Source organism: Canis aureus, chromosome 11 (assembly GCF_053574225.1).
Source record: "Canis aureus isolate CA01 chromosome 11, VMU_Caureus_v.1.0, whole genome shotgun sequence".
In the NCBI taxonomy this organism is placed as follows: domain Eukaryota; kingdom Metazoa; phylum Chordata; class Mammalia; order Carnivora; family Canidae; genus Canis; species Canis aureus.
The window spans coordinates 15652841-16806273 of record NC_135621.1 but is presented as its reverse complement, the minus strand read 5'-3'; the positions used below and the strand labels follow the sequence as shown (position 1 = coordinate 16806273).

General features: G+C 39.8%; 2 protein-coding genes and 5 long non-coding RNA genes across 7 annotated transcripts; 4 read left to right on the top strand and 3 right to left on the bottom strand.

Annotated features, from left to right (window-relative positions):
* Positions 1–464240: 464240 nt before the first annotated feature.
* On the top strand, positions 464241–469162 carry LOC144323432 (uncharacterized). Its single transcript, XR_013388867.1, has 3 exons — positions 464241–464377; positions 466507–467011; positions 467556–469162. It is a non-coding gene; the product is annotated as an uncharacterized LOC144323432 (long non-coding RNA).
* A 1108-nt stretch (positions 469163–470270) lies between these two features.
* On the bottom strand, positions 470271–842055 carry TRHDE (thyrotropin releasing hormone degrading enzyme). The gene is made up of 19 exons (XM_077913853.1): positions 841122–842055; positions 828036–828309; positions 734923–735049; positions 644552–644706; positions 640610–640723; positions 619240–619377; positions 578677–578742; positions 562150–562215; positions 561339–561526; positions 555500–555588; positions 548295–548425; positions 548133–548188; positions 506402–506549; positions 504075–504172; positions 503512–503619; positions 482236–482403; positions 481578–481718; positions 479037–479118; positions 470271–473152 (listed from the first exon to the last, which is right to left on the bottom strand). Exons 1-19 carry the CDS (start codon positions 842018–842020, stop codon positions 473009–473011), a joined length of 3192 nt encoding a protein of 1063 aa, XP_077769979.1. The 5' UTR covers positions 842021–842055; the 3' UTR covers positions 470271–473008.
* LOC144322960 (uncharacterized) lies at positions 590461–607866 on the top strand. The gene is made up of 4 exons (XR_013388536.1): positions 590461–590544; positions 594603–594727; positions 604499–604700; positions 607470–607866. It is a non-coding gene; the product is annotated as an uncharacterized LOC144322960 (long non-coding RNA).
* On the top strand, positions 841130–962735 carry LOC144323433 (uncharacterized). Its single transcript, XR_013388868.1, has 4 exons — positions 841130–841486; positions 898576–898644; positions 901280–901330; positions 957406–962735. It is a non-coding gene; the product is annotated as an uncharacterized LOC144323433 (long non-coding RNA).
* On the bottom strand, positions 846161–863714 carry LOC144323430 (uncharacterized). Its single transcript, XR_013388866.1, has 4 exons — positions 863490–863714; positions 847176–847287; positions 846614–846699; positions 846161–846317 (listed from the first exon to the last, which is right to left on the bottom strand). It is a non-coding gene; the product is annotated as an uncharacterized LOC144323430 (long non-coding RNA).
* On the top strand, positions 933934–934336 carry LOC144322959 (uncharacterized). Its single transcript, XR_013388535.1, has 2 exons — positions 933934–934099; positions 934304–934336. It is a non-coding gene; the product is annotated as an uncharacterized LOC144322959 (long non-coding RNA).
* Positions 962736–1061656: 98921 nt separating the features above from the next.
* TPH2 (tryptophan hydroxylase 2) lies at positions 1061657–1147476 on the bottom strand. Its single transcript, XM_077913851.1, has 11 exons — positions 1146941–1147476; positions 1142974–1143126; positions 1139981–1140164; positions 1139782–1139882; positions 1135288–1135355; positions 1114173–1114369; positions 1109034–1109169; positions 1092075–1092201; positions 1071578–1071673; positions 1062713–1062846; positions 1061657–1062537 (listed from the first exon to the last, which is right to left on the bottom strand). The coding sequence occupies exons 1-11, from the start codon at positions 1147253–1147255 to the stop codon at positions 1062363–1062365; spliced, it is 1686 nt and encodes a 561-aa protein (XP_077769977.1). The 5' UTR covers positions 1147256–1147476; the 3' UTR covers positions 1061657–1062362.
* Positions 1147477–1153433: the final 5957 nt, after the last annotated feature.

The window sequence follows — 1153433 nt, the reverse complement described above, 5'->3', positions numbered from 1 at the left end:
ATACTTCTTCAGAGTTGCATTGTCCCCATTTTCTTTGCAATTCCCATAAAGAGAGATTATTATCCTAATTAGAGCTGTTAGATCTTAGAGAGAAAAAATGTGTGAGCAAGCTCTTTCTTTTTCTTCTTCACCCCAAAATAAGTCTCCTAAGTTATGAAGATAAAGTTGATAAAACTGTTCATAGAAAAGATAATTTTCTTTCCTTTAGAAACAAATAGGGTCTCTAAAATGAAACTCAAAATTGATAAACCTATATAATAACACTTTATGTTTGAAAACTCACTTTGGCTAAAGCTCTTAGGAAATTATCTCCTATTGAGCCAGTCCTTAAGAATGGGATGTATTTCCTACTGTTCATTATATTTGAATATATGGCCCACAGTGAGAAGCAAACAAAATCACGAGTATTTAAACTTTAAGAGTGAACATAACATACTGACCTTAATTTTAAATTCTCAACTTCTTCCTCTGTGACCAATGCAATTTACTCCAAACACCACATAAACTATATCAACTCATAAATATGAGACCTGGCTGTGGTTTTCTCAATATCACCTCCAAAATAGTGCCAAAAAGAGATCACAATTGTTTTAGATACCAGGAGTTAATTTGTTTTACTTTTAAACTAACCTAAATGTTTGTTGTTTGTATATATGACTGGTTGTTTTAAAATATCCTAAGAATGGGTTTCTTTTTAATTAAATTCAGAAAACATATGCTTCTATATTACCATACCTTAAAAATCACATTTTCTCCTCTGTTTCACCTTCAGTTTAAGCAAAAGTCCTGTCTTCCTTTACCTCTCAAAATATCCAGGGCAGTTCAGAAAAACTTTGAGATTTATTTTACAAACTCGCAAACTTTACTCTAGTAGGGTAATAAATATAAACATAAGAAAAATGGCCTCAAACAAAAAATAAAATATACTGCCTAGTGAAATAAATGAAAATAAAGATTAAAACAGGCACACACACACACACACACACAAAACAAAACCAATAAACAGCAGAAAGTAATGCAAAAAAAGTCCATGTTTTTATCTGCTCATCAAGCATCTTTCTCTTCACTATAGTTTTTTAAAAATATATATTTTTTTGTTTATTCATTATCCAAGTTATTCCTTTATTCAACTGTGAGATCTTAGAGCCTAATAGGTGCCACACTTTATATTACCTATGGAAGGAAGGCAAAGAGAAACTCACGTTATATTTCTGAAGGGACTAATCATTTAGTAGATAATATTTATCCAATTTTGATCATTATGAAATCTTACAGATTAGATTTGCATATGGTGAACACTCAGGTTTTCTGACTAAATAATTTTCCATCTTCCAAATGTGACAGTCATTGTTCACTTGCCTGATTGATAAATAGCACATTTTTTCACACTTGAAAAAAAAAAGAAGATTCAAGTTCCAAACATATAAATATCTGTTTTATAATTTAAAATACATCGTTTGGAAGAGAAAGTGAATGGCTATTGACTTTGGATTCCACATGGTTATGACTGTATTTGCTATTCATTCACCCGTTTTTATTAAATTCATTTTCTTTCAGACTCTCGTCCAGGTCATAGATGTTTATGTATATAGTTGGGAAATAGTGGTATGTATATAGTGGTATGTGCCTTCATGATGGTGCAAACTTAAGGGGGCTCTATGTCAACCACAGGAACAAATACAATGAGATTATAAGAATTTGATGTGAAATTATAATGAAGATATATATGAAGTACAATAGGAACTTAGGAGGTCTGCCCAAGTGGCCCTCAGGAAGGCAGAGCAGGCTTCAGAGGGTGACTAACACTGGAGATGACTTTTAAAAGAGAACAAACGAGTGCCTCAGGTGGGTAGCGCCCTGCATTCCAGAAGGAAGGAAGGACATTGAAGAAGGCCTTCCTCAGCACTTCCCAGGGATTGTGTGATTATGGCTTTGGAAAATAGCTAGAACAGTTTCTGTTTCTTAAAACTGAAACATAATCTAAGATCCAAGATCCAGCCCAGGCCATCCATAGATATAGATACGGGATAACCAGAGAATAACATGGCATTAATGATAATTGGAAGCCAAGGCCCGGTAGGAAGAAGAAGCCAAAGTAGGTCTTTGAATATTATATAAAATCATGAGAGGGACACCTGGGTGGCTCAGCAGTTGGGCCCCTGCCTTTGGTTTAGGTCTGATCCCAGGATGTGGGATCAAGTCCCACATCAGACTCCCTGTGAGGAGCCTGCTTCTCCCTCTGCCTATATCTCTGCCTTTCTCTCTTAGTCTGTGTCTATCATGAATAAATAAATAAATCTTTAAAAAAAAATCATGAGATAACATGTACCCTGTGAATGAAGGCTTAGAATTTGTATTTGATGACAATGTCATTGGCATATTTTAAGCAATTTAGCAACATACAGAAAGATGCATTTAAGAAGTAAGACTTTGGAAGTGGCATTGTGGGTTTTCTAAAGAGAAGCAAACCTAGAAATGTGGTATGATTGCATCTATATCAATCTATATCTATATATATCTATCTATTATCTATCATCTATCTATCTATCTATCTATCTATCTATCTATCTATCTATCTATCTATCTATCATCTATTCAAATGACCCACAAGAGAGGTGAGGAGGGTATGAATGATGGCGCCTATGATTAGATCGTAGATGTGATAAAGTGAGTATGAGTGATGAGACAGAGATGTGTCTCTAAAGAACAATTTGTTTTTGCTTTCTGGCCTGGGTCAGAGTGAAGAAGTGTGCACATTTTCTAGGATCGAAGAAGACAGTGTTGATTTTCCAGGAAGGACAGAGGAAGTAGTGGGTTGCAAGTGTGCAACCAGAGAAGGTGATGCTAAGTTCTGGCTTGGTAATGATTCGCCATTCCTTCACATTTCCCCTTTTATCCATGATTCATATCTTTTTGGATTATTCTAAAAACCCCCAAATTCACAACAGGGACGTAAATGTCTACGTTTCAGATCTTCAGGTACGGAGTCACTTTCCTAACCATTTGCTTTACCTGCTTACCTGCATGGAATATGCCGTTCCTGTTTCTGGTACAAAGTTGAAAATAGGGGCAGCCCCGGTGGCTCAATGGTTTAGCGCCACCTTTGGCCCAGGGCATGATCCTGGAGACCCGGGATCGAGTCCCACGTCGGGCTCCCTGCATGGAGCCGCTTCTCCCTCTGCCTGTGTCTCTGTCTCTCTCTCCCTCTCTCTCTCTCAGTGTCTCATGAATAAATAAAATCTTTAAAAAAAAGTTTTTCAAAGTTGAAAATACTTTTTTCACGGGGGACTCTGGAAGTGATGTCAGGCCTTGGCGATATTGCCACATTATGGCCTACCGCCCAAGTGGAAGTGAGAGTTTTGAGGGCTGTTGAACGGTAAATGTTCCCCACGTATCACATTACAAAGCATAGACCTGAGTTAAAGAATTTGATGTCAACTTGCTGTGAAAATGCAGTGTTCAGTTGCCAAAAAAAAAAAAAAAAAAAGTCAAATTCCACACCCATTGTAAGATATTGTAGTATCTACAGTGAACTACATAAACGAATCAGTGACAGATGTTGATGAGATATTTTTTTTAATTTTTAAAATTTTTTTTATTTATTTATGATAGTCACACATAGAGAGAGAGAGAAAGGGGCAGAGACACAGGCAGAGGGAGAAGCAGGCTCCATGCACTGGGAGCCCGACATGGGATTCGATCCCGGGTCTCCAGGATCGCGCCCTGGGCCAAAGGCAGGTGCCAAACCTCTGCACCACCCAGGGATCCCTGATGAGATATTTTTTAAGGATATATTTAACACGGCTTATGAGATAACACATTCATCTCTCTCTTTTATTTATCAAGGTGTGGTTAGCATACCATCTATATTGGTCTCAGGTGCACAAGGTAGTGGTTTGACTTTTGCTGTGTACATTGTAAAATGGTCACCACCGCAAGTCTAGTGACCATCTGTCACAAAGTTAAAGCAATAGGGGCAGCCAGGGTGGCTCAGGGGTTTAGTGCCGTCTCTGGCCCAGGGTGTGATCCTGGGGTCCCAGGATTGAGTCCCACGTCAGACTCCCAGCATGGAGCCTGCTTCTCTCTCTGCCTGTGTCTCTGCCTTTCTCTCTCTCTGTGTGTCTTTCATAAATAAATAAATAAATAAATAAATAAATAAATAAATAAATAAATAAATAAAATATTAAAAAAAGCAGTAGTGTTGACTCTATTCCTAATACTGTACATATCCCCAAGACTTACTTATTTTATAACTAGAAGTCTATACTTCCTCATCCTCTCACCCATTTTGCCCACTACCCTACTCCCCTCTGGCAACCACCAATTGTTCTCTATATCCACGAGTCCAAGTTGTCTTTTGTTTTGTTTGTTTGCTTGTCCGTTTTTCAGATTTCACGTATAAGTGAAATCATGTGATATTTGTCTTTTTCTGTCTGATTTATTTCACTTAACACCGTATCCCCAAGGTCCATCCATATCGCTGCAAGTAGCAAGATTCCACTCTTCCTTATGTCTGAGTAGCATTCTGTGGTATGTATACACCCCATCTTTATCCATTCATCCGTCAGTGGACACAGGTTATTTTCATATTTTGACCATTGTACGTAATGCTGCAATAAACATTAACATGCATATGTCTCTTCAAAGTAGCATTTTCATTTTCTTAAGACAGACAGTCAGTAGTGGAATTGCTGGATCATGCGGTAGTTGTATCTTCAATGTTTTTGAAAATCCTCCACACTTCTCCATGGTGGCTTCACTGATTGCCATCTCCACCAACAGTGCACAAGGGATCCCTTTTCGCCACATCCTTGCCAACACGTGTTATTTCATGTCTTTTTGATAATAGCCATCTGACAAGTGCGAGGTGATATCTTATTATATAGTTTTGATTTGCATTTTCCCGATGATTTGTGATGTTGACTATCTTTTCATATATCTGCTGGCCATCTGTATGTCTTCTTTGGAAAAATGTCCACACTATCTGTCCTTTTTTTTAAGATTTTATTTACTTATTCATGACAGACACAGAGAGAGTGGCAGAGACACAGGCAGAGGGAGAAGCAGGCTCCCTGCAGGGAGCCCGATGTGGGACTCGATCCCAGGATCCCGGGGTCACGCCCTGAGCCAAAGGCAAACACTCATCTACTGAGCCTCCCAGGTGCCCCATCGGTCCATTTCTTAACGAGATTTTTTTTCTTTATAATTGAGTTGTGTGAGTGCTTAAATATTTTGGATATTAACCTCTTAAATATGATTTGTTGATATCTTCTCCTAGTCATTAGGTTGCATCTTCATTTTATTGACCGTTTCATTCACCATACAGAAACTTTAAGTTTTATATAATCCTATTTGTTTATTTTTTGTTTTGTTTCCTTTGACTTTAGACTCAGATCCAAATATATATATATACATATATATACATATATATATGTATATATATATAGTCAAAATAATGTCAAGGAGCTAACTACCTATTTTTTACCTAGGAGTTTTATGGTTTCAGGTCTTTTTTTTTTTTTTTTTCAGGTCTTATGTTTAAATCATTCGGCCATCCTGAGTTGATTCTGCATATGGTATAATAAGATAGTGGTTCAATTTCATTCTTTTGCATGTAGTTGTCCAACCTCCTGACACCACTTATTGAAGGGAATGTTCTTCCCCCATTGTATAGTTTTGCCTTCTTTGTCATAAATTAGTTGACCAGATAAGCACTTTTTTTTTTCCTGGAGTATCTATTCTTTTGATATATGATCTATGGGTCTATTTGTATGCAAATAGCATGCTGTTTTGATCACTGTAGCATTGTAGTAGAGTTTGACTTCAGAGAACATGATACCATCAGCTTTGTTCATATTTCTCAAGATTGCTTTGGATAGTCAGCCTTTTGTGGTTCCACACACATTTTAGAATTATTTGTTCAGGTGCTGTGAAAAATGTCATTGGGATTTTGACAGGAATTGCATTGAAACTAAAGATTGCTTTGAACTATAGACATTTTATCAATATTAACTCTTCCAAACCATGAACAAGGCATATTTTTCCATTTATTTTTGTCTTCTCCAATTTTTTTTCATCGATGTCTCATAGCTGTTAATGAACAGATCTTCCACCTCCTTGGTTAAACTTATTCCTGGATATTTTATTGTTTTTGATATGATTATATATATATTTTTAAAGATTTTATTTTATTTATTCATAGAGACAGAGAGAGAGAGAGTGAGGCAGAGACACAGGCAGAGGGAGAAGCAGGCACCACACAGAGAGCCTGACGTGGGACTCGATCCCGGGTCTCCAGGATCACGCCCTGGGCTGCAGGCGGCGCTAAACCGCTGCGCCACCAGGGCTGCCCCTTGATATGATTATAAATGGAATTATGTTTTTGATGTGTCTGTCTCTAGTTTGTTATTAGTGTGTAGAAACCCAACAGGTTTCTGTATATTAATTTTGTGTCCTGCAACTTTACTGAATTCTTTTTTTTTTTTTTTAAGTTCTAACAATTTTTTGGGTGGAGTCTTTAGGGTTTTCTATATATAGTATTATATTGTCTGCAGATAGTGACAGTTTTATCTCCTTCTTTTCAGTTTGAATGCCTTTATTTCTTTTTTCTTTCCTAATTGTTGTAGCTAGGACTTCCAATACTATGTTGAATAAAAGTGGGGATAGTGAGCAATTTTGTCTTATTCCTGAGCACAGAGGAATAATTTTCACCTTTTCACCTGATACTAACTGTGGGCTAATATATGGCCCTTATTATGTTCAGATGCATTGCCTCTCTACCCACTTTGTTGTGTTTTGATCATGAATACATGTTATATATTGTGAAATGCTTTTTCTGCATCTGTTGAGATGATTATATGATTTTTATCTTTCATTTTCTTAGTGTGGTATGTAATGTTGATTGATTTGTGGATATTGAATCATCTGTACATCCCTATAATAAATCTCACTTGATTATTATGTATGATCTTTTTGATGTATTGTTGAATTCAGTTTGCTAGTACTTTGTTGAGGATTTTTGCATCTATGTCAGTGATATTGACCTGTAATTTTCTCTTTTTGTGGTGTCTGACTTTGGTATCAGAATAATGTTGGCCACTTGGAATGTGTCCAGAAGGTTTCTCTCCTAATTGTCTAATTTGTCAGTGTATAATTATTCATGGTAGTCTCTTACTATCTTTTGTGTTTTTATAGTATTGTAACTTCACTTTCATTTCTGATTTTATTTGAGCCCTGTGTCTTGTTTCCTTGGTGAGTCTAGCTAAAGGTTTGTCGCTTTTGTTTTTTCTTTTCAAAGAATCAGCTCTAAGTTTCATTGATTCTTTCTGTTGTCTTTTAAGTTTCTATTTCATTTATTTCTGCTCTGATCTTTATTACCTCCCTTCTACTAACTTTGGCTTCATTTGTTCTTTTTCTAATTCCTTCAGCATAAAGTTAAATTGAGATCTCTCATGTTTCTTGATGTTAGTGTGTGTTGCTTTGAAGTTCCCTCTTCCATAGATTTTGGTATGTCATATTTCTGTTTTAATTTGTTTCAAGTTATATGTATGTGTGTATGTGTGTGTGTATATGTAAAATTTCTCCTTTGATGTTCTCTATGGCCCAGTAGTCATTTAATAACATGTTGTTTAATCTTCAAGTATTACTAGTTTCTTTTTCCAGTTTTCTTCTTATAATTGATTTCTAATTTCATACCATTATGCTTGGAAAAGATGCCTTATTTGATTTTAATAGACTAGAGTTTATTGAGACTTGTTTCGTAGCCTAACATGATCTATCTTAGAGAGCATTTAATGTACACTTTCAGATGAAATGCTTTATATATATATAGTATAATATATAATAATTTATATTAATTATTATATAATGTATAATAATTTGTAAAATATATACAATTTATATATATAAATAAAACAGATCTTTATAACTATCAACTTCATAACAAATCATATAACAGATATGTTATATATGTGTATATATATATATATAGTTATGTTGAATATATGTTATATACTAAGTCCACTTGGTCTAATGTGTCATAGCTGATGTTTTCTTACTGATTTTCTGTCTGGATGATTTTTCCATTGATGTAAGTGGGATGTTAAAATTCCCTACTCTTACTGCAATCAATTTCTACCTTTACATCTGCTAATATTTGCTTTATATATTTTGGTGCTCCTATTTTGGGTGCATATAAATTTATAAATGCTATATCTTCTTACCGGATTGAGCCCTTTATCTTGATGTAGTGATCCATTTTTGTCTTTTATTGCAGGCTTTGTTTTAAAGTCTATTTGATCTGATATGAATATGGTTACAGCAGTTTTCATTTCCATTTGCGTGATATAGCTTTTTCATCCCTTCATATTCAGTTTGTATGTATCCTTTTGAAGTGAGTCTCTTCTAGGCTACATATAGATGTGTCTTGTTTGTTGTTTTAATCCTTTCAGCCACTGTATGTCTTTTAACTGGATAACTTAGTCTATTTACATTGAAGTAAGTATTGATAGTATATACTTGCCATTTTGTTAATTGCTTTCAGGGCATTTTGTAGTTCCTCTCTTCCTTACTTCTTCTCTTGCTGTCTTCCCTTGTTGTCTGATGACTTTCTTTGGTATAATGTTTCGATTCCTTCCTCCTTTTCTTTTGTATCTTTAAGTTTTTTCTTTGTGCTTGCTGTGAAATTCATATACATTCTATAGCAGTATATTTTAAATTGACAGCAACTTAAATTTGTACAAAACTCTATATACTTCTCCCTTGACATTTTGTGTATTACTTTTTACATCTTTTTTTATTTTGTGTAACTTATTTTATGTAATTATTATATTTTAGTTTAAATTTTACTTTTGTCTTTTAACCTTAGTAACTTTATAAGTGATTAAGCTACTACCTTTACTACATATTTACCTTTTCCATTGTGTTTTACTTTAATATATTTTCTTCTAATGAAATACTGCTATTATTTTCAGCTTAAAGAGTCTCTTTAATATTCTTGTAAGGCCAGTTTAGTGGTGATGTACTTCTTTAGCTTTTGCTTGTCTAGAAAACTTAAAAAACTTTTTTTTTAAGATTTTATTTATTTATTCATGAGATACACAGAAAGAGAGAGAGAAAGATACACAGAGACACAGGCAGAGGGAAAAGCAGGCTCCATGCCGGGAGCCCAATGAGGAACTGGATCCCAGGACCCCAGGACCACGCCCTGGGCTGAAGGCTGCACTAATCCACTGAGCCACCTGGGCTGCCCTAGAAAACTCTTTTATCTCTCCTTCAATGAATACTAATCTTGCTGGATAGAGTATTATTTGTTGGATTTTGTTTGTTTTTGGTTTCTTTAAGCACTTTCAATGTGTCATGCCACTCCCTTCTGGCTTGCAGTTTGTGCTGAGAAATCTGCTGATTGTATTATGAGGTTTCCCTCTACATAACAATTTGCTTTTCTCTCCTGGCTTTTACAATTCTCTCTTTAGCTTTAACTTTTGACATTTTAATTTTTATGAGTCTTGGTGTAACTCTTCTGGTTCATTTTACTTAGAATCCTATGACCTGGATCTGGATATCTGCTTCCTCCCCGAGTTAGAGAACTTTTCAAGCCATTATTTCTTTAAATATGTTTTCTGTCCCCTTTCTCTCTTCTTTTTCTGAACTCCCTATAATGTGATATTCTGTCTGATGTTGTATCAGAGGTTCCTTAAGTTATTCTCTTTTTTTAAATTCCCTTTTCTCTTTGCTACTTTGCCTGAGTAAATCCAATTGGTTTATCTTCCAGTTCTCTGATCCATTCTTTACTTTTTCTAGTCGGCTATTGAATCCCTCTAGTGCATTTATTCATTTATTTATTAGTTCACTTATTGTAGGCTTTAGCTGACTTCTCTTTAATATTCTCTTATGTTTTCTTTCATTGCTGAGGTTCTCACTAGGTTCTCCTGAGTGTGGTGAGTACCTTCATGACAATTACTTTGAATTATTTATAAGGTAGATTACTTATTTCTGCATCATTAAGTTCTTTTCCTGAGGTTTTGTTTTGTTTTGTTTTTTCATTTGGAATATATTTTTCTATTTTCTCATTTTGTTTGATTTGTATTTATTTCTATGTATTAGTCGTAACAGCCACCTCTTCTTTTTTATTTTATTTTATTTATTCAGTCATGAGACACACAGAAAGAGGTAGAGACATAGGCAGAGGAAGAAGCCCGATGCAGGAATTGATCTTAGGATTTTGAGATCATGCTCTTGGCTGAAGCCAGATGCTCAACCACTGGGTCACCCAGATGTCCCCACAGCCACCTCTTCTTGTCTTTAAGGAGTGACCTTGTGAAGGTGGTGAGCCTACTCATTCAACATTGCCCTGGCTCTTGGTTGTCTGTTGAACCTTTGTGATTGTCTACAACCCCTGACTTATTCTTGAAATGCCCCCTTCCTGAGGGTGTGCCAAGACACATCTCAATGTCATCCTTTTATCCTTTGTTGTGGAGAGTAGGTCATCTGGTTTTCAGGTTTTGTTTGTTTCCAAAGGGAAATGGTCCATACATCGCTATAGCTTTGCTATGTTTGTGAGAAAATGTGAGTTTAGGATCTTCTTATGCCACTATCTTGGGCTTCCCACATGTTCATCTCTTTTTATCAACTGTCTTGATCTCTTTGGTTTTATATTATGTACAGATTTATTTAAGGACAACTACAGGATATTTCAAGATAGAAGAATGTAATAGGAGAGAAAAAAAAAAAACAATAGGATCTTCCTTTACAAATATAACCAAGTAGCTGCAAGTCACATATCCATCCTAGATGTGAATTGTAATAAGGAGGTTCAACCTTCACTTTAGGGCAGAGGGAATATTATATTAGGAGAAATGATATAGAGTCTAAACTTTGCTCTAAATTGTCTTTTATTTCTGTTTTTATTTCTTTATCAATCTCTGCCTTTCTATACATTCATGACCTCACTTTAAAGAGCTTTATTTTATAAATAAATAAATAAATAAATAAATAAATAAATAGCTTCACTTTAAAAAGTGTTTATGAAATCTTAGTCTGCACTGTGCCTTCTCATGCAGAATTCAACTAATGTAGAATTCAACATCAACACAAAATTTCCAGATGCTCAGAAAGAGTTTTTAGCAAAGAGATTATCAGAGAAACAAAGTCATTATAAAAGGGAAGATAAAGCTCAAAGTTCAACCAAACATATGAAAATTATTATGGGTAGAAGGCATCACAGAAATAGGATGTTTTATAGCAAAATAAAGTTTATAGGACCAGAAAGGAAAGAATCAGCTTCAAATACAGAACCAAGTTTGGGCTTTAAAGAATATGTGATTTGGGATAAAATGTTTTATATTATTTCTTCAGTCTCCTCCTTGTTATGTTGAAAATTGTCTATGTTGAGAATATATTATTTTGCTAAATCAGACTATTAAAGTATCATTTTACCACCACTCCCTAAAAATTTGGTAATCTGAAATGTCATCATTAAAAGATGGATAAGATAAAATCGTGAGTACCATAACCTAATGGGATCTAAGTTAATGTATATGTGTTTAGTTGGAATATTTTAAAGTAATCTACATTTATTGTAGTAGGAATCTTTCTTGGTTTACCTCATGAATATATTAATATGGACAATATCAAAGATGTATATTAATAGGTACATATACTAAAGCTTTCATTATCAGAAAAAGTTTAGCATTAATGTCAGAATACTTATAATTATTCCCATGGAGGAATGAACAGTAAAGTGAAGGAATAACCTTATATTTATCAAGTTGTAAATATGTCTTATGTCATTAAAAAAGTAGACTTAAGAAATGTGAATTTTTCTCTAATACACATACTTTTTTTTTTGAAAAACAGAACTTTTTATTCACTGCAAAAAAATGTAACCACAAACTAGACATTATTGAAGAGAACTTGCTAATTTTCAAGTTATGGATAATGGTATACAAACTATTTATACAAAATAGTAGTAGATGGAAACTAGATGGAAAGTAAAGCTGCATGAAGTGGCCATTAATGGACTTTTTTAAAAATGAAAGAAACTTTTCCTGGAAAGAATCTACATGTAAAGTATATTAATAAAAGTATATTAATCAGATATGTACAACTTGATTATTACAAGTGAACACAACAGTGTGACTACAACCAGAGTTAGGAACAAAACATTATCAGTAGCTCCCTAACATTTCCCTTCTAATACCTATTCTTTTGTACTACTTGAGGTACTTTCCTGGTGTCTAACACCATATATTAGGTTAAATATTTTTGCCTTTGAAAAAATTGAACCCTGCTACTTCTTTCTTTCTTCTTACTTTCCTTCTCTCTCCTTCTTACTTTCCTTCTTTCTCCTTCTTTCTTTCTTGCTTTCTTTCTTTCTTTCTTTCTTTCTTTCTTTCTTTCTTTCTTACTTTTGTGCTATCTTTTTATCTGTGGAATGAATCTATATAGAAGTAATCTGTTGATTTTTATTGAAGCATGTTAATCCTTTGAATGACTACATAAAGATTTCTTTTATGTTGATGAGCATATAGAATGCTATGGACTAATCATCTTTAGGAGGTAATTACAGTTAAATGAAGTGTTTAATCTGCTAAGACTGTCATGTATAAGAAAAGGAAGAGGAGAGCCTGGCTGGCTTAGGCAGTAGAGCATCAAACTTTTAATCTCAGGGTCATGAGTTTGAACCCCATGTTGGGTGTAGAGCTTACTTTAAAAAAAAAAATGGTGAACAAAAAAGTTAAAAAAAGAGAGAGAGAGAGAAAAAGATCTCTCTCTTGTCTCTGTCTCTCTTGCTTTGTCAAGTGAGGACACAAAAGAACCATCTGCAAGTCAGGAAGAGAACTCTCACCAGAAACCAAACCCTGTCCAAATCTTGACTTGGACAGCCCAGACTCTGGACTCTGAGAAAATAAATTTCTGTTTTTGAAGCTACCCAGTGTATGTTATTTTGTTAAGATAGTTTGAGGAAACTAAGACAGACATACAGGGTGTTTTTAATTTGAGGTTATTTAAAACAATGGTACCATAGGCATTCTTCTCCATTTGTTGTGCTTTGGAAGCACATATGCATACATTTCTGTGGCATATATATCAGAGGGTATGCAGATGCTCACATTTAATAAATAACAGTGCTCCAAAAGGTTATAATTTTAAACTCTCTCTATTGATAATATGAGTGTTAACAGTTTTAACTGAGCTACATTTAAATCAGAACTTGTTATTGGAAATGTCCTTAATTTAACAATTTTGGTTTGTCTGTAATAGTGTCTAGAGTGACTTGTAGAATGGAATATTTTTTTGTGTGTGTGATTATTGGCTATTTGGACATCATTTCACATGAGGTTTCCATTCAGTCTTTTAATATTTCTTTCTATAGGATTGTCCTTTAATGACTTGTAGTGATGTTTAAGCATTCCTTTTATTTCTTAACAAATAATATCTTTTTCTAAATATCTTCTGATATTACCTCACATGTTTTAAAGTAAGTGCTAGCAGCTCCTGGTAACTGTTTATGTGTACAGTGATGGCATGAAAAAAATTGTTTGAGAACAAAGAGGGCAATGGTATCCTTTTTTTTTTTTAATTTTTATTTATTTATGATAGTCACAGAGAGAGAGAGAGAGAGAGAGGCAGAGACACAGGCAGAGGGAGAAGCAGGCTCCATGCACCGGGAGCCCGACGTGGGATTCGATTCCCGGTGGCCAGGATCGCGCCCTGGGCCAAAGGCAGGCGCTAAATCGCTGCACCACCCAGGGATCCCCAATGGTATCCTTAAGGTAGAGGAAATGTTCTTTATTTAGCAAACTGTCTAGTGTGAGGAATAAAGTTCTACCTCTACTCACAGGTAAAACACCTGTGGTGCTTGGCTACACCTGATACTTTATAATAAAGGAGACACCTATCCCCAGAACTCATTTATTTCCACTTCAACAGTTATTCTTGCCAAAAACTCATCCAGCAATGCTTAGTAGTAGTCTCCTTTACTATCATGACAGTTATCACCTCTTTGACAAAGAGATAGGTCTTAAATAAGAATTCTTTCACATACTTATAATGAAATAGGGGTAGGATATGACCTTTACACTAGTAAAATTTATTAACGCATCAGAATGTAAGTTTGGAAACATAGTTGGAAATTTGAGAAAAGCATTTGCTTTTTCTTTCTTTCTTTTTTTTTTTTTTATTTTTTTCAAGAACAAAAGCAAACTTTACTCTCGGAAAGAATAGACTGAAAGGAGTTCATTCAGTACCAAAGTTGCCCGGGTTTTAAATATATTATTCAATCAAAGCCTTGCTATAATCATTATGGATGTTCCTGAAAATAGGACCTATTTTTGCTGAGCTCTTACTTTGAAAGATGATAGGTAAAAAACTATTCAAAATTTTCAAAATTATATGAATTATTCCTGTAGGCTGAATTTGAGAATAACAAAGATTTTCCTGTTTCGTTGAAGGCTAAAATAAAACTTAAAAAAATTAAACATCGCACAATTCTTTGAAGGGATTTTATCCGATGAACCTACAATCAACATAAAGATTTTTATTTATATTCTTCCTAAAATACTCAATAACTGGGTAAAATATTTTGTGAGGGTGACCTAATTAGAATAAAGACAAAGAAAATAATTCTATTCTCCCTCAATTTAAAGAGTCTTGGAGATTACTGGTATTCTTGATCCAAGATAGTCACTTTCTGACTGTAGGAGCTGTGAACGACCTGATTTTATTTACCAAAACTTACCTTTGAGAATCAGAGTGCTTAACACTAATGACAAACAAAACAAAAGCTGAAATAATTGGATTTCAAATAACTGTTATTTAATATGGCAAGTCAAAGATGCACCATAATTTTCTTTTTTTTTTTTTTTAATTTTTATTTATTTATGATAGTCACAGAGAGAGAAAGAGAGAGAGGCAGAGACATAGGCAGAGGGAGAAGCAGGCTCCATGCACCGGGAGCCCGATGTGGGATTCGATCCCGGGTCTCCAGGATCGCGCCCTGGGCCAAAGGCAGGCGCCAAACCGCTGCGCCACCCAGGGATCCCCATAATTTTCTTTATTATGAATTATCTAATAAGTTTCTGTAAAAAAATGAGTCTTCATAATGATTACTTTAATTCATTTATTTATACAATGAAATAAATTGTGCAGTATTTGGCATTTACCTTTTCATGTAAACATGTAGTTCTATTAGTTGAACGTTCTCATTACATTGATAATATTACATTCTTGATCCCTAAATGAGAAGAAATGAACCTAATATATATATGTATTTGAGATTTGTAGAGTGAATGAACAAAATTTTACTTTTTATATGGGAGAAATTAAACTAGTAATAAGATTTTAGAGACATATTATTTCACAAGGTTTTTAGGATTCTGTGAAACCATCTTATAAAAGATACTGTTTTATAACTAGGCTCTTTGCTATTTTATTAACAGAAAAAATAATAGATGGGATTTAGAAGGACAAGAACAAATAACTTAGGTATGGACTTTGCTTATCACACCTTTGTTTGTTTGCTTGGTTGTTTGTTTGTTTTGATGGGGAAAGATTTTGTAAGAAAAAGTTTTGTATGAATTACAATACAACCTATTTTTTCAGGGTCAATCATTAATCAGAGTTCATATATGGGTTGTTTTATATATTCTTCACTGCTCTTACTGCATTTTGTCTGAACCTTTTTTTTTTTAAGATTTTATTTATTTAACAGAGAAAGTGAGAGAGCACAAGCAGGGAGAGGGGCAGAAGGAAGGGGAGAAGCAGACTCCTCACTGAGCAGGGGGTAGATATGGGGCTCAAACCCAGAACCCTGAGATCATGACCTGAGCTGAAGGCAGACACTTAAACAACTGAGCCACCCACCCAGATGCCCCTTGTCTGATCTTTCAATATTATCATTGATAATTTGAGAATGTGTTTTTAAGAATATATTTTAAAATCATCCCTTTAAGGGTAAGAACAAAAGTGAATGAGCTACAAGTTTATTTTTTTTAATAATATATATATATTTTTAATTGGTGTTCAATTTGCCAACATACAGAATAACACCCAAGCTACAAGTTTCTCTGTGGTTGGGTTTAAAGTTAGTTAAAAGCAAAAAGCTCCCCAAGACACTGGTTGAAACTTTTGCTTTCTGTTCTCTCTTTCTCTCTTTTTTCCCCCAAGCAAGAGAAGTCTAGCCCTCAAACATTTTGGAACATAACAATAAATGAATAAACCTTCCATGTTTTTTTTTTTTTTTCACCATTCTCAACATTTCTAGAATTTTTCCCAAAGACTTATGTGCCATGAGATCTCAGGCAAATTCTTCCTGAGTGGGAAGGTATATATATATATATATATATATATATATATATATATATATATATATATGGTTGAAATGAATTGCTACTGGAATTTTAAAATATTTTAGGTACAAGGTCAAAGCTATGATTCCAGTATTCACTCCAGCCAAAATTTTCCCTATCTCCTTTGGCTCCTTCAGAACAGTTGGAAGTTTTGAAAACTATAACCACAGGATGCAATAATATTCCAAAACATCAATTGTTTTCCTACCCCATTGTTTTCTGGAAGTGGCTATCACTACCTGGAGGTAGAAAGAAAACCAAAGAGAGAGGGAAGGGAATGCGGTTTTGAAATTTTAGACCTCATGATAAAGAAGCATCACCATGCATGATGACTCCTACCACATTCACAAGAAATAGTTTTAAAAGTTGGAAGAAACTACCTTGAAAGCGCCTTGCTGATTTAATCTAAAAAATATATAGCACATTTTTAATCAGGATAAAAAATGTACAGTCAATTGGACAACAAAAATAATTTCAGGGAAGAAATAAGGGAATTAATTTACATAGAGTCAGCTTTCTAAATTTAATATATATATTCCAAGTTTTGGACTTCTAATTCAAAGGAAAATATAATATAATATATATATACATATATATATTTCTTTATTATATATATTTCTTTATACACACATATTTAATTTAATAAATCATGTTTGTTCATATATATATGCATACACATGTTAAGTGTCTCTTTCTCTCTCTGTGTGTATATATATAAATATAAATAATATATATATATACACACACATATAAGTATATATCTAATTTGTTATTACATGGGTATTTTGATGGCAAACTGTAGATTAGGGAAGAGAGAAGAACCTATTATTGTAGTTTGACATATCTTTGAAATATATTGCTTAGAAAGATAGGGATTTTTATTTTTGCCTCTGGTCTGTTAAAGGGGTGATTCCAGAGAGGATCAAAAGCAAGTCTATGCCTGTCAGGGGGAAATTGGAATCAGACCTAATCATTTCAGGAAGTCTCAAAACAGCCTAGATTTTTAAAAAATACAAAATAAATCTCAAACAAATTGCATCTAAGAGAGAAATTTCACACCTATAATGAAAAGGTTTTGTTTCAGTAGCTAGTGCATTTATCCTTTTTTATTAAAATTGATTACCTTATTTTTTAAGTGAATGAATGTTTCAGGTATTTTTCTACATTGATTCTTTGGTGAGAGTACTTAGTTCTACAAGATCTAGTTTAGTCTTTCATATTGCTATTGATCAATAAATACATCGGGATGAAATCAGTCATCTAAACTTCTTTAGACAAGTATTTATCTACCAAATTATATAGGACAAGTAACCTTTAAATGATTTAGCAAATTGAGGTTTATTATATTCAGTAATATTGATTAGTCTCCTGGTAATATCAATTAAGCCTTTCTGCATTTCCCTTTAAAACTTAATCATTCAACTGTAGATTTGGACTGGTCAAAATAATTTGAATGTTTTTCTTTTAGAAAATATACCATGAGTTCTATTGCATAGTACTATACTTATGATGAAAAAGTGAAATAAGAATATGGAGTCAATGTTCTGAACATGTCTTAGCAAAAGAAATGCGAAGGTATATAACCCTTCTATTTTCATAAATACTACTGGGGAAAAGACATTGTCTTAAAGATAATAATGGTAGCTACCATTTATTTATGGCTTGTGGAACCATAGCCACAGTATTAATGTTTTCATTTCTATGTTAAATTCACCTGGAAAAAAAAAAGAAATAAATATGGAGGACTTCTATGATTATCTCCACTTTACATATGAGAAATACAAAGCTCAGATAACTCAAGGAATGGACTAATAATCACATATCCTGATAATGTCCAAATAAGCAGTTCTGGGTAATTTTGACTCAGTTCTGGCTGAGGACAGAACCAGACAGTGAGCAAGCACCCATAATTACAGAGAGGTGCTCGATTTTGAGCTAACTACTCACCTTAAACCAATGAAAGAGAGGGATGTAGGATAAGGGGCTAATGACATCTAACTGGACTGGCATGTCTTAGTGTTCGGACCTGTCTCTGAGCTTGGAGCTGTTTAAGGCAGATTAATTCCTACATGTAAGATTTTGGAGACTAAGAATTCTCTTTAGATGGGGGCTTGTCTTCTGCAGTTCTGTGATATGGGTGATGATTTTTCTGTCCGTACTTTTTATATCTCACCCTTAGTCCCTCATTCTTAGGGGTTCATCTTCAACACTTTGTCGAGATTCTATCTTCCATCCATATTTCTTTTTTTTTTTTTTCAACCTGAAGGATAAAAAGAATAGTTAGCAGCAAAAGAGGACAGAAAACAAGTCAGGGACAAAAAGAAGAAGCACCTCAAATACCTCTTTCCCACCCCAGGATCTCCTCTAACTCACACCATACTTAAAGGAAAACAGAAGTTTTTTTTTTTTTTTTTTTAAAACCTGTTTTTTTTTTTTTTTTTTTTTTATGATAGTCACACACACAGAGAGAGAGGCAGAGACACAGGCAGAGAGAGAAGCAGGCTCCATGCCCAGGGAGCCCGACGTGGGATTCGATCCCGGGTCTCCAGGATCGCGCCCTGGGCCAAAGGCAGGCGCCAAACCGCTGCGCCACCCAGGGATCCCGAAAACAGAAGTTTTAAGTGAGGTTTAGACTTTGATTCATATATTCCTAGACGTTTTAACTTCTCAAATGAGACTGCTTTTGTTGTTTAAAGTGACTAGAGGAAAATTCATTTTCTTAGTGGCCAGAAACTTTAGAAGTTCTGCTTAACAGTTCATATAATGAGAGAGAACTGGCCTCACAGATTGGGTTTGGACAAGCAACACGAATAGGAAAGAATAAAGTTATTTTGTTGTAAACTACAATCCGTCTTGAACCATCCCAGCATAAAATGCATGGATAATCTGTTAGCTTTGAAAATCTTCATATATAGACAGATATCATATATGTTAACTATTCATTCAAAACACTAAATAATAAAAAAAAACACTAAATAATAAAAAAAAAAAACACTAAATAACTTCCTGCTACTATCAGGTAGTTTGCTAGGCCCTGGGAATATAATAAGAGAGAAATAGATGTGAATGAGGCAGGTGCAGATGAGATATAAAGGTATATCTATGATCTTGTTATATCTCGCACATCATGTAGGAGTTGAACCTGTCCTTGTTCATTATTCAAGGCATCCCTGAGACAATAACAAGATCCTCTGATGTGATCTTAAACCTACTAATTTTGTTTAATGTATATAATCAGGCTTTTAAACTTTCACCATTTATTTAAGGCATATCTAATCTCAAGTTTCAGGCATGTTAAATCATTGAGATGCCCATTCTCATTTTCATCATAAATAAAGTACTATGCAATAGAACTCATGGAATATTTTTTAAAGAAAAACATTCAAGTTATTTTGAGAATAAAATATAGTAATATGATATATCGTAAAATATCTAAATGAGTTTAAAATATATATGGAAAGAATTAAACTTCACAACAATGATAGCATACATGTTGGAAGATGGTAAATGGAATTAAATTGTGCTAATTTCTAGAAAGAAATAAAAGTGTAATTCATATTATACTTACATGATTAAAGGATAAATGTTGATATCTCTGACTGTTAAAATTAAATCAAAAGTACCATGCTTAGACAATAACAATGAGCTGAGCTGAGGGTAAAGCCACAAAAAATAGAATCGAGGGTAGAAAGTATCTATAAAGTTTATGTTGTGGTAAGAAACAGGGAGAACTAGAGAAACATCACCATGACTGGAGTAGAGAGAGGGGAGGAGGCTTGGGATCAGAAGTTAGGGGATGAAGTAGAGGCTGAACAATACAGGTCTTTGTATGCCTAATGCAGGTCTTTTCTCCTAAGAAAAAGGCTCAGACAAGCCACTAAGATGCACACATCAAACAGTGTAACATGAACCACACCACATTTCCTGCCTCACAGGTGAAATGACTGTCAGGTACGGGAACTAAAAATTAAGGCCAAAATCTTTCCTTTGTCAGAGGCTCCTTTTCCTCTTTGTCTGTTAATTAGATTAAGGAGATGATCCCAAATTGCACTATGTTCAAAGAACTTTGTAATCTCTTGGCCATTAAAGCAAACATGACTCTGGACAACGGAGATTTGAAATGCAATTATCATTTCTATTCTGAAAAAATTATATACTGGCCCCTACACTCTTCTGTTATTTTCTGACTTCCATCCACCCATTAATAGTACAAAAAATTAAATAATACCTGTGCTGACAGTTTTGTAAAGAGGAAGAAAGGGAAAATGTGGCTACTATTTGTCCTCTCTTTTTTTTTTTTTTCTGGTAACCATCTTCTTAAAATGACAAGGAAGAATTTATTGAAGTTTTGAAAGGCGAAAGGGAGCAATGTTATTTGCGGAACTTTGGAGATTTATCAAGTGGGGAGGGAGATATTTGAAGAGTAGAAAGAAAAATGGTGGTTATCTTGGGAGATGTTTACGGAGGAGATCCCCAGAGCTCAGGGATACATACATCAAATACATTGGTGGTTTGGGAATTCCTAAAAATAGAATATTACTACCATGCAGCCTAAGATAATAGATACATTAATTGTCGGTAAGAAAGGGCAAAGCCTATTGTCCTCTGATGTGATCTTAAACCTACTAATTTTTGTTTAATCTATATAATCAGGCTTTTCAACTTTCACCATTCATTTAAGGCATATCTAATCTCAAGTTTCAGGCATGTTAAATCATTGAGATGCCCATTTCTCGTTGCTTAGAGGGAAAAAAAAAAGTAAAGAAGATTCCTTGTGTACTGTTAGAAATAAATCAACAAACTCAATTAAATTCTCAAGACATACAAAACACAATAAATCCATTGGTAATGATGTAACACCATTTCATGATTTCGTGAGTGTGATTCATTTTCCATAATAATAAATATAATAAAAAATAATAAAAATATTATTTCCATAATAATAAAAATAATAAATATAAATAAATAAATAAATAAATAAATAAATAAATAAATATATATATATACAGAGAGAGAGAGAGAATGTATGGTAAGGTGGTTAGAAAGCTATTTTTTTTAAATGTAGTAAATTAAGATAAAAACAGCATTTCAAATTCTCAAATATTGGGATTCCTGGGTGACTCTGTGGCTGAGTATCTGCTGGTTGAGTCCCAGGATTAAGTCCCGCATCGAGCTCCCTGCAGGGAGCCTGCTTCTCCCTCTGCCTGTGTCTCTGCCTCTCTCTTTGCATGTCTCATGAATAAATAAATAAAATCTTTAAAAACACTATCAGACATTTATTGTTGCAAACAAGTGATTAGATTCTGATGATGGAATCTACCTCTGTGGCTAAGCCTTCTATTTTTTATTGACACAAGGCCCCAGCGCCTGCAGAAATGCACACAGCTATGATAAGGTTTATCACCTCCGTACCATTATTACCCATCAAAAATAAATTGTACCACATATAAAGGCACACGTTGTAATTTACATATTTTGAAATTAACATGCAATGTATATATACATATATTAAATATTTAAATGATTCTCTGACAGTGCACAATATGATGTTTTCAATAAGCTTCTATTAAATTAAATGGAAGTTGATATTATTAATTGTCACATAGTTGAGTTCAAACAAATGACCCAGCATATAGCTTAGGTCAAATTACCCACAAACGCAGAATTCTGTCTCTCAGGAAAGTTGCCTATTTTCTCCAACTAGAATTACATAGTATTGGGTGGCATTAAGAACATGATTATAAATGGCAAAATATTCACCCTATTGAGGCATTAAAATCCCAAACTTAATGAAACTGACAAAAGGATTTACGAAACTTGAAATGAAAACATTTTAAGAGAATTACTCATCAAAATTTGGATATCCAATTGCAGCTCATCCCTATTGGAGATTCGATGGTACCCATTATCCAGGATGACTAAGGAAATAGTCTTAGTTACTAATGTCCTTGACTTTTCCAACTCTTTTAATACTCTGCTCAGGTGACAGCTTTCCCCATTTCTGTTGCACTGGGACATCATATTCCCACTTACAGGCCCTTAGTATGGCTAAGTGCATTGTGTATGGATATATATGTATTTATAGTGAGAATGTCTAATATATGTGTAATTGGTACCCACAGGAAAGGGAGCAGGTGAATGGTGCAGAAGAAGCATTTGAAGAGAAAGTAACAAAAAGTTTCCTAAAATTGGTCATTAACCAACAGATCTAAGTTCTAAAAAACTGATTCAGATATATAAAAAAGAACAGATGGAAAGCAAAATCACATTTAGACACATCATATGACTACTGTTAAAAAAATGACAAAGAAAAAATCTTAATAGCATAGGGTGCATTATTTACCACCAAATCAGTGAGTACTTTCAAATAAATTATAATTTGATTCACAACTGACTTCTTAACAAAAGCAATATAAGCTCCAAGAGAGTAGACTGATATTTTCAAACTGTTAAATGGGAAGAAAAAGAACTGCCATCTTAAAATTATATGCCCATTAAGATGGCTTTCAGAAATGAAGGTGAAATAAAAATATTTATGGCTACAATTTTTGAGCATTCACCATATCAAAGAAGATCTTTGAATCAGGATTCAAAAATTTGAATTTTAAATGAGAAGAATAATCCTAGATAAAAACTCCTGGATGCAAAAAAGAATAATAAACATTGAAAATATATATCTAAAATATAGTAATCTGATATATGGTAAAATATCTAAATGAGTTTAAACTTCACAAGAATGATAGCATATATGTTGGAAGATAGTAAATGGAATTAAATTGTGCTAATTTCTAGAAAGAAATAAAAGTATAATTCATATCATACTTACATAATTAAAGGATGAATGCTGATATCTCTGACTACTAAAATTTAATCCAAAGTACCATGCTTGGTATGCTATTCTATGTGAATCCTAAAGAAGGTTTAAAAAGGTGAGAAACAAAGAATATATAATATTTATTTATCAAAGAAAATATGAGGTCTTTGTAAATTTCCATGAGTCCAGCCCAAATTCTTAGAACAAGACTCGACTGTGGCATGAAATCTGCTCACCTACTAATTTAGCATATTTAGGGAGTAAATATTTCTGGAGTAAAAAAAAAAAAAAAAATATTTCTGGAGTAACAAAAATATACTAACTCAAACTCAAGGAGAGGAATTAAATAGAATTCCCTTATAAAAATTTTCATGTGTACAGGTGTGCCTAGGTGGCTCAATTGGCTAAGCACCTGCTTTCTACTCAGGTACTGATCCCAGGGTCCTGGGATGGAGCCCTGCCTGGGGTTCCCTGCTCATCAGGGAGTCTGCCTCTCCCTCTTCTTCTTCCTCTGCCCCACCTGCACTCACATTCTCTCTGTTTCTCTCTCAAATAAATAAAATATTTTCAAAAAAAATTTATGTGTACAAATGCTAACCAGGATATACATATTGCTTAAACTAGAAGAACAATTAAAGACGTAGAACTAGATTGTAAGTATCAAACTGAAGAAAGATCAATGATTTTATGATCCAGGATTCATTCTGTGCAGGTTACGTAGGAACAAGTGTGTAGATCAAAAAGGTAAGTGCAGCAATTTAACTTAACTGTCCAGAGTTACTTGTACCCTGAAAGGCATAAATGCCAAAAGTAATGGTGATTTTGCCCTTACTCTCTGTTACCTGGGAAGTAGATGCCATGTTGAGTGACTACTTGACAGGTTGCTGGATTTGTTGGTGCCTAGAGTAGTCGCTTTCCCCCAGGCTTACTGCTGGTAAACTGGCACCAATCAATCTCCTTTTTCTATTTTATCATCACTTTTTATTTCACTGAAGTCTTGCTTTTCCTGGAGTTTTCTATTAGTTTTTTGAAAACGTTTTTTTCTCCATTAAATGCTTAAAAAATACTTTTTTTTTCTTATCTTTGCACTTCTTTTCCATTGCCATACCACTTTCTCTCAGCAGTTCAACTCGGAAATCAAAAAATGTTCTTGTGTACACCTAGCATGATGTATTGAAACAGATAAATCTCAGAACATGCCAAAAATTTTCTGGCAGTACTATGCTCTTTATTTGGTTCTTCTATCTTTCCTTATTCATCAGTGCATTATTTCCCACCGAAACAGTGAATACTGTGCTAATAAATTAATGAAAGTTTGAGGGAGAAACAAATGTTTAAGAGTTTATACATTCCAATATTTCACCACTCAAAGTTAAGGCATGGAAGGAGTCCATGTTTTTCAATCATGCTGCTATTACTCAAAATATTGATGAAAAATTTATCTTATAAATTCTAAAAAGTCTATTTTGGTATGAGCATGAAACTGGTTAAGTTTTTATGTTACATATTTATCTTTTCCTCCTTCTCCTCTACTTATCTCCTCTCAAGCAAGTAGGAAACTTTGTTTCTTAGGATATCACAGAATCTAATTAGAAGCAGTCTTCAGGACTTTATTCCCCAGATACTATGGAAAGCAATATGGAGGTTCCTCAAAGTCAGTCAATCAATCAATCAATAAAAATAAAAATAAAACTACAATATCATGCAACAATCATGCTTTCAGTACTTTTACAAAGGAATTGAAATAAAAATTTTGAAGAGATATTTGTACTCCTATGGCCTTTGCAGTATGATTCACAAGAGCCAAGACATAGAAACAAACGTCCACTGACAGATGAATGGATAAAGGAATGTGGTGTGTACACACAGTAGAATACTATTCAGCCCTAAAAAGGAAGGAAATTCTGCACATGAAACAATACTGACAAACCTTGAGAACATTACACTAAGTGAAATAAGCCATTCACAGAAAGACAAATACTGCATGATTCCACTTATGCAGAGTATCTAACATAGTCAAATTCATAGAATCAAAGTGTGGCATGCTGGTTTCCTGAAGCCTAATCAACAGGAACAAGTTCCCATCAAGTAAGAGGAATAAGTTATAATAATCTGCTGTAACATAGTGTACCAGAAGTCCACAATAATATATGCTACGCTTAAAAGTTTCTTGAGAAGACAGATGTCAGGGTGCCTGGGTGGCTCAGTCTGTTAGGCGACTGACTCAGTTTCGGTTCAGGTCATGATCTCAAATCAGGGTTGTGAGATTGAGCCCCATGTCAGGCTGTTCCATATTCTCTCCTTCTCCTTCTCCCTTCTCTTCTCACCTCTGCTCCTCTCCTCACTCTCTTGTTCTTTTTCCTCACCATTCATAAATAAATAAATAAATAAATAAATAATCTATCTATCTATCTATCTATATCATCTATCTATCTATCTTTAAAGGAAAAAGAAGGCAGGTGTCATATCACCTTTCTTCCCACAATTATTAAATTAAATTAAATTAAATTAAATTAAATTAAATTAAATTAAAAAATTAAATTTTAAATTAAATCAAATGATTCAGCTTCCTCACCTCTGCTCCTCTCCTCACTCTCTTGTTCTTTTTCCCCATCATAAATAAATAAATAAATAAATAAATAAATAAATAAATAAATAAATCTATCTATCTTTAAAGGAAAAAGAAGGCAGATGTCATGTCACATTTCTTCCCACAATTGAATTAAGTTAAATTAAATCAAATGATTCAGCTTACAGATATTAAAAAACAAACAAAAAACTTCATTTTTCACCTCCACCAGGAAATCCTAACCCTATTGAAGAGTATAAAGTTTGAACAGAGAGACTTTCTGCAAGACCAGAAACTAATCTTAAATTCCTCTGAGCTGGAAAGAGTAAAAATTTGACGATTGCAGGAGATACAGTATTTGGTCTTTCAATTCTGGCTTTTCCAGGAAGGAAGCAGCACCTTAGAGGAGATGACCAAACAGCACAGGTAGGAGAGCAAAGGCAGGTCCATAAGCCAAGGTTGCTACAGCCATGCAATTTTCTATACCCCAAGCTTGAATGAAAACAGCACAATGAGTAGATCTGAGGGCAGCACGCCAGGGGACATTGTTGGCCTATTTCAGTGGTACCCACACTGAGCCGGGAGAGAACACCCTGGCTACATTTGTGCATGGTAAAATCTCAATAATTCGGCACATTATTACAGAAAGAGAGTATTCAAGTATCATGAGTTTTCAAATTTCTGTCTTTTAGAATGTAGGATGTATGTTCTGAAGCAAAATTAATCTGACTTCCTGAAAACAAAAATGCAAAATTTCTTGAACGACTATGATTTATAACTACCACAAACCTAAAACTTTTAGTTTTATTTCTAATCAAAGGAAATGATTCCTACTTCTGTACAATTAATTAAGTTAATACTTAGAGTTGGGGCTGTATCTTTTAATATGCCAGATACACTTCCAGAACAGCAATTAAGGATAGTTGTAGTGGATTGTTTTTGTAGTGACCTTGATTTCTTTAGATCTCCCCTGATCCATCCCCTTGAGCAGCCAAACTCATATGGACTCTGGGTTTGGTCATGTGATTCATTTTGACCAATGAGACCTAGGAAATAAGCAGATTTGAAAATGCTTATAGTTATGGATTTGTCCTCCCATGCTCTTCCTTTGAAACCTAGGGCTGCCATGTGAACCCAGGCTTAGCCTGCTGGAGAATACGAGAGCACTTTGAGCAGAGGAATGCCAACCTGTAGGCCTACCTCCACCTGCTAGATGTAGATGTGCCACCTTATATCATCCAGCCCAGTTGTCCCAGAAAAACTGCTGAAACTAGAGGAAATATCCAGCCAAACCACATAAAATGAGGAAATACATTATAACTCTTTCAAGTAACTACATAAAGTAGTTGAAGTAGTATTTATGCAGCAAAATTGATTGATGCACTATTTTGTAGTTACAAAAGAGGATGGCTAATTATTGATAATGCTCCCTTTCATTCTCAAACATCCTTGTTTGGATGGTAAATTATATGGCCACCCTAATTAAAAAAATAATAACTGATATCTCAAGGTGCAGTCAAAAGCAGTTTGTTATATGTGGAGTTTGAAAGATACCTTCATAAAACTCCTCTTTTCTTCATGAGTTAAGAACCAATTAAGAGATGGATGCCGAAATAAGACAGACAAAAATGAACATATCAGTTTTGTCATTGGCAAAAGCTAGTTTAGAAAATGAAGTTTATGAATTTGGAAACACCTGGCTGGCTAACCCATCCCCCCCAGAATTAAATTGACCTACCTTGTCTGAGACAGTAGAAAAACTACAGAACCACAGGGCTATAACGTAAATCAAAATTAAAGAGGATATATGTGGCCCATGTTCATAGTTTGCCATTGACTAATAATTGAATTCTATGCATTATGTTCCAATTAAAGAAAAGAATTAAAATAAGAAAAGTTCCTTTATATGTACTGACTGGTACACAGTGAACACTTGATTAAATTACATGTTCTATCTTTTTGAAAAGATATCTCCTTAAAAGGACAGAAGCACTGGGAAATTCTCTAAAGTTATTAACGAAAAGCCTAAGCAGAAAGCCTTTGCAACAGCAGGTCACGTAGAGCCATCGTCCATGCTGCAGTTGCTGGTCCATTTGCTTTACCTTGACAACCCTTATTCTTGCTCACATGAGATTGGCTATTTTTGCTCTCTGCTCTTCCATGCTACTTTCTTGAATCTTAAGGACTCTGAACCATATTGGCTTGCCATAATTCAAAGTAATTGCAAAACTCTATAAGCATTAGGTCACTGGGACCCCAGATTATCAATTCTCAAATCTATATTTTTCTATGGAAGGAAGGAAGGAAGGAAGGAAGGAAGGAAGGAAGGAAGGAGAGAGAGAAAAGAAAAAGAAAAGAAATGAAAAAGAAAAGAAAAAAAGAAAAGAAAGAAAAGAAAAGAGAAAAGAAAAGAAAGAAAAGAAAAGAAAGAAAAGAAAAGAAAAAAGAAAAGAAATAAAAGAGAAAAGAAAAGAAAAGAAAAGAAAAGAAAAGAAAAGAAAAGAAAAGAAAAGAAAAGAAAGAAAAGAAAATTGATGTCAAGCCCTCAAACTTCTGCTGTTTAATGTCCTAGCCAGCTTTGGTCGGGACTTCCTTCCTTTCCTCATACATCAGTCTATCTTCTAGCCTTACCATTCAACCAAAACTTACCTGTCAGAATTATTGGAAACTTCTGGATGAGCACAGCTGATGAGACTCCGTGATGCCCCATGTTCTTCAGTCTCTGGTGACATTCAGTATTGTTGGTAAGTTCTTGCATTTAAGGTCATTTTTGTGTCATGACTCAATGTTCTTCTTATTCCCCTTTTATATCTGTAACATCTCATTTGCAGTCATTGGCAGGTTTAGTTTCTTTGACTTCACTCTTTAAATATTAAAATTTCACAAGGTTCTCAACTTTACACCGAAAACCTCCAAATTTATATCTCTGCATTAGACCTTCTCCTCTAGGCTTCAAGTACCTGTTAGAATAATACCTCCTAGATGCTCTCCTTGGAAGGTTTCAAAACCAACTCAAATTTAGCATGTTCAAAACTGACTTTATAATAACACCCAAATCTACTCTTTCTCCATGATTCCAACTCAGTGAACAGAACCATAATATACCCAGTTTTGAAGTAAAAAAACCTGAAATTATCCTTGATAGCTATCAATACTATGCCATATTCAACTTTTTTCTATTAAGTTTACTAATAAAAAACTGTTTAATTTTGTCACTTTTTCCCTACGCTTGACTCCCTCCACTGTAATCCAATCCCAGTCACCAAAATCTGTAAATTATACTCTGAGAAGCTCTAAACAGCATCGCATATCTCTACTTAATTATATTTTTACTTATATACTTTTATTTAAATTTAAGTGATTATGTTAAGCAGAGTTCGAAGATTGTCTCTATGATTCCTATAACCTTGTGTTCATGCTCTGTATAATGCCTCCCCTTGAGTGTGGGGGACTCACTACTAGTCAATAGAACAGGGCAAATGTAAAGGGATCCTGTGTACATAATTAAGGTCCAGTTTTATTTTGAGTTAATCAAGAGAAGGAGAGTCCTGCATGGCCTTAGTCAGGTGAAAACCTGTAAGTAGGGACTTCATCAGGTGAAAACTCTTAAAAGAAGGACTTAAGGTGAAAGCCCTTAAAAGGAGCCAGAGGCTCCCCTTGCAGTGTTAGTAAAGTAAGGGATTGTGTGGGTCAGGTCTATACCTTCAAGCAGTTGTGTGCTGCCTCTAGGAGCCAAGGGAGGCCTACCAGACCACAGCCAGCACAAAGTCAGCGCCTCCAGTGATGCAGCTGCAAGGAAACCATTTCTACCAAATACCCGAAGATGTTTGCCAATGGATTGTTCCCAGTAAAGCCTTCAGATGAGGGTATGACCTGAAAAATACCTAACTGACAGCCTTTGGGACACACTAAAGTAAAGGACCCTGCTAAGCTGTGCCTGGACTCCTGATCCACAGAAATGGTGAGATAATAAATGTTTATTGATTTAAGCCATAAAATTATAGTAATTTCTTATGCAGCAATTAAAAAAATAACAGTGGTATTTTCATATCCGTGGATTAGTCTGAACAGCTCAGGTTTTGTTAGACACAAACAAACTTTGATTTTAAGAGCTAACAAATTTCAAGTTTATTTCTTGCTCAAATTCAGTAGGTTTGGTACACATATGGTCGTTTTAGCTTTAGATGGGAGTAAAGTTGGCTCATCCATTACCGTAAGATGAAAGGGATACAGGAATAGCAGTACAGTAGCTCTGGTTGTTAAGAGTAAGTTCTTTTCAGATCACTTATATTTCTAAGGGAAATTAGAAGTAAAATGAGGATACAGTGAGGAGTGGGTATGAAATCGTCACCACAGTAAGAGAATGACTCACCTTGAGAAATGCTACGGGAATGCCAGGAAGTTAGGATTCACCTAAGGTTTGTGATGACACCTGTAATGTGAGGTCAGTCTGAATGTCTCTCCTAAAATTTTTCCCCAGCCATGTTTAGGTACTTGGGAGAGGACAAGGAGGAAGCAAATCCTGTTTTTAACTATATCTGAGGTTATTCTTGGTAAGAAAGATGAAGGAAGAGAATGGTAAGGGAATTGAGATTCATGGAATGGGGTGATTTTAATGACACAAACTGATATCAATTGGGTAAAAAGGAAAGATGAGAACGTGAAGGGACTGACGGATGTGAAGATGGAGGAGATGAGCGGATCAGAGCTACTAGTAGGGTTAAAGAACTGTTCAACTACAGGTGTGAGAAATACTAAGCTGGGACTATAAGAGGCAGTGCCCAGAGAGTGGGACGCTTGAAACTGAGACTCATAGAAATGGTAAAATTGTTGATGATGGCAAGTTGAAAAGCACAGATGTGGTGATCAAGGGAACAGAGTGAAAGACAAAGTTACTTGATGCAAGTAATTCAACAGGATCATGAGGCAACATCCACAACGCAAGGAATCATCAAGGGTGGTCACTGGAGTGGTGGCTGAGAGAGGGTGGTACAACTGAAGGGCAGCGACGTCTAGGGTGATGACTAACTCCAACACTGAGGACATGTATATCCCATAATCTTTTTTTTTAAATTGGAGTTCAATTTCCCAGCATATAGCATAACACTCAGTGTTCATCAAGTGCCCCCCTCAGTGCCCATCACCCAGTCACCCCCAACCCCCACCCACCTCCCCTTCCACCACCCCTTGTTCGTTTCCCAGAGTTAGGAATCTCTCATGTTCCATCTCCCTTTCTGTTATTTCCCACTCATTTTCTCTCCTTTACCCTTTATTCCCTTTCACTATTTTTTATATTCCCCAAATGAATGAGACCATATAATGTTTGTCCTTCTCCGATTGACTTATTTCACTCAGCATCATACCCTCCAGTTCCATCCACGTCAAAGCAAATGGTGGGTATTAGTCATTTCTAATGGCTGAGGAATATTCCATTGTGTACATAGACCACAGCTTCTTTATCCATCATCTGTTGATGGACACCGAGGCTCCTTCCACAGTGTAGCTATTGTGGACATTGCGGCTATAAACATCGGGGTGCAGGGGTCCTGGCGTTTCCCTGCATCTGTATCTTTGGGGTAAATCCCCAGCAGTGCAATTGCTGGGTTGTGGGGCAGTGAATATCACATAATCTGATATGTACTTTGGAGACTCTAGGGCTGTTTGTTTGAATTTTAATTTTTTTTTATTTTTCTGAACTTTTTTGTTTGTTTTGCTTGTTTTTTTAATTTCACCTACTCTGAAAATGGTAATGAATTCCTATCATGTACTTTATCTCATGGTTCAGTGTCATGCGCAGTACAGGAGAAGCAGAAGTCACTATTCAAGAGTTGCAGGAGAATCCTGGGGCTCAGACATGTCCCCAGCAGTATTCTGAGCTCAGTCACTTCTCAGCCGCTGTTGCGTTGGTCTCCCAGCCAAGGAAGGTGCACACCTGCCAGGAATGCTGCTCCAGTTTGGAGCCATTACTTTCTCTTTCACACTTCAAAAGGGCCCTAATGATGCCTGCCTCCACTTTTACTCCCGACCCTTCTGACTTCCACACTGTGGCCGGAGAGATATTTCCATATTGCAGATTTCAATTAATCACGTTCAGTTATTCCCCCATAGAAAAGAGAATTAATTCCCAGTTCCTTACATTTGCATTGATTAGTACTCTAAGCTTTTGATGTTCTGCTATGACCTTCTCTCTGTTCATGCTCTCCTCCTCACTCACCGCTTAGCTCTAATATCAATTCTCTGAATGTGTCATTGTCTTTTATGCCAAAGTGCCTTTTCACTTCTATTCCCCTGCCTAGAATTCTGAGTTACCTCTAACACATACGATAACTCTGTGCGATTACAAAAACCCAAAAAAACAAAAAACACGGTAGCACCTTTACATGGATGTAGCCCTTTAGAAACATGACTTGGCCAAGTAACATTCTGAGCATTAAGAAAAGGTACCTCTTACTTGGGGTAGACCCGGCTGCAGTGGGGTCCCAGGTGTGCTACGGTGGGAGTGATTGGTCTCGTTCATGAGGCAGATGGAACCATTGTCTTTAGAGAAGTCAAAAGCAGCAATTAGAAAAGCAACAAATTTGGTTTCTTTTATCACTATTCACTAGCAATTCTAAACATTACCAACGGGAAAATACTGTTCCCTAAAGATCCCTGTTTGATGTTTGAAACAATCATTCCAATTACTCTTTATTTTATTTTTTTTAAAGATTTTATTTATTTACTCATGAGAGACACAGAGAGAGAGAGAGACAGAGGCAGAGACACAGGCAGAGGGAGGAGCAGGCTCCATGCAGGGAGCCCAACATGGGACTTGATCCCGGGTCTCCAGGATCATGACCTGGGCCAAAGGCAGATGCTCAACCGCTGAGCCACCGAGGCATCCCTCCAATTACTCTTTAATTTTGCACACACATATATAAAACTTATATATTTAGCTATAATATGCAAATATAATATTATACAGATATAAATACAAACATATAACAAATAGATGTATTTTATGCATGTATATTTTATAATACTTAGGTATTTAACATATAAATATATACATTTATATATGCAAATGTACATACTCATATTTATGTATATTATATATGCTCACACACACGTTTGCTGGTGTTTGTGTACACTGATGTCTAAGAGCCAGAGTTTGAAATATTTTCTATGGTATCCTAAGCAAGTGACTAACCCAAGTCTTTATTTATCTATAAAATGGGATTATCATATTCCTCATAACATGTTGTGTGGAAAATGAGGTGAAACATGCAAAGCATTAGGAGGGCACTTAGTACATTGTAAGTGATGTTAATATTAGCTATTAAAATAATAACCGAGATTCCAAAAGTAAAAAAGTATCACTAGGCCTTAGGGCTACAGAAGTGAAAAAAATGTCTTTAATAGATAAATAATCAATCGGTCTCCCTTCCTAAAATAGGTGACATGTAAACAATTAACAACACAGTATGACTGAGGGTTTGAATAAGAGTAGGTATGCGCAGGTACAATAGTAGCCGTAAAGAGAGATGAAATTTCTTCCCAAGACGTGGGTGTGGGTACTTTTCAAAGGCGATGGCTCATACAGCCTATGAGGAGTGAGTAGGAACTCACAGCCAGCGTCAGGAGACAAGAGCTGTGCCTTCAAGTACATTGATTCAGGTTGATCGCCAAACAAGGATGTCTGCCTATGGTGACATAGTACCAGATGGGCTGAAATCAGCACATGCTCTGACAAGTTTTGTGTCCTCATGTGGGGCTTTTTCACCAAAGAGGAAGAGCTGCCATTTGTAATTTGCAATAAAAAAAAAAAGAGTGCTTTATGTTGTCCAATGGCACTACAAGGATGGAGAGACTACTTGGGAATTACAGTCAGGAAAATAAAGAATTAAGAGGCACCGAAGTCAATGTGACACATCTAGGAAACTGTGATGAAAACATGGGCTGTGTGTGACTAGAGATCAGGAATATAGAAGGATGTCAGCATCAAAATATCCAATACTTTATGTGGAAAGCAACAAGAGCTCAGAAATCCCACCTTTATCAAAAATATTTTGGAGAAGCATTGAGTGGTTTTGAACAAGGAATTATGAGACAATATTTTCAATCTGAAAGATTTCCCTGTCCAAAGTGTGTAGCAGAGAGGCAAAGAAAGCATCGCTAGAGGCAAGGAGATCCATTATGAGGCTACCGAGCTAATGAAAAAAGGAAAGGAGGAAGAAAAGAAAGAAAGCCAAAACCAAAGCAGTGTTCCTGGTCCACCCACCTTACTCCGCCTCAAGATCACCAAAGCAGGATTTAAGGGAAGTCCATGGAGCGCTCTGCATGTTTTTGGTGTGAGCCTAATCCATATGCTATGGGGTAGGCCTGTGACTGCTTTGAACCAATACAATATGGTGTGAAAGTAATGCTATTCTAACTCAGGCCCTGTTGTTTAAGAGGACTGGAGGTTTCCATTTTGCCCCTCTTAGGACGTTAGCATCATGGAAGAGGTCTGACTGCTTTTAGGCCACTTGGCTCTGAGGTAGTAGGTGTCCGGGTGAAGAGAGAGTGATGCTGGCCAGCCTGGGTACCACCGAAGAAGCCATTTTAGACATTTCAGTCTACCAAATGCCAACTGGAGATTTGAGGCCCTAGAAAACTGACCCAGTTGAACTATCTAAAAAAACAAACAAAAACAACAAAAACAAAAACAAAAAACCTCTCCACTAGTTTGAGCTACTTCAGCTGACCCTGCAGACATCATCCAGCAAAAGAAAATCCACTGCTGCCTGAGGTCCTGACCTCACAGTTTTGAATATAACGAACTAGTTATGAAGTCACTAAATTTCGTGATGGTTTATTTTGTGACAACAGAAAAATTGAAATAATTCATTGACATGTCCATCTGTTTTCTTTTTTTTATTTTTCTACCTTCTTATTATATTGAAAGTTTCATGAATATCAGGACTGGCCTATTTTTCTCCCCGATATTGACAGCTCTTACAACAGCAATAATTAATTTACATAGTAGTGACTGATGCATAATGATTGAAAGAACAACTAAAACGGATTAAAAAGAGTACAAGGGAGCTTTCCAGAGAATTTATAGTACTTGCTAACTAAATGGATATATGGATATCGCCAATGGGTAAAAGGGAGAAGGTATGGTTGGCTTCTATCTGGGCAACTAGACTGAGAATTGTACCCCTAGTAGACTCAGAGATCAGGAGAAAACCGACTAGGGCTTGTAAAGAAAGAAATGTGGTCTATGTTGGAGGTCAGCTATCAGGACATCCAAGAGGAAATAGTAAGAAGTGAGTTTCACATGAAAGCTTGGAATATCTACCAGTTGTATATTTGACACGGAATTTGTAGGGTTTCAATAAAGAAAGAATAGGTACTAGTTTTAAGTTACAAAAGGAACAATAGGAAGAAAGCTGAAACTGAATGAAGTCTAATTGGTTTGACATATAAAGAGGCTACTTGGGAATTAAAACAGATTCAATGAAATAAGGTAAAACTAATCCAACGGCACTAGGTCGAGAAATTAACACAAAATGAGGAATAGAGTGATCATATACTACCCACTCAAGAAAAGTAAAAACAACAACAACAAAAAACACAGAAGAAGGCGTTCGAAAGGATGATATGATCATACCATTTGGTATAGAATATAATCATTTATGAAAGAAGAAAGGTAAAATCAACCTCTACCCCGAAACTAAATAAGGAAATTGATAACAAGGTGGCATCTCTTATTATTGAGAAACCAGATAGTCATGGGGCTAGGTCAGAACATAACAGGGGCGAACTGTTGACCTCTTAGTGAAATTTAAAACACCATTATCATTGATTGAAAAATACTATATAATTGCTTGAAGTGATCTGTAATAAATCTAAGATTTGCTTGATGTCTAGACTATCCCAAAATCTAATGCGGGTAACAAAGAAAATTAATAGTCACTTTAAAAATAACTTATTTCTCTCCAGACTTCAAATGAATTGTTACTAATAAACAAAAATCTAATAAAAATTCCATTTTCTGAAAGCACTGAACTGCAGATATTAATATTATTAAAGCCGACCAGAGACTATTAAGTCAGGTTGGCGGATTACACTGCTTTCTTCTAAAAGTACAAATAGTGTTATCTCCTGAGTCATTGCAACATTCTGTCTACAGATAGGAATATGCTTATGTTATCCTGCTTTTACTAGATAAGTAAATGTAATTATACTAAAGGGTGTGTGGTTCTGTGTGTAGTCATGCAGTATAAATGTGTGAGGAGAACCAGGACCGTATTATAAGCTTTATAATTTGGGGAAGATATTAGGTACTGCACATGGTTTGGAAATATTTGTCATTTTTAGTTCAATTTGATCTCCACCATTCATAGAACATTCAGTGCTTCAAGTTGTCCCATTTATAGAAAAAACGATAGTTGAAGGATTTGGAGACCAGGAGATAAAAACAATATAAGCTAATTCTCCACAATGCAAAAGAGAACAAGGTGGGATTGGGGAAGGGAGAGAGAGAGAAATAAAGAAAGAGAGAGAGAGAGAGAGAGATAAGTGAAATAAGTGTTGCGATGGAGGGGAGGAGAGTTAAGAGATTTGAGCCCAATGTGTTCCAAGATTTGATGCTTTCACCAGACCATAGGCTGGAGAATTCACCTGCAGGCCATTGTATCTTGGAATTCTGAAGGAAGGAGTATAATAGGTTGAAATCAAAGATTCTCCTGAGTTTCCTAGTTTCCCCATAGAAGAAAATTGCTGGCATGGTAGTTCCTTGGGTAGATCTTCTTTTTCCTACAATGTGGACCTGCTCATGACTGACTGACCTAGGGGCACCTGTCTGTGTTTGATCTCGGATATTGTAATTCATGAAGTATAACATGATGGCCAGAGGCATCCACTGTGGGCATACGCGTGGGAAGGGATGGTGTGCACCACACACACAGACCGCGCACTTTGGGACTCTAACCTTGGGGGGTAAAATTACATAATGCTTCCTCTGTGCCTCGACTGTACTATATATGCCACCAAAGGATGTGATGGGAAAGGAACAAAACTTAGAGTGTTTAAAAAAAAAAGACTCTTCATTTATATGATTAAATTAATACTAATAAAGGGAGGAAGGGAAATGTTCTTTGCTGTCCAGAACTGAAAATTCCTGTGCTGCCTTTCTAAAGGTTTTTTTTTTTTTTTTTTTTTTTTTTTTTTTTTTTTTTTTTTTTAATGATAGTCACAGAGAGAGACGCAGGCTCCACGCACCAGGAACCCGACGTGGGATTCAATCCCCGGTCTCCAGGATCGTGCCCTGGCCAAAGGCAGGTGCTAAACCGCTGCGCCACCCAGGGATCCCCTGTGCTGCCTTTCTAAAACCTGCACCTCGAGGCCGTTGCCCCTATTACAGGGCTCTTCAAACAGATCACCTGAGACAATTAAGGTAGTTCAGGCCGGGCTCCTTGGCACCATTCACTACTGCACTTAGTCTCCTCTTTCTGCACCTTGCTGGCTCCAGAGCTCGGCTAAAGTCGGTCCAGCCTGAGTTCAGGAAGGGAGTGCAGCCTGGAGGGAGCTAACCTAAGAGAGTCTTTCCGCTGCAATCCACGTACATCACACTCCATTGGCCAGTGATTGGTTATGACAGGTAATGAGGAAGAAATCCCAAAGTTTCCAGTAAGAAGTGAAAGGTGTATAAACCACACAAGGCACAGATGGTAGTGAAATGAGGCTTTCAAAGTGCTACAATACTGAGTAATTCCGACAGTACTGAGAAGACTGAGCTGCTCATCACTCATGTTTATGTGTGACACTCAACTTAACATGCACATCTATCTAACACAGATAATAACTCACACTGTATATCCTCTCTTGTTAATTAGGATGACATGTTACAAATTACCATGGGGGGAAAGTGTGCTGATTAGAATTTATCCAAGAAAAGCTACGTACAAACAATTTTAAGAAATCGCACAAACCATCAGGGTACATTTTGAGTTTGTACATTTCAATTTTTATTATTAAAGGGAACTCTGTTTAGAAGTTTTATCAAATTAGATAAGGTTTTCTTTTTCCTACAATTATGATGATATTTTCTAAACCATTTAGAAAAAAAAAGAATTGATAAGAGGCTAGAAAATGAGTCAAATATTGTTTATCAAAATGTGTATAAGGAAATCTTTTATATTACTTTAATGACATGCAAATTTAGTTTAAGCATTTTGGGGAAACAACTTCACTACCATCATTGTAGCTGTCACAGAATAAAGAGAAAAAAAATGCATCATTTTCTCATATACTCTATTATTAGGTCATAACTTTTTTTTTCATTTATATTGAAAACAATACTGTGGAACCAAAAAAAACTATAGAAGTCACTTTAAACTGGTAAGAAAAACAAAATTACCTCTAACAGGTATTGACTAAAAGGCAGACATGCTTCTGTGCATGAGACATAAATAATATTCTGGTAGTAGTAGAAATATGCCATATTTAATTGTTTAAGTTAAAATATAATTGGCATATAACACTGTGTTCACTTCAGGTGTGTAACGATTCAAAGTATTTGTTGGAAATGATCATCGCAGTAAGTCAAGTTAACATGCATCATCTCATATAGTTATGATTTTTTTTCTTATAATGAAAACTTTTAAGATCTTCTCTCTTAGTAATTTTCAAATGTACAATACAGTGGTATTAACTGTGGTCACTACACTATAGATTACGTCCTCAAGACTTATTTTGATCACCCGTCCCACTTCACCATAGGTTAAAGTGGGGCATTGCTGATATTGAACTTAAGAGTTACACAAAATAGTTTTCCAAAATTAAATAATATTTTTAAAAATGCATGGGTGTTTTGTTTGCATTGTTTATAGGGGTAAATATATGTAACACATAAATTTATATTTTTAAAATATATTCACAAATATTTTTAAAATATATAAAATTAAATATATATTAAAATACATACATTTAAATATAAAATATATTAGTATAGGGTGCCTAGGTGGCTCAATGGGTTAACTGTCCAACTCTTGATTTCAGCTCAGGTCATTTTCTCATGATTGTGAGACTGAGCATCACGTCAGGCTTATGCGCTGGGTATGGGCCTGCTTGAAATTGTCTTTCTCTTTCTGCCCTTTTACCCCATGCCACCAAAAAGGAAGTATAAAATGGAATTGTGTTAGCTTTCAAAACAATATGTTCTTTAAAATACACTTCCTCAATTGTAATCAGGGAGATCGTAGGTTAAATTTAAAACACACTAGAGAATAAAACTAATAATTTAAAAATAAGTCAAAACATTAAGGCCAACATACCCAAACTTATAGTTAAATCAATATATGTATTCCTGAAGTATTTATTGACTTACCCCTAAAGACACATAGCAAATAAAGTAATATTGATACAAATGACAAAAAACTAGCTGAATAAGTTATTTCTAAGTTGATCATGTATATACTATATAACACATGTATAATGCATTTTTTTCTCACAAGTTCTGGTATTTTTTCCTTTCTATTACAATTTTAGGTCTTCATTATTTCTCACATATACTTTTACAAAAATTTTTTCAATAATTTTTATGCATTTAAAATAGTTAAAATTTAAAAAAATAAAATAAATTAGTTAAAATATATCCATAACCCTACAACACCAACACCAATATCTATATCTATAAATTTTTAAATATAAATGTAGTGTATAAGAATTAGTACTTAACCCCTCATTTAGAGAGCATTGTTTTTGACACCTTTGATGTGTTCCTATATGGGTTTTAAAGGCTTTCTGTAGTTCCCAGCCCAAGATTCACCCCTATATTTTTTCCTAATATTCCTTCAATAATCTTTAAAAACAAAACAAAACACCTATTTCCCCACTTAATAAGTCACTCAAGAACTTACCAGAATCCTTGGAATAAAACGGATGAAAGGCCTTCTCAACCTGGCTTTATTTTATGAAGTTTCCATAAACAGATCTTTTACTATTTAAGGTAATAATTGCAACCGGATGATACCCTTCTTTGTATCTACCCAAGGCTTATCTTTCAAGGCCAAGTCTAAAACCCATCATTAAAATTCTGGAATCGGCATGCACTCGCTGAACTCACTCCTTCAGATCTCCCCTAGGATTTGTCACAGAACTTTATATTTTCTCATTTAATTATACTTTGTTTTAAATTCTTGTATTGTTTCAAATGTTGTCTCAAAAAATCTTCTAAATAAAAAAAAAAAATCTTCTAAATCTTTGAATCAAAAGCCATGATATGTGAGAGGACTCTGGGAAAATGGCAGAGTAGGAAGTACGAGGGATTTGTCTCCCCACCCAGGTAATAGGTTGGGAGAATCAGTTTGATGCAACTGTTTTAGACCTATGGAGTCCATCAAGACTCGCAACTTCCAGGGGAAAGACTGGATGATAAATTAGGTTAGCTTGGCAAATTTCAAGCCTTGGGTCCTCAGCAGTTACCCATCCCTCACCCCACAGCTCCATGACAGGGAGCCCTGTGTACATTCTGGAGTATTTTGCACACATCTTGCCAAGGCCAGGCTGAGCAACAAGGACCCTAACTTACAGATACCAAAGATTTGTGCCCTGGCCGCCTACTTCTGCTTCTCATCACAGAGCCATAGGCACAGAGGTAGGCACCCACTGTTGGTGGACCTCCTTTCACTACCATAAACCCTGATAACACCATTCTACTTTCTGTCTCTGTGATTTTGACTCTTCTAAGTACCTCATCTAAATAGAATAATTCAGTATTTGCATTTCTCTGATTTTTTTCCACATAATGTTCTTGTGATTTATCCATGTTGTAGCATGTGTCAAAATTTCCTTCATTTTTAAGGTTGAACAACATCCCACTGTATGTGTATACCACATTTTGCTTATCCATTCGCCTATGGTGGACACTTGGGCTTTATTTTTTCTGGAGAATTTTTCCTGGCTGAATAGGAGCGGCTTAATTGTTCAGCTGGGAGATTATCGGCCCAACCACTCTCAGAAGACCACAGCCAATGACTTTCTTACAGAGTGATATGAAGGCTGGCTTCCTTGGCTCAAAGTAGAAACAATTCTGGGTCAGTTGGTGCTACAAATGTCCCCCTGGAATCTCACTATAGCAAATGTCTAGCAAAAAAACACACACGTGCTTGGCTTCTCCCCTTTCTCCTCTTTTTCTAAAGCTCTCTTAAATAAATCTGTGAGGCATCACTTCTGTCCTATTTTAACAGTGACAAGAGTAATACGTATAAACTATCCAATAAAAAAAAAAAAAAAAAGCTAAAAACCTAGGATCATCAAATGACATATAAGACCTCTCTGTAATTTAAGAGCTCTCACTTTCAGGATCAAGATCTCAAAGTTCAAGTTTGATAATATGACCAATGCTTTAAAAATACCTGTTGCAAATTTATGTATAAAATTCTTAACTTTGGGAATATTGTCCAAAATTCTACAGGTCTGGAAAAATAGACTGGAACCATTCATAAAATCTTGCCTATTACAGAAGACAAGTCCAGATGGATGGCGTAAGAGATAGCCATGGACCCGAGTTAACAATGTATTAATTTTATTATGAGTAGGTTGGCTGAAAAAGTAGAAGAAACGAGAAAAGCCTTATGGGCATATGGGAACATCAGGGCATCTCTCACAATGGTGAATGGTGTGTTGCTGAAAGATGATTGCATGGCTCTTTCCAATAATCTTTGCCAGAAAGTATTAAACAGAATACATCATGGCTATTTGAGCTCATGAAATTGTGCAAAAGAAGAGCATGGGCTACAGCATTTTGGCAAGCATCCCACAAAGAAATTGATGCAAAAGTAGCTTCTTGTCTGTGATGCCAGCTCTTAGAGCATGAAAATATGAAAGAGATACTAATGAGAAGACCAGCAGCTGTCAGACCCGGGAACAAGTTGGCACATGAAAAAAAAAATCAGTTATTACTATTAGAGATTGGGAATTGTTGTTCCATAGTGGAACCAATGTGAGAATATAACAACATAGTCAATACTCCTATAGAGTCAATATTGGCAAGTATAAAATTTTTTTTAAAATGTGACTTAATAAAATATACTGTGTAGGTATATAAAACTAATTCTAGCATTTTTCTAATTTATAAGTTAATCTATATAGAATATTTAGATAATTAAGGGGCAGCCATTGGGGGGAAATGTTTACTAACTTTAAGTTCTTCGAATTAATCTCCTGTGTGTTCATTATGTTAAATGATCTGCCAGTGACTAGTTGAATCTTGATGAATTGAGGACCACAGAAAAAGTATTCAAAATTAACTAAAATAATTATTATACTTTTAGAGTATCATATACAAATGTTAAATGTCTTAAGCCAGGGGGTGCTTGAGTGGCTCAGGCAGTGAAACATTTAACTCTAGATTTCAGCTCAGGTAACGATTCTGGGGTTGTGAGATGGAGGCCTGCCTAGTTCTCTATGCTAGGAGGGTTGGGGTTGGGGTTGGGGTTAGGGGTTGGGCATGGAGCCTGCTTAAGATCTTCTCTCTCCCTCTACCTCTGCCCACCGACCCTAAGAAATCTTAAGCCAAATAATAAATAACAAACTCTCCAAAATACCTATGTTAAATCTAGGCTGTGGTTACCCTGACAAGATGTTTAAAAAGGATACTTGTTTATTTTACTTACAGCCGTGTGGTTTCAAAAGGTCTACACTTGGGCAGCCCAGGTGGCTCAGTGGTTTAGCACTGCCTTCCGCCCAAGGTATGATACTGGAGTCCTGGGATTGAGTTCCACATGGGGCTCCCTGCAGAAAGCCTGCTTCTCCCTCTGCCTCTCTCTCTCTCTCTCTCTCTCTCTCATGGGTAAATAAATAAAATCTTTAAGAAAAAAAAATAAAGGTCTACACTTTCCTTCTTCAGTAAGTAGTTCACATCGGATCTTTTATACACATATCTGTGAAAGGGCTGGTTTATCTGCACACAAATTCTAAGCAGCATTGTAAATGTTAGCATATGATGTTTGCATCAATTTGGGGATTCATTTTTTACCAACATAAGAGCAGTGTTTATTTTTTACTGATTTTATCACTAATACATTTTTTAAAATTTAAATGAAGCACATAAATGGTATTAAAACTGATTGTCAAACAACAACAACAAAAGCATTGTTATCACAATTCAGGCCACATAGACCATAGAGTGTTGGACAATGAGTTCTAACCCTGGGACCCAGTGATTCACTATGCTTACCATGAATTTACCGTAAATACTATCATTGACACAAATAATACTTATAAATATGTTTATAAATGATTCAGCAAATTAAAAACAAATGAAATATAATATGGATTTTAAGTTGAAAAATACTATGTAATTAAGTCATTTGTGATTTTTTTTTTGTTTATAATATAAAAGTTTTGGTGGATCTATTATTATTAGTTCCAAATGCTCTTAGGGCCAAGGATAGTTACGTGACACATGTGGTACAAGAGTCCATTCTAACAGTACTTAAATTGATCTTGATTTGATTACCACATCTTTCCTCTGATACTGGGGGAATCCTACAATCTTTGCTTCCTCAGTCATAAGACATGAAGTTATTTCCTGTTGTATGTTCCCTCACAAGGCTGCCATAAGCATAAATGTTTAAAGCGCTATGAATCTGAAAGGTTTTATTAGCTTAGTTAGAAATCCACAATTTTAGGGAGCAGTCTCAGCTAAAAATATATATCCGTATAATGAACTAATCCTAATAGCATACCCCTTGGAGAAAGAGCCACCATAAAATCAATTTATCTATGTTTTTATCTGGAACTCAAGTTGAAAAACAATTGACTGAGATGATGGACAAACATGGGCTTAATGTTTCTGTCCATGACTTAATCTTCATGGCCTGCAGGATATCTATTTGGAACATGAAACAAAAGAGTATATTTCTAGTCATCTTTCCAACTTCTAGTATGTTCTCATTAGAAACCACGTATCACTAAAGTCCTGGTGAGAGAAGGAGACCAACAGAAGACAGACAGACTGAAAATGTTTATCATCAAAGCTCCATAAGAAGAATGTAAACTCTATGAGGGCAAAGATGTTTAAATATTTTGCTCCTTTCTGTAATTACAGGAATATTAAAAATATTTGCTTTTATTAGGATATAAAAAGAATATTTGTTGTGTAAATGAATAACTTTGTATTTGGAGTATTTAGGAAGAATTTAGAAAAGGTAATTATAGAGACAGAAAGTATATTAGGACCACCGGGATTTAAGAGGAGGAGGAGATGGGAAGCTATTGGTTAACTGGAACAGAATTTGTTTGGAATGATGGAAAAATTTTGGAAATAGATAGCGGTGGTGGTTGTATAACATTGTGACTGCGATTAAGGCAACTGTGCATGTAAAAACGGTTAACATGGTAACTTGTGTTATATATTTTCCCTAATAATTTTTTAAAATTGTAACTCTAATCCAGAAAAATTAGCTAACTTAGAAATCAGCAGATAAAATCACTCAACAGACTCAAGAGAAAGTAAGCATTTATGATCCATATGGTTTCAAGAAAACCTTATATGATGTAAAGTGAACAGGTCGGAAGTGGAGAACTGATGAATTTTGATAAATCTACTCATCCATGAAACCATCATCCCTGCCGAGATATAGAACATGACTGCTGCCTCAGAAACGTTCCCCTTCCAAGGACGTGCTGAAGATGGCTTCTAAAAATGTGCAAATTGAGATTTATAGTATTTCAGGAATTTTCATGAGCTAGTTATTAAACAGGCATTATTAAAAAGCAAATTATATGAACTTACAATTATTTAAAACAAAATTCATAAACTCAGATCTTAGTTATTTTACTGCATTTACTGTTCTGCCCTTGAGATTATTTGTCTTGCTTCTGTGTGGTAGAAATACTATGAGGTGGTGTGTGACCTGACATTTCTGACTCTTGTGTTCAACAACTTCTTGATAGTAGCTGGAAATGGGCAAGGCCATATTTTTTCATATGGAAATCACGATTTTTAAAATTCAGACATTTTTCCCCTACAGAAAGTTTCTTAAACGTATACATGCATATCACTGCTCACCCATCCAGTCACCCACCACCCCCAAGGCATGTACTGCTTTTCATTTCTAAGTCCTAGCTGAATTTTGCCCATTTTTGAATTTCCTATGAATGGAATCCTAGAAAATATCCAGTTTTGCACTTGGCTTCTTCTGTTTCATACGTATTTGTGAGATCTCCCTCCATATTTCTGCATTTATCAGTAGCCTGTTCCCTTTGACTGCTGAATAGTGTGCCATCATGGGAGTGCACCACAACTGGTTTGCCCAGGCTTCTGTGATAATAATTGAGCTATTTATGATTTTAAGTTATTTTTAATGATGCTGCTATAAACATATTTTTAAAGATTTTATTTATTCATGAGACACACACACACACAGAGAGAGAGAGAGAGAGAGAGAGAGGCAGAGACACAGGCAGAGGGAGAAGCAGGCTCCATGCAGGGAGCCCGATGTGGGACTCGATCCTGGGACTCCAGGATCAGGCCCTGGGCCGAAGGCAGGCACTAAACCGCTGAGCCACCCAGGGATCCCTGCTATAAACATTTTTGTACAGACTTTAGTGGATATACTCTTTTTCTCATTTCTTTTATGTAAATATCTAAAAGTAGAATTGGTGGAGCATGGATAGCTATATATTTAACTACTTAAGAAACTGCCAGATTTTCTAAGGGTACGTACCATTTCACGTTCCCACCAGCAGCACGAGCGTTCCAATAGCTCTACTTCTTCACTAACATTTAGTGTTGTCAATCTTTCAAGTTTTAGTGACTCTAGATTTGAAATGATCTCATTGTGGTTTTAATTTGATGATGAATGCTGTCGAACATCTTTCCGTGTGCTTATTAGCCATCTGTTTATCTTCACTTTGAAGTGTCTCTTGCCTAATTATTTTAAAATTAAGTTGTTGTTTTGTTATTGCTTTTTGTCAATTCTTTACATTGTTTATACAGGTCCTTTGTAAAATGTATGTACGGTAAGTATTTTCTCTGAGGCCTTTTTAAAAAATGGATATGTTTGGATGAGGAGTATTAACTTTGATAAATATTTTTTTTTCTTTCATAGTTAGTGTGTTTTGGTTCCAAAAAATCCCCTCTTACCCCAAGGTCAAGATGTACTTCTGTGTTTTCGTCTAGCAGCTTTCTTACTTTACTTTGAATGATGCCTATATTTCACCTTACAAATATTTTTGTGTCAAACTTGATGTAGGTGTTGAAGTATTTTTACTCCATCTGGATATCCAGCAGGTATAAAACCGCATTTCGAAAGTATTCTTCTTTCTTTATTGAATTGGCATGGTCTTTGTCAAAAAGCAATTGACCTTTATATGTGTACCTGTACTTTTTATTTGTTGCATCAACTTATTTTTCCATCCATATTCCATGAACACATTGTCTTGATCACTGTAACTTCATAGTAAAGAACGTTATGATTTGAAATCATATAGTGTGAGTTTTTCAGCTTTTTTTTACTCAAAATTATTTCTGGCTATTCAAGATATTTTAAGTATCCATTTACATTTTAATCTCAACTCATCAATTATTACAAGAAATCATGTTAGAATTTTAACTTAAAATGCATTTAATCTTTTTAGATCAATTAAAATTTTAACAACATTAAATTGTTTAATTGATGAACATGATACATCTCTCATTTATTTAGGTCAAGTTTGATCCCTTGTAGCAATCTCTTATGGTTTCCAATGTAGAGGTTTTATGCATCTTTTGCTAAATTTGACGGTATATAATGGATTTTGATGTGTGTGTTAATGGATTCTGAATTCTTTTCTCATTGCTCTCAGTGTATGAAAATACAAATAATTATGGGGTATCTGTGTGGCTCAGTTGATTAAGCATCCGAATCATGATTTTGGCTCAGGTTATGATCTCAGTGTTATGATATTGAAACTGTGTCAGGCTCCATGCAGAGAGTAGAGCCTGATTAAGATTCCCTCTCCTCCCCTTCTCTCTCCCCTTCCCCTTCCCCACCCACTCATGTGTGCACATGGTCTCTCAAAAAACAAGTAATACAAATAATTGTAATATATTGAGCTGTGGTCTTGCTAAATTCACTTATTCTATTAGTAGTTCTATAAATGTCTTTGGATTGTCTATGTGACAAATTGTCATCTAGGAATAAAGGATATTTACTTCTTCCTTTTCAATCTTTCTACTGTGTCTTTTTATTGCCTTACTGTACTATTGAGCACATTTAATGCAATGCTGAAAAGAAATTGGGGGAGGAGATTTCTTTTCCTTATTTGGGAGATTCAATGAAAAGATGTTCAATATTTCACCATTAAGATGCTCTTCATCTTAATTAAAATCTTGCCTTCTATCCATAGTTTACTGAAAGTTTTTGTTATTAATCTATTAAGATGAATGTATCTGGTTTTTTTTTTGTTGTTGTTATATGCTGACTTCCCTTGATTGGATTTTTTTTTTTTTTTTTTTTTGCACTTCAGCTGTTTTAATAGGTACTGCTTTTAAAAAAGAATTTGAAAAAAAAAAGAATTTACTTTGCCTTGAGTTTGCAGAGTTTTTTGAGTTGTTTGTTTTTTAGATTTGTTATTTGATGATTGTCATCATATTGGTAAAATCTGTCTCAATTTTTCTACTCCTCTATTTGTGCTTAATTCTACATACCTTAGAACATTCATTCTTGCTCCACAAGTCAGTAAACTTCTCTTCATCCTTTAAGTCATTTTCTCACAGGCATTTAGTTCTTGACATGATATAGTTTCTAATCATCTCTCTTAAAAACCCATTTTTCAGTCCTCTTATTTCTGTTATTAAGCTTATTTAGTAATTTTATTTCTCATGTCAGATCTGTAATTTTCAATTCATAATTTCCATTGGGTTGCCTGCTGTTGAATTTCTGCATTTGTATCCAGTTAACCAAGTTTTCATTTAAGTCCTCAAACATATTTGTAATATTTTCACTAAAGACATTGCCTGCTATTTCCACATCTGGGTTATCCCTTACTCTATTTCTAGTGTCTGTATTTGTTTTTTTCTTGAAGAGTTGGTCATATTATCTTATCAGTACATTTTATAAATTTCTATTATATACTAGACATTGTAAATACCACTTTGTGGAGATCCTGGCTTTTATTATTAACTGATGATGGTTTGTTTTTATTTATGCAGGTAGTTAAGTTACTGGTAATTCACCTTGATCTTGCAGTGCTTTGGTTTTATAATCTATGGGGGCAAACTCTGGAAAATTCAAAGATTTTCATAAATGCTTCTAACTTGACAGGACTCAAACTCCAAATGCTACCCCTGTTCCTTAGGGCAAGAGCTGGAGTTTCTTCTTAGTCTTTCAGTCCTTCAGATTTTGTATGTATTTATGCATGCATTTATTTTTACTACATGGCTCTTTGGAATGTCCCACATGGCTGTTCAGCTCAGAGGTATGCCATGGTGTTAAAGGAGTTTATGGATAGAACTGGGAACAAGCCTTTCTGTATTTCATCCTTTCTGAGATTTATCTCCTTAATTCCTGGGCATTCTGGTTACCTAAAATTTCTGTCTTTTGAAACCTTAAGCTGATAGAGCTGAATCTTTCTACTTGATTTCTAGCCTTTATATTCATCACCTGGAAAATACCTTTAGGGGAAAGAACTACATCTCCTCCAGTTAACTTATGTTGTTAAGTGTTGGATACCTAAAGTTATTTCCTGCTGTGGAGAGCTCTCTAATACCTTGGTGTGCCGGCTCCCCCCACCACCAGACTTTATCATGGTTATCTTTGGGCTGCTTTTTCCAATACAACCTACTTTGTCATTTCTAGAGCTGGAATTCACTAATTTATTTTTAAAATATGATATATAGGCATTGCTCTATCATTCACTTATTATGTTTCTAATTCTGATTTTTACCCACAGGCATTTAGATTCTGATAAACCACAGGACACATATATTCAGGATCACATTTCAAGAAAGTATTCAGAGTTTAGTAGTAATTCCTTCAGTGACTGTGTGACATAATATGTAGCTGAATTCACTGTCAATTTCCTGTAAAAACTATCTTTATAATAATCAACTTATATTTTATTGTCACTCTTTCAAAATTAGTGACTTGAGATCTGAAATTTAAAAAAACACAGAGATTACAGCTATTGTTTTCAACTTACAAAATATCTATTGTAGTCTATATACCTAGCTCCTATGTTCACAACATACCAGAGATGCTCTTAGGAGAAATGGGTTGATACTAAAAAATAAAATAACAATAAAAAACTCTAACAGAAATAAGTCTGCTAATCACAATAGGATTGTTAAACTTCAGTAATGTCTAAAATTAGATATATAATATGTTTGCTTTTCAATACAAAATAGGTCTTACAATTTAGCACTCAAAAAGTACTGACAAGTGAATTTTCTTTGACTCTTAAAGAAGTGAATGGTTAAAAAAATAGTTATATATTTTATGCAGTAAGCATTTTGTCAAATATCAGCATTCTTCCTCTTGCAAGGTCTCAAAAGTGTGAAAGGTGGTAAACTGAGTTAAGGGAAATTTCTTTCTGGTATTCATCCAAGTTGGCTTAATACCCCTACAGATTCTTTTATGGTTGCAGAAGCCCCACACCTCAGAACCTCTTAACAACTCTTCCAGTAATAAGAGGAAAAATACTTTCCCTAAATTTCAAGCAAAAGTTGTTGCTTTTATTTTTTTTTTAAGTTTTTATTTATTTATTTGTGAGAGACACACACGGAGAGAGAGAGAGAGAGAGAGAGAGAGGCAGAGACACAGGCAAAGGGAGAAGCAGGCTCCATGCAGAGTCCGACGTGGGACTTGATTCCAGGACCCCCGGGTCATGCCCTGAGCCAAAGGCATATGCTCAACCGCTGAGCCACCCAGGTGTCCCAGAAGTTATTGTTTTTAATTAACTGTTACTGATCATGTGAGGATCTTTCTAGTCACAGAAGTTAAAGTATATAATGGTTTGATTCTAAGAGTTATTGTTCATGTAAACTTGGTCAGATCTTGTCAAAAGTCATGTGGAATTTCACCCAAGATACAGGACTGAGAGTGGGCACAGGGTGAGGGAAATAGTTACTGGGCCACCATGTAACTAATACCCACTGACTAGCAGGTGCAGCGTAGTGGTTTTACCGTTGGGCCTCCTCTAGAAAGACTCATCATCAACCCTGTTGCAGATGTGATTCTAGTTGGAATGCCTCCCGCATCATGAAATCTATCAATTCAGGTTTCTATTGAAAGAAAGAGGGAAGGAAGGAAGGAAGGAAGGAAGGAAGGAAGGAAGGAAGGAAGGAAGGAAGGAAGGAAAACATTACCTTGATTCTTACAGCCCATGAAGTAGGATGGAACCATCCTATTAATAATAGGGCTCCCATTTCATTACTCTTAAGCTATATTCCTTCTTTCACACATATTAAGCTTCTCAAACTGTGCAGAACAAAAGATCCTCACAACAAAAAAGCAGGTAATAATCAATATGCAATCCTGTTCTCTATTCTTTCGCTTTGATGTTTGTACGTTGGATTGGGGGATGGAAAAGCTCATGGTAGGGTTATTTTGAGGTACCTTTGAGCTGCTTATTAGTGAGTCTTTATTAGCACCTTCTTATTACCAGCTTCCAGGCCGTTGTGACATGTTTTGAAGATAACTCTTTTGTTCCATCGAAACCATAATGCCTACTTTAATCTGCAGTGAATTCAGAAAAAGAGAAGAAAAGGCCAATTAAATTATAAAATACCTTTAAAGTCACTGCTATGCACAACTAGCTTTTATACCTTAGACAATATTAAATTATAGAGCCTTTAGTCAAAAATTATATTTCGCTTTGAAACCAGTCTGGCAGCAATAATACGCGCTTCCATACAATGATAGGTGCCAATAACCCCTTTAGAGCTAAAAGAAACTGATAAATGAAGTATCTTTAGAGAAGCCACTATTTACTATAAGTACCTTAACTAAAAGAAAGATCAACTGCAGTCCTGATGTGTCAAACAATTTAATGACAACCTATTGTGTACAGTCATTTCACTGGGCATCACAGAACTCCATTTTATTTCCTATTTGTTAATGTAAGCCATTATATGGCGCTAACTATTGCTCCAGGCATTGCTTTTAAGCATCTCCTGTAAGGGCAACTGTAATCCTAAAAACCAAGTATTGTTACGACCCCATTTTACTGTGAAGAAACCGACCTGGGGAGGTAACAACATTATCCACTATTATAACAATTACTACAAAAATGACCTGTAGAGTCTAGCTTTGATATCTAGGCATCGACTCCTAGGTTATTCTCTTTTAAGAGGGTAATGCGTGTTTCCTCTGAACCTTCTTCTCTAAACTCCCCCTTCTGTTTCCACAGATCTCTGGGGTGGGGCTCTACGGTCCTCACTGAGCAGCTCCCTTTTAATTTGGCCAGACCTCGTACTCGTACCTCCACAAAAATTTTAAATATTCTTTCTCCCCTTCCTAGGACTTTGCTCACAGATTTCTCCGATGAATGACATACCTTCTGCTCCTTCCATATTTAATTAGATTCTTTTTAATGATCTTAGAGATCCAGAGATCCAGATTCTATACAACTTCTATTAACAAATCTTAGTTTATTCCTTCAAGATTTGGTTCAACACTCACTGTGTCTAGGAAGCCACATGTGATATCCTTTTCTCATTTCCTCGTCTACCCATTTCTTATTTTCTTATGACTACCGTCTACATTGAGTATTGTAGATGTCTGCTCTTCCTAATGCATATACACAGAATTTTATAAAATAAAGAATTCAGACTGAGAAGATAAAAGCCAAAGTTAGATAATACTGGCCAAGACATTTAACTGAGATATTTCTTCTTGCCCCTGAAATGTTAACAACAGCAATTATAATATGATTTTTTTTAAAGATTTTATTTATTTATTCATGAAAGACACAGGCAGAGAGAGGAGAAGCAGGCTCCATGCAGGGACCCCAATGTGGGACTTGATCCCAGGTCTCCAGGATCATGCCCTGAGCCAAAGGCAGGCGCTCAACCACTGAGCCACCCAGGTGTCCCTATAATATGATTTTAATTTAAAGGCTCTTTGGTAGTATGAAATGTAGTGATACAGATACACACGGCTTTATGAAGCCACATGGCATACATATTTTGGTTTCTAGCCCTACGCTGGTCTCAAAGCACACTCACATCACCCTTAATATTTAACCGGTCATTTGCCACTGACCATGCCTTGTACATAAAATAATATTTCAGCCAGGCAGACATTTTAGGAGCATTTTGTTAACTGTAGCTAATGTGGTTTGTGGTTGACTCTTAGCCTACCTATGTCAGAAAGCCTTCATGGATGAACTCATTGCCTTTTTAATTGGATAGAGCCAGTGATTCAATGATTGTTGCTGTGGCCACAGTTCCTCATCCCCCTTCTCCTTATCCTCTTTGTCCTCCCCATTCTCACCTTGCTTCACAGGTTTATTAAATCATTGCTGTGCATTCTACTGCGCATATTTTGCATAGGCAGTGTTTTATTTTTACATATATACGCACTTCCAACAAACCATCCCCAAAGTCAAGCTAACGAGTCACCCACAAGTCTCCCCATACCTCTTTGTTGTCCTTTCCACCCTCCTCAATCCCTTTGTCCCTAAACAAACATTGATCTAATCTCTATCACTGTAGATTGGTTTGCATTTTCTAGAACTTCATGTAAGTTGAATCCATTTCAAATGTGTTATTATTGTCTAGTATCTTTCACTTAAGAAGATGTATTTTAAAATTTGTCCATATTGCTTTTTTATTGTTGAGTAGAAGTCCATTATATGAGCATCTCACAATCTGTTTACCCATTTACCTGTTGATGACCAGTAGGGTTGTTTCTGTTTTTTCACTATTATAGTTAAAGCTGCTGTGAACATTTGCATGCAAGCCTTTGTATGAGCATGTGCTTTCAGTTCTCTTAAATACCTGGAAGTGAAATGGTTTTGTCATAGATAAGTTTAATTCTCGAAAACTGCCGAATTATTTTACAAAGTAGTTGTGACATTTTTTCATTCTCACAGCAGTATATTAGTTTGAATTGCTTCATATCCTTGTCAACACTTGGTATGATCGGTTGTTTTAATTTGACCATTCTCCATTTTACTTAGTCTTTGGTGCTCTCATTGTACTTTATTAGATCTTTCATTTCTCTAATGATGAATGATGTTGAGCACAATTTCAAATGCTTATTTGTCATTCTTACAGCTCCTTTGGTGAAGTAATCATTCAAATCCTTTGTTTTTACTTATTTAATTTTTTAAAAAAGATTTAAACTATTTTTTAAATGTTAGAAATTATTAAATGTAGAATACATCTTGAATATATGTACATTTCTACATTTAATCATTTCTCTATTTATTTTGCAAATATTTTCTTCCATTTATTTTCCTTTCTGTTTTTGAAGAGCAAACATTTAAATCTTTATTGACATGCATTTACCACTTTTTCTTCTTGTGATATTTTTGTCCTATTTAATAGATCTTTCCCACACTCAAATTTACTAAGATGCTTTGTCTACTTTTTCTTTGCAAAGTTTTATAATTTTAGCACTTATATCGAGGTATATGCTCCGTTTCAAGTTATGTTTTTTAATCTGGTGACAGTTAATGGATGACATTCCCATTTTTGTAGAAAGCTATTCAGTTATTCTATTCAATTATTCTAGTGCCATTTTTTTCAAAAGTGATTTCCTCAGCGACTGGCTTGACAACTTTTTGAGAGTTTAATTGGCCATAGATATATGGGTTTATTTCTGGTCTCTCTCTTTCATCTGACCTATTTGGCTATCTTTATACCAAACCCACAGCCTTGATTAGAGTTGCTTTATAGTAAATGTGAATATAAGATGGTATAAGTTCCCTCAATTTATTTTTTCCATTTGTTTTGGTCATTTTTGTTTCTTTGCATTTCCATATAAATTTTAGAATTAGCCTACCGAGTTCTCTAGAGAAAAAGAGAAAAAAACGAAGCTTTGGGGTATTGATTGGGATTGTGTTGAACTTAAGATATTTTTCCCAAATTGATCTTCAATATTGATCTTTCACATCCATGAATGTAATATAACTTGACATTTATTTGTGTCTTGTTTAATTTCTCTGAGCATCTGAATGTTTTTCTGTTTTGTTTTCACTATGCATGTCATGCACATATTTGTCAAATATTCTAGAAGTATTTCATATTTTATGTAATTGCAGATGTTATTTGATATATTTTATAATTTAAATTTTGATTATGATCATTCATAAAAATACAGCTGATTTGTATGTATTCATATTTTATTCTGAGAATTTCCTAAAATTATTTATTGGTTTACTAAACTATTTTGCTGATTCCTAAAGATTTCCTACATAAATAATCATATTATCGTAATGAGGAGGAGTTAATAGAAATCATTGTTGAAATGGTGAGAGTTGATAAGTTTCTGTTCTTTTTGATTTTGGGGGTAATGCATTCACTCTTTTGCCATTAAGTATTATTTGAGCTGTATATTTTGTAGATGCCCTTTATTAGATTATGGAAGTTTCTTATATTTCTACAGAGCAGAGTGTTTTTGTCACTTATCAATGTTGAATTTTTTGAATGCTTATCCTTTACATATTGAGATGGCCACATGTTTTTTAGTTTATAATTATGTGAATTATTTTTTAAATAATTTCAGAATATTAAATATTTCAGATATTTTGTGCTATACAAAATATAGCTTCACTTCAATCAAATATAATATGTTCTCACTTTATTTATTAGAATTAGATCTTCCTTTGACCTTGACTTGGATCTAGACTCAGACTTAGGTTTATTACAGTACACAGTTGCAGTTTATTGTCTGTTGAGAATACTCATCATTTTTCATTTGCTATTTCTCTTATAATGGCTAATAACTGAACGTTTTGGGATCAATTAATGTTACAATATTTTCTCAGTAAGCAAATTTTTAAGCATAGTGATTAAAAGTATGGACTCTGTGGCCAAGTCAGCTAGGTATGACACTTGAGTCTGTCATTTAGTTGCTATGTGATTTTGGCCAAGTTATTTAACCTTACATTGCTTCAGTTTCTTCACCTAAGAAGCAGAAATAAAGAATATTATTACTTACCTTCTAGCATTATTATAATAATTAAATGTATTGATATATAAATCATTTAATGTCTAGCATATATTGAGCATAAGTCTTGAGATTTTCTATTTTTAATTGTATAAATTTGAGTAAGCTATTCAAGCTCACAAATATGTAGTTTCTTTATCTGTTAAAATGGGAGTAAACAGTAATAGCTACCAAATAGTGGATGTTAAGTATTTAGCACATCTGTGATCAGTAAGTTAAGTCTGTTTTTATTATTGGCATTACATTTTTGTTCTTATCATGCTTTTTTCAGTAGAAACTTGTAAACTAATTTTCCATAATTTACATAAGCCAGTAGTAGGGTACATGTTAAAAAATAATCCTGAGATATAATTTTGAAATGCAAGAGTGCATGAGTCAAAGAGTGGAATTTTCTGGGCTAACACTGTAATAAGAGGGGGGAAATAATGGGAAAGAATGCATAGAACAAGTTGTACCCTAGCCTTTTCTTACCTGCATAATCCTGATGGATCCCCTATTGGCACAGTGGCTAAATGAACAACATACATAGGGAATATTCTCTGAGCCACATAAAATGACAGATTTTCTTCCTAAGTGACAAGATATTTACTTTCTAATAGATAATTTGGTATGTGTTAGAGAATGAAGAATCAGTGTTAAATTCCAGCAATGGACTAATAACTTTTATGAGCAAGAGATTAAAAGATTATTGGCTGAACATAACTCAGAACTACTGGTCTATGTTACTCGACACAGTCAGGGCAAAAAATACTTCTGGCAACTGAGTCATTATACGTTAACACTCATCTGGATTTGAAGCTGGTATGCTGAAGATGGAAAGATGTGCCCCATCAGGCCTCTCTTTTTCTGCTCCACTAACTTGCCCTTCAGGCTATTGGTCTCTACCCTCAGGAAAAATTCTCAGCAGCACACCCAGAAATAGAAGGAATTTTGCTTGGAACTTTGGGATTAAGTTAGTCTAAACTCTTGTCTCATCCATTTATATTACTTAAAAATACAAACATCTTCTTGCTGCCATGTTTCCCAGGCTCACAGTTCTGTACTGCTCAATTCCACTGCCCCTTGAATAACTCTCTGCAAGTCCATTCTGCTGTGCCCTGTTAAAGGACTTGTTCAATTGTGAACAACCTCTCCTTTTCCCTGTCATCCCATCCAGTCTCATGACTCCCTCTCTGACATCCAGCTGGGTAACATCTAAGTTGTCATCTCCATGCATTTTTAGGCCTAGAAGTGCATTTCACATGGCCTGTAGATTCATGGAAGCTTTGTACTAAAGTTAATGAAGATCAGGCTTGGGCGGCCTCTCATTCATACTGGTTTCTGAGCCCTTTCAAGGGCTCTAGCAATATGTTCATATAGTTTTGTACAATTTGCAGCCGTGAAATACTTGACTACAATCAGTTAAAACCACTTTCAGTTAAGATTTACTTTTGTACCTAATTTTATTTATTATTTTTAAAGATTATTTATTTATTTATTTATTTATTTATTATTTATTCATGAGAGACAGAGAGAGAGAGAGAGGCAGAGACACAGGCAGAGGGAGAAGCAGGCTCCATGCAGGGAGCCTGATGTTGGACTCGATCCTGGGTCTCCAGGATCAGGCCCTGGGTCGAAGGCGTTGCTTAAACCGCTGAGCCACCCTGGCTGCCCTGTACCTAATTTTATAATTATAAATTTGTATTTACCTAAAGAGGGTCTCCAAAATTCTGTAAATTTCAGGTACCACAATATCTGGACCTGCCGTTATTATTTAAGTTAAAAAAAAGTTCTGTTTTCGAGATGGTAATAACAGTTTTATTTCAGAAGGTTACTCAGAAAGACACCTCAGAAAGTCTGTGCCAAAATACTGTCAATTAAACTTCAGAATCCAATTTAGTAAAATGTGATTAATAAGATGAACTAGGAAAAACACGAATTTGACACATTGCAAACTAAATATGATGTATTTTGGTTAATTATGGTCTTATAATATCCCCTCTTTTGTTCCCCTCTATTGATGTGGACAAGTCAATGTAAGCAATAGCATTTCATTCTCTTCTTTTTGAGCAAAGATGAGTGTGCATTTGTCAGGTTGCAAGCTTTTACCTCCATGCTGGAAACTGTCTTCTTTGTTTTTTTTTTTTTTTTTTTTTTTTAAATTTTTTTATTTATTTATGATAGTCACAGAGAGAGAAAGAGAGAGAGGCAGAGACACAGGCAGAGGGAGAAGCAGGCTCCATGCACCGGGAGCCCGATGTGGGATTCGATCCCGGGTCTCCAGGATCGCGCCCTTGGCCAAAGGCAGGCGCCAAACCGCTGCGCCACCCAGGGATCCCGGAAACTGTCTTCTAAGGTAGGCATTCTGGTCTGATATTTGACATAGGTTTATCGAATTCCACCGGGATTTTGACTCCTGAAGTGTGATTTTAATTTTGGGAGCCTCGGGAGTAAAATTTTTATCTATGGCAAAGGAAATCATGTAATAATGAAACACATTTTTTGAAGTACATTTTTTGTATTCCAATCTGAAGAGAGATGTGTTTTTTCTGTTTGAATATCCCACTGAGAGCCTATGTCAGAGTATATCATAAGTAGGCACATAAAAGACGATGCTCAAACAATTTCCCACTATTTTGCTTTAAAAATATGATTTTACATGCAGAGTAAATATAATAATTTTCAAATCACGATTATTTACAGATGAGCATATACATCAAATATCTATTCATTAGGAATGCTATAAATGCTTTTACCTGATTATTGTGCTTCAAATTTAATAGGTATAGAGGAAAACTATTAAACTGGGATGATACCAAAATTATGGTATAATGAAAAAGGAAACCATTTGAAGATGCTTAATGAATAACACCTGCTTTGCAGTTCCATTTACTAGGTATATCAAATTCTTGGAATAATTCAGTTATATGTTCTTTTCCTAAGCTTTCATATAAATTGTTTTGAGATATTTTAGTTTACTTTATATACTCTGTCTCAATACTTGCCTGACTTTATCCAAAATGATGATCCCACGTAAAAACCTGCTATTGTCTTTTCACCTAAAAAAATGATTGCTGTATTTTATGTTACCATTGAAGACCTTAGTAATTTTTCCTAGGCATTTGTCCATGATTAGTAGGAAAATACAGTGCTGGTAGTGTGCAAATGATGGGGCTTGTTCAGTATAAATCGAATTTGTTTATTAACAAAGGGGTAAAAATTAAAGCTTTAGAGTAAGTACACCTAAAATTACCCAGTCTTTTTTTTTATCTCATAAAAATTAACATTATTATCATATTCTTTTTATTTTTTCCTCATGGTAATATTTTGAAATTATTTTTCACTTTCACCTGCATCTTTATTTCTGGATAGGTGCCAACAGCTAAGCAGCAGAAGACTTAGAAATTTCCTAAGATTCCTGTATCTCCAGTTTATTCAGTTTATTCACCCAATCCAAGAGGTCTTATTTAGAGTAATGAGATTAAAAGAAAAAAAAAAAAAGGATTTGCTATCAGTTACAAATAAGCATTTAAATTTTCTTTTATCCTTCTGTAAGTTTCAGGGTCTTCTCTAGTAGAAGTATGTATAAGTTTGCATTGTGTTCAGCAGACAATATAAAAGAATATAAGTACATATAAAATATAAAAATAAAAAAGTAGCAGGAATATTCAAACTTAAATTGTGAAACTGCTATCAAGGTAGTAAGTTCTCTTCTTCATACACCTCGCCATTTATCTGTATGACCGTTTTGATTCTGATCAACAAAGTAATTATATTTATAAAAAGATAAATCTTCTTTTAAAACCAACACTTCCATAATATTGGACCTGAATTGCCATTTGTGGGTCACCTAAAAAATGTGTGATCAGAACTTCACCTCAGAGTGACTTTCAAAGTGAAACATTCAGAAGCTGCATGATGCAGTAGACCATAAAAAGCTAGAAACGTGCAGACTTGACTAGAGCAGTGACTCCGTCCGGCAATCTTTCAAGTACTTCGTCTACATTCTCCATTACTCTAACTAGATTTATTTATTTCAGAGCTTAAGTAAATATAGATCAACATTCTGTAAAGTTAAGTAAATTCATTTTAATTGCTCAATGTTGATAATAGTACCTTATGAAAACCCCACTGTAGATTTTTTGTTAAAAATAATATTCCTACATTAATGGATGCTTTTTAGTTTGTTTTCCAATCTAAATTGCTACGTTCTTGATTTCCTAAAAAATAAAAAGTATACTTATAATTTTGCATAATTTAATTATATTCCTTGTTTTTTTTCTCATTTACATGATTGTAATTTTCCTTTGCAAAGGTCACCTATGTTATGAGTTCTTAGAGAAGATTAATATATGGTCTAAAAATATGATTTATAGGTGCTTGGTTGGGAGATTTAAAAAGATATTTGAAACTCTCAAGGGAGGTTATAAAGAAGATCAGGGTAATTCAATTTCGACATTGTAAATTTAGAATAAATTTATATTGCCCCTTCATTTTGATAAAAAAGGCTGCCAATGTATACTTCTTAATAAGATTGTTTTTAAAAGAAAATTGCAGGCTATCACTTTACTAGAGAGACATTCCTATTTTTTATAGCAACATGATGTGATATGTGATATGTTTAGAGCCTACCTGCCTGTACTCACGCTGCTTCCTCCTCGATAAGTGTCTTTTCCACAACAACTCTGCATATTTAAGTCCTATAATGTTTTTCAACAACTAACAGGCATTCTCTTCTTTCTGAAGTGTTCTTCGGAATTCTCAATTACTTCTTTATTTTTATTGCAATTCCCGTCTCAATTTTAACTTTTTATCTCATTTTTTGTCTTATGGTTACATAGTTCTATCTTTGTCATTATTGTGACTTGAGGACAGAGACATTTTGAAATCTCCCTAGGGAATCTAGAACATTTAGGTTATCAATAAATGTTAAACAGCATGTATATAAATCATTTTAATATCATGCAATAAAGAACCCTAAACCCTAATTTCTTTGTCTCTCTCTTTTTTAATAAATTTCAACAGCTTCAAGGTGTAATTTGTGTATCATAAAATTAAACCACCTTGTATATACAATTCAATGATTTCAGTAAATGTATACAGTTGTGCAGTATCAGAATATTTTTATAACCTCCGACATCCCCTTGTGCACAGTAAATCCCTCATTTCTGTAGAATAGATTTTGAGGAGTAGAGTGGCTGGATTATATGGTAAATGTATATTTAACATTAGAAGATTAGCAAATTGTTTTTCCAGGTGGTTCTGCCATTTTATATTCCCACCAGCAAATTATGCTCCACATTCTTACTAGTTAGACTAGTACGCCAGTCTTCCTTCCTTCTCTGTTTCCACGAACTCTAGTGTGGTATCTTTTTGTGATTATAATTTGTGTTTCCCTAATGATTAATTATGTTGAATATTTTTCCATAGCTCTCTTGCCATTCCATCTTTTTATTTTATTTTTTTATTTAATTTTTATTTTTAATTTTTTTTTGCCATTCCATCATCTTTTGTAGGGTGGAGCTGTCAACTAAAATATTTTCCCATTTTAATGAAATTTTTTAATTCTTATGTTTGAGTTTTTTTTTTTTTTTAATATTTTTTATTTATTTATGGTAGTCACAGAGAGAGAGAGAGAGAGAGAGGCAGAGACATAGGCAGAGGGAGAAGCAGGCTCCATGCACCAGGAGCCCGACGTGGGATTCGATCCCGGGTCTCCAGGATCGCGCCCTGGGCCAAAGGCAGGCGCTAAACCGCTGCGCCACCCAGGGATCCCATGAGTTTTAAGGGTTCTTTATATTCTCTGGGATACATAAGATATAGGTTTTGTAAATATTTTCTTCTAATCTGTTGCTTGTCTTTTTCTATTTAGGGATGTCTTTTGATAAGTAAAGTTTTTAATTTTAATAAAATATTTTTAGTCATTTTTACTTTTTGTGCTTTTGTGTCATATCTAACAATATTTGCCTATGGCAAAGTAACAAAGTTCTTTCTCCTGTGTTCCTTCTAGAGATTTCATAGTTCTAGTTGTTTTTTTTTCTCTTTTTTTTTAAGATTTCATTTATTTATTTGAGAGAGAGAGAGAGAAAACATAACAGGGGAGAGGCAGAGGAAGAAACAGCAGAGACGCTCAACATGCGGACTTGATCCCAAGATCCCAGGGTCACGACCTGAGCTGAACGCAGACACTTAACAACTGAGCCATCCAGTCACCCTCATAGTTCTAGTTCTTACATTAAGCTGATAATTCATTTTAACTTAATTATCTGTATGGTGTGAGGGAGAGATTGATGTTTATTTTAAAAGTAGATATATCAATATTTCTGTACCATTTGTTGAAAAGAATATTCTTTCCTCATTTAATTACTATGGCACTTTTGTTCAAAACCAACTACCATGCATGTGAGGACCATTTTTAGACTCTTTTTATCCTGTTCCATTGAACTGTATGTTTATTCTTGTGCTAGTACTAATCACTTTTGATTACCTTAGCTTATATAGGAAACTGGGAAATCAGGAAATATATGTTCTCCAACAATATTTTTTTCCTTTTGCCAAACTGCTTGTTTATTTTAGATTCTTTACAGTTCTTTATAAGTTTTAAGCTCAGCTTATACATTTTTACACCCCCCTCCTCCCCCCCAAAAAAAAGCTACTGGAATTTTGTTAAGATTTGTGTTAAATCTATGGTCAATTTGGGAAGAATTTACTTTTTAGTATTTTGAATCTTCTAAATCATAAATATGGCATATCCAATTATTTGTCTTCTTTAAATTCTATCCTCAATATGTATAGTTCTTGCTCTACTTTTGTTAAGTATATTCCCAAATATTTTATTCTAATTCAGTACTATTTTGAATAGAATTTCTAAAGTTCATTATCCAATTTATTTTTCCAATATGCAGAAGTATGATTGGTTTAGGGGTATTGATATTGTATCCTGCAACCTTTCTAACCTTGTTTATTTGTCTGATAAATTTTTGTAGATTCATTATGAATTTCTACATACAAGATTATTTTGTATTTTATCTGCCAAGAAAGATAGTTTTATTTCTTCCATAACAGTCAGTATATTGAATATTTCATTCCAGAGCCTACAGTCTTTATTATTTCTATTGAATAGTCAGATATTGATGTATTCATTTCTCCTTGTATGATATCAGTCATGTTTTTCTTAGGACTTGGGGGGGCTTTTTCATTGTCTTTAATTTTGAGCAGTTTGACCATTATGCACTCAGTGTGGGTCTGTGAGCTCAGGTTCCTCATTAGGGATGAGAAATAATTTTGGGCCATTTCTTCACTTTCTTCATTTTCTTTTTCTTTCTCTCGTTTGTGGACTGATAACTCATTACCCATATGTTGAAATGCATGATATTATTCCAAAGATCTTTAAGGTACGTTCTATCTATCTATCTATCTATCTATCTATCTATCTATCTATCTACTATCTATTATCTATCTATCATCTATCCATCTATTTTAAAGATTTTATTGATTTATTCATGAGACACACACACACACACACACACACACACACACACACACACAGAGGCAGAGACACAGGCAGAGGGAGAAGCAGGCTCCATGCAGGGAGCCTGATGCAGGACTCGATCCCAGGTCTCCAGGATCACACCCTGGGCTGAAGGCAGGCACTTAACTGCTGAGCCACCAGGCGTCTCCTATCTATTTATTTTTATTCAATCTTTATTATCTCTATTCTTTGGAATGGATTTTTTTTTGTTCATTTATCTCAGTTAATATTTGTTCATCATTCATCTTCAGTTCATATTTTTTCATCTCCATCTCAAATCTCTGGATACGGTCATTGATTGAATTTTTCATTTCTGTTATTGTAACTTTTATCTCTGAAACTTCCACTTTGTCTTTTTTATACTTTCCATTTCTCTTTGAGAGTCCCTATTTATAGTCTCATTGTTATCATATTTTTCTTTAAATGTTTGAACATATTTTCTTTAATTATTTGACTGACTTAAAATAGTCACTTTGAAGTCTTCATTACTAATTCCAACATATGCAAGATGAGACCATTTTGAGTTGTTTTATGGTTGTGTTTTGGTGATGTTTTCCCCTGAGGAAGTGTCACACTTTTTTCTGTACATAGAGGAATTTTGCCTAAACCTAGATGTTTTAGATGATATATTCTAGGAACTCTAGATTCTGTTTTATTTTCCTGATCATTCTTGTTCTTTGTTTTATTATTGTGTCAGAAATTATAAAACCAGACTTTCTCATGGACCTGTCGTTTCCCTGCTTGGCCTATTTCTTGTTTGGTTTGCTTTTGCGAAAGGGCTAAGAGGACTTACAGTGATGTCTCCATAATTTAGTGATCAGCCAATGATTCAAGCGGATGTTAGGCTCACAAACCTCATGACTACAACGCTGCTTTAGCAAACCAAGCTATGTGACACACCTTCAAGGTCAAAGTCACTACTCGTGTCTCACTAGGCTTCTATTTTTTCAGGGTTCTCTTAGGTTTCTTCATACTTGCATAGTGATATTTGGAGACAGAAATTGTCCAGAAATATTTGGGTAACTCATATCAGCATTTCTATTTCTGTGTCACTTCTAGAATCTCCCTGTTGAGTTCTGACTCATCTTCCTCTCACCAGACACTTAGTTTCCAATCCTGAGGTCATAGGCTTTGTTTTCCTAATATTTACAAACCGAATCAGCTCCACTTAGCCAAAACAAAAACAGCGATAACAAAACCATATTTTTGCTATTATCTACTATCCCTCAGCCTTCAACTGAGTCTTCTCTATTATTTCAGAGTTTCTGGGTTTTGTTCTTAGCCACAATTAAAACTAGAGCTTTCTCTGACTAAGCTGGTGGGGAAACCCAACAAGAAGGCCGCTGCTTTTTCACCATTCTCACCCAACACTGTTGGAAATTTTGAAAAATAATTGTTTCTCAATTTTTTGTGTTTGTGTTTGGTTGATTTTTAGTACTCTGAAATAAATGAGTTGATATATATATATATATATATATATATATATATAGTTTTATGTTCGTTTTCTGCCAAGGGGTGTCACCTAGCCTCCTCATATCACAGTTAACAAAACTTCCAATGGAGTTTTATTTTCATGGAAATTCTACTAAAAATCAATATTATCATGTAGAAAATATAACAATATAGATGCTATCATTCCTTAATAGACTACTACTGCATTAAAATAATAATTTACAAGTGAAATAATACCTAATAAATGTTTAGACATTATTGAATACCTAGATATCTGAGTTTCATAAGCATAAATGAGCATATGCAGTAATTTAGTAAACTAAATAATATAAAGGTGTGTTGAAATAAAATAAATTACATGTATGATAAATTAATGTAAAGAAAGTCCTATGGTAAAACAACATAAAGACAACTCCAGAATAAGGGGCAACAGTAATCTGACTCCATATTAGAGCAAAGCTGAAAATGGAAATTATATGTTGAAAGCAAACCAGCTGCCACCTTGTGAACAAAAACAATCAAAATATATTTTCCCGCTAATGCAAAAGAAAAAAATCAACTCAACAGAAATATTTTATAAATTAGCATATGCTGCAAAACTTATAAACCGAGTTTTTCATTCAAAATAATTTTTAATGTTGAATGATACCAAAAAGTATCTTGCACTTAGGGTAATGATGTTGTACATGATGCTATTTCATGACATGAGCGGTAATATTTGAATAAAATGAACAAAATTATAGTACTGTAATTTAAAATCTCTATAGCAATAATATGATTCTCAGATTTAGTACTTCTAATGGATCCAATATATATGATATTACTATTTATAGCACATCTCTTCATGATTCAGAGCGCCACAACTCATCTGCTTCTCCAAGCCCAGTGCCTGAAAGTGCCAAAATAATTTGGTTTCTTAATCCACGCACTCTTTCTATATTAATTCAGGTCACAGAGTTCATGATTATAGACTTTTTATTTAGGAAATTGCAATTAACCTATATTTAAAACCTATTACAGTTATATAAATATATAGCTTTGAGACCTTGCCAAGTTATTTAAATATCTTGGTCTCACAAAATATGGAGATAATATTTACCTGGGTGTTTTTTTTTAATAGAAATAATAGAAATTTTTTTAAGTTGGTTTGTGTATAGGAGATTATTAAATCCCTCCATGTTCCTTGGTTGGAAAAAAAAAAAGAAAAGGAAGCTAAATCCATGCAGTTATGCCTAGAGAACAAATCAAGTCAGTCATTTAATATCAGACATTTTTATTTGACTAATATGGAAGAAAAGATAAGGACTTTCTCACTTCAAACACTGTGCTTCAGAACCTGAAACCCCAATGTATAGGGAAGGATCAGAATATATTATTTATTTATTTTTACCTAGAAGGAAGTAAATTGTCATTTGAGAGAATGTACGTTTTTAAGCACTAGGGAAAAAGCAAAAAGAAAACAGTAGTTTCAAATTTCTTCTAGATGCATTAGTACGTAAACCTCTAATATCTGATTATTAGATAGTTTGGGAATGAGATAGAGCTCAAAATACTTAAAGGACTATTTTTGTTCCTATTGGAAACTGTCTAATATAATAAAATCCCTCAGAGAAAAGGTCTGACACCAAAAGAACACACTGACCTTGGAAGTAGAATAGATTATTTGTTAAGAAGATTGTTCCCTTGAATTCATTCTGTTTAAGTATCTTGTTGAATCTCGTTGCTGTGTGTGTGAGACCAGTCACATGTGAGCAAACTCCCCTGAGCCAGAAATTATATAAAGAAATTGACTTTGATAGGAAGCTACCACTTCCAGGAATATCACTTTCAAATCTGTTCTTATGGTAGACATGAATTTAAAGTTATGGTTGGAGAGAAATTTGATCAGTTGAGTAGGAATAAACATAATATTTGCTTGAACTGTCGAGTAAGGAATTTGGAAAGGTTGCACATGTGCCAGTTGAAAAGGAAACTGGAAGAGAAATACCTCGTGGGAGATCTAAGATGAAAATAGCTTGGGGAAAATAAGCAGCTTTAACAATATATGTGTCAATTTTAAAGAAATAAAACTGGGACATTTAAGATCTTGAAATATTTTTTGTACCTTAACTTGCTAGAGGCACAAAGAAGTCATCAGTTTTAAATTTAGTTATTTCTTAGTATACCCATCCCATAGACATTTTGTATAGAGAATTTACAAAAGAGAAAGGTGAAAAGAGTTGACCCGTGGTCTTATTTGTAACATAGAGATCAAAGAAAAATATGTAACTAAAAAGGGAAAACCACACTGTGAAAATACATGCAATTTCATGGAGATTTTCCCCATAATTTAACTTGTGGAAAACTCATCAACAATTTTTGCTTGCATATCAATGACCAAACTTCTAACTTTCTTAAACTGACTTTTGCCAGTTTTTATCAGTAATAATAGTGATTGGAAAAGTCAACTTTAAAAAGTATGCATCTTGTATATCTTCGTTGTAGAATAAGGAAACAGAATGAAGATGATAAGGTTTACACCATCTAACTTCAGGACATAATGGTGAAGGATATCAGGGGAATGTATTTGCTCTATTTCTGTGCATATTTTGCATGTGCAATGGTGACAGCAGGTATTGACAGCTGGCTGGGGTAATGTAGCATCTGCTAATAAGCTGTAGTGCCCGGGAAGGCACTGGAATAGTTATCAAATAATTATATATATATTTTTTTTATTTAGTCCTCCTTAGTCAAGTTCAGAATGTTCTGTAAATCTACATTTGGCACACTGACATTGTGAATGGTGAATACTTGTTTTACCCCAGTAAAGTTTTGCACAAGGGAAAGAAATTTTGCATCAATTTGGCTTTAGGTTTGCAAAATATCAATATTTTGAGTCACAGGTAAAATGTATGTCTTGTAAAATCGAAATTGGCTAAATGAGTGCACCCTTAATTTAATTCATTGATCTGTAATATCTGGATATTTTGATGCTTCTTATTTACAGCCCACAGGGCTTTCCTATGAAAAGAGAGAAGGCAAGAAAAGGGAAAAATGGAATAGAATTTATCACTTTTCCAAGTATAACCAGTCTGGGTCACGTGAAATAAAAGTTTTCTAAGTAACATAGCTATTTATGTGATTATTTATCAGATATTTGTCAAAATATTCCCCTTTCCCACGTTTTCTTCATGTTTGAGCCAAATTCTTAACAAATCTAGTGACAGGAAACCTTAGTTTGAAACTCTATCTCACTTTATATTTGAATTCAGGATATTGGAGGATCAGATCTATTCCTCCACCTGGATTACAGATTTGGACCTTTAACAGAGTAAATCCTTTTTGTTATCTGACAAAGTGATTTCTCTTTTTATGTTCTTTTTCAAGAACTATTTTGACCAAATCTGAAGTGCTATTAGAACATACAAATTCTACTGTTTTTGATGCACTTTCATTTTGAAGGTACTCTGATAAGGGAGAAAAAAAAAACATGAATAAGAAAAAAAATACTTGATTTCAGGAAGGTAACCTCATATGGAATAAAGAGACATGTTTTTAATTAATTATAATGAAATACAGGGACGCCTGGGTGGCTCAGTGGTTGAGCATCTGCCTTGGGCTCAGGGCATGATCCTGGGCTCCTGGGATCGAGTCCCACGTCAGGCTCCCTGCGTGGAGCCTGCTTCTCCCTCTGCCTGTGTCTCTGCCTCTCTCTGGGTCTCTCATGAATAAATAAAATCTTTTAAAAAAATTCTAAAAAAAATTATAATGAAATACAGAATGATACAATTAACATAATAGAAATCCAAACAGATTGCTCCAGGAATCCCTTAAAGAGAGTAAGTAGGGAATTATTTTTAAAAAGATTTTATTTATTGAGATGAAGAGAGCTCCTGTGTGCATTTGGGCCAAGTGGGAGGAAGGGGCACAGGAAGAGAGAGAAGCAGGCTCCCCATGAGCAGAGCAGGGGCTCCAATCCCAGGACCCAAGACCATGACCTGAGCCAAGGGCAGATGCTTAAGCGACTGACTCATCCAGCTGCCCCTAAATTGAACATTCTTAAATAAAAATCAAAAGAGAATTATAGCATTTATATATTTCTATTTTTTATGAATTTGCTGCAAAGATAAGGACTAACAACAGGTTAATTTTAAGTGATTATAGCTGCAGTGTTTAGATGGACACAGTTTGTACCTAAAAGGACTGTTTTATAGTATTTTCATTTTAAAATTGGACTTCTTAAATTCAGTGTGTGTGTCTGTGTGTGTGTATTCTCAGAACATTCAAAGCAGTAGGTAGTGATGTTTTAAGATTGTAGTTTTTGTCAATATGAGTTTAAGAGAGAATCCAGATTTTTGTGAAAATGAGCTTTTTGAAAGATGGATATTCCTTATGAGCCTACAGTGATAAGAAATTTTCACCTTTCTTATTCTCTGCTTCAATAGAGAATATGACAATTTTAATTTTATATTTCCAGATAGAAAAGAGAGAACCAGACTTTTTGATTAATCTAAGTCCTTTCTAACCTTCCTCCAGGGTAATACTTTTAAGAATCTGGTCCATGGACCCTGTCACTATCCTATGAAAACTATAAACTATTTCCACATAGGGAAAAAAGTACATTCAAACACAAAATTTTAAACTCAATTTTAGAGGATTTAAAGACCTCAAAACTCCATTCTCAGGCCCCAGACTCAGATTGCCTAATCTAGAGCCTTTCTACCTTTAAATGCAATCTACTACATTTACCAAAATATGCTTAATAATGCTTCTTAATGTATGAGTCTCAGGGAAAAAAAAAGACATTTAGCATTTAACTAGGAAACCAACTGTATAAATCAGGATTAAAAGTTTTGCTGTGATTATCGCTCAGTTAAAAATCTAGTGCAAAGTGCATTCTCGAAATAAACAGTGAAATTGCTTTTACTATGAAAAAAGAGGCACTTTTATTAATATTCCTTAATTTTGGAGAAATCATGTGATTGTATTTTTCAGACCTATGGGGAAAACCATTAATGCTACATCCTATTGTAGTTTTGTGAGCTAGAAACAAGAATGCTTTGCAACAACAGAATTCATTGGGATTTTTGATATTTAAGTTTTTAGTACAAATCACGTAGAGAAATAATATTTATTTTTAAAGATTTTATTTACTTATTCATTAGAGACACACAGAGAGAGGCAGAGACACAGGCAGAGGGAGAAGCAGGCTCCCTGTGGGGACCTGATGCGGGACTCGACCCCGGGACCCCAGGATCACGCCCTGAGCCAAAGGCAGACCCTCAACCCCTGAGCCACGCAGGTCCCCGAGAAATAATATTTAAAAATAATATCTCTATATGCCACTATCTCTTCCTTTTCCTTATACACCATTAGTATTGAAAATACTTTTTTGAGAGAACTACATAAGCATAGTTTTATAGTATGATTTTTGAATAATTTACATGATATGCCTATATACTAGCAGTTTATCCTTTATTTGCCTAAACCATTTGAGACAAGACTCAGAATTTTTATTTTCCTTTTATTATTCAAGCTCTCATTTTTAAATTTTTTTTTTTTTTTTTTTTTTTTTTTTTTTTATGATAGTCACAGAGAGAGAGAGGCAGAGACACAGGCAGAGGGAGAAGCAGGCTCTGTGCACCGGGAGCCTGATGTGGGATTCGATCCCGGGTCTCCAGGATCGCGCCCTGGGCCAAAGGCAGGCGCCAAACCGCTGCGCCACCCAGGGATCCCTAAGCTCTCATTTTTAAAAAGCCAGTTTTCAATCAACCTATTCAGACTTTCCAATAATCAAAACTCCCTGCTCAATCCTCAAGAATTACCTTTATACAGTCATAAAAATACAGAGGTACAAACCTTTGCCATTCCAATAGCTGCTGTCCCTTCTCAATAGACTTTTGCTTTCTGACTTTAAGACTTCATGGATGGAATTATTCCAAATAAGTCTTCATTAATAGGTCAATGTTTATCAACTTTGACCTACTGATATTTGGGGCCAGCTCATTTTTATTGACAGGAGCTGTCCTGTGCATTGTGGGATGTTTGAAGCATCAATGGCCACTCTCTAATAGATGTTTGTATCATGTGCAGGTGTAACACCCCAAAATGTCCCCAGATACTGCTAAATGTCTCTCAGTGGCAAAATACATCCCACTGCTGTAGGTGACTACTCACCTGGGCATTTTGGCCTTCTCTAACACAGAGGGTTCTTCTTTTGATTTATAGTCTGATTTATAGCCCCCAAATTATTTTTTCCTAATAAGTGTGACTTGCAATAAAACTTACTGTTGTGATGCTTTGGAGGTTAACTGCCTGAGACTCATCACTTCATAGGTATTGCTCATTGTATCAAGGAATCTAGGATCTCCTGATAGTCAGAAATTAACTCATTACCTTAAGTATTTTTCAGAAGTCCAATAAAATTGTTTCACTCAATATTGCTGAATGACAAACTCTAGGAAAGCTCTACAAGTGGTAGTGTTTTTATAGGTTCCTCCCCCCTTTTTTACATATCCCTTTTTCACTTGCTTAACCAATAATTATGGACCAAATTGTGAGCAGATGAGCCGAACTGCCACAAACACATACAAGCTAATAGTACTTATTTCTCAAGAAGTTGAAGACACACTAGTCTAGTCTTTTCCATTCCCTTCTATCTGGCCAATTAATAAGAAGTTACCAAGGTGATTAATATTATATAAATAATGTCACTTCAATCTCTCAAAGTCTTCAAGATTTTCACTCACAAACTTATAACCTTCATGTAAGTCTTTATCACTTATGATGACTTCTCAAGGTCCCTAAGGTATGTGCTTCAGTCAGTTTTACTAGAGTCTTGATTATACCTTTGGGACATGAGAAGCCTAGGATCTGCATAATTTACTTTAAGATACCTCCTATCTTCCTCCTTTTTAGATCACACACAGAATTTTACTAAGAATATGATTTTTGGAGTCTGACCTCCTAAGTTATAGACTTGGCTGGACACTTAGCTATGTGACCTTGGGCAAGTTATTTTAGTTTCTAAATGTTACCCTATTAAAATATGAATGCTATCTATTCTTGGGTTGGTGCTATGATTTACTGAGAATATTTATGTAAAATGCTTCAGTAGCACCTATTAAATAGTAATGATAGCAAGTATTGGCCATTATTATTCCCTGTTTGCTACCTCCTTGCTTCCTAAATTAAAGTTTGAAATGACTAGTATCCAGTGTCTGGAAATCATCTGAAGGGATCATTTTCTTAGTTTCATTTTTCATATACCATCTCAGCTTAGAAGCTCTACTCTTCCAAGCTATGAAATCTTTGCCATTTGTATTTTTTTTAATTTTTTAAAATTTTTATTTATTTATGATAGTCACAGAGAGAGAGAGAGAGAGAGAGAGAGAGGCAGAGAGAGAAGCAGGCTCCATGCACCGGGAGCCCGACGTGGGATTCGATCCCGGGTCTCCAGGATCATGCCCTGGGCCAAAGGCCCGCGCCAAACCGCTGTGCCACCCAGGGATCCCTGCCATTTGTATTTAACAAAGAGTTCATGCCTCTCTTATCACCCTCCAGGGTTGGTAAATTTCAGGTATTGAAAGTTAGAGGCAGGCCTTACCCTTATAGGACACAGGAGAAGACAAAGCAAGAAAGGGATCATCCCTGCTTCCCCAGGAGTAAGGCGACTCTCCTCAAATACTTCTTCATCTTCTGCTTTGATGACAGATAGTTGATGATGATAGATAGATACATAGATAGATGATAGATAGATAGATAGATAGATAGATAGATAGATAGATGATAGATAGATGATAGATATGCACACACACAAACCATAACCTGTCTAAGGTTTTAAATGTATTTACTAGAAGTATAAATGAATACTTCTGGATATCTTAGAATATACCTTTACTTTCTTTTAAGATTTTATTTATTTATTCATGAGAGACACAGAGAGAGAGAGAGAGGCAAAGACACAGGTAAGGGGAGAAGCAGGTTCCACGCAGGCAGTCTGATGCAGGACTTCATCCCCGGACACAGGGTCATGCCCTGAGCCAAAGGCAGACGCTCAACCACTGAGCCACCCGGGTGCCCCAGGATATGCCTTTACTTAAAAGAAAGTTAAAACTGTTCAGGTTGACATCTTTGGATGGCAGCTGTTAGTTGATACAACCACAGGTTATGTGTTTTAGAATATAAGCCATTGCACCAATAGAGAACATAAAGTTTAAGAATACGAATCAGAAATAGAACTACAGAGAAGATATTATTCAAACCTCAATTAATTTTAAAATATTGTATTTGTAAAACTGTAAGTACTGGCAACAAAAAGTTCATGGACGAGTCTCTTAGGACTCCATGTAAACTCATTCATGGCTCTACTGGACAGCACTTCAACTGAGTATATATTTCTAGATCCTTCTTAAATCGGCAGGGATATTTCTTGTTCATTTAAAATCTCAATGACAACCCATTCCCTTTTCTCTGTGTTGCCAACCTCTTAAGTTTCAAAGCATCCCTATAAAGTGCATTGACCTGGAAATGCATATTTACTCATGTAATTCCACTACCTCACTTTTGGTGTTTAATGAACTTATCCTCTGAATCTGGGTATTTCAAGATATGTGTGCAGCGTTTTACTTCCTTTGCTAAAACCTCTACTTAAATGGTAATAGAGTAGGACAACAGAGTGCCTGAAAAAATACTTCTAAATACAGGTGACTATATAGTGTGTTTAAAATCTTAGAATAATCATACGTCTAAGTTTAAAAGTATGCAAATTGTCTAGACTAGCATGAGGTGAGTAGGAAAAATCAATAATGGAAGATTATAAGATGTCATTCATGATTCTGAAGATATTCTTTTATTTATTCCAAAAATATTTATTGAGCTCCTAAGAGGCAGTGCACTGTAGTTTCCCTGGTGAACAGTATGAGGTATACAAATAAATGGTTATAATATAATGAGATAATTAATGAAAACTGAAGTGCAATATGCAAGCATATAGGAAGAAACAGCTAGAAATAGAATGGCTTTTATTTCAAAGACACAGAGGAGGCCATTTGTAACAAATACAATTGATACCCTGCTTATATCACTTAATGACCACTGTCCAACTTGCAACTCACAGTATCTGAATCTCAGCCCCAGCAGGCTTTCTCTAAGGGGAGGAAAACCACTGTGGCAAGACTCTGGCAGGCGAGGAATATCAAGGAATTAACATTTTCTCCCATTCGCTAAGAGGCAAACGTCGATCAATGACTAACAGGAGTTGAAGACTGCAGCCCGCTACCTCTCATGGAATAACTCTGAGATCTATATTTCATACCATTTCCCACGGTTTCCGCAGATCTTAGCTCCAGTCACCCATAATGGTTGCGTGCTTTTTTATTTACTGTCTTCTATTCCTTGTCTCACTTATCACATTCCTTCCTTGTTTCTTGCACCTTTCAAATAAGCCACTTGCCTTCAAATCTCCATTTCAGAGTATACTGCTGGGAATCGCAAACTAAAGCACCATTTAATCTAACAATTCCCAAAGTGAAAGAATGAAAAAAATGGAAAAAAAAAATTCTACGTGATATAAAAGTTAACCACCTCTCTTTGCCTTGTTTCATGAGTTTTGATATTTCTTCTTGACTACTATGTGGTGATGAAACTGAGCCAAGAAGATATCTCTTTGGGAGGTGGAAACACCAAGACAAAAGTGTGCCTGGGTCATACGGGGATATTTTAGAAATGATTTCAAAACTGACTAGAATTTGACCCCAATTCTCAAGCTTGGCCTCTAGTACAAAAGGAGATATTTTTCTTGATTTAAGGATTCTTTTTTTTTTTTTTTTTAATATTTTGTTTATTCATTTGATGAAGGGAAGAGCACAAACAGGGGGAGCTGCAGAGGGAGAGGGAGAAGCAGACTCTCCACTGAGCAGGGAGCCCAATGCAGGGCTCAGTCCCAGGACCCTGGGATCATGACCTGAGCCAAAGGTAGGTGCTTAACCACCTGAGCCATCCAGGTGCCCCTTGATTTGAGGATTCTAAAAATTAGCTTCTTAATCTCCTTCCTTAGCTGAATCATCACCACCCAGTGATTGTCAACAATGGTTAAGAAACAAGATTATCTCAGGTTATCAGGATGTCATAAAATCATTTGATGGGAGGGAAAACAAAATATATTTAAATAGCTTTCTAAGTATGGTGCGATGCAGATGTTTGAATATGAAAAGGGACAGGAAAGTTAGAAGTTGTATATTCCTTTTCTCTGTACACTCCTAAAAAAAAAAAAATGTTTGAAAAGCTCAGAGATTTAGGTTATATTGTTGCCTAGTCTATTTTATTGCTAAATAGGTAATATTACAATGTTCGCCAACTGGTCCCACTTCTCCCCCAATGAGCCATATTGCTTTTTGTTTTGTTCTGTTTTTGTATCCCATCCAACCCCTGGGGAAACAGTTTAAATTCCACCTTAGGCTTTTGGGAGGATTAAATATGATAAGAATTTGAAACCAGAAAATGCTGAGAATTGTAGACATTAGTACCAAACACATTTTTTTTATCCCAATTATCAAGGAGAAAATACACTCTTTATCATTAATAAAAATCATCTTTCTTTAAGATCCTCAAGTCCTGGTTGAGTCAAGGAAAATGAAATTTGCCAAAAACTGATTTTGAAATTTTTCTCAAGTATACTTGAAATCACTTAAATGTACAAACCAAAATCTCCCATACATACATGATTTTAGTACCTCCATGCGCGCATCTAATGGCATAAAGAAAAATGTAGAGAAAAGATTTACATTATCCCTCGAAAATTCAGAAGTAGAGAAGCAAAGGAATTTTTCTGTAAAGATCTATTCTGTCTCTACCGGGGGGCAGTCAGCATTTTCTAGATAATCCAAGTGATTTCCTACATAGTCTAAGGAACTCCTTTTATGAACCCATGACATGTAGATACTAAGTGGCCAAATAATGACAAGAGCAGCAGCAATAACAATAAAAATGGCTAATATTTATTGAACTCTAAATACGTGACAAGGATTCTTTCAAGTCCTGTGCCTCTATATACGCATTAGCATATTTCATCCTCACAACAGAGATAGATGTAATTAATATCTGTATTGAGGCAAGGGAGACACAGAAAGATCCATTACCTTGCTCAAGGTCACACAGCTGTAAGTGGCAAGACTATGATTAGAACCCAGGCACTATGACTTACGACCATTATACTACTCTAAATGCCGTTACATCACAATTATTTCAATTGTATAGAAATTATAATAAAGACACTTTTGCTCTAAGACAAAAAATTGAGCAGTGTCCTGAACGACCTATTCCCTTTCTCTGGACTGACTTGATAGAAAAATGTGAAAGGAATAATACAAACATTTAGAGTTACCCCGGTAGGAAGGAAATTAGGTTTTCTCGGCAGAATGTTGCCTCGTCGGCACACTGTAGAGATAGACAGGACCTTCAGGGTGCTGGGATGTGCAAAAATATTCCACCTTTGGCTTTAAAAGATGAGATTTTCAAATAGATGTCCCCATACATAGTAAATGTGTGTTTCTCAGATTTGATGTTATTCATTAACGATGAAACAAAGATACTGGTGGGAAAGATATTCTTGAATGAATTATCAGAGGTAAGAAACCTAAGATCACAAATCTGACTGTATTCCAGTTACAACAGGAACTTAAAGCATTTCTTGAAATGAAGAAAAGAGTTGTTTTTTTAATTATTAAAATCAATGAGTCTTATTCCAATTTTTAATGTATTGAATTTGTGTCTATTAGAGCTGTAGCCAAGTTGATCTATTCTCTCCCAACTCCTGAAATTGTATCAGTTACCACGACCAAATCAGTGGTGCGGTTAATAACGTGTGTCCCCCAACACATCCCTGCTGACGTTTGTAGACCAGCCATGCTGCAGTCAATCCATTCACTGAACCCTGATTTGGTCTAAATACTAAATCCACAATCCAAGAGGAACAGAAAGATAAAAATGAAATATTGGAAATATTGACAGCATTCCCCACCCTAAACTTTTCTGGACCAAAAATATACGGTGTAAAACTCTTTTTCTTCTTCAGAGGACAGACATATTGAAATAGAGTTCCACTGAGGCAAAGATAGGAGAACAAAGCAAGAGAACAAAAGAAAGGGTCACACAGAGAGAGCTGTGTTCAGTCGTCAACTCTGTCAATCACTACGGGCTTGTTACTTTAATGAATCCTCAAGTGTCATTATTAAGGAAAACGAGTGTCTGTTATTTCAGAATGTAAAATGACTGAATCCCCTACCAATCCATGAGGCCTCTGACACTCACTTGTAGCTCTATCATTATCATGTGCACCAGCCTGAGAATAAGGTCTATGTTCACTTTGGGCCGCGTTCAAATGCAAATACGCGTAGAAAGCCTTTCTGAGGTTGGCAAGACACAGTCCGGATTTACTACAAATTCATCTCCATTTGTGACCCATGCATTACAGCCACTCGGTAAGCAAGCTCACTTAATTTGACTAAAAATAAACCCAACAGTCTCAGGTGAAATTAGTCACTTTAGAGAAGGAGAAGTGAGGGCATCCTGGAACCAAGACACACACAGAGTCAGCTGTGGGCTCTGCTGTCAGAGAAACCAGGATTTCTCCATGAGATTGAGCTAGTTATTTAACCATGAGCTTAAGTTTACTCAACCAGAAAATGGAGGTAATATTATCTATCTCATGGGTAGATATTGTGGAGACTGGATGACATTCATGCGCCACAGCTGCAAATGTTCAACACTGCCTTTCAGCATATCGATGGTTTGCTTTCACCTTAAGAAGACGTGAGAATGACAAAGTAGATGCAGATCCGATAATCAAATAAAAGTATGATGCTTTTTATTGTCTCTCTGGAATGTTTTAGCTCATCATTCTATCATCTTTTGAATCTTTGGAAATTAGTCTATTTTTTTTTTCCACCGACCTAAGAGGGCAATATACCCAGCAGGGCTCCTCATTCTAGAACAAAGGCTTATCCAATAACACACATTCAAACAAATCCCTGTTGATACAAAATGGATGAATGAATGAATAAGAGACCACAGAGCGATCTTAAGGATCGTGATAAACTCTGATCTAAATGGAAATAATTCGTTATGAAGAATCATACCAATTAAAAAAAAAATCATTTCAATAGTCAAGACTTGACAAGTGAATCGAATGAAAAGAAATAGATGTATTAACATGCCCTCAACGTAAACAAGGATGCATCTTAACATTCCGTACAAACTGTTACTGCAGTTTTCAAAATGAAAAGAAAAAAGCTCAATTAAACAAAACAAAACAAAACAATCTGATCTAATGAAATTTAAATCTATCTAAAACTCAGAACAGTGAAAGGAACAGCTTTGCTTGTATACTGAGTGCAAGTGGAAGATAGGATGGCCAACCATGTGTTTGCCGTGGTGGAAGGACATAGTCTGCTTTCAAGTTCATGACCATGCTTAGAAATCATTTTTAATGGTTTTTACCAATAAAATTCCATAAAGACAAAACTTCTTTTCTAGAGAAAATTCTACAGAGAAAAACAAAATATCTGATCCTCATGTCTCAGCATTACTGCCATGCCAGCTGCTTGCATTTGGTAACTCCCCAGAATTCCTCCGAGTGATTCTCTGTCCCTATTTGTGCTTTGCTCCTTCACCCCACTTTCAGCATATTATTCCCATGCATTCAGTGAAGGCAAGAGTATAAGAAATGGTAACAGATGTCGTCTTGCTATGTGGCTAGAAGTTGTGCTGTGTGGCTAGAATTTCAATACATGAATGAAGACTCACTCTATCAATACAGGATGAAGTCCTGGCTGTTGGTTCCCTGCCTCATTTTATGGTAAGATTTTCCTCTTCCTGCTGCTTCACCATGAATACAAGCAGTCATGAGTCTTGCTCTAGAAAGAGTCTGCATAGTCTGCATCTTTGTTCATATGGATGTCTTGTTTTCCTCGGCTTTCTGATATATTCAAGAGCACCGTGATGCTGTAATTTTTCTAGCTAGTTTGCGTTAGAGTGTCATGAATGGTTTCTTGCAACTACATCCCACTCAGAAACAAAAGGCTTATCTTCACGTTTGTAGATTACCCCTGAAAGTAGGATTAAAGGGTAACAGGTATGTTCTTTCCATAATAATGTGATCTTTCTGTCTTTTAGCTTTCATCGTTAATTAACCAATCATCTGCTGCTGTTATTTTTGCTGCTTTGATAGCTCTTTTTTTCCACTGGCAACAAGATTTTCCTTCCTTCCTTCCTTCCTTTCTTTCTTTCTTTCTTTCTTTCTTTCTTTCTTTCTTTCTTTCCTTCATTTCACGCTGCACATTTTTTTGTAGTTTCTTCCTGAATCTGAAGGTTCATGTCTTTCAATGGTTTGGGACAATTTTCAGACATTTGACTCTTCAAATATTGCTTCTGCCACATTTTCTCTCTCACTTTCTTTCAGGACTCTTTGTTATGAGATAAAGGACATATATTTTCACTGTTTCCCCCATCACTCAAACCATTTAATGCATTTATACTTTTCCCAGATTTTTACATCTAGCACATGTATTGCTATCTTTCATAGTACGAATCCAGTTGTGTCCTTTATATAGTTGGCAGTTAGTAATTTTAGTGACTGTATTGCTCAGCTCCAGAATTTCCATTTGATTTTTTTAGATTCCAGTTCTCTCATGATATTTTTCATTTTTAAACTTTCCACATTTATTTCTCTAGCTTCTTAAATATATTAATCATGATTAGTTTAAATAACCTGCCTGCTAACTTCTTTCTTTAATCGGGATTAATTTAGGATCTGTTTTTATTGCCATATAGTCATATACTCCCAGCTCTTTGCAGTCCAAGTCACTGGTATTAGAGTCAAAAGTGTAAAGTCTCCTCACAATATTATCTTGCCCCAGAGAATATTCCCTTTATTCTATTCCATAGTGGTGTCTAATATCTTTAATTCAATTTAGGACTAAAATAAATTAAACCTTAATAGAAGTTTTGAAAAATTTTCATCTGTGTGCTCAGTTTTGCCTGCTATTTTGATCTAGGGATTCCCCAACTATTTTTTACCCTCCAATTTGAAAGTAATAAAAATAATATTGGATTAATTTAGGTTCTTTCATTATAGGTCACAAATCCAATTCTGACTAATTTAATAAAAATATGTAGGCCAGAGGGATGAAGGACCAGGCTTGCAATAAAGTATAGGCCATATCCCATGAATTAGGTTAGTGTTGGGTGGATTAATATTAGCAACTATTTGACCATCTCGAATGTCTTGAGATGAATAGACTAAAATAATTTATGTTTGCCTTTGTACAGATACAAGTTTTGAATGTTCAAAAAAAGGCCAACTTTTTTTAGTTGGGATTAGTCAAAAAGAATTTTGATAGAACAATGTAGAAACTCTGAGAATATGTATGTAAGACACATAAATTTGGTTTCTGATTGAATAAGACACAAAAAATAAGTAGGAGAGAAGAAGCAAATATTATTTCTTATTATCTCATTTTACAAATGTTATATTGTTATCAGCTCATTATACAGATGCTATTGTGCATAAAGAACCATTGTGCATTCAGGGTATTAAAATAGAAAATAAAATCCCTATCATATGAAGCCAAAAGAAGTATCCAGCCTTATTATTAGAATGACTAGTTATTTTTAGCATTTCTAGATAGTCTTACTAGGATCCAAATTTGTATGATTTTGATGTCTGCGAGAAGTATTATCTGTAACTTAAGAGATATTGAATTTAAAAAGTTCATGTATAGTTCTTGATATGATAGGTTTAGGTTAATCTACTAGAAAAATGATAATGGGAATATGTTGTACCAATACTTGGAAATGTAAAGAAACTTTAATATTTTGCAGTATGAAACATGAAGTGTTATTGCTGGAAGGGACATTAGAGATCAAATAACCCTAAGATATTATTTTACATTAATTCTTCTGCATAAATGTGCTGAGTCAGTATCAACTGTCTGGAATTGGTTCACTTCTGGCTTCAAATTCTGAGATTGTTGGACCTTAGGTCACAGTGTATTGATCTATTGGTTTAATCATTTTTTTAAATTTAGTAAGATAAATAGTAAGTTTATTTTTTTTAAAAGATCTAATATATGAATTTTCTTTTTTTTTCCCTATGACCCTAGAGGTCCATAGAGAAAGCAGTTGAGCATTATCATTAGAAGTCAATATACTGATGGTAGTATTCATTATGTGCTTAGCAGTGTTGCCTGATATAACAAACAAAAATCATGTAAAATAGTTACAAATGATAAGAACTTTTACATAGAAAAAGGGTATTATTAATATACTACATGTTAGATATTCTAAATAATAAAACTGAATAAATGATATGCTACAGTCCCCAAGCTTAGTCATAAAGAACTTCTCTGCTGATAAAACTATGGACTTCATTTTTGGCACAACAACAACAATACAAAGGATATGGGTTACCTGCCCAAGATCACACAGCCAGTTAAGTGGCAGCTATAGAAAGGACATTCTCATCTTCGAACACTGCTTTTTCCCAAAAATTTCTCTCATAAGAGGGTTGCTTTTTTAGCAAGGAACATTTACACTATATTATTATTGTGTGTAGTTAAGAAGCACTTTTTTTTTCTGTTTTGGAAAAGTGTGTAGTCTAGTTGGAAGACGGCATATGAATGTGGAATGTGTTAAAATTACAAAAGGTAACATCTTCATAAGTGCAAATTAACATAGTAAAAAGTGATGATGTAAGAAATGGCAAATTATGCAGGGTTAATCAGGTACTTTATGGAGAAGGAAAATTTCAAATCAGCTTTTGAAGATGATGAAGATAAATGAGTGGTGACATCAGGGGTAAAATTCCATGACAAAAAGCACAAAGGGAGGAACAAGGGAGTGTTACTAAGAGCTGAGTAAAATTACTCCAGAGATGAGTATAGACAAGGAGTTGAAGCCGTCACTGGGGAGCTGGAAAGCTGCTCAGAAGGCTTGCATTTGCTAGAACAGGAAATACTAAAGCCAAGCTGTAGGTTCTGTAGGAGGAGACCAGCACAATGAAATGGATCTGAGAAGAGTATTTCACCAATAATGGTCAGTATAATCTAGAGGAAAACAAACAAACAAACAAACAAACTAGCTCGTGCAGAGCAAATGCACATTTTCTTTTTTATTTTTTCAAATGCACATTTTCATTCAATTTTCTCCTTATTCCTTTGCAAGTACCATTTTGTGACATCGAGCGCTAATTGTGCTCCTACCTTGACTTCTCTCTTATTCCATTTAATAATGGGACTCCCAAGTTTTAGTTACAACACAATAAACAAGCAGGAATTGTTTCTTAGCCTCTTTTGGTGCAGGTGCATCCAAGTTCTCCCTCTGAGCCAGGGGTATATGCAGGCCACCTAGAGAGCATCTAGAAGGTAGAGGCGTCAACTGCAGATTTCCTTACCTGCTTCTGGTCTCAAGGAGGTACGGATGCTAGTCAGCAATGTTGGCATGCTCGAGGAAGGGCACCTGGAGACGACAGAGCCAGCTGAAGGGAACTGGATGCCCACATGAGGTCTCGGGGGGTCAGTTTCCCCAGCCCGGGGAGGGTCTCTCCTGTACCATTAGGTGTGAAGTAGACTCCCATGTCATTCAAGCCGCATGCATGGGATCCCTCGTTCCAGCCATTGTCGCCCGGACACTGATGTGGAAATTGCTTCCTAGAAGTGGGGCTTTGCAGCAGTAAAAATTAAAAATATGTATCATCGCCCTGGTATGTGGCTGGCAGGTGGAAGAAAGGATGTGCTGTGTGCTGGTGGGCTTCCGACACTTGTTGTCTTAAGGAAAGCTATTTCATAAACTAGGACCTGGAATAACTGGGAGTCACATGAAACGCTGCTGAATTTGTGCTTCGTAGTGGGGAGGATGGAAATCCACAGAATTCTGACTGTTTCTGCTACTTTTAGCAAAATTCTGTAAGACAGAGATAAGCCCAGGCAAGATCTGCCAGTTTGCAAGCAAAGGTGAAAGGGGGGGGTGTCTCTGCCTGTGGTCTGTAATCTAAATTACTGAGAGTCCGGAGACCGAGGGTGATGGAAAAGTCAATGTTTTCAAATCCTAAACAGCAGGAGACAAGATTTTCACTCCGAGCCTTTCCTGGTCAGACCTAGGAGGCCAAGATTCAAAACTATGATTTAGGCTACATCCTTCCAATCAAACCTATTGTCTCATTTGGGGACCATTCCCGAATTGAGAAGATGGGGTGGGGAACTTAAAGGTGCTGAGAATGTTCACCCAGAGTTACCTAACCTCTTGCCTCAGGGAGAGCAGAATGAAGCAGATAAATGCGCAGGAGATGACTTATGAGCAGTGATGATCTGCAACGACAACAGAGGACTCCTAGCTGATGATGATGATGATGATGACGATGATGATGATGATGATTATAATTAAAGTCTATGATCAAAGAGTGATATCAGAGAACAAATAGGTGTTTGTTTGCTTTTTGATCCCGAAGGTCATATTTTATTGCTTGAACCTTATTTTGTCCCAGACGCTCTAGAAATTATATTTATCAGAACCACATGAAGGGCTTAGTAAAACGCACATCTTGAGTTCCACTCGACAGCTAATAAATTAGATCTGCTTGCCAGCTAATCCAAACAAACAAAAGCAACAAAACAAAACAACCACAAAAACATCTCACCAAAAAAACCCCACAAAAAACCCAAACACCGGTTGATCATTATGCATCCTAAATTAAAACCAACTTTACCCTTTTATTAAAAATAAGCTAATAGTGAACATGAGACATACATCTGTTTTATTTTTCTTCGTGTGACAATAATGACACGTGTCAATGACAAGCATATAATAACTGAACACATTTGATAAGATTGAAAAGAAAGATAATAGCCATCTTAAAAGTTCCATTATTTACAAAAATATAGGAGTATGAACCCAGAGATTGTCAAATAACAGTATAACCATATGTACTTTTCTCAATAGACGACTAAACAAAGATCACTTTCAATTCAGCTTTGGTATAGCTTTCAGAAGAACACTATGCCCACTTATTTAAAATATAAATATACTTTGGCAAAACAGTGAAAGGTCGTGAAGCTTTTGATGAGGAAAACTATCTGAGAGCAAATAAAAGGGAGAGAAAGAGAGAAAAATGTATACAACTTTTCCTTATGAAAAAGAATAATCTAGTCATCGAGTTAATGGCAGGACATGGTAACCTGAGCACACTCACAAATGAGTCTCTCCAAAAAACCTTAACTTCTTTTTTCTTAAACTTTAAATAATGATATGAAAGTTAACCACTGTGGCCTCAGTAAGTGTTGACTCAGAACCTTTTTTTTTTTCTCAAAATGCAGACTTACCTTCGAATTCAAATAATATTTGATTACCAAGAAAGAGTTAAGTCACAAAAGAACATGGATATGATACATGTCTTTGAAGAGCCAATGGTTAGGCATAGTAAATACAGAAATAATCTTTGCTGTTAGCACTCTATAAATCTTTCATGATAATTTTTGCCTGAGCTAATTTTTAATTGCATTAGCATGCCCTTGTGCAATATGTATATTAACCTGCACAGTTAACTCACTTATTAAATCAAATATTACTTGAGATCAAAATATAGCTTTTTATAAACAAGACTGTATCATATTAGAATCAAATATTAAAATGTCATTCCTGTCATTTCCTTGGTAGAGTAACATACGGTAAGTTGTTATGTACTTAAAGGATCCACCAAGGGAGTGACTGTATAGCTTAGATCCGTTGTGCATCCTCAGCTTTGGCATAATTGCCATTATCATCCCACAGGTCATTTTTAAAACCATTACACTGTTAAGATATTTCCCATCTTAACTAAATTAAATAAAGCACTTAACATATTTCAGCATTATAAAGAATTAGCGGTAATTTATATCCAAGTGGCCACACATTTTAAGGATGTATTTATATTAATCTCATAGCAACTCTACTGATAAATTTGATCCGTGAGAATAGCAATATCCACCACCTTTGATTGCTTTCTTGAGCTATTTCAGGTCATTATAAGGTCTGAACACCAAAAATACTCAAAGGGACACCTCTTAAAGAGAGGTAGGTGTACTAAGCTACCCATGTGAGGACATTGAAGAAATTAACTCATAAACAAATACATGATCAACCATCACCAGTGGGCCCTGTTTGTTTCTATGAAAATGACAATATGGCAGTATGTTAATGAATTCCCCTTCTTCTTGGAAAAATACTGCAAGAGGAACAGTAGTGTTACATAAATTACAAAAAAAAAAAAAAAAAGTGCCTGGGTGGCTCCTGCAGTTAAGCATCTGTCTTCAGCTAAGGTCATGGCCCCAGGTCCTGGGGTCCAGCTCCATATCAGGCTCCTCGGTCAGCAGGGAGCCTGCTTCTCCATCTCCCTCTCCCTGTCCCTCCCCCTGCTTGTGCTCTCCTTCTCTCAAATAACTAAATAAAATATTTTTAAAAAGGAGGGGAAAGATAGAGGGAAATACGTGTAAGTAAATGAATAGATAAATAAAGGGTAAATAAAAATAAATATACAATATGTGCAAAATAATTATTTGTTTTGAGGAAAAGCGAAAAGCATCAAGTTGGGCTGCTCAGAACATAAAATTGAGCAGTGACGTGATTGACAGCGCAGTGGTTCTGGGCATTGGCAGCAATGGTGGCATTGCACACCACACTAAGTGAGCTACCTACTTTTAGTTATCCTTTTGGGAGGATCTAAGGGGAAAAATTTTGGTTTTATATTCAAGAACTATTTCTATTTAAATCTTTCTAAATTCTACATTTTTAATAAGATTATTATTTAATGTAGGGATTAGATCTTAGGACCCGGAGTCATGACCAGAGCCAAAGACAGATGCTTAACCGACTGAGCTACTTAGGCACCCTGACATTAATATTTTAAACTTAACGTATACCTGTGACTCTGGAGGACATTTACCTAATAGAGGACCAATTTGAACCCCACATTATTATCTTGAACACTTATTTCATCTTGTTGAGGGATTTTCTTTTCCCTAAATATTAGACTTCCATACCAGTGTTTTTTTCAGTGAACATTGTAGTTGTGAAGCTAACGCAACAGTAAAGGATGGTAATGTTAGTAAATGCATTCATGCCCAAACCTACAATTGTGTAAGAAAATAATACCTAGCAGCAGGTACAAAGTGTGTGAACCAATACAATCCACACACAAAACATGTGAAATGCTCTGAATCTAAGAAATTTGGATCATCCCTTGGATTATTTCCTGCTTTTATTTTTTACTTTCGAAAAGTATGAGCATCCCAAACTGAAGCACACACAATAATAATATAATAATATAATAATAGATTGTCTACATTTGAATTTTGTATTTGTATGACACAAATAACAAATTCCAGAGATCAGAAGTTAAGCACATTTATGATACTAGACTGTAGCTTGTGAGGCAGTCGGGACCCTTGCACACGCTCTAGTTTCACCCTTTGCACTGCCCAACAGATTCCAATGATACAGACGGCGCCACACAGTAGAGTTGTATGAAAGGGCCGGTAAGGAGTTTTTCAACCTATTGAACAAGGAGATTCAATACAATAATACGTGCTCATTTCTTCCCACAGGCCTGCATTTAAGGAAAACTTGGAGAGAATGAAAAATATCCTTACCAACGCTCGAGGCAAGGCCACCCCAAACATCTTCGCAGCCAAGAACAAAAATGAAAATTGAGTCCAACAAACTGTAAGTCTAAATGTTAAAAAGTTATAACTCAAACTGAAAAAATATTAAATAAGAGACGCTCTATCTTCCTATTTGCCACGTGTACTTTCATAATGCTCCAGAAGACCACGTTTAGTGGTCTAGTCTTCGGAGTCCCGTGCCAGAATCTGGCCTTTCAAAAAATGGCAACTCTGGGCTTCTACCTACATTAGGTTCCAGGTGAAACATCCTCTGTCTTTTCTTCCCCTTGACTAGCGGCCTCTCTTTCTCCCCACCATGAATGTCCACAAATTCTGGGGCTTTCCTACCCAAGGTGACATCTAGGAACAAGAATGCATGTTCCAAGTGAACACAAGCTCTTGATCTTCAAGTTCCTTATGCTATGGACAGACTCAGAGTTGGAGTGAGGCAGGACAGGACCCTCTAAAATGAAGGTACAGATTAGGGACCCCACTGGGTTTAAGGCAGAAATGTTATGTGGAATTTTAAATTCTGTTTAGAATTTTTCTTCAAGGCATTTGGATCCTGGACATTATAGGATATGGCTCAATTGAGGTCAATTTCTATCTTTTTTTTTCTTAAATGATCATTCATTTCTTTAGAAAAGAGTCACAGCAAAACTTAGGGAATGAGCAGAGATTTTCTCCATAATCCCAGCCATCCCCACTAACAATATCCCACACCAAAGCAGTACCTCTATTCCAAGTGGTAAAGCCTACACTGATGTATCATAATCATCCAAAGTCCATAGTCTGCACATCGTAGGAGCCTGGACAGCTGTACAAGGACATGTATCCTCCATTACACTGTACTATAGGATACGTTCCCTGCCCTAAAACTTCTCTGTGCTCTGCTATTTCTCCCTCCTACCACTAGTCATTGACAACCACTCATCTTTTTGCTTCCTCCACAGTTTCTTCTTTTTCCAAAATACTATATAATTGGAATTATATAGTATGTAACCTTTTAATATTAGCTTTTTTTTTACTTAATAATATTCATTTAAGTTTCCTCCCTCTCTTTTCATGGCTCGATAGCTAATTTCCTGTTAGTACTGAATAATATCCCATTGTCTGGATGTACCACAGCGTCTTCACTCACTCACATGAACCCCATCTGGACTGCTTCTTCAAGTTTTGGCAATTACGAAAAAAAAGCTACTATAAACATCCCGTGACAGTTTTTGCAGGGACATAAGTTTTCAACTCCTTTGGGTAAATACTAAGGAGTATGATCAATGAGTTGAATGGTAAGAGTATGTTTCATTTTGTAACAAATTGCCAAACCGTCTTCCAAAGTAGATGTACCATTTTGCATTTCCACCAGCAATGAATGAAATGTCTTGCTATTTCACATCCTTGCCAGCATTTGGTTTTGTCAGTACTCCAGATTTTGGTCATTTGATAGGTGTGTAGTGGTATTTCATTGCCATTGAAAATTACATTTCCCTGTTAATATATGATGTGGCACTGTTTCCATTTACTCATTTGCCAACTGTGTGTCGGCTTTGGTGAGCTATCTCTCAAGGTCTTTTGGCCATTTCTTCAATCAGACTGCTTATTCTTTTAGTATCAAGTTTTATGAGTTTTTTTTTTTCTTTTTTTCTTTTTTTTTGGATACTTTGGATAACAGTCCTTTATCAGCTATGGTCTTTTGTGAATATTTTTTCCCACTCTGTGGCTTGTCTTATTGTCTTGACCATCTTTCACAGAGCGGAAGTATTTAATTTCAGTAAAGTTCAATTTATCAATTCTATCAGAATTGATAATTCTATCAAGATTGTGCTCTTAATATTGATTTAAAAATTATTGCCATAACAAAGATCATCTAGGTTTTCTCCTATGTTATCTGCTAGGAGTTTGTAGTATAAGCTCCACACACTTGTTTTTTGGATTTTTTTTTTATTTGCTTATTTTTTGTTTTATTGTGTTTCTATTGTTATTGAAGTATCTGACTCAAGGCATCCATTTCAAAGACAGCTATCTTGAATAAACACATTGCTAGTCACAAGACTGGATAGAGTTAGACCATCCCACCCCTGAAGTTCCCTTCATTTTAGAAATGTCTGGTTGGCTTAGGTAGCTGACATTTTGTAGTTTATTGTTCCCTTTTCAGCTTTAATTCCTGCCTTTATGTTTTAAATCCACCAACAAAGAGTGAATTTACAAAACCCTTATCATCATCCCACCTTCAACCTCAACAAAACCAGAACCCCAGCCCCACATTGTTTCTGTATCTCTTTTTACCCGCAACCTCACCAGTGGTCTGAGGTATGACACATACCTCCAGGGTTTGTGAGTAATCCTTTTATTTATTCGATTTTTGTTGTGTTTTTTTTTTTTTTTTCTCAAAGTTTCCTAATGGTTATTGTTGAAGGTGCCTTGTAATCATAATAAGCATCATAAGGGGTGGTGCAGCCACAACCTTGGTTCCAAAAAGGGAAATGTTTGTGGTGGCCCAGGTGAATACCTCCAGGAATATTTAATTGATAGCATCTCTATGGAAAGGCTGAGAACCAACACAAAACAGAATTCTATAGTTTTATATTTTTCATTTTGGTCCATGATCCATTTTGAATTAGTTTTTGTAAAGGGTTAAGGTCTGTGTCTAGATCCTTTTTTTTTTTTTTTTTCTGCATGTGGATGAACAGTTGTTCTAGCACTGTTTGTTGAAAAGACTATCGTGACTCCATTGTATTCATCAAAGATGCATTGACTATTTTTATCTGGTCTATAACTAGGCTCTCTAATCTGTGCCATGAATCTATTTGTCATTTCTTTTGCCAACACCACACTTTCTTGATTACAGTAGCTTTATTCTAAGTCTTAAAGTCAGGTAACATCACACCTCTAACTTTGTTCTTCTCCTTAAACATTGTGCGGGCTATTCTGGAACTTCCATCTCTCCATCTGGACTTTAGAATCTGTTTGTCAAGACCCACAATATAACTTGCTGGAATTTTGACTGAGATTGCATTGAATCTATAAATCATCTCAGGAAAAACTGACATCCTGACAATGTTGAGTCTGGTCCATGAACATGGAATATATCTCCATTTATTTAGTTCTTTAATATTTGTATATTTTTGGATGTAAGAAAAAACTGTGCCACATACTTAAAACGTATAATTTTAGTTTTTCTCTTCAAATATATACCTTAATTGAATTCAACATTTTCCCTCATTATGTTGTACCTGAGATTCCAATGAGTAATATATCAATTTAGCTCTATCTTGTCTACATTATTGTTTATACTTGTAGTACCTTTAAAACATATTCCCCATTAGTATAAGAAATAAAAATGTCATAGAAATGACTATTTTAAAATAAATAATCTAGTACCGTAATCTTAACTCCACTATTTTTTCTCAGATAGTCAATATTTCATAAACAGATTGTTATGGGTTCCATTTTGCACCTGAGAAGAATGGGAAGTAAAGCAATTTTAGAATTTTGTTAATAACAGACTTTGTAGAACATAGTCTGGCCCAGTGATATACCGGTAAATGTTTAAAATATTATGCATTGGGGTGGAGTAGATCTACTTTTGCCAATTTCCATGGGCCATTCTTAGCTATACATGCTGTCAATTAGGAAGTAAAATTTTTGAAAATTTAACAATTAGTCTAGTGATCCAGTATGAGTCATTTCCACAAAATCTACCCCATTGGCCCAACTTTCTCACATGTAGATGATTTTATCTGCATTGCCAAAATGTATATTCTAACAAAATATTCCTCATTTGTAGATTGCTCTAAGAGATGTATGATAAAATATTTTCTAATGTGTAAAATATTGTACAAATCTTAGTTGTGAATAACTTTCTTTGAATAATTAATATAAATTAGCTATATGATTCCTTATATACTACCTTGTTTCAGAAACAAAATTTTGAAAGCAATATAGGAACTCACATTTGTTCTAAAAATTGTAAACATCACAATTTAAAAATTTAAGAAAAAAGAGAATAAAGTGGTTAGTCCGCGGTAAAGAAATAGCTGTCATTTCTTTAATAGTGTGTGATAAATTTTGTGGGACCTTTAAATAGATTTGTAAAAATGGTTATCTTTTTTATAACGCGGGGAAAGTGATTTCAAATACATTTTTAAAAACAGCAAGAGACTTGAAATATTTATGTATATAGATAAACATACACAATCTTGTATTTACTGCGATAGAATTTAGAGTGGCATCTTGTTTTTAAAAAACTCATCTGATTTTGGATTTTCAGATTGAAAGTGAAAGTGGTTAGCTTCTCTGTTAGGATTAGCAAATGTGCCATGGCTTTTCCATTAGGATTAGCTGTCAACCATCAGCTGTAATAGTAGAAAAATCACAGCTCAACTCTGAGTAACCCCAGAAGATGATGCCAGGAAGTTACTATCAGGTTCCATCCAGGTGTGCAGAGCCAGAAAACTTTACAAGGAGGCAAAAACCTCTGTTGGCTGTTTGGCATGAACACGTTTCCGTTATACTTCCAGTGAGATCGTTTTGATCTAACTTATTTTATCTAGTGTAATACTCTGTTTTTCATTTCTCTTTATCTAAACTTGGCTCTTTTGCAGATATAAATATCTAAGATTGGTTGTCTCTGCAAATACAAAAAGAATCCTCTAAAACAAAAAATGTCATTTCTGTTCAGGCTTCTGAGATTTGAAACTCAATAACTGTCTAAAATATTTCTATGTGACTTGGAAAGGAAATATTCTAGTCTTATATTAAATTGTATATAAATACTTGTATATACATAAAGTTTTATGTAAATTTATTTATGTAAATTTACGTCTACATGTATATAAACATATTTATTAGTATTTGTACATATATTAGGATATATATTTTGATAGCTAATTTTTTTATTCAGTAAAGATTTGCTGAACATTTAGAATTTTCAAAACACTGAACTAGAAGCTGAAAAGAAAATGAAGGTGAATGAAAACACTCAGGGAAGAAAAAAGATTTTATCTTTCAGCAGGGAAGACTGGCACATACATGGGAAATTAGACTGATACTCAAGGTAGTGGGTAGGAAAGGAGAAACATTGAACATAATGACCCAACTAGAACTCGATTTATTTTGCCACTTCACTCAGCAGACTGTTTGTGGGTAAACCATTCTAGTAGGTCTGGGGGGAGTAGAACGGAAAGTTTGTTAAACAAACAAAATATCTGAGTAAATTTAGAGATCAAAATGTCATTTTTCACAGACTCCTGAATCAGGCAACCTCCCACCCAGGAAATGGAAAAGAGCTCCACCCGCTGTAGAAAAGGAAAGTGGTGGGGTTTTTTTGTTTTGTTTTGTTTTGTTTTTTTAGTGGTAAGGAGACAGAAAAAAAAATGTATTGGCAAAGAATGCATTGTTTGAGGCATAAGACTCCATTTGGGGCCTTTTGTCTCTTTTTAACATGCTTCTTTTCTCTCTTTCTTTCTTTCTTTCTTTCTTTCTTTCTTTCTTTCTTTTTCTTTCTCTCTCTTTCTCTCTTTCTCTCTTTCTCTCTTTCTTTCTTTCTTTCTTTCTTTCTTTCTTTCTTTCTTTCTTTCTTTCTTTCTTTCTTTCTTTCTTTTTCTTTCTTTCTTCTTTCCTTTCTTTCTTTTTTTTTTCCCCCAGAGAGATCCTTCATTAGACATACATAGGATGTAACACCATCAGTCCTGTGGCTAAACATGGGGTAAAAGATCACAAATGAAAATATTATAATACATTTGCTATAGCAAATTCATTTCTAGGATCCTCCCCTCACTGTGCCCCCAGGGAAAACAACAAAAAAAATGGCATGTTTTTCCTTCTGAGAATACTCAAAATGGCATTGTTACAGCACGATAAAATCAGAAACCACATATCTAACTGCCTGAGAGAGAGGAAAGTTGTTAAACGACACGTGCTACACCCATTATAACAGAATTCATTGGGGAAAAAAATGACAATGATTTTGTTTTAAGACATACTTAGTAATAGAACACAATGTCCATGGTAGCTTATCTTCTAGAACTATGCCTGGCATGGTCAGCACTCTGTGTAAGGACATGTTGCTCTCCCAAGAACGCCTTAGAAAGAGATGCATTTAAACACAATTTTGTTTAAATTTAAACTGAAGTACGACCTATTTTTTTGTTTGTTTTTGATGGACCTTAACTAGCACATACATGATTGGCAGTCAACATCTCACACGTAATATTTCACAACGTTTATCTGTATTTGTCCTATTGGATCCCGCAGTGGTGTGAGTGGTGTATGATTTCAACATCAAACCACAACTGCCCATAGTAAATACGTGCCAGACCGTGGTTTGCTATCTGGTACCTCTAACACGACTGTGTGTGAGGAAAACGAGGATGCTCTCGCAGTCAGATCAGATTTCCACCATGGGGACTTGATTATTGGGAGGCAAGCCCAGGACAGGGGAAGGAGCTTTAGGGAGCTGTAGGCCACAGCTCCCATGTAGGTGCTTAGAACTTCCAAGTACTGCACACACTGTACTGAAGTTGTGACTAACTCCTTTTACTCTCCTAAAACAAACAAAAATCTCTCTTGACAGGGTTTCTTTCCATTTTGGACCTTTTAATGCTCTCCAAGGCTTTTTTTTTTACTTTCCCTTCCCTTGTTTCTAAAAGCATCTTGAGTCTTCCAGTTGCTTCAGTGAAGGGGGAATAGAAAGCAGAAACACGTAAGCAACGTAATGGATAAATGCATTATTATTGTTGCCTCCGATGATATTTGCAAGATATGCAAAATATTCTTCCTTTTTTTGTTTGTTTGTTGATGCTTATTTCTGTAGCCATAAAGCCTTTAAACAAACAACTCTCTGGCTTTCATACTATGGATCAGGCTTTCCTTAAATGTCATAAATCCCTTGCTGCATGCCAAACAAATATGTTTATCTGGCACAGGAATTAGAAAGAATCAGAAGAGACGATCTGTTGATATGCATACATCGATTTGCCCCTGTATAATTATTTGTCGTGCTTTCCAAAGCCTATTCAAGCACAAGTTTAATTTAAAGACATGGTTGACCCAAGTCCCTTTAGCAGAAAACTCCTAACATGCAGGTCCAATGTCATATCAGTCAATGAAATTTACCTGCTTTTTGCATTTAGTGCCCCTTAATATTTTGAGTTTTATCTAGATACTCCATGACTTTGACCACAAAAGTTGGGTATCTCTGATCTAATATCAAAGCAAGGCATTTGCTATCACTATTGAAAATATTCTTCTGAAGCTTTCTAAAATGTTATATTCAGGGGAAAAATGATTTCAATAGCTCCTGGCCATGGCTACAGTTTTGCTTTCCTTTTATATATTTTTATCAACCCAAATGTCTTCATTTTATATAAAATGGAAAGGATAAGATTCAAGGGTGACCCACTTTGCACCTACTAAAGGGAATGTGGGCTGGGGCCAGAGACAGCCAGGTGTTAACAGGTTTCTTTCAAACCAAGAGAACCTAAATTAGCTTCCTACATTTAATCCATTGCTTTTTTATTTTATTTTATTTTTTTTTACCAGTTCCTTCTATCTAGGTATCTCTAATAATACATTTAAAACAGAACAATAATTTTATAAAATAACTGACTCTAATTAGGAGGTCCTTGGTATACATAGTTTTTCCAATTCTTTTCTTCCATAATTTCTGTATTTCGAGTTGGTCTTGGAGGTGACCCCATGAGCGGCATAGCTGAGGATTCACAGTTAGGAGTCTTATTCAGCCAAATTAATTAAGTGCCGTTTTCCTTCTGGGAAGAAACTAGCTGTTTAGGTAAACATATTAATTGAGTGTTTGTTTCTGTTTATTGTAGTCATACAGAATCCCTTGGCACAGTATACCTTGTTCCAAACCATCTTTTAAATATTTCTTTCAGATATTTCAGTCAGTTTTTGAAGATACCTATAATTTTCTCTCTCATAAAAAAAAATAATTTATGATACACTTCTCTTCCAAATGTACTATAGGCTTACCAGCTTTATATTACTTCTTGGATTCGAAGTAATTTTAAGAGACTGTTGCTCTCAGAGTAATTCTAATGCAATCATTCATACGAAGCAGGATTTGGGTCAGTTTCCTTAATTCCTTAAAGCCTGGTGACCGACATTATGGAGCGGAGTCCACCAGGTCCCTCAGGGGAGGCCACATCACCGGTATCGCACTGTGTGAAATAGGCTGTACAAAGACGGATATGACATGACCCTTGCCCTCAATAGAAATAAACCACAAATAACATGAAATAGATGTGAAAGGTGCATTAAGAGGGGAAGGGGACTGTTTCACAGGAGCACTAGTAACCATTATAAATTTGAACAGGTGTGTGAGAAGGAGAATGTGGTGACTTCATTCAGAATACAGTGAGGTATAAGAAATTTAATGGCATGTTGAAGAAATGGGCAAAATCTAAGTTGGTTATAATGTCTACCCTGGGCAGTGAAGTGTACATAGTAACCCGTAACAGTGAAGAGCGTCTTTGAACCCAAACCGTGAAACACTTCTAATTCCTATCTGGGAAGTTTGGGTGTTGGCGTGCAATGGGAGCCTTGGAAGGTGTTCACACTGGAGAGAGATACGTTCAGAAATGTGATATGCTAAACAGTCTAACGACATCCCAATTTGTCTTTGGCAACATCAAGGGATAGTTTCAAGAATAATGGCCATACTTGCTTCACCAACCCATCCTTCACTCATTGCATAGTTCTAACATTCAAAAAACATTTGTTAAAGGCCTAGTACTGTCCTGGTAATATAGTGTTAGTTACCTAATCTGGCCAATATGCTGTATTTGTCACCGTGCCGTACAAAGATGAGTTAGGACACTATCTTTCATAGCCCAGAAGATAAGAGAAGAAAGTATGCAAATAACCATAGAGTGAATATCAAGAGAGATAGGGGTCTGGGAAAGATTCATGAAGAGGTGGGCTGAGCATTGGTATCAAATAAGTTATATCTTTTAAAAGATTTATTTTACAACCCATCCCAAAGAGAAATGTACGTATAGATATATAAATTGTTTGGTTTGAGGGCCTGTAAGTTAATATACTACCCCCCAAAGTACCTGCTAAACTTTTTAGCTTCAGAAGTTCCTATTTTGCCTTTAGAGAAGAATCCCACTGAATTATCTCACAGTATTTCAGAAGCATTTAAGCCATTTCAAGTGTAAGGAGTGGCTTACCTTTGGCCTACTCACCTTTATAATATCTCAGTTTAAATTAGATGATCAGATCACATTTTTTTTTTCCTTAAAAGTGATCTTACACAAGAAGAAACTGGAATTTTGACGACATAAGGATATCCAAAGGTAACGTAGATCAAAGCCAAGATGAGGAAGATGATGCAGTGAGTGGACCTGGAAGGCTAACAGGGAGCTTGCAGGTAATAGAACACTAGTTAGGGACCAGGTAAGTGAAAGTTAGGAGAAAAGGTCCTTGAAGATGGAGAGATAGAGATCCTGGAACGGAACTGAGCCAACCTCACTGTCTTGCTCACCACTGGTTCTACTCAGGACCAATAGCCACTGGGTATGTACCAATTCAGTTGTTTATTCCCAGCATCTGCTCTGATTGGTCAGTGTCCATGTCGTGTGATTAAATATTCCAATTCCACTTCAAACTCACAAGTTCCCTGTGGTTCATGTGGCACCACTTGATAAATATTCCAGTTCTATTCCAAACTCAGAGTTAAACTATAAATTTTTCATGTAAGACCCAAAACTTAAAACAAACAAGAATAACAACAAAAATAAATAAATAAACATAAATAAATAAATAGATAAATAAATAAATAAATAAATAAATAAATAAATAAATAAAATAAAAATCCCTACCATCTGATTAAGTCATGATATTTTTCTCTCCTGGAATTTCTCATTTGGTTTTAGGAGATTATAGAGTAAAGCTCACTACAGCGACTAGCTTTAGAGTTTCTTACTCCGTCCAATCTTTTCTTTCTAGTGACTGGCTCATTTCCCTGTTTCACAGTTCACTGAAGCCCTTTGTGGTCACTGAGTCCCATCCATCTTATTTTGGGTTGACTTTGTGAATCTCACACATTTAGAGTAGATGTAGGGATAAGTAGAATCTGGGAACAAAGGTTTTACGCGGGATAGGCGTGTGACACCTAATAGCGGATTTGACAAGAATGAAGGACACAGCTTTGGAAGTGATAGATATGATGAATATAGCACATCCTGTGACCTTGCAAAGAAAATATTATTAACAGTTTCTGTTGCAGCACACAAAACATTAATATTTTCAGAATGTCATATTCTTAATGAATCAATATGTGTCAGCATCATTTTAAATAGATTTGATTCCATGAATGTATTTGTTTAGAGTTAAGTTTTCCAAACTCAAATACTGCTCCCCCATCTTTCCAAACTCTAACTTCCATCTCTTTTATAAGCTTCTTTTTCTCCTTTCATCTCTCTGATTTGTGTATTTTCTGATTGTGTCTCTTTGGTTTTGTATTTTATACTTAGCACTTATTTGAGGCTTTTAATCTTCAAAGCTCCTGAGAACATTACCTAATTAATCCTCCCCACAGTCTCAAAAGGAAAATCATTATTAGAATTTCTACTTTTACATGTGGGAAGAAATGAGGCAAAGGTTAAATGACTTACCAAAAATCACACAAAGTGAGTTGCAGCCCGTGCTGAGATTCCTGTGCTTAATCACACTGCTCCTGTATCTTCCTTTCTGGCCTTTTCTTTCTGGTATTCTCTGCTATAAAGTTTTTGCTTTGATGTTGTAAATTTTATTTATTTGTATTTCAGTCTCTAAAAAAAAAAACACTGAATTTTTTTTGTAATAGTTTTTTTCTTGATTGTGTATTTTCCATTTTCTCGATACTTATTTTTAGCTTATGCTTATGTTTGTATTTATTTCACATTTTTTAGTGGCCTTTACAATCTCTTCTATATTCTTTTTAACCTATTTGCAGTTTTGCTTTAACACAAGATTTAATTAGTCCATGATTATAATGGAAAAAGCAATGACTTTAAAAATCATAAGTGCAGATTGAATACTAACTTTTCCATTTGCTTTATGTAAATTGGTCAAATAAATTAATGCAAATATACGATACCTTTATATATTAGGTAGAACATATAGTTCACTGGACTGTTATAAAGATGAAATTGTTAACACCTATAAAATGCCTAGCACAGCACCTGCACACAGTTATTTTAATTCATTTCTCTTCTTTTTTTTAAATCTCTATTACTTTTTTTTAAATTAAGGTATATTTTATATACATAAAAGTTAATGTCTTAAGTACAATTTTATGATTATGAAAAATGTATACATTGATGTAACCATTATCTGGCTCAAGATGTAGGACTTCTCTATTATCCCTAAAGGTTTCCTAATGATTACTTCCAGTAAATACCTCCCCTGAGGTAACAAGTATTCTGATTATCATCATCCATTAGTCCTAATTATTCTAGAACTTCATATAAATGGAATCATTCAGTATGTATGCTTTCCTGTCAATCTTCTTTCACTAATCATGTGTTTTGAAATCCAGCAGCCTTGGAAGTTGTATCAGTAGTTTTGACCTTTATTTGTGCTTCTAATTCTCCTTTTAATGGACAGATTGTTTCTAATCCTGAGCTATTATGAGTAAGGCTTCTATGTACTTTGCTGTGAAATACTTTCTGTGAACAATATTTTTATTTATTTTGTGCAGATATCTAGGAATAGAATTGCTGAGTCATAGAGTTTGACTTGTAAGATTCTCAGGTTTTTTTTTTTTTATGTAGTTATACCATTTTACACTGCTCCTAGAAATGTCTGAGTTTTGTTGTTACATATTCTTGCTGACACTTGGCACTAACAGTATTTTAGATTTTAGTCACCCCATTAGATGTGTAGTGGCATTTTATTATGAATTTCTTTTGCATTTCTTTAATGACTGATAATGTTGAATAACAGTGGGATCAGTCCTGTGCACAGAACAGTGCTGTTATTTCTTCTCAGCAATGCTGTTTTTCTTCACTAGATTTTGATTCACATTTTGAGAAAGTAATAAATAGATTAGAATTTTAATTCACTTTTTAAATTTTAGTTATACCATAAACATTGTTTTATCAACAGCAAGAAAAATATATGTCCACCCTACTATTTTAATTATCAGTATCCTCTATTTAAAACTGGTGAGAACCTTTAATTGTCCCCTTCTGACGAATAAGCATTGAATTTTCTTCTGAAGACAGAATGATCTTTAAATTTTCTCGGGTTTAACGAAAAGTTTTTTGTGTGTGTGAAAATGGAAAAATAATGCTGAAAAAATTAGAGTAGTATTTTTTTTTTAAAGTTGTGGAGGAGGTTGGTGGGCAAGCCGTATCAAAAATGGGAGGAAAGGTATTTTTATGTTTATTAAAAATGGATGTAGATTAAATGGTTGGAGAAACAAAGAGAATGACAATCTAAATTTGTGCCTGCTTATTAGAACATGATGCATCTGAAGAGAGGTATTAGAAAGGAAGAGAGGGAAAAAAAATCAAGAACCACTTAATTACAATTCAAGTTCTCCCTCAGAAGAAAGCATGAGCATTTTTGTTGTATCTTCCCCACTTTCCTAGCAAATTTGTTTTTCTCTGAATAGTAAATACTCAAAATATTATTTTTCTAGATGACACTGCAAAATAAAGTGCACTTCAGATGTTTTTCTTTAACATAGTTATTTCAACCTTTCTTTTTCACTTGTTATAGAATTTTAAAAACATGGTAGAGCTGATTACATTTAGGCTTTATTGGTCTGGTAACAGGGTAGTGGACCAAGGTGCTGATTCCAGCTAGCTAAACTACTCAACCAAGTGAGCTCTTGGTGATACTGTTGATTTTTCAATTAGCAGCCTAGAATGGGGGAAAAATAAAATCAAATGTCCACAGGCCAATTAGTCCTTTTATTTTGTGACTGTAGAGGTTACAACATATAATCCATCTACTTGTCTGCAATAGACAAATGAGATGATAGATGATGATGATGATGATGATGATGATGATAGATAGATAGATAGATAGATGATAGATAGATAAAAGGGAAAAGAAAAAAGAAAATCTCCCAGCTATATTTACATTCTCCTAATTAATAATATAAAAAGATCACATTCATTGATTCCTAATATTTCTTGAGTACCCATAATATTGCAAGTCACTGTGCCCAAAATTGAGTTAACAATAGGACACTACGCAGAGATAATCCATACCCATATGCCCAGCTTTTTCCATCCTGGCTCTGGAGTCGTTGGTGTATATGTGTATATTGTCCATAACATCAAACAGGGAAGCACAAGCAGCTTCAGGACAAAAATTTTGGAAAATCGCAGCCATGGAATGGAAAGAAACAGTAAGTTCTTTGCTAGTTAAGGGCAGAATGCTAGTAAATTTTCAAAAATAGTACCATTTTAGTTCAAGTTCCCTAAAAACAGGCTGTAAGATGAGGATTAATGTGCAAGGGATTTATTAAGGACGTGCTCTCAGGAAAAACCAGTAAAGGAGTGGGGAAAGTAAGGCATAGAAGTAAAAGCCAAGCAAGAGCGTGATTCCAGGTGATCCCAGCTCCAATCATCTGGAATTGAGTCTCTCCTCAGCAGGCGAGAGAGGCAGCTGTCCAGGGAGCTCAGTCAGCCCACCCTGGACACAAGGAGGTGAGCATCAGTACTCTGCACAGTCAATCCCTGGCTCTAAGCTGCCCTGGTGGATATAAATAAACTCTCAAACATTTGTATCTTTCTGGATTCTCCAAGGATAATCATCTGACCTTTCAATGGCCCCCAAATAAGAGGACCAGAAAATAGAAAAAAAGAAAAGGAGAAAAATTCAGTGGGTATGATTGCTCCTGCCCCTGACCATTAGCACACTTTTCATATATATATATATATATATTTTTTTTTTCGGCGCTTATGTTGGTCTCAAGACAAAGAAACATGGAAACAAGAATGTATGAGACAAGAATATTCATTCTTAGAAATAGGCTAAGAGTGAGCAAGTCTGAAAAAGTATGTTCTGTGATTTGGGGTTTAACAAGGGGAAAAATGGATGCTTTAGTCCAGGAGTTGAGACTCTTAGTCTTTCCAAAGAGATAGCTATTGATCCTGTGAGTTCCGCAGGAAAAAAAAAAAAAATTTTTTTTCGTAACTCTTTACAAAGCCATTAGAAGCAAAGCACAAAGAAACTGAAGATGCATGCACAGAACCTATAAAAAGGATCCAAGAAGATGTAGGCAGGGCACTAATGGTGTTCAACATGCTTTCAAATTTGGGGAGAAGCCAACTACACAGTTTAGTAGGCAACCCCAGGTGTTGGACTAGTGCTGGGAAAATCTGCTAAAGCAAAGTTCTTCCATCCCACCAAACCATCTCAGAGATAGGACAAACTCTATGAACTTAACCCAAAAGAGAAAATGCAGGAATGAAGGGCCACAAGAGCACAGTGGGAGCTGCCCCTCTTGTCTGGACTGTGGGACACCACCTATCCGGTGAAATGTTCACAGTGACAGAGACGTGATGATGGTCAGAGGCCAGTGTGGTGAGGAGAAGAATGCATCACCCAGTGGGAATCATCCCCAGAATATGATTTTTATCATATCTATTAATACAATAAACAACATAGAAGTCCGATGGTTTCTTATAAAGTTAATGTAACTGGCTGTACATACATAACCATTGAAAAGGAAACTTGAGACACTTTAATTATGCAAGACCTAAAGATAAATTTACTGGGAAGGTTGTGAAGTTTGAATTTGAGGTCTCTCACTTGTATGGTCTCGGTTCAGAGTCATAGGAGGGACCTCAGCAACGTGTTCACATAATTTTATATTTTTGTTAAGTTTGTAAAAATGAGATACTTTCACTCTTTGGTTGAGGACAGTATCTCAGTGATTGAACCTATTTCCCTCTACCACCTTCCCCTTCTGACTGGTAACACTGGGGTGAGCATGTGCATCTTAGGACTTGGCCAAGGGGCAGCAGGCTTGGGGACACATTGTGTTTGTTTTATTAGGATCTACTGATATGAATTGTAGCCATCCCCTTGTATATTTAAGTTACTGCTAGCCGTTTTGGTGTACGAAAGGCTTCCAGAAAAACTCCTACCCTCCTGGAACTCAGTCCCGGAAATATGTAGATTAGTGGATGAGAAATAAGATTTGAAGTGTTTGGAGCCAAAAGCTAACCTATGGACATTTCTTTCAGTTAGTAAACTTGTGAAATTGTAAGTGAAGACTTTGGTTCACATATACTTCTTGTTTAAATAGTCGACAATAAAAATTAATTTAAATCAACCATGTTAAAGAAATACCAATTCGGGATCCCTGGGTGGTGCAGCAGTTTGGCGCCTGCCTTTGGCCCAGGGCTCGATCCTGGAGACCCGGAATCGAATCCCACGTCGGGCTCCCGATGCATGGAGCCTGCTTCTCCCTATGCCTATGTCTCTGCCTCTCTCTCTCTATCTGTGTGTGACTATCATAAATAAAATAAAAAAAAAATACTAATTCGTATTTCTGCCCTCTAAAGAAATTACAAAATTGTTGTCATATGTATAGGTGATCAAAAAATACTTGTCCAAAATATGTAAGGGAAATGTATGATAGGAATATGTTAGTACTTCAGTACTTAGAGTTTATGATAGTTAAGTATGGGATTTTTCTGATTTCTTTCTTTTTTTTTACTTTAAATATATATCAATTTGAATACCTATTTATATATTTTTTTGAGTTAGGAGAAAAAATACCTTAATGAAGCATTGCAGCAGCATATGGAAACAAAGAAGGAAATTTAAATACTGCTTTATGAACAAGAGAAGACACACTTATGAAAAATCAATCAACCTGAATTTAACTATAATTTGATATGATCTCAACTAAAATACTAAAATAATTTTTTAGTTCAACAAAAGGACAGTAAATTATATTTTAAAATTAAACACGAAATCAGCCAGGGACATCATGATCATCACGTCTTCAGGCATCACTAGATCCAGGACCTCAGTGGACCTGATATGAACTCTTAATGTTTCTCCATTTCCCACATATGCCTTTGTACACATTTTTTTAACTCTCGTTCTCATTATCTGCCTCCATATGTTCAAAGAAGATAGTCTTAATCAGTCCCAGCAAAAATTATTCAAGCTGTTCCTGATTGCAGTGGAATAAACTGTTCTAAGACCAATATATCATATCTTAGGAAAGACTCTGGTAGACCCCAATTTACTCTCCAGCCAGTGAATATGGACCTTCCATGTGTTGTAAAAGACCTTCCATGGTGTTGGAGTGACTGGTATCCTCAAAGCAAGAATACTAGATAAACAAAGAACATACCTTTTTTTTTTTTTTTTTATTGAAGTTCAAATGCCATCAGTGATAAGAAATACTATTATTCATGTAACACTAGGAAAGAAAAGGCACTGCTCGTGAAACTATGTTACATTTTCTTATCACTTATTCTTGTTTATGTTCATTAAGATTCTTTAGACATAAAATGTTATGCTTTTGCTTACATTAGAAATATTTAAGTGAGGGGTGCCTGGCTAGCTTAGTCAGAAGAGCATGATGCTCTTGATCTCAGGGTCATGAGTTTGAGCCCCATGATCAATATAGAGATTACTAAAAAAATTTTACGACTTTAATATATATTAAATATAATACATAAATGTAATATATGTGCATATATTGGTTAAGGTGCTATTTAAACATTTCACATGCAGTGTTCAATTCCTCTGAAACTTTTCAATGTGCAATGTACGTGTGCTTCTACACATCCTCTCTGCCAGTGGGAGTTTCAGTACTGCAGCATTTCTTAAAAGAGTTCTTCTTCTGAGTCTCTGGATTTTCTTCCAAGCTAATTACATTCTTTCTGGAAATTTCAATGGAGTGTGCAGGCAAAGGAAGTGCTTCGTAACTACCACTTGAGGAACAGCACTGGAAAATCACTCCCTAGTTATTAAATGTTAAAATGTGGCAAAATCTGAATTTTAGTATTCAGAAACATATTACACCAATTAAATATATCCAGTGTAAATAATTGCTTTTTGGTTATCTTGATGTGTTTTGTTTCAGTGAATATTAAAACATATATTTGTACAAATCTTTTTTTATTTTTTAAAAATATTTTTTATTTATTCCTGAGAAAGACAGAGAGAGAGAGAGAGAGAGGCAGAGACACAGGCAGAGGGAGAAGCAGGCTCCATGCAGGAAGCCCGATGCAAGACTCGATCCTGGGACGGCAGGATGACGCTCTTGGCCAAAGGCAGACGCTCAATCGCTGAGCCACCTAGGAGTCCCGATTTATACAAATTTATATATATAATATGTATTCTATATGATTATTTGTTGAAGGCCTATTGATTTTCTCCACTAAATTTATTTTCCCATAGGTTTTCTCTTATCTCTAGGGCTTTCAGGAATCTAATATTTGGGGAGAGATTAGTTAAGTGGTAAATAGTTTTGAACTGACCCAAACTCTGAGAACATAAAAATAATCAATTGCCAGACTCCCAACATTGTACTTCCAAACCCTTAGGCATAAGTTGGCTTATTTTCTGATGCAGGCTAGAATAATGTCTTCTCAATATGTCCACATCCTAATCCTGTGGGTATGCTAGGGTACACGCAAAGGGAAATCAAGGTTGCTGTTGGAAATAAGGTTGTTACTCGGCTGAGCTTGACGTTGAGATTGTCCTTGATTATTTAAGTGTGTCCGGTCTAATTGCAAGGATCCTCATAAGTGAAAAAGGGAGAAAGAAGAGTCAGTGTCACAGTGAGGCAGCATGAGAAGGACCCAACTGGCCTTTGCTGGCTTTGACTTTGGAAAAAAGACCACCAGCCAGGGAATGCAATAGCCTCTAGAGGATGGAAGACAGTCTGGAAACCTGATTCTCCCCTAGAGCCTCTAGAAGGCACACAGCCCTATCTACACCTTGATATTATCCCCAAAAGACCAATTTGGATTTCTGACGTCCAGAGCTTTAATATAATAAATATATGTTGTGGGAAGCCTCGAAATCTGTGGTGATTTGGTTACAGCAGCAATAGATAAAGCGATATAATTTCATAATTGACTCTTCCTATTTTCAGAAAGAATAATGCTAACAATCACTAGACATTTGTTGAGTGTCATAAAACTAAGATTTTTCTTCACAATTACATGTTTCTACAGAAATATCTCAATATAATAACGAGAACTAGTGAGTAGAGCTTGAGTCTTCTTTTAAGAGTTTATAGGGGGAAAAAAGTGCCTATCTTGATCTTGGGCTGGCTGGTCTCATTATTATGATTGAAAGGGAGGGAAACACTCAAATCTGCCCGAGTGTGTCCTTGATTGGATAAATCACAGGTTGGTTAATCTGTCAGCTACCTTTTCAGAGAATCAAGGATCTCATTACCAAGATTCTGTTCAGTGAGAACCATTGCCAGTAATCAAATATCAAGACAATCTGACGGTGGTAATTAACAATATAGATTTGTTTATTGGCCTGTAAAATTGTCAGAGTATGTGTTTCCCGTTGCAAAGGCATCTTTTAAATGAACAAACACAAAAGCAACCTGTCACAAACAGTCCTATCAAACCTCATAAGGTTCGTAATGATTTGTTGGGATGGATTGCCACAATTCTTAAAAAGTAAATTTGACTTGGTTTCTTCCAGCTTACCCAACAAGGTGACATGGGGGCTCGGTGGAAAGACATTTGGCATTCTTTTTTTCCAAAACGTTCCATACCCTGTCTTGTCAAGGGAATATGCAAAGCCATGGAAGTAGTTCATTCAACACAGGGGAGCAGTCGTCTCACAAGACACCAGCATCCACTTCTCTCTCATCAGCAGTCCTGTCTCATCCTAACTATATGTGCTGGTTCTCAAATCAAAGGTAGTAAGGTCAGCCGCCAGTTAGCCCCTGCACCCCCCCATGCTCACTGAACAATTGCAGTAATATGTTAATGGCAATGTAGATCCCAGAAATGGAGCAGGGGTGAGGGGCTGGGGGAGTGGGTTCAGGGACCGAATCGCAGATGTGTATGCTTCCTAGCAACTGTTTCCATAGTTATCCAAAACAGCACTGCCTTCTACCTTTCTCCTCTGCCCTGCTTCCCCTCTCATTAAGCATCATTTTCCTCAACAGCAAAGACTAATAAAGCTGAACCTTCTGATGAACTCTGGATTTCTGTGACTGCCTTTGGCATTTTCTCAGTAGCCAGTTACTATAACAATTGTAGAGTCATAGTGAGCAATCTTGGAGTGGTTATAAAAGGTAATTATTTCTTTTTTTATTATTATTATTAGAGCAGGTCAATTAAGGGAAATATGGAACTAGCTATAACTTTTGCAGATTTACTATAGAATCTTCTAGAAGGTCACTTTGCTTCGTCTTATCTGGAAATTCATTGGGTACATCCTAATCTGTTTTCGCTAAGGTAATGAGAGTTGTCTAGAAGGAAATAGTTCCGTTAATAGGCTTTTAAAACGTTGGGGAGAAAAGGCAAGCTGTTGTAAGGTGAAATCACCTGTGTGATCCTGCAAGAAAGAGATACAAACGCCGGATATGAATACGATGCCATAACTCACACACACACACACACACACACACACACACACACACACACGTATATATGCATATCTCGTGCACCTGTACACCCACTAGATGTGTATTTGCACATGTGTAAATTACTGTAGGAGTTAAATTGGGACCGTTGTCTTTAATGGATGCATCAGAGCTCTAAGCAACAGTGTTATTTAGGAGAAGAGCCGCTTTGTCACCCCTCCTAACACAGTCCCTGGCAAATGCTTACCACTCAATTAGTATTAATTTAATTATCAAAGTTTTCCCCCTGTGGGATTTCAAGTTTGCTCCCTAATTTTTTCACTCTACGCTTAAGAAAACACTGTGTTCTTCCTTTGACTCAAACTGGTACTGACAGTCCAACCTTACGCACTGATGGGCGAGGAGCTGAATCCCCAGGACGCATCCAAGGGGGCCACCTGGAGACGACCTCTCTCACCTGCACTGACCTTCCTCCTCCATCTCTTTTTCCCACCACCATGCTTTATCAAACCTAACCTGCTGCGTGTTCCATTTCATCAAAACATTTTTCCGAGTTAGATGAAAGCTATCTAATGTGATATCCTATTTCAGGGCTCCTAAGTAGTTGACAACAGCTTAATACTCCACTCGTTTGTGGGAAGTATCCAGGTGAGTCTTACCAGAGCTGTGCTAGACACACAAAGCAGTGGAAATGTAATAACGACAGTAATAAGAGTAACTAAAGTGTAGGGAGCCCTCGCTCTACAAAGCACCCTACCAAAGACGTTACCTTGATGCTCACCTGGATTTCTCATGCCCCATATGAAAAAGTCACTATTATGCAACCCATTAGTGATTGGGGGAGACAACTGAGGCTCAGAAAGCTTAAAGAAGTTGCTAAAAGTCACCCAGTTTGAGCAAACAGTGAAAGCAGAAACTTCCGATTCCAGAGCTTTAGACTCTAACCACTGTGTGGTACTTCCCGCCTGTTCTAACCCCCCGAGTGATCTTAATTGGACAGGCCCAGTTTGGTGATGTAAATAATGATGGAGATGCCAAAGTGGCAGATCTTACCACAAATCTTGTTCTGTATTACATCAGATTCTGGGGATCCCTGGGTGGCACAGCAGTTTGGCGCCTGCCTTTGGCCCAGGGCGCAACCCTGGAGACCCGGGATCGAATCCCACGTCGGGCTCCCGGTGCATGGAGCCTGTTTCTCCCTCTGCCTGTGTCTCTGCCTCTCTCTCTCTCTCTCTCTCTCTCTATCATAAATAAATAAAAAAATTAAAAAAAAATAAAAAGATTAAAAAAAGGAGATTACATCAGATTCTATCCCCAAGATTCAGCCGGTGCTCGGTTTCCAATAAGGTTTGTTGTGCATTGGAAGGGAGCCCAACTATGAGTGCAGGGCCAGAGACATGTAACAGTCAGTGGTCCACGTTGCTTTAAAAATTAGTTCAACCAACACACACACACACACACACACACACACACACACACACACACACACAGTAAATCGGTGATCCACCATTAACGATCAATAGTGTCATGGATTGCTTGCAGATTCTGATTTCCTAACATTTGCCCAGCTTTCTGATTTTAAAAAGAATTTGCTCCTCTGTTTCGTGAAGCAATATATGGGAAACCATATAGGATCCGATTTCTCAGCTCTTTCTTCCTGGGGAAGTATAGCTCTTAGGGGCGTAAGTGAAACCCTGGTCTTGATTCTCATTATCGCCTGTTAATTACCTACTGTGAGGCATGTGTTACCTGGTAATGACACTTTGTAGAACATCGATCAAAGCTTTCTCCCGCTCACAGAGGTAACGGTGTGAACTTCTTTGTTTTCAGTGACGGGGTTGTCACCAAAGAGGGGGACACTTTAGGGCTAACTAATTTCATAACTGACATTTCCTCTCTAACCAGAATATTATATATTTCTTTTCATTAATTATGATTTTGTATCTCTAAGAGGATAAAAAAAATCCGCTTCACATGGAATCACCAGCAATGTAAAGTCATTCAATAGCCATAGCTTGGGGAAAAGCTGTGCGGCTTAATTACATTACCCAAAGTTCATCAGACCCTCACTCCTTGGTTTTCCTACTTGTTGTGTGCTGCATGTATTTATTCATAAGGTATAGAGGGTGAAATGCTACAAGTTTGTGCCAGAAAGTGTTCTGCTGGAGCACACGTCAATATCCTGGGGTATTCGACTGAAAAGATGGTAGCAACTACAGACAATTCCATTCTGCTGTTAAAATTAAAGGGGTCAACAGACGGGCACCTGGGTGGCTCAGTGGGTTAAGCATCTGCCCTCAGTTCAGCATCCTGGGATTGACCCCCTGCATCAGGATCTCTGCTCTGCTGGAGTCTGCTTCTCCCTCTCCCCCTGACCCTGCTCCCTCCCTTCACACATCACCTCCTGCTTGTGCTTGTGCATCCTCTCTCTCTCTCTCTTTCAAATAAAAAATAAGTAAAATAAAATCTTAAAAAAGAAATAAAGAGATCAATGGATTCAGGTCAAAATGTGAAGATTTGTGATGATAGTCATTGCAAATATGACAATAATACCATAACTAACATTCTATTAACAGAGTCTAGAGGGCTGAAAAGGCTATCACAGTATATTGGGAAATAAACAAGAAAAAAAATAGTTTTTTTTTTTTTTAGTGTTTATGAAGTTTATCACAAGTTTATTATAGTTTAGTCTTATGAACTGTCCAGTTACTACAGGTATAGCTGTTTCAATAATAACTGTTTTTGGAGAAATAAAAATAAACCAGAAAAGGAATTGCTGAAATTTCTGATTTTTATCAACTTGCAAAGTACCAAAATCTTAGCATAAGCAATAATCCCAAACCAGAATAAACAGCAGAGTTATTTGAATGGAAAAACAACAACAGCAGCAGCAGCAACAACAACCACAGCTTCTTCTTCCCAGGGCATCACTGGGCTCTGTGCACTGCTGCCGTCCTGAGGACAGGCCTGTGTATTGCAGGATTAGTCGTTCTAGAGCTAAGTTGCTCCACCTTGAAGCTTGTGCAGAATGAATAAACTCTAGACGGGAGAACGCTGGTGAAGTCTAGACATTTGTGTTTTTTAAACACTCCCCAGGTGTTTGCAGACCTCAGTTCTGTGAAAAGCCTTTGACTTGTACTGTTTTGCTTTTGCATTTCTCTCTAGGCTTGACTCTTTTCTGGAAGTGATTTTCTTTTCATCTAGGCAACATGAATGCAAGCAAACGGTGTATCCTTCCTTATACGCTTTTTTATCTTTCCCAGCCAGGAGCCAGTCTCTGAGTATCAGTCCCTCCCTCCCTCCTCTGTAATTTCACCCCCCTTAATAGTTTCATACCTCTGGATACATCAACCTCTCTTTCTGGTTGAAATAATCTAGATCTGTGATTGATTCCCAATTGCTTTCATACGTTAACATGCATCAATATGGAGGGCTTGTTGAAATTTATTTTACGTAGCTCCTTACCTAGAATTTCTGATTCTGTACATTTGAGATGGTGCCTGAGAATTTACACTTCTAAAAAAATCCCTAAATGATGCTGATGCTCCTGGTCAGAGGATCACATATTGAGAACCACTGCTCTAGAATACTAGACTGTTTCCCCAACAGAAGAGGCACACAACTTTGAACAATCTTCTTGGTAACTGAATTTTCAAAGTCCTTTAGGAATTCCCTAAATTGAAAATGGTATGGATGCTTAAAGTCTAGATTTCTTCTTCTTTTTTTTTAATCTCTACTTTCTGATCAAATCTGGCTTCTTTCAATCTCTTGTGCCAAATAGACTGTTCATGACATGGGAGGAAGAGAACAAGCTGACTCTTTTGCTTAAAATGTCTTCTTTCCCCTAATATCCTTCAGATTTTGAGTCCATCGATACTTCCATAGGGACAGTTTTGCTTCCCTTAAGATCAGATTACGTTCTTCTATTATAGGAAGGAAGTTGGTCATGATAGCATTGGTCATGACCATGGGTTAACCTGTGTTTGAAGGCCTAATTGATGCATATTTTCTTGACTAGACTGCAAGCTACAAAAGTGAACTGGTACTAGTTTTGTCTTTTATGACTATCTTCCTATGCTTAGTACCTAAAGGAGTGCCTGAAACACAGTAGTAACTCAATCAATTGTGTATCTGGTATAATGCCACAGGTTGGAATAGAAAATAATACATAATTCAAATGGAGCCCTCCACCTCAGCACGTTCATGGTACACTGTGCATGATCTATACAAGTTCACCATAAATCACGTGCTCTGCTAGAGCTATAGTTTTAATCAAATACATTTCCATGTCTAACTCTGGATAATCAGATATTTTGCAATATCTTTATGGACGGAGACACATGCTCTGCTATACGCATTATTACATGGTATGGTTGTTCAACCATTAATTTAAAAATATTTATATGACTATGATATCTTTTGAGTAATACAATTGCACTGTAAGGTTTATGCTTTTCTTCTCCTTAGCTCATTAGTTATTTATCCCATTAGGGAAGGTATATTAAGTAGCAGAGATTCAGACAATTAGAAGCATGTAACCTTGCCCTTAAAATTGTAAGTGTTGTTCTTAATGACAGATAAACACAAATAAGTTATTCCTCTTTCTCTGCAAATGTACACGAAAAAACACCATGTCTTCTGTCTGTAAAATAAAAAAAGTTCTGAAATTATTGGTTTTATGTATATTTACAGAAAACATAAAATACGGAAGCTACCAAATCCAGATTTCACAAATCAATCCTATTGTAATCCACCATGCTTTTTTTTATTGGGTAACGACTAGATCTTCCAAAGATCATGTTGGGGGTGATATATTTTAAATTATTCTAGTTGCTACTTTGCTAGCTACTATCAAAGTTTAACTCATTCTTCACTATGAATACATAGACATATCATGAGACAAATACTCATATCTCAGGATTTTCATTTTTCAATGCCGCCATTCAATTTATCTCCAAATCATCATGACAGTAAATCATCTTTCTGCAAGTGTCCGACCAAAAAAATCAAGGAAGCTTGCAAAAGACACCATTTACTGGCATTGGGCATAAAACTAATCTAAAAAGCTTATGTATGTGCATGTTCACTCTTTAATAATATTTTGATAAATATAACATCTCATGGAATTATATGATATTAAAGCAGTAATTTTCCTTCAGAGAAATCTGCTAAAAATGATGATTAATTGACTTACAGAAGAAACATTCTTAAAACTTTATGTCCTTCAATTTGTAGCTCTCTGCAATTTTGCTAACATGATGGCACTCCCACAACTATTTCATTCTGCTGACCACATCCATGAGAAGTTTTGGTAATGTTTCTCTTCTACACTTAACGTAAAATGAAATGAATAATTTTGAGACAGATTAACAGTTCCTTAGTGGGTTTTTTTGTCTTTGTTTTTTTGTTTTTGAAGTCAGGTAGCAGGACCATTCACAATTCTTGAGAAGGTTTTATGCAGTAATACTGAAATCACTAAATAAAAGAATATCTATGTTAATTTGTTGTCTTTCTTTGTACTCAAATGTGTATTCTCCATCGTCTCATTGATGCCTTACATTAACAAGAAATATTAGAAGCTTTATTTTCTTTTAGATTTTAAAAACTACTTCACATGTTTGGAGCTAATGCTTTTAGACTTTTCTGATTAGTATCTTGTAGCTTATGGGGATTGATATTGTGAGGAAAGCCAGGTAGCATAGTGTCTGAGACATTTCTCCATTGAGAGGTGATCTTTCAAAAACCCGTTATCCTCTTCACTGACCTGAGAAACCTGTTTACGGCACAGATTTCAAGAGGGACAGTGAATTAATAGGTTATATATATATATATATATATATTTCTTTTTGGAGTACAGTTTAAATCCTATTTTCTAGACATTGGATCATGGGTGACTAGATTTTTCACTTGATGATATAATAGTTTGAAAATTCATTTTAACTCATTGCAAGTATTTGATTGAAGTTACATTCACAATACAATGTCAGCAAAAGTGGAACCATCAATAATTGCATTAAGTCATTCTGTTACATAAATTTAGAGGTAGTTTTAATAATTTTGTAAGTTTTCTGAATTTTTCATTCTATAAAAAATGACATCTGTATAATTGGATTAATATGATAGTAGAAAACTAGGAGCAAGTGCTAGCACATGTTTAGAAGGATACAGAATGTCCTAATGTATAAAATGTATCCCAGATAGCCAAAATCTTCATTATTAATGCCTTGAGATAGCCAAAACTAATACAGAGCCTCATGGATTGAGAATTTTTCTAAGAAATCATATTTTTAATGAACAGGAATAGTGTGCTTTATACTGTTTGGTGACATACTTTTTCCCCTAAAAATTAATTAATATTAAATGTGCAACACTAAGAGTGATCCCTAATATAAACCATGCACTTGGAGTGATAATGATGCTGATATGTCAGTATGTGTCCATCTATTGTAATAAACGCACTACTTAGGATATTGATAGTGGGGAATGCACGTGTGGGACAGGAGATAGTGTTTAGAAACTCTGCACTTTTTACTCAATTTTGCTGTGAACCTAAAATGCTCTCAAAAAATAAAGTCTCGAGAGAGAGAGGGATCATCCTGTGTCCAATAAATACACATTGCATAATTATAATAGTTATCAACTATTTACTTTATTTAAAACGTTTATGTATATATGTGCATCATGGAAGTGAACATACATATATTTAAGATAAATTCCCAGACATAGAACTGTTGAGTCAGGGAACTGCATATTTGAAATATTTTTATTCCTGTTGCTTCATTCAATAGTTTGAGTTCATTTTTGTCTTAATGTATGTAAAACTTCAAAGATTTTATGGTTATTTTAATCTGTACCATTATGATTATGAGATTGACTCCATTTTTATACATTTCATTCCTTCATTTATTCATTCTTTCAACTAAGATTTCTAGCACTAATATACGACTGGCAAGGTATGAGGCCCAGTATATCCAGCCAAAACAAAAGCAAATAAACCCCTGCCCGTGGAAAACTGATATATTTTTTAAGATTTATTTATTAAGAAAGATTTATTTATTAAGAGAGAGTGTGAGTGTGGGGAGGGGCTGAGGGAGAGAATCTTCAAGCAGACTCCCCTCTGACTGTGGAGCCCGACACTGGCTCGACCTCATAACCAATGAGATCACAACCTGAGCCCAAACCAAGACTCAGATGCTTAACTGACTGAGAGACTCAGAAGTCCCAGGACTTACCTTATAAAAAGGGAGAAACAATTTATAAAATGAATGAGTAAAATATATAGCACACTAGTGATTGATAAATGTAAAAGAGAAAAATGTACCATGGAAGGGAATACTTGGATGCATGCAGTTGTTGAAATTTTACCTAAGATATTTAGAGAAGTCTCAGAGAATAAGACATGCAAGCAGAGAGTAATGTGTCTGGTTACTTGATCGGGGCCATAAGGACAGACGTGGTAAGAAGCATTCATCTTTTGTTTAAAGGTAGACCAATGACATTTTTTGACAGGTGGATAAAAACATGAAGCTTGAAAGAAAGAGAAATCGAGGATAGCATCAAGGTCAACCAACTGAAGAACAGAGGAACAATTTATTTAATGAGGAAGGAAAGGGTGAGATGGGTTTGTAAAAAAGAAATGAACTTAGGCATATTACATTGTAATGCCTATTAGACATTGGCTGGAAATGTTATCAAATCACTTAACTATATGAGAGGTAGTCTAGCCTGAAGATAGACGGTTGGACATTCCTAACATTTCAACAATTAGAACCATGTACCCCTATAAAGACATAGAGAGACTAATGAGAGAAAAGGGGCAATGGTGGAGTTCTGTGATGCCCCAACTTTTAGAAGTTAGAGAAATATTGAAGGTTACAGAGACACAAAGGAAAACAGGCAGCCAAGAAAGCATGACACGAAAGAATAATAAAGACGGTGTTTGTATGAGTGAGGAAATGATCAACTAGATCAAATGGTGCCAGTGAGAACTGGCCCCTCGACTCAATGTCAAGGCCACACTCCTAAGCAAGGTCATTGGAGAAAGGGGAGCAAAACCCTGACTAGAGCAGGTTAAAGTGATGAAGTCAGAGAGGAGCTAAGGAATCGTACGTAGAGAAAACTCTTTCTGGGAGAGTTTTGTATGGAAGAAACCAGAATGGTGGAACAGTATCTGGACCAAAGAATGTGAGATTTTACTTTATTTTTCAGATTTTTATTTAGGTTAGAATTGGTTAACATACAATGCAATGTTGGTTTCAGGAGTAAGGCGGTGAGATTTTTACAAAGGTACTTTGGAGATGGGCGAGACGACAGTATATTTGTGTGGTGACGGGTGTGATCCCTGGGGGCTGGGGTGGGGACACTAGTGAGGTAAGAGCTAGAGTGGAGAATTAGGGGCCATTGAGCAACAGAAAAGTGATACATGGCACCACCTGGGAAGTATATATTCTTTCTTTCACCCAGTAAATTCAAGTGTGTGTGAGCATGTGTGTGTGTGTATGTAAGAAGGAGAGAGAGACAGAGACACAGAGAGAGAAGGGCAACGATAAAAAATTCAGGAATTTCCATTCAACAGAAGAAGGGATGAAAAAAATTGTGGTGTATTCATGCAGTGTAATACACAGAGAAGTGAGAAATGGGAAAATTGCTGGTACATACATCATCATGGGTGAATTTCAAAATCACAGGTGTGAATACAACATATACACAGTGTGCAATTTCATTTATAGTGATGTAAAAAACCAGCAAAGCTAAATCATAGACATGGTATTGATACTTATAGTAGCGCTAACACAGTAAAAAAATAAAATAAAATAGATAGATAGATGATAGATAGATAGATAAGAGAGGGGGCAATACTTTTCATAAAATTCAGAATAATGGTAACTTCTGGCAGGGAGGCAAATATAACCATGGAAGGGTCCATGAGCTGTTAAGTCTCTGAATATTTCATGTTTATTTATCTTCGTAGAACATATAAGTGTCTGTTTTGTTATTACTTTGTTATTTTTCAAATTGGACTTCCGTGTCACTTGTATAATATTCTCTATTTTACCTCTCAAATTTTTTGATATAAAGATATTTCTAGTACACTAAAGTCTTTTTCCCCTTTATATCAAGACTCTCTTGAGCTGTGTCATTTGATATATTCTGACACCTGGCAAGTTGGTCATAGTTGTTTCCTCCTTTAACATAGAAAGTTCTTTTTCCCTATATTTAGTGATATCACAATTGTTTTTTACTTTGTTGTTGCATCTCTCATTTCTTTGAAAGCATAAAGTAGGTGGTATCTAAGACAGCTTCGGTTTTTCCAAAGTAATTTTTTAAACCTATAAATAATTTCCCCAAATCTCTTTGTATAGTTTACCTCCTTCCTTTGTAGATTATTTTTGGTATTCTGTGTTTTATGTTGATTTGTTACCATTGTTACTATTTTTATTTATCCTGGAATGTTGTCACTGACTTTTTTTTAGTCTGATCCAGAGTCGTACTAAATTATTTTTAATGAATTTCTATTATGTCCCTTTATTATTCATGGATGGGAATTTCCTTCTATTCTCCTCTAAGCTCCCAAAATAATTATAAATTCACAACTAAGTTCTTATTTTAGTTTTTTTAAAAATATACTTATTTATTTGAGAGAGAGAAAAAGAAAACATAAACAGGGGGAGGCTTGGATGGAGAGGGAGACTCCCTGCTGGGCAAGGAGCCCAACCCGGGACTCAATCCCAGGACCCTGAGACCATGACCTGAGCCCAAGACAGATGCTTAACTGACAGAGCTTAACTGACAGAGCCAGGTGCCCTAAATTCTTGTTTTAAAGAAGAAAATAATACACATAAAGCAAAATCCAGTTCTCTAATATCTGCCCCTCCTGAGGGGATATTAATATTTTCTCTCACAATTATTTATTATTATATTGCAAATCTAATCAAGCTAAACATGGAATTATTTTTTCAAAATTGATGACTGAATTCCCAAAACTAATAGACAAACTGGCTTATTTATGGCAACTTCATGAAAGTATCTTATTCCTCTTTCTGGCTTAGGCATCTAATTTTATTCTCTGTTAATAATGAAACTATTTTTCTCATTGTAGTGATTCACACTCCAATTTTTGTTTCAGGCTTCAATTCTTTGTTAAGGAGAATACAGACAGAACCTTTGTTCTATCTACTGTCTCAGCAATTAGTCATTAAATAATGATATTGACAATTGGCTTAAAACAGTTAGTTTAAGCATTGTTATAATATAATGATGGTGATGATGGTTAACATTTATTGGAAACCCCCAACAGTTTGTACTATACCAATATAAGCATTTTGCTCGCATTACCTCGCTTCATCTTTTTAGCAAACTCATTGGCCTAATGCAGAAACTGACTTTGAGGCCCCGTGAGGACCACTCTGCTTGTCAGTGGTAGAGGTGATACGCAACCTTAATCTATAAGAACCCAAATAGGTCATCATCTTACTTAGTTACTGTGGTATTTATCTAATAGTATTTCTCAAAGGTCCAGAACTTAATAGATTTCCAAAGCAGGTATATTGCAGGTACATTAAAATGCCAATGCTTCAAATACCATGTAGTAAAAGGTAAATAGTTATTATTATTTTTTAAATAAAAGCAAGATCAGTTGAACGTTCCATTTTCAGCATTTCTTTTCTTCTTTTCCCTGTTTTTATTTCATCTCTGTCTCACTTAAATCACAGTTCCACAAAACGGAGCTGTAAACCTTTGGGCCAGATAAAGTCTACAACCTTTGAGCCGAGTTCATCACCTTGCCTGGGAGCCATTGTATGGTTGACCAACCCCCCCGTATTGTGGTGACACTACACGGTCACTTAAAGTTCTGGGCTTGTTTTATTTTGTGTGAAGGTTGTACTAGGGTTCTTCTCTTGCAAATATGCAAGATTTAATCTTCTCCATCCTACTAATTTGATACTTCTTTCTCATGGAACCAAAATTTTATTTATTTATATCCCATGATATTTCCCAGTTAGAAAGCAAGGCAGAGTCCATAAAACCAGACCACCTTTCTCAGCACGCTGACAGGGTTTTGTATAATTTGTATGATTTCCCCAATAACATTTTTTGTGATGCCTGTTACTTACTTTTTAAACTAGTTTGTTCCTGAACATTAGCACCTGGGAAGAACCTAGTATCATCCATAATAGACAGAGCAGTAGACCCAAGCAGGACTGGCTTAAAGCCAGAGCAAACACAAGGATTTGTCTTGCGTTGTCATCCAAAAACACCAGGAGAGCTAGTTAACTTCCAAAAACAAAAATAAAAATAAGCCAGGGAATATAGGGAGTGGTGGAGGAGGTGAGATGAGAGACCACGAGGTGAGGAGTCTGATAACTGAAGTTCAAGCACAGCTACACCAATATCAGTTATGTGGGATTTTTTTTTTCTGAAAATTACTTAAATGCTGAGTCAAACTTCCTGTTCAAAAGGATAATTCAACCTTGATAAGAGTATTTAGATGAGACATGAATATAAAATGCTAGCCACCATCTAGCACATGGTACCTGGTGAGTCATGATTAAGTGGCAGCTTTTGTGATGAACGAGTATGCACACTTGAAGCAGGTCTGCGTGGCGTACACCATGAAATGGAATCATGAGACCGACACAATGAACACGAGAGAGGCTGGGGCTGCAGCGACAACAGTGCCAGCGGCCACGGCCAACATCCAGCAGACTCACAGCTCCATGGGACGCCCATGGTCCCCATGGTACCCACTGGCTGTACCTCACCTGCCTTGGCTGTTGCTCAAGCTTGGTCCTCTAGCTTTCCTACTTGTTCTCTCTATTGTTGCCCTGAAACCCTTCCAAAAAAGTCTTTTTTTTTTTTCTTTTTAATTTGTTTCTGTTATTTGTAACTTCATGACTAGTTTAAAAATTGGAGTGGCTTCCAAGAACAGACCTCCAGGGACAGAGAGAAATCTGGGCTTTGTCTCTGGCTTAGTTGGGACTGAAGATAATGAACAAGCAAATCAGCATTGAAGACAGAGATGTGTGCTTCTGCACCCGAGATAGAAGAATGAACTCTGTCATACTTTATAAGAACAATAGGATCAGGAACCTAAATTCTCAGTTGAAGGTGAAGATTGAAAGAGAAGCCCCATCCTGGTGTTTTGTTTGTTTGTTTTGTTTTGTTTTGTTTTGTTTTCTGAGTTCCTTTTAAAAAGACCCAAAGAGGTCTCAGTAAAAAAAAAAAAAAAAAAAAAAATCATTCCCTGGCTTCATTAGATCTCTGATGTGAAACGTAAGACATGCCTGGAGATGAAATTGAATACTGATTATTAAAGATGGGGCATATAGGAGATTAAAGAGACTTGAAGTATTTTAAACCCCAATTAATTTATCCTTCCTGTCTGAGAGATTGTGGCAACCTTGGCTCATGGAGTTTCCTTGAAAAGAGAAGCATTTCTCCTCCTGTGACCCATTCTCCACAATTCTTTGTCTATGGCTGGTAACTCCAGATCCCAGCACTCATCCAGAGGAAGATTTTTAAATAAATAAAAAATAAATAAATAAAATAATAGGCAGCCCGGGCGGCTCAGCGGTTTAGCGCCACCTTCGGTTCAGGTCATGGTCCCGGGGTCCTGAGATCAAGTCCCACATCAGGCTCCCTGTATGGAGCCTGCTTCTCCCTCTGCCTGTGTCTCTGCCTCTCTCATTTAAAAATCTTAATAATAATAATAATAATAATAATAATAATAATTAGTAATAATAACTTAACAGGAGACAAAATAAAGGGGACTAAAAGATACAAGCTTCATGTTATAAAGTAAATAAGTCAGGGAAAAGTAAGGTACAGCATAAGGAATAGAGTTAATAAAATTATAGTAACTTGTAGTAACGGATGGTAACGACTTCTTGTGGTCATTACATACTGTAGCTGAATGTCATTCACTATTTGTGAACCAACACAATATTGAATGTCAACTACACTTTGATACTAACAGTAAAACTAATGACTTAGGAGGTAAAGTCTTCTATCTCTAAAATAATCATATTTTAGCAACTTGTTAAAATTCCACGGGACATCATTCAAGATGGATTCAAAGGATGCTGGGTCATTGAAAACTTAGAAAATAATCTCAGAGACAGAGAGATTTATCCTTTTTTTTATTTTTTATTTTTTTTCTGGAAGAAAACTAAAACTCCAGTGGTATGAAAATAAAAAGCCAGACTCACCAGGGCCATGGCAACAACATGAGCACCAGCAGCAACAACGAGAGCTGCTATTTTGAGTCGTGTCCCCTGTCGTGTCCTGTCCTCTGTGCCTTGTCCTTCCGGCTCCTTCCTGAACCTGACCACCCACCTGCCCACTGATTCTGTGACCCACCGGAGGCTTCTCGTAGGTCTCTTCCCGGCCTCAGGTCACAAGTGTATCTATCAGACTAGTAGAGTAGATACCAATAATTTTAAGCCCTGCCACTGATTCTTAGAATAGTGTCACATAAATATATCATAATGAATAAAATTGCTACCGTGGCAATCAAGATGCCTTTCAAATTTGTTATTATGAAATTGAACTCTGATAAGTAGATTACGGGAGAGGTCTTACCTGAGCATCTGGCCTAGAAAAAAAAAATATTCAGTGTTAATCTCTCACCTCTCTTCAGTTATTACGGAATTAAATCCAGCATTTATTTGCACGGTTATAATTTTGATTGTGATTTTAATTTCTTTTTGCTTTTGCTTTCATTAGCGTGACAATTTCTACAGATCAATGTTTTGGGACATAATATAAAAGTTTTCATCTTAGGCATCTTATGGGTATAGTTTAGTAGTGTTAAGTGTATTTACATTGTTATGAACCAGAGATCCAGAACATTTTATCTTGCAAACATGACTATACCCATTAGACAAAACTATCCATTTTCCCTACACCCAGGCCCTGGTAACCTCTGTTCTACTTTCTAAGAATTGACTGCTTTCCACACCTCACGTAAGAGGAATCGTACAGTGTCTGTCCTCTTATGAGTGTCTCATTCCACTCAATATAGTGTCCCCGAGGCTCACCTGCATTATATTATGTGGCAGGAATTCCTTCTTTTTCATTGATTGCAATGTTTAATAATGATAATGAAAGTTGTTCGGAATCAGTGCCCTATTATAACATAAATAGAAGACACTGCCTAACACTAGGCAAAATATTTTAAGTTCCATCCGGTACCCTAAAAAATGTGGCTTGTAATTTGTTCAATCCTTAATTTTCTAGTCATCCATTAAGGCATTCTGCAAATACCTAATTACCAGAATCATCATTTCAATATGAAAATATCAATCAAAAATTTCAACACAAGAATCTTTAGATGTTCTGATATTGATTCTGGTGTCTGTGTGTGTGTGTACACATCTGACCAACTGGCCACAGTCCCCTTCTTGGTTTCAATCAATTTGCCTGAGTTCTGGGGCTCACAGAACTCAGGAAACCCATTTACTTACTAAATTACCATTTTATTATGAGAATATATAATTCAGAAACAGCCAGATAGAAGAGATGCATAAGGCAAAGTATGGGAAAAGGGCAAGGTGTAGGGAGAGTGCAGAGCTTCCATGACCTCTCCAAGGCACCGTTTTCCCTGCATCTCCAATGGTTCACCACCTGGAAGCTTTTCAAACCATGTCCTTTAAAAAAAAAAAAAAAAATCTAGCCTTCCCTGCATAGTCATGACTGGTTAAATCTTTGGCCACTGGTAATTCCCTCAACCTCTAGCCCCATTCCCCTCTTGCCTCCTGGGAGGTCAAAGAGTGGGACACAAAGTTCAAACCCCCATCACAGGGTTGGTTCCCCTGGCAACCCAACCTCATAAGGTAGGATCCAAAAGTCACCTCATTAATATAACAAAAGACACCTTTATGTCACTCATTGTTAGGACGTGCTAACCTAAGAGTTTTAGGAGCTCTGCCAGAAATGGGAACAAAGACCAAACACACATTTCTTATTATAAATCACAATATCACAGAAAACAAAGCTTCCAACTTTGGCACAAATTAAAATAGTGTTTGACTGTATGACTATACTACATTAAGAAATTTGAAGTCACTTGTTTTATACTCAGTAACCCAGAGGGTAATATATATTAAAATGAATTTAAGTAGTGAAATCTTTGTTAATGTTATTGATAGTCCTAATAATATTTTCAAAAGAAAGATTTCAATGCCATAAACATTATTTTAATTATTTTAACATTTTTTAGAAATTCTTAGAATGTACCTTATGTAATATTTCCTATTCTACTCAAAACTTATTACATCATACTGTACTTTTTTCTTTTACACTCATCGCTATCTAAAATTATATTTCTTTAACTTTAATTTATGATTTTAGCCTAACAAGCAACCTCCATTGAGCAAAGCCTTTGCAGTCATTCTTATTACTATCAATCCACCTACAGAAATACTTAGAACAAAATAAGAATCAGGTGAACTTCTACTGAATTTTCAGTGCCTTTGGTCCAAAAGAAAGAGATTCCAATTCTGACCTTTCTAGCTGTATGACTTTCCTTGCTGAGTCTCCATTTGCTCACACTAAAGATAATGATATTACTTTTGAGCATGTTACAAGTCTAAAAGTAGATAATGTCTAAAAAAAGACTGACATATAGAAGGTGCTCAACATACAGTAATTATCTTCTTTCTTTAAACTATTACATATATTAACTCCATGATATTAGTTACTTTCCTATTAGCATTCAGAGTGAACATAGAGAATAGAATTAACACCTAAAAATGCATTAGGCTAATGAACTCATTTTTTGTGTTATTATATTCCATATATCTCAATTAATTGTCCTCTAGTTAACTGATTCACTGAATAAACTGACATCAATCCCCATGAAAGTGTATCGGTTGATCACCGCAGCAAACTAATGCTCATAGTTAACACTTTTATATATCTTTGCATTTCTTTCTTCTAATAATTCAATTTGCAGTCTCAGCAACAATCAGTTTTTCTCTACATCTATTTATGAAAATTATCCTATTATTATGTTACCTAAGTTAAATATTAAAAACACTAGTGAAATTAAACCAGTAATATGTAAGTGCAATTACTTTTAACAGTCCAGTTAAATTTAAAGTAATGGCTTTAAAAACTCCAAATCAAGTTAGTTGCTAAAAAATTAGGCCCCAGATTTGATGTGCTATGTCAATCAATATCTATTGGGGGAAGAAAAACACAAAATGTAAAGGATTATACATTTAAATTTCTTTTCTAGTATTCTCAATTTTCATTCCATTTTGAAGAAACAAATATTTGAAATTTTGCACAATGTATTATGCATATAGTTTAAGAAAAAAAAGAAACCATAAAGTTTTTTCCTTTCCTTTTTTTTTTTTGACCTACATTTAAAGAAAGTGCCTTGAACTTAGAAAAATTAATAGTCATTTATATGGTTTTATTTTAGATTAAATATTTAATTTATGCATATCTTAGATTTTATAAGTCCCCATGTAATCAACCTTTTCAAATGTACATAAATATCTGTGTAGTAACATGGATCAACATGTCTTCCAACTAAGACTGGGAGGTCTTCTATTTCGGGTAGATAATAATTGGACCAGTTTTGATATATGTGATGAAAAAAAAACATGGACTTTGACTTAGGAGACCTAACCCTGATTCTGAAAGGCTTTTTTTTTTTTTTTGTTAAGATTTTATTTATTTATTCATGAGAGACACAGAGAGACAGAGAGGCAGAGACCCCAGCAGAGGTGGAAGCAGGCTCCATGCAGGGAGCCCGATGCGGGACTCAATCCCAGGACCAGACCTGAGCCAAAGGCAGATGCTCAACCACTGAGCCTCCCAGGGGTCCTGACTCTTAAGTTTTTAAGTAGATATGATTGTGAACTTCCTGAGCTTTATGTTTTCTTCAGTTATAAGATGTGGGTAGCAACAATCTTAAAATGTTACAGGACACCTGGATAACTCAGAGGTTGAGTATCTGCCTTCGGCTCAGACTGTGACCCTGGGGTCCTGGGATCGAGTCCCATATCAGGCTCCTCGCAGGGAGCCTGCTTTTCTCTCTGCCTGTGTCTCTGCCTCTCTCTCTCCCTGTGTCTCATGAATAAATAAAATCTTTACAAAAAATCTTAAAATGTTACAAGAAAACTTAAAAGACATAGTTTTAAAATTGTCAGTTGTTGGGATCCCTGGGTGGCGCAGCAGTTTAGCGCCTGCCTCTGGCCCAGGGCGTGATCCTGGAGACCCGGGATTGAATCCCATGTCAGGCTCCCGGTGCATGGAGCCTGCTTCTCCCTCTGCCTATGTCTCTGTCTCTGTCTCTCTCTCTCTCTCTGTGTGACTATCATAAATAAAAAAAAAAAATTTTTTTTAAATAAAATAAAATAAAATTGTCAGTTATAGCCATATAAGAACAGGTCCTCAGCAAAGTTTGTTTTATTCAAATTGACTTGTGTGTTGAATTCTTGGAGTTATTAAGTACGATTTTTTATAGTTTTCACCATGGCCATCTCCCTAAGTAATACTTCACGTTTCTTTTTTAATGTAACATGTAAAACTTTAAGCAGTAAATGGAATACTGTACATATTTTCCTTCCTTCTCTTTTAGGGGATATATAGTTCCATATGCTATATTAAATGTCAAACGGCAGTGTTCCGTATTTGTTTATAGGAAATACTTTAAACTATCGCTCTGAGCAAACTTCACAAAAAGTGCTTACGTATTTTGAAGTAAAATAGAAATTTGTTTTGATTTTATTTATGACATCTTGACAATTCATTATTTCCAAATTCCACCAAACAATTTTTTTCCTCCTATGGTTGAGGTGTTCCTTTAGCGACACTGCAGGAAAGAGAGAATCTGTGATTTTTCTGTTTTGCTGGTAATTATAAGCAGGAGGTAGTCACAGCTCAACTTCTTGTGGTAGACGTGTGTGCTTGCTTTGGGGAGGAGGTTTACTTGGAAAAGAAAAGCTGAACTATTATCTGTGGTATAAGAAAATGCCACCCAGTACAAAACTAAATGTGTTTCAATTAAGCCAAGTAATTAGATTTTGGAATGTATCCAGTGAACTTCCACTAAGTAATCTAACCATGAAACTCAATGGCACATCCAAAAAGGATGTATAAATATGATAAATAAAAATAAGACAGAATAGAAAATGTACAGCAAATGTACCTGTGACAAATGTTCTCTAGGACTAAAGAAATAAAAACAGGTTTTCCAAATTATTCACAGCATATCATCTAATCAACTTTACAGCGGAATCATACATACGAAAGCAATAAGATTGACAAGTTTTATGCTTTCATAAGCAAAACGATGCCTCTCTAAAATGGAATGGCCTTTACCCACTATGCTGTTTCTTTCCACTGTGTGGTAGGAAACATGTTCTCACAGAATCATACTGCGTCCTTTTGAACAGTATTTTTGCGATTATAAGAATAAAATCAGCTATTGTTTCTTGATATTAGATTGTGACAAGAGAATATGGGAAAATCTATAAGTGTATAAATATAAAAATTTGAAATATTAAATTTATAAATCAGGGTTTCTTTCTTTGAGGTTAAAAAATAACGGCTGGAAACATCCCAGATAGTTTAATTTAATGACATAATACCACATCTCTAAGAATTAAAATAGTAAACTTCTCTCTAAGTCACAAAATAAAAGCTATCATTTAAACCAGTCCTCTTTCAAACTTCTCCACATTGGCAATGTCTTATACTGTGTTGATGCTCATGTTTCTACCTGCACTTTTCTGTGTCTTCTCACATTTACTTTTTGTCTTTCTTTAGAAGTGAAGAGAATAGACTCAAAAGGTTGTGTATATACGTTTCATCACCCTCTTCCAAATACCTAATATTTGTTGTTCTGTGCTATCAAAGGGAGTCAGAATTGGCAACGATGAGAACTGTTCAACAAAATAAAATCCTATTTATTGTTACAACCCGATGGTCACAGTAATAATGGAGTAGAAGCGCTGCCTGTGTGTGTAAGAGGACATGTGAGACCATTCAAATGAAAGTACCTCCTAATCAAGAAGGAGAGCTCTTCCCTGCTTATGGACAATGCCCTGCAAGGGGTTACAGACAATCTCTGGATATTTTTCCCCCAGACACATAATGGTCCCAGAAGATGCCCTGTTATTTTCTTATGTTTCTTTCAGAGACAGGGAAGATGTGTCAGAGCCAGCAATACAGTGAGCGCCACTGTAAAATGGCTCCTTGCACTTTTAGAGGTTTAGCAAAGAAATGAGGAGTGAAAGGAATGGGGATGGTATTTATCATTTGTATCGTGCTGTGGAACATGCTTTTACACTCTGAGATGCAGAAGGAAAAAAAATCGGGTAAAATTGAGAAAGAAAATCAAGTGTAAAAGCATTGCACATGGGTATGGTCGATATCACTTAGCAAAATGTCTTATTTTTCTTAATAAAGAGACAGTGGATAATCTGACACAAAGCTTCAAAACAAAGATAATTTTGGACCATGTAGATGTGCAAGACTGACCTTGGAGAGTTCTGCATGGGCTAAAGGAATAGAGAAAAATAGTTATGACCTTCTAGCAGGTCACCGTACCTGTCCTTTCTGTCTAAATACCACTGGAGCCATATGGATTGAAGATGATGAGCCTTCTGTCTAGGAAGCTCCCTCAGTGGGCTCCCACTACCCTGTACGCACCTGACTGTGTCTGTGTTGCATCCTGGGGTCCCTGCATGTTCTTTGACTCATCATTACTGGGAACCAAGGTGTTATCATTGACAAACAAGATGCCTTCTCCCACAATAATATTGCAAATCTCTGACCTTTGCCTTTCATGACTTGAAAGCTCCGAAGGCCAAGAAGTTCAAGAGCACGTTCAAAGTCAGGGCTGTGGAACATACTGTCAGTAGGACGAGGTCTCCTCCAGGGCAACCTCTTTTGTTGGCAAGAAAGGACAGCAGAGAGAGGAAAAAAAAAAAAAAAAAAGGACAGCAGATTGGAGGAATCCAAACTCAATAATTTAAGCGTACTGATATGGTTAGGATTTTTTTTCCTGCAAAGAACACACCATTTGATATCCAAATACCTGTGTTTAATTATATATTACGTCTAGAACTCACTGCTTAGGTAACCGTAGGATCTTGATAACAAATCTCTCTCCTAAAAAGAGGAAGGTAGGTTAGTTTGAGCCCTGGAATCTTGGTGAAAATTTATCGTGGATATTGAGGTCAGTGGAATATGAGAGAAACACTATCCTGTTGGTTATAATCCATATTTTGTCTCAGAGCTATTGTCTTTTGACACTCTAACCCTAAAGGTAGGGGAGGCAAAGGCAGTTACAATGTCCCATAAGTATCTCTGGCAATATTTTTATATTTAACTTAATTTTGTTTATTATAGACTTTTGTCTTGGGGAAATTTCCCTGGTAAAGCAGACTTTAATAGTCTGAAGGAATTGTACATCAATAGATGGAAGGGAACCTGAAGAGTAGGAGATGACTATGCCCTCATGTCAAGTGGCCTTCACCAATAATGCCCTTCCATTTATCCATACATCCCCCTGATCCAACCCATGGATTTGAAACAAACTGTGATTTAATTCATTGCAATTCATTTAAATGTGGGTTTTCAAGGACTTGCCCAAATCCAAAGTAGCAGAAAATGGAAGTTGCTGAGGAATCACTTTATTAAGGCATAATGCACATGTGAAAAGAAATAATTATATTGAGGCCCATTTTACATATCATAAAATTCATGCATCTCGAGGGGAAAAATAATTGATGTTTTTTAAAGCAAATTTACTGAGTTGTGTGTCACCATAAGTCAGTTCCAGAACATCTTATCATCCAATAAAATTCCTCGTGAGCATTTACTATTAATCCCCATCCACCTCCCTCCCAAAGCAACCACTAATCTATTTATTGTCTCAATAGATTTCAGAGGCTAGACTTGAGCACTTGGAATGCCAGGCTTAAGTGGTTTAAACGACTGAGGTCATTTAAGAGTATAAAGGAGGAGAATAATGTGTTCCAGATGTTTGTTTCAGGAAATTCATGAGTAGCCTGGGGGTGAGAGATTAAAAATGAGAGCCTGGACATCAGCAGGCTGGTTACATGTGTGTTGCAATAATCCAGAGATGTGGGATCAGAGATGTGAATCTTCTGGAACTTCCTGAACAAGGAGGAGAGTTCCCAGCAAAGGGCAAGTCATCAGGAAACTTTTATTCCACAGGGTTGGTGGTCTAGAGAATGGGTAGTAGGTGAAAAAAAAATGCGTATGTTTTCTAGGAACCCTATACATAAGAGCATTAAGAGAAGAAAGTGAAGGAGATTGTTCAATTGTGATTTCTACACGGTCGCACCCAGACCATAAAAGTCCAGCGGTGCTGAAGAGTGCACCCAGATGTGCCCTAGGGCGGGGAGCAGAGAATCCAGATAAAGCCCACCATGCTCGGGATCTCAGGGAACAAAGCGAGCTGACCTAGTGTGCATATCATCTTGTCTCAGAGTTGAGGTCGCTAAAAACCGCACCCACCCATGGCTATTTCTGCCGTGGAACTATCCCAGCATTGGGATTTACTCGTTTCCTCGTGTTAAAGCCTAATTTTCAGATACCTCTGTTCACGTGTTAATAGGTTACTTAGACAAGATGTGGTATGAATCCATTATCACCTCTTGGCCAGTAGCAAATTAACTAGACGTCACCATAAAAAGAAGACACATGAGAAAATAGGAAGCAGGCCATGCCAGTATGGTTAGGACGATCCTGAGCAACGGCACTGCCAAGGCTACCAAGCTGTGCCCCGCCAGGGACTCCAGAAAGGGACTGTCCTCGGTCATGACATGTGCACGCGTGCCGGGTACTTGGTGCCCTCACTGTGTGGGCCATTGTTTTCCAGAGATAAGCTTATGCCTTGTGTACCCTAAGTGAACTCTGGGAGGGATACCATCCTGCATTTTTCCTTTTATTTGACGTGCTGCTTTCTGGTTGATTTCTCATGATTTTCCTCTCCAAATCAATCTACTGATTTATAGACATTGGTTTCAATTGATTGTGTGGGAAGGCCTTGTGAGGGCCACTAAGAGGTGTTGGACAATGACAACCGGAAGGCATGTAAGGAAACCAACAGTCATTTCTCCCTTCCTTACCAATAAAGCCCATCAGGATGCAAATGGAAGCAAATAAAAATGTATTATTCCCTAGCACTCCCTGGTAGCTGGAAGTGTTCGTGTAACATAATTTTGTCCAAGTATATGTAATTGGGAGTAACTATTTGATTTTTCAGGTTAAAAAAAAATCCTGTAAGGAGAACTAATCCAGCCCAAGCATCCCCTTTTACCATGTGCCATTTTCCTTCTTCCCATCAAGAATATGGCTGTGATCCTGGAAGTGGAGCAGCTATCTAATGACCTTGAGGTCACAAGGTAATGAAAACTAATTGAGAAGATGGAAGTAAGAGTCTCCACGGCGCTGTGGGTCACCTTCCTGGTCTCAGGGGAAGCCAACAAAACCTCACAACAGAAAGGAGTAAGTAATTGATTCAAAAGACCTGTGTCAATATCTAGGGGGAGAAGTAGTGAGAACAAACTATTCCAAGGTTATAGCTGGACATTCACATTCTTAAGAACTGCCAGCCTCACTGGGGAGGCCAGAGATAAACAAATAGGTAAAGTCTGTGGTCGTGCAGCCCCTATGTTTCAGGGCACTTACTCGATTCGAGTGACTGTTTCTCAAAAGAGAGAAAACTTGCACAATGACTTGAAGATTGAGAAGTTCTCTAAGCCATCTTAGATACAGAAGAGATTTCTGGGAAGGAGAAACCAGGCAAAGAGATTAATTTGAGAAAAGTTTAAAGTCTTATAGAAAAGATGGAGAAAGCGAGATAGGAATATTTCAGTGCATCGGGAGCCTTGTGTGAATCACAAAATGGTGAGAAGATGACCTGAGTCGAAAGGCAGGGGACAGATACCGAGAGGCAGTGTTGGGCATGCTAAGGAGTTTGTGTTTCGCCCCATGGTCGGGATTTATAAACTGGCACCCACTAGTGGGATCCCCATTTAGTTCGAAAAGTACAAAGTCTTAGAACTTTTTAAAGTTGAATGTGCTTAGATGGGATGCGCCCTATATCCTTGCCATAGGCTCCACAACTCCCTCCTCCTTTTTTTTTTTTTTTTAAGATTTATTTATTTATTTGAGAGGGACAAACAGACAGAAAGAATATAAGCTGAAGGGGCAGAGGGAGAGGGAGAGAGAATCTCAAGAAGGCCCCGTTCAGCAGGGGAGCTGGATGCAAGGCTCCATCTCCTGACCCTGAGATCAGGACCTGAGCCAAAACCACGAGTCAGACGCTTAACCAACTGAGCCAGTCGGTGGCCCTCTACCACTCCCTTTAATGGTAGTTAACACCCAAACATTTACATTAGATACCTGGATCCCAAGGGGTCCCTGAGTGGCCCAGTCAGTTAAGCATCTGCATGGGCTCAGATCATGGTCCAAGGTCCTGGGGTCGAGTCCTGCATTGGGCTCCCTGCTCCGCGGAGAGCCTGCTTCTCCCTCTCCCTCCTCCTCTCTCCCTGTTTGTGCGCACTCTATCAAATAAGTAAATAAAATCTTAAAAAAAAAAAGATACCTAGATTCAGAAAATTTTTATGTTTGTGACATCTCACAGAAAAATTAAACCAAGTGTGAAAGTCCCCAAGGAAGATAGGAAAGCTTGAGGGTGCTGAGATGTGGTGAGGAATACGGGGGTGCAAGAGTAAGTGAAAGGCAGAGACTTCAAATGAGGAAAGGCCTGATTTCATAAACAGATAATCATATGTGCCAGGAGGAGACAAGAGAAGTTAAAAATCTCTTGTAAGCTCCAGCAAAGATGAGGAGGGTGCAAAATGGTCCCAGTCAGTAGTGCATAAAGCAAAGTAGGCTAGCCAGGAGGAAGATTGATTTTCAATAAGCATTTAATAAGTTGAATTTTACCGACAAAATCTTCATGTCTAAGAAATATAGCTTTCTAATTTCATAGAATATTTAATATATTGACTTCCTGGCCAAAATGCTAAACACTTGAGTTGTAATTCAATCAGCAATATGCATTTAGCAAATGCACACATAAATTTCTAAACTTTTGTGAGACCTAATATTATATTTTTGCCTAATAGAGTTTTATAGCATCTAAAAAACAAGGTGTGGAAGCAACTCTGTAGTTATTTACTATTATTGAAAGAAATAAGGTGGACAGGAGAGAAGAAAATTAAAATGAGAGTAACACACAGAAAAATGGTCAATTTATAAGGTAATATTAATAAATCATCAAGTTATGCCCAATTGTGTTATTTAACTCAAGTAGCCTTAGCATCTTCAACAATGAATATAATGTATAAAATGCACAAATAGACAAAATATACCCTGTGAGCATTTTTTCCAGTGTGTTAATGACCTGCTTGAGTTAGCACCTTGGGCTTTGCCTCCAGCCTTAAAATATAGTCAATTATTACCTGCTCAAATCTATACCAGCATGTTTTAACTAGACTAAATATACTCTAAGGAGAAGTAAATATTATACTTTTCATTTCCATTCTCAGCTTTTAAAATCACAACTATTATTCATAATTCAACTGTGGTTTTGAGCATGCTATAATGTACCTGTAAGTGAAAATCATGTACTTGTGACAGTGTTTAAGTCTCTTGACTCATAAAATTAGAAATATCTGAGTCTGGAGTGGATTTAAAATATCTTCTTAGATGTACTTAAACAGCATATTATCCGGTTTTTTGTTTGTTCCTTTTTTTTTTCTTTTTGCTTTTCCCCATACATAGTTATATTTTAGATTGTAGCTTTTTGAAATGATACCAAATCACCAGTTTCAAAATAAACCAAACATAACTGGAATTTTATATCCACTGCCAACTATAATGGAGACATAATGGCATACAGAGAAAATTTCATTCATTCATGTGACAGTTAACAGTTTGTGCACTATTTGGACTAATGCCCCCTCTTACCTCTTGGTCCATGGCCAAAAGTAATTTGCATCTTGTTAATGATTCACCAATTTGGGGGGAAGAGGGGTGATATTTGAATATTTAGATAGCGTTGTCTCTGCATTCCTTGTTCATCCAAAATAAAAATAGATAACTTTCTTATAAGCAGCATTCTGTTGGGGATGGCTGACATACTACTGTGATTTAAGACTTAGAATTGCTTGAAGTTATAATAAGATTGGAATCAGGGATCCCTGGGTGGCTCAGCGGTTTAGTGCGGCCTTCAGCCCAGGGTGTGATCCTGGAGTCCCAGGATTGAGTCCCTCGTCGGGCTCCCTGCATGGAGCCTGCTTCTCCCTCTGCCTGTGTCTGCCTCTCTCTCTCGCTATTTCTCATGAGTAAATAAAATAAAATTAAAAAAAAAAAGATTGGAATCAATATCATCCAATACCTTGTCAGGAATTTCAATAATGCAATTCACATTAGTAATAATAATGGTCACATCTATTAACTTCATTAAGCACATGAAATATACCAAGTACCATATGTAATACTTCTTTCCAAATCATCTTAACCTTCAACCCTATATATAGAACCATTATCTCTGTTTTACAGATAATAACAGCCAGTTTTTCCTGACTTCTAATGATATGTTCAATTTCCTGAAACATCTCCTTGAAATAGTTACCATTTTCCAGAAGAGGAAACCTAAATGTAGAGTGAGAAAGGGATTTGCCTGAACTCCCATATGTAATGAGATTAGAGCCATGACTCCTGTGTAATTCAAGAGCTCACGTCCCTAAGCACAATGCCTAGTCACTGTCAGTAAATCCAGGTCCTCTAGCAGAGAAGGTCCAGATTGTGCCAGCGGTCACATAGTTTACCCCACATTATGATACAAATTCCACAACCGGTGAAATGTCATCTCCCAGTCATGGGAACTAAGAGAGACAGTCTTGCCTTGACCCCGAGAGAAAAATGACACTGATTTGGTACGATCATGGCATTTTCTCTGTCATGCCTTTTTTTTTTTTTTTTTTAAATCTTGACTTCTGTGTGAAAGAGGAAACCACTGATTTATTTCAAGTATGAAGAAACTATTGAATTATTTTAAATGTGAAGTGATATTAGTAAATTTTTAGTTTACAATTGTGACAACAGTGGCATTACAAAGAGCATAAGTCTATTCTTTGGTCTACCCAGCAGTGAGACCCAAGAAGGGAAAACTATTTAGGGGGACTGATTCCAGGAGAAATGATGAGCAGGAGTAAATAGAGTGGCTGTTGGAATTAAGATAAGACGTAGGCAAAGCCTCCAAGAGATATTTGGGGAGTAGAATGAATCAAAAGGAATTCTTGAATATTGGGTCTGAACAATTAAGGAGAAAAAGGGTCAAAGATACTTCTGAGGTTTTAAGCTTGAGGTATGAGTGGTAAGGAATATAATGTAGAAGTGATTGTTCTATTTTTATAAAATGGTTTCCAATAGGAGTCCTTTGTCAACGAGGCAGGCAGATATATTGATTTTGCAGCACATGAATTTGTTTGCACGGCTATAAAAACCTCCTGACAACAAAACCAACATAAATTAAACGAGTCATAAATTAATCTGGCTTATTTCATTCAATCGTTCATTCAACAAACACATTTGGATTTTGAATTGTGTGCTAAGGATTGTGCCAGAAATGAGAGGAAATGGTGTGAAAGACACCGTCTCTGGGTTCAGGATGTTTATGTTGAGTAGAAAACAATCATGATTCGATTTAATGCTAAATAAAACCAAATCTGAGATGTGACAATTTATAGAAAATACCTGGAAACCCAGAAGGACAACAAGGGAGGGTCAAAAAATCTTCAAAACAGCTTGAAGGAGGGATAAGGGCTAGCCAAGCAGGAAAAAAGAGACGTGTTTAGGATGAAAGAAAACCATGTACATAGGCTCAGAAGGAAAATAAGGAATGATGTGATAAGAGTGGGAAGGTAGTATGGCCTGATTAGGGAACTAAAGAAGGGAGGGCAAGGGATTAGGTTTAGGAGGGAGAAGATGTTAGGATGTGAAAGATTCTCATATGCCATAAGCCTTTTGAAAACTTCAGCTTGAAAGTTAAAGAAGCCACTGAAGGATCCCTAGCAGAAAAAATGGCATGGTCTCATCTACGCATAATAAAGATCATTTTACAGCAGCAAAGAGATTGGATTGGGTAAAAATGAGATCAGAGGCCTGGGAACCCATTGTGGGGCTTTTAGTGAATCTGGCAGGAAGTAGTTGTAATCCGAAATAAAGCCGTTGCAGTTGGGATGGAGATAAGAAGAGGAATTCAAGGAAGGTTGAGGAGCAAAGCAGAGAGAGTTTTATGCCCTGGAAATGAGAAGAACCAAAGAGGAAAATTCTCAGCTTTCTAACCTAAGTTACTATGTATCTGATGGTCCTACTCAGCATGACAGGGAGAAATGAAAAGATGTGCCCATCTGGGGAGGAAGGAAAAAGACTCAATTTTATGGGTTGTAGGTGTATCTGAGGCATTCTATGCAGCGGGAAGTTGCATAGAATTTTCTAAATGTGATATAATATTACTTGAAATGTCATGTCTTCCCTATTCCTTTCCCTACTTAGCTCCTTGCTTTAGCGAGTTCCAGTTGAGAGTTTCAGTGTCATTTTTTTTTCTTTTTAACTTAACTGGTAGACTTATGCCAGTGACAAGTAAGAAAGAATGAAAGCTCAAATGCAAATATATCGCCAAGAGTAATTGTCGGTCATTAGTATCATCTTCTTTTTTAAAACCTAATTATAAATTGGAGAAAGTGGAAGCTTACCTTCTTATTTCTTATGCCTGTTTTGAAGGGGAATTAATTTGAAAAGAAAAATCTCATCCACAAACGTAATGACACCTAATAAAACCCCGCAGGGTACTAGTTAATATGATGTGGACACCCATATATTTATCAAGTATTGCAAATTGAGTTCAAACTTCATCTCCTTTCCCAAAAGAAAAATAGAATAGTAAATGTAAAAAAAAAAGAAATGGATAGCCAATCACAAGGAACGTTACGTAACACAATTTACAAAACCACAATGTAGTTATACAGAATTATGATCTTCATGAGCTAAGATGAGTGTGTATTCAACCAAAGGAAACTACATAATTGCAATGCAGAGTGTGAAGCAGCTGGATTAAATAATGAGGGTTCTTAAAAAAGGAATTCTTTTTTAGAAATCTTAGCTCTCTGAAAACTTTTGTGGACTTTATCAGTACAATCTACATAATTTTACACATTCATTGAAAAAAATCTAAATCGAACAAAGTTGACCAAGGAAATTAGAAATGCAGCTCTCTGAAATAGAATCTACTGGAGGGTCTGTTGGTAGGCTCTCGACATATGGGATGGGACGGTTTCCAGACATGAAATGCTTTAAATATTTCTGAGGAATTGATTTCACTAATTCAACGTCTCAGAGCCATCAGCGAGTGTGTGTTCCTGGGTCCCCAACCTCATGCCCATCTCTTGAGGAAAAGCTCTGGTAAGAGCCCTTCTTGCAAGAACACGGGAACCTCACCTAACTACCGCAAAGCTCTCTGAGATCACCAAAGGGAGATGTTATTTTTTCGCAAAAGAACCAGAAATCTTTGGTAATGTGCCTTAGAACGTGGCTTCCTGTGTCTTTGATGTGTATAGATACGGTATCAGTACTTTCAGTCTGTTTCTTTGCTCCTTTATGAAAATAGCTTGTCTGAGAAGACGTTTTCTTTGGAAATTATGACCATTTCAGTTCATAATTTGAGATCACATAATCTCTAAGCAAGCTCTTATGTTAGTGCTTTAATCAGAAAATGTCTCTACTGAACAAAGTTTTGTTATTAATATGCAAATGAATGCTGTAAGGCAGATGACACTTTTCCCCAAACCACATTCAATTAACATACCAATAACTTGAGGTGCTCCTAGTATAATCAGAAGTAGTGTTTTACATGACAGATTTTTTAACACTTCTTAGGTTGTGAGAATCTGGAGCTATCATTTATTACCATGACGTGAGTGCATAATACATGGGTTGAAAGGATGAGAGAATATGACCAAAGATGACATAAGTGGAGCAATGTCATAAGTGCATGTTCAGATTCCTGAATTGATGGCTGAACTAGGGAACCCTGTGATTACCTCAAAGGAAGCATTTCGTGTTAAAATTAAGCACCATACATATCGGTTGCATTAAAATCATGAGACCAGGTTCATGTCTACCCTCTAAGTGACGATGAAACCCCCATAACAAAAAACTTTAACAACCACAACAGATTAAATGATAAATGGCTCAAACCCTTTAAGGAGCTCCTAAAGCAAATTTACGTTGTTTTAAGCATTATAAGAGATTAAAATTCACAATTAAGAATTAACCTTGAAAGCACTGCCTATGGTCTCTCTATGGTACATGGAAAGGAATTGTCCAGCCTCTAAACATCTCACTCATCAGTGTTTCTGACTAAAGTATTATCTACCTGCCATCCAGGACGTCAGAATCAATATGGAATGAAACACTGACGTCTCTTGTTTTACTTTCTAGGTGTTGGGATTTTATGAAATGTACATATTCAGCAACCACTTGTCACCCATTATTATGGTCACTGTTATAGGTTCTCAGGATAGAATGTGGAAAAAAATGTCTTTTACCACTCAAATGTAGCTCTTTTATACATTGGACATCCTTTTAAAGAATCTAATTTATATTTTATAATATACGACACTATTATGGATGTAAAAGTACAGTTTTGTGGGAGTTTTTAAACTAAATTCTTTGAGTAGATCCATATGTTCTATTACACACGAATTTCTGAGCATTCCAACATAGTGGTTTCTAATAGAATCATAAAGATTTGTGTGTGTCAGCAAGTTTTCTGAGTCGTGTTAACTTTGATAGTTTCTTCTGGGGAAAAAGGCTAGCACCCTATTTCTCTGTTCTAACATTCATTGTGAATCTAAGTCATGCAGAAATGTGAAACGTACCCTACTGAACATTTCCCGTATTCCTAGTCAGCATTTATGCCATTAGTATTATATGGATTGGGGTGGTTTCTTTGTAGTAAAAAAAAAAAAAAAAAAAAAAAAAGGATATTTCACATTCATTTGAATTTCATTGTACTTCTTATTTTAAACATTAGTTTAGGGCAGTTTCCAAACATAATATAGAAGCATTTAAAAGCAGAAAGTTGACCTCTTAATTAAATGGAGCACTCCCCACCCTCAATGTGTACTAAGGACTTAAAGTGTATCATTTTGCACATATAACGCTTCAGCCTAATACTTCACGTATGCCTGTTGTGTTTTCTTGGGATATTATTATTTTTTTCACTCCCATGACTGACATCTTGCCACTGTCCAGAAACAGATCTGCAGCACACTTTCAATTGCTCCTGCAGGAATGCTGCTATTTGCTGGAATTGCTCTTAGAGGAGTACAATGTTCCCTTAAGACACTACTCTGTACATTTTAAGTGCAAAAATATATATATTTTTTGCTCTAGCAAGAGTTTGTAGAGTGTTTACTTTTACATAAGAAGGAATTAGGGAGGAGAGAATGACAAAATGCCAGTGATATGAGATGCACAGTCCTGTTTTTTATTGTTGTTGTTGTTGTTGATTAGTTTGAACTCTTTTTCCTATACTTTTTTTTTGATAGAGGGCATTGGTGATTTGTACAGTTATATTAAACAAAACATAAAAACGAAAACCCTTGCTAGTTACTTTTACCTAAAAGCTGCTACCCTATTTCTCAATTTTAGGTTTAATTTTTTTTTAAGTTTTATTTAAACTCTAGTTAGCATATAGTGTAGTAACATTGGTTTCAGGAGTAGAATTTAATGATATATCTCTTATATACAAGTGATATGTATGTGTTCATCCCAACAAGTGCCCCCTTAATGCCCACTTAACCCATCTTCCCACCTACTTCTCCTCCAGCAACCCTCAGTTTGTTCTCTAGAGTTAGGAGTCTCTTATGGTTTGTCTCCCTCTCTTTTTTTTTTTTCCCCTTCCTCTATGTTCATGTGTTTTGCTTATGAGTGAAACCATATGGTCCTTGTCTTTCTCTGCCTGGATTATTTCACTTAGCGTAATACCCTGTAGTTCTATCTATATCATTGCAAATGGCAAGATTTCATCCTTTCTGATGGCTGAGTAATATTCCGTTGTCTATATATCACATCTTCCCTATCCATTCATCAATCAATGAACACTTGGGCTCTTTCCATAGTCCGGCTACTGATGCTGCTGAAAATATCTGGGTGCATGTACACCGTTGAATCCGTACATTTGTATCCTTGGGTAAATGCTGGGTCATAGGGCAGCTCTATTTCTAAATCCTGAGGACCCTCCATGCTGTTTTTCACAGTGGCTGCATCAGCCTGCATTCCCACCCACAGTGCAAGAGGGCTCCCCTTTCTCTGCATCCTCACCAACATGTCATTTCCTGTGTTATTAATTTTGGCCATTCTTACCGGTGTGAGATGATACCTCATCATAGTTCTGATCTGTATTTCTCTGATGGTAAATGCTTTTGAGCATCTCTTCAGGTATCTGTTGGCCTTCTGGATGTCTTCTTTGGAAAAATGTCTATTTGTATCTTCTGCCCATTTCTAAACTGTATTATTTGTTTCTGTGGTATTGAGTTTGATAAGTTCCTTATATATTTTGGATACTCTTTATCAGATATGTCATTTCCAGATATCTTCTCCCATTCTGTAGGCTGCCTTTTAGTTTTGTTGATTGTTTCCTTTGTTGTGTAAAAGTTTTTTATCTTGATGATGTCCCAGTAGTTCATTTTTGTTTTTATTTCCCTTGCTTCTGGTGATGTGTCTAGTAGGACTGATGTCATTGCTGCCTGAGTTCTCCTCTAGGATTTTGATGGTTTCTTGTTTCACATTTAAGTCTTTCATCCATTTTGAATTTATTTTTGATTGTGGTGTAAGAAAGTGGCCCAGTTTTGTTCATCTACATGTAGCTATCCATTTTTCCCAACACCATCTGTATTTTTTCCATTGGATATTCTTTCCTGCTTTGTTGAAGATTAGTTGACCATATAGTTGAGAGTCTATTTCTGGATTCTCTATTCTGTTCCATGGATCTATGTGTCTGTTTTTGTGCCAGTACCACACTGCCTTGATGATCACAGCTTTGTAGTACAACTTAAAGTCCAGAATTGTGACGTCTTCAGCTTTGCTTTTCTTTTTCAAGATTATTTTCTCTAGTCAAGGTCTTTTGTGGGTCCGTGCAAATTTTGGGATTGTTTGTTCTACCTCCATGACCTATATCTCAATTTTAAACCCAATCGCATTTTTCTTTACCCTACCTTATGTCAGCAAGTCAGTATATTGAATGGAAACCTTTAAGTTTTCATTTTATAAAAAAAAAAAAAAAAAAAGGTTTTCATTTTATTTGACCTGAGAGAAGCAGTGGACCTTTCTTTACTTGCTTCCTTCTTGAAGCACACTCTTCACTTGGTTCCAGTGACACAACCATTCCTTGGAATTCCTTTTATCTTTTAAACTGGTTCTTCTGATCTCTAAGCAAACTGACCTTCCTCTATTTGGACTTTTCATGAAGACCCGACTCATCAGTATTTCTCAATGTTCTTTCTAGGTAAGTTCATCTACTCATTTTTTTTTTTATTCCCAGCAGAGATCTCCTTCTAAGATTCAAATCTTAAAATCTAATTCTCTGCTCAATATCCCTTTTTTAGATGTGCCAAAAGCACCTTCAATTATATATTTCTGAAGCAGAACTTTTTACCATGATCCAGATCTTTAAATCTGGCCCTTTTCTACTGCTTCTTTTCCAATGAATGACATCATCATATTTTCAACTTGTCAATCCACAAAATTTACCACCATCTTCACTAAAACTAAATTCATCTGATTCTGTCCCTATAATCAAGGCCTTAGTGTCTTGTTGATTGTATCTCCTAAACATCTTCCAATTCCATTCATTTTTCCTTTTCACCACCTCTCATCTAGTCTAAAGAACCATTTCTTAATAAGGAGTACTGTGGAGGCCCCTCCATAGCTAGCTAGAAAGCTACATAGAAGGTAGGTAAGTAGATAAACCAAACATTTTTTTTATTAAAGGTAAGATTACCACATCATTTTTCTCTCTCTTTTCCCTTTTCCCACTTGCTCTCTCTTACACATGCATACACACTTATATGCATATTTAAACTTTCCCATAGCATGTTACATTCAATTAACACTCAGAATTTTTCACTGATTCTCCTTCCTGAATAGAAGAGTAGAGTCTATCTCTCCACCCCTTGACTTTCTTTCCATCCCTATGACTTGCTTTGGCCAATAGCTGAATGCAGAAGTAAAAGTGATCCAGTGCCAAGCCCAGGTCTTGAGAAGACTTGTGATTTTCCAGCTGCCTTTTCTTGCCTCTGCCATCAATAAAAGAACTCATCCAAGCAAGCATATGGCCATAACAAAAATTAGAGACGTAGCAGCAGATTTGAACTGTCTCTCTCATACCCATCCCCCAAAAAAACATAAACTCTATGAGATAAACAGTCTTAACCATTATATGCTGCTAGGATTTGTGTTCTATTTTGTTATGCAAAATTATGGACTCCATTGATAACTGATATTTATAGTTTCTTATTTTTCCAAATATGAAGTAGAGTATTTTGAACATGGCCAAAAAGATCCCATTTAGTTTGTCCTCCTATTTCATGTTCATCTTCATTTCACAATAAACTTCCCCTCTCCTCTGTGCCTGGTCATGGTGGTCTTCTTCCAGTTTTGTGAACTTGACAATAATTCCTTACACCGTAGGAATTTACATCTTGTTATATCTCTTCTTTTTTAGTTACTTCTCAAACTTTAGAATGTCAGTTCAAGCGTGACTTCTTCAGGCCTAGCTTGACACAATTACCATTCTACATTTGTTTGTGTAATTTTGTAATTGATTTCTACCACTAAACTTTAATAATAACAGGGCTGTTTAAATGTTGAATGAAGTAATTAATGAAAGAGGTGAACCAAGCCTGATGTGAATCACTTTCAGAGGTCCCATTAATTACATTTTTGACACTTGCTAGCCCAAAAGCACCTACGGTGTATTTTTTTTTTTTTTTGTAAATAGTTACATGTGTATTAAAACAAGTTATAAGTGGTATAAAAGAAATTCGGTAAGTATATTTAGAGGTTTTTTTTTTTCTCTTCATAAGTCCAAACAAGTAAAAATAATAAATTTTTTCTTCAGCATTTCTTTGACACAGTAAATTAGTCAAGTAGAGAATCTGTGCATCCTTCTGCTTGGTGCTTTCTTGGTGTCCTCCTGTAAGATGATTCAATTTCTATCAGAATAAATACTGACTTTACCACCAGGACTAACTTAAGCCTTTAATATTTTTGTTTAAATAATAACAGATATGAGTTGTTATAAATTCATAGCTTTTGTTCCCATTTCCAGCTTTGGGAATCAAATCATCTCTGAGTCACAGTATCACTGAACTGAACCTAAAATGGCCTTTATACATCATTATAACAGATTTGTGATTTGGAATCTTAGTGCAGAATTGTCTCATATTTAAGATATAATCAATATTTTCAACTACTTTTATTTCAGTTTCTTGTCCGTACATGATTGTGTGTGAAAATCTGTCTCTCTAACTAGATTATAAGCTCATCTTCAGAGTAAAATGTTCATTTTATCTGTGTATCCACCCTCTTTACTTACAAAATATAGCATAGTTTTAAATATATAATAAATGAATAATTTGTATTTGTTGACATTTCCAAACTTATTATTAGGAATTGCTTTTTCCATACATACTATGTTAGGACTAAGAAAAAATGGTGGAATTATCTTCATTGTCTCTTTCCATTTCATGGAGTCATTCTACTACATTCAAAAACTGCTCCTTATGTAAAGCGCACATCCTATCATTTTATATCTCATCTTGCATTTTTGTCAGTCATCCTCCAATCTTCCAGTATTTCCTCTGAAGAGTATTTTAGTTCCTTTAAGCAAACTCTTGTCCTAAGACATTATATGAATAATTCCATATTCTTATCTCAGAGATGTTATATCATTTCAAAGCCAATACTCTTCATTTCCACCACAGCAGGAACTCACCAATTTAGGCCTATTTTGGACAATTCTAAAAAATTTCTTTAAAAAATTGATAATATCTCTCTCTGGTATTTTTAACCATCCATATTTTCAATTGTTTCCATTCCTCCATTAAACTTGCACTGTTTCCTCACCTCGCCTTTATTCCCCCATTTGTTTCAAATCATTTCAGCCTATTATCCCTTCTTAATTCTATTATCCTTTCTATTAATCCTAACTACTTTGATACACTGTCCCAAAGATTCAGTCTTAAGTCTTTAACATACATGTGTGCACTCGTGTGTGTGTTCCTAATTTAAATTTCCAGAAAATTTCAAATATCTCTTATTTTTGAGATGTGATCATTGACAAAAGTAATGAAATGGATATTCTTGCCATTCCAACCTCATTATTTGAAAGTCATGGAATGCTGATGATCCAGTACAATAAATAAGTATTTAAAGGAAGAATGGAGAAATAGTGTAAAATATTCCAAATTTGATCAAAGGAGGTTGTGTCTTGGTCTTTAAATAATAGATGATATTTGAAGTTACTAGAAAAGGGAAATGATATTGCTCATTTGGTTCTAGAGATTAGAAAGTGTGTGTCATGATAATATAAAAAGCAAGTTCTTACAGTATGAATTTATATTAATAAAAAACCAATTCTATAGAGGAAATGAAGATGATAAACATAGATTTTTTTTGTTCAGTGTAAGCTAAATGTTTAATATTTAAAGTATTCCTTAGTGTGGTCCTCACACCTGGCTATTTATCACAATCATCTGTGGAACTTTTTTAAAAATGCTGAGATCAAGGCTCTACCCTTGAGTTTATAATTCTCTGGGTCTGCAGTGAGGTTGAGGAATCTCTATTTATCATAAGCACCACTATCACTGTGATGTATGCACAGGTCTGAGAATCACTACCTCATAGGAGCCAAAATTCAGGTCACTTTTATTCCCCAATATATGGAGTTCTATTCCCCCCCACACACTCCATTTTCTCATAATCGGTCATCTTAGGAGAAATCTCTAAGCTTAGAGTGTTCTCTTATTTATTCTAGTAGAAACCATTTCTCAGGGATTGAGAAAGCAGTCCACTATGGGCCACATTTCCCTCAGTCAAAGATGGTGTGCATTGTCTTGCTGTCAGTCATTCCCCCAGTAGTAATCACCTATCAATTTCACCTCCCCTGTCAAGTGATTTTTACGGTATCTACGATTTATGTGGCAGGGGCCGCTTTCCAGCGCAAGGCATCAGCTTTGAACACTGTTTACAGGACTAGGATCTATCTCAACGCCATGTGAGCAATGATTACCCTGGATGCTGTTGAAAAGCAGTTTGAACAGCTTGAGGTCCAGTGGCAATTCTCCCCACACAATCATCAGGCTAACTCAGACTGCTGGATTTCTTTTGCCAAAAGGGGCAAACATGTAATAATCTCCAAGTTCAAGAGAATTTAGCTTATCATTCAAAATACATTAAATGTTATTCTATCAATTAGTATATGAAAACGGAGTTTTCAATGCATAGGATATCAATAATAATATAAAGTGATTTTTTTCATAATTAAAATATGCCCTTATTATCATTTAAATAAAAATACAGTCACCTTTGCAATGATATTTTAAACCTGAAGTCTTAAGTAAATTAAAACTGACTCAGACATTTTGGTCATTAATGATTTAAGAAACTATTTACTTACACCCAAAAAGCAAGTTTTACTTCATCATACATGGGCTTCCTGGTGGTTTCATCAGCAAAATTAAAATGCCTGGTTTGGTGGTCGTTGTCACACAAATACCCACAATTTTCCCTGCTTCTTTCCCCTCCAGTTACTTGGTGAATAATAAAGGAAATGTTTATGTTCTTTTCTGCCCCAACATACCTGCAGAAAACCAATATACTCAGACTGTACAATTGGCAAGGTAAGGGGATTTAAGAATCACCCAGCATATGCTGAATGGCTTTAAATCCATCCCTACATCCAACATTTTGCTATATTCTCTTACTAATCCCCTCCTGGGGCACACTGCCCTAATCTTGTCTTGAGGATTATTTTAAAAGAGCCAGAAAATGCTAAAACATAAGCAATACCACTTAAAACTTAGTCAACAATACCAATTAATAAAAGTATTTATAGGACTACCATGTTTTTCTTTTGCAAAAAGTTATTTCAATATGGTTTTTATTTTATTTTTTTTAAGATTTTATTTATTCATGAGAGACACATGCAGAGTGGGAAGCAGGCTCCATGCAGGGAGCCTGATGTGGGACTCGATCCCGGGACCTGGGGTCACACCCAGGGCTGAAGGCAGATGCTCAACCGCTGAGCTACCCAGGGATCCCTCAATGTAGTTTTTAATATAGCATCCTAATATATATTGCCATGCCTTATAAAGCCTGTTTGTTGGTCTTGGGGGGAAGTGTGTGTGTGTTGGGGGGGGTGGTGCTGGTAATACAATCACTCTACTTGAATTAAAATATGTCACTATATCAAAACAAGGGCCATGTGATCCAAACTTGGAGCTGAATAAATGCCAGTCATTGCAATCATACGTCAATAAGATTAGATTACATCCATGTTTATTGTGCAGAGAGGTTCTTAAAAAAAATATATCTTTTTCTATTATCTATACTTTGAAAGTTGCTGAGAGGCTCTCTCCCACTACCTCAGCTGAATTCACTTCCCCACCACTTCCCAATCTCGCCCTCGAATTTATGGCTGTGCCTTCTGCGATGCCAGAGGGGAAAGCAGCCCATCCTTTAGCCATTTTCTAGCTGAATCACCTTTGTCATTTCTACTCTTTTGCTTTTCCACAATCCTCAGCACACAAGTCTGGAGAACCAGACTAGGCCAGAACCCCAGGGAGCAAAGAAGGGACAAAGACTGAGAGACACATTCATAATTTTGACCCTTTCCAGAAAAATGTGCATGACAGAAATAATGGTTAAGTGTTGAACTTGAAGTTCTGGATATCTTAAAAGGTGGGAGAAATTGCTTCAAAAATATTGAATGCATTTGATAGAATATAAAATACGTAAGTTAAAACATAAGTGACATCATGGTCATCTATACAGTACAATATATTTTACATTGCGAGGTTTATATATGTTTCCAAGAAAATTCATTATGCACAATATTTTTACTTGCATATTGTATAGTTGTATATAAATACAATACGATATATAAACATACTATATATTTACATATGGTATATAGTACATATACTTTTTTGTTTGTTTCCCACATAAAAGAACCCCCAAACAAATTGGGTTTAAAAAGATTATCTGACTGATGACTCTATGTCAGAGATGATGGAATCACCATCTGCCTTTCTTGTTCCACCAGCATGTTCTAAAATTCTTACATAGACTTAACCTCAGTTGTGTAAGATAGAATCCAATAAATTATTGAAAAAAAGAGAGAGAGAGGGAGATCAATCTCCTAAGAAGTTCTATTGGGCGTTAAGTTTATATTCTATTTAAATGTTCAAAAAAAAAATGGCTGGTACTTAAAGAAATACCATTCTTGAGTTATATTTGTAAATATGAAACTTACCAGTTGGAGATAGAACTAAAAGTGGCCCTGATTTTTCATATTATCATTAAACTCCACTCATTAAGTGAACAAATTAATCAAGACGAAGCATGGAGATCTCATCCATTCATTTTTGTTTAGCAAGCCTCCTTGGCAGAAATTTGGAGATTTGAGAATTAAAGGAAAGCCATTTATATGGAGGAGGGAATATAAGTGGAAAGGAGTAAGAAAATATAGACAGCAATGATAGTCTAAGGCATGGTAACGATTCCAATTTTCATTTTTATTTCTTTGGAGATAGTCTTCATCATACATCTAAATAGCTTCGAGCCAAAGCAACAAAGATCATTTAAGTATCAGGAAATGTCCTATATAGAATTTCAAATCATGTGATTATATTCTCATCCAGTGATTTAGCCCTCGGGTACCCAATCTGTCACTCCATGAGGGGCCTACTGGTATGGTTAATTAGCAATTCTCCCTTGAAGTGATCCTTAGAGCCTTGAAGAATCCGCATTGCAGGCTAAGTCATTTCTACTAACCTATTCTATAGATGTTACTTCCCTTATTTTATACAAAGTGTTCCAGAGCCACATGCCTTGGGAAGGACTAATTAAAATCACTGAAGGAAATATGATCAACCAGACGAGGCAGAAAATAAATCTAGGGGGAAAAATCATTTAATAGTTGTCGCATTTTTGTAATCAAATGTACTTCTTAGATGCTAAAAGACTATATTTCACCAGAAGTCATCAAGCAGAGGTAGTGTGAGTCCCCTCTCTTTATATCCATGTATTTTACATATTTAAATGTCCAATCAATATTTTAAATAAAAATCACAAATATTAAATATGAAAAAAATCTAACTTAAGGCTTTCTTCTAGATAGGAGAATGTACATTGGAAGTAAGATGTATATTTGGTAAGCTGAGCAGCTTGCCCTAAATGACTGCAAGGTGATTATCAGAATCAATTCCAGGCTGCAAAGATCCATAGGAAGGAAGTGTGACCAGGATGGGCCTTGATATTTATCTCGTTAGGCCTAATGTGGAAAAATATATATTTCATTTATAAAAACAACATGACCGCTACTTCCAATTAGTGAATGATGGTTCAGCAAGCATCCTCAAAAAGTATCTCTTTATGGAAAGCATAATCCAAGATATAAAAAGCTGGAAGTCAAAGTTTGTGGTTTTCTTTAGATTCTTTTTTGATGCTCAAAACTAAACTATATGGTCAGATTTTAGGTCCAATATAGTTTCTGGAATCCAGAATTACATTTTTCCTCATTTTTAGGAAGGGAATGGCAACTAATGGTTTTCAAAGTGATTTATTTAGTTAACTATTAACTATTTACTAATTATTTACTTAACTATTACTTAAGTACACTATGCCAGCAAAAGTATATTTTCCACCTATACACAGACATGTGCACGTGCATGTGTGTGCACCTACACACACACTATGTACTCAGAATTCTGGAGCTTCTTATATCAGTTATTGCCAGAAAGAAACCTCAAAATTATCATCAGGATCCATTTTTTTCTATTGTACATTTTTTAAAATACTATTTATTTAGATTCTAAAATCTGTTTTGTTGTTGTCATTGTTTGCAAAGCAGCCATTCTCAAACTGCCCTCTTCTTGCAGGATGCACTTAGTCCTTCATTTTTGTCTTTGATTATTTCAAACATTTATTTTAAAGTCTCTTGCACCAGCCCGTCACTTGTGCATGTACCAGTGTGATTCACTCTCATGTCAGTAATGCCATCTTATGATTTATAATTTTTGTGATTTCTTCCTCAGAAGACCAGCCTCTTAAAGCATTTCTATGTACATTGGCCATAGGCGGCCAAGGTGACCTCTTCATGGCATTTTTGCAGCTGTCCCTGCCTGTGGCTTTATGGAGTGCATGCATGCAGGGCTAGCTTTCAGGGGCTCATGACTAGGGGCCGCTGAATCATGTGATTCAGCTTTTCAAATTCAAATTCAAATTCAGCTTTTTGCCCCTGCTAAATGCATGTCCTCATTGCCAAGTTTTTACTAGGGTCTCTTTCTATCCAGAAGGCGAGGTCCCAAACCAATGAGCTTTTGTGCTCGTGGAACTTGGGGCCTGGCACAGTGGCATATGGAAGTGTTCTGGTTCCCCACGCTGGAAGCTACCCCTAGACTCCTCTTCTGGGGTTTTCATGGAAGCTTTCTTACATAGGCACGATTGATCCAATCATTGGGCATTCATGATTGATGTGATCAATTCAAGTGCTGGCCCCTTTTCCCCTCCCTGGAAATCAGAAGGTGGGATTTTGAAAAGTTCCAACCCTCTATTCCAGGGTCCTGTCCCCTGGCAGCCACTGCTGCCCTATCCTTAGATGCTTTCCAAAAGTCCCTTCATTAACATAAACAAATTAACATAAATTTGCAGGGGGAAGGAACTTGTTATGACCTTTATGGCCCTGAAGAGTCTTTTCAAGAACTAAGGGTAAGAGACCAAATATTATAACCAAAGTTGCCCTGATTGATCTTATTGGTCAGGAAGTACCAGAGATTTAGGAGCTGTGCACCAGGAACTGCGGATGAAAACCAAATAGACGTGAGAAATATATTTTGGTCATCTGAATGACCAAGTATATGTATTTCTTATAAATCACAGTATCACAGAAGTAACTCTTTTAACATTAAGCAAAGGCTGTTCAAAGCACATGTGTGTATTTTTAGATATACAGAAGACAGATTTCCAGATCGAATACAGAAAACAGAGAGGTGAAGGTTGTGAAGACTCTCCTTGAGACTGATGTGACTCGTCTATGGAATTTCTGAAGCCAGGTTGTGATTAATTCCTACTTTCTAAAGGAGCATTTCCTTGCATGTGTGGGGATCAGCTCGGAGTTCACACCAGGATCAACTTTAATGATCTTTACAGTGTGACTGAAATATCCTTCAAGGCACTACATCTCCACATCTACATTCCTGAAATTGTAAGGATATGTTGCAAAAAAGTGCAATTACAGTTTTTCATGATATACTGAAGGAACACCAGAGAAATATCCTCTCTCAAGTCCCATAAAAAAATAGAAAACAACTTGAATTAAGGTATAATTGAATATCACTGTGCCTAAAAATAATGGGCAATGGAGCCAGACACTTGAGTGTGAATCTTTCTTGTCACCTACAAGCTGTGTGACCTTGCGCAAATTACTAAATTTACTAAAATGAGAGTAATTAGAACCTTCTCAGTAGGTGATTGTCTAATTCTTTTGTATGACTCTGGGTTCTCCAGGGAAATAGAACCAACAGGATCTTTCTCAAATACAGAGATAGCTATATATATATAGGTATGTTGATATCTATCTAGACAGGTCTGTGTCTAGTTTATCTATCTATAAATCTATTGATCCTTCAACAATCAATCAATCTATCCATCCATCCATCCATCCATCCATCCATCCATCCATCCATCCTTACTGTAACGAATGAGCTCACACACTTGTCAGGGCTGGCATACGTGAAATCCATCGGGCAGGCCAGCCGGCTGGAGACTGGCGAGTTGATGTTGAAGTCTTGAGCCTGAACTCTTCAGAGTAGCAAGCTGGAAACTAGACAGTGTCTCCATGTCACATTCTTAAGGAGAATCCCTTCTGAGGGTGACGAGGAAAACTAAGTCCCAGTCCTCTCTCCTAAATACTGGTGGTTTGCTGGCAATCTTTGGTGTTTCTTGGCTTATAGACCTCTGCCTTTACCTTCATATGGTATTGTCTCTGTGTGTTTATCTCTGGTATCCGGAATTTTCTTTTTATAAAAACAACAGTTTTGTTGGGCTAGGGCCCAGTCTAATGACCTTTTCTTAACTAATTACATCTGTAACAAATCTATTTCCAGATAAGGTCACTTTCTCAGGCATTGGAGAGCAGGACCACAAGATACGGATTTGGGTTCTCACAATTTAACCCATAATATCCCTGTAATAGACAACTCTCAATAAATGATAATCACTGTTTTCCAAGACTGAATTTAGAGTTAAGAAAATAATATATAAATTACGTTAACCACTTGAGCTAACCCAAGGGAAGTATACTTTTTTTGTCCTCTTAGCCCTGTGATATCAATAAATATAAAGATAAGATACGGTGTTTGTTGGAGAAGTACAGATTTAAAATTAAGAAGTTGTATTGTTCTGGAAATGGCTATTAATAAATTGAAAGGAATGGGAGAGTCCTATAAGAAGAAAAGATCTATAGATTTTGAGAATATTTTAGCTCTTTTTTAATCTATGAACTCATAGATTTATTGTTTCCCTCCAGAAGATAATCTAATTTTGAGTCTTCCCCAGCATAACCTGAAGAATATTATTGAAAAGCTTATGAAGAGAAAGTATGAATTTCCCCATGCAGGTAAAAAAACAAAAAACAAACAACAAACAAACAAACAAACAAAAAACACTAGAGGGAAGGGAATGGGAGTAAAAGTAAGTTTATAGAAGGACTTTCCTCCTTGTGAAGGAATTCTAGTGTTATGTTCCTGATTATGGTGATTACCAGCACAAATTCCACTTTTTTCTGCACACTGTGGGGAAAAAAGGAAAATCAAATACCAGATGATCAAATCAAGTCCCACTATGTTTTATTTGAAATTATATCCTTTCTTTTTGACTTTCATGTTTGGAAACTACCCAACACCAAGGTGCAAGAATTAGAAATGAGATGGTTTTGTTACATTTTAGAAATGATAGTTTTATTACATTTTAGAAATGAGAAATCATTTTATTTTCTTATTTGAAAGTCCTATGCTTTGGTCAGTTATATGTTTACAATCGGCTTTTCTATTCCTTTTAAAAACAAATGATATTTTAGCCCTCATTACCACACTAATGTATATTTGAATAATATCACTAGTGTGTCTTTCACCTTCAGTCTATCCCCACCTTTGGTCCACTTTTCATCACTCCCATGTTAATTTCAAAGCTTAATTCTGATTATGTCTCCTCCTGCCTGTAAAAGGACGGGCTGACTTTCCACTACCCATTCATACCACAAACCTTAATTTGAAATTCATTGTCTGTTACAGATTGATTGCTAAATGGTTGCAAATCTTTACCCTCTTTGGCTCCACACTCTCACTGTGTGTGTTCACTGCTCCTTTTCATCAAAATACAAATAAACACTACTTTTCCACTTTGGTATTTGCATTCTCAGATAGGATGTTCTGAAATGACTGTTCACCAATACCAAAAACCCAAGTTTCAAAAGACCTGGCATACTCGTATGCCCCCTATACCCTGACATTGCCACATGAATAAGCCTTTGAGATGATGCGAACACCTGGCCAAGTCATCTCCATCGTCCCAGCTGACACGGACCCAGTTCTAGAAGGATGAGTGAGGCCATCCTAGCCCAGGCAGCCCCAACCAACACGTAATTTGACCACAGATACATTTGTGGGCCCAGCTGAGGTCAGTCAAGTCTAGCCCTGATCCACAGAACCACCTGGATGAGACTCTATGTAATAATGGAGGCTTATTGTTTCCACCACTGGGTTTGAGGGTCATACTTCAGAATGTCCCAGCAAAAAAAGCAGAAGTAGAGAGGAATTCTTAAGACCAAACTTAGCAATCCACAACAAACTTCGATTTACAACAAAATTTAGAGATGAGGAAATAAAAGGCAGAGAGCCCAGGAGACTGGCTTAGCACAACCGGCGTGGTAAGAGCGGAACCAAGAGGTGTATCGTAGAAGACAGTGGGGGCAAAGAGAGCTGTGTAGGAAGGAATGAGTAATACTTGATCACTAAGCTAATAAGTCTCACTTGTCTCCCTGTCTCGTCAATTCCCTCATGCTCTTCTTTAGGCAACCCCTTTATTTTCGTTTTAAATTTCCTAAACACAAAATAAATTTATGCTAACTGTAGAAAACTTAGGAAATAAAAGATAAAAAAGGAGAGGATAGGACAAAGAAAACGATGAGGGGAGAGCAGCTAAAAATGACAAAGGCCACGAATTGTTAACTATGTGTGTTCATTGCAGTTCGTTTATTTATTAAATGTTATTTAGTTGTTTATTTATGCATTTCAGTTTTAATCTGAAATGTGATTAAAACTATACATAAGGTGATAGATGATTTTAAAATGTAAATGTTTCCAATGTTAACCTGTTGTCAAAGGAATCATTTCAGCCTCCTTCCCCTTTTGTATCATTAAATTTCCAATCTGACACTGAGAAATCTGGCTTTTACTGACCAGCAGCCAATTTTGTTTTAACTCAAGTGTAGTTGGCACACAATGTTACATCGGTTTAAGGTACACAACATAGTGACTTGACAAATTTATACATTTTGCTGTGCTCACCAGGAGAGTTGCTCCATCTGCCCCCATACAACACTTTGCAGTACCACTGACTATATTCCCTGTGCTGCTCCTTTCATCCCCATGAGTTATTCCTTCCCTAACTGGGGAGTCTGTACGTCTCACTCCCCTTCACCCATTCTCCCCATCCTTCCGACACCTTCCCCTCTGGCAACCATGAGTTTGTTCTCTGTGCTTATGGATTGGTTTCAGCTGTGGCTCATTAAATGCCTTTTTTCACATAATTAAAATACAAAACCCACCATTTTGGAATGAATTTAAAATTTTTAAAATTCAGTAGTATATTTTAAACATTTTTCAGGATATCATCTTAATGATATTTTAATTTCCATAATGAAATACTTCTAACATTTTAAATTTAATTTTACTACTTCCAAACCATTAGTTTATATTTAGTTCTTCTGCTTTTATAAACACAGATGTACTTTGGGTACTTACATGTACTTTTTTATCTACACGTATGATTATTTCTTTAAAATATATTCCCGTGAATTTTTTAAACGCTGAAATGGAACTATTGAGTTAAAGAATATGAGCCTATCTGAGGCTCCTAACAGAAATTTGCCAGAGTATTTTACAGAAAGTCTCACTTATTCACTCTCATCCACTTTGTAAGCAAATTATCTATTACTTTGCACTTGCCAAAACTTAGCTACTTTTTCAAAATATGCATTTTAAGGACATTGATAGCTGAAAATATTTTATGTATTTAAATGTGTTTGATTTTAAGTGTGGTTGATTTTTTTTCCTCCAAATAATTGCTATCCGTGTTTACTTCTTGCTTGTGTGTGTGTGTGTGTATAATTTGTTTCTACTTGCTTATTGCCCATTATTTCTTCTGGAGTTTTACTTTTGTAAAAATATCATTTTTATGACTGCTTTATATTTTAATAATATCACTCCTTTATCATTTGTATTACAAATATCTCCCTAATTTGTTTAGGTTATCCACTTTGTTTTGTATATTATATTGTATTTTTCATATAGTTTTCTTTTAAACTTGCAGAAATGTTTATCTAGTCAAAGCTGTCTTTATAATAAAAATTCTCACTAGCATCTTAATTATCTTTTCATTTGCTTTTTTAACCCTTTAAAGGGTTGACTACCCTTTAATCTACCTGAAATTAATTTTGTTATGTGGTGTATGATAGGGTTCAGACTAAGCCGCCCCCCCAAAATGTGTCTCTTTGGTATGTGGATTACCATGAACTCAAGTCTACCTATCTGACCAGTATTTATTTCTGTGCTTTTATTGTGGTCTTGCTAGCCACCTATTATTAAGCCAATAGAAGGGCTAGTTTTAATTATTACAGTGTTAAAATGTAGATCATATCTTGAAGGAGTAGCTCTCCCACCTTATTCTTTTTCCAATATCCTGAATTTTAAATGATCAAGAATCTTATCAAATGAATTATAGAATTCTATTCTTCCAGCTAATTTTTTTGCCCATGTCAATATAGGTGAGATTTTTATTGAAATCATCTTTTAACTTAAATTTGGCAAGGAAATATAGAAATGTGAATCGTATCTTAAATTATTCGAGTTCTTTTTATGTTTTGCAGTAAAGGGTAGTGATTTTATTCACATGGTCTCACCCATTTCCTTTTATGGCTATTTGGTGGCAGTTTATTTGGGGGTGGCTGTTGCAATTTGACTTTTTTATACATCATGCATTTCTGGTTATTGCTGAAATACAATCATCATTTAATTTGTTTCATTTAAAAATTTTATTTTATTTTACTGGTGAAGATACTATTCTGAGATTAAGCCCAACAAGTTTGTATACATTTTAGATAGTAGCCAAGGCAAAATGCTATTTTCAGATTGCCTCTACTTTTCTCTCCTCATGGCTTTAAAGGTAGAAGCTAGCTTTTGTTTTTGAGGCATATTCTTGCTTCTTTAGAGTGACCATACCAGCAAGCCTTTTTATATATCCGAATATGAAGGAAGTTCTGAAAATGAGAAGGTGTCAATGCTTCTGGTTGAGGTATTAAGCATTCAGTGTAATAATAACCTAGATCTTTGTTTGGGACATGAGCATCTTCGATAAGGTTATTAGCTATACATTTTTTTCCCTTCATCCTTTTTTTTTTTTTTCCTTCATTTTGGGGACATGAGTGGAGGAAAGAAGGGCAGGCACCCTGCTACAAGTTGAGTTCTTAGAATCTATGAATCGAGGGAGACAGATTTTTAAAAAGAGAATACTGCTCAGGCTGCATCCAAGGAAAAGGGAGCTCTGGGGAGGGTTCTAGCCAGTAAACTAGAAGAGAAATAAAACCCGATTATCTGGTTTTCAGATTTCATTATATGGGTCGTAATTCCTTTATGTTGTCCTCAAGCATTTGATAAAATTTGTTTAACGAGGTAGCCTTATTTTAGCAGTGATTTGGAGAATTAATAGAATGATGTGAAGCATAATAGAGTGGGAAGAGCTGCAGCAGCCTGGAAAACTATTCATGGAAAGACGAGTTGTTTCATGTACACGCGTTAGAAGGATAGTTCTGTGGGACATGTGAGGACACCCTTCCTGGGGGATTCTTAGGAATCACAAGGTGCTGGCGTGGACTGCCTTCAACATACATGCCGGTTGCTCACACCATATTGTTTGAATATTAAAGACTTATCCATACCTATTCCTAAAAGGCAGTAAAACTGCCTCCCGCGACACCTGTCCCCAGTACAGGAGATTAGAGTCTATCTAATTCCAAGTATATTTCTTATATATCTAGCTTTTAATAAACTGTCTCATTAAATCTAATAGTTCTGAGTTGCTTCTCTAGGGCTCCCAGACATCTAACTGTGTCATTTGAAAATCATAATTTTATAACTTTAATTTTTAAGAGTTTTTCTCGTATATGTTTCATTTATTCATGCTTTGGCCAGAACACCTCGAATCATATAAAATAATAATAGCAATTACAGACATCTCTGCTTTCTTCATGGTTTTAATGAGGATGACTTTTTGTGCATCATCAATAAGTTTCATGTTGGCTCGTGATTTAAAGTACATATTTTATACGGTTTTAAGGAAATACTACTGGTTTATTCTACTTTAAATTTGCCAATATTTTTAAAGGTTATTAAATGATATTCAGAATCTCTTGAGGTGATATTTTCTCATTTGCCTTACTGATGTGATAAATAGATTACTGATGAGTAAACTATTATTAAATTCTTAGGATAAATCTTATTTGATTGAGATGTATTGTAGTTGTTCTATATTTTTGGCTTTGATTTCACAAAACGGAGACTCAGTGATAAGAGGTTACAAAAAAAAGAGGAGGAAATGTATTGACATATAAAGAAAATATGTAACCAGGAAGAATAAAATCATCTGATAAGCCAGGTTTCCTCATTTTCTCACTCTTTTGACAAAACAGTAGGGAGTGCTGGTTGACAGCTTCAAAAAAAGTCCCCATGACAAGGAGGAAGAGTTTTTATAAAACAGAAGCGGAGTACTGTTAGCAGAAGTAGTGATAAGGGATACAAAACAGGCAAAATTAAAAAAAAAAAATTAAAGGAAGTTACATAGACATTAAATGTAATGCTGATTTCAATTTGTTAGTAGTTTATTTAGAAGGTCCACCTTTACAGTAAGTGACAATAATCACCGATATTTTTGGTTCTATCTTTTTAAACTTTGTATTAAAATTAATGTAGCTAAATAAAGGGATTTTTGTATGCCTTTTTATATTTTCTTCGTTCTCATTATAGCAAAAAATCATGCTTGAAAGCATGAAAAACCAAACTTAAAGTATTCTCCGGGTCCATGGTTTTCTGTAGAAGTAATTTTCTCCATGATTATTGGTATCGTTAGTGAATATAGAGTCCATCTTAATTATTTCTATTTTCCAGAGCTTTCACTGTATTTACTTTTTCAAATCAATAAACAAGGAGGATAATGAGAAATTTAAAATGATGACTTGAATTTACTCAAAATCAGCTGAACTAGAAAGAAATTAAATGCAGAAACTTTAAAATAATATTTAAATATAGTCACTATTTGCTCACAAATTTACTTTATCTCTCTTGTCTTTTAAGGCATATTTATATACATTAATACATTTTACTTTATTCCTTTGTTCTATTGTCTGTTCTCTGGTTAATTATTTGCATTTGTGCTGTGTGTTTCTTATGGTTACACTTATTTCTTCTTGAGTTTAATGCTTAGACAGGTCTTTTCTTTCTTTATGGATAATAAAGTACTGTAATTCTAAGATATAAGTCCATTTGTAAATTCACAGCTAATCTGTTATTACATATTTGATTTGCTTTTCAACCTATTTTTTTAAAAATTATTCTGATGGCAGATTTAAGCTTTAAACTTTTATAAATTTCTTGGTCTATGTAACATAATGCAAATAATGTATATAGATACTACTTGAACAGAGCCTAAAACACACTAACATTATATACATATTATCTTCCTTATGACCTAATATAAAATCGATGTTTTTAAAATGTTCAGTAGATCCTGAAAATAAAATATATTTATTTCATTTATAGTGAACTAGTGTGATTATATATTAGTTAACTTTATTTTACATTATCAAGTGCATTTCTTTATTTACTTTGATAACCTGACTTGCCATAGTCTGAGAGATGTTTGCTAAAAATCTCCCAATTAATTTATGTTTCTGTGAATTTTTCTTTGTATGCCAAAATATTTTTATCTGTTTTGCAGTGATGTTCTTTGACACATAACTATCACTCACATATTCATTATGGATTATAGTTATGAATGCAGACTTATTTTCTCATTTCATATTATGACGGTCTTGAATTCCAATTGTAGGATGATAATTAGGTATTAAATTGTGCTTTCCCCCCACCCCCAAAAAATCATATGTTGACATTTTAGTCACCTGTGCCTCAGAATGTGACCTTACTTCAAAATAGGGTCATTGCAAATACAATTGATTAAGACTGTATTTGGTACAATACTAATACCTTACTGCAGTGTAGACACCTACTTCAGTATGACTGATGTCCTTATGAAAACAAGAAACTTGGACAGAGACATGCACACATGGGGAAAATGTCTAAGCCCCCTAGTTTCTAGTACTTTATTACCACATGCTAGGAAACTGACACAGAGGATGATAATTTTGCCATTTTTTCTTTTTTCTTTTTTTGTATTTTTAACTTCTCTAATACGTCTTGTCCTAGACTTTTATTTGCAACCTTTCTATATGGTGATTTAGAGGCTTCTTTTGTAAGTAGCATATGATTGGAATTTCCTTCTTATATAACTTGAGGGAAATTAAACCACTTACACTTATTCTTTTAGATTAGTATCTTTTTGCTTTGGTGCTATTTTTTTATATTTTTCTCTAATTATCTAGTCAACTCACAGTTGGAATATGTCTTTTTTTTTTAAGATTTTATGTATTTATTCATGAAAGACACAGAGAGAGGCAGAGACACAAGCAGAGGAGAAGCAGGCTCCATGCAGGGAGCCCGATGCAGGACTCAATCCCAGTCACGCCCTGGGCCAAAGGCAAGCGCTCAACCACTGAGTACCCCTGGAATACATTTTTTAAATTGATTTGATAACTATGTAAAATCATTTCTTTACATTTATAAAATATGCATTCATCAAAATTTCTCTAATTACCAAAAAGGAAAATCAAATATGTTTTGATTTTTCATGTCTATCATAATAAATTACTTCCCTTGATCTTTCTAATATATATTCCTAATAATGTTCTCCTTCTTCCAATTATTTGTTGGCCTTTTAAGAAAACATAGCCTAAGATTTGTATCATATTCATAGTATTTTACTTTAGTTATATTACAATTCTAAATTACTTTTTAAAATTTTCTTTCAGTCTAGTCATTATCAATTATATTAATTTTTCCTGATTTTGTGTATATATGTCTCTATATATACATATATACACACACATATATACATATTTCTCATCTTTATAGTAAGAGTTCATCCTATTTGTATTATTAATTTTGACTTTTTTTCTGATTTGGTTAGAATTCTCTATGCAATATTTTCAAGAAGGGTATTTTCTGAGCTCCTGCATAGCTTAGAATATAAATATCTTAGAAGTGAACAGAAATCATGACTTTACTAAGCCCTTGCAATGTTCATGGCTGATTCCCAAGTATCAGAAGCAAATGGGTTTATATTAACGCATTAATAGTACCTTGGCTTACTGAGAAGGGAGCAGACATGTTGAGGGGCTAATCTTTCTCAGAAATATTTATTAAATTTTGACCAAATGTCAAGCTGAAGATATGAAAGAAAAAAAACTTAAAAAAATGATAGTTGCTAATAAATGATAGGAGAAAGAGAGCACAGTGAACAGGGATAACTGTGGAAAGAGCTGTAATTTAAAATAGAAATGCCAGGGGAGGTCTTAATGAGGAGGTGACCTTTGCACAAAGATCTGAAAGGGGCAAGGAGATCTGAGAGTACAGTAGATCAGACTGTTGGAAATATGCTTGGTATGCTTCAGAACAGCAGGTGCCCTAGTAGAGGAAGCAGAGGAAGGTAAAGTAATAGTGGTGTGAAATGAAATCAGAAAGTTAACAGAAGAGTAGAACTTTTAGGGCCTTGACTGTTTTGGAGAACCTTAGCTTTTTTTTTTTTTAATTAAAGTTTAATTGACATGCAATATCCTATTGATTTCAGGTGTATACCATAATGATTCAATATTTTTATACATTGTGAAATGATTCCCTGACGTCTGGTTACCATCTGTCAGCATACAAAGTTATTATAATACTATTGACTGTATTCCCTATGCTGTACATTAAAAAACAAAACAAATGGACAAACAAAGCAAAACAGAAATAGACTCAGAAACAAAAAAGTGTTGGTTACCAGAGCAGGGAAGGGTTGGAGCAGACAAATAAAACAGGTGAAGGGGACTGAGAGGGACTTTAGCTTTTAATCTCCATGGGACCAGAAGATATTAAAGAAGTCTACAATAAGAAAAAAACAAAAAACAAAAAACATGATCTTAGATTCAGACCTACTGTTCTGAGACTAGAGTGTAGAGGGACAAGTACAGAAGGCAGAAGATGAGAATATTCATAAAATTATCCCAATGAGATTATTTGGTGTGTTTAATGGTAGACTAGACCAGAATAGTAACTTTGGAGAGGGAGAGTAAAGGGAAGTTAGCTGAGTTATTGAATATAGGATGTGATAAAAAGAGAAAGGCCAAGAATGAAACTAAAGTTTGGTCCAAATAATTGGCAGGTAGAGTGACATTTATCAAAATGGGGAAAATGAGAAAGAATAAAACGGAGGAGGGATTAGTATGGTTTTTGATATGTTAAATTTTAAATACTCATTAAGCATTCAAGCAGATTTGTGGATTATCATTTAGATATTTGATTCTGAGGTTCAGAAGAGATAACATTTGGTGTTATCAAGGACATGAATATAAATTGAGAACAGAAGAAATCTGAGGACTGAATTGTAAGATACTCTAAATATATAATAAGTAGGAGAGATAGGGAGAGTCAACAAGGGAATGTCAATAAGAGGTAAATGAAGTAGAAGAAAACCCAGGAGGGAGTCCAGAAAGCCAAATGAAAAAAAAAAAAAAAAAAAAGATTGACATACTTGCAAGTGGCCAACCATCAAACGCTGTTTCTAAGTGAAATAATATGAACATTGAGAACCAACATTAAATTTAGCAAAATAGAGGTGACTTTTGACCATCACAGTGGCAATTTTGTAAGGCAGTAGAGAAAAGGATCTATTGGAGAGAATTCCTATGACAATAAAAGGAGATAAATTAGAGGTAGTGAATATCAGCAGTTCTACAAGGGGTTTTGCTCTAAGTGGTCACTGAAATAGAACAAGAAGTAGGCAGGAATATAGACTCAAAATAGATTTATTGTACTTTATTTTATTTCATGTTAAATATTGGAAAACCAACACTATGATAATATGTTGGTGGAAATGATGTATCAGACGAAGTAATTAATACTAGACACAAAGAGGAGAAATGCTAAAGCGCTATCCTTCAGTAGTCGGCAAGTGTAAGAGTAACACCCTCGCGGGCTGTGATAATTAAGGAGCACAGGTACTTTGTCTGAAGGAAAAGGAAAGTTGGACGAGTATATGAGCACGAGCGTGTGTAGGTAGAGATTAGGATATGTTTCTTTTTTTCACAATAAAATAGGAGGGAGGCCTTTAAATGAGGTTGAACACAGAAGCTAATGTTATGTAGAAGAGGCTGAGCATAAATGGACTAGGGTAGGAATTCTAAAAATGACACTCAGTGACTACAGTGGGGACAGTGCCAAGACTTTTTTAGGGTTCCAGAGGTCCTCCCTTTTCTAACTATATAACAATGTAGTAGGATTTTCTTCATATAATCCAACCCAAGCAACAATGTAGACGCAGAATGAGAATCCAAATGTCTTTTATTAAGGCAAACATTGAAGAAGATGTTTGCAAAAATGAAAATAATATCACTCATCACTAAATATTTGTTTTAAAAAATACAGTTATTTCTCATGAAAAGGTTATTGAAGGTAATGTATAATGGGTTTATTATTCTTACTTTAAAATAATTCATGCATACTTTAAACTTTTCCCTATTTTTATACGTAATATAACAAATTTCAAGAAATATAACCCATCATTTTTTTTCAAAAGCTCTTTGATGTTCTTAATAATTTTTAGGAAGAGTTAAGGGATCCTGAGATTAAAAAGTTTGAAAACTACTGGACTAAGAAGACAAGTTATTCAAAGACTTCTCATCATTTGCCACAGCTTTTACTGCTGGTGTGTTTTAACATGCCAAGTGCTTAGTGTTCTCCATGTTTTCTCAGTGAACCTTATATACACTATAATGAGTTCAACTGTCTCTCAACGTCCACCCTGCCCCTACCACGTTTATGGACACAGAATACACACTCATTTCTTATTTTCTCTTTTCCTTTATTGCTAGAATCAAGGAATGCCTTGTTTTCTGATGTTAGGCAAACAATTGGTGACACTGGATGAACTTCTGGAAATAGCATTCTTGAGTAGAGATTTACACATTTGCCGAGAGGCAGAAACCCAGGCAGCGTCCTTAATCCCAAATGATAAAGATTTTTTAAGCAGATTACTCTTCCATTTAGATTCCTCATCATGTTCATGGACCTTTATATATATATATATATATATAAGCTTTGCATTGATTAGTTAGTAAGTCATACTCTCTAGTTTTATTCTAATGAAAAAATATGTTATATTTACAATAACTAATAATAATGAAAATGCTTTGTGGTCATCAACAATATACTGAATGCTGTAATAAGCAACATGGAGTTAGTTACTCCTAAAATAAGGATTCAAATATCTTTACAATCTTTAAATATCTTTATTAAATTTTGATTTGAGAGAAGATATGCCTTAAGTCGGGGAGGGGGCATCACAGTCTTTTATTATTGTCCAGAAAAATTGTGAATGACTTAGAAATAGGCAAGGATGATCACTGGGTGTCTTGTTGAGAGTGCTCTTCTGAATTATCTCCACTTTTCATTGTCTTTTCAAACTATTCAGAATCATATAAGCTATAGAGATATGATGGTAGTACAAATTATTCTTACACATAAAATTGTAAATAAATTGTATTGTGTCTGGTGGAGATGCAACTGATTATTGCCAAGTGGATATTGAACACTTTTGCATCTACTTGTAAATTCAGTCAGTGTTCTGGGTTGTCCAAGTATGTGTGTTCTTTGAATTCTCCTTCGAGTTAGTTTCAATATTTTATTGGTTTCTTCATTAATCAATGAACTAAATGAAATCATTGACAAGTGTTATTTTTATATTCCATATGAGAGCCATGATATTATGTTTTTTTAAAAATTATCTCTAATAATATCATGCCAAAGTATTTTGTGTTTTCTTCCAATTAGTCAAAAATACAATATTTTATTAAATGATACAGAAAAAAACAATATTTTATTAAATGATACAGAATGTCTAAGTGGTTCTTAGACATTCACAGATCCTTATTTTCCCTGTCCACAATTGGAAGCTTAATATACAACTGCACTTTGGGTGAAGGGGAATGTTGATGGAAAGAGGAGGCTGAAAATTAAAGACACCCCAAACCAAATAAAACTTGCCTTCTTGACAGCATCATTTCAAGGAAGGAGATTTTAACAGCGAAATATAAGAGCATAAATTCAAAATAAAAAAGAAGAGCTTTTAAGTGAAAATAATTTAGGTTTGTTGGAGCTTAACCGTATCACCTTTATCTTCCTCACTACACTGCACATAGGTGGAAACTTTATCATAGGCCAACGCTGAGCCAAAGACCAAAGTAGAGATAGTGAGATTGAACAAGGTATTAGGTGCTTGCGGCTTTTCCTGACTTGTTTACATTGACTGCATGCATCTAATCACATGAGCAGTGTCACGCTGCCTTGTAATTACCATTCTCCTCCAGGAAAAAGTGAGTTTCAGAAGCTATTTGTTAGAGACTGCTAGCTGTCAAACAAAATCCCTCTTCCCCACCTTCCTTGGCAATCGCCAGAGACGTGGCTGCCTCTGGGTGTTACATTTCCAGGACCCTCTGCAATTAGAGTTGCCATGTTGGTTAAATTTTCACAGATGAAAGGTAAGCAGATATAGAGTGTGCACATCACTCAGGACCCCATAAGAGGGTGGGCATGCCCCTCCCACGTCTCCTTTGGCTTCCCCACACCTACAACCCACATGTGGTTGTGGAACAGATCTGAATGCGCCCAGGGGTGTTACCCACAGGGAAAAAACTTCCATCTTCTTTAAGCTTCCTTGGGGTGGCTCTCTGTGTTAGGGCAGCCCAGGCTTAAGCTAAATAATAAAGGGTGGAGATACAGTTTTCTTCATCTTGGTGTCTCACAGGGCTAGGATGGCAGAAAAGGAATAAGTAATCCATGTTTTTCATACTAATAAATAAATGAAAAAATATTGCCTTAACTGTGTGAGAAGTACATTGGGACAGTTATTTAAAAAGGGTTCTTATTCAATTATAATAGTTAATGTAATAAAGGTAGTATTTGGTATAACACAGCATTACAAGGCCTAGTGTTAAGCACTTAATATATATCAAATAATACAATGAGTATAACCATCCTATGATTTAGAAATTATTATTACTATGTAATAATATTAAATACAATATTCAATATAACATTATATAATTAATATAATTAATTATAATATATTATATATCATTATATAATATAATAACTATACAATTACAATTATATAGTTATATATAATTATCATTCATAATATAATTATATAATATATATCATATATTATATATAATCATTATATAATTATTATAATTATATTACATAAATATAATTATAATTATAATATAATATATGATTATAATTGTATGATAATGATATAATTAATATAATTAATTATTATATTATATAATATACAATTAATTATTAATATATGATATATTAAATATTATATTAATTATATTAATATTATTAGTATTACAAATGTGCAAGATGAGGATAGGAAGTTAGGTGACTTTCCCAAGGTTGAGCAGACTTTATGGTAGATGCTGGACTTGAAATCCTCTGTATTTATATTAATACATAGAAAGGATGATATTTAGGCAACATGCAACCTTTGGGTAAGTAGTTATTTGTCTTTAACAAAAGGATCTATATAGAAGTGAGACCGATCCCAATGTATATTTCTCCCAAAGGCTGCATTTTCAGAGACAAAGAAAATATCAAGATGACCCTAAAAATTCAAACTGCTAAAACTTGTAAAGATTTATTTATTTTAGAGAGAGAGGAAGAGTGATGGGGGGGAGGAGCAGAGGGAGAGAGACAAGCGGACTCCATGCTCAGCACAGACCTGACTCGGGCTCCGGCCCATGACTCCGAGAGTGGGACCTGAGCCCAAACCAAGAGTTGGATGGTCACTCAACTGAGCCACCTGGACACCCCTAAATGTTTTACATTTATCTACCTCTCCCCCCACTTCCCCTACACAGTAATTTCAAATCCATAGCACAGATAAAATAAAGCACTTTCTCCTGGAAACTCTTCTAATTACTTCTTTACAGAAGAGTGACATATGAAATAAAACACCCAAGGTCCAGAAACCTATTGACTGTCCACACAGGGTTGCCATCTACACGGATCCTGATTCTCTTATTCTTATCATTGAAACATTCCAATGTTTCATGATAAGAAATAAAACACCCAAGGTCCAGAAACCTATTGACTGTCCACACAGGGTTGCCATCTACACGGATCCTGATTCTCTTATTCTTATCATTGAAACATTCCAGTACAATGACTTCTCTAAACACTTTCTCTGTGGACAAGGTTGTCCTTTCCTCTGAATCTTACTTGGGTGACTCATCCAGTTTGTTGCTTAACGTAAAGCATGACTCTTTTACTAATTTATAAGGGAAATAAAGAATCAATGTGTATTACAGTCAGAGACCATTTGACATGGATTATGTTATATTATTTCCGCAATGTTTAGAACATACTAGACATTTTCTTTTGTGTTTATCCTGTTTCATCTGTTGACTAGAAATATTTTCCCATTTTCCCACGTGTGCATAAGATGGCATATCTATTCTACCTTGAAATAGCCTTTTGTTTTTTTTCCTGTATAATATATTACCTTTATACTCCACCTTCATCACTGCAACATGTATTTGCATATTTTAACTGTCCACATGAAGGCTTTGATATCAGCATTTCCCACTGCATGGTACTTGCAGCCCGATTCAGGGCCAGGGCGAACATCCCAGCCAGACAGGTATACGAGGGTAACGGATCACTCCCAACATTGCAGAGCCAGGGAGACTTGTAGGTTATTATTGGCTTTAATTATCACTCCCATAAGCTGTAATATTCTTTACTTTTGGTGAAGCAGCACACCACTGAGTGTGAAATCCTTCCCTGCTTTTGAAAATACACAAGAAATGAACTGAATCACTTCCAATCTGCTGTAACAACTGAACACCCACTGATAAGTATAAGCAAGGGGCAAATTTATCATCACCAATAGAAAATAGGCTTTTTGAAAGTGAGATTTGAGACATCTAGCCGGCTGCTTACTACCAGCGGTGATCAGCAAAACCAAAATCCACTTTCATTTTTAAACTCACAGGCATTTTATTTTCCCTGATTGGTATTCAAGTCAATTAAAAAAAAAAAAAAAAAAAAAAAGCTCAGTCTTTTGTTTTTAATGTTTGCTCTTTATTTATTGCTATAAAATTTAAACACTAAAATATCAAGATAAAAAGTTCTCATAGTTCTAACCATTAATTTCCAGCCCTGCTCTCATCCATAATGCCTGCTTTTTGCTTCCATCAGATGCTTCAAGGATAAATCAGACCTGAGGATTCTGAACAGGCTCCATGGAAAAGTCCCTGTTCCAGAGGCCCAGCCGTCACGATCCTGATTTCTTTACCTCTTCAGGTAAGACTTACTGAAACACGCTGCGTTCAGACCGCGATCATCTGAGCACGGAGATGCACTCTCATACTACCCTAAGGTCTCAGTAAGTCCTTTGGTTTCCATATTAAGACCACAGTGAATTTCCTTCTGGCTCCAAGCCCCAGATTTCATATCTAAAGGGAAAGGCTAAAGGAAGGTGATCAAAGGAAAGGAAGCAACCCTATGTAAGGGCTTTGAGGTATTTGGTAGACCCTCTCGTTCTTTATTTTAGCTATCTAAGTAAGACAACAGAATTTTATCACAAACCAGATGGTTCAAAATTATTTTTAAGTTCAGGAAGTTCCCTTACAAAATACATTTAAATTAGCTATTTGGCCTAAAATCATCCCTGACATCGATGATGTATTTTTTCATTTTTATTAATTCTTATTGAAAGTATTGCAAATATTCCTCAGGCATGGGGTTTTCGTTTCTAAGTCCAAGAGCTATGATTGACTTATTACTATATTAAAAATTCTACAATTGTCTGCACCGTAGCAGGTAGCCAGTGATACGGCAAAAATGTATGAACACAAGACTGTCATTTACTGATGTTCGATGTTGCATTCCTTGTGTGTGCCTGCAATTTTTAAATCTTGTAGTTCTTGAAATTATAGGTATGAAAACCACAAGCTAAATCAAATCAGAGAAAAACAATAACTGTGAAATCAGGAGAGTTTTTTGACTGTCTTGTTTCCACTGATGCTGGAAACAGAAAATGTTGTAGTGGTTTTGTAAATGGTAGAGTAACCTTGACCTTAGAAACAAGAGATTTTAAGCCTTTTTCCCTTACAGAAAAATAATTTTATTTTCATCTTCTGACGTTAGTGGACTTGACCGTTGAGAATATCAGCAATCAGGATACTTAGAGCAAACTCCACACATTTTAATTACCTGGTTATTCGCAAAGATAATTTTGATACTCATACGTATTTCATACAATTTCTTATTTCTTGTTCCCTTCTGTATGTTTTCGGAAACAACTGTTCTTTTTTTTTTTTTTTTATAATTTTTTTTTGGAAACAACTGTTCTAAGGTGGGTATATGATATAGAATGCATACAGTGTACAAGGAAAAGAGAAGCAAAAACTTGGTAAATGACACCAAAGGGGGAAAAATGTGCCTTAAATAAGTACCCTAAGTGAACATGTGGAATATTTCCATAATTTTGACTGATTTTTTTTTTTTATGTCTTGAAACAATAATTCAACCATCTACTAGATCTCAATGTTCAGTTCAATATCACAAATCCTCCAGTGGGGGCAGTCCTTTTGCCAGCTTTCTGGGCTGTGTTCTAACAATGTCAGATATCCTTGTTGCCTTCCATGTAAGACGAAGTAGGCAAATACTCTGCGTTATGGCACTTTAGGGCATCTGGAGCCTTGCCATTTGTGCTATTATGATAAGAGCCAGAAGCCAATTTCCTTCAAACCATATTTTTAAGCTGGAGAGCATTAGCCAGGGGTAGTCAAAATGACAAGGCGCTAAGTATATGAACAAAATGAACATCCGGCAAAGAAGTTTAAAGGATTATGACTGCCATAAAAACTGGTAAAAACTGCCCTGTGATTTAGATGGTGAACTATCTTTAAGTTTTAAACACTTTGAGAGAGGTGTGTGAATTACTGTTCCAATTCCGTGGTATTTTTTGAGAGAAATAGGAATATGACTAGCCTGCATTTGCTCTTGAAATACTTTCAAATTTGGTCTGGGTGAAATAAAAATGGCATGAAAATGTCAGCGGAGCCTTTGAAAATTTAGGGTGTGCTGCTCTGAGATTTAGGTGATGGCAGGTATCAATAACCTAAGCAGTTCATTCCACTCTCTGACTTCATCTTCAAGGGAAACTTTTTTAGTCATAACTTATAGGAAGAAAAATTAAGAACCGTTCTTCTCCCAATAACCATGCAGTCCCAGACCAACGTAAGTGGAAATGCTTAAGTAGGATTTCTCAGGGAGGAGTGTTTAGGGAAACTGTTGAAAACTACAACTCAAATCCAAATCCAAAGTCATTCCTTTCAGCTTTTTACCTCATTCAGTAAACATTTTGTTATTATCATTTGTTTCTGTATAACTGATATATTTTACAAATGTAATTTTTGAACTCTAATCTTCTCAGAGGTGTAGCAAGATGAACTCTACTTACTATGATTACTGATTTACAACAAAGAAGATCACTGGACATTAGTAATAATGCTGATGGGATGTTTTATGAAAAACAAGTTATTACTTAGGAGCCCGTTCAGCTTTGGGGTCCTTTGATAACAAAGAATACCTCAAGATTAGGAAATAATGAGACATGAAGAATGAATAGTTCATAAATATGAAGCTTATACTCATATCCTGTCACTTAGGCTATTATGAAAAGTAGAGGAACAAAAAAAAAAAAAGAAAAGTAGTGGAACAAAGGACAGTAGTAATGTTTCAAAACAGCATCTGTAAAGCAAACTAAGACATCAGGATGTTAGAAGAGTTACGTGGTGTTGACACTGAAAAATGGCTATTTGGAGCTTGGTATATAAAACTTAGAAACTACAAGTTAGATAAGTTGTTACTTTTAAAAATCCCCTCTCTGTGAGATCTTCATCATCATTCAAAATTCTGCTTGGAGGCCATACTTCACGGAAGGCTCCTCAGAGCCCCACTGTCCGGAACTATACTTCCCTACGTCCCCATAGGTTTTTACTTGTACCTCTTCTATCTCTTCCATATAACTCTTACAATCTGTTGAGTGTTGGAGACATTTATACCAGCCTGTGAGTTCCTAGAGAGCAGAGGCCGTACCTTACTATTATTTTTATCTTGAACATCCCTAGGACAGTGTCCTACATACATCAATTTCTCAGTAATTTTCAATGAAGTAAAGCATTTTCTACTCATTCTCTTACATGAAAGCAAATATGTTTAGAAAACAAATTAGATCTCATGCCTAAATAGTCAAATAAATGGCTTCTAAGAGTTTAAAAAATCAGTATTAATCTCAAGATTTAATCACCTGAAGAGAAAAAATGTTTCAGCCCTGAATATTAAGCATTAAGTTTTAAAGTGAAAAAAAAAAATCTGGTTTCCACTAAATATGTAAAAAGCATAATTTAATGTATTTCCTTTTAATCTTTTCTGCTATGCTTATTTTTAGAGTAGATACTATATTTTATCCTTTTTATGTGGTCATAACAAATGTGTTTCCCATGTCACAACATATTTTTCATAAACCTGTTAAGAGCAACAGTTTAATCCATCCTACTGGTATACCATAGTTGACTTAACGGTTACATTTCTTGTTATTGAATTTTATTTTTCCAACAGTAGATACTGTGAAGAACATCACAACAAAAACTGTCATATTTAAAAGTTAAAAACATTATTTCAGTTCTTAATTATTAGAAACAAGACCTTCATTATTTGCATAAGCAGCAGTTGGTGAGATGACACTGAGGATGTAACAAGACAGAGGAACCTTGGCTCAGATAGTAGGATGATTTTTTTTTTCATAAGTAGGATGATTTTAAATGTATTTTTCAGACATATTTGCATTGCTAGAATTTTACCTGAAATTTATAGGGACATGGATTAATGTCCAGAAAAGAAATACAACCTCAGCTGACATAAGAAGAGTACATACGTTATGAGGCTAAGAAACCCACTTGCATACCCCTTCCATACTCACTATTGGAAGAGGAGTGGCAAGCTAAAAACTGGTTTGCCACAACTAAGAACATTATCTAGGGAAAGTTGACATAAAAAATTACTCAGGGACCCCTGGGTGGCTCAGTGGTTGAGCTTCTCCCTTCGGCCCAGGGCATGATCTTGGGGTCCCAGGATCAAGTCCCGCATCGGGTTCCCTGCAGGGAGTCTGCTTCTCCCTCTGCCTGTGTCTCTGCCTCTCTCTGCGTCTCTCATGAATGAATAAATAAAATCTTTTAAAAAATTACTGTGGGAAAGTCATTGAACAGCTTATTAATAGGGAGCTGTTGTGCGTCAGTTTCAGACTAAAGCCAAATTTCCTGGGTTCACATCACATTTCTTCCATTCTGTTTAGTTGTGTCATTTAAGGCAAGTTATTTACTTGCTCAGAACCAAATATTATTTGGACTCCAAAAAGGTAAATAGTAAGTGTACCTATCTCCTAAGATTGTTGTGCATATAAAATAAGCTAAGAGTTTTGACATGTAGTTTGTATAACTCTGTCTTAAGTATTTTATGCACATTAATGTGCATATATGTGTGTGTACGTGGGTCTGTATATATGTTAGTATATCATACATAATATAAAATTAGGAGAGACAGTGCAGCTTAGTGTTTAAAAGTGTGGACTGTGGAGTCAGACTACTGGTTTGAGTTGAGCTCTGTAATTTATTAGCCAAATGGCTTTAAACATGCTATTTAGTTTCTCCATGCTTTATTTCCTCATTGGTAAAATGAGATAACAATAACATCTATACCTCATATGTTGTTCTATGAATTAAATAAGTTAATGTTTTTAAATCACCTGCAACAATGTCTGCCATGTAAAAATCTCTATATTTATTTGTTAAATTAAATTGCTGTTGCTCTTACTGGTTAAGTATTACCAGAAGATGGTCAATAAGGAACACGCAGAGTCATATACAAAAATGATGAATCTCTGCTATCGAAACCCATTCTTTTCCGAGTACTCCCAATGCTTCAGATATTAAAAGAAAAAAAAAAAAAACAGTAGCAGTATATGTACCACATGGACATTGGTCTTCCCTTTTCTTTTTGTCACCTGAAATGTTGCCATAACTAAAGATTACATACTTCAAGCATTTTACAAAATCGGCCAACATTTCAGAACAGAAATTACATGATAAATCCTGAAAGGTAAAATGTAGTTACTCAATTGGAATTTGGCTAGCATTTTTGGGAAAAGCAAGGGATCGTTGTCACTACAGGAGGTAGAGTAGGAAAATTCTTAATTCAGTTGTAGAAATGGAACTTAAAATGACAAAACAAGATAGTCAGGAAACAGGAAATTCATGTCAAGTAAGTTGTATGAAGGAGGAAAAATGTTACAAAGCGGACCCCAGAACTTACGTACAAATTAGTTTGTCTCTGAAAATGTGGAAAATATAGAATACTGTGTAACAGAAATAGTAAGTTGAGAGGCACCTGGGTGGCTCGGTTGGTTGAATGTTGGGCTCTGGTTTCAGGTGGGGCCATGCTCTCGGGTCAAGGCCTCGGGTGGTAGCATCCAGCCATGAGTAGGGCCCTGAAGTCAGTGGGAATCTGCTTGGGATTCTCTGTGGCTGCCTCTCCCTTTGCCCGTCTCCCCATCACACATGCTCACAAGTTCTCTCTTTCTTTGTCTCTAAAATAAATAAATGATAGTAAATTGAGAGTGTATCTTTTTTTTTTTTTTTAACCAATGCCAATATTTTGGAGACTTAAGTATCATGGGATAGGTTATACTTTACTCGGAACAGTTTTCTACTAATTTAGCCTAGTATTTTCCAATCTATCCATACTGACATTTGGGACTGAATACTTCTTTGTAGACTATCCTGTGGGTTGTAGGATGTTTAACAGCATCCCTGATCTGTATCCACTAGATACTCCTGGAACCACCCTAGTCATGACAAACAAAAGTGTACCCTGATATTTTTCTTTCTTTCTTTTTTTTTTTTTTTTTTTTTTTTTGACATTTTTCAAAAGTCCCCTGGAGGTGCAAGATTACTCCCGGTGGAGAACAACTGCTATAACCAATCAGAGAACAAAATAATTTCGGGTTGAAATGATACCTGGGGAATCATGGAATTCAGCTCTAACACAGCATTTTCTCATCACCTGATTGCTGTTCATCTAGTGTTCCCTTTGAACTGCATCTGTGATTAAAACTCATTTTCTCACCTTCAAATTCCACACTTTCCATTGTACAGTTAGTTGGCCTCTCGTACAACCACTCACTGAGGAAGATTTTATCTTATACATTTCAGTTTTACTTCTGCTAACTCTTCTTATTGCCAAGGAGAAGAAAATTCTCCTTTTTCCCTCCTGAATACTCAGGTCGTTGCTATTAGCCCCTGCCAACAGCATGCTAGGAGAAGACACTGGTAAACAAATACTCCAAATTCAGGATGAGTTGCATAGAAGTGTGATTGGACTTTTGTCTCCCTTGTTCCAAATTCCATATGGGACCCTGGAATCACATGACCCTTTCAGAATCCCTATCAAACTATCTGCCACAGAAAATTTGAAAACAAAAAAATACTCCAAGTCTTTTCTGTTTGCTCTGCAAGCATATTTATTGCATGTACCCGATGCTTTTAGAGCTCCTAAAAGAAACAACCTATAATTTCATGACAACTGACAATTCTCATTTATACCTCCCTGCGGAGGAGACGATAAAAACATCCAATGCTGGGGAGGTCAGAGGCACTGATCAATCAAGACGGAGGCCTGACCAATGGCACCGAAAGCCATTACTGCTGTAAATGACCAGTGGAGCCCCGTCTGTACAAACCAGCTAAGACCAGCCAACTCTCACCGGTGATTTTGAAAATTAGCTTCAAGATCCTGTATCAAGTTCCACTAATTTTCACTTACCTCCTCATTCTTTCCAGACTATTATGGATTCTGACCATGACTCAATATAAAAAAAAAAAAAATGTAAACTAGACTCTTTTAATGGTAATAGATAAAAGTTTATTTGACTTTGTTCAGAATGAGGATCCCAAGAGAAACACAAATGAAGTGCTGTGGTTTTCATTAGTTAATATTATGCCGTCAACTCCAATCACATGGAAATGCCCCATCCCTGTTCTTCTGACTCCAAATAAGACTGAAAACCACTGTGTGTTTTTCTTAATGATTTTCCTAAAGCCACTCTCATGCAAGGCTCCTCAGCAACCTTGATATTCTTTCTGTTTTTACTATTCTTACATGATGGGAGGCAGTCTTTGCCAGAGTTGTTCATGCTTATCACATTTATTCCTCAACTAGTTTTTTTTTTAGCCAAAGTCAGTTTATAGTGTCATAAAATTTGAACAAATTGTATGCCAGGCTTTTTCACAAAATTGATCAACATATTTTTTATAGGCAAATTACCACACCGTCTGCTTGAGCAGCACAAATAATGAATTAACAATTAAATATAGAAATTTATATGCTAAGTATTTTATTTTGTAATCTATAATCCTCTAAAACATTTTATTACAGTTCATATCCTTCTTTCAAAGGAAAAATTTGGGAATTTGATATGGCTACCATAAGATATACTGAAAAAATTACTAACATATAAGTAGAAAACCATATTGTGAAGAAAAAAAATTAAAAGATGAATACAAATATGTCAATCTGAAGACCCCTAAAGCCACACAAAAACCTTTATCATTCTTTGTATTCCCCATGCGCAGCTTAGTATCTGGTATCTAAAAACAATAAATAAATATTTTCCATATGAACAAAGGAGGAAAATAGTTCTTTATACAAGTAATTTTCATAGCATATCCAATTTTTACATTGAAATTTCATTACCTCAAATTTTTATATTTTAGGACATAAATCTTTAGAAATTCATCTTAAAAAATCGATTTTAGGAAAAATAACTTTTTAAAAAATAAGTTAATGAATGGATTTGCAAAATAAAGTATTAGTTGATATTCTTTCAGTGATATCTAATACCATTAATTATAATACCTTGATTAAAATCATATAATCCTATAATTAAATGAAGAGAGCCTTTTTGCAGGGCACCCAGGTGGCTCAGCGGTGGAGCATCTGCCTTCGGCCCAGTGCATGACCCCAGGGTCCTGGGATTGAGTTCCATGTTGGGCTCTCCGCATGGAGCCTGCTTCTCCCTCTGCCTGTGTCTCTGCCTCTCTCTGTGTTTTTCATGAATATATAAATAAAATCTTAAAAAAAAAAGAAAAACAACCTCTCTTCCTTTCTAAAAAGAGAGGGAGAGAGGGAATTTTTTGCTATAGAAGATCTGGAGGACTGTTCTCCAAACACTCATTAAACAATTCCAGTAATCTTCACAGTGTGTTTTGCCAGAGTTTAGGGAAAATAAAGAAGGTCTACTTCATTACCTTACTCCTGCAAAGTTTTCTTACTGTTTTTCCTCTAGAGTTTAAGCTTAATCTATCAACATATAACAACCTGTCTAGTTCTGTTCTCCAGAGGAGCACAGAGTAAGTCCTTATCTATGTTTGCTAAATCTAGTTTATGTTCAGAAACCTTGGGAATGATGGGGATGCACACCACAGAGCCATATATCCTGAAGATGTGTGTGTGTGTGCACATATACACACATATATACACATGTATATGTACACATATGCGTAAACTTAAAAGTTTATAAGTGTGTGTGTGTGTGTGTGTGTGTGTAAATTATACTCCGGTGAGTTGTGATATATCAGACCTGGCCTTAGAGCTCTGGGATGTGTGTTTGTAAAAGTCATTTTGGTCACCCTGAGCGTAACAATCACTGGTTCATGCTATCCACTTCATATCTTAATTGTGAGAGCAGCACATCACTTGGGAAGTGCATTCGGCATTGAGATTAGAAAACAGCAAAAAGCCCTAAGTTCATCCTAAGCATATACAGACCATTTCGAAAACGGTAGGCGAGGCAGGGACTTTCTACTTTCGGGAATATATATTCTTTTTTTGGTAAGCTTGGTGATGAGCTCTTGCTTCCTGCAGAATGAGGGGAGACGGAAGTGTAATTTTCAATAAGCCAACTCAACTCAACAGACATTGTTGAGATAAAGTGCCCTTCCTCAACAGATGGATTTTGATGATCTTATTAGAAACTCTGCGGGAAGGACCTTTTGGTGACTAAATCTATGGCTGGTTTCTGATGAAAACTTATTCGATAAATAAGCCATTAAGAAGTTGAATTGTAAAACTCCAATGGCCTGCCGGAATTTCCTCCTTTGGAGTCTTGCCTGGGCTCTTTCACACTAAATTTGCTGCAAACATATTAGTGAAGAATTCAGGTGCATATCACAGGGAATATCTAAGAGTATTTTTTACAATGAGAATGGAGAATTGATAAATGTGACTTCTCTTTTTCCTGACGCCAACTGACTTTCCAAAAGTAGGCAAATAAACTTATTACACTTATGTTCTTTGCTTTTTGTCGGAAAAATAAAGGAATTAAAAGAAATACATTGATTTGCTGAGCATATTTCTAAAAGTTCTTTAATGTTAGGCATTCAGATAGTTATGAAAGAATTTAAAAATAAGATAAAAACAGATCCCCTTGACCCAGGAGAGCAGCAGAAATCAAAAGTCATGTTCATCAATATTTGCAATTCAGCGTAAGATGGAATTTGTGAAATAGAGACAAGAAAAAAAATGCTGTAGAAATTCTAAGAAGAGGGATGTTATTTTTGCCTGGAGTTCCAGGGAAGGTTTCTTTGCGCTACCACTTAAAGAATGAATGCATTTTATTTTATTACATGTAAAATTGGGTGCTAGAGGTAATTTACAGAGAGGGAACTTTCTGAAGGGAAGAGATAGAACAGAATAATACTTGCATAGGGGTAGGTGTTGGGTAAGTCAAGGCCAGACAGGTTACGACCATCCTCAGAGACCAAAGCTGGTCAGGGAATTCATTCATGTATGGCAACTTCATTATCTGGCATTGGGAGACACTTCAGATTTCCCAGCAGAAGAAAATAGGGGTTTAAAAGCATTGAAATGTTGATGGTTAATAGGAGGGAATTTGTGTCGTTAATAAATGATTAAGAATAGCTTCAAGATTTTTGGTCCATGGCAGTGGTTTCCAGGATTGCTTGTTTGTCCATCTGCTTATTTACTGACAAATAAAAGCTTATCCAGAAGACCCATGTATCAAAGAAGTGGAAGGGCAGCTGCTTGGGCCATAGGAGAGGAGGGGGTGGGAGCCAGAGCCCGCTCAGTGAACCTCACAGACTGAAACCTGTGGCTGAGTGGTTGGGATGAGGATGATACAGGGGTCAGAGAAGAAATCAGGTGGGTCAGAGGAGGGGGTTGGGAGTCGAGGTTAATGAATTTGCTGGCTGCGCTGAGCGGATCACTTAACCCTCAGGTAAGTATTTCTAGGCGGAGGCCACTGGGCCGAGAGCTAGAGGAGCAGTCGGAGCAAAGGCTATAATCTGAAACGACTGCTGACATCTCAGCAAGAGAAATGTTGTCAGAGAAAGTGCAGAAAGAGAAGAGGAATGGGCCAGGACCGAGTCTTTGGGAATGCGACCATTCAAGGTGTAGGAAGCAGAAGGGAAGCCTAGGGAGGCCCCGGGAGGCTTGGGAGTGAGGGCAAGGAATGGGGCAGGTGACTGAGGTCAGAGATGCTGCAACAGTCACCGATGATGGTTGTAGGAGGTAAGGAATGACATTCTGTTCAATGGCTGGTTTTGTTTGTGATTTTTCAATAAGAGCATTTTCCAAACGTATGATGGAATATAGATGATATGGACACAGTCCACATCTTTACCTTATGGTTATGAGTAGACAAGATGTTTTTATTAAAAGAAGAAAATACATGTGTTTACAAGGTATAGTTTTATTGGCTAGATTCATTGTGAATGAATGGAAATATTTCTTCTTGTTTAAGTTTGATGCAAGGGAGCCAGACCGTACACCAGAAAAGGCAAAGGGAAGAAATGTGTGAAAGCTGGGGGTGCGGGGGGGGAGGATCATTAATATCTTGGTTTTTATTAGGCTAATTGGAGTCAGAAACATTCTTTACCCCTGTGATTCTGTTGGATAGTGATGTGTTATATAATATTAAAGGAAGTAAGATAAATTTATGAATATTATTACCTGGAAAAATTATATCAAATCTCTAAGGAAAATAGATTTAAAATAATTTCCCCCAGGAGGTCATGGCTGCTATAGACCAACAAAATAATGAAGACTAAGAGGTGACGATACCAGATTGAAAGATCTATCAGTGCTGGTCGCTGTGGTCAAATGACACATAAAGCCGTAGTTAGAGGATTGGATGATTCTGATTATTTCTGAATATGAATTAGTACATTGGTGGTGTGAGTATTTTCATATTTACATTTGTGCATGTGCATCTACCTCCACATGCATGCACACACACGGACAAATGCTTAATCTCTCCTCTAAATGGCATGTACATTGATCGTTATTGTATTATAATATTTTCTGGTATAGTTTTATGTATTTTAAGTGCTTTTCTGATAACACACTGAACTAGAGCAGAGCCAGCACCGCAGATGGTGAGGAGTACCGGCTGACTTATATGCATGAGCTCAAGGTTTTAAAGCTGCGTTGCTATTAACTCTTTATCCACCTGATAATAAGTCACGATGTCACCAGATTGATGGGAATGGGGAGGAGATGTACGTCCCACATGGCCTTCCTAAGACTTGATAAACTTGAAAATGCACTTAAAAGTCTCTAACGCCGACAGTGGAGATGTTTCCTTGCCCATCAATTATTTTGTTCAGTTTTTGTATGACTCTTTTCACAGAATGTGGTTTTGTGTCTCCCCTGACAGATGTTGTGTTTGTAGATTGAGTTTCAGGGCTCCGTATTGTCCCATGACGTCCTCAGTGAACGCTTAAACTGCTGTTTCTTACCATCGCCTACTTAAGGTAAGACTACTAGACCTATGGATTTTACATTGAATTATCTTTTTAAGACAAATTAATACATAGGAGGGATTATAGAGCAGCCTTAGAAAAGAGAATAAAGTCATCCTAACACACTGCCTATCAAAGGAAATACAGAAATGAGAATTTCTAGAGAAATACAGGAAACATAAATATCCGCTATCATAAAATTTCTGTAAACAACTTCCTCCAATGTAAAAATGCTAGAGTGAAAGGCAGCTTAATGTTATTGACCTAAATCAGTCTTGTTACACTGATCAGTGAGAGTTTTTGAAAGATATCCCAGAATAAAAGCGCTTTTAATCAGAACTGATTTCACTTTCCTCCACGGTAACAACAGGCTCCCCTTGAGGCACTGAGTCTCCTCCTGTTTCCTCGGCTCCATCAACCCCATGACGTGTGCACATGCACTTGGCAGCCTGCCCTCCACACCCAGGGAATTTGCTGGCTTGTCTCCTGTAGATGGTTGTGTCTGTGATCTTGAGCTTAATAGATCCAGAACTCATTTGGAGTCGTAGTTAATTTTCAAAATCCTAGCAAATACAGTCAAAGGATTAAAAATGCGTGGGCTGCACCTGCAGGTAAAGGCATACCCCAAGGTGCTCACCATTAAAAGGAAAATAATGTATTAAGTTCTAATAAGTCATCTGAGTATAGACTGGAAAATCAGGGATGTCAGAGATGATATGACATTAAAAGCAACGTTGTTTATATGCCTCCATGACACTATGGAGGTGAAACACAAAAAGACAACTAGGAAATCATGGGAATTGTTTTCTTTTTTTATGCTGTCAGCCCGACCCACTACAGTGTGGCCTCCCCAGCACAGCGTCAGGGCATGTCCCATGCTTGTCCCACACATACTTCACCTCTCAGCCTGTAACGTTCTTCCTTTGTTCTGGGGCCTTCCACGCACGGTTCAGTGACCATATTCTCTGAAAAACAATTCTGGCTTCTGCCCTATTGACTCCCACAGAAATAACATTGACCTACAACCTCGCTCAAGCAGCTAATTGACTTCTTGGAATATAGTAGGGGCTCAATAAATGCTTAGTAAATGATGGCCACTGATAATTCCCTACATCTCAGTTTCTCAGCTGAACATGATGTCTCAGGTGCTTCTTAGCTCAGGACTAGAGACCAATCATACAAAACTCTGACCTCAAATCCTCCCTTAACACTGTTGTTCACCTGCCTTGAAAATTTTATCACTTTGCTCTCAAAGACCCTTCTCCTTCTTCTGTCTCTAAAGAGGGATCCTCCTCTTGCCCTTCCATACTGGATGCCAGGGCTTCAAAATAAAGAGCATAATTTGCGGTTGGTCTCTGATCTTCCCCATCGATAATTCCCTCCTTGATCTGATTTCAAGTACAAGTTCCTACCACCCATTTCTGAGCTGGCATCTGTAGTTCTCAATGTAGACTGTGAGCAAGCAGTCATGTTTATGTAGGGCAGCTTTTGAATCCTGATTCTGTGAGTAGAAATGGTATTTAATGTCCATGTCAGAGTTGAGAGAGACAAAACAGAACATATAAAAAGGGCTTAAAGTGCGACCTGGTGCAAAACAGGAGTCCAAGAAAAGAATATGAATGTTTACACAGGGTATATATTCAATAAACACTTGCATCATATATGCATGTTGAAACTCATACAAGTTTTAGATAGAACCCGTGGTCATGAATGAACGTTAGTGTTGTTTGTAGTTGTGGGGATTGAGTTTGGAAATAATCTTACGTGATCGCTTAATCTTTCTGAATGTTTCTTAGAAGATTAATTAAATCAGCCCAAATAATACGGTTAAAGAAAAAACAAAGTCTATCTATCAGCTGACTTGGCTAACTTAGACTTAGCTAAAGCCCATTTTAGAAAGGAAGCCGTATTTGTGTGACATATACTCGACGGACACAGTCTGTTTGTAAGTGTGCTTTTTAAAACATAATGATTCAGGTAGCTTGAAGTTCAGCCTAATATTCTGGAGTCAATGGAGATGGACTTTATTTTTCTTTTAAAGACTTGAAAAAAAAAGTAGTTGATAGGAATGCTAAAATCTAAAATCTAGGACAGTTTACTTTGCTTAAAATTCATTTTCGGAGGAATTAATATTTTTAATGGAAGTTTATTGACACATCACCCTTGCAAAACAGAAGAGTAGATAAAAATATGACCCTGATAAAAGCTTCCAAATCCTTTAAAGCTGCCTCTCTTTTCATTATGAATTTGAAACCCTTTATTTAGGGAATTATAGTAAATATATTCCAACATACCACTTCAAAAATATCTTTCCATGTATCACTTCAGAAATGGGAAGAGAATGTATAACCTAATACATCATACCAGAACAGGCTAAACCTGCCCAAAATTTGAACATGAAAAACTATGTTTTGTCAAACACAAAATACAGTAAAAACATCTCACAGAGTTGAGCACTAGGGAAATGTCTATTCAGTACAGGTTTCCACTTTCATTTCTAAAAACATTCCACATCCCTCCCTACAGGTGTAGTACTTTTTTCCCCATGCTGTCAAATGTAGAAGCAGATATGGTGTAGCCTTAATGTCTCAGGATTTTTATAATAGAATATTTTATATTAGACATTTTCGCCACAACATCATTAAATTTGCTGCAGAACTGCTATGGGCTTAATATAAATTTAGAAAGCAAAAGGAAAACATATTACTCCATGCACTGTTCCATCAACTGTCACCATGGGCAAGAAAGCTAATGGCAAAATACCTTTTTTCTTCTTGAACTAAACTTGGTTCACTTGGAAAACAAATCCGGACCCTCTCAATACTATAAACTTTTCATGTTTTGGTTGGAATGCTTATTTAAATTGTATTCTGACTTATGAAAATCTCAATAGGATAAGGAAAGATTAATGTTTGCCATCAACTGCTCCAAATAACAATTGAGTTAAGAAAGATGTTACTAGATTCTATTAAATAAGCACGTAAAACAGAGGTTTCATGTTCAAAAAGCTTCAGAAACCCTGGGTCAAACAAATAAAATAGGTTTCTTTACTGGAAAATATGCAGAACCTTTAATATGCTAATCTGTATTATGAATCTCCAAGGTATAAAAAGCAGTGTTTCTCAAAAAAAAGATTATGGAAACTTTTAAAAAAAATTTTCTACCTGGTTTCCATGTGTCTCTTCACGGGTCAAACAAGTGTTTATTGAATGTTTACTAGGTTTCCTGTTTTTTCCAGTCTAGATGCTTGCATCGCAGGGAGACAGGAACAGGTACGTAAACTGTGTTAAATGCTGAGTAAAGGGCAGGTGATTGTATGGGGGAAGGGAGCGGGATTTTTATAGTCACATAGGGTCTCTGTGGAGATGTGACATTTGAGTCAAGACTTGAATGGCATTATGAACCTCACCAGAAAAAAGTTGAAATTTGTAGCCAGAGGAAGCAGAAGTGAAGAAGAGTGAAGCGTGTCTGTTTGCATTGCAGGAACAGAGAGGAGGCTGCTGGGCCCCAGGAGGAGGAGGAGAGGGCAGGTTGGAAGAGGCAGCTGGATTGTTTAAGATGTTGAATGGTCTTAATGGTAGGATGTTCGGATTGTATGGTGCACACGAAGTGACGGTAGTGGAGGGGAGGACAAGTGAACCTAAGCGCTAGGAGGCCAGCACCTGGCCCAGAGTTGGCACCTTGAATTTTGGTCAAGACCCGGAAAGTGATGGTTCTTAGCTGGCAAATATAGATAAAGGAGATAAAGCAGAACTGGAATATCTAATCTGGCAATGGTTCATCTAGGTATGAATAATTCAGTAAGAGCTATTAAAATTTAACAAGAGATACAGGAGACGTTGTTGGGGAGGGCTCATCCTGAATATATCTGTGTAGTTTATAAATGACTTTAGTCCTGTGTTTATAAAATTATTAAGGGTCGACAGAGGTTGCTTTCATCTTTTAGATTTATTTCACTGCATTATATTGGTGAATTAAATGTTATGAGGCATTTATTATATATTTGGAGAGTCTCAAAATTCCTAGACTATTTACCTTATGGATGACTAGGGTATACTCCATTTGCAGATGGGTACTCTGTAAGCAAGTGAGAGACTGCAAGAACACAAACTGTTCCTCAAAGCAGAATTTCTTAGAAAAAAGTATGTTTTAAGTAAAACTTTTCTATGTTACAGCTGTTGTAAAAACATCCTTTATGTCAACTAAATAGTTTACTATAAAATATTTTATAAATATCCATTTTATATGGTAATTTCTATGCAGACAACTTACTATGTAAATATGTAATATAGAGGTAAAGAATTAATCTAATTGCACAGTAATACTTTTCCATATTTGGTGTAAACATCTTTAACTAAAATTACAATATAATCACATGTACATAAATGTTCAGTTAACTAACAATTATAGCATAATTATTACCATGTTCATGATGAAAGTGATGTATGAAAAGATATTTTCAATAGGTTCCAGATTCATGAGTCTGCTTTTCTTATTAATTAGAGCTAATTCCAAAAGTTGATTACAAATACAATTTTAAATCCCAACTTCATATACTTAATGCTTATTCAAAATACACTATAAAAAATGCACTATGATTTTTTTCAAGCAATAGAAAATACGGATTTAAGAAAAACGTATAAATGTTTGGAGAAAGAAAATTAATATTTATTTCCTATAATTGAGGGAAATACTCTACTATCATTGATTGAATTAAAAATAATTTGTACAGGGGCACCTGGGTGACTCAGTGGTGAGCATCTGCCGTTGGCTCAGGTCGTGATCCCGGGGTCTTGGGATTGAGTCCTGCATTTCCTTGTCAGCTTGTGTCTCTGCCTCTCTCTTTCTCTCTCTCTCTCTCTCTGTGTTTCTCATGAATAAATAAATAAAATCTTTAAAAAATTAATTTGGACAGATAAAGATCATCTCATATGTGCCAGTTTCTAACCACCTGTGTCTGCCTTCTTTTTTTAATTTTTAGATTAAAAGTTATTTGATATATTTTTGGCAATATTAGACTTAAATAGTTGTTAGGATGAATTCTGGTCCAAAATGAAGTCAAGAATATAAATTGCAGTTATCACTTTTATTTTTTTAAAGGATTTTATTTATTTAGTTGGGAAAAAGAGAGCATGAGCAGGGACAGAGGCAGACTCGCCATTGAGCAGGGAATATGAGGTGGGGTTCAATCCCGGGATCACGGGATTGTGACCTGAACCAAAGGCAGACACTTAACCAACTGAGCCACCCAGGCACCCATGATTATCACTTGTAATTACTTGAATGTTACTTTTGAAGAACTGAGATAAATCATAGGATTGTTATATATATTCACTAAATTCAGAAGAACAATTGCTATTGAAATAAGCATGAGATAAATGGCATACGTTTTAATTCCAAAATATTTTAGTTCCATTTAGATATTCTATTTAGATATTGAGAATTTCACTTAGTAGAACAACAAGTAGGTCTTTTATCTACCAATACTGTTTTGTATTTTTTATAGCCATTCATGTCATTTGAATGCAGGAGACTTTGAACGTTGGCTCACCCCAAACATGTATGCTGTGATGTCTTGGAAATGGGAATAATATCCCTATTGCAAAGGCTATTGTGAAGATTAAATTAAAATAAAATACATTGTGTGTATTAATATACTTGTATATTTTAAATGCTGAATTAATTCTATTATAATTGAATGATTCAACTGGCTGATAGGACCTAAGTCCTTCTGCTTTTCAAACTGTTGCTTAGGTATCGAAGACATGTGCCCCCTTCAGAGTCCTTCCATGATACTTCCCAGGGAATCATTCTTGGGAAGAGGGAAATTCTTGTGAAGTTGTAGTATCTACCGTGCAGCAGAGAGCATTTACTCTTCCTGTATCCACACATGTAGAAACACTTATACATCATATGCCCATATTCATAATATGTATCTATTCTAACTTATATATAGGATATATATATAATAAAATCATACATATAAAATAGAATTTGCCAGAGATCTTGAAAATACCAGTCCATGACTCGGCCTTCTTCTGGTACTAGGGTATAATAGATAACTAGCACCATTCTGTTATTGCTAGGATGCCTTTTAAAGATAACCCCATGCCCCAAAGTCTGAGTTTCTCAAACTACAGTGAAGCAATGAAACAATTCTATGTGCCCAAATAAAAGCCCTGGAACAAAAAGAGAAAAAGAAGAAAAAAGTTCTTTCTGTAGAGGAGCTCTAAATAAAAAGTTGGATATGTACATTGGAATAGGGTAGATATAGGGATCCCTGGGTGGCGCAGCGGTTTGGCGCCTGCCTTTGGCCCAGGGCACGGTCCTGGAGACCCGGGATCGAGTCCCACATAGGGCTCCTGGTGCATGGAGCCTGCTTCTACCTCTGCCTGGGTCTCTGCCTCTCTCTCTCTCACTCTCTGTGTGTGACTATCATAAATTAAAAAAAAAAAATCAGGAATAGGGTAGATATAGAAATCTCTATAGATATCCTTATAGATATAAATCTTTATATATTTAGATCCTGCTATATCCACATATATGGTAGTTGCCTTAAAGATCATTAACTGGTAAAAATGATGACATATATTTATTATTTGTAAAAAATTAGAAATTTATTTTTTTTAATTAGAAATTAAAAATCTGCTTTTCTGTTTTAACAAACAAGTGTTAGAATGAATGTAATTAGGGAGAAATAAAATTGGAGAGTGAGTGGGTAAAAGAATTTGTTTTTAAAAATGAAGCAGTCCTTCAGGAACTTACAGTTTAAGTTCTTAGTGATAGAGGGAAAGACAAGACAGTGCCGTAAGGTTTCTTCCAATCGTAATCATTCCATCTTTGGAACTCATTCTGAATAAAATAAACATTTTGAATAAACTGATGAAAACCACATGGTGAGAAAATCAGGTTCTAAAGTAAAACATATACTGGACCTGAAAATACAGAATAATAATGACCTCTTATGCTGAATATGATTTCTTTTGAGAAGGCTGATTTCTAGTAAAAAATGACTATATCAGATACAAGAGCATCCAGTAAATGTATTTAGAAATTATTCTCCCTTTTTAAACACAGCAGGAAATGGAAGGAAGAAAATCATTTTAGGAAACCTATTGCAACATGGTAATATCTAAAAAATAAAGAAGTTAAAATCCTTCTACCAAAGCATATAAACTAGATGCCTTGGCACAAATCGCTCAAGTTAAACACAAATCCAAACTGAATAAGTTAAAAAAAAAGAAAAAGAAACAATTAGGCATCTCGATCAATGTTTTCCCCAAGATCAGAAATGGGAAAATAAATGCGTTGGCAGCCAATAAATGAATGGATAAGGAATTATTAACAATTTTAACAATTTTCTTAGAAACAAATTCGCTTGGAAAAATTATATAGCTCTGTCTTTAACCTTGGGAAAAATCACAGGTAAAATATTAGGTACATTAACTACAAAGGGCTCATAAATTTTACCTTTTAGGGAAGCATAAGCTGCAGGTGGTCTGGATGGCAAGCTTCCACTTCTGTATAGGTCCATGCATTTACTCCTGGGCATTAAGGAAAAGCAGGATATGGATTTGGATTGGTTTTGGACTCAGACTATCTCCATCTGCATCTTAATTTCATTCTATGAAAATCCAATCACAATCTTCTATTTGAAGAACATACTCAAAATAATTAACAACAGGTATGTCACACTCCCATATGTTCAGGAAAAAAAAGGCCATCTGTAGTTATCCAATATGGCCAAATAGATGCTAGCTGAATATCAGCTTTTCTTCTACTAAAATATAGAAGTAAGTCATTTCCAAAGCTTATGTCCCTTCCAGAGGGGTTCCGGGTTCATCGATATTTAACTTCCTCCTGAGTATCACCATTTGATTTTTCAAGATGCCAGTTAATACCAAACCTGCACAAAACTAACACATGTCTGATCCACAATACCTTCTGCTCTCATCCCTGAGATCCCTATTTAAAGAACAACACTACTATCTGACCTGATTAAAAACTATTGTCTAGGCCGAAAGCCAAGGAAATAATGATTTTTTTTTTACCTTGGAAATTTCAAATCTTAATTATATTAAAGTCACATTACAAAATGAGAACCTTATGGAAATACCAGGAGAACGGGTAAATGAGAACGCACGAGTCTCCTTGCACAACTGACCCAGCTTGAGGACCTGCCCAGATCCTTGCACCGTGCACGGAATCCTTTGCCTTGCCATAGCAGGCCATGAGCTATTTCCATACATGGGAAGTATTTCTGTCTATATGTCGACACAACAAATGGTATAGATTTCTAATCAGTGTGTTCATTACTAAAAACTAAAACTAAAACACTCGTGCTTCTAAGGCAAAGCTTGATCTTCCTTACAGGCACAGAAACTGGTCTTGCATAATTTTAGTGGGTTTTTTTAAGTCTTTATTGAAATTCCAGTTAGTTAAGACACAGTGCAACATTAGATTCAGGTGCACAATATGGTGATTGAACACTTCCATACATCACGTGGTGCTCACCCCAAGTGCGCTCCTCCATCCCCATGACTTTTTTTTTTTTTTTTAAAGATTGGGATGCACTTTTTTTTTTAATTTTTTTTTTCATTTATTTATGATAGTCACACAGAGAGAGAGAGAGAGAGGCAGAGACACAGGCAGAGGGAGAAGCAGGCTCCATGCACCGGGAGCCCGACGTGGGATTCGATCCCGGGTCTCCAGGATCGCGCCCTGGGCCAAAGGCAGGCGCTAAACCGCTGCGCCACCCAGGGATCCCCATCCCCATGACTTAACTCATGCTCCCACCCACCTCCCTTCTGGTAAGAGTCTGTTTCAGAGAATCAGTCTTGACATTCCAAGTGGAGCAAGTAGAGAGGAGAAGCTGTAGATGTTTTAGGAGGCAGTTTGCTTAGGCTCCGTAAGGCACCTTAAAGGGTTTTGACCTGCATCCTAAGCATGACGGGTATAGGATAGCTCTGTGGTTTGACTACTACACTGTAAGATATGCTAAGATTTGACTCGGCACTCTGACTTTTTTCAACATTACTCAGTGTTGGCTAATTTCTAAGTTGCTTCAGTATCCAAACATGTTACTTTCAAGCTGTTTTCTTCTCTAGATATGATCATTTGCATTTTACACGGTGAAGTTCATCCCATCTTATTTTGCGCATATTTCTAACTTCTTTATGAATTATTTGATTACATAATCTCCATGGACTTGGAAATACCTTTTAACAATGACTAAAAATTTTGTGAACTCTCCATCTATATGTTCTAATTTTAAAATTATCAAATGGCACAGGGCATGCCATCTTTCTAGTCATTTCCTTTTAGTATATTAGTGCCCATATGCTTACTATTTTTGAGCAAGATTCACAGAATATCATACTTATCAGTACAGTTTTATCAGATATATAGAAATACTTCAGTGAATTTTTTCTTAGGTATATATCATGGGATTTTTACATAATATATCTAAAGTATTTCATATGTCGTTAATATTTCTTTATAGGGTAATGATTTCAATGAATTTAAACAATATGACCTTGTTTATTTGAAACATAAGACCAAGCAATATTGTTTTTGATTTTTTAAAATATATTTAGATGATGATACAATAAACAAAGATACTCTCATTTTCTTTTTCTTTCTTTTTTTTAATAAATATTTTATTTATTTATTCATCAGAGACACAGAGAGAGAGAGCGAGAGGCAGAGACACAGGCAGAGGGAGAAGAAGGCTCCAGGCAGGGAGACTCAATCCCAGGTCTCCAAGATCACATCCTGGGCTGAAGGCGGTGCTAAGATACTCTCATTTTCAATCAAGATCTTGATCAATAAGAATTTCCAGCTCAGTTTTTCTAGATATAGAGGTATTTTTAAGACAAATATCAGATTTTAAAAAGTATCACTCAGTAATTCAGTCTTTTGTTTACTAATGGAGAAACTGTTTTAGTTACCTTTTATGTCACTATTACAGAGGTTAAAAAATTAAACCACATTAGAACTGGGTCTTCCAAGAGCTAACATTCTTTGTTTCACGTAAATATATTAGGCAACTAAACAGATAGGATTTTTTTTTTTTGCTTTATTACTGAATTTGAAAAAGTGTAATTGTCTTAAAAAATAAAGAATTGTTTTAATTAAAGGAAATGAAAGTAAATATAATTTCTATGAGAAGTAAAATATTTAGCATTACTTTATAAATAATAGTGATGCAATTTTTAAAGCCTCAGCAATTAAAACATGACTAAATTAGGGGCGCCTGGGTGGCTCAGTCAGTTCAGCATCCAACTTTTGATCTCAGCTCAGGTCTTAGTCTAAGAGTTGTGAGTTGAAGCCCCATGTAGTGCTCCACATTGGGCTCCATGCTACATAGAGCCCACAAGAAAAAGAGGAGAAGAGAAGGAGAAGGAGAAGGAGATGGAGAAGGAAGGAAGGAAGGAAGGAAGGAAGGAAGGAAGGAAGGAAGGAAGGAAGGGAGGAAGGAAGGGAGGAAGGAAGGGAGGAAGGAAAAGAGAAGAAAGAGAAAGAAAGAAGAAAGAAAGAAAAAAAGAAAGAAAGAAAGAAGAAAGAAGAAAAGAAAGAAAGAAAGAAAGAAAGAAAGAAAGAAAGAAAGAAAGAAAGAAAGAAAAAGAAAGAAGAAAGAAAGAAAGAAAGGAAAGAAAGAAAGGAAAGAAAGAAAGAAAGAAAGAAAGAAAGAAAGAAAGAAAGAAAGAAAGAGAAAGAAAGAAAGAAAGAAAGAAAGAAAGAAAGAAAGGAAGAAAACTACATTATATGAACAGGAAATCCACAAAATAATAAATATAAATTGTTAAAATAACATGCTGGTGCGCCTACATAGCTCAGTCTGTTAAGTGTCTGACTCTTGGTTTTGGCACAGGTCATGATCTCAGGGTCTTAAAAAATACATGCCATATACAGATAAAGGAATATGCTCATAATAATCTTGAGTGATAAATAGGACAAAAATAGTGTATCCCTCTGATCTCCATTTTATTGTGTAGAGATTTATGAATATGTATACACAAATGGTAACAAAAGCAAAAAATTGAACAAAGATAACTCAGGGGGGAGCATAGATATAGATACTTTTTCAAATTTTTTTACAGCAAAATTTGGAAAACATCTTACTTTTATAAGAAGGAAATTTCCCCGTAAATATAGCCCCTTCATAAACATCTGAGAACTTTGTGGTATATGTATAAAATGTAAGGACTCTGAAAGATAAATTAAATTGGTGTTATACCAAGAGATTGAGCTGAGTTTACAGGTTCTGAGATGGAATAATTATTTCCACTAAAATAATTCATCAACAAAGGTTTTATGTACAGTGTAGACTTTTAATTGAACCTTAAAATTTAAGACTGAGGCACACCATAGTCAAAAGCAACAAGGCATAAACATATGTATTTTGGGGTAAAGATCATAGCTATTTTTGTGAGGCTAGAGCAGAGCTTACATGAAGGAAGCCCTTCTAAGGAACCGGAAATTTTCCCAGCAAGTGATGGTAATCTTTCATTGTCCTATAAAATGAAATGAATAAATAAAGGCTGAGACTATCTTCCGTTACCCGGTGGTAAAGTGAGCCCATTCTCCTTAAGTTTCTCAAGTCAACTATCCACTCAGTGATTGGTTAAATGAGTCATTGTCCAACTTCCTCCCCCAAGACAGGGAAGTCATGTTCCATGGTTATACATAAAAATAAATAAACATGAAAATTGCAAAGATTTCTTGAGATTAATTTTACTTCGCTTTGGGTAAATTCTAAGGCTGCAAACACTTTACAACCTTTTCTCTAGAGTCCAACACTTTTCTTTTTTTTAGATGTCTCAAGACATCTTTCTTCAAAGGATGTCAATCTAGACTATTTTCCATGAAACTACTCAAAGTTGCATAGACACTCCCTAAGAAAGTATTTTAAAATATTTTTCTTTTTCTCCAAGATTACAAATAGTTTCTCTTCTTTCAAATTCTGTGTCAGAGGTTTAAAGCCTCTAATTTAGGGAAAGTTGTGTAATAAGCTTTTTTTAGAAAATTGAAATATTCATATTCTAAACTGCTTTAGTATTACGCTTTGACAAACTTCAAAGGAAATATCTTCCAAAATCAAATGAGTTTCTGAATATTATTTTTCAGAATAAAACACCGAGATCGTTTTTATGGTACTATAAGATAATCCCCACGTTTCTTAGTTAGACCAGTTGATCGACATCCTTGGACTTAAAATAGCAGCACTCGACTGTTGAATTGATATACTGCAGATGTGCATTATTTCATAGTTTGGGGCATATCTGTAACATTCAAGTGATAACCAGATAATTAAATCCTCTGTCTAGTGTATTTTCTAAATTTAGAAACTTACTAAAGAGCTAACTCTAGGTGTCTCCATCAACATTCTGGAACGTGAAGGGAGGACTTTACAATCCTGACACAGAAACCAGTGATAGGACTGAAAGGAAAACAGCAAGAAGTTTGGAAACTGGCTGTGGAATCACACTGATGTCGTTTAAAGCCCATGTCTGCCACTAACTACTTATGTGACTCTAGGCAAATTTCTTGATCTCTCTGTGCGACTATTTTCCTCATCAGTAAAATGAAGGTAGAAATATAATTTAATTTAGAAATTTTGAGAATTTAATATTATGATACCATCTAAGCAGCTAGACACATACCTGACATGGAATAAATGCCCAATAAAAATATACGCTATTATTTTATTTTAAATAGTGGTATACAGAGAAAACAATACCTAATTCCATTGTTTCAAAAGAACACATATCTCAATGCTGAGCAATTTCTTATGAGACCTTACAGATATACTTATAGCTTTTTTTTTTCTCTATTGTTTCCTCTAGAGTTATTCAGAAATGCATTTCCTTTAAGCAAGTTCTAATGGCTGTCACTATGATTTAAAGCTTTCTGCAGAATCTTTCACATAGGGTATGGCTGCCTAAATTACTTTGGACCTAATTTTAGATAAACTGCCATAGCAAGTGTTGAATAAATGCATGAGTAAGCAAAGTAAAGCAAAACAGATATTTAACATTTGTGACTGGTGTTATCTTCCTGGAGTGTTTGAATAGAAGTAGTTTAAGTTGGTTAATTAGGTCCCCTCCCCCGCAATACACACACAAAACTTCACGTTCAGAGACATTACATTACATTCATCATCTTTCTGAAGGGCTTGTCACTGAATTACCTCTGGAAGAAAGAGAGAGGAAGAGAGAGAGAGAGAGAAATCAGATCAATTCCAGATGCATTTCCCTCCAAGACACCTCTCGTCTTCTAACACAATAACACTGAAGTAGAAGGAAAAACTCCATATTAAAGTACATTTAGTCCAGCAGAGATTTTTTTTTTTTTAGCAGAAAAGCTCCATAATGTAAATTATGTTGTCTTGGTAAAATGAATTTCTATTCTATCATCACGATGTACATTTTGATTATACACATTAGTTACTGAACTGAATGAACATCTTAAAAATAACATGAATTTGATACAATTAATTTGACAAGGTGAAAAATGGAAAGAATGACAAAATTCTACAACTTGTAGTTGACTTTTAAAGACAGCTGAATATATCATGGTGATGAAAGCATGGACTACGCAGGCAGAAACTGAGGCCCCTGCCTCCCTTACAGTTCTTCCCCCTGGACTACCAACAAGCATGGAGCTCTCCTTACAGAGCTGTAGCTAGAAATGTAGTATAAAATAATTTCATCTGAGCAATATTATCTTCAAAATCATTACTTAAATAACCTTTAATTAGTGTATGTGAATGATTTCCTCTTCATCAGCTATGATTTTCTGTAGGCGGCCCTAGCAGGTAACACCAGACATCAGTCATCAGTCTCCAAAACTTCTCCTTAATACTCAGTATTACAAGTGTTTCTACTGAACTGAATGCAAACTTCAAATGCAGAATTGACCACATGGTGAAATCAATAACGTGCACCCAAATGCTAAATGAGATCAAAGAAAAAAGCCATAAGAAAATAGCAAATCAATAAACTGATGAAAGATGGCTAAATGCAAAGTTATTATTATCAATCATAAGCGCCAAACTCACTTTTGAAATGTCAAGAGGAAAGTTGAACGTCTAAAAAAAAAAAAGAAAAAGAAAATAAGTGCTTTATTAATTAAAAAAGCATAGTTCTCTTGTCTGAAAAATTGAATACTTGCAACTTTAGGGTATTCTCATAATTACGAAAAGGCCTTTATTGATAGTTGAATCATTTAAAATTCTTCCTACGTCTCTTTAGTTTATATTCAATCACTGCAGATTTAGTGGACTTCCAACACGGTGAATATTTTCATACAGTTTTGGGAAAATGTTGTTCTGAGCCCTTGGAAAGTCAACTACTATGAAAAAGCGTGTGTCCTGACAACCCACCTGGGTATTAAACCACACTTAACGTGACAAAATCAAAGATATTTTAAATCCGGCCCTCTGGCTCGCAACCACGCATTTTCAGACCATCAGAGCCAACTGCTGCCACACAGTCGAGGTAATTCAAAAGGATGCTCTCTGCCAACACAGTTTGCTAAGACTGTATCACTACTCTTGTTTGGCCGCCCAGTCTTCTCCAGGCCTTGTGACTGGTGGCAGCCTTAGTAGATGAGCTGCAGATTTTCTGCATGAGCACGGACACTAGTGTTTTCCCAAAGCATCCCACAGTTCCAGTTTCTGTCCTGGCACTTGTAGCGGCATCCTTCCTGGCTCTTGCTCCTCCTGGTAACTTTCTATGTGCATGTGGATTCCACTCTACAAGAATGCCTGCATCCTTTTCACTCACCAGGCAGCAGCTACCACAGTCTTAGAACCATTGCGCGCAGGGTGAGGGTCACCGTGGCAGCTGGGGTAAAACATTTTGGTTGTTCAGTTCCTTGCTCCATGAGAACTTGTTAGAAATGCAGGTGTATCCCACCTGGACCCACTGAATTAGGATCTGCCTTTTAAAAAGCCCCCCTGGTGATTCAGATACACACATTACATGTTTTCGAAATGGTCAAGCTGACCCAGTTCGTTCAGCTGGGAAAGTAAGATGGTTCCCTCTCTTTATTCCCTCGTGTTGGTGTAGTTGGAGGGAGGTGGATGGAGAGAGCATGAGTGAGTCAAGGTAGGCCATTCCCCTCCACTGCCCAGACCACAGATGAAAAGGGCTACACGAACACAGGCCGTTGAAGCACACTAGCTACCAAGCAGTCCAGCTCTCCAAAACAGGTCTCCAACAGTGGGGTTTTATCTCCCATGACCCATGTTATTATAATACATAAATATATGAAGCCGATATGATACTAAAATCTTCTATAAAATGTGTGGTAAGTAAGCATTCCTAAAAACAAGCTTCATTTTGGGAAAACCTACCAAACTATATTTCACCATTAACAGTACAGAAATCGTGCTCTCCAGCCAAGTGAACCCAGAAGACCCAGGATAAAGGAGAGAAACATATTTTTAGAAATAAAAAAGCTGGGAATAAACACACTTCTTTTTTTTTTTTTTTCAGGAAGCAAATATCTACTCCTTCCATTATGTATGTGAGTGTGTGTGATGTTTTTAAGACCGTCTCATCTTCAATGCTATGCACTTTCAGCGTGCATGCAATATTTAGGGAGAAACCTACTTCGAAATATAGTTCAGGCTCAGAGGCTGAAAATTTGAAGTCTGTCCCCATCTGCACCACTGATTCCATCTACAAAGCAATAGCAACTTCACAACAAGGGTACAAAGGCACTGTATAAAATATGTGTAGGGCATGTCTCCCACAATGAAATAAAAAGGCTATATTTCAAAACATGACAGTCCATTTTAGTAAAGGTGTACACTGCCATCCTTAAAATAAATGCTCTGTGCCATGGATACACCTCTCATAGGCATACAGCACGTGTCCACACTACAGGTTTGATAGAATAATATTATTTTTCACTGTTGGTTCACAGTATACACAACTGTGTAATTTTCCTATTTATATAAAAAGGCAATAAATATAAACTATTTTCCAGTAAAATCCAACAAAGGGATTTTAAGTTATAAGAGTAATAAAAATTTAAAAAAAAAAGTAATAAAAATTAATCCAATGTTTTTCTTTATAGGCATTTGCCTGGATTATTATTAAAATGTTTAAGCTTCATTACTAACAGTTCTATTCATCACTGTTTCTTTGGAAACTTCTTAGAACAATCCCTATTTAAAAACTAAAGGATTCTTCTGAACTCTCTGATATGAAAGATAAATAGTGTTTCCATATCCTTGGGATTTGATCTTTTCTCTCTCTCTCTGAGTAGTACATTTTTATCATAATTCCTAGAGGATAATTGTAAATATTGGAATTACGACTTACTCCCCCCACAACATGCACAGAGACTAAAAATATTCTAGATCAATATTGCTTTTTATAAAATCCATGGGTCCTTTAAAACCTGTTGTTGGGGATCCCTCGGTGGCTCAGTGGTTTTGTGCCTGCCTTTGGCCCAGGGCGTGATCCTGGAGTCCTGGGATCGAGTCCCGTGTCGGGCTCCCTGCATGGAGCCTGCTTCTCCCTCTGCCTGTGTCTCTGCCTCTCTCTCTCTCTCTATGATAAATAAACAAAAATAAATCGTTAAAAAAAAGAATTTTAAAACCTGTTGTTGTTGTTGTTGTTTTCTGAGGGAGGAAAAAGTCCTCATTCTTGATTAAAGTACTATTCTTAAAATTTTCCAGAACTTCTCTAAACATTTGGCTCATAACAATGGGTTCATAAACTATGTGTAAATATCTCAAACTTGACAGATAAGCAGATTACATATGGAAGTTAAAATCAGACATTTTCTAAATAGTTACTCAGCTAAGGAGTTCTACTTTCTTAATCTATATTGTAAATACTGGTAAAATACTACAAATTCATATAATATGTGAGGTTATGAATTCTAAAGTTGTTTGTCTAGTGGTACAAATCCGTGTCCTCCAGACGAAAGGCAGAGATCCTGATCCCAGTGTAGCTGCTGATTGATGCTCTCCTACACCATTTTGCTCCCCAGTAATGAAACCTGTCATGATGGGCTAATGGTCAGTATGAGCTCGTCAGTTTCTACTCTTGTAGAAAATGAAGGTTCCGCTGGACATGGTCTGTAATCAATTTTATTCACTTCTAATAGCATGGACACTTGAGAAATTATGAAGGAAGCATTCTATTTCTGTTATAAGATCTAGTGGAGTAGGGCACTGGGGTGGCTCAGTGGATGAGCGTCCACCTTGGGCTCAGGGCATGACCCCGGGGCCCCAGGATCAAGTCCCACATCGGGTCCCCACAGGGAGCCTGCTTCTCCCTCTGCCTGTGTCTCTGCCTCTCTCTCTCTCTGTGTCTCTCATGAATAAATAAATAAAATCTTTTTTAAAAAAAGATCTAGTGGAGTAGAAGCTCAAAGCACCTGAAAAATAACTGAAGTATAATCCTCCAAGAATAAGGGCTAGCTGGAGCTTTGCTGCTCTGTGTGAACAACAGAAAATAATCTGAGGGTCAACATGTTATAATGAAAGCAACACAACAAAAGCTTTCATTGTGGGGAAGGGAAGGTTCCTTGTGGCCCTACGCACTGATGTCGTAGTGCCAGGTACTAATGCTGTAGGCACCTGCCCTTTCTACCCTAAATCCTCAACAAAGAAAAGGACAAGGACAGGACAACAGGCCAATAAGGAAATGCCTACTCAAGATCTCAAGGTTTCAAGATTTCAAGGCAATAACATGATGCCATGACATGTTTCCTGCCTTGAAGATCCTGGATGTTTATTAAGTTTGTAGGGAGACGGCACCTACGGAACGCAAATTGAGGTTATGTAGGATTTTATAGATCTTTGGCCATTGATTCAGATTATTACATGCAAATCTTACACATTTGACTTTCAAACACATTTTAGGCATAAAATTAAGTACAGTCTTGAAAATGTACAAGAATTAGGGGAAGCCCTAAATTAACTTCCATAATTTTTTCATGCATATGCTTTCATTTCTAAGTGGTATAAGTAATTTCCCAAATAATTAAAATTGATGAGCATCTGCAGTCCTTCTGAATAATATTTGGACTGCAGAGCTATCATGTATTAATCTTTTGTGTTATATTTGCAGTATGCAAAAGTATAATCACCGCACATTTTAGTCCAGCTCTGTTCTCCCCAAGAGGACGTAACACAGCAGTGTAATATAATGATTCCGTGAAGTCGTGCTACTAGGAAAGCACACTGGATGGATCATATCCATGTCCTTCAACAATGATCGAGGCTGACACAAGAAATATCCACATACCAGTCTCAGCACCTGACATTTAACATGTTGATGGATCCAAGGAGCAGCTTCTGGAAAAAATGATGAAACAAAGTCTTGAGAAGCATGAGGTGCTTTGTGTCAAGTACAGTCAAACGCAAAGAGAGATGAGGATGGAATTGAGGGAGGAAAAGCTGCAAAGGAAAGCGAAGGTCCATACTAAGCACTTAATCTAAAGCTCGGAATACAGAAATAATAGTGAGAGAAGAAAGCAAAGTACGGCACGTGGGTAACCCAACGTTTGAAGGAATTGAGATAAAAGTCTGTAGCACCTTTTCCATATCCTGTTCCAACTGCTCCGTGTGGACAATTTAGTCCATGGTCTCTCTTTCCCCTGTGCATCAGTAATTCTTTACATTTTTTTTGTCCTCATGTTCTGTTCCTTTGCCTTCTTTCAGCCCTTAAATTATGTCCCTCCTTTCTCAAACCTAATCTTTCAGTCAGACAGCAATTTCTGCAGGCCTTGCTCATGCCTCAAGAATAATACTTAGGGATAAAGGGATTGTTGTTCCAGGTCGCTCAGGAGCGGGGTGGGAGCTGGGAAATCATGCCTTACAAATAAAAGCTTTCCACAAATCACTTTATAAACTATTTTAATGATGAAGACGGTGTGCTGAAATCATTCCAAAAAAGGAGGAAATCATTCTAAAAAAAAAAAAAAGGAAGCCAAATGTTTCCATTAAAATTATAAGGAGAAGCTAAAATACAATATAGAATACATTATAAACCATCGAGGGATAGAAAGTAAAAAAAAAAAAATACTATTTTAAAAAATATAACAGTTTTTTTTTTAAATAAAATTTTTAGAGGAAGTTGTGAGTGAATTAAGGAGAAAAGGATACTGATGAAGGGAAGCACTGGACAAATCGACAGGCCGAAAGCCCCCCTAGAAGCCGGTAACCCTGCGCTGTGCTGGGGGGATGATGACGTCTTAATAGACGTCAGAAACTCTATCTTAGCAAAGAAAGAATTTACTTCAAAAAGTGGATCGTGATCCACTTAGTTCTAAAGCCTGTGGGGACATCAAATGTGTCCCCAGAGACCCAGAAGTAAAGACAAAAATAATGGAGCTGCCACCCAGTCCTGAGCAGCTTTAACCGTCACTTGAGAAGACCCCAAGATTCCAGGATCAGGTAGAGAATGAGAAGGGAAAAGGGGCCTCTCTTGACCAGCAGGAAACAGCAAACTTTGGGTCATTTTGGGGGGAAGTCAGTCCCTTCTCTTTCCAGTGACACAGATGCAGGCATAGCTATTAATCCTCAGTGGTTCTGCTCTTTGACCCTGTGATACGTGTAGGGAGTCGGAAGTAAGGGAATGAAATATTTCCCTTACGCCCAAAGACCCGTTTTCATATGGCTGAGTTTTATGTGATTTGATTGCTCCAAAGGCTGGTTTAGAATTATCGTCGTCATGTTCAATATCTGACCTTTGGAGGACTTGCCAGTGGCCTGAAAACACAAAACACACTGTATTACATTTTCCCCTTACCTGCGCTGTCATCTGTCACCGTGGCACTTGTTGAGAAAAGAAAGAAGGGAAAATACAGGGAGAGTTTTTTATGTATGACAAGCACCACTTTTCAAACACCAGTGTTTACCATACACCACGTAGTGTCTAATCAATGCTTCGGGTGGTTGGAGATCAATAAACAATTTTACATTCTTTGTTTTAAGATCCTATTGGCTTGTTTGGTGTGCCAGGCTTATAAATCCCAACTATGCCAAGTTTCTCAGCCTCCCTGAGCCATAGATTAGCGATCTATCGAATAGGGACAATCGCTATCCCTGTAGGTTTTATAAAGATTAAATGAGATTCTCTAAGTATACAAAGTTTGGCACATTGTAAAAGTGCAATAAATTGCAGCATTGTTTTTACGACCGCTATTGTTGTGGTTGAGATTCTCAATTTTTATCCCAGGGAATCCGCACACCTGCGAGTAAGCGTGTGCATTAATGTATACGTTTAAGACTTTAAAGGAAAGATTTCAAAATACGATATACAAAAGGTATATTTTGATTTAGAGAAAAAGATGTCATAACTGTACAATGAAAAGAAGACTTCCCCCAATGTGCTTATCTTGTATACACTCTGTGGGTTCAAACTTTTTATTGCATTTGGATTTCATTAATTTGAATTTTTTACCCTTTCTGTGCAAAACACGAAGGGAAAAAGAAGATATTGAAATTCTTATGTCTCATAATAAAGTAAAAGCTATAAACACTTCGATATATTTCTTGGTTTAAAAAAAAGCACTCACACCCACACTTCTTGCCTTGATCAAATACTGCATTTGTGACCTTGAAAAAAAATCTTTTAACATTTAAGTCTTAATATTTTGACCTATAAAATCAGGTCAAAGAAGTTATTTCTGATGGTATTGATTGGAAACTCAAATTAGATGATTTATGGAAAAGTGCCGTGCCACTTAAGAAAGTTCAATGCAAACACTTGCCCTTCTCTAAAGCTGAAGAGGAGGAAATAGGCTAAAAATTATTACATGATCCCTTAGATCTGTTCCACCTTTCATATGGGGAGGCCATTTTTATGTATAATTTGTGAATTTATTTGTTTAGAAAGTCCATTACAATGGCACTATTTAAATTTCTGTGTTCCAGCTGAAGGAGTTTGGCCAGGCACTCAATGTAGTAGTAAGACACCTGCTGTCAGAAGGGTCCTGGTGGCCCACAGTCAAAGCCCATGCCTTCCCCGGGCCTCTGTCCCCCCGCCCCCCGCCCCTTGGGTCCCCCAGCCTCTGCTTCAGTCTCCTGAGCTCATTCCCCAGATACCCAGGCTGCTCTATCATCCACTCCTTTTCAGCTGCTGCTGTAAGCTGCTCCACTGGGAAGACAGGATGATCCTCAATCAATTCTAGGCAAAACTCAGACCTTCTTTTACCTTATACAAGATAGAAGTGTACTATGTGGAAATATATTTCTACACTGGACCACTTATTATTTTTTTAAAGATTTTATTTATTTAGTTGTCAGAGGGAGCAAGCAGGGAGAGCTGCAGGCAGAGGGAGAAGCAGGCTCACTGTCAGGCCCCCCCCGGGATCATGACTTGAGCTGAAGGCTGATGCTTAATGACTGAGCTACCCAGGCGCCCCGACATCAGACAATTTCAACAAAGATATGTTGTTCCTACTTATTCTCCAAAATTTTATTTTACTACTGATAGTTTTATATTAAATCGAAACTCATACAGTTGCAAAGAAGAGTGACCTCTATGTTTGGACCACTTCAAACCGTCCCACATCCACTCAAATCACTTGAATTCTTCAGAGTCGTTCAGATTTTTCCCCCTTTTCTGTGTAGAAATAGTCTCAGCATTGATTTTTTTTTCAATTAAAATGGAATGATTTTCCTTGTTCTTACCTGTACCGAACTGTGACATAACCGAGTTGTACGCAGTTCTAAAATAAACAAGAACTCTTTCATATCCTACATCTCTGAACACATAAAAATATCTTTTCCTGTGTGAATACTTTTAGTAACTCATAATGAATGCAAAGGGAAACTTCTGCAAACTCTATTTGGATAACTTCGGCAAGTTTAACTTCCGTGCCCAAGAAATAGATGCAAATCCCCAAGGAATAGTAATTCCCATGAACCAAATCATTTCACCTAAAAACTGGCAGCTGTTGACACTGTAATACCTTGCAAGAGTGTTTGTAGCTGTGCATGATGATCATTATTAATATAAATGATTGCAATATAATAATGAGTTGCCTAGGTGAAAAAGGAAAGATCTAGAATAATTACAAACACATAGCATGGGAGTCTGAATTGCTAGATTTAAAACGGAGTGTCATTCTGCCTAATAAAAATCACTTTTGAGAGAGGTACCAGATTATAGAACAACTAATTATTATCGGACCATATCCAAGTAAGAATAAGTATTTCAAAAACACCCAGCGGCATATACAGTCATCAGCCAAAAATTGATTATTCACAGGTGGATTGCCCACACTGCAGTCTCCAGGCGCAGCAGATTTCCTTGCTCAGCTGCTTCATTTCACCTCAGGCAAACTCTGCTCTCCAGCCCAGCATTTCTACTGCTCAGTCAGGCTGCCCTCCCCTTTGAAAATTATACAAGGTCTTGGACAGCCCAATATTAGTGCCTCAGCTTTAAGAGGTCCAGTCGGCACCCCCCGGCCTTCCACTGCCTTTTCATTCTCAGGTGGCTCTCCCAGGTCCACAGGTAAGTGCATGCCTCCAAAACATTTCTACTTTGCCTTCCATTAGTAGGCACAACCATTTCCCTAGAGTATTACACACAAATATAAATCTCTTTCCAAGCCCCTCTCATCCCTACTTCCCTGCACAATATCCACTGCAGGGAATTGGGAGGGTGTAAACTGACCCGGAGACATTTTTAGTTGTAGTAAGCAGTTCTTAGAGGCTGCCTGGAAAGGGCTGGGAGCTCAAAAATAGCAAAATAGAAAACCAGAAAGCCTTTATATCACTACGATTGGGACCCCCAGAACATTGGAGAGACACATGTGCTCTTGAGGAGTTTAATATTTACATAATGACCACATTTTCAAGAACAATTATAATCAGGCACTTATATTAATTTTCCAACTACTGTATTAAGGCCTTATAAAACTAAGGACTATATATATCCATGTTAACCCTGTATTCCCAGTGGTTAACAAGATGCCTAATACAGAATAGAGCTCAGTGAATAACTATTACTTGAAAAAAAAGTGTTATGTAGAGAAATTATTTAGGGTGCCATTTGTTGATAGTTCATGAGAAATTCTAATTTGACCCAGTGAAAGAAAACGTCAACTGGTTGGTAGTAGTTAATAAAATACTTAAAGTGGTAAACATCCCCCCAAAATAACTCCTCTGAATCACTTCCTGTAATTTATGGAGTTGATTGAAATGCAATTTGATTCCCCAATTGGGATGAAAGATTTAAAAATATCTTGCAAACTTTACAGTGAATTTCTTTTTCTTATAAGGTTAAGTTCTCTTTCATGTCATCACTGGTGGGAGCTCTATCCTTTCTCTTTTAATTCTTTCTTCCTTTTATCTTTGCCCCATTTTATTCATTCGGTATCTACTAAGAGTCAACTCCATGCCAGGTACTAAGCAAAAACAAAATACTCCCGATAGTCAAATTCTCAATGTCATAAAAACATCAAAATACAGGGAACATGATCTATTCTGGGACCTCAGAAAGGCTGCCCGGAATAAGTGACATTTAAATTGAGATCTGAGAGATCTAAGAGATACTGCTCTAGATCAGATTCATCAGAGCACAGATATTAAGATGAGTATCCGTGTGCAGGTGATGGATTAAGGGAGCACTCTCCAGAGTGGGAAAAGCAGGAGAGGAAAGGAAAACAAGTTAAACCAATGTGTGATGTGGGGCAAAGCCACAAGTACGAGAAGACTGAAGGCAGACCTTCAGGGAAAATATCAGATGTGGGCTCCTAGATGCAAAAGCACAAAGAAAGCAGTTGGGGAAGCATCCAGAATTCATAAAAGGAGCTCCTAGGAGATCTGGACAGACCAATGACATTATCTGCCACTGATGCCTGGAAGTAAGCTTTATGGAGTAAGTAGAGAACATTGCAGGCAGAAGGAATATTATTGCTAAAGTCCTCTAAGAGAAGGATTCAAGGAACTGGATGAAGTCAAATGAAGAGAGCACAGGGAGACAAGACCAAGCAGCACAAAATGAGGCCACAAGTATGAAATGAGCTAGACCATTCTAGGCTATGAAGGCAATGTAAGCTAGACTAACCCTAGCTGCTCAAATGCGCAAATCCCCAAACGTCAGGGCTTGGCATAAGCTTATTCTTCATTTACCTGAAGTCCAGTAGAGCTGTTTGCAATCAGTGAATGTGTTTTGTTTTGTTTGCATGGGGTGATTCATGACCCAGCTGCTTCTGTTTTATGATTTTGCCCTCCCTGTCATCTGGCAAGTTGTCTATATCTACAGAGACGATTGAGAAGCTCCAGTGACTACATAAAACCCCGACCCACAAAGGACAATTATTCCTTCCATTTATATTCCATTAGTGAGAACTCATTGAAAGAAAAAAGAAAAGAAAAGATGGGGGAAAAAATGGGAAATGCAATCCCTCCTAGGTAATTGCCTTGACAAATCCACACTCTGGAAAGGGAAACATGAAATTTGTTAGACAGGTTAACATTCTTCCCACCTCAACTCTATTATGAGTTTAAGTGTTTATCACAAAACAATGGAAATATTCTTAAGCAAAAAATATAACCAACAGTAGGGAGTGCTGTGAATCACTTTAACTGACATATAAAGTATAAATTGGCTATAGAAAATAATGTATTTAAAAAAATAAATGGAGTCAAGGGTTAATAACAAAATGATGGTCGAGTAGAAATAAAAGATCATTAGATTCAAGAGTTTTAGTGTTGAGCGCCGGGTGGTATTTGTAAGTGATGAATCACTAAATTCTACTCCTGGAATTAATATTGCATTATATGTTAACTAAGTGGAATTTACATAAAAACTTGAAACATAAAATTTTCAAGTTAAAAATAAGTTTTTAAGAGTTTTTAGAAGATAAGTGGGCTTTAGTAGAATAAATGAGACATGAAGAAGACAAATTATTACAAATGAATTCTAGGCTTTAGCCTATATTACTGTATGAAGAGCATTTTCATTCACTGTCATAAGAAATATGGAAAAAGGACCATACTCTTTAGGGGCTGTATATGGGTATTGTAAATTTGTCTATGTGATTCTTGAGATTGAGATATCTTTGGTACACCCATATTGAAAAATCGCTTTTGTACCTTTGCTTGGCAGACTCTTTATATTTGAAAATAATAATTAAAATGTCTCTGTTAGGATATTATAATATCAATAAATGGCACTCATCTCCTCAATTCTCAAATTCAGATGCAACTCATAGAATGGGAAGTCAGACAAATGGAAATTAAATTTCCTTTCCTTACTGTTAAAGGTAACTGGAAATGTGACTTGACCCTGAAAACAAATTTTGTTTGCTACTTCTACATCCCAGAACTGAACTTACCCATTAGACATAGACAGACTGCACAATTGTAGGCTTCTCCATACGGTCTTATCCTACAAAATGTCAAGGCATGCAAGAGCAAGGAATGCCTTCTTTCTGTATGTGAACTGTACTGCTGAGTTTTTTCTGCCAAACTAAGATAAGTCAATCCTATTTCCATGGAGAGTATGAATAAGAAGAGAAGTTGAGTAAAAAGCCAGCGGGAGGCCAGAGGAGCACTGTTGCAACTCTATACTCATTTGGAAATATGAGGTGTTTTTTTTCTTCCTCAATAGTCATTTAATATTATTACTAAGCCCTGTTTTATTGTCCTCTTATCACTTATTACCACTTAAAATTATTTTATGGTTTTTACCTGTTTATATCTTTTTACCCTACCAGATTATAAACTCAAAGTGAGCGGCATTTTTTAAGAATTTTGGCTACATCTAGTCCTCAGATTCTAGAATAGTACCTGGAAAAAGGCAAATGCTCAATAAATACTTTCCACATAAAATAATATAGATCTAGAGCTCAGTGGGAAAGAGTATAGAGTGAAAAGATGAGGTCTAAGGCAGACTGTGATAATAATGTTCCCCGATTAACCACGCCTTCCAGGATTCATGGTCTTTGGTATTTTGATGGCACCACTCCTCCTATTAAGAGGTGGAGTAGATTTCCATATCTCTTTGGAATGGCTGGCCTCCTTATTATTTGTTTTGATCAACGAAATTTGACTTTACACTATGCGAAGAAGTATGAGCAAAACTACTTAGTGATGAGAGACCATGTGGAGAAAGCGATCTCAGAAACACACCTTTCCCTGACAAGGTTCTGGACATGAGAATGAGGTCATCTTTTAGCCTATAGACCCAGGCTTACCAGATGAATAAAGACGCGTGAGTGAGCCCGGATGAGACCAGGAGAACTATCCAGCCAACCCACAGAAACATGAGAAATAATAAATGATCACTATTTTAAGACATTAAATTTTGGGATGGTTTGCTTTATACATAATTGAAACAGGGGCTTAGGACCAAGTTTGAGATTTTCCAAAACCCAATAGCTAGATAACATTATGGTGTTAAGCCCCATGAAAAATCCTGAATTAGGAAATGAAATATGAGTGTTCATCATAATCTACCATAATCCTTTAAACCAAAATCTCTCATGCCAGGAAGTGTCTGCATTTGGGCTGCTCATTGTTATGCAATCCTATTGTGGATTCTAATGTTCTTTTTAAAAAAAAGAAAATTTTAACAACAATCCTAAACTTTGTTGATTGAATCACCACTACTCTCTTATTTACTACTACTCTTATTGTTTCCTTGATTGGCTTAAGTTGGGTATATATGGCTATAGTAAATGAGCAACATGTAGTAAACTCTGAGTAGACACAAGGTTGAATGTTGCAGTTAAACAAAACTTACAGCCAATTTAACCTGACATTGCTGATTTGTATGATCATTATCACACTGTCAGATAATTAGGCATAAATGGTAAAGAGTTTCCCAAAAGAACTACAATTAGTATTACCTTTATAAAATAAAATATTTCCATAATCAGCTCTGGGTCAGGAGGCTTTATGGAAAATAAGTAAGAATAAATAAGAATACATAAATAAGAAGTCTTCTTTAAGATACTGAATCCTTACTATTGTATCTAGATTTCTAAAATCAGTTTGGCTGAGTGTGAATGAGGAAAATAGGAGGTTTGAAAAGCAATATATAAGGAATGATAAGAAATTTCCCGTGGGGACCCCATGGAATGCTCCTGGATCCAGAGAACAGATGCACTCAGAGCGCAGGTCTCTTCCTCTCGAAGTTTTAGACATGATGTTAGCCTTCCTTTTTGTTTTGTCTGACAGATATAAACACACAGTGATACCAGAAGGCATACAGCGCAGACATTGAGAGCCTACAGATGCCAAATTTGCTGGGTTTGATCCATTACCCAGTGACTTGAATTGAGCACTTACAAGCCAACTCCCTAAACAAAAACTTGGTTTCAGAGCCAGAGAAATAGGATACAATTTCCACAGCCAAAAGGTTGGTACGGGATAATGAAAACAAGTCTGTTAGTAGATTAAGGCTTGCCAGAGTAAGTTAGGAACAAATGAGGAAGGCAATGTATGACTTCCTATCTCGTCAAAAATCTCACAAGTATGTGGTGCACGTGTGCTGAAATGGTTAAATGTATAAGATCAAAAGCCACGTGATATTAGAAATACAGAAAATGGAATGAGATGAGAGAGTATTATGGTAATAACAAATGATAGGCCTTGGAAAGTATTAAGTGTGAAGGGAAAGAGAGTGAAAAACTCTGCCAGAGTTCCAAAATGCCAAATATATGACAAAAATAATAGTGGTTTATTAATAGAAGAAGAGAACACGAGAAGAAGAAAACGATTTGAGGGTAGATGATAAAGAAATTCAGTTTATCAAGTTGTATTGGAAATGACATCAAAGCATGCAGGACAAATTTCCATAAATTTTGTGAGTAAACAACGAGTTGGAGTTAAAGAAGGAGTTCACAAGTAGAGATGCAAATTTAAGGATGTTTTGCAGTAGAAGTGGTAGTTGGAAGTTACGGAAGTAGACGAAAAGAGAAGAGAGCTAAGGATGAAAATAGACAAAAAAAAAAAAAAAAAAAGCAGTAGTGAGGTGTGGTTGGAGAATCAGAAGAATCACAAAAACGTATTGTTACAGACCTCAAAGGGTCAGGGTATTTGGCGTTAACTGCTAACAACCTAACTTCAAGATGTAAATGTCTTAGATTTTTCTTCCTAAATACTGGAATCTCAATCACCGTTGCACTTAATTGGTTAATACAATTTATTACGCAGATCAAATGGCTTATTTATTTCCTCTGTAATTATTGTGTTAAATAAGAGTGGGAAACATCTCTGTATTTGACTAGCAAAGTGCTGATTTGCTTTTCCTTCAGTCAATATTAATTTTTTGTTCCTCTTTGTATTTTCTATCACCCAATTACATCTGTAGTAATCTGTAAAATATGGCTCAATGGGGAACAGTAATTGTACTATTATTTGATTCCCTTTCCTTTATGATTCTCTGGTGAGTCTTGTTGGAAAGAACCTAGCAACACTGTGCATATTACTAACACATTGCTTTTCTTGTGTCTTCCCTTGGTGTCTCTGAAATCATAGCCCAAATGTTAATAGAAATTTCTGTATTTTAATAGGATGCTCTTGTCTACAAACTCAGTATCAACTCAATTATATATTCCAAAGCTATGTACAGTTTTAAACTTAATGCAAATCAGGAAATTTAATTTAAAGCCTGCAAGTTACTTAACAGTAACAAGAATTCCGTAAATAGAAGATGACTTTTTCATCTAATAGATATGAATTACCCATCATTTTAAATTTATGCTAATTCTAATAACAGTATTATACCATGAAAATGAACTTGGAACTGATGAACATTATCATTGGAGGCATCAAGAAAATTGGTTGTTAACTTCTTACACAGTTGAAATGGCTTTTATTATTGCCAATAGTCTGTTCTGCACCCCATCACCAAAATCCTCCATATTCCAGCAATGAACCATTTTAATGATTTTATTTAAAAATTCAACCAATGATAAAGAAAGAATATCCCTAAATTTAGTTAATCAATCTCCATCCTAGAAATATTCAGTAGAAAATGAAACTGAAGAAATCGCCGAGGCACTTTCTTTTTTATTATATGAATCTCTTTTCTAATTAGCAAAGAAATATACATATATATGAGAGGCTGAGAAAAAGAGAATATTTCTAATGTCGAGATTTTTATGGTAAATGTGAGAAATGTGTGGGGAAAAATCACTGCCTTTTACAAGGATCAAGATATTCATGTCTCAGGTATCTTTGGTTTGATTTGAAATTGAGTAAGCCCAGGATATTTATTTTTGTGCTATTTACTAGACCAAACTATTTGGTAGAAATGAGAGGAAGAAAAAAGAGGCACAATAACTAAAAATGGGGAAAAAAAACTGTTAAAACACCTATCTATTTATAGTAAAAGATTGGAGTGTGATTCCTACTTCTAAAATCTATCTGGAGAGCATATGTTTCCCTTCTTGGTATCTCAAAATCTCTCTCTCTCTCTCTCTCTCTCTCTCTCTCTCTCGGTTCAGTAGGGCTGGATGAAAGAAATGCATCCAAAAAAAAAAAAAAAAGAAAGAAATGCATCCTTGTCACCCCCAAATAAGAAACAGCAAGGAAAATTGTCACTTGCACTAAATATTTTTAGAATGATAATTTCTTAGCCAAATTTTGATATATTAGGTAGTAGTGAGCTTCCTTGCTCAAATATTGACTCATTACAGTGTAGAGCTTTTTTAAAAAATGCTAAAAACGTGGAGTTGGTGTCAAAGAATAAAAAAATCCTTCTTACTAAATATGGTACAGAGAATTAACAAAATTAACGTCTCCTTAAAATTATTAAGGAGAACTTCTATTTTGGTGACAAAGTTGGAGACAAGTAGAAGAAATTCATAAATTTGCAAAAAATATGCTTAAATGAAAGAATATGAAGATAAAAATTATCTTATGTGGTGAGCTTCCGAGGTAGCATAATTTGCTTCCCATTCTGTGAAACCCCAGTATAACGAGGCAGGGGAACGGGAAGGGGCCAAGGAGCCCTGAGGAGGAGATCTTGAATGGGGTCTACCTTGGACTGGGAAATCCGCGTGTACTCTGTTTAAGAAGATGCCATAGAAAAACAGAGAGCACCCACCGGATGCCAGAGGTTTTCTCCTACAACACTGGGTGATGCTACACCGGGTAGGTTTTCTGTTCAGAACCTAATACTTAGGAGAAAACCTCTAATCCAGAAAGATCAAGACGGCCTGTTCGGTTCTCTGATCTGCTGTGGACACGAAGTTAGGAGGTGACCTACACTCTGTGAAAGGAAACTGTCTACTTACAAACTGTTTATCAAATTCTCGGTGGTTTGTGTGTCGTCTAAGTCACCATTTGTAAGTTCTCCTAAAAAAAAAAAAAAAAAAAAATTCCAAAATGATGAACACTATGTAATACCAATATGGCTTCCAGGGAACTCTACGAACCACATGTTTTTTAGTACGATTGTGGATGGTTAACAAAATCATAAAACCTTAGATTCATAAAAGTCCTTAGAATTGACTTCTTTCATGTTACAGTGTCAAGGAGCAAGAATTCTTATCCCCTTTGAGGCTCCTTCTAGCTGGGCTAAGATTCAGATTGACATGCAACAAATCAACAGGGGAAAATGTAATGGGGACGCATACAGGAAATCCACGTGGATGTGAAAATCCCTAAGACGTTGAGGCAAAATGAGGTGTCTATGTCATCCTGAAACAAGGTGAAGGGGCTGGGGACCCAGAACTTCGGAGGAAAGAGCAGATAATTTGGTAATTCCATGTTTGTCCTACCAGCCAAATGAGTCACTCAGATAAAACTTATCTCTGCTAATAACCCTTTTTTTTTTCTGGAGAAGACTCCCAATTTAGATTCTTCGATATAGTTCAGAGAGGGGCAAAAGTTTCTCTAGAACCCACAGGTCTCAGTTGCCTTCACCTCAGAAAATCATGACAAAGTGGCTCATCTTGGCTGCCTGACTTCAGCCAAATGAGAGAAAGCCAAAAATGGATTAAATCAAATTAAATGAAGCCAAATGAAAGGTAGGCATTCCCTCGCTCTGCTATACCTGAAGGCTTTATTTTTTTTTTAAGATTTTATTTATTTATTCATGAGAGACACAGAGAGAGAGGCAGAGACAGGCAGAGGGAGAAGCAGGCTTCCTGCAAGGAGCCCAATGTGGACTCGATCCCAGAACCCCAAGGTCATGACCTCGGCCAAAGGCAGATGCTCAACCTCTGAGCCCCTCGGGAGCTCCACCTGAAGACCTTAAAATAGCCAAAGTTCCAGTCTCCTGTTATACCTTCAGCGTGGGTTTAAAATAATGACCCAGCTGCTGGAAGACTAATATGTTAATGAAACCCACACAAACTAATGAATAAGCCTTCGAAGGCAACCCATGCCATTTGAGATAAGTAGTTTACTAAAATCAGCTCTTTGACAAATATGTAGGGGCAGATGGAAGCTTTACTTTTGTTAATAGCATACGCCTCTTTTTAGGTTACAGTCAAGATAGTTTTGTTATCCACCATAAAATTCCATACAAATGCCTGTAAATAACAGATGGTTTTTTAAACAAACATATTTCCCACTGTATCATCAGCATAAAGTTAGATACAGATTGCTTATTTTTGCTCTGATGCAGCTTCAGTGAACTCATCATTAGCACATCTTTGTTAAAATCAGTTTTAATAATAACTCAACTGCATCTTCAGAGTGTAATGTCAGAGGTAAAAATGTTGCGGCTAAAAAAAACCCATTAATAAGCCAATTATTTGTCTTCATTTTGTCAAATTTTAAATATAAATTCTGTTTTGACTAATGCAGCAATTAAATCTGTTCAAACTGTAATCTAGATACAAAGGTACATTAGCATAAATGTGCTTCTAAAAGGTATTATCTGAATGTTAAAGAGTGAAATGTAACTCAGAAGTCCCTGCAGACGGTCCCGTCCTGCTGCCTGGGAGGTCTCTAGCTCCTCAGCTATTGGAGAATTCAACTGTCTACTCTCAAGCTGAAACTGTAGCCCTCAAACCGTAAAATCCACTTTTTTATATCATGTTTGCCCTGTGACAATGACCACTAACCACAGATCTTTTCTTTTTAAAAATGTTTATTTATTTTAGAGGGAGAACAAGAGAGAGAGAGAGAGAGAGCATGGAGGGGGAGGGCAGAGGGAGAGAGGGTCTCAAGCACAAGTCCCCACTGAGCACAGAGCCCCACGCAGGGCTCAGTCTCAACTCTGAGATTAGGATCTGAGCCAAACCAAGAATTCCAGACTCAATCAACTGTGCTATCCAGGTGTCCCCTCCTCTTTTTTTTTTTTTTTTTTTTTTTAAATAAAAAGGCATCAGGCTAGAATCTAACTTCATTCTTTTGCATGTTGAAATCTAGTTTTCCAAACACCATTTATTGAAAAGACTGTCATTGACCATTGACAATCCCATTGATAAGGATTTTGGAATCCTTGTCAAAAATATTTTGACTTTATATGGGTCTCTTTCTGGGCTCTCTATTCTATCCCACTCTTCTCTATGTCTGCCTATATCCCAGTACCACAAAATTTTGATTTCTGTAGCTTTGTAGTAAGTCTTGAAATCAGGAAGTGTGAGCTGTCCAACTTTCTTTCTTTTTTTTTAAGATTGTTAGGGCTATGTAAGGCTAAGCTGCATCAGAGCAAAAATAAGCAATCTATATCTAACTTTATGCTGATGATACAGTGGGAAATATATCCATATGAATTTTAAGATGATTTTTTAAAAATTTTTGCAAAAAATTGTTGCAAAAAACAACATCCTTGGGTTAAAGACAGGGATTGCAATAAATCTGTAGGTAGCCTTGGGTAGTTTTCACATCTAAATAGTAAGTCTTTTAGTCCATGAACATGGACTATCTTTTCATTAATTTGTGTTTTTAATGCTTTAAGCAATGTTTTCTAATTTTCATTGTACAAGTATTTCACCCACTTGGTTAAGATAATTTCCAAGTATCTTATTCCTTTTGGTATTCTGTAAGTGTATTTGTTTCCTTAATTTCTTTTTTTCAGATTTATCCTTACTAATATATAGAAATGCAACTGACTTTTGTGTGTTGACTGTGTATCCTATTTTTCTGTATTTATTAGTTCTAAGTGTGTGTGTGTGTGTGTGTGTGTGTGTGTGTGTGATATTTAGGCTTTTCTTCATATAAGATGATATAATCTGCAGACAGAGATGATTTTTGTTTTGAATATTATGTTTCCAATTTAGATATCCTTTATGTCTTTTTTCTTGCCTAATCTCTCTGGCTAGCACTTCCAGCATTGTGTTAAATACAGTGGTGCAAGAGGGCATCCTTGACATGTTCCTGATCTAAAGGAAAAACTTTCAATCTCTCACCACTGAGTATGATGTTCACTGTGAATTTTCATATACGGATTTTATTATGTTGAGGTAGTTTCCCTCTATTTCTAGTTTATTGTGTCTTGATCATGAAAGGACACTGCATTTTGTCAAATGGTTTCTGTGCATAATTGAGATGACCCTGCGTTTGGTCCCCCCTTCGTTTTGTAGATGTGGTGTATCACACTGATTGATTTTGCACATGTTGAACCATCTTCACATTTCAGAAAATAATTCCTTTTGATCATGGTGCATGATTCTTTTAATAGTCTGAATTTTGTTTACTGATGTTTTTAAAGGTATTTTTTACATTAGTGCTCATAGGATACTGGTTTATAGTTTTTGTTTTTTATTTTTTTTTTTAATTTTTTCTTGTCTTCATCTAGCTTTGGTATCAGATAATGCTGGCGTCATAGGTTCAGTTAAAAAATATTCCCAATTCTTTGTTTTTTGTTTTTGTTTTTGTTTTGCTTGGAAACAGTGGTGAAAAACTGGTAATAGCTTTTTAAATATTTGGTGGAATTTACGGGTGAAGCCATCAGGCTCTGCGCTTTTTGTTGTTGTTGAAAGATTGTTGATTATCAATTAAATCTCTTTACTGGGGATGTTTATTCAGATTTTCCATTTCTTTGTAATTTATTCTTGATAGATTTAGTGTTTCTAGGAATGTTTCCATTTCATCTAGTTTATTCAATTTGCCAGTGTATGATTTTTCATATAGTCTCTTAACTCCTATTTATTTTTGTAGAATCAATATTAATCTCTCCCACTTTCATATCTGATTTTAATAATTTCAGTTTTTTTTCTTAGTGAATCTAGCCAAAATTTTCTCAATTTTGTTGATCTGTTTGACAATCCTAACTTTGATTTCATTGAATTTTTTTCTATGGTTTTTCTATTCTCTTTATTAATTTAATCTTACCCTAATCACTATTATGTTCCTCCTTCTCCTGGCTTTTATGCTTAATTTTTCTAGTTCCTTAAGTTCTAAAGAATGCTTGTTGATTTGAGATCTTTCTTCTTTTTAATGAGCTTATAGCTATAAACCTCTCAGAATTGTTTTTGCTGTGTCCTATAAATTTCGGTATGTTATATTTTCATTTTCATTCATTTCTAAGTATTTTCTTTTTTGATTGTGATTTATTTTTCTCGTTGGTTGTGTAAGAGTTTATTGTTTAATTTCTGCAAATATGTGAATTTTTCAGTTGTTTTTCTCGTTTATTTTATCTCTAACTTTATTTCATTATAGTTGGAGATACAGTTTGTATGATATCTCTTTTTAAACCCATAACAATTTAATTTGTATCTAGCTTTGGTATCAGAAAATGCTGGCATCATATATATGGCCTATCCTGGAAAATATCCCATGTGCATTTTCAAAGAATGTGCATTCTCTTGTTATTGGGTATAATATTGTGCATGTTTCTTAAAAACTAGTTGATTTATGGTGCTTTTCAAGTTGCTTTATATATTTTGGTGGTCTGTTATTAGGTACATTGATGTTTATAGTTGTTATATGTTCTTATGAATTTTTTATTAATATATAATGTCTTTGTGTTCTTATAAGCTTTTTATTTAATGTCTATTTTGTCTGATAGCAGTATAGCTACTCCTCCTCTCTTTTGTTTACTTATTTCCATGGTCTGTCTTTTTCTGTCTTTTCACTTTCAACCTGTTTATAGCTTTGACATAAAATGAGTCTCTTATAAACAGTATATGATTGTGTCCTGTTTTTATAATCCATTCTGCCAATCTCTATCATTTTATTGGAGAGTTTAATACATTTACTTTTTTAAAAAAAGATTTTATTTATTTATTCATGAGAGACACAGAGAGAGAGGTAGAGACGTAAGCAGATGGAGAAGCAGGCTCCATGCAGGGAGCCTGACGTGGGACTCAGTCCCAGGACCAGGATCACACCTTGAGGCAAAGGAAGATGCTCAATCGCTGAGCCACCCAGGCGTCCCAATATATTTACTTTCAAAGTAACTACTGATTTAAAAGAGTAAGTAACTACTGATAAAAAGGGACTCATTTCTGTCATTTTTCTATTTGTCTTATACATTCCTTATAATTCCTTATAACGTTTTTGTTCTTCATTTTCTAACACCTTTTTTTATTGATATATTTCAGTGAAATGTTTCAATTCTCTTTTCTTCATATTCAATAGCTATTTTTTAGGTTTCTACAGAGATTATATTTAACATGCTGAGGTTATAAAACTCTAATTTGAATTTATATAAGCTTAGCTTCAACAACATACAAAAACTCTACTCCTTGGGGTGCCTGGGTATGAAGTCAATTAAGTTCCTGACTCTTGATTTTGGCTCAGGTCGTGATTTTAGGTTGTGAGATTGAGCCCCATGTCAGTCTTCATGCTCAGCCTCAAGTCCAGTTAGGACCCTCTCTCTCCTGCCCCCTTGCCCCTGTCCTCCACATGCTCTCTCTCTTTGTGTCTCAAATAAATAAATCTCAAAAAACAAACAAACAAAAAAACAAAAAAAACCCTGCTCCTTTACAATTCTGTCCCAATCCCTTTCATTATTTTAGACGTCACAAAGCTATATCTTTATACACTGGGTGAAAATGTACTAATTTTAATGTATTCGTTTCTTAAATTGTGTAGATAACAAAATGTGAAGTTACAAATTAATGTTTTAATAATATTAGTTTTTAGACAAATACTTGCATGTTCTCTTTTAATATACTAGTTTCTTAATGGAAAAAAAGTAGAGTAACAGGCTATTGTTACAATTATAGTAAATGTATAATTGCCCATATGTGTACTTTACTGACATCTTTATTTCCTCATACAGCTTTGAGTTACTGTCTAGTTACCTCTTATTTCAATCAGCAGGACTCCTTTAACATTTATTGCAGGGCATGTCTAGAGGTGACAAACTTCATTATCTTTTGTTTATCCAAGGATGTCTTAATTTCCCCCTCACTTTTGAAGAGCTTATTTGCCAGATATGGAATTCTTGGTTGATGCTTTTATTTTTCTTTTACCACTTTTGACTATATCAACCCACTGCCTTATCACCTCCAAAGTTTTTGATGAGAAATCTGCTAGAAATCTTATTGAGAATCTCTTGTATGTGAGGAAGTCACTTCTCCTTTGCTGCTTTCAAGATTCTTTGTCTTTCAATACTTTATAATGGGTCTTGGTTTGAGTCTCTTTTTGAGTTCAACCTACTTGATTGTATAGTACTAGTTGTATATGATTCATGAATAATACAGACGCAAACATACACACACATAAGAGTCTCAAAGGATTAGAGTAGTTAGGTGACATGCAAATAAAAGAAGCTAAGAAGTAAAACAGATACTTGAAACCAAAATTTTTAACTTACATCTTCCATGCTAGAACTGTAAAATCTTGAAATCCATGATCATATCCTGTTTCCTCATTTGTTCTACATGACTTTATTCATTCAATGTGTCAGCAAATTTATATATTCAAGGCTAAGCATCATCACCTCCTCTGTCAAATCCCAGTCTTTCATTGTGTTTCTGGCACACAACTCTGTTATCATTTACCATGTCATGCTGACTTTTTTTTTTTTCATCTCTTACTCCTCACACTGTTTTAAGGTTGTAAACGGAATTGATATTCAAAATACTTAGAAGCCAGTTCAATAATATAAATTATAATAATATAATTAAAACAAAATTTTGAAAGCAGCAAGTATACGCTGCTTAGTAAGTTTCTGGCCTCAGCACAATCCTTGAAACATGACAAGTTCTCAACAAGATGTGAGGAAGAGAGGATGGAATTATGGCTGGGATGGGAAACATTTGCTTGGTAGTAAATTAAGTTACAAAGCTTGAAATTAGAAATAAGAGTATAGTGTTTAAGGACAGTGATGCCAGTCTGGATGGAATAAACAGTTTAGGAAAACAACATATGGTCTCATGTAATATTTAATTCAACTAGCAGAATTGAGTAATATAGAAAGCTCTAGTGAGTGTCAAAAATTGTAATTTATGATTTCAATCAGTTTAAATCACTATATTTAAAGTACTGCCAGAAGGAAGAACAGTATGCATCATGTGAAATCCAGACATTAGTCTCTATGGGTAAAATTATGAGTAAATTGATTTCAACAAATCCTAGGTCAGTACATTCTAACAGTTGTCACAAAATGGACTACCCTGTCATTTCATTCCTTGCTCATCTTTGGAAGTATTCAAGAAAATTTCAGGCGACTCCTTACCTGAGCAGTTCTATGAAGAACTGGGGACTGCGCCAGATATATCTTTAATGGCTCATCAGGAATTTCATTTTTTTCTAAAATAAAATACCCATAGATTAGGGAGTCAGGATTCAAGGCCATAGGATTGCAGATTCCGTGGTTATTTCTATGTTTTCTATGGACAACAGACAGCAAAAAATCTCCAGTATGGATTTGAAGTATTTACAGAGGTATTAGGTGTCTCACTTTTCCAAGAGTCTGTGAAATATATTGAAGTTTTACTCTTTACTGAATATAAATTAAGCCATTTACTCAAATGATTATGGCATTAAGTTCTATTTTTCAACAAAAGTTTACTTTGCAAAAAAATGGAATATCTTTGGATATTATACTTTTAAATATTTTTTAAATATGTTTTTAAAGAAGAGGTCAAGACATAGTCAGTGATCCAAGTCCAATTTATTGCCTGTTTTTATAAGTAAAGTTTTTTTTTTTTTTAAGATTTTATTTACCCATTCATGAGAGACACACAGAGAGAGCGAGAGAGAGAGAGAGAGAGGCAGAGACACAGGCAGAGGGAGAAGCAGGCTCCATGCAGGGAGCCCAATGTGGACTCAATCCCGGGTCTCTAGGATCACACCCTGGGCCGAAGGCAGGCGCTAAACCGCTGAGCCACCCAGGAATCCCCCTATAAGTAAAGTTTTATTGAAATATAGTCACACTTGTTTATTTGCATTGGTATCTGTAGTTAATTCTGCACTTCAATAGAAAAGTTGAGTAGTTGCAACAGAAGCTATGTGACCAGCGAAACCCAAAATATTTACCGCCTGAATCTTTATAGGAAAGGTTTGTTGCCCTGTTTTAGAACTGTTGTTCACAAACAAGAGATCAGAGATTCATTTCTTATGAACCATATCAGATTGACCTGGGAAATATCAAATATCAAATATTACAACTTCTATGAATGGAAAGTTGACATAAAATAGTAAAATTACCAATTACACAAATATATATAATTATATATATATTATATATATTAATATATAATATATATATATATTTCTCTTATTTAGCAAACTCACTTTTCAGAGATATACTAGCCAAAGTATAAAAAAGGCTGTACTATTCACTGTAGCACTATTTGGATTAGTACAAGGCTGGAAACACTCAAATACCATTAAAAGGGTACTGGTTGGATTAACCATGAATATCCACACAGTGATGTACTATGCAACACTATTAAATAAAGAGAACTGTGTACTATGAAGGAGTGATATCAAGCTATGTTGAGTAAAACATTGGAAATTAAAGTGTATACTGCTGTTTAACAATATGAGAGGTGTATATATATATATATGTATATATATGTTAACATATATAATATATTTTACTAAATAATAAACCAATGGGATAATGCACCATAAAAAGACTATCAAAACATGTGAGAGTCCATTGAATAGGTTCTAATGATCAAAATTAGGAAAATTTGAGCATTATTAAGAATAATAACTGCCATAGGGCCCCTGAGTGGCTCAGTCAGTTAAGCATCTGACTCTTGGTTTCAGCTCAGGTCGGGATCTCAGGGTTGTGACATTGCGCCCAGCACTGGGCTCCACACTCAATGTGGAGTCTGCTTGAGATTCTCTCCCTTTCCCTCTGCCCCTCTCTCTACTCTCTCTTTCTCTCTCTCTGTCTCTCTGCCCCCCCTCTGAAATGCATAAATAAAATCTTAAAAAGAATATTAACTGCCATGGATTAAAACACATCAAATATCTACTAATTTGGATGTATTTATAATTATGTTGTGAGATGCCCTCTCAGTTTTTATATTGGCAATGAGCAAAGTCCAAGTTTGTAACAAAATTGGAAATGATCCAAATGTGGTTTGTTCACTGGTTTTCAGATATAAAATGTGGGCTAACTTAAGAAGATCAGTCAAACTTACAGAAATTGTTTGGTAAATGTTTGTTTTCAAGTATGTCACATCATTAGGCTATGTTGTCCAGGTACGGATTCCATTTTAATAATTAGATGCCAGTGCTCACTTCTACACAGTTTCAAGATCTTATAAGTAATACTTACTTCCAGTGATCTTAGTTTAATTAAATGGTCATTATCTTAAGAAATCTGTTTATTTATTTTTTTTATTTTTTAAAGAAATCTGTTTATATTCAATCATTTTCTTATATGAATTTTTCTCCATAGATTTGAGTAAAAAGATTAATTTCTGCCTAACCGGTCTTTATTAATAAAAATTCAGATAATAAAGATTTTGCATTATTTTGAATTAAAATTATTTGGAACTATTTCCTAAAAGAGAAATAGAAGATTTTGTACAGATACTAGTAGTTTTTTAAAATAAAATTATTCGGGACACCTGGATGGCTCAGCGGTTAAGCATCTGCCTTCCGGCTCAGGGCGTGAAACTGGAGTCCTGGGGATCGAGTCCCACATCGGGCTCCCTGCATGGAGCCTGCTTCTCCCTCTGCCTATGTCTCTGTTTCTCTCTCTCTCTCTCTCTCTCTCTGTCTGTCTCTCATGAATAAATAAAATCTTTAAAAAAATAAAAAAATAAAAAATAAAAATAAAATTATTCAACATTCTATCATTTCAGTAGGCCACTTATATTTGCCAGAAGATACCTTATGCCATCAAAATTCAGTGAATAAAAACTGCTTAACCATTAAACAAAAAAACTCAAAGAACAAACAAATAAAAAACACAATTGGTCATCTTATAAATGTGGTAAAGAACTGATTTGAAATTTTCAAAAAAGGTAAGTAAATTAAAATAATCTGAGACCTACCTTTTCTCTCCAACCGTACCTCTGTGTAACCAAGTAGTAAATGAGGCAATGTTTGCATTTTAGACATATTCCAAGGAATAAATGGAGAATTTTGTTGGAACATCACAATTTTACACCCTCTAGGTCATATCCAATATAGAGGAATTTGGAGAGAAGGGCACATTTTATAAGACAACGTATACATATAGTGAATAAAATCTAATGCTATGAAATTCTGTGGAGTACACAATTCTTTCCTCAATGAATAGCTTACAAGAAAAAAAAATAGAAAATAAAAGAGTTTGAAGGGAGGTAAAAAAATGAAACTTGTACATCAGTTTCAATGCATGTTACCTAATTCAGATCCTGATTTAATCAGCAAGCTGAGAGGAAGAGGAGGGAAAGAGAGAGAGAGACCAAAAGAAAAGCCAAAAAAAAAAAAAAACCACCTTTATTAAGTTGAACATTCATGAGATAATTGAGATCTTACAGAATTATTTATTTTCAGTGTGATGAGGGTATTATGGAAATTTGGGGGGAAATAATTTTTGGAGAAACATATCCAAAGATTTATGGGAAAATGAAGTAAAGCCTGTTACTGGCTTCAAAATAAACTTGAGTTGAGATGGTACCAGGTAGGGATGGGCTGATACTGGATAGGGATTTGATCGTGGAGGAAATGGATTGTGGTAAAATAAACAAGATCGGTCATGCTGATTCTGTTGAAATTGACTGACAGGTACATGCAGGTTCATAATACTTTTCTCTCTATTTTTGTGTATATGTTCGAGTCTTTTCATAATAAAAAATTAAAAGAAACAGAAAAGTAGAAAAATCACTGCGGTAAGATTTTTAAACCACTACTGAGATATTATTTTTAAAACTCTTCTAACAATGCCTTTTCTTACAGTCAGCCAGATATGAAAAAAAAAAATTCAGAAACTGTTATTTTTTAGAAAAAAAAAAGTTTTAAAAAGCTTCTGCTTTCTTAGTTCCAATAGACATAGTCACCAGTTTTATCCTCAATTATAAAATTGCTATGTAATGCATAATAAAATAATTTGAATCTATAATTGTCTCACTCTACTTTCCACTGCTCATGTGCAGCATGTTCGCTTTGCTCAGTAAAACTCCCAACATTCTTTTTTTTTTAGTTATGAGTTATTCAGAGGAAGAATTAAATATAGATAATTTAAGAGGTCTTTCACTGGAAGTTATCAGCCCATGCTAGCAGGCTTGCCTAGGAAACCCCAGGATGTACTCTTTTTAGAACTGCCCCAGGATCTGTAAGTTACAATTGCAAAACAAAGAGACTAAAAAATGTTGCTTTTCTTTGTATTCAAGACTGTCACTAATGGTGGGATTTTCTTTTGTTAGAAATAGAAAATCTATGAGGATTATTTTTTTTCCTCCAGCACTCATAGAAAATATGATAATATGTTTTTTTTGTCAGTCATGAGGGAAATTGGGTCCTCTCTCCTCTTTGATGATAGTTTTCTGAAACAAACCAAATAATCCTGCTATTCCACGAGATGGTAAAATAAGAGCATCCCCACTGTTCAGGAGCTGCCATCAAAAGCCGAAAATAGATAATGTGGATTGTAAAGTCTGTTTATATTCTAACTAAATCAATCAAACTCTCTCCTTCCACTCAAAAGAGGGAGATTTATGTTCTAACATCCTGATAAGCAAATAATACTAGAGTCGAAATGAGCATTTCTCGTAAGAAAAAAAAAACTCTATGATCTTTATTTTTGTTGAAATATAGTTAACATATAATATTAGTTTCAGATGTGCAACATGGTGGTTTAACAATTCTATACATCACACAACGTTCACCACAGTGTGTACTTCTTACAATATAATTGACTAGACCTCTAGGCTGTACAGTACATCCCCGTGACTTATTTATTTTACGACTGGAACATTGTACCTCAGAACCCTCTTCCCCCCTTTTCACCAATCCAACCAACCCCTCTCCTCTGCCTTCTGGCAACCCCCAGTCTGTCTGTATTTAGGAGTCTGTTTCCATTTTTTCTGTTTCTTTGTTCATTTGTTTGGTTTTTTAGAATCCACATATCAGTGAAATCATATGGTATTTGTCTTTTTCTTTTTGACTTATTTGATGTAGCAAAACACCCTGTAGGTCCATCCATGTTGTTGCAAATGGCAAGGTCTCTTTTTTTTTCCCATGGCCAAGTAATACCCCAGTGTGTGTGTGTGTGTGTGTGTGTGTGTGTGTATCACATCTTTATCTATTCATCCATTGATGAACATTTGGGTTGCCTCCACATCTTGGCTATTATAAATAATGCTGCAGTAAGCATAGGGGTGATATATATACATATCTATATCTATAAATAGATATAGATATACATATAGATATAGATATATAGATATAGATATATTTAGATTAATGGGTTTTTGGTTTTTTCGTTTCCTTTGGGTAAATACCCAGCAATGCAAATACGAGGTCATATGGTATTTCTATTTTTAGTTTTTTGAGGAGCCTCCATATACTGTTTACCATAGTGGCTGCACCAATGTACATTGCCACGGTGCATGAGGGTTCCCTTTTCTCCACATGCTTGCCAACCCTCGTTATTTCTTGTTTTTTTAACACTAGCCATTCTGACAGGTGTGGGGTGATATGTCATTTTGATTTTGATTTGCATCTCTCTGATGGTGAGTGATGTTGAGCATCTTTTCATGTGTCTGTTGGCCATCTGGATGTCTTTGGGAAAACGACTATTTAGGCTCTCGCCCCATTTTAAAATTGGATTATTTGTTTTTGTGTGAGTTTTTGAGTTGCACGAGTTCTTTATCTAGTTTGGATGTTAACCCCTTATTGGATATATCATTTACAAACATCTCCTCCTATTCTGTTTTGTTGGTGTCCTTTGTTCCGCAAAAGCTTTTTATTTTGATGTGGCTCCCAAAAGTTTACTTCTGCTTTTGTTATTCCTGCCTGAGGAGAAATATTCAGCAAAATATTGCTAAGGCTGATTTCCAAGAGGTTATTGCCTGTTGTCTTTTAAGAGTTGTATCATTTCAGGTCTCAGATATTTAATCCACTGTGAATTTATTTTTGTGTGTTGTGTAGGAAAGTGGTCTGATTTCATTCTTTTGCTTGTAGCTGTTCAGTTTTCTTAAACCATCTATTGAAGAGATTTGTATATTCTTGTCTCCTCTCTTGTAGATTAATTGGCCATAGAAGTATGGGTTTATTTCTGGGCTCTCTATCCTGTCCTATTGATCTATACGTCTATTTTTGTGCCAGTACCATACTCTATTGGTTACTATAGTTTTTAGTATTGATCTGGGATTGTGACACCTCTAGTTTTGCTCTTATTTCTCAAAATTGCTTTCGTTACTCAGGGTCTTTTGGTTCCATACAAATTTTAGGATTGTTTGTTCTAGTTCTGTGAAAAATTCCATCAGTATTTTGATAACATTGCATTGAATCTGTAGATTCCTTGGGTAATATGGATATTTTAACAGTATTAACCCTTCTAATCCATGAGCATTGTTACCTTCAATTTTTTTCATCAATGTTTTATAGTTTTTAGAGTACAAGTTTTTTACCTCCTTGATTAAATTTATTCCTAGGTATTTTATTCCTTTTGGTGCTATCGTAAACGTGGTTTTTTTAAATCTCTTTTTCTGCTACTTTGTTATTACTGTATAGAAATGCAAAATATTTTTGTATATTAATTTTGTATCCTGCAAGTTTACTGAATTCATTTTTTTGTTCTAAAAAATTACAATATGATATGATTTCAGTCTTCTTAAATTTATTGAAATTTCTCTCATGGCTTAACATGCAATCTATCCTGGAGAAAGTCTAACTCTTAACAAAACACATAAATTAATTTACATTTAGGAGGAAATTTGTCTTATTGGAATACCTCTGCCAGATCTTGCATCCCATTTTCAAAATCCAAGTTTAAAACAGGGGGTAGGAGAGAAATTTTAAAAAATATGTCTTACTATAGAGAAATTTTCAAATTATTCATTCTTAATTTATATTCACCTATATCCAGAGAAGCTTGAAAAAGAATTCTTAACATAAAGCAGAACTGAGAAATAATAGACCATTGAAAGTAATTAAAAATCCTGCTTATGGATTTCAAGGGAATATCCTCTAAGACTCTCTGCCTTGATTACTCTCCCATAATAATGTTACAATGGCAAAGTGACGGATAGAACACCCAACAGGTGATGCATTAAAATGAGAAGCTGAATCCTTTCTTTCTTCTCTCTGTGGAAGGATTCTTGGTGGAGAGCAACAGCCAGAGACTCTGTATAACTTGAAGAGAAAGAACAATTCACTGAAAGCATGTCAGGCAAATAAATGATAAGAATTAATGGAAAGACTCATAGAAAGCATAATACAGAATTTTGTGGGAGTTTTTTTTTTTTTCTAGTTACAAGGAAATGAGGTCATGTTGCCTCTTTGATATTAGTTCAATTAAAAGCCAAGTCATCCTGCAGTTCCGTGAGATCATAAAATAAGAGCCTTCCTAGAGTTTAGATGCTGCCAGAAAAAGCTGCACTAGGCTCAGACCCAGGTAGGAACCAAGCAAGAAGCACTGGACAAGAGTAACCCTGTTATTTTCTTATAGTGGGAACCGACTATGGAGGGTTGCCACTGTGAACACGTTATCCTTGGATGCTTGGCACCACTGTCTGCAGAGCTCGGTTTCCTCTGGTATCACTGAGAATAATGTCTTAGCTATCTCTGTTGTCTGTGACTTTACATGGGAAAATCTGGCTGGTTTAATAAAACAGGATGCTCTATGGTTTAATGGTAGAAGATGGGTCACTGCCTTGTTCTTAGGTTCGCAGAATGCCCCTCAAAACAAACAAAAAAGCAAGCAAACAAAAAACAGGAATTTGTTCAGATTGCTGCCCTTGCAGCGTGATGCAGCCAGCAGCTAATTCCATGCCTGGTCACAGACAGGAGCCTCACTCCCATGGCACCACTCCCATCGCTCTTTACATACCAAATGTTTTACTTAACAATCTGTCTTTCAAAAGGAACTGAGTGACAAAATAACTTAGCGGTTATGAAGAAAAGCTCTATAGTCAGACCAACTAAGATTTCCAATTCTAGCTTTTTCATTACAGAATGTGAAACTTGGGCAGGTTATTTAACCCCTCAAAGACTTGGTTTTATTTTCTATGAAATTTGTTTGGAAATAGCATTCATTCCAGTGAGTAGAATCACAATGAGCACATAGTCATTCTCAGCACACAATAAGTATTTGGAAAAATATACATATTATTATTGCTACCAGTAGTAATAATGCTATGAATTTTTTTAAAAAAAAGACATTTTTAAGATTGCTGCTGAGAGGGGTACCTAGCTGACTCAGTAGAGCATGTGACTCTTGATCTCGGGGTTGTAAATTCAAGCTCCATGTTGGGTGAAGAGATTACTTAAAAATAAAAAATAAATTAAAAATTACTTCTGAGAACTAAAAAAGGTCAGTTTTCATTTTATCAATGGTTCTTCTTTGCTAAGGCACTTATCTGTTTCCTCAAATTTCCAATGGACTCCTATACCCTGAGCAGAACCCAAAAGACACCTTCAATATGGGCAAAGTCGCCTTTCCTCATAGTCCTTCAGATGTTGACTAGATTATTTTGATAATCTGAAAACCAGGAAGATAGTCACAAATTTTCATTATACCTGATGCCAAACACTGAGGAAAAGTGTAAATTGCAAAAATTTAAATGAATAGAGATCACGCTATATTCCACCCAATATGAATGCTTCCTCTTGCCTTTTCTCCATCAGCCAAATCAACTCTTCAATTTAGTATAAATATTTGTAACCTTTCCTTACCAGTCCTTTATCCTGACTCTGAACAGAGTTGATGACTCCTTCTCTATGTCATACTACTAAAAATTTTAGATATTAAAATTTCTTTTTTAAATACTGAATTCTCTAATCCCACCTGTTGAAAATAGCAGATATTTATTAAATGTTGAACAATTAATTAATTAGCTAATTAATTCCATACAGTAGGCTTCAGGCTCAAGTAAGATTTTTTTAAGTTTAATGTTAAAATGAAGTTAATGTATGTTACACTTATAAAAATTAAAAATTCTATTGAAAATGAAAGTGAAGATTGAATTTGTTCCCTTTGCTGCTTTAATACTGAAGAGACTACTGAAAACAAAAATCACCATTAATCATCTCATTGAATTTAATTGAAATAATGTAAATGAAACTGCTTTGTAAACTGTTACGGTATATACAAATAAGGTATTATTACTAGCCATCTGTTCTACCATATGATGTTATAGCTTTGATTATGCAAATAAAATTTTACTGTAAAAAAATTTTAAATAGTAGAATCCTGTAGAAAGAAAGTGTAAAATGGTTTATGTTTGGTTGGATAAGAGATTATCTATATTCATTTTAGATAGATTTAAATAAATTCATTCGGACCATTTTCATTTTATTTATTTAGTATTTTAAATAGATATTCATTTTATTCATTTAGTATTTTAAAAGTCAAAAAGCCAAAATGCACATCATATTAAGAAGTTGTAACCCCATAAGAGATAAAGTAAGATATTAAAATTTCTATTTCCTAAATAAGAAATTTCCAGACTCTCATAGGTTAAATTCCAGCCACAGGACGTACATTGATATATGTACTGATAGAGCCATATTTCATCAAAAAGATGAAATTAAATGACTGAAGTTCTATGAATTCACTATTATTTGTACACATGCTTTTAAAGATCAGAATAGAAACTCCCCTCTTCCATTTTTTAAAGCTTATCTCAAATAACTCTCTTGTGATTAACCTACATCTTCATCCAAAGTATTACTAATAGAATACAAATGAGATTTACCTTCAATTTCCATAATAATCACATCACTTTACATAAAATTTACATAATAACAATCATAATTAAGTGGCGTTATAGTAATTGTTATAAAAACAACCATCATAAATAGCATATACTGACAGAAGTTTGAGGGAGACAGGAGCTTTAAGCTATATCCATATTTATTTTATTGTCTCACTTTACTGGAAATGTATTCATGCCACTAGTCTCTTATAATACTTGTGTTTAACTTCAATACAGAGCTGTAGGGGTATATTGCTTTTTTATTTTGAGAATAATATGATGTATTCTGATTGTCTGAAAACCTGGAAAGAATTCACTAATTTTCCATTTGTGGCCAATACCTAGAGACAAAGTCTGAGTGAAGGAATTAAACAATCACCTTTTTTGTTAATGGACCATTGTACTATTATTTATTTTTTCCATTTCTTTTACTCCTTTCAGTTCTTCCATTATTATTTTGATCAGTTTTGCCTTTCATCTTTTCACCTCACTATTTCTTCCAAAAAATGTTCTTCCACTCTGACATTCTTATTCTGTTTTTCTTTTCCTCTTCTAGAACGATAAAATCATTGAATATGCCAATATAGGCATAATAAATAGGTAGCTTGACATGTTGTGACAGGAATTTTTCCTTATACAGAGGATATATTATTTAGGACTAGTGATAAGAAAAACTCTACTAGACAAAGTTAAATAGGAAAGGAAGACTATATTCAAGACAATTGTAATAGAGAAAGGAGATTGAATATAACTTTACTAAAACAAAAAACAGAAGAGTTTTTAAACACAGGAGTGAGCTAGATGGAAAAGTATGGAAGGATATTTTGAGGAGATTGGTCGGTGTGACCAAGTCATCTGTGTTAATTAGTGTTTATCAACATTAGGATCCTATCCTTTCATAGAAACTGGGAGAAAAGAGTGTCATCTTTCTTGATTATCTCAAAGGAATGGCTCCCAGGTCCTTAAGAATGACTTCCCTTGGTTGTAAAACCAACAAAAGGCAGGAACCCTTTTTTTTTTTTTTTTTTTTTTTTTTATTTATGATAGTCACACAGAGAAAGAGAGAGAGAGAGAGAGGCAGAGACATAGGCAGAGGGAGAAGCAGGCTCCATGCACCGGGAGCCTGATGTGGGACTCGATCCTGGGTGTCCAGGATTGCGCCCTGGGCCAAAGGCAGACGCTAAACCGCTGCGACACCCAGGGATCCCAGGAACCCATTTTTTAGGAGGAATGCTCAAGCAGAGGAAAATTGTAAGCCTGTCTTGGTTCATTAGGTTTGGCTACAAATATAGAAAAGTCCAAAATAACTATGACTACATTAAAGTATAGAAATTTGCATTCCAGAAAAAAATGTCAACTCTGCCCTAAAAAGCCTTCAAAATTCAGATTTCTTCTGGATCACCCATTCCCCTATTTAAGGGGTGCTCATTTTCTTCATAATCCAGCGGCATTCCTATTTATATTCCAGGTAGCAAAATGGAGAAAGGGAACAGTTATAAAAGCAGATGCCTTATGTCTGCTTATGTCTTGAAGGAAGATTCTAGAAGCTGCCACAGGACATGCGCTTTTACATTCTATTTTTGCTCAGACAGTCTGTCGCAGTCCAACATTTTGGACATCTAGGTAACTGTCCACACTTTTCTTTCCACATATACAACACCCTTACTCTCTCCTCAAGGAATTCAATCCAATGTTGCATCTAATGACTGCGTGTAGTTCAAAGTTTAGGAATTCTGGGTGACATTTTGTTTATCATGTCAGGGTATTATAGCTTCTCATGGAACACTAACTTATAAATTAAAAGACAAGTTACCTATGTGTATCTTAGGATAAAATGGCAGAGTGAGAGCAGGATAACATCAGTGAAAACTCACATTTTGGGAAAACAATAAAGAGAAATAGCAGTAAGATGGCCATTGAAATTATGAAATCCCCCCTAAATAGGAATTATGAAGCCTCTCTGATAGTTAAATAATGTCTTTGATTTTTCCAATCTGGTAGCACCCAATTCTGATCTTTGGGAGGAAATATATTGTTTGTTGTCTTCCTTGACCACCTTGATGACTGTCATTAGGGTCCTTGTTGGGAGTTCAGACTTTCATAGCCTACTTCTTGCTGGTTCAATCTTCAGGACCTATGAGTTGCTTAGTTGAATAAGCACAGACTCCACTGATTTCTTTGACAATATGACTCCCTCAGAATCTCAGTAAGCTTATGCTTAATTTCATGTGTAAGTAACCAGAGCCACAAATCTAATCTAGACAGAGCCTTTAAGTTTAAACTTTGGTCTGTTCTACTATCCTCTGTGTTTTGCTCATTCAACTGTTTTGATGTAATGACGGCTCAGTCAAAGCCATCTATGACAATGGTCCTCAGTGTGGAAATAGCACAGTTGATCTCATCTCTGTCAGTTGGCTCTTGACCTTCATATGGCAAGGCACTTGACTTGTCTCTTGTTAAGACTTTCATTTGGAGGTGCTTTGAAACTGGAAGGTTTCCAAGTCACCAAAATTTTTGTGAACTTGGATTGCTTGCCACAGGCAAAGCGTGCCATCTGTAGAGTAACCATGTCTCTTTTGATTTCTGACATACTCACGTTCATTTCATTTTCTAGGAATTTTGAGAAAGTAACAAAAGTAGTCAAAGCACATCAAATTTTAAATTTGTCCTATTAGCTCTCCTAATACTATAGTTTTATCAGCCCATAGCGTCTTAAGAAAATACAGGAGATAATATCACAAAATGCATTGCAAAAAAAAGACTGAGGTTGCTTTTCAAGCTTGCGGTGTCTGAGTCATTGCCACATGAATAATTCAGTTAAGTTAGTGAACAAGGTGCAGTTTTCACTAATCTAAGCATCTCATTGCTAGTACCAAATTCTTTTTTTTTTTTTTTTAGCATTATGTTTAGCAGCTCGTAACAGAAAAATCTAGAGTAAAAGCAGCTTTAAATAAGGGAGATTTATTTTTCACCTGCACAAATATCAGAAACTGTATAGTTCAGCAGTAGAAAAGTCGTTGAGGGACTCCAAACCCTTCTGCTCACCTCCATCAACTGTAATGTGCATTTGCAAGGCAGCTTGAGCAGCCTGGAAAACAAGACAGAAGGGATAAAGAAGAGATTTCTGAATGGTTTGTTCTAGATGTCTCTTAAGGAAATTCCTGGGAACCACTACAGACCTCGTATGTTTTTGCATCCCATTTGGTTAGAACTTCGTTGTCTACCTTTAAGATACTTGGGGGATAAATAAGGTCTTTTTTTTCTAGACACACACGTGCCTGGTTAAACATGTTATCATTTTGGAAAAAAAGAAAGAAAAATATGGAGGGAAATGGGCAGTTTGTGACATAGGGTGATGCCGCCAGTGCTATGCTACTGTTACAACCTCGTTAACAATTTAGACATCTGGGCAAATTCATTCATTCATTCATTTGACAAATACTTATAACATACAGCTTGTAAACAGCCATATGCACCAATCCTTGGAGCCATCCAGTGAGGTAAGTCAGCAGACTTGATAACACATACTTTTAGAGATGAGGAAACAGAGGCATCAATAGGTTAAGTGACATCCTGAATGCCAGAGGGCTATAGATTTGTGAAGCCCAATGAGTCCCTCACTCCATTTTTGCCCCTTACCAATCAGGTCTCCACCGAGCAGCCAGAGTGAGTTCATAAAAATCCATTTGATTATGTGATTATGCTACTTACATTACTTTGATATCCTTCTGTTATCTTTGGGAGAAAGTCCAAAATCTTCTACGTGGATTACAAGGCCTTTTCAAATTCTAGGCTCTTCTCATGTATCCAGGAACTTCCTCCTACTGTGTGTTCCGTCTTTCACTTGACCTCAAATCTATGCTCAATATACTTAAGCCCTTAATATAAGTGAAACTTCTCTACTTCCAAAACACCTAACTAGATGTTCACTCAGTAAGACATATTTTCCTTCTTCAGCTGGCACTCACAATTCCTTTGTCCAGCTTAGCCCTACTCTTTCTTCTCATTTTTTTTTTTTTCTAAATTGGGTTATAACACACATACAATAAAGAGCCTGAACTTTGCTAATCTTAAGCGTACAGTTTGCTAAATGTTTACACCTCTATCTGCATTGCCACCGGCCAAACCATGCTATAAAAGATTTATCCTCCCCCAAAAGCACTTCTGCTCCTTCCTGGTCAATAGCTACCACCCACCAGGGAATCATTTTATGACTTTCAATTACCATCAAAGACTGACAGCTTTGTGGGGTGTCACCTGGCTCAGCTCAATTACATTCCCCGAAACTCAGTTTTTATTTTTATTTTCTTTTATTTTTTTTTTTAAACTCAGTTTTTAGTATGTTTGTAGATAAAGTAGCCTACAGGAGATGTGCTCCAGTGATGCTGGGCCGAAGGAATAGAGCAGCCATTTTGTAGCCTCTGAACACCTTCTCTCAGTCATTCAGTTAAATACTAATCTAATTATTGCTGTGGGGAGGTTTTGCAGATATAATTATAGACCCTAAGTAGTGGACTTTATGTGTCCTTACGTCATTCTGACTTAATCAGCCAGCGATTCTTTTATTATTATTTTTTAAGATTTTATTTATTTATTCATGAGAGAGAAAGAGAGACAGAGACAGAGACACAGGCAGAGGGAGAAGCAGGCTCCATGCAGGGAGCCTGATGCAGGACTCGATCCGTGTCTCCAGGATCAGGCCTTGGGTTGAAGGCTGCACTAAACTGCTGAGCCACCCAGGCTGCCCAGCCAAAGATTCTTTTTTTTCTTTCTTTCTTTTTTTTTTTTTTTTTCAGAGATTTTTTAAAAGAGAGTTTAGGTCTTCCTTGAAAGGGGAGAGAAACTTCTGCTTGTAGAAAATAGACAAGTTTCAGACCTGCCTGGCTTCCAGCTTGTTCCCGATGCTGCCCACGACTGCATGACCCACAGACTTTGAACTGGCCTAGGAAGCCCCTCCGGTTACACAAGCCAATTATAAACAGATAGAGTCTCCTGTGGTTGAATCCTGTGTAACTGGTAAAACTTCTGTGCCTGTCGTTGAATTTCATATAAGGAGGATCACACGGCGTGCACTAAAGAAGCAAGTGTTTGCAGACTCTGTTTCTAAACATAATCTCTGTGAGACTCATCCATGGTGAACATATCAGTAGCTGAGTTGTGTTCCACTGTATGAATCTAAATACAGTAATACAATTGACTTATGTGTTTTCCTTTTGTGGGGCATTTGATTTTTTTTTCATTTTTTTCATATTATAAATAAAACTGCTATGCATATTATTATGCATTTATTAAACATATACACACTTATGTTCAAAAGCCTCAAATGTACGTCTGCTTTCTTTTCATTTTTCTTACTGATGTGAAGGATTTTATATTTCCAATAGGAGTCTTTTGTTGGATTTATTTGTTTTAAACGTACTTTCCCCACCTACAGCTTGCCTTTTATATTCCCTCCATGGTGTCTTTGATAAATATATATTCATATTTTAGTAGAGTCCAATTTGCTGATTATTTTCTTTTATATTTGATGCCTTCTGTTCCATGTTGAAGAACTAATTTCCTTCCGTAAGACAAGAAAGATACTCCTTTCAGCTTTCTTCTAGAAATTTTATCATTTTGCCTCTCACATTAAGGCTATGATCCACTTCAAATTGGTTTTTGTTGTTTTGTTGTTGTTGTTGTTGTTGTTGAAAGGATGAGTGGCAAGAATCAAAGATCACTTTTTTCTTATACAGACACTCAGTGAGACCAATACCATGTCAGGAAAAGATCACTGCAGTGGTACCCTTATTGAAAATCAAATGACCACCTAGTTGCAGGCTTATATCTGAACTCTTTTTTTTTCTTTTCTTTTTTTTTTTTGTCCAGTTCTATTTGCCTATTTTTCTGTCCTCATAATAATCCCACAGTATCGTAAGTAATATAGCTTTGCAATATGTTTTGAAATCGGATACCAAGCAGTATCGAATACTAATCAATAGCCATTTTTTAGAGTTTCAGAAACTCCAGGTTCAAGACCATTTGAGCATACTACAGAGATATATATCCCAGTTTGTAATGCATTTAGGAAAATAGAAAATATATTTTATTTCAAATAGAAACTGTAAAAGACACTTAAATCAAAAACTGCCTCCAGAATCTGTAATCTTGATAATTTTCAATATTTTTATAATTAAATTTAATGATCAGTAAAATGTAGACATCAATAGTTCTCTACTTTGTGATTTTGCTGCAAGGATTAATTGAGATAATGTATGTAAATCATTGAGAAAAGTGGCAAATTTTCAGCATTCAATTAATATATTAACTATAATTATTGCTATTTATAAGTTGTGGTAGTTTAAAGAACATCAGTGCACTAATAAACCAATCAATCACTTAAACCAAACAGAAATGAAACAAAACTTGTGTAAATGGGAATTAAGTGAGTGATATATTTCAGGTCAGAAGGAAAAGTAGATCATTTAATAAATGGCATTAAATTTAGAGCTGTCAATTTAGGAAAAAAAATTAAGTTAAACCACAACTTTAAAAAAAAAAGATTTGTATTTATTTATTTCAGAGAGAGAGAGAGAATGCACAGGGCAAGAGAGAGAGAAAAAGGAAAGAGAACATGAACAGGAGGAGGGACAGAGGAAAAGGGAGAAGGAGGGAGTCCCATGTGGGGTTCGATCCCATGACCATGGGCTCTTGACAGAAGCCAAAGGCAAAAGCTTAACCGACTGAGCCACCCAGGAGCCCTAAGTTTTAAGAAAATCTTAAAATTTATCATAATAATTAATCCTTGATGACACAAATTCATACATCTTTAAAAATAAGAAAATAAAATATAGGTAAGTAAGTTTATATTTTGGATTAAAGAGAAATTCTAAGATAAATGGCTAAACTGCCCCTAAGATACAAACATTAAATAAGCTATGCTCATACTAAAATAATGCAGAATATAATAATAATGTATTCTCAATTTGGGTTATAAAGGGCCACATTAAAAAAAAAGTAAACAAGAAAAAAAAAACACACACATAAAAGAAAGTATTGACAATTCTGAAGTCCTAATGAAGAGGTGAGAAAATTTGAGCTCTTACACTCAGATAGAGAGCTTGGCATTATTTAGTAAGAGCAAGGACGTGCCTGCCCTATTACACATCAGCTCCACGCACACACGCACAGAGAGACCTGTACAAGGATGAAGATGTAGCGAATGCTATAAAATTAAGATATCCATCATGTTACCAGAAAACTTAGCAGTAAAATAAATATGAAGGAGTTTATCTCATGCAGCGAGAACAGGTTAGAGAGTCCAGGGAACTACTGAAATGCAGTGAGGCCATTAAGGAATCAGGCTTCTTTTACTTTTCTTCTCCATCATCCTTATTTAGCACATGGTTGTCTTCCTAGTGAATTTAAGGCTGCCTTGAGGCACTGATTGGATTTTAAGAAGTAAAACAAGAAACAGAAAAAGTAACACTATAAAAGTTCTCTTTATACTTTATTTCCATAATTGGCAACTCTCAGCTGCAAAGAAAGCTGAATCTAGGTTTGGTTTTGGAAAAAAAAAAAAAAGAAAGAAGAAAGAAAGAAAAGAAGGAAAGAAAGAAAGAAAGAAAGGAAAGAGAAAAAAGAAAGAAAAGAAAAGAAAAGAAAAGAAAAGAAAAGAAAAGAAAAGAAAAGAAAAGAAAAGAAAAGGGATCCCTGGGTGGCACAGAGGTTTGGCGCCTGCCTTTGGCCCAGGGCGTGATCCCGGAGACCCGGGATCGAATCCCACGTCGGGCTCTGGGTGCATGGAGCCTGCTTCTCCCTCTGCCTGTGTCTCTGCCTCTCTCTCTCTCTCTCTCTGTGTGTCACTATCATAAATAAATAAAAATTTTAGAAAAAAAGAAAAGAAAAGGGTAAAAAAAACCAACTTGTGGAATATTCCTCTTTTTCAGTTTGTAAATTTGTTTTGGAATAATTTTAGATTTACAGAAAAGATACAAAGATAGTCCAAGAAGTTCCTTTAGGCCCTTCACGAAGTTTGCCACAATGATAGAATCTTACATGATCATGGTAGAAATTGATATTGGTGCAAAAAAGAAAACAAAGACTTTATTTGGATTTTCCAGCTTTTCTATCATTGCCTTTTTTTGTTGCAGTTAAAGGATCCAATCCGGAATACTTTGTTGCACCTAGTCATTGATCTCTATAGTCTTTTCTGATTTTGAAGAGTTTCTTAGTGTTTTGTTTTGTGTTTATCTTTCATGATCTTAATAATTTGAATGGGTTCTGGTTAGATATTTTATAGAATGTTCATCAGTTTGGGTTTTTGTCACGATGATACTGGGACTGTGGGTTCTGTGGAAAAATACCACAATGAAGTGTTTTCTCATCGCATCGTATCAAGGTGCATGCAACCGTGTAACATCACTGTTAATCCTTACCTGTTGGTTAAGGCATCCCCTGTCAGGTGTCCACTGTAGGTTTCTTTACCTTTTCAAACTCTATCCTTTGGAAGCAAGTCCTTCAGTCCAACCTACATTCAAGTGGGGGTAGAAGAGGGGGTTAAACTTTACCTCCTCCTGAAGGACACAGTTTCTACTTATGTAATTTAGAATTCTTCTGAAAGGAAAATCTGTGCATTTCCCTTCGCTTGTCTGTTTCTTCAGTCATTCATTTTTATTGGTAGGATGGACATCTTTGCAGTTGTTATTACTTTAGGTTATAATCCAATACAGTCCTACTTATTCTTGCTCTAATTGTTCCTGCTTTGGTCCTTGGGAGCTCTTGCAGATTGTTTCCTACCTCACTGACATCCCCCTGTCTTTTGTGTTTGAGTACTTCCTCATTTTCTGGCGTATAAGATGCCCCTAATTCAGCTTGCGTCTTCCGTGCTCCAGCTCTAAAATTAGACATTCCTCCAAAGAAACTCTGATTCCTTGTACTGGAGAATGTTATGCAGAAGCCAGTATCTGGGCACTTGCCATGTCATTGCTTCTAGGCCCTTTTAGCAGACAACTAGGAAATGTGTGTATGTGTATCAATGCAGGCATATGCATGTATTTATGTTTATTCCTACATCTATCTGTTCACATGTTAAAATAATCATAAGTTTAGCCTGATATTGTAGGATAATCTTAGGATAATATCACTATAAAAGAAATCAACCAGGACCGACTGGGTGGCTCAGTCTGTTGAGTGTCTGCCTTAGGCTCATGTCATGATCCTGGAGTTCCCAGATCGAGGCCTGGGCTCTCCTTGTTCTCCTTGTTCTGCCTCTCCCCCTGCTCATGCTTTCTCTCCCTCTCTTTCTTTCAAATAAATAAATAAATAAATCTTTTTTAAAAAGAGAGAAATCAATAAGGACAAATAAAAGTATAGTACTGAACAAAAAAGGAATATCACAGTAGAATATTTATAAGTGTATATTTTTATATATCATATATATTTATATATAATATATTTATAATATAATTTATAATACTTATGATTATATTTGTAATCCTAATATATGCGTAATTATACCTATACATTGATACCTATATCTATAATTTTAAAATAGGCCCACAAACTCTTTAATACCCCACAAAGTGACTGGGTCCCTCCTCTTAGACATGGGTTGAATTTAGAGACTTGTTTCTGATGAGTAGAATACTAGAATGTAGTGGAAATGATGTCACGGGATTTCTGAAGCAGGTTAGAAGAGGACTGGAGCTTCTAGCAGACTCTCTCTTGGAATCTCACCTTTGAAACTGAACCATTAGATCGTGAGGAAACAGGCCTCTTGGAGAGACCATATGTCTGTGTTCCTCTTGACACCCTAGCAAAGGTCCCTAGCGAAAATCACTTTACATGATTCCAGACATTGAGCTGAACTACTGGATGCTAAGGGGAGCAGAGATGAGCTACCCTCATGCAAATCAGCCCAAATTGCAAACTCAGAAGCAAAATAAGTGCTGCAGTGGGGATATGACTTTTTGTTATATTATTGTATACATTTCAGTATCATTGAAGTATATCCTAAGAAGAAAAATAGCTAATTTGCCACCTGAAATGAAAGCAAAATTCTAATTTCAGAAACAATGCGGTGTAATGGAAAATGGAACGGGAAGAAGGTCAAAATTAGAAAATTTGGTTTTTGGTCTATGGAACCGTGTGAATGCTAATGGCTTACCACCAGCAATCACGTGAAGGATTAACACTGGAGACCGAATACGTATCTAAAAGCATCATGTATTTTATTACTGATAAAACCGGGTCACACATTGAACAGAGCCTGGTGTTTCCAGCTCTGCCTCTGGGCCTCAGGACCCCAAGGGCCTGGGCTCCTCCTGAAGCACTGGAGAAAAAAGATGGAGCCAATTAAGAAGACCGCTTAGACGGCTCCCTACGTGAAGTTTCATAAGCAACACTGTGTTTGACTTTTGATTCTTCCACTTTGTAGTTTTGTGACCTCACACAAGTTATTTATACAGTTTAAGCTTGAATTTCCACATTTAGAAAATGAGGCTATTTACATCCGCCTTGCAGGGGTTTATGAGGATTAGAGATAAGGTTCTTATTGTTTAGGACAGTGCTTGGCACGAACACAGACACCCGATGACAAGCAGTAGTTCTTAATACTGAAGATAATCTCTCTTGGAACAATTTCTAAGATATTTGAATCCTTGTCAAATCAGAAGGATACCTATTCATCTTATGGATGATTATTTTAAATGGATCATACAAACATATATGTATTCAAAGTAAGTGGGAATTATCATCACAGAGATACCATAGAAATCATGACTAATTTTTTCAATAATACAGTTTCAGTAAGCTCCGGAAGTATTATTTATTGTGATTTTAAACACAAGATGTATTGCCCACTGTGATCTGTTTGACTTAAAATCATACATAATCCAATTAATGGGAAACAATTTTTTCTAATACTTGCTCAGAACAAACATGAATATAGACCATTGCTTAGGAGCACAGAAGTTGTTGGAATAAGACTGGAGTAAAAATAAGAGCTGATGACTACTGTGGATACATGTTAGCACAGTTTTAGGACGAGTGGCCTTACCAACCAGGGTAATCTGCCAAGCAACAAGATGGGATTACTTCCTATCTACACAGTCTTCTCGGACTCAGGCTAACGGGAGATTTCTGATTTTTTTTTTTTTTTTTTTGTAACAAAGAGAAACTTTTAATGAAAAGATCATGAGCTTTCTGATCATACACATAGAGACTTTTAAGTCTGATTCCATCAGTTACTCCTTGATATTGGCTTCCTAGTGTATGAGCCCAGGACTAGAAATGCCTTTTCTTGAGTGTTGCTTGGGGAATTAAACGAAATGGTATAGGTCAAAATATATAACACAAAACAGCTGTGCAGTAAACACCTGTTCCCTTGACTTTGTCCATCATTTTCAAGGAATGTCCTATTTATGCTCAGATCAAGCTCAAAATAAGATGGAGTGTTACTATCAGGCCCAGATACAGATCGAGCAAGTATGCGTTAGTGCTAAGGTGACTCAGCTGCGCACAAGAACAGTCACTTCTTCGATCCGAAGAGTTCATAGAACAAAACCGGAACATTCTCTCACCTCATTAGGAGGAAGTTTTTTAGGTCCCTCCTGGGAATTTGGAGACACATTTACGGAGAGCAAAGGGAATGTACCAGGCCTGGGAAACAGGAGATTATAACCACACACAGGAGCTAGAGGAGGACAAGGCCATTGCTGGGAGCCGACTACCTGGACATGGAGGCTACTCCAGGTGTCTATTCCCCAGAACCCACTCACCCTGATGGCAAACAGAGACAGTGGAGCAAGGCTTGCAGTCAAGCTCTGCCAACAAAACGACAGCCACCAGACATGTTACGGTGAAAAGATCCCTCCCCTAGTAACTGTTGAAGTTCGCTGGGGAGCGCTCAGTGAGAAAAATTATGGGGCTTGGGTTGAGGATAATTTGTCGTTGAATTCATTTGCATGCCAAGAAGAAAATTGTTGCCAGCCCCTCGGCTCATCCTCTGGATTGCAAACCTCATCTGGTTTGCAGGTTCCCAGATGAGAAATATGAAAGTCGTGAAAGTAACTACATTTCAGAGTAAAAGTGTTGCACTTCCTCATGTCAAATGAATGGGTGTGCCGTCCGTCTCTAACACGGGAGAAGAATTCATAAGGACGTAGTAAGGCCTCGTTATAAAATACGGGGAAATTGTGATTTTTCTAAAAAGGGTGTAATGGTGGAACAAATAGGGGGCAAGAAACCCTAACAAGCAAACAAGCAAACAAAGCCTAGAGTAGATTAAACATTCAGAATGAGTGTGCTATTCTACTTTGGAAAAACAGACTGGGAATATTATAGAACTAAGAAAGGAAAAACCAAAAAACAAACAAACAAACCAAGGGATTATCAGACAGAAGTGAGCAGATGGTAAAAGTGAACCAATGGGACCTTGCTTGCTGATCAGCTGAACTAAATCAGCTGTAATAACGTGACACATCCCTAACACAATACGTCATCGTAGATACAGCTCAGCACACTGAGCCCTTCTGTTGTGTGTGATAAGAGCAATCATCCTATTTCCTATTGTTCTTTAAAATATAAACAGAGCTAGACTGGAACCAACATTATCAAAGAGACCGCCAAAAATGTGCTGATAAGTAGGATGCTTCACGGCTGTCACAGTTAGGCCCCCATTAGACAAATAATCCAAAACAAACCAATAAGCAATGACAGATTATGCCCGCACTACGCAACCGGAACTGATATTGTGGATACATAAGGCAATGCATAAAAAATGAACTTTTTGAAGAAGCTCTAATGCCTCCATCCTAAGCGTTTTACATTTCACCAATTATCCCTTCGGAAAACTTATATTAAAAGGCCAGTCCCTTTCTTCCCCTCAAAATTATCCTTTTAAAGTCTGTTAGAGAATGAGAATTAACCAGAGGTTAAGGTATGGGGAGGTTATGACCTGTTTGCCATTTCGTTTCTTTTTCCTTTTTTTTTATATTTTATTTATTTATTTAACAGAAGGAAAGAAAGGGAACCAGAGTGCACAAGTAGGGGGGACAGGAGAGGGAGAGGGAGACACAGGCTCCCCGCTGACCAGGGAGCCCCATGTGGGCTCCATCCAGGACCCTGGGATCATGACCCGAGCTGAAGGTGGGCGCTTCACCGACTGAGCCACCCGGGCGCCCCTGCCATTTTGCTTCTAATTTTGGTCTAAATTAAAACTGGCCAAGATCTGTTCGATGGAGTAAGCATTGCTTTGTTGAGCTCGTGTTGTGCTTAGATGCAAGCCCCATCCGATGTGCTTCTGCGGGAAACCAGTTGTGATCCACAGCAATTTTAGAGAGCTGAAAAAGCTTCTAAATCGATTCTGCAATCTAACCAACTTTGACATGGTTTGAGTAGATGTTGTCAAGAAAAAAAAATCTATTTTTTAGGAACTAAAATGTAACTTTCTGGAAGACAGGAATGTTATCCTTCATTCTTTTCTTTTTCTCTGCATAACATTCATCTACCTGCCTACAAGGAGCTAAAATAATGTTTACTTGGCAGAGCTAATATTTATAATTTTAAGTGTCAGGTCTGGAAAATCTAAGAGGCCCAAGGTCGATTGTTATTGGTAATCCAAAATATGAAGTCTCTTCTTACCTTCTACTCTTTCTTTTCTACCAACTTCTCCTGACTTTACCCTTTTGCATCTCTTTCTTGTACTCCTCCTTTTCTAACTATGTCTTTCTGTGATAAAAACAATGGCCTCAGTGACTGTTCCGTCGTCCCGCTGATGGCACTCCATGTTAACAGGGTTCCCGACCACTGTCCTTTCCTGGGAAACAAGAAAGCGATACTGAACTGAGCCAGCTTCACCTGAAAAGGCACACATTAACCCCTGGCCAGAGGGCAGGTGAAATAAAGGCTCCTGCTAAAAATAGCTCCTTTTCCACTTTAGTGTCATTCATCATTTTTAATAAACCAGAGGAAACCTCTTCATCAGTATCAGTGCCTCCAGTTCACTTCATGACATTATCATTTATTGAATTTTACCATGTAACTCAATAAATTCATTTTTACTCAAAATGCAATTTTTAAAACAGATAAATGTGTTTATTGGTTCCCTTGCTAGAAGCCTTTATCATCTGAAACAGAAACCTTTTCTTGCTCGTCTTTCTCCAGCAGCTATATTAAACTGGGTCTTTTTAGAGTTTCTTATACTCCACTTACTAACATCTGTCCAAAGGGAAAAAGGTCTAAAGAATTTTTCAGAAAATAAGGATTTTTCTGAGTTCAGTGTTTTCTTGACAGGGAGAGAACTTACAAGTATTCACCAATATAACGCATAAAATAAGGACTTAATTAAAGCCATCAAGACTGCACTTTGGAGAGTTCTCTTCTACGTTGGCTTTTAGATTCTGACTAAATAAGAAGAAACTTTGAAAGGGGTAAAATCTCAGATACACTTGAAGTACCCAAGTTTTAAGGAACCTATTTTAGAGAAAATGAGAACCCTTGCTGATTCTGGTTCATTTTTAGAGACACATTCAAACCCTAAGCTTTTGTTATTTCCAAAATAGGTTGTTAAGTGATTTTCTTTTATTTTCTTTTCCCTTTCTGCCTGAATGGATTCCACATCTAAACACCCACATAGGTTTATGAGGACATTTCTGGAAAAACGAAGATCAGTTATAAATTCACTCTTTTTTACTAGCAAAATGCATCTTTATATGGTTTTTTTTTTTTGATCCTAGTTTTATGCATGTCAAGATTCTAATTGTTCAAGGAGGTATAATACACAAACACCAATTAACTAAACTAAGTTTTTGGGTGCTAATCAAATACAGCACTTGAAATTCTGAGCTGTGATTTCTTCAGGCTTCTGTACAGACTTCTGGGAAATGACACGCTGGATTGGATATCACAACAAGAAACAGGAACATGCAGATCGTAGAGAAAAGGTCATCATTCTGTTGAACTACATTTACCTTGTGTTCTATTTCTTTGCATCACTAACAATGGGTGTTTTAGTCCAATTGTGATAACATTCCTGCTGTGAACATGGACTTCCCTGTATGAAGAGGACAAAAAGCAATTGACATCGGGATGTCATTGGCTTAGAAGGTAACCTATATACCTAAGCAACTCATACAGAAACAGAAAAAAAAAAAAAAAAAAAAAAAAAAGCTTACTATACCTGGTGTGGTGATCATCTATATCTTAGGTGGGATGTAAATCTCACATTTATCAACATTAATTTTTTTCTTTTCTTCCTGATACTTTCATTGTAGCTCAGCTAATAGGAAGAATCATCAGAACTTTCAGGGACGGGATCCCTGGGTGGCGCAGCGGTTTGGCGCCTGCCTTTGGCCCAGGGCGCGATCCTGGAGACCTGGGATCGAATCCCACATCGGGCTCCCGGTGCATGGAGCCTGCTTCTCCCTCTGCCTGTGTCTCTACCTCTCTCTCTCTCTCTCTCTCTCTGTGACTATCATAAATTAAAAAAAAAAAAAAAGAACTTTCAGGGACAAAGAAAGGAGGTCAGTAACTAAAAGTTGAACTTACTCAACTAGAATATTCTTAGATGAGTGTTGTGACAATAGGCAGCACAGACCAATATATTGTATTAGCCATCGACATTCATAAGGAAAAAAAAATAATCATTCCACACTGAGAAATGTCCAAGATTCAACAATACATTAAAAGTGTTTTTATTTGTTATAATTATTACCAAGGTTCATGAAACTGGCCTTCATCTCCTTTTTTCTCAAGTAACATAGTATGGAAATTATTCTAGTAGATTTCCACATTCGTTGTTTATATTAAAATAACTTACTTTGATGAAATTATATATGAGTCAGTCAATGTAATTAAATAGAAATGTCTTGGGAATTCCTGAGTGGCTCAGCAGCTTAGCACCTGCCTTCAGCCCAGGCGTGATCCTGGAGACCCAGGATCAAGCCGGCACGGGGCTCCCTGCATGGAGCCTGCTTCTCCCTCTGCCTGTGTCTCTGCCTCTCTCTCTCTCTTTCTCTGTATCTCTCATGAATGAATAAATAAAATCTTTAAAATAATTAATTAATTGATTGATTGATTAATAGAAATGTCTAGATGATTAATAAAGCAGATTACTTTGGCCTTGAATGAAATCCTACTGCATTTAGTTTGCTGTTTAATGTGTAGATTCAAGAATTCAGATATAGCTTCTTGATGCATCCTTAGGTAATAAGAAGTTATAACCAGGAAACTCCACTCCTGGGGAAGTGCAAAAGGCTATTAATAGGTATAGACACAGCTTATAGAATTACTGAGAAATACTCTTGGATAGACTTCCAAAAATGACTTTTAATTCCACGTGGCACAGAGCCCCTCAGACGATCTCATGTCGGAGACCCATGCCAACCACTGGATGCCCCAAACATGCTTTTTTCCCTCAAAACTCAGGTCCAAGCCAAAATATGATACTAATATATCTAATCTGCCAGACCTAAATCACATCCAGGACTCCAGCCACAAAGAAACTCTGCATTCTGGGAAAATAAAAGGATTGGGATGTATTTTGAGAGAAGCCATATCCTTTCTTCATGTATTGCATTTGGAAACCAAAATATTTATGAGTAAGAGCTAAGTCGATCAGGATTTCATCTCACTGAAGGCAATTTTGTTTTACCGTGGGGCACTATCACATACCACAAAAGAATCCCGCCTTTGCATGATTTCTGGCCAAGAGGAACAGATCATCAGAAATGCATCACCATTCCTTGGGCGGGAAATAACCCTAATATTGCTGATGTTCCTGTTTACCCAGAGAGAGTCAAATGGTCATTTTCGTTTATAAAGATGTGAAAATCACGCTTATGAGACAGAGCATTAGTTAATCTCAAATTAGCTGCAATTTTATTTTATTTTCAGCTTTATCGAGGTAGAATTAATAAATAAAATTGTAGAATATTTTACACATACAGCAGGATGATTTGATACTTATATATACACAGTGAAAGGATTTTCCCCATCCAGTTAGTTAAACCTCCATCATCTCATGTGATTTACCTTTCTTTTTTTAGTGGGAACATTTAAATTCTACTCCCTTAGCCAGTTTTAATTATCCACTACAGTGTTTTTAATGATCATCACTGTGTCATATTAAATTCTCACATCTTACTTATCTCATAGCTGAGAGTTTGTGCCTGTTTACTAACAGGTCCCTCTTTCTCCAATCCCTAGCCCTTATCAACTCCTTTTCTGTTGTTTCTATTAGTTCAACTCTATTATTCTTTCTTTTCTTTTCCTTCTTTTTCTTGTTTTTCAACGATTCCACATAGAAGGGATGTCATGTAGGATTTGTCTTTATCTTATTTCACTCAGCATAATGCCTTCTGGTTCATTCATGTTGTCACGTAAAAAGGGAGGATGGGTGGATGCATTTTTCATTTCCCTGTGCATACGTGAAATGGCCCTTTTAGGTCTTCTTCTGTGAGAGGCTCTCTTAGACTTCATCTCCAGATGACCCTATCATAATCCCACAGCTTCCAGGTTTAAGATCGAAACTTATGAACAATAGAATTTGGCAGAAAACTTGCAAATCAAAGTGATCTTTGACATTTATATATCATATATATGATATTACCTTTATGATATTTATATATCATATAATATATATCATAATATATGTCATATATCATATATATCTCAAGATCTCTATTTTCACAGTGTTTAATTCTCTGTAGTTACTTCTCAATTTAGTGATATTTTTCATCAATGTATTCTACTTGTTTTCAGAGAGGGCTATTTTCACTATCTACTATGCCATATTACCAGAAATATAATCACAAGTGCAGAAATCTCTTAATTTTTCTATCAAAATATTTATATCTTGCTTTTCCAGGTATGATTTTTTTTCCAGGTATGATTATCCTGGACAACAGGCTTTGCGGACATATTAGAGTCAGTGAAACTCTGTCACATGGGAAAAAAAATAGACTTATTTTGTGAAACTTGAAAAACAAAGTAAAAATGCTTTTTTCGTACATTGAAAAAAATGTTTAAAGTTCACATGCACCATGCCCATGATATTCTGTTTTCTATGACATGAAGAGTTGGAAGTAATACAGAATTTAATGTCAAATCAGCATGAGGAAAAACGTTTGAAAAAATGATTCCTCTTCAGGTTCCAAATGTCTGAAATATTTTTTAAGTTATCTTTAATCATTTCAATTTATAAATCAGGCATTTATTCAATTAAATTATTCTCAAATGATGTAATACATTTTCTAAACATATCTTGAACCTATGTAATATTGAATTTACTCTAAAAAGCCAAGACATACATAGAGTGATTTCATCATTTTTGTTATATTTTTTCAAATGCTTACAAGTTTTAACAATTTAAAGATTTCCATATTAGGAATTTTTTTTCTTTTAATTTGTCAGGAAGAAGCATGATCACAAATTTAAAATAAAAATAACTTCAATTCCATCATGTTAATATTGAGTAGAGTTTGGTAACTAGGAAGAACCAGTATTCAGTTTTCATAAGTGTTACAAATGAAACCACTGATCATATCAAATTATGAGCAAACATGAAGATATAGGATCAAAGAATAGCCCAAGTTCACACATTTACTCTTTAATAACCTTGTTGTATACTTTACAAAGTAATTACCTATGAAATCGTCACTTTCTGTAGAAATCAGATGCCATTTGTTTCTTGTACATTTTTGTTTGTTTGCTTATGTTTTTTGTTATGTTTCAGAAAAACCCATTTCATGCTTCTTGCCATAATGTGTTCCTAGAAACCAAGTCATAAAATAAAGGCATTATAATTGGATATTGGGCTCCTAACTGAGAATTCCGCATTGAGTAAATCTTAGCCTGAACAAACATGTCATAAAGGCAAAGACATAAAAACCCATACAAATCTATAATCACATAAATAATCAAAATGATGCTGGAGTATCATTAAAAATAAATCATCACATGAAATAAAGCATCATATAAAGTAAATATCAATGCAGTATTACATTATACAGGAGGAGAAAACCTACAGCATTCTAACACAAAACTATTTTATCAGAAATTTGACCTAAAACTATTCACTTAGCTAGAAGAGGCATCAGACATTCAATTAAAAGTGGGTTTGCTTTATCTTCTTAGAATTTAGAAGAGTAGGTACAGGAAGATGGTCCTGATGCTTTAGAAAAGTTTAAAGGATCTTTTAGTCATGCTTTTTTTTTTAATCCCTATACATTTGGCATAAACTTCCAAAAGTCATTATGCTGACCTTGTAAGCGTGCTTTAATATTTACTGCTTCTAGTTTTGTTTTTCCCACTGAAAAGCATTTAACGTGTGAGGTGCTTTTACCCATCTCTAGAAGGGAGGCAGTAGTTTTGTCCATCATCTTCAGGATTTATTTTGTCCCTTAGGACTCACAAGGCTCCCTGATTCAAATGTTTATTTCCCTTTTTCCCTTCACAGCTTTTCAACTTTCCCACTCCAACTCAGCTCTCAGTGTCTTTAAATACAGTAAGGGGGGAAAAAATTGAATTTTTTTTTGTAATGCCCTCTGGTTGTGGATTGGTGATTTAATCATGTTGAAGATCACTGGTATGAAGGTTATATCTTAATAAGAAGTAACATTTATCAAATAGCTACTCAGCATCAGGAACTATACTAGCACTTTATATAATTTTGTCTCTAATCCTCACTCTTCGGGCCTTGCAACCAAATTTTATCATTTCTATTTTTGCAGATGAAGAAATCAGGTGCAGAGAACATAACTCATTTTTTTCCCCAGGATCACAAATAGAGTGAATGGGAAGCTGGCATTTGAATAGTCAATCTCTTAAAGCCTGTGTTCTTAAAAATTATAGTTGACACACAGTGTTATACTAACTTCAGGTGTACAACACAATGACTTGCCCACTCCATACATTATGCACAGCTCACCACATAAATGTAGTTATCATCTGTTACCATACAGTATGTTATTATTGACTATATTCCTTATGCTATACTTTTTATTTTTTTTAGAGGGAGAGAGAGAGAGGTGGGGGGAGATGGGGAGATGGGCAGAGGGAGGGGAAGAGAAAGAATCTTAAGCAGGCCGCATGGCCAGTGTGGAGGCCAAGGAGGGGCTCCATCTCGCTACCCTGAGATCATGACCTGAGCCAAAATCAAGAGTCAGATGCTTAACTGACTGAGCCGCCTGGCTGCCCCCTATGCTATACTTTTCATCCCCATGATTTATTTATTTTATAATTGGAAGTTTGTACTTTTTAGTCCTCTTTTTCTATTTTGCCCATTTCCCACCTCTTCTCCCTTCTGGCAACCACTAGCTGGTTGTCCATATTTATGAGTCTGTTTCTATTTTTTGTTTGTTCATTATTTTGAATTTTAGGTTCCATGTGTAAGCAAAATCATACGGTATTTATTTATTTTTTCTGTCTGACATATTTCACGTAGCTTGATACCCTCTAGGTCCAACCATCTTGTTGCAGATGGCAAGATCTCATTCTTTTTTACAGCGGAGTAAATTCTCTTTATACACAGACACCACATCGTCTTTATTCATCCATCTGTGGATGGACACTAAGGTTGCTTCTGCATCTTGGCTATTGTACGTAATGCTGCAAAAACATGGGGGCACTCATAGCTTTTCAAATTAGTATTTTCATTTTCTGAAGCTAGATACCCAGCAGTGGAATTACTTGATCATATAGTATTTCTATTTTAAAATTTTTAAAATTTAATGCTCAGGGAGGGAGGCAAAGGGAGAGGAGAGCAAGAACCTCAAACAGACTCCCCACAGAGCAGAGCCCCATGCAGGCCTCCATCTCACTACCCTGAGATAATGACTTGAGCTGAAATCAAGAGTTGGACATTTAACCAACTGAGTCACCCAGGCACCCCCTATTTTTTTATTTTTTAAGATTTTATTTATTTATTCATGAGAGAGAGAGAGAGAGGCAGAGACACAGGCAGAGGGAGAAGCAAGCTCCATGCAGAGCCCAACGTGAGACTCGATCCCAGGTCTCCAGGATCAGGCCCTGGGCTAAAGGCAAGACTAAACCACTGAGCCACTTGGGCTGCCTTATTTTTAATTTTTCAAGGAACTTTCTGTTTTCCATCATGGTTGCATCAATTTACATTCCCACCAACTGTGCAAAAGAGTTCCCATTTCTCCACATCCTTGTTAACACTTGTAATATCTTTTTGACACTAGACATTCTGACAGGTGTGAGGTGATGCTTCATTGTAGTTTTGAAATTTCCCTGATGATAAGTGATTTTGAGCACCTTTACATGTGTCTATTGGTCATCTGTATGTCTTCTTTGGAAAAAGGTCTGTTCAGGTCCTTTTCCCATTGTTTAATTAGATTTTTTTTTTTTTTTTTTTTTTGGTGTTGAGTTGTATGCGTTCTTTGTATATTGGATATTATCCCCTTATTGGAACTTATTTGCAAATATCGTCTCCCATTTAGTAGGTTGCCATTTCATTTTCATTTGATATTTCCTTCACTGTGCAGAAGGTTTTTTTTAGTTAGATACAGTACAATAGTTTATGTATGCTTTTGTTTTCCTTGCTTGAGGAGACATATCCAGAAAACTATTGCTTATAAAGTACCAATCCCATTCATGAGATCTCCACTCTCATGACCTAAGCAGGCTCCATCTTCAACAAATGAATTTTGGGGGTAGACATCAGCATCCAGTCTATGACAGTAAACTGTATGCATCCTGATTCTGTTTTCAGTACCAGGTCCAACTAATGTTCACATTTACATATAAAATCTGTTAATCTTTGTCTTCCTGTAACACAGCAAACAACCTTGTGAAGGTGATTTCCACAGTGTGTTTTTCCTATGGAAGAAGTTTTCAGAGAATCATCAAATAGATAACTTCGGCTTTAGCTGCATTTAAAAAGTAATCTGATTTGCTTTGTAAATAAACAGTACAAGGTGGGGGTGTGGGATATTGTTGTATGATGTCAACCTCTCAGGTTCCCTTCATTTGCCAACCCACACAGCTTAAGCAAATTCTAGTGAGAATGTTTCCTGATGGGCATATACATATTGAATCACAGACACCACTGGGATTTCCCTGCTGAACTACAGCCACTAGATAAGCTCCCACAAGTTAACCAGTCTCAGTCCAGAGATTTTGGAGTTTAGCACTGTGTACATGATTGCTTCCAAATCCATTCTGGATGTTCCATCCAGCATTTGTATTCAATGATTCAACCAAAAAGTAAATTAAAAGCTGAAATAAACTCAATATATTTGTTGAGCTCTTTACTCCTAACCAAAGCAATTGTAACACTGTTTACCAGGCCATTAACTGAATTAGGTTTTATGCTGGTTTGTTTGTTTATATGCCTGTTTGTTTCTAATTCAGCCAACTAGGCCAAGTACGAACTAAATCTACATATTTCTCTATGTAACAGGTACAAAAACAATATATGCTATTTTTCTGAGTCAAATTTAAACCAAACTGGTACTTTATTGAATCCAAATTCATGACAGAAAACAGGAAGGGGCAGTGCTACATCGGCTTCACAGATGGCATTGCAGTGACTTGAAAACACACTTTCGGTACTAATCATCAATACCAAATTTCAGCAACTCGTCCTTCTGGTGCTGCTACATCTGACTTACCTTTGATATTATGCTAAAATTCTTTTATTTGACTTCTTTTTTCACAATCCAGATAACCAAAGTAAATTCTCATGTACACACACATACACATTACAGCTCTACTTCCATTACTCCAAAAAAAAATAATTATTTGCCTCCTTAACTAGGTACACATTTCTCACTGTGATTTTCAAGATCTTTAATAATATGGCCTTACCATATCCTTCCAGCATCATTGTCTAAATTTCTCCTCTAGAAATTCTAAGTGACCACAAAATAGAAACAACCACTATGGCTAAAGCAACCATAAATTTTCTATCTCATTGACTTTGTTAGTGCTGTTCCTTTTATCTGCATTCCCTTCCTACTTTTATGGGACATTCTATCGTTAAGACTTTGTTAACCCAAGAATGATCTGTGGACTAACAGCTCTTATCACCTGAGAGCTGCCGTTAGATATTCATCTCACGCCTGCTCCAGATCCACTGAATCAGAATCTGCATTTTAGCAAGATCCTAAGTGATATATAAGCACGTTAAAATTTGAACTATTTCAAATGATAATTTTTCTGTGGCTTCTGACTGATATTTTTAATGAGCATAATTGTTTCCTCTTTTGAACTTCAGGTCCATATATTAATTCATCATTTACATCTACAAGTATTTAAGTGGCTACTGTATTCCAGGCAAAACAGAGGAGGCAATTTCAAACCACAGAAATTTCTTATGTATAGATATGGAGCCGTGGCAATGAAAGGAGTTTAATGTGTCCAAAGGGTGGATCATCTGTGGGAAAACAGTGAAAAATAGGAAAGGTAAGCAAAGGCCAAATTTTAGTATGACTTTCTAAGGAGTACTATATATGATACACCCTGAAGCATTTGATGTGAGGCAACAATTGGCATATTTGATAGATTATTTTCCCTAAAAATGAAAAGGAAATTAGATTATTAATAGAAATAAGATGAATAGTAAAGAAACTAGATAGAAAGCAGACAATGCTTCATATAAAGATTAGGAATTTGAACTAAAGAGTGATAGTAGAGACTCATTCATCCATTCCACAGGTATCTGTTGAGATTCTTTTTAAATGCAATCAATTGTAAGCAAGGCAAGTACTACTTATTCCTCAGCTTTTGCACTTAATGCCACAAGTTTAACTATATTGCCTGTTTGCTATCCCGGAAAGACTGTGTCATCAAAAATTCTGCTGCACATGGGTCACCATTTCTAGACTCTTGTAACAGCTACTTTGCCACCAACTGCCAAGATCCAAAGCCAAAGCCACATGTTATATATGCTTTGTTAGAGCAACACTCAGTTCTCTAGAAATGTCTCCACAGACAGCCCCCATACAGTTCATTAATGCACCCAATAGTGCTTGTGCTCAGAGCTCTCTCCAAGCACAGCTCTGCCTTCACCAGCGCTCTCTCAAGCAAAAGCAAGGGCACAGAAACTGAACAATCCTCCATCTTTTCCAAAAAGCATCCAGCCTCATATGTAGAAGTTACTCAATAAATTCTTATCGAACCAAATCCATATCCTTATTGTTACATATTTCTTTGTTATACTCTTAACTCCAAAAACATTTACAGTAATCTTAACATTTGTGTGTATATGATTATACTTCTGCTTTACAGTAAAAATTTAATCATCTTTAAAAAGTGAACTCAAAGTAGCATTTACCATTGAATGTGGGAAGTAAATGGACAGTTGTTCATCGTCATTACAACCTCTGAGGCTCACTTGGAATCCTCCTAGAGAAACAACTTCAAGTGTGATACAAATATCTACTACCGGGTTATCTAATACCTGTCACCAACTTTTATTATTTGAATATAATAAGAAGAAGGGTTATTTTCTGAGTGGTTATGTGTCAGGCGCTTTTATCCATTTGGTTTAAAATTATTTTATTATCACAATACCTCTATGAAATAGTCATTATTATTATTCAGATATAGCAGATTAGAAAAATAAGGGATAGAGAGGATAAATATCCTGTCCAAGGTCATACACATTATAACTAGTAATACTAGGATTCAAAAACAGAAAGCTAGATTCTTTTTTTTTTTTTAAGATTTTATTTATTTATGTATGAGAGACCCAGAGAGAGGCAGAGACACAGGCAGAGGGAGAAGCAGGCTCCCTGCGGGGACCCGATGCAGGACTTGATCCCAGGACTCCAGGATCACAGCCTGGACTAACAGCAGGCGCTAAACTGCAGAGCCACCCAGGGATCCCAGAAAACTTGATTCTTGAGCCTGCTTTTAGCACTGTATAATATTTCCTCTTTAGAATGTGGAAGTCTATCATGCTAGAACCAAGATGTGGAATTTGCATTGAACAAGAATATGTGTTCTATATTGGGATTTCTCAACAACAGTGCTATTGACATTTGGGGCTACAGAGCTGTTTTAGGGGCCGTCCTGTGCATGGTCAGGTGTTGAGCAACATCTAATCTAATGGCCTTTACCCACTAGAATCCAGTGGCAACCACAACTCATGACAATCAAAACGGTTTCCAGATGTTTCCAAATGTGCCCTGCAAGGGCAAAATCACCCCCCTGTTGAGAACCACTGCATTTTTGGAAAGTGAAACTATATTTAAATTCTCATTAGTCATTGATGTACCTTTACAAATACTGTACAGTTAGATGATCTTGCTTCATCAAGACATAGCCTAAATTAAGCACATTTTATTCTGGGAGCTCACTATCTTGTTTTCACATCAGGATGTCTTTTCAGAGACAAAAGGTGTTTTTAAAGGCCGTTTTGTTAGTCCTTTCACTCAATCTTTCATAATATCCATCAACCGAGAAAAAAAGATCACAACGGACTAAAGTATCTGATGAGAAGAGATGTTTCACGAAGCCCCCCTTCTCCTGAAGCTATTGCAAATGAGCCATTATGTGCAAGCTCTCAAGGAATAGCTCTCAGGTAATAATGACTTTAAAAAAAAAGTGAATTCTTGATACCAGCTCATGAGAATATAACTAGATGCAATTGCTCTTCATCAGCTCTTCAGATAGCCAGTTTTATACAGATCAATTATATTAAGAAAGTTCCAAGGCAATGAAGGGATTGTTAGTAACTTTTTCCCCCTCAAATCACCACGATTTGTGAGCCATGACTGCTATGGTTTCATTAGTGTCAAATTTAACAGCCAAATTTTCATTCCTTCTTGTGTAAGAATGTATCACATCATTATCAAAATCAACTAACATTATCATAATCAACAACCACATCATTATCTATTCACATATAGTCATGTGGGGACGGGAAATATGTATAGAGCAGATTCTACTGAATATTAGATAATTTTCTCTAAAAATTGCTGTAATCCACCAGCCCTTTTTTATGAATTCCCAGACTTAGACACTGAGACTTGGTCTTCCGCAAACCAGGAGAGGAAGCATTCGTAGAACAGAACATTTATAATTTCCCATTGGCCATGTGAGCACCTACCTAAATGGCATGAGCATTTGAAGGCAGAGCCATGTGCTCAGGTAAGACAGGACATTTTGCATTTTAATCCAAACCAACAGGCCAGGCAGCCCGGGTGGCTCAGCGGTTGAGCATCTGCCTGTAGCCCAGGGCGTGATCCTGGAGACTCGGGACTGAGTCCCACGTCGGGCTCCCTGCATGGAGTCTGCTTCTCCCTCTGCCTGTGTCTCTGCCTCTCTCTCTCTCTCTCTCTCTCTGTGTCTCTCATGAATAAATAAATAAAATCTTAAAACAAAACAAAGCAAAAAAAAAAAAAACCCAACAGGCCAAAATTCTAAGTGGACATGTTACATTAGAGATTTAAAAAAAAAAAATCCCCTTTAAAAATATCCTTATCTCTTAACAATTTATTGTGCAGAGACAATATTGTGTAAAAACCGGTCAGCTTTCTCACTGTCCTTTTTTCCTGTCATGTTTTAATGATTATTTCATAAGCTAAAATAAATCAGTTTAATTACCACTTTAATATTGACTAGTTTCAAAGTGAATATATAAATTACCATTTTTATTGCTATTTTGTCAAACTTGAGTTTGTCAAATCTTCAAAGTGTTCTTCTTGACTTTAATAGCTTTCCTATAGAAAATGAAATTTCAGTCATGGTTGCAGGACTATAAGGAATAAGTTTCTCTGATGAAGTATTAGTCCTTCTATATCAGTTTTCTGTTGCTGTATAATAAAATGTCCCCAAACTCTGGCTTATAATGGCCACTTTGTGTGGCTCGGGGATCTGTGGGTTGTTTCCTTGTCGGGTCTACCGGTCTTGACTAGACTCATTCATGCAACAGCAGCCAGCTCATGAATCAACTAGGAACTGGCTGGTCCAACATGGTCTAAGCTGAGCTAACTCAGCTCTACCCCCCATAGCCTCTCATTCTCCAGCATTCACAGCTTATTTACATGTTAGTTGAGTACTGTTCCAAGGTGGTGAGCAGAAATGCTTAATCTCTGTTGAGGACTAGACTTGGAAATGGCACATCATCCCCACTTCAGTTTACTGGCCAAAGTTGGTTACAAAACCAGTCCAGATTTAAGAGGAGGGGAAGTAGGCTTTGCTTCTTTTTTTTTTTTTTAAGATTTTATTTATTTATTAATGAGAGACACAGAGAGAGGCAGAGACACAGGCAGAGGGAGAAGCAGGCTCCCTGGAGGTAACCCTATGTGGGACTCCATCCCACGACCCCAGGATCAGGCCCTGGGCTGAAGGAGGTGCTAAACCGCTGATCCACCCGGGTTGCCCAGGCTTCACTTCTTGATGGAAGGAGCTACAAAGTCAGTACAGAGGATGTACATAGGAAGCCATGACTATGACTTTTATTTTTTAATCTACCATAACTCCAATAATGGCAATTTTGACATTGTGAATGTAAGTAAATGAGCCTTCTGTATGTCTGACTGTGTTGTCAAAATGTCGGAACAGACTGATCCTGTCTAGCAATTTTATGACTGACTGTGAAGTTGATTAAGCTGACCAGTTTACAGATCTAATATAGTGAGTACCTCTTCTTAGGAAATGGGTTGAAAATTTTATGACTTATGCCAAAACCCTTTCTTTACTAATAAAGATTACAGGACACACACAGCAGTGAAGAAAAATTCGAATAGTGTCTTTAAAAGTTTAGGCCTATCTTGGCAAAGTTCGTGTAATGCAGCACCTTATGGATTATTATTTTCTTAAGCCTATAGGATCTCTGTGCAGAGATGGGATGTGAAGCAGATGAAAATGAGGCACAATGTTGTGTTCTTTAATGTGGAAAAAAAATTGTAATGAGCACACATTCCATTTCAATAGAAAAACCCCATGCAAATGTAGTATTCCAAGCAGAACTAAGACTCACTATAATACCGCCTAGTAATATTACTTTTAAAAAGCTATCATAATGCTTAGCTGGATTTCAGTAGTCTTGTTGCTCATGAATGTTCAAATTGCAGGGGAAACATATTTAGAATAATTATCTGTTTTAAGCCACAACGAAGATATTTTCTTTTGTTCCTACTTACTGTGGAATGTGTACTGAGGTTTAAGGGGAAAAACCAAAATTTAGGAAGTAGAAGAAAAACATCACCTCTTATAAAATTGAATTAGATGGGAGTTACATTAAAGGTCTATGCATTTTTTTGACCTGATCAAATCTGGTAAATTCTATCAGTCCTTAGGAAGACCATCTGTTTGCTTTGGCACATGACTTCTGATTACATCTGAGGGAGGGATGCTGTGAGCTAAGGTTAGTTATAAAAAAAAAAAAAAATCATGGGTGTATGACACTTTGCAAAGTGTATTCACTTAATTTATGATCGTGCTATTTCATCAAATCTATAAGCAGTACAGGACATTATAATTATGCATGTTATATGAAAACACGAAGGCTTAGGGAGGCGGACAATTTGTCAGATGCTGCACTGCTCACATACAGAAGAACGTGGAAGAAGCATGGGTCCTCTCATGTCCAGGGCTCTTCTTCATATACCCTGATGCTGTTGTCAGACAGAGATTGCATCATGATGCCGCTTGTAAGTCTGAACGCCAAAGAGGAACAGAAATGCCTCTGGGGTCATTATTTAAGTGTAACTAGGTTCCATGTCTAACAAACTTTCAAGATGGTTTTAGAAGTCTAAAGGACACCCCCAGGAAAAACTGAGGCTGGGGAGAAAAAAAAAAAAAAAAAAAGGTAGGCATGATGGATGTGATCGAGAAAGAAAGTTTGGTTATTGAGGAGATGTGATAGTTCTGAATGGTGCTGATCGCTTCAATTCATCATGCAGATTAATGGATTCAGGCCTGGGTCCTAGGGAGAGAACAATAGGACTGTGATTAAGAAAACGAAAAGGAATGGTTTCAATATGTCCTATAAACTTGGTGCCCGACCTTGACATTAGACCCTTTTACACAAATGTAACCTAAAAAATAAAAAAGTATCGCCACCTACCCACAGTGCCAAAAGGTCCCCTAACAGCTTTGTGCTACGGTTGACTCTCAGTGAGCCACTGTGTTGGTTGGTTCCACGGAGGTGACTAATGGGGGCTGATTTCTTCCTGGGCAGTGGTGATGCCCCACAGGAGACCTTTGTGGTAGCAAAGCAATAGGATAAGAAGATGAGTTCAGAAGTAGAGTGTAACAGGACTTTATACACTTTGTCTCAGATTTTTTTAAAATATAACTTTCTCAACCTCCTAAAATGAATACAACTTCCTAGCTTCAGGCTGCCTTCAGCCAACCGTTGTCCCTGTCCTATTCCAAGATGTTCAATGCGGTCAAACGATTCATCAGATATATGCAAATCACTGTCCACCTCACAGTTCAGGAACTAGGAGGAAAACATTCAGTCCATTATGAAACTTTTCAACCACCTAATTTCATCCCTTGCTATTACCCTTCTCTTCAGGATTTAGTGCATTCTAAAATCGGGGGAGGACATAGACTCCATGATGGCCTCCTGGTGAAATACGTCATTCCACGTGGACCACAAACTCCAGTGTCTGTCTGTGCTCCATTCTCTGGAATATAGAATATAGTTTGGCTCACCTAATATTCCACGTTTATGTTCATTTTCATAACCATGGGCCTTGCCATTTTTGCCAGTTAGAAGTGCCCTCACTTGATCCTCTTGTCCCCAAAACCAAATATTTCGTGGACTGGCGCTCTTCACACTTCCAAAACACCAAAGAGGTACAGGAACTCAGGACTGTCTTCACTGCACCATGCTGAGGAGGTCAGGACTCTGTGAGCTTTTCCACAGGCACCACCTAGACTCACCCATAGACAATGGTTCTCTACTCTCTTCATCCCGTAGGGGACATGACGCCATGGTGAACACAGATTTTTTTACTTTTTATTTTTTTAGAAAGTTTTTAGTATCCCAACGATACATCCATGGAAATGGGACACTCGACCTAATCTGAATGTTTCTACACTTCCATCTTTACCATCACCATCTCTTCTCTTCCTGAGTCTTTCTACTGGGAACTTTCTCTAGACTGAAGCCTAGTTTTTCCTACTCATTGATCATTATAATTCTATGATACACGTATTTAGAATTGGCTATTAATAATCAAAACTTAACTTTGAGGTTCCTAAGAAAAATCTTTTCTTTCTCAATGAAGTCTAACTTTCCCTTCATGGGACTTAGAAACATGAATTTTACCAAAGCAATGCTCTCTTTGCTCTTGGCATTATCCTCACCTCCCCACCAAAAGCCATAAAATGTCTCTTCTTAAAAAGATGCAGAGTGGTCCAAAGCAGCCAGGAAACATTAAGGTGTAACTTGGAATAAAGCTGTATTGATTTATCATTTTATTACTTTTTCCAGTCTTATTGAGATATAACCAACATATAACTTTGTATGAGTTGAAGACGTACAACATTATGATTATATATATATATATATATATATATATATATATATATGATAACCACAATGAGGATACCATCACCTTATGTAATTAGTTTGTGTGCGTGTGTATGTGAGTGTGGTGAGAACTTTAGAGATCTACTCTTAACAACCTTCAACTATATAATACAGTATTGCTAACTATATATTTAGTAGTATGATTACTTATTTTAAAATTAGAATACCCAATTTGTAATTTGTAATTAACAGATGTGATTTATTTTGAGGTGTCCTATAAAATTCACTTGGAGAGAGCACCAAGATCCTTGATTAAAATGTTGGGTGACTAGGCCAATAAAAATTGAGCCATCGTTCGTAATGAAGAGTCAGTTGTGTCCACAAGCAGAAGTCTGAGAAACTAAAATTGCAAAATTTTGCTCTGTGGTGATGGATGCAGGACCTATAGAGCTTATTTAGCCTAGCGATTTTCAAACTGTGTCCCACGGTGCCATGCAGGTCTGTGGAGTGGTTTCTAGGGAAACCAGTTGTCAATTAGAATATTTATATTGTTTTTACAAACTAACACTCTAATTAAGATTTCACTTGAAAGAAGTTTCCATTATTACAAGAAGTTATATAGATAGAGGATAAATGCAGTCACAGAGATATGGAACAAGAGATGATAAATAAACAGACAGATGAAAACCTCTGTTTTAACTTTTAAATTAGGGATCTATGGGTGGCTCAGCGGTTTAGTGCTGCCTTTAGCCCAGGGCGTGATTCTAGGGTCCTGGGATTGAGTCCCTCATCGGGCTCCCTGCATGGAGCCTGCTTCTCCCTTTTCCTGTGTCTCTGCTTCTTTCTCTGTGTCTCTCATGAATAAGTACATAAAATCTTTAAAAAAAATTTTTAAATAAATTATTTAAATGCTTTCCTGGCCCGTAAGCCCATCTTGGTTTATGGTGACACACCACAGTTGGTGGGCAAGGAGAGCTGACTTGGTTTTCTTTGATAGAACACTTACTATTCCAAGCACAGTACATGCTACTTTCATTATTTAATTCATTCTCTCAGGAGTCATTTGAAATGGTATCATGATCTCTATTTTATGAATGGAAACAGGCTCAGTGAAGTTAGGAAACTAGTTCAGAGTCAGTGAACTTGAAAGACAGAAGTGGTTTTCAAATTAACTCAGGTTTGCCTGAATTAAAAGTCTATATTTTACACCTACACCTACTCCTAGATTATCATGATGCCTATAACATGGAATTAAGTGGTGCAGAGTGTAGACACAGTCACCTTGGGGATAACACGCGGAAAGATGTGCAGATTCCATTTGCTCCTGCAATCACCGTGGTCCAAGCAAAGGGGATCTTTCATTTAAACTGTAGAATGAAAATCAGCAAATTTTTTGTATCATAAAGTTTTAATGCAGATGGCTCCACTTCAAAAGTCATTGTCTAATTCCTTAGCTTTGAATAGAATTCTGTTAATCAGTCTGTGTCAAAAGATACAATCTTATACCTGCTTCTCAAAATGTTCTGCTCTCAAAATTACCTTTTTATTTATTCCCCAAATATGCATATTTTGAGGAAATGTACTGACAAGAAATCCACTACATCATGTCATCATTTTTAGACAAAGATTTGATTTTTACTTTCTTTTAACCCTATATTATGCCTCAGTACATTATTCAAGAAAGGGATCTCTATCAAATTTTCTCCCTAACATGATGCTCCAACAATGTAAGTTAATATATTTATTCCATTACATGATCAATTCCATTTAACAAGACGTGACCAAAATGTTAGTCAAAATTCATTAAGTACAGAAACAAAACCAATGAAATAGAAAAACAAATTAAAAGCTGACTACATGCTTTCACTAAAGGTATTAGGAAGCGATATCCTAGGTGAGAACAATAAAGAGCACAGTACTCATGAGGAGGAGCAGCTCTATTACAATTACAAGGAAGAAACGACTTGACAAGAGATGATCTAAGTTCAAGTCCCAGATACGCCACATGCCAACTAGGTTAACAAGCGACTTAATGGGTGTAATCTTCGCTTCCTGTATCTAAAGTGCGGATAATAAGGTCTATCTCCAAAAGTTTTTATGATGGGTGAATAACATTGCATGGAAGAAACAGGTTAAGATATAGAATGCTACACAAATAAAAGGTGAAATTATTAGAAGTCATTTTTCTATTTCAGATGAAACTGACCCAATTGCCCAGTTGCCCTCCCACGGGCTCACAGGTACGACCCTGGGAGATAGATGCGGGCCCAGGCTCCTGGGAAGAATGGAGCCGTAACAGGGAGCTGGCCTCGCTGCACGTTCCAATTATACTGTCTGGCTTGGTTTTGTTTCTTACCAAAGATGCAGAGGTTTTCCCAGATTCCTTTCCTTGTCGTCCAATCAGCATACCTGAAACCTTCACATTTGGCAGCAGTCAGCTTTTTATGCTTTGAGCCGGGGTTTCTTCCTGTCAGTGGATTCTCTGATCCACTCATCAGTCACCTTCTCGACAATTTCTTGGTTCCAGGAATATTTTAGGTGGTAGGGTATTGAAAATGACTGACCGTTTGTCATGGAGATTATTCAATATATAGTAAGTGGTGAGCAATAAGCAAGCAAGACATCAGATTTGTCAGAGGGTCTAAATGCTACAATGAAAAAGAGAAAGGGGATGATAGCGGTTTTGAGCAACCATTTGACAATGGAGAGGAGTTAGTGTTGAAGAATCTGTCTCACAGAGAACCCCAATTCAGTTGCTGGCTAGTCTTAGCACTTTGGAAAACTGCTTCACCTTCCCTGATTAGTTCCCCCACCTGTAAAACGAGGACAAGAATGTTAATTACTGTTTTGAAGGGCAGTTGGGAGGATTAGATGAAGTGTTACATACTAGGTACTGAGGACGCGGCCTGGAATATCCTTTAGACTAAGTAGTCAGTACAGGCCTTTCTGACAAAATGATAGGGTAAGACCTGGATTATAAGAAGGAGATGGCTTTGAGAAGCTCTCTGAGGAACACTTGATGCACAGAAATAGCTTGTATGGAGGCTCTGATTCAGAAACCAGGTTTGAGCTGTTAGGAGAGGAAAAGGTCATTGGTGTAGGCATAGCGTGATGGGTAATTTTATGCACCGGCTGGACTGAGCTAAGGGACACCTGCACAGCTGGTAAGACATTATTTCCAGGTGTGTCTATGAGGATGTTTCTGGAAGAGAGTAACATTTGGTTCAGTAGATAGTAAAGATTGCCCTCACCAGTGTGAGCAGGCCTTCTCCAACCCATTGAGGCCCCTTGCAAAACAAAAAGGGTGATTCACTCTTCTCTTGTTGAGCTGGAATATCTACCCCTTCTTACCCTCAGATGTCACAGCTCATGTTTCTCAGGCCTTCAGATTCCTGGACTCACATCATCAGCTCCCTCAGTTCTCAGGCCTTTGGCCTTGGACTTAATAATACCACCAGCCTTCTTGGTTCTCCAGCTTGCAGATGGTAGATTGTGAGACTTCTCAGCCTCTGTAAGCACATGAGCCAACTCCTATAATAAATATCCCTCTATCTATCTATCTATCTCTCTATCTATCATCTATCTATCATCTGTCTATCTATCATCTATCTATCTATCTCATGTTTGTTCTGTTTCTCTAGAGAACCCTGATGAATACATATGGTAATATGGTGGTGCAGTGGAAGGATGCTGGATCTTGTAAACCTGATAGAGGTTGGATTTATTTTACATTTGATCAGTTGTCCTCTGTGGGATTTAATTAGGGGAGTGAAAGGATATGTTTGGCACAGGGAGTCATCATAGCATCCAATAGTGAGATGAGGATGGTTTGGAGTAGAATAATAGCTCTGGTGGTAGAGGGAAAGAAGCAGACACCAAAGCAGAAAGAAAAGTCCCAAAAATGGACCATAGGATAAAGTTGTGAACAAAGAAAGAGAAAATTATAAAACATGGTGTCACAACAGTCAAGAGAACAATGCACTTTGAGTAGGAAGGAATGTTCAACTATCAAAGGTTGCTGAAAAGGTAGGTGGGTAAGATGAAGGCAGAGAAAGAGCCATTGGTCATTTGATGATGGTCACTAGATATTTTGAGCAGAAAAGTTTTACAAAAATGCTAGAGATAAAGAACTGAGTAGAACAAGGAGAGACTGTGAGGCAATGAAGTAAAGAGAGCACTTAACAGACAACTGTTCCGAGAAGTTCCTATTATAGGAATCAGGATTGGGTGGGGACGATTGTAAGTTCAGAGGCTTGGTTTTGATGTTTGGTTGTGTTGATATTATTGTTGCTTTGAATAAGGGAAATGCTAGAGTACTGGCTTTCATTTTCTCAAATGATTTGTAATATCTGGTCAGCAAATATACAAACAACTCTCACCCACTCACCCTCTAGCTTGTTCTTTCCCAGTTTTGTTCTGACTTTGAACCATTCTATCCGTAAACATTAGGTACAATTTCCAGAAGTTAGGGGCAGGTAGGAGCAGAAAATATCTGTGTTCAATATCCTGACTCATTTCTGATTCTGTAATTATCAGAATACTGGAATTAGGAGGTCAGTGATGATGAGGGTCCTGCCCTCTCAATGCGTGTAGTTAGAAAAACTAAAATCCAGCTCAGAAGATGATAAAGTCTACAGTGCACCTTCCGCTTTGACTTGCATGGATTTCAAGTCACTCAGCTACTTCAGCGTTGGTTTAACTGTTGTTCTTCCATTCATACGTACTTTGTATCCCAGCGCTCATAGGTCCAAATAACTCATAATGTGCATCATTCTATCTCTTGAATCAAACATGGTCCCTCAACCTCCCCACTCTCGGGTCTCCCAGTGCTCGTTGGATGCATTTCCCCTGAGCACTTCACTCCCAGTACAGCGTCTCAGAGGGCATCATGCCCCAAACGTGACACACTGAGAAGACAGCATCACGTAAGAAGCACTTTCTTTAGAAACATTTAACTTGAGTCTGAATATGAGGAAATGATCAGACAAGTCGAGAGTGAGAGTCAGTCAGCGAAACCACCAGCCCGAACTCTACAAAAACCCACTGTCTTACAGACAAATAGAAGGCCGATGTGCTGTTCTGGGCTGGAGGGGACGAAAGAGAGGTGACTGTGAAATGCAGGGTGTGATTGCTGATTAGATCTTGGATTTAAAAAAAAATAGCTAAAAATGGCAGCACTCAGATAATTGGGGATATTTGAATATGACTGTATATTAGATAACAATTTTATATCAATGTTAAATTCCCTGAGTGTGGTAATTGTGTAGTGGTTATGAGGAGAATGATCGTGTTTTTAGGAGATACATGCTGAATTATTTATGTGAGTTATTTTGTCTTTCTCCAATTTATTCTTAAGTGCTTCAGAAGAGGCAGATGGGCAGAGAGAGAGAAGAAATAAAGCAAACAAAATGGGCAAAACTTTACATTTGGTGCATCTAGGTAAGATATACAGATGTTCATAACACAATTTTTGCAACTTTCGTGAGGATTAGAAAATCTCTGAGCAATGACTCAAAATAAAATATGAGTAATAAACACATATATAAACTACTCTTATTCTACTGTCCATATTTAGAAATTTAATATGCACACAAATGCTGACAATATTCACTGTCTAATAATACTATAGTTCAGTTTTGCCCACAGAATCCCAAAATCCTTCTGGGCATGAAATAAACTATATTCATCTTTATCAAAACACTAAACTCTAGGGGAAAAAAATGATTGCACAAAACTGAGACAGTAAATGTTTACTAACACAAGACTATAAAAATGCTAAAACTATTGAAGCTGCTTAAGAAAAACATTTAGACATGATAATGGAAAAAGTCTATCCTCTAATACTTTTTTTTTATGTTCCAGTAACCATACTTTAGGTCAGATGATTAGTAAAGAGAGAAAACCATCATCACAGCCTAGAAATAAAACTGTTGATGAGTGATTATACAAATCATTAAAGGCTGCTGCTGAAATCATTGTTCAAATACAAGGATGAACAAAGCCTAGACTTACAAATTAATATTATAGGATATATATCAATATAAATAATCAAAATTCAAATAAAATTTTCTTAAATCAAAGTAGCCATTTTAGCCCCAGAAAAACGAACTATTTCATTTTTGAGAGGAAATAAGAATCTACAGAAACATGTAATGCCAAGCCTTTTTGTTGTCAGTAAACCAGCTCCAGGGTACTTTTAAGAGTTTAAAAAATTAGGTATCATCAATCTGTAATTTTTCCCTTTTGTCACTCTGAAAGGACCATTTATGTAAGTCCATTTTTGGAGACTTTATAAAAAATCTTGGATTGCATAGCAAGGTTGGAGAAGGTTGAAACCAATCATTAGCATTGGTTTCAATACCTACCATTTCAGTCTTCATCTACTTTTAAGGTTCAAAAAATAATCAATATAAAAAAATTCATCAGGCTTTCAATAGGCGTTTTTCAATAGGCATCAAAAGCTTTATGCTATAAGGTGTAAAGTAATGTGGAATTAGAGTGTTCCATTCATGCATGGTAGAAAAATGAAGGCCTGAGATATATAATGACCATCTGTGTGAAGTCACAGATTTCTATTGGCCAAATTTCATAGAATTCCTCGTTATTTTCTATAGAGTATCTCATTCACCCTCAATATCACCTCTTCCAATGCCATCCCCATTTATCCTTTCAGCCAGTTAATAATTATTGGATGAAAAATGAAGTCATGATCTCCCATAACCAAAAGAAAATTTAGAAAATATACTCTTGTCTGAAATGGAGAAATAGCTTTGAATCTTACAAAACAGATTCCTTTGACATTTTGTTTTGATTTGAGCTAGCTACTCTTAGTTTTTTTTTTTTAACAACTCTATATTTCAGAAGCTCTGTGTTAATATACTGCATTAAAGTACACTGTAAAAAAAATAAAATAAAATAAAAAATAAAGTACACTGTGCTATACCCTCCTGTAAGACTAGGCTCAGAGAGACAAAAATGGAGGTAGGAAGACTTAACAACTGAGGCCACGCTTAATAAGCTATCAAAAAATAAAAATAAAAAAGGACTAAAACATGTGGATGTAGGTGAAACTTTCTTTAAATATATTTATCCCCAAATGAATGGTGGGTATTTGTCATTTCTAATAGCTGAGTAATATTCCATTGTATACATAAACCACATCTTCTTTATCCATTCATCTTTCGTTGGACACCGAGGCTCCTTCCACAGTTTGGCTATCGTGGCCATTGCTGCTATAAACATCGGGGTGCAGGTGTCCCGGCGTTTCATTGCATTTGTATCTTTGGGGTAAATCCCCAACAGTGCAATTGCTGGGTTGTAGGGCAGGTCTATTTTTAACTGTTTGAGGGGGTTATTCTGTATGTTAGTAAATTGAACACCAATAAAAAATAAATAAAAATAAATAAATAAATAAATAAATTAAAAAATTAAAAAATTAAAAATAAATTTAAAAAAAATTAAAAAAAAATAAATAAATATATTTATCCCACAAAAATATGTTAAAGTGATCAAGGGTTAATAACTCAACATGGGAAAGGAAGACTCTTCTACAACTTATGTCATATTTAAAATTCTCAAGAACATATATTGAATTATCAAAATTCTATCCTACATTCTAGAATCCTTTCACATATGTGGAATGATATAAATAAATAAATAAATAAATAAATAAATAAATAAATAAATAAATAAATAAAATATTTTTGAAGTTATCTTTGCTTCCTGTTTTTATTTTATGTACTCCTGAACTATCACTACTTTTCAAAAACTGCCACCTCTGCCTTCACTTTGAAATTAATTTGACTTTTTACTTTTATTTATTTATTTATTTATTTATTTATTTATTTATTTTTATCGTTGAAGTATAATTGACATAGAATGTCAGTGGTGTCAGGTGTACATCATAGAGATTCAACAATTCTGTACCTTTCGCAACAATCACCGCCATTAGTATAATAACCATTTCCCACCATACTATATTATTAGAATGTTATTGACTGTAGTTCCCAGGCTGTACTTTGCATCTCCTTGAGTTACTTATCCTATAACTGGAAGTGTGTACCTCTTGATCCTCTTTATTTTACCACATACTCCACTCACCTCTCCTCTGGCAACAGTTTGTTCTCTATATTTAAGAGACTGTTCTCTATATTTAAGAGACTGAAATATATTTTTTTAAATTAGTGTTTTCATTTTCTTTGAGTAAATACCCATGAATGGAATTACTGGATCTTATTATGTTTTTATTTTTTAATTTTTTAAGAATATTTTATTTGCTTCTTCATAAGAGACACACAGAGAGAGACAGAGACACAGGCAGAGGGAGAAGCAGGCTCCATGCGGGGGGCCCGATGTGGGGACTCGATCCCAGGACCCCGAGGTCATGACCTGAGTGGAAGGCAGCCGCTCATCCACTGAGCCACCAAGGTGTCCTGATAGTTTTATTTTTATTTTAAGGAACCTCCATACTTGGTTCCATAGTGGCTGCACCAATTCACATTCCCACCAACAGCGTAAAGGGTTCTCTTTTTTCCACATCGTTGCCAACACTTGTTATTTCTTATCTTTTTGATACTAACTATTCTGATTGGTGTGAGGTGATATCTAATGGAGGTTTTGATTTGCATTTCCCTGATGACTAGGGAGGAGCATCCTTCCACGTGTCTATGGTCATCTGTATGTCTTCTTTGGAAAAAAAAAATCTGTTCAGGTCCTCTGCTTATTTTTTAATTGGATTGTTTGGGAATTTTTTTTTTTTTTTTTTTTGGTGTTGAGTTGTATAAGCCTTTTATATCTATTGGATATTAGTCACTTATCAGATTATATCATTTGCATAATTTGATTCTTTTTAGAAGCCTCTAACCTTTTAATTATGTATTATATAATATCTTTACACATTTCTTCTCATTTTGTGTTTAAAATAATTTTTCTTTTGATTTCAAGTGATACTCCTAGATCAAATGAATATCAAGAGATAATTTGATAAGGCCTCCTATAACACAGGTTTGTTTTTTCACTGTTGTTCAAAAAGTTGCTCATCTAAACTACTCATCTACTTATGCTTGATATTCTCTCCCATTCTTTGAATATCAGAAATGCTTTCTTTACCTTGGGTATATTTAGACTCACCAGTGTACTAACAGCCAGCAGGATGAGAATGGAAATTTCATTATCTAACCATTAAATTCATATGCACAAAGATATATATATATATATATATATATATATATATATATATATATATAATCAATTTGTGCATGCAGTATATATATATGTGTATATATATACACATATATATATATTTCAGATATTTTAATTTCTCGGTAAGATATACCTTTAAAGAGGGACAGTTTTACTTTCTAAAAAAATAAACTGAAAAATTATGTGAACACATTTTTCAGATTTTATCCACATCAATCTTCAGGTTTAACAAACAAATAAATTTCTATTTTCAACATATATCCGTAAACTAAGTGTCAATTTTCTAAGTGTAACTTTTTGTCTATATGTTTGGATCTTGTTTTACCAGTTCCTAACATATAAGCTTCCTTCTTTAAGAACTTGACCCCACATGCACACCTACACACACACACACACACACACACTCACACACACACATCCTTCCCCCTTCCACACATTGCCATTGCTAGAGATTTGAATTAAGGCACAGCACTACTCTACTGCTCTCCTGGAGAACAAACACATAGTATTTAACTGCATATTCAGATTTTGAGTATCTTTATAACATTGCCATGGAAATCCCCAAACAGCTTTTACATCTGTGAAAATGAAAGGTCCCAATATCACACGGTGGGCTCTGAAGAAAGTGCAAGCCTTTTATTCCTATGAGTCCCTTTATAGTATGTGATGTTATTGGAGCAGGGACTGCTTAGGGCAAGGGAGAACTAGGCCAAATTTAGAATGAGCACGTTTACTCATTTCCCTTTATGTTCACTGATATACCACTTTCCGTAATAAAATCTTTATTCTATGTTTTGGCACTCGAAGTTATGAAATTAAAATGACTATAAGGAAAACATATCGTAGGCTGTTTATCTTTGAGAGGTAGATGATTTCGAATTGTAAGTTATGTGTTTAAACCAAGAAAATTAACAAAAACTATGCACCTCTTGATTATTGTTGACTTAATTCTGGGTTTATGATATTTACTGAGACATTTTTCAGTAATGCAGTTAGAATATATATAATTTATTCAATGTAGACTGTTGAACTATTGAAAAACACTAGTAGCTATGAATCTCTAATGAAATAATAATACAAAGAGTCTTATTCCAGAACCCATAAATTCCTTGCCATGTAGACCACTATTTCTAATCCTCTTAAACTTTCCCTAATGTAGACTATTAAAAACCTCACTCCGGGGGTAGGTGCATGGCTCAGTTGGCTAAGTATCTGCCTTTGGCTCAGGTGATGATCCCAGAGTCCTGGAATTGAGCCCATGTCCTGTGATTGAGCCTTGTGTTGGGCTCTCTGCTCAGCAGGGAGTCTGCTTCTCCCTCTCCCTCTGCTACTCCCTCTGCTTGTGCTTTCTCTGTCTGTCTGTCTGTCTGTCTGTCAGATAAATAGATATTGTTTTAGGTAAATGAATAAGACCTCACTCCGCAGCAGAAAAAAAAAAAAAAACTACAAAAAGTATGCCCTATTCTTATTCCTCAAAAACACATATGCTAACTTCCAGTTTTAGCTTAAGCAGGTAAAGAGCTTGGACGTAATCACTCCCATCTGTAGAATTAGGAGAAAAAAGAAGGCTGAATAAACTAAAAATCGAATGCTTTTCCTGAACTTGGGAAAAAACTGTGGTCATACGGCAAATGGCTACTCTAAAATCTGGAGAAATAGGCAAGTACAGAAGTACAGCTAGATCTGCTTACCTAAATCAAAAGCAACTGAAAACATAGACTTCAAGGAACACGTACAGGATAATTTTGATGAATTTCTCCTGGCTGATTACGAATTAACATGAGGATGAGAACTCCAGAAGGACAATTTGGGGAGGACCCACACATTTTCAGGGATTTTAGCTGAAAAAAAACATTATGTTCTCAAGGGGAAGAGAGATCCCTCATAGCTTTAAGGAAGTGAGGAGGTGAAGGGGAGAGTAATCACTGTGAAATATGGCCAGAATATTCCTCATACGATACTCTCCAAGGGAAAGACTTTACCAGAGCCTTTTTTCACCTGGAGAAAAGTCATTTTTTAGTTTCTATTTCTCTCTAGCCTTCAGTCTCACTTAAAAAGAGAAGAAAATAAAAGCAGCTAAGAAACACTTTTGAAGGTCACAGCACAGGAACACAGGCTCACTAAAAAATGATATTTAAACAAAAGAGTATATAACATTCACCTTCCTTTACAGCTTATCATCATACCAAGAGGACTCCAATTTATTAACATTGAGTAATAGCTGAATGAGCTAAAAGAAAGTTTATGTAAGGAGCAATTCTTGAGGAAGTCAAAAGACAACAGAAGATAAAGAGAAAGAAATAAAAAGGAAAAGAAAGGAAAGGAAAGGAAAGGAAAGGAAAGGAAAGGAAAGGAAAGGAAAGGAAAGGAAAGGAAAGGAAAGGAAAGGAAAGGAAAGGAGGAAGGAAGGAAGGAAGGAAGGAAGGAAGGAAGGAAGGAAGGAAGGAAGGAAGGAAAAGAAGGAAGAAAGAAAGAAGAAAAATGAGATGGAAAGAAAGATGCAAAAAAGGAAAGGAAAAAAGAAAAAGGATTTGAAATCTTTGACACTCATAGGAATAAAGAAATATAGAAATATTAAACAGCCCAATGTTAGCCAGAATAACATACAAACTCACACTAAAGATCTATTTATCTAGCTTCTTATTACTCAATAAATCATGTCTAGTTTTCAACATAAAAATTCCAATGCATGCTAAATGTCAAGACAAAACACACTCTGAAAAGCTAAAGGAACATATGAATCAGTATAAGATATAATACAGATTTGTAATTATCAGAGTATGTAAATAATTGTATTGAATAGATTAAAGCCTCTGCTGAAAAAAGCAGATAGTATGCAAGAATAAACTGGTAATAAAGAGATAGTTGGGAATTCTATGGAAAAGAGAAATTCTATAAATCTAAAAACCCAGTAACAGAAATGAATGCTTTTGATAGGCTCATTTGAAGACTGGACATGACTCAGTAACAGATCGTGAGCATTAAGACAGGTCGCTAGAAACATCTTAAATTGAAATACAAATAGAAAAAACAATGTAATATAAAATTAATAAGCCTTTAGATAGACTAAGAAAAAAGAGAGGACACAAATTACTAATATTGGAAATGAAAGAGGATACATTACTACAGATCCCATAGAAATTAAAAGGAAAAAAATATTTCTTTCTTCCTCATAATGTTGCTTTCATTAGGATTCAGTTAAAAATATTTTCTAAGTTCATGTGTGATTTCCTCTTTGACTTGTGAGTAATTCAGAGTTGTTTAATTTCCAAGTATTTGGGGATTTCCTTGTTATTCTTATTGATTTCTATTCAATACTATTGTAGTCAGCAAATGAAACTTTGTAATTTTCTTTTTTTAATAATAAATTTATTTTTTATTGATGTTTAATTTGCCAACATACAGAATAACACCCAGTGCTCATCCTGTCAAGTGCCCCCCTCAGTGCCGGTCACCCATTCACCCCCACCCCCCGCCCTCCTCCCCTTCCACCACCCCTAGTTCGTTTCCCAGAGTTAGGAGCCTTTTGTTCTGTCTCCCTTTCTGATATTTCCCACACATTTCTTCTCCCTTCCCTTATATTCCCTTTAACTATTATTTATATTCCCCAAATGAATGAGACCACATAATGTTTGTCCTTCTCCGATTGACTTACTTCACTCAGCATAATACCCTCCAGTTCCATCCATGTTGAGGCAAATGGTGGGTATGAAACTTTGCATTCTTCAATTTTAGAATGTATTGAGTTTTTTCATGGTCCATCATATAGTATATGTGTACAGGCTTGGGTTAGCAATTCTAATACTGTTACACATGTGTATTGGAGTTGAGGAGTTATATTGAAGGGTGGTAGATGGAGGGACCCAGTTTTCTCAGTGTTGGAACGGAAGTTTATAGGTAAGCAATAGGACAAGGCAAGAATGGCCCATGTGTTAATGAATTAGAGTGGGAGACATTATGAACTTACATTTACCTTAATAAAGATACAATGATTACATATATTTTTTTAAAAAAATGTGTACAGTCTATATGTATATATTCCTTACTCCAACAACTGAAAGGCTCTAGTAGAAATAACATGCCAGTAGCAATGAACAATGTACCCAGATCTTGGTTTCTGGGTTTTTAATACCATTCTGCATTAAAAGGAACCAAGGATTCTCAGCAGAAATTGCAGACTTGGAATGGGATGGGAAATGTACAAGATGAGGGTTGAGCAACTTTCAGTGCCAGAAAGTAAGGAAGTACAAAAAAGCACCTACTTTTAAAAACCATAATGACAGATGTAAGTTAAAAGAACAGAGAAAACGGGATCCCTGGGTGGCACAGCGGTTTGGCGCCTGCCTTTGGCCCAGGGCCCGATCCTGGAGACCCGGGATCGAATCCCACATCAGGCTCCCGGTGCATGGAGCCTGCTTCTCCCTCTGCCTATGTCTCTGCCTCTCTCTCTCTCTGTGTGTGTGTGACTATCATAAATAAATAAATAAAAAATTTAAAAGAACAGAGAAACCAAGTGAAAAACTTCAAATAACCAAATTTGGAACAATTTGAACAACAACAAATAGAAAGTAGTATTGGATTATAACCTGAAGTTTTAATAAATACTTCATGAGTCCAAACTGATGTAAATAAGTGATTGAGTAAATAAAGAGATGAGAGATAAGAGACAGCTCTCAAGAGGAGAAGTGTAACTCTCAGCACCTTGAATGTTGATGGCACACAGTAACTTCCCTCCAAAGAGTACAGAATACAAAGGAGAAAAAAGGAAGAAAACCTTATTATGGAGAAACCTGGCAAACACTACCTCATCCAGGTGATACAAGTCAACATCAATCATGATAAGTCAAGTTGATAATATGTGTCCCTGTAGGATGAAATAAGGCCACTTTAACACTGTGGTCTTCCTCCCCCAAGCCTATGATCCAGTCTAATCATGGAGAAAAATCAAACAAATTCCAATAATGAGATATTATAAAATATACCTGACTAATACTCCTCAAAACTGCCAGTCATCAAAAGTAAGGAAAGTAAAAAAATAAATAAATAAATAAATAAATAAATAAATAAATAAATAAGGAAAGTCTGAGAAATTGTCATAGCCAATAGGAGCCTTAAGGAGACCAGACAAATGAATGGAATGTGACATCCTAGATGGAGAGCCTGAACAGGATTTTTACATCAAGTAAAATCTAAGGAAATCTGAAGACAATGTGGATTTGATTATATGCTTCTTATTTAATAAATATCAAAATAATATAATATGTTAATAATAAAGATTACAGTAGGTAGAAACAATATACTTATTTACAATTTTTATGTAACTCTAAAATTTCTGAAGTCCATTTTAGAAAGATATAAGAACTCCTTCTCACAAAAATATATACTCACATTATTTTGTGTGGTTTGGGGGCTAGAGATTGCTCATAAGCACTAGGAAAGAGAGGCACTTGAGGAGAAAAAATATGAGCAGCATCCATATGAAAGGTAATTATTCAATGAGTAGTTCCATGACTGGGTTGAGTGGACATAGTCACACTGTGCATTTTTAGGCCTAGAAACTGTTTGTTATTGGGGACTGGGAGGTGGGCACCAACAGAAAGAGCTAGGCATTTAGAAATTCTAAACAGATTGCTAAATAGATATTGTTCTGACCTTTATTCCTGTCCACGTCTCTGCAGACACTCATGCTTTCACTCCTTTCTTGCTGCTTACAGTCCAGCGTTCATATAATTCTCCTTGAGGTTGATGACACCAGAGCCTTAGGACCTATGATTGACACAGTGAAAAAAGTGGTATGCTTCACTAGTCAAGCTGAACAACTCACATGACCTGCGATGAACCCTGCATAGGGCCCCAGCAGGAGTTCTGAGTTAGATTGGGAAGACCTTTTTATAGCCCTGGACTCTTCATCCATGCCCTAAACAGAGTTACTCTGCATAAATGTATATGAAAATAAGAATAGATGTAGAAATGTTTTATTTGCATATTAAATAGGTTATCTATAAATCCGATGGCACTGGCCACTGAGGAGAAATTTGTTTTAGACAATAAGAAGACTTAAACCTCCAGTTAGGGTTTAAAAAGTAATAATGTTGGTTCAACCATAAAAATGAAAATAAACCGGACAAGTTACCAAACAAAATTTTAAAATAAATCCAGAGTGAAGAACCCAGAGCAACCAAAAAAAGACCTCAGTGTAAGGACGGTATCATCACTATTTTCATCCCTGATGTAGCAGAAGGAAAATAAGATTCATCCATAGACTGAGGAGAGAAGATACCATATAAGTTCGTATCAAATTTTTTATGGCCATATGGGGGCTGACCTAATAATTTAGACTCCCAAAGAGCCCCAGTCACAGAAAGCTGTATTCATCTGCCAATTCTTTTTTTTTTTTTTTTTTTAGATTTTATTTATTTATTCATGAAAGACAGAGAGAGAGAGAGAGAGGCAAACACACAGGCAGAGGGAGAAGCAGGCTCCAGCCAGGGAGCCCAACGTGGGACTCAATCCTGGGTCTCCAGGATCAGGCCCTGGGCCAAAGCCTGTGCTAAACCACTGAGCCACCCGGGCTGCCTCTTTTCTTTTTCTTTTCTTTTTTTTTTTTTTTTTTCAGTTCTTTTGATAGATCAAGAATAGTACGCCAAAGACTAAGTTCAAGGTAGCATAACTGGGCGATCCTCCCAGAAGCACGTGGGGTCTTCCATTAAGACAAAGCAACATCAGGGGCACCTGGGTGACTCAGTAGGTTGTGTCTGCCTTCAGCTCAGGTCATGATCCCAGGGTCCTCTCTCTCTCTACCCCTCCCCGTCCTCCCACCCCCTACCCCTGGTTCGTGTGCTCTCCCTTGTTCTGTTCTCTCTCTGAAATACATTTTTTTTTTAAAGGCAAAGTAACACCAGACTGAATAACGGAGTTGGGACAAGAAAGCTGAAAAAAAAAAATCCTAGAGATATTCTGTGCCTTAATCAAGTTTAAGGCAATAGCTGCAGAAGTCTAAAAGCACATTTGGACAAGTATATGCACTTTAAAAGATTATTGGCCACTAAGAACAAAATAATGGCAATGAATTGTAAGGTTTTTAGCATTTGAAGTAGTATAAAATAGGACAGGAGCAAAAAGGAGTAATGGTATCAATGAAATGATGCTGTTAGAAGGTTTATTCATTTACCATAAAGTCACATAATAGTATTTAAAGCTCAGTTGTGATGTTATAGACAAATATTCTAAGCTCTATAATAACCACTAAAACATAAAACATAAAGTATAGCTAAGAACATTACTCCTCCAACAGAGGAGATAAAATGAAATATTTTAAAAATGTTCAGCTCACTGACAAGAAGCCAAGAAAGAGGAAATAAACAGTGGACAGATGAATAGAATGTGAAACAAATATTAAGATGGTAGACTTAAATATATGCATATTGACAAATGATATTAAGTATAAATGGACTAAACACTCCAACTAAAGGCAGAGATCCTCAGACCAGTAAGAAAGGAAACTATGCGCTGCATATAAGAAGTACTGTAGACTTTCTCGTTTCGGTTCCAACCTGCAAAGAACTACTTCCATCCAGATAACCAGAAAAAAAAACCCTGAAAATCAGTGAGTCTCTTGGGCCCATAAGAGATAAGAGATAGGAGATTGCAGAGTAAACTACCACCCCTAAATCTGGAGATACTGGTGTAATTTTAGGAAGCTGGAGCTGAAATCTAGTTAGCACTGGAGCCAATAAACTGGTAGGAACAGTTAGTGGGAACCTTGGCTAATTGGTTAATCTTGGCTAAGCTAATTAGGGACTAGCTGGAGAGTGAGAAACTCCTGGGAGCTGTAGTCCTGGGTGGGGTAAGATATACTCTCTTGGACTTTCCCTCCAGAAGCCTCAGCAGATTCTCCCAGTGAGGATCCAAGAGGTCGCCCTGGTGGCTCTAGCGGCAAAGGGCAAGAGTCGTCATTGTGAAATATGCTTGCGAGTCTTCTCCATGACACAGGCCTGGTCATCCCTGGGAAAGGACTTGGCCAGAGCAGAAATCTGAAACCTTAGGAAAAGGACTCCTCCTTATACAGGGCTTTCAGGAAATAGACTAGAAACCCTGTAGCCCAGGGGGTAGGGGGGAAAGCACAAAGCTTTGCCCCTTGAGGAATGCTCGTAAAGGTCTTGCCCCCGAGAAACAGACCCATGGAAGGAGTAGTTTATTCAGAAGATCATAAAATGTTCCTGCCCCCTCACTCACAGCGCTGCTAGCCAGCCCCTGTATAACAGGAGTGTATCACTGCTGAAGAGCTACGAGACACATGTTCTCTGAGCAGGAATATAGAGAGAATATCAGAGATAACAGTTACACAGAATGTATGACAGAATGTAGTAATTCAAAGTCCCCGGTACCCAGAGCTACCAAATACATGGCTTAAGAGGTTAACAGGAATCCTCAAACTAAGGGCCTAGTCACCTCTGTTCCTACTACCTAATGCAACATACCTGGCTCTCAACAAAAACCTAAGACCGTACCAAAAGGCAAGTAAAAACACACTCTAAAGAAAGGAAACACCATCAGAACCACACTCAGATAAGAGACAGATGTTGGAAATAACAGGGAATTTAAAATAATCGTGGTTCCGATGTTAAGGCCTCTAATGGCCAAGCTCAGACGAGCAACGTGAGCAGAGAGATGGAGCTGCTAAGAAAGAATCGAGAGGAAATGTTTAGAAATAAGAACCATAGGAACAGAAATAAGGTACACTTTGGTGGACTCATTAGAAAACTGGACTTGGCCAAAGAAAAATAATCAGTACATTTGTTTTTTTTTTTAATTTTTATTTATTATGATAGTCACACACACAGAGAGAGAGAGAGAGAGAGAGGGGGGCAGAGACATAGGCAGAGGGAAAAGCAGGCTCCATGCACTGGGAGCCCGACGTGGGATTCGATCCCGGGTCTCCAGGATCGCGCCCTGGGCCAAAGGCAGGCGCTAAACCGCTGCGCCACCCAGGGATCCCTAATCAGTACATTTGAAGATAGGGTAAGAGAAATACCCTGAACAGGCCATCTACCTAATCTTTTTCTGCCTCGATCTTCTAATTTACAGAGTGGACACAGGAAGTCATAGAATTGTTGAGAATTAAATGAATCAAATGCATGCAAAGAAATACACACTGTGCCTGGCGTACTGTAAGGACCACACAAGTGTTAGTTATTTGTATTATGTTTAAATAAACTGAAAGACAGTTTGCTGACCCAGTCCCTGGGTCATTTCATTTAGGAAAACATTTCTTGGAGTCTCATTGCATCATTTGTGAGTGATTAGCTATGAGGTTCTATTTTCAGTGTAATTCTCACTCAGGACTTAGAAAGGTTGGTGACATATTGCCAGTTTTCCATGTCAATCTCTTTTTCCCTGTTCAGTTCCGTCGCTCCCTCTGCCACAACCCTCTCCTCTGTTTTATTCCATTAGCACAGGGTACATGTGTAGAGACTACAATTTTTTATCCTGTCTTTGCAATTTACTATTCAAATGACCTTGAACAAATCGCTCCTACTTCATGGTGTCACAATTCCATTATCTACAAATCGGGGATCATGCTTCCTGTTCTGCTCACGAGGCTGCTGTGAGCATCGCCCAATTAATGAAGTAAAAGTGCTTCAGAAAGCAGAGTGCCTTGTGCAATTCTCAAACTTCACGGCAAGGTGGTTCCAAAGTCAGTAAAATGCAACGTGTTTGTGACTGGCTGCATTTGGATCCTCTTCAGCCTTCCGGAAGTTGGGTCTATTTGGGCGTCCTACCTCACTTTCCTTCTTTCCCTCGTGTTAACTGATGGACGGGAGAAACTTCGGAGGCTTATTTTGCTTTGTCCAGAAACATCTTCTTTGGAAACGAGCTAAGAATGCAAAAGGTAGCTTTGCCAAAATAATGAGAGAGAGTAGATGGTGTTTGCATATCTTCCAGGCTCCGTAAAACAACCCAAGAAAGGAATATGTAAGGTGTATTTTCTCAGACGTTCAATGATTAATTCATCTATGTTTGAGAGTTTGTAGAATAAGAGTTCTGTTTTATTTTTGTGGGTCACCACGGCTCTTCCTTGGTGGCGGCTTCGGGCACTTCTCCATCACATTCTTTTGCTTGACGTCTCCTGATTGGCATGCATTCTAGCAGAGACCGTGGTGCAAGACACAGCTATGGATCGGGGGACGTTGCTCATATCACCTCCACTGGAACACTGCTGTATCGAAAGATGTAAAAATGGATGCCAAAATCAAGAAGGGCAATGCTGGCATATCCAATTCTCAGGCCACGACGATGCTCTCTAGAGTAGTCACATGTCATTCATCACTCAGGGAGTTTTTACTGAATCCCTCTATCTCAGGGGATTTTTTATATATATATATATTTATATATATATTTTTATATATATATATTTATATATATATTTTTATATATATATATATATATATATATATATATATATATATATATATATATTCTTATGGCATAGAAACTAAAGCAGACCAAAATTTCTGTGTTTGGAAACTTGGAATCGAATGTGTACAGGGAACTGCTATTTCGCAAAAGTAGCCTGACTTGATTTGGGTTAGCCTAGTATATTCTAAACTCTTTCACAAACTCTCCTCATAGAAGAGAAATTAAAATATCAAGAGTATCCCAGTGTTATTGGAAACGGAATTCTGAAGGTGGTAATGAGAGAAAATCCAGCTGTTTTCAATCCATGTCTTTTATCTCTTTGTTATTTACCTGAGCTGATGATATAAAAAAAATGAATTTCAGGTCTGGTATATACTCAACCTGCACAGATTGCCTTGCAGATTTTCTACTTGGGCATCACACTTGATGTTTGTGAATTTTGAGTTATCACATGACCTCCCAAAGGATCTCAGGTTGTTACATTTAAGATTAATGAGCCATTGGATAGCCATTAAGAAGCTATTCAAGAATATGCATTTAATTAAAATGAATTATGTATATGAGTTAATACCATTCAACCTTTTTAATTTAGAGAGATAAATCATGGCTATTTTACTTCTGAGAAGGGTCCTAACATTGGCAAATTGAATATTGATGTTACAATGCCCAAATAATTAATGCTGGTCAGATTCATCCATAATGGGTATATCCTGAGACTTTGCCTAGCAAGGAATATTAAATATTTCTTTTTTTAGTTGACTATGTGTGTGTACTTGCACGTGTAATGAGCTGCAAAGTGTAGTTCAATGTTACTTACACATAATCTCTGAACACAAAGCAAATAGTCACATAGATTCTGAAGAAAATACTGACCAGCCACCGCCTACACGTATTTATCAGCATTAGTGACCCGGTATGAATGTCTCCTTTAAACATAAACGCTATTCACATGCAACACAGTCACCATCTATTGACTTAGTAATGTCTCCAGTCACAATCTCCCCAAAGGGAAATGATGCTAATATTTCAATGCTCCCCAGTGTGTATTCAGGACATTGTCATGTATCCAATGGGTACCCCAATATTGTCATGAACAGAAATTCTCTCTTCTCCACTCGTATCCCATGGCGCCTCTTGTCGGTAGGTGTTCTCTCCATTCATGGTGAGTTTGGTTGAATGAAGAGTGGAAGTTGTGGATAATAAAGCATTTACTTAGTGACGGAGCTGTGCTAAATACTCTACTCGACGTAGTTTATTAAATCCTTTCAGTAATCATGTTGGTTAGGTACTATTATCATCCTCCTCCATAGATGATGAAACAGAGACATAAAGGTCAAATAATTTACCGAAGATCACAGAGTTCCTGAGTGAGAAAGCCTAGATCCAGAGACTAGCAATCTGAGTCTCAAACAAGCTTAAAGTTTTGCCATTCTGAAGTATATATATATATTTTTTGCCATTCTGGCTTAGTAAGTGCAGAGTATCTTACAGTGTTACAACATCTAAGAAATCCACAGTCCATGTCTTGGCTTCTCATTTACGCTCAATAAAGTTTGTAATTTTATTATATTTTATTTCATTTCATTTCTATTTATGTATTTATGTATTTATTTGTTTATTGAGGGTGCTTAGGGGAAGCAGACTCTGTATCCAGCATGGAGGCTGATGTAGGGCTCAATGTCACCACCCTGAGATCACGACCTGAGCCAAAATTAAGAATCAGACTCAAAGAACTGAGCCACCCAGGTGTCTCAAAGTTGGTAATTTTAAATCACCCATGAGAAATCTAATCTGAGTCACACATTTTGGTTCTCTACACATTTCTTAAGAAAAATCTCATAAGCACTCATTCTTTGTGTATCACAATAAGGAAGTACACATAGGTTGAGGTGTGTGTGTGTGTGTGTGTGTGTGTGCGCGCATGTGTGGTGTCAAGCACGGTAGGAACTCAAATATGAAGATATGAAACTTTATATAAGCTCTTAGGTCTTTATAGACTCAGAATTATTTCCTTAAAAAAAAGAAGAAAAATAATATTTAATTAGAAGTTTCCTTTTAGAAATGGAAAGAATCTATTAGTTACCCAGGGGGAAGTAGTGAAATGTCAAGACTAATGTGATTACAGTTTCCTAAAAACATTTCATTTGTTTTTCAATCACAGCCATCACTCTGCAGCCATCTGACTACAAGCATAACAATAACCTTAAAAGGCTTATATCACATGGTTTATGCTGTACTTTCACCAAGAGCTTCACAGCAGTTTAATCAATAAAGCAGCACAAGCTGTGAACAATTATAATAAAACACCTTAAGAATGATCCACAATTAAAAGGTAGAGGGGAAAAAAAACCCTTCAATTTAGATAAACCAATCTGCCACTCAGTTTGATAAAGTTCGGTTGAAGTGTTCTGACACGCTCGCTCGTGGCATCTCTCTGTAGAAAGATCTGTAGCCTTGAATTTAAATTAACTCTTCAGGTTATAGGAGAGTGAAGAATTAGAAGCCTCCAGTGACACACGCTAGAGCATTACCTGGAACCTAACAGCCCAACTCCTCTTGAAACTCCGCATTGCGCCTTATAAAGAGGTATCTCTGCTGATTTTAAGAAGTGGTTTGAAATAAATTCCTGAACTATGACAGCTCTTCATTTGAACATCTGAAAATTGATAGACGCAGGCTTGCGATCCATTTCACAACACATCCTGACCACTTATGATTTGCTAGATAGTAGGAATTAACGGCCAGACGTACTCATCGCTGTCGGGGGGCCTTGCATTCGTGTGCCCCTGGTTCCACATTAAACTTAAGGATGGGTGAGAAGGGAGGAAGGGGTGCGGGCGTGCACACAGATGAGCCAGACGAGGACTGGTGGGGGTGCCTGGAGCCTCTTACTCTTCAGAACTGCCAGTGGTTTGGGGGGAGAGGATGTTGTGTAGGAGAGTGGCTGGGCGGCCGATGTCAAGGTATCATAAGCCCGAGAGTGACATGATCTGGGTTTCCCACTGTGATTCAGAAATAACCCTCAGGATCCAGCGACAGGAGCAGATAAAAGAAGTAAAAAAGAGAGAATATTATGTTCTTTCAAAGTAGGTGTGATAAAGAGTTTGACGATTGGGCTATCACTTCTGGGGATGTGGGGAAGCGGGACTCAGAGTGCCTAGGAGAGGGCACAGGATAGGCTACAGGGCGCTTTGGCAGGGGACTCGTCAGGGTTGCCCTTCTCAGATTTGGGGCCTTGAGATTTGCTCACTGAGGGTCTGCTTCGATACCAGCTGCCGTGTGGATATACCTGCAAGCACTGGTCCTGGGGGGCCCCGCTCTCTCAGCATTAGGAGCTGGGAACACTTGTGGAATCTGTGGCTCATCCCAAGGATGGAGACTGCGGTGTGCCGCTCGGCTGGGTGAGCCCCCAGAGGTGGACCAGTGAGGAGAGTCCCCTGGGGCAGAGCAGAGGACGTGGAAGGTCGGTGGCCAGGGGGCAGCCCACAGGCAGTGATGGGGCCCTACCTGAAGCAGGTGGGTGAGGAGGCGCGGGGTGGTTCGGGAGTCTCCCTTCTGCAGTAACTGTGCCTGGCCCCGGGGAGCTCGTGGGTCTTGGAGCACCTGCCCGATGCACCTGCCTGAACCGGCCGTGGCCTACACTCGGTCTGCACAAACGCCCGCTGGGGATGCAGGTGCGCTGGCACGTGCTGACATTCAATGGCAGGTGCACGGAAATACGGTGGGGAGAGGACGCGTCATTTGCAGCCCGCCTAGCTGCGGGGGGATGGCTGGAAGCCTGGGGGGCAGGGGGGTTATTCTGCAAGTTAGCAGGACTCCGCGGCCTAGGGAGGAGGGCTGCGCCCCGACGGCGGGATGCGTGGTGAGATGCTGGCTGCGCAGCGGCCGCGGCCTGGGGACAGTGCAGCGCCCACCTGCTGGCGTCCTCCCACGTCCCCGTTGGGCCCTCGGGTCCCGCACAGCCCTGCAGCAGGGACGACGACTGCGCATCTGGGTCTTGAGGCCTGTGGAAGGCGGGGGCAGTGGGCTGCGGGGCGGGGGGGAGGGGCGCAGGTGTGTGGATGCGGGGGCCCTGCCCGCAGGCCGGGGGTCGGACCCCGAGCCGGGGATGCTCTGCAGGGGCCCCTGAGGCTGGGGCAGGCTCCCTGGGCGGTGCAGAGTGGGCTTGGCGGCCCTAACCAGCCCGTTTGAGGACCCATCCCGCGCGTGGGCCCGGCTGCCGGCAAGATGCGGCCCACGGGGTGCGGGTGGGGGCGCCCGGGATGCGGGGGGCGCATGTGCCTGACGCCCTGCAGCCCGCGGCCACTTTGGGCCGCGTCGCGCACCTGCACGGAGGCCGTGGGCGCCCCGAGAGAGCACCTGTCCCCACGGGAGCGCGTCCACCTGCCCGCCTGCAGGTGCTGCCCTCCCTCACCCCCAGGGGAGGCTTGCACCCGCTCCCCTGCCCTCGAGGCCTTCTCCCAGGGCCGCCGCGGCCTCTCGATCCCGGGATTTCCACCCCGCAGGCGGCCAGTGGGGACCACACATGCTCGCGGCCCGCGTGGCTGCTGCGACCTGCAGAACAAATGGTCATGGTGCAAACGACAGCGTCTCCTCTTTGCACGGACGGCCATGGGCGCGGGTCTTCCCCACAGGTGGATAGAACTGCGGCCACTGTGTGACCCGTGGGGTCCCACCGTGCTTGTCATCGAATTAACAAGATGCTGGAAAACGAGGGGTGGCCCAGGTGGCTCCGCGGCTTAGCGCCACCTTCAGCCCAGGCCTGAGCTTAGAGACCCAGGATCGAGTCCCACGTGGGGCTCCCTGCATGGAGCCTGCTTCTCCCTCTGCCTGTGTCTCTGCCTCTCTCTCTCTCTCTATGTGTGTGTCTTTCATGAATAAATACATAATATCTTTTAAAAAGAAAAAAAAGGGATGCTGGAAAACAACCGGTTTTGGAATCTAGGGACAACAGATCATTAACATTAGGCTCCTCAAACCATTCTCTGCGGTACCCTGGAGCGTGGCCCCAGGACATGCACTGACCCCCTAGAGGGATGGCAATGAAACCCCTGGGGCGGCTCAGGTGGGTAAAGGTGCTGGGCTGGGGTCAGCACAGGTCACCTCTGGGGAGGTGAGGGTGAGCCCACCAATAGCCCAGCCGGGTCCCAGGCGCCCTGTGCACCTGCTGCTCTCTCTCCGTCTCCCTCTGCTCCTCCCCTGCTCATAGTCTCTTTCTCAAATAAATAAGTAAATCTTAAAAAAATAAAATCCGAGGAAGATATGAAATAAAATCAAATAGTTTAATAATCATACCTCATGCAATTACCACTAAGATAAAAGAACTGTTTTAAATTACATTAATTCATATTGCTGACAAATTTGTGCCTTTAAGAACCAATTATACAATCGCTATATTATGTATGCAGTTGATAGAAATGCCAAAAGGCTAATAGTGCAAAAAAAAAAAGTGTCTAGAAATCTTTGAGGCGTTAAAGAAATATAAGCTGTCTCAGGATCGTTCTGCAACATTTTATTTGCCACATGGAAGTAGATAATGCAAAATGTTTTTTGGGGGTGTTGTACTCACCGCAGTTGTATCGTTGACATCTATTCCATCATACAATAATAGGGCCACGTTCCTCTTTACAGGTAGTTCTGAAAACTTTGTTTTTAATTCACATTCAGTGAAAGTCACTCTGTGGTATAGGCCGCTCTATGAGACCTGACAAATAGAGTCATTTACTCACCGGGTGGAGGGCAGTTCCCAGCTCCCCAGGTCCCCTGGCACCTCGGATCCCTCTCTGTGCAGCTGGTCTTCTCTGTGGACTTACAGTATCTGGGCCTATTGGATCTGGTTTCTCCTACTAAACAACATGTATCTGGGGTCCACCCATGTTGTCGCATGTATAATCGGTTATTTTACGTTGCCGAGGATTATTCTGTTGTTTATTTCTTGGTTCAGCAATTAAAGAAACGTTTCCATGTTCAGTGATTATTAAGAAACATACCGTAAGCCTTTATGTCTAGATTTTAGTGTAAAAATGAGTTTTTATTCTCTTGGATGGGTACCGAGGAGCGGGATTGCTGGGTTATAGGACAAATACATTTGACTTTATGAGAAATTTCAGAACCGTTTACCAAAAGGATTACACGATTTGCATTCCCACCAGCAAAGTGTGAGAGTCTGGCGCTCAGCAGCCTTACCAGCACTTGGTGCTGCAAGTTGATTTTCTGGTTTTTTAGTTTTGTTTTTGACCTTCCAATAGCTGTATAGTGGCATGCCGGTGTGGATTTAACATGAATGTCCCTAATAACAGACGGTGTGCGTCCATCCTATGCTTTCCTGCCATCCGTGTATGTTCTTAGAGTGTCTACTTCAATTTTTGGCCCATTTGGGGAGAAGTGGAGGTTGTTTGATTTCTAATTGTTGACTTCTGAAATTCCTTATATATCCTGATACAAGTCCTTCGGCAGATACTTTCTTTGCAAATTTTTCTCCTCCTAGTCTGTGGCTTGTCTTTCTCTTCTTTCATGACGTATGTTATAGAACTTTTAAAATTATGAAAAGGTTAATTTATCAGGTTTTCTTCTCCTTTATATAGATGGTGGTTTTGGTATATTCTCCTTTGCCTAACATAGATAACAAAAATCATCGCTTGTTTTTCTTCTAGAAATGTTATTGTTTTTCTTGTGACATTTAGGTCTATGTTAATTCTTGTATAAAGTGCAAAGTATGAGTTTAGTTTCATTTTATTCCATTAGGACAGTTTGAGGAAAAAAAAAGAAAAAAAGAAACTTATCTTTTCTACATTAGTCTTTTCATCTTTGTAGAAAGATTCAGATCTCAGGGTCCTGGGATCAAGCCCCACATCAGGTTCCATGCTCAGTGGCGAGTCTGCTTCTCCCTCTCTCTCTGCCCCTCCCTGCCCCCACTCTCGCCCTCTCTCAAATACATCAATAAAAATCCTTAAAAATAAAATAAATAAATTCTAATCTGCTTCACCAATCTAGAAGTTTATCACTTCATGGGCAGCATAATATCGTAAATACTGTAGCATTATAAGCATAATCTAGGTAGTAACATTCATTCAACCACATTCTTTATCAAACTGTCTCACTAATATTCTATTTCCTTTGCCCTTCTATATAAATTTTAGAATCAGTCTGTCAGTGTCTACAACAAAATCCTGCTGAGGTTTTGATGAGAAGTTCAATGACATCATAATAAATTTGAATTTCCAATCTATGGACACATTGTCTCTGTTCAAGTATTCCCTGTCTCATTTCATCATACTAAATTTATGTCTAAACATCCCATTCATACCTGGGAGTATTGTAAGTAGTCATTTTTTTGATATCAAAGTTTTTCATTGTATATAGAAATAAATCTATTATGTACTGACCTTGTATAATATGATGATCCTTACCTGGCTTAGTTCTACAAGCTGTTGCATAGATTTCTTCATGGAGACACTTTATCAGTAGACAAGCATGTTATCTACGCATACAAATGACTTTATTTCTTCCTCTTTAAGCTGAATAAGTTCTGCTGCCCTATATTCAGGTTCACTGATTCTTTCCTTGACCATGTCAAGTGTATCAGTGAACCAGTCTTCACCTCTATTACTCTGATTTTCATTTCTAGCATATACCTTTGATTCGTTATAGTTCCCGTCTCTCTGCTGAAATTAGTTGATCTTGCATGTTGTCCATATGCTCCATAAAACCTTTTCTATATTAATCATAATTATTTTGAATTTCCTCCCAAATAGTTTGAATATCCAGGTCATAGTTCTTTACCTCTTGGCAATGTGCTTGGCAGCGTGTTGTCTTTGCTTGCTTTTCTGTATGCCATATATATATGGCGTACATATATATATTTATATATATATAAATTCAAAGCCAGATAATCTGTACTGAGCAGTGGATACTGTTGGGAAGTTTTTATGTTCAAAAATTGGTAGATCTTTTATTTATTTATTATTTATTTATTTGTTTGTTTGTTTATTTATTTATTTATTTATTTATTTATTTATTTATTATTTTAGCCCTTAGTGAGGGAGATTGAGGCAATTCAATTAATCACTGAGCAGAGTTGGGCTTTGTCATAGCGATCTTGACCCTCAGCTTCAAAGTCCTCCTGTGGCCTCATCTGTTTAGGGTGGAGACTGGTTCACAGAGAGGTGTTTCTCAGCATCTACTCCGTCCTCAACCCAAATCAATCTTTTGCACCATACCTTAGAGAAGATCTCTCCATCCTCAATTCTTTCAGCAGTATTACACAGAAAAGTTTTACACAAACTTGATGTCGTGGGAGGTGGGGGTATTTGGAGGCATGTGATGGTTCTCGGTCTAATCAAGCCTGTTTCAGACAGATGGTGCCTCTCTGGTGTGAATGGTGTGGCCTGCTCAGAGCTCCCACCTCTCTTCCAGTGGTAATTCTGAGACAGCAAGTATTCCTATCCCTCCCCGAAAGTAAGGGTCTTTGTTTCTGTTGCCTTCTTGTAGACACAAAAGCTTTTCAGCAATGCCCAAGGAACCACGTATTGACTCTCCTCCTGCCTCTAGTTTAAAGCTTTTATTCTCTAGAGAAGGTGGCATTTTATTTTATTTTATTTTATTTTATTTTAATTTTTTGAGAAGGTGGAGTTTTAAACCTTTCCCCACGCACCTCTTCCCCTGCCTCAGGCATCTTGCTAGGAGTCTTGATAAATTTAGTCTGTGCACACCCGCTGTGAAGTTTGTGGCAAGGAGCAAGTGAATCAATGTCCCTTGTGTCTGCACCCTCCCAGGAGCTTTGTATGGTTTTCTTCTCCCACAACCCGTCTTTTCAAACATTATTAATGTTTCAAACATTGTTAACAATGTTAGTTGAATTCTTCCTCCTGCTGTGCAGCTGCTTCATCCCAAGGAAGCAAGAACTGTCCTTGAAAGGGCTTGTCTTTCCTTAGAAAGACTAGGTGAGTGGGTGACTCTGCAATTTCAACTTTCTGATGGTTTACAGTACGTTGTGAACTTGTAGTTTGACCAACTTCTCACTGTCGTTTGAAGTGTAAAAGCAATGATGTTTCTAGCTTTCTTGATTCCAAATGGAAGCCAGAAATCTCAATATTTACTTTTTAAAATGTCAAAATACTAGAGGCATATTCTGAAAATTTTATTAGCCATTACTTCTATTCCTTATTAAACAATATCATATTAATTAAAACAGATTTTTCCATTTTGTTTAGGATGTCTGGTGTCATGAGGTCTTGAAACAATTGCAAGGACAAAAAATAAAACAATAACCCAAACAAGTAAAAAGATTGATGTTACTCAGGCTATTGCAATAGGGAGCACATCTGATCCCAGAATCAGAAAGTCTCTGTGAAGTGGCTTGGTCCTGGACTTTTATAGAGAAGCTGATGTCAGCTTGATGATATCACTATGATTATGAAAATGAGTAATCTAAGTCATTATCAAAATAATGATTTCTCAAATTATAATATTAGCTTTAAAAAGTAGCAAATGTGTTTTTAAGGTGGTGCAAAATGATAGAGTTTTAGGAAACAATATTAGATTTTATGTATGGGTGTGAACATATGTAATTAAAGTATTTTAAAATGGCAGAGAAAGGATACACACTAATTTTAATAGCTGTTTCCTCTGGGAAAGAAGACAAATGAATGCAGGGGTTGAGCTTGAGACATATGCATAACATTTTATTTCTGAAAAATAAATCTGGCAAATATATGTTTAGAGGGATCCATTTTCCTTTTTTTATAATTTGTAAATATGTCATAACTTTTAACCTATCTTCTTCTTCCTCCTCCTTTTCCCTCTTCCTCCTTTTCTCCTCCTTCGCTCCTCCTCCTCCTTCATTCCTCCTCCACCTCCCCCTCCTCCATTTTCTTCAGAATTAATGTCATTTCCCCTGAGCCCTGGATTCTTAAATTAGCTAGCAGCAGATTTAGCACATATGGGAGCTGAGTTTATTTCCAGGTGAGGCTGTAGCTACGAGGGGATTATGAGAGGAGAAGATCTGAGATGAGATCAAGAGCCACTCCTCACCCTAATATATGGAAAGGGAAAGTAAGACCCCTGAAGGAATGGAGAATGTGAAGGCCTCTATAGATATCACCAAATGGGCCTCTCTCTCAGCTATAGGCCCACAAAATCATATAGAAAAAAAAAAAAAAACCTTTTAGATACGTACCTTAGGGCACCGAGAAGGGGAACTAAGCTGCCGATGAGCAACACTCAGGGATACCCAGATGGGCCTATTAATGGACGAAGGCTTTGAACAGATTGTCCAGCTCTGTCCGCATCTTGGCATAGAGTAGATGCCACTGGTGTGCAATCCTGCCGAGACACATTAGATACCCTGGGCTGCCAGTCCGTAGCTCAGCTGTTCTCAACAATAAACTCATGTGAGTCAACGGGGTGTAAGGTATTTACATGTGGTTTATTTTGGTGAATCAAGAGTTATGTTTCCTGTCTCAAATGGAAGGGAAAGTGGAGTTACAATTAGGTGTGGTGGGAATACGTTGTGCATGTTGTTCTCATCCATCAAATGTGATAGAATAGAAAAAGACAAGACCCAAAGCTTGACTGATCATGGGAGGGATGACAGTGAGCTGAAGCTCCAGTGTGCACGCAGAGCCACTAGACTCGCAGCCCTTGAGTATATCATGCTGTTCAAGAAATCCCACACAACAAAACACATGCACGTGAGTTGACTGTGCAGAAATAACAATGCTGTTTTAGCCCACAAACTCAAAAATCCGTACAACTTAATGTTAGAAATTGTTAAATCAGAAGGGAAATTCTTAACAATAATGTTTTTTTGCTCAAAATGCTTTTGAAACTCTTTCAGGATAAAGTGCATTATTTTGCTCATCTTCAGATGGCTAGTTTCTCTTTACAGGATGGATTTCTTTTTTATTTTTTTTTATCTTTATCATTTGTTAATCATGAAATATTTTAGGAATATTAGAAAGATGGAGAATAAGATAAGAAAAATCTAACAGCCACATATTATTTACTATCCACTTAGGTAAATAAACCAGGACACTGACAATCTTGTTTCTCAAAATCTCAGATAGCAATCTCAAAAGGTCCACAAAAGTTTTGATCCATGGAAACAATTCTCAAAAACGTGTATTAATTACCACGTTGGCCATGCCAAAGGGCTTACCTTTAAATGTATTTTTCAGTATATATGGTTTAAAAAAAAAAAGAGAGAGAAAACAGGATTTAGAACTTCATGACCACCACATATCTACTGTCTTAAGAGTCCAACAGAGCTACAGACAAAATTTTAGAGTTTCTCTTTCAGTATTTTCTGCCTTAAAAAAAAAATCAAAGCTTGCTTTATACATTATACATTAACCATTACAGAGAAATGCTGCACAATGATTCCATTGGTGAAATAAATTCTGAATTATTATATATTCTCATATTCAGATACTCTTCTTGGTATAAAACTTTATAACATTTTTCTGTAACATCAAAGGTTTAATTTCTGAGCTACCTGATATATTAAAAATAATGTATTCCTTCCTTCTTTTAATCCAACTTCCTGGAAAGAACAAATTGGAATGTCTTAATATATTAACTTTCTATTAAAATGCATACAGATTTCTCAGATGCGGAGAACCAATTTGACAGCCTTATGAACTTTATATCTACTAAAATGCCTCCTCCTACTTGACATAATAGCTTTAGGAGCCTGAATACGGGGATTGGAAGGAATCTGTCAATACATATTTTTCCATTTGAATCATTTCCCTGTGGAAATCTACTTGGGTCAAAGAGGAAACTTCCCATTTTAATGAATTTATCGTCGCTTTATCTTGATGGTAAATAGCAGCCCATGAAATGGCTTTGGTCTGTGGCCAAACTTATGGACAAAATGATCATTATGCTTTTTATTGTTTATTTCTATCCTTAAGATAGATATTTTAAACTAGCTAGAGAAGCCGTGTTTCCAATTAAAATTCACTCTGCACCTCCACATGGACCTTTCCGACCTCACTGAGATTATACATATAAGAAGACTATGGTTACGATGTCCCTCAATCCATAGTTAGACTCTCATGACTGATGGAAGGAATGCACAGACCTCCGTCACACCGCAGTGGAAGACCTTGGTGCAGGCGGGCTCCAACTGATGTCAGTGCCCGGGGCCTGCACGGCCTGCTGCATGCTCGACCTGACTTTCAGCCCAGAAAGAAGAGTGCAAAACCCAACAGAAAGGACACTGGCAAAGCAACAAGATGCCTTAAGGAGGGTTCATGAGAAGGACGTTCACTTCCATGTTTATCCGTGTTTTCATCAATCTGGGTTATAATGCATTACAAAGTAAATCACGAGTGGAGCGAAATAGCAGAACTAGTTGATGTTTCACTTGTACACCTTGCATGGCAAGAGAAAGTACAAAATCCTGTCTATGCCCAGACAAATGAATTATTTTAATTTTCAAATCCTTTGATGACCTCCATGTTCTTAAACCATTCTGCTTGGTAGCATTCAAATAATTCCATCCAGTAATTTATTTTTTATTTTTTATTTTTTTAAGATTTTATTTATTTATTCATGAGAGACACAGAGAGAGAGAGAGAGAGAGAGAGAGAGAGAGGCAGAGACACAGGCAGAAGGAGGAGCACGCTCCATGCAGGGAGCCCAACGTGGGACTAGATCCCAAGATTCCAGGATCACGCCCTGGGCTGAAGGCAGGCACCAAACCACTGAGCCACCTAGGGATCACCCAGTAATTTTTTTTTTAATCTCCAAAATGTGAAATAGGCTTTTTGGGAAAGAAAAAAAAAAAAACTCCTTGGCTGGTATATGGCAGGAGTTGAATTGAATTGAATACATAAATGTATAAATTAAAGAATACATAAATGTATAAATTGAATGTATTGAATACATAAATGTATAAATTAAAGAAGGTTGTATAATTGTTCAGGTGCCTCTCTCCATGGTAAACTCTATTTCTTGACCAACTATTTGCACTTAAAATTTCAATTTCCACTACCTAACTGGTTCAGAATTACTTTCCTCAGGCCACAGTCTGCTCATGAGAGGGTAGCTAAGACACGATTCATGACAACAAGGAGTCCCCAGATTGTTATTAAAGAAAGACACACCTCACATTACTTCATATAACCTTCTGCTTTATGATCTTTTTATTGTGATCAACCCCCTCCACAGTAATGACCAATTCTTATATTTACAATTTATGATTGTGTGATTAATGTGAAAGATGCTGATGTTGGCCACGACGACATGCGAGGTCAACCGGTGCCAAGTCAAAGCAATCAATAGTGTTCAGGAAACATGATGGGCTGGTCAAAAGGTGCGAAACCTTTAGCTTTCCTGGATGCATCATTAAATTCAGTAAATCCATACGCATCTGAATCAAGCAACTATTTCCACACGAGCATTTTTTTTGTCCTCTTTTTCCTCTTTACAATATTTAAGAAAAAACATAATGCTACCTGGTAAGTGCTATACAAGTGCTTCCATAATTGTGATAAAAGCACGGAGAGAAATAAATTCTGCAGGTGCTGAACAGAGAAGGATTTCAGAAAACATGTAAAGCGGTCACAGAATTTGAAACTAGCAATATTTGTCAAATCCACCAAAACCCAAGAGGGATTTCCAACAGCAAAAACATGTTATGGACTGACATAAAACAGCAGGACAGTGCGACTCAAGAAGTTATTGCACTGACCCCCCACTGAATTCTGCTGTTTTAAAGACCCAGGTACTTCACCTGGAAGGTCCTCCTAACTCCGTAGCCCAGGATCTATGTTGCTGTGGTCGGAAATAGCGACATAAGACGGTCAGTTTATTACAAACTTTACCTCTACGTTCCTTCGGTTACGCTTCCCAGTAGAGCAACATGGCCAAGGGCAGAAATTACCAGATGACGGTGCGTCATAACCTGAGCTGGGCTCTCAGCAGTAGGAAGGGTGGAAATGCCAAAGCCAAGGGAGCAGTAGGAGTCATGGTCATCCAAGCCCGGGCCGATGCTGCAAGAGCCTCATACCACTCCAGGGTAACTGTCTGACACTTGGCTGCACGAATCATTCCTGAGAGCAAAAGGTTTCTCCTCTGCCCAGCTGAGAAAAATCCAATAAATGACCTCAACCGGAGGGATCTGCGTAGGTCTGTGCGCACTGACAGTTGTCTCCTGATTGCAATCCCAAAGGCTTTCAACAGCATCCAGACAGATGGTGGAGGCCGAGGTCAGGGGTGTGGGAAGGTCATTAATGAGAATCCCCTGATCCTGCTTATTGGGCACGAACCCAGCAAGCAAATACTTCTCATGGGGAGAAGAATGAAGAATAACAGTGGCAGTGGGGCGGGGGGAGGGCAGTGGGTAGAAAAGTATGGAAGAGCGAAGAACTTGAGAGCTTGCTCTCCAAGGATTATCCCCAAAAGCCAGAATGTAGTCTGAGCAGCCCATCCCTGGAGTGACCCCCAGATGTAGGGAGAGCAGAGGAGGAGGAAGCAGACCAAGGATGAGGGGTGTGTGTGCCGGGTTGGGGGCAAGGGCAGGAGTGCCCACGCGGGGCCTCAGTCTCAGGGAGGGCAGGCCCACAGCCCCCTGTCTTCCGGGGCACTCCCTGCCCCCCTCCTCCTCCCCCACGTTTGCTCAGTTGACCCGAGGGCACATTATTTCCCTGGAGGTCCCTTTCATGGTCACCTCTCTAAGGTTCCTGTTCCCCTGAAGGTGCTTCTACTTTTAATTTCCACAGTGTAATTACTGGAACTATAGGTGAGTGTACGTTATGGCTGAAATGTTCACAGACTGTGTTCACCTGCTTGCTCCTAACTTTCCATTTGGTGCGGGAATCCCTGCTGGGCACAGTCAAGGGTGGTTTGTTTTCTTTTTGCTTTTTTTTTTTTTTTTTTTTGACACAAGAGAAGACAGTGCAATGTGTACTTGACAATTTTCCTACTTGTTACGGATTCTAGACCTTGTACAGCCCAGAAGAGCGCATTGAGGTGGAACCTGTGGTTTTGTTTGCTGCTTTGTTTCAGTTCAGCTCCACGAAAGAGCCACACCTGTGGCTCATGATCTATATGGAACAATTTTATTTTTTCAGTTAAACACATTGTGGATGCACCCACTATATTACCTGGTCGCTACAAAAATATATCTCATCTTTATTTGTTCCTGGTTTGTGAGGGAGTTGGATGACAAAGACAACGATAGATTTCGCCCTTTAAATATTTTATTCATGGTCATGTAGTCCCTTGTGACTCAATATATGTCTTATGAACTTGAAAATTTTGAGGTCGGTAGTTGTATTTGTGCTGTAATATGCAAGATTTAAGAAAAAATATTCCTCCTATTTTTTTAATTAAAAGTAAAAATATCTCCATTAAGCAAAAAGGCGTAAGTCTTAGAAAGCAGCTAGTTGTATCTCTGTAGACTTAAAAAGTCAAGAATGCCATAAGTGGGGGATAATGAAAGCTGACGTGGTAAGGCAATTCAACTAAAATAAAAAGCTATGTAGCTAATTTACAGGTTTGTTTTTTTTTAAAGAAAAACTGTATAAAACAAGGGAAGAAATAGGTAAATGCAAAAGTCAACAAAGAAATCAGTGCAATAGAAGCAGTAAACTATATTTGGTGCTATAGAAAATGACATCAGTAAGGTGGATAGATAGGGAATAGGGATAGATAGGTGGATAGGGAAAAAATAGAGATAATTTCGGGGATCCCTGGGTGGCGCAGCGGTTTAGCGCCTGCCTTTGGCCCAGGGCGCGATCCTGGAGACCCGGGATTGAGTCCCACGTCGGGCTCCCGGTTCATGGAGCCTGCTTCTCCCTCTGCCTGTGTCTCTGCCTCTCTCTCTCTCTCTCTCTCTCTCTCTGTGTGACTATCATAAATAAATAAATATTTAAAAAAATTAAAAACAAATAGAGATAATTTCCTAAAGTGAGTAAGGAAACAAGACATGAAAACAGTATCAGTAATAGAACAGAAAATGGCAATTCGAAAAGAAGACAAATGGTATTTTTAAAGGTCAAAATCCATAATCCGACCTGCAGTGGAGAAACACTTTCCTGAGCTTATGGGACCCAGGATTTCAGAAGAGCAAGGCTTTCGAGTGTGCGTATGTGGCCGTCGGAAGTGACCGTCCAGGCCTGGCTTCCAGGCTGCATAGTCCCCCGTGGCATGAGGCCCACACATGAGCCGCAACAGGAATATTTTGATCTGCTAATAATTCACGTTTTTGCGATGATGCTCAGGGGTAGAGCTGGCTGTTTGTGAGCCGGTGGTCTCCTTTCTTCTGTTTGTGTCCAATTCCGTCATCAGGTATGCAGATCATCGTAGGAGACAGTGTATCTGCCCGTCTTTTCGCACATTCTCAGCCACCTTCCCCAACGTTGGAATGACCTGTCACTTGGAACTGTGTTTGAGATTTCCCGTAAGGTACCATGGGGCTTATGCCTTTCCCAAGGGCGAATCTTTAAAGACCATTTCCATTTTTTTTCCCAAGCTTATGGCTCTAGACAGATTTCTCCTGTTTTCCAGGGTCTATTTTGGCGATCCATCGTTTTCTTCAAACTCGTTGCAGTCTAAAAATTTTTTGATAGGACGTTGTATACAGAGTTCTCTGGAAATGTGATTTTAATCTCCTCTGGACCTGCGGCCCTGACCTCTTTTTCTCGTTCCCCATACTCCCACTCTGGGCGGCCTCTCTTTACTTAGCTCCCGTGCGCACGTGCCACAGGCCTGTCTATCTTACTGATCTTTGCAAAGAACCAGCTTTTCTCCTTATTGGTCAGTTCTGCTGTTCTCATTTGCTTTTTTGCTACTCCATTAGTTTCGAATTTTAGCTTTAGCTCCTTTTCTTCCATCGTTTGGAATTGTAGTTCATTGTTCTCTCACTGTCTTTTTGAATTGAGGGTTTAGTTTATGTCTTTCTACTCTTCTTGTTTTGATTCAGTTGCTTTGATTCTTTAGTTTTATGTACTAGAAGAATATAGTATATAAAAGTATAGTTGCCCATGGAATGTGGGGAAAGGAGCACATGGTGATTCCACGCTGGGCTCCGGGCCTCAACTGCTTGATTTTCAATCCTAGCTCCACTACACATCTTGCATGTGAAGCTTGGTGCGCTAGTGCACCTCCCTGGGTCTCTAAGTGGGATTAATAACAGTACTAATCTCAGAGAGGTTTTAGGGGAGATTGGGGGGGCAAATATTTGAGAGTAACCGACATATTTAGAATAGCATCTGTACCCTGTCAAGTGCACAATAAATAGCAGATACTATTTCTAACATTGGCACGGTCATATAGACCCAGTTAATGATTCGCATTTTGTCCATAAACCCAGTTACTTAGACGCTATGAATTGGATTTTTTGATTTTTTTTTTTCCTGATCGAGGCATGTGCTGTCAGTTTTTTAAATCTCTGCCTTGTGATCCCTGGGTTGGACTTGCATGTCATCTACACTTCGAATGTTTCTGAATCTCCTCTTAAACACAGCCCCTTGGGGTGAACGTTGTATCGCACCTGCTTAAAAAGAATTTTTGCATTGGCTCATTTGGCTTTGAGGATCTGCTGAGGCAAAGGACCCACCGCTCACTTACCCTCTACCTCGCACACGTCACGCCAGTGGTACGAGGTAGGAGGCTTTAGAGAGCTGTGGCCTGGGGCCCCCCAGGGGCTCAGCAGTTGAGCGGCTGCCTTGGGCCCAGGTCGTGACCCCGGGTCCTGGGTTCGAGTCCCACATCGGGCTCCCTGCGTAGAGCCTGCTTCTCCCTCTGCCTGTGTCTCTACCTCTCTCTCTGCGTCTCTCATGAATAAATAAATGAAATATTTTTTAAAAAGCAAGCAAGCAAGCAAGCTGTGGCCTCCTCACCCCGCACTCTTGCTAGGCTTCAGCCTGCTTGAGGCATCGGCCACAGCAGTCACTTCCTGTCTGTGTCCCGGGTGAGGGTTACCTCTGCAGTATTACGTGTTGTCTGATTTTGGGGAATTAGTCATAGCTTCTAGGTCAGGGAGAGAGCCTGAGTCTGTGGGGCATTTCCTTGTTACTTGAATGTTATCTCGTTCCTAGAGATTTGGCCAAGAAGGGTGAGGATGAAGCATGTGTTCTGCTGTCTTAAGAGGGACGTGCACAATATGTATCCCTGAGATGCAACACTGTTAAATAGAAATGCAACGGCCAAGGGAAAAGCTCAAAGATTTGTCAGGTATGTGGCCTGAGAAGGAGAAAGAGGGATCCCTGGGTGGCGCAGCAGTTTAGCGCCTGCCTTTGGCCCAGGGCGCGATCCTGGAGACCCAGGATCGAATCCCGCGTCGGGCTCCCAGTGCATGGAGCCTGTTTCTCCCTCTGCCTGTGTCTCTGCCTCTCTCTCTCTCTCTCTCTCTGTGACTATCATAAAAAAAAAAAAAATAGAAGGAGAAAGAAAGGTTATTAATACTAAGCTCAGAAGAGAAGCTGAATTAGAAGCAGTAAAACACCGTGGGTGAGTTTTTACTTTCCCAGTGTTATTATACGTATTTTAACTATTGTGAAGGATATCAATTAGTACATTCAAAGGTACCAGACACATAAGAGGAAAATGTTCAAACTGTGAGGACAAGGTGACAGCAATGTCTATACTGACAGACTTCTCAGGGCCTAAGACATCAAGTTGGGTAAAAAATAGAATATAAAGTATCTGAGATAATGAGTCATAAAAGAGCTTTCATGTATACTTATTAAACTTTGATTTTTTTACGAAATTAATGATATATTTGCAAGCCTCCAATGCCTAATTATAAAAGTTGACCAAATATATTGCCACAGATGGTTAATGCATTTAAAAAGGCAAATCTTGCACAGCTGACAATATTGGGCCACAGTCAAAAATAAAACTTTGTATTAATTATAAATATTCAGCACCAGCCATTGCGGACAGATCTTATTCACTCCCTGTCTCCACAAATGCTAACTGATATCAAGTTCTGAAATACGAAATAAATAATTTACTCTATTATTACGATATTCTGTTTACTTGACTGCATGCGGGTTTTTTAATCAATCTGGCAAAAATTTTTGTTCCTTTATCTTTTTATTGAGCTATCATCTGTCACCCATGTATTTATTTAGAAGAATCAAGTAGTGTCTAATTTGCCGAAGCGTGATCCATGAACACTTTACTCGTTACCTGAGGAAGTGAATGTGGAAAACTTACTCTAGGATTTTCCACTGAGCCCAGTAGTATTTTTGTTTTGCTTAGAGTTCATCCCCGTGCGTGTCTGTCTTCCTGTTCTGGATCTCTGAAACCACAGTTACTGGTGAGATATGTTGTGTTGTTCTTAGAGAGAGGTGGTCAGGGTGTCAGAGGGAGAGGGAAAGGTCTCGAGCAAGCCTCATACCCAGCATGGAGCCCAAGGTGGGGGCTCCATCTTATGGTCCTGAGGACCTAACCTGAGCCAGAATGCTTCCCCAGGTGTTCCCGCCAGTGGGTTTTTATTTTTAATTTTTATTTTTAAAATTTTTATTTATTCATAAGAGACACAGGCAGAGGGAGAAGCAGGCTCCCTGTGGGGAGCCCGAAGCGGGACTTGATCCCAGGACCTGGGGTCATGTGCTGGGCAGAAAGCAGGTGCTTCACCGCTGAGCCCCATGGATGGCCTGGGTTTTAAATCCTATTTACCAGCTCCCCTTGAGCACGTGCTCCCTATCACTATCACTGTCACCTGTTGCACCTGCTATTTGAAAGTGTTCCCCCACATATGCAGCATAGTCATTGCAGCAGGTGATCCATGTTTCCCGGACCCCAGGCCAGGGCAGCCCTCTGCGATTTGCCCAGGAATGAGGCAGCCCAGCAGGCACAGCACCTAGACACAGACCCCAGAGTCAGGATGAGGGACTGAAGTGGGTGCTGCTCCCTGACTGTGCGTACTTGGGAGAGTCGCCAACACACATGGAGATCCGGAATTCCAGCATAAGTCGCAGAGTGTACCACCATCTTCCTGGTGATACAGTGCACAGGCTGCACAAATTAATTTGCATGAGATCCCTAGCGTGTAAGTGAGCTGGGTATAATAAAATTCAATAAAAAATATAGCTAATATTGCCGTTACATTTAGCACTCAGGAGTAAGAGCAGATGCACATATTTTCTGGGTAAGACTATACTCACAGACTCATGTATGATGGAATGAGTACATCAATGTACCTTTTACAGTGATTCCTATTCTTTTACACAGAGGGGAAAAACAGAGACCTGTGGTTTTTGATTCATAACTGAATCCTCGTAGTCCGAATACGTCCTCCCACTTATTCTCCTTTCTTTTTTCTTGAACATTTGTAATCAGAACATTTCCCATCTCCTCTTTCTTAGCTCAGGCTCTGTTTCTGAAAAAGAAGAGGCAAAAGAAAGCTCTCCTAGTGCCGTTCCCCTCCTCAGGTACATCTGTATGTGATGAACTTCCATGTGGGTGTTGGTGTGTGGAGGTGTGTTTCCACGTGTGTGCGTGTGCAAAAATACCAGGGTCAACTCTGAGACTTCCTAGATGTGAGGTGTGCTCCATGGATGAAAGTCCCTGGACACGTGAATAGGACCTCTCCTTACTAAACAAGTATTTTCAAACCAAATTATCACTTTATTGTTAACAACTAAACCATCTGCACATAAGGAGCAGTGTTTGTTGATTTGTTTTATAGAAATTGTCCACTTTGTTAAGAAAAAAAATTGACTCCCTTAGTGAATGCATTGGTATCAGACTCATTCTCTGTGGAAGCTGATGCGGACTGGTTAATGGTTGGCATGGACATAGCAATATTTCTTTTTCAGGAGTAGAATCGGTCCTGGTTCATGTCCATTGCACTTGCTAATGCTCTAATTGTCACCCAGGTGAGACATTTTCACCCATTGTTTTCCATAAGTGCAACCGTTTGTTGGGTTTTCAAGACAGAGATTTAAAGAAAATGAAAATGATATTATATTTTGTACTCACTAAATACTTTTAAAATACAGGAAAAATATAGGACTAAAAACTGATAATATAATAAGGCAAAAAATGAAAGTCTTCTTGGGAAATAATATGGGATAATTTATTTTTATTTATTTATTTTTTTTTGTCACAGTTAACCAAAATGGGTTCACGGAAACATAGTCGATTTGTTGTATTGTCCACCAGGGTTCAGTTAGGGCTGCAGAACCTCCGAGAGTTAAGAGATGGCTGTTCTTTCTGGGGCCGGTGCTAGAGTTTGGAGTCTACAAGGTATGGGGTTAGGAAAAGAAAACAGAAAGTGGGGACCACGAGGAATGTAGAGACAAGCTGGCACCGTGAGGCTGAAGGGCAGGCACAAGGGTGGCCTGAAAACCCCTTTTGCCTCTGACTCCCTTCAAGTCTGCAGCTTTGATGGTGCTAATGGGGGGCTCTGCTGTGGGAGAAGCCTGGCCCTGCCTCTCGCACAAACCTACCCCCACCCCATCTGGAATGGGATGAAGCTGAAAGAGAATACCTGGCCAGGCTGGTAGGCCTAGCGTCTTCATTTTCTAGAAGTGCTTTAGCAAAGTGCTGCAAACTAGGTGGCTTGCGACGACAGAAATGTATCATCTCACAGACTACAGGCCCCGAGTTCAAAATCAAGGCGTCAGCAGGTCATGCTTTCAGGGGTCCTCCAGGAGAGTGGTGTTTTCATGTTCCTCCTGGCTTCCCTGGGGTTCCTTGGCCTGTAGCTGTATCACTGCAATCTGTGTCCATGTCCATCTGTCCTCGGGCCTTATGAGGACATCAGGTTATTGAATAGAACCCATGCTAATCCAGTGTACGTCGTCATCCTAATTCGAATTTATGGGCAAAGACCCTGTTTGCAAATAGGTCAGTCCACTCATCTCTGTTTGGGGGACACCATCCCCCCCCCCTCCCGCATACCTGGCCTCTTCCCCACACTGAACAGGTAAAATAGCAAATGAACCAATGACAGTGGGGGAAGTGCCTCCAACCTCCTGAGCACAGAGAGAGAGGACAGATTCGCCCATTGTTTTCCATCCAAATCTTATGTAAAATGTAAATGTTGGCAGGGGCCAGCCCAACTCAAAGTTGTGGGCACTGTCTCCACTGATTCGTAGTCCCGCCTCTGCCATCTATCAGTGGCATCTATATGGTCGGGGGTGCAAATCGACTGGACAGCTTTCCATTTGAATTGCTTATTTTCCATCAAGCTCTAAAAAGCTCCTTGATAATTCCTGGGGGGGCGGGTAGTAGTCTTGGATCCTTTACTCTGAAGGATGATCTTTAGGAATCTCAGTGTAATATGGAGCATGTCCTTTTGGAATCCCCGCTTTGGAAGACCCAACACATTGACTTCTGTTTCTCTGACACTCAAGGCCACTAAAACAGGATTTGTGCCTATCTGTGATCGGGAACTACCTTTAGGGCAAATGTGACCTCAGGATTCTACTCATCTCTCCAGGTTCCTGATTCCCTTAAATAAATCGATTTGGATTTATTATGGTTAAATGGACTCTTTTATGGTTAAACCCCTTTGGATTTATTTAAGGGAATCTTTTATAGTTAAATGGATCCTTTCTGGTTAAAATGATTTTAAAATACCTGTATCTAACTACTTTGATATTTTCAACAGAACAACTCCTCCCACTGATATAGCCCACCATTTTTGTAAAAATAGAAGTCACAACCTTTTTTTTTTAAAAAAAAGTAGATGCCACGATTTTAATGTTTATATGAATATATACATATAAAAATTCTAATGATGCTTTAGTAAAGAAGTAAAAGATCAGCTCAGCAATCCATTAAAATGAGTAAAGGATGTGAATGGGAAATTCACTCAAGAAATCACAAAAGGCTCATAAACGTATAAAAGGAAAAGCATAGACAATTAGCAAGCATCGCGAGCCTCATCTGGACTTGAAGCAGGACACAGAGGAGAAACCCAGAGCCAGACCCTCTGCTCAATGATGTCTTCCTGAGAGGATATTTAAGCTGCTTTTTAGCATTTTTATCCTAAGAACACCATATTCAACTCATAAATTAATGATTTAAGTGCCACATGTTTAAAACATTACATTCTTACTTCCCTGTTTCTCCATGTGTCTTTTCCTCGGAGAATCTTGCTCACACAGCACTCAGAACTGCATCCTTCAGGCCATTTCACAGCCACCTCATTTTGCATTTGCGTTTCCAGAAGTAAGATGTTAAAGCACAATCCATATACACTCGTATTTTTAAATGATCATCAATAACTTGTTTCTAGAAAATAATCTATGTGACTTAACAGCTTATATAACCAGTAATGGAAAAATTACCAAATAGCCAGGGGAAGATTTTAATTTCTCTTCCTGGAAAATATAGAAAGGGATTAAACTGATTTATGAACTAGATTAATATATTTGGGTGCAGTTCAAGGCCAATTGTTACACTGACTTTCATATAGCAATTCAAGATGCGAGCAAAGGATTTCTAAGGCTTTTCTCAATGTGCTTTTTCAAAACAAAATCAACTGCAAAAGGGAGATACACAATTCAAACATCATATACTTTAAACAATAGCCTACCCAAGTTTTCTTACCTGGGGCTGCCACATTTTGGGGTCGACCATTAGTCCCATCATTCATACATCACTAATGCTAATCTCACTTCAAAGAGAATGGAGAGAAATTCCAGTAAAGGAATGGTGACTTGTTTTACTTTTAACTCTTTTACTTCATTTTTTTAAAAAAAGACTTTGATTTTGCACTGTGTGTCCATTAACACATCTGCAATCAAGAAAAAAATCAATTATCACTTTTTTATTCTAATCACTCAGGGGGAGGAAATCTTTCTCTCTCTGCATCTTTCTCCACTTATAAAACAGAGTTTCTACCAAATCTCACAAATTCTTAGAATTAAAATTCGAAGCCACCAAAATGTAATGATTTAAATGAAGCAGAATCCATATTCAGTTGTTTATGACTTCTGTCCCACGTCTTCTTAACAGCTATTAATAATCACCAACTATACGGTACCTTCTCTCAGTCACCCATTATTTTCATTCCCCTTCACTCTCAGACACACTAATTAAATTCCTTGGGTGGCAAAGACTCCAGTGAATCATGTTAGTGGAGAGTTGGATGCTCATTTAACCACTTTTTTTGCCTTTGATTGGAAATTCCAAAATACATGCAAAGGCAGCCATATGTCAATAAGTTGATGTGACCAATCAGCTTTCTGTGATATTTAATTTCTGGAAACATCTTAGAAAGGAACCCCATAAATTGTGGGGTTATTTCTGTTGTTGTTCCTGTGGATATTAATTTCTACTGATGAATTTATGTTTTTAGCTAATGGGATTAAAGCAGAAGTCCCTGAAATACGTGAAGTGTACAGGTCAAAAAGTTGTCCTGATTTTACTCAAGCAATTATTTTCACCAGAGAATGGTTATGGATTAAAATTATCTCAGCAGTACATCTTCTGAGTACAAAAAATATAATAATGCTTGATAGTATGCATTCTAACAATAGGCATTCTTGCTACACCCCTATCACCCTGCAGGGCAGAAAAACAACCTAAAAGAGAGGGCTCAGGAAAAAAGGGACATCTCCTGATAAATTACACGAGAAAAAAAAAAAAGGCTCAACATCGGGTCTGTCTCTGTGACTCGTTCTGAGAAGTTGAGATTTTTTTTTCTTTACAAAAGCCAATCAGAACGCTTCTCTTCACCTCTGATTTCCAGATTTGAGCCCATCCTTGAAACTAATTCCTACTGAGAAGAGTGAATTAGATTGAATATTTCAAGTAGAGTAGCTGTTGGAGAGGCCATTGCTGGGAGCACCACCACACATGCAAGGACCTGACCTTAACCCTAAAGGACAGTGACCCTTTACTTCTGAAGACAAACCAACACCATCGCCGTAGTGGGGGGGCCTGGGTAACTCGAGTCCGGTCTACCAGAAGATCGAGTCTGAGGTGGGGGCCTCCCTTGGCTGGGGAGCAACAGCCATTGCATGACCCTTTTCTGAAACAACTTTCACCCCCGGTGTGCTGTTCCAGCAGTCTAGGACACTCTTCCCCCAACTCCTTGTAATTCTTGATTCTTAATAGTCTGGGTGGAGGCCTAAATGACATCCTCCTCAGAGATCTATGTGGAGGTCTCCCTCCTGCCTCAAAATTCCCGCAAACCACCTTTTTTGATTTCCTTCATAACGCTTACTGTACATTTTGAATCGTGTATTCATTTGATCACCTTTTTATTTTTATTTTTATGTTTTGATCTCCTTTTTAGTATTTATTTTCCCAAGTGGATTCCAGGTTCCACGGGAGCAGAAACTGTATCCATTTTGCTAACTGCTATAGAATAACCCATACCACTGTGTGTAGCACACAGGTAGGCAGTAGCTAAACATGTGTTGAAAGAAAACAATATAAAAAATAAAAATAGGGACACCTGGGTGTACACCTGGGTGGCTCAGCAGCTGAGCACCTGCCCCTGTCTCAGGGCATGATCTGCAGTCTCAGGATCGAGTCCCACGTCAGGCTCCCTGCCTGGAGCTTGCTTTTCCCTCTGCCTGTGTCTCTGCCTCTCTCTGTGTCTCTCATGAATAAATAAATGAAATCTTAAAAGAAAGTTGAGGGGTGCTTGGGTGGCTCCATCAGTTAAGCATTTGCCTTGGGCTCAGGTCACCATCCCAGGGTCCTGGGACCAGGCTCAGTGGGGCATCTGCCTCTCCGTCTCCATCTCCTCCTCCTGCCCATGCTCTCTCTCTCTCTCTCTCTCTCTCTCTCATAAATAAATAAAATCTTTAAATATAGATATATATATCTCAGAGTCAAGAGTGTCCAATGAAGGACATGTAAACTAAGTATAATCTTATCTCCAGCCGATGATACCTTTTCCTTTTCCCCACTTCCATACTTGTGGGTCATTTGCCTTCCCTATGGTTACTCAGGATCGTCCACACTTCTGACATGAATTGGGATTATTACAGCAGGATCCCCAGGAAGAATGAAGGGTCACTGCTCAGCTTTTGCCTCCAAACTCGGGTTGTCAAACCTTCAGTGGTTTTGAAAGCTCAATCTTTAAATCTTTAAATCTTTATCTTTAAATCTAAATCTTTAAAGTGTTGTATCTCAGTGAATTTCTATGTACAGCATAGAAAGAATAGTCAAACAGTAACTACTCAGCACTCAGCACCCAGCAGATAAGCAGGAGGTCATCAGGGTGACCGCAGCCCCCTGGACACTCCCCACTGGGCCCAGCCCAGGAGCTGAGCTCTCCTGCACCTCAGTGGCTGCAGGAATCACCCATGTGCATTTTCTGCTTAGGACTATACTCACAGGGCCTACAATTGTGGTATGAACTGCAGGCGGTGAAGCGCCAGTCGCCTACCTGATCCCGGCTCCTTCATCCTTCGCTGTGAGGCCGAGCCTGGATCCACACTCCCTGGGTTCCCCATGTCCCCACCTCCCTGCAGGGCACCTCCTGGGGGCTCCTCATTCCCCAGGCTTCCCACGCAGGGAAATAACCTGTGCAATAGGCCGTTTACACTCGGGATTCAATCCAGGAGCCACGTCCTCATTTCAGGATAACCTCTTGTTTGCCTAGGGCCTCTGCTGAGGGCAGTACCCTGGGAGCTGAGTAGGCCTCTGCTGGACAGCAGTACCCTGGGAGCTCAGTAGATCTGTGCTGAAGGGCAGTACCCCAGGAGCTGAGTAGGCCTCTGCTGGACAGTAGTACCCTGGGAGCTCAGTAGACCTGTGCTGAGGGCAGTACCCCGGGAGCTGAGTAGGCCTCTGCTGGACAACAGTACCCTAGGAGCTGAGTAGGCCTCTGCTGGATGATAGTACCCTGGGAGCTCAGTAGACCTGTGCTGAGGGCAGTAGTCCAGGAGCTGAGTAGCCTGTGCTGGATGGCAGTACCCTAGGAGCAGAGTAGGCCTGTGCTGGATGACAGTACCCAGGGAGCTCAGTAGACCTGTGCTGAGGGCAGTACCCCGGGAGCTGAGTAGGCCTCTACTGGATGACAGTACCCTGAGAGCTCAGTAGACCTGTACTGAAGGGCAGTACCCTGGGAGCAGAGTAGCCTGTGCTGGATGGCAGTACCCTAGGAGCTGAGTAAGCCTGTGCTGGACGACAGTACCCCGGGAGCTGAGTAGGCCTGTGCTGAAGGGCAGTACCTTGGGAGCTGACTAGACCTCTGCTGGACAGCAGTTCCCCTGGAGCTAAGTAGGCCTCTGCTGTTCGGCAGTACCTCAGGAGCTCAGTAGGCCTCTGCTGACGGGAAGGACCCTGGGAGCTCAGTAGGCCTCTACTCTATGGCAGTACCCCGGGAGCTGAATAGGCCTCTGCTGTACGGCAGTACCCCGGGAGCTCAGTAGGCCTCTGCTGGACAGCAGTACCCCGGGAGCTCAGTAGGCCTCTGCTGTTCGGCAGTACCTTGGGAGCTCAGTAGGCCTCTGCTGCACAGCCAGCAGGGCACGGGAACCTTGAGCACAGGACCTCGGGAAGAGGGACTCTGGGTGCAGGGGCCCAGGGGACAGGAAGGAATAGAAGCCGTGTGAGCACCGTGTCCCCGCCGCAGGGGCTCTGTCTGCTGCCATGTCCCCCGGGTCAGGCCAGCACCACCTGGGAAGGTGACAGGTGACAGGTGTGTTACTCTGTGGGGCGGGACACAGGGTGCCGACGTTCCACAGGGTGAATTTTCAAACCCTTGGCAGAGTCTTTGCGTAAGCCAGTGCACTCTCTGCCTGACTTTCATTACCCACAGGAAATAAGGGACCAGCAACCGGGTTTGGAGATGCAGGTTGGAGCAATGAGGTCATTCTGATTGCACTTCTGGGTGTCACTTCCTCTGGGTGACAGTCACAGGAATGCGGACTGACTTCAGGATTCGGGTCGGAGAGGATCTGGTTCCGCCCCACGTCTACAGTAACCAACGCCCTGGGCTCCAGTTCGTGCTGCCTTTGGGATGTCTAGCTCCTCGCCACAAGTAGTCCCTGACCTCTGAGGGTCACACGGGGTCACGCACAGGGACACTGCCCGGTGCCCTCCCCCCGGGCTCCCTGGGGCCTACACTGAGGGTCCCACAGGTCACCCACATGGATACCACCCAGTGTCTTCCCCCTGGGTTCCCTGGGGTCTACACTGAGGGTCACATGGGGCCACCCACATGGACACCGCTTGGTGTCCTCCCCCTAGGCTCCCTGGGGTCTACACTGAGGGTCACACGGGGTCACCCACATGAATGCCTCCCGGTGCCATCCCCCTGGGCTCCCTGGGGTCTATACTTGGCCTTCGTGCAGCCTGTCCGCAGCCCATGGCCCTCCCTCACCCCAAGGTCATACCTTGGCAGGTCAGCCAGGCCCCTTTGTCCTCGTCACCTTCCTCTTCATTATCAGGAGGAAACAGTGGCGAGTCCCTGGAGCAAGGAGCACCTCGTCACCCGGGGCCTATACGCTGCTGTGACCCCTTTTTGTTAATCACGTTTATGTCCACGGCCGGGCTCACCCTTCCCCACATCCTGTGGTCGCTCTCTGGCAGGTGCCCGCATCCTAGGGTCACCTCCCTGAGTGCCTGTGCCCCGCGATGCAACTTTCCTCCCTGCCCCGTGCGAGACAACTGCTGACTACTGACTTGCTGCCACAGCTGCCCGCCACTGTCCCTGCCATGTTGGCTTTGTCATCATCGTCTCGTTTAATTTTTACAAATCATCTCCGATTCTCAGGGATTGATATAAAAATGAATAAAAGTCATCCTGGTACAGGATCCGGATCCGGTCGGTGCCGGGGGGCTCCCTGGGCCTCACCCCTGCACAGTGCTCCCTAACCTCGCAGTGGAGGGAGGACCGAGCACGCGACTCGGTGGCCTGTCCCGTGTGTTGCTATGCACACTGCACACCGCACCTGCACTCCGCCGTGGCATCAGGGCGTCTCACCCAGCTCCACCCAGTCGAGTCAGAACACACATATTGGTGATCAACAGTGTTGACGGTGTTAGTGACGTTTTTATGAACATGGTAAAGATCAGGACACAGGAAACGAGGAAGAACCAGAAACTTGTCCAGAGCCACACAGCTAGTACATGCTGGAGGCGAAAGTGAGATCGAGGCCTTTAGGGCTGCGGCAGATACAGGGTGTCTAGCCTCCTCCCCCACCCCGTGGCCCCTCAGTCCCCAGGCAGCCCCTTGCTCCTTCCATCCACTTGGTTGTACCCAAGAGGCACTTAGTAGAAAGCGGTTCTTGTCTGAGAGGAGATGGCTTCCCCGTGGAAGCTCTCCTCTGCTGATCGACCCGGTGGCGTGGCCAGCGGACCTTGCTGACTTAGACACTACCTGTATGCACCACTACCTTCACGGGGCCAGCAAACATTTATTGAGCACCGACCGCACTCAGTACCCAGAGTCAAGGGGGAAGTTGAGCGACATTGCGTACATTTCTTTACAGATTATCTCATGATAAAATATCTTGGAAAATATTCCAAACTAATCAAAGATGCTTCATCCCAGAACCCAGTGGGAGCAGACATCCGTAATACTGACAGCAATTCTCATGGACGAGGGTTCCTTCTTCGTGTTTCATTTCGCTGCTCTCTGTCTTTTCCTACATCTGTGTAATGTACTTGAGAGACTCGGGGTTTGCTTCCTGCGCCCAGACAAGTATGACTAGACCAACGTGGATGTTGTTGTTGTTGGTTTCTGTCTAAAACAAAAGAAAATCACCTGTTTTAATATGGAATTCTTCTACATCCATGGAGTCAGAATATGTTTTATGACATTTTTGGAGAAAAAGTGCAGAAGGAAGAAGAGTATGGCTTAGCACCTATTTCAGGAGATTTGTTGTGGCTGTTTTTTTAAAATTTAAAAATTTTTTAAAGGTTTTATTTATTTATTCATGAGAGACACACAGAGAGAGAGAGAGAGAGAGAGGCGGAGACACAGGCAGGAGGAGAAGCAGGCTCCATGCAGGGAGACTGACGTGGGACTCGACCCCGAGTCTCCAGGATCAGGCCCTGGGCTGAAGGCGGTGCTAAACCACTGAGCCACCCGGGCTGCCCATGGTAGTTTTTTTTTTTTTTAATTGAACACCAGTGACCAAATATATATATATATATAATATATATATAATTATATTAATTATATATATAATTTAAATTTGGGGATCCCTGGGTGACTCAGTGGTTTAGCACCTGCCTTTGGTCCAGGGTGTGATCCTGAAGTCCCAGGATCGAGTCCCACGTCGGGCTCCCTGCATGGAGCCTGCTTCTCCCTCGGCCTGTCTCTTCCTCTCTCTCTCTCTCTCTCTTTCTCATGAATGAATAAATAAATAAATCTTTTTAAAAATTTTAAATTTAAAAAATGATATGAAATTTCAAGATATAAGTAGTGATGAGGCTGTAGTTTGTAGTATTAATGTCTTAATGTAACAGAACATATATAAACACGTGAATTGCCTAAGTAGATACTTTATATTACTCTGTCTTATTTTCTGTGTTTAAAAATACAAAAAAAAAAAAAAAAAAAAAGATCAACTTCGAAGATGTGAAGCCTGATAGGAAGCACAGAGGAGCGATGGTTGGTCTCTGGGGGTGAAGCCCTGTTCCCATGTGTGTGAAACGTGTCCGTAGAAGCTCAGTCTACCAAAGAAGCAGTGAATAGGTCTTGCTGAAAAGTTCCTCGGGCATAGCATTCAAAATCATAGACACTTTTTCTCCAATATCATTATTCTTGCCCGGAACTCGAATAGGCAGCTTTCAGACCTGCTGCTTTTTTCCAAATTCTAATAAATAAACGCCATCCTTATTCATGAGAATCTGTTCTAATTTAGGAGCCCCACCTTTGCACGCACCTTTCCCATGCAGGCCTCAGGGGAAGGTAATTAAATTTAATAGCCTCTATGAGTCCTAAACAAAGACATACAATCAATACAATGATGATGATAAAATTCAGGTATTTTTAGAAACCGATTCTTTTGTAAATTCAAGTGCAAGCTCCTATTTGTGGCACTCCGTTCTGGAGGTCTAAGGGTACTTTGTCATCGGAATGATATTTTTTTCCCCTATTTTTGGAATTTTAATAAGTGATTATTTATTCACTGTTCTTCTCTCAGCCCCTGGAATAAGATACTATGGTAGCGAATATATATCCTCTGTGGTTATCGCGCTAAACTCAAAACTGATTTCATTATTTGTTCCCGTAAGCAACGCGAGGGTCCTCTTGTAACTACCCAAGAATCTGAAACAATAGAGGTGGTCACCCAGGGGGAGGCCGGTGCTTGTAAATAGTCCACATATTTTGCAAACGCACCAATCCGAAGCATTTTTAAGTTCTCAGTTTTTACAATCAGTACAAGAGGCAGACATACAGCTTCCAGAAAAGGCTGACATTTAAGGACAAATAAACACAAAACAATAAACAGATAAACGCAAACTGAAGCTCCACTGATACTCCCATTTTTTGACTCACACTGGCTGAGATTAAAAATCGTAAAATGATGTGTCTTGACACCTTTTCTTTGAAGCAGGCTTTCCCATGTGCTGCCCATGAGGATGTAAATGGGTCAATCCCGGTTGGAGGGCGGCTGCAGACATCTGTTAAGTTTGGCCAGGCATGAAATTTCTAGGAATCAGTCGATGCACGGATGTGTCCGAAGATGTACGTACAGTCATACGCTGTTTGTAGTGATTAAGAAAAAATTAAAAAGGCAACAGCCTCAAATATCTCTATCACTAGGGACTGATTAAATTATGGAATACTATGCAGCTCTTCAGTTTCGTGTGCTAATACAGAATAAGCAATGGGGGGAGTGTTGAGTGATTAAAGAAAAGGGCAAAAGAGTGTGTCTTTGAAAGCCTCCCCCTGTGTCAAACGTCTAAACAAAAATATGAAGGGATACACAGGATATTTCAGAAACTGGAGGGGGGAAAACCGTTGCTCTGGGGAAAGTAATTGGCTTGGGGAAAAAGATGGGAGGAAATGAGGAAATCTTACTTTTCAGCGTATGTGAGCATTTATAACCCGCACGCGTGAACATAGTTAAGAAAATAGTAACTTGGGAAACTCCAGTTGAACCGTGATATGGGAATTATAGACCAGACTATTCGATGATTGCTTTCTAGAAGAAACAAATATTGATATGTTGTGAGGCTTGAGGTTTATATTCAATATGAATCAATTTTACGCTGTTTCAGGAAATGTATGCTGCTAATGAGCCTAAATAATTGGAAAATGTGGCTCTTGCTATCCTCTACCCCTATTCCTGTCCTTTATATGGATTCTAATATTTGATTTTAGATAATGATGCTTCTCCTGAAATTAATCTTGTGCCTTTAATTATTCAAGTATCCTGCCTTGCTGAAATCATTCTAATTATGTTCATTGCTCAACCGTATTAGTAAAAATCACACTTAAGTTCAAAAATAATTTAAATGGGGCCCTAAATATTCCTACAAGCATTTAGCTGTTTTTATATTTTCACCTCTTGAGATAAGAAAATAAAAGTAAAACAGGATTTAATGTGGCCAGTATTAAATGATTCTGTGTTTTTATCGCTAATGCAATACCACAGAAGGTAGATTAAAATTAGCTTTGTCTCTCTTTGTTGATTTGTCAAATCCCACCTCTCGTATTACCTCCTCATTTACACTTTTAAAAATTTTATGATGCTCATATTCTTTTATTATCTGTTAGGTTAATCAGCGGACAGGCTTTTATGTACGTTTTCTAGTGCGTTGCCCTTGAGAAATAGAAATTATCATTCATCGTGAATAAATAAATACCATGTAGGTCTGCAATAGTGCATTTCCGACGACAGGCACTGCCACCTAAGACGGCCTGTCTGCTGGATTACGCTGCGTATTTCTTGAAATACATGCTGCGCATATAGATATGCAGCAAACTATGGGGTATTGCTGCAAATACCATGTGGCATTCGGAAGACTAAAACCATTATAAATAATCTCCTGAATTACTTAATAAATAAGGTCGAGACTGTAATCCTCGTATTTAACGTGGCTTTGGGTGGGAGGCAAGGGCCCAGGCTAGCCTGAGAAGTAAGAATCAGAAACAGGAGCAATACGTGCACTCCTTTCAGGAGTGAGTCTTGAGATTTTTGATTTAGGTTGGATAAATTAAATTACTTTGGCCTGGGCTGCGTCTCCCCCACACGGCTGTGGTATTCCCCAGACGTTCTTCTCCGCCACCGTATGTGTGATTGCCACGAAGGCATCCAGAGCCTCCGAGGCCCGGCTCTCCCTTGGTCAGCATGTACCACTTTTTTTTTCTCCCTTTAAAAATGCTTTTATTTATGAAATACCTACTTAAGGGCAGCCCGGCGGGGGGCTCAGCGGTTTAGCTCCTTGCCTTTGGCTCAAGGCCTGACCTTGGAGTCCCAGGATCGAGTCCTGCGTCAGGCTCCATGCATGGGGCCTGCTTCTCCCTCTGCCTGGGTCTCTGCCTCTCTCTCTGAGTCTCTCATGAATAAATAAATAAATAAATAAATAAATAAATAAATATTAAAAAATAAAATAAAATACCTACTTAAACATAAACATCTCTAAATATGAACAACACGATTCACAGGAGACCCCCTTTGCTGCCTTCTGACCGACCCGCAGAGCCAGGGGGTCCACAGGTATCTCCCGATTCATCGGGATTTTAAGGCCAAAGGTGCACCAGGAAGGAGCAGAGACTATAGTGCGCTCTTAATTCCCTCAAGACAAAATTCATGGTTTTCTATTCCAAGGCCGACTTCGTATCTGGGGCAGAACTTAAGAAGGAGAAGCGTCCAGCTTAAAGATGAAGCCTCGTGGAGATTTCTGCTTGTGGCCGTTCGAAAGTTCTTGACCATGAATTTTCTGGAACGAGCACATGGGGAAGAAAAAAAAAAGTTCTGCATTCTAAAGCCTCTCTCAGTGGGGAAATGCACTGTCTGCTGTGGCCTTCGGAGGTACCGGGAGAGCCTTGCTTGGTGCAGTACTGGTGCCAAGCGGCGGTGGCACAGAGGCGACGGCCCGTCGGTGTGTCCACAGCCCGGGTGGAGGCGCACGGTGACCCCCAAGGGCTCTTTCAGGCCTGGAAATGTGTCCCCTGCTCTCTGCAGATGCCCCCTCGAGCTCCATCCCACCGTGGAGTCTGGGCCTGGGCCCTGAGGGACCTCCGGGAGGCTCGGAGCCCTGGGCCCAGCAGGGAGGCCGGGTCTCCAGCGGGGCGGACAGGGTGGCCTCCGACTGTGACAAGGCCAGCCTGGGAGGAAGCCTGGCCCGAGGGCAGCCCGGTCCTGCAGCCGTGCTCACAGTCGGGACCCCGGGGCCCCCCCAGCTGCAGGTGCATCGCCTTCCATCGGGAGCGGAGGGCCTCAGCCACGGGCATGGGCCCCCCAGCCCTTGGCTCACCCCGGGGCCGCCACTTAGGGACCTGCCCACTGGCACGGTGCCTACCGGGAGAGCCGGCTCCCTGAGGGGGCCCCACCGTGGACTTGACACTGTTGCAGGCGACACCATTGGCTGTGGGGCCACAGGCCTAGCCCCTAAATCCGGGGAGCATGACTCTGGGGCTTTTCTCATCCTGGGGAGCTGGAGCTCCTCACTGAGAAGCCTCCCCACCTGAGGATCCCCGGGGACGCCGTCACGGAGGAGGTCCCGGGGCCCAGTCTGGGCACACGACCCGGGCCGGGTTGGAGCAGCAGAGCTGGTGCCCTGCCCCGGAGCCCGCCGGGGGGTCACGGCCCAGCCAGCAGAGCAGGGCGCAGCAACTGCGCCCTCGGACCGGCTCAGGGCCCCGTCGGGTCCACTCTGCAGCGGGCCTCCTGCCCCTTTCCTTCCCACGGGCATTGGCCCAGGTGTGAGTCCTGCCCCTGTCTGTCGTCAGGTGTCACACGAGGCGTCATGACAGGCTGTCCCATGCGGCTCAAAACTGGGAGGGCTCGCCTGGGTGGTGGAGGCCGCGCACACCCCGAGGTCACCGGGCCCAGGGACGGCCGTGCGGGCGGAGCGGGAGGGCACCCGACAGCTAGGGTCGCCCGCGGGAGGCTTCCAAAACTCAGCTGGGGGCAAAGGTGCAAGGAAGCTGCCCCCTGACAAGTCCTGGGCCCGCGACGCCGCTGCTCTCCATCGCCCCCCGACAGGCGTACATGGGTTCCTGACCCGAGCTGTACGTCCTTTTGGGAAGCAGACCGAGCTGGGCGTGCTCCTGGCCGTGGGTCCCCCAGAATGTTTGGCCACCAGGCCTGTAGGCAGAGGAGCCGCAGCAGGTGCCTGGAAACTCAGGGCAGCAGGGCCAGGGGCCTTCGGGGGTACCGAGCCGCGGGGTACCGAGGAGCAGCCCCCCCAGGGACACGACGCTGACAGATGCCCCCGGAGGGCCGGCCCCGACGAGGCCTCCTACCTGCGTGCGGGCCAGCTCGCCCACGGAACTCAGCGGGGGCCCTCGGCCTGCAGCACCGCCGCGGGGGACTGTCCCCGGCTGCAGGGACAGCGGCCCTTCCCCAGCCAGTCCGGGGTCCCGCGGCCCTTGCTGACGGGAACCCCTGGCCGCCAGGGCCCAACAGTGGCCGCGTGGTCCCAGGGGTGGCACGGCCCATCTGGGTGATCCTGGGGCTCCCTGCGTGCACCAGTGACAGCCAGCTCTTTCCCACCCTCGACTTCCTACTCGAGACGTGTAACTTGCAGATGTTTGGCCCAACACACGGGTGCAAATGCTCCAGAGTCACATCAGCGCCACTGCCCCAGACGGAAAGGAAGGACTTGGGGCTCAGCGTGTCCGTCAGCGCCTGGGTAGGGCTGGGATGGAAGGTGCTCCGGGAGGGGTGGCGGGCTTCGGAGCTCCCATCAACTCCCTCGCAGATGCCCTTGGGCCCAGTCCCCCCCACCTGGCCTCCCGTCCTTGGGCTCATTCCCCCCGACCTGGCCTCCCACCCTTGGGCCCAGTCCCCGCACCTGGCTTCCCAGCTTTGTGCCCAGTCCCCCCCTACCTGGCCTCCCGCCCTTGGGCCCAATCCCCCCACCTGGCCTCCCACCCTGGGCCACAAGCGGGCCCCCCACCACCCTGTCTCATTGCTGTAACCCCTTCTTCATGGAGGAACCAGTAAAACTGGTTGAAATGCCAACCACAGCACCTCCTCGCCCGTGTAAACCCTTCGTGGCTGCTCCCCACACTTGAAGGGACCCCAAAGTCCCGGCCACGGGACATGTCCTGGCATGTGCTCCAGGCCTCAGGCTCCCCAGCTCTTCAGCGTCCACCAGTAGGCTGACCGAGGTGCAGTAACGCTGGCCCCAGCCCTGCCTGCGTGGACGCCGCACCCTCCCGCTGTGACCCTTTGCCCTCTGTGTCACCCCCCACCCCAACTCCCGCCCCAAGAGTTGCTCCCCCCTTCCTTTCATCAGGCCGTCCCAGGCTCCCTGAGGATTGTCCCCCTCTTCCTTCCTTCCTGGGCCCTTGTGACCCTCCGGGCACCTGCCTGCCCCTCCCCACCCCGACCGGTTTCTCTCCATCATCTTCATCACAGCCTATTTGTCCTGTTGACGAATAATGCTTATTTTCGGTCACTCCCTGAAGATGCCCCTGCATGTTCTGTTCCTCCCAATTTTAATGATCTGTAGGATCTGTTCGGGTAGTAAGGAAACAGATGGCACAGAGGGGAGAGGCACGTGACATGGGAGCCACGGGCTAGACTGGAAGGCTGTCAGGCCACGTGCAGATCCTGGGGCAAGGAGAAGCACTGTTAGGATGGGGGGAGAATGTTCTGGAAGGAAGAAGGACAATGGGACTGTTTTCTCCTTGGGCCGCGGTCATGTACGCATTTCCTTGCATTCATACATTTGTTTAAATGGTGGTTATTAAATTGTTTGTCCTCTTATTGTGGCTCAGCACTAATATCTCCTAGGTTTTTGAAACCCTTTTGGTGAGCCAGGCCTGCAGAAGCCTTCCCACGCACTTGTAACGGATTCGTAAAACATCTGCATAAAATTCGGTCTTGATTCTGAGAAGAACCGTTCTAGGACCGAGCTCCATAGGGTGGCGCATCCCCACTGCCCCCTGCACTGGCACCCCTTCCAAGCCTCCTCACCCTGCGGGGCCTGGGGATGCCTCTGCATTTATTTACTCGGTAACGGCGGGACCGTATTGTATTCCCTTCATCTCCCTTCCTGGAGAAAGTGCTCCACAAATATTTGTCAAATGAATGAATGAATCCGTTAATCGAGGAAATGCACCAAAGTGAAAGTGGCTTCTTCCCAGTGAAGCTGAATAAATGAGATCTCTTAGTCACTATAATCCTTTCACTCCAAAAAGGTGGTAGAATTAATCTTTTCTTTAATTATCCGTATTTATGTATGCAAAATGCTGCCCAATCCAAGGGGCTCATCCTTTACTAGTAAAGTAATAAAACCCTTTTACGATCTCTTCTATGGCCAAAATGAGTAATGAATATCTAAGTATTAATTGATAATAGTTGCCTGGATATTTATTATTTTTTTCCTGGTAGTTAGTTATCACACTTACATGAGCTTAACTTTTTTAATGGACTATTATTTACTCTTTCAAAGAAAAAGAGGGGAAAAAATCAAAAAAACAAAAAACAAACAAACAAAAAACAAAGTAAAAGAGGGAGAGATTTTTGTTTTTGTTTTTGTTTTTTTAATTAATGACTATATTCCCAGTGCCTACAATAATACCTAGTATACATGACAATCACTCACAATTGAATTAATAAATTAATATGATTTATACATAGGCAAGTTCAGGGAAAGCCCTTTTCTAGGGGAGATATCCACCTATGTACCTGATTTTCATCAGATTTTATTTTTATCATAGATTTTTACCCAACCTCTTTTACCAAGCACATCAGGGAAGAAACAGCACCAGATTAGGAGTCAGGACCATCATAATTCTGGTGAAGGCCTCTCCTTATGCAACTGTGTCCAAATCCCTTAATATTATCCGGATTCTGTTCCCTGATTTACCAAAATAACGAAAGCAGTTACTTGACTCTCTAAGCTTCCCTTTCAGATCTAAAATGATATGTTTTCTTCAACCTCCACCACTAAAATACATTTTAATATACATCTGTTTTTAGAGACAATTTGCAGCCCAGTATATATTTTTGTCTCTTGTCAAGTATTATCGATAAGAAAGCCTTTCAATGAATCGAAGCCTTTTTTCTGAATTCCCCTTCCTTTGCTCGTCTGGAGTTAGGACTATATGGCATCTCCCTAATTAAGGGATCGCGACTGTAGTAAAGTTGTTAATTCTAATAACTGGGAGGACTAGACGATTGGACTTACAACTCAGGAGCTTTGTGCTGCTGAATAAAGAAAGAATTGGGTAAAACTCCCTGAGCCAGGTTCTGTTCTGCACGCAAGAGTTTACTCCTGGCGACCACTCTGAAGGCCAGTGATACACGGACATTGTGTTGTGTGATACGGTATTCACCTCAACTTAGAAGGGAATTTTGGTGCCATTCGTGCTATTAGCCAGCCGGATTGGTTACATTACTCAGCAATATTTTATTCAGTGTAGAATTACCAACACCCCTGCCAGTGAGTTGGAGCAGAAAGTGTTAGTATTTAAGTTCGTAAGGGCTCTTAACAGAGTTGTCAGTGGAAAAATTATATTCCTTATTATCCCTTATCTAAGAAAAAAATCTAATGAAAGAACAAGTGCACAAAATAAGAATGGTTTTCTTTTACATCTTAAATAAAAAAATAATTAAGTTTTTAATCTTTTTTTTTAATCTCCAGGATGTGATCCATGAGGTTGGGATAAGAGGCACTGCAAGTACATGTGCTACTACAGAGGGCACAGAAAGATCAAGTAGTCATGTGACTTCCTCTGTGAAGCTTTCCAGGATGTTCCAAAATCTTTGGGGGGGGGGTTATTTTGTATTATCACCCCTAAACAATCTCTGCTGCCTTTTCTCTTCTTCCCCAAATGCGTTTATTAGAAATCATTCAAGTGGACCATTTCCGGGTGTTTACCTGCAGAATTATGTTTAGGAACTCGCCTTAGCACCCATGACAGTGGGGAAATGAAATCATATACCGCTCTGAAATACACATTAATTTAAGACAATCATGGCAGTCTGATTCTGTCTACCAAGTCATTAGTTTATGAATAGGCATCGGGTACGTGTCTGGCCCCTTTAATTTTCATTCATCTATTCGACAACCGTTTCTGAATGCCTAGCATTCTTCAAGGAATTGAAGATAGAGGCAGTTGCAAGAGGAGAGACACATGACTGCTTGCCATAGAGCTTCGATTTTAGAGGAAAGAGATAAAACAAACATAAATCAATCAAAAAATAGTATTTCAGGGAATGAACAGTGTTATGAAGAACACAGTGTTTTCTGAAGAAAAATAAAATCATGTTCTGTCTCCCTTTCTGATATTTCCCACTCATTTTTTTTTCTCCATGAAAGACTCCTAACTCTGGGAAACGAACTAGGGGTGGTGGAAGGGGAGGTGGGCGGGGGGTGGGGGTGACTGGGTGATGGGCACTGAGGTGGACACTTGATGGGATGAGCACTGGGTGTTATTCTGTATGTTGGCAAATTGAACACCAATAAAAAATAAATTTATGAAAAAATATATTCTCATATAAATACAACTAAGAATAAAAGGAATTAAGCTTCAAAATAAAATAAAATAAATAAAATAAAATAAAATAAAATAAAATCGGGGAAAGTGATAGAAATGTAGAGAAGGAGAACACTATCTTCAGCAAATGTGTTTGGCAAAGGCCTCCATGTAAAGCGACATAGAAACTGTGGCTGAAAAGTCAGGGGAAAGAAATGAGAATAGAATTGGACATCACTTTAATGATGATAATGACTGCGCAATCTTAAGAGACAAGAATATATGGGGGCACCTGTGGGACTCCGTCAGTTAAGCATGTGACTCTTGATTTCAGCTCAAGTCATGATTCTGGGGTCATGGTATCGAATCCCTCTGCCCCTCACTGCCCTCTCTAAAATAATAAATAATAGGAGCACCTGGGTGGCTCAGTTGACTAAGCGTCCAACCCTTGGTTTCAGGTCAGGTCATGATCTCGTGGGCTGCGAGATCCACCCCGTGTTGGACTCCGTGCTCAGTAGGGGGTCTGTGTGAAGATTTCCTCCTTCTTCCCCTCCTCCACTCATAGGCCCTCTCTCTCATTCTCTCTCTCAAATAAATAACTATATCTTTAAAAATAAATAATACATAAATCTCTAAAAAAAAAAAAAGACTCGTGAGTATATGAAAAGAATGTAAGATTCTGTTATGCCCCGTGATCTTTATATTCAGCAAAGATATTTGCATATCTCCAGAGACAGCAGGAAAGGACACTGACTCAGATGATATAACCATTTGGATAGAAGTTAAAGGCTCTAATCCCACTTAAAAATTAATTATAATGTTATTAAAAAATAATGGATGTCTCTACATGATCACATTTTCCTCTATATCACAAAGTCCTTCCTATGGACTGTCAACAAATTTCATTAAATTTCAGTCACTTCAGGCTTCAGAAAGCTAAGTAAGTGACCTCAAAAATTATTGGGAAAGAGGGCACCTGGGTGGCTCAGCAGTTGAGCGTCTGCCTTCAGCTCAGGGCGTGACCCCGGGGTTCTGGGATTGAGTCTCTCATTGGGCTCCCTGCAGGGAGCCTGCTTCTCCCTCTGCCTGTGGCTCTGCCTCTATCTGTGTGTCTCACGAGTAAATAAATCAAATCTTTAAAAAAAAAATTATTGGGAAAAATATTTCAGAAGATTGTGGGATATGATATGTTTCTTATTATGTACAGTCATCTTTGAAACCTCAAGAGATTTATAATTTTTTTTGAGATTTATAATTAAGTGTAGAAATGTTTGCAACAATAAAATAAAACCTATTAATATTTTACATTATGAAACCTGTGCATACTTAGTAATGCAAACATTTGGTTGCATAAGTCATGTTAGAGAGAATTTGGCCTGTTAGAGTGACAAGTCCACCCTCTGACTTGTTTTAATATTTAAACTTCACTATATTTATAAGAATTATTTTACTCTGGAAGCATTTGTTATTTAAAGTAAATAAGCATAGTGCTTGAGCAAAATATATAAAATTTGTAAATACATTAAAATATTAAAGAAACAGGTAATAATTAAGGTAATAAAAGGGAACAGATATTAATCAATGTTCTTTTAAAAATAATCATCGAAATGACTAACCTTACAAATGGAATAATCAAATATGTAAGCTGGATTTATTAAGAATGTGATATTAAGAGAGCAGTAACTTTAATAAATTGAACATTTATTTTAAAACTAAAATAAAGCCCTAATATTTAGTGTGCAAAAAAAATACCTATGTGAACAAAATAAAACTTGTATTTTTCATTAAAATTGCTTTTTAAAATAGTATTTTATGTATTTTATTTGAGAGAGAGAACCCGGGCAGGGTGAGGGGCCGAGGGAGAAGAAGCAGACTCCCCAGCTAGCAGGCAGTCCCCTGTGAGGCTCCATTCAGGGCTTCCCCCAGGACCTGGGGTCATGACTGGAGCTGAACGCAGATTCTTATCCCTGCTGAGCCCCCCAGACACCCCCAGTGAAGTGAGTCCTGAGCAGAAATCTGAATGCGGCGGGGGAGTAAGCCACGAAGAAGGGAATAGTAGAGACAGGGGCCCGGGAGCAGGAAGCTTGATGTTTGCAGCCAAGTGTGATTCCTGGATTCGCTATGACCATCGTGTCCCCAGACCCGAGAGAAGAGAGCAGAGCCCGCTCTCAATGTGAGGTGGAAACCGCGTCCTGGAATACTCTCCCCATCTTCTTTCTTGTTTCTGTATAACAAACGCCCTTATTTTTTAAGCTCTTTGGATTTGCAGTTATCTGTTGCTTGCAGGTGAAAACATCCCGCACAATTCAAGTTACTATTTACATCCCTTTAATATTCTTCAAGCTGCCAAACGATGAGCAAGCAGCCTTTCCTAGGTGGATACACTAAGGGAGCTTTATTTTCAAGTAGATATTCATTTATAGGGTAAGACGTTTTATCTGGACGTTACTATTTCATGACACACATATTTGCTGTTTCAAGTTTATTTATATTGTGTCTCTCAGCTTCATTCAATCTCATGTGAAGTTCTTATCCTCCTTTTAGAGAGAGAAAAGAACAAAAAACACAGACTCAACAGAGGTTAAAACCCACGAACATGAAAGCAGGGGTCCAGGAGCCATGCTCATTACTATTTTCATTTTTAACAGTTAAAAACTGGTCTTTGGCATAAAACCATAGGCCCACTAAAATTCTAAAGTCATACGTCCCAAGTGATGAATCTCCAATAAGAGATTTTTTTGGTAAGCTAATGGAGGAAGATATGATGGAGCAGCCTTCTATATGGAGTTGACGAGAACCATGCTGTGGCCTCATCTCTTCAAATCTTAACTTTGTGTCGGAAGAGCCAGGAGCTTGTGTCCAGTTGGAAAGACAATGTCTGTCATTTAGTAGCCGTGTTGGGATTCCGCTTCCCTATTAGCAACCCGCTGTGGGGAGTAACACGTATGTAACTCCTAGCATAGTGCCTCGCATACAAAAGCAGCCCAGGTGCCCGTGAGAAGGAATTGCTCTTTAAAAACTTCACAAGTAGGGACCCCCAGGGGGGCTCAGCGATGGAGCATCTGCCTTGGGCCCAGGGCATGACCCCGGGGTCCCGGGATCGAGTCCCACGTCGGGCACCCTTCATGGAGCCTGCTTCTCCCTCTGCTTGTGTCTCTGCCTCTGTCTCTCTCTCTCTGGGTCTCTCATGAATAAATAAATACAATCTTAAAAAAAAAAAGTAAAACTTCACAAGGAATCACAAAGGGAATGGCATTTTTTAGACTATTCACCAACCAATTATCCAGAACTTTGAAATTGCATAGGAAAATTAAAATCTGACCACGAAAGATTTACTAGTATGATTAACACATCCATTTGTCCGTAACTCCTATTCTCTTTGTCTTTGTCCCACCTGCACCTTCGTTGCTCATCTCTGTCTGATGCTGATTGGCATTTGTTAACATGCAATAATATGGTGAGAGTAAAATGAATGATTTCACAAAATCTTAGAGCATGATAGGAGAGATGAGGATCCAGCAGTTAGTAGGTTAAAAGCCAAAAGGAAAAACAAAACAAAACCATACAATGGGGGTGATGGCCTAGAGCATTCCTAAGGGGAAGTATTAAGATATTAAAGGATTAAAATGAGACCTTGGGAAAATCTATTAAACTCGCAAATATTTTCATAAAAATGAACCCACCTATAGTCAGACCCTCCCCCCCCCAAAAAAACTAAGGATTCCATTAAATCACAATACCACCATGTATTTTCATAGAAAACATCCCTTGATTCATTTATTTATTCTTTAAAAGGATGTCACATAATGGCAATTATTTTTTTTTAAAGATTTTATTTATTTATTCATGAGAGACACACAGAGAGAGGCAGAGACACAGGCAGAGGGAGAAGCAGGCTCCCTGTGGGGAGTCCGATGCGGGACTGGATTCCAGGACCCCAGGATCATACCCTGGGCTGAAGTTGGCACTAAACTGCTGAGCCACCCAAGGATCCCCCATAATGGCAATTATAAGAGACATTTTGTTAAAGATAAGATGAAATAAATTCAATAAAAATTTCAAGAGGTAAGAATCTAATTTTTTTTCACGATTTCCTGTGAAACTTTGCTTCGTCTTTTAAATGATTTTACTTTGTGTCCTTTGCCTTCATTAAGTATCTTCTTAGGATGGAATTTCCCGTAAAACAGTGTACCCTTTAAGTCCGATTTCTGGATTACAAGAGCAAACTGACGGTGTTTAAGAAAAAAAAATGCATTAATGAGGTGGCACATTAGTGATGGGGACCCATTATAGCCTGAGGAGGGTCCCAGAAGCCAAGTCCCTAGGGCAGGTCCTTGTCTGCGGCTTGAAGAGGGAGTAGAGCATGTTTAATGGCCTGGGCGGACGCCCCTCAAGCCATCACCTCGGGCAATGATTTCACTCATCATCAGTGGATGTCACTCCACATTCACCGGCCCCAGGATGCGGGAGGACAGTGCAGCCTCATGGAGCTCATGCTGGGGAGGGGACAGTCCAGAAAGTCATACGTGAGGTCAGCATGTTTGCTGCTAATAGGTACCTTGGGGGAAAAGTAAGTAAAGTGGGTTCGGGGTACGTGAGAGGTTGGGGGGGGTGATTGGACATTTTAGGCCTGAGCAGAGAACCCTTCCATGAGCCCATGCTTTTGATGGTGAAATGTGAATGAAGACCAGAGGACAGCAGTGAGGATCCTTAGGAGAAGGGCCTTCCTAGCAAACAGGACAGCAGGTGCAAAGGTCCGGGGGCGGGAACGTGCCTGAGGTTTCCCAGAGCGGCTGACGGTGAGGGGGCCCTGGGGACAGGCATGGGTGGGGGTGACCCGAGGGGCCCGGGCCTCCTCCTCCATGTAAGGGTGCTGCTGCCTGGGCTGTAAGACGCTCAAGGGAGAGTTAGAGCACCTAGCGTGGCGCTGGCCGCCCCGGGCGAGCCTGCTTGTCCTGTGCAGGTGCCCTGACTCCAGGGCCTCTGGGACACCACCGGATTAGGGTTTCCTCCCCTGCCCAGGTTTGCCTCCAGACAGTGTTGCTGACGAGGCCTCGAGGCCTCGACAGCAGGTGCCGGCAAGAGTTCCTTCCCTTCCTCAGCCGACAGGTTTTCAGCCTTGGCACGATGAGCCTAATTAACGCGAGTGTACCCTTGAGAGACAGATCGGCTCTCATTCATTTTACTTGCAAAATCAGGTTTCTAATTCGGGTCACCAGATTTTTCTAACCATCGGAAATTCCCTCAGGCGATTCAGCTCAGTGATGCGGCCTCCTGGAAAGCGGGCGAGACTCTCGGCAGCGCTCAGCTCATCTCCTCTTCTGGCTGGATGTTGCAAGCCTCTGATTGCCATTTCGCCTCACTCGGTCCTGCCACGGAGACCATCTCCTGGCAGCCTCTCCGGGTTTCTGTGAGTGTGCAAAACAGCTGCTACTGCTCCGATTTTAGAAATGCGAAACGGAGGTTCAAAGAGATAAAGAGACGGACCGGGGTTCTAGGCCCAAGTACTCAGACCTCTCGACATGTGCTCCTTCTGCTACTGAAAATAAGAAAAACTTGGTTTTCGTCTCGGATTGTCCGCTAACAGAAATGCCATCTTGAGATTTCCCTCCTTTTTAGGTTGCAATTTCCCTATGACCTATGATAGCCCTTCTAATACCGATGCCCTAGAATTCTAAAGTAATGGTGAAATAATCATATTAATAGATCATGTGGGGCAGAAACTCAACTGGACCAGGAATCAATGGAAGATTATAAATACATGTAAAACAGGAACAGAAACACGTCTGCTGCACATGCCTTACGTAAAGGAGGTGGGAGGAACAGCGGAACACAAGTCCCGAACATTTATATTCAGCAAAAAAATGCCAGGCACTCCGACAGCTGCTAATTTTTTGTGTTTTTCCCTTGGAGTTATATCTTGGAAATTAACGAATTAACAAAATGCACCACTGAATACACTAACCACATTGATCAATAGAATGAATAGTCCTCAAGCAAAGGAAAGTTCAACTAAAACCTGCCCGAACGCTCCCAAAGCGTTGTTTTTGAAGAACATTTTTCAATTTCTTGTCCTGTAAATGGCCTGTGTCCCGGGCGAGGATCTCGCAGCTCCTCCGTCCTCCCTCCAGTAGTGCTCTCCTCTTCCCAGGCGCCGGGAAGCCCGCAGCGCCCGCCTCTCCATGTCGGAAACTCCTGTCTGTTCGCTCTTGGCTCACTGGTCTGGGTCCTCACTGGGCGCGTTGGAGGAGTCGGGAGAGCTTTGGCCGCCACAGCCCCCCAGCAATTTCCTAGCTTCTCACCTGGAAAGGGAACTGCGTCGCGTGGTGCAAAGTCACCCTCACTAGTGCGGGGAAGCGGCGGGGAGAAGGCGGGCAGCCAGCTCACCTCAACACATCTTCCAGAATATGGTCTGGAAAATGGCCAGCCTAGTTTTTACTTTTCCTAATGGACCCACACCAGCCACTTGAACACTGTAGAGATTTCAAGAGAGTACAATTTCCCTGTTCCACGCCAGGCCGACGACTTCAGCTAAATGCATGCATTCGGGGCAAGATAATTGAAATGATAACACATTAATTGTACTTGTTTCAAGCCAACGTGGGAAACTCTTTGGTATCCTATGCGTTAAAATGTCATTTCTCACAGCAAGTGCTCCGCTGCAATGAAAATCAGGTGAGGACCCTCTTGTTGTAGTGGGCGAGGGAAGAAAGAGAATCATTATTCCTGGGAGGACAGATGCCTCCATATCTGTACGTGAAGCAGCCTTGTCTTCTGGTAGCAGGCTTTTAGTTACATCCCAGGCGGAGAGTGACTTACATTGATTATTTACTGGTGGAATGCTGAGCGTATAAAAGAACATGATTCACTCCACCACAAAGAACAGCAGCATTACTGCCTGTTGGTGCTGGCATTTGAAGATTTCCTTCCTCCTCCTTCCCGGGATGCAAGATTCATTAAAGCATCATTTTAGGATTCTTGCTTTGGATAATCAAGACAGATTCTAAAGCATTCGTGTAATAAATGGGTCTATAGACGCTACAGAAACTAAATGAGTCCTATCACTGGATTCCACTGGTCCATCTACTTCAGTGGTTTGCTAAGAATGAAAAGCTTAACTTTGGCCTCGGTTCAAATTCATATATATTATTTTAATATTTTCACTAAAACTGAACATCCGTGTATGTTAGCGTACCCGGAATTCTTCAATGCTCTCTTTATTATTCAAATCCGGTGAGAGCTGGTTTCCACTGCATTTTATTTAGAATGAGTGACTAATAATTCATTTAAGGTAAGATTAATTGACTTACTTAAGATAAATATGAACAAAGTAGGTACACGAAAGGAAGCTAGATGAAGACAAATTCCATTTGTATTTTTTTAAAAAGATTTATTTATTTATTTATTTATTTATTTATTTATTTATGATAGACATAGAGAGAGAATGAGAGGCAGAGACACAGGAGGAGGGAGAAGCAGGCTCCATGCAGGGAGCCTGACGTGGGACTCAATCCTGGGACTCCAGGATCACGCCCTGGGCCAAAGGCAGGCGCTAAATCGCTGAGCCACCCAGGGACCCCTCATTTGTCTTTCATAACGATACCTAAGAGCAGACCAAACCATAAAACAAAAATATCCTGTAAAGACTTGAAAACGTGAAGAAAAGGAAATGCTAGCTACCGAGGTGTCAACGTAGCCATCAAAGGTACAAGTGACCTAATCAAATCTCACTTGCTCATATCCAGATGAAGGGAAGCTGCACAGGAGCTGGGCTAAATGGGGACCTGGTATGTCCTGTGGAGCATCCACACACCTCTCCTGAAATCTTATTTTCAATACTTTTTAGAGACACCGAAAGTGTCTATCCCAGTGTCCAGCGTGAAGCCTATCACAGAAGAAACTCAACGGAAATGAGCATTGAATGCCACATCCTTTCTCTTCCACAGGGAGCAGGTCGAGCAAAGTGTCCTTTGGAAATGCCGCTAGAGAAAAAGGAATAGGATCCCAGAATCAGAGAATTCACAGTATCAGTGAATTTATAGTTGACGACATTTATCTGGACCACCTTCTGAATCGTGACATGTACAATTATTTGATGAAGCAAAGAGAGAGAAAAAGAGACAGAGAGAGACAGAGAGCCAAATATCACTTTTTTTTTTTTTTAAGTTTCAATATTTAACTCAACTTTTCGGCCCAGGAGGGCAGCAGAACTGATTTTCTACCAAGGCTTCCTAAATTTTTTGAGATCAAAATTTTACCGTTGTTGGTTTACTAGATTATCTCCTTCCCCAAGAACGATCATGTGTAAAGCCTACTACGAATTCTTAGACAATTAAACCTATTTGTTTTGAATATTTGCAATTTTTTTAAGGCATCTCAAGAATCACAAAACCAAGATTAGGATTCGCTGTTTTACTACATTGGGACATTGATAAAAAACTAGCTCATTTCTACTTATCACTCCAATAGACCCTCGCTTCCCATTGCAAATATATTTGTGAGCAGTAGGTATTTAGTTCTAGACTTCAGGCTTTCCTAGGGATATGGTTTTTAGAAGACTGAAATAAAATGATCCCTGATTTTCTTGTCATTAAAAGCCTCTGTTCGCACACCGTAAGCCTAAAGGGAGCGAAGCCAACTGGAGAGAAACGTGCGCTACACAAGGAGCTTTAGCTCATGCTCTGGTCATTTAGACAAGATTTATGCCACAATTGATTTACGCCGTGTATTGTAGTTAAGATAGTAATTGCTGCATTACAGTTTATAGACTCTCTAGGACCTCTGAAAGACGTTCTTTTTAAAACATGACTGTACGCTAATAAGGCATTGGGCCATTACCGTTTTTGTTGTATATTATTGTTCACAAGGTATTTTTTTTAAACAAAATGCAGTTGTCTTTCCAGAGTTTTAATAATGCCCATCCTTCTACAGAACCATTTCACAGACCCTGTAAAATTTAATATTCTAAATATGGTGTGATGCTGGTGTGTACCAAGTGCTACATGCCACAGAGAAGCCAGAAATTCATAAAACCTGAGCCAGGCCCCCAAGGAGCTGGCCGTCTCCTTGGCTGTAAGTACAGATACGTAACCAGGTGGTATATGCGATGTGACCAGCCCTGATGTAATGATGACAGTACAGCGCGCCATGGGACGAGTGGGAACCTCAGAAAGAGCTGTGCATTGACCACAGAAGCCTCTGAGAAGGCGTATTGATGAGAGGGTGCTGCAGGGGGGCAGTGAAGGGTATCCCTGCAACACGGAGAGGCCTGCACAAAGGCATCGAGGCAGTGAGCAGCAGGTCTCTTGGAGAGATGGTGCATGGCTCAGGTTTGCTGGCACCTGGAGCAGGATCCAGAAGTGCCATTAGATGGGGTCACAGCTAAGAGGGACCTGCATCTGAAAGGACCCGAAGTTTGTACTGAGATCTTTGCATCAGACACTGCTTATGCACCCCTGGAGATTCATTTGGGAAGATATGTCTCTGGGACCCCAACCATTTTTTTTTATTCCAACTGAGCTGCTATTCCAGAGACCAACTCTACACGGGTTCAGAATAGCTTTGGGCAGAGGAACACAGATGTGCCCTGGTTGCCTTCCCTGGGTGCTCCTAGCCTCATGTGTCCAGGGCTACTGAAGCGGGAGTCGGCTCGCAGGCCCTGTCTGACGCCTCTGCATATGCAACCCAGAAATGGGGGGGAATTCAGACCCATCCTTCGAGGACAGGCGTACAAAGGGATGTGTCGCTCCATAAATCCAGATATGCTAGATATGGAGAACTGAAAATCAGCCTAACAAGCTGGTAAATAAAATACGTCCCATCATTCCTCTTAGATAGCAGTCTAAAAGACCAGTATGAAACAAAAATTCTCAGGATCTTTGTAGTTTATGTATCAGTTATCTTTGGCTTTCATAGCACATTGCCCCAAAGTTAGCTTACAACAAACATTTATTATCTCTCACTATGGATGAGAAATTCAGAGGTGGCACAGGCAAGTGGTGCTAGCTCAGGTGTGTCATGAGGTTGTAGTTGTGAGAGACGCCACCCTCTGATGGCCAGACGGGCCTGGAGGAGACACTGGGAAGATGGGCATGCTCACGGGGATTAGCAGACGTTCTCGTTGCCTTTGCTGGGTTTTGGCAAGAGAACTCCGTTTCTTGCCATTGGGCTACCTGAGTGTTCTCACAGCATGGTAGGGCTTCTCCCTGAGTAAGCGATCCAAGAAAGGAGTCGGGAAGAAGCTACACTGCATTTTAGGTGTTGATCTTAGAAGCCACATACCATCACTTCTTCCACAACCCATCGACTAAAAGGGAGAATGGAGAAATACCAAAGAATTTGTATATTTTTTTGAATTTTGAACCACTGTAACATAAGAACAGTGAGACTTAGTCCATGGTCATGACCCCCTCCCCTTCTTTCTCTACAGTTGCCTTGGTCCTACACTACAACCGGTGGTGTCATATGTTACCTGTATGAACACCCAAATCACACACTGAAGCTTGGTCCACACACCCTACCAATAGCTGCTCCTCAGCCAATTCTCAGAGTCAGATGTGAAGACTCTATCCAGACACTATCCCTAACTCCAGAATAGACTAGAAGAGACCTGTGCAAGCCTTAGAGGAATTCTTAGAGCTATTGGAGCAGAGAATTACAGGGATCCAAGTACCCAAAGTGTGGTCTGAAAAGGTAGGCATGTGGGGCACCTGTGGGGTAGCTTAGTGGCTGAGCGTCTGCTTTCAGCTCAGGTCATGATCCAGGGATCCCGGGATCAAGTCCCGCATTGGGCTCCCAGCAGGAAGCCTGCTTCTCCCTCTGCCCGTGTCTCTGCCTCTTTCTGTGTGTCTCTCATGAATAAATAAATAAAATCTTTTAAAAAAATAAATAAAAATGAAAAAAGTAGGCATGCATTCTATATGAGCAAGCATTCTAGGTGGTCAAGTGCCCTAAGTACCATAAATTTCTCAACTTTTGGTGAAGATGTAATCAGGGAAGGATGCAAATGATGTGGACCCTATAAAATTCAGGGCCCAGAAAATATCCTCTTATCCTGTAACTATGAGCAGTCCTGGGACAAATTTTGACCAACGGAATGCAGAAAGTAGAGGACAAACTCTCCTCCCTTTATTCCTCTGGAAGAATGGCCCTGAAATCCATAATTCATGAAGCCTTTGAAATCCATGAAGTTAAGAAGACAGTTCCTCTGGATACTAAAATGTAGTTAGCTTTCACTCTGTAAAAGAGAAAACAGAGGCCCCAAATAATACTACTTGGATTAGGTCAGCAAACCAAGACTTAATACCTAACCCTACTGCCATTTCAACTCTCCACAAATGTAACTTTTAACCAGTCAATGTGGAATTTCCTGGTCAATACTAGGAAGTTTACTGTTAGACTCCTTCCAGTCTCCTTAGGAGGGCAACCTTGCCTAAACAGTGCATCTCTTGCTAATAAATTCCCCCCCCCACAAACCCCCAATTGAATGTAGTAGTGGAAAATACAAGGACACGTAATCCATTCTTCTAGGCAGATGGCAAGTTTCCCAGAGGAAATAAGAAAGACTCTTTGTTGTAAAACCTGGCCATCAATGCCCGTGTCCCTCTATTACTCACATGCAGTCCCCTTCTCCTTTTCCATCCATATTTACTGTGTGTTATAATTTCCGATGTGCCAAGTTTTCTAACTCCCATTTTGTTTCTTTGATCTGAAATATTTATGTGCTTCCCCCAAACCCCACAGACTAATTTCAGTTCCTCTGCAGAAGATTCTATAAAACTGGACAGTGGCCATGCCATAGAGGAATTGGGATGCCAACATAAGGTGCATGGACTTTATCCAGAGGGATGAATCGAATTGCAAGATTAGATTTGCAGTTTAGGAAGAGTTTCTGGCTGCGATTCAATGGACAGAATGCAGAGAGGTAAGCCTGGAGGCAGAGACAGCAGTTGAGAGCCTGGAACAATAAGCCAGGTGAGAGAAGACTACTGGCAGTGGAGAAGTGAGCTAAGATGAGCTTGATGGTCACACCCAGTTTGTACCTTTGGAATCTGGTTAGATGTTGGAAGATTTAATGAGGATTGCATTGCCAGATGAAATATTTCCATTTGCTAAAACTGGCAATCCTCACTGAGGTAGGGAACACAGGAGAAATAATTAGTTTCTGAGAAATTCTGAAAGAAGTCCGTATCATCTCCACCCCCATTCTAAGATGTGCAGATCCCTAGGAATTGACTTCAGGTTAGGAAATTTGGGGAGTCTGGGGTTATAGTTACTCATTTCTTAGCATTTTAGCCAACTCAATACAAAAAAGAGTCAACAAAAAAATTAAAATATTGCTTCTGTTTATTTTATGGAATAGTATATTATAGTTCGGAGTAACTCCAAAAGTATAGACACCCTAAGGAAAGCGGTTAAGGCTTGCAACAACAACAACAAAATCATTCTACTTATCCAATTTTTCACTCCCTGGACATTTATTTACCCCACCTGTTTCAAATGTAGACTTTAGAACAAGTCACACAGAATTAGATCTACAAAGAAAATACCCTTCCAGTGGCAGAGAATATGGATCTTATTGCTGGTAAGACCAGTAGAGAAAGAGGGAAACACATCGACACCCAATCACTCATATCACCCATAATCTATACTTACTATTGAAAGATTATTATAATTATGATGTAGATAATATTTTGATAAACGAAAAAAGGACTGGAGGAAGAGAGAACTTCTGGGATGGATAAATATCATTCAGACTAAAATAAAACAGTAGGAACAGAGAGTATGGTGAAGATTTGTTACGGGCAGGATTGGCAGGACTCCACATGTTGTTTAGAGGATAGGGAAGTGTCAACTGTTGTGCCAAACCTGATCTATGGGTGCAGTTGGCAGTCATTAAGAAAAGTAACATATGAGAAAGTGTTTGGGATTGAAAGAAGACCATTAGTTCTGGGACGCCTGGGGGGCCCAGTGGTTGAGCGTCTGCCTTTGGCTCAGGTCATGACCCCGGGGTCCTGGGATCGAGTCCTGCACTGGGCTCCCTGCATGGAGCCTCTTCTCCTTCTGCCTGTGTCTCTGCCCCCCTCTCTGTGTCTCTCATTAACAAATACATAAAATCTTAAAAAAAAAAAAAAAGGAAGTCCATTAGTTCCTATGGCACCTGTTGTATTTGAGGTGCTTCAGGGGCAGCCAAGTGAAGACATCCAGGTGACTGATGGCATGTGATTGTGAGGGTGTATATGTCTGTACCTCTGTGTGTGTGAGCGTATGTACAGTCTGGAGGGTGTGTATGATATATATTTATATGAAATTTGGAGGTCAAGTGAGTGAGTGGTGCAGAGATCGATCCAGGAGAGTAACAGATGTCATAGAATAGTTGAACCAAACAGCAACATATTGAACTCTGTTTCTCCATGAGAAGCTGTTCAAATGAAAACTTGATTTCTTGCCCTCGATAGAGATATGAACCAGCATTTTCCACAGTTATGTCCAGGAAGGCATAAACAAAATTCCTAGGAAGCCTCTTTTTCTCTTTCCTCCTTTATAATATCCAACGTTGGGACCTAACGCTTGAACACTGAGATGTGTACTTTAAGGAAAAAGAACCAGAAGCTAAGGATGGCAGGAAAGAGCCAAAAAAAAAAAAAAAAAAGAAGAAGAAGAAGAAGAAGAAGAAGAAGAAGCATTTGAGAGGGTGCATCAGCCCTGCTGTCAGCTTATAGGCTTTATAGGACGTAATAAAAATAGTGATATCAACAATGCCATCCTCCTGTTACTCAAGCCGCGGTAGCCGAGGTGTCTGGAGGCAATGCATTCCTGCCTGGCATAGATCATTAGAAAGAGACAATGATTGAGGCCCTAGCAGCAGATGATTTGGCCCAGAGTTACAGAGAAGATAAGAAGAGGACCTAAGGCAGGATCACATAGAAGCTAATATTCACGGAAGGAAAGCCGAGAGGAAAAATATTAGGAAGGAAGAAGCAGATGTAAGAGAAAACTAGTCAAACATGGGACGGCTGGATCCAAAGACGAGAGTATTGATATGAATTGGAGAAGGTTCCAGAGAGTCAAACGATGCAGGGAGCTCAAGAAAGAAAATTCAAAGCCGCCATGTAAATTCATCGCTTAGTAGTTTTCTGATGACCTTGGAAAAGGCAGTTTCAGTGAAATACAAGCAGAGGAAGCCACTTCACAGTAGGGGGTGGGGGTGAGGAAATGGAAATAAGAGCAGACTTATCTCTTTCAAATGTTTTTCTATGAAGGTGAAAAAGAAATCAGTAGCTGTCGGGCAATGTGGGCTTGTTGAGGATTGTAAAAGTCATTGTTGTCAGTGGCGTGGTGTTTATTGCGTATTTCAAGGTATTTCAGTGATGATGGAAAGGGCTCTAAGGCGATGAGACCCCCAGCATGAGGACGGAAAGCATTGGCATTGATGTGGCTCTGCTCTAAGATGCCACAGGAAACCGAGGGGACTCCCTCTGTCTAAGACGTACTAGGGGGAGACATTTGGAAAGAATAACCAGAAAGTCAGAGAAACGAGCAGTGTAAAAAACATTGAGTTTTGAAGGAGAGTCTTGAAAAATCTGCTGACAAATGGAAATTAAATTTCTGGGTACATCTGAGAGGTTGATTAAAATTGGGGAGCACAGGGGCGCCTGGGTGGCTCAGTCGGTTAAGCCTCAGCCGACTCTTGGTTTCGGCTGAGGTCATGATCTCCGGGTTGTAAGATCAAGCCCTGCATCCGGCTTCACTCTCCGCATGGTCTGTTTGACTTTCTCTTCCTGGACTCCTCCCCCTGCATGTGCTTCTGTGAGACCTCTCTCTATATATATTTTTTCAATAAATAAATAAATCTTTGAAAAAAATTGGAAAACACAAAATTGTCACAGCAACACAAAATTGTCACAGCAACTATCCCCCATGATTATAAAATTTTCTTGATCAGCAAATACTCCCCCAAATGCAGAGAAGAAATGATGGGACCCGCCTGCGCCGGGGGTCTGCAGTCCAGGCCGAATGGGAGAGAGCAAAGGAGCAAACCCGTTGAGAATCCTGTAGGCGAGGGGCAGTTGGCATGATGCGTACATGGGACAGAAAGGATGGGGTCAAGGCTGGATGATGAAGGAGAGGCGTTGAGACACGACACGATGAGAGTCACAGTGGGTTAGAAGAATAGATGCAATGGGATCAAAGCGAGGGAGACAAGAGGACAAATGAAAGTGTGGTCAGGAAGGTGAAGATTTTTAAGGTAAGATTTTATGTTGTATGAAATACAACATAGTAGTAAAAAGAAAAAAAAAAAAAAAAACGGAGACAAGAAACTTCTTCGTAGGAGTCCTGCAGCAGGCTCTGCTTGTCCAGGGATTGAGCAAACCCCATCCTACTTTCTACTTACGATTGATTGAAAATCTGCTACGTGATTTTCCTTCACCAGCTACAAGTGAGAAAATTTGAGGTATATCTTGGCTGTTCCGTGTCTACAAACCCAAACAGTTGAAGGACGTGATTTCCCAGAAGTATTTAGTTACTAATCTACTGATCTACTAATCTACTGATCGTATTTCACGGGTTTTTCCTAATTTTTTGATTAAATGATTGTTTCTCAGATTGACTTGCAGATGTGCACGGGTTCACGTGAAGCATTCCCGAACAATCCATTTTTGGCTTCGCGTAACCTTGAAACAGCTTATTTGGCCCCCTGCGGACGAAACAGCCTGACGGTTTTTGACTTGGATGTTTTATTGTCGTAGAATGACACCCTCAGAACTCTCTCCCCAACACTTGGTTTCCCCCAACGCTTTCTCCTAATTACTGATAAGCATAATCAAACAGAAAAGCAGTTGGAGCCCAGCAAGACTGTTGCTCCTTCTATCAAGCCAAGTTCACCCAGGAATAATTGCTGTTCTGACAACTGCTAGAGCTTTGCTTAACCCCCTACAGTGACCTCTCCAGCATCTGACTTCTCCAGCATCACCAAAATGTATTATCTTTCCATGAGAAAATCATCGATTTGTGAACATGCAGCCAATCTAAGCTTGTTTGAAAGTCAGGCAGGGGGATGGCCTTCATTTTCACTTATTACGTACCCAACGTTTTATCAACGCAGCTACATCAAGACCTACAAATTATGTGTCAAGGGGGAAAGATCCACAGGATATGCCTTCCTGGGATTTTTTTTTTTCTTGCTGTGCGTCTGTTGCTTTGGGAATTCACAGACTAAAAGCAAATGACAGGTGGGCATCCTACTTGTAAAACTCAGTCAACTCTTTCCATAAAGAAGCTAAAGGGCTTGGTACTGATGCTTGGTTAGTTATACTTTGGCAAACGATGCAACAAGCATTTGTCAGGCCCTTAAACCCACTTTTGAAGAGTTCTTTCTCTCTATAAAGGTATTAGATTGTTGCCAACAGATTGAAGGTCCAAGCATCAAACATTCTAAATTTCACCACAAATCATGTCGAATTGTCAGATGCTTAGGTTTCTTATCCAATGTAGAGAGCCTAAATCGTACATACTAAATATCAGCTTTTTTAAGTATTTGCATTCTGCAGAAAATGTCTACGCTTTATCAGCAAAGCTTTAGCCACAGTTTTGTATGTCAGAGTGAGATTTGTCCACATTTCTGCTTTTGTCAGAGATTTTCAAGTATTAAGTGAGAACAACTTTAAAATATTTTAATTATAAAAAAATAAAAATAAAAAAATAAAATAGTTTAATTATATACCTAATTTGGTGCTTCAAAAATTCTCTCCGTAGAAGGTCTTACAGTTAACCCTTGAAAATGCTGGGTTGGGGATCCCAGGGTGGCTCAGTGGTTGACCATCTACCTTCAGCCCAGGGCGTGATCCCAAAGTCCCAGGATCGAGTTCCGCATCGGGATCCCTACATGGAGCCTGGTTCTCCCTATGTCTCTTTTTCTCTCTTTCTCTCTCTATGAATAAATAAATAAAATCTTAAAAAAAAAAAAAAAAAGAAAATGCCAGGGCTACCAACCCCCACGTGGTCAAAAATCCAGGTCTAACCTTCCACTCCCCTAAAGCTTAACTACTAAAAGCCTACTGTTGACCGAATGCCTTAGCGATAACACAATTAGCACGTATTTTGGGGTGTCCCGCGTATCATATGCAGCATTCTTCAACAAAAGTAAGCTAGAGAAAAGAAAATGCTGTCAAGACGCATACATTGACAATACTGTATCATGAGACCATCTGCACACGAGTGGGCAAAGGTCAAGGCCATGTTGTTCAAAGGTCAACTGCATTTAGCATTCCTTCTGCTCTTTCTCACGGGTGCTACTTTTACACTTTGCTCTCCTACCTGCTTAGGAGCCATGTCAAAGAATGTGTATTTGAATTTTGTTTCATCTGAAGTTAATCAAAGGAAATTATCTAGCCCCCTTTCTTAAAATGTATTTTAAACCCACAGCCTAGTTTCAGAACGACAACTTAGAACACTGTGGAGTTTCCATATTGAAGACCCTAGCTGTTGGATGGCTTTCCACCCTGGATGATCTGTGTCGGTGTTTTAACAGCATCAAAGGTCTGCACCAAATAGAGAGTCAACCCTTCTGTTTGGGACTAAGGAAGATTTTTTTGCTCTAATCAAAGAGGATCCACCATAGTCTATGTACTTGAAATAGCAGGTTGTATTTAAGGTGCTTTTGTATAATTCCCATAAGGAAATAACCCAATTCTTTTACTTTTATACAAATCAGTACTCTCTAAAATCCTTATTGGGTGAGGATCTAAAAACAAAAGTAGGAAAAAAAATTAAAATCTCCATCAACCTGATTGAGAAAAACAATACCCCCCATCCCAATTCTGAGTCCCTTTGCCAACCAAGTAGATAAGGGGCGAGCTCCCTCTCTGCACCTCTTCAGTCTCCGTGCGCGGAGATACCCCAGAGCTTTCAATCAATAGCCTCCCAAATTCCAGGAGCAATTACTTCATTCTCACGGGGCTGTAAGAGGGGTGAAAGGTCTTTAAGATCTTCCACTCGCAAGTATGATGTGAATTCACAAAGCTCGCATCGGTGGCAGTTGTGACTCCGCTTGCTCTTTGTTTACCAGTTACCCACTGAAAGATGCAAAATAGAAGACGACACAATACAAAGCGAGCAACTCAGAGGAATTAGCCCGTTTGCCCAAATCTTTCCCTGGGAAAATGCACACTGGGAAAACGACCAACACAGACTGACTGTGTTTATCCTTACCTCCTTGCCTCTAGGGAATTAAAACTGTCACCGTCGTGCGTGAAGAGACACTTTCAAGTCGTGCGTTAAGTCAGAGTCTTGATGCGTCTCTAAGGGAAACACAGCCCATTAGAAAACGCGCTCACTTTTTAGAGACTACAAGCAGCATATTCCCAATTTTGTCGTTTGGCAGAAAAATGAAATATTTTTCTCCCCTTCTTCAGCAGCAAGGAAAACCCAAATGTTTTTCTCCGAACAAAACAAGTGAAGACCATTGTAGGTTGTGTTTCTGTTAGGAAAGAGCTTGCAAGCATCAGACATCAGGTATTTTGAGTGACTCTACAGTATGATAATATGCATATAAAATTTACACTCTGCTCAGTTCTTAAAAAGCATTAATAAGGGGATCCCTGAGTAGCTCAGCAGTTAAGTGCCTGCCTGTGGCCCAGGGCGTGACCCCGGAGTCCTGGGATCAAGTCCCACGTCGGGCTCCCTACATGGAGCCTGCTTCTCCCTCTGCCTGTGTCTCTGCCTCTCTCTCTGTGTCTGTCATGAATAAATAAATAAAATCTTAAAAAAGTAAAATAAAAGCATTAATAAATACTACCTGCCTTTGGCAGGGAGGGGGCTGTTTCCAGAAACGTGCTTCGTAGAGAAGCACGTCACCTGCAATGTCCTATGATCTTGCCATCACCATTAACTAAGTGAGACATGGGGTTTAATCTATATGGGAATTTTGATTGATCACGACTATTTATAAATAGCTAGTGAGGTTTTTTTGCATTTCATTTTACAAAAATCATTTACTCCAGGACAACCTACAGAACTGCGCTTACTGGATGTGCTCAGACTCCCGGTAGCTGCCTTCCTTTAAGCTCGAGGCACAGTTTTCCCTAAGAGAGCGAGCATCCCACTCCCCACCCTGCGCCCTGTGAGACAGGCTGACGTCCCTGATCCCTGATGTCCCGCATCCCCATCACAGGGCCCTGAGGGACTCGGGGAGCTCCTCCCTCACCACAAGTAAGCCGTGACATCACTGACGTCCCCACAGAAGCTTTAGGAGAGCCTTCAAAAGACGGAGCTGCTGAATATTTAACCCTGACTGATGGCCATTCCCGGATAAAGCAATTAGCAAATTTATTAGTCAGGGTTCAGTCTGTGTGGCTGTTTTCACAGGTAAATCTTGGTGAGCCTCTGACTTCTATGTTCCCAGGTTAAAGCAGCGGCGACATGAGCTCTCTTCGGTGGGATGCAAGGACGTGACACCCTGGACCGCCTGCATACATCAGGAGCACCTCTAGAGCTACTAGTGACCTCCATCCAATTGGTGTAGTTTAATGAAAACAAATGGTTTGCATCAATAACAAAAAGCACGAGCAGAACCATCCTTCATGGATACCTTTGTCACTCTCTCCCGGTCTACACACTTATTAACGGTTTGACCTTTATAGCCGATGTTTTATTGTCCTAATATCTTATGACTCAAGAACCTCGTGCTGTTTAATAAGCCAAATCCAACGAGAAGGGGGCTTTGGCTACTTATCTTTAATATCAACATGATCTTTGGTGACCATGTCATTCTAAGAAACTGTTAAATATAGAGATGGAACTACAGGAGATACAAACAAATTAATCCCTCATATTGCATCTTTTTTTTGCAAAAATGGGATCAAGAGGAGCATCCACTGAAATAGCAGCACCGAGCTATGGGGGGATGGATCCCCGAGACACTAAGTGTGGGCCTGGCCGTTCAGTGTAGGAGGACAGTGTGGGTGTAACGACAGGGAGCTTGTTGGAAGCCCACGGCTTTCAGATGTCTTCCTCGGAGTTCTCATTGGCCCAGAATCACAACTATAAGAGCTGTAGGGACCCAAGACAATGGGTGCTCAGGGTGTCTGCTATAACCCTGTGCAGATAAGATGGTTCCCCTTGAAGAGGGGTTCCTTAGTGACTAACCCCACGCCCAGAATCAGAGGAGTGTCCTATGGGCTCTGCCTGGGAGGATGACAAGGCTGATGCCACAGGTAGGAGGTGCGAGGGGAGATGGGCCAAGGAGGGAGACAGCTGGTCAGGGGCACCTGTGCCTGGGCCCCGCAATCTGCACCCAGGACCCCACCTGGTAGCTGAGGGCGGGCGAGCAGGCGCTCCCGGAGCTGGAGCCCGGGCGGAAACCAGGGCCTGTGTCCAGGCAGGTAGACGCAAGGTCAAGGGCGATGTATGGTGTAAGAGACAAACACTGAGTTCCAAAAATAAAGGTCAGATTACATAATTCATTTTTCCTCCACAATAAAATGAAGCTTGTTGGAAGGAGTATTGCGATGAGCCTCTTGACCAATAAATGAAACCGCATTTTACTGGGAAACAGAAATCGGAAGGCTTACTCTTCTCTGCATCATTTAAATTGCGGGGCAGAAATAAAATGATTCATTTTCAAGTGTGTAGGACAGATAGCTGAAAGCTCTACTACACATAAAAAAATACATAATATATTTGAATTATATTCACTGTCAAGGGAGTGTTGTCTGGAAGTTTCATATGTTAAATATGAGTTTAATTTGAGCATTTCCATTTTTCCAATTTAGGTTGAGATAAGTGCTCTTATGACAACTTATGTTAATGAAGCTAAACCCCAAAGAGTTTATTCAATGAACCGAGAAGCAGTGAATTTCTCCATGAGGGAGATGATGTCATAAACGACACTGATTACCATTGCTTTCTCTGGTGTCTGGAATTTTACTGGTTATTTGTCTAAGTGCATAATAATTTTTTAGCATTCCTGAATTATTTATTAAATGCATGTTGACTTCCACGGATACCTATCATGAGGCATTGCCCAGGATTTCACAGCGATAATCTCAAATCACACTGGAAATTGAGACACAGATGCTGATTTACACGGTTCCTAATACATTACCTCTTGTTGCCTTTGAAGAGTCCATTTCTATAAGCAAAACCCTACACTCAGAAGCCGTAAAAGCGGTGACAGCTGCACAGTGGAGAGTCAGCCTATTGAACGCTGATGTTAGAATGAGCGTCGTCTGCCCTCAGAACCAACTGAAGAGATTTGAGATCACAAAGTCCCCATTCTCCTGGTGCCTCGTGTCCGACGAGAAAACCTGATGATAAAAGCCAATATTGCCAGGTGATAATATAATCGAACAGGACACACGTTGTATCATACATACATAAAACGTACGTCGAAGACCCTTCAAGGCCACCCAGTATAGGTCGGTGGTAGTCCACCAATTTGGTTTTTGACAATAAGGAGACAGTCGTCCTATAGTAGAAGAGCCCTTCGTATCTTGAGGATGACTTCGGAGCATGGAAAGGGAGTATTTGACATTTTAGACAAGCAAGTGGTAGCAGAGAGGAGCACTTAAATCTGGTGGTGTTCATTTCCTTAATTTTATTTTGCATCTATGTTTGCTCTCCACCTTCGCCGACAAGCTTTCAACTTTTCCTTGAGAAACTAATCTAATAAATCGATTCTGGGTCAGAAGAGAGAACATAATTTCCATTAGGAGGAAAAAAAATGGGTTAGCAACAGGGAAATAATGTTCAACAAGGTTTCTTATTTTCTACTTTAGCTTCTAAAAAGAATTAAAAAATAGCTCTTCTTTGTTACCGGCTTTTCCTCCAGAGAAGAGTGATCTTTAGCCTCTTGCAGATTTAAGAGTTAGGGTAAAGCCAATGCCCCCTACCAGGGAAAAAGCCAGCAGCTGATTTTTCTGGAAGCTCAGCGACGACGGTGCTGTAGGCATCCTACCTGGGGAGATCGCGGTGAATCCTGACAGTGCCTAGAAGCCCCCTGGGTCTACAGAGCTTTCATCTCAGCCTCTGTTTCTCTGTGAACCACTCGCATGAACTGTTCCTTTCTGTGCCAACAACCCGCTCTTGGGGACTTTGGCCTTCCTGCTTGTTCAGGCTCAACTAATGAAAGTAAGACCATTTTGTAGATTTTGACAGTTTTTAGACATCTAGCTGCGGATGCTTGAGCTGTAAAACTGAACACAAGTGCATGCTTTGTTCGGTGCAAATATGACCTGCTGCTCCAAATTATCATTAAGACACCAGGATTTTCTAGTGAACTGTATTCTTCTTAAAATCTGGATAGTTTATCTTTTGAGAGTTGATGACTGCTTTTATTTAGTAAAAATAATCTCCTTTGTTCCATTTCCTTCTGTCGCATTATTCAAGGTAATAAACACTCTGTGGCAGAAAATGTTCCTAAGGGAAGCCTGTTTAAACCCAATTGGGAAAATGCTGAACTTTATATATTCAAAAGCTCTCTATCATCCAATGTTGTACTGTCTTGGCTTATTCCTGTGAATTATATGTTTCTTTATATCAAAAAAAAAAAGCACTAGGCCAAAGCCTACTTGGGAGCATGCCACATTTTATGTATTGATTGGGAAATTTGAGCATTTTGCCAAATCTTGATATGTTTTTTTAAATGTCAGGCTTAAAATATATATATATATATATATATATATATATATATATATATATATATAATAAAATAAAATAAAATAAAATAAAATAAAATAAAATAAAATAAAATAAATATCAGGCTTAACAGAATTTAGATTTTCCCAGGCAGGATGAAAAGATGAAAATGTACAATTTCACACTTCCTAAAGTCCCTTAGTTTGCAGCTTTTCTGGTCATTAACTATTCCTTGCTGACCTTTACGCTTTCACCCTGGGTGTAAATGGACAGTGAACTGGAAAACCCACGGTTTCCATGATAAAAATTAACTTTACACATAGGAGTGAAGAACTCATAGATCACTATAGGGGCGCTTCTTTTTTACATCCCATATGAATTGGTACTTTTGATCACAAAGTTGTGAATAACATATTCCAGAAATTAAATACAAAATCAAATCCTTGACTGGGATAATGAGATCACCAACCTGTTAAAAGAATAAGCACATGCATTTTTACAGCAGCATAGAGATTAAAACTAAAAGCAAGTTAATGTTATTGAAAGGGACACTCCACTCTCTGAGTTAATTGCCTACTGTCTCCCTTAGTCTTGTTTTCACAAAATCTTGAAAATCACAAGGGTGAAATAAAGCATAATAGAGTGAGCGCTACCAGAAGCAAAGCCCAGGACTGAGAGTCTTTCAACCCATTTGCAAATGTAGGGTGATCTCATCCCCATTTTAAAGTTTTACAGTGTGAATGTGAAGCTGCTATTTGTGGCTGAAAAATTCACTTTATATCAATTTAGGATGTTATAGTTGCAAAGAACCTGAGAGGTCACCTAATCCAAAAACAATTCTCCAATTCTCTACAACATATTGCGCTCCTTAGATTAACAGAATATATCATGTTATTCTTCGATTCACAGCTTATTAAAAAGTAAACTTTAAAGCTCAACATAGTGGCTCTAATCCTTTATCAAAGCAAACAAAATATTTCTGACGCTCTGGAAACCAAAATTTATTTGTCAAAAAAATGAGGTATCCTATTCACTTGGAGGAATGAACAAATGCAGCTACCAAAGGAAATAATTAAAAATAAAGACACAATAAAGGATGAAATTTTTTTAGCTTAATACATATAATAAAGGTTAAATAGTTTCATATTATGGTACCGATCTACATAGAGACAGATAAGTGATTAACGGAATAGTACAGAAAACACAGACTTTATAAAATGTAATACAATTGAAAGGAGGAAATAAAAATTGAAATTTATTATATGAAATTGTTTTCAGTAATTGAGATTAGTGATATAATTACATGGAATATGTTAGATAAGAAAAATTCAATCCAGTGAATTTTAAAGTCTAATTGGCTTAACGGACTGTTTCATGAATCGGGCAGGTTTCTGTCTAGAAAGTAGAGAGAAGCTTCCGATGGATACGGAACAGGAAGGTTTTTAGAGAAACTGAGGGAACGGATAAAAGGAAATTATTAGCAAAGAATCCACTGTCTTAGGCAATGTCACACTCCTAAAAGGAACAGAAGTCTATCAGTAAATTTTCCAGTGCCTACCAGAAAATTCCCATGTTGACTGGTTAAAGTTTACATTTCTGGGGAGTTGAAACTGCAGGTAGGTCAGATATTAAGTCCTGGTTTACTGACTTAGGGCTTTAACCTAAGTGACACCAGTTTGGGCCAAAAACCAGTGGGTTTTGTTGTTGTTGTTGTTGTTGTTTTAACAAAACAATATACAACTATCTCATACATAAAATTAAATCACAGAAGGATTGAAAATTTTTAGGTTAAATCATCATTCCAGTCATTATTATTCCAGTCATCTCTAAAGTTAGAGGCATAAAACTCCTCGATATTTGGGGCTTCGTTGGAAAGACTGGACACAACAGACTGTGGCTCGTCAACCGGGGGATGGAACAATCTGGACATCTCTATTACCATGTCTGACTCTTGACTGAGACCTCAGCTCACCCCATGTGTGGTTTCTTCAGAGGGGCTGGGTTTCCTCATAGTATGGCAACTCAGGGTGGTTGGACTTCTTCCGTGGAGGCTCAAAGCCAAAGATTAAGTGGTCCAGCAGGTTCCCCATTGGCTTCTGTGACCTGGTCTCACAATTCACGTAGCTGCATTTTTGCCACTTTTTATTTTGAAGTAGTCACGAGCCTGCCCAAGTTCAACAGGAAGGGATGTGGATTGCCACCGCGTGATGGGAGGGTAGCAAGGTCATGGTGTAGGGAACACACGGCACGGGAGGCACTGCTGCGGCTATCTCTGAAAACGACAGTGTGAAACAGTATCAACAGGAGAAGTGGAAACGGGAACAGGCATCTGTCATACTGTTGGAGTCTTAAAAACAGGAGAAAGACGGAGGCCATGTACATGTGTGTTCAAAGACCCATGAGACTTCCACAGCTGGAAATGTCCTCAGCTGAAATGTATTTACCAAATGACACACAAGAGAATGGTCCTAGAATCCTATTTTTTTAATAGTCTAAAATTGGATATTCCTTTTGAGAAATAGCCTCTGGATTGGTACTGAGCCTTTGGTGAAGACCGAACAGTTATCCTCAGAATGACGTGAAGCGGTGCCGCCCACACTGAACTGGGACGAGTCAGATCCCCTCCTCCATAGGGCTAGTCATGCGTAGGCACAGGCCGACAAAACAGAGATGGTATATATGGGATGTTGGGTCTGAATGGTGTGAGTAATTGGCGTGAGTGGATCACTGAGATTCCTGTGAAGTGTATTGCTACCACCTCTCGGCCCACATATGTGGCCTCACGGGGGTTCCTATGACCAGGGAGAGAAAAACATGACTTGGTTTACAAATGTTGTTGCCATATAAGTGAGATGGCGCCAGCCTAAAGTGCGATACTACTGACTTACCTCCCAACTCAAGGGTGATGGAGAAAAACAATAGCGGGGAGAGTCCCCGTGGACCCCCACAGAGAGACTTGGAGTGTAAGTCTGGGAGTCATTTTTGTCCAGAAAGAAAAATGATCAAAATCGTAGTATCTCATTCATAAATAAACCTTCCATAACTAAGGAATGCCTGCTGCTGGGGAGGCTCCAACAAGGGACATGGGTGAGTCAGCCCCGCTCCATCTCACCGAACCGGGTGGGCCAGACACAGACAGCAATGCAGCAGAGATGTCATGAGCGGGCTCAGCAGCACGCACTTCTCCCCAGAGCTGATCCGTCTACACAGCTTAGCATGCAGCCTGCCGAAAGCAGAAGTCAAATCCTGCCACCCTCTATGCCATTTCCCAGGTGGCCCTGCCAATTGTCTGATGGCAACCTGTTAACCTGGAAAATGTGTGTTCTTGGGGGTAGGGGGGGTGGGTGGTAATATTTCCTCCCTGGAAAAGCACCTACTCTGGGTGCAGATTTGCCTTCGCTGCCTTCCAGGTTTCTGCCACCATCGTCACCCAGGACTTACAGAGTCACTTCATCTGCCATCACAGAGCGCTTCATGCACAGTACCTCTACACAGGAAAGGTGCTGAGGGGCCTAAGACCATGGAATTTACTGATCTTACCTAATATCTCATTGCCCAAAGACAAGTGACCTGGCGGAAAAATGGAATGCATATATCAAAGCTGTGAGCGTGCCAGCTGGAGGAAAACACTGCAGAATTGGAGTGTTGTCCTAGTGGACGCAAAGTACCCCGTGATCCAGGATCAGTTTCTCCCACAGGCAGAGCACAGGCAGATTTTGAACCCAGGACGGATTCCTGGCACAACTGGACCTCTTAATTCACGTCAAGGGTTCCAAAACCCTAGTTCTCATGGGAGGAAGGCTTTTTCCCCTAGGGGTCATAAAAATGTTTCCATTACACCGGACACTGAGGCAACCATGTGGGACTCCCCTTGCTCCAGGACCAGCAGGCTACAAGGAAAATGAACTATTGTGAGGTTGGCCATTGCCAAGGAGAAATAAGGGAGTTGCTTCACGGTGAGACGAGAAGGGAGATGATTATGTCTGGAACTCAAAATATTCTTTAGGGCAGCCCTACCACTTCCAGGGAAGTTTCATGGAAGACTGTAGAAGTCAGACAAAGGCAGGAGTACGAGGACTCCAAGCTTCGGGGACCCACGTCCAGGTCAGGAACTCGGCCCTTCCCACCAACATAAACTGGCTTCTTGTTGTATCCAACATCGAGCAGGACCTTGGCTTGCCTTTCTCAAACTGGATGGATGAAGAATCAGCCATCGCAGAGCTCTCATGTTCCTTAGGCAACTCATTCCTCGGCCTTACACCATGCCTTGAAGTCGGCGTCCTGGGCCAGAACTTTGTTTCACGTTTTGTAAATGCCCTTCTGTGTTTGTGGGCTTTGTAGGGGATACAGAAGGGGCAGCAAGATGAGTGGTAGGAATCAGAGACCAAAACCTAGCCTTAAATCCAGCCTTTAAAGTGATTATAAAGGCTGCAGTGACACAGAAAAGTGTCTAAGCTGTAATGCTTCGTGGAATGAAAAAATAATCAAAAAGTTAAACATGCAGACAGTAAAATTCCAACTTAAGAACTGGAATCATTTCAATAATACCCTATACACAGAAATAAAAAATCTAAGTAGAAAGATACCAAAATACTGTAGTGGTGGAATTATGCATATTATTTGGTACTTTGGTTGCTTTTCAAATTTTCTAGTGACTGTATTACTTTTATAAAATATTCATATCAAAATACAATGATAAAGGCATTCAGCTTTTCAGTATTTCCAAATACATAACATACCTGAATTTATTTTCGTTTTTTTAAATTTATTTTCCTAAGTATCTTTGCTCTATTATTTTAATTTTCTTTAAAAAGATCCTAAGTTACAGGCACATATAGTTACATTGGTGTAGAAATCCATTTGAAATATTTTATTTTCACAAAAATTGAATAATTCTCAAAATTCTAAAGTGTTACTAAAGCTGTTATTGATAGCATAGTTTATTAGGATTTTATTTCAGTAATCACTATACCTATTGCCTTCTGAAACATATTGAAGATTGAAGACTTTTATGTACAGACACTATGATTCATTAAAAATATCAAAGTTTCAGTTATGTTTTGATAAAGAGGACAAACTTGTAGCTAATAGTTTGGAAGAGGTTCTATAAAGATAATATCTTTTTATTAGACAAGACTAAAAACAGATTTGTGGCATTGGAAATTACCCTTTTCCCTCAAGTACTATTTGTAGCATTTTAGAGTTTCACAATATAAAAATCACAATATAATTGCCTTTGTTTCAAATGAAGTCTATACAAATTTCATCATGTATTTTGAGTAATGCGCTATTAGAATAATTATAAGTGGTTATTCTTATATCATATTTTAAGGATGTCACCTGAATATATATTCACTGTGCAGAAAGCACAATGATTTACCTTGTGGTGACATTTTTTTCCAAATAGTTGGAGCAAACACAAAAGGGCAGATGTTTTTTAAAAAGGTAAATATCTACGAAGAAACGAATATACCACTCTGTAGAAAATTCAGCCAAATTAGAATACAAAGCCAATCCTAAAGTTCAGAGTAAGTGTTAGTATAGCTATAAAGTGATAAATGCTAGAAACAACACGGCTCATGTTGCTTGTTGGCATTTGGTAAAGTACAGAATGACGTAGGAGTCATTGCCTGTGGTTTTCCCCATCTTACACACGCAGAGCACAGCACAGACTTCACACATAAGCAAAGCTAGAGGAATCTCATTGTATTAATTTATAAAATTCACCATTTTAAAATTCACCTTTGTTCTTTTCTTTCCTTTTCTTTCTTTTCTTTTCCTTTCTTTTTCTTTCTTTCTTTCTTTCTTTCTTTCTTTCTTTCTTTCTTTCTTTCTTTCTTTCTTTCTTTCTTTCTTTCTTCTTTCTTTCTTTCTTCTTTCTTTTTCTTTCTTTCCTTCTTTCTTCTTTTTCTTTCTTTCTTTCCTTTTCATTCTTTCTTGTAATTCCAGTGCAGTTAACAAACAGTGTCATATTAGTTTCAGATGTGTAATATAGTGATTCAATAATTCCATATATTAGTGCTCATCAAGATACTTTTATGCCCTTCACCTATCTCACCTATCCCCTTACCCACCTCCCCTCTGGTAATGCTTGGTTTATTCTCTATATCCAAATACATAAAATACCACTTTATCTTTATCCTGTCATCTATTGATGGATGATGAAGCTGCTTCCATAATTTGACTGCTGTAAGGAATGCTTCAATAGACATAGGCATGTATATATACCTTCAAATGAATATTTTCATATTTTTTTGGTAAATAACCAGTAATTCAATTACCACATCATTGGGTAGCTCTATTTTTACCTTTTTGAGGAAGCTCCATACTGTTTTCCACAGTGGCTGCACCAGTGTGCATTCCCAACAACAGTACCCGAGGGTTTCCTCTTCTCCACATCCTCGCCAATGCTTGTTGTTTCTTGAGTTTTTTATTTTAACCATTCTGACAGGTGAGAGGTGATATCTCATTGTCGTTTTGCTTTACATTTCTCTGATGAAAAGTGATGTTGAGCATCTTTCATATGTCTGTTGGCCATCTGGATATCTTTGGAGAAATGTCCTTGTTTTCTGCCCATTTTTGTACTTGGAGTATTTGTTTCTTTGGTATTGAGTTGTATCCATTCTTTATTTTTTTTAATAATAAATTTATATTTTATTGGTGTTCAATTTGCCAGCATACAGAATAACACCCAGTGCTCATCCCATCAAGTGCCCCCCTCAGTGCCCGTCACCCAGTCACCCTCACACGCCCTCCTCTCTTTCCACTACCCCTAGTTTGTTTCCCAGAGTTAGGAGTCTTCCTAACTTCCTAAATACCTTTCTGGTATTTCCTACCCATTTCTTCTCCCTTCCCTTCTATTCCCTTTCACTATTATTTATATTCCCCAAGTGAATAAGAACATATAATGTTTGTCCTTCTCCGATTGACTCATTTCACTCAGCATAATACCCTCCAGTTCCATCCACGTTAAAGCAAATGGTGGGTATTTGTCGTTTCTAATGGCTGAGCAATATTCCATTGTATACATAGACCACAGCTTCTCTATCCATCATCTTTCGATGGACACCGAGGCTCCTTCCACAGTTTGGCTATTGTGGACATTGCTGCTATAAATTCTTTATAGATATTTTGGATAGTAACTCTTTATTGGATGTGTCATTTGCAAATATCTTCAACCATTCATAGGCTATTTTTTAGTTTTTCTGATTGTTTCCTTTGTTATGTGCAAGCTTTTTATTTTGATGAAGTCCCAGTGGTTTATTTTTGCTTCTGTTTCCCAAAATTGAAGTTAAATTTAAAATTATCTTTCTGAGAACTGCATTTTCCAAAACTATTTTAGTTGACTTGAACAGTTTAAGATTTTGACTTTTGAACACTTTTTCAACCCAGAGGATTTTCTGTAAATCCCATCTAGATTGAAAACAGCATGTTAAGTGCACATTGTTGGGAAAAAGGATTACTGAAGAAAAATAATGTCAAGATAAAGACAATTAGGTGCATAGTAAGTAATAATTGCCAATACCTTGTGATTTATATAGATATTGCTTCTTTTCTTTGGGTCATGTGTGCTTACTTTTGACTTTGCATTCATCTTTATAATTTTTTTGGCTATTAAAAATAATCAGTATTTTGAACCTTATATTAGAGTCTGAGCTGACTGCCTGGAGTACATACTGGTGTGTTTTTGTTGTGTTCATGGCTAGTTGAGTATCTCCAAATATAGTTTTCGCAAGAAACAAAATTTCAAATTGAAAAAATATGCTCAGTGTCACATACAAGTGAATTAACATTTTGCTATCTCTTGCTGAATAACAAACCACTCCCAAATCCGGTGAGGTGAAACAGCCACCGTTGGTCAGAAATTCAGGTAAAGCACTGGGGAGACAGCTTCTCTCTTCTCCATGATGTCCAGGACCAAGGGGAGGGAGTAATAAACTTTATCTCATATTAACATCTGTATGTTTTTTAAATCTTTATAGATATTTCTTAAGGTCACATGGCTCTGGGATTTCCTGTTCTAGGCTCAAACTCTAAACAAACTAAAAAAAAAAAAATCATATTATATCTTACAAAGCATTTCTTCCGAGCCAACGTAATTCACTACCTAAATGCTACCTGTAGATTCGTGAGTAAGCCTTTGCCAACAAAAACACTATCGTACAAAGTATAAATCTTTCAGAATGGAAAACCGGGATGGGTGTTGACTTCCGTCCACTTGCCACCGAGATCAAACTGGCAATTACCCAACAGCTGTCTTAACGGGCTACGGGTTTTCTGAGGGAAAACTGCTGTGTGTATGTGTATGTTTTTGAGTAAATATCTATTCCTGGAGATTCACTTTAATTTTTGCAACAGCTTATTCTTAATAAGTGACTGTTTCATTTCAAAGGTGGAGGGGCTGTAGGAATGAAGAGTGTCAGACTCTGAAAATGTAACAGCGGAAAGTGGAGTATCCTCAGCATTGAAGAGTGACAATCTAGTGAAAGATACTAATGACAAGGTTGTCCACCATGTTGTTTGGTGATCATTAACAAATCACATTGCCTTCCCCTTCCCTCTGTAGCAATCCGTCTCCCGAAGCAAACTACTACGTGGTAAATTCTTTTGACAAGAGGCAATTCCTTTTCTCCATTTCCTCCTTAACTCTGTAATGAAATCCTAATGAATAATAAAAGTTTCTGTGAGTTGTACAATAATCATCCATTGTATTACTGATTGAAAAGAACTTGCTGCATATTCAGAGAGCTATAAAGGACCTGATTTTCAAACAAATACTTTTGATAGGCAGATTCAGGACGAATCTAAATTGTATTTAATTATGCTACTGTGCAGTGTTCCTGTAACAGTTTTTCACATGTCAAGTTAATATCTTTAATATCTTTAAGAACTACTTTAACGCGTAGAGTCTATTTCCTGATTAGCTGCATCTACTCTAATACTATTTCTACACGTCCGTACTCTGGGAATAGTGGCATAATGGTAGTCTAGGAAGTCAAAATATTGTCTTAAGTAAAACCTTGAGGGATAAAGTTTTGAAATATGTATGCCCATTGGGAAGGGGTGGGGGTCCTTCTAGCACTAATTTGATGGCCTTTCTAAAAATGAAAATCTTTTTGTTTCCACACACTCTCAATTGCCTACAGCTTTAAACTCCGTTTTGCAAAGGAAACATATACATATTATGAAAAATGCACTGTGTCAAGTGTGTTTGTTATGGCATCCCCCCCCCAACCTAATGAATGACTCGCTGCAGCCAAGAGCTTGAGGCCTCTTACCTGAACACGTGTACATATATTTCATCGTGTGTGCTCACTGTACCTTTACAATGTTAACAAAGAAAAATATGAATACGTCCAAGAAGTTTTACCCAGAAGAGAAAACAAAAGTGATTTGTAAAAGTTAGATTTCAAAATAAACTCAGTTGAGAAATTATGGCCACATGGCACATAGCTAAGAGTCCACTGGGAAATGTTGACCTTCTTGCATCCTGTCTTTGCAGTTCAGCAGCCTCAGAATATAATGTCCTTGAATTTTTACCTTTTGGTATCATTTTTCATTTTTCGTTAGTTCTTTCTTTAATGCATCTTTTACATCTGACTAAATATATCTTTGATTCGCTCTTAGCTCAGCATGGAAAACTACCTCCCCATCCCCTACACAATCACAAAATGTAACCAGGCTTGGTAGAAAACAAAAAAGGACAACTAACCCAACAAAAGACCTTTGAATTGGACCACCTGCTATTTCACATGGATTATTTTCTCTAACTTGCAAGATAGGTGAGAGATCATATTCGAGGTTGGCTAACAATATAATTCATTGGTACCAGTTTAGCTTGATTTATGTGAGTTGTCTACCATCTTGAAACGACAGGTCACTCACTCAAAGTTTTAAATGGCACATATTCTGTGATCATCCTGATTTGTTTCCACAAGTGCCAAACCCTTAGGTCAAGTGATAGAATTAATGTAGAAAAAAATAAATTTCTCTCCAAAATCATTTCTTCTGAATTGCCTCGTCAACCTTGCATACTCGTGTAGGACATAAACATAATATACAGGAACAAATGCTGTAGGGCACCCTTTGATTGTGGAGATAATTATGCCCCATGTAACTATTAAGAATGAAGTAAAAATGAGCCATTTCAAGTTGGTCTTGGATTTCTAAGGGATACAACTCACTATCCAAACACATGAATTATCAAATACTCCTAAGAGGAGAGGTTAATCATCAGTACAGTTCCACTTCTAAATGTGTGACAAGAACTACAGAAAACACTGAAGTATGATCAAGGTGACGAGGCTGTAATCTCCAGCACTAGAATATGATTGTAATTAAAAAAGGTGGAGCCCAATCAACTGTATTACAAACTGTCAAAAGAAAGAAAGTATCCAAAGAAAAATGCATGAAAAGATAATTCAAAGATGTGAAAACACAAATGGCTAATGAACAAAGTTGCAAGTGCACCTAGAAACTGAACAAAATAATAGTGCGATCATTTTTACCTATCAAAATTGTCAAAGATTACAAATACAGTAATACCAAATGTTTGCAAATGTTTAACAATGTCTCCGACGTTTCTGGAGGAGTATAAATTTTCACCTATTCTGGGATGCAGTGAGCAAACGTAGAAGTAATAATTTTTAAATAGAGTTATAATATTTTTATTAAGTCCATCTTAAAAAAGTTATTGTGTAAGAAGTATCCCAGACATATGTATAATCATGCACAAAGCTGTTCACTGCAATTGTTAATAATGAAGTCATCAATGACCTATAATCAAAAACAGGACACTGATTACATGTATTTTCTGAAACGATGGGTTATTAGTTGTCTTTAAGTATGTTTAGAGAATTTAATGACATGTTAAGAAAAGCAAGGTATAAATATTTTTGTTTCATGTATCCATATGCAGCGAAAAACAGAAAACTAGTCAGAAATGCCCAATTGTTAAAGGTTATTTTAACGTTCTGAAATTGGCTAATATGTGCTTATTACTAATATGTATATAAATGATTGGGCAGTAATTATTTACCTTTGCTTAGTAATCTCTACAAGTAAGTTCTCAAACTTCACCTAGAGCTTCGTGATTGCTTTTTGTTTTTTTGTGGGTTTTTTTTGTTTTTTGTTTTTGTTTGTTTTGTGATTGCTTTTTAAACAGTTAACAGTTGCTGTGATTGAATCGTGGAGCTCCTCTCTCTTTAGCTGCACACCAGTTGGTGTTCGCTGTGTAACAAAAGCAGCTCCCGGGGCCCCATAAGCAACAGCCTCCGGGCAGGAAGTACTTTTGAAGTCTCTGCTTGTATTGCACTGGCCCTTGTCTCATCGCCTGAAGCACAGGGCTGAGCCCAGTGTCAGCCCACAAAGGTTACCCACTTGAATTTAGGGAAGAATAGACAAGATGAGGGACCAGCATTGCCACAATGTGCCTTCCTTTCCCAGCTATTTCAAATATCCCGTAGTTTACTTACCCACGATCCTGGGAACAGGCATTTAGCTAGCTGCTGGGGGTTGTTTTTAGCAACAGTATGGTTACGAGTGCTTCTGTGCGTCCCTCGTGGTGGGGGAAGTGTTCTGAGCTACACAAGTAGGAGTGCAACTGATAGGGAAGCACGTGGCCAGTTGTGTAAGTTAAGGCCGATTTCTTCCCACTATGGTGTCACCGGCAACGCAGAGGATTGTGCAGGTTAGAGAAGCCCAGCGTCAGGAGCAACATTTACACAGAGGTTTCTATTTTTTTTTTAATTAAGATTTTACTTATTTATTCATGAGAGACACAGAGAGAGAGGCAGAGACCCAGGCAGAGGGAGAAGCAGGCTCCATGCAGGGAGCCCGATGCGGGGCTCGATCCCAGGACTCCAGGATCACACCCTGAGCTGAAGGCAGATGCTCCACCGCTGAGCACCCCAGGGATCCCCTACATAGAGGTTTCTATGTAGCAGGTGTCGTTCCAAGTGCTCCACATCTTGATTCCCTCAATCCTCGCCATAGCCCTATGGGAGGGATACTCTTTTCATCCCCATTTTATAGATAGGGAAACGGAGGCAAAGGTTAACTACTTTATACAAGATCATCCAGTACATCACAAAACCAGGGTTCAAAGCCAGGCAGTCTGGTCCCAGAAGCCATGTTCTCAGTCTTCCCTCTACTTCTTAACTCTGCTAAACATTCCAGAAGGCAGTGAAAGCAATAATGGAGGCCAACACACCCACCAGATTAACATGTAAGGGAAGTTTCTTTATTTGGACCTGGGCCTGACCTATTTAATAACATCTCGGAGGTCTTTATACCTTAGCTGCCACAGAGCACAGTAATTGAAAAAAAAAAAAAGTGATCATGCCAAAGAGTTCTTTTCCTTTGGATTTTAGTCAATAACAATTTGCCAGAGATAATGTTTTTATACATTAAATTAACTCTGGCTCAATTAAATAAGAGTCATTGTTCTTTTTCTCCATTGTGTGAATTAATTATGGGATATATGTGTGTGTGTGTGTATTCACTTTAACATAAGTAACACATTACATATTAGTTGTTTGTATAATACAGATCACATATTATATGTGCATAGGAACAAAAACGTAATACATACAGACACAGAAACATTCCCACACTCAATGAAGATTTGTCATTTTGCATTCTTCACCATCCATTTAGGCTTTCTCTTAAGAGTTTTATGTATTCTGAAAAAATGCCATTTTCCAGTGAAGTGTGGTCTTGGTGCCACAGTAAATCTGGATGCCCTGCTTCCACCGTGGGAGACAAAGAAGTCACTGGGGGAGGTTTTCTCAGGACTCAGGAGCAGGCAGAGCTGAGTTCTGGGAATGACCCCCCGAGGGTAGGGAGGATTGGGCGCGTGCTACCACTGGTGGGTAAGTGAGGGGGACTGGCCATCCAGTGCGGCGGCAGCCAGTCCTCACCCACCGGCTTCCTCCCGTACCGGAGCGGCCAGCAGAGCTGAGGGGGGGGGGGAGGGCGGGGACTGGGGGGCGGGGGGAGGGGAAGAGGGGGGAGGGGAGAGAGGCGGGGGGAGGGGGGAGAGGCGGGAGGAGGGGGGAGGAGGGGAGAGGAGGGGGGAGGAGGGGCTGGGGAGAACGAGAAAGCATGAAAAAGAAAGGCCTAAGTGACCAGTGCGCACCGCCCTGGATGCCTCCCCTCCCCTTCCCCCTCCCCTTCCCCCTTCCCCCTCCCCTCTGCCACCTCCCCTCCTGCGCGAGCGCTACCCTGAACCCGGCGGCTGGATGCCCCCCTCCCCCTCTCCCCCCTCCCCTCCCCCTACGCCCCTGTGCCTGCACTACCCTGAACCGGACAGCTGGATGCCCCCCTGCCCCTCTTCCCCCCTCCTCTCCTCTTTCCCCATGTCCTCCTCCCCACCCCTCTCCTCCTCCCCTCCCCCTCCCCTCCCCCTCTCCCCCTCTCCTCCTCCCCTCCCCTCCCCTCCCCTCCCCTCCTCCCCTCCTCTCCCCTCCTCCCCTCCTCTCCTCCCCTCCTCCCCTGCTGTGCACTCACTACCCTGAACCAGACGGCTGGATGCCTACCTTCCCCTTCTTCCCCCTCCCCCCACCTCCTCCCCCCCCATTACCCTGAACCGCTTGGCTGGATGCCCCCCTCCCCCTCTCCCCTCCCCCTCCCCTGCTGTGCACACACTACCCTGAACCACATGGCTAGATGCCTCCCCTCCCCTTCTTCCCCCTCCCTCTCCCTCTCTTACTCCCTCTCCCCTTCTCTCCCTTTCCCCTCACCCTCCCGCTCTCTCCTTCCCCCTTCCCCCTCTCCCCCTTGCCCCCTACCACCATGCACGCGCACTACCCTGAACCGGATAGCCGGATGCCTCCCCTCCCCTTCTCCCCCTCTCCCCCTCCCCCTCTCCCCTCCCCCCTCCCCTTCCTACTCTCTCTCCCCTCCCCCTCCTCCCCACCGTCGTCATAGGGACGCCCCCACCGCCTCCACCTGGGTGACCTTCCCAGACCTCAGACCGCGCATCCCCGGGGATGTGAGCCCCTGGCGCCCCCCCACCTGGCGCCCCCCCTCCCCCCCCCCCGCCCGGGTCTCGCCCCCTCCCAGGGGCGCAGGAAGGAGCGCGTGCGCCCCATCACCCTCAACCTGCTGGCTGATTTCTCGGAAGTATTTGCGTTAACACGGGGCTTGCTTCAAGAGACCTTTTTTTGAGCAAATCACAGCCCCTTAAAGAATATCCCCATAAAAAAATAAATAAATAAATAAAATAAAAATAAATAAAAATAAAAAATAAAAAAATAAAAAATAAAAAATAAATAAAAAAAAGAATATCCCCATAACTGGAGGTCTTGCATAGACAAACAGCTTGAGTGAGAAACCGCAGAATTACTACAAAAGAACAGAAGGAAGAGGCATCTGTATTTAACTGTGGAAAAGTAAATAATCTTTACTTTTTAAAGCAAGTTTGGAAGGGTTTAAAATTTTCATAGGCATAAAATCAAATTTATTTGCCAAATACTTTTGCATGAAGCAAAGGAGGATTTTTCGGAGTCTATAGGTTTTATTTGTGCTTTTATTTAACTAACTGTACCACGTGTGAGCTTTTGTATCTCTTTCTGGATTTCTCTATTTCGGTAAATGGGACCCTCCCTTTGCACAGCTACAAACCCTTATTCCAGCCCCCACCCCTCTCTCTTTCCACCCCTTTATCGGTCTCTTCTTCCTATGGATTTCTTCTCTTTCATTTGTTCTATCTACCTGGTTTCCCACTTCTACAATTTTAAGTGCCCATTACTCCAGCTGCTTCCACCCCCCATCCTTCCTTTCTCTTCTTCTAGCTCAGAATGTACTGGAGCATGTGTATTAAATCTTCAGGGAGCAAATGATTTCCTGTCTTCAAAAAAGCTTAAAAGTGAACAGTGCACCTTTCAAACTTCTTCCAGGTTCTGTGAGTAAGATCTACTGTGATACGGCCTCTTTCTCCCTCAGTAGTGGGGCGTGGGGTCCCCTCCCTCGGCTTCACCCAGAGATAGTGACTGATTACAGAACACACACTCACACTTCCCCGAACGGTCCACCCTCTGCCTGAAAAGCCTCCTGCAGCACAACCTCCCCAAGGCCCCTTCTTCCTCCAAGACTCCTATCCTGGCTCCCCTTTGTCTCTGAGATGATCAACTCTTCCAGGGGCCCAAGGCCTTGTCTCCTGAATTCATGGGGTTCTTATTCTCTGTTTCAGGCCCCTGGAACCTCCACGCTTTGTCAGGCGTTGGGGGCCAGCAGCAGACGGCGATGGATTATAATGTCTATCTGACCCACTACCTGGGAGGAGCAGGCCAAGGAAACAAGAGCTACCATACACTCTGCCTTTGAGAGGCGTATGGACAGCTTGCAGGGCCTATCACCAAAATTAAAAGAGACAAAGGACGACCGAGATTATATGGAGCCCTTAGCATCCAGAAGTAAGCTTGTGGACACGTCTAAGGTGATGGCTTTCACCCTAGAGGATTTTATTATCTCAATTGTCATTCTTCTCCCCAAACTCAATTAACTTTAAAACTATTCCACAAATTAACATTTTAAGCTCTTTGAAGTAATAAACCTTAAAAGACTGATGACATATATGACCTTTATGTTGAACAAACATCTCTCGCCCACTGTCAATTCAAATAGTACCTTCTGGGGAACAAAAAGTGTTCTTTAATGTGTCCCGTATGAAAAGTGGGATGATCCAAGCTCTCTTATTCATCCTGAGGTGATTTTTTGAGAAATCACACAATCACGCTTCAAGTCACAAAATGTCTCAATCATTAGTGAAAACATCCAAGGCCACGTAGTAATTAGCATCCTGAGCCTCAATTCAGGTTGGGTCTTGCCCGCGCCACGTGGAGATTGCTGACAGCGCAACATAAGCAAGTGGGGTAGGGCGTGGTTTTCCTTCTGTCCTGTCCTTCATTCATCCTGATTTTGACAGCCAAGGTCGCCGAACCGCCCCAATCCAGAACACAGCAGAAGCAGTGGGACAGGAACATCTGACCTGCACCCAGGAGGGCTCATATGCTTTTGGTGTCGTGGCCTCAGGGCTGACTTTCCACCCCTTGCTACTCTTGTGGATTCTTTGGAAATCTTGCTTATTGCCCTCTTGTACCTGAAGTTTCCCTGACCCACACAAATCACTGTACTTTGTGTTTGCTTCCTCTCTCTTCGGCTTCTAGAAATTAGTCCTCTACTTCTGCTGAGTCCAGCTCACCCATCTAGGAGCATGGTTTCCTTGAACATGTTTTCTCATTTAAGAGTGGAGGCTACCCTCGGCCTATGCAGGCTGCTGGCCCGTCCCTTTCCCTCTGGGTTTCCCGGGCACTGGGAGACACTGGTCCATTTGCCTTAATTCAGGATATCAAGCTCTTCTGATTAGAGCTGTCAGATTTAGCAAATTAAAGTACAGATGTTCTATTAAATGTGATTTTCAAATACTCAACAGATATGCAATATTTTAGACATGCTTTTTTCCTAAAAGGTTACTCACTGCTTACCTGAAATTGCAGTTCAGTTTTCACTTGGGTATCCTGTATTCCATCTGGGAACTCTGCTCCTGGTAGTTCTGCTGGGTCTCTCTCTTGACCCGAGGCGATGAGGAGACTTCCCAAGCTCTCTCCTTGGGAGAGGAGTCCAACGAATCTCTCACTTCCACTTGTTACACAAAGAAACCCTTTTCACTAATCATCTGCCAATCTCTCCTCTCTGAATTTAAATAATCAATCTTAAAGATGATAACCTTTCTTAACATTTCCTTTGAAAAGTTTCATCCTGATTCAGTGGGGATGCAAGGATAAAAGGGTTCTCATGCATTACTGATAAACATGTTAATTGTTACAACCATGTCTGTTTACAACCTGACAAAATCAGTTAAAACAAAAATTACATACACACTCTGGAGACCCCTTTCCCGAGAATCATCATATCCATATAAAATGGCACTGGTATAAAATGTTTTATAACAAGGATATCCTAGCAGTATTGGTTCAAAGGAACTAAGAAGAAAAAAAAATCAGTAAAAATTTAAATCACCATCAATAGAGGAATAACTGAATAATTTATGATACAAACCTCACTCTGAAATACTAAAGAGAATAAATTAGAACTATTCCAATTGATTTGGAGAGATTTCCATAAGGTATAGTTAAGTGGGGAAAAGTCTAAATTCATGAAAAAGTACATATTTCTGATCAACAATGATTCACTGAAATAGAAATGTCTATAATTTTTCCTATAAGAGGATAATGGAGAGAAATATAGAAGAATACCTGTAATTATGTTTATGACACAGGCCATGGGGAATAAATGTGCAAAGGTTGGGGAGTCTAGCGGAAGATCTTAGAAAATAGGTAGAATAAAAATAATTTAAGAAAAGTGCACTTTTATATACTTATGTGTATATATATATATATATACATACACACAGACATATTTTACATATATAATATAGCATTTAATTTAAGAAACTAATATAAAATAATAGCTGTCATTATTTTTTTGCTAAAAAATAGGCTCTTTTCTAGTGTAAAAATTCTACTTTCAAAAGCTCTTTTACAAAGTATTGATCCTTTCCATTACACTAGACCTAGAGCTGGCCTTTACTATTGATTTCAGCGTACAACCTTTACCCCTAAGGCTTCAGGCTAACTTTGTATAAGTAAATTGTCCAATCATTAAAATAGCTTAAATACCACAGATAGTAGCTTTAGTTCTTTATGAGCACATACGGTAAGCAAAAAAAGTAACTTTACTGTAAATCTGAAAAGCTGACTTTCAGAGGAACAATAGTGAATAGAGAAAACCAAAACCGTCCGCAGGAACTCCCTCAGTTTGCTTTTAAAAAACAAACCTTACAAACCTATACACGCAGGTGTAACACCTTTTCCTCCCTGTTCTGTGAGAAGGATGCCACTGCTGCTTCAAGCACAGCCTTTAATCTGTGCTTCGAGATCTATTCATTCACTTTTCTATTCTGAGGCTGCTTGTATTATTAATTACTATTTCTAATTCCTATTTATGAAACCAATTCCTCTCAACCAGAGGCCTTTTTCTAATATAAAACTACACAAAGTCATCCTTCAACTCCGTATTTTCCTCTACCCTACCACGTGCTCTTCTTATAGAAAAATTGTTCAGTTTCATCTCTACCTCAGCTCATCACTCCTGAATGCACTCCAGACCAGCTTCCTCTCTCTTTTCTATGGTGACACCTCACTGATATCACCACTGACCCTCGTGCAGCGAAATTCAATGGCTGTTTTTCTATTCTCATCATAATCTGATGTTTCCATAGCATTTCTCTTGTCTCCGAAATTTTCTTTCTTTTTTCTTGGCCGAAATGGTATCGCCATCTCTTGGCTTTCTACCCACATTTCTGTTTTCCTTTGCATCAGGTTTGTATCCGTTTTTCTAATCCTGACTATTTTAATGTTGCAATTTCTCAAGGCCCAGATAGCTTCTCTTTGCTCTGAAAAATTAGATCCGTGCCCTTAATTATCGCCTATATGCTGATGACTTCCAGGTTTCCATCTTTGTAGTTCCCACTAGACCTTTCTTTCCTCTGGGCTTTGCCATACATCCAATTGCCTACTCGGCATCTTTACTTGGATGTCAAAAACATTTTAAACTCTTCATATCTGTGATTGAGCACATTATATTTCCTCAAAACCTTGACACCCTCCCATTCTTAGAGGACAGCACTATTATCTTCCAGAAGCCTAAGAGTCATTCTCATTAGCTCTCTTCTCTCTTCATTCTATACTTAATTGATCATTAGATCCTTTAAATTGAGCATCCAAATGTATTTCTAATCTCTGCTCCTACCACAGTCTATCTCCTTTTCAATCAGTCGTTGTCGAAGTTACTCTCTTCTTTTTCATGGACAATATTTATAATAAATTAGAATATATAAATTATTATTATTATTGTCATTGTTAATATTTAGCCCACTTGACTCTGTTTGCTTTAAATATATTGGGTGTCTTCCCACTATTCTCCAAACTAGGCAGTAATTATTCTAATAACAAACTTGATCATGTAACTTTCTGCTTAAAACTCTTCAATGACTTTGAGGTGCCCTTAGCAATAAGACTAAGATCTTTAATATTATCTATAAGCCTTATATGACCTGACTCTTGTAATCATATTTAGTCTTACCCTTTCCCAGATCTTCCTTTCCCAGGGAAATATTTTTAAATCTCACAATCTAAGTGAAGTTGTTGTTGTTACTTTTTTTAAAATTTTTTATGGTATTATATTTCCTTCCTCGTTTTAATCTCAGTCTTTAATTAAATAAATATTCATGACTTAACCTTTCATTTGTAGCCTCTATTAGAACAGAGAGAATTTTTATTTTCTCACTCCTGCACTCCTTGAAGCTCTGAACATGGCACACAATCAATAAAAAAAAAAATTGTTTGTTAAATAAATGAAAAGAAACTGACACAAGATAATTAGTGTTTGAGAGAACAAGTTCTAGAATCAGAAAACCCTAAATTTCACATTGGATTTTCCCTTGCTTGTTGTATGATCCTGGGCAATATATTTCTCTCCTAGTTTCTTCATCCTTACTAAGGAGATAATAATTCTTACCTTATATGGCTGTTTAAAAAAGTCAATAGCTAACATTAAGTAAGTACATTGGGCTTGGCACTGAGCTAATTGCTTTTACATACATTATCTCACGTAAAATTTAATACCATGAAGTAGGTGTTAATATTATTCTTGTTTTAGAGGTGAAGAAGTAGATAATGAGAGGGGTGAGTAACTTTCCCAAAGTCACATAGGCAGTAAATGGAAGAGTTCTGAGTAAAACTTAGGTCAAATAGACACCAAAGTCTATGTTTTAAGCCTTAGTGCATTAGTGGTTCTTCTCCTCCTAATCCCATGTATGGCTCTGCTGAGATTCTGTACCCACTGCTCACCACGGTGTCTAGCACGTGTTAAATTCTCCAGCAAAAGCACATAGTCGTGTTTCTCACTGTTATTATTGCTATTACTGCTACTATTATTATTAGCACAGATTATAAGACCTAGAAAGTGAAAATGATAGATTCTCATTTCCCTAGAGTATAAATTTATATCATGGTAATAAGTCCCCGGTCAATTCCATCTGCTACAGAGCTGGTGGCTTGCTTCTCAGAAGGTAAAGCTTTCTTCCCAGTCTTCAAGTTCCCTCCAAATTCCTTTACGTCTAAGAAGCCTGCCCAATACCTGCAAAAGAAAGACATTCACTCTCCTCTGACTTCAGTGCAATTTGAATTTCCACCAGTGATAGTGTCATCAATCACAGGCCACCCAGCATAATTTCTCTTTAGTATTAATCATCTTCTCAGTTTAGAGACACCATAGCCCTCCAACAGCATTACAAATTTGCTTAACTCCAGCCTTCTACTACTTTGTATTCCCTAAGCACCCAACCAAATTCTTTGCACACCATTAGTAAGGGAACAAATATTTGTTAACGATTGATTGAAAAGAGACAGAAAACATCATAATTGAAAAACATTCTTTATATCCTCTTCAGAGACCAAAATGTCAATGTTCAGATGTAAGTAAATCATGAAACGGACGTTGTAAGTTGAGACAAAGTTCACTCAGAGCAATGGTTTCTTCAAAGGCTTCTCACCAGATAGGCTAATTTCTCACCAGGCCTACTGATTTCCACAGAGACACGACCATAGCTTACAGAGATATTTCTGTACTTTTTAATTTATAAAATTTAATAGCGTGGCTCTTCATAAAGATTTAACGACTGATTTTCCAAGAGCCAATGGCATTATTTCCAAGGGCCATTGGCATTATTTATAACTGTTCCAATTGTAATTATAGCCGGCACCCTAACATAATCAAAAGGGTGAATGTAAAACATTGAGTTAGGAAAATAAAAATATCACAGAAGAAATACATACCCTTCTTATACACAGAAGAACAATTCTGGCACACTTGACACTTTAATGGGTAAGTATTAGATTTTTCTAATTGACATTAGAAAATCAGTAAACACACACACACACACTACTATCAAGAGGCTCATTCAATGTACCTTTTGCCCTACATATATTTCATTTTTTTTTGTTCCTATCTGTGCCCATTGATCTTTTTCACTGTAGGAAAATTAACAGCTTAACAGTATTCCTATGTACATATTTATCTTAGGAACTGAGAAGCTTATTTACCTACGTTCGAGATTGACTTAACATCTTAAAATCAATACCAGGCTCCTTACAATAGTGGTTTAGGGGTAGAAGTTGGTTGGGAAGACAGAGAAGAGACAGGATAAGCCTGGAAATTGCTTGGAAACTGCATTTATGTGACAAGTATACTGATTTGCTTAGATGAAATGATTTCTTGGATCGTCCTTTGAGGAACTGTTGGAGAATACAGTTGGGAAGGACTCAGCTCCCCTCCTCCAGTCCCTACTACTCACCTCATTTTTATTATGGCAAATCAGGAACACATTGGCTGATAATTGACAGAGAACGTTCATGTGTTTCAATCTCTCAAATCAGTTAAAAAAATAAAAATGGAAATGTTAATTTTCTATTAAACTTAATTTATTGAAACTTTTTTAATATTTACAGAATAGCCAAAACCATGTCTATTTTGAACTGTAGATGTATGTAAAAATTCTGGAGCCCTGAATTTTAGATAAGGAGATTTCTTGCTTACTTTTTCCTAACATGCCAATATATTCTCCAGTCATTTTGCAAATAATTACTTGGGAGGAATAAATACCTCTTTTCTACAAGGATGTCTTTTAGAAGGTTAGTGAAAATTGAAATATTAGAAACTGACATTTTAGTTGTACTCTGTTCTCATGAAAACAAGGTTTCTCCAAATATATTTTCATTGCATTGTTTAATCAAGAAAACTGTGAGATAAAGAAATCTGTAGAACCTCACAGAAACTAATACTAATGACTAATAGTTAAAACATATATTTCAAGAGTACAAAAATGTTATATAACAGAAAATGTCCAATCAGACCCAAGTCATATGAAACCATAACATATTTTGAATATATTTGATTGCAGACAACATTGTCATTTTGATCTGTAAATTTCATTGGCAAATATCTTATTTATTGCCATCACTTTCCAAATGAAGAAACTAACATCCAAAGGCCAAGATGCTTGTCCAAAGTAAACTAGCCAGATATCAAATTATTCATCACTAAAATAAATATTTCTTAATACACTTCTCATTGCCTAATTCCACAACTGTTTTCTCGATTAAAACTTATTATTCTTTAGTAATGTTACAAAGAAACATTAAATATTCAGGTTTTAAAAAGAAGCCCATGTCATATAACTATATTAAATACATTTCATTTAATGACTTGCCAGAAATTTAATTTAATGCATTACAAGCATTAGACAACCTACCAGCAATTTCTGAAGTATGTATACATTTTCTTTACTTCTATTTAACTTTTAGAACACAATCTGTAGAGGAACATGGGAAACTAACTCTATCTCAGACAATAATGTAAAAATGAAAGAGAGTTTTATAAAGAATACTCTCTATCATAAAAGAACATAGGTCCATTACATTTAGTAGAGCATATTTTCTTCTGGCTTAGACATATTTTTAGAAGTATTCTATAGCATTTAGAGAACAAGCTGGGGTAATTTTCAACTTATGATAATATGATAGATCACAAAACCCTCCTCCCACCAAAAAAGAAATCCTTATTGATATAAAATATCTAAAAATTATGGTTATTGGGGCACCTGGGTGACTTAGTCAGCTAAGTGTCCAACTCTTGATTTCAGCTCAGATCATAATCTCAAGGTTGTGAGATGGAGCCCCCCTCCAGGCTCCGCACTGAGCTTAAAGCCTGCTTGATATTCTCTCTCCCTTTCCTCTTGTGCCTCCTCCACCCTCCTCTTTAAAAAAAATCTGCTTATAACAATATCTTTTAAAATACACAGCTAAACCTGTGAGAAAGTGATGGAAATCTCCAGGAACCAAACACCAAAGAAGCAACAGAAAGCTAAGATGACAAATGAATGTGAAAGTAAGTTACAGTAGGTTGTTCTGGAAGGAGGAAAAGACCTTATATTTGAGTTGAGGGAAAAGAGAAACAGAAAATAAGGAAGGAAAGAATGAAAGGCGAGAAGGAAGGAAGGAAGGAAGGAAGGAAGGAAGGAAGGAAGGAAGGAAGGAAGGAAGGAAAGAAGGGAGGGATCAGGCAATGATGTCAGGGTATACAGATAATTTAAAGGGTGATGGCATAGAGAATAGCAAGATGACCACTTTAGGTTGGATTGTCTAGTTCTCTGCATGTTGACTTTTGCTCAAATATTAATAACACAAAAGGAAATAACTACACAAAAACCAGGCGGAAGAGCCTGTCAGGCAGGAGAAATAGTAAGAATATGTTATCTATGATATCCATTCAGTCATTAAAGAGATCATGGAAGATTAACCAAAAAAAAATGTTCAAAATAAAATTTTCACTTTATTTTATTTTTTAAAAATATTTTACTTATTTATTCATGAGAGACAGAGAGAGAGAGAGGCAGAGACACAGGCAGAGGGAGAAGCAGGCTCCATGCAGGGAGCCTGATGTGGGACTCGATCCCAGGTCTCCAGGATCACGCCCTGGGCTGAAGGCGGCACTAAACCACTGAGCCACCCAGGGATCCCCAAATTTTCACTTTAAAACAACATTTCAGGGATCCCTGGGTGGCGCAGCGGTTTAGCGCCTGCCTTTGGCCCGGGGCACAATCCTGGAGACCCGGGATCGAATCCCACGTCGGGCTCCCAGTGCATGGAGCCTGCTTCTCCCTCTGCCTGTGTCTCTGCCTCTCTCTCTCTCTCTATCATAAATAAATAAAAATTTAAAAAAACTAAAAAAATAAAATAAAATAAAATAACATTTCAAACATCAAAATATATTTAGTATGATGCATTTCTCTAGAGACAGACATGCAGAAACAGAATAATAATTGAGGGAATAGACAAACACTGCCTTAAGTGGGATTATATTAAACTAAAAAGCTCTTCACAGAGAAAAAATAAAATCAGTTAATGAAGTGAAAAGGTGATCTTCTGAATGGGAGAAAATATTTCCAAAGCATATGTCATATAAAAGGTTAATATTCAAAATATATAAAGAGCTCACACAACTCAATAACAAAAACCAATCTGATTCAAAAATGGGCCTAGAAACCTGGAGTAAATATTTAAACCTTAAAAAACATTTTTCTAAAGGAGATATCCAAATGGCCAACGAGTACACCAAAAGGTGCTCAACATCACTAATCATCAGCGAAACACAAATTAAAACCACAATGAGCTATCTCCTCGCACCTGTTAAAATGGCTATCTTCACGAAGATAAGGGATAACAAATATTGGCAATGACGTGGAAAAGGAGAACCCTGTACGCTGTTGCGGGGACTGTAGATTGGTGCAGCCACTGCAGAAAACATGACAGAGGCTCTTAAAAAAGTAGAAGTAGAACTATCATACAGTCCGGCCATCTCGCTTCTGGGGATATATCCCAGGGTCTCAGAGATGTCTGCACTTTTGTGTTTATTTGCAGCATTATTCATAGTCAAGATCTGGAGACGACCTAAGTGTCCATCAGCAGGTGGATGGATAAAGATGCATGACTTCTATACAACAGAGTATTATCCAGCCAGGAGAAAGAAGGAAAGCCCACTCTGCAATAGCACGGAGAGGCCTTGAGGGCATCAGGCCCATGAGATGCTTAGAGAGAGACAAACACTACGCTGACATCACTTACATACGTGGCACCTGAAAAGGCTGAACTCCTAGAGACAGAGGGTAGATGATGGTTCCCGGGCTCCAGGGCTGGGAAAAGGGAAGGGGACCGGGGATATGTTTTTTAGAGTAGGAACATGCAATTAGTAGAGGAGTCCTGGATCTGAGGCACAGCGCAGAGATCAGAGTCAACTGTGCTGAGTCTTACACGTCAAAGGTACTTGCAAGCTAGATCTTGGTTGTTCTCACCATGAAAGAGGAGTGATAACTATGGGCCCTGACTGCAGCATTAGCTCACGCTATGGTGCTAGGCACGTGGCCATGCGGGTGGTATTAACCCAGCACATTGTCACCTCGAACTCACACAGCGTTACGTGTCACTCGTGTCTCAATTTTAAAGGATGTTTGTATCTGCGATAGAGTTACGGAGGATGCTTCTATTATTTTTGTTTATATACATTTATTACATTTTGGGGACAAACCTAATATCTTGAAATAAAAACCTTTTGGGGCACCTGGGTGGCTCGGATGGCTAAGCGTCTGCTTTTGCTCAGGTCGTGATCTCCAAGTCCTGGGACGGAGCCTGAGGCGGGGGTCCTGTGCTTGGCAAGGAGTCTGCTTGTCCCTCTCCCTCTGCCTCTGCCCCTGCTCATGTGCTCTCTCTCTGTCTCTGTGTCTCTCTCTGCCTCAAATGAATAAATAAAATCCTTAAAAGAAAAGAAATAAGAAAAAATCTAATATTAAACAATTGATACCATTATTATTATTGAAAGACTTTGGGAATCGATACTCTGTAGCACATTTATCCATCCCTGCCGTCTCCCTGCCCGTCAAAGCTCCATGGCCTTCGTTTCAAAAGGACAAACTGCTCTTTGGCAACTTCTTTGATTTGAGGTAAAATGGGCCTAATTACAATCCCAGGAAGAAGGGAAATGGCTGAGCTCTGGTCCCAGCTCCCCGCTGTGTTATCGGCTCTGAGCCAGGGGCTTCAGACTCCCGAAGGAAGCCTTCCAGAAATTGATCTCCCTGCAAAATTATCACCCATGACACCGAACGCGATGGGGCGGGAGTTTCACCCCCAGCTGCTTTAAGGTCACGTGACACACCATTCCTCAAAGCTCACAGATGACAGTCGTTAAGGGTCTGCCTCAGATGTCCTAATAGAGACCCTGCATTTTGAGAATCAGAGCGGATCTACCAGTACTGTGGGAGCAGGGCTCAGGCTGACTTACAGCAGACCCACCAGGAATGGGTCTCTCTCCACCTCCCCCCGGGGGACAGCAGCTGGTGTGCATCCCTTCTTCCTGTCCAGCCCAGTGCAAGAGACGCATTGACCCAGTGGGGTCCCCAGTCTGACCTCTCGCCCACCCCATGATGCTCTCAGAAATGATGTTCACAGAGGCCTGACCACTGTGGCAGCAACATGGAGAACATTATTTCTCTAGATAAAGGAGAGCGTTTGCTACCGGTGAAATGAACCACTCAGACCCATGGTTCATTGCTGTTCCGTGGGCTGAGCCCTGCTTAGAACCTGACAAAGTCTGGGCAACAGTAAATCGAACAAGTCTGCAGGATCTCTACAGAAGTGTTACGGATCCTTAGTAACAAAAGCTTGGTTTTGTCCTCTTGAAGCTTTCCTGCATATTGTGTCCCCAGTGCTGTCTTCATGAATAGTACAGGTTTCCTGTTGCCGGTTGGTTCCTTCTGGACCAACATCCTTGCTTTCCTGAGAGTAGCAAAAGCAGATCTCCCCCCACACACACCTGTCCCCATCCTGGGTACACACGGAGACCACACTTCCCAGCCACTGTTGCATTCACGTTTGGGTCAAGATGCCAGTGAAACGTGTGTGGACATTAGGTGTATCTTCTCCTAACTGGGCCCATGAAATCTCCAGGGGCAGTTCAGTTCCCCCTTTCTTCTCAGGAACTGGAGACAGAAATGGCCGAGATCCTCCATAGGATAGAGGCCTAAATCCCAGTCTCTGCCTGGGACAGTCTCCTGATGCACTTCAGACCTCAAGGAAGAAAGCTTTATGGTTAATGTGTAGGCTCCTAGGGTCTGAGAGTGGTTTGGCTACAGTAGGCTTCACTAAGTGCCCTGCTACACTGGGTCTTGAGCTTTTTTTATAGTGAGTAGCATGATAATGTTAATCGGAGCAAGGTACATCTCAGGTATCCCATAAATGATACCAACTCATGGATTCCAAAGATGCGAGCTCTTTGCCCAATGGGAGAATCCAACGATTGTCTTTTAATGTGATGACACTATTCATAGACTCCGATTTTATTTATTTAAGCCACTTGCTGCATGACCCTCCAAGTAGACCTGTGGCTTGAAATAAAGAAAATGCAGCAGAAAGAAAAAAAAAAAAAAGCCCTCTCATCTGTCACAGAGACAATATCCTGTATGTTGCAGTGTTGTGAGAAGTCAACGAGACGGTGCTTTAAAAAATACCTCGAATGGCATATTCCCTTCATCGGTGCTGCCGAATGGTCTGCTCTGTTGGGGTCAGCCTCACCTCTGCTCACAGGATTCATACCAACCAAGCCACCCATCCCACCCCTTGGTCTTCTTGCTCAAGACACGTCACTGTTAGATAGCCGCTCCATTACAAACTATTACTGAGGAGCCGGTAAAAGTAGTTTAAAAAGTAACCTTCCCCGCAGGGTATTTGCATCCTAATGAATGGTGGGCACTTAATGATCCAGTGGCCTTTTTTTTTTCTTAGCATCCCAACACCATTTATTTATTCATGTGTGATATCAAGCACCCTTCTTGCCCCCTGTGTTTCCCTCACCATATCAGAAAACAGCGATAAGTCTCACAAAAACCCGTATTTCTTTGGCGGGGGAGCAGAGGGTGGATAAAATGAGTTAGTACATACAAAAGACTTGCTCTAGAAACACTTGCTTCCCTCTGGCCTTGACAGCCCTAGAGCCTGTCACTTCCCATTCTCTTTAGAAGTCCAGTATCCTCTTACCTGTCCTTCCTTTACAAAATCATTTTCATGGATGGATGGCCCATGTCAGAAAGTACCTAGGCTGTCAGGAACCTGGGTTTATACTTAGCCTCTTTGCTGTACTGAAAAGGCTTCCCTGGCATAGGCCAGCTCCTTGTGTTTCTGGGGGAAAGTTGCAGCCTTTGTTTGGGGGGTATGACACTGACCTGCCATGAAATTCATCTGGGGCTTGTTCATACAAGGTGTCCCCAGGTGATTAAGCTCCTGATCATGAACTGGGGACGTGGTGTCAATCTGAGCAGTGTCTGTTGTTTTTTAAATTTTTTTTTTTTACCACCATACAAGCATTTCAGTCCTTTAATTGCTACAGCTGAGTCCACATATGTTTATAGATCATCAGTTTGGGGCGGATATTTGTGTCGCTCAATTTCTTTGCTTGCTGTTTGATAGTTTTCAGAGTACAAATCTTTTTCCTCTTTGGTGAGCTTTATTTCTAGGTATCGTATGATTTTTGGTGCAGGTTTAAATGTGATTGTTTTCTTAATTTCTCCTTATGTTACTTCATTGTTGCTCTATAGAAATGCAACAGTTTTCTGCACATTGATTTTGTATCCTGCTACTTTCTGAATTTATCAGTTCTAGTCGATTTCTGGTAGAGTCTTTCAGGTTTCGTATATAGAGTATCATGTAATCTGCAAATATTGAAAGTTTGACTTCTTCCTTATACATCTGGTTGCCTTTTAGTTCTTTTTGTTTTCTGATGGCTGTAGCTAGGCAGACCAGTACCAGGGTTGAATGAAGGTAGTGAGAATGGACATCCTTATCTTGTTGTTGGTCTTAGAGAGAAAGGTCTCTTTTTCCCCATGAAATAAGGTTGATATTGTTGCCTGTGGGTTTTTCATATATGACCTTTCTTATGACTAGAGCTCCTCTGTTGAGGGCTTTTTTCATCAATGGGTGTTGTGCACCGGGTGTTATTCTGTGTGTTGGCAAATTGAACACAAATAAAAAATAAATTTATTATTAAAAAAAAATAAAGTACATCGAGTGGCCTTTAAGACAAAAAAGATCGAAGTTCTACTGGTGTAATTGGAAAGAAGCTAGTCAGCCTCGGTACAGGAGTAATTATGACAATTAGATGTCACGTACTGAACATGCACCAGGCTCTGAACTAAACACTACCTGCTACCCGGCGTCATGGGCATGGGGCACCGACTAGACAGGGCCATTAAACCAATTCTCCAAGAGAAGAGACTGAGTGGGTGGTGGTTCCGTGACATGCCCAAGGTCACACGGTAAGTGGCCCTTCCCCCGGCCTAGTACTGTGCTTCCAGCCATAGTGGGCTTGAAAACCTCATTTTGCTCTGTGATATCGACTGGCCGGTGCCTGACAAACTGTGTAGACTAGGCCCTTGGTGCCAGGGAGCCTCAGATCCCCTGCCGAGGATGCGCCGACACAGCTTTTAACCAGAGGCCCCTGAATGTATACCTCTGAGGTTTAAAAAAATAATAGTAATTGCTTGGACACCGTTGTTGGAAAAATACGATTAAAAATAAAATTTTCTTCCAACCCAGAAAGACTCTCCCTCTCCACAAACATAGTAGAGAAAGAAAACACGTTTGTTGCTGAATAGCCCTTGAACCAGAACATAGTGGGCCTCCTGGGGTGTCCTCTAAGGACACGTGGAGACAAGGAGAAATATCGCCCCTGTATGTCGTGGAGCAGATTCAACTCACCGCACACACGTTCTCGAAACAAACAGTGACTAGTGTTCACGTGAGGGGACCGGGCCACACTGTTTGTCACATGTAGTTCACCCTAATTGACTTTCTTGGTTAGTAGTTGGCTTTACGCAAAGGAGAAGCACATTTCTCCTGCCTTTATGAAGGGCAGTGATTCTGTAAGTTGACCAGGAAACCCATGAAGTTGCTTCTCTAATTCCCCACAGAGCCGGGGAAGTGGAGACATTATCCCTCTTGACGTTTGCACGTCGAAGGCATGGCTCTTGGGTCCTTGAGAAAGATGCTTCTGGGTAGCGACACTGGCAAGAGTCTTAGGTATTAAAAGGATTTCCGTAGATTTCAAAAATAGCATAAACATGAATGACAAGTCTTCTCAAGCCAGTTCTCTAAGAAGAAAGGAGTTGCAGGAAATCCCCTTCTTCGCAACGCAGAGAATGAGGCCTCTTATTCCTAAATTGTGTTTGTCCAAACACCATTCTCTGTGACTTGGCGGATTTCTCCTACGTACGTAGGACTGTACATCCTGCTGAAAGGAGCATCTTGAGATCAGAGACCGAGACGAGCAGGCCTGGGCTGTTCCCCAGGAGCCCGGAGCAAGGTGGGAACAGGCACACAGGAATAACTCAGGAACTGAAACAGCATGTGTTCCACATTAGGAATGTTCTAGATCGAAATGATTCTGAGAAGCACTGGCCCAGGCCATCAGAGTTGGGGAGAGACCTTCAGGTACATCAGCCAAGGTTTATTTGACTTCGAGGAACAGAAACGAACACTGATGGTGTGTAGAATCCAGGAAAGGTCTACGCAAGTACAGCACAGCAGTTGCTGGGATCCGTGCTCTGTCCTTCTCTTGTCCCTGTTTCATCCCCTTCTGTGGCGGAGAGATGTCTCCCTGTGGAGGGAGAGAGAGCCAGAGCTCTCACTTAGAAAAGCAAGTCCAAGGCTGATTGACGGGTAGAAACACAACGAGCCACTTTTTGATTCTTGATACTTGGACGGGCAGTGAAAAGAGGAGTAAGCCAAGGGCGCTGGCTCCCCAGCACCTGGGTGCCACAAACCAAATAGTAGGACCCTGGAGCAGAAGGGACAGAATGACCTCATCGTGAGGTGTGGGATGTCCTGCCGTTGAGAATGCGATTCTCAACTGCAATGGAGTGTTTTTCCATCCCTTGGCTCTATTCCCAGTGAGGAGGCAGGAAGCCTCACGCCTCAGCAGCGCCCGGGAGGGGATGGGAGACGGTCTCATGACAGCCTTCTCATGACAGTAGCAGCTTCCTTCCAAGCCTCCCATCCTTTCCCCCCCCGGGAGGACCACAGGGCCTCCCGCCAAGCTCAGGATAAGCTGCAGGTCAAGCATTTATGCTCCCGTGTGGGCTGCATGGACATGTAAAGGTCACCAGGGCACCACGGCGGGGCCATTGCCCAGCAAGAGTCACTGATAATTCCCATTTTGATAAAAATGCTACACATCTCTCATTGGAGGGAAAGTGGTTTAGAGACACATTTTCTTAACCTATGTTTTAAGGAAAAATCCCAGGAAAGGGACTTATTGATCTAATGTAAATTAAGTGCCCGTGTTTGGACTAATCAAGAGCCTGCACTATTGGATATGTTCTCTCCTGATCTAAGGGGAGCTAGGGGGGACACGTGTGTGTGCGTGCGTGCGTGGCTTGTTCACATGTGAAAACCTATCCAGAATCCCCAAGGGCCCACTGGCAGGATTCTGGTCATCAGCAGCATAGAGGGTAGAGGAGTCCTAGAGAGGAGATCTGAAGTAAAGCAGGCAATTCAGAAACAGAGTAGTAAATCCAACACATCGGGAATGGTGTTTCCTTATTGTCTCAGAGTTTCACGGAGGCCCCACCACTGAGAACCGTTGGCTATTAACAAGTTACCCATCATCTTTCCAGATACATCTGCACAGAACTTGCAAAGAGGTGGTCAGATACAGTCCTGTGACTCCAACTCATTCTACCTTCAATCCATGCCAGAGTTTCTAACACATTTGCTGAAGTGGACTAGACAAAGTAAGTCCTTTGAAAAGAACTGTGAGTTTTAAAGAGAGAATATGGGCTTTCCCCTCCCTTGTCATCCTTCCCTGGCTGAGGAGCCAACTCAGGAGGTATCCGTGAGCACCGTCCCAGAGATAGGATTCGACAATCAGCAGGAGAGCTGGTGATCCCACAGGCTGTCCCAGTGCTGGGATAGAGTCCAGGATGGAGTCTAACTTGAGCCTCCTGGAGTTTGGGCACTAATGAGACTATATCCTGGTTTTCACCCGGAGAAGTCTGAGGATGGAAGGCTGGATGAAGAAGGTGCCATGGAGGCAGCCTGCATGTCCACCGCTGGCTCGGCAAGTGTAAGTGTGTCCCGTCCCGTGGGCCCAGTGTAAGTGCAAGAACCCCCATGCGGGGAGGCCTGTGTGCTATGTGAACAGGCCAGAGGTGCACCCTGGGAAGGCAGGATCAAAACTATGGTCGGAGGTTGACAAGATCGTGCATCACCCAGAGAACAAAAGGATGGTTCCATAAGGGGCTTCTGAAGGAATGAAAACCATCTCAGCACGGAAAAAGGCTTGGTGTTCCAAGAACATGGGATGTTAGTACATCAGCGATCTGGGGATTTGATCATCACGTATGGTTGAAATATGCTTGACATGGCAATCTGGTGCACACACACTCATACTTGTCTATCTTGAGAGAGAGAATCAAAATTTCACAAAATAATGCTTACCCTGCTTATGCAAGATGCATTCTGAAATCCTAGAGCTCAGTCTGTGCTATAAAAAGCCCTTATGTGGCCATAATCAGCTAATTCAATAAACAAACTAGAAATGAATCCTGGTCCTCCAGTCTCCTAGGAGCCAGAAGGAGTGAAGGTGGCAGAACAGAGGTGGCAGAAGGGCAGTGGCCCAGTGAACCTCTACCCTCTGTTAACCTGCAGAGCCCAATACAGCCTTGAATTGGACCACAGACTGAAGTTGTGGTTTTATATTTAACTGAAATTTTTCTCCATCTGTTCTAACATCCTCGCACATTTGGGAAAACTGTGACATCTGCCTGACAGGGATGAGAAAGGGAAACGGACCCAATCTTTTGGAAGGCAGTATTTGGGAAAATAAAATGCACTTGTGTCCTTGCTGTACCCCATGGAGCTCAGCACACACAGTGAACTTAGTTTCCTAACAGTTACCTTCTCTTATGGACAGAACACTGCGTCCCTCCAAAATCCTAGAGGAAAGCCCTAACCCCCGGTGCTATTGTAGTGGAAGTGAGGGGCTTTGGGAGGTAGTCAGGATTAGGTTAGACCATGAGGGTGGGGCTCTCGTGGTGTGATAAATCGCCTCCTGAGAAAAGGAACAGGCCCTGTGCACCCACATGTCTGTGCGCATGCACCCCAAAGGAAGGCACCTTGGGGTAGCAGGTTGCCAAGCAGAAAACAGATTGTTGCTAGACTCTGAAACTGCTGGCACCTTGGTCCTGGACTTCCCAGCCCCCAGACCTGTAAGAAATACCTGTCTGTTGTGTAAGCCACTGGTCCATAGCACTCCGTCATAGTGGCCCAGCTGACGAAGACGACACCTGTTACAGAGACCTTCAGCAGCTGCAGGTGTTTCATAGTCCTCGTCTCATTTAGTCTCAGGTGCCTATAGAGAGGGGTCTGATGTGTTCAGCTGGAGGGCTTCCGTCTTCTGGTCTGACCGCTGAAGGACAGCACCCAGTGACCCTGGTCGAGGTATTTGTGGAAAGAGGGCAGGAGGAAAGGGAGAAGGACAGCCCAAGTGCCTAGGAGGAAGAGGTGGGAGGGCCTTTATTGATGAAGGTGAGCGAGGAAGGGGCACCGTGAGAACAGTCTGAGGAGCGGCTCCTGCATGTGACGGCAAGAAACCCGAGGGCAGCAGTAATTAGGGGAGCATTGCTGGGGGGTACGGGTTTCCTGCACGAGGTGCAGGAAACTATAACGGACCTGAGCGCTTTTGACATTGTTTTTGCTTGCACGGGGAGGCTTCCCCAGCGAACGTGAGGCTGGGCTGGGACTTGAATTCAGACTAACTCTCAAACTCAGGCTACCTCATTTATTTCAGTTTGCGGATGCTGCTGGGTGTCTTCAGAGTCATGTCTGAGATTTACGTACAAGGCAATATTCTCAGATTTTTAAGGAGAAAAGAGACTTGGGAGTAGAGGATTGACTGAGCAGGAGCAGTGTTCTGGCCGGGAATAAACAGATATGTGGTGTAAGTAATCCCTCCACTATGACAAGAACAAGGGAACGCTGGAGAAAAATTGTTCACTGTCTCCTATTAAAAAGCATAAATAGGGCAGCCCGGGGGGCTCAGCAGTTTAGCGCCGCCTTCAGCCCAGGGCGTGACCCCGGGGTCCCGGGATCGAGTCCCGAGTCGTCTCAGTTGCATGGAGCCTGCTTCTCCCTCGGCCTGTGTCTCTGCCTCTCTGTGTGTGTCTCTCATGAATAAATGCATAAAATCTTTTTAAAAAATAAAAATGAAAAGCGTAAATAAATAAATAAATAAGCACATTAAAGCGCAGTGATATTAGCAGACATGAATACAGAGGACTGACAATCTGTACATGGAAATAAGTATTCTAATTTCTGGAAAGAATAGAGGCCGATGTTATAAGATCGTGAAGCTTATAAACTTGACTACTTAAGGCTGCATTACACAAATTCATTTAATACCCTGAAGAATTCTGGATAGGCTTTTTTTTTTTTTTTTTGGAACATTCTCTGCCATGGAAATTATCAAATTCGACACTATAAACTAGATTAGCGGGCAAACTCTTGTTAATAAGGATGTCGCAGTGTTGCACTGTTTGTTCAGAGCTACTTAAGAAATTATTGGTGGCCTAGAGCTCTAAGGTTCTTTCTTAAGAGTTCTCCATCCTCAACTAATTTTTTTTTTAATTGTTCATTTCAGTATGACTATGAAATAGAGCTCTTAACAACACAGAGATCTCATTCATCTTGTAATTGGCTTCACCTTTCCTCAGGAAAAAAACAAAAAACCAACCCACCTCAAAGCACCTCAATGTATATAATCCATACCACTGCAACAGTACGGTGAAATGAGAAACAGGAGGTGGTCTCTTCAGATGTCTCTGGAATGTTCTGTGAGTGCTAACCGAAAAAGAAAGAATATATATGAATAACATAAAAACTGTCATACCGAGTTAAAACTCAAGTTGACCCACTCTGATGCCTGGAAGGGCTCCTATAGCTTTTCTAATAAAAGAAAAACTTGTAATAGAAGTTAGGCTGATACCTTCAAAACTGTCATTTCACCATCTGTTACAACTTTATCTGTGGCTAAGCTTCACTCAGTAGCAAGACTAGAACTTTGACCTTTCTGGAAATTCAAGTTGAGTCAATAGTGACATGTAAAAGGGGCGCCTGGGTGGCTCAGTCCTTTGAGCATTGGACTCTTGATGGGGGCTCAGGCCATGATCTTGGGGTGGTGAGATGCAGCCCCCAAGGAGAGCTGCACATTCAGCCCAGAATCTGCGTCTCCCCCTGGCTCTCCCCCTGTGCCCCTCCTCCGCCTGCACTCGCTCTCTCTCAAATAAATAAATAAATAAATAAATAAATAAATAAATAAAATCGTGACAATATTGGCATGCAATAGTCATCATAAAACTAAGAACACTAACTAATCTGATAAAATCCCAACAAAGAAGCTGTGATTCTAGGGCTGTGGGCAGATAAAGAGAAGAAAAATCATAAACTTGGTTGTTGCAGGAAAGCGATTATCCTTTACTTGTCATTTCTTCTCTAATCAGGCTCTTCCCATCCTTCCACTACAAAGAGAATACACGAAGTTGTTACTTTTAACACTATTTCCAGTAAATGAAACTAAGGGGACCGAATTTTTCTCTATGACGATAAGCGGCCTTCAGATATTTCATATCAAAAGATAAAACAATAAAAGGTATTGTATTTTTTTAGGTCATTCTGTCAATTTTTGAATAATTTGATTATGGTTTAAGAAAATGATTATTTCTTGACGCATCTGAGATTTTATTAGCATTGTGTTTATGACTGGTCACTACTTTTCATCATTCTATTTTTGTAGGGATGCCTGGGAAACACAAGGACAAAGAAATGAAATGTATCTTTTGCAAAATAATAACAGTAATAAGCCACACTGAGAAATTCTAGATGTAGAAGGAACTTGAGAGATTGTCCCAATTACCTCATCTGACAAATGAAGACACTAAGGTTCCAAGAATGTAAATAGTGGCCTACTGCGCTTGTCCGAGATGGTTAGCAAATTGCGCATTGAGTTCAGTGGTCTGTGAGCTAGTTCATACTGTCTTCCTTTAGGAGAGATCCTTTTTAGAAGCATTTTTTTTTCCTTTAGGCATTTAATTTATCTTGTGAAGAATAAAGTCTTGGTGGGTTAAATTATAGCAGAGAACTATCCTTCCAACTTGATTGAAAGTTAAAAATCAGCCATCCAAACCAAGACCAGACACTGTTTTATTAATAGTTGCTTGTCATATCTGACCTTCTAAAATGACGGAAGACTTTTGTTGTTCCAAATAAATATAAAAAATTCATGAAAGTGTTTTTGTAAGTAGCTTATTACCTATAAAGGTATAGCCTTTTAAGACATCCTTTAGTATAAAATATGTATAACTGTCTTATAGATTATTAATAGGCTCCCAGAATGTTTGGTACACTAGAAGTGTTAAAGAAGCAACTTCGGATTTTGATCCCAAGTTTTGTTTCAAATGTAATATTTGAGTTGTGAGAGAATTTTCTTAAATCATTCATTTCTAAATGTTGATTTGCAAATATTCCCATGCTTACCTCTATTAGTAGTCTCAAAATAGATCGGCCAAAATGATCTCATACCAGAGGGAAAAAAATAAATGCCTTTGTAATCACGAGAACAATCATAGCTCCGTGATTCAGGTCAATGATATTACATATGTCAGAATGGGTTAGATTATCGTGTAATATGGATACAATAACACATTTCTGTATATGAATTCAGATTTACCCACTGGACATCTTTTCCATGACTAAAAGAAGAATGCAAACTGTGGCATTCATGACCTAGCTCAAAAGATGAGGATGTTAGGTCAGTTCATTGGTGACTGGATAAATATTATTAGAAGGATAAAAAAAATTATAAGAATGTAAAAGCAAAAATATATGTGAAAGTGGTTAGTTAGAAGTTGTTTAAAAACCTTCAAGATGAGACACAGAGAGAAGTTTTCATCTGATGCATTTCTTTCGTGCAGTAACACTGTTCGCTTGACAAATATTTATTGAACTCAGACTTTGGGCCAAGCGCTCTTCTGGATGCTGAGGATGCAACAACTCGTGGTCTCTTCATGAAACTTACATTCTGCAGGAAGGAGACAGCCAAGGTGTTATGTGTCAGAGGATGAGAAGGGCTAAGGAGGACAAAAGCAGAATAAGGAGAAGAGCTTGGGACTGGCCAAGAGTGCTGGTTTACACACGGATGTCTAGAGAAAGGTCCTCTCCTCAGGTGGTATTTTGAAGGCATGAAGACACCTGGAGAAAAACATTTCAGTGAAGAGATGAGCAAGTGCAAAAGCCCTGAAAGGGGATGAGCTTGACCCTATTAGCACATCAAGAGAACACTGTGGTTGGAAAGGGATGTGCAAAGGACTGGATAGCATCCATGAGGGTGGGGAGATAGGCAGATTACAGAAGGCTGGAAACTACTCTGAGCGCTCTGGATTTTACCCGCAGTTAGTTGGAGGGAATGGGGCGGGTGTGATTAGGTCCCAAAGTGACGTAAATCCGACAGATATTTCAAGGGATGAACCTGGCTGCTGTGTAGAGAGTAGTCTGTGGAAGGCACAAACTGAGAGCTCATGCAGAAATCCAGGTAAGAGGTGATGCTGCTGGGCTGCAAGGGTAGCAGTGGTGGGAGGTAAGGTGGTGGAAGTCTGATGTATGGGAAAGGAGAGTCAACAGATTTCGCTCCTGGTATCAATTTGCTACGTGGGAGGCACAATAAAGGCCCAGAGTGTCCGTGTCTAATCCCCATAACCTGTGAATACATTAGGTTACGCGGCAAAGAGGGATTAGGGCTGCAGATCAAGGTGTCTAGTAAGCTGACCTTAAAATAGGGGGATTGTCCCGGACCATCTGGGTGGGCACAATGTAATCAGAAAGGTCTTTAGAAGTGAAAGAGGAGGGTGTGAGGATGATCTGGCTGTGACATCTGTCACTCCATCGATCGCCAGGAGTGATTCCGCTGATCCGACTGGCTAGGTGGGGGTCCCCTGCCTCTCTCAGCACTCCACATGCACCTCCCCACCCCAAAGCTGGCTCTCCATCAAAGAGGTCAACAGTCCCTTGATGGAGGAAGGTTGCTCTTCGGTCAAGGGTATATGAGTAGCTGTGGTTCTCTGCTAGAACCTTCAAAATTTGAAAGAGAAAAGAAAGAAAGAAAAGAAAAAAAAGGAAAACAAAAGAAAAGAAAAGAAGAGAAATGGAAGAAGAAAACAGAAGAGTAAGTTGGAGGAAGATGTGAGCCCCGAAGCAAAGCACAGAGAAATGCAACCTGACTAGCTTTCGAGATTGGGGAAGGTGTGTATGTGCCCAGGTAAGGAGCACTCTCTAGAAGCAGGAAAGGACCAAGAAGCCACATTTTCTTCTAGAGCCTTCATAAAGGAGCAAACACAAGGTCTACACCCTGAGGGTCTACACCCAGGGAGACAGATCCGCATTAGACTTCACACCTGCAGACTAAGGTCACAAGTTTGTGTTGTGTAAGTGGGTCGGAGTGAGTGATATGTTACAATAGCTGTAAAAAAAATTTAACCCGGGTGAGTATGGGCTATAATATAACAGAAAGAGAAGAGTCAAGATTCATGAGAGGATTAATATAATTTGAATTTCACAACTTGTTTGGCTCATCGGGGGCTGATTTATTATTTGCGTAGCTAAACATGCTTTTGTACCTTTTGAAATCTAAGGGCACAAATAAGTTCTTTTGATTCAAATGTTGGCGCCTACAGTGACCCGATCACCTTTACTTCATTTTTCATTTGCTGAATATGAACACAGACTTTTATTGAATTTGATCATTTAACACAAAGCTCTGTGAAGTGTGATTGTAAAGCACTGAAAAAAAAAAATATTTTTTAAAATTAACGTCATAGTAGTTAAAAAGAAGCATCACCTTTCCAGCTTGTCAGCTTGCAAGGTTGAGCCTGGATAGCATTTGGTGTCACATCCAAGCAGGTTAAATCTCTTACTTTAGCGTTGCCTCCAGAGCTCGTTCACAAATCTTGCAAGCAAAGCGTACTATGAATTCACAAAATCACCTACTTTTCCCTGGAAATAAGCTAGCAAAACACATTGCTCAGTTAACTTTATTTTTTATTTATATCCTCTCTATCATGCGAAAACCAGTTGAGGCCAGATCACTTACTTTCCTCATCCATTCAACAGATATTTATATTGACCTATTTGGGTCACTGCACCTGCGACAACATCGCTTTTGTCCAAGGGACCATCACATGGTCATTCCCTCGGCAGGAAGGCCCAAGGCAGCCGACCGACTGGAGAAGCCGGGCCTTCGCCCCATTTTGGGGACCCAAAGGAACAAAGACACGACAGCTGTCGTTCCTGGAGATCTGGGCATATGTCAGGGACGTTGTCACCACCTGAGAGATGAGGGGAGATCAAAGACGGGGCGTGAGGCCAAAGCCAGGGATGTGGTTTACACCGACCCATTGACCATAGAGGCAGCAATTGGTGAACTCGAACAAATCCCAAGGAAGGAAGGCCTCCGGCCCGAAGACATCGGTGTGGACCACGGTGGAGCTAAACTGAGTGACCGGTCAGGCACGCGGGGGTACATCTGACACACCTGGCCTGTTGTCTCTGTGGCAGCTAAAGGAACACGGGGAAATAACCCACATCCGAGTCTATGGCTCAGGGACCTCAGGTGCGGGACGGCCACCTTACCCCAAGCTAACAGACCGGGTGGGGGGACCCCAAGGGACAGCAGGGATGGCCTATCCTCCTGACTCTGTAGTTAACTCAGAAGTTGTGTGCACCTGGGCCCACGTGGAAGTGCCCGGGGAAGGGGGGGGTAAGAACCTAATAAAGAGTCACCGTAGAAGGACGTCGCTTGGGTTCAAGGGGCAGAGCTAGAGGGAGGAAGGGTGTCCGTGAGCTCACAGGGGAAAAGCAGGAATTCCCAAAGTTTCCCTAATTCTTCGTCCTCTAGAGGCCTGAAACCCAGCCCCACTCCGGGGGACGCTTCTTCCCGGGCACCTGCCGGGGTGTCGCTGCTCCGTCCTGTGCACCTGCCCGGGCCCAGGCCGGGCCTTAACTTTCTAAATGGGCCGAATGGATCTCCTGATGCTTTTTCAAAGAACCGTGCGGCGTCGGCCTCGCCGTCACGGAGAAGCTTCTTCTGCTCAGCTGCAGGCCAGCCCTTCCCCAGGGCGCTCGCTTGCCTTAGCGCTGGGCGCCTCCAAAGGGGAGCAAATCGGAAATAATGAAGGAAACATCTAGAATATCAAGCGACTCGTCCAACGACGGGGACCAAGGCCGCAGACCTCCTGCAACGCCTGCTGGGCTCAGCCCCCCGCGCAGACCTAAGCCCGTTGAGGGAGGCCAATGAGGGACGTGGCCTGCCTGGGGCACAGGATGGCAGAGGGTGCCAGGGGGTCCCCCGGGAAGATAACTACCAGCAAATAGGTGTCAAATCTAAATCAATACCAAAACTATGACAAACAAAATATTCTTATTTTATTTATTATTTTTAAAGATTTTATTGATTCATGAGAGACACAAAGAGAGGCAGAGACACAGGCAGAGGGTCCATGCAGGGAGCCCATGTGGGACTCGAACCCAGGACCCCGGGGTCACAGCCTGAGTCAAAGGCAGATCAACCCCTGAGCCATATGGGCATCCCTAAATGTTCTTATTTTAAGTGAAAACAGGGTAGGTAGCTTAATCCTTTTGTTTGTCCAGGGGCCCTGGACACAAGGACCCCCTGGGGGAGAGCCCGCTGTTTGCGCCCTGGACACGAGGACCCCCTGGGGGAGAGCCCACTGCTTGCGCCCTGGACACAGGGACCCCCTGGGGCTGCAGGGGCGCCGGAGGCTGGCCTGGTCACACTGCTGCGCCGGTCGGGGGCCACCCTTGCCCCTGGAGGCCCTGTGTCTCCGGCGCCTTGACCCCTACAGGGAGCACCGGGCACCCCAGGGACTGCATGGGGTGCTCCCCGGACAGGCCTGATCCCTGGGGCTCCCCGGGGGTGCCTGGGCTCCCTGGATGGCTCTGCCCCGCCCCCACCCCCGCCCTGGCCCTGCCTCCCTCCTCCCCTGTCCTTGCCAGACCGGGTCCCAACCCCTGCCCCATCCCTGCCCCCCCCCCCGCCCCATCCTGGCCGGTCCCCCGCCCCGGGCTGCCTGTTGAGAGCAGGTCCCTGTTCCGGAGCCTCAGGCCTGAGCCCGCAGGGTCCCAGCCCCTTTCCCGGGGAGAGGGGGTGCACTCCCCAGGGACGTCGTGGGCCGAAGGCACCTGCAGGCCACCCCCCCCCCCCGGGCCTGGGCAGCCGCGGCCTCGCCCCATCCTCTCTCAGGGCAGCCGCTCAGGCCCGGGGTCTCCTGGGGCGCGGGGGCGGGGGTTCGGCGGGGGGTCTGCCCTGGGCCCAGGGCTTGACTAGGGTCCTGGGATCGAGTCCCGCATCGAGGTCCCTGTGGGGCGCCCACTTCTTCCTCTGCCTGGGTCTCAGCCTCTCTCTCTGGCTCTCAGGAATAAATAAATAAAATCTTTTAAAAAATTAAAAAAACAACCCAGCACAAAGCGACCCCTCAGGGTCTCCCATGCGTACTGGTTCTATTTCGCGTCCTGCACAGTCTCATCAGCGCCCCGTGGCCTCCACATCAGGGCTCAGCTCTTTTTTTTATAAATTTATTTTTTATTGGAGTTCAATTTGCCAACATATAGCATAACACAACATATAGCATAACACCCAGTGCTCATCCCGTCAAGTGCCCCGCTCAGTGCCCGTCACCCAGTCACCCCAGCTCCCGCCCTCCTCCCCTCCCGTAGTTCGTTTCCCAGAGTTAGGAGTCTTTATGTTCTGTCTCCCTTTCTGATATTTCCCACTTATTTTCTCTCCTTTCCCCTTTATTCCCTTTCACTATTTTTTATATTCCCCAAATGAATGAGACCATATAATGTTTGTCCTTCTCCGATTGACTTATTTCACTCAGCATAACACCCTCCAGGTCCATCCACATGGAAGCAAATGCCCACCAACATTTCCATGCTGCTTCCAACCACAACTCAAAGTCTTCCTCCCAGGTTCCTGGCATTGGACTCCCCTCCGTTCCCCCGGCCCCTTCACCCCAACTCAGGCCTCCAAAGCCTGGGTAGCAGAGGCTCTGCAGCAGCCGACCAAACGCTGGCCCCAGTCGGGTCTTCAAGAGCAGTCCAGCTACAGCTGATGAAGCTGGCTGGGCCCTTGACTAGCCCAAGCGTGTGTGCGATGCATCCCCTTTTTTCTTCCTTGACACATTCCAGTTTTCTAAAAAAAAAAAAAATGATGTCAGAGTTGGTTTAGACACAAATGTACAGCTGGATGTTTCATCAAGGAGTTCCTTTGATCTATCCTAATAAGCTCCCAATACCCTGGGCCCTGTGAGACTCCAAGTGAAACACTCTGTAGCCAGTCATATATTGCTCCAAAGGTCTTCCCGCAGCATCCCCCTGCTTTTCAGGTGCTTTACCCCAGAGCAGCATTACTCCCAGGACATCAATCTCCACTCCCTGCACCATTAGCCACAAGCAGCAGGCAGTAGGGGCTCTATTAAGAGTGACATTTTAATCTGATAGGCATCCAGATGCCCTGTGTAGATAAAATATCAGAAAATTCTCTACGGCCCAGGTGTCAGATACCCCTTAACAATGCAGGTCATCTAGTTCTTCCCCAAACCAACTCTGATTTAAAATAGAGCTCGTTCTTCGGTTTAGAAAATACCCAATCACATCACACATATTGAGGGTTGTTTTTTGTTTTTTTTTTTTTTTTGGTTCTACTCAGGTTTTGTGGGGACGTATCGTTTATCTTAATTTCATTCTTCAGCTCCGTTCACCTCTTCCGCAGCCTGAAACTTACCCGCACGTGGATGCTGAGCAGGAGCTTTGCTGCACATGCCTGGAGTTCAGGGAGCTCATTTAAACTGGAGTAAACATTTGGAGTTTTGAGAGTTTAGAGTAGAGAAGATTTTGAAGCCTGAGCTCTGGGGCATTCCACATTTTAGAAGTCAGGGAGGTGAGGAGGAAGCGACGAAAGCAACGAGGAGGGAGCAGTGACTTAGAGGAAACCAGAAAAATGTAAAAGCCAAGGAAAGATAATGATTAAAGGAGACCAGGCTAATGATGCTGGCAGGCCAAATAGAGCGAAGAAGGGGAGGTAACCTTCGTACCTGACAAGAGGGTGGTAGGTTTCTGGTTATCTGGTTATTTCCGTAGAGAGGGGCAAGGCCCAAGTGAGAAAAGTTCAAGAAAAAATGAGAGGAGAGAAACTGGAAACAGTGAGGATAGACAATGCTTTTGAGAAGTTTTGCTCCAAAGGAAAGCAGAGAAGGAAGCGACCCGAGTTAAGAAGGATCGATATAATTTTTGCATTGAGAAAAAAATAACAGACTTCGTATGCTAATGGAAGAAAATTTAAAAATACTGGAAAGAAGGAAGATTTGCTAGAAGGGTGATCTTCAGAAGGTTAAGAGAGCATAGTGAGTACACCAGTGCAGAAGTTGATCTTTGCTAGGAGCAGAGAGGGCACCCACAGTGATAAGAAAAGGGACCCACATATGGACCCTACTCTACCCTGTATGAGTAGATCTGGTGACAGGTTCCAGGGGTAGGTCTTTTCTGATAACTTCTTCATTCTCACTAAAATAGGAAGAAAGATCAAGAACTGAAGAGTCACTAGAAGACGGTGGACTTTTAGGAAGAAGAGTCAATAGGTGGGAAATCAGAATCTAAGAACGTAGAAGGATTAATGGACTGGGAATATATTTACAAGCTGTTGGTGACATTAAAGGCTCACTTGAGATTAGAAACCAGGAATTTGAGGCGAGCTGGAGCTATGGAACTAAGGTACGGGGTCATCCAGCTTTGTTCAGTTGTGTGAATTCAGACAGACGTTAAGAGGAGAATTTGATTTAATTGGGATCATATTTTGACCCCAAAAAGATATGACATAGTGAAAAAAGGAACTAAAAAGTAAAACCTGTATGCAGTAGACTGACCATAATGATTGACGAGGAGATTTGAACAGATTAAAGAGAAGAGTGAAGACCTGAGGCAGATAAGAGAAAACACAAAGGGGTACAATCTGTGAATTGGAGGCCCAGTGAGCATGATCATTTCTGGATTTGGGATTCAAAAAGCAAATAAGTCTGGCCCAAAAAGGTGTTTACTGTGTTGAGAGAGAGATGCTTGAGATTGAGACCAAGAACAGGATGTGGTTTCGATAATGAAAAGTTCTAACTGATAACTTGGGAAGGACGGGTAAGAGAATATATAGGACAGAGTCATTGGGGGAAGGAAGATCAAGGCCCTAAGCAATCATATCATCATAGGACCGTATAGGTAGGTCTTGAAATTATCAAGAATTATGGATCATGTAGGAGACTGAGTGTGTGCCAGAAGCATAATCCTTCTAGGCATCAGAGAAAATGACTCAAGCGTTTATAGGAAAGTCATTCTTTCGCTCTGGCATCTGCATGAAAAAAAAAAAAAAGATTTTTTTTTGCTCCTTATCATTTTAGATGAAACGAAGGTAACAAGTAAATCATTCAGAGCAAGATGAACTGAATATTGTTATTTTTAGCTGCCTGTCTAACATTCATTCATCCCTTCCTCCTTCCTCTGGGAATCCTGATTTTATTCTGGCGTCAACGTATTGGTGTCTACGAGTTGAAATCATACGCCAAAAGGACCACGGATATTACCTCTTATCTTCAGATAGTGCCTGATTTTATTAAGGATAATTGCCTTAGTCTTTCCAGTGATTGGTTAAAGAACCGTATGTGACCTAATTTGTGCCAGTAAAATACCAGAATGATTTTCCCAGAACTCCTAAGTTCCTCCCAGAATTTCCACCCCCCGCCCCCCACCCAAGGAATTTCAGAAATGACAATACCTTTCAATTTCTAGTTGTTATCATTTAGGGCTGTGAAGCCTGTGCCCCCCCCACCCCCCACCCCCGCTTGCTATTTTTTTTTAATTTTTATTTATTTATGATAGTCACAGAGAGAGAGAGGGGGGCAGAGACACAGGCAGAGGGAGAAGCAGGCTCCATGCACCGGGAGCCTGATGTGGGATTTGATCCCAGGTCTCCAGGATCGCGCCCTGGGCCAAAGGCAGGCGCCAAACCGCTGCGCCACCCAGGGATCCCCCCCCGCTTGCTATTAATCTGAGGATAAAGCAAGACAAAGAAAAGGATAAAAGTCAAATAACCTTAGGTTATGAATGTGTTTACCCTGAACCAGTCCTACCTCAGGACTCCCATGTATAATAGTCTATAAGTTTCCTTTGTTTAAGGATAAGCCCTTTGAGGGGAGTTCTCTCTCATTTGGATAAAACAGGATACTCAATTTATGCAAAGAAATGTCAAAATATTGATGACATATTTTGTATCAGAGGTCTGGGAATATTAAATGGAAGCATTGAGAAATCTCATCTTTATGGAGTAAGTCAGATTTTTCATGGATGTACATGAAATTACTGTGATCAGAATTCTCCAGAATATCCACAGGTGTAATATGTACCTTACTCTAGGCAAGTAAAGAGTCTCTTGTTTTTATAAATTAAATTAGGAACACTTTATTTGCCTAAAATATGAAATATTTAATCACGACCACATCCCGAACTGTCTATAATGGGAATGAACTGATTAGAAGCGTGAGCATAATTGAAGTTGGTGATCAAAAAGGTGTTGGAATATAAAGTAGTTTCAAGCATACAAAATGATCTCATACAAAAGAAAATAGGCCCAATAATAAGAAAAAAATCACCTTGATATTTAAATGGGTGGCATTTGCTCTTTTAAAAAATAAGAAATCAATTTTAAAAAAAAAGATTTTTGGAAGTTTTCAGAGTATCAAGAAAACCTGAAGACGCCACGTTCTGATGTAAGACTATGATGGTTAGGAATTTGCCGTTATACCCAAGTGAACATTGAAATAAGGTAGAAAAATAGCGATAGCGAATTGGAAGCCAAACGTGATGATGAGGATTAGTACTAAAGTACATGAACCCAACTGAGACATAGGGGAAGGGGAAAATAACTTTTGGGAAATAAAACAGATTTTGTTTCTGTAGAAGGAGCACATAGATCATGGGATAACCAATATCAGTTATTCCTTGCAAGTGCAATGAGGAGACCAGTCATCCCGACATATTGCCACCTGTCCCTGACTATGGACGTCACATAGGTCAATGGAATATTAGCTGCTGAGGTTTCTTGCAGAAATTTCAGGAATCATTGGTAGGTTTTGCATCTTTTCCTTTCTCCCTGTCACAAGGGCAGTATATCCCCCACAGGGCCTTATTCTTCAGTCTGGATCTTAGAATGAAGATGACACATAGAAAAAAGTCAAATGCAACCCACAACAGACACATAAATGAGAAATAAGCCTTTCTTTGCTGTAAGCCAAAAGAGCTTTGCGGTTGTTTGTTATTGCAGCATGACCTTGCACGCACAGACGCAAGGCATTCAAACAACATGTACACATAGGGGATTTGGACAAGAGACTTTAACTAATTGAAGGAAAATCCATGTAAGGGTCAATAAAAGAGGCACACATGGAAAAGAGCTGGTCCTATGTATATAATCATAGGTCATAGCACGTTGGAGATAGAACTACATTCATATTGATAATCAAAAATAAAAATGTATTTTCCTCTGCCCCCAGCTGCTTTTGCTCCTCTCGATCTTCACGCACAGATTCCTTCTAGACATTTCCAGAAATACCTCTGGGACATATCAAGGGAGATGCAAGATTAGTCGTGGGGGTTATCCCGCAGCAACTACCACTTCTTCCCTCCTTTCTGGCTCAGCTTGCTGCACAGATGTCGTCTGTGTCTGCCAACATAGGACAGATTATTCCCATAGCTAGTGCACACCAGAGGCCCTGGCATTGCTGTGGATAGCTCCCAGAGTTTGTGCTGAGACTTCTTTTGCCAGACAACCAGGGAGCTGACGTCTGCAACGCAGCATGGTCTATGTCCCCGATAAAGTAGCGATTGTTAACGACACCTCTATCACCAGCTCTGCTGAGCTCTTATGCTCTCATTCCCTCAGAAACCTTAGTAAACAGCTCACTTTCTTGATCACCTGCCCCGTCCCCACCCCCAACTCGTTCTTTCTCTTTAGTTCCCTCTTTTGCTTTGGTTTGTGTTACTGAGCCAGATGACTGCTTCTCTAACTTCACTCTGTATTCGAAGTGGTCTTTTCTCTTCCTTGCTAGTCTATTACCTTTAAACCCAATATCTTGAACTTCAAAACGGGGCATGTTCTCTCCCAGGTGGGTCCACAGAGCCCCATGTTCCTAGATCCCTGCCCCCAGTGATCCTCCAGGAGAATAATATGCCTGGAAATTCAATCAGCCGATGTGTGTTGAAGGCCCATTCCATACTGGGCTTGTTAGGTACTGGAGATGCGATGACAAGTGAGAACACAGTCTTGGCCCTTCAGAAGCTTAAAATCTGTGGGAAGAACTGAAAAGTAAATAGAAGATTACTATAAGACCACCTCTAGCATGGTACAAGAGGCTAATGAAGGGAAATAGAAGATGGACCTCAGACTGTGAGGATAAGACTGTAAGACTGATGAGACAGAAAGCCAAGTGGTAACAAGATCATGAAGGTCTTTGTGCTGGAGCTTAAGTATTTTGGATCAGAGGGCAATCGATAACTATTGAAAGATTAGTGTAAAGAAGGATGTGATTACATCTGCATTCCATGGCAGGGTTAGGATGGTTTAGATCGATGACTAAGAGTCAAGAAAGTGGTTCTAGTTAGGAGGTCATCGCAGGCATCAGCTCCTTCTGGTAATAACTAATATTTATTTCATGTTTATTGTGAGCCTAACCCTATTCTCAATGTTTTCCTTGCATTATCTCATTTAAAATCTTGTCAAAAACCCAGTGAGGTAGGTAACATTATTTCACACTTTTTACAGAAGAGGAAGCTGAGTCGCAGAAAGTTTAAGCAATCCGCTCAAGGTCACATGGGTAGTAAGGAGGTAAGAAGCGAAACCAGGATTCCAAACCACATAGTCTCTTTCCAGATCCTCTACTCTTAATTTCTTTCTTATATTCTATGTTACAAGAAAGATGATAGTGATTTATTTGAAAAGAGGTAAAAAAATATATATATTATATTGAAGAAAAGTGTTATGGAAAGAGGGAAATTAAGTGGGGAAGTATTGACAATTGACACAATTGGGAACAGGATTAGTTAGATAGATGTGTGCCATGTGGATAAGGAGGATGGAATCACAGATAACATCCAAGTTTCTAGCCTGGACAAGTGAGCAAGTACAAAGGGAGGATTTTGGGGATGGGGATAAATTGTATAAGATACATTATACTGTAAATGCTTGTGACATATCGAGTGAAAAGGTTGAACAGATAGTTATAACCGTTGGAGCGGATGGCAGTGTAGGGTGGAGATTTAGATCTGAGTCGTCAGTATAGGATGGCCCTTAAAGCCAGGTAGGGCACACTCTTTCAAAGGCTAGATAGTGAGAGAGGAGGGCAAAGGATGGAATCCCCAAGTATGTGAAAATTAAAGGGATGTTGAAAGGGGAAGAATGTCTCATTAAAAATGAAGAAGTAGAAGTAGAAGGAAGAAGAAGAAGAAGAAGAAGAAGAAGAAGAAGAAGAAGAAGAAGAAGAAGAAGAAGAAGAAGAAGTTGTTGTTGATCCAGGAGAGACCAGAGGAATCAAGTGTTTCAAGAAGGAGAAAGTAGAGATTCAGAAACAAAGACCCAATCGCCCCAAATAGAAGTTGCAAGAAGTCACAAAATGGCAGGAACACTTGAATGGGAGTTTTGATGAATTGCTGGAGGCCCGACATGGGCTAAGATGAGACCAAAGGATTAGAGCCACAGTCTTCGGAGACCTCTACACTTCTGAGGGCTTTCCCTCCAGGAACCCCACCAGGTTCTCAAGGTGGGGCTCCAAAAGAGATCCCCATGGGGCTCCAGCGAGGGGAAGGGAAGAGTAACCATGTAAAGCATCTTGGTTTTTCTCTGTTAACAAAAATTTACCCTCCAAGGGAAGGACAACTGGCTGAGCTCAGGAAATGGAATCCCCCACGCGTTATCCCTCTTTAGCCTTCCTGTCTCGGGAGGGGCAGCACAGAGTCTGGAAGGATATATGGCTTCATAAAAATAGACTGGAAGTGCGAGAGCCTGGAAATGAAAAAGGGGACGGGGGGTGGGGTGGGTGAGAAAAAAGTCACTGGAAGGGGGACAGAAAGTCTAGTGTAGACTATGACCAAGATCGCCTCAACATTCGCCTCAGCTGGACGGAACATTAGACATGCTTCTTCCTGACTCTAGGCCTCTGACTTCCCTTTTTTTTTTTTTTGAGTATTTCCTTTACAAAACCTGTAATTGTATCTTCTTTCCCTGTCCCTCGGAGTCCCCAATTTTTTTTTTTAAAGCCTCTTTCCAGGACTTGTTCAAGGATCCAGGAGCCTTTGAAATGTAATCATAATGGAAGAAGTGCCCCCATCCCACAGTTAGGACCTAGCTTTGATGTTTCGGGTTGTACAACTACCTCCCGTCATGGACACGGGAAGTGGTTTGCTTTTCCTTTGGGGAAAGCCAACTGGAGATCAGGTTGCCTGAAATCCGCTCGCCCTCCTCTCTGAGTCCTCCTACTTTTTGTCAGAGTGGAGCTCAGTAGCTGCAGCGGGCCTTGGCTCGCTCCCCTGTGCTTGGCAAGAGGAGCAGAATAAAATCAAGTTCTCTTTGTAAAGGAGCAAACGAACCAAAGAACGCCGGAGCAGCTAACAGTATCAGCTACTGAGGAGACGTCAGTCAAGGTGGTCTGAATCTCTCTGGAAGTCTTCAACAGCAAGGAGGCGACTTAGGACTGAGAAAAGAAGAAAACTTGGGTCCAGAATGTTCCTGACGGTGAGAAAATTCAACCTATACTGGATGCTCCAAGAAGTTGGACTTTTTAAAAGTACACTCTAAAAACAGATGTGGTTTATGTATACAATGGAATATTCCTCAGCCATTAGAAATGACAAATACCTGCCATTTGCTTTGACGTGGATGGAACTTGAAGGTATTATGCTGAGTGAAATAAGTCAATTGAAGAAGGACAAACATTATATGGTCTCATTCATTTGGGGAATATAAATAATAGTGGAAGGGAATAGAGGGGAAGGGAGAAGAAATGGGTAGGAAATATCAGAAAGGGAGACAACATGAGAGACTCCTAACTCTGGGAAACGAACTAAGAGGTGGTAGAAGGGGAGGAGGGCGGGGGGTGGGGGTGACTGGGTGGCGGGCACTTAGGGGGGCATTTGACGGGATGAGCACTGGGTGTTATTCTATATGTTGACAAATTGAACACCAATAAAAAATAAGTTTGTTATTAAAAATAAAAATAAAAATAAAATAAGAAATAAAAACAGAGACATTGGACTTAGATAACTTTTCTGTTTCCAGCAGAGAGAATCAACTTTAGCTGACCAAAAAACAAAACGGATTTTTTTTTCGAAAGACTCAAATGTCTTGGCCTGCCTCCCCCAGGACAGAAATGTTGCAAGACCTCCAAAAAAAAAAAAAAAAAGAAATGTTGTAAGACTTCTAAAGGATGAAATGGGCAGCCTCCTAATGAGTCCCCATGATCCGCCTTCTGATGTTCAGGCCCTTTTTAATCCTATCCCCTTGAGTATTTATTTATTTATTTATTTTCCCCTTGAGTTTAGACCTAGTGACTCGCTTCTACTGAATAAAATATGGCCAAAGGGACGGAGTATTTCCTGATATTAGGTCACAAAAATACTATGACTCTTGTCTTGATCACGCTCTTTCCCTCTCTTTCTCTCTTTCCATATTTTGCTCTGGGGGATATAAGTAGCTCTAAGCTTGGGGTGTGGAGGTAGATGACTTGTTTCTTTAGTTTCACAGATCTGTGGATAAAAGGAATCGTATCCAAGGAACCATACTTAAGAAACTATCTGAGGATCCTCATTGGCTCCTGAATCTGATTTATTTAAAGTGCTTTTGGGCTTTGAGCTGCTGTTGTAATCAAGGAGACTTTCAGGGACCTTAGGAAAGGCTGAGCATCTTCTGAACGTGGTAGGGGCATGAATCATTGGGAGTTCATTGGGGGTTCCAGGGTAGACTGTAGTGGGTAGCCACGAGGATAGTCCTCACTGAATCTTCACCTCCTGATGTTTATATCCTTGGGGAGTCCCTCTTCATGGATAGGAGCTGGTCCTCTTTTTTTTAGTGATGAAGCTTCAACAAAAGTGATGGGATATAAATTTCAAAATTAGGTCACAAAAAACTGACTCATCCCTGGTTCCCCCTATTTTTCACTCTCCTTCCAAACCCTAACTCTGGGAAAGGCAGATTTGAAGAAAGCAGGTCGGCCTATAGAGAGGTCCGGGTGGGAAGGAATTCGATCTCAGGCCACATCCAGAGAAGATCTTGGGCCTGTGAATATGGCCATCCAGGACATGGTCTTCCAACAGGCAAGCCTTGAGATGACTAGACTCACAGCCCACACTTGGATTGCTGTTTGGTGAGAGATCCTCAGAGGCAACCAGGTAAGCCTTTTATTTTATTTTTTTCAGGTAAGTCTTATTTGGATTCCAAATACATAAAAACCATAAGATAATAAATATATATTAACTTGCAGTGTTTGAGAGTAATTTATTTTACTATAATAGGTAGTTAATGTAAAGAAACAACAACCAGGGAGGATACTAGATCTGAACATCCTCTCCATTTCTACTACCCGGTTCTCTGTACTTCCTGGTGCCCGTTTTGGTAGAAATCACAGAATCTTTGGGATGCAAATTCCTGGGGAACTAACTGGCCACTAGTCGCTCAGTTGTCTCCTCGGGCAACATAAATGTGCTCAAAGTGCAGGACATCGCTGCATCCCCACAACTACCATTGCTCATGGATGGGGGTAGGGAGCACTTACGGAAGGTCCTGGAAATCTAAGCACACACTGCCTGAGCATAGATACTAAAAGAGATTTCATTTTGAGTTTCTTAAAGGCATGTTTTAACAGTTGACATGAAAAACATCCCCAAATATACATTATGTTGAAATTTCAATATTTCCCCAACCTAACCATTTCTATCATGAATTTTAAGTCATGTTGGATCATTCAACTATGTGGTTTTTTAATTGCTTTTCACATGCCTGAGGAAACTCTTTCTTGAAGTCAGAAATTATTGCCACTTCTGAAAATATTTAATACAAAGGAATACCAATCACTCCTGATCTGTATTTCAGAGCCAAATACTCCTTAGGTGGTTTAGATGGAACTAATAATAAAATTAAGGAGGCTATATGGCCAGCCTTCTTCATCCCACAGGTAAGAAATTTTAACTCATCAACTTTACCACTTGAGACGCTTTCATGCTTATTAAAATGTTTATTTATAATTATTTGTAAAAACATGTAAGAACAATGAAAAATCTGCCAGATGATTAAATCAAAATACAATTAGTTTTCAGAGGATAAAAATTGTGCAATAGTCTAATTTGAAATCTGATCCTGTTAAAGTATTAAGAAACTCAGGATACAAAATATAACCAAAACAACTGATAACATAAAAAGATGGGTTGGGACAGACAAGGGAAAGATTTGATTGAGGTTAAACTTTTTTGCTTCTAAAAAAATTGTGACATGGAGCAATAAAAACACAGGTGCAATAAAATATAAAATGTGTGGTTAAAAGAAAAAAATAAAAGAAAAGGAGGTTTAAAAGACCAAGGGAAAAACAACAAACGTCAAGATGTTAAAAAATGATTTTTAGAGTTTGAAATCTTTTATTCATTCATATGTGGTACATTTACTCATTTATTCATCAGGTATACATTCATTACGGCCTATTTTATGCCAGTCCTCTTGATAAATTCTGAGCAAGACAGATGCTGTAGTTGTCGCCTTGGTGTATTTTGAAAAATTTTTTTCTTAAAACAAATATCTATATTCTAAAAATATGTGAGCCTGGAGTGAGAGAAGCAAAATGGAAATCTAAGCAGTATATTTTATAAATGTTGAAACATGTCTGGAAATCGAGAGTCTTTTTTTTTTTTTCTATTGCTATATCATTGATGGCGCGATCTCTAGCACACGGTAGAGTGTGAATGCTATGACTAGTATTGAGTTATTTTTAGGAATTAAGTATGCAGGAAATGCTGCAGCTTATATTTAGATACCTTGGGGATGCACTAGTGTTTGATAACCTAATTGAGCTGAGCTCTGTTTAAAGAGAGCACACAAAGCATAATATGCAACTTCATATTCACAGACTTCTAACCAATGTCTACTTAAAATATTTCCTATTTGTTTTTAATATAGAAATGTCCTGACTTTTTTTTTAACATAGAAGCATGCATGTGTGTACATGCACACACGTGCACACATACACACACAAAAATTAAAAAGGAATTGAATTGTTAGCTTTCTGTGTGTGATGTGATGCTGCTCAGTTTCCTTCCTACATGGGTTCCACATAGTGACACTTTCAAAGACCAATAAGAGCAGAGAAGGTGTCCATTTTTCTTGTACTTTAAGGAAGCAACTGAAAAGCAAACACATAGGCCGTAAATAACTCATCCCAGTCGCCAATACTAAATCTAAGTGTGGGTTATTGGTCTCTAGTGCTCTTGCCACTCACTTATTCATCTTTATAGTCCATGGATAGTTGTTGGTCACAGCATATGTCAGACATTAAAGGTATGGGGATGCAGTAATGCCATGACAAAGCCCTTGTCCTCATAAGGTTTATAGTCTAATGGAAAAGACAGACACACGCGCATGCACACGCGCATGCACGCACGCATGCACAGACTACCGTGTAGTGTAGTTAGCACTTACTACTTTGAAGACCAACAAAACAAGGCCAGGGAATGGATAATGAGGGGGATGTGGTGGTGGCTCTTCTAGGAAAGTTATAACGGAAGACTTCTCTTGAGGAGATAGTCTTTGAAGAGAATCTGCATGAAATGAGTGGAAAACCACACAAAGATTGGGGAAAGAAAGTTCTAGAAAGAGCATTCAGGGCACACACTGTAACAAAAAATAGGCTTGACAGAGTCATAGGATTGCAGGAAAGGCAGAGGAGTATAGGACGGGGAGAAAGGAGGTCAGAGAAGGACCATATAGCACAGTGCACATAGACGTAGCAGCAAATACAAGGTTCTGCAGGCCATTGGCAAGTTTTAGATTTTAATGTCAGTGCGATGCAAAGCCATTGAGCGTGATGTGGTCATGGTCATCTTCATTATTATCTTGTGGCAACATTTCAAATTCAGCTTTCAGCTTTCATGAAGCTCCGCTCATTATTTTCCCCATTCCCTCCCCACAGAAGCTTTTATACCTCTGAATCCCTCTGTGAGTTTTAGAAATCAAGATTCTGTCCTTCATGCATGTAAGAAATATGATGCTTACTGCTGATTCCTGCTTCTCCCTTGCTTCGCCTGCCATGTGTACGGTGAGCTAAACGCGACCCCGGAGTCCCTGGCTTCTAGTCCTCGTGCTGTGACCTCCCTGCTGAGTGGCACACGGCAGGTCACTCAACCTTTCTGTTCTTCTCAGGTTAAGACAGAAATAACAGACAGCCCTTGTCAAGATTATCATTTACAACGTGCCACGTTCCTTACAAACAACCGATTTACAGATAAAGAAACTGAGAAACAGGTTGGCAAACTAATTCCCCTTGAATGAAGCATCGAGGAAGGGGTGGATTGACAGTTTGAAGGTGATTTTCTCTCTGCAGGGGTGAGGCCTTTAATACGTATATTATCCTTTGAAATGAAGCTGTATGTGAGCGCGGGCGTTGAAATACAAATCAAAGTACTATGGTCTCCATCCTTTCCTTGCCATACTTGATGGGCTACCTCACCCAGGACGTACTCCAACATCCTGATCACGTCTGCCCTGGAGATAAAGAGGGAAGACCTCAGACTCGGCTCGACTAGTGCCAAACTTTTAAATGAATTACAGGATTTTGCAAGACACTTGTTTCATTTTGAGATGGAGTAGAGTGTGGAGGTTGCACATATAAATAGACGTGTAAGTACGTCTTAAGGTTAGTGGTTTTTTAATTTTTTTAAATTTAATTTTGTTATTATTATTATTATTATTATTATTATTATTATTATTTTAAGATTAGTGGTTTTTATGCTGAAGGTCACCCTTGGGCCTAGCACTTCCCTGGTGCAAGTCTCTTCGCCACGAGGCACATTAAAGCTGGAATCAACCCTGGGTGCCAACAGCTTCAGGTTAGTTAGTGTCCACTTGGCATCTCACTGCGTGTGCTCGTTCTTTATGCCCTTTCCCTTTTTTTTTCTTTCCCTTCACCATTTTTCCCTCTCCATCCTGGTTTATTTTTAAAAACCTCTCCCCTACCTTCCTTATTCAGTTGTTTATAATACTGACTTGGCAGATTCCTGAGCCTAATTGTATTTAAATAATACAATGTCATATTTTATTTGCCTTTTTAAGTTTTTCCTTAGTTCTCTGAGGTCTTTTTGTTTCTTACTTTCCCCATACTTTCATTTCTTCTCTCACCCCATTCCATTGAGAGTGGGAGCCACCTGTTACCTACCTTGGTGGTGCCATCTAAAATTATACCTTGTCACTCTCTTTCTCCTGATTCTGTTTTATTTTTCTCCTTAGCACTTATCTCTGCCCAACCTACTCTATGCTTATTTATTATCTAACTTTCCTCTTCGAATTGAGTAGGATTCTTTGTCTGTTTTTGTTCACTGCTTGCATACCAATCACTGTGGCATGCCTGTTACGAATGAGGTGTTCACTCTATTTTTGTTGAATTGGGTGAATCTAACTTTTTAAAAATTTCCAGAAGTACGTGCTCTTCTAATGTGAGCTTCATATTTTTCTTTTGCAAGTTATGTCATGACTTTCCTTCTCTGATGTAATGGTTTTTAATAGATTCTATCTGGGGGTGAATTTATCTTCATTTACATATCTCTGAATGTGGGGCAAATTTATAAGCATCTGTTATTAACTCAAAATCGAGTAGACATATTCTACTTACTTCCATGTCCTGTACTACCTGGATGTCACCTCTCTCTTCTCCTTCAGCTATGAGCTGGGGTCCTGGCTCTTAAGGTTTCACCCTATTCAGTAGCTTGAAGGAGGAGCAGAGAAAGCTAAGATGACTGGCAGCCATAGTTATGGAATTTTATATCTACATTTTTTTTTTGCCCTCTATGTCACATAAAATTCTGCCTAAGTGTTCTGCTTCACCTATCGAGTTATGAGCATATACTATCCAATTAAAGTACCTTAAAAATGTGATTCCTATCTTGGGACAAATTGATCACTTCCATGATGAGTTCATCTTGAAACTTGTGGATTCTTTTAATTTAGTATGGATGTGCATTTTCGCCCTGGCAATTTGTTGCTATTGGTCTTTAGTTTTTAGAAAGTTCTTTGTCCTGCCTTATGCTCTTGTACTGGATTGAATGGTGGCCCCCAAATGGTAAGTCTATGAACCTACGGGTTTCATCTTATTTGGAAAGAGGATCTTTGCACACATAACTAAGTTTAAGATTCTTGACATAGAATCACCCTTGAGATGAAATTATCTGGATGGAACCTAAATCCAATGACAAATGTCTTGCTAAGAGACACACAGAGTGAAGGAAGACCAAGGCCATGTGAAGAAGGAGGCAAAGACCGGGTTTTAGGCAACTACAATTGAAGAACACTTGTTGCCACCAGGAGCTACAAGAGGCAAGGAGGGATGCTCCCCTGTAGCCTTCAGAGGGAGCAGAGCCCACCTGCCAATACCTTGTTTTCAGATGTCTGGCCTCCAGAAACTGTGACAGAGTAAGTTTCTGTTTGTCTTAAGCCATCCAACTTGTGGTAATTTGTTGTGGCAGCCCTTGATGCTAGCTATCACCCTTCCAGGGAAGGGGGCCACTCTCTCTTTGATTTGAATGAGCACTGTCATTATTAGAGAGCGAAGGCAGAAAGAAAACCAACGGAAGATTCTGGTCACATGTATTCTTTTGAAGTCCTTGCATTGAAATGTCAGCGTGACATTAATATGCCCTCAGGAAAGCAGTTTCCAAACAGAGTATTCCCTACTTTCCTTCATCTGCCATGCCTCGTACCAAATTAATCCTTCATTTGCTCTTTTGAAAAGTTTGTTCTACATGTTGTCTGTGTAGGCAACGGTGTTTGTGGAAAGGTCCATAATACGTCCTGGATTCCATCTTCATTTTGTTGCAAATTATAATGTAGTTAGCAGGTTGTCCAAGCAATGAAAGTGGAAGCAAAAAAAATTCTTTAATTTTGAAGTTAAGCATTTTTTCTCCCCCATTTTAAACTCTTCAGTGGTATTTCAGGAAGGAAAAGAGTTTACAAACCTGTACTTACACTCATGTCTTTTTTGCAGGACCTTATTTTATTCTTGCGATCTAGGAAGATAGTTGATATGTTGGCTAACTTCTCTCCCCATTGTCAGTTTTGGTCCACATTCATATGTGTCATTAAACATAAGGATCATAAACATGACTTCTGGATCTTATAAAATTCCCATGCTGCTAACTAACATAGCAATTCTAATAGCAGACATTTTAGCATTGGTGGTTCACCACTTATTAGACATGCTCATCACCAGAGTTCCTCCCTACCTCTCTCACACTCATGGTGAACATCTCCAACCATCCTACGTTCCACAGAACTCATGCTTTGTGCGATGTCGAGGGCGATACCACTGACCGCATAGTCTACCTACACCACATGACAACTCACTGATTTCTTCCAGAAATCCCTATTCCACTGAACCATAGATTACAATTCTTAGCAGAGGAGAGGTATCTAAAAAATATGATGTAACTACAAACATGTGATCTTATCAAACTATTTCTTTAACATTTCAAATCACGTAATCCAAATCACATACCACTACTGGACATCATGAACTCTCTAAAGCAATGCAAATGAATGGGAAGGCTATAGGGATGTTCCTCCAAAATGTCCCCCTGAAAACTGAGCTAGATCCCAGTCTGATCTAATCTAACCTCCTCATTAATGACCTGGAAAAGGGTGGGAGCCCACAGCACATTAATTAAATTCACAGCTGTTTCTTAATTGAAAGGCGTAATACCTGCCAGCTGAGGACAGAGACTCTAAGTAGAAACAGGAGTATAGGAACTGTGTATACCCTGTCTGGAAAATAATCTAAGCACCAGATCCCATGGTTCGAAGATACTTGAGATGGTGTTCATTGTTCAGTGAGTCTCAGGTTGAAGATGCAAGTACAGGATATAATAATACTTTCAACCATTTTTTATAAGATTTTATTTATTTATTCATGAGAGACACACAGAAAGAGGCAGAGACACAGGCAGAGGGAGAAGCAGGCTCCCTGCAGGGAGCCCGATGTGGGACTCAATCTTGAGACCCTGGGATCATGCCCTGGGCCAAAGGCAGACGCTCAACCATTGAGCCCCTTTAGCTCAGGTGCCCCCCATTAGCCCTTTTAAGTGACCAACTATCCAGCCTAGGAGAGAGTCACACAGAAGGACATCATGCGGCACACAGAGATGTAAGTAACTCCTTCAAACATATACAAATCTCTAGTTTGTATAGAGAGTCCCATTTAAAAAGTAACAAGAAGAGATAGCTGAAAAAAAAATAATGACTTGTTAAAATAAGAACATATGTGTGGCCTCATAATCAAGTCGAACTTGCAAAAAAAAAAAAAAATACTTGCAAGGGTGAGATCGCATGAACTTTAAAAATACTCTCAATTTATAGGTGAATAATATGACACCATGAAAGTGTAAGATGCTGGCTCAGGGTCCTAAAGCAAAAATTTGTCAGAACCAAGCTAAAGTTTAAGTGTCCTGACTACTAATTTCTGTCCTGGATCCGTGCACCCTAGCCAGAGCCAACTCGACCATCAGCATCAGGGGTGTGAAAATATCCTGATCCTAATATAGGGGATTCCTGGTAAGGAAGCTTTAGTGGGAAGTTAAGATTCCCCAACTGTTTGAAGGAATAAAGGAAGCAGAGAGAGAATCAATGTAGGGTGAATTTAAGAATGTTGGCTCTGGTATCATTTCTTCTCTGCACACTGTTTAGTGATAGGTTCCAAGCTGGCTTGTGAAACGTGGAGAAGAGCATCATACTCAGAATCAGAAGAATTTTGTTTAGAACCTTGAGCATTCATTTTGTAACGTTATGATGATATTCAGCTTCAAAATTTGCAAATTAAATCCCAATGAAATTAACTAATCGAAATTGCCGATCAAGGTCCATACCTGTATTAACCACTTACTAAGGTTATGGTTAGGATCCAATTAAAAATTATAAGAAGGATTCTATATGAGAGAAAAACGCAAATTTTTCTGTAAATTAAGATATGATTTGTCTGAACCCTGACTTCATGACATGCTCTAACTTTTGAAGCAGGGTCCATTCAACTAAGGTCATGATGCAGTGGCTTGTTTAGAAAGTCCATCCCGTAAAGGAGTGGATGGTTAGGGGAAGTAAATTAAAACAAAGCTAAAGAGATGTCTCCTCTGAGGTGCTTGGGTGGCTCAGGAGGCGAAGCACTGGACTATTGGCTTGGTTCAGGTCGTGATCTCAGGGTCCTGAGACAGAGCCCTGCATCGGGCTGTGTGGAGTGTGGGGCCTGCTTAGGATTCTCTCTCTTCCCTCTGCTTCTCCCTGCCCACTCTGTCAAGAAAAAGAAAAAGAAAGAAAGAGAAAGAGAAAGAGAAAAAAAGAAAAGAAAGAAAAAAGAAAACAAAACAAAACAAAACAAAAGAAAAGAAAAGAAAAAAGGAAAGAAAATAATTTGTTCCAACTCTCTGAAGAAAGTCCATGGTATTTTGATAGGGATTGCCTTAAACGTGTAAATTGCCCTGGGTAACATTGACATTTTCACAACATTAATTCTTCCAATCCATGAGCATGGAATATTTTTCCATCTCTTTGTGTCTTCCTCAATTTCTTTCAGAAGTGTTCTGTAGGGCGGGGGGTGGGTGTGACTGGGTGATGGGCACTGAGGGGGGCACTTGATGGGATGAGCGCTGGGTGTTATTCTATATGTTGGCAAACTGAACACCAATAAAAAAATAAATTTATAAAAAAGAAAAAAGAAAAGAAAACAAAACAAAAGAAAGAAGAAAAGGAAAAAAAGAAAAGAAAGAAAAGAAAAGAAAAAAGAAAGAAAAGAAAAGAAAAGAAAAGGAAAGAAAGGAAAGGAAAGGAAAGGAAAGGAAAGGAAAGGAAAGGAAAGGAAAGGAAAGGAAAGAAAAGAAAAGAAAAGAAAGAAAAGAAAAGAAAAGAAAAGAAAAGAAAAGAAAAGAAAAGAAAAGAAAAGAAAAGAAAAGGAAAAGAAAAAAAGAAAACAGAGCGATGGCTTCGCTGGAGTAAGAGGCTCCTCTATCTAACATCGCTCAGAAGATAATGGGTTGATATGTGGTTGATATTCTGTGTGCATAACCAGTGAGAATGCTAAAGATTTCTAAATCCACGGATTAAGCAGGCTGCCCCGGAGAAGTCAGCCCACCCTTAGTGTCTAGGATCTATAAGGTGTGGAGGGAATAGCAACATTTTACAACCAGGACGATCTGTGCTTGTTCCCTGGCGAGCTTCACCATCCAAGGGCACTGTGGCTGGGGAAGTCCGCGAGCTCTAGCTGTTTCACGTAAAGAAGGGACGATACTATTACTAATACAAAGAAGCTGTTGTAAGGATCAGAGGGCTGCATGCGCGTTCCAGGACACGGTGCCGCGTCTACATCATGATTACTTTCATACCTTATAGAGCAGCTCTGCGCAGTGTCCTCCCAGATGCGGGAGCGCATCCAGGTCAACTTCTGGGAGATTTATTTAAAACCCCGTGATTGAACCAAGCTGTCAGTGCTAATGAAAATAAAGGCAACGGGCACTGAATAGATCTAGTTATCAGTCCACAGATGACCCACGAGCGTACTGCGAGAAAACCCCGGCTTCACGAAATGACAATATGTTCAATGACTCCATAAGTCCTTTTTCATTTTTAATTTCTCTGGCTGTGATTTTTCTAAGTAAGTTAGTTAAAGGAACAATTCCAAGCTATGCCGAGGTAGCTAGGGAAAAGCCTGTGCAACTACCTTTGGCTGTGCTGTGAGTTCCATTAAAACCGACTTATTAAATATGGGGCAGGTCAGGTCCAGGGAACAATGAAAATTAGAAATAATGTGTCGGATCTTTCGAGCCACGAAATAATCACAGCCGTGATTTTCCCAAAGCTAACCGTTCGTTTGCACCCTAGCACTTATGAATCATTATGTTATTGTTTTTCTCTTAATGTCTGCTATGCATCAATGGTCATAATGGATGGAGATTGATGGGGAATTGAGACTTAGCAGCAACTTAGCAATTAAAATGCTCAACTGGTCTTTGTTCTCGTGTTCCCTGGTGGAAACGGCTCCGTTCATTAGTCTGCATGTTGATTATAGCCAGTGTGTGCTATCGATCTACGCTTCCCAGCCCTGTGATTGTAGGGGTATTAAGGTGCCATCGGCATCTCTAACAACTCATACCTCTGAATTTAATGCTGCTGACAATTATGCGAAGAAAAAAAATCATAGTCATATTTGTGCTGACTTGAGGATATCTAAGGAAAATTTCAAAACCCGCCAACCTCAAATTAGTTTAAGGAGATAAATTGAAAGCCTAAGTCACTTCATAGCATTGACATGATTCTAAAATTGTCCAGATCCTAAAAACGTATTTTCTCATTGACTTATTTTATAAATTTCAGGTGAGCTTTGTTTTTATATTCAATTATTAGCGACTCCATTACATTAGTTCGAAATTTCCCTCTTCTGTTCCCAACCTTTTCCTCTCTGTCGGGTAGCTAATGATGTGTAAAGCAGCACTTAGGTGTGCTGAGAGAGCATGTTATTTCAAAGAATGTGATCATGAATCTTTTTATGAAATAGCTTTTGAAGATACGGACAAATTATTCTGAAATATGTATGTCCATATAGGCTTTCTTGAAGCAGAACACATCAAAATAACTGTGGTACGAAGAACGAGGGTGTTTTAATTGACACAAAATGAAAACTTAGTTTGGATCACGGTGATTGAGAATGATTTCCTAAGACTTTTCAGTAAACTTTACCTTACATCCCAGGTGTTAAAGGTGAATATTTGAATCTGTTAAACTCATCAGCAGGACCTATAAATACTTTCACTTAGATGTTTGCTTTAATCACTTGACATTTTAACAATGCGATTAATTTCTTGGGGCCCTGTTTTAACACCAGTAGTAACACCTACAAACTCTTAAGCATTTACCCTTCCTGGGGATGTGACATGGCCTCTGAACCTGTAACTCTGCAGGGAGGAAGAGAGAGATGAGACCAGTACTTAATTAGTTTTAGGATAATTTTAGATTGAAGTAAAAATTGTGAATCTGTATTGAAGTGAGTCCTAGGCCCATATAAACAAGTATACTGAAATTTTGTTCTTTGCTAAAATTTAGGTGTTATTGTCAAGTCTCACTACCTTGTCTGCCTCTACAGAGGTGACAATAAATGATAAATTAGAATGTTTTTAAAAATATTGAAAATGGAAGCCAGAAGAAACACAATAAAGTATCATTCGAGAAGCAACGATGTCCTCTGAATATGGCAAGTGAACTACTGTGAACACAACAGCATATCCCGGTACTTTGAAAAGTCATCCTGTCAAAGAGCAGCCCTTACATCAAACTGGTCTGTTGGATATAAGGTCAATTTATAAAGTTAAGGTAGCCCAAGTCATAGTTCACATTATTTAACATTACTTTAGGTTTAGAAAAGACCTCTTGCTGGTCTAATTCATCTCCTTGAATCACTTCATATGTCTCTAAAATATGCCGTCTGTTCCCTGGTTAGCTTGAATATGCTCTTGAGAGTTCTTTTTTTACTGGGTTTTAAATGAAATCATAATATACACTAAATTCCAGGTTATCATTACATCTTGACATGATCTGAAGTCCACAGCCCTCTGTTGTGCATCTCAGAGAAATCCACCCAGAGACGTTGTAGAAGCAATGTGGGACTAGTTACGGGGCAGCCGTGGCCTCGGGAGGTCTAATTTGAGAGACATCTCAGAGCCTCCCTTTTCAACGACAACAACAACAAAAAAAATCACTGACTTGCATGACGCTGCTGGGAACCTTCCTTTCCCATCAATGAACTTGTCATATATATATATATATATATTTTAGTTACAAAATTGTCTCATTTGAAGACGCTTGCTAAAATTACAATGTATTCCCCTGGGCAGAGAAATAGATGACCTCTCTCCCACCCATTAGGCAAGGGAGGAAAAGGGGGAGAGGCAAAGGTCAAGGCTGTTGTGCTGTAGATGGGGCGGAAGAAGAGCGGGAGACTGACAAAAATCAGGAAGTCTAAGGACCCAGGCATGATGAGGTGAGCAGGGAGGAGACTGAACACATAAAGAGCTTTGAGGTCCAGAGGAACAGGAACTGGGAAACATACCTTGCTGCCCTACAAGGAGCGTTTCCAGTATTTGTCATTTTTTTAGGTCCTTTCAATGCTGTGCTACCCCTGATTTTCAACTTTTCACCACGCAATCAAAATGTAGAAGCCCTAATTATCACTTAGAGCAATAGGATCTTTAGTATTAATTTTGTTTACTCAGTTTTAGATTACTATGATGACATTGGCTTCATCTTTTCTCGGGTAGTGATAGTGCTAAATTTCAGCCCATCTACTGCATAGTTACTTTAGTTCGAGAGTTTGGGCAAACACACTATGATTTAAAACATACTAAAAGCCTTCTTTTTGCCTACAAACCAGCACTGACTTTAATAATATTTTCTACTCTGTTATCAACCAAAATAAATTCTTTATTATTTCCTATAATTATTATTATATTAATATTATTAATATTATTTCCTCCACCTAGAATCTGACTTAAATTAACTTTTCATGAAAATAAAATGATTGTTTTTACTTACATAAATTTGATTTTAATTCATTATTTTTCCATGGAATTTTAACTGACCCTGTTTAATACATACTTACTTTCCGTTCTTAGGTACCAGTAAGAAGCAGGTGAGTATAAGTCAAAGGTATTGTTCAACCATACTGCTTTCTCAAAATAAATAACTCTGTATATAATAATTTAATGCACAAAGCTGTAAATTATAAGAGCAATTCTTATCTGGGAATCATGATGTTCACTCCAGCACTCATCTATTTCCTTTTCCCTCACCCTTTACCCCACTCTCTAGAGTGCAAGTGAAAGCCAGACTTGCAAGGTATTTGTTAAAATTTCCATCAGCTAAAAAGAATCAGAACCTCTACTAGTCATTTTTCATCTAACGTCCCTATCGTACCTTCCATCATCATGTCCTGGTAATCAGAAGCAAGAGTTACCTCCTCCTCAGCCCCTGAGACCCAAAACTCATGGACATAATTCCTCCTGTTGAAAAGATGTTACAATAACAATTATCCCTAGGATCTCCTTGGCAACAGGAGCTACTCTAATTGTCCCCAGAACCTTTGTACTTTTCAGTATTTTTATCTAGGTCCCTATACATTTTGTAGCATCCAAACTGTCCTCTTGGGTGTCTAATTTCTTAGCATAGTATTACATGAAGAATTATCTAATTATCCTGTCTCATTTTTTTTTCCCTAGATGTTCTAAAGATCATGGCTTCTGAGTCCTTAGCAATTTTTGTTGTGTGCTGGTTAATAAACGTGGCTCGCACTGCATCTAATGTTAAACTTCAACAGGGAGAAAATATGAACAAAGTTTAATAGGGAATGACAACATGGACCATTATGCCCCACATGTGTTTTCCCTGCTTTATACTGTATATTATCAATTCCACAGAGCTCTTTAGTTCTGATGAACCTGACTCCGCATGTACAAGTTGTAAGCTGCGTAATGTAGCTTTTCTTTTCAGTGATTGATCGTGAGCCTTAAAGTAGAGTCATGAAATGTATGGGGAAATAGAATCTGAGTTATGTAGCTGCAAGTAAGTACTTAGATAATGCAATTCATACAAAATTCACAAGAGAACTAATATAGCTAAAAGATACAAATCAGATCTCAGGCATTCTGTATAGGATAAATATTTTCATTGAAAACACATTTTTCAAAAAGCATTAGAGAAAGATCTGGTCTCTTAGCAGGCAGATCTAGAGAGAAAGGGATAATGTGTGTTGAAAACATAGGGGAAAGGATCCAGGAAAGGGAGCGATGGAATAGACTTAGGATATTACTTACCATGACATCGGCAAAGGAAAATAAATAGAAATAAGATCTGTGTAGTAGACAAGATAAGACATTTATGAGACAAGATTTTGAACAAATTTCAAAGGCTTACAAAGCATAAGTGTCCAGGAGAGGAAGGTGACGATAGTCTTTACAACAGAAGAGAGAGTGATTAAAATCAAAGAGGCAAAACATTATATTTGCCAGGATGAGAAATTATCCTACTGTTGAACAAATGATTTTAACTGTAGGATAAAAAATAGAAATAGTGAACAGGATTCTATAGTGATATGAATGAGAACAGAAGGTAATGTCAATCCAAAAGTTGTATTTTGAAGTGATTAAAAAAATAATAAGACTTCAACAGTGGAAAACATTTATCAAGAAAATATCATAAGCGGGCAGCCCCGGTGGTGCAGCAGTTTAGCGCCACCTGCAACTCAGGGCATGATCCTGAAGACCTGGGATCGAGTCCCACATCAGGCTCCTGCATGGAGCAAAGATAGAGCGGCCAACAGGATATTGAATGTAAAGTACCTACAAACATACTGGGCTCCTGGCCGGCTCAGTCAGCGGAGCGTGCTACTCGGTCTCAGGGTCGTGAGTTTGGGCCCCACGCTGGGTGTAGAGACTACTTAAAAATAAAACCTTGAAAAATAAATGAATAAAGCAGCTGGAATCTAATAAATATTCACTTTTTTTTTAAGCATTCATATAGGAGGCCTGGTTACATTTATTCCTGTACTACTGGGATTCATTATAAACCTACTTATACATTTGGAGCCCAAGTTTACAAGTGAAATAAGTTTGCTCTGTGTTTTTGACCAGAACAAGGATGGAATAGGTCTGGGAAATCTCTTGAATTAATTTTCACCATTTAAACTTCCCTGGGATGCTTTTCTCCACCTGAGTTCCATGCCTTCCCCCGCCTCTGGATACTGAGATGCTTCCTCTTTTCCAACTTCCTCCACCTACGCCATGTCTATACTGATATTTTATAGACTTGGGGAAACAGCTATACCAATCAATTGTCTTTTCTATCCACTTGGATTGTAAGCCTTTTTTTTTTCTCCTTATCCCTAGTTTGGTACAGGAGTACACGCTATATACCAACCTTCTGTCAAATAAATGTTTAAATAAAAACAGTACGAGGTGGAAGGATAAATTCCCTACACTTCCTGAGTGCTTAATGTGTGTCTATCTGTGCTTGGTACTTTACACAAAGTATCTCATTTAAACAAAGCTCACGAGGGGAGAATAATTTTAATGCCATTTTATGCATCAGACCAGTAAAGCACAGAGCATCAAGTAAGTGTTGCCACGTGGCTACGATGAAGTACACGTGAGATTCACACACAAGCTGTCCGCTCCTCGAGCCCGGCTCTTATTGCATTAGTGACTATCACATGTTCTTTCTCTTTCCTTATGAGGGCCGCTTAACCATTTTTAGAGTTAAGTGGTTGGCAGGGGCAAAACCTATGTTAGAACATCACACATCATAGAATATATACGTGGGCTGCATTAGCGGCTTATTACTACTATATGGAATCGCCAAAGACTTGGAGACTTAAAACAACATGACGCTATTATCTTAGACATATGGAGGTTGTATACCTGACACCGATTTCCTTGGGCTAAACTCAAGGTGTATATTCCTTCTGGACACTCTACGGGAGAATCCATTTCCTTGCATTTCCAGCTTCTGGAATATTCCTGGGTTGTGCCCCTCTATCCACCCTCATGGCGGGCAGTGCAGCCTCTCCTCTCCTGTCTGCATCTGCTTCCACGGCCCTGAATAGACTTGGGGTGAGCCTTAAAAGAAATGAGAGAGCAGTGGAGGGAGCCTCTCTTTTCTTAGAGGATGAATATTACCATAAAAAGGAAGTTAGTATAAACATGAATGTTAAAGGCACTGCTGATGAGGGCTGGGGGGGGGATGGGGAATAGATGGTTGGAAGGTAAAGGAGAAGATGCTTGTTATAGGATGGCATTTAGCTGATTGGTGTCTTTCCAGTTCCGTCATGTGGAAGGAGGAACTGGAAAACTATCAACTTGGATATTAAGCTGAGGTTTCTAGAGTGTTGAAGGTGTGATCTGGTTTCTTTTTGCTGTTTATTCCAAAATGCTACAGGGAAGAGATGGAAGAGCTGGCTGGAAGAACTGTTAAGTCAAAAAAAAGAGAGAGAGACAACGAAGACTTGATGACATGGGAAATTCTCTATCTAGATTGTGAACAAAGCTAAAATGAGGAAATTCACTATCAGGAGAAGGTGCTCTGGAGTGAAAACCAAGGGTAGCTGGACACCCTTTCCTAGCACCTCAGAAATATCAGGACCTCTGAGTTGTGCACCACACCGAAGGCTCTTTGAAGTGCCCAGGCACGTGACTCATGGATCCCCTCAATCTTCCCAGCAGAAGCCAATATAGGAGATGTGATTTTCCAGGAGGAGCCTCTTGTCTTGTAGAGGGAATTTCTGTGACAGATTCTTGAGTCTCATGAGTTTCTGGAACTGTGTTACCAGCAGAAACACTGACCATTTGGACTGAAAGAGACAGAGAGAGGACAGAATGAAAGAAACCTGCCGAACTCCTAAAGAGCTATAGGCAGAAATCAGGATCCTAAAACTACTCACTGGTAAACACGTATTACTCTTCAGGCATCTCTCCAAGAGATGAACTATGAGCCCAGAGGGTGGAGCCACAAGCCACGAGGATTATATCCAGTCCTTGGAACCTAATGGAATCCATCTGCTGGGATTTCAGAATGGCTTGGAACTAGTGACTCTTTTTTTTTTTTAGTTAAGATTATTATTATTATTATTAGAGCAGGTTTAGTTTCACCTGCTCTCAAGGAAGGTACAGATCTTTTTTTCTTTTCTCTTCTTTCCTTTCCTTTTGTTTTCTTTTTTCAAATGGGAATGTCTACAGCTATAATCGTATCCTACCCAACCATTATATTCTGGAAATAGACAACTTGTCTTCTAGTTTCACAGGTCTAAAGAGAGGAATTGCACCCCAAGATGGATTACTCCCAGAATCTCACAGATATCTGACTTAGATTACATGACTTGGGACTTCTGAGCTGATGAGGCTTAGATGAGATTTCAGACTTGAGCTGATATTGAATGCATTGAGGCTTTTGGTACCTTGGGATGGGGTGAGCATATTTTCATGTGGGATGGGTATGAATCTCTGGAGCCCAGAGAGTGAAGTGTAGTAGACTGAACAATGGCTTTTCCACATGTCCCCATCCCTATTAGGGATGTACCCTAATCCCTGGATACTATGAAAATGGTACCCAACATTGATAGAAGGGTCTTTGGAGATTTGATTAAGTTAGGATCTTGATACGGGAGGATTATCCAGGATCATCTGGGTGGACCCAACTTAATCATAAAAACCTGTTAGAGGAAAGAGGATCAGAGTCCAAAAGAGCAGGTGTAAGGACAAAAGCAAATGTCAGAGAGAAGAAAAGATGCTACACTGCTGACTTTGAAATTGGAGGAAGGGGACATGAGCCAAAGAATGCAGGCAGCCTCTAGAAACTGGAAAAGGCAAAGAAAAACCTAGCGATCCCACGAAAAATACAGGCTTGCCAATGTCTTCATTTTAGCCTAGTGAAACTTATTTTGGATTTCCAACCTCTAGAACTATCAGATAATAAACTTAATGTTGTTTTAAGCCACTAAGTGTGTCATAATTTATGACGGTAGCAATAGGAAACTACAACACGGTCAGCGAATTGTCGGTTTTATTTGTTTAGCAATATCAACATTATTTTTCCCTGCAGACTGAAATTAAAACAAAGATAAAAATGAATGTCCATCCCCCCTGAGCAGTATAGATCTACCACACAGACTCAAGTCTCTTCCCTGCAGTCATGATATTCCTTCTAATTACAAGGCACAGCATTAGAACGCAGGAGATAGCACAAGAAAAATGCATCTGACTCTTAATTCCTGCTAAGGTCATGATCTCAGGGTAGTGAGGTCAAGCCCCAAGTTGTGCTCTATACTCAGCATGGAGTCTGTTTGTCCCCTTCCCTACCCCCCCATCCCTCTCCTTGCTCGCTTGCTCTCTGTCTCTCCCCCCTTTCTAAAATACATAAATCTTTTTAAAAAAATAAAATTTACCTGTAATTTCTTTTTTGATCCATGGGTTACTAAGAAATGTATTAGTGAATCTCTAAATAGTTGGGGTTTATTCCACATATCTTCCTGTTACTTGTTCTTCAGCTAATTCTCATGTGGCTGGAGACATGCTTTATATGATTCCAATTCTTTTATTTTTATTTTTTTAAGATTTTATTTATTTATTTATTCATGAGAGACACACACACAGAGAGAGAGAGAGAGAGAGAGAGAGAGAGGCAGAGACACAGGCAGAGGGAGAAGCAGGCTCCATGCAGGGAGCCTGACGTGGGACTCGATCCTGGGTCTCCAGGATCACGCCCTGAAGGCGGCGCTAAACCGCTATGCCACCAAGGCTGCCCTGATTCCAATTCTTTTAAATTTGTTGATATTTGTGTTATATTTCAGAATATGTTATAACTTGGTGAATGTCCCTTCTACATTTGAAAGAAATATTTTCTGCCATTGTTAGCATATTCTATCAATTGTAGTTATGCCCGTTTACTTGATAACGTTGCTTAGCTTCTATAACCTCACTGATATTTTAAATCTACTTGTCTGTCAATTAGTAAAGACATATCCTATTGTCGTTGTGGATTTTTCCACTTCTCCAGTGGGTTTTTCCACTTCTCCAGGCAGTTTTTGCTTCATGGATTTCAAAGCCGTGATTAGGTGCATCTACGTTAGGAGTGTTTTTGTTTTCTTAATTAATTCAATCAAGATTGAGACAAAAGAAGCAGAAAAAGATGAAACAGAAATGGGACTTATTTGGAAGGAGTTTTTTTAAACCAAGATTTCCTTAAAATCATTTCTAGTTCAATAGTCTTTCAAAACATCCGGACAGAAATGTATTTTAATTATGAGGAATGTAATTCACTTAACAGATTGACTCCCACTGAGTTATGAATGGTACAGAACTGGGTGTAGAGAAAGCAGTAGTGAAGTGTTTAAGATATCTCTAGGTGGATTTCCTTCTTAGGCTTGCTTCATACAGGAATTCTCCATAGATCAACTGGCTTTACTGTCCATAACCATGTGCCTGGCAGAGGGGCGATGGCTGGAAAGAGTATTTGCATAGAGAAAAACTGTATATAAATTATCTTCTCAAATCAGAGACGCTAGGAAGCACTGAAGAAGGGAATCGATGGGTAAATTCTGGGTTAATATTTCTAACCTTTACAAATAATCTCTCTTCTTTTTCAGCATATATAGATCCCTCTCTGCCAAACAGTATTTTATTTATTGTTTGAAAAGCTTCAAAGACAACCTGGCCAATTTTATTCCCAGGAGGTTGGTTCACCATCTGCTCCAGCAGTAAAACTTCAGAGCTCTTGGTAAATATCAGTCCCAGGCTCTGTCTACACAGCAGCAAAAAGAAGCAAAGAGTTCATAATGCTCTAATTATTTTTGGTTACCAAATAAGAGAATTTATTGGGAATACATTCTAATTCACATTTATTAATTGATAATAATCCTAGTAATTAAGTATTAACCAAATTTTGACTTTTAATGGTGTTGTGTGACAAAAGCAGACTTAAGAGAGGCCTTGCCCTGAAAAAAGTCTATGCAGTTAGAATAATCCTATTGTATATTTATTTATCTAACAAATATTTACTGAACACCCACTATATGTCAGGCACAATTCTGAAAACGGGGATAGAAAATTAAATTATATGTGCCTTATTTTACCTTCTAATATAAATATATTCAACAAGCAGATAGACGTCAGTTGATAGCGGCTAAAGGGTTAAAAATGATGAAGATATTCTTCTGAAAGATGGTCAGGAAACGTTCCTCTGAGGAGGTAACATTTTAATAGAGATATGAATAATGTAAGGGAGTGAACAAGGGGAAAAAAATCATCCCAGGCCAAAAGAGTAGCTGGTCCAGAGTCCAGGAGGCAGAAGCCCATCAAGCATTCAGTGGGATGAACTCCAAGGCACCTGGAGGGGGTGGGAGGATCACAGCGCCCGGGGCCTTTTATGTTCTGGTCTACGACTGACAGAAGATCATTGGAGAATTTGAGCAAGGGAGTTATTTAATCAGGCAGTCCTTGGATGTTTTGGAGGGATCCCTTGGGCTGCTGAGTGGAAAACAGACTATATAGATAGGAGAAGCAGAGAAAACAGCCGGGAAGACGCAGTGTAAGATCCAGTGAGGGAGGGTTTGGGGCCTAGCACAGCTGTAAGAAGAATAAGTGAGAAGTAGTAGGGTTGGGGATCTTTTAAGAAGAACTTTGGCTAATGGGTGGGATGTGCAAGAGAAGCAAAAGGCCAGGGTAGGGTTACCAGGTCACGGCCCGGGGAATGGTTGGGCCAGTTACTGAAATCGATATATCAAAAGTGATATGTTTATCTAAAGGGGATGTTGATCAGGCAATTTGTAGGATTCTGGAATTCAGGAACAGAAGCCCTGACACCATTAAAACAAATCCGGGAGTCACCAGCATATAAATAGCATTTAAAACCATGAGAATGGGCAGAAAAGTGAGATCTGAGGTTGGAGCTGTGGATGAGCCTACTTTTGGTTCCCTAGAGCACCCCATCACAGGAGTGAAGACAGTCTTCTGGGGTAGAACGAAAGCAAGAACACGTGGTCTCCTGGAAGCCGAAGAACAAGTGTGTTCCAGAAGAAAAAGGAAGTAATTAGCTCCAAGCGTTTGCTCCTTAATGCTTTCTCTCATTTTATTTCAATCAGAATCAATATGAGGAGGGACTAATAAGCACATGTTATGTGTGGAAGAGCTAGAAAATTAAGTTGAAGTAAAAAATAGAAAATTCATGAGAAATACAGGGTTATGCATCAGGTTTCCTTGTCATAACACCTGGAATCCATGCAGAAACACCCACCTTCTTATTCATAAGGTCACCAGAGCTCATAATATAATGGCCCTCAGATGAGCCACACGCATGACTATGTATCTGCATTAGTTGCTGTGTTAAATGACAATAACAGAATCATTTTCCTTTCTTTTTCCATTTCCTGATTATCAGCGACACGGGTAATCCAATGCATTTAGAAATGAATCATTCTCTCTAAGAAACAAAAATAAGTATGGGACTCCCTTCCAAAGGTGCTGTGTTTTGCCGATTAAAGGGGGAGAAATTTAAAAAACAAAGGGGGGGGATTTGAACTTTTATATATTACCTAAAATTTAGAGTATTATCTTCATGCGGAAACTACTCTGTGACGGTAAATTGACAACAGCTTAGTCTACATAGAACACAGAGGATATTGTATTCCATTTTCTCTGATGTTAAAAGAGTCAAAACTAGTACGTTCCCCTGATAAACACACTGTCTCTCTATCCCCCACAGAAGCTAGTCTGCGCAAGTTAATTGCTTGGACCTGACAGTGCAGAGAACAGCATTAATAAATGGGGTGTACTGGGTTGTAGAAAGAACAGATGTGCGTTTTCTGCTCCATTGTACGGTGAATTAATTCTCTATCTCTCCATTTATATACTGTAGTCACCATTGAAGGCCCGTGTTTAAAGACTCTATGGCAACTCTTCATAGGGCTCTCACTAGGACAAAAGTCTCCAGGGGCACTTAAAATATCTCCTTTAAGATAGAGTCCTTTGTTGGAGTGTTGGGAAGGGGGGGCGTAACTTGCAATGCCACTACAATATGATGTTTGTTTCTGGTTGTTCTAAAAACAAATAACAAAAAACAAAAAACAAAAAAACAAACAAAACAAAAAACCTCTTGCTTACAGACCAACTGCCTGGAGAAAGTAGAACTGTGTAATTACCTACAACTTTGTTCTCATGGAAAATGTAGTTGAAATACATTTTGTAATAAATTTTGCCATTTGGGGAACCCTGGGTGGCCCAGCGGTTTAGTGCCTGCCTTTGGCCCAGGGCGTGATCCTGGAGACCCGGGATCGAATCCCATGTCGGGCTCCCGCTGCATGGAGCCTGCTTCTCCCTCTGCCTGTGTCTCTGCCTCTCTCTCTCTCTCTCTCTCTCTCTCTCTCTGTGACTATCATAAATAAAAAAAAAATAAAATAAAATAAAAAAAAAATAAAATAAAATAAAATAAAATAAAATTTTGCCATTTGATTTTTTTATGTGACGCCAAGGATGCACATCCTTAGACTCCCAGGAATATAGCATTAGTTGACGGTTCAGAAAATCCACCCATGAAAAGAATGCACATACTTAAATATCACACAGAAGTAAAGGTGGTGAGTGGGTTTTTCTTTCTTTTTTTTTTTTTTCTTTTTTTGGTCAAAGATTTCATTATTTGAAGCTAAATGTCATGCAAACCTCATGTGTACTTATTGCTTCTCTGGGCAAACGCCAAAGTCTTGCAGATAATAAACATCCTGAGACTCTAGTACGAGACAGAGTTAGGGATACGGGAACATATTTCCAGCTCCTGGGTTGGCGGCAAGTCTCGGCGCTACTCTAGCTCAGTCGTTACAATGGTTTGGTGTAATGGTAAGAAGCTCTGCTTCTGGAGGGTTCCTTCCCTGATTAAGATTAAAGTTCCAGCAGCGGCTGGGTGAGCCGAGTTGGTTGAGCATCTGCCTTCGGCTCAGGTCATGGTCCCGGGGTCCCAGGATCGAGCGCCGCATCTGGCTCCCAGCTCAGCGAGAAGTTTGCTTCCCCCTCTCCCTCTGCTACTGCCCTCCCTCGGTTGGTGCTCTCATTCTCTCTCTCAAATTAAAAAAAAAAAAAAATCTTTAAAAAAAAGATTGTTTCCTTAATTGTAAACGATAGAGAGCAATTGTACATGACTTGTAAAGATGAAGGACATGAGGTCTCTAAATTGCTCAGCACAGTCCTCACATAGAAAGCTCTGTTAGGGGGATCCCTGGGTGGCTCAGTGGTTTAGCACCAGCCTTTGGCCCAGGGCGCAATCCTGGAGTCCCGGGATCGAGTCCCACGTCGGGCTCCCTGCATGGAGCCTGCTTCTCCCTCCTCCTGTGTCTCTGCCTCTTTCTCTCTCTCTCTATGTCTATAATAAATAGATAAATAAATAAATAAATAAATACATAAATAAATAAATCTTTTTTGAAAAAAGGAAAGAAAGCTCTGTTCATTTTATTCATAACCTATGAACCAAAAACCTGGTAACCAATGAAGAAGCACATTGCTTCCCATGTGGCATGGCCCAGGTTACATAGACCACAGGAGAAAATCTAGAATTTAAACCCAAGACTACCTATCTCCAAATACCTATAATCCCCACATGTATGGGCCACTTCACTGTACACAAAACTAGGAATTTGCATGCAATATTTCACGCAATTAAAAAACAAATACTAAAATAAATAAATAAATACATAAATAAATAAATAACAAATACTTGTGACAAAGGTATAATATTTCCATTTATCGTTGAGATCAAATGTGCTAAGTAATATCTCTCAAGCTGCCAAAGTTCATAGCAACGGGAATCAGAACCGTATCAATTACAACGCACACTCTTTGGGGGAGGGACCCAGGATCAGATTCTGTGACTAGCGCATAATGAGCATCCATTACATGATTGTGGGATGAATGGTCCCAACTCCAAACCTGAAGCTTGTTTCTGTTTCATCACTTTACCGTCGTCCTAGAAGATCTTTGCTTAAAGTCATGCTTCCCTGAGTCTTACCATATGTAGGACTTCAAGCCAGTAACCCAACCACCAACCCAAATCGAGTTTTCAGGGTCACCACCATCCTGCAAGGGTTCAAGGTGAATCTTCGGTTTCACATTTTATTATTGGTTAAATAGCTTGTTTTGAGAAAGGGGAAAGGCACCTCAGCAGACTCAGATCGACACATATGTGTAGGCCCCTGGAAGGACAGGGCATCTCCCGGACATAATATGGGTTCTGATCCGGGGGCACCAGACAGACGAGACTTCAACTTTGACCAATTTGTGGAAATCATCTAGAAACGCCAACTGCCAATCACACTGACACTTTAAGATCTGATACATGTGGCCCTTTGTATTAGGGGAGGAAAGTACCCAAAATGTTTAAAATTAGGCTCAGATACAGCTGAACAGGAGTCATTCCTCTAGAATATTTGCTTGACCAATCATGGAAAATTTGACTCCAATCCTGACAACCATTGAACTCCCACATAACATAATTGGCTTCAGTAAATTCAACGTACTGCACTTCGCTCATTTTATATTAGCGACCAGCAAATTTAACACGATGTCAACATGATATGAGTAGAAATGTACATTTAAACATAATTCTATATCAGCGTCCCACAAGTATTGGAAATTTTAATAAATATTTCATTTTGCTTATTTTCCTTGTAGATGTTGTGAGATTCCCCCATCAAGGAAAAAAGAAAAAAAAAACTTCAGAGAGTTATTTATAATATTTTTGAATCCAGACATAAATAAAATGGTCTCCAGAGTCAGATGCAACTGTGTGTTAGGGAAAGGATTCTCCGCACACATCTTTTATTTTTCAACTCGGCCTCTGCCCGATTATTTGCCAAATAATAATGAGGCAGAAACAAAGTTCAAGTAAGACAAAATAGACTAGAGCTGTGGAGGTGAAATTAGCTTTCCTACACTTATGGGCAGCCAGGAAAAGGCCTGATATCTTAAGACTCAAACTGGCTAATTCCAAGGCACAGGATGGATGAACTACCGCCTCCGTGGAATGTCCATGAGGCAAGATACGGGCTTTCTGTGTGAGGACCGACGCGTCGTGGAGAAAGAAGGCCGGAAGCACCACATTCATCCGGCAAGCGCGACCTAAGGAAAATAGGAAACCACACCCGCTGAGAAAGCATCTCCTACGGAAGATCCAGAAGCATTAGGAATGCTAGAGAAACACAGTTAACTCTTCAGCTTGTACACCTCCAATAATCACAGAAACAAGGCTTTGTCTTTTTTTTTTTTAAAGATTTTATTTATTCATGAGACACAGAGAGACAGAGGCAGAGACACAGGCAGAGGGAGAAGCAGGCTCCATGCAGGGAGCCCCACGTGGGACTCGATCCTGGGACCTGGGATCACGCCCTGGGCCGAAGGCAGGCGCTTAACCGCTGAGCCACCCAGGGATCCCCAAGGCTTTGTCTTTGCATATGTCTTGTATGTTACTTTCAATCCTCATTTAAATATGTTTTCGTAAAAATTCCACTCCATATATACAGCTGGCATCAGTGTCCCACGAATGCAGCGGGCTCATTCCTGCTCCCACGCCCTCTCTTCCTGCCGGTCGTGGGAAAACCCTGGCGGGCCTGGGGTGGGACATGGTTAGGACAGACGCTAGATGGGAGAATGGACCTGGACCCAGAATCTGCCCTGCCTGTGTCGGCTCCGTGCCCTTGATGGTTTCCTCAAGCTCTTCCCTCATCCTAACACCTTCCTCTATTTGGAGGCAAGAAACAAGAGCACTTTGGCTTCCAGGAGGGTTAGCAGTAGCAGACGTGGAGGACGAATGGCCAGTTGCTGCCATTTAGGGCCTGGAAATTCCCAATCGAGGTAAAGATTGGTAAGAAGGAAACAAAACAAGAAAACACCTTTTTAAGATTTTCTGGCCCTCACCCCACTGCTCCCAGTTCCAATTCTGCTTCCAAGCTGGGGAGAAAAAAAAGAAAAACCAGAATCACAGAGGGGAGCGGGGGTTGGAGGAAGGTACTGATTTCCAGGTACAAGGCGAGGAAGGACGACGGGGTCCAAGGCACACAGCGCCGGAGGCCAACACGACCGCAGGATGGGAGACGCATGAAGGAGCAAACCCTGTGAGTTCTCATCACCGGGAGGACGTCTTCCCGGGCTTTCTCTTCTTCTTCCCTTTGTCTTAAGAGGATCTCTACGAGAAGGTGGATGGTGGCCGCACCGATTGCGGTGACCAGCCCATGACACACATAGAGCAGCCCGTCATGCTTACACGCTGACCTGTGTCAGGTGAGTCACAAGTGACTTGGGGAGGGGGTAGGGCTAAGCAAGCTGGTAAAGAAATGTGGAGCTTGACTCTCTGGCTGTCGACGCCCTGTGGGACCTGGGGATGGAGGGCGAGGGCATTGGAGGCCGCAGTCCAGCTGAGCTGCAGGCGCCCCTTGCCCGATGCTGACTGCCAGGGGTTCAGTGGCAGAGAATACGTGCGAAGAGCCCAGGTTCCCTCAGTCTCAGCGAGTTTGAGAAAGATCACAAAGCTGACCTGAGCCAGCAGGTGCCCTACCGCTTCCCATCCTAACTCCGCGGACGTAGGCTCTGGCCTGTAGCAGCTGGTGCCGCGGGAAGAGGCCGTGAAACCCCAACAACTGTGGGCATCCTTGGGCCCAGCGTGACCCGTCAGGGCTCAAAATGCAGTTCCCTCTTTACCAATAATACAGGTATTTTTAATTTTTAATTTTATTTTTTATTATTTTTTATTTTTTATTTTTTAATGAGCCCTGGATCTTAGAATCAACTCCAGGGAGCAAAAGAATAAAGAGAAACCATCCTATATTTGATTTTTTAGCTCAAAATGATTGCAAAATGCCTAAGTTTCCCTGGAAGGTCTTGCTTGCAGATCCTCATCCTGGATAACACTGGGGCTCAGGATAGAAATTAAGTTCAGTTGTGAGAAAATGAAGTTACTTTTTTGTGCTCTTGGGTTCTCAGCCTGTGAAGTCTTGCGTGTTGTGCAGACGCAGCTCTCCCGGCCGCCTGGGCTGGGTGTGATTACCGTCCAGCCGAAGGACGAGCCCCGTGTCTGAGAGCTGGTTACCAGCCTAACACACATGCAGACTCTGGGACCACCTGGGGCAACTGCCACCTGGTGACGGGGTTCTCGCACACGAGGGTATGGAAGGGGCTCACACGCACTGCCCCATACCCCAGAAATGCAGAGTCCTTAGTTTGGGTGGAGGGCAGGAGTCCAAGATTGTACGTGAAATGTTGGGTATTTGATCCGGTTAAGCCATCTTGGCAATGCTGGTTCTCGGTAGAAAGGAGAGAGAGAGACATGCAGACAGACGACAGTACATGAGCAAGTGTTAAGATGATCACACGTATGCAGCATCGGTCGTCATGTCATCGTCACCCTCCAAGGAAGGACAGGATCTCTTGCAACACGTTGGAGACCATCAGCAGCTAAGTCACCCTGGGATCGCGCTGTCCAGGCACCTGCCTCTGGAAGCCACCGCCCTGAACACAGCGGTGACTGGAGCTCACATGGGACGCGAGCATCATGACAATGTGCAAACCCCTCACGGTCGTGATTGTTTCACGAGTGCGTTGCGATAGGAAAGACAAGTTGACTGAACATATAGTGACTGTTTTAGAACAAATTTGAGAACCTAAAGTCGCAGGTTAGAGGGAAAAATAAGGAGCCTCAGGGCTGGAAAGGTGCAGGGTGCTGTCTCCAATGACTCCGTGGAAGTCAGCCACCAGGGCACCGGCCGGAAGACGGGTGATCCAAGCACTTAGCAATAAGATGAAATGAACGGGGGTGCGCCTGCCACCCTGTCCTCTCCTCGTGTCTTCTCTAAGTCGCACCTCCTTAGGGACAGAAGGTCTTCTCCAGGCTGAGTCCAGCCACAGAGACATTTTCAGCATATTAACACGATGGTACTAGTCTCACAGTTGCTCAACGTTGCAGATTGGAGTGTGTGCGTAACAACCGCCTCCATTTACCCAAGCCTGTCCCAGTTTTAGGCCTGCGAGTCTCACATCCCAAGATGATAGAGTCTCAGTTGGGCCAGGATACCTGGTCACCCGATTCGCGAGACAAAACATTGCTTGTGCTGCAAATGTTCTTCTTGTTCTTCTTGCCCAGAAGAGAATGAAGACCCGTGCGACATTGGCAGGACGTTTCAAATCGTATTCATGAGGTGTCTTTTTGGACTTTCTGAGCACATGACTTTTCATCCGTTTACCCAAAGCACCCATCTACCTCGGGAATGGCCGACCAGCTGATCTTTGGGGAAGTGAAAAGTTTGTGGGTCACAGTAGGAGGGACCCTTGGCGAAGGAACGTGTCATGTTTGGCTTCCAGTGTGTGACCCACCCAGGCTACGGGGACAATAATTTTGCCATCGTCGACGTACGATTGCTCATCCAGTACGCGTGCATCCTTGATGGAGGAATTGCGGGATTGCTGTGCTGCCGCTGTAGGTCACTGAGATAGAGGCTGAAGGACATAGGCCTCTGGCAGAGAGATGGTCTTCCCCCGACCTTGGAGAGCCAGGTTAGTCCCGTGATGGAGAGTCTACGATGCTGGGCAAGGCAAGAAGAAAAGTGGGGCACAGAAGGGAGACGAGTGTGAGTAGGTCCCATCTCCAGGTCACTGAAATCGTGCCCCACAGGGTCAATGAGGTTAAAATGCGCAGAAAATGCAAAGCTGGTGTTCCTCCCTAATCGGCTGCCGTTTCTTTTCAGACCCCACTGACGAATACAGCAGTGGTCCCTCTGGAGGCCTGGACTCCAGGTCAACCCATTGCTGCAGCCCGTACCCAGGTGAGGCTGCATGGACCTCACCCTCGTGCTCCCAGAAGCGCCCGGTGGCAGCTGGATCCCAGCCCTTAGGCAGGTGCACACAGGTCAGGAAGTGACCCCGGCTGCCTCTTCTTACTCTAGTGTCAAAGGCTCCGCCCAAGGACAAGCACATGCTTCACCGACCTTACACATGGTGTGCACACAGGCCCCGCTTTCCATGCCACGGGCAGAGCAACCCCTTCTAGATAGCTCTCCTGAACCCTGAGTGTCAAGAACCCGCTTATTTCTGCTCTGGGGGCTTTACACGTTCGGGTTCCTGATCTCCTGAGCTGCTACCAAACATGACTTTGCGTGACACTGCACCTGGGGTAGGCCCCGTTGGCAGCTCATGGGAGGGCTGGCATGTAGTCCAGTTGCACTGCCGAGGACAAGGGGACTACCGAGTCCTCATTGTGTGGTGACAGTTGAAGAAGGAGAGTAGCTCACCATGCAAGGGGTAAAAAGATCGAGGGACCTGGGGGCACAGAGGGCCCAAGGCTGCAGTGTCCCCAAACCAATGCACGTCTTGGGTGCATTGGGTGTCAACAATCTGTAAAGATTTGTAATAGAGGCAAGGAGGGTGTCCCGTCCCGTGGCCAGTCTTGGGCGGCCTCCGGAGCGGTATGATAGTCTCATGGGTGCACATCAGCAAGCAGCGGAAGTCAAGGGGACAGAGGGTCCCACAGGACATGATCAGGGTCAAAATAATGAGCATAATGAGCCCACCAGTCACACACTCCAGCACTAGAGGGTGGCAGGGCTCCGATGACCCAGCTCGGACTTCACCACGCCAGTCAGACGACACCACACTTAAGGAAGAGAGGAGCCTGAGAGTCATGCTGCTCTAAATCAAGGCCACTGCCATGCCCCACGCCCCATGCACATGCTACACCTCACTTGCCGGACGGGAGCAGGGCAGGCGGGGATCTCAGAACCCGAGACATGGAGGAAGGTTGTTCCAGAAAGACTGACTTCTACCCCAGGGGTCTACGTGGGCCATCAGCTATGGTTAAGCTCCACCCCAAAGTAGACACGAACTCATTCACCTTCCACTCTCCAGAGGGTGGGTGTTCAGAAGGACCCAAAACAGAAACTACTCTTCTTTGGTCATCCTTGAGCGTCCCGAGGGAAGCCAAATGCAGATTTCTAAAGCTCTTTGTATACGTGGCTCCTGCCTGTCTGGGAGGTTGCCCTACAAAAATCTACCTCTCTTTGCCTCCTTGAATTCCTCTCTCCGACTCTTCAACTTAATGAGACGTGGGTCTTCCTGGATCTCCTTTTCCTCCACTGTTGTCTGGAAACCACCTTTAGGAGTTAGGCAGAGGCCTACGAGGACCCATGTCACTTGTTCCCTTCTCTAGGGATCACCAGCTTCCTCTGCTTATTGTCTAAGCAAATGAAGATAGTTGCTTCAAATGCCTTTCCCCCCCTATTTTTGTGCGTGGTAGGAAGCCAAATACCATTTTCTTTCCTTGATAGACAAGCGTGGGAACCCTAAAACGTTACGTAACTTAAAATGCTTATTTTACTGTGGACAGCAGAGGCTTCGTGCACAAAAATAATTCATTAGAATTCTGCTAACTTTTTGTGTTTCTGTAAAGTGCCCTTTTGTTTACACGTGAAAAATGTGAGTTTTCTACGTTGGTGCCTAAATACATAGCTGGCCAATGGTTTGAAGTGACTTAACGTCAAACACAAATTTGTACAAATATTTTCGTACGCTTTTGGCAAAGTCAAGCTATGTATTTTAGGATGATGTTTAGGCTTGTAATATGCAAAAAAAAAAAAAAAACCCTTACAAATTTCCATTTGCATTTTTAGCTGTTCTTCTATTCTGGGAGAAAGAAACAAAGAAACAAAGGGAAAAAGCTAACTGAATGGCTGGAAAGTTTTTACAGAGAGCTATTAAGACTCTAAGTGCAAAAAAAAAAAAAAGACTCTAAATGCATCATCAAAAAGCATTTTCCATTTTATTACGTTTATATTTCTTGACCCCAGAGCCGAGCCCATTGTCTCTTTGGCTGCTAGATTCCTTAGCTCAAAGCGATCAACTAAGCAACCACATCACGTCTCTACGTTACATCCAAGAGCCAAAATAATTCTATTGAATGATGGGGCTCATGGCTTATAATAGGCCAGATTTTACTGGTAAGGCTACCGTGGTAGGAGGAACTCTCCGATGGCCTCCAGGTTCACAGCTCCCGTGCACACGCCCAGGATAATCCTTGCCCCTTTCGTATGGACGGGGTCTGCAAATACGGTTGACGTCACCCCTGCAATTAGTTTTCATTCTATGCAATGGCGAAGGAGCTTTGCAAATGTGATTAAGTCACTGATAAGCTTGGTTTTGAGTTAGTCCAAAGATAGAGGATGCCAGGTGGGCCTGACCTAAATCCGATGAACCCTTTACTAAGAAGTTTTGTGGGTTTCCTGAAATAAGAAAGATTCTCTTGTCCTAGAAGTAAATGGCTATGTTATGGGAAGGCCTATGAAAGACTTGGGAAAAGGCCACGTGATGAGAAACTGTGAGGGTGGGCCATAAATAAGAAGACGGGAATCCCAGTCTAGACCCAAAAGGAATTGAACATTCCCGGCATGCCCACGAGCTCTAGAACAGGGTGCAGTCCAGCCGAAACTTTGATGAGATTATAGGTTCGCTTTGTGAGACTCTGAACAGGGGACCCAGTTATGCCAAGACTGGATGTCTGACCTACAGATACTATGAGATAATAACTAAATGTCATTTCAAACCAGTAAGTTTTTGGTATTTTGTGATGCAACAATTTATAACTAATACAGCTCTCTTCGTTAGTAAAATATTATTAAATACTTCTACTGGTTTGTAAGTAGCTTTTCCTCAGGCTCCTGAGAAACCCCCACACCATCACCACTCACTCTTCCAGGATATCACTGTTCTTAGATCAATGGACACCTCTACAGCTCAGAGACTCCAGGGCCCTGCTTCCTCGATATTGCAGTTTCCCTTCCGATTGGCCAGTCATCAGGCCGTACTGATTGCTAAATATTTTTAGTATAACATTCAATATAGTATATGTGATTTAGTTATAGACTGTATTTTTAATATATAATACATTACTATATTATCTGTCTAAAAGGTACGTCCAAGAGTTGTAGAGCTTGTAGGGTATAGAACGAGAGGAGTCCCTACCTTCATGGAGATGACCCATGAGCTCAGGAAGAGATAGGAAAAAAAGGAAGATCAAGTTACCAAATAGATTTTTGACAAGTGTATAGTTATTTTTGATAAATACTATAAAGTATTTTGTATTATAGTATTTTGATAAATACTATAAAGGACACTGACAGGGTCTACATGACAGAAACAGTTGCTCTATACCCACATTGCCAACGTAGTTTTCTGAGTTGCCCTATTTCATCACAGCTGCCTTTTTGGCCCCTTTTCTTATTTATAATGATGATGATGATGATGACAATGGTTACAATGATGATTATATATAATTTATATATATTATATATATAAATTATATATATTATATATTATATATTATATTATATGAATTATATATAATTATAATTATATATAATTTATATATATTTATATAACTTTATAATACTTTATATAATTATATATAACTTAATTTTATATAAATTATATATAACTTAATATTATATAAATTATATATAAATTATATATATAATTAAAATACAATATTATATAATTATATAATTAAAATATATAAGATTAGTATAATAACAATAACCATCACAAGTACGCAGCTGTGTTTTTTCTGTGCCAGGTATGGTGACCATTGCTTACCATACATTGTCTTTTTCGATCCATCCCATACCTCTGTGACTCAAGTTCTCTGTAAAATATTTTTTTAAATATATTTCACACAGTGTGATATTCAAAATATTTAGCAACCAGTATGATATAGTTACTGACCCCAGGGGGTGACGAAGAGCAATTGGCAAGGAGAGAACTTCTCAAAAAAGTGAACTTAGAGGTAAGACCCAAAGAATGGAAAGGAGCCAGCCATGAAATAATCCATAAACGATGAGGTGAGAAAAGCAAACCTGGTCGGTTTATCTGACACCATCCAAGCCATCGTAAGGAGTAGAGTTTTATTTTTAAGCGGAAATGAAAGCTTAGGTGCAAAAAACTGACCTGACTTACGGATTCCGTTCACTGTGGCCTGGGCCCTGACCTCTATCAGCCAGCCAGGCCGGGCCGTCTTCCCAGGAGCCAGGCCTAGGAAACTCCTCTATCCCTATTTCTCCATGCGCCCGCCTCGTGGTGCGCCCATGGAGCCTCTTGGGAGAATGAAAGGTAGCTAATCTGCTGTTACTTGTCTGACTCTTGACACCCCACTTTTTAGGGAAGTTTTAAGTCAACCCATACAGCGTTACGGACCCACTACATCTCCAAGCATATTAATGGGGGGTCTTCTTAGTTTCCCATGTCCTGACCTCTCAGGGAAGCTGAACAAGCTGTGTTAGTACAACAACAACAGAAGAAGGTCAACTGGGTTGCTACCCAGCTATTAACGGCTACGCTCCCCATATTCCTTCCAATTTTACACAGTCTCGATTCCTCACTTGGGGCTAGTGTCTAAATCTGGGACACAGAAGGGTCTGCACGTGCCCCGGCAGGGTTGGCAGGTAATGATGGGTTTTAGCTGAGCAGTGAGGATGAGCACTGGAGACGCCGCCAGGTCCTCCTGCCAGGTTCCAGCAGGAGCAGCCCCTCCATGGAATGTCCTGCTGAGGTCTGCACGACAGCGACACCCGCTTCCCGCCCAGGGCTCCCCGACCTGGTTTCCCCAACTGTGCTAATTTGTCGCTGCTGCTACACCTCCTTCCTCACCAATTCTCTGCTTCCTGGCTCCTCTTCGCACTCTGTGATGATGATGGAGAAGGTCGCAATGACCATACAATCACGACCACCGCAAATACACATCTACTGTCCCAAGTGAAGTAATAGAGGCTTCACGCATGGAATCCGTTCAATGATGCTGTGACTTGAATGCAATCTTAAGCCCATTTTACTGAGAAGAAAATTGAGGCCTAGAGGCTGGAAGACCTCATAGCTTGTGAGAAGTGGACCCCAGATTGTGCTCAGAATGTTCTGACCTCAAAAGCCGGGGCCTTGACAGCTCATTCCCTTCTGGACCACGAGGGTTCTTATCCCTCAAGTGACCACTACTTTGACTTACCTTGATGCACTGATAGCTTCACGGGCAATAAAGCGTCCAGCTCCATCCACCTCACCTGGGGAAAACCCTTTCAGGGCACTGCCCCCGAATAGGTTTGTTTCTGTGACTTACCCATAATGCGTTACCATTCCTTCTTCCTGGAAGGTCCCTAGGCTAGCTCATAGCTCATAGATCCAACGGGAACAATGGCATGAAAACTTGGCAATGTATACAAACTGAGTTATTATTAAATTACTTTGTAAAGGCCAAAAGAGTGTTTTATAAAAGGCAAGAAGGGTATTGTTTAGTTGATTAATACCCACATTGTTCCCAAAAAAAGGATTTAAAGCCATTAGAAATGTAATTTCAACTAAACCTGCTGTTCTTTAACACAGCCTTAAAAATAGTAAGGGAACATTAATTGAAAAGAAATTTATGTTATTAAGTAATGCTGTTTGGATTTTCACTTGGTCAGAAGTGAATTATATTTGGATTGTTTAGCCAAAAAAAAAAAAAAAAAAAAAACAATGGTTTTGTAAAAATCTGGTTTTCTGTAGCCATGATGTTGAGAATGTTAAAAAAATAATAATAAAATAAAAAAATAAAATACTTTCCATCTTATAGAATCTTCTGGATTCTATAAGTAATTGGTATTTGAATATGAAAAAGTCTTCTCCTCTTCTAAACCGTGGTAAAAAGAATATTCACATTCATTTTCCACAGATGTTTTGAATTTCCTTTAAGTTATGTACTCATTTAATCTTTTATAATTGGCCTATTTTGCCTTTCCCCCCCCCTTTTGCTTACGTATTTGTCATAGAATAGCATGATAGGAAATTTATGCTTCTTAACAGCAGGTATGTATTTCGAGGCTACCCTTCTAATGGATGCAGACTTCAATGAACAAGATAGCAATATTTTTAAAAGTACAAGTATTCAGGTTTCTTCTATCTGCAGGCTGACCACAGTACCGACTGGACAATTATATCAGTCCAAATGAGATAATTCTCTAAATGATATTGTAGCATCACACAATTGTCCAATGATATTCAAGAAGAACTTTTCTTGTTCTTGGACCAGATCATCTCTGCATCTTTAGATATTCATGCACACAGGTAATGATACACCTCACATTCTTGTCCTCAGAAATTCCTTTGTGAATTAATAGATGGGAATTTTCTCAGTAGTAAGCTCCAGATTTACAATAAATTTAAAATGTAGTAACAAGCAAACATAAAAATAATAGTAAAGGTCATTTTTTTCTCAGTTTTAATGGCAATGTTATATTTTGAATGTATTTTGATAAATCTATTTGAAGTGTTCTCCTGTTCTGTAAACTGAATTTATTTTGACCCATCATTTTTTTTAAAGATTTTATTTATTTATTTATGATAGACATAGAAAGAGAAAGAGGCAGACACAGGCAGAGGGAGTAGCAGGCTCTATGCTGGGAGCCCGATGTGGGACTTGAAGCCGGGACTACAGGATCGCGCTCTGGGCCAAAGGCAAGCGCCAAACCGCTGAGCCACCCAGGGATCCCCTTGACCCATCATTCTATACTCTAAGGCATAAGAATTGCTATATGCAAATTATATGTGTTACAAATATGTGTTCCCTTCTATTTTCTTCTAGACATCCAAGCAATCTTGTTAAAGACTTGTTATAGCTGAAAACATAGATTAGAATGTTGATGATGATGGTTTATTATTATTTTTAATGGAGGGCATTTTGGAAATATTTGTTAAAAGACAGGACAGGGGGGCTAGGTGGCAGTGAGAAGTATAAAAATTTTCTTAATCACATTGATTTATATTGTACTAATTTTTGTATACACTCGTGGAATTAACAGAAAATCCAACAAAATGATATTTCAGTTTATTATAAGTGTGCTTAGTTGCATAGACAGGAACATAAAATTTATGTGATTTTTCTTCAGAAAAATATAGATTCTTGGATTATAGTGACTTAGACAGTAACATAAAATTTATGTGATTTTTCTTCAGAATAATATAGATTCTTGGATATATAGTGACTTGGGTATGCTTACTTTGTTATTTGTTTGTGTACATATGTGAGACTGTAGGGTTTCCTTTTTTTAAGATTTTATTTATTTATTCATGAGAGATGCAGAGAGAGAGGCAGAGACCCAGGCAGAGGGACAAGCAGCCTCCCTGCAGGGAGCCCGACGTGGGACTTGATCCCAGGACCCTGGGATCACGACCTGAGCCAAAGGCAGATGCTCAACCACTGAGCCACCCAGGTACCCCTGGGGTTTACTTTTTTATTAAAGTAATTATACTGGCATTTTCCCCATAATTTTTCAATTCTTCAAGACAGACTTACATATAAAATATTAAGTAGCAAAGTATTTCATGAATGTCTGCCTTTTTTATAATAAATTTATTTTTTTATTGGTGTTCAATTTGCCAACATACAGAATAACACCCAGTGCTCATCCAGTCAAGTGCCCCGCTCAGTGCCTGTCACCCAGTCACCCCCACCCTCCTGCCCACCTCCCCTTCCACCACCCCTAGTTCGTTTCCCAAAGTTAGGAGTCTATGTTCTGTCTCCCTTTCTGATATTTCCTACCCATTTCTTCTCCCTTCTCTTATATTCCCTTTCACTATTATTTATATTCCCCAAATGAATGAGAACATACACTGTTTGTCCTCCGATTGACTTATTTCATTCTGCATAATACCCTCCAGTTCCATCCACGTTGAAGCAAATGGTGGGTATTTGTCATTTCTAATGGCTGAGGAATATTCCATTGTATACAGAGACCACATCTTCTTTATCCATTCATCTTTCGATGGACACCAAGGCTCCTTCCACAGTTTGGCTATCGTGGACATTGCTGCTAGAAACATCGGGGTGCAGGTGTCCCGGCGTTTCATTGCATCTGAATCTTTGGGGTAAATCCCCAACAGTGCAATTGCTGGGTCGTAGGGCAGGTCTATTTTTAACTCTTTGAGGAACCTCCACACAGTTTTCCAGAGTGGCTGCACCAGTTCACATTCCCACCAGCAGTGTAAGAGGGTTCCCTTTTCTCCGCATCCTCTCCAACATTTGTGGTTTCCTGCCTTGTTAATGTTCCCCATTCTCACTGGTGTGAGGTGGTATCTCATTGTGGTTTTGATTTGTATTTCCCTGATGGCAAGTGATGCAGAGCATTTTCTCATGTGCATATTGGCCATGTCTATGTCTTCCTCTGTGAGATTTCTGTTCATGTCTTTTGCTCATTTCATGATTGGATGGTTTGTTTCTTTGGTGTTGAGTTTAAGAAGTTCTTTATAGATCTTGGAAACTAGCCCTTTATCTGATACATCATTTGCAAATATCTTCTCCAATTCTTGTCTTTTAGTTTTGTTGACTGTATCCTTTGCCGTGCAAAAGCTTCTTATCTTGATGAAGTCCTAATAGTTCATTTTTGCTTTTGTTTCTTTTGCCTTCATGGATGTATCTTGCAAGAAGTTACTGTGGCCGAGTTCAAAAAGGGTGTTGCCTGTGTTCTCCTCTAGGATTTTGATGGAATCTTGTCTCACATTTAGATCTTTCATCCAGTTTGAGTTTATCTTTGTGTATGGTGCAAGAGAGTGGTCTAGTATCATTCTTCTGCATGTGGATGTCCAATTTTCCCAGCACCATTTATTGAAGAGACTGTCTTTCTTCCAGTGGATAGTCTTTTCCCCTTTATTGAATATTAGTTGACCATAAAGTTCAGGGTCCACTTCTGGGTTCTCTATTCTGTTCCATTGATCTATGTGTCTGTTTTTGTGCCAGTACCACACTGTCTTGATGAATGTCTGCCTTTTAAGATGATTTTGATTAAAAAATTTTTGGTTAGGGGGTCCCTGGGTGGCGCAGCGGTTTATTTAGCGCCTGCCTTTGGCCCAGGGTGCGATCCTGAAGACCTGGGATCGAATCCCACGTCGGGCTCCCGGTGCATGGAGCCTGCTTCTCCCTCCGCCTGTGTCTCTGCCTCTCTCTCTCTGCATGTGTGACTATCATAAATAAAACTTAAAAAAATTTTTAAAAATTTGTTGGTTAACAAATTCACAGCTAAAAATTTTTTTAAAGATTTTATTTATTTGAGAGAGAGACAGAGCAAGAGAGAGTGGGAGCAGGGGCAGAGGCAGAGGGAGAAACAAACCTCCCTCTGCAGGGAGGAGGGAGCCTGACGCAGAACTTGATCCCAGGACCCTGGGATCATGACCTGAGCTGAAGGCAGACATTTAACCAACTGAGCCACCCAAGTGTCCCTCATAGCTGAAATTAAAGAGATAATTGCGTCTATTTCCAATTCCTTTATGATCCCCTTTCTTCTTCTAGAATCCTCGTGACTACAGTGCAAAGATGGTTTATATCAGTTTTCCTTGTTTTTATTCACTTTATTCTATTTCTTTTGCTCGAGGTAAATGCTACTGTTCATCATAGTTGTTTCCAATTATCCAATTACTTCTCTTTTATAAGTCAAACTGATAAGGGTAACTTCCTTGGGTTCTATTGGAAATTTGTCGAATCTTAATTATTCGTGTTGGTAGCAAAGCCTTCCCTGTAGACAACAGAATACTGCTTGGCATTGATCAAAGTGGCTTCTGGGGACAAGAGATGATTTCACTGTGTCTCTTGCTGCCATGAATTCATGTGCATAAATAAAATCAGACTAAAAGAAGACTAAAAATAAGACTAAAAATATCTATGAAAAGTAACACAAATGACTAGAAATGCAGTGGGTGGTTTCAGAGAGCAGGGTAGTAGTTTAAAGTATCTGTGAATGTTCAATGTACTTAGTGAAAGCATGGGCTCCAGATCCAAACTTTTGGACTTGAGTTCCAGCTCCACCACTTACAAAGTGGGCAATGCCCCTAAATTCTCTGAGTGTAATCAGTAAATGAGGGTAATTTGAGGTACCATGGACTATTCTTGGCACCAGGGGTCTAGCAACAACAAAGCATAATTTATGAGTTCATAGAACTCACATTGGGGAAAGATTATAAATAAATAAAAATACAATTATGCAAGAACAGAAATAATATAGGATAAAAGAATAAAGGGAACGCACTGGAGGGTGGGGAGGCTGTCAATATTGTAGAACACGTGGTTGAGGAAGATCTCACTAAGAAGATGGGATCTAAAGGAAGTCAGAGGACAAGCCATGTAGATATTCTGGAGGGAAAAATCATTCTAGGCAAAAAATAGGAAAAGGAGAGACCTGAGCCAAGAACATGTGTGCAAATAGTAGCAAAGAAGCTAAAAAAGATTCAGCAAAATGAGACCAAGTGGAAGTAACAGAAAGGGAACTTCAAGAGGTAGAAGACAGTGAGTGGGATGGTAGCCAATCATATAGGGCCTTGAGTCAAGGTTAGGGTTTTGATTATTACCTTAAGTGAGATGAGAAGCCATTGGAGGATGTCCTGTAGAGCAACAACATAAATCTGGTTGTTTTATAGACTTGCCCTGGCTTACATGTTGTAAAGGACTATAGGAAAGAAAGAATAACAACATAAGGGTGATAAGGAATAATTGTAGCTCCAACTACTGCTATGACTCAGTGGACATGCTGAGAAATAGTTGGATTCTAGAGATAGTTAGAAGGTGGACATAAATGATTTACTAACATATTGACTGAGAAGGAGAGAAAGAGGAGGTATTTTGCTTCAGCGTCTGGAGGGAAGAAATTGCCATCTACTAAAATGATGATGATTAGAGAAGGAGCACTGTTCGTGGAGCAGTTAAAGGACATAATACTTTATGGAGGTTAAGGTCGAGATGCCCATTGGTAGGTAGTTCCTTACTGAAGTCTGAAGTTTCTCACAGAGGAATGTAAACTTGGAATCAGTATGTGGCTATTATCTGAGGTCATGACACTGAACGACATTCTTTAGGTAGTTGTGTTGATAGATTAATGGGGCCGAAGAACTGAGCTCTAAGTCATTCCAACATCAGAAGTTAGAGAAGATCATGGAAACCACCAAAGGATGCTGAGATGACATGGCAGGGAAGAAGGAGGAGCACTTAGAGAATCCAGAGGATTAGGGAATAAGGCACGTTTCTTTATGCTTACGGTAGAAAGCAAGGAGAATTTTGGAAAAAACGGTGGGGACAAAAGCACTGATGGAGTGGATTCCAGAGAAGATGGAAGAAGAGGAACAAGAGACAGTAGCTCTTAGCCTCTGTGTGTGTGTGTGTGTGTGTGTGTGTCTCTCATGAATGAATAAATAAAATCTTAAAAAAAAATTAAAATTAAAAAAAATCTTTTTAAATTCAGAGATTATTGTGAATCTTAAATGAGATAGTACATATAAGGTAAATAGAATAGAGCCTGTCATGTAAGAGCTCAGTAAATATTAGCTATTGTTTATTATTGTTATTGTTAAGTATTCTTTAAAATCCTTTTCCATCGTTGCCTTTTCCTTCTCAATCTCTGGAAAACTAAGCAATTCCAGGAGAAAATAAATAGAAATCTTCAGAAGACAGAGAAATCACCTAGACTTGTGATGACTAAAGTCAACTGAGTTGGGGGCCAGGAAATAGAGACATTCAAAACCATGAGTTCTCAGATAATCCAAACTCTGCTTTTTTGCTATAGATTTCAAACTTTGCTGCTTCTGACACTGTTAACCGCCTCCTTCTCCTTGAAGCTCTCAGGTCTCCTGATTCTATGACAACTTGTGACTGGTTTTTCTGCCTCACTGAACATTTCTCTAATTTGTCTTCTTCCTCTCTGGGTGTAGATTGCTTTTCCACCATCCTGTTTTCACTCTTGGTCCTTTCTCTCTCTCCTTCAATGATCTCGACATCGGGACCAGCCTCACTTCGACTAGGTTCGCACATGAAAACCTGTTCTTAACCCTCATCGGCTCTTCCTACTTGTTTCACTGTTAAAATGGAAACCCTTATCATCTTATTTGGTGGCTACAAAAAACAAAATCCTATCATTTCCAGCATCTCTCCTTTTCACTCCCTTCTCCAACCCAACCCCTTGTCTTGCCCTGGAGCAGTCCTCCTCTGTCTGTTTGTCTAAGTGTCCTGGGCCATGGCTGATTCCCAAATTGATGTTTCTAGCCTGATCCTCTCCCGCGAGTTCTAGACTCATGACACCTCCACTCAAATGTCAAATTTGACATATCCAAACTTGCAATTCCTTGAGGTCCTCTGGCACAGTGAAAATAGCACCTCCGTTCATGGGCTATGCCAGTCTCGAGCTCCGCAGTCGTCTGTGACTATTTTATTTCTCTAACATCCTCCCTCCAGTTCCTCGGCCTATCTTTCGATTGCACTCTCAGAATGCATCCCCACTACGCCTCCAGTCTGACCATCTCCCACCATTTCCACCGCCACTATCGTTATCTTTCCTCTAGCTTACTGAACTATCCTCCACGGAAAACACGTGTTCGCCCATAGCATGTTGTCTCCTCCTGCGAGTGCAAAGAGGTTGTTTTTCTCTACCTGCTGTGATTTGCCTGGCAAGAGAACTATTTGCCGATTATGATTTGTTTCATTTTCAAATGAAGTCACGTATTTGTAACTGCTGAGTCTAGATCTACTTTTCTTTTTTTTTGGGGGGGGGGTATATTTTATTTATTTATTCATGAGAGACACCAAAAGAGAGAGAGAGGCAGAGACACAGGCAGAGGGAGAAGCAGGCTCCATGCAGGGAGCCCGATGTGGGACTTGATCCTGGGACCCCGGGATCACGCCCTGAGCTGAAGGCAGATGTTCAACCACAGAGCCACCCAGGCATCCCTAGATCTAGTTTTCTTTCCTTTTTCAATTATAGAAGGACTTGTTGATGTGTAGGTGCCATAAAATGGAAGGAACCTATACTACTAGGTGGAGAGTTGCCTCAAACCACAGCACATTCCTCATGTGTCATTATCCAGCCTAATACAACCTCTAAATTGATCTCCTTGATCAGCTCTTGATTCCCTATCCCTATAGACTACTTTTTAATAAAGCTGACAATTGCCCTCTAACATGTAAAATATCATTATCAGTCTACTGTTCCAAAGCTTCGAATGCCTTCCCATTATACTTTGAATAAAATCCAAAGCCATTGCCAATGCCCTCATGGCCCTGGGTACATGATTTGGTGCCTGCTTAGTTGAAGTCTTTCCATACCTCTTCCCCTCATTCTTTCTCTCCTCCAGCTATCCCCGACTACTTTGACTCTTCAGGTATGACTGGTATGCTCCTGCTGGAACCAAAACCAAAATGCCATGCCTCTTCTTTCTGCCACCTACTTTCTGGTCAGTGCACCCATTGGCAAAACTTATCCAGAGCTTAGCTGGTGAAGAAGTCTGGAAAATGTTGTTTGCAGCCTTCTCCTTTTAATAGTACAGAGAAGAGAATAAATGAATAAGTGTGAAGCTAAGAACCAATAAACAACTACCTAGTGCCCTTGGCATAATATAAATTGCACAATAAATATTTATTGAGAAGGCAAAATGAGTATGTCCTCCTCAAAGTTTCTCCTATTAATCAGCACCTGCTCATGAGAGTCTGAATAATACAGGGAGGCACAAGTAAATGGCAAAGGAGGTGATGATCTGAGAACTGCATAATAAGTCGGTACAATATTCCTGAAAATTCATACGAAGCAGGCCAGTACAACGAGACTCTCTCATTACCGGGAAAAGTGGCTTTGCAAAATTGGACACTCATATTCAACAACCCCTCCTGGAAAAGTGAGATTTGGTGCGGTCCTAAGGCTGGCATCTCAGGAACACCACCTGGCAGGGATGATGGGGCTGACGTGAGAGCCACAGGGCATGAACTGAGGCAGAGCTAAAGGACGGCGACCAAGGATGGAGCAGGAATTGAGCCAGACCGGTATTAAAAGTCAAGCATCAATTTCATTAAGTAGGCAGTGAGGCAGAAAACGGGAACCAGGCATCAGGACAAGAACGGGTCACCAAGGGATAGAGAAAAGTCTCAAATAAAGGACAGGGGGGCACAGCTCTCAAAAAAGTCCTGTGGTTCTGGAACGTCGCTCACCATCGTGTTCGGACGGGGGACTGTGCTTTTAAACTCTATTGGGGGAAAAAATAAAAAAGAATAAACTCTATTGGGGGAAGAGCAGACATGCTGTGAAATTAGGAGAACATGTGGCAGGAGAAATATAATTTGTGGTTATTCTATTAAGTTCTAAGAACTACAATAAGCGCTTTGTACGAATGCATCGTCTAATCTTCAGTTCGCAAAACCCCCCGACGTTATTCACGGCCTCAGTTTTACAACAGAATCATGATATCCAGAGACATCAAGTCACTTTTCCCAAGTCACAGAATTTAGTAAGGGGTACAGACCAAAGCAGATAACGACCTAATTTCACAGCCCACAATCTTCCCCAGTAGCTATATGTCCTGGTAAAAGCTACCGGCATCAGGCATATTAAACCTATAGGACACGCACATACACACAGAGGGAAGAAAAACCATTTTATCAATAATGCAAAAATATACTCACAAGTGCCTTTAGAACATGTATGGTGAACTGATTTATCTTGCTAATTAAATTTCCTATATTAATATTAGAATGCACTTTTTGCCCAGCAGCACATGCCAAGCAATGAAAAGCAGTGCAGGAAGGCAGAAGCGCGATGCTGTTGGCTGGTGGGAATGCGCCCTTGGGACGATGACCCACAGAACGGTGTACACACGGCTAATTGAGAGAAGGCTGCATTTTTCTACTTTTGTCTTATCAAAGCAGTATTCTTTTGTGTTAGATGTATATTGATGATAAACCGCCCATTGAAATTTTCTTCGTGCTCGTTATCACTCTTATGAGCTTTAAGAAAAAAACCCACGAAAATACAAAGTTGAACTTTCGAATTCTACCGTGGAGATACTGCAATTAAGTGCTATCGAACCAGCCTTTGTAAAAAAAAAAAAAAAAATTGAAGCTGTAGAAAAACACATCAGTTTACGTCCCACCTTTTCACTCCTTTTCTCAGTGTGTCATGGATTAAAAACAATGGGCTATCTCTGAACTGAAAAGGCGGCATTTCAATCAGCAACACCTATTTACAAGCACATTTTTCTGGCAAAGACCAAGAAGAAATACAATCGAAGGGCCGAATTTTACCCATGATTTAAAGATGTAAATTTTTGAAGTGACTTAAAGGAATAAGGTATTTTTCTCTTTAGATCTTGACAGGACGTAACATTTTTACCTGAAAATTTCTTGTTATAAAAAGCTAATGTATGTAGCAAAGAATTGTGATGGTTTCTGCTCAATTTTGGTCTCCCCTGTGGATTCCCTCATCCTTTAATGGAACTGCTACCCTTTACTCTTCCTCCACGGCAGTGTTAACATCTCCAGAGCCCTTTCTCACCTCTTTTCAACCCACAACTTGAATCTGTCAACCATGGGGCTTGCTCTCCCAGAATTCCTAGGTGCTGCATATTTAAGGAGTACCTGACCATCCTTACCTCATTCAACCTCTCCAAAACATTTGACTATTAACTATTAACCATTAACTTCCCTTTGAAATTTTCCTCCTTTAAGCTCTGTTTTAACATCCTTTTCTGGTTTTCTTGCTGCTTTTCTGATTGCTCCTCCACAAAATCTCTTGAAGCTTCCCCCTCTTTCTTTGTCAATATTCAAAGTGTTGCTGTTCAATGAAATCTACTTCTCAACTCCTTGCTACAATTCTTTTTTTGTGATCTCCTCTACTCTAAATCACTTTCAAAAATCGTATTTCCAGTCTTGACTTCTCTGGTAAACCCTAGACCTTTAAATCACACTGCACAGTGGATAGTTCCCCTTGAGCCTCCGTATGAACAAAACAAGAAGGGGATCATCTTGCTGAACAATCTGCTCGCTCCCCTGTGTTCCATATCTTACCCATTGTCATGACTATTCATGTAGTTTTCTTAGTCCAAAATCTGGCAGTTGGCCTTAACTACACCCTCACTTCTAACACCCACCATGCCCAAAAAAGAATATACATCAATTCTACAATTTAATATGTGAAAAAGTTTCCATCCCCTCTCTCTTTACCACTTTTCTCACCTTCTTCCACTCAAATCACTTCAACAGCCTCCTTTCCTTTTTGCCTTGATTCTGGTTTTGCTTACCTCCAGTATAGTCTCTGCCCTTTACTTACAGCAATTCTCATCCAGCAGGTTGCCATTTTGTCTTGTTAGTGGTTTCCTTCATTGTGCAAAGTTTTTTTTTAGTTTATTATAATTCCAATTGTTTATTTTGGCTTTTATTCCTGGTGATAACTTTGTATGATGACAGGTGATAATTGGACCTATCATGGGGATCATTTTGTAATGCATAAACACAGTGAATCACTATGATCTACACCTGAGACTAATAGGATAGTGAATATCAATTATACATCAAAAAAGAAAAGGGGAAAAAAACAGTCTTCTCATCATGTCACTGTCCAGCTTATGACCCTTTAAATATTTTACATGGGCTTTGTGTTTCCTGCCAAACTCTCATGCACCGGATACAGGGCCTTTTGTAATCTGACTCCAGCTAACCTCTCATTAGTATCAACTTCTATTCCAATACCCTAGTATTTTAATATCTTACTAGTATTTTAATAGTAAAAAATCCATCAAATTACATAGCTTCTTGAGTGCACTCTTTTTTGTGGCACATGCTGCTCACAAGGAATGCTATTTCCAGTATGTCTCTTTATTTGGTTCATTTCTCCTACCTCCGCTTCTTCTTTCATACTCAAGTGGCAAGTTTCCATGATCTATCCTTCCCAATACACTCATGCACACAATTTGGGCCAAGGGCTCTACCTCTAGGCCAGGATTTACTAGCTTCAGAACTACTGATATTTCAACAACAAGGATAATTCTTGTTGAGGCTGTTTTGTACAATGCAAAGTGTTTAGCAACATCCCCAGCCCTATACGCTTGATTCCAATAGCACCCTGGCCTCCACTTGTAACAAACCAAGATTTCTCCTGAAGTTGGCAAACACGCCATGGTGGGGGAAATTGCCTCTTGTAGAGAACCACTAATCTAGATTTTCACAGCTTCTTGTTCTTACCTTCAACAATGAGTGAAATATATTTGGTTTTCCTTATTATGTACACTTTCCAAAAGCATAAAGAAAAAAAAAAGGCAAAAGAAATCTTGGAAATGTATCTTACAAAATCAGAGTAAAGATGCTAACCAAAACCTAAAACTGATGGTGCACAGAACCATAAATTATACTTTTGTGCATGGGTTCAAAACTTTAAAATTAATAACAAAGGGAATTTAACAATAAATTTTTAAAAGTATAGCATTGTTAAATCAAATTAATTTCACAACTGCGAAAATCCTTACACAAATATCAAAAAATTACATTTACAATTTACTATATTTGTTGGTCAAAGGGAAAATATGATTATTTCATTAGATACTGAAAAGCCATTAATTTTTTTTCATTTCTTTATCAGCAGAGTACCTTGTTTCAAACTACCATTTTCCCCACTCCCAGCCAAGAACAAGTGTTAAGTTATTCTGAAAGTAAAGTGAAAATTACAGCAGTGAATAAGAACTCAATGAATGTTTATTTCAGTTACTTATCAGACATGATAGAAAAGAAAATTTGTGAAATGGAAAAGAGATTTGGGGAAAAAACTTATATATAAGCAGATAGAAAAAGATGGAATATTATATGACAGACACATAGAAATGTGAAAGAGATTAACAGAAGGAGATGAAAGAAAAAAATGAAAAGAATCATTATTTGGTACACTAATGGCTCTAGGCATCATGCCAGGTATTCAAAAGTTTTACAAATACTAAATATGATATGCTTTTTAAAATACAAAATAAAATAATTAGGCAAATTTAATTTAAAATTATAATATTCCATAAAATAAAGAAAAAAGAATATAAAACAAAAAATATATGAATAGGTATCCTAAGAATAACAGTGAAACTGATAACAAAAACAATGGAGGACAGAGAACACTGAAAAATATTCAGATTGCTAAAGGAAAATGGCTGCCAACATTGTATTCTAAACACACACACGCACACACACATCCCTGGAAAATGAAGGTGAAATAAAAATATTTTTAAGAATAAACACTACAAGAATTCATTCCTATAGACCTACACCAAGGAAACACCAAAGGGACATCTTTAGAAAAGGTGATGATTTCAGACAAAAACATGGGGAGGTAGAAGGCATTGAAGAACACCAGAGAAGGTGACTATGAAGATAATCTGATAAATATTGACCATATAAAATTATAATGATAATATCTGATGGGAAGTAAAATATATGAAGAATTAAAATGCATGAAAATAGTAGCACAAAAGGTTAGAGAGAAATAATGTAGTTAATGAATTCTATGATCATCACATTTCCTGGGAAGTAGTCACAGTAATAATTTGTATTTTAATAGATAAAGAATTCATGATGTTATCTTCAGGTTAAGACTGTAAGAATAGTAAAAGAGTATGTAATAATCAAATAGAGGGTAGAATGTAGAGCACTTAAAAAATATTTAATCCAGAAAAGCAAGAGAAAATGACATAGAGAAGATCGGGACAAACAGCAAACACATTGTATGTTGACAGATTTGGTTTCAAATCTATCAATCAATAGTGTAAGTGATTTTGACTAAATAATTCAAAAACAAAGATTCTTAAACTTGATTTTTAAAAAATATGCAAACTATATGCTTTCTCTGTAAGAGATAAAATTCAAATATAAAAATATATAAAGGTTCAAAATAAAATGATGGGAAAATTAAGAGGATGAAAACATTTCCAGAAGGAAATGGGGGTAGTGATTTTAGTATCATACAAAGTAGACTTAAAGACAAAAGGAATTGATGGGACACCTGGGTGGCTCAGTCACTTAGGTGTCTGACCCCTGATTTCGACTCAGGTCATGATCTCAGGGTCTTGACACTGATCCCTGTGTGGGCTCCATGCTCAGTAGAGTCCACTTGAGATTCTCTCCCTCTCCCTCTGCCCGTCTCCCTACTCCTGCTATCTCTGCCTCTCCCTCAAATAAATAAATAAATAAATAAATAAATAAATAAACTTGGACAAAATAGATAAAAATCATTCTCAAAAAAAAAAAAATTCAGCCTTAAATTCATACATGAAAAAGAAGGGCTTAAAACAATGATGTAGGCATTTTTTTTCTCAAAAAGTTAGAAAAAGGATAATAGCAAAAATGAATGCAACTAAAGACATTGCATTTAAAAATGAAGATTTACAAATTTTATAAAAATTGTAAAATCAATTTAAACTGAAAAATAATGAAATCAGGAATTCATAATATATCATTATGGGTTATGCAAATATTAAAAGATAAACTCATCATATCAAAAATTTGAACATTAAATAAAATTGACATATTCTTATAATTAATTGAATATGAAGAAATAGAATTTGTAATTAAAATATTCTCACAAGAAAATCCAGACCCAGATGGCTATCCCAGAGAATATTTGTAGATATTTAAAGAATAATAAAAACAAATCTCACATAAAGTTTATCAAGGGTAAGAGGAAGAGGTGGCGGGTGAAGAAGGAGGAATTTATACTTTCCAACTGTTTTTATACGAACAGAATAACCTTGTTACCCCAATTTGACAAAGATATTGCAGAAGAAGAATGTTACAGGTCAATCTCTTTCTCAAAAGGCAAAAAAGAATGTTCTAAATACAATATTAGCAAATTAAATATCATTATATACAAATAGGATACTCTATCAAAAGTATTTCTTTCTCAGAATATAAGTTTTGCTTAAATTTTTAAAAGCAAATGAATGTAATTCACTATAGTAATGTAATAAAGAAAAACTGATCTTAATAAATGCAAAAAAAAACCTTGATAAAATTGAATACCTATTACTTATGAAAATAGTTAGCAATCTAATAGAAGAGAACTTCTTCAAATGAAAAACAGGACCTACAAAAAGTGTATTTCAAAAATGGTAAAATATCGAAGGCTTTTTCTCGAAATTCAGACTGCAACAGGATTGCCTTTACAAGACATCATTAATACTTCTCTTTATCAAAAAAAAAAATACTTCTCTTTATCATTACTAGAGCTCCTAGATAATACAGTAAGACAGAAAAAGGAAATAAAAGGCATAAGGATTGAAAATAAATAAAATTGACCTTGTTCTCAGATGACATGATCAGATGCTTATAAAAATACATATACACAAAAATACATATGTTGTATAGATAGGTAAATAGAGATAGATGGATGATAGATATAGATAGATGATAGAGATAATAGATGATAGATGATATAGATAGATGATGATGATGATGAAGATAGATGATAGATGATAGATAGATAGATGATAGATAGATAGATAGATAGATAGATAGATAGATAGATAGATAGATAATAGAGATGGATAGATAATAGATGATAGATGATAGAGGTGGCTAGATAATAGTTGATAGATGATAGATATAGATAGATGATGATGATGATGATGATGATGATGGATAGATGATAGAGATGGATAGATAATAGATGATAGATGATATAGATAGATGATGATGAAGATAGATGATAGATAGATAGATAGATAGATAGATAGATAGATAGATAATAGAGATGGATAGATAACAGATGATAGATAGATGATAGAGGTGGCTAGGTAGTAAATGATAGATGATAGATATAATAGATGATAGGTGATATATGATAGATGATAGATAGTAAATGATAGATGATAGATGATAGAGATAGATAGGTAGATGATAGATAATAAATGATAGATGATATAGATAGCTGATAGGTGATACAAAGATACATAGATACACAGATAATAGATGATAGATGATAAATTTATATACATATAAAAATTTTTAAAATAGAATTAGCAACTTGATGAGTACTGGCTTCTGAACGCTAAAATTGTGAAGTAAATGGAAATGCATAGCATTTTAAGTAAATGTGAGGGAAAGGCATTGATGAAATGTGAGAAAAAAGAATTAATTCAACTTTCAGCTTTTGCCTTCAAGTGGCTCAGCAGGCTTATCCCTGGACATACGGAGAAGAAAACACGATCCGAGCTGTTGTGTAGCAAACAATATACGTAACTAGTCATAATACCCTGAACTCTGTTTCCTGCTCTTTGGCTTTTATCAAGCTAAAGACAAAGCCTTTAAGACTGATTATAATAACATAGCAGGAGGTAAACTACAGTCAGGAACTGGGCATTGTATTTAAGTGGGATGTCCCTGGAATGAGACCCTGAGGATGAGAGATTTGAGGGTAAGAGAATCCCAGGACACACCGCAGGAGAAGGAGGCCATGCGACAGGGAGCAGAAGGAAATCAGTGACGGGAACGTGATGGGATGCATTCCTTTTGTGGACACCTGAGCCTCAAGCCCGCTGAACCCACTGCCTCACGGCTGGTTTCTACTGAGGCACAAGGAACCTGGGCTCCTGAGCCTCCCAATCCCACCTGCTGCATGCTAGGCCTACTACCTGTGACCGGCCCTGTGGAGGCCCAGGAGGAGGCCCACATGCAGGGGCCCCCAGTGTTCCCGGGAGCCAGCCCCGTGGGTGAGGACAGGGTGCTGACGGGCTAGCAGAGGGCAGGCAACAGCTTCTGCTCGCGTGGGCACCTCCCAAGGCTCAGAGCCGCTCGTGCCCTCACTACAGATGCCTCTTCTTCGGGTTCCTGGCTGGTCAAGATCTCTTCAGGAAAGAAGACCTACAAGACTTAATGGAACAAACTGCTGTCCTAGGTACTGATCCTTCCCCCCTCCAGCATTCAGTCTAGACCCCTTCTCTTTGGACATCCTTTGGTTCTCCCATGTGTCAGTGGGTATGGAAACAGGGAGACACACTTTGCTGAAGGCCCTGAGTCCTGAAATGGTCCTCACGGCCCCAGTGTGGGCATCATAACAAGATCAGTCAGGCCGTATAGTGACTCCTGCATCTGCCTGCAGGTGTGCCCATACGAGGAGCCCTAAACCACGGGGCGGCAGCTTTAGGTTTCAATTTAGTTGAGCATTGACTGCGTCCTGGGTGTAGTCCCCACCCCGTTCCCAACCCTATTTAGTCTGTTAGGGGCTAAATTGAGGGACAGAAAGCATGAATCCTCTAAGTGGATAAATACAAGTAATGATGAGCTGAAGACCTTCTGCTTATACCGTTTGTTTGACAGACTCCTATATTTTAGCAATTCACATTGTGGACTCACAGATTTGATGTAGACAGTGCCTCAACTTGAGGGGCCACGCTCTGCTACTGCGGGATGTGTTCTCCAAGCTGATGCCTTACGGGCACTTTGGAGAGGCCTTTCCGACACATCAGGTCACCCAACCTGTCAGTTGCACCGTCAAGTGCCCCTTGTCATACTCCCTTAATCCCAGAGTGGGTCCTGAGTCCTAGGTGATGGGAGGTGGAGATCCCCTGACAATAAATCTGACATTCTGTGAGCCCTTGGACAATTCTGGTAACTGAGGCACTACTGACAGGGACACACAGCAATCTCAGGAAAGATGAATTACTGCCAATATAACCAATTAGCCGCCAAGTGACTGGCTGCTTTCCTACAAAGACGATACTACGTTGAGAGTTTAGCGTTAAGTTCTACGGTTGGCTGGTCAGATACTGAGCCGCGGATAACCCTTGTCGGACAAGGATTCACGCTACTAGGCCCCGAGATAGCTGTGATCGCTGCCACCATAGCGTCTCTGCTCATGAGCCAGTCGTGCAAATACCAGGGTGGAAAAATAGAGGGTTGTGGTCAAGAAACCAGCATGAGGTCTTGACCAGCTAACAAGTCCGTGCAACGTGAATATTCCCTCCGAGCCCAGAGAGATGAGCGCACCGTGGGTCTTGAAAGCGGACATGGACTAGGCCTTCCTTTATAACCTGGCTTCTATATACCACCCCTAGAAGTGGCCAGTTGATGTCTGGGTCTTCTGGGCTAAGTGTCGGCCCAGCACCTGTCTCTAAGTACTCTGGAAAGATCCGGGTATTTCTCCTCTCCCCCATGTATGCTGTGCCGTTAAAGGGAAGGGGATGAGAGGAAGGCCACTGAATGTGCCTTCTATGTATAGTCCTCCTTCCGCCCTTTCCGTCAATAACCCAGCGTCTGAAAACTGTCTCAAGTCTGGAAACCAGATTTTCCATCACAAAGGCTGGGATCAATCTTCCCGCTTGTTCTTGGCCTTCTTTGATTACGTAGGCCATGATCAGCAAACCCGTTCTGCTGAGAGCCACGTAGTAAAATGGCCTGGCGGTGTGCCCACATGGGCCATCAGTCTCCCGCTGCACCTGCTTGACTTTGCCCCCGTCGCACAGAGCAGCCATAAACAGCAGGTAAGCAAACGGATGCAGCTCGGTTCCATGGGCAGATGACGCCGTTAACCCACCGGCTGTCGTACACTGAACCCAACACGGGGTCATTACTGGCTGCCCATCATCTCACCCATGAGACATCTATGATCCATCAGCTAAGGTGGACCCGCCAAAGGAGGCCTCCCTCCCTCGGCCATTCTGACCTTCATGCCCATCATGATAGTTACATATACTCTGTGGTCGCAGGTGAAGCGTGGCCGCCAGCTACCAAATGTGCCGTAATTTTATTATCCATATTGACCCCGGAGAGGTGAGCTCCGTACAAGCATTTTTCTATCAGCAGAAACTGACAATCACTGTGACACATCTCGGGCTGCCCTTTCATAGTGAATTCCTTTCCACTTTAGTAAAAAAAAAAAAAAAAAAAAAAAAAAAAAGTGTCCTCAGAACCCTTCCAGAAAACATAGTCAGGTGGTATTTTTTTCTAGAATTACAAACTGAGTGCGTTTTCGTTCCGACATGCTCGTTCTCTGCATCGTGCGGTATTTTGCTACCATAGGTCTAGCAAGGCTGCTTTGCGGGCCATCATCACACGCTTTGAAGAGTCAGACCAGGAAAACAATAGGACCAGCTCAGAACCCTATTTCCCTACTGCTAAATCCTGGGTTGGGACAGAGGTGCGCACTCCCCAGTCCTAGGTTCCGCCCTCCTAAGCCTGTATCCCTAGTGCAGCATTTGCAGACTCACTCTGGGGCATGTTGCCTCCCTTTCTGGTGGGATAATCTACCCTGAGCCCATTGCTCTTCTGGTAAATCATCCCTCTCCTCCCCACCAGTTACAGTACGGATGGTCCCAGACTTACGACGGTTCGACGTCCGGTATCTTTTCACTCTACGATGGCCCGAAAGCAATACACATTCAGTAGAAACTGTACTTAGACTTTGAATTTTGGTCTTTTCCCAGGTAGGGATATGCCAGGGGATATTATCACAGGATGCTGGGCGGAGGCGTGAGCCACAGCTCCCAGTCAACCACGCGCTCACACCGATCACACACCCCAACAACCCTTGTGCACCCGCACAATCGTTCTGTTGTTCAGCCCCGTATTCAAGTACACTCTAGTATAAAACGGGTGTGATGTTAGGTCATTTTGCCCAGTGGAGGGCTCGCGTGAGTGTTCTGAGCACGCTGAAGGCAGGTCCGGCTCCCCTGGGACGCTCGGTCGGTGACGTGTGTTGAATGCGTTTCAACTTATGATATTTTCAACCTGTGATGAGTTTATCGGGACACAAACATATCGAGGCCCTTCACTGCCCTTCACTTCTGGAGCCAAGCTGACATGATCCCGTCTACTGGCCTTGAGGCCAAGACGAGAGGCAGAGGAAGATCCCGAGCAAGGCAAGCATGCGAACCGGGAGAGGCTCTCTCCTTCTGCAAAGAGGGGGATGTAGAACAACTGCTGACCTAGAACATTTAGGGAAATATGGGAAACCAAGCTTCCCGAGTCTGTTTACCCAGATATCTCCATCCAGCTCTAAGGGTCCTCCTCCTTCCCTCTCAGGTCTTGACTTTGATGTAAGAAGGCAGGTAATCTAACCTACTACATAGCAGCGCCACTTGGAAATTTGGATTTTTCTGCAGACCCTATCCCCTCAGCTGCAAGATTTGAGATTCTCTTTGTTGGCACCATGGAGACCTCCTGTGCAATCCCTTTGTTATATGGTAGCTGACCCGAGTCCTGCATATTCTCCCTTCAGGACTTCTATGGAGACTCGCAAAAGTAGCAAATCCACTCCAGGCTCCATATAATAACAAGGGCCAGGTCTGTAACGCCAGCCAGTGCACCCCCTGCCACCTGCGCCTCATCACAACCCCCAGGTAAGAGCTCGCGTCATCGTGATGTCAGGTACATGCAGGCTTGCAGCCATCAATCACCCAGCTGTGAGGCACTTCCCAGGAGTCTGCTTACCCCAGGTCACTCTCCTCCTTCTGTGAGATTCACGACAAGGCATGCTGAATGAGGTTGTGCCCATTAGGAGGATTTTCCCTCGCTGCTGCCTCGCACAGCTGCCTCTCAGTGGTAGTAGCGTAGCAACAGTTCCTTTTCCACTTATGCCAACATACCAAGCAAGCCACCCCTGGCCCAGGCCCCGGTGTCCACTAACTAGGCCTAAGGAACAACCCAAGGGGCCATCCCTGTGAGCTTTATGGAGAGCGGGTGATGGACTTCTGATTACCTTCTGACCGATGAGCTCTCCAACTCCAGAATCTCACACCAAGGAGTCGGCTTGTGGTGCTAGGTTGAGTTTCTCAACAGCGTATCCTACACACCCTAAGGAAAGGGTGTAAGGATGAGCAGCTTAGTGGAGAGCTGTGCCCAAAAGGTTCTGGCAGGAGAAAGAGGGAAATAAGGAGACAAAGTCAACTCAAGAGTGTGCCATCAGGCAGGTGACTGCTATGGGCAACTAAAACCGACCACACTGGAGAGCTCTGGAGACCATGTGAAAATGCCTCAAATTTAGCCTTCCCAGGACGCCCGGGTGGCTCAGTGGATGAGCGTCTGCCTTGGGCCCAGGACGTGACCCCAGGTCTGGGGATCGAGTCTTGCGCCGGGCTCCCTTCATGGAGCCTGCTTCTCCCTCTGCCTGTGTCTCTGCCTCTCTCTCTCTAATTAATAAATAAATAGGTCTTTTAAAAAAAAAAGAGGTAAGGTATCACATAAACACTTGCAAAGGCTTAAAAGAGGTCACTTGTTTTCCTCTCTTGTCACCCTCAATGTTCCTGGTCAACAAGTGGTCCCTCTCCACGCAGCCATTCAGAAGCCAAGGCTGTGACACTTCTGCAACGTTCGATATGTAGCCTCCAAGGCCACGCTGAAAATCACCCTTTCAGCCAGGAAAAGGGGAGGGAACAGAAGGCAGATATTTTTTTTTCTTGCAAGCAGGTGTATTGAAGCTACCAGACATCATTTCTGCTTATCAGCAAAATTTTTGTCACATGATAACCTAGCACTTAGCAACCAGGCTATCTGGCAATCGTTGTTCATAGCTGGGAAGCTGCGTTCCAACAAAACTTTTTTTTCCATGAAAGTAAAGGAGAACAGATTTATTTTAGGGTAGGTTTTAGGAGAACTAGAGGGGATTCTGGATACTGACTAAAGTTCATGAGAACAAGAAATAATTATAAATACATTATTCAAAGTTGCAAAATTAATGTAAGTATCAAAAATTAGGGGAAAAAGGGGATTATATGTTCTATTTTTTTATTTTTTAAGGTTTCATTTATTTATTCATGAGAGACACACAGAGAGAGAGGCAGAGACACAGGCAGAGGGAGAAGCAGGCTCCATGCAGGGAGCCCAATGTGAGACTCGATCCCAGGACTCCGGGATCATGCCCTTAGCTGAAGGCAAACACTCAACCACTGAGCCCCTCAGGCGTCCCTATTTTTAATTTTTTGAGGCAACTCCATAGTGACTGCCCCAATTTACAGCCCCACCAGCAGTGCATGAAGGTTTCCCTTTCTCCACATCCTTGCCAACACTTGTTCTTTCTTGTCTTTTTGATTCTAGCCATTTTGACATGTCAGGTAATACCTCATTATGGTTTTGACTTATATTTCCCTGATGATTAGTAATGTTGAGTATCTTTTCTTGCCCCAGTAGGCCATTTATATGTCCTCTTTGAAAACATTTATTTTCAGTTCTTTTGCCTACTTTCAGATTATTTTTTTGTTATTGAGATATACGAGTTTTAAAAATATATTTTGGATATTAGCCACTTCTCGGATACATGATTTGCAAATATTTTCTCCCATCCATGAGTTCTTTTGTTGTTGTTGTTGTTGTTGTTATTGTTCTTGGTTGTTTCTCTTTTATTTTTTTAATTTTTTTAAAAAATTTTTACAGTCCCACTTGGGTGTATATCCATAGAAAATGAGAAGAGGATATCAAAAATAGGTCCGCACTCCCATGTTCATAAAAGCATTATTCATAGTAACCAAGATATGGCAATAATATGTCTGTCAGCTGATGAATGGATAAAGGAGATGTGCTGTCTACCTACAATAGAATATTATTCAACCATGAGAAAGAAGGAAATCTTGCAAACTGAGATGGCAAGGTCGGATCTTGAAGGCATTATGCTAAGTGCGATAACTCAGAAAAGACAAATTCTGTGTGATATCACTTAGACGTGGAATCTACAAACACCAAATCTGTATAAATAGAGAGCAGAACAGTGAGGTGCTGGGGTGGGGGGGTGAGGGGAAAGGTGGAGAAATGGGATGTTGGTCAAAGAATACAAACTTCCACTTAGAAGATTAATAGATTCTGGAAATCTAATGTATAACATTGTTATCATGGCTCACAGTACTATATTGTACACGTGAACATCGCCAACTGAGTAGATTTTCAATGTTCTCGCCACAAAAAGGAAATGGTGATTATGAGATGTGATGGAGGCATTAGCGAACATTATGGTAGTAATCATACTGCAATAATATATATATATATTTCAAATATATATATATTTCAAATCAACATATTGTACACTTTAGTCTTATATAATGATATATGTCACTTATATCTCCATAAAGTCAAAAAGACATAAGGCACATTTTACCTGTAGACAGTTAAAAAAAAAGGAGAAGGAAGTGAATCAATATAAAGAAGCCAAATACTCATGTTTCATCAAAGGCAGTTGATAGTGATTGGCTAAAGGAAATAATAGACGTTCATTCATATAATTTAGTGGCTTGAGAGTAGCCACAAAAATAATTCAAAGCAAATAAAACATTTAAAAAATAGCTGCTTTCAGATATGAGTGTGGAAAGGGGAGAGTAAAATTTAATATTTACCATTGCTTTGAATATAATTAGAATATATTTGGAAGGGCACCTGGGTGGCTCAGTGGTTGAGCGTCTGCCTTCGGCTCAGGTCATGACCCCTGGGGTCCCGGGATCGAGTCTCACATCAGGGTCCCCGCATGGAGCCTGCTTCTCCTTCTGCCTCTGTCTCTCATGAATAAGTAAAATCTTAAATAAATAAATAAATAAATAAATAAATAAATAAATAAATAAATAAATTTAAAAATAAAGAAAAATAAGTAAATGAATATTTTTTTAAATGTGTTTCAGAAATATAAAAAAAAAAAAGTAGGTCTTGACTGGCCGATATAAAATAATTTCTAAAATATGTTGTTGGGGCACCCAGGTGGCTCAGTTGGTTAAGTGACTGACTCTTGATTTCAGCTCAGGTCATGGTCTCAACATCATGAGATCAAGCTCACTCTGGGCTCTGTGCTCAGTCTGCTTGAGGATGCTCTCCCTCTCTCCGGCCCCTCCTCCTACTCACGCACTCTCTCTCTCTCACATAAATAAATAAATTAATTAATTAATTAATCTTAAAAAATATATTATTAACTGCTAAAAGCAAAGCACATAACAGTACACTTAACACAACCCCCTTAGTGTGAATTAGAAAGGATTTACACACACACACACACTAAACAGAATAAGCTTGTTTACGCTTACAAATATTTTTAGAAAGATACATAACGATTTTCATAGCGGTTACCATGGATGACTGAAATTGCAGATCAGGAGTTTAGATTAGAAAAGAAAATATTTCAATGTTCTAGATTTTTTTTTTAATCCACTTCCATTCACTACTTTTGTTCCCATAGATTTCAAAGTTATGCTTACAGGGAAAGTAAACCTGAAAGGCTAAAATGTCCAACACTCTCAACTACATCTTCTGGCCATGCCACTTAAACTGTGGACTATTTTATATTCCTCGGTGTTCACTGCAGGCGTCTGTCTCCCATCAGTTGGAATCACTGAGTTATAACACTACAGAGTTGCATTAATCCAGGCAAAGAAGAGCACCCTCCTTCCTCACGTTTCCCATCAGTGCTGTCTGAGTGACTTCCATCCACGGAGAACGAGACAGTTCTAAGTTAGCGTGCATTCATTCATCCATTTATCAATTCATCCATCTCCTTAAAATTTCAAGTCAGGAGCAGCAACAAAATCATTAGAAGCAGCTGATGAAAACATCATGACGGTGATGGATGGTGGAAAGAGAATTTCTGGAGACAGTGATGTTCCAGCACAGGTATTTGCATTATTCAAAGAAGCTCTGACAGCTTGGGCAGGAGTCGGAAGACAAACTTAGCCTTTGTCCCAAATTTTTTATTCTTTTTTATCACAATATCTTTCGACATGATAGCCCCTGGGGGCAAATATTAAAAGGGGGAGGCTTTATTAATAATACTTCCTTCTCTAGAGCACTGTAGTGAGTGTGATTACTTAAGTATGGCGGTCGTCCTGACGCACCTGCTCACCTGTACTCGCTCCGTACAGCCAAAGAGAAATGATGACCACTTTCAGGATAATATGCATTCATGAGTTATGTTTCGAACATAAGGTGAAATTTCCATTTCTACATAATGAAACTTTTTATGATGTGATTATTTTTACTCTTCAGCTGGCCTGATGCATTTTCTTTCTTCAAAAGGGAGCACGTGTGCCATATCCTTTATGCATTTAGGTCCCTCTGGCCGTGAAGAACATCACTTGGACGTTACCTTTGCCTGATGCTTCTGATCACATGCTTGCCTTTCAAGTTGTTCTTTGGGATGTTTATTTCAGTCACCAAAAAGCCTGATGTTGGTTGAATTCCCACCCTTCCCCTGTGATAGGACAGGCGTGCTGCTGAGTGAGATTGTGCATTCTCTTGGGCCAAGACCGGAGTTGTGAGTTCCACTTTTAGCTCCTAGGGTCGTGGAGGCCAAAGGAGAAAACAGGAAAAACAAAACACGCCAACAAACATGCCTAACACCGAAATGGCAGGTGGTGATTCAGAGGGCCACAAAGTCTGAGGTATCAGAGGCAGACTTCAAACTAGAGACATGGAGAAAGAGAAGCCTAGAGCTAGGAAATGAGTACAAGAAAAAGAAAATTGGACAAGAGGCCGCAAGTGTCCTTAGGCAATCGCCTGAAATAAGGGTCAGTCCAGGATCTGCGACAACATCTTCACAGGTAGAGTCACTGTGTGCAGTCATCCAGCTTGCACAAGGCATAAAAGTAGCAGAGGGTGCAAGTGGGGGGTGACCTCTTTGCATCTCATCTGCCCAAAGGCTCCGTATTAGTCCAGTGGGCTGGGCTCAGGTTAAGTGGCCAAGCATTCATTTAGCTGCATTGTGGCTTTTGGACACATCCCCTCCTCCACCCTATCACAGTCCGTCCTCCCCCAGTCAAATAGCAAGCGCATGAAAATACACAACAAAACCAGAGATGGATGACAAAAACAACAAGAGAAAGGAGGCAGAAGTTAGAGGACAAATGAAAAGATGCTGAACAAAGAGCCTCTTATTCATACTCAACCAGCTTGATCATGACTTAGGATTGTTGGTAGCTACTTTCCCGCAAAATAAAAAAGATATTATCAGGTGTAGACCGTTAGAGCAAGACTCAGGCCAATGAAACAATACTGTATTTACTCCTCTATTTTGTTAATGGTGGGATTGCATCATTTAAATTCTACAAATAGGAATTGAGTTCCTACTGTATACGTCCCAGGGGGCATTCCAGAGGATGCTATGGCTTCTGCTGTCATGGAGTTTATAACACAGTGGGAGGAAAATCAGCAAACCCCTGAGATGTGCTTTCCAATCAAAAGGAATACAAAGGGTGGAACAATGGAACAGTGGAGTTGGGGGTAAGGGTGTGTGCTGATGCAGGCTGAGAGTTCATGGACGCACATACCGGCAGTGCATTCTATATAAGATCAGTGCGTGGCTCTTGAGTTATAGACACCTTAATAAAATAACGAATGCCCTGTGGAAATTAGACAAGTGTTCTGATGCTCCAAATTTCAATTGACAGTAAAAAATCTGTTTACAGACACTAGGGAGGGATCACGTTCTTATGAAAATGGGAAAATGGTTGCATAGAAGGGCGGGGAAATAGCACATCTGCTGTGAGAGGCAGTTCTGCTTCATCCCAACCCTCTAATATTTTCTAACAAAGAAGCCCATCTTCCCACCGTCTCCAGAATCCAGAAGACTTGGATTTGAATCCCATCATCACACTACTGGCTACTGGGCTCTTCAAGTGTCATCATCTATAAAAAATGGTAATAGCTAAGACTTGCCAACAATGGAGGGTTAAATGAGAAAATGGGAAAAAATGTGTAGCTTGTGTAGTTGAGCATGACCCAGCCCCGGGGTCATGCTCAACTGCTGAGCGCCCCTGAGGGTTTTGTCTATTTAGCAGGGTATTTGCTATTTGTTTTGTTTTTTACTTTAATTTGAATGTCTTCAGGGGCATCATGTATATACTTAGGAGTTCTGTGTTCCCCAGCATTCCTCATGCTCTGACTCTGCCTCATTCACACAATTGTCTTACATCTCTTGCCTCTGAAAGCATCTGGGTTTTCAAAGTCTACCTGGAAGGGCACCTGAGGGGCTCAACGGTTGAGCATCTGCCTTTGGCCCAGGGTGTGACCCCGGGGTCCTGGGATCGAGTCCCACATCGGGCTCCCCGCGTGGAGCCTGCTTCTCCCTCTGTCTGTGTCTCTGCCTCTCTCTGTGTCTCTCACGAATAAATAAATAAAATCTTTAAAGAGAAAACCAAACATATGTATACAATGGAATATTCCTCAGCCATTAGAAACAACAAATACCCACCATTTGCTTCGACGTAGATGGAACTAGAGGGTATTATGCTGAGTGAAGTAAGTCAATCAGAGAAGGACAAACATTATATGGTCTCATTCATTTGGGGAATATAAAGATTAGTGAAAGGGAATAAAGGGAAAGGAGAGAAAATGAATGAAAATATCAGTGAGGGTGACAAAACATGAGAGACTCCTAACTCTGGGAAATGAACAAGGGGTAGTGGAAGGGCAGGTGGGCGGGGGGTTGGGGTGACTGGGTGACAGGCACTGAGGGGGCACTTGATGGGATGAGCAGTGGGTGTTATGCTATATGTTGGCAAATTGAACTCCAATAAAAAAATTTAAAAAAAATAAATAATTAATAATTAATTAATTAATTAAAAAGACAGGAAATATGTGTTGGGATGAATGTGGAAAAAAGGAAGCCCTTGGGCACTGTTGATGGGAATACAAACTGGTGCAGCCACTGTAGAGACAGTATGGAGGTTCCTCAAAAAATTAAAAACCGAAATACCATATGATCCAAAAAAAAAAAAGAAAAACAACCAGTCTACCTTGAAGTGAGGCCCACTGGAGACAGAGGAAGAGGATAGAAGCGGGCCAGATGGGAGTCAAGCATGTATTTGGTCAGCAGAAGACAGAATGCCCTCATTCCAGCCTTCCCAGCCCATGAGGATTGGAAGGGTGCTAGTAGGCCATCCTTTGTATTTTCCCTAACAACCAAAAGACGGTTCCTATCTTCAGGGATTCCATCATCAGTTGCCTGGATACTTTTCTGCTCCAGAAGGGAATTGGGAGCAAGAAGGCCAGAAAGGGAAACGTCTGCTGAGCTTAGCTGCACTAGTATACAGCAGACTCTCAGGAAATGGTGACCAGTTCCACTCTTTCAGGAAAGAGTCTGTCTCTCTTTTCATAAACCCATTCCTTAACCGTTTAGTAAAATGTCGACAAAGGAAGATCTGTGTGCTTGGCATCTATCGCACTGACAAATTCATAACATGAATAATTTCACAAGGAGCAGTAGAGCGACCCGACAGTTAAAAGCACAGGTTCTGGAACCAAGCTCCCGAGACCCAGGCCTCAGCCCTTCCACTTATCAGCTGCTTCCAACTTAGGGAAGTTATTTGACTCCTTTGTGCTTTACTTGTCTCATCTGTTTAAGTATAATGGAACCTGCCGTAAGAGTTTTCATGAGGATCAAATAGGAGATGATCTATATAGAGCAGCTATTCAATAAATCCGAATATTATTATTATTATTATTATTATTATTAAAGCATCTTAATTGTTTTTTTATATCTGTAATCTTTTCCTTAAAGGCTGGGTGACGTATCTGTGAAACACTAAAGTGTTGTTCTTAAATTTTGTGTTTAAGATTTTTAAAATGTGGGGGTGTGGGTGGCTCAGTTGATTAAGCACCTGCCTTGGGCTTAGGCCATGATCTCAGGGTCCTGAGACTGAGCCCCACAGCGGGGAGGCTGCTTGTCCCTCTGTCCCTTCCTGCCTCCTGCTCTCTCTGTCTCTCCCTCTCTCCAATAAATAAATAAAATCTTAAAAATAATTTTAAAACAATATATTTTTTTAGGTTACTAGCTTCTCACCAGCGGCTCCGAATTCCTGGAGGACATCAGAGTAAACTGATCTTTCAGGAAAGAGTCAAAGTGTGGGGGGGGGGGATAGAGCGGGGGTAGGACAATAGATGGGAATGTGTGCAAAGAGGTGGGAGTGTAAGTGACAGAGATAATATGACATCGTGGCATTTATACCTTAACCAGGGGTAGATTTTCCATGAAGGTAACGAAGCCTTGGGAAACCTCACAATACAGTACTCTTCCAAAGCTTGGGAGGAGGCACAGCAACATGGGGACCTAGCTGTGTGCTGGCACTTGCACGATCATTTTCTCTCCTTCTTTTTCCTTCTTTCAGCTTTCCTGAGGTACAACTGACAAAACGGTGAAATATGTGATATATTTGATATACGCACACATTAGGAAAGGATTGCCCCCATTGAGTTAATGCATCCATCACATATTTACCATTTGTGCGTGTGGATGAGAGAACATTTAAGTTCTACTCACTCAGTGAAATTCCTGGTGTACAACTCCTTCATAATCATTGCCACATTATCCTCAAGGGCAGAAGCCATTTATTTCCTTTATTGTGACTTCTAAACATACCGCATTTCTAGCGTATTGTATGTTTCAATGAATTTTTAGTGTAAGGATGATTAAAGGAATGGAATAAATGAAGAGAGATTTAAAAATTGTTGCATAGACGTTACTTCTTATGAATAAATCTTGCCTTCCCAAGAAATATTTCAATGTGTCATTGACAAGTGTCACGTCTTTTCTCTCTGCATTAGTCTCTTGAGTACTTATCACAGTACTGAGCACATTGTAAATATTTCTTAATTGATTAAATATTGTCAGCAAGGCAATCTAAAACACACTCCATTTAACTTGTGTGATAGAAAAGTTAGAGAGTGCCACAGAGAAGAAAATTGGGACAAATAAAAACCAACTTCTACCCAGAAGGTGGAAGATTTACCTCCTTCCTTAATATCTTTAAAAAAAAATACTGATTACCCAGTTTAGGAAAGAATACGTGATAAGAAGCCCACAGCCATTTTCATTTTGTAGCCGAAGCCAGTTGGAGTCATTAGATCCTTTCACAGATTAATCTAATTTAGGATTTTATTTTCCCATGCCTTGGAAATACATATTGTTTGCATTTATATTGATTTCAAAGTACGTAGCTCTGGGTTCTGCACACAGTAAATGTTGGTATAATTTATATGGTCTAATTGCAGAAAAATTCTAAGTAAAACTTAAAGAATAAAACTGTTATCATCCCCATATAAATTTTAAAAAGTGGGAATCGGTGTTCTTTTTGGCTCTTCTAATAAACTCATAGAATTTTTTTTGAAAAAAGCAAAATACTTCCTCTTTGAAAAAAATATTTATTTATTTTAGAGAGAGAGGAAGAGAGAGAGAGAGAGCAGGAGGAGGGGTGGAGGGAGGGAGAGAAAGACACTCAATCAGACTCCCAGCTGAGGACGGAGCCAGAGGCAGGGATTAATCCGAGGACCCTGAGTCCAGACCTGAGCTGAAACCCAGGGTCAGATGCTTACCCGAATGAGCCACCTGGCACAAGAAATGCTTTCTCTTAAACATCCCCATATTACCATTGAAAGTGCATGAAGGAAGATCAAGCTGAGAAAAATATGATCAGGGTTTGTAGAGGTATATGCCAAATAGAATCATTAGAAGTATTTAAGTATGTTTCAATGTAAACATTCCCTGAAAGGAATGTATTTTGTTCATTTATTTCTCTAAAATCTGGCACTTAAATGCAATCTAAGATTACAAGCATAAAATTAACATAGTATTATTGTAAATTAGAATAGCAAGGGTATGGGCAGCAGCACATTATGAGACGCCACTGGAGAAAAATGGGTTTCCACCTCCAGGAAATAGCAGGAATGCTCCCTCTTATATTTAAGTGACAAATAATCATTATCAATATATATATTTTTAGAACCACAGTATATTATTTGCCAAGCTTCTTTTCCTCCGAATGAAGCCTGGGCAAATGGCTGCACCTGAAATCACCCTGAACTGATGTGACATTACATGCCCTCAGTCCGTGGCGGTAATGACGATCGCAGCTACCATTTATTGACCGTGCATTCTATGCCAATAATTTCATATACGTTATTTAAAATCCATATTATAAAAAAATAATAAAATAAAATAAAATAAAATCCACACTATAACTCTAAGAGCTAAGTGTTATTATCCCCCCTCCCCCATTCTAGAGTTGATTTAACAGAAGCCAAGAAAGTTCATGTTGTCCCAAAGACACAGACTGGCCAGGAAGACACAGAGTCAGGAATCAATCTGAGGTTCCAGCCCAGCTTTCATCCCCTGGGTCAGATTTATTCTGGGGAGAAATCTTGACTGCCCCAGGTTTCTATCAGCCTTGTCATCAGGAAGGTTTCCTTCCTCGTAACTTTCCATTTCCTCTTTAAGTCTATTTCTTCCAACTCTGCCTCCCAAGGAGAACAGCTGGTCAGTGCCCTTCTAATAACATTAACTGATTCACTGAGTAATTGAGTAATTTTTCTTATGAGAGATTTTTAAACCCCTAGAGAACCAAGTATTTACTCACAGGAAGAAAAATACCTACATTAAACTAATCCAAGAAGAATGTTCCCTGAGCATCAAGCTCTCCTTATATTTTCAGTGTGTGAGGGATGGAAAAAGAAAAAAAAAAAAAAACAGACAATGTAAGAGAGCCAGAAATAAAGATATTTTCTTCATTTTTTTTTTTCCTCTTAACTATGATCTACAACTTGCTGACTACGGACAGAAAAGTTGATGGAAAGTCAAAAAATATTAAGAAAATACCCACGCAAACATTTTTAGTGTTTACATCCCAAACCAAATTGTCAAAAATTGCTTAAAGTATTATAAAAAATGTTCACTACGGTAATATCTGGTTTTAGATAAGGCCCTTCTTCTCAAATTTATCATTCAATAATAACTTTGCAATTATTCTTATTTCATGGATATTTTTGCTGTTTCTTTATGTGAGCTCACTCATCAGACTCATTTAATACCTCACTATGGTTTTACTTATTAATCTCTGCCTCTCCTTTGAAAAATAATCTGTGTTTAATGGCCACCTTATGTAATATGCAACAAGGCAGGACTCTCCCATACATTCAAAAAGGGCAGCACTGAAATGTGTCAACAGACTTACCTTTGCATCAAAATCTCATTCATTCAAAAAAAAAAAAAATCTCATTCATTCAATTACCAATCTGGGGGATTTTAGAGCCTTATTATAATTTATATATATATTTTTTTCATAGTGACTCCAGGGATTGGAATTTTGAATCATTCTGCTATTTCTCAAGGGATTACTGACATCATGGGAAAGATAAATGCCAATATAAATTAAAATAAAATACAAATTTAAAAATGCATTTAAATCACCAACTACGAAGAGCAAGACAGTTCTTTGCTTCTCTCAGGGTATTAAAACATCACTGCAGCTTCTAACATTTACCAGACTTGATAATGAATTCAAAAGGCAAGCCATTTTTTTTTCCTGAGTATAAGCATACCTCTAAGCCCTCCCTGAACCACCGCGGCTGGACTGCATAATTCATAATAAATTATCTCTAAAATAAAGGTGATTGAAAATTAGTATGTTTGTAAGGAGATAAAGAAGAAATTAATGTCTTTGGTGAATGAGTGAACGAATGAATATATGAATGAGTGTTGAAGTAATTGTGTTTCTCAGTTATTATTCCAATTTGTATTTCCCTCCCTCGTCCTTTCTCTGAAATTTCCAGAATATGGTAAACCCGCAAGTCCACAAGGGAAAGTCCTTGGGAAAGTAATTCCCTTCCCTTACTTGTGGTTTTCAATTCCATGTAGTGCTCTTCTATGTGTCTATCTAACCAATGTGCTGGACGCCCAGCATGTACCAGAGTCTATGCAAATTACAAAGAATCAAAGATGAACAAAAACAGTCTTGTCCTCCATGTGTTGACATTCTAGTAGGGGGACGCATGGATACACAGATTATCTCTTGTATAATGACTGAGGTATGAGTCGGTGAAATGAAAGCACAGAAAAAGGCAATGACCCACTTGGAATAGCACCCATCACATCGCATTTGAAGCCTGTACATTCCTGTCACTTGGCATAAATTTCACCCATGCATGCTAAACGTGAACCACAAAATTACCAAATTGCTTCATAAATACTGCCAGTCGGCTGTGAAAAGTATAATAACGGCTAATTTTTACTGAGTGCTCACTCTATGTCAGACATTGTTGTGGATTTTTAATGTATATCTGCTCAGTTAATCCTCCCAATTCCCTATATTAGTTTTGATTATTAAGTCATTTCACAGATGAGGACGCTAAGGCAAGAGAGGTCAGGTTACTTTCTCCAGGCAGAGCTAGAAAGTAGACCTAAAATTCAGACTCAGACTATCTGACTCTGGATACCTCATTCTCAAAAACTCTACCCCACTGCTTTCTAACGATAGAAAGTGCAACAACTAGGAAATTTGGGTTCTAAACAATAAATGAAAGGAAATACTCTATTTAGCACCCAGACTTCTCAGAAACATCATTTTTATTCCTATGGTTCACTTCCTAATAGAAAGTTGATGCTGATATCAAGAAAGTCTGAGTTTTAACCTTTCTTTTAATATTTCCTTGAATGCATACAAAACATCTGTTAGTACAATGAGGGTAATAATACCTACTCTTCGGGACTTTTGAGAGGATTAAATGATACAATATTAATATTTGATATTAAAAGCTTGGTACCTAGCGTGGGTTCAATAATGATGAGTCACCCATTACAATTGGCCCTTCTAGGCTAGGTTTCCATCGCAAATTTGCAGTAAAATAACATCCTACATATTTGTCATCATAGTTCAGAAACATGGCTACTAAGTTTTCCTGAGTTCAGGTCGCAAGAGTAACAGGCTGCATTTGTTCATGAGTCACTTCTAATTCTTCTTCAAAAAGCCACAGGTGCATCAGCAAATCCTGTGGATTTTAACTTTTTTAAGTAGCCTGGATCCAATGCCTCCTTATTGAGACAGGGAAACCAAAGGAACCCCATGAGAAGAAAAAGCTGTTTTTTTTTTTCCCTTTGCTTCTTATCTAGCTTCTATTCTTGCTAGGACCTGCACCCCCACCCTGCTCTACACATGCCTCAGAATACAAATAGAGTATGTCCTCCATTAGGGGACAGGAGGTTAATGATTTCTCTAGAATAGATCACATCTCAAAATGACCAGAGGAGGATGACCAGATGAAGCCATCATACACATACCCAGACCATCAGTGGTAGATGTCTTGACCCCAAGACCTATGGCTTCAGGGAAGACTCATGATGGACACCTGGACCTTATCCTTGTTGGGATCAGTTCCTGGATGCCTGAGACAACCTGTGCCCCAGACCACAATTGCCAGTAAAGGCCCCCAGTCCCCAAACAAAGATGAGATGCCCTCCTTTCCTTTCTGTCTCCAAAAGAGTCCATCTGCATCTGCTCTATTTTCAATAAACTCTTCTCTCACCTCCTCCTGGCTCACATTTGATTTTCATCCTGTGTGAAGCCAAGGACCCTCTTAGCTTGTCTTGCAGGACCCCCTCTGGTCCTCAGATCCTGCCTGCTGGTATCATTATAACCAGCACCAGTACCAACCTGGCCGGCAGCATCATCCCTCCCATGAATTAATTGCCATGACCTCCTTCCTGTACTTGTTCCCTAGGGTTTTTGTAAAAACAAAAACAAAAAACAATGCCATAAACTGAGGATTGAAAACAATAGAAATTTATTCTTCATTTATAGAGGCCTAAACTCTAAAATCAGGGTGTCATCAGGGCCATGCTCCATCTGAAGGTTTTATGAGTGGATCTAGATTCTGGCCTCTTCCTAGCTCCTGGTGGTTGCTGGCATTCCTTGAATCACGCAGCATAACTCCAAGCTCCATCTCTGCCATCGTATAGCCTTCTCCCCACGTCTGCCCAACTCTCCTTCTTATAAGGACAACAGGCATTGGATTAGACAACCCTAATCCACTGTGAACTCATGCTAACTTGAGTAAAACTGCAAAGACTCCATTTCCAAATTAAGTCATATTCATAGGTATGGGGGTGGGGGTAAGGATTTCAACATATCTCTTATGGGAACACAATGTAACCCATAACAATTCCTGTGTTGTCTCCCTGCTTTACCCTTGACACCTTTAAACTATTTACCTCGTCATAGCCAGAATGTTCCCCATGTCAGATAATGCCTCGCCTTTGTCAAACTCTCCAGGAATGCTCCATTTCTTTTGCAGGAAAAAAAAAAAAAAAACAAAGTGCAGAAAAAGGACAAAACAATTTCCTCTTGGCCTCTCCATAGTGGCCCACCTACACTCACTCTGGGGCCATTCTTCAGGACTTTTCTCCCAGGGACTCATTCTATTCCAACTCCTGCCTCAGGGCCTTTGCCTATAGTATTCCATATATATCATACAACATGATTCCACATATATCGTGAGCGACGGGAGTTGAAGAGAGAGAGAAGTGCATACATAGAGCCCATAGCCTCATGACACACTCCCTTTCTTCCTTCAGATTTCTGCTGAAATATCACCCTAGCAAAGACCTTTCCTGATAATTCCATAGGAATTAGTACTTTCCATTACTTAGCATTATTACCCTCATTTGTATTACTTCATTGATAGCACATTATATATATATACATACATATATATATACGTATGTATATATATATGTGGCCATATTATATATTTGTGTATTTAATATCTGATTCCAACCACAGACATACACACGCACTAGAATGAAGGCTCTAAGAAGGCAGGGACTTTGTTTTCTTTATTCCAATATCTCTAGTGCCTAGAACAGCATCCAACAAATTATAGAATGGCCAAAAGTAAAGCAAGGTACCTGTCATAGAAATATGAGCTGTTTTCACTGGAAATATGGTTGATTATTGCTGGTGGATATTGATGAGTTTGACGGTTTTTCACTTGAGAAATTCCTGTCAGTCTTCCTGATGGCCTCATGTATGTGTAGTTTCTTGAGTTCCTTTGAACATAACATCTTTTTTTTTCATCTCATAACATCTTACTAGTTCCCTCATTAATTATCTTTTAACAACATCCACATCGATAGATGTATGTGAACCGGGTTTGAAAGACAGTGTAGATGTGCATGGAAGAGAAGGGGGCACAAGACATGTAGGGACTTCCAGATGAAGAAGGCAATGAAGATTTACATGTGATCCTTGTTAACTCATAATTTTTTTTTATTTATTCATCATAGAGAGAGAGAGAGAGAGAGGCAGAGACACACACAGAGAGAGATACAAGCTCCATGCCAGGAGCCAGACGCGGGACTCGATCCCAGGACTCCAGGATCCCCCTGGGCCAAAGGCAGGCGCCAAACCGCTAAGCCATCCAGAGATCCCCGAACTCATAATTTTTGAAGAGGTAAAATCATGACTCATAAAAATGTAAAATAAAATAATGTAAAATGAACAAATCAATTTTATTCAGCTCATTAATGAACATGGAGACGAGCAAGATAGAAAAAAACAGACAATAGCGCCTTAATCTTCATAAATCCAACCTCTAAGCTGCTGTGAACAAGGCTTGTTTGCATCGCTAGGGACAGGAAAAACATGATGCCTCATCCGTGCATCGCCACCTGCCCTCTACATGTCCATAAAAGTGCAAAATGCACCAGCTAAAAACAATCCAAGGTACACACCCCACAAAATAAAATAATCCCTGGAGCGTACCCTAGATAATATCCAGCATTCCTTTGCAAGGGCATCTAGTGATGCTTCTAAAAAATCTTTCAGAATTTTTCTAAAACCAGCAAGCCAGTTACATAAGGCACAGAGGCTCACATGCTTCTGAGAGTGTTGAGGTTTGTTTGGTTCAATGAAGAGGTAGTCCCGTTAGTGAAAGATGTTATTGCAAGACAAGCTAGGATTTTATATGACGACTTATGGAAAATTACTCTAAATGTTCAAGCAAAAATAAATAAATAAATAAATAAATAAATAAATAAATAAATAAATAAATAAAATAAAGGTTCAAGCAGAGGAGTGACTGGATGGAAACAGTTTGAGAAGAATCATTTTAGGAGAGGTATGTAGGATGGAAACTTAGAGTTGGAGGGGAGGAAGGAAGAAGACAAGAAGCAAGGAGGCACACTTAGAAAGAAATGTGCTGTAGGACCTCAGCCCCCGTTCAGGTCTGGGCTGTGCAAATGACCCAGCTTGGGTTGGGTGAAGAACCCTGGACTTTGGGATGGAGAAAATAACCAATTAAGGTGGAATTCTTCAGAAAATATCTGATTGTGGAAGTCTATATATTTTTAAATGTGCACATGCTAACGTTTGACAGTTTATTTTTCTGTGTGTCTGTTACTTTCTGACAGCATACTAAAAGTGACTTTTCTTTTATATTCAAAATACTGAATTCACCTTTTCTTTGAGCCTGAGAATTTTGTAGTTTTCTTGCCTAACATATTTTCTCCCTAAAATCTTTTCCTTCCTTATCATTTGAGAAAGGCGTACATCTATAAAATATTCAAGTGTATCTACGCCACCCCTGTAAAAGTAAAAATTTGTGATACCCTTTCCATGATGGATGCAATTTAGATGTCAACTCTAGTGTAATTTATTAATACAATTTCACTAATACTTATTTAATGCCTTATTTAAATGCAGTATTGAATGATAATTACGGCTCCTACAATATTTACAACAGGCTTAGAGAAATCTATCCTGTTTCTGTAAGCTTTATTTCCCGGCTTTACGGAAATATAATTGATATACAACACTGTGTAAGTTTAAGGTGTACAACATGATGATTTGATACATGTGTAGATTGTAGAATAGTTACCACAATAAGGTTATTTATGTGAGTTTTTTTTAAATCAGTACTTCAATTATATTTTGTATGTATGTGTTTTACTAGATTTATCTGGCTTGCAAAAGAGAAGGAAAAGCATCAAGTCTTTCCAATATTAGAAAGCAAAATAAATCAATCTGGTCATTTAAGTCTATAGTAACACACACCTCAGGTGGTTAGGTTATATCCTGATTTGATGAAAACCAGATTCCAGGGAGCTCTCATCATAATTGCAGCTGAACAACTGAAGTTCAAGCCCTGCTTCCCATCTTCAACTTGGGGATGCTTTCTTCATCCACTTGGATTTTGTAGAAATTAAACAGTGGCATTTTAAGAAAATGCCCTTTTTTTTTCTTTTCTTTTCTTTTCTTTTCTTTTCTTTTCTTTTCTTTTCTTTTCTTTTCTTTTCTTTTCTTTTCTTTTCTTTTCTTTCTTTCTTTCTTTCTTTCTTTCTTTCTTTCTTTCTTTCTTTTTTTTTTTTGTAGCTTGGCACATTCTAAACAAACACACACACTATAAAAATGCACATCCAAAGTTAACCTTTTGAGAATTCAGACTGCGCTGAGGACATCATAAATGATTCACCAGTGACAGACATATAGGTAATTTTTATGACCTGAGCCATGAATCGTTCTTTAGTTCTTGATTCAAGTGACTACTTTCCACTATATTGAGCCACGCGTTTCAAAAATAAACCTTCTGCTGATAAGGAGATTTACAGAGAACAAAAAAGCCTGAGTCAACTCTTTATCTGGGACCAAATTCTGTGAACTAAGCTTAGTTCAAGCAAGAGGTTTTCTAAGCAGTTCATTTATTTTAATATGGTACCAGCATTTTGGAGTTCCACTGTAGCTTATGTTCGCAGCGTGCCCGACAGAAGAGGAGGGGAAAGGCCTGGAGGTAACATTTCATGCATTCTTAGAGATAAGAATTGAGCACCTGCTTGAAGCAAAGCTCCACGCCAGATGCTCCAGAGATACCCAGGCCTAGTCTGCAAGAAGCTTATCCTTATTACAGTGGGAATAAAACAAGTGCACAGATCATTATGCTATGACAAATTATAATATAAGTCAGAATATTATAAATATTACAGGAAGGATACAAAAGCAACTTTTTTTTTTTAAAGAAATTCCAAAGACAGATAGAGCACATTGGTTTTCTGGGGGAATGGAAAAGACTTCATAGTATTTGAATAGAATGGTGTGTCTCAAACTTCTGCATGCGTGGAAGATGCCTGGGGAGCTTGTTAAAATTGAGAGTTCTGGACCTTCCCTAGCGATTCTGATTTATGCAGCCAGTCTGCATTTCCAGCCTGCACTGCAGGTGACTGTGACAGAAATGGCCCAGGTAGCGTGCTTTAAGAACACATGGTTGGAAACTTAAATGATAAGTAGCATCAAGAAGGGCCGTGATGAAAGGAGAAAAGTATTCAGATTAAAGGAACTATAGAATAAATACAGAGGTGGAAAAATTTGATGTCCTATCTGATCTCTGTGGGGGTTGGGATGCCTTCTCTCACTCCCAATAGCCTATTAAAATAACAATGGTTTCTGATGAGCAGTTCTAGAAAATGGAGAGATTTGGCATTTAGGGGCAGAACAGATTTGATATCACCACTCTAGAAGTATCCTACAACAAATGTTGGAGAGGATGTGGACAAAGGGGAGCCCTCCTGCACTGTTGGTGGGAATGGGAACTGGTGCAGCCGCTCTGGAAAACTGTGTGGAGGCTCCTCAAAGAGTTAAAAATAGACCTGCCCTACGACCCAGCGATTGCACTGTTGGGGATTTACCCCAAAGATACAGATGCAGTGAGACGCCGGGACACCTGCACCCTGATGTTTCTAGCAGCAATGGCCACAATAGCCACACTGTGGAAGGAGCCTCGGTGTCCATCGAAAGATGATGGATAGAGAAGCTGTGGTCTATGTGTACGATGGAATATTCCTCAGCCATTAGAAACGGCAAATACCCACCATTTGCTTCGACGTGGATGGACCTGGAGGGTATTATGCTGAGTGAAATAAGTCAATTGGAGAAGGACAAACATTATATGGTCTCATCCATTTGGGGAATATAAAAAATAGTGAAAGGGAATAAAGGGTAAATGAGAGAAAATGAGTGGGAAATAACAGAAAGGGAGACAGAACATGAAGACTCCTAACTCTGGGAAATGAACTAGGGGTGGTGGAAGGGGAGGTGGGCAGGGGGTGGGAGTGACTGGGTGACAGGCACTGAGGGGGGCACTTGACGGGATGAGCACTGGGTGTTATTCTATATGTTGGCAAATTGAACACCAATAAAAAATAAATTTATAAAAAAAAAAGAAATAACATCTGTCACGAGAGACACCTAACTCTGGGAAATGAACAAGGGGTAATGGAAGGGGAGTGGGGGTTGAGGTGACAGGGTGATGGGCACTGAGGGGTGCACTTGATGGGATGAGCACTGGGTGTTATTCTATATGTTGGCAAATTGAACACCAATAAAAAATAAATTTATTTTAAAAAATCCCTAAATTGGCAGAACGTTGATGAAGAGTATGTAAAGTTCCCAACAAGAGGTCCTCACGTGGTTAGATGAGCTCATTCACACAGCTACAGAGCTCGCAAAGGAAAGCATCATAGAGACTCACAAGGGAGGTCAGCAAAGTTATGAACTCTTCTTTGGAACAACATGTTGGATACTGGCTTTCTGGGGGTGTGCTCTGAGTAAGTTCCCTATCTGGCTGGGGCAATTACCCCTACAATCGATGGGCAGCCTTCATAAACATGTGCCTGTGGCTGTCGTGGCCAGGAGGGGATGGGGAGAGATCAATGACGCTACTTCCATGGCCTCCTGCGAGTGGCTGGGACGTTCCTATGTCCTGTGTCTTTGGACAGAAGCTCAGATTCCTTTATTCACACTTGACTTTCACTCATGTCCCCACTTTACATATTATCTGCCCTCGCACAACACTCCACTGGGGAAAATGTTGGTTCACAACCTGGGGAGTTCTCCAGGTGAAGTCTGAACCCCGCCGCCATCCTGGCTTCAGAGCACGGAGAGGCTGAGGATGGAGGCAGACTGCTCCAGAATGACCACCCCAGGGAACTTACATCCGTGGCTAGTCTTGGGCAACTGGAAGACAAGCAGATCTCTGCACCAGTCGGCCAGCCAGCCAGCACCTTCAAAGTTTAAAGGGATCTTCACTGGGTTCAGTCTCTTATTCAGTCCAGAGGGTCTCAAAAACACCCTACTTTTTCAAAATTGTATCCTTGGAAGAGTTGCTGGTGTGTGGGAGGGTAGGGAGGACATGCATCCCAAGGGCAGAGGAGGGAGTAAGGAGCCTCTGGCTGCCTGGTTTCAGCATGCAGGTCAACCAGTGGCTACGTCCTCTCCATGCCCTTCCCAAAAGAAGAGCAACCTAGCGTTCCTTACCTGTATTGGCCTATGGCTGAAGCAGTGGAGGTGAAGGCTGGGACTCAAGCACCAACAATCCTACACCATTTCTCCTTAAGTCCTAGCCCCAGCCTCCCCTGGGTTCCTTTTCCCAATGCAATCCTGATCTTGCAAGGAATTCCAGAGTTGTAGATGGCCTCATTTTCTGGGATAGACTAATGTCTTGTGGTAACAGGTAATACTGCGAATGTTTCTTATATGAAGATAAATTTAGAAGGCAGCATGCAGACCAAGTCAAGGGTATGTGACGTTGATAGAATATTAAATGGAAAACGTGCTTTGTTATCACAGAATCTTCATTAGCGGTTGGCGGGGTGGGGGGAGGGTGGTGCGCAATCTTTACACAAACGGTGTAGACACTTTAAAAAAATTGTAGTTCTTGGTTAGTTCAGTTCTTCAACTAAAATTTCTCTCTCCCTTGCGCATTTTGCAACCTTTTGGCAGCTTTACTGTTGAAAAGCCAAGGTACATTCATAATTGCACCACAGTAACATGCATTTATCATTGGCAAAGGTTCCGTACTATAAATGAATTACTGTAATAGATGTGTCATGAAATAGCATCTTATTATCCTCCTCTTCTTCTACTTTCTCCACCAAGCAGGTCAAAGTCGATAACAAGTGTTACTCTAAAGTGATATTTTTGAACAAATTAAAGGAATGGAGTGCGCTTTAAAGCTCTAGCTTTACAATATTTTAAAATGATCAACCCTTTTTATTCCAGTTATGCTTCTAAATTCCCCAAAGCATTCCTTGCTCTGTGCTGGTTTTGCTCATCCTGGAAAGCCATTGGTTTCTATACTGGCACTCAGGTTGTTCTCAATCAAGGAAATGTGATTGGAGATTTATTATATTTGACGTTGCTATAAAGAAATGGAAAAAGAGATCACCTCTGCCTTTGAAGAATGCATAATCTAGTTGGGAAAGAAAACATATTGATATAAACTATCAAAGATGTGTGAAATGGGTGGTAGAGTCAGTGAGGACTATACACACTAACAAGAAAAATCTACTCAGAGGAGAGAGGTTTCAGACTGACCAAAAAAAAAAAAAAAAAAATTAACTGCGAATAAATCAACGTCTAATGCAGGTTAGAAGATTTCCAATTGGGTTATTGAGGTGAGCTTGAAGACACTGAGGAAGAAAAAAAAAAACCCACCCTACTCCTCTTCAGAAAATTTTAGCAACGAACGAGAGTAAAAATATTTCTTGGCTATGTGGTATGTTGATAGCTGTCATTTCAATGTTTCTGATGTAAGGAAAGTGAGGTTATTAGAAACATCGTGCATGGTTCTGTTAGCATGGTATTTTGTCTCCCTTAATGAACCCCTGAAGGACCCAGCCATAGCGTCGTCTGCAAACAGAGAAGTTCTCCCCAAACAAGTCCTGCAGAAACACAGACTAACCTCTGGATCTCCCCGTCTGGTCAAGTGAGAAACTACTGACAAGTATCAGATCTGCTGGGACAATGATATCGGGGGGGGGGGGGGGGCGGAGTGGAAATCCCATCTCATGACTTAGATGAGGATGAAGACAGTAGGCTACTTAGACGTTACCCATAGTACAGAAAAGGTCAGAATCCCCCAATGCTCGCGTGACAAAGTTTAACAAGAACAAAAATATTAATTTCTCGATCTGGATCCAAAAGACAGCCAGTACTTAAGTGAGAGGTGGTTTGGAAATATTCACACTTTGGACCCCTAATTAACTAAGAGCTGTTGGAACAAGTTGGCTTTTATAAGGACACTGCAAAGGTAAGCATTACTGGAAGCGCGGCACCTACGGCGCGGCAGGGGAGGTGCTGCTTGATCCTTGCAACTTGGCCAATCTGTACAAGGTCTATTTCACAACATCCAACCTCCCAGGTGATGATAAGGATTAGAGTAAGATGAACATCTGTGGTCAAAAGCAAAGGAGATTTTTACACAAAAAAATGCAGACAGATCATTTGCTGTCACTCACGTTGTTCAAGTAACAGGAATGACTAGAAACGTTAACACATGGGGCCCTATTTTTTAAAATGAATTTGTGGCACAACAGGCAGACACTCATCTGCATCTTTAACCTTGGAGTTCCCATGTTTTGTTACTAACCAAGAGACGCAACCTGATTTTTTTTTTCCAGTTTCATTTCTCCAAAGTTAGGTGTTGGTAGTTCTTTTTGCACTCAAGGGAGCACCCAGCTTCTATGCATCCAGAATCTTATTTGACAGCTCTAGAAACTCACGTCACTTTCTATTGAACCCAAACTAATAATATCACATTTCAGTCTAACTCTCTCCTCTAAGTCACCAGCTTTTTTTTTTTTTTCACACGCAATGCGATGAGAATTTTCAAACTAGCAAATTGACTAAATGGAGTCTAAAAGATGGGAAAATGATTTTAATGTGTAATGTGTAATTTCATTTTTTTTCCATGTGGAAATATGCCTGGTTTAGGTTCCTTCCTCTGCTCTTAACTCTCTTCCCTCTCCCCCTCCATCCACAACACACACACACACACACACACACACACAACTTAAAACATCTAAATTTGTATTTATTACATGAAACATTCCATTTATCTCAGCCAATTATATTCACTCAAATGTCCCTGAGAAATGTGGCTTCCATCCAAGCACCAGAACGGCCTCCCTGTATGTCCTGGGGCTGCCTGTGGTCCTCTCGGCATCTTTGCCACATCCGTGTGTGCTGGAGCTCACCAGCATCATACACGTGGCAAGCCTACCTTCCATCCCCTTTTCATGCTCGATTGTGGTGGATGTCCACCTAGTAATGTTGGAGTGAAGCCGTTCCTCTCAGGATTTCAGCATTAGGACACCTACGGAGATCTTTGCTCCTCATGCGGTTCCCTCGTTTACCTGGCAGCCAGGTGTTGGGATGCTTGGGTAGACCTGAGCTTGTCAAAACACGTCGCGGCGAAGTCAGTCTTTAGGCAAATTTTGATGACTTAATACAAAGCTTTCAACCTGGAAGGTCTTACTCTCTAGCAAAATGTCCTTTCTGCATGCCAATGGGCTCAATATTCAATCATGCCAAGACAATTAGATATTGGGTAAAAGACGGAGAAGATAAAGGTAGCAGAGGTAGGGATATTTTGCCAGATAGGGCTCCAGAGTTCTCCAATTAAATAATTCACCCTCTGAGAGTTCACGAAGATGTTCCAGAGGTGGCGGCGTTTCCAGTTCCATTCTGGTGGAAAAGAAAATGAATTTGTGTGTATTCTGAAATCTCTAGTTACGCGGAGATTTGGGGAAAGGAGAGCCAGATCTAAGCCCCACAGGGGGAGCCAGAGCGGGAGCGCTGGGAAGGCGCGCAGACCGGGCACTCTCATGGCCCTGACACCCCTCTGGGCCTCGCCTGGCGACCCCAAAGGCACCTGTCACCATCTACTATGCACACGGATAAGGTACCTATAGGTACCTAAGCAAATCTGCCACTATGTTATTTTTATTTTTTTGCAATGTCAAGTGAAAAGGTAGTGTGTGTTGCTGAAGAAGGCTCAGCGCTCGGCGGGCAGGTCACGACGAGAGAAGGAGAAGTCAGCCCACCCCACAGTCCTTGTCCCCAGAACAAAAGGAGCATTCCGGGTGCCCTCCAAGAGTCTCTGTTCATCTGTGGCTGCCCACAGGAGCCACATCAACCCACGGGGCCACAAGAGGACCTGATAGATCCAGGCTGAGCCCTGTCCTTCATCCTCCTCCCACTGAGAGGCCCAGAGCCTCCAGAACTGTGGTCTTTCCAAAGGATGGGTCATGGGGCTGCAGCCACGGCCTGGGGGTGCCTGCTTTTCAGGGCCTCCTTCCAACAAGAGCACCCAGCAGAGCACCAAAGCAGGCTTGGGAGTGACTGCACTTGTGTGCCTGTCTGGGCAACCTAGAGTCCGTCTTGTGCTGGACATCCTCTGACGGTTCTGGAGTGCAAACTTGTAGACGTGGTGGGTGCGAGTGTGTGTGTACATAGCCACAGCTGCGAGCAGACGGTCTAATCAGAGAAATAAGAACATTCAGTGTAAAGTTTAATTGTAATTAAATTAATTAATTTTCTGGTTTTCATTTTCCCTGGCAATCAATAAAGCTACCAAAAAAATGAAAAAAGAAAGAAAGAAAGAAAGAAAGAAAGAAAGAAAGAAAGAAAGAGAAGAAAGAAAGAAAGAAAGAAAGAAAGAAAGAAAGAAAAGAAAGAAAGAAAGAAAGAAAGAAAGAAAGAAAGAAAGAAAGAAAGAAAGAAAGAAAGAAAGAAAGAAACCACAAAAGAACTAGAAACCAAGCCTGCTGCGGAGGATAACCGTCGGGGTATGGTCAACGGTAGGTGCACCTGCCCATTGCACGCGCTGGCCCCTTGTCGGCTGGGGTTCGTCCCAGGTACTTGCAGGGGAGCAGCAGTAGCAGCAGCAAACGGCTGTCCTTGGGGAGGGCCGCGGCGCCGTCGTCCGATGGGAGCCCTGCCCACCGGCCTCCCTTCCTCCCAGAGCAGAACAAAGGTGAAGGACAGATCCTGTGGGTCCCAGTAGATGGGGGGGGGGGGGGAGGGGACACAGGAAGGGCCCCCAGGCCGCAGACAGAGGGCTGCAGGGCCAGGGCACAGGCTGGTGTCATGTCACAGGCAGGGGCCCCGGCGGCCCGTGGTGGCCCCGAGATTCCTGTTCATTGGACTGAGGTGTGGCCCGGGCACCAGGCCGTCGTAGGTGCGATGCAGGTGCACCCGATGTCAAGCCAGAGCCCAGCGTGCCTGCCGAGGGTCCTTCACCGTGGCCCAGCCGGGTGGCTTCCCCCGGCGTCACCTGCCATCTGGCTCAGAGCATGGACCATCTCGCCCCCCCATCACCTACTGACACTCTCCCGGGTTGGGGCCCAGGCCCAACGGCTCTGTGGTTTTTTTTTGTTTGTTTGTTTTTTGTGTTTTTGTCCACGCTCATACCACCCCGGACATTCCTGATCTCATCAGAATTACTTGTTGGTAAGTCCCTGAGTGACTCTCAGAGAAGATCCCTGCAGTCAGGCCTGTGAACCTCGGGGCCCACTTTACAGGCCCTTCAGGTAACGATGGTGGCCACGCACGCCTCCCCTGGTTGGTATTTTACAATGACCGTTTTCTGACTCCTGTGTTGTTCCGCACTACGATTTTTATTGGGTAAAGAAATAAATAGACGATCTGTGTGTGTAGATACGGGGGATACTGTATACCTGTCTCTACGTGAGACAGATGCGCACATCTCTAGGTCTCCAGCACACACACACAGAGACACTGGCTATCACACAAATAGAAGAGTCTTGATTTAGGCTTTAAAGGCCTTCCATTTATTTTTTTTAGAAGGTTTTATTTATTTTTTCATTAGAGATACAGAGAGAGAGAGAGAGAGAGGCAGAGACACAGGCAGAGAGAGAAGCAGGCTCCATGCAGGGAGCCCGACGTGGGACTCGACCCCAGGACTCCAAGATCATGCCCTGGGCCCAAGGCAGCGCTAAACTGCTGAGCCACCCAGGCTGCTCAAGGCCTTTCATTTCTTAAAAAACAAAAAACAAAACAAACAAAACAAACAAAAAAAAAACCCACTTCCATTTCTTGCTCTCACGCTCGAGACAAAGGAGGATCGCCTATAGCTGTATATAAAGCATCAGGGGTAAAAGCTCAAATGACTGGCTGTATGGAGCCAAATTTAATGTTCCCTGAATAATCCTTAAAAGAGAAAAACCCAGAGCCATTGAAAAACATATTATCAGTACTACTTATGAGCCCTGATTGTATATATTTTATAGTCCTGTTGTTACTGAAAAGTGTCCTTGAAGTTCACGGATCCTGACAGTCTGTCCAATGTGGAAAACCATCTGAAATGCATTGCAGGTGGAATCACTTTAGCCAAAGTGCAGATCACTTAATTTATTCTAAAGGCATATAATTGGAAAAAAAGACCAACTTCCTATTTTTTTCTTTTTATAATATCGCGTAAAAACACTCTTCTTTATTCTAACTTTGGTGTGTGTACAGTTTTAGAAAAGCCCATGTCAGAAAAGGAAGTGATTTTTTTTCCCTTTTCACGGACCTCTACAGTGTGTATATTCAGGATTTTAAAAATGGGCTCTCAAGTGAAAAATGGGAGAATAAAAAAGCAGAAGGTATTTTTTATCTTGGCCTTATCTGCACATGTCAGAAAATTAAGACAGTGATGAATTACACATTACCGTACAAAATTTTATTGTCAGAGGCAAAATCCAAATTTGTTCTGCTTAAAATACAGAAGACAAATTTTCTCCTTTAGAAAAATCCATTTTGTTGGTGCTTGATTGTAATGGAATAAAAATTTCATGTTGAATACACAGCGATCCAATTTTTACTGAATAATCTTAAAGGCATACCGTAGAAAACATTTAGCTGCTAAACTAGCACAAAGTTATTTATTTGGTAAATGCTTTAGTAACTTGTATTTGTGAAAAGAATAGTTACTGTTTTGTTTCTAAATCATAAAATATTAAGAAGAAGAAAAAAAGCGCTTCCATTTGGCATATTTTTAAAGAAGTCTGCCCATTTGGGAAATGGCTTGAGGAACATAAACTCTGTTGCTGAGCTCATTAGAAATAATCCACGTGACTTTTTTTTTTTTTTTTTTTGAAGACTATCCGGTGGATTCAGTGGTGTCCAGAGAGCTACTTTCGAAAGCTCAAGGGCAGACAGTCTCCCAAGTCTTGCTCCAAGGAACTGGCCGGTGCATAAGCTTCAGAGAACTAAGTATTTCATTTTATAGTGTGAATTCATTTTCAATGACCATCAAGACATTAAAGGACTAAGATATCAGAAAAGCAAAGAGCCAGGATGTGCATACGCGACAACGTGCAGGTGGCGTTGAAAAAGATAACGTGAGGCCACCACTACACCGTAGCTTAAAAAGGAGAAACAAGACTGGAGGAGACAGTCCTCTGAAAAATGTCTCGTACTTGAGAGGTGATGGAAGATAAACCAACCCAAAATAAAACGGAGGGACGAAGGATCTACAGCGGGAGCTCTCACCCAGTAGGTCGCGGTTCTACGACGGTGGGCGCAGGATGGTGGCCAAGAGCAAGTATGGAATGTGCACCCAGAAGGAGTGACAAGGACAGCGACTCAACGATCCACTTGGAAGGTGAGTGCACCGCACCCCCACAGCAATCTTTATGGTGATCTTTCCTACAACATGTCCCACTCTCTCACTTACTTATGTGACATAATAACGATGGTGTGGCTTGGTCAAGGCAGTTGCCTTCAGCTGTACCCACTCACAGCCCCCCGTGGGAAGGGTCACGCCAAGTCTGTTCAGCAGCCGCGGTCCGTCTGTACAGCTCCAAGCAGAGAGAACGAGCTCTCGACTTCATTGCTAAGTAAAGGGCAAGTTCCCGCTAGACTAACAGGTCTCCCCAACATGCAGGACAGAGGTCTGGCCTCTCCTCCTTCGGTCCACCATGGAGAGCTTTGCAACCCCTCTGCGCTCTTCACTTATTTTTCAAGGCTTATTGGCTGGGGAGTGTCTGTTAATCATCTGCTGTAGCTTAAAACCCACTATGCAGCCCAATAATGTAAAGTATTTTGAAGGGAATTCTTGGAGGCCACATGAAGTCACTTTTAAGAAATGAGGATCAAACCAGAATCCAGAATGCGCTAATTAACTTTTTTTTTTTTCTTTCTCAAAGGAGTCAGTGACAACGAAAAAGTAAGCTCTCTATCCCTCTACAGAGACTGGTCTGTGTGGATCATCATGATGCTTCCCCGCAGATAAGAGGCAGATGAATGACTGATTTGAGCCATTCAAGGCTTGGTTTGCAGGGTTTTGAATCCCAGCTAATACTATCACCAGCTACGGAAACTGATCCCAACCCTTAACCCCGGTCTCCCCATTGATAAATTGGAACTGATGGCACTTGAGTCATTCAATGAGATGATATTAAGTGCCTGGCATTTCGTAGACACTCAAATGTTTTTCCTTCTCCTATACTTGACCGAATTTAATATTAACACGGCACACACGAAAAAATTAATTCAGATAAAAATGAAGGATTGGTCATTATTTTTCTTTTTTCTTAATGCATTGGTGGATGAACCGGGAATGTACAAAAAGATAGACATCTTTGATGTCCTATCCTTAAAGTACTAAAAATTCAAAATAAAGTCCCTTAATGTGCTGTTTTCAAAATCTGAATAAAATCATACCATCTACTAATATGACTATTTGTGAAAAGCTTATTTTAAAAATACAATGCCTATCATTATACATATGCAGTATACTTAAAATTAGAACATATACTTTTCACCAACTGCCTATTTCTCATATTTAAGACTCTAAACTTAAAACTTTAACTTTTCTAAACTTTGAAATGAGACTTCACAAAATAAAATGGGAAAAAAATAAAAATAAAATGGAAAACAAAAGGTACTAGAGTTCCCTTTTGTTAGATTTTCCTGAATAGAAACCACACTAAACAAAATATTTTAATAAGAAAATTCCTTATTAATTCAAAGCAATTGAACTCAAGCTTACTCTTCTAGAACCGAAATTTGAAATTTTAGAATATTTTATAAGAACATTTTTGTACACAAAAGTTCACATATACTAATTTGAACAAATACGTTATTGCCTAGAATAAGAATTGTTGAACCTGCTTTAAAGAATAAATGATTAACTTAAAATTAACACATTGTGAATATACAAATAATATGCTAAACCCATTATAGAAAACTTGAACTACTTTTACATAAGTAGGTTAAACATTCTTCCTGCAACTTACTGATATTTTTAAATTGCTCAAATAGCTTTTCCTAAAGATAAATTCTATCCCAATTTATATTCCAATTATAAAGTTAAACCGTGTGGTTTTATTATACTTTCTAAATGTTACACATTTCTGTAAAACACAATTAAGTGCTGTGTAACCAAACATTGAGAATTATCCTAAAGGACCATAAGTTTTGAAGACTAGTGTACAAAAATAATTGCATAATCTTATCTATACCTAAAAATTTAGTTTCTCTTCTGTCGCATGTAATTATTTTTCATGTCGCCCTCACTCTGATTGGCTCATAATTTGCGTTTGTTCAATTTATTGTAATGTGAATTCCTTCAGGCCTTTTTCTGCTCTTCTTCCCTTTCCCTTCATTTTGTGAAATAAAATGTGCTCAATAAATATTTGCTTAATTAAATTGAATTTTGTCCTATATAATTAGCAGTGTCAAATGATAATAATCCAGCTATGACCTCTGACAAAGGAAGAAAAAAAAGCCAAGTGTAGGAATCTTAATTTCTCATTATACAAACTTTTACTGCTTATTATGTGTATGTGGTTACCTCATGGTCATCCTGAGAATAATTGAGCTATTTTAGGTCTTGAAAATTTCTCAGGAACAAAAGTTCCTTAAAATTGTAATAGCCAGTAGATTGTAATTAAATACATCATTGTAAAGTTCTTCAGGAATTCCTCTTCTGCATCCAATCCAGTCCCGCAGCTGCACGAACATTGCTTTTCACAATTTAGTCTGCATAGATTTATAAACATATCACTGACTATTATTTTCACTGATTTAGATGGAAACCATTTTATCTGTGGTCTGACCATCTGTTACTACAGATAGAGCTTACCAGAGAAATGTGTGTAAAAATAAAGCGGATTATTACCATGTTAAAGTTGTGTTTAAACAGTGTGCACCAAAAGATCAAAAAAGGAAACTATCATCAATGAACTGTATATTTTTGTCACAATATTGGGCTGGGCTGCTTATCCTAACGTGACCTGCTGGTGAACATTTCATCCAGTTGTTTGACATCATGCAGATTAGAAACACAGGCTTTGAAATATAATATAATTAGTGTAGACCTATTTCATCACAAATTTTGATGCTGCTTCTGGTATTTGGAAAATCTCCAACTTGCGCGATGGGTAGAGGCATGTCTTTCTAGTTTCGTTGTAGGAAGGTTTTATGGAAAGTCTAAGGTTACTATGTCCGTTCCCCAAATAACAACTACGTATTTTTAAATGGTTCATGTCGCTACTCGGAGCCTCAGTGTTTTTCACTAGACTACCAGGGCTAATATAATTTATTAGGTTTTTGAAAGGAGCCAATAAAACAGCACGTGGAAAAGCTCTCTGCAAACGAAATGCAATTTATAAGTACGTTATAATCGTAATGACCTTGTAAGATATTATACGGTCACGCTCGTAAAGAGCACTGCCAAACCTCAGTCCTGTGATACACAGGATCCTGGAAGTAATATAAACCCAAACCAGCCTAAGCTCCAAGTAAAATCTGTGTTATTGAAATTCAGGAATCAACGTAGCATTGCAGAAATTAAAACCTTGTGCTCATCTGTATTTTAAAGACTTAAAGACTCTAAGAAAATTTTAAGGGAAAACGTGTGCAAATGGGGAAAACTTTTTATTCCCAAGTCACCTGGTGATGTTTAATATTCGGTATGGTAAACAGTCCAGTCCTGTCTAATTGAAACGAAGTTTTGCGTTTGTACGTATATTGGCACAGTAAAGATTCAAGCCTAGGAACTGAACACTTCCAACACTTTGTTATTTCATGCATCGGTAGGACTTGCAAAACATACAAAGGAGAGAAACAAGATAAAAACTCTATGTAGAAAATAGAATTTTATAACTACAGTTTACAGAATATTCCAAGAGATATCATTGGTCATTTTATTATTTTGAAAATATTACTTATCCAAACAACTAAAAAACGTTAAAGCCTGATATAATCTTCAACATTGGAAAGGATAAATTATTGAAAAATATGTAGAACAGAAATTCCATCTCAATGCCATTGATACTACTATACCGTTGAACAGATATTCTATGAGGTATTGAACATTGCACAGATTTACACATTGAGGATTTGACATTGTTGCTAAACCAGTTGTCCAAGGCCACTAAAACACTGACAGAGGATTAAGATGACTAACAGTGGGGAGGAAAAAGGAACTCGAGAAGTCTTTCTAACTCAAAACTGGAAATGGTGATTTCACTCAAAAGAATGTCATGACTACTAAGAATTTCCAATAATTCAGGACACGAAATAAGACACCCACCTCTCATGTTTTATCTATTTGCCTCTGTTCCATGAGCCCAGGGGGGCCATGGTACATGCTTTGGACCTGCCCAGCGGTGTGATATGTACCATCGTGATGCATCAGAACTTGTCCCTTATGGATTTTATTTTTCTGACACGTCCTTGTTAAATTTCATGACTTCTGGTCAGTGGAACGACTTTTAGATTTCATACTAAGTAGCACTATGTCTTAATCGTACCACACGGGGTATTTGGAATTCATGCGCTTTGATTGAATGGAGTGCTGGAAAATTCAGGTGTGAGTGATAGATATTAATCGCTGAAAAAGATAAAATTCCATTTTAAGTGATTCCAGTTCAGTAGATTAGGAAACTGCTCCTTTTTGCTACAAAATCAAAATAAATCTATGGTTCTGGTTTCTAAAACACCTGTATTTCCCCCCCATCCCCATTTTCAGTGACTATGAGAGTTAGAATATATTTCTCTCAATAATTCGCAGGAGGATTTGGAGGAGTGGGAAACCCCAGGAGAGTAGAAAGTGGTCCACAAGCTTTTGGCTGGGGTCTAGTAGCTGTGTTGGTATTTTAGAACGGTGAACAGAAAATATGTTCATTTCAGAGCAGCTGAGCAATGTTTGGAGAGCCGGCCTACTGGGCGAGAAAACCACATAAAAGCACTGTGTTACAGGACATACAGCCACGAAAAGGGTTATTTAAAATTCTTAGGTAGGAAAAAAAAATCCTAGGTAGAAGAGAGCTGTCAATGCCAAACGAAAAGCTTTGCTAAAAAAAAAAGAAAGTAGTTTTCATCCGAATAGACGGTACAAGTCACATCAAAGGTCATTAAATGGTATCAGACCCACTTGAGGTACAGTCACTTAATGGAGGGTTAGATTGACACAGACGTAAAGACCAACACACACAGAGAGTTTCTGACCCTCCGGGCCACCCAACCTGAGATGGAAAAACAAACAAGATGGGAAAGAAGTGCTTTCTCAGCACTGATAATAATTATTAAATGTGCACAATTGTTTTACACAATAGGAAGACTGAATGAATATCTATAATATAGAATCTATATATTTAGGATCCGAGGCTGCCACCTTGGAGAATTAGAAGAGCGTTGACACATAAATTCTGTCTGAATTCATTTTCATGTAGTAAAATAGGCCATTGGTTCAGGAAATAGATGAAAAAAAGAAATCTCTAACGGTTGAGAAATTTAGTCAGGGAATTGTCAGGAAGGATAGGGTTGAGATGAATTCTTTTAGGCCTTTTCAAAGTTTGCATACGTTTATAAAAAGAGATAAAGTCTCTTCGATCTGCAGAGATTCTTTGCCGAAGTGCAGTGCACGACACTATATACAGGGCTTGCCTACGTACAGGTACATGTGCACACACCACCCGTGAGCCTTGTTGAGTATACACACGGCTTTAGCTCCAAGAAAATGAGTCAGCAACACAGTCATCACTGCAAGACAATCCAAGTGCTGAAACAGGTGATAATAATGATCCCTCTAAGGCGGTTTTTACCTCTCATGTTGCCCGGGACTAAGAACATGATTTCGTCGTCGTTTTTCTCTCATTGCAACACTGATTGTCATAGATAATCTTTGTGCTTTAGTATAATGCCCATCCTGGATGTAACATATATTCACATACGACATTGGACATTTTAAATAAGCATGCTGAACACAGGCAGGACCATACAACCATGCACAAAATATTCGGAATTATGTTTTTTTTCCAAATTGACTGCAACATCGACATGCATCACTATCGTATTTGGTCCCGTCACAGCGGGGGAAATGTACAGCTGAAGCAATCATGGCTAGTGTCACTTGCGAGAGTTTCTTTAGAGAAGAACACCCAGTAGAGAAACAAAACAGAATGAAGGAAACAAAGCAAAAAAAAAAAAAAAAAAATCCCCCAAAACCAAATACAAAAAAAAAAAAAAAAAGATTTCCTCCCACACGTTAACACTGAAAATCTGGCCATTTTCCACATGGCGCATCTTCCTCAGTCCGTGCAAGGCGGGTCTCCTCCCAGCATCCTGGGCTGGGTCGTCGGTAAGAGCGATCTCAGTGTCTCAGAGCTTTTCCTAACCACTGGAAGAGTTCATCCTGATACAGCGCTTTCCAGCGCACGTTGGCCTCCACCGTTTCCACAGCTCTCAAGAACGAGGCAGCAGCCACTCCATCGTAGGTCTTCATGAAGTTCTTCAACTGGGAAGAAAGATCGTAGACGGGTGAACACGGGGCGGGGGCGGGAGGCTCCAACAAACTCCGGGCTAAACACACACAAGCGAGGGCGTGCGGGACAAGGCGCCAGTCGCTGCAGGAGGCCTATGTGGGCCGCGAAGCAAGCGAACTGCCAAACACGGTAGGGCCAGCTGCGCCCGGGAGGGGCGACGTGCTTCCTTTTGGAAGAAAGAGTGGACATTACGCTTTAAAGAGCTCCAAATGCAGCTGCTTGTTTCATAAGCAAATAGGAACAGGGACGTCTCGGTCTCTTCCCAATAGGTTGGCGGGACGGTGGCCAAGGCTAGCGCTAGTTCGGCAGCACAGCCAATGCACCAACAGCCTTGAAGACTGAAGGCCAGGACCAAACTTCTCTCTCTCGGTTGGTAAATACAAGGCTCCTCTTCCTCGCCTCCGAATAAGTAGCATGAGAGCGTGACCTCGTGTTTGGCAGCAAGGGGTTACCAGTTATGGGGTGGCGGGAAGAAGGCAATGGTGCTATGAGAACTGGGCGATTAATGGCATTTCCATCGCCCGAGTGACTCAGGCGAGAATGGAGGGAAGCTAAAGGCGGACTCGTGCAGCCACATACTTGGAGCCCTCGATTCAAACACATTATGATTTTTAAATGCTGTGCTATTATTTTTCTGGATATACGGTTTTTCTCTAGAGAGTTCTTATACTCTGGGTTTTTTTGTTTCACGATTAAATACCCGCAGCTTTTCTCTCTCCCCGTAAGATGTGTCTTAAGAAACTGGCACCCAACCAACGACCGCAATGCCAACGGGCAAAATGTGACAAATCAGCTTGCAGAACAGAAACATTAGTGGTGTAATTAGTGTGTGGTGCGATTCATCACCTGGGGCAGGGGGGGGGGTGGTCACAGGGAGGAGGTGGCAGGAGGGAAATGCAGTCCCTCAAGAGGGACGCAGGGACGGGGAGAAATGGGAGGCAGTCCGGCACTTCAAACGGACTTCCTGATGCCCCTATGAGTTTAATCTAGAAACTGGTTCATCAGTAGCTTGGCTGGTTTACGATGCTCTTCCTCGGACTACACGACACCCGTGGGTTTTGCCAAAGCGTGTTTTCTCCTGTCCTCCCAAGCCCCGTGCCCCTGCAGCGTGAGCCACGGCTACCTCCTTTGGGAGGCTTCAAAGGCACTAGGCTTTTATCACAAACGTGTAAAACAGCCAACAGGTAGCAAAGACTTAACTGATGCGACCCCAAAAATTGATCTGACATTTGTACCAAATTCACACACACCAAGAGGAAGAGGGGAAGACACTGGAGTTACCCAGCGGGTATCTTCCAATATTTGGGGCGCTGCACCGCACACATGTGCTCGTGGCACGTGCACGTAGGTGAAAGGGAAGCATCAAATCGTAATTTTAGACTTTTTTAAAAAGATTTTATTTTTACTTATTCATGATAGACACACACAGAGGAGAGAGGCAGAGACACAGGCAGAGGGAGAAGCAGGCTCTCTGTGGGGACCCGACGCGGGATTCGATCCCGGGACTCCAGGATCAGGCCCTGGGCCAAAGGCAGGTGCTAAACTGCTGGGCCACCCAGGGATCCCTCTATTTTTAGACTTTAACTGATGAATCCAATAATTCGTTCCGGTTTATAGGTTTGGACTCATCTAGTCTATGTTCCTAAAGCAACAAATACTACACGAGGGCCTAGGTATTGTTTTATTACAAGCTGTGTAAACCACAGCACATGGGCGCCCGTGACAGGGATGCTCACGTGATCGACGCCAGTCGGGAGAAAGTCCTGTTCACTCCTCTTACGATAATCTGCATCATCGCCTCCTTCCCCGGCAGGACCGTGCAAATGGCCCTCTTGGCAACTTGGACCGTGTGCCACGCGCTCCTGGCCCCTCAACGACAGAGACAGCAAGGCAGCCGGAGCGCGAAGGGCAGCTCCTAGGTCCTCCTCAGAGGCCAACGAGGGCCCGAGTGTGGACATGGCACCGACACAGGGCAGTAGGTCAAATCACCCCGCAGGAGAACGACCAGTAAGAGGTGTAGGTAGTGGGGGCGCCCGGGGGCTCAGTGGTTGAGCATCTGCCTTCAGCCCAGGGGTGACCACGGGGTCCTGGGATCGCGTCCCGCATCGGGTCCCCGCAGGGAGCCTGCTTCTCCCCCTGCCTGGGTCTCTGCCTCTCTCTCTCTCTCTGTCTCATGAATAAATAAATAAAATCTTTAAAAATAAAATGTAAGCGGTGAGCCCACAGGGATCCATTCCTTCCCTCAGGGTCGAAGTGACTACAGAGTCCCTGCGAGCCCAGAGAGCCGAGGGCCGGGGATGGGTCAGCAGAACACGTCCGGCCCACGTGCACAGCCGGCACAAACCAGTTTCAAGCCCACACTGCCTGCAGCTCCTCTGGCAAGCACGTGCCCCGAGTACCCACCTGGCTGGCCCTGGGGTGCGGCCCTGGGACCCTCGGGCCCCTGCCCGGCTCTACAGGCTTGCCAACCCACTTTGCTTGTCTCGGCTGCTCTTTGGTCGGCTTCCTGCTGTGATTAGCTTTTATTATTGTGTTCCCTAAATATTTATGCCATCCTAGGCTTTTATTTGAAAATGTTGCCAGTATAGACGTTTTTATAAAATAGCATTTAGTGGGATGTCAGAGTTGTTTGTGCTTCCTGTTCTTAGCATAAAATTTCTAGACACGTTTGTTCATTTTTCGGTTAGAAAATATTTTCATGTTTTTTTAAAAAAAGCAAACCCAACCAGCCACTTATTTTAGGGAACCCTAGACCCCAAGCATCACAAAATCAATGAGCAGTAAGCTGCAGAACATCACACACTCCCCGTAACTACGTGGGTGACCTGACTTAGCCGTCGCCTGCCATGAGATCTAGTTTCAGACATTAGCCCGTGGACCGGGCACCTGGGAGACACGGGGGTCAGGGAAGGTCACGCCTGGCTGGAGAATAAGGCCAGGCCGTGCAGGACGCCCCCACCCCCACCCCAGACCTGGCACCTGCGAGTCTCAGGGGTCAGGGAAGATCACACCTGTAGAATAAGGCCGGGCCCTACAGGGCACCCCTGGGTGGGCCTGGCACCTTCGAGTCTCAAGGGTCAGGGAAGGTCACACCTGGAGAATAAGGCCGGACCCTGCAGGGTGCCACCACCCCCCCACCCCAGGCCTGGCACCTGCGAGTCTCAGGGGTCAGGGAAGGTCACACCTGGAGAATAAGGCTGGACCCTGCAGGCTGCCCCTGGGCCTGGTACCTGGGATTCTCAGGAGTCAGGGAAGGTCACACCTGGAGAGTAAGGCCGGGCCCTGCAGGGTGCCCCTGGGTGGGCCTGGCACCTTCGAGTCTCGGGGGTCAGGGAAGGTCACGCCTGGCTGGAGAGTAAAGCCGCACCATGCAGGACTGCCCACCCCCGCCCCCAGCCCAGACCTGGCACCTGCAAGTCTCAGGGGTCAGGGAAGGTCACGCCTGGAGGTCCCTCACCCTCTTCATCTTACGGGCCGAGGCTTGTTAGCACTACAAGGCCTTACAGCGGTGGCCCCTGCCCTAAGGACAATGAGGGGTCATGGAAGTGTGGAGAAGCTTCAGATAGGGGTTGTCAGCTGGAGGGTCAGCACCGGCAGCTGCATGAGGGACACCCCCCCCGCCGCCCTGAGACACAGTCCCCTGAGTCAGCTGCTTGGCAGGCAATGGGGTAGAAGCCACAGTTTTGTGTCAGCTTTGAAACTGCACCTTCCTTATAAGGATGTTCCAAATGGCCATTGACTCAAGTGGAAACATATCAAAAAAACACATGTGAAATACGTGAAACAAAGTGGTCGGTCGGCACACGATGGCCACCAAGTATGTATCCACTTCCAGGATGTTTCCCCAAGGCCTGGGTTTTACGGGGGGAGGAAAGGATGAAGGACAGACAGGAGTTGGGGGAAGAAGGACGGGAGCCAACGGCGGAGGGGCAGCTGGCGAGGGTCCAAGGCAGAGAAGACGGGGTACGGGGTACGGAGGAGGAAGGGGCTAAAGGAGGGCAAGGTGGGGGGGCCTGTCACTCCTGTGCTCCGCTCACTTCAGCGGCTTTGCACGTTGTGACTAAATGAGTCTTTCACTCACTGATTACTGAATGTAAAATCAAGAAATTAAAAGTACTTCATTTAAATACAGAAAAAAATTGGAAGCAATCGTTCATTTAATTGTTCTTTCATTCTGTTTCATACGGATACGAAAGAAGCCCTTCTCGTTGAGCTTCCTTAATTAAAAAAAAAAACAAAAAAACAGCAAAACGTGGGCTGGGGCTTGCAGAACTAAATCCTTTGGTTTGGGAACACTTGGCCGGGACAAAAATTGAATTGCACATCATAACAATCGGAGACTTGGCTCAGCTTAGCTCTGAGCATACAAGAATCCAAGCTGATGTTTGAGGGATCGCCTCGGACATTGGGCAATATTAGGAGATGTGAAGGGTGGATGCTTCTGGGGGAGCGCGGCTCCCCGTGTGGGGCTCTGGGCCACAGGCTCAGGCATTCTTTCCCGGGAAGGCCAGGCAGCCGGGACTCTCAGGGCCAGACCTCACCTACCTTCTACGACCGAGGCGGGCGGCAGATGAAAAAGCGATAGATGGTGGAAGCTTAGCTCCTCTGAATCCTTCCAAAGTATCTGTATTTCTTTCCTCCCTCCTACACACTCACCGCTCCCCATTTCACACCCTTCTCTTTTACAAATGTGATTTAATGGTAAAAAGAAATAAATGAATGAATGAATGAATGAATGAATGAATAAATAAATAAATAAATAAATAAATAAATAAATAAATAAAGCTGGTTTAAATTTCCAGAGAAATAAACCAGAGAAAACAAAGGAAACGTTAGATGCACTCCAAACTGGACGCTAGTCCTTAAGTAATTATTTTCATTAATGAAAGCTATTTAGGATTATATCTTTTTTTTTTAAGATTTTTTTATTTATTCATGAGTGATAGAGACAGAGAGTGAGAGAGAGAGAGAGGCAGAGACACAGGCAGAGGGAGAAGCAGGCTCCTTGCAAAGGAGCCCGACGTGGGAATCGATCCCGGGTCTCCAGGATCAGCCCTGGGCTGAAGGCTGTGCTAAACCACTGAGCCACCCGGGCTGCCCTATTTGGGATTATATCAAGCAGAATTTTCAACAGACTATTATAATCATATGTATGATTTCATTTCATTGAATGGACTAGATGGCACGAGGCATTATTGACACACCCAGTGACCCGCTCCCTCTCTCGGCCTGACCACAAAGCAGGGAGACTCAAGGTCTACACCTTAACACCAGCCTGGGTCCTTTGTACCCAAATACTGAATCACTGGGAAGGCCAGTTCTATTATTTCTAGGATCTTACACTGGGTTTGTATAATCAGCAGAGGCACGGCTGATTAGATGAAAGGTATCTGCAGCAGATTTGGAGTCCCTGGTGTGAGATTTACTACATTCAAGCATCTCTCGAAGGCATTCAATGTTTGTTTTTTGCTTAGAGTTTATGGATTTACTTGAGAGAATGAGCACACGTGTGCAGGGAGCCGGGGGATGGGACAGAGCGGGAGGGAGAGAGACAAGTTACTGCACTGAGCATGCAGGGCCCTCAAAAGGGAGTCTCAACACTCTGGGATCATGACCTTGCCCAAGCCAAGAGTCAGGTGCTCAACTGACTGAGCCACCCAGGAGCCCTGATGACATTTAATGTTTAATGTAATAGAAAGACCTTTGCAAATAAAGAATCAAGTGAAGTCTTTAGCATAAATGTGTGTGCTTTAAAGAAATGGATATGAATCTGTTGGAAAAAAAATGGTTAAAATAAATGTATGATTTCATATATTTATAAGAGTAAAGCGTTAGAACTCATATTAAAATATTTACCTCTTTGAGTTCACCTTCAGTATTAAGAAACTCTGTGACTCCACTAATGAGTTTGGAATTCATAAATAATGCCTCTCCGTACCTGGAAAGATTTAAAAAAAAAAAGTCTTGATGTGAATATAGGCAGTAATTTAAGAAATAGTACTCTACAGATTTTTTTAGGATCTTTTTCAAGGGCTCTGTTTGGCCAATGTTCTCTTGTTGCCATTAAGATATCTGAACATTTCAAGGTCATTTCTCCAGGGAGCCAGGGAGGTGCAAAGAGCTGGGGCTGCAGGATGCCATCACATGCCATGTGACTGGGCTCAAAAATGTTTCAGAGAGGTCTAAGTTGTGGTAAATTTAAAAAAAAAAAAAAAAAAAAAAAAGGAACCTTCTAAAATTAGATTTAGGAATTACTATTACATTTCCAGCCCAAGGGCTGAGGAAGAAATATTTTAAAACTTGAAAGCAACCTAGTTCATATAGGAAAAAAAAAAAAAGAAAAAAAGAAAATCCCAACAAAGGAATTAGGACCCTAAGACAAACTTGGGCATTATCAGTACGTCCAGTCATGACCGACATTGGCATTCTCCATTTTCATGCCTAGAAACTGAGCCAAATTTCTTTGCAATGCTCCCAAAATATTAGTATTTTTTTTCACGTAGGCAGTTCATTAAAATATTGAGTTGTTCACTTGGATTGCATAATCCTTGTACCACAGACATAAATTCTTGACTCATGACCCACAGTCAGGAATAACTTGTATCAGTGAGATGGAACGGTCTCTTACTTTATGGATTTATCTCTGCAGTGCTAAGAACACCTACCACGGGCTGTCATACTCGTAGAATTAAGACAAGTACACTAAATAAGATTCTGAGGTCTTGGAAGCAAAGGTTCAGCCCCGATGATAAGAGGTTTTCTAATGCTGCCCTTACAGCCTTGTGGGGCCTTTCTTTTAGGGCTTATTAAACTGACACTATCTCAAGCCTAATTGTTGTATATGGCACGGGGGTAGATGTATTTCCAAGTATCTGGCGTGAGCAATGTGTGGATGGCCACATTACCTGCTGAAGAAAGAAAGACAAGAGGATAATGATGGGTTTAGCTGTGCAGGTGCCCCCCATGCAACTGTCCAGCACCGGGTGAAGCCCAGACAAAATGCTCCGAGCAAGAGATGTAGATTTGGGAGAGACTGAAACCACTGGAATAGATGGCAACTAAAAGTGGGGAGAGTCTGTGCCGTGGGAAATAAGGAGGATCTTGGAGAGTACCTCCATGAACTCCAGGGCTCGAGGACTGACAAAGGAACAGGAGTAGATGAAGAAGACAGTCCTACTTGTCAAGATGAACACTTCTGCGTCGGTAGATCTACTGCAACCTCAACCTTTCTACCTCTCGGCTAGAGGTCACGGCCTCTCGGTGAGGCAAACTGAGCACAGCAGGAACCAAGCATGTTTGGGAGGCACTAAACTATACATACATGCCCTATGCTGAACTCTGGGAGGCAAAACCACTCGCTAAGGAGACTGTATTGGCAGCTATTGGACACTGTCTAAAGTGAAATGCTTGCATATGTTAATTCACCTTATATCTGACTATTCACTCGATTACGGTGCACGACTGCAAAGCAAGTTCTAATCTTCTAATCATTCCAATTTCTGAGCTGCAAATGCAAAAAGGCCAATGTGTCTTCTAGGAATATCAGTGCTTTCTGACAATGAAATATCTGTGGCGAGAATTGTGTTTTAATAGGACACGGCCATTCAAACTGAACCCTGTATACAAGGGCAACTGATAACAGTGTCCCTTAAAAACATAAAGTTTACCCGTCAGTTTTTAAGAGACAGAACAAGAGGTCTGGTTCACTGTTTGGGGACATTTAAGTTGAGAACATGCAAGCATCTGCATGCTGTGTAATAAATTTAATTTTAATATGCCATAGAGATTATCAGAGTAATAAATCAACATTTATTATAATATATTTAAATGCATAATGAAATATTTTCTTAAATTGAGGCTGAAGAATTCTCACCATGAAAGAAGATGTCTTAGGAATGAATTTTATTGCAATGAGGATTACACCCCTTCTCTATATCTTGGTTTTATTTCAGGTGTTTTATGATATTTATATTTAAAGGAGATTTAAAACAAATTCTGCAGAGGCAAAATTAAAATTTTCTTGTTATATAATATAATAATTATATCCGATTTATAAATCATTTTTCCTACAACACATTTAGAATATAGTTCTATATTTCTTCAACCTCGGAGAGTTTAATATATTTTCCACAGAAGTTGTACTATTAAACCTTTTTACTCCCACATTTCCACATATAATCACAGTTTTTAATCTTTACTACATGAATAATGTCATAGAACCATTAAAATACTCCTGAGTTCCACAGGAGTGGCAACACCCATCTTGGTTGACTATTTTAAAAATTAATGCTATTATCTGGACCTTGGTTTTTAAAAACACGAGAAGTTGGGCCTTTACCTCTCCTACGTCACCTTTAATTTACTCACTCAAGTATGAATGAATGAACTCATTTCTACCTAGTATTTAATATCTTCCATTTATCTCTGAAAAACTTCCAGGCAAGGTCTCGGCCGTGTGGATTTCGAGCGACATGGATGATCACATCAATTGCATCTTGATCTAACACCACCTCGGAATTCAGTGAGAGATTCAAAAGCCTTTAAAGATAGAATCGTAGAAAAAAAATTTAGCTCCATAGCTTAAACATTTTTATGAAATTATAAAACTTACATGTACTAATTGGTTATATTATTCAAAAGAACAGTCCTGTGTAAACACTCCCAATACAACATATCAACAGAACAATTCTGTCTATAAAAGGTGGGGAGAGTAAACTCATAGCATTTTAATTAGCTCATTAATTAAATTTTGAAAAAACCTTGCAGATGGAGAAATCACATTTTTGTGTGTTCTGGTGATATCAACCCACTTTAAGAAAAATCTTTCCAGTAAACACTTCCTTCCTTTTACAATGACATACTATTTAGTGAGAAACAAAGGTATCTCTTTCAATTCAATTAGCTTTCGTCATGTCAACACAGCAGTTCTCCTTAGCTGTGGGAGATTTTTTTAGAGTAAACTAGTATATATTCAAGGAAATAAGATCAAGTTCAGTGTAGTTTAACAGAGAGTATTCTCATTACACAAATAAATTTAAGGAACTAATTGACCCACCTATTTAATAGGTTCCTGTCATCGCTGCAAGTTAAGGCTTCCAATAGTATTTTCTTCTCAGAAACTGCCGTAGTGGAGTGGAATTTCATCCATATGAATTCCCAGACATCCTCATCTAGTAGCGAAACTCCCGTACAGTAGACAATGTCTCTAACATTGAGCGGTATTCTGAAGAAGCAACCCATGGTGGTTTTCTGTTAATTAATAACCTCATAGCATTGAAACTAAAGACAGATGCTCCTCTACTACAGTCAGGTTTTGTTTTTTTTTAATAGGTCTGTTAATTAGTTTTTACCTAAAAGAGAGTTAATACTCTATAGTAACAATATTAAAAAAATACTGGCCATATTTTGGTTGCAAATTTTGTTTCTACTCTTGAAATTATATTCAAACAAAAATCAGAACCCAAAGATTTAAAAAAATGCAAACAGGATGCTTTATATTTCCACCAACCTTAACGTACTTATCAACCAAAGATCTCCTAATAGGTAGACCCAAGAATGACAAGAAAGCTGAGGTTGAAAAAACTGACTAATTTGAATAAGACAAACAGTTTCTCCTAAAATCGAAGACACATCTCTCCAAATTATTTTTCTCAAATAGGTCTTCAAATATTGGAATGCAGAAGATTACTGATAGACATAGTAAACAGATAAAACATAAGTAATACATTTTGGGAAAGAAGAAATTTCTTTTCCCTACATTGATAAAAGTGACCATAAAAATAGACTAAATTTTGACTTTGACTCTAAAATAAATATTACGGTGGGAAACCATGAGTAGATTTAATTACTCTTGACTATTTATAAGTTATAAATACTCATGTTTATTTTACCATAGCAATTTTTTTTGCTAAATATTGTTCTCTCAAGTATCAGTCTATGCCCATTTTAAAAACTGAATTTCCAGGAATCCTTGGGTGACTCAGTGGTTTAGCACCTGCCTTTGGCCCAGGGCGTGATCCTGGAGTCCCGGGATCAAGTCTCACATCAGGCTCCTGACGTGGAGCCTGCTTCTCCCTCCTCCTGTGTCTCTGCCTCTCTCTCTCTCTCTCTCTCTCTTTCTATGTCTATCATAAATCAATCAATCAATCAATCAATCAATCTTTAAAAGATAAAAAAAATAAAAATAAAAACTGAATTCCCTAAAAGAACACTAGACTACTTACAGCAAGTCGAAAATACATCTCTGCTGTGTGTCACATTCGGTGATCTACTATTCAAATTTCTCACTTATGATTTGAATGTGGCTGATAGGAGGTGTTTTCTTCGGAAAGCGAGATAAAACAATCTCTTCTAAAGATGTAGGACCCTGATGGTAGAGACGCTGCTATGGTTGAAGGAGTATTTAGGAAATGGGAGGAAGTGCCTGAATGATTTATCAGTAACATAGGCTTCATCATATCCCGTTAAGCGGCTAAGTAGGGCAAAGGCTCCAAATACTGAGGGCAGTCTATCAGGAGACCTGATGCTTAGATTTGCTAGAAGTATCGTACAACATTAATTGTTCCCAGGAATGCCTAAAACTGTATCATTCTGTCTTCCTAGGAGTAGTCTGGAGTGTTTAGAGAAAAATTACTTTAACCTTGCTGACTGAAGCCCTTTTGTGGTGCAGAAAACAAGCATTCTGTTTGTTTTGTTTTTAAAGAAACGAAAGGAACACAGACAGACATCAGAAGAAACCAGTAAAGAGCTTCGGAAAACATTGCCACAACATTTATCGTGGTCGATACCCCAATACCCTATGTGACAACAACTATGCCTCCCTGTTTTCCTAATTCTAATGAGAAAGTCAAAAACCTAGTCTTTATCAACAGCTAGAAAAGAGGATGAGTTTTTTTCTCCCAAATATTACAGGCTACAGAGCAAAATACTGTATTATTACTATTATGAGTTTGGCCAAGAGATCAATATAAAAATTAGCAAGAAAAAAAAAACAATAAAATGTCTACTGAAATCGTCAGTTCATCAGTCACTATATATTTTCTTTTTTTCTAATGTATATTTTCTTAATGTTAACTTAATAGGGAGTCATTAACCTATTAATATAGTAAAGAGAGTCCATTGAATTAGGTTTGTTACTGCCTATGAAATTAATCTCCAATAGCAATGGTTTCAAGTAGAAAAAGCATACAGAAATATAGAAAATGTGAAAAAAAGGAACACCCACAAGATATTAAACTATATTCCTTAGAAATAACTCAACTGTCATACACCATAGTTGTTAGCAATAACCCATACTTTGTTATTCAGTAGATGCTGTTGCAGATGCGGAACTGCGCAAGATGCGTGTATCATTGAACAAATGGATTGGCCCGTCCAACGCCCTGGACACAGGCTGCAGGAGCATGAGGTAGAAAACAACACTTCTGTGCAATACTATGTTCCAGGTTATACGTTTTATTTATTCCATATGACAATATCACGATGTCCACGTTATAAACATTTTTGCAAGAGAGGGAACTCTGCTTGGAGGGAGGATATTTTGCACCATCCCCACTATATAGTAAACTGAGATCCACGGTGACCTGCACAGGAAAGTCTTTCCCATTTTTATCAGCTTAGAGATGGCTAATGACAACCAAAGTACGATACATTGATTTCTATTAGTCCTACTCATCAAATAATTGCCACTGAATTCTGATTTTCTGTTGTTCCATAAAATGCCATCTGATAGAGAGTAAAAACAACAAAAAAATTTTTAAAAAAATCCCTTAGAGGGTGCTATCACCTGGGCCTACCCCATGGGCTACAGAATAATAGCGACGCATCCAATCTGTCCTTCTCTCAGTGTTGAACTGGCCACAGTGTCACCTCTAATCTTTTTTTTTTAACTTAATTTTCTGACACGCAGCTTAATCAGTCATCTTCGAGAAACAGTCAATGTTGGCAGGACTGTATTTCCAGCCTTGGAGTATCCACGGTGCTCACCAGCACTGAAGTGACTCTCGTTAAAATGCAGCCTCTAAGTGAGCACAAGGACGGAGGCTCGTGGTGTACGTGAGAGCCGCTCTGTGCCACTCCGGTCGCACACAGAGCAAGGAGAAGCAACTCCTACAAGGCCACTCAGCAATAAAGTGCTGGATAAGATGACAGACAGGCCGCCCGGGATGGGGCCCGGTTCTGGATCTGAAGCTGCAGCCTCAAACCACGAGGAGGACCCCATAATCTGGGTACAGGCCAACCTTCAACTTGTCAGCAGCTGTCCCTCTGTGCATAGCAGATGTACCAAATCTGAGGACTACGAAAATGAGACACACATATGCATCCATGTATGATCTCCAGCCTGAGGCAGGTCCGGTGAAGGAGCCCCAGGTCTCGCAGCAGGCCCCTCAGACCCACAGTCTCTGCTCTGAGCAGATGCCACAGAGGCGCGCTGGCTCAGGGTGATGGGTGTCCCTCTGGGGGCAAGGGCAGAGCTGATCAGCCAGAGAATACCGCTGCGACTCCTTCTAGCACCCTTCCCACGGCATCAAGTCATCCTCTGACCCACCCCCAGACGAAGGGTCAGGGCGTGGGTCACAAGATCCCCGTACCCACCGCTGAAGATAAAGCAGGACTGGCAAGTGCTGGGGTCACTAAGGGCCTTGGTCCCCGATGATTTCCATCGTTAACGAAGCCCCTTTTGTGGCTAAATTTGCAAAGATGTTCTAATAACATGTTAGCAAAATGATTGCTCTGGGGACACTTTAAGATCTCTTTGTGTAAACCAAAGTCATTAGGAACAAATGAAAAAGCTCATTTGTTTGGAAAGCCTGGGCTGCAAACTCCACAGAAGCCACCATTCCGAGAGGCATAAATGAGTTTTGCGGGATGCTTGACCCCAGGATTACAGGGAGACAGGGCCCCTTCTCGTGAACATGGAAATGTTTCTAAGAATGTGACTATCCCACGGTCATTTCTTTTCGGCTGCAGCCTCAGAAATAAATCTTTTGATGGAATTTTATTATCTGAGAAGGAAATCTGTGCTTACTTTTTCCTCTAAAGGTCGTTTGGATATATAGGAGCAGGGAGCTAGTCTCTCCTCGCAGCCTGCCTGGGAGACGAACAGAGTAAGGCTTAGCCAGAAGGAAGCGTCTTTATCTTTCCGAGGGTCTAACATTGCAGAAAATTATTACCTAATTCGTGTGACTTGTACTAGAGTTTTTATTCTATTTTCATTTAAATTGGATCATGACCAAGTTCATTTGTACTGTGAAAGTGTTGAAAGCAAAAAAGTTTTCAAAGCCCGATGGTTATCTTGAAGTAATCTTTTTTTTTTTTTTTTTTTTTTTTTTTGCAAAATGTTGGATCTTTTTTTATGTTGACATAAGCAAGTGCATAAAAATGAAATACTTTGGGGTAGATGTTAAAAAATTAAGAAGGTGGAAAAATGGGATTTTAAAGATTTAGAAAGATTTAGAATTTCTTTTTTAACTGAGTTAAAGATGATGGAATGGGCCTAGTATTTTCAGTCTTAGTAAATTGAATTTTAGTTACAAATGGAAATTTGTAAAGTAGGTTGATAAATTAAGATAAATAATTAGACAAATTTCCAAAGATTCTGCTATAAAAGTTTTTTTCTTTGCTACAGGTGTTTTTTAAGGTAAAAATTAAAAAAAAATCTAAAAATAATAAGTGACTGGTTTAAGTTAAGCTATAAATAACAACTGAGAATGATATATCATAGATTATTATTTAATGATATGATAAAATGCATTATTTAATATGATGAAATATATTATTAAGGATAAAACATACAAATACCACTATATTCAGTAAAAAAAAAAACATAATGTGTATATTAGAAAGACTAAAGGAGAAAACAGGAGAATATTAACATTTTCCTCTGGGTTGGGGGATTATAGTTAACTAGTCTTTCTTTTTTTAATTCATATATTTCAAATTTAATCATTTAATAAGTTTGACAATTACTTTGGAAATAAGTAAATGTATAATTACATTTATAAAGGTAAAATTGTGTTACTATTAGAGTAAAAGATATTCCAATATAGAAAAATGCTGTTGAATAATATGTAGAAACAATTCTGATGATACAGTTAAAATATCTCCCAGAGGAAATTATACAGGCCAAAGGGAAAAAAATTCATACTATTTTAAAATATAAATTTCGATGCTTAATCACGATAGGGGTCTATTTTTAAGCAGGTTCTCTGTAGACCTAATTTGGCCAATAACTGCCTCTAGGACGGGGCAAGTCAAGGTCATTGCTTTGGGCTTCATTTTTCATCCTAATTGGACAGGGCTCCAGTACAGGAGTTCTGAAAGTCCCTTCCCGCTCTGTTAGTATAGGATCCTTTTCATTAGTGATTATATTAACACTGAAATGTGGATTTAATTATTTTCAAAGACAATGAAAAAATTTCTCAAATCACTAGCCTGTCTAAGAGCACCTGAATCTTTCAGCGGCACTACCCATTAATCTAGCGTGTGGCCCACCATTTAATTAATTTCAATTAATTTGCACTTAAATTCACTCAAAAGATCATTTGCCTAATCTAAAAGGTAAAAGACTGTTGGTTGAGGCTTCCTCACCAACACTGTAAGTCTTGTTTGACCTTATAAGTACCAGAACTCTTACTTCTTCCAGGGCAATCGTTGACTTTAAAGTATCACCCCTGAAAACATAACCTGCGCTTTCAAAGACTGACCTAGTTAAGATGATATCAGGTATATATATATATATATTTTTTTTTTTTTCATTCTGCCTTGATTCCTTTGTCCCTTGGCTGCTCCCAAGAAAGAAAGTCATCTTGAGTAAAACTCAAAGCTGCTTAGAAAGAACAGGTGAATTTTTTGGCACCTACGCATCACTTTCATCATCCAGAAAATGGGGACAATCACTCCTTACAAGGTTGTTACAATGATTAAATAAGATAATGCTTACCCAGGGCTTAGCACAAGTGCCCGGTACCTGCGTGGGGCTCCGTACGGGCATTATCTAAATGCCATGCACAGCCCAGTAAGTGCAGGGTACGTGGAGAATTGCCTCAGTTTGTGGTAATGGCATTCCTCATGATTTTTATTACTATTATTAGTAGTATGAAGTGGCAACAGATATGTGCCTCTTTCCCAAAAGAGGAGAGGACAAAAAAAGAGATAAGAAATAAAGGTTTTGGACAACCTCACTACAAGTGAGTGAGTAATTTTTTAAAATCATGGCTGACAATACATTAAGCATTATAATAAAACACACGTTTATAATCCCACCTAACTTCACCATTATATATGTCAATCAAACATGCCACCCAGTCCACCTAAAAACCCTGGCACCCAGAAGTATCCTAGTGTTTCCTAGTATCTCTGCAAGGCCCCAGCGAAGAATCCCAGGTGAAGTGTGTGTCAGTGACCGGTGGGAGGGACACTCCATACAGCACCTACTCATTCTCATTGAAATTTAAGCATTAAAAAAAAAGGAATGCTAGAGCCTTGGCACAAAGGAAAAGACAGTTCAAAACCAGTCTTCATGGCCCTTCGGGCCTCAAAAAATAGAGGTGGAAAAACCTGGTGGATTGCAGACCAACTATATTTAGAATTACGTGTTCTGAAATGTTCGATGCCTCTTTATGGTTTCATTTTGCATATCTGCAAAGAGGCATGTGCTGCTTTTTATTTTATTTTATTTTTTTTGTGCTGCTTTTTCCAGTTGAAAGGAAAAAGACTGCTGAAGGGGGGCTCATTTTAACCGCTAATAGCCAGAGTTTATCAAAAGATTATATTTTAAGATGACAGCACTCCTTACAAGTGGCATTTATAATTAAAATAAATGTACTTTAAAAGAGACATTCGTTTTACTTAAACTGAAATAATATATATGACATAACATCTTAAACTTTTGAGTCCCATGTATAAAGTAGCTATTATTTCTGCTGCGTAGGAAAGAAGAGGGATGATGGGGGTAAATATTTAGGCCATAAGAGCATTTTATCAAATATAGTTGCTAAAGCACAAAAACCTAAGAAACCAGGTGGCCTAGGCAACATTGCCAAGAAGAGAACAAAAAGGAGACATCAAAGAAAAGGTATAAAGAGCACAAGTGAGAAATGTACAGAGAGGCCAAAACATTCAGCGTGATGATGACAAAGTAGGCAGTGACAAAGACCCACCAGAAGGCGAAAGAAAAGAAAAAAGCAAATAATTAGAGAATTTGTGACTTGACTGGTTTAAACTGGTTCTTTGTCCTGGATTTTAAACACTCCACTGAAAAGCCTAGAATGTTACTATTTAACATTTCACAACTCAGACCCCTTAGGACATCCAGAATCAATTATACCCATGAGAGCTCAAAAAAAAAATCAAGCTGATTTATAACAAAAGTAGAAAAATTAAGATATCTCTGATGACTCACTCTGAAACAGTGAGCAGCAGGCTGCTAGTATAAATAGTCCTAAAAGCATGGCATCATTTAAAACTTAAGAGGTATACAGTTGTAGTAGAAATTGTGAAATGGCTGATAAATTGCCCTATTTGTAGATGCCTGTGTTAAAGACGAGATTAATTGTTTCCTGATTACTGGGTGTCCATTATCCTTGGCTTCTCAACGAATCTTTTTTTTTTTTTAAGATTTTATTTATTTATTCATGAGACAGAGAGAGAGAGAGAGATAGAGAGAGAGAGAGAGGCAGAGACACAGGCAGAGGGAGAAGCAGGCTCCATGCAGGGAGCCTGACACGGGACTTGATCCCGGGACCCTGGGGTCACGCCCTGGGCCCAAGGGAGACACTCAACAGCTGAGCCACCCGGGTGCCCCATCAACGAATCTGTCTTGATCTGTGATATTTAAGTTTCTTTCATTCTGCTCTGGTCCTAGTACTGTGAACCTATATGCCTACTGGGACAGGAAGTGTAAATTTACATATAAGGTGGCGTCTGAATCACAACCATCAGGAATCAGTACATTAACTATGAAGATACAGGATAATGACGGGAATGACACATTAGTAACATCAGCAACTCATAAGCTCTGTTCTCATTCAAATCATGACCCAGGCCTGAGTGTTTATAAAAACCCCACTGGATGACATTGGGCTCCACCTTGACAAATAACTCCTATTGCCCAGGAATAATTTATAGCAACATTCATTGTCTTTTGTATTCTTCATGGAAAGGTTGAAAATTATACAGATTTATTGTATCCATCAAAATACTCCATCTAGAAATGTGAGGGCCTGTGCAAATGTGGTTTACTTTCATTTCTAATGCACTGTCAAGGTCACTGAGGTTAACAAGGCTGTTTCTCCAGCCTGGGAGGAATCAACTATGGCAATTTAGTTAATTTTTTAGGTATAACCACTAAGCTGTCATGGGTAGGCAATAAGGAATGTATTTTTCCTTACTAGGAAAGGTCTCTAACTAAAAATAGATTTTATTTCACTTTGGGTGTGCATGTGTGTGCGTGTGTCTGTACATACTAACCAACGGGTAATTCTGCAGGTTTTCAGAAATTTAATTGGTAGATTCACTATACAAAAAATGCTGTACTTTTTAAAAAATAGAGAAGGATTCCTATGCAAATCAAATCCTAGAGGTTCTAAGATTTTACTTTGACCGTCCTGTGAAAAAGCAGTGAAATCCATGGTAAATTTCATGTGTGTGTATGTGTGTGTGTGTTTTCAGTAATAAGGATGGATTTAATTAGATAATTGAAAATAGTGAAAAAGAATCTATTCCTGTTATATAAGGTAAAATAAAAATTATTGGGGGGGGGGAACCTCAACAGTCTGAGTTCTAGAGGAAAGGGGAATGGCAAGGGTGGATGACAAAGTCACAAAATAAGGCAAGAGGCATATTTTGCATTGGCAGATGAAAAATCTAAGAAAAACACCTATCTTTAAAAAGTCGATGCCATTTTTATGATTTTCTGAAATAATTGAAATGTATATATTCATGTGGACAAGTGATTGGCAGGTTCCAGCTTTAGCACAGATGCGTATGAAGAATATACGTTGGATGCCTGAACTCCCTACGGCAGAACAAAATAAGCAACGTTTATGTCTCTATGAAAATAAAATAGAAGTCACATGAATTTTTTTTCTATTTTATTTTTTAATGATTAAACTAATCTCAAGTCATGAAAAAAAAAGGAGGGAATCTTTCAAAAATATTTAGAAGGGATCCTGAAACATGAGGATGGGTTCTCTCTGCTGTGAATTTTAGAGGTATCTCTACGTAATTCTTCAGTTTTCCTACCACTGACCACTTTTTTTCTTTACACATTTACAGAAATAATTTTATGAAGACTGATGACAGTAGTTTTGTCAGAATTTCATGAGGAATGAGACCTGCCTTCTTAGTATCTCATTCTTGCTGAACATCCCTAAGGGCAGGAAGAGGCTCGTGAAGGTTCAGAGTTTAACTGGCTCCCTGTAGCATTCCTTGATGTTCCATCAAAGAAGGGAAAACAGGGCAAAATATTGATCATAAACGAAGTTTTGAATACGAGGAACCCATGCCTCCAGCCATCCTTGGCATTCCTCAGTTTGCCAACCCATTACTTCCATTTCTTTTTTAAAATATTTATTTATTTATTTATTTATTTATTTATTTATTTATTTTTATTTTTATCTATTTTTAATTTTTTTTACTTTCATTTCTACCTCTATCTTCATGCCAGTTTCCCTGTGTGTCTCTCTGTGCCTTCTTTTCTGTCTCTTATGAGTATAATCATCATTGGATTAAGGGCTTACCTTAAATCCATGGGGTCTCATAGGTCTCATAGGTCTCAATAAAATCCTTCATTTAATGACACCTGCAAGAGGCCACTATTCAGCCCCTGACAGTGTCTGCATGTGCTTTTATCTTTCCGGTTATTGCCATGAAATTACAAGTCATCAAAGCTCTTCCTCACTTTTAGATGTTTTAAGATATATCTATATATCACAAAACAATATTTGGTGCTTACAGAGAGCGTTTTCCAACAACACTATCACAGTATTAAACAAACATTACCACACTACCATTAGAAAGACTAACGTGAACTATTGTCATTTTCGTTTTGAGATAGAATGAATGATATGTATAGAATCAGTCCTAACTCTTAATCACAAGGAGGGAAAAAGTAAACCAGAAGGAAGTGTTGTTAATGTGGCTAAAGGAATCATCTCAGTGTATATACTATTTTTGGAAAATGCGGAGCAAATTTTCTCTTTATAGTGGTTGATAGCAGTTTTAATAAACCTGAATCTGAATCCATTAGTATATTCTACTCTCTGAGAATAAGTAAAAATGTTTTGGAAGCTGCAAATATTTTTGTTGATGCTCCAGCTCTGGCTTAGTAAATAATAGTGATCACTACTGAGACTTAATCAACACTACTCCCGGAGTTAGTTGCCCATGGAAATCCATATTCACTTAGCACTTGTACTGTGACAGTCAGGAGGTTAAAATAGAGCTATTCTATAACTAATCAATAAGCATATCTTCTGATAGATGCCACAAAAGTTCAATAGTGTTATCCCTGAAGTTGATATAATGTCAGGCAAAAAATACTAGCATAATAAGAAAATTACTATTGGGAGAAATGGGGGGAAAACCAATCATACTGAAAAGTAAAACAGTTAAATTAAGTCACCTGCAAAATGTTTCTATAAAAATTAAAATACCTTTAAAAAATACTATTGACTATTTACCTCTATGCATGACTGTAATATAATTAAAAAAAAAAACTAAAATGTCAGGAAAAAAGAAAACAATTGCAGAATTATTTTGGTGTTTTAAATTAGAATATAAAATCATTAGTGTATTTAGATTAGAAACCAAATATGACTACATGGAAATATATAGAAATCTGCATTTACTGATGTTACATTAGCTCTTGAGGCAATGAAAGTCCCTGCTACACCACGAAGTAAATTAAAAAAAAAAAAAAAAAAATCCAGATGAGTTAGTCCCTCAAGTAGGTCATTTAGTCAAATATTTATTCCATGATGGACTGAACTAAGCTAGCATGTTTTGAATTCTCCCAATGGCAAGGGAAAGGGGCATCTCAGTGGGATTCCAGAGAAGGTTAGGAAAGAGGGGCAATGAAGCCCTATCTTGTACATAGGTGTAGCCACTCCTGGAGTAACCTCACTAGATGACCTCTGTGTCCCAAATGGTAAATCACGGAGGGTCACTGGTTATGGTGGCAAATTCTAGTTTGACAAAGGAATTCACAACTGGGTTGATTCAGACAGCAAGCACGCCTACGACATCTCACAGATCACTTTGCTTCTATGTAGCTTTTGCAAAATACTTTCGTTTGGTGACTATACTCTGATTTTAGAAGACAGGTTCCCTAAAGCTTTGATGAAGGCACATAATCAATTAACTGGGATTTTTGCTCTTCTCAGCAAATAAAAACAGAACAAACATGATTAACTGAAAAAAAAAAAAAATCGCAAGGCTTCCAGAGGATGTCCTTGGGTCAGTACAGAGTCTGCACCAATAGTTACGCTCCTGGGAAGTACCAAGACTTTCATCCTGAGAAATGGCCTTGCGGAAGAAGGCCATTCTTTACGCAGTTCTTTTGGGCAACATCTCCTTTCTCCCTGTGCCTGACGGATGTGTATTTTTCCCGTAGGCCTCAGGTCGGCTGTCACTCTGCAGGAACGTCAATCTCACTGACTGGACAAATTGTCCTTTTCTTAAAAATTTTCCTGTTGGCTTCTGAGTACCGTCACCATCTAAGGGGCTGTATGACGCCCGATTGGTCTCAGTCTACCCCAGCAGACCATAAGCTTCAAGAGGGCAGAAACTGTGTCCTTGGATCCCGGGTGTCTCTTACTACAATGCCCGAGGAGCAGCAGAGGCTCAAGATTTATGTGGTGCGTGAATCAAGTACGGTAAGAGTCTGAGTTAATATTGATTAGATTAAGTCGATTTATTACCATGGAAGAAACAGGCAATACTACTATATTGTAGAAATAAAGCTGAAAGCTAAGAACCAAGTCGACTGTTGACTATTAACCAGATATCCCATTATCCAAAGGTGAACTGATGAACGTCACCCCGTAACCCCTCATCTGTCACGAGGGAAGGAAACAGCATAATAAATGTGTTTTAGCTTTGAAGACCCACAAGTATACGTAGATAAGATGTTAATGAGGAGATGGTTTTGATGGTAATTGTCAATGATTCTAGAGGTTCCCATGCCACACGTTCTGCTGTAAGTAGTTCTGCGAGCAACCCCCAGGTCTCGGTGCTACGTTTACACAGGTAACAATGCAGAACAGTAACTACTGAGCAACACAACTGCTCGGGCTGAAAGATGACGGAAGGCAAGAGACTACCCCTTAAGGTTTATTTTCCACGTTTATGCCAAAGGTGAGATATTTGTGTGCTCACACTTTGCACTGGGAGAGACCAGCTGAAAGGAACTTCTTTAAAAATCAGCATTACAAACACCCAAGTAGATAACTCACTCTCTTTTCCCCCCTCACCTCAGTGGGTCTACTGTGAAGAATGTTCAGGGTAGAATTTGGATGACGTTCTCCAGCAACAGGGCCCCAAGTATGGACAGTGGAAAACAAGGCAAACAAATGATAGTCCATGATGCTACATTACATCATGTAGAAGCAAAAATGTGAACAACTAGAAGTACAGGCCAATCAGTTTTAAGCTATTTAACAAAGTCTACTGAAAACATAACTACCTTTTACAGCATCCTTCCTAAGCTCTTAAAAATTAAAAATGAAATGATTTCTGCTATTCTGATTAAGAAAAAAAAAAAAGAACAGTGTCTATGCCAGGTGTCAGTAGGAATTAAAGAGACGCATAACTTGACTCGTAAGAGCAGGTTTGGTTAATGTAGAAAAATAACGCTCTGAGTTAAATTCATAAATAAAAACCATTTTGCAACTAAGACATAGACTGCCTATCCCATAAGGCAACACAGATTGCAAAGAGTGGGATTTTTTAAGGAGAAAAAAGGTTACAGTAAAATGAAGAATTGTGCAGATTTGTGGGGATATATTTATAAGAATAAATTCCAGACTTATTTTAGACTATTCACTGTGTTTACCTATTTATATCTATAGGTAGACCTCTATTTTCAAGGAGATAAAATTATTTTGTGTTTATAGGGAAAAGGATTAATCATAAATTTAAAACTATGAAAATTGGCAGAAAGTAAAACAATTTCCAGAATTCACTGTAAACGTTAGGCTTCAGGGACCACACCCATGTCTGGATTGTACGCAGCTATTCGATATCGGGATTTCTCAACTCTTCACCTTGAACCCTCTCCGTAGGTTGTATTCTCTCCCTAGACAATCTAATCTCTCTCTCATTCTGTCCATTTCTACCCACATCCTAGGTCACGGCCTTCCTTACCCCCAGACATGGGTGTTCCTATGGGGTATGGCGGTAAGGAGAGACCTCTTGGACAATATCTAAGGATATGGGTAGTTTCACAGAAATCAAGGTCCACATTCTAGACTTTCATATGGATACTTCCTTCTCACAAAAACCCTTCTCCCACTTTCCCTCACTTTCCCGGAGGAAGGTACATTTCTCATTCATTCATCTCCCATCTTCTGAGCGCACACAGTACTGCAATATCAAATAAAAACTCTTAATATCGGTGTGGATATCTAGAAAATGAGTTTTCAATTCTTTAAAAAAAATTCTTTGCTTCCATCAAAATTGAAGAGGGGCCTAATCAAGTTGTCAGGTGATAATTTAAAAATTTTGGTGATAGATTACTGTTATTTTTGGCATGACACTTGGAAAGACAAAGCCCTGTGTTACACTGTTATAACAAAACACCTTCCATTCCTATCTATTTATTTCTATGGATAAAGTTTCTCAGGACTTTAAGATCAGAATCAAATAAAACTGATGGTGAAATATTTCTCATTCTAGTAGTGAGCAATATTCGTCTATGCAGACAGGAATTGATTGAAAAAAAAAAGTCAATCTCAATTTTAACGTTTATATATAATAATTTTTATGTTTGGAAATTACTTATCAGATTTGGCCATGTATTTATGTTGATCAATAACATACAAGTAACCATCGCAATGAAAACTCAATTTTGAAAAAAAAAAAATTAATGCCGGATTTTATGACATGAAAAAACGATGTGTGTATGTGTCTGTAGGTGTTATGTGTCCAAATTTCCTATTGCAGAAGAGTATGATGGGCGATCCGAAAGGGATTCCCCAGCAAGATATATCATATTAGAATATAATTTGGGGGAGAAGAAAAGAATAATATAAAATGTGTGACTATGAAGAACATAAATCATATTTTTAAATGGCAAGTGGTGGGAATAGAGTCGACAGGGTGTTTCGCTTCCATTGGGTACATTTAGGGCTTTGAGAGAATTTTGTTAGAAAGAATGTCCATACATGGTACACCGCAAGGTGAACCCTTGCGATTAATTACATGCACAATGGGGAGTTTGGGAGGGAGACTTAAACATGTTGTCGTTGGCAGGTCGTACGTATAGATGTCCAAGCTCCATTGGATCATTGTAGGGAATCACCACTGAGCCCTCCCTTCTGGCCCTTTCCATCTCAGCGACCACGAAGTGCCCCACTGCCCCTTATCCAGAGAGCGATGCCCTCCGCACCTGCACCGCTCCTCTGGGTGCTGGGGGTCCTGGCCTCTGACCCCGTCAGATCCCCAGGCCACCAGGCCACCAGGCCACCAGGGCCTCCCTGCGTTTCATGTCCAGGCATGTGTTTCTTTGAAGCTGGCCCTTCTTTCCTCCACCCTCTCTCCGCCTCGGCCACAGGCCTTGGGGTGCATCGGGCTCGAGCCACCTCTCCTCAACGTGCTCAGTAATGGGGTGAGCTTCGTGGGCGAAGGGCCTTCACCCCGAGCTGGGCAGCCCCGCACCAGCTGCTGCACACAGACTCACGGAGATGTGATTGAGTGAAACAGCCTTTAAACTGTGATCCAATAACCCATCTGGCAATGGTCACAACCCAAAGTGGACAAATCGTGAGCAGATCGTATGATCCGTGTGTTCATGGACAGGGAGTATGAGATTTGGGACTGGGACACCTAATGCAAGCACTGGAGATTTGGGGGGCAATGCCCTTGTTTTAGGAACAGGGTCAACCCGGGGTGCCCAGGGGGCTCAGTGGTTGGGCATCTGCCTTCAGCCCAGGGCGTGACCCTGGGGTCCCAGGATCGAGTCCTGCATCAGGCTCCTTGCACGGAGCCTGCTTCTCCCTCTGCCTGGGTCTCTGCCTCTCTCTCTCTCTCTCTCTCTCTCTCTCTCTCTCTCTTTCTTTCTTTCTCTCTGTGTCTCTCATGAATAAATCAATCTTAAAAAAATAAAATAAAAAAAGAAAGAAACAGGGTTGAGCCTTGGAGTGAACACTGAGTGGTCTAAAGCCACAGCTGTCTACTGACAAACTAGGAGCGAACCTAATTCCTCACCCGAGCCCCCGGAGGTTGGGCAGCCCTGTCCTTCCCATCTCTGCATACAGACCCCCTGCCGGGTTCACCTGTCTGCAAACTGCATCTGCTGGTCACTGAGCGCTGAAGCGGCAGGCCTGGCTAGTGTATACAGTAGGGCAGCTCGTAGAAGAATATGAGAAGCCATGCAAAGAGCACGGGGGGAGGGACCATAATAGCTTGAAAACATGGACACTAAGTGAGGATCTATGTTTTTAAGGGAAGGAAACACGAGGTTTCTGAACCAGCTGCACAGACTGTAGCAAAAAGAGCCTTTTGTCCATCCGTCCTTTGTGTTCTCACACAAGAAAAGCAAACACTGATGGGCAGAGAGAGACACAAAGGAAAGTTGCCAAACTGGGGTCCTTTACCCATGAGATGCAATGAGCTATGGCTGCTGGAGGGACATGGGCAGTGGATGAAGGGGAGGGAGGCCAATTTACCTCCCTTTACCTAGAGGCCAAGCCAGCCAGTATTTCTTCAAGCAGGAGAAGAAGGGCAAACGTCCCCATGCCCCTATTTGGGAATCTCTAGGGCGATATTTTGTTTTATATTTTAGGTTGCAGGTGGCATGCTTATCACCCCCAAACTTACAGAGAAGATGTGCCATTGAAGGCATGCTCATGCCCTGTACTGCTCTGTTGTATACTTCTTCCTACTTCCCATGTTTAAAGCTCACACCACCCAACTGTATGGTCAAAACAAGCAGAAGGCAACTCCAAAAATGATTAGTGTTTTTTGCTTTCCTATAAAATCCCAAATAATAAACAGGCATTCTTCTGTACCATTTTCATGACTTGTTTGGTTGGTAACATTACGGCCATTTTTCATTCGATGAAACCAAGGGATTTCCCTCAGCTCATGTAGTGTGCAGCTGTCATCTGATCACGGGTGTCTTTGGTTTTGAAGACAGTAGGCTTTCCCTACATCAGTAGTCCCCGAAGTGTGGTCCCCAGAGCAGCAGCAGCATCACACGGGAACTTGTCATGAATGCAGATTCTTGGGCCCCATTCAACCTACTCAATCAGAACTCTGGGGTGGGGTCCAGCAAACTCTTTCTCAGGTCCTCCCCATGACTCTTGTACACGAGCAGAGTCAAGAACCCCGGGCTTAGGTTGTGAGCACAACCTGCATAAAACTTGCTTATACTCATTGCAGAGAGAACTCGAATTCTGTTGGGTGTATTTTTTTTCTTTCTTCCTTTATTCAATCATTTTTTAACAAACATAGATCACTGGTATATGGTACTTTGATATACCACTGCGGAGTCACGTGGGTTTAGGGTTAGGAGGCAGGCAGTCTGGGAGTGGGATCCCAGATTCATGCCTATTGTCATATAATCTTGGCAAGTTACATGACCTTTGTGAGTTCTGGACTTGTCTTCTACAAAAATGAAATAAAAATGATGAGATCATGCACAAAAAGCAGTTAGTCCAATGCCTGAAATGTACTAACCACATAATAAATAAATATATTTTTTATTGTAATCACCATCATTAAAGACAATAATACCAGTAACATGATAATGGATGGCGTGAGTAGTGAAGTTTATGTATTACGTATGTTGCAAAGCTCCAGAGATGCTCCTCTACTTATGATTATTCTATGGAATGGGCTTGATTTTTCCATTTTCAAAATGAATTTCGAATTCATTTCTTTTCTTTTTTTTTCAAAATAAATTTCAAATTCATTTCATTTCAATATACACTTGTGATATCCCAGAATATAGAAGGTACTTCACTGTTTTGAGATATTTTTTAAGTAGAGTGATGATACCAGTTACCAATATATTGGGGAACGGATATCAATATCTGTTGAATACTTTTAAAAATTAAATACTTTAAATCTTTGTTCTGTATTAGCTTAAGTCTTTAAATTGCACTTTTTAACATTATTTGAGAAATAATACACAAAATTAATTAAATTATCACAAAATTAAGAGGTTGTGTTACTGTGGACACACATCTAATTTCAAATTAAAGTGTCTATTTTTAAAAAACCCCATCTAACCATATTGTGATCTCCGTATAGTTAACAGTACAATTTCAATAGTGTTTTAATACAGAAATTTTCAAATAATAATTCACCTACAGTAATAATCCCTATATTTTACTCAGTGAAGCTTATGCCAATTATTTCTTGTTTATTTGTACCAATCAGTGAAAGAAGCCAATTTCTGTCCCCTTTGTTATGTTTTTTTCACACATACAAAAGGCTATCATCTTCTCTGTGTCTTTTTTTTCTTTTTTTTAGAGTGAAATTTTCAGGTCTCACAACCTCCTCTCACAGATCGTGTTTTCAAGATCTTTTTATCATTTGTATTGTTCTCTACTGAATGCTTGGCAATTTGTCTCTTTTCTGAGATGTGGTGTTCTGCTGAACTCAGTTCCCAAATCACAGCCTAACGAGACCTGAATGGAGCTCGTCTGTTTTTATGCATGACATCACCATTACAATTCAACACGCTGTAGCATTTGAATATATTAACGGGGATCAGAATGTCGACTCATTCAATTTATCATCCACTGTAATCCTCGATTTTTTTTTTCCTCTCTGCTGCCACCATCTCTAACTTTTCAATGCACGTTTTGGTTCTACTACCTTTCCCTACACCAACTTTCTATTTTTTAGAATTTTTAAAGGCTTATTTATTTATTATTTATTTGAGAGAGAGAGAGAGAAAGAGCCCAAGTGGGTTGGAGCTGAAGGAGAGGAAGAAGAGACTCCTCGCTGAGCAGAGAGCCCACAAGTGTGGCTGGATCCCAGGATCTGGGATCATGACCTGAGCTGAAGGCAGATGCTTAACCCACTGAACCACCCGGGGGCAACCTCCCTACACCAACTTTCACATCCATTCTATTTTCCTAAATCCATTCCTATTTTCGCTGACTGGACCCATCACCCCAACTGTAAAGTAGCCTAGCATCCCAGATCTGCAATCCCTGATACTTCCATGACTCACTGTCCTTTAGACTTATTAGCATAAATATACATCATCTCCCAAAACACTGTATAAGTATCCTATTGCATTAGCTTTGGAAGCTTTTATAAAGGATGATTTTTTTTTTTAATTTTTATTTATTTATGATAGTCACAGAGAGAGAGAGAGAGAGGCAGAGACACAGGCAGAGGGAGAAGCAGGCTCCATGCACTGGGAGCCCGACGTGGGATTCGATCCCGGGTCTCCAGGATCGCGCCCTGGGCCAAAGGCAGGCGCTAAACTGCTACGCCACCCAGGGATCCCCTAAAGGATGATTTTTAAGGTTCCTGTTAAACAAAAACAAGCAAACATAACTGACTGGTGTGTTGCTTCAGACACATGTATAAAGAAACTCTCCCCTCCCCTTCCTTGACTCAATTTAGGAAACTTAAGTGGAGCATCAATGAAAGGATCACACTATTGTTTTATTATTAAGCTGTCTTTGAAAAAAATAAGGTTAAATCTCTGCTCTTCACACACAGGTAGCTCAGTGAGTACCCTGTACCCTCACCGCGGGAGGTCACTTGTATATGCAGGGACATGTCATATGGTTGGTTGAGCAAATCTTAGTAAACACAGCGTTAGTTCCACTTAGCAAGTTTACTTGCCCACTCATAGAAGAAAGGAAAGCAGGAGAATATAAAAATGATGAGAAATAATAAAAGAACCTTAAAGTATTACACACAAATTTAGTTATTTTGCCATCAACCAATGGCAGAGTTATCAAAACAGAAATGAGCTGACACCTCCTATGTGAACTTTCATTTGTAAGGGAATTTTGAAAGTGATGGATTGTTCAAAATCACAAATCAAAATTTACTACACACATTAAAGTAACCAGCAGTCCATGTGCCTCCCTTCCTGGAAGCCTCATCCACCCACCTTAGGGCTTCATGCACCTGCCCCTACTTCCCATCTGCCCTTGTCCATCCAACAGGATCCCGCTCACCCCTTAGGAGGGTGAATGCGATTCCTCCCAGGCAGTAAGCCCTCCCTTCTTGATCTTGTGCTTAGCTCCTACTTCAAGCAACAGCTATTTGTTATAGAGCTGTTCTCTCTACTAGTTTTGAGCTCTCCCTCTTCTCTGTGCTTTCTGGTCACCAGCTGGCATTGAGAATTGCTCTGCAAAATTTTGTTCAATGAATGAATTATTTAAAAAATAGCGTTTCCCCAATAGCTATACTTTTATGGGTTTAAAAGCAACTATCAATAAATAAATAAATAAATAAATAAATAAATAAATAAATAAATAAAGGCAACTATCAGGTCTGAGAAAAGGCATGTGTCTGTAGCAAAATGAAACAAAAGACTAATCAAATAAAAAGCAAAATGGGGAAACACAGAGACAACCATCTTCAAATAATATATTTCACCTTTTCTTCTCATAGGTACCTATGATTATGTTTCCTAATACAATTTTGAGTGTATTGAATTTAGACAAATGTTTATGTGTTCGTCGCCTAAATATATGTGATAGAATTGAAGAAGGTGGTAGGAGAGAAGGAACATAAAGTTTTTATTAGAGCATTTTCCAGTTTGATTCAATATGTTTCAGAAGACTTAGCAAAAAAAAAAAAAAAAAAAGGATAATCATTGATAAAAGTCAATAAATGAGAATTTATTCCCTAGACTTTATTTCTAGGGAAGACGGGGGATAGATGTAATCACTGTCTTGGCGTACGTGATGGATCTACTGAGACATGATAGTGATAATATATTTTCTTCCTTAGCTCAGGATAAGACCAGAAACGGTTCACTTTAAAGAGCACACAGGATAATGGTAAAGAAAGTGACACAGTACGACAAATTACTTAGTAATGCAAGGACAAGGATTTCTCTCGCAGATTTGTGAAGCAGGATAGCTGTCCTGACTGCGCTCTGGAGTCACTTAGATACTACAGTTAAACCTACGTAACTTTTGACAAGACAAAAAGCAACTTGTTCCTTAAGGATATTACACCCTCTGTGGTTCTCTACATTCACCTAGAACAAGTCTCCTTCTCTGTTCCCATGGGGTCATCCCAGCCACTCAGCTCGGGGACAAGCCCATGACGGCATGTGGAGTAGAATCATGTCGATAAACAGTCCCCTGGCTCCTCACCCTTCTAATAAGACCCTCCTTAATGCAGGGGCCAAAGACTGGGGAGGAGTGATGAGAAATGGCCCAGAGTATAATAAACAGAACATAAAGTCCTCAGAAATACAAAGACGTGTAAGTCTAAAAAAATCATAGCGAAAAGATCATGATCTTCAATTTTTTTATGTTTAATAGCCTTTGCATTAACATTAGCAAGTGACATTTAGTATAATATTTTTTATCAAACGTAATTCTACTAAACAATTTTGACATCACATTATGTATTAAAATCCTGTATTGTGAAATTCCAAGATAAGATACAAGTTTAAGGTCTCTGTCAAGGGTCACTAAAAGAGGAAAGATCTTTTCTATAACCTTTCTAGCTTTTGGTTTTTAATATCAACATATGTTATACCACTTTACTTATATCATACGCTTGCAGTTGTTTTATGAATAAATACCACAACCTTTATAAAGAACCTTAGAACGTGACCCACATAAAATCATTTTATTCTTATGGAAGAGCAAAGCTATCCAAATTCAAAATAAGCTGACACCTTATGTATGAAGAACAAGGACCTAGATTAAGAAAGTCTAAAACTAAAAAAAAAAAAAAAAAAAAAAAGAAAGTCTAAAACTCCACAAAGTCTCCCAAAGGTAATTGTATTGTGGCTTTTACGTTGTTGCCTCGTAAGCTACGAACCCGAAACACAGTTTTGCAGTGTGTTTTCTTGTCTTGCTTTTCTCCATTTAAAAAATGCAACACATCAACTGAGAATCTGAAAACGGTACTAAATCATATCAGAAATACAGGATTCGGTTCAATTTACCTGTTCCTGTTGCTGGAAATCCAATCTGAAATAAGTGTTGATGCCTGCTGGTGACAGTGCTTGTTGCCAAAACTGCACGCCAGCATTATAACTTCTCTACGTAGTTCTCTAGGTGCCATCGAAAGGAAAAACAGTGTTAGTATCTGAGAAGGAAGGATAACTCATTATATCAATAGTAGATAAGTAAATAATCAGCACAAAGGTAATTTTCAGACACAGAAATCCTATTTGGCTGAGGAAGAGATGGTTAGGCAGCAGAGAAATTACACGTACTACACGTCTTCTCTGGAAATAGTAATACGGTGGAGGGCATGGATTCAAATCTCACTTTTACCAATAAAGGCAGATCTTACACTAAAGCATAGCTAGTACATGCTTTTGTTCTCAGTACCAGGTAGTGGAAACTGTGCTTGCTACCCATCAGCAGGCCTCCCAGCAAAGGGAAATGAAAGATGCAGAATGAAAGAAAGATTATCTCATGCTGCCAAAGACGCAATGGACCCCGTCATATGTTGTCGTGCAGCTCTGGGGGAAAAGAGGCGAGTAAGAAAATAAAACAGTACTCATGTTGGTAGGATGCTTGAACAAGAGATCCATTAAAGTTGTTTTTTGGCCATCCCAGCTTGATGTACGTTGTTGCGACTTGCTTTAAAATATATTCCTAAATGGGGGTGAGGGGAAATAAAGACCATGTCAGTTTCAAATGTCTCCATGCTAATAATTACAATTAGAAATACAATTAAAATATTTTCTAAATGTACCTACTTTAAAATGTCAGCAGCATTATGGGCATGCTAAATGCTCTAATTTTATTCCGCTCAGTATTTCAAATACAGAAAATAAGGATAAAATACAATTACAATGGTCGACATCTACCCTTTATTTCCTATTGATTCAAGTAATTTGCCTTCTAGTCAATATTTTAGATGATTATTTTTGTAGCAAAGCAAGGAAACTGAGGAATGTCGACAATGAAACCCACGCACACACATATATGCAAATGTATGTAGATTTCGCTGGGGGGAGCGGGGAAGAAGCACCTAACATTTATGCATTTCCTGTGAATAAAGCACATTTAATGCAAAATTGCTATGTAAGCCCAGCATTGTTGAATCTGACAGACACCGAACCCTCTTTACTAAAAAATATGGCATTTCAAAATTAACAATCCATTGAGCACTGGGTGTTATTCTGTATGTTGGCAAATTGAACACCAATAAAAAATGAATTTATTATTTAAAAAAAAACAATCCATTGAGCTAATGATATATTTAAATATTAGCAGCAATGTGAAATAGGCTCTCCTCACTTTAATGCAGTCCTTGAATTTTGTCAAAAGAATGGAAGCACTGAAATTACAGTAAAAGCAATTCTTAACTTTTACTGAAATTGAGGGATCTGACGCAAAATACTATTTCAAAGGACAAACATATACAAAAATGCAGTCTACTTGTACGGAGGTTTAACACTGCAGTGTCTCTGTTAGAGAGACAAGAGGAGTGTAATAAGGCTTTCCCTCGCAGACCAAAGTCACACCGTGTGCGTGCTGATACATTTTTTTGCCAAGTCTGTTGTAAGGGATCAGACCAAACTAATGACAATGAACAGTCAAGCTAGGATTATTCCAATTAAAAAGGAGATATATGTTAAAACAGAGGTGTCTGCATGCAAACTTAGAACAAGGAGACAAGAGGCAACTCTGATGGCTACCCAACCATGCAGAGGGTGCTAATAAACCGATTTCATGCCACGGCAATCCAGACTCAAGTAATCCCAAACGTGGAGGTTAATTAGCAGAGCCAGTGTGTCACAGACAGAGGATAGTTTTATACAACACAGGGCCAACTCCCGAAGGGAGCCACACCGTGCTCAGGACGGGCTACAGCTCCCGGAGGCAGGGGCCCAATGCAAAGCCTCAGTGGTGGCAAATTGAACTCCACTTAAAAAAAATTATTTATTTATTTATTTATAAAATTTTAATTTAAATTTTAATATATAATTTATAATATATAATTTATTTTATATATTTATATATAAATATTTTTATGTATTTATATATAATATATAATTTAATTTAATTTTATATATAAAAATGTTATATATAAGATTTTTATATATGTGTGTGTATACACATACATATATACACACATATATAAATACATACATACATAAATATATATACACACACGCATATATAAAAGAAATTTAGGAATCAAAACCCATGAGCCATACTTAATCCTAATTTTATTCCAAACAGTCATTAAGTTAGATCAGGTGGGGTCCTCCGTGAAGTGTTGGCTCACCAGGCCTCAGCTTAGGAAAGCTGGTCAGGTAATGTTTTGAAATGTTTGTCATGTCTTGGCGTCTATTTGGATTATCTATTGTTTGCTCTCCTGTGTCCCCTTGGACCCAATTATGAATGGGCTCTCGCCTCGATGTTGATCTTATCCCTGTTAATTAAGGAAGTGAATTGAATTCACTCTGCCCTTTTGGATAAAAATAATGACTAAGAATCTTTACTGAAACTGTCTACATTCTGTGAAGATCTCTGGGATCCCTGTACCGGGGGTAAGTCCTCTGTGAGCACAGAGCCCTTTAACTCTTGGAAAGTAAGTTTGAACTTTAAGGATTTGCCATGTATATTTGTTCTTGAATTCTGAGGCGTTTTAAGCTTAATTGACACTTTCGGGCCAGAATCAAAAAAAAAAATTAGCTTGTATTACATTTATTCTTCAAGTAATTGTCATCAGCGTTGCACGGAAAATCAGGACAAAAAATGATAATACAGATGAGAAGAGACACAAATAAGTCAAGGCCAGTTGTATAAAGTGGAAAATGAGAAAACAGTTCATCATCTGAAAATAAGAAGGAAGAAAATATGTCTTTTTACATTGAAGACGTTGTATTTCTCCATGCGGTCCAGTAATTTATCAAGGGGGTAAAGAGCTCGGCTGGCAGCGTGCCACGGAAGAAAATCCTTCTCCTCGGACAGGTATCTGATAATCTCCAGGGGGATATGCTGAGGCAAATAGCCGGCCCTGCGCAGTTGAAAAAGTTAATGTTAACTATATGCAGAAAATATACATGATGATGCAAAAATGAAGATTTTACTTATGCAAAGAAAGGGCAGAAAGCAAGATTCATCACAGTATAAAGAAGCCATACTCAGGCTATAAAAATAAAATTACTCACTTTTTAAATATAGTCCTACTCAGGGTACCATGTGCCTTAATATATACAGAGCTAGAGAGTTAAGAATTTACATACACAAAAATATCAGAATGCATTTTTTTTTTTAAAAAAAGCAAAGAATTCCAGACTTTGAATCGAATCAACTCTAGCTATTTCCCTTCACAGAGACTCTTCAGAGGTCACATGAAATTGAAAATAATTGATTACTGAAATGCAATTTTAGTTTCTCAATGCATTTTCTCTGCTCTTCGTGTAGGTTCTGTGTAATATTTAATGCTGATTGTTTTCAAGGGAATAATCAAACTAAAGAGGCGACATACAGTTTTGACTGTATCTATGTCATATTACAATTTGAGCGTTTTTCAAAAGAAATGGTTTCCATAACACCTATGAAAATCTCAGTTATATTTTAATAGAGTCCAAATTCAAAAAAAAAAAAGTTGAAAGAATAGGCTCTTCCTATTTATTATTTTTCTTTCAAAATCTTTGACTGTGTCACCTTGGGGACCAATGTCAGAGTCTTTGGAGAATATGAAACTGCAGGTTTTTAAAAATGATCTGAACACATGTTGTCCATATTTAAAGAGTATATATCCAAAAAAGGGTCCAAAAAGAAGTGTATATCTCTGCTCCCCAGGAGACTGCATATAAAATCCTTGCAAATCAAAGCAATATAAATGACAATCCGCCGTACATTAAAAGATGGTCTGTCTTAGCCTCGGTGTCCCTGATGCATACGCATTGTAACACTGTGTGTTTTGCTGTATTATTTTTTTTTTACATGAATAATCAACGGAACGCAGACTTTTAACACAGGGATCAGGTAAATAATGAAAGCAACCAAAGCCTGCTTATCTCCTTTATCTACTTTTCACACTGTTGTTCTTTTGTGACATTACAAAATTAGACATAGGCCTTTTAATTCGTGCGTGGGAGACAGTGGACAGGCAGGGAGCAAAGCCTTTGCTCCTCTCCACTTAAGTTTGCCAGATTATCTAACTCTTACTGTGACAAGCAAAAGTCACTCGACAGGAAACGTGCGGCAGGTTTGTGATGGTCATGAGAAAAACCAATTCTGAAGGCTGCGCTTCAGCTTTCTCCAATTTTTTTTTAAAAAATGAACGTGTGTCACTCTAAGGATTCTGGTTCACTCATGGGCCCATCAGCCACAGTCAATGTCTGCTATAAACACAAATGGGGGGACTAACCCCAAATTTCCACATAATTTCAAAATTTCCTAGAGCCCTTCAGATTTAGATTACATCTAGACTTAGGCCACTTTTCCTGTACAGTTGCCATTTTGAACATCCTTGCAGAAAAAGCATGAATTTATTGGCTATGGCAATGGCATTGAAATAAGGAATTTTCCCTTTGTTGTTAGGGTAGCACAGCACCTCAATAACAAGTACATTTTGCTTTTAAGAGCTTGCTACCCACGGGGGCGCTCGGGTGGCTCAGGGGGCAGGTGCCTGCCTTTGGCTCAGGCTGTGATCCTAGGATCCCGGGACCTAGCCTCCCTTCCCTCATCAGGCTCCCCACTCAGCACGGAGTCTGCTCATCCTTCTCCCCTTGCCCCTGCCCCCCACTAGCATGTGCACAGGTGCTCTCTCTGTCAAATAAATAAATAAAATCTTAAAAAATATCTGCTAACCACTGAAAAGGCAATATAATTTTTTAAAGATTTTATTTATTTTTTTGAGACAGAGAGAGAGCACAAGCAGTGAGGAGGGGCAGAGGGAGAAGCAGACTCGCCACTGCGCAGGGAGCCAGATGTGGGACTCATCCCAGGACTGAGACCACGACCTCTGCCTCCTGAGATCATGACCTTAGCCAAAGGCAGATGCCTAACCAACTGAGCCACCCAGGTGCCCAGCAACATAATTTTTTTAAATAAAAATAATGACTTGGCTTTCCTCCCTAAAAGAAATATACTTTCCAATATTTCAGATTTTGTCATTTTTTCCCCTGAACTTTTAATTCTAAATATTAATTGGCATGATCATAAATTTATAATCTATATGCCATGGGTTATATAACTTTAGAATTGTAGATGATTTATATAGAAGCCATTGTTCTTTTGTTGCAGAAATAAGAAAAATAATGCAGAAAAAAACAAACAAACAAACAAACAAAAACCCTTGAATGAGCAGCTAACTTACTATGGATCTTCCAGTAAGTTTGGAAAATCTAGAGCTGTTGGATTTATTTTATTGCAGATTTAAACATACTAGCCTTAGGTCAGTTACAATTTATCGCATTTTACTTCATCGCTGTAAATTGATAGACATTATTCAATGACTTATGCTTTGTAGAAAATATGACTAAAGAAGATGACAAATAATGTTACGGAAGAGACTTGGATTTGAGAAAGAGCTGGGAACTACTAATGCATCCGATGGAATTAGACAAACACATTTATGTGCCAAGCCTCAAATTCCTCATCTGTGAAATAAGACATTTGAAAAGGAGAACCTCTTTTTAGTTCCCAAAACCTTTTATCCTAACTTACTTGTCTACAATTTAAACTGCTGAAAAAACATTATAAGAATATGGTCATATTTTATTTGTTTAAAAATCTGAAAAAAAGGGGCACCTGGGTGGCTCAGGTCATGACCCTGGGGTCCTGGGATCAAGTCCTGCATTGGGCTCCCTGCATGGAGCTCGCTTCTTTCCTCTGCCCGTGTCTCTGTCTCTCTCTGTGTGTCTCTCATGAATAAATAAAATCTTTTTAAAAAGTCTTTTTTTTTTTTTCAAAAACTTTTTAAAAAGTTTTCGAGGAATTTTTTATTCCTCATTCTTCATCGTTTAATATGTATAAGTCTAAGAGGCGGGGCTTGGATCTAGGTTTGAGAAGACATCTGACACAGTGTGAAGAAAGTAAAAGCAAAGCAAGCCTGATAGAAGTTCCAAAATAATGACAAGCCAAGTAAAGTATTCATTAAATAGGGAAATAGAGCAAGTTCTGTTTTGAGTGCTTATGGCAAAAATTGCTGACTGCTCACCAAAATCCATGCTCTCCTCTACTTCCTAGAATAGATGACAATTCCCACTCTCGGTGGTTAGGAATGGTTATGCATCTAGCCAATGGAGCATGAGTGCTCATCACTGGCGGGTTAGCCCACTGTCCTCTCCCATTAGCTCCTCAATATCCTTTTTCCTTGAAATGAATCTCTCAGGGTGACCTTGGAAGTCTTTTCCTGAATATGTCAGAAACCCACCTGGGCCTCTGCATCATGGCACGCTCAAGTACCAGGTCTCACGCCCATTGTTACATGAGCGGGAAAACCACGTCTACTGTGTTTGGTCCAAATATATGCTTGGGCCTATTTTTTAAAGCAATTAACCTTCTCTAATGCAGCCCTCAAATAGAATAAGAAACAGATTACATTCAAATTGCTCTCATTTGTGTTGTTACAAACATATGTAAGCAATTACCTACTACATAATTCAATACACTCACATTTAGCCGACTAGATCAAACTATGTAGCTCCACTCAATTGGACAAGATGATCAGCTTCATTACAGAATTAAGACTTGCAAGAGATAATGTTGGTGAATAAGTTACCTAGTTTAGATATGTGTTTGTGTAATTGGCTGGTAATGATATCTGTGATTACTACTACTGATAATGCGATCAATATGGGGGAAGTGTGTAGACTCCAATGAATGGAACACTACATTAGCTCCAAGTAATTGGCCCAGTAGGGAGCACATTTAGGGTCCTGATGCCAAAATGCAGTCGCCCAGGATCGGCATCATCACAGAGAAATGTTGCTAACAAAATAGGGGGAAAATAGCAAATTTAAAGAATATTTCATGTACAGCTAAGTGTGTTTTGTTGATACCTAAGGAAGCATTTATAGACGACATCTAACTTCTGTACTATTGGGGTATAGGTTGGCATAAGAAATAGTTTTTTGGGGGGGAGGAGGTGCCCGGATGGCTCAGTCAGTAAGCAACCAACTCGTGATTTTGGTTCAGTTCATGATCTCAGAGGTCATGGAATCGAGCCCTGCATCAGGCTCCTCATTCAGCGGGGAGTCTGCTTAAGATTTCCTCTTTTCTTCTCCCTCTGCGCCTCTCCCCACTTGTGCACTCTCTCTAAAAAATAAATAAATCCTTAAAAAAGTAACTTAGGAATCACAAAAAAGATAACGAGGAAATGAAACAAATGAGGAAAGTTAAGGAAATAGATAAAAGATTGCCCATATGCACCTGTATCGTTTCTCTTCCCATCCCGTCCTCCTAAATACACACACACCCTCTCCTCCTTCTTCCGTTTACTAGAGCTTATAATGAAATATATCTTTAGACATATGAGAGTATATTTTTTATAAGAAGAAGATTAAAACCAGACAATATTAGCTGTTTTTGAAATGCACTGGTCTTGGCTGGCTTTGTTTTCACTTAAGATCCAAAACTACTTTTTAAAGACTGCTCTGAATTCTGTGAATGTTAACTCTTGAATTTACTGAGATGGGTGGCTTGCACACAAATAACCTATTTTATGAGGTTTTTTTTGAAAAGCATTTGGCTTCTGGGTGCTTGAAACATGGGAAAAAAAAAAAAACCAGCACCATCAGACTCTTCAGAGCATCATACCCCAGGTTTCGCTAATTGAATATTCATTTAAAACCAATAAATTACCTACTACATATTTCACAAAATGTACCTGTCTCTTAGGGCACAGATTTTTAAAGCAATTACTGAAAGGCTTAATTAAAAAAGTGTACAATTTTATCTATTACCTTTTGTTATTCATTGTTAAAGGCTTTTATGTGTTCTTTGTGGGAAGATCGTAGGACTAGAGACTGGAAACTCCAGTAGTCCTCAGAGCACCATGGAATAAAAAGGGAAAGACATGGGAGAGGTACCTCTATCAACCAACTGTCTATCTGGTCAGTTCATAGGGAAACTACGTGACTCAGGGATTGGAGAAATGTCTGCAGAGATGGAAAAGAAGTAATTTATTTGTAGCCCCATGAAATTAGAACCCCAAAAGCTGCACAACATAGAGTTCTCACAGCCCCCCTCCTTTCCCCGTTCCTACTCTTCCAGGAAGCCTTTTTCCAAACGGACTTAGGCTCCTATTTTCTGGACTCACATAACACCTTGATAACAGCGATCTTTGTGATAACTATCATGATGGTAATCATAATTTTATCATAACATTATCTTTCTCACTCAGGGGGCTTAGCTCTTTAAGGAAATGAAGCACTCTTTGCCTGTCTTTGCATCCCACAGCCTAATGCAGAGTCAAGTACAAAATAGATGCTCAATAAATGTTTTTTTTACACTAAGTTCTGGCAATAATGTCATTATTCTTAAAAATAGGAGCACTTTACAAGCATATTATAACTTTAATATAGGGGCGCCTGGGGGGCTCAGCAGTGGAACATCTGCCTTGGGCTCAGGGCATGACCCTAGGGTTCCAGGATCGAGTCTCGCGTCAGGCTCCCTGCATGGAGCCTGCTTCTCCCTCTGCCTGTGTCTCTGCCTCTCTCTGTGTCTCTCATGAATAAATAAGTAAAATCTCAAAAAAAAAACCCTTTAATATATACATATATGTTTTATAAATTAAGCATTTTCTAAGGTTAAAAATACCAACTAGCAGGATGGGAAAATCCCACTGAAGTGATATTTATAGTATTTTTAGTCACTTTGCTTATTAACAGTATACACGAGAGAAGGTAAGAAGGCCATTGCTATCTACCTAAGTAGCTTTGAATAAGCTAGTTTATATCCAAATAAAATAGCTTTATAGCCAGGGAGAAAGCAAAAGTATTGTATAAGCATCTCTGTTCTTTTTTTTTTTTTTTTCCTCATTGGCAAATGACTTCCATACTCTCCTAGAAGGAACAGCATTGTTTTAGACCATGTACCTGGTAAATTGATGGTGGGTTTGGAAATCTCTTCTCTGGTGGGTCAGTAAATCACCAAGGATGAACTACATGATCCCTAGGGTCCCTTCTTTAGGAAAGATCTGAAGATTAAAAATAAAGCATCCAGAAATAATTTTTTGTGACTTGCACCATCACCCCCACAACCAGCCTTTCTTCCCTACACACACTTGCTTCCTTATTTCCAAGTATAATTTCTCAAGAAATCAGACATTGTCTAAATACAGGGAACCTCTGGATACTCAATCATTTTAAAAAGCAGAGTCAGTTTTGGTCATTAATTGGAAGAGTTAACAGATAATAGCTATTCACCTGAAATGAAAAACATGCTTAGATTTATGGCTAAACTTTTTTTTTTTAACTATTAACGTAATTCAAGCTATCATACGTTGAGGATTTACTGTGTGGCAAGGTGTTAGGAAAGATGGTCTACGTGGGTTTTAGTTTACTGCCCTTAAAAGCTCCAGGCCCAGTGCTATTAAGTGCCCCCACCCCTTCTCTTAGGTAAGGAGGCTACAATTTAAAGAGGATAAGGCACCTGCCAAGCTCACTTGGCTAATAAGCGATAGAGCTGGAGCTGAAAGCCAAGACCGATGAGAGCACCTCCCTGATTCGCCCACAACCCTCCCCAAATGCCACTTTGAACCGGAGTTGGATGCTTTCTGTCTCCATCCCTCTAACACGTGTTTTGGTGTCACTATGACAGCAGGTGTCCTGCCAAGTCCGGCGTGTGAGGACACACACGATGTGGACCGTGAGCTCTGCAGGGCAAGCAGCGGAGTTAGGGGCCGGGAGGCTGAGGCCAGGCACCAGCCAGGCTACAGGGCAAGAGCCCTGGCCTCCTGGCACACAGCATGGGCAGGAGGCCTCAACCCAGGACAGATCCAGGTTGGAGGACATGCCAGGAGGCCTTCATGGCTGGGGTTGCGGAGGTGGCCGCTGCTGGGTAAGGAGAGCCCTTCAGCAGGAAGGCTGCGGGGGGGTTTCCTGGGATGATGGAGCCGCTGCAAGCTCAGACCCGGGAACGATAGGCCCCGAGTTGTGCTCTGAAGCACGGACTCCAGCTGCTGCAGAGAGACCCCCACTATGCCATGTGGTCCTCCCAGGTGGGACTGGAGCACCATACGATTCCCTAGCTGGCCCCTGCCCATGCAGGCTATGCTTGCTAGAAGAGCATGCACCTAGGGGGTGAAGCCACTGACGTCAAAGCAGACAAGGACTTTTAAAGCTACTCACGAGATTTGTTTCAGAAATAGTTTTTTTATGCAGGTTATCGTGGGGGGTGGGGAATATTCCAAAAGCTCAATCCCTGCGTTAGTTATCGTTACTCAATTGCTAGACAACAACAAACGACAACGACTAGTATCTGATGATATGGGGAAAGTTACTGCGAAATTGCTCAGGCAACAAACACATTTTAAGAGAATATGTACTTTATATATTGGAAGCTGCACATTCCACTTTGGGTTAATTAGTGGATTTATTCCAGAATTTAAATACAGAAAACAGCCTGAAAGACCACCAGGAAAATAGTCCATATTGCTTTTGATTTCCATGGAAAATACAATGTTTAATTAAGTTTGGTATGGAATCCTGCTTCCTGGGCAATGGAATTTTCCAGTTTTTACACAGCCACAACAGTAGTGAAAAGAATTTAAAAATCCAGCAGGATTTTAACTGATATCAGGATATCAGATCGTTAGCCAAGAAGTTCATAAATCAATGGAGCTTCTAACCTCCTATTTGGCTCCTTTTTTTTGAGAAATGTGTGAATAATAGGGAACCAGTAAAAAGAAAGATAATACTGAAATCAAACCACTTAAAAATAACTGGGAGGTGCCTGGCTGGGCTCATTCAGAAGAGCATGAGACTCTTGAGCAAGTGACATTGAGTGTAGAAATTATTTAAATAAATACTTTTAAAAAGTCTTTAAAAAAATAACTTGCTATGCATCCTCTTGTCTAGTTATATCAAAAGCTTTGCTTCTTGTATAGATTTTATCATGCTCTACATGAAAGCCTCACATTTTACTTATAATAATTTTCCATATTATTAGGAATTCCTCATGATTACTTTTGGATTCGTTCTAGCCACACTCTGTGGGAAAGATAAATGTAGTTCACTGTTGAGTGTTCGGGGCATCTATGAGTAGCAGAGCAAGGACCTCTTTGTGCACAATGCTTTCCTGTACTCCGAATGATTTTCTTTGGATGGAACACCCAAGTTGGAACGGTCATGCTAAGTGTTATAGCATGCTGTTATTCTTGGCAAATCTAAGTTAGTTCATGTTTTCAGGCTTCATCAATCAGCAGTTGGCGTAAGGAAAAGGAAGACAGGTGGACAGTCCCCGTGGGGACCAACACTGCCGGCCCCTTTGCCAAGCGCTGTACATGCGTTGTTATTAAATCCTCATGACAATCTTCTGAGCTTAGCAACATCACTATCCCCATTTTACTGATCCAAATTCAGGCTTAAAATTCTACCCCCATCTCCAGGATCATATGGCAAATAAGGGTGGTACTGGTATTCAAACCCTGTCTTCCTCCACCAATATTCTTATTACTATACCAAAAAGGCTTGGCGGATCATTTTGTATTCCCTTTCTCATCTTCTAGTAAAAGGAAAAAATGAGAAGAGGAATTTGGGCACATCTAGTGGGGATAAACTCTGGAGGCCTTAGAAAGGAAACTTGATGTAATAGAACCTACTGAGAAGGAGAGAATAGTTTGGTTCGTGGCTGTGACTTTGAAATGGGACGTTGAGTGAGCTTTTTGCTGATATTGCTTTTAGATTTTGGTCATTTGGGGCCACTTCTGGTAAAACCACTTTATTCAGCATGGCACCTAGTTCCCTGGGTTCTTTGGGTACCTGGTCTAATCTCCATAAGACAAGAATTCTATTAGCCCACACTCTGGCCTGGAAAGACTGACTCCAGTTAGTGGCAACATGCCTACCATAAAGAGGGCATTGCAATAAAACATGGCTTTCAGAGATATTGCTGATGCAGCAAAACGAGAGTACTAGAATGTGGTCTATCAAAGAAAGGGAGGGGTATTCATATCCAATTACAACCTTTATTTTTTATTGTTATTATTTTTTTGTATTTTTTTTATTGGAGTTCGATTTGCCAACGTATAAATTAAAGGTCGTAATTGCCTTTCACTTAATAAAAAAAAAAAAATAGTGAAAGGCAATTACGACCTTTAATTTACATAAGAGGAAGTATTTCAAACTACAGAAGATATTTTCCATCTCAAAGTCTTATAAGAAAGGAAGAACTGAGGTTATGGGAAGTTGTGGGCAGGTCATTACACAGACTGAGAGGGCAAGAGTGAAGACTTGAGTACTGACATACAGACCAGGGGTGGGGTGGGGTTGGGAAATCACTTTCTGGATGTAACTGTAAGGCATACTCCTGGGCCTGGTAGTGTGCCTCATTTAGAAACCTCAACGAGGACTCTTAAAACCAAGCCAATCTCATTCCCAGTCTATTCACAGAGGTATCGTTGCATATATTCAGCCGTTATAATTCCAAACATAATTTTCTAAACGTACAGCTAAGGTCTGAATTTTAGACTGACACAACAGGAAATAATTAAGCAGGCAGATTCAGTCCAAAACGGATGCATTTTTAAAACAAAAACACTTTTTGAGAGTATAATCAAGCCATGCAGAGAGAATAATGACTCACGTTGGAAAGGTTTTAGAAGGGCCAACAAGTGTTATAAAGGGAATCTAACAAGTACAAAGTGACAGCAACCCATTAAATCTGGGCTATGGTCTCATTCATTTGGGGAATATAAAAAATAGTGAAAGGGAATAAAGGGGAAAAGAGAAAAAATGAGTGGGAAATATCAGAAAGGGAGACAAAACATGAGAGACTCATAACTCTGGGAAACGAACAAGGGGTGGTGGAAAGGGAGGAGGGTGTGGGGTGGGGGTGACTGGGTGATGGGCACTGAGGGGGGCACTTGATGGGATGAGCACTGGGTGTTATGCTATATGTTGGCAAATCAAACTTCAATAATAAATAAATAAATAAATAAATAAATAAATAAATAAATAAATAATCTGGTCTCTGCAATCAACTTGAAGAAACTCATGGTCAAAATTAGTAGAACATTTTGAATATTTATAAGAATAAAAACTGCAACATAATTAAACTATTCAAATATACTTGAATCCATACGACAAAATGGTACCTAACTAAAAACAAAACAAAATAAAATAATTGGTCATTGTGGAGCATGCTAGAGGACTGGCTCATTAGTTTTGAAACTAAAAAATACAGGGAAACATTCAGGCATTTATTTTGCCTTTCCTTAAAAACTGTATCACTGAATCACCAAATAGTAAGGGAGGGCAAGTTTCTCTGGAGAGAACTATTTTGTTTAAGAATGGAAAAAGAATCAGTGAATCACCATTTTGCAACCTCTAGTAAGTCAACAGATTTAGGCATTGAACAGCAACAGCTGCAAATGTCAAGAAAAGATGACTATTTCTTTTACGCATTCATAAAATGTCAACTGTGAAGTAAACTTGCTAAAAATGTGAACTGTGATGGATCAAGGCCCAGATTTGATTACCAATTCACAAGCAATAGAGAGGACAGAGGAACATAGGAAGGTGTACAGTGAGGATGCAGTCAGCAAAATCCAGACAGTAGGAACTGTGTAGGACAAACAACCTCATTCCTCACCAATTGGGAAGAATTTTTTTGAAGGTGAAGGGGAAAATCAAGAGAAATTCAATCAAGAGAAATTTAATCTCTTTAAAAGAGATTGAAAAGAGACATCAATTAATCACAAAGCAGTAATATCATTTGGCTCCTAATTTGAAAAAACTGTAAATAAAACTTGGCATTAATGAGACAATTGGACAAGTAAACACTTCCTAGATTTCGATATGATTGAGGAAATGTTAATTTTAGATCACCATGTTTAATAATGTCACTTGTTAGAGACATATAGTGAGAATTATTTTTATGGAATGATGTCATATCTGGAAATCACTTCAACATGGTATGAAAGGCCGGATGGAGATGTGGGTGAAATAAGACTGACCATGAGTTAATCATTGCTGATGCAGAGCAATGGATATACTCTTCTACTGGCTTTTGTGTATATTTGAAATTATTCATAATAAAGAGCTTGGAAAAACAAAAGGAGGGACTGTGTATCCCTAATGTACATCAAAATGCCTTCATATTGTCTGTGTTTAAAAATATATGCTGAAGGGGTGTCTGGGTGGTTCAATCAGTAGAGCAAGCGATGCACAATCTCAGGCTCATGAACTCAAGCCCCACATCCGGAATGGAGCCTACTTAAAAATAAATAAATAAATAAATATTTGCTAAATAACCAACTCAAGGAAAGCAACACTTCTAGTCTTGGTTTTCTTCTTTCCCAAATGAGAGAAATGGTATTTACCTCCCAGAGTCACCGTGAAAGCTAAAAGACAAGAAATGGAAGAGTATTTCGTAACCTGGAAAGGTCCATGGAAACGTGGAAGGCCTTCAAGGTGAAGAAGAGAATCCCACAACGACGGACTCTGCATTTGGATTCTGACCTTGATTTGTTCTTTCCACGGAGCTACTAAACCCATGGATAGATCCCAGCGCATTCATCTTCCCCTTTGGGACAAAGTACCAAATGGTAGCGTAATTGCCCAGGGAAAATTATTACTGTGTTCTGAATTATTTCCATCATAAATCCCAAACCAGTCAAACAGGCTGTGTCACAAAAACGACAGGGTTGCTGTACAGTGATGAGAATCCCCCATACAAGGGCCCATAAATCCGCGAGTATCACAACCCTCCAAAGTCATCCTGACTCGTGTGTTTAAATCAGAAGTGGGGAGCCGGGCAGGCAGCACGTTGGCCAACCCTGTGGAAACCATGAAAATGAGGTGATTTACGCAGCCATCAGGTGGAGAAATGTCCCATCATCTGTCTTACGTGGATCGTACAGAATGTGACAAGCATTTTGTTTGTTTTTCTTTACACATTTTCTAGTGAATCAAAGGAGAAAAAGTCTCTTTCATTTAGTAATGATAACAATCAACCATATTTCTCTTAAATTCCATCACAACTGCTCTTAGCATGTCAAAGAAATGATTTCTGGCAACAATCGTGAATGATAGAAAGGGATAGAGAAGGACACAACTTCTCTGTGTGCCGTGCTCTTCCTCCTTCTCTAATCTTAGTGAAATATTCATCTCTACTTACGGCGAAACGAAATATCTAATCTAATTCTTTATGATTTAAAGTGATATTTTCCTGCCTCTCAGAATATTACGCTCCATTCCAAATTAGAGTTAAAAGCCACTCAGTGGCATTGTAGATGAAATGTGGAAGGTAAAAATATTTTTTTATTACCAGCGAGATAGAAAAAGGACTTTGACTATATAATTCATTGTATAAAAAAAGGATTAGTATCTTGAAAAAGAAGAGAGCTGTACCCACTTGAAATCACCTTCAGGGAGGCAGGCATGTTAGTTAAACTTTTAGTTCTCTGTTTTCTTGCACAAGGGGGGCTAAGTGATAACCTAAAGAAATGAAGGACAAAGATAAACAAATTTGCCGAGCCACAGAGTATAAAATAAACGGTGACCCTGAAACAATACGATCAACTTATCTGAGAATTTGTACCCACAAAGAGTTCTGGATTTATCTGAGGAAATTTTCAGTTCTTGGAATTAAAATACATTAAAATTCCTTTGAGATCAGCCAACAAGTATATATTATAAGAACAGATAATCTGTGTCCTTTGGGACACTAACATCTAGACAAATTATAGGACTTCCAGGAACAGAGGTTAGGGAGGGATGTAGCTTGAGGAAGCTACTACCCACATCGCTCACAGTCTCTCCACTTTGCCCTCAACTTCCAGGGTCACAGAATCCTAAAGACATACTATTAATATTGAAATATCTAATTAATCCTGGATCCCCAGCTCAGAAATATAAGACTGTAACCTTTCCTTGATTTTCTTTAATGTTGATGATGTTCAAATAAAACGTAGGGAAAAAAAAGTAATGATAATGATGTTCTAACTCCTTAATGATGATTAACAATTAGAGAACATTAATGGTATAGATTTACTGTGTTCTAACAATGACACTCATTAATTTTAATAACAGTCCTATAGTTAAGTCCTTGCTTACTGGCTGAAAATTTACCCCTCATTACCACTCATAGGAAGAAATTTTTAAAGTTGAGGCATCAATGAAAATACAAAACAATAAAAAAGTACTAATTAATAATGACTATTTTAAAAATACTAGTGTAAAAATAAAATACTGTCTCTTCTTAGTAAGAATTATACGTTAAAAATATATTTTGCTAAAATGATCACATGTAGTTCAAAAATTGAAATTGTAAGATTTTAAAAATGAGAAATTTCTCACTAGTAAGAGAACCACTTTTATGAGGAAAAAAATCTGGAATCTTAATTTAGTAAAAATCATTATCATTATTATTTAATACATAATTCTAAGACAACAATAATTTTCACAGGAACCACCCATGTAATAATAAAAGGCAGAAATTTAGAAGAAAAATGACAGAGTGATGGGGTCTCTCAAAGAATTTGCAGTTTTAGAAAAATGACAGAAAACTGTCACTCCATGTGACTAAAATACTCTTTAAAAACTTAGATTTGCTAGTCTATCTCTTCAAAAGGAACTTTGTCTCAATTAAATAAAGCTATCTCAAAAGAATTTTTTTTTCCTATTGATTTATTCATGGTTAAATCTGTATCCTCTGTTTCCTGATATGGGATGAGAAAACCATCAGACTTACACTTTCTATTAAACTCCATGTCCCCTCTGGATTTTCACTTTCTGAATCATTTCTAAATTTTCTTGGTTTAAAGATTTGCCTTCTATTTTGTAAACATAATTCTCTTGCTTCTTATCCTTGGCTCCATGTGCAAGAGCATTCAAACCTCATCACCATTCTTTTGTGGACAAAGGGAAAGTTGATTGTATAAAAGATTTTATATTCTATCCACCGGAATACTCTTGGCTTGTAGAAATCTGAGTCAGTTTGAATTTTCCACTTTCTAGGTAACTTGTTCTGTTTAATTTTGAAGTTCAGGCTATTTATCAAGATACGTCTTGATGTTAATCCTTCTGTGTGTGTGTGTTGTTGTTTTCTTTTTCCTAAAACACAAGGTGCCCTTTCAATCTACATGCTTATGTCTTTATTATGAGAAAGCTACTCTGCATATGTCTTCAAATTTCTTTGTTTGCTTCTTTTTCATGAATATTAAATGTATGCACATACAGATACACCAACACACAAACACATTAGATGAGTCTTATTTATGGTATGATTTCCATTTTTTTTTTTCCATTTCATTGATCTCAACAATCTCCATGTCCCTGATGATGTTTTCCCTGTGTCTATGGAATTCTTACTATTTCTCACATGGCTTTCTTTCTTGTAATTCTAGATCACCTTCATTCCTTCTGCTGCCTTATCTCTTTTATATTCTTTTTCATGCTTCTTTAAACTCTTATCTCAAAAGACAAACCCCACTAAACCCCCACATTTCTTTAATTCTTTGAAATCACATAGATGGGTATATTTGAATTATTTGCTTGATGTTTTAGCTCTTCTGTTGTTATTATGATTTTTTAAAGATTTTACTTATTTATTTGAGAGAGAGAGCACAAATGGAGGAAGGGCAGAGGGAGAAGCAGACTCCCTGGGGAGCGTGGACTCCGACATGAGGCTCCATCCCAGGACCCTGAGATCATGACCTGAGTGAAGGCAGATGCTAAACAGACTGAGCTGCCCAGATGCCCCTGGTATTGTGATTCTTCACTATCATCCTTACTCCTCGGGATTTAAGGCTGGATTACATTTAAACAGCACTCGTAGCTGAAAAGGAAATTCCTATCCAGTAAAAACAGTTGCTGATAAGTTGTGGCTAAAGAGCAATCATGGTGCACAGGGTGGAGCAGCAGCAGTTTACGCAGGGTTCTTATTTCAGACCTGGCTCTAATCAAATCAGTAGTTCCATCTGTTTAGGGGCATATTTCTGCTCTGTAGCCCCGTTTCAGAATATGCTATATAGCTGTGTGATTCATACTTCGACCTTGTATACTGCAGGTTCTCATTGTGGTGATTTAGCACTTAATTGTTTCTCTCCAGCTGTCTCAATTAATGGTTGCCAAGCCAATCGCCATGTGTATTTCTTCCCCACCCCATTTCTGTCCTCTGCTTCCTGAAAAAACTGGAAGTTTGCATGTCTTCTCTTTAAGGCCCAAATTTGTTTCTTGTTCCTTCATGTGGAGAAAGATTCAGCAATGTAACCCATCATGCCTCAAGATTTTATTACTCAAAATAAGGCCATTCCCTCCAAGGAACTGTCTTCCATTTTTATAGGTTTCTGTGTCCCATTGAGGATCTGTAAATATCTGTAAATACTGTCATCTATTTTCAGAATCATTCTATATTTAGGTCCATAATTCATTGTATTTTTCATTCTTTTTCTCTATCTTTCTTCTTCTTTTTTTGGTTGCTGGCAGTTGGTATTAAGATGAAAATGGATATATCTTTCATGTGCTTCAACTGAATATCCTTTAAAAACAATGCAGAATAATTTTTTTAAAAATGGTCATGGCCATACAAGTCCTGGGAATGCTGTGTTGAAACCAGCACTCTCATCTATTCCAGTAGAACATTCTATTGGTATCTTTGGAGTCATCAGTTTGCTCTTGGCCAAATCCCTTTCTCTTTTCATCCTGAGAACATGACTAGACTTCATTTATCTGATTCCCTCAAAATTAGGTATTACTATGTAACTGATTTCCACCAGAGGAAAGTAGGCAAAAGTGATGCAAGTCTTCTGGACTGGCAATACATGAGGCCACTGTGTGCTTCTCCATGCCCTGTCCCCTTCTACCATATTGGAAGGGAGACAGTCCCAAGCTGACATGGGGCTATTTGTTAAAGATAACAACTCTGAGTCAAAAGGAGGTTTACTTGGTAGCAAATCTTTTCAAATAGAAACATAATGGAAGGGAAGAACCCAAGAGTCTAGCTCTCCTGTTGAAGGCTGATAAACTCAAGATACCCCCCACTATGAAATTGCCTGGAATAAAACAGGAAGCACACTAAGTTTTTAGGAGAGTTCAGTTACTAAAGATGCTATAATTTTGGACTCAAAGAATGTGTAACTGTTTAACTTAAAAGAATCCTTATGTACTCAAACTTCTATAAGCAGAAAATAGGGCATAAAGCTGCATGGCACCCAAGGAAGGTATAAGCCCAACACTCATCTATGTCCACATAAGATGATGGCAGAGGAAAAGTTTCCCAAAGGGCAGATCTAGAGAATACTAAGGAAACTTGACCAGGAAGCTATGCTCAAAAAGCAAAATCAGAATATAATTGAGAATTTAATCAGGAGTCTTTCACAATGGTTCCAATGTCTTCCATTGGAACTTATTAATTCATATATTTCCAGAGTTGATACATAGATCTTTCTGCTTCACTTGGAGATATTGAACTTTGAACTTTGGTTTGTATTCAAAATATAAAATTTCAGAATGTATCATTTGATTCCCCAGTTTGCTGACCAAGAATATAAAACAAACTTAAAACAGCATTTTATTTATTAAAAAGAAAAAAAATAGATGGCAACCTTATTTACTCCTCGTACTTTATCAAGTGAAGGAAACATTTTCCTTAGGATTTTCTAATATGGAAAAACAGTGTAGGGCTTTAGCTGGGACATTTGGAAACCAAAGGTAGATAAAGACAATGTTGATTCTAACTAAATATAAAAATATAATCACTGATGTTAAGCTCGGGTAATTACTAAGGGTAAACTAGTGGATTTTTTTTCACCACATGTTAGGTACATTACACAATCCACTTGTGGAAGACAGAATTGGTTAAGTGTACTTAATTTTGTTTGGGCAATTAAATAAATATTACCTGATAATTTTCTGCAATAAATGATTTTTGTGAGAATATTGTATTTCAAGAAAAAGAAGAGACTATAATAGTTTTTTTTATCTTTTTATCTCCTTAATTATAGCATGTAGATTAGGAGAAATAGCACACTAACAGCTTTAAAGAAGCCAAACATATAATTTATATTTTAGAATATATATTAAAACGTCTCATATATACTTCAGAATATACACACACAAAACTGTCTCTTACTTTTCCTAATCTAAGTACAAGTTGCTGTTGACTCATAAATACAATTAAAAAGGACCAAGAGAATTATTAACAGTTAAAAAGGAAAGCCATGCACTGTAATATTCTAAGCATGAATCCAACAATAAGAAATCCCAAGAGTTCTTCAGTTCAATGAGGTTTATTGGGGAGAGAAATTTGTATTTCCAGATCATCAGTAAATTCCCATATATAGCAATGTATAACTAGATACACATTATGTTCTCTAGAATGTCAGATTTTTACTTTCTGATAGCAATCTTATTAGTGATTTAATTCAGAGAAATATGGTTTAAAATTGAATCACAAAAAAAAAAAAAAAAAAGAAACTGGTTAGCCAAGGAAACATTTAAAATGGCCTTTCTATTGTGGCAGGTGACTCTAATTAGGTAAAGCTGAGATTTGGACATCCTCTATGTATCCAGAGATTTGGAATCTGAGCATGCTTCTCAACCCGAAACTGGGAGCAGATTTTCACATTGGCAAGGAGTTCCTTTTCTAAAACCTAAATCTTAAAAATATACTATCATTTAAAGTTTCTCATTCTGATCTTTTCATGTCCACTTTCCTCTTCTACATGTGCCTGTTGAAGTCATTTTATTTTGAGATCTCTTTGAAGACTATCCTGAAATACTACTGACTGCTAAGAAGCTTGAGATGGAGAGAAGTCAAGGAAGATGGTGGAGTAGAAGGACCCTAAGCTCACCTCATCCCATGGATACAACTAGATAACACTCATATCAGTGTAAACAACCCAGAAATGACCCAAAAACTGGCACAACAAACTTCGCAACTAAAGGGAGAGAAAGGCTACATCTGAGAGGGTAGGAAGGGCAGAGACGTGGTGGGGTGCTAAACAGATCATGGGCTGTTCATGGGAGGTGAGGGAGCCATGGGCATGAAGAAGAGAAACACTATCACACCAGGGAGCCTGCATGGGGAAGACAAATCCCTATAACATTTGTCTTGGAAAACTAGAGGGGCCGAATTTCATGAGTTCTTACAACCAGCAAGACCTAAAGACTGGAATTTTAAAAATCAGCAGGCTCCGTTCTCACATTCTGGAAGAGCTGGAGGGCAAGAGGAATCTGAGTCCCCATCCTCAAAGAGACAGAAGGACAAAGAGCCTATGGAGATGCACCATAGCAGCAGCAGGTTAAAAAATGGCTGGGCACACAGGAAAGGGTTATTTACCAATCTCAGAGCTTGTCCAAGAGGAGCTTCTCTGAGAGGCTTCCTCAGGAACAGAGGAGCAGGGAGTGCCATTTCCTTCCCCAACTCCCCAGCATAAAGTCAGGGCCACCTACAGGAATGATTAGGGTGTGAACATTCACTACCAAACCTTGCCAATACCTGGCTTCCTGACCCACACACTTTGTGTGGCCTTGGTCTTGGGGGTAGTAGCAGCAGTGGGCCCCTCCCATAAAAGACCAAAACACTCTTTTGCTAAAATTGGTCTATTAACATCACAGGAACCAAACACTGCCCACAACAGACAAAGAAAACAACTGCAGATGATTGGACTGAAGGAAAAGTGACCAAGACATGAGAGCAGGGTGCACACAACACACATAGGAGATATCCTTGAAGTGCCAGGTTCTGGTGAACAGCACACTGAACTGCAACGAACTATAGGATCTCTTCCTCATGAGGCCATTCCTTTCAAGAGCAGGAGATAAGCTGACCTTCCTAATAGAGTAATAGAGTGAGACAAAATGAGGAGACAGAGGAATATGTCCCAAATGAAAGAACAGGAAGAAACCACAGCAATAAACCTAAATGAAATGGATATAAGCAATATGCCTGATAGGGAATTTAAAGTAATGATCATAAAGATACTCACTGGACTTGAGAAAAGAGTGGAGGACATCAGTGAGACCCTAAACAAAGAGATAAAAAAAGAACCAATCTGAGATGAAGAATACAATAAATGAAATTAAAAATACACTAAATAGAATCAATAGGTTAGAGGAAGCAGAATAAAGATTTAGTGACTTGGAGGACAGAGTAATGGAAAGTAATCAGGCTGAGAAGCTGAGATAAAAAAAAAAAAGAACTATGAAAAATGAGAATAGACTTAGGGAACTCAGCAACTCCACAATACACAGTAACATTTACATTATAGGGATCCAGAAGAGGAAGAGAGAAAAGGGAGCAGAAAACCATCCTAATTATAGGAAGAGAATAGATACCCAGATCCAAGAAGCACACAAATCCCCCCAACAAAGTCAACCCAAGGAGTTCCACACCAAGATATCTAGTAATTACAATGGCAAAAAGCAGTGATAAGCAGAATTTTAAAAGTAGCAAGAGAAAAGAAGACAGCTATATACAAAGGAAACCCCATAAAGTTTTCAGTGGCTTTCCCAGTGGAAACTTTGCAGGCCATAATAGAGTGGTATGATATATTCAAAGGGAGGGAAAAAAATCTGTGGCCAAGAATACTCTCTCCAAAAGGCTATCATTCAGAATAGGAGAAAGAAAAGTTTCCCAAACAAACAAAAGCTAAAGGAGTTCATGACCACTAAACCAGCCCAGCAAGAAATGTTAAAGGGGGACTCTGAGTAGAAACAAAAGATCAAAGGTAATAAAAAGAAAATGAGGAAGCACAAAAGCAGTAAAAATAAATATATCTGTAAAAATCAATCAAGGGACTCACAAAATTAAAAGATGTAAAGTATGACACCATATACTTAAAATGTGGAGAGGAATAAAAGATGGGGTCAAACATAAGCAGCCATTGACTTCATATAGACTGCTATATGTAGAAGATGTTATATACAAACCAAAAATCAGTAATAGATTTTCAAAAAATAGAGGAATCCAAGTGTATCACTAAAGAAAACCAGCGAACTGAGAGAAGAGAGTTAAGGGAAGAAAAGATCAGAGAAGAACTCAAAAACAAGTAGCAAAATGGCAAGTAAGGACATACCTATCAATAATTATTTTGAATGTAAATGGACTAAATGCTCCAATCAAAAGACACAGGGTGGCAGAATGGATAAAAACACCTAAGACCCATCTATATGCTGCTGTAAGAGACTCATTTCAGACCTAAAGACACCTACAGATAAAAGTAAGAGATTGGAGAAATATTCAACATGCAAGTGGAAGTGACAAGAGAGCTGGGATACCAATATTTATATCAAAGAAAATATACTTAATATACTTTTAAACCAAGATTGTAACAAGAGATAAAGTAGGACACTATATAATCATAATCATAAAGGGGACAATCCAACAAGAAGATATAATAATTGTAAATATTTATGCACCCAGCATGGAAGCACTCAAACACATAAAATGTTAACAGCAAACATAAAGAAACTAATCAATAGTAATATAATAATAGTAGGGGACTTTAACACCCCACTCATATCAATAGTCAGATCATCCAAACAGAAAATCAATAAGGAAACAATGGCTTTGAATGACACACTGGCCAGATGGATTTAACAGATATATTCAGAACATTCCATCCTAAAACAGCAGAATACACATTCCTTTCAAGCGCACACACGGAACACCTTTCAGAACAGATCACGTATTAGGACACAAAACAAGCCTCAACAAATTTAAAAAGATTGAAGTCATATCACACATTTTGTCTGAGCACAGTGCTATGAAACTAGAAGTCAACCACAAGAAAATATCTGGAAAGAGCACAAATACATGGAGGTTAAGTAACATGCTACTAAACAATGAGTGTGTCAGCCAGGAAATAAAAGGAGAAATAAAAATGCACGTGGAAACAAATGAAAGTGAAAACATCATGCTCTTAAAACCTTAGGGATGTAACCAAAGCAATTCTAAGAGGGAAGTTTATAGCAATATAGGCCTACCTCCAGAAGCACGAAACAGCTCAAATAAACAACTTACTTACACTTAAAAGAGCTAGAAAAATAACAAATGAAACCCAACTCCAGCAGAAGGAAGGATATAATAAATATATAAATAAATACACTTAAAGGAGCTAGAAAAACAACAAATGAAACCCAACTCTAGTAGAAGGAAGGAAATAATAAAGATATAAATAAAGACAGAAATAAATGATATAGAAATGAAAAACGACCAGTATATCAATGAAACCAGCTGTTTTTTTGAAAGATCAACATAATTGATAACTATTTAGCTAGACTTATAAAAAAAAGAGGAAGAGAACCCAAATAAAATCATAAATGAAAGAGGAAAGATAACAACTGACACCACAGAAATACAAAGGTTGCTAAGAGATTATTATGAAAAATACATGTCAACAAATTGGATGACATAGAAGAAATTGATAAAGTCTCAGAAATGTATAACCTACTAACACTGAAGCAGGAAGAGGTAGAAAATTTGAACAGATTGAATATCAGCAGTGAAATTGAATTAGTAATCAAAAAATTCCCAACAAACAAAAGTGCAGGACCAGACAGTTCCACAGGGGAATTCGGCCAAACATTTAATGAAGAGTTAATATCTATTCTCAAACTTTCCCAAAAACTAGAAGAAAAAGGAAAACTTCCAGATTCATGAAGTTTGATCATGATCCTGATGCCAACGCCAGAAAAAGAGAACTATAGGCCACTGTCTCTGACGAACATGGATGCAAAAATCTTCAATAAAACATTAGCAAACCAAATCCAACAATATATTAAGAACACCATTCACAAAAGAACATAGACACACACACAATATATTAAGAACACCATTCACAAAAGAACATAGACACACAAACACACACATCACCCACTATGAACAAGTGGGTTTATTCCCTGGATGCAAGGGTGGTTTGATATTGGCGAATTAGTCATGATACATCACATCAATAAGAGAAAGGATAAAAACCATATGATCATTTCAGTACGTGCAGAAAAACCATTTGACAAAGTATAACATCCACTCGTGATAAAAACCCTCAACAAAGTAGGTTTAGAGGGAACATACTTCAACATGATGAAGCCCTTATATGAAAAACCCATAGCTAACCTCATACCTAATGGGGAAAAAGAACCTTTCCCCTAAGGTCAGGAACAAGACAAGGATAACCATTTTCACCACTCCTGCTCAACATAGTACTAGAAATCCTACCCATACCATCAGACAACAAAAAAGAAATAAAAGACATCCAAATAGGTAAGAAAGATGTAAAACTTTCAGTCTTTGTAGATGACATGATGCTATTCCACCAAAAACCAACTAGACGGGATAAATGAATTCAGTAAGGCCGCAGGATACAAAATCAGTGTGCAGAGATCTGTTGCATTTCTATACACTAATAATGAAAGTGTATAGAATTAGCAGAAAGAGAAAGCAATAAAACAACCCCATTTACAATTGTACCGGAAATAATAAAGTACCCAGGAATCAACTTAACCAAAGAGGTGAAATACCTGTACTCTGAAAAGTATAAAAATGAATGAAAGAAATTGAAAATGACACAAAGAAATGAAAAGACATTCCTTGCTCATGGATTGGAAGAACAAATATCATTAAAATGTCTATCCTACCAAAGTAATCTAGACACCTAATGTAATCCCTATCAAACTACCAACAGTATTTTTCACAAAATTAGAACCAACAATCCTAAAATTTTTATGGAACTATAGAAGGCCCCAAATAGCCAAAGCAACTCTGAAAAAGAAAAGCAAAGCTAGAGGTATAGTAATTCCAGACTTCAAGTTATATTAAAAAAAATGTAATAATCAAGACAGCATGGTACTGGTACAAAAATAGACACATAGATCATTGGGACAGAATGGAAAGTCCAGAAACAAACATACAAGTATATAGAAGGCAGGGATATGCAATGGGAAAACGACAGTCTTTTCAACAAAAGGTGTTGGGGAAACTGGACAACCATATGCAAAAGAATGAAACTGGATCACTTTCCTACACCATATACAAAAATAAACTGAAGATGGATTAAAGGCCTAAATGTGAGAACTGAAACCATAAAAATCCTAAAAGGGAGTACAGCAGCAATTTCTCTGATGTTGGGTAAAACATCTTTCTAGTGTCTCCTGAGGCAAAGGAAACGAAAGCAAAAATAAACTATTGAGACTATAAAAAAAAAAAAAAAAAAAAAAGCTTCGGCAGAGCAAAGGAAACTAGCAAAATGAAACACAATGTACCAAATGGGAGAGGATATTTGCAAATGACATATCTGATAAAGGATGAATATCCAAAATATATAAAGAACTGACACAACACCAGAAAAGTACAAATAATCCAATTAAAAATGGACAGCAAGACATGAACAGACGTCTCTTTAGAGACGACATCTAGATGGCCAAGAGACACATGAAGGATGCCCAACATTGCCCAGCATCAGGGAAATGCAAAACAAAACCACAGTGAGATATCACCTCACACCTGTCAGAATGGTTAAAATTAAAAACTCAAGAAACATTAAGTTTTGGTGAGGACATAGAGAAAAAGGAGCCCTCCTGTACTGTTGGTGGGAAGGCAAACTGGTGCAGCCACTGTGGAAAACAGTATGGAGGTTCCTCAAAACATTAAAAATAGAGCTACCGACAACCCAATAAATTGCATTACTGGGCATCTACCCTAAGAATATGAAAATACCAATTTGAAAGGATATGTGCACTCCTATGTTTATTGCATCATTATTTACAAATGCCAAAGTATGGAAGAAAGTAGCCCAAGTGTCCATCGATAGATGACTTGATAAAGAAAAACTGATATAAATATACACACGCACACTGATATATTATACAATACCATATTACACACATATACACACATATATAATGGAATATTATTCAGCCATATAATAGATTGGAATCTTGTCATTTGCAACAACACAAATAATCTAGAGAAAAATATATGATTTCACTCATATGTGAAATTCAAGAAAAAAAATAAAAAAGAAAAGAATAAGACATACAAAAAACCAGTTCTCGTAAACAGAGAACAAGTAGGTAGAATGATGGGTGAACAGGTGAAGGGCACTAAGCGTACATTTACCTTGATGAGCGCTGAGTAATACATGGGATTGGTAACTCACCGTACTGTACACCTGACGAATACAGCGCTGTATGTTAACTACACTGGAATTAAAATTTTAAACATAAATAAATAAAGTCTAAAACAGATATATCCTAATTTGTTTAAAAGATGCTTGAGATCTACCACCAGGTAATCCTAGGTGCAGGTATCATGTCATTATTCATGTGATGTTACTTGTTTCCTTCTTTCACATGTTTTTCAAAGATCACCTGGGTTTTCAATTGCTCCCTCTTTCGTGGGGCAGTAGGAGACTGTGAACACGCCACCCAGAAGAGATCACCCCTCCCTTTAAAGTAGTGTTTAGATGTGCTCTTAACATACCTAACATTTATATTAGAAAAACGTTAAATACGTTAGACCAATGTATTATATTAGATAAAATCTTACATTGGATGCTTGTGAGTCTCTCTCTAAATTCTAAGGCAGTTGAGGATATTCTATTAAATTTTATAGTTCATAGGTTTAATATAATACACTGGTACAGTGGATTCCTCATAAACATTTACTTAATGAACAAATGAAATACATGCATTTTTAACAACTATGAAAAAGTGTGTTTTTATGTGAATGTTGTTTTTAAAAGGCTTTTTCAACATCAAGAAACTGCATTTATCCAGATTTGTTTATGCCTCTTTTATCCATTTAATTATCAAAATGACTAAATTTAATGTTGATATGCAACCTTCATACTTAAAGCTGCATGGTGCATATTGGAAGGAATATTCTAGATTACAATGATATTTGTTATCAAAAGATAGCTAAGAAAGAGTATGTTATAGAGAAAGATAAAGATGAAAACTAAGAGTCAAAAATTTCACCAGAATAGACTTGGATTAAATTTGGGGACACGTGTTTTACTTGGGGATATGGGTATACATTTCCAATAAAATAAATCCCCCCCCAAAAAAAATAAATAAATAAATAAAATAAAATAAATCCCAAACAATTGGCTTTAAACTGAGGTGAAACTGAGGGTAAATGGGTATATCCTGGATTAACTAACCACTTTTCTAGCCCTAAAGTCTCAGATCGATATCTTATGTCTCCTGAATGTCATGGAAGATGCTGATCTGTCACGGAAGGTCATATAATAACAGAAAATATTGATTAAGCAGTTACTGGGCCCAGGGTTATACCGAATGTTTATTACATAATCTCATTAATATTCAAAAATAAAACTCTTGACTTAGTTACCCATTTATTCACATTTTGTAGTTGGATAAATTAAGAATAGAAATCAGTAATTTATTCAAGGTTACATTTTTGTTGAAGCTAGGACTGAGTCAATGATCCTAACCACTATAATTTCACAAACTAAAAATTAGAGAAGAGGGAACAATTTATTTATTTATTTATTTTACAAAATAAGTATTACTTAAGCTTATTTTGGCCTAGAGAACAGAATAATATAAAGAGTGAAATTAATAACCTCAGTTTTAAGATTAGCCATGCTAGAAAATACTCTATTCTTCTTAAGACACATGTGCCCATCTTTAGCGGCAATGCGACCACGCATTTCACTGCTATTAACCATGTTTACAATCATGGATTTAATAACCAAAGTTCCAAAAATGTATCTTAGTAAACAACCAATAAATAAAAACTGCATGCACAAAAGTTTTCTTTAGGATTATTCATAAGTTAAAGTTTGAAAACACCCAAATTTCCAATATTATAAATGTGTTTGAGCTAATTATGACACACATCCCATATAATCATATAGTAGAGAGCATTTCAAAATTGTTTTTATTAAGACAAGGAAGTAAAATGCATAAATATTGGAAAAGAAGAAGTAATACTACTGTTATTTCCAAAAGACATTACAATGTTTGCAGAAAACCCTAAGGAAACTATTCATTTTTTTAAAATTTTTATTTATTTTTTTTCAAAAGCCACAAGAAATAATAAGCAAATTTGGCAAGGTTGCAGGCTTTAGGTCAATATAGAAAACTCGAGTATATTTCTAGATAGGAGGGGTTGGCGTTCTTTTTCTTAAAGGGCCAGACAGTACATATTTCAGGCTTGCAGGTCACAGTCTCTGTCACAAAAATTTTAATTCGACCTTTGTCGTGGAAAAGGAACCACAGACCACATATAAGCAAACAGGCCTGGCTATGTTCTGATGAAACCTCACGCACGAAAGCTTAGCGCCGGGCATGTAGGCCACAGTTCGTCAATTCATGATGTGTCTGTGTGTGTTTATGCAACTAACAACTCAAGTGTGAAATTCAAAAAAAAAAAAAAAAAAAGAAAAAGAAAAACTTTATTTATAATAACTAAAAGGTAAAATATGCAGGAATAAATTTTTTAAGAGACGTGTAAGATCTCCACACTGAAAACTACATAGTGAAGGAAAACCTTAAAAGACCTGAACAAATGAGGAGCTACACCACAGACATGGCTATCAAGACGGCAATTCTTTCCAACTTGGTTTATATTTTTAAAGCAATCTCAATCAACCCAAATCCTAAAAGACTTACTGCAAAGCTATAGTAATAAGATAGTGTGGTATTGGCGCAGCAATAGGCTTATAAATCAATACAACAGGCTACGGAGTCCAAAAAGTAGATGTTTAACTTACACAGTCAACTGATTTTTGACAAAACTGCCATGGAAAGTCAGAGGAAAAAGAAGTCTTTTTACCAAACAATGCTAAAATAGCTGCATGAAAACAGCTAAGCCTAAACCGTACCTTACATCAATCACAAAAATCAACTAAACATGGGTCCTAGACTTACCTAAAAGAGCCAAAATTATTAGTCTTCTGGCCAAAAATGTAAAACTTTGTACTATTGGTTTTAGCATAGATATCTTAAATAAGGCATAAAAAGCACCTACTCTGATAGAAAAAATTAATACAATTGACCTCTTCAAGACGAAAATCTTTCAATTTTGAGAGACAAGAGGATAAAAAGGCAAACAACAGACTTTGAGAAAATTTTGCAAAACATACATCTGAATGATGGGCTTGTCTCAGAATATTTAAAGATTTCTTACACATCCATGATAAGACAATGCAGGTTTTTGAAAATGGACAAGAGATTTGAATAGATGCTTCGCAGAAAAGGCACACAGATGGCAAATAAACACACGAAAAGATTGCCAACATCAGTGACCATCAGAGAAATGCAAATTAAATCAATCCCAATAAAAGGCTTTACAGAGGCAGTTTACCTCCCTAAACTCACCTCATCCTGCTTTGCCCCTTATGACCCCAGCAGAGCCACCTCCATCTGTTTTCTTGCTCTGGAACACACCTAGCATGTGCTACCTCAGGGCCTTTGCACCTGATCTTCCTGTGTCCGGAACACGCGACTCCTGGATAGCTCCCGCATGTACTCCTTTTAGGGTCCTCGCTGCATTTCAAATGTCGACGGAAAAGTAGAACTTCCCTCACCGCCCTATTTACAACAAATTCCTTCTCTGCCTCCCTTCTCCAAACTCCCCGTTCTTTGCTTTACTCTTTATTTGCTGTAAAAATATCACCATCAACACATACTTGTTTGAGTGACGATCTGACCCTAACTGCACTGTAACGCAAGCCCTATGAAACAGGGACTTTGGCTCTTTAGTTCACTATTATTCACTCGTACGTCTTGTAACACCGCCTGGTAAATGGTAGGTGTTTACTACCTATTTGATGACAAACACACTCTCACATTAGAGACAGGCCATCTGGGATCACCCCTTCCATCTCTATCTACAGATATTTGGAACCTCCGTGTATTTTCAAATGTAAGAAGCTGTTACTACGAAACGGGAAGAAAGCGCTGATCAACATTCAGACAGAATTTTCCATTTGTGAATCATTCGTACTAATGAGCATTCGAGATTAAAATAAGGACAGCCGGCTCCCCTGAAAGCACATTGAAGAGCTTCTCATTGTTTTCATTAGTTCCGTTTTGCCTGTTTGTGAAAGATGCTCTCACGTCACTTACCTGTGAAGGAACAGATAATCAATGGTAACAGCGCACACAACAGGTAAGTATCTCTTGAAAGATTTTCCTACTAGTTTTTATGCATTTTTATTATGAAATACAGACTAACCAGGAACATATCTTTCTACCTTCCTTTTAATTTGGCACAGATAGCTTTGAAGTAAGTGAATATTTGAAAATTGCTTTACCAAACACGTCAATTGTTACATGTGATGGTTATTTAGTATGCAATTCGTGTGATCCCTTCCTTTCGCTAAGAAAAATCACTTGAATTTAACTAAACATCAGCTACGATTCTCGAATTTCCAAAATCCATGTCACTTTTCTCATCTGAAAACAAGCACAACAAAATAAGCTTCTGAATCCAAGTACTGTGGTTCCATCTTGGCCTGAAATACCTATCACAGCCCTGTCTTTGTTCTCCACCCACCCTTCACCCCAGGTGTCTATCAATTGGCCAACAAACTCATGGACGCTCAGGAAGTTTGCACGATTCATCGAAATGTCCTACATGATACTGCAGCACTTACTGGAACACAAATTTTCCATACAGATTTCTCAGCTCTTCGCACACACTCTGAGAAATCCCTGATAGCCTATCAATGTCAAAACTTAAGAGAACGCGGTGGGAACCCGAAGAACCTCTACAAGGATGGAAATTCAAAAATCTACTCAGCCAGGAGGCAAGGGGCCTAACTGCTCTGCGCAGGGACTGGATTTCTGTAATCACTTTAGTCTCACTATTGGTGGAAGAGGGAAATGTGACGTTTCCCTCCATGTGGCATGGATGCAATTCTTGGTCTGCCTTCAGTTTACACAATTAGCTTCCGACACGTGTGCACACTGGGAACGCAAAACCAACTACTTCCCACCCACAGTCCTTCCTGCTTTGGTGTTTCTGAAGCCTCCGCCGACACAGTGTGTCTAAGTCAGCGTCCACATAGAAGCCCCTGATACTCCACCATCCTCCTCTTCGGGGCCTGTCTTACTTGAGTTTGTCGCATGTAGACCGCTGACCCATTTTTTCCTTATCACAAACTCTGTTTTCACCTCTTTCAGTTGGCACGACCACGTGGCGGCCTGGAGAGGTGATACTGAGCTTCTGCTTCATCGTCATCCTACTGGGGTAAAGCAGCTAAGCAACCGAAGACCCTCTGCCTCCCTCCCCTTGGGGGCCCACTCAACTGCGCTCCAGGCCTTCCTACTTGAGGAAGGAAGAGCCAGACCGGCCCCCGCACTGCTTCCTGGCTTCAGAGTTGGCCTGTGTTCACATCTTTAACACTGAAGAAGCCTTTGGCACACTTGGGACGAGCCAGGTATTCCTAATCTGATGTTTTTTTACATCCAGCAGAGTGGAGGCCTCTTCACTGCTACTCCACTCCACCTAAGGGCATTTGAAGCATCCCACGCACAGGAGTTCAAATCGCGTGCAATTAAGGGAGAACCTCGTGTCTTTCAAATCACCTCCCAAAGGCTTCAAGATTCACCTCCTAAGCAAGAGCGTGTGTTAATTTGAATTAATCACTCGCCTTCGTTGCACAAAACGTTAGAACTAAGTTTCCTTCCCTTTTGCCTCTTCCCCAAATCGCTGCCTCCTCAAATATAAAAATGGAACCCTCTGTATTGTCTCGGCAAGTGGAAACCACTGTAAAATGCCTATTTTCCATTATGTTTATCCCAGTTTCTATATCAAGGTAGCATTGGCATTTAGGTAAATCACTGTTGAAGTCAGAAACAGGTTTTTTGAGTTTTGGGAGAAACAGAGGAGCAGCTCTTCCTTTATCCTGGGCTGATTGGCATGTTTGCTGAGAAAGAGGACTGTCAGAAAGGCCCCTTTGGATCCCTGTTCTACAGTGAGAAAATATCATCAAATAACTTTATTCAATAAGTAATTACTCCAACGTAAAACCAGTATTAATGCTTATATTCCTACAGTCCTTTATAATTTATCATGATAAAAGTAAAAGGAAGCTTTTGGGGAACCAGAGTATATGTAGCTTTTCGTGAAAATTAGGCCTTTACATTAACAAGCCAAATGCCAGAGGATTCATTTATTTTTTTGGTGTTTTTTTTTTTTTTTTTTCAAACAGAGTCTACCTCAAAATTTGCATCCTCTTCTTTCTTATCACATACGCATTGCTGAAGGAACTTTTTTACTTTTCTTTTCTTTTCTTTTCTTCATCTTTCTTGGTTTCTGATTCCCTCCAAGAACATCACGGAGCAACCATAAAACCTAACGTCACCCTTTTTGTCTCCATTAACACTTGCTTCAGAGAGCTCAATTGTTTCTGCCTACCTACATTATCAATAGATTTGCAGATTACTCCAGGTGTAGACGCCAGATTAATCTGCGAGAAAATTCCACCAAACTTCCCGCCTTTGGCCAGGGAAGACTACTAGATACTTTGCAGATCAATATACATTTGCGTGATTGATATGTGGCAGCAGACGCATTTGAACATACAGGTATCTCCTAATTACATAAGAACCTTCTAGGACTTTTCCAGGCTTGGGAGGATTTCGGAGACACCCAGGTTATGAGCGACACCCAAATTATGAGTTTTGTTTACAGCCGTCAGATGCAATATCTGAAACAGTAGCATATTTAATAGTAAGGGGGAAAAATGTTTTTGAATCCTTGTATTTGATTCCCTGGTATCCCGACTTCTGAATGGCCAGCTCTTGACTTTGGGATCCAGAGAAAAACCATGCTTCCAATGCTGTGTAGGATGCCCTGCTCTAAGACCTCTCAGCCTCAGCTACCTAACCTGGTGCCATAAATGCCCTCTGGGACTCAAGAGCGGTGGTTTGCACATGGTTGTGTGTGTTGGAATCACAAGAAGTGCTTCATAGAATGCAGATCCCCAGGCAGTCCAGCAAATAGGCGATTTTTAATAAAATAATTCAGGTGATTACGATGCGGGTGGCCTTTCTGAGCATGCTCAAGGGAACTCTGTGCATGAATATGTGAGCACCTGGGGGGCTCAGGTGGTTGAGCCTCTGCCTCTGGCTCAGGTTATGATCCCGGGGGTCCTGGGATGGAGCCTCACATTGGGCTCCGTGCTCTGCGGGGAGTCTGCTTCTCTCTCTCCCTCTGCCTCTCCCCACTCGTGCTCTCTCTCATGTGCACACACTCTCTTTTAAATTAAAAAAAAAAAAAAAAAAAAAAAGATTTCCAGCAAGCTATGGAAGGGATAAGTCAAATTCATGAAAGGAAAAACACTAAGATAAAACTATCTCAGTTCAGGTATCCCAGATCAGAAGAATATTCAAGCCTTCATGTCAAAAGTAGGCCTTACAAGTATCTATTCATGGAAAATTGGTAGTATAAATGGACATTTTGGAGGGACCTCTGCATAAGTATATTATTTGTGAATTCTTAGAAAGGTCACAGAGCCTAGAGAAAATGCTTATGAAATCTCAGGCTTGGGTTTCAAAATTCTTGGGGAAAGAAAGGAATTACAAAGGGTATTAAATATGACCAGACAATACTAACTACAGTGTGAATTGTAAAAATTATTTTTTAACATGTGAGATACTATATATAAAGATAAAGATATATATATCAATAGATATAGATATAGATATAGATATTCAAACAAATTTGTACTTGCTTTTAGAAATTGAGACTATTCTTTAAAAAGAATGGCAAATCCACATAACCTACAGATATCACCCACACTTTTGTAACTCGAGAGTGCAGGCTGGTTGCCATGAAAATGGAGCAAACCCACAGAATGATGTCAAAATATCTCCCGTCTTCTACTCAACACTCTCAGGCATGAGGCACTAAAATCAAAACATTTTTACCTACAGAGGTGGAATGTAAATTTGAAAGCGGAAGGTTACAAATCTGCCTTTGTTTAATGCAGTACAACTTAAGTCTCCAAGGAAGTTTACCTCCTCGAGAGCCACAGGCCTTCCCCCTAACTCTTCAGGAGGATCGGGCTTCTCAGTGGTAGCTCCCCTCAAGTCCTTATCCCAAGGATGACATTTGTGACTCCACCCTCAACTGATTTCTAAAATATGGGTCAATGGAACGTGTTACCTTACTCTGGGCTTCAGCAAACCAAGGTATGCCAACAGGAACAGCCTAGCTTAAAAATTCAGGAATATACTTCAGGTTTTTACTGGATTAGCATAGAAAAGAAGCAGAAGACACTGAACTCATTATAGTAAAATGTCCTGAAAATGCTCCTAAAGTATTTTTTAACACTTATCAGTGGCAAAGTGTTGCATAAACCAAGACTAATTTAGACGTCTTTTGGATATGAGTTTTAAAATAGTTGCATGCAGAAAGGTGCAAAATGAGAGGGTTCCGCGGTGATTTTTTTGTGTGTGTATCTCAAGAGAAGCATTAGCTGATGATGACAAATAGATAATTAGGATCCTCAGCCTCAGAGATGTGAAGAATGTTGTGATTTTGCAGGGATAGCCATGAAGCTCCATTGTGAGTCACTCCTCATAGTGTGGAAAGATCTGCACTGGTTAGAAAGGCTGAGAGGATAACTATAAGCTAATTTTAATAGCTTTTGGTCAATGGCAAAAGATTGGAACATAGAGCCAACAATAAATCTTATTTTGCAATAAACAATTTTATCACTTTCAGGATTGCATAAATATTTAATTGTAATCCTCTTGCACACACATTCTAGTGGCTTAACAGAAGATGAATAAGAATATAATCATCCATGGATACTTCTCCCAAATGAGCCTAATGCAAACAACTAAAGAATCATCCTTCTCTCCTTGCTCAGTGAGTACAATATAAAGTACACTTTAATCAGTATTCTATTATTATTAATAACTCTTAGGGTTTCATTATAAAACACAAGAAAGAAAAACGTGGATGCTGAGATTCTACAGTACTGTTAAGAAGGAAAAGGGTAGGAATTGAATAAAGAATTCTGAAACTAAAAATCAGAATTTTATGAAGCAGAAGACAGTATCAGAAGAATCCAGGTCCTTAACCAGGTTTTGTATAGAAAGGTTCAGCGGAAATGAAGTAGCCCTGTTATCTCCGTAACACGGTGGGAAATCGGGACAAAAAGTCCAGCCGCCACCTATTTCTCACAAAAAATGTCTAAGTCATTCATTCTCAATTTCATCTATGAAAGCCCAGCACATACATTTTGAACAACCAGCCATCAAAGTATGAAAAGCTGCTCTTCATCCAGCCCCATCAAGATGGAATTGCTCTCCAGGCCCATCATGCTATTTTCTGCATTGACTGAGGAAGATCAACACACGTTTTGCAAGAGTAACTTTAAACAACGTGCAGGAGAGCAATCTAGAAAACACAGAAGACCGTCTCTTTTTTTAAAGATTCTATTTGAATTCAAGGTAGTTAAAATATATTGCATTATTAGTTTCAGGGGTAGAATTTAGATTCATCACCTGTGTACAACACCCAGCGCTCATCACAACACATGCCCTCCTTTAATGCCCATTTCCCAGTACGCTCTCCCCTCCAGCAACCCTTGGTTTGTTCCCTGTAGTTTAAAGTCTCTTATGGTTTGCCTCCCTCTCTGTTTTTAATCTTATTTTATTTTTCCTTCCCTTCCCCTATGATCATCTGTTTGGTTTCTTAAGTTGCCCATGGGGTGAAATCATATGGTGTTTGTCTCTTTCTTTCTGACTTATTTCACTCAACATACTAGCCTCTGGTCCCATCCATGTCACTGCAAATGGCAAGAGTCCATCCTTTCCGATGGCTAATCTTCATTCCAATGAGTGTGTGTGTACAAATACATTGATGTGGATACATACGTGCATATACCCCACACATAGAAGAGCTTCTAATAAAACCATGATAGAAGAAGTAGATTACTCCAAAGGAGTAGATTACTACCATTCGCCTTGTAAACACCATGAAGGTGATTTTAACAATGTTGTCACTAGTCCTGAAAGTAGTGCTCGGAAATGAAAGAAAACAACACGTAAGAGTAGATTTTGGATGGTCTCATAACTTGCTTCTTCATTAGCTGTTATATTTTCACTGGTTCATGAACTGAACTTCCAGTTTTCCTAACATATCTTAGGTTTATAAACTCTGAAGCAAATAGATAAAAATGTATGCATTATTATTTTTTTAATTTGTATATGCATCAAACACATACTCTGCACTATCCGTGACTGTCTGCCAATACTTAAAGGACTTCTGGTTGTGACATTCATAATCTCCCGATATAGGCCCTTATGGTTGTTGTGGATATAACCCTAATATTTTATTTTTATTTTTTTAAAGATTATTTATTTATTTATTCACAAGAGACACACAGAAAGAGAGAGAGAGAGAGAAAGGCAGAGACATAGGCAGAGGGAGAAGCAGGCTCCATGCATGCAGGGAGCCTGACGTGGGACTCGATCCCGGGTCTCTAGGATCAGGCCCTGGGCTGAAGGCGGCGCTAAACCGCTGAGCCACTGGGGCTGCCCAAACCCTAATATTTTAAATGAAATAACTATTTTATTACTTAACAAAGTTTGTGAACTAAGTTGTAATAATGTGCCCTTGTTAAAGATTTTTTAAGTGATTGGATCCTTAATTGAATAGCCCATAACAGAAAATTTTAAAATATGTTATGCAGGCTAAAAAAAAGTTAATGGTATTAATAATGCAACAAATTGACATATGTTATCCATATTGAATTTTCTAGGAAAATGGTCAAAATTAATAAATCAGGGCAGTAACTGCCCAGGGCAAAGATGATGATGATGATGATGATGATGATGATGATGATGATGATGAACAAAGTTTCCAAATAATTTTCATGTATTTTGAATATTTTCAAAGAAAATACACAAATTCATGACTCAGTGACATACCCTTTTATAGCTTAAAATTGTGCTCAGAGCATATTAATAGCTTTAAATATTCAAATCCAGTGGTTATTATACTTTCTATTGCAAATCTTCTAAATTTTCAGTTTCTCTCACATATTAAGCTAACAAACGCCTTCAAGTAAGAGTTCTACTTTCTTTAGCTGCCAATTCCACTCTTCCTCAATCCTTGCTCTACTCAGGTTCTAACAAGAGTCATGACCATCAGCTTCCCACAGAAGTCCATCCTCTAGTTTACACTTTTTCTACCCTCATTCTCCTACTTTTAAACTTTAAATGGATTTTCATAGTAAACTTAGTAATAAACAATAAATAAATTTTAAAAATTAAATTTAAAAAATAAATTATTTATTTTTAAATAAATAAAAAACATAGTAAACTTAATCTTCTAATATTATTTCCCATATGATGTCCTCTATAATCTTCCTAAGCCTCATTAATTCTTTTCTTCCTAATGCTTCCATAATATTTTATTCATAGCACTTATATGCTGAATATAATTAATTATCTACTGTGTATCATCCCTGCTAGCTTGTGAATTCATTGAAGACAAGGAATGCATCTTGTTCATTTTATTTCACGCAATCTAGTAATGATTTATCAAAACAAAAACCAAAATCAAGCATGAACATCCATCAACAACAAAAATCTAGGCATTTTCACTACTAATTTCAAAGTTTGAGTCATAACACAATGACATTTGCAAGCAGTCAATTGGTTCCTTATAAATAATGACAATCAGAATACATATGTGCAGAAGCAGTGCCATTTCCTATAGAAGCACATACCATAAAAAATGAAGAACCCGTGTACATAAAATCATAAAGTTTGACTTAGAGACCTGAATAAATGGAGAGAAGTAGTAAATCTTAATATTGAAAGCTTACATTTGAAAGATGTATATTCTTTAAAAATTTATTTATAAATCCAATGCATATCCACTGTAGTCATAACTACAGCAGGATTTTTAAATGGTAAATGTCAAAATGATTCTAAAATTCATATTGAAATGAAGATATGTAAGATTTTGAACAAGAACAAAAGAAAACTTTTGCAACCGCAAGCTAAATAAACTAATTAGAACAATATGATAGAAGCTCAGAAACTCAGAAGAGAACAAAAAACCAATAAACAGAATCAAATCAATTTCCTAAACTTTGCATGAAGATGAAGATATCATTTGAAATATATGAATAAGGAACCCCTTTTAAATAAGATGGAAATAATTAGTTAAAAATGTATTAGTGTGAGGGGCACCTGGGTGGCTCAGTCAGTTGAGCATCTGACTCTTGATTTCAGCTCCAGTCATGATCTCAGGGTCGTGGGGCTGAGTCCTACTAGTCCTGCCCTCAGTCCTGCCACTGAGTCCTGCCTTCCTGCTCAGTGGGGAGTCTGCTTCTCTCTCTCGCTCTATGTTTGCTCTTTCTCTCTTTCTCTTTTTCTCACTCTCTCACTCTCATTCAAGCAAAATAAATAAACAAATCTTTAAAAAATAAATAAATAAAATTTGAAAATAAAAAAATGCAACATTACTGCTGGGAATTTACCCCAAAGATACAGACGGAGTAAAACGCCGGGACACCTGCACCCCGATGTTTCTAGCAGCAATGTCCACAATAGCCAAACTGTGGAAGGAGCCTCGGTGTCCATCGAAAGATGATGGATAAAGAAGCTGTGGTCTATGTATACAATGGAATATTCCTCAGCCATTAGAAACGACAAATACCCACCATTTGCTTCAACATGAATGAAACTGGAGGGTATTATGCTGAGTGAAATAAGTCAATCGGAGAAGGACAAACATATGGTCTCATTCATTTGGGGAATATAAAAATTAGTGAAAGGGAATAAAGGGAAAGGAGAGAAAATGAGTGAAAATATCAGTGAGGGAGACAAACCATGAGAGACACCTAACTCTGGGAAATGAACTAGGGGTGGTAGAGGGGGAGGTGGGCAGGGGATTGGAGTGGCTGGGTGACGGGCACTGAAGGGGGCAGTTGGCGGGATGAGCACCGGTGTTATGCTATATGTTGGCAAATTGAACTCCAATAAAAAAAATTTAAAATTTTAAAAGTAACATTTTCAAAATCTTCAGATAGAGAAGTCCTTCTAAGTGAGATAGAATCAGAGAACAAGGAAGTTATAAAAGGAAAAACTAAACATATAAATTGAATGATGAAAAGCATCACAAAGGAAAAAAATTGACATAGTGTAAGAGAAAATTCTGTTAAAAGTGTGCTACAAAGTGAATTAATATCCCAATATGTCCAAAATATACAGGAAAATATAGTAGGAAAAATATTTTGCCCATTTTCTGTTAGATTTTTAATCTTTCTTTTTTTAATCAGTTAATACTTCACAAAAGAAAAAATACAAATAGCAAATGTGTATGAAAAGATGAACAAGCAAATTGAACTAGTACTGTAGCAACTTATATATGCTATTGGACTGTCAAAAACTTAAAAGATGTATGTGACTCATCATCATGGAGGGTTTTGAGGGGATGGACACTTTCATACATGGTTATGGGAGGCTAAAATGGTAAAGTTTTTGGAATACAATTTGTAATCTTTATCAAAAAATTTTATACTTTGTGAACCCCAAATTCCACTTGCAGGTATCTATCCTATAAAAATGCACATATACTGGGATCCCTGGGTGGCGCAGCGGTTTGGCGCCTGCCTTTGGCCCAGGGCGCGATCCTGGAGACCCGGGATCGAATCCCACATCGGGCTCCCTGCATGGAGCCCGCTTCTCCCTCTGCCTGTGTCTCTGCCTCTCTCTCTCTCTCTCTCTCTCTCTCTCTCTCTCTCTCTCTGTGACTATCATGAATAAATAAATAAAATCTTTAAAAAAAAAAGAATCATTTAAAAATGCACGTATATACATCAAAAGGCTATTCAAGGCTACTCATGGTAGTCTTAATTGTAATAGTGGACGATTAGAAACAATGGAATAAAGCTCCCCAGACTAACTTGTAGAAATCAGTCAAGAACAGAATGCAGTTCTGTTCATATATATATGTGTGTATGTATACACACTATAGGGAAATGTAAAGTATATATATAAATATATAAATATAAATATAAATATAAATATAAATATAAATATATAAAACTATATGGAAATGTAAAGAAAAAATGGCTGGATTTATGCACACCAAATAATAATTTTATCTGTGAGGAGAATAAACATGATGAGAAAGTATGAAAGAGTATGTATTGCTCTTTTTTTAATCTTATACAATGAGAATGCACGCATGTGGTTTTTATGTATTTAAAAACAACTATAAAAAGAGTACCTAAGAATATCTTGACTTAATTGCACAAAAGAATAGTAGGCATGAAAGCTTATAGTTTGAATAATCAATAATTACTTACCAATGCATGCGACAGATATATATACCAGCACAGTCTTGTGCTAAAGACTAAGTTAGGCAGTAGTAACACAAGGATGAGACAAAGCCCTAAACATCATCAGGGGCTCGGAAAGGGACTGAGCTGCTATAATACAGATCCACAGGATGTTACCTATTCTTACTAGAGAAGACAGATTTTAGGCACCGGAATGTATGTGAATCTTTTTTTTTTTTTTTTTTTTTTTTTGTGGCTACTAATATTCCCACAGGTAAGAGGGGTTGGGAGTGGGAAGGAATTTCACATAATGGGCAAAGCCACTCTGACCTGAGGTCATGGGCTCTGCTGGGCCATGTTTGCTGTTGAATCTCACCCCTGCCCCTCACTTTAAAGCTGTGCAACCTTTAGCTAAATGACTTAGCTCCTCTTAACCTCTATGTCTCAGCTATAACATGACTAGAGTAACCACCTCCATTCCAAGGGTTTACTGAGAAAACTGCACAAGGCCATTCATAAAAGCCTCAGCATAGTACCTGTAACATATGTTTTAATAAATATTTGCTTTTCTTCCTCTTGTCATCTTTAAAGAAGCCCAAAAGAGCATGCCATGCTTCAGAAACTGAAAGAAGGTTGATACAGATTGGTAGCAAAACTATGAAGCATTTACTAGGAAACCGTGACTTACGAGAACCGTCAACGCCAAGGAAGTGCCGGGCATTTGGCTGTCTAAATCTGATTCTGTGTTCATTCACTTGCATACTAATCGGACAATTATCTCATTATCAGTAAAACAAATTTTAATATACATTCAGTGAGATTTGCATATTTTCCTGGTGAGTTTGTACAAATGACAACGAAATTATTTACTTCAAACACTGAAGGCTTCCAAAACTGAAATTGAAAGCAGTGTTCTATTTTAGTCAACTAGGAATTTAATTAAAAAAAAAGAAATTCATCCACCAGAATTAAATAAAATATTCCATTAAAAATTAATTTAATGCAGATGAATCAAAGACCCCCTTCCTTTCAATTTTCATCTGCCCTCCGACTTTAGGACATTACTACTCATATGCTTTCTTACCATCTTTGCAAACCCATAAGAATTCACATGAATACATATATATATATTTTTTTATATTTTTACTATTGCTGATACATATATTATTTATTACATATATTATAATATTATATATATGATATGTATAACTATAGAGCCAGGCAATATGGAAAGACTGAAGGGATTTTAAACAGTAGTTCACATGAATATATATACAATAAATATATGATATTTATATGTATGTATTATATACAGCAGTAATAGGATCTCTTATAACAAAAGAGTTAATAGCATTGGGCTCTTTTTTTTTTCAATATTTAAGAGATTTATTAAAGCATCTTATCACAAAGATGGAAACACATACAAATTAGAAACATGTAAGCGTCATTTTCCACAGTCAAGTTAAAATGTTATATATTTTTCCTGTTTTCACAGCTGAAAACTTCAGATCTTATACCTGACTCACTCACCCTGAATATTTAATTCATTCTTCCTGAAAGTATCCAAGGTAGCAAATAACCAAAATGCAAACTATTATATAAAGAAAGTGCAAAATTAAAAAAGAAAATGTGTAGAGAATACCCCCTCCCCCCTTTAAAGGCAAACAATGGCACTTTGCTCTTGCTTAACCTAGATTGTCTCCAGAAACTATTAAAATATAACAACCAAAAAAAAACAAAAAAAACAAAAAAAACAAAAACAAAAAACCCCAAACCTGACTTCCTGACTTTGAATAGATGTCCAAAAAGCTTGTTAGTGTTTAAAAATAAATGCTTAAACAAAGGAAAATGTATTTTATATCAAACAAGTTTGAAGAGCCCTGTATTTCAGCATTCTGTAAAATAAACAAGACAAAAAGCTGGTATAGGGTTTATTGACAAAGTCTGTAGCCAGACTACCTGGACCAAAGCTCTGCTCCTGTCAATGACTAGCTGCAATCGTACCCTTAGGTAAGATACTTATCTGTGACCTCCCTGAGCCTGTTTTCTTACCTGTAAAATGGAAATAATAATAATACCTATCTGTACACCTTATAAGGTTGTCGTGAGAATTAAACAAATCACGACATGTACAACAGTTAGAACAGTGTCTGCACCCTCATGAGTGTTTAAGTAACTGGTCGTATGCGGTTTCTTCTAGTTCCCAAACCTTTCTTAGTGGTGTTCTCAACATAATTCTCTCCTTTTTTCCTGCTTCTCTTTCAATCCAATGTTACGTTAAGTATACTGTCTTATTGGCTTTCTGTACTTTTTAAACTTCTATGTCAAAATAATCTTCCTCTCTTACGGAATACTCAGACTTTATGTCTTACTGTAGAGTCAAAGCTACATTTTTATCATTACCTTGGACATTGCTATCTCGGTGGGCCTTCCTCCAGCACTATTATTTCTAAATCTTTGCCCAATACTATCAGATTATTAAAATTAAAACTGCATTTGGATGTGAAACAATTCAAAATGCTAAAAGGACTGAGTTTATTATACTGTTTAATCACAACATTGAGTAAATACCTTGGGTTTATAATCAACATTATTTTAAAGAAATAATTGTTTAGTGACTATTCAAAGGAATAACTCATTTTAACATTATAAGTCTAATGATGAAAATAATGTAAATATTACTCTAGCAAATACAACTAAAAGCTTCTGCTATAAGATTGATACACATTTTGTCCAGAACAGCTTTACTCTGTGGAATATTTATTTCTGTCTTGCAGCACAGGCTTCTCATAATGAATCACATTCAAAAAACATTAAAAAAAGATATACGAGTATACGTTAGGAAAAAAATTGCTGTTGCTTGAAGGTATTTTCCATCAAAAATTAAATATGGCACAATGGTCATTTTGTAGAGTTCATTAATGAAATTGGGAAGGGATTATTAATCTCCAGTGTTAAATTGAACTTACAGTCAAAATTGATCAAGCTTCTCCTGACTCAGAAATACCCTATGGCTACTATCGATCAAGAGTTTGGGACACTGATTATAATTCATATCCAAATACAAAAAAAGTGAAATAGAAATTATTTTTAAAAGCATTCTTATTCAAAACATGCGGTATTTAGCTTAATAGAGGAAGCCTTATGGACATCAGTTATCTTGTGAAGATCCACTGGAAAACATACCTGGCTAGGCTGAAGGCATCATCGATCAAACCCGCTCTGTTACTGACAGAGAGAACCTATTAGATCAACAAGGAAAAAAGAAAAAAAAAAGGAATCCTTTAGGATTAAAATGGCAGGTGTTCACATATCGAAACAGATCTTCGATGAGTAAATCCAGTTTACCTGATGGTTCCTGATTAATTGATCAATTAATAATCTCCAATTCCTTAAATCATAGTTGACTCTAAAATAGCCAGTTTGATTGATGTTCCCCAGCAACCAGCTTCCTTTGTCCAAAGTTATCCTGTGGTGTTCTGAAAACAGCATTTTGGGGGGGTAAAACAGATTTTAAGATTTATGGGTTAAAATGATATGAAGTATATTTTCTAAAGAACAAATACTACAGTACCAATAATTAAAAGAGAACTAACTCCATCACAAATACCTAATTGAAATCTACTCTTTCATCAATTCACCATTATATCTAGAACTCATTAGAAAACCTTTAGTTGGTGACTCATTGTTACCTCGATTAATTGTTTTCTTACAATTAACATTTTTTGTTCTTGATTAAAAACCCCATTACCCATACACAACGTTCTTCTCAAGATGAATGTCACCAAGAAATCTCCTGTATTCATGTGGCTTCTAGTTAGATTGTACTTGAGTATGGGGCTAGAATACGAGAAAAGGTTTTAGGTGCACATTCTACTTATTTTATTCAGTAAGAAAGTGATTAAAACAATAAGGCTCATTTATTTTAAAGTCACTATTGTTTCTTGCCTTTTCTCTTGTGCTTTTTGGGAAGTACTAATAAATAACAGACTTTCCAGCATCATCAATAATGTTGGAAAAAGGAAACTCATTTGTTTAAGATTCTAATATTTCTACATATAATTAGAACGAAGATAATAAATTCTGTTTATTAGAATCACTTTGGAAAATGGTAACTTGATTATATTCCCCAGCTAATTCAATTAAAGGAAGCCAGTAAAAGCAATCTTATAACATATATTTAACTCCTTCAAATGCGGTACAGAGAACTCCATTCACCTTAATGTCGGCCTCTGTTGACTTTACAGAACCACAGCTTACAATTCTAATCATTTTGTGGATGTCCTCAGGACGCATGGTTCATTGGAGTTACAAAATGTGTTAAGTTTATTTAAAATTCATATTTTACATACACACACACCGCAGTCTACCTAATTTCCACAATGACACAAAACCAGAAAATACATCACAGAACCCATCTGCGTCAGTTCTGAGTGAGACGCACACTCTCCAATTCTCACTTTATTATCAAGGTTTCTGCACATGAGGCTATGAGACAGGTTTTCTTTTTGAAACACTGCATCTCAAGTCTCAAGTGGAAGCCACACACAGGAAGGGGGCGTGACCATAAAAGTCACTGGGTGAACATTAATGACTATTAATTGCTCAGGTCTGGAATGGGGTGGGCTCCTTAATCTCATGCATGTTACATTTTGCCAATTTTCATAAATGTACAGTAAAACCAAAAATGTATGCTGAAAAATGTACTCTTTTTTTTTTTTTTTTGAAAAATGCAATCTTTAATGTTCCCAATAGCACGTCAGCCTTTGGCCTCTTTTATAAATAGTATCTATTGGAACAGATAAAGAAATGAGCTCAGGGATGCCTGGGGGGATAAGCCAGTGAAGTGTCTGCCTTAGGCTCAGGTTGTGATCTGGGGTCCTGGGATTGAGCCCCATATCGGGCTCCCTGCTCAGCATGGGCCTACTTCTCCCTCTCCCTCTGCCTGCCACTCCCCTGCTTGTGCTCTCTCTCTCTCTCCACCCCCTCTCTCTCTGTCAAATAAATAAATATGAAAAAAAAAACAATGAGGCTCAGACAGGTTAATCAAATTGTCCAAGAAATCTGGAAATGGTCTGTCTCCGGTCTCCTGACTCCAGTGTCCTTTTTACTGTATTTTACTTTATTGGTACAAGATGGGATAGCATTTTTATTGTGATACAGTAGTTATTTCTCACATTTTTATATTGATTTGAAAAGGAGGGACATAGCATTGGAAATAAGAATTAGAACGGGAGGAAGACAGATTTTTGTTCCAGTTCTCCTAGACTTAAATGTTTGAACTTAGGCCACTCATTTGACCCAAGGGTCAAGCAATAGCATTTAAGGTCTCTTCCAATTCTGTGACTCAATGGAAGAAGAAACTGTTTTCCTCAGTTTGAAATTTTACTCAGCTTCATCTATGCTACTTAAAAAAATAAATATACCAGATACTGCTCTAGAACACTAAGTTTCCCAACTTTCTGGTACTTTGTTTTTGTATATTTTTCAAAACTTTAATGTAATTATCACCACAATTGCCTTGAAGCATTGGAATGCCCCCCCCCTTTTTGTAGATATACAAACAAAATCAACAAAAATATGACATTTTATTTTTTTAAAGATTTATTTACTTATTTATTCATGATAGAGAGAGAGAGGCAGAGACACAGGCAGAGGGAGAAGCAGGCTCCATGCCGGGAGCCCAACAGGGAACTTGATCCCGGGACCCTGGGGTCACGCCCTGGGCCAAAGGCAGGCGCCAAACCACTGAGCCACCCAGGGATCCCCAAAAATATGACATTTTAAAAAACTAAAGCTTATGAAGAGGGATTTTAATGAATCATGTCCAAATTCAGTGGGAAAAAAATTAAGATTAAAATATTGAGGATACTGTTTCTCTTGAGTAATCCTAACTCTATCTTGAAGAATACTAAGATTTTTATAACAACACGTATTTAAATTGTGATTAAATTCACTTGGGTTAGGCGCTCAGTTTGGCAATACGTATACTCAATTTGCTTGGGTTAAGAATAAATTTGATCACTTTTATCTAAAAAGTGGTTATTTTTTGAAGAAATTACATTAATCAAGAATTGAGATTAATATATGAATACATGACTTAGGTTTTTACAATTCTGAAATAGTCAATGGAATCCTATGATATTAGATATAATTTTTAAAGTCATTTCTTGTTCACATTTTAGGGAGCTGGCACATTTTAACCTCACGTGATACACTTGGCTCTAACTGGGTGTTGGGCGTTAAGGAGGGCACTTACTGTGATGAGCACTAGGTGTTATGTGTAAGTGATGAATCGCTAAATTCTACTCCTAAAACTAATATTACACCGTATGTTAACTAATTGGAATTCAAATAAAAACTTGAAACTATAAAAAATTAAAAACTTATTGAATTCAACTTACAGGTAGAAGAGAGACAGATTAAAATAGGAAAACAATTCCTATACCTTCTCTGTCATCTGATAAGAATTAAAAAGGCAGGCATCTATTGTTTTTAAGTATGTTATTATTTAATTGATAACTAAAACCTGAAGGCTAGTACTGTTCATGAATATATTTATGCCTTTGATATAAATGAAATCTTTGGAGAAATGATTCCCTGAAAGATTTTGTAATAGATTTTTAAATGTCTTTTTCATTCTAGTTAATTATATCTTTAAAATGTTCTTCAAATTAACTAACGGCAAGCAATGAATTTTAAAGAGATCTTTTCCAATGGCCTAATGAGGGATGGTATGTGATGAGTACCAAAATAAAAAAGTATGGAAGTTATATCTTGAATGTTAGTTTAAAAAGATATTTAGAATGTATCCAAAATGGCACAAAATTTAGATTATATTAAGGCACAGACTAGTTGGAATTTTAAAATATTTTGTTTTTATATTCTATACTTCAAGAATAAAAAAAAAAGGCAGATTAAGTCTTCCTACTTGGTATTGGCTGGTTGCAGAAAAATCAGAATTTAAAACAAAAAGTCAACCAAACTAATGAGGGTGGCAATGTAAAAAGAACTCAGCTATAATAACACATATTGGTTCTCTCACTGGACTTGGTGAGGATCAGATTAGAAAAGACTTTATGGAACCCTAAGGAACCATGTGTGGGTTACAATGGCAACAAATTGAGTAATTGGCACATTGGCAAAGCAATCTACCAAAGCTTTAAAATCTTGTGTGTGTGTGTGTGTGTGTGTGTGTGTGTGTATTTGTGGTTTAGAGGGAATAAGTTTAGAAAAGAAAACCAAGTCCCTAAGACAATTTGGGCAAGTTATTTCTCAAGCCTTAACTTCCTCATTTGTAAAATATGGATAAAAATAATTCATTCTAAAGGCTTGCGAGTCTTATATAAACCACTGCTTGGTGCAAGGCCTGTATCATCACACTATTTTTAATGTTTACTTGTAATTTCAGCATCAATTTCCTTTATTTTGAATATTTTCCTTCCTGACATTTGGCATTAAATTCATTGCCTTCCTTTACACATTAATTAATAGTCCACACACAAGCTGCTATATTTTGTAAACATCTTCATTCTCAGTATTTCAGTAGTAAAAACAAAAGAGATAAATCCTTTTACCTGCTTTCAGTAATTTAAAAATCGGTTAAAGACTATTTTAGGGTAAAATGAACTATGCCTTAACTTGGAATTAATTAGATATTTATCTAAAGGGTTTAAAAATTGAAGTGTCAAGAGTAAATGATGATTCAAATCAAATTTATACCTTATATTATTCACCATGACTGTGCCTTAATACCTGGTAAGATCAAATCTATATTCATGACAATGAAAAATTATAAAGACATTGATCTTATTGTTATAACTAAAAGGTAGACTTTTAAAATATAAGGTTGATAAGAATTGGCCAGAATATTTTCTTAATGTTTTTATGGAAAAAAATTATTATTGTTATTAGCTAACTATATTTTTATTATTATTTATTTATTTTTAGAGAGGAGGGAGGAGCAGAGGGAGAAAATCTCTAGCAGACTCCCTGCTGAGCTCAGAGTCCAACACGGGGCTCAATCTCACAACCCTGAAATCATGACCTGAGCTGAAACCAAGAGTCAAATGCTTAACCAACCGAACCACCCAGGTGTCTCTAGTTAACTGTATTTTGAAAAAAGAGAGAGAAAAGTAATAACACATAAAAGAAGACAAGAGTTAACAGTCTTTTATCCCCCTTGTCTGTGTACTGTGTCAGTTTTTTACTTGCCATCAGAATGAAGGACTTTAAGACAAAACTAAAGACAGAATGAGATTGAACAGGGAAAACAGAATGGTTGCCTTTCTTTTAGGTCCCTCTTGGAAGCTTCTTCCAGATTTATGTATTTATGAAGTTTTCCAGAAACATTTACTTGGTATGGGAATTCCCCACAAAAGCATCAACACTTCAACTGGGACAATGTTTCATCAACCAGAAGACTCTGCTCTGATTTAATGGAAACTGGCTCACTGTAGGTTGCAAGACTTTGGGGTTAGGAAGTGTGCCATCAATATCAGAGTCAATGGAAATATCATTTCCCAGAGCTACGCACTGCACACATGATGCAGTGTGTAGGACATGTGTATTAATACAGGTGACATTTTAGGCAAATGTATGCTTTGAACTATCACGTTGTTATTATTCCTGATTAATAATGAGAGACTACAAATGGAAACAACCTCTCAAATACACCTGTCATTATTGGTCAAGAAAAGTTGGGAAGCTACTCTGGGTACTCAGTATGAAACAAGAAGGTACCATGAGTAACAGCATGCAAATACTAGGGAGTTGGAGGAAATGGATGTAGGGAAAGTATCCAAGAAGAATCAGACTTGCCTTGAATCCCTACACCCTCTAAAAGTGACATTTTGGCCTAATCCTGACTTTTGATCAGTACCTTTGCACTGTCCCATTTCCATTGTCCCTTTGAACGAGAATTGTTTTTTGCTTGGTTTCTGAAAACTGTTCTATTTCATGTTCCTAGCAATCCTATGGAGGATCTAATAGGTCATTATGTTAATGACTCACTGTTTTCACTCATCATTTCATAACAAATTATGTAGATAAACAAAACAACAATATGAAAGTAAAAAAGTAGTAAAAAAAAAAAAAAAACCCACCCAAATAATACAGTAAGTGTGAATTCAGAATCATGGTATAAATGTTGGGATCCCTGGGTGGCGCAGCGGTTTGGCGCCTGCCTTTGGCCCAGGGCGCGATCCTGGAGACCCGGGATCAAATCCCACATCAGGCTCCCGGTGCATGGAGCCTGCTTCTCCCTCTGCCTGTGTCTCTGCCTCTCTCTTTCTCTCTCTCTCTGTGACTATCATAAATAAATTTTTAAAAAAAATTAAAAAAAAAAATAAATAAATGCTAACTCTAAGAAATGAAAATAATAGATTATAATAAGTAATTTTAAAAGGAGAAACACCAATAAATTTTAAGGGAAGCATTTCAATTCATCACCACATTACCTATGAATTTTTTATACATGTGTATATAAATAAAAGCACATTTTCATAATATGTGATTATGTGTTAAAAATACAATAACATGAAAATCTGAATAAAAATTCAACTGAAAACACAAGCTTTCATATTTCTGGTAAGTAGATTAGATTTTTGCCGTGAGAACTTCTTCTTGTATACATGTATCTTGAGCACTCACATCTCCTTTATGATAGCAAGACTAAGGGGCAGAAACAATGTTATTTATTTATTTATGCCTCATTTATTGCAGAAAGTTATCGGTGGCTGCTTACGGTGGTTATGAAATGACAAGATTAATTAGCAGAACAGAAGTAAGAAGAAAAACAAAATGTGGACATACTCGACCATCTTAATCTAAATAAAACATTACATAAAAGATGATACTTGGCTTTTTCTCCAGTTCAATGGAAAACAGAAATTAAAGAGACCTGTCTCACATCTAGCATGAAGGATTTAGATTGAATTCAAGAAATAGCATTCTGACCGTGCATTGAATAGGTCACTATCTTATCAGAAGACACTTAGAAACAGAATAGAATGTCATCTTTCTCTGCTCCTTGAGAGTTGACCCTAATTTAGGAGATGCTTTGATGACCTATCAAGGCCCCTCCCTTCTGTCCCTATAATTATAATTTTATGGAGAATATCTCCCCGTCCATTCTTTAAAGAGCCAGTCTGGCAAAAAGAAGATAGCAGGAAAATGGAATTGAATGTGGCCTATGTTTCATTATTTGGCATATTGTTCTACTGGGAGTTCTGATTATAATTTAATTACATTTGGGATTATAAAATGATACAGCTTTAGAAAGCTAAAATTAGTACTACAAATGCCTTGTTTTTAATTTTCTCGGTACCATCAATGACACAAATAAACTTCAGAATTATACAGGCAGGCTAAAATTAGACTACGTACAAACTCTACCATATTATACTTAATTTTGTAGAGGTGATTGTCATTCTTCTATATTCTCTTTCTAATTTGTCTTTATTCACATTTTTATAACAGCTGAAACCAGAGGTTAAGTTGCTAAACAATTACGTGAAACCAAATAGTTCCTGAGGGGAGCATATATATTTTACCTGATTTGTTAGACACCCAAATAATTGCTTCTGAAGACACATGGCTTCTATTTCCTACCACAATAGTTAATGGAATCTGCCACAGGTAACTGCAAAATAAAATAGAAGCTTTAGGAATAAAAATGGTTATAATAAATAAACAACATTTGCTATGCACCTTCTGTATGATTTCTGTTATTCTCTTCAGGGGAACTAAAAATTTCCAGTCACAAAAGTAAGGCATAAATCAAGAAGATGAATTCACTTCTTCAATACCACTCATCAGACTTAGCCTGTAAGAGTTTTAATTTCAATACAAAAGGAGGACTTTCGACCGAACAATTTATCTTGCAAAAAAAAAAAAAGACAATTTGCATTTTGCATTTGGAATAAAAAGTAGCTAAACTCAATAAATCAGAGCCACACCATATATTGATTAAATTTTCAAAATAACTCCTTTCTACTTTTTCTATATTAAATTAATACATATTTCAATGGCTTCATGCATTTACATTTCAACATTATCCTTAACATTTCACAAAACTATCCTAAAAAGTAATATTGTCATATTTTACAGAAAGGTTCATACGACACATCCAATGTTACTCAGCAAAGCAGGAGAGAAAAGCAAAAGTAATCAGATGCCCCTAAATCCAGATCAATACAAAGAACAGAGTGGAACATACTTCCTGCTCTGTTTTCTGAAATGAAATTTCCAAACTGATGTGTGAAATCATCAACCAAGGTTCAGGGATCAGTTCTGAGTCCCAGCTATTGAGAGAAGCATTTTCTAGAATTTGACTTTTAATAGGATAAAAATGGAAGCTTATACTTGTACATGGTGTAGTATCAATTTAATCTCAAATGACCAACCAGAGATAGGCTGGATGGTCTTATAATAAGTTCCATGACTACATTTTGTTTCTTTCCCTGAAGTCGGATTACGTTGACCTATCATCGCACCATTAACAGCAGGGATCACCAACAATATCTAGTACATGCAAAATATTTTTTATTTTATGGAAGAGACACTGTGTGAGTTCTGTAATTGGGAAAGTAAACAGAAAATTGAGAGTTTTTCAGGAAAAATATCTTGGATTATATAATTACAGATATAATGAATATGTTTTGTGGGCATGGGAAGAGAGGGCATCTCCTCTAAATCAGTTATATGGAATGTGACTATTTTATCAGTTCATGTTTCCCATTCACAACAAACAGAAATCAGTAATAATAACAAATATAAGTGGAAGATTGAAAGAAATTCATAATTTTACACCAATTGCCATCTATAATATGGAAAGTTAAAATAGTATGTTTAAAATTCTAAATTTTAAAAATATATGTTGTATTTAATCAGTGAAACCTTTTTTTTTTTTTTTGGTTTCTTTTTTGTTGTTGTTGTTGTTTTTAGCGAAACCTTTTTGAATGCCAACTACTTAGAGACACTAAGCTATACTCTGGTGGGATCCACATGGTTGGTCAGGAAATCAATAATCTATAGTAGCCAAATGTATTGTTTTTATTTTATTTTTTTCAAATGTATTGTTTTTAAAGTAGAAGTCAATGAACATAACCCACATAAGCTCTCTTTATCAAATACCTCCAAGCTCTAACATAATACTACGAATATAGTAAATATTTAATAACGGTATTACTATGAGGAAGACAAAGAGAATTGATAAATGTTTCTTTAACAGCTGTTCTCTAAAAATAATGACTCTTTTTTGATTGATTGAAAAAATTAGTTAAGAGACTATAATGCTTGACTGTGCATCTGATTCTCAAAATAAACTATTAGCTTTTATTTTTATACTTAAGATCTTGAAAAAGCCTAGAAATAGAAGGCATTCCATAAATTGCTGTTGAATTGGATCAAATGGGATTAGACCAAAATAAAATGAAAGGGGTCAAATCAGTCTATGGGCAAGACAGAGATTAACTTTTATGAACTTGATTTTTTTGGTACGTATCTTCCACATTGAGTTGGGTCAACTAAACTGTGAAGTCAAATAAGTATCAGTTAAAGGTCAAGAAATATACAAAATTGACCATGTTTAAAAATCTTCAAGGATAAACGTGCCTTTTTAAAGCATGATCCTAAAATGTGAACTATTATTTGCCTCAGTATAAATAAATATACTTTTGCATTTATTTCAACGGCATTCTCCTAAATAGTGGAAGGTATAATAAAATTTCTACGGTATGCTTCAATATCTGAGTTTTAGCAAAAGTCTCTACAGTACAAGAAAAAGAGGTTCATATCAATATGTGCATATTACTAACAGTCAATGCCACCTCCCTACCGGAAACTTCCTACATGTCACAGCATGAATCCTATGGCCGTTCAGATGCCAACCAGTTAACTATAAGGTGCTGTGATACAAACACTTGGGCATTTTGTAACACTTTTGAAATAGTGTTCTATATTTTTTTCTAAGAATGTTTTTGCCCTCTCTGTGTCCGTGTGTATGCACACAATGCACATGTATATATTGTCACAAAAACAAAATGAAAACTACAAATTACCAAGCATATCAAAAATTTGTACTCATTTCTGAATTGCTATATGACTAATCCTATGTATTATTTTTCTCCTTTCCTTTTTTAAAAAGATTTTATTTATTTATTTGAGACAGAAAGAGAGAGGGAGAGAAAGAGCATGAGCAGTGGGGAGGGGCAGAGGGAGAGACTCCCAACTGAGCAGGGAACCCAACGTGGGGTGGATCCCAGGACCCTGAGATCACGACTTAAGCCAAAGGCAGATGCTTAACCAACTGAGCCACCCAGGTGCCCCTCTATATGTTATTTTGCATAACCTTCTGAACAACACATATTTGATCTTTCCACCAATTTAATTTCAAAAATCGAAAGAAAGCACATTATTTTATGGTTACAACTTAAAAGGGTGGAAGTCACTAAACACTGTTGAGCATAGTGTGCTATTAAAAACAATCTCAGACTGCAGTGGATGATGTTTGAAAAAAACTTACAAAAAAGAATTTGTGAAATTAGATTATGTCCCAGCTACCTAAGTTTAATTTTCGTCATCTCATTTTAAGCAGGAAAAAAAACAAAACAAAACAAAACAAACACAAAATGCATTTCCATAGACCTCTAAAATATTTTTTCTTTAATATTCCCTGGGATTATCTCTCTCAATTGTTCATGTTTTTATAATAAAGCAATGTTTTTCCTAATAGTCATGTCAGGGTAAACAATAATAGGTATTTATTGCAGCTTGAGTGAAAAATCTTTTTTTAAAAAATGGTACCAATATCAGTGAAGCATTAACATAGACACCATGAACTCTATAGAGGTTGCTGTCACCAGGTCAATAACAAAAGGAAAATACGACTGTGGAGATAATATAATTTTCTATATAGGACAGGACTCTGGGAAGCTCCATGAGTATATGAAGAGACACTCCTCAGCACTGCAATCTATTCACTTCACAAAGAAAAGCTACACAAATTCAGAACTTCTGGGATACCTAAATTCTAGCAAATATCTTATTCACGTCTACATATCACCTAGCTTTATGCAATTATTAGTTACGTAACGATCTTTCTATGCTATAATAGTTATTATGATGAAAAATATAATTACTACAGACATTCAAAACGTACTGGGTATGTTGTAGTGATGACGTTCTAGGATCCTTTGCAAAATTCAAGACAAGGAATGAATAATGACACTGGCTCAGAAAAGATGCACACTTCATGGGATTTCTTTTTTCATCAATGCAATCTTTTCATCAAATGCAGTGTTTTTGCATCAATGCAGTACTTCCTACACCTTCCTACAGTGGGGAGTAAAGGTGTAGGAGGCTACGTCCAAAGAACCAATAGGGTTGGTACGGGAGCTCGGACCACACTGTTATTAGAGTGAAAAGCACTGAGCAGTGATGTACAATTGAGGACTAAAATTTTAACTGCAAGCACTAGGATTTCAAAATAGAAAATTATTTTCAAGATCAAAAGGACTCCATAGATCATCTTACTCTTAATATTTTATACGCCAGGTTCTCGGGGTTCAAAATGACCCATGTGATTTTACAACCCTGGCAAAAGCGAAGTTCTGTTCATGTTACAGACACTCCTAGAGCCTGGGAGAGATTGTTCCTCCAAAGAGTCAGACTCATCGCTGATCCACCTGCCGCATGTTATAGGCTGACAGCGTATTTTTGTTCAAGATTTGTTCTGTCATTTGCGAGTCCTTTATGTTTTTCTGCATCAGTGATGTTTGTGTCAGAGTGATCGTCTCGAAGGCACGGCCTAAATCTCTCTGACTTTGCCACAGTCGAGTCGTTTTGCTGTCCTTCCTGGCAGGGCCGGGGGTGAGCCTGAGCAGCTTAGCCTGGGGCCAGAGGGGGGTCGGAAGCCGTGCATCAATCTAAAATATTTTTTCTTTAATATTCCCTGGGATTATCTCTCTCCATAGTTCCTATATAGAAAATTATATATTTGGCAGCTGTGCCGAAGCCAGGCTGGGGACAGAAGTGCCCACGCAGGCCCACCCGATGGTGCGGCAGGAAAATACTATGTTCCATCAGTTGAAACAGCTGGGTTGCAAGGGCAGTTTGTTGAAGGCCAATGTGTATAGTGATCGAAGACCAGGCTTTCCCAAATGACATTCTGAATTTAATCACCGGGAAAACAGTCATGGATTTCCCAGTCCCCTCCACCTACAACCCATCTTGGAGCTAGCCTACTTGGGAACCACTGTCATCTACCCCTCTTAGAGATCAAAACTAAAACCAAAAACCAAAACCCATTCATGCTTCACACCTCCTAAATATTGGTGGGTGACCTCAGAGCCCTAATGGGCCAATGTAATGGGAGACAGCATGACCAACCTAATCCAAATTCCTCACTTTTATTTATTAATTTTAAATTTCATCCCATCTGTCCCTTCCCCCTCCAACATTTTCTCAGGGCACCTTTTAAAAAATGAAATGAACTGATTTAAGTTCTATTATCTAGCTCTGGCTCAGCCTTTAATAAGACACAAAACAGTAAGAAAACATGAAATAGGGGGGATCCCTGGGTGGCTCAGCGGTTTAGCGCCTGCCTGTGGCCCAGGGCGTGACTCTGGGGTCCCAGGATCGAGTCCTGCATCGAGCTTCCTGTATGGATCCTGCTTCTCCCTCTGCCTGTGTCCTCTCTCTGTGTCTCTCATGAATAAATAAATAAAATCTTAAAAAAAAGAGAGAGAGAAAACATGAAATAGAGAAGAAACACTATATGCTGTTTCCAGTAATTAAGAGTTTCAAAAGAAAGTTTAACAACAAATGAAAATTCTGTGTATGTTGTCTATTTAGTGGTTTTACACACGGAAACTGAGGGAAGAGAACATATTTTGATGCTAAGTAGCATTGATACTTAGACCATTTAAAAACGGATCTGGTTTGAGTTCCTTTGGCTCAGACACCAGTCTAGTGGTTTTGTTTGTTTTAATTAGTCTTCCTGGATTGTTCGTTTCTATTCTCATCTATTTTATAAATCTCAGTTTGCTCAATTCTATTTAATTGACTTCATTGCATCTTACTTTCTTGAATTAAATTCAACAACCATTTACAGGGAAGTGTAAAAAACCACATATTTTTCTAAATCACCATGATAATTTAAACTCTGCTTGAACAAAATAACTTTGGTGTGCTGTCACTTTGATGGTTAAAATATCTGGAAATAGGAGTAAAAGAGGAATGAAAATGAAAACACCATATGTAAATAAAGAAATGAAAACCATATTTCACTTACATTTTATAATTATCTTAGCAATCCTTTCTGAAATGTTAAAAATGCAAAGTGAAACCTAAGAACAAAAGCAATTTTTTTCATGTTAAAGAGTGTCGTACCTGTTATTTTGAAGTTGGAGTGCTTTAGTTTTAGCACTGATGTCATAGATAAAATGTTGTTGGGTAATTATTATTCTATTTTCCGCCGTCAAATTCCCCAAGATGGTGATTACAGGATAACCCATCTGGAGTGTCCACTGATCCATCACTTCTTGTATATTTACAAATTTCCCATTCCTTTTTAAAGCCTTCATAACCCAAATTGTATAAATTAGTTTTATAAACATGAATTATAAATATAATTAACATTAAACCATTTTTATATTTACCTTTATGATTTACTTAAGTATGAAAACATGTAAAATCGGTGAAGCTAATATAACGTGTTAGTAAAATTAATCTCTTTGCCTTAAGTCAAGCATCATGTAGAGAAATAAAAGCTTTATTAGCATTAAAGTTTTTACTTAATGGAAGATAAAACACAGTCGATTGTTAAAACAAGTACTTGCAGCATCATTAAGTACCCCCAGTATGTCTAGAACCAAATTTAAATATTTGTTACTCACCTATAGTAAGAACTACTTTAATATCAATATTTCTCTCAAACGTGAATATCTGACAACATATGCATGTTGTATTTCAGAAGTCTTGTCTTGTTTGAAAGTAGACAGGGTACTTTTTACAATCATTTGCAGTTTAATTTTTAACCCCATTTTATAATATAAGATATCAAAAACAAAGTGATAAAGCAATATGAGGAAATATAAAAATTCAAAACAACTGCCAATGTCAATAAAAGTTATGAATGGTTTATAAACTCAATTCAAATATTCAAGAAAAGGTTTTGGCGCTCAAGCTTCCTGTACTTTACCTCTGACAGTGTATTCCAGAGATCGTTTCTGGCTGCATTGCCATACTTATGAATGGTTAAATAATCCTACAAAGAATATAAAATTGTAATTACAATTTGAAGGCTAAGCCATTTCCAGTAAACACACTGATTTCCCGACTCAATTAACCATTTCCATTTGTTAGAATTGCATTAGTACAAAGACAAAGACATGGAAAAAGGTGAAGAATCTTACTTAAAAATATCCCAAAGAGCTTTAACTATAACATATTTCTTAATTAAGTCATCAAACGATACTGGTCTATTAAAAATTATTTTCATCGCCATAATCACTTCTTTTGGATTTCCAGGATCAAAGGCCTTCCTCTAATTTAGCAAATCGGCCTCAAGCAGTTTTATAGAGACTACCTCTGCAGTGAAATATTTAGGGGAAACTCCTCCGTCAGGCTTCCCTGTTGAAGTGTCGGAAAAAATTCTGTTTTAGGGAAAAGAGAAAACAACAACAGAAACCTGGCTGATACATGCTGGTGTGAAGAGGAACTGGCAAAGGCCAAGAGAGTGAGGACTGTCTCCACAAGCTGTCAGATTCCCTAGTCTCTGCAAAGGACAGGCTGCCTAATCCAGAAAAAGAGACATACTTCCATGAGCTTGAAACATATACTCACACTTAACGAGAAAAAGTTAATCCTGAGTTTATTTGATATTTTGAGTATAGACTTCCCATTTCCCAACTTTCCCCCACTAGTAGTTAAACCCACACACTTTCTGTGTACCCCATGGCTGCTCCCTTCTACAAAGCATGGTCTACGTACGTCACTGAATGTTACTTGCTGATGGCCAATTGGTGTTATTCTTTTTCTGAATCCAAAGTACAAAAATGAATAGAAAACTGTGTTTTATATTATAAAAAAGAGGGTCTCCTCCATGTGAAATTCCATCCTCTTTACAACATGTAGGTAGGCAGACAAAAGTCCTCATTTACATCACAGTACTAAAAATGAAAAAAAAGAAATCGCTGACTCTTTTCAGTACTTTGTGTAGAGTGGAATACTTTGGGGATAATTAAACTTGGGGAAGACATTTTTTCTGAAATACAAATTGTAGCACCTGTGACAGATTCAGCTTTGTTGGCAACTCCCAGCAGAGCAAATGGCAACTCCCACCTAATCAGAAACTACAGCTGTCATGCCCAACACTACCTTAGCAACCACAAATCCATCATTGTCAACAGGGATTATGAATAACTTTATTGAAAAAATACAACCCCGATAACCAATGCGAATTCCACCCTTGGCTTTGAATATGCCATATGAGCCATTTTCCATTAGAACTCAGGGACTAGGATTTAAATAAATTATATCAGATTTAACTCTCAGCATTGTCTCTAAATGGATCTAAATGGATCTTTTAGCATCTACATGGATAAATCCGGAAACGATATGAATTTTGAAACACAAATTTGAGTTTTACTTTAGTGGTGCGATAATTTTTAAAAGTATCAATATTAGAATTATTTATTTATTGGATTTGGCTTACAGATAGCGCTGCTAGGATAATCCCAAAAGAGGGAACAAAGCAATGCCCCCACGGACTTTGAAAGGTCCAATACCTAACTACAGGATTCTCTTCACAGACAGATCTTAAAACTCCAGCTGTTCACGATATGAGTTGACGTTGGCCCAATACTGATCATCAACTCAAGCTCTTGGTTCCCTCCCCAATTCAGAATAAAGTGCAAATTTACATTTCATGTGGGCTGAAATGGCAATTATCCAGGTTTAGGAAGCAGATCTGACTTGCTTGCCTCGGAAGTCAGGGCAGAAAGCGTCTTCTTGGATTCCCAGCAGTCCCAATTTTCAGGTGTTACTGGAATTCTAACACATGTCAACTCTTTTTTTTTCCTTCCAAACAAAGAGAAAGTGAACTAAAACACTTCCCAAGTGTGTTCCTTAGTTATTTTACCCATCCTCTTGCATGAAAGTAGTCCTATCCTAAGCTAAGGAAATTGTGTTTTGTCCTTGTTGAATTACAAAGAAGCTTCCAGAATAGTAAATGTGGTTTTTTGGTAGTCATTTATGTATTCATTCATTCCACAAAAAGTGGGGTGTGCTTTGCAGGTGCCTGTGGCTTCCACATGCTGGGGGAACGGTGCTGGAGAGGAGGTTACCGAGAACAACAGCAGATACTGAGATGGGATTCGTGGAGGACGGTCTCTGCAACTAAAACCGTAGTCTTTGCACCAAAACTGCCTGACAAGATGAATTCAAACGTTTGGTGTGCAATTAAATAAGAAGATTTTAAGTTCCTTTCAAACCTACAAGTTGATGAATATGAAAAGGGCTGCGGTTATGAATCCGAAATGGAAACTTATGATTATATGTATGTGTATGAAAGTCAATCGGCAGTAGATTTGACATTATGATATAAAGTAGAAGAATATTTTAATATTAACTGTAGAAAGAATTAAGGGTTCTCTAGACAAAGAATTTCAGAAATAGAGGAGCTGTTGAAAAGACAAAAACATGGATGACCACTCGAATATTCATGTTATTCTTAACATGGATGATACTCGAATTTTGGACAAAACCAAAATTATAAACTGATTAAAACTTGAGGGCCTTTTGAGCAGAAGGATCTACATAAAGTATGGAATGGGAGTGTGACGGCCTTGTCCAATTCCCCCCCAACACCGCCCAGCTACGTGGCTTTGGCGAGTTGCTTAACCGCCTTGTGCCTGTTTTCATGCCTATAAAATGGGGAGATGATAGTACCTGCTTCATAGGTTTATGTTAGGGCATCAAGCGTGGAGTGTCTGGGCAGTATTGCCAGTGACGCGGGCCAAGCACACAGCAAGTGTTCAGCAGACATCAGCTGTGTAAGCTTTTTATTTATTTTTTTTAAGATTTTATTTATTCATGAGGGACACAGAGAGAGAGAGAGAGAAGCAGAGACCCAGGCAGAGGGAGAAGCAGGCTCCATACAGGGAGCCTGATGCGGGACTCAATCCCGGGACCCCAGGGTCACGCCCGGGGCTGAAGGCGGCACTAACCCACTGGGCCACCCCGGGCTGCCCCGCCGTAAGCTTTTCAATCCCTTCAGGTGGCCAGTCGGAAACAGAGCGGCAGAAGGAAGCGCATCACTGACAAGGTAACCAAGGACAGAGCACGTGCAAATCATACCACCTGCCTCCTTTTTAGCCCTGTGTGAGCTGCCCTCTATTTCATCTCAGGGTCGATGGCATCATCATCATCATCATCATCATCACCATCATCACCAGCTACTAATACATAAGGACAAGCCACCAGGACTGTGCATGCACCTGCCGACACGGCCTGACACCTGCTGGAAGCTGAGCTCCGCGGTCTCGGTGGCAGCAGCCCCCCCCCCCCCAGGCCCGTGCGCCTCCCCCCGAGTCCTCCTCTCCCCCACAGTAGCTGCTGCCCCCACCTGCCCTCTTGGGGAGGGCCGCACCACTGGCTGGGGGCCACCTTTATGTCACTTTCTTTGCTGACAGGTGACACGAGCCATAGTCCTTCACATGCAAAAGCCAAAGGGACTCATAAGTAATGAGGAGAAGAGGAATAATGATGCTCCGCTTGCGTGGAATAAAGATGCCCCCCCCGGGGGGGCCCTCGGCTGGCGGCACCGAGACCCGGGCCCACAGACGGCTGGGCCATGTGTGCTGAGCTGCCCGGTGTAGAAGCTCCACCCTGGGGCCACCTGCATGTTGCCAAGATCTGTGCCTCCTGTTGTAAGAGGGTGACACAGCACAGCCCCGCCACAGGCCTGGGCCCGCCTCACTCTGCCCGCTGGCCCCGAGCTCAGCTGGTGGCCCAGGGCACCCACTCCTCCCCGGGAAGACCCAGGGCCCCCCCTGGGTCTGGCATCAGCCCCCCACCTGGCCCGCCGGCCACTACAGCATCAGGCACCCGGGGGAACGACATGGGCAAGTCCGGGCCCCGGGCACCCAGGCAGCCAGCTCCCTTCTACCTGCAAGTGCAGCCTGGGGATATGCCAGCAAATGTGGGCATTGGTTTTTCCGACTATGTGACAAAAAGGCCAAAGCAGGGGCCTGAAAGACCGTTCCTTTCTATTAAGAACAATTGTGCCCCAAAAAATTTGTAGTGGGCATTTGTCATCCCTTTGGCTTCCCAGCGTTGAAACCCCACATTGATATGGGGGCAATAACTGCCCATGGTATCCTGCAGGAAGGGGAGGGCCCCACGTCCTGCTCGCTCTAGAAGGGACCAAACCATAAATCCTTGCCCCCCTGACCCCCCCACTCAGGCAGCTAAAGCAGGCACATGAGCCCGGGTCCCAGAGGAGCAGATACTTCATCCCAGGGCTGTGATTCCTGCAGGATCAGTGCAGGGAAGTAGGGCCCATGGGAAGATGACCCCCCGTGATGGTGACACTGTGATGGTGGCTCTGGAGGGAGCTAATGGCAGCAGTTGAACCAGCCATCCCTGTGCAGGACCTCGGTGAGGTTTCCCAACATCTGAGTCCTCCTCAGCTCTGTAAGCCCAGTTCTCCAGCCTTCCCAATGATTCCAAGGGCTACACCCTTCAAAAACACTCCTCTCTGCCTAATGTAGCCAGAGTTCCTCTCAACTGCTTGCAACCCCAAACCCTGACTCATACAACACTAATGGGGGATTTGATCAAAACAACACAAACGTCTTAAATGTTCTTGGTGACCTTAGAAAGAAAAATAGAAATTTTCTCATGCAACTCACACAAAATGCAAAGCAAAGAGCACCCAGTTCTATGGAATAAACCTTCTAGGCTTTCATTGTTTTATAAACAGTAGGGTTGTGGGGGCAGGGATGCAAGGGGGTAGATACTTAAGCTAAAAAAGAAAAAAAAAAAGAGGCAGACAAGAAGATTGGAGAAAAAGTATACAAGTTCCCCAGACAGGAGCACACCGAGGGTAACAACAATAAAATTTAAACTGTGTTAAACTTTTGTCTGAAAGAAGGCAAAAAAGAAAGAACAAGAGCTTTTAAACTGGGAACCTAAAGTTGAGAAATGAAATATTTGTGAGTGGGTGCATTACTACAGCAGGGTGATTTTAAAGGGACCCATGGACAATAAGAAAGTGGATTAAAAGCTCGTTGGATCAAAGCAGTGCCGCACAAGGGTTGGATCAACCCCTCTGAAGGCTGCCTGTGTACTTCAGAGGATGATTCCAGGTGCTCTGACCTTGAGAAACAGCAACCAGGAGACCAAACCAGTGACAGATGACCAACCAACACACACCAGACAGCCGGGCTGCAGACTGAGATAGTATTTTGGTTTTTATCTGAAAAATGGCTAGAGGTCATGAAACCAAGTAAAACCGAGGAGCACAGCATGGAAAAGCATCACACAAAAGTAAGAGAATTTTTACATTTTATTCTGTTAGATAGGAACCAATGATGAAAAGCTATCAATGTAAAAAAAAAAAAAAAAAAAAGAAAAAGAAAAGAAAAAAGAAAAGCTATCAATGACTGGTAAACCTTTATTTTTAAATCACAACGAGTTCCTAAGTAGGAAACCCGATAAAAAGAAAAACCAACACTAGACCTTTCAAGGTACAGGACTGTGTGGACACCAGACACAGTAAAAGAAAAAAAAAAAGTGGTATTTAGGAAAGGAAGTTATTTAAATACGTAGAATAAAATGAGTTATATCGTCGTTCTCATGCAATTTTATTTTTATTTTTTTATGTGTCTTTTACCTAGATTTACTCTCACAGGTTGTTTACTTCGAGGAGAATTCAGATATTTCTCTGGAACAAAAAGGATTTCTACATGTGTGAAAAACCCGTTACCCACGTAACAAGCATAATTTTGTGACATCAGTACGCTTTCTTGAAGGACTGTGAGAACATACCAGGAAATTGGAAAATTTCTAATCGAAACATCTTGCAAGCAGATAAAAGATCCTTGTTTCTTGGTCTTAAATGACAGACAACAGCCTATTTCCACCCCGGTTTTGTTTCCACGGATCTTGTGTTTAGTGATTCTGTGTCGTGCCATCAAGGCCGCGGCAGGTGGAAGCGTCCCCAGGGGTGTGGTGACACTGCAGCCGCTGGACTTGTGTGACCCCAGCGGGCTGAGGGGCTCCTACACCTGTCACAGAACTGGGGTGACCGCAAGTCCACGGGGGTGTGCAGGTGCCTCAGTGTCCCCGCCTCGCCTCTGCCGCTAGCTGGAAATATTACCGAGACGTAAAATAAATCTACTTATAAAACAGGAGGTCGTGCCTTGCTTTTCCTGAAGGGCCTGGAAAAGGGACTTAGAGCGCAGCAGCTCACACACTAGACAAAGTGTACCCCGACTGGTCGGGATGCATGGCCTTCGGTCAGCCAGGGTGCCCAGGACCGTAGGGCGCATCCATGACCCTTTCTGCTTTCACGTCTCTACTCTGGCGGCTGTGCTGCTGCTGACTTGTCGGGGGAAACGCAACTCGACGGAGAAGACAACTGTGTCTATTTAGCAAACGAGGCAGGAATCAGGCTGGCCGTGTGATGTAGCATTGGGACCTAGATCCCCCGGACTTTAACTTCTTCTACTGCAAAGTGGGCATGGGACTCACTTGGGAAAGGGATCCAGAGCACAGCGGGCCCGTGCAGAGCTGCTGACCACACAAAAACCAAGAATGCTAATCATTCTAAGGCCAGACCCCAGGGGACATACCCATGGAGCCAACATCTTCGACCCCCCTCCAACAGTAGCCACATTCATTCCAGGGGCTCTAGGACGGGAAACGCTGTGCACCAGCTAGGAAGAGGATCGTGCTTAGAGGGACTTCTAAGACTTCCTTAGAACGTGATGTCCCAGTCACCTCATACTTCTCTAGCATCTATCCGTCAGGCCTTCCTTTCCTGACCCCTCCTCTTTCAGCCCAACTCACACAACTGTCCCCCATCCTCAAGAAGAAACCCAAACAAAACCTTCCTTAGCCTTATCCCGCTCCACCCACCTCCCCTGGTTTTCGAATCTCCTTCCTCATCGAATGTCTTTAAGCTGCGCTCCACAGACCTGCTTGCCCGCAGACGCGTCCCCGCTCTTCCCCGACCCACTCCACGGGTGCCATGGACCATGCCCGCTGCCACAGGACCTCTTCTCTCTCTCTCAGCTCCACCTCCCAGCACAGTTACCCTCATTGGTCCCCTCTGGACAGGAGCTTTCCCCTTGACCTGGGTGACACCGAGCCCTGGGGTTCTGGCTGCATCCCCTGCGGCTCTAGCCCCAAGGCCCTACTCTTTGCTCAGCCCTATTGTTACAGCCCCGCGGGGATTTGTTCAGGCTTTCCCCCCAGAAACTTCCCACCCACTCTTCCGTACCCCCCCTTCCTCACCTCTGCTGTGGATCCTACTCCCAGTCTATCCCTAGGTGCATTTATTCGGCCTCCAGAAAGAACCTTTGGGTCCCCCCATGTCTCTGTGCACTTAGGTCACCACCATCTCTCCCCTGAACCTCCACTGGCCTCCCTGTCTTCCTCTCCGGGCATCCTCCTGCCCCCTCCCAATGCACTCACAAACGTTGCCAGCTAACTTCTAACTGTAAGCAGAACCCCATCACACCCTGGGTTGAAACTGCTCACAGCACCCTGCTGCACTCAGATAACCCCCAGCCCTCTCAGGGCATGTCCTTGCACCGCACGACTCCCTCCTGCCCCCTCGCCCCCTGCGCCCTCGTCCTTACTGACTCCACTCAGCCTCCGATTTCTTTCTTCTCCTTGAACCGTCTCAGTCCTTCCCCTCAGTCCTTTGCACGGGCCCTTCCGTGTTTCTGGAATGATCTCCATCCTCCTCCAGCTTTCTCTCATGCTTCAGACCTCAGTATGCGTGCCTTCTTCTCCAGGGGGAGATCCTACCCACCCAACCTAAGACTGCCTGGCCCATCCACCCATATGCACTCTCTAGCATTCTATTTTTTTTCTTTCTCAGCATTTCTCACATTTAGTAAATATATATGCATTTGCTTTTTTCCCCACTCAGGGCCAATCTTACCCTGTTATATATGACTCATGGGATCAGGGGCCATATCTGGGGTGTGCAGCACACCCTCGCCACGGTGTCTCTCAGAGAGTGGGTATGTAATAAGTTTGTGCAGAATAAATGAACAACCCAACACGCCTAATGGGGGAGCAACGTGTGCTGCAGATATCAAACTAAGCACAGCTGGTGCAGGAGGTGAAATCACAATTTTGGTTTATTGGCACAAAGCATCAAAGGAAGATCTTAACGCTATAATGAGCTATTGCTCTTAAGGGGGAAAAAATGATCTGTAAAATAATCACAGAGAGAGGCCTTGAGCAGAAGAGAATAGGTGAATATAAGAGAGTGATTGCAAAAGGAAATGAGATTCAATATGACAAATGAACATCACCATTTCTTTGCGTGTCCTACTAGCCCGGAGCCTTCCCTTCCATGATAGAAACACAGAGGTAGATCAAGTGTTTTGAATGCATTTGATTGAACTTTTTGTAAGTCATTTCCCAAATATATAGCTTGGGTCTTTAGCACTCCTCCTAAGCCACTAATTTATAACATGGGCTTTTTTCACAATAATAACTAAGATATTTAAATATCATGGGGAAAAAAGAATATGTAGCAAATATGTTGTGGTTTGATATTCTTATTATATAGCCACTTATGCAAAATCATGAAAATGAGAGTAAAACTTCTATCTTCAAATGGGTAAAACACATGGATGATTATGTCACCAAAGAGTAAAATGCAAGAGAATATATGAAATGTTTTCAAACATCATTTGTGATAAAAAAAATACATTGAGATAGCAATTGGGTAATTTTTTACTTACTAAATTAGTAAGAAAATTGTTTTGAAAATAACACCTAAAGCTGTTTGCTTAGTGTATTATAAAAAGAGAACTTTCGAACTTTACTTCTACCACTATACGTTGGCTTAACATTTTGGAAGAAAATTGATGATATGAAAAAAAAATAAAAGAAAAAAAGAAAAAAAGAAAATTGTTGATAAGATTACAGAAATGGATATAAAGAGACTACCAAAATATAATGGGAAAACCTATCATTTGAAGACCATGACAGTAGAGTTTATTTAACAGAAACTGGAAAGTGATCGAGATGTTCACACACAAGGAAAAAACTAAAGATATTATGGTCCATCTGGTGTCAACCTATGTAATGGCAGTTATGGGATGAGCACTGGGTGTTATTCTATATGTTGACAAATTGAACACCAATAAAAAATAAATTAAAAAAAAAAGAACCTACGTAAAACCAGTTAGGAAAATACAAGTAGTGAGAAAAATCATCTTCCCCACTCAGGAGGGTTCTTTTTGCATCACAATTTACAACGTTGCCAGATAAGTAATTCTAGGCTATTACATGAAAGTTCCAAACAGAGAACATAAAAGAAAAAGAAATTAATAAAGGAAAAGAAAGAAAACTGCTGATGTGGGAGTTATAATAGGTCAGGGAAACAGATGCCTGTGAGGCAGGCTTATGTATCCTGCACCAGCAATGTCATCAAATGGTAGGTGCTGAAGGAATGAGAGACACTTTGCAGATCGGTGTACACAAGGGCTTGCATATTCAGACTGGCGTGCATTTGCACACATACCCCCATACAAATATAGCCACTCATCAACCAAAGGTGCCTAAACATTTCACAGATACCTTTAAAATCAAGTTATCTAGGACATCATTTTATAGGAGCAGCCCTATTTAGCTAAAATGTATAAAAAACCCTGAGCCATAAATTAATTAATTAATTAATTAATTAATTAAAATAAAAATAAAAAATAAAAAAATAAAAAAATACCCTGAGCCCTTAACTGACAAGTAAAAGAAAACCACTAAATATAATTTTCTAAGGCTTCCTATTGAGCTGAGTAAATGCCCACCGGATGATCAAACAGAGATCTATGTCGTTAATAGTAAAGGCTTTTTAGTGAATGCTACGTAGTCATTGTGGCCAGTTAACAACATTGAGGACTCAGGCAAAATGATAAGGACTGAATCAATAGCCGAACATAAACAAATTAGTTGAAACTGATGAAATAGAAGTTATTTCTCTCCAAGAAATATGAATAACTACTGCTGTTTTATTTTTAAAGTGTTTTTTTTATTAGAGATAGTATTCTTGATTCTCAAACCCATGGAATCTTTCCTTATAATTAATACTTTTTTTCTGTATTAACATTCTCAATGATCTTAGCTTCATAGTTAGGTCTATAATAAATCAAACACTAATTAGGTCAAATCCAATGGTTAAAAACACCAGCAATGATAACATTATTATCATATCACAACAAATTAGTGTGAAGTGTTAACCTTTCTACCTATAGTGTACTAAAACGGCCCAGTGACTTAAGTGAAATATGGAGAAATTTGAGCAAAATCTGTCTGTGGTTATTCATTTTAGATTAAGCATGATTCAGCTACCATCTGGATGGAAACACAATACCATCTCTTTAGCAAGGAAATGAACTTCAACACACTATCCCTGTTCCTCCATTATTCTATGACTTTTCATTTTTCTGAAAAATCTACATGCAATGGAGCAAACACTCTCTCAGAAATGCAAGCCGGAAGTTATCAAATAAAAATCCTGTGTACATATGTTAACATAGAACTTCTCACTGGAACACAAGTTATTGAGTATGTTGTTGCTACTAATAATCCCTCTGGCTTTGTGCCTGTCATTACCTTCAGGCTATCAGAATTTTATGAGCACAAACCAATAATAATGATATTTTCCTTTTGCTTTTTATCCACACCTCATTGCCTTACATTGATTTGCATAAGCAATTTCTACCCTGATAATTGGAGCCAAACATCTTGTTCTGGGTTACCTTATGGAAAAGAGCAGTTAAATACTAATCAAGAGAAATCTTTTTATTCAACTACATTTTAGATGATATTGAATTACTCTCATTGGTTGAGCAAGAAGGTAACTCATTTTCTGACATGGATTTCAGGTTTTGAGTTTATAACAAGCTTAATAATGATGTTTCTTCACGATTTCAATTCCCTGGTGTTGACTCATAATAACATGAAGAATGGTGTCGCGAGGTTCAAATCATTATAACAATATTGTTTTGTTTAAAAAGAAAAAGCAATAGTACTATGTAATAATTATTTTTTAATAGCTACTGAGCCAATCGATGTTATCTGAGGATTTCATAATTATAGCTTTATTCTTTTATTTCCAGAAAAGTAAGAGAAAACAAGAAAATATAACTAGGAGATTAAAACAAGTAAAAATGAAATAAGAAAGTTCAATGCCATGTAAAAAAAAAATTCTATCTAGGAGAATCATTACTTGAATTACCTCAGAAACAAGTATATAGTACTTATATAGAATGAGGATTTGAGCTATAGGAGCATAAATTTTAAAAACAAAGTAAAAGAAATAGATCCTACTTTATTGCTTATATGCATAAGCATTACTACATGTGAGTGAAAATTAACAAATACACACTTACACAATAAGATCCCCAGGAAATACAGGTGTAAGAACTGCTGGAAGATTCAGCAATACTTAAACAGTATTTTGGGTTGAAGATGGAATGAACTCTGACCACTCTCAGGAGACCCCGGTGTCACCAAAGCCTACTGAAGAAAGTCTTTCAAGGCACTTCTGGATAAAGACCGTGGATTAAACAAACCCATCTAATCTCGGTCCCTCCTAAAACCTAACTAGAACAACATCAAGTGTATGGGTATTTGTCTTTGTGATAGCTAAATATGTTGATTTTCTGAAGCCTAGCAGTAGCTTCTCCGCCCTTTACTCCTCAAACCCTCCCAACAGTTTTAGAAAATTCATATACTCGATGCTAAATCCCGTTCTGTTTGAAATACCTACAATGAATTTGGTTTTGCTACTGTATTATGTGCCAGGAGTGGTATGTTCCAGCACACAGACCCTCAAGGTTGGGAATCTGCAATCTGTATTCCTGCCTTGATTAGATTTAGATGACTGATTATGGGGAATGAGGTCCTGGGAATCTATGGTTTTTAGGGTCCAACAGTTTCTTAAATTATCATCTGCATTTGTCTAAATGGAAGAACAGACTTTGGGAAAACAAATTATTGCTTCCATAGAACATTACCAGAGAATACAGAATTACAAAGTCTTTGAGAAGAAAGGCTGGTTCTGACGAGACAGGAGAGAATTGGAATGGGGACCTTGAAAGTCTAAATTCCACTGAACTTCCTTTGGAGTCAAAAGCAGCTCTTCTTTTCTCTAAAAAAAAAGTTAGTTGTCACTAGTTTGAATCCTTTTTAATGACACTCATTTGGGAGGAAGCTGATTCTCCTCAAGACCAAGCTGATTCTCCTCCTCTTCTAATTCACCTCAAAGCCATCAGACCCAAAGGTACCGTTGACTCCAGCTGATTCCAGAACTACACGTAGAAATTCTGACTTTAGGAAAGATAGTGTATACACTAAAAATCACCAAAAAATTGCAAAAAATCCTGAGATTTTTTGTCACCTGAGACAATCACAGCTTAATCATAAACCTGTGAGGTATTCAGAGCAAAATATGGAAGTGCAACAAAATACAAAAGATAACTAAAAAGCAAGGGAAATATAGTTTCCTAGTAGGAGACAAAAAGAAACTTCACCAGCAAAAAATCTCTGTAATGACAAATGCTGGTCTGTTTTGACTGTGGTTACAGTACATGGAAGGTCTTATAGCCTTAATATTCAGATAATAACTAAAGACTCAAGAACAGGGAGTCACTCACTTTGGCACATCTAGTTTACAAAATTTTCCATAAAATTAATAGCTGTTCCCAAATTAAAGTATTAAACCCAAATTGTCTAACTAGTAAAATGCATCAAATAAATGTTACATTTGGAGAATCTGAAAGTTGGAAAAAAAATCTTAAAGAGTATTTAGTCCAACTCTTGCATTTCATAACTATAGAGTCAGGGGTGAAGAAGGATTTAGTGACCTGTAGAAAGCCTACCATTAATTAGAAACAGAAATGAGAATCGTTTTCATTGTCTCATGCTTCCCAAAATACACCAGCCATTATTTTGGGAAATAGATTATGTAAAACAGTAGATACATAGAGTTTGCAAAAATATAAACATTTCTATGCTTTAAAATATGTTATTTATGAGGGCATACATAATCCAACAGGGGTTCATGCTTGGTTTGCTCTATATTTCACTTTCAATTTAAACATCAAAACAGAAGCTGATTTATTAATGACAACCAGGACTAAATTTTTATGACTGTACATACTATTTACAAAAAGAAGTTTTGGGGCAATTTATTTTAAAACTATGCTAAACTGAACCACTTAAGCATCAAATAAAATTCAAGAAATAAGGGAATTAGACACACACACATACCAAAACCAATATCAAGAAGACCGGATCAAGGCAAGTTGTGATTATTCTGTATGAAACTATTTATTCGACTTTCTAATAGCTGATCAAATGAATTATATGGTTATTAGGTACAAAAACTTTTCTCCAAAAGTCTCTAGAGTCCCTTCCTACTGAGGAATATATGTGTGAACTGAAATGGAAAATATATTTTCCAATACAAAAAGTAGATGAATACAGTGGAATTGATACTCAAGACACTTTGTAAGTTAAATAAGAACATCTGAACTGATCTAGAAATTTTCCAGAAACCCACTACCTCTCTAGATCACTTTTATTATATTTAATAGATAAATATTATATTTAAAATTATTTTATAGATATTAATATATATTATATGTTAGTATATACTTAGATTATAAATTTTATGTTGTGTATTTTAGATACTATATATAGTTGGCCCTTGAACAATATGGGTTTGAACTACACAGGTCCACTTAAACTTGGATTTTTTATAGTATAGTGTTGTAAAGGTATTTTCCTGTCCTTAACATTCAATAACACTTTTTCTCTAGCTTACTTTATTATAAGATTACAGCATACAATGAATGCATATAACATACAAATGTGTCAATTGACTGTTTATGTTATCAGTAAGTCTTCCAGTTAATAGTAAGATACTAGTAAAGTTTTGATCATCAATAGTTATGTGTGGATTTTTGGCTGTGTGTGTTTGGGGCGGGGGGGTGGTCAGTGCCCCAGCCTCTCTATTGTTCAAAGGTCAACTGTGTTGTATTTTATATGTTTGTGGTTATATTCATAAAATATATTGCCTTGTCTCCAAAAGAGTTTAAGACAGGTTGTAAGGATACAAAAATTGTAAGAGAACACAAATTTTAGAAGAAATTACCATTATAAGATTTGTCCCTGTGTGGAACATGAAAAGTCCCAGGAATAAACTGAAGAAAAGAAGGAGGACAGGAGGAAAGGCAAGAAAAAAGAGGGAGGAAGGAAGAAAAGAAAGGAGGGGAAAAAAACAACAACAATAACAAAAAAAGAAAGGAGGGAGAAAAAAAATGTAGATGACAAACATACTATTTGCAATTTGGGATTGACTCCACCTGTAAAGCTAACTCTGGATCTGTCTGGAACATAAACTTCCATTTGCCAACATAGAAAGAGCCATGGTTAGTGTAAAAACAATTAACAGATTTTCCAACAGAGGTAAGCACTCACGGTCCAGACTAGCTTCCACAGCAACATGTAAGCCAAGATTCCCCAGAGCCTGGTGGATGGGAAATATATTAACATCAACTTGGTGACCACTCAGCACCATGACACCAACTGTCTGTTCGGGAGGTCATTTCCAAAATGTAGCCCATACATCTTCATGCACAAGAGTTGATAATTTATCACCTAGACATAGGGATCTACTGTAAACTAATCCAAACTGCTGATGATACACTAAATCAGTTTGAGTGATGAGTATAAATAAAGCTGCAAGCGAAGTACTGAAGGATACAGAGCTATCTGATCAATGAGATGTCACAAGGCAAATGAAATGCAATGTTGACAAACATAGAGTCCCCTCAGCTGAAAATTAACCAAATCAAGCATCAGAGCATAAAGGCACACATTAATACAAGCTTCAAATAGAAGTTTAATATAATAGGAGTCCAAGGGTATGTTCTTTTTCAAATAAAACTGACAGTGGGTCCGTAGCAAAGAACATACTAAAAGTGGATGCATTTTGCATACCATCAGAAAACAAGATAAAGAAAAACTTTGCAAAACAATAATCCTTTTCAAATAATATAACTAGAGTTATTCAATGTGCTGAGCAACTCTATACACACCAGATGAGGAAAAACAATAAAAATTTTATACAGAAAATGATTTCACATCAACTTGCTACCAGGAAATCAAATTCAATTTGTGTTGCCCTCATGAAAGCTTAGCTAGTTTCTGGAACTGTCACGCTACAACTTCAACGGGGAAAAACAAAGGATTGGGGATAGGAAGGACATTCCTCGAGAGACAGTTGATATTCATGGAGGGCCCTCCTTGAGAAAAAAAGATCTTCTCGATGATGTGATCAGAATAGAGACTTTAGCACCCGGCAAATAAGTTTCACTAGAATTCAGCTATTCTGAAGGTGTCCCGAATGGAAAAAGCTAATTTAAGTAAGTTTCAGCCCCTGCTGGAACCAATCGGTAAGAATATTTTCTAAGGGAAATTATTCTTCAACAAATGTATACATTTTTTCTCTGTTGTGTTAAGTACATGTAGCCCTGTCATAACATATTTAACTCTTGCTTTGTATTTCATCTTTTAGTTTATTTTGGGTAAAGATAGAATTATACTACTAAAGTATGACCTCATCCCATATGTAGTTTATTTAAATTTCAAAATGAAAAGCTTACTAAGAACAGATAAGATTGATTGCTCTCTCTGTCTTAGCATAATTGTATTTCAGGTGAACATCAATTTACTTTAAAGGACACTTCTAAGTAGCAGAATGCATCATAAATAATTCATCAATCACAGCTGCTAGAAACATGATTTACTCCAACAGATTCAATGGAATAAAAGTTCTATTTTTCTATATTTGTGTTTGCTTTAAAAAGTTTAAGAATCCTCCTTTTTAAAGAATCACTCTTAGATTCCATACTCCATACTGTAAATGCAGTATGATAACACTGTTTCTTTTTTCTTTCATTTAAAACATTGTATTTCCAATGGTAAAAACATTTAAACATCTCTGGAAGAAATAATTTATGCATATCAATCATAAAACAACAACATAAAAGGCACATGTATGAAAAATTTCATTAAGATTTTCTCAAATACATAATTTTAGTAAGGCCAACAGAATTTATTTTCACTTTATATAAACTTTTATATCGTAGGAAAGAAAAGTAGGCTTTCAGGAAATCTTATGCCAATTATTGAGAATCTCGCATATTTGAAAAATATTCAATTTAAAAAATGCATATTAAGCAGATCTAAATTGCATAACAGTTCAAGTTTCACCAGTTGATACAGTAAGAATCCTATCTACCACTTTCATTTGTCATATGGAAAGACACTGCTTACCTTATTCATCTTAAAGTTTCCCAACAAATTCAGCAATTTTGAATTGGCAATTTCTCAAGCTGTGAAATCACTTTAGAATAAATATATTGACAAGGAAAATGTGAGAAAGAATAGAAAGCATCTTACTCACCTGTAAACCCCTTTGAAATACTGAATGGCCCATAAAATTAGCCAGCATTCTAATTAGAGCAGCACCCTGTAGGAAACAGTATTAAAAAAAAAAAAAGAAGAAGAAGAAGAAAATTTCAATCAAGTAACACGGTTCTAAAATTATCCTGTATCAATTAAAAAGTCTGCTTCATTCATGCTATTGTATTCTTATAAATAGAAAAGAAACAAGAGAATCATGAATCTAATATCCCACCTCACAGATAGCAATTGAATTTTTTTATTTTGTGGATCTAAAAGTTCTGTGGATATAAAACCAGTGACTTCTCAGGACAGTCTCCTGGACAGAGTGAGTATCTCAAGGCAATAATAAGCTGTAATTCAAGAGTAATAAAATTTTTATTGAACGCTGTATATGACAAAGTTAATAAAACATGGTTCTTGTTCTTACAAGCTCATAATCTAGTAAGGGACGGATACCCATGTTAATAAATAATCATATTAAAATACAGCTTTGGAGTAACATAGCCATTTACTCTACCCCTGGCTCAACTAAAAGTTGAGCTATAAAAGTGGAGTAGGGAGTACCAAGTATTCACACTGCTTGGGCTCAAATCCTGGCTCTGACACTCATCTTGCCATGTTTAAGTCAGGAAAATTACTTAACCTCTCTGCTCCTCACTTTTCTCACCTTGTAAAGTGTAGGCAGTAATAGCCCTTACTTTTTAAAAAGATTTTTAAGATTTATTTATTCATGAGAGAGAGGCAGAGGGAGAAGCAGGCTCTCTGCGGGGAGCCCGATGTAGGACTCGATCCCAGGACCCCAGGGTCATGACCTGAGCCGAAGGCAGACACTCAACCGCTGAGCCACTGGGGCACCCCGACTAATAGGCCTTATTTACTGTAACTGCTCTGAAGTTCACATGAATTACTATATATAAGGCAAACTGGGTCTGAAAACCAGGAACTGTGAAATGAGTGTTAGTTATTAGTATTAAATCAGGCTAATTGTTTTTATTTCCTGTCTACTTTGTTTAGAGGCTGGATGTAACCAAACGTCCAAGTAAAACATGTGATCGATATAAATATTTAGAATAATGGAAGAAAATGGTAGTTTCAGAGCTTACCTCACCGACAACAATGACTATAATACTATAGAACAGTATCGGTGTGAAAGGATAGACACATAATCAATACAAAACAGTCCAAATGATGATTAAGCCTGGATAATCACAAATTCGTATGTGAAATATAAATGAGGCTTCAAGAAGATGTTTCAATCTGCACTAAGTTGTTTTAGCTACAAAACAGTGGGTTATGAGCAACATAAGTATAAATATAAATGACAGCTTGGTTTTCGGGGGGAGAAAGCTCCTTGACAGCTACAATATCCCACTTCGTACTCATTACAAATTCACACCCTCCAACAACTCATTTCTTACTAGTTGTCTCTTTTTCATAAGACAATCACACAGACCACACATGGATTCATCTTGCCTGGAACTGAACTGTGGCAGCCACTCCAGGGACACAAAAATGAATTTTTATTATTTGTTAAAGATTGCTTCCCATAACTGGAATTTAATGCAATCCAATAACTCAAGCTCCATGAATCACCATTAAAGAAATGTCTCAAAAAATTTCAATCACCACCAAAAATGCTCCCAGAATTGGTATTTTATTCACAACTCAACGAATGATAAGCTGGACAAGCCATAGAGCTTCATGCCTCTTCTGATATATTTTCCTCCCACACCTTCCACTCTTTGCTCTTTCTTTCGCTTCTTCCTCTTTATCTTCTGCACACTTGTGTAAGTCCATAAAATATAAGCGCTTATGATTCAATCACAGGACCGGTTTAGAATTCCCTCTAGAACTTATCAGCTCTGCTCCTTGAATTTCCTTGACAAGCTCTCCTCCTATACATTTCCCAGGCTAATCTACCCACCCAGAGGGTAGAAACTGTCAGTTCTGCAGCAAAAACTAACCCTTGCCACCTGGGAAGTGAGACTTAGAATCTCAAGCAGTCAACTCAAACTTTCCTTCAGAACAGAATAACCATCTTCAGATGATTTAAGTGTTTCCCTCCAGGTAATGATGACTTGGTCTCTTGTCAGGCTATAAAAACTATCAATTTAGCATGGTCTAATGGCAAGAGTCCTTTCTAATCATAAAGAATGTACCCGTTTTCCTGTCTTGGTTGAGTGCTAACAGGAAATAAAACCTAGAAATATAATCGATATTTAAAAGTTATATAATACCACTGAATTTCTTTTATTATTATACTGTGTAATTTAGTTAACTTTTAGAAAATGTGTCTGTGTTGCCCACTTGAACATTTAAAATTCTCCAGAGTAGCATGCACTCTTCTATATTTAACTAGCCTTTTCTTTCCAAAGCTAAATTTTGAAAATCCCTATATCAAAGAACTGCACAGACAGATGGGCTCTCCAACTGTTATCATTCAGCCAATATATACTGAGCACCTACTAGGTATGGATCATAACAAAGATCACACCTCTTAATGTGAGCATAATTCACCATAAACCTTTTAAAAAAAATAAAGAAGAAGAAAAAAAGAAAACACCAAATCCCCTTTCAGCATATCTTTGAAACATTGTTTTCACCAAGCAAATATCATTTAAAATATGGTAACTTATATTCACTTGTGATTCAAAATTCTAGGCCCAATCAAAGAAAACGGATGTTGGGCAGCCTAAAGTAGCTTTATGGGAAATAAATACACTGTTTCTATAAGATTTTTATAAAGACTTGCTCAAGAAAACCCATCACTAAAAAAGATTAAAATAAAATAAAATAAAATAAAATAAAATAAAATAAAATAAAATAAAAATAAAGAAAAAGAAAAAGAAGAAAAAGAAAAAGAAAAAGAAAAAGAAAAAGAAAAAGAAAAAAAGAAAAAGAAAAAGAAAACCCATCACTGTATCTGCTACACTAAGGTTCAGGGAGATACAAAGATGGAAGCTACCGATTTCTTTTAAAATCTCATAAAGAATATTTCAAAAAAGTATGCTTATAAACCCATTCCTCTTGTAGTAATTCTTCTCTATGGACTACTTTTTTCATTGAAGTTCTGAGCTAAAATTTCTTTCCTTTTACATTTTAGGCCTCCATATGTGTGTCCATCTTAGAGACAGTAAAGGTCTCCAGAGAAAGGGCTGTGTCCTCATGACTTGGTACCTGCTCCCTGTGCCGGGCTCAGAGAAGGTGTCCTCTCAACAGTATAACTGGGTGAGAGAGCAGGAGAAGTCAGTAAAAGCACAGCAATTACTTTGTATTCCTGAAGGCCACTCCGCCAGGATACACAGTTTATTACTTTATCAGTGTACATTAGTGATGAGCAATCACTTTGGAAGAGAGGGAGGTCTTCTCAACTAATTTATTCCTTTAACATATGCTTATTGAGTAAGGTAGGGAACTTAGTATCCTGTAGAATATAAATAGGAAAGCTAAAAGTTTCTGTCCTCAAGGACCTCAAAGCCTCCTAAGTGAAATAGGAAGATACAATATATTATATACAATGAATGGCAAAGAAATAAAATATTCTATTCTGTTTCCGAAGAGGGGAAAGTTCTTCTATCTGGAGGGATGCGGGATAAAGGGGGGTCTAAGAAAGTAAATGCTTGGGTTGGACTTTGAAAGACGGATGGGATTCCAGGAACAAAGTTAAACAGAGGGTAAAGAATGGCAACAATGGCCTTTGTATAGTCACGTGGGTGTGAAAGTGAGAAGCACAAGTAGGGAAGGTGACACCGAGGGACAAAGGGTATAAACCCAGGCAATAGAAGATCCAATGGGACGTAAGGTGTAAGCCATCGTTAGAAAAGAGTGAGTGCCAAGGCTACGGAATTAGATCCTATTTAGAAGAGGAGGAAGGATTTTGGAAAGGTGGTTTTAAAAGTACAGTTTGCCCTCGAACGACAGGGATTTGAACTGCACTGGTCCACTTCCACACAGTTTTCTCAATAAGTACAGTACAGTATGTGTTTTCTCTCCCTTCTGATTTTAATAATGCAGCATCTATCTTACTTGACTGTAAGAATATAGAATATAATATACCTGGCACACAAAATAGGTGCTCATTGACTATGTAAGTTATGAGTAAGGCTTCCAGTCAACAGGAGGCTATTAGTAGTTAAAGTTTTGGGGGAGTCAAAGTTATACACAGGTTTTTGCATGGGGTGGCAATGCCGCCAATCCCTGCACTGTTCAACTGACTTATCTACGATACTCCTAGGAGGAAGTAAAAGCACTAGAAGCAGAAGCAAATAACGGTAACAATGAAAATAAAATCATAGACAGGTTTAAGGAATAGAACAAAGATCACTTTCAATCTTAAAGCCTCCATGACTAGAAGATGATATTAGCAGATATGTAGAATTTAAAAGGAAGGGATAAAAAAAAAAAAAAAAGGAAGGACTAGGTAAGTGAATACGGTAACAGCTGTTTAAAACTTGTGGAGTTTGAGGAACAGGTAGGGAACCAGAGGAAGAAAAGGCACATGCAACCACAGGAATGAAGTTCAGTGGCAGGTTATGATTGAAGACCTAAATTAGCATTTGTGGTGGGTGAGATCACTAAGAGAAAAGCACGAAGGTTTTAGTGAAGGAGAGAGAAAATAGAATCTTAGACTCTCTCTCTCCAGAGTCAGTATGATCTTCACTTGAGTGCCCGTAATAGGCACCCGATAAATAACCATTGCAAAAATCACTGAAGAAATGGAATTAAGAGCAAAAGATGACACATTGTGATATTAAAAAAAAAAAAACAAAAAAAAAACAGAAGTACCGGGTATAAGTAGTGTCATGTTTTAAGAATAAGTGCTTCAGATTTCAAGGGAAAAAAAATAGCTGAAAAGTCCAGAGTAGGTCACGTTTAAGCAAGAGCTATTTAAGTAGACTTGGTGTGAAAGCCAGATTGAAAAACAATGGAAACAGAAGGAAGAAAGAAAAAGCAATAAGCATGTTCACATGAGGTTTGTTTGCATTTTTCTTTTTGAGATTATGGGAGAAAATTTTATGCAAAGAAAAAGATGATCTAATGGAAACACAGTAGATCAAGAGAGAGCTTTTGGACCACGACTCTAGGATAGCAGGGTAAAGAAAGAATTATGGTTTGGAAAACATAAGAACAATCTTCCCTTGAGGCAAGACAACAGCAGAAAGGGGAAGTAAAGATAAATAAGACATTCTGAAGTATATAACCCAGAAATTGAGGGAATGGATTGTAAATTCTATCAAGTTGAACACTTGGCTTATCTGACTCACTGCTGTAGATTCATTGCAAAAAATAGTTCCTGGCCCATAGTAGGTTCTCAATAAATAATGAATAATTGATAGCCTGTCACTTCTCAGTAATACAGGGGATATAGTCCTGAGATTACGTGAATTGGAAAGTGGAACTAGGTTTGAAGTAACTCCAGTGAAAAGATAATGAGGAAGCAAGAATGTGGAAATGAGCAGAAAATTCATAAGTCCAAGTTGAAATGATTAATAATGTACCTTTCATTCATTAAGCACCTCCTAGATGCCATATTCACAGTACCATGAGGAAAATATCACTATCTTATTTGTCAGATCAGAAAATTGAGGCTTGAAAGGTGGTGTAGCTTGCCCAAATGAACACAGGTAGTAAGTTATGGACACAGCATTAGAAATCCATATCCAACTTCAATATCAGTGTCCTTAACCAACCTGGTTTATATTCTCTTGATCCTAAATCAAAATAGTTACATGATATTCCTCAGAAACACTGGAGACAGCAAGAACTTATAAAAAGAAAGGAAATTCTTAGAGTTACTCATTTCTTGGAATCAGCAGATGTTTCCCAAAAGAGGGGAATCTAATTCAATGAGACATAGTTGAAATAGTTGACCGATATGCACAGGATTGGGGATGAATTAGAAGATATAAATTGGTTGGCATAACAGAACTTGTGGCTAGACTAGGAGTCACAAAGCTGGTTTAGGACAGGTTGAGCAAGGAAAAAAAAAAACACTAGCGAGGTTAAAAATAGTAAGATTTTTTGTCAGATGCTATATGTGGATATGGCAGCCATGAAAATGTACTGCTTAACATTTCTACTGTTGGCCCTCTGCATCTGCCACCACGAAAGCAGGGCCTTCCTCAGTGCACACACACCCAATGACTAAGCACAGCAGTGCAATTAATCAAGGTGGGCCCATCCTGTTGAGATAGGGACTCCTATAACAGGAAATTCTGCTCTAAAGAGTCTCCATTGGCCTGGATGAATGTTTCCTGCAAACAGGCTGCAATCCGAAACTCTTATCACCCACTGCTTCTTCCTTCCCTGGCTCCTTGCACAGGCTGTGAGCTGCAGGGTAGTCTTGATAAGGCTCTCCCTACCTTCATGGGCTCCTCTCCCCAATAAATATCTCACACACTACAGTGTCTTCTTCTTAGAAATCTGACCCAGTAGGACAACTTTAAATGCTGAGGTCCAAACTAATATAAATAGTTGGGGGGCAGGCTACTGGAATAAGCTGGCCATTTGTGTACCTTAATAATAACTAGCATGCACACCAAAACCAGATCTTCCCCTTCTTACTCTTCAAGAGGCCCTTTAGTGGGTATATTCCTACATTTCCCGTTATAGATGTGTTTGTCCTTCTTCAGGACAGAATCAGGTAAGGAATAATGTATCATTATATTCAGTTTACCTATAGGGGAGACTGAGGCCAAAGGACAAAGTAATTTATCCGAAGTTGCACAGGGGTTTGTGGTTACTAGAACTTGCCTCCAGACTTGGTTTTGTCTATTCAAGTTGTTGAGTTCTTGGATTCGCACAGAAACCATGAGGTAGAACTTTCTTGTTATTATCTAAGTTACTGGAAGGATTAGCCCATTGATTCTAAATCAAAGTATTTTTAAGATGTAAATTTCTAAATGATGTCTGTGCATTAAAACTGGATATGTGTGCAGATAACATGGTGTTCTCACGGGACTTGGTCCTGAAGAATGGCTTTTGGTCTGGAGTAAAAGCATATCTTACATCCTCCATGGTCTTTCAAAAATACATTTTTTTTTTACAATAGTATGATAGCTAAGTTTAGGTCCTGAGGAAGAAAAAGATAAATATCTAATCCTGTACATTGCTCATTCATAAACTGATGACCAGAAAGAAAGGCTGATGCGGCAAGAGAGCAGGAGAAGAGAAAAAAAGGACAAAGAAAGGTAAAGAAAGTTGATTCAACATAAGAAAGGAGACTTAATGTCCCCTTGCTCCAGTCACCCATGCTTGGAAGCGTGAAGTCCTCTTTGGCTTATTACTTCTGAGGCCAAGACTATCATTACACAGCAAAATTGTTCTACAGCCTTCCAGGGACAACCCCAGATGCATTTTCTTTCTCAAGTCCATCCTATGGACCACGCCAGACTAATTGTGATAATTACTTCTGAAGAAGCATGTTTGCTAAAAGTCCTAGCTCTGTCACCTACTATATGAAGAGCTTAGGCACACTGGATGAGCTCCGTCAGTACCTACATTAAAATATAAGAACAATGACTACCACTACTGATGATGGCGATGCTGCTGCTGATGATGATGATGAAGATTATAGTTACCGCAAGATTTTTCTAAGTATTCATTTAAATCATTCATAGGAAGCACTTGAAACAGTGTTTGGCATCTAATACGCTTCGACAGGTATGTAGTTGTTATCACTGGCTTCATCATGACTGTCATTTTTATATTAGCTCCCTACCCCTAAACTCTTTGCTTTTTAACAAATTTCTTAAAGTAGCCAATCAAGTCCATACACAATGAAACTCACCATCGCCTACCAACACATTTTCCCCATATGGCCAAATAATCAGTTTCTACTCTAATTAAGCTGATCTTTTCATTATCCCATGAGCATTCCTTATGCCATCATGCTTTAATCATACTATTTACTGCAATAGCAATAATATTCTTTTTCAATCTTAAATTCTAAGTCCTATACGTTATTCAAAGGGACAGGGAAAGTCCACACTGTCATAGAATACTTTCCACAAATATTAGCTTTCAACGCTTTTCTCTCTGCTGCAGTCATAAATCCTTTAAGCCTGACTACACAATTTATCAAATTATTTTACATCCCTCACTAATTGCTTCATATGACTGCTCTTCTTTCCACAACTGGATGCAGCAGGTCATGTCATTTAGACTTATTGGCACACCTATTAGCTGTCAATGCTATAACTTTTCCATTGCCAGTGAAAGATGTTCCTGGCTAAGAGAAGTATCCACCAACTCCTTGCTGTTTTTAAATCAGTAACCCAAGCCCTGAGCTCGTAGCCAATACATAGGCCTCAATCTTCCCCATTATGAAATTCAGCATCTCCCCTGTACTGGAGACTTTTCATTTTTACTATTCCCAGGCAATGATATTCAAACAGTGCAATCTATATTTAAGTCAATAGGAAACCAAAAATGAGGACCACAGATCCAGAGACAAAGGAAATAGGGAGCTTTCAACAGTGTCCGAAATAGCAATTACATGAAAGTATTCAATTAAATAAATCTGAAACATAACAATACTGCAAATTCAAATGAATGTTCATGGAAGGACACAACATAAGAGCAGAAATAAACGGAACATAAAATCAAGAAATGGTTGAGAAGATGAAAAATAAAATATATCAGATGTATCCAGACTAATAGAAAAGTTCTGGAAAAAATTGCTCAAGGGGAAAAAGAAGGAATAAATATATCAAATGAACAATATTAAGAATAAAGATGGACATATAACCATTGAAAAAATTAAAAATAGTAAGGCAATACTATAACAACTCATGCTAATAAATATGAAAACTTAGATAAAAAGAATTTTCTATAAAACTAGACGCAAGAAGTAAAAATACTAATCATTGGTAAAAAATAAAAATTATAAAAACCACACACACACACACACACACACACACACACACATCCATGCCAAACAGTTTTGCAGCAACTCAACTTTAAAGGAAATTCTGTATCATGTTACCCTTGCCTTATACAAATTACTATAAGGAAGAAAAAAAAAGAGCAAAATCTTAGCATTTTTTTGATTCCTGTATAACTGATCGGCAAATTGGATAAAGTAAATGATAGTCTAATCTCATTTTGATCATGTATGGAAATTATATATATATGTATATATTATGTATAATTCATCACATCAAGGACTAAAAGAGATAAAGTATATAATGATCTCAATATACGTGGGAAAAACATTTGCTATGACTTAGCATTCATTCAAAATAATATATCTTAGTAAGGTGGGAAAAGAAGGGAATTCATTAACATGTTAAAGGGCATCTTCAAAAAATACACTGAATAGTGAAACATTATATGCATTCTCCTTAAAATGGGAGACAAAAATGGCCTCTGTTAATACTTACATTCAACAGTACAATAGAACAAGTAAACAACAGAAATATGAAGCAAAAGATAGCAATAAAGCAACAAATTAACAGAAATCCAGACACATGTATAGAATTACTCTATAAAATCAATAAAAGAGTGCAGCAGGGTTGCCTGACACAGATTGGTATATAAAAATCAAGAGGGTTGATATAAATTAGTAAAACCTAATTTAAATAATTAATTTACAGTGTCTTATTCTCAAAAACAAAATGTACAAATATAAGAAAACCAAGTATCATATGGAGAAATTTAAAATTATTCAGCACTTTCATGGAAAAAAAATCATATAGCTGACACAAGGACCTAACAGAGAAGAACTATATTTCTTATTAAGCTAGAAAGAGCTGTTATTATAAAAATGTCAAAATTAATCTATAAAAACTTCAAAAGACTTTTCCTAGAAACCGTCTTCATCTGAAAATTCATATAGATTGGCACAGTTAACAGTAGCAATTTTAAAAGAGAACAAGACAGGGAGAATTATCATACCCGAAATCACACCTAAAAAGCTATAATAGTTAGAAGTAAGGCAGAAAGGGTGAAGCAGGGATACAGATATAGATCAGGGACCAGAACAAAGGACTGCAGAGGCACCAGGGCTGATCCCGGTGGTAGCTGACAGAGCTGGTATTACAGAAGAGGGCGACGAGCACAGGGAATTCATAATTAGCACTGAGAAGTTTGAGTCTCTAAACAAAAATGAAATTGCGTTTACATCATGACACACGAAAGGAAACAACTAAAAAAATACCCACCTCAGTTAAAGAACTTAACATAAAATGCAAAACTTTTAAAATGTTAGGGAAAATAGGAAAGCATGTGTTTAAGAATTTGCATTAAAGAAGGATACTTAATAAAATTATCAAAAGCATGAAGTACAAAAGAGAAAATGGACAGACTACAACAGAGCTAAAAACATCTGTATGATAAAAGACATCATACATTAAAAGATAAATTACAGTCTGACTAGCAACAAAAAACTAGTATCCAGAATATAAAAAAAGACTCTCATTAATCAGTGATTAAATAAATAAAGCACACAAACTTAAAAACAAAGACCCCTTTGGGAAATGGACAAAGAATGAAGTCCCAATAGTTTATTTTTCCTTTTGTTTTCCTTGCTTCAGGAGACATACCTAGAAGAAAGCTGCTAAGGTCCAGGATTTATATGATTTCAGGTTTCACGTTTAGGTTTTTCATGTATTTTGAATGTATTTTTGCGTATGCTGTAAGAAAGTGGTCCAGTTTCATGCTTTTGCACGTGGCTGTCCAGTTATCCCGACATCATTTGCTATGATCCAGCGATTGCACTACTAGGTATTTACCCAAAAGGGAACAAAAACACTAATTCATCAAAAGGATACATGCAACCTGATGATTATAGCATTATCTACAATAGCCAAATTATGGAAATAGTCCAAGTGTCCATCAACTGATGAATAGATAAGGAATATGTGAGACATAAACACATATAGATAGATATCTAATACACTACGGAATATTACCCAGCCACAGAAAAGAAAGAAATTTTGCCATTTGCCATGACATGGATGGAGCTAGAGAGTATTATCCTAAGTGAAGTAAGTCAGTCGGAGGAAGACAAATACCATTCAGTTTCACCCACATGTGGATTTAAGAAATAAAACAAATGAGCAAAGGAAAGAAAAATAGAGAGAGGCAAACCAAGATATAAACTCTTAACTACAGAGAACAGCTAAGGTTACCAGATTGGGGGGGTGGGAACAGGTGATGGGGATTGAGTAGCACACTTGTGATGACCACTGCGTGACATATGGAGGTGCTGAATGACTCTATTGTACACCTGAGACCAATATTACACTATATGTTAACTAACTGGAATTTAAATGAAAACAGGAAGGAAGGAAGGAAGGAAGGAAGGAAGGAAGGAAGGAAGGAAGGAAGAAGGAAGGAGGGAGGGAGGGAGGGAGGGAGGGAGGGAGGGAGGGAGGGGAGGGAGGGAGAGAGGGAGGGAGGGAGGGAATGGGCAAAGGATATACACAGAAAATTCAAAATATAAGAAATCCAAAGGGTGGTAAATACACAAAAGAAACTTAATTTTGCTAATAAAGAAATGCATATTAAAACAGAAAGATAGCATTTCATAGCCTTAACAAACCAGACAAAAAATTGGGGAGTTCAATAATATCAAGTACAGATAAGGACCTGAGGAAACATTCTAGCCTGGGTATTTACACAATCACATAGGGGGAGAAAAGGGCACGCTGTGGTAAACTTAAAGATTCATTTACTTGGAAACCAACACACAATTATCGAGTGCTTACTGTGCCAGGCACTTCTCTAAGGATGCAGATAATGCAGAGAACAAACCAAATAGAACTTTCACGGAGTTTACGTTCTAGGGGAAGAGACAGTTAATAAACAGCTTAATGTAACCGTGCCAAGTACCAATTATTGCCATGAAGAAAAATAAAGCAGGGTAAGGGTGCTGGAGAGTGCTGGAGGAGATGGGCTCTCAAATTTTATGTAAGATAATTATGGAAGATTCATGCAATAAATTGATATTGAGCAGAGACATGAAATTAAATGAAGAAGTAAGCCTTGTTGATAGTTGGGGAAGAGCATCCCAGGCAGAGAAATCAGAGTTGCCTTCTGAAATCTAAAATTCAGAAGATAAATTGGAGCTAGAGACCTAGGAACCCCAAGAAGCTAGTATAGATTAAAAATATATATTTTTATATTATATTAAACATGTTTTATATATTTTATAATATACAATTATGTTATTTATATATTTATCATCCATCATATTTATAATTATTATTTTATACTTTCTATTATAAAGTATAAAAATCAAATTACTTTAATGTATATTATAAATATATATAACTATGTAATTACATATATTACATAAACCGTAAATATATATTCATATATAGATTCTGAAGAATGGGTCCTGGGGTATTTCCACACTTAGAGTCTGAGAAAAGTAATTGAGCTCATCAAAAAGATGAGGGAGGAATGGCCAGTGAGCTGGTAATGAACCAAAAAAAAGGGGGGGGGGGAGATTATGGCATCTAGAAAACAAAATGAAGAGGTGTTTCAAGGGGAGAATGATAATCACGATGAAATATGCTGGAGAAAGCAAGTCAACTAAGTTGAAGACTAAATGGGTTTTTCAATGTGGAGTTAATTTTTGACCTGATGAGAAAAATTTGGTCCAGGAGTAAAAGTGAAAGTATAATTAGTTTCAAAAGAGAAGGGAGCAAAGGAATTGAGATTTTTCACTAAGAGGCTGCAAAGACCGAAAGAAGATGTCTGGCAAAGAAAACGTAAGGCAAAGGATTTTTATTGAGAACAAAATATGACATTTAATGCAGAGAAGAGTAATGGGGTAGAGAAGGAATGTGAATGCGTGTAGAGAGGGGGCGTGTGGAGCGGGGAGCAGGCTCCTTGGGGATGTGGGGAGGAGCCACCAGCCCTGGGCCACCCACTGCAGCAAGGCCCCAGAGCATCTGGGATCCACAGGAGAGGGTCCTATTTTGCAGGAGGGACAGCATCGATGTATTTTTTTTTTTTCTAGTATCTCAGGGAAATAAATGCAGAGAGTGAGGAGGGTCGATAGAACGTGAGTACTAGCTGTCTGGAAGAAGGTAGACCGAGGGGAGAAACACAGATGCACACACCCAGCCATCACCCAGGAATTTCTCTAGCGGGTATACACACGGTGCAAAGCACTTGCACGGGATGCACCCTGACATATGGGGAGAGACATCATCTGCAACACCGTTTCTCATTCCTAATTCAAATTTCAATAGCTTCAAATAAACAAAAACTGCAAACAAACTTGGGTCCAAGAATGGGGGGGCCAAAATTGATTGATTTTGTTTCAAGTTTTTATTTAAATTACACTTAATTAACTGATAGTGTAATAATACTAGTTTCAGGAGTAGAATTTGGTGATTCATCACTTCCATATAACACCCAGTGCTCATCACAAGTGCCCTCCCTAAGCCTTTCACCCATGTAACCCGTCCTCCCACCATCCTCTCCTCCAGCAAACATCAATTTGTTCTCTATAGTTAGAAGTCTGCTATATGATTTGCCTCTTTTTTCCCCCCTAAGTTCATCTGTGTCATTTTTGAAATTCCATATATGAGGGACTCCTGGGCGGCTCAGTTATTGGGTGTCTACCTTTGGCCCAGGGCGTGATCCTAGATTCCCAGGATCGAGTCCCACATCAGGCTCCCCAGAGGGAGCCTGCTTCTCCCTCTTCCTGTGTCTCTGTTTCTCTCTCTGTGTGTGTCTCTCATAAATAAATAAGTAAAATCTTAAAAAAAATTAAATTCCATATATGAGTGAAATCATATGGTCATTGTCTTTCTCTGACTTGTTTCACTTAGCGTAATGTACTCTAGCTCCATCCATGTCATTGCAAATGGCAAGGTTTCATTTTTTTTTTTTACAGCTAAGTAATATTCCACTGTGTGTATATGTGTTTGTATTGCATCTTCTTTATCGATTCATCAGTCAAAAAGTTAAAACTAGGGGGCGCCTGGGTGGCACAGTGGTTAAGTGGCTGACTCTTGGTTTTGGCTAAGGTCATGACCTGAGGGTCCTCAGATCAAGCTCCACGTAGGGCTCCAGGCTCAGCGTGGAGTCTGGTTGAGACTCTCCCTCTCTTTCTGCCTCTTCCCACCACTTTCTCTCTCTCTCTCTCAAATAAATAAATCTTTAAAAATATATAGAACTACCCTATGATGCAGCAATTGCACTAGTAGGTATTTCCCCAAAGGATAAAAAAAATACAAATTCCAAGGGACACATGGCCACCGATGTTTATAGCAGCCTTATCAGCAATCACTAAATTATGGGAAGAGCCCAAGTGTCCATCAACAGATGGGGGACAGATTTACAAACTGTGCTTTAATCATATAGTATAGCAGTGAAGATAAAGGGTATAGATATCCAAGCATAAAAATATGGATGAGATAGAGTTATATATGTTTACTGAGATCCTGGGGAAGAGAGGAAGGGACATGTGAAGATAATAATAAAATGATGATATTTGGTAAATTTGGGTCTTGGGTACATGCACATCTTATTCTCTGTTTGAAAAATTTCTTGAGATTTTGATTAAATATAGAGGTCTCTGGGAAAATTGTTAATATGAAACACCTTATAATTAATCTCCATTTAGTTCAATCTTTTCTGTTTTATATAAATCTTGAATTCCTCTTATCTTATCTTAATGGTGAAAACCCCTTATTCCATGATTTATCTGTGGATCATTCTCGGAGTATTTTTGTGTTACCATTTTATTTATATAAAATGAATTTATCTGACAGAGGAAAAATGAAACAAATTGAATTGAATTAGCCAAGCGTTTAGAGTAACTCTTTAAACAATTCAGATCTTATGAGTAGTAATTTTCTTTTAAAAATAAGATTATTAATGAATATATTGTAATTCTCATTACAGTGCAAAGGTATTAGCAAAGCAAAGGTAACATTACATGGTAAAAATATTACTATTTTCTATTTCTGAACCAAATAAGAGCTGAAATGTCCCAAACCATTAATAGTGTTCAAAGAGTAAAATTAATTAAAAGAATTATAAGAAACACCATTTGTTTGTAAAACTCTAAATATTCTTTAATCTCAAAATCATTTGAGAACTTGAAAACAACAGGCTGTAAAGTAATTGCACAAAGATGTCAATATCATTTGTGGTTTTTGAATATCAGCCAACAAATGGTATCGTTGTCACTTATTGTAGAACAATTGTTCCTTGCTGGAGTTAAACTATCACAGCTGGAAACCCATACGAAATTTAGCTTATTAAGAAAAATACAACATGAATTAATATTAGTGAACAAGGCATATCCAACATGCTACATAAATAAGACTTTTAAAGACACTTGCATAATATTGTGCTGGCAAATGTCACAAATTAAATACTTAACAGAATCATTATGAATTAGGTTTTAGATATGCTCTGAATACAAAATGCTTCCCCAATTTCTGCCTAATATTTTAAAAGGACATGGTACTTCTTAAAGAGGCATTGCTGGATTAAACCGAATGCTGATAACTTAAGTAAATATGGTTTATTATGCAAACAACAACATACTGTGGTGTAATGATATTTTAGTGTCAGTAGGATATTTTGTCTGAAAATCAGAGTGCAATGTTAACCTCTGATACATTAAGTTGAATATGTTCTGAATAATCTAAATATTCACTTGTTCATCTAATAATCAAAAAGCCAAATATTCAAACACTTGAGAGTTACCTATAAACTAATTTATAAGCACAACATTTAGTTACACGATTAAAATCATTCTTTCAACCTAAGTTTTACTTTTATTATGTATATCAATATATATAATATTGAAGTGTATAAAGTATATACAGTACACATAAATTCTATTTTTTATTTGACTTATTGAAAGATAAAAGAAAATGAACAGGCAAATGACTCTTAAGGGAATACTATTTTTTCAAATATGTCTTTCCTTTATAATCCCTCTCTCAGATTCTGGCCTGTATTGTCTTTGAGAAATAAGTAAAGAGCTGTCTATCTGGTCTCCCTGCAATTTTCATTATCCTAGACTCTGAATGACTTCTTCATGATGAAATGCCCCAGTTGCCCCAAATCAGGTATTAACTCTAACATGACTTAAGTCTTTAATATCACCTTTCTTTCTAAGAAATTCTTCCTAATTCAAACTGGAATTTAAAATGTTCTTACAATTTTCCTACAACCCTTGTTTTTAATATCCATTTTTGTATTTATTTTGACATAGAGCACAGTCTGTCTTATTTTGAGAATGCAAATATAACAAATGTTTGTGATACCACCAGTAGTCAGGAGGGGAAACCCAGCACTTCGCTACATGACTCGACATTCAATATATGTCTTTTAAATTAGAGAACTAAGTAAATGTACTAACTGTTTAATGTTAATAGGAAACAATAGGAAAAAAAAAAAAAGAAAGCAGTAAATAAGTATGGTTGCAACATTATTTGAAACAAAGAACAACTCTTGGTAAATATTTTTCCTGTTTTCTAGAAACCAATCCAGGTGGAGATGTCAGGAAGAAAATGGTTGTGTAAAACTACATGCAGATTTTTATTATTTTTATTATCCATCTACGGTGACTCTTTAGGGATTCCCAAATTCAAGATTCTCTTTTATAGATTTGCCCTAATATTCTCAAAATTTCTTAGTATCTTTTCTTAAATAATTTCATCCATTCAACCATTAAATTATAACCTTTAGTTACAAAAGGTACTTTTGGTATTTATATTAAAGTCATAAAACTGTAAGTCTAGCTATCCATGTGCAGACACCTCACTGACTCTATGTCAGGTGCAGCCCTATTGTTAGTGATACTTGGAGAAGTGTGAACTTCAGGAGAGTCCAGGCACTTGTGTATAGTTCTCATGTCACCAGCAAAAACGTGTTTGAAGGTTATAAAGAACTGATTTTAATAGTAATGGGAAAATGTCTCCACATACTTACTTTTAAAGAATAATTTTGGGGGGCGCCTGGGTGGCTCAGTTGTTTAAAGCGTACAACTCTTGGTTTTGGCTCAGGTTATGAGCTCAGGGTTGGGAGATCAAGCCCCGTGTTGGGCTCCACACTCAGCACACAGTCTGTTTAAGATTCTCTCTCTGCCTTTGTCCCTCTCTCCCCCATCTCTCTCTCTCTAAATAAAAAAAGAATAATTTTGAACTATTACATATCATCAATAGAACATTTATAAAGTAGACATTCTAGCAACATAAAATATCAATTATGAGCTTGGTAAGTCAAAAAAAGCTGGAATCTTCAGGTACTATTTCTAAACTGTCTACCAGTAGCTGATAAAAAGTAAGTAATTGCTGTTGTCTACAGTTGCTATAAAAAAAAAAAGAGGATTTTTAGCAATAAGTTATCTGAAAAAAGTATAAAGAAATCAATTCAGTGAAAGCACAACAATAGAATGCATGACCATTTGCTCATGAGTATAGTACGTATCTGGAAGTACTTTTCAGAATGGGATGTAAAATATAATGCAGGAAAGAAACATGATATTGAATGTGATTTGAAATAATAATGGGCTATAAAAAAAATTATAGGTAAAAATGTCAGAGGGATATCAGAGAAAAATGAGAGATTGGATAAAAAGTTTTAAACTAGATATACAGATTTTTTTTCGCTAAAAAGAAGCATCTAAACATGTAATGATAATTTTCAAATGTAGGAAAGCTTCTATAAACCAAATATGCAGGACACCTGGGTGGCTCAGCGGTTGAGCATCTGCATTCCACTCAGGGTGTGACCCTAGGATCCAGGATCAAGTCCCACGTCAGGCTCCCCTCATGGAGCCTGCTTCTCCCTCTGACTGTGTCTCTGCCTCTCTCTCTCAGTGTCTTTAATGAATAAATAAATAAAATCTTTAAAAAATTAACTAGATATGCTCAGTTGATTTTCAACTCCACTGGGAATTAAAGAACAACCATATTTTTAAAAAAAAGACTACAAAATATATTCAAAGGAAGGAAAGTATTTCTTATCCATGAAAAAAAATATTTGGCATTAATCACCAATGGAACATGTAGATTGTAGTTTAAAATGCAATTTAAATAAACTATGTATTTTTTGTGTTAAGAGTTTAAGTATTAAGCTGTCAGAAACTAGAAAAATACTCTCCAGTCAGACCTGCCACAATCAAACAGTTGTGTATGGACTCCTGTTTAGCCCATTTCCAAACTGGCACATTCTTTGATCTATTCATTTATTCATCCATTTAACCCAGCTATCTACTAAAATTGCTGCTCCCAAATCCTTCTCTACCATAGCTCACTGGTATCACTTTTAGAAAAAAGGCAATGACCTAAAAATTGCCAGATACTTACACACACACAAACACCACACACACACACACACACACACACACACACAAAAAAAAAAAAGTACCAGAAAACCCTAGTATAGTATCTCATAGTCCTATGGGGTTATATATAGTAAAGACAAAGAAATGTAAGCCAAAATTTCAATAATATAGTCCCAAAATAATACTAGACAGAAACTTTTTATTTTGTAACTCCTTAGGCTAGTTAATTTCTAAATATTTCATGAGACTCTATTATTATTTAGATTTAAAAGAGTTGATACTTTTAGAAATGACTAACCTTAGGAAACATAGAAGACCTAAGGATAGACTACTTTTCAATTTAAAAATAATACACACGTCTATTGAAATGATCAAATGGTTCTCATAATTCCTTTTATTAGTGTGGCGTATCACGTGGGTTGAATTGAGATTATCAAAGCACTCTTGCGACCCAAGAATAAATCCTACTTGAACCATGTGAACATTTTAATACATGCTGAAAAAGCATTAGACAAAATGAAACATCATTCATGATAAAAACCCTCAGCAAAATAGGTTTAGAGGTAACACATCTCATCATAATAAAGGCCATACATGAAAAACACACAGCTAAGATCATCTTCAATGGGGAAAATCCGAGAGCTTTTCCTCTACAGTGAAGAGCAAGACAGGAATGTCCACCCTCACCACTTATATTCAACGTAATACTGGAAGTTCCAGCCACAGCAATCAGACAACAAAAAGAAATAACAGGCATCCAAATTAGTAAGGAAGAAGAAAAATTTTTACCCTTTGCAGATGACATGATACTCTATAGAAAACTCAAAAAGCTACAGCAAAAAAAAAACTGCCAGAGGCATTTTACACAAATGCAGTAAAGTTGCAGGATACAAAATCAGCACACAAATATCTGTTGCATTTCTCTATACCAATAATGAAGCCACATTATGAAAAACTGAGGAATCAGTACCATTTACAACTGCATCCAAAACAATAAGATACCTAGGAATAAACCTAACCAAAGAGGTGAAAGACTTGTACTCTGAAAACTATGTAACACTGATGGAAGAATTTGAAGATGACATAAAGAAATGGAAAAACATTCCATACTCAGGGATGAGAGGGACAAATACTGTTAAAATGTCTATCCTGCCCAAAGCAATCCACACATTTAAGGCAATCTCTATCAAAATACCAACAGCATTTTCCACAGAGCTAGAACAAAGAAACCTAAAATTTGTAGAGAAGCACAAAAGACCCCAAACAGCCAAAGCAAACTTGAAAAACAAAAGCAAAGCTGAAAGCATCAGGCTATATAATAATATAAGTCCAGACTTCAGGCTATATTATAAAGCTGTAGTGATCAAAACAGTATGGTGCTGACACAAAAATAGACACAGAGATCACTAGAACAGAATAGAAAATCCAAAAATGAACCCACAACTATATGCTCAATTAATTTTCAAGTAAGTAGGAAAGAATATTAAATGGAAAGAAAAGACAGTCTCCTCAATAAGTGGTGTTGGGGAAACTGGCAGGCACATGCAGAAGAATGAAACTGGACCACTTCCTTACACTACACACAAAAATACATTCAAAATAGACTAAAGGTCTATCTGTGAGACCTGAGACCATAAAAATCCTGGAGGAGAACAGAGGCAGTAACTTCTTTGACACTGGCAACTCCTTCAAAAGCAAAAACAGACTGCTGGGACTTCATTAAAATATAAAGCTTCTACACAGTGAAGGAAACAATAAAAAAAAATAATAAAGGGCAATCCATGGAATGGGAGAAAATACTTAGAAATGACATATCTGATAAAGGGTTAGTATCCAAAATATATACAGAATTTATAAAACTCCACACCCCAAAAAATGAATAATCCAATTAAAAAATGAGCAGAAGACATATAGGCATTTTTGCAAAGAAGTCATACAGATGGCTAACAGACACATGAAGAGTTACACATTACACTGTTAGTGATGCGTCAGGCATCACTGATCCTCAGGGAAATACAAATCAAAACTGCAATGAGATATCACCTCACCCCCATCAGAATGGCTAAAATCAACAACACAAAAAACAAACATTGGCGAGGATGTGGAGAAAGGGGATCCTTCTTACGCTGTTGGTGGGAAGCAAGCTGGTGCAGCCACTCTGGAGAACAGTGTGGAGGTTCCTCAAAAAGTTAAAATAAAACTACCCTGCAATCCAGCAATCACACTACTAGGTATTTATCCAAAGAATACAAAACTAGTAATTAAAAAAAACAAACAAACACGTATCCCAATGATTATAACAGCATTAAATACTAATAGCCAAATTATAGGACTAGCCCAAATGTCCACTGACGGGTGAGCAGATAAAGAAGACGTAGTGTATGTATACAACGGAATGTATTCAGTCATTAAAAAAAGAATAAAATCTTGCCATTTGCAACAACATGGAGGTAGAGAGATTATGCTAAGCAAAATAAGTCAGTCGGAGAAAGACAAACACCATACGACTTCACTCATATGTAGAACTTAAGAAACAAAACAAATGAGCAAAGGGGGATAAAAGAGAGAAGGAAGCAAACCAAGAAGCAGACTAAACTACAGAGAACAAAGGGGTGGTTACCAGAGGGTGAGGGAGATGAAGGAGGGCACTGGCTGTGATGAGCACTGGGTGTTGTATGGAAGTCTTGAATCACTGCTTCGTACACCCGAAACTAATATTATACTGTAGGTTAGGTAAATGGAATTTAAACAAAAACTAAAAAAAAAATAAATAAATTCCACAGCTTATAAACAAAAATAAATAAAGATAGATCAAAATAAATTAATAAGTAAATATCTAAAGGGTAAAGTTATTTTATTCTTATTTTGAAAGGAGATTCCAGATTTTCAAACCTTCTTTCTAAAATACGTATACTGTCAAGTGACCTTTTTCTAAATGAAGTTTTAAAATGAAGTTAGGTGGGGTGCAACTATATCCACAGGGTATTTCCTTTAAACTGTATTCACAGGGTATTTTATGTAAACGTCCATAGTTTGTTGGTCTAATTCAGAAACTCTAGATTCAAACACGTGTTGGTATAAATATTGTCTTGGGTGGTATAAACGCATCTCTGAAGACGGGTATTAAAAGAAGCCTCCATGGAAAATTATGGAAATTCAAGGCAAGAGGACTTGAGAGTTGGAGGTCAGTTCTCTGGACTTTGAGGCATACTTTCCACATGAACAAAATTCACTAGACATGACCATAAATAACTATGTCCTTCATGTTGGCTCAGGATTGTCTTTTTCTCTGAAACCTGGGATGCACTAGCTGCTTACCCATCCAGATAAAATGTTATTGGGCCTCCTCTTACGGCAGAAGCTTTATTTAGCAGTTGTGCCGAACATCTCATATGTTCTGACACCACTGACAAGGACAAAAGCATAGTATATTTTTTCATTAAGCGTCCATATGAGGAACTCTTCAAGGATGGGCTCACATAAGAGGTTGATGAGATTATTTACAGAGATGGGCCATCGCAGAGTTCAAGAACAATATTGAATAAAGCCACACTTCTCAAACTCCACTGGGCTATAAAACTGAATTTACCATCCTACTAGATCCATAATAAATAAAATGCATATTATCAGTGAATACGAGCATAACTAATGTTTTGATCGTTGCAATTAATCCACAGTGGAAATGGATCGATTGAAACCTGCACGTCATTTTATCACTCAGATATACATAGAAAAGGGAAAAAAAGAAAAACTTCTTGTTGAGGGTATGGGGTTGATAACTGACTGACATTTTGTAATCTTCATTGTTGGATTCATTCCTATATGATATGACCGATCTACTGGAAGCAAAGGAAATTATTTTCCTGTACTGATATTTGCAGGATAAGGAAAATAATTGCTAGAGTAAGGTTTTCTCTCTCCCTTTCCACTATCCTGACTTCAGGGTGAGTTTACATGGAGAATGAAATGCCTGGATTAAAGTTTCATCAAACCACCTTCAGCTGTTCTCAAGAAAATAAATTAGCCTCTTCACATATTTCATGGAGAAATGTATTATTTCCCTCCTTGCTTCTCCTCCAGGAAGGCAGAAGGCATAACTTCAGTTTCGATGTTTGTGGGTAGCAGAGTATAATGGGGAGCAGGTGAGTACGAGGACTTGATAACATCTAGGAGCCAGTCTACAACCTCCAGAATCAGAGGTGTGCTCATCACCTGCCTCTCTGGTAAAACATAAGGACAGCTCTTGCCTCCAGCTTTTGATTTTTGCTTTCAGCGTGTGGCAAGGCGCAGGTGTATCCTGTCCCTAGAGAGTTTCAAAACTCAGAGACATGTCATCCAGGGAACCGAAGTAGCAAGCCATTTATCACTGAACAAACCCTTCTGACAGTGGTGGATCATAAGCGCAAAGAATCAGCCCGTTTCGACACACAGACCTGCAAATGCAATCTTGCCAGCATTCATTCAGCAAGCCCACATTGGAAATTCGTTGCTTAGAGTTTTCACTTAAGATACAGTTTTGTACCTTAAGCCAAATTAATAAAATACAGAGTTTTAATACCTGAGTAAAGGGGGAAAATAGCTATAAGGGAATATGTTGTGGTGTTCCACAGATCACACTTTGGGAAACGCTACCTTTGCAAGCTAAAACTTCCCAAGAGAGACGTGTAAAAATACACAATGCCCTTTTGCCTGGGAATATTTTTTTGTGTGTGTTTTTTTGTTTGTTTTTGTTTTTGTTTTGTTTTGTTTTTGGTGGGGTTTTTTTTGTTTTTTGGGTTTTTGGTGGGTTTTGTTTTTTGTTTTTTGTTTGTTTTTGTTTTTGTTTTTTTGCCTGGGAATCTATGAGGAAGCATCTAACACTCTCTAAGCAAACATCTACGTCACAAATTCTGTTGCTACATTCCCAAACTTTAGCTTTTTTGCACGTGGCAGAAAGTTTCTACCTGTGGCTTTCCTTCACTCTTTTTATCACCAACCAGAACAAGAAACATTGACTATTGTCCTGGCCAGAAGTCTAGAAGAAGCAAACCACCCTAATACCTGGTGATGTAATACTACCCAACCCTACCCCTTCCCTTTAGGAGCAATTAAAGGCCCAGTTGACTTTCTTGTAGTTTAACACAGAGTAAATATAGAAGGGGAAAAAAAGCTAAGTGACTCTTACTTCCTTATTTCTAGGAGAAAATAAGTGGTGTTCTCTGGCAGCAGATTTCTCCCATACTCCAACCAGCACCATCGGGGCTTCAGTTGACAACAAGGTCATTGAAAAGAGACATTAAAATGAGCTGATGAAAAACATTTGGTCCCAAAGCTATAAAAATGTTTTCTCAAGCAGAAGTGGAAAATAGTGAAGGATTTGGCTTTTAAAGTAAACAAGAGTGGAATTAGGAACAAAAATGCCATAAAGGAGCCGATCAATGGCCGGTCAGGTTGTGGGCTGTCTCTGACAGAGGCATTAAGGGATGCTGAGAGGCGGGTATGCTCATTGTTTTCCATGACCTGCATCTCAGAGGTAAGGGCTATGCTCCGAGCACTCCTAACTTCTCCATCAGGTTTGTCTAAGGAATCACAGGATCTCAGAACAAGGGAGCATCACTTCATGTTCAAGGCAGGTAATTCATAACAAACAAAAGGAGTTTCACTCTGCATTATTTTTCAGGAAAAGTGTGAATAATTCAAACTAAAGAACTCTTAAAAAGGTAATGCGAGCCTTTAATAAAGCATAAATTTGTGTAATCGTACAGAGCCATATTCACTTCTCTTCTGCATCCCAAATGTTTAAGATAAAAAAAACAAAAATGTCTCAAAAATATACTGCTGTTAGGAATCCAAGACAAATAGAAATTAAATTTGCATCACCACCTTATCTCTGAGGGTTTTGAGAGTGGAATAAATTGCTGTTAACATTCCTTTAAACTATATGCATTTATTGTGTCCTCACTGTCTATAACGCACTGACCGAGGCAATAACTAGGATATGGCTAAGCCTTGCTTCAAAAAAGGACTAGGGAAATATATGCTAATAATATCAAAATGTGAGTGCTCTACTAGAAATGAAATGAGTGCCTTTTCATGTTTTATGTTCCACATGTTCTCTAAACATAAATGGAAATTGAAGAATTACCATTCTAGCATAGCTGATGAAGGGCACAGAGAGAAGCATCACTGTACGAATCCCAATCCAACATTTACTAACTTTGAGATGCTGGATAAGTTACTACTGAAGTTTCCCCATCCATAAATTGGGGATGGAAAGAGCATCAGTATCCCGTGGTGGTTGTACGGATTAAATGACTTAATATACATAAAGAACTTCTAGAGAAGAGACACTATCTAGTGTCAGAGAGTGTTAGTTGAGGTTATTATTTCAGACATTAACACCTTTACGATGCTAATTTCCCCCCGACACTACCACCATACTCGTTACAAACTGGAAAAACCATGTTAGACATTAGACAGCACTTAAAACTCTTGCTTTTCCTCTTAACAAATGTGACCAAACTGCTATAATTTAGTCGTGAAGTTCCTGCTGTGACTGATGCCCTTCCAGAAGGAAAATGATGTGGCATTAAATGTCTGCACATTTCATCTTAAAATTGTAGGGCTGGAAAACAGTCTGGGGAATATGGAAGCAAAACACAGACATTCAGCTGCTTGATCATTGCCTATAGTACTCACAGGGGGATACATACCAAAAATTCCCTCCTGTAGGCCAGATATTTTTATGGCGCTGAGCTAATTGCATCCTATTGTAAAATTACAGCAGAGAGGCAATGCACAACTGCACCAGTTGGTTTGCTTCTGGATGAGGTCCACTCTACAGAAGCCTAACCATGCCTCTCAGAGTCACCTAGGCCCACACAGCTCTTCTCCAGCTAGTGCACATCTTTGCTTAGAGTCTCTCAGCTCCAAGACAGTCTGGGCATAGCATGTTTCTGAGGACCCACAGGTTATTGGCTCAAAGGTAGAGGAGAGTAAGCCAAGAAGAGCTAAAGAGGGTAAAATAAGGATTGATGAGAAGGGGAGGACAATGAAAATAAAAATACCTCATCAAGGTAGACTCTTCAAGAACTATAATACTGATACCGGTTTTCTTAGGCAAGAAGTTGTATCTAAAGGTCACTTTAAAAAAGAGATTAAACAAATGGTCAGATGACAGGCAGACTTATTTGAGTAAATGTGTATAATCTTCTCTACTAGGAAAATCAAAACCTATTTGACTATGTGATCAGGCAATGAGAGAAGAGAATCTGGAGTTAGGTAAACTGGGCTGAAATTTTGGTTCTTCTACTTAGCTATGTAAGCTTGAGCCAAAAATAGTAAGTTCAGTAAGTAAAGTAAGTAAGTAAATAAATAAATAAATAAATAAATAAATAAATAACAAAGATTCTAGGTTGCAGCTTGATGTAATGTTTAAATGGAATGACATATGGCAAAACTCCTGGAATGTGGTGAACATTCAACACATAACTATTAACATAGAAAAAAAAAAGAAAGTATACTTAGTATTTAATTTTAAAATTAATATCCTTGCTTTATTTAATTCAAGGTTTTAGGATGGTAATAAAAGAGAACAGAGATGACAAAACAGTGCTTTGTTAATGGCTTCAATTTGCTATGTCAAGGTAAAGAAAATCTTAGATCAAACATCGAGCTCCGTTTCTACGAATGATGCCACTGTTTAAGGCAAAAAATGTTAGTCCCTGAAGCTAAGAAGCAGTAACTTGATGAGGAAACAAAGGATGGAAAAAGTAAGTGATCCTAAGCTTTGAGTCCATGTATTGACCAATAATTACAACTTTTCAATCTCTCTCCTGTCTCATAAACTTTCTTGCGCATTTCCCATCTGTCTCTCAGTGCCACACTGGAGAGTTTCTTCACTTCTATCTTCCTGTTTACAATTCTCTCTTCAGCTCCTTCTAATCTGTAATAAACCATCTACTTCATAGACTGTAATTTTTAATATAGTCATTACATTTGCATCTTTAGGAATCCTCATTGGTTGTGTGTAAAATCTGATTGCATTTTGCTTCTATTTCCAAGCCTCTTTTTGTCCTTCATGTTTATTAACATGCCATTTTATATTCTATGTCTAACATGCCCAATATTTTCATCATTTGCATGAATTATTCTGCTCTCAATTGTTTTAGCTATCTCGGGTTCACAAGACTTTTGTTCCTTGCATGATGAGTGATTTTTGACTGTGAGATGCTCTTTTTTTCTTGGGGATTGACCTCTGGAAATCTTTTGAGATGTGATGCAAAAACATGTATTTCTAGAAAGGATTTGTTTTAGCTTCGTCTGGCATCTGGGGACACCTCGAGTGCAGGAACAAGCATTTTAAATTAAAATCCTGTCTTGAGGTTCAAGTATACCAAGGTCATTTTCATTTGAGCTGCGATGCCATCATGCAAGTGTTTCCTGTGGTTGCAAATTTTCAGGGGAAAGTTTGGAACAGACAATTTCTCTGCAGCCCCATGAGGAGGGAGATGGGTTTATTTCTAGTTCACCTGTGTGCTAAGGGCATAGATCTTTAAGGTCCTGGCTTTGTGGGAGGCCTCTCATTAAACTTCTCACCTTAGGCTTATCTTCCTTTCCTATCTTTGTGAAACCTTGAAAAGTTTGCTCAAATTCTCCTGGTTGGAAAAATGCCCCCAAGACAAAAAGCCAGCTTCTGTATTTTTTTTTAATCTCTCTATTTTTTAAAGGTAAGAATATGTAGTATGGAATCATAGTCAAGCCTTCTAATATTGACATAAAGACAATTCGAAAAAGCTGTAAGACATTCTATTTTTAAAAATCAGAAAGACTAAAAACTTGACTCAGTGCTACTAGGAAATATGCAATAGCATGAATGATAAAGGATGTAGAAAACATGTAGTCTCTAGATAATTTTCTCAGTAGGTCATCAAATGGCCCTTAGCCTCCACTGAAAGAATCCATGAAAATATCTGTGAAAGTGTGCTCCCCAAAATATTTTCATTATTTCAAGGGAAATAGCGTATTTAGCTTCAGAAAGCCGACATGGGCCAAACAGAGAGTTTTTGTTTGTTTCACTAGAATTATATCAGCCCAGGACAGGGACACAATTTGGCCAATTTGAAATAAAAACTCTGAGATTTATATGAGGCTTTGATAAACCAAGAGGCACATTGTTTAATATTTATAAGGTACAAATTTTTTAGTAATAAGATTAGATCATCTCTGGGTCCATATGTAAAGGAACAGAAATGAAAAGGGCCCCTAAGGGTAATTGGGATAATTGGGGAATAACTCTTTTGAACTTTGCAGGCCACATTGATAACTACAAAGGGCTATTAAAGGTCTGTGCACTACATAAACATACCATGTATGGTTGATTAAAAATGGGTGGTGGTTATGTTGAGCAAAAAGGTGTGAATCCCTCAGATGCTAAAACATAACCCATTCATGATTATTTTTCAGAAAAATTCAGTTGAGGTCAACTTCTTCCAACCTATTCCATTGTCATAAGTACACAAACAAAAATTACATTGTGAACGTTTTTGTTCTCTATTTTCTCCAAACATTCTTTTTGTGAAAAGGAAATTTTATTCCTGTTCTCCTTTTCCCTCTTCTGTACTTCTCATTTGTCAAAATGTCAACCTCTAATTCCAGTTGCCTTGCTTGTTTATCCTTTAAATCTTAATTTATTCCTAACTTTACTTGTCCTTTTCTAACCACCATAGAAGTCTGTTGCTATTCCAGAAAACCTATTCAAAACATTGCAATCCTCAATGTGCCAGGGGAAAATGCATTGGCTGATTCCCAATTCTTTTTGGTTTTTATCTTCAATCACTATTTTTCCCTGAATATCTTGTATAAAACAATTTTGAGATTCACAGGCCTACTGACAAAATTGATCTTGTTCTGTTAACAGATGCCCATTCCTTTCTCAGATGCATTATAGCTGCCTCCTCGCCTAATGGAACTAAAATCACACATAGTCACACAATGAGCAACTTGCAGGAATGGAATACTCCTTGTATATTACCATATATACTAATTGAAATGGTACTTTTTATTCTTAATTTTGGCTATTAATGAAATCGGGCATGAGTGAACCATTGCAAAAGTCATTAGAATTAGTCTTTGGCATAAGCAAAACACTAAGAACAAGTGTAGCTGTGAAAGTATTTCAGAAAGCTGCAGAAACACAATCTTGCTATAGCCAAGTTCTGCAAGCTAAGACTTACACAAGCTCTGACTCTTAGCTTCTTGTGTGATTGTGTGATCACCACTCTGGCTTTCACAAAAAGAGAAAAAAAAAAAAGGTCAAAACCAACACTGTGCCTTCTTAAGCTTTTCAGCAAAGTCAGAATGACAGAAACCGTGTCCAACAGAGGAATTCAAAAGTAGTATACCAAACCATTAGTTAATATCAGAACAATGAGACACAGAAGGGCTGAGGGTATGAGAATCCTTTCAATGGGATTAACCCATTCCTTACATGATGGAGTAACTTGCTACTTATTTCCACAAATGTGTACTATTTCTTTCAGGTGCACCACATACCTCTAAATCATAGATGGAACAGCTAGTGGGGAAGAAGTACAAGTGACTCAAAAGAAAAAAAGTGAGCCGTTGTAAGTATTAAGAGTTGAGGAAGAAAAAAAGAGAAAGAAACCATTCAGAGGGTGATGATCAGTCAAACATATGTGCAAAAGAAAACTTGCCTCCATCAGCAAAATGCACAAATTAATAATTTACCAGTAAGTGGTAAAGGCATTTATCAGGAAAATGTCAATAAAATCATCTCCTCCCACCGTGTACATTTTCTTTGCAAGAGCAAAAAGGTATTTCCTTTACCTGATGTCTTAAAATCGCCTCTGGCCTTGAAACATGGTAATTCAAGGCCAAGGACAAAGACAAGATTCATGGTAATAAAGGGCAGGAGTTGCTAAAGTGTGTTCTATCATGGACATTCTTTCCATGATTTTTTGCAGATGTTAACAGATGATTCAGAATGGATGGGAATCATCTCTATATTTTCCCATTTTTCCTAAGATGCAAATAGTTTGCTGCTTTTACCATTTATGTTTCTATAATCATAATCAAGAAATTGGGTGATCCACACATAAAGATGGGCATGCAAAAAAAATTTCTTAGGTTATAAATTTTATATTACATTATTTGACTATGATATATAATATGCAGTCAAGATCCAGGAGGAATTTTTTTAATGCCCCTCCTTCCATTTACTTTGCTAATTTGGGATCAGATTTTTAATTTTATTTTTAAATAATATCAAAGAATGCATATTTTCTAATCCTTGGTATCTCACACTGAAACGTTTCATTCCCTGTTATGTCAAGAAGTTCTTTCTTAAATGGAGCTGAAATTTCTTCCTGTAATTTAAGGCTATTTATCTTACTCTGACCTTGATGTTGACAGAGAAATAGTGAGCAGCCTTCCTATAATGACCGTTCATATATTAGAGCCAATTATTAAGTCACCTCTTTGCCCTCTCTCCTCGAGGCTGGACATATGTGAGTTCTTTAGCTTCTTCTGATAGGATTTATCTCCAATTGTTTCTAAATCAGTCTCTCTCTCTCTCCCTCTCTCTCTCTCTCCTTTTTTTTTATTTTTTTTATTTTTTTATTTTTTTTACTTTTTTTTTCTCTCTCTCTCTCCTTCTATCCCTCTCTGTCTCTCACTTTTCTGCTTAGTGTTTCTCAATTTCCTAAACTGTTCATATTTTCTTTATAAGATGATCATAGCCAGTGATTGTTACAGTCAGATTGCATAACCCTTATTTTTATGTGTATGCCAAGATATTATTTATTTAAAAATATGGTGTTTTTCTCATTCCAGAAAAATCCCTTACTTTAGTATATATAACCCAAACCATACTTCCTACTGAAACAGTGACAAAATAGGCAAGAACTTCAAGAAAGTATCCTGGCTGAGTGGAAGAACATGAGTTAGAAATAAGATGTGAAACCCAGGTCTGACACCTAAGAGCCTGAGAACACCATTAAACTCCCTGGGCCTCTGTTTACTCGTGAAAATTGAAAATTATCATACCCACCTTACAGGAGTGGGAATGTCGATGAGATCATTAAATAGATGTCCAGTGGCAAAACAGACCCTCGAAAAACAACTGAGACTATAATTTCTATTAGGAGTATATTGCCATCACATACCTGCCCAAAATCCTGTTGTCCAACTGTTTGGACAGAAGTAACTGCAGGTGCCCCAGTTAAACAACATATAAGGTACGCCGGATGCAGAGCAAGGCTGTACGTGCATACTGTACGGTGAAGTACGTAGAAATGTGTCCAAGAGGACAAAACAGTCCTCAGTGATATTCATTCAATGGTGTAGATGTAGGAGACTGTGAGTGAGAAAGCAAAGGCCTTGAAGAAGGACCTGTTTAGAAGAGTAAGGGCCGGAGAGTTGCAGAATAGGAGGTTGAGTGTGCCTCAGGCAGGAGTACGCAGAAACAGCAGGAGAAGAGCTGAGCTGACAGGAGAGGGGTCCCATGAGGTCTAGGGGTCCCATGAGGTCTAGGGCTCCGGGGTCAGGCCACAGGCCACAGAACCCATTAGGAAACAGAGTGATTGGACGACACTATCTTCCTTCCCCCTCTGGAATTCACATGGAATACATCGGAAGCTCATTAATCCTATTTCAAGTGCCAACTCTACATCTCAAGTCCTATAAACAGATGGGATCTTTCCCTCTGAAACACCATAATGTTTTTCTTATATCACTTTCCTGACATTGGCTTTCACTCAATTCAACAAACACTTAGTGAGTGCCTGCTCTGTGCGGGCAGCGTAATGAGTATTGGAAAACAATAAAAATACAGACATGGACTCTCTCCCTTTATGAAGCTCATATTCGATGGTGGAAAGTGGGAAAACCCATATAATATGTTTAGAAGGTGATCGCCGCTCAAACAGCTCCGAACTCTTGGATCAGCCTAAGAGAAATGAGTGAAGAAAACAATGGGGGTGTCAGCTGATATTTTAAAATGGGTGGCCTCTCCGAGAAGTTGGCATTGAAGTAAAGACTTGAAGGAGAACACATTAGAAGCACGATGACATCGGGAGGACCAGCCTTCTCTGTCGAGCAAAAGCCAGTTCAAATACCCTAGGGTGGGAGGGAGTTTAGTTGGATTCCAGGGAAAGCAAAAGAGCTGGTGCAGCAGGAGAACCATGAGCGAAGGGACAGGAATGAGAAAAAAATAAATATTGTAAAATACTCTGAAAGCAGAGACAAGATTTCCTGACAAATAGGATCAGAAAAAAAGAGGATCAAAGATGGCCAGGACTTAAGGTTGGCCATCCACTGAGATGGCCTTGAAATATATTAATTTGTGAAAAGGGTTGTAGATCTGACTTCAAATCCTTGGCCTGTTCACTTACTAGATGTCTGGCCCTGCAGAAATCACTTCATTTCTTAAGTTTCATTTTCCTCATCAGTAAAATGGGTTAAAAATGTCTACATTCCAAGTGTCCTATTAGGAATAAATGGGATAATACATGCAAAGCATTTCACAAAATGCCTTATAGATAGTAAGTGCCCATTAAATGAGAGATGTGCTTTACTGTTACATTTAGCATAATTGCTGTTTTCATTTCATATGTTTTATGTCTACTACTGGGTTATATTATTGAAGGAAGTGACCACCTTATTTGTTTAGTTTTTCGTTTTTGCTTTTGTTTTCCTACTGAAATGACCTGCTGTTTGTAAAGTTGGTATGGGCTTTCTCTGTGTCCTAATCACAGCCTGGCTGAGATGATGGTGTGGATGGGAAACCTGTTATCAGAAAAGACAATAGATGTAAATGGTGTATTCCTTTTCGTATTCATTTCTAAAGATGATAGAAAATGTTCACATTTTCCTTGTTAGCCACACAAGTATTTTCATAAAATATATCAGCCTTGATATAAAAATTATTCAAAAGTGTTCTTGTTTTCAAAAGATCCTGTTTAAATTTGCTTAAGTCATTTGGCAATCTCTTCCTTTCTCAAGCTTGTTGCAATTTTCTTCAATTTGGCATCATATGTAAATTTAATGAGCATTCGCTCACTTTCATCATCCAGGTCATTGGGTCATTGATTCTTATTTCCCTTTGTGCTTTGAGAGCAAAGAGACTACCTCAATCCATCTTTTCCAGTCTATCTATGGACAGTACTCTTTCCTGTTTCCATTGTACTTTAGGATAAAAGCATTTTCATTTTCAATTACTATCAAAATGGAAAATTGTTATTTCACTGGAATGTAATTTTTTTAACAAACCATCTCCCACTTTTTTCTCTTCCCATTCTAAAAATGTATATATAATTGTAGGAGTTTATCTTTCTTTAAACCCTGGCCTTGAGACTATCAGTATTGAGCGTCACTCAGTATTTATTCAAAACCATTCAGTTCTTAAATTCAAATAGACAAAAATTAGTATTTGGCCTATTAGTTCCTAACCTTAATTTCTGTATAATACTTTATACCCTTATAATACATTTCTATATAAAAAAAAGTTATTTGAAGTGCAATGAAATTGCTATGCAGGAAGAATAATAAAAGAAAAAACAGAAGTGGGAATAATTTGAATAATTATCAGGGGAATAATTACAAGACATGATAAGCCAATGAAACACTGATGCAGTGAGAGGTTGATTGTTGGCAGAGGTTAATGTTGTTTAGTAACAGAGATCTTCAGAGAATAGAGCACAGAAAAGTATTAGCAAAAAGTTTTTATTAAGTACCACATGCAATAATACAAAAAATAGGAAGTTCTATATGCTACAACTCTGGTCACTACAAACTTTTCTAAACGGTCTAGATCTATCATTATTTTAATCTCTTTCACACTTATAGAAATATTCTTTCTAGAAAACAATTTTAATTATGTTGGTCCCCTGCTTGAAACTCTTCATTGGCTCCTCTTGCCCTGATCGATAAAGTTTAAACCTCTTAGAATTAAATGGAAGGTCCTCCAGTTCTTACCTGCTTTTCTTCTCAGCCTTCCTACTACCCCAAGCCCTCACTACTCTATAATCATGTGAATGAACTTGATGTTCCACTCAATCAAGGAACAATAGGGTCTTCTTTTTTTTTTTTTTTTTAATAATAATAGGGTCTTCCTTTTCTAACCCTCTACAGAATGGCTCTTGTTTGCTTTTTTTTTTCTTTCCTCTTCCCCTTGCAACTATATATTGTACATATTTCTATCGTTACACCTAAGAATCTGAGGTTGACCTCCATTACTTTTTTCTAGCTGGTTTTTTTTTTTTTTTTTTTTTTTTTCTGGAAATCCTCCCTCAGGTGATCCCAAGGGCCTATTAATTGTGTGGTCTATCTCTTATGCCAGAGGATGAGCTCATGACTCATGCTAGTTAGTCAGAATATCCATAGGAATTGTTTATCCTTTGAACATAGGGACTAGCCAGTAGTAATCTATTAACTAATCAGGAAAAAATCATAGCCCTTTGAGGAAACAGATATAGATTCTGTTGTGATAAAGGAAGTTTGCTCTTTCTATCTCATTAGGATCACAAAGTTGAAGTCTCTACCATCCTAATATCTTTGGAGCTACCTGTCTAAGAATAATCTAGAAATTAAGTCAGATAGAGGTAAAAAGCTAAGAGGCTAATAAAAGGTTTCTGATAACATCGTTAAAATATTTGGAGTCAACCATTACTAAAACTATACTACATCTCAGATTTGTTAGTTATTCAGTCAACAAATTCCTTCTTATTGCTTGAGATGGTTTAAATTATGCATCCACATTTAAAATGGATATATTGCTATTAATATTCAGTTACTGTACTTATTTATACACTGTCTCTCCTTTGGGTCTTGTTGTTATATCCCTAGTGCTTAGCATACACTGTCTAGGACATGAGCAGAGGCTTATCAAATTATTTTGAAATGAATTCTCCAGCCAAACTGGTTGATAAAATATGGTAGTGCTTAAGAACAATGGCTCTGGAACTTAAGTTCCAGAAAACATATCCTTAGGTTGACCATGACTCAATGTCCTCATCTTTAAAATGAGTATCATGATAATAACCATCCGATGAGGGGATTATGAGAATTCAATGAGTTAATAGATGTGAAGTTTGGCACAGTGCCTGGCACCAAGTAAGCATGCAACAGATGTTAGCAGTTGATCTTATTTATAGCTGTACAGTTATCTGTATTACTGCTACCTACAAAATTAAATTGATTATTGCATATTATTTACCTATTAACTTACCTGATAGAGTCTGAGAAAAGCCAAATTAGAGATCTGGACTAGGACATGAGATACATATCAAGGCCTGATACAAAGATTCTCAAAATGAAGTCCCTGAGATTTCAGCCAAACTGTTCTAGTCTTTATTTTTCCACATTTACATTTGAAGATTATTTTTCAGATATGCCAACAGCCTCCGGGCCACTATTTTTTCACTAATTTTTTAGATGTTTGATTTGGTACAATATGGGTGAATCTGAACAATGAGGGCTCATCAAGAAAGCATGACGAACAAGAGACAGTTGTCTACTATTAACCAACTTGACCTAATTGGTATTCATAAAATATTCCAGCCAACAACAATGGAATACACATTCTTCTGAAGTACGTGTGGTACGTTTACCAGAAGATATAAATTCTGGGCCTTAAAATAAGCCTCAACTCTAAGAAAATTCAAGGCATATAGAATATGTTTTACTGACCACAATAGGATGAAATAAGAAATAAATGACAGAAAAAATTTCTGGAAAATCTTCAAAAAAGTTTCTGGAAAATCTTCAAATCTTCATATATTCAAATCTTCAAGGGAAGTTAAATAACCCATTGAACAACTAATAAATAGGAAATTTAGAAAGTATCATACAGTGAATGAAAATGAAACCTCAATGTATCAAAACTGAGGGAGATCTTAGGCTGTACACTTAAGAGAAAATTTATGGAATAAACATCTGAATTAGAATAGAAGAAACTTCTCCAATTAATGAACTGAACTTGCACCTTAAGAAACCAGAAAAAAGAGTAACTTAAATCCAAAGTAAAATGAAGAAAATAGTGACTATTAGAGAGGAAATCTTTGATAGAGAAGAGTAAGAATCAATTAACCAAAGACTGGACTTTTTAAAATAAAATGTATAAACTTTGAGCTACACTAATCAGAACAATAAGGAAAATACAAAAATTAACAATATCTGGAGTTAAAGAGTAACATTATTAGCTGTTACTGGAGGCCAATAAATTAAACTTCTTAGATGAAATGAGCCAATTCCTAGAAACATACAAACTACAAATCCTACTCAGTAGCATAAATAACTGGAATAACCTGCTAATATGATCAAACTTAAGTTACTAGTTAAAAATGTTCCCATGAAGGAATTCCAGGTTGTATTGGTTAGATTGCTGTACTGGCAAATTCTCCCACATATCTAACAACAACAATAACAAAAGAATACAAATTCTACATAGATTCTCCAAGATAACTGAAAAGAAGGCAATAGTCTCTATGAAGCTATCATTATAGTGATAACAAAACCAAAAAAAGATGTTACAAGAAAACAAAACTCCAGACTGATAACCTTCATGAACATAGATGAAAAATATCTAAATTATGAAATAATTCACTATTATGAAAATAAGGGACAGGTCACAGATTGGGAAAAACATTATTTGCATATCATATATCTGATAAAGAACCTGTATTCAGAGTATATGAAGGATCCTTAAAAATCCTAACAAGAAGGGTGACTGGGTGGCTCAGTATATTAAGCATCCAACTCTTGATTTTGGTTCAGGCCATGATCACAGGGTTGTGAGATCGAGCCCCTGCTCAGCAAGAAGGCTGCTTCTCCTTCCTTCCTCTTCCTCCCCACACCCTCCCTCCCCACTCATGCTCTCTTTCTCAAATAAATAAACAAAATCTTTTAAAAATTGTATCAAAAATTAAAATAACTGATTATACCATGTTTGTGTTAGAAAAGATGTGGAGAAAGTAGAAGATGGATACATGCTCAGTGGGAATATACCACCGTACAAAGGTACAACTACACTGGAAAACGTGAAACATAATGATTCTGAGATACATTCATGTTTTAGCATATATGGATATAATACAATTTCTACCTTCTCCTGGGTAATTGGGTTGTTTCTAGTTTTTTACTGTTACAAATAAAGCTGCTATGAACATTTGTGTGCAGGTCTTTATATGTATATTTGCTTTTCTTTCTCTTGGGTAGGTACTTAGAAGTGGAATGTCCAGATGATATGATAGGCATGTTCAGTGGTTTAAGGCAGCTGAACATTTCAGGGTGTATACATAAGTCAGAACATATCAAATTGTACCTTTTAAACATGTACAGTTCGTTGTATTTTAATTATACCTCAGTATAGCTGTTAAAGTTTCTTTCTTATGAAGCCTTCTTTGAAAATCCAGTAGATCTCTCATCACTTGAAAATACACAGGTAGGACAATATTTTCAGTGGTACTTAAAGCATAAAGATAGTATGATGTTAGCTATGGCTTGTCTATATATATAGACATATAGTCTATATATATGTGTGTGTGGGGTGAAAGTTAAAAGTCTACCCTTTAAGATCAGTAATGACAAGGATGCTCACTCTCACCATTTCTACTCAACACAGTACTGGAAATCCTACCCATAGCAACTGGGCAAGAACAAGAAATAAAAAGTATCTGAATCAGAAAGGAAGTAAAATCATCTTTCTGTGTAGATGATATGGTCTGATACAGAAAACCCTAAAGACTCTACCAAAAGTGCAACTAATACATTAATTCAGTAAAATTGCAAGATACAAATTCAAAATACAGAAATCAGTTGTGTTTCTACACATTAACAATGAATTATCTAAAAGAGAAATTTAAAAAGCAATCCCATTTACAGTAGCATCAAAGGCAATAAAATACTTAGGAATACATTTAACGAAAGAGATGAAAAGACTTCTTTACTGCTTTACTGGGACAATAAGACATTGATGAAAGAGACTGAAGAAAACTAATAAATGGAAAGATATCCCATGATCTTGGATTGGAAGAATAAATACTGTGAAAATGTCTATACTACCCAAAGCGATCTACAGATTCAATACAATCCCTATCAGAATTCCAATGGCATTTTTCACAGAAAAAAAAAAAAAAAACATTCTAAGACCTCAAATAACCAAAACAATCCCTAGAAAGAAGAACAGGGCTGAAGGCATCTCACTTCCTGATTCAAGCTATCTTACAAAGCTATAGTGATCAAAATAGTATGGTACTGGCAAAACAAAAACAAAAACAAAAATGGTTACAAAGTACCAGTTGAAAGTATAGAGTCCAGATATTATTCAGCCATAAAAAAGAGAGAAATCCTGCCATTTGCAACCACATGGGTTAACCTGGAGGCATTATGCTTAGTAAAATAAACCAGAGAGAGAAAGATAAATACTATAAGGTATTACTTATTTGTGAAATCTTAAAACAAACAAACAAAAAGGCCAATTTCATAGGAACAGAAAATAGAATGGTAGTTGACAAGGGCTTGGGGAAGAAGGAAATGGGGTGATGTAATTGAAAGGGTATAAATTTTCAGTTATTTATAATAAGTTCCGTGATCTAATGTACAGCATGGCAACCATAGTTGGTAACATGATACTCTACACTCAAAAGTAGCTGAGAGTAGATCTTTGGCGTTCTCACCACGTATGCAAACATACAAAAGAATCAACTATGGGAGGTGATGGATATGCTCATAATCTTGATATTGGTAATCATTCCACAGTCTAATATATTTATATCAAATCCTCGCATTGTACACTTTAAATATTTACAACTATATTTGTTAATTATTGCTCAATCAAGTTAAAAAAAAAGATACATGGCTAGAGGCAAGAAAGCCAGTGTCCCTTATGATGGTGCTCCTGAGCAGGGTGGCGTAGTAGGCTCATTTCTCACATTTGTAAACTGGCAAGACTTTGCACTAAAATGTGGAAAGGGTAAAAAAATACTCATGGCATCTTCATTTTTTCCTATTGTTTTGATTCTCAACCTCCTCAAATAAATTTGAAATTGCTCAAATATATGGAATCTGGGATAGATGTTATTTATGTCTAAATACATCTATCATGTATTTAATCAAAATAATATTTTCTTGATAACTGTTCATGCTGAGGTAAAACCGGTATTTATAACTACTTTTAGAGAATTGGTGGAAGGTGGAAAATGCGTCTCCAAACTCATCTCAAGGTATCTTAATAATAGGTTCAAGTTTTCTAACTTCCAGCCTATCTCTATATGCCATGCAGAAGGGATGAATAATACTTTCTGCATTATATTTTAGGAATCAATACAGTTGAAGACACTGAATGTGCATCCAATTAAAAATAGCCAAATAAAATTAACAAGTCGGGAAACCACAGATGTTGGTGAGGATGCAGAGAAAGGGGAGCCCTCTTGCACTGTCGGTGGGAAGGCAGGCTGGTGTAGCCGCGCTGGAGAACAGTGTGGAGGGTCCTCAAGAAGGGAAAAACAGAGCTTCCCTATGACCCAGCAATTGCACTACTGGGGATTTATCCAAAGGATACAAACACAATGATCTGAAAAAAAAAAAAAAAAAAAACACAGTGATCTGATAGGGCACCTGCACCCCAGTGTTTATAGCAGCAACGTCCACAACAGCTAAATTATGGAAAGAGCCCAGATGTCCATCAAGAGATAAGTGGATAAAGAAGATGTGGTAATTATACACAATGGAATATTACTAAGCCATCAAAGAGAATGAAATCTTGCCATTTGCAATGATAGGGATGGAACTAAAGGTTATTATGCTAAGTGAGATAAGTCAGTCAAAGAAAGACAAATACCATATGATTTCACTCATATGTAGAATTTAAGAAACAAAACAGAGGAGCATAGGGGAAGGGAAGGAAAAATAAAATAAGATGAAAATAGAGAGGGAGGCAAACCATAAGAGATGCTGTACTCTAAGAAACAAATTGAGGGTTGCTGGAGGAGAGGCTGTTGGGGGGATGGGATAAATGAGTGATGGGCACTAAGGAGGGCATTTGATGTAATGAGCACTGGGTGCTATATGCCACGGATGAATCACTAAACTCTGCCCCTGAAACTAATAATACAGTATGGGTTAACTCCATTAAATAAAGAACTTAAAAAGCATATAGGAAAAAAATATCACATATAAAAATTAATATATATTTTAAATGCTGATATTTTACATAAATATATTAACATATATTTTAAATATGGTTCTATACCTCCACTTATTTTTCTAAGTCCTCAAAAACCCTTTTATAATCAATGCAATGATCAGTGACTTGAAAAGGTATTTTCTAACACAATGTGTACCTTTACATATATTATAGCACATAATATTAACTAATAACCATTGAGATAGTCATTTGCTGAGTACAAAACCAAATACTCAAATTGGGGTACCAAGGAATCCTGATGAATCATTATTTGACCTCTAGGTGAAAAAGGAATATTTCCAGAAAAACATTAGCAACAGTTTTAAAAAACTTAAAACATTTGTAAATCAATAAAGTACATGGAAATCCCAATAAATGCAATTTAGTCTACACCAAATATGAACTAGACTTTAGCACTATTTTAATAATTCCCAAGTAGCTATTGAATATTAAACAAAGAGATGTATATACTTATGCTAAATTAGAACGACTAAGGGATATAAACAGGAGGAAGAATCTTAATCCACATAACAATGGGAAAAAGTTCAGAGTGTGTCTTATTTCTGCGTCTAGTCATCAGTCCAAAATCTTTGTCAGTCAAAGTCTAGTCTTTAAAATTTCATTTTTCATGATTATTATCCAAGAAAGATGTTTAATTCTCTAAATGTCCCTTAAATAATGTTTATAAAATGCATATGTCACTGCCTACACCCATTTGCATCAGCCAACCAAAATAAGTTAAGTATTGAAGGGGCACTGATGACACATAATTTATCACCGTTTAGGTCAGCTCTCATTAATAATAATAAAAACTGACATCGACACAACACCATTTGTACAGCAATTTCATATCAAGGCTCCAAACATCTATTCATTAATACATCCAACATTTCTATGCATTATTTGGCAAACATTCATCTCCAGCTTACTGATTTATAAAGCAAAGCCCTAACTCATAAAAATGACATGAAGCTAGTAAGTCTATGTTTTCTGACTCGGTCCATTTCTACCTGCCAGGAGGGAGAGAAGAATACATCTCGCGTGAAATAGTTTGGCTGCCTAGGGACAGTGAAATATCCAATTGGCACTTGGGTCTTATCTATTCCCACCTTTTTATAGGCGATCCAGTCAAACACCCTGTCAATATCTGTTGCCTGTAGCACCTCCTGTGATACTGGATGGGAACTGGCCAAGCCGTCCAGCAGCATTACTTCATGCAGGACATCCGTCAGAAACCTCTGTTTTTCCTGCAATACAGCAGATGGGGCAATATCATAGGTGGTTCATGGTTATGCAGAATGAGTTTGACAACGCGAACAGAATGCATGTTCCTTGATTGGTGATGTTCGGCAGCCCACGTCGGGAGACTGAACTCCAAAGAGAACCCAGTAAAAAAAAAAAAAAAAAAAAAAAAAAAAAAAGCCTCTAAGTTACTCTAAAATGAGAGTGGTTGATTTGAGCACAACATGAAACAAAATCAATGGGCTACAATGGGCCTTAAATAGATTTAAAAACATCAGACTGTGCTCTAACAGTGGTTAAAGCAGATTCAGATGCTGGGCCATAAATGAAACAGACCGAGCTTGTTTGTGTGCACTACAGGACCAAGCCTACAATTCCAGTCCCAAATCACCTTTTTTAGTTAAGCTCAATATAGGAATAATAACTACATTTCCAGCTTCCAGTGTCATTTTGCTATTTATACCATTTATTTGTAGCACCATTGGAACAGCTCATTCTCTCTCGCTGATCCATCCACTTTTCCCTGCTTCCCCCCATGTTATTTTCTCTCTAAGATATATATATACACACACACACACACACACACACACATCATTTATTTTCTGAAAGAATTTCAGGAGACCACAACAAATAGCAAAAGGCAAAGTGATAAAGCTATAATATCTGGGGATATATATGTGAATTCAGGATAATGAACATAAGGAGGAGATCAACAGGTGTTACTAACCCATTAGCATCAGGTTGCGCAAACAAACAAAATCCTAAAACTTCTATTCTGTGTGATGTTTAGATCTTTGTATTTGCTCTGATAAAAGCTGGTTTGTTATGTCAGAAATGAACTGTAAAGAAAAAAGCACTTCTTTGTCATTTTAAGAAGCCTGCTTTAAAGAAACAGCTTGGGTTTTGGTAACAAAAATGCTGGCAGCTATTAGTCCTCCTGGCCTCCTGCCTTCACTGGGGGAGGAGGGAGAGAATAAAGAAGTTGCAAGAGATAACAGGGCTAAGTAGCCCCTAGGTAGTTGGGACCTGCGGAGCATCATTACAGAGATTAAAGACTGCGACTCTTAAATTGCTATAGCTAATTCTGAACTCACTCCCGGAGACTCCTAGTTTTGTGCCAGCAGATAAACAGCATGTTATTTCTGAGTGAGTTGTAATTTCAAGCTGAGAGTACACCAATCCTGTATTTGTACAAAAATGGACATGGAGAATAAATATGCTAAGAAAGGGATACTTAACTAGGCGTATATGTGCGTTCTTTAAACATGGCTTTCGAGAAGCGTCTTACTTCATCATTTGTCCCATGATTTAGTACGTATAATCAATAATTTAATTAGTTCTCCAGCCAACTATATGCTATAAGCCAACTATATGCTCTTGTGGACTATAGATCTAATCTCTTCAGTCCTTTTTTGGACGGAAGAGTGCGAGTTTCACACCATGGCCTGTACTCCATCACCCTGAACTGGGACCGGACTGGTCCCAGAGGTCTGCTCCATGGTAAGAAGTTCAAACTTACAATGACTTGACAAATATCACATAAATTAATAGTGTATTTCTTCTCAAGTTAAGTTCTCAATTCAAGACAAATCAAGGAGAGTGAAGTTGCATCTTGTGACTTAAAATTTTAAGAATAAAAAGACAGACAGATGGCCTAGATTGAGAGAGTGAGAGAAAATCGTGTATTTCCAAAATAAAATTTAAAAAATGTTGATGTTACTATTAAGCAGGCAAGCAATCTTGTTACTCATTCAACTTAAAAATGCACATTAAAACCATTTGATACTGAAATTAATAGGTGGGAACATGGAATGCATCATCACACTTCAACTTGACCAATGAACACTTTTATTGATAAGAAATTCCAATTGAAGATGTGGTTTTCATTCTGAACAAAATAGAATATTCAACTCTGTAAATAGTGACTGCCTGCTCCATTACGTAACTCAAATCTCTGGTTGAAACCACAGTGTAAAATGAGTTTAAAACGCTGTTTTTACGAATCCTAATTTTTAATATTTAGCACCGATAAATGTATACCGATCGATAGGAACATTTAGTGCACATATGTTGGTTTGCTAGCCGTGTGATTTTTTACATGATATAAAGTAAATGGCTAAGTAATTCCAAATGTGAAACTTAAGGTAAAAAATTTCTAAAATGAAACTCTCTTGTTTAAGGAAATATAAGTTATACATGGTGTGTTGCTTCACGCTTGTAGAGGAAAACAAAAACAAACCTTTGCCTCATCAGTAGAATTTCAAGAAAGTGGTTAAATTTAGTAATGTTGAGTCATTAGCAAAGACTCCTTTCTAAACGGTTGGAGAGAATGACATTGTGTAATTGAGGGGGGGATAAAGCATTAAAAGAGATTAAAAGAGAGGAGAAAAAAAGAAAAAGAAGAAGAAAGCAAAGCCTGGCCAAAGAACACTCACAAAACTCAGAAGAGAGAACACTTTAAATTAAGGAAGAAAAAAGAAAATTCTAGCCAGAGGCAAACCCAATTGCACAAAACTACAAAGAGTTTCCAGGAGGAAAGGTGCTAATATTTTATAAAAAACCTGTGTCACTATAAAATAAAAAGATGATCTTAGCTTGACAGTCACCTGCTGGGGCCCTCCCCCTTCGTCCTCCATGATAATAGTAACAGCAACAATTACAAAGTATTGATTAATTGCCTACTGTCAACCTGAGACCCTGAGAGTTTCAAAATAAAGTTAAAGAAATCCTGGCTCTGATGCGAGATAAGAGATCAAACAAAATGGTTGGATGCAGTGAACAAAATAATGCTTTTTCTCTTATGCGCTAGAAATGCCAAAGGAAATCTGAGGGGGAAAAAATACTGTAAAACGGAATTATTTATGCAAAGTTTAACAGGAGAAGTAGAATTTGTTCTGGCCCTTGAAGGAACTTTAAAGCTGCATGTGGGTCTGTGTGTCTCTCCCTGGGTAGGGAATAGCAAATTGAGCTAAAAAGTTAGCTTTTATTCTAGTTCAGATTTTAAGGCCACCACTTTAAGCTATCCTGTCACTTTCCAAAAGCAGCACAATAAGATAAATGTGGGACTTAAATTTGTTCGAGTAAGTTCCACGTTAATAGTAAGAACAGCCCCTTCTGCTCTACTACAGACTTCCTTGGAGTTGTCGCCTATGTGTCTACGTTCCAACAGGTCAAATAATGGCGAATAGATGTTTCGTATTGGACTGTTTCCAAAATACATTTGAATTTTCGGAGAAGAGTGAAAAGATTTTTCAGATGGGTAAAGAAAGTGTGGATAAACTCGGAGTTGAGAATATCACATGGGAAAAAAGAAAGCCTGCATTATTTTTTTCTCATTCATTCATTTAACAAATACGTACTAAACTCCCACTCTGTGCCAGAGATCATGCTGTGTCTGGGGGAGAAATACACGACAGAAACTTGGTTTCCGACCTTAAAGGACTTAAAAGTGCAAGAGAAAGACAAACAGCTCAGTGTATTATAATAGGATGGATGTTTTAAAACACACAGGATGAAATGATTGGTTAGTTCAGAAAAGGCTTCGCAGAGGAAGTGACATTAAAGTGGGTTGTTGAAGGATGACGGGTTACTTAGGAGAATGAGGGAAACAGCTTTTTGAAAAAGGACAAATAGGGATCCCTGGGTGGCTCAGCGGTGGAGTGCCTGCCTTCGGCCCAGGGCGTGATCCTGGAGACCTGGGATCAAGTCCTGCATTGGGCTCCTTGCATGGAGCCTGCTTCTCCCTCTGCCTGTGTCTCTCATGAATAAATAAATAAAATCTTAAAAAAAAGAAAAACAAAAAGGAAAAGGACAAATCCAGGCAGATAAAATGGAGAAAAAATAAAATAAAAAAAGCTCATGTGTGTGACTCCTCAACCATCAGGTAGAAGGCTTTGGCCCTAATCAATGGGCAGCTGCACGTAGAATGACATAGTAAAAGTAGTGTCTTAGGGAAATGACTGACCTGTGGTGCCCAGGGTGGCCTGACGTATTGGGGGGGGGGGGACAGGGAGCGGCTACTGCACTCAGGGGGTCGAGGGATAACCTAGGGGACAGGTGCTGCTGCAGGGCCGGTGTTCCGTGGCAGCCTTGGAATGACAAACCGGCCAGCGCAGACACCTTGAGTCCCGGTCCCCTTGGCAGGTGATGGAGAGGAAGGATCAAGAGATGCCTCAATGGCATTTTGTAAAGGGTTGGGGGGGTATCTAGTGGAAGAAGAGGAGGAGCAGCAAAGGCCCGCACTGGAGAGCCAGCTATAAGGACCACTCCGGGACCTGGGGCAGGTAAGGGGACAGCGGACACCCAGAAAGCGAGACGCATTGGGAAAGCGGGAGCAAGGCCTGCATCTAGGGGGCCCACACCACACGCCCTCTGGCAGGAGGCTGCAGTTCATATGAAAGCAGAAGCAAGATCTCAGAATCTACTCTTTTTTTTATTATTATTTCTTTCTTTTCATTATTATTTCTTTTTATTATTATTTCTTATATTAGCGTTTCATAGACTGATAATTAGTGGCATCTGCAAAGGGAGGCCTTAAGCTCGCTTGCTGTGGCATTAGCTCCGCTGGCAGGTTCCAGCTGCCAACTCAGGACAGTCCCACCTGGATGTGTCCACCCTGAAGGGCCAGCAGCCACGGGCCAGGTGGGCACCAGGAAGACGGGGCACTACCAAAGGGCAAGGGTGTCAGCAAGTTCCTACGGGAAGTCCGACTAACTCTAGTGAAGGGCCATACGAGGCGGACACTTTGACACCAGGAAGGAAAAAATATATTTTTCCCAGATTATAAAAAATTAATATACATATATATATTCCAGATAATAAAATATCAAAATATATAGTTCTATTTATATATAGATATATATTTATATTAATATAAATATATATTATATATTATTTAATATAATATATAATATTATATATCATTTAATATATAAATAAATATTATATATTATTTAATATATTATGACTATAATATGATATTATTAAATATTATATATAAATATAATAATATAATATAAATATATATTTATATATTAAATGATATATAATATATTTATTTATATATTTATTGAATATATATTTATTATATATTAAATATATTTAATATATATTTATATATATATCAAAGCACAATCTGGATCGAGATCAAGGAAAGTCAGGTACATCAGCAGGATGAAGGTGACAGCCAAGGCTGAGTCAGTTCCAGCAGGCGGGGAGGTCCTCCCAGGAAGAACCAGAGCGGGGAACACAATCCTCGGGGCAGAGGAGGGTCCTATCACAGCAGCCACAGGACCTGATTTTCCAGGAGGATGAATATGGACGCAAAGGGCTCCTTGGTGTCCCCGGGAGATGAGACAGGCATGCTCCTGCGGAGTGGACGGCAGCGCCCGACACCACAAGTAGAATATCTGCCATTCACTAGCTGCGTGACCTTGCGCAAGTTACTCGGTATTTGTTAGACTTCGGCACCTTCATTTGTAAACAGATGTGGTTGCAAAGATTAAATAAGAGAATTTGTTCTACAAATATTTATTGAGCACCTGCTATATCCCAGATGGTATGTCTGGATCTGAAGATAAAAAGGATACGGAGACATGGATTCGACCTTCAAAGACTTTATGGTAGGAATGGGAGAGACACAGATGAACACAAATATTACAAAAACCACCTGCTGCATGTCCAAGGGGAAGCAGGTCCAGTACACGGTGCGCCCGCACGAAGGCTGTGATGTCCTCCACCCGGGGAAGGCAGGAAAGGCCTCTAAGCTGACGGCCGGTGGTGAATCTTTAAGGATGAGTTGACTTTTCTAGATAGCTACAGCAGAAAACAGCATTTTGGACAGAAAGGGTATCTTGGAAAAGCACCGGAGATTTAACGGCTTGTTGGGGGGCTACAGAGTTCTGCATGACGGAAGGCAGGGAATAAAATGGGGTGGATGCCCAGTGATCATCACAGAGAGGAGGACAGGAGCCAGGCCAGCAGGTTGGGAAGCTACAGTGGCAGGGTGACATCACTAGACCCGCATTTAGGGAGACTGTGAAGAGTGGAAGGCCGACTGCCGGGAGGGGCAACCAGAAACAAACGTGGGACAATGGCACGTAATTATGCACGAAGAACACACGGTATGGACATGACCCTGGCAATCTCAAGACGCTGTAGGAATTATTTCTGTAAAATCTAGTTCAACTTTGTGATGGTCAATGGTGATCCATAAGGTATGATTTATTTGGAAATCCAAGATGTATGAATTCATTGTAGATTTAGACACAAAGGCCGCATGGAATATGTAGGCAGGTCTGCAGATACATATGCAGATAGCCAAACAGACACAAATATTCCCTTTTTCCGTATTTTGATGTGTGTAAAGCGGTGTCTTATTCCAATACTTAATGTTCACAATAATATCCTGTTGGATATAGATAAAGGCACTTTTCTAATCCGTGGAATCAAATCACTAAGAATATTTGACAAAAAAAAAAATTTGGACGATGCAATCTACTTCTAGACACGTTTACTGATTATTTTGTATACGTGACATCCTTTCAGAGGCTGAGGAATCTAATTCCTGACTCCAAGCAACTCCCACTACGATGAAGGAGACAGTTGAGCGTACAAATCATTAATGCCACCTGACGAGTTAAGTACTAGTAGCATAAATAAGTACTAGAAAGTAGAGACTAGAGAGAAAGTTATAAGATTAGAGAGAAATACTTTCAGCATCTGTGACCAAGTTGATTCAACCTCAATTGATCAATCAACATGAAGAAATAAGTATGTTATTGATGTTTTACCCCTCTGAAAATCTATCCAACCATGAAATACTTTTAAGATTTCATCAGTTCAGCAAAATACCACATAAAGCTTTACTAATCTGAGCCCCTTTCTCCATAAGCAAGAGCGAGGGCTAGAGCTTTATTTACATGGTTTGGGTTTTCATTTTTTTTTTTTTTCAGTCTTGTTCTCTGTGACTTATTCAAACCACAGCAAAGGGTAAAGCAGGGGAATATGATCAAGAATTTAAAAAAGAAAAGCAAATATATTGAAAAATATTAATCAGGTTTTATTTATGTGATTTGGTATCTCCGCAAATTCACAATTACCATCTTTGTAAACAAATAACACAATGCCATATTTGTAAAACCTAGAAATTATTTGGATTCTGAGTTTCCTAAAATACTAAAAGAATTTGATCTGAAATTTTATATTGTCCACCTACCTTTTAAGATTTTATTTATTCATGAGAGATACAGAGAGAGAGAGAGAGGCAGAGACATAGGCAGAGGGAGAAGCAGGCTCCATGCAGGGAGCCTGACATGGGACTCGATCCCGGGTCTCCAGGATCAGTCCCCGGGCTGAAGCAGCGCTAAACTGCTGAGCCACCAGGGCTGCCCTGTCCACCTACTTTTACTAAGTTCTAAAATGTCCAAAGATATTTCAAACTTTACTCAGTGGGAAGTTAGCTAAATGTATTTGTGAAATATCACATCATTATTTAGCTGATTAATTTATATTTTAGAGACAGCTAAATCATAGGGATAGATGAAATAAAACTCAAGAGCTAGTGAAAATAAATGTTGCTTCCCTACAGCCATGTATCTTAAAAATTAACATTTTCAAATCTCATGTTTAGGATACACATGCCCAAGATGTTAATAATCATTTTCTTGTGCAGGTTGTTAAAGCAATCCACTTACATTAAAATCAAACCTGAAAAAAATAAAAAATAAAAAATAAAATCAAACCTGTGTAAACACACAGACACAGGGGCCAGTGAAGAATAATTTTTAAAATAATCACCATTAGCGCTATACTGAAAAATTCCACTTCTGTATTTGTTTACATAACCTTTAACGGAAAATGATACATGAACACAATAATCCAGGAAGATCTCTATTGATAGAACACTATTCTGGGGTTTCACACAAGCTTTAAAATAAGTAACTAAAATAATTTCTATATGTTCTTATTTAACTATCAGCCACATTTTATCCCCTGCCAATACACAAATATTCTAAGACGCCTTATTCAATGCATAAAGCAAAAAAGCAATTATATTTCTATAGGCCCATCTTACATGACTTTATAAGCCTCTTACAACCCCAAATAAGCCCCCGCACAGGTTTCTATTTCCATGAACTGCTATATTCTCAAACGTGACTAACACAAAGAAAATGGGTTAAATCGTCTCTCCTGTGACCACATCCTTTGGCTGCCTTACGTTTTGTTTGTAACATCCAAGTTGAATGTCTCATGTCTCAAAATATTACCCAAAATGTGGCACGGCAGAGGGAGAGTGCTAAGATAAAACACACAATGGCCTGCATCACATACAACGGAATTATGAGCCTCCCACAGACTTACTCAAGAACCTCCGAAGGAGAGCAGTATTGATAGGCCATGAGTTAGCATCACTTAGTCATTCCTGTTTCCATTAATTATGATAATCCTGGGTCTTATGGAATGATCATGAATGTGCTTCAAATAATGTCAATCACAGTAGTAATTATGAACAGGTTGTCTAATTACGTAGCTCATTCTGATTCTAGCAGCCCAAAAAATCACTGTGAATAATAACCATATGCCATACGTTTTCATATAACCCTCTTAAGATGTTCCTATCGTTTAGTTTCCCTTCACTTTTTAGGATGCCTGGACACCTTTCCTTTGGTTTTCCTTCGAACACTTTATCTGATGCAGTTTCATTTATTTTATTTTATTTTATTTTATTTTATTTTATTTTATTTTATATATTATTTTATTTTATTTTATTTTATATATTATTTTATTTTATTTTATTTTATTTATTTTATTATTTTTAGTTGCATATATTTTAAATCTCAATATCCTGGATGGCTTCCTTTAAATCTCAGTATCCTCTTGAATTCAGTGAATGAGCTCCTAATGTAGGTACAGAAACGGTTATAATCTTTCATACATGATCTACTCACCTTCATTTCATAATTTCTCGTTAACTTTTAACTGGACTTTTATTATTGAACACCTCATAGATGCTCTACTTCGGGTTGAATTCTGAGAAGTGAGGGCAAGATAAAGCCTCTAATCTGAGGTGCATACTTCCTATCCTTTGCTGGTAAACAAATTCCCGCTCGTCCACACGTTACTTCAGGATCCTTTCCATAGATTTTAAGCTTCTGACAGAGAACAGCTCCATCTTTTTGAATAAAAATATCCTATCTCTACTTTGGCAGTAAGAGTCTTCTTCTCTATTTCTATAATTATTTTTTTTGACAAGCTGAGAAGACATTTCAATGAAATCAGATCTGCCAATCTCCTTTGATGGCCGCACACTTGTTTCTCCATCACAAGGACCCTCTAATATTTTGCAGATACATTAATAATAAGCTAATCAAGGCACTATAATATTTGATTGATAAAATGCAATTCAGAATGTCTTTAAATGCGCACTGACTAATCATCTTCAACAGAACCCATTTCTGTTTAAATTCTTTTTCTTTTTTCTTTTTTTAAATTTTTTAATTCTATATTTTTATAAATTTATTTTGTATTGGTGTTCAATTTGCCAACATATAGAATAACACCCAGTGCTCATCCCGTCAAGTGCCCCCCTCAGTGCCCGTCACCCAATCACCCCCACCCCCCGCCGACCTCTCCTTCTACCACCCCTAGTTCCTTTCCCAGAGTTAGGAGTCTCTCATGTTCTGTCTCCCTTTTTGATATTTCCCACTCATTTTTTCTCCTTTTCCCTTTATTCCTTTTAAATTCTAATGGAAACTTTCTTACACCACTCAGTCTGGAAGAACTCCAAAGATAAGCTAATCAGCACACTGAAGTTATTAACATGGATACCAAGTGGCTAATTATTTTATGTTATTTTAATTTGTGAAATAAATAATAATTCAAATGACCTTAATTCTGTAATAAAGTTCTTATTAAGTTGATGAATGAAATTTATCAGCACACTTTTTGTACTTTAATTTCAATATTTAATGCTATAAATTGGTCAGTTCATCAGATAACCTAGCCTGATAAAGCTTAACATTGTTGGGACACCTAGATGGCTCACTGAGTTAAGCATCCAACTCTTGGTTTCGGCTCAGGTCATGATCTGAGGGTCGTGAGATCAAATCCCACATCAGTCTCCACGCTCAGCAGAGTCTACTCAAGATTTTCTCTCCCTCTCCCATTATGACCCTCTTCTTGCTCTCTCTAAAAGAAATAAATCTCTAAAAAATAACTCTTTAGATTTGTTGCCATATCATAGAAGTCTGTATTTTCAAAGAAAATAAAAAGTATTATTATTTTTTCAAGTTTGAAAGACTTAAGCCCATAACAATTCCAGAACTTATACAGTAGTCGTTGGCCCAGAGAGTTAACCAATGCAAAAGGGAAATTCCATATTTATTCCCGGACCTCAAAGTAAGCTACTATAATAGTCATACATCGATTATAATGTTAATAGAGAAAATTTTCACTATTCAGGATACAAAATTTGGACTAGAAATTCATTTATAATGTGCCAAAATATTAAAGTACTGGCATTGTAGCATCATTCAGGAATGTAATAAATATACTCAAAAGCATTTTGTGAAGACACTTATTAATTTTTATGGTATTATTATTAATAATTACTAGTGATACTATTGTGATCTTCATTTTAAAGAAAGTTCACTGGCTTGCTCAAGGCCTCCTAAGACCTAGGAATTGAACCTGAACAGTTTCGCTCTAGAGTCCATGCTCTTAGCCACTGCATCATGTTGGTCAGAATTAGGAGAAATAATAGAACAACTGCTTTGTATGTATCTCATTGGAAATCATTCTCAAACTCACCTAAGACCCAAAGGACATAAAATGCTGCTTCTGGTATAACCAGAGAGATTAGTTATAGGCACTCTATTTCACAGAGAATTAATATATGTAAAAGTAACAACAATATTGGTGACAATGATAGTAAAAACATTTTTTTTTGATTCTTGAAACTAACCTGCGACAAAACAGCATGGGAATTTCATACATATTTTCAATATGAAGAAATAAGACCACACAACTAGTAAGTGTCAAGAGTCAAAAATTTAATCCATGGAATAGATTAAAAAAAAAATAAAAGGGGGAGCCAAATCTCATTCTAGGAAACTGTAGAATAGCATTACTCTGATGAAAATAATTTAACTAAACTGGTAAAAAAGATCTGTGAAGATTTGAGAGTCACACTTACCAGTGCATTCCCCATCTCTGGCAGAGAAACTAGCAAAAAAAAAAAAAAAAAAAAATGGGTATGCAATAAATGTTTGTTAAAGAGTGAAAAACGAGCCAATATAGATTAATCACTGGAAATATTTTGTAAATTAAAGGCCCAAAAATGCCAACAAAATGCTTAGCAACAAACAGAAAAATGTTATTTTGTTGTGAGAAGCCAAATTATTTTCAGGCCTGGGAAGTGATACGGCTTGTCAGCTCTCAAAAGAAGCCAACAATTCCAACAAAGGCTCTTTATTGTCTTAAACTTAAGGCAAAGGCTTTATTTAGAGAGATCTTATTTTTTTAGTTTTTATTTTTAATCTTCAATAGTGTAGTATGTTTAAGATTCTTCAAACTGGACCAATAACGTGGGTAGTTAGAGAATATAATTAATGACAAATCTGCTCTGAAGGAGCAATTGATCTAATCTTTAATCAGATAATTTGATAAATAAGTAATATTTAAATAAAGATATCCCCATCATACCACCACCACTACTACCACTACAACCAAGAAAAGAGAACTTCTTTTTTTAGATTTTTATTTATTTATTCATTCACAAGAGACACACAGAGAGAGGCAGAGACACAGGCAGAGGGAGAAGCAGGCTCCGTGCAGGGAGCCCGACGTGAGAGTCGATCCCAGAACCCCGGGGTCACGCCCTGAGCCAAAGGCAGATGCTCAACCACTGAGCCACCCAGGTGCCCCAAGAGAACTCCTCTTTATAAAATACCAAGCAAATTTGTGAAGCTTACAGAGAGAACAGGACTCAAAAGCAGAACTTAGCTGATTGAGCAAAAATATACTCAAAATCTAAGTGAAAAGGAATGGCTATTGCAACCAGATAAATTTGATTAAATATTAGAGAACATGTTTGAACTATGTAATATAAACATAATAACTGGTGGCTAAGTGTTCTTATTGTTCCCTCATTTGACTAATCTTCTAAGGCTAAATGTGCTAAATTTTATTTTCCAAATGTATCTATGAACATGAACAGTCTGATTGAGGTTATGGATCTGGGTTTCTGAGCTATTCCATAAACAAAGCAACATCTGATAGAGGCGTGATTGGTCAACTAAGAGCTAAAAAAAAAACAACCCTACATTTATCCACACCTACTAACTAAAATCACTACACCAAAGATGTAATACAGTGTATACAAGAAACCGATATATTAGCAGACCCGTGCTTCTAATACCACGAGATTTGTTCCATAGAAGTCAGCAAAACAAAGGCCTTGTTTCAAGTGCTTGATAATTCTTTCAATTAATTAACAAACAGAACAAGTGAAACGTAAGACTGAATGTAATGGCAAACAAGTAGCAGCAATCCATCAAAGTCGTTTATATAAAATTATTGAGCTGGTACAGTGCTAACAGCACTCAAGAAAGGCATCACTGGACCAGATCTGGAGAGAAGAAAGTACCATGATTAAAGGAATTAATTGGGGGATCCCTGGGTGGCTCAGCAGTTTAGCGTCTGCCTTAGGCCCTGGGCGTGATCCTGGAAACCTGGGATCAAGTCCCACGTCGGGCTCCCTGCATGGAGCCTGCTTCTACTCCTCCAGTGTCTCTGCCTCTCTCTCTCTCTCTCTCTGGGTCTATCATAAAATAAATAAATAAATCTTAAGAAAAAAAAAGATTCTAAGAAAAAAAGTAATTAATTGGGGACAGGTGTATCTCGAGTAGGTAAAGAAAGCATTCCTGTGTATATTAGATTTTAAAGACAAATATGACAGAAATATGGTCTAGTTCATCGATCCGAGGGAGAGGTGAAGAACCGAAGACACAAGGGTCTCACGTAAGGGCCTTTCCTAACTTTGTGACTGTAGGTCCACAGACGTTACTCAACTCAACACCAGAACATGCTCTACCCCAAATCATCTTTTTTGGAACCATGGTTGCGGAATCAGGACCGTCTGAGGGTAGACCACATGGTGGTCTGGCCATGGCCACACTCTCTAGACTCTCAGGAAAAACGGTAACAAAGATGTCTACACTCTCCAGACGCTCCACAGAATGCCTTGGTCTATATCACAGAGAACTAGTGAAGGCACAACGTTGAAGGCTACACGGTAGAGGCCACCAAAGTCTTCGGCATTACAAGCCTTCATGGTACAGTTGAGCCAAAAAATCTTCAACGACCTCAAACGACCTTATTACCCTTCATCGTTTTGTTTTTGTCCTTTTACATTGTTTTATTCATATCACTTGACCTCACTACTTCCATTTCTCACTTTCCTGTCTAGAAACATCTGAACAGTGTTAAAGTAACCTTGATGAAAAGAGGAGGGGGGAAAAAGTCCCATAAAGTGTTATGGACTGAGACAGCTACTCTTTTCTTAGAAATGAGTTGTGTTCTAATGTCTCTGGACACATACAGCTGTCTGGCTAAGGATGATTAATAATTAGGAAATTAATAAATTAGCTTTCGGTTGCCCTCCTAGTCCACAAGCCTTCACTTCTGGTCACGTTTGCGTTAAAGGCTTTGGAAAGCAAATTAAAGGCTGACTGATATCACATGTGACCAATACACGTATTGTAGGGAGATAAGAATCTTTAAGAGTGGTGGTGAGAGGTACAGATTAACAGGGGCATAATCTGCTCTCATACATAATGTATGTCTATGAATAATGATGTGTAACAGAAGATTTCATCATTTTGGCATAAATTTTTGGCATTACCAATTTTTTGGTTTATCCAGTGCTGCCAGACAAGTTTTAGCAAGTGGAAGTATTTTGCCTACAAACTGCTCTTCCACGAAAAGGGAAAGAAATGGGTTGATTTTCCCTGCACTATTTTGAGGTATGAAAAAGGATGCCCTGGTGTTATTGTTAGGGTCCAGGTTCAGAAGCATTTTCTTCTTAGAAAGTGTCTAATCCTGTCAATTTATCAGTTGCTTTTGAAATTCCTATGGAAATGCAGAAAGACCTTGACACCCCGCAAACCTGAACATGGTCTTTGGAAGAAATACTTTATTCCAAAGGGAATGCTCATTTGTCTTTTATCTCTAAGTTTCAAATACACAAAACCTGAAACGCTTAGTGTCTTTCTGAACAAAATGACTTTGCTTTAAAGAAAATTCATGCTTTAAGAACATACATGAGATTTCCACTTGCAGTTTTGTTTTAAATTTTAAAAATTCACACGGGAGAAAACATGAGGTAATGTGACTACAAAAATCTCCCAGATACGTACCTGAATATATAGAAGGATATGTGAATATATATGGAAACCAAGGAATTATGTTTGTTTTTCTTCCTTTCCTAAAGATATCTTCTTTAATAAAAGTTGATCTTTTATTAGAAGCCGTAAATGAAGCTGAGTCACATTTTCTGAAACTTAACACACCTTAACAAGCTCTTCAAAAGCTCCCACTTCCCAAACAATTGGGAAGCCAAAGTCTTGAGTCTTATAAAAGAACAAGTGTAAATAACACAAGTCTGAATGCATTATCCGTTCTTCATGTGTAGTTTTATCCTCAAAAACTGCATTTGTGCCATAAAACATCTAAAGCCGTCACTGTATTGAAACAATTAGCAACTGATGGCTCAGCCCTTTTTATCCCTTCTGTGAAGCGACACCCTTAGTAGGGCTACCGGCCCATCATTAACATAGTTTGTAAAAAGCCCAGAATTGGCCCTAGAATGAGAGAAAATGGAGACACAGCTTGCTAGGGTAGTGGCCTTAGCGAGAGCTCCTGCCAGGTGTCAGCATGATAGGTGCACATCCGGCCTTCACCGTTAGCCTGCTAGATGCTCTGCACCGCTCTTCCACCACCACTGGTGAGAGTCCAAGTCTCTGGCCCCTTCTTAACATGGACATCCTCTGCGGGCGAGCAGTTCATACAGCCTGAGTGTTAGTGTGACCCTCAGTGCACGGGGCACACACACGACAACTCCTCCCACATGTACTCAGAGTTCAGCTATGGGAACGAGACCCTTTCCTTCAGGGGCACCTGCTACTGTCCTCCCTACAGCCCTTACCAACCTGTGCACTTCGCTTCTTGGTTACAAGCCTCTTTTCTACCCATACCTCACACTGCTCTGATCACTAATGCTAAGGAAAAAGCTACCCTTTCCTCCAGAAGAGATGGTTACCACTCCCCAGTCCCACTCAAATGAGAAAAAATATATATATACATATATATATATATATATATATATATTCTATTCTTTAAAATAAAAAAAGTCTATGTTTTCAGCAGAGAACTTGCTTGCAGAAAGGGGGTGGGGAGAGTAAAAGGAAAGCAGGAGAAGAGGTCCATTTTGAAGGCTGTGGTCCCCCAAGAGACCCAGGTAGGCATTCCTTCCACCTTCCTTCTTGTCTTTCAATGTCAGTGTCACTGTTAAGCTACTGAACGGGATCAAAAAGACCATCACCCTCTGGAACTAGCTTTAAGAAGTCTTTAAGTATTTCACATTCAATATGTGTTAGTCACTTGGAAAAAGAAAAAAATATATATATATTATTGACCAAGTTGAAAACAATTGGATCATCTAATTTACTGACTTTTCAAGAGTAGAAAGACTATATAATGTGGATTTTGATCATGATACATAAACAGAACTACATGGGAAATCATGAATATATATATATATAACATGTAATATACTTATAATTATATATTATAATTATATTATATATTTATTATATATAATAAATATATATTATGTAATATATTTATAATTATATATTATAATTATATATTTATTATATATAATAAATATATATATTCTCTTCCAGGGAACAGAGTGAGATTTAATACAATTGCCATCAATATTATACTGTAAGTTGACCCACCCAATAACATCATCACTATATGTATATATCTATTTATTTACTTTTATTTATAATATATAAATATATAAATATATAAATATTTATATTTATAAGTAAATTTGTATATTATATATAAATATATATTTATGTTTATTTATATTTATTATATAATATTTATATATATTTGGTATTTACGGACTTCAAATATATATATATATATATATTTGGTATTCAGTATTTATAAAGTCAGATTCAAAAATAAATATTTAATTTCCAAACGATCTATCTGTGACCAAATAGCCCTATTGGGCAAATATATTTTGATATTAATGAAGTATAGGCAATAGTATCAATACACCAACCTTTGTTGAAACATCTATTAACTGATGGTGAGAACCACGCCAAAGCATTTTTCCCTACAGACATTAAATCAAGGATGGACTTGAGAGATGAACAAGTAAAATATTAACCAAAACCGAGATGTGTCCTCTCTACCTTTCCACTCCCTCCTCTGAATAGTAAATCGTGTATATTATTGTTCGGGATGCTGAAGCAGGTGTATCTTTACATTGGAAGTGAAAGAAACATTGAACTCGATAGATTCCATTTCAGTTCATCAGTGATTTTCTCAACTTCTTTTTGAGTGAAAATAATTTTAAAGCAAAGATAATTTTATTGCAATGCCTGTTAACTTCAGCAGGCAATTTTTGTTGCAGCACATTAAAATGATACTCCGTTTAATGGGAGAATTCATTTTTACTAGTTAAGTCCTATCCATGATGGAGACAATTGAGAATGATTTTTCAAGGTTTTGAGCAATACACTTTAAGGTATCTTAAGTATTTAGCATAATGAAGTTTAGTTGCATGATTCTCCATTAATAGTTATCTTTACGCCCAGGTATGTGTCCTCATAAAAATTTAGGGAGAATTCCCAGTCTGCAGACTTTATCAGCATACAAAGTGATTGCTCTGTGAAGCTCCAGAGAATCCCAATTCATTTAACAAAAGAACATACACTCGTGCTTAATAATTCTCATTAGAGCAGCACAAAGCTGCATTCAGGACACTGGAGGAGATGCCTCCGACATAGATACAAACTAAAATGAAAATGTGTGCAATATGCATGGGAGATGCGATTTTGCCTGCATCAGCACCAGGTCCGTAAAATAAGGAATTCCTCAGACTAGCATTTTACCGTGCATCTTTCTCCTGCACTGAAACTCCTTTAAAATTAAAATTATCAAGAATTACTGAAGAGTACTGTTATGTTGAATGAGTCTTCCTTTTTTTTTTTTTTTTTTTTCCTTCCCTTCCAGGAACACAGTGAGATTTAATACGACTGTCATCGATATCATACTGTAACTTGACCCAGCCAATAACGTTGTCACTAACAGCCAACTTTGATGAAATAGCATCAAGCAAAAAGGCTACGTGCCCCTGAAATGTATCCTTAGCCCTGGGCTGAAGAAGTTGCTTCTGATGATCCTGACACTTCTCTTTGATTAATGAAACACTATATAAGGCTTATGTTCCTATAGAATAATCCACTTTGCCAGTATAGATAAGAATTGATTTGATGAGACCGAGCCTAGTTACAGAGATTATAAAAATTATTTTGTAATCTTTAGATAATTGTTATAAATCCAGGGTGTCAAAACAGGTGACTGGGCTTGGAAATGTTAGGGCATCTATACATAAAATCAATGCACCTTTCTAATGGAGCATTTATTTTCCAGGTACATGATGCCTACGCACATTTGTATAGCGGCTCATACATTTCAAAGACCTTGCAAGTTATTTTATCTTCACAAAAACTCTGCGAACTTGGTAAGTCAGGACAATTGCTCCCATTTTTCAAGTGATAAGAAGGAACCAAAGAGGTGAAACAGCTTTCCTGGAATCTGAATTTCTTCTTTCCGATCCATTCCCCTGACCTTACCTCACACTACTCATAAAGGCTCCTCTCTATAAGATGGGAAGCTCCATTAGTTTGTTGGGAACAAAACTATCATAACAGTTTTTACTCCACATAGTGTTTCTAATATAAAAACTGATTACTTCTGTATCAGAAACTGGCTCTGAACACACACACACACACACACACACACACACACAAAATCTAAGATTTTACTCTCTGAAGCAGACCAAGCACATATACTGGCCCAAATCAGAACAAGAACTTCCTTAACAACATTATGCAATTCTGGGCTTTTTTTATTGCTATTCCACTGAAAGTAGATTGTCAGAGCAATCACCCTAGCAAATTGAAATGGTATTTTAGCGTTTGAGACTCAGTGTCTAAAAATGATAAAAGCAGTGTTTTTGAGATTAGAGACAAAAGAGGTCAGCTTTCCTGAAATTCCTTACTCCTGACACAGGCCTGACTTCTGATTTTTCTATTTTAGGCTAAGCTCTAGCAAAGCCCAAGCCTTGTGCTCCTAGGTAAGCTTTTGTGCATATCACAATAGTATGAGTTACTGCTGACACAGCTGTCACTCTTGTTCTTTCTAGTATTTCTTCCACTCTTGCTGATGCCATTATGAAAAATAGTGCTGGCACAGCCTTAAAGTCACTTAATATCCTCTAATCTGTGGGACTAACTTATTCTTAAAATTTTGTTTGCAAAGAAGATATTAGTGATATTTGTGGGAGCAACTTGTTTACAGTTTCTTCTCATAGGTTTTTCGACTTTCGTATACTGAGGTCCTCTACAAACTAAATAAGGCTAATAAAAATCAAAAGCAATCAAAGATCAGAAAGTATAATCTTTACAATCTGAGCATAAAGAGACATCATAAGACATGTACCTCCTCGCTACTGCCTAATTAATTGTAATGGGGTTTATTCTTTCATTTATTAGTTTAATAAGGTGAGCCTTCTATACCACTGTACTTATGCCATCATTAATTCCCATTTCTTAATTATAAGATATGGATTTATTAGAAATAAAACCCTGTATCTTACCACCCCAAGGTCTTTAGACTTCTAGCTCATGGTCCGTATTCTATTAAGAACAAAGTCCCAGGTGCATTATTTATTCTTTATGTTCATTTTCAATACATCTTGTAACTATGTTCTCCAGGAGGCCTACATTTATAAGTTACCTGATAAAAATGATGAAAGAATATAAAAAATTACTCAGAGGCAAAATCCAGTATAAGGACATCGAAACCTGGGATATGTTGCCATCCTAAAGCCATCAAAAGCTGTCAGTTTTCAGCCCACGTATAATTCTGTTGATTACTTCCTTTTTTTTTAAATATTTTATTTATTTATGACAGATACAGAGAGAGAGAGAGAGAGAGAGAGGCAGAGACACAGGCAGAGGGAGAAGCAGGCTCCATGCACTGGGAGCCCGATGTGGGATTCGATCCCGGGCCTCCAGGATCACGCCCTGGGCCAAAGGCAGGCGTCAAACCGCTGCGCCACCCAGGGATCCCTGTTGATTACTTCTTAATCCAAGATGTATTTTTCATAATGATGAATAGGAGGGATTTTACGATAGCTGAATGAACTTAAAAAAAAAAAAAAAGCTTACCTATATGAGTAGTGTGTCATTCATAATAAGGTCATTTTTTTAATATTGAAACATAATGAAATTATAAATCAGCAATAATCCACAGCATAATGAAAATTAAATGAAAATTTTAAACAGAGTTGCTTGAAAGTCACCTAAAAATCAAAAGATATTTTGAGGGAATTGGGGGAGTATATTCAATATCCTTAAACATTTGTTTTAAAATTTCACTTTTGTTAAAAGAATACTTTAAATAATTAATATCATATGGTATTGGTGATTGACTTTTCTTCCAAGTTCTTTAAAGGTATTTTCAATCATTTTCCATGCCATGATAAAACAGTTCAAGTAAGATATTTAAAATTGTGTTATATATACATACATAACTAGATACAGAAGGCTAAGCAAAATTATCTCATTATTTAGAGAAGTGAACCATGTCGCTTTTATAAAATAAGGATAAAGCTGCATGAATATAATTAAAACCTATCAAAATATTACAATTGTCACGTCTCCTCTATGCGATATGTATGATCACATTTTTTACTCAGCAGAAGTTCATTGAATTTATGGTAAAGAAGTTATATCATGACTTACAGACACCTTCTCGTTTCACCTTGGTTTAAGTCCTCAAATCATGCTCATAATTCTGACAGATAATTAGATAATCACTATTAATAATTCAAACATCAAAAAAGAGCAGTGTAAAGTAAATACATGTTACTGTCTATGCGAGAGCACAGGTGAAATATGAGCTTCTGGAAGTTGAGAAATGTGAATTCTTTGCAACTGAATTTAAAATTCAAGTTCCAAAACAACATACGCCTTGGGTTTCATTTAATAACATAGTTTCTAAGTGATGAATAGAAACATATAAGATGAAAAACTTATATTAAAAGACACATAAAAACCACACCTTCCCTCTACTTTTTCTTTGAGAATGTTCTAGAAATATCACTGCTTAAGGGACAACAAATCCGACTTCAGGTTCAGACATGCAGATATGTTCTTAGAGTATAGGTATATAACGCTTCATGAAGTTAATGACATCTTAGTAAGTAATTTAATCCTAAAGTACATCTACCACCATCATATATTTTATAAATAAGCAAATATTTTAGGTAATTTGTAGTCACAATGAAGAAATATTAAGGTTACATTTCTCTAAATGTTGAAATACTCTAGACACTTAAAATATTTCTTACTAATTACTGTTACCTTCGCAATTTTAAAGAATTTTCCTTCGTTATCAAATGCAACAATCTAAAATGTTTCTATTAAGAAAAGCTGTAACATTTTCAAATCAATTTATAGTCAATCAAACTCTATTCGGTTCTAATAAAATAAAACAGAACTCTTTCGGAATATTTCAAATTTCAGTTAAATTTAAATTTTGGTTACCTTTTCCTTATTGGACATGGGATTTTTTTTCTTAAAGGTTTTATCTATTTATTCCTGAGAGACCCAGAGAGAGAGGCAGAGACACAGGCAGAGGGAGAAGCAGGCTCCATGCAGGGAGCCCGATGCAGGACTCAATCCCAGGACCCTGGGGTCACGACCTGAGCCGAGGGCAGATGCTCAACCGCTGAGCCCGCCAGGTGTCCCTGGACATGGGATTTTCCAGACAGTATTTTCAGTCACCTTTAGTGATAATATAAGCTCTGTAATACCAGAGCAACCTTTCACTAGGAATTCCAAACCAAAAATGTGCACCTACCATGTTCCAGCCAGGGTAGAGATAGTCCGTGCCAACAAATTCAAAGTAGTGAGCAAAACCTTCCTTCAGCCACACGTCTTCCCACCATACAGGGGTCACGAGGTCACCAAACCACTGCAATTGAAAAAAGAATGGGCATCAGATAAAATCAAAGTCATCCCAGAATTATTTTATCTAAAGTTAAAGGTATTAAACGATGACTATCAAAACTGGAATTCATTCCTCAGCAGATTTTGTGACCTTAAAACGTATTGTGGCAAGACTATTGGTTTATTGATTTATTCAACTACTTGGGAGACACTACTTTTTTTGGTTTTGTTTGTTTTCATAAATGCATTTAGGGAAGAACAAAAATATAATGATCAAGAAATACAAAAAGAATATTTAACCTGGAGAAGACAAGACTCAGGAGAAAAAAAAATGATGACAGCTATTTTCAAATATTTGAAGGCCTAGTGTGCAGAAGAGGAAAAGACTTGTGTCTTGTGGCCCTACAAGGAACAAACAAGGGCTAATGGATGGAAATCAGAGTTGGTAGATGTCTGCTGAATATACAGGAGGCAGAATGAGATGGCCGAAGATGGAAAATACAGCCTTACGTGGTAAGCTACTTTGGAGCATTGCCTTGCAACAGTGCAGACAGCTCAGAGAAAACATTGGCTGATTGAAGGAACTGAGGGCTTTCATGATGCTCCACCCTTGAGTCTCCATGATATTCTGATAATAAGGGGTTAGGTTAAAAAAAAAAATCCCTAGGGACGCCTGGGGGGCTCAGTGGTTGAGCATCTGCCTTCGGCCCAGGGCGTGATCCTGGAGACCAGGAATCGAGTCCCAAGTCAGGCTCCCTGCATGGAGCCTGCTTCTCCCTCTGCCTGTCTCTCTGCCTCTCTCTGATTCTCATGAATCTTCAAAAAAAATCTCTAAATTCCTTCATGAAAAATAATGCTGTCATATTTTTTTTTGAGAGAGAGGAAAAAAAAAAAAAAGCTAGTGGGGGTGGGGGATGAGAGGGAGAGAGTGAATCTTAAGCAGGCTCCGGGCCCAGCATGGAGCTGCACATGCAACTCAATCTCAACACCCTAAGGTCGTGACCTGAACCAAAACCAAGGGTCCAATGCTTAACCAACTGAGCCACCCGGGTGCCCCAATAATGTTGGCAGGTTTAATTGGTGTTTTAATTAGATCGTGATGCACCACTCTGAAATCCTTCTTTAGTTCAGCAAAAAGTTAAAGAAAATCTTTTTCTTTTTATTAAAAATAAAAACAAAAACATTATATGCCCGGAGTGTTCCTAAAGACCTTGGATGTGATAATGAAAATTAGAATATGTCTCTCTGGGATGCCTAGGTGGCTCACTAGTTTAGTGCTGCCTTCACCCCAGGGCATGACCCTGGAGTCCCAAGATCAAGTCCCACATTGGGCTCCTGCATGGAGCTGCTTCTCCTTCTGCCTGTGTATGTCTCTCTCTCTCTGGGTCTCTCATGAATAAATAAATAAAATCTAAAAAAAAAAGAAAAGAAAAGAAAAGAAAGAAAAGGAAAGGAAAGGAAAGGAAAGGAAAGGAAAGGAAAGGAAAGGAAAGGAAAGGAAAGGAAAGGAAAGGAAAAGAAGAAAAGAAAGAAAAGAAAAGAAAAGAAAAGAAAAGAAAAGAAAAGAAAAGAAAAGAAAAGAAAAGAAAAGAAAAGAAAAAGAAAATAAGAAAATGTCCCTTTTCATTGTGGAGCCAAGGAGGATGAGATGAGATACAAAATTAAAAAAAATAAATAAATAAAAGCAAATGAATGACACAATTTCAGATCCTGATAAAATGTGTCATTTATTTTCAGGTTTTTTTTTTCTTTTTTTACTAGAATCAAGATTGAAATTAGCATTGCAAAGTCTGTGTAATGGGGGAGGAGCCACCTTAGATCCTCAAAGCAAGAATGCTCCGTCCCAGCCAGTGACATCAGAGCCGAGACTTCAATGCTAAGAAGGAGGCAGTCATGAGAAAGCCTTGGGAAGGAGGTTCCAGGCAGATGTAGGCAACACTGAGCGTGAAGCCCCGGGTGGGAATGAGACATTTAAGGGACGGACGGAGAGGCAGGCGGCGTGGGCTCAGGCCCAGCCCAGGAGCCCCGTGGAGCGGGCCCTGGCGCCCGAAGCCTCGCCGCAGTCACCAGTGCCGCCTGCCCAAGGGGCTCCCTAACTGAACCACAAGGAAGACAGGAGTCTGGGTGGGTGACCAGCAAGCGGCTGATGTCTAAAAAAATTGTTATTTTTTTTAAGATTGTATTTATTTATTCATGAGAGAGACAGAGAGAGAGAGGCAGAGACCCAGGCAGAGGGAGGAGCAGGCTCCATGCAGGGAGCCCGATGCAGGACTCGATCCCGGAACCCCGGGGCCAGGCCTTGGGCCGAAGGCAGGTGCTCCACTGCTGGGCCACCCGGGCTGCCCAGTAATGGTTATTCTTAATCAACAACGCATGCTTCTTCCTTAAGCGGAAAGACCGTCTTCCAAACGGTGACCACACACGCAGGTGGGAGACAGGGCCGTGGAGGCGATCGTTTGGGAGCAGAGGGGGAGCTGTGGTCCCCCAGACTCTGGCCCGCCGTCGCAGGGGGGCGAACACGAGAGTAACACACGCCCACGAGCCGTGAGAGCAGCGCCAGGAGCCAACACATCAGCATGAGTGGACAAGACGCTGGGGCCTCTGACGTGCCAGAGGGGAGCTCACCCTCCAGGAATCGCCAGGTGTCCCGGGAAAGCTGTGGCCAGCACAGTGGGGGGACCCTTCGCGGCCCGGCGCTGAGGACGTGGCCCACCTGGCCGGCTGGCAGGTACAGGTACAGGAGGCAGCCGTGTGGCCCAGGGCCAACCCATCATTAAACCTCTGCTGGTGCGTTAGCAGTCGGCAGTTCACGTGCTTTCACCAGCAGGATTTTCACACGGTTCCTTCCTGGAGTTTTTCTGGCTTTTTTAAAAAAAGGCTTTGGGTTCATACAACAAATGAAAGCCAGACAGTCTCATAAAGAGATTTCCAGTGTCTTCACTTGAAACTACGTGGCTAAACCAGGACAAGGTTCGGCTGTCTATGAGCATGAACATTGATTTTCAGTGTTCTTTCTTTCTCCTTTTTTTTTTTTTTTTTACTAGAATGAAGTTTCAAATAAGCATTGCAAAGTCTCCGTGATACCTTCCACTCGTTGTAAGAAAATGCATCAAAATCAAAATGAAATTAATTTTATCTCTGCTTCACTACAAAGTTGGCTAATTTACATAAGAATTTCTAAACATGCCAAACCAAAAATATATATATATTTATAAATATATATATAAAATAAAAATATATTTATAAATAAATATATATATAAATATATTTATAAATAAATAAATATATATATTTATAAATAAATAAATATATATATATATATATATATATATATATCAATCATTTGAGAACAAAGAGTCTATGGCTGAGTTAGGGAAAGACTTCCTAAGTGTCTATGTGATGGGAAAAGGGAATAACAAATTGATTTCAGCCAAAGCAAATTTTGACACGTACACAAAACTCCGCTGCGTCTTGCAGCAGCGCAATACATCACTGCCATCACTGCACTTACCATATACACACACCAATAATCACAAGAAAATAAAGCAAGGCTGACACGGAATCGTGACTGGGCAGGGTCTCCAAAGAGGCTGCTGGGTGGCAGTGCCATCTCACTCCTCAACGGAGCTGAGTGACAGGTGTTTATTCAATATCATCAGCGTGTTTGCTTTTGTCTGTGCTGTCCTCTGAGAAAAAAAGGACATACCATCCAGAAGGAACTACACAGTGCTCTCCAGATAATTAAAACTTAATTGGGAGGATACTAATTTAGGTCCCAATCTAAATATCCGAACTCATTCTGCATTCTCAACAGTGCGCAATTATACTTACACCTGATTCTTTTTTCTCATACCTGGTGACATATCTCATGAACAATGACCATGGTGACATCCAGTAAATAAGAAATAGATGAAACACTGGGATCCAGCAGTATTCTTTGCTCCACAAAAATACTTAGTCCCCAGTTCTCCATAGCAGCGTACGGATGCTTAGGCACAGCTAAAAGATCTAGAAATAGAATAAAACAATTCCAAAGGCTTTAACAAACATGCCGGATTCTAAATTCATATCCTAAGAAAGTCCAGAAATCCGAATGAATGGAAAGGAATATTTGCTCTTTCTCAGTAATTTTTTTTTCTAAATTAAACTACCTGCCATTTCTACATGACAGCAGAAATATGGGCTATCCCTGTGCACGTGGGCCGTGTCCATTCATCACCGTTCATTTTCAGGCCCAGCACTGGAGGAGGCTGGAGGTATCAGCACCATTATTGATGGGCCCATCCTAATAAGTCTCGGGAAGTCAAGGAAACCAAATGCAGCAGAAATCTACCGAGTCAAAAGGCTTTGTGCCTTCTAATGAAAATATATTCGGCTCAATGCAGTGGATATTGTCCTCTTACTTTTGCTTTAGATTTTCTTTTTTTTTTTTTCCCGAGAGAAGACATCTTGTATCAGTTTAAAGATGTGATGTGTCATTTTTCTAATTGCATAGATTCTCCTTTATTTTTCGAGCTCTGTTAAAAATGAAACGTTGCGTGCAAATACAGCTTAGAGACCAAACTGTAACAGGAGTCAGGGTGGCCAAAGGACTACCGAGGGAACCTGCAGGCTCTGGTTCTGGTCCTGCCCTCCACCATTCACCAGATAGATGACCTCTGTAAATCACTTAATTTCTCCAGACCACAATTCCCTCACCTATAAAATAAGGTTATCGGCCTTCATTATCTCGGAGATCCCTTCCAGCTCCAAAAATCTATGATTAGATGATTCTAAGATGCGTGCTTGTTTTAAAAGGCTGTGGAGGTAATAGCAACTTCTGGTTAAGGTGACACAATAAGTTCATGCTTTGATGTACTCCCTCAGCTCCAAGCACAGAGCAATGATAAATAAAATATTAAAAGGGAAGACTAAAAAAAATATCTCCAGGCTTGAAAATAAACCTCTTCATGGATCAGAAATGGTACAGAAATGCAAAGCAGTGATTGCATGTGAGGCCACAGTCCTGCTGGGTTCTGGCTGCAGGGGCAGGCAGTGGCAGCTGGGAACTGGCTCCAGCAGGATCCACCAGGGCCAAAGGGACCTAAGCCAAGCTGACTGCGTGACGCTGGGGGTTGAGGCAGGGCATGCATGCTCATCAGGGCCGCAAATAGCTGCTGCTCACTGCTCCTTGGGAAAGCTGGGAAAGGAGTCGAACCCAGGCAGCCTGAGTCCAGGGCCTTCCTCTTCATGGCACTGAGATAATGTCTTCTTCAGTCTCTGACCCAAACACTCCATTGCCCAATAACCCTACAGTCACTACCTAGGATGCCCAGAAAAAAATGGCACCAAAGTGTTGGCTACAGTATTGTTTTTAAGAGTGAAAGGGGAGGGGCGCCTGGATGGCTTAGCAGGTAGAGCGTCTGCCTTCAGCCCAGGTCATGATCCCCCAGGGTCCCGGGATCCAGTCCTGCTTCGGTTTCCCTGCCGGAGGGGAGCCTGCTTCTCTCTCCCTCTGCCCCCCACCCCCAGCTTATGTGCTCTGTCTCTCGATCTCTCTCTCTCAAATAAATAAAATCTTAAAAAAAAGGAGGGGGGAGAGAAAACCAAATGCCTTTTATCAAGGTAGTAGACAAAGAAAACTCTAAGATAGCTAAAATAAAGCAACTGAAATACACAGTCTTACCCCTAGATTCTTATACTACATAATCTATATGGATATCTGAAAAGCATAATGTTGAGGGCACAAGTAAGGTGTAAAATGACCTTTCCCGTGTACTACTTAAACAAAGAAGCAGAGTAATATCGTATGTTGAATACGGATACTCACACCTGCACACACATACCCAGATAGAGGGGTAAATGCACACGCAATCACACACGCGTAGCAATGATAAACACCAAATTCAGAAACATGACTGCTTCGGGAAAGAAAGGGCAGCAAGAGGATGAGGGCCAGTCTTTTAAGAGACGGATCCCACTTCAGCACAGGGTTAGGGCTGAGTCCCTTACCATCAAGCAAGTCTGGGACACTGGAGCATATGAGAATTCATCTTCTCTACCTGGAGACAGCATTAAATTCCACGAGTTTCCAGTTGAGTCCTCCACGACTGCCCTGGACCCTCACTCAAGATGCTAGTCATAAGGCCAGGCCGTTCCCTATACTTGCAGCCGGCTGGCTATGCATCAGCGGCTCCCATGACCTCCTCCTCAAGTTTGGTTAATGTGCTAGAGAGTCCACAGAACTCAGGGAAACACTTGTACTTACTGGGTTACCAGCTTACTATAAAAGGATAGAACTCAGGAACAACTGGTTGGGAGCGATGCACAGGCAAGGTATGGACAAAGGGTGTGAAGCTTCCATGCCCTCTCAGGGCGCACCACTGCCCCCAAATCTCTATCTGTTCACTCCCGGGGAGGCCCTCTGAACTCCATTCCCTGGGGATTTCACAGAGACTTTGCTACGCAGACATAACTGACTAATCCATTGGCCGTTGGCAATGGACCTGGATCTCCAGCCCTTTTTCCCTCCCTGGAGGAGAGGGCCAGAGGGTAGGACTGAACTTCCCATCTCCCCAGTCATGTGATTGGTTCCACCATGATCAGTTCAGCCCCCTCCTAGGTGGGTTCCAAAAGTCACTTTATTAACATAACAAGATACTAACATTGACTAAGAGGAACTCAACAAAGACTCAAACCCTTATGAAATTCCAAGGGTTTTGGAAGCTGTAAGCCGAACACCTTGTAGGAACACCAAATATATATGAGAAATACATATTTGGACATTCAGATGACCGAATAGATATTTCTTATTAATCACAGGGTCCCCTGGGTGGCTCAGTCAGTTAAGCATCTGCCTTCGGCTCAGGTCATGAATCTTGAGATCCTAGGATAGCGTCTTTTTTTTTTTTTTTTTTTTTTAATATTTTTTTTTAATTTTTTTATTTATTTATGATAGTTACAGAGAGAGAGAGAGGCAGAGACACAGGCAGAGGGAGAAGCAGGCTCCACGCACCGGGAGCCTGACGTGGGATTCGATCCTGGGTCTCCAGGATCGCGCCCTGGGCCAAAGGCAGGCACCAAACCGCTGCGCCACCCAGGGATCCCTAGGATAGCGTCTTCATTGGGCTCAGCAGGGAGTCTACCTCTCTCTCTCTCTCTCTCTCTCTCTCTCAAATAATTAAAATCTTTTTTAAAAAATAAAAATAAATAAATCACAGTACTGCAGATGGTCACAAAAGGGATTTCAAATCTGTCTTTAATATTAATTTTCTTTAAAGCGGGTGATGGGTACATGGATATTATTTATAATATTATTGTTTCTTTTCTGTATGCTTTAAATATTTCATAATAAGAAAAAGAATAGGGCAGCCCGGGTGGCTCAGCAGTTTAGCGCCTGCCTTCAGCACAGGGCGTGATCCTGGAGACCCAGGATCGAGTCCCACATCGGGTTCCCTGCATGGAGCCTGCTTCTCCTTCTGCCTGTGTCTCTGCCTCTCTCTCTCTGTCTTTCATGAATAAATAAATAAGTAAAATTTAAAAAAAAAAGAAAGAAAAAGAATAAAACAGTCAGTAGTCTTACGGTTGATTGTCATTTATTCATCATTTCAATGAACATCTCATCATTTGCTGTATCCTCAAGTCTAAGATATGTATTCAAATACATCAATATGATCCCATATCCACTACATTTTAATCTAAGAATGGGTACCTGACAGCGTTAATACTGGAGATAAAGAATAAGAATTGCTGTGCACAAGAGGACACATCTGGTTGGAGAAGTTCTGAAAGAGTTAGTCTTTGAGTTGGACATCAAAAGCTCATAGGATTCCAACAGGCAGTCAGAGGTACTACCTGCAGCCACTGCCACGAGTATTTATGGAATATCTCCTTCGCTCAATAGAAGAACTGCCATGTCCTTTGAGCTCTCCTTGCTCCCTGCTCCAAGGGCATGTGGGCGCGTGCTGGAGGATGGGTTCAATCAACAGAGTAAATGAAGGAAATTCAGTGAACAGTAAGTTCTGCAAAGACAACATGAGTAAGATGGTGATTGACTGATGGGGTCCGTGCCGTGTGGTCAAGGCAGGCCTCCTAAGGTGCTCACCTGTCACCTGACGTGTGAACAACGTTAGAAGCCAGCTATCCAAAGACTTGTAGACGTGTGTTCTAAGAAGGGAGGGCAGATGTAAAGGTCCCAAGGAGGAAATGAGACGGGTACACTGGACACATGGGAACAAGGTCAGTGTGGCTGAAGGAGATAAAGAAGGACAAATTGCAAATACATAACAAATAGACCTTCTCCTACTTAAGGTTTTGAGACCTTCCCTAAACATGACCAAAGTAGGCAAGAGAATCACACTGTCCACCACCAGCCCATGACAACAGCAGTAGCAGCCCGTCTGGTGTCACCGACGTGAAGGAACACATGGGCTTAGGGACAACCCTCTGGACCACACCAACTGAAAACAGAGGCCCCTCTGTAAGCCACATTCTCAGGGGTTGACACTAGTCAGTCCCCAGAAGTACGTGAGAAGATGAGGCCCTGCGCTGGAATTTGGATCGGCTCCACTGGCACAGAGAGAAGATTCCTGACATGAGGCAGACGGAGACTCTAGGAGTTTGTGGTAAAGAAGAAGGTACCCCGGGGAGCAGCAATCAGATGGCAAAAGCCTAAGTGGCCGCACAAGGGGTCTGGTGAGGGCACAGCTAAAGGTGGTGCCAGAGAAACCACTAATGGAGGCCTGGCTACCCGTGGGTTTCCAGACAGCTGAGGGCACAGAGGGGAGCCCTGGGTGATAAGGCCATGCACCAACCACCCCAGAACTCCTGAGCCAACGGAGCCGGACTCAGAAAAAGTGGCGGAGAACAGAGTAAAACACAGACAGCTCAGTAATAGGAGGCAGCTTCTCACACCCAGAAAGGCTGTATGATAGACACAGGGAGCCATGTCGGTGGATAGCAGAAGCGGGGAAGTGGAGCTGAAACATTTAGGTGATGCCACTACCCACATGATGACCTAGTAGTGGGATATGAGAAGCTCGGGTTTTGTTCTAACAACCACTGAGAGAGATTTCAACTGGGCCGCTCTGCCCTACATCTTTACAACGTAAGGACTCTTAATATTGTTCATATCTGGATATGGTTTTATATTTTAGGAATACTTTTGGGGGCACTGGGGTGGCTCAGCTGGTGGAGCGTCCAACTTGTGATTTCAGCTCAGGTGATGACCTCGTGGGTTGTGGAGTGGAGCTCAGGTCGGGCTCTCCAGTCAGCGGGGAGTCTGCTTGATGAAGTTTCTCTCCCTCTGCCCCCTTCCCCCCACTTGCTCACTTTCTTTCTCTCTCTAAACTAAATGGACCAATCCTAAAAAAAAGAACCTTTCGCAAAGCATATATCCACATAAGCACTGACACACACACGTGTTCCTAACGGTTTTACTTCCAATAGCCAAAAACTGGAAATGAATGTCTATCGACACAATGGATAATGTGGTATATCAACGAAACTATTCAGCAATAAGAAGTGAACTATCAATACACATAGCAAAGTTGAATTCCAAGATAATTATACTGAGTAAAAAGGAAGATATATATACGTATGGTATGAATCATGCATTGACATGAAATTCTAGAAAATGCAAACTAACCTATGGTGTCACAAAGCAGATCAGTAGTCTCCTGGGGATAAAGATGGGAGTGTTAAAAGACCACAACAGGGAACTTCTGGGGGTGAAGGATATGCTCATTAGGATGATGATTTCATGTTTTTATATATATATATATATATATGTATGTAACATATATATAACATATATAAACATATTATATAAATATATAATATATAAATAATTATATATACTAATATATTATTAATAATATATTAATTTATTATGATTATATTATATAATTAATAATAATATATATATATCTTAAATAATCAAACTCCACTTTAAACGTGTGCCATTTACTGCCCTTACTATACCTCAATGAACCTGCTTTTTAAAAGTGCCCTCAGTAAGTGAAATATTCTTTTGCTTCACTTTGAAGCTCTTAAGATTTATTCACAATGAATTGGGTTATTTTAATTTTTGCAAACATAAATTTGTCATGAGCCTACATCCATTAGAATGTGCAACCATCCCCTTTAATATGCCTTGAAAACAGAAGAAAATTCAAATGTTTCAGAATCTAATTTACTTGGAAATTCAAAGAAAATCCTGGATAAAATTATGCATAGTACTCTGTTTCCAATTAATTACTAGAATTTTTAAAACTATAGGCAGATAGCAAATATTCATAGAATGCCAGGAAATGCAATTACAAACATTAACATAAAAATCTGACTTCCTCTTCTTGCTTCCTTCAAAGCACTATAATTTGCTTTCTACCTTTAACATCATGTCGAAATAGCTCTCGCTAACTGAAACCGCAAAATCTCACGCACCCTTCTCAGTTCGTATTTGCTTGAAATGGCTGAGAATTATCATCCTGCTTGTTGATTACGATCTGTCATAACAGGATATCCACGGCCCTCCCCACTTCTGAGACCAGCCTATCTGATCGTTGCTGCTTGTTTGTTTGGGATTTATTTTCTTGTTATCCTGACTTTGGAAAAATCAAAGTTCCCAGGATTTCCATCTGTGGGTTGTTTTGTGTTTTCTTTTTTTCTTTTTTTTTTTTTTATTTGACTCCTTCTACTAGTTTTCTTTGAATGTTCTCACCCACTCAAATGTCACCTGTCACCTCCCACATGCCCAGAAGCTCTTTGAGCTCCAGAGGAAAATATGGAAGCTCCTTGATGATAGACTGTTATTGGATAGCTCCCCCGGGCGCTCTTCCTTCTGGAATAGATCCCTCCCTTTAATCTGGCTTAAACCTAAAGATAACCTTGCAACTTCCTCTTTTGCACACTGAAGGGAAGTCAATCACCACGGAAAAGGTCTGGCTACCCTCACAACACTATGCTAAGGGGAACACTGAAACTACGTGGAGAGGCCCCAAGAATCAGCAAACCGGGTCTAATAATACGTACAAACACATACAAATACCACATGCACAGTATCAGTGGCAGTTCTGATGCATATCTTTGTAAATACCTACTCTAATGTACTCTACATTATGAAATGGCCACTAGCAAAAAAAAAAAAAAAAAAAACAGTGTGTAATATCAGGCCTCTCCTCTGCACCGCAGTCTGATTGCAGGTGCACAGATCATCGCCGGTAGTCATCCAGAATAAGGTGCCCTCCGGTAGTCATCCAGAATAAGGTGCCCTCTGGTAGTCATCCAGAATAAGGTGCCCTCCGGTAGACATCCAGGCCCACCCAAGGACTGGCTCTAGTGTAGAGTCTCGTGTCCTTCAGCTCCGATACTTTCTGCCACAATATCCAGTTCACACACCATGTTCTAAGAGTCAAAAGGGTAGACGAGATGCCATTTGACACATGACCTCTAGGTACGTGTCCATCGTCTTGCTCTACCCCGACACTTCGTCCTTTGACTAGGCCAGACTCCCTAAAGTCCCGGCTCTCCTCACAACATTTCTTTGCCAGTCAATCCTGCCTCCACTCTCCACACCCCCACTTGCCAGTTCATTCTGCATTTGCCACCCATATATTTATCTAAATATGCTGAGAGTGGTAAGAGAGTTCCTGCTAAGACGAGAACTCACGATGACCCAGACTTCAAACTTGAGCCTGAAACAGGATAGAAAGTCCTGGGAGATAAGAGGCTAAATACCAAAGAAAGAAGTTTGACCCCCTGTAACTCAAGAGCACCACCTCAGCAGCAACCCCTCTAGCCCTGCTCTGAGGTGAGAGCGGCTGTCAAGCTTGGAGTAAGACCAGAGGGAGAACCTCTTTCCCTACAGAGCAGTCCTGGGTCCTGGTTGGGTATGAGGTTGGGTATGGGTTGGTTCTGCTCAGAACATCCAAAGTGCCACACATTAATCCTAGAAGTTTGGGGTCTCATAATAAGGAAAAATCCATAAGTCTCTCTCATGGGAATGACTAATCTTCCTTATTTTTCCTGTTTGTGTAGTAGATTTCTCCATCCATCCAGTCATCCATCATGTTTGTCGAATCCATACTCCATCTCAGGAGAGGCGTCTGACGATGATCTGGCTCCCACGGAGCTCACATTCCAGCTCTGGGGCTACAGGATAGTTAGAGGGAGTGAGAAGGAGCCGAAAATACTCAGATAAATAAATAAAATGAGATGAGATTAGGATGGGGACCGACATGAAAATGACACAGGGGATGTTAAAGAATAAGAGGTTGTGGGGAGGATACCTCCCGGTCAGAGTAGGTGGGCTGGAAAACCTCGTGGGGAGACTGCATCTAAGCTGGAACACCAACCCAACTGAACTTCACCTCTGCAAAGGCAGGTCATTTTTCACTTCAATCGCTGCATTTCCAGAGCCTAGCGCAGTGCCAAGAACATGGCTGATGTTCAAAAATTGATTGCGAAATAATCTTCCTTGTGATGACAACTTACGCTGACTATAGCTTACGGCTGGTTTTGCTGGTATTGCACACCAAACAGGTACATAACCACGGCCAATACCCATCTAAGAAAGAGCATTAAGTGCTGCAACTCTGGTCACCAGGCCCGAGGTTCTCTGTCCCGGGAGGTGCTCTTCCTGTTCTTTAAAGTCCTCCGCCGAGTGGCACTCAGACGCACTCCCTCCAGAGTCACAGAAGCATTCTGAACTCCACCCCAGGTCCTCCACTCAAATCCACCTTGCTGGGATCCCTGGATGGCTCAGTGGTTTGGTGCCTGCCTTTGGCCCAGGGTGTGATCCTGGAGTCCTGGGTTTGAGTCCCACGTCGGGCTCCCTGCATGGAGTCTGCTTCTCCCTCTGCCTGTGTCTCTGCCTCTCTCTCATGAATGGATAAATAAAATCTTTAAAAAAAATCCACCTTGCTTGCAAATCCCCAACTTCTGACCTAACCCCTCCTTCTTTGTTCTGCCCCAGGTCACCCTTTAAACTGCACCCCCAATGCTGTCCCCATGCTGCATCCTAGTAACATCTCAATCACAGTCGAGGCTCTCTTTCCAGCTCTGCTGCCCAGGCCTTCTTGGCAGAGGGCAGGGAACCAAACCCTTAAACGCTGGAGCTTTGGAGTCCACACGGTCTGGGATCCAAACTCAGGTCTAATGCTGACTAGCTGGGGAACGTGGGACACACGGCTTAATCTCTCTCGGTTTGCACTTCCTCGTGGATAAAATGGAGATATTACTGGTGCCTTCTCTGCAGGTGGTCATGCAGATTAGATGAGCTGGTCCATGTCAAGCACTCAGTCTTAAGTACCAAACGTGATGAGTCGACGCTCTCACTAGTTGGGATCTTTCCAGTCCATCCCCACCTTCAGGACTTGAAAGCATTGCGGGCTTTAGCTTAGAAAGGATGAATCTTATCTTTGACCAAAGATGAAGTATTGGCTAATATGTCACATTAGGCATTTTAATTTTTGAATTGTGAGTTTATGTTATCCTATAAAGTGATACAGGACCTATCTACGAATGAGCGAACAAAACAAAGAGACTACATTATAGGACATTTCCATATTATCGTTCAAGGATGCTAAGTAAGTTTTTAAGGTATAGCAGGTAAAAAAAAATGTTATATTTTGATTATGCCATGACCAGCACTTGCTCAAAGGTATTATATACACATGCATCTATGCTTAAGTATAAAAATTGAAACTCCTTGCTCTAACAATCACATGTGGCTACGAGAAATATAAATTATGTTCGAAATAGTAATATAAACAAGATAGAATCCATAGAAATCACCTATTACTAGTATTTATAAAATGGAAACAAGCAACTTGTTTCCAAGCAACTTTGCAAGTGCAAATTCTAAAGTTATTTTTTGTATTTTGGGTTATTTTTTTTTACTCACAAACTGGTTAGGTTCTGAATGGCCTTTTTGTTTTGTTTTGTTTTGTTTAATCTAGAGTAAAAGTCTTTATTTATTTTACACTTTCTATTTTATTTTAATTCAATTTGCCAAGATATAGTATAACACCCGGGGCTCATCCCATCACGTGCCCTCCTCGGTGCCTGTCACCCAGTGACCCCGTCTCCCCACCCACCTCCCCTTCTGCAACTCTTTCTTTATTTCCCAGAGTTAGGAGTCTCTCATGGTTTGTCTCCCTCTCTAATTTTTCCCCACTCATCCTCCCTCCTTCCCTTAAGGTCTCTTTCACTATGTCTTCTATTCCACAAATGAGTGAAACCATATGATGACTGTCCTTCTCCGACTGACTTATTTCACTCAGCATCACACCCTCCAGTTCCATCCACATCAATGTAAATGGTGGTAGTCATCCTCTCTGATGGCTGAGGAATATTCCATTGTGTATACAGACCACATCTTCATTATCCATTCATCTGTTGAAAGACATCTAAATGGCCATTTTTAAGTTCATTTGACAAAGAGTAGCTTAAGCTTTGCTCTTCCCTGGATGCATTCCACCAAATTTAAGAAAGACTCAGTCCTTCAAAGCTTAAAACAAAACACACTTTCTCCTGATGGACTTTTTATTGGGGCATCTTTCTATCAAAAAAAAAGGCTAATTTCAACTACACATTTTGGCCTGTAACAGAATTTTCATCAGTACCACTTGTATTCACAAGCTTAGCATTTAAGTTCTCAAATTCCTAGCGTTCTCACAAAGTAGCATTAGGCCATAATATGCAGTCTATGTTTTTGCTGATCCTCTTGCCACATATTCAAAAGACTTTTTTTTTCATTTCTGCAATCACTTTTTTCCCCGACACTTACTGATTACTGTCAATTGCAAAGGAGGAATGCTTTTCACGTGTTGCCTAATTTCCTTTTCCCCTGAAAAAGGATTTCTATGCGAAAGGACTTTGCCTATACGCACAAGGACCATTTGTCATTTTCTCACCCATTTAATTTTTTAAATTAGTTCTACTTTAATTTCCATCACCATATTTTGCATCTTCCTTCAAGCACTTTCCAAACTCATGGTCTTTGCTTTAATGGGCATGATTAGGCATAAACATTGAACACACACTGAATGACCCCTATCTTCATCATCTGGTAACAAGTCAAATTGACTAATGCTTGTTATATAACAAAGACTTGCTATTATCTAAGAGAATGTAGATTGGAAGTAAAGGTTTCTCTCTATTAAGGTTTCACTTATGATGCAGTTTCATTTATTCCTAAAACACTGACTCATTACCTAATACAGGCCCAGACTGATCTGGACACAGGATATATAAACCCTAAACACTAAAGATACTTCCCCATTAACCCCTCTTGAGGTGTAGAAACCAATGGGGGATACAGTCAAATTAAAAAGTAGGGACATTATGGACAGACGTGAAGGAAGCTGCAGTACAGTGCAAATGCCACGATGAGCACCTGGTATAATGGACGCAGCACATAGCAGAGATTAAGAACATGGGCTCTGAAGCCAGGCAGCCTAGGTTCAAAATCAATTCTGCTACTTAATGAGGCATGTTACTTATCATTTCTGTCCCCCATTTTCTCTACCTGTAGAATGGAGATGATTATAATCGCAACTATTTCACAGGGTTACCGTGAGGGCTACTGTTGGAACACAATTCTCAAGGGTCTCTCACATTTCTTATGTCTTATGAGCACGGATACTGATGGCTTTTCATTCCAAGCTGTCTTTTTAAGAATATATGTATAGCAAAAAATAGAGATAGTGTCCTGTCCACAGCAAAGGACAGGCACAGATAGCATCATTTTATAAAAGAATCAGGCTTTATAGGCTCAGGTTCCTCACCTGTAATATAATCTGGCGCATTTGCAGGCATCACCTGGCCCTCCTTGCATTGCTCTTGGGAATTGGGACTCAAGGAACTGGCACAAAAAATACTGAATCTCTGGCTACCCCTAGAGCAGTAAAGATTTATCTCTAAACCAGGAATTCTGTGTCCCCTGCAAGCACTCATGAAACAACGCCAGGATGACCTGTCAGGCTCGCAAATAGGGTAAGATAAAAATCTCAGACCCTTCACAGCTCTTGACGACTGTATGAATTCATCCATGTGAGTTTCTTAGAATTGCACCTAGAAGTGGCAAGTTCTAGATAGCTGTTAGGTTTTATGGTGGATCACCAAATGCCCCTCCAAGGATGTCCACAGCCTAATACCCAGAACCTGTGAACATATTAGATTACTTGGCAAACAGAAACTAAGGCACATATAAAAACTTGCTAATCAGTGGACCTTAAAATGGAAGAGCAACCCGGATCATCCAGATGCACCCACTATAATCACAAGGGTCCTGAAAAGTGAAAGCACGAGACACAGGAGTTGGTGTCCGAGTGAAGCAACGTGAGAAAGACTCTGGAGGCCATTGCTGGCTTTGAAGATGGAAGAGCATCATGAGCCAAGGAATTTAGGCAGCCTCTAGAAATTAGAAAAGGTGACAAAATTTAGAGACACCCCCCCCAAAAGCCTTCAATGAAAGCCTGGTCAAATTGCCAATGTACAGAACTAACTATAAGATAATAAATCTGTGTTGTTTTAAGCCATGAAGGATGTGGCAATTTGTTACACCATCAATAAGAAATAATAGAACATCACTGTCATCATCATCACCTTTATCATTATTACTATATTGAAAAATATACAGTATTATACACCATGTAACATGTATTAATATGATATATTATGTTACCATATCATATACTATATTACTATATCATTATGATCATTACTATTATGTAAAAGAGGTCCCAAATCTTAACACAAGGATGGGGAAAGGCTATCTGGAGAAAGTCAATTATGAGGTTTATTGAATCAAAAGGAATTACCAGGAGGGAAAGAGTATTTCGGATTAAGGGTGTGTGAAAACAAGTAAGAGAGAATATGGTACTTTCAGTAAATAAAAAACAAAATCAATGTGGCTGAAGAATAGAGTGATGAATACCGTTTGGGACATTCTGAGTTTGAGGTGCCTCTGGAACATCCAACTAGAGATCTAGTAAGAGAGGCCAAATATAGAGCTCTGGTAGAGGAGGGAGAGATCTGGGCTGTGGGAGCAGATTTAAAAAGTCATCGGGCAGCCCCGGTGGCTCAGCGGTTTAGCACCGCCTTTGGCCCAGGGCCTGATCTTGGAGACCTGGGATGGGGTCCCGCGTTGGGCTCCCTGCATGGAGCCTGCTCCTCCCTATGTCTGTGTCTCTGCCTCTCTCCCTCTGTCTCTCATGAATAAATAAATAAATTTTTTTTAAAAAAAGATTTAAAAAAAGTCATCAACAGGGGCACCTGGGGAGCTCCGCGGTTGAGTGTCTGCCTGTGGCTCAGGGCCCAGGGCGTGACCCCGGGGTCCTGGGATCGAGTCCCATGCAGGGAGCCTGCTTCTCCCTCTGCTTGTGTCTCTGTGTCTCTCATGGATAAATAAAATCTTTAAAAAAAAAATCAACAAGTCTACAGTAGACTGTGAGTGATACAGAGTATAGACAAAGAGGACCAAGACGATATCTAAGGAGCACTGAGACTTGGAAAAGAGCAGAGGAGGGGGGGAAACGGAGCAGGACACATGGAGGGGTATTAACAAGCACCGTCATAAGAGAGGGAAGTAAATACCAGAAGAGCGTGACACCACGTCATTGGAGAGTGAAACTCCCATTGGGAATGAACCTCCCAAAAAGAAGGCAGGAGCACACAACGTCTACAAATATCTTAGGTAAATTCAGGTGAATTTATAAGGCGTAGCTACTATACACTCACATAACAATTAATTAATTAAATATTAATGCTTTCAAATAATACTAGCGCACCATTCAACACCATTCTCAATAGATCTTCAAAATGAACTATAAGACCTTTTACACAAATATACCACGAAGTCTAATCACCTGTGTTAGCATCATCACCTAAAGGAGGAAAAGAAACACAATACAGTGCAAAGGGTTCTCGTTCATCAGTTATTTATTGCGTGTTCCTTGCCGGAGTGGGCTCATTCGAGAGCACGCAACTCAGGAGTCTTTCTTGTTTCAAAAGTGAGGTAGCTGGGAGTCATTCTAGAGGTTTGGATAGCTCTTTGACACTCTTTAATTGACAGATTCACATTTCCAGCAGAAGAGAGTATAAAAATAGTGCTATTTATAAATGAGCATTCTTAACTCTTGAAACTTGGAGTTGTCAGTAAAATGTATTTCCAAATTCACATGCACTTTAGACAGCCTGAGTACAAAGTGGTTACCTCTAAAAGAAATTATTTATGTAGGTCTGGCAAAGTGGAAACAAAGATTCATCGGGCCTTAAAGCCAGTCCCTCTTAACATAAACTGTGCTAGTAGTACACACAATATTCAATAAAAAAAAAATGCAAACATATAATTCAAAGGAACCAATGTTGGATTCTTGGCTTACAACTGTCAAGCATTAATTTCAAGCAAAATCAAATAGTTGTTGAAGTCCCCGAGGGAAAAAAAAAATCATTGAAGGGCCCATAGTTCTTGATTTTTTATCACTTCTTATTGCAGTATAAAGTATTATCTGATGTTAACTGGCATCTAAACAATGGAAGCATTTTCAGTATACACAGGAAATACCAAAATTCACTGTGAAATTTAAAACCTCCTAGGGAAATCTCTGATGGCTGGGGTAATAAAGGCAGGGGGAAATACAGTTAAAAAATATACAATTATAGAACCAGAAAACAGTGTACTCACTAAATTTTAACTTGAAGCTAATTTGCCTTTAAGGGAACTAAAATAGAACCTTATCAGTTTAGTCCTTGGCATATTACTAAAAGATTTTTTTAATAAACCAAACCCATAGATTTACCATCTGAAATAGCATCAAGTCACTCAACACCATGAAGAAAAATGAATATCATGTCCCATTCACGCTGAATAATGTATCAGATGGGAGGTGTTAATCAAAATATGACCAAAGGTACATGATGATTTGCTATAAATATCTTCTTGAGAGTATTAAAAAAAAAAAACTACCTTTTCCAAATTTTTCTACAGAAGAGTTTCTATTCAATGATTTTTTTTTCAAAACCCATTACTAGTGTTCCAAATATCCCCTAGTTCAATTTACATTAGATCAAGAAATGAAGTACAGAAAGAACTAATAATGAGCCAGAGATTGAACTGAAACCTTTACCTCTCAGGCTCCAGTATCTAATGTGCATCACTAAGTCATACGCCTAAAGTATATTTTATAGGAAGGAAAACATTTTGTATGCCTAATGGGGAAATGTTGAGAAGATGGGTTTTTTTTTTGTACCCATCATAAAAATATTGCTCCTAAAGTAAATATGCAGGGAATTGACATGATGGAAAATTTCCAGAAACCGTTTTCCTAACACCACAGTTAATAGAGCACGAGGGGTCTACAGCTCAAAACGATATGTGACTGATGGCCGCACACTTGGGGCAGGGCGGGGAGGCTACTGTGAGGCAAATGTCCCCTTAATACACTATGCAAATTTCTACTTGTATATTGGAACCTGTCTGAATAGTTCTTTTTTTTTTTTTGAGTAGTTCTTAAAATCAAAACCTGCATTCCGTGGAGTGCGACCCTAAAATGCACAGGTCCAAGAACTCATGTACTGCAGCAGCATTTGGGATGCCCCACTCCTGGATGGGGAACGGCACTCCTAGGACCTGACTACCCTACTGCCTGAGCAGAAAATCCTACAAAGTGGGCTGTTCTACAAGCTAAAGACCTCGGGGCATTTGGGTCTGTGTCTCTGGATCTCAGTGCATTATGCCTATGTACGCACATATGTGTAGCTAGATTACATAAGATGTATAATATACGCATTATAGAAATATATATATAAATATATATATACAGAAATATATATACTGAAATGTATATATATACATTATAGAAATATATATATTATATATACATGTGTATACATGACATATTACATATATACATTTATATACAATGTATACACACACATATGTGATATATATATGACTGAAATTAGCTAAATTTTGGTGACCTCAATTAATTTTATGAGTCTATCATTCTAAATTCACGCTGGAAGTAGACCGCTCTCTACCGTGTCCCATGTAAGTAACTTCAGGCGGGTGAAGGTAATAAAACCAGACCACAATTGTAGGCTTTGTCCAATGAGTCTAATTTAATCCAAATAACAGCTAGCGATACTTTCCAAAAATCATCCTCAAGGTCTCACAATTGGCTATACAAATACAAGGCCTCTAACTTCTCAGCTGGTTTTAGTCCTAACCTCCTGATCCCTACTAGTCCTCAAGTTCCATCAGTTGTTGACTACTAGATGAATTGTCATATTTAATGAAATCTCTATCAGAATCTCAGGACGAGCTCCGTATCTCCTGAATAAGAGAATGTGCCTTTTATTTAACGAGATCCTCAAGTGAGTCACACAACATTAAAGTTTGAGAAGCACTGACATACAGCAGATCATCCACAGCAGGATGTTTTCCCCCAGGAGTTTTATAAGACTATCCACATAGGTATGAAACTAAATTACGCTTTTTATTTGTTTTTACTTTTGTCTGGTACAAACACTCTCCGATGGCCAAATTATCCAGGACCTTGGAGAAAGAGCAGGAGTTCCACAGACATCATGGCACAGCCTTTCTCACTAGTTCATTTTCAAGGGCTTAGGGCATGTGGCACCCAATTAAATGGATTTCAGAATTTTATTGCCTAGTTTAACTAAACCAACCCTAACAAAACAGGTGGTTTAAAAAGACTCCTGCAAAAAATTAACAGATTGAGCTTAATATAAAAATACAAGGACAACAGAAAATGACAAAAGCTGACAGCTCTTTAATTCTGAGTAAGACTAACTGATCTTTTTTTGAGCACATACAAAAAGCCAGGTACTTGCTAAGTGATTTGCAGACATTATCTCAGTTAATGCTAAGAGTTCTTTGAGATGGACACAATTCATAGCTCCACTTTGCAGATGAGGACTTGGAGCACAGAGACAGTAAGTCAGTTGAGCAGGCCAGTATGGTATTGGCAGAGATGGGATTCAAATTTGGCAGTCTAGCTTAGATCTCTCAACCACTATATTCTATTCACTCTATAGCATTTGCATTGTAAGGTTAAAAACAAAGACATGTTATTTATTACAAAAAAAAGGAAAGGAAAACAAATTTATCAACAAGAGTACATATACTATTGATTTATATCCATTCTCACTAACAATGAACTTTGTTTTAAGCACCTACTGTGCCTTGAAATTTGTTAATGTAAGTATTATGTGCACTATTTTAAAATAAATAAATATGGCTAAATAGGTATGAACATGCTAAAAATTTCATGCTAGTGATGCACAATCAAAAAAAAAAAAAAAAGAAAAAACCTTCTGTCAAAATGCTGTTGCTCTTAAATTCAAGCAGTCATTGGAAGAGCTGGTTAAAAATACACATTTCCAAGCCCCCAGCCCAGAGCCTCTGATCCAGTAGACTCAGGGAAGGGTGTGAATTTATATTTCTTTTTTTTTTTTTTTTTGCAGATTAGAAACAGATGGCCTTTTCTTAGGCCACATCCTATTTATTTCATAATAAGTGAATTTATATTTCTAAAAAGTGTCCAAGAGATGGTGATGCTGCTGCTGGTCATGTGATCACACTTTGAGAAGCACTGCTATCAAGTAGGACCTCAAATATTTTCATACATTTAAGTCACCTGGGAAACACTTAAAACATACTAATGTCTGGTTCCCCTCCTAGAGATTCCAAATTGATTGTTTGTGTTTTTTTTTTTCTTTTAATCCATTTTATTTGGACACCATTTCAAACCTACATAATTCAGTACAAAGAATTATGTACATACTCTTTTCTAATTTTTTAATTAAATTCAATTTGCCAACATAGAGCATGCTCTTCATCAAAATTCCCCAAGTGTTAATATCTTATCACATCTTAGTTTACATGTGCTGAGTAGTATGTTTTTGTACATGCAAATGATGAAAATAAGTATATAAATAACCATTTCAGGGAAACTGAGAATATGGTGCCCTTTTGCCCCTCTATCTTTTATGGTATATAGTTCCTAGTAAAACATGGTCGTCCTCTTACTAAGTACCTATAGTTACCAAAATCAGGAAAGCACCATTGACATAGTAGAAACAGTCTGCCGACCTCACCCAGTTTTAGCCAATCATACCAATAATGTAGCAAGAGAAAATTTAGTTACATGTCTTGCATTTAGTTGTCCTGTCTCTTTAGTCCCTTACAATTTGGAAGAGTTCACAAAGGAGGGACCTAGCCTTCCTCACTTTTTAAACAGTCCTCCTGTGAGGCAAGAATTGAAACACACTGCTTTAGGAAGAGGGAAGTAGAAGGACAAAGACTAATTCAAATTAATCCAGGTAAGAAATAATAGAATCCTAACTAAAATACAGAGGCGTTTCAGAGATGGAAACAAGACAGGACTTGGCAATTAATTAAGGACTGAAGATAAGAAACCCACCCAGGAGGCATAGACCATGCTACCTAGTTGAACTAGTTGAACGAGTGGGTAATGAATGGGATCATGGTGTTTCATTAACCAAGATTGTGAATCCATGAACCAGAAGGGGCAGGAAGATAAGGAGAAGAGAAAGGGAAAAATATTTTTATATTACAAATAGAACAAATTATTTTCATAATGCTAACCTCAAAAGTCCATTTTTGCTTGTGATGGAAAAATGATACAAAAAGTTCCTTCCCATTAACAGCATACATGTCTTTAAATCCTTCCAATGGTTAAAAACCCAGGCCTCCTGGCTTCCAAGTTCATGTTCTTAATCTCTACTTTATGCTGCATCCTGTTCTATTTTTATGTTAATGAGAAAGAAACTCAATTAAAGGCCAAACTATAAGTCAAAAATTGTAGGGATTAGCACCCAGGGCTATGAGATTCTAAAACCATCATGCCAGCCCTAGTCTGTCTATCTTTTTATTCCTGAAGATGCAGTCTGAACTAAAGCCTATTGTTTTTAGAAGCTTTGGAAGAAAAAATAAGAACAGAGGTAGTGAGTCTGGAAAGCTGGAAAAAAAAAGCGTCGACATTTCAGATCACACGGACTTCTGCTGGTGTCTAGGAAGACATGAAGTAAACAACATTTCCAGGTTTCTTATGGACTTCCAGGGTTGATTTCCACAAATATTCAATCCCCTCTTACAGAACTGTATTATAAGAGTTAAGACTCCCAGTAAACCAGCTCTAAATTCCTCTGCTTAAGTGACCAAAAGTTCACGTAAAAATACAGTTAGATCTCCATTTTACACATGATTTTTGTTGTCAACCGAGAACCTGAAAAATTTTTCAGGATGGCATTTTATCTGCTGTTAATGAAAAACATCAAAAGTTGCTCCCCCATCCACCAACACCCTATAACAAGAATGAGTGAATTTTAATCCTTAGGGGAAGGGGGAAACGTGATCAGATGCAAACCACACTCTGTTGACATTCTCAAATTAAGAAAATATATATGGCAAGGTACTGACTGCTATAATACAAAAATGTTTCATTTCCACTCTGGCTGAATATAACAGCAGGTGGTAAAGTGGTATTACAAGACAGTCAGTTTAAGCCCAAAGGCAAAAGATCCATTCTATTTGCAGAGTTAGCTTAAGTTATTCTATTGCTTCTTCTCTACGCACGCGCACATGCACACACACCCCTAAAAATAAAAACTTTCCATTATCTCCAAAGACAAACAAAATGACTAGTTGATAATATGTCTCCTTTTTTTTTTTCTCCTTCCTAGATTGCTTTCCATAACCCTGTCGTTCAAATCATTGGGCTAACCTACAACAGCACTCTGCTTACTCTGAGATGCGTGAGTGATATTAAGTGTGGTTTCTTAACAATCCTATAATTCAGGACGTGGTACGTAATAGGCACAACTTTTAAAAAATAGTTCTAAAATAGTCAAATGAATTAGGCATTAGTATCTGGCTTTCAAATACATTTTTATTGAAACACTCCCACCCTGAGTTTATAGAAGCTAATTAAAACTTATGAAATGTGGAATCCCTGGGTGGTGCAGCGGTTTAGCGTCTGCCTTTGGCCCAGGGCGCGATCCTGGAGACCCGGGATCGAATCCCACATCGGGCTCCCGGTGCATGGGGCCTACTTCTTCCTCTGCCTCTCTCTCTCTTTTATTTATTTATCATAAATAAATAAAATTAAAAAAAATTAAAACCTATGAAATGCTTAATATGAATACTAAGCTGAGCCACTGCTCATTTGCCAAATGACTGATTACTCAAAATGTTTTTCAGTTGAGGGAAATCTGTTTTATCATGGATTTACAGTGGTCTCAACTGTTAGACTAAAAATGCCATACTGCTAACCCAAATGACGTCATCACACGATTTAGAAAAAGCAACCTCTTTTCAAGGCACTGTACTACCATCTGCCAGAAAATGGTCTTAATAAATATACAAATCTATAATGGTTATAAATACAAGCAGTGCCCTTCTGGAGTTGTGCATAACCTAACCTATCAGATTGGGTGTCAACGGAATTAACAAAAAAGTGATTCCTGGTCCACACAGCTTGGCAGTCTAACGCACTCTGCAAGGAGACAGTGAGAGGGGCTTTCAAAATACAAATACGCTGTGAAGAGATGATTTACAAAATACGAATTACGAATATTTGATCAAAGGACCCGGTGATCATTAAGAGCATAATGGGAGGGCAATCTGGGTGGCTCAGCGGTTTAGCGCCACCTTCATCCCAGGGGGTGATCCTGGAGACCTGGGATCGAGTCCCACGTGGGGCTCCCTGCATGGAGCCTGCTTCTCCGTCTGCCTGTGTCTCTGCCTCTCTCTCTTCTCTGTGTCTCTCATGAATAAATAAATAAAATCTTAAAAAAAAAAGAGCATAATGGGAAATAAGCTGTGTTTTGCTTTATATAGGAGATAGCAAAAAAAAAAGGAAAAAGAAAAAGAAAAACAGAAAGAAACGAAAAGAAGAAAGAAAAAAGAAAAGAAAAGAAATTACATGGATTTACGTTAGAAGTGTTAGACTCATAAAAATTTTTTCTGACAAGAAAAAGTGCTGTTGAAAATCCAGGTAATGGGCCACGAAAGTCCCCTTACTTAGCATAGTACTCAGCTCTGCTGTACACTAGAATTAACTCAGGAGCTTTAGCAAGACTGATGCATAGGCCACCCCAGATTCCATCCGAATGTCTAGGGGTAGGGGCCCGAGCATCAATCTTTTTGGAAGTTCCCCAAATTATGTCTAATGTCCAGCCAGGATCTAAAACCTCCAACTTAGGTGATTTTATGAACAATGTTCCTACCTGAAATGAGACTAGAATGGCGGTTCTCAAACTTCAGTTTGCATTAGAATCACCAGGAGGGTTTCACAAAACAGATTGTTTGGTGCAACTTCCAGAGTTGGGGATTCAGTAGATGCTGATGCTTCTGATCAAAACCAAACCTTGAGGACAATGTGACTGGTTTGGAAGCTTAATACTCAAAATGTTGTCCTGAGCTGGCAACTTTGACATCACTTGGATCCTGCTAGAAATAGAGAATCTCAGGGGTCACCTGGGTCGCTCAGTCACTTAACCACCTAACTGTTGATTTTGGCTCAGGTCATGACCTCAGGGCCGTGAGATGGAGCCCTGAGTTGGACTCCACACTAGGAGTGGAATATGCTTGAGAGTCTGTCTCTCCTTCTTTCTTTCTCTCTCAAATAAATAAAATCTTAAAAAAAAAAAAAAAAGGAAATGTAGAATCACAGGCTACACCCACTACTGAATTAATATCTGAATTTTAACAAGATTCCCAAATGATTCATATAGATAAGAATGTGAGAAACACTGGTCTAGGGCATAGACCAATTAAAAAGTTTACTAGAATAAGAAAAATACAAATGGGGATGAAATCGAGTAGGGACTCATAAATTCCTAGAGAGACCATATTCGGAAAACTTCTGTGCTAACCAACCAGGGCCCATGAGGGAATGAAGATTTAGTTACCAGATATACGCATTTTTCAAGAAAGATGGCAATTTGGATTTTTATGTGAAATCCCCCAACTGTAAAATATTAGCAATTAATTCAAAGGTTTTATAACACCTTTAAGACCAACTAAAATATGTCCGTGGGCCATATTTGTCCCATAGCTTGCCTGTTATGTGATCCCCCCGCCCCATCTGGAAAGACTCAATCACTAATTGAATCAGAATTTGAAATAAATCACTGGAAATCCCCTTAGAATTCTTCTTTTAAAAACCAAAGATAAATGATATATTTGACAATAGTTAATTATTTTCCGTAGGGCATACTTCTGCCTGACGTGAACTCAGCAAAGCAACAGAAATAAACGTTAGACAGGGCCGCTTTGATATATGTGTTATGGAAGAGAAAATACATAGCTGTAGGGTAGGAGGTGAGAGAGGATGCTGAGATGCCTCTGCTTGTGCCTCCGAAGAACAGGAGATGCACAATCAATCAATCTCAAAATAAGGAAGGTGAGGCATTTGATTGTGTTTACTGATAAATACACAGATGGACACAGCCAGATTTCTAATCCTAGGCCTTGGAGAGCAGAAGAAAAATAGTGGTGTTCTATATGTAGGATTTATTTTCACTTGTAAAGGAAGATAAGGAAAAAAAAAAAAACACCTTGATTCCATACTCTTTCCCCATCTTTATTTACCAGCATTACAATTAGATCATCTCCTTTAACTAGAAAGCGTCTGAGAAAGTTTTCCAAGGAGGCACATGAAGCTCTTCGTGGGTGCCATCTTAATGATCACTGGGTGTTTTTTTCTTATTTAAACCTTATACAATCACTTATTAAAGTCATCTTAGAAGCTATCTAGAGGGTCACAGGACAGAAGCTTTCGGGAAGGTCACAGGGACTAGAAAAACACAAAAGGAGTTGCTAAGCAGGTTGAAATGCATCATGAAAGTCAATTTATACATCTGAAGTGGGAGAGAAGAGCACAGAGAGTTACGAAAACTGCTTATTACTCTGCTAGAGTAGCAGTAAACAAGTGAAGTCTCATAAAGGGCAGGGGAATGGGACAGGAGAGAAGATCAAGAGAAATACCCACTCTCCCCCAACCGGGCTGGCCTCCCCAGCACACCTCTTTGACTCCATGACCCTTTGACTCCACAACCTCAAAGGCTTTATCTTAAGGACCGGTAGCACATTCTTAGCCTGTGATAAAAGGCATTCATAAAACATTTTAGCTTTCATCCTATTTATTAAATATTATCTCACACTTCTCTCTAAACCCCTTCAATGAGGCCAACAATTAAGACAATGGATACTTTCCTGTTTTCTAAATACGTCCTTATAAACTTTCCAAGCCTTTTGCCATCAGAATAATGAAACTAAGGTTAGTGGGATGTCCTTCTTGGTTCAATATTTGAGACAGCTACCATCACCTCCTTGTTCTCTCATTAGCCTATTTTATCATTTTTTTAAGAATTTATTTATTTATTCATGAGAGATACAGAAAGAGAGGCAGAGACACAGGCAGAGGGAGAAGCAGGCTCCATGCAGGGAGCCTGATGCAGGACTCGATCCCAGGACCCCGGGGTCATGCCCTGAACCAAAGGCGGACACTCAACTGCTGAGCCACCCAGGCATCCCTCGTTAGCCTATTTTAAAAAGTCTTGGGTATGCCAGTGACATTTAACTAGCAAAGGTATATGAGATAAAATTATTTCTTCAGAAAAAAAAAAGTAGCACCTCAAACTGCATACAGAACCTTAAATGACATGTATTAGCAGATAAAGGACAGTCTTTTACAGCTCTACCAAAATAAGGGACTTCGCAGTGGAAGCAGCCAAGGTTAGAGACTGCAAATGTGAGTATATCCTAAGATATATATTTAGATCTTAAATATTGACTTAAATATTGACTCTGATTGACTTTTCATCTTTGGGGATTTTTTTTAACATAGAAATTAGAACATGAAAAAAAAATTAGAACATGATATAAAACAATTCGTTGAAAATCGGAAGCATTTTGTTTCATTCCCATTGCCTGCAGGAAACGTGACCTAAGGCCGAAGCATTTCTTTATTTTAAACTAATGTCACAATTTCATGTTCTTTATATACAGAAGGATGAAAGAAATAAATATGCATTTAATTGAGGCCAAATATCTACTAGGCTCTGTTTGACAAAATCACCAGTCAGATGAGGGGGTGAACTAGACAATCTCTATGGCCCCTTTAGTTGAAAACTTATCTCATTTCTATGGAATATTTCAGTTAATTGAAAATCACATGTAAAGGGCACCTGAGTGACTCAGTGGTTGAGCATCTGCCTTTGACCCAGGGCATGACCCCGGGGTCCTGGGATCTAATCCCACGTCGGGCTCCCTGCAGGGAGCCTGCTTCTCCCTCTGCCTGTGTCGCTGCCTCTCTCTCTGTGTCTCTCATGAATAAATAAATAAAATCTTAAAAAAAAAAGAAAAGATAAAACAGGGGTGGGACAAAAAGCCAAAGAGGACATAGGGCACCCCAAGCAGAGGGAATGGACACAAGGGTCAAGTAGCACCGAACCCATGGAAAATAAACCAGAAAACATTATTAGGGAAGCGGGTGAGACATAGGGGTGTGGGAAACTGAAGCTGCAGGGGTGCTGGCGGTGAACCATGCAGGGCCTTATAAGTCAGGCTGAGAGTCTGGATTTTTTTTGGGGGGTGGGGGGGTGGGGAGTCAAAAGGAAACCCATGGAGGGTGCAGGAGAAGCGCACGGCCACATTCGTCTTTATTGTGTTGGAAAACTGGATGTGGGGTAGGCCTGAGAGAAGGCCAGAGACCCTGTGACAGGCGAGTCCCCGTTCTGTGCAGTGTTAACAGTGCATAGAACTAAGCGATATTTAAGGTGTAAGATCAAAGGGCTGGCATGCAGGGAGCCAGACCGGGGGAGGGGGGCGCGGGCGCTAGGCATCGCCTCCCTAGAGGCCCGGCTCTTGGGCACCAGCTGTTGGGAGGGGGCTAGGCAGATGCAGGGGCCGGGTGTGTGTGGGGGCTAGGCAGGTACAGGGGGCCGGGTGGGTGCAGGGGCAGGTGAGTGCAGGGGCAGGTGGTGCAGGGGCCGAGTGGGTGCAGGGGCGGGTGGGTGCAGGGGCCAGGCGGGTGCAGGGGCCGGGCGGGTGCAGGGGCAGGTGGGTGCAGGGGCCGGGCGGGTGCAGGGGCCGGGCAGGTGCAGGGGCTGGGTGGGTGCAGGGGGCTGGGTGGGTGCAGGGGGCTGGGTGGGTGCAGGGGTGGGGTGGGTGCAGGGGTGGGGTGGGTGCAGGGGCAGGGTGGGTGCAGGGGGCCAAGCGTGTGCTGGTGTCCAGGGTCTCTGGGGCAGCAGGCAGTGAGGGCCAGCTCTGGTCACCTTCCTCGGCCCCGCCGGGGACCCTGCAAGCAGAGCTGCTTCCCACAGGCCCAGTGACCAGGCCTGGGCGGCACCCGCACCCTGCGAGCATCAATCACCGTCCTTGTGCTGGGGCCCGAGCTAAGGCAGGGTGCCTGCCGCTGATGGCCCACGCCCGCAGCATCCCTTGGGGACCTGGCCTTCTCCCAGGTAGGGTGTCACTGGCACCCAGGGATGCTCCGCGCAGAACGGCGGCAGAGGAAGGGGACAGGAGGGCGGGAGGCGCAGCCCAGCCAACTTCTTGCTGCCACCTCAATGTCTGGCTCTGCATCGACCCTGTCCCCTCCAGCTCTGGAGCGGAGGAGCTGGTTCTGGAGGAAAGGAGCACCCATCCGCCCGCACCTGTTACTTAAGTTTGAGGATTCCCCTCCCAAGAGCACACCGCTTCCCGGGATGCAGAGATGGTCCCCGGGAGGACTGACAGGAAGCTGCACTTGTGGTCAGCCGCGCGCCACGCCTGCCGCCACCCCGTCCTGGCTGTCCAGGGGGGGCCACCACCTACGGCAGGGCCCCACCCACACCCCCTCCTCCCCGGAGGCCTCTGCAGGGACAGCAGGTTAGTCCTGGGGCGTAGGGACCAGCAATGCAAGGGAGCCACCGAAACACCCGAAAGTCACTATCAAGGTCACTGTATTCCTGGTTCAACCAAACAACGAAGTACTGTTTTCTTTTTCTTCTTGCAAATAACTACATCACTTGGATGATTAAAAAAAAAAAAAAAAGTGAGAACTTTCTCTGAGAGGAGGAGGAAAGAAGTGTCCGTTAGAAACAACCACCACAGAAATAAAACAAGAAGGGCCTGTCACAATACGGCCGCTGTGAATTGCCGGCAGTTAAAATTTACGTTGACTTTTTTTTTTTTTTTTTTTTTTTTGAGCCATTCTCACCTACCTAGTACAAAAATCTAAAGCAAGAACGTGGGACTGAGTAAAAGAGTAGTCCATCCCCCGTTTTTCATCCTTATTTTTCTCATTTCAGAAAGTCACAACAGACATAAAGACACCTCACCTGCAAAATATGGCCAAGGGTGTATCGTTTATTAATTGAGCCATTTGCTGCTACTAGACCTTCGACTAAAAGCTACTTTACCTGTGACCACTTCCATCGCCCACAGCCGGGGGAGCGTGACCGGTTCTCTGAGCTCCCATGAAGGAAGCCCAGGGGCCACTGCTGGCCTCCGTCCCACGCGGGTCTGCGCTGGGCCTACTCAGAGGCTCTGGGCCCCCGGGGGCTCTCACTGAAAGAAGGAGTGGGGGTCTAGGTGTGCAATGCCATACGCAGGCAGGCTGCCTACAACGGAATCCTGAATCTTCCATCTCCTGCTGCAGCTTCACTTCTTTGAGCCGCAGTTCTGTTTAGGTCAGAGCGTGGTAACCTGAATACATATGTCATAGGCTCGCCCTCAAGACCACGTGCGTTAGTATGTGTGTGCTGGCACGTAACTCATGCTTCCTATGTCTCAGCTACATGACTGTGACATAACCCCTCTACAAAACAGAAAAGGTCTGCAAAAAAAAAAAAAAAAAAAAAATCAAGTCCTGTCTAATGTCAGCTTATTCTCATGAGCGCACACGTAAAAACTGAAGAGCCAAATTGCACGTGCATAGAGATGAATTAAAAGTGGGCTTCTGAAGATTTTTATCACGCTCTGATTCCCTAAAAGTCATTGAATTATGTAATAAGCTGCAAGTGGCAATAGTAGCTCAAAACTTGCCTGACTCTGACCTGACACTTGGTATTTGGGGACAAAAATAACAGAGGTCGTGAGGGCGAGAGAATGGGGGAGCAAGCCTCTTAATGGCCCACCAAACTCCATAGAAGAATGTTGGATCATCGTGCAAGATGCAGCTGAGACACGGTGTCAGGAGGCCAGAGAAGAAGGACTTGGGGATGACTGCAGGTTACAAGAAAGCACAGTAATAATTACTTTCATGGGATGCTCACTCTTGTCAGGAGGTGCTCTAAGTGCTTTACTCATATTAACTTGTTTAACCCTCATGATGACCTAAATTTTTAAAAAGGTATAGTATCATTTTCATTTTCTATGAAAGGAACTGAGAGATATTAATTAACTTGCCCAAGTCATACTAGAGCCAGTAAGTGGCTCCTGATGCTACTTTGTGCCTCCCTCCAATATAAAGTAGGGTAAGTGTTTAGCTTGACAAGGTCATGTATAAACTAAAGTTACAAATACTTGAAAACACATCATGGAGTGTAGGGTCCATGGTGTATTTAGACAATCAGATATTAGTATGGAGCTAATATATAGACAATATGGGGTTCCCTGTTAAAGTTTTGCTTTAAGTTCTGTCTCCTTTTCTGATATTTCCTACCCATTTCAGAACATAAAGACTCCTACCTCTGGGAAATGAATAGGCGGGGGGTGGGGGTGAATGGGTGATGGGCACTGAGGGGGTCACTTGACAGGATGAGCACTGGGTGTTATTCTGTATGTTGGCAAATTGAACACCAATAAAAAATAAATTTATTATTAAAAAAAAGGTTCTAGTTAAAATAAATAAATAAATAATAAATAAATAAATAAGTAAATAAATAAATAAATAAATAAATAAATAAATAAATAAATAAAATAAAGTTTTGCTTTAATATCCCAGAATCTGTGAGGTTCGCAGGAATGTCTGTTTGATGATGACACTGAAGAAGCAAGTTTATGCTGGATTTCAGTTTATGTCCAGATCCCTCCTTGATAGTGCCAAATAAAAGAAGATTCTAGAATCAAGAGAGCAAGAAGAGAGTTCAGAGAACTAGCTCTCTGCTCTTCGATACCTCAACTCTACTGAACATTCAAAAACTCCTAATTCTGGAGAACATGTTGGGCCGATTCCCTTGGAATACTATTAAACGAAGCTGTAACACTTATGTCAGGCGGGGTCTTATCGCTGGGCCTGACCTCATAGGAACCCTGTGAAGCCCAGCAGATGGCGTATGCTTGAGTAAACAAGAGAAAACGGAACATCATTCTTTTGTAGTAGCACCTCAAAAAAAATCCCAGTGAAGTAATTACAATAATGTCTTTATATATAGAACATTTTCAGATTTTCATAGGCTTGAGTTATGATCATCAAACCAAACTAAAAATCAACATAACAAAAAGGAAGAGTGAATGATTAAATTAAAAGAGCTGGTGAATTATCAGGATTGTAAATAAGCCTGGTCATACCCGCATATCTTTATTAATAGCCTAAAAAAAAAAGTCCACAATATGTTAATTAAATCTATAAATGTAGTTAAACTGATATGGTATTTCCAAAGGTTAAGCTAGGACAAAAGTTAAAAGGAAGCATCCTCACCTTAAGGAAAATATTTTTAATAAGTAGAAGCACTGTCATAAAATCTCACTCAAAGCACCATCAATTATCATCAAAGAGAGATGCTCTTTAAATAAAGGTCAAACTTCACATAATAAAACACTCGAGGACAGACATATGGCCTTGGCTTTCAGAGAGGCTTCATCGTTTATATATTCATTTAGTATAAAAACCTCCCTCTAGTTTTTATTGGTCAGAGGGGAAAATATGTGAACAAGTAAAAAAATTAAATTTTCACCTTTATCATTTATACTTATTTTTTTGCCTTTCCTACTTAATGAACCAGAAACTCTCTGTTTGCTAGTAATAACATAATTATGTCCTGGGGAACTGGTTTTTATATTACAGCTATTTATTCCTTTACCTATCAGGTCATTAGTTCAGAATTATATGTTTCTCTTGTAACAGCTGATAATAACAAATTCTTACACTGCATCCCAAAAGAACTATGAAAAAATTCCTATTAACTACTTCATTCAGAGCAAACACAATGCACCAGTGGATTGGGGAAATTTTGACCAAAAAAGTATGCCCAACTTTGGTTCCAGTTTCATTCAAGTATTGTACCCACAAAATTAAATCAAGTACAGTATGAATGAGAGTGTCAGAAAAGCAGGACAATGTTATCAATGTCATAAAATTAGAAGGCTTTAAAAATATTATAATCAAACATAACAACCTGAGTTAGAAGAGACTGAGATGGGAAGCACTCAGTCCTGAATAGTGGACCCTACCCCAGTTTGGCGGAATTTGGCCTAATTCTCCAGTCCACAGGGCTCTCAACCTAAAAGACTACCAATACTAATAAACCAATATCAGCAAAATCAATTCCTGCAAGATCAGTTAAATGAGCTGCTGTGTTTTGAGGGAAGATTTTCATTCTTTGGGGAGGATGGATTATTAAAAGTGGATACTAATTTTATCTGACTGCCCGATATAGACGACAGCCATGTTTTGCTTGACCGACAGGGTAGTTTTAGTTTCATTTTAAATTAGTTGTCAGCAAATTTGGGAACTTTCACATATAAAAGAAATCTGGATTTCTGGTTCCTCTTGAATAATGGCAAGATCTCCTGAAGAATGACAAGAATGACATCCATCTGGAAACAATCATATGCTGATGAGGAATAAATTTTCTGTTCAAAGAGTAGCTCATCTTCTCTGGTTTACCTCAATTTCCAATTCTTTAATTCCTATTACACTCTTGACCCCTGTAGCCATATTTACACTATTTAAACTTGCCATCTTTGTTCTATAGCTCAAGACCACAACTTACCGCTCTTCTACTCTAGAGTAGGTCTTGTCTTAGAGAGGAAGTAGTGTGGGGTACAGAAGAACAAGTGGTGGGATTCATTCCCATAAATATGTGAGTATATTGGAGGCAGAGAGTGATTTGGTAGACAGTCCTCCTCCTACCCACCAGAATCCTTGATTTTCCCCATGACCAATGTGGCCAGGAAGATTAGAGATACGAGACCTTAATATTAGAAAAAAGCTAGGAGGTCATTTTGTCCATAGGCCAATCATGAGAATGGTTGAAAACCTTTATTTTTGACAGGAATTTCAGTGGTGATTAAAAATCAAATCTAGAAATTCAGAATATTCCCAGAACAATGGCATGGAGAACTCTACAGACCCACTCCTCAACAAAGTGGCCATAAATGGTGAGAATTATAAAAACAACAAACATATATAATCTTTGGAAATCTTCCTAAAGATACATAACAAACGAAGAAACATTTATTTAAGAAAACCTGCCATGTCTCAGTAGGAAGCATGAGGGTCTAAAGCATGTGAACCACAAAACAATCCCTCACTCACCCTCTCCCCAAGTCAGCATGAAGGAAGCTCCACTGCAGACAGCTGTGGCCAAGAGGATGGGGCTCAGGGAATTCCACCTCACTGGCTCCCATGGTCTACAATACCTCTCCTGGAGAGAAAGGCTGCCAGCGTTTCTCCTCACCCCCAGCTCCATGTTGTAGAGATTAACATCCAGGCATGTGTAGCAAGAAGAGGTCAGGTGTTTCCTTTCTATACACGATCCCAACCTGTAGAGTGGAGGCTACTCCAGATGCAGCAGGTTGAGAAACTGCAGCCTCAACTGCCTTTTCTTCAGCATTCTCAAAGCATCCAGGCTAGAAGCAGCAAGCCAAGCACACTAGAGTGACAGCCCCTGCCTGCAACCTCTCCTATTAATTAGGGGTTTTACTCCAAGAGAAGCAGGTCACTCTCCCCATTACCAGCTATAAAGCAGTGGCTCAGAGATTTTGCCCATAGGAAAGGTAGGGTAGAAAAACAGAGGACTCAGTAGTTATCCTCATAGATATCTTTATTTGGAACAGAACAGGAAAAATCCAGACCTTAAGGTGCTCTCGGACACCATGGATATTTTGGTAGGAAGCAACGAAATGGAGAGCAACAAGCTAAGCCATAGGCCAGCTTGTCTGCCAGAGAGAATCAGAGCGAGAAGAGCCCTCTGAGGTCAAAAAAAGCCTCAGTAATCAGTATTATAAACTTTCTGCAAAGCAGCCAAAATGTAATTGGATCAGAGCTTAAAGAAGAATTCATACAGATTCACCGCAAACTTTTTCCAAAAACAGACGAGGAGGAAACATGTGCCAATTCATTTTATGAGGTAATACCTTAATACCAAAACCAAACAAGACATCAAATAAAAGAAATACATAGGTCAATATCTCTTATGACTATAAACACAAAAATCATCACCAAAATACTAGCTAACCAGATACAGAAATATATACAAATGATTAAGCACCATGAACAAATGAGATTTATCCCAGGAATGCAGGGTTGGTGCAATATCCAAAAATCAATAATGGAATATATCAACAAAATAAAGGACAAAAGCCACACATCTCAATGGAAGCATTAAAAGTATTAAAAAACCTAACACCACTTCATAATAAATAAACAAGCAGGTGCTTCCTCAATCTAATAAAGAATATCTGTGAAAAACCTACACCTAACATACTTAATGGTAAAAGACTGAATATTTTCCCCCTTGGATCAAGAATGAGACCAAGGATCTTTACTATCTCCCCCTCTATTCATCACTGTACTGGATGCTCTAGCCAGAGCAATTAGGTAAGAGTGAGATAAAAGGCATCTATCCATATTAGAAAGAAAGAAGTAAAATTGTCTCCATTTGCAGATATCATGATATTTTAGATAGAAAATCCTAAGGAATCATTAAAAAATACCTAGACTAATGAGTGAATTAAGTAGGTCTACCAGATTAACTTCAATATGCAAAAATTAGTTGTATTTTATATGCCAGTAATGAAAAATCCAAAAATGAAATTGAGAAAACAATGTCATTTACCATGGCATTAAAAAGAATAAATGCTTAGAAATAAATTTAATAAAAAGAAGTACAAGTTGTGTGCACTAAAAACCACAAAACATTGTTGAGAGGGATTAAAGACCTAAATAAATGGAAAGACAACATATGTTCCTGGGTCAAAAGACTCAGTTTTATGATAATACTCCCCAGATTAATGATTTAAAGATTGAAAATATTTGCTACCAAAATCACTATGGGTTCCACAGTAGAATTTGACAATGTGATCCAAAAACCCATATGTTAATTTAAGGGACCTCAAATAGCCAAAACAATCTTGAAAAAGAAGAACGAAGTTAGAATACTAAAGTGTCCTATCTATCGATATCAACACGCCAGTGGTACCGGCATAAGGACAGACCCACAGTCCTGGCACAGTGAAATGACTTACAGCTCTACCGACACGTGGAAGAGAGAGGCTGGGCCCTGGGGGAAGGACGCAGGGTGAAGGGCTGTAGAAAGTCCAGGAAGAGGAGGTGGAGCATATAAGCAGGTCCTCTTCCCGCTCAGTCACCTCCATCTAATAAAGAATATCGATGAAAAACCTACACCTAACATACTTAATGGTAAAAGACTGAATATTTTCCCCCTAGGATCGAGAACGAGACAAGGATCTTTACTCTCTCCCTTTCTATTCATCACTGTACTGGATGCTCTAGCCCGAGCAATTAGGGTGAAATAAAACTTAAATAAATAAATAAATAAATAAACAAACAAACAAACAAACATAAATAACATAATAAATAACATAAATAAATAAATCTTAAATAAAACATAACTCTCATGGCACCCACACATGCAAGTTATGATTATCCTCCAAGTGATCCCACCCTCTAGACCAGGGATGGGCATATCCTCCAGGCTCCAGGGCCAAATCAAGCCGAGTCTATTCACTTACATATCGTCTATGGCTACGCTTTCAGACTGCGACAGCAAGCAGACTTAAGTAACTGCAACCATCTGCATACAGTCTGCAAAGCCCCAGATGCAGCACTGCCTCAGAGCCCAGACAGTACACCCTGCTGGCTTCTCTTCTAGAACCTGATTAACTACAGACTCACTCTTAGTTTTCTGGACCATCAGAGGGTCAGGACCACATACAGATGATATCTGGCCACTTAGTGGAAATGAATAAAAGGAAGATAAATTTCCTTTTCGTGGGTGGGCAGAAAGTTTGACAGTGATTAAAATATGAGGGGGAAAAAGAACAAAACAACATATCGACTATTAGGAGTAATTTTCTCGTGGCTTACTAAAGGGTATTTTTGGCTTGCTAATAACTATTTCTTCCCCCAGGAAAATGAATCCACAAGAACATAAATTACAAAAAAACTAGATTTCTTAAAAAATAAGTTTTGTTGCTGCTGTGTCTCCAACACCTACAAGAGTACCTAACGCATAGAGGTACTTGGTAAATAGCTGTTTATCCCACCTCTACCACTTATCAACTGGACAACTGCTGGCAAATAATCTAATATTTCTGGCCCTGAGATCCCTCACCTAAAAATGAGGAAAACAGTAGTCCCACCTCGTAGGTTGTTATGATTAATGAGCTAACATATATAGATTGTTTAGCACAAATGTGACGTACCTAATACTGCTATTTTCTGAAAATCTTCAGTTATAATACGCAATTGATTACAACCACTGAGTGTTATTCTTAGAAGTTTTGGAACTTCTTAGGCTCTTTCATAGAGATTAAAGTTTGTAATTCATAAACCCATAGCATAGGAAAGACCATCATATATGTTGTATATTTCTTTTTTTTTATGTTGTATATTTCTATGGTAATATTTTACCCACTGGGATACATTAACAAATTTATTACCATATCCAACAATGACAAAGTAGTATGTGCCATTCTATTGCTTCAATCAGATATATATTTATTCAAGATCTCCCCAATAACATGTCCCTATATACTTTACAATGAGATAGATCTTAAACTATAGGGAAGTTACACATACTGTATTCACTTGCTATGTAATCACATTTACTACACGGTGTGGCAAGTGTAGCAGTAGTGTAGACTCCTCAATGATATTAGCTTCATTCCTACCACTAGCTTGATTGATTCTATCACCAATACTATTGGCATGAACAGGTGGTATCTTACTTTTCCTTTCTCCATCCTCTGTGATTTTTTTTAAGTTTTTATTTAAATTCCAGTTAGTCAACATACAGCCTAACATTAGTTTCAGGTGTACAATATAGTGACTGAACATTTCTATACATCACCTGGTGCTCATCATGACAGGTGCACTCCTTGATCCCCTCACCTATTTAAACTACCCCTCCCACCTTCCCTCTGGTAGCCATCAGTTTATTCTCTATAGTTAAGAGTCTGTTTCTTGGTTTGACTCTCTCTTTTTTTCCTTTGCTCATTTGTTTTGTTTCTTAAATTCTACATATGAATGAAATCATGTGGTATTTGTTTTCCTCTGGCTGACTTATTTCACTTAGCAAGATACTCTCAAGTTCTATCCACATTGCTGAAAATGGCAAGGTTTCATTCTTTTTTATGGCTGAGTAATATTACATTATACATATCACATTATATCATATATTATATACTCCATTATATATATGCATTAAATTATATTCTATATTCCATTATATATGCATTGTATTATATATATAATGGAATATTATATATATACAGATATATATACAGATACATATATATCTGCATATGTTTCCCCAATTTGGCTATTGTTGATAATGGTGCTATAAGCATCAGGGTGCATGTATCCCTCTGAATTAGCATTTTTGTATTCTTTGAGTGAATAGTAGTGTGATTGCTGGTTCATGGGGTAGTTCTATTTTTAACTTTTTGAGTATCCTCTGTGATTTTATATCTACAAGTTTTAGCAACTCCACTGGTTCCTGGGCTTCTTAATTTCTTCAGCAAAAATATGTTGCTGTTGCTGGGGCTGTTATCCACAGAGCTGAATATGGTTTATTCGTCACAGACCCATAGTAAAAAGCAAATAGTTAAATAAATAACTAAATACAAAGAACAAATGTGAGGCAATATTGAGGTTTTCCTCTTAAAATGGTTTCCTTTAAGTAGGGTTGGAAACAGGAAGAGAGCACAGAAACTTCAAAATGTTGAAGAAACAATTGCTCAGAACTGAGATGAGAGAAAAATATTGTTTTTCCATGTATGTTCAATGTTGTCTTATAATGAAAATTTCTTTCAAGAGGGTTCCATCAGCTGTCATGAAGTGAGGATCTTAACTGAAGACAAATTACAGAAACACCACTCATTTGATAACCTAAAAGGACAGTTGCTAAAGTAAATGGAGCCAACATGCACACAATGGACAATCTGGTTAAGAAATTCCTTCAAATTCTTCTATAATTAAGAATTTGAGAACAGTAAATGTACTATGGAATCATCAAGAGCTGTAAAACAAAGTTGGATATTAACTATGCATTTGGGGTATAGTTAATCAGGAATGTGCAATTTGCATTAGCTACAGAAACTGAATCTAGAAAAACAAAACTGACCCACTCAAACTTTTTTTTTTTTTTTTTTTTTACTCTCAGATCTACACTATATTCTTCTGTACTTCAGAGGCACTAATTTCTGCTTATTCACCCACCAAATCTACACTCAGGAAGGTCAGCAGTGACTTCAACTTTTCTGACATAGTGGGCAGATTCAACCTACAACTTCCATGAATCCACTTTGTTCTTCTAAGCACATTTATTTCCTTAAATACATTCAGCACCATTCTCTCTTGTCAGTACACTGTGTGGCCATGATTCCACTGTCTCCTTTGTGGCTCTTCTCCGGCCTCCCTTTGATAGATGAAGATCCTCAGAACTACATTCATGTCTTCTTCTCACACTACTCTGTCTCCCCCCATGGCCACCTCTGTTTCGGGCTTTCCCCTGCTAGATACAGACCTCAGCCATAGTGTTTCTTGCCTAATGCAAGCTCACCTCTCCCCTGACACTGGGCGTTTGTGCTTCCATGTCTACCAAGAGAGTCCACAGGTTTATGTGTATTTCCTGACATTCTCTGTTTTAGAATCAGTAAGAGAATTCACTTCTTTCACTTCTTCACTGTGAGACTAACTATGAGGATTGTTTTTAGTTTTCTATCCCTACAGCAATCAAAGTCATAGACACCAGGAACTGTATTTATCATATCCTACATTCTAAAGGAAATAGATAATTTATCGTAGAAGAAGTCAGTCAACACTTCTAATGTTAATGTAACATGAGGGGTCAAAGCACTCCACCCGCCAGTTTTCGATGGGGTCATTAAGCCTGTTCACATTCAGAGTTACTATTGAGAGATATGAGTTTAGTGTCATCATGATATCTATTCAGTCCTTGTTTTTGTGGAATGTTCCACTGAACTTCTTCTTAAAGGGGAATTTTAAGAGTCCCCCTTAAAATTTCTTGCAGAGCTGGTTTGGAGGTCACATATTCTTTTAGTTGCTGCCTGTCTTGGAAGCTCTTTATCTCTCCTTCCATTTTGAATGAGAGCCTTGCTGGATAAAGTATTCTTGGTTGCATGTTCTTCTCATTTAGGACCCTGAATATATCCTGCCAGCCCTTTCTGGCCTGCCAGGTCTCTGTGGAGAGGTCTGCTGTTACCCTAATACTCCTCCCCATAAAAGTCAGGGATTTCTTGTCTCTTGCTGCTTTAAGGATCTTCTCTTTATCTTTGGAATTTGCAAGCTTCACTATTAAATGTCGAGGTGTTGAACGGTTTTTATTGATTTTAGGGGGGGATCTCTCTATTTCCTGGATCTGAATGCCTGTTTCCCTTCCCAGGTTAGGAAAGTTTTCAGCTAGAATTTGTTCAAATACATATTCTGGCCCTCTGTCCCTTTCGGTGCCCTCGGGAACACCAATTAAACGTAGGTTTTTCTTCCTCAGGCTGTCGTTTATTTCCCTTAATCTATCTTCATGGTCTTTTAATTGTTTGTCTCTTTTTTCCTCAGTTTCCCTCTTTGCTATCAACTTGTCTTCTATGTCACTCACTCGTTCTTCCACCTCGTTAACCCTCGTCGTTAGGACTTCTAGTTTGGATTGCATCTCATTCAATTGATTTTTAATTTCTGCCTGATTAGCTCTAAATTCTGCAGTCATGAAGTCTCTTGAGTCCTTTATGCTTTTTTCTAGAGCCACCAGTAGCTGTATAATAGTGCTTCTGAATTGGCTTTCTGACATTGAATTGTAATCCAGATTTTGTAACTCTGTGGGAGAGAGGACTGTTTCTGATTCTTTCTTTTGAGGTGAGGTTTTCCTTCTAGTCATTTTGCTCAGTGCAGAGTGGCCAAAAGCAAGTTGTATTGGGAAAAGGAGAAAAAGAGAGGAGAGAAAGAAGGAAAGAAAAGAGAAAGAGAAAAAAAAAGGAAGAAAAAAAAACGAGAAAAAAAAAGAAGAAAAAGAGGACGAAAAAGAAAGGAGAAAAAGGGGGGTGGGGGAAGGAAACAAATCAAAAAGCAAAACAAAACAAAACAAAACAAAACAAAACAAAAAAGGGAACCACGGGGGAGTATCTTCTGATTCTGTGTACTTTAAGTCCCTTGGCTTCTCCTGGAAGTTGTCCGTCTAGCTGATCTTCTGGGGGAGGGGCCTGTTGTGCTGATTCTCAGGTGTTAGCAGTTGGGGGAGCTGCTGTGCCCCTGCCTGGTGCAGGGCTCAGTGGGGGTTGTTTACCCCGTGAGGCCCCAGGAGTAACAGCCCCAGTGGCGGCGCCAGCTCTGGAAACCTGGATTCAGCTCCGGCAGGAACTCCGTCTGCAGGGCCTGGAGGCTCCGGGCGGGGCCGCTGATCTGCTCAGCTGGGGCAGGAGCGTCCTCGCTGTCCTGGGCCCTCCCGGCCTCTGCCTGTCCCGGGGGAGGCGGGATCCTGGGCTGTGTCCCGGCGCCCTGTGCTCCGGAGCCTGCGCTGGTGGATTCGCGCTCCCGCCCCGCAGCCCCCTCCGCGGCGCCGCCGCCCGAGCCCCCCCCCCCCCCCCCCCCCCGAGCTGCTCCTGGAACCGCGCAGCCCCCTCCGCACGGAGCCTCTTCCTCTGCCCGAGCCCCTCCGAGCTGCTCCCGGGGCCGCGCAGCCCCCTTCCTCGGAGCCGCCCCTGAGCCTCTCCGAGCTGCTCCGGGTCCGCCGTGCGCGCTGCAGCCCTTAGGGAGCTCGGCGCACTCTCCTGGGCGCGCAGTTGCTCTGTTACTGTCCCGGGGAGCCCAAGGGCATCCTCGCCCTCCTGGGTCCTGCTCCACCTCCCTGCGAGCCCCTTTCCCGGGAAGGTTGGTGCAGCTCCTGCTCCTCCAGGACGAGGCTTTCCTGTCCTGGGGACACTCGCCCTGGCCTTAGCCCGGCTCCTCGCGGGGCCCCTCCCCCTTGGAGGCCTTTGTTCCTTTATTTCTTTTTCCCCGTCTTCCTACCTTGATAGAAGCGCGAACTCTTCTCACTGTAGCATTCCAGCTGGTCTCTCTTTAAATCTCAGGCCGAATTAATAGATTTTCAGGATAATTTGAAGGTTTTCTAGGTAATTTGGTGGAGACAGGTGATTTGGAGACCCTACTCTTCCGCCTTCTTGCCCCTCCCCCCCATTCAAACTTTTTAAGGGAAAACTTCAAAGGTTTTGCTGGCCAACAGAATGCCAATACTTTCTGTGCTACAATTGAAAACCACTTTCAGAGTCTAAGTCACACTAACAACAACAACCAAATGCACGTGCAGCTGCTCTTTTTTTTATCAAGATATTCTAAACCCACAATAAAATTTAGTGTAAAACACAAAGTCAGTATTGCTTTCATTTCTCTTACAGGAGTGATCTTTTTAGAGTGACTTTAAAAGTTCCTATAAAAATGGTTTTATGGTAAAATTTTAAAGGATTTTTTTTCCTTTCTTAGATCTCTTCAATCTCATTTTAGTTTTAAAACAGTTATTTTGAGAGAATCCCTTCACCATATAACAATAGGAATTATGTCTGGATAAGAATTCACTAGATAAAGAATGCCTACTGGACGCTAGTTACTCAAGCACATACAACAAAGAAGCATTAATTGCCTCTTAAGAATTTTAGCATTGGAGGGATACAAGCATAATGAAATAACAAGGAAATGATTAATGGTTAATCTTTAATTAGAAAAGAATAAACAAGTTAGTATTAGGAGAAGAGATGGAATTTAGAAATGGGAGGTAAGAGACTTCAGAGATAAGACAGGATTTGTGTTAGTTTCCTTGCCTTGTGGCCCTTTCTCTCCATCTTCAAAGGCAACAAGGGCAGATCTAGCGCTTCTCATATCCTATCGCTCTGAGCTCTGCTTCCCCTGTTACACCTCCTCTGAATGAAAGATTCCTCCTCTGCTTTCCTCCTCTACTTGTAAAGATCCCTGTACTTACATTTGACCCTCCCATGTAATCTAGGATAATTTCCTTATTTTAAAAGGGCAAATGACTTACAGCCTTAATTCTATTTATGATCTTAATTTCCCACTTATCATGACATATTCATAGGCTTCTGAGATAAGGATGAAGATAACTTTAGGGAACCACTGTTCTGCCTACCACAATCCATAGAGTAGGGTTCTTCAAAGTGTGGTGGACGGAATCACCTTGGTGTTGGTTAAAAAAGGCAGATTTCCAGGCCTTGCTTGCTACATTATGAGTGGAGACCAGAAAACCCACACAACTTTAAAGGAGAGTGGGATTTTTGAGTGCTAGTCTTGACAGAAAAAAAAAAAGTATCTCAAATGGAATACTTGGAATCTATCCATACAAAAAGGGAAGATGAAGATTGTGATCACAGAAATATAAACAGTGTAGCTTTACCATAGTGAAGGATAACCTAAGGTGGTTCGTGAAAATAAGTTTGAAAATGAGGATGGTGCCCGAGCTGAAAGAACTTCAAAGGCCAATGACCTACATAAGTTTAACTTCATTTGGAGGGAAAGGAAACCCAAAGACATTATAGAGATAGAATCATTTATTTCTTGGACATGTTTGCTTTCTCTCCAAAAAGAAATTTATACCAGGAAGATTAAAATGAAAACATTCTGTAGAACTTGAAGATACAACTGAAATATCATTTTGCATTATTCAGTTATGAGGACTTTAAAAATTACTACTCCTATCTTAATTCTTTTCTCTCCAAGAGTAAATCATTGGCTAGAACTGAAAAGATAGATTGCTAATCAAAATGTCTGAGTCACGCGGCACTGTCTATCACCAGAACACAGCATCTTGTCTTTCACTGCTAATGAATATAGACTCAGAGAACTGTACAGGGAATGCAAAGATTAAATGGTACAAGTTATAATAAATGTTAGCCCTTTCCAATTCAACATGATGTTAATAACTAGTTAACCAATTTCAAACTCTTCCCATTGTTTTAAGGTACACTATAAAATCGGCAAGGTTTTCATACTCTTGTCACTATTTCGAGGAGGCATAAAATCCCAACTGAAAAAGAAACCATTTCTAGAGATAAAAATTTAATATAAGAGATGAACAGCAGCAACCCAAGAACATTTTAAAACAATTGTTTCAGGATGAGAGATAATGAATCATTGCAATTCTGAGAAAGATACAAGATTCTTTATAACAATAAATGTATGTCAATATTAAGGAATAAAGGTGGCCATATATACACCTATTATCTCCGTGCCATAAAATATTTGGCTTTCTGGTTTACACATTTCTATTTAATAGGGTGTTAGAGTATATACCTATCACAGCTTTTACAAAAATGTCCTGAAGCAATGGAGCTTTTAAAGTTCTTAATTGAACTGCCATTATCACCATAGACAAGTCTCAAAAAGCTTAGATACCTGGCAAGAAATTACTTAGAGATTTCTCTACATTTTCCCATTTTACTCATTGTCCAAGAAAAACAAGTCAATCAACCAAACTAATTTACCAAAAACAGCACAATGTGGCAGATATCTTTTCAAAAGTGTCCACAACAATATATCCTATCCCATGGGATCCTCCCTATTATGATCTTGCAAAGTCCCCTCCCCTTTGAATCTTCATTGGCTTTAGAGACTCTATAGCCAGTAAAATGTAGCAAAATCATGCTTTAAGATCAAAGGAAGCCCTTCAGCTCCTGCACTGGTCTCCGGGAATACCCTTCCCTGTGCTCCTTCTCAGGCCAGTACCTCCAGGACCACCCTCCATTCTGTAAGAAGGCCAAACTACACAGAGAGGTCACATGTGTATCCTATTGCCTCAGTCACAGTTGAACCAGCCTTCAACTCCTCTTGGCCCAGATATCAGACCTGTAAGTTAAGAAGTTGCCAAATGATAACCCAGCCATCTGCCAGTCACCCTAAGCCCCAGAATTTCCTAGTTGAAGCCCAAACATCATGGAGTAGACATAAGCCACACAATCCGTGAACATAGCAAAATAGCTGTTGTGTGACACCACAAAATTTGAGTTGGCTTGTTATGCAGTATTCGAGAACTAGAATATTCACCCTAGAATAGGATATTCATATTTTGTATATAAACTATATTAATCTCAAATTTAGTCTGTTAAGAAAAGAATCCAATACATGGGATGGATTCTAGCATTTAGGAATCACGATACGTGTACTAAAAGTCTATCACCTACATATTCAGACCCATGCCCAGCCCTTAGCCAAGCTGAGAATTTGGCTTAAAAGTATTATTAGGCATTGTTTCCCTACTAAAGATTGGAATCTACTTCCCCACATCTGATGTCCCAAAGTTGGAAACAATCTCAATAACCGTGGAATTGATCTGGAGTCTCCCTATATCTTTTGTGGGGGCAGTCTGTGTGGTTGACTCTATGTGCTGATCTCTGTGTAACTGAACTCAGTGTATTTAGATCAAGGAAGTTATTCAGTTCTCCTTTCCACGAATGAGAGCCCATCTAATAATAAGAACCATGGATATCATATCATGCAGACACATTGAACATCATGCTGCTTGGATCATAAAGGTCTCAAGTCCCTTGGACTCATTTATGTAAACAGTGTTAAATTTTTATGTTTAATAACACTATTTATATTAAATAGCACTATTTCATAACAAAGGAGATGATTACTGCTTTGTATGGTATACGGCAGCAATCTTTGACACAACGCGTTCTAGAATTATATCTATTGTTAATTAATTTGTTGGCTATGGTTTTACTAATTTGTCTTTTTGCTTCTTTGAAAAATAAGACATTTCTCAATTGCTGTTCTCTTCCGTGATTTTTCAAAGATTTACCCATAGTAGTCGGGCAGATTCCTCTGTAACTCACTGGGACACAATTCATCAGGGTCTGGGAGGGGAAGTGTAAGGCAACTAACATTTCTGTAAGTGGCCACCATTCACCAGACCCCTTAGTAATATTAGTTATTTCTCCCAGTCTCCTAACTTCTAGTCTCTAGGTATATTTTCATAATCACCATGTAAGGAAACGGAGACCCACAGAGGTTAAATACCTTGGCCAAGTTCTAAACCTAGGAAGTGGCATAAACCAAGATTTGAACCTACACTTGCATGACTCCAAAACCCACGTTCCTCTCGCCATGCCTCACTGCCATGAAGCTCCAACTCATTTGGGGCAGTTATTTACCTCCCCAAATCTCCTCAATCCTGGTTCCTCATTTTTCTTTATAAACATTCCTCTCATTGGTCTGAGGGTTATTTTCCTTCATAAAGAAGAGAAAGAGAGAATTGAAGCTGAGCAATTTCTCTTCTTCCTGTCATCTGTCCCAAGAAGTAAGCCCCTCCCTTTCTTATCTCGCTCCACACACAACTGGCCCTTTCAATTATTATTAATACTTTTTTTTCCTTTAAAAAAAACTCACCTATATCTGTGTTTTACCTTTCAGAAAGTTCCTACAAATCCATGCCACTCTTCTATTCTCATCTACAACCTGGAGTAGCTTGTTTAACCTCTCTGAAATTTGGTTATCTCATCTCTAAAATGAAATAACAATAGTATCCAACTATTGATATCTAGTAAGATTATATTCTACTTTCTTTTTTTTTAACTGGTAGGGTTGTTTTGTTTTGTTTTGTTTTTTTAAAGTAAATTCTATGCCCAATATGGGGCTGGAACTCAGGACACCAGGATCAGGAGTCACATGCTCCACCGACTGAGCCAGCCAGGTGTCCTTCTTGTGAGATATTAAAACACTATGGTTGTACTGAGTGCTCTGCAAATGTCACCTATTACTTCCATTATCATCCTTGGTCATCCACTGCTCCCTCCATCTTTTTGTATGCATCCTTTTATATCTTTTCTCTGATAAATTCATCCAGGAGCTTCCTAGCTAGATACATTGATTTCTTTAAACAATGATTATACTGTCAGAATTTTATTTGGTTATTTTCCATCCCTCTTGATCTATTTACTCATTCTTAAGTTTACATCAAAATAATTCTGCATAGTTTTTTTCTGTATTAGCTTTGAATTGTGATATGTTCAAATAGCTCCTCTGTGATTAACTCTTGAATGGGAGAGCTGTTTTTTATCTAGAGTTATTTTCCTATCCATTCCCTTTTAGGGTTCAATGTCTCCTTGGACGGATTTACGTCAAAATAGCAGTATTTCTATTCACTTACTCTGTTTCCCAAGAAAATCATCGACTTCTGCTCATCATCATAATCCTTGTGATTCTCTGATGACTTTTAAAAACTAGAGACTGTTCTGAAGCATTTTTTTCTTCTTTAGCATCAAAATGCACAGGAGACAGCAATACTTCTTGGAAGCAGAAACAAAAAACGAAATTCTATTATAGACTTGATCTCTGACTCAGCACATGACTGGAAACAAGACCTCTTGATACTTTCTATTTCTCACTGGAAATACCGAGACAATAATGTTTTTCCATTGCTGGGGTAAGGATTAATGAGACAATGTTTGTGCCTCCAATGGAAGTTGCTCTATGATCACTCTGATTTCCCCTTAAAAATGGAGAAATCAATTTATCAGTCTCTATGGAAAGTTTTCTGAAAATTCATTTTGCTCACCTTTTGTAACAGAGCTGGAAGAGAAAGAAGAAATTCACATAGGAAAAACTACAGATTCAATGATTTCTGTACCGCATGTTGTCATTAGAACCATGAGTATATTAGACATAAGAAATTTTGCATGCAATGGACAGCTTTTAAATATATTAAATATGCATTTACCCAAAAAAGTAAATGGGCATTGTTCTAGTGATTATCACACATTTTTCAATCATCCACAAAAGTATTTATCTTATGTTCTGCTACTATAATGGAATAAAAAAGAGAAACATTGAGGTAATAAAAACTTTGAGTCATGCCTGAATAAATATGAGAATTAAAAGTCACTCTCAAGAACCACTATTGCTTCACATCTTCATGCCTCAGAGAAATTTGAGGAACACACTCTCTCTGCCAGTTATTTTTGATAATAAGAGTTAATAGAGGAGAATTATGGGGATCTTTAAACTTCACCATAAGTTTTGAAATACTAAAAATAATGCTTAGGACAAAATACCCAACTGAGTTCATGGTAGATTTCCATTTTCAGAAATTGCTATATATGAAATTTCCATTTTTCTACTATATTTGGTAAATAATCATTATATATAACAAATGTTTCCATGTAATTTAGAAATATGAGAAAGACTTATGAAAATGTATCAGTAGATTTAAAAGAAATAAAATATTAACATACATGGGGAGGAAATTACTTTATGATTATCTAGAAATATCTAAGGCTTATTTAGATGATTAGATACAGAAACAATCACGTTTCTAGGAAATTCAATAATACAAAACCTTCAACCTTCAATAATAATACAAATTGAATATACCAAATAGAACCTCACAGCCTAGATTTTGGAAAACAAACTATAAAAATCTATCATACAGCATGAATGCAAACAAATCCAATAAAGAACATTACTAAGCTCCACCTCTCCAGTATTATTTTTTTCTTTGGAAACAACCTCAAATCCAAAACCATCAACATTATACTTGGTGCAGATAGTATTAATTGCTCATAGTAACTCCAACACGCAAAACACAGTTGTTTTGCCAAAGACTCAATAATGTCTTGGTTTGCTCCAGACTGCACAGGGCAGAAAGGAAAAACTAAAGTAATCAAATAAGCCAAAGCTGGTGTGAAATTGCAGGAATAAGAGTCTAATTCTATAATCCTCACCAAGGCTAACCTCCCACTGATTCCAATTACATATCTATTGAGAAAACACAATTGGAATTTAAGACTATAGAAGTCATGTTTTAGCCTCCTTGTGGTTGCACTTCTCTTATTCAGGTTAGTGGTAGAACAAAAACAAGTAAGAACTAAATATTAAGGGAATGAACTATAGCAATAGTTTTCTAAATGAGGTGTTGAGGGGCTGGAAGTGTGAAGCAGCATTACATCATATCCAGAGATATCATTTGTATATAGGACTCCACCACAAAAATCCTGAAATACAAATTTGTGAAATAACAGAGAGTAGGAGATCCGGCCACAGAGTCAACAGCACAAGCCTCAGAATCAGACAACTGTACCTAAATTCAAATCCTTGTTCAGATCCTATTAACTATACAATTTCAGACAATTTACTTAAATTTTCTGAGTCTCAGTTTCTTGATTAAAAATAAAAGTATATTAACACCACCTTCACAGGACTTTTGAAATGATAGTTTTTTAATGTATGTAAAGAGATCAGCAGAGAGTAGTAAATGAATAAATTATGTCCTCCCCTTCCTCACCCCAGAAGACGCTAAGCTGGGATCAATTAAGAGATCCCCGTGTCTCACCAAAACTAAATGTTTTGCGTATTAAAAGGCTTTGAGAGAAAGCAGTTTTACAGCAAGCCATCTCTTACAGGTTATCATAGCATTTACAACCTTACTGTCAAGATACTGGTCCCTACTGCTTACCTAACTACAAATTAAGTCACTTTCTTCTTGACCTTATTCAATTACGATACTCCATTCTTAATTTTAGGCTTCTAGACAAAGTCTTATTACTGAGAAACTCTTTGCCTTTTAAAAATCATTATTTTAAATTAAAGTCTATTAATGTATTTTTAACCTTTCTTTGTTCTAATTCTGTGCAAACGAACCTTTGCATAGAGTAGTTAGCACCTAATATTAGGTTAGTACTATAGCACATGAATATCATTGTCTCTATATGTCCACTAGTCTTTCAAATTTATCCAAGGTGCCCAGGGTCTCTGATTTCCCCCACTACTCATTCATAAAGCAATCTGTTTCATTACTTCCTTTAAAACTCCTAAACCTAAATGAAAACTTTGTATTGTCACCAATTTGTCATAATCCTAGTCAAAACCATGTATTCACTCTCCTATACGTAAAATATCACAGCAAGCAACATAATCATGGAAGACAATCACAATTCCAAGCCAAAAGGGATGAGTAAGCACAAGAGAATCTGTTCCTCCAAAAGGCTACTGGAGGTAGCCAGGTAATTACCAAAATTAGTGTCTTCTGCGGTAATAAAAGTACATAATTTTTTTATATTCTATGTATTTACTTGAGAGAGATTGAGCATGAGTGGGGAGGAGGAGCAAAGGGAGGAGAAGCAGACTCTGAACTGAGCATGGAGCCTGACATGGAGCTCAGTCTTGGCCTGAGCCAAAATCGAGAGTCAGACGCTTAACCAACCGAGCCACTCAAGCACCCCAAAAGCACATATTTTATAAGATGTTGACTTTTCCAAATTTGACCCTGGACACTTAAATAATTTTGCATGTTCTGAAACTTTCCTTTAGGACATCTCCCCAGCTATGTCCACAGCAACTTAGAATCCACCTGTAGAAAGTGGTAAAATAAAAATGTGAAGAATAATAGGCCTTGACCCTGAGATACTATATAAGCCAATGGAAACTATGGCAGCAGCAATCCAACCATATAAATGCAAAGGGAAAAATTTTTTTAAAGACTTACTCTATGACAGCTTCCATGCTAAGAACTGGCAGGTATCTTGTCTCATTTTATTGTCAAAATTGCCCAGTGAATTAAGTGATGTTTTATTATTTTATGCACAAAAAAAGAATCAAGACCTAATTAAATTACACAGCTTTATGAATAGCCACTAAGTTGTTCTGCCGAGAGGTGACCCCAAGTCTCTATGACAACAAGGCCAACATTCTTTGTATTTTACCGCAACCATGTGATAATATAAAAAGTTGTGGAAGCCTATGACACTCATGATCTTTTCCTACTCCAAAACCCTCAGGAAAATTTTATGTTGTGATGTATTTTATGTAACAATGATAGACAAATTTGAGGGAGGGCAAGTAATATACTATATTCGGGATGCATTTTCCCATCTGTAAAAGGGTCTGTATCAGTAATGTTCATGAGAAATAAAATGTGAGCCAGTATGTAATTTTAAATTATCTAGTAGACAATTTTAAAAAAGTAAAATGAAACTGGTGAAATTAACTTTAATATTCAACCCAATATATCCAAATACTATTCCCACATGTGATCTATATGAAAATCATTAATGAGAATATTTACATTATTTTTTTCTAAATCTAAGACATTTGAGCTGGCCACCTTTCAAGTGTCTAGTGGCTACCATATTGGACAGGATAGCTCCAAACAAACTTCGAGTTTCTCTCTTAACCTAAAAGTCTAGAAACCTATCATTCTACAGTTTGCAAAACATGCAACACAGTTACTGAAACGATCTCTGCGAGATTCATACATCTTTTAGATATAGTTTATTTACTTTCATGACTATATTAGTACATTGTGTGACTATTACCATTCTACTGCTGATTTACATTCAAGGTCTTCCCAGCGTTTGACATTATAAGTAATTCTGTGGTAAACATTCTTGTCCACGTATCTTTTTTTTTTTTTAGTTTTTTTTTTCTTTTTCTTTTTTTTTTACTTACAAATTTATTTTTTATTGGTGTTCAATTTGCCAACATATAGAATAACACCCAGTGCTCATCTTCTCAAGTGCCCACCATCGGTGCCCGTCACCCAGACACCCCCACCCTGCGCCCACCTCCCCTTCCACCACCCCTAGTTCTTTTCCCAGAGTTAGGAGTCTTTCATGTTCTGTCTCCCTTTCTGATATTTCCCACTCATTTTTTTCTCCTTTCCCCTTTATTCCCTTTCACTATTTTTTATATTCCCCAAATGAATGAGACCATATAATGTTTGTCCTTCTCTGATTGACTTATCTTAACGAGGCAAATGTCCAAGAGGATCTCAAGAGGAAATTTAGGAGTGAATGCCCTATGTCTTACAATAGGCCCACCTTCAGCCTTATTGGATAATGCCTAACCTTTCTGATTTGTAACTGAGTTTATATGTCTACCAGGGGTGAGTTCTGCAACATCTTTACCAATGACTAGAATAACCAGACTTTATAATTCTTGACAGACAGATGGGAGTATGATCTTATTTCACTGTAGTCTGATTTTATGTTTCTCGAATTGTTAATAAAAGTGGCTACCTTGGGATGCCTGGGTGGCTCAGCAGTTGAGCGTCTGTCTTCAGCTCAGGGCATGATCCTTGGTCTGGGGGTCGAGTCCTACATCGGGTCCCCACAGAGAGCCTGCTTCTCCCTCTCCTTGTTCTCTGTCTCTGTGTGTGTGTGTGTCTCTCATGAATAAAAATAAATAAATAAATCTTAAAAAAAAGATGGCTACCTTTTCGAATATATGTTGACTATTTGGGTTTCTTCTTTTGTGATATGCCTGTAGAAGCCTTTTAGTCCGTATTACTAGTGCACTGTCTCTTTTTTCTTATTGATTTGTTCTCCTTTGCAAGTTCTGGGTATTTGTCCTCTCTTTCTTTCTTTCGGTCAATACTAATTTTTATACTGAAATTTTATATTAATTTTAATTCTGAAATTTGTCTTCTCATGCTTTTAATGGGGTCTTCTAATGAACAGACATTGTCAATTTTAATGAAATCAATATGTCAAACCTTTTCTCTATAGGTACTGGTTTGATTTTTGATTGTGTGTGTTTCCTCCCGCCCCATCTTGTATTAATGTAAGTAAGCCTTCTCTATTTTGAAATTATGAAAATTCTCCTATATTATCTTCTAGACTTCTGTATTCTTTTGGCATTTAATCCTTTAATCTGCAGTTTTTATATGGTGTGAGATCAGAGTCAAGTTTAATTTTTTTTCTCCTCGGATATCTAAATGGTTTAGCATTATTTATTAAAAAGACTGTCTTTTGCAAGCTAATCTGCAGAGCTATCTCCTTCATATATCAAACACCTACAGATAGGTGGGTTTCTTTTCTGGACTTTCTTGTTCCTTTGATCTACTGCCTAGCCCCATGTCATTGTCACATTCATATAACTTTAAAATATGTCTTGATGGTTGACAAGGCAATTCTCTCTCACCTTACATTCTTTTTCCAAAAGTTCCTGGACTTTCTTCTTGACTCTCAATTTCCATGTAATTTTTGAACTAGCTTGTTGAGTTAAACAAAAGAACCTGCTAGGATTTGTTTAGAATTCATTGAATCTAGTGATCAATTGAGACAGAATTAAGATATTTTGTAATTTTGAGACTTTCACTCAACTAATTTTTGTTCTAAATTTATTTAGGTTATTCCTAATAGAAATTTTTAATATATTTTTTCACATTAAACATATATCTTTGTATCTTTCTTGGACTTATTCCCAGGTACTTCGCATTTTTTAAGCTAGAGTAAAATGTGTTATTTTATTTTAACTGATATATTGTTGGTATATAAAATACAATTCATTATTGTGTATTAACATATATTTAGCAATTCTATTAACCTGTTAATAATAATATTTGAATCTTGGTTGTTCCAATAGAATTGTAGCATGTGTACACGGTGGTAATTTTGTATTTTGTTTTTAATCCTCACATCTTTTGCTTCTTTTCCTGCCTTGCTTGCTGGCTAAGGCTTTCAGTGTAATATTGAATAGAAGGGGTAGACAGTCAGCCAGTATCATTGTCTGATTCCTGATCCAAAAGAAAAAATGTTCAGTGTTTCGTCATTAAGGTATATTTTACTTTATAATGGGTGCAAATGACCTTTTATTAAGAATGCCTAGTTTGCTAAAAATTTATTTATTTATTTATTTTATTTATTTATGATAGTCACACACACAGAGAGAGAGAGAGGCAGAGACATAGGCAGAGGGAGAAGCAGGCTCCATGCACTGGGAGCCCGATGTGGGATTCGATCCCGGGTCTCCAGGATCGCGCCCTGGGCCAAAGGCAGGCACTAAACCGCTGTGCCACCCAGGGATCCCTCCTAAAAATTTATGTCATTAATTAGATATTGACTTTGACTAAATATTTTTCTGCATCTATTGAAATGATCATATATTTTCTCTTTTGTATTCTCTTATTTTGCTGGCTGACAGTGATTGATTTGCAAATGTTCAACCCATCTCACATTTCTGGAATAAATTTGATTTTGCAATGATTTATTTTATATTTACTATTCTTTTTTTACATAGAATTTTTGTATATATTATTTGTGAATGAGAAACACATGTAACTTTATCTTTTATAACAGCCATGTTAGGTTCTGGTATTAAAGTTATAATGGCCATAGATAAATAGAGTTGAGAATATTCTTTCTTTTCTACTGAATTTAAGAATTTGTATAAAAATGGTGTGATTCCCTCTTTTTACTAATTGAAAGAATATGATAGAATTCAATAATAAAGCCAGCTAGTCTTAAAGTTTTCTTTGTAGGAATATTTTAACATAGTCAATATTTAATAGATATAGAATGATTCATATATTTCTATTTATTCTTTTATCAATGTCAGTAAATTTATTTTTCTAGGAGTTTGTCCATTTCACTGAGCTGTCAAAACTACTGGCATAAAATATTAATAAAATTCTCATTATTTTTTAATATATACAATATCTGTAGCAATACCATAATTTATTCCATACATTGATTATTCATACATTCTGATTTTTTATTTACTGGTTAATCTGCTCAGAATTTGTAAATCTGATTACTCTTTTCAGAAGACCAACCTGTGGCTTTGTTAATCACCTCATTTTGGATTATTGTATAGTTCTTTAATTTCTGGGTAATGCAAGGACCTTAGAACACTTTAACTACATCTATTCCCCTCCTATTTTTTATCACTACTAGCTACTTTATTTCTATTTTAAATCTAATAATACTTTGTTGTTATGCCTCTTTTATTATTTTAAATAATTAATATTACTTTATTTTTGCCTAGATATTTAGCAATTGCTTTTTGTCATTTCTCCTGCTTTTCAGACCTTCCATTTGGGATCATCTTCCTTCAGCCTGACTGACATCTGTATCAGAAATGTAAGCCTAACTATGCTGCAATAACAGATAACTCCAAAATCGTATTGGCTTGGAACAACAAAGGTTTAATCCTCTTTCACATTTAGGTCCCTGGTGGATTGACTACAGTTCTGTTCAACATACTCTTCATTCCGGGATCAAAGCTGAAGGAGAAATCCCTTTCTAGGACAAGTTTTAAAACTTCCACTCAGAAGTGTGACAAGATACTCCCAGTCACACTTCATTAGCTCATAAAGTGATATGATCAAATCTGATGTCACTGGGGCATGTTGTCTGTATTAGAAAAAGCCAGAAAACCTGACATTAATAAGATTTTCCCTACCATTTGTTAGACTCTGTTAATGACAAACTCAGTATTTGTTTGCTTGGGAAAAAAAATGTCTCATTTACTGATGCTCCCTGGGTATGCAATTATCTGGGTTTTTTCTTTTTTGTATAATAATAGCATCATTCCACTTTCCTCTGACTTCATTGTTACTATAAAGAAGTTAGCTGTCAATCTAACTGGTTCTAATTTAAACATAATCCCTTTTTATCTCTGGATATTTTTAAGATCTGAACTTGTATTTGATGCTCTGCAGTTGCACTCTGATATATATGTACAGGTGTGTATTCTTTTCTGTTTATCATGCTTGAGGTTTGTTGGTCACCTTGAATCCACAGACTATACTGCTTTTCTGTCCTGGAGAATTTGCAGTCAGCCTCTCCTCAAATATTTCTTCTTTCTCATTCTCCTTTACTTCTAGAAATACAGTTAGACATATCTTATACCTGATATATTAGATCTCGTTTTTGTCATACATGATGTTTAATGCCTCTTTTCATTCATATATATACATATATGTTATAATCATATTATATTATTTCATATATATGATCTCTTTGCCTTTTCATGTTATACTCTATAAAGTTATTCTCAATAATTTTATACATAATTATTCTGACGGATTTTTTGAGTTTTTAATTCCAGTTATTGAATTTCTCATTTCTAAAATTTTATTTGATTCTCTTTCAAATCTGTTGCAGGGTATTTTTAGACTTCTCTAAATTCAAATATGTTTTTATTTCTTTAAACATTATTGGTATGGTTGTTTTATAATGTATAACAATAATTGCAATATCTAAAGTATTTGTTTTTATCTTGTTTTGTCAGTTGGTTCATGCTCTTGGTGCCCTGTTTCCTAGTCTGATTGGTTTTTATTCCAGTAAGTGTCACTGAATTATTTTCCTAAGAAAAATATTTATAGATATTCTTTGAGGATATGATGAAGATATGTCAATTAACATCAAACTGTCTCACTTCCATTCATCTTCAGTAACTTTAGCTTGTTTTATTCTGGAGTCTGATATACTGAAAGGGATCACTTTGGTATTCTACTCTACTGTACTCCTCTATAGGCAATTTCTTCCCCTTCCACTATCTGCTAATTAGCCTCTCTCCAGATCAAAGTTGTGTGGCAGTCATGAGGATGGAAGAGTTAATAGTTAAGAGAACAGGGATCCCTGGGTGGCACAGCAGTTTGGCACCTGCCTTTGGCCCAGGGCGCAATCCTGGGGGCCCGGGATCGAGTCCCACGTCGGGCTCCTTGCATGGAGCCTGCTTCTCCCTCTGCCTGTGTCTCTGCCTCTCTCTCTCTCTCTCTCTCTCTGTGACTATCATGAATTAATATATAAAATCTTTTAAAAAAATAGTTAAGAGAACAGGGACGCCTGGGTGGTTCAGAGGTTGAGCATCTGCCCTCAGCTCAGGTTGTGATCCCAGAGTCCCAGGATCAAGTCCCACATTGGGCTCCTAAAGGGAGCCTGATTCTCCCTCTACCTATGTCTCTGCCTCTTTGTGTGTGTCTCTAATGAATAAATAAATAAAATCTTTAAAACAATAGTTAAGAGAACAAGAAAGTATTTACTTAGGTGACTCTGGGCTCTATGAATCTAGCAAATGATGAAAGCTGACTCTTTATGGAGTATTTTGTAGGTCCAGTGGATGATTCCTGACAGGGCACATGAGATTCTATTCTTGATGGTCATTTGAACTCACTTCCTTAAGCTCTGGCTATTTAAGGCTTTTACACTCGCAGACTCCTACACTTTTTCCTCTGAGGATGAACTTTGAATAATTCTCAGGTGATTCTATGCCAGATTTCTCCCACGTAGCCCATATCCAGGCCATGGGAGATGTTCCACATCTGCCCTGACAAACTCTGGAAGTATAAGTCAACCAGTATACTTCAGGACTCTCTTACTTTTGTCATAAAGCAATGTCAACTTTTTATCTCCTTTGTATTTTTCAGGGAAGTGTCAGACTTCAGTCTTACATCTGCTTTAGCTTTTTTCACATGTAGGTCACACACTACAAGAAAAACATATAAAGTCCAAAATGGTCTCACTGATGTCTTCCCCAACTAGCTTTGATGAGAAGAAACAAATCATGCATCTCCCAAAGGCAGTAGAGTGGAGACTCACCATGGGGTCATTAGCTCTCTGAAAAGAAACCTCTTTGGTAATTTTTCCCCCCAATTCTTCTAACTCTTTAAGACCTTATCTTTTTAAGATTTTATTTACTTAAATGAGAGAAAGAAAGTGTATGTGAGAGAAAGAGCACGAGCAGGGGATAGGGTAGAGGGAGAAGTAGACTCTCCACTGAACAGGGATCCCAATGCAGGAGTTGATCCCAGGACTCTGGGATCATGACCTGAGCTGAAGGCAGATGTTTAACCAACTGAGCCACTCAGATGCCCTAAGAATTTGATCTTGCTGAGGAATCCAAGAGTCATGGATAGCCTGTCTTCATTCTCTATAAATTCTGCATTGGAAATGAACCATTCTATACTTACTTGGCATCCTTCTATCCAAGGCTTTGACATTTCAGTCAGAAATGGAACAGTCTGTATACTTTGATACCATTTTTCATGATCAATAACAAATTTTGAAATTTTTAAAAAGGTGTTATCCCACAGTTAGCATAATCTGTGTAATTATTATAGTAAAAAGACTGATATCTATTTATACCATTTCTTTAATAATTTTTTAAAGATTCGAGTAAAACCACATGATAGAGTCAACTGTAGCGGATTATTAGAATTTTATAATTGCTAATTGACAAATAAAATCCAAATTTTAGTAGTGAAAACAAAAGCAAAGATAAGTATCTCACACACATACACAAAAGAATGAAGAGGAGTTTTCTAAAAGAGCAAGATATATGTCTTTTTTTATTTTATTTTTTATTTTTGCATTGGAGTTCAATCTACCAACAAATAGTATAACACCCAGTGCTCATCCCATCAAGTGCCCTACTCAGTGCCCGTCACCCAGTCACCCCATCCCCCCACCCACCTCCTATTCCACTACCCCTTGTTCGTTTCCCAGAATTAGGAGTCTCTCATCTCTTTTTTAAAAATTATTTATTTATTTTTAGAGAGAGAGAGCATGAGCAAGGGGGATGAGCAGAGGAAGAAGGAGAAGCAGACTCCCTGCTGAGCAGGAAGCATGATACAGGACTCCATCCCAGGACCCTGGGATCATGACCTGAGCTGAAGGCAGATACTTAACCAATTTTGTCCTCAGATACTTAACCAATTGAGCCACCCCGATGCCCCCAAATATATTTCAACAGTACTTAAGAGAAGCAGATTTTTTAAGATTTTTTCTTAAAGATTTTATTTATTTATTCATGAGAGACACACAGAGAGAAGCAGAGATACAGGCAGGGAGAAGCGGGCTCACTGTGGAGAGCCCAATGAGGGATCGAATTCCGGACCTGGGATCATGCCCTGAGCCAAAGGCAGATGCTCAACCACTGAGCCACCCGGCATCCCTTTTTAAGATGTTTAAAGAAAGGAAAAATTCACGCTCACCAAAAGCATTCAAATATGCTTCCATTCACCTCCTATTAAGACAACTAACACTTAACTTACAAAGCAAAGGTTCACGCAAAGGTAATAGTAATATTAATTAAAGACAGGAACACTGACCACCTATTTGATATTTATACAGGAAAAACCCTATTTCTTCTAAAGGCTGTGTGCCTCTTACATGAGGAGAATCCTGAATATCCTAGTCCTTGCTTGGAAGCAGTGATATTATAAGCTAAGATCTTTGCTGGACTTCTACTGGGAGTCTTAGTGGAAACAGTAATCTGTTGACATTATATAGAGCACTATACAATGCTTTGGGAAGCTGTAATTCTTATAAATCAAAAGTTCTACTTGAATGCAACTGATCTATTTTGGGGTAGGCAATCCTACTCAGGATCAGATTTGTCACGGCACATTCCTTTAATCCTTAGCAGTACAAGCTCTGTAAACACAGTATTTGAAATAATATAACACATTATTTTATAGAGAAGCCTTCAGAGTCCTGCATCCCTGAATGCTTTCTAGTAAAGCAGCCAAGTTACTTAATCTTTTTTTTTTTTTTTTTTAAGCAGGAGAAAAGTAAAAGTCCTATGGGCCAGTGAGCAAAGACATGTTTGAATATTGAGAGGAGTTAATGAGACAGAGAAGGAGCTGTTTCAGTTGGCAAGTCCTACAAAGCAAAGGTTAGTGTATAAAGGTAATAGTGATATGAATTAAAGATGGGGACATTGACCATCTTTAATATTTATACCCCAGAATTTTGTCCTCAGTAACAGTTCCATGTATACAAGATTGCCAACTTGCTTAAAAATACAATCCTCACGAAATGTTATGTTTTCCTTTATACTGATCAAACATTCACCCTCTTAGAAACATCACAAAGGATTCTGCATGAGGCTTTAAATCAATCTACATAAAACCTCTTTGAATTAGCTAAGCAGGGTTTTTTTGTTTTTTTGTTTTTTGTTTTTAATTTTCCTTTCTGTGGTCCATGTACTTGAAAAACAAATGTAGACAGAGAAAAAGAAAAATAATAGAAGACTTCAATGAGACATTGTTAAATAAGTGATGACTTTGGAAGAAAAGTACAATTAGGAATTAACCAAGTATCAGAGACGAGAGTTAACAATGCACAACTAGAGAACTAAATCAAATCATGAAAGGGAGCCATTGAAGAAAGTGGAGTCATCTCAAACATAGCAGCTAGAGTAGTGAGCTGTGTAGAGGTCAATTTAAAGGAACAAAAATAAGTGAATTATACACAATGTTTTATGTCATGAGATTAAAAAAATAAACATTATCTTCTCCATGAAGCTTTCCATGACCTTCTTTATACCCACCAACAAATAGTTATTACAGTGTCCTGGGATGATGTTCTAATATCTAATATCTAATATTTGGATATATATATATATATATATATATATATATATATATCCAAATATTATTCTCCTTGTCTCAGTTCTCTTTTGTAAAAAGAACTAGTGATACCTTATAGACTAAACAAAATAACTCCTAAAAGCCCCTAGGCACATGCCTTAAACATAGTGGGAATTCTACAAATAATCATTAACATTGTACTTTATTTTTACTTTAATCTGTCTCCCTCATTACAATCTCCTCGAAAATGTATCATAGCTAATCAAAACTAATAGCTACTATTAACTGAGAAACTACTATTTACTAGGCACAGATCTATATGCCTTACATGTAGATACCATTGTTACCCTTACTTACAGACAACAAAACAGGGACTGAAGGACGACTAACTTGACCATGGCCACATACCTAGGAAATGTCAGAACTAAGACTTAACTCAGGTGGTATGGCCTGTAAGTAGTGAAACACACTGAATATTGATATTCTAGAACCCCACCACTACACACACATTTGCATGCATCCCTAGCTATCAAGAGAACGGATGTCAAGTCTCAATCAACTGGATCTCCTTTATATTTTCCTTTCTACCCCTAGTTGAAATCAGAAATGCCTGCTAAAACACACTGTAATTAAGACGCACCTCATTCACCCTGTATTCCAAGCCCCTTCTGGTAACTCTGGTTTCTGTCCTATTGCATTCTGCTTTTCTGACAATCCTCATCAAATAAAAGTCTGATTTGGACTTCCTACCTGGATTTCAATGTTAGATTCCTTCCAGAATCTAGATTAACCTTTGGTTTGAAACTCTGTTATCTTTGGATATGACCTGTCCTGCTCCTGTGTCTAATGCAGGTCCCTTGGAATCCACTCTAGGCCCTTGTTTTGGAATCCACCTTTCCTTGGGGGCAAGTATGGATATTTAGAAGGATCGAGTCCTAGTGATCTTAAGCAAGTTTTTAATCTCTCTGAGCCTCAGTTTCCTCACTGGAAACATGTAGAAATTATTAGAGCCTGTCTCACCAGGTTGCTGTGTGAATAGAATAACATGTAAAGCACTTAGAATGGTGCTTTCCATATAGCAAGCAATGCAAAGGTACACTGAATGAAAAAATAAAAAGGTTGGAACAGAATAATTCAGTCTGCTTTCATTATTTTGTCTATGTGAACATGCTTCCTATTCTTCTCTTTCCCTTCATTCTTTAAGACGCAGTTCAATCATCACCTCTTCAAGGAAGTGTCCCTCCTTTGTGCTATCACAATTATCTCAAATAACTTTTATCTTAGTCTTTGCTGTATTTTATATTATGTGTCTCCTAGTCTATACCGCTAGGTTTTCAGCTTCCTGAGAAAGGCTGGTGTGTGTGTGTGTGTGTGTGTGTGTGTGTGTTTGGGTTGAGCATACACTACTCACCTATGTTACCCCATCATAAGCACTGTTTTTGTTTTTTTGTTTTTTTTTCTGGACTTAACTAAGTGTATGATCTTATATCACAACAGTGTAAATAGGAAGGTGATACCTGACTAAATAATGAGTCTGGACGGAGCAGAGGGAGGTTAGTAAGGAAGCATTCATCAGCCTACAACTGCTTCTCAGCCTACAGTTCAACTTAATTCTGACACTACCTAGAGATAGCATAGGATTCCACAGGTTAAGGACGCAGTCCCACAAGGCTACCCCAACACACTCACTTCAGACTCCAGGTGCAAGTCCAAGTTGCTCTTATCATTCTCATCACTTAGGAAATTCCAAGAGTTTTAGGAGCATTGTGCTAGAAACTGGATATAGACCAAATATATCTTTCTTATTATAAGTTCAATATCACAGTGACTCCAGCCACTAAACCTCTTCGAGGCTGTCTTCTCTTCTGTAAAATGAGGATAATAGTCATACTTACCACATAAGGATTATGATAATTCAATGAAATAATGGTTGTAAATGCTTAGCAAATGCCTTGAATATAATAAGACTTCAGTGAGTATTATATGTCTTTGTCACTGTCATTAGTATTCGTGATTAATTTCCTAATGAGATATTGAAAAAAATGATAGCTATCATAGTTGTCTGTCCTAAGAAAAGAGAAATGCTTCCCAAAAGCTAAAAAAAAATCACTTCAAAATAATATTGTCTAAAATGTAAAAGGCTACAATTTTTTCTCTGATTGTTATGTTTTCCCCTAATATTCATAAGTCATTTACCAAAAAAAAGTGAAGTTGAATAATAGTGTTATACATAGAGACTCCTGGGAAAGATGGCAAAGTAGGAAGGCCCTCAGCTCACCTCCTCCCACAGATAAAACTAGATAACAGCCACACCAGTGTAAATAACCCAGAAAATGACCCAAAGACTGCAAAACAGACTCTCTACAGCTAAATATAGAGGATAGGAAGAGTGAAGACACAGGTGGAGAAGACAGAACTGTGACTGTTAGCAGGAGTGAGGGACACTGCAGATGTCAAGAGGGGAAGAAAAGCAGATCCTCCAACCAGGGACCCCAGATTGGGGGAACTTGCATGGGGAAGATGAATCCCCATAACATTTGGCTTTGAAACCAGAGAGGCCAAATTTTGTGAGATCTTAAAGTCAGAGGGCTTAAAACCTGAAACTTTAAAAATCAGCAGGCTCCTGGGACAGTTGAAAGGGCAAGAGGAAAATGGGTCACCAGACCTAAAAAGACAGCACAAGAAACAGCCTTGTGGAGACACACGATAGAGGTTTGAAAAAAACCTGGGATATATGGGAGTAAGTTCTTTACTAAGCTCAGAGCATATGCTAGAGGGGCAGAAATTGTTGGAGACTTCTTCATCAACACAGGAGCTGGCAGGAACCATCTCCCTCCCTGACCCCCCTAGCCTAGACATGCAGACACTTGTGAGAACCAGTATGGTGCCCACACTCACTACCTAAATTGCTAACAGCACACCCTACCCCCCTGTTCTACTGTGGACACACCTTTTCTAGCCAGGTCTCAGTTCTAGAACCCCTCCCAAGGCAGATAAACCTTGTTAACAACAAACCCCACCCCCTCCAACCTGCCTGCCCTGGTCCCCAGCTCCCACAGTAGAAGATCCCCTTCCTGCCAGCTCAAATCTTGCTAGCACCATGCACCCCACTCCCACATTCCCCTACAGTTCAATGCTACTGCATCTATGGCAATTACCTGATCTGACTCAACGTAAGCTCAAGACAGCACCAAAGAGGCCCACTAACAACACAGGGACCAAATCCTGCCCATATCAGGCAAGCAGCCATTGCAAGCTGGACTGAAGGCAAAAGTGGCTCTGCCACAACAGAAGAGCACACACACAACACACATACAAATAGACACAGAGAGTTAGTCAAAATGAAAGAACAGAGGAATATGTCTCAAATGAAAGAACAGGAACAAATCACAGCAAAGGCCTAAATGAAACAGAGATAAATAATATGCCTGATGGAGAATTTAAAGAGATGGTCACAGAAATACTCACTAGACTTGAGAGAAGAGTAGAGGACCTCAGTAAGACCCTCAACAGATACAGTAAACATTAAAAAAAGGAACAATCAGAGATGAAGAATTCAATAACTGAAATTTAAAATGCATTAAGTGGAATAAATAGTAGACTAAAGGGGAAGCAGAATGGATCAGCAACCTGGAAGACAGAGTGATGGAAAACAATCAAGCTGAATAGAAAAGAGGAAAAATAATTATAAAAAATGAAAGGAGAGTTAGGGAGCTCAGCAACACCATCAAGCATAATAACAGTCACATTAGATGGATCCCAGAAAGAGAAGAGAGAAAAGGGAGCAGAAAATTTATTTGGAGAATAATAGCTGAAAACTTCCCAAATCTGGGAGAGGAAATAGAAATCCAGATCTAGGAGGCACAGAGGGCCCCTAACAAAATCAACCCAAGGAGGTCCACACCAAGACACATGGCAATTAAAACGGCAAAAGTAGTGATAAGAATTTTAAAACCAACACGAGAAAAAAAAAAAAAAAAGATAACTACACACAACTGAAACCCCATAAGGCTTTCAGTGCATTTTTTTAGCAGAAATTTTGCAGGCCAGAAGAGAATGGAATGATATATTCAAAGTGCTAAAAGGTAAAAAAAAAAAAAAAAAAAAAAAAAAAAAAAAAAACCTCTAAAACCTCTAGCCAAAAATACTCTATCTAGCAAGGCAATCATTCAGAATAAAAGAAGAGATAAAGAGCTTCCCAAACAAAAGTTAAAGGAGTTCATGACCACTAAACCAGCCCTCCAAGAAATGTTAAGGGGGACTCTTTGAGTGAAAAAGAAAGACCATAAGTTGCAATAAGAAAAGTAGGAAGCACAAAAGTAATAACAAGAGATATATTTGTAAAAACTAGTCAAGGGATTTACAAAATAAAAGGATGTAAAGTACGACACTATATACCTAAAACATGGGAAGCAGAAGAGTAAAGATTGGGTTCAAATCTAAGTGATCATCAATTTAATATAGATTACTATATGCATAGAATGATTAATACAGATGAAAAAGCATTAATCATGCAAATGGAAGTAAAAAGAAAGCTAGGGTATCAATACTTAGATCAGACAAAACAGATTTTAAAGACTTTCTATAATTTGACTATTGTTAAAATGCTGCTATAAACATTGAGATGCATGGATCCCTTCAATTGATGAGTGGGTAAAGAAGATGTAATATATATATACACATATATATATATATATTAGAAGGTCTATATTATATATTAATATATAATATATATATTACAGATAGATTTCATATATCTATTCACATATATATATATAAAACCATAAAAATAATGAAATCTTGCCATTTGCAATGACATGAATGGAGTTAGAGACTACTATGCTAAGCAAAATATGTCAGAGAAAGAGAAAATACCATACGATTTTACTCATATGCAGAATTTTAAAAATGAAACAAATGAACATGGGGGTGCAGAGAGACACACAAACCATAAAACACACTATTAACTATAAAGAACAAACTGAGAGTTGCTGGAGGTGAGGCGAGTAGGGGGATGAGTTAAGTGGGTGGTGGGCATTAAAGAAGGCACTAGTTGTGATGGCACTGAGTATTGGATATAAGTGATGAATCACTAAATTCTATACTTGAAACTAATATTACACTGTATATTAGCTAACTGGAATTTAAACAAAAACTTGAAACTAAAAATAAAATACTAACATAAGACAAAAACAGGCACTATATAATCATAAAGGGGACAATCAAATAAGAAGATGTAAAACTATAAATATCTGTGCACCCAACATGGGAGCAATCAAATACATAAAATAGTTAATAACAAAGATTAGGGAAGTAATCTATAGTAATATAATAATAGTAGGGTCTTTAACACCCCATTTACATCAACAGAAAATCATCCAAACAGAAAACCAACAAAGAAACAGTGGCTTTGAATGGCACATTGACCAGATAGATTTAACATATTATTCACAACATTCCCTCCTAAAACAGCAGAATACACATTCTTTTCAAGTGCACATGGAACATTCTCCAGAACAGATCATAAAGTAGGCCACAAATCAAAGTCTCAACATATTTAAAGAGATTAAGGTCATGTTATACATCCTTCTAAATCACAATGCTATGAAACTAGAAAGCAACCACAAAAAGAAAAAAAAAAACTGGAAAGAACATAAGAACATGAAGATTAAATAACATGCTACTATACAATGAATGGGTCAACCAAGAAATCAAAGAGAAATAAAAAAATACATGGAAACAAATGAAAATGAAAACACAGTGGTCCAAAATCTTTGGGATGTAGTAAAACTATTCTAAGAGGGAGTTTGCAGCAATACAGACCATCCTCAAGAAGCAAGAAAAATCTCAAACAACCTACCCTTACACCTAAAGGAGCTAGAAAAAGAACAAAATCCCAAATCAGTAGAAGGAAGGAAATAATAAAGATTAAAGTGGAAATAAAAAATAGAAACCTAAAAAATAATAGAACAAATTAATGAAACCAAGAGCTGGTTCCTGGAAAAGATCAATAAAATTGATAAACTTTTAGCCAGACTCGAAAAAGAGAGAGAGAAAGAGGACTCAAATAAATAAAATCAGAAATAAAAGAGGAGAAATAACTGACACCACAGAAATACAAAGGATCATAAGAGAATAGCATATGTCAGCAAATTTGACAACCTACAAGAAACAAATTCCTAAAACACATAACCTCCCAAACCTGAATCAGAAAGAGAGAGAAAATTTGAACAGACCAATAGCCAGCAACAAAATTAAACCAATAATCAAAACACTCTCAACAAACCAAAGGACTAGGTAACTTCACAGGGGAACTCTACCAAACATTTAAAGAAGAGTTAATATCTCTTCTTCTCAAATTATTCCAAAAACAGAAAAAGAAGGAAAGCTTCCAAATTTATCCTAAGAGGACAGCATTACTTTGATACCAAAACCATATAAAGACACAACAAAAAAAAAAGAGAACTACAAGACAGTATCTCTGATGAACATAGACACAAGAATCCTCAACATAATGCATGCAAACTAAATTCAACAATACATTAAAAACAAATCACTCACCCCAAATCAAGTGGGTTTTATCCCTGGGATACAAAGGGTGTCCAATATTTGTAAATCAATCAATGTGATACATGACAACAGGAGAAAGAATAAAAACCATATGATCATTTCTATAGATGCAGAAAAAGCATTTAACAAAGTACAACATCAACTCATGAGAAAGGCCCTCCACGAAATAGATTAAGAAGGAACATTTCTCAACATAATAAAGGCTATTAAAAAAAACCTATTATTTATATTCTCCAAATCATTCATTTGGGGAATATAAATAATAGTGAAAGGGAATATAAGGGAAGGGAGAAGAAATGTGTGGGAAATATCAGAAAGGTAGACAGAACACAAAGACTCCTAACTCTGGGAAACGAACTAGGGGTGGTGGAAGGGGAGGAGGGCGGGGGGTGGGGGTGAACAGGTGACAGGCACTGAGGGGGGCACTTGATGGGATGAACACTGGGTGTTATTCTGTATGTTGGTAAATTGAACACCAATAAAAAATAAATTTATTAAAAAAAAAAACCCTAGCTAACATCATAATGATAAAAACTGAGAGCTTTTTCACTAAGATTAGGAATAAGACAATGATGTGAGCTAGCATTCACCAGTTTTATTCAACCTAGTACTGGAAGTCCTGACAAGAAAAAGAAATAAAAGGCATCCAGATTGGTAAAGAAGAAATAAAACTTCATTATTTGCAGATGACATGAGTCTATATATAGAAACCCAAAAGACTCCACCAAGAAAACTACTAAAACTGATAAATGAATTCAGTAAGGTCACAAAATACAAAATCAATGTACAGAAATCCATTGCATTTCTATACACTAATAATGAAGTAGCAGGAAGATTTTGAGAAAACAATCCCATTTACAACCGCACCAAAAACAATAAAATATCTAAGAAGAAATTTAACCAAGGAGGTGAAAGACCTGTTACTCTGAAAACTATAAAACACAGATGAAAGAAATTGAAGATGACACAAACAAATGGAAAGATATTCCATGCTCGTAAATTAGAAGAAAAATATTGTTAAAATGTCCATACCACCCAAAGCAGTCTACAGATTTGATGTAATCCCTATCAAACTATCAACAGCATTTTTCATACAACTAGAAGAAATAATCTTCAAATTTGTATAAGACCACAAAAGGCCCCAAATTGTCAAAGCAATCTTGAAAGGAAGAACAAAACTGGAGGTATCACAATCCCAGATTTCAAGATAAATGCAAAGCTGTAGTAATCAAAACAATGTGGTACTGGCACAAGAATAGACATGTAGACCAATGGAACAGAACAGAGACCCCAGGAATAAACCCTTCAACAGAGGAGGCAAGAATATGCAAGGGGAAAAAAACAGTCTTTTCAACAAAAAGTGTTGGGAAAACTTGATAGCTACACACAAAAGAATGAAACTACCATTTTCTTACACCATACACACACACACAAAAAAAAACTCAAAATGGATCAAGGACCTAAATGTGAGAGCAGAAACCATAAAAGTTCTAGCAGAGAGTGGAGGCAGTAATTTCTCTGACATTGGCCATAGCAACATTTGTCTAGACATGTTCCTGGAGGCAAGGGAAATAAAAGCAAAAATAAACTACTGGGACTACATCAAAATAAAAAGTTTCTGCACAGCAAAGGAAACAATCAACAAAACTGAAACACAACATACCGAATGGGAGAAGATATTTGCAAATGACGTAGCCGATAAAGGTCAGCATCCAAAATATGTAAAGAACTTATACAACTCAACTCCCCAAAACAAATAATCCAATTAAAAAATAGGCAGAAGACCTGAATAGACATTTCTCCAAAGATGACATCCAGGTGGACAACAGACATATGAAAAGATGGTCAACATCAGTCATCATCAGGGAAATGCAAATCAAAACCACAATGAGAGAGCGCCTCACACCCAACAGAATGACTAAAATCAAAAACCCAAGAAACCCTACGAGTTGGTGAGGGTGTGGAGAGAAAGGACCACTGATGCACTGTTGGTGGTGGGAATGCAAACTGGTACAACCACTGTGGAAAACAGTATGGAGGTTCACAAAAAATTTTAAAATAAAATTACCATATGATACAGTAATTCCACCATTAAGTACTTACTGAAGGAATATGAAAACACTAATTTGAAAAGATGTATGCACTCTTATGTTTATTGGAGCTTTTTTACAACAATCAAGATATAGAAGCAACCCAGGTATCCATCCATAGATGGATGGGTTAAAAAAGATGTGATACCTGCACACACACACACACACACATGCACACGCACCTATACATGCACACTGGAACAGTGCTCAGCCATAAAAAAGAATGAAATCTTTCCACCTGCAGCAACATGGATGGAGCTAGACTGAAATAAGTCAGTCAGACAAAGACAGATACCATATGATTTCATCCACATGTTGAATTTAAGAAACAAAATGAAGAAGAAGAAAAAAAAAAAGACAAACCAAGAAACACTCTTACCTATACAGAACAAAATGATCATTACCAGAGAGGAGGTAGGTAGAGGGATGGATGAACTAGATGAAAGGGATTAAGAGTACACTTCTCACAAATGGCCCTGGAATTGTTAAAACACTCTATTGTACACCTGAAACTGATGTAAGACTACATGTGAACTATACTGGATTAAAATTTTGAAAAGATGGTATTTTGCATTTTTTTAAAAAGGGGAGATAATGCCTGAGTAGGCCCTTCCCAAAATATTTTATCTTAAAAAAATGCCGATTCTCAAGCGCATTATCCTAATGGTATACGAACTATAATAATTAAAAAGATAAACTATTTTAGACCATTAATAGTTGAAAATTGCTTTCTAGTTGAAAATTACTTTCTTCAAACAAAGAAGATACAAGAGCATTATTCAACATGCAAAGTATTTCAGTAATCATAGCGTCCCTAATTAATAAATTTCTTGTCTCAAATCTGAATAGGAAACAATACACGGTGAAATCAAATATGCTATTTAACAGAACATAAGAAAATTATGATTCAATCCTAATATGGCCTATTTAAACTTGTCTCTATATGCTAGGGATGTGATTTACCTACATTACTCATAAATATATGGTAATACCTTGAAAGGCATTCCTGCCAGTATCTGTGCAAAGTCCTCACTCTCCCCAAGGTTTGAGAACATGTAATACATGTTAAATGGAAGCTCTCTAGGTGCATAGCTGCTAATGTGCATAACAAACACGTTTACCCTGAGAGTTTTTTTTTTTATTTGTCAGTAGGTGAAATCTGATTTTGCTTACAGCTCCATGTTAAATAAATGTATGCATAACTCTGAGACTATCTCTCTTTTGAAGAAAAGAATTACTCATAGCAATAGCAGTTAATACCAATGCCTAGTTTTCTACATTTACAGTGCCATGGAAAAATTCTCCAAAACCAGGAAGTGATGTTTATACTCATAAACTTGAAGGCTTTACAAAATACTCTCTGCTGCAGGGTCCTATACGTGAATCATCACTGTTTAAAATGATTTGTTTTATTAATACATGAGAAGACACACTTGCTTAATTGAACAGAAGAATTTAACACACCCTCATAGGTATCTAATCTATATTGACCAAATAAGTCTGACTCAGAAGGCTTGATACTCATCTGTCAATATCCTAATCAAAATGAAAATGGCAAAGAAGTAAGACCCCCATTTATTAGATTAAGAAACTGAGGTCCAGGGAGATTTTTGCCCAAGATTAAACAGTGAGTTAGTGGCAGAGTGGGAAATTAAAACTGAAATCATTGCATTCCATTTTCTCCCTTGATAGACTATTCATCTACATGTTAAAATAGACCACAGACAATTGAGAGACAGAGGTAATAAAGAACCTAGAAACCTGTCAGTCATTTATCATTGGAAGTTTACTCCTTTAAAAAAATGTAGTCTGTTTTTTAAAGTCATAAGAATGACTACACTTTAACAAAGAATAAGAAGAAAAGAACACTTTTAATTAAACTTGTACAGGAGTTATCTAAAACCTGGTGAGAAGGAGTTATTTTCGCAGTTCATAGGTCTCATCAAAGACAAACCAGGTTTAATTTGAACTTTCTGCATGCAAACAATAGCATTTTCAAAGAACTATATGTTTTTCATGATAAAAAAAAAACTGCTTCTTGGTGTGGAAAATATAAGTCACAACACTGACATTTATGTCCTTATGTGAATAATATAATAAATAAAACAGCCCTATTTCCTATACTTTATTAAGCAGCACAGAAGGAGTTTATTAAATAAACAAAAAAAAAATCAAGTTTCACATCAGATCATTCCAGAAATTGGAAAATGACTCAAGTGCAATGGTTTCCTAATAAGAGTGAGATATTCTTCTCTTGAAAATTCAATTTAATGATCTAATGTTTAGGAGATTCTCAACCACTGTGCAAAGCTTTTTCTAACACTGGACTTCAGGTAGTACTTAGAGTTTAATTCTTCGAATAATTTGGAAATACCTCAAGCTTAGACGAATAAAAATGTTTCTGTCACGTATGTTAAGTATGTCATACTTCAATTTGCACAACCTGACAAAAGGGTAGAGTGAGGGATACCCTATCAACCCCTCAGCCCCATTAACAAGTTCTGCTTACATTTTTCTGTCTATATTGGGGTTCCACATAAGACTTAAATCTCTTAAATTGGGTTCTGCTGACCTAAAGCAATTGAAAATCATCCACATTTACGCAAAGGAAAAAAACTAATGAACTAGGGATGATTTAGAATAAAACAATGATATTTCAATAATTCACCTATCCAGCGAATATTTATTAACATCTACTACTTGTTAGTCATTGAGAACCATATATAATTAACAAGATAAAATTCCTGCCTTCATGAAACTTCCAACTGAGTAACTAGACACTGTTGTATAAATGGTAAAATATACAACACAATGGCATAAAGTGCTATGAAGAAAAATTAAAAAGGACAAGGAGATGGGTTTAATGAGTAGTTACTTCTAGCAAGTCATTTTCATCAGAAAATGCCTGTCTGTGTCTCTATAGGCAGCAGCATGTGAACATATTCCAAAATATGTCTCCAATGAGAAGCATTTTAGACTGAGGGAACATAAATTTGAAGTTTCTGAGGGGGAAACGAGAGTGGCATAATCAACTAAGCACCTAAGTTCACATTATTAGGGAGGAGTTTGCACAAAGGCAAGGGTAAGCTCTGTCAGAAAAGGCAGGCATGTGATGCGATGAGCACTGGGTATTATACGTAACTGATGAATTACTGGAAACTACATCTCAAACAACAATGTGGCATATGTTGGAAAATTTAAATTTAATTATTTAAATTTAATTTAATTTAAAAATTTTTAAAAAAGAAAGAAAGAAAGGTAACCAGACCATGGAGGGTCTCCTGTGAGGGCATAAGAACTTGTTCTAAATTTGGTGGGAAACAGCACAGGGGGAGACTGATGTAATGCAATTTACATTCTTAAAAGCTCACTCTTGCTTGTTGTTTGGACAATAGGATTGGGCAGCATGGAAAGCTGCACGGAAGTTGCAAGAAAATAATTTGGAGGCTATTCCAATAACCCGGGAGAAAGTAGATGATGATGTGGAATAGAAGTAGCAGTAGAATTAGTACAGGACTAGGAAAATACAGGATACACTTTGAGGGTAAAAGCCTACAGGACTTGCTGACAGATCGCATAAAGGAGATACAGGAGAGAAGATTCAGAGCTGACTGGTCGATGTCTGACCTAAAGCTCCTGGTGCATCGGGCTGCTTTTACTAAACTAAAGATGGAAAAAGGAGCAAGCTCTGTGGGGAAAACAAGACTCTTGAGATTGGGTGTTTACATTTGCCTACCTGGCATCTGAAATGTCAATAAAGATGGAGCTCGCAGAATGTCAGAGGTTAAGATATAAATGTGTAAGTCATCAGCAAACATGGGTCTCCAAAGCCATGGGCTGAATACAATCAATAGTGAGACACCAAACAGAGGGGGAAAAAAAGAGGGAGAGCAAGCATTCCATTCTTGGAATAGTACATATTTAGACACTGAGAAAATGAGAACCCAAGAAAGGATTCTGTGCCAGTGAAGTAGGAAGAAGCTGGGGTAACATTCCAGAAGCTAAGTAAGGAAACTTTTGAAGGAGTGAGCAGGAGATCAGCCCTGTTAAATGCTATTGAGGGTTCAAGTAACATTAAGTCCATCATCTGATCATTAATAGGAGCCTTAGAGGTATTGGTGACATTGAAAGCCTAATTAGAGTAGGCTCAAAGGACAAGGGGAGGTAAGAATTAGAGACTGTATGGAAAGTACTCGCAAGAGTTTTGCCATAAAGTAACAGAGAAACCACAGATAGAAGAAATCAGCATTGGAGTATTGTTTGCTTGCTTGCTTGCTTAAGATAGAGTTTATTGAAACCTATTTGCTTAAGGATAATCCAGTTAGGAGGGGAAGATTTGATGATATAAAATTGAGAGGGTAATTTTATTTTTAAAGACGATTTATTTGCTTATTTAAGAGAGAGAGAGAGAGAGAAAAGCATGAGCAGGAGAAGAGGGGAGTAGCAGAGGGAGAGAGAGAGAGAATCCTCAAGCAGATTCCTCACTGAGCATGGAACCTGGTACGGGCTCCATCCCAGGACCCCAAGATGATGACCTGAGCCAAAATCAAGAGCCAGCCACTGAAGAGACTGAACCACCCATGCACCCTGACAGGGTAATTTTAAGAGCAACATCTTAAAGCAGACAGAGGGTTTAAGATCAAAACCATGTGTGGAAGAGCTGGCCTCATACAAATGTGTAGAAAAGCCCATCATACCAGGAGGGAAGGCAAGGCACATGGGTGTGGATGCAGAGGACTGAAGAAGGAAATTCACTTCTGGTTGCTTCTTTTACTTTGTTCAAATAAAACAAGCATACTGATCATGAGCTCAGACTGAGGAGGGGAGCGGCATGATGGTGATTTGAGGAGAGGGAAGATGTGGGATAACTGTCCTGGAGAGGGGGAGGTTTTGGAGAAGAGAGAATGATGGAGAGACAGACAAAGGAGTTGGGGGTAGCAGCAAGGGGAAGACTGAACACTTACAGTGATGCCTCATATCACCTAACCTGGGTGAAATGGGATCTAGGAAATGAGAGGAGGAATGGCTGTGCCAATGTGTAGGATTAATGGCTTGGGGGGATCCCAAGGAGGAGGAAGGTGACATATTGTTGGAGAAGAAGCAGAAGAACAAAGGGTGGGGGGGAGATAGGATGCTGCAAACAAGGACCGGAATGCTTGAAATGATGACATTTCCAGTGACTGGAAAACACCATGTCCAGGTCATGATCACAGACTGGGCGGGAACAGTGAGAAAGACTTTTGAATTAGGCAAATATGCATAAATTTTAGATCTGTATATATCTAATAATAAGAGATGTTACTTTTACTAATGCAATGCTTCTTCTCGAAGCCCTAAATTCACTAAGCCACGTGTGGAGACCACGGCAGCCCTGTGTCAGACACCTGGGCCAAGGGAAGGTGGCCCTCACACTGCGACAGCTATTCCTGAGAAGTGCGGGTTAGAACAAGGCAGGGATGGGGAGGGATGTGTATAACAGTCAATCTCAGAACACACATAACATGTTTCAGAATCTGTCACATTTTTAAACCCAGCAAATAGTAAAATTGAGGATGTGTTTCGACAGTGTCAGATTTTCGTATATCTGTTGTCAAACATATCAGTCACTGAAGATACGAAATGAAAAAAGAACCACAAATAAATGATCACAAAGAAGAAAATACGCTGATCCTCATTCTTAGATGGCAGTTGATTTATTTTGATAGATATGTTGCTGTGTTATAGTTGATGTGTCTTTTTTTTTTTTTTTTTTTTTTTTGTATTGAGCCTAGAGAGTGAATCTTAGAATGCTATGATCAGATGGGAAATGTGTTACGGGTATCACAAAGATGTAACTACAAATCTCATTAAAGTATTAGGCTTACTATTAAGAAGCCCTTTTGGTCTTCAAAAATATAGCAGAGTCAAAAATAGAGCAGAATCTATATTAATATAGCAATACAGTTCTCATGCATTTGCTTTTTTCAGTGCTTTCTAGGGAGACAGTGAATCGGTTGGAATTGCAATTAGTAATTCACCTGACTCACATGCACATGCTCAGGTATACGTTACCCTTTTGTGCACTGAGGGTGGTAAAAGTTTAGGAAATACTAGTCTGGGCAAATAATGGCATAGACTTGGAAATATTCAGATGAACTATTTTCAGGCCTCTCTTAATATACTTAAATTTGTTAACAGTCACCAATGACTAATAAATGGGAGGAAGACAACGCCTTCTGAGCTCTCAAGTTCTAAACATCGAGAAACTTGACTAATATCCCAGGTAACAGGTCGATTTTGAAGATGCCACTTTCAACAGGATTTACAGGAGCTCGGTGGAGCAGTGTGTATTTATGACATGAATTTTATGCCTCTCATCTCCCAAAACAGCTCTTACTTTTCTAAGGTACAACAACTGCCTAAGGAAAAGTTGGACCAAAAAAAAAAAAAAAAAAGTCATGATTAGATTTGATTATTGGCCTTCCTTAATAGATGATCAAGACTACCTGATTTCACACCATCATAATCCCAGGCATCCAGGACATGTCTCATCATCTTGAGTCTTTGCCACATTTCTATGTGTGCATTCCGTAGTTTGATTCAAATCCGTAAATAAATGGGAGCAAGACGACGCCTTCTGAGCTCTCAAGTTCTAAACACTGAGAAACTTCACTAATATACCAGGTAACAGGTTGATTCTGAAGATGCCACTTTCAACAGAATTTATAGGAGCTCCATGGAGCAAACTCTTCCATTCTACCCTTTGGAAATCCCTATATGTTATTAGCAAGTTCCACAATCTTAACTTCGTTTCTGAATGTTTTGTTTACATTTTAGCTCTCACTGAAACTTGGCTGTATTTTGAAAGGCATCTATTCACATGTGGCTCTCTCAAGGGGAGGTGAGTTTTCTTTCCCATCCCACAACACGCAAGCCTGGAGATGTCATCCTTGTGGGTTAAAGCTATTTACACGTTTTTTAATTTAAATTAAATTATCCAACATATACATCACTAGTTTCAGATGTAGAGTTCAGTCAATCATCACTTGCCAATGCTCATCATATCACGTGCCCTCCTTAATGCCCATCACCCAGTTACCCCATCCCCCCACAACCTCCTTTTCAGCAACCCTCAGTTTACTGTTTATTTCCTATAGTTAAGAGTCTCTTGTGGTGTGTCTCCGCCTCTGATTTCTTCTCATTCAGATTTCCCTCCCTTCCCCTATGATCCTCTGCACTGTTTCTTATAGTCCACATATGCGTGAAGCCATAAGATAATTGTCTTTCTCTAATTGACTTATTTTGGTCACCATAATACCCTCTAATTCCATCCACATTGATGTGATGGTAAGATTTCGTCCTTTTTGATGGCTGAGTAATATTTCATTTTATATCTCATCTATATACATCTCACATCTTCTTCATCCAATCATCTGTCAATGGACAGCCAGGTTCTTCCCATAGTTTGGCTATTGTGGACATTGCTGCTATAAACATTGGGGTGAAGGTGCCCCTTCAGATCACTTCATTTGTATCCTTTGGGCAAATACCCAGTACTGCATTTGCTGGGTCATAAGGTAGCTCTATTTTTAATTTTTTTAATTTTTTTTTTAATTTATTTATGATAGTCACAGAGAGAGAGAGAGATAGAGGGGCAGAGACACAGGCAGAGGGAGAAGCAGGCTCCATGCACCGGGAGCCCGATGTGGGATTCGATCCCGGGTCTCCAGGATCACGCCCTGGGCCAAAGGCAGGCGCCAAACCGCTGCGCCACCCAGGGATCCCGGTAGCTCTATTTTTAACTTCTTGAGGACCCTCCATACTGTTCTCCAGAGTGGATGTACCAGTTTGCATTCCCATCAATGGTGTACGAGGGTTCCCCTTTCTCTGCATCCTTGCCAATATTCGTTGTTTCCTGACTTGTTAATTTTAGCCATTCTGGCTGGTGTGAGGTGGTTTCTCATTGGAGTTTTGATTTATATCCTTTAATTTTTTTTAAATTTAAAGTCAATTTACCAATATATAGTATAACACCCAGCGCTCATCCCATCATGTGCCCTCCTTAATGCCCATCACCCAGTTACCCCATCTCCCCTCTCCCCTCTCTCCTCCCCTTCTGCAACCCTTTGTTTGTTTCCCAGAGTCAAGAGGCTCTCATGGTTTGCCTTCCTCTCTAATTTTTTCCCACTCAGTTCCTTCCCCCCTTCCCTTATGGTCCCTTTCACTATTTCCCTGATGCCAAGTGATGTTGAGCTTTTTTTTTTCATGTATATGTTATCAAACTCAACACCCAAAAAATAAATAATCCAGTCAAGAAGTGGACAGAGGACATGAGCAGACACTTCTCCAAAGAAGACCTACAAATGGCCCATAGGTACATAAAAGCTACTTATATGTTAAATAGCTTCTCTACCACCTTTCTAAAATCCCAGCTAACCTGAGTTGATGCAAGTGTGTTACATGCCCCTTTCCTCATCTTGACTGAATTTATCCAGTATTGCCTTCCAGGTGTGTGTTTCATTAAACAATGTTTCACTGATGATCCTGAAACACCGACTTCTTTCTACCACTCTTTTGCCATCTTTGTTGGCTCTTTCAATGTCCATACTGATAATCCCTCAAAACCTTTGAGAGGACTTGATCTCCTTAGTTCTAGTGATCTTTTCCATTGACCCACTCAGTCCATGTTCATACCCTGGACATTGTCTTTTCAAATCACTGTAACACCTGGAAATGTCATCATTTCAAGCATTCCAGTCCTTGTTTGCAGCATCTGATCTCCCTGGCCTTGTTCTTCTGCTTCTGCCCCAATAGTACATCAGCCTCCTCTTTCTTGGGATCCCTAAGTCATTAATTCTACACAGTTTCACAGTCATTCCTCCTCTCATCTCCTGGATCCCATTTCACCTAGGTTAGGTGACATGAGGGATCACTTTAAGTGTTCAGTCTTTCCCTTGCTGCTACCTTCAACTCCTTTGCCTGTCTCTCCATTATTCTCTCTTCTCCAAAACCTCCACAGCCCTACTCTGTCTGCCTTGTACCTGCATTGCCTGGATCATAGTATTCACTTTAAATTTATGACCACACAGTTAAGTGGGTCTTCATGCGATGCAGCAGTCATACTAAATTCCTGTTGTCACTTTGCTCTCCCCATCTCCAGGACAATTATTCAATTATTCCACATCTTCCCTCTCCTCAAATCTCCAGCATACGCCTCGCTTCCTCCATCTCAGCCATTACTCCCTACTTTTAATCCCGCTTTTAATTTGGAACATTATTAGAAGTTACAGAGAAAAAGGGGCATACTAATCCTGACCAAAGAAATCAAAGTTTCCAAATGTTATTCATTTTAACTGCAAGTGGGAAATAAATTATATAACTTACATATAACAGTCTTTGTATAAATACATAATATGGGATATGAATACGTAACATAAAATGTGAATATGTAATCAGGTATATAAATTAACTAATTGTATACAAACATATATAGTTTAAAATATATATCAATAAATTGATAATAGTATCTAAATAACATATTAATAATCATTAATACAAATGTAAATCCTATTAATGTGTATATTCTGTAAGCACTTGTGAACAAACAGATGCCTTTAAGAACAAAGTGTACTAATTATTTTGAATTTCCTGATTCAGTTTGATTCTTAAAAACTTATAAAACTGTAGAAAAAATAAATCCTTAATAAAGGTCTCTTGGTTTGAGGGATTTGTAATTTTTATATTGTTGAACTAAAGAGGTTATCTAGTAATATAGGATTCAGCCCCCTATAGCCTATGGGCCAAATCTGGCCAACCGTCTGCTTCAGTAAATGAAATTGTATTGGAACATAGCTGCACTCATTCATTTGTATGTTGTCTACAGCTCCTTGCTATAATGGCAGAGTTGAAAAGTTGCCACTGAGATGGTAAGATTCACAAAGATCAAAATGTTTTCTTTCTGACCCCTACAAAGAAAGTTTGCTGAACACTGTGATATTGATTATGGAGACTTCTTTAAATGACTAGAATTCTTTGTAATCATGGATTTTTTTCAGTACAGATGAGAGGGCAGGGTGAAGCAAAGTAACAGATATTTAAGAAGGTAAATCAATAATTTCTTCTGAAATGATCAAAGGAATTCAGACACAATAGAATTGTTATTGGAAGGCCTGAATAATTCAAGTGTGGGCTAGGATCTTTATTTTAGCCATGTCTTCATTGGCATCCCACTACAAACCTAAACAAACAGTACTGAAAGTTACCTACCCAAAGGATTATTAGTCAGCTTGGGCTGCCATAACAAAATACCACAGACTGGATGGCTTAAACAACAGAAATAAATTTTGTCATAGTTCTGGAAGCTAGAAATCCAAAGTCATGTTGTCAGGTTCTGGTGAGTGCTTTCTTTCTGGATTGTAGACAGCCACCATGACCTCACATGAAAGACACAGAGAGATCTCTTTTTTCCTCTTATGAAGTCCTAATCCTATCATATTAGGACTCTTCTAAAGTCCTAATCCTATTACATTAAGACTCTATTCTTATAACCTCCAAATTACCTCTTAATTGCCTCTGATCTCCAAGTACAGTCACATTGAGAGTTAGAGCTTCCACATACGAATTTGAAGGAGATACATCTCATTCTTAGCAACAGATGAAAGAAATTATGATTCGGGGTATAACCAAATTTCTGATACAGACACGATGTGTCGGTTTTGTCCGCTAGAGAAATTTGGCTCATCAAGTTTCATACTATGTACCCGCTGACTTTACTAATCTTAATAAAAATTGACAGGCTATCTCTCAATGTACTTAAGAAGCTAAATGATCCTAAACATTATCAACCTACCAATTATTTTAAAATTGGTAAAACTCAAAGTGACTATTTTTCAGTCTGTAAAATTAAAAGAAATGCTAAACAATTTAAAAGCTTAAAAACATCTCATTCTATACTGTTGAAGACACACTCTAGGTCATTCATGAGTTATTTCCCATACAAAGACAGAATCCATAAAGAAAAAAAAATAAAGCCAATAAAGAATAAATCTAAGTTACAAACCATTAAAATTCTTCCAACTGAAAAATGGCATATGGGACTCACCCTCTCTTTTAAAATTACCCTTTAAAAAGCTTCAGAAATGCCCTAAAGGCTCCATTTACAACTACCATATTGGATTCGCTCTGTTTGTGTATTGCAACCTCCCTTACAGGCTAAGGTTTGTTTTATACTTCAGTCTGTTTTACATTTCAAAGTCCATAAGCAGCAGCATCAAAATTCTCACAGACAGTAATGAAAGATTTTAACACTAAAAGGTGGATGAGTAGCATATTTTTTATGTGAAATCTCCAAAAGTCTCAGTCCCGATCCTGGATCCCCCAATGTCATAGTGAAGAGAGTCACAATTTTTAAACTTTAAAAAATAGCTGATTTTATAATAATAATTCAATCTCCAAATAATAACATCATTTGTACATTAGCTAGAATTTTTTCCTAAGGTTCTCTTTTCTTGCAAATATCTGTCAAAATACATCTAAGTTGAATTTGATATGGTTTGATGGATTGGACGAGGACCCATCTCCTACATCACACAACGGAGTAAACAAAGTACACCCTTCTCGGTTACAACAGCCATGAGCTTTCCACCCTATGAAATTACACGTAGATATTCCTTAGTTTACAGCAAGGATTTTTATTACCTTTCATTATCTGATAAGATCAAAAGACCTTAATGCCAAAGGTAAAGGGATGCTCTGATCAGGATTACCACTTAAAGTTCCTAATCCTTCGAAATGATAACCAATTAGGAAGTAATCACTGCATATCTTTACAGTGGAAACATTTTAGAAGTTCTGAACTGGATAAAGAACAAATACACTGGAACAAAGCAAAGAAAAAAATGTATTTTGACTATTTCTGTCTTACAGAGCATCTTGCCTTAATTGACTTTTAGAAGCTTAACCTTAATTTACATAACTATCCCTCAGTCTCAGTTTCTTGAAATGAAGCTATTCTGAAAAACCTTCTGATCTCAACATAAGCTATTTTAGCTCTAAAGTTTATGGAAATGGTCACCTTTCTTTTAAAATTGCCTGATTGTCAGTGCTTCTGTCAGCAGTAATCCCCAGCCTAGACTTTAATGAAATGTTCCTCCCTTTCTCTAGGGTTTTGGGTTGCTATTTGGCTATAATTAACTCCAGACTGACCAATGGCCAGTGAAGGAAGCAACTCATTCCTAGAAAAGGATTATTATAGCCATTATTTTGTTCTAAATACAGCTGCTCTGTCTAGAAAACACAAAAAATATAAATTGTTTACCTTGCTATGCAAATTTCAAATAACCAAGAAAGAAAGAGGCATAGAAAGATTGCTCCCTTTCACTGTAGCTACATAGGAAAGTAAGCCACAGGGGGAAAAAAAATGAAAGCTCAGAGTTTTTCAAGCTTGTCATAATCTTCTAAACTCTAGTTGAGAGGAACTGACATCAAACCTTCATTTGAAGTTCTATTGTAATGTAGTAAGCCCTGTTGAACCTCCTTTCAAAATTTGTCAAAAATCTGCCCGCTTCTCACCATCTCCACTGTCACCACTCAGGTCCAATACATTATTTCTCAGATTAATGCAGTAGCTTCTCTCTGCTTTGGCCTTCCCACCCCCAACAGTCATGAGGCAGCCAATGTGATCCCTTAAAAATGGAAGTCATGCCAGGGGCACCTGAGTGGCACAGCCAGTTAAACGTCTGACTCTTGCATTTGGCTCAGATCATGATCTCAGGGTCATGAGACTGAGCCTCACGTCAGGCTCCACAGTCAGAGCATAGTTCACTTGAGGCTCCCCCTCTCCCTCTGCTCCTCCCACTTGTGCTCACTCTCTCTCAAATAAATAAGTAAATATATTTTTTAAAAAGGGATCCCTGGGTGGCTCAGCAGTTTAGTGCCGCCTTCGGCCCAGGGCATGATCCTGGAGACCCAGGATCCAGTCCTGCGTTGGGCTCCCTGCATGGAGCCTGCTTCTTTCTCCCTCTGCCTGTCTCTCTCTCTCTCTCTCTCTCTCTGTGTCTCTCAGGAATAAATGAATAAAATCTTTAAATATTTATTTATTTATTTATATTTTTTTTTAAAAAAAGGAAGCCATGCCAGCTTACACCTGTTATGGACTGAACTGTATCCTCCCCCCAAAATTCATGTGCTGAAGCCTTAACTCCCTGTGTGATGGTATTTGGAGATAGGGCCTTTGGAAGGGAGATAATTACATTTAAATGAGGTCATGGGGCGGGGGGGCGTTGTGATGGGAAAATGCCCCTACGAGAAGAAACACCAGAGAGCTTGTTCTCAGCAGGAAGGTGGTCATCTGCAAGCAAGGAAGAGATCTCTCACCAGCACTGGACTATACGGATACACTGATCTCAGATTTCCAGCCTCGAGAACAGTGAGAAAATAAATTTGGGATATTTAAGCCCCGCCCCACCCCCCACCGTCTATGGTATTTTGCTATAGCAGCCTGAGAAGACTAAAGCAATGCCTCTGCTCAGAATAAAAGTGCCTGTCTTTCAATGGCCAACCAACAAGTTCCTTCACAACCTGGCCCCATTTCCTCGCAGACGTCATCAACTGCCACCCTCAGTCATTTACTTTGCTCCAGGCACACTGGTCTCCTTGCTATTTCTTCGACATGTCAGACACCCTCCTCCTCAGGATACCCTCACTCTCAGATTTTGAATCACGTGTCCTCATTTCAGCAAGGTAATGCCTTGCTGCAACCACCAGCATTTCTGACACTTTCTTCTCTGCCTTATTTTCTGTATAGCAGTTATCACTTTTTCACACTATATATCTATATATCATTTGCCTCTCTCTTTTACTAAAATAAAAGCCCAGTGAGGAGAGGGATTGCTGTCTCTTTGTTAACTGCTGATTCTCCAGTACCTAATAGAACAGTGTCCAGTAGATGGTAGATAGTCAATGATGTCAAATTCATGAATAAATATTGTTTTCATCTCAATGAACAATAAGAGGGAAAAGAGCTGATAGAGGGATGCCTGGTCAGCGGTTGAACGTCTGCCTTCGGCTCAGGGTGTGACCCCGGGGTCCCAGGATCCAGTCCTGCATCAGGGTCCCCACAGGGAGCCTGCTTCTCCCTCTGCCTGTGTCTCTGCCTCTCTCTCTCTGTGTCTCATGAATAAATAAATAAAATCTTAAAAAAAAAAAAAAGAGCTGATAGGTAACTAGATAGTTATTTCATTTTTAGATTGCAAAATCATTCCAGGTACAAAGTATAGCTTCTTAATAGCCTCCTTCCCTCCAGAATTGCCATGCTAATAAACCAAAAGTTCAATACTTCTTCTAGATATCAACTCACCCATTTTTCACCAACAACTTCCTTTACATGAATCCTTAATGAGAAAGTGTCTGTAGCTATAGCTAACTCATCTTTCATCCCTTCCACCTGCATTTACAAAAGAAAAAAAAAAGAATTTCCTTAGAAGGTTATAAGGTTTATTACCATTATTTCTTTGTTTATGCTACTGAAATATAAATCATATTTTATTTGATTCACAAAGCAGCCAAAGCTTGGCCTTCTCTCCAATGTGAAGATGGTTAAAACAGGAAGAAATTGGCAATTGCTCATTCACTCAACAAAAATTTATTAAGTGCCTACATTGGGCCAGGCATTGTTCTAGGCAGAGGAAACAGAGCAGTGAACAGACAAAAATGTCTGCTCTCATAGAGCTTACATTTGGGGTGTGGGTCAGGCCTACATGGAGACAGATAACAAATAAAACACAAATATATGCTAAGGGAGACAATAGAAAGTGTTTTGGAGAGAAGTGAAATCAAAAAGGAGATAAGAAATAATCAGTAAGGTTGCATTTTAAATAGAAGGGTCAAAAAAACCTCACTGGAAAAGATGATCTTTCAGCTATGCATAGAGCTAACATGAGAGGAAGAAGGAGGGTAGTAAGCAAACTGAACATGGAACAATACTGATAAAGTAGCAAAATAATACAAAACCATCTCTTCAACTAGATTTTAAGCCCTAGTGGAACAGGCCATTTATTATCATTGCTGAGTACAATATACATAGTAATTGCTCAATGAATGCTTGTTGAATTAATTAATCCAGTTTTATGAGTGGTTTTTGTTGTATAGAGCAAAGGCCCAAGACTGGTGCATGCTTGGTATGGTGCAGAAAAAGCAAGGAGAGCACTGTATTTGAAACAGGGAGAATGAGTAGGAGAGGAGGAGATGAGGTCAGAATAGGAGCAAGGGGCCAGATCCACAGAGGTCTGCAGGACAATGGAAGGGTTCTGGATTCTACTCTATTACTAATGGGAAGCCACTGGAATGTTTGAGCATGAGAGCAACATCATGAGACAAGTCCAATGTCCTTCATAAGAAACCAGTAAATTCAAAGATCTCAGGTTCTCATGCCACTTGAATCTCACCTTTCATTTAGGTTAGACTCATGACCCAGGCAAGAAAGCATAGAGGCTGGAACGAGAGTAGTAACCATGGAAATGATGAGAAGTGGTCAGACTCCAGTTATACGTAGTATATGAAGCCAAAAAGATTTGTTGATGGTTTGGACATGTAACATGAGAGAAAAAGATCATAGTTCCAATCTTTTCTGCCAAAACAACTTTGAAGGAAAAAAGTTGCCCCTTCTTAAGATGAAGAAGACTATGAAGAAGCAAAGTAGTCGTATGAGATCTGAAGCCCCAACAAGAACATAGTAAGTGGAGATACTCATTAGGCAACCAAATGCAGATGTTATGTAGTCAGTAGAATGAAGAAGTTTGGAGTGGAGAAGAGCACCCGGCAGGATCAGTAAATTTGGAAATCATTGGTATCAACAGATGATATTTAAAGCCAGGAGGGTGGATGATGTCACCAGCAATGTAGATAGCAAAGAGAAAAGATCCAAAACCCGAGTCCTGAGATACTCTAATATGAATTAGCTGGAGAGGGGAAGAGAGGGAAAAAATAGAGTTGGAAAGAATGGCCAGTAAGTTGGCAAAAAAAATTCTTAAAAAAATGAAAATGTGTTATCCAGAGAGACAAGAGAAATATGTGTTTCAAGGAGTTGGAGAGAACAACTGTGAGAAGCTGCTGACAGCTCAAGAGGACTGAAAATTGACCGATGGATTTAGCAATATGGCGGCATTACTGAATTTGGCAAGAACTGTGTTTGTACAGCGTTGGGGCAAAAGCCTGAAGTAGAGGGCATTCAAGAGACAAAGGAAAGAGAGACATTGGAGTCAGTGCAGAGGGACAACACTTTCAAACAGTTCAGCTGTAAAAGGAAAGAGAGAATGGTGCAGTAGCTGGAGTGAGTGTGTATGTGTGTGGTTGAGAGAAACAGCACCATATTTTTAATGCCATTGGGGAAAGTGCCAACAGAGAAAATTAAAGAATCAGGGGTGAGAAGGGAAAACTGCTGAAGGGATATCCTTGAGCAGGTGAGAGAGGAAGGGATCAGGTGCACAAAGGAGGAGGTGTCCAGAGCTGGAGTAACACTATCTGCCCTATAGTAACAGGAAAGAATACAGAGTATATGGCACAAGGCCTAGGCAATGACTATGTATAAAAACACTGGAAGGAGTTATCCTGACTTACAAGTTGGCCAACTTGTAAGGGCCAACTACCTCTATTGAAAATGTGCAACAATGCCTTGGAGGTCTCCTTATAAATAGGCCCTGATTAATTTAGGCACTTTCTAAAATTGCATTTATTTGGGAGATAAGCAATCTTTCACAAACCCTGATTGGATCAGTGAAGATCTACTGAGGAGTAAATCCAGAGTTTTGAAAGTTTGAAATTCTTAAAACTGGAAAAGGAGGAAGGAGGGTAGTAAGCAAACTGAACATGGAAGAATACTGATAAAGTAGCAAAATAATACAAAACCATCTCTTCAACTAGATTTTAAGCCCTAGTGGAAGAGGCCATTTATTATCATTGCTGAGTACAATACACATAGTAATTGCTCAGTGAATGCTTGTTGAATTAATTAATCCAGTTCTATAAGTGGTTTTTGTTGTATTAAATTCTCAACTCAGCGTACTTGTAGTTTGCTAGTTTACAGCGGTAATAATCTCATGCATCATTCCCACTAAAATGCTTTGTTTCATTGATTTCTTTCTTCTTTACTATTCTGTTTTTCTTTTTTTTTTGCATTAGTGATTAAATACCATAAACATTGAATATCATATATATGCTTTGTTAGTATAGTCTTGGAAGTATATAACATGTAATAGCTGCAAAATAGCTTAGCAAGAACAGTTAAGTGGCCATATTATGGAATAATTAATGAAGGGGAAAATGCCTTGTTAAATTGTGTTAAAATAACTGTAATATATATTGAAGTAACTGTGTCCACTTTAATAGGATTTGGTGTTGTTTTACTACAAATGGTTATCAGAATGGGGGTTAGGAATATACACAAAATATTTTCCTTTGAAATGATAACTGCTCTTTTGGTTTACGAGAAAATCACCATATGAAGGCTTTTTTTTTTTTTTTTTAAGAAATGAATTACCTTTATAAAATAAGGAGACACTATATTTATTTGATTCTAAAGAGGGAACAAAGGATAGGCACTTAGGAAACTCATTTCTCTACACTACCTAGTAACCCAGAAGGCAAAACACTGCCTCATCTGACCCCTCAGCAATGTACTAGAATGTTAATCCACAGGGAGAGGCTTATGCTAGTTTCCACTAGGAAACCATATAATTAAACAGATCCAGTATAATTTCAAATATTTTTAGGAATCCTGGTTAAACAAAGCATTTTGGGAGTAAATTGAGATTATACATAATTAGACCAGCCTACATAAAGAAATTCTAGAGATTGCATTTTTAAAAGCAGTATTACTTGAGTCAACAAAACATATGCACTGGATGTTTACCTAAACAAAAGCAAAGTAAAAAAAAAAAAAAAAAGTCATAGTTTAAAAAACATTAAGTCACAAATAATAACTGAAGTATGAGTTGCAAAACTAAGATGGAAACAGGATTATATAATTATCATTTCAAATTAGAAACAACAAATATATCCACTACTTAAAGAAAAAAGACACGGGATGCCTGGGTGGCTCAGTTAAGTGTCCATCTCTTGATTTCAGCTCAGGTCATGATCTCAGGGTAGTGGAGGAATTGAGCCTCCACCTGAGGCTCCACACTCAGCAGGGAGTCTGCTTGTCCCTTTCCCTCTGCTCTTTCTCCCACTCAATCGTTCTCTCTCTCTCTCTCTCAAATAAATAAATAAATAAATAAATAAATAAATAAATATTTTAAAATAATACAAAATAAAGAAAAAAGATATATAACCACAGAGAGTGAAATACTTAGCAGTTAACACAAATATTTTATGAAGGGAAAATCTCCAAAGCTTTACTACTTGCAAATAGCCCATTATCATCATCATCTTCATCATCATCATCACCACCACCACCACCACCACACTACAATAAAAAAAGTGAATGTATTTTGATAGCTTAAAACTCTATCATCCAAACTACTCTCTCCTATTCATGAGCTTCAACAGGGCATTTTATCCCATAACTTATCCCATAACTTATCCCATTATAGAAAAATAAATAGACTCTATCAACATGATACATAAAGCCTAAGGTATCCATGGGCTTTCCCTCGTACATAATTCTCAAAATGACTTCTCCCCCCTCTTCTTTACCTCCGATTAAATGTATTTCTTTTTTCAGGACTCAAGTAAAGATAAAGCTTCTTTTTATGTGCATTTCATGCCTATAGCATTGTGCAACGATCCCACATTCTTAACTTAACATGGTACTATATTTTTGCTCTACAAAATTTCAGTGCTTGTTTATATTCCCTATTGTGTGAGTCTCTCATCCATTAATTTCAGTAAATATTGTATTCTCTCCTCAACAAAACCACAATCTCCTTGAGGCCAGAAATTCTTGTTACAAAATACCTGTGGCTCCTTCTACAATCACAGCACTGTGCCAAGTAGGTAATGAATTCTTCATAAAAGCACAGTGTACTGAAAAGAAGCAATCAAGCAAACTCCTTTACAAAACTTATTGATTTACTAATTATAAAATAGCAAAAAAAGGAAACTAAAAACTATCTGCCATAATTAATTGAAATATAAATAGGATGAATAACAAAATACTCCAGTACAAATCTGAGTCACTTGATCTGCCACTTAATTAACTTATAAAGCAGCAATGATGATAAAACATTTAAAATATTCAAATAGGGGATCCCTGGGTGGCGCAGCGGTTTAGCGCCTGCCTTTGGCCCAAGGCGCGATCCTGGAGACCCGGGATCAAATCCCACATCGGGCTCCCGGTGCATGGAGCCTGCTTCTCCCTCTGCCTCTCTCTCTCTCTCTCTCTCTGTGACTATCATAAATAAATAAAAATTAAAAAAAAAAAAAAAAAACCCAAATAGAACAGCCCGTGTGGCTCGGCAGTCTAGCGCCGCCTTCAGCCCAGGGTGTGATCCTGGAGACCTGGGATCGAGTCCCATGTCGGGCTCCCTGCATGGAGCCTGCTTCTCCCTCTGCCTGTGTCTGTTCCTCTCTCTTTCTGTGTCTCTCATGAATAAATAAAATCTATAAAATAAAATAAAATAAAATAAAATAAAATAAAATAAAATAAAATAAAATAAAAATATTCGAATCTAGAGTGGGGGATGGGTGAAATAAAAGATGAAGATGAGGGAGTGCATTTGTCCTGATGACCACTGGGGGATGTATGGAAGTGTTAAATCACTATGTTGTACACCAGAAACTAACATAATACTGTATGTTAATTATATTTACATCAAAATAAAAGAATAAAATAAAATACTCAAATATTCTCCTGCTAGTTGATGACCTTGTGAGTTATAAAACATGCGCTTCTTTAATTTTAATGCATCTCCAAATTTTCTACGAGGACAATATATTATTTTTAACATCAATATGAAATTAACAAAAATAGCTATGACATTTGTTCCTCTAGCAATCACATTATCTAGTTTATTAGGGTGACTCATATTTAACTCCCTGAATTCTCAATTTCTGGAATCTGTTTCAGCAGAATCTCAAGGCTCTGGAGCCAGATAGCTTGGCTTGAATTATAAATCCACTAATTCCTGCTGTGTGAACTGAGTACATTACGTAGTCACTTAGTCCCTAAATTTCCTCAGCCGGAAAATGAGAAAATAACAGGTACTACTCAAAAGGCTGTGGAAAAAAAAGATTAAATGTGTTAAGATGTACAAAGTCCTTAAAAATGGCCCATATTTTGTAAATAAAAACCCATTCATTCTTGTAGCTGTGATCAATGTTTTTGAGATAAGAGGAAAGACAGCTTAAATCTTTATATATTTACAATAACCTTGTTTTGAAGTAAACCTCCATGCCTCTGAGAGTTCTTGGGAAAACAGGGCACATAGTTATAGAAAGGTTTCCTGTATTGCCTCCTCTAGACTCTATACGTCTCATTATAACCTGACAAAGAAAGAGGAAATCTCTACGAACCTCATACAAATAAGTTTTAATTATGTAATTTAGAGATTTTACAAACAAATCCTCATACAGTGCACGATGGCTGCCTATTTTGGCTTAAAATGCTAAAAGAGTATCTCTATGCAACAAGGAGAATAAATTACTGTCCTGACAACAAGCATGAGAATTCCTCTTAGGGAACCATTCTGATAAACTACTTGGAGTGGAAACTCAAATCCTTAGAGATGAGCTAGCACGAGATGATGCCACAGCAGAGGAAGTTAAACAATTCAGCATTAGACATGAAAAAGAACTTGGGGAGAGAGAAGATATTTCAGAATTTATGACAGAACAGCAAAGTGACTTTTAAGGAATGGAAGATCCAATATTACATTTTATGAGTCTGTTTGGTTTCATTTTGGTTTTTGCAGTGCAACACTCTGCATTCACAGAGGCACACATCACCTCCAAAGCTTTAGTGGTATTAGGGTAACAGGCAGAGGGTTTTCTTACTTGTTTTGATTTTTTGGTTTTCTCATGCAAATCAAAGAAAGGCAAGTTCCTTGTTTCCCTTGACGTCGTTTCAAAAAGGGACTGATCTGAGATCTGCAAGCTACCAGACCATAGAAACAGCTCTTACCCAGGGTGAGCAGTACTAGTTAGAATACAAATATTTCTCCCTTCTCCTCTATTCCCAAAGAAATATTCCCCATGGGGAATTTTCAGAAGTGTTGATCCATAGTCTAAATTGTCTCTAGTCACTGTATCCCCACCCAGGCCCACCGCCATTTGTTCTTGAACACACTCATCAGGACTTTGCCCAGTGTGAAACTGCTCCTGTCAAGGTCACTATGATGTTCACATGGTTGGGACCATTAAGTGGTCAATTCTCACTCTTCATCCAACTTGACTTACCACAGTTTACCACCTTCTTATTTTTGAAATTCTTCACTAGATGCCCAGAAATAACAGCAGACTCCTGTTTTCTTCATGTCTTAACCAATTACTCCTTCTCTGCAGCCTTTACTGGCTCTTAATGTCCTTAACCTCTAAACACTGGATCAGTCCCTCCGTGTTCCTATTCTCTTTTCTATCTGCTCTCACAACCCTAGTGAGCCCATCCAACCTCATAGCTTTCTATATCATTATATGCTGGCAAATGGATATCTCTAGACAGATTACTCGCCCAAACTCCATATTTATAATTCAGTTGTCCATTTGAAATCCTTCCAGACATCAAGGTGCTACTTAAGTGTTTAACAGACCCATCAGTCTCAAAAAATATCTCCTTCCACAATCATTCTGTCTCAGTAAAAGACAATTCCATCCTTCTCATTCTCAAGCCAAAAACAAAACAAAACCCAAACCTTGGAGCTGTCCTTGGTCTTTCTCTCTCTCACATCTTACATTCTGTTCATCAGGAAATATTTTTGTCTCTGTTTCTCTGTTTTCAATATATATCCAGAACTGGACCACTTCCAACTACCTCACTGTTAACATCTCAGTCTAAGCAACCATCATATTTTGCCTGAATTTTGCTGAAGTCTCTTATCTGTTTTTCATGCTCTGTCATTTCCCCCACATTAGGGTCTCTCAACCTCAGAGCTAGTATTGTTGTAAAGGCTGTGCTGAAAACTGACCAACAGAATTCCATCTCACCCAGAAAAAGAAAAAAGAAAAAAAGAAAAGAAAGAAAAGAAAGGAAAAGAGAGAAGAGAAGAGAAGAAAAAAGAGAAGAAGAAAAGAAAGAAAAAAAGAAAAGAAAAGAAGAAAGAAAGAAAAGAAAGAAAGAAAAGAAAAAAGAAAAGAAAGAAAGAAAAGAAAAGAAAAAAAGAAAAGAAAAGAAAAGAAAAGAAAAGAAAAGAAAAGAAAAGAAAAGAAAAGAAAAGAAAAGAAAAGAAAGAAAATAAAAGAAAAGGCCAGAGTCCTTCCAATGGCCTGCTGGCTCTACATCCACTACCCACCCATTACTCCTTCCTTGAACTCATCTCCTTTCTCACCCACATACTCACTCTGTTCGTCATTCTTGCCTCTTTGGGTTCCTCAAATATACCAGCAAGCTCCCATCTCCAAGTCTGGGCACTTTGTTCCCTCTGCCTCTACGCTTAGATACTTGTTCCACAATATCCATTTGGCTTTGCTCCTTCACTCCTTTAAATTCTTTGCTCAAGAGTCAACTTCCCAATGAAGCCTCCTGTATTCATTCATTTTAAAATTTCGGCTCCCTTCCTTTGCCTCATCCACCCCCTACACTTCTTATACCTTCATTCCAGCTTTATTTGTAAGGGCACTTATCACCATCTGATATACTATATGTGTAAATAATTGCTCCAATGTCTGTCTCTACCTAACAGGATATAAGCCCCAGGAGGAAAGGGATTTTTTCCCTTTTTTTATTCACTGCTGTATCCCCATCAAGTAGAAAAGTGCCTACAGGGGGGCACTCAAAAGTGCTTATTAAATAAATGAGGGAAGGAAGGAAGGAGGGAGGGAAGCAAGGAAGGAAGAACAGAAGGAAAGATAGAAGAGAGGAGGGAGAGAGGGAGATATAGGTCTTGGAAACCATCCTAGGTAGACCTAAAGGGTCCAGGCAGATGCAGCTGACATCTAGGACACATCTACCTACACCATTAAGAAAGATGGTCGGTTTCAATAAAACTTATTTATTCATGACATACAATGGAAACTAAGGATTTGGCAACATGCTTCTGTGCTTAGGAATTTTATGTAGGGAGTATTTGGAAAACAAACTCATAAATCCATTATTTCATAATCTAAATATCTATAGACATGTGAAATAGGTAGAACTTCAAATAGGATTTTATAAAGTGCCAAAGGCTGTGGTAACTCCCCTAGATACCTACAAAGGAGTATTCTAAGGTAAGTCAAATCATTCAATTATATACACCACAAGGAGCTTAACAAGTAATAGTAACAGTGAACAAAGCTCTTTTCTACCAGATGAAAGCCTGTATGGTTCAATTGTGAGTGAAAGAGAGGAACAGAAATGCTTCCTGCTGCAAGCTGACAGTTACATGGAACCCCCTGAAGTTATAAATTGAGTTCCTCTACTAATTACTGGTCTGAAGGGGACAAAGATCCACATTTTATTCCTCTCGCTGAACCTGCAACATAAGCACTTGTGAATTTTACATTAGGGTCAAGCTGGGAAGTTCCCAGCTGGTTTTACCTGGAGTAGAGAACAGAGCCACCGCCCAAGCAAATGAGGTCAGATAGTCCTTCCTGCCTTGGGTGCCTACCAGAGAGATTTCAGGGTAACAGATTCATATAGGGAAGTCAATATAGAGGGGGGAAAAATGAAAGAAAGAAAGAAAGAATAAAACTAAACTAACTATAGATCCTCTGAAATAAAATTTTGTTTGGTGATTTAAAATAAAATCTTACGGATTCTAAGAGCACATATTTCAAAAAGACCTCAGAATTCTGTAATATTACTCCCTAAAATTGTATGCCACACCCATTTTGGTAACAATATCAACTCTTCTATCTACTTTCTAAACTATTCATTGTAAGACCAATAACAGCTACACAGCAGGCAGTTACTTTAATAAAATAGGCCCGGTTCTCCAGAGAGAGGAACCTGTGGTTCAAATACTAACAGTTTTGATCAGGTAAGCACTTTATTCTTGCCAATGAGCAATCACTTTTATGTGGATGCTGATCAAAAATGTTCTTGGGAAGGCAAAAAGATGGGGGGAGGAGAACAAAAGACTGCTGTGATGTAGGATTTCAAAACAGGTTTTCTGAGAAGGAGAAACAACTTCAGCATTTCCAATGGGTATACATACACATTCTAACTTCCTGGAAAGTCATAGTTCACTCACCTGCAAAAGTGGTAGCTTCACTCAATTTAGGATAATAAAATTCATCCATTTATTCCTTTGACAAACAATTATTGCACATACTGTCTTTGTAAAAGGAAGAAACATCAGAGTACTCTTGCTGAGCATAATCTCCATTATACAATTTCCCTTCTCCTTTGTTTTTATTCTACTTGCTATAACTGTACTGAAATAAGACTGGACAAAAATAATGTGAAATAACTGATACACTCTGGTTCAAAATCTGAGAATTAGGAAAGAGAAAATAATCAATGAGTGTGCTCTCAGTGTAAAACACCGAAGAGTTCTGGGAGTCATCAAGACTGAGCTTGAAACCCCAGCTCCACCACTTACTGGCTGTCTGAACGAATAAAAGATTCCCTGGATGTCGAGTCCCTTGAGTAGAAAATGTTCTAACAGTACCTACCCATCTACTGCTTGCAAGGATTAAATGAGATGTTGGCAAGCACACAGTCAATGAATTATAGCTACTTCTCTTTTGAAAACCTAAACTTACATGACACCTTTCTTAATTCCTATGAGGAATTCTTGGCAAGATTTAGGAAACATCACGTTTTACTTTACCTCTTCAGAAAGAATTATTTTTTATGTTCATTCTCTTAAAAAAAAAAAAAAAACCTCTTGGAATTTTCACATATCAAATAAATGCATGAAGAAAAATTTCTACTTTCAGAGATCCCTTCCAATAAAATAACCAAGAAAATACTTACCTAGTTTTGGCAACGAATAGGGCACCTTAAAGTAGTCTTCATAAAATTCTATTAATCTCTTTGTTATATGGAGAGCATAGTCCCCAGATCCTCTTCTGATAGCATCGGGTCTTGCATATAATCGTACCTAATTAAAAATGTATATAAAAGTTACTTTAGCCTTTTGGTATTCAAATTTTATCTTCCCTGCATATATGAATCTACACAAATCACTGTGTCTACTACAAAAATTAAACAGGATTCTTATTCATATATTAAAACACTCTGTGGCTGAAAAAACCAAACTTGAACAATTAAAGTAACCAAGTTGAGCAAGTCACAATTTTCTCACTTTACAAGATGACATAGAGAAGATTTATACACCTTGCATCAAAATAAATATTCAAGTTATCACTTACATGTGCTTGCTAGAGATATGAAGGTGCAGTGGATTAGTATAATGGTTCCCTGACTATGCTGTAAGGAGGCAGGATACGGTGGCTCCGCAGGAGAGAAAATTCATGGTTTGTTAAAGACACATTGCATCAAGCTTTGGCAGTATTACCAGGCTGAACAAAATATAATTTATGCTTCCTTCTTTTCTTTGGAGCCAACTGCCCTTATTCCTAATATGCAAAGTAGGAATAGCAAACTTCTCATGTACATAAATGATTGCCATTCTGGAAGGCTGTCTGCAACTGCTCCCAGCTTCGAAACCAGCTGAAGTATTTCATACCTCTAACACAATTCAGATACTTACTATTGATTTTTAAATCAAGCATTGTATATTATCTAGTCCTTGGCCAAAAAGAAGCCTGGGGCAAATAACATAAAACTGAACAAAACTAACAACTGTACAGAAAAGGTTAAAATGAGATTAGTTTTCATAAAGATTTAATAAAGCTATCCAGACTCTTTCTTTCCAAAGGCTAAATCTATTTTTCACAGATGTGGCCCCTAATCCTCATATCAATTCTGTGAATAAGAAATATGCATTTTATAGAGCAGTGGAGAACACAGCAGCCTGGGAGTAGGGTGTTAGTCCTGTTCCGCCACTAAGCGAGCTGGGTGATATTGAACAAATTACTCAACCTCTTTGGGCCTCAAATGTTCTCACTTATAAAATGAAGTTGTTGACTAAAGTGCTTTTCAGTTCTAAAACACATTACTTCCAATCCCATTTTATAGATAAAGGAGTTTGTGTTCTTTTTGAAACACTAAAAACAATAATAATAATAATAAATGGTTTACTCAGTATGTGAAAATGGATATTTATATTCAACAAGAAGACAAAAGAAAGCTGTAATCAATCATATAAAAAATTGATTATACAATTAACTCTGTTATCCTTGCTTAGGAGGGAGAACAGAGATGTATATAAATAAAAAGAGTAGAAAAGTTTAGAAAAATGCATTCTGACTTGATGTTAGAAAGACCTGTAATTCAATAAGATATTTACTAAATTCAATAACAATTATTTACTGAAATGGTAAAGCTACTTCCTACCCTACAATCATATCAGATATCAAATTTAGTTAACAGTTTTGGTTGGCAGTCAGATTATAACCATACACTATCAGGAAGTGCCAGTTGCAACAGCAGAACTTAACACTCAGAGAGAGAGTGTGTGGATACGACTCCCTGACCCTGACATCAATTGACTATAAACATGCACTATCTTAAGTAAAGTTGCCAAGAGGCAAACCCTAAGAAAAGGGCGAGCATACGAGTGATTCACTGAGGAAGTGTTCGTGGGAGAAATCTACAAGAGGCAAGGCAAGCAAGAAAAGGGAGGCTAATCAGCCGAGCAACGTCCTGGCCTTAACCCCATCCCACAGGGAGCTCTAGAGTATAAATTTCAGTAGCAAGTTTGCACTGCAAGACAGACAGACCTTCATACTCTTGCATCTCAGTCATCAGATACTGGTTACCAAGGGGAATGCATAAAATCCCAAGGACTCCCTGTTCTTGGAGCATCTAGGTGATGCAGCTCCAGTGGCCCAGAGATAGTCTTTTGGAAGAGATTTTAAGTGTGAGCTTCCAGGAGCAAAGCAATGAAGAGCTGGGGGTAGGCACATCAAACAGGAAAGGAGATCTGGGCTGTGCATCATCAACATACACCACAGACAGTAATCATTCATTCACAGAGTCATTCATTCAACAAATATTTATTTGGCATCTAACTTGCACTAGGGCCTGGACTAAGGATTTTTAATTCAGTGGTGAAGACATGTCTTCTAACCAGCGATGGTACAAAGCAATTTGAGAAAAAAAAATTAAAAAGGCAATGAAGGTGCAGTTCCCATTCTCGAAGAGCTTCCCATGTACTGGGTTGGTTAGATAATACCAGATAATGATATATGTCATACGAATAGTAAGTTAAAATAACAAATGTATTCTGAGGAAGAATAGATAGCTTTCAGAAAGCTCAAAGGTGAAGTAAATAGTAAATTCATGTTGAAACCATAACCAGGACCACTGCAAAAATGATGCAGCAAAGGTTACTGATTTTACTCCTACAAAGCATCATGGATTTTGGTAGAAACACAGCCATTCCCGTCAATCAACCCTACCAGTTGGTCAGGCTATCTGTGGGCCCAAACTAGAGCAACACAATTAAATCAATCTGGTTGTCAAGATTTGATGGAAATAATCCAACTTGAGTGAGAAGATAAAGCATTCACAGGTTTAGCACGGTGCCTTCATTTGCTCCATTCAGACATTTATGGCATACCTGTTGTGTGCCGGGCATTGCACTAAGGAATAGAAATAGAACAATACAAAGTCCTACCACAAAATGAACAAGACATTCACATCTACTACTCTTACAAGGTTTGTAATATGTGGAAAACAAATCCACAACAAAAATATAATGTAAGCAATGCAACAAACAGTGTACCCAGTCTTCCCTCCTTACAAAGGATTAACTAACTTCCCACACAAGGCCAAGCCTCTACACTCTATCTCGCCTTTTCAAAAACATCAAGCCCAGACTTCTCTCCTTTATCTCCCACATCACCCATCTATGCCTCCATATGGGATTGTTTTCATCAGCAAATACTCTGTATTGTTTTCTATGTTTTCAAACAAACAAACAAAAAATTTTGCTTGAGCACAGTTCCTCCAGCTATGGCTTCCAGCAGTGCCCGTTGAAAGAGTTTTACATATAGTTAGTATGAACATATAAGTTAACATCCAAACTGGAACATGTTTGAGAATGAAAACAGCACTTATACCTTGAGATAATAAGCGTAAGTAGGGTGGTTGCTTATTTATAGGTCTGCTTCTAATCTTTCTTGAACTCACTGCAACAGGGCTTTCATCCCCACTATACACCAACAGTGTTCTCACTGAGATCACTAATGGCCTCAGGATGCCAAGTCCAACAGTCAGATTCTAGTCTTCAACGTGCCTCACCTACCAGTGGCGTTTGACCCAACTGTTTCCCCTCCTTGAACCATCTTCTTGCTTTGGCTTCCATTTTACTTTTCCTTCTATCCCGTTAACCACTCCTTCTCAGTCTCCTCAACGACTCCTCCTCATCCCTTTCATTACTTAATTTTGGAGGTTCCCAGGTATTAATCCATAGACATACTTACTTTCCTGCCTATGTTCAGAATCTTGGTGGTAACATCTAGTTTCGTGGTTATAAAGATCAGATGCTGAAGACCCACCCTACAATTCCAACTTCCAGATTATTCATCCAGCTGCCCATTGGACATGTGCACTTGGGGATCTATAAGGCATCTCAGATTTAACATGTTTGAAATCATATACCAGACCTCTTCTCTTCTCTTCTCTTCTCTTCTCTTCTCTTCTCTTCTCTTCTCCTCTCCTCTCCTCTCCTCTCTTCTGTTCTCTCTCTTCTCTCTCCATCTCTCTCACACACACATACCTGTTCTCTTGAAATTCTTTCCATCCAGCTGCCCAATCCCAGTACCTCAACATTATCCTTGTTTCCCTCTTTCTCTTTCATTCCACTTTCAATTAGCCATCAAATCCTTTGGCTCTACCTTAAAAATATATCCAGACTCCAACCACTTCTCACAACTGGACCATCACCACCCTGCTTCAAGTTTTCTTCATTTCTTGGATAGATGAGTGCTCCACTTTCCTACTGATGTCTCATCCCTTACTCCTTTCAGTCTGTTCTCTACACAATAACCAAAATATTCCTTTCAAATGAACATCAAATATATCACTCTTCCGCTTGTCCTTTTCCAGTGATTTGCCATCTCATTCAGAGAAAAAAGCATAAGTTTTTATAAGGGCCTCTAATTCCTATAAAAATCTAGTCTCTTTAAATTCTCCAGCCTCAGGAGCCTGGGTGGCTCAGTCCATTAAGTGGCTGCCTTTGGCTCAGGTCATGATTCTAGAGCCCTGAGTTCGAATTCTGAGTCAGGCTCCCTGCTCAGCAAGGGAGTCTGTTTCTCCCTCTCCCTCTGCCCCTGCTTGTGTGCTCTCTCTCTTACTCACTCTTTCTCTCAAATAAATAAATAAAATCTTTAAAAAAAAAACACACATACACAACAACAAAAGACCTGTCCAGCCTCATTTCCTACCACTTTGCTCCAAACTAATCTTACTCAACTGATACACTAGCTTCCTTGACATTCCTCAAATACGCCAGAGATTTGCCCATCAAATCTTTTGAGTTTTCTCTTAGGTATCTCTGTCTTATCCCCTCTTCTCCCTTAGATACTTGTCCAAATATCTGTTTATAAAAAGCCTTCCCTCCCACTCCAAGACTCTCTGCCCCCTTTCCTTGCTTTATTATTTCTTGTAACATTTATCACCATTTAACAAAAGATATGTTTTACTTATTCATTTTGCTTCTTGTTGCCTGCTTTCCAAGAATGAAAGTTGCATGAGAAAAAAGATTTTTATTTATTAGTTCTAACTATGTGAAAGTGCCATTTTTGTAGGTCAAAACATTTTCTTCAATTTGCCTCTCAAGGACCTTGTACACAGTAGATATTCAATAAACCTTTGATGAATGAATGAATGAATTCCACAAGTGTGTGCAGGCCCTAAGGGAATGTATAATAGGAACCCCTTGATAAAACTGTGGGATTATCAGGGAGGGGGATGTTTCACCCACATCTTGAAAGATAAGTTGAATGTACTAAACTACCAGGTGGACATTAACATTCCATACCAAAATGACATTATGTGTTAAGGCAACAATGTTGACCAAATAAGTGATTTCAAAATTAATAAATACTGGCACTTTGTTATAACAATGATAGCATTTCATTGGTGGCTATTAAGCCAGAAAATAATAAAATTACTTTTGCATTTCAGAAAGACCATCCCAGTGACCTATGCCAGGTGAACTGAGGTACAGGGGGCTGCTAATTTAGCCTGCCCACAGACAAAATGGAAAAAAAAACATGAGGAGACATATAGTGATAGATGACACTAGAGAAAGGAAGAGAAACTTCAAACCTTATTGAAGAAGGGCCTATAAAACAAATCATAGGATGTTAATTTAATACTATGAGCACAGGCAAGATTTTAAGCCACAAAATGATATAACCAGAATTAGGTTTACACAGATTACATCACTGCAAAGAGAAATTAGGGAATCAATCCCATTTACAATTACACCAAAAATAATGAGAAACCTAGGAATAAACCTATCCAAAGGGGTGAAAGACCTGTACCCTGAAAACTATAAAATGCTCATGAAAGAAATTGAAGACAACATAAAGGAATGGAAAAATATTCTGTGCCCATAGATTGGAAGACAAATACTGTTAAAAAGTCTATCCTACTCAAAGCAATCTACACATTTAAGGCTATCCCTATCAAAATACCAACAGCATTTTCCACAGAACTAGAACAAGCAATCCTAAAATTTGTATGGAACCACAAAAGACCCCGAATAGCCAAAGCAACTTCGAAAAATAAAAGCTGGAGGCATCATAATTCTGGACTTAAAGTTATATTATAAAACTGTAGTGATCAAAAAGTATGAGACTGGCACAAAAATAGACACAGACGTCAACAAAACAGAACAGAAAACCCAAAACTGAACTTACAACTATATAGTCAATTAATCTTTGACTAAGCAGGAAAGAATATTCTACATGAAAAAGTCTCTTCAACAAATGGTGTTGGGAAAACTGGACAGCCACACACAAAAGAATGAAACTGGACCACTTTTTTTACACCATACACAAGTTCAAAATGGATGAATGACCTAAACATGAAACAGGAAACCATTAAAATCTTAGAGGAGAACACAAGCAGTAACCTCTTTGACATTGGCAGTAGCACCTTTTTACTAGATATGTCTCCAAAAACAAGGGGAACAGGGAAAAATAAACCACTGGGACTTTGTCAAAATCAAGAGCTTCTGCACAGTGAAGGGAATAATCGACAACACTAAAAGGCAACCTGTGAAATAAATAAATAAACAAACAAATAAATAAATAAATATTAAAAAAATAAAAGGCAACCTGTGTAATGAGAGAAGATATTTGCAAATGACATATCTGATAAAGGGTTAGTATCCAGAATATACAAAAAACTTCTAAAGCTCAACAACCAAAATCCAAATAATCAAATCAAAAATGAGCAGAAGACATGAGTAGACATTTTTCCAAAGAGACATCCAGATGGTCAACAGACACATGAAAAGATGCTCAACATCGATCATGATCTGGAAATGCAAATCAAAACTACAATGAGGTATCACCTCACACCTGTCAGAATGGCTGAAATCAACAACGCAGGAAACAACAGATGTTGGTAAGGATGCAGAGAAAGGGGAGCCCTTTTACGCTGCTGGTGAGGATGCAAACTGGTGCAGCCACTCTGGAGAACAATATAGAGATTCCTCAAAAAGTTAAAAAAACAGAGCTATCCTATGACCCAGCAATTGCACTACTGGGTATTTACCCAGAGGATACAGATATGCTAATTCAAAGGGATGCAGCACCCTGACGCTTACAGCAGCATTATCTGTAATAACCAAATTATGGAACAGCCCAAGGGTCCATTGACTGACGAATGGATAATGACATGATACACACAGGCACACAGACACACACAGACACACACACACACAGGAATATTAGTCATTGAAAAGAGTGAAATCTGGGAAATGAACTAGAGGTGGTGGAGGGGGAGGTGGGCAGGGGGTTGGGGTGGCTGGGTGACAGGCACTGAGGGGGGCACTTGATGGGATGAGCACTGGGTGTTATGCTATATGTTGGCAAATTGAACACCAATAAAAAATAAATTCATAATAAAAAATAATAAATTATATATATATGTATATATATACATATATATATATATATAGGAAAGAGTGAAATCTTACCATTTGCAATGACATGGGTGGTGCTAGAGAGTATCATGCTAAGCAAAATAAGTCAGAGAAAGACAAATCCATATGATTCCGTTCATATGTAGAATTTAAGAAACAAAACAAATGAGAAAAGGGAAAATGAGAGAGCGATGCAAACCAAGAAACAGGTTCTTAGCTATAGAGAACAAACTGATGGTTACCAGAGGCGAGGTGGGTGGGGGCTGAACTAAATAGGTGATGAGGGTCCCTGGTATAGTCCCCTCCAGCCACCTGCCATGGGTGCAAACCAGGAACTCTTAACTGGAAGAAACTGTATTGCCTTGGAGAATCTAACCCCAAACACACTGAGGCCACACACCAAGGTAGTGACTAGTCTAACCTGTGCTAACCTTAGGGCACAACCTGCTGGACAGTTTTAGCTTCCTGTGAATATCTGTAACCACTGCCTTAACCACATCTCACTTCTTGCCACCTGTTGCTATCTGTCCTTTCTTGTGAGCTTCTCCACAGTTTCCAGTGGACTTTGATATTTTGTCACCGAGAGTTCATTTCGAAATCAGGAAAAGGCAAAAAATACTAATGCCAGGGAAAGTGTCGCTGAAACAGAGAAAAAAAAAATGCTTGTATCACCACAGTGTAGATGATGAGCTAGAAGGGAATGGGAACAAATAGAAGGAAATGAGTGAGACTGTTGTAGAAGTCCTAGTAAACGGTGATGATAGTTTACCCAAAGCAATCTACACATTTAAGGCCATCCTTAATGGGGAGATGGCAGTAGGGGTGCAGAGAAATGGTAGGATTTATTCAACTAGTCCTAAAATTCTAACAAGTCCTTTAGAAACCAAGTAAAGTCAACTGAAGTCACATTGTCACTTAGGGACAATCATTCGCTTTGCCTGTACCCACCACACGCCAGTGTCCTGTTAGAACAATGGAGACCCCGGTGGAGGAATGGTGGGGGGGGAGTTCAAAATATTTCACCAGCCAGAGAACTGCTGTGTGGTTAGTCAGGAGATTGCTGTACGATAATTCATTTTATACTGTGAAAAGGAAAATCACAGCTGTCTTCCTCTTTTGGGAGAACAATGTTCTACTTAATCATAACATAGAAACTAAGTCTTCATAAATATAGTTATCACTCGGAAGCAATGAAATATAATTTTATTACACCTGTTTATTTGCATTTTCTGATAGCCCGGGATGAGAGCCCAGCTCGAGAAACATCAACCACTTACTGGGGTTTCGCTGTCCGTCTGCACAGCTTCTTCCAACAACCGCCATGAACCAAACTGCCCATTTAGCCCCGTGGAAAGGACACTACAGTCAGAACACGCAGGGACGCGAGACTCAGCTCCCGCCCTAACTTCTTCTGTCAACTTGTGACCCTCAGGTCACTTTCCTAGTCATCGCTAAAAGTCCCTTCCAGGGATAGTAGCTTATCATTACTTGTATATATTATGCCTGAGAGATTGCTGCATCTCAGTTCTTCTCATCTAGTCTCCTTATTTTGAGAATAAAACAATGAAAAGTCTTCCCTTAATCTTCACAGGGTTTTAATCCTCTGCATTTTTCACTTCCCTTGGAAATACAGACATGCCAACTGCTCAGCTAACATCCTTTACTCTCGATTGTGTCTCTATTTTTCCCATTAACCGCCCATGAGCTTGGTACTGATTACACAGAAATAATTTTAGTAACCAATATGGGATAGAAGAAGCTGGCGTTTGATAAATTTTCTTATGATTGTAGTAACACATCATAGCAATGAATTAAGATATAGGAGTTATGTATTTTTGATCTCTTAAAACACCTGAATGTCCCAAATAGGTTTTCCTTAGGGGGTGTCTATTGGACCCAGTGGCCTTTACCCTGTAGTTTCATGGACTCTCTATGTTTAAAGTATATTTGTTTCATCTTTTTATAGGATTTTAAGTATTTAATCATTGAAGGGAGAAAAATGCTAAAGGCAGTTGCCGCAAATTTCTTTGTCACAAAAATAGGGATGGCAATTAAGTCTCAACTATCCTGACAACAGAGAGTGGCTGCTTAGAGGACACAATGAGGTGAACACTGAGACCACATCTGTACCTGGCAGGAGAAAGTGCCATGATCTGTGAAATGCCATCTGTGCTGTTAAGGGCAAGAGAAGTGGGGTGCCTGAGGGGCTCAGTGGTTGAGCATCTGCCTTCGGCTCAGGGTGTGACCCCCGGGACCCAAGATTGAGTCCCGCACCCAGCTCCCTGCGTGGAGCCTGCTTCTCCCTCTGCCTGTGTCTCTGCCTCTTTCTCTGTGTCTCTCATGAATAAATAAATAAAATAATATCTGCCAAAAAAAAAAAAGGGTAGGAGAAGTGGCACTGGTGTCAGATATTTGCCATTATTAGGATGGAATATCCTTTGGAAGGGAGTCATAATGCAAGGGAACTTTAGATAAGTTCAAATTCACTTTGTCTCTGGTAGCTGTGCAATTTCTAATAAGACCATCAAAGTGGAGGTTATTATGCTGAGTGAAATAAGTCAGTCGGAGAAGGACAAACATTATATGTTCTCATTCATTTGGGGAATATAAATAATAGTGAAAGGGAATAGAAGGGAAGGGAGAAGAAATGGGTAGGAAATATCAGAAAGGGGGACAGAACATGAAGACTCCTAACTCTGGGAAACGAACTAGGGGTGGTGCAAGGGGAGGTGGGAGGCGGGTGGGGGTGAATGGGTGACGGGCACTGAGGGGGGTGCTTGACGGGATGAGCACTGGGTGTTATTCTATATGTTGGCAAATTGAACACCAATAAAAAATAAATTTATTATTAAAAAAAAGACCATCAAAGACTGATTAAAGATTTCACCAATGAGATCTTTATTTGTTCAGTTAACATTTGATGAGCATCTATGAATGGCCAAGCTACTGTTCACATGCTGAGTGTCCAAAAGTGAGCAAAAGAGAGATGGTCCCTTTTTTCAAGGAGCTTGCCATCCAGTGGGGAGATACAGCAACAGTCTTATAATTGAGAATAATAAAGTGGATCTAATCTACACCGGCTCAAAGAAGTCCTCTCTACACAGACGGTGCTCGAGCACAACAGGGACAGAGCACCATGGAAGTAAGGGAAAGTAAGCGATTATTTAAATTCTGACATATGATGTTTATTTTTCACAGGAGTAAAGATCTCGAAGGAAAGGTAAAAACACGTATATGATTGTAATATAACGCAAAAATGTAAGCACACACATGCGATTATCAGAAACCTTTTAAAATCATATACTAAATAATTCTGGAGACTTTCTTCTAATAATTTTAAGTAACTCAGATTTTTCTCACTTTGCTCTTTACAAAGTGCCTGTAGAACACGCATGGCGTTAACAGCGCATTCGGATTTTACAGATGAAAAATTCCAACAGGTTTTTTATAGTCATCAAGTCACGTTAAAGGACAATGAAGCTAAATTTCCCAGCGTATGAGCCTTTCTTCTAGATTGTTTTAATTATTTGTTGTGTTAAAAATGAATTGTAGTAGCTGCTATATAATTAGGTGAAACGGTGTGTAGTTATACCATACAGCAAGGATGAGAAAAGAAAACATTTCCCACAGCCGTACACTTGCTAAATAAAGACCTGAATAACATTTTCTCTGATTTGACCTTTGTAATTTGGTATGTCGAGTGAAACCAAGCTTCCGGCTTGCCAGAGTTACCCTGAGAAAATCCTGCACCGCCAGGAGGGCACTAGGAACTTTGGAAGACACCGTGACTATTTCGTGGCTTTACAGCATGACCACAGTAACAATAATAAGTTTACTTTTCCTTTCACCTAACTGAAAAATCAGTGCCTCTCTTTAATAGCTGCAAAACAACGACGTTGCTGCCACTCAATTCTCAGCCAATAAAGCTGAATTAATTCACCTACGAGGATATAATATGATGGGGGTGGGAGGTTCTTCCTACAACAAATCAGTAAAACAGAACAAGCCGGGGAGAAGGGAGCAGGTGCTTTTGGCATCGTTATGCAGAAGATGAATATATTGATACAAAGAGGAAAGGATGCTGTAAACAAGAAACTCAAAGCCCAAGAGTATTTATCATATTTAAAATTCAGAAGACAACTTTTCTTTTCTTTTCTTTTTTTCTTTTTTCTTTTCTTTTCTTTCTTTTTCTTTTCTTTTTCTTTTTTTTTTGTTGTTGTTGTTTTGTGTTTTTTTTTGTTGTTGTTGTTTTGCGAAGCAAGAGGGAAATAAATACACACAAATTATTCCAGCAGAAACAAGGAATCCGTACTCAGATGCACGAGCCAATAAACATAAAGAGGAGGCCGGGAGGGGTGAGGGAAGCAGCCGGCCTGGCCTGAGCGGGTCATGTGCGCCCAGGGGTTGGGCACCGGGGAAGCCTGGCCCTCGCAAGCCAGGAGCCTCGGTTGGTGCTCAAAGCAACTGAGGGCCACTCAGGGCCTGAAACAGAGTCACTTGATTGGAAAAAACAAAAGGAGATTATTTAGGCAACAGGATTTAAGACGTATTGAGGAAGGAGGCTAGTGAGTAGAAAAGCATATTACAAGTGAAAAAAAAAAATGTGTTCTGTGGCTTTTATAGCAGCCTCCATCACCGCAGTCAAAGAACTCATTCTGGGAAGGAGGAGGTTTTAGAATTGGGGATGGATTGGTAGGAAAATCCCAGAACCACACTAAGAATGAAATGCACAGTAACGGCAACACCACAACCGTTTCAAAGCCTACGGATGGGAGAAAGCACACCGCAGAAACACTCAGCAGAGCCTCTCCGGGACTCTCAGCATGGGATCCATGTGACAGATATTCTGAGAACAATTACAAAAATGTCATTAATGAGGCCAAACCCCGGCCTTCTACTCAAATCCATTTCATATCCGGTATTGTCATAATGTGGGCGCCTGGGTGGCTCGGTGGTCGAGCATCTGCCTTGGGCTCAGGGTCCTGGGATCGAGTCCCGCATCAGGCTCCCTGCATGGAGCCTGCTTCTCCGTCTGCCTGTGTCTCTGCCTCTCTCTGTGTCCCCCATGAACAAATAAAATCTTTTAAAAAAATAAATGTATATACATATATAGTCATAAGGAGACCCCAGAACACTGTCACTAGTGAAGTTGCTCTGATGGCCCGTCCCTACCTATACCTTCCTCCCTCCACTCTTTTACTAAGGATTCTGAGACAGGTTTGCTACGTACATGGGGTTCCTTTGGAACCCAGTGGCCTTCAGAGGTCATCAGCCCTCTATGTCTGAATTGTGTCTGTCTCCTCCCTCAACAGGACAAGTTCTTGAAGTCCTATGCCCACCTCTGCAATCTCTGCTTCCGCTCCTTCCTAGGCCTGATACAGCGGCCCTCACCCAGGACGGACTAACGTGTCGCTGACTCCCGTAAAATGGCAATAAACTTTGAAGGTCCTTGTCTGCTCCAGCACTAAAATGCTGTTATAACAGATTGATCACCCCTTCCAACTGCATTTGGCTTCAGGCAAGGAAATTAGCACCGAGGCAACCTGTATAGTCTCTTCTTGTAAATCACTTCACATTTATTTACTAAGCACAGTATTTACTAGTTCACCGTGGAGCTTTCAAGTTTAACTTACTTACAGATAGATGCTTCAAGGAAAGGACGCAGCTTTGCCATATTCACGCCGCTGTTGTCACATGTTTCTAATCAATACGTGGAAGGCTGAATAATGGCCCCGAAAACACGGTGCCCCAATCCTTAGGATCTGGGAATATCAGCTAAAGGGATTTTGCTGTTGTGATTAATTAAGAATTCTGAGTTGAGGAGCTTACCCTGGATTATTTTTGGGGGAAGGGACCATAAATGCAATCACAAATGTCCTTATAAGAGGGAGGTGGGGGGAGTTTTGAAGACAGAAAAGGAGAATGCAACACGATGACAAAGAGAGAAATCTGAAGATGCCATGAACCAGAGACTATAAGGAATAGTTTCAGAAGCTGGAAAGGCAATGACTAGATCATCCTCTACGGCCTCTAGGAGGCACCAGCTCTGCTCACATTTTTATTTTTTATTTTTTTCACATTTTGATTTTTAATCCCATAAGACTCATTCTGAATTTCTAACCACTGGAACAATAAGAAAATAAATTTACGTAAAGTCACCAAGTCTGTGGTAATGCGTTACAGCAGCAATGGGAAATGAATACTCTAATACCTTTATTTATCTTCCCCCCAGTTAATACACTGTTTGATTTGTGTTAGATCTTCAGCTTCTTGTAGGAGCACATTTTGTATTTATTCGTGGGCTGCTCTTTCTGTTGTAGGCCTATCATTTACAGCTTTCAAGCCGCTAATGTTGGCACACTTACCCATACGTATTATCACCAAGCACCCAGCACATTACTGCACGTTATCTGGTACGCGCACAAAAGAGTGAGATGATTGAGTAGAACCTAGAATCATCTCCAGCAACTTTTCTCCAAGTGTTGTTGCATGACGCTTTGCATCAGAATCACCCAGGGAGGGTAACTTCTAAAATTCAGATTTCTGGGCCTCCATACTCTGGCAATTCTGAATCCCCTCTCTGGGGTGGGGCCGTAAAATCCTTCATCCTAATAGACTTACCAGTTGAATCCCAGGTATAACTAAAATTGAGGGACTATTGACCTAGAGTCACCTAAACAAGCTTTTGTTCATTCAGCTCCCCAGCGAGCAAACCTCAAGTCTTGAGCAAAATACTTAAGCAAAAGCCTCACACGTAGGAAAACATACACGTCTTTATTCCTTAAAACGCTCTCAGCATCAGAATCTTCAATGAAGATACGCACAACATGACTGGTATTATTTTTTAACTCTAACGACCAATCTTTCTTCCTCCTGCGCAATAAATGATAAAACAGCGGATGAGTCAAGTCCAATGTTTGGAAACCAGTAAAAGTCGTTTAATACTGTCACAGACTCTCTAGATAAAACATTAGCTTTCAACCCCTCTCTGAGATAGAGCGCCTCTTTTATAGTTAATTGAATTGCACCTGTTGTTGTTGTTGTTGTTGTTGTTGTTTTAAATGACATAGAACAAATATAGAGAATTTCCTTATTAAGCTCTCTGCTCTATGACTGGTCAAATGTCTGCAGCGCGACCGATCGCCAAGTACATCTCTGCACACGCAGGAGCTCAGCGCTCAGTTGGGCTCAGCTCCAACTTGGTTCAGGCCCATCTGTCCCTTTATTCCCACTGCTTGCTGACCTCTCATTTACATATGCCACCTTCCCCTCCAAAGCCACTACCCAGGCCCCACACAGTCCTGCTGCCCCGTCTGCTCTCCTGTATCTTTCAATGACTCAGGGAACGCTCCACCATCCAGACCCTAGAATTCATTTGTTCATTCACTCATTTAACAAAAGCATTTATCGAGGGCAGATTTTCACTCAGTCAGTTAAGCACCTGCCATCAGCTCACGTCATGATCCCAGGGGCCTAGGATGGAGCCCCACTTTGGGCTCCCTGCTCAGCCCCTTCCGCCCAACCCCTGCTAGTCCATTCTCTCTCTCTTAAATAAATAAATAAATAAATAAATAAATAAATAAATAAAATATTAAAAAATATATATTGATTGAGATCTACCTTTGTGCCAGGCCCTCTTCAGGGTACTGCAAATATATAGGTTAACCAAACAGAAATCCCTGCCTTGCAGAGCTAAGTAAGTGAGGTAAATACAAACGACACCTAGCATGTTAAATAATAGTACGTGCTTAACGCAAAAAAGAAATCAGAGAAGGAAGGAGGGACGTCTCAAAGACCAGAGACAGCCTCAATTCTGAAAAGGTGACATTTAAGTTAAAATATAAAATAAGTGAGGATGAGCAATGTGGTTATAGATTTGGGGGGATGGAGAGGGAAGAGCCACTTCTCAGTGTCCTGAAAATCACTGTTTCAGTCCTTAAGCCTCTCAGTTTAACTCCTTCTCTAAAGAAATCGCAAAATATTGCAATCCTAGCCTTCCCAGCATATTTAAATAAGGTCGAAATGTTTTCCCACATTTGCTGTGGGTATTGTCCTAATGATGTAAAACATGACAATACCCTTGAATGGATACAACGCCTTCTCCCCTTCCCCTCCCTCCCACTCTAGAACCAGCCACTGCGGTGACACGCTTCAGTATATGTATTTGTCCTTCAGTTTTATTCAGCTTCTGTTCAAAGGAGTTGTACCAGGCTACATCCCCACCAGTCCTTCTCCCCCACACCCTTACCAAATCTTGTATTTTGAAATGTTTGTTAATCAAGGGGCACAAATGAGGTCTCACTATTAGCTCTGATTTGCATGTTTCTGATACTCGTGATGTCAAACACCATTTCACGATTCTTAGCTGTTATATTTCCTTCTGCAAACTGCCCTGTTCCTCTGCCCATTCTTCCAATGGATTGTATGTTTTTTTCTTATGATTTGTAGTCATTTTTTGTATATGTTGGGCAGCAATCATTTGCCAGTACACGATTTGCAAAAATCCTCTCCTAGTCTGTGCTAGCCTTGTGCACTGTGTCTGATCAAATAGAATGTTTTACTTTGAATGTAGTCAAATATCAAATGTTCCCTTTAGGGTTTTTCCTTTCTGGGTCTCTTTAAAGAAGTCTTTCACTGCCCTCAAGGTCAAAAAGATATTTTTCTTATATTTTCTTCTAAAGTTCTTAAAATTTTTCTATTCAAAGTCAGAGCTTTAAGTCATGTGGAATGTATTTGTGTAAATGATGTGAAATAGGGATCTCACTTTTTTTTTTCTACGTGGATAATCAATTGTCTCAGGACTAATCACTGAAGAGTCTTGTCTTTCCCACGGATTTATAACGCCCCTCTCCATAAGCCAAGTTCTCACATATACTCTGTGCTGTTTGTATTATTGGTCATTATGTCTGTCGTCATGCCAATAGCACATTCTGTAATCACTAAAACTAAATAATAAATCGTGAGGTCTAATAACTCCCTGCTGTTATTTTTTTCAAAACTTCCTTATTATTCTATATGAATTTTAAGATCATTTTCCACACTTACACATAAAATCCTGTTGGGGATTTTGCTAAAATTGCACTGGATTTGCATGTTAATTTGACATCTTCAAACATTATATCTTAACATCCATGCCCATGGAATATCTCTTGATTATTTCAGTCTTTACCCCACTTTTAAGTATTATGAGAAAAGCTTTGCACATCTTCTATTAGATTGCTAGATATCTTACGGTCTGTTCTCACTGTGAATGGGATTTGAAAAAAATCATATTTCTAATCTATTATTTTGACATTAGCTACTTACTGATTTTTGTGAAGTGATTTGGAAACAAGCCAACTTTCTGAATTAATTCTAATAGTTTTACTGTGTTGTTTTGTGTTGGCTTGTCTCAGTCAGGATTCCTAGAACAATGCCAAATAGGAGTAGTGAAAAAAGGCATCCTTATCTTATTTTTGACTCTATTTGGAATGCTTCTATTGTTTCACTACCAACTATAATTCTTGCTGCAAGATAAGGAAATTCCCTTCTATTCATTGTTTGCCAAGAACTGCAACATGAATAGTGTTGGATTTTTCTAATGCTTTCATCACATCTATTCAGATAACATGTTTCTTCTTCTTCTTCTTCTTCTTTTTTTTTTTTTTTTTTCCTGTGTTCTGTTAAGGCAGTGAATTATAGTAATAAATTTTCTGGTGTTAAACTGTTAGCTTTCCTGGGCAAGGAGAAAGGGAAGGAGACAACCTACTTAGACGTGTTGGGAAGCTTTCCTTTTTAAGATAAGATGTAACTTAAAAAGCAGAATCGGACCTATAAATCCAGAGAACAACCTGGTGGTTGCCAAACAACAGGGAATGGGGAGGGGCTGGGCCGAATGAGTGAAGGGAAGAGAGAAATACAGGCCTCAGTTTTGGAATAAATAAGTCACAGGAATAAAAGGCACAGCATAGAGAATATAGTCAGTGGTACTGTAATAATATTACATGGTCACAGATGGGAGCCACGCTTGTGTGATATAGCACAACCCACAGGGTTGTTGAGTCACCGTGTTGTACACTGTGTGTGACTATACTCAAATAGTTGAACGGATGGATGGATAGATAGACAAGACATAACTTTTCCCAAATAGTTGCTGGAACAAACCTATAAAACAGTGTAAACCTGGTACTTTTGTGTGTAGGGAATAGATTTTTGATCAGTGATTTAACGTCTCTATGGTTATTGACAATGTATCAATTTCTTAAAATGACGCATTTCATCTAAGTCTTAAAAGCATGAGTATGAAACTCTTCACGATATTGTTTTTAAAATTTCACCTATATCTACACCCATTTCAATCCCAATAATGTTTGTATCTTCTGTTTCTCTTGATGAAGATGGTCAGATCATTTATTTCGTTATACTCTGTTACTTCTCTGAACGCTTCATGTTTTAAATGTGACCTTATATACTACATTGTTTAAGGCTATACATTCCTTCTAAGCATAGCTCGATTTTATCCCATGAAGTTTAATAAGCAGTACTCTCATTTTTCATTGATTTCTAAGTATTTTATAACTTCCTATTTGACCCATAAGTTATTTATAAATATGCATTTAGGGGCACCTGGGGGGCTCAGTGGTTGAGTGTCTGCCTTTGGCTCAGGGTGTGATCCTGGGGGTCCTGGGATCAAGTTCCGCATTGTGCTCCCTGCAGGGAGCCTGCTTCTCCCTCTGCCTTCATCTCTGCCTCCCTGTGTGTCTCTCGTGAATAAATAAATAAAATATTTTTTAAAAAGAAATATGTATTTAACTTCCTAACATATGTGATTTTTAGGTTATCTTTTTATTACTATCTAATAGTTATTATCTAACTTTACTGCCAAAACCATGGCTTGTCTGATACTGATTCTTGGTATCGCTTCAGATTTTTTGTAAACTAGGAATTGATGAATTTTATAAGCTGACATAGACCCTTGAAAACAATGTTTAACCTCTAATTTGTAGGTATATCATTTCAAACATTCTACTTAGATTGTATTGTTTAATGCTTGGAAACACCTGTTAGGGTTTTTTGCTTTATGTTTCTGAGAAAGGTGGTAAAGTCTCCTACAAATCCATTAATTTGGACTTGTCCATCCGTAGTTTTGCCAATCTTGCCTCATATGTTTTGAGCCAGTATTATTTGTTGCAAACAGGTTCACGCCTTCTAGGTTAAAGCCTTTTTTATTTTAGTCTCAATAATGCTAGTGCCTTAAAATCTATTTCACCAAGTAACATCAGTTTTCTTCCTTTCACATGCAGAATTTTGGGCTTTATATTTAACATGAATCTTCTGTTAAGCATAGTATCAGATTTTATTTCTTCATCCAATTTTACTCACTGTTTTAATAGGCAAGTTAGTGTAAATGGATACAGATATAGCTATATAGATCTAGATGTATATATTTTAATTCGGTTGTAATGTCTTATTCAATATTTCCTATTCACCTTTATTTTACTGACTTTTTTTCATTTCCTTTTTTTATAAGAGAGAGAGAGCTAAAGTGGGAGTGGGGAGGGGCGGAGGGAGACGGAGAGGGAGAGAGAATCTTAAGCAGGTTCCACCCAGCATGGAGCTAGACCCAGGACTCAGTCTCACGACTCAGAGATCATGGCCTGAGCTGAAATCAAGAATCAGATGCATAACCAACTGATCCACCCAGGGGTCCCTCTTCATTCCAGCTTTCTATTAGACTGATCATATTTTCTTTTTTATTTATTTATTTATTTATTTATTTATTTATTTATTTGATAGTCACACAGAGAGAGAGAGAGGCAGAGACATAGGCAGAGGGAGAAGCAGGCTCCATGCACCGGGAGCCCAACGTGGGACTCGATCCCGGGTCTCCAGGATCACGCCCTGGGCCAAAGGCAGGTGCCAAACCGCTGCGCCACTCAGGGATCCCCTCATCATGTTTTCTTTATTCCAGTTTTCTCCTTTCATTCATTTGGAAATTGTACATTCTACTTACCCCTTCTGTGGTTGCACTTAGGCGTCACTGTATAATGACTTTACACAGTCTAGCATCAGTTCCTATCTCTCTATGCCTTGAGAACAAGGACCTGAGCACACTCTACTCTCAGGAGATGTGGTTGTCCCATGCGTAGGTTCGAAGCTAGACTACTTGACTCTAGATCCTTGTTCTACCTCTTGCTAACATTTAACAGGCAAGTTACTAATCATGTCTCTGCATCAGTTCCCTCATCTGAGAAATAAAGTTAATAATAATAATTTTAGTAATAATTGCTTGGGAATTATGAGAATTAAATTAGTCTTATAAGAAAATGACTTAGAGAAATACCTAGTACATATATCAGATGTTACACATGTTCATTTTCCTATATAACTAGAGTTATGACTCATTTTTAAAACCATCAAAGTTAGGGACACCTGAGTGGCTCAGTCAGTAAAGTGGCCAACTCTTGATCTCAGGGTCCTGGGACCAACCCCTTCCTGGAGTCCTGCATCAAGTCCCACATCCAGCCCCATGTCAAGCCCTGAGTCTGGCTCCAATGCTCAGTGGGGGGTCTGCTTGAGGATTCTCTCCCTCTTCCTCTGCCCCTACCCCCACTCATGCTCACTCTCTCTCTCTCTCTCTCTCTCTCTCTCTAAAATAAATAAATAAATCTTTTAAAAAATAAAATAAAATCACCAAAGTCATTATTATTATTTTATAGATGATGCGTATTTAAATTTACCAACAGATTTATCAATTCCTTTTTTCACCATTGCTTCTTTCTAAGTCAAATGTCCTTCCCTGGGTATATCCTGTCATCAGTCTTTGCACAATGGTCTATAAATACAAAGTGGTCAGTCATTTTTGTCTGAAGATATTTATATTTTGCCTTTACTTATAATTAGTAATTTACAAATATATGAAAGCCTAGGTAGACCATGAATTTAACTTTTTTCCACATTTTGAAAGTATGTGTTACACAATCTATGGAACTCTATTTTCCCTAATGAGAAGTCCATGTGTCATTCCATCCTTAATAGGTGATATTTCTTTTCTCTCTGGCTGCTCTTTATTAAACATGAAAAGTTTTAAATTTTCAGAAAGAAGCAGAGAGAAGAGTATAATGAATTCTTGTGTAACCATCTCCTAGGTTCAATAATTATCAAGAATTTGCTTCATTTATACCTTTTTTTTTCCTTCACTGAAGTGTTTTTAAAGGAAATCACAGATATTATGCCATTTCATGCATACCATATGCACCTTCAAAACTATGATTTTTTAATGTAACCACAGGATCATTATACATCTCACAAAATACAACTTCTTTTAAGTTTTCTCTTTGAGTTTGGTGTTTCAGAGTTTTAACATGATGTTTCCAATGTGGCTTTTTTCTTACTTATCCTGCTCAAGTCATTTTTGACCTCTCTTCTACCTCACCACATTATCCCAAATCCAATCCATCACTGAGCTCTTTTAATTTTGCCTCTTTAATTGATTTTTAACCCACTTCTTCTCTCTATATACACTGCCATCTGAGTCAAGTGAACCCATCTCTAGCTTGCAATACTACAGTTTCACAATTTCTCACATCCCTTCCTTCCCCTCTACATTCAATCTTCATAATGTAGCCAAAGGCTCTCTTCAGAATGCAAATTCAATGATGCAACCTCCATCTGAAAAACCTTCACTTTCTCTGAAAAAAAAAGGTCTACAAGGTGTGTGTAGTCAGTCTCTCAACAGCTATGCATAAACCATCAACTTAATCTTGAGCACCTTCCCCAATATCTACTCTCTACTACACTCCCAATGACTTTCTAATTAACTTTTACTAATCCTTCAAATTTCCCATATCTTCTTTGGGGAAATCATCCTTGGAATCCAAAACTAGATCAAGGTTTTGTTTCATTCTTTTTTTTTATAAGTTCTCAGAGAGAACACCTGGCACAATAGCAATTTTGTACCTTTCATCTTCTGTGTGTCTGATTATTTGATTAATGTCAGCATCCCCTGGAGACTAAGAGTTTCATGAAAGCTTCTCATTGCATCCCCCAGACTTAGAAGAGAAGCCAGCATAAAGCAAGAACTCAATCAGTATTGCTCAAAGGAAGGAAGGAAGGAAGGAAGGAAGGAAGGAAGGAAGGAAGGAAGGAATATCCAGGCATTTCTCCTCCATGCTTTCACCCTAATCTGCAAATTGCTATCTTATTGCACTTATCACACTTGACATTACTAATAGTTTTCCACTCAATCTCCCCAAATAGATTATGAGCCCCCAGAGGGCAAAAGTAAATACAATAGATTCACTTTTGTTTCTCTGACAACCAGACTACTGCTATATGTAATACGTATTTAGTGAAAAAATATGAAATTGGGGGAAGGGCAGTAGTTTTGATTCCCAGGTATATGGAACTGAATTGGTCATTCCTCTTAATTTATACATCCAGTCTTCATTCCCATTTTACTTATCTGAGCACCTGCTATATCCCAAGTACTGATTTAGGCAAAAGAGATATGGAAGTAAACAAAACTAATAAATTTCTGCCTGCATTGAGCTTATGTCATATCATGCTTGCATCAGTGGTCTGTGAAAGTTGCCTCCTCTGTTTTATATTTGGTTTTTATTTTTGTTTCTCCTTGTATTCCGTATTCTTAAGGCCATTCTTTTCTCTTTATTGGTAACTACTCATACGTATTTTCTATCCACCTACCATACCTGTTTTTACATGTAACGATATCCAGGAATACTTACAGTAGTGCGTGTGTTTAATTTTTTATATATGGTATTATATTATCATCTCATTCTCTTTTACTTTTACTGTGTATCCACTCAACTAATTTTGGGATCTATCCATGTTTCCAACTGTAAAATCTAGTTAATTTCTTTAGAGCATTCCATATTATACCATTCTCTAAATATGCCAAGGTATCAATTCTCCTAGGGGGAAAATAAAAACTGCTGCATGTAAGTGATGAATCACTAAATTCTACACCTGAAACTAACATTACACCATATGTTAAATAACTGGAATTTAAATAAAAACCTGAAACTACAACAGCAACAACACCCTGCTATGGATCTTTCAACTCCCCACATCTTCATCATCAAGGCAATAAGTGACTAGTGCACGTCACCACATGCGTTGACTTGATACTCTCTCTGGTGCACGCCCAGAGTAGAAGTGCCAGGATGTCAGGATTAGCATACTCCATTTCCGTAAGAGCTACAAGCTGCTCTCTGAAATGGCCTTAGTAGTCAATGCTCCCACCAATATCAGAGGAGGGCTCATCCACCTTCCCATCCTCACCAGAACTTGATATTATCTGATTTTCACATTTCTGAAAATCTGATTACTATAAGGCATTCTTTGATTATTATTTTAATATATATTTCTGTGCTAACAGGTAAGATGGAATATCCATAAACATAAAAGAGATCTGAAGCCAGATTTCCATTTAGCATCCAAGCATTCATACGTATATTATCAATTGCTCTATTACTCACTTGTTTCCTCTATAAACTAAGGATGATAATACTTCATTTATGAGGAATTAAATGGTTTAAAAACTAAGCACCAAGAGAAAATCTAGCACAAAGAAGTGTTCAATAAATGTTGGCTATTATTATCACTTACTATAATTATTTACTACCATTATTTTTCATTCAGGTTTCCTCCTCTGTAAATTGTCTATTTTTACCCTTTAATAATTTTTCCACTATATTTTCAATAAATTCTTTTTGGTTTACATGAGCTTCTTGTATATTCTGGATATCAATTCCCTGCAAGTGTGTTTAAATGAATAAGTGAGTGAGTGATCAGAGATTAAACATTCCAGTTTTGTCTTACAGAGCTCCAACTGTTTGCTTTTTCTGCTTACTGCATTGCTGGGTCATTTTTGTGAACAAAATGTTGAATCTCAATGTATTTTTAATCTGGTCAATAAATTTTAAATAAAATTTAATTTATATTCCATTTTTCTAAGTCAATAACACACAAACCCACAACTGTGGGGGGGGAGGATGAAATAGCTAGCGCCACAGTGAAAAACATAAACGATCCTATTTGTGACTTTTATTGGACAATTTTTTAGAAAAGTAGAAAGATAGTACAAAGATATTGTCAAATCGTATCAAAGGCTAGTATTTTGTCTCAATTTCAAACTCATTATTTAACTAGAACAATCCCTACAATGGGCGCCAAAGCAGTATAATTTTCTGCAAGATTACCAAAGGAACTATTTATCACCATTAAAGGGCCACTTTTAATAGAATTCTGGTAATTATTTAGAAAAACACACAGAAAGTCTTAGAAAACTTCAAAATAGAGCACTAATAAACATTTGATAAAACTAGTCTTTAAGGGAAATCTCTGTGAAGAGCCCCCAAATTTCTGACCATTTTTCTAGCAAGTCAAGACATAACTCAAACTGATAACACAGTGGCAAGTAAACTGCTCAGTTCAGATCTATATAGGAAGTCTATGATTACTCAGATCATATTTTTAAGCAGAGATTCAAAAGTATCAGTGAAGAAAAAAGTAATTGCCTCCATCTTGAAGGTGTGCAATTTATATAAAAATGGAGGTAGGGAATCATAACTAAATAAGACATAGAAAATGATGATCGATCCCTACCACTTTCACCTGTCACCCAAATGGCTTTCCAATACACGATGTTGCTGTATGTTTTTTTTTTATTTTTAATAGAAATGATGTAGATAAGAATTCACACATTGACAGAGAAGGCATCTTGGTGAATAATAATTTGTTTCTATCTGCATTAGTAATATTCTTAATAGGTAAAACAGACACAATTATGAAAATGTCGGCCAAATCGCTTCTTTTCCAACAAACTCCAAAGCCGATATGCAGATAGATTCATTCAGTTCACGTTTAATGAACATTCTGGAGTGACAATGATGAGTAAAAACTGAACATTCCAAGTGGTTTTGACTTAGGGAAGAATGTGAATTTTAAAATCATACCACGGTGAAATTATTCTGAAGGACAGGATCATGGTCAACATTTCTGCTAGAGTCTATAATACAAGAATTTGACCTAGTTTGGAAAGATTAGAGAGAGCTTCCCTGAGCCAATATCTGCAGGGAAAAGATGAATTAAGGTGGTGAAGGGAATAGCATGTTCAAAAGTCTATCATGTAAGAAAATGTGGTGAGTCCACAATTATCACAGGAATGAAGGGTAAGAGCTGCAAGGTGGAGCTGGGAGGTATCCAGAGCGTGCCTGGCTCCTTGGCCATCTTAAGAGTTTACTCTGTAAGTGAAATGGAAAACCAGTGATAGGCTCTAATTTGGGCAAGAATAAAAACCAATTATAAAAACGTTTCCATAATCCCAGGTAAGACAGTCGTAGCCTGAACTGAGGTAGAGGTGATGGAGATGAAGAGAAGTAAAATGGGTGTAGAGAGGGTGAAGAGGGAAAGTCAACAGGATGAGTTAAGTAAGAACAGAATAGGCAACAAAGCCTCTTTCATAATTTCTCCAAGAATCTTCTTTAGACATTGTACTGCTTTCTCTCTGATGGCTGCCAGTCAGTCGCATCCTGCAGATTAAAAAAACAAAACAAAACAAAAAAAAAAAAAAACTATACTCTTGCAACTGTTTGGATACTCAGGAAGAATTTTTCATGTATTCATTAAAGAAGTTATTTCAGTGCCACTTCCAATAAAAGTTTGAGTTGTAGATAGTAAGATATACTTCTATGAAATAGCAGAGCTGATGCTCTAGAACAATAGATGATCCTATTTAACCCTGCAGGACGTGAGTCATTTTCATTGCTCTTGACTGTGTTTGCTTCTTCAGCATGTCACATTATCACACACAGGACGCCCACTTCCCAGGGCTTCATTCTTTTCTAAGGACCTGTTCCAGTTTACAAAACATTTTACCTACAGAACCTGTAGAAATTCAGAAAAAGTTCTCATCTTTTTTCCCTTTGAATCTACTACTCGTTGAACAAGGTGCATATGACGGAAATACAAACATGTTTAAAAGTTCTGCTATAACTTTTCATTCAAGTTCATAGCAAATTGTATGCAAATGGATAATTCTATTTGGCTAGGTTTAGAATTCTTTCATTATAGACTCTCATCGTAAATAACTGACCATGATCCCATCCTCAGAATAATTGTCCCTTTGTGTGATTTTCAAATTAACACTTGTCTCTCTTGCTAAGCCCTAACCACTATAAATGTTGCGAGTTTTTGCCATGTTCTCTCTTAAATGGACTGTTAGATTTATTTGTTAATATCCACTCATTTATTCTGAAAACATACCTAGTTTTAATTTTTAGGATACATCTGTACTCCCATCTTTCTATCAAAATTCATTTCTCATGAGCAATTTCAATGAGGAAGTTTGGTACCTAGAAGATCCTAACTTAGCTAAGCAGAACTAGCATATAACCATCTACTGGGGAATTCTGGGCCAATACATCAATCAGCACAAGCAGGCACTGGTTAAAAGCATGGACTTTGGAGGGCACCTGGGTGTTGCAGGTTGTTAAGCATCCAACTCTTGGTTTTGGCTCAGGTCTTGATCTCGGGGTCATGGGATTGAGCCTCATATGGGGCTCTGCACTCAGCGAGGGTCTGCTTGGGTTTCTCTCTCCCTATCCCTCTGCCCCTCCCCCCTGCTCTCTTTTTCTCTCTCTTCCCCCCTCAAATAAATAAATAAATCTTTTTTTAAAAAATGGACTTTGGTATCAATCTGATATAACCTACCAGTTATATGGCCTTGTTCAACCTACACAAGCCTGTTTCCTATAAAAAAATTTATATAAAATATATTAGGTTCTATATCATATTACACATCCTATAATATGTTGGGGTATATAAAGTGCATGCACAGAGAGACTGTGTGGGAGTCATCATCACCATCACTGCTGTCACCACTGCTATTAGAATGCTCACATTCCTCCAGGCATGGCTATTCACCAAAGTAGGAGGGATGCTTAAGAGGGAAAAAATTGTGCAATGATCTTCTATTTCCTGGCATATTAAAGGATACAATTAACTATAAATTCAAAGAATTAGGTAAGTTCAGCAAGAATAAGTGGAAAGAGAAGGTGTGAAGTGATGTTTGCATATGTGTTTGTTGAGTAGGCTAAATAAAAGAGCATGTTGTAATTTTGAAGAAAAAGTGACAGCACAGACTTGAATCCCATATCTCTATTTTGGCATCGCCTGTCAGATTTGTGTCAAAACAAGCATGTTCTGGTTTATAACTAACAACCATGAATGAGAAATGTATGACAGCTATTCCCATTGTATAGATGAGGCGAGGAAGACTCAAGTGAGTCATTTAGAGTCAGACATCTAGGAAATTATAGGCCAAAACTTAAACCAGGTTTTCTCACGTCAAAGCTCATGCTCTTTTCTATACCAAAGTCAATCTGAAAGCTTAAGCACAGGTTGGCCTTCTTTGATCAAAGTTGTACATGTAATTAGTTGTAGTCACAAATTACCATCCTCAATAATCCAGCCCCAGTGTACAGTAAGCAGGGTCTTACTGCTCGGGACACTGTAAGGGTATATATTTGTCCATAAGCCAGAACAGTGTCAATTACTTTTTAAAGAAATCCTCTTACTAATAGCAAAACAGAGGAAAGAAAAAAAATGAACCTTTTTTGCAATCATTGTTCCCAGGCATCAAATAAAGTCACTCTAATAACAGTATTGCTGGTGATATTCCTTTCACGATTGCCATAAAATGCTTAGAAATTTCAGAGGCAAAGAGAACACCTATTTATCTAATAAGAGCAATAAAACAAAATAAAGTCAGGGAGATTAGAAATAAAACTAGGTATTTCCATGATGATTGCAGAGTATTTGTATGAGCAAATGAATTTCTGATACATATGGTTAGCATTTTTAGGAATGCAAAGATATTCATAGGAAAAATGGTAAAAATGCATGCTTTGCTAAACTCAACTTTATGTATGAGAAGTCATAACTACGGTATAAAATCCATAGTAGAAATGAAACAGGATTACATCACTGACGGTTCCTAATATTAATGGACCAGAGGGGACTATGTTCCCTGAAGCTAGAAACATGTCAGGGGGGAAAGACATACAATTCAGCTTGAAAAAGCAAAATCCATTAACCATGAAATAGGGAAACAAAAAATCAAACTTTCCATATACCATATCCTACTGGAAAAAATCTATTAGCAAAAAATACTTCTACTAAACAAAATGTTTTCAACTCAAAACAAATATAGAAATAAATGATTTTAAAGTCACAAAAAATTCCAGAAAATGTATACGGTTGATATTATGCTGGCAATACAGATCCATCAAAGTACTAACATACTTTTCTGAGTGTACAGATCTCAAAAGCGTGCATGTCAATTGAAGTGTACTAAAATGGCGTGGTTGTTTTTTGTTTTTTGTTTTTTTAGTTTAAGAAAATATTGTATTAGCTACTGCAAATCTGGTATGAAGCATTCCAAGTTTTTCTTTCCATTGTGAAATTACTCAAATAACATGTAATCTGGAAAGAATCCTAGTGCCTCTACTATTAGCTGTGGGACAAATAAGAGAGATTTGACCCCCTCGGTATATTTAAATATGCTAAGACTTAAAGTGGTTCTTTGAACAATCTCTTTAAAGTAGTAGACACCAAAAGAAGAGAAAGATAACCCAAATCAATTAGACAGTTGCTCACACAGCAGCACGCCAAGGCCACTGTCAGGGACCAAAGTGAGTAACTGCTTTACCAATGGTCCAGAGTAACACAGAAGAGAGGTGCCATAGCATACACACACTGGGAATTAAACCAGCAAACAGAGGCTTTCTACTACTTTAATGAGATTGAAGAAATAAATTTCAAGATGACTGGTACATGTAAACTTTTAAAAAGTTGGGCAAATACTTCAAGTGCAAATCTTTACTGACACACAATAAGCGTATGTGTAGACGCTCTCTAAGGCAGTCCCCAATGATCTCTGCCTGCTGGTGGCATTCATGGCCTTGTGTAATTGCTTCTCCTTTAAGGGTTAGCTGGACCTGGTGGTATGCTGCTAATGCACAGGATATGGCAAAAATAATGGGCTATCAATTCTGGGAGTGGGTTACAGAAGAGCATGATTTCTGTCTGCATCTACCTGGCTCTTCTAGTTTATTCACCATCATGAAGCCGGCTTTCACTTTGTGAGATGCCCTATGGACAGACACATATGACAAAGAACTGATGGCAGCCTCCAGCCAATGCCAGCAACCCACAAGGAACTGGATCCTGCCAATAACCATGTAAGTAACTTGGAAATGGCTCTTGCCTCAGTCAAGCTTTGAGATGACTATAGTCCCTGCCAATGCCATGATGACAGCCTCATGAGGAACCCTGAGCCAAAGAAGGTCCCAGCTAGACTGTGCGATAACAAATGCTATAATTCCAGGCCACTAAATTTTTGAGATAATTTGTTTCGTGGTGAAAAATATCATACAATATTCAACAAAACATCTTAATGGCCTCAGCTTTGAATAAACATGTTACTGATTTTAGAATGGACAGATCCTTGTCTCACCCCAATTCATATTAACCAATTCCTGGACTTCAGTATCTCTCACTTAGACTTTTCTATTTTCTTCTAGTTTAGTCCCCCTCTGAACCCATCTGTTATGGGTTTACATCCCTCAAAAAATCATATATTAAAGTCCTAACCCTCAAAGTGTGATCTTACTTGGAAATAAGGTTGTTGCAGATGTAATTAATCAAAATGAAGTCAGGTTGGAATAAGTGGGCCCCTAATCCAATGTTACTGGTGTCCTTATAGAAAGGAGAAATTTGGACACAGATGCACACACGGGGAGAATGCCATGTGAGACTGGAGTTATACAGACACAAGCCAAGGAACTGCCAGAAGCTAAAGGAGAGGCTTCCCTTGTACTGTCAGAGGATGTACTGCCCTACTGACACCTTGATCTCAGACTTCTAGGCTCCAGAACCATGAGACAATAAATTTCTATTGTTTAAAATACTCAATTTGTGGTATTTTGTTACAGCAGCCCTAGCAAACTAATATATCGTCTTCTACACACTTGTCAAGGGAGAGCTCTCTGAAATATGAATCTTACCATGTCATTGCATTACTTTATTCATTTATTCAACAAATATTTACTCAGAGCTTCCTATATGCCAGGCTCTGAGTTAGATGCTGGACATTCAGCATTAAACAAGGGACACAGCTTCTACATATGTTAGTACACTAGCACAAAGGGTATCTTGTGCTTGAGAAAAGAGGGGTCATCTCTAGACAAATTATGGAATGGTGCTCCCTTGTGAAAGATGCATTAATACAAAAATGCTTCCCTGAAAGAACAATTAGGCAAAACTATAACACATGGACAGACAACTCCATTGGTTCTATGTAGGCAGAGAAATGATAGTTGGTAAGGGTGCACCAACGAGATTTCAGCCTGCATATCCACCCATTGGGTGGGTGCTTTTATGAGGAGACAAATTCCACAGCCATTAATGGCAGACCCTAGTAAAGGTCTCTCTCTGCTCTCTAAACTCACAGATCTTTCAAAACTTAACATTTCTCCATAGCTCCCCATCAATTCTTTCTTGGGATATCCAAGAACCCAGAATTCCATGCTCAAGCAACCCAAACGGTGGTTTGCTGGAGCTGGCTCCTACCACAGGTCTTAATGTCCACTGAATGACTCATAATAGCAGAGAAAAATGATAGAATCTTCTAGTATACAGAAGCAGATGACCTCAGATATGAAATTTGTTCTGCATGGCACCTACATTGAAAAATAAATGCAAATTCATATACATCTCCAGGATACATTCATTCTTACTATAATAGAAAATAATGTTCTTTCCTGTCAAACATCTGAGTAAAACTGATGTTGTATCAAGGTGTGTTATGGTTATGCTATAGCTTCACTCAATTGAAGAATACTTGTCACTGTTTGAGAAGTACCAAAAGCAGACTAGAAGGCACTCAGTGATCTGGCCTCAGAATTGTCTTTTGATGAGTTACCAGGACCCCTACACTGGCCTCAAGCTTTGGAGAACCTCTCTCTTCCTCTTCTCCACCTGTACTTCTCCCCAAGGGCCAAGGAGCTATACCTCCTAGAAGTGACACATTTCCCCACCCCATTAGACAATGCTTTAGATATCCAAAAACCCAGAATTCCATGCCCAAACAGCACAGTAGTGTTCTGGATCTAGCTTCTACTGGTTCACAAAAGACCATTGTTAAATCTCCAAAATTTGGTAAGCTGGATATTAAAAGTGCTCATAATTGAAAATAAATTCCATAAACTTAAATAAGTTATATTGAAAATACATGTAATAAATATTAAAAACTCATAATTTCTTAATCATTTTGCTATTATTTATAAATTTGAAGTTATTTATGTCTACTGCATCTGTATGGTAGATTCTATTATACAATAGTTTGCTACTGTGCATCTCTTCCCAAATTTGGGTGCATACATGTTAGTAGCTTAAAATTGGTCATGGTGAGAGTATTTATAACACAGAAATCAACAAATACTATAAATCAGGGCTTGATATAATGTTTTCTTGATTCCTTAGGCATAAGAAAGTGATGGAGAACATGTTAATAATGCAGAGTAAACTTAAACATCCACTATGTCTCTAGCCATTACATGTATGCACCAAAAAATAATGTATCCACTATTCAAAAACTATTATATAATTTAGCAAAGAAGTCATCAATGTCATGGAGGAGCTAGTGAAGCTCTACTTCATTGTTCCACCTTCACTTTACTCATTAACATAAATAAAAGTGTCAACTACCATGCATGCAGGAACTAAACCCAAAAGCTATAGAACTATACCTAAAAGCTAGTTGTTAAGTGTTTACATACTCGTAGGCCCAGGGTTCATTACTAAGGTCAGCACTAGCCTCTTCTTTGATCCTTTCCCCAAGAGCAGTTCATGCTACCTGGGATGTACACCCTTAGGGGACGGACATGCAGGCAAAGGTGTTCACCGACAAGCAAAATACCTCTATGATGTTTGGCTAAACCAGGAGTGGAAAGACAAAAGAACTACAGATGGTCAGAGTACACGGATAGGAGCTTAGGCATGGCTTCCGCTTGTATCCTGACACAGTTCTACAGGTACTGGACTGGGGAAGTCAAAGCCCCATATCACTCCCTGTAATTGTCTTGTCTCTTGCATACCAACTGCAACAAACTGCCTGCAATGCTTACATCTCCCACAACATGTTGTTTTACCAACAAGCCCTTGCTCATGTTGTGCACTTGCATGGGACATCCTTTTATTGCCATCATGTTACCATCAGAACTCAATCCAGGACCTGGCACATAGTAGGACTCAAAAGTTTGATTTGAATTAATGAGCTGTACGGGCACCAGTGCTTGGTCCAAGACCTACTAGCTATGCGGCATTGGACAAAACATTTAAGCTCCTCAGACTTCAGTTTCCTAGTAGGGAGGATAAATAAATGTCACCTTGTTGTAAAGACTAAATAAGATACTGCACATGATAATTATAATAGCAACACCTGCTAAGCATGTACATGCTGGGCACTGTGCTTGGTGTTTGCAGAGATATCTCATTTTAATCCTTTCACACTTTAGGAGCTAGGTACTATTATTATACCCATTTTAGAAAGGCAGAAACTGAGGCTTCAACAGTATTTGCTCACATAATAGAACTCAAATAATAGCTCTCTATGCACTCCTCCCAAAGCAATAATGTATTTGAATCAGTGTTTAATGTGCAATAAATTCCAATAAAATGATTATTGAAATATTAATAAAGAAGCAGCCCATCTAATCCGGCCATATATTCAGTAAATCTTGTACTGAAAAGCAAATATTAGTGAGTCCAATGACAACAAATTACAAGAAAAGTAATCAATATAGTCCAAGGAAATTAAATATGAATCTATTGTAAAGCCAGTTTAGACAAACAAGAATAACAACTACAAAGTAAGTTTTCAGTGAAAGCAATACAATATAAATTACCTATTTCAAGATATAAATTAGCAATCAATTCTCCAGCTCTGAGAAGGGCTTTCTCCTTTTAGAGTCAATGAGTCAGAAGATATTTTAGGAAGCTTAATCCCTTTTCTAGATCCTTTAAGCCTCTCTATACCATATCTCTAGTCGTATTTGTCATGCTACTTTTTTTTTGCTTAAAAAAAATCGGAAAGTATATTGAGAAGAGTATCAACTGAGAAGAGTACCAATAAAACATCAGTTATAAATGATCTAAAAAATTGACACTGACAACATAAACTCGGCACAATAAGCAGAAGAGCACATAGAATTAAATCTAACGTGACAGATAATAAGTTTGCTAATTCCACCTGGTCCAAGACAAGAAAATATATGCTGTGAACTCTAGTTAATAATAATGTGACACTGAATTCTTATCTTTCAATAATTATTCTGAATATAAATGGACTAAATGCTCCAACCAAAAGACACAGGGTATCAGATTAGGTTAAAAAAAAAAAAAAGAAAAGAAAAAGACTCATCAATATGCTGTTTACAAAGGACTCATTTTTGACCCAAAGACATCTCTAGATTGAAAGTGATGGGGTGGAGACACATTTATCATGCTAATGGACATCAAAATGAAGCTGGGTCAGAAATCTTTATATCAAATTGGACTGTAAGCCAAAGTCTGTAATAAGAGATGAGAGGGACACTATATCATAATTAAAGGGTCTATTGAACAAGAAGATCTAACAATTGTATTTATTTACATCCCTAATTGGGAGCAAATTATATAAACTAATAATGAAATTAAAGAAACACTTTGATAGCAATGCAAAAATGGTAGAGGACTTTAACACCCTACACACAGCAATGGACAGATCATCAAAGCAAAAGATCAACAAGGAAACAGGGGCTTTCAATGGCACACTGGACCAGATGGACTTCACAGATATATTCAGAGTCTTTCATCCTAATGGAACAGAATACACATTCTTCTCAAGTATACATGGAACATTCTTCAGAATAGAGCACATACTGGGCTCACCCAGTATCAAAATGCTAGGATTATTATGCTAGGATTACATATTCTCAAACCATAATGCTTTAAAACTTAAACTCAGTCACAAGATAAAGTTTGGAAGGAACACAAATACATGGAGATTAAAGAGCATCCTACTAAAGATGAATGGGTCAAGTAGGAAATTAAAGGAGAATTTTAAAAATTTGTGGAAGCAAATGAAAATGAAACATAATAGTTCAGGACCTTTGGGATGCATCAAAGATGGTCCTAAAAGGGAAGTATATGGCAATATAAGCCTTTCTCAAGAAACAAGAAAAGTCTCAAATACACAAGCTAACCTTACAACTAAAGGAGCTGGAGAAATAACACCAAATAAAATCTAAATCCAGCAGGAAAAGAGAAATAATAAAGATTAGAGCATAAATCAATGAAATATAAACTAAAAGAACAGTAGAACAGATCAACGAAACTAGGAGCTGGTTCTTTGAAAGATTTAGTAAGATCAATAAACCCTTAACCAGACTTACCAAAAAGAAAAGAGAAAGGACCCAAATAAAGAAAATCACAAATGAAAGAGGAGAGATCACAACCAACACCAAAGAAATACAAATAATTATAAGAACATATTATGAGCAACTATATGCCAACAGATTAGGCAATCTGGGAGAAACAGATTCATTCCTAGAAACATATAAACTACCACAACTGAAGCAGGAAGAAATAAAAATCCTGAACAGATTCATAACCAACAAAGAAATTGAAGCAGTAATCAAAAATCTCCCAACAGGGCAATCTAGGTGGCTCAGTGGTTGAGCGTCTGCATTTGGCTCATATTGTGATCCCAGGGTCCTGGGATTGAGTCCCACATCGGGCTCCCCACAGGAAGCCTGCTTCTCCCTCTGCCTGTGTTTCTGCCCCTCTCTCTGTGTCTCTTATGAATATATAAATAAAACCTTTAAAAAAAATCTCCCAACAAACAAAAGTCCAGGACCAGATGGCTTCCTAGGGTAATTCTACCAAAAGTTTAAAGAAGAATTAATACTTATTCTTCTGAAACTGTTTTAAAAAAAATAGTAATGGAAAGAAAAATTCATTCTATGAGGCCAGCATGACTTTGATCCCAAAACCAGACAAAGATTCCCATCAAAAAGGAGAATTATAGACCAAAATCTCTGATGAATCTGGATGCCAAAATTCTCACCAAGATACTGGCCAATAGAATCCAATAGTACAATAAAAAGATTATTCACCATGACCAAGTGGGATTTATTCCTGGGCTGCAAGAATGGTTCAACATCTGCAAATCAATCAATGTGATACATCACATTAATAATAGAAAGGACAAGAACTATATGAACCTCTCAATTGGTGCAGAAAATGCATTTGACAAAATACAACATCTTTTCTGATTAAAATTCTCTTCAGTGTAGGGATAGAGAGAACATACTTCAATATCATAAAAGCCATATACAAAAAAAACCCAAATTGAATATCATTCTGAACAGGGAAAAACTGAAATCTTTTCCCTAAGATCAGTACCATGACAGGGATGTCTGCTCTCACTACTGTTGTTTAACATAGTACTGGAAGTCCTAGCCTCAGCAATAAGACAACAAAAAGAAGTAAAAAGTATCCAAATTAGCAGAGAAGAAGTCAAACTCTCACTCTTCTCAGATGACATAATACTCTACATGAAAACCCAAAAGATTCCAAAAGATCTAAACTGTTAGATCTCATACAGGAATTCAGCAAAGTGGCAGGATATAAAATCAATGTATAGAAATCAGTTGCATTTCTATACACTAACAATGAGACACAATAAAGAGAAATTAAGGAATAGATCCTATATATAATTGCGCCAAAAACCATAAGGTACCTACGAATAAACCTAGCCAAAGGGGTAAAGGATCTGTACTCTGAAAACTATAGAACATTTATGAAAGAAATTGAGGAAGACACAAAGAAATGGAAAAATGTTCCATGCTCATAGATTGGAAGAATAAATATTGTTAAATGTCTACGCTGCCCAGAGCAGTCTATACATCCAATGCAACCTCCTATCAAAATAACATCAACATTTTTCACAGAGATGGAACTAATAGTCCTAAAATTTGTATGGAACCAGAAAAGACTTCAAATAGCCAAAGGAATATAGAAAAAGAAAACCAAAGCTCATGGCATCACAATTCCAGACACAAAGCTGTGATCATCAAGATAATGTGGTACTGGCACAAAAGCTGACACATAGATCCATGGACCTGAATGGAGAACCCAGAAATGAGCCCTAAACTCTATAGTCAACTAATCTTCAACAAAGCAGGAAAGAATATATAATGGGAAAAAAAAGACAGGCTCTTCAACAAATGGTGTTGGGAAAACTGGACAGCTACATGCAGAAGAATGAATCTGGATCATTTTCTTACACCACACACAAAAATAAACTCAAAATGGATAAAAGACCTAAATGTGAGATGGGAATCCATCAAAATCCTAGAGGAGAACATAGGCAGCAACTTCTTGCTAGACACATCTCCAAAGGCAAAGGGAAAAAAGCAAAAATGAACTAGTGGGACTTCATCAAAATAAAAAGCTTTTACACAGCAAAGAAATCAGTCAACAAAACCAAAAGACAACCTACTGAATGGAAAAATATATCTGTAAATGTCTTATCAGATAAAGGGCCAATATCCAAGATCTATAAAGAACTTATCAAACTTAACACCCCAAAAAACAACCCCCTCAAGAAATGGAAATAAGACATAAATGGACATTTCTCCAAAGAAAACATAAAAATGGCCAACAGATACATGAAAAAATGCTCCACATCGCTTGGCATCAGGGAAATACACATCAAAACCACAATGAGATCCCACCTCACACCAGTCAGAATGGCTGAAATTAATAAGTCAAAAAACAACAAATGTTGGTAAGGATGCAGAGAAAGTGGAGCCCCCTTGCACTATTGGTGGGGATACAAGCTGATGCAGCCACCCTGGAAAACACTATGTAAGTTCCTCAGAAAGTTAACAATTGAACGACCCTATGACCCAGCAATTACACTACTAGGTATTTTACCCCAAAGACACAAACATAGTGATCCAAAGGTGCACCTGCACCCCAATGTTCATAGCAGCAATGTCCACAAGAGCCAAACTATGTGAAGAGCCCAGATGTCCGTGGACAGATGAATGGATAAATAAGATGTGGTCTATATACACAATGGAATACTACTCCGCCATCAAAAATATGAAATCTTACCATTTTCAACAACATGGATGGAACTAAAGGCTGTTATGCTGAGAGAAATAAGTCAATCAGAGAAAGACAATTATCATATGATCTCACTGAAATGTAGAAATTAAGAAACAAAACTGAGAATCATAGGGGAAGGGAGGAAAAAATAAAATAAGACAAAGTCAGAGAGGGAGACAAGCCATAAGAGATTTTTTTACTATAGGAAACAAACTGAGGGTTGCTGGAAGGGAGGTGGGGACGGGATGGGGTAACTGGGTGATGGGCATTAAGGAGGGCAAGTGATGTAATGAGCACTGGGTGTTACATGCAACTGATGAATCACTGACCTCTACCTCTGAAACTATAATACATTATGTTAATTAGGGAGACAGAACATGGAAGACTCGGAACTCTGGGAAACGAACCAGGGGTGGTGTAAGGGGAGGTGGGTGGGGGTTGGGGGCGACTGGGTGACAGGCACTGAGGTGGGCACTTGATGGGATGAGCACTGGGTATTATTCTGTATGTTGGCAAATTGAACACCAAAAAAAATAAATATATTAAAAAGAAATAAAAAAAGAATAAGAACTTAAAAATTAATTAATTAATTAATTAAAAATAAATAATGTTATAAACCCTAACACTTAACCTTGCAAATCAATATTCATAGAGAGAAGTGACTTTCTCTGATTTCTTCTTTGGGCTAGTCATGTTGACATTCCCAATATATGTTATTTAAGTAACATAGTGACCATAGACTCTGGAGCCTTACCACTTGGGTTAGAATCCTGATCCTGAACATTTTTAGCTGTGTTATATAACCTCTTTGCTCCTCACTTTTCTAATCTACAAAATGGAGGTAGTAATAGCACCTACCTCTCATGGGATATTGGGAGGATTATATGCAGAAAAAGCACTTGGAATAGTCTGTGACACGCAACAAATGCTACACGTCAGCCGTGATTATTAGCATTATTGGTGAACTTACAGTAGTACCTTGTTGTGGACTGCATGTGTGTCTATGTCACCAAACTCATATGTGGAAATCCCAATCCCCAACATGATGATGTTTGGAGGTAGAGCCTTTGACCGGGGAGTAGGTTTAGTTGAGGCAGAGTTGTCCTGATGGGATTAGTCCCTCTATGAAAACAGGCTAGGAGCCTAGCTCGCCCGCTCTACCACGTGAGAATGCAGCAGGAAGGCTGTCTCTATTCCAGGAGGAAGGCCCTCGCTGAACTGCCCACACCTTGATCTTGGACATCTCCGCCTCCAGGTCTGTGAGAAATCAGTGTTTGTTGTTTACACCACGCAGCCTGTGGTATTGTGTTAGAGCAGCCCAAATTAAGACATATCCCAGGGCCTGGCTGCTACAATGGTGAGCTCCAAAAAATGAGAGAAAAAAAAATCCCTGAGAATTGTGTTCATACAACTATATCAAATGCCACTATAATAAAGGGAGAAAAGCAATGAATGCGTTCTAATTCCTACATGTTCAGCTTCATCTTCCTCTAATCTTAAGAACGACAGGAGAACTAACTCTTCCTCGGAGGCATTGGCTAAACCTACTTCTATGAAACATAAATTATGCTCAAATGGTGCTCTTTTTATTCATTAACTGCTTACCTCACAAGTTAATGAAAATAAAAAAGATTGATGCTTCCAATTCCACATCTCAATCACCTGCACTAACCATATTCTCTTCATCATTGCTTTCTTTAGGAAATGGAATATACTCCGAGAATATACTCTTTGTTTTTTCATAGATACAGGGAAGTTCTTTCTTCCTGGAAACCTATTCTGTTCTCCAAGAGTTCAAAACACTAAAAATTCATTGAGGGTACACATCTAAAAAGAAATGATCAGTTGATAATGAAAACAGGTCTGTCGCACTGGTGGATTTAAATCGTATTATTCACAGTACGATTTTGCCAGTTTAAGAAAAAAAAAGGTTACATCCACGGTTTTCTTTAAATTAGGTTATCGTACAATGATGCAAGAAAGCGAACAGAATCAAAATATAATGATAAAACATACTAACAATTCAGGAAGACAAATACCAAATATTGGCAACTCTTTCTCTAAATGAGCTCCAATTTTATTTTAGATAGCTCCATATTCACAGAAATCTGGGAGTTTTTAAAGTCTTTTCTTTCTACTCATATTTATATCTTGAGCACTGATTTTCAATTGTAGCTCAATCCTTTCTACCACTTATCTATTTCCTGCTGTATTGTAGCTCACCATTTATGTAGAGTAGTTCTTCCAAAACTTTTCTCAAATATTTCCTCCTGTACATATGCCCATAATTTATAAGACCAGGATTTTAAATAAATATCGTATTTCATTTGTTTTTAGAAGATTCTTTAGAACTGTCTTTGTAAACATCAGGTTCATCTTTTATTAATGAATATTATTGGTCCATAGACATGCACTTTTTTAATCCGGAGGCCTCTACCTTCCAAATATCTTTTAAAATACTCTATCTTGGCACCTTCCTTACTGGTATCTCTAAGCTCAGCCCTTCACCACTTCTTATCTAGATTCATGCACTAGTTTTAGGGCTCTCTCTTCTTTCAATCTTAACTTCTTCCAATTCATCCAATTCTAAAGGTTTTTAAAAATGTTTCCAAGACAAAAATCTGATAACATTTTATCCTGCTTAAAATTCATCCATGGAGTCTTTCATCTCTAGAATTATGACTGAATGCTTTAATGCAGTTAATATGGCATACAAGTTAGGAGACTTTTTTGCAAGTAACAGAAACAACTTTGAACTAAGGAAAAACACAGGGTGGCTCACAAAATCAAAGAAAAGACTGATTGAATAAGCTTAGAAAAGGAGGTTCCAGGGTTGCAGGAACACGTGGATGGTTTCTTCAGAATACCAACCATGTCGGTCTTTGGGTCATTCAGATGATACTCAAATATCATGAACAGAGTCTCTAATTAGCAGGTTTAAATCATCTGTCTACCCTTTGGTGTCTAACAAGACTGTATCCAATGAGAGGTGATAGTTTCCATGGCAGAGAGCACCAATTATGCACGAGGGGTCTATCTTTTCATCATATTTTTTTAGTTCATACATAGCCTCTTATAATAAATACCATATTTTTATCCTCCAGAAAATAGTGTGACCATGTGACTAAATTCTGTCCAAGGGAGCATAAGTGGAAGTCATTGTGTGCAACTTCTGGGAAGTATCCTTAAAGATGGGATTATGTTTTTGTCTCCCCTTCCTCCTTTGTGCTGGCTGAAATGCTGAAGGGATACCTGGGTCCAGCAGCCATCATAGACATCAATGGCTTTGGAGATGGAAGCCATCTCTGGTGGAATAACAGCACAGAGCCAAGCTGGGTCCCTGCTACCATGAAGCACGAGAGTGGCACTAGGTTGGCTACCTCTGTACTCTTTTCATGTGAGAGAGAAACAGACACATTTCTAGTTTAAGCCACTATTATTTGTGGGGTTTCCATTACTCGTAGCCAAATCTAAATGGAACTAAAACAATTCCTCATAGCAACACAAAATGTTAATACTGAAAGAAAGAATAATGGGTGCAGGACAAGAATAAAACAATAGATGCTCACTGCACACAGCCATTCATGATGTTCATGCACTCCATTTACCTTTTCATGCATTTTATGCAGAGTCCATGTCTCTTTAGCATTTCCCAAATATATCAAATTCTCCTCATAAAAGATTCAGCTGCCTGGATTGCTTTTATCTTCTTCATCTAAATGGCTAGCTTCTACACACACGTGTCAGGGCATCAATCCCCACTTCCTTATTGTTCTCTGGATTCCCATAATCCAAGATGTCTTTTATGCTTCCTGTGAATTCTCATAGAACTCAGCAGTTTCACCACTGTGCTTACCATATTTACTTTTAATGATTGGTTTTCTTGTCAATCCCTTATACTAACTGAAGTACGAACTCTTGAAAAGTGGCATCTTAGATTGGTTTCTCTAGAAACCAACTCTCAGGGGGGAGAACTGCATACAAGGCATCTCTTGGGATGCATTCTGAGAAGACCTATCTGTAAGGAAGCAGGGGAGGCAAGACTGGGCAGAGGGAGAGGCTGACCTGCAGTGCAGTTGAACCAGTTGGACCTGAGGCTCCAGTCCATCCGCGGGCGGGGCGGGGAGGGGAGCAGGAGGATCCTCTGGGGCTGCAGTGGCTCTTCTACGCTGTCACAAACTGAGGCAAGGGAGTAGGTCTTGCTTTCTTTACCTGAATCAGTTGTTTATTTTGCCCCTTCTCCTACTGCTACCCTGCCTTTACCTCCCAGGGGGGCTTTCTCACCTTGAGTGAGGAAGATACCTGTGGTCAAGGGCAATTTCCAGTGGGAGACTCAACTATGATCCCTTAGCAGTAGGTATTCTCTGCAACAAGGGGATGGGTAAGCACTCCACTATAGTAAGAGACTGTGTCTTGTTCTTTTGGAAATACTAAATGCTTAAAATACTGAAAAAAATTAGTTTTGAATAGATGGATGGATGGATGGATGGATGGATGGATGGACAGATGGATAACAAACCAATGAATAATGAGGTCTGTATTCAGGGAGAGGAGATAAAATCAATAAGGGAGAAATACAAGAGGCTCATGAAGTAATAGCTATGGACGCAAAGTCCCGCCAGAGAGAGGAAGACAGAGTTGCAATAACACATCAGCTCTAGGCGGACATTCTTCAGAGATGAGGTACATAGTAGCCTCAATGGCAGTGGAGGCGTACGTAGACCAGAATAGTCTTGAAGATAAGGAAATAAGGCATGATACTTCATTTGTTGTGATAACAATAAAAGAAGCTAGTTTTGATTCAAAGAAGAAAAAAAAGTATTGAGGTAATCTGAAGGTAAAAGCTTCGATATTTTCAGCAAAATGGGAAGTCAAAATAATTGCTGAAAATTTAATAAAAGTATGTAAGAACGTCAAAAGAGTGAAAGTTTGTCGAAATGTTATAGGAGTGTCTCCAGAAATGAAGAGATATGCAGAAGGTGGGCATCTAGATACGGGATAGTTCAACCATGCCAGAAGTTCAGTTAAAGGGTGATGGAAGTTATGTGTCCCAATATTAAATACTTCAAGAGAAAAGTTGTTTTAAGAATTGTCACTTCAAAAAATATTATACTGTAAACATAGAGAGGCTGAATTTGTTCAATTTACTATTATCCTTTTCTCTTGTGTAAAGCCGATGTTTTCTCACCCAATGCCAGAGTTCACCCTAGAGTTCATTCCTGGTGTACACTCTATAGATTTGGACAAATGTATAATGATATATCTCCATCATTATAATGTCATAGAGTATTTTCACTGCCCTAAATAAAAGTCCTCTCTGCTTTGCCTCTTTAGCTCCCTTTACCACCTCTACCCCCAATCCCTGGCAATCACTGATCTTTTTACCATCTCCAGAGGTTTTTTCTTTTCTTCTCCAGAATGCCATATAATTGGAATCATACACTCTACAACCTTTTCAGATTGGCTTCTTTCACTTAGTAATGTGCATTTAAAATCCTTCCATGTCTTTTCACAGCTAGATATCTCATTTCTTTTTAATGCCAAATAATACTGCATTGTCTGGAGGTATTACAGTTTATTTAACTATTCATTCTACTGAAGGACATCTTGACTGATCTCAGGGTTTGCCTATTATGGATATAGGTAGGGCCAATCCTAAAAGAAAAAAAAAAAACATTTAAACTTTTTCCTCGTTAAGGAACTCAAATTATGATTGTTAAATCCTGGAATTCTTGCAGAGAAAAAAGTCGTATACTAATAGTTTCCTTTTGTTAGTATCTCTTTCTAAAGATATGTTGCAAGTTCACAAAATTCATTTAGAATATGTCTTCCTTATGGGACGTAAGTTTCATTACCATAAGCAAAAGCAGCATCTTCATCATCATCTGCTACTTGGTACGTTTACGGCATATCATTGTTTGCCAAGGGCTTTACATACATCAACCACTCAATCCCCCTTAAAGTATTATGAAGCAGAAATTTATCCTCAGTATAAACAAGTAACTCAGGCAAAGTCATACAACTAGCATATGGTAGACTGAAAGCTAGAACCTAGACCTGTCTCCCGACCCAGTACTTCTGATACCTGCATATACTGATAGTCAAAAATGGAATACCCCGATACTCAAATATACTTCCCTCTACTTTCAATAATTCCAAACTCTGAAGGTCATGTTAGCTATCAACCATCTATTTCTTCAACATCCTTGGATTATTTAAAATTTACCAGGTAAGTGCTATAAATAGGAAATACCTAATTGGAGAAGTCACATTCTATCTACACAATAAAACCACGACCTGAGGGGGGCACTTGATGGGATGAGCACTGGGTGTTATTCTATATGTTGGCAAATTGAACACCAATAAAAAATAAATTTATATATATATATATATATATATATATATATATATATATAAACCACGACCTTTGGTGTAACAACTGCCAAGCAGAAAACCAATCACCACCATCCTTAGTTAGAAAACAATAGGACTATTGCCTGAGTTAGGAGGGTGGAATAACACCCCAAACTGGCAATAAAAAAAGCTTCAGAGGAAAAGCTTGGCATCAATCTAATAAATAAGTTTAGCCAAGAAAGAGAAAACACATTCTTTTCCAACACTCTGTGTGAAAACATAAGTAGCACAGTGACATTTGTTTAAAAAGTCATCTGAAACATATTTACAAGTTCCAATTAAAAGAAAATTCCTACCAATCCGAAATTTCTACAAGTTGTTTTTTTTTTTTTCCAGGATCTGTTTGAGGATTTATTTGATTTTGTTGACATGTTTTCACAGATCTCAAGTTCCTACCTAAAGGAGTTGTTGGCATCGTGCTTAAGGACAGCCAAGTCCATGCAGCAGGCAAACGGTGTATTTATCCACCCTACTCCACTGAAACGTTTGCACCGGGCTGACAATAAAAAAATAATAATAATCCCAGTGCAACTCTCAGCTATGCATATTAGGAACAGCATGTGAAAGCAGGGAGGCAGCCATGAATCTAAACCAGCCAAAGACCATAAGCAGGAACTCTTCTGACTCCAGCAGTTTAGGAATAATGCAGATAAATCACAAACCAAGCAAAGGGGAATAGAATGTATTTCAGGCTTGGCTCAGAGGAAAAGACATATGAGACACACTCAGGGAAACTAAATTTATACAGTCTAGAGAATGAGCTTCAAGGAGGCAACCTGATCATAATCTATAAATACCACCAAGGTAACACCATAAATAATTAAGGAGAACTATTCGTTGTCTCTGAAGAAGTCTAAAAATGAAGTTTTAGATTTACTTTTTCCTTCCTTTCTTTTTGGCATCAAAACATGTTGGTACTGAGAGTCATTTGCCTCTGCTTGGGATATACTGGGGAGAGCACTGGACAGGTAGGTACCCGTAGCTAGTCTATCCTACATGAGGAGCGTGACTACCTCTCTTTCTCTCCTGACATGCAGCTCAGACCTGCTTCTAAAGAGCAGGGGCAGGAGCAGAAGGGCAGGACTCTCTCGGCACATCCCACTATGCTCCAGGAAGTCAGAGCATCCATATTCTTCTAAAACCCAAGCACAGAACTGAGCTACATGAATTTTAAGATTTTATTTATTTAGAGAGAGATAGAAAAAGAAAGAGAGAGATCGTGTGCACACGAGCAGGGGGACAAGCAGAGGGAGACAGAGAAAGAATCTCCAGCAGACTCCCCGCTGAGCATGGAGTTGAAACAGGGCTTGATCTCAGAACCCTGAGAGCATGACCTGAGCCAAAACTGAGTCAGACACTTAGCAACTGTGCCACCCAAGTGCCCCGAGCTACATGTATTTCAAATATCACTTACTGTTGCATCTACTTGCTCAGATGATTGCCTACCGTGTGCCAGGGGAGTGCTTCTCAGTCCAAGTGCAAGCAGTTCACTTGGGGGTTTCCTTAAACAAAGATTCTAATTTTGTAGGTCTGGTTGGAGCCTGAAATTCTGCATTTTTAACATGGCTACAGGTAATGTTGATGCTGCTGGTCTACAGACTACACCCTGAGTAGTAAGGGGGCTAGGAGCTCTATCCCTTGGTATAGACAGACACAGACAGAGCTAACTAAAACACAATATGGTAACATGCCGTAGGCACCTAACCTAGCCCGGGTGGTGCAGCAGCAAAAAAGCAAACTTCCTAAAGAGACCAATCCTTTGAACTGAGTCTGAAAAGATAGTGCAATTAAATATCAGGAAGGATTACCCAGGAAATTCCCATAATATTTATTCATGGGTAATTAATATGGACACTTTGAGGATTAACAGAGATTCTATTAGCTGCTGACTTTTTGGGGTTAGTCTATGAGCTTTTACAGTGCTTTACCATAAGAGAGTGTAGACTAGAAATTTCACAGGCTTCCGGGTCAAATAGCCTCTTCTGAGCTTCAGTTTCCCAGTAGTGAAACAGGCATAATAAACAATACATAACAATTAACTCTCAAGAAACCAAAGAGCAGAATGTTAAGAACTAAACTATAAAACTCTTAGAAGAAGACATAGGGGCAAAGCTTCATGATGCCAAGAGACAGTTAAGAAAATAGATAAATGAGACTGATTATACCAAAAACAAACAAAAAAATTCTGTACATCAAAAGATACTATCAAATGTCCTTTGAACAAAAGAATGAAAAAACAACCTACTCATTGGAAATCATGTATCTGATGAGAGGTTAATATCCAGAATACATAAGGAGCTCCTTCAACTCAACAACAAATAACAAACAACACTATTCAAAAAGAGGCAAAAGACTTAAATAGTCTTGAATCTCTCCAAAAAAAAAGATATACAAATGGCCAATAAGAACTTAAAAAGATGTTCAACATCACTAGTCCTTAGGGAAATGCAAATCAAAACCACAATGAGATACCATTTCACACTTGTCAGGATGGCTATTAAAAAACAGCAATACTATACGTTGGCAAATCGAACTTCAATTAAAAATACATATACATAAAAAACAGCAATAACAACAAAACGGGGGGGGGGGGAGTACTAGCGATGATATGGAGCAATTGGAACCCTTCTGCACTGGTGGTGGTATTGTAAAATGCAGCCACTGTGGAAAACTGTATGGTTCCTCAAAAACTTGAGAATCACCATATGATCCAGCAATTCATTTCTGGGTCCACACCCGAAAGAACGGAAAGCCAGGACTTGCACAGGTATTTGAACTCCAATCTTCACAGTACCATTATGTATAATAGCCAAAAGATGAAGGGCAACCCAAGGGTCCATTCACGGACAAATGGATAAATAAGGGACGGTGCAGCTCTACAGTGTAATATTATTCAGCCTTAGGAAGAAAACTCTCACACATGCTAAACATGGATCAAGACTTTACGTAAGTGAAATAAGCCACTCACAGAATGACAAATACCCCCATGATTCCACTTGTATGAGGTACCTAAAGGAGTCAAATTCAAAGAACGATGTAGAATGGAACCCCTGGGGGTGCCGGGGAGGGACACATGGGAGTTACTGGGTTTTTTTTAAGATTTTATTTATTTATTCATGAGAGACAGAGAGAGAGTCAGAGACCCAGGCAGAGGGAGAAGCAGGCTCCATGCAGGGAGCCCGATGCTGGACTCGATCCCAGGACCCCAGGGTCACACCCTGGGCTCAAGGCAGATGTTCAACCGCTGAGCCCCCAGGCATCCCAGGAGTTACTGTTTAATGAGCACAAAGGTTGAGCTGTACAAGATGAAGAAGTTCTGGAGATGGATGGTGGTGACAGTCACACAACAATGTGAACGTACCTCATGCCACTGAACTATACACTAAAACATGGTTAGGACAACAAGGTTTACGTTGTGTGTATTTTAGTGCAATTAAATAAATAATAATAAAAATTTTAAAAGACCAAAAAAATCCTTGGTACTCATTCCACAACATCATATGCACTTTGTATATTTTAACTATATACAATTATATCTGTTGATCATTTCTCGATAAAGTTGGGGGGGGAACCTGTCTACCGGGCTTCAGAAGACGTAACAAGTGTCTGTTCATAACAAATATGAAAGCTCTTTTCCCTTTTACTGGCACCTAAAATAAACTGCACCTCCAGCCTCACCATCAATGCTTTCCCTCCTGTCCTGCTCGATTCCTGACTCCTCTAGATGTGCTTACGTCTAAGGAAAATCACATTGAATTTATACATTTTACTTCTTTTTTTTTAATGTTTTAAATGTACGATCCCACTTGCTCACTAAGCGTTTTTGAAATAATTCCTCATGAACCTGTTCTTTGACAGCAATACAGAGATGGCAATCATCCTGGTTTTTCAAGGCAGCTCTGATTTCAAATATTTTGCCCACTCATCAAGCAATTGTCTCCAATTTCTGGCTTAAAAGTACTATCACCAGAAATACAAAACAGAATATTCCAGAATCACTGCCACAGTCTCTGGGAGATGTTTTACTATATATATATATATATAGTAAATATATATATATATATTTTTTTTTTACTCAATAAGCTCAATTTGATAGATGTTCATATTAAAATTCCTATATGCGCGGTTCCATGGGACAGAGCCACGTGGTTATGACATCGTGCCCTCTGGTTGCTCGTGCTCCCGTGGGCACCGTGTGCGTGCAGGGAGGTGGCTGGAGGAGAAACAGCACCCTGGAGTGTGGTCTAGTGCTTGGTGCTGAGTCACTCATTTTAAGTCCCATCTCCTTTATTTCTCTGGCCCATCGAAGAAGAGATTGAAATAAAAAATGCCTAAATGCCAAGGTAATTTCTAATATTATATACGTGTGCCCACTGGTTCATCTGAACTTCCCATCTGGCGGAAAGAATGAGTCTTCCTAAAATAGACACAAAATGGCATTTAAGGGCTATGCAGCAGTCACAAGGTCTACTCCCTGAAACCTCTTGACAGAGTACGGAACTCGTCCCCAAGAGAACATAAAGAAAATGCTCTGTGATTGGCAAGCTCCTGAGGAATGTGCAATCACAATAAACTGGAATCTGGGTGGAAGTAGATTTGGAAAAGACACTGTTCTTGTCCCTGTTCTATCATGAAGGATAGGATTGAACCCTATAGCTACTCTTTAAATCATTTTTACTGAAGAAAAATTCTGGCGTGAAAGGAAAAAAAAATCTACAAATGAGCAAAGTGTCGAGGATGGCAATTATGATGATGAATGATTTGCTGAACAATATATTACACGGAGACTCTTGCTCTCTGCGAGCACTATAATGTTATTATTTCACACCGTGCCCCTTGAAATACAATTCTAACAGCGGAAGCCACTGCTCGCTTCTATTTCCACTTTAAAAGAATTAAAAGAAGAGAGAGTAATTAGAAAAGTCATTCAGAGGACTCCGAAGGAACCTAAAATTATACCATTCCTCCAGCTACTGAAAACCAAGGGTTGATTTTAATCCTCAACTATCTGGACCATGAAACATCACTTCTCTCCATGCACTGTCACTTAAATTTGAATTACCCAGTGTATTCATGATTTTTTACAAAACTGTGTTTCTTGAGTAACGAGATTTCCACTAAAAAGTCTATCCACTCCTAAGAGGGGAAGATAGATAGATAGATAGATAGATAGATAGATAGATAGATAATAGATAGATGATAGATAAATAGATGATAGATGATAAATAGATGATAGATAGAAGATAGATAGATGATAGATAGATGATAGATGACCAAAGTTCAAAGTAACCCTTCATCTCAGCCCCAAATCCGAATCGCTGACTCCGTCTGGTGGTGTTGACGTTGCCCCAGCCCTAACTGCAGAAGCGTGTCCGGGCTACACAGCCAAGAGGATGAAACAGGATTTGCAGATAGCACAGGCATGCATTCCTGACCCAATATATATCTGATCATCAAGGTTTGTGCATTTCCACCTACTGGGTCCCTTCAGCCCATGTCCGTCCCTTCTTAGTGCATGGAACAAGAAGTCTTCGGCACCACAGAGCTATTATTTTAATCCCATTACTGTCACAAATTCGTCACAATATCTCCCCAAACCACCTTCCTTTTCTAAAACTAGACCTCAATTATCTTCACCTGGATTACCTCTCTCTCCTATTCCAAATTCTACTTTTTCAATATTTCTCAGTTCAGACAACTTTTAAATCTGCCAAAAGCAGCTTTCTCTACAGGTTTTGTCCTAGCTTTAGATCTCATAGTAAGACGTTAATATACATTGGTAAATACTCAGGAATAATCTATATTTTCTTATTTAATTTGTATTCGTTTCCTCACCATGTGAACAATCCATCAGTCCTCACCGGGCACCACCGAAGTGCTTGGCCCTGAGGTAGAAGCTGAAGAAGATGTAAAATGGTAACGAGCGTCCTCCCTAATACGAGACATGCTAAGTCAAGCAGCTGATGACCATCAGGACTTTATGCCCTTCGTATTTTTACATGTTCCTATTTACTTTGTTCATTCTAGGAAATGTGTTCATCTTCTCCTAATTCAGACTACTCTTCACAGACCATGATAACTTCAGCGAGGGACTGAAGAAGAGAGAAAAGTGCCAAACGCTGAATTGTTTAGTGCTTCTCAAACATTAACGTCCACACAAATTGCATGGGGATCTCGTTTAAATGCAGATTCTGACTCAGTAGGTCTAGGCTGGAGCTGAGACTATGTATTTCTACCAACCTCCCCCATGAGGGCCTAATGCCAATACTGTCAGCGCCCTGAGCAGCAAGGGGCTACCCTTGGCAGCTCTCCAAGTGCCGTGTCTCTGTCGTCTTTTATGCCTCACTTTGGCCCAGCGCCTGGCCCACTGCCCAGCATATAGTAAATGCTCAACAAATATCTCTGGAATGAACAGTCATGGAAGAGACATAATCAAAGAAGAAGAAGAAAAGAATATAGAGAAGGAGTGCATTCATCTTAACTCGATTTTTCTCTTCTATGGAATTGATGAAACCATTTTCAAACTCAACTTTGCATCCTGGACATCCAACTGATTCATCTTTGACTCACCATCCCTACCTTTTGCTTTGCCCATACACATTCCCCTCAGATTGGGCCATTTTCCTCAACGCATGTACATAAATGCATGCCCGTCTCATAGAGCACCTGTCACCTACCTGCCCTGTTCCCCCTCTAAACTCAGGTTCTCCAACCTCTTTGGCGGAGTCCATCATCTTCTATGAAGTCCTGCCCAGCGTCCTTGGCCATACCCACTACCACCTTCCCAGGAGGTCTGTATCTCCCAGAGGTAGAGCAAAATGACTCATGAACAGCTCCATGGAAGATAGAATTTATACCTTTGATGGCAAAGTAATGAGATGTCTTTTGTTGGGGTAAAATGCGTTGAGAGAGCGCTCTTATTTTTGCATGATCCCTGCTCAGTAAATAAAATTAATCATCTTTAGAGGCTTTCTCCATTCTTGGGATACAGGAATAAGTGAAAAATTTGAGTCGAGCCATTTGCAAAGGCAAGACACGGAGACATGCTGCGGCGTCATGGTTAGAGCATGGATTCTGGAGACCAGCCCCGGGGTTCAAATCCTGACTCTGTCGCTAGTTATGTCCATGGCTTTGGCCAGTCCTCTGGCTTGTGGGGGCCCAAAGCTGTGCATTTAAAAGGGAATAAATGACATCTGGGAAAATTTTCGGAAAGATTAAACGAGATAACAGATTGCAACTGCTGAGCAAAGTGCCCGACATACAGGAGGTACTGGAAGCTTGTCCTATATCCATCACCACAGGGGGGTCTATGAGGTCAGTGGTCCCCAGAGCAGCAGCACCATCCCCTGGGAACTTCTTAGGAACTCAAATCCTCAGGTCCCACCCCAGGCTTCCTGAATCCAAAACCCTGGGAGCAAGGCCCAGCAAGCCCTGGGAGATGGGAGGCTAAGTTTCTGAAGGTCAAAGAAACTGGAGATGCTAACGATGTAAGCTTAGCCTCCAGGCACAGAAGATATTCTCTGAATGGTTCCTATTATTTTTGCGGGGAAAGCCCTCGGATTGGACTGGTTCATGCTGACTGTCCTGCCCGCGCATCCCGCCGCCCTGCGGCTGCAGGTCCAGAGCTGCCTCATTGCCAGCCTCCGAGAGGCCCCAAGGGCTGCTCACGCACTGTTTAATTGCTCACCCAATTGCCTACCTGGACTGGGCCCTGGTCCTGAGGACCAGGTGGCAGGAGCACCACCTCAAGCCCTCCCACCATGGGAAAGCAGCACTGGGCGCGCTGCGGACACAGCTCCAGGGGTAGCGCTCTCCCCGCGTCGCAGGGGCCACAGGAACCAACTATGGGCGTGACTCTGGATTGCTTTGTCTCTTTGGAGTTCTATTTTTCTTTGCTTTTATATATATTTTTTCTTTTTTTAAGAGTTAGGAGGTGGGGGGTTGGAGAGAGTTGCTTTTGTTTCCTTAACAGCAGACAGTAAAACTTTTCCATAAAAACTGTGTATTGCTCAAGGCCAGACCGTTAAGCAGCTGGGGCATTTTGGGCACTGCCTGTTACTGATTTTATTTCCTTTTCACTGCACTTGCAAGCAAGTCATTTATCTTTAAGTTAGCAAGCAAGAAATGGGAAATAAAAGAAATATGTTTTATTTAAAGCAGTGTTTGGGGCTAGGCATGATGAGGGAAATGGGCACTGCCTACACTGATTTCATTTTCATTACACTGCACTGACAGCAAAACCATTTATCTTTTCTGGAGTCCCTCTTTCATCTCTCTGCCTCCCTTATGTTTCTCTTGTTTAGTCCCCCCACCCCTCCTGTCATACAAGCGTTCTTGAATTTTGATGAGAACAAACTGCTGGAATCCAGGACAAGTGAGTCCTTTGGGTGCCAAGCCCCAAGACATCCTTTTCCTCTCTGAGGAGCTTGACATAAATAAGCCATCGTTTCATGGTGGAAACCAGAAAAACAAACAAACAAAAACAAAACAAAACACTTCTTTTCCATCCAAGTGGGATACACAAAAATCAAAGAAAATGTCCTATTTTTACCACTTACTCTTCTTTAAAATGAAGATATATGGTTCCACCATCTACCAAGGCAACCTGAATACGGCAGTGAAACAAAATTGGAACAAGCTAGAAATGTCCCCAAAAACCAAAGGATCAATGCTCTTTAACAGGTTCCATCTGCTTGTGTTTAAAACATGACACAACATGCACTTCAAAGACTCCATAGAAAATGTATTGCATCACCAGCATGGAGGATAAAAATGGGTTCAGTGCATTCAGTGTCATTTTAGTAATTCTCTGATTGCCCATGATTTGCCCTAGATCTATCAAATTCACATTTCCAGATCAAACTGGATTTTTCTGTAGCCCAAACCTTCTTTAAAATTGCAGAGTTTAAAAAAAAATTGCTGAGTTTACTGCCAACTATAAAATTTAAAGACTGACTTATCTAAAGCAGATGAACTCCATCAACAGTATTCTCTGTTTAATATTTGAAAGCAAGAATATGTCTTTAGTGGCCCTATAACACCCTCTGGTTGGTTAATCACAGTAGACAATGTATGATAATTACGGATTTCTTATCTGTGTCCCCATCAGCTGACGTGAGCTAGGAAGCATGCACTATAACCCAAGTCTAACAAAAGACAAGAATATGGTGAACTCTCCATAAATGTGTTTGTGATGGAACAAATTAGGACCTTACAAAGCTTACAAGAAACTATTTTTCCTATCTTAATATGGACAGTTTTGATAACATCAGAGAAATAGGACCAAGTAAAATGGGGATACCAGGAGGCTAGATTATTCTTCAGAAATTTATATGATTTAGCTGTTAAATAAACTAGATATTATTAGTATCAGCCAAAATAAATAATAAACCATTTACTCATAAAGGATTATGTCAGTTAGGAAAACCCCTTGAAGCTATGCCTTGGAAACGAACAATATGACAAAGTTAGCAGCAAACAAACTTTTCCTCGCTGTAAAATCTCCTCACTCCATGTGAAGTTAAATCTTGTCATGTTAAACCATTTCAGCAAAAAAATTTTTTTCTGGCTCAGTGCACTTATGATGCATATGTAGCGGAGTTTCTCTCTAAAATATAACATGCTGGAAATGTATGAAAATCTCAGAAGCATCTAGAGTAAGAATGATCTGTATGCTTCCCATCCAAGGCTCCCAAATCATAAAAAAAAAAAAAACAACACAAATTGCTTTCCTATTTTATCTTCCTAAGATCATGACGAATTAAGTCATCAATAATTCAAAGGTACATGTAAGATTATCTCTTTTATCTTTAGGCATATGCACAAGCATTTAAAAAGGAAACCAACAGAAAATGTGAATGCTGTTTATGAAAAGAATACAGACCAAATTTAAATTTGAACCGTTAAGTTGTAGAAAGTGGCCACAAAAAAAAAAAAAAAAAAAAAGAAAGAAAGAAATTCCAAATTAGGCAATTACTTATAATGTGTCCGTAATACCCAGCTTCTGTGTTTACTGCACGTGAACACCTATAATGCCAGGCTTTGCAGAACTCTAGTGTCAGTATGTGTCAGTACACAGCAAAACGGAAGTACCCCCATGCTAGCATTAAACTCAAAAATGGAGTTTTGGGGTCTCCGATTTCAATATTTTGGCTTTGGTTGATATAAATTAGAACCTGACACTGTTTAAACCTGGTAAGCCAGGTTTTTCCCTCTGATACTCCTGGGCCATTTACAATGCACGTCAGTATCCAAAAACCAGAGTGACTGGTGTTGATTAGGTAAGAGCCAAGCAAGGACAATTACTAAAACTGGGCTGCTTGCGCTGTACACACTCCCAGTGAGGAAACGTGGAGAGTAATGTGTAGGTGAGAGACAAGCGGCAAACAGAAGTCTGAGTAGAAAAAAAAAAAAAAACTCTCAAAACAATCTTCTGAAAGTCAAAGCTAGTTCTTCTATGTATTTATGGTCTGATATGTAATCAAATAGCTTAGGTGTTAATTTTATGTTACATCTTTTTATTTGCTTTTAAAATTAATCCCATAAAAGAGAACAACTGCTAAGAGCTAGTTTCATCTGGGATTTGAGAAGCTTCAAAAGAAAAAAAGATGTTTAAGTCTGAAAGCAGGAAAAAAAAAGAAAAAAAAATCCCTAAAATGATCTGCAGCATCTCTTAACTGTGGTCTCAGAGAAGTTTCCTCTATTGACAATGTCACGATGAATATTGTATTGAAATCTGAAAAGAAATCTCTATGGCCAGTTTGGTGATTCAGCAAGTTCTATCGGGTGATCCATTAGGTCATAATGATTTCCCAAATACGAACAGTTTTAGAACATCATGAAACCAACTTAAGTACTTTAATACGGAGGATTTAATGAAGTGAGAAAAAAAAGTTCATTCATTCATTACCAACTTGGGAAATCTACACCACACTTGTATGACTGCTCAACCCACAGATCTCACCACTATGCCCCATTTTTCTCTGTGTCCTCTCATATTCATCAAGGAGATATTTTTTTTAATAAAAGGGCTCTCCCATCAGACTTCATTCTCACTCATTCAAGTTCCTGCTCAGCGTCTCCAACCTCGGTACTCCTTCTCACGTCAGCTCAAACCATTTTCTGAAATGACCTCCCATTGGTAGAAGCCACAAGTAAAAGTCCTCACAATAATTATCAAAAAAAAAAAAAAAAGTCAAAATCTAGTAATAGACTTTATCTTTTCCTCTGGCTTATAAACATATGCTGAGCCGAAACTTAGAATCATAAAATCAAAGAGCATTAGAGTTTGTCGGGATAGAGGCAGAAACGGTGAGAGACAGGGAAATGGATAAGAATCTAGCCCAGACATTTCCAAATAGGGGTCCCAAGGGTTGCCATCGGTCCTTCCCGATACATTCAGTGTTCAAGTCAAAATGAGAAAGGTCGGAGTAATGCCGCAAGTCCTCACAGGGCTTAATTTGTTCAATGTGAAGGATTATCTATTATTCTGAGAGCGTAGTTACGTTACCCTGTGTGATGTTAACATATACCTCCTTTGATGGGATGATGTTTGCCATAATGATGGTGGTTTGCAGGGGGAAGAGTGCCCTGTGCTAACCTGGCAGACGAAAGCTTGGCAAACCTGGGCTCATCTATGGTATTTCTTGATGTTTCCTGTCTGTGAATTCCCTCAGCTTACATTTGATCTAATCCGAACACTTCCTTTATGGAGGAAGGATGGTGAGATAAACTAGAACAAAGTCACATGGCCTACTAAGTACCATGATGGGAGATATGATTGGTCTCTCTCTCTTTTTTTTTTTTTAAGATTTTATTTATTCATAAGAGACCCAGAGAGAGAGGCAGAGACACAGGCGGAGGGAGAAGCAGGCTCCACACAGGGAGCCCGACATGGGACTCGATCCCAGGACCCAGGATCACGACCTGGGCTGAAGGCAGACGCTCAACCCCTGAACCATGCGGGTGCCCCAGAATAAGTCTATTTTGACCACAAACAAGTACCTTTTTTTTTTTAACTGTATAGATGGTCTTCAAAGATAGTAACCAAAAAAAAAGACTATTTTCCTTATGAACATGGAAGAGTTGGCCATCGAAAAGAAAGCAGAGACCCTTTCAAATGTTCTCGTTGTCCTATTGCCTCTATGTTCTGATTGTTTGTTAAGAATGCCAACTCCTGGAGGACTGGATTGATGATGGCTTTGACGGGTCAACAAGAATAAGACTTTTCCCCCCAACAAATCAGCAGACCCGTTGATTGAACACACATCAAGTGCCTCGTTTGCCTCGTTTGTAGTCCCACAAACCAAGAATCAAATTCTGTGTAGAAGTAACGTGAATAGCACAACACATAGTTATCCAGTTAATTCAAGCAAAAAGCTCCAAACCTACTATTAAAAAAGGAACTGGCTGGCTGTGTTGTCAATTTCACTAAATTATTCCTCATTTTAAAGTAATGAAAATCACCCTTAGAATAGAAAGATTTTACTGCGGTGCTTAAACATAGAGACTTGGCTTCATCATCACTGATCAAGGTCTTCAAAAGGCTGATAGCGATGGAGATCTATAGGTATAGAAAATGGTAAAATACTTCTGATAAAAGCACTCTTTTTTCTGAGCTCCTGAGGAGAAAAAGAAAAATCCCTTATTTTATTGTCATTGTTGCTATTTGTTATATGTATATAAGCTTCTTCCCCCCCAAAGCATCAGATTCTGGACACAATAGCAAAATCGCCACTGTGGCTTTTCTTTATAAAATGCTGTTTGGTAAACAGAAGTGTTCATTTGTTTTCTTTCTCTAGGTTTTTCTTTTCTGGGATTTGAATAAACATGTAAAAATTATATAAATCTCTGAAGATGAAATCAAAATCTCTTTGGTGTCCGGTGCTTTAAAATGCATGAAGAATTGTTAAGAGACAAAAGGTGGTATGTGAGAACAAAACTAGAGGGTGCAGGCTGACCATGAAAAAAAAACAGCATTTAATTTAGAATTAAATTTTTTCTACGCATGACACTGTTATGTCGACAGAACAAATAATAAGAGGTTTTTGCAGGGTTTTTTTTTTTTTCAGGTTAAAAATATGGAGCAAATGACTATGGTCAATGTTTTATGCCCAAAGAGTTCCACTGAGTTTTGTTTTGTTTTGTTTTTTTCTTTTAATTCTTTTTTCATTTTTTTTCAAACAATCTGCTGCTTTTTGGTGCTGCCCCTGAGAGGAATATGTGAGCTCAAAAGCTCCCAATTGATGATCGACATCTCAGAAACACAATCCACCATACATCTACCATTATCATGGCCAACGCTTTCTGAAATGTCAAGTCATCCCCAAGGTCTACGGAGACATTTATGACGGAAAGCTGAAAGAATGGCACCCACGGACAGTCACTCATTAAGGAGCCTCACAATGTAACACGACAGGTCGCGTCAGAGGCCTCCTGATACAAGACTCTGGGGCTGTAAAGGGAGGCCTGCAAAAATCCAAAGGGAAAAGTAAAACTCTATTCTTTCAAGAAGACGTCATCCTCCACACAAAGTTGTGACCCAAGCAGTTACACCCCCAGCCCTCCCAAGCAGACCCACCCCACCTTGGCCGAGTCAAGCACTGAGCTCCCGTGTGGCCCTGGACTTCGGGCCGCAGCCCGCCTGTGCTGACCCGCTGGGCTGGCCCGCACAGCAGATCATTCAACCCGGCTCTTCCCTTTCACCCAAGGTCCCCCCCACTTACTTCCACTGCACAGACCCCCCACAATGTCCTTTATTTCCACATGTGTTGGGGAAGGCAGGCTCAGGCTCGCAGCCTCTTGGCCCCACGTGGCTGCACGAGGCCGGGCCTTGGGCCTGGAACGGGTGTGCGCTCCGGGGAGCACCTGCTTCTGCAGGTGTGTCCTGTGGCACCTGTCCAAACCCCTGCCAGCCGTGTCCTCTGGGGCAGGACGCACGTCCTCTGCCGCAGCACCAAAGGGGTCTAGGGAGATGACCCCGAGGGGAGCTGGCCTTGCTCATCCCCGACCTGTCCCTGCGTAAGTGCGAGCGCTGTTCCAGTTGGTGCCTGACCATGCTGTGTTCTCCTCGGCGACTCCCAAGCTGGGATACCATGGGCAGAAGTGCCGGCCCCCAGACGTCAGACTTGTAGTCCCACTAACCGGCGACAGGTGCCACTTGGTCCATCTCCCCTTTCACCGTGAATCCTCCCCATCAGCAGCACCCCACCCCTGACATGAAGCCTTTTCCACGTTCATGGGGACAGCACGCCAACAGCCAAGGACTACGGCCCATGAAGCCTTTCCCATGCTCACAGGGACAGCATGTCAACAGCCAAGGACTACAGCATCAGCGAGACCCAGGCTCTAGGCCTGGCTTCACGTGCTTCCTCATCCATCTGACATTGAACTGCCTTGAGCCTCAGATGACTCGAGGCAGAGACCCTCACTGGTTTTACACTGACACGGTGAATAGAAAGTGTTCGGTGGGTATTCGCTAAACATGACTCCTGTCGATCAATCCAGGTTCAAGCCTCTCGTCCAGGTTCCAAGGACGAGAAAGAGAAACACGCACAGGAAGTCCCGAACCATCTGGTGCAGGAAGGGGAGGCACATAAAAGAGCAGCCCTTTCAGGGCTGTGTCCACGTAAGCGAACACATCCTGAGAGTGACAGCAAGTACACGACGGCCTTCCTCTTGACATTCATACAACACTCATTTACCAAGGGTTCAAAATCTCATTTTGGGAGAACACATTCTTTATCAGAATAGTACAACGTGGGGAGGGGACTGAAAATCTGAAAAACGCTGCTCCCCATGAGGGGATTCCAACAAGCCACATCCAGCCACATCTCTACCGTCCAAGTCCACAATGGACCCCAATATTCAATAGGATCTAATTTATGCTAATTATACATCATTTCATATTTGCTTACCGCTTCAATTTTAGTACGTTACTCCAAATCGGTTGTGACCTTCTTAATTATAAGCACTCTTCTCATTATTTTAATGATGAGAAAACTGAGTCCAAACAGAGTGAAAATGGCTTGTCCAAGATCACGCAGCTCTTCAGTAACAGGGCGAGCTGAAACAAGGAGGCAAAGCATCGCCTGATTCGACTTCCGCTGGGAACATTCACATCAGGTGACCCAAATTTTTCACCCTTCTGCACATGCCTCAGCACGACCATGAGAGTGCAACAAGTACCGACGTGGAGGCTTCGGATAAATTCCAGCAAGTGGGCAGATATGCAAACACGGAATCTGCAAATACTGAGGACTGACTGTATTTAAATAGAATCCAGGCGACTAAACTGCATCCTGGTTTTCTTCCTGGTACTTTGTGACTTCCTAGCAATACAGAATTACTATAATAAAGCAAAGAGCCAACAGTTTCTTTGATGTTAGTGAAATACAGCCTCTAGGACCCTGTCTGTCAGTCTATCTATATATGTAAACATTTAACATTACATTATCAACAATTAGAGAACATCAACGCTAAGCAAAATTGTACATTATTTACAATCATTTATCAATACGGCTACTTTTGTCTTTACCACCCGATTAGCCTTGCATTTCAACTTATGCCTTTAAAATGCATTTGCGGTCAAGAGTGCCTTTTGGAAACAAAACAGTATATTTAGAACACAAGGCATAGGTTTTAATGAATATTTGCTAGAGAAACAGCCTTGTAACGCTCGGTGAAATAGATGCACACTTACTTTCCAAAAGCAACTTACAAATGCATTGTTCCGTCAGCATATGTGGCCTCAGACAAACGGTGAATCCTGAAGACTCTTTCCAGAGCAGAGATCGCCAACCGGCAGCCCAAAGGTTGAAATCATGCCCAGTTTTCCCTGGACAATGTTACAAAGCATATTTTTTTTTAAGAAATCTGAATTAATTGCTAAAGTTATAAATCAGGAGAACATACACAAAATCTAATTTTCTGTATTCTCTTGAAAAAAAGCCATCAGGGAAGACTATCTGTCCATTCCTGCCTGGAAACCACTAGCAAGCCCTGACCAGGAGCGGCCTCCTGTTCAGAGCGCACCCCCGTCCTGTCGGCTGGTTTCTGGCCCATCCTCTTACCCCTCACGCTCTGGCGGAGGCTCAGGTGCCCTCTTCCTATTGTAAAATTAAGAATATAGGTGAAATATGCCTCTTACTCAACGCCGCTCTCCAAAATTAAGATGAAAAGCTGCTGAGGATAACAGTTGTTTCTGTTGTTGTTGGTTGTTTTTTTTTATTTTCCTCTCTCACCCTGTTCAATGATATGGGCATCTGAGTTGGTGTCTCCTGTTCTACGGTCAAGGTAGACATGCTCTAAGTTAAGATACACTCCACATAGAATCGAAGCGTGAACAGCTATCTTACCCAGATGTCTTTACAGTTTACAGACGCTCATGTCTTCCCTGATTTAATCTTTGCAGTCAAGGTAAGGGAGGTACGATGGGTATTTTCATGTTCACGTTACCAAGAAACCCAGAGCCCATGGAGATCAAACAGGCTGCCCGGCCAGGAGCAGACCAAGAAAGGTAACATCCAACCTTCTGATTCCAAGTGCAGAGCCTTTCTTAATAGACCCTACGTATGAGCAAAAGGGCTGACCCACATTTTATCCCATATTTTGCTTTTTCAGATATGTCTTTGCCATCAAGGTAAAACTCCAGAGTGATAGAAATCAGGTTGTTGCTTTTATATTCCACACCAAAGAGCCAACTTTGCTTAAATAAGAATACTTTTGTCCAGGTCACTCCATTAATGCTACTAAAAAAATATATGATTCTCAGTATGCGTGTGCATGCCCCAGTACACAGGTACAGTCCTCATCCCAAACAAGAAGTGAAGCCATTTACCATTACAAGATGAGAACACACACACACACACACACACACACACAAAGACAAGAACAATGGGGTAACTAAATAAATTAAATAAATAAATAAATAAATATGTTTAAGGGGAAATAAAAATAAGAGACAGAAAATAAAACTAGAGGTATGGTTAGCACACGAGCACACACCATAATCATCATATGCTGCATTTGAGACCCTATATTTTACTCTGAGCTGCCTGGTGATCAGTGCACAGAAGGAAATATCATCGGCCACCCAATTCACCATGGCAAGGAAAGAAACACGTCCTTGATGTCGGAGACAGATTTTTCCCCCCCGGAGTCTTCATAAATCCCTCGTGCTATATAAAGACTCTGACCGTGCAGTATATCGAAACAGTGACTAAGAGAGTAAAGCTCAGCTCCCCTGGGGTCCCTCCCAGTACCTCCCAGCACAGGCTGACTCCATGCCAAATCACAGGTCCGTAAAAGCGATCCCACTAAGGCCCAACTGAAACAATCGCGGTCCCCAGCCCACCCGGCGGCCAGGTTCACAGGAACAAACAGACGGCAGGTGACAGCTAGGTGGGCAGGCGGGTTCGTAGGCAACACAGGAGACACCTAATAAACCATCCATAGGCCGTCACCCGCCCCCCCCGGCCTCCCGTACATACGATTTTCCCCATCGAAGCCTTTATCTCGAGTTGTGCAGGAAAGGGCTCAAGATCGAAAATCTCGGCGCAGCAAAGTGTCACGGTGCGGACTCCAGACGAGCGCAGAGCTGGGCCGGCCTCCGAGGCGCGTGAGGCACACAGGGCCTGCGGAACCGCGGGGGGCGGCCTGGGGCCCCTCGCTCACCCAGACAGCCACTGGTCCCCGCAAGGCCGGAGAGCACACGGCCACAGCCCATGTGTGTCCCCGAGCCTCGGGCCTGCAAGGTCGGGCCTAGGCCCAGGGCCCCTCTCCAGCGTGGCCCCTGCTGCTCACCCCGGGCCATGCCTCAGGGAAGGGAAACTGCCGGGGTCCGCTCGGGTCCTTCACCCCCCCCCACAGCCTCTCCCTCCCCTTCTTGACACCCAGCTTCCCCTCCGATGGCTCATCTTCGTCCCGTCCTCCCCCCACGGCCACCTCGCCGGCCCTCCTGAGCCTGGTGCCTGCGAGGCCCTGCCCCAAGTACTGCGCACCTGTCACTGCACCTCCTCTGCCTGCAGCCTTAGGGACGCATGGTTGGTGCATAAAACCGTAAGCTATGCCAGGTGTGCATCACCATGACCTGATGTACTTACACTTGGAGAGAGAGAGAGAGAGCACACGTGGGAGGGGTCGGCGGTTAGGGGGGAGCATCAGGCAGGGTCCCCGCTGAGCGTGGGGCAGGAGGCAGCCCACAGCGGGGCTCAGGGGGGCTCCACGCGGGGTCACGCAGGATCCTCTGTGGGACTCGGGCTTCTGGCCGTGAGATCACAATCTGATCACAATCTGCAGAAGCAGAACACCTAGCCACCTGCACCCCCAGGGGCCCCCGATGCATCTGTACTTTAAAAACGGACTCCCCCGTGCAGTTCACTCACACATCCACCTCCTCACATATTTATCTTTTATTTATTTATTTAGGTGGGAGCACTTAAGTTGTACCCTCTTAGCGAATTTCAACTATACAACACGGTGCACAGCGTTATCAACGACAATTCCCATGTTTCACACTAGATCCTCAGACCTCATGCATCTTACAGCTGAAAGTTTGTACCCTATTACCACACTCTCCCTATTTCCTCTAACCCCCAATACCCTCAACCACCACTTTCTACTTTCGGTGTCTGTGAGTTTAACTTTTTTTTTTTTTTCTTAAAGACTCCACCTATGAGTAATATCGTGCAGTGTTTGTCTTTCTCTGGCTTATTTCACTTAGCGCAAAGCCCTCAAGGTCCATCCATGTTGTCTCAAATGGCAGGATTTCCTTTCTCATCGCTGAACAGAATCCCACTGTGTGTGTGTGTGTGTGTGTGTGTATCACATCTCATTTATCCATTCATCTGTTGATAGACACTCAGGTTGTTTCCAGATCTTGGCTTTTGTTAATAATGCTGCAGCGAACGTGGCCATGCATTTATCTCTCTGATATCCTGTTTTCATTTTCTTTGTATACACACCCAGAGGTGGAATAATGGCCACGTCAGGGGGTAGCTCTATTTTTTAGCTTTTTGAGGAGCCTCCATACTGGTTTTCACAGTGGCTGCAATGATGCACAATGTTCCCTTTTCTCTACATCCTCGCCAGCATCTGGTTTCTCTGGTCTTTTAGAACAAAACCATTTTAATAGGTATGAGGTCATAGCTCATCATGCTTTTGATTTGCATTTCCCTGATGGTTAGTGATTATGAGCATCTTTTCAGGTATGTCTTCTTTAGGAAAATGTCTATTCAATTCCTCCACCCATTTTTTTATCAGGTTGTTTGGTTTTTGCCATTGAGTTGTAGGAGTTCTTTATATATTTTGGATATTAACCCTTTACCAAATATATGGTTTACGAATATTTTCTCCTATTGGATAGGCTGCCTTTTCATTTTCTTGATGATTTCCTTTGCCATATAGAAGCTCTTTCATTTGATGTAGTCCTATTTGTTTATTTTTACTTTTGTTACATTTCCTTTTTGTGTCAAATCTAAAGAGTCATTCCCAATATGAAGAAGCTTTCCCCTTGTTTTCTTCTAGGAGTTTTATGTTTTAGGTCTCGTATTCAACTCTTTAATTTATTTTGAATTGGTTTTTGGTATAGTGTGAGAGCGGAGTCCAGCTTCATTCCTTTTCATGTGGCTGTCCAGTTTTCCCAACGCCATTTATTGAAGAGACTATCCTTTCCCTATTATACACTCTCTGTCCTAAATATACTCTTCTATCATAAAGTAATAGACCATATATTTCTGGGTTTATTTCTGCACTCTCTATGCTGTTCCATTTATGTATATATGTTTTAAACAATATAATACTTTATTGTTTTGAATACCATAGCTTTGATATATAGTTCAAAATCAGGAAGTGTGATGGCCCCAGCTTCACTCTTTTTTTTTTTTTTTCAAGATTGCTTGGCTACTCGGGGTCTGTTATGATTTCATACAAATTTTAGATTGTTCTATTTCTATAAAATATGCCATTGGAATTTCAATGGGATTGCACTGCACATTGCTTTGGGAAGTGTGGATATTTTAACTTTGTTAATTTTGTCAATCCACAAGCAAGAAGCTGCTTTCATTTATTTGTGTCTTTTTCAACTTCTTTCATCAATTTTTACTTTTAAGTGCATAGATCTTTCCCCACCTAGTTTCATACCACTAGGGTCAGAAAATATGCTTGCTGTGATTTCAATATTTTTAAAATACATTATGACTTGTTTTATAACATATGATCTTTCCTAGAAAATGTTCCATGTGCACTTGAGAAGAATGTGTATCCTGCTGCTGTTAGATGGTATGTTCTGTAAATGTGTTAAGACCTTCTGGTCTACTACGTAGTTTAAATCCAATGTTTCCTTATTGATTTTCTGTCCAGATGATCTATCCATTGTGGAAAATGGAGTAGCGAAATCGCCTACTATTACTGTATTGCCACCTATTTCTCCTTTTAAGTATGTTAATATTTGCTTTATTTATTTAGGTGCCCCTATGTTGGGTACATATCCCATATGGTCTTCATAATTCTTTTAAAAAGCTCCATCTTCAGACAAGAAATTGAGGCACAAGGAATATAAGTATCTTCCTAAGGTCGCTCGCCTGGGATGTAATGGCTCCAGGATAGGAGAAGGCCAGACTGAGTTTACACACTGCATGCCTACCCTCGGAGAAACAGAAAAGCAGCCCCTGGTACCCAGAAATTGGCCTGACGCTCACAGGTAGGCTGCAGAACAATCCCATTGTTATAAACAATCTCAAAGAATATCAGCATCCGCCAAGGTCACTGTGATGAAATAAGACCAAAATCAAGACCACTTCATAACCTTTGCTAAGCACACACACAAATAAGCTCATGGTGCCAAAATACCAAACATCTCCATCTCCAGCTAATATGAAGGTGCTGCTGCACCTTCATCAAACCCAGCTTTAAACCCCTCTTTTCTGCCCTTCTTTTAGACAAGATTCATTATGGTACTAAATCATATAATTATCCCTGTTTATGGATGGATCCCAATCCAGAATGAACCCCCACTTTTTCAGACCCTCCCCCCAAATCACCCAACTATAACCCAGATCCAACAAGTCATTTCTAACACCGTCTTACTGAGATGTCCCCTTATTGCCCATAGCATAGACTTTCCCTCACCGCAATGAACCACAAATTCAAGGTTTCCAATTACGTACGGGTCCTTGGCTACAGGACATTGACACCAGAATACTCTACGACCCATAATCACGATTCTTCTGCCATGAGAGCCTTTTGATGGCTACACATTGCTTATGTGGGAAAACCTTAGCTCATGAGGAGGAAAACTCAGTCCTCTGTGCTCTTATCTGCGCTTCCTTCTTCAGCCTCACTCTTCCCACATCCTTCCTTCCATCACCCCGCCCCAGCCATCCACCTGGATGTCTTTCCTACAGCAGCATTCCCACATAGTTCACACTTTGATACTTGTCATTACTCCGCCCTGAATGCTTTCTGACCATTCCAGCCTACAGCTCCCTCCCCTTCTGCAACCTCTTCCTCGCTCTGTAGGCTGCCACCGGCATTTCCCTTCCACGTGGGGACAGCTCCCATGCCGCTCTTACAGTTTTTCTCTACCATATTGAAATTCTCACTTAATCTGTCTGCCTTGCCCATTCGCAGCTTCAGCCTTCCCCAGAATACACACTCCAGGCATACAGGTATCACGCCTAAGTAATTCCTAAGAAGATACAGTAGAAGAGGCATGATGATACAGCCTACATTCACCGTTCCATTACTGAGAAGTCATATAAAAACAGACAACTAATTGAAACTTGCTCATACTCAGTCTTCTCATCTATAAACACAAAACCGGAATGATACAACTCTGTAGACTTGCTGTAAGAATTAAAAGTACCTACTGTAGTGTCCAACACACAATAGACATTTAATGAATCTAACAGTACAGAGCATGACAAAATGTATATAATCCTTCTTTTGATGTGTATTATGTCCAAGCATCTCTATTTCTTAAAGTTGCTATATTCCACTTTCTCAGGAATTGGAGTTTGTGTTAAACACTAGCTTATGCAAGCTATCACAAGACAATCATGTAACTTATATGTCAGAACACATTTCTCTGATTGATCATCCAGATATAATCTCTTCTTCAAACCAAAGAGAGACTACATCATTACTTAACCCAATATGCTCATATTTTAAAATAGATGAATAAATTTTGGTATATTCATATGATGGAGTTTTGCTGCATGCATTGACATGAATTAATTTTACAGACATATTTGTGAACTAAGTCAGAAACAAAGAACAAAATGAAGGATCCCACTTACACAAAGTTGAAAAAGACACAAAAACTAATTTATGGTGTTAGCAGGCAGGATAGCACTTTCCTTTGGGAAATGGGCGGGATTACTACCGGAGGGAGCCTCACAGGGCATTTATGGGTGTTGGTAATGTTCCATTTTTTGATCCGGATGGGGGCTGCATGGGTGTTTTCACCATGTAAAAATTTATCAACGTATAAGCACATGACTTGACCATCCTTCTGTATGTCTGTTACACTTCAATAAAAATATTTATTATTTTTTTAGGTAGCCCCATGTATTAGCTATATTCCATGGCAGCTGCCAGACTTCTAGTGATACCTGTTGTATCAGGCGATGCACTTGTTCTTGTAGCAGCGTAAGTGACGACCACAAAGTCATATAACAAATCCATGACTCAGAACTAAAACCTGCAAGTTACTGATTTTCTTGCCAGAGCTCTTGATTTATGTGTGTATAATGCTATTCCAAGTAAATATATCAGTGTCTTCTCAAGGAAAAAGTTCCTTGGATCTGTGCATTCGGAAGCTGGAATGGAATATATTCGATGAAAAGCCGCTCTTTGGCCGCATCCCAGCTATTACGCTGGCTGCTGGCGGAACATCCTCTGAATCTGTGAAAATTTGCAAATTAAGGCCAGGCCTCAGTCTGCAGCTGGTGCAACACATTTCTGTTTGAAATGAAATTTAGTTGCGTTCTTTTTTTTTTTTTTCCCCAGCTAAATTACACATAAAGGAGGAAAAAATCGTTACGTATCCATTTAAAGTGACCGTAATTCCAAGGCCACACAATGCAATTAAAATGCAGAAAATCAGGCTACATGGTAATAACGCTGCCTTGCCAGTTCGCCTCTTCCATCAGCACCGAGAGGCGGGTCAGAGGAAGCCAGGAGTGAGAGGGCACCAGTCCATCTTCCTGAACTGGAGGACCCAGGGCCGAACTGCAAGAAGGCCGGCCGGCCCCCTGGCAGCGTGAGACACCAGCCCTGGGGCTCCCACTGCCAGCCAACTCTCCAGTGGCTCAGCAGATGTGCTTCTGGGAGGCCTTGATTTGCAGATCTGCTCAGGTACAGAAAGAAAGTGCACATCATAATTTTACAGCTACAAGTTCTAATATCCTGCAGCATTTTACTCTTTTAGGTATTTAGATGGCAATAAGGCTGGGGCTATGCATAACTAGATGCTGATTAAAAACGCACAGGAAATCATGAGTTATGGCACAGATGGCTGCTCAAGAACAACCTAAAGTATATATGGACTTTATAAAATCTAAACTATTTGTTCCATAAAATATTGCCACCTTGAGGAACTTGTGTAAGACTTACCATTTGTTTGGGGGTTTTTTTCCTTACAAAATTAGTAGAAAGCAACCCATATAAGTATCACTTTGAAACAATTCCTAATCTCACCAAAGACTAAGGTAGGAAAAAAAAAAGTTATAGCTTCCCCGTTCAGATTCTGCGAACGAAAGATCTTAGGGCAAATAGCTGAGAAAACCTTCAAACAAGTCAACTTAAATATAAATAAATAGATAGATAAATAAATAATTTTCCTTTAAATGGAACGAAAAGTCTTCTTTGAAAAAGCTAAGAATAAAAATATTCTAAATACACTTTAAGACACCACCCAAATATAAGTTACACAGATATGCCTGCCTAACTACTTTTAATTATGTAGCACAAAGTTAATCTGGCCAATTTGTAATGAAAATATGAGTTGCATTAACAGGTATCTGTGGTTCAGTGAATGCAAACCTGCCATCTAACTGCCTAACACTGGTCCAGAATGCACTGTTTAAAAATCTTTTTTTAATATTTCCACATATTAAATTCCAATTCCCAGTTTCAGCATTTTAGTCAGTGGGTGTGAGTCTGGAAAAAAAAGGGGGGGCACCATATCAGAAATAAAACAAGATCACAGTCACCAGGCATCTATACTTTTTAAAGCTCTTAAGTGTTTTTATGCAGTTGCTACAATGCAGATATAAACTTGCCCTGCAACTCTTTGTAGGACCAAATGACTGAACGCCGCAGAACTACTATTTTTCTTTCAGTGACATTCATTTGAAATGGTAGCAGTTTTATGCAAATAAAATTAATTTCATATTCATGTACTGTGTCTACCATAAATGCTGCCATGGTGGATTATGTTTTATAAGGCAAGTATTATATATGAACGATTCATTCCCAGTGCATTTAATTTGCAAAATCAACCAAAAATCAGGAGTAACAGATTGCAAGTTTGCAATTTATAAGATGTTTTTGTTCTCTCTCTCGTTTTTTGGGTTTTTTTTTTTTAAGAAAGACCTGGTGCTCTGGTCTTTCATATTCGGCTCACATGTGATAGAACAGGTTTTTGTCAAGAACTGCAAAGGGTCTGAAATTTTATCTTGCTTGCAGGGAGGGAGGGAAGAGGAAGGAGCCTCCTTCAAGAGAAAAAAAATTAAGAAAAGTTTAGCCTTAAGACCCTCAAAAAGTAGAGATTTCTTCACACTTGTCCACAGAGATGGAGAAAGAAAGGAAGAGAGTGGGGAGTAATAGTGGAGGTATATGGGTCACTAATAAAATATTTTCTTTTTTTTTCTTTTTTTTTTTAAAGATTTTATTTATTTATTCATGATAGTCGTACAGAGAGAGAGAGAGAGAGGGAGGCAGAGACACAGACAGAGAGAGAAGCAGGCTCCATGCAGGGAGCCCAACATGGGATTCGATCCCGGGTCTCCAGGATCGCGCCCTGGGCCAAAGGCAGGCGCCAAACCGCTGCGCCACCCAGGGATCCCTAAAATATTTTCTCATCAGCCTAAGAAGTTGGTATTTATTTTACATTCTTTTAAGTGGCACCACCTTAAGAAGTTTGCATAATTATAACCTTCATGAAATTTTATTTAGGCTTGAGAGAATAATGCAATAAAATCTGGTAAATTCGTGGCCTCCGGGAAAATGTGTTCATCTACTCTGTAAGTGGAGTGACAGGAAATAGTCACAGGCTACCAATATTACCTTTTTAACACCCACCACACTGTTACATAATAACCAAAGTATCATTTGTTGCCTTATTTATTTTTTTTATCATTTTTAAAACAACGGCTGAGTGCTCTTGGATCATAATTAATAGCAGGCTAGAGAAGGTCTGGTCATTACTTTACAGGAAATGCCTGACCTAAAGGTCATCATATTTATTATAAGTTGTTCTAACCTCCTAAATATAGAAAATAAAAAGCAATTCCTGTTATTTGTTGAACAACTGTACATAATCATAAAGTTGATGTGCTGTGAACAGTATCGATACATTTAGCCAGTAGATAAGTGGAGCATAAGGGATAACACTGAAAAGTCATCTTACAGCATAAAAAGCAGCAATAAGAGAAATCAGCAAGGTGAGGCGACTTGACTATGGCCTTGGAGGACGGACTTGGCTTTACTAGCCGTGTGACCCTGGACAAGCTCCCTTTCCACTTACTTCTCTGCAAAATGGTGATAATACCTACATCTCAGGGGCTCTGTGAGGATCAGGTGAGATGTACCGAAAGCGTTTGTTGCACACGTAGCAGAAACTCAACAACCGCGGGCTCGTTTTGCCGCCCCATCTACCTCAACCTACGCTAATGCCATACTCCAGACTCTGAAATCCACAGAATAGCCCGAATGAAGAAAACAGGTAGGAAAAAAAAAAAAAAGAATTGTAAGAAAAGAAAACTTTCCCCAAGGAATGTAGTAAATGATTAGAAGTCACAACAACAGACAGTGAAGGTAGGAGGAGTCTCATTCTTCCCGCCCTGGTCGTGGGAAGAATTTCCGGTGCCCTCGGTTGACCATTTTGCAGCCAATTTAGTTTTCTCTAGCTGTGTTACTGGGCATCTACCAAAATGTATGGACTCTACTATGGTCCTCCAAACGGGCCAGTGTAATGGACAAAGTGCAATGAATTCTATTATTATTAGTATCGTTATTATCCTACAGATTAGCTGAGTTTCTCCCTGGCAGTAGGTAAAGCGATTTCGCCCGTGTTCCAGCAGAGTATCACTCATCTGATGAACACTCAGCTAGATTTACTGAGTGGCAACTGACAGAGATAATCTCTTCCTTCCGCTGGATTCTCAGCCACGTTAACATGCTGACCCCATGCACGATGATCACACCTAGGTGCTATTAAGTCCTAAATGAGGCCTGTATCTTGGCCCCATTTGCCCGTCTTCACTCACCTGCCCGGAGCCAGCTGCATAGACCCCCTCAGTCACACACTCACCGAGGGCACAGGTGATGAATAGATAAGGGTGTAATTAGTCATGAAGTCCAGTAAGAGGTTTCCAGAGCCTGTTTTAAAACAGCCAATGGACTTAAAGGACATTCTGGAAAAGACAAAACAATTGGAAAAGAAAAATGACCAGTGGTTGCCAGGGACTAGAGGTCAGGGAAGGGGGTACTGACCACAAAGAGGCAGAAGAGGAATTCTGGGGAGTGATGGAAACGTTCTACATCTTGATTGTGGCGGTGGTTACGTGACCGCACGCGTTTGTCAAAATCCATGGAATTATTACACCTAAAAAGGATGAATATTGCTGCTGATAACATATAGCCCAATAATCCTGACTTTAATAAGAGCCAGCTAATTGGAAAAGGGAAAAGAGAGTCGACGGGCCCTTGGTGACAACAAATGCCATAATTTATCCTCCAATAATGCTCCGTGAAGCTAAAATGCAGAGTTGTCACAAATCTTTAAAAAGAAGTTGCAACATTCTGTACATGAATAAATTCTTGGGCTCAATACCATTAAAGGTCAGAATCAACTGAAATTGGTATTGATCAGCTACTGTCAAATTTCAACTCCACGTGCTAAGGCAAAGGGAGGAAATGAGATCCATAGGAGAGCAAAAGCTTGATTTTCATTAGGAATTAAAATGCTGCCTTCTGTCCAATTTATTTTCTTCAGAGCTACAAGTTAAAAGCACAATCATATTAATACGTAATTAAATTATAATAAGAACCCACAAAACATTTCCGATTCCCAGAGCTGCTCCACATCCGTACGAACATTTCATTTCTGAAATCTTCACACTCATTACTTTGTAGGATTCTCGTGTACCTGCACACACACTGAATGTCATACGTCCTGTGGGAATAGCGCGAAACCCCCGACTGGCCCCTCCGTGTTACAGGTGCCACCGCACAGGGCGTGCCCTCCAGTTGGCTCGGGGCACATGCACCAAAGTCACCAAAGCTGGTTTACTAGGAAGCTGAGTGAGAAGCCACCAGCAGGTCACATGGTTTGCGCGGAGGTCAGGCGTGGGCCCCGACCCAGGCCGCAGCCGGAGCTCTGGCTTGCGGGCTGTGCCCCAACTGACGGCCAGACCGACAGCGGCGCAGCACGTCCTGGGCACGGAACCCTGCACTGAGGAGCATTTCTGCCTCCTAATTAGCAATGAGGAAACTGAGCTGCAGGGAGGCCGACTAAGCTGTGTGGGCCACGCAGCCAGGAGACCAGGAGGCAGAGGCACAGGCCCCACAGGCCCCAGGTGCAGGCCCTAGGGTGCAGGCTCAACAGGCCCCAGGGTACAGGCCCCAGGGTATGGGCCCCGCAGGCCCCAGGATGCAGGCCCCACAGGCCTCAGGGTACAGGCCCCAGGGTGCGGGCCCCGCAGGCCCCAGGGTGCAGGCCCCAGGGTGCAGGCCCCACAGACCCAGAGTGCAGGCCCCAGGGTGCAGGCTCAGCAGGCCCCAGGGTGCAGGCCCCAGAGTGCAGGCCCCACAGGCCCCAGGGTACAGGCCCCAGGGTGCGGGCTCAGCAGGCCCCAGGCTGCAGGCCCCAGGGTGCGGGCCATGGCCCAACGGCTCCGCGAGTGCAGCTCCTTCAGTGGCCATGACCCCCCCCTCCCCGCCCCCGCTGGTCTCACCGGAACTGGGCTCCTCTCCCGAGTCACACAGTACACCAGCCGTGCTTCAGCTCCTTCCCCTGCCGCAGGGCTTCGGATCAGCACGGAAGGCTCCTCACCTGGCCCGACCCTGGCCCCGAGCCGGGCCGGGCCCCTCCCGTACTTCAAGGGCCCGGCCACGCCATCCTGTCCACAGCGAGCACACGCCCGTTGCCCCGGTCCTCGGCTTCAAACACCCCGACCCTCCGCTTGCCCTGCAGCCACACCCTGGCCTCAAGGCCCCGCCACCAAGCTCTGGCTCCCCGGGCACCCCGCGTCCCACCGGCCCAACGCCCGGCCCGGCTCGGCGGCCTCCCGCCCCCACCCCAAGCCCTCCCGGCCTCCCACCAGAGCCAAGAGTTCTACTGTTAAAAGAAAAAAAAAGAACAAAGAAATGAGCTAAAAGTAAGTGGACTAGCATTACCAAAAAGTAAAGCAAGACAAATGATGCAACTAGACACGAACCTGAGACTTGAGTCCCCTCTCAACCAAGTCGGAAAGGGAAACACCGCGGCTTAGAGAAATTTCTTCAATGAGGAATGTATCACCCACTAGACTACAGACATGATGAGACCGTAGGTAACCTAACAGCTTTAAGAAATACAGAAATCCCATTTAGTCGACCACTCTATGTATCATGTCCAACTTTGAAAAAACGAAAGCGTAACATTAAATGATCACCCAACGAGAGCATTTGTACAGTCACCGCTTGTTCCTCTCGGAGGCCACATACTCTGCAGGACTAGGTAAGGGTTGAAGAAAAATCATCTGCTACACGTCAGGTGCTTTACATACACCCACAATAAAAGCTCGTTAGGTTAGATGAGATTACTTAAGGTGCGTAAGCAACACGGCTAATACGTAGTAGAGCCAGAATCGGTTCTGGTCCCGAATCTGCCAACCTTGAAAATCCTCCCTCTAGGCCGCTCTCGTCCACCATCTCACGGTGCGCATTTATGCTGAAAGAAGTCAATTGGAGAAGGACAAACATTATATGGTCTCATTCATTTGGGGAATATAAAAATTAGTGAAGGGGAATAAAGGGAAAGGAGAGAAAATGAGTGAAAATATCAGTGAGGGTAACAAAACATGAGAGACACCTAACTCTGGGAAATGAACAAGGGGTAGTGGAAGGGGAGGTGGGCGGGGGGTTGTGGTGACTGGGTGGGGGGCACTTGGCGGGATGAGCACTGGGTGTTACGCTGTATGTTGGCAAATTGAACTCCAAGAAAAATTTTTTAATTAAAAATAAAGGAGCGGGGGATCCCTGGGTGGCGCAGCGGTTTAGCGCCTGCCTTTGGCCCAGGGCGCAATCCTGGAGACCCGGGATCGAATCCCACGTCGGGCTCCCGGTGCATGGAGCCTGCTTCTCCCTCTGTCTATGTCTCTGCCTCTCTCTCTCTCTCTCTGACTATCATAAATAAATAAAAATTATTTAAAAAAATAAATAAATAAAGGAGCGCATTGTCAACGTGCCCATTAAACGACCGCACTTAGATATCAACAGTCTAAAGAAGTCACTGGCAAATGCTGGGCCACCGGCAATTTGTCCTCACCTTCCCTGCTCTGTGCAGCTGTACTAATCGTCTGTGGGACAGGAGGACAAATAAATGTGCATTAGCCACCGAGAGTTGCCCTGCTCGGAGAGCCTCCCTGTAGTGTTGCTCAGTCCCCTCAAGCGATGCAAAACCAGAGAAGAATCTTCGAGAAAGCAAAAAGTATATACAATCAGCCTTCCTTCTCCTGAAGCCTCTAGGCCGTTATTCATTGAGTCCCAAGAGTTCTATGCCATATAGGAGGGGAGAGACAGGCATGACAAAAAGGGGACCTTCACCATAAAGCATCTGATTTTTAATAAAAACTACATTTTTATAGGTGCACATAAAACGCATTAGCGACAAAACTCCTTCTCCAAAGTTCAACGGATCACCTTGTTGGGCGGAATTATTTAGTTTTATCTATTGAGGAAACGGAAAGATTTCAATTTTAGTCTTAGTTGAGCGGACTCAGAACTGTTCCGATGACAATGAGCCACTAAGTCAGCTGTTCCCTGCGTCACACAGAAACCGTCCGTATCTTCTCAGCCTAACACAAACCAAGAGCGTTCCTTGAATTCTCTCGTTGTCTCACCACCCATATCCAATAAATCATGAATCCTGGCAGTTCTGCTTTTAAAATATGGCCCACATTCTGCTAGTTTTCTACACTCCACTACCGACACTCTGCAGTCACCGTTTAGATGGTCCCTTAGCTTCCATCCTTTACCCCACTACCGAATGTTCCACACTGCAGCAGAGGGACCTTCTTAAAATAGAAGTCTGACGCATCGTTCCTCTGCTTGAACCCTTCCAAAGGCTTCCCATCACACTGAGGCTGGAAACAGACGTTCCTGTGATCACCTGTAACGTACCACCTGCATGCACACACACACCTGCACACGCAGGTACACTCACACATCCGACCTCCTCATCTCCCACTCTCCCCTTCCCCCCAGGGCTCCCCCTAAAGCATAGGGAACACCCCAGGAATTCCCGCACCTCAATGCCTCAGCGCTGCCCGTCCCCTGTCCTTTCCCTACGAATCCCAGTGCCCACTCCTCCAGGGCAGTTGTCTGTCCTCAAATACCCATTTGCACAGAGGTCTTGCATAAGCTTCCCCTTTTAGATTAAATCACTCTCTCTCCCTGCTTTGTCGTTCTCCTTAGCATAGATCACCAGCTCGGTCCTTATGTATTTTATGTTCTTGTCAGTCTCTCTCTCCCACCACTATTGAGTGTAAGTTAAATAGAATAAATAATAAAATGTAAGCTCTGCGAAGCTTTGCCCATTTCACTCACTAGGATAGAGCCAGAGTATGTAAAAATCCCACTGTTGAGTGCTGTTGAGTGAAAAAAAAGAAGAGCTGTTGAGCGAGAAAAAAAAGAAAAAAAAAAAAAGAGCTGTTGAGTGAACCTTACTGGAGGACTGAATGAAAGAGATCATGACATGTGTACAAAGATGAAAGAAGGTGTATCCTGCTTGCTACAGCCGAAATGCATGCGTCAACGACCTCTAATGATGTTGCCAAGTTGTTTGGCATAAATTTAAAATAAATGAGAAACTAGAGCCAAAGTCAGCTTTATGTGATTGAGTACTGGAACTATATGTATCACAAAATGCTTCCTATCCTCCCTAACTTAACAATGTCAGTATTACACAGATTTTCAGAAAGCCCAGCACTCGCTAGGCTGTGATTTACAGAAAGATCATGCTTCGTCCATCATTACTTTCTTACATGGTCTCAAAAACTAATGAGCGAATTAATATATTGTCCTTCAGCTTGTTTTCAGCGACTACTGGAGACATGGGAAACATTCATAAGAAATAGAGGTAAATACTGAGGGGGGCACTTGATGGGATGAGCACTGGGTGTTATTCCATATGTTGGCAAATTGAACACCAATAAAAAATAAATTTAAAAAAAATAAAAAATAAAATGGTTAAAAAAAAGCAATAGAGGTGAATAAATTCTACTTGTTTGTCCTACAAAGTATCAGATTGCCAACTAATCTCATTTTTTTTTTCTGGAGAAAAACAAAAGAGTTTCCATTGGATACCCACCAGCAGAACAAGGTGTCATGAGGCACAGGGAGGCGGGGACGGGGATAACAGAAGAACCCAAGCTGCACAGAACCTGTCTTAAGTATAACATCTCTCGGTAGGTAAGATGGACTTTGGATGACTCAGCTGTACATCCACGTGCGCTAAAAAGTAGTCAGAGCCAAGGCAAAGGGAGGTACAATGCCAAGACAGAAATCCAAGAGTGTCTTCCAAGATTTGGAGCATGAGGAGGGGTAATGTAGCTTTGTTTGAGGGGAAGAAAGGAGTCTGGGGCCCAGAATCAGTAGAACCAGTGAAAGCTACTGGAGAAAATGATCTACTCTTGTCAGATTGCACCTACGTATTTAGAAGGACCTTGTGTCTTCAATAAGAACATCTCATCACTGCTGGAGTTTTTGCCTGGATTGGGATTGCCCCTATATATCAAACCAGAAGCACATTCCCTTTCTCTAGCTGCAATCATGTCCTGAAACAACTATCCTCACGTAGTTAGAAGACATCCTACTAAAAATAATAGGACCTATGACTGAGGAGGCAAATGATTGTGTAGCCAATTGCCCTTCTGGATTCTTAGTCACCATTTGGTGATTAGTTGTTTGGCTTGTCATCAACGGCAATTTATGCCTCTATGATGGCATTTGCAAAAGTCATACCATGAGCCCCAGCAATGTGCCAACATCGTTCTCAGCCATGGTCCACGATGATTGAGCCTGGAGTCTTTCAGTGGCATTGAGAACAGATAAGCTGTTAAAAGTGCCTTAATCTAATTTGTGGGATAGTATTAGTTATTTTCTAATGAGAATGTCATGTGTTCCCTTTAAAGCCTCGGAATTATTCCATCATCATCTTGGGGGCTTAGGTACTCTTGAACAAAAAATATAAGAAAAAACATTCGTGGTATAATACTCATGAGACTATCTCCCAGAATTAAGGGCTTTCCTTGTTTGTGAAATTTCATTAGGGTGTCTCTTTTTTTTGGTGGATTTTTCTAGTTAAAAAAAAAATCCACCTCGATCTCTCACTCTCTTTCTCTCTCTCAGGATATTCATCCAACCACAGGATGAGAGGACAGACACAGGATACAGTGAGACAGCTTTCTGCTCATCTACAACCCCATACAACTACTTAGAGAGGAAATACCTCCTTCAAGAGACCAGTTCAGCTAGTGTATAATCCAGTCCAGGGATACTGGGAGTCCGAAGACTCTAGAGGCAAATAACCATCTCAGGGACAGACCTCGCTATGAGGAGCTCATTATTCACCTCTTGATTAGATAGACTGCTCTAAGACTTCTAAGAGGCTGCTGTTTGTGTTATCTCGAGATGATAAATAAGCTTAACCAGGTATTTTTCTATTTAATTCGTGAACTAGCTACCATGCAGAGAAAGGTACATATATTTATATAAATCCAAACCAAATTTTCTATAAATCATACCCTGGTCAGATCTCTGCTACTCCAAAATTTCCTAATATTTATGTATGAGTCCCTCGATTATTGAGCACTATATACTGGAAAGGGTTTCAAACTCACTAAATAAAATCAGGCTCTCTCTGCAGCCACCCCATTGTACAGTGACATTTCCTTTCTCCGGTCAGAATAAAAATAACAAAGTAGACATTAAGTCTAAAACACACGGCAGTAAAATTCCAACAAAATCTGAAGGATGAGGGAATATTGACATTCCCATTATCAATAGGGCCAAATATGTTCTATATCTAAATCTGAAGAACCTAAAACCTACAACTAGGAGCTTCATTGGAGGCAACAGAGGTAATTAGATTGTCTCATGGAAAATATATGTAGAACTAGATAGAACCTGTTTAATATTTTAGTTCTAACATCTACCAGCTAGGTGACAATGATCGAGTTGTTAAGCCCTTTGAGAATCCATTTCCTTCCCTAAAAAAACTGGGATAATGACAGCAGCAACATCACACAGTTGCTTTTCACTGCTCCTGGCACACGCTCAGTGCTGAGTAAGTGTCCAAAGCAGCTATTGTATTTAAATGATAATATTCTGCATAAGGACTGCCATCTATCGATGTCCAACCTCTCTGTTCTTTACTTTGGAACCCCTCATTTCCATCTCAACACACAGCTGTATAGAATAGACTCCATTTTCTGACATCCTTTGCGCTTAAACGTAGCATGTAAGCAAGTTACGGTCAATGAAAACATTTTTTTAATGCTTTACATGTGACGCAATGGCCAAAGACCATCCAGAGAGAGGGCATGGGAAGCAAACCTCCAGTCCACGATATCCTCACGCAGGAATGTATATCAGAGCATTTTTGAATCTCTCAAAGCTGAGACCCTACGTCTGAAGGGTCAAGTTCAGCCAGTCTAGAGTAGTAAATCCAGAAATGTGAATCTGAAAAACAGCAGATGATTCAAATATGCACCTGTGCTTTAAGAACCGCTGCTGTAGAGCCTCCCCGAAGTACCATCCATCTAAAATGTGAAAAGTAAATGAACATCAATCAAGCAGTACACTGGAAACTCTTCAAACCGAGCAACATTCATGCTGTCTTGAAACAGCCACACAACACCTGACTATAACACACAGTATAAAAAAGTTCCTTCTCATTTGTTCTCTCTACATGATGAGCTTATTTATGTATGAGCCCCTCGGTTATTGAGCACTATATACTGGAAATGGTGCCAAACTCACTAAATAAAATCAGGCTCTCTCTGCAGCCACCCCATCTTATGGTGACATTTGTCTCCATAACCCTTCTGTTTCCCACCCAGAACCTCAAAGTTCCTAACGATGTATTCTAGATGTCTTCCCATTGCCTTTGTGTGCACACTTATCTGCAGAAGTAAGGGCCTATCAGTGAGTGAGATGAGTCTTGATGATCCCCCACCATCCCTTGAATACTCACTCCAGGTTGACTACACACCTCCAGATGGAGTCGCGTCCATACCTTTTATACGGGGTCATCAACCACCAAGCCATTCTTCTAGAGCAATGATTCTCAATCGGGGGTGATTTTGCCAGTGCATGTTTGACAGCATCTGGAGACATTTTTGGTTGTCACAACTGGAGGTGCTACTGGCATCTAGCAGGTAGAGTCCGGGGATGCTGCTAAATGTCATCTCATAATGCCCAGGACAGACCCTCCCAACAAAGAACTACCCAATCCAAAATTAACGGTGACAAGGTTGAGAAATTGTCCCAAAGGGTGTTGAAGGGAAGCCCTTCCCCCATAGATCTGTGGTCATGATGTCATAATATCCCCCAATAATACATTTTCTGAGAAGCATCTCACATCAAACTAGAAAATAAATTCCATGAAGAGAAAAAAAACATGTTTCTTGTGCACACACCCCTGTGTCTGCCCTGCAGATTTCATTCGTAACATCCCTGAGACACTGCAGTGGACTAGGAAGGAACACAGGCTTTGCACTCAGGCCCCCTGAGCTTGAGCCCCCACTCCAGCATTTAATACTACGCTACGATGCCCAAGTCAAGCCAGTTCCCTGAGCCTCTTATTCCCTCATCTGTAAGATCATAAAAAGTACTGTGATGGGAACGTCCTAATTGCATTGTTATAAAGATTAAATAAGATAATCCGTGTAAAGTGCTTAGAACAGTATCTGACACATAATACAGGATGAATAAAATAATGCCATTTTAAAATAAAATCACTAATTTGATGAATAATTTTACGATACTCCAATAGTGCAGAAAAATCTCCTTCCCGTGTTTTAACCTACACACCCTTTCCCCCTCACCGCACCTTTAATCATACCCTGATAGCTAATAGGATACAATTTTATTTTCTATATGTCGACCTAGAGGATAGACCCAGACACCTCTTTGTTTTAATGCTGGCTTAATTCTCCATGTCTTCAAATACTTTGCTCTCCCGGATTTCTCCCTGAGAATAATAATTCCACACACCAGAGAAGATTCCATCTTCCCCCCAAATGAGAAAATAAGAGATTCCCCTCACTCTCAGGTGATTCTTTTAACACAAGACCACTCTACTCACCTGCTGTTCACGTTGCCTCTCCCTAAGGGAAGGGAAGGTAGAGAACTGCCTCCACCAAGAGCATCTCTTATGTTTCCACAGAGGCCCTCCTGATGGAATCTCTCATTGTCTAACGAATTACTGAAGAAGGAGGACAAAAAACAAGAACACTCTCCCATTTAGACCAAGTGATCCTGTTTCAAATGATTATATTTCCCCCATCCGAAATGCTGAGGCACACTTTTGCATTAATTCCAGGCATGTGTGGAGATAACCTAACTTTCAGCCTGACTTGCCATTTACAAGATTTACATTTCATCAGAGAGACATGTATAACAAATTCGCCATATATAAAGAGAGAGAGAGAGAACTCCGTATTTCTTTGCTTTCTTTCACTAGCCCGACAGGAGTAAGTGTTAAGCTGGAGGAGAAGAAAGCATGAAATGCCTCCCTCTGGCCAGCGCTTGAATCCAGAACTCGACAGGAACGGGTCAGACAGGGTAAGAGAGCAAGGGAAAGAAAGCAGGAGAAAACGACGTGAAGCAGGGCACAGGCCTGATGCACCATCCTCTCAGCCAAGCAACCTAAAACTCTGAGGCCCTTTGATTCCTTTTACTTAGTCTCTTGTCACGCAAACCAAGACAATCATCAAGACTTCTTGGTTTTTCCTCCAAAAGCATCTCCCATCGTCCACGCTGCAAATACTTACCGAGTGACTGCTATGAGTGGGGACCGTCTACACCACGGAGGATGCAGTGGATGCCTTCCACGTCACTTCCCTGAGCTGCCCCGGGTGTATGGTTATACCCAAATAATACAGTGGGCGTGTGTGTTTGTCAAGGATGACAGTTCTCCGAAATCTTGCAATGTGGCGAGAAAAGATGTTCAGAAAACAAAATGAATTCATCCATTGGGACAATGATCCAAAGAGAATGACAACTGAAGGGGGATCGCCATTCCGAGAAGGGAAGGGGCCACGCAGGCAAGGCTTCGCGGAGGCCCTGCAACCTAAAGCTGCCTACAGAAGTTAAACTCCCGCGCGTGGGGACATCCTCCTTGTTCCACCCACATCCTTTAAAATTGAATGCGGTCATTGAACTACAGCATTTCATAGAGTTGTGGGGGCTTCAAGAGTTTATTTACCTATGAGAGAGAGAGAGAGAGAGAGAGGAGAGCGCAGGAGCTGGGGGCGGGCAGAGGGACAAAGAGAACACCTGCTGAGCATGGAGCCCTACCCCAGGATCCTGACCTGAGCCCGAGGCAGATGCCTAACCGACTGAGCCACCCGGGGGGCCCTCAGAGACTTATGTTGAAATCAAGTCTCATCGACATGGAAAAACCACACATGGGCAGTCACTGTAGTTGCCTTTCCAGGGCCTGAATCTTCACTATCCGTGCTCAGCCATGACCTTCTGGTGGGCTTTCAAAAACACAGGCTTTCTCACCCTCCAAAACTTTTGGCACACATCTCCAAAGATGAAAATACTCCTCAAACCTCCCATTTATCACGTCATTTCCTCATCCTGTGGGGATCCTTACTTCTTTCCATTTTCAATCTGTACTAGCCTCTCTGGCCCCACTCTTCCTACTTAATTTCACTTCCTGCAAGGCCACTTTGCGCTTTCCTTGGAATCCAGCCGGCCAGGTGGAGTACGAGCTTGGAAGCTCAACTGCCTGGGCCCAAATGCTGGCTCTGCCGCTGTAAGCAGCGTAACTGTGGGCGAGTTCAGGAGCCCATCTCCCAGAGCCTCTCTTTTTTCATCTAGAAAATGGGAATAACAATTCTTGCCTCAAAGCATTAAATGAAGTATTAAATGAAATAAGTGATACTTAGAGCTGTGCCCAGCAGCTCGTCAGTACTCCATAAAGGATCTCTCTCTTTATCTGATGTTGTTGCTTACAGCACATACTTTGTCCTTCCTTGACAATGTCATACTATTCTTCCTCTGAGAAACTATCATTCCCCAGAGTCCATCTACCCCTGAGAGGCGTGTTGTTGAAGCAACACCACCAGTATCTACATCATCCCTTAGAAGGGGGCGCTCTATTCAGGCAAAAGAAATTGCTCTTTCTCCCGAAAATTTGAGGACTACAGCTAAAGCAATCTGAGGACTGTGCCCCCAGAAGATTCTTAATTGTATGCCATCTAGATCCTCAAAGCTATCCTTCTCAGGTCCTAATTATTTAATTCTTCATTTCTGCAAGCCGTCCAGAATCTACCATTGATTTTCTCTAGTGCCTAAGTTTTCTTGAGTTGCTTCCAGACATTTGCAACCAACAACCTGCTATTATTAATCATCTCACTCTGAAGGAAACCCCATGGTCATTCCTTCTTTGGACACTCTCTTTGCCTCACAAAGAAGGCTCTCTAATTTGCCTTCCACCTACCCATATGCACCTATCCCTCAAGACCCAATACTTTTCAATAATTACTTAGGCCCTCATTGATCTCCTTCTCTGTTGTTCTTCACTTTATAACATACCACTGAATTCACCATTCCTTTATTAAATAGTGCCTTGTACCATCCAGTGTATGGTAGCATGTTTATCTTATCTTATCTTATCTTATCTTATCTTATCTTATCTTATCTTATCTTAATCAACTGGCTTCTAAACCCTCTGGAAACAAAATCTAGACCTTATGCATTGGTTTATGTGCAGTATTTCACATGGTGCTAAGTCCAGAGATGACATTGGGTATCTATTAGCTTACAAATTAAGGTTAATCAGAAAAGTTTACAATTTTGCCTCTTCTTGTCACTTAGTCCTACATCTAAGTGAACTTCTTACAAATTCTCCTTAGTCCATTCCCTCTTTGATCTTAATTATGCCATAATTTCCCAAGTATCAATAGTTTATTATTGAACACAATTGTTCAAAGTATATCTGTGAATGTATGAAGAAATGCTTTTCTATGATTCTAAGAAATATGGCAAGAAATAAATCATTTTCAGGGCCATGTGAGGTTACGTATGAGTAGTGATTGGCTCTAGGCATTCACCAGTTCCTCCCCAAATCAAACCTAATCAGAAAGCAGCGTCTCACAGACCCAGTAAATTTCCTTTCTGCCATCTGGTGTGAAAATGAAGTCAAGAAACATTAAGTAGGTGGCAGTAGCTAAGGACAGACAGTACTATTAGCACTTCTGATGCCTTCTTCCACTCTGAATATTCACTTTTCTATATCCAACTGAATACAAAGGCCTTGCAGGCCTTCCTTTGATGCTTTAGCAAAGAATGCTTCTCTTTATTTCCTGCAAGTTCCATCTTCAGAAATATTAATATATCTCAACCAAATATCCTAGGTGGTCTTTCCAAAATTTGATTTTAAGTCCTATAAGAATGGCTTGAATCTGAATACATAAACTTTTAGAATATGATTTTGTTTCACCGTTTGTTTTAGTTACCCAGAGATTTTTCTCTAGGCTACAGTACATTTTGTGTCTGAGACTAGATGCAAAAGTCTGGCTATTTGTTCACACCAGCCACAATCTAAGCAATAGTACTTGTTTGTTCTACATCCAATTACTGCCTTCTCCTTGATCCTTAGGAAAGTTGATCTAGACTGGCACAGCAGCTTTAATCAAACAGGAAAACAGATCCTGGTCTAGTAAATAATAGAGAAAAAAAAAGAGTCTTTTAGTAACAATAATATATTTTATATCATCCCCATCCTTCTACAGAAAGCTTCTGATATGATCTGAAGCCCTCCCAAGCTCAAATCCTTTAATGGTTCCCTCTGCTTAAAGAATAAAATCAAAACTCCATAATATGACTTACAAATCCCTTCATGATCTGGCCCCTGAATAAATCCCCAACCTCATCTCTTACCGTTTCTCTCCTCAATATTACACAATATTCTATGTACCTCTCTTAGGTTATAAAGGGTTAGCCAAAACAACCCTTAATCCTTAACCAAGAGGCATCTAGGTGGCTCAGTCGGTTAAGCGTCTGACTCTTGATTTTGGCTCAGGTCATGATCTCATGGTTGCAGGATGGAGCTCTGCGCTCAGGGGGGAGTCTGCTTGATTCTCTCTCTCCCCCATCCCTCTTCCAACTCATGCATACTTTCTCTCTCTCTAATAAGTACATCTTTTTTTTAAAAAAGGAATGAATCCCCCTTTATAAAAAAAATAAAAATAAAAAGGGTAAGAGTCCAAGAACTAGAAGGAAAAAGAATAGGAAGATCAAAAAATAATAGTAACGAACCTGAAGTCAGAAGGAGAGGAGACAGCAAAGAGAAAAAAAGAATGTCAATTCTTTTATGTTATCAGATTATAGGCTATCACATGGATATGTGGGAATCATATCTAAAAGACAACTGAACTGGTGGTAGCATCTGCCGTGAAAATTCTAGTAGGACAACGGGGGGAAAGGAAGATCACAGCCGATTCACCTTGCCCTCCACCAAGGAGAGAAGTGGCCCTTGCTGTGCCATGTACATCACACACGTTATCAAGAATGAACACGCTACAACCATGAGTACTCTACACTGACTATTCTGTTTTGTACGTTTGTTTTTCTTCAAGCTTTTCCTGTAGCTTCTATTAGCCTCTTCAATAAGTAGACTCTTAAGCCTCAGGACAGCTGATAAATTGTGGATTGTGTAGCAAAACCCATTATCATCCATCATCGAATTCACCATCAGCCCAGGCCAGCCACAGGGGGCTGGTATTTGCTGAGGCACACGCCATCACACCAACATCCCGATGGAAACTTCGGGGCAAGATGGTTCCGTAAGCTTTTCCATTAACTAAAGCCTGCCTACTCAGTTCACTCCCTCTTCAGTTAACATGTCCCTCTGGTCCACCGTTCCACCTCCTATGCAAGCAACCCTTATTACTGACAGCTTTCATTCTTTTTCTTTTTTTAAAGATTTATTTATTTATTTATTTATTTATTTATTTATTTATTTTTATGATAGAGAAAGAGAGGCAGAGACACAAGAGGAGGGAGAATCAGGCTCCATGCCAGGAGCCTGACGTGGGACTCAATCCCAGGTCTCCAGGATTGTGCCCTCGGCCAAAGGCAGGCACCAAACCGCTGAGCCACCCAGGGATCCCGACAGCTTTCATTCTTTACACAAACCCCAGACACCCACTGCTTCTGCCCACATTCTTATCCTTATTTAGATCTGTTTCCATCCACCCTCAGAGCCACAGAGATACTGGAGCACGTTCCTAGGTCTCAATGGCGATTTTACACCACTAACTACTCCTCCACTTCCATAACAAAAAACAAACAAAACAAAACAAAAAATAAACACAAAACTCTCTTCTTTTGGAGTTCATGGCTTTCACCAATCATCTTCCACAACTAGGCATCCAGGTGTTACTCACACATCAAGAGTCTGAGGCCCAGCATACAGTTTTCTCACCACACTCAAAGATTCTCCCTTAGTGCTTCCCATGTTTGTTCCACTAGGGCCTCACGGTTCTGCTGCTCCCATGATTATATCTTCAATCCTCTCCATCCATTCACCTTTGCAATAACAGACTTAAAACTCCTTCAATTCATCCTGAAATCTGAGACCCTCCTATTTATCAAGGACCCTCTCTCCACCTTACTCCCTTTATCATTCCACTCCTACTTTTTATTCTAGTGATGACTTCTATTCTTCAACTGTCTCAACCCATTTTCCATGAAGACCACTCCTATTGTGGGTTCTCTTTCCTTTCTGCATCTCTGGGCACCACGGCCTATGATTTCAACAATGCTTTTGTGATCACTCTTTTACCGTTACCCTCTTGACTACTTGCCTTGTGTGCCTCATCAGTGTCCGAGGCTGAATCTTCCCACATCTGTTTTCTCTATTCCTGTTCCTGGGTTCTTTAAACAGAAGGTACAAAACAGTTTTGTCTATTTCCCCTACAAAGACAAGCCATTAAACATCAAGTAGCCATTGGCTACCATCTGGGACCTTTTTTGTTCTCTTCCTACAGATTCCGCTCTTCTGGAATTAGCATCACCTGCCGTAGGCTCTGCATAGATATATTTTCTTATCCCTTCCATAACTAGAACTGTTAAAAGCAGTCTACAATAACTGCATTTATTTCTTCACTCTACACTCACTTCTTACCAAAATTATCAAGTCTGTTCCTACCACACTAATGAAATTTAAGGAGGTTCATCAATTAGATTTTTTTTTTTAAGTTCTCAAACTCCTTGGCTCCAATAAACTTCTGACCTGGCCACATGGCTTGCTGACAAAATGGCAGACCTAACTGGATGACCCAAACCTGGCTCAAGTATCTCTCTCATGAAGCAGAGGTAATCTTGGTGCCAGAGGTAATCTGGGTGCTACAATTCTAAGGCACCCAGGACAGGTATCCCACAGGACAGCCAGCTGAGGTCCACCTGACTGGCAAGCCCAGCTATCACCAACCAACCAATAACACTCAAAGACTTTGCTTTCCTGATAGAGCACAGAGACAATCCCCAATCCTTCCATCCATAAGAGCCACCTCATTTCTCCTCTCCTACACTACATCCTCCAGAGCCTAGACTCTGTGTTAAATTCAGTTCTCTCTTTGGCAGTAAAACTTTTACCCTCAGTACTCAACTCTCTTTAACAACACTTTTCACCTACATGTTCCTACAGAGTGTCTAAAAATGAATGATCTCTGTATTGTAACATTTGCTATCTACATTTCGATATTAGCCAAAGGCATTTTTCACGAATTTTCATGTCATATATTAACCAAAAGGTTTTGGAAAATCCTTCATATTGTGACTTCTCTGAAGGGAATTCATTCATTTAGATGTTCAGTGGACTTTCACTGAGTACCTATCATTTTCTATATGTAAAAGGAAATAATGAATCTTACAAAGATGAATAAGATATGGCACCTGCCTCCAAAGAGTTCACAGTCTCAAGGAGCAAAGAGGTCAGCAAGAAAGGGCCATGGAGAGTAAGATAATGACTATAAGAGATGAGGAGGATGACTGTCTCTTATTGGGGTCATCAGGAAGCCTCTATTTATATTCCTAAATTGACTGTATTTTAACTCTTTTGTTACTATTTTTCTTTTTCTATGGACACTTATTATATTTGTGATGCAATCAATCTCAACAGAATGTCTAATGACAAAAGGACTCCTACTATTAATGTGATTTTTTTTCAAACTGGAATATATGAGCATATTAACCCTCACTCACACCTGTCTTGTTAAAATGAGATCCAAGTTTTATTTCAGTAGGAAACTACAAGGAATGATCCCATGTTTTAAGTGTGTTTATACAATATCATCACTGGAACTCCAGCATCAGAAACATGTATCATGTGTATCTGTGAGTGTATTTTCCTGGGTGTGGGTATTTGTAATATACATCACCACTACAAATTTTGTGTATCCCTCCTCTTGTAGTCAGTCCACACGATAAAACTAAAAAATGCTTGCGACACTTATTTTTCCCAGCATGCCCTCTCTAAAAACTCCTCTTTTTTAGCAATATACCCTTCATCCTGAAGTGAGGCAGAGATGCCATGTTTCTATGATGTGACTCCATATGTGTACTTGTCTAAACAGTGACCAGAGATGAGCACATGACCCCAACAGGGGCAATCAATAATACTCCCTATGAGTTTGGGAGTTTATAAAGGTCACTTTTTCTCTTGGTCCTCTATGGCAATATGCAAAACTTGGGAACTTCTGATGGCAATATTATACCATGTGAATCAAAGAACAGAAGAAGTCTGTCCACAGTGAGTAAAACAAAACAGAAGAAGCGCCGATGAGGACCTGCTGTAGGATTCCCAAGTTTCTCTCAGGGCTCCAAGTCCCAGATCGTCCCTGACCTGGGCTGCCTTGAGATATCCCAATACCTTCCTAATAAATTTTGCTTTCTGCTTAAGCTCAAATTGAGTTTCTATGACTTGCTAATAAAAAAAATGCTGACAAATAAAATTTCATATATCTAGTTAAGATAGGATGAACAGATCACCTGGGCCGTGTAGATTGTGCATCCAAGATTGTCCAACAAAAATGAAAACCCTCATTGGTTGCAATAGCCAATTCAGAATACATAGTGAATCTAGAGGGCAGAAACATTGTATTATGTCACATTCTTGACTGCTCTTCTGCTTCCCCAATGTTTACTTATCCTTATGTTGTGTCCCTCACCAAGTCCTTTAAAAAAATCCTTCCTTAAAAAAAAAAAAAAATCCTTCCTTTAAAATGCCTTTCATATCTATACTACCCTATCCATTTATATTATAACTACTCTAGTTCATAGTTTCTTAGGTAAATGAGCCCCTAACCCCACTCTCCTCATGTCCACAGATTTTCCACGCTTTTCTCAGGCAGATTATAAAAATTAAACAGGTCAAGACTCCAGTTTTTACATTTTCAGTGGTTCTTATTGTTAACTGAACAAAATCTTAACACTTAGCCAGGCATTAAGCTCTTTCACAATCTAGTTTCCATATATCTCTCAAACTTATATATCCCTACTCCCCTCTAGGATTCCTGAATATATTACCAATTTATTTGTCATCATCAGAGTGAGTACAATGTGTCGGGAACTGTGCTAATGATTCTATAAATATAATCTTCTATAATACATATAGCAGTGTTGGTTTCAAACAAGTCTGCAAAGCCTTTGACACTATTCTTATTGCAAGATGGGGTCTATGTTCCCTTTGCTAGAATCTGGGCCAACCTAAGTTTGCTACTAATACAGTGCACTAGAAGTTGACACTGTTTAACTTCTTAGGCTAGGCAAGATAGCTATTCCTTGCTAAAAGAAAGAGAAGAAAAAGATAGTGACTAATATAATCTATTTAACCATTTATAATGAACTGAACAGGCAGTGTAAACCCCTGGGTACACTCACCTTTGGAGGCCCACCAGGAACAAGTCTGACAACTGTAGGCCACCATGCTACAAGGTAGCTTGGGCTGCATGGAGAGACCATCTCTCCAGATGAGAGCCTCGACTGAGGGGCCAGAAACAGCCAACAACAAGCAAAGATGCTTAGTAAAGATGCCTCCAGATGATTCTGGCCCCTAGGTGTCAAGTCATTACTACAGTCAAGCCCTTCCACCTGAGACATTGTAGAGCAGAGTCCTCCCCAGCTCTGTGCTGCCCATATTCATGATGCACAGGATCTGCCAGCATAAGAAATGGTTATTTTTTATTGCTAAGTTTCAAAGTGATTTCTAATTTAGCAAGATCAATTGGGACCAACTTCAGTACCTGGAAGTAGGGCACTGTCATAGCAAAAGGCTTAAAACATGAGACACTGGCTTTGAGTTTGAACTGTGGGTGACAGTAAATGATCCTTGAGGGGACCTTGTATCAGAAGATTCAGGGGCTTTAAGGAAGCTGTTGGTGACAGCTTGATGGATATTAAGGTAAATGGTATTGAAAGCTGAAGGAAAGAGGTCCTCTGTCACAAAGTAGAAGCAAGTCTGGCAATACTGCTATCTGTAATGTTATGGAAAACAAGAAAGAGAACTATTAAACTGTATGTTCTAGCTCAGAAGACTTTCAAGCAGAACATGGAATGTGCCACAGCACCTTCTTTCTGGTCATAAAAAAATCCAAAACAGGAGAGATGAGCCTAAGAACAAACTGTCCAGTTTCCAAGCAAAATTTGGAATAGGACATACTGAGCTGGAAATGAAAACTCTTTCTCCTTCCTAGCCTCTCCAGATGGCAAAAGACTCTCAAAGTAAGAATCAGACTCAGGGATAAAATATACAGGTCACTGTAAGGAAAAGATGAGCTAAAGATAAAGCCAAGGACGCAACTTCAGGAACTGTCAAGACTTAAAACACTTTTAAAATGATGCCCTTCAAACCTTTTCAAACAGACAAAAGGTTTTCTAAGAATCTTAAGGGTGTGTCTTATAAACCTTCTCTGTTCAGTAATAGAGCATCTAAGAGTGGTATGAGCATTATTCTGCAAAGCCTCAAAATACACAAAGGCTCATATTAAAGAGACCCATGGTTTTGTCTTGGAATAGATATAACTTGACACAAAAAGTCAAGTTTTTTTACTTTTTTTTAAGATTTTATTTATTAATTCATGAGAGACACACACAGAGAGAAAGAGAGAGAGAGAGGCAGAGACACAGGCAGAGGGAGAAGCAGGCCCCATGCAAGGAACCCAACATGGGACTCAATCCTGGGTCTCCAGGATCATGCCCTGGGCTGAAGGTAGCACTAAACCGCTGAGCCTCCTGGGCTGCCCTCAAGTTGTTTTAAAAAAATAACTGTACCTGTTTGGACTCAAAGCAATGGAGCCAATGCAAAACATAAAAATAAAAATAAGCCTTCAGACCCCTAATTTTTTACTGATAGGAAACAAGCTGAGAAGGCTTTTCAATTGTAAACACAAACTAATTTTTAATTACAAAAGAAAAGATGCCTTAAAAAGCAAAACTAAGAGCTGATGGGGCCAAGTGATAGGAAGGATAACTCACAGGGAACAGCACTAAGCCATAATCTTAAAATTGCCAATACGTGCCCAGTTGGGTTTCAGAACTGCTATGGGCCAGTGACTGCTATGTCCTCCCATTTTCTCCATTCTTGAATAGGAAGTCCTATTGAAAAAATCATATTCCCACCTCGCCATTGTCTGTTGAGGGAGAGAAGATAGATAACATGTCTCTTTAGTTAAAAGGTCTTCAGAGCAAGAAAAACCATGCCCAAGAAACCAAACCCAAATAGTCTCATCTGCACCTAGACCTAAATTAGATGGTGAGATCCTGGATCTCAGACTTCAGTCTGATGTCACAAAGTAGTGAGACCTCTTGGCAAGTGTACTCTATACATGAGATGAATATAAATAATTTGTGGTCCGAGAAAAGATGTATTGATTTAAAAACATGTCCACAAATTTGCTGACACTCCCTATCAAGAGGTGGGATATATGCCCTCCCCCAGCAAATCAGAACCATGGTTAGTGACTTACTTGTAACCATCAGAATGCAGGAGAAGCAATGATGTTTATGATTATAATAACCATACGCTATCTCCCATAGACATCCCATAGATATCCCTATCTCTTTGTCTTTTCTTAGTAACATTTCCCACCTAGAATTATATGCACACATCATCTGCCTTTCTAAGACCAAATCATCACTCACGGTCATATTAAATCCCGTCTCCTCCACGAAGCTCATCATAAGACTCCAACCTTAGCAATTTCTCCCTCTTCTAAACAGTCTTGAACTTATTTTCTATAACTTGCATTTCCCAATTAGTGAACGTATTACTAATACACAATGAGTGAATTTATTGCTTCTCTGACGCATATTCCTCGGCTACCCTCTTGAATTATGTCCCTAGATAAGGGTTGAAAATCCAAAGGCCTACAGAATGAAAGCAGGTAATACACAGCAGTGAGTTGACATGGTGCAAAAGAAAAACGTGGTCTGGGTGAGGTTACACTAGGAAGCAAATGCCCCAGGTAAATGGGTCAGCCACCACCCAGTCATAGCACACTGATTTTCTCCATAGCAAATATTACCACCTGATAATACATTTATTTGCTTATTGTCACTCTCTCCTCATTAGAATGCAAGTTTCCTGAGGGCAGGAACATTGTTGTTTGTTTGCTGCTATATCACCAAAGCCTAGACAAATACCTGACAATCAGTAAATATTTATTGAAGGAATAAATAAGTGAACAATTATTGCTAAGTGGGAATGTGAGCCCAATGTGACAAGATCTTCCCAATTTCAAGAGAAGCCAGAAATACATAATTTTATGTGCACTCTCTCAATTTCTAAATATCGACAATTAATTACAAAAATATTAAGCTATTTTAGGGATGGGTCAACAAAACACATCTGCCAGCTTGGATTCATCTGAAATACACACATGCAATCGCTGTACTAGAAGCATCTTAGAGTTTCTTTTTTTAACCAAATTACTTAGGATAGTGCCTTGCAAAGTATAGAAAACTTGAGAAGTAAATGATGATGCTTCAAATACACACATTTGAGGCACTGTTACCATTCAGCTGTAAATTATTAAGAAGCTACTCTAGCTACACTCTCACATGTCAAAGAAAACTGCGTCAGCTTCTGATCCAAAATGACCACCTAGACTTCACATGACTGTTTCACACCCAAGATCCTAAAGCTAAACTTCCACTCCTTCCGGCTGTTAAGAGTTCAGAAATGTGATTCCTATGTGCTCCTCACCAGTAATAAAGAGAAAAGGCAATGAAAATAAAATAGATTGGATATCCAAGGGGTGACTGAGAAAAAGAACCAGCTTTAAACTGTGTTTCCGCAGTTGATAAATAAGGGCTCCCAGTGGCAATTTTGTTTTCCTTTTTATTATCCTTAGTATTTTTAGATTATAAAACCCAAGATTTTATTTCAGTTGACCTTTCGATGTTCTCTGGTAGCATGTTTTATCTTTTCTACATAAAAATTATTAAGTAGGATTTTTAAAATGTTTACTAATTACTTGGATTCTTAACTCTAATAAAAGTCACATCTAAATAATTAGAGCATGTCTGGTTTTAAATATGGGTCACTTAGCAACAAGCTTAATTGTATAGGGCTGAGAACACTTTAAAGATGCTTTAAAGAAAACCTACTAAAAAACAAAACAAACAAACAAACAAAAACAGTACCAGTGTGCCCTATGCTACAAGTTGACGCACAGCAAGCCAGTCATCAACTTTTGAAGACGTCAAAGTAAATGAGATGTCTTGGTGTTCCTTTTCTGTGTGTGGCCCAACATGTATTGAAGTGTTAAAGTTCAATAAACTTGAAGTTTCCATAGGAGACATCAACAAACATCAGAGGAATTCAATATATCAAATAAGTTGAGAAGAGTAAAATGTTTTCTGGCCCTCAACAGCAAGCAATAAGGACCTAATTTTAATGATTATGTAGATTAATTCACTGTACACAGTTCTTCAATAATGGCATTAATTTTTTATGCAAGCATATTTTATTTTTTTAAATAGGTCCTGCAGTGATTTAAATCGAAAGTAACACTGAGAAAAATTTACTTATCTAGAACTATTTTTCAAAATTTAGGTTGTTATAGACCTATGAACTTCCTACAGAACAAGAATATAGATTTCTATTAATTCCTTTTTACATTCGAGCAACACTAAATATGATGGCCACTGAATGGAGAGAATTATTACTTGAATTCTTCTACAGACATACAGCTAAAATGATGAAACAGAGTTCCCAGGGTACATGGGGAGAAAAAGCCCAAAATTTGGGATCACACCAACAAAAGTTTGTCTTGCAGCTCTACCGTTTGTTTACTTTTTGACTTTGGGTAAGTTACCTAATCTCTTTAAACCTCAATTTACTTTATTCATCTAGAAAAACGGAATCAATACTTTGCTTTAGGGGTGACATAAAACTTAAAACAGATGTGTATTTATTGTGTAAGCCATTGAAATGATGAGGAAGTTGTTAACTCAGCATGGCCTGACCTGGCCTGACTAGTGCAATCCAACAGCATGCAAAAAATGCTTAGAACACCATGCTGTCACAGATGATAGTTGTCACAGACAGTTCAATTGATTCTTATTATAAATCGAATGCAGAGCATGACTTCTCAGGCTTCCTATATATCATGCTCCCCTAAGAACACATCTCTACGCAGTTGGGTGTTACAGGCTAAGAGAAGCGTTATACCCTTTAGAAATTCTAGCACATGGACGGAAGAACTTGTGAACAAAAATGTTCACTGAGCATTGTCGTTAATCTTTCAAAATCAGAAAAATTAAAATGTTTCGCTCAACCCATTCTATTCAGATAAACCACAAAAACATAATTTTACGCAAAAACTAAAATGAAATAAAAATAAGGTGCAGAATGATATCTATAATATAAAACACATGAGATTTTAAAGCACAGCATCTATTGTAGAAATATATATATATACATACATGACAATTGTATGATAATATGCATAGAAATGGCAAACATCAAATTCAGAACAGTAGTCATCTCTAAAGGAAGAGGCAAGGTGATGAGATCAGACGGGTGTACACAGAGGGCTTCGACTCTATCCACTATGTATTACTTTCTCAAAAACTAAGTTACACTACAGCAAAGACAGTAAAACGTTTAGATTCTCTATAGCTGGATAGTAGGCTTGTGGAGTTTATTATATTATTCTTTACATGAAATATTTCACAATAAAAAGAAACAGCTTTCCCAGGCATATAAACAAAAAGCAATGTGCCAAGTAGACGACAGGTGTTTTAAAAATACTCTGAAGATCAAGAGGGACTGGGATGGCGGGGGAGGTGGCGAAAGGGACAAGAGGGCTGGGCATGAATAAAACAGTTTTGTTAGACTCTTGAGACCAGAAGAGTCTGACCCTTCCCAAGGGTTAGCAAAAGAATTTAGCCACATAAGACTAGAAGAAGATAAAAACAACTCATGGTTAATCCAGAAATCAGATGACCATACAGTGTGTACATTATCTAAAAACATATTTAAAATACTTACTGCAACCCCACTCTTGGTGGTAGTTTCTCTGTATGTGAAGTTGCAAATCGCCCAGGCTAAATAATATGTAGACATGAGAGGGGTCTGTGAAAAGTGATCCGTAACCCATCCATCTTCCTCAAACACGGAAGTTTCCACTGGCATATTCGATAAAGATAAATAGGTTGCTTGATGCTTGATGCTGATTTTGAAAGTGGCCTTGTAGATTGGCTCGTCAAAACAAGGAAATGCCTTTCTGGCATGTGTGGGTGAAAACTGCGTAACACCGAGGAATCTGGAAAAAAGAAAAGGACATTCTGAATTACATTTACGGCTTGAGTTAAGTTATGACCATTTTACATGCTTCTGCTGATAATATATTTTTCCAAATCACAAAGTACTTTTTGGAAGCGAACTTCAGTACATGAAGAGCATGAAAGAATAATTTATATACATATATATCCCCAACAATAAAAATTCTTCGAGGGGAGTCTCTATCTCAATAAAGGAAATTCTCTAAACCCAGACCAGTGCTTAATACAAATAAATAAATAAATAAATAAACAAACAAACAAACAAACAACTCACTACCGAGAAACAACTCAGTGGCATCCTATTGGTAAATACTGGAAAATAATAGTTCTCTTTTTTGGTACGCCCCCACTTTCCCCACTTTCTCCTCTAAAGGTGTACAAGTAACGACAGGGAAACTAAAATCCAAAAGTCGTCATCAAATACATGCAGGATATAGATCACCAGTGGGAAACACCTGTGCCCTCAAATTTTAGCTAGACATGGGCTGATTTTGTTAAAGACTTTGAAACCTGACAAAAGTTGGTCTAAATTCTGGCTTTACAACATTCTCAGTTGTTTCACCCTGAATGATTACTATATTTCCCCAAGGCTTGGGTGTTTGTTGCCTGAAAGGAAATAATCAAGCCTAACTTTTAAAAAGTACTGTAAAGCTTAGTGGGAAAAAAAGGATATAAAGAACGCATCACTGCGAAAGATGAAGAGCAACCATCAGGCAGTTAATAAAGGGCAGCCACTGATTCACAAGGTCTTTAGCCTTTATTGGAATGATTTTTTTTTTAAGATTTATTTATTTATTCGTGAGAGACACAGACACGAGAGAGAGGCAGAGACACAGGCAGAGGGAGAAGCAGGCTCCCTCCAGGGACCCCGACGTGGGACTCGATACCAGGACCCCAGGATCACCCCTTGAGCCAAAGGCAGGCGCCCAACCACTGAGCCACCCAGGCGTCCCATTTCTTGGAATGATTTAACACATGTTTATATTGAAGAATCCAGAGACTCTTGGTTTTTACGACTCCTAATATATATTTATTACATAAATTATAAATCCGGTATTCTGTTAATATAATACATGCAAATTCATAAAATAAATATCCATATAATAAGCATGTCAATGTGCATATATGTGTACATATCTATATAAGCTATATCCAATGCCCTCAGGTTTTCAGATCAAACTGCAAAGTTGCATCTCATTAAAACTCTAATAAGACGCAACCTCTATATTCTTTCATGGTTAGGGTTACGAATGAGAATACTCAAACTAGGTACTTTACGGACACTGTCCTACCTTGCAAAAGAAGCCATGATTTATGATAACATTCGTGACACAGATCAATTAAACTTTTCTGATAACACTAGTCACAAAACTCGATATAAGGCAAGTCAACACCAGACCCTTCAGAAAACATTACTGAGTGCTGAAGTCCTTTCTTTAAAAGGCTCTTTCCCCCATAAGAAGTCCTGCCACCACTCCCCTCTCCATCATCCACGGTGCTCACGGTTAATCTAACGTGGCACACTTTCCCACTGAGCCCAAACCCGGTCTCAAAATTATTCTCAGCATAGCACTTCAGGCAGCTACCACCAATCAATAGGAGTTGACATGTGCATTGAATCTTATTGGCTATCCCTGGCTCAAACCATCAGATGTAAATGTTTATACCTTTTTAACACTATGAAGCCTACATTTATCGTTGAGAGTCTGCTTTTTTAAAAGTTAATTTTGAAATAGAGAAAAAATAAGACATTCTAAAGATGAATTATATACTTAACTCTCAGAAAGAGGATTTGGGGCAAATTATCTTAGAAATGGTAGTGGGTTGCTACATACCAGGCTTGGGTAACTGCCTGAGCCTATTTTTCCATTAGTAGAAGGAAAATAATAATGCATCCTAGGCCTTCCTTCCAAAGCTGTGGAGATGATAAAATGACATAATATATGGGAAAGAAGTTTTAACTACAAATCTTCAGACAAATATGAGGCTAAAGTTGGAAGCAATCTTAGAAACAAATTGTCCGGCTCTCATAAACTTCTAAGATGAAAAATGGTTCCAGTAGGGTTAAGTGATTTGTCCAAAGTGACACCAGCAATTAGTGCAAAGCTGAATCTGGAAGTCACATTTTCTGCATCTGAGTAAAAAGTAGTTATATTTCAAGAACAGTAAAATAACCTTTAGCCATAATTTATAAACAACATTTTAGTTTGACTATTGGTAATAAAAGGTTCTTTTTTTCCAAACGTGCCAGGACCATGGTAATATTTTCCCTTATGGTTTTCTATTGAGAGTCATATAGTTTTGTTTAATCAAATATCAGTGTTTTTTAGCTAAAATGAACCCACTTACAATTTTCTCTTCATTTGCTTCTGTCTTTCATAATGTTTTTGAATCTCATCTTTCCATCTTATTAATAGAAATGCCCACTGAGCTTGATATTTCTTTCCTGAGCTGTTTAAAAGTTACCCACAGGATTCCACAGATGGGGGAAAAAGTGTTCCTTTTTAACTTTCAAGTTATCAGAACTCCAGCTCCACCACAGAACAGATGTCATCTGCTGTGTGTGAGTTTTTCACTGTATTAGGTACATGGTAGGATTTTTTTTTTTAACATATAACCACTTTTGTCCTTAAGGTCATAAAGTAGACAACTCATCCTATTGTGGGGAAAGTTCTGTAAGAGTTCAACAGAAGGGTTGCAATTAGAATGTATGAGTCACTAAGTAAAAATCAAAGGTGTCTTTGGCATTCAGTAATTAATGGGTGGGAATTTATTAGATGTAGAAGATTACCTCTGGGTTAATGAGAAATTAATAAACCAAATATTTATATAGAAGAGTCATGCTGTTCAGTCTCTTTTTGCCTTACATAGTAAGTAAATATGTTGGTAAAGCTACCAATTTAAGTCACTGATTCTCAGGGTTGAAGGGAATATAAAGACCATCTAGTGTCTTTTTCTGCAATTAATATTCCTAATGAATTCACACACACAGTATATATCTATGCACAGAGGGCCACCATATATTCTGATAATGTCTAAATGAGAAAATACCAATTTCACAGTCTGGCAACTGAGGACGATTGCAATTGAATTTCAATTCGGTATTTAGGAAATCAAAAGAAGTCCCTTGGTAAAGAAGAGCAGTCGGACTAGATTACTTTTTAGGTCTTTTCCAAGCCCAAGATCCTATAACTGAACAAAATTGAGAAATAAAATATTCCCTGAATTTGATGAGATTTTTCAAATATTAAATTACGCTACCGCTAAACAGCTTTTTACCACAAGCTCTTGTAATAACATGTTTCTCTTAATCATCGTCCTTGAGTGTTCGACGCTGAGGAGAAAAAGATAAATATATATGCTTCCTTCCCTCGAGGAGTTTATACTCTTAATAAAAGGAATTAAATAAATATCTAAACAGGTATTATACAAAAAGCCGTGGCCAAAGAGGAAGATGTAGAAAGAAACTACCACCTCCCAAAAAGAGGCTTCTCAGTCTCGGGACCACTGACATTTTAGGTTGGACAACTGTTCTTTGTTGGGGGCTGCCTGTGCACGGCAGGGTGCTCAGCAGCATCCCCGGGGGCCCTTCCACTAGGTGCCGGTAGCCCTCCCCAGCCTGGCTTTGCAACCCTGGGTGGGGAGGAGGGTGGGGGGGGCAATTCACCCAGTTGAGAAGCACCTGCCTCTGGAGCTCAAGAGGCTTCATGGAGGAAGAAGCCTAAGAGAAACAACCCTTTAAGAAAAAATTAACTCGCTTATTCAGTTGGTATGAAGTCTGTTCTCCTGCATGCTGGCTGGGTCAGGTCTCAGCACTGGGGGCCCATCCCTAACATCTCTCTCACCCTCGATACTCCCCTATCTCATAAAGAGACCGAGGTCGAGGCTCTGTTCCCCCAACAGGCTACAGCGTCCCTTGCATTTCCAAGATACAATTCTGTCTTGGTTTTATGTATGTTAAGATTGCCTCCAATTGGTGGAAGAGAGACTTCTTTTCTGTTGACTGTCATTAAAACCATCAAAGAGGCCCCTAAACAAGGTGACTTGGAATGGAAAATATTGAATTTGGGTTTTAAGTAAGGCCGCAGTGAGTTGCAGGTGGTAGCAAGACACCAGATAGAAGAAATACCAAAAAAAAAAAAAATCAATTAAAAATAGAAAACATTTTACTATACGGTATGGATACGACATACACATGTAAATGCAGGGAGAAGTAAATATAAAACAGCAGGAGGCAGAAGGTAATAGGGACAAGTATTTCGTTTTCTGTTTTTCTCCTGCTTTTTTCAAACAAAATCATTTTAATCTTTTAATGAATCTCCCCATTACCATAAAAAAAAATGCCACTTCCAAAAGTGACATCCTACAAGTGCCATTCCGAGAATGTCACTCCAGCATAACTAGAAAAATATAAATAATATACATGTATTTTAATTCTCTTCCATCTAAAATAAATTACTTTATTTCTTAACAACTTGCCCATTTGACATTTTGGTTGAGCTAAGAAGGAGAGCGTTCAGCTCTGCGTTGCCTCTGAAGGATACCGAGAATTGATTTCTTCTTATTTCTGCGGAAGTTCACCAGGCAAGCTACTTGTGTCAAGTCATTATGATAAGATCCAGCAGAAGTAATGCATTAACGTCGGTTGATATTGCCAACAAATTACTGTATGTGATGCAAAACAATTTCTGTTCCATTATTTTCAGTTTGCCTTTTCATAAAGTTAAAATAGGCAGAGAAAAAAAAAAAAGCAACAACAACATTTGCATGACCCTGTTAGCATTCAGATTGATTCACGCCTTTTCACGGTGGAGCCCACCCAAACCCAGAGAACCTCACAAAAGGCACGCCCTACTCCAGAGGTTTCCATTTGGGCCACATGTATGCATGCCACACACACAGCGGTGACCAAGGGCCTCTGGACTTCCCTCTGTTGCTACTGTGATTTGCCTGGTGTTGCAATAGGTTCAGACTGTTGATAAAAACTCCCCAAATCTAAAGAAAAGTCCCAATCGAAACATCTAGTTACTATTCAACTGTTTGCAGGAGATGGACGCAGGTGCAAGGTCATGGAAGTTACACGTGTCCCGTTTAAAGTTAAGGCTGTTGATCAAAATGCAAACTATTACTCAATGGCAAAACGTTTTAAGCCCAAACGGGCCGTTGTTTAGACTGTGTGTTTTTATGTACTTCAATGAGTCATTAAACCTCTGCCATTTCAGAAGAAAAGTGCTCCTGCTGAATATTCAGTGCTACACGCAACCGTGTAATCTATTTTTTTTAAATAACCATTCTAGTAGACTAAAAACATAATGCAATAATGCCAGCAATATGTATGTAGGAAGTGGTGCATATGTGAATAATCGTGTTATAAAAACAGAGCACAATATTCATAATTGTTTCCCTCCTTGTGTACTAAATACTCTTATCAAAATTGAGTCCTGAGTGCTTGACCACCATTAATGAAGAGTATCAGGAAGGCGCCACGATTACCTTTGCAGGCCGTGATATTGGGTTCTCGTAAAAATAAATAAACTAGTGTCTGAGGTTCATTTGTTGAGTATCAGGAGGAGGCAGAGCATCCCAAGTAAGCATCATAAAGTACGGCTGCCGTCAGGACTCCGGGGAAGTCTTGGAACAGCAGCTGATGACTAGGGTGCCCTCCTCTTGGCACTTGCTGCGCTGGCCTCCAGGGGACAGAAGGCCCCGGTCTCTGCTGTCCTCACCCCAGCCAAGAGCAGTGCGATGAGGAGAGCTGTGCACCTGCTGGCCTCACCGGCCCCCGGCCCCCGGCGCAGGTGTCCTCGCCGCTGCACCCTCCTCCTCAGGTGCCAAGGCCCTGCTTCCCCTCCCCCGTCTGTACTGGGCTCATGGGGCAGAACCAAGAGCACCAGAAGGGACGTCCACAGCCACCACCACCCACCAGCTGGCTGGCAAGCAGAGCGCCCGGGGCGGGAATCCTGGCCCTACGGGACCTGGCCCCAACGCAACCAGTGGACACCCCGCCTCTGAGTCATATAATGATATTGATGCCCCCAAGCGAGTTCACCGACGGGCACATGAGGCTCTAAGGGCTTTACCACCTAACTCGTGATGCTCACCATGACCCTATGACACAGGGTTTCATTATCCCCATTTTCCAGGTGAGGGTACCAGGCACAGAACAGCCAGGAAATCTGGCCAGGGTCAAGGGGCAGAGGCAGGACCTGGGCCCGGCAGCTGGATCCTGCGTCCCGGAATACCCTACGCACGCACCTGCTTTTCCATATAACAGCACAACCCAAGTGGCTGGGCCCTATTCTTACAAGGTAACAAAAGTGACCAAGAGGGGTCACCTTTGAACTCCATTCTTTGTCTACCCATCCCCGGAGTCTTTTTTTCTTTTTTTTTCCAGCTGTATATTCATAAGGAAAGATGTGAATAATTACATTAAAACGTTCCCCCGCGAGTGAACACAGGGGTGGGGTGGGAGGAAGCCGCTCCCCCCATCCCTGGAAAACCAGAGCTGGAGCTCCCTGAGCCACGCAGCCACTCATTTATTCAGAAATGGGGGAGGCAGGACAGCTGAGCCAGGGCGGTGGGCGGGGGGGCCTCACCCTGCCCACCTTCTTCCCGACACCATCAGACCCTCTGGCCGCGTGGGGTCCCTCAGGATTGGCCAGGAAACCGAGAGCGGGCAGCATGTTTCCTCTTACATTCGCCAGAGTTCCACGTGGCAAGTGGGGAGGCCCTGGCTGCGGAGAGAGCATCCGGCCTCCAGCAGCAACAAGCAGGGCGACACGGGACTTTGAGAAACTTGGGGGGGAGGGGACCCGGCCACCGCTGCAAATCTGAAAGCGCGTTAAAGGACACGGGGATAACCAAAATGACGTGGACGATTTTGACGATGATGATGGTCACCGCCGGCTGGAGGGAGAAGGATGGGGGCAAGGGGAACAGCCTTACCCACCATGAAAAATGCCCTAAACATCAATCCTTCCTTCCTTGCCCCTTTAATATCATTCCTGGAGGCTGTGCGCAAAGAAGGGAGTCTTATTCTTGCCATCACAAGGACAAATGTCCCCATCCTCAGCCAACCTAAACCATCACCCTCAAGCCCGTCCCCATACCCAATGGTGAGAACTGGTTTGAGGAGATAAACATGCTTTGCAGACCAAACAAGGCACAAGGTCCACCTTTGTCTGAAAGAGATTTGGAGCCGGCCCGCCTACTTTGTACAAAGAAAACCACCGGCAAACTAATCCAAGTCTTTGAGAGGAATATAGAGTGTATCACCGTCCCAGGTCATCGAATCAGATGGCACCACGGAAAACATGGCAAGACCAAACACCCATGGTCTGGATTTTCCTACCTCAATGAGTCATCACCCATTATTAACTAATCAAGGCTTTTTTAAGACTATTTTCTAGATGTGGGTTCCTGGTAGCATTCTGAATTGGGACCCAAATCCAGCACTGGATGGACTCAGTCTGGGCCACATGGTCATGTGTGCCTGTCGGGAAAACAATGAGCTAAGTCCACTAAGGAATCCTAAAAAAATAAAATTAAAAATAAAATTAAAAAATATATAAAAATTTTATTTTAAGTAAAATTTAAAAAAAGAAGAAGAAGAAGTTTTCATAGAAATAAATGGTTCTTGCAAATTTTTCGGTTCAGAGGCTTCCATAGAGGAGCAAAAAGACATGAACTCTAACTTGGTCGTGTGAAGATACTGCCTCACCAGCATGAATGCGGCAAATGAGGCTGCTTCCCGTATACCAGCAATGTGGTGGTTTTCTAGCTTTTTTTAAATATCATGATTATTAATTCAGACCAGAAAGGTACAAGGCATCAAGCCATATACACTAATACCATAGAAGATCAAACGCAGATCCAGAAAATCCTCTCTTCTCTCCACAAGGTTTTTTTTTTTCTTTTTTTTTTCTTTTTTTTTTTTTTTTTTTGCAAAAGAGTTCTTTGCAATTCTCTTGGAGAGCCACAATGTTATTTTCCCATTTTACTGGGAGATCACAGTCTCTCTTTCAATAATCCTTTATAGAAAAAGCCCACCCATTTCCATCTCCTCTTCTGTGACTGTGGCATGTTATGGACCCAATCAAAGTTTGTCCAAAAAAAAGCAAAAAGCAACAAAAAACAGTCTCCCTTTTGAAAGTGGATAAAATATAAATATTCATTTACTTTGAGTAAATTTCCTCTTTCAATCCAACCATCTGGTTCTAAATTAAGGCACCCTACTTTGAACATGGGTATGCTTGCCATCTGGCTCCCCGAAAGTAGCAATTACTTCAGGTAGATGAACATACACCTAATCCTAAGCAAGTATGGGCTACTTTAGGGTACTATGGCATAAATACACACCCTTATCGTCTGCCTGCTATGCACCAACCTGAGGGGGAAATGACGGAGCTGATTCACTGTGGGGTGTGATCACCTCACACGCAAGAGAATTTATTTATTTGCAATATTCAACAAGTGGTGAATTTCCTGGGAGCCACTGCAGGGAGAGGAGCCTTGGGCTCGGAGGGCGAGCCTGTCCTCCCCCTTCCTCCAGTGCAGGACGGGAGCAGGAAAGGTTCCCTGGAGGACAAAACCAGGCCTCATCCCATGCCTGGGGGGGGCTCTTACATCTTCCGGGGCTCACAGTTCATAGCAACAGTGAAATCTGATTTTCCTGCGTCCACCCAAGTTCTTTTTTTTTTTTTAAGATTTTATTTATTTATTCATGAGAGACACACAGAGACAGGCAGAGACACAGGCAGAGGGGGAAGCAGGCTCCATGCAGGGAGCCCGATGGGGGACTCGATCCTGCGGCTACGGGATCACGCCCCGAGCCAGAGGCAGATGCTCAACCGCTGAGCCAGCCAGGCACCCCTCACCCAAGTTCTTTCTCACACCTCCGGGGAGTAAACCAAAGAATCAGACTGACTGGGTGTTAACCAGCTGTCTCCACACAGCCTGAGTAAGGTGGACCGGATCGGTGCTGCTCTTGTAAGTGTTTCCAGTTGCTCCCCCTGACGCCCCCCTGGCGGAAGGAATATGTGTGTCTATGACAAAAGCTATCCGATGATTAGCTTGGCAAAAATTACAACTCACTAAACACCAAGATATTTACTCATTAATCCGATGAAAGTTGGGGATTTACATCCTCGTCCTCTTGGAAAGTGCGTTTTAAAGTATCAAATTTACAGTGCATTTTGGGGAAGAAATCATCACCAAAGTCCAAACCTGGCTGAGCTCCTGACATTGGTATGTTAAAAAAAAAAAAAAAAAATTATCCAAGTAGCGATAGTAACGACAACAGTTAAAAAAAAAAAAAAAAAAAAAAAGATGGGGATCCCTGGGTGGCTCAGCGGTTTGGAGCCTCCCTTCAGCCCAGGGCTGATCCTGGGGTCCCAGGATCGAGTCTCGCGTCGGGCTCCCGGCGTGGAGCCTGCTTCTGCCTCTGCCTGTGTCTCTGCCTCTCTCTCTATATATATGTCTATCATGAATAAATAAATAAATCTTTAAAAAAAAAAGATTTAGGGGCACCTGGGTGGCTCAGTGGGTTAAGTGTCTGCCCTCAGCTTAGGTCAGGATCCCAGAAATTGGCCCCACTGCTCAGCGAGGAACCTTCTCCCTCTCCCCCCTACTTGTGCTCTCTCTCTCTCTCTCTCTCTCCCTCTACCTCTCTCTCTCAAATAAGTAAGTAGAATCTTTTTTAAAAGAATAAAAATAAACAATTGAATACATGTCCACGTTTACATAATTGTGAACAGAGATTTCCTTGGCCATTTCAACTCCAGTTAGAAACACTCGAGAAATTATCATATTCACTCTGGTTTCGAAGGGGAAAAAAAACAAAAACAAAAACAAAACAACAACAACAAAAAAAAACTAAAGAGAAACAAGGACTTTCTCTAAGATGCTGTTTAGAAACAAAACCGTGCTGATATTTCCAGAAGTACTGAATGCTGATTTTCTATTGAGATGCAGAGTGCAGCCACATGTGCCCCAGGTTAAACTTATAACCAAGTCATTTACATCTTTGGGAGAAAACTAAAGGAGAGTTTGGACACAAACATGCACTAGGGCTACAAGAAATCAGTTACGGGTCAAGCAGAAACATCTGGTCTTTTTAAGAGTCCTGTTAATTCGAACACACTGACCAAAACAAACTCAGTTCCAACAAATATATTTTGGCATGCCTCAAAAAAAAAGAAAAATAGGATTTGTTGGAAGCACTCATTTCGCCAGAGCAAGATTTGTCAGTGATATGCAAACTCCCACTATTGACATTTTCACATAAGCTTGTTTCCCAACACAACATGCAAATTTGCCTTCTCTGCCTTTTCCCCCATATCTGATAAGACTGTGGGTCTTAAATATATATATATTTATTCTGTATTGTTTAGGACACATTGGAAGAAGCGGTGGCAGAGGGTTTCAATCGTCCACGTCTGATCGCAGGAGTTTGAAAGTGCATAATTCACACGCTCACTCCTAGCAGGCTTTGGCTGGCGTCACACAGCCAGGGAAGCGCCGGGGACGCAGCTGAGCTGCTGCACGGCTCTCTCTAAAGCCTAGAACCGAGGTCTCCGCACCTCGCTGAAATGGCCCAGCCTCCCGTACAGGAACAACTTCTGGAAGTTTCCAGACACCATGAGCCCTGGTGCATCGGAAAACCAAAGTCGGAGACCCACGTCTCCGCTGATAAGCCTGCGGATGGCAGGCACGGGGCGGGTGGTGGGGGGCACCCCCTTAGAAGCCTGGGGCTCTGCTGTTGTGAAAATCATTTGAGAACAAGAGAGGCTCTCCCAGGGGCATCGTCGCTAACCTCCCACCTGCCTCTACCTCTAAGGTCGTGGATTTCTTTTTTAAGTCCCTTTCGGTTGTTTGCTGGCCCTATAGCTGTTGCATTAATCCAAGTTATTTTAAATGCAATGGGTGAGGGCAAAGGGAAGAGTCCCCTGCTTATTCATTCAGCACTGTGCTCCAGAGGCGACCACCCGGGGCACCCCTAACAGCTAGCAGGAAGCACTTCCAGGGCAGGTTAGCGCCCGTGGACACCCACGACAACCCTGTGAGGACGCCACTACTATTACTGTCACCAAGTCAAAACTAAAAGCATGGGCTCCGAAGCCGAGCTGGGTGGATCTAAATCCCCGCTTTGTGGGCTCCCTATGTGAGCAACTACTTGGCTTCTCTGTGCCTCCGTTTCCCTACCTGTAAGACAGGAGGTGTCGGGAGCCCCTTCCACGCAAGGCTCTCTGGGGACTGAGTCAATACGTTTTGCCAGCCAAGCGCTAGAGGCGGCCCCCTCCGGGCCCCCAACAGCCTCATCAGCCCCTCCCAGCTGCTGCCCGGCTGGCGCTGCATCTGGGATTCGAACCCGCTTCTGCTGGGCTCTGAAACCTGCGCTCTAAACAAGCGGCGAAAAGCCCCACAAGCCTCTCAGTAAAACAGCATAAAATACCCCCAAATCTACAGAAGCATCCGAGGGCCTCGCTAACGAGGCTCCGGACGCTGACGGCTAGCTTTCCCCCTTTCCAACCCCGGAGTTGTTCCCAGGGGCAGTAACTCAACAACTACAACAACAACAACATCAACAAAAAGCCAGAGTCACTCTGCGTGGAGAGTGTTAGCAGCCCCTGCAAGGACATTCCTCCCTGGTCCTGGGTCCCCCGGGGCCCCTGTCGCCCTCCCCCTGGGTCTGTTCCCTGGACCTGTGCTCCCTGCTCCCAATCTCAACTTCCAGTCTGGGGAAACTTCAGGCAGCCAAAGCTCACTGTCAGCTGGTCGCTGGCCACCAGCACAGTGCAGGACATCCCGTGCACGGACACCCTGCCTGGCTGGTCGCCCTGCACAGACACCTGCCTGGTCGCCCTGCACGGACACCTTGCCTGGCTGGTCGCCCTGCATGGACACCCTACCTGCCTGGTCGCCCTGCACTGACACCCTGCCTGGCTGGTCTCCCTGCACGGACACCGTACCTGGCTGGTTGCTGTGCATGGACACCCTACTTGGCTAGTCGCCCTGCACAGACACCCTACCTGGCTGGTTGCCCTGCACAGACACCCTACTTGTCTGGTTGCCCTGCACTGGCACCTTACCTGGCTGGTCGCCCTGCACAGCCACCCTACCTGCCTAGCCTCCCTGCACAGACACCCTACCTGGCTGGTTGCCCTGCACTAACACCTTACCTGGCTGGTCTCCCTGCACGGACACCTTACCTGGTTAGTTGCCATGCACAGACACCCTACCTGGCTGGTCGCCCTGCACGGACACCCTACCTGCCTGGTCGCCCTGCATGGACACCCTACCTGGCTGGTTGCCCTGCACAGACACCCTACTTGCCTGGTTGCCCTGCACAGCCACCCTACCTGCCTAATCACCCTGCACAGACACCCTACCTGGCTGGTCTCCCTGCACGGACACCCTACCTGCCTGGTCTCCCTGTACCGACACCCTACCTGCCTGGCCGCCCTGCACCGACACCCTACCTGGCTGGGCTGCACCCCCAGCCTCGGGCCCTCCCGTAGCTTCCCTCGACGGCCTCCTGGCAGGCTTCTGAGGCCCCGGGGGCATGCATGGCTCCCATCGCACACCTGCACCCTCGAAGCACCGCTGCGCGCCCTGGGGCTGCGGGGCTGTGTCGGGCCGTGGGGGGAGGTGACCGCCCCAGCCCCCACCTTCGCGTCCTGTCCCCCCCCCATCTCCCGGAGGACCGGGGGTCCGCGGGGTCCCCGGGGCGGGCGTGCGCGCGTCCGAGCAGCCGGGCTGGGTGGGGCGGCCCGGGGCGCCGCCTCCGTCCTACCTCCTCTCCCCGTGGAGCACGTAGGAGCTGCGGAAGAAGCCCAGCAGCTCGTTCTCGATGAGCGCGCTGTAGACGACCTTCAGGTTGTAGTTGCGGTGCGCGTCCAGGCTGCGGTTGAGCACCACCACCAGGACCTGGGTCTGCGGGTAGAGGAAGAAGCCGGCCACGGGCACGGCCCCGGCCGCGCGGTCCTCGGCCAGCTGCACCTTGTCCACGGCCACGCGGGAGGCGTGCAGCACGACGTAGCGGGTGCGGTTGGTGCACGCGATCTCCACGTTGACCTCCCCGGAGAAGGTGAAGTTGTCCATGAAGGCGGTGAGCATCAGGTTGTAGTGCAGCGGCTTGAGGTGGCCCGGCAGGCGCAGGTGCGTCCAGGGGTGCTCGCGCTCGGGCTCGCGCTCGGGCCCCCGCTCCCGCTCCCGCTCCCGCTCCCGCTCCGCGTCCGACGGCGGCCGCGCGGCCGGGGCCCCGGGGGTGCTGGCCTCCCCGCCCGCCTGCGGGTCGCGCCGCGCGGGCCCCGGGAGGCTGGCGTTGCCGCCGCGCGCAGGGAGGCCGGGGGCGCCGCCGGGGGCGCCCGGCCCGCACCCGTCGAAGCGCAGGCTGAGCAGCACGGCGAGCGCGGTGACCGCCAGCAGCGCCACGATGCACACGGCGAAGGCCAGCACCAGCCGCCCGTGCACCGCCGAGGGGCGCTCAGTGCCCCGGGGCCGCGCCCCCGCCAGCCCCCGGCCGCCCGCGTCCCCGTCCCCCATGGTGGCCGCGGACGGCGAGCCGCCGGCCTCGGCCCCCTCCTCCTCCTCCTCCCCTTCCTCCTCCTCCTCCTTCTTCCTCCTCTTCTTTTTCTTCTTCTTCTCTCTGCTCTCCTCGTCTCGCGCCCCCCGCGCGCCGTCCAGGGCCATCACACAGCCTCCTCCTCCTCCTCCTCCTCCTCCGCCCCCGCCCCCCCCGGCACCCCCCGCGGCCGAGCCGCCCGGGCCGGCATCCGAGAGCGCAGGCGGGCCGGGGGCCGCGACGCCGCGCCGGCTCCCCTCGGGCGCCCCCCGCGCGCCCCCCGCGCGCCCCGGACGCGCCCAAGTTGGGGAGCGCTACTCGCGCGGCCCCCGCCCCCCGGGCTCGCCGGCCCCCGCGCGCGCCTCCCCAGCGGCTTCCCGCGGGCGCCTTCCGGCGGGGCCTGGGCGGCCGGGGGCGGGGAGCCGCGCCGGGAACTTAGGGCTTCCGCTCCCGCTCCCCGCGCCCGCCGCGGCGCTCGGTCCTCCGGGCGGAGCAGGAGCGGCGGCGGCGGCGGCGGCGGCGGCGGGAGGAGGGGGACGGGGGACGGGGGCGGGGGGACGCCCCGGCCATGCACCCGCCGCCCGGGCTGTGCGCGCCGCAGCCGCCGCCCGCACCCGCTCCCCGGGCGCTCCAGGCGGCGGCGGGGAGGGCGCACCGCGGCCCCGAGCTCCGGAGGAGGCAGGTGAGCGCCCGGGGCCCGGCCGGGCCGTCCCCGTCAGGCGGCCGCTGCCCCGCCTCGGCTCGCGGTCCCCGTGGGGAGGCCCGGGCGCGGGTGTGCGAGCGCGTGTGCATGTGCGCGCGCCGGTGTGCCCGCGTGTGTGCGCACAGCCTCCGGGTCCCGGCCGCCCAGGGCCGCGAGCGTCCCTCCCCGGGGACCCGCCCCCCCCCCCCCCCCGGACCGCAGGTCGGGGGTCGGGGGTGTCCCTGGGCCCCGCGCGCTCACCCCCGGCCGCCGGGCTCCGCGCGGTCTCCGACTCCCCAGCCTCCGGGTCCCTGCATCCAGGGCCGCGAGCATCCCTCCCCCGGGACCCGCCTCCAGGGAGCCCCCCCGGGAGCGCGGGTCGGGGGTTCGGGGGGCGTCCCCGGGCCCCGCGCTCACCCCCGGCCGCCGGACTCCGCGCGGTCCCCGACTCCCCAGCCTCCGGGTCCCGGCCGCCCAGGCTGCTCGGACTGACTACATCCAGAGCCTGCGAGCATCCCCCTCCCCCGGGGACCACCTCCCCCGAGGAAGGCCCCCCCGGGGAGCGCGGGTCAGGGGGTCGGGGGTGTCCCTGGGCCCCTCGCGCACCCCCGGCCGCCGGGGCGCCGCACTGTCCCCCACTCCCCAGCCTCCGGGTCCCGGCCGCCCAGGCTGCTCCGACTGCACCCAGAGTCGCAAGCATCCCCCCCCCGCGAGCATCCCTCCCCCCGGGAGGATCCCCCCCGCGAGGAAGCCTCCTCCCGGGGAGCGCGGGTCAAGGGGTCAGGGGGTCGGGGGGCGTCCCCGGGCCCCGCGCGCACCCCTGGCCGCCAGGCTCCGCGCGGTCCCCGACTCCCCAGCTTCCGGGTACGGCCGCCCAGGCTGCTCCAACTGCATCCTCCCCGCGAGCATCCCCCCCAGAGAATCCCCCCCGCGAGCATCCCTCGCCCGGGAGCACCCCCCGCGCGAGCATCCCTACCCCGGGAGCATCCCCCCCGCGAGCATTCCCCCCCCGGAGCATCCCCCCAACAAGCATCCCCCCCGCGAGCATCCCCTCCCGAGGAAGCCCCCCCCAGAGAGCGCGGGTGGCGGGGTGGGGGGGTTCGGGGGCATCCCTGGACCCCGCGCTCACCCCCGGCCGCCGGGCTCCCCGTGGTCCCCGACTCGCCAGCCTCCCCGCGCCCCGGGAGGGAGCCCCGGAGCCCAGGGAGCGGCCGCGTCGGATGCCCGCCCAGCCCGGGGGACCCCGGGGACCGCCTGCGCGCCAAGCCGGGTCACCAAAGCCCGGCCGCGTCCATCACCCGCGGGTCCGCGTGCGCAGGGCTGCAATGGCTCGCCCGGAACATCAGAATCTCCCCCACGTAAAGGCTACAGTTGTTTTTTGTTTTTATTTTAAACTGCTTCCCCCGGTGAATAATGTCTATTTTTAGATTGGGGGGAATGAGTAAAATATAATGACTACAGTGTGACACCCAGGACCCAGGACTGGAGACTGAGAACAGCGGGGATCTGTGCCCCATCCCTGGGGACTTCACGGGAACAGGGAAAGGATATATCCCGTGATGGATCAGTTTTGCACTCCACCCAGCCGCAGTTACTTTTCTTTTTTCTTTTTTTTTTCCTTTTTTTCTCTTTTGTGTGTGTGTGTGTATGTGTGTGTGTGTGCAGTTTCTAGTGTTGGGGGAAATTGCTTAAACTTTTGTGTGTGTGTGTGTGTGCAGTTTCTAGTGTTGGGGGAAATTGCTTAGACTTTTTTTTTTTTTTTTTTTTTTTGCAGTTTCTAGTGTTAGGGGGAAATTGCTTAAACTTTTTTTTTTTTTTTAAACAGTTATCAATAGGAAGTTTTGCTGACAAGCAGGAGCCTCAAAACAGGTTCCTAGACCATTGGCTGGTTATGGGCTTTCTAAGTTTACTGAAGTTTTAAATTATAATGCACACTGTGTAGGAGTAGATGGGACATCCAGGCCTGAGAATCGGTGTGAAAGACTTGAATTGGGGCGATATTCAGAACCCCCACCCCCACCCCAGGTAGTCACTAAGAGGCAGGAGACTCTAGCTTTTAGTAAAACAAAGTGTGATGGACTTAAGAGTCACTAAGGGGGAAAAAAAAATAATAAATAGAAAATAAAGAATAAAGTCATTCCCTTTTACATGTTTCTCTCACATCTTCAAATCCTAAAGGCATTTTAAAAACCATGTCCATAATTATTTGTCTTACAAAAAGAAATGTTAAATGCTACTCGCGTTGTAGCCCTGAGAATATACAACTAAAATATTGTGTTTGGCTTTACGAGTATGACCGAACAAAAGAGATGGGATACACATGCACTGCAGCCTGACAACCACTGAAAACACAGCCCTGCTCAAGGAAGCTCTTTTCTGTTTATCCCCACATGGGATGTATTCCCAATGCCGTACATTCCAAAGGTCCGTTTGAATCATTTTTAAATGATGATGAAAAAGAAGTGCCAGGATGGGATTTTTTTTTTAAGCATGTTGTATGTGGGCCGTTAGCAACAGACCAAGGGAAATGCCACATTCTGTTCGTTACTTTTTTCTGCTCTGTTTTTAAATCTCCATGCTCTCGCTGTCCATATGTATCTGGCTGGATGCATTTTAAGACTTGAGGACTTGGGATTTATTAGTCTGTTTTCCACAGAATTGGGAAATATGGTCCAGGCAGGCAAAAAAGCACCGTGTGACTCTTAGCAGGTCACCAGACTCCTCTGACCTCAGGGTGTAATCTGGCAACTCAAGGTTCTTGATCTAAAATCCACGGGTTCGACTCACTGGGATTCTCGGAGGAATCTGGAACTCCTAGAGCTTTTAGAATCACTACCCACATGAAGAGGTCATCCATCCACTCAAGGATCTCTAAGATCTTTCTCTAAAATGATCGCAGTTGAGAAAAGATTCAAAGAAGAAAGACCTTTTTGAATCTTGTATGTGTTTTATTGAGGTTTTTACGTACTTCTGAAAATTACTACAAGGCAACTCTCAGGTATTTGGGAATTTAAGTATATGTTTACCGATAAGCAAAGTCACTACTGCCTGTGATTAAATTAGTGGATGGATTGTTTCTGAAACCCAAGTGGAGCAGACCCAAGCTTATGAACATAGAGTGGACACAACTTATTAAAATATCGATTCCTTTAAACTGCTACTTAATCCAATAAAGTCACTGTGAAGTGGATAAATATTTCTTCCTCTCATATCACATATCAATGTCACAAAAGGGTTCCAGTAAGGTTTGGGGTGTTTGTTTTTTGTTTGTTTGTTTGTTTGTTTGTTTCTGAAGGTATGTGGCACCCTTCAGCTGAGAAGCAACCACTTTGTAAATAAGTTTTTAATATTGTTTTTCTAGAGAGTGTCCATTCTATCCTCGAACCAAGGAAACAAAAGAGGCAAAATTTCAGACTGTGTACCTCACAAAAATAGCAAAGAGATGACTCGCGGGTATTCCTAGAATGAAGCTGCCTTCCCTGTTGTCAATCACTAAATCGGAGATAGCGTTGACTTTGCTGAATGCTAGAGCCTTTCGGTGGGATGGGCCTTTCCAAAGTGCCTGACGCTTCTCTCAGAAACACAGTTATTTGTTGGGAGGCTTTTCTGGTTATTTCTTTAGCTGACGAATGTCTTTAAAGGCATTTTGTAGCCATACCTCATGTGGGGACTCGTACAAGTGTGAGCGTTTTAATAGACGTGAGGCCAACAGAAGTTGTGTTGATGAAATGAATCCCCGGGTCCTGTAAATAATCAAAATGAACTATCTTCAAAAATAAATAAATAAATAAATAAATAACCACAAAATGAACTACCTTCAGTGAATGCACTGGCCCATCTTTCCTCCTTGGTTGTTCACACCAGAAGTGCTTTTTCTCTTTCACTCTGGTTTGTATGTGGAGCCACAATTTCAGGGGCCTTAGGTACTCGGCCTTCCAGGTGTGCTTAGCTCTGCACATCCAGAAGCAGCTTGGCTCAGAAGAGAGAACTAAATCCCACTCTGCCCTAATCCCCACTCTGCCCTAACCCCCCTACTTACCTTCACCTAGTTATGTTATAACTCAGGGTCTTGATGTTAAGGTGTCGGAGTTAGGTAGCTCCGAGGTCTCTTCTGCTTCTCAAAGTCTGCAAAAGAAATTCCAAAGCTAACACACGAGTCTCTTTATGCTCTCGAGTGATTTTTAATGAACCTTCTCTATCGAGAAGCCAAGAAAATTCAATTAAAAACTCGAACTTCTGTGGGTAGAGGCTTTATAAGAATATGTGGTATTAGCAAAAAACATGCAGGGGTCCGGGAGAAAACCAGCGCTGCTGCTCCAAGCGGCCTGTGTTCCTGAAGACCCCACACAGTTAGAGACCAAGGCGGCGGTGAATGGCAGGAGCCTGCTTAGGAGCTGAAGTGGTGCCGCCATGTGGCAATTATAAAAAGGCAGTTTGAAATTGGAGATTGTGAAAAGTTTTTCTTAAGTGGGCTCCACGCCCATTGTGGGGCTTGAACTCACAACGCTGAGATCCAGAGTCCCAGGCCCTACTGGCCGAGCCAGCCCAGCACCCGGAGATTGTGATAATTTTGATGGAATTTTTAATTTGAGGAAACTCACCTTATTAGTGTTTATGATTGCATCACTTCAGAATTTCATACCACGTAACCACTGCGTCTGCTGGCGTTGTTGAGGGGCTTCACATAAGAAATACTCTTCTAGACAGAATATTCTTCAAGATATTAAAGAGGGAAAGAGGAGAACCATTTAAAATGAGCCATAATTGAGACCGAGCAGGTTCATGGTGTCTGTAATTTGCCAACCACAATTGACACCGTGATTTAACTGTTGGTTGTCTGGCTTCTGTTTATTTAAAAATGTTATTCTGAAAGCAAATTGTATCTGAGTTTGATTGTATCTCTTTTTCTCAAGTAAAATCTGTCAAATTATCGAGTGCTTAAAAAAAAAAAAAAAGGAAACATTGCCTAACCTGCTTAGATTACTACGTGTTATCAGTCCTAGGAGGAAGCCTCATGACTACACTTTCACCAAACAGAACAAGTCTTACAGCACAGAAGAGCCCTCTAGATGGCGAATATAAACAAGAATATAACCAAAGATCCACAGGGTCACTCCCAATTCCAGCATTAAGTGTTCTATCCAGAGAGGAGGGAATTAAGACCCCAAGAAAGTTGTATTGTTATTTGTGGTTTCTAACACTAGGTTAAAACTCTTCAGTGCTCACCATGGGCTCTTTGGTTTACGATTTCAGTAAGAAATCTGCATTAAAAGGCGAAAAAAAATGTCATGGAAATGTCCACAGTTTATTCACGAAACCTGAAAGCATAATATATGCTAAATCCTATAAACAGAATAGAAATAGGGTAACTTTTGGGGCAGCCTGGATAGCTCAGCAGTCTAGTGCTGCCTTCAGCCCAGGGCGTGATCCTGGGGTCCCAGGATCGAGTCCCACGTCAGGCTCCCTGCATGGAGCCTGCTTCTCCCTCTGCCTGTGTCTCTGTCTCTCTCTCTCTCTCTCTCTCTCCCTGTGTGTGTGTGTGTGTGTGTGTGTCTCATGAATGAATAAATAAATAAAATCTTTTAAAAATTAAATAAATAGATAAATCTTTAAAAAAATCTGAATAGTAAATATACCAATACAGCTTTTACCATGAATTTCAGTTGTTCAAATCCATGTTTCTAGATAAATATGGCAGGAAAAATTAACGACTGATCACATCTAAGAAAGTTTCAAGTGAAAAAAAATAAAATTAAAATTAAAATTTTTTTTTAATTTTTAAAAAAGAAAGTTTCAAGTGCTCATCCTGCACCAGTTATTTGTCTACGCGCTTTATGCTAGCCTATTTCATCGTGACAATAAATCCATAGGTCAGTGCTGCTACTTCCTCCATTTGATAGATGAAGAAATTGAGGCCTAGTGAAAAGAAATACCTTGCCCACAGGCATTTAATTACTAGGTGGCGGAGCTGAAATTCCAAATTAGGCAATGTCTCTTCACCAGCAGGCCATCCTACCCTCTAAAAGATGAGCCAAAAAAAAATTTTTTTAATGAAATAAATAAATAAATAAATAAATAAATAAATAAATAAAAGATGAGCCAGGTGTACACCGTCCGATTGCATAGTCAGTTCTTGCTGCACAGATTGGGAAGTCAGCACCAGGCAGAGGGCTGGAGGTACAGCCTAGGGCCAAAGCACCCTGTCTCCTCCCTCCACCCCCCCGGGGGTGTGTGTGTGCATGAAGTGCCTGCCCTCAGCTCAGGTCATGATCTCCAGGTCCTGGGATCCAGCCCAAGTTGGGCTCCCGGTTCAGCAGGGGAGTCTGCTTCTCCCTCCCCCTCTCTCTCCCTGTCCCTCTGCCCCTCCCCTCTCTCTCTTTCTCTCTCTCTCTCTCTCTCTCTCTCGAATGAATAAATAAAATGCTTAAAAAAATAAGATGAATAAATAGAGAAAATGTAGTATGACCCTGAGTAGAATAATAATTATAATTTTACAAAATAATGACTAAGAAAAAAGGAGAGCATTATTCACCCTGGATTGAGAAGCAAGTAGTTGAAAGAGTTGACGACTGTAGCTTATTTCCATACTGCAGAACCAGCAGTTTATCTGCCTTAGAAATCTTACCTCTTGAATGCATTAAAAAATGTATCTTTGACCCAGGCTTATTTGACAACTCAAATTTACATGATTTGAAGGGTACCTCATCTCTTTGAAACCACAAAAAAAAAAAAAAATCTGCTTCAAAGGCACATATATCAATATTAATGTAAAGTCTCATGAAGACATAAAATATCCCATTTTATTTCTTCTATATGTATCTTTTGATACATGGGTTTTCCCCTCTCTTTTCCCATCATTTATTAACTCTTCTTCCATTTAATAATAAAATATATAATTCATCAAAATCTGCACTTCTCTACATAAAAAAAAAATCTGGGGATCCCTGGGTGGCGCAGCGGTTTGGCGCCTGCCTTTGGCCCAGGGCGTGATCCTGGAGACCTGGGATCAAATCCCACATCAGGCTCCCGGTGCATGGAGCCTGCTTCTCCCTCTGCCTATGTCTCTGCCTCTCTCTCTCTCTCTCTGTGGCTATCATAAATAAATAAAAATTTAAAAAAAAAAAACTTTAAAAAAAAAAATCTGTGCTTCCTACATTTGACAGCACCTCTCTTTACACTTTCCTGATATGTAAATGTTTATTACTGTAGCTCTTTAAATGGGGTAATCACAGTATTTTCTTAAATTTGAGCAGCAAATGATCAGTGCAAGCGGGTTGATAAATTAGAAGAAACATGGCGAAGTTTTTCTCTCTTAGCAAAATATCACGAATCCTAAGGTCATAGACTTGTGAATTTTTTGAAAGCCAACTCTGATCTACACTGTGCTTTTTTATTTTTAATAATAGAATTTAAAACATATGCTGTTTTTGCTGAATCGGTATTCTAGTCAAAGACAATTATTTTCAGACGAGAAGCACATCTTCTGTTGGAAAGTATTTCACAATATCTAATGAAATAACAGTAAAAATTAAAATTGCATTATTTTTCAACTCATTGAATGCCTACTTTGAAACTAAGCAAAAAGATGGAGCATAATATTTCCCTTCAAGATTGAGGCTGGTGCATGAATACCCTTTCTCTTAACCATGAACTGAACAATAGCTGCTTATTCTGGTCTATGCCTCCTCCCCCTTGCTCCTGCTCAGACTGTTTCCCTCTACCACGTGGCACTATAAGGCTCCCCATGCATCTTTGCTTATAGGGTTATGGACCACGGCGATGCCCCCGGCATACCATTTTTTTCTTTCTCTGTACGTGGTTTCCTGAGAACACTTCCCTGTTCACATCCAGGGAATAACTGTCCTGCCTACCTTGAAAGTTAGGTGAAATTTTGTATTTCAGGATTGGGGAATTATTCTCAGAATTTAAGCAACTAGACTTTGGCTAAAATGCCTTTTCCTTGGTGCTTTCGAAAAGTTACTTATAAGCTATGACTACAAATACTAAAAATCTGGATCATTATGTCATTATAATGTTAGTTTTTTACATTCATATTAAGAATATATTCTATTTATATTTTTACATATATGTGTATATGTAAGTGCTAGGCACTGTATAAAAACATAAAAAGGAAATGTTCATAATTTATAACCATACAGTGGTCATAGTGCCTGCATATATGGGGGGAACAAAAACAACTTCCCTACAAAAAAACCACACAGAAATATTCAAACTACTCACTGTTTTTGAAAATAACCAACTGCTTGATTAAATGAAACTTCTTGACCCCAAAAAGTCTGCAGGAAACAAGCAATGAACCTGAATATCAGTATTTTGAATTACTAGCATATTCAAATTTGGATGACTACTTCATGAAATTGGTTTAGTTCTCATAATAGAATCGATTTAATATAAAAGTTGCCTGTGATCTCCACTTTTGTCACTTTTCTCTTTAGTGCCACCTTGTGGGTTAGCCAGTGACAATGAATATATAGGGTTTTTGAGTTTGGGGTTTTTTTTGTTTTTTGTTTTTGTTTTTGTTTTTTCCCTGTGTTGCGTTAAAGTTCGTCTTAGAAAATATTGCAGTAAAACCCAGAGGCGAAGCAATTTCTTTGTTTTCTCAGAGAAGCAAGCGCTTCACGAGAAGATATTTGCCATAATTCGGCAATTGACCACTCCTGACACCAGAACAGTTTCTCAGAGGTTGGAAATATTGGAGTCTACACCAAAATTGATACTCATTTGAAGGATAATCAGCAAACTTATCTTGGGTAACGCACGTGGCAAGCTGTGACTTGTGATTTTTTTCCATGAGAAAAGTGTTTTCTAGACTCAGTATCCTCATTTTTACAACAGTGTCCCATGAGAATTGATTCTAGGTGATTTGAAAGGCTGCTAATCCTGTTGTAGAAGAAGCCCCTGTATCTGCATTAGACCCATAGCTTCCCTCTAGCGTTGTATTTAACTTGCATTGACTTACTTTACTCAAATCTCCGTTTTAATTATGCTGAAGTTAAAGGGAAAGAGGATGAAGTTAGTACAATATGTGGAAATGGCTCTTTTATTGGAGACACCCAGGAAATGTGTTCCATGTTCTCTAACATTCTCCATATACTAGAGATGCTATAATAATCTTTTGAATAACCAAACAAAAAAAATAGTTTGTCCTCTTTGAAACATCGAAACATGTTAGAATTTATTCCTAAGTTTTCTGTGATATGGCAAAGAAATACATTTTGAAATGGCATTTATGGAGTCATTTCAGAGGAGATGAGAATCGTGTAATCTGGTCACTCAAAGTGTAAATTCCATATCTGGACTCCTCCTGCCCCATTAGGAATTGGAGGTTGTACTAGGTGTTATTCAGAAAGTAATTTTGCCTAAATGCAAAATTTAAATTTTGCCTAAAGCGTCCAATTTGACCTATACCCTGAATATCATAAGCTACAGTTATCCATCCTGGAAGCACACCAACAACAAACAAAATTTAAGTATTTTGATAGGCTTGCTAAAATCTAGGGGCATCTGGGGGGCTCAGAGGTTGAGCATCTGCCTTCGGCTCAGGGCACGATACCAGGGCCCCGGGATCGAGTCCCGCATCAGGCTCCCCCATAGGGAGCCTGCTTCTCCCTCTGCCTATGTCTCTGCCTCTCTCTGTGTCTCTCACGAATAAATAAATAGAATCTTAAAATAAAATAAAATCTCATTATAGAAACAGAGTAGCTAAATAATATCAAATAACTGCAAAAACTTTAGGATTTAACTCCCTGGTCATTTTCTAACTTGAGCCAGTCTTACACTTTGTCTCCCAAAGTAGCATATTGCACTTTCCAAATCAGGAAGTGCGTTTTAATTAAGTCACTTTTTTTAACATCCTTTGGTATTCGAATTTTTCCATGACATTCTGACACATAGTCACTTTCCCATGGATTTGGTACAGGAGCAAATTAAAAGGTGCCTTGGAAGGGCACTGTTCCACCTCTACTCCTCCATTCAGCCTTTACTGGACCATGAATAAGTCACTATTCTTAGAATTTATCCTAAAAAGCAAAACCTAAGAACCAGGGGAAGGGCTTTCTTCTCTGGGGACCCAGAAAAGTAGTGACCATTTTTCCACTCCTGCTTCCACGTTAGCTTTAATAATAAAGGTGTGTCTGCCCTCAGTTTAAGCTGAACAAACTGTGGTGCAGCACCATTCAGGAGCCGCCCAGGACCCCAGTTGTGGCAGTGATGGGACCGCACCCCATCCAGGTAGGCCCGACCTCCATTTGCCAGCTAAACTCTAGGAATGCATTTTAGCCCCTCCTCATTTTTATTACTCATGTTAAACAGGTGGGGTTCCCTTAAGCACATTACAAAGCAACAAAACAGATTTCATATCTACTCTGTCACCGATTCCAAATTAAGCAGATCCTGATGAACTGGGTTACTGTGCATACCAGCAGCCTTTCCCTTTAATGTCAAAAGGCTTTTATGATCTCTGCTTGGTTCTTCTTATACTGAGATGTAGCAAAAATATTTTCTTGACATGTCTAAGAATTTCAGTTTCAAAGGATCATTTATTCCTTTAATCTTCCAATGTGGAAAAGTAATGAATATCGACTCGGTTTTTTTTTTTTTTTGGATGCGCTAATATTCAACTAGGTAAACTTAATAAGTGATGGCCATTAGTGTTCTCTTTTGTCTTCTAGACAGAAAATCAAAGCTATTTAAAGTAAAGGATGTGTTTGAAATCCGTGTATATGCAGAAGTTAACATTAATGTTTACAGACACTTTCTGTGACTATTATGTCTTATTTGGGGGTATGTGTGTGTTTGCTCATCTCTATAAACATATAGAGATAGATATAAATAGATGCAAAAAGCCTGCACGTTTCTGTATGGTCCGAAGGGGTGTTTTATTTGTCTCTGGGCTTCCCTGCAATGCTTATAAAGTGCACAGGTAGTTCTCTGTGCCTCTCCTTCATTTTCAGCGCTTGCCAAGGTAGTCAAATTAAACTGCTGGCATGATAGCCGTCCAAATATATAATTCTAGCACCGTGATTATAGGCTCATTTCTTTATTTCTATGAGATTTACCTATAGTAATTATCTGTTTAATGTTCACAGTTCTATAGCAGTTCTCTTTCAAATGTTCAGAGCCGGAGCTATACCTTCTAGGATGTGCAAATAATCAAGTCCTAGCAACATTATGAAATATAATCCGCATTAGGAATTGAACAGAATGAGCCCTCGGATCTGATTGCCTAGGGCTCAAAATGTTAATGCTCGTGACACACCTCATATGTTTCGCCGAGTTGAAATTGCATTAAAACAAGGGAATGAATTGTGATCTTGACCTTAACCTCACTTCGGCAGCCTTTCCATTCCTGCCTTCCCCAAGACGGGAGGCTGTGCTCTGCACACACCGGGCCGGCGGCGCATCTTCACCTCCTGTCTGTTTCCACGATCCCAAAAAGGATCGGCCTGAGGAATTTTATCTTCTGGTGTTCCATTGTGAACTGACTTAATTAAATTTTTCCCAAAGTGCAACATTCCCTGGTTCTTTCTCCAGAAAGCAAATTGAGGAGACACAGAAACAGGTCTAAATGAAGTGCTTTTTTTTTTTTTTTAATTAATTCAAACAATAACGCCATGAAAAAGCACTTTGAATTTTTCAATTCCCAGGCAATTGGTTCTAAAAAGAAAGCCATTCTAAATTATCCACATGCTCTCATTTATTAGTCTGGAGCTCTTGCCCAAGGAATTATTTGCAAAGGTAATATATATAGAACATCATGGTGATTTACTTGCTTTTTAATAGCTTTTGCCCAAAAACTCTATAGAACTGAAAGTATGTCAGCAAAGGGAAATGACTATAAGAGAAGACTCACTAACAAATAAGAAGTAACTACAAATAAAGATGAAAGAGCCAAATCTCATTTTTTAAAATCGAATTTCCTTGAAGGTAAAGGCCACAGATATCGCTGCTTGTTTACTGATAACCACTTAAGAGTAATCTTTAATTTCTTCCTAATCCTCAAAATAGGTTTCTGCAGTCGTGTTATCCCCTGGGGAGAAGTGTCTTGTGAAATTATCACGTGATTTTATAAAGTCCAGACAACTTTAAACAAAAGAGGAAACCCTTCATGTGCCCAATAGCCATTCACAAATGTTAAGATAATGAACAGTAAACAAAATAACAATTAACGATGCTTTAACTCAAAGATAATTCTCTGGACCCTTGGGAATCCAGTCCAGTACATCAAGATCTAGAAAAATGCAACCAGGAGAGGCACTGGTTTGGGCTTTTGGTTTTTGTTTTTCTCAAAAAGCCATTATCTACTTTCTTGGTACTTTTTAACTACTCAACAAGGGAAAAAGACTATCCTAGGTAGGTCAAAAGTTCTTACCTAAATCCTTCTTAAATTGTGCCTTTCAAATACATGACATACTGTATGAAATGGCTTGTTAAAGAAGTATTCGGAAATGACTTCGCAACTCTTATTAACCTTATGAAAAGCAATTCAGCAACAACTGTCAAAATTCACAAATCTAGAAACTACAGCAAGACATCTGAGATATCATATAACTGTTGGTGTGACTCTGCCGTGTTAGAATAAAATCTTCTTCAGGGCAGGAAACACATATATACGTTTCTGTATCTGTAAAGCAAGCCAAGACTTGGGGGTAAACTGAAAACAGGGTAAGCGTAGGTTGGATAAACTCATACTCCTTTCTGTAGTATTGTCATCAGCTTCTTGGCCTTTCTTCCCTGGTTTCAGGCTTCTCTCCTCCCCCCCCCCTCTCCTAGCAGCACTCCTTGGCCTGCACTCCCTTCAGCATGGCCTACTATGAATTGCCCCTTTGAGCCACTCCAATGGGTCACCCCATAGCCAAGACCCTAGCTCTGGCCTACAAATACGGCATGAATATTTATCGAAAGCATTATTATCTGCATTTTTGAGGGAATGAACAAACAAAACTGATATCATTTTCTCTGAATAAGTAGGTACAATCTAGAATCAGTATCTGATCCTCTCAGCTTCAATTTTGGAAACCAAAGTGATGTGTTCTCCTGGAACGAGATTTTGAGACAATTTAGGCCATAGAGTAGAGTCATACTTTACATAGGATTTAGATTCTGAAATTATCATATAAAGTGAAAAGCCCCTAGGGGTCAAATTTGCCCTTGAAAAATCCCCTAAAACCGGGGTCAAAAGGCAGTAAACCATAGTTTTGTGCAACATATACATACATATAGATGTAAGTATAAATTTGTGCAATAATACAATGTTTTCAGGATTTTTAATTCAGTTGAAGTTGAGTAAATAAAATATCAGTATGTTGTAAGTCCACTGTTTTACCAACTCACTGCCATGTTTCTATGATGCCAAAATAACCAGCCAATGCAAAAAGTCCAATTAGAAATAATGGTAATACCTGCCTTCCTTTGCAACAGATAGGACTTAGGGTTCACACAGGGTAAACTTCTGAGCAGGTCAGAGTTCAGTAGGACTGAACAATTAGCTACAAACACAGGGAGTGGGGATTTTTAGTGCTGGAGAAAGAAGATACAAATATGAAAAGGGAGAAAATTTCAGATTAACCCTGTGAGGTTGGGTCATTGGATTAGAATTGAAAGAGTAGATATAAACTTATGGTTTTGTAAATATAGATATATAAAGATATTTAAGTGTGTGTATGTGTGTATTCAGTAAGAAGATCTGAAAGCAATAACACCTAAGTAGCAATGAGCAAACTTAATCCCCAAGTCTTGGTTTCTAAATACATCTCTCCAAGGCTCACTGCAAATTCTAAGGGAGGATCAGGGAAAAAACAAAGTGAGCTTTGAATATATTACCGTACCTGAACATAAGGAAGTTCTCAAAAGAATGATGGGAACATGACCAAATAACACAGGAGCCACTTGAAGAAACTCCCACTCACTAAATATGGAACAATTTGAGCATTAAAATTAAAAAATAACAGTAATAGATTATAGTCCACTGAATAAAATATGAATCCGTGAATCCACATTGATATAATAATAGATAAAAAGGAAGAGAAGAAACCTTTTTTTAGATTGGAATTCCAATTAATAAAAAGGAGGAATTCAGGCAAGGCACATCAATGAATGCTAAAATTAGTGGATGAAAGTAGGATGAGGAACAGGCTCTTACACAGTGGCAATGTATCTCTCTCCATGTATTAACTACAAAAGAAAAGAAAACTTTGTAGTGGAAAAATCTACCACCTACCATTGGAATCAAGTGCCCAAAGTTGACATTACCAGTAGTGGGACAAATCGATGCCATGTGCCACCTGATAGGATACAATGAGAAGCCTACAACATCACTTCTTTAATACTTGAGCAAAGAAAGCATTCATAACCTGGTTATAATCAGAAAGAAATGTCAGACAAACAGAACTTTAGAAAACTTCTGTAAAATAACTGACCTTCAGAAATGCCAAGATCATGAAGTCAAGTAGAAACTGAGGAACTCTTCCAGACTGAAGGAGGCTGGAGAGACATATGATGGAGTACAATGCGTAGTCCTGAGTCGGACTTGTTCATGTAAAGATATTATTAGAATAATAATATAATAATATAATAATAGCAATAATAATAATATAATAATAATAGCAAAACTTGAACCAGGGGTCCCAAAGAAAGTATTAAGTTTGCCATGCTGTTCATAAAACTCTTCTGAGAGTTTGAGATCATTTGAAAGTAAAAAGTTAAAAAAAAAGTCCAGGCTCATTAGTACTTTTTTAAACTCCCAGCGTGCCACTCCAAAATTACACAAGCCAGGAAAGGAACATTGGTTGAAAAACAGTAATAACAGCATCCGTAACATGTCAGAGAAGATGAACTAATCATACGATGTCAACCAATCAACTTTTTCACAATGCTTTTTAGATTTTATCTACTCTCCCCGCATCCTAAAGGCACCAGTTTTGCTCATTCACATTTGTCCTCTGATATATCCCATGCACCCATCTTAAACACAGCAAAAGATATTTTAAAAATACCTTTTGCAACAACTGCTTTCATCTTTTTTCTTTCTTTTCCTCTTCTTCTTCCCTCCTTCCTTCATTTATTGACTTTGGAAGCACCATTCATCCTACTGGAAGAACCCATCCTAAACCTAAAGTAACTGAGCCTCACCCCGTTGACCAAGTAGCAGCTGTTAAGTCAGAAGAGAGAAACATGTCTACACATCTACTCTTCTTCCACCAGCCAGCAGTCTGTCTTGCCTGTTCTTCTTTATTACTATTTCTTCCTCTCTTCTCTGGACCAGGAACGTAAAAATGTTCTTGAAATTAATTAACACAAGTGGGCAGTCCAGCGACTGTGCATGCCCTATAATCTAAAGCACTCAAACCTGTCACTTAAGATATAAAAAGAAACGAAATCAAGACTGGAAGCATAAGCCCCTTTTATAACTTTTTTTTTTTTTTTTTTTTTTTTTTTTTTTTTTTACCGTCTAACCTATCTTCCCCTGCATTAAGTCAGGACTATGAAACAGTCTGCCACTCCAAACAGGGCTTGTCAGAAATATAGGGAATTGTTAGAAGAGCCCTCAGAAGATCTAAATTCAAATTACCTTGAGTATAATTAAAACACCCACCATTCTGTAGTGATGACAGGAGAGGTAGAAAGAAGAAAACAAAGAGATGGTCTGAGATGTCAAGTAACATTCATAAAATACCAGAAGCATCTGAGGAAGAGCCTCCAGTTCTATTTGCAGAGATAGTTGAGTTCTCTTGCCAAAACCCGCCTCACAAAAACTTAGGAAATATGCTACTAAATAGCCCAGTGCTTTCCTCCTATAGGCACTCTGATTTGATGATGATGATGATGATGATGATGATGATGATGATGATGATGATTGATGATGACAATGATGATGCTGGTAAAAAAACAAAGCTGCTAAGCAGCACTATTTGTGGCATCGTGAGAACCATTGCTAATATCTTCATTCCCTTTGAGATCTCTGTCCTCAAGAAGTATTGCAGCCTAAACTGCCTACCACGCTTACTACTTATTTCATGTGGTGCAGTATTGACACATAGCTGGTGTGAGTGCTGTTGCTTGATTTCATCCAGTAGCCCCACTCATTCAGCTGCATCTCTGTGCTGAAGAGAATCCCGGGTCTCTGTTCTAGCCCAGGGTTCCCCCTCACACCTCTCAAACAACTACAGCTTTCCTTTCATATTATGGGTACCACAAGGAGGGGCCTGGGATGCGTTCCCCAACCTACACTCATCTCTTTTCAGTATGGTCCCTAATGTAGGCATTAGATCATAAGATTTCTTTTCTGAAACTTGCCCCAACATTATCATCTCTGTAATTTAACTTACATATGTATTCATTTATTTGACTAATATTTATTAAGAAACAAGAGTGCAGCAGATACTGTCCTTGGCGTCGTGAGCAAAATGGATTAAAGTGCCTGACCTCATGGAGCTTGCATTCTAATATGGGAGACAGGGAATGAAAAAAAATAAGTAAAATAAATGAAAATAGGAGAAGGAGTATACTGATAGGTCCAGAAAGATTAGAGATGACAGTCCTCACATTTGAACAATGTGAGATGGGTACATCACTGAGGGAATGGGAACAGCAAGAGCAAAGGCCTCAAGAATGTGACTGGGGTGTTTGAGACATGGTGAGGAGACCTGTGGGGCTGGAGTACAGCAAATTGGACAGAAAAAGGAGGTGACTCAGAAGATAATGTGGAACCAACATTGTGTAAAGTTTTGTAGGCTTTTACAAAAACTTTGCCTTTATTCTGAGTGATCAAAAGCCATTGGAGAGTTTCAAGATGAAGGAATGATATAATCTGTTGTGAGTTCTAGAGAAATTGTGGTGGACTTGATGAGAATTCATATAAGGAGAAGGGAGAAAGAACAGTTTTGAGGCAATTGAAATTGTCTGTGCAGAGAAAGGAGAAAGAACAGTTTTGAGGCAATCGAAATCGTCTGTGCAAGAGATGCCTGTGGTTTGGACTGTGATGATACAAGTAGAAGTGGTGAGAAGAGTTTTGATTTTGCTACTTGTACTTGGGGTATGAGTGAGAAACCTCAAGGCTGATGCCCGATTTTGATATGTGCAACGAGCAGAATGGGGTTGAGATTTATTGAGATAGCAAAGGCTTAGAGAGAACCAGGTGTGAGAGGAAGACCAAGATTGTTGTGTTTATGTTGCTGATAGTTAAGAATATGTGATCAAAGAATTGATCATTATTTTTGGCAATGTGGAGGCCATTAGTGACCCTCAGGTGATCAGGCTTAGTAGATGGTTGGAGGCAAAAGCCTAATTGGAGAGGGTTCAAGAATGAATGGGAAGAGATCAGTAGTAGCTGAAGAGCACAGGCAAATATTTCTAGCATTTATTTTCTGTAGAAGGTGGTAAAGAAATGGACATTATCCAGAAGAGGATGTAGGATTAAGAGATGGTTTGGGTATGGTGGGTTAATGATAACAGGCTTATATGCTGATGGGAATGACCCAGTCAGGGAGAAAACTTGGTGCATGAAAGAATGGTTAGAGTTGCTGGAATTATGTCCTAGCATGGGTGTGAGAGGATGAGTTCTATAAGTAAAGGGGTGGGCCTTGGTTTGAGGACAGACAGTTCATCTGTGGGAACCCAGAAGAGTTAAGTGAGTACATATGATAGTGGGTGCTTGTGAACATTCTCTCCCAGATGTTTCTATTTTCTCAGTGCAAATAGGAAGCAAGGTCACCAACTGAATGGATATGAAGGTATTGAGGAAAAGGGCAAAATATATTCTATAATAATCTACAAAGATAAGTAAACAGAAAATGGAAATGTTGGGCTTTAAGATTATGGACCTAAGTGCCCACAGGGTATTAGTAGAAACAAATTTAAAGTTTTTCTGGAGGCACTCTATGCCATGTGGATGCAGCTCCAGAATAGCTAAAGAATTGAATTTAATAGAATTAAGTTTCAGGCAGCTGCAATCGAGATGGGGGGGGAGTGGAAGAGAACGGGTATCAGCAAGGGAGCAATCATAAAAATGTACAGTGGAATCAAGACCGAATAAGCAGGAAAATAAGGGTATGAGAGTTAAAGACAATGAAAATAAGGTAGATTCAATAGACTGTAGGTCCCTGCAAAGTTGAAGAAATATTATTGTTTAATATTAGTTATTAAAATGAATGTATCATATTTTTAAGGCACAGTGAATCCCAGAAAATAGTGGCACTTGTGTTTCAATAAGTAATACGTTCCTCTTTACTCCAGAACTCAAATATACATATATACTTTTCTGTACCATCATTTATTAAGAATTCACATTTAATTCCACCATCCTTCCTCTGCCAACTATAATGTACAATACAAAATTTCTGTACTGTTATGAATCCATTCTTTGGACTTTATTTTCTTCCAACATTCTCCCTTATTTTTCCTAGCCATGACTGACACCAGGCTTTTCACCAAGACTCAATTTTCATAGCAAACTTCATCACCGTAAACTCTCAACTTACAGAATGAGGTGGAGGAAATGGTATGATTGTATCAATCAATGCAGAAAAAAATTATTTGGCAAAACCCAATACTCATTCATAACTTTAAAACTCTAATCAAATTAGGGACAGGAAATATCTACCTCAACTTGATAAAGAACATCTTTTAAAAAAAATACTTTAAAAATCATTCTTGAGGATCCCTGGGTGGCCAGCAGTTTAGCATCTGCCTTCGGCCCAGGGTGTGATCCTGGAGCCCCATGATCAAGTCCTACATCAGACTCCCTTCATGGAGCCTGCTTCTCCCTCTGACTGTGTCTCTGCCTCTGTGTGTGTGTGTCTCTCATGAATAAATAAAATCTAAAAAAAAAAAATCATTCTTAATGGTGAATGATGAATACTTTCCCCTAAATTAGGGAATAAAGCAAAGATTCATTTCTCACCACTCCTATTCAACATAGCACTATAAGTTCTGGCCACTGCAATAAGGCAAGAAATGGAAAGAAAGGGCACAGAACTTGGCAAGGAATAAATAAAACTGTTTGCAGATTTCATGATTGTCTATTTTAAAAATATCAAGGATGCTACAAAAACAAAACTCCTAGGACCTAAAAAATGATTTCAGAAGTATCACAGGATAAAAGATCTACACACAGAAGTCAATGTCATTTCTATATAGTAACAATGAACATATGAAAACTAAAATTAGGGGCACCTGGGTACCTCAGTGATCGAGCATCTGCATGTGGCTCAGGGCATGATCCTGGGGTCCTGGGGTCGAGCTCTACATTGGGTTTCCCACAGGGAGCCTGCTTCTCCCTCTGCCTATGTCTCTGCCTCTCTTTCTCTGTGTCTCTCATGAATAAATAAAATCTTTAAAAAAAAGAAAACTAAAATTAAAACACATTTATAACTTTTCCAAAGAAAATGAAATACTTAGGGATAAACTTTATAATACTTGCACACTGTCTGTATACCGAAAAATGCAAATGCTGAGAAAAGAAGTCAATAATCTAAATAGAGAGAATACCATGTTCATAGACTGGAAGACTCAGCCTAGTAAAGTTATCAGTTCTCTCCAAATTTATCTGTAGGCCTAGTGCAAATCCATCAAGGAAATGTGAATTAAGCCATGATTAGCTATCACTACATACCTATCAGAATGGCTACAATAAAAAAAATACAACATCAAATGCTATCAAGGATCTAGAGCAATTGGATCACTCATACATAGCTAATGCTAATGTTAAATTGTTGTGCTATACTGGAAAACAATTTGGCAGTTTCGAAAAAAAAATGAAACACGGTTACCATGCACTATAATTCTACTCTACAGCATTTATCCCAGAGAAATGGAAATTTATGTTTGCACAGAAACCTGTCTTTGGATATTCATAACAGTGTTATTCATAATAGCCAAAAGTTAGAAACAATCCAAATGTCCTGAGTGAAGAGTCAAACAAACTGGTATACCCATACTATGAGCTAGAACTCAGCATTGAAAAGAATGAACTCTTGTTACATGCAACAGGTAAGATGAATCTCCAGGGAATTATGCTGAGTGAAAATAAATTATTCCCAAGAGGTTATATACTATATAATCCCATTTCTATAGCAGTCATTAAATGATAAAATTATATAAATGAAGAAGTTCTTGGAGGTTATATACAGCAGTAAGAGTGAATGGGAGTAAAGGGGGTGTAGTTACAAAAAGGATTTTTGTGGTGACCGAACTGTTTTACATCCTGACCTGCAAAGGTCACATGAATCTACGCATGTGACAAAATTACGTAGAATTAAGTACACACACATAACACACAGACACACTCTCAAATGAGTGTCCATAAAACTGGTGAAATCTGAATAAGGTCCATGGATTGTAGGCAATGCCAGCTTCCCAGTTGTGTTATCATACTGTAGTTATCCAAGAGGTTAACACTGGGGAAAGCAGGGTGATGAATACACACGATGTTTCTGAGTCATTTCTGCATAACTGCATGTGAATCTCAACTATCTAAAATTTAAGAGTTAAATTATAGTAACACAGAGAGGGAGAGAGAACAAGAGAGAAGGCTTTCCAGTGAAGAACAGATAATCCAAGGAATCTTACACTTTCGAAAAGGAAAGAAGCAATCAAAACTCAAAGAATTTGAAGTCTATGACTTACATTAAAAGTCACACACCATTTTGGGCAAAAGGAAAAAGTAAAAAGAGGAGCATGCATTATTAGCTCTAACATTAACCTTTTAGACTATCTCGGGCCTTTTCTCTGTCCAAAAGGAAAAAGCAAACAAACAAAACTCTTCAGATCCACTCGGAAGCCTTTCTTAGATGAAGAAGCCTCTCACACCGTTCAAAGCAGCTTAGTGCCAGACATTCTTTGAGTGTCCTGAGTCTGTTTGTAACTTATTAGAAAGAAATCGTAAGTTGCTTTCTCACCACAACACAAGGAATTCTCATTTGGCCCCGTTCCTGAATACTCTGTGATCTTCAGCATAACAGAGAAACACTTTTCAGCCTCTTATGATCTGTAAAAACAAAGTTTAGACGAGAGGAAGAGTCCTCAAAGCTGGATGGTCAGACCCACACTCACTCCAGCGTGATCTCCCGACCATCTCAGCTGCCTTTCACAGTTTAGCCAGGCCTGACATTCCTACGTTCTAAACTGTCAAGTATCTAATGATGCCTCTCATCCCTGAACCTCTCTAACACTTATTACCTAGACTAGTGTGTTTATCTTAAACTGAGGCATATTTATAGGCAATAAAACAGCACTCGTTTTAAGTGTAAGCTGACACATGGTGGGAAATTAATTCACTTCTCTTTAACCATCATAATTAAATTATGGAACATTTCCATCACCCAAAGACGTTCCCTTGGCCTCTTCCTCCACCCCTCAGCCCAGGCCACCATTATTTTGTGTTTTATCACTCTGGATTAGTTTTGCCTGTTTTAGAATTTTACTGAAATGGAAGCAAAAAGTATATTTTTTAGTATCTGGCTTATTTAACTCAACATAATGTTTCTGATACTTACCTATGCAATCATACGTATTAGTATTTGTTCGTTTTCATTCTATCGTGTGTGTGTATATATATATATAGTCATACTGCATAAATATAGAGATAGAGGTAGATAGAGATATGTATAGTTATCCACTCACCTATTGATAACCATTTGGGTTGTTTTTAGTTTCAGACTATTGCAAATACAACTACTGGGACTAGTCATGTACATGTCTTTATATGGAGTCATATGCTTCTACTTCTCTTGGGTAAATACCAATGAGTGGAATGACTCCTAGGATCAAATGATAGGCATATATTTAACTTAAAAGGAACTGTCAGACTCACATTTCTACCAACAACATATGAGACTTATAGCTGTTCCACATTCTTGCTAATAGTTATTTAGTCTTTTTAATTTTAGCTCTTCTAGTCCATTGGAGAAGGACAACCATGATATAGTTTCACTCATATGTGGAATATAAAAAATAGTGAAAGGGATTATAGGGGAAAGGAGAGAAATTGAGTGGGAAAAATCATAGAGGGTGACAAAACATGAGAGACTCCTAACTCTGGGAAACGAACAAAAGGTTGCAGAAGGGGAGGTGGGTGGGGGATTGGGGTGACTGGGTGATGGGTACTGAGGGGGGCACTTGACGGGATGAGCACTGGGTGTCATACTATATGTTGGCAAATCGAACTCCAATAAAAAAATATACAAAAAATTAGCTCTTCTAGTAGGCATATAGTGGAATATCATGTGATTCTAGGTTGCATTTTCCTGATGATGAATGTTGAAAATCTTTCCATGTGCTTATTAACCATTATATTTCTTCTTTTATGAAGTGTATGCTCACGTCTTTTCTCATTTTTTAATTGGTTTGCCTTATTGAGTTTATGTATTTTGGATAACATCCTTTGTCAGGTACACAAATTGTGAATATTACCTGCCAACCCATGGCTTAGTATTTCATTTTTGTTAAGAACGCCTTTTGAAGATCAGAAGTTTCGACTTTAATAAGATCCAATTTATAATTTTTAAGATTTTATGATTGGTGCTTTTAGTGTCGAATTTTCTATGAAATGTTTGCCTGGCCCAAGGAGATTTTTTCCTATAGTTTTGTCTGGAGGTTTTATAGTTTTATCTTTTATGTTTAGGTCAATAATATATTCTAATTATCTTTTGATTTAAAAATAATAATAAAAGCTAGAACTTGCCTCCCTCTGCCTTCATTAATATTAAACTTATTTAAATTGAACTTAATAGTGATTCAGTGTTTTATTTTAAAACCCCAAGAATTATTATCAATGTAGTAAATCAGAACAGTAATAGCTATTAATGAGGCTTCCAAATATATAAACTGCTTAGTTTCTTAGCAAAAATACCACATTTTAGATGCACCAAGGTAAAAGCACTAACCATAGGAATTTCCACCCAAATCATTTCTTACCAGGTACTCTGTTCCTGCTTCTCCCTTTACTCTTAGAAAGATCTCAGTAGATCTATCCTACAAGGAGAAGTGACCAAAGGAGAGGTCAATAAAAGTTCTTCCTTGTCTCATACTTGAGAGTCGGGAAAACTACTACACAGCCAGTCTACTGTAAGCTTGCTCTTACTCTCCATCTTCTTCCCTCATACCCTAATTTATTTCTAATGCTTTATGCTCTGAAATGGATTGGCCTCAACACATATCAAGGGAATTTTATAATGACCTAGGAAAAACATTTTGTAATATTAATTCACTTTTATGTCAATAATGTGAAATCTTATGAATAAGCATTTCATTTTTAATTTAAATATCTAATTCCATTAGTTTTATACACACACACACACACACACACACACATATACATCCAAATACACACAGGTAGCTAGATATCCTGTGGTCTGTACCTAATGAAAATGAGTTTCCAAAACACCATTCCAATGTCTGTAATTCTGAAAAAGTGATTCTTGAAGTTGCTCTGGCCTGTTCTCACACAAAATAACCCTGGTCTACACAATATGTCCTAATATTTTATTATAGAAGTTTGTCTTTTTTTTTTTTTAAGATTTTATTTGTTTATTCATGAGAGACACGGCTAGAGAGAGGCAGAGACACAGGCAGAGGGAGAAGCAGGCTCCCTGCGGGGACCCAAAGTGGGACTTGATCCTGGGACTCCAGGATCATAACCTGGGCTGAAAGCAGACAGACACTTAACTGCTGAGCCACCCAGGCATCCCTAGTTTTGTCTTTTTAATGTTCTGTGCTTATCTGTTATTTCAATACAATTCCAAAATAGACTCTGAGTGTCTACAATGAGAAAGACACTCTGCTGTGTTCTACGACAGTGATCTTAAACTCTGGTGGCACGTTAAAATATCCTAGGAAGTTTTGACAAAATACCAATGGCCAGGCCATTGAATGAAAATCTCTGGGGCTGAGACTCAAGGTAACCCAACTGCTTCTCATGTTCAGGCAGACGGAGAGCCATAGTTCTAAATTAATGGTTTCACAGTAAGGTCCCTGAGGCCCTCTCAGGGGGTATTCAATGCTAAATGATAAAACTTTCCCCAAACTCCCAATTACTGAATAGAAGTTTCAGCATGCAATATATACATTTTGGTATATTGAATTGAATTAATCATGAGTTTGATCTTCATCCAACTTAATACAGTGTTTTTGAAACAAGATACTCTTTGTCAGAGAGTAAAAGAATTGACAATAAAACAGCAAATGTTCTGGTACTTTCCATTTTACTCAAAGGTTTGGAATAAGAAAACAAATCATTATTTTCAGTTTCACTCTTCTCTGCTTATAGAAGCAATTTGGTGGGAAAGTTTCAAAAGCACTACCTTAATAAAAAGAAGAAAATAACTTTTCTAACAGTTAATAAGAAAGTGTTAGAAACTAACCAAAAGCAGGAGGAATGGAATGGAAGGTGAGGTGATTATTCCTTTGGCCCTTCAGGGAGTGTCCTGGGTTTGTGTTCTTGCCAGAAGCAATATCTAGCTATTTATGTTAAGCAAGTCAGCTGCTTAAGGTGAAAGCAAGCAGGCTTGAGGAAGACTGCTCTATACACTTTATCAAAAATGATGAAGACAAAAATAGAAAAGAGGAAATGATCCAGAAAAGAAAACTGGAAAATATGTTTTTTAGGAGTCATAGGGGAATCAAAAACTATATCCAAATAATACTGAGCAGATAAATATGGCCTAAGGGAAAAAGAACAGCAACTTGGTATTACCAGAACTCAAATTAAGTGCATGCCTCTTCTCCCAGAGTAATGCACCAGAAGTCAGAGACAGGCGAATTTAAATATTCGCAAGAAATCATTCTTTGCTATTTGATTGGCAAAACATTGTAAAAGTTGGTTATGTGCGTTTGCGGGAAGGTATAAGGAAAAACACATTTTTCCATTGTTATTTGAATGTAAAAATGGCACAGTTTTTGGAGGGTAACACCCATTAAAAGTTAACATTACTTTGACTAAGTGATCAAACAAGAATCTATGCTTGAAAACTAACCAAACATGAGCACAAAGATAAAGTCACAAGAATGCTCTTTGCAGCATTGCTTGTGACGGAGACTAAGCACTGAAAACCTCTGACGTGGCCATCAGAATGGACAGGGTTGAACACAGCCTACTACTTTGTCTCTTGTTGTGCTTAAGAACAATGAGGTAAAACTACTTCAACTAAATTTGTGTGTGTATCTGTGTATGGATTTAAGTACAAAGAAAAACATTTAAATAATTTCTTACATTGGTTCATGTAATGTAGGAAAAGGTATTGAATATATAACTATATAAATAGATGTAAGGATATGTAGATGTATATATGAATATACCCAAATCAGTAAAGGTGGATTTTTTTTTTTTTTTTTTTTTTAGTAAAGGTGGATTTTTAAAAGAAAAAGCAATACCCTGCTGTTTTTTATAAGAGTCAAGAAAGAAAATTCCTGTAGAAGAGACTTGGGAATCTCGTAGAGAGACTATAAAATCTTGGCGAGGAAACAAGGATTTGTAATGCTACTATGGGATTGTGGAGTATTTTCACTGTGTTTTCTCTCTGAATGTTGGGAGTGTGGGAGGGAAAAAAGTAGCATGTGGGTAGGTGGAGATGGATATAGATACAGATATAAAATCAAAGAATAAGATCTGGATTTCTAAACATAGTGAGTTAGGAATGTATTCATGTCACACAATTGGTGAAATATTGACCTACACACTAGCTGACTTTATCAAGGGGAATTTATATTGAGTAGGATGAGTTGGGGAAAAAATATCTAGATAAAATTTGACAATTTTAAATCTAAAGCATCAGTTTCCCCTGCACTCTATGAAATAATTTTTTTAATTATTAATATCCCTTTCATATTTTGAGGTTAATGTCTAAAATTGTTATATGTAAAAATGGCTGCAAAGGATGTAATTTATTGTGTATTTTAAATAATGACATTTTTAAATAGAATTATTCCATTATGTTTAATGTGAGTTAAATGAAGTTAAATATCATAATCAAAGAATACATGAAAAGCTCTTCTTTATCATTGTTATATCATTCCGTTTTCTATCTGAATGTACATTTTCATTCCCCAATCCCAAAGAATTTTATCTTAATGCAATATATTGTTATGCTTGAAAGTCTTTTATTGATCAACTTGTCATTCTCTCTTTAATAAAATATGTATATAAATTAAATTTCTAATTTTAAAAATGTTATGGGGCTATTATGTATGACAGCCTTTCCTCTGTACTGAATTATCATTAAAATAGCTTTTAGTACATAATCAATCAAAAGATGAATATATTTAAAATTAGTAAAATCGGTAAACATAAAAGTAAAATTTTATTGAGAATTCATTCCCTACTGAAATTAAGGTGCTCTTTATTTTTCAATGAGTTCATGTATCCATGGATGATTACTACTTTTATCTATAATGAGGAGTCAGTGGAAATTAACAGCCAAAGAAGAGACATATTTGACCACCATTAGGAGTTGGACTTATAGTGTCTTTAAATGCATCATTTGCAATAGAATCCACGATGTGTTTCCATTAAATTACCCAACTTTAATACCATATCCTTTGGAAAATCTTATTTACCTCCAGGGTTACATGTACCCCAGTGTGAAAATCAGCTACAGAATATTTCAGGATGACATAAAATTATGGCAGAGATCCAATGGGTCACATGACAAAGTCACTAAGAAAAGGATCAGTAACATCATAGCCTCACATTTATATACTAATGCACAAGCAATAGATAATAAGTAAATCTAATAACATAGGTGATAAATAGAGCCTGATCCTGAGCGCTACTGCTAAGTAAACAATGTGAGATGATGGAAAATATCATGTATCCCAAATACACCAAGATATTGGAAGGAAGGCAGGGTGGGACTGTATGTCATACGCCCCTTATACACCTGATTGTAGTAGCATACTGAGGAGCAGTTGGAAAAATATCCCAGAAATCATGAATTAAAATGATAGTTACTAAAATATACCACAGACAGCAAGACCAGTTAGAAGGATTTGATGAAGATTGTTTATGCAGATTGTAGATTTTAAAGAAGCCCCAATAAATAGCATTTCTCTTTCCCACCATTGCTTTTAATGTAATCCCTAAATTAGGAAGATGAGACCAGTTATTCATAGGCAATGATGGTTTTAAGGAGGCTTACATCAGCTTACAACAAGAATGAGTGAAGGAGAACATAACCTTTCTATGGACATACTCACTCCTAAATGAAATAGGGGGAGAGCTGAAATAAACATTGCCATTTGCTCTTGCCAAGTTTACCAGTCCAAAACCACTCAGGGACAAAATGAGTAAATGGTATAGAGAGGCCCATGGTTTGCTACTTTAGCTCCCTATATGAGAAAGATCAAGAGTAGGAAATAAATATCCCCCATTAATATAGATTATAAAGCAGGCAAAGAGACAAGAGAAGATGTTAATGATAGAATTAACTACCTGGACATTTTTCTGGAAGTCTTAATGTTCCTCATAAATAAATTGTCAATGTGGTTTTTAATTGTAATGGAAGTCTATTGACAACTCAATTTCATTTACTAAGATGAGAAAGGCTACAGAATAAGCATATTTGAAGAGAAATGCCTATTAGACTTCCATGTAAAACTGTTGAGTAGCAGTTGGGTATAGAAGTCTGGGATTCAGTGCTCTTCAATAGAAATATAATGCAGATCACATTCGGAATTTTAAATTTTCTAGTAGCCACATTTTAAAAGTTAAAAGAAACAAGTGAAGTTTATTTTAGTAGTATATTTATTTTTTAAGTCTCCAAAATATTATTGTTTCAACATGTAAATAATATAAAAATTAACAAAATACCTTATTTAAAGAAAACTTCAAAATCTGGTATATTTTGCATTTATGCATTTCATAGCAAAATAGCCGTCTCCATGCAAAATAGCCACATTTTAAGTGTTCAGTAGCCACATATGACTGGTGGCTATCTTGTTGGACAGCACAGGTTTAAAAACAGATAGATAACTACAGAGGAAATGGAAAAGTTCAAATAAAAAAACTTGAATGAATTATAGAAAGAATAATAATGTACTTTAAGATACTTTCGGCAACAAGTATAAGCCTCACACCCCAAACTTCAAACAAGCCTAGAGAAAAATATGTAACAGCCATTAGAGGAAATCCTGAAGTGGGGCAAACTCAATCATGTCATTAAAGACCCAGGTTCTTTCTGTGTTTTTACGCCATCATCTGTGTGTTGCCTTTATCCCAAGGCTGGTAGAAAATGGCAGCAGTAGTCCCAGATGTCACATCCTGAGACAACAGCATTTGGAAGTAAAATGAAGCATGTCTTCTTGTGTGTCTCTTTTAGTAAGGGAACATTGCCAAGAGACTCACACTTCCCATAGGATTCATTTCACATTTCATTGGCCAAAGTTGAGTTAAACAGTCTTCTTTAACCAATCATTATCAAGAAGTGGATGTGGGGAGTTCCAATTCTGGATAAGATAAAGTAGGCATTTCCCAGCCTATCTATAGTAATAATACCAGGAAAAGATAAACGGAACAGATTTTGGAGGACTTTTGAAAGTGAACATCAGCATGCATATTTGGGAAGAAGATAGGGATTCAAATCACCCCTGAATCAACAGTTGGTCTATTTCTTTTTTTCTCCTCCAGTATCCCATAGCCTGGTTGCAAGGTAGACCAAAACTCAGTTGTACACATCTGTGTGAATAGAGAGATCTCAAGAAGAAGTCCTCTGGTTCAATCTCAGGGAGCACCGTAGTCTACTGGCAGCAACAATCATGTCAGCAGGAGCCCACAAGCACCTAAAACTCCAAAGAAGAGAAACTTTCCTCTCTGACCAAAGGAGCTGTGGTCCCAAGAATGTGGCAAGAACTTCTATTGTTTTTCTCTCTCTCTCTCTCTCTCTCTCTCTCTCTCTCCTCTCTCTCTCTCTCTCTCTTTCCTGGTGAAAATAGACAACTATGGAGGAAAATCTCTGAAAAGTTGGTGCAGCTTTCAGTTTGGCCCTGAAGAGGGGGCAGGTGCAAGAACTATGTGACAGAGCAGGGTAAATAAAACCCCCACTTTTCTAGCCAGAAGACCATAAAAGGGAGCCACAGGAGCCATAAACTACTGAGGAGCTAGTGGAGAGGGCAATCAAGAATGCAACACTGTAAGGTTATTTATGAATTCTTGGGCTCATCCTGGAGCTGCACACACATGGATCTAATCCAGAACAGTATATTAAATACTTTAATAACTGAACTGAGAGACATAACCCTACCAGGTCCCAGACTGGTCACTGGATGTGGGACAAATTTGCATAGCTCAGCAAAAGTTTTGAAATAAAACTGGTATTAAAACCACAACTCATAGAAAGCTGACTGGAACTAAGGGCTTGAACCCCAATAGGTCAACTGGCTGCTAAACAAAAATATCAACAGCGTCCACAATATTTAAATAAGACCCAAAGTCTCACAACCTCGTATTCAAAATGCCTAAGTTAAAATCCAAAATTCCTCAACATATAAAGAACCAGAAAAATCTCAACTCACATGGAAAAAGACAATAGATGCCAATACTGAGATGGCACAAAGTTGAGGCTGTCTTACAAAGACAGCTAGTATAAAAATGTCCAACAAGTAATGAATGAATGGAAAGATAGTAAATCTCAGCAATGAATTAGAAAATGTAAGGAAGGCCAAATAGAATCTTAGAGCTAAAAAATACAATAAAATTTGCAGTTCACTGGATAGTCTCAATAGCTGAGTGGGTATGACAGAGGCAAGATTCAGTGAACTTAAGAACAGATTAATAGAATCATCCAATCTGAGCAATAGAAAAAAGTTTGAAAATGTGAATAGGGCCTCAGAGATCTGTGAGACATTACCAAAAGGTAACTACCTTTGATTTTCATCAAAATCCCAGGAGAAAAAAAGAGTACAGTACAGAACACAGTATTTGGAAAACTAATGGCTAAAAATTTCCTAAGTTTGGTAAAAGGTATAAACTTACAGATTCCAGAAGCTTGCAAATCCCAAACAGAAGAAAAGCCAGTAGTAACTGCATATCCATACTCATACATATTGCACTCATACCACTGAAAACTAAAAAACAAAATCTAGAAAGAAATCAGAAAAAAATGACACATTATTTATAATAGAACAATAATTAGAATGCTTGCAGATTTCTCATCCAAAACCATAAAGACTAGAAGGAAATAGAAGAACACTTTTAAGGTGCTGGAAGAAAATATCTGTCAACCCAGAATTCTGTATGCAATGAAAATATCAGGAATGGAAATGAAACAAAGACATTCTCAGGTAAAGGAAAATTAAGAAGATCCATTGCCATTAGACCTGCTGTAAAAGAATTGCTAAAGGAAGTTATTCAGACAGAAGGGAAATGATAACTGAAGTAAATTTGGAATATGATTAATAAAGAACATTAATAAATATAATATACTACCTGCCTCTTGGGTTGTTTAAAATATGATTGAGAGTTGAAAACACATATTATTGGGATGCCTGGGTGGCTCAGGCTTTGAGCATCTGCCTTTGGCTCAAGGTGTGAACCTGGAGTCCCGAAATCAAGTCCCACATTGGGCTCTCCACATGGAGCCTGCTTCTCCCTCTGCCTGTCTCTGCCTCTCTCTCATAGTGTCTCTCATGAATAAATAAATCAAGTCTTTAAAAAAAAAAGAAAACACATATAATTACACTATAGGTTTTCAATAATGAGCTATATGTGAAATTATATCACAAATGGGTAAGATAAAGCCAACTATCCTGTGCAGTAAGATGTATACATTCTGCTTGAAGTAGTTAAGTATTGACTTCAAATAAACTGGAAAAAGTTAAGTATGTATATTATAATGCCTAGATAATCCATTAAAAAAGTAAATATAGGGGATCCCTGGGTGGCCCTGGGTGATTTAGGATCTACCTTCAGCCCAGGGTGTGATCCTGGAGTCCTGGGGTCGAGTCCCACATCAGGCTCCCTGCATGGAGCCTGCTTCTCCCTTTGCCTGTCTCTGCCTCTCTTTCTCTCTCTCTCTCTCTCTCTCTCTCTCTCTCACTCACACACACACACTCTTTCTGTGTCTCTCAAGAATAAATAAATAAAATATTTTTTAAAAAAGTAAATGTAAACAAAGATATGTATTTAAAATTAAAATGGTATCCTAAAACAATGTTCAGATAACCCAGGCAGGAAAGGCAAAACAGAGGAATAGAAAACAGGGAATACTAACAGAAAAAAAAAGAAAAAGGTATTTACCTCTAACCAAATATATCGATAATTATATTAAATGTTAATGGTCTAAATATGTAGACTAAAAAACAAAGATTGTCAGAATGGGTTTAAAATCTTTGATTCAACTATGTGCTGTCCATAATAAATTCATATCAAATATAATGCTATAGATACATTAAAATTTTTTGAAAGGATAGAAACAAAAAATATACTATGCACACTATTCAAAAAAGCTGGTAACACTATGTTACTATCAGACAAATTAAACCTCAGAGTGGAGAAAATTAACAAAGTAAAAGAGAAATATTACACGATGATAAAAAGAGTAGAATGACTCATTAGGATATAATAAACAAAAAATACAAATATAACAAAAGAGATTTAAAAATACATGAATAACAATGACAGAATTGAAAGGAAAAATAGGCATATCCACAATTATGGTTGAAAAATTCAACACTCATATCCTAGAAATTGATAGAATTAGACTGTAATCAAAAAGTATATGTAAGAACTGAAAAATATCATCAAAAAACTGGATTAGTCAGTACTTACAGAACACTCTGCTCAGTGACATCAAAACACATCATTTTCAATTAGACATAGAGTATCACCAAGATAGACCATATCCAGGATAATAACAACAAAACTTTACAAATGCTAAAGAACTAAAATCTAATAAAGTACTTTTCTGATCATAATGGAATTAAAGTGGAAATCAATGAAAGACAATGGGAAAATCCACAAACACTTGGAAATTAAACAATATACTTCTAAGTAATTCATAATTCAAAGCAAAATCCTCAGCTGAAAATAAATATTTTGACCTAATGAAAAACCCAACATATCAAAAAAATTGGAACGCTCCTAAGCAGTGTTTAGAGAGAAATTTATAGCATCAAATTCTCATATTAGAAAAGCAGAAAGGCTTTAAATCAATAACCTGACTTCTAACTTAATAAACTAAAAATTAAATTTAAAGTAAAGCCAATCAATGCAAGCAGAAGAAAGGAAATTGTAAGAGCAAATATCAATAACTTTGATAACAGAAAAACAATAGAGACAGCCAAATCAAAAGCTAGTTCTTTGAAAAGTTCAGTAAAATTGATATAACTCTACAAAGACTGACTTAAAAAAAGAGAAAGAAGACATTAATTATCAGGAATGAGATTAGGAATACCAGGAATGATTAAGCACATAACACTCCAGACATTGAAAGTATAAGAAAATACTATGAACACTTTAATGCATAATAACAACTTACATAATCCTATGACTATTTAAGAAATTGAATTCATAGTTAAACACTTTATAAGAAAACAATCTTTAGCCCACAGGTTTCATCAGCCAATTATACCAACATTTAAAGAAGAAATAATATCACCAACTCTAAACTCTTCTAGAAAATACTAGAGGAAGGGGATCCCTGGGTGGCTCAGTGGTTTAGTGCCTGCCTTTGGCCCAGGGCGTGATCCTAGAGTCCCGTCGGGCTTCCTTCATGGAGTCTGCTTCTCCCTCTGCCTGTGTCTCTGCTTCTCTCTCTTTCTCTCTCTCTCTCTCTTTCTCTTCTCTTCTCTTCTCTTCTCTTCTCTCTCTCTCTCTCTCTGTCTCTCATGAATAAATAAATAAAATCTTTTAAAAAATACTAGAGGAAGTAATACTTCCCAACTCATTTTATGAGGCCAGCAATACCCTAATACCAATACTAGAAAAGACAATATAATAAAAAAAAACACTATAAACCGATACTCTTCATGAACATAGATACAAAAATCCGTAAGAAAATGTCAACAAATCAATTGTAGTAATATATAAAACAAGTAACAGAACACAGCCAAGTGGAGTTTATCTCAGGAAAGTAAGGCTAGTACGATACTCAAAAATCAACCCATGTAATTCATCATATTGACAGTATAAAAAGAAAAATCATATGATTATATCAATTAATGTAGAAAATTATTTGAAAAAATTCAACATCCATTCATGATAAAGATTCATAGCAAACTAGATTTAACAAACAGGAATTACCTCAACCTGGTAAAGAGTATCTACAAAAACCCTATCACAACCCTACAAGGTGAAAAAAATGAAATGTTTTCTCCCTAAGTTTGGGGATTAGGCAAGGATATCCATTCATTTCACTCCTAGCCAGGGAAGAAGGGAAGGGAAGGGAAGGGAAGGGAAGGGAAGGGAAGGGAAGGGAAGGGAAGGGAAGGGAAGGGAAGGGAAGAAGGAAGGAAAGGCACACAAATGGGAAAGAAAGGTATAAGACTGGCCTATTGGGGATCCCTGGGTGGTGCAGCGGTTTAGCGCCTGCCTTTGGCCCAGGGCGCGATCCTGGAGACCCGGGATCGAATCCCACCTCGGGCTCCCGGTGCATGGAGCCTGCTTCTCCCTCTGCCTATGTCTCTGCCTCTCTCTCTCTCTGTGACTATCATAAATTTAAAAAAAAAATAATAATAAGACTGGCCTATTTACAGATGACATAGCTGCTTCAGTAGAAAAATTCCAAGAAATCTACAAAAACAATTCTTTTGTTTAGCAAGATCACAGGATATAAGGTTAGTACAAAAATACATACACATATTTCTATATACTAGCAATAATCAATGAGAATAAAAATTTCAAAAGTATTACCACTTAAAAATAACTCCAAAACAAGAAATAATTAGGTATAAATTTAACAAAAGGGATAGTGGATCTGCATTCTGAAAGCTATAAAACTCTAATTAAAGGAATCAAAGAAAACCTGAATTAATAAAAAGACATTCAACAGTTTTGTATTAGAAGACTTGGCATAGTAAAGATGTCAGTTCTCCCCATATCAGTCTACAGATTCAAAGCAAGCATTCCAATCAAAATCCAGCAGAATGGATATAGAAAAGCTGATTCTAAGAGTCATATATATATATATATATTATGAATATATCGAATATATATATATATATATATGAAAAGCCCAAAGGAACTGGAATAACCAGAACAATTTTGAAGAAGAATAAAGTATGAGAAATCACACTATTCCATTTTTTTTAAGATTTTTATTTATTTATTCATGATAGTCACAGAGAGAGAGAGAGAGAGGCAGAGACACAGGCAGAGGGAGAAGCAGGCTCCATGCAGGGAGCCCGACGTGGGGACGTGGGATTCGATCCCGGGTCTCCAGGATCGCGCCCTGGGCGAAAGGCAGGTGCCAAACCACTGCGCCACCCAGGGATCCCCCACACTATTCCATTTTAATACTTTCTATAAAACTACAGTGATCAAGACAACATGATATTGGCAAAGGGAAAGACACATAGATCAATAGAGCAGAAGAAAGACTACAGAAATAGAATCAAATATGGCCAATTGATTTTTCACAAAGGTGGAAAGCCAATTCAATGGAGAAGGGAATACACTTTCCAAAAAATGGTGTTGGAACAATTGAACATCCATCCAAAAAAAAAGAGGGAGAGAGAGACAGAGACAGAGAGAAAAGAACTTTGACCTAAATCTTACACTTATGATAAAAGTTAACTCAAAATGGATCATAGATGTAAATATAAAATAAATAAATAAATATAAAATGCAGAACTATAAAACTTTCTGAATAAAACACAGGAGAAATTCCTCATGACCTGAGATTGAGCAAAGTGGCCTTAAGTATAACACATAGGTGTAAATCCATAAAACATGCAAATTGATAAATTAAGCCACTAAAATTCTTAAAAATTGAAAGACATTGTTAAAATAACAAAAAGACAAGCTACTAACTGAGAAAAAAAATATTTTTAAATTATGGATCTAACAAAGGACTTGTATCCAGTATGTTATATAAAGAACTATTAGAACTCAATAGTAAAATAACCCAATTAGGAAATGGACAAAGAACTTGAAAAGACACTTCACCAGAGAGGACATAGGTAAGTCATATAAGCACATGCAATGCCATGTGATTAACATCGTCAATCATTGGAGAAATGGAAATTAAAACCACAATAAAATACCAGTACATACCCACAAGAATAACTAAAATTAAGAAGACTGACAGATAATACCATGAGCAAAGATGCAGAGCAGTGGATGGTCATAAATTGCTGATGGCAATGCATGCTCCAGTCACTCTGGAAAATATGATTTTGGCGATTTTTTATGTTAAATGCATACTTACTATGTGACTATCAATCCTGCTCCTTAGTGTTTACCTAGGGAAACGTAAAGTGTGTTCACAAAAGTACGGCACACAGATGTTTACTACGGCTCCCTTCATGATCACCAAAATTGAAACCGATCCCAATATCCTTCACCAGGTGAGCCAATAGACAAAGGGCCGTTCATAATTATAATAAGTACAACTCAGCATAAAGAGGAACAGAGTATTGCCGCATGCACAACTCGGATCAATTTCAAAAGCTTTGTGCTGAACGAGGGAAGGCATCTCAAAAGGTTGCACACAGCATGATTACGATCATAAGACACTTTCAGAAAAAGATAAAATGAGGGGCTCCTAGGTGAGTCAGGGGGTTAAGCGTCTGCCTTCAGCTCAGGTCATGACCCAAGTGCCCTGGAATGGAGCTTGGGTTGGGCTCCCTGCACCCCGGTGAGCCTGCTTCTCCCTCTCCCTCTGTCCCTCCCCTTGCTCATGCTCTCTCTGTCTTCTCTCTCTCTCCCTCTGTCAAATAAATAAATAAAACCTGTCTTAAACAAGATAAAATGGTATTAACAGAGCCTAGATCGGTGATTGCCGGGGGCCATGGGTGAGGGTGAGGCTGTAACTAGGAAGGGACAGCACAGTGAAGGGGGTTGTGGGGGTGATGGAACTGTGCTCTGCTCTGACTGTAGCACTGTTACCACCTACCCATATCGGTGCTAAAATCTTGCTACTGCATGTGCACACACACACACACACACACACAGTGAATTTGTACAACATTAATTTTAAAAATAAAAGAACAAAGTGAAATGGATTAGACATAGGACTATAGGCATGGTGGGGGGAGGAGTTGCTGGGTAAGGATTGAGATAACTCAACCACACAAGAATCCTTTTAGAGAAGAAAGGGGGAAAAAATACGTGTTCCACATACACAACCAGCAGTGATCACTCTAAGCGTACGATGAAGAACAAATATATATGAGTGATTTAGACCTCTTAAAAATTGTGGTAATGGAGGAATTCTAGATTGAATCGAGATGTATGAAAAACAACGCAAAATAAACTTGATTTTTTTTTTTTTTTTTTAAGTTATTCGGAGCACAAATAAGGAAGCAATAAGCCCTCTGTTAAGGGCAGATGGTATAAGGTTAACAGATGTAAGAGGGAACATGAGACTATCTAATTGTTATTATGCCTTCCTTTTATCTGTCGGGAGATGACCTTATATACACCAAAATAGAATGTGCAATATAATTCCACTTGAGACACACAGACAGACAGATACAAAGATAGACACCCACACCTAGTGCATGTGCCCAGAAATACCATGGGAAGGATATATGCTGCAGTGTTAACACTTGTTATATTTCTAGGTGTCAGGTTTTCATTCTCTTTTTTCTGTGCACATGTATTTGCTGGATATTCTTCAATGCACACTTAGTACTTTTAAAATAGAGCAAATAAGTGATTTTTAAATGAAAAAGAGCACAAAAGAAACTCTAAGAAAACCGAAGCTACAGGTGAGAAGGTTTTAAAAGAACATACAGATTTTATAAGAATTAGAATCACAAATTCCCCAAAGGAGTAACAGGGCATATGCAGAAGTAATTCCGATCTTCACCAAAAAATATTAAAAAAAAAAAAAAAAGTTTCTGAGAAGTATGGCAAGGCCCTGTATCTAGTTATAGAAGGAGCAGATTTGGAGAAGAAACACTACCAGGATCCCAGCCTAGTCTCATGAAAAATAAGTCATGACACACACATTTCATTTCCTTTTCCAGTTACTACAAGAAGGCCTCAGACTTGGCCTGTTCAACACACTTTTCTCTCTTTCTGATGATAGAATCTTGGTTTTATGTTGCGAAATTATTTTAGCTATTTGACAGACTTCTAAAACTTACCATGACCAAGGCACCTGGGTGGCTCAGCTGGTTTATGGTCTGTCTTCCACTCAGGTCATGACCCCAGGAGACCTGGGATCGAGCCCCACATGTGGCTCCTTGCTCAGTAGGGAGTCTGCTTCTCTATCTCTCTCTCTCTGTCCCTCAAATAAATAAATAAATAAATAAATAAATAAATAAATAAATAAATCTTTGTATAAAAAATAGAACCTACCATATCCAATAGGTAACTCATATTTTCCCCTAAACCTGGTCCTTCTAGTATCTTTCGCGTCTCAGGACATGGCACCTGCCAACCTTCTGCTCCTGCAGCCAAGCATGCACCCTATAATCATCCCAGAAGCATCTCCCTTTCTCACCCCGTATCCTCAAAGCCATCTGCAAATACTTCAAGTTTTATCTTCAAAATACACCCAAGATCCCACCGCTTTCTCACCACTGCCCACACCATACGGTACCGTTCACCATCTTTTCTCATCCAGCTCATTATAATCGCCTCTAAGTGAAATCCCTCCTGTTCTTGACTACTTACACCCTCCCATCCTTTAAAAGCACAACCAGGTCAGGCCACTCCTGTTAGAAAACCCTCAGATGACTCTTCATTTTACTCAAAGCAAATGCCAAGGTCTTCACCGTGGCCTTCAGGGCCCCTAAGGAAATGCTTGAGCTTCTTCCCTCTGCTCACCCTCTTGCCAGGGTGCCTCCTCGCTGGGCTTCCAATCAGCTCTGCACGCTCCTGCCTCAGGACCCTTGCACTTGTTCTCTCCTCTACCTGGCACTCTCTGCTTGCACATCCCCACACAACCAGGATGGCCATGTGCCCTGTTTTGTCTGAGAGAGTCCTTAGGTGCGCCTGCGGTGCCAATATTTAATATTTAATATTAACATTAATATTAATATTAAATATTAATATTTAATATTTAATATTTGTGACAGGCACAAATATTAAAAGTGACCCTTGGGATCCCTGGGTGGCGCAGCGGTTTGGCGCCTGCCTTTGGCCCAGGGCATGATCCTGGAGATCTGGGATCGAATCCCACATCAGGCTCCCGGTGCATGGAGCCTGCTTCTCCCTCTGCCTATGTCTCTGCTTCTCTCTCTCTCTCTCTCTCTCTCTGAGACTATCATAAATAAAAATTTAAAAAAATAAAAAAATAAAAAAATAAAAATGACCCTATTTGGATGATAAGCTATATGGTCACCCTATTCATGGCTCGCTGCTTCATCTCAAGTCTGTTCAACCTCAACTTCTCCTTAAGGACTAACACCTGATTTGAAATTATAGCCTCACCGCAGCGCACTTAACCCATCCTTGTTTTATGGCATTTTTCTTAAGATTTTATTTATTTATTAGAGAGAGAGGGAGAGAGAGAAAGAGAGAGGGAGAGCACAAGTGGGGCTGAGCGGGACAGAGGGAGGGGGAGAAGCAGACTCCCTGCACTGCAGAGAGCCCTCCCAGGACCCTGTAGGTTTGGGTTTTTTTTTTTTTCTTTAGGATTCTTTTCACCTCCCGCTTTACCATATTTCTTTCTTATTTATTGTGTTGATACCTGCATTCTGCACTAGCTGTGTAAGGTGCATGAAGGGACACATCGCGCCTATTTTACTTTCAATATTGTATCCCCAACACCTAAAACAGTGCCTAGTATAAAACAATTCTCAAGAAGTGTTTTTAATAATGCACAAATGAGTGCCTAGAAACTAGATTTCTTACTAGATAGCGAAGTAAAATAAAATACTAATTGGTCTTAAGGGACTTTGAAAGGTAAATATTCTATAAAACATTTCGTGAAGCCACATTATCCAACATGCCTTCTTATCTGAATAAAATAAATTCATTATCCTAGTCTTTTTTTTCATTATCCTAGTCTTAAAAGATGTTGAGATCTTCATTTAAATGTTTTCCTGATTCAAATAAATGTACATAATTATATTGAATAAATATACACCAGGATCCCTTTATTTCTTTAGTTGAAAGTGATAGAAATTTCACCTGAACTTCTGAAGTAAGAAAAAAAAAAGTGGGGGAGGCATTGATTGGAAAGATGCTGTGGAGTCTCAGAGAAATGAAGGACAAAAACTTAGCACACAGCTTCGGGGATTTTTAGAGTCTAGACACAAGAATTCAAACACAGATAAAATTCTCTCCTCTCGTCTCTGTTCTTGCTGCATTTTGGCCTTACTCTCTCCTATTGCAGACAGACTGTGGAAATAACCTATTCTCTCAGCTGCAGTCACAAAAATAAAATAAATAAAATAAAATAAAATAAAATAAAATAAAATAAAATAAAATAAAATAAAAATCCCAGGGAATGATTGACTTCTGTTGGTCCTGACTTGAATCACACCCACTTTGGAAAGAGCAGAAAATGCTCTGTTGCCCCGCTCCCCCACTTCACCCCCTAGCAGTCACCGTGATGGGAAAATGCAGGTTCCTGTCACAAAAGGACAAGGACTCTTCTCATGTGAAGAGGGAAGCAGAAGTACTTCCTCAAAAGAAACCAAGTCTTTTTCCCAAAAGAAATGAGAGGTGAGAGAACAAAGCGTGAAAGTCCACATCGATACCTTTTTACAACTCCAAAATGCTGCCTAATGCTATGGCCTATTCCAGAGATCAATAAACAATATGTTGTTCACCTCTCAATGCATAAGGCTTTTCTCTATGCAGTGAATCTCCAATTCAGCACATTGATACGCTCTTTGCAATTTTTCCACCCAGTAGCCAATCTACTTGGCTTGAATAAGGAGCGTTACCAAAATACATACGTCTCCTAGTCACTGATAGTCCCTCTTTTCCACTGTGTTAAACAGTGGTATATACTTTCAATCCATCTACAGTGGCTGTTAGACTATGACAGCTGTATTTGTTTTTCACGATGTACAGTGAATGATAATATCTCACGAGCTGATTCATTTCTTTCTTCTCTATCCACAATGATCTCACTAAAAATATGAATATTGAGACACCAGCTGCTTTAACATTAGAGAACAGTTCTTTCCCGTGAACCCAACGATTTCATTTAAAAGAAGAAAGAGACAGAAAATAAAAGAGAGAGCATTTCTCAGAGCCCCCTAAACCAAACACCAACTCCAAAACAAACTAAAGAAAACCAAAAACAAAAAAACAAAAAACCCTGAGTTTTGACAACACTACAAGGTTACTTCTGTTAAGGTACAAGATATAAAGGAAATCCCAGGAAAATAACAAAATCAGGTAAACCAGGAATTTTCATGATTAGAGTTGTCATCATTGTTGCGTTGTTGACACAAAAATGCCTCATCCGCATTCTCAATTAAATTTGCCAAATAACTCGTGGAAGGCAAAGGTTATAAATTGAAACTAAACTGCTGTGGATGATGTGTAACAAACTAGTTTTTCCCTCATTTTGTTTTGTTTTATGGGTTTTTCACTTTAGAGGAATCTAACAGATTTTTATCTCCTTTTAGAAAGCATGTATGCAGAGGCTGCAGCAGTGATTTATACTGTGACATAATATGTCTTTGACACAAAAAGTACTTGTCACAAATGCAAGATACAAAAACAACTGTTCTAAGTGTTTTAAAGGGAGCAAGGAAAACCTAGCTTTTTTCAGTCAATAATACATCTGACACAAATAATGATCGAAAACTGACAGGCCCAAGATGTGATTGAGGTGCTTCAAATCCCTGAAAATGAAAAGGTAAGAAATATCAATTTTGTATTTCACCGTAATTTTGCTGTAACGTGATTGAACTGTTCACTGCAACGAGTGTTGTTATAATTGTATTAGTAATTGGTGAGTCATATCATGAATAACATCTTTAATTGAATACTTGTTTTCATAGGATAGCTACAGCTCTGCCTCAAAATTGAGTTCGATTCGGCCCCGTAGAAAAATAGATGTAATCTTTCATCTTCCACCTGTCTTTTGTGACTAATTTTATTTTTAAAAATACACAGAAAGAAAAGAAAAATCCTGAGGTTAAGTAATGATATAGAGTTCTAACTGGTCAGGGCCCATCAAAAACAGTGAAGATTAATTGGGAAGATGTGACTTTGCTGAAACCCTGCAAAACTGCAGGACACTTTCATAAAACCAAAGAGAAATGTCCTGTTCTAAGTGGCTTCAGGGAAATCATGCCATCGCAGAATATATTCCTCCAAAGACTCATGGTCGGCTTGGGGACTTCAAAGCTTCCCATTTTTGCACACTGACTGCTTTACTCTGGCGTAAACTCGGGGATTTCACATCCCAAGCTCATTTTTACAGGACCAGGCTGAGGTAGGAATCAGCAGAGAAGGCTTCTTCCTCTCACATGAGCTCTCTGCACCCCTAGCACCCCCACCCCCAGACTTTCGCAGCTACGTTATCATAAGGCTCTGGCTTTATCCTGAGAGTTTGTCTCCGTTTTAGAAAAAGACTAACTACATCTGAGTCTTCCTGGTTGGGCTCCACTGTGGCCCCATGAAGCACAAGCTCCGATACCCACGGTCTGTTGGGCACGCATCTGAACACCTTTGCTCACGAAAGTACATCACCACCCATGACAAGGCCGGCTGGATGCTCCCACCAAGTCCATTTATCCTTCTTCCCCGGTTCACACTTCTCCTTCCTGCCTGGCCTTCCTCGGAGTTGGGAGCCACCACATGACTGAGCTCCAGCCAACAGAAGGCGGAGAAGCAATGAAGGCGACTTCCAGGTTTGGTCCCTGATGGTCATGCCCGATGCACCATCCTCCTCCTGGGTCTGCTGGGCTGAAGGAAGAGGTGTCCGAGATCGCAGAGGAAGGCAGAGGCAGCCAGGTCGGGGCCCCGTTGGCCCCCTATACAAACAGGTGAAGCACTCCCCAAACGCCACGTGGTTGAGAACTAAATATCATGTTAAACAGTTGACATTTGGGGACTTACCCTAATTTAGTAGCTACTGTAATCTCAACCAACACCCACCCCTACTCCCAAACCTGCGTGAGTGGTAACGGGACAGACAGAGAGAGAGCATCTGGGTCGCTATTGAGAAAACAGTCAGTGCCCACTTGCTCCTGCTGTGGGAGGATGTTTGCTGCAGGAGGGATGCTGTGCTCTAACCAATGGCATGTTAGCGGATGTGGTGTGAGCAGAGGCCCTACGTAGGCTTGTTGGGTACGGGACGCGGCTGCAGCACCTGTGGGACAGCCTGAGGACGTGCCCTAGGTAACTGCTCCCCTGCGGCCTGAGGCCCACAGCCCAAACCCAACCCAAAGGCCATCCGACCCACAGCCGGGAGCAGACTCATTCAGCTGAGCCCTTGGAAGGCCAGACAAACCAGTTAGTGAACCTGAAGACCTGTGAGCAAGGAAAGTATAGGCTTATAAGCCACTGAGTTTGGAGGTGGTTTGTTAAAGCAACAGCTGATGATACAGGCAGGCAGGCTCAGTGTAGTGGGATCAAGGGTTGAACTCTTGGGCCAAATTCTTTATGTCAGGGGGCACCTGGGTGGCTCAGTTGGCTAAGCACCCGACTCTTGATTTGGGCTCAGATCATGATCTCAGAGTCATGAGATGGAGCCCAGAGTCAGCCTCCACCCGGGGCGTGGAGTCTGTTTAAGATTCTACCTCCCTCTCCCTCTGCCTGCCCTACTCCTGCACCCTATCTTTCACTCTGTCACGCTCTCTCAAAAAAAAAAAAAATCAAAGGTTTTCAAATTCTTTACGTCAAATCTGTACAATTTATCAGCTATTTAAACCAATTTATAAGTTATTTAAACCATGCCTTGTTTTTCTCATTCGATGGGATAATAGTCTCCATCTCCTAATAGTTAGTCATAATGATAATAGTACCTATGTCATACAGTTAACGTTTATAAAGTGCTATGGTGCCCGGCGCATGAGAGCCACTGCCACCGTGTACGTGAGATAACAAAACATAGAAGTATCGGCAAAATAACCCTACCCAGAACATGAGGATTTCTGTACCAGTTGCTGCTACCAAAGGATGCTTGAATTCTCCAGAGAGATTCTTCTCTGGAATCAGGAGTCTGTGTTACATAACGTTAGGAGTTCCATCTGTCGAGACTTCCTTCTGATGAGTCAAACAGCCTGGATTTAAATTCTTTGTTCCACAATCTAAGACCTGGTTCCCAATCTGATTTCCTCATCAGTAACTGGAGACTCCAAGAGCATCTAGCTCGGCAGAGTTTTATCCATATCGCCTAGTAGGTGCGCAGTGGAAAACACTGTGACACCGCAGACAATGCATTGTCATTGGTTAACAAATGGTAGTTATTTTTAATTTAGGCAAACAGTTTTAGGAACCACAAGGTCGCATCTAGCTCGTTAAGAGGTGGATTGTAACTTCAAAGTATTGTTTACCAAAATCCACCAGAAGGCAACCTCTAATCTAGTTGATGCCAAATCGATTTTTTTTAAGGAACACTTAAAAACAACAAGAAATAAAATTAGCATTTCTCTCCTCTACTCACACAAATCTCTTTAGCTTTTATCTTCATTTTGTTGGGATAATCAGCATAATACAAATCATGAAAATCGCAAAAATGATTTCTGTTCTTATGTCTGTGTTACCTTCTCTTTATTTTTATGTAAATAATGTTGTCTCTATCTTCTATTTACTAACAATATTTCTGGTATTAATCAAAAAGAGCCCTCAGATCACATTCAATTTAACAGCAATTTAATTTAAAAGGTAAGAGATGTGGATCATGTGCATTGCTAAGCCACAATGTGTGTATCTTTTACATGAAAATAACCTTAATTTCCCTGCTTGACTGAGAAAAGAAATAAAAAGAATGATTGCTATAAATCAGGAAAAATTCATAACTTGCTGGAGGTGTAACAGCTGTTGATTTAAGGTTTGCATCTTTGATAACACGATGCTGCTGAGAAGATAACATCTTTTTGACAAAGCTGTGAACATAAAAATTACGTGGCTTTATTCAACATTTAAATATTTTCTCTGTATCACTTTCAGAAAAAAAATTTTTCTTTTATTCACTTATACTAAAATGTGTTTGAAGTATACTGTATCTCATCAGCAAGCTTTATAATAAAACTCGGTGTTTTGTGGTTCCATAGGTACACAATAGACTTGTCATATCACAAATAAAAATAACCTAAATTATTCTCACTTTAGAGAAACGGTCGACTATTATTATACCCAAGTAGTTCCTGCCATTGGTAATACAAACACAGAATTGCACAAACGCTCAGGATATTATTCATTTCTTTTATTATCACCTAGGAGTAGGTGATTGAAAAATTAGGTGACAAAACAAAGCAAGTATTGCATTGACTGGGAAAACAATATCTGCAGAGTGGAATCTTGAAAATGTGTAGAAGAGAGTCGCTTTGCCAAGCCCTATCTAAAGGCCGCTGCGTGATTGTCCATGTCCTTGTGCTGTTGACTCACAGACTGTGAAATTTTATGCCGAGGTTTTGCGTTTCTTATTTATCAGTGAAATGCCCGGAAGTCGTCGAGGAAGGACCGAGAAGGACACTAGGATTGACCTTGTGCTTACCTCCCTGTATGAATGGCCCTCATCTTGGAGAGGCGGGTTTGCTTCTTATTATCAAGCACATTTTTCCTTAAATGTCCATTTAGCCAAGGCCGTCTTCCAGTGTCACTGTGATGCGTAGGTTCTCCAGGTGCTCCAGGCAGCAGAACCACTTTATCTGTTGAATATTTGGATAAAATGATTGCATTGCCCCGGCCGGAGTCTTGGGGAAATCCAGCCCTCGCTCCGGCGCCTTGAGAACTGGAGTAGAGCTGCCCGCGACTCTTCTGGATCACCTGTCACTCTTCACTTTTGCCCTGAACTCTTACCCTTGCCCATTTCTTGATCCCCACCCATGGCCTCTCCTCCCGGAGACTGTACCCTGTCTTCTCCCCATTCCCCTTCATCCGCAACTGGACACTCTTCCCAGTTCATTGTCCAAAGCACCATTATCCAAGGTTGTGTGGACAACAGGGTGTTTTCGGAGGTTTTAGGAGAACAGATGAAAGTGGCTTTCCGTTGCATGGTGAACATCACGGGCCATTAATTCATTGACTCTTTTAACCAGTACTGATTAAGTACCTCCTATGTACAGGCATTGTTCACGATAATAGAGATGTGGCAGTGAACAAAACGTTTCTCGAAATCCTGCTTTAAGGGATCTTGCATTCTATTTATAGGAGATGGACAATAAACAAATGGTAAATTGTATGCTACAGAGTGGTGTGATCAAGAAGAAGAAAGTGGGGGAGGTAGAGGGGCTATTGAGTAGGCTGCTGCTATACGTAGAGTGGTGGGGAAAAGATTGACTCTAATGGTGCTATTTAGGTAAAGATGTGAAGGAAATAAGGGAGGAAGGCATGGGGAGAAATTTGGAAAGAAAGCTGAGTAAAAGGAATAGCAAATGCTAAGGCCCTGAGGCAGAAGCTTCCCTAGTACGTTGTAATAATAGCAAGAGGATACTGGGGCTAAGTCCTGAATTTATTTACCATCTAGACTCTTCTCACTCCAGAGTCCTGTGTTAACTGTTATTTCTTTATCTTCTATCTTCTTGAAGCTTTGGTGTCTGGGTCCTCACATCTGGGGAGAGCTTGCCCCTCCAGGGCCAGCCGGTTCTTAGAGATAGCGACTTACCGTCCAGGAGGAACAGCTGTCCCGTGCAAATTAGCCAATGCAGAATCCACACTCAGAACTGTCTCTGCTGTCTGTCTTTTAGGCACCAAGAACAGTACTCCTCCGCCCTAATCACCCCAGGGCCAGGCACTTGACAGCTGGAGACCAGCCCCAGAGCCCAGGGTCCACCACATGATTCATTACTAACCTAAACCCTGCAGAGGCCTGGCCTGCCTCACTCGTCCCTTCCTCGGAAACCCCGCTCTCCCGGCTTCCCCTCCCTTCTTATTGGCCCTGGTGCTTGCTTCTGTGGCCGTGCTCAGCGTGCCATCCCCTTCCTCTGGGGAACTGTAACACACTAATCTTTCAACGGCAATCATCTACTGAACTGTTAGCCTCATCCTACCTGAATAAAACCAAAATCCAAGTCCATTTTATGATAGGTCCCGACCAGGCAGCCAGTAACAGCTCACAAATTCTTTTTATTCCTCAGTGGAAGAACAGAGGTTCTCCATTTCCAGGCATGGCTCCTGCTCAGGCCAGGTCTTGCGGTCTACCTTGGCATGACTAACAGATGCACCCATTAGCTCACCTACCCCAAATCAAGGTCTTCCCTGGCCCTAAAATTCAACTCACTTCTGATTACATGATCATAACTCCCTGCCGTTGCTCCGTAGCCTCACTCCCATCTGCATCTCATGTAACTCTTCAGCAACAGCAGGGGTGCAACCTGAGCCCGATATAATCTACTACCTTAATTTTGAGCAGTGCGTTCACTAAGGAAGTGACCAAATCTAAGCTAAACATATCCTTTTAAAGAAAAAAATATTTTATTTACTTATTTGAGAAAGAGAGAATGAGTGAGGGGGAGAGAGAATCTGAAGCAGACTTTACGCCAAGCACAGAGCCTGATGGGGGGCTCATTCCCACAACTTCGAGATCATGGCCTGAGCTGCTGGTACTCAATGGACAGAGCTAAACACATCCTATGCACAAGGTCTTGCAGCCTGAGGACACGTAGAGATTTCTCAGAAGTAACCATCTACAGACCCCAACAAGTTGGTCTCCCTAGAGACTCGTACATTCTGCATCGTCTGGACCTCTAAGAAAATCAATCATCTGGTTTGATAACACAAAAGCGTCTATCACGGGTAACCCATAGCTCTAGTTGGGAACATAAGGAGTTGGGTTTCCCAGTTGTACAACAGAACTCCCTTCATACTTGATGTTCCTCCAAAGGGGAGGCTTTCTTCTTCTGGGGGAAGTGGGGGGAAGGGTGGAGAAGAGAGAGAGGCAAGGAGAATCTTGAGCAAGCTCCATACCCAGTGCCAAGCCCAAGGTGGGGCTCGATCTCATGACCCTGAGATGACCTGAGCCAAAATGAAGAATTGGACAGTTATCCGTCCAAGCATCCCAGGGAGGCCTTCTTTGGGCGAGTCAATTTTGTAAATGCTAAATAATATATTCCACCTCTATCACCTTGGAAGTTGACTACACACATTAGACTGTTGCAACTGTCGGATTTGATTGAGGGGAGGAAGATAAATAAATGTTAAAGCCATTAAAATCTGATGTCACAGATGGTGGGCATCTCTATGACTAGTGAAACATGAAATGTTTTGTTTTATTTTGCTTCATGTTTTTGTGTTTTTCCTCTAAATCTTCATGTTTGCTCTTGGTTGTCAAATAAATAGATACATACATTTTTATGGACTTTTGATTCTTTTTTCCTCAAAAGATAGTCAAAACTTTTAATCTGCTAAAATGCTGCCTCATATGTGAATTAATTCTTTGGGACCAACAGAGTTCTGACTTCTGAGTGTTGATAAATGTCCAAATTCCAAAAATGACAATATCATTTCTGCTACTCATTTTCTTTTCACAATTTATGTTAATTCTGAGTCCTAAAATAACCCCCGTGTGTTATTTTTCAATTACATTTCTATAGAGAGATGAAAACAGAATCATGATTCATAGTAACAGTATGTTTGCCTTAAAAAGAATTCTGTGCTACTGGAGGGGAAAGACTACATATCTGCTTAACACATTACCATATTTTCTGGTTTATAAGCTTTGGCAGTTTATAAAGCACAGCCAACTTTTATAAGCATATGTTGGGGATTGAGGGGAATTTTATAGTGAGGCGAGTAGAAGGAAAATGCATCTTTGTGCCCCGACAAGGTCAGTGGGTTTTTCTGCCTGGGTGCTCTGAGAGCTTCTGCAGTCAGACCTCTAGGGAAAGCGTAGTAGGGAAAGCTTAGGGCTCTGGAACCTGTTTGAATGTCATTATACCACAGTGTCCTAGGATTTCACCATCTAGTGGCAGTTACTGAAACTTATAGCCAGTTACCCTGAATGACACACGTTTGGGGTGTGTTGTTACACAATTCACTTCTATGTACTGCTTTTATGTGACAGTGTGAATTTCCATATTCTGAATTGGACATGATGTGATTGATACATTGCAAAACATGTTTTTGCAAAACAGAGATTATCTGTTATAGCAGGATCATGTCTGGGTGCCAGAGCATTCATATAAGAAAAAAAAATTGAAGCAACTGTTACAACAGCTGCTTTCTTTATCATAATAGGGGTAATAAGGATGATATGAATGTTTGGAAGCACTGTGCTAATCGTAGGGTTAATGATAATGAAAACACAAAGACCATTATTAATGACTAAAACCTAGATGCAATCTAAGGCAATATTTATTAAACACTCTAGAGGAAATAGGATTTTGTTATTGAGGTTTTCAAACTCTTTAAGACCTGAGGCCCTTTTTCTCCCCCAACGCAACAGTTTTGGGGATTGTTTTAAGATTTTTTTTTAATTTTTATTTATTTATGATAGTCACACAGAGAGAGAGAGGCAGAGACACAGGCAGAGGGAGAAGCAGGCTCCATGCACCGGGAGCCCGACGTGGGACTCGATCCCGGGTCTCCAGGATCGCGCCCTGGGCTAAAGGCAGGCGCCAAACCGCTGCGCCACCCAGGGATCCCTAAGATTTTATTTATTTGCTTTCCCTTTTATTCCCTTTCACTATTTTTTATATATTTCCCAAATGAATGAGAAAAAATGAATGGGAAATATCAGAAAGGGAGACAGAACATGAGAGACTCCTAAATCTGGGAAACGAACTAGGGGTGGTGGAAGGGGAGGTGTGCGGGGGGTGGAGGTGACTGGGTGACGGGCACTGAGGGAGGCACCTGATGGGATGAGCACCTGGTGTTATTCTATATGTTGGCAAATTGAACACCAATAAAAAATAAATTTATTTTAAAAAAAGATTTTATTTATTTGCTTGAGAGGAGAGAGCACAAGGGGCAGCGGGGGAGAGGCAGAGGGAGAGGGAGAAGCAGGCTTCCCGCTGCACAGGGAACCTGCCAAAGGGCTCCATCCCAGGGCCCCAGCATCCTGATCTGACCCCAAGGCAGACGCTTAACCCACTGAGCCCCCCAGGTGCCCCGGCCTAACAGTTTTTATGAAACAACTTTGATAACAAAGGTTTCCTAAGAACAAGACTATCAAGTGGTGGCCGACCAGAGGATCCTCTTGCTAGCCTATCTACAAACTGACGAAATCGGTGTCATTTCTTATATTGTAAAAATACCCATTTTGTTCCAGATCCCACAAAATTAACGTTGATTTATAATATCTGAACAGTGCACTCCATTCTGTAACACCATCTCAGCCTCTCACCTCTCTGCTCTTACAATAATTCTCACTGTCTTTAGGGACCGACTGTTCCTCTGTTGCCCATTCTGGAGCTTTTCTCTTCCCTCTTTCTCAACTCATGGATGGCTGCTAAACCTGATCCCTCTTTTTTTTATTTATGAGTCTATTTTAGGCAATGTGTCATTGTAACTAGTTAAGCTAATTTTAATTAAAATTTTAAGTAAGCTTTCATAAGGCATAAGACAAATGATTTAGTGAAGTCCAGATATATCTACTGAGTTTCCTTCATCCACTTTGTAATTTGATCAAAGAAATGAAATTGAATATGTCTGGTATAATGCGTTTCATGTAAGCCCATGCTGTTTATCTCTCAGGCTTCCACTACTCTCTTCATACATATATAATACTTTTTTTTTTTTAAATCCACTCTGTTATTCTATGAAGAATTTAAGATAGTAATAGCCAGAGGGCTTCCTTCTTTTTCTTTCTTTCTGAAGTATTTTTAACTTGGTTATTGTTCCTATTGTTTTTGAAATGCTTTGGTTGCCCCAATCCCAAGAAATATTTCCCAGTGGAAACATAAACACAGTGGGTAATTTTCCTGGCAAGTAAGGGTGCTTTATTTAAACCAACTGTGCTTAATTGCTGTGTTCCATGTGTTCATTTTTAGCCTATTGAGTTCAAATAGCTTATTGATGTTACCATTAATCTTAGGCACCAGGCTCATCCCTTCAGCTAATTATTCCCTGATAGAATCATAAGAAAAATCTGTAGTTTCTGAATCATGTGCCAATTCAATCAGAGGTTATGTCTGTCATCCATTTTAGAGTACTTTTAAATAGCTTATACCAACTCCATGACATATTCAATTATGCCAGCCTCAGCATATTTAAATGATAATTCTATTTGTCACTTGGGTACATTCTTTACAACAGTAAGTCAAACAATTACTGGTTGGGCCCTGGAAATTCACAGATCAGCAGTGATGTTTACAGTCTATTTATTTTACACGGCAAGTTAAAGATCGTAACTTGAATTTCTGCTAATCAGAAGTAGTTTCTATTTCATTAATACAGTGTTTATTAATATAACTGTCAGTTCAAATACACTGCGGTTAAAAATCAGTTGGACCTATTTTAAGGAGTTTTCACAAAATAAAAAGACTGTTTCTATAATTTAGTATGTACAAGAGTTTAAAGAAAATAAAGATCTGAACAGAGAGGAATAACACTAATCCCTTTAGAAACTCTGCAGTGAACAGGGTGAGGTATGCATGCTAATATCACCAAAGTGTGAGGAAATGTCACCTTTGCTTATTCTGGCAAATCGAGTCTACCTCCGGACCCCCAACTGCCATGGCCAGGAGTGCCACTCATCTTAAATGGCTCCCTTACCTCCCTTGGGGGGACTGAAGAATCCTGCACTCCTCTGAGCTTACGGTATCCTAAGGAAATAAAGGGGGAGAGATTTTGGCCATAGTTGAGTTGCTCATCACGTTTATCCACGTGCGAAGGTAGAACAACCACTCTGCAGGTCGTATCCGTGTCATCGGTGCCCACTTCGGCTGTGCTCCCTACATGACCACCCTTAGTGCACAGCGCTCCCTGACACCCATGCAGATGCCACTGATGAGTTATGGCCCACCCCGTGCTCTGCTTTCTGGTGAGACCTGGTGTCGGCCCCCCAAATGGGCCGTCAGTCTTTGTGTCTTCTTCTCTGAGGATTTCTCCTGCCTTCTGAAAGGTCAAACTTTCACCTCTCTGCCCTCCCCAAACAAAACAGTACAAAACAGAACAACCACAAAAATAATAAACAAATAAACAAAGAAATAAATAATAAAACAGGCCTTTCTTTGATCCTTTTCTGTGGCGCACCATGAAGTACTGGACAATCAGAGCAGCTCCAAACCTGAAGACCACAAGGAAACTAAACCTTCAAGTTCTTAATCTCTCTAGGAAGACAATCACTTACCTCCCACCTTCCAAGGAGGGACGGCATGCTTCTTATAAACAGAAGAAAAGGAATAATACATTTGTGTTTTCAAATACTGCCACATTAAGTGCCTAATCACCACTTTTTATATAAGGAAACCAACACAATGTTTTTTTCAAACTAGGATGAAAATCCTTTTGAATGAATTTCAATGCCTATATTTGCAGCTAATTTATACTTCATCGCATCGCTCATTTGTTTCCCAGTTTTATTCTGTCCCTTCAATGGCTCCTCTCTAACTCCCAAAATGGTTGGAGACAAACTAACACAATGCAGAAAGCAGTTGGCATCGGGCTCTTAATGAGTGACAGGTTATTACACATAACAGTAGTAAATATTATTTAAGCAATTCACTTAGAGGGTGTGATGCTTATGGGGCTAAGGTTGCACATTCATCTCTACCTGAGCCAATTAACTTCATAGAGGGAAAATTCTTCCTACAGTAAGACTGCAATCCCTAACTACAGCCAGCAGAGTAAATCGGCATGATCACTAGAAAAGATTTCAGAGAACATTTCCTGACAGTTGCTCAATTGCATCATTTTTGTATATGACAGACAGTGTACTATTATATTATTATTCACCAGGAAGAGGTGTATTTCTCTGCAGGACTTCTTGCAGAATCAGGACCGACTGATGCTTCAAGAATAGGAAAGTTGACTTAAGCTTAGTGAGAATTATTAATATTAAAGTAAGCCTAAAATTACTTATACTCAGTGTTAATAAAATAGAGTAAACATTAAAATTAAATGATGAAATACTGAGTTTGCTAGTAAGAGTTTTAAAAAAGAGGGAGAAAGATGATTAAAATGTAACCATGATCTACAGTTGCATTAGTGGAGAGATATGACTAATCATCACACCATTGAGATTCTTTATAACCCACTTTAATGTTTCAAGGTGGCTTATAGGATACATATGCTGCAAAATACTCACTAGTGTGAAGCTGTATCCTAGCCGTTAATTTTGTTGTTATTAAATTATAGCTTACTGATCGCTATCTTTGAGCAAATTATGATGGCAATTCAGGGGAACCATCAGTGTGATGAAAACCTACAGAGAACACCACTGTTTCCATAGAACTTATTACCACATCTGAGCAGTAATCTCTGCTCAATCCTCTATTAGGGAAGCATGTGATGCTTGGTGCTTCAATACCAAGTTCCAAGCAAAAATAATATTTTGCATTCACCAAAGTCCAATTGGTGACGTGGAGCAAATTGGCATGGAATATGAAATGGTATTGAAAGACCAATCTGAGCAGCTGTCCTTCCCCTGATACCGTGCCCCTTATCCCTGGGCTCTACATCCCATGGTGCTGTCTCGGGTAGACATCACCTACAAAGGTCCCATGCTTTTTAATGCCTTTCTCTCCTCACAGGTCCTGGCCTACCACAGGAACCCTTCTTGTTTGCAACCACAGTTACGAACAGTATACAGTTTTACATATTGATGCAAGGGTTGGTGCAAGGCAGAGGAGATTGTAGCATGTTTTCGGTCTGCAAACTTAAAGCTAGAAATGTTGAGTTATTTTGTCCCAACAGGGAAAACATATTTTTAAGAAGACAAACACATGAAATGACAAAAGCAAAAGGGGAAAGATGGCAGCAAATAAAACAGAAATCAAGAATGAAGCTAGTATATACAAGGCATTCTGTGCCATTCTGTCAACGAGCTGGACACAGGTCAGAAATCTCGGCTTTCATTTGCCCCACACAAAGAAACATGGTCAGATATATTACTCAAAGTAAATGGGACTCAGGAGAAGCTGCAGTATCCCAGGACTGGATCAGAAATAAATATACCCCATTTATCTGCACAGAAGATCCTGTGTGATATAAATAACATCCCCAAGACTATATTTGTAGAAAATGCAGGGTTGAGTTTCAGGGTAGACCAGTGACATCATACTAAGGCTTAATGTGGTGAAAAGCAGTTCATCCTGGGACCCACCAGTGAGACAGTCTGGCTTGATTTTTTAAGTGAACTATTTTTAAACCATTTTCCATAAGGGAGGAACCATCCCCTTGGGAGTATTTTGGAAATTTGAGAGGGTTTGTTTTTGTTTTTGTAATTACCATGTTTGTGGGGCACAATAGGCGTTTTGATGAGAAAGAGGCAAGGGTGCCAGACATGCTTAATGCCCAGGAGAATCTGACCCAATGGCCATTTGTTTCACACCTTCATGTCTTTCACTTGTCATCCCGGATATTAAACTACTGAATATACGCTTGCACATGTGGTGGCATTTTAAGTTGGGAAGTATATTCTCTGTGTTATTTCATCATTTGCTAATTCTTAATTTTCTCCATTTTGACAGTTTGTAATTTGCCATTGTTATCCGTACCTTGGCTAAAGTTCTTTCCTTTTTCCTTCTCATTTACTTATAATCCAGGTTATTATTACTTATCATTCCACTAGTTTTAACTAGGGCTCACCTGCTTTCTGCCCTTTAATCTTCTTTCCTATATACAGAATGACTTCCGGCTTCTTTATCTTAAATCCAAGTATTCATCCCAAGTAACTGCAAGCATCTCACTACTTCATTAGACTTTCTAGTACAATCATGCCCGAGCACTTTACATTTTAACATATATTATCCATTATTTTAATATGAATTACATTTTATTTTTCCATTATTTTATAGTGTTAATTTGTTCTTTTTCTTAAGTTATATTCTTTTTAAAGTATTTTCTTCTATGATATCTTATTACCTCTGAATTTTGTTTCATGATTAAAAAAAAAAAGAGGATATACAAAGTATTTATAATCAAAAGGGCCTTTGAGTATGACAGAGGGGAAAGACACTTGCAAGGACTAGAAGTGCTTACAAAGCAAATAGACTACCATCTCAATTCTTGATTGGATATCCACTTATGGAGCATATGAAGTTGCCTAGGGGGAAGGAATTAGAGTAAAATAGTGTGACATTGGGAGAGGGTTAGTGGGCTAGCCTACATACTTCCATTTGAAGTGGCAAGGATTTAAGAATACTTGAGTTTGGGCTGGGAGGGAACACCATGGAAGTTAACTAATGGGGCATCTGACAGACAAGGGAGCCCAAGCAATGGGAGGCCCTAGAGTGGTACCACTGGGCCAAGGCTGATGGGACTTGGAAGAGGTCTTGCAGGAGCCCATCATCCATGTCAGGGATAATGCAGTGGAGACTATCCCAGGGGCCCCTGAAGAACAAGCATGTACATCCTATAGGGAAGCCAGGCTTGAGGTGCCTGTTATGCAGAAGTCATCAACTATAAAAGAAAGACCACAGTAGTACTATTGAGTAGCACTATTTAATTTCTTCTCCTATTATTTTTCTTGCCAGACCTTGAAACCCTAAAAGATACACAGTGTACACCCCCCCCCCAAAAAAAAGAGAGGAAAGCAAAGGATAGGCTTTCCCACTCCCTAGCAGGCTTCCTCCCTGGTCAAGGGTGAGTTAGAAGATGGGTAGTGAAGCTAGATGAGAAATAGAACCTTGAAACTAAACTTTATATGCCTGGAAAGGACTAAAAAACAATAGAACTTGTCTAATGGTAAGTAGGGAAGAAAAAGGCCATTCAACTGAGTATGTTTGAACTCAATTGTTGGAGAAAAAGTAAGATATTTTATATCTATATTGTACTGAGTTCATATGGCTAAATATGCTGATTAAAAAGACAGACATATATTAAACTAATACGTCTATAATTTAAGGCTAAAAATGATTCATCCTTTGAGGAAAAAAGTTGAACAATTTTTTATCTGGTCCATAAATAGAGCTATAACCGATATTCACACAGATAGGGATCAGAGCCCACTATTTAAAGTTGTCCTTGAACAGTATTGGGAAAAGATGCTCCTCTCTGCCTGCTTTATTTGCTTTCAGCTTTTAAGTCAACTGTGAATAAGCTTTACCAGCCAGAGTATCCTAGTTTCCACAAAATTCAGAGTTGTTAAACTTGGGTTGCAAAACCAGGAAAAATAAACCTCCAGATGTCCTCTGAATGCTGAGTTTCCATGACATCATCACCAAATTCAGGAGACTGCATTGTATAATCTGGCCTCTTTTGTGATTTTACAGCTAAACTCAGGTCCTCCCACATGGATTAATTATATTTGAAATTGTTATGCCACAACAGAAGATTATAAGAATATTTCAGGGGCGCCTGGGTGGCTCAGTCAATTAAGCATCTGACTCTTGATTTTGGCTCAGGTCATGATCTCAGGGTAGTGAGTCTGAGGCCCATGTTGGGCTCTGCACTCAGTGGCAGTCTGCTTGAGATTCTTTCTTCCTCTGCCCCTCCCCTCCATACTCATGCTCTCTGTCTCTCTCTCCCTCTAAAATAAATAAATCTTTAAAAAAAGAAAAGGAAGGAAGGAAGGAAGGAAGGAAGGAAGGAAGGAAGGAAGGAAGGAAGGAAGGAAGGAAGAGAGAAAGAGAGAAAGAGAGAAAGAGAAAGAAAGAATATTTCAAATTGAGAAGATCCCACATTGTCTCTTCCAATTTGTTTCTCAGGTCACTACACGGACCTGGTGAGGAGTTTGGGGTAGACCAGAAACCTCTGTCACCCAAGACCCATCAAAGGTGAGTTGCCTTTCACTGTATGGACAGAACTTGTCTTAGGTTATCAGCAGCCTCTTGAAGGAAAGAAGCTTTCCAACCAACCCTAGAGGCAAGATTTGTTTTTATTGGTCAGAAAGCAACAAATTATGTTCTGTGGCATTCTCTTCCACCAAAATTCAAGCATCCTTGCCACTTCAAATAGACAGCTGTGTCAGCTTTTAGCAGGAAGATGACATGACCAAAGCAAACTTCAGGAATAACTTGATGACAACTTTCAGGACTGAAAAGAGGAGAATCTGGAGGCTGTAGAGACATTTAAGAGGCTTGCTAAAAGATGTGATCCAAGTCATGCAAAACTTCTACTCTGAAACCTCTGGACACATTTTGCACTCTCCCCATCACACACCCTTTTCCCAGCTACCCTAAACTGATCTGCAGACATGTGGTGCCCTTTGAAACGCCCATGCCTTTTTACATGCCATTTATTATCTATGCCTGGAAGGCCCACTCCATACTTATCCTTTCATTTGTGAATCTCAGCCTATTCTAGAGTTGGTTAGTTATATCTTCATCTCTGCAAATGGCACTTTTCCCATACCCTGATGAGGGTAGTTAACCATGTTATATTTTAATTAAATATTTAAAGTCATTCTCGCCCACAAGTTATTTATGAGAAGGGCTCGTGTACTATTTATCTTATTTCCCAAGCATCAAACACAACATCTCAACAGGTTGCCAGTGAATCAATGCACAAAATCAACATGAAGATGAACAAAAGGACCATAGACTGTCGTAAAGACCTGAGACTGACTGCCATGAATTTGTATTACACAAAAACAGTTTTGCGATTTCCTCTAGCAATGCTCAGTGCCCCAGTATAGCAGAAGGTCATAAATACCTTTTGATTTTGTTTATACAGGTTCTATTCCCTCCTGCCAGCAATAGGCCTATCATATGGACCTCAGTGCTGGGCATGCGACCCAAGCTGGGTTGATCACAGTTCCTTGCTCATAGTCATAGTAGGTGGTGGTTCAAGGGTGGACAAGGCACATAACCCAGGCTGAGCCAATTGGGATCCTTTTCTGAAAATGACTTTCACTGTAGCCGATTAGAAGGGTTCTTACCCCTTGGTGGCCAGGTTAAAAAAAATGTAAGTCATTACAATGTGAGCTTCATGAGAACATGGGTATCTAATGTCTTTTTTATAGTTGGACAGTAATAGGTACAAAATAAATACTTTAAAAATGTGTTTTGGATGAATGACTCCAGAGCACCCCATAGCTATATTTTCAGACATACTTGGAGTTTTGGTTACTGGCAAGTAAGAGTCCTAACAGAGAAATCAGATTAGGAGCTTTCTTATATTAATATGGTCATTACAAAAATGTGCCCTCCCCCTCAAGACCCCCATGTATCATCATTATCTATTATTATCATCACATTTGAATAAGAAGAACCTAGGAAGGAGTAATCTTAGAACAAAGGATCATTGTCTATATTTCATTCATTTGACTTTATGAAGAATTAACTTCATTATCACTGATTCTCTTATTTCTCTGCCATCTGGGAAACTTAGGTCAGACTTAAACCAATTCATGGAACTAGGGCACTAGGGAGTATAGCATATTGAATAGGAGGTCACAAAAACATATGTCCAAGTCCTAACCCCTAGTACCTTTAGTACCTGTGACTGTGACCTTATTCGGGAATAGCGTCTTTGCAGATATATTTACATTACGGGTCTCAGGAGGAGGTCATCCTAGACCCTAAATCCAACGATGAGAGTCCTCATAAGAAAAATGCAGAGGGGGATTTGAGACACACAGACACAAATAGAAAGGCCATGTGAAGACAGAGCCAGAGATCAGAGTTATGCAGCTATGAACCAAGAAACACCACCAAGGATTGCCAGCAGCCACCAGAAGCTAGGAAAGAGGCATGGAATGGGTTTTCCCTGAGAGCCTCCAGAAGGAACAAATCCTGCTGATACCTTGATTTCAGACTTCTGGCCCCCAGACTGTGAGAGAATAAATCGCTATTATCTTGAACCACTCAGTTAGTGGAAACTTGTTAGAGCAGCCCTCCGGAGCTATTCCTTATACAGGGAGCTATTGAACTGAAAATTGACAAACAAGGCATTATGAGAATGTAAGGAAGGATCTGTAAACTGAGACAGGCCATTGTGTTTAGTATTTTATGCTAGAAGAAAAGTGTCAAAGTGATAGCACTCCCAACTTTGGCTGTGTGAGAACTGGTAACTATATAGCCAGAAAAGCCAAGTTTTTATCAAATTTCTTTGACCAAATTTACTACACCCAATCCAGAAACCACAGCATAAAATTGTCCACTATTTGCTTTTAAAATCTCATTCACATAAAATCATGATCACGCAGAAAGTAACTTCACATTTTTTTCCTGTGCCTATATTGCCTATAGCTCACTTTGGAATCTTTATTTGAATAGATATGTAACATGTCATTACTTATCTATGAAGGAAATTAAAAATCAGGGTTACTGCTATAGTCAGGCTACTTTTTTTTGCCAGTGCTAAATCATGAACATGATTTACATCGTGACTCATGATTATATACACATTCTTTGTTGTAGACAAAGGAAATTAAAATTTAAAAACTGATTTTAAATTTTATTTTAATAGCATGCAGAAACAAAAGAAGAATGAGTATATCCAATTCTGGGTCTCTGCAAGGTAAGTCCAATATTTTGTTCTAACATTTTCCCATCAAATATAGTAGAAAGAAGTTGAGTTGCTGTTGTGCTGCAATCTGACATTTAGGCTTATGTTTTTAAAATTTTCATGTTTCTCATGTTTCTGATTCATTATATTGTGCAACGAAAGCATCTCCATTTCATTTAGCATTCTGTTGAATCTGCAGAGATCTTGCTACTTTAAATGTATATGCACTGTTCTTCTAGCATAAAAATCAGCCATTAAGTTGGAATGATGGAACAGCGATTTCTGGTTTTTATAGTGATTAACAAGGCTTACTTCCCCCTACAGAGATCATCTAACTGACATGTCGTACGTACATTGATGACCAAATAAGAGATTGACAGTAACTCTCATGTCCTGTCAGGCATCCATTGGATTTTTCCAAATGCAGTAAATGATCTTTGGCTTTTCAAGTAGCTGTTGAAGAATGCTACATCCATTAATTACTAAAGGTACTAGAAAAAGTCCTTAACCAAGATGTGGATGGATAGTTATTTAGGAAAGCAGAGGCTAGAAAGAGAGCTATTTAGTATTAATGAGATTATAGAGTAATTTGATTCATTATGGCTACTAGCGAAATTGAACAGAACAATCAAAGTTCATTACCAGGCTGATTTCCTGAGCAGGGAAAGAGTAGAAATAATACTGTGTATATGACTACCTTCCCCACACCTTCATTTGAGATTTTTTTTTTATTGTTTCTTATCAGTAAAAATCATACTTTTCTTATTCTCTTTACTTAACAGACATTCCAAAAGAAATCATTTATGGTATGTGTAATGAAATCAGAAAACTATAATTGCTCATCTGAACTTAATATAATATAAGCTATAAGAATTTAAAAAACTGGCATTACCTTAAAATCTTTTCAATGACAAAATGCAAAAAAAAAAAAAAAAATCAAGTTAGGTTGCTGTTTACTTTCCATGGCCAATACCATTAAAACAAAATGCCAAGAATTCAATTTATGTAAATTTTTTCAGTTAAATTATTTATAATAGGAAATTCTCTCACCTTTCTGAAGTGAAATAAATGCAAATTTAATTCATTAGATGACTAGACTGGTATAAAACCTTAGAGGAAATGCAAATGATAATTGAAAATATAGAAATGATACTTGTTTTGGTGATACAACAAATCAATCAGCATAAATTGTCAAGCTTACAAAAATATCGCTAATATGTATTCTATATCGCCCAGTAGAAGGCATGCTGCTCTATTCAAGACATACATTTCAGAGGGGAATGAGAGAAGTAGGAATTGTGGGTTCAAGTTGATCTGAAAACCATAAACCTTTCAGCACGACCATGCCCCCACCTCTCAGGAAAGACCCCTAATGAAGACACTGATGAAGAAAGACATGGCTTTTGTCCCAGCTTCTCTCCTTGACAATTCTCTGATTTTACCTAAGTTATGTGACCTCTCTGAGCATCAATACCCTCATCTGTATTAAATGGAGTTTAAATCGTAGATATATAAATTGCTAGTCATGCCCCTACCATGAAGATTTTATAAGAATCAAGTGAAATTGGGCAGCCCGGGTGGCTCAGCAGTTTAGCGCCACCATCAGTCCAGGGCCTGACCCTGGAGACCCGGGATCGAGTCCCACGTCAGACTCCCTGCATGGAGCCTGCTTCTCCCTCTGCCTGTGTCTCTGCCTCTTTCTCTCTCTGTGTCTCTCATGAATAAATAAATAAAACCTTTGGAAAAAAAAAAAAAAAGAAAGAATCAAGTGAAATAATGAGCACATGCTTGGTATGTGATAAAACACCACAGAGCTGGCGTGCATTAGTAGCTAGTTACACTTGAGTCCCAAGCTGCCGGCCTGGAAGTCTTCTAGAATCAAGTACAAAATCTACCCAAGCAGTCTTCCCTTGGCTGTCCCTACTCCCTGGATTTCTGTGACATATGAGGCCTACTGACATTTGTTGAGCGCCTATTACCTACTCCTTTTTATAACCTAATCACATCCCCATGACCATTCAGAGAGCTGAGTTTTGCTATTTACATTTTACAAATGAGGAAAGAAACTCACATGGACTAACTTGCCTAATTTTATTTGGAAATAACAGGATGCAAACCCAGCTCTGTCTTGCTCTCTTGCTGCAATGCCCCAACTTTTTTTTTTTCCTACCTAAATCTGTAGCCCATCTGAATTTGTCCCTCTGGCTGAAGTGCAATTGGAGGAGAAGATTCACAAGTCAACTATGAGCACAAGCAGGATCCTCTCCTGTGTTCTAAGGTAGCTGCTTAGCTTCCAGACTGTCGGTATCCAGCCATCCCAGAGGCCCCCAGGGAACTCAAGTGTCACCACCTCCATCCTAATGAATTCCGGGGCACTGTTACTCCACTTGCACATCTCCACCTTCCCTTTCAAACTCTTGAGAAGACACAAAACAAAGCTACCTCATGAGCTTACATTAATCTAAATCTTCTTGGGCCCTGAGAATTTAGCTGCGGGATCCCAGCTAAGATCATCATGACAATTTGATAAGGACAGTTGAAGATGGACAAAATGTCCAATAGGGTGACAGAAAAGTACACAATGAATTGAGAAAGCAAAGCTGGCTCCAAAGCTTCCCATCACTAGCTCAGCGACCTTGGGCAGTTATCAGACCTCCGTGAGCCTCATTTTTCTCATACAAAGATGTAAATAGCACCTCAAAGTGTTGGGAGATAAGCGAGGTCACTGTAGGGGAAGCTCCTAACAAAAGAAGGCACTCAACAAATGAGAGTTTGGTGGAATTAAAAAGTGAAAAGATGTACTTCTGGTAACAATGCCTACAAAGCTTTTTACAGATTCAGGACAATTGCTGCCATGAATTAATAACACAGGAGAATGTGCATGAAGAAAGAAAAAAAAAAGAGGTTATTTCTTTGACCAGGGATAGGATGAAGAGAAATTATGTAAGAGGAAGAAAAGTATAGTTAAACACAATTTCAATCACAATTTAACATTTGTCTTATAGGGTCTATTTTTTCTTTTATTTCAAGAAAATGACAGCCCATTCAAGAAAACTAGGTAAAAGTTATGTGCAATTAATTTTTTTTGTTTCTTTTTACTACTTTATATTGTAGTCATGGAACAATTTTGTTTAAAATGTTTTATAAAAACCCAGTTCAAATGTAAAACACTGAACATGGTATTACAAAGTCACAGAAACCATATCATTAGCCTATGCTTGTTACTCAGCAATTGAATGAAGCAGCACTTTAAAACATCTAGAAAACCAAATTCATGACCTCAGAAAAAGCAATAATTGTTTTGCAAATTAAAATCCTTTTCCCCACTCCAGTCAGTAACTTAATCTTTGAATGTAAATGTGGTATGCAGTGTGAGTAACCTGAAGGAGGACGCACCTGTCATTTTGCCTCAGTGCCAGCAAAATATCTCCAGTTGACAGTTATTAATTTCTACTCAAATTATCCCGGAAGAGGGTCAAAGAGAACTAATGGTTTTATTTTTCATTCCAGGAAGTGTTGTGTTTCAGTATTCAGAATGCAGTGCTCTGTAGAGAGAGCTGCAGCAGAAAGCAGGAGACCTCCATGACCTCTCCAAAAAAAAAAATATTAGCAAGATTATTAAGTGTATTAACCCTTCCCCTGTCTTGGGCACTTTCCCACAAACCACATTAAAAATACCAAAGCCGTTTATTTATTCTTGATCCGCTGTGAGTGAAATACACAGTTTTAACTTACCTAGAAATATAAATGTGTAGTTATGTATGCGTGACCAAGGATTAGGAGAGTTTTTATTCATTCACTCTCCAATTTAGTCTTTGATTTTGGAATTTTGGCATAGCAAATATGTATATAAAAGTAAAAGGGATCTGGAGAGCCTGAATGGCTCACTCAGTTGAGCATCTGACTCTTGATTTTGGCTCAGGTCATGATCCCAGGGACATGGGATCAAACCCCACATCTGGCTCTGTGCTCAGCCGGGAGTCTGCTTCAAATTCTCTCTCGCCCCCACTCCGTCTACCCCTCCCCCTGCTCACTTGCGCGCGCGCGCACACGCGCGCGCGCGCGCTCTCTCTCTCTCTTTCTCTCTCCTTCTAAATAATTACATAAATTAAATATTTTTTTTAAAAAAAGTAAAGGAGATCTAAAGACTATGACTTATATGATTCTTTTTCTCCTCACTTCCTAGCTAGGTGATCTGTGTGACATGGGCAGTATCATGATAAAATCAATTGTTTTATTCAACCCAGATGTCATTCTTTCAACTGGCTCACAGAAGTTTCAACAAATTCAGTGTGATGGTGTCACACGCAAGTAAGACCAAACAATCTTAGTTGGGATTTTACGAAAGTGTGGTGCCCATCCAGGTGCACCTTTTAGGTAACTATAGAAATCATATTGGAATTTGATAGTTGCCCATATTGGAATTTGATGGTTGTGTATTGGAATTTTATGGTTATATAACTCATAGTGTGGTATAGGGAAAGAACAGGAGATTTAGATTCAGAAGATCTAGTATCCATGTCCTAGCTCTTCCAGCATGGCCTTGCATGAGTCATTCTTGTGAACCTCAGTTTCTTCTCTTCAAAAACTCGTTGAAAATAATACCTTAAAAATTATTAAGAAATAGCAAGAAAGATTACTGTGATGTTTAAGAGAAATATCTAGGAAAGTATCTTTGCTACTTTTTAAAGCTTGTTTGAGATATAACTCACATACCATATATTTGGGCACAACGAATTGTACAATTTAATGCCTTTTTTAGTATATTCACAGGATTGTGCAACAGTCTAATTTTAACACATATCTGTCTCCCCAAAAAAGTAACCCATTAACAGTCATCCTCAATATTTCCTGCTCCTTCCACCCCCATCTCCAGGCAACCAAGAATCTATCTGCTATCTCTGTAGATTTCCTATTCTGGACATTTCATAGAACTGTATTCATATAATATGTAATTTTTTCTGACTGGCTTCTCTCGCTCGGCATAACTTTTATAATCTCCATCCATGTCGTATGTGTATCAGTACTTCGTTCCTTTTTATTGCCAAAGAACTTTCCATTGTATGGAGAGCCCACATTTTATTTATCCATTCATCAGATGATGGACATTTGAGCTATTTTACATGTTTTGGCTCTTATGAGTAACACTGCTATGAACGTTCATGTACAAGATTTTGTGTGGATGTGTGTTTTCATTCTGTGTTTTCACTCTGATGGGTATGTATCTAAAAGTGCAACTACTGGATTCTATAACTGTTTAACATTTTGAAGAATCTGCCAAACTGTTTTCTAAAGCAGCTGTGCTATTTTACATTCACCAGCAATGTACAAGAATGTCAATTTCTCCACATTGTCACCAACACTTGTTATCATTTGGCTTTTTTATTATAACCATCCTAGTGGGTGTGTAGTGGCATGACATTATGGTTTTGATTTGCATTTCCTTAATGACTAATGAGTTGAATACCTTTCATGTGCCTATTAACTATTTGTATCACTTTCTGGGAGACATGTCATAACCCTCTGCCCATTATGTAATGGAGTTATTGTTTTATTGTTGAATTGTAAGAGATATTTATATATTGTAGCTACAAGTGCCTTGTATATACAAATATATACCTGCCTTGTATATACAAATATATCAGATATATTTGCTATTTTCTGCCATTGTGCGGGTTGTGTTTTTACTTTCCTATTGTTATTATCTATGCCACAATGTTTTTTTTTAAGATTTTATTTATTTATTCATGAGAGACACACAGAGAGAGAGGCAGAGACACAGGCAGAGGGAGAAGCAGGCTCCATGCAGGGAGCCTGACGTGGGACTCGATCCCAGGACCCCTGAGTCACGCCCTGGGCCAAAGGCAGATGCTCAACCACTGAGCCACCCAGACATCCCTCACCACAATGTTTAAATTTTAATGAAGTTCAACTTATTTTTTCTGTTGTTGATTTTGTTTTTAATTTTAGCATTGTACAAAAAAGGCTTTACCTAACCTAAGGTCGTAAGATTTACGCCCAAATTTTCTAAGAGTTATGTAGTTTTAAGTTCTTACATTTGAATCTATGATCCATTTTGAGTTAATTTTTGTTAATGGTCCCAGATAGAGGATCAGCTTTATTGTTTTGTAAATTTAGTATGCCCAAATCAATACATGTTCATTAAGAAAAATCAGAAAATATATACAAGAAAAAGAAATGAAATAAAAAATACCCACAATCCTATTTATCCCTAAATAATTACTTTTAGCATACTGGTTTGTTTACAAACTTCTTCTCGGTGTGTATATTTTATTTAATTTTTAGTGGGATCACATAATGCACATAGTTCTGTAGGCAACTTTTTTTCCTATGATAATTGTAAACATATTTACATATCATTTTTTTGGACTTTTGTGAACTTCAAGTTCTTGAGCTAGTATAAAAGCAAGTAGTTGTGAGGATCAAACAAAATAATGGTGTCAAAGCATTTTGTAAGACTTTATTAATAGAGTAATTTCACTTTGTTTTTATTGTTGTGCTAAGTTAGACCATTTTACTGAAATTCTTTCTTCAAATACTCTATAAAAACGCCATCCAGTTACATTAGCAAATTAATGATTTTTTTAAATGCCTATGTCCCCTAAAGTCATCAAGATTAGCAGTCTGTATCTTTGGGTCCCCAAAGCCTATCACAATTCCTGACCCACATTAATGCTCAACAATTGTCAGAATTCATGTTTACTCTTAATACCTCTGAATCTTTTAGAAATGTTGTTCTTTGATCATAAAGTTTATATTAGCAAATGTTTGATGAGTGTATGTTTATAATTGTTATATTTCCCTGATGGACTGACCCTTCTGTCATCATAAAATATTCCTATTTATCTCTAGAAACATTTTTTTGTCTTAAAGTCTGTTGTGGGGATCCCTGGGTGGCGCAGCGGTTTGGCGCCTGCCTTTGGCCCAGGGCGCGATCCTGGAGACCCAGGATCGAATCCCACATCAGGCTCCCGGTGCATGGAGCCTGCTTCTCCCTCTGCCTATGTCTCTGCCTCTCTCTCTCTCTCTCTCTCTCTCTCTGTGACTATCATAAATAAATAAAAAAATTTAAAAAAAAAAGATATGATTAAAAAAAAAAAGTCTGCTGTGTCTAATATTAGCATAACTATTTCAGTTCTCTTATGCTTTTTGCTTACATGATATATATTTTTCCATCTGTGAAATATAAACCACAACTGTGGAGCTCTTATCCTAAAGGTCTGCCTTTCTCCCTAGGCAGAACCCCAAAACCACTGCACTGGAGCTGGGGGTGGCTGCCTCTGGTCTTCTCAGCTTGCCCCTCCTGGTGCAGAACCTATACTACGTGAGACAGCTGGGGAGGGGAAGATTATGCCCCCAGGATTCAAGGCCTGCTGCACCTGAGACAGAGTTTCTGTTCTATGAATGGGGGCAGGATGGAGTAAGGTCACCCTGGTCCTCTTGACATTGGCTAACTGGAATTGAAGCTGGTGGGTGGGCGTGGGGAAGGAATGCTAGCAGCTTGCCCCTCCTGGGATGAAACTATAGCCCCAGGATGCGAGCTAGGAAGAAAGAGAGTTCTCATTTCCTTCACCACAACGTGCCCAGATTAGAAAATACCAGGTAGATTTTTCAGAACATGAGGGAGGTGATAGGGTGGGTTGTAGCTGAGATACCATAGACTCTGGTGTTCTTACCAAGATTTAGTAGATTTTCCTGAATGTATGCTTCTCCGTTTGCTGTATACTTCAGGAAAATTTCCAGAGACTTCAAATATTTCTTTTTATATGTTTCGCCAGTTAAATTGCTTAGGGTCTACTGATCTCCTTACTCTGACATTCCCATTATGATGATTTTTTAAGTGTTACTGAAATTTCTATCAGTGGAAACTTTCCGGGCAAAAAGCATTATAGGCTCAGAAACATCCCCTTAGAAGCTTTCAAATTTCTTGTTTTATAAGAAAGGAGTTGAAGAGGGAAAAAAAGGAGCCAGAGGCAAAGGCCTAAGGATGCCAATGCCTTGAGGCAGGTACCAGAAGAGATGTGAAGTCTTTAAGATGAACAATAAAACGGACCTAGAGGGCAATATGCTGCATGAAATACGTCAGGCAGAGAAAGATAAATACTGCATGATTTCATTTATGGGTGGAATATAAACAAAACAAATGAACAAGCAAAACAGAATCAAAATAGACTCATAGATATAGGAAACAAACTGTTGGTTACCAGGGGAGGGTAGGGGGAAAGGGGATGGGCAAAACAGGTGAAAAGGACTAAGAAGTACAAACTTCCACTTATAAAATAAGTCATGGTTATATGATGTACAGCAGAGGGAATATAGTCAAGAACATTGTAATAACTCTGTGTGTGACAGATGGTAACTAGATCAATTGGGGGGGAGCATTTCATAATGTAAACAATACTGAATCACTATGATGTACACCTAAAACTAATAGGTTATCGTGTGTCAGTTACACTTCAATTTTTAAAATGAGCAACAATAAGAGTTTCAGACTGTGCTGATAATGTTTTCAGGGCAGTTATGATTGGAAGTTGCCTAGGGGTCGAGCTGTTTCCCAATTTGTTTCAGAAGTGCACCTGCCAGGTCACTGGATAGTGAATAGCAGCTAACGAGATTGTCTCTGCACCCCCCCCCCTTTTTTTTCTTAAACAGAGACCAAATTAAAATAAAATCCAAAGCAACTCAGTATTATGATATAACTAGAGAGAACTTGGTGGCCTGTCTTCTGCCTCAGTCTTGGAGAAAGGATGTTATTAGAGAGAGAAGCTGGGAGATAAGTTGGAGAGAAATAGGAGAGCAAAAGAGGAGGCTGTTGGTTGGGCTGGCAGACAGAACTGTCTCTGGAAGCAGCAAGGAGAGAGAGAGAGAGGCTTTCTGCTTCCATGATATTCATTTGACATTCACAATCCCTTTTAAGGGGGGTTCAAATGCCATAGACGTGGGAGCTAGCAGGAAGATGGCACTGATGGATAGGTATCAACTGACAGCCAGCTGCGAAATTCTTATAATTTCATTCATTTTGGAATAAAACAATACTCCCTTTGAAATTTTTCCTCTGCTTGTGTTATAGTAGGATTCAGGAATTGTATTCATTCAATATGGTTGCCATAGCAAAATACCACAGATTGGGTGGCTAAAACAACAGAAATGTATTGTCTCACAGTTCTGGAAGTTGGAGGTCCAAGATGAAGGTATTGGCAGGTTCACTGTCTCCTAAGACCTCTTTCCTTGGCTTGTAGATGGCCAGTGTGCTGTGTCTTCACATGGTCTTTGTTGCATATGCAAGTAAACCTGGTTTCTCTTCCTTCTTCTTATAAGGAATACTAGTCATATTGGATTATAGGGCCCCATCCTTATGACTTCATTTAACTTTAATTGCCTCTTTAAAGGCCTTATCTCAAAATTAAGTCACATTGGGCGTGAGGTCATCAACATATGAATTTGGGAGAACACAATTCAGTTCCTAAGTATCATGTATACGAATGTTAGGAAAAATTGTGAATGACTTCTAAATGGTTAAAAAAAAAGAAGAAAATAAGAAATTGGTGTTTTGCTTAGCTCAATCATTAGGGTTATCTCCCCCTTTGACTAGCCTATTTAGAAAACTGATACTAATGAAAGTTTCTCATCCATAGCTATGCACACATTCCTCTTGATTCAAATGCAAACAGATTTGCCCCACAGAAAATGTAAATTAAATTCCCCTTTTAACCAGTTGTAACATTTTACTGGTTTCCTCATTAACTAATGAGTCTAATAAAATCTTTGACACTGTTCATTTTATATTTGTATGAAAATCATGATATTACCTTTTTAAAAATATGATCCTCAAAAATAACTAAAGATGATGTGGGCCGCATTATTGCTGCTGGGCTGATTTCTCTGCCTGTCATTGGTTTTCCTCTCCTTCCTAACTTTTCTGTCCTACTCACTGATGGAAAATAGCAGGCACATGCAACACTGATGATGGACAAGGAAACAATGGAGGCCATATCAGAATTCTATCATGTTTCAATAAGGAGCCTTGTTACTGAGAAGAATATTACCAAAGCTTTTAACATCAGAGATTAATGGTTCACAGATTGTCAAAATGTCATAGACTAACATATATCTATAAAATAGGTATGCTACTCTATCAGAAAAATTTACATATATTTAAATTTATCTTTTAGAACTTAGATTCCTTGTGGTTCTAGATATTCCAAAGTCCATTCTTACTTACTAAGATTAATACTTTAGATAGTTAAAATTTTTAAATTAACTGGGAAAAGTCCATAAACTATGTGCTTTGCGGTTATAATAAATTTCTCAACTAGTCCTAAATAATACCATACTATTTTTATTCTTTTTAAACATCAAAAAATGTCTATGTCTTGGTCTTGGAACTGTTTTCCTTGATTTCCTTAACCAACAATTTCATGATCATAAGCATTCAAGCAACATGAAGGACTTAATCAACACTTGCATAAATGCATCGGAAAACACTGTATAAACAGAGATAACTTTAAGCAAATATGTACTGTTCTTCTAAGCCATAATTTGTTTGAAAGTAGGTTAGTTCCAGAATATAGTGTAAAGTAGTTTTAACCTTAAGTGAAAACAACTTGCCTCCATCTCTTACCAAGGTGAACCTATACCCAATATATCGTAAGAAATATGTTAGCCATGATTAGGATGTACCAGGAATCTCTACAAAAGGATATCAGATAGACAAAGTAAATAACCTAATACCTTAGATTACCCAAAGCCATCTTATTCTTCTCCAATGGTATAAACAAATTAATTTGCTTTCTGGCCTTGGCATTTATGAATGCTAATTTAATCACGGAAATTTGGACTTCCTGTGACAGAGTCTGAAACCACATTGTGAACATGACTTTCACATAAGGCTTATTCCTTTTTCCTGAATTAGAAAGTAAAATTTTAAAAAACCTTTATGCTTGTATTAGACCCTAGGCAAAATCAGCATAACCCTGCCATCTCCTGTTAAGTTGATTCAGGACTCTGGGGAGCCATGTCACCATCTGGACTGGAGAGCAAATGGTCAGAGGGAGGCCTGGGAGAGTGTCCTCAAAAAGACCCCAGCTGGCGGAGCAGCCACCTGTTGCCAAGATGAGTGAGGGCACAATATATCGTGTTCATCATAATCCATCTGTTTCTAGTCTCCAAATATCCGATGCTCTCACGGCAGGGGACATCTGACACCAGGAGAGGGCTAACACAGAGAGGCCAAGACTACAAATCCAGCTAAGCAAAAGATGTCTAGAAGTTACTCATGATGACAGAGATAGAAGGCCATTTTGGTTAAGGAAAACAGAGGTAGTAGGCTTGGAAAAAGCAGAAAGGCAGGAATTATCTGGAGCCCAGGTGCTCAGTGAAGCCATAAGAACAGCATCAGTGAGTGGGTTGTTGTAAAGGCCTGCTGAACACAATGTCTCTGGATTCAGAGACATTGATTGTAACTTCAGAACAGACAGATACATGTAGATTAATTCAACTCCAGCCTAAGGCAAAGATATAGAATCTAGGATTAACTTATAGGCTCTGTAAATAATAATTATAAATAGCAATAGCCAGCATTTATATAGCACTTAGTAGTACTTTGCATATATTAATTCATTCAATCCTCACCATAACCCTGTGAGGTAGATACTATGATTCTTCCCAATTTGGAGATGCAAAATATTAAGTGCAGAAGATTGTAGTACCTGCCCCAAGTCATATTAGCGCTGGGATTTGAAACCCAGCAGCAGTCTGTATTCTTCACCAGTACTTTCATTTCCTTGTACCTTCCAAGAAACTTCAAAAGCAGAGCTCTCATCTTCTTATATTCTTACTGTACATCCCTCTTTCCCTACTCAACCCCTTTCACTCCAATTTCCCCTTTCTATCCTATCAAGAAAACCAGGTTGAATATTCATAGTGGAAACTAGGCAAATGACTGCAAATACATTGTATATGCCCTCTTCTTCCTCCCCCTCCAAATCCATTCACTGGAGTTGAAATGAGGAAGAACTTTTGTTATTTGGCTAGAGAGGTTTGGCTTTTGAGGGATTGAACTGTGTGAAGGACATGAGGGGTCTGTGTGTGTGTGTGTGTGTGTGTGTTGCATACCCACGTGTGTTTATGCACATGCACATATGATACCATGTAAAGGGCAGTGGGTAGGATGTAGAAGGTAGAGATTGAAGAACAGCTAAAGGTTGAAGATGGGAGCTGGAGGGGTTGTGTTTAGGAGGAACTCGCTGAAACTTGTGACTTATACAGGCTGAGTAAAGCCCAAGTGATAAAATGTGGAACAGTTGGGGAAAGGGCAACAGAAGGGACCAAGACACTCAGCACAGCACCAGCAAGTGACAGTGGGTGACTCAGAACCAGCAGACCTCAAAGAGACAAAAGCAGATTAATGGTCTTGTTCTTCAGATCTTATGAGAACTCTCCCAGAGAACCCTAGAAATAAGAGAGAGATTTTGAATGGGAGCAGGAAAAAATTGAGGCCCCTGAGTTGTACAGGTGACCACCGCCAAGCAGCAAAATGTGGGTATTTATGTTAATGTGACCTCATTGTTTGCAGAGACTAGCAAGGCCTGGCGATGTCCTGGCTTGCTGGATACTCAGGATAGGGAAGCATAACAGGAAGGTAATATAAGCCAACCTCTTCCATCATGTGAGCACAACTACCAACATATTCTACTTAATAAAAGTCAACACAAATGTTATGCTAGAATGGCTTATAATCTATCAAGACCTTTTTTGTTGGGGTTTTATTTTTGTAGCCATCTTTATAAATATTAATTTTAATCATATATTAAAATGGTTGTCCTTTTTGTGATGGAATTCTCACAATGGGTACATTTTTATTCGTTTTTCCCACTAGTACTGACACTTGATAGTCAAGCTTGTCCCTCCAGATGTGATTCAATTCACATCCTAAGAAATTAAACTGTGCCTTTTTAACTATCCACTGAACTTGTGCTTTCTTAGTTTGCCTAAAGTCAGATTCCAAGGACCAGGTGACACAAGATTTAAAAAAAAAAAAAAAAACAGAACAAGCACTTTTGATCTAAGCTAATGTGACTGGACCATATGTAATAGCCCTGCTGTCCTTCTCCTATTTTTTATTTTGTACATATCTTTTCAGTCATCAGCTGTAGCAGGCAATCTTAAGGGGGAAATAGCCTTTAAAAATTTCTCAAAAGAATGAAGTATGAGCAGATGTCCAAGAGAAAGATAAAATAACATTGAAAATAAAATGTAGAGATTTATTGGCACATGTTAGCAAACTGTAATAGAAAATGTTGAGGACCTTCGAGTACAACACTAAAAGAGAAAAAGTAAAAAGTCTTATTTTCATTCCATTGTGTTCAATAAATCATGTAGTTCCAATTATTTCTGAGAAAGTTTTTCACTTACTATGAGTTGCCATTAGCTGTTAGGTCCAATTTATCATATGCAAAACACTTTCTCCTATATATGTTATTATAGATGAACATATTACATATATGTAAGTATTTAGGTATTAATTTATAGCATATAACATTTTAACTTAAAATAAAGCTCCTCCTTATAAAACAATATACTGATGTTTATTTTTTTAAAAAATCTTCATTTTGGAATAATAATAATAGAATAACTATATCAATGAGTCAATCAAATTCCATGGGAAAAGGAATAATATTGAAACATAGTTCATGTTCTTCTCTTTTAAAAAATAGAGGATATGGTTGGCGTTAAATCAACTCTTTCTATAAATACTGGCAGAGATATAATCAAATAAGAAGTAGAATATTATTTACTTACTAAGAGGAAGTAAATTATTAAGTATGCTTTGAGTACCTATTATGAACTAGGCACTATGAGGTTACTATTAGTTGTCAATGCTTACTCTATGGTTAGTGAAAAAACAGACATGTAAAAAACTAAAGTGTAAGACAGAACTAGATAAGAATCGGCACTTTGGAATAAGATATTACCTCACATCACTAGAATGACTGCTATAAATATATATACATATCTATTGGCAAGGATGGGGAAAAATTGCAACACTTGTAGCTCTTAGTAGGATTGTAAAATGATGCAGCTACATTGGAAAAATAGTATGGAGTTTCCTCAGAAAAGTTTAAAATAGGAGGGGCCTGGGTGGCTCAGTTGATTACAAAGACCACTCGGTTTCAGCTCAGGTCATGATCTCGGTGTTGTGGGACGGAGCTCCACACTGAGCAGAGTCTGCTTGTCTCTCTTCCTTTCCCTCTCCCTTTCTCCCTCTGCCCCTCTGTTCCTCTCCCTTTCTGGCCCTCTCTCTGCTCAGCCTCTAAATAAATAAACAAATTAATGAACTAATTTTTTAAATTAAAAATGGAACTGTCATATGATCCACCAGTTGTATTCCTGGTATTTATCCAAAAGAGTTAAAAACAAAATCTCAAATAGATATTTGCACACCCATGTTCACTGCAGTGTTATACACAGCAGCCTAGATATGTAAGCAACCTAATGCCATCAAGGCATGAATGGATAAAGAAAATGTGGAATATGATGTATAAAAAGAAGGAATTCCTGTCATATGCAAAAGATGAATGAACTTAGAAGACATTATGCTAAGTGAAATAAGCCAACCACATAAAGATATACACTGCATGCTTCTACTTATATGAGTTATCTAAAGTAATCAAACTCATAGAAACAGAAGGTATAATGGTGGCTGCCACTAGGAAGAGGGGGATATAGGAAGTTGTTCAATGAGTATAGATATTCAATTATGCAAAATGAAAAACCTGTAGAGATCTTTGTGCAACAATGAACATACAGTTCACAATACTATAACATCTACTTAAAATTGTTAAAAGGGTAAGTTTATGTTATGTGTTTTTTACCACAATAAAAGGAGTCCTTCAAAAAAAATTAGTGCTTTGGTAGCATAAAGAAAGGAATGATTAATTCTGATTCAGGGGAACATAGCTTCAGAGTGGTGGCAGCATTTGACCTGAAGTTTGAAGAGTAAAATATTGATGTACAAGAAGGTATAGGGCAGCATTAACAAAGACCCAGTTAAGTGAAAGTTCATGGACTGTTTGAGAAACCACTAATCTGGGTGGCTAGAATATAGGCCATATAGGATCAGCTCAGAGCACTCCTCAGCTTCCTTTAAAGGACAATAACATCTTTTCTGTTATCTATAACAATTTACAGCTATTTTACCAGAATAGAATGTTATTTTATATCCTCATTGTAAAAGTCTTATACATCGTAGCTTATTTAATACTCCTCCTAGAAAGTGTGGAAAGAAATAAAGATTGTGATTCCACTAAATCTTGATGTTTTGCCTTTAAATTTTGAACAGTTGTTTGTCATGACCTGACATAGGACAAAAGTAACTCAACTCAAGAAACACAGACATTAAAAACACTATTGAGAGAAAAAGTATATACGAAGCTCATTACTTAGTTTGTAATTCTGATATATATAAGAATATATTTTGGGAGGTGTCTGGGTGGCTCAGTTGGTTAAATGTTTGCCTTTGGCTCAGGTCATGATCCCAAAGCCCCAGATCAAGCCCTGCATCAGGCTCCCTGCCTAGGTGAGAGCCTGCTTTCCCTCTCCCTCTGTCCCTCCCCATTCCCTACCCCCTACCCTGGGCTCATGCTCCCTATCTCTCACTCACTCTGTCAAATTTATTCTAAGACAGTTATCAACTTTAATGGCCAAAACATATCTGTCTAATTTGACAAAGACATTGATAATTAAAATAGAAAGAAGGGAGTAAGTAAGAATAATGAATTTAGACTTGGACATGTTTGAGATGCTTACGGGACATTCAGATAAAAATGTTGAATAATTAATTTTAACAGGAAGTTGGAACTTAGAAAAGGGATTGACTAGGATGAAACCCATACACGAACAGTCAACTAATTTTGACAAGGGCACCAAAAACAATTAGGAAAGGATCGTCTTTTGTTAAATGATGCTGGGAAATCTGGATATTCACATGCAAAATAATGAAAGTGGAGCCCTATCTTACACCATTCACAAAAATTAACTTGAAATGGATCACATACTTAAATATACAATCTGATACCATAAAACTTCAAAAAATGCAAGAGAAAAAGTCTTTACTATTGCTCTTGGCAATGATTTGTTGGATAAGACCTCAAAAGCATGGACAACAGAAGCTAAAATAAACAAGGGGGACTAGATCAAACTAAAGAGCTTCTTCACAACAAGGAAACAGTCAATAAATTAAAATGGCAACGTACAGAATGGGAGAAAATATTTGCACACCAAAAATCTGGTAAAAGATTAATATTTAAATTATATAAAGAACTCATACAACACAACAGCAAAAAAGCAAATAATGCAATTTAAAAATGGGCAAAGGACCTCAATAGGCATTTTTCCAAAGAAAACATACAAATGACCAATAGGTATTTGAAAAGATGATCGACATCACTAACCATCAGAGAAATGCCAATCAAATCATGAGATCATCTCACACCTGTTAAGATGTGTTAGGATCAAAAAGACAAAAGATAACAAATATTCATGAGGACGTAGAGGAAAGAGAACCCTTTGCACTGTTGGTAGGAACGTCAACTGGGACAGCCTTTATGGAAAATAGAATGGAGTTTCCTCAAAAAATCAAAAATTTAACTATGATATGAACTAGCAATGCCACTCCTGGGGATATATATATATATATATGTGAAGGAACTGAAATCAGTATCTCTAAGAGATACTTGCACAAACATGTTCATTTCAGCATTATTCACAGTAACCAAGATATGGAAAAAACCTAAATGTCTTTTGATCGATGAATAAATAAAGAAAATGTGGCTTCCATGTTATATATTATTGAAAATAATAATATTCCATTGCATGTGTATATATATTATTCAGCCATAAAAATAAAGAAGGAAGTCCTGCCACTTGTGATGATATGAAGGACATTATGCTAATGAAATAAGCCAGACAGAGAAAAAGAAATATTGGATGGTGTCAATTACATGTGGAATCTAAAAAATAAATCAATAAGGCCAATGTCCTAGAAACAGAATAGATGCTAGTGGATGGGGATTGGGGAAAAATGAGTGATGGAGGTCAAAGGGTACAAATTTTCAGCTAAAAGATAAGCTTTAAAGATCCAATGTACAGTATAGTGACAACAGTTAATAATACAGTATTAGGGCAGCCTGGGTGGCTCGGGGGTTCAGTGCCACCTTCAGTCTGGGATGTGATCCTAGAGACCAGGGATCGAGTCCCACATCAGCCTCCCTGCGTGGAGCCTGCTTCTCCTTCTGCCTGTGTCTCTGCCTCTCTCTCTCTCTGGGTCTCTCATGAATAAATAAATAAAATCTTTTAAAAATAATAATAACACAGTATTATATACTTGAACATTACTGAGCATAGATCTTAAGTATTTTTACCCAAACGTACAACAAAGAGTTAACTATGTGAGGTAAAGACTGTCTTAATTATTTGGATCTGGATAATCATTCCACAATGGATATGTATGTCCAATAACCACATTGCACACTTTAAGTACATACAATTATATTTGTCTAATAAATCAATAAAATACATTTTTAATTAACAAAAAAATTAAAAATCTCTTATTTCCCACACATTTCTTCTCCCTTCCCTTATATTCCCTTTCACTATTATTTATATTCCCCAAATGAATGAGAACATACAATGTTTGTCCTTCTCCGATTGACTTACTTCACTCAGCATAATACCCTCCAGTTCCATCCATGTTGAAGCAAAAAACAATCTCACTAAACTTGTTGAGGAGTGACACATGAGCAAAGAGAAAAGAATGCAGCTGGCCTATGTGGTGTGGGGAGTCACATGTGTGATGCTATCATAAACCCAGGTGCCTCAAAGCTCAATTAAAGGGTGGACTAGAAAAAAACCCAGCCACCAGCACAGAGAGATAATGATGAAACCTGTTTGATTCCTCCCAAGTATTGAGTGAGTGAACAACCAAGAAATTTATTTCGAGTTATCAAAAACAATAGGCCTATCCATATAGGTGTCTGGTGTCCAGAACGCATAAGCCAAGAAATTAACATAGAATGAATTCAGAATTTTTACAAATGCTTTTCAAGTTTCCCCCACAATCTGCACCACAAAACTATTCTCTTTCTCTCTCCCTCCCTCCTAAGCAGACATTAAATAGTAATAAAAATGTACCATATACTAAGCCACAGGGCAAATTTCAACAAAAATAAAGACTGGATATCAAAAAGACCACCTTCTCAATAAATGCAATAAAACTGGAAGTGAGTAACAAAAACGTAATTCCAAAAGACTCACATTTGAAATTTTCAAAATATGCTACTTTAAAATTCATGGAAACAAAAGAATTCATAAAGTAAATTTAACAATATTTAGAAGAGAAAATGATGAATTATTACTCAACAATAATGAATTTAGCTATAGTAGCATTTATAGGAAAGATTATGGCTTTAAATGTATACAGTAAAAAAAGGAGAAAGAATTAAAGGGAGTGGCAAATAAAGAGTTCTACTTTGGACTTGTAAAGTTTGAGAGAAGTATAAAACATCTCCATTAAACTATTGATTCTACGTCTGGATGTCCAGAGTTCAAGGAAGAATGCTCAAGTCTCAGGAGATGAATGTGGCAATTTTCTACATATGGACACTATTTACAGTCAAGACAATGGATGAAATTACCCAGGGGAAGCATCTATATTTAAAAAGAGGGATAAGGACAGAGCCTTTGAGTACCCTAATATTTAGAAGAAAGGAAGATGAGAAGCTATCAAAGGAGACTGGAAGAAGCAGGCTATGAAGGAGGAAGAAAACCAATAAGTACCCTGAAAAGGAAAGTAAGAAATAAAAGTGTTTCAAGAAGGAAGAATTAATGGACTCATGTGCTCCTAGGAGATGAAGCGAGGTGGGTGCAGAGTTAACCACCCATTGCATTTTGCAAGATGCAAGTCATTTCGAAGGATTGCAGCGAGGTGGAGTGGAGCCTGAATCAACAACTTAGGTAAGGGAGTAGGCTTTGCTGAAGAGTAGGGTTCCAGCTTCACCTGTGACTAGAGAAAAACAAGATATTCAGTATATACAGATAAGCAGTATATTGAGAACTACGTGTTAAGCTGGCTTTGCCTGAGGTAGGATTGGAGAACGACAAGTAGTCCAGCCAGAGACGTCAGTGGTTTCAAGCAGTGAACAAACAGTCAGGGTTCCAACAGGAAGTGGATGGCACACTCACATGAAGATAATCTAGGAGAGTTTATTTAAAAAAAAAATTCACTTTCATGACCTGAGTGGAGATAGGGAACCTCAAGGGATAGTGTAGAAATCAGGAACTAGAAGCAATCAAGCTGAAATCAACTTTTCCCTACTCTCTAAGGAGGATGGGAAGGACAGTACCAAAAATCAAGAAAGGGGTTGAGGAGAGCAGATTACCTCGAAAAGACCCACTTCCCACAGGAGAGACAAGGAAGTATCACCTGACTTCTTAAACTGTATTCATCATTTCTTACAAAGAAAACTAAAAGAAGTGTTGTTGTGAGCTTACAGGTTCCAGGGACTGTACTGAGTGTGCATTACTTAAATTTTCAACAGCTGTATGATTTAAATACTCCTTGGGGAAACCAAGGGAATAAATAGCATGATTCACTTCCCTTCTTCCTCTGGCCCTCCTGTCTAGGCTCCCCATTGGCCAAAGCCAATAGTTAATCAGAGAACAAGGCATCACACTGACAGAAAGAGGAGAGTCTTAGCAGCAGAGGAACAAGCAGCGCATCCAAGGCCTAGGCTCACCATGGAGCTGGAGGCAAATTAAAATCCACGTCTGATTTCAGCCATCTCACCAAGCAGCCATCACGAAGAATTGGCCTCCCATACAGCTTGCTTGCAGAGAGATGCAGTGCTATGGAGGCCAAGGCAACTATCTGCTCCACGTAGCATTCTAGATTTCCAACTCAAAAGTAATAAAGCAGTGTTCCAGAGTTATTAAAAATAGGAACTTTATCAGCTTTTACCCAAGACCTTATATGGTTTTAGGATTCTAACAATACAAATGATGGGAGGAAGCTGTGATATAGGCAAAGACCAGAGGAAATCTTAATTCGTTGCCAATACTTTAGAAAACAGAAGATGTAGCAACACCAGGGCACGGTTGCTGCATAGCAACCATTGACTGAGTAGCTGCGTCTCCCTTAGATGGGGAACTGATCCCCGTCTGTTCCATCCCAGCATGCTTCACTCCATTAGACCCCTGACCTCACTCTTACAATACTTGAGGCAATCCCTCTTGTGATACACTTGAGAATCATCTTAGAGGGTCTGGAGCTTAAAAGTGTGCCAGAGTCCCCCTTCCTGTTTCCAAGTCCTCGTCAGTACACAAAGCTGACGAGGTGCTTGACGGGGACACTGATATCTCCTTGTTATGCTTTTTTTACTTTATCTTTTTCAGCTCCCCTAAAATCGCTTTCTAAGAACACTTGTAAGTACAAGCTACCAGATTTGGATTTTACCCTCCTTTAGTTGTTGTTAGCTGTAACGTTTTCTTGTCCTCCTCTAGATGTCATTTCCATCTCATGGACTAAGGTCGGTCACTAAGATCACCTGGTTTTATGAGGCCTTTGTGATCTGGACCCTGTTTACTGCTCCAGCTGCATCTCTTTACGTTCTTCCCTAATTCCACTTCCGCACTGACTCTTTCTCTGTAATACGTTAGGGAGAGTAAAAGAGAGAGAGAGAATCTTCTGGAATATTAAACCAATACCCTTAATGGCATATCATCCTCCGTAATTTTAGCCTAGTAGTTTGGGCATGCGAGGAAGGGAAGTCTTCCCTTGTCACTGTCCTTCTCCAAACTCCCTACTAATATTCAGTGTGGCTCACAACCACTCCCAAATGCTCCCCTTTTACCTACACTCATGAAGTCGGGTTCGATGCCTTGCCTTTGGGAGACCCTAAACGGCCTGTATGGTTAGCCCTACCTGTATTACAGGCCTTTGCTTATTTTTCTGTCTTATCCACCAGACAACCAGATTCTTACAAGCAGGGCAAGCAGCATGGGGGCTGAATGAATCACTACCTAAAGCTGACTCTAGGCACCAATTTGTATGACTACATCTTCACTGTTCTACTAGCCATACAGCATAATCTGGACCCCCAAAAGCGAGTTCCCCACTGTATCTCCTTTTCATTCCCCACACTTACCAATCCCAATCCATAAAGCAAACTTTCTAAATACCATTTTAAATTTTTTTCCAATAGTCAGTACCCTCCACTTACACTCAGGGAATGTGTTTTCTGATTTCATAATCAATGATTTAAACCATTATCACAAATGATACTTCTGTGAGGCATCAATTTTCTCAGGCAACAAGTGTCTGTTCTAGTACATATCTCTGCGGCAGCTTGCTAAATGGGGCCCTCTCATGACAGAGTTCGGGCTCCTTAAATATACTGAGGTTTCAATCTCTACAGTCTTCCGTCCTCACTTCCTGTTCACCCCACTTTCCCTCTTCACAACACGCGCACAAATCCACAAGCAATCTCTACTGCACACACCGGTTTGGCTTTCTGCTACCTGTCAGCTTAATGGATTGGGGGTGTCACTGTTCCTGTTCTATTCAAGGAACACAGTCAATAGGAAATAAATCTCCATCCATCAATTTGCTAGAGATCCGAGGGCTTCTCAGGTCACTCCGTTATTCACCTAAGAATACGTTGGAACTCAGTGAAACTATTCAGTGGCACCCTATATGCAGCCAAGAGACACATATCCTTTCCCATCAGAAACAATTAAATGTGCAGATAACCACCGAAGGGATTTTAAGAAGTTCGGGCTTCATTTCACCACAACCGACCACATTTAGCACAAAGAAGAAGAAATCTCAAACAGGCTAGCCCTTTAGAATTTAAATTCATACAAGGATCTAAACGCCAAAATCACATGAGCTCCCTAATCAGAATGCACTGGTGCACAGAGACCAGAAGAATCTTCACATAATCCAAGAATTAAATGGCAAGCCCCCAAATCACTGAATGAATAATGAACAAAGTAATTTAATCAAATTACCTGCCTCTTGAAGGCTTATTTCAGTTCCTGGAGTGGCCTGCTAGTGGGCTATGTCTTTATTTTCCTAAAGGCCACTTCTATCCTGTTACCTGTTTAAACCACCCTAGCGTCTCTGTACTATTTCAGGAGTTTGTGAACGCAAACATCTCTCCGCATCCAAGGCCTTCCACAACTTAGCCTCCATCTATTGCATATTCTCATCCCCCTTGTGGTCTTTAGTTTGTCCCTCCAACATATTGCCACAACTTGACACGTGTTTCCACATGGTTTCCCCAACTGACAGTCTCCATACAAATTTACTATATGTGAATTATAATCCATTTTTAAATGAAAAAAAAACCATAATCATCATTAATCAGATGTGTGAGTAAAACAAAGAGAGTACAGTGGTACAGAATAATAGAGGGAAACCCAGAAAACATGATGGCCAGGGAAAGTCATCCTGGGAGGTCATAGCTAATCTCATACCTAAGATATAAGCAGGATCCAGATACACAAAAAAAGAAGGAACAACGGTGTTCCTGGAAGAAGGAACAGCATCAAGACCTCGAAGCAGAAAGAATCTTGGTGCATCCAAGGAATTCAATGCAGGAATGAGAGAGGGACATGAGAAGTTAGAGAGGAAGAAATGGGCAGATCATAAAGGGTTTTAAGCTATGCTAAACATTTGGATTTTATCTTAGGTGAGAAAATAAGCCATTGAAAAGTTTTAAGCAAGAGAGCGACACCTGCTCACTCAGACAAGATAAATGGTCATCCTCTTGGTGTCAATCACTGCGGTGGAACAGAAGGTACAGCCATAAACAGCCACACAATCCTTTGCCCTCATAGAACTACTCTTCCAGTGGAGGAGACAGTCACTTAGTCAGTAAACTAATGAAGCACAGGTTATATAGTTGGTGGTTGCCACCAGGGAGACACGAAAATCAGGGAAATGGATAGAGTGTGCCAAAATGGGAGGCCACTTTTAAATAGGGTGGTATGACGGTTAATCTAATGTATCAACTTGACTGAGACATGAGATGCTCAGACTTGTGGTCACACATTATTTGGGGGTGTGTTTTGGGTGTGATTAACAATTGATTCTGTAGACCGAGCTAAGCACCTTGCCCTTCCTAATGTCAATGGGCCTCAATCAATTGGGAAAAGGGAGTAGAAAAAAAAAAGAAAAAAGGGAGCTGAGTAAGAGGGAAGTTAATCTGCCTGAAAGCCAGCTTTGCTTGAATGGGCCATTGGTCTTCTCCTGCACTCAGGCTGGCACAGGCACTATGTCCCGGTTTTCAGGCCTTCCAACCCAGACTGGAAACTCCTCCTTTATCCTCAGCTTGCCAACTGCAGAGCTTGGACTTCAAGCTCCATAACTGTGTGAGCCATTCCTTATCATAAATATTGTCTGTTTCTCATGGATATAACATCCTACTGACCCCGTTGCTGTGGAGAATCCTCACACAGGTAGACTAGGAAGCCCTCCCTGTGATGTGATAAATGAGCAAAGACCTGAAAGAAGTAAGGAAGCAGGACATGAGTGTTGATAGGGGAATCTGAGAAGGAGCTGCCAGTGAGGAAGGAAGAAAACTGGCAATTGTGATGGCCCAGAAGCCCACTAACCGTAGTGTCTCAAGGGGTAAAGCACAATCCCTTGTGCCAGATGCTGGCTGTTGCTCCATGAAGAGGAGGACTGAGAACCATTGGTTGAACTTTATAATGTGGGGGTCAACGGCAAACTTTGATAAAATGGTGGGTATTGGCCTGATCAGAAGGGATTCAGAGAGGATGGGAGGAATAGAGGAAATGGGTATAAGTCATTATTTAGAGGAATTTTTCTGTAAATGGGATCAAAGAAATAGGACAATAGCAAGAGGGAGGTTTGGGTAGATACGCTCGTCAACCTGCTCCAAGGGCGAGGGAATCGTGGGGATGCTGGGGAAGGTAGGCAGATTATCTGGAGTAGTTTTTTCTGTGAGTGAACAAGACGGCATCTGGTCCACAAGTGGAGGACTGGCTCTGGGTGGGAGAAGGAAGAGGTCCTCCAAAAGGACAGGGGGAAGCGCGGTGAGAAAGGAAGGGGTACAAGTAGATGGACAGAGGCGGTGGTGAGAGTCTACGCATAATGGAAGTTAAGCTGGACAAGTTCACTGTCACTGCTCCGTGGGCGCAGGACACGTGTGAAGGCCGCGAGCAGAAGGCAAGCGGGTGTGATTAGCCGGGTGGCTGGGCCGAAGGCGGTGGCAATGCCAGGGAGGTCTTACATTGTGAATAAATGGACGTGTGTGTCATCTCGTTTCTGTGTATCATCAACGGCAATCTAACAAGAGTTTATTTCATTCGTTTTGCAAATGAACCGAAACTATTACGTTACACCCCAAAATAAGACACACAGGAAATTTTAAGTTATCACAAATAGGTCTTGAAAATAATTTTCCTGTAAGTTTTTATGTTCCATCAGGTATCAACAAGTTCTTTCATCTTCTTTCAAGCTGATATTCCGTAATCAGAAAAGAAACATGCAAATAGTAGGTGATGGCATTTCTGGGAGCTCTGGTCTCCCTCAAACTTCTCCACGATAATAGGTTCGTGATGGAACCTGTGGTTCTCCAGAGGCGTTACGGTAGGTCACTGAAATTAAGAGCTAGCTGCTGTGAGGGGAAGGGTGCATCCTGTTCACAAGCTCTGAAAGGATTATTATCTGAAGCAGAAAATTCCCGTAGGATTGAGACTGAGAAAATATACCTCCTATTTCTATTTTCTACATATCCTTGATCATTTTTAACTCCACCATAATGTGCATTTATTCTTTCTGTCTCTTTTAAAGCTTCAACAACAAATGTGTTTGTAACCATTTTGCTCTTTTACTTAGTCACCTGGTGTGAAACCGTCTAATATGCACAAAATATAAGATTCAACCCCACATTTCCCAGTGAGATTTGAAACATGCCTAGACTCTCTGGTAGAAAATAGGTAATTCCCAGGGAGGGAAAATGTTACGCCGTAAATAGCTGCCTCTTGTATTAATCCACAGCCTTTACTATTTGCTCCATTTTCTTTCATAAGATTAACATTTAAAAGCCTCTTTGTCACAGACTGAAATTGAATTGTGAAATGTGCTCCTGAATAAATAATTTCTTCCTGAATGTTAATTACATAGGCAATTATACTGAAGTATAATTTTACATAAATACAGTGTTAGAAGTTCTACAGATATGAACAATTGCACAAATGCCTCCTCCACGGAAAAAAAAAAATTTTTTTCTTCTGAGGTTGAAAGTATCTAACATGCTGGATAAATATGGAACATTTGATGTATTGAATATTAATCTGTATGTTTATAGAGTCCCGTATTACAAAGCTTTCGGGCAACCACACAGCTAAATATTCATAAAGGCAAAATGTACATACTTTTTCATTTTCTTATACGTTCAGGACAATAACAATAATAAGTATATGGATATCTATCTATTTATTATTAGTTTTTAAGTTTTTATTTAAATACAATTAGTTAGCATACAGTCCCATATTAGTTTTAGGTGCATGATACAGTAATTCTACACTTCCGTACAACATCCATTGCGCAACACGACTTGTGCACTCCCCACCCCCGTCACCTATTTCCCCCTACCCTATGCCCATCCCCTCCTTCCCTCAGACAGCCATCAGTTTATTCTCTGTAGTTAAGAGTCTTTTTCTTGGTTTGCTTCTCTCTCTTTTTTATTTCCCTTTGCTATTTTGTTTTGTTTCTTAAATTCCACTAATGAGTGAAATCACATGGTATCTGTCTTTCTCACTGGCTTATTTCACTTAGCATGATCCTCTCTAGCTCCAGCCACAGAAGTATACTGCTATTTAAAGGCCTAAGCCAAAAGCTATAAATGAGGCAAAGTCCAGTTATAAGTAATCTGAAAATAGAATGTATCCAATTTTGATATTCACAATATTTCTTCCAGGCAAAGGACTTTATAAGCAATCATCAGCTTCTTATTTGATGATATGATGATACGATGATGGTGGTGACTGGTTTTCACAAAGCAACCTCACTAGTTATAGCCATTAGATGTTTAGTCAAGAATTCCTACTCCAGGAAGAGTCATAATCAACTTGGAGCTAGACTGCTCATTGGAGATAATAACTAATGAAGCAGATAATCTTTATTGAGCACTTCCTGTATGCAGGCACACTGCTAAGCATTGCTTGTATTGTTCCTTTTAACCTCACTACAACTCTATGACATTGTGACAACCACACACGGAACCAAGCTTTGGTTGGAATTTTTTAAACTTGCCCAAGTTCTTACAACACTAAAGGTAAATCTGATCCAAATCCAGGTCTTTCTTTTTTTAAGATTGGTTTATTTGAGAAAAATGGGGGGCAGAGGGAGAGGGAGAAAGAGAATCTCTAGCAGACTCCACAGTGATCATGGAGCCCAACACAGGCTTGATCTCACAACCCTAAGATCAGAACCTGAGCCCAAATCAAGAGTCAGACACTCAACCAACTGAGCTACCCATGCTCCTCAATCCAGGTCTTTCTTAAACTCAAGTCTACTTAGTTAAGAGTAAGTAGACTCTGTTTTATAACATAGAAAGAAAAACCTTAGTCAGCCCAGAGTTGAAAATCAGCCAGTATTTAAAATCACAACCTTAACTTCTCTGCTTTATTTTCTTCTTTTATAAATATTCATCCTGGGTTGACACTGGGACTGGGTTAAGCGCAGTTCCAAATAATCTGTCTGATTTAGAAGAATGAATTAAATAATTTGCTGTCAATTTTAAAAGAAACAAGTTGATTACGATTTTAAATTTCAGCTTTTAAATCCCTCTTACTCAAAGTGTGGCCCACAGACTAGAAGCATCAACATCACCTGGGATGGATGCAGACATTCAGGCTTGTTGGAAATACAGACATTCAGGCTCCTTACTGACCTGGCAACCAAGTCCCCAATGGCAAAGAAGCACTGCTATAAATAATAGGTCATCCAGGTTTACACAGATCCAGCATGAACATCCTTTAAAATTACGTAAAAGCACAGTGAGGTGTTAAAGTGTCATCTGCAAGTAGAAGCTATAAACTTCCAGTACTTGATGACAATGATGGGAAAGGAGGACAGCAGGTGCAGTAGATAAGTTTAAGGAAGTATTTTCATGGGGTTTTCAAATTTCCCCCAATTTTCCAGTTGATAAATCTAACCCAGAAAAGCTTCTATTTAGAGATGTTTAAGCAGGCAGCTCTTACTACTGCTTGACTTCAGTGGGAGGATACTGTTTTCAGAAAGTATTTCAGTCACTGATTTTTTTTTAAAAATAATGAATAGATATGGTTTTCACATTATACTAAGGCTTGCTTGTATTTCTCTTCTGTAGCACATTGTTCTGAATCACAAAATAGCCCGTTAACATCTCCAATAGTTTCATGACATGTTTAAGAGAACACGTTGCTATTCTAAATTTACAAAATCCTCAACGACTTGTCCACACGGTTACATACTCAGTAAACATTATTATCATTGCTAGTTTAACTTCACATTTTTAAACTTAAACTCCCCAAGAATTCACACCAATACTTTTTTTCCCATTCTCAATATCTGCTGAGCATTAAGACAGCCATGAAACACTTTGGGGGTACACATAATCTGCTGCTATTGACACTTTTTCAAAATGCTACCTGTTAAAAGGTAAAACTGCCTTTACCTGTGCATGGAGTCAGTTTTCTGCCCACTTTTGGACTAGGGAAAGACTTTCCTGCCTGTAGCGGTCAGGGCTTAGTTGCAGATCACAGAATCCATTCTAGCTAACTAAAGCAGTGTGGAAATTTTTATAGGATATTTAATGACTTCAACTTTGGGAGTGCTGCAAAAATTGAATGCAGGCTGGGAGTCACGGAGTGACTCCCAAAGGCACATACAGATCTTGGTTCCTAAGGGAGCTACTGCTTCTGACAAAAACCAGGAATGAAGCAGCCGCCTGTGGGGTCAAGAGGCCACTGCCACAGCAACTAGCTCCAGAATCACAGCACCTCTGCCGTGATCTGAACACACCAGTTTTCAGTAGAGCCCGGTGGGCATTCTATAAAGCCGTGGTTGGATGGATCAAGAAAATGTGCATCTATGTACAATGAAATATTATTCCACGTCAATAGGAAACCCTATCATTGGGACCACATGGATGAACCTGGTGAACATTATGCTAAGTGAAATAAGCTAGACAGAGAAAGACAAATAGTGCATGGCATCACTTATGTGTAGAAGCTGGGGGGAAAAAAGTCAAATTCATAGAAATGGAGAGTAGAAAAGAGGTTGCCAGGGGCTGAGGGATTTGGAGAGAGGTTGGTAAAAGGGTCAAACTCTCAGTTGAAAGATGAATAAGGCTTAAGGGTATAATGTATAACACAATGACTATAGTTGATAACACTATATTGCGTAATCTAAATTAGATAACAGATTAGAACCTAAATGCTCTAACCAAGAAAAAGAAAGGTAAATATGTAAAGTGATGGATGTGTTAATTAACTCAATGGGGGAAATATTTTCACAGTGTATATCAAGTCATCACATTGTATACTTTAGATACCTTACAATTTTATTTGCCAGTTGTACCTCTATCAGGCTAGGGGGAAAAACCTATCTGTGATTTACAGAGTACACATTAAGACCAGTGTAGGGACCCCTGGGTGGCTCAGTGGTTGAGCCTTTGACTCAGGGCATGATCCTGAAGTCCTGGGATCGAGTCCTGCATCGAGCTCCCAGCAGGGAGCCTGCTTCTCCCTCTGCCTGTGTCTCTGCCTCTCTCTGTGTCTCTCATGAATAAATAAATAAAATCTTTAAAAAAATTTTTTAAAAGACCAGGGTATTCCATGAAAGCCCATCATCTTTTATTTTTTATGTAAAAAAAATAAGTTAGTTACTTGGTTAGACTCAATGTTCTATGGGATAACATAACAGAAGTACATAAATAAAGTGCTTGCAGAAAGATGGCAACAGGGAAACAAAACGAAATCTAGGACAAATATTCCAGTGAGAACAAGCAGCCAACCCTTCTATAATAGGGTCCGATCTAATTGACCTGCCACTAGGTGGCTTCCAGATTTCCATTAATATGGTGCAGAATGACACTGAATATAACACCGGAGCCAGATCAGATGAAGTGAGGGGAACTCTATGTTCCAGAGTCCATGCATTCCTTCCACCCCTGCCACTACAAGCACTTGTTCATTAGCCCATTGGTCAACACTGAGACTGCTAGTAACAGATACTTAATGAAATCTACAGGGCAAGTTGTCTTGTTCATAGGTTACTGAAATTTTTTTCTATAGAGGGGGCACTTTGGCAAATAATCACATGAGATATAAACGATTTTATATGCTGTGCTCATTCTTAGAAGTCCATCTACTTATCTTTTCCCCAAATCTACTTATCACCAATCCTCCAATCATGATCTTTCCAAATTTCTGAATAGCTACTGTACATGAATTGATATAGATCCATGATTATGACCATCTTTCCTTTCAGAGAATCAACATGGAAAATCCATTATATCACCCAATTTCTGCCCACTAGAAGGATTTCATCCTCCTTGTCATCCTTCAGGTCCACCCCTCTGTAAGGTTATATTGCTGTAGCAGGGCACTTGTGCAAAGCTATATTATAAGACAGAAGCATCTGAAGACCAGAAGTGAAGTTCCTCCATTAGATGGTTTTAGAAAACTCCACCTGAGGCTAAGGATGGATTGATGGAAAGTTGTTATTACAACAGGTGTAAGTTAATGGGGAATGTGAGCCACCTGGTCCTAAAACTTACTAGTGCCAACAGAGCATGAGTAGGTCTCATCTCATACACGCAATTTTCACCTGATGATGGAGTGCTGCTGGACAACTGAACATTAGTGCCTGGTGGAGCAGAAACGCTTAAGTCATTATTGGAGGTGATGTTCACATGGTTAGACTTTCAAAGTCTAACAGAGCTCATTAGCAAGCCAGGAGCAGTCTCTCAACAGTAGAGTATTTGTTTCCAAATATTACAAGCTTGCTTTGTATATTATGCTCCTATAGGGGTCTGTTAGAAGCTATGTAGGGCATCCCAAATTACACAGACATTTCAAGCACCATTAGACCTGCTGGTTCATAAGGACTAAACGGCAGAGCTTTGCTCTGAGGCTTGGACCAGCTGCAGTGCTTCTCTTATACTCTTGGCCTCATTCAAACCAAGTAGCTTCATGGGTTCTCTCAGCAAATAGTTTCCAAATGTGGGATGTCTCCAAAACCCAAAGGGACCCACAATGCCATGTGCCTCCTTCTTAGAAATACTCTGCATATTCCCTCACATTCCAGATCACTAGTTTCCCAGGAATTTCACCAAAGTGACTGGCCTTGAATCCTCTTTGGATTTTTTTCCTACTCTCAAATCACATATTTCCTACCAGGACTTCTAGAGTGCCTGTACTGCCTATTTACTAGGTCCTACCGTGATGAGGTCGTGACGGAATCAAGTCAGCATGTTTTTTTGTCTGTTTTTGAGATGGTAAAATAATCAAGATCCTACATAATAAAGGTAGCTACAGTGAAGATAAGTTTTATAATGTCCATTTTAGACAAGAAAAAAAAATGAGTTGGAATATAATTAAGTTCCTTGAACGTCTGTCTGTCCCCTGATGTTTTTCTCTTGATCTTTGTGACATGAGCATCTAGATGGAGAAGAGATTTTCAGCTTGTGACACAAAGGAATGTAGGTCTGGGTGAGATAGATGGGATGGGTACTAAGGGCACTGGTAATGCTCAGAAGTCTCTGTTTGTGCTTGGCCTATCTCCTTATTTAAGTAGCCTACAGGGCTCTTCCAGGCACTTAGACTTGCCATGACTATTCCATCTCTACTAGGTACAGAGCTGGGGGAGCGGGAAAGAGTGGGGCATAAATAATATGGTCTAAGGTCGATCTTGATAGCTGAGATACAGAAACACTATCTTCTTCCTTGATGCCAATGGCTTCAAAGATACATTTTCACAATGGCTTTAACTACTTAAACAAACTGAAACTTGTCTAGTCTGATTCCAAATGTTGGTGCAACTGAATGAATTTACTTACAACTATAATGAATTCCATCTTGCTCAAAACATTAGAGACTACTGCACCTCCATCACCAAAATCATCCTAGTTATTAATTTAGTCCATCTCTACATTTGATTTATCAATTTCTCTGAATCTTATGCTCAACAATATATGTCATTGGATAAATTCTGCATATCCTTGCTTCCTGGAAGAGTAGGATCAGGAACATCACTGTTCACTACTTTATCAAATATCAACACCTGTTCTTTGCACCAGTGTTTTGTAGTTTCCTATTCTTTGATTATTTCTTATCACCTCCTTGGTTTTATGTGTATAATACATCCCTCAACTGTTTATTAGCTTAAACTTGAGAACTGTTAACATATATTCTTAGCTTATTTAATCTGGTAACATAGTCCACAGCAGTCAGAGACAGTAGTGCCTTTTAATCACAATGTGAATCCCAGTTCTGCCTCTCAGAAACTAAGTGATTTGGGCAGATTACTTCAGCTTTCTGAGCTCTATTCTTTTGTAAAATGGAATAACAACTTCTCACAACATAATTCCAAGGGTCAAATTAAATAATTTAAAAACACTTGCAAACCGTTATGAACTAATCCTGTGTGACTTCACAGTGACCATGAAGTATCAAGAATGTCTTGTATTGAACACCAAAATTCTATTTCTTGGCTTGTGTACTACTTTGTGTAAGATTATATAAATGTTTGTCATCTAAGTTCCATCTAGACAGTGATCTTTTTTATTAAAAAAAAAGAGTTATTTATTTATTTGAGAGACAGAGAAAGAGAGCATGCTTGGGCTTGCAGGGGTGGACGGGACAGGAAGGGAGGGACAGAAGGAGAGGGAGAGAAGCAGACTCCCTGTTGAGCATGGAGTCCAATGAGAGGCTCGATCTCAAGACCCTGAGATCATGACTTGAGCTGAAATCAAGGGTCAGGTGTTTAACTACACAAGCTCCCCAGATGCCCCTAGACTGAGAGCTTTTTAAAAGCTGGTCCTATACTTTATTCTTCTCTGTATCACTGTGCCAAATATAGTTCCTATCACGTAAGTGATGGGATAAACTGGTAACAGAAGTTGTTCATTCTATTTCTTTCCTTTTTTTTTTTTTTTTTTTGTTCATTCTATTTCTATCAGCCAAGAGATTTAGTATCTAATGGACTCTAACTGGAACTGGTGCCACCCCTCCAGAGTGGGAAAGGAGAGCCATTTACAACTGCAATAATTGTACTTATTTTTTTTAAAAGTCAAATCCTAAATAAATAAACAAATAAATAAATAAATAAAATAAAAATTTAAAATCCAAAAAGGAGTTAAATCTTTATGGTAAAAAATCTTATTTGTTCATATTGTTATTAAGTCGTGGGCAAGGTCATATAATGCCCAAATGCTAATAAAAGAAATACACTTTACTAATTTGAGATAATACTGTGCTGTCTATGAAAAAAATATTCTTACCTTGCTTCTTAGGGAAAATTACTTTGGCAATCAAGCACAGCACCTGCTGGAGGGCAGACTAAACAAAAATTAAAGGATTTTACTTTTCCCCCATACATGGAGCAAAAGGCCATCTCCTCCATCTCCAGACTGGATACAGTCCAAGCCTGAAGCCCTCAAGACACAGGAAGGAATGGTAATGGAGGTGAGCATGGAAACTCCAGTCTAAGAGGGAAGGAATAGAGAAAAAGATGAGAAACTTAGAAAAGTTGACTATAAAGTATCAAGGAAAGAGAAGTCATTCAAGAAAGAAGGAGGCTTTTTGAAGGCCTGATTACGTGAAGGTTCCTTCTGTGGTACTAGAGAAAAAGAAAGTAAGACGGTCTTCACTTCTGTTTTTTCTTTACAGTTCTGGTGTTTTGAGACCTAGAAGACTCTTCATTAGTGAACTTGAGAAATCTCTACAATAATCAGATACGCACTTGTGCTGGAAGGAGATTGCCTGACAATGGATTATAAAGTGGAGCTATGTCTGTTTATGAAGCAGAGGTACAGGGACACCATCAGAGAAGATCCCAGGCAGTGAAAACCTTCTTCTAATGAGAGGAAGAAATAGATTTTGATGCTCTACAAGTTGGTACATGAATAAAAGAAAGAATAGAGAATCCATGAGGAACGAATGACCTGTTCAGCTTTCAATTTTCCTTACTTGCCTCTGTCTGTGTCATCCTGCTTCTGGCTATTTTGTGTGCCATGGGTGGTTCCTAAACATTTGGATATTACAGAATAGTAAAATATCAAGAACTATTTTGTAGGCTGATATGCACGTGCCATCATTTTTTCCAAGTTAGTAGATTTTCAAAGTATCATCTACTATGATATCATTTTACAAAAGAAAAGCTATTTTAACCCTCCAAAATCCTCTAATCTCAGACTTTTAAAATTGAAGAATTTGAACTTTTTTGAAAATAAAATTCTTTACACTATTATTACTTCTCTTATTTTGCTCAGACAGGTTTCAACTTAGTTATGAACTGGAGTTTGTGAACCACTTCCCTAGACTTTAGACCAGAGCCAAGACAGTTCTCTACATGAAGAAACCTTTCATCTCTCAGATACACAAACCCATTAACACTATTATAATACTAGTATAGTGCATAATGAGGTTTGCTCATAGGAATTTGCCTATATTTGCCCATTTTGACCTACAAAAATATTTCATACTGTTCAAATAAATATCATGATCTTTTTGTCTGCACTTGACCATTTTATAATGTCGAATAAATGTTAGAACTATTACAAATGTATTCACAGCAATTCTGTGGCATTACATATTTTCTGAGGAAAGTGTTTAATAATTCTTCACAAATGAACTAGTGTTTTGGTTTTTTTTTTTTTTTTTGAAGGGGGTGGATTTTTAAAGTGCTACTTACCATATTCTGCACAGTTACTGGAAGACTTTATAAGGGCAAAAAAAAAAGAAATGTTAAATCTTTTAAATATCAAATATTTAATCACTAAATCTTCACTTATGTCCATTACAACAAATCAGGCTTTCTCTAAATTAACTAAAGATTATCAGGTACATACCACAATGTTTAGTACATAATAAACTTTCTAAAACCACTAAAGGTTAGTTAGTATCTTAAGGATTATTTGGGGAGGGGGGGAATCCCTGGGTCGCTCAGTGGTTGAGCATCTGCCTTGGGCCCAAGGTGTGATCCTGGAGGCCCGGAATCGAGTCCCACGTCGGGCTCCCTGCCATGGAGGAAGCCTGCTTCTCTCTCTGCCTGTGTCTCTGCCCCCCCCCCCCCCGCCTCTCTGTCTCTCATGAGTAAATAAGTAAAACCTTAAAAAAAAAAAAACTGGAAGTGTTCCCTGTTTTAGAGTATTGGGAAGGAAGTACACCTTCTCTTTACCTTCTCTCATTTCTTTCCCTGGTGGTAACCTATCTGATTGGTGGGACTGAGAAGACCATCTTGTGTGTGTAGAGCCCAGGGTATTCTTGATTGTCTTTCTTTTGGGGCCAGATCTGCCCAAAAGTTTTGGGTCCTCTCTCCTCCAGGAACATGTGATCTCTGTACAGAGTGCTCATTTCATGAGGCCTTGCCCCTGGGGGTCAGGGGCATAGAATTCTAGATGCTTTCTGCTACTGGAAGGAAATCTCAACTATAAGGAGGAAGGATAGGAAGTTAGCCCACTTTGGTCTTCTGTCCAGATGTATGTGATCCTAATTCAGATGTAGATTTAACTCTACATTAGCATTCACTCCTAAAGCCCTTATTATTTAATGAGTCTTGAGTATGAACTCAGTAATAAGAGGGCTCTCAATTGGACAGATATAAGATCTTTTCATCCACTCTACGTTAAAGGATTTCAGGTATTCTTTACTTTTATTGCAATATGGCCCTGAAAATTATGTCATAAAGTGGATTGCCATCAAGCAAACTATAAAAAACCATAGTGTGAGTAGGGGTTGCGAGCCACGGGGCACACTAGAGCCAAGTACAACGCATCGAAGGTCAAAACGGATTCTCATCTCCAAAGTTGAAGTTACCTGCACAGTAGCAAGCAGAACAGATAGAAATTTCCAGGCTTCTCCCCACAGAGGCCTTCTCTGACAAACATTTCAAAGCAATAATTATAGAAGCTGGGCTCTGGTCAATTAAAATTACATTTCAAATATTATAATGGGTATGATGTTCTCCACACAATGATTATACTAGGATCAATGTATTATTAGCATATAAATATATAATTCTAAGTCATGCTGTATGTAAATAATTAATTTTATAGCCTCAAAATCTGACCTAAAACTAATATGCAAACTGTAATACACATCAAATACTTGATTTAAATTAATTTTGCTCGAAACCAGTAATTCAGAAAGATGTAAGTGAAATGGTTTGGCTAGCCCAGGGCTCTCAAAGTGGTTGCACATGTAAGTCGAAACTGAGTTTTTTTCTCTCAAAAAATTTCAATACAGCTGGCAGAGAAATTCATTCTACTGCCCTTGGATATGAACTCAAAGCACTAAACCAGGTGCTCAGTGAAGGTTTGTTGTTGCTGCTAATGATAGGGCTTCTCTGAGTGGAAAGCATTTTAAAAGTCAGGGATGACCCTACATGCCTCTCCCTCCCCCCTTTCTGCTGCCGTATTTTATCTTACAAGGTCCTTCACACCAGGCCCTCAGAACCAGTAGCACCACCAGGAAAGATGGGGCATTGATTCTCATTTGCCCTCCGCCTACTTGACATTTGTTACCAAAGATCAGATGCCATGAGCAATTACCAGTTCATTAGCATGCTGGATTATTTAGGATAGGGCAACTGCCATAAAAGAGATCTAAATAAATAAAGTTTTACCATAGAAGTAAATATTTTTTTTCTTCTGTTCTATTCTAACTGTAAAAATATAGGACTCCAACCATTGAAGCTAAAACACTAGAACTTGCAGTACAGTTCTGAGAAAAGTATGACATCGATCTCTCAGATTTAAAGTTTAGACATTTTTTAAAAAGACTTCTAGTTCTTGCTCATGTAACAGCAGTTGAGGCCGTAGCAGTCAGTAGCTCATCTTCCCTACAGACTGGGTCACCGAAAGACCCAAGCTCCTTCGTGGCTTGGCCAAGTCGTAGGGCCTACGTATGTCTGCATCTGATGATCAGAAGGAGGAAGGCAATGGAGAGGCCTGTGCAGAAAGTTTTTGTGTAATAGACTGGAAAGTGGCACATGGCACTTCTGGTCCATTCATTGGCTAAACTTGATCTCATGACCACACTCAACTGCAAAGAAAGCCAGTAGAAATAGTCCAGCTTTATGCCCTGGACAAACAAATCTATTTCAATAAATAGCTGGTAGTCTCTGACACACCCTATCTTCTCAAAAGAAGATTTAAAACAGGAATCATGGGGCAGCCGGGTGGCTCAGCGGTTTGGCACCTGCCTTCAGCCCAAGGTATGATCCTGGAGACCCAGGATCGAGTCCCACGTCAGGCTCCCTGCATGGAGCCTGCTTCTCTCTCTGCCTGTGCCTCTGCTTCACTCTCTCTCTCTCTCTGTGTGTCTCTCATGAATGAATGAATGAATGAATGAATGAATGAATGAATAAATAAATAAATAATCTTTAAAAAAAAAGAAACAGGAATAATGAACTCAGGGGCCTACAATGGACAAATAGAGAATAAAAATGAGCGATAAGGGGCCTGGCTGGTACTGTCCACAACTGAAAAGCATCTCTAGTCCCCATACTCAAATCCAGCAGATTGTTGTTCTGAAAAAATGGTGACAGGATATTGTCAGATTTGATTTTTCAAGAAAAGCCAGAAATCTGGTAGGTTTTTTTTTAAGGTGAATTCTTCCATTATTAAAATGTTAGCAACTATTCAATGTCTTCAAAAATAATCTACAGGCCACACAAATGTTTCTGTATGTCTAATTGTCCCCAAAATACATAAGTTGAAAACTACTTAAAAAATTTATTTCCGTTGCCTTCATGGATGTATCTTGCAAGAAGTTGTTGTGGCCAAGTTCAAAAAGGGTGTTGCCTGTGTTCTCCTCTAGGATTTTGATGGAATCTTGTCTCACATTTAGATCTTTCATCCAATTTGAGTTTATCTCTGTGACTGATGTAAGAAATGGTCTAGTTTCATTCTTCTGCAAGTGGCTGTCCAATTTTCCCAGAACCATTTTTTGAAGAGACTGTCCTTTTTCCAGGGACAGTCTTTCCTGCTTTGTCAAAGATGAGTTGACCATAGAGTTGATTATCCAACTTCTGGATTCTCTATTCTGTTCCATTGATCTCTCTGTCTGTTTTTGTGCCAGTACCACACTGTCTTGATGACCACAGCTTTGTAGTACAACCTAAAATCCAGCATTTTGATGCCCCAGGCTCTGATTTTCTCTTTTAATATTCCCCTGGCTATTCGGGGTCTTTCCTAATTCCATACAAATCTTAAGATGGTTTATTCCAACTCTGTTGGCAAATTGAACTCTAATTAAAAAAAAAAATAACCAGGTTCTAAAAACAAACTAATTTCTAAAAAAAAAATACACCATAGTACTATGATGCATGCTTGCCTAGGCTAAAGTTTGAAAAAGAACAAATACATTTCAGAACAGAGGAATGGGTATTAGGTTATTAATGAGTTAACCACGCGCTACATGAGTAGCACAACCTAATGTAAAGCAACCAATAGCAGAGACTAACTATACTTTTAAAAGTCCTATAAATAAGGAAAGGAATCATGAGTAGACAATAATACTTCTTAGTTTATTAATTACTTGGAAATTATGATTTGTTTAATCATTTAACAAATTATTTCTATATGTACCAGATATTGTTAGCTGCTGCAGAGAAAATAAGAACAACCCAGATTAAACTCTTCCCTTGAGGAATTTAAACTTTAATAGAATAACAGTACAGAACAAAATGTAATCTGAGGTCAAAAGAGAAAGAACCATAAGTGAGTTGTGGCCATAAAGGTCAGATGGGGAACAGATTCTGTCCAGATAAGGACGATCAGAAACGGCTTCATGGAAAGAGTGGCTTGTGAAGACACGTGAAGATAAGATGTGGTTACGTAGCAACGGGAGGTAGGGGCCCCATGTAAAGCGGGAGCATTAGCAAAGACATGAAACTGGGAAAAGGAAAGGGAATGTGGGACGGTGCTGGGTTGGCTAGAAACTGGGATACCTGAAGGCAACTAAGGAAAGACTATACAAGTTCAATGATTTATTCTTTCAGTGATTAGTAACATCCTTGAAGCTCATCAACGGGAATGTTTCCCGCTCGACAGGATAAATCTTCCGTAATAAAACTGATGCCAATGGTTTATAGAAAATAGGTAAAATGCTACTGATCTAAATTTCAGTGACTTCAAAAGAGTGATTTTACAATTGCTACTTGTTTTCCAGTCTAATTATATATGGTATTCTTCTGATGTACTCATGATATATCCTGCAACAACTCCAAGTGTTTCACGAACTTCTTGTACCAGAAATCTGCAATAAGTCAGAACCTGAGATTTCTGGTTCCAAGCTGCTTTTATTGTATCAGTCACCTCCTGTTCAGATTTCCAATAGGTTACATTTGCATGGTTCCATCTGTCTAATTTATGATCTCTTCTTAAGGCCATATTGTTTCAGTGACATTTGGGCACCGTCCAAATTGTGGCTTCCATATATCTCCAGTTGGTAGGAATTACCTCTGTAGGCAATTTCTCATAGTAAGTAGTCTCAAAGATATTCCTGTTCATTTTAAAGAAACATTTTGATATTTCTTGTCCCGGACTTATAATTTATATTTGTTTTTGCAGGTCAGATAAATCCGTAAATCTGTTCCTAAGCCAATTTAACAGTATTGGCCAAAGACATCACAACATCTTCTACTGGAGTTAGAAATATCCTGATGTTTGACAAGTAGCAGGAAGCAGTAACTTTTTAACTGACGTTGAAGCAGAATAGATTCTCCAGGTGTGTAATATTTCCCGTTAGCCATTCTGAAACCACTCCACTCAGCAAGATAACTAGCTCCATGTTGATAGTCTTCAATTTCCATCTCTCATCAAATCTTGTCAAACCCACAGGCAACACCACTATTGCTCCCCTCTGTTATTAAGATGTTTCTATTTAGAACAGTTATAAGCATAGTTTCCTTTATATTACTAGTTTTAGGGAATAAAATGTATGGTTTATTGGGCAAGATTTTTTTAAATCAGTTTTTATAGTTCCAAACCAGTATATTTATTGTCATTATTATTTTTTTTTACCATTTTCAATTTGAGCTTGATATTGTCAGTGTTGTTGCTATTAGTTGTTATTACAAATACTATTATTTATTATAGTGGTATATATTATCTGATGATTTAATATCTGAATCTGAATCTCCTGATATATAATACTGCATTCTACTTGCAGCATCATCCTGCTAAACTAAGTCAAAATAAATATTCCTTCTATGAATTTTTTAACTTATAAATATAAACTAATCAAAAAAGCTTCTGGATCAAGTCAGTGAGGCAAATTTATCAAAGCAAGGGCACAAACATTTCAATTAATGGTGCTTGACATCATGCAAATTGCTCATTTTCTGAAATGTATGTTTCAAATGGTCTTCAAAAACCTATTTGATACTTTTCATTTACATATTTGGCACTGAAAGCCCCCAGACTTATCTCTCAAAAGCATCTTTTGTTTTTTTCCTTCAAAAGGAAAGCAATGGGGCCTTTCTCCCTGCAACAACTGGAATATGTATCTTGAAGCTTCCTTTGACAAAACGGAATGTGGAGGGAAGTTAAAACACAGTTCTAAGTACTCCCTTGTATTTGTTTGGCTTTCTTGCATAGGCCCAGAAGTCATGATTGCTGGTTAATATGAATACACAAACTTTAATAATAGTTTAACATTTTACACATTTGGGCACAGTTCAATAGCTATCTGAAGTTTGGGGCAGCTATGAAGTCTAAAATTTTCATTTTTTAAAAGAGAAAAAATGCTTGTCTACATCCACCCCTCACGGCAGCATGCTATCGTCCTAGTTTTATAGGAAACATGTTGGCATTTAGTCTTTATTTTGCATGTGTAGAATTTATAGTGTGTATTTATGTAGGATAATATTTACAGAAATTTTATAATTTTGTTCTCACTGGTCATAGAGTTGCTAGACTGTAGTTTGAAGCATTTGTTTCGTAGCTATTTATTTCATCTTCTGCTTGCCTGTGTTTAGCACACATTCCTATATAAACACCACTGAGGGACCTGAATTGATGAGACTTCCTGGTATTAGGGTTCCAGGCACAATGTATATTTGCCGAACTGTATTTATAAAATCAAGTCTCAAAAGTACCTCCTTCTCATATTTTTTGAGCCAATATACAATATAGTAGAATTGTTGTAAGTGGAAACCTTCCATGTTTGGTACTTTTGAAAGAACTATAAATATAAGCAATCCAATTTAGCAATGATAAATGCTGCCTTCCAAATTCCAATCATATCTGTCCTTAGTTATAGCAATTTCCAATAAAAAAAAAAACCTTTTGGTGATGCTCAGACACATATCATTTTTAAGACCTAGAAATAAAGACCTGGACTAAGGCCAGTCACTTGAATTGTGGGGATATCCATTCCAAGAATATCTTTTATTGTTATCACCGTTCACTTGTCGCCATGATGTATGGGACTGCCCGAGCTTCCTTACCACTGGAAAAAAAACTTTTTATTTTCCATTATTTATCTTGTTCTTCTTGTATGCTTTCTGCCTCTCTGTAAGGTATTATTCAACTTGTTCTTTTAAATAAATCCACAAGAACCCTAGTATCAAAATACCAAAATGACCATTTTGGTTTTGCTACTATCATTTCCTCTGAGTGAAAAGTAACTCTTTTGAAAGTAAAGTTTTCAAAGTTCCTTTATATACCATGAAATAAATGGGATAGGACAGGAAACTTTCAAACAAGTTAATGAACACTTTTCATTTAATGACTCAATCTCAATTGCTGTATCTTTTTCATTCTAAGATGACATTGGCTGTACATGCATCATAAATTTCATAACAGCTCTTTGGGAAAAGCATACCACTACATTAATGAACACAATTGGTTTTAACTAACTGAGGGCCGCATATGTTTACTCATATAAATACATATCACTCATATTTTGAATATCTTGGTGTGGTAGACACAGAGAAGAACTGCCCAGAAGGACCTGCTGCCAAGATATGGGGAGGGTGGTCAGCAGACAGCCTCCAAGCTGTCAACTCCTTGGGGATCTGCCTCAACGTCAGAGAGTCACTCCACCTGAGATCACACCCTTCTAAGTGTGCGAGTATAAAAGACCAGCAATTTTGGCCAAACCCGGGCCACTCTGGCAGGCAAAGCTCTTTTGGTTTCCCAGGTGAGATATGAAACTGACCCCTGGACACAAAGAGCAAGGAGAGACCAAAAAGAGGCAGGCCATGCCAGGTTGGTAGATGCCAGGTTTAAAATACAAGGGGACTTACATGGACCTTGTCTCCAGTAGTTATCAGATGAATAGGTCTGCCCCACCTACCAAGAATCCTAAGAGTTTATATGGAGTCTTTCACTGAGTTCAGTCATGCATCTAGTCCAGATGGTCTCAACAACACATTGCTCTCTCAAGGCTGTTCTCAAAATGGCCCTGGCTATGGATACCATGGGTAGAACATACATTCCAAGGACAGAAAAGGGTGTGAGGAGCTTCCAGTTGCCTGGGAGCTAACTTAAAAGTCAACTGGTGGTCACATCCTCTCAATGACCTCCTCCCAACACCCCTCCCATCATGACCAGCTCTTGAAATCAATCTTATCTACAATGTGACCTGAGCAGTCAGCAAGTCACCGGCATGGGAGCACCTCCTTTGATCCCTATCTCGCTACACTGAAAACAGATAACACAGCAATAATACAGACACATGCAAGAGAAAACACAGATTAAGATAATGATTTTCTTTTTTTAAAAAAAGATTTATTTATTTATTCATGAGAGACACAGAAGAGAGGGAGAGAGGCAGAGACACAGTTAGAGGGAGAAGCAGGCTCCTCGCAGGGAGCCTGACGCAGGTCTCAATCCTGGATCCCAGGATCACGACCTGAGCCGAAGACAGGCGCACAACCACTGAGCCACCCAGGCGTCCCAAGATAATGATTTCCAACATAAGTAAAACCTATTTCCACCAAGAGCCCCATAATGTGAACCACTGACTTATTAAGTCCCATTGGCTGGGGATCAGATCATTCAGGGCATTTGTGTGTATTCTCATGTGATTTAACAAAGATGATACATAAGCAGACTCATCAAGCATGAACACACAACATTCTGTTTGGATAATGGCACACGTGCCTCCTCCTGAGGCATTAATAATGTCCAAGGCCATCCTATCTTGGAAGACAGCTTTCTCTCATTAGACACATTTCGGTGTTCAGTAAAGACACGCTTTGCTAGCTATCAGTTAAGGCTTGTTGGGTAAAATTAGTGAGGGTTTCTATGTGTGCTATAATACCCTCCAGGCTGATGGAGGGGTCAAAGATGGTGGCCAAATGATTGTATCAGTAGAAAATAGAATGTTCCCATAAGGCCTTAAGGAGGAGGAGTTAGGCAATTTTTGTTACCATAGGGCAGGCTCAGGGGAACCCCAGGCTGCAGCAGCTCAACCACAGGTGGAAGCCATAGCCAAAGATTTGTGCTACGCAACCACTGGGATACCCAATAAACACCTGGGCAGTATGGATAGTCAGTGCCAAGCCAGCCTCTACCTTGTAATGTGATAGAATGAACTACAGTTCCAATGAGATCTATCCTGTAATTATGGCATGATTGAGTTGGTTCTATCTGGAGTGGTTTTTCTGTTCCTAACATAGAAGTATCTAGGTTCTCAAATGTCCATAACCTGGAGTGAGCCACATGAACCCTTTGCAAATTGGAGGATGGTTACCCATGGCTATAATGGTGGCATTTTGGGGGACCCCTCTGGTGAGCAGTTTGATGGGCTGCCTACATAATTTGATTGACAAAAAAGAAATCCATGCCCAATATTATCAATAAAGTGTGCCATAGGCCAGGTTTCTGGATCAGTATCGGTAGGACTGGATACACTAAGGGTACTGGTTCTACCTTGTTCTTCCTTAATGCACTGCGTTATGGTCTTCCAATCCCCTCCCTGGCAGAGCAGTAGCTAATTAGAGCAAAGAGAAATATGACCTTATAGTGGACAAACCTGCTGGACACAACTTTAATGAAAGGTCAAAGCTCACATAACCAATAATGAGACAAGTTAACATTTTGTGCCTTTTGATCTTAAGCACAGAGAAGGATACAAGATCATTTATGTGGTATTCTTGCAAAATATATATATAAATTACTTAAATCTGATCATAAGAAAATATCACATAAACTCAAACTGAAAGACATTCTTCAAAACAACTGCTCTGTACTCTTCAAAAATGTCAGTTATGACAAAAATTGGCCAAGAGTTCTAGGCCAAAGAAAACTGAAGAGATGGGACATTAAGTTGTGTAAGTTCCTTATAGATTTTGGATATGAATCTTTTATCAGATATATGGTTTACAGATATTGTCTACCATTTCTTAGTTTGCCTTTCTGTTTTGTTGATTATTTCCTTTCTTATGCAGAAGATTTTAACCTCATCTGTCTGTGTTTGCTTTTGTTGCCTGCGATTTTCATCTCCTACCCAGGAAATCGTTGCTGCAAACGTCCAAGAGCTTTTCTAGCAGTTTGAGTTTTAGGTCCTACATTTAAGTCTTTATTTAATTCATCAGGTGGATTTTTGTGAGTGGTGTAAGATAAGGTCCAATTTCATTTTTCTGCATGTGGATATCCAATTTTTTCAACACCATTTATTCAAGAGACTATTCTTTCCCTACAGTGTATTCTTGGCACTCTTGTCAAAGATCAGTTAGCCTTATATGTATATTTGGGGCTGTTATTCTGTTCTATGTTTTTATGTCAGTACCATACTCTTTTGATTACTGCAGCTTTGTAATATATTTTGAAATCAAGAAGTATGATAACCCAATTAAAAAATGGCCAAAGAAACTGAATGGACATTTCTCCAAATAAGTCATACAACTAGCCAAGAAAAATATAAAAATGTGCTCAATATCACTAATCACTAGGGAAATGTAAGTCAAAGCACAGTAAGATATCACCCACACTTGTTGGAATAGCTATTATCCAAAAAAAAAGATTAAAATATTGGCAAGGATATAGAAAAGAGGGAACCATTATATGCTGTACAATGTACAACTTAACTTTGTATATTACACTGTACATTTAAATTGTACAGTCATCATGGAAAACATTATGGATGCTCCTCAAAAAACCACAAATAGAACTACCATGTGATCTAGCAATTTCACTTTTGGGTGCATATCCAAAGGAATTGAAATCAGGGTCTCAAAGAGATATCTGCCCTCCCATGTTCATTGCAGCTTTCTTTATAATAGCAAACACATCGAAGCAACCTAGATGTCCATCAATGGATGAATGGGAAAAAAATGTGGCATGTGCATACAATGGAATATTATTTGGCTTTTAAAAAGATGGAAAAGAAAGAAAGAAAGAAAGAAAGAAAGAAAGAAAGAAAGAAAGAAAGGAAGGAAGGAAGGAAGGAAGGAAGGAAGGAAGGAAGGAAGGAAGGAAGGAAAGAAAGAAAGAAGAAAGAAAGAAAGAAAGAAAGAAAGAAAGAAAGAGAAAAAGAAAGAAAGAAATCAATCAATCCTGCCATTCGCAACAACATGATAAACTTGGAAGACATTATACCAGTTGAAATAATCCAGACACCGAAAACCAATACATGATACCACTTACATGATGAGTAAATTGTCAACTCATGAAAAAAAGAGAGTGAAATCATGGTTACCAGGATTCTCTCTTTCTGAGAGAAGAGGAAAACAGAAATATTAGTCAAAGAGTACAAAGTTTTGGTTATACGAGGTGAATAAATCCTAAATATCTAGTATATAAAACAGTGCCTATAGATAGCAAGGCAGTATTTTGTACTTAAAAATTTCCTAAGACAGTAGATCTTATAAGTGTTCTCATCACAATAATATTTTTTAAAGATTTTATTTATTTATTCATGAGAGACACAGAGAGAGAGGCAGAGACACAGGCAGAGGGAGAAGCAGGCTCCATGCAGAGATCCGGTCGTGGGACTCGATCCCAGAACCCCGGTATCACGCCCTGAGCCAAAAGCAGACGCTCGACCACTGAGCCACCCAGGCATCCCACATGACAATAATATTGATGATGATGATGAAGATGATGATGATGATAATAATAATTAATAATTAATAATTAATAATTAATAATAGGGTAGAAGGAAATTTTTGGAGGTAATAGGTTTGTGGCATAGCTTGTGGTGATAACGAGGGGTATATACTCCTCTCCAAACTCAGCAAGTTGTATAAAACAATACTTAAACTATGTACAGCTTTTGCATGTCAAAAAAATAGTAATGAAATGTGAAACCAAAAAAGAAGAGAGAGAAGCATGACAGCTAATTGCACTGCATGACCATGGATTGGAACACAGGTTGGAGAGGAAAAAATGCTATTAAAAAAATCTTTAAAAAAAAATCTTTAGGAAAATTGGAAGAACTTGAATATGGCTTGGATAATAATATTGTATTACTATTAAATTTTCTGGTTTTGATCATTTTACTTTGTTGGTATGCAACAAACCACCCTAAAACTTAATAGCTTAAGGCCAGAAATATTTATTCCTTCTCATGGTTCTGTAGGTTGGCTGTGTAACTCTTACAGCCCGAGCTGCTTCTGCTGGAGCTGTATGGTTTAGATAGCCTCACTCATTAATGACACTTGGCTTGATGTCAGCCAAGATGACAGCTGCATGTGTCTGATCCTCCAGCAGCCTAGCCCAGGCTTGTTCTCATGGTGGCAGAAAGGTTCCCGGCACCAAGAGAGGGCGAGCCCCAAAGCATAAGCACTTTTCAAGCTTCTGCCTACATTAATGTTTAATGTCCTGTGTCCAAGGCAAGTCACATGGCTAAGCCCAGATTTGAGGAGTGAAGAAATAGACTCTCCCTCTTGATGGAAGAAACATCAAAGCCACATCACGGAAGGACATGCATCCAGGTATAAGAGGAGTATTTGGCCATTTTGCAATCCATAATACTATAATTAAGAATGTCCCCATTCAAATATAAAAAATAGTGAAAGTGAATAAAGGGGAAAGGAGAAAAATAAGTGGGAAATACCAGAAAGGGAGACAGAACATGAAAGACTCCTAACTCTGGGAAACGAACTAGGGGTGGTGGAAGGGGAGGTGGGCGGGGGGTGGGGGTGACTGGGTGACGGGCACTGAGGGGGGCACTTGATGGGATGAGCACTGTGTGTTATTCTATATGTTGACAAATTGAACACCAATAAAAAATAAATTTATAAAAAAAAAAAAGAATGTCCCCATTCTCAGAAAGTACACACTAAAGTACGGAAGGATAAAGGTGCATAAGGCCTTCAACTTACAAAGAGTTCAGGAAAAAAAACAATATATGTACATGTGTGTGGAGAGAGAGAGAGGCAAATGCTAAATCTACATGATGGGTATAAAGGATATGTGGGTGTTTTTTGTACTACTCTTATACCTCTTTAAGTTTATGATTACTTCATAATAAAAAAATTTTTTTTAAATCTCATTGAAGTATTGGATCACCAGTTTGGTCCCAGGGTTATAGGATCCCTATAGCAAAACAAGAGCACATACAGGAACAATGTGGGTAGGTTGAGAAGTAGATCCTTTTATTTACTTATTTTGTTAAGTAGGCTCCACACCCAGCATGGGGCCCAGCAGGGGACTCAACATGAGGCTTGAACTCACAACCTACGATCAAGAGTAGGTTGACCTAAGCTGCGATCAAGAGTCAGATGCTTAACCCAGCCAGAACTAGGTCCCTAAGGGAGAATGCTGGAGAGACCACTGCAAGGATAGCCTATGTTCTAGGTTTTAGGTACTAGCACATTGAGTTAAACTCATATTTGCATCTTTTTCCTTATAAGAATTCTATATCACAGGAAGTTGGGCCATCTCTCTTTAATGTCAGTCAGAACCTTTACTTAGAAAGCTGGTGAGCACCTAACTGATAATCCTTCATGCCCATTAACAGGTCACACCAACCTCTTCTTGCTTTGTTGCAGTTTCAGGTCTATCTGGCTACAAAGTCAAACCATTTCCACCTCGCCTTATTCCTCCCACTTCTGCAGCACCAGAAGAATGATTAGAAATAGCATTAGGGCCTTTAAACGAGTATTTCTGATTATTAATGCCTGGACATGTTATTTAACTATTTATTGAGTATTATAAAGGCAATAGAAGCAGTAGTTAAAATAACTCATTTTGCAATGAACTATTCAGAGCTAGTCAGGAGCTTAAATTTAAAAATAAAAATTTTAAATGCAATACAAAAATAAAAGATAACATCCCAATAGAACCTCAGTGTGTTTTTGAAGTTGATTACTAATCTTATTTCACTGAGGCAGTAGAACCTTCTGGAGAATTTGTTGTTACACATAAAAGAGATCTGCAGCTGAATATGCTTGAAAAATGTTAGGTAAGACTAACATTAAACAGGGTCTGGTAATAAGCTAATGTACACTGCTCATTGTTAAGCTGCAGCTATCCCCTGCAGCCTCCAGCAAGTGTACCTAACAATGGAATTGTTTTCCATGAAGTGTCTTATGGGACTGGTATTATTAGGACATTGAAGAAAACTTCGGCCATGAGTGGCCATGGTATTGCCTCGTACTCCGGGTCACCTTCTCTTTTCATTTTCTGGACTTATAACCTTTGACCTGCTCCCACCACCCACTCTTGTTGGTGTCCTTCCTGTGAATATCAGTCAATATCATAGTTTCACACCCCTGAATCTAAACCGGAACACAATAATTGCCTAATTCTATCTGTAGAGTCAGTGTAATGCTGTCTCTTAGAGTCGGGCCGACCTGAAGCCTGGCTCCACCCCTTCCCAAGTGTGTCACCTTAAGTCTCAGTCCCCCTGTATTTAAGATGAGAACATCCAAATACATGCTGTATAGGGTTGCTGGGAAATTCATTGAGATGAAACTTAGAAAAAGCTTAGCATTGCATCTGCCGTGTAGTAAGTATGTTTAATAAATGTTAGCTTCCATGAAGTGTTCTCAGTCTTCATGTCTGCAATCACAGGGAAGTCAATACATTACTTCAATGGAACCAGATATTTCTGGTCTGATTGCTACTTAATAGATGTATGAAACACCAAAATACAGGCAATGTGGCTATCTATGTCTGACAGAGATATTCCTCCCTCTATCAGTACCTTTCCTGGATAACACTAATAGGCCTTAGCCCTGCCCAGTGGCAGAGATATGCTATGTCTTTCCCAACCCCTTTCTCCACTGAATGTCCAGAGTCCTCTTGTGGTTTAATAATATGAATGGGTGTTACTGGGAAGGATCCTCACAAATAGCTGAAGAGTGACCATGAGAAGACTCGAGGTTCATGCAGGATATCACTCCAATTCATCTGATGATTCTGAATATGGGCATCTTAAGGTCTTGTGTATTCAATGACTAGAAAATTGGTGAACAAGTTTTCAGGCATGAGCAGGGTGACAATATGGCTCAGACAAAGATAGGACAGTCAGTAGGGGAGACCTTGAAAGACATAAGCCATATAACTCTTAGTCACTAGGGATACCATCTCTTCTGGGGAGCTATCCCAAGGCAGTGGATCTGTGCTGCATCTCTGGTTCCACTCGGCTCTGGGACATGAGAGATCTGTCTCTCTCGTGGGTCCTTCTCTCAGACCATCCACATGGCAACTTCTGGGCATCAAAACAAACATGAGAGCACTCCCAGAATCAAGGCCTGGCCATCTGGACTGTCACACCAGTTTCTACCCCTTGTCTCGTTTTGTCCTACCAAGCTCCCCTAACCTGAGATTCTTTTGGACTTATTATCCAAAAGAATTGGACTTTATGCAAACTAAGAAAAGGCCCTCTCCTCATCATACCCTCCTGCCATCCATCAGAAAACTAATGTTTTAAATCTAAGTTAGAAAGAACACCCCCTTGCATTTGCACAAGCAGAACTAACATGTTTGTAAGTAGGGCCCCGGGTCTCGTCTCCTCTTCTTTAATCCCTTGGGCCAAACAAAACTAGACCCACCCTTTTCTTCTTGAACACTTGGATAAGGGATGCCTTCTCTGAATTCTAACCTTCCCTTTGAAGGGGATCTATCTTTGGTGGTTTTTAAGGTGAAAAGGGGTCTGGGGGCAAAACAAACACAAGTTAACTTATATCGAAGAATTCAGATAATATGCACTCTGAAAAGTGCTGTAAACCCTGCTAAAAAATTCTGCCACTGTTATGATGGAAGAGGTTCTATTGACCTCCCTGCCAGCTTTAGGGAAAAATAACAACTTCTTAGTTGAGTGTTATCTGGAGGATTCTTTCCCATTACTCAGAAGCTCTTAGGATGGATTTAGCTTTCTGTGCATCTATATAGCATTCTGTCTCCCATTATCAAAAGTTATTCTCTTGCCTTCTCCAAGTTTAGCTATTTAGCTATTTATTCAAGGGAAAGAAACAGAAATTATAGCAACAGGCATGTATATACGATGATTTACATTTTAGAGCATTTACATATAAAATGTCTACTACATGCAAACAGGATCAGTGATTCTGAGTGGTCTCCAAACCAGCAGCATCAGTATCTCTTGAAAACTTCTCACAAGTGCAAATTATTGGATCCCACCCCAACCCTTCTGAATCAGAAGCTTTGGGGAGGAGGCCACACATTCCATGTTTGAAGACTCACTCTAGGTGATCCTGATGCTTGCCAAAATTTGAGAACCACTACTTTAGATACCAGAGTGATGAGAGCCACATCAGAGATTAAAAAGAATTGTTTCACTCTACCAACAAATGAGATTTAATAATAGCCACCTGTTCTCACACTGGTTAGTCATGGGGATAGATTTGGCCTCCTGCAGTTTCTTTCTCTAACTTCTCCACATGTGCCCTAGTTGGTGCTTGAAGACTGTTTCCAATTTTGACACAAGGTCAAGAATGTTGTCCCAAAAACCTGTTCACAGAACCACGGATCCATTTCTTACTGCTCCTGTCACTGAAATTGAACTCTGATATTCATATTCTTTGTATTTGTTTCAGGATTCCCGACTTCAAGAACTCTAGCCCAAAAAAAAAAAAAAGAACTCTAGCCTTTGTAAGTCTCAATATTGAATCACACTCTGGGAAAGATCGCCTTAAACACCGTATTCCATTTTGAATTGGACTGGAGTCTACTGCTCTACTTGGACTAAATGTTCCAGTTGACTAGTTCCTGCCTTCATCCCATATCTTTCCCTAGTTAGTGCTATTTCTCTCTATTCTACACAGCAGAAATTGCCAACTTACCACATCGTCTAAAGCTGGTGCATCATTGTGACTTGTCTGCTTTTTCTTATGTACTAAAATCCATCTGTTCCAAAACCAAATGATTCCACTAAAGCAGTGGTTGTTAATAATCATTGCTGTAGACTGAATGGTGTGTCCCCAAATTCATATACTTTTTTTTTTTAATGAATCCTAGCCTTTTTTTTTTTATTTTTATTTATTTATGATAGTTACAGAGAGAGAGAGAGAGGCAGAGACACAGGCAGAGGGAGAAGCAGGCTCCATGCACCGGGAGCCTGATGTGGGATTCGATCCCGGGTCTCCAGGATCACGCCCTGGGCCAAAGGCAGGCGCCAAACCGCTGCGCCACCCAGGGATCCCCCCAAATTCATATACTGAAGCCCTAAATCCTAATGTGACTGTATGTAGAGGTAAGCTTTTAAGGAAGCAATTAAACTTAAGCAAGAACATAAGGATGGAGCTCTAATCCAATAGGACTAGTGTCATTATAAAAAGAGGAAGAGACACCTGACACCTCTTTCTGTCACACAGAGGAAAGACTATGAGAGGATATAGTGAGAAGACAGCCATATCCAAGCCAGAAAAGAGGCCTCGCCAGAAACCAACTGTGATGACACCTTGGTTTTGGATTTCTAGCCTCCAAAACTGTGAGAAAATAAATTTCTGTTAGTTAATACAACCAGTCTGTGGTATTTTGTTATGGCAGTCCAAGCAAACTAATACAATCATCTGGTGGAGGGCTTAAAAAAAAAAGTACCCCAAGAGAAGGATTCAATTTGTCTGAAGTGTGGTCCTTGCATTAATACATTTTGGAAGCTTCTCAGATTATTCCATGTGCAGTCAAGGTTGAAAATGACTGGGACTGTCCCTAGTTTATAAAATTGAACCCCTGCACCTATTTTTTTAAAAGCCTGTCGCATTGGCATCATTTGAGAGGATATCTTTACATTTAGATAAATCTGTTATCCTATTTCAAGGAATCTCCAAATAGATAAGGAAGACATGGTTATAGATTGCCAGCTTGAGCAACAGAATGTAAAGTGAGCTAGAAATTAAAATAACGTTAGAACAAATCAGTCCAAGATTTTTAATATAATAACATTAACGATCTCTTATTTTTCTGTTGAAGGTAACTTTTAAAGAAAGAAGCTAAATTAGCAAAGAAACCCTTAAAAAACCCATAAACAAGACAAGGTCCTAACCTTACAACATAAGATTTAAGAAACATTCTCTAAATCTGGATTAAATTAAAAGAAGTTGCCGGTAATCTACATAATTTACCTTCTCAAGAGACTAGCTAGATGTAAGCATGGTTAGAAGCAAGTGGAAATTTTTCTGGGGAAAAAAATATATATATACCATTAATATCTCCACATTGAAAGGCAGGTAGATTGGACAGGGCTCAGTTTCAGAAAAATAAAATCCACTCTGGTCCGTTGAAGCAAAACAGGATTTGATAAAGGAAATTATGTGCTTACAAAAGTGTTGGAAGGCCAGAAGAAACAGGATTGAATCAGAACAGCCCTCAAAGCCATACTGCCTCTGCTACAATCAAGAAAGCTGCTTCTGCAGGAACCTGCTGAATCAGGGAGCCTCATTCTAAATTAGGAAGTTTTAGCAGATGACCCGAAAATCATACAACCTCCACCATCTTCTGTATAAGCAAAATGGCTGACCCACATCTTACCTTTCTCTCCATGTGACTTGATTGCTAATCACCATATCACAAAAATGCTTCTGACTGATGTAATCTAAATCATGTCCAGAGCTCTAGCTACAAGGAAACCTGGGAAATGCACTGTTTCTTTTTTGAACGTTTGGTTCCAGAAGACTGGAATATTTGTTTATAAAGCTATTTTCCATCTATTTAGCATCCACATATAAGCTACTTTCCCCACTGGTATTTTCAAACAACAAAACAACCTGCACAAACAACATACCTATCTTCTGCAGTTTTTCAGCCATAGACTAGTTATCATAAGAGGTATGCAGCAGGATTATTAGTGTTCCAGACATGTCCCTCTATTCCCCCCTTGATAATTAGGATCAATTTTGTCAGCCACCACAAGATTAGCTTCCTTTTCCCAAAATGACCACTTAACAGTCTCATCTTCCAATTAAGTTCTTGTATCTCCTGGAAAACTCAATCCTCTCCTAGATACTAAGGGCTCTAAACCAGCAGAGCCTAAAATTTCAGCAACAAGCAGCAAAATTTTATAAGTAGGTCATTCAGAATTACACTGGTGTGATAGTAAGGGATGCCATTCCCAAGTCTCTCACTTTGTTTTCAGACCTGACATATTTCAGAAATGGGCAAAATATGGTGGTCAGTGGTTCAGAGAAAACGCCACATCTGAAGATAGCTGTCCAATCTCATAAGCTGTGACTTCTTAGTTGCTGCCATAACCTACTCATCAATGTTCCATTCTACCAGTTTATAAGGGCAACAGCTTCTAGATAAATATTACCAGTTAATCTCATAATTATGAACTTGACATCTTATTTCTTTGGCTATAGGATTTTTTTCTTTGGTCAGAAAAAGTACTATGTGGGATACTATGAAGAAGCTACTTACTAAGTACTCAGATGTTTGCTGACAAGAACATAGTAAGCAAAGAGGGAAAATCCAAATCAAGTTCATTAATCCATTCCGGGAGAGAAAATTACTGCCCTCGACATAATAGAACAGTTTAATACAACCTATCTACCGCTAAGCCACTTAGGCATTATCTAGTTCCTGGCAGTTCGGACATGGCTACATGTCAACTGTGATGAAGGAAAATTCATATTATTGAGCTGAGGTAGAATCTTCACCTGTGTCACCACACTTTATTACTCCAATCCAGTGTCAAGCAAACACTGGAATGGCTGGAGAAAGATTTCCTCTCCTCTACTGAATGAACACCGTGGTCACTTGATTTTGATGACCGCATCTTCAAAGTGGGACCTCCTGGAAAGCAGTCATAAGGAACACATGACTTAGCCTCCGGGTCCGTCCAAAAGATCTACCTACCCTTCTCTTCCTCAACCTTCCTTGCCACCAATCCATCAATATTATATTTTCTAACCCATTAGCCATTGCCCATGAGTCAAAATATATATATACCTTCAACTACTTTTCATTCTAATCAAGGTAGACCACTAGACATATCACTGTGTGTTCCATGCACTGGGAGGATTTCCGTCCTCTCCTGTCTTTCAGCAACATCTCTGAGCAAAGCTGTGATGCTTCAACAGTCAGTCCACTCATGGCTCCCGTCGACTCTCATAAAGAGCTATCTATAAGCAGACTGTGGAGTTTTTCCCTATCCTACGCTATATGGAACTTTCCATGTGGTCCTGGGGGCAGATGGAGGGAAAAAAAGAGTGCAGCAGGACTTGTACTCATAGCATATACAGCTTATATGCTATAAGCCTTTAGCATATATCATGCTTCCACTTGACAGTGGAGTGGTGCTGGACATGCCCTAACTTATGACTCAGCAAATCAGACACCACTCAGTTCATGAGCAGCAGTCCAGTTTGCATCCTGTAGTTATATACCCATTCTCCACTATAGTCTAATAGCACACCAAGAGCTGCTTCTCAAAAGGAGAATAGTTACTTGCCACACAAAGCATGTGTAAATTCTGCTAGTTTTTGAAAAAAAAATACACACACACACATATATATATTTCTATACTTAATAATTGGAAAAATAACCACAATGTACGTACATTAATCCATCAAAAATACTCCGAGATGGATGTGGACTAAAACTCTATTTATTTATTTATTTGTTTGTTTGTTTGCTTGTTTGTGTATGAGAGAGCTTACAGGCACAAGCAGGGGGAGGGGCAGAGGGAGAAGGAGAGAGAAAATCTCAAGCAGACTCCACACTGAGCACAGAGCCCGATGCAGGGCTTGATCTCACAACCCTGAGATCATGACCTGAGCTGAAAACAAGAGACAGATGTTTAAACAACTGAGCCACGCAGGTACCCCATCCATTTATTTATCACTAGAACCCATAAGCCCCCATATGACCAATAGATCATAATAGTAACCAGAACCCCAGGGATTAATGCTATCTCAGAACCAGTATCAATAATCACTGAAAGATCCAATATCTTCCTTTACCCCAAACATCATTATCTTGTTATCAGCAATGGGAGGGAGATGTACAGTCCCTACTTGGAGTGTTTTAGCAGTCTTCTTTCAGGATATTAACCACTGGTTGACTGAAAATTTAATGGTGGCCTGGGATGAAAAAAGTAAAGATTACAGAAATCATTTGTAATAAAAAAGGGGAATCAAAAGTCTCAGGGAGTCTCTTTCACTCAAGAGGCCCTGGGTCTAGGTACTGACTCAGGTCTGGGAATTTGCAGAAAGGCCATGATTATTATGGTATCTCAGGCCAGGCCTCTATTCGCAGACCTTGGGTTTTTAGTTAGCTGCCCATCTATTTCATTCCTAGGGCTCCAAGATCAAGAAGTCCCCACTAAAAGTTTTTGCCATCAAACCACTCCTGCCTTCTGAGATAACTGGGCTCAGCCTGTCTGACATAGTCACACATTTGGTTTCTGCTACACAAAACTTTATTCTTCCACTGAAGTTGGGATTCCGTCTCGATGGCAACATGTTCTGTCTTTTCTTTCAACCTATAGAAGAGATGCAGTCGTGGCTGTCCCTCGTCAATGTATTTGTCAGTGATCTGGGTACTCTTTTTAAAAAAAAATATTTTTTTTTAGATTTTATTTATTTATTCATGAGAGACACAGAGAGAGGCAGAGACACAGGCAGAGGGAGAAGCAGGCTCCATGCAGGGAGCCCGAGATGGGACTCGATCCCAGGTCTCCGGGATCATGCCCTGGGCTGAAGGCAGTGCTAAACCACTGAGCCACCCAGACTTCCCCTGTTTTAGGGTTTTAATGCAAAGCAAGATTAGCACCATCAGACAAGGGAGGAACTATTCCTGCTGTCAAGGGAGTCTTGGTGACGTTCGAGAGTACAAACTATGCAAACTTATCCAAGTCCTTCTAAGTGACAATATTACAACGATGGGGTCCAACTTTTTCTAAAGCAATGTTTTCAATTTTGTGAAAAATAAATGAACCATACTATAAATTCAATCTACTTTATAATTCAACAACCTGCAGCATTGGACTTTCCATATGATTTCCATCTAAATTAGTCTTGAGGCTACAAAAGATGAGAGATTCTTTAGACAGTTATAAAAATTCCTTAATTCTCACATTGTTACTAGAGCTAAGAATTTAAAATAGTGAGCCTATCCCTTTCTTTCTTTTAACTCATCAGCACAAGTTAGAGGGAAAAAACTAATCCTAAATCCTTTTTTTTTTCATGTCCCCCATAGTGGTCTACCAAAGTAGTCACCCTCTCTTCCAAACCGTTGCCTTTAATAGGTGGATTATTTCAGATGATCACAAATTTCAGTATCACAAATGATAATTTAGTAACTGTACTCTCTGTGCCGTAGTTGCCTCTTAATATAATCAAGTCCTATTTCTTTGATGTTTTATTGCCTATAACCATTTCTGGTACTAATTACTTTATCACTCAGGTCTCAGCTGCACACAACAGAATCCACTTTAACTGGTTGAAGCAAAAAGAATTTGATATAGAAAATTCTGTGCTTCCACAAATTTTGAAGAGCTGGAGGAACAGACTCCAGGCTAATCTCTCAGGACCAACTGCTAGCCCTTAGAATCACTCTGCTTCTGCTGTGATTTTGAGAAAGCGACCATCACCACTGCAGGAAGGTAACAAATCAGGAGTCCACTTGTACTACTGCTGACTGCAAAACCATACTAATGCTGACATGACTGGGAACACTGCTGTGACAGGAAGCACCTGGACAGGAAGCCAACTGTCACGTTAAGGGGTCACCATGGCATACGCTGGCTTCAGAATCATGTCATCTCTCCCATAACCTGTGTACACTCTAGCTCTCTTGCTTATGTTCATATTTTAATCAAAGTATCAGGCAACATCATACCTGACTGATGAAACATAAATCATATCTGATCTCTGGAAATCTGGGACTATAGTTTTAGCTTTCCATCCTCAGCATACCGGAAATTGCATGGGATGGATGTTGAGTTAGCCATTATCATTTGTGGTTTGTCTTTTCACTGTGTGTCAGAAACACTTCAAAATCATAATAATAGGCCTAGAAACGTTGCCACATACTGCCATATTTTTTCTTCTGCACCATAAATGGTGGAAAGACAGGTAAAATTTACTTAAGAGCCATAGTTAGAGTCAATGATCCACACCCACAAACGGTACTATGAAGCAAACTATATTGACTGATACAAAAACTATAAAATTCAAGTGGCTTTTTTAACAGCTTTATTGAGGTATAATTGACGTGCAATATACCAAATATATTTAAAGTACAGTTGACTCTTGAATAACACAGGGGTTAGGGGCACCAACCCCTGCATGAAGATTCACATGTAACTTTTTACTCCTCTAAAATTATTAATAGTTTGCTACTGATGGGAAACCCTACCAATGACATAAGCAGCCAATTAACACATATTTTGTATGTTATATGATCATAAATTATATTCTTATAATATACTAAGCTAGAAAAAAAAGGAAATGCCACTAAGAAAACCATAAGGAGGGGATCCCTGGGTGGCTCAGCGGTTTGGCACCTGCCTTTGGCCCAGGGTGTGATCCTGGGGACCTAGGATCAAGTCCCACGTCAGGCTCCTTGCATGGAGCCTGCTTCTCCCTCTGCCTGTGTCCCTGCGTCTCTCTGTGTGTCTCTCTCACTCTTTCTCTCTCTGTATCTCTCATGAATAATGAATAAAATCTTCAAAAAAAAAAAGAGAAAATGCTTTTATAGTACTACATTTATGGAAAAAATCCACATATAAGTGGACCCATACTGTTTGAATGGGTGTTTCAAGGGTCAACTCTACACAATATGGTAAGTTTTGATATATGTAAACATCCATGAAAACACTGATACATCATGATAATGAACATATCCATTTGCCTCAAAAGTTTTCCCAGGTTCCTTTATAATCCATCCCTATGGGGGTTCCTTTTCATTTGACATTGCATCAAATTAGCCAATTCATTCTTAAAGAGGGGGGAAAAAACCAACCTCCCCCCACAACAGAGCAAGCTATGTTCTTAAACCCAAAATGCTAAACCTCTAGTATAATTCTTCTAATTTTTCATAGATAATCCAGAAAAAAACTCAACATATTGGGGCATAGCCCTAGTTCTCTCCTTATCCATTGTAAAAATCAATACAACTGGGCATATAATATAAATCGTTGGCTCTTAAATGTGTATAACAGAACACCAATATATAATTAATACCACAGGTATCTCTCCAAATTTGGATCAGTGTGAAAATTTTTACATGCTACAACTAAGAACATCCACTATTGACAGCAATGTCTATGAGCAACTAAGATGAGCCTGTCAGACAACACATGTACAATTTGCAACCAATGAGTCATAAAAGGTATAATAAATAACAGATGAGAAGAACGAAGAAAAGATTTTATATTTACTAAAAAACAAAGCAAAAAAATTTATGGTCCTAAATATATGAGAAAAATGCCAGGTAGTAAACACTTCTACTCAAACAGCAATATAACACTAAACACTACCAAGGGAACAGTGTAACACATTTCAAATATATTACAAAATTCTAGTATTTAGAAATGTGACATGAGCATAAATAGAATGGGAACCACTGGCAGTGGAGTAGTGGGGAGGGACACACAAATAAACCAGTGGTTCTCAGACTTTATATGCTTCAAAATCACCTACAAGATTTCTTAAAATACAAATTTCAGGGGTGAAAATTCTGTCCCCAAAATGAAGGAAAATAATGAAAGCATGTTATATAACAAGATAGAGAAAGAAGAAAAAAGAATTATCTCTTCTCAGTTGTGGGAAGAGATAGTTCATATAAGAAGTATTAAAGAAAATAGCTACTTTGTCCCCTAAAGGAAATTAGAGAAATCAAGAACTCTATTAAACAGTAGGTGAAAGGCAAGATGACAAAACCAAAAAAATAATGAAGATGAAAAAAGAAGTGGCAAAGAAAAGTCAAGACATTAGGGAAAGATACACCATTGGGAAACAGCATTTGAAGCAGTGAAAAGCAAAAGAAAAGTAGAAAAAAAAATCTGTAGAGGACAGACTTGAAAAAGTCTCACAGAAATAAAGAGGAAAGGGACAATGAGAAAGAAATTAAAGAGAAAATCGTGGATATGACATAAAAGCCACACAGATCCAATATAGAGTTAATTTGTATGCCTGAAGAAAACAGGAAAATAATTGAAAAATAAAATTTTTTTCAATAGGTTATGCTGAAATGAGATTTCCGATTTGACCTTGAATATGGTCAAAAATAATTACATATTCTCTTGGAGAAATGAAAGTTCAAGGTTAAAAAATATAGGAGCTCCTAAGCAGGAGAATAATGTCACCTCTCTTCACATGACTGAAGTCCTGCCTGTGGATTTTGGCTCAGTCTCATCTCTGCCTACTTGAAACACTTCAAATCCTTCTCATCCTTCTGTTTTCAAGTTTAATGTCAAATTCCCAGAACTCTTTCCTGAACTTCTATAAAGCATACCTTACAAAAACTATCATTTCACCTTAGTTATTTATTTCTTCACAACAATGGTTGTTTTTTAATAGGTATTGCTCTTTGTTAATTATCTGTTAAGCTCCACAAAAAAAAGTCATGTTTGTCTCATTCATCGTGTTCCTAATGTCTACTACAGTGATTCGCTCGTAACATCTAGTCAATAAATGCGTTGAATGAATGAATAAATAATTCTAAAGTCACTGTAATTAAAGCCATATTTTAGGCTACTGGATCAAATGGAATAAAGTAACAAGTCTAAAATTAGACCTAAGTACACACAGGAGTTCTGAATACATTAAAATGCCATTTCAAGTTGGTGGAGACGTAATCAGTACCTGGTACATTGATTGGTCATTTGGGGAAAAAAAGTAAAGTACAATCCCTTATGTGAATGGCATTAGAGGAAGTCAAGAAATGGTGAATTAATTGGCATAGAACCAAAAGAAGAAAACAGACTCAGAAAGTGACATGTGCATAAAATGAAAAATCTAGTATGGCAGGAACTCAGAAAATACTCTGAGATATAAGCCATCAGGAATTTTCAGATATTTTAGGAAAGGCTTCCCATGGGACATAGAGGATTATACAAATCTTATTTAATTCTGAAAAGAAAGCTGATATCTGGGCTTTGTAAACAACACTGAAGCAAGAACTTCCACATGAAAAGATGAATAGTTTTGACTGCACGTGAATTTAAAACCCTTCTAGTACAAAAGTAACACTCACTACAAATAACTAAATAATAAATGACAACCGAAATGAGAAGTTGTAGCGTATTTGGTAAGTGACTATTGTTCCTAATACACTCTCGGGCTCAAAACCTTAGAATCTCTTCCCATTATGTTTATTTTTTTCCCCATTATGTTTAAAAGAAAACTAAAACCCTCCCCTGGCCTTCAAGACCCCTGGCTTCTCTGACTTGAGCATCTAGCGCTGCTCCAGCACTCTGTGCTCCCAGTCTGGCCACTCAGCTCTCCTTCCATTGTCCTGGCGATCCCGCCCCTGTGCCCAGAACAACCATCCCTCCAATATTGGTTTGGCTCACTTTTCATTGCTTATGGATCTCTGTTAAGTGTCATCTCCTCTAAAAGAACTTTCAGACCAATCAGCTAAAATTGCGTGCACAACACACACACACACACACACACACACACTTAAATCCCTCAAATGGCATTTAGAGCTTTAAAAAAATCCCACTTACAATAAAATCTAATTCCTAATCACAGCCCATGAGGTCCTAAAGGATCAGTCTCTGCCTCCTTCTCCATTCTTATTTTCTTCCTCTTCTTCTAATGCCCTCTCTCCAAGTCTGTTTGTGCTGGAGCCTCACCAACCATACTTCTGTTCTTCAAACCCTCAAGGTCATCCCAGTCAGGCCTGGGACAATTGCCTGGAAAACTCTCTTCGTGACTCCTTCTGTTCAGGTTTCCGATAAAATCCCATTTCCTTAGAAACGCCTTTCTTGGCTACGCTAATAAAGTTGCCTGCCATTCAGATACTATCATATTTGCATATTTTGTTTTCTCCAGCCATGCATGTATCATTACTTGTAATTATCTTGGTTACTTATTTGTTGGACCCCCTCTCCAGAATGTTAGTTCTACAAAAGCAGAGGTAGTGATGGTCTTATTCATTATCATACCACCAACACTGAGAATAATGTCTGGCACATAAAAACACCCCATAGAAATATATTAAATGAATTGTACAATGATACACATATGCTTGTGTCTTTGAACCCACATTATTTATAAAGGCTCAAACTGAAAATAATTTAAGATACATCCATGGAGAATTAAACTATTTATGGAGTATCTTTGCACTGGAACACATTGCAAACATTAGTGATGATAACAAAAATCTATATTTAGATTGATATCAATTAATGATCATGATGTATTAATGAATTAAAATATTACATACTTTGATCCAATTTTAGTAAATATGCTTGTGTTTCTGTATAGTTATACATCTAGTAAGATAGTTGTCAAAATATTAATTATGATCTTTGAGTGATAGGATACATTTCACATACAATTTACCTTCTGTGTGTGGGTGGGTGTGTGTAATTTGGGTTTGTTTACAATGGACATGTATTATTTATAATCAGCTTTTATTTTGAACGGGGGGAAAGGCACAGGTGTTCTCTGTGAATATGCAACACATCTCTGATCATCTTGTTTTAAAACAACATACCATGCTGAGTGACTTCGATTTTTAGAAATAGAGAAACAGCAGAGGAAATTTCTTAAACATATACCATTTCCTGTTTGAAACTGTATTGGATTCAAAAATAAACAATTACTGGATGGCTCGTGGATAGTGTCTTCTTAACCCATCAAGACTGAAGAGTTGAATGGAACATCTTATAATAATAAAGTCTTTCTACGCCTCTCCATCTTGCTACGTGAAAGAATGAACTATGAGGACTTACCACCAATTTTGAGTTTTCTCATTTAGTACAAATTACACATTTAACCTCATACAGGTGTACTTAGTACATTCCAAATTACATGTTAAAGAAAATTATGTTTAGTCACTAGACCCTTTTCAACCAGTTCTGTAATCTAGTCTTAACTCAGAGAGGTTTTTTTTTTATCTTATTTGTTTATTTATTGCAATTGTCAAGCTAGAAAAATTCATGTCAGAATTCACCAAAAAGAAGATACAAGGTAATCAAAGACTACTTCTACTCAAACATGCAATAATAACCATGTAATTATGGAAGCGTTAAAAAACAACATCTCAGGCAATTCAAATAAAGCTATTCTTGTGAAAAGGCATTTGTGCATATCCACTGTCATGTATGGAGTTGTCTGTTCATCATAGCTGAGCATCACAGCAGTTCCTATAAATCATACTGACACACTTTGTTCTAGTCCAGCTTGCAAGATAGCTGCTTTCCCGACATCCCAAAATCACCAAACGAGTAGCAGGATGTAGGCAAATTACTTTTCTGACAAAGAAAATAGAACAAAGAAAACTTGCAAGGATGAATTTATATGAGAATGAAACGTGCTTGGAAGACCAAGAACAAAGAGATCCCTGTGATTCCTGTGGGCGCCATGATATGCCAAAATTGTTTTATGACACTTAGCCATAATTGCAGCTAACCACACTGCTGGGGCTCTTTTCTTGGCAGGATCAGAGCCTATGAATATGCGTGTGTATGTGTGTGTGTGTATAAATTAATTTCCTTGTGAAGATGTGATTGCTCCACCTGTTATAGTCTGTCTACATCTTAAATTTTCATCAAGTGTTGCCAATTAGTTCACAAAACAGAACTGAAGAGTGAAAATTGAGGTACAAAATCTCTGGCTTATGGATGAAATTAGTTATGTCCAGTGATTTCTGTGGCTGCTTTAAATATTCTGTTATTAAATTGATTAAATAATTAAAGCTGCTACAAACATGTCAGATGGAATTTCACATCAATTTTCAACTGGTGCCTTGGAAATGTCATATATTTTCTAATGCTCTGGGGTTCTTTACATTTCTGGAAAGTCACCTGAGGTTTTCACCATCATATAAGAGATAGTTGTGGCAGGATGAAAGAGTTATCCCCCAGGAATTAGAAGGACTGGATTTTGTAATTTATAAGCACAATGACCCTAAGCAAGCAACTCACCTCTCTGAGGTCTTTTTGTCATATCTAAGAAATGGAAATAAGATTTGTTCTGTCTATCTCATAGGATTCTTTAAAGATTAAATAAAGTAAGCCATATCATTTGAAATGCACTTTGAAAATTGTAAAGTACAAAATAAATTCAATAACATTATTATTTAAGAAAAGTCACTGTACCAGGAACTAGTTTGAAGTAATCATAAAAGAGCCACTCAGCACAATTGATATCACTCAGTGTCTATTGAGCATCGACTCTCTGGCAAGCACTTCAGGTGCTCGGAGACGACTAAAACACTGCAAGCTCACACTCAAGTAAAGACAACAAAACACAACTAACACTATCAAAACACATAGCAAGAAGTAAGTGCTAAGTGATGGATACCAATGGATGATGGATGAAAAGTAAAAGGTTTCACCATGACCTTCCATGATGAGAGAGGTGCTGAGCCTTGGTGGACAGAAGCTTTATTTTTTCCTTTTTTTTTTTTAATGGCTTTTTAGGTTTGGATATGGAGATTTTAGACTGATAAGTAATCATATTCCTCTCCTTCTCCAAGTTCAAAGCCAGTTGATAAGTAGATGCTATTATCAGAGAGATGCATATTTTTTTTTAAAAATCGGCTTTGTTGCAGATAAGAGTCCATTGTAAAATGCAGTTTAGCCTATTGCCACTACACAGTCCCTTAGGTAAAGTTAGAACTCAGCTCAGCCAGATTTAGAAAACCACAGGCCTCCGCAGCAGTAGTGAGGCTAAAAAGAACATGTACATCCTGAACACAGACCGCTCCACAAAGGAGAGGGGCTCTAGGGGAGCAGAACTGAGCCTGCCTACACCGTTTTCCAGAATCCCTCCATCAGGTAAGTCCCACCTTCTTCCCTGAGGAGGAATGAGTGAGGCAGAGCAGAAGAGGCCCTGAGGGTTATTCTACAGAAATAAATCCTCTCATGGAAACATGACTCCAGACACCTGGGGGTTCCTTGTTAGCATGAGAGTGAAGTCTCAAATGAGTAGCCATGTATATAACCCAACCTTTCCATTTAATTTGAAAGCCGCTTGTTCATACACCAAATTTTCTGTTTAAATCTATTGCACATCTCTCTTTTTCTGCACCCTTGCTTTAGTTTTGTCCCATTTAAAATATATTTTTATCTGGAAAGATCAGCTTCCCCATGTTATTATGCTGTGCTTCAAAAAAAAATAATTAGTAGTAACAGATGGAGACTGATTAGGGAAGCAATCCAGGTCAGGGAGGTAGCAAGGCAGGAATAAGAGGTGAGAGTGGACGTTGCACACTCAGGGGGAAATGAATAGACCTCAGTAGCTGGAGTAGAGACTTTCTGCAAAGGAGGTGGAAACCATAATGTTGGAGCAGCAGCAGCATTTGAAGTAATGTGACAGAGTTAGTAACATTTCCCTATAAACATTGACAGGTTTTGAGTAGGGTATCAACATGACCAAAAGGGTCTCTGTGAAGATTATTGCTTTATTATCCTCAATAATTTAGAAATGAAAAAAAAGAGGACTCCACTGATTAAAATAGTCCAGGAGTAGGAAAATAAGGACAAGGATGACAGCTGAACACATATGCTTCCTTGAATGTTTAAAACAAGGCAAGGAAGTTGGTTTCTCAATTTAGTCCAGCCAATTATATAACTAAGGCATAAACACACCTCACTCCTAAATATCTTTGCTAACACACAGTCCTTGTTGTGTATTGTGTTCTTATTGCTGTGGCACACTTCTAGAAATGAGGAATGCCTAATATAAGAGAGAAGAATGTTAAAGTATGATTAGCACCAGAAACGTCCTTAGTGGAAATTTTAAAGTAGGAAAAATTTACTTTTAGGAATTCCCACTTCAACTCCCAAAACATGTGAAAAAACAATTCTTAATTTTGATGAAAATCATGTTATTAAGTTTTTTGGTTTCAGATATTTGGGTGCTACCTGACTGGGGGAACAGCTGAGAAAAGAGATGGCATAAAGACATTCTAGAAGTGGGAAAAATTAGTTCTCAGAACTAGAAAGCCCTACTCACTAACTGACCTCAAAATCAACTTTGCTACCCAAATGAGCTGAGGACTGAATGACGCTTTTATAAAGGAAACAGAATGAAATGGATCATACTGACAGGACTGAAGTCTTTGACACAGGGGGAGCTAAGGAGTCTTCTTTTGGCTATCATATAAAATTGATATTGTGAAAACAGATTTTAAGAAAAAACGGTACTTACTCTCAAGCCCATGTGGACCATAAGTGAAACTGCAGCTAGATATTGGATAGAACCATCTATAAAACTTCTAGGAAAAAAAAATAAAAAAAATAAAAATAAAACTTCTAGGGACCTAAAAATAAATAAATAAATAAATAAATAAATAAATAAATAAATAAATAAATAAATTTTTAAAAATTTAAAAATAAAAAGTTCCAGATTTATGTGAAGATCAAGCTACCTTGATGACCACAGCAGTATTCTTATGGGTTATAATTAAAATGCCCAGAACAAAAAGAGAGCTTGAATATAGTTCTTTCTCAAGATGGCATTCATAACTATTCATAATATTTTTTTTAAATGATGTAAAAGAGAAACACTTCTGAATGGTGCTGTGAGGTTCCCTGTGGACCTTCTCCTGTGTGAAAGCACCATAACTGGAGAAAATTATATTTAAAAACAACAATTGAAAGTCTGTGGAAATTGTCCTAAGGGCATATAGCAAATGAAGGAATATTTATCCAAGAAAATCTAATAAATCTTAGTAAGAACAGCTCGGTGTGATGGAAGCTCTACTCCAGGCAGGTACGGCCAAGAAGACCGAGCCCTTTCTTTCCCCAGTTCCCAGGCTAGGGTGCTGGTTTCTCCCTGGAAGGAAGAGTCTGACAGCATTTATCACACCCATTCCCTATTTCCTGATCTGTATTTGCAGAAACTATTCCCAGCAAGAGTAGAAGAATGGTCTGGAGCTCCCTTTCTCCACCAGCACCCACTAGTAGAGTGGAAACTATATCACAAGCGTGATAGACAAAGACCCAAAGACCGGGGGCCCCGGATCACCTTCCCTCCACTCTCTCCTAGGGGGTTATTCCACACCGGGAGGGACAAGCTGAGGACACATCCTCATTGCCCAGTCATAGAACATGATTGTCCTTCTGAGAGAAGGGGGCCCTGTCCTTGACCCCAGCTCCAGAACAGCGATATAGACATATTTTTCCCAGGGAGAGAAGCAGGCCATCAGGAGGGAGAGTCCTGTAGCTCAGTCTAGGAGGACTGACTTTATTTGCAACAGTGAGAGGTGAGTCCAAGCCTAGGGGCATTATTGAAAACAATGGAAATCTCCATGGTGTGCAATTAAGAGGAAGCTAGTAGCTCCTCCACAGCCACAGGTAAAACACTCACTGGCTGGGAGGTTAACTGAAACCCAGGGAAAGAGAAAGCGATGAAGAGCCCTCCTGGGGCCAGAAAACGCCTTGAAGGACTACCTGGGCAAAAAGGCCTGACTTTAATTGGATCAGACTACAAGCAAGTTGCGCCCCAGGGCATTGTCAGAAACAATAGAGCAATCAGTTCACAATTAAGAGAGGCTAATAGCTGGATGTGATACCAACAGAACAGATCGGCCAAAATCTGAAGAGGGAGACCACCGATAAAGACAGTGGAGCCTGGACAAAACCAGTCATTCCTGCTGTGGCCCTCTAGAAATTCAGAGAAATTCCTCCCATTGTACGTCTTCCTTGGAAGCAACGAGTGCCTCCTCTCCCCACCGTTTCTCACCTGGCTGCTCCCGAAACTCAGCTTTGGGGGTATGACAATATGCCATAGGCCAAGACTTTATGGGAAAATAGGAAACTTGATCTGCACAGGGCAGGGTCTAGGCAACGGGCTACAGGCTGGGTCCTTAAAAACACTGTTAATCAGTCCAGTCTCTAGTTTCAAAAGTCAATGACCAATTTAAGTACCAGTGAGTTCATCGATAATAACCAAAGACATTTCAATCCAGTCATTGAACACGGTGGCAACAATAAAGCAGTGAAAACACTTGAAAGTCTTTGTGATGCATCATGGGGTTTCTCGATACTATGTACTAAGTAATTCAAGACAGGAGCCTACTTCACTCCTGATCCACCCCTTTCCCCAGGCACACACACTCCCTTCCCCATGACCAAGGAGGGATGAGTCAGCAGAATGATACAACTCCTGCCAAAGGGATTGGAACAACACTAGCCCCCAAAGAACTGCCAAGAGCATGACAAAGAAAACTGCCCCGTCAGTCAATCAACAAGGGAATGTAGGTGAAGAATTCTCTGCATGACGAAGACATCCTCATGACCATCCCCTGCTAGCCCAGACTTACCTGCCAACACCCTGGACCCTAAACCTCATGGAAACTATAGATCTCAGCATACTCAGGACACATAGCATTCTCTCCTTTTTCCTATACGTGCCAACCTCGACTTAGAAGGCCCTGTCTTTCTTCTCCCACTCCCCCCAACCTGGCCAATTCCTAATTATCATTTGAACCCTACTGAAACATCACTTTCCCTATAAGCTTTTGTTGTTGTTGAACTGTTCCCAACAATGAATGAATTCACGGTGGGGGTCTCAAAGCCTCAAGGACTAAGAGCTAGCTCCTGCCCTTGCAGGCTGCATTTATTCAGTTGTCACACAAAAGCAGACAAAGCGCCCTCTGTGTTTCCTCTCAATCTATTTTAGGGGTTGTTTACATATTTTTTTTTAATTTTTATTTATTTATGATAGGCACACAGTGAGAGAGAGAGAGGCAGAGACACAGGCAGAAGGAGAAGCAGGCTCCATGCACTGGGAGCCCCATGTGGAATTCGATCCCGGGTCTTCAGGATCGCGCCCTGGGCCAAAGGCAGGCGCCAAACCGCTGTGCCACCCAGGGATCCTGGGTTGTTTACATATTAACTGAGGCCAGGCCTCTCTTGCTCTCAGAACAAAAGGAGGAATCCCTGCTGTTTACAACCCGACCTTGCATATGATACAGTTTCCATCTGGACCATCTTGTACAATGGCCCCTTGGCCTCCGGAGGAGGCTCTAATCTCCATTTGCAGAGTTTTCTGTATAGACAGTTCCTTCTGGAAACCTTCCCATGCAGTCATTCCCCAACAAGTTTTCTCTAATACACCCAATCTGCTTTGGGGTTCTCACTTACTCCAACCAGAGCCCACCTCTAGTGCAGCCCCAATCCAAGCAGACTCATGGATTACTGATGTTTGTGATTATAAACTCGTTAGTCGTCTTAGGTATAGTACTTGGCACAGTGCCAGGCGTACGTGGGCCCAGCAAATGTGTGGTGAGTGGGAGCAGCTTCAGGGGATACAAGATTGCTGAAAAGAAGCCAAGCCATCCCAAAGTTTGAGACCATAACCACAAAAATAGTTCTAGAACCTCCTGCTGATCATTCTACGCCTTCAAACATATTGTCTGTCTTTATCAAGAACCAAGTGGACAGAGCTAAGCCTGCAGGTCACAGAAGACTCTCTGGAGTTCTTGGAGGCTATAGAATAGATAAACTAAGAAAATAGTGCGATGATGTGTGATCATTTGCATTTAAATAAAGACCTCTCGGATGTTATGCTTTAACTCATAGAAATAGTTGAACAGTAGAATTTCAGGCATAAGAGCAGCCAGTGGGAGAAGATATTTTACACATAAAAACTTTCCTTGAGGCCCTGCTCAAGTCTCACTTCACAGGTGACCCCCTACTTGGGGTCACCAGATGAAATACAAGGTGCTCTCTGTTTTAGTAGATGTGTGCCCCAGATAAATAATCTATAAGTGCATCCCAAATATTGTGTGGGATAGATGTACTCTTTAAAAAATTGTTGTTTAAAAAAATGGCTATCTTTCTGAAATTCAAACTTAAGTGGGCATCTTGCATTTCCAATTGGCAGGGAAAAAAAAACATTGGAAAGAACACAGTGTTATAGGAATTTTCTGATTAACTTTAACCCCTTACATTAAGAGTTACTAAGTCCTTCTTCATCTTGTACCCAAAGGAATTAAATGTCAAAGAACATTTCACATCCTGTACCACGTTCATTCACTGTTTCTACCAAAACTCTGCGATGACCATTGAAATGGCTGTCCTTGTGTAGAGTCAAAAAAGCTCAGACCTGAGCTTTGAGAACAGGCAGCACAGAACTCCCAGCCTGATTACCAAGCCAGCCGGCTCCTTAACACACTCTGTCACTCATATTATGGTTGTTACTAGTCACAATAAAAATAATTATATTCTCATTAAATAAAACTATTTCTCATAATAGTCTAATTTGATCTCCAATAAGGACCTGATCCAGCAGTGCTTTGGAAAGCACAGTGCTGTTGATCTCAATGGCAGCCCACTTGGCACAAGGCACAGGGAATTATGTTTTCCTGTTCAGCATCACCACCACCTGTGACATTCCTAAGGTTCCTTCTTCATAAAAATTAAATATCCTGCTCCGGCTGAAAATATTTCCATTTATAATGGTTACTCATGGACACTGTGGAGGATTCAATAGTCCCCAACCTCCCCGAGAGAGGCTGACTAGGTCTTTCCTTAGATATATTTTGTATAAAACACATATCATGCTATTTTATCATCCTTTTAAGAGAAAAGTCATACAAACATGACTATTGTCATCTTTATGAACTTTTTATCACTATAGATTTTTCAAAAACCTAAATGCTGTCTGCAGAAACACTGTCTTTTTTTTTTTTTGAAACACTGTCTTTTGAATGTACTCTTCAAAGCCATTTTACCACATTAAAAATAAAAAATCAGTTGTGCCATTTAAAATTCGATGGTGGAAGCAGAAACATTGCCAGCATCTTCATGTGTATTTCCTCCTTTCACACTAGGTTCTGCTAGTTATAATTTTAAATGTGCTTTTAACAAGAACACCTCAACTGCACCCAACTGGAAAGCCAAGTCCTAATACACGACCAGGTGCATCAAGCATTGTTTCAAAATCACTATGGTAACCCCTAGTTAGGGGGGGAGAACTGCAAGTCAAAGGCTGAGCTCACACAGTTCATTTTCTTTCCGACGTACACCTAGTGTTCAGCGTCTGATTTTGTTGCGACATCCTTTCTTCATGTATTAAGGGTAAGTCTCAACATGGTCTAACTCTGCCTCCGCCGAACTCAGGTGCTGCCCTTTGCATGACCTCACCATACCGCCAAGTTTTCCCTCTAGTCTCCCTTCTTCACCTCAGGGCCCTGAAAATGGGTGAACTGCGTGCGTCAGACTGGGGAATGTCCTTTCCAGAGGAGGAGACATATGGCTCATAGGGCTCCTTAGAGGGTCCCATACTCAAAGGGCAATATCATAGCCTCAAATCCCGCACAACGACCTAAGGTTGGCAGTAGGGGAGACTGAACAATTTTTCAATGAAACTGATCCTCTCTACAGGATCTGTGATCTGTCCTGATCCTGGCTCCTGGTCACGTCCCCAGAGCCCTCCTCCAAGTACATACACCATCCCATTTGAGATCAGAATGCTCTTCCCACTTTTACTTGTTTTCAACGGTGGCTGCACGTGAGGAAAATCCCCATAGTTTTGTTGGCTTGGTTTAGGCACCAACACTCAGTGAGCACTCTGAGAGGTTCTGACTCAACTGGCATGGGGCAAGGCCTAGGAAGAGGCATTTTACTAGCTCCTCCAGATGATTTCAATGCACAACCAGGGTTCAAAGCACTGACTTCTTTGCTTTTTCATTTATTGTTCTGGCATAGACTATAAGCCAAGCAATCTTCGGGGTCTTCCCTTTGGGATCACAAGATGGTTTTCTTGGCTTCTGTAGAACTTGGCTCTTGAAAATAGAAACCTCTGACTTTTAAAACTACTGTTTCGCACGCGGACTTCAAGGGTCTGTTTTGGAAGTCGTGAACAGAACAGTGACTGTTGTTCTCTCCCTGCCTTCCCACCACCGCAATCCCAATTCTCCCGAAGGAGAATGGCTCAGACTGATCGGGAAATGGGCACATACTCTGAGGAGCAGAAGAGAGGAACACAAAGATGAACGTTTACAGATACGACCACACCACGTTCAATCCCTAAAGCTCCCTTTCCCGCAAGCACCCCTCTGTTGGGGGGAGATCCCCTTGCTGATATTGCTCCCAGTAATCACTCTGAGCTCAGGAGGGCACTAGTGGTTCTCTCCAAAGGACAACTGAAATGATTATACAGGAACCCCAAGGTTCTCAGCCCCAGCCTAGAACTACAAGGCTCTCCACGAAAGGAAATGGAGGCAGTTTTACTAGCATATAAGTGAGCCTAACCCCTAAGTGATCTTACTTATCTACACAGCGACCCATGGGGAGCACAGTCAGTAATGGGAGCCTGTCCCCACGTATGGATCTGTCCAAAATGCCCCACCTAGCAAGCTTAGGGGTCAAAATCAGGCCACTTCTCCTAGTACACGCGACCTGAATGATTCCCTGTCCTCAACTTGCTACCTTAAGAATGTCTTCCCATGATAAGCTCAGCAAACCTTATGAACTCACTCTTTCTGAGACACATGGTCCCCGGAGAAGACGTGAAAAATCTGTTTGCTGTATTGTTCCCTGTGGCTGTTGCCCTATGACATTACACTGGAAAATAGGTGGTCCAGAAACCAGTTGCAGGGACCAAGGCATGCACTGCTGTCATAGGCATTAAAGCATTTGCTCAGGCTGTAGGAAGAGGAGATTTTTCTCCACAAGTGCTATAGTCAGCTAGCAAGCATGCTTGAGAACACCCTGTAGCAGGTACGTGTTTGACCACCATCATGCCATAAAAGCAAATGCTGGGAGCTGTCCCCTCTATGCAACTTCTGCCCTCACGAGCTGCCAAGGAACCATGTTAGTGACACAGTCTTCCCAATTGAGAAACACAGGAAACCATTTTCCTCGGGATATACCCAAAGACCAAGATACCGAGTAGAAAGGAGTTTTGAGCATCAGTCACATCCTTGTCCAGACTAGACTCCCCGCAACCTCAGAGAGGAGGCATCATCATTCTTGGGGCCAAAGGGCCACTCATGGGTTCTCTCCAAGCCATCCTATAGGGCTGGATCCAAGCCATGTTCCTTTGATATTGAGGCTCAAACTCAGAAGTTGCTTCTCCCACAAATGGTATCCAAGGAAGGACTCTGGAGAGTCAGTGATAGCCTTCACTCCAAATCTGCTTCAGAGACCCTGCCTCCCCAAGGCCCCACCCCAAATCTGTACCTGGTGGACATCTCCACCCCCAGCCATCATACCTAATAGGAGCCTCTCCTTCCTTCCATTTAGTGTCACCTCAATTTAGAATGACAAAAATGTGTAATTCTGCTCCTTTGTTTCCAAGCACTCAACAATCACATGATAGTCTGAGGCTGACCATCATCCCTAAACCCAGATGAGGAAGTCATCTTCCCATTATCACCTTCTTATATGGCACGGAAGTGACAAAATAGAAAGCAGATGAAAATACTGGTTTAGATCAATCCATTAACCTACAGATGAGGAAACCAAAGCCCGGGGGATTGTGTGAGAGTGAATGCAAGTCCACTAGACTAAACCAGTCATTTCTCATCTAAAACTATAATTGCCCGTCAGTGAGGAAACTCCTCTTCGATTGCGTCTTCCCTGGTTATGGAGTATATTCATTCCTACAAAGTACCTTATCGCTATAAGCAAATTACACTGGGCTCCACAGAACACTTGTTGTCGAAAATTTTACATAAATCCCAAATCCAAGTAAAATATATCATTTGAACCGTTACCCACCACATACCGGCCAGATGACACACAAAGTTTCTTTCCTTTCCTTCTTTTTTCTTACCCTCCTATAGATCAATGGGAACCCCAAGGGGTTAAATTAAAATTCATTAAATTCCCCGTTACTTTGGACATGCAGGCCTCCCCCCCATGTCACTTCACTGTAGCCTATTTAATTGTAAATTATGAGTCCTATGAAGAGAGCTTTATTGCATTTCCCATTTGCAGTTGTTTACACTTTGCTATCAATATTTTCCCACCAATATGCAATTCCGAGGCTGTTCCGCTGACACTAATGCTAATGGGTTATATTATGCTTCTGTTCCACTACAGTGCACGTTTTTTAAAAAACATAAAGAGCCCATTTTGCAGATGTTCACATAGCCTCACAGTGCAGACCTTATATTCTTATATAAGGATATTCTGAGCTGAAAATAAGCCTCGATGTCCTAAGAGCTGCAAGTCAGGAATTTCATGAAGGGGCTCATGGAGGCCTGAGTCTCACCGCACAGTCACGGTCCCCAGGAGGGACAGGCGTCTGTAGCCCTGTGGCTGCAGACAAGCGGCGTGCCTATAGCGACATCAGGCCAGCCCCGCAAGAGCAGAAGAGCAGATGTCTCCAGAAGGAACAAGCCCAAGATCACCACCGCTGAACTGCCCAGCAATGTCAGGACTGATCACAGACAAGGAGGTGTCAAGAGTCCGACGGCGGGGGCAGCACATCTGTCCCAGCAGCATCGGTGGGCGTCCACCTAGACGGGAGCACAACAGTGCTTCCAGGGGGAGATGAATCCTCAGTGGGGGCCCAGGAAGCTGGGGGCACTGCGGGCTGAGCTTGTCCCACAAGGCTCTTGCACTTTATCACCAGCAAATGGCCCCTATGCTGTGAGGCTTTCCAGGGACTCAAGGCAGCTAGGATAAGAGCACACTTTCTCCCTGTGCCTTTTATTAAAAAATAACTTGTAGGTTAAACACACACACACACACACACACACACACACCATAGAAGAAACGTGGAGGCAGGTGTGTCCCAGCAGCCAGGTGTACAACTCGCGAGCCCACCTGCCACCGTGGAGCTTCAGCCTGCATATTGACTGAATGCGGGACCCATGGTGACCTCTTCATCTCTCCCTGCCACCAGCTGAAGGGCCGGCGTGGCACAGCCATGTTCCCTCGTGGGGCTTCTGCGGAGCTGGTAACGAACAGAAACGAGCTTCAAATGAGAAAATTGGGCTGAAATGCTTGGAAACAACATGACAAATTGATAATAAACAGAAGAGAATCAACAGAGCTGAAGAAGCCGTGGAGATGGGCTCACTCTGATGTTGCCTCTGGAAATGACCCTTCAGGCCCATCCTGGGCCCAAGAGCCCCGAGCGTCAGGCTTATTGCCAGTTTTCATCTGCTTTTGTGTTGGAGCTTAATGCATTTTTGCATTCACACTCACAGCCTTGTCTCCCTCTCCCCCTTTTTCTCTTCTTTTTTTTTTTTTTTTTTTTTTTTAACAGTGCTTTCCATGTTGTGGAGACTAATTTTAAAGCTCACACATACATCCAAAACAGAACAAGCATAAAGAGTCTGGCATCAAACGACATATTACCATTTTGTGGGCTCGAAATAATTTACAATGACTAATAGTCATTGCTTTCATCATTTGTTTATCTGCAATTATGCAAATGATAGAAGCGCGCTGGCCAGCTGAAGTCCTGTCTCCCACCCCCTCCCCGTTACCCCAGCCCCCAAACTTTCCTGCTCCATGAATAGCTGCATTTCAGATGATAGGGTGATAGTGAGCCAGATAAATCTAAGACGGAGCCTAGAAGGAGCACAAAGAACTCCTGCATATTAGGACTTTTTTTTTCCCCTTCCTCTTCTTTTTCTAGGGCCATAAATTAGGAGTAGATCCAGGTTCTGTGGAGCCCATAAATTATACAGTTTGCAGGCCCCCTTGCAGAATGAGAATATACAAAGGCTTGCAAAGACACATATCCACATCAACGTACTCCTCCCAGAAATTTGAAAGGGGGCCAGGTAAGGGAGGGGTCCTGGGGCTTAAAATAAACCTGCCTCTGGCCCTGTGCAGCAGTGTGAATTGTGCACGTCCCACCCTCCCTCACAGAGCCCATGAGCCTACGTACCATGATGCTCTTCCAGTTTTCTTCCCAAGACCTTTCCCTTCTACTACATGTCTTTCTGGAGCCTGGGCCTCGGATGGATTCTGCAGGAATGCCACAACATCCCCTGTCTGTTAGACGAAGCCCAGTAGGGATGAGCCCGCCTTCCAGAAACTTCTAAGAAATGACCTCAAAGGGGAGGGGGCGGGGGGAGGACCAAGGACTATGCAATTACTTCCTTGATTTGAATTTTCCAGCTATGCTCACTTTGATGCTCTGAATCCAGGGGAGAGAAAATCAGAGACCAGCTTGTGCCAGGGACAATTAAAGAGACCTGTCAGCTGCATCACAAGCTATTCGTGATGATTCCTAAGAAAAATCTGACCAAGGACCTGGCAAATTCTAATTTTAATTAGAGAGAGGAGTGAATTAACACCTTTAGCTGCCAGCACAGACAGCCGCCTGGAGAAGCCAGGGCGCCCACCCCCCCACCATCAGCAGCGGGGCACCTGTCCCCAGTGCTTGCTATCTCTCTGCATATAGAACAGCCACCCAGGGAAAAGCCGAGGGGGAGGTGACAGCCAATGATGCGGCTGTTGTCAGAAAGGGGATGCTGCAGCTTCGGGGTGCCAGTGGCCCAGCCAGCCGGGAACCAAGCAGGACCATGGGGTGCGGACACGCTCCACAGACAACCAGCACCCTCGTCGCAGCATCAGCCGGGAGATAGGTGGCCCCGGCGTGTGACCAGGGAGCCCGCGGGCCCATCCCCGGGCCTCTTCGGCAGCCATGTGGGCTCAGCACCAGGGCTGTGATGCGCATCTGCGGTTCCAACCCACCTAGGGATCCAGCGAACAGATGGAAAGATAGGACGGGACACTGGGTGCTTAACAGCCTAGGCCGAGCACCCTCCCACCCCGGTCGGGCCCTGCTCTCGAGTGAGCCCTCACCTTCCTGCTCTGGGCATGCAGCTCCTCTGTCCCACACTCCCCACAGCCGAGTCGCCCCTTCCCTCTCTGACAGATCCCTTCCTCCGTCCCTCGCCACTCTCAACACTCCTGCTTTCATTAGAGCGCGTATTAATTGTTCTCTGATTGTGACATTAGCCTCCTACTGGCTTACCAGTCTTCAGACTCTCATTTCTCTACTCTGTCTTCAGAGTCTCAATAGCTACTCTGTTTTTGGAAGCACAGATCCATGTGCTTTACTCGATATGTAAATTCATAAAAAAAAAAAAAAAACTTTCAGGGCCTTCCCATCACCTCATGACAAAATCTTCTGCCATGGCCATGACCCACCTCTACAGACTCCCCTCCACTGCTGTCTCCCATGTCCTCTCTGCTTGGGCCACATCCTCTTCCCCACCGACTCCATGCCTTGTGCTGTCCCCGGCTTAGGAAACCTGTCCTCGACATCAGGGTCCACCTCTGATGCAGCCTCCTCTAGGGCTACCCTCCTAGCCCCATCGAGATGGCCTCTCTCTGGCTCCCCGAATGCTATCAGTCCACCTCCAGAGATCATTATCTGTGCTCACTTCCACGTGGGACAGTTCTGTCCATCCCCGGCTCCCCATCAACCAGCACAGAGCTGGGTGCCAAAGCACCCCATAAATACTATGATAAATCACCTCCCAAACACCGAGGATTGACGTGCAGAGCAGATTTAGAGCCAAGGATTCTTGACACTGTTTTTGGAGGCTTTGAGTGGGAGAGAGTACAGGGTACTGGAAGCAGGAGGACGGAGTCATTCCCATCACAAGAACCGTGCTAAGCAGAAGAGTTTGCGGCCCAGGAGCAGGAACTGCTCGGACCCTGATGTGGAGTTCCTTCCCCTCCTCTTCCCTTTCAAAATCCTGTACCCACAGGACTCCGATTGTCCCTCTGGTCTGCTGACTATTGGAGACCAAAGGTCTCCCAAAGCAATCCCCCCTGAAATACTTAGGATTCCAGAGTCTCTCAAAACCCATTCACCCTTTCCGCCCTCCAAGCCTTTCTTGGCCATGAAAGCCCGGCTCTCTTCTTGAAGAGCTGCGAACGGTCGGCCCTGGCATGGCCAGCCCACCTCACCTGTGCCCGGCAGGCTCACCACAGGCTTCCCACCCCCCCAGGGTGGCCCGCACCGACCACTTCCCCAGGGAGAACCCACATCACAAAGACACTCTTCCCTGGGACGCCCCTGTTCCGCTGTGCCATCACTGCAAGGTATGAATTAAAAGATTTGATTCTTTTTTTTAAATCGTTCCCTGCAAATAAGCTCCATGGTAACTCACACCCTGTTCTCTATGACCCACTACTCCAGTCCTGCCGAGAGGATGGGTTGTGCACTGCTGCCTGCTGCTCCCAGACACCCATGCACCCCTGCAGGTGGAGGCCGTCCCCGCCTGGGCGCATAAGCACCCATGCCAGCTGGCAGCCCAGGGCCAAGGCGATAGGGTCCAGGACAGACCTCAATCAGCTCTCCCGACTTTTACCCTTTACCACAAATAAAGGAAGAGAGAGAGAGAGAAAGGAAAGAAAGGAAAGAAAGGAAGGAAGGAAGGAAGGAAGGAAGGAAGGAAGGAAGGAAGAAAAAGAAAGAAAGAAAGAAAGAAAGAAAGAAAGAAAGAAAGAAAGAAAGAAAGAAAGAAAGAAAGAAAGAAAGAAAGAAAGAAAGAAAGAAAGAAAGAAAGAAAGAAAGAAAGAAAGAAAGAAAGAAAGAAAGAAAGAAAGAAAGAAAGAAAGAAAGAAAGAAAGAAAAATAGATTGCTCCATGAATGAGCTGGACCCCTCGAATGATGCGCACGTGTGTTGCAGAGCCTATCAAATCCCAGAAGTGCAGTCACCAACCAGCGGCTAGTGCATGACTGATATTTTGAAGCCATTTATAACCGTGACACAGTTGATAGACACAACATATCAAAACGTTTTCATGCAAATACATCAAAAGAAAAAAATACTCTTTATATGAAAGCTCATATGAATCCATCAGAATAAAATACCAAGTTCCCAAAAGATTTGTGGGGAATGGAGATAGACAGCTTCACTATTTATTTAAAAATTAAATGACAGTAGCAAGATCCTTTTGTGTATTTAAGATATATATATCTATATATATACATATATAGATAAAGATAGATATAGATATAGATATAGATATAGATATAGATATAGATATATAGCATACGGCAACAAGCATCATAAAGCACAGAACTTGGGAGAAAACAAGGGATGATATGTACAAAAAGCCCTAAATCCTTTCTGCCACACTGCTTTTCAAAATGGTCTCTGCCGTTTGTGAGCCTGCCAGGGCTACGTTAAGGTTCTAGTTTCCCTTTTTCTTCATGAGTGACTGATATTACCCAGTTGTGTCATTTTTGTTCAGTGGTATTAAGTCGCTTGTAGTCACAAATTCATTTGTCTTTTTCTGATTAATAGTGAGGTTGAGAATCTTTCATATACTTACTGGCCGTGTCCTTTGCCCATTCTTCCATTGCATGTGTTGAGCTCTTCTTGTTATTTTATAAATGTTTTTCTCTTGGAACCCCTGGGTGGCTCAGTGGTTGAGCATCTGCCTTAGGCTCAGGGCATGACCCCGGGATCCTGGGATCAAGTCCCACATCAGGCTCCCAGCATGGAGCCTGCTTCTCCCTCTGCTTGTGTCTCTGCCTCTCTTTCTGTCCCTCTTATGAATAAATAAATAAAATCTTAAAAAATATATTTTTCTGTTACCTAATTGTTAACCTTGTCATGTTCTCTGATGGACAGAAATCTTTTTATTTTCATGTAGACAAGATCCATTAATATCACCTCCACTGGCTTCTGTTTCTTTGGTCTCATATGGCAAATCTTCCCACATCCCAAGGGCCCACATCCCAAGACATTCTCTCACATTTTTCTCTGTTTTTTTTGTTGTTGTTGTTTGTTTGTTTGTTTGTTTGTTTTATCTGTTTGGAGACTTTATTCCAAATACTCTATCCTTTCTCCTCTTATATTTTAACATGTTACTATTGGTCTACTTATTGGGTTCCATGCCAGTACTGTACTATTGTTTTAATCATGGCTTTGTATTACATCTAAAGTAGCAAGGCAGTCGTGCATATCTGCATCTCATTTTCAATATTATCTTAGCATTGAATTCATAATCAGAAGCAAGACCTAAATCTTTAAAATGATGACCTGCTCCACTACAAATATATCTTTCTATTTTTTATTATGTCCTTTAATAGAAATATTTGTGCATTTCTCTACTGGGTTTTGTGTACACCCTACTAAGTGATCTGCTAAGTACTACAAAGTACTACAAGTTTGTTGTTTTTTTCTGTTGAAAACGTTATTACATTTTTAATTGGTCTTTATTGGTATAGGGAGATACTTGTAAATTTTGTAAACCCGGCAACCTTACTGACCTCTGTTGGGTTGTATATGAAGGGATTATTTTTTCACCCTATTCAAATGAAAGCGTTCCTTAGTTTTCCTTACTTATTACAATACCCAGGACCCGCATAGTGAAATGTTGATAGTAGCAGTCAAAGTGGTCGTCCTTGTCTTTTTCCAGACACTAAAAGGAATGTATATCCAAAATGTCTCTGTTAAATAGGTAAGTTCTTGGTAAACGGGTTTTTGTCATCTAGAAATTTTCTTCTGATTTTAGTTTTCCAAGAACTACATATCCTAGGGAAATCTGCATAGACACACAAGAAAATATGAAGAGGCTTACAGCATCGCCTGGGTGTTAGGAAAGTGTTGAAGGTGACCTAGCTCCCCATCACTGTAGGAATGGATAAGTAAATATGGTTTAAAGACATTTAAATAAAAAGAAAGACTCGTTTAATTAAAAAAATAAAAGGAAAAATTTACCCAGTTACCATTTTTAGCACTCTTTCTTTCTTTGTGTATATCTGTCTTTCCATCTGGAATCATTTTCCTTCTGCCTGAAGAACTTGCTTTAACGTTCCACTTAGTTCAGGTCAGCTGATGATAATTTTTTTCAGTTTTTTTATGTCTTAAAAACAAAGAAAAAGTAAAGATTATTTATTTCAAAGAATAATATTTGCTGGGTATAGAGTTCTAAGTAGACTGCTTTTTTCTCTTTCAATACTTTAAAGTTGTTATTCACAGTTTCCAACAAGAAATCTGCTGTCATCTTTATCTTTGTTCTTTTGTATATATGTGACATTTTCTCTGATTGCTCTTAATATTTTCTACTTAACAAAGGTTTTAAGCAATTCGATCGTGATATGCTTCCTCCTCTGGTTGTTGGGGTTCTTTGAGCTTCTGAGATCTGTGGGTTTATAGGCTGCATCAAATTTGGAAGTTTTCAGCCTTTATTTCTTCAAATATTTCTTTTATTTCTCCCTCCTACTTCAGAGACTCCAACTACATGGATATTAGGCTTCTTGAAGTTGTCTCACAGCTGAACTGATTCTATTTTCTTTTTTACCTTTTTTCCTCAGAGTGTTTCCTTTTGGAAAGTTTTTATAGCAATGCCTTCAAATGTATTCATCTTTTCCTCTGCAATATCTCATCTGCTGTTAATCCCATGAAGTGAATTTTTCATATCACACATTTTAGTGTTAATCCCTAAAATTTTGGTTTAGTCTTTTTTTATTGATGTCATCTATGTTTCTACCTAAAATTTTTTTTTAACATATGCTATAGTTTTAGTTCCTGCCTTGATTCCCTTATCTGGAAATTTGAACACCTGTGTCGGTTCTTCGGTTTCAACTGACCAATTATGGATAACATTGTCCTGCTTCATTGCATGCCTGGTAATTTTGATTTGATGCCAGGTTTCCAATCCTATTTGTTGTGTACTAGATATGTTTGTATTCCTATAATTGTTGACCTGTGCTCTGAAACACAGTTATTTATGAACACTTTGATAATTTCAGGTCTTGCTTTAAAAATGTGTTAGGCAGGGCTGAAGCAGTAATTATTCCAAGGCTAATTATCCTCCACTACGGAGGCAAGACCTGAATACTCTTCCCAACGTGCCATAAATTATGAAGTTTTCCAGACTGGATGGTGGAAACAGGCACTGTTCCTGGCCCTCTGTGAAGATACAGCTCAGTTCACCCTAATTCTTCCTAATGGTTCTTTCCCTGGTCCCACACACATGCACTGATCAGGACTCTTCTGAAAGCTCAAGGGGGGCCCTCGGTAGATCTCCAGGGTTCTGTTTCATGCAGCTTGCTCCTTCCCAGGACTCTTTCAAAGTCAAACCACCTTGGTCTCCCCAGATGATCAGTCCTATCTGTTCAATTCAGGGAGTCTTCCAGGATCCACCTGGGCTTCCCACCCCCACATCACAGCTTCTCAAGGGAAGTCATAGGGATCATGATCCTTGTTTCTAGCTCATAGGGATCACTTTCTTATTGTCTGACATCCCGTGTGGCAAAAACTATTAGTTGCAATATTTTGTCTGAGTTTTTTTGTTTTGTTTATTTAAGGGTATTACTCCCATCACTCCACCTTGGCCAGAATGTAAGATTTTAAGGCATAAAAAATATTATGTACTTTTTAAGGATGAAAATGTATAAATGTATGGACAATGATGGAAAGACACACATTAAATACTTTAATACAATTAAATGAGTAAAGTTCTTGCCTGGCATTGATCACTTACTCTAATTCCAGGAATATGATTAACTCTATGATGGGTCAATCGGAGAAGGACAGACACTATATGGTCTCATTCATTTGGGGAATATAAAAAATAGTGAAAGGGAATAAAGGGGAAAGGAGAAAAAATGAGTGGGAAATATCAGAAAGGGAGACAGAACATGAAAGACTCCTAACTCTGGGAAACAAACTAGGGGTGGTGGAAGGGGAGGAGGGCGGGAGGTGGGGATGACTGGGTGGCGGGCACTGAGGTGGGCACTTGATGGGATGAGCACTGGGTGTTATTCTGTATGTTGACAAATTGAACACCAATAAAAAATAAATTTATTATAAAAAAAACTCTATGATGGGTACCTGAGGTCCAATTTTTTTTTAACAAGTTAAGCAATCAGTTAAAGTAACTGGGAAAATAACAGAAACAACTGTAATAAAGTAAAGTCAAGGAAAAATAAAAATAGATATAAACAATACGAAAGGAATCTCTCCCACCATAAGGCCAGAAAAGATGATTTATAGGTAAGTTCTATCATATTTTCAAAGGAACAAAACTCTACCTAAAACTATTGTCAAGAACAGGAAACCAGAGGGGAAGCTACCCATTTATTTTATGATGACAGAGTAACTTTAATACCAATGCTGAAAACAAAAAAAATGCCACTAGAAACTAAATTCTAGGTTAATTTAATTTTTTTTAAGATTTTATTTATTTATTCATGAGAGGCACACAGAGAGAGGCAGAGACACAGGCAGAGGGAGAAGCAGGCTCCTTGTGGGGAGCCTGATGCGGGACTCAATCCCAGGACCCCGGGATCACATCCTGAGCCAAAGGCAGACGCTCAATCACTGAGCCACCCAGGCATCCCTAATTTTATTTTTTAAGTAGATTTTAAAATCTTAAAATATAATGAATAATATATATAAACAATTTATATCTTATATATATGTTATATTAATTATATATATCATTATATATATATACACATATATAATGAATTGAGTCTAACAAAGTTTTTAGGAAATAATAATATACTTAATGAGGATTTAATCTTAGAAATACAATAATGATTCAACATTAAAAAATCTTAAAAAGTAAAAGAAAAAAGATTGTTTTTTGTTATAATAATTTACTTCTTCAAAATCTACCCTGCATAAACAATACACAATTGTTAAGTTTTATTCACAACAATGTTCATAGTGACACTATATATAGCAATAAAAATTAGAACTAATCTAAATGTTCAACTACGGTTCTGATTAAGCAAATTATGAAACAACCACTCAATTAAATATTAACAGCCATATATTTACAAAGAATTACAGAAAATGCTATGATAAATAGATCTTTGACATTGTCAGATTTTAAAACTCAGACCTCACTGAGGCTTACTTTGATCACTCTATTTAATCTTAGAACTTACTTCTATCCTCCAAACACACGCCTAGAACTCCCAATCTCCTTATCTGCCTCCATTTTTTTTTTATGGAAAACTTATCAACTTCTAACAAATGGTATTATTCACATGTTTTTATTTACTGTTTATTAGAAATAGAATCTCCTATCTTCTCCTATTACATTATGATCTCAACGAGGAACACTTTGGTATGCGGATGTACCTCAGGTACCTAAAAGTACCTAGCAAGTTTACACAGCTCAAATGAATAACTGAACAAATGAATTTAATGTTAGAGATTTTGATTATTTGTAGTAATGTCAAATTCTATGAATTATGAAAAAGTGTAAGTGTGTTGAGGCATGAATTTAATTCACCAGCCCAATGAGACAAATGTATAAGGAAGTGCCTGTCATCTGAATCTGTGTGGTTTCATTGTTCTCCACACATTTTATGGAAAAAATTACATGCTATCCAACAGCATACCACTCCATGATGAAGAGGAACAAACTACTGATACATATAACGACATGGAGGAGTCAAATGCATTAGGCTGAATCAAAGAAGCCAGACACAAAAGAGCATATTTCTAGAAAATGCACACAATGGTAGACAATAAATCAGTGGTTGCCTAGGGAGGGATGATTGTAACAGGGCACAATAAAATCTTTCAGGGTGATAGAAATGTTTAATACCCTAATCATGGTGGTAGTTTTGTGTGTGCGTATCTCTCAAAGCTCATCAAAATGTCTACTTTAAAAAAAAAGTGTCTACTTTATGTGTGAGAAATTTACCGTACAAAATTGTACCTTAATAAACTTCTAAAAAAGAAAGGTAAAAATGCACACTCAAATGGTATTAATGAATTTCTACATTATCAAAGGTTTCAATAGGAATCTCTGATAAATTTCAAGGGTATTCAACAATGCTAAATTTTAAAAATCATCAGTATAAAGATCATATACACTCTATAACATAAATAGGAAAAATTTGGAAGAAAACATGCCAAAATGCCAAGATGGTTTGGGATTCAAAGATCACTTAGGGTGTTTTATTTCCTTCTTTTCACTTATATGAGTTTTTCAAATTTCCTCTAATGAGCATGGATTATTTTTGCAATAGAAAAAAATTCATAACTTACAATCCATTTAATGACTCTTGTACTTAAGCATTATTTCTTTTTTCTTTTAGCATCATTTCTGATCCATCTTTTAACCTATGTCTCCATGGTATTAATCATCCTGAAATATTGCTTTCAGGTCCCTACTCAAGAATGTACAAGTGTTGTTAAGCATATAGATCTTACATGTTCTTACCACCAAAAAGAAGGTATGAGGTGGTGGATGTGTTATCTAACCTTATTATGATAATAATTTTGCAAATATATGTATGTGTATCAAATCATCACATTTTACACCTTAAATTTAGACATATTTTATGTCTAGTACATGGCAATAGCTGGGGGAATGGGGAAACAACCTACAGTGGTGTTATATTGGCCAGCATAGCAAATCTAGTTCATTCTGCTGTGTGAAGACCTATTAGAACTTGTTTCCAATAGGTTTGCTGAATCTCAGGTTTTGAAGTAAATAAGACCATATGGCATTTGTGTACCACAAATTAAACTTAATTTTAAAAATATTTTAGGGATGCCTGTGTGGCTCACTTATTGAGCTTCTTCCGCTGGCCCAGGGCATGATCCCAGGGTCCTGGGATCGAGTCCCACATCAGGCTCCCTGCATGGAGCCTGCTTCTCCCACTGCCTGTGTCTCTGCCTCTCTCTCTGTGTGTCTCTCGTGAATAAATAAATAAAATCTTTTTTAAAAATGTTTTAAGCCTCAGATACATAATTTTGGATGGTCTACCAGCATAACAGTTGCAACCATGAATTAGAATTGAATTTTTTTAAGTGTATAATTCAGGACAGTATTATCTTTTTGTTAGCTTTCACTTTTTTTCTGTATTCTTTAAGGTAAGAAATACTTGGCAGTTATATCTTAAAAGTTTTTTTTAAATCATATGTTTCACTATATTTTTAAAAATATTTAAATTTGAAGTTTCTTGTTAACAAAAGGAAAAACATATGCTTAAGGTCAGAAATTCCTACTTACATAAAAAAGACCTATTTTTGGATTAGATAGTGAACACCATGATCTCTAGAGTATTTTGTACATTAGAGCTTTCAAATATCCAGAGATTATAACTTCCTTTCAAATGTCACCATATGATGCTCTAAGTATTTAGAGTTTGGCTAAAAGTGAAAAAAATCATCTTCCTAATAAAGCAATCAAAATATAAACATTATTGCTACAGAAAAAGAACTCCCTGGAAATCTTTCTTACAAAAGTCACTGTCTTGGACATGATGTTCTGCTGCAGGAAAACATTTCTTAAAATATGGAACTTTTTTCAGCCAGGAGGTAGCTGCTGCAGATCTTTTAAAACTAGCCAGTCTATTTATCTCTTGTCTAAAATTCCTGTGTATAGCAAAGGTGAATATCATAACTAATCAATGAATCAATTAAGTCAATAGGTGAGTGCTGATTTAATAAGAAGCTGTATCAGGGTTCAATCAAAGGAGCAGAACCACTATAAATGATATAGAATAAGGGGTTGAGTGTAGAGATCAAAACCTTTGCAGTCATGTGAGCTGTAACGTGCTTCAGTGTGGGGTCTGAAGTGAGGAAGGCCAGAAGGACAGAAGAAAGTAGAAGTGTGAAGTAGGGGAAAACAGAAATAAGCTGGAAGCTATGACGACACAACGGAAGCCAACAACAACCACATGGAATCCCCATTTCTCCCATTACTTCCACCCTGGATAGTATGAGTGACGTGCGGGATACCAGGTAGCCTTCCCTGCAGAGCCAAGGATAGGATTCAGAGACTCTGAAGGAGAGTGGAGGTAGGGGGTGGGGGAAGCACTGAGCTGACCTCACTACTGCCCACACCAACCAGGTATCTGGCCCTACCTACCCTGACATCGGGCTAGAGCTGCACTTCCATTTCCCAAAATCTCAGTCAGATTTCTCTTGTGGTTAACCCTCACTGCCAGGACCGTACGGGAAACAGAGTTCCAGGGTACGTTGACTGGGAACAAGCCACTAAAGAAACAATTCCTCACCTGTTTTTCCTCCTTTGTTCCGACATTCGGTACCCTCTCCCCATCCCGCACCCTTATGTATCCTCAGATTCAGTCTACAAGCCATCTTCCCTCTCACCTTTAAGCAACTACACATATTTTGGCATGTTCTACGGGTGTCCATGAAATATTTAGAGAGGAATGTGTGACAAAGAATTTGATGCTGGAATCTAGAACTAAAGAAAAATACATTGGAGGTAAAAATTTTAGAATTAATGGGCATAGATGGTATCATCTTCCATGGGCATAGATGATGAGCCCACCCAGGAAGAGCACATGCCCAAGGGATGAATAATGATGGAGGCTTCAAGAACACCAATATAATAGCACAGAGGGACAGGAGAAGGGGAATATTTCTGTTATGTAGCATAATCTGATATGTCCCTATTTGGGAGCTCAGTAGATTTTAGTGAATGTATTCTAATATTTGAATCTCATAACACCTCTGTAAGAGGAACAAAAACTATTCCTCACATTTTGCAGACATGCCACAGTGAAATTAAATAATTTGTGGCTCTGATTCTTTCCCCTGTAATTATAATGCTATGGAGAGGAAAAGGACACACTTGGGAGAGGAAAAATGAGATCAACTGGGTGAGTTAGCACCCCACCATACTCTTCTTTTTTTTTTTTTTCTTTATCTTAAAAAATGATAGTTCTAGGAGCCCTTGGCATAAAACTAAGCTTCTCAGAAGTTGGACGGTATCACTCGTGGCCCTTAATTTCCCCAAATGCAAGACCTGCAGCCATTCTAGGTCTGGTAAATCAACCACACAGAGATGGGAAGAGCCAATGAAGATCCTGGGCAAAGAATTCTAAGGTAAGGCCTTAAGAAAAAACTCTCTGACTTAATATGTAAGTCAGAGGGCAGGGAACCCTCTATAAACCATATGCTGAGCAGCACACAAGCACTAGGATGGATAACAAAAGAGGACCCATATGGATCCATAGAGCCATAGATCATTGAGCCATAGGATCAATTACTGTAACATCCCACCCAGGAGGAGAAGCTCAAGCTCATCTTCATCTTTCCTATGCGTCCCTCTATTTTCATCAGCAGATATGTATCATACCAACATTTCTTTTGACTCTTCTTATTGTAAGAACAAGAACCTACTCAAGTCTCATCATGAAATAAAAAGGCGTGTAATAAAAATGCACACAGATGGGAGAAGAGGTTGCCACAATACTTCTCCATCTCTTTCTCAGGGACCTTATGATCTCATAGGCAGTGCATGATATCTCAGATTCTCTGTACATTTGTTCCCTTCTCTTCCCCACCAAGCAGATGTCTCACTTGACTCTGTCAAAGTCAGCACATGGCTTTGGCTTGCCATCGTCAATGCTTAACTCATGGCCTCTCTTCATTTTCAGCTTCCCTGGTAGGTGGAAATTTTCCCCATGTTTTTAATTTCAAATACTTAAGAGAAAATCCACCAAAACCACTCCTCTTTGGAAACAGAGACACAAGTCAAACATCACTGGCCAGCCTGTGCAATGGCTGCCCTTAGGTGATACACCTGCTCCTGAAGTCCATGTAAGGCCAGAAAGATTATGTGAAAGGCAACAAAGTGGAATGGGATCAAATGGCTTAAAACATGGCTTGACAGCCCACAAGGTCTCTAAATTAGGCAATTCCCCATAGACTGCGGGTATGAGCAGGGCAGACCTTAGAAGTTTAATCCATCTAGGAGTATGACTAGTGGCTTGCCAAAGAAAAATGAAGTGATCTCATTATGATTAATTTCTTACATTAAGTTCTTCTGACATTAACAATACCAAATTAGGTCCAGTATAATATTAGTGAGATCAAAAAGTTGATGTCTGTGAAAGGACATCGAAAAATGCTTATCACCACACAAATGTGAGGGCTGTTATCATCAGGAATTTAAAGCTTTCATTCATTCATTTAATAGGTGGTGCCTACTTTGTACCAGGCACTGCTCTATTTTGCTAGGGGGAAAAATCAGTCAACACTTTTCAAACTCTAATTACACCAATGCTGTGAATGTATATGTGTCTTTTTTAAAGCAACTAAATGATTTTAGCTCTTTTCAGATGAAATCTGAATGGCTAATCACAGTGAGTTATCAGCTCCTGAAACCTAAATAGCAGGCATGGCCAGTCCTTGAGCAAGACCTCTAAGGAAAACACAGCATGCTACAGGAAGTGTGTTGCTAATTCAATGAAGTGGCGTACATTGCTTTGCATCAGTGCTGAACAGATGCCCCAGTACAGCATCAGGAAACCCTGCTGTTGACAACACCATATTTCAAAGGTACTTTAAAACCAACTTCACAATCCCCTCTTGGTACCCAGATAGGCCATGGCTCATATATTAGAAGCAGGAATAGGTATATGCTGAGCAGATCCTTTGGAGTATACCCATATTTCTGCCTTCCAGTTCCTTCCTAGAGTATTAACATTGGGTTTTAACTTTGGGTTTTTTTTTCTTTTCTTTTTTTCCTTTTTTTTGTCACTTGATACCCCTCAAACACAATGTAGCTCTGCTGAATAATTCTAAACAGCTGCACCATGCTACCCAGTGGGATTGCTGAAATTCTTGGCGATTGCTGCAATGACTCTGTAGACACATATTCACACATGTGGAGATAGAAAAATTGTTTAAGAACCAGGGGACCCATAGGAATGAAAGATGCCAGCTAAGTGCTAAACATTATTATTTCATCTGAAAGAATGAGGCAAAAAAATAATAATTTCTGATAAGGCCGAGAATGCCTCAAAAGTATTATGTTAATTATTATCACAAAAGTTCATCAGGAGCCTCCAAGCTCAGCCAACTTGACCAGAAATCCATTTCCCTTCTGACAGTCTTCCAGGCTGTACTAGCGTTCTTGCTCCTAATTACTTCAATTAAACGTGTTTTATAATAAAAGGTTGTCATTTCTCTTCCTCAGACCTGAGAACTATGGAGATAATTGTCAAATTGTTCCTTTGCATGCCCAAATGAGATTTTCTTGCAAGTACAATGAATGCTTCATCCCACTTTTAACTTAGAAGGACTCGAGAAAATAGTCTTTCTGAATTTTTGAGAGAAGGTTTACCTCTTTGCCTGTGTGTTAAATAGTATGAGAAACTGAGCAGACACAGGCAGCAGGTGGATGGTTTCTCCTTTTGCGGGCAGCCCTGTTCTTGCCAGAGGCTGTCAGACACCGTGACCTCGTGCATCTGGCACAAGTCATCACGATGCTAAAATCGGTTCATCCACAGAAGCAGTCTCCCCACTCTCCACGGTGGGCTACTTCATTGTTTCCATCACATTGATACCATGAGTCAATGTTCAGCAGCAAAAAAAAAAAAAAAAAAAAAAAAGAGTTCCCTTGAAGAGGGACCCCAAGAACTGAACCGTGCTTTGGGTTCCATGCAGAGGACATGGAATAGCTGGTGACGACAACCAAAGTTGACTTGGGCAATTACCCTCCGTTGACCTGAAGCCCATATGATGCATCTCTCAGAGATTGCTCAGGAGTGACAGGCAAAGAGACCTCGTTGTACTTGCCAACCTAACAGGACACAGTTCTCATTTGAGCAAATTGGGATTTCACCCAATTCCCCATCATTTCCTCCCATTAAAGCAATAACACTAGCCATTAGACATGCTTGCAAAACAGCAGTGTCTGCTGGCGTCATCAATCGATATTTCCTCCCTCTCCGTATTGAAACAACTGCTCAATGGAAAATACCCTACTCACAGTTCATATGAAATAAATCCCTAAAGGACATTGATGGTGGCATCACCTAGAGTCAGAATGTCAATCACCTGTGTCTTTTTTTTTTTTAACATGTATTTTTTTTTATTGGTGTTCAATTTACTAACATACAGAATAACCCCCAGTGCCCGTCACCCATTCACTCCCACCCCCCGCCCTCCTCCCCTTCCAACACCCCTAGTTCGTTTCCCAGAGTTAGCAGTCTTTACGTTCTGTCTCCCTTTCTGATATTTCCCACACATTTCTTCCCCCTTCCCTTATATTCCCTCAGCTATTAGAAATGACAAATACCCACCATTTGCTTCAACGTGGATGGAACTGGAGGGTATTATGCTGAGTGAAGTAAGCCAGTCGGAGAAGGACAAACATTATATGTTCTCATTCATTTGGGGAATCACCTGTGTCTTAAAAACTTTTTTCTCCCAATGAGTTTGTAATCTTGCTGGACTAGAGAGACATTTTATACAGAAATTAGCACTGAGTTACAAGGGAATTCACAACAGATAGAAAAACTTACTAAATCACATCCTCGGATCCGAATGACTTTAATTCTATGTTGGGCTTTAGGAGGAAATTTGGTGCAATGGGAAAAAGCAGACTTGCCATCAGGCCTGGGTGGGTTTGAATCCCTGCATGTTATTTAACTGCTCAGTCCCTTTCCTTTCTTGCTTGTAAAGAGTCTTACGTCACCTGAATGTTAAGGGGATTGAATGCCCACAGGATCTAGGTGTTCTACAGATAATAGATAATCAATAAATAAGGCCACTTTTGGACAAGGTAATCAAGTTTTACAAAAAGCTTGGTAAAATTCCAACACAGGGAATGTGTATCATCAACACTCTCGATCTCAAATTTCCACATGATTTCCCCATTTTTCAATTGATTTCCCCTCTTCAATTTGTAGACTCCCCGTAACTGTATGATGTCCCCCTCTCTCCTACTAAAGTTTATCCAACAGGCTGAGGTATTAGAGACTCGATGTGGTGCCATTCGCGGAAGCATTTGCATTCTTATAAAAAGATTTTTGAAAGATGATTTAACCCAGAAGGAAAAATTAGAAATGTACAAGTACAGGGAAAGTATCTGTGGGCGTTTCCATCATCTCTGACTCCACACAGATGCCTGTGCAACCAGAGCCATTCTCGGTCTTCCTCGCCAACTGAAACCTGATTTTAAGGAAATGGGGACACACCCAGCCCAGGCCACGAGGAATTGTCATGCCGGCACAGTTCCCTCTTGCCAATTCAAGTTCTAAGAGTAGGCATGTGACCCAGTTTGGGCCAGTGAGACATAAGGAGGAGTCTTCCAGTGGTTTCTGAGAGGTAGAAATTCTCCCCTAGGAATGATTTCTTCCATTTATAGGGAATGTGTTTTCATTCCTGCCCCCTTTCCTCCTGCTTGGAACATTATTGTGTAAAGACACGAGCTTTTATGGCTTTGGTAGCCATTTTGACACCATTAGGGAGACATTGCCAACACACAGAAAATGCTGGAGCAGAAAGAGTAGAAGCCCAGATGTCGGTGAGCCCATTGACCTGCTCCACTAACGCTGGAATTTCCTACTTATTATGTGGGGTTAGTAAACCAGACATATGTACTTTCAGTCGGGTATTCGGTTATTTGCAGCCGAGCATATACTAATTTAGAGGCCCTCTGTTATTTTACTAACCTTGGAGACCTCGAGAAAAACCACAAGATAGAAACAAAGTCTAAGGACTTACAAGCTAAAATAATATTTTTTAACCCTTCCAGGATGAATGAAGCCGGGAGTAGAGCTCTGGCACCAACAAAATACTTTCCTACCTTTAAAGGTGGAGCCAAATAGATCTCAACTTTACATTGACTTGAAAATCAAGGGCAGGAAACTTATCTTCTCTGTATCTTCCGCACCTGGGACATAGTAGGCAATCAGTACACGTTTGTTGAGTGACGGCATGAATACCGTGGAGTGATACATCTAATTAGTTGCGACTTTCTACTGCTCTGCACTGTGGGGGCCCAAGGCATCCCCTGCAACAATTTGATTTGAAAATGAAGCCAGAAAACAAGAATGGCTTTCGGTGCTCCATCCTTCTGTTGCAAATGGCTCTAGACTACAGACCCCCAACATGAATGCTTAGCCTCCCCAGTGGCCCAAACAAAGCTGTGGTTTTCTTCTGATTCTCTATTTTTAAAAAGCCCAAGACTATCAGTGTGTTTGTGTTTCTTTGTGTTGACTGTAGGTTTTGATGTTGTTGCCAGTTCCCTTCTCACACTGTCAAATTTTGTTTTATGTTCCCTTATTCTTTCAGCCATTTCAGGGGGAAAATGCTAATTACCATAGGCTTAATAGCGGTTCTGAACTGCTCCAGAACACTGGGGTCTCACAAATACCTGTCACCGCAGAAGTTTTCAATTACCATAATTCCATTCCTAATTCAAATTACCATAATTGCCCTCCATTAATGCAACTTTCTTAAAGCTGAAACATCAAAGAAGAAACTGGCACATTAGCTTAGTCGACTACTTACAAAAATAAACAGCGTCTGTCCATTTTGCAAATAGGATGGTGTTAGCCTAAAAGGATGCATGTGTCAGTGCTCTGGGTTCATTAGACTGCTCATGTTATGATTCTTCTGTCAACATTTGTAAAATCTGAAAACCATCTACACCTTCCTTCCTCTCTCCTCTATCCTGGAGGAAGGGTAAGAATTGCTCATCCGATTGTTTCAGCATTTAGAGCAACAACAAAAATTCAGCCTGTCAGCTCTTTAACTAACTTAGCTCTTACAAATCCATCTATTTGAATAAGGAGCGGTTTTACCACCTGACAATCATGAGTTCTACTGCTAATGATCTTTGTTCCCCTGAATAAGTCATGCTTGGTTTTTCCCCACCCACCAGTGTGAAGCAGACCACATCCCAGAGCTAGCTGGACTGAGTATCAGTGCTACGCCATCACAGACTCCTTGGCATTTTACCAGAAAGCCATGATTTGGTCATTGGAATTATAAGCAATTCTTCATACTTAAACTGAGACACTGCCAGAGGAAAGCAGTCAGAGCAAAAGGTCACATTATAAGTCGGGCTATTAGAGTATCTGGTTCCAAGGAAGCAAGTGTGCAGTCCTTATTATCAAAAGTGAATCACCGAAGTGTTATTCCATAAGTTTACCTAAATCAATTCGTTAGGTGAAACTTTTCCCTAAAAAAGCGTCTAAGCAAGCCCTATAATAAACTCGTTTTAAATTCTCAGCAAATGGTCAAAACCATTGATAATTCTCAGTCCTACTGAGTCTCTCTCTGTGGCACCCAGCGGTTTAGTCACACAAAGCCACAGTAGCTTTGGAAGTTGAAAATTCCTCCTTTGCTGAGGCCACAGGCACCTGTAGGATTCAGCCGCGAGCTACACCAACGTAGAACTCTCTGCTGAAGACAGGAACTTGAAGGTGGTTCCTTTGGAGATTCTGAAGGGTTCAGAAAGAGTAAGTTCCCCTAATTACCTACATACGAGGAGCAGCTACCGCTGTACCCTGGGGGGGGGGGGGTCTCTCACTCCCTGTGCTCCTAAGCATTTTGGTGTATATTTAGGTTATTGTTGCATTTTGTTCCTCAAAGTCAGGTAGATAGTCCAGTTCAAGTCCCAGCTCCTCAACAACTCAACCATCTTCTTCCTCTTCTCTGAATTATGATGGCAGCTTTAATCCAGACTGCCTACCTAGAATTTCAATCCTTTGTACTGCTACTTACACTTACCAGCCCATCGTCTTGTTCACCCATGAAGGCACCTCTCTCTTCTTCTGAGAAGAAAGCCCTAACTGGGGTCCACTTCCTTGGCCATATGATTCTCATGACCAGTTGGTCCTTCTCTGAAGTGCTTCAAGCTCCAGTGGAACAGAAGAGCCCTCTCCTCTCTGGCTTCAAGGGGTTAATAGAGACCCCAAAGCCACCAATAGATAGCGGTGGCTAACCAAACCCATGTAAAAGACAGTCTAAAAGCCTGAAGAAGCACAAAGAGAGGCCCAAGTGAAAGATGGAAAGTGGGAATCTGGATGGTGTTCTACTCCCTGGTTCCAAATATCCCTGAAACTAACTCTATCTGTCCTTGCTGTACCTTGGTTATTGGGTTACACATCAATAAAGTTGCCTCTTATCTAAGCCTTTAACTAGTTTGACTGTTAACAGCCTGGTATGGATACTGGCAAATATAATATCTTCTTCCTATTGACAGGCCTCTGTCCCATACCAGGGCTATTTTCAGCATTAATTATATGACTTGTCCTTGTTCATTATCCATATACAATTGAAGAGCAACAAAAGTAAGTGACTCATTGCTGACACACGGCATTTCTTGAGCAGCCATTAATTAGCAAAATAGCACTTGAACTTAAATTGTTAAGGAGTGTCAGCAAATAAAACTGTAATCAGAATTTTTTTTCTCCCTTCTTGTATATGCACCTTTGTGAATTGCATGAGGCAATTTCCAACTTTAATTTAAGGCTTATCAGGGAAACTGAGTTCTCCATTAATCTTTAAGAACTGAGTCTAACTGTGCGTGAACCTCTCCATTCACTCTCTGAGAAACAAGAGATGACCCGAGCCACAGTACATTCGTCTTCTTCCTACTGACAGGCCTCTGTCCCATAGCCTCCAGGGATTCTCTGACCCTGGCACACACACAAGGACCACATAGCTGAGTCTGGTCTCCTCTTTAAGGAATTCACAAACAAGGACTGAGCACACACCATGTATCAGGCACGTATAATACAATTCATGTCTAGTAGCCCTTGTCAGCTTCTTCCCCATACCCATACATTTTGGACTTTATTAATTTGGTATGCTCAACTTCTATCTGCTAGTATCTCCTTCGCTGGGACTGAAGTGTTCTGTTGGAAAGCTGCCCTTCCAGAGCACAGTAGGCCTGAAGTGCCAGAGAATTAACACTTCCCTATGCCTCCTCCACTCCCCATATCTCTGACTCCCACAGGCCTCGAATAATGACCAGCAGAAGTGAACCAACAAATACTCCAGCTCCCTTGACTCTTGGGGAGGGGAGCATAATGCTGAGACACATGAGTAGCCCACTATAACCAGCTTAATAAAGGACATCTTATTGGCCTCCAACTTTTGCGCTATTACTTTCCTACTTCATATCAGTGTTCCCCGTATCTCCCTCTGGGAGGGAGGAAGGGGCTACTTCCATTCAAATCCTTATTTCCTAGTGAAAGGGAATATAAGGGAAGGGAGAAGAAACGTGTGGGAAATATCAGAAAGGGAGACAGAACGTAAAGACTGCTAACTCTGGGAAACGAACTAGGGGTGGTGGAAGGGGAGAAGGGCGGGGGGTGGGAGTGAATGGGTGACGGGCACTGGGGGTTATTCTGTATGTTAGTAAATGGAACACCAATAAAAAATAAATTAAAAAAAATCACTAAACTTTTAATCAAATCATAGAAGAATAAATATAATCTAAGATATGCTAAGGGTAATTTATAACAACCAATATAATCAGACTTAACTTTGAATATGCTGGTTTGAAAAAGCAGATAGTATTCTTTTTTAAAAATGCTTATTTCCAGTGTTTTTTTAGCCCCATATATCATACACCTCACCCTGTCTTTTAAAAATGTATCACTAAAAAATTGGGGGAAATTGTTAAGTTAATGACAAATAAATTGGACATGGAAATCGAAAAAAAAAAACAAATCCTTATTTCCTGCCCTGCTTCCAGAGTAAAGCAAACTAAGGCAGTGCCCTTAAAGAATTTACACCTTAGTGGGAATGACCAGCCTGAAATAATATTCCTTCACTAGAGGAGCAAAGACTATGGAAACAGAAAAATACATGCTTCTGTTCTTCATGGCTTAAGAGCTTCTCCTCCAACCAGAGGAGTCACAGTAAATGCAAATCATGTAACAGGCTTTAGGTGGGGAATGCTGTAAGCCTTGTCTTTCAATACTACTATTATGAATACCTGGCTTCCTTCTACTATCATATTGGTCTGTTTTCCCTGTGACCAGGTTGGGGCCTTCTTCACTCTATGCCCTAAAAGTGAGATTCCTTTAAGTGGTAGGCTTTCCCATGAATTCACTGAAAATGGTGATCATTCAGTCATATTCTAGTACAATACTTCTGTAAGATAAAATACTTTTAAAGAACTGGACCTGCCATAGGTAATATAGCAAAGGCTCTATGAGCAAAAGCCTTTAATCTCTGCCTTCTTTACCTTTCAAAGCAAGATGCTTTCATTTTTTCCTTACTAAACTCCAGCTGTATTTTCAATCAGGCCTTCGATGTCCACACTGTGTCTCCGATTGGACACTCTGGGAAGCTGACTCTGACACGGAATTTAATGTGCAGGTAGTACTTGGGAGAAGGAGGAGAAGAAAGCAGGATCAGGTAAAGGAAGAAGTCCTATTGCAAAATGTGTTGGTGCCAGAGGGTAATGTGAAACTACAAAGGCTTGTCAGAATTGACCTGTGTTGGGCCAAAATATCCAAGTCTTTATACTCCTGTCTAGATCAGACATTAGATACACCGAGGGTGGTAGCTCTGAGCAAGGTGATTGCTTCTCCGCTGCTGAGACAATGCTGCCCACAGGCTGTCTGCTGATAGCACTCCCACCAGCTGGGATGACAAGCCCTTTCTTGAAAGGGGATCTGGACAATGCATCCAGGTAATCATCATACGTTAGAATCTGCTCATTTCTCAGCCTGGTGACCACCTCCGCAGGAGCATTTTCTACAAGCTGTAGGTTGGAGAGTTTCACAAAATCAGCGATTCCTCATGGTCTCCACTTCTCTTCCCCTTAAACTCCTAAGGCTTTTGCCAACACATTTAATCTCCAAATATACTTTCTGGGATCCCACGAGCTAATAATATAATCAGTTGATCTAGTTAAAGTACAAGATTAATGGCATAAAAATAATCAAATTCAGGTTAGGGTTAGGGTTAGGATTAGGATTAGGTTGGAACATAGAATCGGAGATGGCCCAGAAGACTCAAGCCTAAAAGATCTGGTTCATCTTAGACAGCCAAGTTATTTGAGTACTCAATGGACCTATCAAATTATGGGCATTTCTCTGTGTCCCTGGAGCAAATAACTTCTACTACATTTTTTTTCACTTTTTATTTTTATTTATTTATTTTTTTAATAACTTTATTTTTTACTGGTGTTCAATTTGCCAACATATAGAATAACACCCAGTGCTCATCCCGTCAAGTGCCCCCCTCAGTGCCCACCACCCAGTCACCCCCACTTCTACTACATTTGAGGAAGTCCCTGGAGGGCTGAACTGCTCTGGCCCTAGAGAAATCTCCTGTAAGGTGACTGTGAGTTTAAATACTCTCTCCCTCTCCCAGTGCCTTGCTCAAAGCCCTGCTATTCTCTGGAGGAGAAGTGGACCCCAAATTGCCTAGTACCTGTGATGTGTCCAGTTGCCTAAATTACCCAAGGACTAGGAAAAGCATAATTTGCACACTTCCAGTTGTGGTCATTCTGCTCTATTATCACTTTATAAAGATTCCCTCTGTTCCATCACAGAGCTCTTTGCTTTAAGCAAGATTCACAGAGAAGAAATGAAAAGAACAAATCTGTGCATTTAGCAACACACTTTGAAATTTAAAATGATCTAAACAAAATAGGCTGTCGTTATAACTAATTATGTTTTTAGTTTGGAAATGAACTTTGCCTCTAATTCAAAGTAAGAAATTACTTATGCATTTATCATTTTCTAGGGTACTCACCCTTGTACCATTTCAAATTTCACATTTTTCTCAGTCTGTTCTCTCTTCACCAAAGCAGTCAGACAAAAGAAACAGAAAGATAATAGAACAATAACAAAGGGACATGAATAATTGGAATGTCTCTTGAGTCAGAAGTATTTTTGCTTCTACTAAAGGATTTCACTAAGATAAATATTATTACCCTCAAGATCAATGGAATGAAGGATCTGCCAAATCTAACTCAATGCCAGGAAAATCTATATTGTATTTACAGATTTCAGATGGAAAGATCCAGCATTTATAGCACAGGGCATTTATATTCTCTTTCCTCAACTTTCCTCTCGATTTTCTTCCAGAACCAAAACTATTTACAAGACCTATGGGCAGAAAGCTCCTTGTTCATAAAGATAAGACTATAATCACCAAACAGAATTCTTTGATGATTGTGCATCAACCATCCTTAAAACCTGAATTTAATATGGATAGCTCATCCTGCATCTATGGTTTCATTTCCTTCATGCCATTCTCTCTAAAAGAGGGAAGTTGTTATCAAAATAAAGTTTCCCCACCTAGATTGTGAGCAGGCAAACTGAGTAGATCAAATGGATTTGTAAACCATTTATTGGCTGTTTGAGTAAAGCTGTGCAATATAATCATAAACACTGAACTCTGCCTTCATTAGCCATGCAAAATTCCCCAGGTCAGTATTTACATTTTAGCAGCTTATTAAGCTTCTAGATGCTATGGTTCAATCAGCTTCACAGAATCCACTGTGGTACGGCTACACTGACACAGAAATGATGGAGGGCAAATAGATTCAAATTAGTTGGACTACGGTCACACTGGCATACCACTTTACCCTTCATTTACTTCTGAATTTGGACACATCCCATGCAGCTCTATTTGCAACCAGAAGACCCAGAATATATGTACCTCATGATAAATTTAGCAGCCAAGATGCATCATGGCTATTCAGAGGAAAGAATGAAGAATCTTGCCCATCATCAACTCCCAGACTGATACAACCCTATCATGTATGTGAGGGGGTCAGTGACACAGTCAGTGCTTCAATAAATGGAAACAAGCCTTGCACTTTGGTGGAATGATGAGTTCATGATCGCAATACATCTTGGAGAGGCAAATACAGCCTGAAGAATTTCCATTTCAAGGGGGCTATTCTTTACCTGATCCCAAAGCAACTAAGGAGGTAGCAATTTTCAGAAATCTTCATTTATTTAACTGCTGTTTCAGAAAAAGTAGAAAGAAGGGGCACCTAGGTGGCTCAGTTGGTTGGGGGTCTGCCTTTGACTCAGCATCTGCCTTCAGCTCAGGTCATGATCCCAGGGTCCTGAGATGGAGCCTTGCATCAGACTCCCTGCTCAGCGGGAAGCCTGCTTCTTCCTCTCCTTCTACTGCTCCCCTCTTTGTCCTCTCTCTCTCTAATAAATAAAAAGAAATCTTTAAAAAAAAAAAAAGGAAAGGAAATGAAAAGTAGAATGGATATCCAGAGAAGATAATACCAGAGAAAATATACCATGGTGATCCAATTGAACCCATGGAGTTTCTCTCATGCTACCCATTGCTGACCTCATCATAAACATTTATTAACTGTTATAAGCAAAAGCTTGAATCAGACAAGTCATTAGTTTTGCATTCAATGCTCAGAGTCCAGGATGCCGGGGTGGCTCAGCAGTTGGATGTCTGCCTTTGGCTCAGGGCGTGCCCAGGATCAAATCCCACATCAGGCTCCCTGCATGGAACCTGCTTCTCTCTGTGTGTCTCTGCCTCTCTCTTTGTGTGTCCCCCATGAATAAATAAATAAAATCTTTTTTTAAAAAAATCTCAGAGTCCTAAAGTTAGAAGAAAAAGCTAAAAATAAGACTACTCATATTAGTGATCAACGAAGGAGAGAATAAGGAGTGATGATGGCGGCAATCAGAGAAATAAAAGGAGGTAAAATATTAAGTAACATTTCAGTAATTAGTATGTGGTAGAGATTACGAATTTTTCCATAAGAAACCTGAGAGAGGGGTTATAATTATCTCTATTTTACAGATATAGAAACTGAGGCACAGGAAGTTTAAGCAACCTGCCAAAGGTTCTGTGGTGTGTTATAGTGATATAGTTAGATTTTAATCCTGGGATTCTAAATCCAAAGACTGACATCTTTACTATCCAAAGATCTATCCCCTGGTTTATATAATTAATCTTCAATATATCTAAGAGAAAGATTCTAAAGAACTAGTAGATTCAAAATTCATATTTTTGCAATCTACAGAAATCTCTGTATGTCCAGATATTTTCCTGGGATTTCTGAAATGTGTCCTTTCAGCTTATATCTAGTTAAAGATGAATCATTGGTATTAACATTAAGACCAACACAAAAATAAAAATGATAGGAGCTGAATGTTTTTCAGAAAACCTAAACAGTCTTTAAATTGCCATTTTGAGCTGGGATTCTGGATTTCAATATTTATCTTACAATATGGTGATGTGGACTTCTCTCCTGAAATATTTATTTGTCTGTGTTTGAGTCTACATAAATATTAACCTAGGAAACCAAGTTTGGATCTACATCTACATAAAACCATTAAGTTGCTTTGTCAGATACCATTAAAACTTCTGCATGCTAACAAAAGACATTGATGAGGTACAGCTGATATTAATCAGATTTTCTTGATATGTAACTGAGTAGAAACATGTCAAGATGAAAGCAACTGATAGGTAATGTATTTAAGGGAAACAAAATTTAAGTACATGTAGGTGACTGTCACCTGCTAGTTACTAGATCATAATCCAAGAATAAAACCTGAATCTTTACACCTAAAGATTCTCAGTATGAAATGCTACTGTCTCAGTTACCCTCTGCTATATAACAAACATTCCAACAATTAAAGCAACAGTAATTCATTATTTCTCACAATTCTGCAGGTGTTGCCTGGGGAGATCCTCTACTGGTTTTACCTGGGCTTACTCATGCATTTAGCAAGATGGCTGGGTGAGCTGGAAGGTCAAAGATGGCCTCACTTACATGTCTGACAGCTGGTCCTAGCCATTAGCTGGGGCCCTTCAGTTTGACTCTGCATGGTCCCTCATCTTCCAACGGACTAGGCTATTTTCTTCTCAGGAAAATGTATCAAGAGAAAGAGGATAAAAGATGAAAGACCTTTGAGGCCAAGGCTCTAGGACTAACGCAACATAATTTCTGCCACATTCTATTAATCAAAGCAAAATAAGTGTGGCCCAAATTCAAAGGAGGGAACAATAGAATTTACCTCTGGATTATAGGAACAGCAAAGTCACAGTGCAAAAGAACATGTAGAATGAATGGGAAGACTGTGTGTCCAGGAAACAATTTACCACACACACACAAGCAAACACACACGCATGCATGCACGTCCACAGATACAAAGAAAAAGTCACCCAGATTAACTGCATCAATATCAACATCTCAATATCCTGGTAGTGAAACAGGTTTGTGTGATGTTACAATTGGGAGAAATATAATAAAGAATACATGAGATCTCTGATTATTTCTTACAACTACAAATGAATTTATAATTATCTCAAATAAAAAGTTCAGTTTTTAAAATCAGCTGGAAAGAATTTCATCAGAAAAAGCATAGAAAAAGCAGAATTCAGTATCATAACATTTTACCAATCCATGCTAAGGGCAGATATAAAATAACATGTGTAATTTATCTAACCACTTATTCAACAAATATTTTTGAGTGCCTGTCATGGGCCCAGTACTTTTCTAAGCACTGGATTTGTAACAGTGAACAAACAGACTCAACCCAATTCCTCACGGGCCATACTTCCCACTAGTTCACTATAAATACTATGACAAACCACAGAAAAGAATAGAACAGGAGACTCAGGAGCTGACAAGAAAGTAGTCAATGAGAAGTTGACAATGGTAAGGAGAGAAGATATTTTATATCTCCATTCTAGAACTTTAAAACCTTCCAGGAGGGGCACCTGGCTGGCTCAGCAGTTGAGCATCTGCCCTTGGCTCAGGGCATGATCCCAGGGTCCTGGGATCTAGCCCCGCATCAGGCTGTCTGCACAGAGCAGCTTCTCCCTCTGCCTATGTCTTTGTGTCTCTGTGTCTCTCATGAATAAATAAATAAAATCTTATAAATAAATAAATAAATAAATAAATAAATAAAACCTTCCAGGAAATGTAATTTGTTTCTAAAACACTGAAAAGACTCTCTAGCTTAGTCTTTCACTATTTCCAGAGCTCAGTTACCGAGAATCACAGGATATTCTATAGGTACTTGTGCATGTATATCAAATACACACACACACACACACACACACCTATGGTATATAAATATATTTTAATTTTGACAATTATACTCCAATAAAGCTGAACAAAATAAACATTTTTAAAGATTTTTTTTAATTAAACTATTCAAGACCAAGCTCCTCAGTTCTCTCTCCTGCTTCTTGCCCACCCGCGGGACACAGTCTGACTACCCAAACATAGCAAGGATGCTGTGGTGTATTCTACTACTTTTGTTTACCAGACATCCATTCTCCCTTTCTCTTTGAGAAAAATACCTCTTCCTTGCTCTTTGTACATGTAAGTTGACTGAGGCCAGCCCTAACTTAAGCATTAGAGACATATGATCCAGGAGTAAGCGAATCAGCAGATTCAAGGGTAGACTATATGACCTAACTGGCCAATGAGATTCAGGCCCAGGAGTTTTGTTAGACTACTTGGGAAGCATGCTTTTTGCTCCCATGATATTAAATGAACAGAATGTGAGCAAGGAGTTGGCACTGTATGTTGCCAACACTAGGAATGAGCTAGTCCCCAAAATGGCACCAAAACAGAAAAGCCAAGCAGAGAGATATGGAGAAAATGGGTCTTGGTGTCAATATTTGAGGCTCTGAATTCTACTCCAGAATTCCTTTCAGGCTCTTTTATTACGTAAACAAATAAAATTCTCTTTTGATTTAGACATGCTTAAGTTGGGTTACTGTCACCCATGACTGAAAGTATCCTAACCAACACAAAGTAAGAAGAGGAAAGGATGTAGGAGTATCTTGGGAAAGCAGACTGGATAGGAGAATCACTACCAAATTTTCAGAGAAAGAATGAAAATTCAGTTACTGTATGCTTGCTTTAGTGCCTTCTCTGGCAGCAGATCCAAAAACTTGCCTCACCCTTCAACAGGAGAGCCAGCAACACTGGTCTCAGAATTTGATGAAGACACATCAGGATTCCACTGAAATGATCTTCATTACCAAGGAAGAAACAAGAGCATAATTTTTAAAGGTTTTCTTTTAGTGGCAAAATAAAAAAGAAGCATCTTTGTATTTACAGAGCATAAGAGAAAAAGATAATAGCATATGATGACACCAAACTTCAGAAATGATGATCTGGATACAAATATTTAAGCTCCAAATGCTGGATTAAAGAAACAAGTCTTTCACTGAGTGAATTAGAGTTCTCCAGAGTAACAGAGTCAATAGGATACATATCTATCCATATTGTATGTGTATGTGTGTGTGTGTATATATATATATATATATATATATATATATATATATATATACAGAGAGAGAGAGAGAGAGAGAGAGAGAGATTGGGTGAGAGGTCTATTTTAAGGAATTGACTCACTGAATGGTGACTGGCAAGTTCAAAATCTGCAGGGTGGGCCATCATCTGAGGCCATATGAGGAGCTATAGAGACCCATGAGTAGCCAATATTGATGTTTAAGTCCAAAGGCCATCTGCCAGCAAAATTTGTTCTTGTTTGAGGGAAGTAGTCTTTTGCTCTATTTGGACCTTCAACTGAATAGATGAGGCCCACCCATGTCATGGAGGGGAATCTGCTCAAAAATCCATGGATTTAAATATTAATCTCACCTAAGATATCTTCACCAAAACATCTAGAGTAATGTTTGACCATATGTCTGGCACTATGCCCACCCAGTTGACACATAAAATTGACTATCACAGCAAGTATAGGAACAAGTCTTAGCAAATTTTTCCATGTCATCAACTAAATATTTTCTATCTTACAAAATCCACATCTATAGAAAAATATCTTCCCAGTGTGCTGTTATTTATTTCAAAGTCTGAAATACCCAGGAAGCACAGCTGAATATGATAAAGAGAACTTTGCCCTGGGAGTAAGAAAGCTTGAGTTCTAGTTACAGGTCTGGTGCTAATTTAACCAAGTCATTTCCCTACATGAGATTTCAGCTTCCTTATCTTTAAGGTGAGGGGGGTGGGGGTAGATCTAGTGACCTCCAAAGTACCTTCTAACATTCACTTATACCATGTCTCTAATCTCCTCTCTGATCAAGGACCACCGACCTCATCCCTTCCTAAAATCTCTACAATCTATAATATTTAAAATGCCCAAATGGATATTGTTCTCTTTTGTAGCTCCAACCTTTATGCTATTTAAATAAAAGTAGGACATGTGGGGCTGAGAATAGCAATGACGGGGGTCCGTGGGTGTTGGTAGCACCCTAGCCAAGGTGACGCTGAATTGTTAAAGGCCTCCCACACTACAAGGTTTCCTCAGCTATATCAGGTGAAGTTTTTGCTTTTCCAATGGAAAACAAGTTTGATCTGAAAGACAAAGATGATAACAAAAACATAGCCCTTCCATTGGAATTGGAATATTCTTCAGAAATTTCTGCTGAGGGGGTAAAGGTGTTTCAAGATGATCAAGAGAAGTTTGAAAGCACACCTGAGGAAAGAGGATTTAAGTTCAAGCCAAGAGTAACCCACTTGAAATAGTATTTTGACTCTTCCTGGCAACACAGAAACGCTCTTTTATCCTCTGTAATACCTATAATAGCACATTTATGTTTAGCATCTAAGAGGTGATAAAAAAAATTAAGAGTTATAGTATTGATGGGAATGAAAACTGGTGTATCTGCTATGAAAAACAGAATGGATATTCTTAAAAGATATTTAAAATAGAACTATCATTTGATCTAGTAATCTCACTTCTGGGTATTTATAAAAAAGAATTGAACTCTGGATCTCAAAGTGATATTAGCACCCCAATGTTCATCGCAGCACTACTCACAACAATAAGACACGGAAGCAATATAAATGTCAATCAACAGTTGAATGAATAATGAAATTGATGTATATACATACAATGAAATACTCTTCAGCCTTAAAAAAAAGAAGGAAATCCTGCAATATGCGACAACATAGATGAACTTTGAAAACATTACACTAAGAGAAATAAGTCAATCACAGTAGAATTGCATTCTTCCACTCTTATGAGGTATCTAAAATTATTAAACTCATATAATCAGAAAGTCATACAGTGGTTACCAGGAGCTGGTGAGAGGAGGAAATAAGAAATTGCTAATCAATGGCACAAATTTTTAATTATGCAAGATGAATAAGTTCTAGACATCTGTTGATTAAAATTATTAAGCAGATAGATATCCTGTTAAGTGTTCTCACCACAATAAAAATTTTTTTAAAAAAATAAGAGAGTTGAAAGAGACATATGTTCTAAGGGATATGCATTCTAAGGGGAAAAAACAATATGTAAAGAGTAGCAAATAGGAATTATAAAGAAGATGTGACAATAGATTGTAAAGGAGAAAGTATGGATTATTATAGACTACTCTGAATTAAAATTATTGTTATTCCAGTGATCCAGTGAATTATGGTTATTCCAGTGATCTTACTTCTGCAAGTTCTCCATGCAAAGGATCGCATTCTTTGTATTTTCCTCTTCACTCAATATATTATCTCACACATGATCAGTATTTGACATGTTTTCTGGGGGAATGAAGAAATGAATGAATGCCCCTCCAAGTCACAGATCTATATTTATTTATTTATTTATTGTCTTTTAAAAATCTCTTTTGTTTTTATTTTTTTATAATAAATTTATTTTTTATTGGTGTTCAATTTACCAACATACAGAATAACACCCAGTGCTCATCCCGACAAGTGCCCCTCTCAGTGCCCATCACCCATTCACCCCCACCCCCTGCCCTCCTCCCCTTCCACCACCCCTAGTTCGTTTCCCAGAGTTAGGAGTCCTTATGTTCTGTCTCCCTTTCTGATATTTCCCACACATTTCTTCTCCCTTCCCTTATATTCCCTTTCACTATTATTTATATTCCCCAAATGAATGAGAACATACAATGTTTGTCCTCCGATTGACTTACTTCACTCAGCATAATACCCTCCAGTTCCATCCACGTTGAAGCAAATGGTGGGTATTTGTCGTTTTTAATGGCTGAGGAATATTCCATTGTATACATAAACCACATCTTCTTTATCCATTCATCTTTCGATGGACACCAAGGCTCCTTCCACAGTTTGGCTATTGTGGACATTGCTGCTAGAAACATCGGGGTGCAGATGTCCCAGCGTTTCATTGCATCTGAATCTTTGGGGTAAATCCCCAACAGTGCAATTGCTGGGTCGTAGGGCAGGTCTATTTTTAACTCTTTGAGGAACCTCCACGCAGTTTTCCAGAGTGGCTGCACCAGTTCACATTCCCACCAACAGTGTAAGAGGGTTCCCTTTTCTCAGCATCCTCTCCAACATTTGTGGTTTCCTGCCTTGTTAATTTTCCCCATTCTCACTGGTGTGAGGTGGTATCTCATTGTGGTTTTGATTTGTATTTCCCTGATGGCAAGTGATGCAGAGCATTTTCTCATGTGCATATTGGCCATGTCTAAGTCTTCCTCTGTGAGATTTCTCTTCATGTCTTTTGCCCATTTCATGATTGGATTGTTTGTTTCTTTGGTGTTGAGTTTAATAAGTTCTTTATAGATCTTGGAAACTAGCCCTTTATCTGATACGTCATTTGCAAATATCTTCTCCCATTCTGTAGCTTGTCTTTAGGTTTATTGACTGTATCCTTTGCACAGCTCTATATTTAATATTCAGATAAAGTCTTTCAGAAATTTAGTAGTTCACGATTAAGAAATGTTTTAAGTATAAAACCTTCCTCTTGATGGAGCACTTTCACTGAAATATTGAGAGAGGTAGAAGGCAAAAAGGATAAAATATAGAAAACACGTTATTGCCACAGTTTATTTCACTGTGATGATATGCCTTGCTTTTATCTGCATTATGAAATAAATGTAGCAAAAATTCACAACATAAGAATGATTTCCAGTTTTTGACAAAGCAGTGAAAAGTTCAGGACAAATAAGTGCTGATGGTTCCCACTCCCAAAACCTAGTATCTTTCTCACAGGAGAAATCCAGATGTTGACAGATCTCAGAGCCATGTTTACACATAAACTGTAAGAAAGCTTTGGAGAGTCAGATGGCGGCCAGATTCCACAGTAAAAAAAAAGAGTAGTGTGTTGGAGACAGAGAAAGCTTGAGGTCCCCATTAAAATAGGTTAGGAGACTTTCTATTAGTTCTTTTTCTCTCCTCCACATTGTCCTAGGAGAATATTGACCACCGCTTCACTATAGTAATGCAGATACAGATGTTAAAGAAGTAGTACCAGGGTAGCACTGGAACACAGCTGGGATAAGGAGCCTAAAGAACTGAACCTAACAGAAGGGCTGGCCCTGAATATTCCCTCTTCTCCTTTCCCTCCCCACAACTTGGGCTAGGAAATTATGTTAAAATGGTGCTGTCTCCTGGATAGAGCAAGGTATAGTAACACCTGAAGCAGAGAACATCAGAATGGACAGAACCCAGATTACAACACCAGAATCTCTCCTCATGAACAGAAATCTTAAAAGTACCTAGAGGAGTCCAAACCATGGCCTGGACTTATGCCAATCTCCCCATGTTGATATTACAAGACAAAGCAGCTGGTATCCATAAAGGAGTAAAAGATACATCCAGAAAAGTATAAGAAATCTGAGGAGAACACACATTCCAAAAGTAATACTATACTAAAATATACTAAACAATACTAAACCTAACTAACTATAATTTTTTAAAAAGAAAAAATAATTTTTCTTGTCAGTTTTATTAAAGTATCAAACATAAGTTTTAAAAGTCCTTATCAAGTGAAGCTATATTGAAATTTTTCTAAAATTTTAGAATCTTTAGAGTGAAAAAGCAGGTAACTTACAATGCAAGAAGAATCAAATGGATATCAAATTTACCAATAGCATTAATGCATAAAGATATTAAAATAAAATCTTCAGAATATTGAAGAAAAAGTATTTGGAATCTGAGATTTTATATCCAGCTAAACTGTCACCTCAATGTAATGATGAGATAAAGATCAAAGATATATGAGGCTACAAAAATTTGTCAGACTTCAAGACCTCTTGAAAAACATACTATAACATAATAATAAATAAATCTAGAAGAAAAAAATAAGATGTGGGAAGTAAAGATGAGGTAAAGCCTAATTTATTCTTAAACACAATAATCAGAACTGTATGTGCACAAAAATCTGAAACTAAAATCCTAAACAATAATAATATAATGATGTTTGAGGGAAGATACCAGAAGGAAGTGAGAGAAATTAGAATGTACTAAGGTTCTTGGCTTATTCAGTGAAGAAAACATAGGTATTGATAAGTTTTCTGTTTGATGAAAAAAATAAGCACAAATATAAAGCTTACTAAGTTGGGAATAAACACCGTAAGAATAAAGATAAAATATCCAGCTTTCTACACAGAAAAAAATTCACATCTATATGATTGAGTATATAAAATGAGAAAAATAAATATATGAAAGGAAAAGGAAAAAAAGAAAGGAAAAAGGGTAAATAGAAAACAAAAAATAATGTGACAGAAATAAATCGTAACAAAAGTAATTACAATGAATATAAATGGATCAAACAGCAATCAAAAGACAGAAAATCTCAGAGTGATTATCATAAGCCAGGGGAGAGCAAAAAAAAGCTATACAAAAATGATGATATTGGAATGGAAAAAATATACCAGGGAAATAAGAAATAAAGCCAGGTTATAGACCTTATGGTGAAAAACATCATAAGGGACAAGAGGAATATCGTATCCTGGTAAAAGGAACATCACATCAGTTGTGCATACTGCCTTGAAATGTACAATATTCTTTAAATTACTGAAAAATTAGATAACTAAATCAACAGTTGTAGGTGAAGATTTAAACATGTTCATCTCAGAAACTGCTAGATCAACAGACAAAAATAAGCCAAATGGAAAATGTAAGTCCCACAATAAGCTTGATCACATAAAACATAACCAATAACACAGGTTGCATATAATTTTCCGGGCCCACAGGAACACTCACAAGAATTCATATTTTAGTACATTTTTCAAAGCTTAATATATTTACTAAGTTGGCATTTTGTCTATAATCCAATGTTGCAGACACTCTCTGAGAATCTCATAATCTCTTCTAAGAGATGGCTTTTAGGAATGCAGGCTAAAAGTCAACACTGGCTTACGTGCTGTTTTATGACTTACTTGTCTTACTGCTTATTCCTTCTGTTTTTTTTTTTTTTTCATTCCTTCTGTTTTAAATTAGGAGATAACTCCTCTGAGTAAACTGCATTTTCCCAGGTATGACAGCTGCCTTCCTTGGAATGGATATTACAATCTGAAACATGTTCTTCTGAATACTTGTGATGCTAGTAAATTATTATCTTTGTTGTTATAAAAAAAACACTTAGCATCACATTTGGTGAAGAAGGTGGATATTCTGAGTCATGTGTAAGTTGTGACTTTAAAGGAATCAAACTATAGAATGAGTTATCAGGATCTTTTTGCCCTTCTTCCAACAATAGTCTCCTATATTGACTCTTAAGCTCCTCTCCCACTCTGAGTTGGACACTTTGGGTAGAACTAAGACTCCATGGGGAAACACATGCCAAAAATGAACTGAAGCCACATTGCATTTCCTTGGCCTAAGAGATGGTTTCACTGTGAGTATGCAGTCTATATCTCAGTAGACTTCTCTGGTTGCTTCCAGAAATGATGCTCTCTGCTTCCAATGGATTTCAGCCTGAAAGGAGGCTACAGTCACTTTTGTCACCACACAGTAGAAAACTATTTGAGAATGGAGCCAACACAAAGAAGCAGGGCCCAGGGACAAGGAGACAAAACCAGATCCTGATGACACTATTTGAGTTTCTCCGTCCATCTGTGACTGAAGATAGATCTCCCCGCTAAACTGTGCAGTTTCATGGACCAATAAATTCCCTTATTGCTTAAGTCACCTGAGTGGAGTTTTCTGTAACTTTCACCCAAAGTTTTGATACTGTGACTTGCTAATATAGCTTATAAATTTGCTTTAAAGGCAATTCCAGAAGAGAAACAAAAGGATTTCAAACCATGACAATATAATTGAAATGAAATCTCCTAAAATGATTACAGGAGAAAAGAAAAATTCAGATGCATAGAATCTTAAATATTTGGTAAAATGTCAGTCTGCTTAATTTTAATTCATGTTTTAGCTATTCTACAGTTATTCTTCTGGCTGTAACCCAGGTCATACACCCATCCTTGTTACATGGTGATTGGGCAGTCTTACCAGAAGAGAGGAATCAAATGAGTACTAACCAGATAAAAGTAACATATTCATTATAGTTACCTTTGAACATGCACAAGTATTACAGGAAAGCCTTTTAATTTTTCATGATTTATCAGATTTTAACATTTTAAAGAGGGTTTTGCTTTATAATTAAAGATTTAACCTAGAATCCATAAACTATTATAAGATTCAGATTACCCATAAATCCTCTGATAATACACAAAATTTATGTGCATGACATATGGAGATTTGGGAAAAGGAAATCTATAGCATTTCTTAGATTCTCAGAAGAGTCCATAATGCAAGAAAGAGTCAAGAATCACTACGGTCTTGTAGACAGTAAGGTGGATTTGATATCTGATGAAAACTTCCAAGGATAATATATCCAAATTTTGAAATGACTCAAGATAGTACATGCCCAGTACCCCTATCTGTAGCTATCCCTGGTGATAGGATAAGAGCTCGTTTTTTTCTTTGAAAATTTTCTGCATTTCCAGCATTATCAATTCCCAGGTCAAACATAGCAGTTAAGCCATTTCAATATTTAAATCAATGGGCAGTACAAGAACAAAGCATCAAAATTCAAAAGGCATAAAAATTTACTCAGAGTAATCAGAAAATCCCATATTCTCTGAACTAAAATTTTGCAATTGTCTCTTAAACTCACTAATTGCCCAAACATTCAAGATATTAAAAGAAAAAGTAAGGTAAATGTGAACCACCACTCTTAAATCAATCCTACTATCAAATTCTACTCTCATTCAAATGCTCCCCCAAGAGCTTTAAAAATTCAGTAGTGAACAGTGTCTTCCAGTAAAGTGTACCACTGCGTTCAGTGCCAAAAGATTAATAAAACTTAACAAAGATAATTACTTAAAAGTAGTCTCCATTGGGTGAGTCAGGGTGAGAAAAGATTCATTCCTGCTAGTAATAATTATCCCTGGGTAAATTATTTCTTAACTACGCTCTCCCAGAGGTGTCATCTGCTGGAGAGCTCTTACAGAGAAACCAATAGCCTGCTAGGGTTTATTTTAAGGTCATAATCTACTTGCCAGCCTATGTCAACCTAACAGCCTTCTTCTCTATCACTATTCCTTTCAAATCTTTCCAGAACATATTCTTCATTCATTCTTTTCTCCCATCTAAAAAATAACAACAGGTAGCACTAATGGAGTATTCAGTAGAATGCCCAGCATGTAGAACATACTTTATGGTCACCCATCCCTTTATTCATTGTTTTAGTCACTCAACAAATACTTGTTGAGTACCCACCACTTGAAAAGCACCATGCAAGGTTCTTAGTATACATTAGTGATGAAAGCAGATAAAGACCCTGCTAATATGGGATTTTTTATTGCATAGAGAGATGGGCAATAAAAAATAAACATAATAAGCAAACTATATAGTATTTAAGGAGATGATAGTAAAAAGTAAAGCAGGATTAGGAGATTGGGAATGCCACCCCTGCACCCCCAATGTTCATAGCAGCAATGTCCACAATAGCTAAACTGTGGACAGATTCCAGATGTCCAATGACAAATGAATAGAATATATACACATATATGTATACATACATATATTATGGAATATTACTCAGCCATCAGAAAAGATGAACACACACACACACACACACACAAAAAGAAAAGATGAACACCTATCATTTACATGGATGTGGATGGAACTGAAGGGTATTATGCTGAGTGAAATAAGTCAATCAGAGAAAGACAATTATCATATGGTTTCACTCATATGTGGAATATAAGAAATAGTGAGAGGGACCCATAAGGGAAAGGAGGCAAACTGAGTGGGAAAAATTAGAGAGGGAGACAAACCATGAGAGACTCCTGACTCTGGGAAATAAGCAAAGGGTTGCAGAAGGGGAGGTGCGCGGGAGGGGATGGGGTAACTGGGTGATGGGCACTGAGGAGGGCACATGATGAGATGAACAATGGGTATTAAACCATATGTTGGCAAATTGACTTAAATTAAGAAAGAAGGAAAGGAAGGAAGGAAGGAAGGAAGGAAGGAAGGAAGGAAGGAAGGAAGGAAGGAAGGAAGAGATTGGGAGTGCCGTGGCATGGCTGGAACATGGTACATTGTTAAAAGGTCGGGTAGCACAGGCTTCATTGAAAAGATAAGATTTGAAAAAAGATTTGAAGGGAAGGAAATTAGCTAAGAAAACAGTTGAAGGAGGAATATTCTAGGCAGAGAAAATTGTTAGTACAAAAGCTATAGACCCAGAGTTTAATGGCCTGTTCAAGGAATAAGGAGGCTGCACAGACCGTGGCAGGTGAGAAAGGAAAAGAACAATGGGTGATGAAGCCAGAGAAGTAAGGAAAGTGAAGATTATGTGTGGCTTGCAGGTCTTTGTAAAAACTTTAATTTTTTGAGAGAAATGGAATCCACTCAACAGCATTAAAGAGCGACATGACCTTACATTTTTAAAGATCTCTCTAGCAAAACTCAAGCTATGTTGAAAAAAGACTATAGAAGGCAATGCTAGAAACAGAGTAGGAGGTGAACTCAGATCAAGATGGTACCCACTGGGAGGACACGGCTGGATTCAGGATATTCATTGTAGGCCGACACAAGTGTGTGCGGGGTCTGAGAGATAGAAACAAGGATGACGTCAGAGGATTTAGCTTTGGCAACTGGATCAATTTGCCATCCATGAGATGGAGAGCACTGTGGGTAAAGCAGGTTTGAGGGAGGGAGTTCAAGATTTCAGTTTTAGACATGTTGAGTTGGGGATGTACACTAGCCCTCCAAATGGAGATGCCTAATAAGCAGGTGTGTGTGTGTATGTGTATATATATATATATATATATATAAATATTTGAAGTTTGGGAGAAAGTTCTGGATTAGAGATAAAAATTTACAAGTCATCAGCATATGGATGGTATTTAATATCATGAGGCTGGCTGATGTGGAGTGCCCAGGAGGGGAGAAGAGGAAAAATAAAGCTGAATGAGGCCTGAGCCCTAACACATTCCAACATTAAAAGCCAAGGAAGACAAGAAAAAAAATAGTGAAGGAACTGAGGCTGAGAGATCTGTGAAATGGGAGAAAAGCCCCACAGCATTTAATTCATAGAGCAGCTGGGTACTATTATTATTTCCATTTTACAGATGAGAAAACCAAGGCATAGCAAGTTATGCTGCCCCAGGTCTCAGCTCTAATAGCCTGGATTTGATTCAGGTTTGTCTGGCTCCACAGTTCATACTCTAGTCAAGAATGTTAAATTTCTACTTACATAGTCTTCAAAGTCTGTGTCTTCCCTAAAACTGTTGCCTTCTTTTTTTTTTTTTTTTTTTCTATCAAATCCTCATTCTCCTACAGCACATTTTTAAGGCTCAAATATTTAGATATCACTCTCCCCTCTCCCACTGTTTCTTGACAATCTACTCTTTCCACCCTCGCCTTGTTATTATCCTCTACTGACCTCCAGGTCACTTCTCCAGGTCCCCTGAGGACTTTGGAAGTTAATTTATATCAATGTGGATGACGGTCCAACCACTAAGAGTGGAGTCCATCTAAGCACCAGGATTCTGATACTCTGTTCTGCAAAAACAGCCTCTTGGGCCTCTACGTAGCCCACTCCCATGTCCCTACCAAATTTAATAATTATCTTTGTCAAGCCCTCCGACTCCTGACCCTTCAATTTCCTTCTTCTCTTCGGACACGACTAGACCTCACTTCTCCCTTTGAACTGCAGCTTCCAAGACAATCCAACCTTCTAGCAACCCTATAGTCTTATGTTCTTACACCCCAGCTGCTATGTCATCACTCCCAAAATTAATCTGACTGCATCTGTTCCTATCCTTTCTTCATGCCTCAGAAGAGTAGATTTCACTTTTCTTGTCTAAGCTTAATCCCTCTGCTCATGCTTTGCATCCCACCAGCAAATAAACAGGCTCTAGTGTAATAAGACAAGTTCGAGTACATGGACTTTCCTTCTGGAACTCTTTGGATTTAGAGGGCTTTCTCTTCTCTCTTACTAGAATTCTACTGTTCTTTACAAATTTAGCTTAAAAATTCCCTAACTCTATGATCACCCCTATCTGAAACATACCTCTGTTTCTGAATTTCTAATACCTTTTTTGGTATTATTTAGATCACTTATCTCATCATATACTATGGTTTATCCTTCCTTTCTTTGTGTCCTTAACAAATACCTTCATATAGCACTTTCAATGTTCTAGACGCTATTCTAAACACATCCTAGGGGTGCCTGGATGGCTCAGCCAGTTAAGTATCAGCCTTCAGCTCAGGTCATGATCTCAGGGCCTTGGGATCAAGCCCCACATTGGGCTCCCAGCTCAGCAGGGAGTCGGCTTCTCTCTCTCCCTCTACCCCTCCCCTCCACTCGTGTTCTCTCTCTCTCTCAAATAAATAAATAAAATCTTCTTAAAAATAAACACATTTTAAAATACGAACTCATTTAGCAATATCAACAGTTACGAATATTTTAGCATTTAAGTATATATATATATACTTTGCTATATGGTATTACAAAGACCTTGAAGGCAAAATTCAGAATGCTATCTCTTGGCTTCTTGCTATTATAGTCTCCTAAATGGGGTGGGTACCTTGCACATCATAGGCATTCATTATGTTTTCCAAATACACAAATTCACAGAAATAATTTTGACATCCTCCAATCTTCACACCAATGTCAAAATGCCATATCCTCTCTTGTACAGAGTGAAGACACATCTTACATGGCTTTTTAGTTATGATGGGGGAAAAAAATCACATGTAGTCAGATGTACCTTTGAAGATGTCTTGGAAGGGTACCATGTTGTTGAGGTCCTCCGTGTTATATTCCAGTAAGTCTAAGAAGCCTCCAACGTTGAAAGAGATACCTGTTTACTCCACTGAATGCCAACTGAGGTTAATTGATTCGTGTCTTGGAAGACAGCAGTATAGCTTTAAATCCTAGAATCACTTTCAACTGGTGAGATGTTCACACATTGAGAGGCAAGTGGGAACTGGAAATTGAAATCAACTGATGAAACCACAGATTCCTATTTCCTAACCCACAATCACTCACAGCAAACGCTTATCAAGTGTATGGGGTAAACCTGCCCAAATTTCTCATGCTACCGTAGTATCTCATTGACTCTGAAGACATTAAGTACCAGACACATACTTTCATTTACCATGAAGAGATTTTAAATACCACCTATTAAATTAGGTCATGCCATCAACCAGAATAAGAAGAATCTTGATTTTAGAAATATTAAAATGTATGTCTTAGAATCAGTAAGTACGGTATTAACACTTGGAAATCAACCTGAAAAAAAAATGAAATCAACCTGTAAGATCCTCAAGAACAAGGAAATTCGTTTTGTGTACCCTACAGAACCTAGTCTGTAGTAGATGATAATCTTTTGTTGAATTTAATCAAAATATATGTAAAGCCATTAAAAGTTTTCCAGTATGTTAAAGACCCTCTCTCAATCTACAAAGAATCATAATGAATCAGTATCTCATAATAAGGTCACTAGAATAAAATTAGTCCAGATGAAATTTCAATCAAGCACATAAGCAGATTCCTCTTTATTAGAAATATAAAACCCACAGCATAAGGCATTTTGACCCAATACTCGTTTTTTGTTAGATTTTATTTATTCATGAGAAACACAGAGAGGCAGAGACACAGGCAGAGGGAGAAGCAGGCTCCCTGTGGGGAGCCCAATGCAGGACTTGATTCCAGGACCCCGGGATCACGACCTGAGCCAAAGGCAGACGCTCAACCACTGAGCCACCCAGGTGCCCGGACTCCAATACTCATTTATAAGAAAGTGTAATCTCACCAAGATAAATCCTAAACATGGTCTGAAATAGTAGGTTACAGGGTCCCTGAGAGTTGTAGGTAGAACCAAGAAGCTAAGCAATTGACCAAATTCACCATGTTTACTATTTATATATGAACTTTTGGAGCTAGGGGGCATTACGGCCCCTCTCCTCATATCCCCCCATTCTGCCCACAGGAATAACTTTTGCCTAAGCATCCATCACTATCCACCCCCCTTACTAGCTAATTTCCAACTCCCCACACCATTCTCCCGGGGCCCAACTAAGGAATAAAATGCTACCAGAAATTAGTCAAGCCGAGACTGACTCTGGATCCATTTCACAAGGGGATAGGATCACTACAGGGAAAGTAGAGACCCTAATTCTCAGTGTGTGGCCAGGTGAGTCAGATGGGTCTGCCCTGCAGGTCAACCATCAGGTGAGAGAAAAATGAGAAATCTCTCTTCGGTTTCCAGGCCTACGTCTGTGCTCTAGTATTAATGGCAGGACCATTAGACAACGACACAGACGTTATTTTCTATTTAAATGCAGTTATTAGTGTCTGTGCTCCCTCTTTTGGAAGCCCCAGGAAAGAGAACGATAAATGATAGGATTCCTGCAACAAAAACCCCACCCAAAACTATGCAGGTGAACCTCCTCTCCCCATCCCCACAGCCACTCTACTGCTTTGGGTGGAATTGCCATATAATTCCAACCATCTGGGTACACTTCCATTTAATCTTAGTCCCCAGCCCACTTCCTTTCCCCTCACACCCAACTACCACTCAGGAAAACTAGAAGAATTCCTGGCCCTATTATAACACGGGGACAACCCTTGATTTTCACACACAGAAAATCAGTGAGAAACAAGCTTCATGCATCTAAGCCACTTACCAACCTCATAAGAAACTTCATGGATGGATGAATGGATGGATAGATAGATAGACAGATGATAGATATGAATTTGTGGTAAAATATGAAAAAAGATGGGGAAAAAAAGAAAACATAAAGAACCATTCAGAAAGTATGTCATCTTCAGTGAGTAAAGGCTTACATCATACAATATTGTCCTTTCTTAGATTTTCTCAGAAACTTTGCTATCATTAACTCTGCATCATCTGCTCAGATAAAATTTAGATAGAGCGTGCTATGTTACTTTATAGACACACAGGACTTCACTTTTCCCTAGGATCCCAGACTTCTAGAAATGGAAAAGACATTAGTGATCATTAAATTCACTCCAAACATGTTCTGGATGAGGATCAATGGATTGCTCATGCCTTAATGCATTTAGCCACTGATTAAGAACCAGTGCATTAGGCAAGTATGCTTTTACTAAAGAAGCCCAGCCTCAGAGCCTGGTCAGAGTTAAGAAATAAAAGGACAAAGAGAGTTTTTACTCTTTCGATATTTGTGTAAGGGGAGGATATATTGGGGGAGAATGTGAGGGGGAAAAAGCATAGAATACAAACAAAGGGACTTGAAATACTGCCCAAGAAACATTCTGGGAGACAGGAAAGTCCACTTATTGTTTAATAAAACCACCTTGATATTTCAATATAAAAAAAAAAACAAGAATGCCTGAAAAATGAGTAAGCATCTCATTAAAAGCCATTCTTAAACTTCATTTTTCAAGCCTCATCAGACTTTGAAAGAAACAGCACATTTCTTTTTCACTTATAAATTATCATATAGTCTTTTATGGTCATCCTTAATTTATTCTAAAAGCCCCTAAGTATTTTAACTTACAACTTTATCAGGTACGTATCCATATTCTGCATTATTATATGGATACATTCAAATATCTATCTAAGTATACAAACTATCGTTGCAACATTGTGTTTCAAAAACTAATAGAGTGATGCAAATTTTAGTGCTTTTTAAAAAAAAGTTGCTGTGTTTGTACGGACATCTAAACAAATAACATAGGCTTATCTTATTGAAAAAAAGAAATTTAATCCCTCAGGTACAGTCCTCTTAACAGAATCAACTTAATTTCATTTGGCATTGTCCTTTCCAGAACTGCAAATTCAATGAACGCGGCAGGTCCTGATCTTGGTTTTCAACAGATGGCCTCAACAATATGACAGTAATAGCATCTGACATGTGTTGTTTCAATGATCCCTTTTACTTCTGGAAAAGTATGGACGCGTTAGATCCCGTGTGTTCCTTCAGATTGTTATTTCTGGCACGCTCTTCTTGGCATATGTTATGATGAACCATTCATAACAAATTAAATTTTCATTAAGGTAAAAAAAAATCTTTATAATCCATAAGCCTACAATTTGTCTCAGTTCCCAAGGTAACATGTTCTGTGCACAGGGGCCAGTTCAACACATAACTGAGTGTGCTGGTTTAAATCTTTTTTTTTAATTTTTTTAAGAATTAGCTCTTTTGCTAAAGGGGATGTGGGGAGGGACGGAGGCCAGTGGGGGGAAAGACCTGGAATCCCAGGAATGGGAAAGAAAGGATGTCTGGAAGATTCGTGGCCTTGCTCGCAAAGCATTTTGTAGAGACGCAGAAATCAGAATCCCAGGAAACACATCACAAGGGCCTGAGCTGCGTGGCAGTGTTTGAGTGGCCCCACGTGGGCTGCACATAAAGACCAGCTGAAGCAGGCAGCGTTTCTAGACCTTTAAGGTAGAGCTCGGCCGCTGAGTGCGGCTCTAATTAACAGTTTCCTCTGACTGTGCAATGCAATTTTCCTAAAGGACTCAGTGGTTTTACTCACTGGAGGGTTTAGGAAAATGGGATTTCAGGCAGCGCAGTGCTTTCAACTCAAAGTAGCTAAATCTAGTTAAAGCAGAAACATCAATGATTTTCAGTCAGTGCGCATCATAGAAATGTCTGAGCGTCATAAACCACTGTTGATTGCTTCTTTCAGAAGCAAGCTGCAAGGAAATGGGGACCAGAGGAGGGAGGAAGCTTAGCCTGGGCCCCTCTCTTCCTAAGCTGGCACTTAAATCCCATATAATTTTTTTCCCTTTAATCATATATTCAAGCCTACTTAGGAACTGCTAGGCTACTTCATTTTCAATGTACACTAGAAATATTGGCTACCATTCGGGAACGAATTTCAATTTAATTCTTGACCTTGTCTCACCTTTGGCGCGACCTTCCCTTTGGTGACGTTTCAGAAACTCCTGAAGAGAAAATCTCTTCCTCCGTGAGCTTTTGGCTGTAATGCACTCCATGGGACTCTTTTCAAGATTTCCTTTCTACTGAAAATTGAGTTCAACTATTCACAAAGAGTATATAAAGGTGAATAAATTGAAGCCCAGAAGAGTGTAACATAAACAAACAGGTTTACTGTTGACTATTTTTATAACAAGCACGTGCATCTCACCTACACTTGTGAAGGAAACACTTGTGTTTTGTCCCAAGTAGTTTCAGGCAGGAGACAAGAGAAGGACAAAAGGAATCGGGTGAATGCAAGGAGCACTTGGACAAGAGTTTGCTCTGCTCTGAAAAGGAGAGAAGAGAGGCTAAAAGCGTCTAGGGGAAACGGCAGTCATAAGGCTGTCGCTCTATTGCAGAGCAGCTGCAAAATATTTCACTCGAAAAAGAAGTTCCAAGAAATCCATGTGCACAGGATTCAGCACTTCATAGATGCTCCCAAAGAGCGCAGAGATAAGTGTTTGCAAAAGAAGGAGGAGAGAGAGCATCTAAGGGAATCAGTGAAGTGTGCACTCGAGAGAGAAGCATCTGTGGAGGAAAGAGCGGCCTGTCCCTGGAGCCAGCAGGTTGAGCAAGGGATGGGAGCAGAAGGACGTTGCAAAAAAAAGTGTCCTGTAGACTGTGGGCAACACTCCAGCCTTGGAAACCCCTTGGAAGAGGCCAACCTTCTTTGGACCAAGGTCCAAAATGAAATTGCCTTTTTGTTGCAGTCCGATCAGGGGTGCATGCTGCTGTAGGACACGCTCACCATGTTCACCTAAAAGCTCCTATGTCAAAAATGGCATGGCATTACCTCCTCATGAGGTTAATTTTGCAGTGGGCATTTTCACTGGCAGAGCAAATCAACCATTATTTTAAATAGAACAATAATTCTTCTTTCTTGGAGTAGATCTGGGTAAGAAACTGCGATCGGCCTTCTGAGATGTTCAAGACTCACTAACATGAAATTGAGATAAAATGGGGATTTTTGTCCCCCCAGAAGAACCAATTTTATACTAGCTACAAAGAAAATATCGATTAATTTATAAAAGCAGAATTCGGACAGACTCCATTTTTTAACCACAGTGGAATAAAAGAAGTCAATAACAGGGATCCCTGGGTGGCGCAGCGGTTTGGCGCCTGCCTTTGGCCCAGGGCGCGATCCTGGAGACCCAGGATCGAATCCCACATCAGGCTCCCGGTGCATGGAGCCTGCTTCTCCCTCTGCCTGTGTCTCTGCCTCTCTCTCTCTCTCTCTCTCTGTGACTATCATAAAAATTAAAAAAAAAAAAATTAAAAAAAAAAGAAGTCAATAACAAAGCCAGCACTGTTTGGATATTTTTAAATATTCTCCCAAATGAAATTGAAAGGGAAATTAAAAATTTAAGGGCAACTGCCAAAAACATAAAAATGACAACATTGATGATAGGTTTAAAAGAAATAATTCTATTTCTTTTACAAAATTAATTATTAAAATAAATAATTTTAAAAGAAATAATAAATGAACTAAGCAATCAAGGTAAGAAATTAGAGAAAGAAATTGTCCAAAATTGAGTTCTGAGTCTACCTGGAGCTTAATCCCTCCCCTGCTTCACTGTCTCAGTGGATGGCCCCACCGTCCACTCAACTGCCTCAGCCCCAATTCTGTGTGACATCCTTGATTCCTTGTTGGCTACAACTCAACTCTTCGACCTCATAGCCTCCGCCACATACCAAGGTCCATCATCTTTCACTTGGACCATGAGTATGACTTTCTTCCACTCTTGCCCACCTAGAAACCTAGAAACAGTGGCCAGGAGATGCCTTTGGGAAATGCAAATTAGATTATATTACTGCTATTAAGACTATTCAATGATTTTCTATTGCATGCACATTAAAACCCAAATTTCTCCCCAAGATCTTACCTCAAAGAATGTAGACTGGTACCTGTGAACAGAATGTGGCCCACAGACATGTGTGTTTGCCTGAAAGGGTGTTTCAAGAGATTTTTAGTTCCTTGTCAGTATTTTTTGAAGGATACTTTACGTTAAAACATGGAGATTTCTGAATTTTCTTGAAAATTTGAAAAACATGTCTAAATTGGAACCCATGTTTCCATATGGTGAAAAACAACTACAGTTCCTACCATCTCAACTTGTCTCCAGATCCAGACTGGGTGTCAGGAGCTCTTTACCAACAAGCCTACCTAGGCTCTTTTTCCTGTCTTAGTCCCAAATATTTTTCTAGATATACTTATGTATCTTTTACTACATGAGAAAATGAAATCTGGACTGAGAAAACCACATTTTCTCACCCCTGGGGCACATTACGTGTTTATGATGCCTGTTCCAAAACTGGATTGAAATGGAACGTCTGCATATTCTTTCTATAATACACTAAATAGGTTCTTCCAAACCTCTAGATGTATAAGAACATTTGGATATTTGACATCACACAAGAAAAGAAAACGTCCATGCTGAAAATGGTGACCTTCCAGCTCAGTCAATAAAGGCCTAAAAAGGAAGGAAGGAAAGAAAGAGGAGGGGGCATAGGCAGAAAGGGGAAATGGCCTCCAAACAGAACAAGAAAACTCAGGTGATGAATGCAAGGGTGCTTAGCACAATGACACCTGTAGATGTTCTGTGTGATAGATTGATGTGTTCATCTGCACTTTTACATGCAGCGCTGGGGGAGAAAATGGTCTTCCATCCACAGATTTCAAGCTCCTGGAGGATGGGGACAGTATCCTCCATGACCCACCTCATCCATTTGTAGCATCTTTCAAAATCTCCCTAGACGCAAAGCAGAGAAAAACAGTAACAATAATGCATTGTCTTTAGATAGGACCCTTTGTGAAGCAGTTGGAAGAACCTTACAACAAAAATTACATATATTCTTATGTCTCAAAAAGGTGGGTAGATAAAAAGCTTTTATCTGCAATTCAGACAGGATGAATAAAGGTGTTAAGTGACTTGTCCATGCTATGTTTCTGGCTGAATTTCAGGTGACTCTCTGTAATTATTTCGCTTTTCAGGTGGCTTTGGAAATTTCTGCTCCTCTATCCCAGCAGAGAGCTTCCATTGTCTTCCCCACTCCTGCTGCAGGGCTAATAGGTCTGTGATAGCAGGCTGCAAGGGTGTCATTAGCCTCTCCCCAGTCCATCAGCTCATCTCTCATCCAAAAAGAGCTTCAGAACAGTTGGCTAAAAGTTTCCTGTTTGATTTTATTCCTTTTTTTTTTTTTTTTTTTTTACTTTGTGCACTCTGATTTTCCTGAACTAAGGCTGTACATAGGAAAATTCAACTGGAACCCAAAGATACAATTTGATCCACTCAAGCATCCCTCTGTATCTGAGCCATTTCGGGCACAGATTAGATTTTCAACAACCCTCCAAGAGAGGAAACCGGTGCTTCCAGTGTAAATTATCAGTCAACCCATGTTTTCAGCTCAAGTGAGACAGACGTATTGAGATTTTAGATCTCCCCTTCAGTCAATCCATGTAAATAAAATCACAGTCACTTCTGTCATATTGGAAATAGAATAAACTTAGAAGTCAAGGAGGCTGAATTCTAGACCCAACTCAGCCATTACCTGCTCTTTGACAAAGTGGAAATAGCACTAACCGTGCTGAGTGACTCTGAGGACGTTACTGAACTTCTCTGATCCATCTGTAAAATAAAGACCGCCCTAGTGAATTCATGACATGGTTACGAGGATCAAATGGATTCCCTTGTAAAGAGCATTTCACAGATGATATTCAATATTAGTCTCCTTTCCTGTAAAATGAAGGAGTTGAATTTACATGAGCTTTAAGGTACCTTCTGGTACTCACATTTTTTGTTTCTACTATTTTTTCCTACATACTCTAAACTGTACACCAGCTTGATTCCCTCCATTATCTTCCAAGCTGCACAACTGCAAATATTTAATTCCCACCTGTAGACTCAAAATAGGTCTAGACTCAGACTCATGAACAAACCTCCACATCACATTCCATTTCCGTGGGAGTACAAGTTGCTGACTGACTTCCTGTCTTGTACCCGATTCCTCAGGGCTTTGAATCCCATCGTGCTCCTCTACATTCCTCTCGGGATGTAGAAGCCAGAGCCCTACTTGCATAGCACGGTCAATAATACCTGCTCTAAGTCCTCCCTGTGCTGACCACCTGCTTGCTTGGACACTCACTGTCTTCCTGCTGCCAACTTGAGAGCCCTAACCCACCAGCCAGGACATCTGTCTGCAGACCACTGCCAGGCCTCCCAGATACCAGCTCCCACCTGCCGGCCTGACTCGCGGTGCTCACTGCGCGAGAGCCAGCCCTGCTCTCTGCTGCCTGCCTGGGCCAGCCCACTTGGGGGTCCTCCCCCATCAGCCAAACCCTGGACCTAACCTGGATATGGATGCTGCCATTAATGCGAAGATGATACAGCTTCTTATTTCTGAAAAGAATATGTGCGCCTTATACATTTGAGATGAATTCTCTTAACCTCTTTATTTAGTCCATTTCATAGCCTACTTTATTATCCAATTTGTTCTTTTCATTAATTTGCATTTTTATTGAGATAAAACACGTATTCGGGAAAGTACACAAAACATGAATGCGTAGCTCAATGTATTATGACAAAGCAAACACATTCATATGATCAACCAGGCCAAGGAGTATAATAGTAGCCCCCCAGAAGTCTCCCTCATGCTCTTTTCCAATTACCACTTTTCACTCCTCCACCATGACAACTTCTAAGCCCACGGTTCGGTTCTGTGGATTTTTAGATTTTATTTAAGTAGAACAGGCATTATATATTCTATTTGTCGGCCTTCTTTTGCCCGACTTTACAAGAGAGACTCATGTTTATGTGGCTGTATTTCATTTATTTTCATTCTCATAAAAAATTCCATCCTAGCAAGGATGTGGAGAAAGGGGAACCCCCCTTGCACTGTTGGTGGGAATGCAACCTGGTACAGCCACTCTGGAGAACAGTGTGGAGGGTTTGCAAAGAGTTAAAAATAGTGCCACCCTATGACCCAGCAATTGCACTACTGGGAATTTACCCAAAGATTACAAAAACATGAATGGAAAGGGATATACATGCACCGTGATTTTTATAGCATTATCAATAATAGCCAAACTATGGAAGCAGCCCAAGTGTCCATTGAGTCACGAATGGATAAGGAAGATGGGGTGTATGTACACACAGAATATTACTCAGCTGAAAAAAGGACTGGAATCTTGCCATTTGCCGTGACCTGGATGGAGCTAGAGAGCATTATGCTAAGTGAAGTTGATCAGTCGGAGAAAGACAAATACCATATGATTTCACTCATATGTGGAATTTAAGAAACAAATGAGCAAAGGGAGAGAGAAAGAGAAGCTAAGAAACAGACTCTTCACTGTAGAGAACAAACTGATGGTTACCAGAGGGGAGCTGGGCGAGGGGGTGGGGGAAATAGGTGGTGGGGATGAGGGAGGGCCCTTGTTGTGATGAGCACTGAGTGTCATGGAAATGTGGAGTCACTACGTTGTACCCCTGAAACTAGCGCACGTGTATTATTTATAATCAGCTTTTACTTTGAAGGGGGAAAAGCACAGGTGTCGTTCTCTGTGAATACACAGCACAACTCCCATAAATAAATAAAAATTTAAAAAAAAAATTTTTTTTAAATAAATAAATAAATAAATAAATAAAACAACATACAGATGCCAAGCTGAGTGACTTCAATTTTTAGAAATAGAGAAACTGGGACACCTGGGTGACTCAGTCAGGTAAAGCCTCCAACTCTTAATTTTGGCTGAAGTCCTGATCTCAGGGTTGAGAGATGGAGCCCCAAGTCGAGCTCCATACTGAGCGTTTTGTTTGTTTGTTTGTTTGTTTGTTTTGTTTTGTTTGTTTGTTTTTTGCTTAAGATTCTCTTTTTCCCCCTCCCTCTGTTCTTCCCCCGTCTCCCTCAATCAATCAATCAATTTATTTATTTATTTATAAATCTAAAAAAGAATGCCATTCTATAAGTTCTATAGACCAACCGTACTCACACATTCATTCCACCCTCACTGGTAATTCCCTTCTTCATTTGGACTGTAGCGATACTGCTACAAACACCCTTAGGAATGTCACTGAGCACTTCGGCTCACGTTTCCGTTGGGAAAATACTGAATTATATACACGCCTCCAGCCAAACGGTTTTTCAGGGTGGGTGAACTGAAGTGCCGACCGGCAGTATATAAGAACTCCTGTTGCTTCAAATCATCACTAACACTTGGTGTTTTTAAGTGTTTTGAATTTTAATATTCTCATTAGACAGGAGTGTTATCTCATGGTTTTAAATTTGCATGTCTCTGATTCCTCATCATGCCAAACACCTTCTCATATGCTCCTTGGTCATTTATATATCCTCCTTTTAAACTGTCCGTGCAAAAAAGAAAAATTAAAAAAAAATTTTAAATAAACTGCCCGTGCAAGCCTCTTGGATGTCTTTCTAGGGCTAGCTCCCTCTTCTTTATGTTCCTTATAGGAGTTCTTTACATATTCTGAACAGGACTGTCAATTTTCTGCACTAGAAACACCTTATGTCACCCTGTGCTTTACTCTTTCATCCTCTTAATGGTGTCTTTTGATGAAGAATTTACTTTTAATGTAGTTTAATTTATTACATATTCCTTCTTAGTTGCTAATTTTGCTGTTCTGCTTCAGAATCTCTCCTTATCTCAAAGCTATAAAAATAGCCTCCTATAATATCCTCAAGAACTGCACTGCACATCACGGTAGCCACTCGCTGCATACAGCTATTATTTAAATTTATACTAGGTAAAATTTTTAAGAAGTAAAAATTCAGTTTCTCATTCACACTAGCAACATTGTCAGGCGTCAATAGGCCCCTTGGTCTGGTGGCTTCTGTAATGGTCAGCACAGTCACAGAATGTCTCTGTCATCTCAAGAAGTCCTATTGAATAGCCCTTGCCTAGAAGCTTTAGTGTTTATTGTTTTTGCTTTTTTCATTTTTATGCCTATACCTCATCAGGAATGAATTTTTGTGAGATATAGGATGTTGCCTTCCATATGGATAAACAATTGACTCAGCACATCAGTTGAGAAGACTGTTCTTTCCTTACTGCACTGTAGTGAAATCATTGTGAATCAAAATATGTATGTATAAAAATACATAAAAATATTTATTTTACGCATCTATAAATGTACATGTCTCTATATATAAATATATTTTACATATTTATTTTTATTCATGACAACTATTGAATAAAAAGAGTCCTCCTATCTTATTCTTCAAAGGAGTCTTGGCTAGTCCTGATCCTTTGCATTTCCATACAAATTTTAAAATTTGCTTGACATATTCCACTAAACAAAATTTTTTAAAGGTTTATTTATTTATTTATTCATGAGAAACAGAGGGGGGGGGGCAGAGACACAGGCAGAGGGAGAAGCAGGCTCCATGCAAGGAGCCTGATGTGGGACTCGATCCCGGGTCTCCAGGATCACACCCTGTGCTGCAGGCAGCGCTAAACCGCTGCACCACTGGGGCTGCCCCTAAACAAAATTTTCAATCAATATTCCATTGAATCTATGAATCAGTTTGGAAAGGGTTTTCATATTTATTGTATTGAATCTTCTAATCCCTGAGTATGGCACATCCATCAAAATACTTAAGTCTTCTTTAATTTCTCTCAATATTTTATATTTTTCTGTGAACAGTTCTTACACATGGATTAGATTTACCCTAGAGGATATAACACATTTGTATTTTCCCACACTCTACTGCTGTTATATAGAAAGATGATCAATCTGAAAAATTGTGCTGGTGTACCCAGCAACCTGGCTATACTTATTCTTCAATTCTATGCATCAGATCATGTCATGTGTAAATAATCCTTACACCTTTCATACTTTTCCATGAGTTATGGAGTTGGTTAATAACTGCAGCGCATGTATCTGTTGAGGGTCCCTGAGAGCAGAATTTGCATCATAAAGAGGGACTCACAGGATTCAGCATTTAGTCCCACTGAATTATTACAGCAGAAGAACACAAAGCAAATTCAGTGAAAAGGCGCAAGGAGTGACATGTGAAGGAAACCAGGAGCGAGCTTCCAAGAGTCCTCTCCTGGTGGAGTCGGGCAAGACATGCTTAATTTCTCCAACGCGGAACTGTGACAACACATGTGAAGAGCTGTCTACCCGAGAAACACATTAGAGACTCTGCACCTGGGGTTTTTATTGAACCTGGTCACATAGGCACCCCTTGCCCAGCACATGCTAAAACTCCAGATGTGTAGAAGGAAAGCAGACAGTTAGCAAGAACCCCGTACAGACGGTAAGGCCCAGTGAGTCACTCCCACCGGTTAGGGAGTGATGGGAATACTCCTGAAATCCAAGTTTCCAGATGCCAGCCCAGGACAACCTTGCCAGCAGGTCTTTGTGAGGATGACAGTCTCAGACCTGCTATGTTAACTTTTTTGCACAATGACTGAGACTCACCAATAATATCTCTTTTTTGTAATATTCTTGTCAGGACGTATTATTGTTGTGCTAGCTTCATGAAAAAAATTGGGAAGTGTTCTTTTCTTTTTTTTCTGAAAGAGTTTGTGTAAGATTGACATTATTTCTTAGTATTTTCTGGAATCAACTGGTGAAGTCATCTGAGCTGGAGTTTAATTTGTGGGAAAGTTTTTAATTATAATTGTATTCAATTATTACAGGACAATTCAGATTTTATATTTCGTCTTATGTTGGTTTCAGCAAGATTTGTCCTAGAATTTGGGGCATAATCACCATCATTCCATTTATAGATGAAGAAAAGAAGGCAAATAATTTGCCCAAAATTGCATAGCTAGTAAGTCGTGTCACTGGGATTTCGACCTATAAATTCCATGTCCAGAGGACACGTACAAAACCATTATACTACACAGCTTCTCAAAAGCATGCTGTATATAGAAGAGTGTCATAGAAAACCCTTAAACTCTAAGTTTAGAGAATCAGATTATTGTAAGGCCTGGTGTTCTCTAAATAAAAATCAGATGTATTTGAACACAACTTCTGACCAATTTTAGGTCACTAGGAAATACGCTAAAACCAGGACATCCCAAAACCTGGCAGAGCGTTTGAGACATTTTGTCAAAAATACGTAACACACGACTCAATCACTGAACTACTAAATCAAAATCTCTGGCAGTAGAATCCAGGAATATGTCATTCTAAAATTTCTTCCTGTCATTATTATACGCAGCCAAACTTGTACAACATCACTCCAGAGCTAATGAACCTAGAAGTCATAACTGCTCAGCTCATGTGCTCGGAGTATTAGCTACAATAAACATGGTGCCCCTTCTATGCCCATGGACCCTACGTACCTCTATCCCTGGACATCACGTCTCCCCAAATGTTTGCCGGTCCTCACCTAGAAACCAAGTGAGAATGGCTTACCCTCGTCCAAACCAATGGCAAATAAAAGTCTGTACCTCTTCCTTTTCTCGTAGGAGTATCAGCCCTCAGATTAGAGCCCTACCCTCTGACCTCGTTTCACCTCTAATTATGTCATAAAGGCGATAACTCTAAATACGGTAATGTATGGATTTTGAAGGAACATCATTCAGTCCAAAACAGTTGAAATAAAAACGGTATCAATTACACAAAAGTAACCATAGCTCCCCTTTATTATGTGGTTATATACGCCAGCACCAAGGGCCTTATTTGCAGGATCTCATTTAATATTCTGGCATCCTAGCAGGTAATTACCACTATCATCGACTTTTTATATATGTAAGAAACACATCACCCAAAAGATCAAATGGTAAAAAATCCAGAACATATCTTTCACTTTGTGAAAATTCTGCAGTGGCTTCCTATTACTCTTACCATGGTGTCTGTGCTTTACCATGCTTTAAGTGCTTTACCATGGCATCCGTGGCTTTCCCATGCTTTACCATGGCATCCGTGGCCTTCCCAACTGGCCCCTGTACTCCCCCTTTGCTCACTGCCCCCCCAGACACATCGGGCCTCTTTCTGTCCCTCAGCCACACCTAGAGTATTCCCGGTCAAGGCCTACACTTGACCCTCTTTCTAGGATACTCTTCTCACAGATCCTACTCTGTGATTAAATCCTAAATGAAATATATCTTCTCAGACCTGGTCACACTACGTCGTGGTGCTGCAGCTCCCAACGACCCCCCAACACAATGGCCTTTATAACGGATGCTGTCGCTTTATAACAGTAAGCAGCCTATGCTTATTTTCTTTATAGTTATTTCTAAATAATTCCAGGTTCTTTTGTTTTATTATTTCGTACTATTTCTGGTTGTCTAACAAGTCCTAGTAGAATGTAAGCATCATCCAGATAAAGGTCTCATCTTCCTTCTTCACCTCTTTATCACCAATGCCTAGAGCCTAGCACATAATGGCACTGAATTACATGGAAGAAATGCATGAGTGGGTGAATGCATGAATGAAGGAGTGGCCTGTCTATGATCCCGCAGTTAGGTAAACAGTAGACTCTAAATTCCAACCTATTCATTCTCATTTCAAACCCTACAAAGTAATGTATGGAAGGATTTATTCCAAAATTATACATCAAACTTAAAAACAAGGAATAGATTAATTACTAGAATAATTTGGTTCAACAATCATGATAACTACCATTTATTAAAGGCCTACCCAGTGCCATGCACTCTGCTAAGTGCTTCCCAAGCACTATACATATAATCACCAAAAACACTCTATGATGTTGCTGTTATTATCCTCATTTTGCACTAAGGAAATTGAGGTTCATAGAGGATGAATAATTGACCCAAGTCCCATCTCATAGGTGAATGAGCTACGATCAAACCCGGTCTGTCTCTAGAATTTAAACTATCACACTGCATCCCATAAAATCTGGTTGTCTTAAAATAATATGCCACCTCCTATATATTTCCCCAATCTAAATATGTATTTGCTTGATACTTTAAAAATAAATTTAAAACAATCTGTGTCCAAAAATAATATGTAAATTGTATCATCACACCTGACAGGCAGCTTCAACTTCAATTCTTTCCCCCAGTAGAGAAACAAGATGTTAGTTGATGATGGAATTTTCCCAGCACTAAAATCTAATATGCTATAGAGAAGTGCAGTTCCACTAGATAGAAATTATAGATGGCAGATGTCTAGGGCTAATTCATTGCCTTTTAAATGAAATAGCAAGAATGTCTTTGAGGGGACATTTATACCACCCCATAAGTAATCTTGCAAAGCGCAGGGTGTTAGCGGTTATTAACCAGCACACACTGCCGAGGTTAATGAATGATGCTAATCGGAATGCATCTGCATAAACCCCCTCCACCCAGGATCCTTCCTCCACCTTCCTCCTGAGATGACTATTTACAAACTACAGTCAGAATCAGAGACTTGCAGAGAGTTATGAGACATCACATTCTTTACACATCCCTGGATGCCGAACGCTGACTTCACACGGGAATAACAGATCACACGGGCAGCCTCTCGACGGCTTCTTACCCAACAGCCTGTCTGTAACAGGCCTGAAAAACCTGCTTTCAACAGAAGCAGCTGAGTTATAATCTCTTAGATAAAGGATTCTACGGGGGAAAGGAAACAGGAAAACATACACAACTGAAACAACCTGCTTCAGCAATTCGAAAATGGTGATGAGAAAACAAGCCTGTGTGTGGGTAAACTGGATGATATTCTGAAGCAAATGAATAAAGCAAAGACTCGTAATTGCTACTTAAAGGAGGGAAGAGGGAGAGTTAAGGGCTTCCCACCGACAGCCTGGAACAGCACGCCACTGCAAAGCCAGCCCATAAACCCAGTGTGTTGGATTCAAGGACACTGGGACATCAAGTGGTACCATCGATATAGATTTTTCTTCACACAGTTAAATTTTTCTAAACCAAAACTGATGTTGGGTTGCCTGGATGGCTCAGTCAGTTAAGCATCCGACTCTTGATTTCGGCTCAGGTCTTTTTTTTTTTTTTTTTTTTAAAGATTTTATTTATTTATTCATGAGAAACAGAGAGAGAGAGAGAGAGAGAGGCAGAGACACAGGCAGAGGGAGAAGCAGGCTCCATGCAGGGAGCCTGATGTGGGACTCGATCCTGGGACTCCAGGATCAGACCCTGGGCTGAAGGCGGCGCTAAACCGCTGAGCCACCTGGGCTGCCCTCGGCTCAGGTCTTGATCTCAGTCTTGATCTCAGAGTCATGAGTTCAAGCTCCACATTGGGCTCTGTGTTGGGCTCCACACTGAGCGATGAGCCCTCTTTAAAAAAGTAAAAATAAAATAAATAAATAAAAATAAAAACAATAACTAAGGTTTGTCATTATGTTCACAGCTTTCAGTTTTTTCCTTTACTTTTCCATAGATGTATTTATTTATCTGAGACAGAGAGCACAAGCAAGGGGAGAGGGGCAGAGGGAAAGGGAGAGAATCTCAAGCAGACTCCCTGCCAAGGGAAGAGCCCAATGCGGGGCTGGATCTCATGACCCCTAAGATCATGACCTAAGTTAAAACCAAGAGTCAGAGCTCTCCCAACTGAGCCACCCAGATGCCCCTCACTTTTCTCCTTTAAACAGTTGGTGGCAGAGAATCAAAATCAGTTACACAAAAGTTCTTCATTTTCTACAGGAGAAATCTGAGGCCTAGATCCAGATACCTCATTATTACTCTTCTTTAATATGCAAGCAATGAAAAAATTCATCTTTATCAAAGACATGAGAGAGATGATAGAAAATGTTTTCCAATCTTACCCTTTGTTTTTACTTGTTGAGTGTCATCCTAGACAGACAACCTGGATTCTCAGCCTCTGGTCCACCCTTAGTTACCCATCATGACTGCCACTGTCGAAGGAGGTTATTCTCTCCTTTAACTCAAATACAAGCATATCTCTTCCTTCCCCAAATCTCTGGTGATGACTCCTTCCTACAGAATAACGTTCACATTCTCTCGCCCTCAGGCCCTCTCCAGTTCCACAAGCTCCTACCTTTGAAACGTGTGTCCAACAGACCCAACCATATTTTAGTCACAGGATTATATTCTGTTCCTAAGTCAACTCTACAGCTACATATCTCTAGGCCAACAATCCTCAAACACCAGTCCTCTGATGGGCCTCTCAGAAACAGTTTAGGAAATAATGCTCTGGGCCTTTGCTCAGCCAGCTTCCTGTGCCCTCTCTCCCACCTCTTAACGCCCCAGCGTTCTGTAAAGGTCCACTCCGAAGCGGATCCCTTGTTGTTCCAAGGAAACAAGTGAGTCTCTCCTTTCCCACCGCTCAGAGAACGCAGAGGCTCTCTTTTACCACTTTATAAACAAATACCCACACAGAGCTTTCCGATTCGCCCAAAAATTTGAATCACCCAAAAACTTTTGTATGTATTTATTTTCTCTTTACACTTTTGTAAAAGTTCCCATTTTCAGTTCTGTTTATTTTTTTAATAAATTTATTTTTTATTGGTGTTCAATTTGCCAACATACAGAATAACACCCAGTGCTCATCCCGTCAAGTGCCCACCTCAGTGCCCGCCACCCAGCTCAGTTCTGTTTTTTAGGGTCAGGGGGAAGATTTTTTTTTTCCAAAAGCTCAGACAAGTTACTTTTATCTGAACTTCATTTCTGCCCACCAAATGAGAATAATAATAACATAACAAAAGAATCACAGGGAATATTGTTATTAGTACAAAACGAGGTACTTATTCCCAAGGACCCTACGCAGCTCTTACACAGAATGCAAACTCATGGACCTTAAAGGAAGCTTGACGAGCGTGTATATCAAGTGTGGTTTGCACAGTACTTTTTAGCTGAGCCAACATTTCAAGATTAAGAGTTCACATTAGGATGCAGATCAACTGTTCAGCTTCTCTCTGTCTTGAAGATAGATAGATGATAGATAGATAGATAGATAGATAGATAGATAGATAGATAGATGATAGATAATAGATGATAGATTAATAGATACATGATAGATAGATGATAGATAGATAGATGATAGATAGATGACAGATAGATGACAGATAGATGATAGATAGATGATAGATGACAGATAGATAGATGATAGATAGATAGATAGATAGATGATAGATAGATTAGATAGATGATAGATGATAGATAGATAGATGAGAGGAAGCAAGAAGAGGAGGAGAAGGTAGAAGAAGAGTATGTACCATTCCCATGTGACCACTGAGTAGCTAGTGTGTTTCCTCAGAAGAACAAATTCATCTACAGCGTGTCACCATACAGCGTGTCACCGTCCCCATCAGCCTCTCTGGCACTAACGCCAAGAGTTAGTCCCTATTTATCATCCTATACTGTTGCTTTTCTCATAGGAGAGAAATAGATCTCAAATATGTCTCTATCAAAATCAGAAAAATGGAAGCATCATCCAAAAGGAACTCAAGTTTCAAGAAAATTATGAAGCAGCGCAAACTCTGTGGAAGTGAAAAGTATTTTTACACATTTCATCGTCAAAGAAAGTAAGTCTGTGTCTTAGGCTTGGTGCTATGTTCTGAATGTTCGTGTCCCCCAAAATTTATATGTGGAGATCTTAAGCCCTGAGGGGGTAGGCCTCGGAAGAGGGGCCTTCAGGAAGTGATTAGGTCTTGGGGTCGGAGCTCTCATGGGTGGGGGGAGCGCCCTGATGAAAGAGACCCCAGAGAGCCAGCTTGCCCCTTCTACCTTGTGAGGGCACAGTGAGACCGCCATCCATGAGGAAGCCAGCTTCCCTCAGACACCCGAGCTGCCGGGGCCCTGACCTTAGACTTTCCAGCCTCCAGAACTGTAAGAAAGAAGTGTTTGCTGTTTACGAGGCACCCACTGCATAGGGTGTTTTGTTAGAGCAGCTCAAACAGACTGAGACACCTGAGCAGCCTCACTCGTTTACGTGGCCAACCTGGTCCCTGAAAACATTTGGATTTGCAACCTCAGATCCAGACTGTGAACTCCGTGGAAAGAAAGAAAGAGGCAATATTTTGTTGTTTATTGCCATATCTTCCATCCCTAGGATGGCACCTGACCCGAGGGAGATCCTCAGTGAGGGTTGACGAAACACAGTCTAACAGGTGGGGAGACCGCTAGTCACAAATAAATAATAAGTGCCATCAAACATGGGCAAGTGCTATTTAAACAGCACCACGGGGATCCCTGGGTGGCTCAGAGGTTGAGCACCTGCCTCTGGCCCAGAGCCTGATCTTAGAGTCCCAGGATCGAGTCCCACATCAGGCTCCCTGCATGGAGCCTGCTTCTCCCTCTGCCTGTGTCTCTGCCTCTCTCTCTCTCTCTCTCTCTCATGAGTAAATAAAAATCTTAATAAATAAATAAATAAATGTACCAATAGGTTACAGTAGAAACACAACGGGCTTGGCCTCTTCCTCAAGCACAACATTCAAAGGGGATGAGCAAAAAAGTGTCTGTGTCTCCTTGACCACTACTCTCCACACCATGTGTTGGCTTCAATAGCAGGGATTGGTCAACATTTTCTGTAACATGCCAGACAGCAAATATTTTAGGCTTTTTGAACCATAGTCACGACCATTTGACTCTGCCTCTGTAGCACAAAAGCAGCGGCATCAACAGGGAAACAAATGAGCACGGCTGTGGCCCAATAAAATTTTATTTACAGGCAGTCAGCCATATTTGGTCCATGGGCTGTAATTTGCTGAATCTTGTTCTAGAGGATAGGAACTATTTTTATCATCTTTATGGCTTATTGAATTGAGTTGAATTATTTGGAAGACTTTACTCTTTGGATTCCAGACTCTGATCTTTACGGATATATGTATTTACTCACTGCTGCTGCGGGAATGGAAAAAACACTTTGTGTGTGGCTTCCTAATGGAAACAAAAGTCTTTGGACTTTTTTGCGATTAAAGCCCTGACTTCAATACTACTGCTTGGTCTTAAAAAGATCCAAGGGAGTATCAGCTTAACAACCTAAATACTTGGTTATAGACAACAGTGATCTCATTTTCTCTGATAAGAACTCCAGGAATGATATCTACTGAGATTATGTTGTTTCCTTGAGTTACTGTAGATACCTGGGATGGAAAAAAAAAGAATAACAAATGGACATCATATTAGACATATGTGATATTCTCTTAATGAGAAAATAAATTAGCTCTTCAGATTAAAGGAAAGAAAACACCTTCGCACCAGAAATTAAGTCTCTTTGGGACCAAAGAGCCCAGTGGGGCTGAGTAACAATTATCCTGGAATAGAAAACAGGGGAAATACAGAGGAAAGGGACAGAAAATGGAGAGATAGGAAGACGGAAAGAAGGAAGAGAATGGGGATGGAGGTGGGGGCAAAGAGAGATGAGGAAGAGACCATCTATACACTGTGGAACGGTGGTGGGTTACCAAGGTTTCCTTCAAGGTCACGTAAATATTCCAGGGTCATAGATGATCCAAGTCTAGTTCATGGTATTTTTTAAAATCAAGTGCACAATATTTTATAGAAGGGAAGGTCATTGCTTATTTCGGTTGTATGTGTTAGTTTGCAAACTGGCCCCACACGGAGGGCAGGGAAAAGCAGAGACCGAGGGCAGCCACTCCAGACTGGTAGGTGGCAGGTTTTGATAAGCAAGGAACTAACTCAGGAGGCAGGTGGCCTCAAGAGAAGTAGATGTCCCACTATTTCTCTATTTCAAAATTCAGACCAAATCTAACACTTGGTGTACTTGGGTCCCTCAGATCCGTGTTGGGATTTCCACCACTCAGATCGCCATTGAGGGAAGGATCACACTGCATTTGCCCATGAAAGAAAACCCATGGGCCATAATGTAGGTCAGAAATCACTAAACAATGGCCCTGACTGCCACTTAACATGACTTGGTGATTTCGATGAGTGTCAGGGAAGAGGCCCTTGCAAATCGGAAAGGAATACATGAGTGACTCTGGAGAAAATGAGCTCCCACGTTCCACGCTCTGAAACCTATGTTGAAGCCAAAAATGCAAGATTAATATGTGTTTCCTTTTTCCTATAATTTTCCCTCCCTGTTCCAAGATGGACACTGAGTCCTTATGTTTTCTTCTGCAGGGAGTTTATGTTCCAAGGTTCAAGCAAAAGTTGCCCAAAGATCATGCATCTTTCTGGATTTTTTCCCCCTAAAAGCCTAAACTCATTAAGGGAGTTCTGCTAGGCGAATAGGGGAAGAAAAGAAAGAAATAAGGTGAAAGCTTGGAGGGAGAACTCCCAAGATGAGGAGGGGAATTGAGATCGGTGGGTTAGACAAGGATGTCCCACAAAGAGAGAAGACGGCAAGTATGCTGAGAGAACTGTCTGGTGTGTGCTGGGAGAGCCAGCAAGTGTGGAGGCACCCAGCCTCAGCAAGGCCCAGGCTCCAACTTGCAGCCCAAGCAGCAGACCCAGAAAGACAGAAACTGTGGGAGTCTCTTTTGTGGACTCTTAAAAAAAAAAAAAGGCAATTGCTGGGGGGTTGGCATGGGGGAAATGAAAAGATATTGGCCAAAGGGTACAGACTTTCAGTCATAAGATGAATGAGCTCTAGTGTACGGCATGGTGACTAGTCACCAACATCACCAACACTGTATTGTACACTTGCAATTTGCTAAGAGATTAGATCTTAAGGTTTCTCAACACCAAAAAAAAAAAAAAAAAAAGTAATGCTGTGTGGTTGTGGATGCGTTTATTTACTTGGTTTTGGTAAACTTTGCAATGTATGCATGCATCAGATCATCATGTCATACCCTTTAAATATATACGATTTTATTTATAATTTTAATCATAATTCAATATAGCTCAAACAAAACAAAACAAAGGCGGGGGGTGGGGGGGCAGCAGAACCTGTCCCCATCCAAGACAGATGTGAACTGGGGCAGAGATCCGTATGAACCAAAGATAGGAGACTCACCCCCAAATATTCCCACCATAGGAATCACCCCTGCCCACCCCATCCTCACCTGCACCTTTGTCCAATTTGGCAGCAGAGAAAACTCCAAAACCTGCCAAGGGCGAAGCTCAGCCCCCACAGCGAGATGAAGGCTTGGATCAGATGGGATTTTTTTTTTAATAACAAATTTATTTTTTATTGGTGTTCAATTTGCCAACATACAGAATAACACCCAGTGCTCATCCCGTCAAGTGCCCACCTCAGTGCCCATCACCCATTCACCGCCACCCCCCGCCCTCCTCCCCTTCCACCACCCCTAGTTTGTTTCCCAGAGTTAGGAGTCTTTATGTTCTTTCTCCCTTTCTGATATTTGATTCAGGGGGTAAACGATATTTCTCCCACCTCCGTGTTAGGGCAGAAGGAGACCCCCTGCCGCTGCCCCACTTTGTCAGGAGCCGCTCTAATCTCGTGGAGTCCAGGCACATGTCCCATCACCTGCAGAGTAGAGTCAGGCCTGTTCTCAGCACCCCTACCCCCGCCTGCAGAGTAGAGTCTCTGGCCTGTTCTCAGCACCAGCACCAGGACCACCGCTCCCCCCGCCCCCCGCCTGCAGAGTAGAGTCAGGCCTGTTCTCAGCCTCCCTACCTCCCAGCTGCAGAGGAGAGTCAGGCCTGTTCTCAGCCCCCCCACCCCCAGCTGCAGAGTAGAGTCAAGCCTGTTCTCAGCCCCCCCGCCCCCAGCTCCTGAGCTACACCATGTCAGACGCTTCCCAGCACCTGCCGCCTCCCTGTCGGGGAGATGCGATCCTTGCCGCCCCCGGACATGCCGACATGCGAGGAAACTGAGGCCCAGAGCCTCGGTAAGACCGCAGCCGCGAGCCAGGGGAGCAGGGCCCGGGCCGCACCCCCGGCCTTGGCCTGCAGGCCTGGCCTCTGGCACGGCTGCTGCAGCGCTGCCCCGGGTCAGGAGCCCCGGCCTGGCCTGCGGGACCCCGCCCCGGCCCCCCTCCCACCCCCCCTCCCCCGTGTCCTGCTGCAGCCACAGGGCCGCACACGTGAACCCCAACAGGGAAGCAAAAGGAGCCTCAGCGAATAGCTGTGGATGAAACCAAGACGTTTCCCTGGACAATCTCCACCACCAGACACTCAACATCTTTGTGTACCACAGTACTTATGCTCGTGATTTTAAGTTTTAAAAATAGTGCCCTGAGGGCCAGCCGGTCGCTTTTTATTTTAGTTTTCCACCAAAATAGAGAAAGCTGTATCAGCACCTGTCTCTTTAAAGGGCAGGTGCCTTCGCACAAAGGAAACGCCCCCGCCCGGCCCCGCCCCTCCTCCCCTGGCTTGTGGGCGTGGCTCCGGCAGAGGGCGTGGCTCCCGCAGGGGCGTGGCTCCAGCAGGGGCGTGGCTTCCTCATGGGGTGTGGCTTCAGTGGAGGCGTAGCCCCATCGAGGGCGTGGCTTCCTGCGGTGCGTGGCTCCAGCAGGGGCGTGGCTCCAGCAGAGGCGTGTCCCGCGGGTGTGTCTCCAATGGAGGCGTGGCTACCGCGGGGGCGTGGTTCCCGCAGGGGTGTGGCTCCGGTGGGGGCGTGGCTCCATCAGGGGCGTGGTCCCCGCGGGTGTGTCTCCAATGGGGCGTGGCTCCAGAGGGGGCGTGGCTTTCTGCGGGGGCGTGGTTCCCGCGTGGGGTGTGGCTCCAGTGGAGGCGTGACCCCATCGAGGGTGTGGCTTCCTGTGGGGGCGTGGCTCCAGCAAGCCACCTTGTGGCTGGGCAGGTGACCGTCACAAGGTGGAAAACGGGAAGGGGAGGTGCACCTGCACTCTGAAGTGCCCGCTCCCTCCCCTCTAGACCCAAGAGGAAGACCACAGCTGACCTGACTCTGGAGAAGGTGGTGTGGGGGGTCCCGTAATACAAAAGGAGCAAAAATCTGATTAAAATCTTCAGCATAGTCTCAGTCTGACCTCTTTTCTTCATTTCAACACCATTTCAGCAACTACGTTTATCCCTTAAATGCCTCCTCTTGTTCGTAACTTTGATGATTCTCACATGGGCTGTAGACTGTTTACTCTAATTGTGTTCTTATTAACATTCCCATTTTAAACGGCTAAAAATAAGACTTTGACCTTCCAAAGTGAAAGCCTGTTTACTGCCCTTCCTCTGGGAGAAATTAACTTTGGAAATGTCTGCAGAGTACGTCCAGGGCAATATGTCCATTCTATTTTTTTCCCCCCGATTTGATTCTTTACGGTAGAGTCTCCTGTTTTCATTCTGGAAGAGGCGTGGGGGCAAAAGGTCACTGGGCCCCAAAGAAAAATCACAAGACACTAGTGACAAGTAGAAATAGCATTTTCACAGGAGAATGCTAAAGTGACTACCCTCCCTTCATACCCACTGATCTATGACTTTTGGTTTTAGGAAAGAGATCAAATAATGAATGTAAAGTATTTTTCTTAATAGGTGCCAGCCATTAAAAATGTACCATTTAAGTTCAAATTCTTCGCGTGAAGAAAACTATCATTTGATCATTTCTAGGGGAAAAAACATAAACTTGGCATTTCTACCAGGAAAGCAAAAACAAAACCCTCCTCTGGAATGCCAACCTGAAGAAGCAGGATCCTGAGGGGTTTTTTTTCTTATACAAAATTGAAGGTTAAAAAATATAAATTAAAAACATTTACATATGAATTAAAACAATCAAAGATCAAAAGAGTTATTTGCAAAGACTCGGGAAACCTAATGCAACATACTCCCTGTGCCTTTATAAGTGTGTGTGATAAGTGGTGAGTGTCAGTGCCAAATAATAATTCTATACATTTTATTGATAATTGTCTTCAACCTGACATACGGAGGGAAACATAATAGTTGCAGGAAATTGCAGCAATATATTTAGTCCCTTTAAACCTCTACTTCAATCACCTTTCATAGAGTAAAAGAAATGAAAGGAACTTTGTAAGATATACAAAGGAAACTAAACTTATTGATATATGCTAGGAGACCCAAACCAATTCCTTTCACCCAAACACACATAATTCTTACTGCAGACCAGGCTCTATTTTTTGGCTGAGCAGTCACTCCCTCCCATTAGAGCCTGGGAAGAATGACTATCTCTGATCATGTATCACTATCATTAAAACTAAGGAAATATGCCCACCCACCCCTTGCATATGAAAGGGAAGAAAAGTAAAAAATAATAGTCATCAGTGCTTCCAAGCACTGACTTTTTATATCTTTTACAGGGAACCATGAATCTTCCAAAATTAATGACAATGGGTAAGCTTCCTCAAAGATTTTGCAGGATGCTGCTGGCGCTTTTCTGCAAGGTAAAGCGATTTACTTTGCCCTCAGAGGAGGGGAAGAAAGGGAGGGCTTAGAAAAATAAACTAGCTTGAACATAAAATTATAAAGCTGAAGAAATAACATATGAAAGAAACATCCCACCTGTTCTCCATTTTAATCATCTCAAAACCTAAAGGAGAATTAAACTTATTTATTTCCCCAACTGAGGCCATTTTTGCTGAAATTGCACGACCAGTCATTTTGCAAAGGAAAAGGAACAAATAATATTTTGTGCTGTCCAGAGGAAATACTATAGATTAAAGAAGGAAAGATGAAAATAAAGCTCAGTTGAAAAGAAGTGATCTCAATAAATATATTCTCTACTATGTACTTTAACAACAATTGATTAGTCAACATCCAAATTATAAAATTTTTCTGACAAAATAATTCCTGAATCCATAACTGACTTGAGGAGATTATAGCTGATCAACAATATTTTGAAAGTTAAGCATCCGTAAGATATGTACTGGTAATTATTCACAATTAAGCAAAGGAATGCTCTTTCTGCTCATTATGAATGAAACACCGATGAATCAGTAAAATTTGTTCAATTATTATTTTCATAAAAAAATATTTATTGAAGGTCTACTTCTACTATGTATCAAACATTCTCCTGGACACTGCAGTGACCGAGAAGGGAAAATAGCTAGAGAGATGTAAAAATAGAGCTTTTATTCCAGCAAAGGAAGACAAAATACAAATAAAATATATGTATGTTTGATGGGGATAAGTACTATAGAGAAACAATCCAGGCAGGGATGATGGGAAGTGGTGCGGGTGGTGGGATTTGGGGTGGGGGGGAGGAAGAATTGAACAATAACGCTTCAGTGAGGACGTAGCTTCTGTGCAAATAGCTGAAGGAAATAAGAGAATAGGACAGTAGGATATCCAGAGCCAAAGCATTTCAGGCAGAAGAAATAGCAAGTGCAAAAGCCCTGAGGCAGTGGTACGGTTGTCATTTTCAAGGAACGTCAAGGAGTGTGTTAGTTTTGAAGCAATGTGGGGCAAGAAAAAAGATGATCTCACAGAGGTAAAGGAATGAGATTAAAATTGTGTACATTCTTTTAAACCACTGTAAGAATGTTGGCTTTTTCTCTAAGTTGAGGAGCTTTGGGAGGGATTTGAAAGGAATGACATGATCTGGGTTCCATTTCAACAGGATGCCCCTGGTTGCAATTCTAAGGAAGACCATCACGAGAAAGGGACAGTAGCATGGAAACCAGATGGAAGGTTATTATAGTTATCCGACTAAGACATGACGGTGACTGGGACCTGAGTGGTGGCAGTGAAGGTGGTGGGAAGTGATCAGATTTGGGATGTATTTTGAAAGTAAAGTCAACGAGGTTTACTGATTAAATGTTGGGAGCTAGTATGAGAAAAGAATCAGGTGTGACGCTGAGGATTTTGGTTGAGTGTGGTCAACTAAATCATTGACTCTAATTCCTCATGTCTCCCAGCATCAGAGTCCTTCCCATTACCTTAATGAGAAGCACTGTTTTCCCACCCCTGGATCATGGGCGCAACCACAAACTTAGCCGTGGCCAATGACATGCATGTAGAAGTGACTGCCTGCCTAGGCCTCAGGAAGCCTTACACATTGTTTCCTGCCCTCTTATACCTCCGCTATCAGCATGAAAGAATATGCCCTGCCCTGCCTATTTCTTCCAGAAAAATAAGAGACAAGTAGAGTAGAACTGCTCAAGTGACCTCCGGAACTGCAGTAGGAACAGAGCACCTTAGTCTCTGAAGCTTGAAGTCAAGGTGCCTGGGCAAGGCCAATCTAGATTCGCCGACTCCAAATCAGCCTTTAGAAGCAGCAGGAATAATAAGTTATGGCTGTTTTAAGCCTTTGAGAGTAGGACAGTTTGTTATGAAGCAATAGCTAACTGATACACTTGAACAATTTAATAGAGTTGTGTTTTCTAACACAAGGAAGCCTACAAGAGAAGTAAGTTTGGGGAAGAAAATCAAAAATCCTAGTCTTGGACATTCTAAGTTTGAGTTTCCCATTAGGCTTTAACGTGGGGATTGGGTAGAAATTGCACATGTCAGGGAAGACATCTATGCTGAAATATAAATTTAAGAATCATAGTCACTTAGATGTTATTTAAAGCCATAATATTAGTTAAAATCTCCAAAGAAGTGAATATGGCTAAGGAACAGATGAAATCCAAGCCTTGGAATAGTTCAATGTAAAGAAGCTGAGGAAATGAGGAAGAACAAGCAGAGGAGCCTGAGTAGGAGCAGCCAGTGGGGTGGGAGGAGGCCCCAAAAGAGGACAATGCCTGGAAGCCTGGAATAAAATCGTGTACAGAGTAAGAGAGCCATTGGGCCAATTGTACTGACAGGTGATGTGAGATGAAGACCGAAGCATTACCTTTAGGATCCTGCAACGTGAAGGCCTGATGACCAAGTTTCAGTAGAGCAGTGGGGGCCGAAGCTTGGTTGGCCTGAGGTCTAAAGAGTGGGAGAAGAGGGAATGGGTCTGTATGCATGGATTGCTCTTTAACAAGTTTTGCTACATAGGGGAACCAAGAAGTGGGGCAATAGCAAGAGGGAGAAATGAGATTTTTTAGAAGAATACATTGGGTTGTTGTTGTTGTTTAATGGTAGAGGATGGTATCATTTTTTCATACACTGATGAGAATGATCCAAAAGATGAGAACTTAATGAAGGAGAGAGCTGGACAACTGATAAACAGTAGAGAAGGCTGCATACATGGAACTAGGGCTAGAAGGCGTGTGGTTTGAGATGGGGACTTATGGTCAGCCTCTTGATTGCTTGGATCTTCTCGATGGAATAGCAAGCAAGGTCAGCTAAGAGAGGGAATGGGGCAGGTAACACGGGCGTTTAAAGAAGAGGGGGAAGTATGACATAATCTAAGAGAGTGGGCATCACGGGCCCCACTTGGGGAGAGTGATCACAAATTTAAAGTGAGACCAACCAGGGGTGCCTGAGTGGTTCTGCTCAGGTCATGATCCCGAGGTCCAGGGATGGAGCCCTGAGTCAGGCTCCCTGCTCAGGGAGGAGTCTGCTTGTCCCTCTCCCTCTGTCCCTCCGCTGTCTCATGCACGCTCTCTCACTCTCTCTCTCTCAAATAAATAAATAAAATATTTTTTAAAGATTAGAAAAGTGAGACCAACCACAGCTGTATGTTTGTCTACAATCACATTCTGCTGCATGGTTAGAGGCATAGGGTAGGAAGATAGCATGGTTTACCCAGCTTGGGATGTTCCCCCCAACAAAACTCAGAAAGCAGGAGTGTGCCTCAGTCAGGGCAGCCGAGGGCGTGCGCCCTATCCCTGTAACGAGAGACCCTGGAACGCAAGCTGGAGAAGAGGGGAAATGTGAACAAAAGGTGGGTGGGCACCAGGACTTCCAGGGTCGAGGTTACCGAAGGCAGCTGCAAAGTCGGGGTGGCGCTGGCAGGAAGCAGTTGTTTGAAACGGAACCTACGGAGAGGTTGCCGTCATTGGCAACTACAAGGTTGGGATGCACCCAAGCATGGAGAGCTGTGGGAGGCTGGAGGGCAGGTGCATGGGGCAGGTGCATGGGGCAGAGGCAGACAAGGAAACACGAAGCCAGTGTATTGAAAGAGTCATCTGGGCTCTGAGATTACAGGGCCAAGAATTCCATCAAGAGGCATGTTAGAGAGAGAGCCAGGGGGATAAAAGAGAAAATCTTCCAGAAACTCAAATTAACAAGATTTGGGGTTTCTGCAAAATATTTATTTCATACCCTAACTGAGTTCATAGTAAGTGGCATTCAAATTTCCAACTATAAAACATTCAACAAAAAAATAATTAAATAAATTAAATAAATAAATAAATAAATAAATAAAAACATTCAACAGAGATCCTAGCAGTGAGCAGGACTCTGCTAACTGCCCTCCCTCCTTGTTGGGGGTAGGGGGGTGCCCTGAGCAGCAGGAAGCCACTGGGGCACCTCCCCAGCCAGCAAACCCAGGGCCACCCCATTGGGGAGCTGGATGCCCCCCAGAGGTGGCCGTGCTTGCTCCCAGTCCTGTTTGTGCCGCTTAAACGTGTCTCTGTAATTGCACAATTGCATAATTTAATGGGATACCATGAGAGTCCACAACGGCTGAGTGGGAGGAGTGTCACGGCTTCTTTGAATACCATGTCAGAATGCTTCGGAAAGATTTTATAGAAGCGAGTCACTAAAAAAAAAGTACGCTGTCAGATTAGATGTGAGTGAGACCATCGTAGAGTAGGTTTAAAGCGTCATAGAAATGAAGGTGTCGGCACCCAGATTGCTGCGCCCGTGTCTTTGGCTCGTGTCCTACCTGGGGAAGCCGAAGCACAACTCACGGCAGGTAAGTGACGGGTGTGGTTGATGTGAGCAAGACGAGGGGGCGCTTAGTCGGGACACATGCTTGCAATGAAGACAGAGGGTCCTGGGAGAGTGCCAGTGGGGGACTATGAATGTATCCATTCTTAAGGGACGTGCAGTCTTTATGGTGTCTTTTTTAAATAATTTCCTGCTTTAAACAACTTCTTCAACCAACCAATTTAACTACTGCCCTGATGACATTAAAGGGGCCTCTGATGTTACTTTAGACCCGACCTGAATTTAGACGAGCTCTAGACAAGCAAACCACATGGATGAAACGATTCTTTCCAAAAGTCAGTCCATTCCAAACGCCCAAAGAGCATTACCTGGTTGAACTGGGTGTAAAGTCACCCTGTTACACATGTAAAGTCTAACCATTACGGGGGTGGGGGCGACGCGCCCCGAGCATCAGGGCCACCCACCGGCCTTTAAGGTGGGCTGCTCCCAAACTCCTTAAACAAATGAGAGTCTCTGCATTGAAGTTTCCCTGGGATTCCTCTCATATCAGAACAAGAGTTCTGGTGCCGTGAATTATGTTGGGACTTCACATTCATCGTTCACCAGTGTGGGCAGCATGGACGTGGTTACGAAGGAGGCAAATAAGTAAACGGACCTGCTCTTGTCCAGGAGGATATATATGACCATGTAACATAGGAAATAGAACCGTGGTTTGCTAGCACACCACTTGACCCAGTATTTCCACCCAAATCCAGAATGTTAGCTGAACCAGGCTGTCCCCAGAACAGAGAGAGGCTCTGCAGAGGACCCTAAAAGCAGGGCAAACCTTGCCAGCGTGGTAAGGAACAGAAGTGCTCAGCACAGGAAAGGAGGAGAGCCATCTCTTTTGAACACTGTGATGGACTCTATATTTTAGGAAACAGAAGGAAACTAAAAATTTGCTGCAAATGGTAAGAAATGTCCTGTTCAAAGGAAGTAGCCTTCTAAGTAGAACAAGAACACCATGAGATGCACAGAAAAGGATTTAAAAAAAAGAAAAGAAAAGCTTGTGTGATACAAAAAAGAAAACCGGAACCAAAACTCTATGCTCAGCCACATGTAACCAAGATCTTACGTTCTCTGATGAGGCTGTTTGACATTCTTGTCTCATTATCATCATGGAAACTAGCCATATATGCATAGACTTAGGTTGACCAAATACAGCCCTCTATTTAGTTTTCATCTCAGAGCATGAATTCAGTCAAAATGAAATTTCAAAGCGAAAGAGCCCTTCCAGGTATCGTAGGAGCTGTGATTCAAGACTGAGTTATAGCCCTATTAACTACCGCAAGCAGAACTCTGGTACCCGCTGCTGATATCATCTCCTTCAGCACAATTTAGTGATATGTATCAGGTGCTGTAAATTCTTCAGGCCTATCCACCAACTGATGCTACACCCAGGAATTTAGTCTACAGAAATGGAGAGTGAACAGGCGTTTAGACACCAAGTCTCAGGAACAATTCAAATTAACAACTTAAGAGAAACGGTCAAATCATTTGGTGGCACATGGATATGTCATTGGGTCTTCAACGGGACCAGAAAAATAGCAAAATGGGCAAGGTGTGTGTACATAGGGGAGAATATGTGTCGTTCTGAGAGTCAGATCCTGAGTTCTTATTAACACAGGAACTATTTCGTCATGGGAAAGAAGGAGGAAGCTCCTATGCCTAAGAGAAGGAAGGCGAGGGATGGAAGTGTGTGAAATGGCCCATGTCTGAGAGGCGACGTGGAACAGAGGCCATAGGGGTGTGGCTCCCTGGAGAGCAATCAGCTCGCTATAAAGATAACCAGTGCGCAGCTCCATCTAATTGCATCCGGGAGTGTGCACATGTGTGTCTGGAAATGTTGCCATCTCTTCTGATTTTTTTTTCTAAAGGAGCTGACCACCTGGGTTTTTTATGCTTTTTGTGTAATAGCCAATATTGTAAAGCACCACTTGGAGCTCAAGGGCTGCCAGTGTGCCTTAGTGGATGTATGTGTGCATGTGGATGTGTGTGAGAGAAAGAATTAGAGAGTGAGTGAGAGATGGGGATCCCTGGGTGGCTCAGTGGTTTGGTGCCTGCCTTCAGCCCAGGGCGTGATCCCGGAGTCCCGGGATGGAGTCCTATGTTGGGCTCCCTGCGTGGAGCCTGCTTCTCCCTCTGCCTGTGTGTGTGTGTGTGTGTGTGTGTGTCTCATGAATAAATAAATAAAATCTTTAAAAAAATAGAGAGAGGATATATCTGAGGATAGCCTGGGTAGGCTGGGACTAGTCAAAGAGTAGGTAACTGCATTGCCCTGCAGAAAAAAAAAAAAAACTTGATTTGGGAGTTTAGGGAAAGAAGAACAAAAGGGAGAAAGCAGAGGAAATAAGAAATCAACTAACATAGGAGTAGATGGTGTAAGGACTTACAAGAACAAGGACCTTTTTTAAATATCCAATTTTTTGAGGTTGCACAAAGTATGCCATGTGTACACATAGCCTGGATAATAGTATAAAGGGGAGAGAACAGGACAGAAATTCTTTGTTCTTCCACCTGGATTAATGCAGTCAAGGAAGAAGAAAACTACGTTACAAGTTGAAAGGTAAGTGAGTTTCAAGGCTTTAATAAAACAGGAGATCAGAGAGAGAGGTATCAAAAAAATATAATCCTCCAGGAAGAGCCAGAGATCATAGGTAGGGTAGTGGACATCCCATGAGACAGAAATTAGTGAGTGTATTAAGGTAACTGCATCTGCTATTCCAAGATCTCAGCGGTTTAAAACAATAGAAATTTATTTCTACTACACATTTTATTTGGAGGTGGATAAGGGAGTACTTGCTCTGCTCTCCACAGTTATTCAAAGATTTAATTTATTTATTCATGAGAGACAGAGAGAGAGAGAGAGAGAGAGAGAGAAAGGGAGAGGCAGAGACACAGGCAGAGGGAGCAGCAGTCTCCATGCAGGGAGCCCGACTTGGGACTGAATCCCGGGTCTCCAGGATCACGCCCTGGGCTGAAGGCGGTGCTAAACCGCTGAGCCACCCAGACTGCCCTCCACAGTTATTCAAATTCTCAGGCTTATAATGCAACACATGGATTCCAAGGTCACCCCGGGCATTCAGCTAGTTCTTGGTAGGAGACAGAGAGGGTAGAGAATTATGCAAATTGCTTCTATGATCCACATTCTACTATCCATAATTCAATCACACAGCCATACCTAACTGTAAAGAAGGCTAAAAGTATGGCCTATATATAGGCCCAGGAGGAAAGAAAAACAGTGTTCTCTGACCCAGTTATTTCAAGCCAAGTTTGTTTAAATCTTAAAAACTAAAAAAATAAAATAAAATAAAAAATAAATAAATAAATCTTAAAAACTGGGTAACATGTAAATGGATGGATGGATGGAAAGATGGATGATGGATGGATGATGGATGGAAAGATGGATGGATGGATGATGGACGGAAAGATGAATGGCTGGATGGATGGATGGAAAGATGGAAAGATGGATGGATGGATGGATGGATGGAAAGATGGATGGATGGATGATGGATGGATGGATGGATGGATGGATGGATAAATGGAGATAAGGATACATGGATTTGGAGGAGATATCCCCAAATATTTGTGTACATATTTATATGTCCACATTTGGGGGGAATATATATATATTCATACAAAAATGGGCAGTTTGTGTTCTTTGCCCCTTCTTAGTCTCCTCCCACAACCTCTACGCTGTTGCCGAGGTTCACATGAATTTGCCTCCCCGGACAAGGATTGACTACATAGGGTAGACACCTTACCCATCCTAGACCAGTCAGAGCCCCACTAAAGAGAGTTTGGAATTAAATAAGAGGAGCTGCAGTTTGAGTTCTTGAATTAGGAAATCGTAGCAAAGCCTGCCAGCTATCCACAGCAATCGGGTTGTAGCGGGATTTGACATTTCCCAGCCTCTAGTGGCAAATGGTGGGTAAGCGGTTTATTTCAAATCAAAGGACTGAGAGTGGAAGTTAGGTATGCAACTTCTAGATTATCTCCTACATGAAATAGAAGCCCTTTCTCCTGAACTAGTGCTCCTGGACTCCCTCCCACGAATTAGAAACTCGGATATACCCATGAACCAATTCCCACCAGGCAGACTGTCAATATGCTAGGGAGTGGCAGAGCAAAAAGATGGGGAAAAATCTAGAATCCAGAATAACTGCATGGAGCAGACCTGCCCCATCACCCTGGAGAGAGACAAAAATAAACTTCTTTTAAGCCACTCTATTTTGGAGGCTCTTTGATGCAGCAGCTCAGCCTTTACTGAAACTAATACAAAGGCCATGAACTAGAGTAGCCACATGCATGGCCAAAACTGAAAAAATATCAGTGTCCAAGAGCAGAAAAACACCAAAAGGAAGCAAAGATAAGAAAACATTCTCTCTTAGAGAAATGAAAAGAGTAAATATTATTGCTTATTTTCAATAACCAGACCCCTTCTTTCTTGATGTTCTTGAACTTCATGGATGTCCTTTCAATAAATGTCCATTTTTGCTTGAGCTAATTTGAGCTTCTGCTGCTCATAGTATAAAACCTCTAAGAATGTAAGCGAGATAGAGTTTCCACAGAAGCTGTCTGTGAGGTAGGTATACATGTCATTTCTTTTTAAGTAGGCTCCACATCCAGCGTGGACCCAACACGGGGCTTGAACTCATGACCTTGAGATCAAGACCAAAACAGAGATTAAGATTGAGAGACCTGAGCCACCCAGGCACCCTAGTGTACATAGCATATATTTAATTTTTCTTTAATCTCTGAAACATCCTATAACAAAAAGACATTACTACTATTTTTTATAGGAGAAAGGTTATATTGAAAATGTTTTCTACTATAGGAGGGGTTAAATAGGAAAAATAATCCTTCTAACCAAAATCTCTCTTAGCCATACTTCTTGTCTGTGTGTGCCAAATAATACATTCATAATAATGATGCTCTTCACCATATATCTATCATAGGTGAGACACTAGTACCATGAATTTTTAATATGTAATTTCATTTAATCTTTGCACCAAGTGTATGAAAAAAAATAATATCCCCACTTCAAGGATAAAGAAATTGATTAAATAACTTTCCCAAGGTAAGCAGAATTATGCTCCCCTCCAAAAATGTCCATATTCCTAATCTTTGGAATCTGTGACTATTTTAAGTGACATAGCAAGAAAGAACTAAGGTTGCAGATGAAATTAAAATTGTTAATCGACTGGCCTCAAAGTAGGGAGATTATCCTAGATTAGCCAGGTAGACTCCGTGTATTCACAAGAGTCCTGAAAAGTGAGGAAGGAAAGCAGAAGGGTCAAAGAAACAGATGGGATCAGAGAAGCCAGGTCAGAATGATACAATGCAAGGACTCTACCCACCACTGCTAGCTTTGAGGATAGAAGCGGTCATGAACTAAAAATGCATTAAAAAATCTAGAAGCTAGAAAAGAAAAAAAAAAAAAACCACACAGATTCCCCAATACAGCCTCAGAAAGGAAGGCAGCCCTATCAGCACCTTGATTTTAGCCCAGTGAGACCCATGCCAGACTTCCAACCTAGAAAACTGTGTTGTTCTAGCAGCTAGGGTTGCGATGGTGTTACAGCAGTAATAGAAAAATAACACACTATCAATGTGAGAGAGCTGCTTGTGGATGAAGCAGAAAAGAAAGCAAAAATTAAAGCATCTGAGATTAAAGAAAAATTTATCTGCCCGTGTAGCTCAAACTGGTCTCTGAGGTTTTCTAAAAGTGGTTAGAGGGAGTTGCAATTAGTGATTGAGGTATAGCAGCGAAAGCACTGGTGTTTTATGGTGGGTGGGCCCTGAGAAATATTTGAGAATGTTAACACATTTTCTGGCAGATTAATCAGTTCTGAAAACCTTGAGCGACCATATGACAGAGGAATAGACATGTTTTGTGGAGTCTGGGGACAATCTGGCCTATAGATATGGTTGTAGATGTGTTAAATGAATTTTGAAAATGGAAGTAGTCTAAGAAGTTACATAATCCAACCCTCTTTTTCCAATTTATTGATTTGTGGATACTTTCACAGCTTGATTGAGGTATAATTGGTGTACCAAAAAACTGCACGTATTTAGCGTGTGTAATTTGATGAGTTTCGACATACTGTGAAACCATCGCTGCAGTCAAGGTAGTACGCATATCCATCACCTTGTGCCCCTTTGGCTTTATTTTGGTTTTGGTTTTGGTTTGGGCGTTGGGTAAGAACACTTAACATAAGATCTACGCTCTCACCGAAACTTTCAAGTACCTAACACGCTATTGGTAAGTATAGGCGCAAGGTTACACAGTAGATCATTAAAACTTACTTATCTTGCAAACCCAAACCTTCTAGCCATTGGCCAATTCCCTATTCCTCCCTCCTTCCCAAACCTGGAAACCAGCGGTCTACTCTCTGCTTCTGTATGTGTGACTCTTTCAGATACTTCCTATAAGTGGAACCATACAGAAGGTGTCCTTCTGTGGTTGGCTTATTTGACTTAACGTAATATTTCATAGGTTCATCCTTGTTGTTGCATTTGGCAGGACTTCCTTCTTTTTCAACGCTGAATGATATTCCCTTGCATGTATACACCACAGAAAAATCAACCTAATTTTCCAAAGAAAGGAAAATACCACTCCTAGAATAAGGCAGGAATCTGAATGGGAACATATAGTCCATATGCATGGAACTCAACGGGTCATGTTTATATCTAGTACCCGGGTGCTCCATTCACAGCTGTAGGGTCTGAGGGCTCAGTTCTTTGGAGTCCATAGCTCCTTAACCCTTAAAGCTCTTCTCCTTTGGCTTCTAGGATCACGCATTTTTGATTCTCCTATTTTTCTTGATGGTCCTCCTCTGTTTCCCTGGTCTCTCCTCTCTGTTCCTCACTCTAAGAGCCTTCCTACGGGTCTTTTCAGCCTGCAGGTTAGATGGTACCAAATACAAAAATGAGTAGAGAGGGAGAGAATGGACTGGCCAGTGGTGGTGTTTGCCACTAGCATAAGCTCACTTCATCGTCTCCAAAAACTGGGACAGCTGATGTGACATCGGCACATCCAAAAATGGGGTCATAAAAATGAGACCTAGAGGGTAAAGTCTCACCCCAAGCCTGATAGGATCTAAGGACAAGGACAAGCTCCATTAGGCACAATGGTATATTTCTTAATATTTTATTTATTTATTCATGAGAGAAGCAGAGACACAGGCAGAGGGAGAAGCAGGCTCCATGCAAAGACCCTGATGTGGGACTTGATCCCAGGACCCCAGAATCACGGCCTGAGCCAAAGGCAGATGCTCAACCACTAAGCCACCCAGGTGCCCCCACAATGATTTTTTTTTTAATTATCGTCTGGATAATAAAAACCTACTTGGGTTTCTGCCCATGCCATCTTCTCCCAGAACTGACTCTGCCCACAGGGAAGGTTCTCTGCAGTCATATCTTAACCACCTTACCCTTCCATTCTGCCCACAGTCAGTTAGACCAGGAATGGAAGTTGACCACACTGGGCCCATCAGCTTCTCTTTCCCAAGAATTTGAAATTTGAATTCAGAGGCAGTGGGTCTGTCTTTAGCTAAAGCTGTAACCTTTAAAACTCAGGAGCTCTAAAGTCTCAATATTCCATCATGCAGATGGGTAAGTAGAAAAATCCCATCTGCAGATTTTAAAGATTTTAAAAGAGTCCCGGAAAGTAGAATGAAACAGATGCGCAGAGAAGGCAAAGGTGAAAACAGTAGAGCAAGTCTGAAGTCTTTCCAGTTGCCAGCTTCTTTGAGGCCCACCACGTCCCTGCTCTTGGGTTCCGTGAGCCATAAGTAATAAAGTTCCGCATTGTTCGCAAAGCTCACCCAGATTATACAAATAACACAAAAATAAGAAGTCAACAGAGAGAGAAAAAAAAAGAAGTCAACAGAGTAAACTTTCAGGAATGGAAGATAAAGCTAACAGTTGACCAGGTTTTTATTACAAGGTCCATTTTTTAAGTTTTTTAAATTTATTACAAGGTTTTATTACAAGGACCCTGAAATGAGGGTCCATTCGAATTCACGTGTCAAATGCCCCTTCTCCCCACGTGTCAGTTTTTGTCATGCCTAAGGTTCGGTCCTCGTGTGAAGGCAACCACAAGGAGAGTTGCTCTGTCTACACCAGTGGTTGGGGAGAGCACTATACTCAGAGTTGTCTAATCTAAAACCAAGATGAAAAGGATGCAAGACGAAAGCTCCAAGTAAAATGGAATGCAGCTACTGTTCCCCTTCCCATAGCAGAATATTTTTCTGCAACTGAATTCTCCAGGGAAGAGGACATCACAAAGGAAACAGATGGTTATTTTCAGGCGAGCAGGAGACACTCCATATTGCCTTTGCCTGGCTCCTTCCTTTAACAGGAGGGATCGGAGCCGTCACGGCTCCTCCTCACATACACTTCAGCCATCCTGGGTGTGCCATGCAATAGAGGGACAGATAATTGTGCTACCGCACTACAGACCGAGCAGCCGAATGTGGAATGGGACTCAGGGATGGAAACCTCGTCGCTGCGCGTTAGCGAATCATCACACGAAACAAATTGTTCACTTTTTGCTCAGTCCATTAGCTACGAGGATGAAGGGAATTGCTCTCCCAATACATAATATTCCAGTTTCCTCTTTTTTTCACTTAGCACCTCTCTTTCCTCCTTTACAAATAAAATGCATTTAGATTCTGAACTTAATTTGTTCTCTCTGACCAGGACTTTATTTTCATTAGAGACAGCCCTACGCGATTGCTCTCTGGAATGAAGCCTGGGGAATGCGGTACCTCCGACAAAGAAGAGGTTGGCCGAGCCTGCGTTTTAGTAGATGGACTGGTGACTAGAACATGTGCCCACAAACCATTCTGCCCTCGGTTTAAGGTTTTCTTCGACAGAGTCGTAGAATGGCCCAGGGCCAACTTGCCGTGATTTGATGACCTACGAATAATGGTTTGATCTGCTTAGTGTGTTTCTTCCAGAAAGTTCCAACCTTTGATATTATTTCATTAGTTTAAACAGGTTTTTGTATCTTTATTCCCATCTCATAGATATAAATTTTGATGTCCAGAGAGAAAGGCAAAACATCTCTGAGGTCACTGAATCGGTTAGTATCTATTGCTTTTGACGATGACGTAAGCCATCATGCAAACGATCACAAGCCTACAGATTCACATCGGAATGAGATACAGTCAGTTCTATTAATACCTGGTCGAATGAAAGTATGAAAAGTCACAGAAATAAAAACAATGACCCATAGCACTGGTATAGTACTTCTTTGGGCCATTAAGGTACAATGATTTCATCATCCAGAAGTGTGGGAACAGCTAGAGATGTGTAAGGGCTGGTAGATTTTTAAAACAAGAAGAGAAGGAAATTAACCTCTGTGAGGTGCTTTTCACAGTTAGACACATATATAAAATTAATTTCCATGATAATTCCGTAAACGACATATTCTCATTCCCATTTACAGAAAACAAAACTGCAGCTCAGAAACTGTCAGTCCGTTTGCAGAGCTCACCCAGCTAGTAAGCAGAAAAATAAGACTTTGTCCTTGCATTTACCTGATTCCAGAGTCCATGTTCTCTCACGATGCTCTGAGGGAGAATTTTTGTTTAGAACTACTCAATTCTATTGCAAACCAGATCCTCCTAACAGTTACAGTAAAAATAAATAAAATAAAATAAAATAAAACAAAATAAAATAAAATAAAATAAAATAAATAATAAAATAAAATAAAATAATAAAATAAAATAAATAAAATAAAATAAAACTGGTACCTAAAAAAAAGTCTCAACCAAGTGTCTAAAGTTTAATTTGCGTTGATATTCTTTTTCCATGGAACAGGTCAGTGGTCTACAGACTGAATCTCAAGTAGTCACCTAGAATTTCATTAAGCACTTCTGAGCAATTGTGCAGGCTGGAAGAGGTCATCTTGCTGGAAGAGGTCATCCCATTCCCAGCATTGGAGGAGGATAAACAGGTCAGACATCCCATGCTTGTATGGCACAGACTAAACCAGAAGGATATAAATAGTCCTTCTTCAGGAAGTTGTGATTTCCAAAACCAAGATGAAAAATGTGGGGGGGAAAAAAAAAAAAGCAAGTCTAAAATCCCCTGCGTCTCCTCTTGTGCTTTTATCCTGGGCGTCAGTGCTTTTTCGGAGCCAGTGGCAGCCGCAGGAAAATGAGAACAAGGGAGGAGAGGCCGTTTATCAGCTCGCAGACTTGGAAAGCCCAGAGGTGTATCTGGCTCAGGTACAGCTAAATCCACGAGCTTGATAACAGCATCAAGACATGGTCTCTGTCTCTTACTCCCGGTCCCACATTCCCCATGTGGTGCCCCCTGGAAGTTCCAGATTCACAACCAGCACCTTCAAGTCAAGGGAGATAAAGCAGCACACCTCCTTCCCAATGGCTCCAGGAAAGGCTAGGGTTTTTGGCCTTGGCCCACCGCAGGACACGGCCTGCCCCGGCACCGACTGTTGTAGTCCAGCTCGTTGACCAAGCCTTGGTCCTAAGCCCATCCCTGGAACCGGGGGAGTCAGTGTCCCCTGAGGCATGAATGAAGCATTGGTGGGGGGGGGGGGGTGTTCACAAAAGGAAACAGGGGGAGTCTCCATTACTGGTAGATGCTAGCAAGCTGCAGCTGCCCAGGTAAGCAGAGCAACCACCACCCTTGAAGGCACAGTCCCGACGTGGGACACCTCCACCGGGCTGCGTGGGAGGCCTGGAGATTTTTCCCTCTGTTCCCAGGCAGCAGCTCAAGAGGCAGGCTCCTCCTGGCAATTAGCTGTCAGCCGATCACCAATCAAATGTGTAGAGTGGGCCGTGCTGATGATCTGCTCTCGAGGCAATCAGTGGGCTGGGGGAACCAGATGATCCTCTGCGACGCCACTTCAAATCAGGACTTCTGTGTCCGCGCTGGTTTTGAGCAGTAAGTATTAGCCTGGAAGTTATTTTCTTTGATATTGACTCTACGTGGGAAAGGGAGGAATTTCGGCTTCTTTTAAATTCTGCTCAACAGAAAAGACCAGAAAGTTGTAGAGACGTGTAAGGAGGCTAATTAGGATCCATTCCAACTTAATGGCTAGGCTTTCACACTGAAATGGATAGAGGAACATGTTCCGCCCTTTCGAGGTAGAGATTTTTCTTCCAACTACCTATCTGATTTGGGGACCTCATTCTTTCATAATGCCATGTGCCGTGATCAATCAGATGTAATGATCAAAGGGAAGTTTGCCTCCATCAATCCCGATAACAAATAACTGCTATAGTGGGAAACCTAATGTGTTCTTCACTTCAAATTCACTTGCCAATAATTGGCCTCATTAACGTCTGTGAAGTTAGCTGTTCACTGAAATTGGGCAAGCTGTACATTAGATGTGTTCAGTGGTTTTCAAACCTTTGGGAATAATAGACCTACTGAATCAGCATCTTGCTGGTTCCATGAAAATTAACAGGCTAAAAAGTAAAGAGACTGCAAGGGATCTGGAAAGAGTGAAGGAGGCACCAGGAGATTCCCACCACCGTCCTATAATTAATATTATCGTTCGCAACCTAACAATGAGGCCTAGGTCTACGTCTTTTTTTTTTTTTTAAGATTTGATTCTGACAGAAAATGAACTTGATTTCTTTGTGCCACGAGCTTTCAAATTACCCTACCCACATCTGTCAGATGTTTTTGTGGTTCAATCATAAAAACTGTATCCAGCCCGGAGGATGAGGATGCTGTTTGCAGGCACCATAACCACAGATGCCCTTAGGTTGAACATCAGGCTCACTGTGATCTTCCCAGAGGACATACACACCCAGCTGCTGTGCCAGACCCATCCTTCTTGGGGAGAGGAAGAAATCTCAGTAAGCAAACGTGTGTGGGGTGTCTGGAATATAGACACCCCAGAAACATCTTCCTGGGAAGATGGGGAGCAGCAAGAAGAATGGAAATAGGCAACTATTTCGCTTCCATTTATATGGCCCATTTCCCATAGAAATGGCCGGATGGCACCAGGAACACAACGCAACACAGTGAACCCAAGAGGGTGCCTGCGGGCGAGGGAGCTTTCTGTCCTGAATTATGTCCTAAACGCCAGCCCCACCAAAGTTCATCAATAATGCCTCAATTTCCACTTCATTTTTGCTTATACAGTTAATATTTGCAAGCTTACAAGAAAAAAAATCGCATGGCTTTTATGCCAGAGGAAGTGTAACACGACGTTGCTTTGCCAAAGGGAGCTTCAAGTATTTGCGACAGACACGGGGGGGTATCATGGGATGCCGGCTTCTCTGGTCCAATGAGACGCCAGGTCCCCGTGACTCCGGTTGCTTCATTTTTCGCCTGACAGCTCTAATCCACCCACTCAATTTAGCGACTTATTTCATTACAACCGTTCTTAATCATGTCCACCGGGATCCGGGAAGATGCTGGCTTTGCGGGTCCTACCCCCCAACCCCCTTCAGTGCACTTCAGCCTGAGTAACCTCTCAAAATGTAAGTCAGATCTTGTCAGGGTCTTGTGACGGCCTCCAGTGACTTTCCACGCCATTTAGAACACATCTGACCCCCTGGGGGCATCTGGGGGCACAGTCTTTTAAGTGTCCGACTCTTGATTTTCACTCAGGTCTTGGTCTCGGGGTCATGAGATCAAGCCCCCTGTTGGGGAGCTCAGCACACAGTCTGCTTGGGATTCTCTCTCCCTCCCTCTCTGGCCCCCCACTCATTCTCTCTCTCTTCAATCAATCAATCAATCAATCTTTTAAAAAAGAACATACCTTCTGGAACCCTGTATTATCTCATTCTTGCCTCTGTGGCTGCCCTCTCGCCCTTCCTCGGCAGCCCTCCCCTAGCTTGGATCCTGCTGCTCCCTCTTCCAGAAACACTCTTTCCATGAGTCTCTTCATGCCTGGCTTCTTCTCATCCCACGTTTCTTGGTCAAATGCCATCTGCTCAGAAAAGCTTTCGCTGGCCACCTTACTCCTTTCCCCTGCTCATTACTCCTTATCCCTCCAATTATGTTCTTCATAAAATGTGCCGTGGTCTCAAATAATCTGGCTTTTTGCCTGTATCTGTCCACCAGAGTGTCAGTTCAAAGTGGGCATAAACTTCTCTGCCTTATTTACCACTATATCCTCAGGGCCTAAAAAAGTGTCTCATACGGTCCCTGATAGGGTCTAAGCCCCTGAATAAATAAATGTTTTGAGACCCCAAGTCATACTATAAAGGATCACCATGTCATGTTCCAGAAATGGCTTATTTTGAACACATGCAAGTCTAATACTAGAAGAAGCAGTGTCTCACCATCAATTCCCTTGCCTCCTTCCAGAATACGGCAATCTGCATAAGAATCATTTCCCAAAATAAGAGCATGTCTTTGGAAATTGAAGAAGAAGAAGGAGGAAAAAAAAAAAACTCAGACACACTAGAAAACTGTGGGCTGCTTTCTTTTTCATTATAAGTAAGACAAGGTTCATGAGAGTAAGCATCAGAGCTTGAGTCTTTAGAAGTTGAAAATTAGATCAAATGAATTGGAGGACAACGGCATCGTGTGTTAATGTTTTCTTTCTCGAATGGAGAAAATGAGATGATGTGAGCCATGACTCCATTTGAAAATGAAACGTTGTGTTTCTATTTGCTTCCACGTTAAAGCACGCTGTTTTTCATTTTAGACTTTTCATGTTGGTAAATGTTGCAATACTTTACATTCATTAGGCACAGGCCCATTTACTATGAACAAGCAAGACAAGCACAGATACATCATCCCCATAAAGCATCACTTCTAAATTACACAGTAAATAAATGAGACTAAGCCAGAAACTGAAGTTCCACAACCCTTACCACAAATGTTAAAAAAAAAAAAAATTAACAACCTTGGGTCAAAGTTCCCTACTTTAAAACATGCAATTTATGAACAATCTATTGAACTCTCATTATGCCAAATTAACCGAACATCCCAGAATATATTGGATGCCTGACGCTAACTCGTAACAGACCCAAAAAATGCTTTAAAAAAAAAGAAAGAAAGAAAAGAACTAATCAGATTCTGGCTGTCTTTGGTTAATTCGTAATGCATAAAAACTTGGTCTTGCTAGGAATCTCTTGTTGACTTCTGATTAGCCGGTTATAGAAGTTAGCAGCAAATTCAAAATAAAGTAGCAATTCACAATAAGATGACAGGGAGCAAGTGTCTTCAAATTAAAATTGCCCTTGATTCTGTTTAATTCTGCTTTAAGTCGTGAGTCATAATGGAGACAAATGGTTACACTAAGCAGGTATCAAATATGACAGGGAGCTAGCTGTGATTATTTTGTTGTACTATTTCCATTTGGGGACTTTTTCTGCCAACACTTTTCCTATGACGGCTATTAAATTTTATAGGATTTTTCCCGCCATTAGTTGTAATGGCATTTGCGTGTTGAATGCTCACAACAAATGAAAACCATGATTCCATTGTTTCACACGGTGAAAACCATCGTTGCCACTATTCCAAACGGGGAACAAATCTAAAAAGAATCAAGTAATTCCTCCACCGTGTATGATACCTATATAAGCTCTGTGGGAAAGCCTATTTACTTTACAACTCCTCTATTTTTGAAACAACATAGACTTTGCACATATTAAAAAAATAAAAAAAGCCACTGAAGAAGCCACTGTAAGCCAAATCAGAAGATAGCTCAAATGTTATTTTTGTTACGGGAACTGGTCTACAATTCAATATAATTCTTCTTTCAGGCCTCATCTGAAAACCTACCTTTTCGTGGGGTGAGAAGGGAAAAACTTGATGGCTACTTATGGCATGGTGGGGTTTTTTTGTTTGTTTGTTTTTTTAAGAGTGTGTAAAGCAACACCAAATTATGAAAACAACACGGAAGGCAGATGTTAAGAGTTTCTTAGCCAATTTCCTTTGAGAAAATTCAGCAACTAGCTCTCCAAATAAATTTCTGGGTTTATTGTTCTAGGTTATTGATAGAGATTAGTTTTTGTAAGTAAATGATTACTCAGGGTCATCTAGGTCTAGCAAAACAAGAAATGATGTATTTGGGGATCTATGAAACTATTGGAATATCCAACTACTGGATCATTCTAGATCCTTTTGGTTCAGCTAGCTCATCACTTCTCTACCACCAACTACTTTTCAAGGCACTATCTCTTTCATCTAAAAGAGCATTTAAGTTGCATGACTCTCCTGTTCTGCCTACAAAACCCGTCTCCAAAACTCTGTTATGCTGAGAACTCTTCAGAAATGAAAGGTCCCCATTAGAAACGAACTAGGGGTGGTAGAAAGGGAAGTGGGTAGGGGGTGGGGGTGACTGGGTGGCGGGCACTGAGGTGGGCACTTGACGGGATGAGCACTGGGTGTTATTCTGTATGTTGGCAAATTGAACACCAATAAAAAATAAATTTATTATTTAAAAAAAAAACAATAAAAAAAAGAAGGGCCACTATTCAAACTTCTGATTTATTTTCATTTGACCTCCCTCTGATGTGACTTTTCACCCTTTCACGTTCTTCTTGAATATATCTAGGCCAAAAATTTCTGACTCGTAATGGGCCCACGTGAGTACGAATTAGTTGGAAATGACGTGCAAGCGGTTATTAAAAGAACATCTCAGAAATTGCTTGAGTAAATATTGTAGAACGGTGAACTTAAAAATTATTTTATCATTTTTTCCTTCTCTACCCTTCCACAGCCCCTCTTTCCTCCACCCGGGATTCTGTGTGACAGACGGAAGTAGAACAAGAGGAGCAGTGGTTGCACTTGGTGAGAGAGTCAGAAGAAGAAATTTATTCACTCGTTCAGCAGTTGTTTTGTTTTTTTCTTTTATTTCTTCACTTAATCACCTGATTGTACCTCTTATGGCAAAGATGACCAGAGATTTGTGGTGTATTACAGTCTGCCCAAATTCCCCCAAACTTTGGACAAACCAGACGAACTCTCAGAGATCTGACTTGCTTAGGGGCTGTAGAAGGAGACGCCTGTACTGTTGGCAGCCCTTGATCACAAACCAAATCCCATTTAGTGATAAACATTCGTTTTGATAAGTATTAGTTTCCCTTCTCTGACTACACACAAATACACCACGTTGAACTTCCTAGCAAGCCAGAAGGGAGATGCAAGGGGCCATGGATGTTGGTGGCACACTAAACTGTGCCACTTTGGGCAAATGGCTTGAGCTCTGTGGGACTCCATTTCCACATCTCTGAGGTCAAAGCTCTGTGCTGTTATTGTTCTCTAAGAGAAATAGGCTAAACACCTGAGCACGATAATTCACTTTATTCCAGCATAAAAATCAAAGTCCCAACATTTTTTTGCCCATAGCTTAGTCTTTCTGCATGTCCCCTCCAGAAGTGTTTTCTTCCAAATTCTCTGGAAAGCGCGCCACCACTCAGTATCTACACAGCCAGTGCTACCTATATGTCCCAGAAAATGGTCTCTTTTCTTCTGTTGTATAAATACTTAATCTAAAAACCATTCCAACTAGTGTGCTCACTAGTTTTCATTTCTGAAACGGGAGGGAGGTTCCGCACGATTTCTGGGTTTATCTCCGATAATGCTGCGGAAACACTGAGACTACAGAAAACAGGAACAGGGTCACCGCTATTCTCATTTTATCTACTGAACACTGAGGAAGGGCTTGGATCTGAGAAGGAAGAAGTCATAAGCTAGAAGCGTAAGAGGGCTACTTGTTACAGACCCTTAAACAGCTGCAGTTTGGTTAAAGACAAGGAGCAGGAATGGCAAATCTATTTGAGACGTTTGAACAGGTCACAATACTTCCAACAATGAGCAGGTGTCATTGGGCTCTTGATGGTGCCTCGCACGTGAACACGGAATATCACACGTGCATAGAGAGGGACAGGGTTGCATGCGTACTGGCCAAGCCGTGACACAGAATGTGATCAGCGCTACATGACATTGGACTGCTGCAAAGCCCCCAAGAGATCACGGGTCCTGGGGCGTCAAATCCCCAGATACTGGTTCATTTTGTTCAGGGCGTCACACACCGTGTTCAGGTCCCCACGAAGGTCCTGCACCACGTTTTCGATACTCCTGGTGTCTTTCAGGATCTCAATGCTCTGCGTGTAGGGATTGAAGTGCACGGAGAAGGGGCGAGTAATGGACTTTGCAAAGTCCCTGCAAAACAAGTGGGGAGGGAAAAAAATAAAAATAAAAAATAAAAAAATATATAAATATATTTAAAAAAACAAGCAGGGAGTGGGGGGAGATGCGATCAGCTCCACCGGTGCTGGGAATGCACAGAGAGGCAGGGAGCAGAGCCAGGGAAACAGCGGAAGAAAAGCGAGTTTACCTCATCTTTTCTTTGGCTTCTTCAAAACTTTCCGAAACGAAGTAGGCGTCCTGGAAGGTGGTGATGAGGCACTCCTGTAGACAAGTTGTCTTTGGGTCAAAGGCCTTCACACACGCCTTGTCGGAGAGAGCATGCTGCAAAACACACCACAGAGCAGGTAACTCCGCCACCTGCCTCCCCAGGCCACAGCTCGGCACCTGTGCCCAACCCGGGACACGGAGCCGTCTCATCTGCGGGCGACAGTGGGTGTCAGGGCCTTTGCTTTCCTTTGTGTAAGGCTGTTAGAAACGGGGGCGGGGGGGGCAGAGATCATGGCATTATTTTATTTATTATCAGACAAAGTCATAGGGAAGGCCGGTTCAGAGCAGTGGCCCAGAAGACACGGACTTTTAATCTGTGCCATGAATGGAAGCAAGGAGAGAGCAGAAACAGGGTTCTGCATTCATCGCTATAAGAGACGTCCTGAAATGTCACTTAAATGGCAGAAGCGATCACCACCTGCGCGGAGGCCCGGAGGCCTGGAGCCCCCGGGGCCTGGGGGTGGGCAGTCGGGCCAGGGCCTGGATATCAAAGGCACCTGAGAAGCACTCGTCCCTCACCCCACTCTGCGGGGACAGCAGAGCCAATGCCGCAGGTGATCCTGTGGGGGGCGGGGGGAGGGCCAAGGAGCCAAGACCCCTCGGCTCGGCTCGGTGGAGGCTGGTGCAGCAAGCCTGGTGCAGCCGCCCCGGGAAGCGCCGTGGGCTCCACGCGCGGACTGCTGGCCCAGATGGGACCCTGGGCCTGCGGGGGCTCCTCAGGGTGAGCTCAGTGATGCTCAAGGGCAGCGCTTCCCGCCGCTGCCAGCTCCAGGCCTCGGTTACGGGCTGGAGCTCACCTGCCCAGGAGCCGCCCAGGAGCGCGAGGAGCACATGCCAAGGCCGGGCCTCCTCAATGTCATTCAGCAGGTCCCAGGAACGCACAGGGAGGAGGCCCCCGGGGGATCCCCCCCAACTGCAGGGCCTGTGAACTCCACTTTGCAAAGCGTTCCCCCCGAGAGTCTGTGCTCCCCTTAAAGGGCCCATTGGCCACGGGAGCTGCATTACCCCTGGAGGACAGGGACTCAGCCCCAATGTCGCTGCCACCCAGCTGCACCACCTGGCGCGGGATTTCCCTTCTCCGGGACTCTGTTTCCTTAACTGTAAGCAAGAGGTTTGGGCTGGATGGTTTCCGAAGACGCTGGGCTCCATGCAAGGCCCTCCACCTCCCTCCAGTGGGAGACGTAGACTGTGCCGTCACCAGCAGAGATGCTGCAAACCTCTCCCGTTCACACCGTTGTGCATCCCCCACCCCCTCCAATTTCAAAACGCACGGGATGATCTGCAGCCTTCCATGAACAAGGCTGTGCTCCCTACAGCTGGAGACACAAGCACAAACCAAAGGCCGGACTAACCCATAAGGGCAAGGGCATGCGGCCCTCCCCTGCCTGTGATTTGCTTTCCTACAAAGTTGCATTGTCCAGATCAATGCCTACATGAATCAGGGACTGGACAGGGCCTCTGGGAATGAACTCATTCTTTTTGGCCCACGGAGCAGCTTCATTATAAGCAGAAGGTCACTACACCTGCAAATGCATTTGTGCTCGATTCCATCCCGCGCCGTGAACATCGGGGGATTTGGGTTCCACATGACTAATAATTCTGTCCACATTTTAAAAACGACTTCGCAGTTCCAAGAAACAAATGTCCTTTTTGGAGGCCTGGCACTCTTCTGCAAAGAACAGGCCTCCCACTGACTTGCTGTGGTTTTCAGAATTAGCCGCGGCTTTCCTTGCAGCCACGCGCCCGGAGCGTGTCCAGCCTGGGCACATTGCTCTAAGTGTCCACCCGCCACTGGCATGTATGAAAGGAAGGACGGTGACCGGCCCGGTGCCCCTGGTCTTTCTATTTTCTCATCATTACAATCAGGGGCGAGGGCGGAGGGGTAGCGGGACAGAGCGTGAGAACACCCAAACCACTGCTCCCTCCGCAGGGCACCGCCCACCGCTGAGCCAAAGACTTGGACCGGGTCAACGGGAGCACGGAAAGGGGTGCAACTCCTCTGCTTGGGTCGGAAATGCTCGGATGGGCCATTCGCGGCCTTGGCAGCCAGCATGTGTACAGGACGCCTCCCGAATGTGTGCAGACGGTGAGAGGCTGAAATCAGGGGAGCTTTGGAAAGCCTCCTCATGTCACAATCACCCTGGATACTCAGGTGAGCCCGTTTAGTCGTCTTAACCAGTAAAAAGGAGGAGAGTGCACGAAGAAAATGCCTAGAGGGCACAATGCTCTGTCCCAGACTTCAAGGAAAATCAGTGGATTCACAGCATAAACTTGAGGCAAAAACCACCAGGCAACGGATCTCACACCTGCCCAACGGAATAATCCAAGGACACACCGGGAGCTGGTTGTTGCAAGCTCTCAACAAGGCAGGAACCTGCCATGGCCGACATGCCCACGACCCACCAGGGACCTCCCCACCCACGTGGCGTGGGACCAGCGCTGTCCTTGGCTGTTACTAACAGTGGGATGACAGCGGCACCTCCGTAGTAGCCTGGAGAATGACCAGAGCCTGGAGCTGAGGCCAACAAGGGAGGCGGTGCTCTCACCCGTTAGTGGTCTCGTGGAGCTCTTCCGTGGGATGCCTGCCAAGAACATCCACGCGGCCTATGAGTTCCCGGGTCTGAATGCGAGAGTGTGGCCCTAAGGCTATGAAAGAGCATCCATGTCTCCACTGATGCCCTATGGGCTGCAGCCCTATTCGGTTTGTCCTCAACTCCTCCCCACACCTCTAAGCTGTCTCAGTTGAGGGAGCAGCATGCATGCCCTCCCCTCTACGTCCACAGTGGACTCTCTGTAAACCTTAGGCCACACTCTTGAGGTCCCCAGGGAACACTGGGGTGACTCCTTCTCAAAGGGTTAACAGTCTGATATCCTGAAGTCTGCAAGAATTCATCCGACTGTGGCAGACAGAGGCTTTGTAAGGCTAAGAGGATGTGGCCGACAGTCTTTCACTCTGAAGCCATTCTAGAAGTGCAGGAGTGCTTGAGAATCACCTGCCCTCACCTGAATGCTCTCTACAAGGACTATTTTGGATTCACCCATAGTGCTAAAGACAAGTGTGCGGGCCTGGGAGCTGTGATACCCGGGTCCTAAACATAGTTGTCCCAGAGGCAGGACATCAAAGCAGTGAAACTCCCCCAGGTTGAGACACGGTTTCCTCTTCGATAAACTGAAAAGGCTGACCTACGTGAATTCTAAAGCTGCCCTTGCAATACCATCTTAGAAGGCCCTGCACATACACCGCATCCTTGTCATCTCCTCCCTCCACCCCAGGTGGCACACATTGACCGTCGCAGCCTTTCCCGCTGGCCTGGCCACGGCCTTCCCACCCTTCCCAGCAATGGTGGCCATTAGCAATTAATTGGCTTCGGTGCACAAATTACAGCTTATTTGCCATCCTGGTCTTTTAAATACAAAAATCTTTTTCCAAAGTCAAGTTGTCCAGTACCCAATTGTTACCTAAAGTTTCTACATGACCAGGCCAGTTTGTCCACCTATGGAAGCCCACTCTAGTATTCATCTGGAAAATGGGAATACTAATGGTATCTATAACCCATAGATAAGATAAGTTCTTGTGGTAAGAACTAAATGGGGGGCATCTGGCTGGCTCCATCAGTTGAGCGGCTGACTCTTGGTTTCAGCTCAGGTCATGATCTCAGGGTCGTGAGACTGAGCCCCACATCAAGCCCCATGTAGAGCCCTGCACTCCATGGGGATTCTGCTTCTGTCTCTGTGTGTCTCCCTCTGCCTGCTCTCTCTCTCTCTAATAAATAAATAAATCTTTAAAAAACAATTAAATGAGGTAATGCATATAAAGTGCCTGGCACATGGGAAGTGGCCAGTATACTAAGTGATTATTGCCAGTTCAATCTGGAGATGATGTTTGGTATATACGGGCGCTCAGACACACCTGCCACCATTGGCAGCTCTTCTCCCCCAGGGGTCCCGAACCCACAAAGAAAGCAACATGGCCATAGCTCTGAGGCTTTCTGGTTTTCGGCTGCAACAGTGCCTGCCCTAAGTTCATCAATTTAAAATCTTCCATCCTTCCAGCCACCTGCCTTTGCAGACACAGAGTTACTATCTCAACTATTCTCCATGTAAATCCTGTGATCCTCACCCTCTATATTAGGGCTGGTTTAAGTCAGGAAAAAACTCAGGTGTGAAGTCAGGTTTAAAGGTAGTTTGGGGCCTAGATTCTGAATAAGATTTGCAAACACTCCCACGTTCACACTGCAATCGTCTTTTCCCCGTCAGAACATCAAATATATACATTTGTATATGTGCATATTCATGTATGTAGATAATATTTTTTGAACTTCCCTCAAATGTTCCTCCTGCTAACCAAGTACAAAGTGACATCAACATCCTTATTGCTCAACTGGGTGATAATAGCATCGCACCTTTTTTTTTTTTAAATCAGTGATGTTGAAAGTTTCATCCATTTGAATAAGTTGCAGGAGTGAGAGAACAAACTCCCTCTTCAAACAATCTCTTCATAAAGGCCAAACGCCTGTGTCTGGCTCCAGAGTTCTCTCTGTCTTTACTAATAGTGCTGGTTTCAGGAAAACGAAGGGTGGGGGGAATGGAGGTGGGAGCCGTCTGTGCAGGGGAAAGATGGGGGAGCTCTGTGTCAGTGAATCCTAACTCTAGCCACCCTGATGACAGGACCTGCAGGTGCCTCCAGCCTCTTCTGTGCAGCCTGGCAGGAATTCTGATTGCCAGACAGAGTTGCCGCAAGTGGCAATAAACATGACTGACTGCAATAAATATAAGCCTGTTCTGGGAATGTTGGTTAAGCTATTAAAAAAAAAAAAAACAGTACAATAAAGTCACTGTGCAAGGAGATCCTAAAACTAGAGCCAAAAAATAATAATAATTAAAAGCTTTAAAACCATCAGCTTTGGGCAGCCCGGGTGGCTCAGCGGTTGAGCGTCTGCCTTCAGCCCAGGGCCTGATCCTGGAGACCCAGGATGGAATCCCATATCAGGCTCCTGCATGGAGCCTGCTTCTCCCCCTGCCTGTGTCTCTGTCTCTCTCTCTCTCCCTCTCTGTGTCTCGAATGAATAAATAAATAAATAAAAATCTTTTTAAAAATTAATAAATAAGTAAAACCATCAGCTTTGCCAAAACCTGAAAAGCAGGATGAATGGATTTATATGTACTATTCCAGTGACTACTATGGAGTAGGTGCTAAGGCTGTTCACAAAAAAAAAAAAAAAAAATTTAATCCTTGCCCTTAAGGAAATAATGAACTAGACTTTACCTTTACCCATAAAAAAGGAGAAATTGCCTTTTTGCTTTTAAGATGGATTAAATTTTGGGGTTAGAACTCAGCCAGTTCATCAATTAGCAATCATTTCTTTATCACGGCCTGTGAACAAGCTTCACCGTTGCTTAGCCATGGATCTGGACTCAACAGAGACCCGTATCAATCACGTCCTTAGACCTTCCCTACTAGAGACTCTAAGTGCCTTGAAATCTTAGACCTTTAGTTATGGGTTTGTTGAATAAAGTGAATAAAAAAATGAGTGAAGAATAAATTTTAAAATGAGACACATATAGCAGGGCCAACTCTGAGATCGAAAAGGCATGAAAGACATATTCTGGCTATGGATAAACATAATTGATTATCCTACTTTCAACCTTTCTTTAAAGTCAGATTTCCAGATGAGTTAGCTCATTATCAACTGCTCTCCAGAGTGTGAAGGAATCGTAGAGACCTACCCAAATACATTTTTGGAATTCCTGAAAGTACATCACAGAACAGAAAAGAGAGAGAGCAACCACTGTTGAGGCTAAAAGAAGACAACATTGTGTATCAGATGTAGCTTTTACAAGCTTTTCCCTATTTATTTTGTCTCTCTCTTCACAAATTGTCAGAAAGTAAGCATTGTAGTCATTGAAAAAATAAGAGGTAAAAATGAAAGTTATCCTCCAAACTATAGATAACACCTCTTGGGAGTACTTGACCAGCTCTGAAGTGCACCCAGGAAAATTTAGCCTCTTGAAGCACAAATTTTAAAACATATTCTGTTCAAGGAGAAAAGGTGAATCATGGATATTTATGTAAAAGTAATAAAGACTATACCAAAACCTCCAACTTAGCTGGGACCTACATTTGGGCTACAGTTTGAATCAGATATTTTACTGCAAAAAGTAACTCCTTTCGAACCCGCAAGCATGTTTGATACAGGAATTTTTATAACGCTATCAATAAAGTTATCCCCCCACCCCAGGTTCAGAATTATCGTATTCATGCTTTTTTGATCTCAGAGTTGGCCCTGCTATGTGTCTCATTTTTAAATTTATTATTCACTTATTTGTTTATTCATTTTCTTCAACAAACCCATAACTAAATACTGAGTACTCTTTACTGAGTACTTCCAGACAGAAGTACTCAGAAGCTGTGAGGGGGTTCTGGACATCTGCACAGAGCACGGCAGAGAGGAGGGAAGCAGGTACAGAAAGCGTCCCGTGTTATGTATTCTCTGTGAATAATCAGAAGTTCTTCTCATAGCAAGAACTTCTGAATTGTAAAAATAGTCCAAAGTAGCAATCATCAGGATGTTGGAGTGTAGAAATTTGAGAATGGAAGAATGCTAATGACCAGAGGTGATGGACCAGAACAAGATTCACGGCAGACAATGCCCTTTGGTGTACACAGCCTGACTGATTTCCATTTCCAGACATTTCTGTCCACATCAATAGGAACAAAAACAACAGATTCACCCCAATGCTGCCTATATATGCCCCATTAACCCGATTAGAGGACCTTATCAAAAGTTGGGGCAATGAGAGAGATTAGTTTCTTTTGCTTCTGATATCATTTATAAACCTTCTGAGGAGAATGTAAATAGATACAGCTCAAGAGCTAACTCATTTTCTAATTCTTTTCTCGCGGAAATCAAGAAGCACCCTACAGAAAGCATGGGTCTTACACGGATACGACATCAGGCTATTGCTGTGAGATTTGGCCACTGTAAGAAAATTAACCCCAAGTGGCTTTTTGTTGTTGTTGAGAATTTAAAAAAAAAATACAATATTACATCAGGCTTTTGTCAGGTTCCGTGTTATCATCTACTCCAGCCTTGTGGAGCCTCGGGGATGGGCCTGACTAGGGCAGGATTTAACAAGAATACACACCCCGTTGTCCACTCACTATTCTGTGCATCTCATCCCCTCCTCATTCGTCCTCTCCATTCCTCAAGAATCAGCTCGGGCTGCAAGGCCCTGGACAGGAGCCCTCCCCAGCACGGCCTAGTAAGTGCCAGGCCCATGTCACAGTTTGCGTCATCTTACTGGCTGTTTATCGCTTGCCCTAGACTGTGAACCCTCTGATAACAGAGACCCCAGGAATCCTGGAGCCTCAGCCACCTGGACTTGGATCCAGCTCTGGCACTGATTAGCTGTGTGACCTTGGCAAGCTCCTTAATGTCTTTATGCTTCAGTTTTTTCATCTGTGATCATAATACTGCTTATCTCACCAGATTGGTATGAGAATTAAGTGGGTTAATATGTTAAAAGCACCTACAATACTAACTGAGGTCTGTTTAAGAGTCCACTGAGGTCTCTGCTATGTTGTAGCTGTGGTGGTGGTGGTGGTGGTGGTGGTGGTGGTGGTGGTGTTCTTATTCTTGTTCTTGTTCTTGCTCTTCCTCCTCCTCCTCTTCCTCTTCTGCTTCTTCTTCTCATCCTCCTTCTCCTTCTCCTTCTCTTCTTCTACTCCTTCTCCCTCTTTTTCTTCCTCCTCCTCCTCCCCCTTTTCATTATTTATATCCCCAGTGACTGGCACAGTGCATGGGACATAGTAAGTGCTTGATCAAATGTTTGGGACTTAATGCATGAATGAATGTAATCGTAGAGTGAATACTCAATAAAACTACAGTTATATTGTACTTTTCAAGAGCATAAACAACCAAAAAGTTCTGGTAATCATCTATTTCCCAACTATGTTATATAAGAAAAATCAATGCACCAAATGAAAAACTTAGGGTAGTCAATAATCCTGATCTTTGGGTAATCAAAGAAAGGTTGAATCATCTTCAGTACCATTTCCAGAGTATACATCACACTGCATTCTAAATTCATCAAAACTTGCTGTTGCCCAGTGGTATAGACAGCATTTCTTAAGTAACCAGGATATGTAAATTATCAAATACTCCAAGCCCCAACATCTCTGAATAAATGACCGCTTTGCTATATTTTAAGACAAAAACAATAGCATTCCTTAGGCATCACTATACATATTAGCTACCTCTTTGAATGAATGGAGGTTTATTTAGGGTTTTTTTTCTAAATGGTGTGTATCCACAAATGTTTTAATACACATTAATTTTGAGGAAGCTAAAATAATCTCAAATTCCCCTTTGAGGAGTAAATTCTAGAGTGTCCATGGGAGCCCTGGGAATAACAGAAATGAAAATAGCCAAGCGATCCTTACAGGGAAATTTCAATCAGAAGGATCACTGCTAACTTGCTGCCTACTTTTCTGCACTAAATTTAGGCCAGTCATGTGTTACCCAACATTTAAGCATATATTTGTCATTCCTGTTGATCTGTGCACATGGCTGCTCATCCATTTGAGTCACACCACAAACCTAGAAAGGCATGACCCATTTTCAGAAGTGCAAAAAGTTAGGTCAGCGGCCACATCTGAGGTGCCAAATCCTCTGTGTTAAATATTTATGGGGTACCTACGAGTAGAACTGCTCAAACAAATCAATATCTCCATGACCTTGAGCCAGTTTGCCTGGGAAGGCTATTTTCATTCACAGCTTCATACCTTTAATTCTCCAATGGAGGAAAGTAGTCCTGCCCCATAGGCCCGCAGTTGCCCTTCTTGCTTGCAAAGGCCAAATTCGATTGTGAAGAAATAGCACTGGAAAAAGAAAAAGAAGAAAAAAAAAAAAAAACATGGACACACATCCAGTGAACTAGTCAACATAGCTCTTCTCTAGAATAAAATGGCACCCAAAATAAAATGGTGCCCGGGGCATAATTTCTTCAACATTGTCAATTTAAATACATTTGAATTAAGAACATTCATTGAAATCTATTCTTTTGATTAACCATCCCTCCCTAGGTTAAAGGTTAATATGGAAAAGGTATCAACTACTAAGAGTTTCATGCTGAGTGGATTCAGAAACCCCATAAGTCAAATCACATCCCTGGCAATAATTTCAAAAATTAAAAAAAAAACGAAATTCATTCAGAAATGAATGGCTACATCACAGTCATACACCATAGGAATATACTACTGTAGGGGCACCTGGGTGGCTCAGCCAATTAAGCATCTGAATCTTGGTTTTGGCTCAGATTATGACCTCATGGGTCGTGGTATCCAGCGCCCCATCAGGCTCCCTTCTCAGCAGGAGTCTGCTTGGATCTCTCTCTCTCTGCCCCTTCCACCCAGTTGCATATTCTCTCTCTCTCTCTCTCTCTCTCTCTCAAATCAATAAATAAATAAATCTTTAAAAAATATATAATAATATGCTACCAAGTTGTGTTTCAGTTGACATAATTAAGCTCATGCAAATGCGGAAAAATAACTTGGAATCCAGTGATCCCAAACCGATTTTTGCAGTTTGTTTATTCATTCAACAAGCATTTGGTGAGGACCTACGAGGTGCCAATGTTCAGTAAAGAAACAAGAGCAAGACCAAAAGAGCAAGTACGTGCTTACCAAATTACCAAAGCCACCGTTTTAGTATGAATTTTTAGTGAGATCTTAAATGTCTACCTACACATGCTACATTCATAGATTCAGGTACATGTGTGTATGCATGAAAAATAGGTATTAAGAACCATTTCATTGACCTGAGTTTCACCAGCATCAACAACTACAGCTTTTCCAAGACATTAAGATCTATAATTGTTTCTGTTGATTTTAGGAAATCAACCTAGACAGACAGAAACCTCTGTATAGCCAAAAATCTCACGATGCTCTTAAGAGAGTCTGAAATCACACTATTTTTGCTCTGAGAGAAAAGTGAGAAGTTGACAATGAGCAATACAAATTGCATCAAATTAACACTGTCCTGCATTAGTGATGATAGAGCACTGACAGTGTTGAGAAAGAAGAAGTTAAACACCCCTGAAAAGTGATGGAAAATGGTAATTATTTCTAGCCCACGGCAGTTTGCTCTATTTTCATTTGGAGGTTAAAATGTCCCCTGGTTCCCAAGGGTTTTATATTTTTTATTTTTTTATTTTTTATTTTATTTTTTTATAAATTTATTTTTTATTTGTGTTCAATTTGCCAACATATAGAATAACACCCAGTGCTCATCCCATCACTGCTCACCTCGGTGCCTGTCACCCAGTCACCCCCGCCACCCGCCCACCTCCCCTTCCCCCACCCCTACTTCGTTTCCCAGAGTTAGGAGTCTTTCATGTTCTGTCTCCCTTTCTGATATTTCCCACTCATTTTTTCTCCTTTCCCCTTTATTCCCTTTCACTATTTTTTATATTCCCCAAATGAATGAGACCATATAATATAAATGTGCGGATGACCTGTGAAGTTGAGGGAGCTGAATCTGAGGGACTGGCCATTGCAGATCATGGAGCCAAACCTCCTGAGGCAAAACTTCCTCTCTTGATTCACCTCCCTGCGAGGCTAAACGCACAGTCCTTCCTACCCCCTTCGTCCCCCACGATGCCCAATGGCGCTCCTGCTTACTTTGTTCTGACTCTTCTCTCTTTTCCATCATACCCCTTTTTTGACACGGTCTTTAACTTCTTTATGCATGACACACACCGTCCGTCCGTATCCCCACCCTAAACCATGAGCGCACGCATCTGCCCGTCGACAACAGGGGCTCCCCACCTCAGCACCACTGACATTCCAGGCTGGATCATGGCTGTGGGAGGCTCTCCTGTGATTATAGGATATATAACAGCATCCCTGACCTCCACTGACCAGATGCCAGTAGCACCCCCAACCCACTTGTAATGGCTCCGGGGGTGCGTGTGTCCCTTCAAATCATTATGTTTGTGTCCTTTGGATAAATCCCTAGCAGTGCCATTGCTGGGTCATAGGGCAGCTCTATTTCTAACTTCCTGAGGACCCTCCACACCGTTCTCCAGAGCGGCTGCACCAGCCTGCCTTCCCACCAACAGGGTAAGAGGGTTCCCCTTTCTCTGCATCCTCGCCAACACCTGTTGTTTCCTGCGGTGTTCATCTGAGCCATTCTGACAGGTGTGGGGTGGGATCTCACTGCAGTTCTGATTCATATTTCCCTGATGCCCACCGATGTTGAGCATTTTTTCATGTGCCTCTTGGCCATGTGTAGGTCTTCTTTGGAGAAATGTCTGTTTGTGTCTCACTTGGCCCCACTCCTAATGAACTATGTGACCATAACCTCTCTGGTGTGTAGTTTTTCTGCCAATGACATTTACTCATCAATTCATTCATTCTACAAACACTCCTTGAGCACCTATTATATTCCAGAATCTGCTTTAGCTGCTAAGGATATGCAATGAACAAGGCAACAAAGTCCTTAATCCTATGAAGCATATTTGCTACTGGGATGAGATATAACAACAGAAATCAATATACAGGATAATTCCCAGTGGGATATGCGATATAAATAACAAATCCATGTAATAGGTCAGTATTAAGCAGGAGAAATGGCTGTTTTAGACGGCATAGTCAGGGAAGGCCTCTCTGAGGGAGTGATATTTAAGCTGCAACCCACTTGAAAAGCAGTCCTTTGTGCAAAGATCTTAGGGAAAGGACATTCCCAGCAGAGGAAGCAGGTGCAAAGGCAGGAACGGATTTGTATTTCCAAAGGCAGTGGGAAGTCACTGGAGGGGTTTCAGGCAAGAGACAGACATGTTCTGATTTAGTTTCAAAAGATCGTGCTAGAACTGGGTAAAGAACAGACCATCAGTGGGGCAAGAGCGGAAGCAGAGAGACCACTTAGGAGGCAGAGGCAGCCAAGGAGCTAGGAGGGTAGTGACTTAGACAAGGACCTGGGCCACGGGGGGGCACGGGATTGGGGGAAGTCAGCATCACAGAGGCCTCAGGAGGAGCACCAAAATAAGAGCTCTGAGTATGTGTTGAAAAGTTAAAATACAACCCTCAAGTCTGTCCTCCAAAAAAAATTATATATATATATGTATATAACTATATACTTATATATACGTATATATATACTTATATACTTATATTACTATATATGCTTTTTAACATACTTTTATATTTTAATATAAAAATATACTTTTATATATTTATATATACTATATGTAGTTTTTAATATACTTTTATATTTTAATATAAATATATATAAAGTATAATAAAATACACTTATAATATTTTAATATATTATAATATTTAATGTATTTAATATAATATACTTATAATATTTTATAAAATATAAAGTATATTATACTTTTTATATATATACTTATATGTACTATATATACTTTTTAATATACTTTTATATTTTAATATAAATATATATAAAAAAGCATATTTTAATATACTTTTATATATATATACTTTTTTAATGTTTTTTAAGTAGCCTCCATGCCCAGTGAGGAGCCCAACACAGGGCTTGAACCCACAACCCAGAGATCAAGACCTGAGCTGAGATCAAGAGTCAGACACTTAACCGACAGACTCTTCCAAAAACTTTTGCACAATCCTGGGCACAGCGAGGGGAAACAGTCGTATAGTCAGAGAACAAGAGTCTGGGAAGTTCAGCCTCCTGTTTTCACCAATAGGAAAACCCAAGCTTAAGGAGATAAAAGTGGTTTACCTAGCACCAGCCCAGACGGTGACATTTAAGAGATCTAGAGCTCCAAATTCTTTTTAAAGATTTATTTATTTATTTATTCATGATAGACATAGAAAGAGAGAGAGAGAGAGAGAGAGGCAGAGACACAGGCAGAGGGAGGAGCGGATCCATGCAGGGAGCCCGATGTGGGACTCGATCCCGGGACTCCAGGATCACACCCTGGGCCAAAGGCAGGTGCCAAACCGCTGAGCCACCCAGGGATCCCCTAGAGCTCCAAATAGCTCAACGTCTGCCACATTTTCAAGTTTCTAGGTAAAAGCCTAAACAGATGCATGATCCTCCCTTATGACCAAAAATGGAGAAACAAAAGCCTAAAGAAGGAAAAAAACAGAGTCTCATCGCAGGTTCTTAGCGTGCTTTTGGCGGATTCCCTAATTTATGTTGCATTTATAGCACATGAGATTAAAAAAAAAATCCCTGGAGCCTTAACATTGGATACAGAAGAGTTTATAAATGAATGAATGAATGAATGAATAAATGAATGAATAATAAATATTTTTTTAAAAATAGATTAATTAATTAATTAATTAAAAAAAAAAAAAAAAAACAGAGAGAGAGCCAGAGAGCTATCATGTCCCAAAACCTCCAAAACCTCCGGTGCCAGCTATAGGAGCATTCGGGTCAGCCTGGTAAGGGCCTTCTTCATTTTCCCCATGCTTCATCAGTGCCCATGTGATGATCTAAATCAAAACAGGCTGAGAGAAGCCCTGAGAATGCGCGGCATGCCTATACTGGTCCTCACACACGTTGGGCATCCCCTCCTATTTTAAGGCAGGAATCAAAGGTCCTCATCAACTCAACCAAAGGTTGAAGGTTAAATACATCAGCACGGGGATCCCTGGGTGGCGCAGCAGTTTAGCGTCTGCCTTTGGCCCAGGGCGTGATCCTGGAGACCCGGGATCGAATCCCACATCGGGCTCCTGGTGCATGGAGCCTGCTTCTCCCTCTGCCTATGTCTCCGCCTCTCTCTCTCTCTCTCTGTGTGACTATCATAAATAAATTTAAAAATTTAAAAAAAAAATACATCAGCACGTCTTTGGTCCCCGGGCCTGTCGAATCGGGGCCAGCTCAGAGGACAGAGCCAGCGTGCGTCTTCCTTCCTGTCACTCCACACCTCGCCTGGGAGTCCTTCCAGAAACCCTGACCTCACACAGCCCCATCTGCTCGCTCTCTGTCCACCCTGGTTCCACAGCCTACCCCCGGCCCCCGGGGAATCAGACCTTTTACTCTAAGACAGCTTTCCATTTGCAGCTCCATGTACGGCTAACGGACAGAGAGAAACGGCAAAATGTGCCCAAACCTCCAGGGGTGGCAAAAATTTGAATTATGGACCTGCTCAGGACAATTTTTCTCTGTTTTCAACACTGGTGGAGACCTCACAAGACAGAGTGCCCTGGGCAGGATCACAGATGGGCCAGCTGGGACAGCGGCACGCGGCGTCTTGCCTGGCTTTAGATGCAAGGCCTGCTTAGAGCTGGACCGGACGACCCCTCAAAGACCTTTCAGGATTCAAGGATAATTGCTTCCCGATATTTTAAGAAAATATAATTTGTTTTCTTCAGAGTGCTCTCCAGATGTGGATCTGTGACATATCCTCCCTAGAGATTCACCACATAAGTATCCTACCTATTAACAAAACCAAGCAAAAAAAATAAAATAAAATAAACCACCACCCAAAAACCCTGAATGTTATGAGAACACCTGTAAAAGAGAACTGTAGACCTTTGGCCACTGATGTCTTTCCAACAGAAACGAATAATACCAAGACTATCACCTCCCAAATTAAAGGGAACCTTTCATCAGAGCTGATGTGCGTGCATTCCAAATTCCACAGCCCACTAATTATATGTAATTATTTATAAATATTTTATTTGAATGTAATTACATATAATCATTAGCTGAAAGCCAAAACAGGAGTGATAGATCAGACCTCTTGCACCGAAGAAGAGCAGATTCCTTTACACACACGCCGCCCTCGGGCAGCCAGGCGTGAGCACCAGGCCGCAGGGCCCGGGAGCTGGGAGCTGGGAGCCGGAGCTGGGAGCTGGGCCACCCACTGCTGCCAGTGCATCCTCACGGGCGGGGACCCAGGGCCGAGGCCGCAGGTGCAAGTGGCCCTGCAGGGTGATGTACCCAAGCCGACGATGCTGCCAAGAAACCGCCTCTGAGCACCCAGGGCTTGGCCTAAGTTCCCCGCTATTCCAATCTTCCAACGACTCAAGTCCTACGCACCTGCATGGGTCTCTCAGGTGTTCACTGACCTGAGTTCCTCGCCAGACCCCGAGTCCCCAAGGAGCAGGGCCACGTCCACCTGCTTCACAGTGGGCTTCCGACTGCCCGACACATGATAGGGGTTCAGCAAATGTTTGCAGAATAAAGAAATGAACGGGTCTCAGTGGCGTCCGTCGGAGCTGCGGGAAAGGCAGCTGGTCCGGAGTCGGTGGGGCCAGGCCTTTGTCAAGGCAGCTTCGTGAGGAAGCCGAATGCAGTGCCCCCGTTGCACTGACTAGAGCTCTGACTCTCACCTCGGAAGCACAGTCCTCTCCTCGGGAGCTGAGCGGGGAAGGCGAACAGCCCAGGAGGAGTTTCTGTGAGTCCCGACCGCGCCGCTGCTCCCCACATGGCCCATTCCGGTGCGTGGCCGTGCTTTATCATAGAGGACTTTTCACCGCTGCCGTGAGATGCCAACACGGGGCCCCTGAGTACCAACGCAGAGACACACCCAAGATGCGTCCAAACGGGCCAACGGCATCCTCTGGGACTCCTCCGGGAGCTTTTCTGTGGCTCTGGCGCGAATGCAGCCGTTGCACAGCCAAGCTGCAGGCCCCTGGCTGGGGTTCTCTGCAACCTGAGCTCCTTGGGGGGAACAGCGGACCCCTGAACCCCAAATGCATTGCTTTCTTTTGCTGGGAAAGGAGTGCCGCCTGTGTCAGCGAGCCCAGCATCGCTCCCAGGGGCCTGCAAAGTTCGGTCGGGAATCCGCTTTTCATGCGCTCTCACGGGTGCGCACAACGTGTGTCCATGTGTTCCTGGAGCTGTTTCCCCCAACTGGCCTTTCTCTGTGTTCACTCAGCAGAGGCGAGCTGTTAACCCCGGGGAGGCCTCCACCATCTCCGGGGAGAAGCTTGGCGTCTTTTGGGGAGGCCTTACCTTTACTATTTATGGGTGAAATGCTTTCCATTGCAAAGTAGCCCGTGGCCTCCCCGGCAACCCCTGTAATACGGGCTCCAGAGTCTGCGCTTCTCAAGGCAACCGCGGAGTCGCTGCAAGGTAGAGAATCACTCAAGGTCGCACGGGGTGTCCCCTGCCCTCCAGTCTCACAGACACGGCCCCCCAGACATCCAAGTGCACAGTCACGTCGAATGGGCTCGCTGCAGGCCCCGGGCGCTCGGCACTAGCCAAGCAGCTTCATGATGCCCTGTGGCGTCAGCCCTCAAGAGCTCTATGGGATCCACTGGAGTAGGAGCCTCACCACAAGGATGAAGAAGCCAGGGCACAGAGTTCAATTAGCCTATCCAACATGGCCCACAAAGCGGTGACAGGGCCCAGATGGGAACCTCGGTCACTAGGCCCTAAAGCTGGCACTCAGAGTCACCCACTAACAGGACGGCTCCTAGCAGGTCCCGAAGGGCACACAGGCTCAAGGGAAGCCACACAGGGCCGTCCACGTTGCTCAGTCTACTCCATGCCAGCCCTCCCTCTTGCTCCCCGCCGGTATGCTTATCTGAGATCAAGTGCCATGGGGAAGGGTATTTATTGACTTTCTGCAAAAAAAGAGAACAACAGGGGGGATGAATACGGATTAGATAAAAGTCGCACTCACCCATAAGGACAACCTAATGCAAAATTAGCAAACAGGAGACTAAAATACGTGGGGAAACCAATTTTTAATTAAAAAGTGGCATCCGCTAACTTGTTCCTCCAACATAAAAGACAAAAGGAGGAGCCCGCAAAACTCATTAGCGGCCTACGACATTCACAGGACACTGCGCAGCCTACCTGAGTGAAAAGTCACAAGGCCCCTATTTCCAGAGTCCTTCCAATTTATTCTTTCTTCTGTCCATATAATAGATACAGTCCCTCCCGACAGCACAGGTGTTTGATGAATGGATGGACACCTCCTTGCTCCTGTTTCCAAGGCCAGGGCTCCCTCTACTAGGTTCTTACTTGACATGGCAAGACGGCCCCGGAAAAACGAGAAGGCCACCTACCCAATGTCAACAGTGGTTACTGCCACTCTGATATTACAAATGATCTCTATATTCTCTTCCTTCCTCACCCATTTTTTTTTTTTACATTTTGTTTTCCTCCAGGGAATATATGTCACTTTCGTAATAAGGAAGAGAAATAGAGCATTTTTGTAAAGACTTTTCAACCAAGGGGGTCCCCAAGTCACCCTGCCCCAGCCCTCCCTCCACCGCCGAGGGAATGATTGTTTCTGGACACCATAAAGGACAGACTGGCAGGCCCTGAAAAGAGCGATGAAGGCCCATGGGTGATTTATTCCCCTCCACCCTCCTAGCATTTCTTACTTACACCCACTGCGGATCCAAGCCCTCCAATGACAGCATTTTCATTCTCTGGGAAACCTTCCCCACCCCAAAATCCACTCATTGGGAACATGCCAGAAATGCCCATCTTTACAGTGACAAGCATATAAAACTCTAGGCAAATTACACTATTTCTAAGAAGGCAGCAAAGAGATTTTTAATCACCGCGTGTTCAGTCTCGTGCCGTGTTTCTCATTGTGCTTCCCTTCATTGTGGTGGCTCATAATGTACAGTAATACATTTTACATCTACTAAATGCATTTTGGGTTTTTATACCACGGTTCAGAAGAATAGCTTCGAAAATCCTTTTGACTCCTTTATTTGAAAACTACATTTGCAGAATGGGGTAATTAAATTCCTATAGTTCCATATAGTATCACCTCTGCTATTCCAGCTCATAAAAAAACTTAAAAAAAAAAAACATCTTCCCCCTGATTTTGCCAGAAATGGAATTACACCACTGATATTTCTGTTAATACCACCGATATTTCTTGTTGCTTCTTTCTATTTCTTGTTAATACAAGTCTAAGATTTTGAGTCTCCTCCATTTACAGTTCAACCAGAAAACTCCTTCTTTTGTATGTCTTTGTGGAAATTTCAAATGAGTGCAGAAATCTTCTGTCCTTGATGAATGCAGACTAGCTTACTTTGAGGAGAAAAGGTAAAGAAGGGCTCAATGTCGGGGCTTCTGAATCACAGGAAGAAGTTATCTCTAGACAAAGAGCTGGAGGATTTAGGGCTTTAAGATGACTCTAAAGTTAGGAAATCAGTAATACAGAAGCTTCAGTGCAGTTAGGATTTCTTGGGTAATGGCCTGAGAATGACGTAGACAGGGGCGGGACATACGCCATGAAAGTATTTAATTTCACTTGCTCCTCATTCGGCCTCAGGTAGGAGATAGACTATGCTCATCTTAAAGAAGACACTGGAGGCAAGAAGTGGTAATGGAACTTGTCCTGGAATGCAAGCTCAGGAGGCAGCCCAGGCGGGATGCAGATCAAGAGGACAAGAGATAAAAAAAAAAAAAAAAAGAGGACGAGAGATAACAAAGGATGTGAAGACCTGTTAACTCTCCCGCCCTGTTAGTAGGAGTGGAAATTGGTGCAGTGACTATGGGAAGTCATACGGAGCTTCCTCGAAAAGTCAAAAATAGAGCTGCCCTATGAGTTAGCGGTGCCGCTTCTGAATACATATCCAAAAAAGAATGAAAATGGGGTATTTAAAGAGGTACGTGGGCTCCCGTGTTTACTGTAGCATCATCCAAAACAGCCAAGGTAGAGAAACAACGGGAGCGCACAGACACACGCATCGACACGGGGCACTCAGCGGAACCGTATCCAGCCCCGAGGAAGAAGAGGCCTCTGCCCGTGGCAGCCACATGGATGGACCTGGAGGGCACCCTGCTAAGTGCCAAAGGCACACAAAGATGAACACCGTAAGAGCTCACTCTACAGGGAACATGAACAAAGCCAAACTCATAGAAATGGAGACTAGGATGGTGGCGACCAGGACTAAGGAGAAAGGTGGAGGTGGGGGGTGGGGGGTGGTCAAGGGTACAAACCTCCAGGTAGAAGACGAAGACGTCCTGGGGCCCTTAATGTCCGGTAGGATGACTGGACTCAACCATCCCGTGTTACATCCTGGACGTCACTAAGCGAACGCATCATCACCAAAAAGAAGTGGTAACTACGTGGCACGACACAGGCACCGGCTAGCGACACACCCACGCTGCCATATGTAAGTCAAATCGGCACGCGGTAGACGTCCCACTTCCCCCAGGTTGGGTCAATCATACCGCAATAAAGCTGGAGAAAGTAAAAGAAAAACAAAAAGCGGGCGCTCAAGCCCCACTGGATTAACTTCAGGGTACCACACCGCACGCTGCCCGCCGGGCCCCCCAGAAGCAGCTTCACCAGGCGCCAAGAGGCGCCAGCTGCCGGCTCACGGGCTCCCGCGTGGATAAAACCTAGTGGGCACAGGGATCCCTCAGAACATGGAGAACAGAACAGCTACCAAAGCAGCCCCACCACTGAGTCTCCAAGTGTCCAAAATTGGTTGTCGGGGGATCCCTGGGTGGCGCAGCGGTTTGGCGCCTGCCTTTGGCCCAGGGCGCGATCCTGGAGACCCGGGATCGAATCCCACATCGGGCTCCCAGTGCATGGAGCCTGCTTCTCCCTCTGCCTGTGTCTCTGCCTCTCTCTCTCTGTGACTATCATAAATAAATAAAAATTAAAAAAAAAAAAAGTGCAAAATTGGTTGTCGGGCTTCTCTCCCCCTTACCTGCAGTTGCACAATGGCTCTCTCCGCAGGCCCTGGGATACAGTCTTAAATGACAAAGAAAGATTTGAGCTGCAAAAATATGCAACTAGGGGCACCTGGGCGGCTCCGTGGGTCAAGCGTCTGCCTTCGGCTCAGGCCAGGATCCCGGGGCTCTGGGGTGAGGCCTGCATCCAGCTCCCTGCAGGGAGCCTGCTTCTTCCTCTCCTCCCAGCTTGTGCTCTATCTCTGTGTCTCTCTTCAGATAAATAAATAAAATCCTCAAATACACACACACACACACACACACACACACACACACACAACTATTCTGGATTGCAAATCGATTCGTTTTTAACCACAGCGAGCAAGGTAGGGCTCACTTTTTAATTCCAAATAACGACGGCGTCCTCATCATAACAGAAACGGATGGCGATCCGCTCCTAATGGCAAGGATGACTAAGATAAGTGACACACACACACACACACACACACACACAGGGAAAACCATCTCAGCTGTGACACCAAAGTTCTCAAAAGAGAGCTATCGTCAGAAGGAAGTGAGGCCTTGGCGCGCCCAGGCCCAAGAACACTACCAGGAAAACACTGAAAAAGTTATGCTTTCTGGGGCTAGCAGAAGTGCAGCGTTCCTACAAGGTGCTACTGTTTTTCTATATGCACAGAATACATAAAAACGAAAGAAATGCATTGGAGCAGATATTATCGACTTTTAATTAAGTCACCCTTAGAAATAACACACACACCGATCATCTGCCCAAACATCTCAATAAGGAATGTACAAGAGTGCATTCCTTCCAGCTTTCTGTCAGCTTTGTACCAAATGATCCAAACAGCTGAACTAGTTCAAAGACTCTACATGGAGGAGATAAGCCTGGGGCTTATTTCAAGCTTTCTGTAGAGATACCGAAGTGGTCATTTTTAGTGTCATCCATCTTCAGAAAGAACTAGAGCTGGGCATGCGTCTCTTAAAAGCATATCTACATTCCCCAATCCTAGCCAGGTAGGCAAAGACCCAGGAAACAAGCCAATGTCCTCCCGCGGGCAGGAAAATACTAATTAGCAATTCATAAACCAAGGTTACCTCTACCAGTGGACTTCTGGTGTGAATTACAGTCGATTGTTAGTTGCAGACTGTACGTTTCATTACCGCTCTCAGCATGGGAAAGTCCTGGTTATAACTGGAAATCCAAACACACTTGATTCATGACCATCAGAAGCCCCAGTCAATGCAAACTCTCTTACTTGGAACAAATAAATTATTTCTTTTGATAAAGTACAAACAGAACCTTAGGTTATTAATTCTCTGACAGTCTTACTCTGGAGGGAAAAAAGAATGAAGCTGGTGATCAAGTCTCTGTTCACAGTGAATTGTACCCTTTCAAAAATCATTCTAGACTTGTGTCTCCTCAACTGTGTTCCTTGGAATAGTCAAAGCTCAAGATGCTAACGTGTGTTCTGCAAAGAGAGCCTCACAACCATATAACGCATTAACTGGATTCTCGAGTTCACTATTTTCACATTTCCAGAATGGAGCTTTGTCTTACAATGTTAAAAACTTTGCTAAGTCTTTTTTCTCCAAAAAAAAAAAAAAGAAAGAAAGAAAGAAAAAGAAAAGAGAAAAAAGAAAAGCAGCTCTTAAATTAAGACTATATTTTACAACCAATTCCATCTTAACACGGATGAAACACGGTAAGTTCACAGAAATGACTTTTTTTCATTACCTGTGGAGATTCACCTGGCACATTACCACATTAAAGTCTCTGGAAAGTCCTACACTTTACAGACAAAACGGTTTTCTTTATTTAACTCAATGTTTCCCAGACATACTTGCCCATGGATCCCTCCTTTTCGAGGACTCACGATAGCATTTCAGGAGACTGGCGTTCTGGGGAAGACCACTCATTGTTTTATTACCCTTGGCCAAGACTCTTCTCTCATCAGCTTTCCAAGACCCAGGGACAGAAACCTTCAATCATAAAGTGAAGGTGAACATGTTTCAGGGTTGACAGAATGGAATGGATGACCTAAAACTCTCTACAGGGAGAAAATTCCAGCTGGGCCAGAGGCCGATTCATTCTGCTTGGAGACATCCGCGGTGCATTCGTACAGAGTGCCTTCTCCAGTGCCTTTGCGGTGTGAGAAATGAACAGACTGAATTGAAGCCACCTGCTCGGTAGGATGGGACATCCCGGAGGATGGGAGGCACTGTTGGGTGTAAGGACCCCTGTACGTTTCCCAACATCTGGAGGGAAGAGAAGCCAATATTCTTCTAGGATTGGTTCCTAAATTTATTTCATTGGCAGGTCACCGCATGTGCATTCTCGTAAAATTGAATAATATAAGTCATATGGCCAAAACACTGGCGGGAGAGTTTGAGGGCAGACACTCCACATGGAACCAATAACACAGCACTCATGGACACCAGCACCTATTTTTAGGCTCAAGCTAAGTCTTAAATAAAGTCATTTCATGCCAATACCCTACTAACTCAGTTTGTAGAAAAAGTATCAAACTGTGGAAAGAGGACTAGAAGACTAGCCTGGGCTGAAAGGACGCTCAGGCCTTGTCTAACAGGCTCTCCTGCCCGGCAGCTCAACTGCTTCTCTGGGACCAGCAGCGTCCGCAGCACCCAGAATCTTGTCGGAAGCGCCAGCGCGCAGGCCCCATCCCAGACCTACTTGATCAGAAGCTGCCTTTTGAACGTAAAGACTGCTAACTCTGGGAAACGAACTAGGGGTGGTGGAAGGGGAGGAGGGCAGGGGGTGGGAGTGAATGGGTGACGGGCACTGGGGGTTATTCTGTATGTTAGTAAATTGAACACCAATAAAAAATTTAAAAAAAAATAGAAGAAAAAAAAAAAAAGAAGCTGCCTTTCAGCAAGATCGCCGGGTTAGTTTCCAGATATTGTGGTCTGAGCGGCACTGACCAGGGATGGGAGGTGGTGTCTGACCCCACTGAGGACTCATCAGGGCTCGGATGCGGTGACGCCAGGCCCCAACTTGTTAAGATGGATCAACGGCAAGTGATCTCCGCCAGGTAGGAAAGACCCCCTCAAGGTTAGGGGGGTGCAGTCCCGTAGGACATACACCATTTGCACCTTATTCCAGGATTCTCTCTTTCAGGGACGACGTGATCTCAGTCCCTCCAATTCTTCCTTGAGCGACGTTTATCATCCTGCTTGTCCCTCAGTGACGAGTCACGTAAACCTTTGGCACATGCTCAGCCCGCATGCGTGGCAATCACGCTGGTAACTGTTCCCAGTTCCCTTCAGAAACAGTCGTCTCTTGACAGATCTGGGATACTCAACCTGGGGGGAACACTGCAAGGGCCACCTTTCCTTGGGGAAAATGGTGAGCAAACAGTTAGCAAGCACACCTACTAGGCCAGAGATGAAAACCCATGGGCCCACCCCTCAAGGAAGGTAGGTCTACTGTATGGTCTGACCTCAGACACGAGGCCGGCAGCTGAGAGCCGGTGCTCCCCTTCAGCTCGCAGACACGGTGTGTAGCCAAAGGACATTTTGTTTTGTTTTAATTTCTGGATTTGGAGGCCTTTAGGTGTGACGTGTATTCTCCGGTTCTCCACAGGCTCCTATACTCCTCGTTATCGTGTATCAGGCTGTTTCACGCGCGTTTGCTACCTCTCTGGCCCCTGAAGGCATTCAGGTTTACAACCCTTAAAGAAGACACTAATCTGTGAAATCCACTTAAGCCAGCACTACAGTGGGAAATGGCTCGTCTCAAAATCATAGCACACTCTAAGCAGCCCTTATTGGGAATATTCTTGCATATCTATCATGCACAGACCCCGGACAGCTCCGACGACTATGAAAAGACTGCAGCTGCCAAAACCTGGGGCCTTCTTCATTATCCACCAGAGGGAAAATTATTTACATGTATAACAATGCATCTGAAATACATTTTCCAATCATCAATTTCTGCAGATACAAGAGTTTCATTTAAACGGTTCTCAGAGCATAGAAACCCACTGCCCACGTAAACAACAGAGAGAGCTCCGTTCTCAAAACTGAGCGTTATTAAAATGTCAAAATAGGGGATCCTTGGGTGGCTCAGTGGTTTGGCACCTGCCTTTGGCCCAGGGCATGATCCTGGAGACCCAGCATCGAGTCCCACATCGACCTCCCGGCATGGAGCCTGCTTTTCCCTCTGCCTGTGTCTCTGCCTCTCTCTCTCTCTGGTATACATAAATAAAATCTTTTTAAAAAATAAAAAATAAAATAAAATGTCAAAATAAATACCATGCAGAAATACAGCAAGAAGAGGCACTATGACCATCGGGCAATAGCCTGGCCGCTCTGAAACCAGACCCAGGAGTTCAAAAGCAGCTCCAGACCAGAGTTGAGTGAGGCCAATTAGTCCCAGTGGACTTTGTTTTCCTCCTTGGATGGATCTGCTGACAGCATATCACAGAAAGTTATTAAGAGTCTGCTTCCGCAGGCGTGACTCTCTGTTTCCTAAGTGCTTGACTTCACTAAACAAGGAAAAGCAGGCACTATATAAACAGAGTCATTAATAATACAAATCTCACCTAGAGTAAAAGAATAATATGGGCTGTCTCATTGCGCCGCATAAATGGTGATTTCCGTGGCTTTCCATTTGTTCTCTCTATGGATTTTTCTCCTTTGGTACATCTCATCTCTCATTTTACCCCAGTACTTCTTCAGGGGACTTAATGGGAACGACTTGGAGGAAATCAGCTAAGCACACCTCCATTTCTCACCTGGACAGTACGAGGCCTCGCCAACCACTACCCACACCCCCCCACGCCCCCGCCAATGGACTTTTTACACCTCCCAGTGAGGCCTTAGTTAGTCCTTTGTCTCTTAGTTTTTGTAACTGGGTCATTAAATTGGGCTTTTCGCTACGGTATATGGCTTGAGGGTCATTCCTATGCAGTTATCCAACAGGCCATCTATACCAGGGTTTACTTTGAAATTGCCTGGCTAGAAGCTGTGTTTCCTTTCAAGACCACCTTCCAGTAGTTTTCTGCTCGCTTTGCTTTTCACCAAGAGATGGATGTGGTTTCAGAAGTCAAGAGCAATTTTAGTAGCATCTCAGGGAAAACCTCCCTAGCCTCTTCACACCGTGAGTACCTCCTCCACACTCCCCGTGTCCCTCAGAAAAAAAATGCTTTCCAAATTTCTCTTCAGTCTGAGAAACACTTTTCAAAGAAAACAGGCAGCCTATGCAACTGGAAGCAACTGGAGGAAGTGGGACCGTAAGGCTTGTGAGAGGCAGGAAATCCGAGGGAGTTGGGGTGGGGGCTGCCCATATAAAACGGGGAGGAGAGAAATGGGTACATCAGGCAAAACTGCCGTGAGTCCTCCCCACCCAGCAAAGTCTCCATTGCATTTAGGAGGGACTGAAAATCTTTGGTGTTGAGGTCTTTTGCGAGTTTATACTCTCTTGGATTGGTTGGTTGGTTGGTTGGTTGGTTGGTTGGTTGGTTGGTTTGAATTATAGAAGCTGCTGCAAGATTCCAGGCAGGTTGGCTCCCCTGGGGGAGGAGGCTCCTTTATGTGGCACCAGTTCCTTCCTACATACAAATGAACCTCTCTGCCGGCCCTTGCTGGCGATTCTGAATCCCGGTCTCCACTACTGAACTCAGAATTCAAACACATTTGGAAGATTCATCTTAAATACACGTCTGCATCTCTCTCCACAGGCATTAATATAAGTGGGGGGCGCCTGGGTGGCTCAGATGCGTGGGCATCTGATTCTTGATTTTGGCTCAGGTCATGATCTCAGAATCGAGAGATCAGAATCGAGCCCTGTGTAGGGCTCGGCACTCAGCTCAGAGTCTGCCTGAGGTTCTCTCTCTCCCTCAGCCCCTCCTCCTGCTAGTGCTGTCTAAATTAATTAATTGATTAGCTAATTAATTAATTTTTAAGCCGACACTGACTCTGGGTTTTCAGTATTTTTGTGTACAAGGTCGTGAGCTCCTTGATGCAAGTACTACTTTTTTTTTGTCTTTTCCTATTCCTACCTCTTGGTACCTAGGACTCTTTAGCCATTTAAAGACTAACTATTGATTGACTTTTGCAGAGATGCAGGTACATTCTAGAAAAAAGGCAATGAAAAAAATGAGAGAAAGAGAGAGAGAAATGTGATTAATGACCTAACAATCTCTAACAGATGGAAGCATTTTTGGCGCTCGAGCAATCCACAGCCAAGGGTATTAGATCATGCTAAGGAATGTAAGTTCCAAAAGAAAGCTTATTCATCCTACAAACTTACTGGTCCTAATAGAATATGTCTCAAGATACAAGTATTTGTTCCTTCTTGCAAATGTAAGACTAAAAAAGAATAATGCCCCCCTCTAGATGTCCTGCCCTCATCCCTAGAATATATATTATGTTTCCAGATATATTTAAGAATATGGACCTTGAAATGGGGAAGTTTTTGTGAACTATTAAGGGGATCCAATCTAATCACACAAGTCCTTAAAAGCAAAAGACCTTCCCCAGCTATATGCCAGTGAAGAGAGAGATGTGACAATGAAAGAAAAATCAGAGAGCTGCAATGTGGCTGGCTCTGAAGACAGAGGAAGGGGACCATGAGCCAAGGAATGCAGGCAGCCTCGAGACGCTGGAAGAAGCAAAGAAACAGATTCTTCCCTGGGGCCTCCAGAGAGGACACAGCCCTGCTGACACCTTAACTGTAATTCCGTGTCAGACGTCTGAGCATATGAAACCGCAGGGTAACAAGTTTGTGTTGTCTCTAAGCCACCTGCAATCGTTAACAGTAGTGATAGAAAACTAATACAAAAGGCAATCCTCGTTTTGAGCAAGTCCCTATAAACTGGGGCCTTTTGGCCCTGTTTGGCCCCCAAACCAGAGAGATTTCTTATTCTGGCTCAAACTGTCCCCCCAGTCCCCCTTCCCCCACTTTGCAACTTGGCTGACTGTGTCATCTTTCAAGATTCAGCACAAACTTTCTCTCCCCTGAAAGATCTTACTTTTACCCATATTAGGCTATAAATTTCCCAAACATGAGGACCATGGTATATTCTTGGTGAGTGTTCGTTTCAGTGACAGACTTCATTATCATTTGATGGAGCGTAAAAATAAGGCCCAATAAAACCACTTCCTTATCACTTGCTGGGATCCACAAACATTCCCATCAACAAAGTCCTACCTCATTCTGAGTCCTCCTCCCTTTGGACACATGCAGAAAGAGCCTGGCTGAGCTGAATCCCAGGCTGCGACTGTTTAGAGTCAGACAAGTAAGTAATACCTGCATCCCTGGTGAAGAAGAGTACACGCTGTAGGGGATCTGAAACCAGAAAGTTTCGAGGGAAATTTCCAAGGCATGGAAAACATTCTAAAATGTGGAGATTAAAGACAGAGCCAAGGTTTGAGAATTAAAGGGCAGAACTCGGTGGTGTGCTGGCCTTATAATATGTCTATGCACATTCACTCCGACACGCCTTCTTTCAAAGGAGCGTGGGCCCAAGTGAGTCCCCTCTGGGGAACACAATACGGGACGCGAACGATGCGTGATCAAGTCACAAAAGTGACATCACCACCTCCTCCCCTCAGTCTTTCTCTTTCTCCTCCACCCCGCCCCCACAACCCCCTCATTACTTGCTCTAAGGGAAGCGATCTGCCAATAGCCACATGGGTGAATTGTCTTGGCAGAGAACTCCCCCATCTTCAGAAAACTACAGGCCCAGCCCACATCTTGACAGCAACCACAGGATGAGTCCCTGAGCCAGAACCACGCGGCCAAGATGCTGCTCAAAGTCCCAAACACAGAAATCATGAGATAATAAATGTTCACTGGTTCCAGGCACAACGTTTTGGAGGTATTTGTTATGCAGTCATAGACGGCCAACATACACGAGACACCATCCCCAGGGCAGAGGTTGCCAATTGGAAGTCAAGATCCTGGTTCAGTCTACAAATATATTTTCCTCAGCTCATTATGTTTTTTTATGAGCCAAAACTCAAAAATCATTTAAATTCATCTAGAACTCTAGATTTCCAGTCTCTCTCAAGACCGTGACGACCTGGCAACACAAAGGCCACCCTCCAGTCTGGCAGCTGTGAGCGAGAACTGAGGGCCTGCCTCCCGCCACAGGTGCTGCCCAGCTCACCGGAGCCCCCACGCACCCCACTGACTATTCATCTCTACACCGACATGCACAGCATGGCTTTTGCACCAGTCTTTCTCTTAGATTAGGAAAATATTTCTCATTTCTTATATCTCTGTAAAAACTAGGAAACCCAAGATAAACTGAGGGCTTAAAATGAGTCTTAAGAAATCTAGGAGAATAGGGGCCCTTGGGTGGCTCATTTGGTTAAGCATCTGACTTTGGCTCAGGTCATGATCTCAGGGTCCTGGGATGGGGCCACGTGCTACAGGCTCTGTGCTCAGCGGGGAGTCTGCTTCTTCCTCTCCCTTTTGCCTCTCCTCTCCCCCTACTTGTGCATGCTCTCTCTTTTTCAAAAATAAATAAACAAAATCTTTAAAAATAAAAAAGGAAGAAAGAAGGAAATCTAGGAGAACATGCATTTCTTGGTGGGAGAGAAAAATATCCCTCCTTGCCTAATATGCCATCAATGAGTATTCGTGTCAGATACACACAACTTAAGAACCTAGAAGCTTTGCTCATCTAGGCAAAGGGGCTGGCCCCTGTAAATGAGCTGGCTAGAGCTGCTCTTTCTCACCCTGGGCTCTTTGAAATGGGATTAAAGTAAGGAAGATGAGCTTTGCTAGATTTGGCTTTGAGCATCTTTTTTTTTTTTTTTTTTTTTTTTTTTTAAATTTTATTTATTTATGATAGTCAGAGAGAGAGAGAGAGAGAGAGAGAGGCAGAGACACAGGCAGAGGGAGAAGCAGGCTCCATGCACCGGGAGCCCGACGTGGGATTCGATCCCGGGTCTCCAGGATCGCGCCCTGGGCCAAAGGCAGGCGCCAAACCGCTGCGCCACCCAGGGATCCCGGCTTTGAGCATCTTAAAGAAAACCCCCAATATGACACCTCTCCTCTCGTATTGCTTGGTTTGAGAAAAACGTGGTTGAGAACACAGTAGCTACGAAGTCTTCTTCTGCTTCTGTACTTGTAATAATTGTTTAGCTTCAGCTGCTTATTGCTGACTCGAATTGTGTCTCACCACACCCATATTGACTAATCTGAAATAATCTCAAGCGCAACACCTACTTTTCCATAAATGCGTATATTACTATTCCTAATGTCTCTAGGAAATAAACACTGAACTAGAACAAGAGTCAACAAATTTTAGCACACAAACCAAATCTGGCCCATCACCAGCTTTAATAAATAAAGTTTTATTGGAACACATCCACACTCATTCATTTACATACTGTCTATGGCTGCTTTTGTACCACAGTGAGTAAGCTGAGTAGTTGTGACAGAGACTTTATGACCTGCAAGCCTAAAATATTTACTATCTAGTCACTCCCTGAACAAGAAGGATAAAATACAAATATTTTGATAGTTAATAAGCTAAGAACCCATTGTGCTTCAAAGGAACGCATGGGAAACATTGAATTTACCATGCCCTCTCCAGAATATTTGCCTTATAATTCAGTTGATAACACTAAAGCTTTCTTTCTCTTACAAATGGACATAAACACAATAGTTTTATAAATTGAAAATAAACTTACGGTGGCCAGTTTCTGAACATCTTCATCTGATGCTCCCAGAGATGCCAGGCCTATTTCTTGTGAAAACTGAGCAAACTTCGGATCTGCAAGTAGTGGGACGTGTCCCAGGAGTTCGTGACACGTGTCTCTGACAAGAAAAACATCATTTAAAAAAATGTTATACAAAAGGCTTTAAACTATCACAGGCAGAGCAAGACTTAAAATCCTACCTAGGGATCCCTGGGTGGCGCAGCGGTTTGGCGCCTGCCTTTGGCCCAGAGCACGATCCTGGAGACCCGGGATCGAATCCCACGTCAGGCTCCCGGTGCATGGAGCCTGCTTCTCTCTCTGCCTCCCTCTCTCTCTCTCTCTCTCTGTGACTATCATAAATAAATAAAAAATTTAAAAAAAAAATCCTACCTAGAACCTTGGCATTATAATTAAGCACCGTTACCAAATTCCATCAAGTCTAAGATTTTTAAACACCTTTTAACATCTCCGAAATCCAGATGCACCTTATACTTCACGGCATCTTAGATTATATGATATCCAATATTTGCAATAAATAATAGCAACTACTGACTTCAAGTGCTTACCAGATGCCAACCACACAGTAAGTGTTCTGTTACACACCCTGTCCCTATAAAATCCTCAGGAGAAACTTAGAGAATCATAGTAACGTATTAGTGCAAAATCCTAGAGACCAGGGGTGGGCAATCTATAGTTGCAGGACAAATCTGGCCCATGACCCATTTATAAATAAAGTTTAATTTTGAAGACAGCCATAGCCCATCGTTTATGTATTGCCTATGGCTCTTTTTAACTAAAACTGCAGAGTTGAGTAGTTGTGACTAAGACCATATGGCCCGCAAAGCCTAAAATATTTACTAGCGGGCCCTTTACAGAGAAAGTTTGCTATGGTGATAAAGCCAAAATTTGAATCCAGCTTATGGTGGCTTCTAAACTGTTGCCTTTAACTCTTAAGCTGCACCGCCTGCCATGTTACACTTTGCAGACCCCGGGAAACAGCAGAGGATAGTATTATCATCACCAAAGGGGCTTTTATCATAAACAAGTTGTCTGCCTATAACACAAGCAACTCCCTTGAGCCTGCACAGTGGGAAACCTTCCCAGTCCTCTGCTCCGTTAGCCTGAATGAGGAAATAATAGAAGCTCAGGTCTGCTCTTGTTTGCCTGAGCTTCCATTTGGAGCCAAATGATCAGGCCAAGGCAGGTACGTGTCACAGGGAAGCAAAGCAGATGCCTTCCTGCATCATCGCCTTCATGAGTCACAAAGTGTTTCCTGATACCAAGCTATCTTGGAATTAATTCCCCTAGGACTCTCAGGGAATGGACCAAGAAGCTGCAATGTTTTATTTTCCCGGCAAAAAGTAATTAGCCAGGTAGTATTTGAAAGATGTTTCCTAACTTCACTTGGACTCCTCTAAGGTGTATCACTTCAAATAGATGCTAGAATATAAATGCCCGGTGCTGCTACTATTATTACGAGTATAAAGTACATTGGGTGGTTATGTGGTTGAAGCCAGTCAATGTTGGTCAAGGGCACAAGATCGATGCCCACATAAAACAGATGGCGTTACTCAATCAAAAAAAAAAAAAATCTCGTTCCCACAACTCAAACCACATCCCTGGCCTTGGCCAGTCCCTGCACAGGTACATCAGGTTGAAAGGGCAGCCAAATGAGAATATGGAGACAGGATACTACAAGAAATTTTCATTTATTCCCTGTCAACTGTGTGCCAATAGCTTTCTTTTTACACAGGCCTGGATGTGTGGAAAAGAAAACATGCTATTAGTCTCCAATCATATGACTTAAGGCAGAGAATCAGACTCGTGGGATTTTAGGGCATAAGGAGAATTTAAATATTACCTGAGTCCTTTATTTCACCTATAAAGACATTCAAGACAGAAGGGAATACAGAAAGCAAGCTAACATACTCTGAGCTCCCATTGCGTGCTGAGGGCTGCACTAAATGTTCTCATCATATCATATCAGTAATTTATCTTTACTTACAAAGAAGTCTTATGGTCCCCATTTGATAAATGGGGAAACCGCAATTCAGTAAACTTAAGCATCTTTCCAAGGTCACACTCTTAATAAGAGATGGACAAGGATTTCTCCGACTAAAAGCTGTGCTCTTTCTGCTCTGTTGTTTTAACTGGTCGATGTGGAGTAAATGAGCAGGGATAGGTCAGAGGGCATCACTTACGCTGTAGGGAGAGTGTTTAACCAAGTTGGTCAGCACAAGTGAAAATGTGTCAGTGTGTTGCAAGCCTCTTTTCCTGCCACTTAGTGGCCTCAGTCCCCTAAATTACTTGAGGAACCTTTTTAAAAACATAATGAGGGCTCAGGTCATGATCCCAGGGTCCTGGTATCAAGCCCCACACTAGGATTCCTGCTTAGCGGGGAGCCTGCTTCTCCCCCTGCCTCTCCCCACTGCTCATGATCTCGCTATCTCTCTCTCTCTCAAATAAATAAAATACTAAAAATAAAATTAAATAAAAATATCAGTGACTAGGTCCTATGTAAAACTAATTCAGCCCAAGTCTCTGGGACAGACCAGAGCATCTGTATTGCTTCAAAAGCTCTGAGGGTGCTAATGGGATATCGCCAAGGTGGAGACCCATCGTCATAACAGTTGATGCTAGGAGCTCTCCTAGCAGGCTTCAAGCAGCAAGGAATTGAAACTAAAGCTGAATGTGATTGTGTAATTCTGAGCTGCCCAAATTTAATTCCACTGGAATGACATCATAATACTGGTCACTATTTTACTCCTAATTACTCCTCGATGTGCTTTTGATTCCATTAAAGTGTCTAATACTTCTATGCTGGGAAGGGACCCTGTAGAAGCACTCCTGTGATCAGTTTTTTCAAAGGCCATGCAGTCTGCACGGACGTTGGGATTGGGATCAAGTGGCCCACCATGGATAAATCTGAATACCCCCATTGTAGTCTATACCGTAAATGCTGGAGCAGCCCGACTTATCCAGGCAGAAAATGTGGCAACAATAATTCCAAAATTAGACCAGATGACAAACTTCGGGGAAGTGCTGAAGGTGGTGTAAATAAAATAGGCTAAGCAGAAACTAAAAAAACAATCATCGTGACTGACACATATTGAATGCTTACTACGAGCCAGGCACTGTGCTAAGGGCTTCGTGACATGAGAATGAGGCAGGTCATGGCTACCATGACAGGGGACTCAGGGTGCAATACTGGGTTTACTTTGGAGCTTGTTAAACACCTGGGGTGACTGGGTGACGGGCACTGAGGGGGGCACTTGATGGGATGATCACTGGGTGTTATTCTATATGTTGGCAAATTGAACACCAATAAAAAATTAATTTTTAAAAAAGAAAAGAAGACAGTCTTCTATCTACATAGGCACTAACGGAAAGAAAGTTGGAAGCTAAAAAGGAAAAAAAGAAGTTAAATACTAAGATCCAAAGACATTAAGGAGTCAATTCTCTGTAATAAAAAAGGAGCTATTGCCTAGATTTTAACCGAAGGTGCCATGATTTGAAACCTATAACTCAGAGCCAACTTGAGAACCTTTAATAGCATTACAATGACAATGTGATCCAACTCTACAGAGAAGAGGATAAAAGAAATAAATCTGAAAGGATGAAATCCTACAATACAGCCGAATATACTGCTTCATTAAGAAGGAGAGTCTGGGGGTGCCTGGGTGGCTCAGCCACTTAAGTGTCCGACTCTTGATTTCAGTTCACATCTTGAACTCAGGGTTGTGAGATCAAGGCCTGCGCCCAGCTCCACGCTCAGCAGGATCCGCTTGAGATTCTCTCTCCCTCTGCCCCTCTCCCCACTTCTGCTTCCTCTCTCTCTCTCTCTCTCTCAAATAAATAGGTAAATCTTTAAAAAAAAAAAAAAAAGCCTGAAGCAATATGTCTAACAGAACTACTGATGGAATGTAAGAGATACCCTTTGCCATTCTAAGTAGAAATGGCAGTGCTAGGTCTCACTCTCAGCTCCACGTCCCCGCAGAGACCCACTCAGAGTCCTGAGCAAATGTGCATGCAGTATGGACAGTAAGCCCACTTCTCATTGAACCAAGGCCTTTTAAGCACCTATATTTCAAAACCAGAACTAGATCATCAGGTTTTTTTATGACTTTGGTGCAACATTCTCAGAAAGAAATACTGGAAGTTTCTCTCTCCCAGTGTGTTTGACTTAGACATGCGGTGTAGACAAAGGAAACTGAAGTGCCTGGAAACTTTTCAACCAAATGGCAAGAAAGATGTGTAATGTTACTAACAAAAGCAATTACTTAACTCTGAGTAATTGGCACTTTCCCTCGTTTCTTTGACACCGAAGGATTTAGAAGCCTGGACAGGCCATGGCTCTCAGGGACTGAAAGAGGCTCCAGACCATCGGGAATCGGAGGGAAAAGGCTGAGTCTTTTCTCCGACCTTTGTATCAATTAGGTTCTGTTGGGTTGAAACGATGCTATTTCACCCTAGCAAAGCGCAACGGCTATTATGTGCTGCATATAAAGTAGTTCATGATCCTTCTGTCAGTTGTGCCATCCCCAGCTGGACCCCTGAGTATCTAATTACGAACAGGTTTCTGAGGTGAGTCCACAACTCTCACCTTATCACACCAGATCGCTCTTAAAAGATTCAATTATTTGGCTATAATTGCACCTGTCAGCACATGCTGCCTCCAATCTCTACATCGGCAAACTTTTCTCTTTTTAACTAGCATCCCTTTGATGCATTTTCGCCTGAATAATGCTTTCAGAAGCCTTTTCACAAAAGTGCTCTGTTCACTGGCAATGTAGGACCTTTCAAAACTGTTAACACTGTAAAACATCATGTCTCCTTTTGAAAAAAAAAGGGGGGGGGAGAAGAAAAGAAAGGAAGAAAAAGAAAAGCGAGAGTTGATATCAGACTCTAAACTTTTGCTGCTCTAAATTGGAATCTTCTCTGATAAGCCCTGTTAGGAGGATTCTAAAGCCTGCTGAAAGGGGCCCTCCAAAGGGCCTGGGCAATGCCTCCAGGGAATTCTTAAATCATTCTAAGAAAGTCGTGATCATCTTGCTGCGGGGGAAATAAGGGTCCTGGTTGTTAAGTTCACATTCAGAATGAGTCTGGCATTCTTCTCCTCTTATCAGTTTTCAAAGCTGACTCCTCACGCTATGTGTTGAACAACTCCTTTTTATTTCTGCTGTAAATTAAAGCCTTTAAGAAGCAGTGAGCCAGCATCCAACATTTGCTTTCCCATCCCAAATCAGTGCATCTGTCTCTTAAACCATATTTCTATAGGTTTTGTTTGTTCTAAATGACACAGAAGCCAACACAGTAGCTAAATCATGACGAGAAGCAAAGCAAGATGAGTGGGAGGGGTGGGGAGTTTGCACTGGTGGAAAGAAGCAGGAGGATGAGCTGGGAGGCAAAATTGGGTTTTTTTTTTTTTATTTTTTTCCAGCTTTCGCACAACATTTGGTGCAAGTAATCTGGGATCACACTCCGGGACGCACTGAAAAGGGGTGACTTGGTTTGTTTTCACTGCACCAAGGAGATGATAACGGGAATTAATTTGGTATCGAGGCAATTTTTCTCCAGTACTTGTCTTGGAGCCATATACGGAGTTCCTTTGGTTTAGAGTTAAAATAGCATACTGTAAAATCTGGCCCAGATAAAATTTTAGGCAGCCCTTATGATCACTCCCTCCTCTTCTATCTCTATCTGCGGTGTAGATAAATAGATATGCGGCCCTCTTTCTATGAAGCCGAGCACTTGGATATTGGCCTGAAGGAAATCTTTACTTTTTTCCCCCTAGGAATCATAAGGAAGGCCACCAATGTTACTCTCCTTCTCTACAATTCTTTTGAGACTGACAGAAGATATTAGTTATCTTTTTTGAAATTTCATTCAGGAAGCATTTATTGTATGCCTATTATGTACCAAGTACTATGTTAGGAACTGACGCTTAAAAGTAAATAAGACATAATCCTAGAATAACTCTTGGCAAAGTCACCTTATGGTTCCATAAAAGGGCAAATAGCAAGTACTAACTTTCCTAATCCAGTGAGAGACATAGTTTCCAGTTCTTACAAGACCCATAAAAGGGCTGCAAGGGAAACTGTTGATATGTCTCTAGTTCCATTATCTCAGATACTTCTTGTTTCTGGAAGAAATAAGAGATTTTTAATTCTTTTCCTGCTGCCTCCTCCAAAGTTCACTAAATATTAAGGATGCAATATAACAGAATGCTGAAAAGTATAGACTCTGAAGTCAGACCCAAGTCCATTTCCCACATTCCTACATAGGTAAGTGACTTAGAGCAGTTCTGTGCAATAAGACTGTCTTCATCGGTGGAAATATCCCATACCTGCACCATCCAATATGGTAGCCTCTTGGCACAGGTGGCTGCTGGACACTTGAACTGTGGCTAGTGGTGCTGAGGAACTAAATTCACAGTTAATTTAATTTTAATTAATAAATGTCAATAGCTGCATCTCTACCACACTGGAACAGCACGGATGTGTTGTTTTCTCATCTTTGGAATAGAGATTACATGGCTCCCTGGCTCATGGAGTTCTTAAACAACGTAGTGAGACCACACATTGAAAACATATGTTCCCGATGAGTGATGTATTATTAATGACGTTCCACTAAATTATACTTACAGCAACATTTACTGTACTTCAGTAAGTCTGCCCTTTTGGAGGAATTTTATCACTTAAACAAGAACTAGCAACCCTCTGAAGGACAGATGTCATAACACGTTCGTCCTTGGGTGCATGGCCCATAATAGACGCTCAAGAACTGCCATTTTAACTCAGCTGAGCAGATCGTTGGTCCTGGGACTCTTCAGCTCCATAAAGAGGTAAATCCAAGTGCATCCAAATACAATTTTCCTAATTTCCAGTGTAGCATAATAGCATTGGACTAGGGCTTGGTTTTGCTATCTCCTGGTTGTGTGACCATAGCGGAATTACCTGACTTCTTTGAACTTTGGATTTGCCATCTGTAAGATAGTGACAGTCCTGCCTCCCTCATAAAGATGAGTGGAATGATGCAAGCCCAACGGAACATGTGTAGGAAATGCCAGATCCCTTCTTCCTTCCCTTTTGTGGTGGCTTCTGTGCCTGTCAACAGACGTAATCCTCTGTCTCCAGCAGTGGAGACATGTGACCAGTGGTTAACCTCATCCTTGCCTAAAATTCAATCACTTTAAATTTCTTCTTCTGAACTTGCAATTTAAAAATGCAAATATTCCTGAAAAAAAAAAAAAAAACTTTTCCCGGATCATTTTGGTCTTCCACACCTGAAAGCATGGAAATGAGCTTCTCCCCGGCTACATGGCACTTGAGGGAATGAAGATTGTGGTTTGGGTATGGTGTTAATTTTAGACGACAAGCACCACGCAAGGAAGGCAAACCTGGGGGCGGGGGGGGGGGGGAGCGCAAAGGAATCCTGCTTTAAATCTGCTAATATATATATAAAGGCTTTACCTTGAGTCATTACCACCTAAAAGGACAGAAACAGCTCCAGCAGGCACTTGGGTATAAGTTCAGTCTCAAAATGCACAGGTTTTAAATAATGTATATTGCTTTTTTTTTTTTTTCATAGAATATCCATTGTTAGACTGCTTGGGGCTCCCGAGACAAAAGGCCCTGTGAAAAGTCCTAGGGGTTATTTTTGCTTTTAGGCATCTCACAAAACGAGACACAATTTTACGACTGAAGACTTGGGAGTCCAGGTCGAGGAACGTACGTGACCTCGTAACTAAGCTGGAATTTAATGAGGCCCATCAGCTTCCTCATGAATTTAAGAGGTACGAAGAAAGAGTGGACCTATTTGGTATTTACATAAAGCTTTTTTTTCTCTCTGCAAAGATCAAAGCATTATTTCATCATCCCTCACACAGAGAGGTTAAGTGGCTTGCCGACAGCCAGTGGAGGCTGAGAGCTGATAGCAGGCCTGGATTTCGGGCAAGCAGCCCATAGGCCCTTCTGCCTGAGGATGCGGACTCAGCAGCTTCCTATCTGCATGTCCTCACTACAGAGAGGAAGGTCCCCTTCTCTCCGTGAAAGGGGAGATGCCTCCCCTTGATCAAGAGGGCAGGATCTGAGGATCAAAGGTGAGGGGGCAGGCATCTAACAAAGACCAAAGACTCGATGGGGCCCGCACAGCTCTGGACCCGACAGTGCTTAGGGTTCTAGCAAAGCACGGCGACCAGATTAAAGTACGGCTGTCCCTATTGACTCTCTTACATAAAATTTGTAAATTAGAGAAACCAAGAAAGAAGCTATTCACCTTCACGCACGACAGGTTTTGAGTTTTCCTGTTTAGCAGTACCTTTAACAAAGAGTAGTGGCTAATCTCGCAGCCACGGACACTGCTCCTTGAGCTCACATCTTCACTTCCCCACTTGCCACCAGCTGTGTGACCTTGGGAAGCCCCTTAACCTCTCTGTGCCTCCATTTCCTCATCCACAAACTCAGAATAATAACGGCACCAACCCCTCAGAGGGTTGTTGTATTAAGTGAGCTCACTCGACATACGACGCTGAAAACTGTGCCTAGTGCCTAATAATCACTAAATACACACTTGTTGATAATAAAAAAAAAAAAAGGTTTCTGTTGCTTCTGCTGCTACCAATACTGTTATTGGACTTGTCTGTTGGTCTAGAAGGGATGACCAGACTTCCAGGCCTTGGGGCCTCTGTGTCACGTCTTAACTGGCTGTGGGAGAGCCCGAACCAAACTTCTCCTGAGGGGGAAGACGGTGCAGCACTGAGGGCCTGAGCTCTGGGTTAAAATGCAAGGAAAGGGAGCCAGATGGGATCTGCTTTCTGAGTACTTGCTATTTTCTGAGACTTGCTGGTAGCAGTGCTTCTCTGCAAGCCCCAGCGGCAGCCACAGGGACCGCGCCGTGGAGGAAGCCGGCGGGCCGGCCAGGGGCCTTGGGGCCGTGCTCCGGATCCTCTGAGAAAGAGCGAGCTTAGGCTGCACAGAGCTCGTAGGAATTTGCAGGAATGAAGGTCGAACTCTGTACGGTTGTGGTTTATCTTCCCGGCTCCACAGTGAGACCTTGCCCAGACCTGCCTTCGGCAAGGCCTGACATGAGGAAGAGCAGAGGTGGTCAGGGCTTAAGTCGGACAAGTTCACCCGCCCGGAATCTCTCCGGCGGCAGCAAGGAGGGAAAACTGCCAATGGGAAGGCCCTCCTTTGCCTCTCCTTGTGGACCTAGTGAGAGGCACCTGTTAGATCAAGAGAGAGGCAGCCCCATTTTCTTGTAAACGTGAAAACCTACGTCTTTACCTGCTGACATTATCACTTAATAAATGAAGATTAATGTCTGAGCCATGAGAAAAGAAAATAAACAGAGTCTCCTGCCGGTTCTAGAGAGGGTTCCTTTCTGCTAAGCAAGGGCTACGCGTAAAATCCGTTTACTTAGATGAAAAACGCTGTCAGAAGTAATACACTTTTTCTTGTAAAACTGAAACACAGCAGCAATTATAAGAAGATTTGCCTTTTTGCAAACCCTTTTTAAAACTTTAAAACAGTCATATTCAGAGATAATATGAATTGCCCCTAAAATGTTCAACCGTGACAAGAAAGAATTTCCTTAACGCAAATGCACTTAGCAATGTCACGACAACAGCCGCTGTGGGATTAGTCAGCAGTGTCGTCAATTATTTCTCGAGCGTGGAAGTTTGCCCCTTGATTTGAAAAGTGACATAGCAGGAAAGAGCAGAAGAGGATATGCCCACATCACTATGTGCTGAATAATCGATCTTGCCGAAGGAGTTCTGAATCAGGGACTCCCGGGCTGAATGAGCTTTTATCGTGCGGTGCCAAGTATATTTCTGTTACTGGTGTGTTAAGCCCAACATCTGAAAATAAAATAGAATGAATATCTTTAAATGTTTTCACTGAAACATTTTTAAAAGGGATTTCTGGTGCAGAATTGCCTCATGACTTTGGCAACAGTTATTCCAGAAAGACGGATAGCGAACTGGCTTGACCTCAAGAAACTGATGTCGAAGAATGTAGGTTTGTATTTTAAAATTCCCGCTCGTTTCTCCTGAGCAGTAGACAAGAGATGGAGGGGTTATGCCGTGGACGTGTATTTCAGCACCGCTCTGGGCGATGGTCAAGTTTCAGCTCCACTCAGTGCAGAACCATGAGGCAGCTAGGCAAATCCAACCAGAAATCTAGATCAGGGTAGATGTGGCCTGTACTCAGAAGAACAAGACCAGGTTATTCAGGAATGTGTAGACATAGGATTAATGCTTTAGAAAATAGGGTCTTCTTACCCTACACTCCTTCATTTCTGAGATTGCAGTCAATCCACACAGCTTCCTGGAGAAAGCACAAAATCCGGCACCAAAGGAATACAGTTTTCTCGAACTATATTTCTTATTCAAGAGCTCTACATTTCTAGAAACCCCTGGGCATTGGGACCATAGAGGTAATTGAAAATCATATATACAAGTACCTGTGCACATGCAGATTTAATGAGCAGGTGTTCAGCACCCACCTGGCACAGAACACAGCCAAGAAGTCTGTAGGGACTGTGAAGGTTAGAGACCACAAATCCCCTGGAGGAGGTGCCCAGAGAAGAAAAGTCAAAGGAATTAGAGCAGAACTAGGGAGAGTGGAGTATATATCACATCTGAAAATCCAAAGCACCTTCTGGAAACCAGAAGCCTGGCGTCAGAGAGCAAACCAGAGAGCGAGGGAAAAGTCCCTCCCTACAACTTCCCTCCCATCCCTCTATGCCTGGGACTCCTGAATCACTGCCACTCCAGCAAGAAGCTTATAGAGACGAATCCAGGAATGCTGTGGCCTCTCTGATCCGCTCTCTTCCCTGGGACGGGAGCACGCACCCACCAGACGGGGACAGCACATCCATCCACATGGCGGTCCGTCCCTCGGGGACCCGCACCAGCGCTTGGCAGGAATTTCCAACCTCACAGAACTTCTTCTTAATGTCATATTTTAAATATGAGCTCGAATATAATTTAGAACATGCTGCAGAATAACATTATTGTTAAGGCTCAGGCACTGAGCTCCCCTGCCTTGCAAGTGGGACAATATTTAGGGTTAGTTACCCAAAGGGGGGGGAATAAATTTTTTCAGCACCATGTAAAGTACAGTTTCTTTCCTTCTTTCTCTCTCTTGTTCTCATATAGTAAGGGAGATGTGGGGACGACCTGCCCATTTCCTTTTGTTCCTCTTCTTCTGCTTCACAGTGAATAACCACTCTTTTATTCTGAAACTAAACAAAACAGGTGAGCAAAATAGGTTGCCCCTTACTGGGTGTGGCTGAAGCAGAGGCTCTCTGACCCAAGCGACATACCCTTACAGTTTCAGGCGCTACCTATAATCCTACCTGTAAAGGTCCAGGATTTTACTTGAAGACACTGGATGTGCAAAAAGACCTTCTTCATGGAAGGATGTTCAGGAAACTCCCTAAATCGGGGTAGGGCCATCGGGGAGAACGGAAGGCACTCTCCGATATTGGGCTGCAGCCTTTCAGAAAGAGGTCTCACTGCCACACCGTGCATGCCCAGCACTTCAAATAAACCCATTTATTCCCCTGTGGTCCCTCACTCCATGGATCTCAGCCTGGGTCTGGGATTTTGAGTGTACCTCAAACCTAGTAGTAGTGATATTCATGGTCTCGGCTCCACAGGACTCAGTTCTCACCCTCTGTGCCAGGTTTGGGGATGCGCTGCAACCTCAGTGTGATCTTGCTTCTGCATTGCCTTTGCCAACTGGCTTTGAGTTAACTACCTTCTTATGAAGGAGACTGACACATTAACAAGTCATTACCACTCTGTGTCGCAAGTACTAACATAGAAGTAAGGCCAAATATTCTAGGAACGTCCAGCTCTGCCTAGAAAAAACTTCACAGAGAAGGTTGTGACTGAGCTTTAATCCTAGAGAATTAAGAGGGTTTTACTAGAGTCATTCCGGGCAGAATGAACCACCTGTACAAAGGGGTGGAGGCAGGAGCCAGCGGGATGGCAGGAATGGTGAGAAGTCCAGTGCAGCTGGAACATAAGGTTTTGGATGAGGCGAAAGAGAAGCAGAAGATACAGTTTGACACGATTAGACTTGTCTCTCCAAGTGCAACAGAGAGCAGAGATTAACCAAGGGGATTTGATTCCATACTGCTGTTTGTGTTTCAGAAGGGAAACAGAGTCGACAGGAGGCAATCATTGGCAGACAGAGCAACAATGTTAACACAACCTATCAAATTTCTTCCAGAACAGTGGTTCTCACTGGGGGTAACGTTGCCCCCATCAGGGGACATTTGGCAATATCTGCGGACACCTGTGGTTGTCACCTCTGGCTTAAGGGGAAGGGAGCTCTTGACACGTAGGGGTTAGAGGCCAAGGAGGCTCCTAAACATCTTACAATGCACAAGACAGCCCTCCACAACAAAGCATCACCTGGCCCCAAATATCCAAAATATCAGTAGTGTCGAGGAGGAGAAAAGATGAGGTGGCCAGAGGGTGCAAAAAGATTTCTCCAAGAGGCGAAGAGGAAACCTGGAGATGGTGGACCTTTCCAACTTGGTGCTCTGGCACCATTCCCGCGCCAGGTGATGCCCACACACCATGGGGCTTGGAGCTCTGCATCTTTCGTTGCTCTGAGTGAGAAGAGGGCTATTATTGGAACAACCCTGAATTTGACCCAACTGATTTAAAGGAAACCATTTACAAATTTCAATACTCCATCACTGATAAGGTTGAACGTGATAGCAGCTGATTAAAGTTGTGGAAGGGACTTAGGAGTTGCACTGCGTCAGGCACTGCATGCAAGGCAGAAGGATCTCTCTGCACTTCCAGCAAAGTGGTGACCTTTCCATATAGGTAGAAACACTTGGAAAAGCGAGTCCTCCTACCAAGAAAACCGAGAGCCCCTGATTCTCCACAACTCTCACTGCTATCCTTCAGGCCAGAAGACTCTCCCCCCAGGGAACCCATCCAATCAGCCATCACTTTTTACATGAAAGTCCCCTTATCCAGCCAAGTTTAGAGAACAGTCTGTAACATGCAAAATGTAAAAACAGGCCAAAGACACGTTTAAAATCCAGTATTTGTTGAAAGCTAAGATATCAAAAGACAGGCTACAAGGACCGAAAAGGAAAATAAAATTCTTATTTTCAGATAATGTCTTTTGGCCACCTTCACTCTCATTTCCACCGACATCTTCAGGGCTCACCTTTGTCTCATTAGTGCTGCCTCCACCACAACAGTTCAGCAATTGAAGGCGGGTACTTGGAAGCACCGAACATGGTGAACTTCACAAATTGGAGAATCTGCCCCCTGGTTGGTTTTCAATTGAGGAAATGGGATTTCATTACAAAGACAATGCCTGGAAAAGTGCTTGGGCAGGAAACAGCACTCCCAGTGTGTGGTCCCATCCCTTCAACAGCTGCAGCTGGGAAGGGATTTAGGAGTTTGCAATACATCTGGATTAAAGGGGTCTTTATAGGGAATTATGTCTAGTATATTGCTGGAAGGGGACAGTGGAAACTGGCAGCCGTGGTCGCCTGTGCAGAGGTGAGATGGGTGTCAAGGGAGCAGAGGAGGAAAAGGAAGTCACTGTTCACAGTAGGCTTTGAATTCTGAATCATGCACACGTATCACCTACTCATAAAATAATAATAATTCAACAAACAAATGAAAATTACATAAACACAACAAAGGAATAACATAAAACCCACCCCATCCCCCCCAAAAAAAGAGTCTGTTGTTTAAAAAAAAAAAAAACCCAAGTTACTGAATCCCACATTTCCATCCTCTGACGTAAGGCTCCTCTTGTCTGGGGCATCATGGGAGTCATGCAAGAAGACACCCACATCTCTAGTGGGATCTTTCAATTCAGTTCTGAACTCCACATACTTGTCTCCAACTACCAGGGGCTTCTCCATGAGGTCCCACTCATCAGCACCTCAAAAATCACGTCCCAACCCAAATTCTCCTCTCCTTTCCCTCCTTCCTTCCCTCTTCCCTCCAAGCGCTATCCTGCTCCCATATTCTCTGTCATTATTAGAAAAAAAAAAAAGCTATCCATTAAGCTTCCCAATCTAAAAACCTTATAGTTACCCTGAGGACTCTCTCCTCACCCTTATTACAGTCACCAAATATTGTTCATTCCATCATGATGGAGTTTCCCACATAGATGTCCTAGCCCACCGATTTTTTCTAGTTCAAGAAATTATAAACAATATTCTTTCACTGGAATGTGAGCTCCTGCTGGATTTCGGGCTAGTTCACTCTTTACGCTTCCCCAGCTCCTACCCCCGGCATCGTCTTTCCCAAACCCAAGTATGGGATCATGCTTCAGAACCCTGGATAGCTCCTGTTGCCTACAGAATTCAGCCCAAAGGTCCTCGTCTGACAAGTGATCGTTCCTACTGTATCCCCAAAAAATGCCATCCCTGACGCACACCCTGTGCTCTGGCCACTCTGTGTGACAAGCCTTGCTCATTTATGCCTCTTGTGAGCCTCCACAACTTTGTCCTTGCTGCTTCCTTGACTTGAAAGCTTTCCCCTTCCCCGCACCCTGCCTTGGACAAGAACAATTTCCTATTCCCCCTTTTAGACCTCCCCGCACTCAGTTTATACCCTCTCTGAAAAGCTGTTTAGGACCGCTCCCTCCTCTTCACTCCTCTAACACTTTGCACACACCCTTCTAAGAGCCCAACCACACTCTTTCATAATTATTTATGTTTCTATCTCTCCTACCAGAATGTGAGCTGCTTTAAGAAACAGCTGCTGTATTTTATTCATCTTTGAATCCGCTGCACCTCTCTGCCAGCATTGCACATAAATGTTTGCTGAATGAATTGGCTGAAAGCACTTTGGTAAAAATGTAACACATTATCCCAAAATTTTATAGACCTCCGTGGCTAAAATCTCATTTCTCTGCCCTCTCTCTCTCTGCATACCTATTGGCACGGATCACAGGTCTCAGGGGGGCCAGTTATTCAAAAGGAACTAACAAAGTGCCTGCTATTTGTAAACAGGGCAATTTGTAAACCCTCTGGGCTAGATTTAGAGATTGCCTTTCTAACTCTGACAATGCTCCTTTGAGTACTCACTGCACTGTAAGAAGCATTTCTTTTCCAAATGTCTTGAGTCCTATAAGTAACCTTTGTTTACCCTGAAAACACTTTCAGGGAAGCTGAAAGGAGCTAAAAAAGCAAGGTAGTGACCCTGTGGGGACCTACCTGGTCAGTGAGCCTCCTGCCCGCCTCAGAGACCCAACTCAAATCCCTGCCTAATTCCACCAGCAGCAGCTCCTCAACTGCTTGAACCTCCAAGGACTTTCGGCTCCCCACTAAAGATTATGGCAGCCCATTAATCACAAGATTATCCTAGTAAGCATCAGAAGCCAAGTGATAACCCCAGTGTCCTGAAGAAGACTGGGTAACAAATTGGGATAAGATTAGGGGCAGACACTCATTCAAGTGGATCCCAAGGGGGCAGAAACCCTATGACAACTCCCAGCCATTGGGGCCTTTGGCCCTTGCCCTTTTCTCTCTATCTGGAATGTTCTACTGGGAGATATTTGCATTTAGGTCTCTGCTCAAATGTCACCTCCCAAGAGGTCTTGCTGATGACTCAACCCAAAAGAGCACTGCCGATTACTGTTCATCTCCTCACCCTGCTTTATTTGTCTTTCCAGCACTTTGGGCACTTCAGAGCACTTGTGCCTGACACCATATTACCTATGTGTTTGTATGCTGACCATGTCCCCCACCCCCCACTCATTCGCCCCAGAGAATAGGGACCTTGTCTTGTTCCTAGCTAACCCACGCATATCGCAATCTCCCAATAGATGTTTATTTTTTTAAGAAGCACACAAAGAAACATTCAAGTAGTTTATAATTCTGGCAAAGATAGAAGACCCAAGTTAAAATGTTAAGAGCTAGCAAGGCTAACTACCTGTAATAGATGGATACTAAGGAAAGTAAATGACAGATTTGCTAAGGAAGGAGTGAGTGTGTATACGGGTGGCAAGTGTTTCCCAGAGAAGAAGAGATTTGTGTCTGCCTCCAAGGCCCTGGAAAATTCAGTAAGTTTAAGGAAACGGGGCCAGGGTTTCACCATTAGAGACTCTACCAACCATGTGTGCTAAGGCCAAAATATTAACACTTGAGGGTTCACAGCTTACCCATCCCTTGGCCACCCATTGTCCAGGAGAGGACGGATAAAAGCCCCAAAGGTAGATGCTCTCAAGGAAAGCTGACAGAGGCAAAGAAGAATCACAAACTCAATATATATCTAGAGGTCGTGGGGAGGACTGGAGGACTGTTCGGGAAACAAAGATGGCAGGAAGAACACAGCCCAAAGTTCTGACCTTTAGGGCTGATAAAAAACACTAAAGGAGAAGGACTCGGTAGCAAGCATATCTGAGAACTGCCACGGCACGTGGACGTGGATGTCCTTCACGTGGAAGAGCCTCCCCCCGGGAGAGGCATGGGAGTCCTGCTATGCTGACATTGACTTATCCCAATGTGCCTGCATCTCCTCATCCGTAAGACTGGAAATAACCATCTACGCTGAGGAATTGCCATTGGGGATTGAATGAGTTCATGAGAGCAGCACCTGGCATGTCGGGATTGTCCCTATTATTAGAACTTTGAGCCCTGCTTCTCCAAAGGCAACATCGTCTGAATGGTTTATATGGAGTGGATCACGGCTTTATGGAACGTTCGCGTTTTCAGGAGCAATGTCACCAAGAGCCTGGCCAGCGCAAAAGGTTGAGTGGAGGCAAACTAAAGTGAGACTATTAGAGAGCCTGCACGCCCAGCTGGTGCATCACCCAGAAAGCTGATGTTTCGGTGAGCGCTCAGCTCGCAGATGAAGTTACTTGGGGGTAAGGGAGGGCCTACGTCAATCTGACCACTGGACAGGGGGGTGGCCTCCATTCAGCCTGGGAATGCGATGTGGGTACTCACGGTTCCGGCGTGTAGAGGGGGTCCGAGCCATGCCGGACGTACTGGGTGCAGTGGAAGACTCTATAGGCCAGTCCTGCCAGAAAGTCTCGCGGACTCAGGTAGCCAGCCACGGGCCTCACCGTGAAGCCTGATCTTTCTGAAATGTCATCATAAACAGCCAACTAAGTATTAGCTCGACAAGACTGGAGAGCCCAAGCAGGGCGTCCTACTATTTACCGGGACGTTCTAGAAACAAAGTCATCAAGGTCTTAGAACTCTTGACAAGTGAATGGCATCTACCATCAAAAGCTATCACGTTTGTGGCTTTTGATTACTAAAATATGCTCCCGCATGACGGTTTCCAGGGGAACAAGACACTCATTAAAATGGAAAGAAAGGTGAAAAAAAAATTATTTTAAAGATTTAAATTCAGAAGCTAAATGAGGACACGAAAGCTCAAAACTCACAGGACAAGATCACAATGAGAGTGATGCTTGCCACGTGTCACCTGGCATCTTTCTAAATGACACACCCATGCCGCCTGTGTGTGGCCCATCAACACACAAGCTAAGTCACCATCACCACCACCCCCGCCCCCGTCACTAGCCTCATGGATTCAGGTCACACCATTGCTTTCTACTGTCAATACCCCAGACTCTGTCACTCCACGTCGTTGTTTTCTGTGATTTTATGAAAACCATCACATTAATTGCTATCATTTGAAGAGGAACACTAGAGCTACACGTGCTCCTGGGCTGTGGTAAGAGGAGGCAAATAAACAGAGTATAACACAGTCTACGAAGCTGCCCTATACCGCTAACCCCATTAGGCTGTGGGTCAACGGTGCTGTGGGTTTGAGGGCTACCGAAGGCTCGCTTGCAGAGAAGACCCGGAAAATTTACAACAGGAGAGCTACTCTTATCTCTGACACCAGCACTGTAAAGGCTCCCATTCTGAAAACCTCATCTCATTAGGAGAGCACCTCAGAACGGTTAGAATGGATTTTAAAGGCAAGAACCAATTAAGCTCATAAAACGAGTCCATCCTGGGATTTCTGATATCTATATGAAAACATTCCTGTTCTCAGGCCTCCTCAGACCCATAATTCTAACAGCGCTATGAGCTCGTTCTACAAGCTTTTACTTCGGATTGTTCCCTACTGACTACCAAAAAGAGAAGTATATTCTCTTCTTTTTTCTATTTTATGTCAATTAAACCAGTATATCCCACGTGTGGGGCCTGAGTAGCGGCACACGGAAGAATGTTCCTTATTTGAAGTTATGTATCTTATTTTCATATGAATTTTTTTAAATATGTAACTAACGCATCAAGAACTTTGAATTTATGGATATCATCGCCTTAAACGCTTCCTTTTGTAAATAAATCAGGTACTTAAAAGAGAGTCTGTTAAAAAATAAAATAATTCTAAAAAACACACACATTTACATTACACTTGCTGTGTGTGCCAGTGAATGATGGGGACTGAGCTCCCCGTGTCCAGTTCACAGGGGTCGTGAAGAATAACAGCAAGAACAATTACAATAGCCCTAAGAATTATGACTCTGCTACACTCCACCCTAATGACTTTAGGGTGGGGTACCAGGGTGGCTCCGTCGGTTGAGCCTCAGACTCTTGGTTTCAGCTCAGGTCTCAGCTGAGGTTCTCTCCCTCTGCTCTCCTCCCCACTCCCTACATGCTTGCTCTCTCTCTCTCTCTCTCTCTCTCTCTCAATAAGCAAATAAAATATTTCTTTAAAAAATAACTTTACGGGCAGCCCAGGTGGCTCAGCACTTTAGCACTGCCTTCAGCCCAGGTCATGATCCTGGGGTCCTGGGATCGAGCCCCGCGTCAGGGCTCCCTGCATGGAGCCTGCTTCTCCCTCTGCCTGTGTCTCTGCCTCTCTCTTTCTCTGTCTCTCTCATGAATAAATAAATAAAATCTTAAAATAAAATAAAATAACTTTAGGGCTCTGGGTATACCAGCTTCCCTTCCTGGTCACTGTGTAAGGTTGGTAAAATGATTATGTCCATTTGGAGAGAAGAAACTGAGGCCCAGGGAGGTTAAGATAGCTCATCAGAGGGCCACTTGGGTGCCTTAGGGGTCAAGCATCGCCTTTGGCTCAGGTCGTGATCCCTGGGTCCCAGGATCGAGTCTCACATCAGGACCCCCACAGGGAGCCTGCTTCTGCCTCTACCGATGCCTCTGCCTCTCTGTCTTTTTTTTTTTTTTTTCCTTTAGTCCTTAAAGTTACTAGTGCCTTCTGTGTATCAGGCAACTTCTAGCCTTTTTTTTTTCTCTTTTTTTTTTAAATTTATTTTTTATTGGTGTTCAATTTACTAACATAAAGAATAACCCCCAGTGCCCGTCACCCATTCACTCTCACCCCCCACTCTCCTCCCCTTCTACCATCCCTAGTTCGTTTCCCAGAGTTAGCAGTCTTTACGTTCTGTCTCCCTTTCTGATATTTCCCACACATTTCTTCTCCCTTCCCTTATATTCCCTTTCACTATTATTTATATTCCCCAAATGAATGAGAACATACAATGTTTGTCCTTCTCCGACTGACTTACTTCACTCAGCTCTCTCGGTCTTTCATGAATGAATGAATAAATGAATGAATAAAATAAAATAAAATAAAATAAAATAATAAAATAAAATAAAATAAAATAAAATAAAATAAAATAAAATAAAATAAAATAAAATAGATAGCTCATCAGAGGCCACACAGCCAGGAGCAGAGAGACAGAATGGGGATGCAGTACAGGCATCGTGCCCAGAGTCCATGCCATACCATCCAGCCTCTCACAGCAATATTAAGTTGGGAGATGGATATGGCAAAAATTATGGGGTGGGACCCTAATTTACTCGGGTTTGGGAAACAACGCAGTAAAAAGCAATTCCTGTATAAGAGCAACCAAGGCCGCGGCAAATCTGTAACATCCACGTAAGGCTGTGGGAAGCAGGGACGGGCGAGAGGCAAGACCATTAGGGAGCCTGTAACCCAGCTAAACAGCAACACGCGGCATCATGTAATCAGGCCCTAAGTCAGTGGCACTGGTGGGTGGCCCTCAATCTCCCGCCCTCCCGTAGTAACAGCTGTCGTGGGTGAGGGTCACACGAGGGGCGCTCCCATCGCACCAGGTGCGGTCGTCCGTGTCCCTGCTCTCGGCCGTCCACTCTCTAGCCTGACACACACATGATCTAGGATGAGCGATTAGAGGGAAGGTCTTGATCACTCCTACCATCAGGACTCAGAGGGGAAGAAAGGATGGACTCTGAGAGGCGAGGGACGGAGGGACAGAACCTGCGCAAAGGTGTGGGGAGCCCACGGGGAGCTCGGAGGTTGTACGGCACAGCGCACCACCTCAGAAAGCCAGGCCAGGGCAGGGAACTGAGGTTGAGTGGTTCAGACCCGGCCCGGGTCAGCCAGAAATCAGCAGACCATGGCCTGGCGTCCAAACCCCCTGGTTTGTGTGCGCCCCGCGAGCCAAGAAAAAATTTTTACGTTTCTTTAACAGTCACATAGAAACAGTTATATGAGGACTGGCAGAAGGGCCTCAATGTTGCCTCTGGGCCCACAAAAATGAAAATATTCATGATCTGGCCTTTACCAAGAAAAGCAAAAAAAAACAAAAACCATGTCCAACCTCAGGAAAATAAAAGGGGAACCACTGATGGCTTCTGAGCGGAGGTGCCAGGAGGACACGATGCTTTAGGAAGCTTCCCCTGGAGGCGGTGGTCCAGAGAGTAAGGGGGAGAAGATACAGGCATTGGGGGTGTAAAATAGGGGCCTCAATTTGGGGTAGGGGCAGTGGGACGAAGGCAAAGCACAGGCTCACGAGGGTAGTAAAGCTAGAGGCGGCAACACTGGAGGCCCCATAAGCTAACAGCCCAAAGGACCTGGGACCGTGGCAGGAGGGGCTCCGCAGGTGTGACCAGTTAAGGGTTTTTCAAGGAGGCAGTTATCCCGGATTACTCTGGGGGGTCTGATATAATCACCGGGATCCTTGCAAGAAGGGTCACAGGAGGGTCACAGGGAAAGAAGGAGACGTGAGGAGAGCCATGGAGCCGAGGAATGTGGGGAGACCCCAGAAGCTGGAAGAGGCAGGGCTGCGGAAGCACCTCCAGAAGGAATGTGGCCCGACCAGGACCTTGGCGCTAGACCTCTCGTCTCCGGCACCATAAGGTAGCAGGTCTGTGTCACTGTAAGTCACCGGGTTTGTGGCGACGTGTTACAGCAGCCGCGGGACACTGTCCCACAGACGGATTGTGTGCCGGGAGGCTGGGGGGGCCTGGGGGGCCTGATGAGGCTGCAGGATACAGGGTCCCCCGTGCAAGGAGGGTGGGCAGGAAAGAAGGAAGGCGGCAGCTTTTGGGTTCACAGCTGCTCTCTGGGGACAGGGAGGGAAAGGACACAGGAGCTGGTGGGGCAGCTGGCAGCTGAGCCCACCCACAGCCCCCGGGGCCAGGCATGAGGAGGGGGCCCACGGAACTGCACCTGGGGCCACCCATGTCTCGGAACAGTCCCTGGCACAGCACATATGTGTGACAGCACTTCCTGGCTCACAGACTGCCTCCCCCCCCACCCCCCACACCCAGGCCCGCCGCTGGCTCCCTGTCCCCCGTCCCCCGATGTTTCACCCACGTGGCCGCTTAGCAAAGCACATAAAGTGTCACGTGCGAGGTCATTGCACCCCCACACGGCTCCCCAGGGCAGCTCCTGGATCAGAAACAGCCCCAGGCTGTACCTGCCGAGGACGTCCTGTGGGGTTCGCCCCCCCAGCAAGCCAGCAAGGGCTGAGGCCCTCCATGCACGGGAGCCGGGGGCTCACTGGCTGCTCGGGGCTCCTGTCCTGCAGGCACAGTCTTCCCCCATTTGTCAGAAGGGCCACTGGTGCATCGTGTGCCCCTGGGGGGAGCAGTGTGTCCTGGGGGGGAGCTGTGTGCTCCTGGGGGGAGCAGGGCACAGCCTGGTGCATCATGGGGGGACAGTGTACAGGGGGTAGCATTAGGGGGGCAGTGTCCCTGGGGGCGGGGGAGCAGTGTCAGTGGTGGGGGAGTGTCCCCGGGAGCAGTTTAGGGAGGTGAGCAGTTTGGGGGGGACAATGTCCCCGGGGCCGGGGGCAGTTGGGGGGGCAGCGTCCGGGGCCGGGGGCTCACCTCTGAGGAAGGCCGACACGTCCTGCAGCTGCGGCACGTTGTCCTCGCGGTAGCCGCAGTGCTGGGTCAGCAGCGGCAGGTTGTCCAGGTGCTCGCGGCAGGCGTGCGTGGGGTAGAGCTTGCACAGCTCCCGGAACACCACGCCCCAGGTGCGCGTCTCCTCCGCCGTGTACTGCACCCTGGGGATGGGCTGCCCGCTGGGCCGGGACACGGTGGTCAGTCCCAGGCGGCCCGGCCCCTCCCGCGGGCCCGGCCCCTCCTGCAGGGGGGACGCCGGGCCCCTTCCAGGGTCCCCCCGGGGGGTCAGGCCTTTAGCATCACCTTTACGGACCTGAGACCCGAGCAGGGACGGGCAGAGGGCCCCGGAGAGGCAGGCCCCCCACAAGCAGGGACCCCGAGGGGGCCCTGAGCCTAAGGCACACGCTCAACCACTGGGCCACCCTGTGCCCCAAGAACTACCTGCCACAGTGGTGTGTGCGGATTTGGACTTCCACATAAGCGATTCGACTAAGCCCTATTTCACTCGTCCTCATGGGGGTGTGGTGGGGTCTGCATCCCTGCCCCGCGCCAGAAGCCACTGAGCGCCCGCGTTCACAGAACTGGCCCAGGTGCACAGCGGGGCTCTGGAAGCCTCGGCTGCCGCCACCCAACCATGGCAATAAACGGACGTCGTCGCTGGAAAATGAAACTGCCTGTGGGTTCTCTCCGGCCCTTGCAGGGAAACCACCCCAATCTCTGCGTATAATTTTGAGATATTTTTTCATTCGGTGAGTAAAATGTCCAGGAACTGCTAAAAAACAACCAGACTCAATCCTTAGGGGGCACCTGGCTGGCTCAGGCACAGGGCCCGTGACCCTGGGTCTCGGCGCGGTGGGTCTGAGCCCCACATCGGGTGTGCAGAGTCCTTAAAAATGAAATCTTCGGAGATCCCCGGGTGGCTCAGCGGTTTAGCACCTGCCTTCAGCCCAGGGCATGACCCCAGGGTCCCGGGATCGAGTCCCACACCTGGCTCCCGGCATGGAGCCTGCTTCTCCCTCTGCCTGTGTCTCTGCCTCTCTCTCTCTCTCTCTCTGTGTGTCTCTCATGAATAAATAAATAAAATCTTTTAAAAAAATGAAATCTTTTTTAGAAAACCACACTGAATTCTAAAGTAAGGGGTTTGCAAAGAGCACAATAGGGGCGCTCGTTAGGCACCACACTCCTTCTCTCTTTAGGAGGGGGGTCAGCAAACCTTCCCTGCAGAGCTGCAGAACGTGACAATAGGGAGCTCCTGTGTGCCCCGTGGTCTGTGCCACGACCGTTCCTCGCACCTCAAGACAGCGAGACAGCGCGCACACCAGCAGACCTGGCTGTGTCCTGACCACACTTTGGGGCAGTGGGCTGGATCCCCCAGGGGAGCCCCCTGGGTCAGGGGAGGGAGAGGAGGCCGCGGGCTGGCCAAGGGGAGCATCCTGGCGGGCCGGGTGGGATCCCCGAGATCCCGGACAGACAGGTGCTGAGGAAGCGCCGCTGTCCCCTGTCCCCGCAGGAAACAGCCCGAAGCACCTGGACCCCCCCACCCACCCATGGGTCCAAGCTTCACCAGCCCTTGTTGGCAGCCTGGAATCCGAACTTAGCTTCTGGTTAAGACACTCGTTTTAAAAGTGAAATTGGGGTTTTGAGACAACCTTTCACGACATAGCCAACAGCCAGAGGCAGCACTGCAGGCAGCTCTGCCCCGCGCTCCACGGGCACACGACCCAGGGGAGTCTGAATCCGCACACGCCAGCAGCAGCGTGGCCTCTGCGTCTACATGATCCAGCCTGCAGGGCAGGGGCCGGGCCAGGAGCCCAGGGGGCCAGCGCTCAGGGCACCTGCAGCAAGCTGGGACCATGCTGCCCACCCACATCGGCCCTCACCCCTCCCTGCACCCTGCACCCCTCTATCCCCCGTCCCTCACCCCCCACCCTCTCTCCATCCTTGAGGCAGCAAAAAAGGGAAACAGGACGTAACAAGATGAGGTTAACAACCACCCCCACCCACCCGGCTGTCTCTACACCTCAGGGCACTCTTGCCAGAATGCCTTCTGTTCAAACCTTAGGTCCAAATGTGAGGTTTCTGACGCCCCAAAGTTTTTTTTTTTAAGATTTTATTTATTTATTCATGAGAGACAGAGAGAGAAAGAGAGGCAGAGACACAGGCAGAGGGAGAAGGAGGCTCCATGCAGGGAGCCCGATGCAAGATTCAATCCCGGGTCTCCAGGATCATGCCCTGGGCTGAAGGCAGCACTAAACCACTGAGCCACCCAGGGATCCCCCCAAATTTTCATTCTTAAAAAAAAATGAACTGTGGGTACGGGAGGGATGAGGGCATAACACACTTAAGAAAGAACAAGAAGCTAGCATTCGCTTTCTCCGAGTGCCAAGGCTGGGGCTTACGCAAACGAAATTAGAGCAAGATTAGCCTTGTTTAAACCCAGCGGCTGATAACAAATAAGAAATTACAACCTGGCAAATATTTGCTGAGAAGATCAAGACCGCTAAAGCTTATAGCATCTGCGATAAGTTTAAGATGAGAGCTTGAAGTGGAGAGAGAAAAATAGAAAGGATGCAGGGAAATAAATATATAGACGATCTGCCTCCAGTTCCAGAAAATCCAACAAAATCAATTGGAGTCAGGTGAGCCAATAAAGCTAATAAGTCAATCGGAGAAGGACAAACATTCTGTGGTCTCATACCTTTGGGGAATATAAAAAATAGTGAAAGGGAATAAAGGGGAAAGGAGGAAAAATGAGTGGGAAATATCAGAAAGGGAGACAGGACATGAGAGACTCCTAACTCTGGGAAACGAACTGGGGGTGGTGGAAGGGGAGGTGGCCAGGGGGGGGTTGGGGTGACTGGGTGATGGGCACTGAGGGGGGCACTGGACGGGATGAGCACTGGGTGTTATTCTATATGTTGGCAAATTGAACTCCAATAAAAAATAAATTTATAAAAAAAACTATTAAATAAATAAAGTAACCTAAATAAATAAATAAATAAATAAATAAATAAATAAATAAAGCTAGTAAGAGCGGCGCGCGAGCAGCAGGTAGGAGAGTGGGGAGGCTGGAAGGGTAAATGGAATGCGGAGAGGCTGTTAGGTTGAATGTCTCCCCCAGGACGAGTCTGCAAACCTGGGGCATCTCGAAGGGGAGCTGAGCGTCGCCAGGAGCACGCAGTGAGGGCCAGCCAGCGGGGGCTAGGACGGGAACGAGTCCTGCGGATCTGAGACCCAATAAGGAACGTCCAGCCCCGCTCTTGGGGAACTGGGTGGTCAGCGGCGAGCTCACTGTCTCGGCGCCTCCGTCCCGCCTGCGGGGCTCGCTGGCCGCCTCCCGGGCCCCAGGCCTCCCTGATGGCAGGGCACGCTGACCTCAGCCTCCCCAGATTCCTCGCTAGCGCCTGGCCCCGTGACTACTCAAGGCGAATGCTGAGAAGCCAACTTCATCACAAAGCCAATGCTAATTTGTCCCATTTTATGCCTATTATTAACAGCCAAATTCCAAGAACCAAGAAAAAAAAATTTCCTATTTTTCTCTGTCGCTGATAAGATTATATAATGAAAACCCATTTAATGAGAGCTCACCGTGGGCTACTTTTCTACCATTTTTAAAGTGGTTTTTATGAACTAATCCTTGATTAATCACTAACTTAAGGCCCAGTCCTCTTTTTTTTTTTTTAGATTTTTTTTTTAATTTCTTTATTCATGAGAAACAGAGAGAGAGAGGCAGAGACACAGGCAGAGGGAGAAGCAGGCTCCATGCAGGGAGCCCGACGCGGGACTCGATCCCAGGACCGAAGGCAGGTGCTCAACTGCGGAGCCACCCAGGGATCCCAAGGCCCAGTCTTAAAGCCCAGCCAGTCTGGGCTGAATTGATCGGTGGATACCAACGAAATGAAAAATGTATTCCAGACCCCCACTTACTTTCTCATCTCAAACTGAAATAAGGCCCAGAGGTAAGGATAGTTATACCTGGAACATCCCCCATGCAGCCGTAGGTAAGCAGGGTACCTGCTGGATCTGCAGATCCACACGGGCTCACTCAGTCTTCTCAGTAAGCTTAGAGGCAGGGCGTGGGGCGCTGGGAATGCATGCACATTTTTAAAACTCCGAAATTTAAAATAAATAAATAAATAACTCCGAAATTTCAGAAAAATATACAAAAAAATAATTACAACTTCAAAATTGGACATTTGGAAAGATAAACACCATCCCCACAGGGAAAACAGGATGCATTGCCCGCCTTTGGGCTTGTCAGGCACTAGCATGTGTCGGGGTGAGTGAGTTGTAGGTGAGCAGGACAACGGGCGGGGGGCTGCTGTTTCCGGGGTCCGGGATATATCTCCATAATCATTTCACACCCATCTACAGGGATGCGTCTCAGGGTACGTGTGACAGGCACCGTATTTCAGCGTCCTAGACCCCTGCTCCGGCCAAGGCTAAAGTCACTGAGGGGCTTCCCATCCTAGAGAAAGCCCCGCCGCCGGAGCTAGGCCGCTTACCAAGAGGCAGCGCAGGGCCACCCTTGGTTTGAGCCCCGCGCTCCATGGGGAGGCTGCTTAAGGTTCCCTCTCTCCCTCTCCCTCCACCCCTCCCCCTGCTCTCTCTCTCTCTCTCTCTCTCTCGCTCACTCTCTCAGATAAATTAATTAATTTTAAAACAGGCAGCCCCGGGCAGCCCGGGTGGCTCAGCGGTTTAGCACTGCCTTTGGCCCAGGGTGTGATCCTGGAGACCCGGGATCGAGTCCCACATTGGGCTCCCTGCATGGATCCGCTCCTCCCTCTGCCTGTGTCTCTGCCTCTCTCTCTCTCTCTCTCTCTCTCTCTCTCTCTGTGTGTGTCTCTCATGAATAAATAAATAAAATATTAAAAAAAGAAAAGGACCCACAGGGGCAGGACAGCCTGTGGAGGCCTCGTAGCATGCACTCCAGGAGGCCTTGCCGCGTGTCCTCTGAAATGTGAGGTTCACGTGAGCAAGGAGCCAGGAGCCTGGAGATGTCTGCGACTCCAACGTGACGGGCCTAGGAGGGAAATGGGGGGCCTCAGAGGCCCTGCTTCTGCTCTGTCCATAGAAGCAGCTCCTGCTTTGTGACGGGCCCCGGACTCTCGTGGGCACACCCAGGGAAGGGCGTGGGGGCACGACCACTGACGGGGCCATGGCGGGGATGTGGGCGCCGAGCCCTGGGACAGATGGAGGGAAGGGTGCCGCCCAAGAAACCACGCACAGCACCCCGCAGGGGTCACCCTGTCAGAGATGACCTGCCCAAACCAGAGTCAGCATGGCCTGATCTGCCCACCATGGATGTCCCAGCATGGCCTGCACCTGCCCACTCTGGTTGTCCCAGTGCGGCCTGCACCTCCCACCCCGGTCATCCCAGCATGGCCTGCACCTCCCACCACGGACGTCCCAGCATGGTCTGCACCTCCCACCCCGGTTGTCCCAGCGTGGACTGCACCTGCCCACCATGGACGTCCCAGCGTCGCCTGCACCTCCCACCCCGGTCGTCCCAGCATAGCCTGCACCTGCCCACCCCAGACGTCCCAGCGCGGCCTGCACCTCCAACCACAGATGTCCCAGCGTGGCCTGCACCTGCCCACCCCAGACATCCCAGCATGGCCTGCACCTGCCCACCTCAGATGTCCCAGCATGGCCTGCACCTCCCATCCCGGATGTCCCAGCATGACCTGCACCTGCCCACCATGGACGTCCCAGCGTGGCCTGCACCTCCCACTACTGCACCTCCCACCCCGGACATCCCAGCATGGCCTGCGCTTGTCCACCATGGATGTCCTAGCGCGGCCTGCACCTGCCCACCCCGGATGTCCCAGCGCAGCCTGCACCTGCCCACCCCGGATGTCCCAGCACGGCCTGCACCTGCCCACCCCGGACGTCCCAGCACGACCTGCACCTGCCCACCCCGGACGTCCCAGCGCGGCCTGCACCTGCCCACCCCGGACGTCCCAGCGCGGCCTGCACCTGCCCACCCCGGACGTCCCAGTGCTGCCTGCACCTCCAACCACAGATGTCCCAGCCTGGCCTGCACCTGCGCACGCGGACGTCCCAACGGCCCTGTGGAATGCTCCCAGCTGCCTCGCTCCCTCCTCTCAGCCTCCAGCCGCAGGGGAACGAGGGCCCAGAAGGGAGAGGAGAGGCGACTCAGAACAGCACACACGCACGATGACATGCATACGCATTCACTCCAAACAACGGGGGTGGGGGGGGGGGGACACATTTTGAATCACGTTCGAGATTAATCTTTTTTTAAATGAATGGCACTGGGCCTTAAATACCCAAATGAGACCTTACTAATAATTGAAAATGACAGCCAACTCTGTGTTGCTAAGGAACTTGCTTCCCAGCAGGAAAGTAGAATCCAACCCAATGCAGTTGGAAGTGGCGAGTGGGGGGAAATAAAACCTTTTTACTGCTGGTATAAACCCCAACAGGATGAGACTTCCTAGTAAACTAATGACATGGAAGTGTTATAATTAGATCTTTAGGGAGTCTCCTCCATTTATACGGAATTAGCTGGGATTCCGGAATTCTCCAGAACCACCAAAATCATTATTCACTGATTGCTAGATTACCGGGAAAAAAAAAAAAAAAAGAAAGGCAGCTTTCAGGAGCTTCCACTCACCACCGACTCGGTCCTCTTGCCAAAGAACTGGAAAGCAAGGCTTCATATGCACCGCGGGGGACGGACGGCGCTCGGGGACGCCCGAACCCAGGAGGCGGCGACCGCGGTCACCGTGGAATCGAGGCCTAGCCCTGGGAGAAAAACCCCTGGCATGAGACGTCCCGCGGAGACAACCAGGAACCTTCTTTGGAAATACCGAGGATGACCCCGAAAACCCTGCCCTGTCCCCACAGGGAGGACAAAGTAGAAAACTCAGAGACCGAACGTCACCGGGGGCAGGTGCATTGATAGTTCTTGTAGGCACGTCCTGAGCTTGCTCACATCGTGTAACAGATACGCTTTGAAAAAAAAAAAAAAAAACAAGAAACAAGAAACAAAAAAAACAAAAAAACAGATACGCTTTGGATACTGAAATCTGGGGACACCGACCCACTGAGGCTGTACCCACAAGAGCTCTTTCTGCAACAACGCTTTGCTCTTATTTAACCATCTCCTTGATCTCCTCCGCCAGCAGGTCCAGCCACGGGCGTTCCTCTTACGCTTTTTTTTTTTTTTTTAATTTGGGGGATTAGAAAATATCTGATCACAGTGATCCGCCCTGGCCGTCCCCCAAAGTCCTTGCGGCTCGAATTCCAAATGCAAGACACAGTGTGTGCGCATGGGGCGGGGAGCGAGGCCGCAGTCCACGCAGGAGACCCAACCGGCGGGCGGTATTGACCCCAAGGCGGCAAGACTGGCTGAAACACAAGGCGGATCGTGTTTCTTGGGAAAAGGGTTGGGAGTGAGTGGCAAGAAGCAGACAAACGGTGAGCAGAGCATCGGTGGGGGGGCACGGGGATCTGATGGAAGCCGTCAGGACTGAACTCGCTCCCCACCGGGCTCCGCAAAGCGCTCCTCGGGCCGGGCTGGGCCGGGCCAGGGGACACCTCCCGTCCTCAGCCCTTTGTCGCCTGGGGGAGGCCGTCCCTCTCATCCCTCTTGTCGCTCTGTCTGGGCCTCAGCTCTTCCTTCCTCACCTGGGGTGGAGCTCTCTTGCCCTACGTTCCCACCTGGGGCTTTGCAGAAGGGAGAGGAGCGGGGCTGAAATGGGAGACTACGTCAGCGTTGCAACTCAGTGGCCACCAGCAGCTCCTCGAGGGGCTTGGACAGGCGCTCGGAGGAAATGTGGAAACCTGAAGGCAGGAGGTCTCTATCTCTATGCCTTCTTGGCTTAGGACACATGCAGGGGCCGCCTCCACGGGGAGCATCCCGCATTCTGCGTGTTTCCAGGGAGCTCTCTGTGATCCGTCCTCTTTCCTTCCCACCCGAGACAGCATAGAAGGATACAGGAGAGTGAGACTGACATTATTCCCGCATTGGAAGAATAATCTTCATGTGGATCCGATGTCATTTTTTTTTAAAGATTTTATTTTATTTTTTTTTTAATTTATTTTTTATTGGTGTTCAATTTACTAACATACAGAATAACACCCAGTGCCCGTCACCCATTCACTCCCACCCCCCGCCCTCCTCCCATTCTACCACCCCTAGTTTGTTTCCCAGAGTTAGCAGTCTTTACGTTCTGTCTCCCTTTCTGATATTTCCCACACATTTCTTCTCCCTTCCCTTATTTTCCCTTTCACTATTATTTATATTCCCCAAATGAATGAGAACATATAATGTTTGTCCTTCTCCGACTGACTTACTTCACTCAGCATAATACCCTCCAGTTCCATCCACGTTGAAGCAAATGGTGGGTATTTGTCATTTCTAATAGCTGAGTAATATTCCATTGTATACATAAACCACATCTTCTTTATCCATTCATCTTTCGTTGGACACCGAGGCTCCTTCCACAGTTTGGCTATCGTGGCCATTGCTGCTAGAAACATCGGGGTGCAGGTGTCCCGGCGTTTCATTGCATTTGTATCTTTGGGGTAAATCCCCAACAGTGCAATTGCTGGGTCGTAGGGCAGGTATATTTTTAACTGTTTGAGGAACCTCCACACAGTTTTCCAGAGTGGCTGCACCAGTTCACATTCCCACCAACAGTGTAAGAGGGTTCCCTTTTCTCCGCATCCTCTCCAACATTTGTTGTTTCCTGCCTTGTTAATTTTCCCCATTCTCACTGGTGTGAGGTGGTATCTCATTGTAGTTTTGATTTGTATTTCCCTGATGGCAAGTGATGCAGAGCATTTTCTCATATGCATGTTGGCCATGTCTATGTCTTCCTCTGTGAGGTTTCTGTTCATGTCTTTTGCCCATTTCATGATTGAATTGTTTGTTTCTTTGGTGTTGAGTTTAATAAGTTCTTTATAGATCTTGGAAACTAGCCCTTTATCTGATATGTCATTTGCAAATATCTTCTCCCATTCTGTAGGTTGTCTTTGAGTTTTGTTGACTGTATCCTTTGCTGTGCAAAAGCTTCTTATCTTGATGAAGTCCCAATAGTTCATTTTTGCTTTTGTTTCTTTTGCCTTCGTGGATGTATCTTGCAAGAAGTTACTATGGCCGAGTTCAAAAAGGGTGTTGCCTGTGTTCTTCTCTAGGATTTTGATGGATTTTTTAAAGATTTTAAATATTTATTTGGCAGGGGGAGTGGCAGAGGGAGAGGGAGACGGAGAGGCAGGCCCCCCCGCGGGGCAGGGAGTTCCCACGTGGGGCCCCATCACAGGACCCCGGGACCCCAGGACTGTGCCCTGAGCTGCGAGCAGATGCTTCACTGACTGAGCCACCCAGGCGCCCCCCAATGTCATTTTTCTTTTTTTTTAAATCATCATTCAGGGTGGCTCAGTGGTTTAGCGCCACCTTCAGCCCAGGGTGTGATCCTGGAGACCCGGGATGGAGTCGCCACATCAGGCTCCCTGCATGGAGCCTGCTTCTCCCTCTGCCTGTGTCTCTGCTTCTCTCTCTCTGTGTCTCTCGTGAATGAATAAATAAAATGTTTTTTAAAAATAAAAATAAATAAAATCATCACTCACAAAATGTATTGCCAATTGTCACCGAGCGTCTGGGGCACCGCTCACACCCGAGGTGGCAGCCGGGCGCTGTGATGTCAGGCCGCTGGTGACCGCGCTGGTTCCTAGCACCACACCTGCCGGCCCAGGGGCCTCATGCACAGAGCTGTGCGGTCAGGGGGCACCTGCCTCCGACACCGGAGAAAATGTTGCCACAAGCCAGGAAAACAAACCCTAAGGGAGTCAATGGGTTCCAGTAAAGTTTAACCGGAGAGCAAATGCCATTTTTCTACTCATCTCCAAGAAGCAATGAGAAAAGTCTAAAGCTCCCGCATCTGATAAAGTCACACTTCAGAACTCAGACTGTAAACGACACTCAGTCATGTTAGGAGGAAATGTTGTCACTGATACCCGGGGGCCTGGAGGGGTCTTGTGGGGGCCGGAGGGCCAGGGGGCCAGAGGAGGCCACACTTCCCACTCATTAGCCTGCTAGATCCATCCCCCCATCACATCCTGTGCTCCTTGAAGGCAGGGATCTTTGTTTGCATTTGCATTTTCCTGTCCCCTCCGCCCAGAGTGGAGTCTGGAGCATCATAGGTGTTCAACCAACCAATCAGGCCGAAATAAGCCACAAATCTAAAGGTTGAGGAGAATCGTAGCCGCGTGTCACAAAGCCGCGCGTATCGCAAAGTCACAGATATGCACCTGCCTTACGTCCTCCCAGCCTCGTATTTCTACTGCTACAGAAAAAGCAAGCCCAGAAACTTGGAGATTTTAGGTTTTCCGGTAGCTCCCACTTACCCTCTGCGCCACGGGCTTTAGGCGTCAAGTGTTCCTTTCTGCGTGATTTTCTTAACCGGGTCTCCCTCGGCGTATCATACTCGTCGTGACAATTGTCATGAGCAAAGACAGCAGCGTGTGCAAACCCAAAGGGACACGAAAGCCAAACGTAGCCGACCACAGAGCTGTTTCCTTCGCTGCGCGTCTTAAGGAACAAACTTCCGGAGACGTTTTCGAGCTGCAGAGCACGACGGCCAAGTGCCGTCTTTCAAAACGGAGGCTCGCGGGTCAGCTCACGGATGTAGGAACCATCTGAGTCACATCAAGATTTCAGACCCCCCCCGAGCTGTCCGGCCTTCGTCAAGGGGCTCCGTGAGCCCGGGCAGCGGGGACAGCTATGTGACCCCACAGAGCAAGTGTCGCGGTGCAGGCTCGGGCTCAGCGGCTCCCCTAGGCCAGCCAGGTAAAGAGCATTTGCCATCATGTATTTTATTTGCTTTTGCAAATGAGTTTTGCACACGTGAATTTTTTGCAAATGAGTCTACGGGCCCCAAGGAACCTTCAGATGGTAGCCAACAAGCACGTGGGCTGGTTTTGTTCACACTGTTAAGATCGGGACCGCGCTCACGAGACATAATGCAAATCCAGCCCCGGGCGCTGGGAGCCCGCTGGAGGGGGATCTAACTCCTGGACGTTACGTGCTGTTATGTGTCCCGAGCACCCCAGGATAGGGCCTCCCTCACTTTCTCACCTCGCAGGAAGCCCTCCTCTCATTCTAGAGGATGGATCTTCTCCTGCTGAAACTATTGTGCAATTAGCCTCGAGCAGCCGCGCCTTCAGGCCTCACGTCCATCGCTAGGCCCGTGTTCAACCCACCAGGGAGCGGAGCTCAAAGGAATGCGATCCGGACACGCACCGCGATTGTGGCGGGCTCGGGGTGACGGGGCCCGGGGCGGGGGCTCCGAGACACCCCCGCCTGTAATCCCACACGTCTTGCATCCTGACCCATAGGGACAGGGGGGCCCGAAGTCTCCCGGTGGCGATGAGGGAACGTGGGTGCCCTGCAGTTCACGGCCCCAAGGGAATTAATACCAGCCGCCACCCATCCAGTCAGCGGTAGCAGGAACACGGGGGCACATCACAGGGAGGGTGTCAGGTAATGCTCACCTTGTGGAGCGGTCGACGGCGAAGGAAACTGAGGCTCACACGCCATGCGATAAGACCCGACGGTGGCAAGCGGCGCCGCAGGGACTCAGCCACGGAAGGCCCGCTCTGCAGGCCCCTCCTAACCACCGCACCTCGGTGCGGGGTCCTGGGCACCTGACGCATGTGAAGCACTGAGTTTGGCCTCCATGTCCTGAGTTGAAAGCGAGGGCGTTGGGACGACCACACCACACTGGGAAGACCCCATGGTGTCACCCGTGAGGCTCCCAGACACCCGACGATGGCTCGGTGCAGCCGGATGCCCCCTCCAGGCGAGCGAACAGCAAGGGGGGGGGACATTGCATCGCTCCCCTGCAGGGTCGGGAACAGGTCCAGAGATGACAGCCAAGCACTCTTCTGGATGGACCCGCTCACCCCTCGGGACTCGCAGAGAGCAAGGTCAATCCTTCAGGCTCACCGAGATCATTTTAAGGCAAAAGACTCATACCTGGTTCCTGGCGATCAGCGTTGCACCTGGGTGCCACCCCGGTCCTTGTCCGTAAGTGACATAGGGCCGCACTGTGCTCGGGCTTTCCCCAGCCGTGGGCACCACGATACAACCACACAGCATCTGCTGGGGGCACTTGCGCACATCTAAGCCCACCGAGCCCAACAGGTGGAAATTTCCAAGTTGATTTTCCCTTTTGTCTTTCTTTCCGCTCTCAGGCCCCCTTCGTCTCAGCCGCTGAGCTGAACTTCAGGTAAAGAGAAACGCTTGGCAAGGAAATGACTGTTCTCTAAAGCCTGACATCTTCCAAATCCTCCCAAGGGCTGCGCATCCCAGGAATGCGGAGGACGCCGTAGCGAGCCCAAAAACTCTTAACATTGGTCATTTAATTCTGTTGCTCTTGTTTTCAACTTGAGCGCGGTCGAATGGAAGCTGAAGCTGCCACGGAGACTGAAAAGAAGGGGGACGGGATGGGGACGGGGGACGGGATGGGGATGGGGGGGCCTCTTGGGCAGAGAAAGATATTTAGATTCTGCAGAAGAGGCACTCTTGGGAGACCCTAACATGACCTTCCTCGGAATCCATTCCGGCCGTCGGGGAAATGACCCCAGCACCACAAATATTTGGATTTGTTCTACTCTTCAATTTACCGCTCCATTTCAGAGAAATTAAAGCCTCCACAGCCGGTGTCTATGCAGGAGCCACAAAGTACCCAAACAGCCACATAGATCCCCATTTCGTTCAAAACCTGGGAAAGCAAATCAATGGAGGGTAATGGAACGGGATAGAATTAGCTTACTCGGGGAGAAAACGTATTTGGCGGGTTTTCTCAAGAAGGGGGAAAAAAATTCAAGCTTGGTCCCACATCACAACGGAGCCCACAATTCATCCAGGTGACCATCTGCCAACGAGACGGGTGAGGAAAACAAAATTCAGGACAAAAAGTTGCAACCCTGACTTCAGTTTCCTCCCCTGTTAGGAAAGCATGACTTTCCCCTTTCATCCTTCCGCCACCTTCTATTTGTGATGTTTCCAGTTAAGAGTCGCCTATCCAAAAATAGGCAGTGTGGCGCTCACAACTCCTGCTAGTAACGGATTTCTTTTAGCTGCCTCCTGAAACCAAGCAGGATCCATAAATCATGGCTCTTCCCACACGAAATGAGAAATGCTAAGGTCAACTGAAACCTCTGGGAAGGTGGAGAGGTGGGGCCTCCGCAGTTACGGTTCTGCAAGTCGTGTAACGGCCAGGGCCCCCCGGGAAAGGCTCCGCATCACGAATCCTGCGGCTCAAACAAAAGCTAACTTGCCATAAAAAAAATTTTTTTTAATTAAAAAAAAAAAGGGGACACCTGGGTGGCTCGGCGGTTGAGCATCTGCCTTCAGCTCAGGGTGCGATCCTGGGGTCCTGAGATCGAGTCCCACATCGGGCTCCCTGCTCAGTGGGGAGTCTGCTTCTATGCCCCTCCCCTGGCTCATGCGCTCTCTCAAGTAAATAAATAAAATCTTAAAAAAAAAAAAAAAAAAAAAAAGGATGGCAGTAGCCCCAAAGGCTTTCTGTGAGCTTATAGAGCGAACATAATAAGCCAAGTGTTGAACACAGTGCCCGGCGCTCGGCGGGAGTGTAACCAAAAGAAGCTAAAACTACCCAAATACGCCAGGGGAGGGGTCCCACCAGCAGCCGTTCAGAGACTGATCTGACACGGGCCAGCTGCCCCCCACCCCCTGCCCCCTCTAATCTTAGCTGACACTCCCCGGCCTGGGAAGACCCGGGAAGGCCTGGGAGGCGGCCGGTTTTTCAATTAAAGAAGCAACCCTGTGTGCCTGAGTCACATGCAACTGAAAGGTGCACACATGCACACCCACATGCACACATGCTTATAGGTGTGAAAAGCTCCTTTAACCCAGCCGACCATGGAGACTGAAAGTCCATGATCCATTCACTCCCTAAAGGTCTTTTATTCATTTTAAATGAGCTTGACATATGATCACATGGAATCGAGGAAACATTAGCCACGTGATCCGTCATCATAGCAATCGTATCTGTCATAGACTCAACCGCAGCTTGTACGAGCCAGCACCTGGGCCCGTGACCACTGCTCCTCCTCCCAACCACACAAGGTACATAAGTACTATGCTTGTTTTCAGGTAAGAGCACGGATGCCCGGGCAGCCCAGCTGGCCGGGCATCCCACTCCTGATTTCGGCTCTGGTCACCATCTCGGGGTCCTGCGATGGAGCCTTGCATCAGGCTCTGCACTCAGCAAGGAGTCTGCATGAGATGCTCTCCCCCTCTGTCCTTCCTCCCTCTTCTGCTTGGGCGTGCGTGCTCCCTCACTCTGTCTCCCAAATAAATAAATCTGAAGGGAAAAAAAAAGAGCACTGAGATGCAGAGAAACCAGGTCAGTGCTCACGGCCATGGAGCACGAGTGGTGGAGCGGGAGTTCAAACCCAGCTCCGTCTAGCTCCAACATCAGACCTTCTGCCACAAATGGTGCCCCACCGCTGCTTTCACGGGGATGCTTCTGCTCCTCATACCTTAGCACCCGTGTGGGATTGGATAGACCGGGTCTTGAAGACAAAATGGAGCACAAGCTCAATGCATATGGTAGCCAAGCTCCCCGCGGTGCTCAGGGAAGCCTTCCTCCTGGGTTGTGCCGTGGTGGCCCCTGCGGCGCAGCACGGCCGGGCCGCGGAGCCAGTGGAGCACGTCAAGAGGTTGGATTAGAAGAGGCATGCTTCCTTCTGGACAACCCGGCCTGAGGGAGGCCAGGTGCCCCGTCCTGAGGACACTTGGCAGCCCAGCAGAGGGACCCGTGTGGGAAGGAAACCAGGCCTCCGGCCAACCGCCATGGGAATGATCAGATCGGAAACAGATCTTCCAGCCCTGGCCTCCTCTGGTCAAGAGGCTTCATGACTCCAGCTTCGTGAGACACCCTGATCCCGACACACCCAGCAAAGCGCCTCCCTAATTCCTGACCTTCAGAAACTTCATAAGATAGGACATGCTCGTCGCTTTAAGCTGCTCAGTTTTGGAGTCATTTGTGAGATCGAGCCCTCCGTTGGGCTCCACGCTCGGTGGGTGTCCACTTGAGATGCTTTCCCTCTGCCCCTCCCCAGGCTCTCATACGTACTCTCTCCATCTCTAAAATAAATAAATAAATCTTTTTAAAAAGAGAGAGATTTGGAGCACGCGGGAAGACCAAAAGGAGAGACCAGCTGAAGGAAGAAAAATTATAACAATATTAGCAAATACGCATCTCCTAAGTGTTCTAAGTGCTGTTATTATTTAACCTCACTTAGTCCCTATAACAATCCTTTAAAGCGGTAGTAGAGTTACCCCGGTGTACAGATAGGGAAACTGAGGCATCGAAGACAAATCACTTGGCGGAGTCACTCAGCTGGCGAGTGTTGAAAGCTGGAATCCTCCCCAGGCCGTCCGGTGCAGCTCCTGGCCTCCTAATCACACCACGCCCGGCCTCTCAGATTGAAAGAAAAACTGGAAAAAGCAAGGAAGGCCCGCCACGGGGGCCAGGGGGCTGAGTAAAGCCCAGGCTTTGGGTCTACACTCTGTGCTTATTGATTGGAGAGAGAGAAGAGTGCAGTTCGCTGGATCCAGTGCTCCACCGACTTGGTTTAATCCTCAGAATCCTCCCAGGAGAAAGGAGAGGTCATGTTATCCCCATTTCACAGAGGGGAGAACTGAGGCCGAGACACGGGTTCAAGCGCTTCTCCCTGAATTTGAAGTCAGACGGGTTGTCGTGGCAAATGAGGGGGTTTTCCGACTTTCAGCAAACTCGGGCGGGCGTGTTGCACGCGCCTCGGCGACCTCACTCGCTGACCCCGCGTTGCCCTAACTACATTTCAGACCGCGGGCGTCGGACACACAAATCCCAGAGGGAGCAGCGCCAGAGAAGGACGTGAGGGGACCTCCCGCCTCAGCTTCCTCCGGAACAAAGTGCATTCATAACGAAACACAATCACGACAATATTTGAAATCAATTAAAGCCAACAAGGGTGGCACAGTTAAAGCCAGAGCTCGGGGCCTCTTTCCAGGAGAGGAAGACGGATTGAAATAACTACCACCACCCCCTCCAAAGATATAATCAAATATGCGTGCAGATCGGGGAGGAACCGTCATACTAGGCCCGCGAAGAAAAATGTGCTTATTTCCAGCCAATTGGGGAAAAAAAAATACATTCCCGATTCTTCCTCAATAATGTGGCAGTTGTGAGGCCCCCAGAAAGGCGGCAAAGCGAGGGCCAAGGCCGGGGTAGGAAGGTGCCCGTGGCCGCAGACGCCGCTGAGCACCCCCCACCTTCACCCCCACTTTCACGACCTCCACCCGCTCCCTCCCCCTCGCCCCCAGCTGCGGCCTCCCGCCTTCCTGGGCTACACCGGGACCTGGTGCCACACGCATCCTCTCCCACCCGAATTCACAGCGGGACGCTTGGGCCACCGGTGCCTGGGGCCTTCCACGGAGGCCGTGTGTGCGCCCACGAGCCTTTCCTCCACAGCTTTGGTGAGGAGGCACCTGGGTCCCCCGGGACCCCTTGGCAACCCCGGACCCCGATCCCCAGTGCCTGGACCCCCGACCCAGAGGAGCCTGCAGGCCCCCGCCCCGGGTGTCTATAGGGATTCTGCATGGAAGCGGACCGTGCCGCTTGGGCCCTGTAGACGCCACCGCCGGGCCGCCCTCCACCTCCGGGCTGGTGGCCACCACCCTTGGAGCCTGCTGGGTTCCCATCCCAGACTGCAAGGTTCTCATGTTCTCTGCTCGCACTGATTCTGCCCCCTGCTTCATCCTTGCAAGACCATCACAGGAAACACAGCCTTCCACGCGAGTCCCGCACGGGGTGCCCCAGGCTTGGTGTCAACACCTGTTCCCTGCATGTTGCCTCTTGTCCCTCCCCTTCCTCGGCCCCAGGCACCCAGACTGCGTCCTGCGGTCCCTCCAACAGCCCCACACGTCCCTACTCCATCGTCCCCTGTATTTCCGACCATATGTTTGACCCACGTGGGGCCCAGAAAGCCTAACCATATTATTAACAGGGAATCGAATTGTTCTCCACAAGTCGGCACGGTCCCTAATTGTATCGGCAAATCGTACTTGCGGGGACCTCACCTGCTGGATTTTTAGGACCACTCCAGCCTCAAATAATCTGCTGCTCGGACCAGCAGTTCCAAGCTTTGGGTTGGGAAATCAGGTTGCACATGCAGCCAGCAGCCCCTCTAATGAGCTCATTTTAAGTAACTATCGTGTTCAGGTTTTTCCTTTGCTCTCTCGGAAAGCCATCAGCACTAGAAAAGCCCCTATTTCAATTAAATCGCATCTTTATGTTTCGTGAACTAAAAGGATGCCCAACTTATGGCATAGCCAGCTGGAGATGGTGGGCCAGGCCCACCTGGGGTTCGGTAGCACAGGGGCACCTAACGCAAGCCCAGCTCCAGCCTCCCGTCTGCCTCCGGCGTGCACCCAAGCACGCCCTACTAGCCTCCAACCATCCTCAAACTCCTACTCAGAGGAGCCACAGCAGCACTGGCATAAAAGGCACCGGGAATGATTCGTTTCTCTCCACTTTGCACAGGTCCTGGGTTTGTGCTTCCCAGATCTAACCACGCCTGATGGGCACCTTCGTCTCCCACCAACCTACAAGAAGCACCAAGGCAACTGATCTGTTGTCCGCATTCTGGCAGCTCCCCCCCCCCCATACAAACGGCAAGACGGCTGCATCCTAAAATCTCTCCATAGAGAGGGATGTTGGTGTGCACGCAAGCTCCAGCACAGGCTTCTGATGACTTCTAGGGACACGTGAGCTACAGGAGTCGTTACAGTGGCCCCATAAGCAATGGCACTGACCTAGGCAAAGAACTGATCAATAGTTCAACTGGAAAGTGAAGAGAGCCTGTGCCAAAGGGCAAGAGGCGATAAGACTGAGGGACGCTTCCAACCTCAGCTCGTGCGCCAGGCCCTGTGCGGAGCACAGCACGTGCCTTCTCTTTGGCAATCCTCCCTACAGCCCTGGGAGGTGCCGAGACACACGTTCTGGGGGAAGAAACAGGCACAGTGAGGCTGAGCACCCAGCGAGGAGGCAGTGGAGTCAAGACGAGCCCCAGACTGGCCCCAAGGCTGTGAGCGTTTTGTTGTGTTTAATCTCCTGGCTGTTGGAGGTGGTGAGCCTGGACTTGGCGCTGCCCAGGGAGAGGGCCATCGTGGCCCTGGATTCCAGACTGTCTTGGTCAAACACCCTTTGCTTTGACCCTATAGCCACCACAGAACCTTCGGGTTAATGTTTAGCCTACCTGGGGTCACGACAGCAGGGAGTTTTGTGAACCATGTGAGAGTAGTTTCTCCCTGGAAAATGATGAATTGGCAGCTCCCTGCCTGCCTCAGCCTCTCAAACATCCAGTCACTGAGCCAGGGCCCTTGAACCTATGCACTTCCCAGCCCTGTAAACGGGGCCTGGATGCTCCAGCTCCGTCCAGTGCCTTCTTTGTATACAGTCCCCACCCCTTCCAGCTGGGGCTCCTGCAAGTCTGTGTCTTGCTCCAACAGTGTTTCAACAGAACAGACCCAGGGATGCCCCTTGAGCCTCCCACCTTCCAGCTATAACCTTCGGAACCATCTTCTCAGCCGCCCTCTGCCTCTGGAAACAGCCAACACCATCTTTTGAGCTTAGCTTCCTTATTGCCCACCAACCATGAGCTCCCAGATTGGTCAGAACCATCCCACCGAGGTGGAGGCCTGGTCAGCATGCACCTGCAGGCCTCCCGCACCTACCTCTCTCTGTGCCTCTAGTTCCACCTTGCTGGTGCGGCTCTGGAAGGCATGGGTCGCTTCCCCATCCTCAGAGAAGCACGAGGGTGCCCAGTGCTTCTTGAGGAGGCAAACATATGGCAGCCAGGCCCTCCTCCAGGATGCACAGAAGCCATCCCCTGGAAGCTGCCATGGTTCTGGAGGAGATCGTGAAGCAGGCCCCTCTGGATCTGCATGCCCAGGCTCTGCCCACACAGCCCCCCGGCTCTGTGACTTTCCAAAGAATCATCTCCTACAGGAGCAGCTGAAGCTCAGCAAGGAGATAGCAACCACCTGGCCAGCTCTGCAGAGCGGCGGCCCCAGGCTGGGCTGCTGGTGGGGGGGGGAGGGTATCCCTTCCAAAGGCTCACCCTATGAGAGGCCTCTGTGGCATCCCCCTCGGTGCCAGGGCTTCGGCCTAAGCCTGTCCCCGCAGCCATGAGACAGCTTCTCAACCACCCTGAACTTCTAGGTCATGGACCAAAAGGAAGCAATAAAGCTTTTTGCAGGAAAAAAAAGTCTTCACCATTTCCAACCACTAGTGTTTACTTTGATTTTCTGCAGATCCGGCACCTAAGCTATGGGAAGCCGGCAGCCGGACACTCCCATCATCTTGCCTCTACTCTCCTTCGCTCTTCTGCCCATATCAGCATGTTTTCTTTAAAACAAAAAGACTCCCCAGGATTGAGGCCCCGTGAAAGGCGTTGACTCCTAGATACCCCACCAGTAGGCTCAGCTTGCCTGGCCCAGGTTCTGGGCTCCACCAAGGAGAAATAAGTGACATTTGAGTTGCTCCTTGATCGCCGTGCTAACGAGATTCTTCACGTGCACACGTACAAACACACACCTCTTCCCAGTCACGTAATACCTATACCACCTGTGCGTAAAACCCATATTTATCCATCGGTTCCTCCTAAAGAAAAAAGCTCTGCCCAGCTCTGAGCTTTTGTCACGTCCTGCATGCGCCCCTTCCACGACCCACGTACAACCCGATTCCCCGGGGACAATCTGTGAATCAAGGGAGCCAATCTTAAGTTTCACAATCAATTAGTGGGGGGCTCAGCAGTTGAGCATCTGCCTTCGGCTCAGGCCGTGACCCCGGGGTCCCAGGATCGAGTCCCGCGTCGGGCTCCCCGCAAGGAGCCTGCTTCTCCCTCTGCCTGTGTCTCTGCCCCTCTGTGTCTCTCAGGAATAAATAGATAAAATCTTTAAAGGAAAAAAAAAGTGTCCTGGAACAGAGGAGAACAAAAATGGAGCAGACACAGGTGGAAAAGCGCGGGCCAAGCGGTCCTGGTGTTTAGGGTCATAAAAGCAGTGGAGAAAGAACGGAAGGCTGCCTGGGGCTTGGAGGGCGTGGGGAGAGCCGCGGACACACAGGGAGCCAGAGGGAGCCACCCGGTGACCCAGCGGGGGTGTCAGGTGGGACCCTTCAACTCAGCTTGAGCCCCTGTGTGCCTTAGTCCGCAAAATAAAAGGAAGAGGAAAAAGGGAAAAAGCCACCAGTGACATTCTCTAAACAAAATATCTGAAATTCTCACCCAGGACAAAGTTGCCCCACGGGACAGTCAGGCTGCCCACCTCCTCGCACGTAAAATAAAGCGACTCCTGTGGGGCAGGATCTAGGCTTTGCCCCGAGGTCAGGCTCCCGCGGCTGCTCCCAAGCCAACAAGGGGGCGCCCGGTGCAGGTGTCCAGGTGCCGCTAAAGGGAGCACAGGACACGGAGGCCGGCCGGCCCCTCCGGCTCCCCGCACCCCCTGCACCTGCTGCGCCCCGGCCTTACCCCTGCGGCCTGGGTCAGGGTGGGGCTCTCCCCGAGGCCCCCACATGGTGAGGACCCTCCCCCTCCATGAGAAGCAAACACAAGTATGTTCCATGAAGGTGCTGGCGTGACCCCCGGGGGCATTTCTGCAGGGTCCCTCCTGTTGCCGGGAGGCTGGACGAGGAAGGGGGCACTGGGAGGGGGGGTGTGGAAGGGGGCACCAGGGGGCGTGGAAGGGGGCACGGGGGGCTGGTCGTGGAAGGGGCCCCGACAGGCAGAGTCAAAGGTGAGACTCGCACCCAGGTCCCACCAGCGCGGAGGGCCCAGCGGCCAGCAGGGAGCGGCTAGCAGCAGGTGACCAGGGCCCGCACGGCAGCAGGTGCGGTGGCCGTGACGTCACGCGGCTGTGGCAGCCTGGGGACCTTCCGGCACCTGTGCTGCATCCACCCACCCGCGCAGCAAGTGCTGTCCGTGGTTGGTGCACGGCCCGCAGGTGGCGGTGAGGACGGGAGCTGAGCTCCCACACCCCGGTACTTACTACTTGTAGCCCATAGCCACGTCCACGAAGTACTTCCTTCTCTGCCGGTAGACGTCGTCCTTGAATCCCTTAAACACAGGAGAGATCCGGTTATTTAGCAAAGGGGCCGAGCGGTGGGCGCCAAAGGCCTAGCAGGTGCGCCGGAGCCACAGGAGCCGCGGGGTGACGAAGGGGACGCAGGCAGCCGGCCCAGCCCCATGACCCCCATTATCCACGGGCCCTACTCACTGGGGCCACGTGGGGGGCACTGAGCCGCTTGTTGGGGTCACCAGCTCATGCACCCCGCTCATTGGAACAGGGGCACATGCGTAGTCACTAGGGTGACCTAGTGGCCTTAGGGTGACCCAAGTGCCACTGTCGTGTGTGAGGCCAGGACGTGCCCCGCCCTCAACAACTCTGTCGTTCAGGATAATCGGTGAACCCCCAAAGGAGCAGCCTGGACAGGTTCTGTGGCTTCCCGCGCCCTGTCCCCGGGCCTCCGCACTTGCTGCTGCCTCGTTGGCAACCTCGGGACTGTACCCATGGCCGCGCTCACACGGGGCTGCGGCATCCCGCCCTGTGCTCCTGGCCTCAGCTCGGGCCCGAGCATCCCGCCCTGTGCTCCTGGCCTCAGCTCGGGCCCGAGCATCCCGCCCTGTGCTCCTGGCCTCAGCTCGGGGCCGAGCATCCCGCCCTGTGCTCCTGGCCTCAGCTCGGGCCCGAGCATCCCGTCCCTGTGCTCCTGGCCTCAGCTCGGGCCCGAGCATCCCGCCCTGTGCTCCTGGCCTCAGCTCGGGCCCGAGCATCCCGCCCTGTGCTCCTGGCCTCAGCTCGGGCCCGAGCATCCCGTCCCTGTGCTCCTGGCCTCAGCTCACCTTCCATCTCCCTCCCTGCCGGTACTTTGCATCAGCGCCTCAGGGGCTTCCTTCCAACTGCCAGAAACCCAGAAGGAATCATTGCCACGTGACTTGTGTGCAACCCTGCGACCTGGAAGGGCCACCGCGACACCGTGGCCACCGCGTGAAAGAGGGCAGGACAGGCGGCGGGGACAGGGGCTCCGAGGAGGGAGCACCCAGGCCCTCGAAGTCCTAGATCACCCGGCTGTGGCTGCCCTACCTCTGCACGCAGGAGCCTCAAACCCGGGTGGGCTGGCCTCCTGCGCCCTTGATGGAGAAGCGGCCATGGGGCTGCCCGCTGGGCTGAGGCGCACGTCCCCTGCCAAGGCCGCTGTGTCACAGGAGCATCGCTGTCGGCGGTGAGCCACCCAAAGCCCTGCAGCCGGGGTAGCCCCCTGAGGGCCCGGCCCTTCCTTCCCTGAACCGAGAGTTTTCCCGCTGCTTTTCCCAGGCAGGCTCCGAGGCCTTGCAACGCGCTCCACGAGCGTCGTGACCAAGCCACCAGGCTCACAATTGCATCTGTGACCTGAAACAGGTCCCCCGCTCCGGAGAAAGCTCAGGTGTCCTCCTGCTAGCAGCAGCACGTGGCCTGGAGGCAAACCTAGGACCTGGCCGCCCCTGCTCCGCCGAGGAGGCAAGCAGGCCAGTGCGGAAGGGAAGGGCCCTGCTCCCCGGGCCCTGCCCCCAGGCAGCATCCTGCAAGCACCGTAGTCTGCCGGGTTCCAGAAGATTCCCGCCTGTCTCTCCTTGGCAAACAACCGCTCCTCTTCCGGGCAGGCCCATGGTGCCTCGTTAGCCAAGCGCAGCGGTCTGTACGCCAATGCAGAGGGGGGCCCAGTGACCCCAGGACTCCCCGTGGACCCGCACAACAGCTCAGGGACACTGGCCAGCCACTGGGCACAGCAGGGAAACAGCAGGCCCTGGCCGTCTGTCCCGGCCTGGAGGCAGGACTAAGGTTACCAGCCAGCAGAGGGGACGCCCCCCACGCCGTGTTGGGGCACAGGGGCACCCAGAAACCATCCCTTGCTCACCTGAGAGTCAGACTGAACCAGGCCTCCCCCAAGTTGGCAAGCCCGGCGGCCCTCGTCCCGGAGGGTCTGGGCACCCCGTCCTTTCCTCTGTTGCGTTAAGAACCAGCCAGCACCTTAAAGGGCGCAGCGAGGATGTGCCGGCTGCCCCAGGGCTCAACCCTGGGGAGACTGGAATCCCCCGGGGAGCCTGCGGGACTACTCCAAAGCTGCCACAGCCTGAGGTCACGATCCCGAGGTCACGATCCTGAGGTCACGTCCCGAGGTCACGATCCCAAGGTCACGCCCCGAGGTCACGATTCAAGCACCCTGGGGAGGGACCCCGCGCCCGTGATTTCTGTCCTGATCCCCCGCATACTCGGAGTGGAAGGCCAAGGCGGAGGGTCGCCGAGCTCGGGCGGTAGTTCTCAGCTTGAGAGCTCCTCAGAATGTCCTGCAAGTCCTTCTACAGGCAGATTCCAAGGTCCATCGTGAAAGCCCCGATTGAGCGGCTTCGGCGGGGCCCCACGAACTGCATTTTTAAGAAGCACTTTCAGGGAGCCCCAAGCACACTGTGAGAGCGCCTCCCCATCCAGGTCCTGGCTGCTCGAAGCGCAGCGGGCCCGTCTCGGGGCTCGCCAGACACGCAGAGCCTCGCTTTGCACCTCGAAAAGATCTTCCAGGGGATCCCTGGTTGGCTAACCGTTTTGGCACCTGCCTTTGGCCCAGGGCGTGACCCCCGGGGTCCTGGGATCCAGTCCCGCGTTGGGTTCCCTGCATGGAGCCTGCTTCTCCCTCTGCCTGTGTCTCTCCCTCTCTCTCTCTTTCTGTGTGTCTCTCATGAATGAATAAATAAAATCTTAAAAAAAAAAATGTAAAGACCTTCCAAGGGGTTTGTGCAGCAAAGTTTGAGAGACGTTGGCCTACATGGACGTTTGAGCCTCTTAGGGAGCCGCAGCAGCCGGCCCCTCCCTTGGCAACTCCTCTGAGCCACCCTCGTACGAGGGCAGCATCCGAACACCGTAAGCCCCATCTCAAGACTGGGGTCACTCCCAGGCACCCAAAAGTCCTGAGACCAGCTTCTCCATGCTCATCAAGTACTAACTTGCAAAAAATACCAATTTAGCCATGCCAGATTTTACGTAATGAACATTTGGTGTGCTTCTAAAAGAAATACATGTGGGTAAAAAAAAAAAAAAAAAGAAAAGAAAAAAGAAAAAAAGAAGAAAAAGCAGTGGTGAGGCAGGAGATTGCTAAGGACGTGCGATCACCTCCACGGGCTGCACAGACTGTAAGAGGAGGTTTCACGAGGTGGTATAATTAGGAGAAAAGGAACGGAATTAAACACAGGAAAATTTCCACTGGGTATCGGGACCCATTTCTTCACAAGGCCGGAGCGGTCCCACTAACAAAGCTGCTGTCCTGAGTCCAGGCTGGTGACTCGAGAACTCAGGGGGTCACTTGGAGCTAGGAGGTTAGCAGGAGCCCCAAGGCCCCGGGCAGGGTCCGCGCCGTAACCGTAACCTGGCACTTCCCTTCCTGGGCTTTCGCCCGCGCACCTGCCCAGAGGCTTCCCGGCTGTTCCGGCTTTTGAAATGCCCCTTCCAGGTCAATGAGGATGCCTTTTCCACTCTGGACATAAAGAATTCGAGGTGCACAGACAGAGGGACTCGGCCGAGGTCACCCTGCAAGGGAACAGCTGGGGTCTGCGAGGTCCTGTCCCCGCTGGTCCCTGAGATCAGGCTTCTGGGCCGGTCCGGGCCTCTGGACGAGGGGGTCACAGGGGATGGCCCCTAAAGGCACTTCGGCGTGTGTTTCTAATGCTCGGGAGGCTTTTCCGTGGGACCCCCTGTGGGTTGTTCTGAGGTTTCCGACCTGCTGGCGCAGCACGCGGTGCCTTTGAAAAAGTTCAGCTTCTTGAAAATAACGCAGTTGCGTTGAGTCCACTCGACCGTTTGCTGGCGCGGCGGTTACGGGCCAGTCTGGACGTGCGTCGCGCCGAACGACAAGCCCCTGCAGGCTCCCTGTCGTCGACGTGTCACAGCGTCCTCTGCTCGGTTCTCAAGGTTAGGCAGGCGTGCACCTGTCGGGCCGGCGCCCGGGGCAGCTCCCCAGACTGTCCCCATTTTGACAAAATGCGCACCTGTAGAGCAGGTCCCTCTGACCGCTGAACCCCCGCCTGCCCTCCCACCGAGGCCAGCATCCTCCCTTGCTGTGCTCCTAACGACCTGCGGCCCAGGGACGCAGGAGGAGACCCTGCCCCTGTCCCGAAGCCCCTGGGGCCCAGGCCGCCCTCGTTTCCGCAAGGGACCACCCATGTCAGCCCCTCGTCTTTCCAAGGGCCACCAGCTGCGGGGTATGTCGTGCCCTCTAACGCTGCAGAGCTGCTCCCCGAGCCTGAGAGCCGCCCCCCCCAGCCGACCCTCTAAGAGCGACCGTCCTGTGGCAGTGCCACCCCCTAACCTGCCCCCGGCCCGCGCGTGCTGCGGGGACGCTTTACCGGGTGGGGGCCGCATGCCCCCCGGGGGAGCACACGGGTGCACACCGCCCGGCACGTGCAGCAGCCGGGCCACGCATGGGGAGCGTGGGGAGCGGAGTGCCTGGACACTTACGGGGTGGTCGGCGTCGAGCTCGGATCCGTACATGAGAACCCTGTGAGAGCACCTGTCCAGCTCGGAGATCTTCCGGGGGAACCAGGGCACGTCATCTAGTTCTGTGGAAGACACAGCGCAGGTTCAAGAGCCTTAGCTCCCGGGTCGCCGCTCCCTTCTCGCGACGCTGAGGCACCCCACCGGGGACAGCTGGCCTTGCCTTCTCCCTCTGCCCAAATGCTCGCCGGCGGATTCGGCATCACGACGGTGCTTTGAGATTTCAGCAACTGAACGAGCTCACTGAATTCGGTTTGCCCACACTCGCAGTCCACGAAGATTTCAACCTCCGAGCTCCTCCGCCGGGATTTCCTGGACTCGATATGAAGCATGTTGACGTGTTTCTCCTGTGGAAATAGAAGCAACATCTGCGACTCACCCCTCGGCACAACAGGGGACGCCACAGCTGCTCGTAAGCACGGGGCCGAGGTCCAAGACCGAGGGAAAGACCATCTCCTGGCTCTTTGGTTGATGAACACATGGAAACGCTTCCAACCAGTGCCTGGGTTACTAGCAGTGGGGACTGTATGGAGCTTTTCCTGTCTCATTAAAAAAAAAATAGGGATTCCCCAGGTGGCTCAGCAGGTGAGCACCTGCCTTCCACCCGGAGCATGACCCCAGAGTCCCGGGATCGAGTCCCACGTCGGGCTCCCTGCATGGAGCCTGCTTCTCCCTCTGCCTGTGTCTCTGACTCTCTGTGTCTCTCATGAATAAATAAATAAAAATCTTAAAAATAAATAAATAAAAATTAAAAATAGAGGCATATAAAGGGCACGATACGATTACGAATATCATCCTTTCCCTGCACGGCCCACATCCCGCTGGGGGTGAGCGTAGCTACTTGGGGGGCATCAGCTTATCACGTCATCGTGCAATCCGCACATTTACATTCTTATTTTCATATGTTTCAAAAAAATAAAAAAAACCACATTGCTAAAACTGAAACCCCTAATTTAATAGTGGTACAAGGTTTCCACTGTGCATTAAAGTTCAAAAATAACCTTTGAAAAAATAAGTCAGTAGTACAAATGGCAGAGAAACGAGGCAGGCGCTGGGCGGGTGGCCTGAGGACGGTGGTTGAGAGACCCAAGCCAGAGGGAAGGAAGGAAAGCAGCCGAGCAAGTATCTCTACAGGCAGAGACCAAAACAGAACACAGCTAACGGCCGCGGGTGGACCCGTGTGGGCCACCTCCAGGCAGCCTCCCCGGACGACGCGTCCTCGCAGCCATGCTCCCCGGCGGGTTTTGGGGCTAAAAGTCTCCTGACAAAAACTAATTAATTGATTAATAAATAAAATAAAATAAAATAAAATAAAATAAAATAAAATAAGGGGCTCACAGGGGGCAGCGGCTCAGTACTTGGGCATCAGGGTCCCGGCTCCTGCTGAGGCCGAGGCCCACGTGCTCATCCCCACCCCCCGGCGACGGGAGACCGCGCCCCAGGATGCCAGAGGGGGGTCCTACAGCAGCTCACATTCCTTTTTTTTTTAAGATTTTATTTATTTATCCATGAGAGACACAGGCAGAGGGAGAAGCAGGCTCCCTGCAGGGACTCGATGCGGGACTCGATCCCAGGACCCCAGGGTCACACCCTGGGCTGGAGGCAGGCACCCCACCGCCGAGCCCCCGGGCTGCCCCGTATCAGGTCACCTTCCTCCTGTGACCCTGGGCAGTGTCGGCATGTGCAGCCCCAGCTGGGGGAGGCCGCCCCAGGCCCGAGCCCGAGCACCTCGACAGCAGCGACCCCCATATCAGGCAACTGGTCCTGCGACCCCGAGGCATAACACCCGGCTTCTGTTTGTGCTGACCTTTCTGGTGACACCAGACTTTCCAAAGCGTCTGATAAGCAACGGTGAGGCTAATAGGGGGGTCAAGAGTCTTCTCACACATGGTGTCACTTTGGACGTCCCTGTCCCCGGGTTGGGGTGAGGAGGGACTTTGGGCCAGGCAGCGGAGGTCCTGAGGGGCAGGGGGCTCCGCAGGCTCCCTGGGCGCAGGTGGCCAAGCTGGGCGCCACCAGAGCTTGTCCGGGGCGTGTGGCCTGCCCGCGGGCGCTGGCCAGGACAGCCCTGGGTGCTGTAAGGCGTGACACCTTCCCGCAGGTGTGCGTTAGCTCTGTTCACTGTGCCCGGTCCTTTCCTCGGGTGGAGAGAGAATGAGGAAACATTTGCCGGAGCAGGCCACGGACTCCCCCTCTGGTCATCAGAGGCCTCACCACACAGGCCTCACCTGTGCCCACTGTGCAAGGCACTTTCACTCCTAGCACCAGACCTACCTCGTTAGGGAGGAAGCATCACCACTGATGCACAGAGGAAGACCCTGAAGTGAGCCAGCAGCCAGCGGTTGGCCAAGCCGGGAGAACACGGGCCTGAGTCTTCCCACTGCAAGGCCAACCCTCTTCCCCGAGAGCAGCCCCAGGCCCCGCGCAGAGCGAGGCGCCCCCCCAGACAACATGCACGCGCGAGGCACGATGCTTGCCAAACGGAAAGGTAGCCCTCAGATCTACCCCGGCCAGGGGACAGTCCTTTTTCTGGGTTTCTCCAACCTTACCCCCAACCACGCTTTCTTGAGGCCACATTGGACCTGGACAACGGTCACTACATTTCTATGAAATAAAGAGAGAGTGAGCCAGCCCTGGCTTATGTATGAGGACAGTGACTCATCTCCCCAAAAGTCATGGCAAGTTCATGAAGCAGTGAGGCTCAGGTGGGCAGCGGGGCGGGGGAGGGGGGCATTCCAAAGCCTCGACTCCTGCATCTCATTTCACAGAATAAACGTGCTCCCAGGACAAGTGCGCAGTTCAGATGCGAGCAAACCAAATCGGGCTGCAGTCTCTTGATACTTAAAGACACCCTCTTTGGCTCATTTTGCCAAACAAAAGGTGTGAGACTCACCTTTTTTTAATTACTGGCTTTCTTACCTGGCAATAGTCTGCGGAATTACTAATAGGTTACCTTGGAATTAATAAAACACAGTTGGCACAAATCTGCTTATTTCGTTGTTTGGCAGACAAACCTTCCTTACAAAGCTTCGTTGACTGTGGTTTCTTTGAGCACATTATCCAGAGACAGATTTGGGGATGTTTCAAAGCAGGGGACGGGTTTGGAACTGGGCACACAGTCACTGTCAAAGTTAGGTAATGACATTTTACATTCACCTGGAAGAGGTTCAGCACTTTTACCAATCCGCCAACTTCATTTTTCAGTGAGAAGATGACAGCCGTCTTGCCGCTTTCAGGACTGGCTTCACTTTTGCTGTCCCCATTGCCGCCTTTTTTATCATCATTTTTGCCAGAGTTAGCTCTATTTAACTTCAAGAAGGTAGAAACACACAAAAACATTGGTTAGGATCCCAGAGTTCTCAAAACTAGATTTTATTTTTTGTCGGACATTCCATTCAAATGCTAGAAGCTTCAGCAATCCTATAAACTCAAAACTTGCCACATCACTCCTGACTGTCAATCATAAATTCTGGCCTAATTTGCTGCGGAACACTATTTTCCAGTGCTCTAAGGCAGAATCCAGTGGCTTAAATTAAAGGGGGATCAGATCTGCTTCACTTTATTTAACAGCCACGAAGATCTGACCATCAGAAATTATGAAGTCTCACCTATGACTAATTCCTGCTATTCTTCCTAGGTTTATTTTACAGCATAAATTTTGGTCTGCTAAACTAAGCTGAAACCCAGCTCAGGGTCCAAGTCTCTGCCCCGCTGTGTCGGGTATACTTGGACCCAAGCTCAAGCTTGCAAATAAACCCTCGTGTGTTTGAAAAAAAAAAAAAAAATTTGGTCTGCTAGTCGTTACACAATGTGGAAACTATACTAATCACCAAGCATAACAAAAATAAGACCAAACATATCTTTCACAACAATAATTTCAGTTTCCATTACGATCTTAAAAACAGAATATTCATTCCATTCTGAAATATGTCAGGACACACACTAAAATTGGCAGCTTTACTCCCTGCATTGCTTTCTGCACGACACTTCACATTGTCAGTGCGCATCTACCTGCAGGAGTTCAACACAGAGGAGCATGTGCTACTAAGGCCATCTGTGTCTGCAGATGATGCCTGAAATGTGGCTATTAAAATCCAGCCACAAAGAAAAGAGAAAGGAAGGAAGAAAGGGAAGAAAGAAGGAAGGGAAGAAGAAAGAAAGAAAAAGAAAGAAAGAAAGAAAGAAAGAAAGAAAGAAAGAAAGAAAGAAAGAAAGAAAGAAAGAAAGAAAGAAAGAAAAAGAAGAAGAAGAAAGAAAGAAAGAAGAAAGAAAGAAAGAAAGAAAGAAAGAAAGAAAGAAGAAAAAAGGAAATGAAAGAAAGAGAGAAAGAAGAAACAAAGGAAAGAAAGAAAAAAGGAAGAGAAAGAAAGAAATACAGAAAGACAGAAAGAGAAAGAATGAAAGAAAGAAAGAAAGAAAGAAAGAAAGAAAGAAAGAAGAAAGAGAAAGAAGAAAAAGGAAGAAAGAGAAAGAAAAAGAAAGGAGAAAGAAAAAGAAGAACAAAAAAGGAAGAAATAGAAGAAAGAAAAAGGAAGAGACAGAAAAACAGACAGAAAAAGAAAGAAAAAATTGAACACCAATAAAAAATAAATTAAAAAAAAAGAAAAAGAAAGAAAGAAAAAAAGAGAAAGAAAGAGAAAGAAGAAAGAAAAAAGGAAGAGACAAAGACAGGCAGAAAGAAAGAAGAAAGAAAGAGAAAGAAAGAAGAAAGAAAGAAAGAAAGAAAGAAAGAAAGAAAGAAAGAAAGAAAGAAAGAAAAAGAAAGAGAAGAAAGGAAAGAAAGAAGAAAGAAAAAAGGAAGAGAAAGACAGAAAGAAAAAGAGAAAGAAAGGAAGAAAGAAAGAGAAAAAGGGAAAAAAGGAAGAAAAAAGGAAGAAAGAAAAAGAGAAAGAAAAAACAAAAAAGGAATAAAGAGAAAGAAAAAGAATGAAAAAAGGAAGAGACAAAGAAAGAAGAAAGAAGAAGAAGAAGAAGAAGAAGAAGAGGAGGAGGAGGGAGGGAGGAAGGAAGGAAGGAAGGAAGGAAGGAAGGAAGGAAGGACGGACACTAGCTAATCATTAGGAGCAAAGAGTAAAATCTGAGAAAACTGGGAAGGAGCAAGTCTTCATTGGCCGTTCAAGACACCGTCGCACAGCCGTGAGTGGTGACTATTAGTCCTATGGGTTAAAGACAAAAATGGCAGATTTCAGAAACTTGGGTCCCACTGTCAGGAATACAGAGCAAAATAGGCTGGGAACGTTCAGTTCAAAGGCCAAGTGGAACGGGGGTGCACGTGTCGCGTGTCTGAGTTGCAAGTGCGGCCCGGGACAAAGGGCAGCGCCCATCGGCCCGGCTCGCCCGTCCTCTCGGACCCGAGGGAAGTACCTCTGAGAGGGGACCAGAGCCAGGGGGTAGGGCCCGCCCCGGTCCCCTCGGATTCCACCCCCGCCCCCCCAGCTTCATTTTCACAGGTGTCACATCTTCACACTGCCTCCCTCCCTGGATTTTTATATCATGGAAATGAATATTTTATTATTTATGACTTGGAGGAGAAAAGCTTATGCAGACGTTGGCATTTGACAGTGTGTTTAGTCATTAAAAGCTCAAATGTCTCAGCTCTCGCAACATCTGCTTGCTTGTCGCCACGTAACACGCAGCCCTTACACATGTATAGGAATTTTTATATGAGCGTGTCATACGTTAACCATAACTCTGAGCTCTTTGTTTTCCTTCTAGCAGCTCATTATGACTTCAAAATTCCTCAGGGTAATATCTCAGCCACATATTCATGGTATTTGGATGTTTAAAAAAATCTATTTAAAAGAATTTTTAAAAATAAAAAATCTATTTACATTTTTGGTCTCATTTCTGCAAATTGATTTATTTTATTTAATTTTTTTTTTTGCAAAATGATTTAAACAGTTCTACAAACTTGCCCTGATTACTTCTCAACATTTTAAGCAGTAATAATACACCAGTACAATACAACCTTCTGGCACAGGTTTGGAGCTATGGTATGAAAACAGAATTTTCTATGATACAGACTGAATTGTAACTGGTTGGATAAACTCTGATACAGTAATGAAATAGCACTTAATATTTTTAGTGACTGGGAATCTGCATACATTTTTTTTTGTTGTTCACTGCCTTTTTTTTTTTCTTAAATCTGGTCACCATTACCTCAAATCAGCATCTAAAATCCTGCAAAATTGGGGATCCCTGGTGGGGGGCTCAGCAGTTTAGCGCCTGCCTTTGGCCCAGGACGTGACCCCAGGGTCCCGGGATCGAGTCCCACGTCGGGCTCCCTGCATGGAGCCTGCTTCTCCCTCTGCCTGTGTCTCTGCCTCTCTCTCTCTCTGTCTCTCATGAATAAATAAATAAAATCTTTAAAAAATAATAATAATAAAATAAAATCCTGCAAAATGTTGACTTTTTTTCCTGTTAACATTTAAGTACAGAAACTGCCTTAAATACTGAAGCGAGTGGTGTATTGCTTTCATTGCTCCATCAAATTAAGATGAAAAATGGAGTAATGAGAAAAGCAGGAAAACTTTTGGGAGGAGCTGATGTTCCTTTGATTCCAATAATCAGCACCTACAGGCAAGAATAAAAACATGACTTCTCTGTATGTAAGGAACAGCCTCTGTAGATGGGAAGGGGTGTAGGAGGCTCAATCATCTTGCAGGAACCACAGATACCGGTTTTTAAAAAAATAAAAATAATAAATAAATAAATAAATAAATAAATAAATAAATAAATAAATCGGTTTAATTTCTTCTCCCTGTTCCTACTCCTAGTACGTGGCCTTTCAAAATCCTACATGCTTTTTTTTTTTTTTTTTTTTTTTTTTTTTTTGCTGTAGGTACAAGACGTTGGTTCATACAAGCTCTCGCTCTTGATGTTCAGGAGCTTCTTTACTTCCTACTCCATGAACTTCGAGGAGAGGAAGTTTGGGACATGGTGGTGGGGACACATGCTTGACTTTATGGGGAGAGAAGGCCGGGAGAAGGCAGGAGAAGCAGGGTGGGGTGCTGGGGGCTGGGGTGAGGTGTGTGCTTACTCTCCCTCCGGGTCCCTGTGGCCAGGATGGGGCCATCGCCACCCTAGGAACCCTCCTCCAGGGTGCCAGCTGCTCGGTACTCACTGTTAAGCTGCCCAGGAGCTGGTGGTCTTCGGGCACCGCTGAATCCAGAGAAAACCCTCTCTTTGCCCAGTATTTACTGGAAAACATCATCATTGCCGGCTGCATGGATCCGCTGCAACTTTCTGTCTGTGCAGCAGGGGGACCGGAGCGACGTCCTGGGCTGGCGGCCACCACCAGGACGGCCAGCAGGAGCCTCTGCCCAGGCTCTGTCCAGAGCCCTGGTGCTGAAGGGAGAGCGATGAGGACCGTCCTCCCCCCAGAAGCCTTTATATGAGTGACGGGGGCTGATGGGAGGCTGATTAGAAAGAAACTCATTTCTGGCTGCCGATGGCCACGATCAGATTACAGACCCGACGCCTGGGGTTATCTGTGCCTCCGGCGCAGTTTGTTTCATAGGTCGAATAGTCGTGTGGGCATGCGTGGGGGAGAACAAGACACAATGGGGTGCTGTATGTGAAAGAAACCCATATTAGCTCTGTCCCCTGGTAGCCAGCTCTCATCTCTCAAACCCGCTCCCGGCAAGCTAACCTCAGCCTTTAGGGGACTGTGAGTTCAAAGGTTCTGTGCTTTCTTCCCCCAAAGGAGAAAAATTAGAAAGATCAGCACCGCTGAATCCTTAATTCATTCCATTCTGTGTTAATAAGTGTTTTCTGATCTGACGCGTCATGACTGGATGAGGGTGATGGCTTTCCTAAAAGGCACTGCTCCCACCCCTGTGATGCCGCTATGCGGTGACGCGCAGGCAGCTGTAGCGTGAAGGCAATGTAAGGCTCTGATTTGGCCACAGACAGATAAAGGGGAGACACTAACCCTAGCATCTTACTCACTGTGTGGGAAGGAAAAGGAAACTTTTTGATGATTGATGAGAATCAATCATTCTCATCATTGATTGATGCCTGTACATCAATCAATCTCTTGGCGCTATTGATATTTGCTGAATTTTTCCCTCTCCGCTTGTACCTAGATCAAATCCAACCGTCTGAAATGCATAGATCACTTGAGGTAAGTACTGTTCCAACTTTACCAAGTGAGAAAATTCACCATGTCACGGGAAAATACTACCAACCCCCTAAGGCTGTAAGACTCGACCGAATGTGCTTGCCCGACTACAAAACTAAGCAAAACCTGGGGCTGGCACTGCTTCTCTGCACAGAAAACAAGATGAAAAACGTTCAAAACTGAAATGGATGACTTCATATTAACTGGATATTAATAGTTTCTGGAATCTTGAGGGGACATGATTATTATTTGACCTCATTTTGGAAACATTATTTGAAATGAATTTCCTCTAAAAATCAGCTCTGATAAACTAATAGGAAGGCGAAGGGTTTTTTTTTTTCTTTTTAAGATTTTATTTTTAAGTAATCTCTATATCCAACTCGGGGCTGGAACTTACATCCCCAAGATCAAGAGTCACATGCTCTACGGACTGAGCCATGCAGGTGCCTTCAGTAAGGTGAAGCTTAAATACATTGATTGAAGTTTAGCATATAGGATTTTGAGATTGTCCAACCCTGTACTAGAGCATTTCAATAAAATCATGCTACTTCTTTCTATTAAAAATTTTAAATAAAAAATGCCTTGATTGAAATCATAATAAGAATAACTAATATTACTGAGTGCTTGCCAATCGTTATTCTAAGAAAACTTTTAGATAAAAATCTGATTGATCATCACAACAACACTTGCAAGGCAGTAACTGGTATTTCCATTTTATATAAAGAGAAAACTGAGGCACAAAGAATTTAAGTAACTTGCCAAAAAGTCCAATTAAAGAGTGGCTGAGGCAGGATTTAAATTCAGGTAGTCTGGCTTCAAACTCTGTGTCCTCAACTATCACATTATACAGCCCCTTAGGTGTTCCAAACAAGGAAACATAAGTAGGCTCAAGAGAGCACACAAAGATAATTTCAGCCAGAATAGGGTTTGGGATGGTGTGCAATCCAACAAAACTTTGGGGGGGGGGGGTTGGGGTTTTTTTTGTTTTTAAAAATATTTATTTGGGGATCCCTGGGTGGCTCAGCGGTTTAGTGCCTGCCTTTGGCCCAGGGCGCAATCCTGGAGCCCCAGGATCGAGTCCCACATTGGGCTCCTTGCGTGGGGCCTGCTTCTCCCTCTGCCTGTGTCTCTGCCTCTCTCTCTCTCTCTGTGTCTTTCATGAATAAATAAATAAAAATCTTTAAAAAAATAAAAATATTTATTTATTCCTGAGAGACTCAGAGAGAGGCAGAAGGAGAAGCAGGCTCCCTGTGAGGAGCCTGATGTGGGACTCGATCCTGGATCCTAGGATCATGCCCTGACCCAAAGGCAGATGCTCAACTGCTGAGCCACCAAGGCATCCCCCAACAAAACTTTGTTAAGTGGTCACTTTGTATTAGGCATTGAAACTGAGTCCTGACAATGCCAAGATGAATGAGATACAGTGCCTCCTCTCAAGGAAATCACAGACAAGCTGCAAGAAGTGTACATGCAAATAAATAAGCAAGACAAAATATATCACCCTATCTACAGAAGAGGCACACAAGACAAGGTGTTCGATGCTCCCTTAGAAGAGTCCGGAAGCCTCTCCTGAATATTTACAAGTGAGTTTGTTCTGGGTATTTACTCTGGAGAAATGAAAGCTTATATTCAAACAAAAACCTGTACACAGGTTCACACGGTCAAATATTGAAAACATCCCACATGTCCTTCAGGGGGTGAATGAACACGCAACCTGTGGGACATTCATAAAAAGGGATACTGCTTAGCAATAAAAGGGAACCAACTATTAATACACACAACCTAAATGAATCCCAAAGGCATTATGCCAAGCGAAAAAAAGCCAGGCTTAATTAAAGGTCATGTGCATCTACGGGACATTCTCAAGAAGATAGAACTGTAGTGATGGAGAACTGATCAGGGGCTGCCAGTGTTTATGGGGGGGAGGGGGGAGTGTGACTCCCAAGGGATAGCAAGAGGGAGTTCGAGGGGCGATATTTTATATCCTGATTATGGCGGTGGTTTTACAGAGCTGTCCATGTCAAAATTCACAGAACTGCATACCAAATTGATCTTACTATACAGCAATTTTAAAATAAAATTTTATTTTTTTATTTTTTAAAAGATTTATTTATTTATTTATTTATGAAAGACAGAGAGAGAGAGAGAGAGAGAGAGAGAGAGAGAGGCAGAGACACAGGCAGAGGGAGAAGCAGGCTCCATGCAGGGATCCCGACGTGGGACTCGATCCCGGGTCTCCAGGATTGCGCCCTGGGCCGAAGGCAGGCGCCAAACCGCTGAGCCACCCAGGGATCCCCTAAAATAAAATTTTAAAAGCTTCCCAAAAGTGTTGGTGTTTGTTCATCAAAATGGAATGGGAGACAGAAAGGAAGCTATTCTAGGTAAAATGTAAGAAAATATACAGGGAACGGCTGTTCAACAATGCTGGAGTATGGGTTTGGGGCAAGGGTGTCCGGTGAGAGATAAGGCTGAGGAGGAAAGCTGGGTCAGATCCTGCTAAGCCGTGAATGGCTCGGTGGGCTTTGTACTTGATCACCTTATGCTGCAGGTGAAAGAGAACAATTGGGAGGGTTTTATGCAAGGCTAGCCTGGCCACATTAATATTTTAGGAAAGCAGCAATTCAGAGGAGGACTTCGAGACTGACGGCATATGCCACTCAGGACCTGAAATAGTGTAGCCAGGAGATGATGACCTGGATTAAGACAATAGCATTAAGAATGGAATGAGAAAATAAAAAATAAAAAATAAACAGGACATATTAAGGGGCAAAATCCACAGGACATCTCTGCTTGGATATGGACACAAGAAAAAGGTGTCAGAACAACTTCCAAGTTTCTGACTTGAGGGACTGGAAAAATGGTGGGTGTCATACATTAAACTACAGCATACATAAATAATAACAATCTAGGATAAAATTCTTAAAAGGTAGATTTTATACAGATTGTATGCAAATATCCAAGTGAAAATGTCCAATAAACTCTTAGATATATGGATTTTAAAGTAGAAATGAGACCTAGGCTGGCTGTAGAGGTTTAAGTATTGTCAAATAATTGAATTTATGTGAGTATAGCTTCACTCATGGAGAATATGTTGTCTGAGAAGAGAGCCAAGAACAGAATCCTGAGGAACACGAAACTTAAGAAGCAATTTAAAATAAATCCAAAAAAAGAAAAATGAGAAAGATAAAAGTTCAGAGAAGTAGGAAAAGAAAAGCCAAGAGAAAATAAGTTTCTAGAAGACAAATATAAGATTTGAATGATGGGATAAAGACTATTTGAAAATTTGAATGCCAGGATTTTAAAAATCATATTTAAAGAGAAAGCATTTATCATGTTTGTTTTGGAACCATAGCCTCTGAAAGCTGTACCTTAGTAGGATTTAGCCTAGGCAAGACGAGTTAGAGGGAGGGAAATGATAAAAGCTTGAACTAGGTGGTGGCAGTTATGAATAGAAAAAGGAATGTCAAAATGAGAATTAACTAGGAGTTGGAGGCTAACTGACTATTATATCAGCAAAAGAAGGTGAGGTCACATATAAGAAATAGATTGAGCTCTCAAGCTCCCGCATGGCTGGAAATGGTATTTCCACTATTTCCAAAGAAGGAATACATTTTAGAATAGAAGAGGAATTTTAGGGACAGGGAATTTGAGTTGACTGCAGTACTATCAAGTGACTTTTCTTTATTGATTCATTTTTTTCTATTTTCAAGTATTGTGATAAGTGTTGTGTCATGTGTTTCTTTTCTATGCATTTATTTTTTTATGTTATCTACATTTAATTCAAATCTTAAAAAATAAGGAGGCAACAAAGACTGAAGCTCTTGTACACTGTGGGGGAAAATGTAAAATGGTACAGCAGCCATGGAAAACACTATGGCAGTTCCTCAAAAAGATAAAAACAGAATCACCATATAATCTAGCAATCCCACTTCTGGCTATATATATTATATATATATATATATATATATATATATATATATATATATATATTATATATATATCTCCAAAGAATTGAAAGCAAGGTCTCAAAAAGATATTTGTATACCCATGTTCATAGCAGCAGCATGATTCACAACAGCCAAAAGATTGAAGCAATCCAAGTGTCCATTGGTGGATGAGTGGATAAGCAAAATTTGATATACACATGCAATGGAATATTATCCAGCCATAAAAAAGGCAATTCTGACACATGCTACAACATGGATGAACCTTGAGGGCGCATGCATAGTGAAATAAGCCAGTCACAAAAAGACAAGCGCTGTAGAACTCCACTTACATGAGTTATCTTGAGTAGTCAATCTCACAGAAACAAAGTAGAATGGTGGTTGTCAAGGGCTGGGTCAGAGGAGAGACGACAGGTTACACAGGGACAATGGCATACAAAGTCTCAGTTTTATAAGATAGAGCGTTCTGAAAAAATAAATAAATAAAAATAATAATTAAAAAAAGATAGTTCTGGAGATTGGTTGCACAACAATGTGAATGTGCTCAACACTACTGAACCGTACGTTTAAAAATAATTAGGATGGTGAATTTTATGTGTATTTTACAATTTTAAAAAAATTACTAAAATAAATAAATAAAATAAAAAATAAAAATTTTTATTTTATAAATAAAATAAATTTATAAATAAATTACTAATTTATTAGTAATTACTAATAAATAAATGAAAACCAAGATAAACCAGGAACTAAAAAAAAAAACAGGAACTAAACCATGGAAGATGCTCGCAATGAAATGCAGAGGGAAAGTGGGACGTCCTCGGGTGACAAGATGATCAAAGGCGGTGAAACGTGAAGGCTTAGGAAAGACTAAGAAAGACTCATGGTCACTAGTGTCAAATACAACAGAGCAGGGGAAGGAAATGAGGGCCAGAGGAAGACCACTAGAGCTGCCTATGACACTGTCCCTGGTGGCCTTAAAGAGTGCGAGTTTAGCAAAAGAGAGAACACAGAACCCAGCTTACAGGAGTTAAAAAGCGTGCGGGTGCCAAAGCGCAGGCCACAGGTCTAGATCACCTGTAGACGATATCAAAAGACTCTTCCTAAGAACTTCTGCTCCTTCCAGAAACCCAACTAAAGCAATAGTATAAGATTTCCTTTTTTCCTTTTTAAGGCACAGAAGAATAGCATAAAGTCGAGAAACACCAGTAACAGAAAACTGGAAGCTGAAAGGGGATGAAGGGTGATCAGACTTTGCAGACGGGGGAAAGCTAAACCTTAGGACTAGGAGGCAACCCTGTTTACATCGTAGGATCTCCTAAAGGCCCAAACACCCCTAGGGGTGAGGCTACCGGAGGAGCCCGCCAACGAGGGGCTGGAAGTCTGTTTACGAAGCCGTCGATTCCAAAACGTAACCAAGTGGTAGTGATCAAATCGAGACGGTATCGGGAAAGCAAGAGGGACTTTAGTCCTGGAAGGCTTCCGGTCTGAGGCAAGAGTTAAAAGTTTCCATTCGCTTGGAGACAACCTCAATCTCCTTCTGGGGAAGAGAA

Bases quoted from the DNA above. Each gene is read 5' to 3' on its own strand.
- TRHDE (XM_077913853.1), bottom strand. From the start codon at position 842,020: ATGGCCCTGGACGGCGCGCGGGGGGCGCGAGACGAGGAGAGCAGAGAG. The intron at 828,310-841,121 runs GTAGGACGGAGG...TCTTTTTTCCAG, and splicing joins GTGCTCCACGGGGAGAGGAG to ATTCCTCGGTGTTACGCAGT. The intron at 555,589-561,338 runs GTACGACACTCT...TTTATTTTGCAG, and splicing joins CTCCAACTTCAAAATAACAG to TTACCTGTGGCAGATTCCAT.
- TPH2 (XM_077913851.1), bottom strand. From the start codon at position 1,147,255: ATGAGTTTCTTTCTAATCAGCCTCCCATCAGCCCCCGTCACTCATATA. The intron at 1,143,127-1,146,940 runs GTGAGTACCGAG...ACCTTCTTGAAG, and splicing joins AGCTCCTGGGCAGCTTAACA to TTAAATAGAGCTAACTCTGG. The intron at 1,140,165-1,142,973 runs GTGAATGTAAAA...CTATTTCCACAG, and splicing joins AAGTGCTGAACCTCTTCCAG to GAGAAACACGTCAACATGCT.